The sequence below is a fragment of the Budorcas taxicolor genome, chromosome 1 (assembly GCF_023091745.1).
Source record: "Budorcas taxicolor isolate Tak-1 chromosome 1, Takin1.1, whole genome shotgun sequence".
Taxonomy (NCBI): domain Eukaryota; kingdom Metazoa; phylum Chordata; class Mammalia; order Artiodactyla; family Bovidae; genus Budorcas; species Budorcas taxicolor.
In genome coordinates this window covers 188,804,500-189,957,932 of record NC_068910.1, presented here as the reverse complement: position 1 = coordinate 189,957,932, position 1,153,433 = coordinate 188,804,500, and the positions used below count along the sequence as shown (strand labels likewise).

At 41.0% G+C, this 1,153,433-nt stretch overlaps 4 protein-coding genes and 3 non-coding genes across 7 annotated transcripts; 4 read left to right on the top strand and 3 right to left on the bottom strand.

Moving 5' to 3' along the window:
- The first annotated feature begins 48,670 nt into the window (after positions 1-48,670).
- On the top strand, positions 48,671-50,254 carry CHST2 (carbohydrate sulfotransferase 2). The gene has a single exon (XM_052648871.1). The coding sequence runs from the start codon at positions 48,671-48,673 to the stop codon at positions 50,252-50,254; it is 1,584 nt and encodes a 527-aa protein (XP_052504831.1).
- A 163,844-nt stretch (positions 50,255-214,098) lies between these two features.
- On the bottom strand, positions 214,099-862,921 carry SLC9A9 (solute carrier family 9 member A9). The gene is made up of 16 exons (XM_052640419.1): positions 862,747-862,921; positions 842,586-842,788; positions 810,853-810,930; positions 809,292-809,368; positions 685,671-685,786; positions 631,443-631,548; positions 548,392-548,530; positions 543,197-543,302; positions 522,138-522,226; positions 466,132-466,245; positions 464,455-464,566; positions 431,817-431,970; positions 347,927-347,978; positions 333,311-333,390; positions 215,731-215,836; positions 214,099-214,421 (listed from the first exon to the last, which is right to left on the bottom strand). The coding sequence occupies exons 1-16, from the start codon at positions 862,919-862,921 to the stop codon at positions 214,203-214,205; spliced, it is 1,926 nt and encodes a 641-aa protein (XP_052496379.1). The 3' UTR covers positions 214,099-214,202.
- Positions 249,463-249,535, top strand: TRNAM-CAU (transfer RNA methionine (anticodon CAU)). Its single transcript has one exon. It is a non-coding gene; the product is annotated as a tRNA-Met (tRNA).
- Positions 576,045-576,117, top strand: TRNAK-UUU (transfer RNA lysine (anticodon UUU)). The gene has a single exon. It is a non-coding gene; the product is annotated as a tRNA-Lys (tRNA).
- Positions 862,922-953,576: 90,655 nt separating the features above from the next.
- Positions 953,577-955,399, bottom strand: LOC128047840 (importin subunit alpha-3-like). The gene is made up of 2 exons (XM_052640225.1): positions 955,236-955,399; positions 953,577-955,122 (listed from the first exon to the last, which is right to left on the bottom strand). Exons 1-2 carry the CDS (start codon positions 955,304-955,306, stop codon positions 953,610-953,612), a joined length of 1,584 nt encoding a protein of 527 aa, XP_052496185.1. The 5' UTR covers positions 955,307-955,399; the 3' UTR covers positions 953,577-953,609.
- Positions 955,400-1,029,653: 74,254 nt separating this feature from the next.
- On the top strand, positions 1,029,654-1,048,726 carry DIPK2A (divergent protein kinase domain 2A). The gene is made up of 3 exons (XM_052649006.1): positions 1,029,654-1,030,310; positions 1,045,338-1,045,641; positions 1,048,395-1,048,726. Exons 1-3 carry the CDS (start codon positions 1,029,654-1,029,656, stop codon positions 1,048,724-1,048,726), a joined length of 1,293 nt encoding a protein of 430 aa, XP_052504966.1.
- A 49,457-nt stretch (positions 1,048,727-1,098,183) lies between these two features.
- LOC128057948 (U6 spliceosomal RNA) lies at positions 1,098,184-1,098,290 on the bottom strand. Its single transcript, XR_008200379.1, has one exon. It is a non-coding gene; the product is annotated as a U6 spliceosomal RNA (small nuclear RNA).
- Between the last annotated feature and the right edge of the window lie 55,143 nt (positions 1,098,291-1,153,433).

The following is a 1,153,433-nucleotide window of genomic DNA, read 5'->3' as shown; positions in this document are numbered from 1 at the left end:
ATAACAGAACCATGACTAACAATGTGTGAAGAATGAGAGAGAGTTTTGGTGCTAAGATAAAGCATTACTCTGCCTGCTCGTATTTTAAAACTTACAGTACCATTCACAAGTTGCAGAATTCTAGATCTGTTTCTGAGTATTTCTAGAACAGCTTCTCTTGTAATAGTCTTCATCATTAACATGATTACCAATCACAGCACATACACTGATAGTGTCCTTCCGAGTGAAAAGTAGGACCTTTGCTGACGTCTGTATAGTCAAAGCTATGGTTTTTCAAGTAATCATGTATGGATATGAGAGCTGGACCATAAAGAAGGCTGAGTGCCAAAAAGTTGATGTCCTTGAACTGTGGTGCTGGAAGACTTGAGAGTCCCTTGGACTGCAAGGAGATCAAACCAGTCAATCCTAAAGGAAATCAGTCCTGAATATTCATTGGAAGGACTGATGCTGAAGATCAAGCTCCAATACTTTGGCCACCTGATGCAAAGAGCTGACTCACTGGAAAAGACCCTGATGCTGGGAAAGATTGAGGGCAAGAGGAGAAGAAGGTGGCAGAGGATGAGATGGTTGGATGGCATCACTGACTCAATGGACATGAGTCTGAGCAAACTCCAGGAGACAGTGAAGGACAGGGAAGCCTGGTGTGCTGCAGTCCATGGGGGTCACAAAGAGTCAGACATGACTTAGCAACTGAGCCACAACAAGTGTGAAGAGTTAAGATGATTCTCTTAGGTACCATAGCTTATCACAAAGTTCAAAGTTCTCAGCTACTCAGATTACCACAAGTGTGGCTTTCCTTGTACTTCATATATTCTTATAAAACTTGGGTTATGTGGGAAAAGCCTTCAAGTTATTTTTAGTGCCTGAGTATACCAATACCTACCCACCCATCTTCGTCCTAGATTTCAGCCTTTTGTCAATTCACCTTGATGTCCTTACATGCACCCGCTGAGAAGCCAAAAGCCCTTGAAGACCTTGCGAAGCTCCTTCTATCTACGTGGGAGATGGTGCACCTCTTGCAACAGACCCTTCTGTGGAATATAGAGGAGGATATAATGTGCTTTCAGAGAAAACAGAGGACTTGCCTGCCTGCCTTCCCTCTTCTGATTGCCTTCTAGGGCTTTTATTTCTCCCCACTTTCTCTGAAGCTTTCAGTTCTTTCCTTGCAGAATGTGTTGAAGACAACAAGGTAAATATGTTAAAATATCTGATCTTGCCTAAAATGATATTTCTCTCTGATTAATTTGTACAGATGCTTACCTCTGACCCAAATACTGCCCAGAGCAATAAGCAAGACTGGGTGGGGGCAAAGGCACAAAGTGTTAGATATAATCACTTCCATCATCTCATGTCTGAATGAGTCTAGTTGTCAGACACCTCAAGCCCTTAGAGCTCTTTGGTTATTTCGGGTGGAATGTGATTTCTAAAGATGAATTTCTGACCTTGAGCATCTTCAACAAGGGCTTGATAGAAACTTCACAAAAGCTGAGTACCTCCTTGAGAACCCAGCTCTTTGTATTTTGTAGCCCAGCAGGATTTGGCCAAACCATACAACATAATCCCCGGACTGCAAAGACTTCTTTCAGCTTTGTCCTGAAGCAAACAGTCAACTTCCCAGCTGTGTGGTCATGGTCACGATTTCGTTATCAGCATCAACAAATTGAGTATTTACTTTGCACCTGGCACTGTTCTAGGCACAGGGGGTGTAGGGTGATGTTAGAATAAGGTCTTTTTTATGGAATTTATATCCTAACAGGTAGAGCCAGAAAGTAAATCAAGTAAGATCATTTCCAATGGTAAAAGGTACTGAAAGACAAAAAGCAGGGAGGCGAGACAGGAAGTGGGTGAGGGGTGCTTTTAGATGCACGGTAGGTAGCCAGAAGTGGCTCAGTGGTAAAGAATCCACCTGCCAAGCAGGAGACATGGATTCCATCCCTGGGTCAGGGAGGAAATGGCTACCCACTCTGGTATTCTTGCCTGTCAAACTCTATGAACGGAAGAGCCTAGTGGGCTACAGTCCATGGGGTTGCAAAGAGTCAGAAATGTCTTAATGATTTAACAGCGACAGCAGCAATCAAAGAGGGCTTTGCAGAGCTGGTAAATTTTGATCTGAGACTTGAGTAAGAAGGTAGCGCTGGCTGAGTGAAAATAGGGCACCAGGTGCTCCAGGCTGAGGAAGCTGCAGGAATGACTGTGTTAAGGAGGAAGCAATGTTGATCTGGTGAGGAAGGGAAAGCCGTCAACGTGGCTCCAGTGCAGTGAGGAAAGGAAGGCATGACATGAGGTGAGGTTAGGAAGAACTTGACAGTTTTAAGCAAGGGAGTGGTGTAGCTATAGAAGATCACTGGCCACTGTGCACAGCCGCAAGAGAAGAAACAGGTAACCTAGTTAGGAAGCTCTTGGCTGTGAAGATTAAATGATATCGTGTAAGTGAAGTGTCTAGCATTGCCCTGAGCACATAGCAGTTCTCTGATAAATAATTCAACCTCTCCTCTTATCATTTTCTTGGATCTTGTGATTCCTTTCTTCCCCACAGAGGCTAAGCATTCACTTTAAGGTTAACTTCACTTGACCTCTCTTAGACAAATTGAGCCAGATCAGGATATAGCACCCCTGTTGGTTTCAGGCTGGTATATATTGTTCAGTCGCTAGGTTGTGTCTGATTCTTTGCAACCCCATGGACTGCAGCATGCCAGGCTCCTTTGTCTTCAACTATCTCCTGGAGTTTGCTCAAATTCATGCATTTGAGTATTGGTGATACTATCTAACCGTCTCATCCTCTGCCAACCCCTTCTCCTTTTGTCTTCGATCTTTCCCAGCATTGGGGTCTTTTCCAATGAGTTGGCTCTTCAAATCAGGTGGCCAAAGTAATGGAGCTTCAGTATGAGTCCTTCTGCTGAATATTCAGGGTTGATTTCCTTAAGAATTGACTGGTTTGATCCCCTTGTGGTTCAAGGAACTCAAAAGTCTTCTACAGCACCACAACTCAAAAGCATCAGTTCTTTGGTACTCAGCCTTTTTTGTGACCCAGCTCTCACAAATGTACATGACTATTAGAAAAATGGTAGCTTTGACTATACAGACTTTGCCGGGAAAGTGACATCTCTGCTTTTTCATACTCTTTCTAGGTTTGTCATAGCTTTCCTTCCAAGGAGCAAGCGTCTTTTAATTTCGTGGCTGCAGTCACCGTCTTCAGTGACTTTGGAGGCCAAAATAATAAGATTTGTCTCTCTGGTATTTGAGGAAATTATAAGTTGAGTAGGCTACACAAGCATTCCTTCATATCTGCAGTCCACTACCACCCGCTGCTACTACTGCCTGATGCACTTTTGGGTGTTAATGGATGCTACCTGGAGAAGGAAGTTGTGTGGTCAAAGCAGTTGAGAAACATCGGGCTACATAGGCTTCTTTACAGCAGTCCTTCTCAGAACCTTGACTATGGACTATGTATCCCCAGACAGGAGATTGCTGTCCTACTTCCCAAACTTATCTGATCTCCAAGGGCTAAAATTCCACTGAACAGACTTTGGAAAACACTTTCAAACTGATTGGGCAACTAAATGTTTTGGGATCTGATGGTCTGATTGTTGGGTTGAGTCAGAGTCCTTAGGCACAAATCATAGAGAACATCTCTTGCTAAATTAAGCCAAAAGGGATTCAGTGGAAGGCTGTGTAGACTCAGAGAGCTGACAGGGCCAGATGGAAAGCTGGATGTGGGAGTCAGGAGGCCGAGGAGGGCAGCAGGCGAGAGAGCTGGGATCACAGTGGTGGGCAGTCTGGCCAGGCCCCCCCAGGAAGGATCACAGCTCTAGCCTTGCTCAGCCTCTGTGTTCTTCTCCCTGAAGTTTGGATTCCAGGAAGGGGTGGACCTTGATTTCCAGTCATTAGTGTTTAAAAAACAAATAACTTGAATGGCTACAAACAATCATTTAGTGTAGTTTACCAAGACTCTATTATTAGAAACTTTGGTTATTTCCACTTTTTTCTAAATAATGGTATGATGAACATCACCATGCATAACATTTTTGTTTTCATTCTTTAAAAAGAACTTTTAGATTCTTCCCAGATATGAAAAAGTTGGGTCAAAGAATATAAATATCTTAATGTTCATGTGATGTCTGTTGTCAACTTTCTTTCCAAAAATGTAGCATTTTAGACTTTCCCTAATGTTGAGCAGTGGATATTTCACCACATCTTTGCCAGCACTGGGAATTTGTGACATACTATTAAAAAAATAATTCAAATTGGAAGAAACTACTTGCCCCCAGCTGGGAGACTTCTGGAATCTATAAAACAGAGGGTGATTTTGGCAAGCTGCAGAGATGAGTGAGGTAACTGGTCCAGTCATCTGAACAAGTGTGTAGGTCTAAAGCAATTCCACCTGCAGAAGCCATGCTGAGTGGCAGCCATATTACTAGAGCTGCACTAATTTTCTCTGACATCTGGGGCAAAAGGCCAAAGATGCCCGATATGAATATCTTGTAACTCAATTTTTTAAAAATCACTATTTTGCATTATTTTTAGAAGACAGAAATTAATAACTTAAGTGTAAGTCTTTGGCTTCTCAGCTGCTTTCAATTTTTTGTTCAGTTTTGGCAAGTGAGTTTTCCACGTGTGTATGTGTCTGAGTAGAGTTGTTATAGAAGAGAGATCAGGGGAGATAGAAAGGAAGAAATCTTTGGTAGGTACATGAGAAAAATCAAGCCAAGCAATGCTGTGTGTCCTGTTTTCCAGACCAGGGGCCACTTAGGCAGGTTTCCATTTTTCTACTATATCCTGGAGTGTGTTAGGAGGAAATTTCCCTTTCTCCCAGATGACTTGTGAAATACTGCAAGACCCTCTTGCACTTTGTTGTTGTTCAGCAGCTAAGTCGTGTCCGACTATTTTTGACCCCATAGACTGCAGCACACCAGGCTTCCCTGTCCTCCACTGTCTCCCAGAATTTGCTCAAACTCGTGTCCATTGAGTCAGTGATGCCATCCAACCATCTCATCCTCTGCCCCCCCTTCTCCTCTTGCCCTCAATCTTTCCCAACATTAGGGTCTTTTCCAGTGAGTCAGCTCTTAGAATCAGGTGGCCAAAGTATTAGAGCTTGATCTTCAGCATCAGTCCTTCCAATGAATATTCAGGACTGATTTCCTTTGGGATGGACTGGTTGGGTCTCCTTGCAGTCCAAGGGACTCTCAAGAGTCTTCTACAGCACCATAGTTCAAAAGTATCAGTTTTCCGGTGCTCAGCCTTCTTTATGGTCCAACTCTCACATTCGTACCTGACTGAAAGTGAAAGTAAAGTCACTCAGTCTCCATCCATGGGATTTTTCAGGCAAGAGTACTGGAATGGGTTGCCATTTCCTTCTCCAGGGGATTTTCCTGACCCAGGGATTGAACCCAGTTCTCCCACTTTACAGGCAGACTCCTTACCATCTGAGCCACACTCGTACATGACTACTAGAATAAAAAATTGAACTTGAAGGTTCTTATCTTCCTAATCTTGTGTTTGATTAAAGAGAAGCAATATTGAACATCAAGCATGGTAGGGGGCAAGGTGGAAGGGTGAACCATACCTCTGAAGCTTCCTACCCTGGTTGCCATTAGCGATAATACAGCCCCAGCTTCTGGGCCAGGGAGGAGCCAGTGCTTGCGATGTGGCTTTGTCTCTTTAGCAACAGGGGTCAGATAGCAGTGAACTCTGCTTTAGCCTCTACCCTCATGACCAAAGGTCCAGAAGAAGTCCTCACATCTCCTGTAATCAGGAGAAAACCACACAGGCCCCTCTCTCTTTCTCTCTTCACAGCTTTTCACAACCAATCTGACCATTATTATCATTATTATTTTGATTAAAATTTTTTATTTTTGCTTGCCTTGAGTCTTCATAGCTGCATGCAGTCTTCCTCTGGTTGCACAAACGAGGGCTACTCTTCATTGTAGTGCACGGGCTTCTTGCGTTGGCTTTTCTCTTATTGCAGAGCAGAGGCTGTAGGAGCTCGGGCTCCAGTAGCTATAGCCCGTGGGCTCAGTAGTTGTGGCTCCCAGGCTCCAGAGTGCAGGCTCAGTAGTTGTGGTGCAGGGGCTTAGTTGCCCCAAGGCATGTGGGATCTTCCGGCATCAGGGATAGAATCTGTGTCCCCTGCACTGGTTTCTTACCCACTGTACCACCAGGGAAGTCCTTGACCATTATTATTATTATTCTTTTCATCCACCAAGACTGAATTTACCCAACTCTTTAGCTCAGCTTATGTTCAGTTACCATGAAGTCCCCCAGACTCCCGTGTTGCCCTTTACCTCCAACCTTCTAATTAATCTCATGATGAATATTCCCTGTTCTGTTCAGGATTCTCAGGCAAACAGAAACATAATCCTCTGTGTCTTGTTGCCTTTTGGTTTTCATTCAGAGAAGATGTTGCAGACACAGGAAATGTTGCTACTGTTAGACTGTAAATGCAGGGAGACAACTGGGGAAGTTCTGAAATGTGAGTTCCTGTGCAAAATGTGGCTCAAAAGTCCCTCTCTTTTCTTATGAAGACACAGAGGTCCTTGTGGATCAGGTAGCTCCTTGAGATGATTACAAAGTGCGGAAAAGTCTTAGACAACTTCTGGGGTGCCTTCTGACCACATGCATTTGAACCGGGTCAAAGCATCCTGCTGCCTAAGAGGGGAAGACATTGAGGAGCGAGGGCATTTGAATTCAAGAGGCTGCCTATTATTCTGAAAAGGATCCTGGACCGGAGTCAGGCATCTTGGGTTCTCCCATGAACTGGCTGTGTGAGCTTAGGCAAGAAATGTCCTGTCAAACCACTGTTTCCCAAACACCAGTCCTCAGACTAGCCCATCAGAATCACTGGGGAGCTCTCAGAATTCAGATTCCAGGTCCCAGCACTGAGACGCTGGTTCGGCAGGTCTGGGGTCTTTACTTTTAACGTGGAAAATTAAAATATACACAAAAGTCGAGAAAATAGTATAGTGAATCCCCTTGACTACATCACTTGATGTCAACAATTATCATTTCACAGCCTATTTAATCTGTATAAATCCCAGACGTCATTTCAATCATACATATTTTAGTATGTTTTTTAAGAAGATACAGACTTTAAAATACCCACAGTGCATTATACACCAGAAAAAAATAAACAGTTATCCCTTAATATCATAAAAAATCCTGTCAGTGTTCACAAATCCATAATTGTCTTATTAAAAAAAAAAGTTTCCCCCTGTTTGTTTGAATTGAAATCCAAGAAAACGTCCTGTATTATGACTGGCTATTGATCTCTCGTTGTTAGTCACTAAGTGTCTGACTCTTGGTGACCCCATGGAGTGTAGCCTGTCAGGCTCCTCCGTCCATGGGATTTCCCAGGCAAGAATACTGGAGTGGGCTGCCATTTTCCTTCTCCAGGGGATCTTCTTGACCCAGGGATCGAACCCACATTTCCTGCATTGGCAGGTGGATCCCTTACCACTGAGCCACCTGGGAAGTCAATGTAACTCTTAAGTAACTTTTCATCCATTGGTGTCCTTCTTTTTAATTTTTTTTCCCCACTTTAAAGCTTTTGTCGAAAAGCTAGGTGTGTGTCCTGAAGATTTTCCCATAGTTTGGATTTTGCTGAGTGCACCTCTTTTTCCACCATGTTTATTTTTGGTGAAGCAATAATTTGATCTAGAGGTTTGCTTTGATGTAAGTTCAAAAGTTTTGACAATTGATGGGAGGGGAGTTAGGGGAGAATGGATACATGTAAACATATGGCTGAGTCCCTTCACTGTTCACCTGAAACTATCACATCATTGTTAATCAGCTACACCTCAACAGAAAATAAAAAGTTTAAATTAAAAAAAAAAGTTTTGGCAAGGAAATTTCATAAGAGGCGGTGTGAACTTTCATTAGGGTCTGCTTGTGTCTATTTTTGTGGCATTAACAGCTGTCGCGGAGAAGGCAATGGCAACCCACTCCAGTACTCTTGCCTGGAAAATCCCATGGATGGAGGAGCCTGGTAGGCTGCAGTCCATGGGGTCACACAGAGTCGGACACGACTGAAGTGACTTAGCAGCAGCAGCAGTATATGGTGACATCCTAAGTTTATCATTCCTTTTTCATTTGTTAGCTGGGATGAAGCAAAAAACTTCCCCTCATCTATTATTTGCTTAGTCTACAGTTCAGATAGGAAAGGCAGCCTAAATGCTGGATTCTTTCCCTTTATTTTCCAGTTTTCAAAATCTTTTTTTTTTTTTTTCTGGTGTTGCTACATAGCATGCAGGATCTTAGTTCCCTGACCAGGGATCAAACCCATGCCCCATACATTGGGAGCATGGAGTCTTAACCACTGGACCTCCAGGAAAGTCCCTCAAAATCTTTTTTTGATGTATTACATCCTTCAAAGTGACCATTAAAGTTTTATGATTATTATTAATATTATAACCTCATAGATTTAAGATATTTGATGTGCTTTAACCCTGAGACTTTTTGACACAAGACATTGGTTTTTTCATAGCTTCCTTATTTTCTGAAATGACAAACTCTCCAGACTCATCTTATACATTTTTTTACCTTCAGACCTAAAATAGCCATTTCTCAAGCTTTCTCAACAATATGGAACGCATATTATTAAGAGACTCCTCAGGTAATTCAGTTATGAAGCCAAGTTTGGAAACCACTGGATTGGAAATGAGGTTCATTCCAACTCCAAAATGCTATTTTTTTTCCTCTTGCCAATTAAAATAGCAAAAATATATTTGAAATTATTTTTAAATGTTTATAAGAAATACAAATATCTCCATGTCTGATATTCTCTTTCTTTGCTCATTGCACTTGAAATTGGGGCAACTTTTAAAAAGGCAGTCTGACCACACCCTGAATATTTTCATACTCTTTGACCCAGAAATCCTGCTTTTAGAAATCTGGTTTAAGGAAATAAAAAAATGGAAACGACAGGGCCTGGGGAAAGGGGGCACCGAGCATAAGGCACAGCCTAGAGCTGGGGCAGGGACGCTACCAGGAAGTGATGGGGGAGAGGACACAAACCCCAGGCTGAGGAGAGTCAGTGGGGCGACAGTGGACGCGATGGTGCCTCCCCTTCATCTTACCCGAGCTTTGTCCATCGTGCTCACAAACAGTCCAGCTACAAGTGTGGGCTTGGGATCTTTCGAAACTTCTAGTCTCCTTGGTGGACCCTCAGGCGTTTCATCACTGGGAGGACTGCAGTTCAGCTTTCACACGAAGGACTTCACTGAATGGGGCTTGATGGCAGGGATGACTGTCCAGCCTTGCAGGCTAAAGAACTGGCTTCCCAGTAACCACGGAGGTCCATGAAAGTACATCTAAAGTTTGCCCTTTCAATTATTTAGACTCAGAACAAGCGCCTTTGGGTTGTATTATTTATCGGTATGTGAAGCATCTTTTCTCAAACTGCTCCTCACATCCGGAAAGCACACCCCTGGCTTTCTCTCTGTCTTGTTCGGTGATGGAGCCTGAAGGGGAGGAAGCGGGTAAGCCCAGGCCAACTGCCAGCACCTGACTGCCCCGTTGACCCTGTCCCTTGACCTCTAGTCATGGGTTCTCACAGCCCCAGGTTTTCCCCCTCAATTGTGGGACTGGTTAGAAAAGCAGTTAGGAGCCACATCATAAGACTTGGAATGAGGCTGAGAATTTTGGACTTTCTTCTATAGGAAATGCAGGCGTTTTTGAGCAAAAGGGATTCTCTGACCTATAATTTAGGAAAACCTTTCGGGTAGCTGAGGAGGAAAGACTTTGGCATAAAGTAGAGTCAGGGGGAGGCCAGCCAGAGCTAGAGGCTAGGTGAGAAAGCAGCAGAAGGGGTAGCCTGGATCTCCTGCTGGAGGAAAGGCAGCTGTTATTTTCCAAATGTGATTGCCTTTTCCTCCTTTGGACCATGTGTATCAGTCCCACCGCTGCTATAACAAAAGACCACAAACTTAGTGGCTTAACTCAACACAAAGTTTTTCGCTTACAGTTCTGGAATTCAGAAGCCTAAAATCCTGGTGTTGGCAGAGCTTCGTTCTTCTGGAAGCTTGTCTTTGCCTTTTCTAGATTCTGGAGGAGCCGTCTTGGTTTGGGCTACTTCCTGCACCTTCGAGTATGAGACTCCAACCTCTGCTTTCATCTTCATATCGCCTTTTTTTTTTCCTTTTCTTTCTTTCTTTTTTAAGTTGATTTCTTTCTTTCTGTTTTAAGATTTTTTTTTTTTAATGTGGACCATTTTAAAGTCTTTATTGGATTTGTTACAATATTGCCTCTGTTTTATGTTTCAGTTGTTTCTCTGAGAGGCATGGGGGCTCCCAACTCCCCAGCCAGGGATTGAACCCCCTGCCTAGGAAGGTGAGGTCTTAATCACTAGACTACAAGGTAAGTCCCTCAGATCTCCTTTTTCTGACTTTGCCTCTCTTGCCTGTCTCTTCTTAGGACACTGTAATCCATTGGGCCCACCCATATAATCTGAGACAGTCTCTCCCTCACAAGATTTTAACCTTAATCACATCTGCAAAGTCCTTTTGGCATGTCACATCCCAGGTGGTTCTAGTGGTAAAGAATCCACCTGCCAATGCAGGAGATGAAAGAGACACAAGTTCAACCTCTGGGTCAGGAAGATCCCCTGGAGTAGGAAATGGCAACCCATTCCAGTATTCTTGCCTGGAAAATTCCCTGGACAGACGAGCCTGGTGATCTTCAGTCCATGTGATTGCAAAGTCAGACACGACTGAGCACACACTCACACATGCATAGAACACAGGTTCTGGGGACATCTCTGGGCCCATATTGTGTCTACTGTACCACTCACCCCAGGCTCCCACATAGTTAGGTGGGGTTATGAGGTTAAATTGTGGCTACTGGGATGTGACTAGAGGAACGTGATTTCTACTTGTCCCTTCCAGGCCTGGCCCATAAAATCTCCCTTGTAGCCCTCCACACTCTCTATCTCTGTGCTGAGAACACAAAAGAAGGAAGGGCTAGAAGACGGAGGGACCTGGGGCCCAGGATGGCCAAGGAGAAAGCCATCCACCACCGAGGAACATCCACATTAGACCTCGTTGAGTGAAAGATAAACCTCTGTGTTAAGCCATTGAGATGTGGAAGTTTGTTGTTAGCATTACTTACCCTAATACCTTTTCATACTGTTCATGGGGTTCTTGAGGCAAGAATATTGAAGTGGTTTGCCCTTCCCTTTTCCAGTGGACCACGTTTTGTCAGAACTCTCCACCATGACCCGTCTGTCTTGGGTGGCCCTACACGGCATGGCTCATAGTTTCATTGAATTAGACAAGGCTGTGACCCATGTGATCAGATTGGTTAGTTTTCTGTGATTGTGGTTTTCATTCTGTCTGCCCTCTGATGGAGAAGGATGAGAGGCTCATGGAAGCTTCCTCATGGGAGAGACTGACTGAGGGGGAAACTGGGTCTTCTTCTGATGGGAGGGGCCATGCTCAGTACAGTTCAGTTCAGTTCAGTTGCTCAGTCGTGTCCAACTCTTTGCGACCCCATGAATCGCAGCATGCCAGACCTCCCTGTCCATCACCAACTCCCAGAGTTCACCCAAACTCATGTCCATTGAGTCAGTGATGCCATCCAGCCATCTCATCCTCTGTCGTCCCCTTCTCCTCCCACCTTCTATCTTTTCCAGTATCAGGGTCTTTCCCAATGAGTCAGTTCTTTGCATCAGGCAGCCAAGGTATTGGAGTTTCAGCTTCAGCATCAGTTCTTCCAATGAATATTCAGGACTGATCTCCTTTAGGGTGGACTGGTTGGATCTCCTTGCAGTCCAAGGAACTTTCAAGAATCTTCTCCAACACCACAGTTCAAAAGCATCAGTTCTTTGGTGCTCAGGTTTCTTTATAGTCCAAGTCGCACATCCATACATGACTACTGGAAAAACCATAGCTTTGGCTAGGCGGACCTTTGTTGGTAAAGTAAAATTTCAGGTTTTTAATATGCTGTCTAGGTTGCTCATAACTTTTCTTCCAAGGAGCAAGCGTCTTTTAATTTCATGGCTGGAGTCACCATCTGCAGTGATTTTGGAGAGACACTTTATAATTTGCCCAGGTATTTAAGTTTTCCTCCGGAAATATATCAATACCCCTTTTTGAGGGCAGAGTGTGGAGTCAAGGAGGTGGGACGTGGTATGGAAGGAGGGTGGGTTCTTGTGTAGAGACTTGAGATGGAGGGATGGGCAGAGAAAGAATTAGGACTCGCTGTGTGGAGGCCTGAAGACCAAGCCCTGAGAAGAAGTGTGCATGCTTGGCTTAATGCTCTATAGTCACTGAAACTGAAACCCCCCGAATAAGGGGCCCCCGTTTTAATTTTGCACTGGGCTCCACTGGGGCTTCTGTGGTGGCTCAGATGGTAAAGAATCTGCCTTCAGTATACTATCATGTAAGAATTGAATCGCCAGTCTATGTCTGACGCAGGATACAGGATGCTTGGGGCTGGTGCATGGGGATGACCCACAGAGATGTTGTGGGCAGGGAGGTGGGAGGGGGGGTCCATGTTTGGGAACACATGTAAGAATTAAAGATTTTAAAATTAAAAAAAAAAAAAAAGAATCTGCCTTCAGGGCAGGAGCCTGGGGTTTGATCCCTGGGTTGGGAAGATCCCCTGGAGAAGGGAGTGGCTATCTGTTCCAGTATGCTTGCCTGGGAAATCCCATGGACAGAGGAGCCTGGCAGGCTCCAGCCCACGGAGTCTCAAAGAGTTGGACACGACTGAGCAACTAACACACACACTGGGCCCCATACATTATGTGGCTGGTCCTGGCAGAGGGGAAAACAGGGGCAGAGCCAGTGAGCACTTGTTCTCGTGGGGTCGGGGTTGCTGCATGGACATCCCTGGCCCTGAGGTCAACGTGAATAGGACTAGGGCCTGTCTGGGGATGACTGGACTCCTGAAGTGGGGGCTCGCAGTGGGCAGTGGGGACCCTAGGAGCAGCTGGACGCCTAGGAGCAGCCTAGGGGCGCCTCTCAGAGTGTGTACTCATTGGCCCCCTTCAGTTCAGTTCAGTTCAGTCGCTCAGTCGTGTCCGACTCTTTGTGACCCCATGAATCACAGCACGCCAGACCTCCCTGTCCATCACCAGCTCCCAGAGTTCACTCAAACTCATGCCCATCGAGTCAGTGATGCCATCCAGCCATCTCATCCTCTGTCATCACCTTCTCCTCCTGCCCCAAATCCCTCCCAGCATCAGAGTCTTTTCCAGTGAGTCAACTCTTTGCATCAGGTGGCCAAAGTACTGGAGTTTCAGCTTTAGCATCATTCCTTCCAAAGAAATCCCAGGGCTGATCTTCTTCAGAATGGACTGGTTGGATCTCCCTGCAGTCCAAGGGACTCTCAAGAGTCTTCTCCAACACCACAGTTCAAAAGCATCAATTCTTTGGCGCTCAGCTTTCTTCACAGTCGAACTCTCACATCCATACATGACCACTGGAAAAACCATAGCCTTGACCAGACGGACCTTTATTGGCCCCCTTTGAGTGTCCTAAAACAGTGAGCTATCTTGGAACCCCACTGGTTCTAGAGTGTGGTTCCCAGACCAGCAGAGGCAGCATCCTTGGTGACTGGTTAAAAATACAAACTCTCAGACTCCACCCCAGACTAACAGAACCAGAAACTCTGCTGGAGCCCAGCAATGTGTGCTCCCACCAGCCATCCCGAGGTGTTCTGATCGGTGTTCAAGTATGAAAACCCCCATCTAGACCAATTCTGATCCTCAGGATGCCTCTCAGAGCCAGTTTCCAGAACAACATAAACCTTTGGGCCTATGAAAGGCTGAAGTGACCCCCAAGGAGAGAAGACGCAGCAGCCTGACTTTTTTCTCGCCCAGGCTGAGGTTTCTCCCTCTTACTTCAGCCTAAAGGAAAAGCTTGGCACCATTAGAAGTCTCCTGGGGGTATTAACATGTTTTTTTCTCCCTCCCCATCGTGAACATAATATATTGGGCTAATAAAATGCTAGGCAGACTTCATTTCTGTGGTCCCCTGGTGGATCCAAAATATAATAAGTCCTCCTCACATAGGGGGATAGAGGAAAGCTAAGCGGAGGTGAATATACTAAAAGACTTAATGATGAGAGTTCTGCTTTGGAGAAGCTAAAAAACACGGCATTAGCTAATAGCTTTATGATCATATTTTAGACTCCTGGAAGTTACACATATCAAAGGTAAATATCTTTGTCAGGGAAAGGACCTCTTGGGATGCACAGAATACGAGAATATTAGAATTGGAAAGGGCAGCTAGAGATGGTAATAAAGTTGTGTCTCATCTAGGAATAATGTTGGAAAATGCTAACACAAATGGTTTAAACTCTCTGAAGAGTCAGGACGGACCATATAGGATGGAAATTACAGGGATGTGTTGGGCCTAGTGTTGAATCCAAGTGGTCTGCAGGGCCCCCTCCACACCCCCATGGGCAAGGGAGAGCTGAAGGCCTTTGAACTTGTAGTGGCTGAAGCTCAGGCTGCACACATTTTGAATGTACGCAAGGGAAATGCCCACCTTTGCACTGTGCCTGAGTGAGGGGCACCACTGGCTGAGGGCAACCTGGGGTGCCCAGTATCCCCTACTCTGGGAACCAGAGCACCCCAGGCCCCTTGCACAGGCCTGAGGCTGACCTGGGGGCACCATGTTTGGCTAGTGACTTCAGAACTGCAGGGAGAGATGGGAACTGGACTTCCTCACCATGCTGTCTTCCTTTCACCTAATCCTACGCATGCCTGTGAATCTGTCTGTCTGCTGGGCATTCCTTCCAAGAGTGTGAGCCATTTGCGAAGAATCTACCTGCGAATGCAGGGGACACGGGTTTGATCCCTGGTCCAGGAAGATCCCACATGCCGCGGGGCAACTAAGCCGGTGAGCCACAACTATTGAGCCTGTGCTCGACAGCCCGGAAGCCACAACTACGGAAGCCGTGAGCTGCCGCTTCTAAAGCCCGTGCGCCCTACAGCCTGTGCCCTGCAACAGGAGAAGCCGCCTCAATGAGAAGCCCACGTACTGCAACAAAGAGTAAGCAACCTCTGCTCTTTGTAACTAAAGAAAAGCCCTCCCGAAGCAATGAAGACCCAGCACAGCCAAAAATAAATAGACAAATAAATAACATAATTAAAAAACCAACAGACTATGCTTAAATAAAGTGTGGAGGGATGAACAGCCCAGGGGTCCTCTCTCTGCCCCACCTAGGGCCCTGTTCTTTGCAGACAGCTGCAGTTCTGCGGGTCTCCCTTCTGGGGGCCCAGACCTTGACAGTCTTCTGGTAGCACCTTCTAAAAGGGATCTCTGGGTTTGCCTCTGGCCAGGTGCTGCAGCCACAGGTGTGCCTTTTGCTGATGAACAGAGGGCAGACTGGTGACAGACTGATGCACAGAATTGCCCTCAGGCTGCAGGTGTGAAAAGAAGATGAGGTCAAAGCATCGTAACTCAGGGAAAAGGCTCAGTGGAATGGAGTTGACTTTCCAAGTCACTGACGCCAGCAGAAAATGTTACCTCCATTTCCCAACAGCTTGTTCTGGTCTGATGCCTCGTACTCCCTGGGGCTCCCTTTTCCCTGTGGAGTCACTGAGGGCCATCTCTTGTTCCTCATCAACAAAATATTTGCAGTAAGAGGGGACACGATGCCCTTGGATGGATTTGCATGTGAAAGCGTGTGATATTCTCTAAAGGTTATGGATACCTCGACCTTATGGGCTTTAAAAGAACATCTTAATGAAGGAATAGCCTCCCGATGATCATTTCCTTTTTAATTTTCCTGGTAAGTGACCTTTTCTTTTAAGAATGGGCTCCTGACGTGAAGGGTTTCCTCACGCGTGCTGCTTTCTCTTTTCCTTCTGGGCTCGTTCTTTGTGACTTGATTACCATGTCCCCAGCCTCTACCATGGATGTGACAATTGGAGATTACAGCTGGTGAGAGGAAAAAAGGCTTCAACAGATGAATTCTTAGGAGACTTAGTTTCCGTATTTATCTCAGCCGCTTAAAAAAGATACAGAGAAGGGAAACACAGAGATGCTGTGGCATGCGGGTAGAGTTATGGCTGTGTGGGATGCTTTTCAAAGTCTTAGATGGCATCATTGGGTTTGTGAAAAAGCTCTTTTTTTTTTTTCTCCTAGGTGGCTCCATAAATTCTGAGGTGGCAGCGCAGGCTGGATTTCCACTTACGGCCTGAAGAAAGTAGTGCAGCATTTCTGCACTGAGCCTTTTGCTTTCCTCTGGCTTTGAAATTTGCATTCCTTTTATTTTAGTGTTTTAAAAATTAATATATTTATTTTTGGTTGCACTGGGTCATCGTTGCTGCGCGGTCTTTCTGCAGCTGTGTGCACAGGCTTCTCACTGCGGTAGCTTCTCTCATTGCGGAGCACAGACTCTAGGTGTATCACCTTCAGTAGTTGTGGACTACAGGCTTAAGTTGCGCCTTGGCATGTGAGATCCTCCTGGACCAGGGATCGAACCTGTGTCCCTCCCCTGAATTGGCAGGCAAATTCTTATCCACTGTACCACCAGGGAATTCCTTCATTTCTTTTAATACAATGTGCTGGTTCAAAAAACACATGTGTGTTTTGTCCATGTTACTTAATTCCAAAAATGTTTGCATTTTTAAAGTTATTCTTTTCACAAATTCAGCGAAACAAGCTGGTGTGAGTAGCTCCAAGTTTTAGGTGGGAAGTGGAGGCACATTTGTAGTCTGGCATGTTGTATGAACATAGTGTTCTCACATTCCTGATTCAAAATGAACAGCTCAGTTTTTTTTTTTAATTGTAATTTTTTATTGAAATAACATTTGTTTATAATGTTATATAAGTTTCATGTGCATAACTTTATATTTCTATTTCATTATACTCTACAGCATACTCACTGCCAGAAATTTAGCTTCCATCCACAATTATACAGTCAATCCCTTTTATCCATTTCACTCTCCTCCCACTGTTCCCTCCTCTCTGGAAACCACTGCTCTGATCTCTGTGTCTACATATTTGTGTTTGTTTGGTTTGATTTCTTCACTTATTTTGTTTGTTTTTAAGATCCTACATATAAGTGAAATCGTACAAAATTTGTCTTTCTCCTTCTGACTTATTTCACTTAGCATCGCACTTTCAAAGTCCATCCATATGTTGCAGATGGTAAGGTTTTGTGGTTTTTACGGCCAAGTAGTATTCCATTGTATATATGCACCACGTCTTCTTTCTCCGTTCATCTGTTAATGGGCACTTAGGTTGTTTCCACCTCTTGGCTATTGTTAATAATGCTGCGATGAACGTTGGAGTGTGTATATAATTTTTTTTTTAATTTTTTGGCTGCATTGGGTCTTTATTGATGTGCAATGGCTTTCTCTAATTGTGTCATTTGGGGACTACTCTTCACTGTGGTGCTTAGGCCTCTCTTTGTGGTGGCTTCTCTCAGTGCAGAGCATGGGCTCTAGGTGAGCAGGTTTCAATAGTTGCAGCTTGAGAGCTCTCAAATGCAGGCTCAGTAGTTGGGGCACACAGGCTTAGTTACACCAAAGCATGTGGAATCTTCCTGGACCAGGGATTGAACTCATGTCTCCTGAATTGGCAGGCAGATTCTTAACCACTGACCCATCAGGAAAGTCCTATCATTTTGGATTAGTGCTTTTGTGTTCTTCAGATAAATACCCCAAGTGGAATAGCTGGATCATATGGTAATTCTATTTTTGAAGTTTTTGAGGAACCACTATACTGTTCTCTAGTGGCTGCACTAATTTGCCTTCCTATCAACAGTGTAGGGAGGGTTCCCTTTTCTCTACAACTTTGTCAAATAAGCCAAGGTGTTTAGCTGAAGGCAACAGAAACCAACTAGTGGTGACTGGGGAGAAGGAGAGTTACTGAGCAGCACCTGGAATCACCAGGAAGGCGGTGAGCCAGACTCAGAGAATGGGTGGGCAAAGGGGTGCTAAGGGCGCCGTCCTCTTGTCAGGCTGGATTGCCCTCTGTTCTGTGTCTGCAAGGCTACTTAGTGGAGCTGAGGCCACAGTGCTGGGCCCTCCATGCAGAGCCAGGGAGCAGGAATGTCAGCCCCCTTCTGGCTTCTCAATGGAATGGACTCATGCTGGGGAGGTTTCCAAATATGGGAAATGGATCTGGTTGCTGGCAAAGTGCCTCTTCCTATCTTGGGCCCATTTCTTTAACGAGTTGATAATTCACCAAAAAATACCTTATTGGAAAGTCATCTGTCTTTGGGAAATTTCTGGGAAACAAGAAAAAGTTTAAGAAGCGGAGAGCGAGCTTATCTCTAAATCACACATTTATCATTAAATATATTTATTTCTCAGGTTAAGTTATTTATGGTTAGCAGTTTATTATAGAGGGTTATTTGGGAATGTTTGGTGTGTAGCATTGATAAGAAGCCCTGGGATGTCCTGATCTCTCATTTTTCTAGTTGGGCAAAGTCTCAGAGAAGAACAAAAGAATAATTAAACAATTAGAGGACAAAAAATAATCTCATTTGCTGTGGTTCTGATTTTTAGAAAAGATAATGTTCTCAAGCCATAAACTCAGAAAGCTAAGAAAGAGTTTATTTGGAGCCTCTTCTTTGAATCTCTTAGTTTTTCTGTAATTGTAATAAAACACTTAACCTGGAGTGAATTGATCTGCTGGAATTTCATACCACTTGTTTTCAACCCCACAGTCCATTCTTCCTACCATATCTACACATATTGAACATTCAGTACAACCTATCATTAAGGAGACGTAGAAACACCAAATTTTGAAGCATTTACCAATTAGGTGAAGTGCATCCATCCCCCGAGTGAACCCTGTATTTAGCTACTACAGTTCTTGAAGGAGCAAGGCTGCTGAAACTCTCAGCCTACAGAGAAGTCAGGCAAGGACCTCACCATATGATTTATGGCTTGAGAATCTGATCAATATATTTCAGAGGCTTTTCTAAGGGTTACAACTTGGGATTTCCCTGCTTCCTGGTCCCGCTTCTTCCCTCCCCCATTCCCTCCTCAGACTCTGAACACACCAGACAGCCACAGGGCGGTGACCTCTGTCAGCTTGTGAGAAAAGGAAAGGAGTTTTCCAGTCCTTAGTCTCAAAAGAGCTGTCCAGCCCCAGCCCAATGCAAACAAAGGAAAGCTCGAAAAGCTCCCAGATCAAGAAACGAAATCCAAAGGTCCCCTAGGGAGACTTTTAGGCATCTTGATGGAGTGGCATTTTACTAGATTTAGACCAATTCTAGGGTCCAGTCTCAAGTAAGAGTTTTCACTTATTTCCATGATAGACTTTCTCATGGATATCATGTACTCTTGTATCCAGGGACCCTGGGACCAATGCTGGGTGAAGAATTGATATCTATGCTCTCAAAGTCTGTGAGTTTTCAGGAACTTTCCTGGTGGTCCAGTGGTTTGGACTCTGTACTTCAATTGCAGAGGATACAAGTTCAATCCCTGGTTGGGGAACTAAGATCTTGCATGCTGTGTAGCGTGGCCAAAAAATGGAGGGAAAAAAAAGATTGTGAGTTTGCAGAACTGGTGTGTTGAAAGTGTAGAAGTCATGAGGACTCATAAGAAACCACTTGTTCTCTCATCTTCTCCCCTACAAGCCTCTCACGTCTCCCCATAGGAGGAGAGAGAGAAATATTTCCTCATCTCTCTCATAAATGTTTTTCATCTCTCAGCTTCACCCCTTTAGTACCCTCCAGGTGGCACTGAGCTAAGGATTGCAAATTTTGAGCCCCTCTTTGGCAAGACTTGTACAGGGGGAGGGGGTCGCCGAGTACCAACTTGTGAAATTCAGGCAGTATTTGACACCTATTGATTTGTTCTTTTTAACAATTTTGTAAATTTCAGGGGTTTTTTGACATTTAAAAGAGCTATGTTGGGATGTCCCTGGTGGTTCAGTGGTTAGACTCTGTGCTTTCACTGCAGGGGTTCAGGGTTTGAACTTTGGTCAGGGAACTAAGATCCCATATACTATGCAGCCAAAATTTTTTTTTTAATAAATAAAAGAGCTATATTTACAAATATTACAGTTATAAATAAGCCTTCCAGTTGCAGCTGTGTCTGATGGTGTGAGTAAAGTCAGATGTTGTAAAGAACAATGTTGCATACGAACCTGGCATGTTAGGTCCATGAATCAAGGTGAATTGGATGTGGTGAAACAGGAGATGGCAAGCATGAACACCGACATTTTATGAATCAGTAAACTAAAATGGACCAGAATGGACGAATTGAATTCAGATGACCATTCTACTACTGTGGGCAAGAATCCCTTAGAAGAAATGATGTAGCCCACACAGTCAACAAAAGAGTCCAAAGTGCAGTCTTCGGATATGTTTATATGATGGACCATATCAGTATAGGGTTAGTCGCTCAGTTGTGTCAGACTCTTTGCAACTGCAAGGACTGTAGCCCACCAGGCACCTCTATCTAAGGAATTCTCCAGGCAAGAATACTGGAGTGGGTTGCCATTTCCTTCTCCAAGGGATCTTCCCAACCCAGAGACTGAATCCAGGGCTCCCGCACTGCAGGCAGACTCTTTACTGACTGAGTCTCCAAAATTCAGACTTGGATGCAATCTCAAAAACAACAGAATGATCTCAATTCGCTTCCAAGGCAAACCATTCACATCACAGTAATCCAAGCCTATGCCCCAAAGACTAATGCTGAAGAAGCTGAAGTTGAATTTTTCTATGAAGACCAACAAGACCTTCTAGAACTAACACTGAAAAGATGTCCTTTTCATCATAGGGGACTTAGGAATGCAAAAATAGGAAGTCAAGAGATACCTGGAGTGACAGGAAAGTTTGGCCTTGGAGTACAAAGTGAAGCAGGGCAAAGGCTAACAGAGTTTTGCCAAGAGAATGCACTGGTCATAGCAAACACCCTCTTTCAACAACATAAAAGATGACTCTATACATTGACATCACCAATGTTCGATACTGAAATCAAATTGATTATATTCTTTGCAGCCAAATATGGAGAAGCTCTATACAGTCAACAAAAACAAGACTGGAAGCTGACTGTGGTTCAGATTATGAACTCTTTATTGCCAAATTCAGACTTAAATTGAAGAAAGTAAAGAAAACCACTTGACCATGCAGGTATGACCTAAATCAAATCCCTTACAGTGGAAGTGACAGATAGATTATTCAAGGGATTAGATCTGATAGAGTGCCTGAAGAACTATTGATGGAGATTCGTAACATTGTACAGGAGGCAGTAATCAAGACCATCTCCAAGAAAAAGAAATGCAAAAGGGCAAAATGGTTGTCTGAGGAGGCCTTACAAATAGCTGAGAAAAGAAGAGAAATGAAAGGCAAAGGAGAAAAGGAAAGATAACCCATATGAATGCAGAGTTCCAAAGAATAGCAAGGAGAGATAAGAAAGCCTTCCTAAGTGAATAATGTAAAGAAATAGAGGAAAACAACAGAATGGGAAAGACTAGAGATCTCTTGAAGAAAATCAGAGATACCAAGGGAACATTTCATGCAAAGATGGGCTCAATAAAGGACAGAAACAGTGTGGACTTAACAGAAGCAGAAGATATTAAGAAGAGGTGGCAAGAATACACAGAAGAACTGTAGAAAAAAGCTCTTAATGACCCAGATAATCACAGTGGTTGGTCACTTACCTCAAGCCAGACATTCTGGAGTGCAAAGTCAAGTGGGCCTTAGGAAGCATTAAGGCAAACAACACTAGTGGAGGTGATGGAATTCATGCTGAGCTATTTCAAATTCTAAAAGATGATGCTGTGAAAGTGCTGCACTCAATATGCCAGCAAATTTGGAAAACTCAGCAGTGGCCATAGGACTGGAAAAGGCCAGTTTTCATTCCAATCCCAAAGAAAGGCAATGCCAAAAAATGTTCAAACTATTGCATAATTGCACTCTTTTTACATGCTAGCAAGATAATGCTCAAAATTCATCAAGCTAAGGTTTAACAGTATGTGAACTGAGAACTTCCAGATGTACAGCTGGATTTAGAAAAAGCAGAGGAATCAGAGGTCAAATTGCCATCTGTTGGGTCATAGAGAAAGCTAGAGAATTTCAGAAAAACATCTACTTCTGCTTCATTGACTATGCTAAATAAAGTCTTTGACTGTGTGGATCACACCAAACTGTGGAAAATTCTTAAAGAGATGGGAATACCAGACCTTACCTGTCTCATGAGAAACTTGTATGCAGGTCAAGAAGCAATAGTTAGAACCAGACATGGAACAATGGACTGGTTCAAAACTGGGAAAGGAATATGTCAAGGCTGTATATTGTCACTCACCTTGGTTATTTAACTTATATGCAGAGTACATCATGCGAAATGCCAGGCTGAATGAATCAAGCTGGAATTAAGATTGCCAGGAGAAAGATTATATACCTCAGATACGCAGATGATACCACCCTAATGGCAGAAAATAAAGATGAACTAAAGAGCCTCTTGATGAAGGTGAAAGAGGAGAGTGAAAAGTTGGCTTAAAACTCAGCATTCAAAAAACTAAGATCATGGCATCGGGTCCCATCACTTCATGGCAAATAGATGGGGGAAAATGGCAGCAGTGACAGATTTTATTTTCTTGGGCTCAAAAATCATTTCGGATGGTGACTGCAGCCATGAAATTAAAATATGATTACTCCTTGGAAGAAAAGATACAACAAAACTAAACAGCATATTAAAAAGCAAAGATTTCACTTTGCAAACAAAGGTCTAGTCAAAGCTATGGTTTTTCCAGTAGTCATATATGGATGTGAGAGATGGACCATTAGGAAGTCTGAGTGCTGAAGAATCGATGCTTTCAGACTGTGGTTGGAGAAGACTCTTGAGAGTCCCTTGGACAGCAAGGAGATCAAACCAGTCAGTCCTAAAGAAAATCAACCCTGAATATTCATTGGAAGGATTGATGCTGAAGCTGAAGCTCCAATATTTTGGCCACCTGATGGGAAGAGCTGACTCTTTGGAAGAAGATTGGGAAAGACTGAAGGCAAAAAGAGGAGGAGGCGGCAGAAGATGCGATGTTTAGGTAGCATCACTGACTCAATGGACAAGAGTTTCAGCAAACCCAGGGAGACAGTGGACAGGAAAGCCTGGTGTGCTGCAGTTCATGGGGTTGCAAAGAGTAGGACACAACTTAGTGACTGAACAACAACGAATAAGCCTTTGGTGTCTTAAGGTGTACTGTGTTCTTCAACCCGTTAGTTTGTCCTTGATCTTATGAAACTTTGGGCAAAGCTGAGACCAAGAGAAGCCCATCTTAACATTTTGTCATGTGTGTGTATTGCTTTTGCATCTTCATCATCACCTCCCAGCTTGTTATATGTCGTGTTTATGTATCTTTACTTTTGAAGGATACAAAAAGCAAGCAACATGGCATAAAAAGAAGTAGGTAGAATTTAGGAGGGAGTGATGGAAAGAAGAAAAACAAGTATGAATATATAAAAAAAGGAGTGAGGCTAAACACCAACACAGTTCCCATCAGTGGACCAAAATCTGGCTCTGAGCTTTCCCATTAAATGAGGAGAAGCAGCTGGTCTTCAAATGTGAGACAGAAGGGATTTCTTTTGGGTCCAGGTGATCAGTAGATTGTGATGATGAAAGTACTTTTAATCTATTTAAATTGGATTTATTAAAAAAAAAACTGGACAATTGTAGTGTTATTAATGTCCTCTCTGAACCAATCTTCCTTCTAAAAGACTCTAACATCAAACTAATTAACATAAAAATTCCCCCAAAGAACCAAGTCTGAGGAAAAGACACATAACTATTTCCATCTTTCTTGTAAAGTTGGTGAAATATTCTACCCATGAATATTTCTGCAGAGATAACGTTAAGAGGGAAACAAGAGTGGATGGTGGTTTTTTTGGATGGTGCAACGTCCATTTTATAATTGCAACAGCTAAGAGGTGTTGAAGAACACCTCAATTTTATAATTGAACAACAGCTAGGAGGTGAGCAACGGCCCCAGGTAGGATGAATGAATTCACTCCCTGGAATTTGGATCACTTTTTGATTTGACTAGAGACAGAAAATGCTTGGGGCCATTCACTCCAGTGGGGGTGTGGTTGGGTGGGGCTGGAACTCAGTTTCCTGGGCCCCCTGTCCCTGACCAGACTGGCTCTGTCCTTTGGGGTCTGGGACCTCCTTCTGCCTTCCTCTCTCCTGTGACACTGCCTTCCCCCTCCCCCCAACCACCCCTATATACAGCTTTCTGATAAAATCTCCTTTCGTTGCTGATAGTAGACTCCATTCCTGTTTCTTGCATCCCAAGTATTGTGACACGGTTCTCAGTGTGGCTTCAGAGTGTGATGGAGTCAGTGGGATGATCTGAGGTGGCACACAAACAACATTTACATTTTTCAGTTACGTATTTATTTTAATGTATATTGGGGAAAACTATATATAAACAGCACATCAAGCCCACAGTGTCATGGGTACTATTGCTTAGAACAAGGATACATTTATTTAAGTCAGAAAGTGAGTCATGTTTTAAAAGAAAGCGCGAAGTGATAGTACAGGTGTCTGTGGCTTTGGGAAAAGAAATCTCATGGGTGGGGGAGCGGTTTGTCTTATTTTTGCTGATACGAGTTGGAGAGTTCCCTCTGTGCCACTGGGGAGGCAGGCTGGAGAGAGGAGAGGCTGGATGTGGTCAACACGGGAGAGAAGCTTTCAGGGAGACAGCGCCAGGACCCTGCAGGAGAGGTGGGGCTGAACCCCTCTGAGACCCCCACATGATCCGCCATCTTCCTCTTCTTGGTGGGCAGGTGGAGAGGTCAGCTGACGTGGGTGGGAGAAAGGGCGCTTCTGGAGCCCTCCCTGGGCTTCTTGTCTCTCCTTCTCCCTGCCCCTCTTCCCTTCCTGTCTCTTTCAGGGTCCCCTGACCCCCACCCCCAGCTCAGGCCTGTCTGGCTTTGCTGGCCAAGCAGCTCAGGGCAGCGGCTGTGGCAGGTCTGGGGGCTCCTCAGGCCGCCTTGCCCCCAAGAAGAGGATGGATAGGGAGGATCACCCCAATTCCGCAGCCTCTCAGCTCAGCCTCAGGTCATCGAGGGGATCCCTTTCATAATTGCTGACGTTTCTCCCATTTGCCAACCTCTGAGCTCAGGCTCCACGGATACAGCGGGGATTCCGCCAGCATTTGCAGACTGGCCCCTTTCCGCCCCTCACCGCCCACCCTCCCACACTAAGCTTGAGGATTCAGGGGCTTTGCCAAGTCAGGGAAGGGGAGGGGAGGGGAGGGGAGGGTGAGTGTGCTGCAGTCTGCAGCTGGGACTCTGCTCCACCCGCACCTGCACCTGCACCCAGCTGGCCGCTCGCCTTCTAGGGCAGCGTGGATGCAAACCCCACGGTGCTAGCACGGGCATTACTCTCTGCCTGGGTCAGCCGGCAAGTCACAATGGCTCTATGTTAATTTCATCTTTAAGGACATGGTGAATCACTTTACCTCTAGTTCCTTAGCTGTAAAATTAGTGGGCTGTGCTCTCTGAGCTCTGTCCCGGTTATTTATGGCTGCTGACAAACGACCCCGCACCTTAGTGGCCTCCAAGGACCGTTTCCAGTGCTGCGGGCTGACCCGGCTGTGGGTTGCAGGTCTGGCGCATGCGCACCACTCACCCGGGGCATCATTCAGGGGCTGGACTCAGCCGGGACACCTGTGACGCTGGCCCGTCTCTCCTCCTGAGCTTTCATCCTGGAGTTCTTCTTGCCATGCGGGTCACAGGACTTGAGAGAGGAGGAGGCTGGAAATTGCATGACCTCTTAAGGCCTTAGGCTCAAAGCGGCACAAGCTGCATTCTCTTGGTCAAAGCAACAGAGAAGGTCAGCCCAGACACAGAGTGGGGAGACGGAGGCCTAGATGATGGGGAGTGTCAAAGTGACACTGCAAAAGATGTGGGCCCAGGGGATGTGAATCAGGGGACAGGGCGGGCATGGTTGTGACAGTCTACCTAAATCTTTAAAATCCCTTTTGGCACAAGCTATGATTCTCAAAACCAATTGCACTTAAAAATATTGGAGGAATAAAAGCATTGCTTTTGTAGGAAGCATAGCTTACTTGGGAAGGCAATTGCCTGGTTCAAATCTCAACTCCCTTTCTTTCTTAGCTGTGTAACTTCAAGTAACTTACTTTACCTCTCTCAGTTTTCTCATCTAAAAGATGGGGACACTAATAATGACATCAACTTTTATGAAATCATATTCAGTGGTTGTCCGTTACCTGATGTAGATTTGTTTTATTTCATTTAATTTTGCTTCTTTCATTCTTTCCTATAAAGTGTGTGCATGGTAAATCTTTTGGTACTTGTTAGACTAGAAATATTTTATTTTACTCTAATATTTAACTCAATTTGCCAGGGCATAAAATTCTCCAAAAAGTTTATTTTTCATTAGACTATAAAATATGCTTCATGATTATCTTTTAGAATCCAGTGTTGCTTAAAGAAGCCTGATTTTTTTTCCTTTTTGGTAGTCTGATTTTTTTTTTTTTTTTCCGAAAGCTTTTAGAATTTTCTCTATCTCTGGAGTGAGCAATGTTGGTAAAGTGTCTCCAGGTTAGGGTCTTTAGGGTCTTTTTCCTTAATCTTGTTTGGTGAGAGCTTTTGATATGAGAAGTCACATCTTTCTGTTCAGTGGATCTTTTATTATTGTTTCTGATTATTTCTTCTCTTCAGTAACGACCGTATACTCCTACTGGAATTACTATCAGATACACGCCAAACTGCATGAATATTGTCCTTCTCTACTTTCCTGTCCTATTTTTAAAATTTCTTTTTCTTTTTATTCTATATACTCTGGGAGACTTTGACTCTACCTCTAAAATCATCAACTTGTTCTTCAGTCTTTCCCACCATCCCTTCTGTTTTCTTTTTTTTTTTAATACTGGTGATCATAGATTTAATTAATCTCTCTTCTTTTGTTCTGATTGACCATTTCCCGCAGCTCTCAATAGTGGATATGAGAGATATGAGTTGGCTTTGCCGATGGGTGGCTTTATTTTCCAGAAACAAGAGGCTGGTGCTTTCATAATAAGTGGGTGTGGCTCTTTACCAACTGAGCCACCAGGGAAGCCTGGCCATCAGGAGAAGAGCTGCATCCTGGGTGAGTGCTTCACTCTGGCTGGCTGGCCTTGGCTCTGTTTCAGTGGGCACTGCCCGTAGCCCTGACTGTCCTCAACGCTTTCTCTGCCATCCAGTGATTCGCCTTGAGACAGCCCTTTGTCTTTGGCACAACTTCTCTAGGGATCCCTTAGGCAGACCTGCATCCTACACTTCTGTCTACTCTCTGGCACTGCCTTCTACCCTGCTCTTTTTTCCTGCAGTCAAACGCTTTCCCAGGGATTCCGCAAAATTTCTGCCCATCGATGCTGCCTTTCCTGGTAGCTGAGGAAGGGATGGGCGGGACCATTGTCCTTAGTCCAACATTAGGAGCCAAAAGGTTAGAAAGTTTTTATCTTGAGTTGTTCAAAATTCTGCTATTAAATGCCCCCTGCACTGAAACCTTCCCCAGAAAGAATCTATCGAGTGTATCTGTATGCTGAATTTCTAAGGTAGCTAATATGCCTTGTGTCTAAATGCCCAATTATCAGGAAGAAGATGCAGCCTCTGCACATTCTTTGGTTAATTAGATCTGCTATGAAATCATTCATTTGATGTCCACCTAATGAAGCTAATAAAAGCCTCCTCGGAAGCGGGCTATTCTTCGTACCTTAAATACTGTACCTTCGCTCAGAGACGGTTGCAGCCAGGCTAACAGACTCATTATCTTCCAAATTCTGATTCTATTTTCACGCTCCGTTGATTTCATTAGATACAAAATAAAATCACTACCTATTAAAATTGCATTAGAGTCCTAACTTAAACTGATGAAAGCTTAGAAACTTAGAGCCCAGGCTGTTGTTCAGCCTCCACTAGATGAAAAATTCCTGCATTTTGCAGACTGAGTGGATTGGGCCTGGCTCATACTTTAGGGCCTGAATAGTCGGCGTTTCCCCAGGCTGGGTGGGGAGCCAGCAGTGCGAGCTGCCAATGAAATTACTTGGTTGTTCATCAGTCAGTGCTTCAACCATATTTTAAGGGTTTGGCGGTTTTTTCCTGGTTTCCTGAATCAAATGAGGCAAATGTGAGGATGGGAAGAGAGAAAATTTTTACATGGCCAACATGGTGCCTTCAGAAAAGATTACCCATAGAGATAGCCCCACTGTTGATGCTTTGAGGCCTCTCAGGTGGCTCAGTGGTAAGGAATCCGTCTGCCAGCGTAGGAGATGCAACAGACACAGGTTCGATCCCTGGGTCAGGAAGATCCCCTGGAGAAGGGAGTGGCGACTCACTCCAGTATTCTTGCTTGAGAAATCCCATGGACAGAGGAGCCCGGCAGGTACAGTCCATGGGGTCACTCGGGATACAGTCCATGGGGTCACGAAGAGTTGGAGGCACGGAGAAGCTGGTAGATTGGTTTTACTTCTACATCAGTGTTACTTTCCCCAGAAATTTAAAAAACAAAAATTAACCAAAACCAGCTCGGGTTCTTACAACAATTTTGGAACGGAAGGTTAAACGGCCGCAGCTTCCCAATGTGTAACCTGACTGTATCAGGGGAGAGAGGCAGTGTGGCATCTGAATGAAGCTTGAAAGCATGCAGCTAGCTGGTGCTTGCACAGGGGAAAAGGTGTTGGCTGAGAAAAGAACCCTGTCCCTGGCTCAAATTCGGGTGAGCATGTGACCTTCAGTCAGTTACTCTGTGGACTTTAGCTTCCTCATCTGTAAAATGGGGTTGTTGCACCATATTATGCTGTTACTCTCGCCAGATGACTCAGTGTGTGCCTATGTAGGTATGTGCACATATCCACGTGTCTGTGCATGTAATTTTTAAAAGCTGCCTTTGGACTTCCCCAGTGGTCCAGTGGTTAGGATTCCACACTTCCAATGCAGGGTGCATGGGTTCGATCCCTGGCTGGGGAACTAAGATCCCACATGCCGTAGGATGGCCAAAAAAAAAAAAAAAAGCTGCTTTCCCCAAAATTGCCCTTCGTCAAATTGAGGAACTGTTCTAACCCATCTTTCCTGTGGCTGCTAGGCAATGTCCCCTTTGGGCCCTACATGAGGAATTTTTTTCTGGTCACCTTGAAGATGCTTTGCAGTACTGCCAGCCTCTAAATCAATGTTTGGGAGGATGGGTGGCTCCTGATCACGGGTAGAAGTGGGAAAACTCTGCCCCTCCCCTCCCTTCTTCCTACGTTTCCTCTTCTCATCTCCATCTGGACTCTCCCAGCTGATTCCTAAAGCTGGGACTTAAAGGCAAAGACAAAAGAGACGACAGGACACTATCCTTGAGGTACTTGCTGAGATCCTAGCAGGTATACAGCAACTCTCAGGGTGCCATGATATCTGATGAAAACTGCCATGCATTTGAGGAATATGATACGAAAACCACAAAGAAAAACTGATGACAAAGCCACTGTTTATAGACCACTTGTTATACATGAGGCGCTGTGATCAAATACTTGTATACATTGTCTTGACTCCTTACAACTCAGTGAACATTATTATCCCATCTTACAGGTGAGAACACAGAGACTCAAAGAAGTCAGGCAATTTTCCCAAGGCCTCAGAGTGCCCTAAGGGACTGGTCAAAGATTGGAGACAAGCACAGCTCCTTGCCACCTGGCCAAGGAGGAATCACGGAGCAGACTGGTTTTTTTCACACTGTGGGTTGTAAACAATTTATGGGTCATGAAGAGTATTCAGAGGTTAAGAACAGTATTAAAAAGTAGAATAGACTAGAAAATATCAAGTACTGCTTATGGTTTATGAGTGATGTACTTGTGCGCATGAGGGGGTGTGTGTGTGTGTGCAGGGTTGTAAGGTAAAATTGGTTTCCTACTGTGCCTTATGATTTAAAAAAAAATGCATGTGAAGCTCTGGCTTGGAGACGTTAATGAATGAGATGGAGTGAAAAGGGCTAAGTATTGGGGAGTCTAGGTTTTTCCATCCAGAAATTGACCATTAATTAGTTGTGTCATTTCAAACACTCTCATTACAACTCTTTCTCTCCTTTTCTTATGGTTCCTTCTGCTTCTGATATTCTATGATCTTTTGAGAAGCACAGACAATTAACTTGTGTCCTAGCAGTTCAGAGCATGGCAGGTCACTGGGCCCTGAGGAGCTGTGTGTGTGTGTGTGTGTTTGGTTGCCTGACCAGAGAGGAGGAGGAGGCTGGCTTCCCTGGGCAAGGGGAAACAAGTGGAGCCAGGGCCTGGAAGTGGGCTCCGGGAGTACATGAGTGCAGGGATGAGAATCCAGTGCTAGAATGAGGAGCTTGGGGGCAGGGAGCAAATGAAATCTGTGGAAGAGAACAGATTGATAAAAGGGCATTTAATAGGACTTTCCTGGGCTTCTAGTGGTTAAGACACTGTACTTCCACTGCAGGAGGCCTAGGTTTGACCCCTGGTTGGGGAGGTAAGATCCCCAACCAAAAAATAGAAGGAGGGGGGAAAAATGCATTTAATGCTGAGACTGCAAATTTCTCAGAAGCTAGGCAGGTACCATAAATGAATAAAGTACACCAGGTGGGGGCTCTGGTGAGCTGTCCATCACTACTCGGCCCCTCTGAGGGGACAGCCACCATTCGGCTGGGTCTGGAAGATTATCTTAGGAGAATACAGTCCAGGGTCTCAAGAGCTTTTGATTCTTCAATGGAAACCTGAATTTTTATGTAAAATCTCCTGATTTGGAGATAGACAGCTCTATTAGTTATGGTAGGAAGGTAATGCTGGCGTAACAAACACATTTCACAACATAGTGGATTTAAGAAGATGAACATTTGTTTCTCTGAGATGAGGGCCCAGGCTGGTGGACTGAGAGGTTGGGGGCCAGCTGAGCTCCGTGTGGTCCTTCAGGGACCAAGGCTCCCCTCCCTCTTGTTCTGCCATCCCCTAGGGGATCGTCTTCAACTGCATGATCAAAGCTGAGTCACCAGCCTGTCTGTGGTCAGGCGGCTCTGCAGCTGCGGTGTTTCTGCCTCTGATCACTCTCATTTTCTGCCTTCCTCACTCCTTTCCTTCTCTTTCCCTCCCTCCCATCTTTTCTTCCTTCCTTCTTTCCTTTTTCTTCTTGTCTACTTTCTTTTCTTCTCCTTTCTTTGCTGTTATCGTACAAAATACACTACATGTAAGAAAGACACATAAAATATACATTATAATGAATACTGACACAGGTAAACACTTCTGCACCACCATCTAAGTTAAGAAATGTATTTGGTCTTTTGTTTAGCCATGTGGCATGTGGGATGTCAATTGCCCAACCAAGGATTGAACCTGAGCCCCCTGCAGTGGATGGCTAGGGAAGTCCCTAAGTTGAGAGATGTAATACCATGAGTTCCCTGAAAGCACCCCCACATGCTTCCTCAATCAACATTTGATTTCTCCTCCACAGTGGTTACCTCTGCTGACTTTTGTGGACAGCACATTCTTGATTAAAATGATATAATTTTGACATATATATGTCATATATACATATATATTGAATATAGTGTATAATTTTGCCTGGTCATGAATTTCATAAGAATGAGATAATACAGTGTGCTTGCTTGTTTTTCACTGAACAATGTAAGATTCATATTTTTGCTTATACTCTAGTTCATTTCTTTTCATTTTTTATTTATTGTTTGTATAATTTGTTGGTCTATTTTGATGATTTGGATGTTATAAACAACACTGTTTTGAAGATTCTGGTCTATCTCCTGAAAAAATGCCCAGGTCCACAGATTCTCTTGCAAATATGCCCTTTGAGTAGAATTGCTGGGTCATAGGGATGAAATTTTTCAAGTTGACTAGATAATGTCAAACTCTTTTTTTTGGTCCAAAATAGCAATAGTTTATGATTCCCACCAGCAGTGAATGAGAGTTCCCATCCTCACCAACAGTTGGCACTGCCAGATTTTTATGGTTTTGACAATTTGGTGGTATGTAGTAATTCACATTGTGGTCTTTAATCACACCTCCTTGATTACTAATAAGATTGAACATCTTTTTGTGTACGTAGGCAACTTCAGTTTATTCCTTTGTGAAGAGCCTGTTCAAATCTTTTGTAGTTTTTTTCTATTAGGTTACCTGCCTTTCTCTTACCAAGCTGTGGGAGTTCTGTGTAACATGGAATGAAGTCCTTTGAAACTTACATGTATTGCAGTACCTTCTCTCACTCTGTGATTTGTATTTTCATTTCCTTTATGCTATTTTCTGATGAACAGAAGCTCTTATTTTTAGTGTAGTTAAATACATGTTTTTTTTATGGTTTTAGTATGTTTAAAATGTTTTTCTCTATTGAGATCATTAAGCTATTCTCCATTGTCTTCTAAAAGCATCCGTGTTTTACCTTTCACATTGAGGTTTGTAATTTAGTTGGGATTGAGCCTTATGTATCGTATGAGATAGGTGTCCAATGTTGTCTTTTCCATATGGGCATTTAATTGTCCAAGCATCATTTATTGAGAGGTTGTCTCTGTTCTACCCTTTTGCGTTAGCAGCTTTGTCACAGCTCAGATCCATATATGCATGAGTCTGTGATGGAACTTCCTGGTCTATATTCCAGTCCACGGCCTATTTTACCCTGCATCAGTATCACACTTTCTTCATAATAAGAGATTTGTACTATGTCTTGGTAACTACAATAGCAAGTCTTCCTGGAGCTTTCCAGGTGGCACTAGTGGTAAAGAACCCACTGCCAGTGCTGGAGAGACATAGGGGATCCAGGTTTGATCCCGGGGTTGGGAAGATCCTCTGGAAGAGGGCACGGCAACCCACTCCAGTGTTCTTGCCTGGAGAATCCCATGGACAGTAGAGCCCAGTGGGCTGCAGTCCATAGGGTCGAAGAGTTGGACACAACTGAGCATGCACGCAAATCTTCCTACTTGTTCTTCTTCGAGCTTTGCTTGGCTTTTCTTGCCTCTCTTCATTATATATCCACTGTGAATGAAACAAATCAGTAAACAAAGGGTGCTGCAGCCATCAAGCCACTACAGCCTCCCTGATGGTGAACCTTGAGGGACCTCAGGATAGTGACAAGCAGGCTGCCCACTGCCAAGCCTGGAGCCACTGAAACCACCCTCTACGGTTCATCCCCCTAGGCGATTCAGGATGAGAAAGCACAGGATACCAGCCCCAGAAAGCTAAGGTATTATATTAAAGAAATGATTTCAATGATCCCAGACTCTTTGTATCTTCCCATATGCAGGCTAGTGGTAAATTCATTAACTTGAGATATCTGATTTTATCTAAATAACAGTAATTTTTTGATGTTCAGACTACCTAGTCTTTCATTGCGAAATGCCCTACATATCCTGGCTCCTCCCTTACCTCTCCCAGACTTGAAAAGCTGTGTCCTGGGTTTAAGTCCCCAGTTTTTGTCTGCCAAATAAAACACTAATTCTCAGTTTTTAGGTTGTGCTTTTTTCAGTTGACACCATCAAATTTTATAGTAATTGGCTACGCTGATCTGAATAACTGAGTTTGTCATTAGTGGAAGCAGTGCCTTCTGAGTAGAACATTTTTTAAGGATATGGATATGTCACCCCATATGGCACTCTGGAAAATGTGATATCAATGTGCAACCCCAAAGTGGGTCAGAACAAGATTTAGCATGGAAAAGGGCTATTTATATTGTTTGTTATTTAATTTAGATGGTGATATCATGTTGACTTCATGTTTCTAGTAGCTGCTCAAAAATACATGCTGAATATATGAGTCTTTTGCATGAATAAAAATGCCAAGTGTAATGGCAAGCAGAATGTGTTTTCTCTTCTCCCTGTAACTGCATGCGTGGTACCCATGTGGCTCTGATGTTTGAACATAATTGATTATATACTATTTTGAAAGGAGGCCTAGATATGCTTAAAAATGAACTGAGTGTTTTTAAAAGCACTTTTAAAACTCTAAATCTTAACAACGAAAGCAAATTGTATATATAGTTCACAGAAGTGTTTCAAAGGAATTATCAGATTTGGGGTGCATGGAATTTGCTAGCATCTTTTGCAGTGCTCATGAGCCTGGAATGGAAATATTTACTATGTTAATAAAGAAATAGCATGAAGAAGCTGTTCAGTGAGCTGTAGCCAGGGCTGCAGGTTGAGTGAAACTGCTTTGACCTGCACAGGCATAAACACAAGCCTTCAGAAACAGAGAAGCTAGAGACTGGAGGCTTAATATGACACGTGCAATCCTAAACCAGAACCTGAACCAAAAAACCAACCAGTGGCTCCAATAATCTGTGTGGTTCATGACCTAACATAAATGAATGGGGTGATCCGGCATGCAAGATGGAAGGTGCAATAAACAAACAAACAAACAAAAACCCACTTTGGCCTCCATTAATGAACATTCTGGCCCTAACCAAATCACATGCAAATCAAGTGCTGTCTACTTGAATTGTATAATTGGATCTCACCACACAGGGGAAGGAATTCATGGGGTAGAATTTGTATTATACCAGGAAGATCCTGAACTGAACTGCTAAAGGTTAATGGAGCAGTTAAATGGAGGAAAGTTACAAAATCAATTTTACAGCCAAGATGTTTGTACATTTCCTCATTCATTCACTCAAAAAATATCTGTTCAGTACCTCCATATGCAAAACACTTGTGCTAAGTCTTAAGGCAGTTTTAAAGACATGCATGATGGTATTATAAAATGTTCAGACTGATTTCTTAAGTGGCAATCTGTCTAGTTTTGAATTGTTACATTTCCCATGAAATACAGCTCTTGTCTTTGAGAAACTTTCCATTTCTGGTGCAGTGTTTCTTAAAGACTAGGAACCCTAGCATTCATGGCATGTCATATTGTTTGCAGGAAAAAAAGGAGAAATTTTCAGTTTTAGTCTGCAGCTGATCTGTCTTTAATATCTGCTAATATTCCCCTCCTCTTAAAAACAAAACAGAAAAGTAAAATAAACAAAGAGAGAGCATGTCTAAATCTTTTACAGGCTATAATCTAACTAGAATGTAATAACTTCCTTTTTTGGTTACATTTATATTTGGTTACTTTCATTTGTAAAAAATGATAATGGTTTTCCATTGTGGTAGTGATAATAAAATTTCTACTTAAATAAATATAGGTTAGCTCTGAACAGTGATTCAGATTAAAAAAATATTAAGTAAACAATAAAGCAGGTGGTCTCTGGACATGACAAGAAGGAATGAAAGTAGAAGGGGAATGAATGAAGTTTGGGAAATTGCCCAAAGAGAAGACTTGCACATATATCTTTGATCAGATAACTCAGTGGTTCAAACATGAGCCACAGACAGAGTTCTGGGCTATGGTTGTGCTTCTTCCTGTAGTAATCATAGAAGTCTCCCTGGAAGAGCCTTTTCTGTCTGTCTATCTGTGGATGGAGACTAGCATTGGAGCCAAGGGCCTCGAAAAATGGGGAAATGACTGCGAAAGCCTGAGTGTCAAGGTGTGTGCTACAGTTGACAGCAACCCCCCCACCCCCATTTAAGTGCATCAGAATCAGCTGGAGGGTTTTCCAGGACCCTGCCCTTGGAGATAATGACTGTGTGAGTTGGGGGAGGGGAGTGTTTAAACCTCACTTTGAGCAGGTACCTGGACCATTTGAGAGAGCCTGTAATCTAGAGGTCAGAACCCTGTGAGCACGGAATCAGCATCCCTCTTGCGGTCATAGACTTGCCACACCACTAGGCTGCTTCCCCTTTCCTCGTCTCTACTGCAATCCCAGCTAAGGGCAGGTCCAGCACATGTATGTTTCTTTCACGTGGCCCATGAGGCTTACACGCATATTTGCTACCAGTTCAGTGGTGTTTTTGTGGGAGAGATTGAGAGGAGACTGCTTGGATGTGAGAAGATGGAGAGAGAGCTTTTCTCAGTTCTCTGCTCATGCTTTCTATATAAACCTCATGCAGGGCCAGGCATCCTTGGAGGACACCATGAAATAAGGATGCTAAAATTCTATTGGACCTAGCTATTCATGGGAGAAATTAGTGCCTCATCTCCAGTCTTCTTGAAATTTCTATCCTTCTCTGGTGGGAGGTTTTAAGGACAAGCACCTGTAAATTGCTTTGAAAGTGAACCATGATTATGAAAACAAATGGCATTATCTACCTTTTACTGACAGCAAGAATTGGTGATGTGGGGAGTCTGGTAGGTAAGTAAAGACTTTTTGAATCGGGAGGAACCATGGGATTAGACTAAATGTGAGCCCCCAAAGCACACAGTGCATATTCAGCACTTCGACTTGAACTACCAGATGGATAATAATCTGTTAGGGGATAGTCTGAGTGGGTTATTTAAAAGGATGTAAAAGATTGCTGACCCAGGCTGGGACTGTGGGCAAGCTGTGGGCACATCTGCAGCTATTGAGCACGTATTTCTAGGGGTTTCCAGCAGAACGTAAGTAAACAATTGCCTGCCTGAGTGAGATGGGAATTTCATAAGAGCCATAAACACCCAAGTTGATGGCCAACAGAGTTGGCCAGATCCAGCTATGTGCAGAAACAATGCCTTTCAGCCAAAACATACCAAATGGCACTATCTCTCTTGGGTTCCTCTTCAACACAGCACAGCATACAGAAGGGCAAAACTTGAAAGATGGGTACCCAAGTGCTCTGAGGTGGTGACTCTGACAAAAATGCTGCAAATTGGGCTAGTTAATGATGTGCTGTAACTTTCACGCATTATGGGCCACATTCAACAGGTCAGGGATCCACAAGCTGCCAGAGCAGCACCGTGAGTGTTAATGGAGAAGAATTAACTTAGACCAGAGGGAGAGGGCTTCCTTCTGCCATTAGTGACCATTAGTCCCACTTTGTTGGCACTGCCATCTGTCTAGTGCAACGTTGTGTGCTGTGATGCTGCCTGTCAAATCTTCATTCTCCGAGTATAGAATCCAGGTGGTGGCAATGGCTGAACATTGCTTCTCTGTAATGAATATAAAGCAGTGACCACCAGTCTCCTAGGCTCTGAGCAGAGGAGATTTGGCGGGGCAAAGAAACAAAACATCCATCATTAAAATGATAATGGAAAAATAAATCTGGATGAACCCAGATGTTAGTCATAAAAATAAAAACTCATGGTACAATAAATTTCTAATTTCTTATGTTGTACTGAAATTTCATCGAGTCAATTAGATCCTGAAATAAATGACAAATGGGGCATTGGCTGGAGATGAGGAGAATGATATATTTTTGTTTGAAGACTAGGAGTTTAGACATTTATTGGATTGGAATTTGACCTGTGGCATTAAAATGTAGATTGTCTCCCAAAACTGTAAGTGGAGCATGGATTTGCAGAAGAAAATTTTCTGCATAATAAGTTGTGTCCTAACAATGAAATCTTGCATAAAAATAGACAGCTAACAAGGTGAAGGGAACGAAACAGCTCAACAAATCAACAAACAGTTTGTGCTTTTGAAATGGATGTGGCAGAAACTGAGTTTTAGCTGAAAGGCTGCTCCTTTGAAGTAAATAAAACCACATGTTATGTCGTGACTGAGAAAGAAATCTGTCGGGGGACAAGGATATATCATCTGAAAACTAATGAGATGTTACATTCTGAGACAAAAATTGCATCCAACTTTTCAGCATGTAACTAGGCAAGATCTGAGCCAGAGTATAAAGAGTTGGCATAAAACTTCGGGAATTTAGAACTCAAATGCTGCCACAGAAGTTGGAGGGGGTGGAAGACCAACTGTAGACTGACTGAGGAGACGCAAAATGAAACTATCTAGGTTGAGACCTACTTTCTTCCAATTTTTTTCCCCAGTTGGATTTTCTATCTTGTGACTGCCCAAACAATATATGCATGAAATTCTACATTTCTCTTCATTCACCCGACACACCATAGAAATTACACACTTAAGCACAGAGGTCACCTGTGGAAAATCGCTGTTTCTGCATAATAGTTTGTCTGTAAGTTACAAGAGATAACATCGCTCAGAATGGAATTTGCTTTTGTACCATGAGACTCAGGACATGTCCGGAACATTTATTTTTCTTCAGAAAAAACGGAGGTCATGATGTGCTGCTACCAAGGGTGTTAGTCACTCAGTTGTGTCTGACTCTTTGCGACCCTACGGACTATAGCCTGCCAGGCTCCTCTGTCCAGGCAAAAATACTGGAGTGGGTAGCCATTCCCTCCTCCAGGGGAATCTTCCCTATCCAGGGATCGAACCTGGGTCTCTGCAGGCAGGTTCTTTACCATCTGAGCCAACAAGGAAGCCCTAAGTGCAGCCATAATATCTTTTTCTTCCTAGGTAATGCCAGCAAAGCAGCTATCCATGGCTTTGGTCAATATGGAAGTTGAGAGTGATAGACAAGTTCTGGAAATTTGTATTATTTTTCTTATTTTTGTGCCAAGAACAGGCCTTCGTGTGGTTGTGAATGGTTGTATTCTTCACAAAGACTCTGCTCACTGCCTGCACACCCTGGCCTGGGGCTGTACCTGGAATGTGGGGAAGAAGTCATTTCTTACTAATATGTTGCTAGCAACTGATCCAGAAGGAGCTTATCCTAGCCACCTGATAATCTTATGTAATGGAAAAGGAAGTGAAACACCAGTCCATCCATCTTCAAGACCCTAAGTTCCTTATTCAGGTGTTTATGCCCATTAACACCAGAATGGCTACTGGGCGACCCAAACTCTCCTGTGCGGACCGGTCACTCTTCGATCTTGTTAAAATGCAGATTCTGATGGGAGCCCTCTGGCACCTGAGATTCTGCATTTCTAACAAGCTCTCAGGGGACCTTGATTCAGCCCATCCACTGATCTTATTTTAAGCAGCAAAGCCTAGGGGATGTCAAGACCAATGAACCCCAAGGTCAACTCCAAGTCGTGATGGCCTCATCCTCTCTGTTAATCACTGAATCATTTTCCATTTTTCTGCCCCTACAAACCTCAACCAGAACACTTCCCACCCTGAAAAAAAGCCCTCACCAAACCAGTTCCCCAAATGTCTTTACCAAAAAGGGGCTAGGAAGGTGATATGGGGACTTCGCTGGTGGTCCAGTGGCTAAGACCTGCACTCCCAACGCAGGAGGGCTGGGTTTGATCCCTGGTCAGGGAACTAGATCCAGAATGCCACAGCTAAAAATTCCACATGCCACAACTAAGATCTCATGTGCTGCAACTAAGATCTGGGGTAACCAAATAAATAAAATAAATATTTTTCAAAAAAGTGATATGGCATGCTTCTTTCTTGCAGACTTCCGAGGTTAATTCCTCCCCTAAGAAGAAGATGCCTTCTCCCTGGGGTGTGGGCAGGAGCTTTCATGTCCTAGCCACTCTGAGGCACATAGTGCGCCTTTCTTCTGCACTCACTCTGGCTTTTTCTAGTCATTCAAGGAGATGGCTATTATGACCCCAGTATTACAGATGGGAAACTGAGGCCCAGGGAGATGACATGTCTTGTCTGAGAACATGGAAACAGTAAGTAAACTTGAAGGGAACTGAATCCAGGGCCGATTTCAAATTCTGTACATGAGCTGTATATCTGGTTGCTACATCTCAAGGAACTTAATTTCTTCTGTCAATAAAGAGGTTTTCCAATTGACAGCCTTTTATCAGAGACTGTGGTACCCAAGGTAGAAGTCACATTGAAGGCATGGGGGTAGTATACTAGACAGCCCTTTATTTGTTTTAAGCAGAATTCTATAATTGCATAGCCCTGTGGATGTCCCATGGAGTTTCTACCTGTGTGATGTTATCTCTGCTTCCGTGTGACAGTTGATTTTGGAGACTGGTTGATGATTTTTAAAGTACTTCTGATCATACACTAAAATGTCAATGGCAAAGCTTCTTTAAATGTTGTGTTTTTTATAGAAACAGCGAAAGTCATTGCTCCTGACGGGTTGAGACCAGGTAAGAGATGGGTCTAGAAGATCCATAGTGAGCAGATTGGCCATCTCTCAGGGGATACAGGGAGGACTAATCTCCAGGCATCCAACTGTCGGAGGGATGGGTAGGCTCTCCATGGATGGAACAAGTTTGCTCCAAGGAGCAATTCCTGTGAGCTGGAGCTCCAGCCTGGAGACAAACGCCAGTGGTCGGAGTAAGGTATGTTGCAAGCTCCCAGTTCTACTCCATTAGGTGTGTTCATAAACTGAAAGTTCTGGGAACCTGAGGGGGACAGCAAGGGGAAATTGAATGATTTTCCAAATGCTTCAAGACTACTTTCTAGCTGATGGCACAAGACACAGCTTTTCCTGCTGTGGGGAGACGTTTGGCATAGAGATGTGGAAAGAGTTGACAGAAGCTGAGTCCCTTGTTTCCAGGCAGTCATTTCTCCAAGAAGCCTCTTTCTAGAAGGGATTCACCCCCTACACATGGGCATGATACGTAGCTCCATGCAGTCTGCTGAGATGAAGCAGGAGGCCAGACACTACATGAGAGTGGTAGATGTGGTCCACACTAAACCACCTTTCCTGAGCTGAGTACTGATGTTATGACATTAGATTGCATTGACTGGGCTAATAAGAACTGGTACCTTCTGCCCCCACTCTTTACTTGTTATTATTGTAGATCGTAGAGACATATTTAAGGATATAGTACACTTTCCATACTGCATAATTCCTTTTTAAGGACCCATAGTAATCACCCAACAGGTATTTATTGAACACATATGCCAGATATGGTACTAGTATTAGGAATAAAGCAGTGAACAAGGAAATCACATGAATCAAGCTTACGATACAAAGAAGAGAAACTATTACCTTAGTTCTCTATGTTAGGCAAAGCTGTCAATCTCCTGAGCAACCTTCCTTCTTTACAATGCCTACTAGGAAGCTCAGAGTCAATTTTTGGACTTACTGCCCACAACTACATAAACCGAAAGAAAAGTGAAGTCGCTCAGTTGTGTCCGACTCATCATGACCCCATGGACTGTAGCCTATGAGGCTCTTCCGTCCATGGGATTTTCCAGGCAAGAGTACTGGAGTGGGTTGCCATTTCCTTCTCCAGGGCATCTTCCCAACCCAGGGATTGAACCCAGGTCTCCCACATTGAAGGCAGATGCTTTTACTGTCTGAGCTGCCAGGGAACTACATAGGACCTCATGAAATGAACTGTCGTGCAGACCATATGCCTGGCTTCATGTTATTTTCCCTTTTGATCAATTTTCTTGTGTTTATCTTTGTGAGCTACCTCACAGTTTTGCTATTTTTTGAATGGGGCATTATAATTAAATAATCATAAAAGAGATCAGTGGTTATGAGTGAGTAGCCCATTCAGTGTTCAGTTCAGTTGCTCAGTCATGTCCGACTCTTTGCGACCCCATGAATCACAGCATGCCAAGCTTCCCTGTCCATCACTAACTCCCGGAGTTCACTCAGACTCACGTCCATCGAGTCAGTGATGCCATCCAGCCATCTCATCCTCTGTTGTCCCCTTTTCCTTCTGCCCCCAATCCCTCCCAGCATCAGAGTCTTTTCCAATGAGTCAACTCTTCGCATGAGGTGGCCAAAGTATTGGAGTTTCATCTTTAGCATCAGTTCTTCCAAAGAAATCGCAGGGCTGATCTCCTTCAGAATGGACTGGTTGGATCTCCTTGCAGTCCAAGGGACTCTCAAGAGTCTTCTCCAACACCACAGTTCAAAAGCATCAATTCTTCGGTGCTCAGCTTTCTTCACAGTCCAACTCTCACATCCATACATGACCACAGGAAAAACCATAGCCTTGACTAGACGGACCTTAGTCGGCAAAGTAATGTCTCTGCTTTTGAATATGCTATCTAGGTTGGTCATAACTTATCTTCCAAGGAGTAAGCGTCTTTTAATTTCATGGCTGCAATCACCATCTGCAGTGATTTTGGAGCCCCCCAAAATAAATTCTGACACTGTTTCCCCATCTATTTCCCATGAAGTGATGGGACCGGATGCCATGATCTTCGTTTTCTGAATGTTGAGCTTTAAGCCAACTTTTTCACTCTCCTCTTTCACTTTCATCAAGAGGCTTTTTAGTTCCTCTTCACTTTCTGCCATAAGGCTGGTGTCATCTGGATATCTGAGGTTATTGATATTTCTCCCGGCAGTCTTGATTCCAGCTTGTGCTTCTTCCAGCCCAGCGTTTCTCATGATGTACTGGGCATATAAGTTTAAATAAGCAGGGTGACAATATACAGCCTTGACGTACTCCTTTTCCTATTTGAAACCAGTCTGTTGTTCCATGTCCAGTTCTAACTGTTGCTTCCTGACCTGCATACAGATTTCTCAAGAGGCAGGTCAGGTGCTCTGGGATTCCCATCTCTTTCAGAATTTTCCACAGTTTATTGTGATCCACACAGTCAAAGGCTTTGGCATAGTCAATAAAGCAGAAATAGATGTTTTTCTGGAACTCTCTTGCTTTTTCGATGATCCAGCATATGTTGGCAATTTGATCTCTGGTTCCTCTGCCTTTTCCAAAACCAGCTTGAACATCAGGGAGTTCACGGTTCATGTATTGCTGAAACCTGGCTTGGAGAATTTTGAGCATTACTTTACTAGCATGTGAGATGAGTACAATTGTGTGGTAGTTTGAACATTCTTTGGCATTGCCTTTCTTTGGGATTGGAATGAAAACTGACCTTTTCCAGTCCTGTGGCCACTGCTGAGTTGTCCAAATTTGCTGGCATATTGAGTGCAGCACTTTCACAGCATCATCTTTCAGGATTTGAAACAGCTCAACTGGAATTCCATCACCTCCACTAGCTTTGTTCATAGTGATGCTTTCTAAGGCCCACTTGACTTCACATTCCAGGATGTCTGGCTCTAGATGAGTGATCACACCATCATGATTATCTGGGTCATGAAGATCTTTTTTGTACAGTTCTTCTGTGTATTCTTGCCACCTCTTAATATCTTCTGCTTCTGTTAGGTCCATACCATTTCTATCCTTTATCGAGCCCATCTTTGCATGAAAAGGTCCCTTGGTATCTCTAATTTTCTTGAAGAGATCTCTAGTCTTTCCCATTCTGTTCTTTTCCTCTATTTCTTTGCATTGATCACTGAGGAAGGCTTTCTTATCTCTTCTTGCTATTTTCTGGAACTCTGCATTCAGATGCTTATATCTTTCCTTTTCTCCTCTGTTTTTCACCTCTCTTCTTTTCCCAGCTATTTGTAAGGCCTTCCCAGACAGTCATTTGGCTTCTTTGCATTTCGTTTCCATGGGGATGGTCTTGATCCCTGTCTCCTGTACAATGTCACGAACCTCATTCCATAGTTCATCAGGCACTCTATCTATCAGATCTAGGCCCTTAAATCTATTTCTCACTTCTACTGTATAATCATAAGGGAATAATAATCATATACCAATGGTGTATAATCATAACCAATCAGTGTTAGCATGAGATAATAAGAACTATACATATATTGGTCTATGTCTCTGATTCCAGGCACAAGACTCCTGAAACCCTTGCAATTTCCTAAGTGATAAGAGTACTACGGACTTCTCTGGTGGTCCAGTGGCTAACACTTCACCTTCCAATGCAGGGAGTGAGGGTTCCACCCCTGGTGAGGGACCTAAGATCCCACATGCCTCTGGGCCAAAAAACCAAAACATAAAAGAGAAGCAATATTGTAACAAATTTCATACAGAGTTTAAAATGGTCCAAAAAAAAAAAAAAAGTACTAGGAGCATCTTTTGTTCTGTTGAAGTGACTCTGGGTGGGCTCCTGGATGGGGGCTGGTCACCAGAAAAACCAAGTCTCATTAGAAAGAATGAATTTCCCCACTAGTCTCCATCTTCCAGTGAGGGAAGAAGGGCTAGAAATGGAGTTAATTATTGGTCATGACTATCTGAGAGGCCTCCATACTTTCCAACAGTAAGGGTTTCAAAGAACCTCATGCTGGTGCACATGTGTTGGTGCTGGGAGAGGGGTGAGCCTAGAAGGGGCGTGCAAGCTCCACACCCCTTCCCACATACCTTACCTTGTGCATCGCTTCCATCTGGCTCTTCACCAGTATTCTTTATCGTATCCTTTTACAATAAATCAATAAAAGTAAGTAAACTTTTCCAGAGTCCGGTGATCCATTCTAGCACATTAATTGAATCCAACAAGGTCGTGGGAACCTCTTACTTGTGACCGACTGGTCAGACCCCAGGTGATAATCTGGATTGTGATTGCAAATGGGGAGCAGTCTAGTGGCCCTGAGCTGTAAATCTCTGGGATCTGACACTCTCTCCAGGTAGACAGTGTCTGCATTGAGCTAATTTGCTGGACATCCAGTTGGTGTCACATAATCTACACATTTGGTGAGCTGCAATGTCAGAAGGGAAGTGAGTAGTATTTTGCAGAGAAGAAAGACCCAGGGTGGTGGGGGAACTGTGGGCTGTTCTCATCCAGCTGGTGATAAATAAGGCTTGGTGGCGATGGGGGGTGGGACATAGGGGGTGGGAGTGGAGGTGTGTGAGTGGTGAGGTCACTGGTGTTGATGAAGAGCTAGAGTTTCTCAGGATGACTGGGGGCTACACACTAGAATTTAAAGGTGGAAACTCAAAAGAATTCCTTCATGATCATAACACTATTTAGGCTATTTCCTTTTATGACAGATAAGGCAACCCGCCCTCCCCAACCCCCAACCTCCACTCTGGTCCCCTGCACCTTGAACTTGACTGTTTTCTTTCAATTTTTAAACTAAATTAAGCAGAGTTGTTTACCTCTGGAGGCTCTTGGGCTCTATAATGGGTTCATGAGTATTCATTATACTAATTGTAAGTGAAAGAGAAGTCACTCAGTCGTGTCTGACTCTTTGCGACCCCATGGACTCCGTAGCCTACCAGGATCCTCCATCCATGGAATTTTCTAGGCTGGTATACTGGAGTGGGTTGCCATTTCCTTCTCCAGGAGATATTCCCGACTCAGGGATTGAACCTGGGTCTCCTGCATTATAGGCAGATGCTTTACCGTCTGAGCCTCTAGGGGAGTCATTCATTTAATAGTCAAACTATTTAAAACCATATAAAAAAAGAAAAGGGCGACCCTTGAACTAATGATGTCAATGTGTTTTAAATCAAGGATAATGATGAATCCAACTCTGTGCACTCAAGTTCCACTGGAAATATGTATCTGCTGAAACGATGAGTGACTGAATGGATCTTGGTGCCCAGTGGTAGGTGTTCCCCAGAGGTGAAGCTGTGGGACCACAGGGACACAGACAGGCCTGGCCAGATACTGGCCAGGTAACCCAGCCTTACGTTGTCTCCCAATTCAGACTACAGAGGAAGGTCTGGGAAGACCTCTCTGCCACATTCCACAGACTGGGCACTGGGCCTACAGCACCCCAGAATGTTAGACCTCCTCTCTGTCCAGGATTAGGTAAATGCTACAGCAAGTTTCCACAGCAGTTTCCTTTCCACATCCCAGACAGCAGAGAGTAGACTGAGGAGCTTCATGGAAAAGACTCAATTGCAGTAAATTCAACAGTGAGCTGAAATTAAGGCTAGCCCTGAAATTAAGGCTAGCCCTGACTGGCTCCTCTGGCAATAGACTTACGTGACTTCTAATATGTCTCGGTCATTACTTTTTAAAGGGATATGTGGATTTAAAAAATTGAAAGGACTTCCTGAACTAATGTGGGAAGGGAAGGCATTATCATGTTTTTGGATGTCATTAGTCCTGACGAAGTTTGGCATTAATCATGACATGGTGCAAAACGGTAAATTATTTGCAAGCAAGGAGAGGGTGGAGTTGCTGGAACCTGTAAATTGATGTCAGCTGAGCATTCCCTGTGGGGCTGTCGGGCAAATGGATTTACTATTTTGCCAACTTTGGGAAAGTGTTACAGAATCGCAGACAAAATAGTTTCTATGCAAACAATGGTTTTAAAAAGGGTCCTTACATCAAATAACTGCAATCCACTGAGCTTTCTGAGTAACCACAAAGCCAGGGACAAAATTTTAAATATTAGAAATTATTTTTCTCAGAACCAAGTTGAATACTAACCTCGAAATTTCCTTGCCTTCCAAGTCCCTCTCTTCCACTCTTTCCTGTGTCAGTATCATGTCAGTTTTGTGGGGAAAGAGCAGAGGGAAGAAGGGAGAGGGGTAGAGACAGCAGGGGAAAGAAGTGGGTGGGCCCAGAAAAGGAGAGATGGGAAGTCATTCCATGAAACTCTCACAGTCTGTAAACAGGGCTTAAAAACCTCTGTCTAGCCTGACGTGCTCCCAGGGGAAATGCTACTCTGCTTGAGAAGGCTACCTATAAAATTCCACCTTCATGCTTCCTCCCTTCATTTCTAAAAAATCTGTCTTAGAAATGGCTCATCCTTACTCTTTATCAGAACCACGGGGAAAAAATTCTGAACTCTACCCGTGGCTTTCTGGATATTTCTGTAAACGAGGCTAAATCAAATTCTTGGAACATTTTTCTACTCTGAAAATTCCTATGAATTAAGTCACTTTCTAAGACTCTTGCACTTCAGCAAGTACTAAAGTACTGATTCGTACTTCAGTAAGACTCACTGAAAAATAACGGCGCAAACATTTTAAATTTAGAAGTATCCTCTGGCCGAGAAAGGCTGCCCCACATAGTATAAAGGTAAACGTGCAGCAATTTTGTCAAACTTATAAAAACTCCCATCAGGACAGGAAGCAGCAAAATGCCTCCAGGAGATCAGTTACCAGCGGACTTAGCCTCAAGAACCTTCGGGATTCGGAGCGATTCAGCCCAGGGCTCTCATGTGGGGATTAATCATTTGGGCATCTAACTCCTCATCACCATTCAAATACAGGAGGCTATTATAAGTGTCCCCATTTTGTGGCTGAAAGTCAGCTATGGCTTAGCCTCTGTTGGTAAGAGAAGAGAGGGGGAAGGAGGCTGTTCCTCATTATCTTAAAAATAAAAAAGTACTTAAAGCTAAAATGATCTACTTTCAACAACTGCGTTTCTTTTAGGGTCAAATCTTTTGATCGCGTCTCTAAAACCAAGAAAGCAAAACAAGAATTTTTGTAAACTAGAACAAACAGTCACCCCCGACCCCCTATCACCCCAATTCCCGAGGACATCAATCACAGCGGGCGCGTCATTAGGAGCAGAGATGCCGAAGGCGTCTGCTGGGGGCGTAATAAAACGAGAGAGGCCCTCTCCATAGTTGGAGGAAAGCGGGGAGAAGACGCCCCGCTGGCACACTCCTCAGGAAAACTGAAGCTTCTTCTTCGACCCTGGGGCCAGAAAGATTTATTACTTCCTTGGTGAGGGAGAAGCCTCAGGCCAGATGAAATGGGCGCGCCGGGAGTGGGAAGCCCGAGACCGGTGCTCGGCGCCCTCTGAGCGCTCCGAGGCGCGGGTGCGTCCTGGGTTCCTACCGGGAGCCGGCGGCGCCGACCCAGGCGGGGCAGAGCGGAGTGGGAAGCCACTGGGGGATTTCTGCCCAAACTTTGTCACCAACTCTTTCCGAGAGCAAAAATGTGCGGTTGAGCCCGGCAGCAGCACACACAAGAATCCAAGTTTCCCAGAGGTCGGGGCGCCCAAGCGCTCCGAACCCCGGATCCGTACCCTGGCGCGTGGAGCTGGGATGGCTACGGCCTCAGCGGAGCGGATGGAGGCCCAAGCGACGCCGCTGTAAACCGGGCCCCGCATCTTCAACCCCCAAGGCGGCGGCGGGAGCTGGGCGCTGCGAGGGGGCGGGCGGCGCGGCGAAGGGGAGGAGCCGCAGCGACAGACGGCGGCGCGCACCAACCCGGCGCGGGCTGGCAGGAGCCGCGCAGAGGCTGGCCCGAGCGCGTTGCAGCCGCTCGGCGTAGGGAGAGGCGCGTAGCTGCATCCTCCTGGGCGCCGCTTTCGCTCGGCGGCGGCTGCGGCGGCGGGGGTTTTCTCTGTCTGGATTCCTCGTTGGCCAGAAGAGCCTGGTGCCGGGGGCGGGACGGGCAAGAGAGCGCTGCAGACCCCAGTTCCTTTGCCCAGAGCTGTGTGTATGTAAGGGGTTTCCGGGCCAGTCGGAGGCTGAGAAGCGGCGGGGGCTGCCGGCAGTGCCCTCCCGGAGGGCATCCTTCTGGTGATGGAAGAGGCGGCTCCTGCCGCCGCGGCTGCAGGGTCGCGCTGCGCCCCATCTACCACCGCCCAAGAGATGGGAGGATTCGGGGCGCGGAGACTGAGAGCAAGAGAGGCGGAGCTGCTTTGCCGGGAACCGGGTCCAGTATAAGCGGCTCCCCCCCCCCCCCCCAATCTCCCTCGGCCAGCTTCACTCCCCAGAGCGAGGAAGGAAGCTACAGTCCCGAGAGGGCGGCGGAGACGCCGCTGGAGCCGGGCGCAGTGAACTCGGCAGAGCACAGAGCAGGGCTCCGGGCCCGGTGAAAGTTTCCCTTCCCCAGCCGCAGGGCGCCCGCTGCCCAGAAACTCTGCCCAGGGCTTGGGCTGCCAATTCGCGCGGCCCCCTCGGAGGCGCGGGGACCCCAGGCGGAAAACAGCTCTCGAGAAATCGAGGAACGAGTGACAGCAGGACTGAACGCCGGGCCGTGCTCCTGGGCCGCCCCGGGGCGCGCCCGCGGCTCCAGGTGAGCTGGGGAGCCAGGCAGACCGGAGGGTGGGCGTTACTTAGCGGGAGGAGGCGGCTGGGGGGAGAATTGGGGCGCCCCGGCTTACTCCGCTTCCCCTCGCAGGTCCTTCTCGGAGCCGCTGCCATGGGAGAGCCAGTCTTGGGCGCCGGGGACCAGCCGCCGCTGCTGCCGCGCCCGCCTCGGAGCCGCGGCCCAAGTCCCAGCGCCCGAAGCGGGGCCGCTGAGTCCCCCTCCCGGGTTGCAGGGCCGCCTCCGCCGCGCTGCCGGCCCGGGTTGTGCCTGTGATGAGCCGCAGCCCGCCGCGAGCCCTACCCGCGGGCGCGCCCCTCGGGTTGCTCCCAGCCGCGCCCGCCGCCGGGCCGCGCGCCCTGCTCCCGCCGTGGCCCCGGCGTCTGGGTCGCCGCTGGCCTGCGTCCCCACTCGGAATGAAGGTGTTCCGCAGGAAGGCGCTGGTGCTCTGCGCGGGCTACGCGCTGCTGCTGGTGCTCACCATGCTCAACCTCCTGGACTACAAGTGGCACAAGGAGCCGTTGCAGCAGTGCAGCCCCGACGGGTCGCTGGGTGCCGGGGCGGGGGCGGCTTCGGGCGGCTGGGGGCGCCCAGGACCTCCTCCAGCCGTGCCGCCCCGCGCACACACCCGCTTGGATCCCCGGACCCCATACCGCCCGCCCGTCGCCGCAGTCCAGGCAGCTCCGGCAGTCGCGGCCGGGGCGGCGAGGGCCGCAGCCCCTCCAGGTAATGGCAGTCGGGGCGGCGGGGACAAGAGGCAGTTGGTGTACGTGTTCACCACGTGGCGCTCAGGCTCGTCCTTCTTCGGCGAGCTTTTCAACCAGAACCCCGAAGTATTCTTCCTCTACGAGCCGGTGTGGCACGTGTGGCAGAAACTGTACCCGGGGGACGCCGTCTCCCTGCAAGGGGCGGCGCGGGACATGCTGAGCGCTCTCTACCGCTGCGACCTCTCGGTCTTCCAGCTGTACAGCCCCGCCGGCAGTGGGGGGCGCAACCTCACCACGCTGGGCATCTTCGGTGCGGCCACCAATAAGGTGGTGTGCTCCTCGCCGCTGTGCCCCGCCTACCGCAAGGAGGTTGTGGGACTGGTGGACGACCGCGTGTGCAAGAAGTGCCCCCCGCAGCGCCTGGCGCGCTTCGAGGAGGAGTGCCGCAAGTACCGCACGCTGGTTATCAAGGGTGTTCGGGTCTTCGACGTGGCGGTATTGGCGCCACTGTTGCGAGACCCGGCCCTGGACCTCAAGGTCATTCATCTGGTGCGGGACCCCCGCGCTGTGGCCAGCTCACGCATTCGCTCGCGCCACGGTCTCATCCGTGAAAGCCTGCAGGTGGTGCGCAGCCGGGACCCCCGAGCCCACCGCATGCCCTTCCTGGAGGCCCCCAGCCACAAACTGGGCGTCAAGAAGGAGAGCATGGGAGGGCCGGCAGACTACCACGCGCTTGGCGCCATGGAGGTCATCTGCAACAGCATGGCCAAGACGCTGCAGACGGCCCTGCAGCCCCCTGACTGGCTGCAGGGCCATTACCTGGTGGTGCGGTACGAGGACTTGGTGGGAGACCCCGTCAAAACCCTACGGAGGGTGTACGACTTTGTGGGGCTGTTGGTGAGCCCCGAAATGGAGCAGTTTGCACTCAACATGACTAGTGGCTCAGGCTCCTCCTCCAAGCCTTTTGTGGTGTCAGCCCGCAACGCCACACAGGCCGCCAACGCCTGGCGGACCGCCCTCACCTTCCAGCAGATTAAACAGGTGGAGGAGTTTTGCTACCAGCCCATGGCCGTGTTGGGCTACGAGCGCGTCAATAGCCCTGAGGAGGTCAAAGACCTCAGCAAGACCCTGCTCCGGAAACCCCGACTCTGAGAGGGGTTCCGGGGAGACCTGACGCCCTGTGGAGACACCCACAGAAGGATTGTGGTGTGTTTCAACAAAAACAGCCCAGATCCAAACTGAGGAAGCCCACATATTCTGTTATAGATACATAATATAAATACACAGGCACTTGCTGTCAATGTTTTGAGTCATGGAATTTCAAGAAAGAGCCACAATGCACACACATCTCAGAAAAGGCGACTTGAAAGTTCTGACCACAGCTGCCCTTCTCTCTCTCCTCTACCTTTTCTTCCCCTTTTCCCTACCTGCCTTCCATTTTGAAGTGGGATGTTGATTAAATCAAGATCGGGTAACTGCAAGTCTTGTTTACAAAATTTTTGTGGTATCTGTGAACGTGTAGAAGAGTCTTTCGATGTCGGGGGAGGGGTGGGTGGAGAAAGGGGAAGTGGTCCTGGAGTGAAAGCCCCATTGGGCATGCTAAACCAAGGAGGCATTCTTATAAAGTAGACTTTTATGTAAAAAGCAAAGGTCATACATGGGTATTAATAAAGAAGAGAATAAATAATATTCTTTTTAAAAAAATATTTGCCTCCATTACTCTGGATTTACCTGTGTTCCTTGTCCTGTGCAGCTTCAGACAGAATCTGCTTCCCTTATTCCCACCCTCTTTCCCCCCATCTGCTTCCTAGAAAACAGTTAAGATGGGTGGGACTTTTCTGTCAGAGACAGCCTCTGACTCCTTGATCCCTACCTTGGAGTTGTTTTCTCCCAGGTAAATCATAGCCTGTCCAGTGCCCAGGAATGGGAACACATCCTCAAATTCTAAAGGCAAAAAACAAGCAGGGCAGTGGAGGAAAAAGCATGGCACTACTTTCCACTTGGGGCACAGAAAGGAAGAAGTAACCCCTTGAGGGTTTGAAGGCATTCGGTTTCGATTACCCTGGAGTTACACTGAGAAACCTTGAACCAGAGACTGATGTTTTGGTCCTAAGTTTAGTTCAGAAACAGGATTTTTTCTTAGAAGATAAGTAGATAGTTCAAAAACCATCTGATGATGTGAACACAATCCTTAAAAATTAGTGTGAATGTTTTGTTGGCAATGGTAGTCAACAAGTTCTTTGGTTAGAAAAGTAATGCAAGTATCTGAGTTTGGAATGTTTCTGCCTCTGACACAGTCCACGGAGGCATATGAAAAGGGAAGTTTTTGATCTGAGAACTGTAAGGGCGCCCACAGGCTATCCCCCTTATTCCCGGCTTCCTAGCCAAATTAATGAAAAGAGAATGTGAATTAATAATGGTTTACTTAGGATGCCTGAGGGGTACATTGCTTTTCTTTATCATGTTTCCTAAAAGTAAAATTGTGAAGTAGCTACATGTTCTGACAATATAAGGCTTCAACCAAGAGCTTCTTTTAGATGTGAAAATAAATTATGGGGAAGAGGAAATGAAAGTGAATTATGAGTTAGTAGTTGGATTTTGGGATTTGGTATTTTCTAGGGGAAAAAAACCATTGCAGTTTTCCTGTAATGGTAATGGTGTTGCTGCCATCCTGAGCCCATTTGTACTGAAGCATTCTGCAGAATGTTGTATTATGATATAAAGTTATGAAGCTTAAATAGGAATGAGAGTGTAGTTATATATTACATTAAATACGGTACAAGTTCAAGTTCATCGTAGCTATTTTACTGTAATTTATTGTGAGATTTGTGCAAGCCAATCTGTATAGGTTAAATGCTGAGGGTTTTATTTTAAGGAAAATAGAATGGAAAGGAATATGTACATGGGAAATACTTTAACCCAAGATGATTCTTAAGTATAATTTTCATTACAATGTGAAATCTAACTACGCTGTTAATTCCGGGATGAAGCACAGAGGTTAAAAAAAGGATGTATTTAGCAGTTGATTTTATAACACATTCTAGAATGGATATTTCTTAATTTACTAAAATTGTTTATAGTGTTGTGTTTATTAAGCCAGATTACAGCTATAACACATTGATCATGGTTTCTATGATATTTTCATGGTAGCGCCTATGCTGAATTATCTTCAGCAGCAGTAGAATATTTGTAACAGCTTTAAGAATATTTTAAAAGTAAATGAACAAAATAAATATTAATGTTGGATGACTAGAGATGAAACAGGTTTAGCAGAAAATTAAAACAACATCATTAAAAAGCAACCGCTCTGAATAAAAGAACCATTTAAAAACAAATTTCATGTGGCATTAGAATCAACTCTTTTCACTTAATCACAGTAAAATTCACGCTTAGTTTTCGAGTGAAGCATTTTTAAGCAGTGGAATTCATTCTTCTCTCTGGACTTCGATGGCGTTACAATGGAATTGCGATGTTTTTGGATCTTGCATTTAAAAAATAAGAGATGTCACGTAGAGGCTTGGCAGCCTGCAGCACATTCGTGGTCTCTGCTCAGATGAAATTTTGAGCTGAACACCAACAGTTCTCCCCTTGCTGTGCTTGAACGGAGCTTCTGCCTGTAATTTTCTTGTTTTGTAGCAGCTGCTTTGCTCCACTCTGCCACTCTTGGGCTCTGTAATTTGACAGGGTGAATTGTTGCTCCTGGAGAATTTATACCTTGCTGCATTCTAGGAAAGTGAGACAGGTGTTGTTCCCACTAACAGCCGAGATCATCGTATTAGTGACATTCACCTTCCACAGGTCTGAGAAGGAGGGAAGCAGTTTGGGGTGTTGATCAGCCTTGGTCAGTCCCTGGTGCTCGCAGACTCATGTCACAACAGATTGCAACTAAACCTGGGACCATTTCTGAAGCAGCAAACGTGAAAGAGGTTCTTTTCACTGTTCTCAGCTTGGCAATAAGTCCATCAGCAGGAGGAGGTATTCTTCAGAGCAGGTTATCAGAGTGATTTTTATTTTCAAATTCTGTTCAACCCATAGCACGCCTGACTTACCCCTTTGACTTTGGAATGCCTTTGCTAATGAGAAAGCTCTATTTGTAGAACGAAGTCTCCTTAGCACATTTAGCCAACAAATGTGAGTTTGGAAAAAGGCAGCAGCCCAGTCTGGGTGCTTGAGTTTCAGGGAGCTCAGAGGCACTCAAAGGCCTCATTCAGACTGACCCGTGGGTACCTTGTGGGTGGGGACTGGGGCAAATCCTGTTCCCTTCAATGTCTACTATGCAGTGCGTACTTGATAAGTACTTACTGAGTGAAATATGTTATTATCCAATTTTGAAAGTGCTCAGAAGGGGAAGAGTGGGAAAATGAGTTACCTGGAGAAAGTGCCAGGCTGTTCACCAAAGTTTGCTCAAGAGAGTGGATCTTAGGTTCTATTTAAATGTGAGGCATAGGTGCTAGGAACACTTGCAAGATTTCCTGGTTGTTGAGGGGCTGTCGGGGGTGGGGGAGTGTTGCTGTGTGTAGACCAACATTTCCCTTTGATGAATTAGAATTTCTGAATGGGGAGAGATAAAAGTTTCCAAATGAGGAATTCAACTTTTATTCTTTGTTTTTCCAATGAACAAGATAAAAGGCAGGGATTAAAACATACCTGCAGAATATTTAATGCTGCCCTGATACCTTAAGGGAGGGCTGGGATGTTGTTCATGATTGCGGAAGCCTGTGGTTTTCCTTTTTTTCTTTTTAATTGGAGTATAATTGCTCGACAATGTTGTGTTAGTTTCTGCTGTACAACAATGTGAATCAGCTATCTGTATACATATATCCTCTCCCTCTTGAGGCTCCCTCCCACCACTGCCATCGCACCTCTCTAGGTCATCACAGAGCCCCGAGCTGAGCATCCTGTGCTATTCACCAGCAAGAAGCCTGTGACATTTATTTCCGGCCTTCAGTGCTGTGAATTTCACCCAGGCAGAGAATAGTTACTTGCAGGAATTGGGTCCTATTGTAGATGCTGGATGAGACAAAGGATGCCTGTCCCCATGCAGGCCATGGCCAGTTCTGTCCAGGATTTCTGTTGTACACAGGAGAGTTGTGGCTGAATTTCCCTGTCTGAAATGAATGTAAATCTAAGTGAGGCCATTAAGTGAATATACCCTGGGTCTGAGCAATGAAATAAAAATCGTGTTTGAAACCCAGTCTCTAGAGATGACTTCAGAAAGACTAAGAGGGAAGTAAGAAGGCGTGTCTTACCTGTAGTTGTGAATAAGGACAAGGTGTCACTTTCCAGCCTCCCCTGACCTCCTTCATCTCCCTCCCAAAACATAGCACACATACCCTCCTGCACATACAAGTGTGTTTCTGCACAGTCTCAAGGTCCGGAAGAGAGCATGCTTTTATTAACATACCAGCAAATGGGCGTTTCGGGAGGGACACTTTTCTCAGGCCTCTGAGAGCGTGTGGGCGATGAATCTATCAGAGCTGGTGACAGTTCTGTGTCAGGATCCAAGGTGGACATGTAGAAAACAACAGTTGCAATCTGAGGAATGACTTGAGCTGTGTAATGGGATGTCCTGAGGTAAATGTACAGTCTATAGACCCCATTGGTCACTCATCTTGAGAAGGACCCTTACAAATCTGTCATGGCTGAGAACACAGGCTGGTTTTCTGCACCTTCCCTTCTTTCTGGCAACCCAGCTGCTACTTTGGCAGTTCAAGTATGAGCCACCGAGCTGCTCAGGTACAGGCTCTAGTACAAGTGTTTAATAATTGAAATTACAGGGCTTGACTTTTATTACATCTGATGCAGTTCTGCACACCCTTCGTCAAATTGTGCTAAGGAAATCATTCGGTTCTGAATAACACATTAAGTTTGTAGAATGAGAAACTTTATGAACCAGTGTCGAGGGGGTGGGGTTGTTTATAAACTTGAAAGGAGCCTTAAAGAAACAGGGCCTGTCTGTGTACCTGGCAGGATGATAGAGGATGGCCAAGGTCAAAGCTTAACTTTTGACCAAACCAGTTATTTGTAATCAGACGTCAGAAGTGTCTGGGGGCTGTTTGAACTTTCAGGTTGATGACAGTCACCCTGCCAAGTAAATGAGGGTGAAAGCGATCATTGTAACCAAAAGCTATACTCAGAGCCATTTGGTAATGGCTCCCATCCCGAGTGTGTAGACAAGTCTTGATAGAAACGCACCTTGAGGCAGTGAGCCCTCCAGACAGGGCCAGCCTCATAATTTGTGAGGCTCCATGCAAAATGAAAATGTGGGGTCTCTTGTTAAAAAAGGATGAAGCATTTCAACTCTGCAGCAGCAGAGAATTAAACCAAGCCTGGGCAGTTCTGAGCATGGGGCCCACAAACTACACAGGTGGTTTCCCATGAAACCAGGTGGTTTCCCTGCATCCAGAGACCAAGACGAAATATTTAATTATAGGAGGGAATTAACGTTGGTGGCCTACAAGTTCCTGGAAGGTGGGTGCAGGGTATTATGTGTAACTGTCATTAAAGCACAGACATCCTGGGGAGACAAGTGTACTCTGTATGATGAATTCAAAGGAGGCGAGTGCACACAGGACAAATAATCCTCCATGATTGCTGCCAGTGATTGACAAGGTCCTCCAAGTCATCAGTTGGACTTGAGACCACTTGGGACCAATCCTGCTCAGGATGGATGTTGCTTTATTAACTTCTGGTCTGGATTTTTCTTCCCTTGTAGCTAATTTGTTCATTCTCTTGAACTCTCTCCCCCCTACCCCCATCTTGCAGAATTCTTTTTATGAAAACGAAAGTGTCAAGCTTCCATAGGAACTGGTCCCTTTCTATTAGTTTTGTCTAGTATTCATCAAGCCCATTTGATCTGAATATTTACTTCTTTCTTAAGTTCAGGAAGTTATTTTCTATAACTTTATGTATGCTTAGCCTGTGCTGTTGGAGGAACCCTTCCCATAAGAACAGGTCAGACAGTCTTGCGTGAGGATGGAGAGCTTGACCTTGTCCTCAGCAGGAGGATGCTGGCAAATTCTGCTGATGACAATGTTCCCTTCCTTCTGAAACTACCATGGGACTCTCTGCATTTGCTTTGTGTATAATAGAGAGGGAGAGTCTATGTGTAGAAAAGCAGGAGGTCAAGGAGTAAGGTGCGGGGTGTGCTGAGCCAACTGCTCTGCTTTCTCAGTGTGCCAGGTGCGGTGGCTAAGTTTATTTCCTTGTAGGTATAGTATGTGCTGCTGTCCTCTGGGGAAAGGTCTCCTTACTCTGTCCCCCTCCTGCCTCCTGTGTCTTCTCTATTTTGTGAATTCCTGCTTATTATTAAAGAGCCTGGGTCTCTTTGAAGTTTTTATTCATCAGCTGATGCAGAAGTGTCTTTCTATCCCCTATTCACTCTGGCTGCATAGATCTGTGCATAGATCTATTGGTATGTGTCCTTGCAGGTTGGTATTTTTTGTTGTTGTTGTTGTTAATAATCTACTTCCTCTCTTAGTCATGGTCCTTTAAGAGAAAAGAAACTGGATCCGGTTTGTGTGTGTGTCTTCCTGACATCGAAGCAGCATCTTGCATGGATGTCTTTAAAAAGTGAGTGCTGGATTTCCCTGGCGGTCCAGTGGTAAAGAATGCAGGGGACTTGGGTTTGATCCCTGGTCTGGGAAGATCACATATGCAGCAGGGCAACTAAGCCTCTGTGCTGCAACTGCTGAGCTCAGGCTGTAGAGCCTGTGTGCCACAAGAGCAGCCACTGCAAGGAGAAACCCAGGCGTTGTTACTAGAAAGTAGCCCCTGCTCGCCACTAGAGAAAAGCCTTCATACAGCCACGAAGATCCAGCACAGCCAAAAAATTAAAGAAATAATAAAGTGAATTAAAAAACACTAATTTAGAAAAGTGAGTGCTATATAAAAGGGGTCACCCAAGAAGCCAGACAGATAGTGACCAAGAGGATTTTGAGTTAAGATGTGACATTTCTCCATGGGCTGAGCTTCATATGTGTGCTGGACAGAAGCAGAAAAAGCAAGACAAATTAATATGGACAAAAAGCAATTCCAAAAAAGATCTGTGGAAAGCCTCAAATAGGGTCCTTCATATTAAATGTTTGAAACAGAGAAACAACAATAATTTGGAGCCCCCCGGAAGAAAGGTAACAGCTAAATTACAGTCAAACAAAATGATACAGTTTTATTATGAGCATAATATATATGCATTTTTTTACATATTTAAAATTTTTTATACAATTTTTAAAGGTTGCTTTCCATTTACAGTTATTATAAAATATTGGCTGTGTTCCCTGTGTTGGGCAGTGCATCCTGAGGCCAGTTGACATCTGATATTTTGTTTCCCGCTTCCCCACCTCACATTCCCCTTGCCCATTCCCACTGGTTACCACTATTTCATTCTCTATATCTGTGAGTCCACTTCTTTTTTGTTATATCCACTGGTTTATTGTATTTTTTAGATTCCACGTAGAAGTGAGCTCATACACTATTTGTCTTTCTCTGTCTGACTTATTTCACCGTGCATAATGCTCACCAAGTCCATTTACAGGTTGCTGCAAATGGCAAAATTACATTCTTTTTTTTTTTTTAATGGCTGAGTAGGTTTTCCTTGTATGTATCCACATCTTTGCTATCCATTCATCTGTTGATTGTCACTTAGGTTTCATCCATATCTCAGCTATTGTAAATTGTGCTTCTATGAACCCTGGGGTGCATGTAGAAATGATACAATTTTAAGGGCCCACTAGGAAAACGTATTGCTATAATGTAGGCTGAGCCTGTGTATTTATTTTGACATGCATTTCTCACCGCTGGTATGATTCTTTTAACTTTTTCAGGGACTGGAAAATTTTCAAGGTACGATACGGAGGTCTGAATATTACATTTCCATTTTCAGATGTCCCAGTTACTCTGGCAAAACCTTCCTTATTCTCTCTAGGATTGAACTAGCTCCTGGGAGGAATTAAGATATTTGATGTTCTTGTATTGGTGCTCAGCATCTTTAGATGAAGGAGGGTATTATGTTATTTCTTTCTAAAAGCAAAATAGAAGTGAAACACATTTTTTCTTTGAAAGAATGGGCATTCACATTTATAGTTTTTAGCTCTGTTTTTGAGCTAAAATAACCTTGCTGGTGAGATGAGTGTCCTTCCAGAATGTGAGCTCTGAGTGCACTTTTTTAGGTTAAGTCTTCATTTATAGTTTTACATTTCCCCAGTGACTTCTGCATGTGCTGTACTCGTTATAACTTTCTATCACCACTTTAATTTCACTTTCAAGTGTCCTAATGATGATGGTGAAAACAATATTATCATTTACCCTTTGTAGAGCATTTGTTTTTGGGCTGGCCACTATGCAAAATTCTTTGTAAGTATGATTCTGTCTGACTCTTATAACGATCCTATGGAGTAACTATTGTTATTGTGCCCATTTTTCCTTCCAATTTTATTGAGGTATAGTTGCAGTTGTTAAAGAATCTGCCTGCAATGCAGGAGACCCCAGTTTGATTCCTGGGTCGGGAAGATCTGCTGGAGAAGGGATAGGCTACCCACTCCAGTATTCTTGGGCTTCCCTGGTAGCTCAGCTGGTAAAGAATCTGCCTGCAATGTGGGAGACCCAGGTTTAATCCCTGGGATGGGAAGATCCACTGGAGAAGGGAATAGCCACCCACTCCAGTATTCTAGCTTGGAGAATTCCATGGACTGTGTAGTCCATAGGGTCACAAAGAGTCGGGTACGACTGAGTGACTTCAGAAGAAAAAAAAGTGACTTTATGTCTCAAGCTCTTAAAAATATTTGTTCATTTAGGGGTCATTACAGACATGAGCGACTTTCACTTCACTTCACTTAACAATTGACATACATCACTGTGTAAGTTTCAGGCACACAGCATAATGATTTGACTTACATATATCACTAAAGGATTGTCACATTAAGCTTAGTGAACATCCATTGTCTCATAAAGACACAAAATTAGAGAAATAGAAAATATTCTTTTGCTTGTGATGAGATGATGGAATGTCCCACTTTACACAAGGGAAATAGAGGTTTAGATGGATAATTTTCCTAGGGTCACACAGCTAGTAAATGACAAAGCCTCTTTCTTTTTGCTTGGTACAGGAGAGTTCACATGGTTTCCATAAAAAGGATACTAGCCAAATAGCAAAGCTTTTTGTTCCAGTCAAATGCTTTCTGAGATATGCTTCCTAAATGCCGGAAGCATTATGCCTTCAGCCAGGGAACAGGTGTTATCAGTATCATTAGAGATACTTTTTTTTTTTTTTTAGCAGAAAGAATTTTTGGCTTAAGTGCTGTTGGTTAAAATTCCTCTTAGAATGACCTTTGTTTAGCAAAACATGTAAAAGCCCATTTTGATGGTGGGAAGAAGCTATATAAAATCTGAACAGGAAATTTGGGGATTGAGAGAGTTTGAAAGGAGAGGTGAAGAGTTTCAGTTCAGTTCAGTCGCTCAGTCGTGTCTGACTCTTTGCGACCCCATGAATCGCAGCACGCCAGGCCTCCCTGTCCATCACCATCTCCCGGAGTTCACTCAGACTCACGTCCATCGAGTCCGTGATGCCATCCAGCCATCTCATCCTCTGTCGTCCCCTTCTCCTCCTTCCCCCAATCCTTCCCAGCATCAGAGTCTTTTCCAATGAGTCAACTCTTCGCATGAGGTGGCCAAAGTATTGGAGTTTCAGCTTTAGCATCATTCCTTCCAAAGAAATCCCAGGGCTGATCTCCTTCAGAATGGACTGGTTGGATCTCCTTGCAGTCCAAGGGACTCTCAAGAGTCTTCTCCAACACCACAGTTCAAAAGCATCAATTCTTCGGCACTCAGCTTTCTTCACAGTCCAACTCTCACATCCATACATGACCACAGGAAAAACCATAGCCTTGACTAGACGGACCTTAGTTGGCAAAGTAATGTCTCTGCTTTTGAATATACTATCTAGGTTGGTCATAACTTTTCTTCCAAGGAGTAATTGTCTTTTAATTTCATGGTTGCAATCACCATCTGCAGTGATTTTGGAGCCCCCCAAAATAAAGTCTGACACTGTTTCCACTGTTTCCCCATCTATTTCCCATGAAGTGATGGGACCAGATGCTATGATCTTTGTTTTCTGAATGTTGAGCTTTAAGCCAACTTTGAAGAGTTTAAGGAGGAATAATAGGAGACAAGCAACATGAAGGGATGCTGGAGACCAAGGAGGGACCCTGGAGTGATGCTCCCTGAAGAGAAGGGATTGGCCCCGGAAGAGAAGGGAATGGCTAGTGACAGGAAGAGTCTTGTTCAGCATGGAGGTGTTTGCCCTCCTCAGCTGCAGGATGGTTACCTCTGTTACCCTAAAGTTGGAAGTGTCAGTAGCTCAGTCATGTCTGACTCTTTGCGACCCCATGGACTGCAGTCAGGCTTCTCTTCATGGAATTCTCCAGGCAAGAATACTGCCATTTCTTTCTCCAGGGGATCTTCTCAGGGATCAAACACAGGTCTCCCACATTGCAGGCAGATTCTTTACCATCTGAGCCACCAGGGAAGCCTCTAATACTCCTGAACCTCTAGCAAAGGCTGCTACAGGCTCTTCATGACTGCGTGTTGATTTAAAGAGACGAGAGTAGTGTCACCCAGAATGACATGGGATGAAAAACACCAGGAGGTGAAAGGCAGGGAGGCGATTGCAAATTCAGAGGAAGCAGAACTTGAACTAGAATTGATCTGCACAAGTGTGGGCTTACCACAGCTGTCCCTGGAGGCACTTGGCGGGGAGGAAAATTTCTCTCCAGCTGTGACACAGGGCTTCTAGGCTATCTTATTTAAAATCTCAAGGATGAGGTGGCATGAGTGCTGCTCAAGGAGTAGGGGTGTCTGGGAGGTGGGTATATGGCTTGTACTCTATGGGCTTTGCAGGTAGGAACTTGGTGGGCAGGTGGAGACCTAGCAAAATTAGGAAATACTGGCATGTTATAAAAGCTGTGATGTGATAGACACAGCTCTGGCATCTACAAGTGTGTAAACTGAGATGTACAGAGGCTGAAAGACATTCTCTGTGTCTACAGTCAGAGAAAATTACACAAACTAGAAATCATGGCTCCTGATTCCCAATCAAGGGCTCTCTGACACATCCTCACCCTAAGAATTTTTAATTTCCTTGGCTCCCACCATCTTTTGGCCACTCCAGTATTTCACAATAACGCTATAGAATGTCTGGGAATCAGAGAAGTGTCCTTTGGGATTCTGGTCAAGCTTTATTAAGAGATGAGGTTGAAACCAAAGCATACAGCTGAGTTTTCGGGTGGTCTGCCAGTGTTATTCTCATAGGTCCCAGTTAAGGATCTTTGGTTGAAAACCTGACTCCATTACATTAAGCAAAGCAGGACATTAACTGGAAAAGATATGGGGAGGCCATGGACCTGAGGAACAGCTCAAAAGCAAGACTGGATACCCTGCTTTTCTCTTTTCCCCTAACCTTCCTTTCTCCCTTCCTCCCTCTTTCCGTCTCTCTCCCTTCAGTTCAGTTCAGTCGCTCAGTCGTGTCCGGCTCTTTGCGACCCCATGAATTGCACACGCCAGGCCTCCCTGTCCATCACCAACTCCCGGAGTTCACTCAGACTCATGTCCATCAAGTCGGTGATGCCATCCAGCCATCTCATCCTCTGTCGTCCCCTTCTCCTCCTGCCCCCAATCCCTCCCAGCATCAGAGTCTTTTCCAATGAGTCAACTCTTCGCATGAGGTGGCCAAAGTATTGGAGTTTCAGCTTTAGCATCAGTCCTTCCAAAGAACATCCAGGACTGATCTCCTTTAGAATGGACTGGTTGGATCTCCTTGCAGTCCAAGGGACTCTCAAGAGTCTTCTCCAACACCACAGTTCCAAAGCATCAATTTTTTGGCACTCAGCTTTCTTCACAGTCCAACTCTCACATTCATACATGACCACTGGAAAAACCATAGCCTTGACTAGATGGACATTTGTTGGCAAAGTAATGTCTCTGCTTTTAAATATGCTATCTAGGTTGGTCATAACTTTCCTTCCAAGGAGTAAGCGTCTTTTAATTTCATGGCTGCAATCACCATCTGCAGTGATCCTGAAGCCTGAAAAAATAAAGCCTGATACTGTTTCCACTGTTTCCCCATCTATTTCCCATGAAGTGATGGGACCAGATGCCATGATCTTCATTTTCTGAATGTTGAGCTTTAAGCCAACTTTCTCACTCTCCACTTTCACTTTCATCAAGAGGCTTTTGAGTTCCTCTTCACTTTTTGCCATAAGGATGGTGTCATCTGCCTATCTGAGGTTATTGATATTTTTCCCAGCAGTCTTGATTCCAGCTTGTGCTTCTTCCAGCCCAGGGTTTCTCATGATGTCCTCTGCATAGAAGTTAAATAAGCAGGGTGACAATATACAGCCTTGAGGTACTCCTTTTCCTATTTGGAACCAGTCTGTTGTTCCATGTCCAGTTCTAACTGTTGCTTCCTGACCTGCATATAGGTTTCTCAAGAGGCAGGTCAGGTGCTCTGGGATTCCCATCTCTCTCAGAATTTTCCACAGTTTATTGTGATCCACACAGTCAAAGGCTTTGGCATAGTCAATAAAGCAGAAATAGATGTTTTTCTGGAACTCTCTTGCTTTTTCAATGATCCAGCGGATGTTGGCAATTTGATCTCTGGTTCCTCTGCCTTTTCTAAAACCAGCTTGAACATCTGGAAGTTCATGGTTCACATATTGCTGAAGTCTGGCTTGGAGAATTTTGAGGATTACTTTGGTAGCCTGTGAGATGAGTGCAATTGTGCGGTAGTTTGAACATTCTTTGGCATTGCCTTTCTTTGCGATTGGAATGAAAACTGACCTTTTCCCGTCCTGTGGCCACTGCTGAGTTTTCCAAATTTGCTGGCTTATTTCCCTTTCTCTTGCTTTTGTTTTCTTTGCTTCATACATTCAGAATTCAATGTCTTGGAAGAGAGAGTTGTATTGGCTGACTTTGGAGCAGGTGTCTGTTCCTTGGCACCTGATCAGGGAACCTTGACTGACAGTCCCACTGAGGCAGAAGACGTATGGGCCCCAGAATTCTGTCAGGGGCAGAGAGAAGCTGAGTCCTGCCCAAATAAAAGATAGAGAGACCACATATTTCTCATTCTTGAGGTCAAGGACACCTGCTGACTACAGAAAGTCTTGGGGGTCCAAAAGGGAGGGGCACCACTCCATAATAGGTGGTGTCAACCTTCCCACAGGCCTCTGTGCTGGAATCCATCTTGGCTAAGAGATGCACACACGCAGGGGAGGATGCTGTCATACCAAACAGGGACTCAGAACCAGGCAAACAAGAGGACTGGCCTCCGGAAACCTGGAGGAACTGCCCCATGTAAGTGATCTAAACTGCCGCAGGTGTGCGACTCTCTCTCTGCCCACTTGTGTCTGTCTATTCACACATGCTCTTTCCTCCTAAGAAACACGGCACTTATTTTACCACTCCCTCTCTCTTTTTTGTTTAAATTTTGGCTGTGCTGGGTCTTCACTGCGGCACTCGGGCTCGGTTGCTCCATGGCATGTGGGATCTTAGCTCCCTGGCCAGGGATCAAACTCAAGTCCCCTTCGTTGGAAGGTGGGTTCTTAACCACTGGACCACCAGGAAATCCCCTGTATCCTTGTTGAAATTTATTTCTCCAAAGCAGACAAGCCAGGGCCTTGTCACTGGCCCCTGGCCCTTGTGGTCTAGTGGTTAGGAGTCAGTGCTGTCTCTGCTGCAGCCTGGATTCAGGCTCTGGTTAGGGAACTGAGATCCTGCTTCAAGCCACTGCAGGCCAAGGTCACGCAAGATCACTTGCACACATCGTGGGAAAGTAGTTTTTCACAAGAAAATCAGGGTGCAATGATCACAAGTTGGGGAATAAATGCCAGGTGGCCTTAAACCAATAAATGCTCTTCTATATTCATTTATATACTTTATTATTATCTCCTGCTACCTTGGGCTTCCCTGGTGGCGCAGATGGTAAAGAATCTGCCTGCAATACAGGAGACCTGGGTTCGATCCCTGGGTCTGGAAGATCCCCTGGATAAAGGAATGTCTACCTACTCCAGCATTCTTGCCTGGAAAACCCCACAGACAAAGGAGCCTGGAGGACTAGTCCATGGGGTCGAAAAGAATAAGACATTAGAGCAGCTAACACTTCCACATTTTCCTGTTACTTTGAATAACCAGGGCCCAATTTTCTTTAGGGCACACTGAAGATGTTTTGCTTTGCATTACTAGGTTAAAATATGGGCAGCCCTGGACCTTATTAGTAAACTGGGCTGCCATGCTTTTTGGATGTAAATAAGAATACTCATTTATTTAAGTGATGGGAATTAATTCAAGTAATGAAATTCATAGAGATAGCATGTTTTGTGATGTACTTTTATTCAGGCTTTAATAGTAATGCCATCTTACATATCTATTAATATAATACTTTATTGTTTACTAAGTATGGCAAATATTACTGGTTTCCTACCCACTATCCATTCTCCTCTTCTTTCTTACTCACAGAATCTTAATTTTGTTCAAGGAGGCAAAATGCTCAGCTAAAAATACTTCCCAGTCTCCCTTGTAGGTAGGAATGATCCTGCAACAGCCAATGAGATGCGAATGGATATTTGCTGGGGAATTTTAGGTGTTATGTTTTTTCTTGCGATCGAGCTTTTTCTTGCCTGTTTTGTCTTCATACCTTTCTTCTTTCCTTCCTCCCTCCTTTCTGTTGGACTGTTTGGAGTCTGGAAGGGAGGTCTCTATGTTGTGACTGAGAGGCGGTCATGAATGTAAAAGCCACTTGCAGAAAGACAGAAGACAGGTATGTTGATGGGATCATGAAGTCACCATACCAGTCATGGGTCACCAGCCTTCAGAATGCCTGTGGTGTGGAAAAATAAACACCTAATTGTTTAAACTGTTGTTGTCAATTTTTTTTTTTACAGTCACATAAAATCCTAATGAATACACTAAATATTTTCACTAATATTTTATTAAATCATTGGAAACTTGCTAGCACTGGGCAGCAGTAGAATTATAATCCATCTTTTATAGATGAGGAAACTGATTCTCAGAGAGGCTCAGTGGCCCCTTCAAGATCAAAGTACAATACATGGCAGTTTGATGTCCAAATTGGTACTCTTTCCATTTAGCCATTGGTTTGCAACAGTCCCTGAAATCTACTTGGGGGCAAAATTGAGGATCAGCCTTTGGAAAACGGTGTGTGTATATATGTGTTTTGCCATGACATTGGCATTAGTGGGGAGCAGTGGTACTGAATGTTCTGTTGTGCATAAGACTGTCTCTGGTAATGAAGAAGTGTCCTGCTCCAAATGCCAATAGTGGTTCCGTTGAGAAATACTGAGCTAAATTAAGCCAAAGAGAATTATGTGTTCACTGACTCAGAACTGACAATAAGGCTGCCTCATAATGATACTTCATAAATGTTAGGTGCTAATGATATCACCACCATCATCAACGTCATCATCCTCATAACTATTCTGGGCATTTGAGACTACAATGAATTTAAAGGTTGCCTGTTTCTCTAGCTACATTCTGCTGCTCTACACCTAAACTGTTAAGCTTAGGTGTAGAGAAGATGGCGGATTGGATGATGGGTAATGGATAGGCAACAAGTAGGAGAGGCACTGGGTTGAAGCTTTCAACGATGCAAAGATTTGAGATCATATATATTATACAATATACATACACTATATATATATATGCACATATAGTTCTATATATACATTTCTATATATACTCTCTATATAGAGTGTGTGTATATATATACACACACACACACAGTTCTGGAGGGATAGAATGTATAACAAGTGGTCAGGAATTCTTGAGACCTACATTTCTGTGATGGTGCAATTCTCAGCCAAGGGCTGGATTGAAGGTGAAGATGTTAAGAAGCTGAAATAGGCCAGGATGTCAGACGGGTTTTCACCATGGCACGGTGGTCTGGGCCATGGTGGAGGAAAGGCCATTGGCCTGAGAGGTCAAATCTTGCATCTGTCCCTGATGTTTGAAGTTGACCCTGTTTTCTTCTACAGCTAGTTTGGTCTTTTCATGTCCCAATGCACAAGCTGGCTCATTATTTCCATCTGTGTGTTCATGTCTGTGGAAGCTTCTATCCCAGCTTACACCAATGCCTCCTTTCTTTGAGGACAAATTGGTACGCAGCTACACAGTATTTTGTACTAGCTTTAAAATATTTGATGTGTGTCAATCTGGTCTATATTCCAACTTCACTAAATTCCAACTGTAATCTTGGAAACAATTAAACCATACTTTTCATGGCTCATCTCCTGCTCTGAAGCAGTGAATGAAATATTACTAGAGTGCCTGAACCACACCATGGCTGGAGTGGAGGTAGGAGAATGTCATGTTAAAGGCCTCCAAGAAACCAATCAGTAGTCCTTTCTAGACACTGTGCACTTTGCCTATGGCTGGCGACACACGCACACATCTGCATGTTGTCGACAGTACTTATCAGGTACCAGTGTTTTTCTCTATGCACTTTCTTCTATCACACCTCTGTATGGGGACTGTGGGCTTTTGGCTGCTCAGCATCCAATCCTCTGATTTTCTTTTGGGAATCCATGCCCCCTGCTCTCTTGGTACACGTGGTTCTGCTGGAGCTAGTTCAGTTCAGTTCAGTTCAGTCGCTCAGTCATGTCCGACTCTTTGCGACCCCATGAATTGCAGCATGCCAGGCCTCCCTGTCCATCACCAACTCCCGGAGTTCACTCAGACTCACGTCCATCGAGTCAGTGATAGCACCCAGCCATCTCATCCTCTGTCGTCCCCTTCTCCTCCTGCCCCCAATCCCTCCCAGCATCAGAGTCTTTTCCAATGAGTCAACTCTTTGCAGGAGGTGGCCAAAGTATTGGAGTTTCAGCTTTAGCATCAGTCCTTCCAAAGAACATCCAGGACTGATCTCCTTTAGAATGGACTGGTTGGATCTCCTTGCAGTCCAAGGGACTCTCAAGAGTCTTCTCCAACATCACAGTTCAAAAGCATCCATTCTTCGGCGTTCAGCCTTCACTCCACCCTAGATGCTAGGGTTTGCATGGTGGAAGTCTGACTTCCCCAGACACAGTGATTGGGTAAGGGGTGAACACATGACCCAATTAGAGCCAATGAGATACCTTGAGATTTTTGCCAAGATTTCTGGGATAAGCAGGCACTCTCATTAAGAGGAGAAGAAATATGGACCGGTATCCGTGTTACCTTCAGGAGAAGGAACCAAACCACGGGAAGCAGAGCTGAAAAACAGAGAGAGAAACGGGGTATTGGTGGAGAAAGAGAAACTAGGTATTCGTGACATCATTTTAGCCCTGAATCAGACCGGACCTGAAGTCACCTTCCCTGGGCTCTGCAATTACAGGAGCCAGTTGCATTCCCTTTTCACTTGAACTGCTTTGGATGGGTTTTCTTTTTCTGTAATGCAAAGAATTCAAACGAATGTTGAATTTTCCCAGAGTGTTGTAAGCAGTCTCTCCTATGACACAAGCGTCTCTAAGTCAGTGCCCCTTGTCTTATCTTTGTGTTTCCAGCAGAAGGCACCATGCCTGGCACCTGAGATGCCTCCAAACCATGCTTATTTAATGGCAAATGGAAATGGGGTCCTCGGGTCCGCAGCATTAGCCTCTCCCTATCCTGCCAGATTGGAATCTGCATTTTAACAGGATCCCAGGTGATTGATGTTCACATTCAAGTTTGAGGCAGACCTACAGGCAATTTCATTGTGCCAACATTTAGCCTGGAGTGGTTTTGCACAAGCAGTACCCCATCAGTTAAGTGATTTTGGGTGTATGTCAGGCTTCTTTCCATGGGCATCTTGCTCACTTCTATAAATGTATAGATAAAGGTGCTCAGAAAGGCAGGAGCAGCATCCACAGCTGGTCAAGGCCCATGGAGTGAGGGATGTGAAAGCTCCCCGTGGTTGCCGTATGGATGCCTGGACCCCTCCCTGGCACCACATCCTGGCCACCTGCCAAAGGACCAAACATTTGTTTGCTTATGAATATGTTAAGAGCCCACCAGATTCTTCTTGATTTGGGGAGCCTGAAGAAAGCTAATTGAAACCTGAAATCTGTCACAGTCAAGGGAATACTACATGTCAAAACGAACTCTGGGCTCCCATCCTGCAGCATCCTAGCCACATGGCTGGGTCCAGAGTTTGATGTTCAATCTTTGTGAGTGTGCATTTTTTGGACGGCCAAAAGCAAACAAGCTTTGTATAAATGACAGAAAAAAATGACAAATTCTCTCATTTCTTAGCTTGCTTTCAGGTGATAAGAAAACTTGTCTCACCAAACCCTCCAGAGATTAGATGTTAGTGACACATGGCAATGCTCATCTTTTCTTTTTTTCTGGCTTCTGTTCACCTCCTTTAATAAAAATATAGTTCTACCATAAGAGTTTTTCACACAATCATAACACGAATTTTAGTAAATCTATAGCGTCTCATCTAAGGATCACATATGCATGTTCTATATGTAAGTATATGTGACAAATTATTTGCATAACTTCTGTATAAGACAGGGTAGAAAGAATGAGTCATTTCTTTTCTGTAATTTAAGAGTTTGTTTAAAAACAGCTGGTTGAAGACTTCAAGCTGGGGGTAGGCAAGGAACACAGTCCTGTTCTTCCTAGCTGCGGTTTGCTCTCCAGGACGAGGGAGTGATGACTGAGTCAGCATTGTCCCCAGGGGGACGTGGTCCTGGCATTGCCATTGGCAGTTGCTCTTCCAGGCTTTGTGAACCACGTGGGATAACTTCAGACCTTTGGCCTTGATTTCTTCCAGCTTCCAGGATAGAGTTGAGAGTCAGTTGTGGATCAGTCCTCTGGGTTGCAGTGATGATGCCTGTTGATAATATCTAAGGACTTCCAGGAGTTCCTCCTGGCTTTGAGATGACTACCTAACTACTCTGATGAAAATGTCCCAGTGGACACCCAAGTGGTAACTTGCATTTTAATATCCAACATGTTACTCATCCTTTGCTTCTTTGTGGCGGGTTAAATGCCTGCATTTCCATAATGTTTGCCAGCCAGCGTGGCTTACAGCTCCAATAAATGACAAAGAGCAAAGGCATCACAGCCTAAACGCAACATATGGTGGAACACGCTCAGCTGGCTGTAGCCTGGAAAAACACTTATGGGGCAAGAACTTGACACAGCTGGTAACACAGACTCTCACTGCTGAAGGCTGAGGCCAGTCCTCAGACTGGGGGGGAAATCAAGAGCATGACAATAGATGGCTATCTATATCTCATATCCATTCATCTATCTGGATATATACATATATGTCCTTGAGCATGTAGATGTAGTTTTAAGGAAGCTACTAACATATTAGAACTGAGCAAAGTGGGACTAAACGCTCACATTAGGCTTGAATGGACCTACCTGGTGGTACCTGGGCTTCTCAGGTGGTGCCAGTGGTAAAGAATCAGCCTGGGAATGCAGGAGATATAAGAGACACAAGTTCAGTCCCTGGGTTGGGAAGATCCCCCAGAGGAGGGCATGGCAACCTACTCCAGTATTCTTGCCTGGAGAATCCCATGGACAGAGGAGACTGGCAGGCTACAATCCATGGGGTCACAAATAGCTGGACATGATTAAAGTGATTTAGTACGTACACATGTACTCGGTGGTACCTAACCTAAGAGGTTGGGGCTTGAGTACACTATCAGCTGGCTGGCATAGACAATGCCTTCCTGGAGAAGGAAATGGCAACCCACTTCAGTATTCTTGCCTGGAAAATCCCATGGATGGAGGAACCTGGTGGGCTACAGTCTAAGGGGTCGCCAAGAGTCAGACACGACTGAGTGACTTCACTTTCACCTCCTTTGGTCCAGGAGAGGTACCAGCTCTTTTAGATTTGTCAAACTGTTGGTTGTTCACTTTTTTTTTTTTAAAGAAAATCTTGTGTCTTTTATTTATTTTAAACAATGTTTATTTATGTGTGTATTTGGCTACACGGGGTCTTAGTTGGAACATGTGGTGTGATCCTGACCAGGGAGAGAAACCAACCCCTTCTTCCCCCAGCCCCCTGCCCTGGCACTGCAAGTGTGAAGTTCTAGCCACTAGACCACCAGGGAAGTCCCTGGTTCCCTTTTCAAAAGCAACTTTGTATTGGCAGTGAATGGGCAGAAAATATCCTCCTTCCTTTGACCTTCAGAGGATGATAATAATTTGCTGACCTTGATTGAGTGTACTCTTCTGGCAACTGTGCTGTGTATATATGTCATCCAGCCAGTGGGCCTCTTAGGATAGCCACTTTTCTTAGCCCCATTCACAGATGAGGCTCAGAGAAGTGGAGTAACAGCCAATAGCCAAGAGAAACAGCAGTCTCTCAGCCCAGAGCCCAAGGTGTTCCCATGCAACGCTTTTTCCCAGTTAAAGAGGTTGTAGTTATTTCAGATCAATTTAACGGCCTTCTAAGTTGAAAACCTAGAATAGAATAAATGATTTGCTAAGAAGAGGAAAACATCACACAACTCCTTCCTTACCTGTGGGTAATTATAGAGGGATCTTTGTTTTTGGCTTTTTTTTTTTTTTTAAATAAAAGAAAACTCTGTTTCATCCAGAGACCCAATTAAGATCTAATTTCTGAACTGAATCATCATCACGTATCATCCCTCTTTTGAATCAAATGAACAGTTTCATGGAAATGTCCTATTTGGGTGCAAGAAGAAAGCAATTATTTCTGTTTTGGTGCCATTTAGAATCAGCTGATGTGGAATGATTTAGGAGGACTTATTTAAGTGTTTTCTTAATCAGACATGTGAGCAGGGGACCTCAGTGACCCCCTTATTAATAAAGATGCGTGTTGAAAAGTTAGTCACATGTGGATGTTGGTTTTTAGAGATTGAGTCCTCAGGACATTACAAAAATATCCTGTGATGTTCATAGCAGGTTGAAAAAAACCCGCCAAACCTGTCATCTTCCACAGTATTATGTACTTAAGGATAAAGACATTGCCTGTGCATGACAAGCGTTACTGTCTCATGTCATAGCTCTGTGCTCACTGACAGGAGATGGCTGCAGAGCACAGATTTGGTTAGCCAGGGACTACACAGAAATCTCTCTGGCCTATTGGATAACTTTCCAGGTAGCTCAGTGGGTAAAGAATCCACCTGCAATGCAGGAGGCACAAGAGATGAAGGCTTGATCCCTGGGTTGGGAAGATCCCCTGGGCAAGGGAATGACAACCCATTCCAGTATTCTTGCCTGGAGAATCTCAGGGACAGAGGAGCCTGGCAGGCTTACATTCCATGGGGTCAAAAAGAGTCAGACATGACTGAGGCAACTGAGCACATCGAATGACTAGTAAGAGGCAAGAAGTTAGGTAGATTTTGATTAATAGTAGTGTTATAGGCTGGTGACATCATAGACTAGTAGCAGTCAAGGACCCAGAATGATCCATGGGCTTAACTTCCTCAAGAAAGAATTCCAGGGTTTCCCTTAACTTTCCCTGAGTATTGAAAGAAAACACTGTATCTTAGGTTTCCTTTTCTAGGTGGAGGTATCAGATGAGATGACATTGTCATTTACCAGCTGAGGACTGTTCTGAACCCTGTGTTGTTATTGACTTCATAACATTGGCAAGGAAATTAAATGAGATGAAATTCTTGGTGCAGCTCAATACTTAGAGTGCTCAATGGTCTAATACTGAAAGAACTATTTTTCAAACGAACAAAAGCAAGTCTTCCATCAACAGTCTTGTTTAAACCTCTGATTTGGAAATAAGGGAAACGGTACTCAGTGAGGAAAGGACAATGAACAGGGGTTGTAAGCCTGGTAGTAAAGAAAGAGGATTAGGTTTTTTTTTCTTTTTTTTTTGACTGTGTTGGGTCTTAGCTGTGAATTGCAGGCTCAGTTGCTAGGCAGCATGTGGGATCTTCCTTCCACTACCAGGGATCAAACCTGTGTCTGCCACATTGGAAGGTAGATTCTTAACTATTGGACCACCAGGGAAGTCCTAGGATTAGGTTTAAGGTCAAGTTTCCTTCAATAAAACATCCTCTGCAAATGACAACCTTTTTTTTTTTCTTTAATTGCTCTGTGGAGGAGACAGAGCAGAGGTGTGTCATTTCTGTGCCCAAAGCAAAAGCTACAAACAGAAAGCGTGTTGAACCCGCAATCCAACGTTTTGACTGGAGGATGTCACTAGCTGTGTTCTTCTAGGACTTTCCTTTGGTTGCGCAGAAACTCACAGTCCCTATTCTGTTCAGAGAGATGCTCCAGACTGAGGAATGACCAGGCTTCCTCTCCATCTTGCTTTCAAAGTATTGATTAAAGGCTGGGAGGAGTGAATGAAGAACCCTCCAGTGAAACCTTTAAGACATTTGCAAATGTTAACTTCTTATTCTTCCATCTGAGCTTAATATTTTCTCATTCCCTTTGTTGACACTTGGACAAGCAAAGCAGCCTAAAGCTGTATCCTTCACTCCCCTACCTCAAACAAACCAAAACAAACAGTGAATCCACAAACATGTATTTAAGACCCTGATTTGGGACTCACAGAAATGATACCAAGCAAGGATGTTTAGAGTTTTGGTTGAAATGCCCTTTCTCTTTGGCTCATAGTTTTGGGTACAGCTTGCAGGCACTGAAGGAATTAATCTGGAAAAAAAAAATCAAAGGCTTTTTAACATTAAACAGCCTTTTCATGTTCATAAGCCATCTGTGCTGTGACTTCAACCAGCAGAGTCCTGGTATTGCCACCTGATTGCTCCTTGACCGGGAAACAAGCCTATGCTGTCCTGAGTTAGGCGTGCCCCCCAGTCTTACTGATTTCATAGAGGGAGGTGTTGATGATGGGGCTCTGTTGTGCTCTAGGTCAGCCGGATGTAAACAGGAGTTGGGAGCAGACAAACATTCCCAGGATCCTGTGGGGGCTCACGGCATCTGGATTCCTTCCTCTCTTAAGTAGCAGGTCTAATTTCACTAGTCTTTTCTCTCCTAACCGCCTGGGTCCAGCGTGGTTGTGTTTATGCCAAGAATATTCTTCCACTGGGGGCAAAGCAGCAGTAGCTTGGAAATTCAAATGCAGATTCTCAGAAGTATATAAAAATAATTCAGCAGAAATTTAAAGTACTGTAATGTGCAAGGGACATAGACAGAAATGTTCTTTGCACTCTTGGACTGTACATTGTAGTAGGAAAGACAGATTAACACTTTAGGTACAGCACCAAGTGCCGTGGTGGGACCAGTCGGGGGCAGAGACAGACTTGGATGGAGGGAGGAGGACCTAATCCCTACTGGATTGTGCTGGGGTGCTAGAAGGCTTCCAAGAGGAAGTGATGTCTCTTTAAGGGTCTGAAAGTGAAATAGGCTTTTCTGAAAAGAGTGGAATTGAGATCAGGCTAGGGGCACCAAGAAGGTGAAACAGTGGGTGCAAAGGCCTAGGAGAAGAGTAGTGGGGCTGGCGTCTAGAGTGGGAGAGATCGGCAGGACTGCTGGTGGCTTCCCAATAGCATCATCCTCTTCAACCTACAGTAATTGTTGTTGTTGTCAGTCACTAAGTCGTGTCTGACTCTTTGTGACCCCATGGACCGCCCTGCACCAGGCTTTCCTGTGCTTCACCATCTCCCAGAGTTTGCTTAAACTCGTGTCCATTGAGTTGGTGATGCCATCCAACCATCTCATCCTCTGTTACCCCCTTCTCCTCCTGCACTCAATCTTTCCCAGCATCAGGGTCTTTTCTAGTGAGATGGCTCTTTGTATCAGGTGGCCAAAGTATTGGAGCTTCAGCTTCAGCATCAGTCCTTCTGGTGAATATTCAGGGTTGATTTCCTTTAAGACTGACTGGTTTGATCATCTATAGTAAGAGAACCACCAGATGCTAGTCAGGCACATGGCTTCCCAGAATGAAGACTACATGTCCCAGCTTCCCTTGCAACTGGATATTGGCCATACCTAAGTTGCGGCCAGTGAGAAGGAAACAGAAGTGAGTGTATATCCTGTTGGCTGTGCGCTTAAAGAGTGTGTCCTTCCTCCTGCCCTTTCCTGCCTGCTTCCTGTGGGCAGGAATGTGGATGAGGTCATGAGCTTTCTGGGAATGGCCCTGCCCCAACAGAAGACTAAGTCCTGTTCCTGGAAACATCTTGTAGCCATGGGCTGCTTATGCTCAGATGGATCTGTGGAAGAAAAATAAACTTCTCTCTTTATTTAAGTTACTGATAATCTGAGTGTCTTTGAAAGTAGCTATGTTTCTGTTCAAAATAATTCAAGAGGGAAGCTGGGCCAGATGTTTCTTTCTTCCTTTTGAGTAGCATGCTAACTGAATATCTCCTCTGTGAAGGGATTGTGTGAAACTGGGGTTACTGAGATCACCATGCTGGACAGAGTACCTGCTCCCGTGGAGCTAGGCTCCAGTGAGGCTGTTTGTAAGTCTTCGCAAGCAGAATAATAATAATGATGATAATGATAGAAAAAAATATGGCAGAGCAGCCAGCATACATCAAGAACTTTCTCAGTGTCAGACTCCATGCTAAGTACTTCTCATGTTATCCTCGCAATGGGCCTATGACTGACTTAATATTATGGCCCCATTTTATAGATGGAGAGTGAAGAGGTTAAGTACCTTGAAGTTCAAAGCACCATTAAGGAGTTTGTTCTCCATTTGGAGAGCAGTAGGAAGCAAGGAGAGGTCTGAAGCATCTGTGGGTATATATATGTATGGTCAGAGGTGTCGGTTGGGTTAATAGGTTAGTGTAACGTTTAAGCTTAATCCAGACCCTGCACTCAGCTCACTGCTGCCTCTTGTTGGTGGCTGGATCCTTGGCTCTCTGACAGACTACACAGTTTGGTCTCTACAAAGCTGGCTGTCCCCAGCTTGCCAACAGCAACCACAGCTGCAATGGTAGTGATTCTAAACATTTTCTTTATTTTTTGCTGATTAATTTTGAAACAATTTCAGACTTACAAAATGTTGTGAGAATACTGCAAAGACTTTTCTTATCTCCTTCACCCAGATTCACCAAATGTTAACATTTCGTAGAGCCACAGTAAAGTGATAAAAACCAGGAAATCTACATTGATGTCCCATTGTTATATAAGCTAGAGACCATTATCATATTTCTCCAGGTGTCCATCACATGTCTCTTTTCTGGTCCAGGCTCCAATCTGGGATAGCCTGTTGTACTTAGCTGTTATGCCTACTAGTTACCTTTAATCTGTGACAACTTGCTCCTTAGTCTTTGTCATTCATGACCTTGACACTTTGAGAAGATTACTGGCCAGCTATTCTGTGCAATATTCCTTAACTGGATTTGTCCAGGTTTCAAGATGGTTGAATTCAGGTTATACATTTATTTTATTCAAGTATAATTGCTTTATATGCTGTTTGTTTCTGCTATACAAGGAAGTGAATCAGCGTTGTTGTTGTTCAGCTGCTAAGTCATGTCCAGCTCTTTGCGACCCCATGCATGCTAGGCTTCTCTTTCCTCCATGACTTCTTGGAGTTTGCTTAAATTCATGTCCATTGAGTCAGTGATGCCATCTAACCATCTCATCCTCTGCCGCCTCCTTTTCCTTTTACCTTCAGTCTTTTCCAGCATCAGCATCTTTCTCCAGTCAGCTGTTCAAATCAGGTGGCCAAAGTATTAGAGCTTCAGCTTTAGCATCAGTCCTTCCAAATAATCAGGGTTGATTTCATTTAGGATTGACTGGTATGATCTCCTTGCCATCCAAGGAACTTTCAAGAGTCTTCTCCAGCCCCACAATTCAAAAGCATCAATTCTTCAGCACTCAGCCTTCTTTATGGTCCATCTTTCACATCCCTACATGACTACTGGAAAACCATAGTCTGAGTATATGGACCTTTGTTGGCAAAGCAATGTCTCTGCTTTTAAATATGCTGTCTAGGTTTGTCATAGCTTTTCTTCCAAAGAGCAAGCATCTTTTAATTCTATGGCTGCAGTCACCATCCACAGAGATTTTGGAGCACAAGAAAATAAAATCTATTATTGCTTTCACATTTCCCCCTTCTATTTGCCATGAAGTGATGGGACTGGATGCCATGATCTCAGTATTTTGAATGTTGAGTTTCAAGCCAACTTTTTCACTTGCCTCTTTCATTTTCATCAAGAGGCTTTTAAGTTCCTGTTCAATTTCTGTCACTAGAGTGGTATTATCTGGATATCTGAGGTTGTTGATATTTCCCCCAGCAATCTTGATTCCAGCTTGTGATTCATCCAGTCTGGTGTTTCTCATGATGTCTTCTGCATATAAGTTAAATAAGCAAGGTGACAATATACAGCCTTGACGTACTCCTTTTCCAGTTTGGAACCAGTCTGTTGTTCCATGTCCAGTTCTAACTGTGGCTTCCTGACCTGCATACAGGTTTCTCAGGAGGCAGGTCAGGTGGTCTGGTACTCCCATCTCTTTCAGAATTTCCACAGTTTGCTGTGATCCACACAGTCAAAGGCTTTAAATAGTCAATGAAGCAGAAGAAGATGTTTTTCTGGAACTCCCTTGCTTTCTCCATGATCCAACTAATCAGCTATATGTATACATATATTCCCCCTCTCTTGAGCCTCCCTGCCCCCCATCCTATCCCTCTAGGTCATCAGAGAGCACCAAATTGAGCTCCCTCTGCTCTATAGCAGCTTCCCACTAGCTATCTATTTTACATATGGTAGTGCAAATATGGGGCTTCCTTGTAGCTCAGCTGGTAAAGAATCTGTCTGCAATGCGTTAGACCCCGTTTGGCTTGGTAAGATCCCCTGGAGAAGGGATAGGCTACCCAATCCAGTATTCTTGGGCTTCCCTGGTGGCTCAGATGGTAAAGAATCCATCTTCAGTGTGGGAAACCTGGGTTCCTTCCTCAGGTTGGGAAGGTCCCCTGGAGTAGGGCATGGCAATCCACTCCAATATTCTTATCTGGAGAATCCCCATGGACAGAGGAGCCTGGTGGGCTGCAGTCCATGGGGTCTCAAGAGTCAGACAGGATCTAGAGACTAAACCACCACCATATCTGGAGACATTAACTTTGAAAACGTGGTTGAGGTAGTGTCTGAGACGTTTCTCCATTGTGAAATTATTATTTTCTTCTCTGTAACTAGTCGGTTTTTAAGGGAATATGCTGAGATCATATAAACATCTTGTATCTCATACTCGTGCCTATTAATTTTAGGCATCAATAACCTATGGGTTATGCCTTTGATAACCCTTGCTGGGAACAATTATTACTGTGGTATTTGGCAAATACCACACCACCCTTATTTGACACCACCCTATGGCAGAAAGCGAAGAACTAAAGAGCCTCTTGATGAAAGTGAAAGAGGAGAGTGAAAAAGCTGGTTTAAAGCTCAACATTCAGAAAACTAAGCTCATGGCATCCAGTCCCACCACTTCAAGGCAAATAGATGGGGAAACAGTGAAAACAGTATCAGACTTTATTTTGGGGGGCTCCAAAATCACTGCAGATGGTGGCTGCAGCCATGAAATTAAAAGACGCTTGCTCCTTGGAAGGAAAGTTATGACCAACCTAGACAGCATATTCAAAAGCAGAGACATTACTTTGCCAACAAAGGTCCATCTAGTTAAGGCTATGGTTTTTCCAGTGGTCATGTATGGATGTGAGAGTTGGACTATAAAGAAAGCTGAGCACCGAAGAATTGATGCTTTTGAACTGTGGTGCTGGAGAAGACTCTTGGACTGCAAGGCGATCCAACCAGTCCATTCTAAAGGAGACCAGTCCTGAATATTCATTGGAAGAACTGATGCTGGAGCTGAAACTCCAATATTTTGGCCACCTGATGTGAAGAGATGACTCATTTGAAAAGACCCTGATGCTGGGAAAGATTGAAGGCAGGAGGGGAAGGGGATGACAGAGGATGAGATGGTTGGATGGCATCACCGACTCAATGGACATGAGTTTGAGCAAGCTCCGAGAGTTGGTGATGGACAGGGAAGCCTGGCATGCTCCAGTCCATGGGGTTGCAAAGAGTCGGACATGACCGAGGAATTGAACTGAGCTGAACTGATTTGCCAAATTCTCTATTTCCATCACTCCTTCTATATTTAATTAGAATTTTACTAGAAGAAAGAGCTCTTCCTTTATTCTCATTTATTGGGTTATTCAATTTACTTATATCAGCACAGATTAGTAGCTTTTATTTTACTCTATTATTATCATTATTTAATTTATTGCTGAAATAATCTCAGATTAAGCCACTTGCTTCCTGTGTCATTCCAATATATTTGTATCATTTTTTGAGCATTTCTTACTCTTTTTTGACACCATAAGATGGTCCAGGTTCATCTTTGGCTTTTCTTTCCCTGTCCTGGAATCAGCCTTTTCTCCAAGAAACCATGATTTCTTCTATTAGAGAATGTTATTTAAAAATTAAGATCTGAGGGCTAGATCTGGTAATCACTCAGAACAAAATGTAAGCCTCTCTTAAAAGCAGACTTGGTTGCACATTGCCACTTTTCATTCTTTTCTGCTCAGTTACTTCTTTATTATAAATTTAGTTTTATGCCCTGTGTGATGTGAAGATATAAGTTACTGTTCTAACAGTTACAGAAATATCAGTGTGCATATTTATGCTTACTTCCTACATTTCAACAAATATTTATTGAAGATTTGCTGTTCTAATAATTCATCTTTTTATCTGTGAGCATCAAAATTTATTGCTACTAGAGCTGAAAAGAAAATAGATTATGGAAAATCTAACTCTGATGATATACATGTATGTGCTGGTGTGAATAGACTAGATCTACTTAATGCCTTATCACCTGGATGACTCAGGCCATTTGCTCAAGCTACAGGTCAATTTAGTAAAGCAAAAATCAGCTTGGCTAGTTGTTTGGCATAGTTAGATCCTGATCAACTAACTACATTTTTCATTTTTTTAGTCAGTTGTGCTGTTGTGTAGATACAGCTTTAGTCAGAAATTCAATTTCCCAGTTTGTAATACATTTGCCAAGATGGTTGAGTCATATCAAATCAGCATAGCTAATACTCCTTCCTCCAAAGTATATCATAGTTACAGGCATAGTCAACAGGTAATTTATGAACTTTAAGGCCAAATCTCCCAGTGCAAAAGCTAATCTCTTCTGTTTTGGTGAAGGATGTCTCTATTTCATTTTCTATGGGTTCTTTATCAAATTCACTCTATAGATCAAACAGGAGTGCAGTGAGGAAACCCCTGGAACACAATTCAATCATGCTGACTTAGCCAACAATTTTCCACATGGGTAATGCAGTTAGAGCAATCATATAGATCAAAACACCTAATTCTTCTTATCTAGAAAGTCAAAGACTTTTCTGCATTGTACTTGATGCATTTGGTGACAAAAGATAAGATGGAAAAATGAAAGATTTCAAAAGAGAAATTCGGAGGAATTATATTCTTTAAAAAAAGGAAAATTTTCTGTTGCTATTGTCTAGAGCCAGTTCCCCCAAAGATGAGCAGTTCCTGATATGATCAAACATGGGCTGTGATTATAAAAGTCATTGCTGTTCAAGAGAGACATCTGAACAGGATGTATACCAGACTCAACCATGTCACCCAGCTTCAAAGAGAAGAACATCCCTAACAGGCTTGGAAAGGACATCCAGGTATGTTCATTACCTCCTGTGTGCCTCACAGGACCTTTTCAGTGGAAGAGTGCTTATTATGAGTAGTTCTTCCTTTAAAATTATACTTTGAAAAAATAAGGTCCATTCAAGTTTTCCATTTTAGCCTTTTGAGACACAGTAAAATAGTTTTTTAAAAAACCTTTCTTGTTTTCTTTCTTATGGCCACACTGTGCAGCATTGGGGATCTTAGTTCCCCAACCAGGGATTGAACCTGTGTCCCCTGCAATGGAAGTATGGAGTCTTAACCACTGGATTACCAGGGAAGTTGCTATGATACCTTTTTGAAGCCACTTGGGCACTTCATTTCTTCATCCAGAGCTCCTGATGAAGGAAGTCATTTCTCACACCAGCACACAGAGACTCCTCTTCCTGTTGGCTCCTACTTCTCCAGTGGATAATCCTCAACATCAATTCTACCATGTAGATTACACCCAAGAGTGGTATTGTTGCCATCATGGTAACTATGGGGCACAGGAACTCGGGACTGACCCAGATCAGCCAATTTGGCAGCAGACTATGCTGTCCTTTGATAATCTGCTAAAAACTTCACAAATAATCTGGTGTTTGTCAAACATCTTCTCAGGACCACCCCCCAACCCCACCTACATTTTGAGTTCATATGTTGTTTCTATTGGTAATTGCCCTAGAGGGTTCAGAGGGTGTTCTGCAAACCAGTTCTTGCACCTTGAAAACAGCACTTATGTTTTCCTACTCTCCTGGGATCCTGTGCCCTTATGCTTCTTTAGCACTCCATTTACTTCTTCAAAAAGATGCTCATTTTCTGTGTTAGAAACATGCTCATATTCCACCCCAGAGAGCTAGTACCATCTGCTCAAGAAATGCTGCAATGAGAAGATCTGACATGACATGGACCTGCTTTGATGGTGAAAGGAAGGGAACAAGACACATACTCACCCCAGGGCCTTTGCACTTATGGTAACTTCTTCCTGAATGCTGTTTCCTGAGTTCTCCGTGTGGCTGTTCCCTTCTGGCCATTCACGTCTCAGCTTAAATATGCCCTCGCTAGAAAGGCTTCCCTGACTGTATAGGCACTCTTTCCTGCCCAACTTTTATTGTCTTTGTAGCATTTATCATGACCTGATGAACGAATTATTTTACTGGTTGATTTGTCTACTTGACACTTCAGTTCAGTTCAGTCGCTCATTTGTGTCCAACTCTTTGCGACCCCATGGACTGCAGCATGCAAGGCCTCCCTGTCCATCACCAACTCCCGGAGTTTACTCAAACTCATGTTCATTGGATCCGTGATACCATCCAACCATCTCATCCTCTGTCGTCCCCTTCTCCTCCCACCTTCAATCTTTCCCAGCATCAACGTCTTTTCAAATGAGTCAGTTCTTTGCATCAGGTGGCCAAAGTATTGGAGTTTCAGTTTCAGCATCAGTCCTTCCAATGAAAATTCAGGACTGATTTCCTTTGGGATGGACTGGTTGGATTTTTTTGCAGTCCAAGGGACTCTCAACAGGCTTCTCCAACACCACAGTTCAAAAGCATCAATTCTTTGGCACTCAGCTTTCTTTATAGTCCAACTCTCACATCCATAAATGACTACTGGAAAAACCATAGCCTTAACAAGATGGACCTTTGTTAAGGGTGGTACACTTAAGGGTGGTACACTTGACACTTGGGCAGATAGAATAGGAAGCCCTTGGGAGCAGGAGCAGGGACCTTGTCTATTTTGGTCATGAGCACATCCCCCGGGTTTAGAACAGGAATGCTGAAATCTTAAAATGGATTCCTGACGCTTGTGTCAATTTGTACATGGACCCATCAACTTTACCTGGAAGAAACAGGTCTGTGCCTCCTACATTGGAATGCTACGGTCTTAGGTACCTCCCAAATTGTAAAGCCACATGTACCTGGAATCCCCACATGGCCCTGGAACTCATTGGAAAAGACCCTGATGCTGAAAAGGTTGAAGGCAGAAGGAGAAGGGGGCAGCATAGGATGAGATGGTTGGATGGCATCACCGAGTCAATAGACATGAACTTGGGCAAGCTCCAGGAGACAGTAAGGGACAGGGAGGCTAGGCGTGCTGCAGTCCACGGGGTCGCAAAGAGGTGGACACAACTCAGTGACTGAATGTCAACAGCAACAAATGTCCCTGGAGCTGTCTGTCTTTTGGAATTTTATGATCATGATCATCCTCTTTGTAGAAATTAGAAAAGATAGATTTTGGTGGTAAGAGAAGAGTCATTTTCCCCTTACTTCCAAGTTTCCTTCCCTAGCTGAATATTACATAAATTAAGCAGTTGCAGTGTCCAGGCCAGCAAGCTCTCAACCGCTTGTGGAGTGTATTTCATGCTGCAAGTCAGTTCATAATTCGGGGGTGCTGATAGCATTTGCTTTACTCTGGTATCCAGGTCTGGCTGTAGCTTCTCAGAAGCCGAGGAGGGTCTGTGGCATCGGCCACCTCCCAGTGGAGCCCGCCCTGAGTTCTGCCATCTGACGTCTCTCTCCTAGCTCGTCTCACCTCACCCCAATTAATATCGCGAAAGGGCAATGTTTATGCAAAACCGCATGCAGAGTGGCCTTTCGCTCCTAATTTAAACTATTAAAATGCCATTAAGAATGGCACAGCACATTTCAGCACTGTTTTCCTTCATTATTTCTTGTTGAAGAACAGCCATGTGGAAAGGAATGTGTTTCATTCTCTGCAAAGTGGAGCTCAGTTGTTTTTTTTTTTTTTTTTCTTTTTCAGGATGGTTTATGGTGGCCATTGTTGGAATTTATAGCCCCAAATCTAGACTCCTCTACCCAGAGATGGAGTTAGTAGACACAATTTCTGTCAGTGAAAACTAAGGACAATCAATACAAACATATCGAGGCATTTATTTTAAACATTTGGCTGGATAAATCATCGCAGCCATCATGCTGGAGACAGCCTTCATTTCAACTGTGGCGTGTTTTGGAGCCTGTGATATTTCTATTCTGTTTGCTTGTTTCTTTTCAATAAAGCATCAGCCTTTACCGCATCACGGCAAATACCTCATCAGAGATGACATCTGCTTCTCTGACGCAAAGCCTGTTTTCCAAGGATCAGTTCAGGTGTCATGGGAAACTCTTCATGAATATATAGTCTACCCGCCGTGCTTGTTGTTTTCGAAATTTTGGCCCACTTTACATTTTTTGGAGATTAAAACGCAGGCAGTTTGATCTCAGCTTTGACCTTTTAAGTTGCTACAAGTTAATCTTCTGCTAAAAGCCTGGAGAGCCGGAATAATTATATTTTGTGAAAGAAGCAGGTTCTGTGCACAGAGGGTGACTGCAGTTATGGTAATGTGTCTCTTAGACAACGTTTCAATGCTAGAAATGGTATCAACCAAGAAAAACAGTGTTTTTGGTGCATTTTTATTGAAAATGTGTACTTAAATTCTGGATGGCTGCTTTGCAAACAAGCTGCTTTTGGGTGTTTTCTTTGCCTCCCTTGTCTTCCTGGGAGGGACAGTGTCCCTCGGCAAACACCGCCCACGCTGGCTATGGCTGGAGGCAGGGGTGCTCACACACCCCGAGTGATTCATTCAGGGACCTCACGTAGTTCGATCTGAAGTCAGGGTCCTTCTAGGCAATGTCTTCCTGACCTTTGAAGGAAGAGCAATTTTTGCCTCCTCTGCCCTGTTAAGGCCCTGCAGCTGGGTGGAAGTGGCTCCCCTGGGATCCTCTGTTTCCAGCTGAAATACTGGCGAGCTTGCTCAGTGCCTATGGGGCGCTCAAGGCTCTGCATCATGAGCACATCCAACCCTCACATCTGCTCTCAAAGAGTGCACCAGTTTCCCACCTTACTGGTGGGACAGACTGAAGTTATCCACCTGGTGGGGAGCAGAGATGGGAACTGAATGCAGGGCTGTCTGACTCCAGAGCCCATGGAGAGCTCCAAGCCATTGTGACAGGTGGCCCGTCACCCACGGGATTCAGGAGGTTCTTCAATCCCACCACTTGCTAGACTGAGGAGATGAGCAGAAATCCTATTAATAGAAATCTCTAAACCCCAGTGTCCAGGGGGAATGCATTCTATCAGAGAGGGCCTACGATTTTTCCCCTGTGAACAAGAACCACCAGGTCTTCATGTAATGACATCTCAGGAGTTGTCACTGTATGTGACTATAATGACATCTCAGGAGTTGTGAAGTAAATCAACAGCTTTTTAACACACATCCGTGTGGCATCTCCCACAGTCAAAGCCTGAGCTAGAGTGGGCTGATTCCAATGACGACACCAATGCCTGTCACATATTCCCTCTTCCTCTGTCTTCTCGACTCTATATCCCACCCTAGACAATGAAGCGCCCCTTGGAAATGGAGAAAGAGCATGGGTTCAGTGTCCTAAGATGAGGGGTCAAGCTTGGGTTCCCCTGATGACAAAATGAATGACCTCAGGCAATGGAGTTTGCACTTCCTCCCTTGTAAACTGGAGATAATTACAACCTCGTCATCATCTCCAGTGATGGGCCAATCTCTCCCTTTCTCCTGGCCGTGTCATCCTAGGCCTGTGGGATCTTAGTTCTTTGACCAGGGATGGAACCCACAGAGTCCTAACCGTTGGACCACCAGGGAAGTCCCAACGGGCCAATCTTTATCCTTTGAAAGTGGGTTTGATTTTTGGATTAGAGCTAAAAGTCCTTTGCAGCAAGGGGCTGTGAATAAGGAGAGCTTTCTCCCCGGCAGAAGCTGGGCATATACGATGAGACCGTCGAGTCATGATGCTGCTTTCCTTGCATGATTTGTGAACGGGCTCTGTGGTTGTTTCAGAAATGTCTACCTCTCAGCATAACCCTTGGAAGGAGAATAATACCTTTCCATTAGGGGGAAAGAGTTCTGTCTGTTAAACTCTCTTATGGATCTTGATTTCCTTTGAGTCCATGGTTGAAACTTTACCGCCTCTCACATTTCCCTGGTGAGGAGCTCAGGCTTGGGAAGGCATTTAATTCTTTCACAAGATGGTGAAACTTGGTGAATCAGAATACTGCTTCTCCACCTGCTCCTTATGACACAACTTTAGACAATTCACTGAAACTCCTGAAGGCTCTGTTTCTCATCTCAAAAATGGAAGAATGTTGCTTTCTTTACAGGATAGTTGAAAGGATGAGAACATACAGACAGCATCCAGCACAATGTTAGCATGAAGTAGGTATTCAATAAATTACATCTGCCCTTCTTGAAACTTCCTTGAACAGAAAAGCATAACTATTTTACAGTTGGCTTTAAAAATGTAGGTTATTTCCAACAAATGATGATTCTTCCAAGCATTTAAGGACAATAATAAGTGGTTAATAAGTGTTAATAAGTGTTTACTAGTGCCTATTTTGTGCCCAATTCATGAAGGATTAAAGGAGGCCTGGGGTCACATCTAGCCATGGAGAGAAGGGAGAAAAAGATTACGAACTAAGGATAGGGACTTCTCTGGTAGTCCAGTGGTTAAGACTTCACCTTCCAATGTGGAAGCAATACGGTAACAAATTCAATAAAGATTTTAAAATGGTTCACATTAAAAAAAGAATTAAAAAAAAGAAGTAGGGATAACTACTGAGTTGAATGAAATCTTATGATAATATGTCGGGAAGAGTAGACGGGTACTGCTACAACACACCTAACTGTTGTGAAAACTTCTACAAGGTGGAGGCAGAATAAAGCAGTGGCTAACATCTTTGCTCTGGAGCCAGTGTCTGCCTTTGAGTCCCAGCTCTGTGTTTATTGTTCAGTTTTAACCTCTCTGAGCCTCAGTTTTCTCATCTGAAAAATGGGATGACAGCATTTACCTACAGGCTTGCTGTAAAGTTTAAGTGAATTAATATATGTAAAACATTGAGAATCATACCTGGTGATATTTGATAAATGTTTGCTTAAAAGTTATAGGGCTGACATTTATTGAACATCTTCTCTATGCCAAGCACTGGTCCAGGCACAGGAGATAGTAATGGCAGAATACTTGCTCTCAAGGAGCTTTTAGACATTTAACGGAAGCACCAGGCAGAAAAATGGAGAACAAGGAAAAACTAAACAGGTTAAGGAAGGTGGCCAGGAAAGCCTCCCTGAGCAAGAGACATTTGATGTGACGTGTGAATCCCAGATGGCGCTAGCGGTAAAGAACCTGCCTGCCAATGCAGGAAACATAAGAGACACGGGTTCCATCCCTGGGTCGGAAAGATCCCCTGGAGGAGGGCCTGGCAACCCACTCCAGTATTCTTGCCTGGAGAATCCCATGAACAGAGGAGCCTGGCAGGCTATAGTCCACAGGGTCTCAAAGAGTTGGACATGACTGAAGCGACTTAGCATGTACGCATGTATGAAGGATGCAGGGTGGGGTCTAGATCAAGGATTGGAGGTAGAGAAAGACTAACTTTTTTTGGCGGGGGAAGTATAGTTGTTTTACAATGTTGTGTTAGTTTCTGCTGTACGACGAAGTAGATCAGCTGTAAGTCTACATATATCCCCTCCCTCACATGCCCCAACCCTACCCCTCTAGATCAGAGCACTTGAGCTGAGCCCCCTGGGCTACACAGCAGCTTCCCACTGCTGCTGCTGCTGCTGCTAAATCGCTTCAGTCGTATCCGACCCTGTGCGACCCCATAGACGGCCGCCCACCAGGCTCCCCCGTCCCTGGGATTCTCCAGGCAAGAACACTGGAGTGGGTTGCCATTTCCTTCTCCAATCCATGAAAGTGAAAAGTGAAAGTGAAGTCGCTCAGTCATGTCCGACTCTAACTGTCCATTTTATACATGGTAGTATATATGTGTTAATGCTACTCTTCCAATTTGTCTCAACCTCCTCTTCCCCTGCCCCATGTCCACATGCCCGTTCTCAACATCTGCACCTCTATCACTGCCCTGCAAACAGACTCATCTGTACCACCTTTCTAGATCCCATGCACGTGCATTAATATATGATATTTGTTTTTCCTCTGAGAAAGACTGATTTTTCACGAGGGTTTCAACTGTGATGGTGACCTGTGGTCAGGAGCTCACTGAGATATTATGGTGTTCCATAGTCACTCCTTTCACTAAAAATGCCCACCTCTCAGACTCCCTTGCAGCTAAGAGTGGCCATGGGACACCATTCTGGTTACCAAGCTGTAAGCAGAATGCTGCTAAAGGAGTTTTGGAAAAACATTCCCCTTCTGGACACAATGCTTCCTCTTTCTGTTTCTTTCTTTGCTTCCTGCCTGGAATTATATGTGATGATTTAAGATGCAGCAGCTATTTTGGAGCCATGTGGCAACAAGCATGAGAACAGAAGCTTAAGATACAAGGCTTGTGAAACAGGAAGAAGAGAAGAACCTGGAATCTGCATGCCGGTGTTGAGTTTCCAAGCTATTGTGAGACTGCAAAACCCCAGACTGCTTCTCGCATAAAACAAATAAATCTCTACCTATTTAAGTCCCTGATAGTCAAGTTTTATTTGCATCTGCAGATATTTCTAACTGATACAAATAGCTTCCATAACAATGGGCTTGTAGACAGCAGTCAATTTCCCCTTTTGGAAATGGGCACTAGGTTTTAGGTGAAAGCAGAGGGCATATGAGTGGGTAATGAAAACAATATACAGTGTAGTTCTCTGTAGGAGAATTGGCCTTTCTAGCTACTGCTTTGTCTGAAATTACGGCATCTGGCCTCCTATGTCTTTCGTTCCTTAAAAAAATGTAAATTGAAGCAATCCTTTGTGAGGACGCCGACAGGCCGCTTATGTCTCCAGGACTGGCAGGGTTCTTTCTGCTCCTGCTTAGCCTGATTTCTTGCCTTGGCTCTTTTCCTCTTTGGTAACATCCCCCAGCATCTTCTTGGCTCTGTCTGCCACACAAATATTGCTCTCTCTGCATTTAATGATTTCAGAGGCAGTTCCTGTCCCTTCATTTTGACAGGGAGTGATGGCCTAAAGCCACGAGAATGGCCTAAGAGAGAGCAGCATAGTCCTGCTTGCTTTTCTTGGCCCCTTAAAAAAGAAATTCAGTAACCAATACATTCCAAGGTAATTATATTATCTCAATTAGCCCCCTTGCCTTAGCTGCTGGTTTACTGGATGAGAAAGAGAAAAGTGGTTTCAGGCAAGAGGCTCCTGGGGTGTAGCTACCAGGAGCTGCACCCACTCTTCCCTGTGGCTTGATAAAAGTGAGAAAGTTCTGGAAACAGCTTATGCCTGCTCCTTCAGCTGTCAGCAAGCGAGGACTCTGATGTCTGCCAAGATGTGACCAAACCATCAGATTTCTCTTCGCTTGTGTCCACATCTGCCCAGAGATGTCCTGGATTAAAGGAATTCACATATTTCCTTTCCTGAATTGATGAGGATCACATGGAGAGCCTGGGGTGAAATGTGGAAATGAATATGGTTATTTACAAATTGCTCTTACACATGGGAAATAATCATCCTCCTGGCCCCTCCTTTTCCAATAAACACATAATTGTGTTCTAAATCAAGAAGTGCCAATACCTCATACCTGCAAAGGCCAAAAGTGGTAAAAAAAAATTCAAATGGAATGGGCCTCTCCAAAGACATTTTGCCATCCTGTGTGCTCTACTGCCCGCTGGAGGAGCATGCCTCATCTAAACTCCTGGGTGTGTGAAAGAGATTTTTTTCCTAGTCTCCAATTTCATTTTCCTTCTCCCTTTGTCCTTGTGTTATTTATGGGACAAGCCTGAGAGTGAGTTGCTGAGGCACTCCTCAGCATATGCTTCATAAGTTTTATGAACCTCAATTGAATTTGCTCTTTTGTCTCCCTAGTCTAGGCTGAATAACTCTTTTCTGGAGTATAACCCATCAGTCTGCTGAAGGCGTGGCTACAACCTGCCGGCCCCCACAGCCAGCCAGCCTATACACTTCCCAATCATGTGCTTCATTTCCTGATGCAATGGGGATCCTGACATGGGGCACATTGCTTCAACCGAATGCTGCGGGACAGGGCATCAGTCATCACTTCCGTCTCTCAGCTCCGTAAATACCTGTCTCATGGATGCTGCCACCGATGCCGTCTTCAGAAGTGAGGCCACCTCCTCTCTAGGAGCCTCCTTCCCTCAAATGGTTTGTGAAGTGCTAAGCTGACTTGAAATAAACGAAAATCCAAAGCAAATGAAATTGTTCAGTTCAGTTCATTTCAGTTCAGTTGCTCAGTTGTGTCTGACTCTGCGACCCCATGAATCGCAGCACGCCAGGCCTCCCTGTCCATCACCATCTCCCAGAGTTCACTCAGACTCACGTCCATCGAGTCAGTGATGCCATCCAGCCATCTCATCCTCTGTCATCCCCTTCTCCTCCTGCCCCCATTCCCTCCCAGCATCAGAGTCTTTTCCAATGAGTCAACTCTTCACATGAGGTGGCCAAAGTATTGGAGTTTCAGCTTTAGCATCATTCCCTCCAAAGAAATCCCAGGGCTGATCTCCTTCAGAATGGACTGGTTGGATCTCCTTGCAGTCCAAGGGACTCTCAAGAGTCTTCTCCAACACCACAGTTCAAAAGCATCAATTCTTCGGTGCTCAGCCTTCTTCACAGTCCAACTCTCACATCCATACATGACTACTGGAAAAACCATAGCCTTTACTACCATACCATAGGTCGCTCAGTTGTGTCCAGCTCTTTGTGACCCCAGGGACTGTAGCCTGTCAGGCTCCTCCGTCCATGGGATTTTCCAGGCAAGAGTGCTGGAATGGATTGCCATTTCCTTCTCCAGGGGATCTTCCCAACCCAGGAATCAAACTTGGGTCTCCCGCATTGCAGGCAGACACTTTACCATCTGAGCCACCAGTAGACAGACCTTAGTTGGCAAAGTAATATCTCTGCTTTTGAATATGCTATCTAGGTTGGTCATAACTTTTCTTCCAAAGAGTAAGCGTCTTTTAATTTCATGGCTACAATCACCATCTGCAGTGATTTTGGAGCCCAAAAAATAAAGTCTGACACTGTTTCCACTGTTTCCCCATCTATTTCCCATGAAGTGATGGGACTGGATGCCATGATCTTCGTTTTCTGAATGTTGAGCTTTAAGCCAACTTTTTCACTCTCCTCTTTCATTCATCAAGAGGATTTTTAGTTCCTCTTCACTTTCTGCCATAAGGGTGGTGTCATCTGCATATCTGAGGTTATTGATATTTCTCCCGGCAATCTTGATTCCAGCTTGAGTTTCTTCCAGTCCAGCGTTTCTCATGATGTACTCTGCATATAAGTTAAATAAGCAGGGTGACAATATGAAATCGTTAGACCAAGGCAAATGGACAGGCCAATGGGGCATCTCTTCAACAATCAAGCAAAATCTGAGTTGAACTCCCCAAATGTGGTTGACATTTGTCATTGTTTGTTTTCTCAGCACCAAAGTACCCTTCTTACTGGAGACATGTCTCTGCTTGTTGGCACCTTGGGGATGGGCAAGGCCCATGACTAAATCAAGGAGAGGAACAGATACCCTTCCTTACTCTTTGTTTGGTTGGTCAATAAGATGTTTCCATCAGGGCTTGAAATTTTCAGGGAGTGATGCAAGGATGCAGGGTCCATTGGAGATATGTTGTGGCAGGCAGAGGTGGGTAGTGTTGGTCCTGGTGGGGTGACCTGACCACACTCTGCCCAGATGGGAACTTGTGTATGTTGTTGGGCTGTCTGGTTTGCCCTCTTCTGCTTTCTAAACTTACAATCTTCAGTCTTCCAATGGATTCAGAGCTCTGCTGCCAGTCTTTCAAAGCATCCCTTATGCTAAAATCGTATGTATTTGGCACATAAAGGAAAAATGAAACCTCCATTCCTCCCTCCTCTTCCCAACTCACCAGGACAAAAGGAGAAACTGACTTGCTGCTGACTTGCAGTAATCATTTCTACTTGAGATGGATAACAGTCCATTTCTTATATGAGAAGAATGGTACTTCTCATCTATCTCTATCATGATTCAACATAGGATCAGCACTGTTTTCCTTATTGTATTTTAACAAGAGGTTTGGAGGAGGGGACCAATTCCTCATGTTTTTACCACTCTAGTAGTATATGAATGCATGAATATTCATGTATTAAACAATGCAGGAATATTCAGAGGGAAACATGACAGCTTCTCCATAGCATGCTCCCAACTATCTTTCTTTCTGAGAGACACACACTGCGAATACTGCTCTCCATTCGTTCAGTCCAAGTACTTTAAAAACACAATAATGGGATATACTGTGGGTTTTGCTTTGTGACTTGGTTTTCAATTTACAGTATGTCTGAGAGATTTTCCCATGAAGGCTCAATGTATTCTTTTAATGATTGCACAGTATTCCATATCATGCTTTATTTAGCCTCTTCCACTTAGGAAGTAGACACAATTTTTTTCACTGGTAGAAAAAATGCTCCCATGAACAATCTTGTAAATCTGTTTGTGTTTATACATAATTTTTTTTCTAGAACTGAGTTTTTCTATTTATTTCCTAAATAAAATATTATATATATAACATATGTGTGTATATATATATATATATATATATATTCAACAAGGACCTAATGGTTCCAAATAGGAAAAGGAGCACATCAAGGCTGTATATTGTCACCCTGCTTATTTAACTTATATGCAGAGTACATCATGAGGAACCCTGGACTGGAAGAAACTCAAGCTGGAATCAAGATTGCCGGGAGAAATATCAATAACCTCAGACATGCAGATGACACCACCCTTATGGCAAAAAGTGAAGAGGAACTAAAAAGCCTCTTGATGAAAGTAAAAGAGGAGAGTGAATAAGTTGGCTTAAAGCTCAACATTCAGAAAACGAAGATCATGGCATCCGGTCCCATCACTTCATGGGAAATAGATGGGGAAACAGTGGAAACAGTGTCAGACTTTATTTTGCTTCAAAATCACTGCAGATGGTGATTGTAGCCATGAAATTAAAAGACAATTACTCTTTGGAAGAAAAGTTATGACCAACCTAGATGGCATATTCAAAAGCAGAGACATTACTTTGCTGACTAAGGTCCATCTAGTCAAGGCTATGGTTTTTCCAGTAGTCATGTATGGATGTGAGAGTTGGACTGTGAAGAAGGCTGAGCACCGAAGAATTGATGCTTTTGAACTGTGGTGTTGGAGAAGACTCTTGAGAGTCCCTTGGACTGCAAGGAGATCCAACCAGTCCATTCTGAAGGAGATCAGCCTGGAATTTCTTTGGAAGGAATGATGCTAAAGCTGAAACTCCAGTACTTTGGCCACCTCATGTGAAGAGTTGACTCATTGGAAAAGACTCTGATGCTGGGAGAGATTGGGGGCAGGAGGAGAAGGGGATGACAGAGGATGAGATGGCTGGATGGCATCACTGACTCGATGGACGTGAGTCTGAGTGAACTCTGGGAGTTGGTGATGGACAGGGAGGCCTGGCGTGCTGCGATTCATGGGGTCGCAAAGAGTCAGACACAACTGAGCGACTGAACTGAACTGAACTGAATGTACAGGACAGGAAACTCTACTCAATATTCTGAAATAACCTATATAGGAAAAGAATCTGAAAAATAATTAATATATGTTTATGTATAACTGAATCACTTTGCTGTACATCTGAAGCTAAGACAACACTGTAAATCAATGATATGCTAATACACAATGAAAATTTAAAAAATATATATGTACAATTTAATAGGTGCCATTCAACAGCTTTTGACAAAGATTTTACCAATTTATATTCCTTCTAATAGGACAGCCTAGAGACCAAGTCTCCAGCCTTTTCAATGATTTTATAGACACTTAATTTTCTTTCCACTTAAAATTGCTGAAATGGTTTTTATTTTCCTGCAACAGAATCCTGCCTAATATTCCATACTATGATCATAGGACTCCTCTGCTTAAACCACTTCTGTGGAAAAAAAAAAAAGGAAACAAACCCATCAAAAAATGGGCAGAAGATCTAAATAGACATTTCTCCAAAGAAAATGTACAGATGGCCAACAGGCACATGAAGAAATGCTCTTGGGAATGATTATTAGAGAAATGCAAATCAAAACTACAATGAGGTATCACCTCAATCTGGTCAGAATGACCATCATCAAAAAGTTTACATATAATAAATGCTGTGGTGTGGAGAAAAGGAAACCATTCTATACTGTTGGTATGTGAATTGGTACAGCCACTATGGAGAACAGTATGGATTCATTAGAAAACTAAAAATAGAGCTACCGTACGATGGAGAAGACTCTTGAGATTCCCTTGGACTGCAAGGAGATCAAACCAGTCAATCCTAAAGGAAATCAATTCTGAATATTCATTGGAAGAACTGATGCTGAAGCTGAAGCTCCATTGCTTTGGCCACCTAATGCAAAGAGCCGACTCACTACAAAAGACCCTGACTCTGGGTGGATTGAAGGCAGGAGGAGAAGGGGATGACAGAGGATGAGATGGTTGGATGGCATCACTGTCTCAATGGACATGAGTTTGAGTAAGCTCCAGGAGACGATGAAGGACAGGGAAGCCTGGCGCGCTGCCGTCCGTGGGGCCACAAAGAGTCAGACAGGACTGAGAGACTGAACACCACCACCAACAGCGTACAATGCAGCAATCCAGCTCCTGGGCACAGATCTGGAGAAAACTAATTTAAAAAATACAGGCATTCCAGTGTTCATTGCAACACTATTTCTAATAGCCAAGACATGGAAACAACTTAAATTTCCATAGACAGAAGAATGGATAAAGAAGATGTGGTACTTAGACACAATGCAGTATTACTCAGCCATAAGAAAGAATGAAATAATGCCATTTGCAGCAACACAGATTGACCTAGAGATGATCACATGAAGTGAAGTAAGCCAGACAAAGACAGATCTCATATGATGTCACCTATACGTGGTATCTAAAAAAAATAGGCTACAAGTAAACCTATTTACAAAACAGAAAGAGACTCATAGACATAGAAATCAAACTGCGGTTACCATAGGGAGAAGGAGAGGGGAGGGATAAATTAGGAGTTTGGGATTAACATATGCACAATACTATATTTCAGTTCAGTTCAGTTCAGTCTCTCAGTCATATCCGACTCTTTGCGACCCCATGAACCGCAGCATGCCAGGCCTCCCTGTCCATCACCAACTCCCAGAGTCCACCCTAACCCATGTCCACCAAGTCGATGATGCCATCCAACCATCTCATCCTCTGTCGTCCCCTTCTCCTCCTGCCCTCAATCCCTCCCAGCATCAGGGTCTTTTCCAATGAGTTAACTCTTTGCATCAGGTGGCCAGAGTATTGGAGTTTCAGCTTCAGCATCAGTCCTTCCAATAAACACCCAGGACTGATCTCCTTTAGAACGGACTGGTTGGATCTCTTTGCAGTCCAAGGGACTCTCAAGAGTCTTCTCCAACACCACAGTTCAAAAGCATCAATTCTTTGGCGCTTATTTAAAATAAGTAAATAACAAGGATGTACTGTATAGCTCAGTTGGTAAAGAATCTGCCTGCAATGCAGGAGACCCGGGTTTGATTCCTGGATCGGGAAGAGAAGGGATAGGCTGCCCACTCCAGTGTTCTTGGCCTTCCCTTGTGGCTCAGCTGGTAAAGAATTCACCCGCAATGTGGGAGACCCGGGTTCGATCCCTGGGTCTGGAAGATCCCCTGGAGAAGGAAATGGCAACCTGCTCCAGTATTCTTGCCTGGGAAATCCCATGGACAGAGGAGCATAGCAGGCTATAGTCCATGGGCCACAAAGAGTTGGACACGACTTAGCAACAACAACAACAACAACTGCATAACACAGGGAATTATATTCAATATCTTGTAATAACCCATATGGGAAATGAATCTGAAAAAAGAACATATATATATATATATTAATTTTTATTGGAGTATAGTTGCTTTAGAATATTGTGTTAGTTTCTACTGTATAGCAAAGTGAATCAGCTATGTGTGTAAATTTATCTCTTCTATTTTGAATTTTCTTCCCATTTAGGTCATCACAGAGCATTGCATAGAGTTCCCTGTGCTATACAGTAGGTTCTCATTAGTTATCTAGTTTATACACAGTATCAGGTCTTAGATAGACATACATTCACTAAGAACACACACACACACACAAATCACTTGGCTGTACATGTAAAACTCCCATGGCATTGTAAATCAATTATATTTCGATTAAAACAAACACAATAAAACAAAAGAAACTCACTTCCATGTATCAAACACAGTTCAAACTAAACCATGCTTCCCTTGAGCCCTACTTTTCCTCACTAACCGGCCATAGTCTCTCCTGCCTCCAGCATCCAGAACAACTTGGGCTGCTTTTCAGCTCTCCAGAATTCTGCTTCCTCCTAAATTAGTCAAGAGGGTTTGTTGTTTCCTCACATTCATCCTGTGCTCCAAATGAACATCTCCCACTGGTCTGTTTTATCTGCAAAAATAATGGGAAAATAAGTGGAAATAGCTGCATCCACGCGCACGTACTCGGGCCTTCTCGCCTTTGCTGCTTTCCCTCTCCAGAAGGGGGCTCAGTTTCACCCCAGCCCCACCCAGTCCTCGCGCTCGGACGCTAGGCTCAGGGCAGTCCCGCTGCTCTCGAAGGCGTCCCGGGGATGCTGGCTCATGTTTCTCTCTTCTCTCCTTTCGTGTGGACTGTGCTCTGGTACACACACACGGTCCTACTCTCAGGTAAATGCAGCATCTGATGGTATCAGAGTGTGAAGCCATTCTTTGGTCATTATTTCACACCCGTGTACATTTTGTCCCAATCTAGATTATAAAGTCCTGACATAACAGGGAACACGTCTTGTTTTCTTTTCGTATTCTAACTCGCTTAAAGCGGAAGCAAAGGAAAGAAAGGATTTTCACTACCCATTTGGCTGCGCTGGGTACTGACTCTCTAGCTGTGGCGCACAGGCCTAGTTTCTCCCAGGCATGAGGGATCCTCGTTTCCCCACCAGGGATCGAACCTACTTCCCCTGCACTGCAAGGCAGACTCTTAACCACTGGGCCCCCAGGGAAGTCGCTAAAATGATATTCAGAGAATACCTACTGTGGAAAAGTGCGTTCTGAAGTATTCACAACAAATCTGGAAATGTTACATTTCAGAGATGTGGAACAACTTTTCCCTGCCAAATTCCCCAGATTCAAACTCAGATCTGCCTCAGGCCAACGCCACAGTGCTTCCTAAATCCGTTGCCTCATCAACAGACTCCGAGGGCTTTATGCTTCTGGTGGGGAAAAACGGTGAACTACTGTGAGTTCCTAATTCATGAAAAACGGGTGTTCTGTTGTTGCCTAGAAAGATCATGTCTCAGGACTCTCATAATTTTCATTCTGTGTTAATTTTGAGATAATTTTAGACTTTCAGGGAAGTTGCAGGTGTAGAACAGAGAGTTTCTATATGTCCTTTATCAGGCTATCTCGAATGTTAAAATCTTACAGACGTGTGGTATAATTATGAAAACTCAGACGTTAACACTGGCATAGTGTTACCGACTAAACTACAGACGGTTGTAGAATTTCCTGTTTTTCTAACATCTTTTGTCTGTTCCAGAATTCAGTCCAGGATGCACTTAGGGACAATGCCTCTTTAGTCTCCTGGACCTGTGACAATCTTTCAGTCTCTCCTGTTTTTCATGACTTCGATATTTTTGAAAAATACAAGTCAGAGATTTTGTAGAAGATAACTGTGTTTGAGTTTGTCTGATATTTTCTTCTGATTAGACTGGAGTTATGGATTATTGGGATGAATACCACTGAGGTGATGTGCCCTTGTCCGTGGGTCATATTGGAGAGTGCATGATGTCATAATGACATCACTACTGATGTTAGCCTTTATCATTTGGCTTAGGTGGTTTCTCTGCTTTAAAATGACTGCATTTAACTTTGAAATGAATAAATATTTACTTTGGGGGAGATAGTTTGAGATTATCAAAATATCCTGTTTCTCCTTAAATTTTAACTCACTAATTTTAATAACCATCAGTGGGTTTTGCCTCCAATGGGTACTACAGTGGAGTTCTGATAGTGATTTACTATTTCTCTAACTCCTCTTACACTTATTTATTGGAATTCTTCTGTAAGGAAGTATTGTCTTTCTTATCTATTTATTACTTATTCATTCAACCATTTATTTATTACACTGCGGACTCAGAGAATATTTATTTTAATCGTTCAGTTATGATCCAATACTATTGTTATTTATCTTGTTGCACAAATTGTTCCAGCTTTTGCTCTTTCAGGTTGGTGCCTGTGCTTTTTAATATGCCCTTACAGTCTTCTTATTTTTTGGTAAAAAACTCACTTTTTAACTTTCTGCCATTGTGAAATGCTCCAAGTTCATTTTATATTTTTCCTGCTTCAGTCCTGGAATCAACCACTTCTCCAAGGGGTGAGAGTTCCTTTTATGGTAGCATGGTATTTGAGACCAAGAACAGGGTAGCAGTTGTGCTCACTGCTAATAGTTATTACTGTTTCTAGGATCTCTCAGAAAATAGTCTGAGCTAGGACACACGTGTGAATATTCTAACCTGTGCACACAGATGTATCTATATTTCTTTCAGTTTGGGATGATATTAAGTAAAGCTCTGGAGATGGATAATGCTGATGGTTGCAAAACAACGTGAATGTAGTTAATGCCACTGAATTGTCTGTTGTGTACATTTTAACCACAAAAATTTAGTGATAAATTCATGTTGCTACCTCCCACGGTCATCTAGCATGACAGATTATTCTCACCTCCTTCTTTCCTTATTTGTAACTTCTTCCTCCAGCAGTAGGAAATTTGGTTCTTATCATTGGCAGTATAATTTCTTATGGGTTCACTAGCATACACACAAAGTGGTTTTGGAATTGCTAACCCAGTACTCCTGTGAGAAGCAGAGTTACCAACTAGAGAAACTTCTTTATGTCTTTAGCCTTGTAGTATCCAGTTAAGACACTGTTTTCCAAAGTTGCTTAGCTCAGTTCCTTCCTTCCTCACTGGTCTTCAACATGGTTATGTCATTCATTTGTAATCCACTTGGATTCATTTGTTACGAGTGCCTGCTTGACGGTCAATGAGATAATGCCTGTGAAGTACCTAATGCACTACCTGGCATGGCTCAGAGTTTTAAGAAATATGAGCTGAACCTGAATTTGTGACAGCGATTAGTGTTGTCCATCAACTTCATTACTCCAGCCTCATGAAATTTTAAAAGAACTTTGATTTGGTTTCAAGTGCCATTCTTGTCTGTGACTCAGAACTAAGGTAACCAGCCCACAAAAGTCAAGTCAGAAGTGTGGCCCTCATTAGCATCATGCGCAAGACAGCTGAGTTACTTCTCACAGGATGAAAAATATATGGGCTTAAGTGATGAGTGACCATAGAAGGTGTGAATCATGCAAGGGACAGAGAATTCCAGGGGGTGAAAAACTCTGTGATTAGCAACCAACAAAATTAGAGCCTATTCTTTCATCTTCTTGTTTCTGGAAACAGCCCCATTTCTCCATTCATTTTTCCTATATCAGTCAGTCAGTCACTTTCTGATCTCTGCACTAGATTTCGATGCTGAGATTCACCATGTCAAGGGATGCCTCCTCTTGGCCAACTTGAGATTCAGTTAAGGGTTTTTGGTTGCAGGCAACAGAACAGAACCCTAGCTACCTTAGCTGAAAAGGACTGTGTTGGAGGCTGCTAACAGAATGGAAGAGAAAGCTGCTGGACCCTGATACAGAGGAATAGGGACTTAGAAGCTCTGGGAGACCTCACAGTAGGAACCAGTGGTCACTCTATCCAGTGTGAATCAGTTCAAAAAAGAAACCTCTCTTTGCATCTCTCCAGTTAAAACTGAATTTCTGGGATTGATCTATTGGTCTAACTTGAGTCACATGCCATCACTGGGTGGTGGAAAGACAGAACACTTTGAATAAAAACCCACAAATGGGGAGAAGGAGGTAAACTGCCAACAGCTGGTTCCACTACTCTCTTTCATTACTCAGCTTTCTTCCATCTGCTGTGAGCTTTAAGTTAATTTGTTGTTAACTTTCTTTCCCTATGTTCCCTACATGTATTCACTGTAAGTCCTAAATAGTTCTCCTCTCCCTGCCAGGGTAAGTGGGAGTCAAATGATGATACATGGTTGACATTGTTGGCCATCTTTAGGATGGTGTGTAGGTCGGGGTGCATCACTCGGATACCCATCTGGCTTCTCTTGAGATGGTCCTTTACCATGGAGCTTGGGTGTTGGTTTGAAGCCCTGGGATTTCCTGTTTTATGAAATCCTCAAAAAAATGCAAATAGAAGTTAGGCTGGGTGTGAAAATCCATTTGAGCATGGAGGCTTGAAATTAAGAGGACCAGAGCTCTATCTTCTCTAGGGCTCAGACACCTCATTTGTTAAATGTGGGGAGTGTCTTGTAGTTCAAGATACAGATAACAGGGTCAGACACTTGGATTGATTCCATGGTCCACACTCCCTAGCTACATGACCACAGGAACTATATTTAGTGTCTTTACATTTATTTTGTGTATTTAAATTCTTTCCTTATCTATAAAATGGGATAATGATAGTGTCTCCCTCCCACGCTTGGTCTGAGAAACAAACGAAATAATATTTGTATCAGTTACCATTGTTATTATTATCACAGGATTTTTCTTTTTTTGTCCTTGCTGTGTGGCATGTGGGATCTTAGTTTCCTGACCAGGAATTGAACCTGGGCCCCCTGCAGTGAAAGCGCGGACTCCTAGCCACTGGACTGCCAGGGAAGTCCCAATCACAGAATTTCCCGAGGTTTAAATTCCTGTATGTGAGGTGCTGAGCATAGGGCCTGCCCTACCACATTAAACCTTTAATAAAGGGTGGCTGTTGATACTACCTGACTTAATGGCTATTTGTGAATTACCTGTCCTTCCATTCATTTGTGCGGGTAATTGAGTTCCTGTGTTTGCACATATATTTTAGCCAAATTGCCTTGTATCTGGTGAGAAAATCCATGTTGTTTCTATTTTCTTCAGGGAATAATAAAAGATTACAAAGACCTGAAGAGACATTTAGAAAAAAATGTTTAATACACTGATTTGATTCACCAATCTAACTTTCTCATGAGCTACTGAAATGGTGAGCCTTGTCGTTAACTGCAAGGTTGTATTTGCAGAACTCTAAGGTAGGACTGAAGACATATGCTAATAGCTTAGAGGGCTAGAGCAACAGACAGTTCTTTCTTCAAAAGCCCAAATCCTTTGTTCTCTGTTTCCCAGAGATGTGCTGATTTCTCCACTTTGATTGTGGAGATAAGAATGTTTGCCTGTGTCCTGATGGGAAGGGTGGTTCCTCAGACCCCGCCAAAGTGATTTTAAAGTGAAACTCCTCATTGGCTTCCATATCTGGAGTTTCTCTTCCTACTGCTTATATTTCACTTTTCGTCATGAGCTCTGCCCTTTTGTTTTTAATCCCTTCTGAATTTGTGGACACTGACCTTCTGTCTTCATGATGGATCATGTCTGTGTTTCTCTAGAGATTGCCTTCCCTCTTCCCTGGAGACCTTAGCCTCTAGCTGGTGTCACCCCGTGATTTCCTGCTGACAGTGTTTTGAGATGGAAATTGCTCCATCATCTCTTCTGAGGGGCAGGCTCTTTTGAAGAATTAACTTAGTAACCACATCACCCTCTGTGTGGGCTGTGGCTTCTCTGACCCCCAGACAACCTGCCCTACAAGGGTGCCGCTTCTTAGCTGCTTTTCTTGGTGCCCTTTGAGCTTCCACTGTGGGCATCTGTGGCCAGCAGCTTGGCTCAATAACCTTACATCTCACAGCTGCTCAATAACCTTGGAAGTCTCCTTTCCTGACAGTGCCCCATAATTCATGCTTCAGTCTCTTTTGTAATCTCTCTGTGTCCTAGCAGAACATACGTGGTTTGTATTTATGACAAAACTACAGTTTTCTGGAGACAACTGTGTTTGAAGGGAGTTTATTACTTTCTTTTTCTTATTGAGGCATAATTGATTTACAAGAGTATATTAGCTTTAGGTGTATAACATAGTGATTCAATACTTTTACAGATTACACTCTAGTCAAAATTATTATAAAACCCATCTTTTCCTGTGCAATGCAATATGTCCTTGTTGCTTATCTATTTTATACACAGTAGTCTGTATCTCTTAATTCTCTACCCCCATATTACCCCTCTCCCCAGTGGTGATTACCAGTTTGTTATCTATATCCGTGGGCCTGTTTCTGTTTCATTATATTCACTAGCTTGTTTTATTTATAAACTCCACATATAAGCGAAAACAGAATATTTGTCTTTCTTGATCTGATATTTCACTAACCGTAATATTCTGTAGGTCCATCCATGTTTTTGCAAATGGCAGAATTTCATTCCTTTTTAACGTCTGAATAGTATTCCGTTCTCCTAATCTGTAAAATGGGGAAAATACACCACAGGCTTGTGAAGATTAAGTATGTAATATGGTAATTGACAGAGGTGTCAAGTTATTTCAATACAAGACAAGAAAACCTTTTCAACAAAGTATTCTGGAACAGCTGGATAGCCCTACAAGGGGAAATGAGCCTCGACTCCTACAAGTTCACATTCAAAACTAATTTGAGATGGATTTTAGACATAATATAAAATCAGAGCCATAAATCTTCTAAAAGAAAGCATAGGAGACTATCTTAGTTATGTTGGGATAGAAAAGCACTAACCATAAAATTTTCTGGTCATCCAAAGATACTGCTAAGAAAATAAAAAGATTGGACATAGACTAGGAGAAAATAAGAAAATATCTGTGATACATATTTGCATGGTGTGTGTATATTAGCTGCTCAGTTGTGTCCTACTCTTTGAGACCTCATGTAGTCCACCAAGCTTCTGTGTCCATGGAATACTCCAAGCAAGAATACTGGAGTGGGTTGCCACCTCCTCGTCTGGGAACCCAGGGATCCTGGATTGCAGGCAGATTCTTTACCATCTGAGCAACCAGGGAAGCATAGATCTCACAAAGAATTTGTATCCAAAAGATACCAAGAACTCTCAAAACTCACCAATGAGAAGACAAACAGCCCCATAAAAACACGGACAAAAGATCTGAGAAGAGAAACTCATAAAGAAAGATATATTAATGAACAATAAATAGGTGAAAAGATATTCAATATCTTTATTCATCAGGGAAAGGCAAACTAAAACCATAATGAAATACCACTGCTAAGTTACTGCTAAGTTGCTTCAGTTGTGTCCGACTCCGTGTGACCCCATAGACAGCAGCCCACCAGGCTTTGCCGTCCCTGGGATTCTCCAAGCAAGAACACTGGAGTGGGTTACCATTTCCTTCTCCAATGCGTGAAAGTGAAGTCACTGAGTTGCGTCCAATTCTCAGCGACCCCATGGACTGCAGCCTACCAGGCTCCTCTGTCCATGGGATTTTCTAGGCAACAGTACTGGAATGGGGTGCCATTGCCTTCCCCATGAAATACCACTAGATATACATTATAATGACTAAAATTAAAACAACAGATAACACCAAGTTGTAGAACATCTGAAACATTCATATGCTGCTGGTCGACATTTAAATGTACAATCGTTATGGAGAATTGTTTTTCAATTTCTTAGGAAGTTAAGCATAATCTACCCTATAACTCTATAATTAAACTTATAGATATTTATCCAAGAGATATGAAAACCTATCCAAGAGATATGTTCCTGAAAGATTTGTGCAACAATGTTCATGGCAGTCTCATTCTTAATAGCCAAAAACCAGAAACAATCTGCATGTCCATCAACAGGTGAAAAGATAAGCAAATTATGGTATATCCATGTAATTGAATACAATGCAGCAATGTGTTCAGTCACTCAGTTGTGTCCGACTCTTTTTGACGCCATGGACTGTAGACTGCCAGGCTCCTCTGTCCGTGGAATTTTCCAGGCAAGAATATTGGAGTAGGTTGGTATATCCATGTAATTGAATACTATAGAGCAATACAAAAGAACAAATTACTGATACATAACATGGGTGACTGCAGCCATGAAATTAAAAGACACGTACTCCTTGGAAGAAAAGTTATGACCAAACTAGATAGCATATTGAAAAGCAGAGACATTACTTTGCCAACAAAGTTTCGTTTAGTCAAGGCTATGGGTTTTCCAGTGGTCATGTATGGATGTGAGAGTTGGACTGTGAAGAAAGCTGAGCACTGAAGAATTGATGCTTTCGAACTGTGGTGTTGGCAAAGACTCTTGAGAGTCCCTTGGACTGCAAGAAGATCCAACCAGTCCATTCTAAAGGAGACCAGTCCTGAATATTCATTGGAAGGACTGAAGCTGAAGCTGAAACTCCAGTACTTTGCCCACTTCATGCGAAGAGTTGACTCATTGGAAAAGACTCTGATGCTGGGAGGGATTGGGGGCAGGAGGAAGAGGGGACAACAGAGGATGAGATGGCTGGATGGGATCACTGACTCGATGGACATGAGTTTGAGTGAACTCTGGGAGATGGTGATGGACAGGGAGGCCTGGCGTGCTGCGATTCATGGGGTTGCAAAGAGTCGGACGTGACTGAGCAACTGAACTGAACACGCTGCTGCTGCTGCTAAGTCACTTCAGTCGTGTCTAACTCTGTGGGATCCCATAGATGGCAGCCCACCAGGCTCCCCCGTCCCTGGGATTCTCCAGGCAAGAACACTGGAGTGGGTTGCCATCTCCTTCCCCAATGCATGAAAGTGAAAAGTGAAAGTGAAGTTGCTCAGTCGTGTCCGACTCTTGGCGACCCCATGGACTGCAGCCCACCAGGCTCCTCCGTCCATGGGATTCTCCAGGCAAGAGTACTGGAGTGGGGTGCCATTGCCTTCTCCGAACTGAACATGAGTGAACTTCATTATGTTGAGTGAAAGAAAGCAGAGGAACAAACAGCATGATTCCATTTGTGCTAAATTCTAGGACAGAACAAAATGTATCTATAGCAATAGAAATCAGATGTTGGTTGTCTTCCTGGGAAGAAACTGACTTAGAAGTGACACCAAGTAATAAGCAACACTGGGGAGGGGAGCTCATTTCTATCTTTACAGGACTGGTGGTTACAAGAGTGTATGGAATTGTCAGAACTTGAGTTGAACACTTAAAACATGTGCATTTTACTGTATGTAAATTATTCCTACATAAAAAAGGACAGTGTGGCAAAGGGCACAGTACAGGGTAACTTCTCAGGAATGGTGGCTGTGGGTATCACAGGCATGGACAGCAATATCAGTAGTTTCAGTTTTGATCTGCTTCCTCAATAAGTTGGTAGCTCTGTTAACCATCTCTACCTAGAGGCTCCTATGGACTCATGGGGGACTTTCAGGAGAGGTTTTGATTTTATTATCGTTACTCACAATGATGCACTTGAACTCTATACGTACATATATATATTTATTAAGGCATGGTTTTTTATTAAGGTATAGTTCCAGGAGAAACTCTGGGAGATAGAAGAGGACAGAGAAGCCTGGCATGCTGTGGTTCCTGGGGTCACAAAGAGTCAGATACGACAACAACAATAGTTAATTTACAATGTTGTGTTAGTTTCAAGTGTATGGCAAAGTGATTCAGATGTGTGTAAAATCTGCCTTTTTTCAGATTCTTTTCCGTTATAAGTTGTTACAAGATATCGTGTATAATTCCCTGTGCTATAACAGTAGGTCCTTACTGTCTTCCTGTTTTATACATAGCAGTGTGTAGACTGAGCGACTGAACTGAACTGAACTGATACGCTAAAAAAATTTTTTTTCAGTATCTGGGTTTTTTTTTTTAATTGAAATATAGTTGATTTACAATGTTGTGTTAGTCTCAGATATGCAACAAAGTGATTCAATTATACATATATATATTCTTTTTCATTATAGATTATTATAAGATATTGAGTCTAGTTGCCTATGCTATCCAGTGGGTCTTTGTTGGTTATCTATTTTATATAGAGTAGTGTGTATATTTTAATCCTAAATTCCTAATTTATTCCCCCTTCCCCCTTGGTAACCATAAATTTGTTTTCTATGTCTATGAGTCTATTTCTGTTTTGTATATAAATTCATTTGTATCATTTTTTAAGGTACATTGCCTCTGCAAGAAGGCTTGTGCACTGGTAAACCAGCAGATCAGGACTGGGGAGGGAAAGAGAATTCTGATGTCTTTGTTTCCATTTTGGTCCATTCAGCCAAGTTGAAGCAGACTCCTTTTCATTTGTCTTAAATCCAAATAAATAAATAAACCTCTCAAACCAAACACTGTGATATATTACTCCTAAGGAATAATGAATTACCTTTTTAGGTAAAGGAAAGAAAGGCCCAGAGTATCCTAGCCAAGCCTGGGGTGAGTAGAAGGAGGCAGGGAATAAATTTTGCTTACTGGGGAAATGTCTGGGTCTTGAGTTCATAAGCCAGGGTAGGGGCACTGAGCTCTGGGTGCCCAGGTTTGTGCTGTCCCCAGCAGTGGGTACATGTTAATCCCAGACTCTTAATTTTATCTCCCTCCCACCCTGCTATTCCCTCTGGTAGCCATCAGTTTGTTTTCTATGTCTGTGACTCTCTGTTTTGCAAGTTCATTTGTATATTTTTTTTAGATTCCACATAATATGTGATATGATATGATATTGGTTTTTGACTTACTTCACTTAATATGATAACCTCTAGGTTAATCAGTGTTGCTGAAAATGACATTATTTCATTATTTTTGTGGCTAATATTCCATTGTGTGTGTGTATATATATATTATCTATATCTATATACATATCTTCTTTATCCATTCATCTGTTGGTGGACATTAAAGTTGCTTCCATGTCTTTATTATTGTAAATAGCGCTGCTATGAACATTGGGGTGCATGTATCCTTTTGAATTCAAGGTTTCTCTGGATATATGCCCAGGAGTGGGATTGCAAGATTATATTTTTAGTTTTTTAAGGACTCTCCATTCTGTTTTCCCCAGTGGCTGTACCAATTTAATTCCCACCAACTGTGTAGGAGGGTTCCCTTGTCTCCACACTCTCTCTGGCACTTCTTATTTGTAGACTTTTCAGTAATGGCCATTCTGACTAGTGTGAGGTGATACCTCATTGTAGTTTGGGTTTGCATTTCTCTAATAATTAATGATATTGAGCATCTTTTCTTGTGCCTGTTCACCACCTGCAAATCTTCTTTGGAGAAATGTCTATTTAGGTCTTCTGCCCATTTTTTCCGGAGAAGGCAGTGGCACCCCACTTCAGTACTCTTGCCTGGAAAATCCCATGGACGGAGGAGCCTGGTGGGCTGCAGTCCATGGGGTCGCGAAGAGTCAGACATGACTGAGCGACTTCACTTTCACTTTTCACTTTCATGCATTGGGGAAGGAGATGGCAGCTCACTCCAGTGTTCTTGCCTGGAGAATCCTAGGGTCGGGGGAACCTGGTGGGCTGCCGTCTATGGGGTCGCACAGAGTCGGACACGACTGAAGTGACTTAGCAGCAGCAGCAGCAGCCCATTTTTCCACTGATATTAAGCTGTATGAACTGTTTGTATATTTTGGAAATGAATCCCTTGTCAGCAGCATGGTTTGCAAATATTTTCTCCCAGTCCATAGGCTGTCTTTTCGCTTTGTTTATGGTTTCCTTTGCTATGCAAAAGCTTTTAAGTTTAATTAGGTCCCATTTGTTTATTTGCACCTGAATTCTTAACTCACACATATCCTCTCTCTTTCTCCTCTTCTCTCTCTCCCCTGCCCTCACTCTCTCCCTCACACACACACACACACACACACACACACACACACACTCATGGATCCTTCCTTTTTTCTTCCTTCCTTCCTATTCATTTCTCATCTTTATCCCACCTCATTCCAAAGTAAATTTAACAGTTATAAAAATGGTCACCTACCAGATAAAGGAGAGGAGAAGGGGACGACAGAGGATGAGATGGTTGGATGGCATCACCGACTCAATGGACAGGAGTTTGAGTAAACTCCGGGAGTTGGTGATGGACAGAGAGGCCTGGCGTGCTGTGGTTCATGGGGTTGCAACGAGTCAGACACGACTGAGCGACTGAATTGAACCAGGTAAAATGGTGTAGGAAATGAGTGTAAATTCAAAGTCACAAAGAAATAGACACCATTTGCTCCTGAACCTCAGGCAGGCTCTGAGCTTCCTAGCCACAGCAACAAAAAGGGAAACATGATTAGTCACCAAACAGCTCCCGGGGTAAATTCACAGATGCACTCAAGCAGCATCATGAGCTGGTATCTGTTATTCAGAGCCCCAGGTGTCCAATTTGTTTGCCTGAGTGGTGGATTAGTGGTGTAGAGAGAAGGAACTAAAGATGTTTTTGCTCTTGGCTTGGTTTTCCTGGCGAGGAGACTCTGAAGGCTTCCTCCTGGAGTGGTGCCGGGCTCCCCCTGCAGTGGATATCACACATTATTTGTATTCTGAATCTCTGTGGTCATCCTCTCTATGACCAGCCTGCCCTATTGCTCAGTTCATCCACAAGCTGTTTTCCTGCAGTTTCAGTTTTGATGTGGACACCTTTTCTTGAGTTATATTCTGGCAGAACCAGCTTGTTGCTGAATGGCCCACCCTAGCAGACATCTCTTTCACAGGCTGTGTTTCTTTAATTATGGTGGATTTACGTTTCCCCTCCTCTAGCAGTTATTTTTAGACTTTAAAACCTCCTCTTAGGGTTTCAGCTGAGCTATCAAGTGCATGAATGCAGGAATGTTTTAGCTGGAGAGCCCTCTCCCATTGACCCTTTTAAGAAAGAGCTTCCTAAGTGCAGGAAGTCACTGGCCTTGCAATATATTACAGATCTATCTTCCTCTTGTCCTTCCCTGAAGAATATGCTGTTTGGTAGTTGGAAATGATTTTGGGGCTGCTCACTGTATCTGGGCAACTTGTAGAGTCAAGTACACCAGACTGGATGTTGGCAGATGCAGATTTCAGATTAACTTCCAGGGCTGACCCACCATGTCATGTTAGGCAAGTGCTGTGAAGTTCCTGGGTCTGCTTTCTTCAATAGAGGAAGTAATCTCAGAAGGTTGTGAAAGTCAAATAAGATGTAACGCTTGAAAAAGTTTGGAAAGTCTCAGTGATTTAAATTCTCAGTCTGTAATGGAGAGGGAATGAAGGAAATATATTTTCACTAGTATTGAATTTGCAGGTTGTATTCAGTACCTCAGTAGGGGGACAAAAGTGTTAGGAAACATATTTCTTATCCTGAAGAGTTTTAGGCAGAGTTTGAAGGATGCACATAAAATATAAAACATTTACTCTTGACATCCATCTGAAGTCCTTTTGTCTAAAGATTTTGGAGTCAGACTTGTGTCTTTAATCTCTCTTTTTTTACATGTTTAACTTCTTCCTCCTAACACTGATCTCTCAAAAATATCTCTTACCTCCTTTGGGTAGTAATTTTCAGATAATTATAGTTTCAGAACTCATCATGTTTCTCTTTTTGCTTTGGCTACCAGCAACCTCAAACTATAACTACTGCTTTGTTTAAATAATCATGATATTCAAGGTGCTTGAAGCATTTCCTTTTGCTTCCTTTTCCTGTCTAATGTCTGATTTTTCTTTGTATTTGAATAGCCTTATTGAATATATAAGTTGTTACAGATAATTTTTGAAAGTAGAAATTCTTTATATAAGTTAATTGAGAAGTATAAATCATGTCAACGTATAACAGCAAGCAACAAGCACTGTCCAACAGGGAAACTGCATTCTGAGTTCTCATTTAGCATTTCTTCTGCTGTCCCAGTGGTTGAAAAAGGGGCTCTTCTGAATTCTAAAGCAACCATAGCAGTCTCCCCCTGAAGGAATTAGGTAACAGATGGGAGGCACCAGCCACTTGAGAATTCTCTAGATTTATAGAGGAGGACAAGCTTAGGACTTGTTCTTTCTCAGTGGCTCAGAATGATCCGTTGAAACAGATTTCCTGGCCTCCATTTGTAGATACATGTATAGCCAATGCTTGACACTCAGACCAGAATTCCTCAAACTGTAACAAGCCTGTGAGTCACCTGTGGATCTTACTAAAGTGTGGGTTTGGATTCACTGTTTGTGGGATGGGAGCTGAGAGCCTGCATTTCTAACAAGTTCCTAGGTGATGCTGCTGCTGCTGGCCTAGGACCATGCTTTCAATAATGAGGACTTAGAAGTCACTTAACCTAGTCTACTGAATGGACGAATCTGATTTGTGCATGAGTCATACTTTATGATTTTAGAACTGACTTTATCACTTGACCTATCTTTTCTTAAGAACCCTAATCCTTCATCATCTTTACTTTCTAACTATCAACTGAACATTTTTCTACGAGAAATTTATGATCTCTTCTACCTCTTGATGCACTTTCTCTTTTCTTTCCTTCCCTCCTGACCCACATCAAATCCTGAAGTTCATTCCTAAAGGGAATATACTGTTAACTAAAGTATCATTGGATCATTCCTGTCTCCCTAGTCTTAGAGGTAGACTAGCTTGTACATTTCCTTAGGACTGGGAGGATGGGGGTAGGGGCAGGACAGCCCTACAGGGCTTTGTGCCTAGTGGATACTTCTTAGATATTTGTTGCTTGATTGATTTGCCAGTGACTGTAAATATTTTTGATAACAGACAAGAAGCTGAGAAATTAAGAAAAATCGGCCATCCTTTACCAACCTCTGCCTGCTCACAGAAGCAGAGGTTAATGGATGCAGTAGGGATGCAGTAAATCTCTGTGATGCTTAAGGCCCTAATCAGGAAAAGGACCAAAGTGTGAGAATGGGTACCGGGGTCTAAGCACTGGTGCATTTGGGTCTTTCAGGCAGTTCCTATAATGCCAGTTCACCACACATTAGACCACAGAGATAGGAGTTTATAAATCAGTGGCTGGAAAATGCTACCAAGTGGACTGTGGAGGCTGCATATTTAAAACCATCAGTACTGCTTCTACGCCACATGCTTTCTGTTGTTGCTTTTCAGTTGCTTAGTCGTGTCCGACTCTGTTACACCGTGGGCTGCAGTACACCAGGCTTCCCTGGCCTTCACTATCAGAGTTTGCTCAAATCATGTCTGTTGAGTTGGTGATGTCATCTAACTGTCTCATTCTCTGTTGCCCCCTTTTCCTCCTGCTCTCAATCTTTCCCAGCTTCAGGATCTTTTCCAGTGCTCTCTGCCATGGTCCTTTTCCACTCTTGTGATTCTCTATCACTTTCCTCCCCATCTCAGTCAGAGAGGTGAATCAGAAATGCAAGGTACAGAACTTCCCTGGTGGTCCAGTGGTTAAGACTCTGCTTCCAACACAGGGTATATAGGTTTGATCCCTACTCAGGGAACTAAGATCCCACATGCCTCAGTTTGGTAAAAATAAATACATAAATAAATGCAAGGTACAATCATCCAGGATTCCTTTACCTGCCCACATGACATGTGAGTTAGCAATACCAAGGAATACCTAACACTGGCATCTTAGAACTTACATATCTGCATAAATGAGCCTCTCTCTATTGAGTCCCTCACTTGAAATAAATTTATAGTTGTCCCCAGCAAGGAAAGTTTCCATTTATGTTGCAAAACATCAGTCATGAGGTGTGTCAAAACAAACTTATTAGTCATGCTTACAGCATCCAAGTTTGCTAGCAATATATTAAAAAAAATAAATTAGAGTAGATTCAGGAGTTTCTAATTATTTCATTCTCACTGACTTACATTTGGTATGGTCTCATGAATGAGTGGGAGGGAAAATTTTTTAACAATTAGTGAGTGGTAACTTGAGTACCCATCAGATACTAAATGACACTTCTGCTGTCTTGAAAAATTCACCTAAAGGCCCAGAGCCAATAATCAATGGATGATAAATTCCTAGGGAGTTGCTGCTAGCAAGGTCCCTGCAGCACCTACTAAGAGGGGCCAAACCAGCCTTGTGAGCTTCAACCAACAACCATTTCCAGTCTCTATGAGGAGAAGAAGAGAATTTCAAAGGGATCATCAATGAAATGAGCATGTGGCTTTTGCTTTTCCTTTCGAGCCTGGGATGCGGGCTCCCCGGAGGCATCAACACTGCATCACAAAAGCACAGATCTGGTAGCACCTTTGTCCACTTTGCACCATCCCCCTTTCCCTGCTCTCACCCCAGAAGAGGACTTCCTGGAGGTGGAGGAGGTGTGAAAGGGCAGTGGATGGCATGGGGCTGATATTTCAGTTTTGACTGGACCAGGCTTGAGAGTGAGTGTTGATGACCAAATGAGGCTCTTTCTTAGAACTGGCAATGACGGGAAAGATATAGCATCATTCAAGTATGTCAAGGGGTAGAGGAGGGCGGTCTGATCAGGCAGATCTGAGTGCAGTGGCTGGAGGAAAAAACAAAGCTGCTTTCTGTTTGAACCCTGCTTGCTTCAGGCTGTTTGATGAGCTGGTTTCTCACGTGAGCCTAGATGCACCCACGGGAGTAGGCTGTCTATGACTGTCACCTGACCTGGGTGTCTCAGGGGAAAAAAGGGTAGGGAGACTCACAGATAGACCATCTTTATCTCACAGCCTCAAGAAGACCATCTTGGTGTGGAAGCAGTGACTTGAGGACCACTTGGGGACCCTGTCCCAAGATACATACTTTGGGGATATTCTCTCACTTGACATCTATATTTTTTGATAAGTGAACACATTTTTTTTTTTTTCCTTTAGAGAGTTTATTTACAATTTTTAAAATTTTATTTTATATGGAGTTTAGCTGGTTAACAATGTTGTTTTAATTTCAGGTATGTAGCAAAGTGATTCGGTTTCACATGTACGTGTACCTATTCTTTTTAAAATTCTTTTCTTATTTAGGTTATTATAGAATATTAAACAGAGCTCTCTGTGCCTGAGATCCAGGAAGTTTTAAATTGAAATATAAATATTTCTAGGAGGGCAGGACCCGAGGCAGTATTTATCAGTAGCTTTGGGGAATTTTTGGTGGCATCAAGTCCCCATTCCTGCTCAGATACCTTCAGCGACCCCCCAGTGCCCATGTGAACAGTCTAGGCTGGTACACAGAAGCTCCCGGAACTAGTGCCAGGCTAGTCTTCCCGACTGGAATCCTGAATTTTCCCATCCTACCCTTCATGTGAATATTATAGCTCTTCTGGAGTCCATGCATCTTCTTGAATGTGCTACTCACCTTTTCCATGGATTCCTCTCTGGCTGTCCTCCCATCACTATCTTTTTTTTCCAATCACTATCTTTTAAAAGTCGATCCACTGGGCTCGGTTGGGATGCTGCCTTCTGCATAAAGTCTTCCTTGAGCCTCCCAATTCATTCCTCTCTCCCTTGGGGATTGTTCACATAGAAACCAGTCCCTACTTTGACAACAACACACATCAGGAGTTAGAAGAAGAGAGGTAAAGTTTCAGCAGGATGAAAGCTCGTAAAAATTTTATTGGACAAACACTGAATTTTTTCCAAGTGTATCATCAGTGGCTCCCCTTCCTCCTTCCCCACCATCTCCACCTTTTTTTTTTTTTTTTAACAGTTCTAAGCTTTACCTTTCTCTCTCGTATGCAGTCTAATGAGATCTCCTCTCCCTTGAGTGTCATCTGGGTGCCCTTCCCCTGCTGACCACAAGGCAGTTCCAAAGTGGTTCTCTTGCAAATTCTGTGTTAACTGGCTGATAAGCACTCCCCTCCTCCCTTCCCTGCAGATCTGAGTACCTCAAGGCTTTGCAAAATTCCTGTACCTGTAGTCCCCATGTCTACATCACCCTATGACTGGTTCTGCACACAATTCTATTACCCGGTACTCCCTGCCAGCCTTAGAATTTTTTGTCTGCTCCCCTTACAAATCGTATACTTCCTGGCAGTCCCTTCATCCGTCATGGGGTACACGCATTCCATCCACTTCATGTGGAAGACTTTATAGGTGCTTAGTAAATATTTGGTGAATGACAACTCATGAGGTCTGAATCTGCAGGGGAAAAATTCCAGAGAGAAGCTAAAAGAGGATGAGAGGAGAGCTGGTGGAGGAGGTATAGAACGAGGTTTTAGACAGCTCCATCCTGCCACCATCTTGTCTGAGATTGTCTGGAATCCGACTGCAACCTCCCTGTTAATGTAAAAGGCTGCAGATATCCCGCCTACAAGAAACTGTACACCTTTCTCCTGGCTTCACCTCTTTATGCCTTCTCAGGCACTCATGTTGGGGTACGTGTGTGTGTGTGTGTGTGTGTGAAGGGGGGTGGTCAGCTCACATGCGGGATTGGGAATGAGGGAAGTAAGAGTTTCAACCATTTACTTCAACATGTGAGGCAGAGGGTTTGCATTTTCAGCCTGCTCTAAACACCAGGTCTGTGATACTTCCTTCTCCCCTGGCTGGTTGGCAAAGATGGAGCACACATATTATACCCAGACCAAAGAGTATGCGAGAGACGACACACGAGTGTTTCCAGGGTTAAATTCGCTCTTCTCCATGAAGCCTTCAGGTTTTTGCAGTCCACACACGTTACTCCTTTACAGAAGATCCTACAGTATTTAATACTTGATGCTTCTCCAGCCCTTGATTATAGCTATTTTTAGTTCATTTCTTTAATAACGTCTGTCTTTCATTTGCTTCAAAGCTCATTTCTTCCACTGCTGCCTCACTTCCTGTCACATGAAGCAATGTCGAGCATGTCGGTAACTACTAATTGTTTTTACTCTCTAATTAGACTCGCTATGGGGCAGTTACCAGAGAGTGCTGGGTTTTAGGGGTGTAGGCAAGTAATTTGGGGGAATCATCTCCAAAGACCAAATGTGTGAATATTAACTGAGTTTGCTTCTCTGTAGTCCTCAGGGGACTTAAAGCAGATCAACAGACTTTTCAAGAAATAAACCACAAGTAGCTGAAAAATGCAAAAGTTCAAGTTGCATCCGGTGTAACCCTGTGAGAGAATTTCTATAGCAGAGGAAGTCTGTTATTCTTGACCTGAACTTCAATCTTTTGCAATAATGTGGAGGCTGCAAAAATCTTTCTAATCTCACTGATAAAGTTATATTCTTATCCACAAATCATATCTGAAATGAGAGAAACCAAATTACCAATAGCAGAGAAAAAAATATCCCCAGTGACTGTAAACAGTATAGGTATATGTGTGTATATATTTAAATCAAAGTAGTTGGTTAATATTATGAAAACTTTATCTCGATTTTAAGTGGTGTTTTTCTTAATTTGATGTGCATTATTTTAAAAACGTGGCAGAAATGTAGTTTTTAAATCCCTGGTGCCTCTGGCATTATTCATACCGAAGCTTTCAACCAGCCGACTTGGAAAGCACTTTTAAGTACAGTTCACATCATTAGTGTTTCTGCTATGTAAGCAGAAAAAACTGGGATGCGGTGTAGCAAAAGGCTGTGGAAAACAAAATCGGAAGGGTAATAGATTTGTTTCTCAAAGTGTTTTCCTATGTAATGAGCGTATTAATGATTTTCTTTCACTTAACATAGTTTCATATATTTCAGAATGAGAAACCCAAGAATATATTGTTAGGATCACCTGTATTTCAGTGTTTGGTTTGGAGTTACTGGTCTTTATACAGCTCTTGCTCTGCCATCTTCCTCTTCTGGTCTCTCGGAGCTTGGTGTCAGCTCCTGATCTTGCTTCTGGACTCTGGACTGAACTTTTTACCTTCCTAATAAATATTTCAGAAAAGTCTTGTTGCAATTTCCAATTCAATATGCTAACAGTGATGTCATGGTATTATCCCCAAGCAACCCTTGTGTGATATCCTCCACATGCCTGAATCAACTTTGTCTTATTTTTCTGTCTCTTACTCTCCATGGTGGCTGAGTCTTATTGATTCTGACTTTGAAGTGTCTACAGAAGATGCTCTCAGGTTTCCATTTCTACTTCCACTGCCATAGTTCTCACTTGCCTGGGTCATGACAACAAAGAATTGTCCTAACTGGTCCCATAGGCTGTCATTGATTTCCTCTCAAAAGCACTCTCATAATGTTCCCAGGGCTCTCTTCCTAAAGAATGTCTCAGATGATGCCTTTCTCCTGTTGAAAACTCGTGGTGGGTCCCCCCACTTCCTATTGAATCTGTTGCCAGCAAAACTTTCCAGCCTCATTTTCTGCAACTCCCCACCACCTCCCCACACTGAAAGCCCAAAGGCAACCCGCTTTGCTCAAAGAGACGCTCACTGTGCCGTTGCTTCGGTTGTTTTCACCTTTAGAGTCTCCATGAAAGCAACCTGCAAATGTCCCGCACTTTCCCCTAGCCCCTCATGCCTACCTGCCCCAAACATTTGCCTTCTTTTTTAAAAACAACCTTTTTGGGTAGGCTTTCTGGAGATTCTGTTTTCCGTTTCTGTCTCTTTTGTATGCTAGACCTGATCTCCAAGAGACAAAGGACTGTCATTTTTATTTTTCATTTTTTTCAAGATTCAACTTAGTGATAGATATATACAAATGACTCGATGAATTCTTTTGTTGGATTAATTAATAAATCAATTGTTACCTCCTTTGTGAATATCTGATCCTCTGAAGCAAAATCATTTTTTTCCTTTTATATAATATAATATAACATAATATTTTGCATATTCCTCCAATTTTTTTCTCTTTGCATTTGGTTTTCACAGTGTATTTTTCTTGTATTTATCCTCCTTGAAATTTGAGGGGCTACTTGAATCTGTGGCTTGATGTCTTTTGGAAAATTCTTGATTATTTTTTGTTCAAATATTGCTCTGCCTTCTTCTCACTGAGACTCTAATTCCTATATTAGATTTTTTCTGCTGGGTCCCCTATATCTCTTTCAATATTTTGCATCTTTTTTTCCCTTTCTGTACTTCATTCTGGGTAATTTCCATTGTCCGATATTCCAAATTATTAGTGCCTTTTCCAGCTGTGTCTAATCTACTAAATCTATTTATTGAGTTCTCAATTTCTGATATCAGTTTCAGAACTTCCATTTGATTATTTTTTGTATGTTCTAATTAAAAAGCAGAGACATTACTTTGCCAACAAATGTCCGTCTAGTCAAGGCCATGGTTTTTCCAGTGGTCATGTATGGATGTGAGAGTTGGACTGTGAAGAAGGCTGAGCACTGAAGAATTGATGCTTTTGGACTGTGGTGTTGGAGAAGACTCTTGAGAGTCCCTTGGACTGCAAGGAGATCCAACCAGTCCATCCTAAAGGAGATCACTCTTGGGTGTTCTTTGGAAGGACTGATGCTAAAGCTGAAACTCCAATACTTTGGCCTCCTCATGCGAAGAGTTGACTCATTGGAAAAGACTCTGATGCTGGGAGGGATTGGGGGCAAGAGGAGAAGGGGGCGACAGAGGGTGAGATGGTTGGATGGCATCACTGACTCGATGGACATGAGTTTGAGTAAACTCTGGGAGTTGGTGATGAACAGGGAGGCCTGGAGTGCTGCCATTTTCATGGGATGCCAAACAGTCAGACACGACTGAGTGACTGAACTCAACTGAACTGAACTGAATTCTCTGGTGAATTTCTCAATCTTGCCATCTATTTTTATTAACCTATAAATCACAGGAGTTTTTAAAGTATTCAAGTAAGTCCTTGGATTGTTGTGGGGAGGGTGTCTTTTTCTGTTGTCTTTTCTGCCTCTTGGTTATCTCTCTTGGATGTCTGGTAACATTTTATTGAATTCTAGATATGTGCGTAAACAATGCAGAGATTATAAATGAATTGGCATTTTATAAAAGATAAGTGAAAGAAATTACTGTTCCTGCTAAATAATACTTTCTTCCTCCAGAGAGAATTTAAAAACTCTTCCAGCACTCTGGGACCACTGAGAGCTCTGTCCAGCTTCCTATAGTCTTGGAAGCCACTACCTGCCACTCGGTAGATGCTTTGTATGAATCAGTAAATGCCTCCAGGGGGAATGCGGCTCAGATTGTTGGGTTCACCTTTTGGCTTCCCTTCTCTCCTGAATCTTGGCCCCTTAAGTCCTGGCTGTCTTGCTGGCTCTGAATTCCAATTTTTGTCTTCTCATTTCTGTGAGATGATAAAAGCGCTGCTCAGCTTTTTTGTCTCTCAGCAGTTGTTTTCTGCTTGGCTTCTTAGCCCTTACACACAATGTGTATGTACCAGAAAATACCCTAAGGAGAAAAGTGGTATGGAATGTTGGGCCTGTCTCAGTGAGTTTCTCCTTTTTCTGGGCTCCTGCAAATCCTGGCTTAAGAGTTTCCAGTGTCTTCAAACAGGCTTTTGTTTCCTTCTCATTTTATCACACTTTGTAGTTTGTTCAGTGGGCTGATTGCTCTGAGATAGTCTGCAGTAGCCGGCAATGGGACTCTGTGTATTCTGTTATTGCCGCATGCTCTTCTGCTATAAATCTCCAGATGTGTTTCTTTGTCCCATTTATGACTTCCTTGAGAGCAGGAACAGTATTTTCTTTCACTTATCTTTTATAAAATGCCATTTCATTTATTAATTCATTTAACAATTTTGTTTTTGAGCATCTACTGTAGGACGAATGTTGAGGATCTATTAGTGAATAAAATAGATAAGGTCTCAGCTGTTAGGGAGCTCATGTTCTAGGGGGGAGAAGGTACACAAACAAATAAATAACAAAAACATTACTTGCTTCTCCCAAAACCAAACAGTGAACGATGTGCAGGATTAAATTAGAATGCTGAGGTGGCATGTGGTGGTGGTAGTCCCTTAAGTCATGTCTGACTCTTGCAACCCCATGGACTGTAGCCTTCCAGGCTCCTCTGTCCATAGAATTCTCCAGGCAAGAATTCTGGAGTGGGTATTGGTGGGAATGCAAACTAGTACAGCCACTATGGAGAACAGTGTGGAGATTCCTTAAAAACCTGAAAATATAACTACCATATGACCCAGCAATCTCACTGCTCAGCATACACACTGAGGAAAGAGATACGTGTACCCCAATGTTCATCACAGCACTGGTTGTAATAGCCAGGACATGGAAGCAACCTAGATATCCATTGGCAGATGAATGGATAAGAAAGTTGTGGTACATATACACAATGGGATATTACTCAGCTATTAAAAATAACACATTTGAGTCAGTTCTAATGAAGTGGATGAAACTGCAGCCTATTATACAGAGCAAAGTAAGTCAGAAAGAAAAACATCAATACAGTATATTAATGCATATATATGGAATTTAGGAAGATGGTAATGATGCCCCTATATGTGAGACAGCAAGAGAGACACAGATATGAAGAACAGACTTTTGGACTCTGTGGGAGAAGGCAAGGGTGGGATGATTTGAGAGAATAGCATGGAAACATACATATTACCATATGTGAAATAGATCACCAGTCCAAGTTTGATGCATGAAACAGGGCATTCAAAGCTGGTGCACTGGGACAACCTAGAGGGAAGGGATGGGGAGGGAAGTGGGAGGGGGGTTTGGGATGGGGGACACATCTACACCCATGGCTGACTCATATCAATGTATGGCAAAAGCCACCACAGTACTGTAAAGTAATTATCCTCCAATTAAAATGAATTGACTCATTTGAAAAGACCCGGATGTTGGGAAAGATTGAAGGCAGGAGGAGAAGGGGATGACAGAGGATGAGATGGTTAGATGGCATCACTGACTCAATGGATATGAGTTTGGGTAAACTCCGGGAGTTGGTGATGGACAGGGAGGCCTGGCATGCTGCGGTTCATGAGGTCGCAAAGAGTCGGACACGAGTGAGAGACTGAACAGAATTGAAAATTAATTAATTAAAAAAAAAAGAATACTGGAGTGGGTTACATTCCACTCTTCCTAACCCAGGGATCAAACCCAGGTCTCCTGGATTGCAGGTGGATTCTTTACCAACTGAGCTACTGAGGCAGAAGTTGGGTCACTATCAAGTTGAGATCTAAATGATAAGTAGAAGCCAGCCATAAAGAGATCTGGAGAACTGCAGGTAGAGAGAGAAAGCAGGGGTGACGGAGGGACCCATGTTGTTTCCTAAAGATGATAAATTTTGTGTGATTTTAAGTTAAAAGTTTCAAACTGAGCTTTTTATTTATTTTTGGAGGACATTGTACATTTTGAAACATTTTTAATTTTTGCTAAAAAACTGTCTCTGAGTTGTAAGTATATGCTATTTATGAGGTAGCTTTAACTCATTTAGGAGTCAGGAATGTTACTTGAGTTTTTAAAAGTTAAGTAAGTAAGTAAGTAAATAAGTAAAGTCACTCAGTCGTGTCTGACTCTTTGTGACCCCTTCGACTGCAGCCCACCAGGCTCCTTAGTCCATGGGATTCTCCAGGCAAGAATACTGGAGTGGGTTGCCATTTCTTTCTCCAGGGGATCTTCCCGACCCAGGGATCGAGCCCGGGTCTCCTGCATTGGTGGCAGACGCTTTAACTTCTGAGCCACCAGGGAAGCCCAGTATAACTCCCTGTAGGAGGGTCTCTTGCTCACCAGGGTGGTAGAGCTTAATAGAAACAATAATTGTTTTTTTCTTACCTTTGAGGCTATATGTATAAGCAAAGATACTATTTTTGTTTAATAATCACATTAAAAATTATAATTTGCAAAAAATATTATAATTTTAGTAAGACTGTATCAGTCAGGATCCCAGCAATAAACAGAATTCCATTCATGTAGTTCAAGAGACTGCAAAGAGGCTGCTTATAATGAAAAGGAATGAAATGATGCCATTTGCAGCAACATGGATGGGCCTAGAGATTATCATACTAAGTGAAATAAGTTAGAGAAAGACAAATATCATATAATATCACTTGTTTGGGGAACCTAAAAAATAATACAAATGAACATATCTATAAAACAGGAACAGACTCACAGTCTTAGAAAACAAACTTAAAGTTACCAAAAGGGAAAGAGGGGAGTAAGTTAGGAGGTTGGGATTATTGTACACACACTACTATTTTCAAAACAGATAACCAACAAGGACTTACTGTTTACCACAGGGAACTCTACTCAATATTCTGTAACAACCTAGATGGGGAAAAAATCTGAAAAAGAAAAAAAATATATATGTGTATATAAAATTGAGTCAGCTTGGTGTACGCCTGAAACTAACACAACATTGTAAATCAACTATCACCTGCATAGTCACTCAGTCACATCTGACTCTTTGTGACTGTAGCCTGCCAAGCTCCTCTGTCCATGGAATTCTCCAGGCAAGAATGCTGGAGTGGGTTACCATTTCCTTCTCCATGGGATCTTCCCAACCCAGGAACTGAACTCCTGTCTCCTGAATCAGCAGGCAGATTCTTTATCACTGTGCCACCTGGAAAGCCTCTGTAAATCAAATATACCTCAACATAAAAATTTGAAAACTTCGATAAACAGACAAACAAAAAGAAGATGCTGCCTACAGGGTGTGAACAGGGCTAAGGGAACAAGCACGGATGGTGAGACCCCCAGAGACAAACAGCAGGGCCATTGCTGCCCTGGGGACACAGAGCATCATGGAGTGCGTTGCGTCATTCCAGTGCATGTTGGGGTCAGGGACGGTGTGGCCTTCTTTCAAGTTGTCTCTCTTGGCCAAACCCACCCAGGAGCCTGCTGGCAGCGAAGCCTGGTTGATGCAGCCCTGGGTGTTGGTCCCCAGGGCTCAGAGCTGTAACCACTGCAGACAGAAGGGTCAGGACGGACCTGGGGAAGGCAGGCAACCAACCACAACACACACAACACGCACACGCTCACTTTTGCAAGCAATAATGAATTTAAAGGATGTTTATAGGCTTCATTTGGTGCTTCAGCCTACTAGATTTGCATAATATAAAGTGGTTATATTTGTACAATGGAATACTACTCAGCTGTAAAAAATAACTAAATAATGTAATGTGCAGACAGAGAGGTGCAACTAGAGATTATCATACCAAATGAAGTAAGTCAGAAAGAGAAGGACAAATATCACAGGATATCACTTATATGTGGTATCTGAAATATGACACAAATGAGCCCATCTACAGAACAGAAATAGACTCACAAACACAGAGAACAGACTGGTGTCTGCCAAGGGGGAGAGGGCTGGGGAGGGGCGGAGTAGGAGGCTCGGTCAGCAGATGTAAGCTTTTGTATATACAATGGATAAGAAACAAGGCCCTACCATATAGCACAGGGAGCTATGTTCAATATCCTGTGATAAACCACAATGGAAAAGAAAGTAAGAAAAGAACGTCCATATGTGTATAACTGAGTCACTTTGCTATATAGCAGAGATTGGCACAACATCGTAAAACAACTCTACTTCAATGAAAAAAAATTTTTTTTAAATACCTTTCCCAAATCAAGGATAGAGAGCCCAAAAAAGCTTTCAGTCATGCTTTAAAAACAGAAAATTATTTTGAAGAAAGTTGAAATCAGCTTGGGAGAATATGAGTCTATGAGACTGGAGTGCTCTGTGGCATTTTGAAGGATTATTTTAATGCAGAGTCTTGCATTTGTGCTGGTGAGGGACAAGATAGGCGAGGGTAGAGAGGGCACAAAGGTTTGGACCTAAGTGAGGGAAGAAGGGGCTGGTGGTGGGACAAGGATTTCTCAATGTATCATCATCAACATGCCAAGGAAACTGAGTCTAGTCATGTCCTGAAAATCTGCTTGCTCATGAAGCGTTCGTGACATTGATATGACTATGGTTTCATGGCACAGTAGTTAATTTTTCAATTCAGCAGTTTAGCAGTTTCAAATACCAGAATCTTAAAAAAGTTATCGCTTGCTGTATACAAAAGCACCCATACAAACTTGTCTGCACACCCGATTCCACAAAATCTCAGTGGTTCCAGGCCCAAAGGTCAGGTAGTAGGCTGAGTTGTGTTTAATTCAAGTTCAGTATTTTTCTCTAAAATATCTCAACCTGAACAGTCTCTTATTCTACAGCTGAATACTGTATAGCTTTCCAGGCAACATCTTTTAGATGTCTAACTTAAATTTCCACTGTTTCTTGTTCATGTTGGAAATAGAATAGTTCTGGGACTTTTCTGGTGGTCCAGTGGTTAAGACTCAGAGCTTCCAGTGCAGTGGGACCCAGTTTGATCCTTCTTCATGGAACTAAGATCCCACATGCCACAACTAAGATCCAGCACAGCCAAATAAGTAAATAAAAATAAACATATATAAGACAAGAAAATGGGACAGTTCTTAGGTGGAGAGGGGAAATGGATAAGTCTTACTGTCTCAAAGGGTACGTGTACCATTTTGTTCCTGAGAGTTTGAAATGACTGATATCACATATTGGTGTTTACCATTCTAAGTACTCTATAAAATTTTTAACTCATTAAATTTCAAGCAGCGCTGTCGGTAGATACTATTATTAGTATCGTCTTCATTATACACTTGGGGCAGGTGTGGACTGTGGCACAGAGGAATACCTAACATGAGGCTGCACAGTTAATAAATGAGATTAAAACTGGAATTCTAACCCAGGAACTCTGCCTGCAGAGTCTGTGGCCTGAACCACTAGGCCAGGCTGTGTGCGTTCAATGGAGGCTTGAGTTTACAATAATTTCACTACTGTGGGGTTCATATTTCCATATTCGTGAATTGATATGTTTACCAAACAATTAAAGTAAGATTTTTCAAAAGTGCCCAGTAGTTAAGTGTTCAACTCTCAAAAGACTGTTGATTAGAATTTTGCCACGAGAGAATCCATTAATGCTTCTCTGAGCCAATAAAAGGAAAAGATCGAACTAGCATTTCTTAGAATGTGTTCCTTGCATGTACGCCCTTACAGGATGCTCCCTGTAAAGAAGCTTCTGTTGTCAAGTAAGTTTGGAGAACTTCACGTGCTATATCCATTATTTGAGATTCACAGAACACATATTAAAAGTACCAAAAATATGCAGGGAAGACATATTCTTAACCTTTTTCAACCTAGAATTTACAAAGTTAAATTGACCAAAGGATAATTTTTTTTCACAAAATACTTAGTAACATCCTGTAGAAGCGGTGTTGTATAATTTTAATTGGGTTCCTTAAAATCAAAGCGTTGACTGAGATTTCTAGAAGGCAAGCAAATAGCGGCTGAAAAAAATGACTGAGAAGTGAAACTATGATACAGAGGATTGTCTTTTAGCTTGCACTGTATAAAGTCTCCTTCTAAGGTCTCTAATAATCTCCTAAACTGACATTTCCCTTTGTGGATAACACTGTTGGATTTCTTCCTGATCTTAGTCAGCTCTAGATGTGAGCCTGGGAAGCGTGTGATGAAGCTCACTTGCCTTCCCCTAGTGTGCCGCTGATGTCTCCTCAAATGCCTCCTTTGTTTGACATTTTAGAGTGATTTCTAAATGCTCAAAAAGGGCAGATTCTAAATCCAGATCTGGTGAGAAACTCTGTTACTTATCTGAGAAGAACAGCTATGAAGTGTGCACCCGTATGTGAAAAGGAGATCTTTTTAAAACACAGAAATATGAGAGAAGTGGAGGGGTACTTGATATAGAGATTTGTTATTTATTGAAGGCTCCGTAGTCATTGTATCACTTCATCCTCCAATTTGTCTACATCTGGGGGCTGGAATTCCCAACCCCGTTATAAGAATGCGGTTAAGAACACTGTATTCACTCTCTCTTTCATACACACACACTGTCTCTCAATACAGTCAGGTTTAAGTTCACTGCATTTTGGACACCTGGTTCTGACTGTGGAATTATTGCACCCCTGGCTTTGTCTTCTCTTCTTACCCCGTCCTGGTGGTAGTCACGCCACCCCCAATCTTTTGGTCCCAGCAGTCTCAAGAGAGCACAGAGAACAACTCCGCTTTCTCAGGGTCATTATTGCTCCTGTCTCTCTCCCTCAGCTGGGCTCCCAAAGCCCAGGACGGTGGGGACCGCTGTCTGCAGGCACTCTCAGTGATGCCTTTCCATTTTTCATTAGACTTGGCTCTGCCCAGGCAGGGAAGAAACTGCTCTCTGGAAGTGAACTTGTGACCCGTGCAAAATGAATTCACTTTTCCACGGCACCAGAGGACTATTTAGTAAATGGCTTTCATTGCACAGAATACCACCCTGTGTCCTAGAAGATGGAACTGGTGTCATAGAGGTGAGTTATTTTCTCTCTGAGCTAAAGTATTTCTACACAGTGAGCTCTAGGGGACTCATGAGCCTGAGCCTTTTTTTCCTCCCCTTGTATGTAAGATCTTAGTTCCCTGACCAGGGATGGAACCTGAGCCCTCTGCATTGGAAGCACAGAGTCCTAACCACTGGACTTCCGGGGAAGTCCCACGCCTGTGTTTTGTAGGTGGACTAAAGGACATTTGTCTGAGGGTTGGCTGGGAAAGGGCACGGATGGGGATTGTGTTTGGCCCCCGAAGTTTCTAGAACTGGTCAGGAGGGTTTTCTGGAGACCCTCAAAATGAAATTCTTTTTAAAAACGATTTATTTTTAATTGGAGGATAAGTGCTTTGCAACATTGTGTTGGCTTCCGCCATGCATCAACATGAATCAGTCGTCGGTACACGTCTGTCCTCCTCTTGAACCTCCCTCCCACCTCACAGCCCATCCCCCACCTCTAGGTGGTCACAGAGCACCAGCTTTGAATTCCTTGCATCATACAGCAAATTCCCACTGGCTATCCATTTTATATACCATAATGTGTATGTTTCAAGACTACTCTCTGTATTCGTCCCACCCTCTGCCCCACCACCATGCCCACAATTCTGTTCTCAATGTCTGCATCTCCACGGCTGCCCTGCAAATAGGTTCATCAGTACCATCTTTCTAGATTCCACACATGTGCATTTATATATGATATTTAAAATGGAATTCTTGACCACAGATTGCTGCAGCAACATCACTTAGGATGACCACAATGATGGTAAAAACTCCTCATGTAACTCCTATTAAATACTGGCTCAACAGAGGATGTTTCACGTGCATTACATCAGTCACTTTAGCAACACCAGTGTGAGATAAGTTTTGATTTCATTTTATGGATAAAGAGATTAAACTTTAGAGGGTTAAGCCACATACTTAAGTTCATGCACATAGAATACAATGGAGTGAGGGTTCAAATGTATTCATTTATTTAACAAATATTGATGTTTTAGGAATTGGTCTAAATGCCAGGAATATGGAAGGAATATAGCAGGTCTAAATGCCTGCTATAGCAGAGAACAAAATTCGAAAAGTGAATATATCTATTTGGTGACAAGAAGAGGAATGGAGAAAAACAGCAGGCGGAGCATGTCGAAAGCAGTTGGGTGGATGACTGTTCTATTTCACGTGGCAAGGCATCAGGGACACTCTTTCCAACAAGGAGACATTAAGGACAAATAAAGGAAATGTGGAAGCAAGTCAGGTACATGTTTCAGAGACAAAGAGACAGTAGGTGCAAGAGGCCTGTGGTGGACGTGTGCTTGGCCTGGTCAAGGACAGAGAAGAGTAGTGTGATGGGAGCAGAAAGAGTGAGGCGGGTATGGGTCAGACAAGTTGCCAGGTCAAGTAAGGGCATGTAGGACACTGTTAGGGCTTTGGTATGCACTCTGAAAGCCACTGGAGAGGTCTAGCAGAGACGGTATTGAGGCCTTACATTTTATTTATTTTCATGATATAATAAAAGTCAGTTTAGCCCAACAGTAATTTATTTCTACATTACACACTTTGAACATTTCTTTAGTTTTATAAATGTAATTTATCAGTTAGCCATCAGAGATTCCCAATAATGTAACAGAGGAAGATAATTCATAAATTTCTGTTTCAAAACTGTGAAAAATTACTAAAACATACCAAATATATTTTGCCTAATTCTTAATATGTTTTCTTTTTCACAATAGTTGATAGTTATTATAAAATGTCATAAAAGTCCTTCAGGAAAGAAATCAAAGTTACAAAGGGACTATTATATTTCTTTACAAATCCAGGATAGTATTGTCTCTGGGGTCAGAGGCCTTACATTTTAAAGAGCTGCTGTGTTGGGTATAGCCTGTAAGGAGGCAAGGACAGAAGGTAAAAGTACCACTATGAGTTATTGTAACAATCCAAGCATTAGATGATGGTGGATGAGGCTGGGATGTGGCCATGGAGGTAAGAAGTGTTTGAAGGTTATGGGATTTGGTGATGGCTTGGATACAGAAGGTGGGAAAATCTTGGCGTCAAGGACGATGCTGAGGTGTTTGTGCTGGGAAACCAAGAGGATGCGATTGTCATATACTGAGATAGGAGGGCTGTAGGAGGAGAGGGTTGGGGAGGGTTTGGGGAGGGCAGATCAAGAACTTGGTTTGGGACAAGTTAAGCTGGAGACGCCTAGCAGACACTCAAGTGGTGAGACTGAGTAGGTTGGTGTGCATGTAAATCGGGAGTTCAGGGCAGAGATATGAGTTGGAGATCACAAATCTGAGATTCTTCAGTTCAGTTCAGTTCAGTTGCTCAGTTGTGTCCAACTCTTTGCAACCCCATGAATCGCAGCATGCCAGGCCTCCCTGTCCATCACCAGCTCCCGGAGTTCACTCAGACTCACGTCCATCAAGTCGGTGATGCCATCCAGCCATCTCATCCTCTGTCGTCCCCTTTTCCTCCTGCCCCCCATCCCTCCCAGCATCAGAGTCTTTTCCAATGAGTCAACTCTTCACATGAGGTGGCCAAAGTATTGGAGTTTCAGCTTTAGCATCATTCCTTCCAAAGAACACCCAGGACTGATCTCCTTTAGAATGGACTGGTTGGATCTCCTTGCAGTCCAAGGGACTCTCGAGAGTCTTCTCCAACACCACAGTTCAAAAGCATCAATTCTTCGGTGCTCAGCTTTCTTCACAGTCAAACTCTCACATCCATACATGACCACTGGAAAAACCACAGCCTTTACTGTATTTTAAACCGTGAATCAGTTGAGATCACAAGGGGCTGAGTGTAAAGAGAGGAGAAAAGAGGTCTCAGGTCTGAGCCCCAAGGTAGGGACATGAGATGATCGTGAATGCAGGAGAAAGAGGAGAGCCAAGGGAGGGTGGTATGCTGGAAACCAAGGGCAAACACGTGTCAAGGAAGAGACTGTGACCGTCTGTGAAAAAATGCTGTTGACAGTGTGTTAAGATGAGAACTAGGAATTGACCACTGGACTCATTCATTCAGCAACAGTCGATGTATAACTTCAGAAAAGAGGACCTGTTTTGGTGAAGTAGAGATGCTGAAAGTTTGGAGGAGGCTCAAGGCCATAGTCCATGGGGTTGCAAAGAGTTGGACACGACTGCAGTGACTTAGCATGCCCACAAGAGGTGGCAACAAGAGGAGCTGGAAGCAGTGGATATAAAAACAAACAATGCTTCACCCCCAAAGCCCCTAAAACTCCTTTGAGAAATTCTGCTGTGAAGCAGAGTGCTGGGATGGCATGGGGAGTTGAGTTGAAGGATTTATTATTTATTTTTAATTGGAGGGTAATTGCTTTACAATATTGTGTTGGTTTCTGCCACACATCAACATGAATCAGCCATAGCTATACATATGTCCCCTCTATCTTGACCCTTCCTCCCGTCTCCCACCCCCTCCCACCCCCTCAGTTGTCACAGAGCTCTGGTTTGAGTTTTCTGAGTCATACAGCAAGTTCCCACTGGCTATTTTACAGCTGATGACGTGTATGTTTCCATGCTACTACTCTCTCAGTTCGCCCCACTGTCTCCTTCCTAAGCTGTGTCCACAAGTCTGTTCGCTATGTCTGCGTCTCCATTGCTGCCCTGCAAATATGTTCATCAGTACCATCTTTCTAGAGTCCATATATAGGTGTTGGATTTATCTTCATGTGTTTATTTTTTTGGCTGCACCATGCAGCTTGCAGGATCTTAGATCCCTGATGGGGGATTCAACCCTGGTCCTCAGCACTGAGAGCACAGAGTCCTATTAAGGATTTGTTTTAAAAGATGCTTAGTATTAGGGCAAGTGTATACGCAGATACGAACACTCTAGCAAAGAAAGAAAAAAAAATGATGCAGAAAAGATGGAGTAAATCTTGGAGTGATATCTTCGGGTGGGCCTTAAGAAGGGAGGGGGAAGAAATCAGTTGTAGAAGCATGGATGGTTTATGCACTATGGGAGAAAAGAGGCACGAAATATTGGATCACGTGGGGTATGGTAGGAGCATGTGAAAATTCTTCTCCAATTGATTCTATATTCTCAGAGAAATTGGAAGTCAAGTCATTAACCAAGAGGGAGGATGGGGAGGAGATATTGGAAGTTGTAAGAGAGGAGACAGGAGAAATCTAGGAGCATGAAGGGCTGTAGATAATGATCTTGAACTTAAGATGGGACCTGAAAGCCTGGTTGTGTGCTTTTGTCCAATCACATCCAGTCTTTATCCATGAGGGTGTGGGGTTTAATTGATGCTGTGGTTTCCCTAGATGAATGAGAAGAAACAAAGAAAAGGTAAGGAAAGGTTTACAGTGGTGACTCACAGCTTTTAAGCTTTGTAGAGAGGGAAGCAAGAAAATAAGCAATGAAAATAGTAGGATCGATAGCTTTTATGCTGGTGGATCAAGGAGCTGTGGCAATTGGGGTACCAGAGGGAGTGGTGTAATTGGTGGATGGGCAGCAGGAGATTTAAACTAAGATTACAAAGAGCATGTAGTTATCGACACTGACAAGATTTAGGGGGTGACTATGTGACTGGGCAGTTGAAGTAAGTCAGCAGTGGCAGAGAAGGAAAAGATCATGGGAAGAAGGGCCGGTCTAGGAATTGGGAAGCCAGAATATTGAAGGGTTCATTTACACGGATCTTGAAATCAACAAGTATTAAGATGGCCAGGTTGCTTGTGAACTTGCAGCTAAGAGTACTAAAGAATGAGGGAGGGTGATGAGGGTCTGGAGAATACCTCAACAGGAGAAGTAGTGGACATCTAGGCTGAAGGCTGGTCATGCAAAAATGGAAGATTTTTAGAAGAAGTGAGATGTCAGTGGGGAGGAAGCAGGTCACCCAGTCCACCTCCAGGCCCCGTGACTATGACAGCCCAGGACTATGAGAAAGGAAACAGCCCACATGCATGAGGGTTGAAGTGGGGGCAGTGTCTTCAGATGACAGGTGGTTTCAACTGGAGCAGGGAGGTGATAGAAATGTTCAGAAAAGATGTTGCGATGTGGGATTTTGTTGATGTTTAGTGAGTTTCAGAGGACACAGTGTGAAAGTTGCAGGAGTTAGGCAAGGGTGGGAGGGAGAATTTGAGTAGAGGATTCCTGAGATGAGGGCTGGGGTATGAGGGGTGGTCTGGAGTTACGCATCTGTAGAGGCTGTTAGACAGGGATGAGAGGTATGATGGGATTAAACCAGATGATCTTTACAGCAGATAGTGATATTGAAGCTGTGTGTGTTGGTGGTGGGAGTGGGCAGGGAAGATGTATGGGGTCTTCCCAGGAGCACGCAGAGCTTTGGAGCCCCCTCTTGTCTCCTGCCAAATGAGATTAGGGGAGGGTGGACATATCCAGAGCACATGAGCTTCTGGCCTCATTTCTGTTCTTGAGGATGCAGGTGAGGAAGTCCATGCCAGAGTTTGTGCTTAGCGTCAAGGATTGTAAGCTGGGGTTGGTGGCTCCTGTGCTTAGACTGGACTATCACATGTGGGTGTCTTGGCACGAGAAACAGTATCAGTTAGCCACTGTCTCTCTTCACTTCTGACTCTGCTCTCCTCTGAGTTGTCTTCATTTTGAGGAAGATTCTCCCCATGCCATGATAAAGTCAGTCTAACAGTTCCAGCCTTATACCCATTCATGTAACCACCCCTTAGGAAAGAAATCATTTCCTCTGGTGGTTCTCCAGACAGATACCTTGGGTTCCTCTCCATGGCCTGGATAGATTCATATTCCCATTGTGGCCAAGAAGATGTGGGACCACAGCTGGCCAGGTATACCCCCCTTCCTGGAGTTAGTTCACAAGAACAGGGAGTATGGGAGGACAGGTCCCCAGTGGAAAAAAATTAAATATTTTGTACTACATTTATTTGGAGGAGATCTGAGTGACGAGATTGCGGGGTATAGGGACAGTGTGTCCAGCCATCCTCTGTTTTCCTGAATAATTCAACATTGGTTGAATAGTTGTGCATAGATGTTCAGCTGAACAAAAGCCCAGCAGTTCATCAGGCCCATCCATCTTGGAAAGCAATTTAGGCATCATCCATTGTTAATTACCTCTTTCCAACATCAGTCAGGATAGTCTAGATTTTGTCATTGTTACAAATAACCACCCAAATCTCAATGGATTAAGCTTAATGATTGCTTGTACAAAGTCCATTGTGTGTCCCAGGCAGCCATCTGTCATGTGGTTTCTCAGGGATCCAGGATGTCTTGGTCTTATGTGGTTCCACCATCTCAACAAGAGGCCTCCCCAGGAGCATTGTACCAGGATAGAAGGAGACTGGAGAATTGGTGGGAGTGGGCTTGGGGGCAGATTTTTACCACCTTCGCTTGAAGTGATTTCATTTCTACTCATATTTCAGTGGCCATGACTTGTCACATGTCTGACAGGAGACACAGGGCCTCCTCTTTGCTTCCATAGATACCCGTGCACACTGTTGTCATAGCACCTGAATTGCAGTGTGAAACTAGATGTTTGTGTGTCTGTTCTCCCCCAAAGACCTTGGGCATCTAATTCATCTTGGCATCTTTGGTGCCCGGAACAAGCCAAATACATTATCCCATTTAAAAATGTGTGAATTGAATTAGTCCAGCCTATTCATTTGTCATAGGAGCCAAATAAGATCCCTAACTGTGCCTGGAAAAGGACAGTGATTGACTCAAGTTTGCATAATTAGAAACAACACAAGAACCCTGTGTAGTTGACATTTAGTCAGACTCCCGCCAGTGTCACAAAATATTATGTGCAGGTTGTACATTATAAAGGGGGTGCCTGGCCAAGCCTGTATTAGGTTTGATGTCCTTGCTATAGGCTGTGCCTACTTGCAGGAAGCAGAGGCTTTTTCTTCCTATAAAGCACTATGTACTGCTCAAGCCATGCACCTTGGAGGCTGCGTCTGCCAGAGGAGAATATCTTTCCCTGATTTGCATTAAGATACTGAATCGTCTATTAGTGTGGTACATGGGACTACCCTGGAGCTCAGACTGTAAAGAATCTGCCTGCAGTGCAGAGACCTGGATTCGATCCCTGGGTCAGGAAGATTCCCTTGGAGAAGTGAATGGCAACCCACTCCAGTATTCTTGCCTGGAGAATGCCATGGACAGAGGAGCCTGGCAGGCTATAGTCCATGGGGTTGCAAAGAGTTGGACATGACCGAGTGATTAACACTTTCACTTTTCACTTGAACTAGATACTGATGAACCTATCTGCAAGGCAGCAGTGGAGAAACAGACATAGAGAATAGACTTGTGGGCACTGTGGGGGAAGGACAAGGTGGGATGAATTGAGAGAGTGGCATGGAAACATATGCATTACTGTATGCAAAATAGACAGTAGGAATTTGCTGTGTGACTCAGGGAGCTCAAAGCAGTGCTCTTTGACAGCCTAGAGGGGTGGGATGGGTGGGAGGTGGGGGAGGGGTTCTAGAGGAAGGATACGTAAGTATACCTGCAGCTGATTCGTGCTGATGTATGACAGACACTAACACATTATTGTAAAACAATTATCCTCCAATTAAAAATAAATACATTTAAAAAAAGAAAGAATAAAAAAAAAGATCCTGAACCATGGACAATGTCTGTGTGCCCCTAACATTCATATGTTGAAACCTAATTTCCTAATCTCTGGTTTTAGGAGGGGGCACTTTGGGAGGTGACTAGATCATGAGGGTGGAGCTCTCATGAGTGGAATTGGTGGCCTTATGGAAGAGACCTCTGAGAGCTTCCTGTGTGTGTGTGTGTTTTTTTTGCTATGTGAGGATATAGTGAAAAGACAGCTGGAAGTGAGCCCTCATCAGACTCTGATACTATTGGTGCCTTGACCTTGGACTTCTCAGCCTCTAGAACTGCAAGAAATAAATTTCTGTTGTTTATAAGCCACCCAAATTATAGTATTTTGTTTTAGCAGCCCAGACAGAGACATACAGTAAAGGTCAATATTAGCTCCTCTTTTGCCACAGGACATGTTAAGCACCTGATACCGTTCAACCATCCAGGATCATGTGGCCTAGCCTCTATGGCCAGGAAGAGAATAATAACCCTTTGGGCTTCCAAGAATGGATCACAGATGGATGCTCTGATTGTTTGCTCTTCCCACCCGGGAGAGATGGGAAGAATACTTTCTTCACTGCCCCTCCCCGAACCCCATACCTTTAAAATCTTGCATAGAAATTGAATTGCCCAGCAGAACAGCTCTGAGGAGCCCTCCCATCCCCTAGACCCACACACCACTTTGAGCCACAAGGATGGCCAGCTGGTTCTGGATCTTTCCATACTTCTTTTTGAGAGACTTCTTGGATCAGTCCCCTGTGGGTTACAAATCTTTTTTCCTTACTCCTTACTTCCCATATGATAACCCTTCACTTGCCTGCATGTTCCCTCATCCCCACACTATTCCACACATCCTAAAATCTGACCCTTCTTCCATGCCTTGGTGTCTGTCCCAATCCTTCCACCATGCCCTTTGGAGCTCTGTCTTTACCAGACATAAATTCTCATCTTTTCCCCTGAATGTTCCCTTTACCTTCTCATTCTAACTAGAACCTGGCTCCCCCTGGGGACTCTGTCTCCTTTGCAGTCCTCTCAAGGAGACACTTTGATTTCATACCCCGCGAATCTGAAAGCCTGGAAAAAGGGTAAGTCTCTTCCTTACCCCCCTTTACTGCTTCTAATTAATCATGGCTCTTGCTTCCAGCTTCAAAGATCCGAGCCCCTTTGAAGCGCAGCATCAGATGTTACCACCTGCTACCCCACCTTGCTGCTGTCGTTCACTGACCTCAGTCCTCGGTGCCTCCAGCACCTGCTCCGCTGTCTTTATCTCTCCTGCTGATGATAACGACAGTGACAGTGTTTATCCAGGGCTCTTTTTTCTCTTGGAACCCTTTTAAGCTCTCTGAAAGTATTCTTTTATTTAAATCCTGTAAAACTATGAGAGGAATACTATCATCGTCTTCATTCTATAGATGAGTAAGCTGGGACCCAGAGAGAAATCTATTTTGCCTAAGATCACATGCAGTTAGTGAGAGTCAGGGCTGGAAGTACAGCTGGGCTCCAGAGCAAATACCCTTACACAGTGTAGTAAGCTGTTTCCCTGTTAACAGTCCTGGCAACCTTAATGTCTGCAGACACTCAACACTCTGGCTCTTCTGATCCTTTATCTCCTTGGTTCCCCTGTCCTACCACAGGTCCTCACTCCTGAGGCCTTTGCTGCGGTTACAACACCATTATCTCCAAATGTGGATTTCAAGTTCTTCCCTCTCTGGTGTCACCTCCTGTTTTTCCAATCCTCTATTGCATTTTTAAACATTTTCTTTCTTTATTTGGTTGCACCAGGCCGTAGTCCCAGCACTTGGAATCTTTGGTTGCATCATGTGAGCTATTAGTTGTGGCTTGTGGGATCTAGTTCCCCAACCAGGGATAGAACCTGGGGCCCCTGCACTGGGAGCTTGGAGTCTTAGCTACTGGACCACTAGGGAAGTCCCTCCAACTCTCTATTGTAGTAATCCCACTTCAGAAATTCCTCTGATTCATGGAAGCCTCAAATCCAACAACTTTATAGACCCTATTATTCCACTTACAGTAACATCCCTTGAAATCCTCCTTTCCTTTCAGTGGAGTTGGCAGCAAACTGGGGGAATACTTTCTGATTCTGTTAGGTAATGCCATGTAACAAATCACCCCAGAGCTTAGTGGTTCAAAACAAGCGTTTTATTTGCTCACAATCCCGAGGGTCAGAAATTTGAGCAGGGCTTGACTGAATGGTTCTTGTGCTCACTGTGGCATCAGCTGGAATCTCTCATGAGGTTGTAGTCAAATGGTGAGATTGGAGTGTCCCTAATGGCTTCCGTCTCAAGTCTGGAACCTTGGTGGTCATGGTGGGATCATTCTCTCTGTCTCTCTCAATTCATGCTGCTCTGCAGGAGTCCACCTTGGACTTCTTTACACAGCAGTTGGAATCTCAAGAGTGAATATCCTGATTAGCAAAGCTAGAAGCTGCAGAAGTCACACAGCATCGGAAGTTACACAGCATCACTTCTGCTGCTTTCCATTACTTGAAACAAAACATATGGTGAACCCAGATCCAAAGGGAGCAGAAATAGACTGGATCTCTGAGGGGCAAGATTACACTGCAAAAGAGCAAGTGGAAAGGGCGGGGGAGGGTTGCTGAGCCATCTTTGGAAACAATTTAATTATGACACAGCATTACAGTTTCTCCTTTGAGTGGGTTCGTATTGATACCTCCTGTGTCCTCTTTCCCTTTCTTCTTGCATGGTAATATTCCCGAGCTGGTCAAGCCCACCCATCAGCTGACTCCATGTCTGCACTTGAATATCTGAATGTTTCTGAAGAAAGGTCACACAACCTTCTAACTATTCTCACTTTTTATTATTACCATGAGTCTCAAATCATCTTTGAAGACTTCTAGACATTCTCAACAGTTTCCTGATATTCACCCTCCCACCCTCCAGCAAGACCATTTCACACCTCTTCTCCTTCCTTAAATCTCCAACATCATTCTATTCCTCTAGCCCATCCTGGGGGTAGCATCACCTTACAATTTTTATGTGTAATTAGATGACAAGTACCTCATTTTCCTACCATCACATCCATCAGTTTATAAGAATTAGAACTCATACTCCTTGCTTTCTATTCTGTTGAAGTGGAGACAGAATCCCTGATCCCATCCGAGGCAAAGCCTTCCACTTGTGCCTCTTCCATCCTTTTTCACCTTGTTACATACTTCTTTCCTGCATCTCTCTTTCCTCTCTCTAACATCAACTTCTTGATCTCTGGGGATGCCTTCTTGTCTCTATTTGTACTCTCTTTTTGGCGATCACAAATAATCTCTTCGTCTTAATACAGTCCATCCTCTGATGACTTCTAAATTCTATCTCTAGCTAGGGCTCGTATATCCTGCTGCCTACCTGAATGTCTAATAGGCGTTTCAAAATTAGCTGTACAGAACAATGGGTTTAACCCCTTCCTCCCAGTCTCATCTGCTGTTCCTCAGCTTCCCACTGGAGCAAAGGCCATCACCATTCATTCTATTTCTCATGATAAACATCCCACAGTCCTAATAGATTCCTTAATTTTCTCCATCCATTCATCTATCCATCAATCCATCCATGAGTCCTTCCACTGTACTTTCAAATATTTTGAATTTGCCTGCTTTACCGTTTCCACTGCTATCACCTCAGCCGAAGCCACAATAACATCTTGTAGTTGCCCACCTTGCCTTCATTTTTCAACTTACTTTATCACTAGTTGAGTACAGGCATCACTGTGTGGTTAAAATAAAAATTTATGGCATCAGACTGCCTGGTTCAAAGGACAACTTAATTAAAATGACAGGCAACTTATTAAGGAGCTTCCTGGGTGGCTCAGTGGTAAAGAATCTGCCTGCCAATGCAGGAGACGCAAGAGACACGGATTCGATCCCTGGGTGAGGAAGATGCCGTATAGAAGGAAATGGTGATCAGCTCCAGTATTCTTGCCTGGATAAAGAATCCCATGGACAGAGGAGCCTCGTGGGCTACAGTGCATGGGGGTCACAAAGACTCAGACACGAACGACTGAGCAATTTATTAAGGTGAATATCAGGCCATTTCACTCTTTTTCTTAAATCCCTTTAATGACTTTGCATTGTGGTGGAACAAAATCAAATGGTTGATCATGGCTGAAAAGGCTCCTGCCAAATTTCTAAACTCAACTCCTATACTCAGCCTCCCCTTTACCCACTCATTCCAACTGGCCTTTCTAGCCTGAGAACATGCTCTTTCCAGTCCCAGCCCTTGGAATGTGATACTTCTTCAGACATCTGTGTGGCTGCTCTAAGGGCATCATTCACAACTCAGTTCAAGTCACCTCCTCCCAGAGATCTTTTTTGTTTACAGTAAATAAAGGAGATTTCACGTGGCCCCTTGTAGACTCTGTATCACATTACTCCATTTTCTTCTTAGCATCACTGTCTAAAATGTGCATATTCATCAAACTCCATGTTCACTGTTACTCTTCCTCATCAGAGTGTTAGCTTTTTGAGAGCAAGGACTTTCTCTTGTGATTATAGGCAAGGCCTGACACAGAGGATGTATCTGTACATATTTCTTAACTAACTGGAAAAAAGTGAAAAGTGAAAGTGTTAGTTGCTCAGTTGTTTCTGACTCTTTATGACCCCATGGATGTAGCCTGCCAGGTTCCTCTGTCCATGGAATTCTTCAAGCAAGAATATTGGAGTGGGTTCCCTTCTCCAGGGGGACCTTCCTGACCCAAGTATTGAACCCAGGTCTTCCACATTGCAGGCAGACTTTTCACGGTCTGAGCCAGCCACCAGAGCAATGGACTAGTTCTTTTTCATTTATTGAATCATATGAGTAATTCAAGCACATGAGAAAATTTTAAAATAACGTCAAGGCATAAAACAAGTACAATTATCCTGCCTGCGCTCAGGACCTCCTTCCCTCTCCCCATTCCCTGTTTCTCCCGCCTCTGCCCGCTCCCCATCTGGGTCTCACTCCCAAGAAGTAAGTTGGTTTTGAAGTTTGTTGTTATTGTTCAGTAGCTCAGTCATATTCAACTCTTTGCGACCCCACAGACTGCAGAATGCCAGGCTTCCCTGTCCTTCACTGTCTTCCAGAGTTGGCTTAAACTCGTTTCCATTGAATTGGTGATGCCATCCAACCATCTCATCTTTTGTCATCCTCTCCTGCCTTCAATCTTTCCTAGCATCAGGGTCTTTACAATGAGTTGGCTCTTTGCATCAGGTGTTTGTAGAGTTTATCATATTACCATCACATCTCTCCTCTTTGTCCATTTTTAAAGTTACATTATTGTTTAAAATGTCTGCCTTTGGTTACCTTTTAAACCATAAATAGTACATGTAAACTGCTACTTCTTGACTCCTCATTATGGAAGAAGAGGAAATATACACCAACACTTCCTTCCTCTTTTATCTGGCCCCTCCCCTCTCAGCTTCAGTCATTACTTTTACACGATCAAGGTTTATTACATTTATATTCTAATCTGCAGCTATAATTAAGTCTTCTGTGCTTTGACGATAGGTTAGTTTCTTAAAATCGAATACTATTAAATGGCAATTGCAAATGATGATTATGTAAATATTATTCAGTGTAGAACCAAGTAGTTTGATTAGACCTGTAGAGAAGGAAAAATAATCCCAAATCACCAAACCCGTGGCACTCAAAGGAGAAAAATCCAGTCTTCAAGGTCAAATTAATTCTGTTTTCCACTCCATACTCCTTTACTTGCTAAAGTCACCCTGTGGTTTAATTTGCATTGACATATGATTTTTTTTGACCAGTTTGTTTTTTCCTTCCCCAAATCTCTAATTGCCTCTCTTTTTTTCTTGTTGATATGCAAATTATAGCAATAAAATAAAATCTTTTTAGTGAAGTTACTGAGGGCTCATGCACTAAATATTTTGCATGTATTATTTCATTAAATACCCACAACAATCCTATGAAGTAGAAATTATTTTTATACTCATTTTTGATGCAAGAAAACTGAACCAAAGAGAATTTAAGTAACTTCTCAAGGTCACACACATAGTTTGTAATTTGAACCAAGCAGTCTAATTTTGGAAACTGAGACTTTAATCACTTTGTGATGTCTTTGCCTGATTAGTAAGCATATGAAATTTTTAAATCGCACTGTTATTGAAGTAAATCTATTTTTTTTTTATAAATTGAGGATGTTTTGTGTGAGGGTTTATGACTTCCTGATTCAATTTAAACTTTCAGGTTTATTATTGCTGCATAGCTGTCATCTTGACATTGTATTGAAATTCTGGTTTGGTCCATGTCTTCCTTTTTTATAAGTTTTTGCTGGTATTCAACCACAAGTAAGTTTTTCAGAATGGGTAACTGGAAAGTAAAATTTCTGAGTCTTTGTATATTTAAGTTCTTGCATTATATTGCCCTCACACTTGATTTTGAGTGGCTGTAAATTTAGGTTGGAAATAATCTATGAGAACTTTGCCAGGGTTGCTCTGCTATCTTCCAGCATCTAGTAGAGCTGGTGATGCCAATTCTTTTGTAGATATTTTCTCCCCTCTGGAAGTTTTTATCTTTGATGTTTCAAAACTTCCCAAGAATATGTTTAAGTGTGGGTATTTTTTCTCAGTAATTGGTTTATCCCAGACCTGTGTTTGTACACCAGGAAATTTTCTTCTATGATTTATTTGATGACTTCCTTCCTTCCTGTTCTTTTTTTCTCCCCTTTCCTTCTGGAGTTCCTGCTGGACTGGTGGTGTATTGCTTTAGTTTTTCTCTTTCTTTCCTTTATAAACCTCTCCTTCTTTCTTTCTAATCTACAATCTAGCTTGACTTTGTCTTCTAGTCCTTCTGTGATTTTTCTTTTGACAATTATATGATTCCCTAAAGGTTGTAGCTGTCTCTGCACATGTTCAAGTGTCCTTTTTGATTTTGATAGATGTGGTGTCTTTTTTAATCTGTCCATGCATCCTTGATAATCAGTCGCTCTGTTTGCCATAGAATTCCTCTCATGTTGCTTATTTCCTCAACTGTTTGTTGAGCTTTGACTGCTTGTTCCTATTTGTAATAAAAGGACTAGATTTTCTACTATGGGTCACTAGTGCAAGTTTCTTCTGGAGCTGAGTAAATCTGTTCCTACAGCAGATCCCACCACCCTTCGCTTTCAAAAAGATGTCTGAGCTACTCATACTCCGGGGGCAGCTCACACTGCTTGCTCTTCTTATATAACCCTTTGTATTTTTATCCAAGTGAAGTCAGAATAAAGTGAGTCTTGTGGGAAGGCTTAAGGGAAAAAGACATTATAAAAAGTCAATGTGTGGCTTGTAGGATAGATGTGAAGAAGGGAAGTCTGTCTTTAAGTCGTGGTTCTGGCATGGGTTAGTATTTAATGTGGTTGATTGTGTACAAGGCCACCCTAAAGGGTTTTTTTGTTGTTGTTGTTTCTAAAGAAAAATTTTTAGAGCAGTTCAAGGTTCATAGCAAAATCGAAGGGAAGTTACAGAGGTTTCCCATATATCCTCTCTCTCCTTATATATGTAGCAGCCCTCCACCCCCCACTATCCACATCTCCCACCAGACTGGTACATTTTTTACAACTGATGAACTTACACTGACACATCATTATCACCTGAAGTCCATAGTTTACATTATGGTTTGCTCTTTGTGGTGTACAGTCTGTGGGTCTGGATAAATGTCTGGATTATTCTAACATCACATAGAGTGTTTTCTCGGCCCTAAAAATCTTCTGTGCTCCACATATTCATCACTCCCTCTTCTCAACCTCTGGCAATGTGCGTGCACACTCAGTCGTGTCCTATTCCTTTTGACCGCGTGGACGGCAGCATGCCAGGCTCCTCTGTCCATGGAATTTTCCAGGCAAGGATGCTGGTGTGGGTTGCCATTTCCTCCTCCAGGGGATCTTCCCAACCCACGTCTGCTGAGTCCCTGCATTGGCAAGTAGATTCTTTACCACTGAGCCACCTGGGAAAGCTCTGGCAAATACTGATCTTTTTACTGTGTCTGTAGGTTTGCATTTCCCAGAATGTTATATTATTGGAATCATATATCGTGGAGCCATTCCAGATTGGCTTCTTTTACTTAGTAATATACATTTAAGCTTCCATAGCTCTTCATGGCTTGACAGCCCATTCCTTTTTAGGGCTGAATAATATTCCTTGTCTGCATGTACTGCAGTTTATTTATACATTCACCTATTGAAGGACATCTTGCTTTCTTCCATTTATAGGATTTTTGATGGTGGTGAGTTTTTTCTCGCCCTCTTAAAACTCAGCGGTCAGGAGAGTGGTCAGGAGATTAAAACCATCTCCTCCAATCCTTGGACATCTACAAAGTCACTGCCCAGCCACAACCATTAGCAGCACGGCAGACCTCCTGGACTCAGAATAGAGAGCAATGTTTAAATCTATATTGTCTAGAGAAGGGGCTGGGTGTGCTACCTGAGACCAGCTCTGGTCTCTTCCTAACTTGGTATTTTGTGTTATTTTACTAATAACATTTTTAATCTTGGGATATAAGACACTGTGAAAAACTTGAAAAATTCAGAATTTAAAATATTAAATTATCACACAATATTTTATCAACTCGAGAAAAGGTTACAATTTCAATGTATATCTTTCCAGTTTTTCGAGAAGAAATAGGTAGCATACAGTGTGTATAGTTTTTATTTGTCTTTAGAAAAATTTATAGCTCATGTCTTTAAATATGCTTCAAAATATGATTCTTGATGTAGCATCATATTTATTATATGGCTACAGTACCATTTATTTGACTATTTTATACTTTTGATTTTTGGAACATTTCTAGTTTTTGTATTATAAATCATACTATGAGAAACATCCTTATTCATAAAGCTCTCCCCCCCTCCTGCCCCCCATCTCTTATTCCTGGATTAATTCTTAGAAAGGCAGATAAGACCAAAGTATTTCAATACATTTTAAAGTTTATGATACATGCTGCCAAATTGTCCATCTGTTGAGGTTGTATCAAGGAATACATTTTTTTTTGTTATTGTGTAAGAATTCCCTTTTGACTGAACTAACATCTACACTTGATATTATCTTTAAAAAAATGAGTAGGAGAAGATTTTCTATCCACATGACAAGAGAACATGCTTTTCAATGTTTTTCTTTTGTGTTTTTCATTCTTTATTCTTATGGAGACTAAGTGAAGTTGCTCAGTCATGTCTGACTCTTTGCGACCCCCTGGGCTGCAGCATACAAAGCTTTCCTGTCCACCACCAACCCCCAGAGCTTGCACAAACTCATGTCCATTGAGTTGGTGATGCCATCCAACCATCTCATCCTCTGTCATTCCCTTCTCCTGCCTTCAATCTTTCCTGCCTTCAATCTTTCCCAGCATCAGGATCTTTTCCAATGAGTCAGTTCTTCGCATCAGGTAGCCAAAGTATTGGAGCTTCAGCTTTAGCATCAGTCCTTCCAATGAACATTCAGGGTTGATTTTCTCTAGGATTGAATGGTTTGATCTCCTTGCAGTCCAAGGGACTCTCAACAGTCTTTTCCAACACCACAGTTCAAAAGCATCAATTCTTCGGTGCTCAGCTTTTTTTATGGTCCAACTCTCATATCCATACATGACTACTGGAAAATCTATAGCTTTGACTAGATGGACCTTAGTTGGCAAAGTAATGTCTCTGCTTTTTAATATGCTGTCTAGGTTGGTCATAAGTTTTCTTCCAAGGAGTGCTGCTGCTGCTGCTAAGTCGCTTCAGTCGTGTCTGACTCTGTGCGACCCCATAGATGGCAGCCCACCAGGCTCCCACATCCCTGGGATTCTCCAGGCAAGAACACTGGAGTGGGTTGCCATTTCCTTCTCCAATGCATGAAAGTGAAAAGTGAAAGTGAAGTTCTCAGTCGTGTCCGACTCTTAGCAACCCCATGGACTGCAGCCTACCAGGCTCCTCTGTCCATGGGATTTTCCAGTACTGCAGTGGGTCGTCATTGCCTTCTCTGCTTTCAAGGAGTAAGTGTTTTTTAATTTCATGGCTGCAGTCACCATCTGCAGTGATTTTGGAGCCCAAGAAAATAAAGTCTGTCACTGTTTCCACTGTTTCCCCATCCATTTGCCATGAAGTGATGGGACTGGATGCTATGATCTTAATTTTTTGAATGCTGAGTTTTAAGCCAGCTTTTTCAATTTCATCTAGAAGCTCTTCAGTTCCCTTTCTGCATCTGCATATCCAAGGTTATTGCTATGGAGATACGGATATTATCTGAGGTTATTGATACTGAGACTAAATATTTGTCTATCTATCCTATTTGCATGTCTTCTTTTGTAATTTTTCCTGCTCATGTCTTTTTGCCCATTTTTCTGTTGATATGTCTCTCTTTTATTATATGTGACTTTTACGATTAAGAATTCTCCTTCACGGCTTCCCTGGTAGCTCAGTGGTTAAGAATGTGCCTGCTAATGCAGGAGATACGAGTGTGACCCCTGGTCATGGAGCAGCTAAGCCCATGTGCCGCAAGTATTGAGCCTGCGCTCTAGAGCTCAGGAAGCACAACTGTTGAGCCCAAGTTCTGCAACTGCTGAAGCCTGCACACTTCTAAGCCCCTCATATATTAAGCCTGAAAATTGATTTCAAGACAAGTAGCATCTTTTCAGGCTTCCCAGGTGGTTCAGTGGTTAAAGAGTCTGCCTGCAATGCAGGAGGTACCGGTTGGATCCTTGGGTTAGGAAGATCCCCTGGAGAAGGGCGTGGCAACCCACTCCAGTATTCTTGCCTGGAGAATTCCAGGGACAGAGGAGCCTGGCAGGTTACAATCCATAGGGTCACGAAGAGTCAGACATGACTGAAAGCGATTGAGTACACATACATAGCATCTTTTCACTGTCCAGGCTTCTTTTTCCAACATGATTTATTTTGCTGTGTACTCAAATGGCTAACTTGCTATATATTCAGTAAAATATCTATGACATAATATCTTTGATAAACCTATAAAATCATGCAGAAGTGTGATTCGACCCAAGCAGTCCTGAACCAGCAATCAGGAAATGGATTCTTGCTCCAGCCCTGTCACCAACTGACTATATGAACTTGAATGATGAGCATTTTTAGGTCTCAGTGTTTTCACCTATAAAGTGAGGAAGCTTTGATGAAGACTTCTCTAAGATCTCTTCAGCAACAGCAGTCTATAACTGCATGAATCATGTTGCAAAATTTGTACAGCAAGTGGTCCCTTCCAGGAAGAGAATGTTAACTCTAGCTCCCAGCACTGGCGTCCACGGGCATGCACAGAACTGTGATTGAACGCATCCACCTACGGCTCCTTAGATGAAAGTCAGTAAGAAACAGAAGAACTGTGCACACTATGGAATTAGTTTCATTTCTTACCTTTTCTAGCTCTTAGTGCTGTGATAAAGACAAATTTAAAACCACCCCATCATGCCATTGTTGCCGTTCTGAAGCAGGGTGAGATGTGAGCTTTCAGTGGGAGGAGGTGGGCCTTATTTTGGAGGCATGGAGCCGTGGGCACTGTTACCATTTTGCAAAGCTCCAGGGAAGCGAAACAAAAGAAACGGAGCTGCTTTGAAGGTCCCTGCCAAACTTTTCTTAAGAGCAACAGGATTAGAAGGAAAATGAGGCTTCTAAGAGCATGACCAAGCATTTAATACCCTCTTGGAACTCACAAAACAAAAACACAATCATCTTCACCTCACCATTAAAAAAAAAAACACGAAGGACAGTGGCTTTGCTTGATCTCATTAATTGGATTGTAAAGCTTCGATGGAAATTCTGTTGCAAAGAAGTGAGCAAAGCTTTATGGCCAGGACAAAATAACTCAGAGCAAAGCATCAGGTCCACTCAAGACCTTTCATCCCTGGAAAAATGGGGCTTAATTTCTACATCATAAATGGTTTGAATCTGCACAACTTTTCTTATTGCTTTTGAAAGCAATTCAGTTTTAAGAACAAAGGAAGCTTGAACAGCAGTTTGGTGATGGCCATTAATAGCTCTCATTTAGATGGATATTTTGGCAAGCTGGTTTTTTTTTTTTTTTTTTTTCCCATTGTCACACAAAAAAATGAACTGGTGATGCCTAAGCAAGCAGAAGAGTTTAATATACTGGGAGATAAAAACACAGCACATACTGAAGGAATGTATTATGGACATAAGCCATAAAAATGTTTTCAATTTCTTTTGGTGCTAAGCTACATCATAAGAAACGAGTCAATTTCTGGAGAGTCACTTGAGGCAATTTGCATATAGAATGTTTATTGCAGGATGGCAGCTGTGACTGAATAAATGCTGCCAGTCCTTGTGAATGTTGCCTCTCATCTCTGTCCAGGCTACCAGCATCTGGAAGTTGTGGCCATGCTGCATTAAGAAAAATGATTCAAGGGATTAAGATACATTGTTAAATCTTTCCCACAAAGTTTATATCATTTTGACTTAATTTGCAGCTAATTGATATAGTCCTGTTTGAGGTTTCTCTGAGTCCTCTTAAGGGACTCTTTCAACATCAAGAGAAATAAAATGCTTTCTCCTAACTCCAGAACCTTCCATTTCTTTTCCTTTGTTCTGTTTTTAAAAGAATAAATTCACCCCGTCTGTACACACTGATCTCCTGTCCCATTTCATTGTGCAAAACAGCTTACTGTGAAGCCTTCTTTACAACTGGATTCTGGGGAAGCTTTTAATTATGCACTAAGGGGAGGGGGGTTCATGTGGATGAAAGAATGATGAAAATGCTATGAAAAGTGACAAGGAGTAAAAGAGGATAATATGTCAAATTAGAAAAGCAAACAGACACATTTCTTTGACTTCATTCTAGATGGAAGAAAGAGGGAGTATTTACAAACCACCCTGCAAACAGAAGGCTTCTTTTCCCTGGGAGCCCTGGGAAAGGATGGGGAGGGAGAGGGCAGAGCCAGCCCACAGGTTGCAGCTCCTATGAATTTCCTGGTCCAGATAGAGTGAGAGCAGTGGAGCAGCTCCGTTTTTGCTTCCGGTTGCCTTTGAGGTCTGGTCCTGATGCTGAGCAGCCTGAGAGCTCCGGCCTCTTTCCTGGCTGCCTTCCACAGGCTCCCAGTGTTTCTCAAGAGCAAATGTCACCAACTGAGGTTGGTCTTCCACTTCTTGCCGGTCTAAATCAGTTCTCCCAGCTGTATTTGCTCAGGGCATCCTGGGGGTGTCCTTGATGGCTCCCATGCCGTCTATAAATATGCATTGACTTGCGTGCTTACTGGTTTTCCTGTCCTGACTGTACCTCCCTGCCAGGGCTCTGCTGTGGCTCCCCAGCACCTGGAACAAGTGCCCAGTACATCCTTGGTGACAGATTAGCGAACTTCTTGGTTTTCTGAGGAAGAATCATCGCCACTCCCATCTCTGCCTTGTCCCGGCAGAATTCTACAACAGCTTGATTTCCATCTGTCTCTATTTTACTTTCTCACTCCCTTCCTCTCTCCTTCCCTCCTTCCCCTATTCATTTGTAACAACTTTATTGGTTTCCTTGTTTTTTCTCCCATGTTGCTCTAGAAGGAAACAGATGGGTAGAGGATTTCAGATGAATACTGAATATCACATCCCCATTGATGAGATCATTTCAGACTTTTCTAAAATTACTCTTCACGGTTGAGTGGCCAGGGAGAAAATATCCCTGGGTTTTTGAGAGTGGGGGGTGCTGCTGCCAGATTTAAATTGTTATTAAAGAGACAAAGACTCACCAGGGTAAAGCTTCTGGAAAGTTTTCTTTAGCAATAGAGTATATTCAGTAAATAGCATTTACCTAGAGGTATGCTGGGTGAGAACTCCTTCTGTTTGTGTGTGTGTAATTACTTGTCATTGTGTCTAAATGTCATATCTGGGAGAAATTATCTTCCTTTAGGCATTTCCAATAGCATCTGCCTTGGGACTGCCAATAGAAGATTACTCAGCCCCAGAAAGAACATTTTAATGGCTCATATAAATAGAATTAATGGGGCTTTCTTGATGGCTCAGTGGTAAAGAAGTCACCTGCCAGCGCAGGAGATATGGGTTTGATCCCTGGGTCAGGAGGATCCCCTGGAGAAGGAAAGGGCAACCCACTCCAGTATTCTTGCTTGAGAAATCCCATGCACAGACGAGCCTGGTGGGCTACAGTCCATGGGGTTGGAAAAGAATCAGACATGATGTAGTGACTAAACAATAATTAATAGCATACGATTGTTTTCTCCTCCCTTTAAAAAATGTGGTCAAATGTATCAGAATGGCAATGCCATGCCTTGTGCATATGAAAGACATTCCAGGTATTATTGCCTGCCTCTTACATTTGATTATCACAATCCTTACGCTCCAGAAAATGAAGTGGATGTGGGCTTGGCTCCTTCAGAGAAGCAATCTCAACTTTGTCAGCACTAAGCCCATCTCGTTGTTGAGCCCATCTCTAGCACTGATCCTATGAGCTGAGTTGTTAGATTCAAAGATCAAGCGGAGCCTGCCAGGGTACTTGGGAGCTAAATCCCCTCTCTTCCCAGTGATGTCTGTAGCAATTTGACTCTAGGTCAGCCATCTCTCTCTGTCACCTTCATCTCCGCTTAAGAAGGGCCGCCCTGGTGCAAAACTGTAGTGAGTCTCGACATTTAAGTGCAGACAGGGAGATCTGTTGGTTACCTAGCAACGCGGCAACAGAAGCATCCTCTGCTGTTTAGTTTTTCAAGTAATGAAATGATAGTCGCAACATTTTGCATTTAAACAGCACAGTCTCCACGGATCTGACCGTCTGTTGTAAATAGAGAAAAGGAGCCACAAGAACCTGCTCTCCAGGGATGGCTAGCTCCATTTTACAGGTGGCTAGGCTAGAGCAAACACAGTAAAATGAACTTGGGCTCATTTTACATGAGTGGCGGAGCTAGCTAGGAAGCATGCAGAACTTCCAACCAATGGAAAAGGCTAAAGAAAAGAATCTGTAAACCAGCTCATTTTTTCTCATTAAACTTTTCAACTCCTAGGGAGTAGAGAATGTGTTCTTCATATATTTTGAGAAGTACTTGCCTGACTGATTGCTAAATTATAGATGAAGTCGGTGGGTAGGTGGTCTGTCTTGCAACCTCAAGGCTGAAAAGAAAATCCACTCTAGGAGGGTTTGCAAGACGTTGTTAGTTTTCTAAAATTGCAGTTATTCTGGGATTGTTTTCTGAAAATGAAATTCATTTCTGATCCGAAGGTAGTTACTGTTACTTGTCTAGGCCTCTTTTTTTTTTTTTTTGCTAACAGTACTGGCTTTAAAAAATTGCCCCCCCCTTTTTTTTTGATACTCCTTCCATTCAGAGATAGAATTTTTTTTACTCTCTCCTTGAGTCTGAGTGGGCTTATGACTGATTCAGCCCCTAGACTATCATGGAAATTATGCTAGATGGCTTCCTAGGCTGATTCATAAAAGGTGATACAGCCTTCCCCCTGTTCATTGAAACATTCACATTGGGAGCCCAGTGAAAGAAGTCCAGCTACCATGAGCCCACCATGCTGTGAGGAAACCCAAGTCACCCTGTGGGGCTATGCATAGGCATTTTGGATAACCATCCCAGCTGAGCTCAGCCTTTGAGTCATTCCCATCCAGGAACCAGATTATTTGAGTGAAGAAAACTCCAGATAATTATGCTGCTTCCCCCACCCCACTACTCCACACATTCCCATGGTCCCATCAGAAACCCCAGACATTGCAAAACATAATAGTCATTCTTTCTGTACCTTTCTAAATTATCTGTAAGAATGATGAGCAGTTTTGATACCTACCCACACCTTCAGCTGAGAGCCTTGGCTGAAGGGGTCTTTGCTTGTGTGTTTCAAAGCATTGTTGATGCCATGTGCTACCTTGATCCTGGTTATCCCGAAGAATGCCCACTTCTCACATTTCAGCTGGCTGAGCTGGGTTGGAATTCAATCTGGCTGGCTTGCCAGGTAGCCCTTCAGTCCTGACTGAGGTCTTTGGGATGCTGCTGTCAAGTGTAGAGGAGAAAAACAAGTCACGTCTACCCAGCTGTGACTGACAGCCTCCTGAGAACGGCAGTTGTGTAGACCCTGTGTCCCGAGTGATGGGCCGTGGCCGCTCAGCTGTGTAGTCTCACGTCCAAAAATGCACAGTTCAGCCCTCTCTTTGTGTGTGTGCATTTGCATCTGCTCACTGAGGCATTTCCGTGGTGCTCAGGATAGTGCATTATTTTTAAAGGGGAATTTCTGATGTCAACGCTTCTTGCAGACGTGCAGAGGAAACCTGCTGAGTCACCACAGGTGGCCAAATGCTGTGGCAAGAGCTGCCGTCTGATGGGCTTTCTGATGGAGGGGCCATCGCCAGTGGCCCCTGTGGGCATCTGTGAAGGGGTGAGGAGGTCTTAGTAGGAAGGAGTGCTGCCTTCTGGGACCCTACTTGTCATCCTGGTGGTGGTTGTTTAGCCACTAACTTGCGTCTGACTCTTCTGTGACCCCATGGACTGTAGCCCTCTAAGTTCCTCTGTCCATGGGATTTCCCAGGCAAGACTACTGGAGTGGGTTGCCATTTCCTCCTCCAGAGGATCTTTCTGACCCAAGGAGCGAACCCAAGTCTCCTGCATTGAAGGTGGATTCTGTACTGTCTGAGTCACCTTTTTTGGTTACAGAAAAAATACCTGGGCTCTTAGATAGACCTAGGTTTGAAAGCCAAACTGGCCATCTAGATACCGTTTGATCTTGGGTCCCTGAGTCTGCTCTTCCCCATCCCCACCATGGAAATGAAAATAATGCTTAAATCAGGGTTGCTGGAAGGATTAAATGAGCTCATTGCATGGCACGGGGCTCAATAAAATGTCCTCTCTGAAAATACAAGTGCCACATCAAGGATTTCTGTAATACAGTGAGTGCTTATCAGTGAGTGCTCACTCATCACTAAATGATAATTAAAGCAACGACCGGCAGGAACTAAGTGGAGAGGGTCAAAGGGGAGAGAGAGAATTTGGTAGAAAATGGGTAAGAACACCAAAGACACTGATTTTCTCACCTCACAGCTTACCCAGATGTCTGGCCTTTTATGGAAAACTAGTATATATAGAGTTGGCTAAAAAGTTTTTTTTTTGTTTTTTCTATAAGATCTTAAGGAAAAATCCTAATGAAACTTTTGACCAACCATATATGTGTGTATATATATACATGTAATATATAGAATGTATATATGTTAACTATATATTTTAATCACTTCTAAGGTATATATACATAATATGTATAGTATAAAGTGTATATATATACACACACATATCTATAATATATACTTATATACTATACATATTATGTATATATATATATGTATTATGTATATACATTTAATATATATTTTAAAATCAATTCTAAGGTACACTTTAAATTTAGTATCTCTGAATTTTGAATTCATTTGACAATTTATGGCCTTATAATTACAATTTTATGTGACATATGAATATGAACATATTTCATAATTGTGGCATCTTAGTTTTGATGAATATAGTAATACTTTTATTAACAACAATGGTTCATTAGTATCTCTTAGAACTGTACCATCCAAAACTACAGCCAAAACTGTGAATTTTGAGCACTTGAAGTGTGGCTGGTACAAATGATGATGTGCTATAGCATGAAATACTCACCAGAGGCTGGAAACTTCTTTATGAAAATAAATAATGCTAAAATATCTCCTTAATACTTTTTTGTTGATCATGTGTTGAAATGCTAATACTTTGGCTATATTGGATTAAATAGACTGTATTATTAAAGTTGATTTCATCTTTTTATTTTTCAAGGTCACTAGAAACTGTTAATTTCCACATGCAGATGACTTTTCTTTTCTCCTGGAAGTGTTGCTTTAGAACAAAGGTCTTGGAGGCCATCTGCTGTGACCACCCTGTAGAAGCTGAATACACTTCAACCCTAAATTTGGTTCAAATGTTGAGACTGATTAAGCCACATCTCAAGAGAGGATGAAAAACTTTGCTAGTCACATAACGAGGCACTCTGGGGAGAGCAGCGTTAACTCCTGGGCGGTTCCAAAAATAGCCTGAGAGCTGAGGGATGGGAGACTTGTTGCAGTTTTTATAGCCATTTGGAGGTAGAACTGGGTTCCCATGTGCTGGCAGAAGCTTGAGTGATTTGAAAGTCCTTGCAGGGAACATCTGGGATTTCTTTCCAGCTTTTCCAGTTGTGGGCCAGAAGTGGAAGAGGGAAAGGGAAAGTTAAAAGCTCTCAATTCCAGGACTTCCCTGGTGGCGCCGTGGATAAGAATCCACCTGCCAGTGTAGGGGACGTGAGTTCAATCCCTGATCCGGGAAGATCCCACATGCTGAGGAGCAACTAACCCCGTGTGCCGGTTACCGAAGCCTGTGCTCTGGAGCCCACATACTGCAACTACGGAGGCCCACGGGCCTAGAGCCTGTGCTCCACGACAAGGGAAGCCGCCACCGTGAGAAGCCCACGCGCCGCTGTGAAGAGGAGCCCCCACGAACCACAGTGAGAGAAGCCCAGCACAGCCAAAAATAAATAAATGAATTAAAAAAAGATATAACGCTAAAAAAAAAAACACACCACACCTGTCAGTTCCAACTGCTGATCATAAAAGAGCCGGACTTCTTATTACATGATCTAATCTCGTGCCTTCATTTTACCAACCAGCACCCAGACACAGAAAGGGGAGGTGACTTGCCTAAGGTCTTCAGGCAGCTAGTGGCAGTGCTGGGGCTGGGATCCAGGCCCCTGGAGGTCAGAGATTTTTCCTCTCCTTCACAGCCGTTTGGGGAAAGTTTCCTTGGAGGACAAGGAAATTCTTTCTCCAGGGGACAATAGTCTCCATGCTTTGTGGATCTGTTGGGAAGAAGGAGTGCTAAAGGATGGTAGTCAGGCTTAGCATCAACCACACATCCTGCGCACCACCCCCTCGACTAGGGCAACTCCAGGCCAACTTGGCTGATATTTGATGACGAGCTGGTTCAGGAAAGTGACTTAAAAAGTAAATAAAACTCAACATAAAATCAAAAGGAAATCAAGAGTCGGAAACAAAACAAAAAACCCCAAAACACAAACAAATCCATGAGAACAGAGTGGGCACTGTGTGCTCACTTGTTCGGATGTCAAAGTGGCTTTGAGTCAGGTCAGGAAGCTCTCACACCTACATTCTACATGAGGATTAAAAGCTTCTGTGAGAAGTTATGAGTCCAAGGACAGGGAGTTCCCATTGCAGGTGCAGAGCTGAAATGCTTTACAGAGGAAAGGGAATAAGCTCATTGGGGTTTGCTTGAATACATCCAAGAGACTCATTTTAAGTACACAATGTGCATTTTGGAAACCTGAGTATTTAGAAGACTTAGTACTTTTAAGCCAGAGTACTTAAAAACAGGGAACCGGTTTTAAAATCTGAATCTTCGCCTGCATCTTGGCTTCTCTGAAGTGTCAGTAGTTTTGGATTTTCTATTTATTGTATCATACAAAAATCATTCTGAATTTGTCTTGATTTTTCTGGTTTTCTTCCACCCTGGGGAGTCAGGCAAGCTTATCAGTGGAAATGACTTTGGATAGAGTCACCAACAATAACCAGTTCCAGCTGACATTTTCTAGGATGCTGGCACACTCTCTGCTGCCTTCCAGGAAGAGCAAAGGATGGAAGGGGTTGATTGAGAAGCAGATAAAGAGCTCCTCCTGTATCACAGCCTAACAAGAGAATTCCATCAGTGTTTGCATGTAAAGTCAGCTCACAATTGTCTGGCAAATGGGGATGACAGACAGAAAGAGGTAGAAGTCGTGGATGATATCCAGTTACTTATATTTAGCTTTGAACTGTCTTTTGTTGGGTTGTGCTTTCTAAAATTTTTTATTTTATTTATTTATTTGGCTGTGGCAGGTCTTAGTTGCAGCAAGCAGGATTTCCACTGTGGCAAGTGGTCTTAGTTGCCCCATGGCATGTGGGATCTTAGTCCCCGAACAGGGATCAATCTTGTGTTCCCTGCACTGCAAGACGGACTCAACCACTGGTTCACCAGGCATGTCCCTTGAGTGGTGTCTTTTAAATATAGAGAATGAATTTTGTGGTTACAGCAAAACCAATATGTATCAAATTATACATTCTATGGCAACCCTGGGGACGCGACTCGTTATATTGTCTCTATTGATTTTATTATTTACTATCTGAAGGGCTTTTTATGTTTGGAGAGGAATACTTGCTACTACCTATCTTTCCTTTCATGCTCAATTTATTAACTTGTTGGGTTTTATAAAACAATAAGCATTATAGGTGATTAAATAATTAATATTCTAAATACAGGTGTGTGTGCATGCTTCAGTCATGTTTGACTCTTTTGTGACCCCATGGACTATAGCTCACCAGGCTCCTCTTTCCATGAAATTTTCCAGGCAAGAATACTGGAGTGGTTTGCCATTTCCTCCTGATTCTAAACAGTTGCATGCTATTTAACATAACTAATACGTCAAAATTGATGAATTTGAGAAGATATCCCCCCTGAAACTTAGAAATTTATTTGATTAAATGCTTTCACACAGTAAATCTTCACGGGTCCTTATATTAGGATTCTCCTAAATGCTCTAAACATCCCAAGAGGGAGATAAAACACACAGAATATCACAATGATCGCAGTCCTATTTTTCTACTTACAGTATTGATTTCAGTGTTTTATTGATTTCAGTGTTTTCTACCCAAATCTGTATCCTCATTCTCACTTGCGTTCTTATACCTTCCCAAGGTAACAATAACTTCATCAGACCAACTTAGAGAGCAGGCTCTGGGATGCACCATTGGTTCTTGGTCTGGATACGGGACCTGTTTTTTAGGTTCAAAATGATTTAAACCAGAATCCTGGTCAATGGCTCTGGCTGGTCCACTTTTTAATTGTTAATCTTGCTAGTCATGAGATTTCAGGTTCATGATGCTTTTAGGCTTCTGATATTTGTTGTCTTTCTCACTGCCCTGCCATCATTGTATATTGACCAGATCTTTAAGTCTTATTAAAACATAGTTATGCTTTCCTAGAATCCCATTTTTATTAATAAGTGCATTTACAAGGTCAGGTTTGTGTAGTGAGTTCTCTTCAGGCTGTGTGGTGGATGCTTTGATATGCTTTCCAGCTTCTCCCTTAGGAACTGGGGTACACATCCCCAGCGGGTAGGTGTGTTGCCTGTGGATGGCTCAGCAGAAACTGTCCTTGGACAAAGGGAGCTGTCCTGCCCCAATGACAGGTTGGTGCAGAGGTGCAAAGGTTGACCCCCTTGCTTCAATATTGAAAATCTTTGATATAAGAGCTATTCTAGTTCCACAGCTCCCCATGGATTGGTTTAGGTCTTCCTGCCTTGCATCACAATTCAAATACTCACCCCACCCCCTCTCTCACCTCACACCATTCTGCTTTCCTTACTTGCTTATAGGAGTTGTTTCCAGCAAGACACCCTAATTAACCTCAATTTCAGAGTCTTTTTACAGGAAGCTTACCTACAAAGGTTGGTATCAGACATAGTCCTAGCAAGTGGAATCCAAAAGAAAGGATTCTGGGGACTCCCTTGTGGTCTAGTGGTTAAAAATCTACCTTCTGATGCAGGGGTCATGGGTTCAATCCCTGGTTGGGGAACTAAGATCCTACATGTCCTGGGGCAACAAAGCCTGTGCCCTGCAATTTCTGAGCCTGCATGCTGGAGCCCCCATGCTCTCTGGCACTGCCACTAGAGAGACCCCCGTGTGCTGCGACAAAAGATCCCAGATGCCACAACTAAGATCGGAAATGACTAAATAAAGCTTTTAAAAGAGAACTCCCCAAAAGAAAAACATGATTTTGCAGCTGGATCACTTGCTAGGTAGCAAGGAGAACCCCATCACTGGTAGCAGACCCCTAATACGTGGTGCAGTTGCTGGTGGGGAACTGGGATGGGACACTGGTGGAAGGGACTTCACTAGCAGTTGCAATAGCTCAGCAGTCAAGCAGTTCAGGGAAAGCAAATATTCTTTTAGGATTATGGAATTGAATGGTGGGTGGTTGGAGATATCAAGGCACTGAGAGCAGGAAAGGCTTAGGATGATTCATCACCCATTTCAAATGAAGGGTGAAAAGCAGAAGGCCTTCTTGGCAGCATATGGAAAGATTCTCACTTCCTGTAGCCAAAGGGCAGAAAACACTCAGCATCATCAAATCTAAGACCTAATTTTAACAGTGATGGTGATCCAGAAGAGGTTGAATTCTTAAACATGGCAAGACAGCTACCTCGGGATTCTGATGAGAAAGGTGGGACCCTGTGACTTGGAATGGGGTCACCTGGGTTGATGTAATTAAACTCTTACTCTCCAGAATCTCCTGAGTCTCTGAGCCTATAGACTCAGAGTCCTCACTATTAAAGGCTAGTGTGGGCAAAGTCCTCACTATTAACGGCTAGTGTGCCCCCTTTCTTGAAGACAAGGAGGAAGTCTCTGCCTTGAAAAGCAGCATACCCCAGCCACTCCCAGGATCTATTTCTACCACTTTTTTAGACCAATAGCTAGAGTTAGGTCACAGAATCACCTGACCAAAGAAGAGACGTGTCTGCTGGGGGAAGAGAGGGAGCGGCTGTACCTGGTCAGCACGTGGTACCCAGAGTTGGAAAAGTACGCATGGGAGGCTGAATCAAGTGGGGATGAAGGTGAGGAGGAAGTACAAGGTTGGTTAAAGGGGAGTTTATAGGTAGGGAAACACCTCACAGGATACATGATTTAACACCTTGGCAAGGACCCTGGGGAGTGAGGCGGATAAGCCCTTAGAATGCTCTTAGAAGCTTGGAGAAAGTGATGGTCTAATGAACATGGAGTAGAAATTCCAGAACTCTGTGGCAGATGGTGGAAGGGATCAAAGGCTCAGAGAATTGAGCATGCTAGAGAGCAGAAACTAAGTAAGCATTTTTAAAAGTGCTAATGGACTACATCCCATGAGAAAGCCAGAAGAATAAACGTTGAGCTGGTCAGAAGGACATGAACATCACTGAGAAGTTCAGTGGTGGCTGTATTCTGAAGGCCAGTGCTGATGTTAATAGAAGGTGATGCTGTTGGAGCACCTAGTTCAGCACTAACAATGGGGCTGATAGGATCTACAGTACTTCACCATCAGAAATGCGTGCATGCAAAGTTGCTTCAGTTGCGTCCAACTCTGCGATCCTGTGGACTGGACTGTAGCCCACCAGGATTCTCTGTCCATGGGATTCTCCAGGCAAGAATATTGGAGTGGGTTAGTATGCCCTCCTCCATAGGATCTTCCTGACCCAGGGATCAAACCTGCATCTCCTGCAGCTCCTGCATTGCAGGCAGATTTTTTACCTGTGAGCCACTGGGGAAGCTGTGAGAAGGGCACAAAAATCATAATTAATGGTAAGATAAAAATGGCAGTCAGAAGCCCTGACCTACTGAGAGCGATGGAGATAGTAACTTGTAGCAGAAAGTGAAGAGGAACTAAAAAGCGTCTTGGTGAAAGTGAAAGAGGAGAGTGAAAAAGCTGGCTTAAAGCTCAACATTCAGAAAACGAAGATCATGGCATCTGGTCCCATCACTTCATGGGAAATAGATGGGGAAACAGTGGAAACAGTATCAGACTTTATTTTTTGGGGCTCCAAAATTACTGCAGATGGTGATTGCAGCCATGAAATTAAAAGACGCTTACTCCTTGGAAGGAAAGTAATGACCAACCTAGAGAGCATATTCAAAAGCAGAGACATTACTTTGCCAACAAAGGTCCATCTAGTCAAGGCTATGGTTTTTCCTGTGGTCATGTATGGATGTGAGAGTTGGACTGTGAAGAAAGCTGAGAGCCGAAGAACTGATGGTTTTGAACTGTGGTGTTGGAGAAGACTCTTGAGAGTCCCTTGGGCTGCAAGGAGATCCAACCAGACCATCCTAAAGGAGATCAGTCCTGGGTGTTCACTGGAAGGACTGATGCTGAAGCTGCAACTCTATTACTTTGGCCACCTCATGTGAAGAGTTGACTCATTGGAAAAGACCCTGATGCTGGGAGGGATTGGGGGCAGGAGGAAAAGGGGACGACAGAGGATGAGATGGCTGGATGGCATCACCGACTTGATGGATGTGAGTTTCGGTAAACTCTGGGAGTTGGTGATGGACAGAGAGGCCTGGTGTGCTGCAATTCATGGGGTCACAAAGAGTCAGATATGACTGAGCGACTGAACTGAACTGAACTAAACTTGTAGCAACCTTGCAGGTGAAATAGATGGGCAGCCACAAAGGATTGCTCAATCCATAGGATCAAAAGAAATCAAGGCTAGATTATCAGGAGGTTGAGGGAACTAATTTAATAAAAGTTCACGATATCCCTTGTCTAGTTTCCAGGCCTGAGTCAGTTTTTGTTTTAAAAGATATTTGTTTATTCTGCTGCTCTGGGTCTTAGTCGTGGCAAGCAAGATCTTTTGGTTTTGTCATGTGGGATCTAGTTCTCCGACCAGGGTTTGAACCAGGGCCTCCTGCATTGGGAGTGTGGTGTCTTAGCCACTGGACTTCCAGGGAAGCCCCTGAGTCAGTTTTTGGACTTGGAATTTGTCAAATGCAGGATAGACTAAGTTCCTAGGAAGAATGACCCTGCAATACCACAGCAGGGAAATATGATATAATTCCTCTGGGTAATGATTCCCCAGAGAGCCTCTAATTGTTTCCTCAGTTAACTGTACACAGGACAAAGGGGAATACTGAAACATTTCTAAGACTGTTGGCACCAGAGTTGATATTAATACCTGAGGTCCCTTCCTCTTTGATAGTGTAGGTCTAACTCATAGAGTACATTGAGTTCATGGACTCATTCAGAAGTCATTTTCCTGGAACTAACACACTTGGTAGTTTGCAGAACCACCACATTTACTACTTGGCTCTAAGTTTAGAGCTCTTGTAGTGGAAAAGGCAAAGTGGAAGCCTTTAGGGCAGCTGCTGTACTCCTAATGGTCAATTGAGCAGTAGCTTTGGTGGCCCTGAATGCACTACACCTTCCAGTACTCACAGCTTTGAGTTAGTTGTCTTCTCCAACACTGAATCTGAGCTTGGGAAAATGGTGATGAGTAGGCATGATGAATGCAAAGGCTTGATATGAGTTCGCACATAGGGACTTGTCTTCTTGAAATGCTTGCTTTTGGGATCAGCTGCCATATAAAGAAGCTACATGAAGAGGAAACATGGAATGAGGGGGTCCCAGCCTGGCAGCCCTCTCTGCTAAGATGCCAGCCACATGAATGAAGCCATCCTGGAGATTCCAACCCCAGCTGCCATCTGGCTGCATCTGTGTGAGAGATTCCAAGCAAGATCAGCAGAGGAGTGATCCAGTTAGCCCCATGTTAACTCACAGAGTTGTGCTAAGTAATAAACTAGTTGCTGTTTTAAATCCCATATTTTGTGGTAACATTATTCAACAACAGATAACTTAAACATCAGTTCAGTCGCTCAGTCGTGTCCGACTCTTTGTAACCCCATGGACTGCAGCACACCAGGCCTCCCTGTCCTTCAGCAACTCCTGGAGCTTACTGAAACTCATGTCCATCGAGTCAGTGATTGCCATCCAACCATCTCATTCTTTGTCTTAAGTTAAACGTGCATGCGTGCGTGCCAATCGCTTCAGTCATGTCCAACTCTTTGCAACCCCATGGACTGTAGTCTGCCAGGGTCCTCTTGTCCATGGGATTCTCCAGGCAAGAATAATGGAGTGGGTTGCCATGCGCTCCTCCAGGGGATCATCCTTACTCAGGGATCATACCCATGTCTCCTGCATCTCCTGCACTGCAGATGAATTCTTTACCCACTGAGCCACCTGAAAGTGAAAACGTATTAGTTGCTTCGGTCATATCCAACTCTTTGCGACCCCATGGACTGTAGCCTGCCAGGCCCCTCTGTCCATGGGATTCTCCAGGCAAAAATAATGGAGTGGGTTGCCATGCCCTCCTCCAGGGGATCTTCCCAACCCAAGGATCAAACCTACGTCTCTTACATCTCCTGCATTGCAAGCAGATTCTTTACCATCTGAGCCCCAAGGCTAGCCCAAATACCTTAAATACCTTAAATAACTGTAAATGAAAACTATAACATCTTGGGAGGAATGGCAGAAATCAGAATAATTGGTAGAGACTCAAACCCCTTCAAAGGCCAGAATTTTGAGTGATGCATCCGGTCTGTACTATTATAGAAGGAGAAATGGTTCAAGGTCAGAATATGAATGGACTCCTGGGCAGTGGCAAACCACCTGACTGATTGGTCAGAGGCCCGGCAGGAGAAAGATTAGCAGACTTGGGATAAAGAAGTCTAAGAAAGAGGTGCCAACTAAAAATTGGCAGCTGCCATCTGCCTCTATAAGGATTAAGCCAGTGCAACCGCAGACCTTCAACACCCACTGAAGAAGAGCTTAGGGTGGAGATCAGGAATGAAGCACTTTGTGTGCTCTGGGAAAAACTGGTAGAACAAACCAACAGAGTGTTATATATTTTCAGGAGCAGATTTTATGAGCCCAATTTTTACATCTCCTTATATCTAGAAAAGCAGTAAATCATTCATAGTGACATCTGGTCCTTGTGATACAGGAAACCTGCAAAAATGTGTGCTTGACTGCTTGTACCCCACTTCACCAAAATCACATGTATATTGAACTTTCCCCCTACCTCTTGGGAGCAGTTTCTCAAAGGCTGTCTCCTGGGCTATAGTCCTCATTTTGCCCCCAGTAAAACTTAACTCACAACTCTCACATTGTGATTTTTTCCCCAGCTGACAGAGGCATATGGATGGACCTACAGGAATGGCCACAAGGGATAGCTTATGGGTCCTGGAGAACAGTTCATTTCCCTGGTCCAGGCAGCTCCCCTCCATGCTCTGGGTGGGAAGGATCATTCCTAAATTGGATATCTCTGTCCTTTTTGTACTGGCTTATACCTCCCTAGGAGAAGTAGGTCATTATATGTTTAAGGTTGAAATGACTTTCCTGATGGTTGGGTCTGAGTGTGGTGAGAAAACAGCAAGCCTACCTTCCTGGAGAATGGACTGGTGTTCAGGTGATTGTGCCATCACTAATGACCTTTTTCTGATCTATAGATTTGAATGCTAAGGTTTGCACAGATTGTGGACAAGAACAAATGCGTCAGTTTTATTTCATCCTAACCATGTCATCTGACCTTTGAATCCAAGAAAGATCCAGAGATGGCCTGGATCACACTGAATTTATAGTTGCTTAAGGTAGAATATCTTGGGCTTTCCAGGCAGCGCTAGTGGTAAAGAACCTGCCTGCCATTGCAGAAGACATAGAGATGTGGGTTCAGTTCCTGGTTTGGGAAGATCCCCTGGGGAAGGAAATGGGAACCCACTCCAGTGTTCTTTCCTGGGAAATCCCATGGACAGAGGAGCCTGGCGGGCTCTTGTCCGTATGGTTGTAAAGAGTTGAACACGACTGAAGCGGCTTAGCGTGCATGCACACAGAATATTTTATCTTTCCCTTACTGAAACAGCTGGATAGGTGGTTGGCTTGACCTTTAATTTGAGTCGGTACCTGGTCACCTTCCCAGCTCATGCTTCATGGGGAAGGACTCCTATCCTCACAGGGGTCTCATCCTGCCTGCCAGGTTTATTCTCCCGATGCTGCATTTCTGACCATGGTTGACTGGAGCTAGGGTGGGCACCTGACCCACACCGCATTAACCGTAACTTTCTCCTGGGAACTTTGAATTGAGACTCTGACCTCATCAGTCTTTTCTGGTCTTTTGAAGCTAGAGGACAGAGTCTCAGAAGCTGGGGCACATTCCCCCTCTGCTCACTTAATCACAGAGAAGCATCAAAGACTGGTCTTCAGTGGGAAAAGAGAAGCAGATTCCACAGAGCTGTCCTCTTTTTGGCTTCCAGAACCATCTTCCTTTTGCTTCCTGAATATTCTTATATCTTTATAAGAATTCTTATATCTTATATCCTTATTCCCATGTCTTAAAAGATGAGTTAATTAATTTATTGGTTAATTGAATTAACGGCTTTGGGTCTTCATTGCTGTGCGAGGGCTTTCTCTCGCTGCAGTGAGCGGGGACCTTCTCACTGTGGTGGCTTCTCCTGTTGCAGAGCCTGAGCTTTAGGCGTGTGGGCTCAGTGGTTGTGGTGCGTGGGCTCAGCTGCTCCATGGCACGTGGGATCGTCCTGTACCAGGGGTTGAACTCTTGTTCCCTGTATTGGCAGATGGACTCCCAACCAATGGTCCACCAAGGAAGTCTCCTATATCTTATATCTTTACATTGACTTGAGTTATTGTCTGTGACTTAAAAACAAAAAGATTTGACTAGCAGAGACCCATTTTCCCGAATGGACTTCTGGTGCCTGGATGTTGCTCCTTGATTTTTTTCCCTTCCTCCTTTCTCTCCCTCTCTTTCGTTTCCTTTTTTGTTTTTAATTTATCCCCCAAGACTGCTTTATGACTGTGTATTCAGGTTACAAAGAATCCCTGTTCTAACCTAAAACTGTTTTCTTGCCAGGAATCCCAAAGCTACAAACTCTCAGCTTTGAAGGCTAAATTAAGTTGAAGGTATACCTTCCAGAGTATAGTGCACAGCATATTATCTGAAGAAACTAAGCAAAATCATTGTTCTTCCCTGAAGGCAGTCTCGTCTTAGTTAAGGACGTATGTCTAGTTCCATTTGCATGATCTTCAACAGCTCTTTTCACTGAGAAGGGAATAACAAACACCTAGAGACACAGGACAACAAGAGGGCCTCTCACACGAGTTGCTTCATCTTTTCTCAAGGTTCTTTAATAGAGAAGAAGAGAGACTTGACAGTCCCTCCACCTGTCGGTCCAGGAGAGGTAAGAATGAGACACGTTTGTTTAAATATATTTGATAAATCTCCACTCAAATTCAATAGTCTTGCCTGTTATGGCCAAGAGAAAACAAAAGCCTGGAAATAGGGCACATTTTCAGAAATAGGAAGATCGTTGGATAAAGTATGATCACCCACACTTTACAGAATTGAATGATTATTGAAGAGAATCGTTATTAAAAGAATGGTTAGGGACTTTCCTGGTGGTTCAGTGGCTAAGACTCTGAGCTCCTAACGCAGGTTCAGTCTCTGGTCAGGGAACTAGATCCCACATGTGGCAACTAAGGCACGGCATTGCCAAAAGAAAAAAAAAGGTAAAAACATTGACTTTTGATATGGTTAGTGATATGTATTATAGGAAGAACAAAGGCTATGCATTACCCCACCCCCACTCCTCTGGTAAGTCTAACCCTTTCCGCAATTTTTAGCTGGCCACATTGCTGCCAGGGGAAAAGACTACATTTCCCAGCTTTCCTTGCAGCAAAGTGTAGTCAACATGACCAGATCCTAGTTAATGAAATACGAGGAAGTGAGATGGGCAACTTCTGTGCTGTGTTCTGAAATTAGAGGGGTGGGGGCATATCTTTTCTGCCTTCTTTCCTCCATCTTCTTTCTTGAATATGGCCGTGATGGCAAACTGAAGCCATGTGGAATAGCAATACTATTGCTATAGTGGACAGGATGGGTAACAAGATAGAAAACCTTGGCTGCCTGGCCCATAGTTTGGAGTAGAGGTCCACAAGGCCCCTTGACCCTCTACCCAGAAATTGTTAAATCAGACAGAAACTTCTGTCTGCTTAACATGGATCTGTGTTATCTGCAGCCAGGCTTATTAATACCTTATATAAGTAGAAAAAAATTTCGGTTGTAATGCATATAGGATGATATGATTTTAAAGTATATGTGAAAGAATATCTGTTCTCACAAGATGGTGGAGTAGAAGGACTTGTGCTCATCTTCTCTTGTGAGAACTCCAGAACTGTAACTAACTCCTGAACAGCCATCGACAGGAGAATACTACTGGAGCTGAAGCTTTAATACTTTGGCCACCTGATGCAAAGAACTGACTCACTGGAAAAGACCCTGATGCTGGGAAAGATCGAAGGCAGGAGGAGAAAGGGACGACAGGATGAGATGGTGGGATGGCATCACTGACTCGATGGACATGAGTTTGAGCAAGCTCTGGGAGTTGGTGATGGACAGGGAAGCCTGGAGTGCTGCAGTCCATGGGGTCAGAAATGGACATGACTGAGCGACTAAACTGACTGTGAAAGAATCTGATCTGCCTTGATAACGTTTAAATGATCATGAAGAAAGATGCGAAAGTATATGGCGAAACTTCTAACTTTGATTTCTTAAGAGGTGGGGTGGAGAGGAAGTGTTCACACTTTTAACATAATTTTTTTAACTTATTATAACAATCAATATTTTTTTTAATTTACAGAAAATATTACTTGAAGCTTTTCTGAAATAGGAGTAGCTAACATGAAGGTTTTACTTAAACAATGCAGTTGAAGGCTTTTAGGGTGAAAGTTCAGGAGCAGAAACCCAGCTTGTTATTTTGCCATGGCAGGATGCTTCATCTGCCTGAGAGACTGATGTTTTGGGGCTGTTCTTCTTTTTTTTAAACTACCTTCTTTTTAAAAAAATTATTTATGCCTTTTTTTTTTTTTTTTTTTCTGGCTGTACTGGGTCTTTGTTACCGCGCATGGGCTTTCTCTAGCTGAGGTGAGCAGGGGCTACTCTCGTTGCAGTGCGCGGGTTTCTTGTTGTGGTGGCTTCTCTTGTTGCGGAGCACAGGCTCTAGGCACATGGGTCTCAGAAGTTGCAGCAGGTGGGCTCAGTAGTTGTGGCTCATGGGCTTAGGTGCTCTGAGGCCTGTTGGATCTTCCTGGACCAGGGATGGAACCCATGTCTCCTGTACCACAAGGCAGACTCAACCTCTGGGCCCCCAAGGAAGCCCTAACTGCCTTCTTTAGGCCCAAAGAGATCTGTTTACCACAGGGCTTTTTCTTTTTTAAAAAATACACTTTTATTTTATTTTCTGGATGGCTATGCAGCATGCAGAATCTTAGTTCCCCAACCAGGGATCGAACCCATGCCCCCTGCAATGGAAGCATGAGTCTCAACCACTGACCACCGCAAAAGATCTTGTGGGGCTATCCTTAAAAACTTGTTTCTGGATAGAACCCCTGATGTTTCTTTTATGTCATTGCACAAAGACTACTGGGAAGACTGATTATTTCGTATTGAAAAAAGAGGAACTGTTGTGTTTTGCACAATATTATCTCTCTATTTGGGGCTTCCCAGGTGGCTCAGTGGTAAAGCATCTGTCTGCTAATGCAGGAGACGAAGGAGACTTGGGTTCCATCCTTGGGTTGGGAAGATCCCCTGGAGGAAGAAATGTCAACTCACTCTGGTATTCTTGTCTGGAGAATCCCATGGACAGAGGAGCCTAGGTAGGCTACAGTCCATAGGGTCACAAAGAGTTGGATACGACTAAGTAGGAACACGCATGCATCTCTCTATTTACTTCTATTATGAAGCAACTGTGGGATGAGCTGGGCAGAATGGGTTGGGGAAATAATTAAATGTGGAAAGATGCCTCCCTAGTGACTTCTGACCGGCTGACCACATGGCCAAAACTCAGGGTGAGAAGAGGGGCCAGAGAGCCTTGAGTTTACTGTCCACAATGAATAGAGCAATATCAACCATGAGACACAGGGAGATGAGCACATTTGTTGATATGACCCCAACTGGAAATGAAAATATGGGAATCTTAGACTTTAGAGTCAGTAACCAGTGGCAAACGCTTTCAAATGCTTTTTTTAAGCATTCGTTGAGAAAGTATTTTTTAAAATTTTTTATTTTTTTGCTCCACTCTACCTCACTATTTCTCTAAGAAAGGATTCATACCACGAAACTATGTTTGACAACAGCTAAACACACTATTCATTGAACAGAGGAGCTAATCAAATTTTTCCACTTGACCAAGGAAAGGGAACATAAAAACTTCCTTTGGTTTTCCATCTCTGAATAAAGTAGACAAAATTCACTGAGAAAGGAAGGATGTGGCACAGACACATTTGAAAGGACATCTTTTCCAAGACCAAAATGAAGACAATCCAAAAGGTTCTATTATAAACAGCATCCTTAAATTGACTTAAATGTCTGGCCCAGCACAAAGAATAAGGCACTTGGAATCAACTAACCGTGGGTTCAAATCTTGATTTTCCACTTATAGCAGTGTCATAGGATGTGGAAATAAAACATTTTTTTAATGGCTATCAGATTTGGCCAGGACTTCAAGACTTGAAATTAATATACATTACAAAATGGGGTATAACACCACCATGCAGGACTTGCAGGAAGTTTCCAGTACTATTTAGAAACCTGTATCCTCTCAGCATCAAGAATATAGAAGGGTTGAATAGAGATTAGAAGACGTTTTTATTTGGAAAGGTGGGACATTTTTCTTTGATCGCAAGCTCAGAGAGAAGGTCTTCCAAAGGACCACCAGTGAATTTGACAATGTGTCCTGATGGATTGATGTGTGAGTCATCAAAGGGTAAGAGACCATTGTTGCTTTGCTTTATTGAGAGAGGAGTGAAAAGAAGTTGCTGCAGATGGAATGATTTCCATTCCCCAAGCTGACTGGAGCAAAGAAAGTATGTATCCTTCTGACCAGATGTTGCCCGGGAGGGCTGACTTAGATGTCAACCAGGAAGGTTGCCTGGAAGGGCAAGGTGAAGTCCAGAGGGTGCTGTTGGCCCTGCTGGGTGAGGCTTGTGGGAGAAACCCAGTCTTGGGAGGACCCTGTGAAATACCCACAAAAGCACCCTTCAAAACAAAGTGTCAGTTGCGTTGAGCTGCACATTCTGGGAAGCACTGGTGTCAACTGCATTAATGGTGGCAGTAGGGGTTGTTGTTCAGTCGATAAGTTGTGTCCTACTCTTTGTGACCCCATGGATCGCAGCATGCCAGGCTTCCCTGTCCCTCACTATCTCCTAGAGTTTGCTCAAATTTATGTCCATTGAGTTGGTGATGCTATCTATTCATCTCATCCTCTGTGGTCCCCTTCTCCTTTTGCCTTCATCCTTTGCCAACATCAAGGTCTTTTCCAATAAGTTGGCTCTTTGCGTTAGGTGGCCAAAGCACTGGAGCTTCAGCTTCAGCATCCCTTCTAATAAATATTTAGGGTTGATTTCCTTGGGATTGCTAAAGACTCGCAGGACTCACATGGTCAGCACTTAACAATCTACAGCTCACTCAGGAAAAGGATGAAACAACATCAGCTCTGTTTCATCCCCAACCCCCTCCCGAGCTCAGGAACCACTGATGTGTGTGCAGAATACTGCGGAACCATGGAGCCCAGAGGAGAGTCTGAACCATTTCTCATACTCTGCTGGGTACATGGATATATTTTTGCTATGCAATCAGCCCTGATGGGTGAGACTTTGGGGGTTTTCACCAAGACCAGGTGCAACTCACCAACCTCACTGTTATCAATAAACAATGCTGACAAGCTGGTACAAAACACCCTGAACTCCTCAGACACACGGTTGTGAAGTGACACTATTAATCACGCCATGGCATGTCAGTGCCACGCTGATGCATTTTGTTTTTGAGTAAAATAGTTCAGGTTTATTCCAGGCTTGTTGTATGCTCCCCATGCAGCAGCTCATGATAGTATCTGTCTAATAACATTTCTGCCCTGGCTTTTCCCTGCTCTCTAAGCCTAGAAGAGGTGAACACAACCAAGAGAGTGGTGGGGAACAGAAACTCAAGATGAAACAGAAAGGAATTGACCACACCTATTTCCTTCTCAAAGCATGTCTATCAGGAAAATGATGTCATTATAAATAGAACTGAATCTTGTGACTATTCTGTAAGACTAGATATTTTAATTACTGAACTGAGACTATTTTCATGAACTATATGTAGCTGGAAAACTTTTTTAAAAAAAAATTGGTGATGATTGAACATAAAACCTTGAGACTTGTCTTAAATTTCGTCTAGTGAATGGGAAAAAATTAGGCCCCACAGGATGGGTTTGAATAGAAAATGATCAAGCCACTCATGAGTCTGATTCTTTTCTTTTTTAAAAAATTTTATTATTATTATTATTTTTTACTTTACAATATTGTATTGGTTTTGCCATACATCTGTTTATAATAGCCAGGAAATGGAATCAACCTAGATGTCCATCAGCAGATGAATGGATAAGAAAGCTGTGGTACAGATACACAATTGAGTATTTCTCAGCCATTAAAAAGAGTACATTGGAATCAGTTCTAAGGAGGTGATTCTTTTCTTAAATGGATTCCATGAGAATATCAGAGGTAAAATTGGACAAGTGTTGAGAAATGTCAAAGAAAAATGAGAGATGTTAAATAAGTAAGCACAGGTGATTGAAACTCTCTCTTTCCCACTTCAAACCTAACCAGAAACAAGCACCGGAATCTTTTCGCCTTCTTTTTAATTTTAAATTTAAAATTTTTATTCAAGTATAGTTGATTTACAACATCTCAGGTGTAAAGCAGAGTGACTCAGCTATATGCTGTGCGTGCATGTGTGATAAGCTGCTTTAGTCATGTTCAACTCTTTGTGACCCCATGGACATACAGCCCACCACGCTCCTCTGTCCAGGAGATTCTCAGGGCAAGAGTACAGGCCATTTCCTTCTTCAGGGGACCTTCCCTACTCAGGAATCAAAGCTATATATCCTGCATTGGCAGGTGAATTCTTTACTGCTGAGCCACCAGGGAAGCCCTTATGTATATTTAGCTATTCTTTTTCAGATTCTTTTCCATTATAAGTTATTACAGGATATTGAGTATAATTCCCTGTGCTATGCAGCAGATCCTTGTTGTTTATCTATTTTATACATATTAGCATGTATCTGTTAATCCTAAATCCCATATTTATCCCTCCCCTTCTTTTCTCCTTTGGTAACCACAAGTCTTTTCTTAACAAAGCAAAATGTTTGCTTACATCGTTTGGTTTTATGATGAAGGGAAAAGGATTAAGATACCAGTTTCATGAGTTTAAGAGCTGGTTTGCAGGATTAAGAAAGATTTTTGAACAGCTGGGAAGACTGCAGGGTTGACACATGAAACATGCTCTTCCAGTTCATTAAGGTGTGTCACCAGGCACGGAGTGATAACTCCTTTCCTCTGGGCCCCTTATGGCTGTTAGGTTCGGGACATCCAATGAGGGTGGAAGTGGCTTAAAAGCCAGGTGGACTCTCGGCATTACTCTTTCTCTGCTACTCTGAAGTTTATGTGAAGACAAGACGGAGAAAGTTCTCCTGACCTGTATAAGGCTTTGTGTGAGCGAGTTCAGTCAGAGAAATAGTGCATTAACTGTAGATTAAACTGTGTTCACTGATATATGGGAAAAGACCTAGGGAAAAAGGAAGGAGCAAAAACACAAAGCAGTTTTCCCAAAACAGGTCTAAACGTGAAATTAATATTTCTCTTACATTGATATTTGTTTAAGAGAATGGGGAATAGGGAAAGAAAGAAGAAATGGCATTAAATAATTTTACCTTGTGGTGCTATATTAAAAAAAAAACTTCTAAAAAAGAATAACATATAGAAATATATTTATAAAAATGATAGAATTTTGATAGATTGAATATATCCATGCAACTGGCACATAAATAATAATAATAAAAACTAACTCCGAGTATTACTAGGATCCTAGAAGCTCTTTTCAGGAACCTGTCAGTCAGGAATTCAGAGAAATAGTTCTGTTCTGACTTCTAATATTGTGGCTGAACCTGTGTGGTTAAAAAAGAACCTTACTCCCAGACACCCTTAAGTTTCCTATTACTGAGAAGCTCCAAACTTCTCCAGATTTCTTAATTATTTGTTTTCATAACTAGTAGGAAAAAAAAGTTAAGACAATGAGGAATTGAATGAAAATTATCTAACTGATTCTAATTCTTAGTGGATTTTATTTTGATTAACTTTAATTTTATTTCTTTGGGGTAAAATCATAAGTGTATATGCCCATAAAAATTTGTAAAACTAGTTGCATGCATGCTAAGTCTCTTCAGCTGTGTTTGACTCTTTGTGACCCCATGGACTGTAGTCTTCCAGGCTCCTCTGTCCATGGGATTCCCCAGACAAGAATATTGGAGTGGGTGGCCATGCCCTTCTCCAGGAGGTCTTCCTGACTCAGGGATTGAACCCAAATCTTCTATGGCTCCTGCACTGTAGGAGGATTCTTTACCATTGAGACCCTGGGGAAGACCAAAACTAGTTATGTGTTACCAAAAAAACACATCTTAATACATTTTGAGAGGTAGACATTTTACAGGCAAATTGTACGGTCCTAATTCAAAACAGTTAAAAGCAAAGATTGGAAAATAATAAAAACATCACTACATGGAGAATAAAAATAAACAGAAGACACCTGGTACCATCCAAAATCAAAACTGAAGTTACAATCTATTTAAACCCATGAATATAATGCGTTACCTTAAAACCTAGTAGTCACTGCAAAAACTATTCTCATAGAAAAATTCATAGCCTTAAATATCTTTATTATTATAGCCTGGAGAAGGGAATGGCTACCCACTCCATTAGTCGTGCTTGGAGATAGAAGAACTGAAAATAACATTGCCTATCTTAGAAAAAGATACAATAACTCAAAATAATCACAAAGTGAGGATTACCATATTTTATCAGTTCTAAGGACTGCTTCCCTTTTTATTTTGACATCTCTTAAATCAGAATGTGTCCTCAATTTCTGTTGACCGTGTAGCCATGTGACCTCTTATTACCTGTGCCTGTAAGAACTTGTTCTTTCTGGTGGCATGATTGAAATCCCTTGGGATGTCAGTCAAAAAACCATTTAAGGGCTGTTTGAAGAAGGGCTGTGAATACTGGTTGGTACCTGAAATACTTTGAATGACGCTTCCAGTAAGAGAGAGCTAGTATCAGCAGTTTGGAAGAAAATCTTGGAAACAGTAGTGGAACATTCTTTTAGGAAATGCTGTGTCACCAGCACGGAGGACAAAATTGTGCAGAAAATTTGGAACATAGATGATTGAGTGGATGGTGATTTAAAAGAGCTGGATTCTCAATCAGAAGACATCTTAGAAGTTTCGTCAGTGATTTTATATTTTCTTTTATGGATGCATAAGAGAAATATGATTAAAATTTATGCCTAATGACTCTAAAAGAGCTCTTCCCATAAGTACAAAATAAACATTCTAAGTGATAAGAAAGCCTTATGTTCCAGATAGTGTGGAAGTGTTTTGTTTTTCTTAGTGGTGTACCGAAAAATGATGAAATGTGGCAACCCAGCCAAAATGGAAAGTTATGAAATAGAAAACTAAAAGAGTAGAATGTATAAATAAATGCAAAACTAGATTTTTGCAAAGATTGGTAACGTATACATAATCTCTTCATGAGCTTGATTAAGAGCAAAAGTGGGAGAGCAAAGTATACAAGATTAGGAGTAAAAAAGGGCTTCCCTTGTGGCTCAGCTGGTAAAGAATCTGCCTGCAATGTGGGAGACCTGGGTTCAATACCTGGATTGGGAAGATCCCCTGGAGAAAGGAAAGGCTGCCCACTCCAGTATTCTGGCCTGGAGAATTCCATGGACTGTATAGTCCATGGGGTCGCAAAGAGTTGGACATGACTGAGCGACTTTCACTTCACAGGAGTAAGAAAAAGAGACAGAACTAACAGAGAATGTGGGTTAAAATGGTGAGTGAGGGACTTCTCTGGTGATCTAGTGATTAGGACTTTGCCTGCTAATGTGGGGAGTGCAGGTTTGATCCCTTGTCAGGGAACTAGATCCCACATGCCTCATGGATAAAAAACCAAAACATAAAACAGAAGCAATATTGTAACAAATTCAATGAAGAGTTTAAAAATGGTTCACACCAAAAAAGATATCTAGTAAGAGGATATCATTATGTTGCACGTGCAACTATTCAGTAACCTATTTGAAAATCAAGAACAGGGCAAATGTTTTTGTAGAAGGCTGGGTAGTACATATTTTAGGCTCTGTGAGAGGTAAATTGAGGCTCTTATGTAGATATTTAAATAACCATTTTAGTATTTATAGAGAAAGATGTGGCCAAGATGGTAGAGCAGGAAGACCTTAAGCTCACCTCCTTGCACGGGCACATCAAAATTACAACTGTTTACAGAGCAACCATTGATGAAAATGACCTGAAAGCTAGCAGAAAAGATTTTCCACAACTTAAGATATAAAGAAGGAACCATAGAGAGATGGGTAGGCAGAGTGGAGACAGTATAGTCAAGATCCACACCCTGGGCAGGCAAACAGGAGAACTATCACAATTGGAGGTTCTCCCCGAGGAACGAGGGGTCTGAGCCCCACATTAGGCTCCCCAGCCTGGGAGCCTTGACAGGAAGATGAATCCCCCAAATGTCTGACTTCAAAGGCCACTGGGGCCTAAAGTGGGGAGAGGGCTGTAGGAAACAGAGATTCTGTTTTTAAAGGATGCACACAGGGATCTCCCATGCTCCAAGTCCCCGTGCAGAGGCGCTGCTTTGAAGCCTGGGTCAGACCCACTTGCAATGTTGGAAATCCTCCTAGAGAGACAGGAGGCAAATTGGATTAAAGATGCTAGCAGCAGTCATTTTTGAGAGCTCACTCTCTCCTGAGGACACTGGTGCTGACAAGCGCCATTTTGGAGTCTTCCCTTTGGCTTATTAATGCCAGGGGCTTTACCTGCCCACCAGCAGGTTGGCGCGAGCCTTGGGACTCAGCCCCATACACCCATGGGCCATCCCCGGCTCCAGACACTCTGGGCCGTGCAGCCAGTTGCACTGGAACCTGACCTGGCTGATAACCACCACGTGAGGCAGGACCTGGGAGCCAACTGGGCTGGGTGCCCGCTTCAGTGACCTGTGGGCCCACAGAAGTCAACCTCATCACAACAGGAAAGTCCATGCAACCTAGATAAGGGGCACCCCTAGAAGGTAAAGCTCTGGCAACCAGAGGAGAGTGTGCTGCTGGGCCCCATAGGGTGTCTCCTATATAAGGCCACTTCTCAAAGACTGAGAGATATAACTGACCTACCTAATATATACAAATAAGTACGGCAAAGTATCAAGTGAATGGTACAGTATAACCAAGGAGGAAAGGCAAGGGGGTGTGTGTGTGTATGTTAGTCGCTCGGTTGTGTCCGACTCTTTGCGACCCTATGGGCTATAGCCTGTCAGGCTCTTCTGTCCGTGGAATTATCCAGGCAAGAATACTGGAGTGAGTTGCTATTTTCTCCTCCAAGGGATCTTCCCGACCCAGGGATTGAACCCAGCTCTCCTGCATTAGCAGGCAGATTCTTTATCATCTGAGCCACCAGGGAAGCCCATTTATCAATAATTAATCATATCAGCAAAAAAGAGAAAACGCATATGATCAGAGCAATAGATATTGAAAAAAAATTGATTGAAAATAACCCCAGAAGTTATTTCTAAAAAAACCCCTCTAAGTAAATAGCAATTAAGAAAAGCTATTTAAATATGATTAATGAATGAAGGCCAAACATCCAGTTATAAAATGAGTAAGTCCTGGGGATGTAATGTACAGCATGGTGACTATATTTAATAATACTGTATTTCCTATGTAAAAGTTGCTAAGAGAGTAGATCTTGAGTTTTCATCAAAAGAAAAAAAAGTTGTAACTATGTGTGGGGACAGATGTTAATCAGACTTCCTGTGGTGATCATTTTGCAATATATACAAATATTAAATCATTATGTTGTGTACCTGAAATTAACATAGTTATATGTCAACTGAACCTCAATTAAAACAAAAGACTATCTTTGAAAATAAAATAGGAATCATCACTCCATGTACTGAAATGATGAAAGAAAATCAATGAAATAAAAAACAGGTGCCAATGATTACCTTTATCACTATTTTATTTTAGAGATTCTATCGTATACAAAGATAAAATTATAAAATAATATGCATAAACATTGGAGAAAAATAGAGGTAAATTGGTCATATGATTCTATACCTAGAAAAACAAAGAAATTCTAGTTTTAAAATTTTGTAATATAAAAAAATTTTCATAGAGAATTAAGAGGAAATAAAAGAATTTGGTGATGTGGGACACAAGCTTTTCTTTATTCTAGAAGTAAGACATGGAAACGGGAAAACATTTCATTGATAACATCAACAAAAAATTTAAAATATAGGTAAGAATGATACAGAACCTGTAAAATAAATAATATGAGATGGAAGGATCGACATCTGAATAAATGGAAAAACATCATGCTCTTGGATGGAAGCATTGATATCAAACAAAATCAATTATGTCACTATTAATATGTCAATGCAATTTTAATTAGAATTCCAATGAGGACTTTTGGGGGGATAACAGATCATAATATTAAATTTCATACAGAGGAAAAAAATGCCTATGAAGAGCCAAAAAAATTGTAGGAAGAAGAATAAGGAGGCATCTGTTTAACTAAAAAGCCGCTGTAATAAATCAGGATGATACAGGCAGAGGGATAGCTATCTAGATCAGATCACAGATGGACAATTCAGAAATAGGTCCCATTTTATAGGAGGATTTAAAAAAAATATCGAAGTATAGTGGATTTACAACTATGGTTCTGTTAATTTCTTCTGTACAGCAAAGTGACTCAGTTATACATGTGTGCGTTGTGCTAAGTCGTTTTAGTTGTATCTGACTCTGTGCGACCCTATGGACTGTAGCCTGCCAGGCTCCTCTGTCCATGAGATTCTCCAGACAAGAATACTGGAGTGGTTACCAGGCCCTCCTCCAGGGGATTTTCCCAACCCAGGGACTGAACCCAAGTCCCTTATGTCTCCTGCACTGGCAGGTGGGTTGTTTACCATTAGGGCCACCTGGGAAGCTCTGGGAATTTCCCAAGCAGGTGCTGGTTAGCGTTGGCTGCCACTCAGCAAGGGTGTCTGAGCGAAGAAGTGTGGTTTTGGGGTTAGATAGGCCTGGGCTTGAGTCCAGAGTGACCCACTTGGGAACTAGCTGTCTGATCTGGCGCGGGGTTCACTTCCCTTGCTGTTTGTATATGAATTAAGAGACCACACTGAGCTGCGGGCAGGGGGTCAACCGGAAAGAATGACACAGCACTTAGCGTCAAGGCACAAAGTAGGCACTTAATGTACATTTTCTTTCTTCTCTCTGAGGAAACAAGGTGGCCTTCCACTGCAGGCATCTTGTTGGGCTTACCTGGCCCTGCCCCAGGTGGATGGGTTGCGTGTGGTGCAGTGAGATCCATCTCCGGGTACACTTGCATTTCATAGCTAGTTGTTGTTTAGTTGCTCAGACCTGTCCGACTTTTTTTAAACCCTATGGACTGTAGCCCAACAGGCTCCTCTATCATGGGAGTTCCCAGGCAAGAATGCTGGAGTGGGTTGCCATTTCCTTCTCCAGGAGATATTCCCGACCCTACGCTTTCTGTATTGGCAGGCTGATTTTTTACCGCTGAGCCACCGAGGAAACTCACCTTACATTGCTACCTGGTGCTTTATCTAACTTCTTTTCTGTTGTATTGCTTTGCCTTAGGATTGTGACTGACGCATAGTAGGTGCTCACTGACTGAATGAATTTGTCTCTTTTATCCTTAGATGGCTTTGAATGAGACCCTAAAAATGCTATAATTTTCACTTGGACAATTATTCTCAAGTGGAGATCCATCTCTTTTGGTTTATAGTTTTTCACGAAGGACTGTCACATTCTAACGTCAGTCCTAGGTTTCAGACTGCATTCAGACATAATGGTATCGACACACACCCAAACCTTGCATTAAAAATATATTTTTTTTGCTGTAAAATAGGCCAAATATTTCTTTAGAAGTTATTGGCTCCTGGAAACTTACTTAATTGACAATTTGCTAGGATCTTTTTGCAATCCTTGTGCTTACTCAGGAGTTTTTACAGAGTGAGCAAAGCTGAGTTATAAATGTTTTTCAGCTGTAATGGGACTTTTATGAATACTAAACTGAACAATTAATGAGGTTAAAATAATGTCATATTTTGGCAATAAACATTTATTAATTTGTATTTTGTTGCTTTCTTTTCACATCTGGGAGTCAATGATTTTATATCCTGGCCTCAAACATTTTTGTAGGTCCCTGAAGAGCTCATATGACATGAGCACTGGGCTGAGAGTGCCTGATGGAGAAAATAGTTTCATAGGATGGTAGACTCAGCACATTTGTAACTTATTCTTATGCAGAGTGGGTCATGGGCTCTTTTTTTCTTTAAACTTTTAATTTTTTATTGACATATAGCTGATTAAGAATGTTGTGACAGTTTCAGGTGGACAGCAAAGGGACTCAGCCACACATATACATGGATCCATTCTCTCCCAAACTTCCTTCCCATCCAGGCTGCCACCTAACATTGAGCAGAGTTCCCTGTGCTATAGTAGGTCCTTGTTGGTTACCTATTTTAAATATTGCAGGGTGTACATTTCGATCGGGTCACGGGCTATCTTGAAAATGGAAAAGGACATCTTAGGAGGCCGTCCTTTAGCTCTAGCCTCTTCTCCATTCAGCCCTGATTCTCCTTTTATGGTGTCACCCCTACCTACCCACTTTTGGTTTTCTCCCTCTATACTGAAATGTATGAAACCACCAAGCCCAGAGTTCCTGGCTAATCAGGCTTGCTGATCTGCATTACTAAGTTCTTGCACCAGTGGACTTATTCATTTTTGTATTTCTTTAGAGAGGAAAGTCAGTAAATGTACTAGAAGGCAAGAATAGTAGATGAAGTCTTGGCATCAACTAAAAGGCATTCTCAGGTAATGTGGCTGTCTCCAGTGGCTGCTGGTGGAGGTGCTCCTACCTGGGAATCCCCTCATCCTGTATCTCTCTTTCTCATTTTGGCAGAAACCTCTGGCGTTATCCCTTTTTCAGAGAGAGGAGAATGGGATGAAGGGGGGAAGGAATGCAGAATGAATATTCAAGAACGTTTACTAACCACCTAGACTGCTACGCAAACTATGGTCTGGGGAAAAGTAGCATCTGTACCCCCTGGGAGCTGGTTGGAAATGCAGAATCTCAGGTTCCACCCCAGGCCTGCAGAATCAGAAATTGCTTTTTAACACAGTCTCTGGGTGAATTTGTGTGAATATTAAGGTTTGAGAAGCCCAGTACCAGCCATCACCATCTAGATGTCCTTTAAGTATGCAGTGTCCACAGGTGTGAATCTCAACTTATCATCTGCCCCCACAAACTTGCTTGCTCCTGAGCTTCCTCTCTTCCTCTGGGTTTTTGGAGTACCTGAAATTATATTCCATCACAGGACTTGTTTATTGTCTATCATGTTTTATATATAAATGTATATATATAACTATTTTCTTCCAATTAGATTATAGGCTTCTTGAAAACAAGTATTAAGTCCATTTATTTTCTATCACCAACAGTGTTCACTGAGCCTGAAACAAGTTTTGGCTTTCCTAACCTCAGTTTCCTGATCTGTAAAATGCAGAGGCTTCATTTCAAAGACTCTGTTCAGCCGTAACACTCTGTGACTCTGTGATGTGCCGAAAGAATCAGAACTGCAAGGTTGAGAAACACCTTGGAAGTCACCTGACTCTGCAGCTTCCTCCCCATCTTGCCCCATGATATCCTTGCTAAAGCAGGAGCCCCTTCAGCTACATTTACATCTAGTATCAGTCCTAAACATGGACATCTCTAGTGACAGAGAAGCTAGGTCCTCTGCAGTCAGTCTATTCCGTTTGCAGAAGGCTCTACCTTTTTAGAAACTTTATATTTTTGAGGCTTCATAGCTAAAGTAAAAGAGAATGGATATTGGAACAAGATAGAGCTGGTCTTTAGTTCCATGGCAGCTACTAACTGTATGAGTTGAAGAGATTCCAAGATGAGTCCTTGAGCCCTGTCTCCTGGCGTTCATGGCTTTGTATAAGTCTCTTTCCTTGAGTATAGGTGAGTCCTGTGACTTACTTCTAACCAACAGAATATGGTAAAAGTAATGGATTGTCACTCCTGTTACATGGGTAATTACTTTATGTTATGTAACCAAGATGATGTCACTCCCATAATTATGTAATGCCTATGATATATGAGACTCCATGTTTGTAGCAGATCATCTCTCTATCTGCAGTGCTGGCTTTGAAAAATTAGGCTGTAATGAATTGTACAGCCACAAGGAAATAGATTCTGCCATCAGCCTGAGAAAGCTTAGAAGTGGAACCTTCTTCAGTCAAGCCTCCAGATGAGAACTCACCTTGGAAGAACACCTTGATATCAGCTCTGTAGGGGACCCAGCTAAGCCATTCCTGACCTCCTGACTCTCAGAAACTATACAATAATCGATGCGTTACTTTAAGCTGCTAGTTTTATAATTTTTTACACAGCAAAGAAAATGAATAATGTATTATATAATCTTGGGCTCGGTTTTTAACTTCATTGATTTTCTGTATCTAGGGTCCTTGTAAGGACTAGGGACAATTTGCTTGCTGATAGTGGGTGCTCCATCAATGGGAGCTTTCCTCATTGTCATCATTGCTATTTTTGGCTTGTATCTCTTGAGGCTTTTCATAGCCAGCTTTATGAGAGTTGTCCTTGAAAGTCATCTCCACTTCCTTTCCTCTCATTCACTGGTCAGCCTCCTCCCATCTAGTTTTCGTCTGCATTACTCCATTGTCAAAATTACCAGCAACCTCTAGTTTATAAATTCAATGTCTCCTATGTCATAGATTTACTGACCCCTTAGATGATTTTCTTAATAACTGACTGCTCATTCCTTCTTGAGATACCTTGTTGACATCCATGATAGAATACTCTTCCGGCTCTTCTCTTAGATGCCTTTTCCCCCTACTTATTGGATAACCTACCTCTTGTTGTTGTTCAGTTGCCCAATAGAGTCCAACTCTTTGTGACCCCATGGACTGCAGCATGCCAGGCCTCTCTGTCCCTCACCATCTCCTGAAGTCTGCCCAAGTTCATGTCCATTGCATCAGTGATGCCATCCAGCCATCTCATCCTCTGCTGCCCTCTTCTCCTTCTGCCCTCAATCTTTCCCAGCATCAGGGACTTTTCCAGTGAGTCCAGTTTGCATCAGATGACCAAAATACTGGTTTCAGCTTATCAGTCCTTCCAAAGAATTTTCAGGGTTGATCTCCCTTAAGATTGACTGGTTTGATCTCCTTTCAGTCCAAGGGATTCTCAGGTGTCTTCTCCAGCACCACAGTAAGCAGGCGTCCATTTTTTGGTGTTTTGCCCTCTTTATGGTCCAGCTCTCACAACTGTACATGACCACTGGGAAGCCCATAGCCTTGAATAGACGGACGTCTGTTGGAGGAGTAAGGTCTCTGCGCTCAACACACTGGCTAGGTTTGTCACCTCTACCCTACCTCTATGCCATCTCTAAGTTTCGTACAGCATGGTGTTAAGCCCTCCTTTTCCTTATATACTGCTGCCTTATATGAGTTCATCTGTCCTTCCCCCATGGTTTCCAATAGCATCTGCAGGCTCTCAAATTTCTCGTTCCTTCTCCCTATAATTCTCTGAGCTCTAGACTCATACATGCGACTGCCGTCTTGACTCCTCCATTTGGCTACCTCACAGGCATCTCAGATTAACATGTCCCAAGCTGAATGCTTCATCTTCTTTATCCAGTTATCTGTTGATGGACATTTAGGTTCCTTCTGTGTCTTGGCTTTTGTAAACAGTGATGCAGTGAACATTTGGGTGCATATGCGTCCTTTTGAACCATGTTTTTCTCTGTATATATGCCCAAGAGTGGTATTGCAGGATCATGTGGCAGCTCTGCTTCTAGTTTTTTAGGGAACCTCCATACAGTTCTTCACAGTGGCTGTGCCAGTTTACATTCTCACCAACACTGTGGGAAGGTTCTTTTTTCTCCAAACCCTGTCTAGGATTTGTTATTTGTAGACTTTCTGATGATGGCCATTCTGATTGGTGTAAGTTTTGTAGTTTTGTTTTACATTTCTCCAATAATTAGCAACGTTGAGCATCTTTTCATGTACCTTTTAACCATCTAATAAAGACCATGTGGTATATTTATACAATGGGTTATCACTCAGTTGTAAAAAGAATGAAATAATGCCATTTGCATGGATCCAGAGATTATCATACTAAGTGAAGTGAGTCAGACAGAGAAAGACAAATATCATAGAATACCACTTATATGTAAAATCTAAAAAAAGCGATACAACAAACTTGTATACATAACATAAATAGACCCATGGACATAGAAAGCAAAGTGGAAAGATGTGGGGAGGGATACATTAGGAAGTTGGGATTAAGATATATACACTACTATACATAAAATAGAAAACAAAGACCTACTGTAAAGCACAGGGAACTGTATTCAATATTTTGTAATAACCTATAAGGGAAAGAATCTGAAAAAAAAAGTATAACTGAATCAGTTTGCTATGCATTGAAACTAACACAACATTGTAAATCAATTATACTTTAATTTAAAAAGAAAAAAAATTTCCCAAACCAAAACTGAATGTTCCATTCCCCACCCTCCTAGACCTATTCATCTGCCTTCTTCCTTATCCTGATAAATGGTGTCACCATCCACCAATTTGTTGCAACTAGAATGACCCTTGATTTCTTGCTTTGAGTCATTCTTCCTGCCCCTCCCCCACCAACAGGTCCTATTTATTAGAACTAAAACTGTTTGTCTTGAATGTATCTCCCCTCTGTACTGCCAGCACTTTCTGTAAAAGCCCCCAGGAGCCACCCCTTGAACAGGGACAATATTCTCCAACTGCTCTCTGCTTTTCAAATAATTGCTCAGGCCCCAGCCAATGATCTTTTGAAAATTTCACTTAACTTAGGCCTCTCTTCTTTCAAATACCTTTATTTATTTTATTTATTTATTTATTTATTTTTTAATTTTAAAATCTTTAATTCTTACATGTGTTCCCAAATGGCTTTTCTTTGTATTTAACAGCAGCGGCAGCAGCAACATAAAAGTCAGACCTTTAAATGGCCTAAAGCCCTATATGCTATGGGTCCTCCCATCATTTTCCTGTTCTTTCCTTCCTGTTGTTATCTCACCTTAAATATCCTTCCCTCTGCTCTCTGAATGGTCTTCCTTTCGGTGTTTTGGCTTCACTTTAAACATCATGGCCTTCGCAACATCATTTCTTACTGTTCTGTTTACTTTTGAATTCTGCTCTTCTTTTCTAATTCAGCACCTTACTTCATTTCCTTCTTTGCAAATTTTGTTTTTTGTAGTGATTAGTTTGCTTGTCATCCATCCGCCCCATAGACCATAAGTTTTAAGAAGGCGAGTTCTGGCTGTTGGGCAGCAACTTGGGACATCTTTGTTGAACAAATGAATGAATGACAATAGTGTATTCTATTCTTAAACAATGTCAGAATGAATAACAATAGTGTATTCTATTCTTAAATAATGTCATCTCTTTCATATACTTTATCCCTTCAGTTCCTTGAAGACTGGCTCCTTCTTCCTCATCCCAAACAAGGCTTCTTTTCCCCAGGATAAAATATTCTCCAGCTTTCCCTTTCTCACATGATTTTGATGTTACTTCACAATCTTTGTTATTCATTTGACAAATCTATTCAATAAAATAACAAATATTAGTTACTTTCCTTTGGGCAGGCCTCAGCTCTGTTTTGTCAGGTTCTTCTTAATACGTGTTCTGCTTCTACCAATGGGCTTCCCTGATGGTTCAGTGGTAAGGAATCCGCCTGCAATGCAGGAGCTGCAGGAGGCTTGGGTTCGATCCCTGGGTCCGGAATATCCCTTGGAGGAGGGCATGACAACCCACTCCAATATTTTTGCCTGGAGAATCCCATGGACAGAGAAGCCTGGCAGGCTACAGTCCATGGGATTGCAAAAAGTCAGACATGACTGAAGCAACTTAACATGCACGCGTACACACTTCCACCAATAAATGAGTATATCCGATGTTGACTGACTAGCCCGGCTTAGAGTTGAGCAGGACTGTCACCTCGCTCATTTCAGAGTCCATACTTCTCTTGGTTCATCCCAAGTGGGAGTTTCAAGAAGTCTAGAAGGGAAGGTGGCATCACCACAGTAGTGGGGAGGCAAGAGTGTATCAATTATATGACTTTGGGTGAAAGCAACAGAAAACTCAACTACTAACAATGGATTGAACAATACAGATGTTTAATATCTCACATAACCAGAAGCCAGTGTTTAGTCTTGGTTCAGAAAGCGGTTCAGTGATGTCACTAAGGACTTAGGTCTTCAGTGTGTGTCTGTGTCCTTCAGTTAGCTTTCCTCATGCTTGCAAATTGGCTGCACTAGCTCTAGGCATCACTAAGCCCAGAGGTAGAAAAGATACCTTTCTCTTCTCATGTATCTTTTTTTTTAATCCTAGAAGTTTTCCCTACACTTCCACTCCCATCTTTTCACATCTTATTGATCAGAACTGGGTCACACGTCACCATTAAAACAACTAATGAGAAAGAGAAGGAAACATCATGTTGGAATTGGTTTATGAAGCTTCTTTGGAGTAGGGAAGGACCAAATCTTTTCTGAAGCACAAGGCCCCTTCAACTTTGAATCAACCCTGGATTCTGCTGGCAAGGAAGATAGGGTAGGGGAAGACAACCAACAGCTTCCTCTGTAGAGAGGGTGATGCTTTTGGGTGCTCAGCCCTGACTGTGTCTCTCATCCGTCTGCAGTGACCACTCTCCTGAACTGTGAACTTACCCTTTTCAAATTGTCATGCACTTTAGAGGATAGTTATGTATTTTCTTGGAGGGTCAAAGTTATTCTGAACAGACTATATTTCATCATACTTAAGAAATAATGGAGTACCAGCTTCACTGTTACCTTGTGAACTTCTAAGATAAAAATTTATTTTAAACTCACACATAATGTCTTAACAGTACTGCATGGCTCTTGAGTTAGTCATACTAGCCTGGCTGCTTTGAAATCTCCTTTATCTTTTCCAGGGGATTTGTCCATTTCTCCTGCTTTCTATTGCTTTGCGAGATATGGGGCAAATAGAACTGCTTCATTTCTTGTGAATTTCATCTTTTTTGAGGTCTTCAAAGCAATTGATTGTTGCTTTGTGAAAAAGTATAAAATGGCAGTTGTTCCTGTAGCAACAAATATTTGCTTCACAAATATCAAATTTACAGCCCCCTCATCTGTTTCTTTTGGCATCCACAATAGCTCATTGTGAAAACGCCAAAATATAGGATACTCTTTGAAGGGCATTTTAAACATCACTGAACCTCCTTACCTGTCCTTACAACCATGCTTTGAACTCAGCTGAAATGATGACAATATGAACATCTGGGACCAAGTTCATCACACAGAAACCATGAGGACTATCCCATGATTGCCTTCATTCTAAGGCACATTTTGATTTTAAAGATGTTTTGATGTAGGGGGTGGGGAAGCCTGTCTTAGACTGTGAAGTATGGTACATTTAAATTGGTAGTCTGTGGCTTAATCAAAACTATTGATGGTTTCACATCTCTCATTATCGATCAACTCGGGCACCTGCCCTGAGTGGGCTAAAAATGCAGGAACAGGCTGGGCAGTCGCAGCCCCAGTGGTTCTAATTAGATCAGAGAGACATGGAGCGGGGCTCTTTGCTGAGTTGGCTGTTCGACATGAATGGTCACTGCCGGTGCTTGTGATTTTCTTATTGCTAATTGGATAAATGCTTGTGTCATCTGTCACTTCCTACATTTGTTTTCTGCTTCACTGAACTCTTCGCCAAGGCAATAAGATGTGGCTGGAAAGGAAGATGGGTGTGTGTCTGTATGTGAGAGAGAGAGGGAGAGAGAGATGTCGGGGAGATAGAGAGTGGGAGCAGGTTTGCCAGTCTTGAGTTAGTAAGGGAAACACTCACCTTAAAAAAAATCAGATCTGGAAATGATGGGACCCAGCGTGAAATCAAAGAGGAAAACCCTGGGTGGGATTCTGCTGAAGGGGTTGATGGACATAATGGGCCTCCAGGCCTCCCTCTCTGAGACAAGATCAGGCTCCTGTTACGATTCGGCCTGGATGCTACACATCGTGGAAAGCAAAACCAGGCTTAAGATGAGACTGCCCTGTGGAGATACATTTTTCCAGGGGGAGAAAAAAAAAGGAAAAAATGTGTGAGAACCATCTTGTCTGATGTCAAGTAAGTGAAAAGATGCTCTCACTTCAGATGCTTCGCTGAAAAAAAAAAAGTGCCCTTTCAGCCAAGCTCCACTCTGCTTGAAGTGTGTGTTTTTCATCATCTCAGTCCCTGGCCCACCCGCCCTGCATCCTGTTCTTTGTTATGTGGTGCGAAGCATCCTAACATGTCAGCATGCACTTGTCAGATTTAGAAAGGGAGGACCGGATGGAGGTCTGTTCCACACTGCTCTCTTTTTGCCCTCAGCAACAGCAGGCTGGTTGCAGAGGCAGTTTCTGTTTTAGTAAACCACGCCTTTTTTCTTGGTTCTTCTAGCCCCCAAATCATTGTTTTTTCCTTCTAACCTTTGCATTTGTAACATTTTACCTCTTGTCTTGGTAAGAAGCAGAGGGAAAAAAAGTTCTTTTCTCTTTGCCAATCTGGCATTTGCTTTGCATGTGGAAGGTTTGTGCTCTGTACTCCTATGGACAGAGGAGCCTGGTGGGCTACAGTCCATGGGTTCGCAAAAGAGTTGGACGTGACTTAACTGTATAGGTTTGCTCTGATAAAACTAGGGGCAAAACCTGGCTCCTTCACTTAGAATGTATGTTGTTCAGTCGCTCCATCGTGTCCAACTCTTTGTGACGCCATAGACTGCAGCACGCCAAGTTTCCCTGTCCTTCACCATCTCCCAGAGCTTGCTGAAACTCTGTCCATTGAGTCGTGATGCCATCCAACCATCTTATCCTCTGTTGCCCCCATCTCCTCCTACCCTTAGACTGTATAACCCGGAGCAAGTCCCTTCACCTCTACAGATCTAGGTTTGCTTATTGAAAAATGAGCATAAAAGTGGGAGACGTGTCTCTGACTGTTTGGGAATGACATGAGATCACTCATGCACTGCCTGGAAACTGCTAAGTGTCCGTGAATGGTAGCCAGCACTGGTGAGTTATTTTTATGCATTTAAGGGGTTTTAAGTTCCTCATTAATAATTACAGGGTCCATCACTGTCAACCCTTAGGTTCTTGGAGGCAGGATTCTTGCTGAACCATATTCACATCTCATAAGCATTTTCTGCAGGGAATCACATCTCCCTCTATCCTGTACCCCTAGTTTTGTATTTCTACAGTGATCAAGCCTCTCTTCCCAATCCTGCATTGACACATTCACCTGCCAGTGGCTAAGTGGTAAAGAATCTGCCTGCCAATGCAGGAGACGCAGGAGATATGGGCCCAGTCCCTGGGTGGGGAAGATCCCCTGGAGAAGGAAATGGCAACCCACTCCAGTATTCTTGCCTGGGAAATTCGATGGACAGAGGAGCCTGGCGGGCTACAGTTCATGGGGTCGCAAAGAGTCGGACACGACTAAGCAACTGAACAAGCATGCATAATGTTGACAGGGCCCAGCTTATGACTAAGACTGAAACCCAACTCACTGTCCTTTCCCCAAACGCGCTTTCTTCTGAGGTTTCTTTCTCACCACCATCCCCCAGTCACCTAGTACAGTACAGATCATCCCCAGCCCCGCTTTCTCTCTGACTCTCTCCTCCTCCCTCCTGTCCTCGTGCCCCTTGATTTCTACCGTTTTATGCAATGAGCATTTGCAACTGGGTTCCTCATTTCCATTTTCTCCATCTTCTAATCCATCCTTCACCGTGTCGCTCTTACCCATTCATGCGTGTGTGCTAAGTCACTTCAGTCATGTCTGATTCTTTGGGACCCCATGGACTGTAGCCCGCCAGGCTCCTCTGTCCATGGGATTCTCCAGGCAAGAAAACTGGAGTAGGTTGCCATGCCTTCCTGTTTAAAATCTTCTGTGGCTCCACGTTGCCTTCTTTAAAATCCAGCCCCTTTAATGAGATCCTCAAAACCGTTTCTGGTTTGGTCCACCCCACTGCTCATTCCATCTCTTTCCCTTCTCTTCAAATTCCTCACGCTCCACATGTATTGGATGGCTTGAAACACACTTCTTGACCCATGGACGTCTCTTGGACTTTGCGTAACCTCTTCCCTCTGCCTGGAATGCCATTTTCACTGCTTTTCTTTGGGCTATTCTTCTCATCTCAGTTAATATTCCCATAAGCCTTTCCCAACTATATGTCTCAAATCTGGCTTTGGTTCCCCCTCGTCACACATTGCATCTTAGGGATTCCTTCATCACAACTCTTCCTGAAACAGAGCACGATCTTGTGGTCCCTGTCCCCATGTCCTCAGGCTACCTTATGTTTGTGGAAAAAATTTAGCCAAAGAATAAGTTTAACCACAGAAGTGAAAAAAATGCAGAAATAGAGGAAAAGTGTCAAACAAGACTAAATAATAATAGTTTAGTCAGTAAGCACAGTCAAAGACCTTTAGTTCCTCTTCAAGGACTATAGATAATATTCAGAGCCGTATCCTGTGAGCTGTCTTATAGATGCTGAAACTCTCGTCAGCTGGAAGAAGTTAACTACCTGGTGACCAGGTTATTGTCATGACATACGCCGCCACAATTCTGAGAGCTAGCCTCAAAGAAACGGAAACAAATCAACCCTAGAGCTGAAGACTAATTGTGCTTAAAATGATCAATTTGATTTAGGTCATACCAGAATAGGCTAGTGCTTTTCCCTATTTTCTTCAATTTAAGCCTGAATTTTGCAATAAGGAGCTCATGATCTGAACCATAGTCAGCTCCCAGTCTTATTTTTGCTGACTGTGTAGAACTTCTCCATCTTCAACAGCAAAGTATATAATCAATCTGATTTTGACTAGTTGGTGCTATCCATGTGTAGAGTCATCTCTTGTGTTGTCGGAAAAGGGTGTTTGCTATGACCAGTGTGTTCACTTGACAAAGCTCTGTTAGCCTTTGCCCTGCTTCATTTTGTACTCCAAGGCCAAACTTGCCTGTTATTCTAGGTATCTCTTGACTTCTTACTTTTGCATTCCAATCCCCTACGATGAAAAGGATATCCTTTTTTTTTTTTTGACATGAATTTGAGCAAACTTTGGGAGACAGTGCAGGACAAAAGAGTCTGGCATGCTGCAGTCCAGGGGCTTGCAAAGAGTTGGATATTACTTAGCGACTGAACAGCAACAGCAACAAAAAAATCAAGATGACGCCAACCAAACCACTGTACGACCAATTCCAAGATGACTGTCAAAGCCGACTGTGCTGTTTCTGCATATAGGCCCTCTCTCCATCTATAAAAGCTCGTACTCTCTGTCAGTGGGGTGGGGTCCGGGGGATCTACCTTTAAACAGGACTCCACTCTCCCCGACCCCTGCCACCCAGTTGCTGGTATCCAAACTAAAGCAAACTTTCCTTTTCACTAACCTTACTTCTTTAATGGCTTTTGAGCAGCAGGCAGCCAGATCCCACTTTCAGTTAGATTACCCCACTCCTTGAATGAAGGGATTTTTTTTTTTTTAAAAAGCTCTTACTCACCATACAGAGCATTAAGTTTGGCATACCATACAAATACAATATGTTTCCTGAAAGAGTCACTAGAAAAAGGAAGGAAGAAATGAATCATTTTGATGGGAATAAATCAAGAAGGTAGATGGTTCTGCAAGATATGATGTCTGCATCTTAGTGCTTGCCACAGGGGACGACATGGTGAGACAAACTGCTGGTGTTCCATCCTGGCTGGTTGGTTATCTGCACGTGGAGAGAAACCCATTTACTTCCTGTGTGCTGCAGAATCAAATAACATTGCCCACTAGGGCCAGGACCCCGGGCATGGGAGGAATTAACCAGCCTGCTTCCCAAGTTCTGTCCTGTAAACAGCGATCATATAAAGAGTTGAAGTCTACTTTTTCAGCTACTTGACCTCTGAGTACTGAAGACTCTGAAAGCACGAAACCCAAGATGCATGTATAAGTCAGTTCTGACTCTGGTCTTTCTCACTGGATAGCATTTCGTTTCTGTACCAGTTTTTATTGTCAAGAGACCTTGTCATGGTTAATGGCTTTATAATATTATTGCCTGCTTCTTTGTAACAAAAAGGGAATTTTGACAAGAATTCATCTGTAGATGTGGGGTGCTCTTTGAAAGCTTGTGGGGTTTTGTGCTTTTTAAACAAATTGTGGAGACTTGAGACTCTCTGATTTACCCTGAACATATTTCAATTCTGATTAGCTGTGATAACTTAACTTTCAAAGCATTTATCTTCAGCACACTTAGGGAGTTTTAATTTGTCCATAACCTATTTTGATACATTTCCAGTAGTTTTGTCTCTGTTTCTGTAAATAGGAAAGTAGAGTAATGGGGAGGGGACAATGGTAGCATTTACCAGGAGGACTTGCCCCACTTTCCCATTAACAACGTCTGTTTCTCATTCAGTTCAGTTCAGTTGCTCAGTTGAGTCCAACTCTTTGCGACCCCATGGACTGCAGCACGCCAGGCTTCCCTGTCCATCATCAACTCCTGGAGCTTGCTCAGATTCATGTCCATTGAGTCAGTGATGCCATCCAACTGTCTCATCCTCTGTCGTCCCCTTCTCCTCCTGCCTTCAATTTTTCCCAGCAAGGTCTTTTCCAATGAGTCAGTTCTTTGCAATAGGTGGCCAAAGTATTGGAGTTTTAGCTTCAGTATCAGTCCTTCCAATGAATATTTAGGACTGATTTCCTTTAGGATGAACTAGTTGGATCTCCTTGCAGTTCAAGGGATTCTCAAGAGTCTTCTCTAACACCACAGTTCTAATGCATCAATTCTTTGGCACTCAGCTTTCTTTATGGTCCAACTCTCACATCCGTACATGACTACTGGAAAAACCATCGCTTTGACTAGATGGACATTTGTTGGCAAAGTAATGTCTCTGCTTTTGAATATGCTGTCTAGTTTGGTCATAGCTTTTCTTCTAAGGAGCAAGCGTCTTTTAATTTCATGGCTACAGTCACCATCTGCAGTGCTTTTGGAGCCTAAGAAAATAATTCAGTTCAGTTCAGTTCAGTTGCTCAGTCGTGTCCGACTCCCCGCCAGGCCTCCCTGTCCATCACCAACTCCCGGAGTTCACTCAGACTTACGTCCATCGAGTCCGTGATGCCATCCAGCCATCTCATCCTCGGTCGTCCCCTTCTCCTCCTGCCCCCAATGCCTCTCAGCATCAGAGTCTTTTCCAATGAGTCAACTCTTTGCATGAGGTGTCCAAAGTACTGGAGTTTCAGCTTTAGCATTATTCCTTCCAAAGAAATCCCAGGGTTGAGCTCCTTCAGAATGGACTGGTTGGATCTCCGTGCAGTCCCAGGGACCCTCAAGAGTCTTCTCCAACACCACAGTTCAAACGCATCAATTCTTCAGCACTCAGTGTTCTTCACAGTCCAACTCTCACATCCATATATGACCACAGGAAAAACCATAGTCTTGACTAGACGGACCTTAGTTGGCAAAGTAATGTCTCTGCTTTTGAATATGCTGTCTAGGTTGGTCATAACTTTTCTTCCAAGGAGTAAGTGTCTTTTAATTTCATGGCTGCAATCACCATCTGCAGTGATTTTGGAGCCCCCAAAAATAAAGTCTGACACTGTTTGTACTGTTTCCCCATCTATTTCCCATGAAGTGATGGGACCAGATGCCATGATCTTCGTTTTCTGAATGTTGAGCTTTAAGCCAACTTTTTCACTCTCCTCTTTCACTTTCATCTAGAGACTTTTGAGTTCCTCTTCACTTTCTGCCATAAGGGTGGTGTCATCTGCATATCTGAGGTTATTGATATTTCTCCCGGCAATCTTGATTCCACCTTGTGTTTCTTCCAGTCCAGCGTTTCTCATGATGTACTCTGCATATAAGTTAAATAAGCAGGATGACAATATACAGCCTTGACGTCCTCCTTTTGCTATTTGGAACCTGTCTGTTGTTCCATGTCCAGTTCTAACTGTTGCTTCCTGACCTGCATACAGGTTTCTCAAGAGGCAGGTCAGGTGGTCTGGTACTCCCATCTCTTTCAGAATTTTCCACAGTTTATTGTGATCCACACAGTCAAAGGCTTTGGCATAGTCAATAAAGCAGAAATAGATGTTTTTCTGGAACTCTCTTGCTTTTTCGACGATCCAGCAGATGTTGGCAATTTGATCTCTGGTTCCTCTGCCTTTTCTAAAACCAGCTTGAACATCAGGGAGTTCACGGTTCACATATTGCTGAAGTCTGTGGTCCACTGGAGAAGGGAATGGCAAGCCACCTCATTATTCTTGCCTTGAAAACCCCATGAACAGTATGAAAAGGCAAAACGATAGGATACCAAAAGAGGAACTCCCCAGGTCATTAGGTGCCCAGTATGCTACTGGAGATCAGTGGAGAAATAACTCCAGAAAGAATGTAGGGATGGAGCCAAAGCAAAAACAATACCCAGTTGTGGGTGTGACTGGTGATAGAAGCAAGATCCAATGCTGTAAAGAGCAATATTGCATAGGAACCTGGAATGTCAGGTCCATGAATCAAGGCAAATTGGAAGTGGTCAAACAAGAGATGGCAAGGGTGAATGCCGACATTCTAGAAATCAGCGAACCAAAATAGACTGGAATGGGTGAATTTAACTCAGATGACCATTACATCTACTACTGTGGGCAGGAATCCCTCAGAAGAATTGGAGTAGCCATCACGGTCAACAAAAGAGTTCGAAATGCAGTACTTGGATGCAATCTCAAAAACGACAGAATGATCTCTGTTCATCTCCAAGGCAAACCATTCAATATCACAGTAATCCAAGTCTATGCCCCAACCAGTAACGCTGAAGAAACTGAAGTTGAATGGTTTTATGAAGACCTACAAGATCTTTTAGAAGTAACACCCAAAAAAGATGTCCTTTTCATTATAGGGGACTGGAATGCAAAAGTAGGAAGTCAAGAAACACCTGCAGTAACAGGCAAATTTGGCCTTGGAGTGCAGAATGAAGCAGGGCAAAGACTAATAGAGTTTTGCCAAGAAAATGCACTGGTCATAGCAAACACCCTCTTCCAACAACACAAGAGAAGACTCTATACATGGACATCACCAGATGGTCAACACTGAAATCAGATTGATTATATTCTTTGCAGCCAAAGATGGAGAAACTCTATACAGTCAACAAAAACAAGACCAGGAGCTGACTGTGGCTCAGATCATGAATTCCTTATTGTCAAATTCAGACTTCAATTGAAGAAAGTAGGGAAAACCGCTAGACCATTCAGGTATGACCTAAATCAAATCCCTTATGATTATACAGTGGAAGTGAGAAATAGATTTAAGGGTCTAGATCTGATAGAGTGCCTGATGAACTATGGAATGAGGTTCATGACATTGTACAGGAGACAGGGATCAAGACCATCCCCATGGAAAAGAAATGCAAAAAAGCAAAATGGCTGTCTGGGGAGGCCTTACAAATAGCTGTGAAGAGAAGAGAGGCGAAAAGCAAAGGAGAAAAGCAAAGATAAAAGCATCTAAATGAAGAATTCCAAAGAAGAGCAAGAAGAGATAAGAAAGCCTTCTTCAGTGATCAATGCAAAGAAATAGAGGAAAACAACAGAATGGGAAAGACTAGAGATCTCTTCAAGAAAATTAGAGATACCAAGGGAACATTTCATGCAGAGATGGGCTTGATAAAGGACAGAAATGGTCTGGACCTAACAGAAGCAGAAGATATTAAGAAGAGGTGGCAAGAATACACGGAAGAACTGTACAAAAAAGATCTTCACGACCTAGATAATCATGATGATGTAATCACTAATCTAGAGCCAGACATTTTGGAATGTGAAGTCAAGTGTGCCTTAGAAAGGAAAGCATCACTACAAACAAAGCTAGTGGAGGTGATGGAATTCCAGTTGAGCTGTTTCAAATCCTGAAAGATGATGCTATGAAAGTGCTTCACTCAATATGCCAGCAAGTTTGGAAAACTCAGCAGTGGCCACAGGACTGGAAAAGGTCAGTTTTCATTCTAATTCCAAAGAAAGGCAATGCCAAAGAATGCTCAAACTACTGCACAATTGCACTCATCTCACATGCTAGTAAAGTAATGCTCAAAATTCTCCAAAGAAAATAATTACTATAGCTCAAAAATGATTTTTAGATGAGAGCTAATGCCTCTTGTTTCTTTAAAGGATTTTTTAAAAGAATTTTTAATTAAGTAATTTTTGGCTGTGCTGGGTCTTTGTTGCTTTGTGTGGGCTTTTCTCTAGTTGCAGTGAGTCAGGGCTACTCTGTAGTTGTGGTTCGGGGCTTCTCACTGCGGTGGCTTCACTTGTTGGGGAGCACAGGCTCTAGGGTGCGAGCGCTTCAGTAGCTGTGCCGTGTGAAATGTTAGTTCGCTGACCAGGGATGGAACCTATATCCCCTGCATTGGCAGGTGGATTCTTAACCACTGGACCTCCAGGGAAGTCCCTCTTTAAAGGATCTTTAAAGGGCCAAGAAGGCCATGCCCATTCGTCAAGTGGTTGAACATGACAAGGCAGGTTAATAGATTTATCCAAGGTCATATAGCAAATAAGTGTCAGAGTCTGGGAAGAACAAGCATCCAGGCCTAGGCATGGTGTCATCCTGAGACTTTCCTGGGTCCTTTATAGCTTCATGGACAGACTTTCTTTACCGGTCACCATCTTTCTTTGTGAATAGTTGTTTGTTTGTTTTTTCCTCATATGCACAGGAGATTTGCCCTCCTTTAAAAAGGTCTTAATGACCCAGATAATCATAGCCATTCCTAGATGTAGCCATTCCTAGAGCCAGACATCCTGGAGTGTGAAGTCAAGTGGGCCTTAGGAAGCATCAATACAAACAAAGTTAATGGAGGTGACGGAATTCCAGCTGGGGTATTTCAAATCCTAAAAGATGGTGCTGTTAAAGCACTGCACTCAATATGTCAGCAAATTTGGAAAACTCAGCAGTGGCCATAGGACTGGAAAAGTCAGTTTTAATTCCAGTCCCCAAAAAGGGCAATGCCTAAAAATATTCAAATTCCCATATAGTTATGCTCATTTCACATGCTAGTAAGGTTATCAAAATAAGCTTAAAATCCTTCAAGCTAGGTTCCAGTAGTATGTGAACCAAACACTTCCAGATGTACAAGCTGGGTTTAGAAAAACCAGAGAAATCAGAGATCAAATTGCCAAAATTTGCTGAATTCTAGAGAAAGCAAGGGAATTCCAGAAACATCTACTTTTGTTTCATTGACTATGCTGAATCTTTTGACTGTGTGGACTGCAACAAAATGTGGAAAATTCTCAAAGATATGGGAATACCAGACTACCTTACCTGTCTCCTGAGAAACCTGTATATTGGTCAAGAAGCAACAGTTAGAACCAGACATGGAACAACTGACTGGTTCAAAATTAAGAAAGGAGTAGGACAAGGCTGGATATTGTCACCGTGCTTATTTAACTTCTATGCAGAGTACATCATGTGAAATTCTGGGCTGGATGAATCACAAACTGGAATCAAGATTGCTGAGAGAAATATTAACAGCCTCAGATATGCAGATAATACCACTCTAATGGCAGAAAGTGAAGAGGAGCTAAAGAACCTCTTGATAAGGGTGAAAGAGGAAAGTGAAAAACCTGGCTTATAAATCAATATTCAGTAAAACTAAGATCATGGCATTGGGTTGCCTCAGTTCAGTTCAGTTCAGTCGCTCAGTCGTGTCTGACTCTTTGTGACCCCATGAATCGCAGCACTCCAGGCCTCCCTGTCCATCACCAACTCCCGGAGTTCACTCAGACTCACGTCCATCGAGGCAGTGATGCCATCCACTTCATGGCAAATAGGAGGTTAAAAGGTGGAAGCGGTGACAGATTTTATTTTCTTGGGCTGTAAAATCACTGCAGATGGTAACTGAAGCCGTGAAAATAAAAGACACCTGCTCCTTGGAGGGAAAGTTATGACAAACCTATATAGCATATTAAAAAGTAGAGACATCATTTTTCTGACAAAGGTCTGAATAGTCAAAGCTATGGTTTTTCCAGTAGTCCTGTGCTGATGTGAGAGTTGGACCATAAAGAAGCCTGAGCACTGAAGAACTGATGCTTTCGAACTGTGGTGCTGGAGAAGACTCTTGAGAGTTCCTTTGACTCCAAGGAGATCAAACTAGTCGATCTTAAAGGAAAATATTCGGTTCTGAATATTTGTTGGAAGGACTGATTCTGAAGCTCCAATACTTTGGCCACCTGATGCGAAACTGACTCACCGGAAAAGATCCTGATGCTGGCAGACTGAAGGCAAAAGGAGAAAGGGGCAACAGAGGATGAGATGTTAGATAGCATCACCGACTCCATGGACCTGAATTTGAGCAAACTCCGGGAGACAGTAGTGAAGGACAGGGGAGTCTGGTGTGCTGTAGCCCATGGAGCTGCAAAGAGTCAGATGTGATTTAATGACTGAGCAACAGCAACAACAAATTTATTAAAAAGTTTTATTTTATTATTGGACTATAATTGCTTTACAATGTTGCCCTGGTTTCTGCTGTACAACAAAGCGAATCAGCTCTCTGTATAACTATACCCCCTCCCTTTTGGACCTTCCTCCCACCCCTCTAGGTCATCACAGAGCACCACAGGGAGCTGAGCTCCCTGGGTTACGCAGCAGCTTCCCACTAGCCCACTATTCTACACATGGTAGTGTATAGATGTCAATACTCCTCTTTAAATTCATCTCACCTTCTCTGTTCCCCTCTGCATCTACGTGTGCATTCTCTACATCTGCATTCCTGCCCTGCAGATAGGTTCATCAGTACCATTTTTCTAGATCCCATATATATGCCCTCCTTTAAAGCTGACTTCGGGATCCTTTAATTCATAGGTTCATCACTCTCAGGTGCTCAAGACCCAGTGAATGGGGCTCACCGCTCCTAGGACATTTGCAGGCTCTTTCCAGGTGACACCAGCTTGGGGATGAATCAGAAGTGATGACCTGGGCCCACATCTTGAGGACCCCAATGTCTTCTAAGCAGTAGTTCTTAGCTTAGCTGCACATTTAAAAGAAAATCCAGAATTTAGGCCCCAACCTCAGAGATTTGTGTTTAAATGGTTTGGGGTAAGGCTTGGAGTGGTTATTTTTAAAAAATTCTCCTTAAATGATTTTATTTACAAGTAGGGCAAAGAACCAATATTCTTGGCTATCTTGCCAATTTGGTATGGACCTATTTTATCCTTAAATGCAGGCTCTATAGAGTCATGGCCAAACAGGTCAGGACCTTGCTCTATTTTTAATTTAAGCCACATTTATTGTATTCTGTGGGCTTCCAACAACATGTCTCAGTAGTAAAGAATCTGCCTGCCAATGCAGGAGACACAGGAGACATGGGTTCGATCTCTGGGTCGGGAAGATCCCCTGGAGAAGAGAATGGCAACCCACTCCAGTATTCTTGCCAGGATAATCCCATGGACAGAGGAGCTTGGCAGGCTACAGTCCATAGGGTCACAGAGGAGCTTGGCAGGCTTCAGTCCATAGGGTCACAAAGAGTCAGACATGACTGAAGCGACTGAGAGTGCACCGATTGTATTCTGAAGATGCATTCTTAAGAAAGAATCATCCTTGGGAATTAGAGATTTATGATATAACTTCCCTGTAATGAGGCTGAGGTGGATAAGGCAAACTGAATCACTCAAAAGTCTTCTGAAGTACCTGATTGAATGGAACAAGCTGGTATGCCTTTGGAGTGAGTAGAATTACGCCTCTTGAACCTGTCAGAAGTCCTTGAAATAAAGCCGTGGATAAAAGGGACTAGTGGCTTTAATTTATTTAGTCTTTCCAGAAGTGTTTGACAAAGTTCTTCATGAGAAGGGAATTCAGTAACAGGGGAGGAAAACTGCAGAATCGTGGGGGATTAGGGCTGATTAGGAGCCAGGATGCCTGAGTCAGGAGCAAATGGGCATTTTCCCTGTAGCCAGCTTTAGTGGGGACCTGCACAAGGATCTGATCAACAAACTGATTTTTAAGATTGTTTTATTTTTATTACCCAATTTTAAAGCCTTGAGAGACAAGGCTTCTCAAGCAAAGGGGTTAACGACCAGCTCTCTGCCCTTCTCCTTGCCCATGACAGCTTGTCCAGGACAAGATGGCAAGGTTGAGTGGCTGTTCATCTGAATTTGACCCCAGATCTTGATTCACACTCTAAAAACGTAAGATCTTCTAGAGTGTTGTAAAGAAAATGAGTCATGGGTAGTCCAGAAACTGTTTGGAAAGACTGATGGGATGTGGTAATCCACTCAATCAAAGGCAGACAGGGCAAGACCTGTAAGCAGAAGAGCTGCTTGGAAGTCACGAGTCTCTCCTCCCATATCTAGGGTCTGTATCAGCCAGAGACCTTGTGTGGCTCAGTTAACCTAGGCCGCCGATGTCTCAGGTCCTCTGGAAAGTTCTGCTTCATCAGCATCTACTTCTGCTTCTTGTAGTCTTAGCACTGTTCTCTCTCTTTGGTAAACTACTCATTATCCACTCAATCCATGGAGCTCAATTGGGAAGTGTGAACTCACCCGCCTTCTCAGCATCCATGCATTTTAGCGCCAAGGTGGGCATGTCCCCTCGGCCCGGCCGACAGCATATTCTATCGCTTCAACCCCAGTGTCTTGTGTAGGGCTGGTCACCCTAGCCAAGTTGGTGTGTGGGTGCATGCCAAGTCACTTCAGTAATGTCTGACTCTTTGCGGCCCTATGGGCCATAGCCCGTCAGGTTTCTCTGTCCATGGGATTCTTCAGGCAAGAATACTGGAGAGGGTTGCCCTGCCTTTCTCCAGGGGACCTTTCTGACCCGGGGATTGAACCTGTGTCTCCTGTGGCTCCTGCATTACAGGCAGATTCTTCACCGCTGAACCACCGAGGTCTAGAGAATCCCAAATTAGGCATTTTGTTGGAACTATTGAGAAAGGGGCTCCCCCTGTCCATTTCGCTGAGCTGGGGACTAGGGTAGAAGCAGAAGAGGGTAGTTTCTTCAGACAAGGAAACAAATGGGAAGAAAGCAAAGCCAAGAGGTGGAGCATGACTTCTTGACGACATCTTTGGAGAATCTGGGTTGAGGCATATTTACCATATACAGCCACTGGGCTTTTCTGTTATATGAGTCAACAGATTTTTCATCCTATATGTCTTTTCTTAGGCTTCTTAATGCTGTGTTTCTGCCACTCAGAGGATCCTTTAATAAGGGATCCTTAGCGAATACTTTCTTCCTGGTCTAGCCCATTAAACCTAGTCTTGCCTGTGTCCTTAGGGACAGGCTCTCCAGGCAGTGCTGATGATGAGCTCATCTGAAAGGTGAATCTGTGTTGATGAGCCAACCAGAGGGTGGTCTCAGGTAAAAGATTTACAGAGTTTAAAATTTTCATTTTATTGAAGTATAGTTGATTTACAATGTTATGTTCATTTCTTCTGTACAGCAAAGTGCTTCAGTTATACGTATATATACATTCTTTTCGTATTCTTTTATATTATGGTTTATCACAGGATATTGAATATAGTTCCCTGTGTTATGCAGTAAGACCTTGTTGTTTATCCATCCTATATTTAATAGTTTGCATCTGCTAATCTCAAAGTCCCAATTCATCCCTTCCCCCACCACTCTCCCACTTGGCAACCACGAGTCTATACTTGATGTCTGTGAGTCTGTCTTGTAGATAAGCTAGTGTCATATTTTAGATTCCACATGTAAGTGTATCATACGGTGCTGATCTTTCTCTTTCTGTCTTTCTTTCTCTTTCTGTCTTACTTCATTTAGTACGATCATCTCTAGGTCCAGACATGCTGTTACAAATGGTATTATTTCATTCTTTTTTATGGCTGAGTAATATTCATTATATATATTGATGTAATCATGTACACCACATCTTCTTCATCCATTAACCTGTCGATGGACCTTTAGGGAGGTTCTATGTCTTGGCTCCTGTAAACAGTGCTGCGGGGTGCACGTATCGTTTTGAATTCCAGTTTTGTCTGGGTATCTGCCTAGGAGTGGGATTACTGGATTATATGGTAGTTCTAGTTTTAGTTTTTTGAGGGACTGCCATACTGTGTTCCATAGTGGCTGCACCAGCTTACATTCCCACCACAGTGTTTCCATTTGGTATAATATTTCTGGAGCCAGCAGCTGTCCTTTTCAGTAAACACAAGGTGATTGTGAAGAACATGAGGAAGGAGGACATCGGGAATGAATTATCACTGAACATCTTCTGTGTCAGATGTTAACACACGTTACCTCGTTCTTACAGAGTGTATGCATATGATTATCCTTGTTTCACAACTCAGAAAATAATATTAATAACAAATAGCTCCTATGGATAGAGGGTTATATTCCCATGTTAGCTATACTTCTACTTTATTCATTACAATCACAATAACCTGCAAGGTCGAGATTACAGCCTATATATTATACATGATGAAGCCAACATTTAGAAAGGTTACATTCACCTTCATGCAGCTAAAAAGAGGGAAAATCTATATCTAGACAGACCCAGTTTGGAAGCCAAGCTTGATAGAAGCAGGTCTTCATCATAGGCTTGTGAAGATATTGGGGAGATATTTTGGGCTATGGAGGTCCTCTCAGCATGGCTGACATCAAAAAGTAAGTCACAGTCAACAAGAATAGATCAAATGTTGTGTTGACCTGAGCTCAAGCCCTGGCATAGTGGCCAGCAGCTTTAGTTGGGACCTCTGGTCAGGTTACTTGCTTGACAAGATTGAAAGGAGTTTTCTCACTATGGTGACCTGAATGGGAAGGAAGTCCAAAAGGAAAGGGATATATATATATAGCTGATTCATTTTGCTGTACAGCAGAAACACACAGCATTGTAAAGAAACTATATTCCAATAAAAGTTAATTTAAAAAAGAGCTAAAGGCATCTTTACTTGTAACTTTGTAAAAGTTATGAGAAGGAATAATTAAGAACACAGTGTAGAGCACAGCTTGTCATCCAGCCTATATATTGTAAAATAAACCCACACAGACCCTAAACATACTGGATGCTCCTTAATTGAGCATCTAGTGTAATGAAAGTGAAAGTGAAAGTGAAGTTGCTCAGTTGTGTCCGACTCTTTGCGACCCTATGGACTGTAGCCTACTACGCTCCTCTGTCCACGGGATTTTCCAGGCAAGAGTGCTGGAGTAATGACTAGTTAATAAATGTGGAGCTGGCTGGGGCTTGGAGTGTCTGTTGGTGCTGTTCGTATTTTCTCCTAGGTTGTGCCAGTCCTGGGAGTTCTGTTGGTTTGTGCTAATGTCCTGTGGCGACTTGTCTCACATGGATCCATGCCAGCCCCCCTCAGACATGCACCTTCTTTCCGAATCAGAATCACTGTTTAAGGTACAAAGAGTTCTCTGGCTTCTAGAACGCAGACCTTTGGAGCTCAGTCTTTAAGGTTCATCAGTTGCATTTCAGTTGTGCCATTTACTCCTGTTCCAGCTGTTACATTAATCATATAAGGAGACCTTCAGACTGGCTCCAACATCTTGACAGCCTGTGTAAGCCAACCAAGACCTGAGCCCGTAAGTACCTCCTGGTTACAAAACTGAAACACTAGGGACAGTCAGTCACAAAGCACCAACCAGACTTTATGCTATAGCCAATCAAATAATCTCCTTTCTTCACTTTTGCACCTTCTTGGTGCAAGTCTTTCTTGAGGCTCTTGTCTGCCAAGCACTCCTAACCACTTTTGGTTTAGTGCTGCCCAAATAAAAGAGATTTTTGCTCAAATAAGGGGCTTCCCCAGTGGCGCTAGTGGTAAAGAATCTGGCCTGCCAATGCAGGAGACATAAGAGAGGGAAGTTTGATTCCTGGGTCAGGAAGAGGCCCTGGAGGAGGGTATGGCAACCCATTCCAGTATTCTTGCTTGGAGAATCCCACGGATGGAGGAACCTTGCAAGCCCATAGGGTTGCAAAGAGTCAGATACGACTGAAGCAACTTAGCACTCATGCACGCTCAAATACTCTTAAAAATTTAAATATGCCTGTTTATCTTTCACATCACCCATGGCTGTGATGCTGTTTTGGTTGAAAATGGCTCCCACAGACACCCAGGCCCTCATCCCTGAAACCCGTGGATGTTACCTTTCAACTCTGCAGATACGATTAAGGATTTCAAGATGGAGAGATGATCCTGGATTATCCTGTGGGCCCAATATAATTGCAATGTCCTTCTAAGAGGAATGATCAGGAGGCTCAGAGTCAGCAGAAGAAAATAAGATCATAGAAGCAAGAGGCTGGAGTGATGCAGGGAGGGGGTGATGAACCAAGAAGCGTGGCAGTTTCAAGAAGCAGAAAATGGCAGAGACTCTCCTCCTGATCCTCCGGAAGCAATCAACTCTGCCAGCACCTTGGCTTTAGGCCAGTGAGAGTGATTTTGGACTTCTTTAGCACTATAATATGGGTCTTCCCAGGTGGTGCTAGTGGTAAAGAGCCCGCCTGCCATTGCAGGAAATATAAGAGATGTGGGTTTGATTCCTGGGTCAGGAAGACCCTCTCCAGTATTCTTGCCTGAAAAATCCCATGGACAGAAGAGCCTTGTGGGTTATATAGTCCATGGGGTCACAAAGAGTTGGACATGACTGAAATGACTTAGCATGCACGCATGCAACACTATAACAAATTTGTGTTCACTGAACTGTGGTTTTGGAGAAGACTCTTGAGAGTCCCTTGGACTGCAAGGAGATCCAACCAGTCCATTCTGAAGGAGATCAGTCCTGGGATTTCTTTGGAAGGAATGATGCTAAAGCTGAAACTCCAGTACTTTGGCCACCTCATGTGAAGAGTTGACTCACTGGGAAAGACTCTGATGCTGGGAGGGATTGGGGGCAGGAGGAGAAGGGGACGACAAAGGATGAGATGGCTGGATGGCATCACGGACTCGATGGACGCGAGTCTGAGTGAACTCCGGGAGTTGGTGATGGACAGGGAGGGAGGCCTGGCGTGCTGCAATTCATGGGGTCGCAAAGAGTCAGACATGACTGAGCGACTGAACTGAACTGAACTGAACTGAAGCAACTAAATTGGTGGCAATTTGTTACAGCAGCAATGCTCCATACGGTATATAAAAACAGATAACTAACAAGAACCTGTTGTATAAAACAGGGATATCTACTCAATACTCTGTCATGATCTATATGGGAAAAGAATATGTTAAAAAGAGTGGGTATATGTATAACTGAATCACTTTGCTGTACAGTAGAAACTATCACAATATTGTAAATCAACACTCCAATAAAAATTGTTTAAAATGTGGGCTTCCCTGGTGGTCCAGTGATTAAGAATCCACCTTGCAATGCAGGGGACCTGGTTTGATCCCTGGTCTGGGAAGATACCACATGCCATGGGGCAAGTGAGCCTGTGTACCACAACTACTGAGCCCCTGTTCGGGAGCCCTTGAGTTGCAGGTACTGAATGGTGGGTGCCCTAGAGCCTGTGTTCCACTGCAAGAGAAGCTACCGCAATAAGCCCACACTCAGCAGCTAGAGAGAAGCGCCCCCTTGCTGCCACTAGAGAGAACCTGTGCAGGGCAATGAGACCCAGCACAGCCAAAAATAAACAGATAAATGTTTTAAAAACAAACAAAATTTTAAAAATGTTTGGGGAAGTCTAGTTTGTGGGCATTATCAAGGGAGAGCCATTCTGGGTGGATCAGGGATGGGGCTCCTCCCCACCTGTGGTGGCCCCCAAAGGCCCTCAGAAACCCACCGTGGCTCCTCTAGGGACAGGCCTGGTGTGTCAACCCTGGACCATGGCAGGACATGTCTCCTTGCTGATACTGGCTTTGGGATCTTTCTCATCAAGCCCGATGGGGCTGAATAAACAGCCAGTGATGGGGGCCCTGGGCTTCCCCTCTGTGTGCTCCAGGCCAAGCACTCCCTGTATGTTCCAGAGACTGTGCTTAAACTGGATACAATACCATTGATTAGGATTGATTTTTCTAAATTACAATTACAGTTTGGTTTTGTTTCTTGAAAATTACACTCCGGTCCCCTTGATTGGAGTTTTGAGTATTCCCAGTCTTTTCAGTCACACATTTACAGTCTCTGGGTTTCTTTCCCCAGATGGCTGAACTCATGCATTATGTATGGGTTTCACAGGTGGTGTCTCAGAGGGCAAGTCTATTCTTGAATGTTTGCTGGGTCCTATGGTCACTCCCATGCCTTATACACGTGTGGTTCTGTCTCTCCCTGGAGTGGGGCTGTCTACTCTCCTCACAGGAAACTGACCCGTGAGCACAGTCAGGGTGTCTGTGAGGGAGTCAGGATGTGAATTCATCTTCTTCCCCAAATTCCTGAGCAGGGAAGGGACTGAAGTGTTGAAACTGGATCAGAACTCTCATAAGCATAAAACTTCAGCTTCAGCACTTGAGAAACTCAAGTTGTGGTTCTCTGTGTTCTGCAGCAGTGCTAAATCCTCCTGTTTCTGAGCTATCTAGAACAGAAAAACAGAGAAACACACGGAACACTCAGGAACAACTCCACTGGTGAAGGCACTTCAGTCCCAGCATCCCTCTCCTCTGTGTGGCTGTGTTAACTCAACTTTGCTTGGCTACGAGCTAAATTGCTTCAGTTGTGTCCGACTCTCTGCGACCCCATGGTCTGCAGCCCACCAGGCTCCTCTGTCCATGGGATTCTCCAGGCAAGAACACTGGAGTGGGCTGCCATGCCCTCTTCGAGTGGACCCAGGCTCTCTTATGTCCCGTATGTCTCCGTATTGGCCGGCGGGTTCTTTACCACTAGCAGCACCTGGGAAGCCCTTGCTTAGCCGAGCAGGCAGATTTCTTGCTCACCTTCAATCAACTGAGATTTCAGGTGTGGTTGGGTATGGCTTCTTGTAATTGTGTTTAATTAACATTTACTATGTTGAAACAACAGCACCCCCCTATACCATCAATGACTCTGACATCCTTCAGGGGCAGGTCCTATCAGAGCTTTGGGTCTCCCTCTCCGCTATTTTCTCTCCCACCACCACCGGCTCTGCCCTCATCTGGCTCAGAATTTCTGGGAAAGGCAGAAGGGGAGGAATAACTACACGGGAATCTGCCTAATTACGCACTCTCCTCCACCCCCACCCCGTCAATGCTTTAGTCACAGCCCATCAGGTTTGAACGATGGTCCTGTCTCCCAGGGGACCCACAGGGGTCCAGGCCCCTCTCCACAGAGGGCTTGTTTTCCTCTTCAGCAGCTGTGCTACCTGCCTTCCTAGCTTGAACTTGACCTCCTAATGCTTCCCTCCAGAGGACCAGAACACTGTGGGAGATGCATCAATGGGCTAATTACATGTGCTGGAGAAAAGTTCACCCCTCAGAGCAGGAGCTCTTTTGAGGTGAGAGCAACCATAAGTGCTTATGAAATGCTGACGCCTCGAGAGAAAAGCTCCCCATTCCCTCGTCATTTCCAGGCCACGGGAGAAGGCCAAGTCTAGTGGGTGTTGGAGGCAGGAGCTGTTACTGGAACAAGTGTGATGGCTAGAGGTCATCTCAATTGAGCTGTTAAATGGAGTTGTGTGTGTGTGTTTTCTTTTTAATGTGGATGGGTCACTGTTTTTATGGCTGTACTTATTTCATCTTTCTTATAACTAGCTTGGCTTATTGGCACCACCAGGTATTGTGGACAGAAAATTATTGGGAATAACTTTTTTTCCCTTCAAATGGAAAGCTTCTCCTACTTCTTCTGAGCTTATCTTTAAAAAGTACTTAGTATAACCTGACTGGTAGGTGAGTGGTAGGTAGGTGGTAGGTGAGTGACTGAATTGGGTTTATTTTCAGCTTCTTGGCATGTATTTTTTAGTATTCGAAAACCTAGCAGCCACTTGATATGTCTATGGACCACCATTTCATAGAAAAAAGGGGTAACACAATTTTTTTAAAAAGGAAAGTGAAAATGCATTTGAAATGTGAACCAATAGTTTTGTCTCTGCAAAAGACATGATATAGTCTACCATCTTTACTAATATGTCCATATCCATATACAGACCCATATAATGTATCTATGCAGTGGGGGAGAGTTTGGGCCACAAATGACATCCCCTGTAATCTACTGCTTTGGGGTTTGTATTTCTCCTAAATTTGAAAACCCTTACTCATAATTATGTGTTTGGTAATGGAGGGACGTATAGGGTGACTCTGTCAGATAGTTCTGAATATCTGAAAAGGAAGGACAAGGATCCCAAGTTACAGGGCTTTTTCTCATTATCATCTTGGTGCCCATCAGCCCACTTGTCAATTAGTCTTACTGTGAAAACAGGGATGTTTCAACAAGGAGGATGATGGGGAATGGATTCCTCATTTATTCTTTGGTTTTATTTGTCAGTTTTCTTCACATTCTTTTGTAATATTCAGATAGGGATTTTAATATGTCTATTAATAAGCTGTATGTTTCTATCAGAAGACTAGAGAAATTGTTTAGACAAATAGTTACTTCCAGGGATGGAGTTGTCCTCACAACTGTTTGTTTCTTAAAAATCTGATGTTTCATTTCCAATATTAAGAATTATGGCATTTCAGCTCTGAAGTGATAGCTTCAGGATGTTCAAGACATGGAAGGTGCAACTGTGATAATACCTTGAGCAACACAGTTGAAATGATTAGTTATACAAAGCGTTTCTATTGGAATCCAGGGTCATAAAGTGAAAAAAAAATCATATAATCCATTAAAAAAAAAGCAAAACTATGTGAGCTCCTTTCTCCTTGACAGAGTGTTTTGATGAGTCAAAGTATAGAGGATTTACTGTTCATGCTTAACATGTCACACTGAGAAACTCTACACTTGGTGGCCACAATTTTATTTGATATGTAACTTTTTTGTTAAATCAAGATTGTGGCTTACAATACCATCTACATGCCAATGATTCTCATGAAAAGAAAATTCCAGGTCTAGCCTGCTGGTCCCAGAGAAGAATGGGAGGTACAGCAGGCTAGACCAGGGGGGCCACCCCAGCTGGATCCAATCTGGATTAACAGATCTCCCCAACAATGACTCATGACACATGAGCTAAATAAATGCATACTGTTTGTATAGCTGAGATTTTTGAACTTGTTTGTTATGCAGCAACAGCTGACCAAAATACCTTATTTGTGTCATTACCTCCGTAAAGTCTGTTTTCAACACAGCAGATGGAATGGTCATTTTAACAGCCAGATTTTGCCAGTTATGTGTTGCCCCTGCCATTGGTTCTCATTTCACTAAGGGTCAACTAGAAATTTTTATAAGAACACATATGAACTACTTTGTCTCCCTACTCATCTCCTCCCTGACTTCGACTTCCATAAGCCTCCTCACTAGCTCTCCTCTCGCCACCCATACTTCACCGCTCTCCTTGAGCATTCTAAACAAGTCTAGAACTCTCTTCCTTCAGGTATCTCTCCATGGTCTTTGCTCAAATGCCACCTTCTCAGAGAGGCTGACTCTGATCATCCTATTTAAAACCCCAACCTCCATGCTCCTCCTCATCCTTTTCTTAAAAATTTTATTTATTTATTTGGCTGTGCCGGGTCTCAGTTGCAGGACTCAGGATCTTCGATCTTCGTTGTGGCACACAGGATCCTTAGTTGCGGCGCAGGGGATCCAGTTTCCTAGCCAGGGATCAAACCTGGGCTCCCTGCACTGGGAGCGTGGAGTCTTAGCCACTGGGCCACCAGGGAAGTCCCTTTGTGTTCTTGACCTCCCCTGCACTGCTCTATTTCCTCCCCATAATGATGCTATCCTTGGTCATCTTCCAGACAGTCACTGTTAAAATTTGTCTTTTTCTGCTAGAAGGTAAGCATTAGAAGGATACGAAACTTTGCTTTGTTCACTCAGGATCCTATGCACCTGCGACAGTGCCTGACATAGTGTAGGTGCTCATTAAATACTTGCAGAATCAATGTTGGTGACCATCGAGTTTCTCTCTGAATGGTGCAGTGTGTATATGGACATTTCTATTTGCCTGGCAAAGGCCTCCCTGCCACGTAGCTGCTTTGTCAGCGTGACTCAAGCACACCTTTCCTGGTCTACCTCACCAGGTACAAAATAATCATTTCAAAATTGAGAGTCTTTTCTGTAGCAAAGGTTTTTAGTAACAGAGAGAATAAAAACATACAGGGCATTAAAAAAAAACAACTTTATTTCACATAAGCATAGAGCTGATTCATATTCTTTTCATTGGTGATATTGCCCAGCTGAAGATGCCCACTTACAAACTCAAAGATCATGTAGGCTTTTCACCTCAAGAATCACGTCCTAATGTTTACTCTTTTTGTCCCTCTAAGCAGAGTATTTGTAATTAAACTGGTTTAATACATATTTTGGTGAAAGCATAGTTTGACCCATTTTTTGCTGTGGGGCATACAACTTTGAATGGTGATTCTTATAAGAAGCTTATAACTCTTCTTCAGCTTTGGACCACATCTGTCAGTTGTGGATTCCAGTACACATTTTGTACATTGTGTACAAAAAATTGTGCATTCCAGTACACATTTTGTATTGAAGTGTATTGTTTTGTATTTGTTTTTTTAAAAAATAGAAGGGTTTTACCATAGAAGGCAAAAGGAGTTTCCCTCTGTGCTCTGAAGTAAAGGTAAAGCTTTATGCTCTCCTCTGACAAATTGTGTAAAAGATGATGTCTTCTGAGGGAAGGGTGACCTGATAACTGAATTTCAGATGGTTTCCCTTTGCGCTGCTTACTTGCAGTTGTCATCTGATGGGCTCACCTGCCTGGTTAGCTGCTGGAACCACAGAACCAAGCTCTTGTTTGAGTCTTGTTAGCTACCTATATATATTACATTTTGAATCAGAGTATTTACATAACTATTTCTATCCCTACTTTTATGCTCCAATGAACTACTTTGGAGTCCTCGATCCATTTTTGGGAATATGGTGACACAGTATTGATGACAGAAAAGTGTATATTACAAACATAGCTATTTTTCCCACATGAGAAGAGATGTTAGTCAAGTTGAGCTGTGCCCTCTAAACTGAGGGTTAGATAATTGAAAAGTGAAGTGAGGAGTAACTAGGGGGGAAAAGCAATACCACCCTTCCCAGACATGGACAAACTTGAAAAATAGAAGGATTTTTGTGAAAATCATAGTTAATATCCCAGTTCATATGAATCAAATTGTTCAGTCACTTTATTTCTGAAAATTGCCAAACCGCTTGCAGATCCTTTGACAGATAAAGACTGCCTGTTAACTGAGTCCCAAGCCTGAGAAACACTGCTTCGGCCTCCAGCTACTCAAAGTGTGGTCCAGGGACTGGCAGATCAGCATCAACCAGGAGTTGGCTGGAGGTGTAGAAACTCAGGTCCCATCTGAGACCTTCGGAATCTGAATCTGTAGTTAACCAAATCCTCAGGGCATTCCCTTGTAGCCCAGTTGGTAAAGAATCTGCCTGCAATGCAGGAGACCTGGGTTTGATTCCTAGGTCAGGAAGATCCCCCTGGAGAAGGAAATGGCCATCCACTCCAGTATTCTTGCCTGGAGAATCCTGTGGACAGAAGAACCTGGAGGGCTACAGCCCATGGGGTCGCAAGAGTCAGACAGAACTTGGTGACTAAACCACCTCCATCAGGGCATTCAAATGTACATGAAAGTTTGAGAGGTGGTGCTCTGGACACCCCTTCCTAAGATGGATGTCAGGAGGGTGTTCTTCCTCTCCTAATAAAGAACAGTAGCCTTGCAGGCCTTTAAGCGTGGCAGCCACACCAGCTGAACAGGAAATGGGGGGACAGAATGAGCCGCCCCAGAAGGTGCCACTTTGCCAAGTGGATTATTTTCAGCTAAAGACAATGGGGGCCCAGCAGACTCAGGAAGGGGCTTCCCAGGTGGCACTGGTGATGAAGAACCCGCCTGCCGATGCAGGAGACATAAGAGATGCAGTTTCAAAGCCGAGGTTGGAAAGATCCCCGGGAGGAGGAAATGGAAACTCCAATATTCTTGCCCGGAGAATCCCATGGACAGAGGAGCCTGGCAGGTTACAGTCCATGGGGTCCCACCAATTCGGACACAACTGAAGCGACTTACCATGCACGCACACAGACTCAGGAAGAGCTTTTTACCTCCCCTTTAACTGCTTAAAAGAATTTAGATAGGGGCCTGTACCAGGAAGAGAGCTATTAGCAGAGAGGAATTTTATATCCAAAAGACTCATCTGCATGGTGTGGCAAAACATTTGTTCCCAAGCCTTGGTTCTTCCCATCTTCCTGAGAATTATCTTCTTCCCCTTTGAAGCCCAGGTCCCTCCTCCCTTCTCCTTAGCTCAGGAAGGTGTTTAAACCTCAATTACCTGACTGCTGGGAATCTCATATTTTTACGAGGCTCCCACTGTACAAAATTTGTTTTTCTCCTGTGTGTCTGTCTTATGTCACTTAAATTATTAGATCAGCCAGAGAGCCTAGAAGGGAAGGAAGGAAGAGTTGGCTATGCTGACTGAATAGAGTCATCTCTTCACTTCTAGCTGGCACAGATTGTGGGGGACAGTGAGGGCCGTGCTGGCTCTTGGTCAAGGTTTTACCAGCAAAAGGATGCACTTGGGGACCAAGGCCAGCTTGGATGCAGCTCGTATCTTTGGACCCAGCGTTATGAAAAGGAGACAATTTGAAATGATTTGGTGGATGACGTTACACGGTCACAGAGGCTTGAAGGGAGCAGTTATTTTTTCTTTCTTTTGTTCAGGCAGCAGCTGTGGCTCCCAAATGTGTCGCCTGCTAGGGATTTAGAACTTGATGATTCACAGGTTTTGTGAGTTGGTGCTTTTCTAACTGGACAGTGGTCTTGGCCATGCGCGTAGTTACAGCCCGGGTTCAGAATTAGACAAAAAATGAGAGCAGTATCCCCACCACCTCCCAATTGCCTCTCAGCCAGTGTGTGCTTCCTTGTTACCCCAGTACATGAGATGCCACGGATGGGTCCTGTGTCCCCTGCTGTCACATCTCACCCTGCTCCTCCCTTTCCCTAGACCTTCTCCCCCACATTGCCAGCTTTTACTGCCCATCTCAACCACCACTTCCCCTTTGATGATTTTCTGCAACTGGATGACATCTCTAACCACTTCCAAAGTCCTTTTCATCTAGTGGGTTGCAACCTTGGCTGCACATCAGAATCATCTGAGAAGATTTAAGACATCCTGATGTTCAGGCTCCAGCCCAGACCAGTCAAGTCAGAATCCAGTGGGTGGATCCAGGCATTAGGAATTTGTAAAGCTCTCCTGGTCCATCCGGTGTCCAACCAGTACCATAATTCCTGTCTGGGACTTCCCTGGTGGTCCACTGATTAAGACTGTGCCTGCCCATGCAGAGGACATGGGTTCCATCCCTGGTCTGCAAAGATCCCACATGCTAAGGAGCAGCTAAACCCCTGCTCCACAAGTACTGAGTTTGCACTCTAGAGTCCTCAAGCTGCAACGACTGAGCCCACATGCTGCCTAGAGCCTGTGTTGTGCAACAAGAGAAGCCATCACTCAACACAACTAGGAAAAGCCCATGCATAGCAATGAAGACCCACTGCAGCCAAAAATAAATAAACAAACTTAAAAAAAACCCACTAAAAATATCCTTGTCTGATCACTGTAAACTCCATGAAGCTGAGATACATCTGTTTGGTTTTCTACCCCTGATGTTGGGACATCAAGGGTTCTTAGTGTCTGTTGACAGTGCTAAGTCTGCCTGCAGCCCAGTATAATTGGGGAAGAAGTCTGGATCTTTGAAACTATAGGGTTCTGGGTTCAAAACTCCCCTCTGCCATGAGTCAACTACATGATCTAAGGCCAGGACTTAACATTCCTGTTTCCCAGGTCCATGCACATCTAGTGGGGTTTAAATGTGATGCTCCCAGAGTGGTTGTAGGTTGAGATGAGCTATTGTATATGGAAAAGTGAGGCCTATAGCAAAAAATCAACTAATATTTGTTTCCTTTTCTTCCTTTTGACACTTTTCCTTTTTCCCTCTGGCATGATGCCAGGTACAACCAACCCAGGACTGAATTTAGTTCAGTTCTGATACATCAGCACTCCTGAATGCTGGCCATCTGCAAGATGGTGAGCGGACAGCGGGGTTTCAGGGAGGGTGGCCTGGTGACTTTGGTTAACCGAGGGTTCCCTGGAGACCTTCAGTTGCTGAAGGGTGAGTTCCACAGTATGACTGCATTGCTTAGGCCACATCTTGAGGTTGGGGGCATTCGACTTGGTCTCTTGCACTTGGTCCTTGCTGAGCTGTTTGCTTCCCACTGATCATTTCCCAGGGGAGAGGGGGCAGATAGGAGGATGCTGACATGCAGAGACGCTGACCCCTGTATGGCCCAGTTCCCTCCTTTACCTCCAGCGTGACTTGTTGGAGCTTCTCTTTCCTCCTCACTCTTTGCTAAAATGAATCAATCTGCATGATGGGGTGATGCAATGGGCAAGAGGTCTTTGAATTAATGTGCTTTCTGGAACTCACCATTGCTTATCTGTCCCATCTTTACTGATCCCATTAATGGTGCTGACACTGGCAATTCCTAACTTTGATTATCAGCCATATATTATAAGTATCTGATAAATGTTGGTTAAACTGAATGAATGACAGGTTGATGGCCAATATTTGGGAAGCATATGGAAGCTTCCACAGGTAGGCATCTTACTCCCGGCAACCTCCTCCACACCAAGCCTGCTGCCTGCTCTGAAGGACAAACACACTTGAAGACTTCTTGGCTAATCACACAAGTACTTTGAGATTGTACTTCAGGACCATGCTATAAGCATCAGCTATCTTTGAATAGTGCTATGTATGGAGAAGGGGTAAGAAATCGGGGCAACATCATGCATAAATCAGAATATTGTATGGTTTCTTATAAGAAACAAATCTCTGAAGTGCTCCTTTCGAAAACATTTGAATTGATCAGGTAATCTATCTGTTTCATTTATTTTGTGAAATAAATTCCTCTTCTAGCCTTCTTTGTCCTTCTGCTCCAATCTGGAAGGAGCGGGGAGGGGAAAGCGAGGGTGGAGAGACCTGGTGAGGCAGAACATAGGTTGGCAAGTAGGCTATCAGGGTACCCAGTCTGGGAGTCTCTGCTATGAGCTGACACTGGAGTCACAGGCAGAACTTCTCAGAAACCTTCTTGCCACTCGTGAGGCCTTTAACTGACTGAAGCACACCCACCCAGATTAGCTGGCCTAGTCAACTGAAAGTGAAAGTGAAATCACTTAGTCGTGTCCGACTCTTTGCGACCCCATGGACTGTATGTAGCCTACCAGGCTCCTCTGTCCATGAGATTTTCCAGGCAATAGTACTGGAGTGGATTGCCATTTCCTTCTCCAGGGGTTCTTCCCAACCCAGGGATCGAAACTGGGTCTCCTGCATTGTAGACAGACACTTTACAGTGAGGGCAGATGTTAATCACATCTGAAAATATGCATCCACAGCAAGATCTAGATTAATATTTGATTGAATGGGGATTATGTCCTAGCCACGTTGACACATGAAACTGTCATAGCTGAGGAGAGGCGGGGTCATGGTATAAGACCACGAACACAGTAGCAGTAGAAATGAATATTTGTCTGAGCTAGTTCCCCGCCCCATGGGCACGCAGAGCTTCCTGAGTTCTCAGTGAGGTCTTGTCCAGGGCTCTTTTCACGGGTGCGTACTCTGTCTACCCACTGAATGGAGCACCTTTCAGCCTCTGTCTGATTACCTTTCTTCTTACTGTCAGTGGTTCTCCCCAAGGATTGAGTAAGGATCATCCATGGGGCCTTTTGAGGAAAAATCTGCTTGTCCTCTTGGAGACTCTGACATGGTCCCTTGGTGAGGAGGGCATATCAGAATCTCTTTCTTAGAGAAGGTGAGGAAGGTCATGCGGCAGTTGAGAAACTTTTCAGTGAAGCTGCGATGCACGTCTTCTCCTTCCAAATACATACTTCCAGGCTGGACCTTTTCCTTAAACTTCAGATTCTTGTAAACCTCTGGACAGCTCCATGAAGCTCTGCCTGAGAACCTCAGACTCAGCATATCCAGAGCTGAATTCATCAGCTTTTCTTTGTTCCTCTTAAAACCCTCGGTGAATGGAGTCATCAACCTATTGTCACCTAAACCTTAAATATGGGGTCCTTTTGGGCTCCCCCATTTTCCTCACTTTCCATATCCAATTACCAGCTTTGTTGAGTCTAGTTCTGAAACCTGTCTAGAAGCTGTCTCCTCTCTATCCTCCTGGATTCTGCCTTAGTTAAGCCTCTCATTGTCTCTCTCCTGGGCCAGTGAAATAATAATGTCCTAACTGGGCTATTGCACCAATACCCAGTCTTCCTGGTATTCCATCTCCTCACAATGCATGTAGTTTTCTTCCCGGTTTACAATATTTCAATAGCTCCCCATTCTCAAAGGATCATGGCTCAGACTACTTCGTCTGATTTACATTTCCAGAATTATCTTTTATTCTTCCATTTTTCTGTGTTCAAACACATGAATAGTACCATGTGGAATCATGTATGGTTCCTCTAATGCTTCACACCCCTCTGCTTCACACCCCTCTGTGTCCTGCCCAGGTTCTCTCCTTTGATTGGAATGCCTTTTCCATATTCTGTGAATACTGGAAATATTAATACAGGATCCACCCCACCTCCTGCCCCACAGTTCAGCATCTATCATGCCTGCTTGGTCAAACACTCTCATCTTTCAAGACCTCCCTCAGATGTAAGTTCCTCCATGACAATTTTCTTGACCACACCTTCACCGCCTTCCCACATCTTGAAGCCAAAGCTTCAAGAACTGATTACATATGAAAATAATATCATTGTGAAAATTAAAAGTAATGCAGATAAACCAAAAGGCTCGCTTGATTCAGCTCTCCTATTCTCATTCTTCTTCTTGTTATCAGTCTGCTGGGAGTCAGTCCAGACTTTTTCACTAACAATTTATCTTGAAAATATTTCCATGTGAGTTTATGTGTATGGGTCCATCTCTACAGAGAGTATAACTGCTGCAGAATATGGGTATAATACAGTTTAGTTAACCCCTGCTATTGATGGATATTCCCCTTCTCCACCAGTATTTTGTAATAACTGTGTCATAATGAATATCATTTTGTATACCTCCTCATGCATAAATGCCAAGCATTTCTTTTCTACAGGGAAGCATAAAAGAAGAAGTCTGGATATCTGATTCTACATACTCTTGACATATTTTTGTATTCAGAAATTTTTTTTTTCTCATGCATCAGTAAGAGTTCCTTGTATAATTTGAAGAATAATCCTTAGCCACACAAACAAAGTATATGTGTAGTTTTCTCTGTTTCATTTAAAAATTTTGCTTGAACCCAGGTCTCCAGCATTCCAGGCAGATGCTTTAACCTCTGAGCCACCAGGGAAGCCCTGTTGTGTTTTTAATTATAAGAAATTTTATATTTTTGTGGAGTCAAATGTGTCATTTTCTGTTTTTCATTTGTACCTTTCTCAGGAAGACCATCAGTATGCATATCCATATTTTATTTTATATTTTTGTTATCCTGCAGGTTTACTTTTTTCCATTTAATTCTTAAAGTTACTTGTAATTTAATTTTGTGTATGTTGAGAGTATTACCTAATTTTCTATCTTTTTCCATACTGAATGTCAAATTGGTCCATACTGTTTTTTGGTTAATAGTCTATTCATCTATTCTCCCAAGTTGAAATGACATTTTTTATGAATTAAGTTTCTAAATATAGGTCATGAATTTGTTTCTGTCCTTTGTAGCAGATTTTCTTGTTCTCTTTGCTTATTTCTGAGCCAATACTATAGTGTTTTTGTTACTATACTTTTATCATATGTCTAGATACTTTATAGTGTCTGTCTTCTTCTAGATATTTGATGAGACTGAGTCACATATCTTTGAATTTTAAAGACCTTTTATATAGTTTGCATCCATATGTGTTGAACGATGCAAATGAATAAACCAGAAGCTCTTGGTACTATTGATGCTATACCTGGTATTCTCAAGGTCTCAAAGACTGTGTTGTAAAATAGCTTTTCCAGTCCTTACTTCCTATTTTAGCTCAGCACCTCAATGTGTTATTTCATAGGAATTTTCTTCTTCTCATTATTATTTTGAATAAATAATGCATCTACAGTGTACAAAACCCCAAAGATACAAAACTGTTAGTTCTCTCTTCAATTCTTAAGATGCAGTCATACTATCAGTTTCTTGTTTAACCTTCCAGAGCGGCAGCACACCATCTGCCCTGCTCCTTGGTCTTTTTGTTTAGCAATATATCTTGGTGATCATTCCATATCAGTACATATGATGCTGTTTCATGAGATGCCTGTGCCATGTTTTATTTAACCAGGGTAGCAATTCATTTGTTTTAATAAATATCCTTTGTACATATAAAATCCTCAAATATCTGGAATCAAAATTTTGCCCATAAAATTGGTGGGTCAAAGGGTATTTGAATTTTTAGCTTTGATTTATACCAGTAAGTTGTCATCCAAGAAGTTTCTAGAAACTTTACGAATGAAGACCATGACAGCATTTGCCACTGGGCTTCAGACTTGTTCAGACATGTGCTGAGTACCAGGCAGAAAACTACAGAGATGTTAGCTGGGACCCTGACAGTGAGAGCTACTGTGTGTGTGTGCGTGTGTGTGTATATGTGTGACGTATATATGGTAAAAAGGTCACAGAAGAACCATAAGCCAATTCATTAGGGTGCTGTTTAAAGCTCTAATAATGAATGCAAGCATTAGTGGTTTGAATAAAGCTCCTTTGCCTTTATTATTCATTAGAAACTGGCAGTAAATAATAGGCTTGAAGTGCATAACCCTGATGCTGCTAATCAAAGCACAGAGCATTTCTGAAGATCATAAATTATTATTCTTCATAACAGGGGAAAAAAGGGAATTTGGGGTTTATAAATTGCTCACTGGTTCACCAGTTAGCCTCTGTTCTGTTCTTGGGCTGACTCAGAGGGAAAGAGGCTTGTTATTACATCTTGAAGCTAGAACTCTGTCTTATTGGATAGGACACAGTTTACTCAAACTCCCAATATCATACCTACCTGGAGTCACTGGGGTAAGTGGTCCAGCCCAGATTAAGAAGCCCTCAATCTTCTTGTGGGGCTTCCCAGGTGGCACAGTGGTAATGAATCTGCCTGCCAATGAAGGAGGCACAGGTTCAATCCCTGGGTTGGGAAGATACCCTGGAGAAGGAAATGGCAACCCACTCCAGTATTCTTGTGTGGGAAATTCCATGGTCAGAGGAGCCTGGTGGGGCTACAGTCCACGGGGTTGCAAAGATTGAGCACACATGCACAATGTCCTTGTGGGTAATGGTTCAGGATGTTTAGCTGGAAAAAAGAGTCTTTTTCCAAGCAGGAGAGAGCTTTGCCTGTGGCTAGGAGGCTATTTTTACTCTGCTATCTTAGCAAGTTGGTGCTGGGATAGACATGTATCTTTCCTTCTTCACCCTACCTCATTTCTATCCAGCATGTTATATTTCTCTCCCTCCTCTCCACTTCTGTCCCCACTCACATTTGTCTGTTTCAGGGGGATCTTCTCTTTCCTTGGTGTGTCTTTTTCTATGCAAAGGGAAAGAAACAAAATATGAGTTCCCGTCCCTTCCTTTCACATGATAAAGGCAGAGGTTAAGATGAACTTTTCTCTTTTGCCCTTCCTTTGGTCCTTTCTCCTCTAGTCCCTCCTCCCCTATTTTTGGAGCTCTTTTTGGTTTCTGCTCCCCTGTCCTGTGAAAGGAGGATGTGCATCTCCCTTGCATCACCTTTCACCTGGCACTTCAAGAGTAAGGGCTTAGCACTGCCAATTAGCAAAGAAAGTAGATGGCGGCTTAGTCACTAAGTCGTGGCCGGCTCTTGTGACCCCATGGACTGTAGCCTGCCAGGCTCCTCTGTCCATGGGGATTCTCCAGGCAAGAATACTAGAGTGGATTTCCATTTCTTTCTCCAGGGGATGTTCCCTGGAGATCCAGGAATCGAATCTGGGTCTCCTGCATTGCAGTCGGTAAGCCGAATGAGCTACAAGGGAAGCCCCAGGACAGTAAAGGACGTTTTAAAATAATGTACTAGCGAACACAATCGTACTTTATAACAAAGTTTTATTAGGATTAAGTCAAATTAGAAAACTTCATGCTCTGCCGCTTGCCATATTTATCTGGAATGACCAGGATATACTTAGCTGAGTAGAAAATAATTTGTGCCCCTGGATTCTACCGTTTGGAAAGCAAGAGGATTGCCTGGCACCTCCATGGTTCGTGTCGAAAGCCTAAAGACTTGTCAACAAAGCATATGTTACTTTCAAGCTTTGGGCCCCACGAAGAAGCTCATCCGATGCAGACTCTTCAGAACCTGGGCACCTATGACTCGGGCTGCCCTTTTCGGGCTGCCCTTTTTGGGGTCTGATATGAACATCTGTTATTTCAAGAGAAGCTGGGTTTGAGGTATCTTAATGGCTTAAAGGCACAGGTCGTGCAGCTGAATTAAAAGCTGTTGTGTTGGTCTCTCCGCCACAGGCCACGAGCCACGTCTTGTGAGGAGGGTGCTGATGCTGCGCCCTTGGCGCTGCGGAGGGGTGGCGGGGGGGGGGGGGGGGGGGGGGCTCTGCGCATGCGCAGTCCTGCTCTTCTCGCTCCCACACCGCGCTGCTGTTCTCAGGTGAGAACTATAACTGGAGAGGAGCCTGGGCTATGGGATCTCATCGCCCCACAGACAGAAGGACCTGCCACAGAGCCAGGAAGTGACTCGAAAGCAAGCAAGGATAGGAAAGCTGAAACCTGGTGCGGGGAAGAGAACCCCACTGTCCCTGGAAGGGGTCCCGCCAAGGGGGAAAGCGGCCCTGCGTTTAGTGCGGAGTGCTTCCCAGCTGTGAGGAACCCCTTCAAGCAGCGGCAGGAGCCGCTTGAAGATGATGCCCAGAAGGACAGGGGTCCCCACGCACCATGCCATCAGCAGTGGTGTAGAGCACTTATCTGAACAAATAGCCCTGGATCACTAGGAGCGAGTGGGACCCTAGGTTCTAAACATGTAAAACATGTCACTTCCTGAATAAATGGGTATTCCCTTCAGCTTAGGAGCCACGCGTTTAAGCTCAGAAACTTTTTAAACAGAGTTTTAAAACTCTCCCTAAAGAGGGAATAGAATCTCAAATCTGAGGGAAGCGTCAGGAGAGCTGTACACAGCAAAGAAACACCTTCAGACACAACTGTTTCATCCTTCCAGCAACTAGACGCCTGTCTCCTATCCCCACACCCTTCCCACCCTCCCCAGTTCATTAATAAAAATGGCACTGTCCAAAACTTAAATCAGTTGCCTAATATAGAGGGATGATAATAAATTCTCATTTCTGTGGGCACCAGAGGATGTATGTTTTGAATCTCTCCTTTCTGCCCTTCATACACTTTCCAACCTCTTTCCATGCACTTGGCCTCATCAGCTTGGCTTGTATTCCTCAGTGAGCCCTGCATGACCTGTGATCATGTCTGTGCTGTTCACGCCCATCAGTTCAGTTGGGATTGACTAGGAGTTTTCTCAAGCTTGAGTTCATAGCTTCCCAGGCCAAGGTCCCCCTCGTAAATGTTCTCCTTGCTTGGAGTCTGGGGTGAAGCTTTCTGGTCCTCCCCAGGAGGGCTGCAGGGTGAGGTGCCTTGCTCCTGGTAATTCATGGCAAGCTCGTCCTGGTTTACGATGCATTCGACATCATCCTCTTTGAGATGTTCCTAGATTTTGGAGAGAAAGAGAGAGAGTTCACTTGATAAAAGCAGAAGACAATAGCAGTCCTGCAGTTCATTTTCCTTTTTACACTGCCCTGTCTTGACTTGGCTGAAGTTTCTGGTATGCCACATGTAACCTTTTCCATGTCTGCAGGAGTTGTGAAACATTTCTAAAATGACCTTGAAGATGGACATCATCACATAATCATAAGAAGTCTCCAAGTCTCATCAGTAAGAGAACGTGTGCCAATTGAGCACATCTGTGGGTTAAATAAAATGCTAAAGGGGAGTTAAAATAAAATGCTATGGATCTTTTGAATGGGTATCTAACCTGGATGAGAGGAGTTTTTAGAATCGTTTGACCTCAGGGTACAGAATGATTCCCAATATTCGTTTTGGAATGCACCAGTATTGGTTTTAATATTTTACCTCAATGTCTGCTATATTCTTTCTGAAAAGTTTCAAATGGGATGAGTGTCCCAAGGCTAAAAGTGGTTCAAAGTTTCCTTGGTGGGTAATGGTGGAAACCAACTAGATCTGGCCAATAAAGTTGTCCTCCCCTTGAAGAAAAGGAATTAAAATCTCAAATTTTCTTTCATTGGCTTTGGAAAGACCTCACAGAATTCCCTGTAGAATGAGCCCTGGTTAGGTGACCTTAGGTCAGTGGTTTCGAACTTCAGCCTGTACTAGAATCACTCCTTGAGGCACAGATACTGGGTTCCTGAGGCCAGAATTCTGAGGTGGGGCCTAAGAATCTTTGTTTAAAACAAATTTCCAAGTGAGGCTGAAACTGCTGGTCCGAGGACACACTGAGAATCGCCGGCTCAGGCTGTTGTGTTCTGAGCACATGTGAAATCTGAGATGACTTTTTCTCTGTTTAGACATGGGGTCGGCCACCTCCAAGGGTGCCACAAACTCCAAGATTCTGCTCCTCTCCCATCTCTGACACTCTGATTTACTGGGAGGGAGTCTAATTGATTCTCATCAGTTTATTTATTCCACTCCCTTCAGCTATAAGGCACCCGGCCTGATACTCAAAGCCTCAAAACATAGCAGTTTGTGAGTTCACATTACTTCTTTTATATTTTTCTAAATTCATTTTATGGTTAAAAATATTGGTGACAGTAAAAAATTGCGTTTTTAAAAAGAAGAATGAGCCCACATCAGCAACAATGGAAAAGAAAAGAGAGAAGCTTCTTGGTATAGTGAATTTTAAGAACTGTATGCTTCCTCCTCAAGGCGGGAAGAAATAGCCCCAAGGTTCTGGGTTTTATCAGTATTCACCAAGCCTGTCCCTCACGAGATGTTTACTCACCCCATAGGCCTGAGGACTGGTGAGCAGTCGGGAAATTGGGCCACACCATTCAGGTAACGTCGTGGTCAGTGGAGGACCAGAATGGGTTAGAATTGGTTTCAGGTATCTGTGAGGCCTGTTAAGGAATACTTGCCAAGAGGAAGTCAGGATTGAGTTTCTCACATAGCACAAACCTTTGCATGCAGTGAAAGCTAGCTCCTTTTACCTTCAAATCCCCTGCTTCCTCACTGAGGAAGTAATGTGGCCTGCACAAATTTGCTGTTTATGTTCTTTGATCCCCACACTTCCCAGCCCTCCTGGTAGTCTTTACTCATGCGGAAATGGCACCTGGACCAGCCAGTGTCAGAGAGGTGTAAATGGTCCTCTTTTCCTCGACTCTCCCACTCAACGTCTCCTCTGCTTAGAGAATATATTCTTAATAATTATTTGAAATAATAGCATAAAAGATTGTGTTTTCCTAAAACTGCACACACAGCTTAAACCACTGGTAATTTTCACACAAAAAGCAAGAGGTATTTCATAAAACATTCCCTCGTTTGAGAACTGGGTAGTGAACACATTGTTTGCCAAAATAGTTATTTTCACTATTCAACACAGTCACTTTATACTTCATACATCAATGCATTGCCATACAAAATTATGTAAATAAGCTGGAGCTAGGTTTATTCTACTGTCTAACACCTGTCTTTCTCCTCTCTTCATCCCAAAGTGCTCTAACTAGTTAAAAGAAAAACCTGTTTATCTAAAGCCTTTAGGTTTCCCTCCAATCTAGCAATATGAAATCCCTAGAGGCTGCCACCTCAGGTTGCCTTTTTTTTTTTCCCTCCCAGAAAGGTAGTGAAATTATTTCACCATTCCATCAGAAACAACTTTCAAGCTTTGTATTATTTCCTCTGCTGGAGAATAGTTCACCTCATCAGCTTTCTGAAATGCTATAATAAATAGGGAGAGGTGAAAAAAATGGAAAGCATTTAATGTTGGTTCATGAAGATGCGCACTCACCCCCAGGCACTCAAGAGAAGATCTTGGTGGAGGCTCTACTGGAGCCCATCCACGGGTGGATGACACCACTCCGTCATTCTGGGATGTCCTGAGTGTGTGGGACAGAGGGGCATGCAGCCAGCAGGGGCCAGGAATCTGCTGGCCTCTGGCTTCGAATCATTCACCCCCTCAGTGAGGACAAAGCAGGAGAGGCTCATGAACACAGCCTAGTTATGATGCGAGGAGAGCGACTGAAGAGATACTTAAGAGGGTCTGTGATTGCAACTGTGAGCGGAAAACTTGACAACTCCTTTCAGATGCGCAGCTGTTGTGCTCAGTTAAGGATGGGGAAGATATTGAAGTTCAGAGCCTGGCATTGCCTGCGACATTTTGCAAGTCTATCTACAACTCTGGAAAGCTCTTGATGATCTTCCATTAATTTTTATTACAGAGTGTTATTTCCTTCATTTTATGGATGAAGGCATTGAGGCCTAAATAAACGATGATTTTAAGTAATCCAGAGGCTCCCTTTACTATCTGGATCCACAAAGACCATATGCTAGCAGAAGGGAATTTCTCAGGGTGGAATTGAGTATGTGACCAGTTGGTTCTTCAGGGAGAAAACCTCGCAGACCACACTCCTGCTGTTGAGCTGTGGACCCACTCAGCAGGAGCATGTGATCTAATAGGCTTTATGGTGTGCATAGGTCAGGGGAAAAAACTTTTTTTAATAGGGAGCTGAGATGGAGGATATGTATGTATATATATACACACACACACATATATAACTGGAGTATAAGTCAAAGAAAATTCAGCCAATTTTATTTCCAGATGGAAAAGTGACAGATTCCCAGGTGGCACTAGTAGTAAATAACCCACGTGCCAATGCAGGAGACACAAGAGATGCAGGTTCGATCCCTGGGTCAGGAAGATCCCCTGGAGAAGGAAATGACAACCCATGCCAGTATTCTTGCCTAGAGAATCCCATGGGCAGAGGAGCCTGGGGTTCTACAGAGGAGCAAGAGTTGGACACGACTGAAGTGACTTAGCAAGCGCAGCACATAAATCAAAGAAAATCGAGCCAATTTTATTTCCAGATGGAAAAGTGACAGCAAATAAGCAACATTTTTAGTGATGCTGTGTAAGCTAAAATGGGGTTTGTCAAGGTTTTAAGTTTAGGAGAGGCCTGGGCGACTTCCATTGTTTGAGATTCTCAATATACTGAAAAATCAAAATGCCAAAACCATGTCACAAAAGGAAAACACAAATTCAAAATTGCACAATGAACATTTTCTTCTTTTCATCCTGATGTTATTGCTCAGTGGCTCAGCCGTGTCTGACTCTTTGTGACCCCATGGACTGCAGCATGCCAGGCTTCCCCATTCTTCACTATCTCCCATTTGCTCAAACTCATGTCCATTGAGTCAGTGACACCATCCCACCATCTCTGGATCCTCTGTCGTCCCCTTCTCCTCTTGCCCTCCATGAGGTATCTCTTTAACTCTCTGTGTCTTATTATTGGAGCTAACACTTAATCACTTACTTTGTGGCTTTTTGTGAATGTGAGGCCTGGACCAAATGGGCTACCATTTGGTCCCTCTGGACAGGCTCTGGGATTCCCAACTCAGAAGACTTGTGTTCAACAGGTAACTCTGCCCCTTCCCTGACTCTATGACCTATGGTCTAGCGACTGACCCCTGTGAGCCTCAAGTATTGCTGTGAATGTTAGCTGATATAATGTGGGAAAATGGTGTTGCACTCTCTCACATGCCATTCAAATGCTATTTTATAAAAAAATTATTTCTTAAGTAATACTTGTTGGAGAAAGTGGTGTGTCGACTGTTGTTCACATAACAGAGGAGAAATGATACTAGGGTAGAGATGAGAGAATGGCACTCAGCACTTGGTGTGGTATCAGGAGTCACAAGCTAGTAGTTAGTGGTTGGAAAATTTAAGCTGCTCCTGCACCAAAAATAGCTATTTGGGTTAAACATTATTGTATGGGGGGCTGGTGTCAGGTGGTAGGTGAGAGGTAGGAGAATTTGTTGTCATAAAACTCTTCTTCTAGGAAGCTCGTGATGCCATTCTGGCTGTGTCTCAGTAGCTTCAGGTCAAAGGAATAACACATATATCCTGTGGCAGTGATGGAATGTGTAAGTACCATCCACAGACACCATGTGGAGCAGGGCCTATGTTCGCCAACATCTTAGTTTGCCCAGAGCTTGCCATATACAATGTTATGTGCTCAATGGATGTTTGTTGAATTTATGGTCTAGGAAAATATTCAAGGGTGCTATGAGTGATGGAGGTAGATTCTGGGTGACTATGCCAAGGGAAGAATGAAGGGGGCAGATGACAGCCAACAAATGAGGATTTCCTGAGGATAAAAGATCAAGTCAAAACGGACTTCTTGGGGCTAAGATATTAGACAAATGGGACCATGTGGCAGTGGCATAAGATAAAGTGGCTAGAAAACAGCCATCGTATCTCACTTGCTTGACCATTCATTTGTTCCTTCATACACTCACATGTTTTTAGTTTATGTGCAAAACTATTGGGGTACCCACATAAGAAAATTAACAGTTACAGTCTGGTGGCTCATATGGTGAAGAATCTGCCTACAATGCGGGAGACCCAGTTTCAATCCCTGAGTTGGGAAGATCCCCTGGAGAAGGGAATAGCAACCCATTCCAGTATTCTTGCCTGGAGAACCCCATGGACAGAGGAGCCTGGTGGGCTACAGTCCATGGGGTCGCAAAGAGTCAGACATGACTGAGCAACTATCACTGTATAGAATGCAAAGTGTTTTTGCCATATATTCTTGTCTCTAGGTGGTGGCCACCTTGAGGGTAGGGCTGTCCCCTTCACCTGGTAAAGTGGTTGATACATTTTAGATGTTCAGGAAATAGTTGTTGAATTAATGAAGACAGTAAGCTCAAAGAGAATAAAAGAATTGTTCAGTGGAATCCAGCCAGTTAGTTATTGGAAGAACTGGCCTTGAGGTCCCAGACATTTCCATCACATTGAGCATCTTCCTTCTGTTACAGAGACACTGAATAACAGGTCTCATCTGATTGGATAACTGATTTGGAATGGGGGAATCAGTGACTTTCTGAGTTCTTCATTGCTGAGCAGGGTCTGGAAAGTGGCTAGATCACCAGGGTTACTGGAATTATTAAAATAGTAAGAAAACTCTTTTGATCTCCAGAAAACCTCTACTGCTGATTTTGCAAACTGGGTTATTTTTCTTATCAGGTTCTAGTATATGTTTGGAGAGAGAGATATTCCCCACTGGGTATTTTTGGTACAGCTAGTTTTGCTTTTCTAATAAGTTAGAAATACATCGAGATGAAATGTTAGGCTCCAGGGGGGAAAAAACCCAATGACTTTTCTCATCAAAGGGCATGAGTTTGGGTATAGCAGTTTGGTTCAGGAGATGTAAGTAAAAGCTGGAGCTCTACCCAGAATTTAACATGCGTGAAATAGGAAAGACAATTAACTCAGGCCAAAAGAGAAAATGCATCTGCTATCAGCAGGTCCAGACCTAAATTTAGTGCTTAACTGAGCTAACTTCCAAAGTATATGGTGACATTGATTTTTCTCTTCTGTTCATTTTTGCTTTGATTATTTTATTTATTTAAAATTTTTATTGGAGTATTATTGTTTTACAATGTCCTGTTGGTTTCTGCTGTATAACAAAGTGACGAATCAGCCATATGTATACACATATCTCCTTCTTGAAGCTCTCTCCCCTCCCACTCACATCCCACCCCTCTAGGTCATCACAGAGCACAGAGCTGAGCTCTCTGTGCTATACAGCAGCTTCCCACTAGCTAGCTATTTCACACGTGGTAGTGTATGTTTGTCAATCCCAACCTCTCAATCCTTCCCACCCTCCCCTTCCTCACTGTGTTTACACATCCATTCTCTATGTCTGTGTCTCTATTCCTGCCCTGTAAACAGGCTCATCTGTAAAATGTTTAGATTATTTTAAATCATCATTTTTTGCCCATTGTCTTTGGGGTCTCAAAGAGTCAGATATGACTGAGTGACTTTCACTTTTCACCTTCATAAAACTACGTCCCATTTGCTGAGTCCCCTCATGGTTCTTTACTCAGCATCCGTGAACAGAACTAGCAGAGGACATCCGCAAATTGTACACACCCTGTCACTCTTTGATTTCAATGTACAAATCACACCCTTTATGCTTTGTTTCACAGGAAATGGGGGCTGACAAGTTGAGTGTGTTCCCCCTCTTTCCTTGGGATTTACTGGATTCTGTAATTAGACACTCACTGTCTTGCCATCTTGCCTAAGGATGTGATCAACCATTCTGCTAAGTTGTCTTTGAGGTTCAGGTTGGAGGAAGGCTTTCAGAGTCCAACCAAAGCCCTCCTCTTTAAGCTGTTTCATCACTCTGTTCTCTCTTGCTTGACTTCAGTTCTGCACTGGGTTCTCACAGGGAACATAGGGGTGGGATCCTGTCCCAGCAACCACTCTATTTCCAGAACAATCTATCAGGATGGCACTTTCTCCTCCTAGGCTATCCATGAAATTCTGGTTTAAAATCAAGGAAAAGGTAGAAACCCACTATTCACACACATGGGTGAACATGTATTCCTTTGGTTGACAATCCTAACCTTTACCATTCTAGAGGAAATGGCCCTAGGTAACTGCTGGGGCAGAATGGAAGTCTGGATAAGCATTCTGATAAGTAAGCAGAACTGTCTAGAATAAGCCAGCAAGGATTGACTGTAACCCCCTTCAGCTTGATCCCTGAGTTCTGCCACTCATGTGTCTATTTGGTCTCCCTTCAAGGTCAATGTGTACATACCTACCTGAGAGCATTTATCACATTGTCTTGAAGTTAATTGTTTACATCTCTGTCTCCCTCTTTAGCTTCTAAGCTCCCTGAGGGCAAGGATGTACGTTCCTGTGTGCTCAATCCGTTCAGTCCTGTCCAACTCTTTGCAGCTCACCAGGCTTCTCTATCCATGGGATTCTCCAGACAAGAATACTGGAGTGGCTTGCCATTTCCTTCTCCAGGAAATCTTTCTGATCCAGGGATCAAACCCACATCTGAATTGCTTACCCACTGAATCACTTAGAAAGCCAGAGGGCAAGAAATTTATTATTAAATAAAGTCTCTTATTGTAAAATGGAAAAGGGATACATCAAACCTCAAGCCTAATGTATTATATCTTAATGGAAGCTTCCAGATTGCAGGAAACAGAACTATGTGGCCTAATCCTTGAAGCCCTTTCCAGGTGTCTCATTCTAAGCAAAACTTCTTCCTTTCCCCAAAAGTAACTGTATCCTGACTATTATACTAATCACTTCTTTGAGCTTTTATTATAGTTTTGTCACTTAAATGTGCATTCTGACACACTACAGTTTGGTCTTGCCTATTTTAAAAATGTATTATGTCTTTTAATCTATAGATTACTCTTCCACCCTCTTCTTTATGATTCATCTGCTAAAGAACTTGGGCCATTTGACCTGTGGAGTTTCCCATAGTCTGAATTGCTATTTGCAAACTCATGTGCAACCCATCATTTTCCTCTGCCCTTTGTATTTCCTTCAAATTGCCAGCTGGATCCAGAGATGGAATCAGACTCAGGTTCTATTCTCTCCCTTCAGCAAGACTCAAGAAGGCACAGCATATCTGGCTGTCTCTCTCTGTGTGATCTCAGCAGCCACTGATGAGTAATACCTATATCTATTTGCTCACTGGGATGTGCAAACAGTGAAATTCTAGTTTTATCCTTTTATTCTTTTATTAGGTAGAATACTTTAATAAAGAGACATTTTTCATTTGTCCTATTGGAATGTTCAGTGGAATAGTCAATATAGGAAAGGCAAAATAAATGTTTGATTTATTCCCTCTGTTTACTAGTTTTCCAGGTAACGATTGGTTATGACTCCCTGAAAATGACTTTTTCTTTGCTTAAATATCTCCATGAAGTAATGAATTTAAATGAATTTGATTGTAATTATTAACATCATTGAAGCTCAGACTGAAGCTTTTTGGTCAATGGGAATCTTCAGATTGGCTTCTGAGTCCTATTGACATAATGCTAGCTTTGATAGCTTCCTTGTCATGTATGACAAGTTATAGGTTCATCTTGTACATTTCCTGTTTTGGACCTCAAACCAGCTATTTCTACAACATTCCTTGGTGTTTTTTTCAGTGAGAAATGGTATTTTAATACCACAATCTGGGAATCAAGGGTTGCAGTATACAACGGGGTGTTGGTAAATGTTTAACAACTGACTCACTAGAAAAAAAGGGCATTTCCCAATTTCCACAGTGTAAACACTCCCACTATGGCTTATTCTAATATATCAACATGTAGTCCTTAAATGTTGATCTGGGCAAACCTCGATAGCATATTAAAAAGCAGAGACATTACTTTGCCAACAAAGGTCCGTCTAGTCAAGGCTATGGTTTTTCCAGTGGTCATGTATGGATGTGAGAGTTGGACTGTGAAGAAAGCTGAGCGCCGAAGAATTGATGCTTTTGAACTGTGGTGTTGGAGAAGACTCTGGAGAGTCCCTTGGACTACAAGGAGATCCAACCAGTCCATTCTAAAGGAGATTGGTCCTGGGTGTTCTTTGGAAGGACTGATGCTAAAGCTGAAACTCCAATACTTTGGCCACCTCATGTGAAGAGTTGACTCATTGGAAAAGACTCTGATGCTGGGAGGGATTGGGGGCAGGAGGAGAAGGGGACGACAGAGGATGAGATGGCTGGATGGCATCACCAACTCGATGGACATGAGTTTGGGTAAACTCTGGGAGTTGGTGATGGACAGGGAGGCCTGGCGTGCTGCAATTCATGGGGTCGCAGAGTAGGACATGACTGAGCGGCTGAACTGAACTGAACTGAACTGAAGATGTGTACAGTCTGTTCTTATCAGCTCTTGTAAACCAGCTTCACCACATCACTGGTTATATATCTCATGAGTTCCTATGGATACTTCCAATTCAGTTCAAGAATTTATGATTCTCAAGTACATAGGAAATAGATAAAATTAGAATATTCTATAATGACTCATTTATTTTATCCATAGTATTATAGTAATCTCATAATATACTACCACCATAATAATTACAGAATATGGATATTTTATAATATTTAAACATTTTTGCTTATCCTTCTGTCATTCTGCTACTGCTGCTGCTAAGTTGCTTCAGTCGTGTCCGACTCTGTGTGACCCCATAGACGGCAGCTCACCAGGCTCCCCCGTCCCTGGGATTCTCCAGGCAAGAACACTGGAGTGGGTTGCCATTTCCTTCTCCAATGCATGAAAGTGAAAAGTGAAAGGGAAGTCACTCAGTTGTGTCCAACTCTTCACGACCTCATGGACTGCAGCCTACCAGGCTCCTCTGTGCATGGGATTTTCCAGGCAAGAGTACTGGAGTGGGGTGCCATTGCCTTCTCTGTCTGCCATTCTAGCTTATTAAATAAAGAAAATCTACAGTACAGCTATACATAATTGTGCTATATTTACATAGTCAGAACATATAACCACTACATTCTATATTCTCTCTCAGACCTCATTAAATCTTAGCTCTACAGGTAACTGTATATTTAATGCTCACCTTCAGGTCTTATGTTGATGTCTTTCTAGTCATTTGGATTGTCTGAAGCTTGTTCCTTAGTAGATTCCTCAGGAAGGATTCATGGGAACATTCTCTGAGTTGGTGCATATTGATAACAGTGCCCTTTATATATTGAAAGTCCGTTGTATAAAATAAACGGAAATAAAATTGTTGACCTATGCTTTCTCTAGTTGATTGCTTAAAGTGTTTTTATTTTATTTTGACATAAGGAGTAGCTCCTGAAAAGTCTAATGAAAATATAATTTTCTTTCCCTTATAAACCATGTATTTTTCCTTTAGATGCCCAAAGGACTTTTTAAAAAAAGTTTATTAATTTCACTAATTTTTTCCTGATATTTGTTGTTCCTAATTGATAGTCTCATGTACACTGTGTGCTCTTTCAGTGTGTAGTTCCCAGTGGGTTAAGTGTGTTGTGTTTCAAGAAGTGAAAGTCGCTCAGTTGTGTCTGACTCTTTGCAACCCCACAGACTGTACAGTCCATGTGATTTTCCAGGCCAGAATACTGGAGTGGGTAGCCTCTTCCTTCTCCAGGGGATCTTCCCGACCCAGGAATCGAACCAGTGTCACCTGCATTGCAGGTGGAGTCTTTACCAGCTGAGCTATCAGGGAAACTTCTCTTGAATTAGGACTTCTCTTGTTTCCTTGCTTTGCTTTTTCAAGAATTCTTTTTTTTCTGACTGTTCAGTCTTCTTTACCTGTCTTCATTTTTTTTCACTTTCTCTTAAAACTTTTAAATCTTTTTTCTTCATTTCCTTTTAACTTAAAACACTTTCCTTTTACCTGAAATTCCTCCTAAGGTATTATCCATTGTGTTTATTTGCTTGTGTAGCCCTTCTGATTTTGCTATTCATTTCTGATTTTTTTTTAAACTTTTAAATTGTCTCCAGAGTTTTTTCTTATTCTGATTTATTTTGTTCTTTCATAGCTTGTATCATTTTCTTAATGTCTTTTAACCTGTTTTAATATAGTATGTTATAGTTTTGATCTATTTATGGGTACATCTTTCTGGCATTTTTTCATTATTTGTAGAGATGTTATCCTGCTCCTTATCCTCTTTTTTTCGCTTATAATAAGTCTCTATGTGATTTGACTTCTTTTCTATTGTTCAGTTTTATGCAAAATTAGTTTTCCTGAACTTAAAGAATGAGGCAGTGCTCAGGAAAGCTGTCCTGACTTCACAGGGATCCCTCTTCTGCTGTGTGTATATAGTAGTAAACATGGCAGCTTGCATTCTGAGCTTTCCTGCCCTGTTTCCTATGCCCACTGCCTCCCCCCACACCCCCACCAGCTGATCTGGACCTTGCCTTTCCAATCGTCACTATCATCTCTATGCAGCTCAATTTTGATGCCACGCCAAGGTCCTTTCTCCTGAATGCTGCACACTGACCTGGAAGGGAGCCCTCTAAAAAAATGCCCATGTGCTCATCATATGTACATAATTTTAAGAACTCTCAGGGGTCTTGATTGCTCCGGAGATTGAAAGACTGCTATTGCCACTGTCTTCTTCCCAGAACCCTCCAGGACTGTATTTTATTTGATCTTAAATTGTTGGTAATTATTAATAGTATTTAGCACATTATTCGGAGAAGGCAATGGCACCCCATTCCAGTACTCTTGCCTGGGAAATCCCATGGACGGAGGAGCCTGGTAGGCTACAGTCCATGGGGTCTAAGAGTCAGACACAACTGAGCGACTTCCCTTTCACTATTCACTTTCATGCGTTGGAGAAGGAAATGGCAACCCACTCCAGTGTTCTTGCCTAGAGAAACCCAGGGACGGGGGAGCCTGGTGGGCTGTTGTCTACGGGGTCGCACCGAGTCGGACATGACTGACGCGACTTAGCAGCAGCAGCACATTATTAACGAATGGGGATGTGGTCTAGCTAGATTTGTAAATCTAGAGCACATTTGTACTCTGTCTGAATTGCCCAAGCTAACTGGGAATTGTCCATAATTAAACCACTGTAGCTTTGATTTACCAGAATGAACTTCCTATGTTACACCAGGTGAGCCCAAAGGCACCTGGAATCAGGGTTCTTAACCTCCCCTGGTCTTGGGCTAGTGAAAAAATGCCTGTGTGCTCATCATTTGCATACAGTTTCACAGGACATTTTAGAGATACCTTAAAATGTATCCATGCTCCCCTAGAGATCCTGAGCTAGGAAACTGGCAATTAAGTACTAAGGACCAGGGCAGACTAAAGACTGAAAAAATTATGTGGTTGCTATCCTGTTTGTATAGGGAGTTGGTTTCTATCACTGGCATCTATACAGTCTACCTATTAAATATTAATTCTATCAGCTCCAGATAGACAATCCAGGGGCAGAGAAAGGGCAGTGGAATTTGTTGGAAAGGTTAAAGGAAAGAAGACAGTTGTAGGATACCAAAGCAGCCGGTGTAAGTAGGGCAAGTGGACACAAGATAAACGGAGGGAAATATTGGAATCATGAGGCTAGAGGAAAAGAAACCTGAGAGTTCATCTGATCCACAGCCTTGGATCTAAATACAAAAGAAAGTCTAAATCTGGAGTTTCTCCAAGTGTGGTCACCTGATATCTGTATTACAATGGCTTTTTGCTTCTTAAAATGCAGATTTCCGACCTGTTGACCCTGACCCCCTGGGTAGCCTCCTAGCAATCTGCATAATAACAACCCCTTTAAAACCACTAAATGGCCTAAGTGATGCGGAGCAGAATGACATCTTGTCTCTTGAAGGATTCTGGCTGTGGCCGTGCCACATCTGTGAGCTACACTGTGCAATAATAACCAGGACAATAATGTTACTTTTACTACCATTGGTTCTCCTCCTACTGTTGTGTCCTGAAGATTTTTCCCTTTGGGCACAGAATGGGATCACAGATTTCCAGGAATCTTTGCTGCCTATCAGATGCAGTTAAGTCCATTTGCACCATAGAGAAGGTTACACTTGGCTCATTGTTTTGACAGAGAACAGTTATGGAGAAGAATGCTGCTGTTACTCACACAGAGTGAATCTTGGCTTTTCCCAGCCTTCTGGTCATTAGGGGAAGTACTGCCAAAGACCCAGACCCCTTCTGTTAGCTCATCGTGATTTCAACCAGAGGCTTTTATGGGTCACTTGCCTTGTGGTGTTTTGAAGAACTGGGCTGTGAGAAGTGACTTTGCACCAGCATTCCAAGTCTCCACTCTGGTTTGGAGTAAAATTTTTATTTGATTTCTGCTCCCACCCCCCAACACTGATAGAATGTGGTCTTGTGAGTGCTGGAGTCTCAGCTAGCTACCGTAGAGTTCATATTTACTATGGAGGTGGCTATGCCTGCCCAAACCCTCTCTGGCTCATCCATGAGCCTGGGCCCTTTTGCTGGACATAAGAATAGAACGTATGCCTGAGGGGGACTGGTCCTCCTGTGGACATGGGCAGGAGCCCCCATGTACTCATCTTCTGCCTCAGGAAAATAGGAATAGTCATTTCCCTACTGGCAGCTTGAACGTGGACCATGGGTCAGGATGCTCAGAGCACAGAGCTAAGGAGGGAACTACCTTCAGTGCTTTCTTTCATGGGGAGGAAGGCAGCAGACACCAAACACAGATGGCTGAGGTTCTGGCTTGTGACTGCCTCTCAGTCTGAGCAAATGTCTTCGACTCTTGGTGCCTCTATTTTCTCATTACTAAGGAGACTCATGATGCTCTGGTAGGTCTGGTTAGGTAATTATTTAGAGATTGCAATTACCTTGTGTCTTTGATTACCAGGGCTGCATCACAAAGTACTACACACTGGGTGGCTTAAAATAACAGAAACGTATTGTCTCACAGTTCTGGAAGCCAGGAGTCTGAGATCAAGGTATGGCAGGGCTGGTTCCTTCTGAGGCCTCTGAGAGCCAAGCTGCCCGCTGCCTCTCTCCTGGCTACTGGCCACGGCCTGAACTCCTGAGTGTTCCTTGCCTTGTAGGTACATCCCTGCATCACTATCTTCACCTTCCCCTGCTGTCCCCCTGAGTCTTCACAGGATTGTCTTTATAAGCAAACCAGTGTTATTGGATTAGGGACCCATCCCATTCCAGTATGACTTAGTCTTAATTTAAATAATTATATTTGCAAAGCACCTGTTTCCAAAGAAGCTTACATTGTGAGGTATGAGGTGTTAGGACTTCAATATATCTTTAAAAGACGCTTGCTCCTCGGAAGAAAAGCTATGAAAAACCTAGACAGCATATTAAAAGGCAGAGACATCACTTTGCAGACAAAGGTGCGTATAGTCAAAGTCATGGTTTTTCCAGTAGTTATGTATGAATGTGAGAGTTGGACCACAAAGAAGGCTGAGCTTCTTTGTGGTCCAGTGTGCTACAGTCCATGGGGTGGCAAAGAGTTGGACATGACTTAGTGACTGAACAACGACAAATACCTTTTGGGGAGGGGGATATAATTCAGCTCATAACTTCCTGCTTCTTGTGAATAATCCCATGTCTTCAGTGTGTTTTTTATTTATTTGTGGAGAGTAGTTAGACAGGTTGGGTTTGAATCACAACTCTTATTATCTGTGAGTAAGCCAATTTCCTAAGCTCTTTGAGCCTCATTTTTGCCATCCATAAAATGGAAATAGCTTATAATAGGGATCTCATAGGGGAGAGGATTAAGTGAGATAAAAAAGCACAGGTCTGGGCACATAATAAGTGCTCAACAAACCTTCGTTAACATAATTATTACTGGTTTTCGCTATGCCCTTTGAGGAATTGTAGGTATTAAGATACATTTAAAATGCCCCCCAGTTTGCTCCCCCCCGACATGGCCTGCACTCCTACTGTTTCTTCTGCTGGCTGCTACACTGACTCCCAGAAGACTCCCTTGTGTTCTTGGAGCTGCATCCTGCACAGAGGGGCCCAGGGAGGCTCGGCGCCCTGTTTCGTGTCAGCAGGGCTTCAGATGGAGCACTTGCTTTCCGAGGCACCTGACACGGGAATGACCTGTCTCCACAGGGATAAGACGCTTGCTTGGAAGGGAGGTGTTTTCATGTTGGGCATCGGGCTTTTAAGGTCGCCTTAGAGCAGCCATTTCTCATCACTGTGTTCTTCTGAGCCCTGCTTGTCCTTGAGGCAAATCCCACTTTCCTATATACTCTGAAGACACTGCCTCTTCCTGGCCATTTCGTGAACTCGTAGTAGAATGCATATCCCTTGGCTCTTTGAGGAAAACAAATCTCTCTCTCTCTCTCTCTCTCTCACGCACACACACACACACTCCCCAACAATGCTGACGGCTGTAATACACTGTGTTTGCACGTATGGGAATCAGGATATACAATGCTGGGTTATTTTGAGCTGTGGAATGAAGCCTGTTCAGGAGACATTCGAAAATCTTTTTCTTTTGAGAGGACACAAGAGGAGAGCCCTGTGTTATTACAGGGTCACTTGTCATAAATAATCTCACTTTCCTCTCCAGGTACATTTTTCTCTCAGATGCAGTCACTTGCAAACTTTTTTCCCCGCCTCTAACCCCTACCTGGAAATGCATTTTACAATCACTTCTCAGTACATGTCCTAACATCTGCAGAGTCATAAAACTAAAGATAGTGTGTGGTGCACTTGGACCTATTCCTGCTCCTATTTGTTTTATTCCTAGCCCTCTTCTCCCATCCGATGCTGTCCCATTCCCTCTGTCCTCTATTTGCTCATCTTGGGCATTACTAGGATGCACCAGTACCCAGGTCTCCTGTCTTTCTGGTACATCAGCATCTTTGAAGAAGGTACACGGGCTTCTTTGAAGGAACTAGGGCCATATCACTAACTCTGACCAATGTGCTCTGGTCCTGGTGCACACAGTGTGCTAAGTTGCTTCAGTTGTGTTCGACTTTGTGCGACCCCATGGACCATAGCCCTCCAGGCTCCTCTGTCCATGGGATTCTCCAGGCAAGAATACTGGAGTGGGTTGCCATGCCCTCCTCCAGGGGATCTTCCCAACCCAAAGATCGAACCAGCATCTCTTGTCTCCTGCATTAGCAGCCGGATTCTTTGCCACTGGCACCACCTGGAAAGCCCCTGGTCATGGTGACTAGTATCATTTCAGCACTGAAACACAGGAAGCCAGCATCCCTCCAGCTGACTCTCTTCCTGCTATGGTGACCCAAGGAGGCCTCAGGTTGAGATGGTGGAGTCACAGATCAAAGTTGCTTACATCGCTGGGTGGCCACACGGAGGACTGCCACTCTAGAGGGTCCTCTGCATCCTCAGCAGTCTTTAAGTAAGAGAAAAATAAAAGTGTTTGATGGGCAACTGAGATTTGGGAGGTGTTTGTTACTACAGAGTAGTCTGTCCTACTCTAATGTGGTATTCTTGCATATTTCTTTTCTTTCTCTTTCAAGAAATGTTGATCTTGAGTTATTAAAATGATTCCATGACCTACTATGGATAGCCTTGTACAGTTTGCAAATCATTTCCCCAAAGCATCTGCCACATTAACAGCCCCGAAGTTTGGATGGAGAGAGAATCCCATAGAGGAGGGTGAGCATCCACTGGAGCAGTCTCTCCTCAGGGTTTCAAGTGCCAGGGTTGGGTGGCTTAAGGACGGAGCAGTTGTGTGATTTGAGACTGAAGAGAGTTAGGATGCAATGATGTTGATGGGCAGGCACCACAGACTAGTTCCAAAGGTGACTGAGTAGTGTTCTGTGGGATTTCTTTTTTTTTTGCTTCTTGGATGGATGTGGATCCAGATTCAGGCCTCATATATGCTACATTTTATTAATATCAATAGTTTATGTGTATGGAGAACCCACATTACCAATGTATCCCAGTTATTATTAAAAGAAGTTGGAGTACAAATGCATGGCTGCTACCACAGTGCTGTCAGGTGGTGAGATCACAGGCCTCCCATGGCTGTGTCCTGGGTGAGATACTCGAACTTCCTTATCCTCTGCTGATACCACACACCTTCGCAACTCTACTCCTCATGCTTGTGAGGCCCTGATTCCTGTTTATGTGTCACTGAACCTCTGGGCCTTTGCATATGATGTTCCTTCCATTTGAACAGCTTATCTTTTCACCTTGGCACTTGGAAATCCTGCATTCCTTCAGGTACAACTCAACTGTCACTGTGAACCAGGATCTCCTTCATTGCAGGATTCTCCTTCATTGTGGATTATTTACCAGCTGAGCTACCGGGGAAGCCCCTCTGAAACTGTTGATCTTTTATTTCCTCTCCTAGGACTTTCTGCTCTCTACCTTTTAATTATTAAAGTTCAATTCTCCTCCTCCATTCCCACCTTGGGCCAGGGCTGCTGTCTTTTAGCTTTTTCATCTTCGGGTCCTCCCTCAAATTCCTTCTAAATAAAGAGCTTCCTATGAATAACAATAACCATAATACATACCCCAAAGTTAGAAGATTCACTAACTTAAAAAAGCAAAGTTGGTTTACAAAGACTTGGAAGGCCTTTGTAGGCTACTCACAGTTTCCATATTTACCAAATACTATATAGATTTTTTCTTTGCATGTTCTGTTTCCTTTACCAGGAATGTCCTTCCTCACTTTGTCTTTGGAGGAGGTCCATTTATTCTTTAAAGTCCAAGTGATAGATTGCTTTTTCCCTATCCAATATCCAGTCTCCCTTTTTCCCTTACAATAGTAAAAGGTTCTATTTCCTCAGCAGATTAGGTGGCCAATGAAATGGAAGAAGTTTGTTGGGTAGAATTTCTAGACAAGCTCTGCAAAGAGCATCGTTTGTCCTTTCTCCCTTCTTGCCTGAGACTTGTATGTGCCGTCTGAAGCTCCAGCAGCCGTTTTGGGGCCATGAGATAAGCTTGATGATAGAAGCTGTATACCAAGGATGATAGAAGAGAAAGATAGGAGGACCACAGGAATATTGATGACATTCTAGAAGTCTGTTACCAGCTGTAGGTTGAACAATACTGGGCTTTTTTTACATGAGATGAAACCTCTATTTTGATTAAGCTATTGTTACTTGGATTTTTGTTATATGCGGCAAATCATAACGTTCTTCTTTATCTATTCCTGTATCCTAACTAGGCATTTTTTTAAAGCTGTGGTTCCCATAGGCCTTCACTCAACTTTCTGATTATATTTATTGTAATATATAAGAACTATTTGACTTTATATCTCCTCCCCTGTTAGACTGTGAGCTCCTTGAGGGAGGAACATTGTCTCATTCCTTTCTGTATCTGCAGTGTTTAATGCTCAGTAGACAGAATGAGTCCTCTCAATTGATGTTTGTTGAATTGAATTAAGATTTGAAACATATTTCAGATTTTCTGTTGACATGCAGATTCTTTTGGAAAGGATATTATCTGAAACCTGAACCTTATTTGGGATTTAACTGGTGAGAAATAACATCATGGGAAATGACACTGGATGGGGGCCTTTGAGAGGAGGGTGTGAGGGATGAGTAGGGCTGGACTGGCCACAGAAGGAAAGGTGGGAAAAACCACAGCCATGGGTTTCAGCCAATTTGGATCTCCCCAGGGTAGCTCTTGTTTGCCGTTATGCTTTTCCGGACACAGAACCTTGCCGCTACCTGGAAATCCCTAGAGGAGTCTGCCTGCATTGGAATGCTTTACCTCGACCCTCCTGCCTTCTGAGAGGCAAAGCTTCTCTCCCGAGACTGGGTATCACAGATAACTGGCTCCTTGGGCATAGCTGTGAGTGCCTCTCGTGCGCCCCAGCCCTGTCCCCTTGGTCCTCCCAAACCACTTTGGAAGGGTCTGTCACTCTTGAGTTGCAAGATTAAATGAATGCATCTTTGGATAAGATGCTTTTGGGCACTAGATCAAAGTCTTGCCTGCCGGGGCTCTGGACCCCTTTCAGAGTGAGTATAAAACCTGTGCCACTCTTTCAGTGAATTACGGGGTGCAGAAGGAGAGAAATCCTGTATATTCACTGTATCTACACATCTTCTCAGGAGCAGAGCTCAGGGGGCCTCCTCGGAAACCAGCACACAGAAAGTGGAAAGATGCACTTTCTATTAAAACCATTCAAAAATATTATTGCCGTAGACAAATGTGATCCTTTGGCTAAATAAAACCACTGGAGAGCAAATTAAACCATGCCACATTATATGATTATTCCCTTTTTGTAAAAATAATAAAAAAATGTGTTTGGTAGCTTTGCTCTGTGTTTGTATGTCTGTTTTAATAAAAGGCTCCAAGGTCTTTTTGTTGTGTCTGAGTCAAAGATCTGGATATAAGCCAAACTAGTGGCAGGAGCTGTCCCACTTGCCACAGAAAAAGGAAGAAAAAAACACCAAGTCATTATACAATTTCACTCTCCTAAATCAAACCTTCCATTTGCCACGATTATTTACCATTGCTTTGTAATTGTGAGCAGACAGCTGAGTAGGGACTGGAAGTCTATTCATTCTTTAAAGTGACATAAAGTGGCACTTGGAGTCCCAAATGATAATTGTTCTTTTCTCCTTGTTAATACCCAACCGTGGCTCGGAGTTCTGTGAAAGATTCATTTACTGCCAGCTCCAGAAATTTCTGTGGGGCTTGGCTCTTGGCCTCTTTTTGAAACCCAATCTGAAATCACCCTGAGGAATTGGTAAGGCTGAATTGGTTGTGACCTTCAGTCAGAATTCCTCTCTAAATATTTTAGCAGGATGGAGAACTTTCCTTACTCAGTAGGGGCATGGGTGAGAAATATTGGCAGCGTCTCAGAAATATGATTACTTTGAGGGCATTTCCAGCTCAACTTGAATCTTAGGAACTGGAATTTGGTAAGGAAATTAGATTTTATGGGATTTTCCCCTATTTAAGAGGAACTTGGTATTTAGACAAAAATTTTAAGTCCATGGGAACCACTCTGCAAAGAGGGAGGGTCCTTGCTCTGTGGCTGTGCTCTGAGGGGTTGCCCCACTCCCACGTGGAAGTGATCATTTAATCTGCCAAGCCTGATAAAGCCTTCTTAATGAGTGACACTGACAAACTGAGTGATAAAGATCAGCTGCATCCTTTGGCTCTGTGTGAGTTGTAGATCCCTGTTGACTTGAGATCCCTATCAACTGATTATAAATAGGTTAGAAGAAGGTAAAGATCAAAGGGTCTTCCTACTTTGGGTGATTTCCTGCTACTCTTGCCCTCCAATTTCACATTCTGTGCGACACTGTCGAGTTTCTGACCTGCGTTAGAATCAAAAGCAGCAAGCTCATGCTTCTTTGGCCCTCAGGCTCAGAACTGCAATATTAATGGTGCTCAGCATTTATTAAACATTAAGTATGTTGGAAGTTCTGTGTTAAGTGCTCCACATGAATGATCTCCTTTCATCTGAGGAAGTAATTTTATCACTATCCCCATTTTATGGATGAGGAAACTGAGGCCCAGGGAGATGAAACCACATAGCTAGGAGATGATGAAGCCAGAATGCACACTAGGGCTGCTATCCAGCCAGCCTAACTGTCTCTCATCTTGACTCTGGAACTCAAAGCAGCACAAAAGAGTTGACAGAAGTGTGTCTAATAAAAGACCTTTGGTTTTCTGTATTTTCTGAGGCTGCTTCTGCACCATTCACACCTGAGGCCATCAACTAATAATGACTGCAGCCCATGAACTTTGTGGTGTGATTCATGGGTTTGGGGCAGAATTATCGGTGTGAAAGGATTTGCCATGGAGGAGTTTACTAGAGACTTCCATTTGCAATGGTTGGAGTTTTAATAATTTTCCCACATATCCCTGGTTTCTTGAGGGAAAAGAAGAGAAGAGGAAAGCAGAGACAGCCTGGAAGGGGAGCTGGGCTGTCTCCCCCTCCGCTTTTCTCTCAACTACATACTGTTTGAGATTCTATTCATGAGCTGTAGAGTTTTGAGGCTTGGAGGAATTGAATACACAGTTGAGGGAGTATAAGATGTGACTCATAACCAGAACTTGGGAGAGATTGGAATATAGAGGTTAGTGATGGGCTTCCTGGGTGGGTCAGTGGGAAAGAATCCACCTGCCGATGCAGGAAATAGGGGTCCGATCCCTGGGTGGGGAAGATCCCCTGAAGGAGGAAATGGCAACCCACTGTAGTATTCTTGCCTGAGAAATCCCATGGACAGAGGGGCCTGGTGGGCTACAGTCCATGGGGTTGCAAACAAATTGGACATGACTTAGTGACTAAACAACAACATTGAAAAATTTCCTTCTCTTTCACCCAAGAAAAGGGAAGTCAAGGACCTTCAAGAGTTAGTCACTCTAAAAGTTGGGGTGTTTTCATCTTCCATGAGCCATCCACTGCTTGAACAGGAGTCATTATTTTCTCTTAACTGGGCTTGTTCATTGTGGCTGATTTTGAGTGTTTTCAAAGGAAGATGAGCATGTGCTCTTGAGGTGGTAGTGGTAGGGAAGGGATGGGGTTTCAATAAACCTTTCCAGAACCTGCTGAGGGCTGCAGCCAGATCCTGGGGCCGAGAGCACAGTGTTGCTGGACATAGAGATTCTGCGGTCTTCCAGAGGATTTGGAGGAGGCCAAGCCAAGCATTCTATAGCTCTTTCTGTTGGAGTCAGCAGAACCACAGGGCTCCTGATGCTGCTCAGAGCTCCTGAGCAGCGTCAGGAGCCCTTGGAGTAAATCTGACACTTGCAAAGGAGGCCAAAGCAGTCTCAGTTCAGGTGGTTGCCGGGGTCAAGCCGATTATGGAGGTTTACAGCCTGGTGACATCCCCTCCAGCCCCCACACTTGCCTTCGGCTGGGCCCTCACAGGATGTTCCTGCTCAGGCTGAGGCTGCATTGTTTCATGCAGTAGACTTACATTCTTTTTCTTTCATTGATTCTTCCCAGTTTAGGGATGCAGTCTGGATATAAGAGGAACTGGGAACATTCACACCAGATTTCAGTGACTTCAGATAACCAGCATATTAGCATCTCCCAGGGTTTCCCGCAGGAGGCAGATAAATCAGATTAAGTCCAAATCCTTTAGAATCAAACTTCATAGTGTCTGATAGATTGTGAAAATTGGTGCCAAGGCAGGTCACACTTGAGTCCTTATAGCTCACGTCAGTCGTTGTGCATGCTAAGTCGCTTCAGTCATGTCCTACTCTGTGTGACCCTATGGACCATAGCCCACCAGGCTCCTCTGTCCATGGGATTCTCTAGGCAAGAATATTGGAGTGGGTTGCCATGCCCTCCTCCAGGGGATCTTCCCGACCCACAGAGTCATTAGCAGTTTTAAAGCAAAATGTGGCTCCCCTATTTATTTGTATTTATTTACTTATGGCTATGCTGGGTCTTTGTCGCTGTGCATGAGCTTACTCTAGTTGCAGTGCATCGGCTTCTCATTGCAGTGGCTTCTCTTGCTGCGGAGCACGGGTACTACTGAGCCTAGGTGCTCAGGCTCAGTAGTTGTGGCCCACTGGCTTAGTTGTTCCAAGGCACGTGGGATCTTCCCAGGCCAGAGAGTGAACCTGCGTCCCCTGCATTGGCAGACAGATTCTTATCCACTGGGCCACCAGGGAAGTCCCACCCTGTATTTTTGGACCTCACAAAGTATGTGTCAGCAAAATTCTCCATCTCTCAGTGCCTGCTCTGTTTTGGTAGCTGAGCTGGTGTAGGATGGGAGGTAATCCTGGCAAGCGGAGGAGAGAGGCCACTGGAGTGACCTGGAGGAGAAGGCAAAACAGATACTATTTGCCATATTCTGTTTGACCTTGGGCTTGGCCAGCAGTCTTCCGCTGACCATTTAGAAGAGTGCTAATAAGGCAGACTGTGAATAATTTGATGACTCAAAAAATAGCCTGTTAAGGCGCAGACATCAAAGGGTGCTATGGACCAGAGGGAAAAATTCTTTTCTCTTTTCTTTATCCTCCAGGAGCTTCTCCTCCTGTGCTTGCCATTGCTAGCTCCTCTTGTGATTTCGTGTCTCATTTCTGTGATTCACAGGCGACTGAAGTGGAAAGAAGAACTGGGAGCAGATCACGCATTGGTTTGAGTTATCCTTGCAAACTCACTCTCTTTGCTGGCACAGTGAAGGAGCTGAATGTGCAGCTATTCCCCCCGGGTTTGGAATAATTCCCGTAGCTGCTATTCAAGGAGGCCAGGACAATCATTTTCCCATTTTCTGCTCAGCACCTTGTCCTTCAGTGGTGATGGAATAACAGTGAGTTAGTTTATAGAATCATTGTATCTATGGACCTTCGCACTTCTTTAATTAGGAATGGTAGGCTGTGAGGAGAATTCTCATGACGTGGATACCAAGGGGGAATTTTAGAGATTAAAAAATATTCAGAGGTAAACGATTTGGTTTTTCCAGAAGGGCACAAAATGATGCCAAGTGCTTACACTTAAGTATCACTAAGATGTTATTCTCCAGTAGATTCTGGCTTGTCACACCAAAAAATATCTACCTCAAAAAAAAAAAAACACATTTAGGCTTTTGATTGATTTGTTTTTATTCAGAAAAGCAGAAATGGAATTAATTTTATATGTGGAGAACTGGTCATTGCTTCTACTGCTGACAGTAGGTACTACAATAGGAAAAAAAAAGGAACATTTCCCTCTGAACAGAGTTGTAGTGAATGGAGAACCAAAGCGCTTATGGAAAATGGCTTTTAAATGATTATTTTTGTTTGCTTAAACGCTTGATTATGATGATTGTAATTCCAACTATACACAGAGAGAGCATAAAAAAAAAAAAGCTAAGCCTAGACTCCTGTTATAACAAAAACTAAGGAACTCATCACACTTCATAAGCCCCAAATGCTCGTGGGTTTCTTGGGACTGCTAAGTAAAATGTAAATACACTGTTCAGGTTCTCCTTGTTTGCATTTTCAGGGCCAAGAATTCTTTTTAGGCTTTCTTTAAAGGGTTTAGCTTGACCCTGGGTCACTATAACAGCTTATGAAGTGAAACTTGAACTTGGACTTTTCTTGCTTTGCATGCAAAGGTTGGCCCTCTGAATTACAATAGGAGACTTTGGGGGTGACTAACACATCTGCTGAGGGCTCAGGGTTTCAGACAACAGGATCTTCCAGTCCCAGGACTGGCGAGTTTTTGCTGAGATAATTTTATCCCTGCTACAGCATCACTATCAAGCACAGCTCTATAGGCAGCCATGTTCCAGGAAGTAATCTTTCCTGTCCTTTCCCTGGAAAGAGTAGGACCATTACAGCCATGCAGTCACTGTAACTCATCAGCCCTTGCACATTATCAATAAGATGAATGAACCCTGCACCAAGAACCTAAAGACAAAATGGATTGGACAGTCAAGTAGAGAACTTCGAATGACCTTGGAAGATCCAAGAGCTGCCAGGGCAGTTTTAAGCTTTGATCTTCTCTGATCAAAAGGAAACCCAATCCCCTTGCTTCTGCCCTCATCCAACCTGTACAGTGGCCCCAGGGGTGAGGAGGAAGCAGTGGCAAGAGGACTGACAGTGTTGGTGGGTGGCTCAGGGGGCTGGCTAGTGGCTTCAAGTGCACTTTGCTGTCAGCTGTAAACCTGTCTCAGCCCGAGGAAGGGCTGAAACCACTTGGTAACTGCTGGTCTGTTCACTGGGGCTGACAGTGGTAGCACAGGCTGGATGCAGAAGGTTCTGCACTCCGGGTGGGTGGGAGGGATGCTCACAGGGCCCTTGTCTATACCTGCTCTGTTGCAGGGCTAAACAGAGGAGCTTGGCATTAGACGCTCAATTCACTGCCTCCCGAACAACAGCAGCCAGTGACATGTTGTGCCAGTAACAAGGCTGCTCCTGTACACTTTGACTTGGCTTTTTGTTTCATTCAGTTTCAAGAATGTTTGTGAGTCACTTTTTAAAATGCCCCTTTGTCTTTACCCTTTCAGCCCTGAAGTTCTAGAAAAGGTCAAGACACAGCAAGGACACTTCACATTTGTCCTGGTCAAAATCGACCTCCTTGGCTTCATCTGCCCCAAACCTGTTCCTCCCTGTATGCTCTCTGTCTCACTGAAGAAGACTCCATCAATCAGTTTCATGCTCAAGCATGGAGTCGACCTTCAACTCTCTCTTCTTCCATCCTCACGAGAGTCAATCAGTCAATCAATCACCAGGTTCTGCCTATTCTGCCTACCAAAGATCTCCCTTTCCACCGAGCTTTCTTTCCATCCATCCATTCATCTATCCATCCATCTTTCCATGCATGCATCCATCTTTCCATCCATCCATCCATCCATTTATTCATCCATCTATCCACCCATCCACCCATTTATCCTTTCACTTCTTTCCAGCTCACAGCTGTGGTCCTCATCCAGGCTGCCGGCACTTTTTTCCTGGGTGGCTTCAACAGCCACTTCACCGCCCTAGGGGCTCTGCTCACTGCCCCCAGCTCACTGCATCACTTCCACTCCCAGTCACAGCCAGAGTGGTTCTTCTGCAATGTTGACTTGACCATGATACTTCTCTGCCTACAACCCCATCAAGTGCTTCCCATGGTCCTGAAAAGTCTCACCTTCTTAGCATGATGCAACTGGGGTTCTGAAATCTGGCTCCCGCCTCCTTCAGTGTAACCACATGTGCTGAATCCTATCTTTTCTCAGCCTTCACACTTGCTATTCCTTCCACCTGAGTGCTGAATCCACCACTGTCCATGGCTCCACTTCCTCAGTTTTCAGGACTCAAGGGTCAGGTCCTCCCAGAAGCTTCCCCTGACCCTCCCTACTTTGGACTTCCACAACTTGCACCCATTGTAACTACAGGGATCTTGTGATTTAATGTCAGAACTGGGACAACTAAGGGAGCGAAAAGAGTACTTGGACATATTCTGCATGACAACAGGTGTAAATCGGGACTGACCCAGGCAAACCCAGGTGCCCATGGTCACCCTCAGTTCAGTTCAGTTCAGTTACTCAGTCGTGTCCAACTTTTTGCCATCCCATAGACTGCAGCACGCCAGGCCTCCCTGTCCATCACCAACCCCAGAGCTTGCTCGAACTCATATCCATCGCATCGGTGATGCCATCCAACCATCTCATCCTCTGTTGTCCCCTTCTCCTCCTGCCCTCACTCTTTCCTGGCATCAGGGGCTTTTCCAGTGACCCTAGTCATGGTATTTATCACACCTTCAAATTATTTGTTTACTGCCTGGGTCTCCCCTAGCCCAGCCCTAGATCGTAGACTGCAAACTCCCTGATGACAGAGAATACCCAGTTTTCAATGTAGTTGCTTCTATAGTAGGTACTCAATGCAATTAGAAATAAATAAAAAAAGGGGTGAATATGATAAAGAAACAGGAGTCTGGTCACGTGGTCTCAGACTCCAGGGTCTGATGTAAAGTCATTTGTCCCCAAACCTGCTGGTAGGTCTTGTTGTCTACTGGACCTAGGTTTTCTGTTTCTACTCTGACGAAGTCCCCAGACATCACAATAGCACAGAAAAGTACCATATTGCCTTGCTAACACTTTCAAAATACTGAATTCCAAAACACATCTGGCTGAGATGAAATAGATGGGTCAGGTCCTGAAGTGTTTCCTGATGGATAAGTACCTTAGGATGTGAGGACTTTTTAACTGATAAGTGGCTACTGGGTCCAGCTGAAAATTTTGCAGATATCTTTATAGCTTAGACTCTTTTAAATACTGAGAAATAAGCAGTGTGTCTGAAATTTAGTTAGGCACACAATCTGTCCCTCTTAGCCTCTCTTATTTCCCAACTTTCATGTTCCATGAAACCTGCTCTGAGAACCAATAAAGTCGTGTTTTCCGGCATCTCTAAGTAGATGAAAGTTTTGTGTCCCTCAAGGCCAGGCCAGTACTTTACTCATCTTTCCCCATTGCCTAGACCAGTTGGCACACAGTTGACACTCAAAAAAATGTCTGTTGCAATGTAGACTGGAATGCCATAAACTCAAACGGAGGACAAAAGAGCTTAGAGTTGGGGGAACCATGTCATCCTGCCACACCGGCCCTACAGGCGACCTAGGAGGAGGCTGACTTGCCTGAAAATAACATAGGAAACCACGAGGCTGGTGAAGCTTGTCTGTCACACCTGGCCACACTCCCTTTGAGCCGTGCCCACCGTGACCTCACACCCTGTTCCCATCCCACCTCCTTAGCGTCCACACCTGTGGGGTTTGGCTGTCACAGTCTCTTCACCAAAGCTCTAACTGATGAGGCTTAGTCTCACCCAGGGGTGTTTGCTTAGATGGTCCTTGCTGACTAACACCCTCTGGCTTCCAGGGAGGGCAGCTCGAGTGGTAGAAGGTTGGGTGGCAGGGCTTATTTCGAGCAGGATCTTTCTGCCTCTCTGTGGTACATCATCTCTCTGTCTGCACTCACTTGTGGGACTGGCCTGGCCACGCACCAAAGTCAAACGTTCTGTCCATCACCCAAAGGGAAACTCATGGGTCAGCATTCAAAAAGGAAGAAGATGAGGCTGTTCCTGAGACATCAGGAAAGAAAAGCATACACCCAACTTAAACCACTCACTGATGGAGGAGAAAAAAAAAGATGGCACCCAAAAATTAAGCCCTGTTCCCTTGGAGCAGGTTTAAATGTCTGCCTTGAAGAATTTTTTTTGCAGTATATGTATATTTTTTCCTTCTGAGACAGTATTCCTTCTTTCAAATTAATTATTTATTCTAGACTGACAAAATTTCATGAAACTACAACCGGAAACTCCTCCTTTTTCACAGCCCCTTTTCCAATCTAAAAGGGGGGAAAATGTCAGAAAATGCCACTGTGAAGCTTTGTAGTTGAGCTAACAGGTGCTGCAAGGGAGTCGGGAGTGGGGCTGGTGCCCTGTACTGTGGCTGAAAGCCAGTGAGCGTAGGGCCAGGGGACTCTTCTAGGGAAGAGGAGGGGCCATCCTCTGGGAAATGAATTACTTTAAGTTTCTAGAACATGAATCAATCTGACTTCTTCCTGCCTTACTAAAGACTGCTTTAGATGTTTAGATTTTGCTCCTAGGAATAAGAGCCTTTCTCTTGGCCCTGCTGCTGCTACTAAGTCGCTGCAGTCATGTCCGACTCTGTGCGACCCCATAGACGGCAACCCACAAGGCTTCCCCATCCCTGGGATTCTCCAGGCAAGAACACTGGAGTGGGTTGCCATTTTCTTCTCCATTGCATGAAAGTGAAAAGTGAAAGTGAAGTCTCTCAGTCATGTTCGACTCTTAGTGACCCCATGGACTGCAGCCTACCAGGCTCCTCCATCCATGAGATTTTATAGGCAAGAGTACTGGAATGGGTTGCCATTGCCTTCTCCCTCTTGGCCCTAACCTGCTACTAACCAGAATAGCAGGCAGGAGCTGGGGGGACTAGAAACATCTGCAATCTCTTCATTAAGCACACAGGATGAAGACACAGAGGCTGCCATGGGATAAAGAATGACCATATATGTAGCCTTGTTCCTTCAGGCAGCTTATACCTCCAAGTAAGTTCAGTCTGGGCTGACTCTGCTATCAAATGAATTAGGAATTTTTTTTTTCAGAGCGGTTTAGATTTCTACACTATTGATGACAGCTTGTGGGTTGATGCTATTATTCCATTGTACAGGGGAGCAACCTGAGGATCAGAAAGGTTAGAGATTTGATGCAGTTTCTACACTTATGATTTGAACACAAGTTGACCTAGCTCCAGAACCCATGTTCATTCTGTTACATCCTGCCTCCTTCAGGCCACATGGAGGTCCTCTGTTTGTGCTTCCCTGCATCTATGTGGCCCAGAGTTGTAAAATCAAAGCTGTGGGTTGGATGATCTAGAAGATTCCTTCCTGACCTCTCATTCCATAACTTGAAGCAAACACATGTTCCACTGTCTAAAATGGGGTTCACATCCAAGTGGATGCCTAGGAAGGGAAACCTGCCCCCTTTAGGACCTCTTGCCAAAATGAAGGAACCTGGTGCCTTTTGGCGTATGTGTGCTCTGTCCTGTCCGACTTCTCTGTGACCCCATGGACTGTAGCCCTCCAGGCTCCTCTGTCCATGGGGTTTTCCAAGGAAGAATACTGAAGTGGATGGCCATTTCCTCCTCCAGGGGATCTTCCTGACCCAGGGATTGAACCTGTATCTCCCACATCTCTGGCATTGGCAGGCAGATTTTTTTTTTTTTCTTTTTTTTAACACTGTGCCACCTGGGAAGCCGGTGCCTTTTCGACCAAGTGAATTATGTGAATCCCTTGATCCCTCTGTGCCTAGAAGGCACTGCTCTCTCTGGCTGTAGCATGGGTGGTCTTCTCTGAGCCAGGAGCCTGAGGCTGGTCAACGCTACACTTGCGGGGGCACAAAATGGAAGATACTCAAGTGCACTGAGGCCCCAGGGCTATAATTAGAGCTCTGATTATTGTTATTCTGGATGGGATGGGGGTAGAGGTGGGAAAAGAAACCCTTTAAACTGAAGAATGTGTGGTGTAAATCTCTGTCCCATCTATCTTTGTTTTGAAATGTGTTTAAGGATACATACGGTATGCATCCCTCTCCTCATATATCTGTATGTTTATATCAATTCATAAATAAAATATACAGCTGCTCGGCTAAAATGTATCACTTGTCTGCAAGATTCCTCCTACAGGTTAATGTCTCCTGCCAAGGGAACTGCCCTGGTTTGCATTGACTTTCAATGACCTACTTATATGCACTGGTTCAGGCAGAGTTTAACAAGTGTTTTGGCAGATATGTGCATCTGAACGTATTCGTCAATTTTTACACTATTTTTGTATTATTTGGCTTCACTCTGCCAAAAATCAATAGTATGTGAGTAAAATTAGGTTGGTGATCACACCTTTAGATAGGAAAACTGTCATGAACAGATACTTTGGGGAATGGCTCAGGGGAGGGGGGAGACTAATTCATGCTGTTTATCATTCTATGGCTGTTCTGTTATTGGAATAATTGGCATTTTCCTGATAATTGCTTCAAGATCTTCAGGGCTTATGGGAGAGAAGACCTTGAGAGCAGAACCCACCTGAGGACTGCCTGTCATTGTCCAAGTTCACTTTCTGTTGTTGAATGTGATCTGAGACTGAGGTTGATGGCTGTGAATTTTAGTATGTTACTGTCAATCACAGGAGCTTATCTGATATCTTCTTTGGTCTGGAATTGGAAATTCCTGAATAATGTGATACTCGAGAATTGGGTAGTCTCAAGATCAGAAGGTGGTTTAATCTCCATGATCAGGTTTTAAAATATGATTCCTGCAAAATTTACTAATACTGAAGAATCCTATCTTTGAGCACAAGTCTGTGTTTTAAATGTGTCTGAATTCTGCTAGGAGGTATTTCTTGTTAAAATCAAGTAGTTAATTAGGGACCAGAGATGAAAAAAAAAATTATAAACCTCTTTTCTTACATACATCTGTAAAAACAAAAAGAACAAATAAGATGAGATAATGAAACGTAAATTCATATAAAATGTTGTAGAATATACTCAGCCAAGTCAAGCACTTGGTGCATTGTTAATAACTGTTTCTTGTAAACTGAATTACAAAAAGTTGGATTAAAAAAATCAATCGACTATTATTTATGTTCCATTTAATCTAGGTGCTTTAATAATGTCTATCTGACCAAATACAATATTGATTTTTCATTGCTGTGGTATTCACTTAACCTTAAATAAAACTAAAGAAAACTAAACCCCACTTGCCTACCCTCTCCTGTAATTGTTGGTGTTTACAGTGGAAAAGAGAGTGCTGAATTTAGGCAACTGATGCAGGAAGAGGGAAAGAGGTAGGAGCTTTGGTTTTCTGTTTTCAACTGACAAATACCTATACTAAGTGTGAGATAATAGAAACACACACACACACACACATATATATATTGGTCTTTGACCCTGGATTCTGACATAGGGCTCCTGAGTCCCTTATAAATTCCTAAGAGAGCACTGGTGGTGGTTTTGTACCTAAGTCGTGTCTGACTCTTTGAGACCCCATGGACTGCCTGTCCATGGGATTTCTCAGGCAAGAATACTGAAGTGGATTGCCAAGTTGCCATTTCCTTCTCCAGGGACTCTTCCTGACTTACAGATTGGACCCACATCTCCTGCACTGGCAGGCAGATTCTTTACCACTGAGCAACCAGGGAAGCCCCATCTTTTATAATCTCCTTTAATAAACTGGTATGTAAGTAAGTACAGTAAGCACCCTAAATACAAATGCGTTCCATTCCAAGGGTGAGGTCATAAGTTCATTTTGTTTGTTAAGTCCAACAAAGTAAGCCAAGGTACTCAACTAACACAGCTGGCTATATAGTACTGTACTGTAATAGGTTTTTAATACTTTTTGCACAAATAATACATACAAAAAACAAAAAATAAAGAAAACATTTTAATCTTACAGTACAGTACCTTGAAAAGTATGGTAGTACCATACAACAGCTGGCATACAGGGGCTGGCATCAAGTGAAGAGGCAAGAAGAGAAACTGACCGGAAGATGGTAGAGCTGAAGGATCATCAGCAATGGGAGACGAGAGCAAGCTGCAATTTCACTCCTACCTGATGCTAATGGTACACATGTTTGCATCTTTGAAAGTTCACAACTTGAAGGTTTGTATCTAAGGGACTTATTGTATTTCCCTGGGAGTCTCTCTAGGGAGTTAATAAAGTCTGAGGAGAGAGCTGTTGGAACCACCAATCCATAGCACAGGATAAGCTGGACTTGTGGTTGGCGTCTGAAGTGGGGGGTGAGGGGAGCCGTTTTGTGGGACCGAGCCCTTACCTGTGAGATCTGAGGCTATCTCCTGGTCGACAGTGTCAGGACAGAGCTAAACTGTAGGACATCCAGCTGATGTCTAAGACCTGCCCATTGTTGCAAAGAACCCTCCCTCCACATTTGGTGACAGGAAGTATCAGAAGTGGAGGGCTCTGTGTGAGTAATAAAGGGGACTCCCAGGAAAGAAGGGCTTCCCTGGTGGCTCAGCTGGTAAAGAATCCACTGGCAAAGCAAGAGACCTGGGTTTGATCCTGGGGTTGGGAAGATCCCCAGGAGAAGGGAACGGCTACCCACTGTAGTATTCTGGCCTGGAGAATTCCATGGACTGTATAGTCCAGGGTGTCATAGAGTTGGACATGATTGAGCAACTTTCACTTTCCAGGAAAGAAGTGCAGCAGAAAAGAACTGGGTCTCCCCTACTGTAGAAGGAAAAATCTGGGTTTTCCTCTAGAGTAAGGTAAGGCTCAGTGGTAAAGAATCTGCTTGCATTGCAGGAGATGGGTTGGACTGTTTGTGGCTGGGAAACCCTGTGTACAGAAAAGCCTGGTGGGCTACAGTCCATGGGATTGCAAAGAGTTGGATGTGACTTAGCGACTGGACTAAACAACTAAGTAAGACTCAAATCCTTACTGTGCATTTTCTAGTATATCCAATAAGAAGGCAAGACTCTTGCCAAACAAGGTACCCAGTAAGTGTGTGACAAGGAAGCACAGAAATCTAGTGGTGGAGCCTGCTTCAGAGAAAAGCAGAAATTCCAGTTTCTATTTTACATTAATTTTTAAAGAATATAAGTTGTATTCTAACTAGGTTGTCTGAATGCTGAAAGAAAAGAAAATTTACAGATGAGGGAAAGTAGATGGATGAGGGTGGGCAGTGACAACCCCTAGGGCCTTCAATTAGTTCAGTTCAGTTGTTCAGTCATGTCTGACTCTTTGTGACCCCATGGACTGCAGCACGCCAGGCTTCCCTGTCCATCACCAACTCCTGGACAACTCCTGCTCAAACTCACGTCCATCGAGTCAGTGATGCTATCCAACTATCTCATCCTCTGTCGACCCATTCTTCTCCTGCCTTCAATCTTTCCCAGCATAAGGGTCTTTTCCAATGAGTCAGTTCCTCACACCAGGTGCCAAAGTAAAGGAGTTTCAGCTTCAGCATCAGTCCTTCCAGTGAATATTCAGGACTGATTTCCTTCAGGATTGACCAGTTTGATCTTCTTGCAGTCCAAGGGACTCTCAAGAATCGTCTCCAACACCACAGTTCAAAAGCATCAATTCTTAGGCACACAGCTTTTTTAAAGTTAAACTCTCACATCCACACATGACTACTGGATAAACCATAGTCTTGACTAGATGGACCTTTGTTTGCAAAGTAATGTTTCTGCTTTTTAAAATTCTGTCTAGGTTGGTCATAGCTTTTCTTCCAAGGAGCAAGTGTCTTTTAATTTCATGGCTGCAGTCACCATGTGCAGTAATTTTGGAGCCCCCCAAAATAAAGTCTGCCACTGTTTTCATTGTTTCCTCATCTATTTCCCATGAAGTGATGGAACTTGACACCATGATCTTCATTTTCTGAATGCTGAGTTTTAAGCCAACTTTTTCACTCTCCTCTTTCACTTTCATCAAGAGGCTCTTTAGTTCCTCTTCACTTTCTGCCATAAGGGTGGTATCATCTGTATACCTGAGGTTATTGATATTTCTCCCGGCAATCTTGATTCCAGCTTGTGATTCATCCAGCCCAGCGTTTCTCATGATGTACTCTGCATATAAGTTAAATAAGCAGGGTGACAATATACAGCCTTGATGTACTCCTTTTCCTATTTGGAACCAGTCTGTTGTTCCATGTCCAGTTCTAACTGTGCTTCTTGACCTGCATACAGATTTCTCGGGAGACAGGTAAGGTGGTCTGGTATTCCCATCCCCTGAAGAATTTTCGTCTGTTGTGATCTACACAAAGGCTTTGGCACGGTCAATAAAGCAGAAATAGATGTTTTTTCTGGAAACTCTCTTGCTTTTTTTTATGATCCAGCAGATGTTGGCAATTTGACTTCTGGCTCCTCTGCCTTTTCTAAAACCAGCTTGAACATCTGGAAGTTCATATTTCAAGTACCGTTGAAGCCTGGCTTGGAGAATTTTGAGCATTACTTTACTAACATGTGAGATGAGTGTGGTAGTTTGAACATTCATTGGCATTGCTTTTCTTTGGGATAGGAATGAAAACTGACCTTTTCCAGTCCTGTGGTCACTGCTGAGTTTTCCAAATTTGCTGGCATATTGAGTGCAGCACTTTAACAGCATCATCTTTTAGGATTTGAAATAACTCAACTGGAATTCCATCACCTCCACTTGCTCTGCTTGTAGTGATGTTTCCTAAGGCCCCTTTGACTTCACATTCCAGGATATCTGGCTCTAAGTGAGTGATCATACCTTTGTGGTTATCTGGGTCATGAAGATCTTTTTTGTATAGTTCTTCTGTGTATTCTTGCCACCTCTTCTTAATATCTTCTGCTTCTGTTAGGTGCATACCATTTCTGTCCTTTATTGTGCCCATCTCTGCATAGAATATTCCCTGGTATCATTAATTTTCTTGATGAGATCTCTAGTCTTTCCCGTTCTGTTGTTTTCCTCTATTTCTTTGCATTGATCACTGAGGAAGGCTTTCTTTGCTCTCTGCGCTAGTCTTTGGAACTCTGCATTCAAATGGTTATATCTTTCCTAGGGCCTTGCCCACACTCTTTCTGATAGGCTTTGAGTACTATAACTTCTAATAGTTGCCTTATTTAAATCTCATTTCGATTTTGTAATTCACATGCCAGTGTCTCTATTTTGCAGATGAAGAAACTGAATACTCAGAAAGACTGAGTTGCTTGCTTTAAGGTCACACTCCTGTTGGGATGCTAACGTTGATTGGACAACATGATTTTTCTATGCATACCCCATGTAGGAAATAGAGCTATGTCAAAAGCAACACTATCATGGGGATTAATATTTATAATTTCAATAAGTCTTTATCACTTATTGGAAAAAATTTCATGTACAAGACAGAAAAGCTGATCAGAAGATCATTGATTGAAGTCCTATCTGTGATAAAATTTAATAATTTGTTATTGGTCAAGAAAAAGCCAGTTACCTCTGGAAGTCCATGAACCAAAATTAGTTTGCAGCTAGGTTTTGTTTTGCCTGTTGATGGAATAGGTAAACATCTGACGTTTAAGGTTTATTTTTTGCACTAACATTAAAACAAAAACTAACAGGAAACCCTATATAACAATCTGAACAATCAGCAGATCTGGCAATTGGATCTGCTCTCCTGCCAGCTGACAGATGGTTCTGAGTACCAGCTGTTCACTTTAGGTGTTGTCTGTTATTTTCCACTTTGCTGTAGTCCTCACCAATTCCTAATGTCTCCCTGACCCTGTATCAGTTGTTTTTATTTCTTTTATTCCCCTCCAATCTGGTAGCTCCTTTTATTTGTCCAGCCTGCCTTGTCCCTGCAGGCACTTTAAGGTGGGTGTCCTGATACAGAAAGCAATAGAAGCGAAAAGAAGAGAGACTTGCATTTAAGAATCTGCCAGGCTGGGACTTCCCTGGTGGTCCAGTGGCTAAGACTCTGCACTCATAATGCAGAGGGCCCCTGTTCAAGCCCTGGTCAGGGAACTAGATCCCACATGCTGCAACTAAAAACTCCTGTATGCTGCAATGAAGACTGAAGATCCCACATGCTGCAATTAAGACCTGGTGTAGCCAAATAGATAAATAAATATTTTTTAAAAAGTCTACCATGCCACTATTCAGTTCTATGACCTCAGGCTAACCCATTAACCACTCAGAGTCTCAGATTTCTCACCTGTTACGTGGAAATGATAAATGATTTGGGGGAAGTTAAACAGTTCATTCGATTATGCTCAGTAAATGTAACCGCCTCTAAGACATCCTTAAAAAATTTTGCCCCCTCAACAGTCTGTAGATGATGCTATAACTGACAATGTACCAACAGCCTCTCATATCCATCATTTAGCTAACCTTTCAAATCACACTTTCCTAGGCCGCTTTTGTTCTCTTCTTTTCAAGTAGATTTTTAATTGTGCTTCAGACCATTTCCAGCATTTCTGTAATTACACAGCAACATCTTTTCATAATATGAAATGGAACAATTGATCAAAACATGCAAAAGCTCCTGCCTCCCCCCACACTTGCTCACGGCAGCCCTTCTTTGCCCGTTGAGAAAGGAAGCCCCTCCAGTTTCTGGCATGTGGCTACCATTGTGGATCTTTCTATCATCACTCCTGTTTCAAGGACCTACAGTTGCTGATAATATGGTATTGCCCATCATGTCTGAATAACCTTTTCTTGACTTCAGCTGGAGAGTCAGCCTTGGTGGCGGTGTACCTACCTGGAAAGGACAATATGAAGTGGAACTTGGAGTCCAGTACTGACAAGTGAGTGGACATGAACTCCCAAGAGAAAGGAACACGTGAAGATCTTGCTAGCGAGCAGGTCTTCCCCACATCCCAGTAGGAGCTGGTGTTCATGCCATTAAGTGCAACAGGCTCGGAACGATGACCCAACATTGTTAGTTGCTCACTCATGTCTGTTTCTTTGCAACCCCATGGACTGTAGCCCACCAGGCTCTTCTCTCCATGTGGATTCTCCAGGCAAAAATACTGGAGTTCTAACCCTTGGGCTCAGAGAAGGCAATGGCACCCCACTCCAGTACTCTTGCCTGGAAAATCTTATGGACGGAGGAGCCTGGTAGGCTGCAGTCCATAGGGTCACCAAGAGTCGGGCACGACTGAGTGACTTCACTTTCGCTTTTCACTTTCATGCATTGGAGAAGGAAATGGCAACCCACTCCAGCGTTCTTGCCTGGAGAATCCCAGAGACAGTGGGCCCCCGTCTATGGGGTCGCACAGAGTCGGACACGACTGAAGCGACTTAGCAGCAGCAGCAGCAACCCTTGGGCTGCATGCAGGTTTTCAAAGAGTCCCTGACTTAACCTCAAACAAGAGGGAAATGGCCCATGGAGGCCCTTACAGAAATAACTGACCTGCATTTTGGCAAAAGTGTGTAATTCAAAAATAAAATTACTCAGAGTGGAAAATTGCTTTCTTCTTGCGTGAATGAGAAAGGTTGAGTTGAAATTTTTGTTTTGCCTGCTGAATTCTCCAAAGAATTGATCTATTTGGACCAAGTGCTGGAAGGGCTTCCCACATCTTGGGGTTGGGGTTACCCATTGTGTGTCTAACCTGTGGATGAACCTGGTGCTTGGGAGGAGAGTGTTTTGAGGTTGTGCTGGGCAGGTGCTGGAGCAAACAGACAATGAAGGAAGTGTGTCCTTGCATGCATGCTCACTTCAGTCATGTCTGTCTCTGTGAGACCCTACGGACTGCAGCCTGCCAGGCTTCTCTGTTCATGGGATTCTCCAGGCAAGAATACTGGAGGGGATTGCCATGCTCTTCTCCTGGGATCTTCCTGACCCAGGGATTGTACCCAAGTCTCTATGTCTACCTGCACTGGCAGATGGATTCTTTTTTACTAGGGCCACCAGGCAAGCCCAAATGAAGTCTGGATCCACAAACCAATGTTAACCTTTAACCAGGTGTCCATCTCATTCTGTGCTTGAATCAGCCAATTTCCTTTTTGTCTCACTTGTTGGATCATTGGGCTTTCCTGGTGGCTCAGACAGTAAACAATCTGCCAACCATGAAGGCGTCCTGGGTTCAATCCCTGGATTAGGAAGATCCTTTGGAGAAGGGAATGGTAACCCACTCCAGTATTTTTGCTTGGAGAATCCACATGGAGAGAAGAGCCTGGTGGGCTACAGTCCATGGGGTTGCAAAGAAACAGACATGAGTGAGCAACTAACAATGTTGGGTCATCGTTCCGAGCCTGTTGCACTTAATGGCATGAACACCAGCTCCTACTGGGATGTGGGGAAGACCTGCTCGCTAGCAAGACCTTCACGTGTTCTTTTCTCTTGAGAGTTCATTTCCCAAGTTCTAGGTGTGGCAAAGAAGTTCCTTGGTCTTCTGAAGGGTGAAGCTCAGGCTGCTTAGCAGGGCACTGGCAACGCAGGGCCTGCTGCCTTGAAACAGACACTGCCAGTTAAGAATAGCTTTCTAAGTTTTTGGGGTGCTCAGGCGCAGCTGAATTATTTCACCGTTTGTGGCTGATCTATTCTTATGCTTTGCGAGCAGCTTCCACAGTGCAGCAAGAACACGGAACCCAGAAGAGGGTTGTTGAGCGAGGCATCCCGGGGCTCTGAGTAGGCGGATCTGTTTTGGGAGTTTGCTCTGAGAGTTCTGAAATCCAGTCATTCCAGACAGTGAGTGTGCCCTAAGCTCTTTACCTCTCCTGCTGGAGAGTAAGGAACATAAAATACAGGCTGCCAGAAAAACCCTGGGGCTACCATCACCACTTTGGTTTTAGGCAAGTTACTTCAAGTCTCTGAACCTCAGTTTCTCTATTTCTCAGACAGAGATCACTCTGTTAATGACATGAGAGGTGAGCAGGGTATATATGCTGTATCACTGGGTGCCTGATGCCTGGCATACACTAGGTGGTCAGGAAATGGCAGTTCTTCTTTCCTTTTCTGATACCCACGTGTTTGCTGCCCTAGCAGAAAGTGAGCTGAAGGCATGGAAAGAGTGCTTAATATTTTATCTGTTATCCATTATTTTCTTTCTCTTTTCTAGAGCATTATGATTCTTTCCTGAGAGGTAAAGAAGGCCCTAAGAAGATTAAATCAGCATGTAAATTTCAGCTTAGTTCCAAGCTAAGCCCCTTAAGACATCTGTATTTTGTGGAGAAGCTGCAGCCTGTAGCAGGGGCTCAAGCACAGGAGTTGGGAGGAATCACACTGGCAGGGCCACTGGGGCCGCTTGCCTTAGCATGCTGGTACTTAAAGGGGCAAACATCAGGATGGCCTGGAGGGCTTGTGGGTCCTGCTAATGCTAATAAACATTACGTATTACATTTCTCACAGTTCCCAAGTGATGCTGATCCTCCTGATCTGGAGACCATACTTGGAGAAATGCTGCTTAGTGGGAGGAGTGAAAATGAAAGTGAAGTCGCTCAGTCGTGCCCAACTCTTTACGACCCCATGGACAGTAGCTTACACCAAGCTCCTCCATCCATGGGATTTTCCAGGCAAGAGTACTGGAGTGGGTTGCCATTTCCTTCTCCAGGGAATCTTCCCGATCCAGGGATTGAACCCAAGTCTCCCTCATCGTAGACAGACGCTTTACTGTCTGAGCCACCAGGGAAGTCTTGCAGGCAATTGGGACCCCATGGGTCTGGACCCATCCTGGCTTTAGGCAAGTCACTTAAACCCTAGGAGACAGGGCTTCCACTCTGTACAACAAGAGGGCAAAAAGTATAATTTGGAAAAAGCATAATTTACCAGAGCTTCCTAATAATTTTTTTCTGTAGTGAGTGGCCAACCCAAGCCCTGCTAGACTGATGGAGGGCTCAGGGGATCTCTATCTTGGCACATGTGTAATCCACCCTGAGTGTTTGGTTGGGAGACTCATACTAAGAGGTTAAGAGCAAGTGCTTTCAAGTTATGGAAATCCTAGGGTAAGTCCTCTATCTGTTGATCTGTGCAGTCTTGCAGCTATTCACCTGGGTCTGAGCCTCAGTTTGGTCAGCTGTGAAATGGCCACAAGGCTTGTATCTATATCATGCGTGTGTGCTAAGTCTCTTCGGCCATGTCCGACTCTTTGTGACTCTATAGACTGTAGCCTGCCAGGCTCCTCTGTCCATGGGATTCTCCAGTCAAGAATACTGGAGTGGGTTGCCATGCCCTCCTCCAGAGATCTTCCCAACCCAGGGATTGAACCCTCATCTCTTATGTCTCCTGCATTGGCAGGTGGGTTTGTTACCACTAGTGCTGCCTGGGAAGCCCATGTATATCATTGGTTTGTGGTAAATATCAAACACAGTAGTACCTGTAGAGGGCCTGGCATGCAAAGTACCTAGCATAGAGTGAATGCTAATAAACATTAGGTATCATTCTTATCACTATCTATTATTATTTCCATTTCTCAAATTTTGCAGTTCATTCTTGTGTCTATTCTGGACCTTATTAGAAGAAGGAAGCAAACCTTCACTGTTTAGAAATGTAAAAACTTTTTTACCTTGTAATTTTAAAAAAAATTTTATCAGGGGCATTGCTGTAAAACAATGCTTATCAAACTCAAATGTGCATCCATATCACTGTGGACTGTTATTAAAATGCAGATTCAGACTCAGTAGGTCCAGGGAAGAGCCTGAGAACCTGCATTTCTAAGCAGCACAAGTGGAGCGCACTCCTGGTCCAGGGACTTACGCTTTGCGTGGCAAGTCTCCTCAGCAGTTGCCTTTGAACTCGGTTGCACATTGGAATCATTTGGTGACCTCTAAGCCCAGACCATACTCCAAACCAATTAAATCCTGCTCTCTAGGGGTGGGATAAAAATATCAGTCCTAGTTGAAGTTTTGGCTCATCCCAATGTGTACAGTGTCAACAGCACTGGTGCTTAAATTTGGCTCCATCGTGGAGAGTCTTTAAAAAATAGTGATGCTTGGGTGTCACTCCCAGAGATTCTGACTTGGTCCAGGGTGAGCCCTGAGCCTAAGGTTTTCAAAACTCCCAGGTATTTTAATGAGCCGTCAGGTTTGAGGACCACTCTCTAAGGTTCACAGCACTCTTTAGTAAGACAAAGGGAGAAGCTGCATTTGATTCATATTCCAGGAGCTTAAAGCAATTAATTTCCCTTCAAATGGACCCCCTTTTCCCTAGGAGATCTGTGCTGAAACATGGCCAAAATAAGAATCTTTTTTACTCTTATTTTAAAGGCAAAAACCTGTTTAACATCTGTATTCAGGAAGCTGTATTTGTACAGTAGCTCACAAATAGACTCAGGAGAGTATTCAGTTCCTAATTCCCTCCATCACCACCTTCAGTGCGACCTTGGAAAATCTTTTTCTGTTTATGTTTCCATATTTTCTCAGTTTTGAAACCTGGCTAATCCTACAAAGTGACCACGGGACTGGTATATGGTCCGCTGCGCCTTCACAAACATTCGCGCGCACTTCTCCTAAATTGTTCTGATTTGCTGACTCCATTTGTGCAAAATACATACTTAGTGAGTTGTGAAAACCTGTCACATTTAAACAATAGTTTTCTATCTCTCTCTCATAAGGGTACCAATAGCTTCCTGTTCTATTCATACAAAATTTAGGCTTAATACACCCCAGAGGCTCGGAGAAGTCAGCAAGAGGGTGGAAGCGGTTTTTTAAAAGCTGTGGTTTTGCAGGCTTGGCAAGGTCAGGCCTTTTCTCCGCCTCCCCAGTGGAAACGTCCCACAATGTTCCAATGGCCTACTTGGTCCCCTAGCCCTCACTTCTGGGTGATTGTCTGTACTTCAGCTTTATGAAACGGGCTCATACATCTTGGTTTCCCTAGCATTCTGCACACTGCAGGGAGCATAGTAGGTGCTTAAGAAGTGACTGTCTAACGAATGAAGTGGCAGAAACAAGTAAAATCAGAGCCAAAGGATTCCAGGAAACAGAGCGGAAATTATATTGAAGGGGAAAAGTAGGTAAAAATAAGGTATTCATGCTAATAAATATTGGAGGGAATCAGGAGATGCAGAACAGGCCAGGAGGCCTGCGTGAGGTTTATGTGGGACAAGGGGATGAGGTGGGGGTGGGGCGGGGTGGCTGAAACACAGAAAAGAGAGGAAATGTCCGGAGAGAAAGAAGTAAAAGTAGTGACTGACTAGAGACTGAAGGAAGTTGAAGACAGAGGAAGGGAGTAAGAGTAGGAAGGAGGAGGTGGGGGAGCGGGAGAGCCTTTGGGAGGACAGACCCTCCCACAAGCTGGGACAGTTGGTCCCCTCCCTGAGGACAGACACAGTCTGACTGGGGCAGGACTGCAGGGAAAAGTCACACCAGTGCGAGTGAAGTGGGCCACTGTCAGCATTTAGAACATTTTCTGGAATCGGATATTTTCAAATTACACAATCCTCTTTGTTTTCAATTATCCTTCTTGAGAGAATCCAGCCCCTCCCACCTTACAAATCCACCTCCAGTTAAGCCCCTGACAGCCCCTACTTACCCCTGGGCCAATCCTTGGCAGCCTCCCCTAGGCCTCCCTTTCCAGCCGCAGCATCCTGCCCCTCCCCGCGGAGCCTCCGCTGCATCTCCAGGCATTTCCCCTCTGACTTCCAGACACTTCCGGTCGGTGTGACACACAGACTCTGAAGCCGCCTTCCTGTCCCCAGGGACCCTCCAGGGCCACTGCCAGCCTATCGGCAGCCTCTGTGCACATTGGAAAAAGGGGCCTTTGAGGTCTTGGGCAGATGAGCTGAAGAAAAGTGTTGGTGGGATAAAACAAGACGCGTGTCACGGAGTCAGAGATTCCAGGAGGAGGCTCTGTGTGTGTGTGTGTGTGTGTGTGTGTGTGTGTGTGTGTGTGTGTGTGTGTGGTGAAGAGAGGGGTTTGTGTACAGATGTGTTTGGGGAGACCTGCTCATAAAAAGTGATATTTGAGCTGAGATTTCAAAGATGAACAATTTTCCCTCTTCCAGATGGTTTTAGTGGGGGAAGGTGGGTGGAAGGAAGGGAGAGAACTGCTTAGGGGCAGGCATAGCGTGTGCAGAGGAGCAGAGGTGGGAAACTGGTTTTCAGTATTGCTAGAGCCTTTGTGTGAAGGCAGTGAACAGGGGACCAAGCAGTGGAGATGAGGTTAGAACAGGTGGGAAGAACCAGGTCACGAAGGAAGCTGAATGCCAGGCTCAGAGGCAGATGTCACCTTACAGGAAATAATGTCTGGTGTGAAGCAGGAATGCCATGTGAATTTTTTTTTTTAAATATATATATATATATATGAACAAACTCAGCCTCAGAGGGGTATTTATAAATGACCTGCTCCATGTCACGTAGTTAATGACAGAACCGTAACTTGTTTCCATTTTGTTGTGCTTACACCTCGGTCTTTTTCACCTAGACCCCAGGCTTCAGTGACCTGTGAGGTTTTCCTTGCAGAACTGGCTAGGCCTCTTCACCTCCCTCTAAAGCTGCAAAGGACTGGGCTCAGGTCAGTTCAGAGAATGCCCCTTGGGCCCCTAAACTGGTGCTTTTAAAAAACCAGTTGCTTCATTTCTTAACAGAAGGACTTTATTTATACCAGGTTAGTCTTTAGGAGGCTAAACCAAAAAATGTTCCATTGGGCATTTATTGGCACTGATTTCCAGAAAATATTTATATTGTCAGCTGAAAAGAGGGCAACAGGGAAACTAGGGGGAGGGGAAGAGGACTCAGTGATATCTTAGACTTCCGTGGGAAGACAGCAACTAAGACAGTCAGCTCTTAGTGGCCATTGGATGGTGTAGCCACTGGTTTGGGTCTGGGACTTCAACATAACTTCATTCCAGGTCTGCTTATGAGAAGAAAATGGAATTTCTTCAACATTTTTCTCCTTTTCCTGTCTTCTGTACACAGGTGAGATTCCAACCAAACAGAGAGATGGCCTCAGGGAGGAAAGAGATGAGAAAGAGCCTTGAAAATCCACTTTCTGGGGTTAATCTGAATAACTGGTGGCTGAGCCATCCAGGAAACACCTACCTTAATGGCTGTGCTTGGAAAATGCCTTTATTTCTCCCCAGCAGTGAAAAACTGCATCCTGTGTCTAAGATATGAAACCAAGAGAGGAACCCAAAGTCTCTTAGTCATCTAGAGTTCTACAACAGAGGCATTTTGGGATTAGAGGGGATGTTTATGCTTCATGTTGGTGGCATTCAGGCCTCAGTCAAAAACTTGGTTTCAAGTTGATGGACTTGATAAGAGTCCAGCCAAGGCTGACTCATGAATGAGACATCCAAGGTCTATCTTCAGAGAAGCCAATAAATTAGCATTATCACTGCTGATAAGACGGAGTCTTTCTGAGATTTCTCTCAATAAAGATAATGTGAACAATAATGACTTCTCAGAATGTTTCCTCAGACATACAAAATCCATCTCCTATCAGTATTTTTTTTTAAAGTTTGGTTTAACATCTTTCCCTTTCTTCTCAAGTATTCCTATTAAAATTTCAGTCCAGTGACATAAATTCCTCTTTTTTTTTTTTTGCACACAGATTTTTTTTCTAAGGGTTGACTATTTGCAAGCTCAGTGAAGAGAATTGCCAACTCTCCTACACACACACACACACACACACACACACACACACAGAAACACACACACACACACACACAGAAACACACACACTGGCGTTCGAGCTCCTCCTGCTGGTGGCCACTCAGCTCTAAGTCAGGGCTGACTAGTTGATCTGGGTCTGTGGATCACAACTTTGAAGAATATTTTATATTTTGATATTTGATCTTGGACCATATGTCAAAATTAGATTTTGGGTATTGAGAAAAAAATTTTCCTTTGCTCAGGAAGTGAAAAGGCAGTCACAGTTTTTATATCAATATCTGCTCAAGAATCCTGATGCCAACTGATATGGGTCATTTGGATAGACTGGGAAAGGGAGCTGCTGTTGCTGCTGCTGCTGCTAAGTCGCGTCAGTCGTGTCCAACTCTGTGCGACCCCATAGACGGCAGCCCACCAGGCTCCTCTGTCCCTGGGATTCTCCAGGCAAGAACACTGGAGAGGGTTGCCATTTCCTTCTCTGATGCATGAAAGAGAAAAGTGAAAGTGAAGTCGCTTAGTTGTGTCCAACTCCTAGTGACCCCATGGACTGTAGCCCACCAGGCTCCTCCGTCCATGGGATTCTCCAGGCAAGAGTACTGGAGTGGGGTGCCATCGCCTTCTCCAGGGAAAGGGAGAGTTGAGGCCGATTTTTTGAGAAACTCCATCAGGCATTTCTTCTATTGCTTCTCACCCTGTTCTAGCGGGTGACCCCTGTCTCATCTTCTAAACCTCTCACTGAATCACAATTATTTTGTTACACAGCAGTGGCTCCTGACAGTGATGGTAATAGCAATAGATATACTTAGTGCTAAGAACTTTATATTCTTTACCTCATTTATGCTTGACAATCATATAAATGATTTTTACAGTTGGGAAACAGGTTCGGAGACATTAAGTATATTTCCCAAAGTCACACAGCTCATAAGTATTGGAGAAAAGAAATAACACCAGGTCTATCTGACCTCAAGGTCCTGAAAGCGGTTTTGTTGTTTTCACAAAAGTTCATGATTCTTTGGATTTCGCTCTTGTTATGACATGGATGCTGGGGGAGAGTGAACTGATCGGAAGAGAAAGTCTAAGGAAGAGGCTGCCAATGAAAATAACGGCTACTGCAGAGTGGAGTGGTCTCAAGGAAATCTTTTGGTGGATTTGATGGGTCTGGTCAATAAAGCTCAATTCTATTTAAGCCCCTTGATTCAAACTAACTGCTCATCACCCCATCAAAAAGAAATGACTGAAGACAAAAGAAATATATTTTTGACCAGAAGTGGCTTGGCGAAAAACACAGCTCAAGTCATAGAATCATCTCCTCAGCTTCTTTCCTGGCTTGTCTCAATTTCTCAGCTGTCAAGTGGTGGAGAAGAATGTTTGCTATTTGTCAGAGTCATAGTTACTTGCAAATGAGCGAAATAGTCTAACAAAACCTCCTTTGTAGTACATTCGGTAGTTTTATCAGATTATGAACATTTGTTTTATCTTCTTTGGTGTGAATGACCTGAAAAATCATAGAAGTGGAATTTCATAACATTCTAATATGAGACATTGACAAACATGGGCATTGTTTTCCTTAGTGTCCCACACTAGCCGTACTTCTTCCTGGAAGCTTCTACTGCACCCTCGGGGTGGCTGTAGGGAAGAGCAGAAGCAGGGTGCTGGACAGGATAGCAGGGGTTTGCTGGCTCCCTCTACAACCTCATCCCATTCTACCATCATGTCGGCATCCATCTGCCTTCCAGAGAAACCCAGGTACCTGCACCATGAATCACCTGCTTCCAGTTTATGACCTAATATGTCAAGCAAGGGTATTAGGCATTGAGGGTATTTAGACCTACTCCCTAGAATTTATTGAGAATTAATTGAAACAATGTATGTAGAATATAAAGTACCATGCCTGGCAAGCAGTAAACACTCCAGAGTTCATTATTATTATATTTTTTAAAACAGTTTCTCACTTGCATGAAGGCTGGGGCAGTATTCTCACTGGTGAATCACTGGGACCTCGCACAGGTATAGGTACATGGACAAACTCAATAAATACCAGTTAAAACAGATATATAAAGCCTGGACCAGGACACCAGCATCTTCCATCTGGGATGCTGCCCTGGCCTGTCTGGTCTCCCTGCTTGCCCTCTTGTCTTTCAACATTGACCACACTTAGCCTGGGTGATGGTTCTGAAATACTGTAAGCGCTATGCCCGTGCTTGCTTTAGCATGGAACCAGCCTGGGAGCCTGGTGAACTCGGCCGCTGCCCTGTCTGGTTTCTGTTCCTCCAGCCTTGTCTTTTCCTGCCTTAAGCTTTTCTCAGACATGCTTTGCTCGCTTCCTCCCTTTCTTTCCTCCTGGCCTGGCAACATGCTGTTTCCTTCCCCTGGTCATGTCTATGCGTCCTCCAGGTCTCAGGAGAAATCTTCTTCAAGGAGGTCTTCCCTGCTCTCTGTCCGGAATCACATTGATCCATTCCCCGCCTTCCTTTCTCTTCTATAACACTTTCAGTGTTAAGGTTTGTTCTTTCATAGAGGGGAGCTCAGTAAAGTGCTGAGGTGGCTCCCTACAGCAGATTTGGCACAAGCCAACTCTGTATTCAGTGACCTCACATTCCCACCCCGACATCAGCCTTGGTGGGAATATTTTGTTTGTTGTTGTTGTTTAGTTGCTAAGTCGTGTCCAGCTCTTTTGCAACTCTGTGGACTGTAGCCCGCAAGGCTCCTCTCTCCATGGGATTTCCCAGGCAACAACACTGGTGTGGGTTGCCATTTCCTTCTTTAGGGGATCTTCCCAACCCAGGGATCAACCCGCATCTCTTATATTGGCAGCTGGAGTCTTTACCTCAGAACCACCTGGGAAGCCCATTTATGGAATTAAATAAGTCTAAGTTGAGACTTTCAGGGTGACCATACTTAAATGCATACTGTATAAATCAATCTATCTATTTACCTATCTGTCTATCCATCTATCTATCTATCTACATCTGTATAGACATCTATAGATCAATCATCTTGACAATGACCTCATGAAGTTAGTAATGAGTCTCCTGTTTTTCAAATAAGGAGAGTTAGGTTCAGCAAAGTAAGTGATTTCCCCAATGTCACAGAGTGAGTAAACTGAAGATCCCCTAAGACTGTGCCTTGGGGCTTGGCTCCAGCTTGTTGCCTTCTTCTCTTGACTGTCTGCACCCATACTGGCCTTAGCTTAGCTTGGGTCTCTGAATATTGATTGAGGCCTGATTGTTCCCAAACAGACTGGCCTCTCTGGACTCACTTGCCTGGTCCCCTGTCTCATAATGGCAGCCGGTTGGCTGCCTATCTCTGCTCGGCTTATGGTCTCCAGCCTATGCTCTGGATTAGCCTGCATTAGAGGAGATATGTGTGGGCCAGTGGGCATAGGACATGGCACAAGAGACAAAGTCTGGGAAGCCTCCAGAGCCCCAAGCCAGCAACTGGACAGTAGGGTAACCAAGTCATCCTGGTTTGCCCTGGACTTTCCTGATTTTAGCACTGAAAGTCCCATGTCTTGGGAACCCCCTGCAGTCCCAGTGCAATCTGGAATTGTTGGTCACCCTCCTCAGAGCACAGAGAGCTCTGAGCCAGCAGAGGAAGGGAAATCCCAAAGGGGCTTTGAAAGCACAGCATCCACGTAGCCAGTCCTTTTGGTCACCTTCACACTGCCTGCTGACTCTGTTTGTGCCCCCATCTTCATAAATGACCAGGACCAAAAGTAAGCCATTTAATTTCTCTAAGTCTCTGTTGGTACATCCATAACATGGAGATAACGAAGGCCAGATACATAATTTGTGGGGCTCAGCATGAAATGAAAATGTGGGGTCCCTTATTCAAAACTTATTAAGAAATTCAAGATGCTACTGCATAGCACAGGGCCCTTCTGAATCGGTGGGAGAGGGGGCTCTTTTTGCAACACCCCTGATCTCAAGCCCATGAAGCTGGTGCTGGTTATAGATAACACCATCCAGAGTTGAGGGGACTTAATGACCCAAGGCATCGACAGGACTGAGCATGGTGCCTGGCCCAGGGAAGATGTCCAGAAGGTGTGGGTGATCGTTTCTGGTGTCTGGCCTGGGCTCCCCCTGGCTTGCTCAGTCCTTTTCAGAACAGAGTCCTGATTTCTTACCTTGACATAATGTAAATTGGCTGATTTTTTTGTAAGTCCCTTCAGTTTTTCTAGGCTCAGATTTTTCCCTCTATAAAACATGGGGATTGCAGGAAATCTCTAAAGGGCTTACCAGCTCTAAATCTGTTTTGACCAACTCCATGACATTTATATATACAGGGTCTTAGTGTTCTTTTGAAAGAACTTTCTCCCTTTCTGGGTTTGCTGAGATTCTATCTGGCCTTCAAGCTCCTTTCAAATTAACAAATTTCTCTTTCCAACCCTGAATACATAAATCAAGGGTTCTGAGCTGATTTCTAAAGTTCCTCTAATTCAAAGGTCAACCCATTTTCCATGTGAGCAGTCTGAGGCTTGGGCTGGCTGGCTGCCTTGCCAGGAGCTGAAGAACGAGAGGGAGGAGGTTAGGAACCGGGCCCTGCTCCTCCAGACGATGATACCGTTTCTCTCCTGCCTAAGGACACATCAGAAGACATCTTTATAATCATACTTTGCAATGATTCTTGTTTTCAAAAGATTTTTTTTTTAAATGTGGACCATTTTTAAAGTTTTCATTGAACTTTTTACAATATTTTCTTGTTTCAATATTGTTGTAACAAGCAAGTTGTTATAAGAAGTTACAAGTTGTTATAAGAAGTTACAAGCTCAACAAGTATTTAACTTGTTGCAATATTGTTTTTTTAAACTTTTTTTCATTTATTAATATTTTGGAGTATACTTGCTTTACAATGTTAGTGTTAGTTTCTGCTGTACAAGAATGAATTCAGCCATCTATAGACATACATTCCTTGCCTCTTGAGCTTCCCTCACATCCCACCCCTCTAGGTCAGCACAGAGCTCCAAGCTGAGCTCCCTGGGTTGCACAGCAGCTTCCCACTAGCTGTCTATTTTACACACAGTAGTGTAGCTATGGCAATGCCACTCTCTCAATTCATCACACCCTCCATGCCCATGTTCACCTGTCTATTTTCTACATCTGTGTTCCTGCATTGTAAATAGGTTCATCTGTACCATTTTTCTAGATGCCATATATATGCATTAATAGTGTGGTATCTGTTTTTCTCTTTCTGACTTACTTCACTCTGGATGACAGACTCTAGGTCCATATTGTTTACGTTCTGATTTATTGGCCGTGGGGCAGATGGGATCCCAGCTCCCTAATCAGGGCTTGAACATATATCCCCTGCACTGGAAGGGGAAGTTTCAACCACTGCATTGCCAAGGAAATTCCTGCAATAATTCTTTTCTGAAAAAGTTCTCATAAAAACAAAAGAGTAGAAAAGCTAAAAAAAAAAAAAGGTAAATTTTTCTCCAGGCTTCACTGTATGATTTTTTTCAAGTATGTTCCCATTTCTCCAACCCAGGATACCTGATGCAGGCTTGGTTTCATGATTTCTCCAGTTATTTCTAGTTAGTAAGGGAGACGGTTTCCTCTTTCCCTATTTGAGCATAGGATTCCCAGACCCTTCCTTCTCATGTTTCTGTACTCCAGGGTGAATAAACAGATGTTCCTTTAAAAGCACATCTTCTTAACCATTTGTTTCCCTCTATCTCAACTGGTCTTTGGGGGATATCTAATCATCCCCCTAAAAGAAAAGTTGGAAAGAAGGAAGGAATGTTCTCAGCCATTCCCTGGGTCTGGTCCATGTGAATTCCCACCAGACCTCACCATGGGGCATCTGGTCATGTGCCTGGTAGTTGGAAATTTTTGAACTTTTCCCAGGGGTGAGAGTTAGAGACAAAAAAAACCTCTCTGTGTCTCTGGAAATCCTCTTACTCCCTAATATCGTGCCTGCCCTTATTCATGCTGGTCCTTTCATGGAGAGAGCTCTGGCTGGACAAAGGATCCAGCTTATTTTTTGAGTGATATCTTTTAAAATTTAAGGTTGTGCTTTTCACATGAACTGGTTCATGTGATCAAACATCAAACTGGCCTGATCAAACATGTATTGTTTCAGGGGGATTGAAGGCTAATTTTTTTTACTTTTTGTTTAATCTGCCCCTCTGTTGCTGCAGATGCCCTGAACTGACAGATGCTTCTGAGTCAACGGGAAAGGGTTTTTCGCACCGCTCTCAACATTCACTGAGATTTAGGGCAGTAGCCCCTTCTCTCCATTTTCAAGCACCTTAGAAAGGAAGCCTAGAGGCTCACATTCTAAGCAACCGTGATTTGCCAACCAGTTTGACTCAGCCTGAGAATGAAGTTTGTAAACTAAAAGCACTTTCCGGGGAACACTGTCTTCCTTTTCCATAGGCTGAGTAGTGATCTCCTTTCTAGAAGAAAGTCACAGAAATCTGGGGCTGCTATGAAATTTTTGGCTGGTATCAGGCCAACATGAGGGCTGAGAATCTTGTAGTGAAGTGTGGGGGTGGGGTGGCCTTTACAAAACAAACCCAGAATGTCTTGCACTTAAAACAAATCCCAATTTAGAATCTAGGCTGGCACCAATTTCAGAAATGAATGCTTTCGGCTTCCTGCCCCCATCCTAACACAGTGATGCTTCCTAGTTGTAGAAATTATAGGGTTGCAAGGGTAGGTATGGTTGTTTAGGTCAATGGAACATTTTCAGGGGTCCCCAACCTCCGGCATCTAATGCCTGATGATCTGAGGGGGAGCTGATGTTATAATAATAGAAATAAAGCTAAGTGTGCTAAATTGCTTCAGTTATGTCCTACTCTTTGTGACCCCATGGACTGTAGCTTGCCAGGTTCCTGTGTCCATGGGATTTCCCAGGCAAGAATCCCAGAGTGGGTTGCCATTCCCTTCTCCAGAGGATCTTCCCCACCCAGGGATCGAACCCACATCTCTTATATCTCCTGCAGTGCTAGGCATGTACGTTACCACCAGCACCACCTGGGAAGTGCTAATAAGAATTAAGTGCACAATAAATGAAAAATGCTCGAATCATCTGGAAACCATCCCTTCCCGCCAATCCATGGAAAAATTATCTTCTGCAAAACTGGTCCATGATGCCAAAAAACGTTGGAGACCACTAGAGAGAGAAGGAAACCTAGGGGGCAACTCCTTTGTGTGCAGGAGAGGGCAGTGATGAGATTGGTGTATCCGTAAGAATTTGTCTCACAGGCTCATGTGATTCTGTAAATACGAATAAGTACAGGTGGTCATAATTCTCATGAATAAATAATCAGAAGAAAATTTAAGTTCTAGAAAAATATTCTAGGCTTAAAATCCTTCAGGCTAAGAATGTCCCACAGTCAAACTGGATTTTTATTTGGGGAGGATTTCAGCTGTCCGTAGGCGTCTTATTTTAGTGATCAGGAAATGGGCAGCCAGAAAGGTGGAGTTGCCCTAGGTTGTAAAACTCTCTGTGTGAACAGCTTGGTTTCCAGAGAACTTTTCCTGTTCAGTTCAGCCAGGATAAAAACTGGCTCCTTACCTACCCAAAATGGTCAGGGGGAGATGGGGTCTTTTCTTTAAAAGCAAGTCTCTTGTGACTTAATTGGCCCTTGGTCAACTGCCTTGTCTAGAGTGGCTAGGACTCTTACCTGCCCTGGCCTCTCTCTCTTCTTGCAGATTTTATTTATCTATCTTTGGCTGTGCTGGGTCTTTGTTGCAGTGCATGGGCCATTTTGGTGGCTTTTCTTGTTGCAGAGCACAGGCTCTAGGGTGGTACCAGGATCGAACCCATTGTCCCTGGCATTGGCAGGAAGATGGACCACCTGGGAAGTCCTCTCTCTTAGGAAGGTTTATTCTTAGCCATAAAGGGAAGGATGGCTCAGTGAACCCAAAGGACAGTGAAACACTACCGAGAACCAAAAATCAATATTGGTGGCCCAGGTTTTGATAATTTGGGTACATCTAAGAAAAACCTTACATGGCTGGTGAAGTGAATGACATCTTATTTTGGTATGAGTTCAGAAATATTCTACATTAATAAATAAATGTGCCTGCTTTCCCTATTGGTTATGACCTTCTCTTAGAGTTAGTTGGGAAGTGTAATGGAACAAACCATTGAAATACCGTGCATTATTATATATTGGTACAACACTTAACAGTTAATGAGAACACAGTATTTCATCTGCTCTAAATATCTGTTTTGTGACGTATGCATTCCCATTTTCACAGATAAGGAAATTAAAACCGTAGGAAAGAATGACTTGCTCAAGGGCAGACAATTAAGTGGCAGATGTGGGGCTTGACCCAGGGACTTCTTACTCCAATTCAATTCCATCTTTAAACAATTTAGCATTTTCAGGTTATGAGAAATTCCTCTCTAGGACCCCGGCAAAAGCAGACTTCACTCCCAGGCAGGTTAGATGCTTCTACTAACAATAGCTACACTTTTTATTGGATTGACAAAAATGTTTGTTTGGGCTTTTCTGTAACACCTTATGGAAACCATGAATGAGTGTTTTGGCCAACCCAATACCTTGCAGAACTAAACAACAAGAATGGTGGTGGGAGGCAGGGGTGGGGTGGAATTAGGACAAGTAAAGTTGGATTAGAAGCAGATGATATATCAGATCTTATTACATAAAAAAAATATTTTGGAAAACTGTCTCTTCTAATTATGTTGACAGTGGTGGGGACAGAATATTCTTTTGTCTCTAGCTGTTGCTCTGGCTGGCTTTGTTCCCTTGTGTACTGAAAACCAACCCTAAACATGGGGGGGTGAGAGTAACCATGCCATGTTTTACTTTCTCTGAGATTCTCCTAAATTTAGTCTTAGTAAATGTTTTTAACATACATGACACTTCCCTAACCTTGAGGAAAAATTAAATGAGTTAGTCCTTTTGAGGGATGAGAGACATTCTATACTATTTGTCTACCAGAAGGTGAAACAAGCATTTAGCTTCAATCTTCATGGAGAAACAAAATCTGTATGCTGACCATTTGACTTGCTAAATCCTTTTTAAGTTACAGAGAATAAAAATACCCCAGGAAAATACTGATTGCCCTTTCTCTATGAAAGAGGATGTGGTGTAACCTACTTCTGTCATCTGCTGAACAAGGATGGATGTGTGAGTGTGTGGGTGGGGGGCGGTGGTGGAAATCTGGAAATATATTGCAACAAGGCTCAACCCAATATCGAGTCAAAGGAGTCATAACGAACTTTGGTGGAAACCCAGAAATGGTTGCTGAAAGGTGCACCTTCCATTGTAATGTCACCAAAGCACCACTACAGAACGTCTGGCCTTGCTGGTTTTGGAAGCATGAGCATTGCTCTGGAAAAAGTCTGCTCTCAACTCTTTGCTCCAACCCCCATCTGACTATCTCTGAATCCGTCCCAAAGAAGAGAAGCAGGTGAGCCATTTGGTGTCCACCAGGGGTAAGCATGGCCTTTCCAAACTAGACACTGGCTCACCAGCCTGAGGATGAGGCAGGACCCAGTGCAGTCATCTGTTCCATCATCCTGCCTTTCTGTCCAGTGGATGAAAACCTCTCCTGCTTTATATAGCTGGCCGAGGAGTGATATTCCATACCTACCTTCGGGCAACTCATTCCTTGGGGTAGCATCCCCAGCTTCCTGGAAGGTCTTCTCACTTTTGAAACTGAGTCCCTCATGTTGTGTCTTCCTTCAGTGCAGCTGGCTACTGTGTTCTAACAAAATGAGACATCTGGGACTGCTGTTGTCCCCCTCTCACCTCTGACCATTGCCTAGAGCAAGGGCAAGATGGCCTCTCAGGCCACATAACCCCTGCCTTACATTCCTGACTCAAAGAATTCTCCTGTCAATCTCCATCTCAGAGAACATGCTCTTAAATTATTTTAAATGGAAGGATAATTGGTTTAAATCATTGTGTTGGTTTCTGCTGTACAACAACGTGACCCAGCTATAAGTATACATATATCCCCTCCCTCTTGAGCTTCCCTCCCCTCCCGCACCCCTCTAGGTCACCGCAGAGCACAGAACTCAGCTCCCAGTGCTACACAGCAAGATTCCCACTAGCCATCTGTTTTACAGATGATAGTGTGTAAATGTTAATTCTACTCTCCCAGTTTGTCCCAGAGAAGGCAATGGCACCCCACTCCAGTACTCTTGCCTGGAAAATCCCATGGATGGAGGAGCCTGGAAGGCTGCAGTCCATGGGGTTGCTGAGGGTCAGACAGGACTGAGCGACTTCACTTTCACTTTTCACTTTCATGCATTGGAGAAGGAAATGGCAACCCACTCCAGTGTTCTTGCCTGGAGAATCCCAGGGACAGGGGAGCCTGGTGGGCTGCCGTCTCTGGGGTCACACAGAGTCGGACACGACTGAAGTGACTTAGCAGCAGCAGCAGCAGCAGCAGCAGTTTGTCCCACCCTCTCCTTTCCTCACTGTGTCCATAGCTCTTTTCTCTAAGTCTGTGTCTCTATTTTTGCCCAGCAAATATGTTCATCTGTACCATTTTTCTAGATTCCATATATTTTAAATTAATTAATTACATTTTTCTCATTCAGTCATAGCTGACTCTTTGTGACCCCATGGGCTATAGCCCACTAGACTCTTCTGTCCTTGGGATTTTCCAGGCAAGAATACTGGAGTGGGTTGCCATTTCCTTCTCCAGAGGATCTTCCTGACTTAAGGATCAAACCCACATCTCCTGTGGCTGCCTGCATTGCAGGCTGTTTCTTTACAACTAACGCCACCTGGGAAGCCCTTAGTATATGATATTCGCAAGCTCTTGTTAAGATGATGTGTGTATGTGTCTGTCATGTCTGACTCTTTGTGACCCCATGGACTGTAACTTGCTAGGCTCCTTTGCCCATGGAATTCTACAGGCAAGAATACTGGAGTGGGTTGCCATTCCTTTCTCCATGTTAAGATGATACTTCCTCTTTTTTCAAATATCTTTCTCAGGTCATTCTCTGGGCAAGAGAACTAATTAATTTATCTTGTGAGACTTTCAGGAAGCTAATAATATTAAACAAGAAACAACACGAAGAGTAAGGAGGTGAAAAGAAAAAACTTTAGAATTAATAAATTTTCTACTGTGGATCACATGGAGCCTCAGAGTTAAACTTCAGGACGGTTCTTCAAGGTAGGTTTGGCTGTTGGTGGTTTTGTATTTGAGGAAATGGAGCCTCAGTTCCACTGTGAGTAGAAAAGCTGCAGTTCAGTATCTTACTGATTCTAAGGCCGAACACTCAAAAGAGGACAGGGGCCCTGTGATAGGGAATGGTACCGGCCCTCCCCCCACCCCCGCTCCCCTGCCCTCCTCCAGGGTTAAATCCTGTCTCTACCTCTTTTTACATTTATTGTTTTACATTTTACATTTGTTGGTCCCCTGGAAGCCATGGGAATCTAGCTCCATGTGTAATTCACAAAACACAGCCAGGGTCCAGCTGGCTGGGGATGGGCAGAGTGATCTAGGCTATAGTCTTACTCTGTCCGGGAGCTACAATGGCCAGGAACATGGCTTATCGACTGTAGTGAGATGACCTCACACTCTTTCACCAGAACATCCATACTTCTATTTTCTCCCTGATCTTTCCCACATGTTTCCAGTGTCTCTCCCAGTCTACAGATAGAGAAACCCATTTTCTTGGTCTTCAAAATCATTGTGGATGGTGACTCAGTTCAGTCCAGTCACTCAGTCATGTTCAACTCTTTGCAATCCCATGAACCACAGCACCCCAGGCCTCCCTGTCCATCACCAACTCCTGGAGTCCATCCAAACCCATGTCTATCAAGTCGGTGATGCCATCCAACCATCCCATCCTCTGTCGTCCCCTTCTCCTCCTGCCCTCAATCTTTCCCAGCATCAGGGTCTTTTCAAATGAGTCAGCTCTTTGTATCAGGTGGCCAAAGTATTGGAGTTTCAGCTTCAACATCAGTCCTACCAATGAACACCCAGGACTAATCTCCTTTAGGATGGACTGGTTGGATCTCCTTGCAGTCCAAGGAACTCTCAAGAGTCTTCTCCAACACCACAGCTCAAAAGCATCAATTATTTGGTGCTCAGCTTTCTTTATAGTCCAGCTCTCACATCCATACATGACCACTGGAAAAACCATAGCCTTGACTGGATGGATCTTTGTTGACAAAGTAATGTCTCTGCTTTTTAATATACTGTCTAGGTTGGTCATAACTTTCCTTCCAAGGAGTAAGCATCTTTTAATTTCATGGCTGCAATCACCATTTGCAGTGATTTTGGAGCCCAGAAAAATAAATTCAGCCACTATTTCCCCATCTATTTGCCATGAAATGATGGGACCAGATGTCATGATCTTCGTTTTCTGAATGTTGAGCTTTAAGCCAACTTTTTCACTCTCCTCTTTCACTTTCACCAAGAGGCCCTTTGGTTCTTCACTTTCTGCCATAAGCGTGGTGTGTCATCTGCATATCTGAGGTTATTGATATTTCTCCCGGCAATCTTGATTCCAGCTTGTGCTTCTTCCAGCCCAGCGTTTCTCATGATGTACTCTGTTGTGTTGTTGTTTAGTCCCCAAGTCGTGTCCGACTCTTTGTGACCCCATGGACTTCAGGCAGTACGCCAGACTTCCCTGTCCTTCACTATCTCCCAGAGTTTGCTCAAATCCATGTCCATTAAGTCGGTGATGCCATCCAACCATCTGAACCTCTGCCGCCCTCCTCTCTTCTTGCCTTCAATCTTTCCCAGAATCAGGGTCTTTTCCAACGAGTAGACCCTTCCATCTTGGGTAGCCCTAAATGGCATGGCACATAGTTTCACTGAGTTAGACAAGGCTGTGGTTCATGTGATCAGTTTGGTTAGTTTTCTGTGATTGTGGTTTTCATTCTGTCTGCCCTTCTTATGGATAAGTATAAGAGGCTAATGGAAGCTTCCTGATGGGAGAGACTACAGGGGAAACTGGGTCTTATTCTGATGGTTGGGGCCATGCTCAGTTCAGTTCAGTCGCTCAGTCGTGTCCGACTCTTTAGGACCCCATGAATTGCAGCACACCAGGCCTCCCTGTCCATCACCATCTCCCGGAGTTCACTCAGACTCACGTCCATCGAGTCAGTGATGCCATCCAGCCATCTCATCCTGGGTCGTCCCCTTCTCCTCCTGCCCCCAATCCCTCCCAGAATCAAGGTCTTTTCCAATGAGTCAACTCTTCGCATGAGGTGGCCAAAGTACTAGAACTTCAGCTTTAGCATCATTCCTTCCAAAGGAATCCCAGGGTTGATCTCCTTCAGAATGGACTGGTTGGATCTCCTTGCAGTCCAAGGAACTCTCAAGAGTCTTCTCCAACACCACAGCTCAAAAGCATCAATTCTTCGGCGCTCAGCTTTCTTCACAGTCCAACTCTCACATCCATACATGACCACAGGAAAAACCATAGCCTTGACTAGACGGATCTTAGTCAGCAAAGTAACGTCTCTGCTTTTGAATATACTGTCTAGGTTGGTCATAACTTTTCTTCCAAGGACTACGTGTCTTTTAATTTCATGGCTGCAGTCACCATCTGCAGTGATTTTGGAGCCCCAAAATATAAAGTCTGACACTGTTTCTACTGTTTCCCCATCTATTTCCCTCTGCATATAAGTTAAATAAGCAGGGTGACAATATTCAGCCTTGATGTACTCCTTTTCCTATTTGGAACCAGTCTGCTGTTCCATGTCGAGTTCTAACTGTTGCTTCCTGACCTGCATACAGATTTCTCAAGAGGCAGATCAGGTGGTCTGGTACTCCCATCTCTTGAAGAATTTTCCACAGTTTATTGTGACCCACACAGTCAAAGGCTTTGGCATAGTCAATAAAGCAGAAATAGATATTTTTCTGGAACTCTTGCTATTTTGATGATCCAGCGGATGCTGGCAATTTGATCTTTGGTTCCTCTGCCTTTTCTAAAGCCAGCTCGAACATCTGGAAGTTCATGATTCATGTATTGCTGAAGCCTGGCTTAGAGAATTCTGAGCATTACTTTACTAGTGTGTGAGATGAGTGCAATTGCATGATAGTTGGAGCATTCTTTGGCATTGCCTTTCTTTGGGATTGGAATGAAAACTGACCTTTTCCAGTCCTGTGGCCACTGCTGAGTTTTCCAAATTTGCTGACATATTGAGTGTAGCACTTTCATAGCATCATCTTTCAGGATTTGAAATAGCTCAACTGGAATTCCATCACCTCCAGACTGCTGACTTGAAATTAAAAGATGCTTGCTCCTCAGGAGAAAAGCTATGAGAAACCTTGACAGTGTATTAAAAAGCAGAGATGTTACTTTGCTGACAAAAGTCCATCTAGTCAAAGCTATGGCTTTTCCAGTAGTCATGTACAGATGTGAGAACTGAACCATAAAGAAGCTTGAGTGCTGAAGTATGATGCTTTCGAACTGTGGTGTTGAAGCAGACTCTGGAGAGTCCCTTGGACTGCAAGGAGATCAAACCAGTCAGTCCTAAAGGATTGAATATTCATTGGAAGGACTGATACTGAAGCTGAAGCTCCATTACCTTGGCCACCCGATGTGAAGAGCTGACTCACTGGAAAAGACCCTGGTACTGGAAAAGACCCTGGTACTAGAAAAGATTGAAAGCAGAAGGAAAAGGGAATGATGGAGGACAAGATCATTGGATGGCATCGTATGACTCAATGAGCATGAGTTTGAGCAATCTCTGGGAGATGGTGAAGGAAAGGGAAGCCTGGTGTGCTATAGTCCACGGGGTTGTAATGAGTCATACTCGACTTAGAGCCTGAACTGAATTTGAACTGATGTCCTGAGAGCAATGAAGGAGTGCAAAGTCACAGTCTTTGACCTCCTGGCTTTTGGGGCACACTTGGGTCTTCCCTTTCTCCCCTTTTGGGTAGAGGTGAAGCAGCTCATCTCTCTTCTCCTGGATGGTCCTGGAGAATGGCCCTGGTAGGGATGCTGGCCATTACAGTGTGCTTGCCACTCACGGGAAGTGCTGGAATGCATGGTGGGATGCAGGGAAGAGTACACTTTGCCTTGATCCCACACAGGAGTGACCATGCCAGTCCCAGGCCTGCAGCTGACCACACCGCCAGACCTGGCTCTTTGTAAGACTGAGGATGTGGGTGTGCACAGGAGAGGTGGACGGTGAGTTCAGGGAACAATCTGGAGCTCCCGTTGCCCTTACGCCACCTCCATCATGGGACCTAACTCTCTGAGTTATGACTTTCTAACCCCTGTCTCTCCATTGGACTATGAGCTCCTCCAGAACAGGGTTTGCATCTTCTCATGTCCGTCCCAAGCAGGCAGCATAGTTTGTTAGCACATAGTAGCTGTTCAATAAACATGTCATGGACGAGTGGAAGAAGCATGGCTGGCTGCCTTTTGTGCATCACCTTCCTGACTGCTGAGGTCACAAGCTGCTCTATGCCACAGGTTGTCAGGATCCCCACTCCTCCTGCTCACACACCTCTTCTCCCTCTGACCTGCCCCCCCCAGAGGGCTGGCCCCACGGAGTGAAGTCAGGAACCTGCCAGACAGAACCGTAGGGGTGTGCATTGTGGGTCAGCTTGGGGGTGGGGAGAGGATGGTTTGAATTAAATTTTTTCAGGGTTTGAAGGGGCACTGTGTGTGACACAGCAGCTGCTTCCACTTAAAATTGATTAGCAAGTATCACTACAAATGAACTCAGAATTTAAAACAAAACTCCATGGAAATGAATCATTCTAAATGGATTGAAGGAAAGAAGTTTCTCCAGCTGAAGACAAGCCAGGAAGATTTCTTTTAACCCTGCCTTCCCTCTACCGGCCAGCCCTTCTAGAGGCTTTGGTCCCCCACATCACAGAGATAAATCGAATCTCAATTCTTTCTGGCCGGCTGCTTATCATGGATTTTAACTGGTCTTAAGCAAGTTCCCTGGCACTGTCTGAGAAGCTGCACGCAAAATGTTGCCCAAGACAGATGCAGCCAGGCTAGCTCGCTCCACTTTGGGGCATGAGTTACACTCTTGGAGATGAACTCTAGAGCAGCCCTAAGGATTCTATCACAACACTCGACAGTGATTCGACAGTGAGTAGCTGATAGGCCGATGGGAAGTGCCATTTCCAATAGCCCTTCAGCACCTGGGAAGGAAAGTGAAAGTGGAAGTCGCTCAGTCATGACTGACTCTTTGTGACCCCATGGACTATACAGTCCACAGAATTCTCTGGGCCAAAATACTGGAGTGGGTAGCCTTTGCCTTCTCCAGGGGCTCTTCCCAACCCAGGGATCGAACCCAGGTCTTCCGCATTGCAGGCAGATTGTTTACCAGCCGAGCCACAAGGGAAGCCCTCAACACCTGGGAAGTTAAACATAAAATACTGTTTGGTTTTTGAAATGCTCTTATTAGAGAATTAAAGAGTGGAATTCACAGAAACAGATAACCTCAAGGGGTGATACTCAAGGAAATTTCAGAGAGTCCTGTGGTTATTAATGGCTATACCATGGGCAGTCTTCATAGAAAGCCCGATAGAGGAGGCAAATTAAATAAAGAAAATCAATTTTTGAGAATAAATTAAATTTAAAACACTGTCAGCTGTAGGGCCCCAGCAAAGACAAGTTATAGTACATCTTCTGGTCATCTGACTAATGGAAGTCACATTTTATTCCCAGTATACTGGGCACATATTACCAAGCTCTGATCTCTCTAAAATTATATTTTTGCAAAGAGATAGTTGGTGCATCTTGACAGGCCTGATGGGTGGTGAGAGCCTCTAGCAGCAACACACTCCATCTGGGGCGATTCCGTTCCGCTCAGCTCTATAAAGCATTCTTGGCGTTTCAAGAATTGATGCACTGCTGTGTGGTATGAGAAAACAAAACCTGGCGATCTGCTCTGCCCTCCACTGCTTAGCGCGCAGAGTAAGTACATGATAGGCCCTGAGCGACGTCCGTGTAGCCCCAAGGAGAACTGAAGGATGCCACTTATTCCCTTTCCTACCTGGTTTGTTTAAAGCCACGTGTGAGGATCATGACTCAGGAACCATAGCTAATAAAGACCCAGGGTGTTGTTTGTCCTTCGGTCAAGGAGACTTAGTAACACTTCTTGTCTGTACCAGTTTTAGGCTTTTATATTACCTTCTTTAATTGGAAGAATTCCCACTTGGGCAGAGCTAAAATAAAGCCAATGTTTAAAGCTTCCCTGGGGGCAATGCTGAAGTGCTTATTAACTGCGTGCCTGTAGAGTGAATGTGATGCCATGGCCATGAGCTGTGGCAGGTCCTGGAGAAGACACAGAGCCTGGGAATGCGGTGGGGACTCCAATGGCAGCCAGGAAGGGCCTTTGGCTGATGAAAGAAGCCAGGTGAGGACTTCCCTGGTGGTCCAGCGGATAAGAATCTGCTTGCCAATGCAGAGGGCACAGGTCTGATCGCTGGTATGGGAAGATTCCACATGTTGAGGTGCAACCAAGCTCACGAGCTGCAACTCTTGAGGTGAGCAAGAGAAGCCACTGCAATGAGAAGCTTCCTGACCATAAGAAAGTGTAGCCCCCACTGGTGGCAACTAGGGAAAGCCTATGAGCAGCAATGAAGACCTAGCACAGCCAAAAATAAATAAATAATAAATAAATAAATAAATAAATAAATTATATATACATGTGTATATATATATATACACATATACAAACAAGCCAGGAGGCAGCGAGGGAACATGGTGATACCTAAGTTCTCTTGCCCAAAGCTACAGCCAGAAGGTTCGGTGCTAGGTATCTGAGGGTCTGAGTAGACACGTCACTGAGGCACCCAGCACTGAGGGACACTGGGGCTGGGGAGTCAGAGAGTTTGACACTAGAGATGAGGAGGAAATGACCTGTTGTTGAAACTGCACAGGCAAAAAAAATTCCCCCATCTTTAAATATTGAAAACCACTCGCCACTCACAGGACCACAAATTCAGTGACGTGGGGCAAGTTGCCAGCTTTATTTCGTTTTCTCCATCGAGCCACCCAACGTTTGTGAGGTGCCATGACTGCATGCCAAGGAGCCTGCTGGTCAGTGGTGATATAACCATGATTGTGACATAGTTCTTTCCCTTAGACTCACTCCTCTTTGCGGGAGACAGAAAGGGAACGCAACTTTCTGTGTTCAGTGCTCTGAGAGGGGCTAGATGGGGATCTTTGGGAACATACAGGATGGGAAGTTATTACCAAACTCCTGTCCAGGCAAGAGAACCTCTCCTCCATTCCCAGAAGAGCTGGCATGCAGAGTGCCAGGCAGAGTGCACTCTGTTCAGTGACATGCTTTGGGCATTTAAGATGGCACTGATGTTGACAGCATAATACTAATTAATGAAACATTTAGTAGACTCCCTATCAGGTATGTAAGTACAAAATACTGCACTCTTGACTTTTGATAGAACCCTGACCACCTGACATGGATGGACCAGGGGAAAATCAGCCCTGTGGGGCATCAGCTGGATGAAATGGCACACCAAGGAATGAGTAGAGAATAGTGTATTGACAATATGATCAATATTTTAGGTTGCATTATGTGGCGTGTGAGACCTCAGTTCTCCAACCAGGGATTGAACCACTCACCCCCTCACTGGGAGTGCAGAGACCTAACCACTGGACCACCAGGGAAATCTGACAATATTAACAACAAAATTTGTATTGAGCCCTTGAAACAATTGACAAGTGTTACTGTACCTAATTTTCCCAGTGACCCTCCCATGAAAGAAGTGATTTTTATTTCCATTTCAGAGATGAGCAAACCTGGGCTCAGAGAGGGAAAGGAGCTTGTGTGGGCACAGTATCACACAGATAGTAAGTGGTGGGTGTAGGAGTCAAACTTAGTTCTATCCTCAGGTTGTTATGTGGACTAAATACAGGCGAAGTGCTAAGAATGAGGCCCTAAACGTGGCCAGCACTCCAGTGAGGTTAACCACTGTTACCAACATGGATAAATCTCACTTGCAGATCTCTTCCAAGAGAAAAACAAATGAACTCCTCTCAAATAACCAACCTCATGCCAACTCCTCAGTGATTAAAAGCACTGTTTCCTGCCCCTAAAGGAGAAAGGAGGCAGGAGTTTGCCCATTCGCTCTGCCCAGCCAGGGCCAAGGAGGGGAAACTCCCACCTCATTTGTCCCTACCTTTTCTCTCAGGCTGGATGTCTTGGTGTTACTGAGATAAGACGGCTTTCTTCAGTCAAAATCCTCCCAATTCCTAATGTATATTGGAATGCATTTTTAAAGTTACTGTATGTCCCACCAACAGATTGTACCTTCTTTTTTCCCCCCATTCTGTTATATGAGGTACCTAGAATAGTCAAATTTATACAGTCAGAGAGGACATTGGTAGATGCCAGGGGCCAGTGGTGGGGAAGGGAGAAGGGGGTACTTGGTGTTTAATGGGGACAGAGTTCAATTTGGGAAGGTGAAAAATTCAGATTGATGATAGTGAGAGTTGCTCAACAATGTGAATGGACTTACTGCCACTGAACCATATAGTTAAACATTGGTTAAAATAGTATGCTTTGTATTATGTGACTTTTACCACAATTAAACATTAAAAGAAATCCTGTGACTCCCACACCAACAGGAGAGTGCGAGGTGTTTGGTCGTGCAGGGAGAAGTAAAGGGGAGGGTGAGAGGGACGGCAGAGGGAGAAAGATGAGATTTAAGGAACCACACTTCCCAGCAGTGTTTTCCAAGACAGGTCCTCTGGGTACTGGAGAAAGCGGGCACATGTTTTCTTTATTTTAAAGAAAGCAATGTCTACAAAACTCATTATTTCTAGAGATTTGATATATTCTCTTTCATTTCTTCCTTCTCTCTCCATCCCAATCTCTTTATGGGCTTTTGCCATCCAATGGGATTTCTAGAAGATTGTTACAACCACTGGTGGGGCTGGATATTGATATGCGGTCATCTTTTTATTTTTACTTTTTATTAGATAATCTACTTTCAGAAACTATATCTGAGGTTGTTTTACCAACTGACTAGAAAATGCTGCTAAATGTATTTCACCCTTCTTTCAACAAGTCAAGACTGGGATTATCTCAAAGGGAAGATGAGACACAAAACTGTATTGAGAAGAAGCTGTCATTACTGCAGTCTTTAAGAGAGCTAAGCAGCATTTTTATATTATTTCTTTGGACAACTCAAAGTAATATTCAATTAGCCCTGTGAAGTAAAGATGAGACAAATGTCACTGGGTACATTTTTCTCCGAAAGAAACAACACAGAGAGGAAAAGTGATACGCTTGTTCAGAATGCACAGTGCAGTCAAGCAGAACTTGAAGCTACATATAGAGCTCACAATTAGTCAGTGAATGTAATAGTTAACCACCAGACATGTGCACTGGACCAAAGAAACCAAAACAACCTATCGGTCACAAATGGCTGCCCTTTATGGGGCATGAACCCTGGACTTGCCGGAGTTCCCACCACTTCTCCCTAACATGGGATGGAGTCTCTTTTATCATTCCTGATCCTCACTTAGACTGTGATGTCCATTTCTGTTGCCTGTTTGAGAATCAGGCATAAGCAGTAGACACCGGTGACAGGATTGACCCCAATGATCAATATGATAGGGGAGCAAAGGGACAGGGTAGGATTATCAGCCTGTTTCAGAATGAGAAAATAGAAATGCAGAATATAGCAAGGCATTCACCCATCGTTCGTCCAGGCTTCCACTCTCTCTGCTACCCCTTTGCCCTGATAATCTTGCAGATGTTTCCTGAAGATTTTAAATTTCAGTTGCAACAGAAATCCTTAGTGGTGTGTCATGCTCACCACTTAGCTTTCCCCCTTAGTACATCTATCTTTTAGGAATTTGTGACTTGCGACAGACTGCAAATGTCAGATGGGGGGAAAGACAAATGATAATAATATGCTGGGAGTTGCAGCCTCTTTGCTAATTCACAGAAGCTGTTTCCCGAAAAACATTGCCTGCTAATTAAACAAATCTTTTTTTTTTTTTTTTTCCTTCTGACAGATGAAAACATGGGGAAGATCTTATCCTGTCAGATGGAGAGCAGCCACTGCCCTGGGAGATGGCTTCTTTTTCTAAGGGAATTGACTTCTTGGGAACAGCAGTGAAAAACTCTGATCTTCAAACCACTTGACAAACATTAATTAATCTACCTATACCCTGAGGGTAGGTATCGTTCATCAGCATCACTGCTTCAAGGTCTTTGCTGTGGCATGCCCTACAAATACGAGCTGCCTATCACTGGCAGCCTCCCTCCCCCACCCCGCCCCAATTCTCTGCCCCCTGAATGGCCACTTTGGAGCAGCTGGGGTGACAGCTCTTACCACCCTCTGAAGTTCTTTGACTTGTTTACTTGTTCATACTCTGTCTCTCTTTAGAGCACGATGAGCTCCCAGAGGGAAGGCTCCTTGTCCATCTTACTCACTATGGTATCCTCAGTGCCTGGGACTGGCCTGGTGTGTAGTCGTTGTTAAATAAACATTGCTTGGATGAATTTACTGTTTATTCTCTATAAGCTACCAGTTCAATGACGACAAGCTACTGTTTAGAAGAAGATGGGTCTGTATTTGAAGTATTGAGAACTGTAGCCCCTCCAAAATACACATATATGTTCTATAATAGCCCTTAGTACCAGTGGACATGGCCTTATTTGGAAATAGGGTCTTTGCAGGTATGATCTAGTTAAAATCATCAAGGTGAGCCATAAATCCAATGGCTGATGTCTCTAAAGAGGGGGATTTGTACGTAGAGACACAAATGCACAGAGAAGATGATGTGAAGATGGAGGCAGAGATTGGAGTTGCTGCTGCTGCTGCTAAGTCGTTTCAGTCGTGTCCAACTCTGTGTGACCCCATAGACGGCAGCCCACCAGGCTCCCCTGTCCCTGGGATTCTCCAGGCAAGAACACTGGAGTGGGTTGCCATTTCCTTCTCCAATGCATGAAAGTGAAAAGTGAAAGTGAAGTTGTTCAGTCGGGTCCGACTCAGCGACCCCATGGACTGCAGCCTACCAGGCTCTTCCATCCATGGGATTTTCCAGGCCAGAGTACTGGAGTGGGGTGCCATTGCCTTCTCCTGAGATTGGAGTTAGGCATCTACAAACTAAAGAATCCCAAAGATTGCCTGACAGCAACCACTAGAAGCTAGAAGAGGGGAGGAAGGATTCCTTCCAGGAACTTTTGGAGGGAGCATTGCCTTGATGAAGCACTGATTTCAAACATCTGGCCTTCAGATCTGTGAGGGAATGCACTTCTGTTGTTTTAAGCCACCCAGTTTGCGGTGTACGTTACAACAACCCTGGGAAACCAATACAGGAAGGTTATTACAGATCAACAAGAGACCCCTCAGGGAACGAGACAGGAAGCGCTCCTCACGCTTGCTGGGAAGCTCAGTTTCCTTATGGCCTCCACTGTGGAGCAAGGTGGCCTCATAGCAGCTTTGTCAGAGCAGTAAGAAACATGGATGGGAAGAAAGGCAAGGGTGCGGAATTTACTGAGGCTTCCCCTTTGTGCCAAGGAGCTCTCTGACCTGGGTGGGTCTGTCTGCTCTTCTGATATGGCCCCTTGAAATCCTTCATGTTTGGGGAGGCCTTTCTCCTGGGGTTAGCTTCACTTGGCCTGTTCATTGTCATGGATACCACTAGCTACCTATTGACTGGCTGACCTCCATTTTGGATCTTTAAGTTCTCACTTTGTGTGGTCTATATTCTCTGTTTCCAGTGAGATTAAGGGATCTTCTATGGACACTGCCATTGGTGTATCAGTTAGTAAAAAAAAAAAAAAAATTAAAACCATTTTTAATTGGAATAAAATTACTTTAAAATGCTGTGTTGGTCTCTGCTGTACAACAGTGTGAGTCAGCCATATGCATACACATATCCTCTCCCTCTGGAGCCTCCCTCGCACCTGTGTTGACACACAGTTATGCTCTAGGACATTTCCCCTCACACTAATCATAATCACCGCGGCCCAGAGAGTCAGCCGAAAGAGTACATCCGTTGCTCGGAAGTACATTCCTTTTGTACCTAAGGAATGTTTAAAACGCCCAGTAATTTTGGAATGCCAAGGTCCTTGATTCTGATTTTTAGCTCCTTAGGAAGGTTCTTGAGTAGTGATTCCTAGACTTGTTTCGGTGACAGACCCTTTGAGCGTCTGAGGATGTTATGGAATCTCTCCAGGTGGACATGTACATACATCTGGATGATGCTTTGGGTCTGGACCCTGAGTTAGGAATCCCTCCTCTGTTGCAGGTGGGCCATCTTCTTCTTCATCCCGGCTTCTCACAAGGGGAAGCTGCTTGGCTCCTCCACTGACTTTTCAGAAGAGGAGTCCTGGCCTTTTGCTTTCTGGAAGACAGTGGAGGAGCCCTGACCTCTTGGTTGATCTAGTCTGACTTTTTCCTTTATTTACATAATTCACCAGCATGATGATTACTATGATGTGTCAACCTGACCGGGCTACGGGGAGCCCAGAAATTTGGTCAAACATTATTCTGGGTGTATCTATAAGAGTGTTTCTGGGTGAGATTAACATGGGAATCAGCAAACTGAGCAAAGCAGCTTGCCCTCCCCATGTATAAATATGTGTCTATATCTCCTGCTGATTCTCTTTCTCTGGAGAATCCTGACTAATATAACCAGGGAAAGAGGAATCAGGCTCTATGCCTCATTTCACCTTTGAGCTCTTCTTCCTCAGTGGATCTAGGCCTTGTGTGTATACAAACTAGAAATTCCAAGGCTTACTTTTAGGGTATTAATTAGTGCGAGCTAGGATGCCTACAGATTAAAAGAAAGGTTTCCAGACCAGAGTGCCTGGCATGGGTTTCACGCAGTTGTAATCATAAAAGATGCTCATGTTTGCTTTGTTGTCAGCATATGGCTCCACTTATCATACATATGCACCTGAGGAAACTAATATTTTTAAAAAGGATTCTTGAACCTGGCTTATGTTAGTCTTCAGTTTGGCAGCCTAAGAAAATGGTTAGCTAATCTTCCGGTTATTTAACGGGCCCTTTATACTTGATCCCAATGTATCCATTTTTCTTTGCATTATACTTGTGTGAGAACGGTCTGTTCTTGGTGGTGGAGGTAACTGGTTAGGTTGGAAGTCACTTCCTTTGCTGTTATCATCACCTCTCTCCTTTACTAGGATTAAAATGTCTGCTCCCTTGGGAAAGGGCAGAGACATGGCCAGGGGAGCAATAGCTGCCTTCCTTGAATGAGACCTACGGAAGGAGTGGGAGCACCGTGGGGTCATTGTAATAACGGCCCCGGTGAGCTTGGTCTAGGTCATCCCCTCCATTCCCACAGCCCCTCTGGGTCCTGAAAGCTCCAACCGCACAGGCGGGTGGGAAAGCCCTCTGCGGTCAGACCAATCTGGGCTCTAACTGTGCTCAGGGCCCTCCCTTGTACTAGTGTGTGACCCTGCTGGGCGAGTTCCCCCATTTCTGGAAGCAATACCTGTGTCTAGGGGGGCTGAGTGCGGACAGCGTACATGTAAAGAAAGACCCTCGAGCCCTGCTGACGCAGTGTGGATGCTGAGTAAATTGTGGCTGCTTCTCCGTTAATCTGCACTAATACCCTCACGGCAGCCTCTTAAATGCTGCTTCTCCCACCTTGCACATGGCTGTCAGCTTAATCTTCTTAATGTCATCAAAAATCTTCTATGGAAAATATGCAAAAATTCCCCAAAGCCTTGGCCCTGATTGGTCAGATTATGGACAACCTGTTCTTTTCCTTTTTATGTGTTTCTGTCTCTTCTCACTGACCAGGAAAAAATAATAATAAAAAAATAATAAAAGCTATTCTTCCACAGTGGTGAGAGCAGTTGTGAGCCTGCTGTTCATTGGCCCTGGTTGAATTTGTCCTCATCGGCCATGTCACCATGTCACTTCACCTCCCACCCCAGCTTCTTCTCAGCTATAAACTACAGTGCAAAGATTGAATGGGAAAACGCATGTCAGAGACCCAGCACAGGGCTTAAGCACCGAATATTTTGAACCCCAGGAAGTGCCTGAAATATTGCCCTTGCTAAGAGTTTGTTAACAGATCTGTAGAACATAGTCAATCACGTCTCTCTTTCTTCTCCCTCCATAAGCCCAATTCTCGTCTTTGGCCTTGATTCAGATGCAGCTTAGGGTCAGGCTGGGCTCTGCTCTGGCCAGGTCAGCCAGGCAGTCCCTCTGGCACTCCCGTGTCTCTGACCACGGGCTACCAAGACCAGGGCCCTGCCTTATATGCCACACATGCAAATCAGGATCAAAAGCTTGCCTTCCTGTGCTAAGAGCAAGGGGGCTGTGGGCAGGAGTAACTGAGCAACACAGGCACACCTGGAAGGCCTTGGCCAGTTCCATAGGACGAGACCTCCCCTTGGGCTCTGCGCTGTGTTTAAATCTCTGAAAGCCCATGGCTTGTGCCAATCAGGACTATCAGCAGCGGCATCAAAAGGAGACAATAATAAGCCGTTTATGGTTCCTTGTCAGTAATTGTTGACAGTGAATCCTGCAGATCTGATCTCTGTCTTCAGGATGAGTGTAGGGGAGACACAGAGGGCATGTCAGCTGCAGCTCACGCAGCTTCCGGAATGTAGAGATGTACTCTCAGTCAGTCCTGAGACGTCACAGTGTCCTGGCTTAATGTCCTGCTTCTGAAAGAAGGAATCTGCTCCCTTATGGCTGAGGCTCTTGGTATTGGTTTGCTCTTCTGGCATGCAACTGTTCTGCAAGCACTTCATGTGTTTGCTTGCATGTGAATATTCATAGGAAATTCAATAAAAAGTTGTTCATGATAATGGAAAGGAAAAAAAAAAACCCATACAAATCTTGGATGTGCAGTGAGAGGAGATTTTGACTGTCTTTGGACCCAATTATTAGAGAAAAGAATACTTTGAAGGAGCATGGAAGGATTAGAAGAAATTTCTCTGTGTGTCCAGTTCTCTCTGTCAGCCATCCTGGATATCTCTTTTTCCCAGGAACCTATACAGTGTTAGGGTTTCACTTCACAGGGAGTTTCTAGTTCCATAGGTGCTTCTGAAGCAACTTAGTATTAACACCTGCACAGGGACATGTTGTGTGGCAGGTAAACAGGCTTCTTCTGGAGGAAGGGAAAAAAAAGATCTTCTCTCTAGACAGTTTTGGAGAAAATCATTCAACTGAGTTGTAGCATGAGTACAGTATACATGTGCTCAGTTGCGTCCGACTCTTTAGGAGGTTGTTGTTTAGTTGCTAAGTTGTGCTCGACTCTTTTGAGACCCCCACGGACTGTGGCCCACCAGGCTTCTCTGTCTATGGAATTTTCCAGGCAAGAATACTAGAGTGGGTTGCCACGCCCTCCTCCGGGGGATGTTCCTGGCGCAGGGGTCGCATGCGAGTCTCTTGCATCTCCTGCATTCACAGGTGGATTCTTTACCATTGTGTCACCTGGGAAGCCCTGGGTACTTAACTGAGCTAGATGACCCTCCTGTGTTTTTGTTTTTGTTTTAAATAAGATTTGCTTTTCAGGGAACTTGCCAGTTCCCTGGCAGTCCAGTGGTTAAGACTCTGTGCTTCTATTGTACAGGACGCATGTTCTACCCCTGGTCAGGGAACTAAGATCCTGCATGCTGTGCAGTTGGGCAAAAAACAAAAAGATATGCTTTTCCTCCCTGAAATGACTTGCGTTTCTCTCCTCTACCTTTCTGCCCCGCCCTCATTGTCAGCTGACGACCTCACCACGTATCCTATTGAAAATAAGAGGCTCCATCAGCTATAACAGATGGAACCACCTCCCCTTCCCATCAGCTAACTCCCACCACCTGACCTGCCCTTAATTCCTCTGCTCCTTTCTTCTGAGTGTTTGTCCCATTTCCTCAGAGGCCAGGCCCTCCTCCTGGGATCAGGATTCCAACCTCTGATATCTTTTCAGGGAATGGATATTTTATTCACTCTTCGGCACTGCTGTCTCCCTCCCTCCTGGATCATTTCCATCAGCAACAGACAAACGTGATCTGGTGTCTTCCATATTTAACTCTCCTCCACATTTTGCCCCATTTCTTTGCTTCCTTTTAGAGCCCACATACCCGGAAGAGTTGGTTTCTGCCCACTGTATGGCTTTCTTACCTTTCTTCACTCCTCATCTACTTCCACCTCGTTTTTGCTCCTGTCACTCTATTGAATTTGCTGTAGTCAATGTCAACCAGTGACCTCTGTGGCACTGACTCCAGAGTACCCTTCTCTGTGTCCCTCAGCCCCCAGCACAGTGACCACCCTTCTCCACACTCTGCTGCCTGAGCTCTCAGGACCCTGTGCCCTCTTGTCTCCTTTTCTATTCAGGGGTCTCTCCTTTGTAGCCTTCTCTGCAGACTCCTGTCTTCTACTTAGGTTTAAAAACTGGTATTCTTAGAGGGTCTGTCCTGGGCCCTCCTATATTCCCCCGAACAGCATCTATCTAGGTGATCTCATCTACAGCTTTAAATAGTGTCTAGAGGTTGTTGTTGGTTAGTTTCTGACTCTTTGTGACCCCATTGATTGGAGCTGACCAGGCTCCTCTGTCCACAGGATTCTCTAGGCGAGAATACAGAAGCGGGTTGCCATTTCTTTCTCCAGGGAATCTTTCCAACCCAGGATTCAAACCTGTGTCTCCTGCACCTCCTGCATGGGCAGGCGGATTCTTTATCACTGAGCCACCTGGGAAGCTGGCCTGGTGCTTAGTAGGCACTAAGTAAATATTTGTAGAATCGATAAGGTGTTATTTGTTTGTGCACTTAAATCAACAGTCACACATGTCCCTCTCTCAGTGGCCCATTTCCTCTTGCCTTGCGCTCATAGTTCTTACAAATGGTGATAGGGGCCACTCATCTGTCTTGCAGTGAAATAAAGTAATTTTTTTCATCAGCAGTAATGATCCCCTTGAATCTGTCAGCAGACACACGTTCAGAAATAAGTCTTTTAAGGATAATTTTAGTTGAAAAAGCTCAGAAAGGGCCCTTGTGAGTATTCTGAGAGTACAGTGGAGAGCTGGAAACATATTTCTCCAGAATTTCAACTAGAACTCTCACTCACAGAGGCTCCTTCAGACAGGAAAGAAAGAGGAAGGAAGTCTAAAGTCTCCAAAAATTGCAAATGATAAATCCAAGTGAGAGCGAAACTTCCTCTCTTAAAAAATCACTACCTCCCACAATGATAGAAAAAAAAAATCTATAAAAGTAGACTTGTGGGGGTGAGGGTAGAGTGGGGGTGAATAAACAGTGAAGGAGCTTGCCCATTAAATATGGGGAATAAAGAAGAAAACCAACTTAGACACTGGATCAGACAGTTTGAAAAGTCCCTGAGTACAACACCATATGGAACAGCTATGAATTTTAATTGAAGAGGAGACATAGCTTTTGTCTGTTTAACTTGTTCCAGCTCCTCTTATTATTACTAGTACATTGACTCCATTTCTTGAGCCCTGAGGCTTTTCTTGTTTCCTATCATTTGAACTTAGAAGTATTTTCCTTTGTCGCCCCTCTCCCCTGCCTTCAGCTTTCTTAGTTCTTCCACAAACATCCTCCATCTACGGTCACCTACTGGAGATAGAGAAATAGCCTCTAACGTTTTTCTGTTCAATGTACTTGAGGGTAATACTCTGAATATAACACAGGATTATTAGGACATTCTGACCTCAAAATTTTGGTGGGCTGGCGCACTGTTCCAGAATGTGGTAGTAACTAGATTTTCCAAGCTATCTAGGGGAAAAATCAAGGGCATGTAGTAACTTTTATGAGGAGCAGTGCCAATTCTTCCAAATTCGTTCTAAACTCCTTGAGCACTAACTAGTCCAATCCCCAGCATTCAGGTTCCACTAAAAGTTGTAAACCTAGATGAGCTATTTCTAGTAAGGAAAGAAAGGTTTTGCAGGCCCCTCTCTTCCTGATTGCAATGTGTGTCAGCAGCGGGGGTCTTTCTACACAGACATTTCTGCTCTGTGTACAAGCACTATCCATTTTCCCTGTCCATGCGGGTTTTAATCAGTATTAGACAGATACCTGGGTTTCCTCAGTGGCTCAGCAGTGAAGAATCCGCCTGCAATGCAGGAGACATGGGTTCGATCCCTGGGTCAGGAAGATTCTCTGGAGGAGGGCAGAGCAACCCACTGCAGTGTTCTTGCTTGGAGAATCCCATGGACAGAGGAGCCTGGCAGGCTACAGTCCATGGGGTTGCAAAGAGCTGGACACGACTGAAGCAACTGAGCACGCATGCAGATAGATATCTATAAATCAGAGTCTGAGCTGTCTTTAGAAAAGTAAACCATTACAAGTGTTATTGTAATGGCAGACATATGTCCTTTTATATTTGTAAAAACCTATAAAATGTACAACACAAAGAGTGGACCCCAATGTAAACTATGGCCTTGATTAATAATAACGTATCAATATTGGCTTATCAGTTGGAACAAACATACCAAATGAATGCAAAATATTAATAATAACGGGAGAAACTACACGCAGAGAGAGATGGTGTACATGGGAACTCGATACTCTCTGCGCAGACCTAAAACTGCTCCAAAAAGTAGTCTATCAATTAAAAATATATAAAAGTAGTTGCAATTCCTCTGGTTTCCAGATCTTTGATGGTTTTAAAGATTATTTCATAGAACTGTTCTGAACAGCCTGAAAACACAGTAACAGTGAACCTCAAAGAAGCAGGTGAACTCTGCCATCTTGAAGGGGTGCTGACATCACGCTGGAGTCTAGATGTCCTGATCATGCCCCACAGAGTCCTCTTCCTCCATCTCCCTGATTCAAAACCCTACACAGTGCTCACAGCCCAGCGCCCTGTGATCCTCTTCACCAGAACTCCTTGTTCTCTACCTGGAAGTAATTTTGTTACCATTCCTGGAATTTTCCCAGCTTCTGCAACTTGTACACTATTCGTGTTTCTGTCACCAGTTAGCTTGAGCTGTTGGAGGAATCCTGGTTGTTCCCTCTGATGAGCCTGCTTCACCCTCCATCACCCTACTTGTCATGGACCTGAAGAATTGTTAGAATGGTACCTGGATTTTCTCTCTTTGGAATTGCTGTTCTTGCCTGTCTGCAAGTATGCATGCTCTGTGCTGTTTAGCATTCTGCGCAGTTGACTTTCTTTTTTGGGGAGTCGTTTCAGCAAAGCAGTTATATTTATTTATTTTTACACTTTTTATTTTGTATTGGGGTATAACTGATTAACAATGTTGTGATAGTTTCAGGTGGATAGCAAAGGGACTCAGCCATATATGTACATGTATCCATTCTCCCCCCAGATGCCCTTCCATCCAGGCTAACACATAACATTGAGCAGAGTTCCCTGTGATATACAGTAGGTCCTTGTTGGTTATCCATTTTAAATATAGCAGTGTGTACATGTTGATCCCAAACTCCCTAACTATCCCTTTCCCATCCTCCCCCTGTCTGTGAAACGGTAAGTTCACTCTCTAAGTCTGTGAGTCTCTTCCTGTTTTGTAAGTTCATTTGTATCATTTCATTTTAGACTCCACATAGAAGGGACGGCATACGATATTTCTCCTTCTCTGTCTGACTTACTTCACTCAGTATGACAAGCTGTAGGTCCATCCATGTTAATAACTAACTTTCAAGAGTCCAACCATTTAAGAACAGGGAGCTGTTCTAAGCCTCAGTACAGCCATTACCCAAATGACACATTGCTCCATATAAACCCTAATGCAGAAGGGGTGTTTCCTATTTACGACAGCCTTTTACAGATCTGGTAATTTCTTGTGCCTTGAAAGTTGTGTGTGTATATGCTTGTGTGCTTGCAGTGCAAGTGGCAGTATGGGAGGGGATGGGCAAGCAAAGAAAGAATGTGAGAAGCTGAGACCAGGGGCAGAGCAGGGTGCTCAGTAGAGCCTTGAGGAACAAGGTAGCCAAAATGAAAAATGAGTGACTTTTAGACTCTGTAAAGGAAACTCCCCCTCGTGTAGCACAGAGTCTCTATTGACATGAGATTTAAAATCATTGATTAGCAAAACAATTTTGATTTCCCATCCAGTTCGTGGGAGGAGAGTGGTTAACACCAGAGAAGAAGGGCATGCCTGTGTGTACCACCCTATGCCTCCCAGCGCTCAGGGCGCTGATCCTCTTACCTGGAAGGGTCTAGGGCTGATGGAGACATGCTCACTTGCCTCCTGGCCCAGGGAGTACCCTTCTGTTCATCTTCCAGCCTCCGGCAGCTCCCCGTCAGGATGCTCAGGTCCCTTCTCCACGGGGACTGCCTGCACCCAGGTCCTCTGGGTAGGGTTCCCTTTCCCCTAGCTTTTTTCAGCACCTGTACACCCCTAGGCTTGGCTCTGTGAGTTTTTTCTTCCTAATGCAGGACAAAGGGTAATTAGGAGGAAATCCTGAGAAAGAGCTTTCAAAATACTTTTTAAAAAATGCTGGAGGCGCAGTTCATGGAAAAGTGGAATTTGCCTGGACTATGACCCACCGTGCCAGGCTTTGAGTTCTGGGAGTGAAGGAAACAGATGATGACGTGAGGACCTGTGTGCAACCTCATGAACTGGCCAGAGCTGTCGGTGAGACCAAGCTGAGCAGAGGGCAGCTCAGCTGCATTGTAAACCCTATGGACTATAAGGCAGGAGAAGAAAAGGATAAAGCACTATTGTTGGGACGTTTTGACTATTGTCAAGACGTTTGTGAATGAACCGAGCTCAGTTGTTTTATTTTAAATTCAGTGTCAAGTCGGGGGGAGTGGACTTAATTAGCTTTAAGTCTCATGTTCAACACGGGACAGGTGTGTCATTAGAAATGGAAAGGGACAGTCTCTGGACAGTCTTTGTCCATTTCTGAGGACTGTACCCAACAGTCAACTAATCAGACCTGAACTGCAGAATAAACAGCGCCTGGACATACCTCTTTTTCATTCATTTTCATTTAAAAGTAGACAGTTAAGTGGTTTGGATATTATTTTGAGGGTGTCTCTTGAAGCACAAATGTATTATTAATGGCTAATACTTAAGGATACGGTTAGTTACATTTTCTTGGATGTCAAGCACATGTTGTTTCCTGAAGATCATAAAAGATCTTCCTTCTATTCCTAGCAGGAGTGACACATTCCATTGTCTTGTTTCCACAATGCTTAAATATGTTATAGCAAATGTCAATAGCGAACTAACTATCCCTTTGAATGTTTCAAATGTGACTTTTAATTAAGTGTATTAACCTGATGAATCATCATTTGAGCAGCAACTAAAATAAGATTATAGTCATTTTCAACTTCTGGATGCCCACAGAACATGAAAAGCACTTTATGAGGCTTGCATTAATGCATATTTCACTATAATGTAATTTTATATTAGATATTCCACTTATGCATGGAGCCAGAATAGTTTCTGCTCTGTGGCGATGCTGATTTAAATGAGTAAACCACAAGGAATCAAGAAAGTTTAACTCTTTGTGCACCTCAGCATGGTTGTGCTTGCAAAAGAATTCTCTGTGGGCAGAATTTCACCTTTAGTTAATGGAGAGAGGACAGCATTTATGTTTCAGGTGGAGGGTGTTAGAAGGGACAGATGCAATAATTTCTTCTATACTATGCTGTGTGTGTGTTCAGTTGTTCAGCCGTGTCCGACTCTCTGTGACTCCATGGATTGTAGCCTGCCAGGCTCCTCTGTCCATGGGATTTCCCAGGCAAGAATACTGGAGTGGGTTGCCATTTCCTGCTCTAAACACTTCTGCACAACATTAACTGATTAGGGATCATCCTGAGCAAACCCTGAGCACTTTCCCTTTCCCTACCATAGACATCTGATCAGTTTGCCTGCACCGAGCAGTCAGCAAGGCCGCGCTGCACATGAGAGGGGGTATGAGGGGCTGGTGGGCTGCCTTGACCACAGGGATAAGAAGAACATGTGCAACAGAAATGCATAAAGAAACCCTGAGAACTGGATGGATGGCCCTCAGCAGGACTGTCATAAAGCATCCTGCACAATATTACTAATAGACTTTTACAATTTTTATAGCTTCCCGAGTTATTTTTGAGTCAGTGCTAGCATTCAATTATTTCCTGTTGAATAGAGAACAAAACAGGCCTAAAGACTAAAAGGAAAAGCTGTTGAGGGGAGTGATCACTCCAGATGGAAGTTTTCTGGCAGACTGTGATTTGTGACTCAGAATGAGTCCAGATCATGGTGCCATATGGATTTAGACACTGGCTCAGTTGCTCAGCAGACTTCTGAATTCCTACTACGTGTCAGTTATTAGCTGGGCATTGGGAAACAAGATGAGTAAGCAGTGATAGTATCTGCTACCAAGGAGTCTATTCACTCATTCATCAACATTTACTGAGCATTAATGATATGCTTCAAACACTGGGGGATTTGAATATGTAAACATAGAGTAAATCACCATATGGTATTATGACAAAGTCAGTTATAAAAATAGAGGAAAATGCTTCAGAAGGATAGAGGTAGAGAGAGAGAGAGAGAGACTATATCTGGTGTAGTCATAGGAATTTTCCCCGAAAAGGTGATATTCAGCCTGAATTTTGAAACTGGGTTAGGGGATTGAGGAGTGGTGATGGCAGGGTGGGAGAAGGGCAAGGCCCTTTCCTTTCCTAGCAAAGGAATAGTATGAGTCAAGTCATGGAGTTAAGGACTCATGCTTGGGAGGAAAATTAAGGAAATAAGAAATTGGTTGTGGATAAAGTTTGTGGATTCATAGGGAGGAAATGGAACTAGAGAAATAACCTCTGCAGGATCTCCAATGTCATGTTGGCACTTTCACTTTATTCCATATACTGGGCAAATCCCAGCACTCCCCGTTTCTACTCTTAGATATCCCCAGTCTGTCATGAATGGTGTCCTCTTTCCTGCTGACCCCAGGCCAACCCATGGAATCCTTCTCTACACAGGGCTTTAGGAAGCCGCCTCCACCTTACTGGATTGGAACACAGGAAAAGTATATTCACTATCTTTGCTGTAGATAAAGGAAGCTATCTAAGCTTTTTGAATATAGAAATAACAGTGTCAGACTTGACTGTTGGAAAGCCTATTTCACTAGGACACTAGAGAATGGATTGGAGTGTTCAATAGTTTAAGCCATTGGTTCTCAACCCTAGTTGTACACTGAAATACTTAAGGGCTTGTTAAAAATATCTTATACCTAGGACGCACCCTAAACCAATGAACCCAAATGATTTCATGTGTACCTAGGGGTTGAAATCCACTTGTCTGGGTATTAGTTGAGAACGTTATTAAACATAAGAGGTTTCATCTTCCTTCCTGACAATTGTGGAGAGGGGAGAAGATGGCTTGGGGAAGATGGGAAAGGATTTGCCATTGTTTGGCATTTATTCAAATAGTATAACTATTAATAATAATGGCTCCCCTTTCTTGACAGCCTTCTGTGTATTTACGTGTTTGCTAACTTATATGCAAATATATAGTTTCATTTGATCCCCACATTAATCCTTTAAATATATATTTATTATCCCCACTTTTACAGCTGAAGTAAACACACCTTAGAGATCTTAAGTAACTTGCCTACGATCGCAGGGTAATCTGATGACAAGAGTTAAATTCTTTTTACTCCTTCATTTTACTTTCAGGACTTTAATGTAAATCACATGTAAAACACAGGAAATTTATTAGAAGAAATAAGAGCAGTTGGGGAGTGTGTTGCTACTCTTAGGTATGATCAAGTTCACTTCTGAGAACTAAAACCTGAGCCTCTTGCTCTGGCAAGTAGTCTGGTCTCACTGTGTGGCCCAGAAAATGGGTGATATTAAAAAAAAATGTATTGAAGTATAGCTGATTTATGCTGCACAGCAAAGTAATTCAGTTATATATGTGTTATATACTCTTTCTATATTCTTTTCTATTATGGTTTATCACAGGATACTGAATATAGTTTCCTATGCTATCCTGTAGGACCTTATTGTTTAGCCACAGTTTGCTAATCGCAAACTCCCAATTCATCCTTCCCGCACCCACCTTCCTCTTGGCAACCACAGTCTGTTCTCTACGACTGAGAGTCTGTTTCATAGATAGGTTCATTTGCATCATATTTTAGATTCTACATATAAGTGATATGATATGGTTTTTGTCTTCTCTGTCTGACTTCCTTCACTTAGTATGTTAACCTCTAAATCTGTAACTTTTACATCTGCAAATGGCGTTAAGGAAATGGGTGATTTTTACATCTACTGTGGTCTGTTTATGGAGGCCTAATGGGAACATGAATGTTTCTCTCTGGTCTGGACAAGGTAATCCCCACCTGCCAGGAACTATGCTTTCACTTTGTGTTCTGGTTGGCCTAAATCCTCATTGTAAGCATATCATGTCATTGCCCTAACAAGGCATGTTTGCTTGGTTGTAATTTCTGTGAACCAACAGCACAATGAACCTCTAAAATTAACAAACACATTCGCTAATTTTAAATGTCCTTTTGCAAATATACATACAACTTGGATTTGTCTGTTTCACAAGTTCATTTCAAGTAAGCAGGTTTTTATTTTGCACCCAATTAATCCAATTAATGCTATAACTATCAGAATCATCTCAGAACTCATAAGCAGGAAACTAGTTATTCACAGGAAACACTAAATTCTTACTAGGACTTCAGTTCTCTTATCTCCCTACACAACCAAGGCAGCTGTAGTAACGAGCAGCCCTGAACATGTTTAATTTGACAGCATTTCTCTAAGTCTAGTGGGCTGCTTCCTGGTCTGGCGATAGACCATGAAAATAGGCCTTGAGGAGACACAAGTTACTATAGCCAGTCAAGCCCCATGACTTGCCCTGGTAATAAAAGCCACCAGCACAGGAACTCACAACAGACTGCAAAAGTCCCTAACTCCAAGTCTAAAGTCTAGAATTATCAGTTTTTATTAATTCCTAACAATGGAGCCAGGTAAGAGGTGTTTTATTCATTTGTTATGATTTACTCTCTTGGCAAAATCTTATGCATTTCATTAGTATCTGTTTTTCTTTTTTTTTTTAATCATTAGAAGGAGACACTAGGACCTTGGCTTTCCAGCTATGTTCTGCGAGGCCCCAAGATTCCTTGATGTGTGGAGTGGATCTCATGGGGAGGAGAAGAAGGTCAGTGGAGAAAGGGCTGGACTCTAGGCTCTAAGATATTCATTCCGCCTTCAACCCGAGCAGCTTTGCTTTAACTAATTATATATTTGAATAAAAGAAGGCTATAATTGGTGTGAAGAGCACAGCACTAGATATAAGAAATCCCTGGGTAAGCATTTACATGTGTCAATCAATTGGACTTCTTTTAATTGTCTGGAAATCCAATTTTCACCCCATGCACGTCTGAAAAAGTGGCCTGAGCACAAGCGGAAAAGAGGTGTCACAAAGCCCATGAACTTGACTCCTGGGAGAGAGCTGCATCTACCTACATGCCCTTACACCATGACCATGGACTTAAAATGGGTTTAAAAACAAGGTTTCTGATTAACAATCCTGGTTATTCCATTTCAACAGCATATATTAGCAGAGAGCTGTTGGAAGCTGACATGTGGAAAACTAGAAGCCACAGCAGAGGAAGTAAGTTGACACTCAGTCACCCACTGCTCTTGGAGAGACTGTCCCACAGTGAGTCAAAGTGCGGACTCTGGAATTCTAACAGAATTTGGTTCATGAGTCAGTTTGGTCCCTTCCTTGCTTTGTGACTTTGAGTCTCAGTGATCTGTTCTGCAAAATGGGCACAGCAGTCAGACCATACTGGAACCTGATAGGGCAACTCCTTCAGATGACTTCTGGAATTTCCCCAAAGTTTCCTGTTGACCTACTATAGCAGAATCCCATGGAATACTGGTTAAATCAGAATATTCAGGGAAAGGACCAATGATCTTAACTTTTAACCAAAGCCTTAAGGGATTCTGAGCTGCCTCCATGTTTAGAAACTACTGTTTGCTCTAGAGGCAGCTTGGCAAACCCTGATAAGGTTCTTGGGGAACTAAGTAGAGGGAAGGGGAATCTCCAGTCTTTGGAAACCCTGGCCTTGTAGCCATATCCCTTCATTCCTAGACTTTCATCCTCTCTGTTGGCAGAGGAGGATCTGTCTGGCTACTCTGAAGGTCAGAACTCACTGCTGCTTCTGCCAGGGCCAGAGTGGAGCCAGTCATGACCCCATGAAGGAGAACCACATGTTTTTTTTTTTTGCTTTTTTGTTCTTAAGAAAAGGGTAAAGGAAACAAGGAGGGATCCTTAAATGCCAGTTAAGTGACTTTTGTATGTAAGAGTTTAATATGGATGTGCTGGAGGAAGACTCTTGAGAGGCCCTTGGATAGCAAGGAGATCAAATCAGTCAATTCTAAAGGAAATCAACCCTGAATATTCATTGGAAGGACTGATGCTGACGCTAAAGCTCTAAAATTTGGCCATTTGATGTGAAGAGCTGACTCACTGGAAAAGACCCTGATGCTGGGAAAGACTGAAGGGAAAGGGAGAAGGGGGTAGCAGAGGATGAGATGGTTAGATGGCATCACCAACTCAGTAGACATGAATTTGAATGAATTCTGGGATAGTGGAGGACAGACGGGCAGGGCATGCTGCAGTCAGTGGGGTCACAAAGAATTGGACACGACTCGGCTACTGAATAACAGCAACAACAATAACAATGGATCTCTTTAAATAAAAGGTTTATTAAATATATACTCATGGATTTGGGGAAGGTAAGGAATGCATGTTTTTTTGTGTGTGCCAGGCTGCAAACTGGCTACATCGTCTTCGTGGTCTTGGAACGTTTTAAGGAAGAAAAGAGCTTTCATTTTTGACTGCAATGTCAAAGTATTATAGTTGTCAACTCAGTTGTGCCTAAATCCATTTTAAGAGGTTTCATTGTAAATAAGACTGAATCCTGTTTTGTGTAATATTTCAGCTTGCACCAAAAATGCGGCAAAGGGAAGGGTGCTGTAAACATGTTTGGCTCAATTTGACCTGGGGCTTTCTGTGTCAGACTCAAACTCCTGCCAGGCAGACAGGGCAGTGTTATATTAACAAACACCTCTGTGAACCCCATAGAGAGGACGGGAGTGGGAGCAAGCAGCAGCAGTCAGCTCTGCCTAGTCATTTATTTTTGATTTAACTCATTCCCAGCCCACAGTGTGTGTACAGAACTTGCAGCATGCATACACATATTTTTGAAAGATTCTTTAAAAACAATCACACACCTGACTGCACCCAAACCAGGTGATGGACTTACTGGTGTTTGCCTCTACTCAGAGCAGCCACTTGTGGGAGGAAAAAAAATCAGAATGATTGAGGGCAATCAATCACCTTTATGTTAAAAAAAAAATGACTTGCAGCAGCCTGAGGATTTTGTATAGGCTGTCAATTCAGTTCAGTCACTCAGTGACCACATAAACTGCAGCACGCCAGGCCTCCCTGTCCATTACCAACCCCCGGAGTTTAAAATCCAAACTCATGTCCACTGAGTCGGTGATGCCTTCCAACCATCTCGTCTTCTGTTGTCCCTATTTCCTCCCTCAATCTTTCCAGCATCAGGGTCTTTTCAAATGAGTCAGCTCTTCTCATTAGGTGGCCAAAGTATTGGAGTTTCAGCTTCAGCATCAGTCCTTCCAATGAACACTCAGGACTGATCTCCTTTAGAATGGACTGGTTGGATCTCCTTGCAGTCCAAGGGACTCTCAAGAGTCTTCTCCAACACCACAATTCAAAAACATTAATTCTTTGGCGGTCAGCTTTCTTTATAGTCCAACTCTCACATCCATACATGACCAATGGAAAAAACATAGCCTTGACTAGATGGACCTTTGTTGACAAAGTACTGTCTCTGCTCTTTAATATGCTGTCCAGGTTGGTCATAACTTTCCTTCCAAGGAGTTCAGTTCAATTCAGTTCAGTTCAGTTGCTCAGTCGTGTCCGACCCTTTGTGATTCCATGAGCTGCAGCACGCCAGAACTCCCTGTTCATCACCAACTCCTGAGTTCACCCAAACCCATTCCATTGAGTTGGTGATGCCATCCAACCATCTCATCCTCTGTGGTCCCCTTCTCCTCCTGCCCTCAATCTTTCCCAGCATCAGGGTCTTTTCCAATAAGTCAGCTCTTTGCATCAGGTGGCCAAAGTATTGAAGTTTGAGCTTCAACATCAATCCTTCCAATGAACACCCAGGACTAATCTCCTTTAGGATGGACTGGTTGGATCTCCTCGCTGTCCAAGGGATTCACAAAGAGTCTTCTCCATCACCACAGGTCAAAAGCATAAATTCTTTGGCGCTCAGATTTCTTTATAGTCCAACTTGCACATCCATACATGACCACTGGAAAAACCATAGTCTTGACTAGATGGACCTTTGTTGGAAAAGTAATGTCTCTGCTTTTTAATATGCTGTCTAGGTTGGTCATAACTTTCCTTCCAAGGAGTAAGCGTCCTTTTAATTTCATGGCTACAATCACCATCTGCAGTGATTTTGGAGCCCAGAAAAATAGTCTGACACTGTTTCCACTGTTTCCCCATCTATTTGCCATGAAGTGATGGGACCAGATGCCATGATCTTCGTTTTCTGAATGTTGAGCTTTAAGCCAACTTTTTCACTCTCCTCTTTAACTTTCATCAAGAGGCTCTTTAGTTCTTCTCTTTCTGCCATAAGGGTGGTGTCATCTGCATATCTGAGGTTATTGATATTTCTCCTGGCAATCTTGATTTCAGTTTTTTCCTATTTGGAACCAGTCTGTTGTTCCATGTCCAGTTCTAACTGTTGCTTCCTGACCTGCATATAGGTTTCTCAAGAGGCAGGTCAGGTGGTCTGGTATTCCCATCTCTTGAAGAATTTTCCACAGTTTATTGGGATCCACACAGTCAAAGGCTTTGGCATAGTCAATAAAGCAGAAATAGATGTTTTTCTGGAATTCTCTTGCTTTTTCTATGATCCAGTGGATGTTGGCAATTTGATCTCTGGTTCCTCTGCCTTTTCTAAAACCAGCTTGAACATCTGGAAGTTCACGGTTCATGTATTGCTGAAGCCTGGCTTGGAGAATTTTGAGCATTACTTTGCTACTGTGTGAGATGAGTGCAATTGTGTGGTAGTTTGAGCGTTCTTTGGCATTGCCTTTCTTTGGGGTTGGAATGAAAACTGACCTTTCCAGTCCTGTGGCCACTGCTGAGTTTTCCAAATTTGCTGGCATATTGAGTGCAGCACTTTCACAGCATCATCTTTCAGGATTTGAAATAGCTCAATTGGAATTCTATCACCTCCACTAGCTTCGTTCATAGTGATGCTTCCTATGGCCCACTTGACTTCACATTCCAGGATGTCTGGCTCTAGGTGAGTGATCACTCCATTGTGATTATCTGGGTCCTGAAGCTCTCTTTTGTACAGTTCTTTTGTGTATTCTTGCCCCCTCTTCTTAATATCTTCTGCTTCTGTAAGGTCCATTCCATTTCTGTCCTTTATTGGGCCCATCTTTGCATGAAATATTCCCTTGGTATTTCTAATTTTCTTGAAGAGATCTCTAGACTTTGCCATTCTGCTGTTTTCTTCTATTTCTTTGCATTGATTGCTGAGGAAGGCTTTCTTATCTCTCCTTGCTATTCTTTGGAACACTGCATTCAAGTGGGTATATCTTTCCTTTTCTCCTTTGCTTTTTGCTTCTCTTCTTTTTACAGCTATTTGTAAGGCCTCCTCAGACAGCCGTTTTGCTTTTTTGCCTTTCTTTTTCTTGGGGATGGTCTTGATCCCTGTCTCCTGTACAATGTCATGAACCTCCGTCTATAGTTCATCAGGCACTGTCTAGCAGATCTGGTCCCTTAAATCTATTTCTCACTTCCACTGTATAATCATAAGGGATTTGATTTAGGTCATACCTAAATGGTCTAGTGGTTTTCCCTACTTTCTTCAATTTAAATCTGAATTTGGTAATAAGGAGTTCATGATCTGAGCCAGACATAGTCAGCTCCAGTTTTAGCTGACTGTACAGAGCTTCTCCATCTTTGGCTGCAAAGAATATAATTAATTTGATTTTGGTGTTGACCATCTGGTGATGTCCATGTGTAGAGTCTTCTCTTGTGTTGTTGGAAGAGGGTGTTTGCTATGACCAGCGTGTTCTTTGGCAGAACTCTATTAGACTTTGTCCTGCTCATTCTGTACTCCAAGGGCAAATTTTCCCATTACACCAGGTGTTTCTTGACTTCCAACTTTTGCATTTCAGTCCCCTATAATGAAAAGGACATCTTTTGGGGGATGTCAAGTTACTTAAATAATCATGAATGTGGGCATACTACTTGGTACCTTACCATTATGACCACAGCTTCTTCCTCTTTAGAAGATTAAAAAACAGAGATTTAAAAAGTGACTTGTCCAGGTCACTCAGTTATTTCAGTTCAGTTCAGTTCAGTTCAGTTGCTCAATCATGTCCGACTCTTTGCAACCCCATGAATCGCAGCATGCCAGGCCTCCCTGTCCATCACCATCTCCCGGAGTTCACTCAGACTCACGTCCATCGAGTACGTGATGCCATCCAGCCTTCTCAACCTCTGTCATCCCTTTCTCCTCCTGCCCCCAAATCCCTCCCAGCATCAGAGTCTTTTCCAATGAGTCAACACTTCGCATGAGGTGGCCAAAGTACTGGAGTTTCAGCTTTAGCATCATTCCTTCCAAAGAAATCCCAGGGCTGATCTCCTTCAGAATGGACTGGTTGGATCTCCTTGCAGTCCAAGGGACTCTCAAGAGTCTTCTCCAACACCACAGTTCAAAAGCATCAATTCTTCAGCGCTCAGCCTTCTTCACAGTCCAACTCTCGCATCCATACATGACCACAGGAAAAACCATAGCCTTGACTAGACGGACCTCAATCGGCAAAGTAATGTCTCTGCTTTTGAATATGCTATCTAGGTTGGTCATAACTTTTCTTCCAAGGAGTAAGTGTCCTTTAATTTCATGGCTGCAGTCACCATCTGCAGTGATTCTGGAGCCCAAAAAAATAAAGTCTGATACTGTTTCTACTGTTTCCCCATCTATTTCCCATGAAGTAATGGGACCAGATGCCATGATCTTCATTTTCTGAATGTTGACCTTTAGGCCAACTTTTTCGCTCTCCTCTTTCACTTTCAAGAGGCTTTCTAGTTCTTCTTCTCTTTCTGCCATAAGGGTGGTGTCATCTGCATATCTGAGGTTATTGATATTTCTCCCGACAATCTTGATTCCAGCTTGTGTTTCTTCTAGTCCAGCGTTTCTCATGATGTACTCTGCATAGAAGTTAAATAAGCAGGGTGACAATATACAGCCTTGATGTACTTCTTTTCCTATTTGGAACCAGTCTGTTGTTCCATGTCCAGTTCTAAATGTTGCTTCCTGACCTGCATATAGATTTCTCAAGAGGCAGGTTAGGTGGTCTGGTACTCCCATCTCTTTCAGAATTTTCCACAGTTTATTGTGATCCACACAGTCAAAGGCTTTGGCATAGTCAATAAAGCAGAAATAGATGTTTTTCTGGAACGCTCTTGCTTTTTCCATGATCCAGCAGATGTTGGCAATTTGATCTCTGGTTCCTCTGCCTTTTCTAAAACCAGCTTGAATGTCAGGGAGTTCACGGTTCATGTATTGCTGAAACCTGGCTTGGAGAATTTTGAGCATTACTTTACTAACATGTGAGATGAGTGCAATTGTGCAGTAGTTTGAGCATTCTTTGGCATTGCCTTTCTTTGGGATTGGAATGAAAACTGACCTTTTCCAGTCCTGTGGCCACTGCTGAGTTTTCCAAATTTGCTGGCATATTGAGTGCAGCACTTTCACAGCATCATCTTTCAGGATTTGAAACAGCTCAATTGGAATTCCATCACCTCCACTAGCTTTGTTCATAGTGATGCTTTCTAAGGTCCACTTGACTTCACTTTCCAGGATGTCTGGCTCTAGATGAGTGATCACATCATCATGATTATCTGGGTTGTGAAGGTCTTTTTTGTACAGTTCTTCTGTGTATTCTTGCCACCTCTTCTTAATATCTTCTGCTTCTCTTAGGTCCATGCCATTTCTGTCCTTTATCGAGCCCATCTTTGCATGAATTGTTCCCTTGGTATTTCTAATTTTCTTGAAGAGATCTCTAGTCTTTCCCAATCTGTTGTTTTCATCTATTTCTTTGCACTGATCGCTGTAGAAGGCTTTCTTATCTCTTCTTGCTATTCTTTGGAACTCTGCATTTAGATGCTTATATCTTTCCTTTTCTTCTTTGCTTTTCACCTCTCTTCTCTTCACAGCTATTTGTAAGACCTCCCCAGACAGCCATTTTGCTTTTTTGCATTTCTTTTCCATGGGGATGGTCTTGATCCCTGTCTCCCGCACAATGTCACGAACTTCATTCCATAGTTCATCAGGCACTCTATCTATCAGATCTAGGCCCTTAAATCTATATCTCACTTCCACTGTATAATCATAAGGGATGTGATTTAGGTCATACCTGAATGGTCTAGCGGTTTTCCCTACTTTCTTCAATTGAAGTCTGAATTTGGCAATAAATAGTTCATGATCTGAGCCACAGTCAGCTCCTGGTCTTGTTTTTGTTGACTGTATAGAGCTTCTCCATCTTTGGCTGCATAGAATATAATCAATCTGATTTTGGTGTTGACCATTTGGTGATGTCCATGTGTAGAGTCTTCTCTTGTGTTGTGGAAGGGGGTGTTTGCTATGACCAGTGCATTTTCCTGGCAAAACTCTATTAGTCTTTGCCCTGCTTCATTCTGCATTCCAAGGCCAAATTTGCCTGTTACTCCAGGTGTTTCTTGACTTCCTACTTTTGCATTCCAGTCCCCTATAATGAAAAGGACATCTTTTTTGGGTGTTAGTTCTAAAAGGTCTTGTAGGTCTTCATAAAACCATTCAACTTCAGTTTCTTCAGTGTAACTGGTTGGAGCATAGACTTGGGTAACTGTGATATTGAATGGTTTGCCTTGGAGACAAACAGAGATCATTCTGTCATTTTTGAGATTGCATCCAAGTACTGCATTTCGGACTCTTTTGTTGACCATGATGGCTACTCCATTTCTTCTGAGGGATTCCTGCCTGCAGTAGTAGATATAATGGCCATCTGAGTTAAATTCACCCATTCCAGTCCATTTTAGTTTGCTGATTCCTAGAATGTCGATGTTCACCCTTGCCATCTCTTGTTTGACCACTTCCAATTTGCCTTGATTCATGGACCTGACATTCCAGGTTCCTATGCAATATTGCTCTTTACAGCATTGGATCTTGCTTCTATCACCAGTCACAAATATTAATCAAAAGAGACAGGGGTCTGAACACATGTGTTTTGAATCCCAAGACTTTTTAATTTCCACAAGTCATACCACCTTAACTTGTAACATGAAAGAATGCCATGTGATCTCTTCTCTATTAGGCCTTGTTGGAATTATAGCCATGAAATGGTTGAGAATGCTGGAAAACTTCAGACTCTGTAACTGAAAGCTTCCTGATGCCTCCTACACAAAGCTCTGTGTCAACTGACAGCCTGAGGGACAGAATTTTGGCTTCCCTATGCCACTGTCTGCTGGTGGATGGCTTCTCTCTCAATCATCATCAGTGATTATTTGTGTGTCCCTGGAACCCCACCTTGCTCTGTCTCACAATATGCTCACTAGTGCCCCCTCCTGGTGTGGAGGCTCATCACACCACTCCTTGGAGAGGTGTCCTCCGCTTCCTTCACTGCTAGTGTGTCTTGGCTGTCATCTTTGGCTTTTGTAATTAATTATAATTTGTTACCCCCCACCCCGGAGCTGAGCAACTGAGGGAGAAGAAATGCAGTTCCCAGCTCTCTTGCTCACCTACTGGGCTCAAGCCTTGGATGAAGATCTGCTTGGGTTCCAGGCTGCTTGATTCTTGCTCAATGCACAAATTTCCTCCCCGCGCCCCCACCCCCGCCCACCTCCCTTTATGTCACATTCCTTCCTTCTGCAGTGACACACTGCTTTGTTTCTAACACAAATAATGACTCTTCAGATCCTTTTCACTGTCATTGCTGTTCCTTAGGCTCTCTATCACATTGTATTGCCCCATCACTGAAAACCCTTGTTATGCCCAGTGAACAATAGCTGTCACTAAAAGAGCAGATTGTTGAGGTGTTCGCTGAAATTCTTAACATTCACATCTACACTGGTAATTTCCTCTTCTGTTCCAAAGCCAAGTTTGGCTGTATTCAGTTCTGATCATTAGGTTAATGTTAACAGCTGTTGCTCAATTCACTGTTTTCTTACAATTATTAATATGACTTTGGGAGTGACAACTGCTTCTGTAAAAGAATGGGTGCTGCCTGACTTATGGGGTGTGGTACATACAATTACAGCTCCCCCAAAAGATGTTAACTGACATGGAAAAAAGCAATCAGGTCAAAGACTAACACATTGGAGAATTCTGAAAAGCATTAAAGACCCATCAGGAGAACTTGTGCATCATGACATTGTAAACAAAATAATGAGTGTCTTGGAATAATGGTTGATTAAATTCCTGTTAGAAGCCCTCAGTACTGTTATCTCATGCTTAGTCTCCTAGGCACCCTTGTGCACTATCAGCCAACAAGCTATAATTTCATGCTTGACTGGAATAATATAGACTTAGTTTCCAGATTCTGTGCACAGCCATGCTGAACTGCATTAAGTGCAAAGCAAATAAATGAATAAAGCAATGGATAGAGGTCAAAAGTCAATGCCCAACAGCAGCCTGAAATAGAGCAAGCCTTTTGATGAAATACATTTGTGTTTTTACTACTATTTCAATTGAAGGACCTTTTTGATTTTTCTGCTGATTAGCCATTTACTAGAACACTTGCTTTGTGCCAGGCATGGTGGTAGGCCTAGAGGCTATCATGATGAGAAAACAGGTACTGACGTGTAGCTGGAATTTCTCAGCAGAAAACCAAGCTGGGTTCCCATCACAGCCACTCTATAGTAGAGTCTTTGAAGACACTTCGTCAATGAGATTTTCACGAGATTTTGGTTTGGGTTTTCCCAGCACTCTCTGTTTACACACTCTTGAAGATTTCTTCTGGAGGGACTTCCCCGGTGGTCCAGTGGTTAAGAATCTGCCTTGCAATGCAGAGGATGCAGGTATGATCTCTGATCGGTTGGGGAACTAAGATCCCATATGCCATGGGGCTACTGAGACTGTGTGCTCCACAGGAAATATCCTGCATGATGCAGGGAAGATCCTGCATCACGCAGGGAAGATCCTGCATGCCACAACTAAGACCTGAGGCAGCCAAATAAATATTTTTTAAAAAGACTTCTGGAAAGGAGGCACCAATCCTTTTTCAGATGCAATTCATGAAAATTATTTTCCCTTGCTATACGTGTCTATATTTCAAAATGTACTCAGGAAAGGGATTCTTCTCAGATCTAATCTCTGTTTAGTAAAGAATCTCCTGAGGTCCAAACACCTGTCTGTGGGTACCCTTTCTTTCTCTCTTTCTAAGACGGCAGTACGAATGACTTGGTATGAGGAATGTAAAGAAGAGAGATAGGAATTTATTGAAATTTGTCAGTCATCAGAACCAAAGGTTTTATTCATTTCTACATATTTTGTGCAGTTAGAATCATCTGAACTTTATCACTCTTGCTGGTAGCAGAATCATAATTAAACCTGAAAAGGGTACTGAATTCCAAAAAAATTCTTTAAGAAATCCTTAACAAAATTCTTAAGACTGCCCCTCCCACTATGTTACAAGCTGTAAACTCTGCCCAAGTGCCTTCTGGCACTTACATTGAATATAATCAGTTCTTTTCTCTGAGCTTACCTCAGGATAGCGTTAATTTGGTCTGATTGGGAGGTAATTTTATTTAATTAGGCTCTTTTTCACTGTTCTTTAGTGTTTCTATTGCGCAGGCCCTTTGGAGAGGAGGGCTTACAGGGGCCTAGCTCCCACGAAGCTTTGGTCATGAGAACCTACAACTGAGACAGCAGCAGTTGGGGGCCTCTAGAGCAAGTTAAGGATTTGTGGTCTGGGGCAGTTTGGGGGATCCAGAGTGAGACGTAAAAATAATCATCAATTCATAACTGGATTGAGTGACAAGGGAGGGCAAATGAGTCCTTCTAGGTCATTAGTTATACAATACAAAGTTAGACTGAAGATTGAAAGGTATTGGAAGAGATCTTGTAATAAACATAATTGAGTACCGTGAATTTAAGCACACTTTTCAAGAGTTAACAAGGTGGTACTTTCTATAGTATGAGGAATAGGAGAAGCTGTGCAAGATGGTTGGGGAGAGGTGTGGAGAGGAATAACATTAGTTTCAGGCTCCAAATTGAGGGTTACAGTTTTCAAGGAATTTTTGAACCCTGCTCAAGTAAATTGAAAACATATTCTCTTACCAAAACTACTTCAATAAAGAAATGCAGAAAATAGTGCTGAATGGGTGCTAGAGAGTGCAATCTTTCACAGTGGTGTGACAAATATTATTACAGTAGGACTGAAAATCTGGGATTTCCCTGGTGGCCTAGTGGTTATGACTCTGCACTTCCACTGCAGGGGGCCCAAGTTTCTATCCCTGGCTGGGAAACTAAGCTCCCCAATGCTGTGTGGTGTGGCCAAAAATAAAATAAATACTTAAATTGTCATCTGCTTTGTAAGATGCTTGAAAAAGTTTTTAAAAAGACTAATACTTCGTTGTATTTTCTCTATCTTGCTTCCTCAAATGAATGGGAGTAGATCCAGATTTTGTGGAGCCTGAAGGTTACCCAGTCTGGGGGACCCTCCCTAACAGAAAAGAATCTAAACTTTGGGTATAAAATAGACAGATTCTTTACAAGGGGCTCCCTCAAGTCCCTTAGAGTTAAATGTTACTGATTCTTGGTAAATACACTTCTGCACATACAGTGTGTTCTAAGCCATGTCATGGGCAGGGCTCAGCTATCCAGCCATGTCAGTAGGAGGCAGGCAAAGGTGAATGTGGAAACTATGTTTCTAAGTTTCACTTTTCACTTAGCATATCCAGCAGCTTTGGAGACCATGTTAGAAGGTGCTTGTTGATCCCTTAGGAAGGGAACTCTCAGTGAGACCAACACCAGAATGTATGCTTCCTTCTGACCAGCAGGCCCTGATCCAGAATTTATTGAGCTGAAAGATTCCTCATGAAACGCTTTATAGACCTCTTGGGGACATATTCCTATTTATCACTGAACTACCTTAGATTTAAAACACCCCACCCAATGCTATTATCTAGTAGCCACTAGAGCAATCAGTTCAGTTCAGTCACTCAGTTGTGTCTGACTCTTTGCGACCCCATGGACTGCAGCACACCGGACTTCCCTGTTCATCACCAACTCCCAGAGCTTGCTCAAACTCATGTCCATAGAATCAATGATGCCATCCAACCATCTCATCCTCTGTTGTCCCCTTCTCCTCCTGCCTTCACTCTTTCCCATCATCAGGGTCTTTTCCAATGAGTCACTTCTTCACAACAGGTGGCCAAAGTATTGGAGCTTCAGCTTCAGCATTAGTCATTTCACTAGAGCAACAGTCACAAATAAAATAATCTTCAAGGCCAAACAGCTGTCAAGGCCATCCAGCTTACACTGAATGTGTCAAGATTAACTTGAGCAAGTTGTTAAAGTCAGACAATGCTTCTAGACACATACCCCTATGAAGACTATAACATATCTTATTTCAAAAGACCAAGTGAACTTAAAAATTAGCTGCAAAAATTCCTATTGGGCAATCTACTTTATCACCCAGGTCAGGTATGGTGTACCACCCAGGTCAGGTATGGTGTACCTTGTATGTCTTTAAGGCACATTCAGGCACACACACACATGTGCATGCATGCACACACAAACAGGCCTCTCTTTGTGAAAAGACCCTTCCTTCTATCTTATCTCTCTTTGAACAAATTGCCAAAACAATCCTCAAATACTAGACAGTATAATCCTCAAAAGCTGGTAATATAAAAATGAAAAAAATGACTGTAATAATACAAGTGGTAGTGTTGCCATTCATGGCACTGACACTTTGACTGTTTCTCAAATCTGCAAGCATCCTATTTCCTAGTCTTTATTCCTTTATCCGCTGAAATGGCTGCTATGGGCAGTTTAGACACCCAAAGGAGGAGATAATGGTTTTGACCTTAATAGATGGTTTGACTGTACAGCACATTCCATAGACTTAATGCCCAAAGAGGTTATGGATGCTTTTCTCCTTGGTTCTTTCCCTCTTTATATTGGAGGGACTAATTTTGTGTGATCATGCACACACGAGCACATGTGTGACAGGAAATATTAAATTCCTTTTGATATTTCACTTTGTAGTGACAGGCATGGGAGGACAGTCTTTTAAAATCCTTCTCTTTTTCCAGGCAAAGTGTGGGAATGAAGTGTGAGAGTAAGCCAATTTTCAGAATGAGGTGTTCTAACAAGAGGTTAAGAGAAAAAAAAAAAGTAATTTTTAACTGCTAAGAGAGAACAGCCACAAGTGGTGATCAAATCAATAACATGGCTTCATAATGTGGTCCGGGATTCAGCAAAGAAATGCTATAGAGAGAAAATGGTAGGAGTCCCCATTGGGTTCCCCCAAAATGAACAAAGGGTCTGCTGGACCTTGGAGGGCTGTGAAAGTGGTGTGACTATCACTGATTCTTTTGATGATGTCGAAGATGATTCAAGGTTATGTATAAAGGGAGGCATTTTTGTTTGCTATTTGTAAGTTAAAAATGACAGAGGATATACATTTGTTTACCTCTCGTTGCTCCCTCTGAAGCCTGGTTCTAGGTCCCTTTAAAGAGTCTCTCTTTGTGATCTGAGCTCTGAACAAGGTCCTGAGCTGACTACCTGAGCAAAATTGTATCCAAACCAAGAGCCAGGTGTAGTGATCAATGATCTGAGCAGCTTGCAAGTTATGGCTGGAAGAATAGTTTACCCATCAAACCCACATAACTCTCAGAATAATGATTTCAGCTTTGGGGCTGGAACTGACTTAAATGAAAGATTATTTAGGGAACAGCAGGGAGAAGAATCATGTAAATTAGATTCATTAAGTGGACAGATTCACTCACAGTTCATTTTGGGATAATTTATGCCAGTTTTCTCTGATGTCATGTGTTATTCAGGTTAATAATTAGTCATGCTCATTATTAACTGATGGAGGTTGCTTTGTATTTTGGCAGAGGGAGGCATATTTGGGAAAGCTCCTATCAATATTCCTATGAATACTTAGCTTTCAACAGAGGTAGAGGGTTTATCTGCAGAAATGTACCTATTATTTTTTCAAACAATTCAATATTTGGATGCATTTAGTTCCATATTCTCAGGAGGCTTTGCAGAAGAATCTATCATTCTTTACTAGCGTATGAACAGTCAGGACCAAAAGAAAACAGGGTAAATGTTCACTCTAACTTTCTAGTGCTTTCTGTTTAGAATTAAAGATAATATTTTAAAATATATTGAGACATCTCTTTTACAGGCCACATTCCAGATCTCTTAAGAAATATGATATGATAAGGAGGCCCATTTTTAAGATTTTATGATCAGAAAATAAACTTTAAAGCTCCATTTTACAACTCTACCAAATGGAAGAAATGTATGTATCTAAGAAGATACGACATTAATCCATTAGACCTTCTGAAATTCTTGGTGTAACTATAGTCCTTTATGTGCTCTCATTTCTGTGTAACTTAGTGACTATGACTTTGAGAAGGTGACAAACATGATGCCCACTATTAATGTTGCTTCTCTTTAAAAAAACCAAAATATTTCCTGCCATGTAATTTTTTTTCCAAAAAATATTCAATCCTGTGCAGTATTTTACATTTACATCATTTCCCACTTATAAGTCTTTCTTGTTTCACTGTGTTAGAAGAGATTAGAGGAAAATAAAAGGTGCTAGGTAGTTCTTTTTAAAAATTTAAGTGAACAATAACAATCAGAATGTTCTAAGCTATTCTGAACGTAAATTTTGAAAGTAGTAAAACTGGTGAGAGGTGATTTACATAAGAGCTGGATCAAGGAGACAGTCTTCATAAAAATGCTTGAACTTTTTGCTGCATAACAGAATAGAGGGGATGCGGGACATGGATTAAGTTTGGAGGGGAAATTTCTGAGTTTAAGGCATATGCATGGGGTTATCAACTAAGTTACATCTACGTACCTGGAATTTCACAGAGGTTTAAATTTGTGACTTTTCTCTGTTTCCCTGTTATTTTAATCCAAGAGCAACACTTCATGGCAAATAGAAGGGGAAAAAGTCGAAGCAGTGACAGATTTTATTTTCTTGGGTTCCAAAATCACTGCAGATGATGATTGCAGCCATGAAATTAAGAGATGCTTCCCCCTTGGAAGGAAAGCTATGACAAACCTAGACAGCATATTAAAAAGCAGAGATATCACTTTACTGACATAGGTCCATATAGTCAAATCTATGGTTTTTCCAGTAGTCATGTATGAATGTGAGACTGGACCATAAAGAAGTCTGAGCACCGAAGAACTGATGCATTTGAACTGCAGTGTTGGAGAAGACTCTTGAGAATTCCTTGGACTGCAAGGAGATCAAACCAGTCCATCCTAAAGGAAATCAGTCCTGAATATTCATTGGAAGGACTGATCCTTAGGCTCTAGTACTTTGGCGCTTGATGTGAAGCACTGACTCATTGGAAAAGACCCTGATGCTGGGAAAGATTGAAGGCAGCAGAAGGGAGCAGCAGAGGAGGAGATGGTTGGATGGCATCACTATCTCAATGGACATGAATCTGAGCAAACTCTGGGAGATAGTGGAGGGCAGAGGAGCCAGGTGTGCTGCAGTCCATGCGGTGGCAAAGAGTCAGACATGATATAGAGATTGAATGACAAAAACATAGATGGACACTTACGGATAGAGAATAGGGTGAGAAGAGAAGAGGGCCTTGGAAAGAAACTTGATGAATTCCATCACTTAATGGAATAGGGAGTTGAGCCTGAAAATGACTAGCCAGAGACACAGGAGGAAATTCAGAGAGTGCTGAGTCTGGGAAGACAAGAGAAAGTGCATGACAAGAAGGGAGCTATCAACAGTGTCATGTGCTACTAAAAAGACATGTCAGAAAGAGGACTAAAGAAATACCTGAATGGTTTAGAAACATGGGGGTCATTGTGGGCCTAACAAAACTGCTTTCATAATGTGGCTGAGATGGAAGCCAGAACTGAGTGGGGCAAGGATTGAATAGAAGGAGAACAAATGGAGACAGTGACTATTGTCAATTTTTCTGAGAATTTTGACTTTAAAAGGGAAGGTAAAAGAAGATGATTGATGAAGGTGTTGTGAGGTTACTTGAGATTGTATTTATATGAAAGTGAAAGTCGCTCAGTTGTGTCCAACCCTTTGTGACTCCATGGACTATATAGTCTATGGAATTCTCCAGGCCAGAATTCTGGAAAGGGTAGCCTTTCCCTTCCCCAGGGGATCTTCCCAACCCAGCGATTGAACCCAGGTGTCCCACATTGCAGGTGGATTCTTTACCAGCTGAGCCACAAGGGAAGCTCAAGAATACTGGAGTGAAGTATTCTTCACTCACAGAAGGAGAATCCCCTTCTCCAGGGGATCTTCCCAACCCAGGAATTGAACTGGGGTCTCCTGCATTGCAAGTGGATTCTTTACCAACTATAGTTGTAAAATAGTTAAGACTTAAGATTGGGGGGAGGGATACATTGGAAGTTTAAGATTAGCATATACACATTGCTATATTTTAAATAGATGTTAACAAGGACCTAATGTATAGTGCAGGTTACTCTGCTCAGTTCAGTTCAGTTGCTCAGTCGTGTCTGATTCTTTGTGACCCCATGGACTGTAGCACGCCAGGCCTCCCTATGCATCACCAACTCCTGAAGTTTACTCAAACTCATGTCCATTGAGTCGGTGATGCCATCCAACCGTCTCATCCTCTGTAATCCCCCTTTCCTCCTACCTTCAATCTTTCCCAGCATCAGGATCTTTTCAAATGAGTCAGCTCTTCGCATCAGGTGGCCAAAGTATTGGAGTTTCAGCTTCAACATCAGTCCTTCCAATGAATATTCAGGACTGATTTCCTTTAGGATAGACTTGTTGGATCTCCTTGCAGTCCAAGGGACTCTCGAGAGTCTTCTCCAACACCACAGTTCAAAAAAATCAATTCTTCAGCACTCAGCTTTTTTTAGAGTCCAACTCTCACATCCATACATGACCACTGGAAAAACCATAGCCTTGACTAGATGGACCTTTGTTGGCAAAGTAATGTCTCTGTTCTTTAATATGTCATCTAGACTGGTCATAACTTTTCTTCCAAGGAGTAAGCATCTTTTAATTTCATGGCTGTAGTCACCATCTGCAGTAATTTTGGAGCCCCCCAAAATAAAGTTTGTCACTGTTTCCATTGTTTCCCTATCTATTTGCCATGAAGTGATGGAACTGGATGCCATGATCTTAATTTACTCTGCTTAATATTCTGTAATAATACAAATGGGAAATAATTAGAAAAAGAATAAGTGAAAGTGAAAGTGAAGTCGCTCATCTGTATCTGACTCTTTGTGACCCCATAGACACCAGGCTCCTCCATCCATGGGATTTTCTAGGCAAGAGTACTGGAGTGGGTTGCCTAATAGATACTTGTATATGTATAACTGAATCACTTTGTCTTACACCCAAAACTAATACAGTATTTTGAATCAACTATACTCCAAAATAAAATGAAAATTTTAAAAAAGTGTTTCAAAGTACTTAGTTGAGAAGGAGTGGTTGACAGTATAAGAAAAGTGCAAGTATAGAAGTAGGTTGGTTTTAATGTTTGACAGATAGCTGGGAGAAGTTCCCATCAAATGGCTTCTATTCTCTGCGAAGGAGGAGGGGAGAGATGACAGAGAGATGGGAAGTTGGAGAGTTGAAGTTCGAGGAGTGCAGATGTAGGCTCAAAAAAGTAAAGATAAAAATTATGCAATGTGTGAAGTAGGAGAGTTGAGTGGTATGGAGTCATGTGAGGCTGGTGATTAACAGTTTATAGGGGAACCAGTCTTCCCAGGTATGTAACTCTAACTAGTCTCAGCAACTCAGGTGCAGTTTCCCCCAAAAGCAGAGGGTTGGGTTCATCAGTGCTTGGGGTTTTGCCAGATGGGTGTACCAAAAGGACAACAGATGTAGAGGAATATAGAGGGCTTGTAAGGGTGTTATTGAAATGATGGGGCATGGATTCCAATCTAGGGAAGTAGAAAACTGGGGAAAGGATAGACCTTAGTGAACTGGAATCTCTGTCACCTCAAAGAAAGGTCTCATCTATGCATATACCACTCTTAATATAGCTTGTCTTCAGAAGGAGGAAAAATAATGTCTTATTTAATGTTATAAATATCTGAATAAAAAATTTCTTTTTAATTAAACTAAAGGGCAAAAGAGAACTAAGTCCAATTTTAACTATTCCCTCTCCCCTCAAATCTGTAGGAAGGTCCAAGCATAGACTAAACAGATTTCAAAGACCAGTTCAGACTTGTATAAATCCTTATTTGAATGTAGATTTCTTCTTATATTCCAGTTAAAACTCTCTCAGCATAATAAATTTGCGTGGAAAATGTTCTCATCTTTTTATTTTGCTAAGGGTAAAGTGAAAGTGTTAGTCGATCAGTCCTGTCTGATTCTTTTGTGACCCCCATGGACTGTAGCCTGCCAGGCTCCACTGTCCATGGGATTTCCCAGGCAAGAATACTGGAGTGGGTTGCACTTCCTTTTCCAGGGGATCTTCCTGACCCAAGGATTGAACCCAAGTCCCTTGCATTGCAGGCTGCATTGCAGGCAGATTCTTTACCATCTGAGCCACCAGGGAAGCCCGAGTAAAGGATGTATACAAAGAACTGGAGACCAAATGAGGAGAAAAATGGAGAGAATGAAAAGCATAACTTTACTCAAAGGGGAACCTCATTTAGTTTTTCATTATTCTCAGCAAAATGAATGCTGAGCTAACTGAGAAAGAAAACTGATACTTGATGTTGTAAAAAACTTAAATGATCATGTTAAAGTCTCATTTCTTTCCCAGTACTCTGGCCTTTTTGTATTATATTATTTTTATTAAAACCTTTGGATAAAATGAAAAGGAAAAACACTAGCTATTAGAAAACAAGAGAAAAATCGTGAGAAAGGCCATTACATACAATCTCCACAAAACTTTTCAGATGACTGTTGTCAGTTTCCTTCACCAAATAATAAGTAATATCATGGCCAAGGGCAAATCTAACTTGCCTTTTTTCCAGAAAGGAAAATGCCTAGTTATTTTGGAATAGCAAATGAAAGGAAATGTAATTTCTTCTCACCAGCTAAACCTCAAATAAACAAAAAGCATCTAACAATTCAAGGACGTGAACTTGAATCTGGCAGGGGGCATACTGAAGCAATTGCTAGACTCTCAGAATGTGCCCATCTGTGAGCCTATGAGATAATGGATAGCATTTTTCTCAGCGAGGAACATCCAAGATATATTTCATGTTTGAATTTGGCCAAGTACTGGTTCAAGAATGTTCACAAACATGGCAACTAATCATTGAGGGCTTTAATAGAGAAGCAGCTTTATGTATGGTTTAATCAGATGGTAGCTTGGGAAAAGAGCAGAAATAGTTTTGTTTGTTTGCGTTAACAAATGGATTGATGAGCCAGACAAAAGAGGAAATCAAGCAAATCACTTAAGGAAACAGATAAGTGAAAGAATAAAAGTCAAATTCAAAATTCCTCCAAAAAGAATTTGTTATAAGAAAACGTAAACGTTTTCGGCTAAATTAGAAATCAAACAGTGGAAGTCCACAGAGATGAAACACTAGATAAGGAAAGGGCCCCTGGGTGGGGCTGTCCCATGCCATGGGTCTTAGTTCCACCTCTGCTGAACCTCAGTTTCTCTTTCTGTAAGAAGGGAAGAATGTCTCCTGCTCTGTGCTAGCACAGAACAGCCACCCCTGTGGTCACTTGCCCTCTCTCTGTAAGAAGGGAAGAATGTCTCCTGCTCTGTGCTAGAACAGAAAAGCCACCCCTGTGGTCACTTGCCCTCTCTCATCCACAACCAGCCTTAGCAGAGAAGCTATTTCTAACCCTCTCTTGAAGAAATTATTTCAGAATCAAGTTGTTGAAGATCCAGTTAGAAAAAAATATTTGAAAGGTGACAATTTAAGGGGCATCATAAAAAAGATGAGTTCATGGCTTGTTGGAAGTGATATAAGATTTGTTTCTTTGTTTCTATCACAAATAGGGTGAAATCAGTTCTTCCTGAAAGCTGATGGAAAGGTAAGCAGCTATTGACAACAGCTTATTGGACTTTATTCCATTTCTTTCCTTCATTTTCATGTATGTTTCTTGGGTTGAATCATAGGAAGTTACCATGTCAATTATTTACTTCCTGGGAGTGTAAGAAAACACCTTTATTTACTACATGCCATCCAAAGGGGATATTACATCTTGTTAAGTTTGCAAGGACACAAATATGACAAGTGCACCCTATTCATGGAGAGTAGATTCCAAACATACAACAGGGAGCCAGAGGTGTCTTTCTTTCTTCACACACAACCATGGGAGAATATACACTCCTTTTCATAAAAGTGACTTTTGGGGGGACCCATTTCTTACAGAAGAATTTGTTTTAAGCACTTTTGTTGGGCAATGTGGTGTTGGTTGGAAGCATAAATAGACATGCAATACTGAAAAATGAATTCTAGTTTCCAAGCCCATTAAAAAAAAAATGTGGGGGATACTGTGTGGGTATCACAGGCTGTCAAAGCCTTGGATTTCTGAACTTGCAGGAACAGTGCTCTGTGTTGGGGGAGTGTTCTTCCTGGTTAGAGAACAGGACGGAGGACTTTCCTGCGTCCAGGGTTAGGATTCCATGCTCCCACTGCAGGGAGCCCAGGTCATCCTGGATCAGAGAACTCATGGTAGGCATGCTTTCACATGCCTCGTGGCACAGCCAAACAAAAAAAAAAAACACCAAATAAAATAAAGAACAGAAAGGGGCATTCCAGGTCCTCACAGATGAGGAGACTTGGGGCTGGAAGGGGTTGCCTCAAGCTCACATAGCCCGCAAAGTCAGGACCCCAAACCAGGACACGTGACTCATAATCTTGCTGCTTTGTGATCTCTGGGGCCCAGCTGCATACTCCTTGAATATGATTTCTGGTTTAGCTGGTGAATACTTGACTTTCTCACAAGGAATACTCTATTCACTTAATTGCTTGCATGTAATGCTTGCAATCATATTTTATGATAGAAACATAAGCATTTTATTTTCACGGCCAGATGGGATTCCCCAAGGATTCTTCTGATCATGGGGCAGGACAAGGTCAGCTGCCCCAGTGCTCAGCTGACTGCAGCCATGGGAACCCTGTCTTTCCCCAACCCCTGGATACAGGGTGACCGAAGTGGTACATACACATGGAGTGGTCCTACCTCTGTGCACGTACTCTCAGTGAGGGACATGTGGCATTTTTGAACCACTGTTGAGCTGGAACAAAGTTATTTTGTCCAAAGAGCCTGTGGGTGGGCTTAACAGACAGGAGCAGTAAAAATTGCCTTTTTGCTCCTGCAGAAATAGGTGCTGCCAGGTCAGTCCTGGAAACCCCTCTCCTTGGGCTGGCTAAGCCTCAGCCCATGGAATTAGGGAAACCTGTAGTGTGTGGTTAGGAAGGAGGGTGGAACACATCAATTCATATCCCTGAATAAGGGTAACAATAGCAGCCTTTTATTGAGGGCCTATTTTTTTCTAAGCTCTATGCTAGATATGTTTACCATTGCGAAACTTACAACAATCCTGAGGGATAGGTATTATTGTCATGATCATCTTCATCATTTTACAGATTAGGGAATTAAGGTTCAGAGAGTTTGAGTAAATTCTGCAACGTCACACAGCTAGTAAGTAACAGATAACCAAACCTAGCTATTAGACTCACCCCTATGCTGCTCCAGGCTAATGAGTTTGAACTTGACATGGTAGGATATGGTATCAGGGCTGTATTCATAACATAAGTTAACCTGAGGTTTAATTTAAGCAAAGTCTGCAAATAGAAGACAAATTGATAAGACTGAATTTTCATAAAATACTAAAAATAAGTGTTCTGCCTCTTTTTGAGTAGAATTTTAATTGTAGAGCGTCTCCTTGTAAGAGAGCAGCTCAGGGGAACAAACCAAGTTTACTCAGAGGTCAAGAGAACTATATGCCAGGCAAGACTGGCCCAGTGGCTCATTTGTCCCAAAGAACAGGTTCAACAAGAACATGGTGTAAGTTCTTATAAATAGATTTCTACCTAGGGGAGCTGGGACCAACCTCTCATCCCTTCCCCAAGAGGATCCAGTAAGTTCCTTATCTATGAAACTTTGTTTCGAACTTTCAAAGATGCAAAGGGAAAGTGTGTGCCTGCCTCTGTAGGCCAGCTGTTGTGCTGTTGTTTAATCGCTAGGCTGTGTCCAACTCTTTTGCGACCCCATGAACAGTAGTTCACCAGGCTCCTCTGTCCATGGGATTTCCCAGGCTGGAATACAGGAGTGGGTTCCCTTCTCCAGAGCATCTTCCCGATCCAGGGATTGAACCTGCACCTTTTGCACCTCTTTTGATGGCTGGTGGTTTCTTTACCACTGAACCACATGGGAAGCCCCCTATTGTACTGTACTAGTGTACTTTTGAAGGTACTGTAAGATTAATAGTTTTTCTTTATTGTTTATGTTTGTTTTTATGTATTATTTGTGTGAAAAGTATTATAAACCTATTACAGTATGGTACTATATAGTCTATTCTGTTGGTTGAGTATGTAGGCTAACTTGAATGAATTGGACTTAGGCACACACTCTTGGAATGGAACTTGTTTGTATGCAGGGGAATTCCTATAGTCTTCCTGCCTCTCATTTCTGTAACAGGCAGAAGCAGAGGGTTGGACCCCCTCAGCTACCTGCAGGAGAAGGCAGTGGCACCCCACTCCAGTACTCTGGCCTGGAAAATCCCATGGATGGAGGAGCCTGGTGTGGTGCAGTCCATGGGGTCGCTGAGAGTTGGACACGACTCAGTGACTTCACTTTCACTTTTCACTTTCATGCATGGAGAAGGAAATGGCAACCCACTCCAGTGTTCTTGCCTGGAGAACCCCAGGGACGGTGGAGCCTAGTGGGCTGCAGTCTATGGGGTCGCACAGAGTCGGGCATGACTGAAGTGACTTAGCAGCAGCAGCAGCAGCTACCTGCAGTCCCTCACCTCCTAAAAACTGCATCTCCCTGGCCCTTCCTCTCTGCAGCACTGATGCCCTCAGTAACGTAGCATCAAATTCTATGGATTGGGGGCCAGGGTTTTCTAGCATCTACCTCTTTTTTTTCTAGTCCCATTGCAACTAGTTCCATTTAGGGCCTTGTTTCTTTCCCCTAATCAAAGCTGTTAGATCAGTCTTTCTAAAACAAGCTCTGTCACTCCTGTCTACAGATCATCCGGTTCTCCATTAGCTGCTGAATCAAATCCAGACATTGTCACCTGATGTGATACTCAAAATCTCCACAGATTTCCCCAAGAAAAGCCTTTGAATCCCTTCCTCTCTCACGGCCAGCCGTACATGGGCCAAGCTGCTGTCTTCAGTCTGTTCCAGGCACCCACTCTTATCTTTACGTGTGATCTTTGCTTCATGCAGAAAAACTTAATAAGCACATCTTGTGTTTGTTTGATATTTCTGAGTTTTCAAAGTGGTTTCACTTACCTTATTCCATTTGAAAATCGTAGGTACTAAGTGGGGCAGATATGATTATACTCATTTTGTAGATCAGAAAATGTTGGCTCTGAACAGGCCTAGAGCCTGAGGTTCTACAGCTGAGAGGCAGGCCTACGAGCCAGATCTTCAAATTTTCAAAGATTTATGAAAAGACTGAACTAGCAAGAGAACTGTGGTCATTGTGGGTTTAAGCTGCAGTTCCTATATTTAAAATGCAGTTCCTGCATTTGCAGGAACACAAATGCCTCATACAAAGGCAAGACTAGGAAGGAAGGCCTCAGCTGGAGAGCACCAGCTTTACTTGCTGGGAGGTCAAGAACAGAGATTTTTTCCCCCAGCTTTTATTCAGGAATAGTTGACAAATAAAGATATTTTAAGGTGTACATAGTGATATTTTGATATACATATACATTGTGAAGAATTGATACTTTTGATCTGTGGTACTGGAGAAGACTTTTGAGAGTCCCTTGGACTTCAAGTAGATCAAACCAGTCAATCCTAAAGGAAATCAACCCTGAATATTCACTGGAAGGACTGATGCTGAAGCTCCAATACTTTGGCCGTCTGATGCGAAGAGCCGACTAATTAGAAAAGACCCTGATGCTGGGAAAGATTGAAGGCAGGACGAGAAGTGGGTGAAAGAGGATGAGATGGTTGGATGGCATCACTGATTCAATGGACATGAGTTTGAGCAAACTCTGGGAGATGGTGAAGGACAGGGAAGCCTGGCATATTGCAGTCCAAGGAGTCACAAAGAATCAGACATGACTGAGCGACTGAATAACAACAATAATACACTGTGAAAGGATTATCACAAGCTGATTAGCAAATTCATCACCCCACATAGTGACCTTTTTTGGTGGTGAGAACACTTAAGATGTATACTTTCAGCACATTTCAAGTACACAGTACAGAATTACAAACTGTAATCACCATACTGTACATTAGATGCATAGAACTTACTCATCCTGCATGACTGAAGCTTTGCCCCCTGTGACCCACATCTCTTCATTTCCCCTGGTAGCCGCCACCCTACTCTCTGCTTTTGAGTTTGACTTTTGTGACTTTCGCTTGCACGTGAGATTATGCAAGGACAGGCATTCTTAACAGGCTAATTGATAAGAGGAATGGGATGCATCCATTTCACAGTGGATCATCTTCAGAAGAATGGGACTGTGAGCGCCAGGGATCTGGGGAGAAAGATTTCTCAGTAAGGCCCATCTGTGGACTGAGAAGAGACTTGTGTGCTCATAATAATCCCAAATAGAGCAGGAAATCAGCTAGAATTTAAAAATAATAAAAATGTAATAAAGTTCTTTGTTTATATCTGCATAGTGAGTCTGAGGGCCTTCAGGCCTATAAAACTGTCACTGGATTTGGTATCATTTCAACTTTATGAAGCACTTGATGTTTGCAAAGTGCTTGTGCAATTACCAATTACCATAATGTTCATCTTCTGAACACTGCAGTTCAGAGAAGGCCCGAGGACTTGAGATTGAGAGTAAAAATTAAAAAAAATAATAATAATAAAGGAAAAAGAATCTGTTAAACTAAAGACCAGGCTTCTGGGCTTATGCTGTTTAAGATGTGGGGGGGTCCCTGCTCCCGGGGGGGTCCCCTCCTCTCGTAGGGCATGCAGGCAGCCGGGCCTTCTCTTGGGAGCTGCAAGTATGACCTTTGTCTACATGAAGCAGGGGAAGGAAAAGCAAAGAGCTTGGCACCTGCAACCAAGTTCTGCTGGTGCTGAGGGATGTGGGAAGAGGTGTTTGTGGCTTCAGGAAAGGGTAGTGAGGAAGGGACACAGCAGTTACGTGTGGTCTTTCCTGTTCCAGCTATTAAACACTGTATTTGTAAGCTGGAAAGCAGCTCTGGCTATGTTTACAGGCAGCAGGTCAGTGAAACTCAGCACACTGGTGGACTTCAAGGAATTCCAAGGAAATGGCTTTAAAGAATGTCAAAGGCAATGCTTTGAGGATGTGTCTGTTTCCTCTGGAAAAAGGTTAGCTCTCTTGTGCTTCTTCCCCTACATTCAAAAGCGTCAGTTACCACTGGTAAGTGGCTGACCCCAGGGCTGAGTGTGGCCTGAGGGCTGGTGGCATTCTAGTTTATCAGTTTGGGAACAGAAAACAGCCTTTTGTTTGAAAGTGATTTTTAATCTGACATTTTCTGTCAGAGGCGCTCCCAATTCTGACCATGGGAAGGTAACTGTAAGACCAGAAGCTAAGCTGAATTAGTTGGCTTTTGAACCAGAAAACCTCCTGGTACACCCTAAAAATTTCACCACCAGATCATTTTCCTTAATGGAAGCTAAAAAAAAAAAATCAATCTCTTAATGAAATGACGCCTTTCTATTTTAACACATTTGTGTTTGGAAACATAAATATATTTAAATTTATTTTTAATTGAAGGATAATTGCTTTACAATATTGGTTAAATTTCTGCCATACATCAACATGAATTAGCCATAGGTGTACTTATGTTGAGGCTTCCCAGGTGGCATTAGCGGTAAAGAACCCACCTGCCAATGCAGGAGACGCAAGGATGCAGTTTCCATCTCTGGGTTGGGAAGATCTATAGCAACCGGCTCCAGTATTCTTGCCTGGAGAGTCCCATGCACAGCAGAGCCTGCAGGGCTACAGTCCATGGGGTCCCAAAGAGTTGGACAAGACTGAGTAACTTAGCATGCATCCACCTATATATGTTTCCTCCCACTTGAACCTCCTTCCCAACTCCCAACCTTTCCCAGCCCTCTAGATTGTTACAGAATCCTGGTTTTGAAACACACACACACACATACACACACATATATATTTAAATGGCCTATTTTATAGGGCTGTAGTGATAATTTATTTATTTGTTTTTCTGGCCACACTGGCTAGGAATGTGAGCTCTTAGTTCCCCAACCAGATCATACCAGCGCCCCCTGCATTGCAAGGGCGGAATCTTAACCACTGGACCGGCAGGGAAGTCCCTGAAACAAATATCAAGTGTTCCCAAATGTTTTTCAAAGGAGAATAAGAACATTCTTGTCCTCATTTTCATCCACACAGAAAACAGGTGGGTGTTCTTGAGCGCAACTGTCCAGAATTGTCCTCAGTTTATTGTTTTCCCTGTCACCCCCTCCACACAGCTGTGAGTTCTCATTACAGCAAAACGGACTGTGTGACTCTGTGCTTAAAGCGAGGCCTTGGTCTCCCACTGTCAATTAGATAAAATCCATCTTCTTGACTGTGACACGTGTGGTCCAGCCCAATCTGTCCACATGAGAACTCTCTAGTTTCACTTCCCACTGATGTAGCTGCACTGAAACTCTTAACATTTTCCAAACATCTCACACCCTGTTTGTGCCCTTGCCTGAGCTGTTTTATTGTCAGAATGCCCTTCACATCCTCAGTCCGGCTCCTTACAGATTCTTCCTCCCCTCCCCCCTTTTTTTCTCCCTCTGGTTTCAAAGTGACTTCCATGTAGCTTCTCTGATTCTCCAAAACTGGTGAATTGGTTACACACACCTCTGGTTTCCATAATACTTTTTGCTCATAACTTTAATACAGTTCTTAGAGTGGTGGCTGCTGTCTCTACCTTGTTATTGCATTTTGAGGGCAACCGTCATTTCTCATTTATCTCTGTGGCTTCAGAAGAAGCTAGAAAGCATACTTATATATTTTTCTCTTCTGGAAAAGAAGTATTTAAAACAAAATTTAGTTAAAATGATTTAAGGTAATTTAAACAACATATTTATTTTTTCCAGGGGAAATAGTAAAATTCAATTTAATTCTGGAAGCATTACATGTGTAGGTACCTGATAAATGACTGTCAGCAGATGAATCAGCTTTGTGCCAGAAAAGGAACTCTCAAGGTTCTTTAGCCTGTGACACATTACTCTACTGCTAGCCATCTGAGTTACCAAAGAAAAAAATTAATACCAATGAGAGGGAATTTTTTAAAGATTTTTTAAAAATGTGAACCATTTTTGAAAGTCTTTATTGAATTTGTTACAACATCACGTCTGTTTTATGGAGTTATTTTTTGTATGTTTGGCAGCAAGCCATGTGCCATCTTAGTTTCCCAACCAGGGATTGAACCGACACCCCCTGCATTGGAAGGTGAAGTCTTAACCACTGGACTGCCAGGGGGGTCCCAGTGAGAGAGAATTTTGATTGCACTAGGTGTAAGGAATAAGAGTTTCCTCCTTGGCTCCATGGGCTGACCCTATAGTTCTCTGGAGACTACGTCCTATTTCATCTCCCAACTCTGTCTTTCAGGCAGCTTTACTCAGGCTTCTGTGAGCTGTTGATGCCACACTTGTCATAAGACCTCCCTCCACGGTATTCCCTCTGCTCAGAATACTCTTCTTCCCTTCCCATTGTTTAATTTCATGTCAGGAAATCCCAGTTCCTCCCTGGACTCTTTCCCACAGGACTAGAAGAACAGCAGTGATTTCTCCTACAGTTACTTCCCCCATTCACCACCAGCACACACACCTCTTTACCCGCTCTTATTTATGAGTTGGCGTGACGTATGCTGAGGATACGTCATCACCATCCGCCTTGTGGAGTGAACTCTCATCAGAGCAGGGCCGTGTCTGCCCGCATGCCTTGTGCTGTGTCTATGGCCGCTTCATATGCAGATCAGGGCTGAGTACCTGCCACCCGCAAAATAGACTTGGCCTCTGTCTCCCTGTCCGGTGAGAATATATGAACCATAGCAACCAAGGCTCATGCTGCTAACATGTCTCAGACAACACATGGATTTGTCGTCAGCCTGTAAATGGCTCGGTTCCTGCGACTGAGAAGGAGTGACCAAGTAGCAACGAAAGACAATTTAAACAAATTACTCTTTTTTCCCCTATGGGGATGAAATCCTGAAACTAAGTTCAAAACCGACCACATTAAGATTATATATATATTTTTGTCAATCTTAACATTTTTTCCTTCTTCTTTATTTCTAATAAAAGGATTCAGTATGTACTGACCTAGAAATCTTCAAATGTAACGTTGCAATGCTAATGACAAAACATGATGGCTTCACCTAACAGGTGCAATTAAAAGATTTCCTTTATCACAAGAAGGTACAAGAGGAATAATTATCATTGAAGGCTTGTACAGCTTCCATTGTGGGCAGAAAAATTGCTGCACTTCTCTGTCAAGTCAAAATTGCTCTCTATGGTGTCATTTCCAGAAAAATAACTATGGGATGAAGTACTATAACTTAGAAAAATCGTAAATGAAACAATCACATGTGCATCATAGGGAACACAAGGAGGTGTTGAACACCCAGCTATGTCCATTGACTCAAATTGAGTCAGAAGAGTTGCATTTGATTTACAACCCGAGTGGAACCTTTTGTTTATGGATACTGAGACTTTCTTACTGTTTTAAAATGTGGCTATTGCAACTAAAAATTATTACAGGCCTACATGATCATGGATATTTTAGTCACCCAGAGATAACAAATGACAATGAATACTAATTACATTACATGATGCCTTCTTTTAAGAGAAACAGACATCAACAGGTAGTGATGACAATAATAAAGCTCACATTATCGCGTACTTTGCTGAGTGCTTTGGGTTAACTCATTTAATCCTCAAAACAAACTTATAAGGTAAGGACTTGTATTATTCTTGTCTCTCAGCTGAGAGACTGAGGCCCAGAGAGGGTAAATAACATTCCTAAAAGGACACAACTAGTAAGTGAATTCAGTTCAGTTCAGTTCAGTCGTTCAGTCATGTCCGACTCTTTGCGACCCCATGAGTGAGTAAGCTACAATAAATCCACAAACCTTGACCCTGAGCCAGACCTTCCTCTATTTGATTAAAAACCAAGAGTAGAATGTTGACGTTTATCTTTCTTTACACCATTATCATTTTCTGGAAAGACATCTGTAAATCAGAAACTTAAAAACAGAACCAGATTGGAATGTGAGCTCTGTGAGAACTTGTCAACAGCTGTATTCCTCATGCCGAATATAGTACATGACTTACGGTAGCCTCTTGATAAATATGTAATGAATACATGAATAAACAGAAGAGAGGAAAGCCTAACATTGTGCTTTTCAATGAGAAAGTGCTCAAAAGATTTTTTAAAAAATGGACCTCTGGTTCAAGACGGCAGAGTAGAAGTACCTGTGGTCATCTCTTCCTGCCAGAGCATCAACATTGCAACTAGCTGTTGAACAACCATTGACAGAGGATGCTGGAACCCATAAAAAAAAAAGATACCCCACATCCAAAGGCAAAGAAGAAGCCACAATGAGACAGATCCATCTTAAGCGTCACAGAAACCAATAAAACTAGTTGTTTTGAAAAAAAAAAAAGTTTTTTTAAAAATGGATTTAAAGAAATTTTTTTATGAATCTATTTTAGAAGAGGAGGAGTCACCTGATTTCCTGTTTGCATAAATTCAGATTTTCATTTTGCTTACAGTGAAGATAAAATGAGAAAGCATTCTCATTTAACAGAATTATTATTAAAACTTTTACAGGGGATAAAGCAAAACAAATCAAGGATGCCAAAACTCTTACAGAATCCTGAGATTATTGTAAAAAACTCAATTATCTATCATCTTGGGATCCACAACTTTCCACAATCACAGTAGGTTATGCAACATGTTCAGGCAACAATTCACAATGTCATGCTTGTAGTCACTTGTCAAGACTCCAGAAAAGTTTCAGTCCAGTTATGGAATACTTCAATGTATTTAGGCCACAGGGTCTGAAGAAAATTGCACTATCTAACTGTTTTAATCATGTTTTGGCTCTGAGAGATGATTGAACAAACTGCCATCAGTACAAAGCTGAGTAAATAACTAGCCAACTTTTCCAATGGACTTAACCAAAACAGAGGATAGTGTTTATTATTTCCATGGTATGGAAGAAGAAATTATGGAAGAGCGAAGTTATGACCTGAACAAAGACAGCTATTGGCAGGTACTGATAACATCCCCCTACTTTGGTTCTCACCAAGCAGTCAAGGAACACAAGGATCCAGGAAGCTAGTGTTTTCTTTTAGTGAATTTTAATTTCACTACACTTAAGTGCTAAATCAAAGGTTATCTACAAGATCTTTCTATATTAGCATTTGTGAGGACAAGGATGACCAAAAACCCAGCTGCATACCCAGTGGATTAACCACCTGGGTGAGAGGGCTGGCTGCACCACTGCTGAAGCTCAGCTCTTTCCTGCAGCCAGCATCCTGGGAGGGAAGCAGTTATAATGCTGTGTACATCCTCACATGGGATACCATCAGGGATGTATTTAGAGGGAGTCTTCAGAAAGCTGACTGCTTACATTTGTTTCAAATCGTTTGAAGTTTGGGGGCTTTCTGAAACCACTTATGGAGGTACCTGGTTACATTTTGCAAGTAAGGGTGACAAATTATTTTAATTTATGGCTCCCTAAAAAATTCCCCCCATTAAACTCTGCTGGTGCCAATGTCTCTCTTTCCCGCACTAAAGATCACCTGGCATTTCAAGGAGCTCTGGAGTTATGACGGATTTTAATGAGTCAAATAAGCAAGACCTCATGAGAGTCAACCTTGCCTAACCTTGTTTGCTATTGGCCTCATACCTACCTAATATGTTGTCTGGCACATAGTAGGCACTCAATAAGTTCAACAAAAAGCGTCTTACTTTTATCCTCTGCTATCCCTCTGGATTTCTGCTTAAAGTAAAACACATGCTACTTACAGACTGCTCAAGTTTTTGATGAGCTACTCAAGAAGCTATCATGTCAAATTACCAACTGTAGGCCAGGCATACTTACAACAATAAAATCACACGCATATTAACGCTCAGTGAAGGGACTCCTGGAACAGGGACCCGTGGATTCTTCGGGTGGACACAGCCCACTCTTTGTTGATTATGAATGCTGCCTCCAAGTCCTTCACTGACCTTGGAGGTGTCTTTTCCCTCGTTTGGGCTCAGTTGCCTCATTTATAAAACGGGAATCACAGAGCTAATATTCCTTGTTCCTCTGAGAGTTTTTTGCGAAGTAAACTCAAGTCATTCACAAGGCCACAGTACCAATCCAATAAATAATTCATAGATGCTCAGCTAGTCAGAGTAGAAAAAACTGCAATGCAGTGATCATCATTTAAAATGGAAATTGCTGCTTACAATATTCATACCTATGATTTAAAATAAGCATGTCCGTGTGGGATATAATGAATTCTGTCAAGTTTTAAGAGGAAACATGTTCTTTTTCCTTCTTTTTTTCTTTTAAGACTACAATGCCATTCCAATACCTGGTTCCAAGCATCATTTTGGATTATCCTGATATTCACATTTGACTTTTCCTAGAAGGCAATGTCACTCTTTTGTCCAGGAGGGGGTCTGGCATCTGCCACTTTTCTTGCCAGACTTTTTAATGGAAAACTCAAATGCCGCAGCATCCACACATCTGCCATGGGTCTTATATTTTGTTAGTAATATCTTAGTGCACAGTTCATTTCAAGCCAGTGATGGGAAGGAAGTCTTCATCCATGTGACTTTATGTAATTCTGTTACTGTGTCAACTTGCCAATCCATTGTTATCTTTGTGCTTTCTTTACACTATGTAAAATGTTGGCAACCACAGGATAACTCCTTATTTTTGGTGGTTGCCAGCATTCAGGAAGTGCTAAAAATGATTTTAGGCTGCCCTTTTTATTTTGGAAAAGGTCATTCTTATCCTCTGTCATTCACATTTGTAGAACAAATATATACACGTACTTAAGGAGAGAGACGATAAATGAAAAAACAGAGAGACGGTAGGAAGCAGACAGTCCAGCAGCATTATTAGTCACCAATGAACGGGGCAACCTACGACTCCCACACCAGCTGTAACACTGTGAATCTAAGCAAGCCGTTTTATCTGATGTCTTAAAATCTGAGTAAGGGGGCATCAATTTCTTCTCATTATAAGAGATTGTTAGTGAGGATGATAGGTAGCTCTGAAGTTCTGACTTCTGTACACAAATAAAATCAATACACAATTGGTGAGATAAGATACAGTCACTCAGACAGACAAAGGCTTCTAAGCCAGAGCCAGGCTTGCATAGGCGAGATCAGGTGTGCTAATTAAACCTAAGGGAAAATGGACCAACCATAGGAAGGAGATCAGTGAGGCAACAGGGATCCAAGTGGACTGTGGTGGCTGTCCCTGCCAGGGACACTGAGGCTGAGGGGAGAGGTGGGTGTCCATGGGGATGTGCTTTTTGGTGCTAAAAGGCAGCTTGGGTGAAAACAACTAAGATTACCTGTTCTGCCTTGCTCTGCTTTCATACTCACTTAGCAACCTTCAGATAATTAATTGGATTTTTCTGTTATATCAGGGTGTAGAATGAAGGTGCCCTGGATAGAAAATGTTGCTTGCTTGATTCATTCATTCATTCAACGAATATATATTGAGTGTTCACTGTGTGCTAAATACTATTCTATGCCTTGAGTACAGACTCAGATCCCTGTCCCCAGAAAGCATATATCCTGGTTGGTGAAGAATATTATAACAAATACAAAAAATACACACAGTGTCAGATGGTAATAAGCATGATGGTGAAAAACAAAGCAGGGAAGGGGTGAGGGAGTGCTTCTCTTGGGACAGCTACTTCAAATATGGAACCTGGAAGGTCTCACTGCTAAGCTGGATAGAAGAGTTGAAGGAGGGAGGCATGTGAATGTCTGAGAGAAGAGTATCCCAAGTGAGAGGGCAGGAAGAGGAGCAGGGCAAATGCCCTGAAGCAGTGAGGTGCTTGGTGCATCTCAGGAAGGCCATGGGGGCTGGAGTCGAGTGAGCCAGTGAGCAAGACGAAGAGAGGGGCCAGAGGGACATCAGGGACCAGACTATGACTTGACCCTTCTGAAGGCTGGGAAGGACTATCCCTCCCCAGACTTCCCCGGGGGTCCAATGGTTAAGAATCTGCCTGCCAATGCAGTGGACATGGGTTTGATCCCGTGTATCGATCGATCACTTATGGGGAAAATCCCATATGTCACTGGGCAATTAAGCAGCTGCACCACAGCTACTGAGTCTGTGCTCTAGAGCCTGCTGCTGCTGCTAAGTCGCTTCAGTCGTGTCCGACTCTGTGCGACCCCATAGATGGCAGCCCACCAGGCTCCCCCGTCCCTGGGATTCTCCAGGCGAGGACACTGGAGTGGGCTGCCATTGCCTTCTCCAATGCCTGGGAGCACAACTGTTGAAGCCTGCATGCCCCAGAGCCCATGCACCACGAGAGAAGCCACCACAATGAGAAACCTGCACACCGCAGTGAAGGGAAGCCCCCACTCACTGCAACTAGAGAAAGCCTATGTGCAGCATCGAAGACCCAGCACAGCCAAAAATAAATTTAAAAGTAAAGAAATAAGGAAAAAAGAATTTCCCTCCCCGCCATGAGGATATCTATGATGATTTGGGAATTTATGTTTGCTTTCTACTTGTGCCTCCTGGAGTTTGGCTAGAGTGCATCCATCTCTATGAAACTAAGCCATTCTTGGAGTCTTTGGCATATTGAACTCTGCCTCTGAAAAGCTGAGAACCTGATTCAGAAACTTGGAGACTCCTCAGTGGTAGTGTTCTTAGGGTGACCTACCAGGATCCCTAACCTTGTGTGGGTTCAGTCACCAAGTCGTGTCTGACTCTTTGTGACCACGTGGACTACGGCAAGCCAGGCCTCCCTGTCTCTCACCATCTTCTGAAGTTTGCCCAAGTTCATGTCCATTGAATCAGCGATGCCATCCAACCATCTCATCCTCTGTCGCCCTCTTCCCCTCCTGCTTTCAATCTTTCCCAACATCAGGGTCTTTTCCAGTGAGTCCAGCTGTTTGCATCAGGTGGCCAAAGTACTGGAGCTTCAGCATCAGTCCTTCCAATGAATATTCAGGGTTGATTGACTGATTTGATCCTCTTGCTGTCCAAGGGACTCTCAAGAGTCTTCTCAAAGCATCACCCCATATATATTCAACAAATGTATGAAATGTGAGCTCTGCACGACACAATGTGAGCAGTCATAATAGTCACTGCTTTAATAGTGAATTCTGAAGGTATGGAGATGGGGTTTACACGTAAATAAGGGCTATCAAGGACACAGAGTTGTTAATGATAAAGTTCATTTAAGGGTATTTATGGGTTTTAGATTGTGATAGATCTGGGCTTGAACCATGGAACTGACACTAGGTATGGAACCTTAAGAAAGCTATTTAAGTCCTTTGAGATTTTGTTTCTTTCACCTCAAAGAGAGGCTTTGTGAGAATGAAACTGAAAGGGTGGTTATTAGGATTAAACAAAATAATGTTCTCAATGGAAAGCACTGGTGTGCAGTAACATCTTCCCCTTCTCAATTTCTGCTTTGCATCGCATGACTCAGAATTGCTGCCCACAGGGAATCATAATGAAATCTTAATTAATCATCAATTTTGGCACCATAGGCTTCCAGCAATGTTCTTGAATGAGAGAGCTCAGGCTGTTTCATCAGAGGTGGACACAATCAGTAGTCCATTTGTGTGGTATTATACTCTTAGACCCTCCCACTTGCCTACAGAGCTGTGGAGGTGACATGAAATTATAATGTAAAGTACTCAACACAGTGCTTGGCCATTGTTCAGCCTTATGGAATGCTAATTTTTATTATTTTTATTCTTCTGTAGCTTTTGGAAAATTTTTGTAGGAATGCATGTGTATTAACTGGGCTTCCCTGGTCGCTCAGAGGTAAAGAATCCACATGCAGGGCAGGAGATACCTCTTGCACAGGAGACACAGATTCAATCCCTGGGTCAGGAAGATCCTCTGGAGAAGGAAATGGTAACTCACTCCAGAATTCTTGTCTGGGAAATTCCACATACAGAGGAGCCTGGCAGGCTACAATCCATGGGGTTGCAAAAGAGTCAGACATGATTCAGTGACTGAACAAAAACAATAGTATATATTAATGATGCTATGATAAAGTAAAAAAAGAAAACAAAACTATATGAGCAATAGTGACTTGTTTTTTATTGATACCGATGGTGAGCAGCAGCAGCAGATGGTGAGCTGAGGATCTTTCTTCCTTGAGTCTGAATATTGGACAATAGTTGAATGTGAACTGAGTACTGTGACACTTAAGATTAATGTCTTTTTTTGACTAGGCTACCTTGTTATTCAATCAAACTCTAAAACTACCACAGGAAAATAGATGGCTAGTGGAAAGCCACTGTATATAATACAGGGAGCTCAACTTGGTGCCCTAAGATGACCTAGAGGGGTGGGAAGGAGGCTCAAGAGGGAGGGCATATATGTATACTTATAGCTGATTCATGTTATTGTACAGCAGAAACTAATACAACATTGTGAAGCAATTATACTCCAATTAAAAAACAACAACACCCTAATCTAGGTGTTGCTATGGAGGGATTCTGTAGGTGTGACTAGCATCTACAGTCAGTTCACTTTAAAGAGATGATCCTCAGTAATGTAAGTGGGTCTCATCTGATCGGTTGAGTGGACTTAAGAGGAAAATGAGGTTTCCCTGAGGAAGAAGAAATTTTATCTCAAGATTACTGAATCTTAGCTCCTGCTTGAGAGTGTCTAGATTAAGAGCGTACCCTACAAATTCTGGACTTGCCACCCTTACAAACTCATAAGCCAATTCCTTGAAGTAAATCCATGTGTATGCGTATGTGTATAGGTATACGTATGTATACGTGTGTACTCCTTACTGATTCTGTTTCTCCAGAGAATGCTGACTGATAAAGGTACATACAAAGGCTCCTTCATTCTTCCTTTTGTCAGTAATTCTTTATGATGTTTCATTTGCAGGATGCAGTTTTACTAAAATGAAACTTGAGCAGCTGCAAACTGCACAGTCCATTTCTTTTGGCCTCACAATTTCTGTCTTGGCCTGAGCCAGGCAACCTGACCCTGGAAGAGGGAGATCACCTGTACACTGATCGCACCTGGCATAGCCTACCCATGAGGTCCGTGGGGGCACAGCACCGGGGTTCTGGGGGGACAATAGAATGAGCATAAATGCCAAGAGAATAATTTATCTCTAAAAATACAGACAAATCAAGAGTGTACAGAGTGGAAATTGGTTGGTTTTGCTACTCTTTGGGTATGAATTCAGAGCACAACTGGGATATAAAAGCTCTGTTTTCTAAGAGAAAATATATTTATGCAGTGATGGTCGTCCTGCAATTTCTAGAATGAATGCACAGGAGGACAAATTACCATGAGAAGGGATATTACTAAGGGTGTTAAGCCTGCTTTCAGTTTTTGCTAGTCTGTCCATAATCACATGGAAACAATCCCCTGGTGAAATGTGAGACAAAATCTATGACATCATCTGAATTTAGTTGTCATTGCTCTAAGATAAAACTTGGGGACGGTTGCCACTTTCATTTTCTTGTCTCCCAGTTATTTTTTTCCATTTTATTTCTTTTCTTCATCGTAAAGCATTCCTTACAACACTGTCAGAATTTGAACAGAACCATCTTTTATCTAATTTCTGATTTGCCATCTTGTGATATTGCGGTTTATGATAAGAAATATCGATTTGGTCTTCATCCCTAGTTTTGTCTCAGAGCTCCTAAAACCCTTAAATTTCCTAAGTGATGATAGCAAAAAGGCATCCTTTGTTATGTTAATGGGTGACATTTGGACCCTGTCTAAGGTCAGGAGCTGGATACCAGGAGAACCAACCAAGTGATTAGAGGGTTGGAACTTTCAAGCCCTGCCTTCCCCACGTCTGGGAAAGAGGGAAGGGCTGGTAATGGATTTCAGTCACCAAGGGCCAATGATTCATGCATTGTGCCTATGCAATGAAGCCTCCATAAAACCTCAAAAGGATGGAGTTGAGAAGAATTTAGCGGTTGGTGAACAGGCGGAGATTTGGGGAGAGTGGTGTACCCATAGAGTCCATTGGAGTTCCATGTCCTTTCTCTTGTGCACTTCTTCCATCTGGCTTTTCCTGTTATATCCTTTTATAATAAACCAGTGATCTTGTAAGTAAAATGTTTTTCTGAGTTCTGTGAAGTTTTCTAGCAAATTAATCGAATCCAAGGAGGAGGTCATGGAACCTCCAACCTCTAGCAGATAGATTGGAGGCATAAGTAGCAACCTGGGCTTGTGGCTGGTATCTGAAGAGGTGAGGGTAGCAGCCTTGTGGGACCAAGCCCTTACCTGAGAGGATCTGACACTGTATCCAGGTAGGCAATGTCAGGATTGAGTCGGGTTGTAGGACACTGAGCTGGTATCCAGCACGTTGCTTGGATGGATGGGGAAGCCTCTGTTCACACAAGTCGGATATCGGGTCCAGGAACCCCAAAACATTATCTTCCCCTATATTTGTCATAAGCAAGCAGCCATGATATGTACTCTTTAGCCAGATTTTTATAACTTCTTACAAATTTGGTTATTGATACCTAAGCAATGGCAGGGGAAATATATTTCTAGAAGAAACACAACCTGGAACATAAACCTGCATAACCTGCTAAAAGCCAGGGACCAGTGAGTGGTTAATGAGGTACCAGCACCTCCTGGAGGCAGTTAATAGCCAAGATGGGCCACTTTTAGGGTGGAGGCAGCCTACACTGTCCATGAAAGCTCAAGACTGAGCAAGACAAGGTATTTGTCCATAGATAACAGGAATATCGAAAAACAAAACCATAATCTCTACCTTCCACACCTCTATTTCATAATTCTTGGAATGCTCTACTTTCCCAGAATTGCTTTCTAATTTTAACCTTGATTTACTTTTGATTATTCAAGTCACTTGTATCTTTCTACAGTCATTCCTCTAATTTGTTTCCTTTCTGCTGTGAATTTCCTGTATTTCTCTCGCCTCCTCTTCCCTTTCCACTTTTACCTCTTCTTCATCTTATTCTTTGACTTTCTGTTACCCGTTCTTAATTCTTCTTCCTCTCCCACTGATCTGCTGTGGCTTAAATCACTGCCAAGCTGCTTTAAAATCACCCAGTGACTGACATTTTCTCCCTGAAAGCAGAGGGATTTGTGACTGTGGAAAACTAACTACAAAGACCCAACACATTCAATTTTCAGCGCAATTCTTTCCTTTCTTCTGGGGTGCTTTTGCCTGGGATTAGAGATGGACCGCTTACTGCAACTCACAATGGCAAAGCCCTCCAGGCCTGACTTCTTAGCCCTGTGAGTCACATGGCAACGTGTATCTGAGCCACTATGTTTACACTGATTGCTAGAATTTTAAAACTGCCCTTGACTAGGGAAAAAAAAAACAAAACAAAACTTTAGTGTTTCCTGGAAAACAAAGTAGTATTATTTCACAGTGTGATGACCGGACTCACTCTTATCCTTGGACCATTCCTTCTTCCTTCTCCCCCTTCCCTTTCATTTTTTACAGCATGAAACAAAAACAGATAAATGGGTTCCTAGCAGAGGGGTGAAGGAGCTTTGTCATCCTGACCGACTCCACCAGAAATGATATCTTTACAAAGGGATGAACAGTGAAATAGGTCCATTTTTCAAGACTCCACGATTTTGTCATCTGGCATTAGGAAATTGCAGATTGTCACACACACACACCAAATTCAGTTGTTTCTGAGAGATTTCACGTTAGCTCTTCACAACACGTAAGTATAAATGACATACGTTTTGATTATTTGAAATCATTCTTTCGGTTAAATTTGGTCACAAATTCACTTTACCTTTTGGTGTTTCTTGCAGAGCAGAGGCACATACCTCAGTGATGAAGTGCTCAAAGTTCATCTCTGCCATATAGAAGGATCTGGAAGATGATCATTATCAAAGGATACTTGTGGTCAAAGCCATACCACATTCTGAAGAGCCAGGCACTCTCTGATTTTGTCGTGCTTTTACCCAAATTATTTGCTTCCTGGAGAAGGGACAGTAGAAGCAGTCATTAGAGAAATGATCAATATAAAATACTGACATATCAACATTAATATATAGTATGTATTTAGTATATTTTAACTATATATCAAATTAAACCACTTAAAAAACAACTTTCCAGGTAGAGGCATTTTTATCTAAATAGTGAAGCAGCTGCCAAGCAATTAGCTTATAGATCTTGCCATATGGATGAGACTCTTGTGGCATAATTCAACATTTACTTTTCTTAATAATCCCTCTTTTATTAAACAGCTTAGAAATGCCACTTTTTTGACACCAATAAAAATGATATTTCTGTCAGATTGCTATTGTGGGAATTTGGCAGTTACTTCTGTCAAATTTGGATGGTATTTATTTATGATTTACCAAAAGGTCAAGACTAAAGGGCTAACAGTCTAATCATTGTTAAACTAGTTTTCATTCATTTTCTTTTTGATAGATCATTACCAAAGGCTCTGGTTAATTTTTTGATATCTTTCCCTTCAATTCTGAAGTTTTGAAATAGACATTCTTGTTAAGAAGCCTATAATAACTGAATGTGTTTATCTCCCAGCCCCCTTGCCTCCTGTCTTTTTTCCAAAAGGACCACAGTGGGAGGGACAAAGAAAAGGAATTAAGAAGGACAAAAAGCATTTAGTGGGTGATTATGAACAGTAGAGGATAAAAATGTTAGAAAAGGGAAAAGGTGAAAATTTTTTGTGAACTTTATACAGGTAGATGATAATGAACATTGCAGTGTGGTATGAAGGAGATTCAGTGACATTTTATCTTTTTCTTTGTATCCCATTTCACATATTAAGAAAAGAAAATTTCGGACTTCAATCAGTTGCAGTTATCTCCATCATTAAAAGCATTTATATATTAAAATGGATTTCATTGCTTTGTTTGGACCCTTGGTTTCCATCTCCAAATGGTTTCAAGAGTTCACAGTCCACTAGTAAGTGAACGTTCTCAAGAAATCAGGATGCATGGAAGACAGTGACAAACCACTGGCTGCTCCAAAGCCAGCCTTTAGATTAATCTAAGTTAATTTGCTTCATTTAATGTATTTACTTTTTATTCCTCTCTCCAGACAGTACCACTGATGGTTAATGATAAATAACTGAACATAATAGGCTGTATTCTGCTTCAAAACACATGTCATAGCAGGTGCTTCAGTTCCATGCCTCACAAACAAAATGGGGATGTAAGAAAGCTTAAGCGTGACCCTTTCTAGGTAGCCATCAAAATCTGTCTAAAATGATTGAAACAGAAACTCAACAATAAAATGAAAACCCAAACTGGCAGGCTTTCTCATTGGTGGTTGAAGATCTCTGATTTCCAACACTGAAGTTTCCTAAATAGCATTCCTTAGCATGCCACTGTTCTACGTGATGTTGATGGAAATTCTGTACTAATCATTCAGGAAAAGGTGGGTTTGAGCATGTTAAGCAGGATTGCTATTTACAGAAATTTTTAGAATCTTTCATTTATAAGTGAGCATTGTAAACTTTTGAGAGGGAAGCTTTTCTCAAACTTACCTAACCACATGCCCCATCCCCAGCTCCTCAGTGGGACATCCATGATCTTTCCATGGATGTTTGAGTTCCATAGATCTGTTTTCTGATACACCTGGAATGCCATGCCCTGTTATCTAGAGTTAGAATTTATTCATTACATTTCCAGTAAAAGGAAACCAGGGTGTCCAATTCAATTTCCATTCTTCCCTGAACTTTTCTCTAGCTATTTCTACCATGCAAAAGGTGTCAGATTTGCAAAGTTGTTGCTATACTTAGTGTTTTCTTCATCATCTTGGAACATTTGCAAGCTGTTTCTGAGTCACCATCTCTCAAACAGGTCAGCAGCTGGGGCACAGCTGGGAGAGTAAAACTGTTCTCCCTAAACTAAACTAGGTAGAAAAGCTCTGGGCCAACACTGGGGAGTTCTTGCTTGCTTTCTTCTTTTTTTTTTTTTAAGAACAACAAGGAGTTACAAATTTAATCCATCAAGAGGCATAGTTAATTTTGATCGCTAGTCTAGTCAAGGCTATGGTTTTTCCAGTAGTCATGTATGAATGTGAGAGTTGGACTGTGAAGAAAGCTGAACGCTGAAGAATTGATGCTTTTGAACTGTGGTGTTGGAGAAGACTCTTGAGAGTCCCTTGGACTGCAAGGAGATCCAACCAATTCATTCTGAAAGAGATCAGCCCTGGGATTTCTTTGGAAGGAATGATGCTAAAGCTGAAACTCCAGTACTTTGGCCACCTCATGCGAAGAGTTGACTCATTGGAAAAGACTCTGATGCTGGCAGGGATTGTGGGCAGGAGGAGAAGGGGACGACAGAGGATGAGATGGCTGGATGGCATCACTGACTCAATGGGTGTGAGTCTGAGTGAACTCTGGGAGTTGGTGATGGACAGGGAGGCCTGGTGTGCTGTGATTCATGGGGTCACAAAAAGTTGGACATGACTGAGCAACTGAACTGAACTGAACATCCACTGATGACAAGATAGTCATTGAAGAAAACTGATAGAAAGGAGTTAAGCAAATTTCTGTTTTTTTATTTGGTTGTTTGTTTCTAAGTTAAGGTGAGCTGCACAGTGGTGAGCTTAGCTGGCAGTTAGGGGCCCAGGCTTCTAGCCCCCACTCTGCAGTAGCCCAGTTGAATGACATTTGCAGTAACAGTCCTCAGCTATGGAATGCTCATTAATTCCTAGGTAGTGTGTTGGTCACATTATCCAGTCATTAACTTTTTCAGTCATTATTTTTCAGTTTTCACAACAATCCATCAGTGTAAGTTGTGTTATGCCTATTTTACAAGTGAGGATCTAGTGAGACTCAAAGAAAAGAGATGAGTCCAAAGTCACACAGCGAGCAAGCTACAGAGCTAGAATTTGAATGTATGACTCATGGATTCCAAAGATGATGTTTTAACAGAAACAGACTCACAAACTTAGAGAACAAATTTTTGGTTGCCAGGGGGAAGGAGTGGGGAAGGGATAGTTAGGAAGTTTGGGATCAACATGTACACATTGCTATATATAAAATGGATAACCAATAAGGACCTACTGTATAGCACAGGGAATTCTGCTCAATTTTATGTGGCAGCCTGGATGGGAAAGAAGTTTAGGGGAGGATGGATACATGTATATGTATGACAGTATCCTTTACTCTCCACCTAAAACTATCACAACACTGTTTCTAGGCTATAATCCAATACAAAATAAAAAGTTAATAAAAAACAAAGATGATATTCTTTCTGCTGGTCTCTCACTCAGCCTTTAAATGTTGAAAAGAATGTACATTGCTTGATAAGCTATTTGGGTTGCAGTCTCCTTGTCTGTAAAATGAATTGAGGAAAATAGATTGACTGGTTTCTGAGGTCCTAACCATATGGAAAATACCGTATTATCATTAATGACAACAACAATAACAGCTGACACTTCTTGAACAGATACCATGTACCAGACACTATTCAAAGTGCTGCTTATATATTATTATTCCCACTTTACAGATGAGGAAACTGAGGCAACTGTGGCACAGAGAGGTTTCCAGCCACACTTGTGGCTTCTCAGCAGTAGCCAAAATTCTTATCGTGGGGTCCTGGGGTTAGTGAAGAGCAAACTAGAGCAAATGTCTCAACCCAAGGTTGAGACAGAGCAGCTGTATAAACCCCCAAACATAAATAAAATGCATGGCTCCTCTCAGGTGGCTGAACCACTGACATGTCAGAAAGTATCTGTATAGAAACGTAACTTTAGTGTTACAAATTTCTTTAGACTCCTAAATTTCAGGGGTTTCTCAGGGTCTTAGAAACCCTCCCTGCCTTTCACTCCCTTTTCCATCTCCTTTTCATTTTAGTTTATCTCCTGAGGCGAATATCAGAACTTACAAATGTTCCTGAAAGAATTTATAATCTATTTCTGGCAAATCTTCCAGAACTATTTTTTTTTTTTTGCCAGCTGATGAGAGCAACACATACTAGATGGTATTTTGGGAAAAAATGTTAACACATATAATCTATTTTTCAAACTTTAATTTACTTGGGATACTGGAGAAGTTAGTCATTTCACTACTTTGTAGAGAAATAAACTGGGTTCCATTAGAATAAAATACAGAACATGTGTTTCCAGGTAAGGAAAATACCACTGAGGACCCAGCATTGACTTTTTCTGCTGATCTGAGATAAAATGTTCAGAGTATGTCTTAAATATCTGTTGGCCCAGTTCTGGATCCATTCATTTATTTCTCTGAAGTTATTGATGACTTAATAACTTGGTTATGAAAGGCCATCAATAAATGAGGAGAAATAAATGAGTTAGTCCACTATGTGCTCTGCTTGTTCACTGGGGGTTGAAGATAAATGTTCCAAGGGAAGGCCAGCCTTTGCAGCCACCCAGGAACATGAGAAGTATCTGATGAGGCAGCACAGAGGGCAAGCGCCTGGGAGGGCCCAGATGGGCAGAGGACAGCAGGTAGCATCAATTTACCTAGATTATTCTGAAGCTGAGATCAGATCACACCCCAGGACAACGGATGTGAGCAGTCATCAGAAAAATCTGGAACATGGTGATATTTTCTTTATTGCTAGCAATATATCTTCTCTCCTGAGTTCTTGGATGCCAGAGAGGAAGTGGCACACATGTTGGAACAAGCAGAGGATCCAGAAACTGAAGACCAAGATTTGAGTTCTCTCGACTGTCTCCCATTCAATAATAATGATACACTTTCCAACTCTGAGCCTCATGTTTCACAGCTGTAAATGGGAACTGGAGATTCAAGGGCATTGAATCTTAGCTTTTATTTGCCCTTGATACTTCTAAGAGGCACAGTGTTTGATATATGTGCAATTTCGGGTTCCTTTATTATCCTCTATTTCTGGGAAAACGCACCAATGACCGCGGCATTTGATCTCTTTCCTTTTTCTCCTTAAACAAGGGAATAGATCAGGAAGTGGAGGAACACAGTAGGGAGTGAGCAGTTGTCTTTTAAGTGACCCCTCTAGCAACACCCTAGAGAGGAAGCAAGAGGAAAATTATGAAGGTACTCTTTGTTTTATGCTTATTTGGATCCCTGAGAGAAAACAAAAGGCTCTGGCAAGAAATCTTTGAAAACCAGACACTGAAGCAGGAGGGGATTGTTTGCTGTATTAACCTTAGTGAGAAAGAACTAAGCCAATGTAAATACATTCCTCTATCAATATTCAAACGAGGGACCTTTGCTAAGTGAACCAGATGAATCTCTGCTGTGGGCTAATCTTATGGGATTGCTCCTCACTTCATGGGGATTCAGCGGATTAAGAGAGAGAAGATTTTCCTTTCTATTTCTCAAGATTTCGTATTCAATACTAAAGTCAACGGAGGTTGTACAGAATGATGACAATGACAGGTAATTATCATAATAAGTCTGTAGGGTTCCTTATGGTTCCAGAGCACTTTTTCCAGTAGTAAGTGTGAATGGAATTTGATAGCAGTACTTTTGCCCTACCATCTCCCCCAGTTTGGAATGTATTCATGTGATAATTTCAAATTTATTGCCTTGATTTTATGATAATCAAGGAGAGGACTAGAGTCTCTGTCCCTAAAGGGAAAGAGTTCTGGGTTCTAAAGAGGGTGGGCATATACAGTTGAGGGGAAAAAGGAAATTTTTTTTTCAAATTTATGTTTTAAAAAGTAAAATTAATTCTTAGCCTCCACATCGAAAGTATTTTATGCAAACATTTCTACCTTTCCCACACCATGATAAATTCATAAATGTTCCCAAGAAGGTATACTCAGAAAATACATGCTTAGGGAGAAAAAAAAAAATGAAGGAAACAATCAGACAAGGATGAATAAAACTGCCAGGAGGAAACTTAGACAACACAGATACATGACCAGATGGGCTAAACTCATGGTTTCACTACCACAGAAAAAGGATGGGGACTGCTTCAAAAATAATTTTGTCTGTACAAAGGATTCAAGTTAATTCAGTGAAAATAAATTGTTTGGCTCAGGTAAATATAATACTTTGGTGATTTAAAAATATATATTCACAAACTCTTTGGTACCTATTCCTTTAAAAGATGGAGACTTTCTCCCTTGCAGTGTGATCAGGGGCAAGTGGCTTATTTTTCTGAAACTGTTGTATTCTCTGTGAGATGTGGATGCAATACCTACCTCATAGGGCTTCCATGAGAAGCCTTATGTTTCATAGTGCTTCACAAATTGTCCAATAAATAGTAGACATGAGTTAAAAAAATGGAGACTAATTTCCCTTCCTATTGAGTGTGGACCATACTTAGTGATTCATTTTTAATCAATAGAATGGAGCAGACGGGATGGTGATATCCAAGAGTAGGTCATAAAAAGGCATTGTGGGTTCCTCCTTGCTGTCTGTCTTGTTGAAGCACTGGAGGGAAGTCAGCTGCCATATCGTGAGGACACTCAAGCAGCTCTGTGGAGAGATCTATATGGTAAGGGTTTGAGTCTCCGTGAAGAGTTAGCAAGGAACTGAGGCCTCTTGCCAATATGGAAGTGGATCCTTCAGCCCTAGGCGAGCCTTCAGATGACTAACTCTGGCTGACATCCTGACTGCAACCTCAGGAGAGACCCTGCACCAGAAACACTCAGCTAATTTGCTCTCAAATTCCTGACCCACAGAAATTGTGAGGTAATAAATGTTTGTTATTTCAAGCGACTAATTTTTGGGACAATTTATTGTGAAGCAGTAGAAGCCTGATACAACTACATACTACTAATAGAATTGTAAGTTCTACATGTAAAAGGCACTGGAGTTGAAAAGGTACTTTGGAACAAGAAGATCCTAGCTCATGCTATTCCCCAATGACAGAACTCCAAATCACAAACACCACAGCAAGGATAAGGGTCTTACATTTAGACTTGTGATTTGAGTGCTGGGAAAGATTGAAGGTAGGAAGATAAGGGGATGACAGAGGATGAGATGGTTGGATGGCATCACTGACTCTATGGACATGAGTTTGAGTAAGCTCCAGGAATTGGTGATGGACAGGGAAGCCTGTTGGACGTGACTGAGCAACTGAACTGAACTGAACAGAGTGTTATATTTTTGCCTGAAAACGAAATGAAACAGAACAATGTTTCCCTGAACAAAACTATTTTCAAAATACATAATGGCTGATAGAATAACTGGTACCATAAATATGTAATAGAGTTCAGGCAGCAAAGGACTGTGATCCTTGAAAGAAGGAAAACAAATGAAATGAGCCCTATCTTCTTCATTTGTTCTCCCAGGAGGCCTTTTCCCAATGGTAGTGTGAAGAGGTAGAGTCCAAGCAGAGAACAATGCAAGCTGAGAACAACAGTTTCATGAGCTGTGGAACCAGAAGCTGAGTTTGGGTATTGTTGCAGTGGCTGGAATTTTTATGTTGTCTTGGGAAAGTTGGTTTAATTCTTGGAACTCCAATTTCATCCTTTATAAAATAGGGTTTAGGACTTCCCTGGTGGTCAAGTGATTAAGAATCCATCTGCCAACACAGGGGACATGAGTTTGATCCCTGGTCCAGAAAGATCCCACATGACGTTGGGCAACTAAGCACATATGCCACAACTACTGAGCCCCTCTGCAGCAACTATTGAAGCCCACAGGCCCTAGAGCCCATGCTCTCCAATAAAAGAAGCCACTGCGAAGAGAAGCCTGCACTCTGCAACTAGAGATTAGCCCCTGCTTGCCACAACTAGCGAAAGCACATGCAGCAACAAAGATCTGGTGCAGCCATAACTAACTAAATAAAAGCTTTATTCTTAAAAAAGTGAGGTTTATAATATGTATGTTGATTGGTCAAGTTAGAGATTAAATGTGATTTTATACATGGTGCCTAATCACTAAATAGTAGCTACCATCTTCTGCTGCCTCTTCCTTGTTATTATTTTTGCTTTGTAAAGCACGAAATTATAGAATCTGCAGGTAAGACATATATGTATATACGTGGAATTTAGTCTTACTCAGTAAAAATAGTAGTGGGTAGGTTGAAACCAGGGATCAAACCCAGGTCTCCCGCATTGTAAACAGACGCTTTACCGTCTGAGCCACCAGGGAGGTCTCCCACATTGTGGATTGTCAGCTGAGCTGCAAGGAAAGCCCAAGATTACTGGAGTGGGTAGCCTTATCCCTTCTCCAGGGTATCTTCCTGGCCCAGGAATTGAACTGGGGTCTACTGCATTGTAGACAGATTCTTTACCAACCGAGCTATCAGGAAAGCCCTTTTAGTTCAGTTCAGTCACTCAGTCATGTCCGACTCTTTGCGACCCCATGAATCGCAGCACGCCAGGCCTCCCTGTCCATCACCAACACCCAGAGTTCACCCAAACTCATGTCCATTGAGTCAGTGATGCCCTTTAGAGGCTAGTATTTTATTTCTGAAATATTTGTTGGTATTTACCATGGGATTCCCTTTCTATGAGGCCAACTCCAATAGCAAGTATGAAAAAATATTGATGATTGTTAAATCTGAGGGACATACTTGTGGGAATCTTTATTCTGTTTCCTATAAGTTTGTTAGAAATACTAGAAAATATTTACAAGGTAAAATTAAATATTACTTAATGACTAGATGACCCTACCATCTGTTAATGAATCTCTTTCCCTCCTGAACCTACTTGTATTTCCAGTCTTGTAACTCCAGATGACTCTGAGCACTAAGTGTCAATTGTGCAGAAGAACAAGTACTTTTATTCTTCTCCAAATGAGCTTTTTCAGATTTAAGGGTGTTCTAGGTTATGGTTTTCTGTGATTTGGCACACAGGTCTTTGTTCACCTGATTCACATGCTCCATATTTTTAAAGACACTTTGTTGTAGCCCTTTGTGCTAGTCATTTCTGCTGGAGAAATCCTGATTCTTTTAAACTCCCTCTGCTCATTGAAGCTGCTTTTCTCTGGACCTTTCTCAGCTCTGCTTTGACTTCCTTAAGCTACAGTGACAAGAACTGATCTACCCAGGTTACACACAAGCATAAATGGCAACCAAAATCAGAATTTCAATGAAGGGATTTTCAGAAGCAAAAATAAAATTGGAAGTTAGCCTTAAGACAGCACATAGAGGCACAAGCAGAGTGTTAAAAATAAAGTTATATCTGAAAAGAAAATTAACCTCCTTGTTAATTGTTGCCAGTTAATTGTTAATCAGTTGACAGGGCTTCCTCAGTGGTGAAGTATCCACCTGCCAAAGCAGGAGTTGTGGGATCAATCCCTGGGAAGGGAAGATCCCCTGAAGAAGGGAATGGCTACCCACTCCAGTATTCTTGCCTGGGGAATCCCATGGACAGAGGGGCCTGGAGGGCTATAGTCCATGGGGTCGCAAAAGAGTCAGATAATTTAGCAACTAAATAACAACAACAGTTGGCAGAGTTGGAAATGGAAGAAAAATGAGTTTTTAAAAAAGTTGGTTTAAGTTCCAAACCTGCAAGTTTTTGCTTCCATCACACATAGAATGAAATGAATCCACCACCATGGCCAGTGATCTGGCCCCTCTTGGCCTCTCCCACTTCTCCTCCATTTGCTTCCGCCTTGCTCCCTCAGCTCCAGCCGCATCGTATGCCTGAGGTGTATGGAGCACACCGTAACTCACTGTGACGTCATCCTGCCGTTCCCTCTGCCTGGCCCGTTTACCCAGAGCCTACGTGCACATCTCACTTCTGCACATTGTTCAGGTGTCTAACCAAAGGCCACTTCCTCAGAAAGAAAGCCAGCCATAGCCTCTCCTCTGTTGTTCCCCATCCTCTTCCCTGCTCTGTTGTTAATATTCTCTGAACTGACAGTGTATAGAGGTTTACCACTTTCTTCTCTGTGTCCCCTACTAGAGTGTAAGCTCTGTGAGGGTGAAGACTTTGAATTGGTAACTGATGCATCCTCCTCACACTTAGATGCCTGCCTGACATGGGTGGCTTGTACGAATGAATGAATGAATGAATGAACAGAGGCATGCACATCCATTAAGAGTGGAAGTTCTGGAACCAGATTACCTGGGTTTGAATTGTACCTCTTCTCACTATGTGTCCTTCAGCAAGTTATTTATATTCTCTGTGTACAGTTTCCTTATTTAAAATACAAACATAATAACAGCACCTACCCATAGGATAACCTCAGATATGCAGATGACACCACCCTTATGGTAGAAAGTGAAGAGGAACTAAAAAGCCTCTTGACGAAAGCGAAAGAGGAGAGTGAAAAAGTTGGCTTCAAGCTCAACATTCAGAAAACTAAGATCATGGCATCTGGTCCCATCACTTCATGGGAAATAGATGGGGAAACAGTGGAAACAGCGTCAGACTTTATTTTTCTGGGCTCCAAAATCACTGCAGATGGTGACTGCAGCCATGAGATGAAAAGACGCTAACTCTTTGGAAGGAAAGTTATGACCAAACTAGATAGCATATTCAAAAGCAGAGACATTACTTTGCCAACAAAGGTCCATCTAGTCAAGACTATGGTTTTTCCAGTAGTCATGTTGGACTGTGAAGAAAGCTGAGCACTGAAGAATTGATGCTTTTGAACTGTGGTGTTGGAGAAGACTCTTGAGAGTCCCTTGGACTGCAAGGAGAGCCAACCAGTCCATTCTAAAGGAGATTGGTCCTGGGTGTTCTTTGGAAGGAATGATGCTAAAGCTGAAACTCCAGTACTTTGGCCACCTCATGCGAAGAGTTGATTCATTGGAAAAGACCCTGATGCTGGGAGGGATTGGGGGCAGAAGGAGAAGGGGACGACAGAGGATGAGATGGCTGGATGGCATCACCGACTCGATGGACATGAGTTTGCGTGAACTCTGGGAGTTGGTGATGGACAGGGAGGCCTGGTATGCTGCTATTCATGGGGTCACAAAGAGTCAGACATGACTGAGCGACTGAACGGAACTGATACGTTTATCTGGGTAAATGAGTTAACACAGCTGAAGTATTAATATTCAGAAGTGTTAACAACAATAGTTAGCACTCTACAAATATTAGGATGATCATGAAAGATAGCAAGCAGGAAAAAGAGAAGCAATAGTGGTGGCCCTTCTTGGGTAGCAGGAATTTTCTATTGAACTAAGATGACAGGCATGGTGCTCCAAGTCTGATCCTTTCTGTAAGGCTTGTGATGCCAAGGACACAGTATCAAGTACAAGGAAAACTTCCTGTCAAGGGGGAAAGTTTGTCTGAAGGTGCTTTTATTTTTATTTTTTTACATTTAAGAGAAATAAATGTCACAGTTGCAATATCTTTCATTTCTTGAAGTGGCACATTTGCATACAGTGTATATTTAAAGTTTAATATCTGCGTGTAGAACATGCTTTTTAAAGCTTCTGGGTTTGTAATGGGTAAGAACGTAATACCATTCACACTTCCAAGGTGTTACAGGGCAAAAAGGAAAATTGTGACACGGTGGGGTGGGGGGGCGGGGGGGGGGTGGGTAGTCACAGCTGCAAGTCCATACTTTCCAAAGGCTATTTTACTCTCCAGAAACAGAGAAAGAGGAAATTCCTTCAAGGATATGTACATGTCATTACATATGCTTATTATTGATTTTGAGAGTGATCAAAATTATGATCAGTAATTGCCATAGTTATCTGAAAATTTTAGCTTCTGGTAAGTTAAGAATAAGGCAAGCTTCCCTGGTGGCTCAGGGGTAAAGAATCCACCTGCCAATGCAGGAGATGCGGGTTTGTTCCCTGGGTTGGGAAGATCCCTTGGAGAAGGAAATAGCACCCCACTCCAGTATTCTGCCCTGAGAAATCCCATGGACAGAGGAGCCTAGCGAGCTACAGTCCATGGGGTTGCAAAAGAGCTGGACATGACTGAGCAACTGAACAAAAACTAAGAATAAAGTCTTTTTTTCAGAAGTTGACCAGTGCAAAGATACCTGTTTGTTAACGCAAGGCCAATGTAATAAAATGCAAACTGAGTGGAAAAATACAATCCTCCTGAGACTTAAGTTTACGGTCTATAGTCAGAGCAACAGATGCTGATGATAAGCAAAGAGCTGTCAGGAAAAATGAGGGCCTAGAGGTTTTTGACACATGGTTTGAAAAATCCCCCAAACCCCCTTTGTCCAGGCTAAATGGCAGCTGCACGGGCACTGCGGTTTGTTACTTGTTGCCTGAGTCCACTGTTTCCTGTACTTGACATTGAAAATAAAAATTACTGCAAAGTGTGATGAAAACCTTTATCCGAAATGTAGTTATCTTAGTAGTCAAGCAGCATGAATAAGAACAATTCCAGGGCACTTCTTAAAATTAGAACTATTTTTAAGCAGCAGAAGAGCAGGAGAAACCGTGCAAATTACATGGAAATTAGACAGCTCCTTACGTGTCCTCTACAGGAAGCCTCAAGTGAGAAAATTCTTTTATGGCATTGTGGTCTGTGAAGCTTTGTACAGCTTGGGGAGTGAGTGTAATTTTTTAAGTATAATAACTTAGTATATTGCTGATTATTACTTCCTTTCCCCCCTCTTTGGCTGCCAACGAGCTTACTTGTGGCTCAACTTTAGCAAGTATATAGGACCTTATGATCTTTTATTTATGATTTCTTTTTTTACTTCTCTGGTTTTCATCTTCCTGCTTTTATAAATTTTTTAAACTGAATTTTAAAATTCTTAAAAATATTTCACTATTATTTTATCATATGTGGTGGTATAAGCTGCTTCGTCAAATTGTTTATGAGATAAGATGGTTTTAATGAGATTAAGTTAGGTAGTCTTCACAAATATAATTTCACTTGATTGTTTTAACAACCTGGAGAAGTAGACATTATTATCATTTGCGTTATATAGATAGGAAAGTTAAGATTCAAAGATGTAAAAAGCTTGCCGAAGATCCAAATACCATGCAGTTTTCACTGTTGTTTAGTCGCCAAGTCATGTTTGACTCTTTTGCAATCCCATGTAGCCTGCCAGGCTCCTCTGTCCATGCAATTTCCTAGGCAAGAATGCTGGAATCGATTGCCATTTTCTTCTCCAGGGGATCTTACTGACCCAGGGATCGAACCCATGTCTTCTGCATTGGCAGTTGGATTCTTTGTCACTCAGCTACTGGGGTACAATTTTTATTGTATTATGTGGTATATCTCATTTCTCTAAGAACAACAAAAAGTACTTTCAACTGATTAAAAGTATTTTCAGGTAAGAATTACTACTAAATTAACAATGGTGTAAATGAGCAAAAATAAAATACATTTAAATTATAAAAGATAAAATTTAAGCTAGCAGATAATCTTACCAATAATTACATGTAATTATATAAAGTATTAGGCAGTTAGTTAGAAGAAGATGAAGAATTTTCTTTGATCAATTTTCTTATTGTATCACTTTTCTTTTAAAGAAAAAGATATAGGAGAAGGACAAAACTTAGATAAAATCTTTGCTTGAAAGTAGGAGAAGCGATTAGTTGACCCGCATGAGATAAAATGCTTTGTGAAAATCCTAACCAGGAGCCCTTCCTGATGACTCATTATAGCCCACCAGTGTAAGGAGACAGTTTTGATCACCTTTCGAAGGTCAATACACTGGCCCTAATCCCAGTGTGCCGACACCCCTGCTGGGCTCAGTCCTGCAGTTAGGTGTCTTTTCTGGGCAATAAAGTCAGTGAAAACAGCACCAGCCTGACCTTGGAACACATGTGGCAGAAGAAATTCAAAGTGCATACGAGCCGGATCATTGCCAACTTAATTTTCCAGCCCTTACAGTAGAGCATAGCATCCTTCCTTCTTTGTGTGAACCAGGAAAGCGGCAGCATCTTGCCTGGCAGCACTAACCAGCTATGTCTCATTGATGTAATGGTAGGAAGAAAACACGAGATCAAAGAGATGGATTCTTTTCAAATTCAGATAGGATCAGGACACGATTCATTAAGCAGCATCACTTATTTATGATGTTATTCTACCTGTGATTTCATGTCTGTCTACCTGCAATTTCAGCAAAAGGTGCAACATGGCTACAGAGTTGTTAACTTTGGGTACCAAGTGAAAAACAACTAAAGTGAAATTGCCAATGATAGACTTTACTCTGATGTTAGATTCAAGTCCAGAGTTTGGAGACTACACTTCTCTTACTTGAGGCAACAGCATGTTGTCCTGAACTATTTTCCCTTAGGATTTTCAGGCCGTGCTTTTGCAGATTTTTAATGTTTCTGTATTTCTGTATACCTCAACCTGATAAATGAGAAGTCACGCAGGAGAAGCAGGCCCATCTGTTTTGTACCCCACATGTGTTGAATGTGGATCAAATCAATTTCACTGAAATGACCACAGCAAGCAAGTTGCTGGGCAGGGATTTGAACTCCAGGCTGCCTGATTCCAAGAGCCATGCTTTTGCTCCCACATTGCACTTTCCAGGCTTCCTGAGGCTGCAAAGAGGGCACAAGTGTCTGCTGGTGATACAAAGCAGACTAGAGGTGATACAAATGTTATAGATACCCTGAATTCCCACGTATTTTATAGTCATCTGATTTGTTTTATCTGAGGAAACAGCCCCCTTTAGAATGGGGCTTCCTGGCTATGAAACAGAACAGCTCAGGTTGTTGTTCTCTATGCCTCTGCTTTTTTGACTTGCCTGGTGTGAGGAGGGTTCCTCCTTCTGATCTTCATCCAGGTCTACACCAACCCTGTTAAAGAGAAGAGAGAACTGGTAAGGGTCTTGTGCAGATGAGACGAGACAGTCTCTTAGGTCAGACCACCTGAACCAAAGAGAGTACAAATCAGAGGACTGGTTTGGCAGAAAACCCTCGTACCTCTCCGTGAATCCAGGGCACATCAAATAGATTTATGGGAAAAGGAGAGCTCGCACAGCTGGGCCTCTGTACAGCTGGCGGAACGGAGCACCGACAGCTGTTCCCCACTGCTGTCTTTCCCAGCAAGAGAATCTGGGAGCGAAGCCCTCAGGGAAAGACCTCCAGGGCCCCCAAACAGGGCTCCTGGAGGGAGGGCCACCTGCTTCTCTGGCAGGACTCACTGACCACACTGCTTCGGGGATGTGGGGGCCCGGGCTGCAGCAGGCTTCCCAGGACAGAAACAAACAACAGAAAAGGTTTTTTTTAGTTGCTTTACAATATTGTATTTAGGGGAACATCTGATCTTTCGTCCAGATGCTCATGGAGGCTGGCAAGTAGGGAGGATCCAGGTTTGTGGGACTTATACGATTTAGGGGGCTCTCTTTAAGCAAATTAATGCAAAAATACAAATACAAAATGAGGTATGAAAGTGACTGTTTACAAAGAGAAAATAAATTGTAACACAATAAATAATTTTAAAATCTGTGCAACAGACATCTTGAACTCTATAAGATGTATAATGTTCTAATTAATTTACTGTCTGATACACCTCTAAAATAACTTTTCCTCCTGAGTTTTGCCTGTATACTTTCTTACTCTGTTTACATGATATAATGACATCATATAAGAGAGAACGGGAAGATAAGGTCGTCTTTCCTCCAGCAAGACTGATGGAAATTATTAATAATTGGGAGTCATTATAGCATGCTTCCTTACACAGACACACTTGCTGTGTGCAATACCGCTAAAGATTAATACCCTGAAAAGACAAGATTTCTGATAAATTTCCCTTCAGGCGATTCTCATCAACACTACTACCCAGTGCATTTATCAGTGTAAGTGCTGCATGACTGAATATAAGTATTCTTGAATTTCCGTTTTGACGGCACATTGATGAGAACGGAATCCTCCACTTGGAATTTTACACATCTCACAACTGGAAGAGTTTTCCACAGACTAGTTCCTGGCTCAGGGCATTTCAAGCCTTGTTTTTCCTCCACTAACCGTACAGTTGCAAAGCCAGGTACCATAGAGCACGTTCCACTTGGGCTCAGCCTCGTGGCTCTGTTCCTGTGAGCGGTCCCTGCAGAAGGACCAGCAGTGACTTGCCCTTCACAGAGTGACAGCAGACCACAAAACCCCACTGAGTATAAGCTGAATGTACGCCCGATTCAGTTTCCCCTTGGTCAGACCCCCAGACGCCCAGGGCCACACCAGAGCCATCTGACTGGGGCGAAGTAAGCCTGAGAGGAAACGGTAGTAGAAAGAAACAGCGATCCAACCCCAACAGTGGTTAAACTCTATTCCTTTTGCAAACCTTACAAAAACATAGGACCCTGGGAACACAATGCTGGGGCTCTTCCCAGGGCCTTGGAAGGGCTGGAGCACGTGAGGGCCTGGAGCTTGAACTTCCTCTGCTCTGGGCAGTGGGCCTCTGCCTGTGGCAGGCAGGATGGGGTGGGGGGTGGTGGCTCAGGGCCTCAGCCACCTGCTCGAGCTCCGCCAGAGCCTTTCCTGAGAACGCCACAACCTCCAGCGCTTTGGAGTCTTTCCTTGCCCTCCTGCCCCCGGAAACTCTTCTTTGGTGCTCCAGTTCTGTTCTCTGGGTGGGGGAGGGGAGGCAGGTGGCAGGCACCAGTCCCGCAGATGTGCTAGCCTGTGAAAGGAAGGCCACAGTGCAGAGGTGGCCGGTTTCAAACACCTCTGATGCTTCTAAGACTAGTGACCTCTGGGCCTGAAGGGCCCCTTCTCGCTAACCCAGGGGGGAAGTGGGTAGCTGTTTACTGTGTGTGGAATCTTTAGGCCTTCAGGTAACTGGAAAGAGCCTCTGGTGGCGGCTAACCTTTGATTTTCTTAGAGTAGAAAGAGCCATTTGACCTGTTTTATTGAAGTTGGGGGAGAGAAGGATGAGAGGGAGAGGGAAAGGGGGTCAGGAAGGAGAAAGGAGGGGCCGAGAGGGATGAGAAGAAGGGAGGGGGGGCGGGGAGGTGGGAGGGGGAGGCGGGGAGGTAGGAGGGGGAGGTGGAGACGGGGAGGGGGCCCGGAAGAGGATAGAGGGGGTGGGATCCTGAGGAAAGGAGGAAGGAGAAGGGGAGGCGGAATGGAGGGGAGTTGAGGCCCAGCCTTCTGAGGTGAGTCTAGGCAATGAGCCTGCGGTGCGGCTGACCTGAGCCCAGCCTCTGTGAACAGTGGGCCCCAGGCGTCCCTTCTCATGCCTCTGGTGGACCTGAGTTCTCTGCAGGAGCCTTTATTACTGAGTAAGTCTGGACCCCTCCCCAGCCCCAAGAGCTAACCAGCACCCATGCAGGCTGTAAACTGGACTGAGGGCCCTGAATTTTCCACGGCTGCATCTGTTTAGGGCCCCTTTTTTTCAGTTCTCTGTCTAGAAAACTGGAGGGAACAAAAGTCAAATTTCACAAGAAACCCAACGTTTAAAGTCAGAGGCAGCACTGAGATTTTCCACTGACATTTAGGCTTTCCTCCCCAGCAGCCATCACAGTAGACCAGGCTAGTTTCAGTTATTCCAGAAGCCAGATGGAAGAGAGGAAGGAGAGAGAGGGAACAGTTTATGTCTTTCAGTTTTATGCGGGACTCCGTGAAGAGCATCTCGGGGGTCCAAGAGATCTGCTTTCTCAGAGGAAGAACATGTCTCCTCCCCACCTCCCATTTCATGGAAGCTCAGCATCTGCTCCTGAGGCCAGGCCTGCTGTCTTCCTTGCCTAGAGCAGACTAGACATCTCAAGGAACTTGGGTTTTCCCTGGTGGTTCAGTGGTTAAGAATCCACCTTCCAATGCAGGGGATGAATGTTTGATTCCTGGATGAGGAGTCAAGATCCCACATGCTGTGGGGCAACTGAGCCCGCGTCCTCTGGAGCTCCCGAGTAGCAACCAAAGTTCCTGAATGATGCAGTGTAGATCCTGTGTGCTGCAACTAAGACCCGATACAGCCAAATAAATAAATATTAAAAAAAAGTCTCATGAGGCTTGAGGAAACAGAACCCTATGTGAGTGTGAGTTATTTCCCTTCTGGGGCAACTAGGAGGACAGAGAAGACGTGGTTCCTGTCCTCACAGGGCATACAGTTGGGTAGATCTAATTTTTTAAAAATCTGAAAAGTTTAGTATCATTTAAGGGCTGTGAAGGAAAGGCACCAAAGAGTGAAGCCTTCTCTCACTGGTGATTTTGGCTTCTTTTGATAGGAATCTTGCTAAAATATATTACCTGGCTCCCTGCCTCCTTAAACACAGTGTGATGGGGGTAACTCGGAGCTTTACTGGAGGTCTCAGGATCGCCACCGGCCCCATAAAATCTAACACTCACTGTGTTATAATGATTTCCAAGAGGCAAGTGAACCTCTTTATGCCCATATTAAATGGTCCCTGGCTACTATTCTTTTTCTTTTTGAAATTCTTGTATCTGCCAATTAGATTTCCTGCCTGCAACAATATGTCAGCATATTAACTCTGTGCTCGCCTTTTTATTTTTTATATTTTTTTCATTATGGCTTATCATAGGATATTTTAAAAAATTTATTTGGTTTCTGCCATACATCAACCGTATTAGCCATAGGTATATATATTAAGTATGACAACCTGAGGGTCAGATTTAGTACATTTTTTCTTTTTAAGTTTATAATACATACACATGTGTGACAATATAATATAATTGAAGCATTCTAGAAGGGCTTCTGAGAGAATAGCTTGTCTTCTGCTACACCCTGCACACCCACAGACCAACTGTCCACCCCCACACTCCCCCGACCCCTATATTGCCTCTGAGGGCAGTTTTCTGCATTTTCTCGATTGTGATGTGTATACTGGCATCAGTGTGCATGGCACATACACACAGCATCCCCAGGGGTAAGCCAACATGCCAGTTGCATCTGTATCTCTTACTCTCTTCTTTGAGAAAGCAAATCAGAGTGTGAAAGTAACCCTGTAAAGGGTTACCCTTGAGTCCCCTCACTTTTATGCATAAGATCACCTACATACTATGGGATTTTGAGAGATTATTAGAAAGAAGACACCACGTCACCCTGGCATGTGGCACCACATGTGTATACAGCAGCTCCCCAGGCGAGATCACTGGTGTGTGGGATAAAGGACAACCCCTGAGGGGATATCCTAGTTTCTTCAGCACCTTTCCCACAGCCTTGAACTGCCCTTTCTGCTCTTCTGACCTGGAGGCAGTGCCTCAGGGCTGGTAACTGGATGCGTCCTTGTTTCTGAGCCTCAGTGCCCAGTGTGGCCCCTGTGCTCTGGCCCTGCCTGGATCAGTGCCTCTTCCATTGACTGAACACTCTCTGTAAACTCCAGTTGGTGGCTGGGCCATGCTGGCCATCCCTGGCCATCTGTGATGCCTTGCCTCTTTTTCTGAACCTCCTCCTCCTGCCCTTCCTCTTCTGATCACCATCGTGGACTATCCATCTTGTTGCGCTAACTTCATTCAGATGCGCCATCACTTAAAGTTTTCACTGACTTGGATGGCAAGTAGCCGTACATCTTCTGTTCTGTCCTCTGCTTCCTGACACAACCCCTCCTGGGGCACCTGTGATTGTCCTGCTGGCCCACCCTCTTTTCTCCTGAGGTTAGAGCCAGCCATGCGGCTAGCCAGCGCTCTTCAGGAGACAGCAGCCTTGGCTGGAATCCCAGACTCAAGGTCACCCTGTGGCCATTGAGGGGTGAGTGGACCCAGTTGTTAAGAGTTTCTTTGCTGTGTGACCTGCATTGCTCACTGCCTAGGTTTTCTGGTTAGTACAATGGGGATAATGGTGGAACTTGCTTCCTAGGGTTGCTGTGTGTGTGTGTGCTTAGTCATGTCTGACTCTGCGACCCCATGGACTGTAGCCCACCAGACTCCTCTGCCCATGGGATTTCCCAGGCAAGAATACTGGAGTGGGTTGCTATTTCCTTCTCCTAGGGTTATGGTGAAGATTAAATGAAAATACTTGTAAAGTGTTAGCTTAGGGCCTGGTACCTACTGAGCTCTTAAGACATGTTAGCAGCTATTGTCCATGTTATTATTATTTACAAATAATCGTTCTTTCCAGAACCTCTTTATTGTCTGCTTGTTTTTATCTTTTGGCTGCACTGCCTGGCATGTGGGATCTTAGTTCCCTGACTAGGGACTGAACCTGCGTCCCCTGCACTGGCAGGGCAGAGTCTTAACCACTGGACTGCCAGGGAACTCCCTAGGTTATTATTTTTATTATTATCAGTGCTTTTTAAAATCAGCGGGGCCAGAGCTCAGTACTGCCATGCTCACTGCTCAGCCCTTCTAGTTCCCGATTCTGCACTGGGCAAACCTCTGGTGTAAACTAACAGCTACAGTGGAGCCACAGGTAGTGGCCAGGGCACAGCAGGGATTTCCGGTTTCACAGTAAAATATCAGTTCTATTTATGGAGCTTCCCACACTGGAATTCATTCACAGTTTACTGGTAGACTAGGGAGGTGAGAGGGCAACAAAGAAGGAAAGGAAGGAGTTTAGAGAGCAAAGGGAAGGAAGGGAAGAATGAACAGAAAGAGAGCAAAGAGAAGGCAGGTAAAAAGGAAACAATGCATTATTATAAAGAGTAGGTAATGTGCTATATGCTAACTCACTTCAGTTGTGTCTGACTGTTTGCGACCCTGTGAACTGTAGCTCGCCAGGCTCCTCTGTCCATGGGATTCTCCAGGCAAGAATACAGGTGTAGGTTGCTCTGCCCTCCTCCAGGGGATCTTCCCTACCCAGCGGCTGAACCCACATCTCTTCCATCTTTGGTACTGGTAGGCTAATTCTTTACCACTAGCACCACCTGGGAAGCCCAAGAATAGGTAAGCTAGCGGATAAATAACCACAAAGGTACACTCAAGTTTAGAAGGGGAAGCTGAAGATGGATGGAGGAAACTACCACAGCCCAGGAAGATGTCTAAAAATATAGAGAATTGAATATAGAGAATATGAAGAGCCAGTGAAGGATTAAAAGGCAACTAAAAAGACTGGTTAAAGTTTTATACCATGTTTTGCATTTTTGATGTAACTTTTAATTTTAAGCAAGTTGAGTGTTGCCTCTATGGTATTTAAATGAAAATGAAAATGAGCTTTGCACATATTCCCAGCTGTGCCCTGGAACATCTCACTCCAGGTTCCTCATTTACAGCAAGCATCCAGTGCTGTTTTCAGAGCCAAACACATCTCTGGGCATCCCTCCTCTCCCGGGGCACCTCCATTCTTTGGAGAGTTTTATTAGACATATTGAAGTCTCAGGATGCTCCCATATCCAATCACAGCAAAACGAATGCTCCAAAATTGGGTTTTTCCTTAGAGGGGAAGCAAGGTAAGTAACTAACAAAAGGCTCACTTTTCCCATTAAAGCCAACAAAATCCATTCTGATCCTTATCACTTAGCACCTCCGGAAAGCCAGTGAAATATTACCAGGGTTTACTCTCATTGTGTGAATTCCAATAGTCCTGCTGTTCAGTTTGGTTCTTTTGAGCACCCCCTCCCCCGCCCCCCCTCCCCACCGCCCCCGGTGGCTGACAGCGGCCAGGTGGTGGGGGAGGAGAAACCATTTCCTCTAAGAACTGTATTTGATGGCTGAATGTAAAAAAAAATGACATTTTCAGTAAGGGAAGAGCGACTGGATATTGAGCACAACAAATACGGCAGAACAATGAAGGAGCCTGAAAGACACCCACTGAGGCTTGGAGACTATTGTGTAGCCATGGGAACATCACATGGGGCCCCAATCTGCTACTTCACCCCATCCCCACCCCATGTTATTTGAATAAATATTAGTCGGGCTTGTGTATGACCAAAATTAATATAATTAAACACTCAAATATTTTACATTGGTTTTGGGGAAATACAAAAATAGGCTAATATAATTGGAAAAATCTCAGTTCATTTTATTTTGTGCAGCACAGTAATTAGATGAGTTGGGAGTCTGTAGCCAGGCTCTATAGGTTCAAATCTCACTTCTAGGATTTATTGCATTTATAATTTTGGGACAAATTACTCACCTCTCTAAACCTCAGCTTTCTCAGTTATAAATGAAGATAAATATATATCAATGTATGGATTATTATAAGGATAAAATGAGTTAATACATATGAAGTGTGTAAAATGTTGGCTGCCACTTAAGAAGCACTTATGAAACATTAATTTATGTTCTTGATGTTATTAGGGAGAAATTCATATACCCTAAATTGAATCGTGGGGCTTCCCTGGTGGCTCGGTGGTAAAGAATCTGCCTTCTAATGCAGGAGATGCTGGTTTGATCCCTGAGTCAAGGAGATCCCCTGGAGAAGGAAATGACAACCCACTCCAGTAGTTTTACCTGGGAAATCCCATGGACAGAGGAGCCTGGTGAACTACAGTGCTACAGAGTCAGGCACAACTTAGCAACTTAACAACAACAACATATTGAATGGCAAATACAGCATAGATTAAAACCAAGAGTAGATTGTCTATAAATCATAGATGACGTGAAGTGAAGTGAATGTCACTCATTCATGTCCGATTCTTTGCAACCCCACAGACTATAGAGTCCATGGAATTCTCCAGGCCAGAATACTGGAGTGGACCGACTTTCCCTTCCTCCAGGGTATCTTCCCAAGCCAGGGATCAAACCCAGGTCTCCCACATTGCAGGTGATTCTTTACCAGCTTAGCCACAAGGGAAGCCCATAAATAATAGATACTAAGATACATAAGTCAATGACAGGATTCCTGCCATCAATGACCCCAGATGTAATCGGAAAGACAGACATTGGAAGTAAAGAACTAAAGTACAGTGAGGTAGGCACTGTACACGGAATTATTGAAATTCATCAACAAAGAGTCCAGCCAAGATGGGTTGTGAAGGGCTTGGGCACATTCCAAAGAGGAGTTGGATATTGAAAAGGGAGTGTAGTGTGAGTGCCTGACATTAAGATTTTGATTGTTGAAGCATCCATTTCTAAAGACATCTATCTTCAATAAACATATTGCCAGCTAAATGATACAGTTCCTAGCAAAACAACCAGTGAGGAATTAGGCTGCATCCACCCATTAATTTCCCTCTTTCAGAAAGTCTAGGATAACCCAGAGGACTGGACTGACTGCTTGAGTGACTCAGATTCTCTTTCCCCTGAATTCCTGCTTAATTAGCCAATAAAGAGTGAGCACCCCAAAACCCAGATACTCCATTCTCTGATCTAATAAAGGCAGAACCCCAGATCCCTATTCTCTCTCTGTCTCCCCATGACTTTGCTGTGTGGCCTCAGGAGTGCCATGTTTACCCTCTGAGCAATGAGTCTTGTTCCTTAAAGTTCCCTGATAGTCTCTGGAAGTGTGTGTCCTGCAATCATCACCGAGACCACAAGGGCTGGTCCAGCCGACACGTTGACCCAAGTAGGGGAAATGTCTGTGAGGTCTCTACGAGGGATATGGTGAGTTAGTGCCTTAGGCATCCTGAGCTCAGAGCATCACTGTTAATAGACTGGGACCCACACCTCATGAGCATTTAGTGAAAGAGAGGTTGACAGAGGGCGCTCCAGACTGAGGGCACAGCATGGGCAAAAGGTTAGAAATTTAAACGAGCAAAGTAGATTTGCTGCTGCTGCTAAGTCGTGTCAGTCATGTCCGACTCTGTGCGAGCCCATAGACGGCAGCCCACCAGGCTCCCCCGTCCCTGGGATTCTCCAGACAACAACACTGGAGTGGGTTGCCATTTCCTTCTCCAAGGCATGAAAGTGAAAAGCGAAAGAGAAGTCGCTCAGTCATGTCCAACCCTCAGCGACCCCATGGACTGCAGCCTACCAGGCTCCTCCATCCATGGGATTTTCCAGGCAAGAGTACTGGAGTGGGGTGCCATTGCCTTCTCCGAAAGTAGATTTAGAACATAGCAAATAACTGTACAAGTAGACTGTGAGAGTTATTATGTATGCTGAGGAGGGAAGAGTCACTCTGGGTGAAATCAGAAAGTAATTCGAGGCCAAATCGTAAAGGATATTGAATGCTATGCTTCAGTTCAGTTCAGTCACTCAGTCATGTCCGACTCTTTGTGACCCATGAACTGCAGCACACCAGGCCTCCCTGTCCATCACCAACTCCCAGAGTTAACTCAAACTCATGTCCATTGATTCGGTGATGCCATCCAACCATCTCATCATCTGCCATCCCTTTCTCCTGCCTTCAATCGTTCCCAGCATCAGGGTCTTTTCAAATGAGTCAGTTCTTCACATCAGGTGGCCAAAATATTGGAGTTTCAGCTTCAACATCAGTCCTTGAATCAGTCCAATGAATATTCAGGACTGATTTCCTTTAGGATGGACTGGTTGGATCTCCTTGTAGTCCAAGGGACTCTCAAGAATATTCTCCAACACCACAGTTCAAAAGCATCAATTCTTAGACACTCAACTTTCTTTATAGCCCAACTCTCACATTCATACATGACTACTGGAAAAACCATAGCTTTGACTAGATGGACCTTTGTTGGCAAAGTAATGTTTCTGCTTTTTAATATGCTGTCTAGGTTGGTCATAGCTTTTCTTCCACGGGGCAAATGTCTTTTAATTTCATGGCTGCAGTCACCATCTGCAGTGATTTTGGAACCCCAAATATAAAGTGTCTCACTGTTTCCATTGTTTTCCCATCTCTTTGCCATGAAGTGATGGGACCAGATGCCATGATCTTAGTTTTCTTAATGTTGAGTTTTGAGCCAACTTTTTCACTCTCTTCTTTCACTTGCATCAACAGGTTCTTTAGTTCTTCACTTTCTGCCATAAGAGTAGTATCATCTGCATATCTGAGGTTACTGATATTTCTCTCAGCAATCTTGATTCCAGCTTGCGCTTCATCTAGCTTGGCATTTCACATGATATAATTTGCATATAAGTTAAATAAGCAGGGTGACAATATACAGCTTTGATGTACTCCTTTCCCGATATGGAACTAGCCTGTTGTTTCATGTCCAGTTTTAACTGTTGCTTCTTGACCTGCATACAGGTTTCTCGGGAGCCAGGTAAGGTGCTTTGGCCATCTCTTTCAGAATTTTCCACAGTTTGTTGTGATCCACACAGTCAAAGGCTTTGGCATAGTCAATAAAGCAGAAGTAGATATTTTTTTGGAACTCTCTTGCTTTTTTGATGACCCAGAGGATGTTGGCAATTTGGTCTCTGGTTCCTCTGGCTTTTCTAAATCCAGCTTGAACATCTTGAATGTGGAACATCTAGAATGTTGTATGTTCAAGCTATGCTATGCTTAGGAGGGTATTTTTTGTTTTGTTTTCCTGTAGGCAGTAGGGGTTGAAGTACTCGCATTCATGTTCTAGAAAACCACTGGCAAAATTGAGATATTAATAAACTAGAGGTATAGAGGTCATTTAGTAGACTACTGCAATGGTCCATGCAAGAATCAAAGTTAAGATAGCGGTAGTGGAGAAGAGATGGATTTGAGAGATTTGTATATGGAGGAGCCAGGGGTTGTGATGTGTGGTGGACTGACCTGGAGGGAAGGAGAGGAATCTACTGAGAGGATTCTGAGTTTCTACTCAGGATATCTGAATGGTTCATCCCTGCCATTAACCATATATGGGAGGAATATGTGTGGATTTTCTTTCATTAAAAAAAAAATTATTGCAGTATAGTTGACTTACAGTGTTATATTAGTTTCAGTTGTACAGAAAAGTTAATCAGTTATGTATACAAACATATATGTATAAGGGAAGCCTATATATATGGGAAGACATATGTATGTATGTCTCTTACATGGCGCCACAGCTGGTAAAGGATCCGCCTTCCAATGCGGGAGATGCAAGTTCTATCCCTGGGTTGGAAAAGTCCCCTGGAGTAGGAAATGGCAACCGACCTCAGAATTCTTGCCTGGAAAATTGCATGGACAGAGGAGCCTGGCACGCTATAGTCCATGGGGTCCCAAAGAGTCAGACACAACTGAGCATGAGCATGAGCATGCAATAGATATATATATCTCTATTCTTTTTCACATATAGGTTATTGCAGAAAATTGAGTATAGTTCCATGTGCTATACAGTTACCTATTTTACATACAGCACTTTGTATTTGTTAATCCCAATCTCCTAATTTATCACTTCCCCCATGTCTCCCTTTTGGTAATGTGCCCCGAGGCATATCCTATTAGGAGGTTGGAACAGAACCTCAGCATCAGTAAGTTCTGAGCACTTCTATTGTGAGTGAAGCAAGGGCAGCTCTCTACATTCTTATAAGCTCGAGAAAAGCAGCCCCTCCCTCTTAACAGTTTAAACTACTTGCTTCTCTCAAGTGGAGGCTGAACCATAAGAGAAAATGGGCATCTCAAGGCCAAGATCAGTGCGGTGGGAATGGCCATGGAAGCTGGAGAGGGTGTACTGCATTCAGCATCTGAAGGCAGTTTGGGCATCTTATTTAAGAAGGGCTACAGAGAGGCTTAGGAAGGAGGCTCTCGTGGGTAATTTATCACAGTCTGAAAAGAGGTAAACATTTTCTGGATGAAGGCTGTGGCAATAGATGTAGAAAAATTGTAGTTTGGATTAATATCAATTACACGGGACAGTGCCACATGGAAGTTACTCAAATGTAGTCCATGTAAGCTCAGTATCAAGAAAAGTTACCTGCTCCACCATTTCTTGTTTGCTTTCAAGCAAAGAATGATGGATATCACAGAGGTGTGATAGCGAGTCCCCTTGATGATAAGTAACTGGGTAGACGGTTGACACTTCTATCAGAAGACTGGATTTAGACCTCACAGGGTAATGTGTACTCAGAAGCAACTCTGATGTTAAATTTGGGGAGTGATAAAATAATATATCTGCCACTGAAGTGAAGGGAGAAAGGGAGGTTCCATAATTTGGGGACATGAAGTATTTGATGTGACTGTGAACTCACATGGATGAGTAAGATACTGGGAAGTCTGGAGATGCTGCTGAGAGCAGAGCTGTCCCTCTGGGTCTCCACCAGCAAATGGACACACTGTCATCTATTGGTCTCCTCTATGCTCTGCTGGGTTACACTTTTCTATCCCTGGGACTTGTCTGATCAAGGTTTCATGTCACATTCCTGTCTTGATGTCCCGTGACTGCCCATGTGATATTTGTTTTATATGAGACTATGGATGCAGAACAGATTTCTTGAGTCACTGTCAGGCTGATCAGACTAGAGAAGGATCTGTTCTCTCTTTAATAGTGTGTTGACACAGCACACTAAAAGTACTAGGTAACAGCTAACAAGAGGCATATAGCATGATTATCAGGAGTTAGACACTCTGATAAGCTGGTCCCACCACTTATCTGTGTGATTATAGGCAAGAAGCTGTACCTCTCTTTCCATGAAATGAAATGTAAATAGCAACTATTCCATGGGGGTGTTGTGAGTTGATGCATGTAAGGGGTCAGCACAGGACTTCACTGAGACAGTGCTCAGAAGTGGTAGCTGCTGTTCGGTTGTGGTGATTGTGGATGTTGTTGTCTTTGCTGCTTAGGCCTCCTGGATAAAGATTGAACTGTGATTATCTCCACAATGGAGCTGTGTTTCACCCTTTATCACCTGACCTTAAAGTCCATTTCCATGTGACTTCCTCCGGTGGAGGCTTATTTACAGTGCAAACACTGAGAAGCAGAGGCGAGCTCTGGATGCGTAGATGAGTCATGGGACTAGTGTTTATACTCTGAAAATTTAGAAGTACATTTGGGAACATAAAAGTATGCTGAAAACGTTATTTGAAAAATAAACACCAATAAACAAGTACGTGTCACAGACACAAAGGCAGCTCTACATCCTGTTCTATAAATTTGGCAAAACTTCCCTTGAGTTTGGAGTGTTTAGTTCTACCAAGATGTAAGCTAATTTTAGGCTACAGCTAAGAGTCAATTAGAAAGTGGATTGAGACTGAACATACAGACTAATTTCTTTTGACCTAAGCTGGAAGCTGCAAGGAGATCGAACCAGTCCATTCTGAAGGAGATCAACCCTGGGATTTCTTTGGAAGGAATGATGCTAAAGCTGAAGCTATAGTACTTTGGCCACCTCATGTGAAGAGTTGACTCATTGGAAAAGACTCTGATGCTGGGAGAGATTGGGGGCAGGAGGAGAAGGGGACGACCCAGGATGAGATGGCTGGGTGGCATCACGGACTCGATGGACGTGAGTCTGAGTGAACTCCGGGAGATGGTGATGGACAGGGAGGCCTGGCGTGCTGCGGTTCACGGGGTCGCAAAGAGTCGGACACGACTGAGCGACTGAAGTGAACTGACTGAACTGGAAGCACACTGACACCCTTTGGTGGGAAGACAGATGCAATAACTTATCAAGGGATCTGCCCTTTCTTCCCTAAGGGCTTCACTCTGGGTGCCCTGCCTGGGCAATTAGGGATTTATCAGAGCCAAGTGCTCATCCCCTTTCAAGAAAAACCATCCTTTCAAGTGGATTAGCTTGTTTAAATTCTAGTGTGTTATCAGGTGGGGTGTCTTCTCAATGTCAAGCTGAAGATGTTGGATGAGAAAAAAGAGAGACACTTTATTACTGGATATAAAGTGGTTGTAGCAGCCTGCTTTCAATGTGGGTGTGAAACCCAAAGTGGTTGAAAATAAATCCCAGACTGTCAGCTGTCTGAGTGAGAAGTGGAAAACTTAAAACCTGGAAACTATCGAGGTTACTTCACAGTCAAACAAATAGGCTCCCATGACAATATCGGAAGTACATCTCCTTCCCTCACTCCAAACCAGCCCACGCTGTAAGGAACTCCCGGCGGAACTGTGGCCTGAACCCTGCTCTCCAGGAAAGACCACACATGGTGTATGATGTGGGTCTGGACGTCCCCTCAGAGCAAGGCTTCACACTGTTCTTTGATATGCTCAGACTTCAGTGGGAAGGACCTTGGATGGGAATATTCTCCTGATGCAAGGAATATACTCTACCCATGAGAAATCATCCACAAGAATCAAGAATGAACTTTAAAATGAGGGGGAGATATACAAAACATACATTTAGCGAACTATTAAATTTCTCTAAACACTAATCCTGGAGAGAAGTTGACCCAGCCGGAGTAAATGATGACCAAGAGACATGTATGTGGGATGATGTCCTGGAAATAATTCTAAGAGAACAATAAAGCTTTGCAAAGTTGATGGATATTTATCGATAAGACAACTGATGCAAAAGGTATAATTCCAGTCGCTTGTCCTGAATTCTTCATCCCAAATTGGCTTTAACTCTTGGCCCCCATGGCTTTAACTCTAGGTTTTAACTCTTGCAGGTAATCTACAAGATGTTTGGAGAAGGCTATCACCCCATATCATGACCATCTCTAACTACTAATGCCTGAACTTCCTTAGGATGAGATAAAGTGCTTCATTCCCAGCTGAAGACTAGACCTAAAGGCAAGGACTTGGTAGAGGTAATATTTGGACTTGTATTCATACAAAGTACAAGTGACTGGACCAGGCTTATTCCTGAGAATAGAAAGAGGTAAGAACAAAAGCCTAAAGGTCACCAAGGTACTGAGAGAGGGCACAATGGAGTGTGGGAGTAAGGAAGAGTGCGAAAAAGCAGCTATAAGATTAATAGCCAATATATATTGAGTGCGTATGGGCTTCCCCAGTAGCTCAGTGGTAAAGAATACACCTGCAGTGCAGGAGACCCAGGAAATGTGGGTTTGATCCCTGGATCAGGAAGATTCCCTGGAAGAGGGCATGGCAGCCCACTCCACTATTTTTGCCTGGAGAATCCCGTGGACAGAGGAGTCTGGTGGGCTATAGTCCACGGGGTCACAGAGTCAGACATGACTGAAGCAACTGAGCATGCATGCACACATTGAGTGCTAATGGAGTGCTTTGTTAGATAAAATGCATGCTTTATCTAAAGCAGATAGAGGTTGAGAAGATGATCTGAAGTTATTATAATACCATGTATCTTAATAATTAAAAATTTTTAAAAAGATTTCTAACACGTTTCTTTAAGCTAGCCATTAAAAAGCACTTGGAACTGGGTTCTGTAATAATTTTGCACCAGTAAATCTGTTGCTTCTGGCTATCCGTCACCAACATTCTGCAGATAGTACAGAATTATTAAACATGGATGTAAACATGAAAAAAATAGCCAAAGGAGATTGTTTCACCAACACTAATAAATCACTAAAATTGAAATGGAAACAGCTTTGGGGTAAATAATGGCTGCCAAAACTATTACTTAAACCCCAAATTGGAAGTAGATGGTGATACATAACCTCTAAAAACACCTGAAATCTTACTCTCTTTTGGGGTGGTTAACACTTTTTAAGGCCATATGATCCTATTAGTAATTAATATTCAGCTTTGTGACATAATGTATTAATGAAAAGCTTATCTCCAGAAGAGAGTTAAGTCAGAAATACCAGTCTCAATATTGTTTTTTGCTAAAAATGAATAAATATCTTAATTTAATTGACAGGAAGAGATATTGGTTAACATAGGAAGCTGTTACTACATGACTCATCAAAAAGAAGAAAATAATGTTAGTTTCCTGCAGCAACAGATTAAAGTAAATCACTAGAAGAATTATGTTTTCTCTGGCTAAACCAGCTGCTATTAACCATGAGACTAAAATGTATGCCTGCATGCAGGACTGTGTTAAAATGAAATGAAATTTTAAAACATTAAGTAAAGAATTCATGGTTAATGCTATTAATAGAATGACACTGGAAACTGAGGTAAAATCAGCAATGTAAGCTGAAAATTAATGAAAACGTGTTAGAAAGAGTTATCTTAGAGTAGATGATAAAGAGGCAGATGAGATGAGTGAGTGACAATTTGCTGTAAAACAGAGTTTCGAGTTATCATGAAAACTACAGGAAGTGTATAGCATGTATACAGAATTCGCATCAATTTGGCAGAAAATGAAATAATGAGCATTAAGTGAATACTCATGGCTAATGCAACATTCAGGCTTTTTTAGCCTATCATTCCAGAAGATCATGATGATAGCTTGCATGCAGGCATCAGTGCTAAGTCACTTCAGTTGTGTCTGACTCTGTGCGACCCTATGGACTATAGCCTGCCAGGTTCCTCTGTCCATGGGATTCTCCAGGCAACAATACTGGAGTGGGTTGCCATGGCCTCCTCCAGGGAATCTTCCCTACCTAGGGATTGAACCCATGTCTCTTATGTCTCCTGCATTGGCCTGAGGGTTCTTTGCCTCTAACATCACCTGGGAAGCCCGATAATAGCTTAAACTATTGTATATGAACTAATACTTTTTCCTGACATGACACTATCCAAGCCCTAAAAGGAAATATCTGCTGGGACAGGAGGACTTTTTCATTCATTCCCTCCTTTGCTCAATTGTTCATTCATTCATTCATGAAATCCTGCTGAGAATACATCACAACCATTATTACATGCTAGATATGAAATCCATACTAGATGCTCAAAGTGGTGGTGGTGAAGTCGCTCAGTCATGTCCGACTCTTTGCGACCCCGTGGACTGTAGCCTACCAGGCTCCTCTGTCCATGGGATTCTCCAGGCAAGAATACTGGAGTGGGTTGCCATTTCCTTCTCCAGGGGATCTTCCCGACCCAGGGATCGAACCCAGGTCTCCAGCATTGGAGGCAGACGCTTTAACCTCTGAGCCACCAGGGAAGATGCTCAAAGTACTGACACTAAATTTCACCAAATCAAAGATGCCATTACAAGGTACACTATTACTTTGTATACTTGGGGAGCCTCGTGGGCCATAGTCCATGCGATTGCAAAAGAGTTGGAAATGCCTTAGCAACTAAACAACAAGAAGAAAAATGCTACTAACTGCACTTCTGACTCCATTGATTATAAGACAAGATTGACTTCAGCAATGATAGAATGTAAAAAAATGTGCAGTTGGAATCAATAACACAGCCACACAAAACAACAGTCCAAATCCAGTGCTTCAGGCCAACATTAGGCCATTAAACACACTAGCTTCTGGACAGTTCATGTATAACTAGTGTATTATCTGCTTTGATCTCTGGGGAAAAGTCTAAAGAGAAGTTTTTAAAGTCTCTGAGGAGATAGCTTTAAAGTCTCTGAAGAGATATTTTTAAATCTTTTAACAATTTTTTTATAATTACATATCAAAAGGTAATATATCCCCTCTGCTAATTCTATTGTTCAGTTCAGTTCAGTTCAGTTCAGTCGCTCAGTCATGTCCGACTCTTTGTGATCCCATGAATTGCAGCACGCCAGGCCTCCCTGTCCATCACCAACTCCCAGAGTTCACCCAAACTCATGTCCATCGAGTCGGTGATGCCATCCAGCCATCTCATCCTTGGTCGTCCCCTTCTCCTCCTGCCCCCAATCCCTCCCAGCATCAGAGTCTTTTCCAATGAGTCAACTCTTCGCATGAGGTGGCCAAAGTATTGGAGTTTCAGCTTTAGCATCAGTCCTTCCAGTGAACACCCAGGACTGATCTCCTTTAGAATAAACTGGTTGGCTCTCCTTACAGTCCAAGGGACTCTCAAGAGTCTTCTCCAACACCACAGTTCGAAAGCATCAATTCTTCGGTGCTCAGCTTTGTTCACAGTCCAACTCTCACATCCATACATGACCACTGGAAAAACCATAGTCTTGACTAGATGGACCTTTGTTGGCAAAGTAATGTCTCTGCTTTTGAATATGCTGTCTAGGTTGGTCATAACTTTCCTTTCAAGGAGTAAGCGTCTTTTAATTTCATGGCTCAGTCACCATTTGCAGTGATTTTGGAGCCCCCCAAAATAAAGTCTGACATTCTATTGTGAACAACTCCAATTCTCTGGTTAAATCTGTTCTTATTTTGGTAATCAAGTCTCTGCTTGCTGGCACTAGGTGACCCCATCAGGCAAGTGCTCAACCTTAGCCTGATCCAGAGAGCGAGCATCTTCTTAAATTGTAAATCTTACCTACCTTGATTGCCTCACTGTAGTCCTGATATTGGATAAGAGAACCTCACAGTTGTTTTTGCTGTCCCCATCCCTGGATTTGGGAACTGTGTGACTTTTTCCATTTGCCCCCCATGTCCTCTCTCCCTCCTCCTCCACACTGTCTTGTGATCTGGGATGCTCACCAATGTGAACAGCCTCAAGTGTGTTCTCTTGCCCTCTGACTCCGGATTGGTTTTGGCTGAAGGGAAGTACTCCTTCCAAGATACTGGGAGGAGGGAAGTGAATGAAGACAGGGTATTTATTCCAGGCTCCCTCCTTGCTAGGTCACCATGGTTGACTGTGTCTCTCTCCCAAAGCCTCAGCTCCTTGCTGTCAGTCTGCTCCATGCAGCTGCTCTCTCTGGGTTCTGGCCAATACTCCCTTTCCCTGCCCTTCCAGGTACAGGTTGTAACTGCTCTCCACTGATTCTAGTCCCAGGGTGCTGCACTATCCCTTGCTGGTTTTCTTAGGTCAGCCCATATCTTTCTAAATATTTCCTTTATTAACTTTCTTTAAATGAATCAATTTGAATGTATCATTTGTTTCCTACCGAAACTCAGGCTAAATAGAATATTTCATATGTGTAAGCATGCAGATGCAGAAAGTTCTTACTTTGAACTAGGAACTTTGTAGAGACATGAAATTTCTCGAGGAACTCCTGAATATAATAAACAAATCATACACAGAGTTCTGTTTCCAGCCATAAAAACTGGAACTGCCTTTTAAACTGCTTCTCTAGGGCATCTGCATATTCATGCCCAACTTGACATAAAGGCTCCCAGCCCTAGACTGCCTCAGATTTTCACTTGGAAAATCTGCTGACTGCAGATATTAGGAGCGTAGATCATTTCACAGACCTATTAGGACCTACACAGGAGGCATAAAAGTGTTCTAGAACCAAATCCTCTTATTACATCCGAAGGCAAAATGTGCTTTATCAAATGCTCCATCTTAAACTACTGAAGTCTATAGAAAATGTTAAAAGCTCACAGAAGGCTTTCTGGAAGCTGAAGTTGTAATCTAGAGAAGCAGTGAGGTAGACGTCACCACCTCAGCAATCTGGGTCCTTCTGACTTCCTGATGGTGAGCTTGCTGAAAGCAGTTCATGTAAGGCTCAGAAGGGACTTCAGGTGGTCTCACCCTTTGCTGTTGTTCAGTCCCTCAGTCGTGTCTGACTCTTTGCAACCCCATGGACTGAAGAACCCCTGGCTTCCCTATCCTTCACTATCTCTTGGAGTTTGCTCAAACTCATGGCCGTTGAATCAATGATGCCATCCAACTATCTCATCCTGTCACCCTCTTCTCCTCCTGCCCTCAATCTTTCCCAGTATCAGGGTCTTTCCTAATGAGTCAGCTCTTCCCATAAAGTGGCTGAAGTATTGGAGCTTCAGCTTCAGTCCTTCCAGTAGATATTCAGGGTTGATTTTCTTTAGAATTGACTGGTTTGATCTCCTTGTTGTTAAGGGACTCTCAAGAGTCTTCTCCAGCAGCACAGTTCGAAAGCATCAGTTCTTTGGTGCTCAGCCTTCTTTATGGTCCAACTCTCACATCCGTACATTGAAAAAGCATAGCTTGCAAAGTGATGTCTCTGCTTTTTAATATGCTGTCAAGGTTTGTCATAGCTTTTCTTCCAAGGTCTCATCCTACATCACATTTGAAAAATGAGAATGCCAAGAGTCACAGAGATTATTCTGAAGAGGTAATTCGGTTGTAAGTAATAGAGCCCAGATGTAAAACACTTAAAATTTAGGTTGTTTCCTTTCAACTTTGTATGTTGCTTACCTTGAATAAGTAGATGAACAATGATGGGGGAGATTCTAAAACCATCTTTATCCTTTGGTGAGAATGGACTTTTAGGAGAAGGAAAGATTAAAATGAAGAGATTAGTTGAAGATACCTATTTCCTGAGATGTCAGGATACAGAGTGAACTTGAAATCTGAAAACAATATGGCTGCAATGTAGCATGGGGTGGTATTTCTCAAGCTGCAGTAATTCACAAAATCCCTTTCTGATTTTTTAAATTACTGAAAGCAACTTCTACCATTATTTCTTTAATATTTTTCTTTAACCTTTCTTTCTTCCATTCTATCAGTTTTGCTTCGTGTATTTTGGGGCCTTATTGTTAAGAACATGTCTTTTAAATTGTTATATTTTCCTAATAATTGACCCTTTTAAAAAATCATTATAAAGGAATCTCTAGCAAAGTGTGTGTGTGTGAGACAGTCCATTTTATCCTCTATTAGTATTCAGCTCCAGATCTCTTACAGTTACTATGTCCATGGTATATCTTTTTCCATTTTTTGCCTTTTAGTCTACTTGTATCTTTGAATCTAGAAGGACTTTATCTTTCTAAAATCTACTCCAATAATTTCTGCTTTTTCATTCATTTAGTTCATCCATATTTAATTATTGCTATAGTCATATTTACCTCCGCATTTTGCTATTTTTTTCTACATGTTTCATGAGCTTCCCAGGTGGTGCTAGTGGTAAAGAACATGCCTGCCAATGCAGGAGACTTCTGAGATGTGGGTCTGATCCTTGGGTGGGGAAGGCCCCCTGGAGAAGGAAGTGGCAACCCACTCCAGTATTCTTGCCTGGAGAATCCCATGGACGGAGGAGACTGGTGGGCTATGATCCACAGGGTCGCAAAGAGTTGGACATGTCTGAAGTGACTTTGTAAGTATGTGTTTTTTATTTCTCTGTTCTTCCATTATTGCTTTCTTTTGTATTAAATGGATACTTTCTGTGTACCATTTTAACTCTTCTGATAACTTCTAAAATATTTTTTGAGTAATTTTCTTAGTGGTTGCTCTGGGAATTACAATATACATCATATCAGATTCTACTTCATGTTTATACTAAATTAATTCCAGTGAGATATAGAAAATTTGTTCCACTCTATTCCTTCTCACTTGTTTTATACTGTTAATACTATGTATAGATATATATCACATTTATATATCTTACAAACACAACAGTATAGTGTTATAATGTGCTTTATATAATCTCACATCATTTTAAAAAATTAAGAAGAAAGCAAAAAATGTATTTATAAACTTTTTATATTAATCTTATTCACTGTTTCTGGTATTCTTTATTTCTTCCTGTGGACTTGAGTTATTATCTCATTTCACTACTTTGCTTTCTTTCTTTTGTATTATTGTGGTCAAACATATATCTTTATATGCTAGAGGCCCCGAGAATTAAATTTTATAGATACTGTTTACCCTACTGTCTTCTAATTAATGAAGAGAAGAAAGGAAAACAAATACATAATTATTTTGTCTTTTATACTTAATAGGTGATTTCCTCTGCCAGAACTTCTGGTTTTTCATATGGATTAAATTACAATCTAGTGTTATTTCTTTTGAGCTTGGAGAATTCCTTTAATATTATTTGTAAGGCAGGTTTGCTAGCTACAAATTCTCTTAGTCTTTGTTTATCTTGGAATGTCTTTATGCTTTCCCTACTTTTGCAAGATAATTTTGCTAGATGTAGTGTTCTTGGCTAACGGTTTCTTTTTCTTGAAGCATTTAAAATATGTTATCAAGTGCTTTTTGGACTACTTGTTTCGGATAAGAAGTAAGCTGTAATGTCATTGGAATTTTCTTCTATGTGGTAAATCATTATTTCTCTGTTGCTTTCAAGATTTTCTCTTTGTCTTTTACTTTCAACATTTTGACTACAATATGTCTAGATATGGTTCTTTTTTCATTTTTTCTATTTGGAGTTCATTGAATGTGAATGTTTTAGATCACTGTTTTTCATCATACCTGGAAAATTTTCACTATTATGTCTTTGAATAATTTTTCTGCCCTTCCTCTCCTTCTGGTACTCTTACTACAAGTATGTTTGTGTGCCTGATGGTGTCTCAGAGGATTTATTCACTTTTCCTCATTCTTTCCTTTAGTTTTTAAGATTGTATAATTTCTAGTTATCTACCTTCAAGTTTGCTGATTCTTTTTCCAGTTCAAATCTACAGTTGAACCCCTATAGTGAATTTTCCATTTCAACAAGTGTTGTATTTTTCAACATCCAAATTTCTATGTTTCAATATGATTTCTATGTCCTTATTGATATTCCCTATCAGTGAGCCATGGTCATCCTACTTTTCCTTTAATTTTTTTTAAACATGGTTTCATGGTTTTAGTTGTTTGAACATATTTATAATAGCTGCTTTGAAGTATTTGTCTCCTTCACCCAGGATCCCTCAAATGCAGTTTTTATTATTATTATTTTTTACAATATTGTATTGGTTTTGCCGTACATCAACATAAATCCACCACGGGTGTACACGTGTTCCCCATTCAAATGCAGTTTTTAATTGCTTATTTGTTGTTGTCTTCCTATTCAAGGGACACATTATCTTGTTACTTTACATATTTTATAATATTTTGTCAAAAATAGACATTATAGATATATATTGTACCAATTCTGGATTCTGATTAGCCCTGTCTCCTACCGCTAGGGCATGATGCTGTTGCTATTTTTTATTAGTTTGTTTAGTGAATTGCCTGGACAAATTATGTAGTTTATCTCTGTTTTGGAAGTCCTGCTCAACTGATGTCTTACAAGCTTAGTTTATCTTAAGCAATAATATCTGCGAAATCATGGTTTGACATGCTAGCTATATATTTTATATATCCCTTTATCCTCCGTACACCATCAACATTCATTGGATCTAATTTTAACTTATGTTTTGAGTAGCTTTATTTGTAAGTATTGCTATTTAATAGCATTTTTCTTCTTATAAGTCTTCCAAAGCTCAGAGAGAAATCTGACATATTAAAAAAATAAAATAATACCACTTAAAAAAATTATCCCAGTATAGGTCTACTGGACCTTTTTAAAAGCTAAAATATGTTATAAAGTCTTAGTCATCTTATTTTTTCTGTCTTGACAATTTTGCTATTTTATCATTCTAGGAATTATGTCCTCATCACTCATTATTCCAAAAGATGCTAAAAATACTAAATTAATAGGAAAACAAGAAAATTGATGGGATTGCCTACGTACAACAGGGATATAAGTCATTATTTTATTATCCTTAACACTCTTATTATGTTGCCTCAAGTACTGCATCATCTGTTGAAAAGTATTGCATCATCTTCTATCAAAGGCGTCTTACAGAAGACAGAAAGGTTTGTAGTCATAGTCTGCTTTCTCTGGACACAACTCAGAGTTTTTTCACTTCTCACCCATAATGAGAAAAACCATAGATTTTACAGTAGAAGAATTTCACAATTATTAGACAAATGAGAAGACAAATGCAGAGACAACAAAACTCTATTCTCCAAGGATGATGGTCGAATTGATTGTATTAGCTAAATCCTAGACCATTAATTCTTCCGATAACAATATCCTAGATGAATTGTTTTAAACTCCAGAATCCATGAGTGATGAATATAATTCTAAGAGAACAAAGGAAATATGGCATTTTTATCCATTTAGTCATTGAAGAGGAAGAACTTTATCATGTAATATTTTGCAACAAGAACTTGGATTATCCCATGATTCTAAAAGAATATATTCCTTATTCTTTTATCTTTTATGATGCGAAACAATGGAAACAGTGTCAGACTTTATTTTTCTGGGCACCAAAATCACTGCAGATGGTGACTGCAGCCATGAAATTAAAAGACGCTTACTCCTTGGAAGAAAAGTTATGACCAACCTAGATAGCATATTCAAAAGCAGAGACATTACTTTGCCGACTGAGGTCCGTCTAGTCAAGGCTATGGTTTTTCCTGTGGTCATGTATGGATGCGAGAGTTGGACTGTAAAGAAAGCTGAGTGCCGAAGAATTGATGCTTTTGAACTGTGGTGTTGGAGAAGACTCTTGAGAGTCCCTTGGACTGCAAGGAGAGCCAACCAGTCCATTCTAAAGGAGATCAACCCTGGGTGTTCTTTGGAAGGAACGATGCTAAAGCTGAAACTCCAGTACTTTGGCTACCTCATGCGAAGAGTTGACTCATTGGAAAAGACTCTGATGCTGGGAGGGATTGAGGGCAGGAGGAGAAGGGGACAACAGAGGATGAGATGGCTGGATGGCATCACCGACTCAATGGACGTGAGTTTGAGTGAACTCCGGGAGATGGTGATGGACAGGGAGGCCTGGCATGTTGCGATTCATGGGATCGCAAAGAGTCGGGTACGACTGAGTGACTGACCTGAACTGAACTGAGAGCCAAAATTATTTGATATGATTCATAAGTAGACAAAGGCTGAATCAGATATATATATAAAGAAAATTAAAACAATTCAATAGATATTATTACTTTAACTTCTGTTGTAAATCTAAGATTGAAATGTTTTATAATGTGGAATTAAAAATATGACCTCTTCAACAAAATTATGATTAATCAAAAATTTTTTAAAATATTAAAATTTCCCACTTTTGTGATGCAAATGCAGAAAGAAGGCCTATAAATAATCATAAGCTAGATATGTTTGAAATCTGGAGTATGTTTCAGGTGTGTGCATGACAGTTGACAAGAAATTAATTGAACTCAGAGAATGTTGCCAAGTTGAGATTTCTCTCTCTTATGTATCTAGAGAGAGGAAAAATATATAACAAAAATGTTTTCTGTGTTTGTATTCTTTATGAAAATTTTGAATAAAGTTGTTTTTCACCATCCTTTTATTCTCCTGAAAATTATTTGTAAATATTTTAAATATAAAAAGCAAAAGCATGTTGGACCTAGATGGTAAATGATGATTTTTTTTTTTCTATTATGTGCTTGGTCGCTCAGTTGTGTCCAACTCTTTTGTGACTCCATAGACTGTAGCCTGCCCATCTCTCTGTTCATGGGATTTCCCAGGCAATAATACTGGAGTAGGTTGCCATTTCCTTCTCCAGGGAATCTTCCTGACCCCAGGATTGAACACACATCTCCTGATTCGCAGGTGGTCTCTTGCTTTACAGGCAGGTTCTTTAGCGCTTTTTCTATTATATTAAGGTTTAAACACAAACGTGTAACTTAAAAAAATAAAGTTCATCCTTGTGCCTCCTAAAATACTCCTGTATGCTTTAGGTACAGATTGTGCTACCTTGCCTGATGGTTTTGGAACCAGGATGACTTAGGTTTTAATTTTGGCCCCACTCCTTTTACCTGTGTGACCATGGACAAGAAACATCCCTTCTATGCATACTAGTTTATTCATCTATAAAAAGAGGATAATAGGACCTGCTCTGCAGAGTTAACATCACATTCAGAGATGACGACAAGGCACCGAACGTATTTACTAGAAAACATTAGGTGTTCAATAAACACTCTCTTCTTTCTTCTTGGTATTAAGAATTTTTGTTAAGGACAATACATGACTTGATTAAGACTAGTGGAAAAACAGGACTGGCTCAAAATAAACATTAAGACTAGAGGAGTGGCTCTTTGTGTGTAAGTGTGTGTGTGTTTGTGCATTCCTGCTAATTAGTCCCTTCAGTCATGTCTGACTCTTTGCGACCTATGGACCGTAGCCCACCAGGCTCCTCTGTCTACTGGATTCTCCAGGTAAGAATACTGGAGTGGGTAGCCATTCCCTCCTCCAGGGGTCTTCCCGACCAGGGATTGAACCCACGTCTCTTATGTCTTCTGCATTGGCAGGCAGGTTCTTTACCACTAGTGACACCTGGGAAGCCCATGTGTGTGTGTTTAAAGACACACAATTAAGTGAAAAGTAAATAAATCTTAGTGGAGAAGTGAGATGAAGAGTGTTTCTCCATAGATGAAAGAGAAGTGGAAGGATTATATTCTGGGAGTATTATACAGACTTAGAGGCTAGATAGACACCTTGACCTAATCTCTTAGTATTGTGAATGAAGAGCTCCTACAGCTGGGATACTGTGCAGTGCTCCAGATATCTGTTGGAAGTATAAGGTTTTTGTTTTTACACATAGGGCACCTAATTATTTTTTGGTTTTCCCTGCTGACAATTTCATTACTATACTAGAAGAAAATGAAAGCAACAAGAGGGATTTCTATTTTGCTGTCACTACTGACTAAGAAGTCAGAATGGTGATGACAAAAAAAGAATAGAAAATTTAGGGGAAGCTTGCCACATTACCCTGGACTGTATTAATGTGAGGAAAACACATGAGGGACTAAATCAGGTACAATCTCTGGCATTAGGAAGGCATTAGTTCATAGCATTTAGGAAAGATATGGTTAAACTGTCAGTAAGTGTTAGAAATCACTGCAAATCTTTTGCATTGAACAGAACAAATAGGTAATATTGAAAGTCACATACTGTTTGGCCCCAAAAGCCTATTCCGGGGAATTGATTCTGAGATTAAGCTATCCAACTGGTATTTAAAATAAAATCTAAATTAAAAGCATCATCATTTTCACCACAGATTATCACCAACATTCCAAAAACTTATCTAGAAACAATTTAGGTTTTCTTACTTGACCCCCAGTCCAATTCCCCTAGATCTGTAGTCAGCAAATGTATTCTGTAAGAGGCCAGTAGTGATTTAGGCCATGTGCTCAGTTCACCCTTTGTGAACCCCATGGACTATAGCCCACCAAGCTCATTTGTCCATTGATTTTCCCAGCAAGAAAACTGGAGTGGATTACCATTCCCTACGCCAGGGGATCTTCCTGATGCAGGACTCGAACCCTCGACTCCAGCATCTCCAGCATTTGCAGGTGGATTCTTTACCACTGTACCACCTGGAAAGCCCTAATTTAGGCCATACTCTGTTGCAACTACTCAGCTCTGTGGGTGTAGCATGAGCCCACTCATAGACAATATAGAAAGAATAAATGGCTATGTTCTAATACTTTATTGTTAACTCTGACATTTTGTTCCCAATAATTTTCACATGTCAAGAAATAATCTTTAAGAAATGTGTCTTCAACCACTTAAACATGTAAAAATCATTATTAGCTCATAAACCATACAAGAAAAGGTGGCAAGCCTGCCCTAGGATGTTCCCACTACTGCGGTAGAAGACAGACTTAGAGTAAAGACCTTCTTTTCCCCTACTCCAGAAATGGGTCTGGATTTTCCTGGTACCACCCTATAGGAAAGATGTATTTCCTGCTCATTTGTCATCTTAGATGCTAATTCCTATTTGTAATGTTCTTTTTTGAGAAAGAGACATTTGTCCATTCAGCATGTTTGGTCTAGCACCCTATCTCACAAAATATTATTAACACCAAGGAGGAAGGAAGGAAGGAAGAAACAAGTATTTCTTGACCTCCAATGGAAAATTATCTAGGTTTTCTGAAATGGAGTAAATGTGGTTCCAAACAATATAGCTCTGTAAACTTGATGAAACCACTCCCCTGAAGAGCAGGTGGACACCACATAAAAATAAAGGTACCGGTAGGATGGGAAGCCTTTGTTATAATCCAAAAACTGCTATTTGTTCAGTTTTGCATCCTACGATTCCTGCTGACCCTCTTAGAGACTTCTCCCGAAAAGGGATGTAACTTTCTGGGCTCACAGATGCACAGCGTTTTGTTTGTTTGTTTGCTTTTAAGGAGCACCTTTTCCACTTAACCATAGAACCAGGATTCTCTTCGCTTCAGAGATTGGTTGGCAAACTGAGGCTGGCAAAGGTCTTCTGAACCAAAAAGTCAGAGCCTAACCAAGTCTAAGGTTCATTTCAAAGTTTGTCCATGGCTTAAGTTCTTTCCATGGGAAAATGGCCTAGTGGTTTTCCCTACTTTCTTCAATTTAAGTCTGAATTTGGGAATAAGGAGTTCATGATCTGAGCCACAGTCAGCTCCTGGTCCTGTTTTTGCTGACTGTATAGAACTTATCCATCTTTGGCTGCAAAGAATATAATCAATCTGATTTCAGTATTGACCATCTGGTGATGTCCATGTGTAGAGTCTTGTGTTGTTGGAAGAGGGTGTTTGCTATGATCAGTGCATTCTCTTGGCAAAACTCTATTAACATTTGCCCTGCTTCATTCTGTACCCCAAGGACAAATTTGCCCATTACTCCAAGTGTTTCTTGACTTCCTACTTTTGCATTCCAGTTCCCTATAATGAAAAGGACATCTTTTGGGGGTGTTAGTTCTAGAAGGTCTTGTAGGTCTTCATAGAACTGTTCATCTTTAGCTTCTTCATCATTACTTGTCGGGGCATAGACTTGGATTATTGTGATATTGAATGGTTTGCCTTGGAAATGAGCAGAGATCATTCTGTCATTTTTGAGACTGCATCCAAGTACTGCATTTTGGACTTTTTTGTTGACTATGATGGCTACTCCATTTCTTCTAAGGGATTCTTGCCAACAGTAGTAGATAAAATGGTCATCTGAATTAAATTCTCCCATTCCAGTCCATTTTAGTTCACTGATTCCTAAAATGTCAATGTTCACTCTAGCCATCTCCTGTTTGACTACTTCCAATTTGATTGATTCATGGACCTAACATTCCGGGTTCCTATGCAATATTGCTCTTTACAGAATCGGACTTTACTTCCATCACCTGTCAAATCCACAGCTGGGTGTTTTTGCTATGGCTCCGTCTCATCATTCTTTCTGGAGTTATTTCTCCACTTATCTCCAGTAGCATATTGGGCACCTACTGACTTGGGGAGTTCATCTTTCAGTGTCCTATCTTTTGGTTTTTCATACTGTTCATGGGGTTCTCAAGGCAAGAATACTAAAGTGGTTTGCCATTCCCTTCTCCAGTGGACCACATTTTGTCAGAACTCTCCACCATGACCTGTCTGTCTTGGATGACCCTACACAGCATAGCTCATAGTTTCACTGAGTTAGACAAGGCTGTGGTCCATGTGATCAGATTGGTTAGTTTCCTGTGATTGTGGTTTTCTGTCTGTCTGCCCTCTGATGGAGAAGGGTAAGAAGCTTGTGGAAGTTTCCTGATGGGAGAGACTGACTAGGGGGAAATTGGGTCTAGTTCTGATTGGTGGGGCCATGTTTAGGAAATCTTTAATCCAATTTTATATTAAGGGGTGGGACTGTGTTCCCTCCTGTTATTTACCTGGGGCCAAACTATGGTGGAGGTAATGAAGATAATGGTGACCTCCTTCAAAAGGTCCCATGCATGAACTGCTATACTCAGTGTCCCCAGCCCTGCAGCAGGCCACCGCCAATCCACGCCTCTGCCGGAGACTCCTGGACACTTACAGGCAAGTCTGGGTCACTTGCAGTGTGGGGTCACTGCTTCTTTCTCCTGGGTCCTGGTGCACACAAAGCTCTGTTTGTGCCCTCCAAGAGTTTCCCAGTCCTTTTATATAGTGATTATAACAGTGGAAGTGGCAAATATATTCAAAGGATTAGATCTGATAGAGTGCCTGAAGAACTATGGTAGGAGGTTCCTGACATTGTACAGGAGGCAGGGATCAAGGCCATCCCCAAGGAAAAGAAATGAAAAATGGTAAAATGGTTGTCTGAGGAGGCCTTACAAACAGCTGTGAATAGAAGAGAAGTGAAAGGCAAAGGAGAAAAGGAAAATATACCCATTTGAATGCAGAGTTCCAAAGAATAGCAAGGAGAGATAAGAAAGACTTCCTCAGTGACCAGTGCAAAGAAATAGAGGAAAACAATAGAATGGAAAAGTCTAGAGATTTCTTCAAGAAAATTAGAGATACCAAGGGAACTTTTCATGCAAAGATGGGCACAATAAAGGACAGAAATGGTATGGACATAACAGAAGCAGAAGATATTAAGAAGAGGTGGCAAGAATACACAGAAGAACTATATAAAAAAGATCTTCATGACTCAGATAATCATGATGGTGTGATCACCAACCTAGAGCAAGATATCCTGGAACACAAAGTCAAGTGGTCCTTAGGAAGCATCACTATGAACAAAGCTAGTGGAGGTGATGGAATTCCAGTTGAGCTATGTCAAATCCTAAAAGATGATGCTGTGAAAGTGCTGCACTCAATATGCAAGCATATTTGGAAAATTCAGCAGTTGCCACAGGACTGGAAAAGGTCAGTTTTCATTCCAACCCCAAAGAAAGGCAATGCCAAATAATGTTCAAACTTCCACACAGTTGCACTCATCTCACATGCTAGTAAAGTAATGCTCAAAATTCTCCAAGCCAGCTTTAACAGCACCTGAACTGTGAACTTCCAGATATTCAAGTTGGATTTAGAAAAGGCAGAGGAACCAGAGATCAAATTGTCAACATCCTTTGGATTATCAAAAAAGCAAGAGAGTTCCAGAAAAACATCTATTTCTGCTTTAATGACTATGCCAAAACCTTTGACTGTGCAGACCACAACAAACTGTGGAAAATTCTGAAAGAGATGGGAATACCAGACCACCTGACCTGCCTCCTGAGAAATCTGTATGCAGGTGAGGAAGCAACAGTTAGAACTAGACATGAAAAAAGAGACTGGTTCCAAACAGAAAAAGGAGTATATCAAGGCCCTGCTTATTTAACTTATGTGCAGAGTACATCATGAGAAATGCCAGGCTGGATGAAACACAAGCTGGAATCAAGATTGCTGAGAGAAATATCAATAACCTCAGATATGCAGATGACACTACCATTATGGAAGAAAGTGAAGAAGAACTAAAGAGTCTCTTGATGAAGGTGAAAGAGGAGAGTGAAAAAGTTGGCTTAAAACTCAACATTCAGAAAACGAAGATCATGACATTCAGTCCCATTACTTCATGGGAAATAAATGGGGAAATGGTGAAAACAGTGACAGACGTTAGATTCGGGGCTCCAAAATCACTGCAGATGGTGACTGCAAGCATGAAATTAAAAGACACTTCTTCCTTGGAAGAAAAGTTATGACCAACATAGACAGCATATTCAAAAGCAGAGACATTACTTTGCCAACAAAAGTCTGTCTAGTCAAAGCTATGATTTTTCCAGTAATCATGTATGGATGTGAGAGTTGGACTATAAAGAAAGCTGAGCACTGAAGAATTGATGCTTTTGAACTGTGGTGTTGGAGAAGACTCTTGAGAGTCCCTTTGACTGCAAGGAGATCTAACCAGTCTATCCTAAAGGAAATCAGTCCTGAATATTCATTGGAAGGACTGATGCTGAAGCTGAAACTCCAATACTTTGGCCACCTATGCGAAGAGCTGACTCATTCGAAAAGACCCTGATGCAGGGAAAGATTGATAGCAGGAGGAGAAGGGGACGACAGAGGATGAGATGGTTGGATGGCATCACAGACTCAATGAACATGAGTTTGAGTAAACTCCGGGTGTTGATGATGGACAGGGAGGCCTGGCATGCTGCAGTCCATGGGGTTGCAAAGACTTGGACATGACATAACTGAACTGAACTGAGTAACATGACTGAGTAACTGAACTGAACTTATGTAAAAATGAAATAATAGGGGATAGGTTTAAATAATGTCTTTTTCAAGGTAACTAAGCAGTGTCTTTCTCATAATTTAATATGCATCTTGTAATAATGTAATCCTCATAATTTAATGAGGATCTTGTTAGAATGAAGAATTTGGGTCAGAAGAGTTTTAGTCAGCTTGGGCTGCCATGACAAAATACCATAGATTGGGCCGCTTCCGCCACAGACATCTATTTCTTACAGTTTTGGAGGCTGGGATGTCCTAGATCAAAGTAATGGCTGATCTGGTTACTAGTAAGATCTATTCCTGGATTGCCCATTGTTGGGGTCTCACTATGTGCTCATGTGACCTCTTTTGTGTGTATGTGTGTGTGTGTTGGGAAAGAACACAAGCTCTCCAGTGTCTCTTATAAGGAGATTAATTCTAAAGGATTGGGGCCCCACATTTATGACCTCATTTAATCTTAATCAGATTGTAAAGAATCTGCCTGCAATCCAGGAGACCCAGGTTCAATCCCTGGGTTGGGAAGATTCCCTGAAGAAGAAAACGGCTATCCACTCCAGTATTCTTGCCTAGAGAATCCCACGGACAGAAGAGCATGGAGTTGCAGAGTCAGACACAACTGAGTGACTAACACTTCCACACTTTACCTCCTAATAGGCCCTATCTCCGAAACAGTCACACTGTGGGGAGGGGTAGTTAGCATCAACATACGAACTTGGGGTGGTTACACAATTCCATCCACAACAGTAGGTGTGTGTGGGGCCTGGGATTCTGAGTTTCTAACAAGCTCTTAGGAGATATGATTGCTGCTGGCCTTTGGATCACATTTTGGGTATCAGGGAACTAAAATCAAAGGTCTCACATTCTGCTTTAGGACAGAGAGAGGGTACTCAATGATTAATAGGCTGACATGCAGCTAATCATGTTAAGACTTGTTAAGAAATGATGCTGATGAGAATAACAGCCGTGCATCCAATTTGTATGTAAGATGTCCTCAAAGAAAGCAAAGGCGTAAAAAGAATATCTCAATAGCAGTCAATTCTTCAACAAATGACCTTGAGGGAAACTACCTTGATGAGTACCTTTCAGATTTCTGAACTTTTTATTAGATATGTGAAATTCTTCAGATGAAATGCTTCATGCCTCAAAATTTGTAAGCCTATTACGAAAGACCCTTTACTCTGGAGCATTATTAAAAGTTCATTTTCAGTTGATGCAAAGAGACAAAAACATTGGTACCACATGAGAAAAATACTCTTAGCACATAAAGGAGAAGAAAAATCCTGGCTAAATTTCAAAATTTATACTATTATTCACTCTACAGAAATAGGTGCAACTTAAAAAAGATGAAGAATAAGACCATTTTGCCATCATTTTATTTGGGCTGCTGATAAGCATCACCAGCCAGGAGAAATGAGGACCAACTTTACAAAAGAGCTGCACACAAAGAAAGGGAAAAGAAGAAGAAAAGAAAATGCCAGCCCAGATATATTTTGACAATTTCCTAAGAATGTGGGAAGTTAATTCTGGGCTCAGGAATATCATTTTTCTCTAGTGATATATCAGTTGTTCTCAGAACTACTTTGGGTATCTGTAGCTTTATTTTCCTTGAGCATGATTTGGACTCATTTGGAATGAGGTCAGGTCGCTGTGCCTATGAACGGTAGTAATTCAAAGAAAAACTTGGGGCTTCAGTTGTAAATGATGTGATGTCCTGCTATTTCTTTTGACTGAAGAGTGGTGGCTAAACATAATGATCTGATCTTCCATGGCCTGAACTTGGGAGAAAACTTTTTGGGATACTGGTCAGACATTCTCAGACATAGGTTCATAGCTGGAACACCAACCTGAACTCTCCATATTGTAAGCATCTCAGGGAGTCCAGACTAGTGACTTAGCTTCTCAGCAACAAAGCATAGACTCAATCAAAGTGCTAGAAAAGTGTAATTAAAATCAGCTGCCAGTATTCAACCTTTCCATTTCATTCACTAGTTAAACCTCTTCACCAAAAGACTAAATTAACATGGCACAAATTTGTGGTAGAGAGTTAAGCAAATATACTTTGCCTGAGGGCTTTCTTGGTGGCTCAGTTGGTAAAGAGACTGCCTACAATGCAGGAGGTCCGGGTTCAAGATCACTGGGTCAGGAAGATTCCCTGGAGAAGGAGATGGTCAATCCACTCCAGTATTCTTCCCTGGGAAATCCCATGGACAGAGAAGCGTGTTGGGCTACAGTCCGTTGGGTCACAAAGAGTTGGACACGGCTTAGCGACTAAACCACCTACTTTGTCTGAAGCTGTCCTTCAACATTAAAGGGAAAACAAAGCTGGCCTAAGTAGAGGCATAGGACAGAAAAATCTTTCCTGGATGCTTCACTGTCTGGCTTTTTCCCCTCCTCTCAAACAAATACTATGATTAACCTGCTGCTTTTATAGATGTTATGAAGGAAGATTGACTTGGATGGATTCCAGAATGTTTATTACAAGATTTGTTTTTAAAAGTTATCTGAATATTATGAGATCTTGACCAATGATTCTTTTATTTGATTCCCAAGGTCTAGATTTCTCAGTGATGTGTTGCTGGGGTTCTGGGATGCGGGGGCAGGACTGAAGGACAAACATAAACTGAGCTGAAGTGCTAAAGCTGTATTTAATAGTCATTGAGCTACAACTGTGTAGTTGTGTTTAATTACTTTCGGAACAAGTCTCTTGAGAAGCTCCCTTGTTCCCTAAGTAGGACGTTAGAGCTGAATAATGAGGCCTGATTGAGGAAATGCTGACCCTGCCTGTTTCTGTCTGCCCCTGCCCTCCAGCCCCAATCTTCCAGGACAGTCCCTGCGAACAGAGTGGCAGAGGAGATGGGTGGAAAGAATAGAGCTTTCTTCTCTCTCATTCTAGAGTTTGCCTGCACTTCTCTGGGATGAGCCTGTTATATTAGACTGAGTGAGTGAATATATATTATGAATATATATATAATATATATATTATGAAATATATTATGTGAGTGAAAGTTTCTCAGTCGTGTCTCTTTGCAACCTCATGGACTGTAGCCTGCCAGGCTCCTCTGTCCATGGAATTCTCTGGGCAGGAATAACTGGATTGGGTAGCCATTCTCTTCTCCAGGGGGTCTTCCCCATCCAGGGACTGAACCCTAGTCTCCTTCATTGCAGGCAGATTCTTTACCATCTGAGCCACCAGGGAAGAAACATATTTTTGCTTATATATCACCCTGCTAAGCCAACTGTAGCCCTAGACTGGTGACACAGGCATATGGGTGAGCAGGGGCATGTAGAAATTTCACTAGAGTATGTCTCGGGTTTATTGTTGCTGTTTTCCCCTCTAAACTCATCTTCTCGATCTCAAGGTCCAAGTTTAGGGAGCATTTTCTCCCATTACTTTCTTATTGCTTGTGCACTTGTTGCTTCTTAGGTTAACATGGTAGATTCTCTGGATGTGTCTTCTAGGGCTCTTTGCTTGTTCCACGTGAGTTCTACTTTGGGGATGAGTTTTCTGTGTCTTGAGATATTTCTTTCACTTGATCTCTCAGAACATGAATTCTATTCTCAGCAGTGAACATTCATTTTTTCAATTTGTCTACTGAACTTTGAAAACTCAGAAATATCCTTCTTGTTTCCAGCAGGCCTTTCTGTGCTCTAATTATATCTTGTTCTAATTACTTTTATTAATGTCCCCTCTCTCTCTTTCATTAGTTCTACTGTAAATGAAGTTGCCAGCTCTACTTGCTCAGCCTTGTCTTTCTCCCTCTGGCTACAGAGTCCCCTGAAGTGGGTTGTAATTTTTCATTACTTCCTGATCTTGTGGGCTCCCCTAATACCTGTGCCAGTCAGCCAGTTGGGGAATTCTATCAGCAACAGCAGAGCAGGGGGCAGGAGGCATGCCAGTGTCCATTTTTGTGGGTTGATGGCCAGCAAGTAGGCAAATTGTTACCTTCTGTTGAGATTGGTTGGAAGCTTTGTTAGTTGCTCAGTCATGTTCGGCTCTTTTGCGACCCCATGGACTGTAGCCCACCAGGCTCCTCTGTCCATGCGATTTCCCAGGCAAGACTACTGGAGTGGGTTGCCGTTTCCTTTTCCAGGGGATCTTCCCAACTCAGGGATCGAACCCAGGTCTCCTACATTGCAGGCAGATTCTCTACTGTCTGAGCTGCCAGGGAAGCCCGACTGTCTGCTGAGATGCGGGTCAAATTCTCTCAATAGAACAGAATCCAGGCCACAAGGGAGGTCCCATGTAGGTTGAAGAGGGTGAGTGTAAGTTGGTGACCTCTTTGAATTCAACATGTGTAGTCAGGAGACACATAGTCCCCTTTCAAGCAGGTCAGAAAGACATCGGCCAGATGCAGTTCTTTAGGGAGTCACAGCGTTCAAGGTCCTCATGTTACAGCTCCTCCTCTGCTGTTGGTCATCAGGTCTTGCTGGCTGCTGCCAACTTCAAATTGGCACTCACCATCTACCTCTACAAAGATTAAATTATGAGCCACTGCAGCTGCTGACCTTCAACAACCCTTGAAAGGAGTTCAGCGTGGGGATCAGGAACAAGACACTCTGTGCTCTGGGAAAAACGGGCAAAACAAGCCTGCAGGTAGTTATTTTCACGAGGAAAACTATGAGCTCAAATTCTTGCACCTTCTCATATCTAGAAAAGCACCAAAATCATTAATGGAGACATCTGCTTCTCGTGACTAGCAGCAACTTTCTGCCAAAAAGTACACGCTTGACTGCATGTACTCTCCCTTCACCAAAATCACATATGTACTGACCTCCCCCCACCCTCTACCTCTTCAGAGCAGTTCCTCAGAGCTCTCTGAGGTGCTGTCTCTTGGGCTATAGCCTTCATTTTGCCCCTAATAAAACTTAACTCACAACTCCCACATAGGATTCTTATTTTCAGTCGACATCGCCATGGAGTCTGAAGTCCCCAGCATGCTCTCCCTTGCTGCATTCTCTGAACTCTGACTCTAATTTCATTTCTATTGACTCTAGAGAAGGGACTGAGAAGGACTGGGGCCAAGTCCATGCTTTCTTTCTGGCAGTCACCTTCTCAGATTCCAAGTTATCTTTCTAAAAGGTAGGCATGACAATACTAATACCATTAAGTGGCTCCCCGTTTCCTAAGCACGACATCCAAACCCTAGGCCTTGGAGCTGTACTCTTCTTACATAGGATGCACTGAACTTGATGTCATACCTGACTCCTCACTTTCTCCAGCCCCATGTCATGCGGCCCCCCTCTGGATCAATGTACAGTTCCCTTCATATGGACGTCTCACCCCTTTCCCTGTCTCTGACTTCTGGCATCCTCCTAGTTCTCTGATTCAGATACCACCTTTGACAGGAAGTCTCAGCTGGAATTTATGTCTCCCTCCCTTAGTACTCCTATTAGTCCTGGTTGTTCCCCAGTGGCAGCACTTAATACAACCAGACTTTTCTCAAATTACTGTGTACGCCTCTGCCTCTCCCACTCCAGATCCTAAATAACATGAGGACAGGTTCTGGGTCTATTTCCTCTCTTCTCACAGTGTCTTTCATAAAATGAATGCTTAATCTTTGTAGTGTTGAACTGACAATGGAAAATGATTGAACTGGACATTGGTGGACCAATCCTGAGCCTTCTTTCTTTTTTCTTTTTTTTTTAAATTACAGGTTGCATGCTGGAGTTTAACAGAAGAACTGATGTCCTCTGCCTCAGTTTACAGACTTGCACCTTTAGAAAAGGCCTCTGAATCTCATGGGAAGGAGTTCCAATTATTTTCTACAACCCTACAGAGGTGCTATTGTAAGGAAAGGTTTGAGATGTGGAGTAACTGGGTTTGTGGTCAGTCATAACCACTGAATGTCATGCAGAGCCTTCCCCTCAGTTGCCTGGGAGTAAGCAGCTTCATCAGGTAGAAGATGGCTGGCTGAAGGCCAGAGGTTCACTTTTCATAAGACCTGTCATACATGAGGGCTTCCCCGCCAGCACTAATGGTAAAGGACCCATCAGCCAATGCAGGAGACACAAGAGATGCAGGTTCGACCCACTCCAGTGTTCTTGCCTGGAGAATCCTCATGACAGAGGAGCCTGGCAGCTTGTGGTACATAGGGTCATACGTGAACAATTACAAAGATAAGCTGGAGGGGGAAATGCCTCTGACATTTCAGGAAGCTTGAAAAATGCATCATGTTAAGAAGTAGAATGATCAGTCAAGCAAGGTTCAGTCCTACAGAATGCCCAAGAAGAGTTGGGAGATGCCTTTCCCAAGGCGGCTGACTATAATGAAGCAGGGCTCACCCTCCTCTCACCTGCCCACAGACACCCATGTTTTAGAGAAGCTGGACTTGGCACAGGGGACCAGGAGCTATTATGCTAAGTTACTGTGTGGAAAGAAGAGTGTCCTGTGGGGGGAAAGGCCAACGAGAACCTTCTGAAGAACGCTTCACCTGTCACCAGACCTCTGTGTGACTGGGAATGAGCAAAAATAATGCTATTGGATAATCAACAGTCTAATCTTGACTGCTTTAATCATTTTCCTGCCTGAGGTCCCTTGAAGTGGCCAGTCTCACAGTGCCATTTTCTTGCTCTTGCTTAGGAAGTCATATTGAAGGTACTAAGTTATAGAGATCAGAAGCATTAACTGAGTGAGTGTGTGTATGCGTATGTGTTTATTGTGCAGATGCATTAGCAGCAGCCTTCTCTGGGTGAGAATATACTCCAGCTCTTCCTGGAAAGGAGCCTATTGCCCCCTTGAAAAATCTCATTAAGCGTACTGTTGCTTTAAATGGGCCATTTGAAGGCAAGGGCAAGCGCCTCACTCAGGGCCAGATACATAGCAGGTTCTGGAAAAATGTGCTGAAAATGGAACAGTCAGTACTCAGTGGAAAGGCAGAGATTCAGTCTGATCTTTTCTTTCTTTTTGGCTTTCACACCATTTGTTTTTATAATTGCATTCCAATCTCTCCTTTCCTCTTTGCAGCCTTGAGACTATGTGTGCATATGTGTATGTCTGTATGTGTATATGTGACTGTATGTGTTGTGTATATGTGCCTGTGTGGGTAAAGTTGTCTATGCCTTTATATATGTGCATATATCTGTATACCTGTCTGTGCATATGTGAGTATATTTTCATGTGCAGGAGTGTGCATGTGTACATCTGTACATATATGTGCATGTGTATATATTTGTATGTATCTACATGTGTGTATTTGTGTATGTTGGTATGTGTATATATGTGCACATGCTCACATTTAGTACAGATAATATAGATCTATATTTTATAAATACATATATGTATATATCAGATATCTACTATAGCTTGACAATCAAGCCATTTCTTCATAAAAGCCTGACTGAACAGAGTCTAAATGACATCTTGCGCAGGTTCCTTCCCTGATTCTTGTAGCAGTGCTGCAGGAGGGCAGGGCATAGGACAGCATTTGGGATGCTGGTATTAGCCCTCTGGTCGAAAGGGAGATGTTGATGGTACAGAAAAGAGGGAAGGGAGGGCCAAGGGAGGGAAGATCTAAGAAGTGAGAGAGGATAGCATTCAGAGTTCGGGGGAGAGGTTGCCTTAGAGAGGGGAAGGGGCAAGTCTCCTACTTGGTTAGGAGGCTCTTTCCAAGCTGGATGACTGCTCTACTGGTCTCAAGGTGGAGGCAACTATCGCAGAAAGCTCTGAAACACTCCTTGCTACGGACTGAGTTGAATCCCCGAAAATTCATATGTTGAAGCTCTGGCCCTCAATGTAGTTATGTTTGGAAATAAAGCTTTTAGGAGGTAATTTCGGTTAAATAAGGGTGAGGTCCTAATCCCATAGGATTAGTAGCCTTACAAGAAGAGGAAACAGACTCAATGGAAAAGACCCTGATGCTGGGAAAGATGGAAGGCAAAAGGAGAAGAGGGCAGCAGAGGCTGAGGTGGTTAGACAGCATCACTGACTCAGTGGACATGAATCTGAGCAAACACTAGGCGATAGTAAAGGACAGGGAAGCCTGGCATGCTGCAGTCCGTGGGGTCGCAGAGTCAGACGTGACTGAGTAACTGAACAACAACAATGACAAAGAAGAGGAAGAGGGGAAAAGATCTCTCTCTCCACCAGCACACACTGAAGAAAGGCCGTGTGAGGACATAGTCAGAAGACAATTACCTGCAAGGCAGGAAGAGGCTGCTTACTAGGAACTGAATATGCTGGGACCTTGATCTTGGACTTCCCAGCTTCCAGAACTGTGAGAAATAAATTGTTTAAGCTCCAATTTCTGCTATTTTGATCTGGCAGCTTGAGCAGACTGAAACCCCTCAAGGGCTCTCCCCACACCTGTGGAAGAGTAGTTTCCGGGGCCCAGAGGAACTCTAACTTTGGGAAGATCACAACTTTGTTCTGTGTGATGGTCACAGAGGCTGAGATGATGGAAGACTCTCAGAGGAAGGAGTACGAGGATTCTGCAGTCTTACTCTCTAGAGCAAGGAGCTTTGTTATGCACATTTCTTGTGTTCCTCTACCATGGCGTTCCACTTGGTTAATTCTTACTCAACCCCCAGGAAGGAAGGAGACCCAGCAGGAGGGTCTGTTCTGAGCACAGAAAGATTGACATGTGTGTGCTAAGTCGCTTCAGTTGTGTCTGACCCTGTGACTCCATGGACTGTATCCCCTCAGACTCCTCTGTCCATGGGATTCTCCAGTAAGAATACTGGAGTGGGTTTCCATGCCCTCCTCCAGGGGATCTTCCCAACCCAGGGATTGAACATGTGTCTCTTATGTCTCCTGCATTGGCAGGCAGGTTCTTTACCATTAGTGCCACCAATTAATAATTTATTACCTCTTCTTCCCATATCTGCCACCCATGCTTCATGGTGAGGCTGTACCAGTGTAAGAATTCAGTCTCTGGAGCCAGATGTCTGGGTTCACCACTTAGTGGTATTGTGACCTAGGGCAGATTACTTAGCCTTTCTGTGCCTTTGATTTATCTGTAATGTGGGGCCCATAATACCATTCATCTTGTAGGCTTGTTGTGGTGAATCAAGAAATTTAATATATGAAAAAATCTTAGCATCTGGTAAACACTCAGCATTGACTCGTATTGTCTTTTTCTGTTCTTCTTGCTTGAGTTTAGTAGCAGGGGACCCAGGGCAGTTCCTTGAACTGAAGCATGGGCAGTTCAGTTGGTCCTAGGCACGTGCTTCTTACGGAAAATGCTCTTGACTGCGTTGGGAAAAGAAGATGGGAGCAAGTGAAGTTGGGTGGCAGGTCTGCTGGTGGAGGGTGAGGGGTGTGTGTCTGCTGGCTTCTGTTTTCTCTGTGAAGCCCGAAACAAGATCATTAGCTGATGCGGAGTATGGAGGAGGGGCTGTGGGAGGCTGGCGAGGGCTAGAGAAGGAATGAATTAGATGTGTAAGAGAGGGGGAAAAATGACCCTTCTAGAGAAATCTAGCAAGCTTGCTGAGTAATACTGAGTGCTGATTTGAGTCTCGAGATCATGAATTTAAAGTGAAAACAAAGGCTTGATTGTGTGAATTTCTTGCAACCTCCGGCAACCCAGGGTGCTGCAGGGAGAAGGCACGGAGCTGCTTTCTGATCGATTGTCCTTCCTTGTAGGGGTGTGTGTTCACGCTGCACTAATGTCTGCATTACACAATGATTGTGTTGGTTTTTCCATAATATATTATGTTAATGATGAAGTGAACTATACTAGCATCTTCTCACCTTGTTGTAGCTTCATTCTCGTTTCCTTGTCCCTTTCCCCTGAGACCACATGTGTAATGACCAGTTTATGGTAATTTAATTTGTAGAGTACTTTGGATAAAAAGTATTTTCTTAGTTTATGTGGCTTTGGGTCCTATGTTTTCTTTTTATTACCCTATCGGGGTCTTAATCTCTTTGTACCAAAGCAACAACGGCAGAATATGACAACAAAAGCTCATACTGACATAGCACTCGCCAAGTGCCAGGCCCTTTACATATATGAACACATCCATTTTGCACAACAACCCCATTTTACAGGTAGGGCACAGGGAGCTTAAGTAACCTGCATGAGGTCACACAGTGAAGAAATATTTGACTGAAAATTCAACCAGGCTGCCTTGCCTGGACTCCATGCTCTGAATCGCACCCTTGGAAAGAAGTTAGAAAGTTTGTGTCTTTAAAATATTTACTTTCTGATAAAATTTAGAATAGATCTACTTACCTCTAACTAGGCTATTTCCTTACTTCCTTATCATTGTATGTAACCCCCTCATTTCTCACATTATTAAGGATAATGATGACAAGCACCATCTATCCTGACTGCCAACATTTATCTATGAAGGGCCTGCCCTGTTTTAGCACAAATGAGATAAAGATGACCAAAATGCTCTCCTTGTATCCTCAGAACTCAGTCTAGCTGGGGATCAGACAAATGGGTAGGGAAAGTACAAAAAGGATACAGGTAAACCCCCACAGACACAAGAGCCTGTGAAAAACAAGCTATGTAAGGAAAAAGAACAGGTCGATGATGCTGAATTTATTTCATTCTCAGTGGGAGCCTTTTTGGCCCCTGAGCAGATGCCAACTCTTCTAGTTGTGTGACAGAAATACTCTGGCAACAAGATGTCAAAAAACTCTAATCATTGTGCTCTTGAATTTCTGGAGCATGAGGAGTGTGGAATGCTGGAAGCTGGAGGTGATGTTCTGAATTCACTGTTAGCTATTTTGTCTCTGACTAAGTGGGACATGGTCAGACTTCCACAGATCAGCCGGGCAGGGTCATGTCCTGGGTATGTTTTTCACTAGGAGTAATGTGACAGTGCCTGGATGGTCTGAAGACCCTCACACATTGGATCCAATCTGGACCCACTCATTTACTGGCTGTGTAGCCTTAGGAAGACATTTAAGTTTTCCAAACTGCAGTTCTCTAATCTATGAAATGCCCTTCCTTGCTGGGATGTTGTAACGATTAGCAATGAGTTTGCAGCATTCCTAATACAAGATGCATTCAATCAACCAAAGCCATCATTATTTGTTATTACTCAAAGTTAAAACACGATGGTAAAATTTTCTTAAATGTATCCTTTATTGTTAGCGCAGTCATCTCTTCCTCCTAGTTTCATCATGCCTTGGAAATATTCAGAGAAGGTGAAAATGCCATAAAAATGCAACTTTTTATACTCAGTTGCTATTTTAGAAGCTTATCTCACTGGACAGTACTTAAGAGATTACATGATCATTTTAATTTGTGTTGGACATCTTTTACTCTGTATAGGTATAATTATAGTTGTGTTATTATTATTATTACTTAATGTTATGGTGAGGAGAAAGGTGAAGGGAATAATTATTTATTAATTGTTTCTATCTACCAGGCACTCTTCCAAGCAATTTTGTATATGATAAATAGCACAACCACTTGGGAGTTTGGCGGTCGCATTATTCACATTTTTAAAATGAAGTAATAAGGCTCAGAGTAGTTGAGTCATTTTCCCAAAGCCATACAGCCAGCGAGTGTCACAGCCAGTCTGGCCCCAGGCCCTTTGCTCTGAATTCCACCCTCTGTGTCCTCCTGAAATAGGTATTATGGGCACAGCTATTTTCCAGACAAAGAATGACAAACCATCGCTAAGTGACTTGTTCAAGATCATACAGCTATTGAAAAGGAGGCCCAGGACTCAAGCCTAGGTTTTAGTCCAATTTTCTTCCTTTTTCTTGAGTCCCCAGAGGCAAACAATAGAGTAGGATGGTTAAGAGCACAGGCTGTTAGCTTTCTTGCTGTCAGAGAAGGGAGCTACAGCTATGGAGAGGGAAAGACTAGAACGGTGTTAGATCAGCACTAAAGGCACTGGTGGGAACTCGTATATAAAGGCATATATAGCCACACACAGATTCTAAATTCTACCCAGAGGGCCAGCTTTAAAGCACCAGTATGAGCACACCAACACCACATCTTCCTTCCTAAACAACATTCTTCGTTAAAAGAAACCAAGAATCTTTAGAGAAATGGTTGATGCCAAGGCTTCAGTGGGGAAGGTACAAGATGAGCCTGGAACATCATCTTGTGTCAGGTAGCAAGGAAGTGCTTTAAAAACGTTGGAAAAATTAAAAAAGATAAAGTAGACAGGTTGAAGAAACTCCCAACAGGCCAACGGAAGAAAATTGGAACATCAAAATAAATAACAATAGTAATATGTTATAACAACTGAATAAATAAAAGCACACGCCTTCACTGATATTCATAAATAAATGAATGGCTTGAAATTATCAGCTGGACTATTTATATAACTTCAAAATATCTCCTCACAGAATACTTATTAATTATGGAGTAACTTTAGAGTGGAGAAACCTGGTTGACATCATCTTAATTTAGTGATCAATGTGACAACTCAAAGACTTGGGTCCCTGATAGCATGAATGAGAAGAACTCAGCGTCATTTCTGTCATATTTCCATTAAAGGTGCAAAGTCTGAATCTAATCACAAGGAAATATCAGACGCCCACCAAAGGAAGGGTCTCTATGGAAGATCTGGTCTGTAATTTTCAAAGGTATCAAGGTCATGAAACTTAAAAGATTGTGGAGCTGTTCCAGATGAAAGGTGACCAATGAGATGTGACCAAAAAATGCAACAGACATGATTTTGAACTGTCTTTGGCTTTATGGGACATTAGTGGTAAACTGGTGAAATGGGAATGGGGTGTAAGGATTAGACCAAAGAAATATTTTGAATGTTAAATTCCTAATCTTGGTGGTTGTGTTGTGGTTATGCAGGAGAGTATCTGGTTTATTGGAATTACATGCTAATTAATGTATTTAAAGGTAAAGATTTATCAGGTGAATGACTTTCAAATGGTCCAGGAAATAAAAGTTCTTTGTATTGTGTTTGCAACTATTTTTTTGCTTGCCTTTTGAGAAAAAAAAAATTTGGTTGATATTTTTCAAGATAAAAAATTATCTTCCTCACAATAAAAATCTCGAAACAAAAGCAACAGTGAAAAGGAACGTAGATAGTGCATGCAGGGGTTATAGTAAAGTGGTTAAAAATACTAATTAGGCTCTGGATTTGAATCCCAGCTTTGTCACTAGCTTTGTGATGCACGTGCACAGTCACTCAGTCATGTCTGACTCTTCGTGATCCCATTAGACTGTAGCCTACCAGACTCCTCCGTCCATAGGATTTTCCAGTCGAGAATACTGGAGTGGGTTGCCATTTCTTCCTCCAGGGGATCTTCCAGACCCAGAGATCGAACCCATGTCGCTTATGTCTCCTGCATGGGCAGGAGGGTTCTTTACCACATGACTTGTGGCCTAAATCATCTGCGACTTACTTTCTTGGTCTGTAAAATGGGGATAATAAAAGCACCTACATAGATTTCCTGTGAGTTAGCAACAATGAAGTACTTAATACAATCTGTTCTTAATACTACTGGTTGTTTTTCTTACTTGGTAGGCAATGACATGATTCTCTGTGATCTTTTCCCCTCAGGGCATATGCCAGGGAGAGAGATCTGGTGTATTCTTCCTGACTTGTTCAGCTAGAAATAGAATTCAGCTAGAAAACATCTGCTCTGTGGTCAATCCTATTATTCAGGCAGACGGCTGTAGATTTCACAGACTGAGAGAGTTTAAAATAACACTGATATGTTTGCAATCTTTGGATATACACTTTTTGATGTGGGGCCCAATGCGGATTAGTTTTTTAAAAAAAAATATATATACATAATTATCATATTAGGCCAAAATATTGTGTTAAGAATAATCTAGGCATTAATATGAAGAAAAAGTGATTATACATTGACAAGATATTTCTAAAGCAGTTTAAAATTATATACACAGGGCCTATTATAAAGGATTAAAATGTATCCAGTACCAAGAGTTGCTAATTCAATTAAAAATGGAAATTAAAAAATTGAAATTAAAACAATGTTCTTGTTGGGAAGGAAACACAGATAGCACTTTGATGTTGATTCTTGGAAATTATTCCTTTTCTGCCCTTTGGATAATTAATATCAAGCAGGAATAATGCAATATGAGGAGCTGAGATTGGGGGTGGGGAGTAAGGCTAATATTTTGCTAGTTACCTCTCAAGGCATATTTTTTTGGTCCATCTCCACTAATTAAATTCAGTTTTAAGAACCCTGAGTTCTTTTTCAGTTAGCTTTGGTTGACATGAGAGCAGATGGGCTCTGACAAAGCCTCTTTGCTCTCTCATTTGGCAGTCTTTTAAAATGGTACTTTCAAACATTTTAGAGGTTCACAATGACCATTGCTAACATGACAAGATGGGCTCCACCTCACCCCATAGAAAAGAGTGAAACTCTCCAGCTGGGCTGAACTTTAACCTTGACCCTGGGATGCCTACTTGAATATGCCCCTGTTCTGAACTAAAGAGTCACACTGGCTTTTTTTTTTTTTCCTCAAAAGGCAGAGCATTTTTGATGCACCTTCAAGATTCCATTTATATCAGTGACATAATGGTGTCAGCTCTTTGAAGGAAGAAAGACAGGCAGCAACTGGTATTATATTGTGAAGTGCCCAAGAATCAATTACATCCTTGCTGAGACAAGAGGCTATTTTCCCATTTAAACTTCACAGATGTACGAACTGGCAAATTATTGTTGGGTTGTTTCTTCTTTTATTATAATGAACAATTAAAAAACACACGTTATAATGTAATTAGCTGTTTACTGGCTATTACTGGCTCAGGTCATAATCGGGACTTTACTTCCAAGGCTGTGAACACCTAAAAAAGTGTTTTAATCAACACGTTTAGATTCAGTCACTAGTGTGGAACCATTTTGGTCCCTCACAATCAAGCCACTATAAATTTCCAACTTGATCTGGGCTTATGAGAAGTATCTTGTAGAAACCTATCAGTTTCCTTTCTTAAAATATCCAGCTCTGAGTTCACGGATTCTTCATTTCTGGGAAATGCAGCAGCAATTTTCTTGCCCCTTCCCCAACCTTTTACTCTTGTTCATCCTTAAATAAATTCTTTTATCTCAATATAGGCTTATAGTCTTAATGTTTTTCAAACACACACACACACAATGCAGAACATACAAAGAGCTATTTTTGCTCAAGGTCAAATAGAAATTTTATGATTACCCTTACATGGACAACCTATTCGAAAGCAGCTAATAATTTAGATAATAAGCAATGTCATGTTGAAAATGGCACTAGAAATGGAAATTGTTAAGTGTAACAATAGATGACTGTTCATAATCATAAGAGCTAACACTTATAGGGCACTTATTATGTGCCAGGCACTGTTTTAAGTACTGTGTATGCTGTCCATAATTTAACTCAGTTAATGACCTCACAATGACCCTCTGAGGTGGTTTCTATTATAGTTCCCAGTTTATGAAAGAGAAAAGGGAGGTGCCAAGAGGTTGAGTAATTAGGCCATGGCTATGAAACTTGTGAGTGACAGAGCTGGATTCAAACCCAGGCAACTGGCCCCAGAGCCCAGGTTTTCAGCCACTAGAGTCTACTCATATCTACAAAACATGATGACTATTGAAGTAAGGTTGCACCATTTTTGTTTGTTTGTTTTTAAACCCATAAAAATGAAGCAAAAGAGATTTAAGAAGCAACTTCTTCATATCCTGATTGACAATCCACACAGATAAGAGTCCTGGGAAATGTTCCATTTGCTTACTGCGAGCTAGGCTGAAGCACAAAGTGGGTTAAATGCCTAGAAAGTGTACCCCTAGTAATAGTGGAAAAATTATGCTTGTGTAACGTGCTTATGCACACAAGATTATGAGAGTTATCCATATCTCTCTGTGTGCTCTCATGCTCTAAGAAAAGAAGCTATCATATTTGGCTACATATTTAAAACTATTATTATTACTTAGAAATTTAGGGTACTTTTTAGGTATTTAGGGCTTCCCTGGTGGCTCAGAGGTTAAAGCATCTGTCTGCAATGTGGGATACCTGGGTTCGATCCCTGGGTCAGGAAGATCCCCTGGAGAAGGAAATGGCAACCCACTCCAGTATTCTTGCCTGGAGAATCCCATGGATGGAGGAACCTGGTAGGCTACAGTCCACGGGGTTGCAAAGAGTCGGACACAACTCAGCTACTTCACTTTCACTTTTCACTTTTAGGTATTAAAACTATTCTTGTATCTTCTTCCCAGTGCATCAGGGCATCTTGTATAAACAATCTCTAATAATTATTAAAGAAGGTACTTCTTATCCATATTCTATTCTTTTATAAAATAGAAGTTGAGGCAGCTTACAACAGAAGGTCAAGTAGTTCAACAAGCACAAATGTTCTGTTATGATGAGGGGGGTAGGGTGGGAGGAAGGGTGGGTAGAAAACGATGGTTTCAGAAAACTTAGGGCTGGACGTAGTTACTACAACCAAGCCTGGCATTATGCCTTTAACTGGCACAAAGTAACGGTGTGATATTGCTGAAATGTGTCTTGCCTCCTGGTATTTCATTTTATCCTAATTCCTTGCCTAGCTACTAGCACTTAATGCTGATATTTCTGTCAGGCATGTGTCCTGTGGCTCCTTACCCCCCAGGGTCTCTTAGCTGGCTGTCAGCTCATCTCTTAGAAGTCACAGCTTGATATTAGCTTGCGAAACTACCTCTCCCAAGAGAGGGGGGTAGAATAAATGAGAACACTGGGAAAACTTGAAAAGGTATTTACAGGTATTTATTATTAATGCAACAATCAAAGCAATAGTACCTTTAAATTATGGAACTGACTTGGGCGGTGACTTGGGCAGCTCTGTAGGCTGTGAGGATGTTTGGAGGGTGCTTGGGGCGAGAGGTCAACTTGGGACTCCTTAATAAGACTGTATGTAAGGCAGTCATTGCCTTGCATTAGGAAGAGAGCAGAGGAGAAAGCAGATAAGGGTAGACTGCAAAGCCCGCTGGGTCTATTTGGAAGAAGAGAAATGGAGGACGAGGTTTATTCTTATTGCCTTTCTAAGCACAGTTAGGACACTTCAGCTTTACAAACGTGTCGAATGCCTATGTGTGCCAGACCTGCGGTAGATGCCACAGTTACCCTGGTGACCCAGACACGTCCCTGCCCTCAACAGGTTGATGGTCAAGTGGATTCACCAAGAGGCAGCTCCTCTCCATGGATGTCCACACGCAGATGCCTACTTTTAGAGGAAGTCAGACAGAGGTCTTGGAGGAAGGGGTGTAACTTGGCTGAAGATCAGCCCTATAGAGGAAGAGAGAGTGTGTGGGGTCCTGATCAACAGAGTGTGTAGGATGAAGCTTGCATCCATGCTGACAGCTAAGTCACAGTCAAGGCCAGAGTTACAGTGTCCAGTGTTTACTACTTGGCTGTATGGGCTTTAGGGACTTCCCAGGTGGCGCTAGTGGTAAAGAACTTGCTGCCAGTGCAAGAGATGCGGGTCTGATCCTTGCCTTGGGAAGATCTCCTGGAGGAGGACATGGCAATCCACTCCAGGTATTCTTCCCTGGAGAATCTCATGGACAGAGGAGCCTGGTGGGCTACAGTCCACACGTTTGCAAAGAGTCAGACATGACTGAAGAAACTTAGCACGCACACATGCATTGGCCTTAGAGGTCATTTCCTTCAAACTTGTTACTTTACAGATGAGATGGTTGAAGCCCATAAGATATACTGATTGACTGGACAGTGAGCAGCAGAGCTAGAAATAGAAACCAGTGCTCTGATGCCCAATTCATGCCACACTTAGGCCTGAGTCATAGGGACTTGGCAGCTATTGAAATGAGGACATACCTCAGTTCAGTTCAGTTCAGTTCATTTCAGTCGCTCAGTCGTGTCCAACTCTTTGCAACCCCATGAATCGCAGCACGCCAGGCCTCCCTGTCCATCACCATCTCCCGGAGTTCACTCAGACTCGCGTCCATTGAGTCAGTGATGCCATCCAGCCATCTCATCCTCGGTCGTCCCCTTCTCCTCCTGCCCCCAATCCCTCCCAGCATCAGAGTCTTTTCCAATGAGTCAACTCTTCGCATGAGGTGGCCAAAGTACTGGAGTTTCAGCTTTAGCACCATTCCTTCCAAAGAAATCCCAGGGTTGATCCCCCTCAGAATGGACTGGTTGGATCTCCTTGCAGTCCAAGGGACTCTCAAGAGTCTTCTCCAACACCACAGTTCAAAAGCATCAATTCTTTGGCGCTCAGCCTTCTTCACAGTCCAACTCTCACATCCATACATGACTACTGGAAAAACCATAGCCTTGACTAGACGGACCTTAGTCGGCAAAGTAACGTCTCTGCTTTTGAATATACTATCTAGGTTGGTCATAACTTTTCTTCCAAGGAGTAAGTGTCTTTTAATTTCATGGCTGCAATCATCATCTGCAGTGATTTTGGAGCCCCCCCCAAAAAAGTCTGACACTGTTTCCACTGTTTCTCCATCTATTTCCCATGGAGTGATGGGACCGGATGCCATGATCTTCGTTTTCTGAATGTTGAGCTTTAAGCCAACTTTTTCACTCTCCCCTTTCACTTTCATCAAGAGGCTTTTTAGTTCCTCTTCACTTTTTGCCATAAGGGTGGTGTCATCTGCATATCTGAGGTTATTGATATTTCTCCCAGCAATCTTGATTCCAGCTTGTGTTTCTTCCAGTCCAGCGTTTCTCATGATGTACTCTGCATAGAAGTTAAATAAGCAGGGTGACAATATACAGCCTTGACGTACTCCTTTTCCTATTTGGAGCCAGTCTGTTGTTCCATGTCCAGTTCTAACTGTTGTTTCCTGGCCTGCATATAGGTTTCTCAAGAGGCAGGTTAGGTGGGGAGGGGATATTTTCTGTCTTATGAGTCATTTATACTTCAGGGTTAGTGACTTCGTTAGAGCCTCTAGGAAGAACAGATTTGGAAAGAAGGTGAAGAGACATGGGTGGCAGGCACCTGGGGTCTGGAAGAGCTGGTTCCGGCCACTGAGGTCAAGTTTTGCAGACTCACAATGTGGCTCAGTCAGGCACAGCCCCAGGTTGCCTCACATGGGTGCCTCCTTGCTACATCAGTTAGGCTGACAGGACAGAAGCCCCTTCTGCCAAAACAAAAGCAAGCCCTGGAGTCTTAGGGAAATTCTGAGTGTTAAGTATACACATATATTGCTCTTCTCCACAGAGAGACACATCACAAAGGCAGCATGGGTGTCCAGCCCACTGCAGAGTTGGCGATGCTCACAGATACATAGGAAAGGAGGACTTGGAAGCCCCAACTGGCCCTCCTGGGCCCCTCCTGGGAGGGGGTGGGGCAATGACAGCTGAGGTGGGGAGTAGGCACACCTAGGCCACTCCCCTTCCACTGAACCTGCCTCCGACACGTGGGAGGTGGTGCGGCTGCTCCCGGGTTCTGGGAAAGTATCCTCTTCACTTGCATTAGCTGCCTTAAGAGCTTGTGGCAGCACTGTTAGTCATGGACACACCTGGTCCACCAGCCCTCTGTCCAGCCACCTTCCAGGTAGGGATGGTCATGTGACCCAGCTGGGCCAAAGATACATAAGCAGAAGCTATTGGATGGAGCTTCTGGGGGATTTGCTCTCCTGGTTAAATAGAGGAGGTGCCAGATTCATGTGTTATACATGCTCTCCCCCCACTTCCTTCTGAGAACACGGATCTGTGGCAGCATCTTATAACCATTACAAACTAACCCAACAAGGATGATGGAAAGAGCCTGGTCACCACTGTCATCATAGATTTTCTGCACTAGTTCTGGACCGATCCTCAGATTTCTTTGTATATGAGACAAATAAGACCTTGTTTGTGTAAGTTATATAGTTGGGTATATTTATGGTATCATAACAAGTAAAAACCTTGGGATTCAAGGCCTTTTGCAATCTGATGCCACAAAACCCTTCCCAGCTCACCCGTTGCCACCTCCCTCCCTTCTCAAAACCCCTTTCTTCCAGTTCAAACTGATCGCACACTGTGCTCTAAAGTCTAGCCTTGTTCGTACCATCACCAAAACACATAAAACCACATATTATTTGCTGATTTGCTCAGATTCTTACTTGACTCCTAGCCACCACTGCTGCCTCCCTACAGTGTATTCTCAGTGTAGACAAGAGGTCCCTTTAAAACACTAGTCAGTTGCATGCCTCTTCTTTGCAGAATCTGCCAGTGACTCCTCATTTCTTTCAAAGTAAAAGACAAAGTCCTTACAATGGCACATAAGGGTCTTATGATCTCCCTGCCCCATCTTTTCTCCACTGTCACCACTTAACTCCAACTCTTTGTCCACACTGGCCCACGGCTGGTTCTGCAACGTGTCAGGTACCTCTCACCTACAATCTACGTAAGTGGCTCCCTCTGCCAGAAAGCTCTTCATCCTCTCCTTCTTCAAGTCTTTGCTCAGGAGACCTTCTCTTTAGACTTACCTGGACCACCTAATTCAAACTGCAGCCCATCTCCATTCCCTATAACCAGCCTTCTACTTTTCCTTACTCTCTTTTTTTCTATAGCATTCATCACCATCTAATATAATATATAGTTTACCTATTGTGCTAATTGCTAATTGCTTATGGTTTATTTCCTCTTGCCAGGAGGAAAGCTCCCTGAGGGAAAACATTTGTCTTTTTTTTTTTGATAGCTGACTTATTTCAAGTGCCCAGAAAAGTGCTTTGCACGTAAATATTTTTGAGTATATGAATAAATTGATTTAGATCAATATGGTACTGAGGACTTACCATGTGCTATACACTCTCAGGTCCTGGGGATGTGGTGGGAACAAAGATATGATTCTGGCCCCTGAAGAGTCTGGAGTTAGATGAGTATTTACCATCCCAGTTACCCCGCTTAAACTAGTCTCACTACTAGGTAGAGGGTATATTTATCCTATAAAGGAAGAATTAAGAATTCAAACATTACTTTCTGGAGGGTTAATCCATTACAATCACATCAGTAATTCATACAGAAAAGGGAAACAGATAGGGCTGAGGGTTTGAGGAGCTTCACAAAGAAAGATGTTATTACGAGTAGGCTGTCCGGGAATCAGTATTCTTTTCCTGAGAATGGAGGCTAGCTGACTGATCTTGTCCCAACTGAAGGCACTCTCACCTTTTTGCCTATGGTAAATCAGAATCCAAGGTATGATATGATTGGACCAACGGCATCACCCAACTTCCTTGGGGATGGTGTTGCAGCCCTGGTAACTTTCTTGGAACTTAACAATGAAAGTGAGAATTTAAATACAACTCTTGGGCTAGCATTTCTTTTCAATCAAATCTAACTGGACTTGGTCATAAGATTCAGTCCTGATAAGTTGGCACTTGATTTCATGGAAGGATGGACGGTTTCTGAAATGGCAGTGAAGTCCTCCTTTTACTCAGATGTGTCTTGATTTTGACTTTATGGCTTTTTAAAACAGAGATGGTCACTTGGTCTTTTGGGGGGTGGGGGTTGGGGGGATTTATAGCACAAGCATCACGGAGATTTATTTACTTTTATTTAAAAATTCTGTGGTGAATAATTTTTATTGCATGTTTTGACTTCGCATATCTCTTTGATGGAAAGGTACTTTATAACTGATAGGCATTTCAGCAGATCAAGGAGATTCATTACCCTGGCGGTTTTTCATTTTCAGATAGAAATGAGTAGAAATTATCCAATTTCTCTTTTTATAATAATGTCCAATACATTTAGTGTCCAATTTCACACTGTCCCTTGATTTATAGCATTTGCCAGATTAATCAAGATCTGCTGATATTATAAAAGGTTGGTGTCTCTTAACCCTATAAACCCCAGGAGGCAGACATAGAACAGCACAAGGATTAAAACTGTTTGACTCTCACACTCACTTCAGTAAGTAACTCGTTTATCTTCTATTTACTCATGTGTTTCTATTAATGTCTTGCTTTGCCCCAAATCTTGAGGAAATGTGCAGATTCTTGGCAGCAGTAGGAGTCTTTCAGAAACCTTTATTAAAACCATCTGGAAAGTAAAGTAAGGGGGGAGATGCCTACCAAACCTTCAAGTTTCAATGGTTTTGAAATTTGGCTAGCCTCCATTTTCTTTCTCTTTGCACATCGTTTGCCTCCAGCTGCCTCCCTACCTGACCTCTGCCTCACTGGAGGGTGATATGCTGCACCGGGCCTTTGGATCAGGCTCTCCTGACTCTGCAGCTTACTGGCTGTGTGACTTTGAACAAGTTGTTTAACCTTTCTGGGTTTTATTTACTTCTCTTTAAAAAAATTTTTAATTGGAGGATAATTATTTTACAATGTTGTCTTGGTTTGTGCTGTAATCACCGTGAATCAGCCATAAGTAATATTCATCCTCTCCCTCCTGGGCCTTCCTCCCATCACTCCCATCCTACCCTACTAGGTTATCACAGATCACCGAGCCGAGCTCCCTAAGCAAAACAGCAGGTTGCCACTAGCTATCTACTTAGCACACTGTACTGTATATATGTCAACGCTACTCTCTCAACTTGTCCCATCCTCTCCTTCCCCCACTGAGTCCACAAGTCTATTTTCTGTGTCTGTGTCTCTATTCCTTCCCTACAAATATGGGCAGGAGAATAAGATAAAAAGTCAAATAAATGCACAGAGTAGCGCTATACTATGATACTTGCCTTCCCCTCCCCAACACACACACACACATAGTTCCTCCTAATTTATGTAACATTTCCATTTTGATTCACATTTCAGCATCTTTTTCAAGGTGGCCTTTATCATGAACTACAGTGCATGATGTTATGTTGACATGGGGATGAAGTTCTATCTCTGCAAACATATTGAGTCATCTGAGATTAGGAATGAGGTGTTAAATTTTGTTTCTTTGGTTTTTTACACCGTGTAACTGCTTTATAGATATTTAGTGACTGATGACTTAAAAAAGGACTTCCCAGGTGGGTCAGTGGTAAAGAATCCATCTGCCAATGCAGGAGACCTGCGTTTGATCCTTGGGTTGGGAAGATCCCCTGGAGAAGGAAATGGCAACCCATTCCAGTACTCTTGCCTGGGAAATCCCACGGACAGAGGAGCCTGGTGGGCTACAGTCCATGGAGTCGCAAAGAGTCAGACACAACTGAATGACTAAGCAAGCACATATGACTTTAAAAAAGAGAGAGAGAGAGAGAGGCAGAAAGGAAACAGAAAGGGAAGTCTTATAAGTTATCTTTCTTGCTTACTTGGAAATCCTATGTTTAGCTTTCATCATGCTGGCATCTCCCCTTGTGCCTCTGAACTGAAGAAGTTCTCACGGAAGAACATCCTGTAATTTTCCTTTCCAGCCTCTGTATTGTGCTGTAATTTTCCTTTCCAGAGTTCTACTGCAACTACTAACCTCCGCTTGCTGGCCCCATCCAATATAAGGGCACAGGTTAAAGAAAAATCCTTGTTTCTCCAGAATCTACCAATTCTGTCTCTGAGATGCCTCTTGTGTCTGCTCCCTCTCCCCATTCACATGGCTATTCCCCTAGGTCAGGTATTCATCATATTTATTTGGATTCAGCTTCATAAATTTCCATCTCTCCTCACCCTGATCCATAACCTCTGCTTCTGGACAAGTCTGACTTGGGAAGAGCAGCCATCATCTCAATGCCTCGGAAATGGTGAATGCTAAGTCACTTCAGTCATCTCTGACTGTTTGTGACCCCATGGACTATAGGCCACCAGGCTCCTCTGTCCATGGGATTACTCCAGGCAAGAATAGTGGAGTGGGTAGCCATTTCCTCCTGTAGGGGATCTTCCTGACCCAGGGACCAAAACCGAGTCTCTTAACGTCTCCTGCATCAGCAGATGGGTTCTTTACCACTAGCGCCACCTGGGAAGCCCCCAGTGCCTCTGATGATAGAATCAAATCCTTCAGCCTGGCTCCCAGCACCCTCCATCCAGAGCTGGATTCATGAACCTTACACTCATGTTTTATGTCTCTAGTCTTCATGCTAACTAAGCAAGCTCATGTGGTCCATCCCATGAGCCTCCTCCTCTGACCTCTCGTCTACAGCTCATGTTAACCCCCTCCTTGATCACTCAATGTTGACCTTGATTGCAGCTCTGGACCCTGTTTCCATTCAGGCATGGCTCCCGTGTTTGCCATCAAGTTTTCCCACCCTTCAGCTGGAATAAACACTTTCTACTGGCATCTTTCGACCTCATTAGTTCAGTTCAGTTCCGTCGCTAAGTTGTGTCCGACACTTTGCGACCCCATGAATCGCAGCACGCCAGGCCTCCCTGTCCATCACCAACTCCCGGAGTTCATTCAGACTCACGTCCATCGAGTCAGTGATGCCATCCAGCCATCTCATCCTCTGTCGTCCCCTTCTCCTCCTGCCCCCAATCCCTCCCAGCACCAGAGTCTTTTCCAATGAGTCAATGCTTCGCATGAGGTGGCCAAAGTACTTGAGCTTCAGCTTTAGCATCATTCCTTCCAAAGAACCTTTAAAAATATTTATCCCTGTTGATCTTGTCATATTTAGTATATTTTACATTATATTTTAAAATTCTATTTTTGGATGTCTTTTCTCTTCTAACCATTGATCTTGCAAATGTTTTGATGACAGACTGCATGACTATATCTTTGCTTCTTAAGGAGGTTTTCCCCACTATAAACCCAAGGAACCTGATTCTCTGAGTCGGAAGAAAGGCATCTGGAGATAGTGAGAAAGTTGGAGTCCAATAGCCTTATATTTTCTCGGTAGAGAGGATAGCAAAGTCAAGGTTTTAAAGTAAGAGTTTCAAGTAGTATTTTTAAAAGTAACAATAATCTGCTTTTCTCTAATAAATGCTTGGGCTACCCAGGTGGCTCAGTAGTAAAGACCCCGCCTCTCAAGGCAAGAGAGGTAAGAGATTTGGGTTCAATCCCTGGGTCACGAAGATCCACTGCAAAAGGAAATGACAACCCACTCTAGTATTCTTGCCTGGGAAATCCCGAGAACAGAGGAGTCTGGCAGGCTATTATAGTCCATGGGGTTGCAAAAGAGTCAGACCTGACTTAGAAACTCAGCAACAACAACAATAACTGCTTAGCTTACATAGTTCCATTTTCAATTTTAATTCTATAGCAAATCTTATTGTCCAAAACAATTTGCAGATTCACTACTGAAAATCTGGGAAATTCAGAAGTCAGAACAAGCAAAAATGTCTTCACTTTGAGTCTAATATATTGCCTGACACATTAGATTTTTACTGAATTATCTTCAAGGAATGAATCGATGAAATCAAGCTTTCCAGGAGACAAGAGCTCTGGAATGAAAGGACCAGGGGCATGGAAGCCTAGGACAGATTCCCAGAGCAGCCCCCAGAGTGGCAGGATTTGTGAGGTGACTGGAAACCCCACTTAGATCTCTTCTGTGGGACTGAAGCTTGAGTGCCACTGAGCCCAAAATGGCACATGAGGACCCATCTCTCTACCCTGCTTAGGAGACCACTAACACCCCTGGAGGACAAACACAACTATATGTAAACAGGACTGCGTCACACTTTTAGTATTTCTTCCCTTAGAGGGACATAGTAGGGAGAGGTAGGACCAGGAGGAATGCTGTAGAAAGACAAGTCACAGACCTTGACAACAGTCCTTCAAGATGACTGTGCCAGTTTTTATGTCACTCTAAACTAATCACCCCATGGGTGCAGCCCAGGTTCCTCCTCAGCCTCCCTCACCCTCAGGCTGGGCCTATCCCACTTTGCCTCTAGTCTCTCTCTGCCCTTCTCTTGCTCCAGGTTCTTGGCAATCAGCCCTCACATTGTCTCCCCAGGTACAAGGGCTGTGGGGGCTTCCCCTGGCATGGGAGAAGTAGGTTCGAGTCTGCATGAGGCTCACTCTCAGCATCCATGCAGAAAGCCCTGGCTGGTGCGCACAGGGTCTGGTCTTGGTTGGCAGGTTCAGCTCATGCCTCCATCCCAGGCATGCCCCGCCCCCACCCCAACTGGCTAATAAGCCAGACTCGGGCCTGTGAACATTGATTATGAGGGCACTTAGCATTAGCATGAGACCCTGTTGCTTGTCACACTCATAAAACATTTTGACGACTCTGGGTGGACAGTGCTAGAAATGCAAGACAGCCTCAGTTATATCTTGTTCGGTCCATCAGCAAATGAGAGGTGAGCTACTGTCCTGTTCTGATGAACCACTTGTGATTTGGTCAGATGATCTGTGAAAATCAGAGCAGAAGTGCTGTCCTCTCCCTTCCTTTCCTCATTGGATAGATGGAAGAGGTGACAGTGAGAAGTACAGCTGTCCTCATCCTTGGTCTACTGCAGTAAAACAAAATATTTCCTCTTTGTGGACAGCAGCTTGTGACTAATTAGGTATAAGTGCTTTCTGGCTGACCAGCTCCAGTCCAGAGGTTTGCAGGTGCGTTTCCTAATAGAGCAACTAGAGAGAAGGTGGGTGCTTGGCACAGGAAAATGAGCATCCTCAGCCAGGGTGCTTGACCAAGTCTGTGGTAGCATCGCTCCTTTATCTGCATGGGTCTGCCTGAGTCATATTCCTCTTGGTTAACACACCTTTTTTTAAGTCTTTATTAAATCTGTTACAATATTGCTTCTGTTTCATGCTTTGGGTTTTTGGCCACAAGGCCTGTGGGATCTTACCTCCCTGACCAGAGATCGAACCTGCACCCCCTGCATTGGAAGGCAAAGTTAAACCACTGGACCACCAGGGAAGTCCCTAAGTCATCTTTTGTGAGTTCACCCCAAAGTCACTCTTTCCTAAAGGCCTTCCTCCACTCCCTGGATTTTCTCTAGCCAGGCACCGAGCTAGATCTCCTGGTGATGCTTCATAGTCCTGTGTGCCCTACATAGCTCTAATCAGAGTATTGTCTCAAATTTGTTTCAACCCATTCCTCCCACTAGACTCGGAACTCTGTGATGGCAGCACTGGGTCTGATTCCAACTGCTCCAGCCACAGAGGCTGCTGCTTAGCGGATGCTTAATGAAACTGAGTGAATTAATCACAGACTCTTAGCACTGGCAGGGACACTGAAACCCTCAGAGGTGACATATGGTGCCCAAAGACACAGTATCCCTTATGGCAAACATATTTTCCTGATTTCTAGTCCCACATTCCTTTCTGCATTCACACATGAACTCCCTCCCTTCAGAATGAAATTTCTAGAGCTGTCCTGGTCCTTGGCCGCAGCTTCAGTTTCCAGTATGATCAGTGGCAGACACAGGGTGGCTGGAGGACCAGGCCACCCAGCACGGGTCCTGTCACATTCAGCCTCCTCTACCTGCTTGCTTTGAGGTGCTGGGATACTGTATTGAGCTGAAGATCTAAGACTTTAACCCAGAAAATCGCTGATCTTTGCTAGGAGAACATTTGAGGCCCGAGGCAGCTCAACAGGCAGAAAAGTAGGTCAAGTTAAATTCTGTTCACAGGGAGATCTGTGGCTAAACGGCAGGAGGCTGTTATGATCCCACTGAGAGGGTCTTGGGGAAAGAAAGATTCTCCACCCGCCAGTCACCAACCTGGAGGTGGAAACAATGAAAGGATATTACTTACTAGAAACATGTTTTCTGTTCAGGGAAGAAAAATAGCTGTTAAGAGTGTTCAAGAAATAATTTCAATCAACAGCAAGGCCATAAACAGAATCACATGAATGGTATAGAAGGATGTAAAGAGCCAGGTGCATCAGGAAACACATGTCTGGAAGTTAAATGGCTGGATTCTCGCTTATGGTCACTAGAAAATTATAGAGGGGAGCTGTTAGCTTGGCATTTCCTTTTTCAATAGTAAATCAATGGATCCTTCATTTTCACTAAATTGTTTTCCTGCCCTCCAGGGAAAATATGACACAAGCATAATGCAGATGTGGAGAGAAAGCCTGGGCTGGGATGAAACCTTTAATTAAATCTCCTTTTATAAAACAACCTTCCTTCAGCTTGACAAATGGATGAAGCAAAATGTGCTTATACAAGCAAAACAATTAACCAGGTTCATAACAGTTTAGGACTTGCATGGATCAATCGCAGGTGGTCATTCATCCCATCACTTGTCAGGCGTGTGCTGGGGAGGGGCTGGGGGCGGGAGACCAGTCTCCACAGAAAAGTGGCTTCAGTGTAACAACGCTGCACCGCCTTCCTGGAGCAGAACTTGATGTGGGATTGGGCAGTGCCCAAGGCTCTGTGTTTCAGGAGCAGGGCAGAGATGGGCTCTCCCTAGCATCCCCCTGGTGTGTGTTAGTGTGTGTGTGCGTACGTATGTGTGTGCATGCACATGTGAGCTAGGGGCTGGGGAGGAGTACGGTTGTTACTGTTTTTAGGTCACTCAGTCGTATCCAACTCTTTGTGACCCTGTGAACTGTAGCCTGCCAGGCTCCCTTGGGATTATCCAGGGAAGAATACTGGAGAGGGTTGCCATTTCCTTCTCCAGGGGATCTTCCCGACCCAGGGATTGAATCTGGGTCTCCTGCATCACAGGCAGATTATTTGCCATCTGAGCCCCCAGGGAAGCCCGGGGAGAAGTGTGGTGCTATATATAGTATACTCCAGGGTATGGCCCGCAGCCACCTCTGCCTTCTGGCATGAGAAGTCATCTAGTCTAGCTGTTTAGAAACCTGTGTCTGAGATTTGCAAACACCTGGGGAGTTTTTTTAAGACTCTGATCCTCAGCCTCACACCAAACAGTGGAACTGGTCTCCCAGGAAACTGTAAGAACTCAAGTGTATAAGTCCTTAGCCCAGAATGGCCCACAGGGTTTGGGACCCTTTGGTCTGTCCAGTGTCTATCTTTGGCAGTTGAGGAAACCAAGGTGGGGATGGTTGGAGTCAAATGGATCTTGAACCCCTGAGTGGGGAGTGGATCCCAGTCTTCAGAGCCACAGCCCATCATTGGTTTCCAGGAGTGCCACTGCTGGAGGACTCAGGGGCTCATTTGATTGAGCAAGGTCGAGCCGTATTAGCTGAACTCAGGCATCCCCGGTTCTGGGCCCAGGGCTATTGCTGCAATAAGATGCTGCTCCATCTGTCCTTCCTGGGTCCTTTCACTTGTTGGTCAGTCCTTTATGCAGCTGTTCAATGTGTATTTCATAAACTTCTATGGTTGTCCACTCTGTGCTACCTATAGCTGCAAGGAGGAGGGGATATAAAGATAAATGTGCAGTGCCTATACCCCGGGAGTCATACAGCCTAACAGGAGTGGCAGCAGTGATCATATACAACAACTATAGGAACTTATCACATGCCAGACACCATTTGGAGTCTCTTCTGTTAATTTTGTTAATTTTTCACAACAACTCTGCACAGTAGGTGCTATTGTTCACATTCTTGCAGTTGACAAAACAGAGGCACAAAAAAGGCTTGCTTTAAGTCACACAGTTAAAGAGACCTAAGGTTTAGTATCTTGGTTGTCGGCCTGCTGTCTTCCTAGCTACAGCCTTGCACTGCCTCTGGCTAAGCTTGCTGTACCTTCAGAGTCCAGTGGAGATATGGTGAGTGAGGGGTCAATTCTCCGTGGGACCAGGGAAGGTTTGTGGATGAGCAGTCGCCACAATCAGCATCAGGTGGAAGGTGGAGTAGGAAGAAAGTGAAAGTGTTAGTCTCTCAGTCATGTCTGACTCTGCAACTGCAGCCCGCCAGGCTCCTCTGTCCATGGGTTTCTCCAGGAAAGAATACTGGAGTGGGTTGCCATGCCCTTCTCCAGGGGATCTTTCTGACCCATGGATCAAACCCTCGTCTTTTACATCTCCTGCATTGGCAGCTGGGTTCTTTACCACTAGTGCCACCTGGGAAGCCCGGGGTAGGAAGAATTAGGGCAAAAAAGGCAGCCTCAACTCTAGGGGTTTCTAGAGCAAAGGCTGGAGGAGGGACCTCACAGTGGACACGACTTAGCAACTGAACAACAACCATCACCCTAGTTTGTGGAGTCATGTGGCTTTCATGTGTAAATGGTACCTCTAGTTAGGGGCCAACTTTTGGGATCATGCCTTACCTCTCTGCCCTCCACCCAGAGCACACAAAGTACCAGGTAATGGAAGGAGAGGGTGGGCAGAGAACATAAGGCTCTGGCTCCGGGGTGAAGAGAAGTTTGGGGCAGGTGTGGCCACGAGGACAAAGCAGAAGCAGTCATGCTGGGGGCAGAGGTGGCTCTTCTAAAGCTCTGGCACCCACATCTAGGTTTTAAAGATAAGCCCACAATGGCTTTATGGGGTCAGAAGTTCAGAGGTTACGCCAGTGCCAAATTCAGTTTGCCCCTGACTTTGTGGGCTTCCCCAGGCATCACGATTAGCCAGTGCAAGTTTTTTGTCTTCATGTTCACTTAAGCCACCTTCAAACTGTGTTTTACAGCAGGAAAGGGACAGTTAAGATGGAGTGAATGGTGCAGGAAACAAGGAGAACCCAGGCTGATGCTGGGGGAGAGTGTATTTGACCCTGGTTTGCCACTTTCCTCTGCAGGCGAGACCCACCTAAGGATTTTATGAGCTCTGAAAACACAGTGACTTCATAATATTTCCTGTAGGAAATCCAAAGATCCTTTAAGGCATTCTAATGATTTGTTTAATCGCCACTATGCTAAAGTGGTTTGAATTCTGGGAGTTGGCCCTATTGTTTGTTGTTGGCAGAGTGGTGGCACAGCCCATTGGGTACATGCAGTTCTTCATGAAATAAGCCATTGGAACCTGGAGGTGCTTGCCAAGGGCCTCAGCAAGCCTTTGCTTCCCAAGGCAGGGTCTTTACTGAACATTGAGATGCTCTTTCTCTCTTTGATATGGAATTCCAGAATGATTTCAAAGGACTTTGTGGTAGAAAACCGTTTGAATAGTACATTCTCCAGAGGAGCTTCGCTGGCAAAATTGAAACTGTTTAAATACGTTCATATAGAAGAGGCTTTAAAATAAGCCTGGCATAACTTCTGTGGGTTGTTATTCTACAGAGCTCAGCCCAGAACTATAAAGATGCTGTTCTTGGGAATTCTATTTACTGAATTGAGCACCCTGAGGGGGTGGCCTTGCTGGAGTGAGAAGAGGTGGGAGGGTGGAGGGGAGCCAGGCCGTAGAGGCAGACACTGGCATGCATGGCGGATGCCGCCTTTAAGTACCATATGAACCAAAATGGAGATACAGGATCATTTACACAAACAAGTTGAACAGCCCACAGAGGGGCTTCTGAAGGGACTCAGTGTGTTGTTGAGAACAGCATCTTGACGCTCCTGGATCATCATAATGGAAGGGATCCACTCTCGGCTTCCCTGTTCAGAATGCTCACCAAGCTCTCACTCACTTAACAACCTGTCACAGAGTGATCAGCTTTTGTAAGCAGCTTGCTACCCAAGCAAATTCTAACTTTTAAAAGCCACATCTTTCAAGTACACTCTGTTAAAAGGGGAAAGAAAAACAGGATTGGTGAGGCCAGTTATTAATCCTAGGCAGGATTAGGTGTGTGACAGGCTGAGAGGGCCCACGAGGTTGCATAAGGAAACTGGGTGGGTTTGCGGGGCCTGGTGGGGCAGGAGCTGGTGATGAAGGACAAGGTTTTTTCCTACTTCAGTTGGGAGAATGTTTTCTGAGGTTATGATCCTTTGACTGTTTCCAGTACTTAAGCATCATCAACTGCCATTTAAGCTGTGTAAAGTATGACTAAGGACTCCGGTTACAGCCTCTGGGAAAGAAAGGGGTTTTTGAATTCTCTGTAACGCTTTCTGGCGGAACAGACATGTGAAGCCCAGTGTGCAGCGGACGACCCTACAGGTGAACAGAGTAGGGCAGAGGTGTGGAGGGTTGGAAAATTACAGTTTGAGGTAAAATTTGGAGTAATTTTACCATCACGTGCTTCCCATGTATGATTTCTCGAAGACACTGTAGCACTCCAGAACTGCTTGCCTGGGTGCCTACTATACTGATGAGGTGAATACTGCTGTCAGGTTTTAAGCATAATAGTGTTTTACGATGTAACCTCTTTTGCTGCTCTCTCAATTGCTGCTTTGTCATGTTTTACCTTTTTTAATTACTGTTTTAATATGCTGCTTGTAGCCCCAGGTACTTCTGTGAAGGACAGCATTTTAAGAAATGAAGAACTAGATAAAGAAATAAATGCACATAAGGATAAGACTAAGTTAGTCAAACTTGCGTCTAAGTGGGTATTTTTAGTTTGTCCAATGCTGTGTGTTAATGAGAAATAGTCTCTCTCTCAAGTGTAAGGACTGAGGTGTGATATGCAAGGTCAGACATGGAGCACAAGCAGAACTGGGGGTGGAAGGCTCTATTCCCAGGGCTCTCTCAGTTTCCCATAAGGAGAATCCATGCTATCATGTTTAAGTCTGATCTTATGTTCTCAACAAGTCTTCAAAAGTAACAATAGTTCTAGTGAAGGCAAAAGGATTTATTTTCCACTTAACTCTAGCAGCAATTGAGTTGGAGTTCTCTCGGCCAGGAAACAAATTCCATAGACCCAGTTCTTAACCTGAATCATGTTACCCTTGGTCACACACTCGATTGCATTCCTTGGCTTAGTAAAGTAGGAAATGGATGGTCGGTTCGGAGTTTCCTGACCTGAAGTAGGTGCTGTAATGATATAATGCCCCTCCCCTCCCCCACAGACATACCAGGCTTTTTATTTCCGTATTTAAGCCCAGGCAAGGTCAAAACAATAGATGAAATTTCATAAAACAGTGGTAGCTATGCCTAAATGTTTTTACTGACTTCCTAAAAACACATTGAAATCAGCTCCCAACTGTATTTATAAATGAAAAAAGGAAGTGAAGATCAACACCCTCACTGCAAAATTCTTTGGTCCTGAATTGGCCAGATGCCTAGATTTCCTTTACGTAAACAGGGTCAAATGCAAGGGCAGCCAATTGTAAACTAAGGTTCTGGCCTCCTGGAGCCTCACAATCAAAGATGTCTGTGAAGTCGCCACAAAGTCATGATGCAACTTCTTAGTACAGAGGAAAACCAGGCAGATGGAAGCAACCAGTCAGGGGCCAAGAGCCCTTGCAGTGAACATGGCTTATGGAGCAATAAAGAAAACACCTCCATCAGGTCTCCCTCCCTTACACCCAACACACACGTACACGTGTTCATGTGCACGCATACACACACACACACACGCTATGCATATACACACCTCTGCTTCAACACTTCCCTCTGTGGAACTGGTTCTATAACTTTTTGTTACTCCCAGATAGTTTAAAAAATAGTCTTTTGATCTAGATGACAATGAGTAACCATTTTGACCTCACTCTGGCCAAAATGGCCATCATTAAAAAGTCTACAAATAACAAATGCTGGAGAGGGTGTAGAGGAAAGGGAGCCGTCCTACAATGATGGCAGGAATGTAAATTGGTGCGGCCACTATAGTATGAAGTGCCTCAATCACTAATAATCGAGTTGCCATATGATCCAGCAATCTCATCCCTGGGCATATATCCTGACAAAGCTGTAATTCAAAAACATACATGCATGTCTATGTTCATAGCAGCACTACTGACAATAGCCAAGACATGGAATCAACTTAAATGTCCACTGACAGAAGAATGGATAAAGAAGAGGTGGTACATATACACCATGGAATATTACTCAGCCATGAAAAGAATGGAAAGAGCCATTAACAGCAACATTAGTGGACCTAGAGATGATAATAACAAATGAAATCAGAAAGAAAAGACAAATATGCTGTATATCACTAATATGCAGAATCTAAAATACGACACAAATGAACTTATCTATGAAACAGACTCACAGACATAAAGAACAGACTTGTGGTTGCCAAGTGGGGAGAATGGGTGCATGGTGAAATAGGCGTTTGGGATTAGCAGATGCAAACTATTATATATAGACTGAATAAACAACAAGGTGCTACTGTTAATGCACAGGGAACTATATTCAATATCCTGTGATAAACCATCATGGAAAAGAATATGAAAAATATATGAACCACTTTAGTACATGAGAAATTAACACAACATTGTAAATCAACTCTACTTGAATAAAATACATGTGTGCGCAGTATGCTATAATAGAGCAGAGCAGACTCACTTCATTATTTACCCTTTTGTACATTTCAAATTTTGTATCTTATATATACATTTCTTATTCAAAATTAAATAATTTTAAAAAGAGTCCTTTGGTCACCTATAATCACAGAAATAGTCTCAGGTGTTAACTATGTTCAGTCACATGTGATAATATCAGAATCTGAAGTTCATTCCAACTGAGTTCCCTTCACCAGCTCGGGTTTGCTGCAAGTGTCCATCTTTCTTTTGATCCCCCTGCTGTTTCCTAATCTACTCCCTTGCTATCCTAGCTTCTCCAAGCTTAGGGGACAGGAGAAGGAGGAGAAGTAACTAGGCAAGAAAGGTTTCATTTGCTGGCACAACTAAAGCACCACTTCCCTTTGGCTATGATGGATGTTGGAAGCTGACCTTTGTGGGCGTTTGTGAGGGCTCTCCAGGAAACCCAGAAAGCTCTCTGCTTTCTGTGGTTTCCTACATGAATTGTGCATTCTATCCACTTCTCCCCCAGCCTCTGAACATCCAACTATATAGCCCTGACTTTCTTCTGCTGTAATCTCTGGTCTCTTCAGTTGACATTCTAGGGCCAAATCTGTGACAACTCCATGCAATGGAATGGAGTCTATTGAATAGAAGTCTATTCCACCACACTATCAACCAATAGAAAACACACTGCTTAGATGTATTCTTGGTGGAAATGTATCAACTTCCCAGACCATGGATCTCACTCTGTTGCAGGCTGCTTCAGCCAGCTCCTGGCCCTTCAGACTTCTCAGATGAACCAGGCTGCAGGTTTGACACTGGAACTCTCAGTCATCTGGGGACATTTATCAAGCTTGTTGATGGTCTTTCTGAAGCTCATCTCAGGGGCTTAAGGTGAGGGGCGAGCCTCACCTGTGCTGTTATTCCTTTCCTGTAGTCAAGGAGACGTGCAGATTTACTCTGCCCAGTGGAATGTGAGTAGATATGATACACACCATGTCCAAATAGCAGCTTCTAGAGAATTTCTCTTGTCATCTGCCATGAGAGAACAGCATGTTCCAGATAAGGCTGCTCTATCAGCTTGGGTCTAAGGATGAGAAAACAGGTAGAACTCTAGCCAACCTGTAGCCAAGAGGAGTTGAGCAGAGCTGAGCTGCAACCAAGTAGGACCCAGTAGCATCAGGCAGACCCATAGGTGACTCCTAGCTGTTGTGTAACTTGAACAAGAAGCATCTTTGTGGTTGCATGTCACTGATATATTTGGTCTATTGTCCCTGCAGCAAAAACTGACTAGCTGAGTAGTGGTCCAGGAGGTATTAGGAAAAGTAAAAAGAGTGTGTCCTAGAATCCAAGTGAAGAAGGAGGTTTCAAGTAAGAAGGAGGATCAATTGAATTAAATGTTGATGGTCCAATAAACTGAAAAGTGAGACTTGACCACTGGATTTAGTAATATGGAGGAGAGCATCAAAACTGGTAAGAACAGGGAATTCCCTGGTGGTCCAGTGGTTAGGACAACATGCTCCCACAAAAGGGGCTTGGGTTTGATCTCTGGCTGGGGAATTCCCACAAGCCCCCAAGTATGTAGCCAAAAAAAAAAAAAAAAAAAAAGGACAGCTAAGCCAGTTTGATAGAATAATGGGGGCCACTGCAAATGCTGGGCTGGATGAAGCACAAGCTGGAATCAAGATTGCCGGGAGAAATAACAATAACCTCAGATATGGAGATGACACTACCATTATGGCAGAAAGCAAAGAGGAACTAAAGAGCCTCTTGATGAAAGTGAAAGAGGAGAGTGAAAACGTTGGCTTAAAACTCAACATTCAGAAAATGAAGATCACGGCATCCGGTCCCATCACTTCATGGCAAATAGATGGGGAAATAATGGAAACAGTGACAGACTTAATTTTCTTGGGCTCCAAAGTCACTGAAAATGGTGACTGCAGCCATGAAATTAAAAGACACTTGCTCCTTGGAAGAAAAGCTATGACAAATCTACACAGTGTATTAAAATCTAGACAGCATATTAAAAATCAGAGACATTACTTTGCAACAAAGATCCATCTAAGCTATGTTTTTTCCAGTAGTCATGTACGGATGTGAAAGTTGGACCATAAAGAAGGCTGAGCACCAAAGAATTGATGCTTTTGAAGTGTGGTGCTGGAGAAGACTCTTGAGAGTCCCTTGGACTGCAAGGAGATCAAACCAGTCAATCTTAAAGGAAATCAATCCTGAATATTCACTGGAAGAACTGATGCTGAAGTTTTAATCCTTTGGCCACCTGATGTGAAGAGCCGACTCATTGGCAAAAAGCCTTTTGCTGGGGAAGATTGAAGGCAGGAGAAGGGGAAGACAGAAAAGGAGATGTTTGGATGCCATCACCGACTCAATGGACATGAGTTTCAGCAAACTCTGGGAGATGGTGAAGGACAGGGAAGCCTGTGGTGCTACAGTCTATGGGGTCACAAAGAGTCAGACATGACTTTTCAAGTGAACGACAACAATAACATACTTGAAACTACTTCCATATTCCCCGCTAAGCCCCTCCACCCACCACCGTTGCAAATACATAGGGCAGAAGACAAAATTAAGATGTTGATAGTTATTTTTATAGCATGTATTAGAAGTTATGGGACACATCAAACAATCCAACAAGAAGTTAATTATAAGATATAAACACAGGCCAGATTTTCATTTCACCTTGGTGTCCTATTGAGTTACAAAGACAGGATTTAGCTCAGTGATGGAAAAAGAAAAAAACACAGCCAAATGTTTCTGTTGAAGGATTGAAGGCAGAAATATTAAGTATCAAAACTATGCTATTTATATTCATCATACAAAATTTGCTCCTGCAGTTTTGTGTTTCTTTTGTTCTGTTGCTGGGCTGTGCTAAGTTGCTTTAGTCATGTCTGACTCTGTGTGACCCCATGGACTGTAGCCCACCAGGCTCCTCTGTCCATGAGATTCTCCAGGCCAGAATACTGGAGTGGGAAGCTGTTCCCTTCTCCCAGGGACCATCCTGACCCAAGGACTGAATCGGATTCTTAAGTCTCCTGCACTGGCAGGTGGGTTCTTTACCACTAGAACTGCTGCTAAGTCACTTCAGTCGTGTCCGACTCTGTGCTACCCCATAGACGGCAGCCCACCAGGCTCCGCCGTCCCTGGGATTCTCCAGGCAAGAACACTGGAGTGGGTTGCCATTTCCTTCTCCAATGCATGAAAGTGGAAAGTGAAAGTGAAGTCACTCAGTTGTGTCTGACTCTTTGTGACCGCATGGACTGCAGCCTACCAGGCTCCTCTGTCCATGAGATTTTCCAGGCAAGAGTACTGGAGTGGGTTGCCATTGCCTTCTCCAACCACTAGAACAACAACAGCAAAATCTTCGAAAACAACTGCCTCAAAATTTACCTTGATAAAAAGAAATAGCACAACTGAAAGACTGTAAATGCCTTGTGTGACTGTTGAAAATGGTTTCAGGTTAGCAGTACCTAACGGTATCCCTCCTAACTTCCTACTTAAATGCTTTTGAAGATCCAGAGGAGGAGACAACTCCAATCCTATTGAAAACCTCAAATAAAGGACAGGTTAGCATTAAAATCTCCCATGAGCTTTCAATAATCATAAGTTACTGTATGAAGAGCAACCAGTGGCGTATCCCCACCCATACCCCACTTAATATTATATAGCATCCTGGCTTGTGTGCAAGACAGCTGAAACACACTTTGTCCTCAGCCCCACTACCTGCACCAATTCAGAGATCTTGTATCAACCAGAAAACCCAGAGCAAAAGGTCACAGGGTGGGTGGACGGTGGGAGTTAGAGGTGTTGTATCAGCTACACAAAGGCAGGGACTTTTGTCTCTTCTGTGCTTTATCTGGTGGCTGGCACAGAGTAGAAGCTCAATAAATATTCGTGGAATGAATGTGAATGGATGAATGAAAGGATGAGGGAGAGAGGTCAGCATCTGCAATGGCACACTGCATTTTGGGAGTATAAATGTCCCATATGTAGAGTGGTAGCCAAGGATGGAGGTGGGGAGATGCCAGGAGTAGAGTGTGCTGCATTGCTCAGAGGGCCGGAAGACTGAGCGGTGAGGATGGCAAAACTCTACACACACAGGGCATGGCTTCAAGATGAGTATTTGGTTGATCCTAGAGTTCTGGTTGAATTTGTTGCAGATGGATTTGCTTGCCATGACTCCCAGAAAGTAAGGTAACAAACAGCCAGATGGGTGTTGAGGGGAGCCAGGGCAATCCACACACCTCTCTGTTGGCAAATGCTGAGTCTGTCTGGAAAGCTTTCTCCATATTCAAAAACTAGCAGAGGCAAGAAAAATCGCACAGAGCTTATCAAGATGTTCTACAGAGTGAAGAAAAAGGAACATCTTCTTGATGACCTAGAACAAATGAACTTCTGAAATCAGGACAATATTTTAGAAAATGATTCAGTTCAGTTCAGTCGCTCAGTCATGTCCGACTCTTTGCGACCCCATGAATCGCAGCACGCCAGGCCTCCCTGTCCATCACCATCTCCCGGAGTTCACTCAGACTCACGTCCTTCGAGTCCGTGATGCCATCCAGCCATCTCATCCTCTGTCGTCCCCTTCTCCTCCTGCCCCCAATCCCTCCCAGCATCAGAGTCTTTTCCAATGAGTCAACTCTTCGCATGAGGTGGCCAAAGTACTGGAGTTTCAGCTTTAGCATCATTCCTTCCAAAGAAATCCCAGGGCTGATCTCCTTCAGAACGGACTGGTTGGATCTGCTTGCAGTCCAAGGGACTCTCAAGAGTCTTCTCCAACACCACAGTTCAAAAGCATCAATTCTTCGGCGCTCAGCCTTCTTCATAGTCCAACTCTCACAGCCACAGAAAGCAATTTGGCAAAATATATTTTGAGTTGTAGAAAATATTCCACCATTGACTCCTCAATTTCATTTTTATTTCCCCCCCCCAAAAAATCAGAGATATAAAAAGTTTTATGTGTGTATTATGTATGAAATAATCACAGCAAAATTTATAATTCTTTAAAATTATTCTAGGTTCATATGTTCTAATACCAATGGAAATAAATAATTTTGGCATATTCATATAATTTTGTTATTCAGTCCTTGAAAACATAATATCAAAGGATAGCTAATAAAATTGGAAAGCTCTTATGCTATATTTTTAAGTAAAAAAATAACAGATCTGAGTTTTGTAAAAAACAATTTGATTACCAAAAAGCCTATAGATCTATAAATCTATAGATCTATAGAGTAATAGAGAAATGTACTATTGTTAGTAATTATCTTGGCATAAAAGGACTTCAGGTGAATTTTATTTCTTAAAATACATTTTTAGTTTTTAAAATTTTACATAATAAGCATGTATTAGTTTATACTCATAAAATTAAACACCTGCTTAAATGTCTGGTAATGGTTCATGAAAAATAGAATTAAGATTACTGTTTCAAACATTTATATTTTCTCCCTTTCTTTGAGGATCCCTTTGACATAAGAGTGCTGTATGATAATGAGTAGATCTATGGTGACAGTAAAATAATAAAAAGAAAAGAGTGGGATTATTTTGCTGGCTAGACCAGAATAAATCACAGCCCACATGGACAAAGGCTGCAGGCAGGCAGCTGCACTCTCCTGGCAGAGCCCCGCGAGGGCCAGCAGGTGAGGAAATCCAGGTTGTGGTGGCCCCAGAACTGAACCAGCATTTTAGCTGGAACTTTCCAAACAAAGATGATCGTTTACTTGGTGGGGACTCATATGTGGGTGCTGTGCCCAAGGAGAATGAGAGACAAAGAGGCTCAAGGAGACATGTGGTGACCTTTGATGTTCACATTGAATCCTGCAGAAAATAAGAAATAAGCAGCCAATGCCCCCAAGAAGTCAATTGTTAAATTCTTTCAACCCTCATCTCCAAGCATGGGGACTGCTTCATTACTGGTCAGTTATACTCTGCACTGCAAATCTAGCACTGGGACGCGGGGAACACGCTTCCCATTAAAAAAAAAAAAAAAAAAGAAGTGCTAATCGTCTTCCCAGCATTCCATGTACTGAGTACAATGAACTCTGCATTAAAGCATATTTTGCCTCTAATGGGCAATTCCCTATCTTAACCAATTTCTTCGAAATGATTCTGTGTGATAGAATTCAGCACTTATTTTTTAAAACTCAAGTTAAAATCCCATATTTGGGCTCTGCAATTGATCTTTAGGGTAAATGCAAAATGGGAGTTCTACTGCAACTCTTTGGATTTTATGCAGTAATTTTTCTTAAACCATTTCATTAAGGTTTAAAATGCATACTAGCAGGTAAAAGATGATAATAGATTAAAAAATCAGACTTTATTTTCTGAAGAGAAGTTAAGGACTTCAGGGAATGAAACGATGTTGATCAAAACACTGAAATCTACTAGCTCACTGCTTGTTTATAACCAAAATGAAATGGAGGAAGGAAGGAGTTCAGTTTTCTGTGTTGCTTTCACTCTTTATTTTAGGATGTCACATTATGATAACTAGAGAATAGAAGAGGGCAATGAACATATAAGAAGGATACAACCAATTTAAGCTTCATTTCTGGGGTAAGAAAGACATATTAGACAATTTGAAGAGTCCCTATCATAAAGTGGTATACTACACACAACACATAAGAAATACTGATTCATGAAAGAGTATATAAAATTAGAATATAAGACTTTGATTACAAAAAATTCTACTGGGGAATTTAATGTATCTCTTTCAGAAACCTATATCTAGTGAAAATATAGATAAGGATGTAGGGAATTTGAGTCACATAATCAAGAAATTCAATACATATGTACAAACCTTTTTCCCTAAAAATAGCAAAAATACTTTTTTGGTGTGTGTCCATGGAATATACACCCAAATCAGTCACATACTTGATTATAAAAATTCTTATTTTAAAAGTAGAATTGTTACTGGTAAAACATTCTTATAATTCAATGAATTAGAAATAAATGTTACTAATAAAAAAGGTAATCAAAATTGTGATCATTTGGTAAACTAAGAAACTCACAAAAAATTACCTAGCAAAGGAAATCAAAACAGTCATCTCAAATGAATCACTGAATCAGACAGATCATTGATGGATGCAAAAACAGTGGCTAAAAGAATGTTGGAAACAGGAGATTCACTCAGTTCTCAAGTGTTGCCCCATAGGTTAAAAACTAATTACAGAGTTAAAACTATACTTTTACAATGGAAGTTACTGCTATAACCATATGAACCAAACTTAGCATCACCAGCAGTGGGACAACTTGACTTTATGTGCTTATTGATATGAAATGTGCATTATTAATTTTTTGGGAAATACACATTATTAAGTATATAGCATTACCAGTGAATATTCGTTTTGGCTTTGGAGCTTCCTTGGTGGCTCAGATGGTAAAGCATCTGTCTACAATGCAGGAGACCTGGGTTCGAGCCCTGGGTTGGGAAGATCCCCTGGAGAAGGAAATGGCAATCCACTCCAGTACTGTTGCCTGGAAAATCCCATGGACAGAGGAGCCTGGTACGCTACAGTCTATGGGGTTGCAAAGAGTCGGACACGACTGAGAGACCTAACTTAACAACAGACATTTATTTCTCACAGTTTTGGCAGTCTATGATCAGGTTGCCAGAATGGTTAGGTTCTGGTGAGGGCTTACGTCTTGGTTTGCAGACAGCACCATCTCCCTATGTCCTCACTGTGTTCCTTGGAGCACATGTGCAGAGAGACAGCAATCCATCTCTCTTTTTATAAGCCCAGCACCCCTATCAGCTAGAACCCTACTCTCATGATCTCATTTAACCTTCATTACCTTCTAAAAACCCTGTCTCCAAATACAGTCACACTGGGTGTTAGAGCTTCAATATATGAATTTTGAGAGGACATAGTTTACTACCCAGGATAGTATATCTCAGTTTGGGACTAACCACGTCCACATGGGGTTATCAGATACCATGTTAAATAATACAGTCCAACAGCTGTACTTGAAGCATACCCCTACTGAGTGAAAGACTTGTTCATTTGCCAGTGAAAATTCTTGCCAAAAAGGTTCAACCTGAATTTCAAGCCTTGACCTAATTTCTAGTTTACAGGAAATATAGCAGAGAAAAGAACATATTAATTGATGCTAGGAGGAAACAAACAAGTTCAGAATGTGGAATAGTGTGCAAAACAACTGACCTGTTTTGTTTTGTTTTGTTTTCCCTAAAAATCAATGTCATGGGGGAAAAAAGAAGCAGAGAAACTGATTTAAAGAGACTAAAAGAAAACTGACCAAATACAATACATAACCTCTATCAGATCATGTAATTAAAAACCATCTACACATGATATATTTTTTTGCAATAACTGGGAAAATTTAAGTGTATACTGATACAATTATTGTTTTTAATATTTTTAGATGCAGTAATGGTATTTTAGTTATCTAATAGAATGTCCTTGTTTTTCAAAGACATTCTTCAGTACTTAGATTAGAAGTGTATGATGTCTGTTTTACATTTAAATGATTCAGTGAAAAATAAAAAAACAAATAAAAACATTTAATATATGTGATATATATGTATTTATAAAAGCAAGAAAGCAAAATGGGCATATTACTAACAGTGGATAAAATGAGGTACAGGGCATACGGATATCCATTTTACTACTACATTTAACCATTTGAAATTGCCAATCCTTGACCACTTTTGAGCTAAAAAAAAAAATCACAATTTTACATCTGAATACAGCAATTACCATAGGAGACACTGGAAAAATGATTCAGTTCAGTTCAGTTCAGTCGCTCAGTCGTGTCTGACTCTCTGAGACCCCATGAATCACAGCACACCAGGCCTCCCTGTCCATCACCAACTCCCGGAGTTCACTCAGACTCATGTCCATCGAGTCAGTGATGCCATCCAGCCATCTCCTCCTCTGTCGTCCCCTTCTCCTCCTGCCCCCAATCCCTCCCAGCATCAGGGTCTTTTCCAATGAGTCAACTTTTCGCATGAGGTGGCCAAAGTATTGGAGTTTCAGCTTGAGCATCAGTCCTTCCAATGAACACCCAGGACTGATCTCCTTTAGAATGGACTGGTTGGATCTGCTTGCAGTCCAAGGAATTCTCAAGAGTCTTCTCCAGCACCACAGTTCAAAAGCATCAATTCTTCAGTGCTCGGCTTTCTTCACAGTCCAACTCTCACATCCAGAAAGGTGATTAAAGACCTACCATTAAAAGGACTCCAGGAGCCAGATGGTTTTACAGCTGACTCCTAACTTCTCTTTACAAACCTGATCATTTCTTTGCTAGGCTTTCATTTCATACCATGAAAAAATAGAAGTCTTTAGCTCATGCTATGAATATAGTACATCCTTAACACTATTTAAACTTTAAATAAAGAGAGCCCCCTCTCCTTCTAAAAAAAAGAAAATTATAGACTAACCTCGGCTATTATTATAGATAGCAGAACTGTAGGGAAAAAAATAACTATCCTGATATTGTAAAGATAATTCAATATCAAGATAGCAATCAATATACTTCATACATCGATAAACCAGATGAAAAACATGATGTGATTATCTCAATATATGCTGAAAACACTATTAAACTTTATCTGACATTTCTAATAAAAGCTGTGAATAAAATAGTCACTAATGAGTCCTCAGTTCTGCTCAAAGGATTTTAACATGTATTTTTTAATTTAATGTTCACACGTTTAATCTTCAGAGACAGATTCTGTTATCTCCACTTTACTCTCTAGGCTAAATGTCTAGGAGAGGGAATGCTGACTCCTATAATCACTGTATGTTTAACTTTATAAGAAACTGCTAAAATGATCTACAGATTGGCCACACTGTTTTGTATTCCCATCAGCAATGCATTCTCTCAGAGTCTGAGTGTGTAGTCTGCATTTTTATGCTCTTAACAGTGTCTTTTGCAAAGCAAAAGAGATTCATTTTGATGAAGTCCTATTTATCATTTTTTTCTTTTGTATGTGATGCCACATTCTTTTGTATGTGGTATAACATTTAAGACTCCTTTGCCTAATTTAAGGCCATGAAGATTTGTCTCTTATGTTTTCTTCTAGAAGTTTTGTAGTTTACATTTTGATCTAAGATCCATACATGCCCTGCATGTGAGCCATACAGTGTATATATGGGACCTGAGTGATGCTCTCTCTTGCAGTTCATTTCTCAAACACTTCGGTGTGATATTTAGGGTCAGATATATGCTTATGCAGCTTGGAGGTGAGCCCAAAAGTTTATACACAATTTTAACTTTCCTGTGCTCCCTCCACACCACAAATTCCTCCACAATTTCTGGCTTCCTAAAGCCCAGGGTTTTTGTTTCCCTATGCTGCTACATGTTTTCCCATGACTTTTCAGCAATATTGGGCCTGTTTTCAAGGTCAAACAGTGATAAGATTAAGAGAGAAAATAATGCCATGGGAATTCTTCCTGAGACCTCAGGATCTTTGTTCCTCTGACTGGGAATTTGGGGTCCATCCAACTGGCGCTGCTGCCATCATTACCGCTGCTGCCTCAGCTTTGCCTGGTATTCAAATGACAATGAAGTAAGCAATAACAACAAACCCAGGGAATTCCCCACTCCTCTAACCCATGACGGTCCTCTGTCCTGTTTCTTATGCCCAAACAGATCATTTCTGTTGCAGTTCTTTCTCTCTTCCTTATTGTGCAGTTCTGGCCTTTAAACTGCTTTGAGTGCAGGTTGAGAAGCCAGAGGAGGGAAAAAAAAAAAGGAAATTCACCACTGGTTTAATAGTACTCTGAATTTGTTTCCTCCCCCAATCCATCATTTACTCTTAAGAGTCCTTAGATAGCAGCTACAGGCATTCTGTCTAGAGATTTTAGTTGCATTCAGAGGAAGATACAGATGGGATTAAGCATGGTTACTCCATCTTGACCAAAACTGGAATCTCCTCTATAGCTTTTGGATCACAAATTCCATCTATTGTAAATACAATTTTAAAGCATTCTTTTCAGACTTCACATATTACCTAAAGTAAAGGTACATCACTTTGCCAATAATGATCCATATAGTCAAAGCTATGGTTTTTCCAGTAGCCATGTGTGGATGTGAGAGTTGGACCATAAAGAAGGTTGAGCACTGAAGAACTAATACTTTCAGACTGTGGTGCTGGAGAAGACTCTTGAGAGTCCCTTTGACTGCAAAGAGATCAAACCAGTCAATCCTATAGGAAATCAATCATAAATATTCATTAGAAGGGCTGGTGCTGAAGCTGAAGTGCCAATACTTTGCCACCTGATACGAAGAGCTGACTCACTGGAAAAGACCCTGATGCCAGGAAAGATTGAAGGCAGGAGGGGAAGGGGATGACAGAGGATGAGGTGTTTGGATGGCATCACTCAATAGACATGAGTTTAAGCAAGATCTGGGAGATGGTGAAGGACAGGGAAGCCTAGTGTGTTGCAGTCCATGGGGTTGCAAAGAGATGGACACAACTCAGCGATTGAACAACACTAACAATGATACATTTATTACTTAAAGTAAGGCACCTATATTTGATCACATTTTATGATAGCAGGCTAATGAATACCCTTCAACAGAGCAGAATGTTCATTGTTTGGTAACCCTCACAAATGGGTGAAGTTTATGATTCTGATGTTCTCAAGAGCATGTTGAAGAAGATAAGAGCATGCCTAGTGGAGGATAGCTGGCAGATGTGAGGAGAAAGTCTATTATCTCTGGAACTGGGAAGATTCAGTACACAGAGAGAAACCATATTAAAACACCCAGATGGCACTGAAGGTAAATCCAGTAGCTGCTATCTACACCTGTTAAAAACCCAGGATATATTTAGGTTACCAGCAGGCTACTAGAGTCATTCAATAATTTTAATAAAATATATCAAACTAAATTAATTTAAGCAATAAATATTTGGAGTTCTGAAACAATATTTAGAAAAGCCTACAGAAAATAGAACATAATTTTAAATGGGAGTTAGAGTTGGGGAATATTGAGTATAAGTTTACATTCAGAGGAGTAAACTCATTTTCCATGTTACAAGACAGAGGGTATTTCTCAGACTTGTCAATTAATACAAATTGATACAAAATGTACAAATTGGTACAAAATCAATGCAAAATAATAAATTAATATATATCAATGAAATGGTGCAAATTAAATCTCTGAAGAGATCTGAGACAAAGATTATTTTGCTCAGAAGCAAACAGAAGCATGTTCCAGGAAGAATCTTTCTGAGTTGTTGGATAAATATTATGCTTTTTGTGAGCATTTTTCTTTAAGAGGTTCATCATTTTGAATGCAGAAATAGCTGCCTGTAAAACTGATGAATCTAGTCATTACAAAAAATGAAATAAACTCCCTAGAGACTATTTCTATTTCCCATATAAGCCATGCTTTCATAAATACAATTAATTAATAACTCTTTATGTGTATGTATGCATGTGTGTGTGTATATATATATATTTACATATATATATGTATACATATATACACATGTATGTACATATATATGTGTGTATATGTATATGTGTGTGTGTATATATATATACACCATAGGCAGAAAAAGGATGTTTAGATAAGAAAGGCTTATAGGTGGTGATTTGGGTAGTGTTGCAGCAACATTTGGTCTTCTCTGGTGGCTCAGTGATGAAGAATCCACCTGCCAATGCAGGAGACTCAGGTTTGATCCCTGGACTGGGAAGAAACCCTAGAGAAGGAAATGGCAACCCACTCTAGTATTCTTGCCTGGGAAATCCCATGGACAGAGGAGCCTGGTGGGTATCGCCCATGGTGTCACAAGAGAGCTGGACACGACCTAGTGACTAAACAACTACAGCATAACATTTATTGAGCACTTACTGTGTGCCTTAAATTTATACATGCAATACTTAATCTCTATAAAAATCTAAAGAGGTAGGTAGTTATTATTGTTCCAAGCTTACAAATAAGAAAACTGAAGCATAGAGAGGTTAAATTATTGCTCAATGTCCCACAGCTAGTAAGAGAGGGAGGCAAGATTGGACCCCATATTGTCTGCCTCAGAGTGTGTGAGCTTAATTACTATGTTAACTCACCAGTGAAATAAGTTGTTAAACACGCATAAGACTCTGGATGCCAAAAAGAAAACCAAGCAGAAACCAGCTGTATATGAAGGGAACTTGATTACATGTATCTTCTATTACATTAGATTGGCATTTCCTCACCTCAGCAATAAGGGAAATCGGTATGTAAGCAGGTATATTTAACTTCATTATTGTTTAAGATTAAAAAATATTGCTAAAGACAGTTCTCTCTTTACCTCTGTATGCATTCCCATGGTGACTGTTATTAAAAACTTTGTAGTCAGTAGGCACATATGATGAAAAAAATCATTCTAGGATGACATAAAATAGAAGAGGACACATACCCCAAATAAAATTTAAAGACTTAACTAAAATGATGCTAGCAGAGACACTACATTACCTAAAAGTTTTTCATTCTGCAATGGACACAGAGCAGGATATGCAATTTTTTTGTCTGATCTGTGGAAGAGGCTGATGGAGGGCTGATGGGATACCAAATGGGGTTGGGAAATGAGCCTGAGGGTAACAAATTCCTCTAATTTCAAATTTCTATAACTGAGGTAGACAAACTTCCCTGCTTGGCTACCCGAGACCAGGGCTGGCCTTGTTTACCTTTAACTTTTCTAGGTCAAGGAGAAAATTTGTACCGAAGAATTTCTGTGCTGCATGAGCAAGTCAACCCAATCACTCATGATGGATGAAGATTTCCTGTGTTTGTTTTTAACTGGCCTGTCTTGGTTATAAAAGTACATCTCTTTTTCCCTAGAGGATTTGTTAATCAAGGTAGATTGCTGGCATCAGGAATAAGCTCATTTATTTGCAGTGGCAGAAGAAGGAACTAGTTGGGAGTGCAGGCCGCTGGGCTCAGGCTGCCTGGCCTTGGAGTCTGACTCTGCAGCTGGACAGGGGGGTGACCCCGTGCCACTTCATCAGGCCTCCCACTCTAGGAGGAAGCTACTACCATCATCTCCATTTCATAGATTAGAGGCAGAGTCACAAGGAAGTTTTGTACTTTACCTTGTACTTTATTTTCTAATATCTGGCACAGAATACATTGTCAATAAAAGCTAGCTATTATTCTTTGCGATACCGGAAGCAAAAATCTGGAAGTTGTAAAAGTCATATTGCTGGGGGCACTTTCTCATACTGTCTGGAATACAAGTTCTGAATTGCTCTGGTAAGCTAGGCTTTCTGCACTGTGGCTGAGATGTGTTAAAGAGATGGGTCTGGCATTCCTATCTGGGAGAAGCTAGGAAAGGTTTGCACTGTGGTATGGTCCCATCACCTCATGGCAAATAGATGGGGAAACAATGGAAACAGTGACAGACTGTATTTTCTTGGGCTCCAAAATCACTGCAGATGGTGATTGCAGCCATGAAATTAAAAGATGCTTCCTCTTTGGAAGAAAAGCTATGACAAATCTAGACAGTGTATTAAAAAGCAGAGACATTACTTTGCCAACAAAGGTCTGTATAGTCAAAGCTATGGTTTTTCCAGTAGTCAAGTATGGAAGGGAGAGTTGGACCATGACGAAGGTTGAGCACCAAAGAACTGATGCTTTTGAACTGTGGTTGTTGGATAAGACTCCTGAGAGTCCCTTGGACTGCAAGGAGATTCACCCAGTCAATCCTAAAGGAAATCAACCCTGAATATTCTTCAGAAGGACTGATGCTGAAGCTGAAGCTCCAATACTTTGGCCGCCTGATGCCAAGAGCTGACTGACTGGAAAAGATCCTGATGCTGAGAAAGACCAAGGGCAAGAGGAGAAGGGGACGACTGAGGATGAGATGGTTGGATTACATCATTGACTCAATGGACATGAGATTGAGCAAGCTCCAGGAGATGGTGAAGGACAGAGAAGCCTGGCATGCTGCAGTCCATGGTGTTGCTCATGATTGAGCGACTGAACAACAAATGGGCTCTCTAATTCCATTAACTCCATGTGACACCCTACTCTTAACTAGGAATAGGGTTACCACCCCAAGTTACTTACCACTGCCAGAAAGTTTTACTCTGTTGGTCTCTGAGCTTTCTTTGTAAACGTGTGATTATTTGGTGGATAATACTGTTTACTGGCCTCTGTAGGGCAAAACCTGACACCTTTGATCTCTTATTTCCTGGCTAACATCAGAGCTAGTCCTTGGCTACTGAGAGTTGAGTTTTCCTAACCACCAGGGAGGAGACCTGGATTCTAATCAAGAGACCATTCTGCTTGCTTTATATAAAAACCTCCAAAATAATACTGGAGGAATCTTTTTCTCTAGAATTTTAAGAAGCAAAGGTCTCTGTGTTAAATGCTGCATTAAAATGCTGCATTAAAAATATTTCATTATAAAAAAATATTTCATTATTATTAATAAAACTCTGTCCATGTAATTCTCCAAGCAAGAATACTGGAGTGGGTGGCCATTTCCTTCTTCACGGGCTCTTCCTGTCCCAGAAATCAAACCCAGGTCTCCTGTATTGCAGGCAGATTCTTTACCATCTGAGCCACCAGGGAAGTCCCAGGATAAGACTTAGCCAATGGAGAATTTGTTTCATATGTAAAGATCATTCTTTACATAGAGTTTCTCTAAGCTTAAGTCATTGCCATTTCAAGTTATTTCTATCAAAGTGAAATTCACATTAATGTTCTCAATTTTTACCTTACATAAAACTGCATCTTACTGTGATAGTTTGCAGCTGAATGACAAATTTATAGGGACAAAAAAAAAAAAAATCCTCAAGTACATACCTAACAATTAAAAGGAAAAAAAGTTGAATGTAAAAAATATATAAGAGGGAAGGCAAAGCGTATAAATAAATCATAGCCAAGTGAGGATGTTTGAGTTTATTCTATATCATGTTTGCATGCCTGCCCTTTGGGTTCCCCTATATGTGTCATTTTATGAAGCCCCAGTTTACTAACACTCTGGCATTTCACGGAAAGCATCTGACATGAAAGATGGTTAATGAGATATTTCTCTGTAAACAAGCAAAGTCTCCCTCCATACAGTGTAAATGATGGACAACGATCATTTAAAAGCTATAATGAAACTGAGGATTTCTTTGATAGCCTTATAAGCCATGATGGACGTAGAGCATACGATAGTACCACTATTACACGGTCAAACCAAATGTGTGTTGTGCTTGAGCCTGAACACACACTAACTTATGGTCCCAGTCTTTTATGTTTATTCTAGTATGTTCTATTTCCTTCTTGATCAATGCACAATGAATTTTTCTACTCAAGGTAGCCCCATTTCCACATGGGTTTATAAGTCTAAACCAGTGGTTCTCAAAATGTAGTCCCAGAACCAGCCATATCAGCATTGCCTGGAGTGTGGTTAAAATACAAATTCTTAGGCCCTGAACCAGACCTACTGGATCAGAAACTCTGAGGCTGGGGCCAGCAATCTGGAGTTTAATGAGCCCTTGAGGTGGTTCTGATGTTCATTTGAGTTTGAAAGCTTATGGTTTTAACTTTTACTCTTCTTCCCTTCTGGCTGGCGGATAAGTCTGGCATTGAATCGGTGGGCCATTTGGAGCTAGTTCTCACTGGGGCATCTCCATGACCTGGCAGCTCCATACTGTGCCTCTCAGCAGGCCATAACACACTGGGCTAAGATGACCTCCGGGACTCTTACTGTGGATGCTACAGTTGATGTTACTGTCTTTCTCTATTAGGCACTGTACTATAACCTGATAAACCTTCTAACTCGCCTAAGGCCCCATTTTATATTACCCTCTCCCTGCTGATCCAGTTGTCAGGAGACTGCATAAGCTATGATATCTATCTGAAGCTAATGGATGCCTTTCAAAAAAGTGGTAAAGAACCTGCCTGTCAATGCCGGAGATATAAGAGATGTGGGTTCAATCCCTGGGTCTAGAAGATCCCCTGGAGGAGGGCATGGCAACCCACCCCAGCATTCTTGCCTGGCAATCCCACAGACAGAGGAGCCTGCTGGGCTACAGTCCACAGCATTGCACACAGTGGGACACGACAGAAGGAACTTAGCACGCACGCGTGCATAGGAGAATCCGGTAAATATTTTAGGGTAAAACATGCTATTGCTTTGGGGACAAATCCTTCAGGGTAAAGAAACACAATAGTAGGAAGTAAGTTATATTTGAATTACTTTAAAGAAAATGTTGCCAGCACCACTTTATGTTCTGAATATTCTAATTTAACTGATAGAGCATTCAATATATTTCTCTTGTGGGGATTGGTATCCTCTCACTTCTGCTTTCCAAGTCCTAATTTTTCCATGCATGTATCCACCTACTGAATTTATTTTCCAGAAACCTGAACACACTATTATCTTACTATCAGTTTACAGAGGAGCCGACACTATAGTGTTTAATGCAATATTTGCGCTCATCCAGAGGAGCCTACAAGTAGCTACCACTGTGAAAGAAATTGCAGGTCACATTTACATGGTCAGAAAATAGTTCAACAAGCATTTCAAAACACTCTCCATTTCAACCTTTGGTCAAAGCGCTTTTAAGTATTTAGCAATATTCACAGTACTTTAAAAGGCCCCTTTCCTCTTGAATTTGGCTTGACACATAGCCACTTGGCCCAGTTTAAAGATAAGCTTTTTTATCCTAAACTCGTTAGTCCTGCTCTTGCTTCTATTTGTCAAGTGGGTAGAAATCTGTCAATAAAAGCTTAACAGAAGAAATATATGTGTGTGATTATTACACCCATCTAATTTTCATGTACCAATTATTTATTCAATTCTTCCATGTGCCAGGCACTACACTCGTGCTGGAATAACAGAGTCCTTGTCTGAAAAAAAATCTTCTTGGAAGTCCCTTCCCAGTCAGGTGGATCTTTTCCTGTCAGATGTGATGGGTATGGATTTGCCTCACAGAGAATATGTGGGGACCGGGGAGGGGCTGCAGGATCATCAAGATGTATGCCTTTGGGAAATAAAATGTGATTTACGTAAAGCACTGCTACATTCTGGCATGGGAAAATGAGGACCCAGGTCAAAGAAACACTTAAATAAAGACAAGTGCATTTTACAACAGATTTGTCCCTTTACGCAGTTGCCACAGGCTATTCATTTTTCATCATATTGTCTACTACCTGCATCTTTTGGGTTCACAGCAATCACCTTCCAAGCACTGCTTATTGAATGGCCTCTGACTGAAGCCTTGACCCCATTTTCCTTTAAGAAGTTGTCTAATCTGTGTTTCTAGCATCCCTCTGGCTAAACATATGGCTGAATAATCAAACACACTTAAGTATTTCCTGTGTCCTCAATTCTATCCTAAGTGCTATAGGAATTAAAAACAAAACTTCATTTTTTTCCTTCATATCACAGCCTTTTCTGTATAAATTGCATTTTATCATAAGTATCTTGAAGACAAGACTGGTGTCTTACTCATTTTTGTCAATGCCATAGCATATCACATTGTACTCAATAAATCTGATTGAATGGAAGAACTCACAGATCAAGACAATCACTTCTAGGGACTGTAGACTGTGAACAGACATCATCCTGAGATTTCTAGAACTCTTGGTAAAGTCAGTTCTGTTGGTGATCAGTCATATTGTTTCACCTTGTCATTGAAGGTTGACTTGACCCCAGGGAAAGTAAAGGCACACCCAGGCCACTGTACTTTTGGCCAGTCAGCAACATCTGAAACGGAATAGCACAATCATACTTCATAGTGATGTCTTCTGTTAAGCAGTGTCACTCACCTGATCTGAAGCCAAGTCAGCATGGGGGTTGTTCCTCCTCCGAATATCCAGACTGTGAAGAACACGAGGAGCAGCGTGGTGGTAAACATCATTTGCTTTGGCTGAGATTCTGTGTTCCGAATAGCTAAGGCAAAGGCTATCGCTCCTCGCAAACCTTACAGGGAAACACCAAAGAAAGAAAAGTAAACATCTATACAAGTGTCATACTCATTTCATTGAATTTATATTTACCATTTACTGACAAACACAACTTCTTTTTAAAATTAAACTTTTAATTTTGAGATAACTGTAGACTCACCTGTAGTTGTAAGAAATAATAGGGACTTACTGCATGCCTGTGCCCCATTTCCTCCCCAAAGACAACATTTTGCAAAACTAAAGTAACAACATCACAACCAGGATTTTGACACTGATACAGGCAAGATTCAGTACATTCCCGTCACTGTAAAGATCCCTCATGTTACCCTTTATAAACACACCTGCTTTTCTCCCACACACTTCCTCCTTAACATCTGGCAACCACTAATCCACTCTCCTTTTCTCTAATTTTGCCATTTCGAGAATGTGATATAAATGGAGTTGTAAAGTAGGTAGCCTTCTGGAATTGGCTTTTTTTTCACCCGGCCTAATTCCCTGGATACTCATCCAGGTTGTCAAATGTATCAGTAGTTCGTTTCTTTTCACTGTTCAGTGCTAAGTATTTCCATGGGTATGCATGTTCCACAGGTTGTTGGTTAAAGATCGTCTGGGTAGTTCCTGGTCTTGGCTGTTACAAAAAGGGTTGCTGTGTATGTGAACATAAGTTTTCAATTCTCTGAGATAAATTCCCAGGAACAATCACTGAGTTATATGGTATTTGCATGTTTTTAAAAGAAATTGCCAAACTTTTCCAGAAGGGCACTACCATTTTACAATCCCATCAGCAACATATGAGTCATCCAGTTTCTCTGCATCCTTATCAGCCTTTAGTGTTGTCTCTGTTTTAAATTTTAGTCATTCTGATAGCTTACAGGGACTGTAATTTCCATTTTCCTAATGGAATTTAATATTTTATTCTTGTTTTTAATTGGAGGATGATTGCTTTACCTCATTGTGTTGGTTTCTGCCACACATCAACATGAATCAGCTATAGGTATATACATGTTCCCCACCCTACCTTGGATATTGAATATTTTTTAATGAGCTCACTCGTTATCTGTATACCTGCTCAGGTGAAATGGCTCTTCGAGTCTTTATCTCATTTTCTCACTGAATTGCTGGATTTTTTGATTGTGAAATTTTGAGAGTTCTTTATATATTCAGATAATAGTCCTCTGTTGGCTATACAGTTTGCAAATATTTCCTCCCACTTTGTAGCTTTCTATTGATGACCTTTAATCTGTTGATATTTCTTTTTATGAATCATCTATTTGCAGTCAAGTCTATGAACTACTAGCTCAGCAGGTAAAGAATCCACCTGCAATGCAGGAGCCCCCAGTTTGATTCCTGGGTTGGGGAAGAGCCCCTGGAGAAGGGATAGGCTATTAAAAGACGCTTACTCCTTGGAAGGAAAGTTATGACCAACCTTGAGAGCATATTCAAAAGCAGAGACATTACTTTGTCAACAAAGGTCTGTCTAGTCAAGGCTATGGTTTTTCCAGTAGTCATGCATGGATGTGAGAGTTGGACTATAAAGAAAGCTGAGTGCCGAAGAATTGATGCTTTTGAATTGTGATGTTAAAGACTCTTGAGAGTCCCTTGGACTGCAAGAAGATCCAACCAGTCCATCCTAAAGGAGATCAGTCCTGAGTGTTCATTGGAAGGACTGATGTTAAAGCTGAACTCCAATACTTTGGCCACATGATGCGAAGAGATGACTCATTTGAAAAGACCCTGAGGCTGGGAAAGATTGAGGGCAGGAGGAGAAGGGGACGACAGAGGATGAGACGGTTGGATGGCATCACTGACTCAATGGACATGAGTTTGGGTAAACTCCAGGAGTTGGTGATGGACAGGGAGGCCTGGGGTGCTGCAGTCCATGGGGTTGCAAAGAGTCAGAGATGACTGAGCAACTGAACTGAAGTGAACCCACTCTAGTATTCTTGGTCTGCTCTGGTGGCTCAGACAGTAAAGAATCCTCCTGTAATGCGGGAGACCTGGGTTCAATCCCTGGGTTGGGAAGATCCCCTGGAGGAGGGCATGGCAATCCACTCCAGTATTCTTGGATGGAGAATCCCATGGACAGAGGAGCCTGGCAGGCTACAGTCCAGGGGGTCACAAAGACTCAGACACGACTGAGCAACTAAGCACGACACTGAGAACTCTATATTAGCTCTAGGTCTCAAAGATTTTCCTCTATGTTTTAAATTTTTTTCTAAAGTTACATAGCTTTACATTTTACATTTAAGTCCATGCTCATTTTAAGTTAATTTTGGCATAAGCAGTGAGTTTTAGGTTGAGAGTCTTCTTTTTTTTTTCTTTTCTTTCCATGGATGTTTAATTGCTCTATTGAATTGCTTTTGTACCTTTTTCAAAAATCAGTTTGGTGTATTGGTTGGCTCGATTCCTAGGTTCTCTATTTTGTTCCATTGATCTGTGTATCTATTCCTATTCTGATGGTATACTGTCATGATTATTGGAGGTATATGGTAGGACTTGATATCAGGTAGAGTGATTCTTACTTTTCATTTTCAAAATTATTTTAAATACTCTACCATGCAATTAAAAAAATATTGTCTGTATTTACCAAAAAAAGTCTTTCTGGGTACACATAATTTTTGGAAAAATCAAATGTGTTAGACAACAAGGAAAACCAAGCTTATGGATCACTGAAAATGAGTAAATAATTAAATAACAGTTAAGAATTCCTCCAGACTGAGAACGTACTTTTACAAAGTCTATAATCTGAACTGACGTATTAAAATCTGATTTTTTGCTTCATTTTTCCTCTTTAATAATAATATGCTAATTGAATTTTTATGAATCCACATTAAATATATTTGCAAGAGGTTAAAGAAGATTAAATATGAACATTTCAAATAAAAATGGAATGATATTATAAAAACAGACGTAGACTTTGAAGAGTAAATAAAAGGACAAGTAGTGAAATAAAAAATGTTAAAATGGAAAATTTGTCTTGGGTAACACAAGACTTATAAGAGATTTACAGGCTCTGTAATACCAAATAATAGGGCAAATAAACATTTATAATGACAGCAAGTATAAGTCAAAGGTAGTGATTTAGTTACTTTTATAGGAAGGTTTATGTCACATACATAAAATTTAATGGTCTATTTTTTAAAATATTTGTTGTATCATCTAGGTTTCTAAATTTCTAAGTCTGTATTCATACATTAAAAGACTTTTAGAAATTGGATACAGGATAGGATGAGGAAAACTGTTAACTATCTTGGTTTTTATCCTTGGGTTCCCAACTTCACATAATACTCCTTTCTTATCTCCACGCTGAGTATATACAAGAGACAAGTGGCATAACACAAGATTCAGAGAATTAGACTAGGGAGACTTAATATATTTTTGCCTGAAACAAGGAAGTCTGAGAAAGAGAGAGGAACATGCACTCTGATTATAAAATTACCTTCAAGGAACAAAATGTAATGGAAGAAGAAAATTATTCTAAATCTCCATGTAGACAAGGAAATGGCCTGAAGATAAGGAAGATAACATTTGAAGTAGACATTAATAAAAAAAAGTTCTTATACATCAGAATTCTGAACACTTATATGGCTATATTCAAGAAGAAAAGTTCCCCACCAGAGATGTTCATGCATTTAGACCCAGCTGGGAAGAAGAGAGTGAAGATCTTAATAACCCTTATTACTGGAGAATATTTCAATAATGTTCTCTCCAGGAAATACAAATGGTGTCATTAGGGAATGAGAACAGAAGGAAACAGTTTTGCAACAGCTTTCTATATCTGAGGAGAAAATTTATAGGTTAAGGTAAAGCTCCTAACAGTGTTTAATCAGGGCAAGATTGGAGACAAAAGGTGGTATTTTCGTTTTCTTTCTCTCAAGCTCCTATTGCCAGAAATGTCCACAAAAAGGCATTACCCTAAATGAAGTGGTGTGCGTTAGAAATATTGAAGTGATGAGAATCTAAGTATTTGTTTTCATTTTATTGAATATTTGCGTATATGTATGTGTGTATTTGGGTTTTGTTCTATTTTGTTTTGGTTTTACTTTGAATTTTGTGATAAAGAAAAGAATAGAGACTAGAATAAAGGTTAAAACATGCTATATCACACTTTTTGTAAATGTTTCATGTTAGTTATCAAGGACAAGGAAGAACGTAATCATTTATCTTCCTAAAATTGCTATTATGTTAAACTAGCATAACTAGGCTCTTAAATCTAAATTATCTATACCTGAGCAGTTCTTGACCTAAAGATATACTCAAAATATATTATTCTGACTTCTAAAATATCTGTACTCTATACATAAAACTATATTTACATGAGATGCAATATAGAGATCTCATAAAGAGAAAAAAAATGCAGCCACTGTCTTGTATTTATACTTGTGACATACTAAGAAACAACTCCAAGATGGCTCTATAAGAGGAGGTCTTCTCCATATAATGACCACCTAAAAGGTGTGTCACACTTTGCTGTGCATGTTGCAAATATGGCCCATACCACATTTGAGATGAAGGCTTCTGCAGTGGCTCAGTGGTAAAGAATCCACCTCCAATGTAGGAGATGCTGATTGGATCTCTGGTTTAGGAAGATCCCCTGGAGGAGGAAATGGCAATCCCCTCCAGTATTCTTCCCTGGGAAATCCCATGGACAGAGGAGCCTGGGGGGCTACAATCCATGGGGTCACAAAAGAGTCAGACACAACTGAGTGACTAAACAAAAACAACACGTGAGATGACTTGGTAGCACGGGAAGCATGGAAATGAGAAAGGTGAGGTCACTAAGTGGACAAAGCGAAGCTCATTTAGAACATTAGATGGGGACGGCTATCTATATCTCACTCATCCTTTGTGATTGCCAAAGTTACTGATCACACATTTAGAGCCTAGACAATTGTCAAATCAATGGTCACTCATTGCTTCATTCAATACATACATCTCTTAGCGTCTTCAGTTTGGTTCAGTTCAGTTCAGTCACTCAGTCGTGTCCGACTTTTTGCGACCCCATGAATCACAGCACGCCAGGCCTCCCTGTCCATCACCATCTCCCGGAGCTCACCCAGACTCACGTCCATCGAGTCGGTGATGCCATCCAGCCATCTCATCCTCGGTCGTCCCCTTCTTGTCCTGGCCCCCAATCCCTCCCAGCATCAGAGTCTTTTCCAATGAGTCAACTCTTCGCATGAGGTGGCCAAAGTACTGGAGCTTCAGCTTTAGCATCATTCCTTCCAAAGAAATCCCAGGACTGATCTCCTTCAGAATGGACTGGTTGGATCTCCTGCAGTCTAAGGGACTCTCAAGAGTCTTCTCCAACACCACAGTTCAAACGCATCAATTCTTCGGCACTCAGCCTTCTTCACAGTCCAACTCTCACATCCATACATGACCACTGGAAAAACCATAGCCTTGACTAGACGGACCTTAGTCGGCAAAGTAATGTCTCTGCTTTTGAATATACTTAGTGTCTTAGTCTGACATAATAAAATGTCATGGTTTGGGTAGCTTCAACAATAGAAAATATTTGTCACAGTTGTGCAAACCAGGATGTCTATAATCAGGCTGCCAGCATGGCCAGCTTCTAGTGAGAGTTTTCTCTCTGGCTTGCAGAAGGCCACCTATGTGCCATGCAAGAGCAAGCTCAGTGGTTGTGGTGTCTTTTCTTAGAAGGATCTTACTTCCATCATAGGGGCTCTACCCTCATAACCTCATCTAATTGTCTCCCAAAGCCTGTCTCCAATTAGCATCATATTGGAAGTCAGGGCTTCAATTTATGAATTTGTATGTGTGTGTATGCTCAATTGCTTCAGTTATGTCCAATTCTTTGCAACTCTATGGACTGTAGCCCACCAGGCTCCTCTGTTCATGGGATTCTCCAGGCAAGAATACTGGAGTGGATTGCCGTACCCTCCTCCAAGGGATCTTCTGGACCCAGGGATGAACCTGCATCTCCTGCATTGGGCAGGCAGGTTCTTTACCACTAGTGCCACCTGGGAAGGAGACACATTTCAGTCCATAGCAGTATGTGTTGATTATCTCCTATTTGGAGGTTCTGGGCACACTTAACTTCTTCACACCATGGATTTGGGAAACAGAGGACTTTGGGATTGAAATAAATTACTTAGGCTACTAGCAAAATACTAGAAATTAAAGATTAGTATTCACTTAGGTGTTTCTTTTAGCAAAACACTCTTTGCAAAGAACACATGTCATTTTGCTTAGAAACCAGGAAATTCTGAACTCATTGTCAAAACCTGTTTTGTTTTGTTTTATGGGTACTTTGACTCTTTGGATTTACTTTTCTTTTTCTCTTTGTTTTGGCCAACTAATTGACATAATTCTATACTTTTGGGGGTTGATAGACTCTATCATTTTGTTTTAGATGGGTTTACTGTTCAGAGACTTGACATATTTCACATACTCAGTTGGAAAGTTAGCATCATCTTGGGAAATAAAAGAATTACCTGCAATTAAATGTGGTTTCATTTAAAATTGGCCTCTAAGGGATTCTTATGTTAATTATGTTGATGTTCTATTCATAACAATAGAAGACTATTGAACAAAGGAATGCTTTTGGGCAAGGACCCCTGCTGCAGAAAATGTGCAGCTTCCTGTTTATATTTAAACAGCAAAAGTGAAACTTAATCTATTATAAATTTGCAGATGTGTTCTGAACAGGGTGAAGGTCATATACAGCTACATTTAAGTCACAAGAATACAAGTACCCCTGAAGGCATTTGTACTGAAAGTGCAAAGCAACAGTCTAAACCTAAATGTTTATTAAGGACTCACTCTGTGCTACATGTTACCCAAGATAGAGCAGGGGGAAGCAATGATGAGGAAGCTCGGGATCCTGTATTCCAGGGCTTGTGGTCCTACAAAAATGACTCTCTTTTAACAGGTTAACTATGACAAAGTGTATCAGATGCATACATGCATGCTCAGTCTTGTCCGACTTTTTGTGACCCCGTGGACTCTAGCCCACCAGGCTCCTCTATCCATGGAATTTTCCAGGCAAGAATACTGGAGTGGGTTGTCATTTCCTCCTTCAAGGGATCTCCCTGACCCAGGGATTGAACCCCTCATCTCTTGCATCTCCTTCACTGGCAGGCAGATACTTTACCAACTGTACCACCTGGAGAGCCCATCAGATGTATGAAAAGTATGCTTTGCATGTATACCCTGATGAACAAAAAGATAAGACTGCTAAACTGCATGAGGGCCCAAATTATGGCATTGTCAACAGATGTGCAATGTTTAAGACACTGAATTCAATGGTGGGCTAAAAGAGATCTTTGCATACCTGATTTTCTATACTTGAATCATTTTTCTCCCATTCAGATTTTCTCTAGTTCTTTCTTCAATAACTCTCACCCAAATTTCACCTAATTCCCACTCATCTTCAGAGCTCAGCTGAGCCTCTGATTTCTCTATGACGCCTCCTCTGAGATCTGGGCCTAGATTAGGCTAACTGACATTCCTAGTACTACTAGCTGAGATTGGTCTAGGGGATTTATGACATTACACTGTAATTGGCTAGCTTTGTGTTTATGCAGACACAGCAATGCCAAGCACATAAAAGATCAGTGAATGGATGAATGTTCTGATTCTTCATGGTTTCAGATTACATGGAAAAGTGAAAAGCGATTGATACCTCTTAGTTTAGTGGAGTAGTTGAGTTTCTACAAGTTTGGCTTCTGCTATTTTGCTATTTATTGGCTCTTAAAGCCTCATACGGGCTTCCGTGGTGGCTCAGAGGTTAAAGCGTCTGCCTCCAATGCGGGAGACCCAGGTTGGATCACTGGGTCGGGAAGATCCCCTGGAGAAGGAAACGGTAACCCACTGCAGTATTCTTGCCTGGAGAATCCCATGGACGGAGAAGCCTGCTAGGCTACAGTCCATGGGGTCGCAAAGAGTCGGACACGACTGAGCGGCTTCACTTCACTTTAAAGCCTCATACTGAGAGTCAAAAGACCTGGAATTTCTTCCTAGGTTGCATGATCAAAAGCAGATTGCCTTATCTGAATCTGTGTTGTCTCATCACTAAATGGAGGTTTTAAGACTAGCTTATAGTCTTTAGTCAGGAGCACACATCACAATCAGCTGTGAAACTTAAACATGTATGAGTCATTCATGTCACTGTCCTAACTCTAGAGATTTGTATCCAGCAGAGAATGAGTCCTCTGACAGCAAAGACTCCTCTTCCTCCCTCTGTATCACCTTGGTCCAAGGCCCATTGCTGCACATTCTGACTGTGCCTCTGACTGACTCTCTGGTCTCTTAGCCTCACGTCCTTCACCCTTCCCTCCTTCTAAACTATCAATGTCCCTCTAAACAATTTCCTCAAAATCTAACTTTATGAGGTGCTAATTGTAAGGTATAGCTCGGGCCAAGGCAGAAAAGGAAAGACGACCTCAACAGAAGTAGGTTACCTTTATTCAGGCAAGGAGGGGCGACAGCTGGCCTAACCACCAGGCTGAGCGCCCAGAGGGATCAGGGAGGCTTCATATTTATAGGGAGGTTTGTGGAAGCAATAAGGGAAACTTAATCAGGCAGGATGTTTTGGGCATTCTTTAGTTGAGATGGCATTTGTAGTTGGGCAGGGGGTGATAAGTCTTCTGGGCAGGTAGAGGGTGGAAGGTTTCTGGACAGGGGGTGATAAGTCCCAGATAGATGCAACCGGCCTGGAGCATCAGGGCGGGACCTAAAGTCCTATTTTGTTTTCTCCCAAGTTAGATGATTCAGCAAGGGCCTTTGAGACTGTTGTTTTCTTTTCTAGGCCCAAAGACTCCTTCAGTAATCTGATCCAGCAACCATAAGTGGTTTCCTACAGCCCATAGAAACCCCTCAATCAGAATTTCAACCCCTCTTTCCTTGTCTGCCTTCTCTCCTTCACTGAGAGCTTTGCATACCAACAAGGTGGTCTTCTTTCCTTCTTTCTCCCCAGAAATAATTGTTATTCTTGCCTCTGTGCCATGGGGCTTTCCAGGTGGCTTAGTGGTAAAGAACCCACCTGCCAGTGCAAGAGAAGCAGGGGATGCAGGTTCATCCCTCGGTCAGGAAGATCCCCTGGAGAAGGAAATGACAACCCACTCTAGTATTCTTGCCTGGGAAATCCCATGGTCAGAGGAGCCTGGCGGGCTACAGTCCATGGGGCCTCAAAGAGTTGAGCATGACAGGGCAACTGAGCATGCACTTTGCAATGATCCTACTGTTAAGCCCATAACTAACTTCTTTTCTGCTTCTATACTAAAACCATGACGTTTTTCTGGAATACTCCAGGCCATATTGTTCTCTCTTTCTTAGAAATCCTATAAAACATATTGTTCATGTGACTCATATTATTAAATGATAGTCTGAGATGAATCAGTAGTTTAATGCGATCTATTCTTTATTCTCAATTATTAATCTTTTAAAAGGTTGGGATTACAACTTCTTTACACAGCTTTATATCTCTCATAGTATTCAAACCATGAAACTCAGTGAATGCTTTTAAATTGAATGTTTGCAATGGCTTTAAACTCCGGAGGTATGAGGTGCTGACATTCTTGTGCTTTTTCATTCATTTGGGCCCCAGGGGATAGCAGAAAGCAAGAGATAGTTTCTGCCTTAAAGGGGCTTCCAGATCAGTTTAAAAGAGAGGCAGAAAGTAATATGTGAAGAAAACAAAAGTAGGGTAAGAAGATAAAGGATGTATTTATGTGAAGTGTGGGAGTTTTTAAGGTGATTAGGAGAGCCACTTTGGTTAGGTGACATTTGAGCATAGATCCTAATGAGGGAGAGGCCATGTGTGCATCTGGAAGAAAACACTTCAGGCTCCCAGAACAGTATGTGCAAAGGCCCTGAGGCAAGGATGTGCCTGATACATTCACATAGCAACAAAGGGGCTGGTGTGGCTAGAACAAGATGAATGGGGGGCAAGTTTGGGGGGAGAGTGGAAGGAGGTAACATCAAAGAGGTAACTGAGCCAGATCACGCTTGGCTCTTGAGCAGCATGGCTTTTGGATTTTATTTTGAGATGGAGAACTTCAGGAAGGTTTTTGGCAGGGTCGTGATATGATCTAGTCTATGCTCAAAATGATCCCTCTGGCTCTGAAAAACAGATCTTCAGATTGGAGGCAGAAGGTCAGTGAGAAGGCTGCTGCATAATCCATGTGAGAAGTAAAAGTGGATCAGAACAGAATGGTAGCATCATAAGTGCTGGAATAATGTCAAAGGCTGACGATATTTGCTGATGAGTTGGTCAAGGAGTATGAGAAGATGAGAGAACTCCAAGAACTTATGGCCTGAGCAGTGGGAAGAATTGAGGAAAATTCTGTGAGAAGAGCAGATTTGGGTGTCTAGGGGAGATCAAGGGATATATTCCAGCCCCGCAAAATCCAAGATGCCTAGTAGTTATGTAAGTGCAGAGGTTGAGCGGGTGGTTGGATCTAAGAGTCTGGAGTTCAGGGGAAAGGTCTTTTTACTGGAGAGAGTAAGAAGACAGGAGGAAAGTTTAGAGTGGGAAGATAAAGTTTATTTTAAGCCATGTGTTGTCTTGTTTCAAGGCCTCTGTGCTGCTCCTCCCACCCGGAGGCATGCTCCTAGGCTTTCTTCATCTCCCCTTCCTACATTCCCCTTAGTTTCCCCTATGCCCTGCTGCTCATCATCTCAGGCCTCAGAAAGGCTGTCATGATCCTGCCATCTAAGTGCCCTCCAATTTAATCCAGGTCTTTTTTTTTTTTTGCCTGTCATTTATTACAATTACACCATTTGAATTTTTATGCCCACTCCAGTATTCTTGTCTGGAGCATCCCATGGACAGAGGATCTTGGCAGGCTATATAGTCCATAGGGCCACAAAAAGTCAGATACGAGTGAAGTGACTTATCATGCAAGCAAGCATTGGATAAAAGCATGAGAGAATGGATGAGGGAAAGGTCATACTTTGCATCTGAAGCACAAGTGGAACCCAAAGGAAAATGAGTAGTTGGGCAGGGATGCAGAAATGTCCCTGAGAAACTGACCCATTCTTTAATACAAATATCCCTGAAATGAGTTATTTTGCTGCATTTCTTTCCTTTTGGGAAATTCTGTGCCATCCCCTTTTCCTCTTCACTTCAAGTACTGTGAAGGGATTGATTTCAAAGATTTAACACAGTCTTATCATTAATCTGATAAATCAAACCATAGTTTGGATCTAAGATTGAATTATGCACTGCTTTTACCGTTGCTGAAGTCCCATGACCTTGCAAAGGGTAACTACTTTCAGCAAAAATGTCAGTCTGGTTTCAAAATACATTTTTCCAAGATAGTACCACCTTGTTACACAGTCCCATTTTCAGTTCAACATCGTTTTATCACATGGAAGTGAAACCAACAGATTGTTTCAATGAAAAATCCTTCTGCATTCAAAAATAAATTGAGTTTTTCTGGAAACTAAGCCTGTGTCAGACAAGCAGAACCTTCTTTCCTTCATCTCTCTACCTGAACTTGAAGCATTTAAACCTAAGGCCACTGAGGAATGCGCTGTAACTTTAGTATATTTTTGCATAAAATGAAGTTTGTTTTTGGACACCTTAGGCAGCCAGGAAGGGTAACTGTCAGAAGGATTAGCTCTGTCACAGCTCTGAGTCTACATGCTTAGATCCTCTGGCTTTGGAAGCTTATTTTTAAGTAAGAAAGGTGGATGTAGGAAACTGTGGAATAATCCTTGCCACTAGCTGAAAACTTCAATGGAGGGTTTCAAGAGAAAGGCTGACAGAGACCAGAAGAAAGTCCACCTCTGTGAGGAGTGGCACCCAACTTATGGCCAGGCTGTGTTCAAGGATCAACTCATAAGTTTTCTGTTTGACCAGTGGTTCTCATCTTGGGTGATTTTGTCCCTCAGAGACTATTTGGCAATATCTAGGGACATTTATTGGAGAAGGCAATGGCACCGAATACTCCAGTACTCTTGCCTGAAAAATTCTGTGGACAGAGGAGCCTGGTAAGCTCCAGTCCATAGGGTCACGAAGAGTCGGACACGACTGAGCGACTTCACTTTCACTTTCATGCATTAGAGGAGGAAATGGCAACCCACTCCAGTGTTCTTGCCTGGAGAATCCCAGGGATGGGGGAGCCTGGTGGGCTGCCGTCTATGGGGTCGCACAGAGTCAGACACGACTGAAGCAACTTAGCAGCAGGGACGTTTATGGTTTGTCTACAACTGGAAGGTGGGAGGCACTACTGTTAATTTAGTGGGTAGAGCCCAGGTGAAAAGTGGAAGTGTTAGTTACTCAGTCATGTCTGACTCTTTGTGACCCCATGGACTTGCCAGGCTCCTCTGTCCATGGGATTTCCCAGGCAAGAATACTGGAGTGTTCTTTTTCCAGTGCATCTTCTTGACCCAGGGATTGAACCTGTGTCTCCTGCATTGCAGCTGGATTCTTTACCATCTGAGCCATCATGGAATGCCTGGGCAGAGCCTACCATGTATAAGACAGACACCAGAAAAAGCAATAATCTGTCCCCAAACTCAATATACAAAAAACAAGGATCATGTCAGCCAGTCCCATCACTTCATGGTAAATAGATGGGGAAGCAATTGGAACAGTGACAGATTTTATTTTCTTGGGCTCAGAAATCATTGCAGATGGTGATTGCAGCCATGAAATTAAAAGATGCTTGCTCTGTGGAAGATAAGCTATGACCAACCTAGACAGCATATTAAAAAGCAGAGACATTACTTTGCTAACAAAGATCCATCTACTCAAAGCTATGATTTTTTTCCAATAGTTATGTATGGATGTGAGAATTGGACCATAAAGAAGGATGAGTGCTGAAGAATAGATGCTTTTGAACTGTGGTGTTGGAGAAGACTCTTGAGAGTCTCTTGGATTGCAAGGAGATCAAACCAGTCAATCCTAAAGGAAATCAACTCTGAATATTCATTAGAAGGACTGATGCTGAAGCTGAATCTCCAATACTTTGGCTACCTGATGCAAAAAGCTGACTCAATGGAAAAGACCTGGGAAAGATTGAAGGCAGAGGGAGAAGGGGACGACAGAAGATGAGATGGTTAGATGGCATCACTGACTTAATGGACATGAGTTTGAGCAAGGTCTGGGAGATGGTGATGGACAAGGAAGCCTGGTGTGTTGCAGCCCATGGGGTTGCAAAGAGTTGGACATGACTGAGCAACTGAACAATAAAATGTCAATAGTTGCTTGGTTTAAGAAGCCCTAGTTTAGGCACTGGATTTTTTCATAGGATATAGGACCAAAGCTAAAAATGTTGATCTTATTCCTACTGCAAAGGGCTATTTTAGCAAAGATAGCTATCTGTCCACTGGTATCCATAGTATCCAGGTAGGTAGATACGTATCCATGTATGTCCACTGGTATCCATTGGATGCTGCTCTAACTGCATAAACTATATTTGCTAGCATCTCTTGCAGCTAGGAATAGCTATAAAACTGCTTCTCACCAGGGAAATGAGACCAGAGGTGAGGCATGTCATGTCTGGGTCAAGGCTTTTAAGAAACAGCTGTTCCTACCCTGGTCTCTCTTTCCCTTTCCACCAGCTAGTTGTAAGTAATGATAAGTCCCTATAGCAGTGGTTCCCAAACTTTAAGTACACCAGAATTACCTAGAGGACCTGTTCAATCTGAGACTGTTGGGCTCAACACCTAGAGTGTTTTATTCAGGGGGTTTGTGGTAGGGCCCGAGGATCTGCATGTCTAACAAGTTTCTGGGTGTTGCTGATATTGCTAGCCCAGGTACTACATTTTAAGAACCATTGTCTTAGGGGATTATGATGGAAGGAGCTTGGTAACATCTGAATCACCATCTGAAGGAGAGGCATCCATCCCCCACCCCTATGTTAATATTGTGGGGAACTTCTCAAAAGAAGGAGGAGGCTACACTAAAACAAGCCTTAACTCAAGCACCTGCCATGAGGTTGCCATACACAGGAAAAGCGTTCCAACTTTATGTCCACAAAAAAGAAGGAATAGTCTTCGGAGTGCTAACTCAAATGTTGGGACCTGAGCCCAAGCTTGTAGCTTACTTATCCAAGAGGCTTGACCCAACCACCTGAGGCTGGCCTCCCTGCCTTTGAAATCTTGCAGCTATTGCAATCCTGGTAGAAGATGCTTTAAAACTCTCTTTTGGGGGCAAACTATTTTTACCAGCCACCAAGTGAAACAACTCTTAAATGGGAGAGGCCATTTATGGATGTCTGATCAAAAAATCCTCAGATATCAAGTAGTGCTGATGGAAAATCTAGGCCTCACTATATCCCCCTGTGAGGTTCTTAACCCAGCCACCCTCCTGCCTACCCCTGAGGGCTCTCTCTCCTTTCACACTTGCCTAGAAACCTTGGACCATCGGACAAAACCCTGAGAGGGATTGTCACAAGATCCTCTGACCAATCCTGAGGAAATCTGGTACATTGATGGAAGCAGCTTTGTCTTGGATGGAAAAAGAAGAGCTGGATATGAAGTAGTCTCCAATTTTGAGACCATAGAGGCTAAGCCTCTGCCACCAGGTACTTCAGCCCAGTTAGCTGAGCTCATAGCCCTGACTCGAGCTTTAGAGCTGGGAAAAGGAAAAAGAGTAGCCATTTACACTGACTTCAAGTATGCCTTTCTGGTGCTACATGCATATGCTGCTATTTGGAAAGAAAGAGGCCACTTGACCACCCGAGTGTCCCCAATCAAATATGGTGATCAAATCCTTAGGCTCTTGGAGGCAGTCCATCTGTCCGCTGAGGTTTCAGTCTCCCATTGTACAGGACATCAAAAAAGGAGCACAGAAGTGGCATGAGGGAACCAAGCAGCTGCTCAGGCAGCTAAGAGAGCAGCATTACAGAACAATGACCTAATAGGGGTTGCCTATTAGGTCATTAGCTCCACAGACTAATTTGCCAGGGAACCTGCAATGAAAGTTAGTTAACTCCTTACATGCCACCACTCATTTAGGGGAGAAAGCCCTCCAAAGATTAATAGAAAGGTCCTTCAGAGGAACAGGCCTCCAAATGACTAAAAGGGAAGTGGTCTCCTTTTGTCCCACTTGCCAATTAAATAACCCCCAAGGAGCTCGAAGACCCCAGCTGGCCCAGCCTGTCCAATGATGTGGTACCTACCCAGGAGAGGACTGGCAGATGGACTTCATCCAGATGCCAGTTTCTCCGGGTATAAATACCTATTAGTCATGATAGATACATTCACAGGATGGATTGAAGGCTTTCCCACCTGGACTGAGAAGGCTGGGGAGGTGGTAAAAAATTGCTCCATGAAATCATTCTGAGATTTGGTCTACCCAGGTCATTAAAAGTGACAATGGGACATCATTTATTCTAAGGTCACCCAAGGGGTCTCTAAAGCATTGGGCATTACTTATTGTCCCCATTGTGCCTGGAGGCCTCAGTCTTCAGGAAAAGTAGACAGAGCCAACCAATTCTTAAAATCAGCGATAAAAAAGATAACTCAGAAGACCTCCCTGGGATGGAAGGAGGCTTTACCAATAGCTCTCCTCTGCACCAGTATTGCCCCTAAGGAACAGACTGGTCTTAGTCCTTATGAGATACTATATGGGAGACCTTTTGTTTATGTCAATGACCTCTTCCTAGATCCAGAGGCTTAGACCCTCCGGTCTTATACCATAGCCATTGGACAATTCCAACAGGATATACGCTTGTGGGGTGTTAACTAGGACCCAAAAGATTCTAAAGCATCACCACTATATGCTCCAGGGACTCAAGTCTTATGTAAAGTCTGGAAAGATGGGTCCCCAAAGGCACAACTCCAGCCCATGTGGAAGGGCCCCTACCCTGTAATACTTTCTATGCCCACAGCAGTCAAGGTACCAGGACATGACCCCTGGATTCACTACTCACAAGTCAAGCTGTGGAAAAAAGCAGAAGAGGACACTCAATACACCTGTGAGCCCCTGGGAAATCTCAGATACCTATTCAGAACTACAAATAGTGCCATTCTAATGAGCACTGCAATTAAGTTTCTGGGGATAAGATTTCTCAGGACAGCTCTGAAGAGCCAACACAGCTTGGCAGGGGTTGTACTCCAAAACAGACAGGAGATGGATCTTCTGATCCCTGAACAACGAGGGACTTGAGCCATCTTGAATGAGACGTGTTGTTTCTGGGTAAATACCTCCAGCTAAGTTAAAGAAAGTCTCACAGTCCTCAAGAAAAACATTCAGACCCCACAGGATCTCAAAGAATGAGCTGGAGAGTTCTCCAGGTGGCTAAAATCTCTCTTTGGGGATCCTCCTGGAAATGGGAAATTTGGAGTTGGCTAATGCCCCTACTCGGAGAAGGCAATGGCACCCCACTCCAGTACTCTTGCCTGGAAAATCCCATGGATGGAGGAGCCTGGTAGGCTGCAGTCCATGGGGTCGCTAAGAGTTGGGCACGACTGAGCGACTTCACTTTCGTTTTTCACTTTCATGCATTGGAGAAGGAAATGGCAACCCACTCCAGTATTCTTGCCTGGAGAATCCCAGAGACAGAGGAGCCTAGTGGGCTGCCGTTTATGGGGTCACACAGAGTTGAACACGACTGAAGCGACTTAGCAGCAGCAGCATCAATGCCCCTACTAGTCCCTGTCATCACCATATTGATGCTGCTTGTGATTGCTCCACGTATTATCAATTGTCTAACCTATTTTGTCTCTGCCCAGGTCAACAAGCTACAACATGCAGTGCCAGTTCAACAGGGATATATAAAACCACAGAAAATATCGCTCACCCTTAGATGGACACTGCTATAAGGACTCTGAGGCCTGAGACTCGCAAGAGGGGGAGACCCAATGCCCCTCGCTGTCCCAGTTCAGCATGAAGTAGCCATAAAGACCTTGATGCCCCTATTCCCAAAGAATTGGGCCTCCCGTCTCTTGAGGGGAGAAATGTTAGGTAGTTAGAATAGGAAAAAGGAGTCCAGAATGGCGGTGGCTAAAAGACAAGGAAGGGAAAAGCCCTCAAAAATAGAACAAAGGAAGGTCCAAGGACTGGAGTGGGGACCTCAGGTAAAACAAACAGCACTCCTGGCTAGCGCAATTTACATAGGGCAGGCCCAGGGGGAGGAGAAAAAACATATTAAAAGAGGAGCCTACTTTGGGCTGGGGGCCTCTCTTCTCTTCACGTCTTTTGGGTTGGCGTGCCCTTATGCCTTGAGGATGTATTTTCCTTTACTTTCTAAATAAAACTGAGCTGTAACACAGAGCCGTAACACTCGTCCATCTGAGAGCTGTAATACTGGTCCGTTGCTTCAAATTTTTGTTGTGACAAGACAGAACCGAGGAAATGATATACTCCCCCAGCAATATCAACCCTGATCTGTGACTTGAATGAGAGAGGATTTACTGCAATGGTTCAAGAACTGAATTTGGGGAGACTGTGTGCTCCCAGAGCTTAGCCTACCAGAGGATTCTGTATATCTGCTTACCCCATGTCTCTCTCCCCTTATATGTCTCTGCAGAATCACAGGTGTTTTCTTAACAGATGAGGAAATACAGGTTAGGAGAGATGGAGGGGCCAAGGTTACATAGTAAATGGTATGACTAGTTATTCAATCTGCGTTTCATTCTCCTGACTGAGTATGTAACCCATAACAAAGATGAAAAATCATAATTATCTTAAGAATTTGAATTTTTAGGAAAGATGTGAAGAAGAAAATTGTCTTCCCTTTCCTAGGCAGATCAACCTGAGGCAACATTTGGAAAAAGATATTTTGCCTTTTGCTCTCCCTCCTCAGTTCGTTCTGTGCCTTCTTTCTCAGTCTCTGTCTCCCTTTCCCCACATCACTGCCATTGTGCCGCTCCCCGACCCCCACCTGAGCCCAAGCTGCCCTATGCTAACACGATAGGTTTCCGACTTTCCAGTCAAGACCCTCATTTCCCCATGCAGCCAAAAGGAGCTTCCTGCCAGGAAGAAAACAACTGGAAGGAAGAAATCTGCTGGGGAAAGGAAAGCACACAGTTCTGAAGGGCTTGCTTTTTGAGATAGTTGTTAACATGTGTGCTTTCATGTTTACTTGTGGAATTGAAAACAGCTCCCTGAAGGTCCAGTGACGGTTTTCAAGCACTGAGGAACAGCTGGTGAGTGGGACTGAGGGTCTTGTAAAGGGTGGGCAAGGTGTTATTCACAGGCAGGGCACCTGCCCTGGTGTCTCCCTCTGCCCTCTCACGTGACCACAGGGCTTTAAAAGTTCCTAGTGTTTGGAAGAGGGTCAGTGGGAGGCCTGGCAGTGGGTCTGGAACCCATCCCTATTCACAGAGGTTTGGTCTGTCTGTGAAGAACTTGGTTGCCCAAACGGCTTTTGAAGGACCCCAGTATATTCAGAGTAAATGCTGAAAATTCCTAATTGACATAATGGCTCTATTGAAAATTTAGCACAAGGCATTTTCAAATGTAACTGCTTCTTGCTCATTTGCACATATAACTTACTTGAGTCAATCTTATTGACTTCTTCTGAACTCTATCCACAGAACCTGAGGGCAGAATTAGAGGGATTTATGCATGGCACAGACAGACTTATTTTTTTGAGCTTGCTTTGTGTGTATCGATAGTTTTCTAAGGTTGTGTCAACCTAATGTCAGAAACAAGCAAGCAATTAGGAAGCAAATTCAGGCAGAAAACAGGGGAAAACAATGTAGTCTATTTTTTTGCCTCAGTAGACAGTTTCACTTGATTAAAACTATCAGTCAGATATTTGTGATACCTGTGACACGACTGAGTGACTGAACTGAACTAAACTGAACTGTGACATACCTGAAAAGCTGAAATGATCATGTAAGTTTTCCAAATTAAATAAGATTATTTATTTTTCTGTATGTTTGTAAGACCTTGTCTTGAGATATAGGGAGAGGTGACAAGCATTCTGGGTTGTCCCCTTTCATTACTCAGCGTCTCTCAGGCTGGCATGCTCTTCTTGGCTTACTCTATATATAGCGTGGTTGGGTAATCTACAAGGTCTTGCCACTTTTTCACACTCAATAAATGCTTAAGTAGATAGTGACATTTTGCACGTGTCAACTTGTCCCAATTCAGTTCAGTTGCTCAGTCATGTCCGACTCTTTGCGACCCCATGGACTGCAACACACCAAGCTTTCTTGTCCATCACGAACTCCCAGAGTTTACTCAAACTCATATCCACTGAGTCAGTGATGCCATCCAGCCATCTCATCCTCTGTCATCCCCTTCTCCTCCCGCCTTCAATCTTTCCCAGGATTAGGGTCTTTTCAAATGAGTCAGTTCTTAGCATTAGGGGACCAAAGTATTGGAGTTCCAGCTTCAGCAACAGTCCTTCCAATGATTATTCAGGACTGATTTCCTTTAGGATTGATTGGTTGGATCTCCTTGCAGTCCAAGACACTCTCAAGAGTCTTCTCCAACACTACAGTTCAAAGCATCAATTGGTTGGTTCTCAGCTTTCTTTATAGTCCAACTCTCATATCCATACATGAAAAACCATAGCCTTGACTAGACGGACCTTTATTGGCAAAGTAATGTCTTTGCTTTTTAATATGCTGTCTAGGTTGGTCATAGCTTTTCTTTCAAGGAGCAAGCGTATTTTAATTTCATGGCTGCAGTTACCATCTGCAGTGATTTTGGAGCCCAAGAAAATAAAGTCTCTCACTGTTTCCATTGTTTCCCCATCTATTTGCCATGAAGTGATGGGACTGGATGCCATGATCTTAGCTTTCTGAATGTTGAGTTTTAAGCCAACTTTTTCACTCTCCTCTTTCACTTTCATCAAGAGGCTCTTTAGTTCTTCTTCACTTTCTGCCATAAGGGTGGAGTCATCTGCCATAAAGGAGACAGATTCTACCATAAGGGTAGTGTCCCAGAGAGGGTTACAATATATTTTCCTCACAAAAACTGTTACCTTGAGTTTCACTTTGAGTTTATAACGTTTCATGTCTTAGTGCCAGGAATAAGTTGCTGCTGGAACTAAAAGCAGAAGATCAGCAATTGTCCTTAAATGAAGGGATCGGGGGTTTTTGCCGTCCATGGGTATGTCAGTAGCATTAGCACAGGTAGGTCCTCAGTAGTGATCTGACAGTCATACCTTATTAGGAATAAAAACCTTCATCTCTGATAGAAGATTTTTCTGAGAACAGTTGCAGGTTTATATGAATCAAGTCTCTATGAGGCACTAATGGCTATCTTTTTCTGTGGTGGTTAAAGAAAATGATGGAAATTCCCAACTGTTGACTGTTTCCTAAGTGGCCGTCCCTGTGCCAGGCATTTTATATTCATTTTCTAGTTTGGTTTTCAACACTGACCAACTATGGTAAACACCATTTTACAGCCAAGAGAGCTGAGGTTTGGAGAGGGTTAACCACACCGCTTCCCATGGCTAAGACTGCTTTAAAGCATGAGCCCTCTGCATTTTACCAAAACAGCAGTTCCTATTTATGCCCTTGGGATTCTCTAGGCAACAATACTGGAGTGGGTTGCCATTGCCTTCTCCCTTAGAAAATATTATTGTCTGCCAAATAGAGGAATCTAACCTTCTATTTAAAAATGCAGTGGCTCATAACTTTTACTCGAAATTTATTTGGGAACTAAGTGAAGAATATGCTATTTTGACCTAATAATAGGAGATAACTATGGGACTGGCTGTAGTTTGAAGCTAGTTCTCAGCTTGCCATATTCACACTTTTTCCCAGCATTTGAAGCTATATGAGGACTTAATGGAGAGCTTCCCTGGTGGCTCAGTGGTAAAGGACTCACTTGTCAATGTAGGAGATACAAGAGAGTTGGGTTTGATTCCTGGGTTGCGAAGATCCCCTGGAGAAGGAAATGGCAACCCACTCCTGTAGTCTTGCCTGGAGAATTCCATGGACAGAGGAGCCTGGAGGGCTACAGTCCATGGGGTGGCAAAGAGCTGGGCATGACTTAGCGACAGAGCACACATTTGGACTTAATGGAATATTCAGTTTATATGGGCCTACTGCGTTTGTCTACTTTGTCATTGTAATGTGGCACGTGGCTATTTATTATTTAAGATGACTTTTTCTGTGACTGTGTGATACACTGGTTAGAACGTTTTCATGACTCCTTCCTCATTCCTTCCTATTTGAAGACCTCAGAAGACCTTCTCCACTTGCCCACTTGCCCACTCATGTCCACCCCAGGCTTCAGTGAGAGAGCTGGGGACTTGGCGCGGTTCATCTTTTCTAGTGGAGAAAACAAATATCCTGAGCTTGTGCCCTGTGAACTGCTTAGTGGTCTTGTAGTGGCTGCAGTCCATGGGGTCACTAAGTCGGACACGACTGAGTGACCTCACTTTCACTTTTCACTCATGCATTGGAGAAGGAAATGGCAACCCACTCCAGTGTTCTTGCCTGGAGAATCCCAGGGATGGGGAAGCCTGATGGGCTGCCATCTATGGGGTTGCACAGAGTTGAACACGACTGAAGTGACTTAGCAGCAGTGGTAAGGAAGAGAGTGGCCTAATTAATTGCACAAGGTACACCAAGAGCTGGAAGGAGATGTAGCTCGGGAACAGGAGAGGACACGGGACTCTGGGGGAGGGGGCTTTGAAGAGGAAGCCTTGGCAAGAAATGCTTGACGCCATGATGATGTCATCCAGGTTGTCTTTCTCTGGAAGAATGAAAAAGGAAGAGACAAGAAGAGAAAAAGTCCTGCTGGAATTTCCCAGGCAGTCCGGTGCTTAGCACTCCATGCTTTCACTGTCTGGGCCTGGTTTGACCCCTGGTTGGGGAACTAAGATCCAGCGCACTAAGAGCCAGTGCACCTCCCCTCCCCTTCAAAAAACAACAAAAACAGAGTCCTCTTGCTTAGAGAAGCCTCAGATTCTCAGACAACCCTTGCATATACGTTTACATAAATCCTTTTTGTTTTTTTTTTTTCCTAAGCTGAAGCTAACCCTGATTCTTGATTCAAATCACTTGGCTCATATAAAAATCTTAGGGTTTTAAATGAGATCTAAAGGTTTTAATTGGAAACCAAAAACATCCCCCCAACAGAAAGCAAGTGAAGATTTGAAAATCAGTCTCATATCAGTTACTTACGAGGAAGTAACTTTACATATTACTTACAAGGAAGTGTTAATGTCTACTGTTATGAAGACTCAGTATTTTTCTTGGTGAAAAATACTTTCATTTAAAACACAAATGGTTTTATTTGTGGATCTCTTTCCTTAAGTGTATTGTTGCTTGGCTTGCACCTGTAGAATTAGGCAAGCCTGGTCTGAGAGCTGCATATGGGGCGATTTTGGATTCCGAAGTTCCCAGTCTGATAGAACAGGAATGGAGAGTCCTTAAGTGGCATTTTGGTGAAGTATGCCATTTAAATTGTGTAGACACTGTTGTGTAGACACTGCAAGGAGATCCAACCGATCCATCCTAAAGGAAATCAGTCCTGAATATTCAATGGAAGGACTGATGCTGAAGCTGAACCTCCAAAACTTTGGCCACCTGCTGCTAAGAACTGACTCATTGGAAAAGACCCTGATGCTGCGAAAGACTGAAGGTGGGAGGAGAGGGGATGACAGAAGATGAGATGGTTGGATGGTATCACTGACTCTTTGGACATGAGTTTGAGTAAACTCTGGGTGTTGGTGATGGACAGGGAAGCCTGGCGTGCTGCAGTGCAGGGGCACGCAATGAATCGGACATGACTGAGTGGTTGAACTGACTGACTGAGATACTGTTTTAAATTGTTCATTCATCTGCCTATTTATCTGTCACTTATTTGTAGAAGGCTACTCAGGTTCAAGTAGTGGGCTGGGTGCTGAGTGTACAGAGTGAAGCCAATAGATAAGCATTTAGCCTCACAAAGCTCCCTGTCTAGAGGGGCATAGAGTCGGGTGAACCAAAAATCATAGTGGAATGAGATGGGTACTAGGAGAGGAGAAGTGTTGGGTGTTACAGAAACAGAGGTGAGGGACATCAACCCAGACAACTGGGAAAGGAGCATGTCAAGGCTGTATATTATCACCCTGCTTATTTAACTTATATGCAGAGTACATCATGCAAAAATGCCAGGCTGGATGAAGCACAAGCTGGAATCAAGATTTCCAGGAGAAATATCAACAACCTCAGATATGCAGATGACACCACCCTTATGGCAGAAAGCAAAGAGTATCTAAAGAGCCTCTTGATAAAGGTAAAAGAGGAGAGTGAAAGAGCTGGCTTAAAAAATTCAACACTCGAAAAACTAAGATCATGGCATCTGGTCCCATCACTTCATGGCAAATAGATAGGGAAATGTTGGAAACAGTGAGAGGCTTTATTTTCTTGGGCTCCAAAATCACTGCAGATGGTGACTGCAGCCATGAAATTAAAAGACACTTCCTCCTTGGAAGAAAAGCTGTGACAAACCTAGACAGCATATTAAAAAGCAGAGACATTACTTTGCCAACAAAGGTCCGTCTAGTCAAAGCTATGTTTTTCTAGTAGTCATGTATGGATGTGAGAGTTGGACCATGAAAAAGGCTGAGTATTGAAGAATTGATGTTTTTGAACTGTGGAATTGAAAAGACCTGAGTGTCCTTTGGACTGTAAGAAGATCAAACCTGTCAATCCTAAAGGAAATCAGTCCTGAATAATCATTGGAAGGACTGATGCTGAAGCTGAAACTCCAATACTTTGGCACCTGATGCAAAAAGCTGACTCATTGGAAAAGACCCTGATGCTGGGAAAGATTGAAAGCAGGAGGAGAAGGGGACGACAGAGGATGAAATGGTTGGATGGCATCACTGACTCAATGGACATGAGTTTGAGCAAGTTCTGAGAGATAGTGAAGGACAGGGATGCCCAGGGTGCTGTAGTCCATGGGTTGCAAAGAGTCGGACTCGACTGAGTGACTGAACAACAAGAAGAGTTTTCCTACAGGAAGTGACGTCTAAGCCAAGATGTGAAGGATAAAACCAATTACTGAGTAAAAGAGTGAAGGTGGTGGGTGTGGAAAGGGGTCAGGGCAGACCAAGAACCTGAGTAAACGGTGGGGGGTGGGGTTTGGGGAGTGGAGGTAGGAAAGATCTCCACATGCTTGAGGAACTGGAGGAAATTCAGTAACTGGGTAAACATTGCTCTGCTGATAAGACTGGCAAATGGAAAAAAAGAAGCAAGACTGGCATCACAGAAGGGTCTAAAGCAAAAGTGAATAAAGTGGGGGGAATGTATTGAAGAGAGAGGTTCAGAACAGAAACCATGCACTGTGATTATGTTCTGGGATGTGCTTCTCAGACCTTCACATGTACAGAAATTGCCTGGGAATCTTATCCGAAGGCAGACCTGGAATCAGCATTTCTAAAGAGATCCCCAGTGGTGTCATAGCTGCTGGTCCCAGGACCACGGCTTTGGGTTCAAAGGATCAAGAAAGCCTGGAAGTGCTCCTTTTATATGGTGGCTGGTAATTGTGTCAGAGAGTCTGATGGCTTAATATGGTTCCATTTATTTAGGTGGTCATAGAGAGAGTCTATATTTAACTTCTATGCAGAGTATATCATGAGAAACCCTGGGCTGGAAGAAGCACAAGCTGGAATCAACATTGCCAGGAGAAATATCAATAACCTCAGATATGCAGATGACACCACCCTTATGGCAGAAAGTGAAGAGGAACTAAAAAGTCTCTTGATGAAAGTGAAAGTGGAGAGTGAAAAAGTTGGCTTAAAGCTCAACATTCAGAAAACTAAGATCATGGCATTTGGTCCCATCACTTCATGGGAAATAGATGGGGAAACAGTGGAATCAGTGTCAGACTTTATTTTTTTGGGCTCCAAAATCACTGCAGATGGTAAATTAAAAGACGCTTACTCCTTGGAAGAAAAGTTATGACCAACCTAGACAGCATATCGAAAAGTAGAGATATTACTTTGCCAACAAAGCTGCTAAGTCGCTTCAGTCGTGTCCGACTCTGTGCGACCCCATAGACGACAGCCCACCAGGCTCCCCCGTCCCTGGGATTCTCCAGGCAAGAACACTGGAGTGGGTTGCCATTTCCTTCTCCAATGCATGCATGCATGCTAAGTCACTTCAGTTGTGTCCGACTCTGTGCGACCCCATGGACAGCAGCCCACCAGGCTCCTCTGTCCACAGGATTCTCCAGGCAAGAATACTGGAGTGGGTTGCCACTTCCTTCTCCAAGATAAAGACTGCTGCTGCTGCTAAATCACTTCAGTCGTGTCCGACTCTGTGCGACCCCATAGACGGCTAGGCACTGCTGAAACAATAACCTAGACTCTTCACTTACACATTTTTCTTTTCTGTAACTGAATGTCAAGAAGGGAAGGCCATTTTGGGGTCAAAGTCTCAGACTGGCTCTGACCACAGCCTGATCAGTAGCTCACCAAAAAGACATAGAAAAATGCTCACCAACACGTGGGCAGAGTTCTTAAGCTGTTCTACGGAACACTGGGGTTCTATACCAAGCACAGTGTTTTCCAAAACTTGAATAGTAATGGCAGTGTTTTCACTAGTAAGGGGGAAAGATAAATGCTAATGGGAAATTTTTCTTAATTTAAAGTTTTTCTTCCATGCCTTCCCCTTAGTTCTTTAGTGCCAGCAGCTATTTGGATGCTAATGAGTGCTGGTGGACAAGCAAATGAGCAACAAACATTAGCAGCAAAGCCGGGCCACACTTGGGGCTGTTGTCTTTATGGTTATGTAAACTCATGGATGAGGTTTTATGTTATATCCATATACTGCGATCACATTTTCCAGGTTAAAACCCTTCCGAGTTCATGGGATAGGACACTTCAGGGTTACAGAGTCTCTTCAAAGTGCAATAGAAATGGATAAATTGGCGAATCATGTCTTCTGACACACTGCTGGGCTCTTTCAACCTGCCCGGATGACTCTGGGCTTCCCTTCTGTCCAGTTCGGCACAGCAACTCTGCATGAGCCTCCACAACCCACTAGCCTACAGTCCCTGGTGGTTACAGCGGTTTCAGAAAGGCTGCCAGGGCTCAATTAGGCTTGGTATTTCCCCGCCTTCTAGCAATTCTTGGCTTTTATTTAGTTTTAAATTAAATAAAAATTGCAGCACACAGATTTGAATTAAAACAAGAGGCCTGATCTTTGTAATATGCACCATATCAATAGGAAAGCTAATTTGTGCAAAGCACATCTTCTCCTTTAATTTAAACCACAGAGGTTTGCATCTTCGGTTTCAAGTGAACTGAGTGCTGGGTGGGGCCGCCCACTCCAAGCATTAACTGGGGCTGTGCTGAGCACGACAGGAACAGTTTCGGGGAGAGGGGGGCAGGATGCTGAGCAGTCCTCTTAAGCCCTTTGTGCTGGGCGTCACACGATACAACAGAGCAGTGACGGACTCCTGGCCTTGAATTTAAAGAAGGTCTTAAAATGTCTCAGGGTAAACTTCCCCAGCTGACTCTGAGCTGCAACCTAGCTACCAAAAAAACCCAGAATTTGCATTATTAAAAGCTTCTCAAGACTGAGGAAGCAAAGAGACCACACTCCTCCTGACCTTGAGACCGTTCCTCATTTTCAGGTTCTAAGGCTGCGCGTGTGTGGACGCTGAGTCTATACAAAATAAACTGGGTAGGGGCTGGGCTTCCCAAGGTGGCTCAGTGGTAAAGAACCTGCCTGCCAGAGCAGGAGATATGAGAGACACAAGTTCAATCCCTGGGTCGGGAAATCCCCTGGAAGAGGAAATGGCAAACCACTCCAGTATTCTTGCCTGGAGAATCCCATGGACAGAGGAGCCTGGTGGGCTACAGCCCACGGGCTCGCAAAGAGTTGGACATGACTGAAGCGACTTAGCACAGGGCCTGTGCTAGGTGAGAAATTCAGCCTGGGTCCTGACAGTGGCTTTGCTCACTTTAACTAGCTCTAGAAGCCAAAGGTGGAGTATTGAGGGGAGAGGGCAGAGGGTGGTGGAGTGGCAGTACGGTCATCATCCAGGAACAATGTGAGATTTCCCCCCAAACATTGCTGAAACCCCACCATCTACGAAGCTCCATGCCTTACTTCAGTGCTCACTGCAGGCCCTGTGTGCAGGCCATCCCCCCGCACCCCCAACCAGGAGGTAAGTAATGAGCCCAGGATCCCTCTGCAAACTCTCATCCTCAGGTGCCTCCAGAATGGACATAGGAGCTGATTCAGGTTTATGGGGCCTGAAACTTATACATTTGGGACCCTCTTTAAGAAAAAAGAGACAGAAATATCTTTAACAGATTTTATATACCATCAGAACACACTGCTAGGGCTCATCCCAGGGTCTTGGAACAGGGACCTGGGGAGCTTCAAACTGAAGCTTCTTTAACTTTACAAGTGAATCCACTTCTACTTCTAAAGCATCACCAGCCCTCTTCCTGCCCAGTGCCAAAAAGTCATGTACAAGGGGAGAGTAAAGATGATGGAGGAAAGGCTTTGTCACATAGCAGGTGTAATTGACTAAGACAGAAATTCTGGCTCTTATTTGATTGGCCTTTGAACCATCTGTGCTGCAAGGGCTTAGTGAACCTTGGCCCAAAGCCAAGTTCTCTCTCTGAAACTGCAAGCCGCCTTAAGGGCAGGGTTCTCAGCTTGGTCTCCGTTCACCCAAACACTTACCCAAGGGAGCCTGTAAGGAAATGTCTGTGAAATGAGAAGCTGGGTGATGACAGAGGGGCTGTGTAAATAAATTCACACTTCCTGGGTCAGGAAGATCCCCTGGAGAAAGAAATGGCGACCCACTCCAGTGTTCTTGCCTGGAGAATCCCATGGATGGAGGAGCCTGGTAGACTACAGTCCACGTGGTTGCAAACAGTCGACACAACTGAGTGACTTCACTTTCACTTTCAGCCATTTTAGACAGAGGGTTATTGTCATTTACTTTCTTCTAAGGACTCTGAAAAATGTTTTGAGCTGTGTAAAAGAGAGGCTCCATTTTCATTTCTCAGTGAGGCAAGGACAACTAGGTCCCACCAGCGAGCTTCAAAGTTTCCTTCTCACTGGATGATCAAAACCCCTCTGGACATAATTAAGAACATCAAACTACATTATAATGCAAATATTCTTTAAGAGGGTCAGTCGTTTTTCTGATCTCAGCAGCTGTGGTGTCCACATACCCAGAAAAGGCTAGACTGTGTATTTGATCTGCTTTTTCACCTCCTCCTCTGGCTTACATTACCTTAAGTTTACCTTTTAAATTCTTTACTTCCCAGCAAATACATTGAAAACTTTAGGTCCTGAGTGAGGCGTGGAATATGAGGTATGGAATATCAGGATTTATGCAGAAAATCGAAGCCTACTCTGGAGCATTCTCTTTTGAAGAAAACTATTGCCCTCCGCATGGTGAATTCCCTTGATCCTTCCTACATTCTGATGGGGATCAGTGGGTGCAATGTAGAACTGAGCCTGTGGCTGGGGGAAGGGGGTCGCCCACATGTGTGGCTTACTGTGAACTGGATGCTGGAGTTTGCCTGGGCTAGGAAGGGCACGGCTTTGATTTAACTTCTGTTCTCATGACCTTGAGGGTAAATCTGAAGTCCTGTCACGGCAGAGAAGGATCTGAATTCAAAGTCCGGAGGCCCAGGTTTAAGTCTCAATTTCATCTCTTAACTAGTTGCCAGGATGTGAGCAAGATACTCCAAAGTTCTCCATGTCTTTCTTTCCTTCTCTCTTTTAATCCACAGAAAGAGACCAATGCCTAGCCTATCTTGCTCTGGAGATGAGTCTCAAAACATTACCCACAAAAGGTCTTAGAAAGGTACAGAGTGACTTTAGAGTTGACCACCTATGATTCAATTACATAACCATGTAACGTACCAATTTCCTCATTTTAAAGCTAAGAAGACAGCTTTTTAGTGGAAAAGTCAATGTTCTTAATAATAGGAACTGGCAGATGGGTATTCCCCTAATTAAACTATTAATGCCAATTCCATTAATGTGATGGAGTTATAGTTTTTCTTCTAGAGGATGAAAGTGTTTTAGAACAAGGCCAGGTAGTACCTGTTTTCAGTTCAGTTCAGTTCAGTTCAATTCAGTCACTCAGTCGTGTCCGACTCTTTGCAACCCCATGAATCGCAGCACACCAGGCCTCCCTGTTCATCACCATCTCCTGGAGTTCACTCAGACTCACGTCCATCGAGTCCTTGATGCCATCCAGCCATCTCATCCTCGGTCGTCCCCTTCTCCCAGCATCCCTCCCAGCATCAGAGTCTTTTCCAATGAGTCAGCTCTTTGCATGAGGTGGCCAAAGTACTGGAGTTTCAGCTTTGGCATCATTCCTTCCAAAGAAATCCCAGGGTTGATCTCCTTCAGAGTGGACTGGTTGAGGTTTTGTAAATCATATACTTTCTACTGCAACATACAGTTCTGCCCTTGTAGAGTAAAGATGGGGCTTCCCTGATGGTGCTAGTGGTAAAGGACCTACCTGCCAATGCAGGAGACATAAAAGGTGTGGGTTGGAAGATCCCTGGAGGAGGGCAGGGCAACCCACTCCAGTATTCTTGCCTGGAGAATCCCATGGACAGAGGAGTCCTGTGGACTATAGCCCATGGGGTCGCAGAGTCCAACACGACTGAAGCGACTTTGCACAGCGTGCACAGCATAAAGGCAGGACAGGCAGTATTATATAAAGAGAGGAAGAGCTATGTTTCAGCTTTATTCACAAAATTCATGCGGGCTAGATTTGGTTCAAAGGCCCTAGTTCGCTGATTCCCCACTTTAGAATATCATAAAGGTAGCATCAAGTTCTGGGCTTCCTCACATCCCCTGGCCGTACATACCATACTGCTGGCCTCAGATTTTAATGCAGCTCCAATTTGACAGCTAAGCAAACACAGAAGATGCCAAATCCAGAAAACCAGCAAGCCACGAGGTTATTTGGGCAGACATTTCACATCCCAAGACAGCTATTTAAACCTTGCACTTTTCTCAAAATCTTCTTTGTAAAATAAAGCATTGTTTAAAATATAATATCCCAGTTTTAAAAATAAACCACAATTCTCCAGAGTGAAGCTACTGATATTTTGATGGAAATGAAGGAACAGTGCTTCCCAACTCCTAGAAATGCTTTACAAAAATGCACCCCAGTGCCAACTTCTTTACGTGATCCAATCTGAGTTTTGCTGTCCAAATATAAAAGTTAATCATTACCTAAGTTCATCACTGCTTTAAATTAAAGATCACCTACTGGTACACTCTGTATGACTCTCTTGGGCATGCCACACCGGCATATTTGGAAATGTAGGGAAGTACCATCAGAGGCCTACAGGAGGACATTTTTAAACTCTGGACCTCCATTTGCCTGCACTTGATTGAATGACTCATTGTCAACCTGGGAGCTGCCACCCTTTACTGTGTGGAACAGGCTAGCAGGGAAGTGAAGGTGAAACAAGCCTTCTATTCCTAGTTGTTGTTCATTCACTAAGTTGTGTCCAACTCTTTGTAAACCCATGGACCGTAGCCCACCAAGCTCCTCTGTCCATGGGATTTTCCAGGCAAGAATACTGGAGAGAGTTGCCACTTCCTTTTCTAGGAGATCTTCCTGACCCCAAGGATTGAACCTGTGTCTCTTGAATTGCAAGCAGATTCTTTACTGCCAAGCCACCGGGGAAGCCCTTATTCCTACTTCTAAAAATGTGGATTTGTTGGGTTTTGAGGGGAAGTTTCACAGACCTTGGCTTAGGAATGATTTCATCCTCAGCCAAGTTACTTAAACTTTTTTTGAGATTCTGAACCTCATTTTTTCCATCTAGAAAATGGATTAATATCTGCTTCATAGGATTAATTTGGGCTTCCCTTGTTCAGCTGGTAAAGAATCTGCCTGCAATGCAGAAGACCTGCGTTCAATCTCTGGGTTGGGAAAATGCCCTGGAGAAGGTAAAGGCTACCTACTCCAGTATTCTGGCCTGGAGAATTCCATGGACTTATACGGCTCAGAGGTTAAAGCATCTGCCTGGAATGCTGGAGACCTGGGTTCGATCCCTGGGTCGGGAAGATCCCCTGGAGAAGGAAATGGCAGCCCACTCCAGTACTCTTGCCTGGAGAATTCCATGAAGGGAGGAGCCTGGTAGGCTACAGTCCATGGGGTCGCAAAGAGTCGGACACAACTGAGCGACTTCACTTCACTTCACTTCACTTCATATAGTCCATGAGGTTGCAAAGAGTTGGACACAAATGAGCAATTTTAACTTCCACTTCACTAGGATTGATTTATAATGAGAGGCAAAGCAAAAGGCAATGGCAACCCACACCAGTACTCTTGCCTGGAAAATCCCACGGACAGAGGAGCCTGGTAGGCTGCAGTCCATGGGGTCGCGATGAGTTGGACACGACTGAGTGACTTCACTTTCACTTTTCACTTTCATGCATTGGAGAAGGAAATGGCAACCCACTCCAGTGTTCTTTCCTGGAGAATCCCAGGGACGGGGGAGCCTGGTGGGCTGCTGTTTGTGGGGTCACACAGAGTCGGACACGACTGAAGCAACTTAGCAGCAGCAGCAGATATTCAGTAAATGATAGTTTTTCTCACTTTTTCCATATTCTCCTGTATACCCCATATTTTGTTTGCTCTATTGTGAAGCTTTGTTTTACTCTCATGTATCTTCCAGTGAACTGCCTCCGACTGTAATATAAGTGTACAAGTACATAGAAGGCATGTAAGGGGAAAAGTCTCCAAATAAGAAAAGGCTGATGGTAGGAAAATTAATTGAACGTAAAGAAACACAGTCCCCAGAGCAGTTCAGGGTCAGCAAGTTCATTTTGTTTTCTTTGGGAAAAAGGGGCCTTCAGGTATGGTTTGAGAGTAGAGACTTTGTTGGTTTCATCCACCTGTGTGTAGGACAGCTCTTGGTATTTGGTGGAATTGCTATTAATGCTTTTCTCAACTAATAACTGATCATACTTGGATGTGATTTGCTTCTGTACTAACCATGAAAACTTCCTGGAGCTTTGCATAGGGAAGCAGCAAGGTTTCTAAGGAGAAGGAGCCATAACATTGGACAGAAACGGCACCACTTACACATTATTTATCTGTAAGTCTGCATTTTGTGAAACAATTATGCAAATTCCTCCAACTGAAAATTGATCTGAAATAGGTCAGGAAAGGGCTTCCTTGGTGGCTCAGTTAAGGAATCTGCCTGCAGTGAAGGGGAGCTGGGTTTGATTTCTGGGTTGGAAAGATTCCCTGGGGGAGGGCATGGCAACTTACTCCAGTATTCTTGCCTGGAGAATCCCCATGGACAGAGGAGCCTGGCGGGCTGTGGTCCATGTGGTCCCAAAGAGTCGGACACAACTGAGTGACTGAGCACAGGTCAGGGGAAAGTTCAGTGGCTATTCTAGGCCAGATTCTGGCCAGTTTCGGGCAGATATTGAAACTCGTGGCTATCTTAACCATATTCTCTTTAATTTCATTTTCTTTCTGGAAAGAAATGCCATTGTTGCACAGAATGTATGGATAGCAGCATGAAAGTAGGTACAATGGGGTAAAGAGAAGTTATGCTTCCCCAAGAAGTCTCTAAGTATAATGTATAGTGCACATGGTTTTCAAGTACAAGGAAAAAATATGAGAGAAGAGTTGCACGAACACACAAAATTCACATACCTGAAAACATCATCATGTGTTGAAAGTTCCAGGGGATCGTGTGTTTCCGGCCTAGATTCAGGAGGAAGGAGAGGGGATATATGTTGCAGGCTCTGGCTACAAAAATTGCTACCTGTGGATAAGCGCAGGGAAACATTGAGGAAAATGTTGTTGCAATAAGTGTGATAGTCCTTGGGCTTTAAATATTATGACCTTAAGCTTCTTTATATTATGACCCAGAAAATAGGAACAAACATGTAGATACATGTATGTCTAAACCGCTTCCAAAATTCATCTTTCAATGTCAGTTCCTTTCCAGAAATGATAGAGGTCTTCTTTGAATATATACTCGGTTTAAAATTGTTAATCCAATACCATTTCAATCACTGTAAATTTTCTCATCACATTTATGTGGCTGATAACTGACTCTATGCTCAATTCTGCTGCAAAATGTGAGGCAGAGACCATTCCGAGGCTGTGCCATTATCCTCTCAAGCAGCACTTGAGAAAGGATAAATGTGCTTTGGCTCACGATTATCATCTTACTTTCCATCAGTTTATACTCTCTAAATCTAGCAAGCTTCACTTATTTTTTTTTCTTTTAGTGAATTTAATTTCGAGAGGAATTGCCTGTCTAAATGTATAAAACAACTTCTGCTTTAAGAGGCATTTCACTAAAATCCAAGTTATACAGGTTAAAAAATCTATGAAAAGACTGGTGGTACTCATCTGTCCCCTTTTGACATCTTGGACATCTTCCCTGATTGTCTGTGCTAGTCTGTCCTCAAATGGTAGGAGTTACTTGGGAAAGAGGGAGCGTCCTTCTAAGACTTGGATGGAGTTTGAAAATTCACTTCTCTGCTCAGTGAAAAGAGAACAAGAGGCCAGGGCTGGTGCCTAGTTGGACCAGGGCTTCCAGAGAGGAGATGGCTCTCTTGGCTGTTAGGATCGTCTACCTGTGATCCCAGAGGTCATCTTGTCCATTTTCCAACCAGGAACAAGGATAACAGCTGCTGACTATCCCTGGGAACATCCACAGTGGCTCAGTATCTTTTCTGATAGACATTCATTTCCTCTGGGAATGCTTAGATCCCAGACCTAGAGCAAGAAAAGCCCCCTGCATTAAAAGTGAGGTCTAGACTTAACCTGTTCTTTCACTTACAGGAAAGAGGCTGTCTTATTAAACTTACATGTGCACAATGCTTAAGATAGTGAAAGCACATCCATCATGGTAATTTGACTTGATCTTTACTCTGTCTATCCTTTTTACAAAGTCTTCACTGGAAAAAAGATTTTACCATCTTTCAGTGAAAGTATTTCTAAAGTTCTAAGGCCTGGCTGTTTTCTGATACGTTCTAACGCAGATTAAACATAAAAAAAATGAGTTGACATAATTTTTATGTAAATGATTCATAACATATTTTAAACATATTTTGAATATTCAAAAAATGTCTTCCTCTTTCAGTTTTTTTCCCTTTATTTTCCTCAGCAATTTCCAAACTTTATATCTTGAACCACAGACATTTAATAAAGGCCCCAATATTTCTTAGGATGCTTTTTTCCTCTAACTTAAATTACTTACATGTTTTGAATTTGAACTTTGCAGTAAATCTGAGGAAAATGAACAATTTAAAAGAATAATCCCTAAAGTTAAGTAGTTTGTTTTCTTCTCCTTGTGTTCAGTATTTCAAAGGATACAAAAGCTCCAAGTATGAAAAGAGCATTGAAGATGTGATTCTGGAATGTGAACAGCGCCAGGCCCATGTAACAGAAGATGACATTCTCAGCCAAGAAGTTCATAAATTCAAACAACTGGAAACAAAACAGAGAACAAAAGCCATGAATTATGACTCAGCTTTGAGTGCATTTAATTTCCTGTGGCTGTGTTTGGTGACTAGATGGTCCTCCTGTATCTGGGAAGGCCATCCTTAGGCTCAGCCTCTGGAGAGGCACAGGGGACCTGCCCATACTGGCCAGGACTCTACCCTGGCTCTCTGCCCAGGGACAGATGCCACATCCATGTCAACATCTCAGCCTCCTTTCCAACTGCAAGGCTGTCAGTGATATCCCAGGGTGAGATTTACCAGCATGATCCTCAATGGCACAATTCCTACCGGGATGACAGAACAGTCCCTCTTACAGAAACCGAAACTATGTGATTTGGTTAATGTGCCCTGTAGTGAACCATGCAAGAATGTTCTAGCCCCTTCTGTACATCACCCAGAAGGTGCACTTGAGTTCTCAGACCCTGGAAGAACTAAATTAAAAAAAAAAAAAGCTTTAGCTAAATTATCTTCCTCAGGCAGGCAAAAGAGACAAACCTGGAGAACTTAGAAACTTGTGGTAAGGATGAATGTCAACTATACTTCAGCATTAGAATGATCAGGATCAGTATCATATTTCAAACTTCAGACAATGAGACTCATTAAATTGACTGATGTAGGTATATCCATTAAATGTCTACAATTTCTAGCCGGTAAAAAGAAAATGATTAATCCCAGGGATCAGTTTATTCAGCAAGAACACAATAGACACATCAAATTACAGTCAGAGGGATAGAGTAATAACATGTTGTGCTGAGGGAAGCTCCCAAGAGTTATTCTTAGACCATTAACTAAACAATTTAAGTTGAACATGAAAAACATTCTCCAACTTCCAGGTTAGAAGTGAAAGGGAAATATGTCCAGCAAAGGCAGATTTGGAAGAGACATTAGTTTATGTCCCAGACTTTTCATTTGGAAATTTCTGAAACTTCCTTCTCAGACCTACATAAATCACCATGTGAGGTAAACGTCTCTGGAGGCATTTCTCTTGACTTTTTAAGGACTCATTATTTTTTCATGTAATGTATTTACAGCCCCACAAATAATGCCCAATACCTGTTCACTGACAGTTGACAGAAAGAAAGCAGAATCTTGTCAGACACATTATTTAAAACCAGTAATAGAAAGAATGGATTAAAAAGACACAGCTCTTTCGGTACAGGATGGTCTTTCTGCAGCAGTTCAGTTCAGGTCAGTTCAGTCACTCAGTTGTGTCTGACTCTTTGTGACCCCATGAACTGCAGCACGCCAGGCCTCCCTGTCCATCACCAACTCCCAGAGTTCACTCAGACTCACGTCCATCGAGTCCATGATGCCATCCAGCCGTCTCAACCTCTGTTGTCCCCTTCTCCTCCTGCCCCCAATCCCTCCCAGCATCAGAGTCTTTTCCAATGAGTCAACTCTTCGCATGAGGTGGCCAAAGTACTGGAGATTCAGCTTTAGCATCATTCCTTCCAAAGAAATCCCAGGGCTGATCTCCTTCAGAATGGACTGGTTGGATCTCCTTGCAGTCCAAGGGACTCTCAAGAGTCTTCTCCAACACCACAGTTTAAAAGCATCAATTCTTCAACACTCAGCCTTCTTCACAGTCCAACTCTCACATCCATACATGACCACAGGAAAAACCATAGTCTGGACTAGACGGACCTTAGTCAGCAAAGTAATGTCTTCACTTTTGAATATGCTATCTAGGTTGGTCGTAGTGATCATCAATTATCCTGAGCGCTCACTTTACATTCTAGGCCAGCCCATCTAAACAAACACTGTAACCCAAATAGCCACAGACAATGTGAAAATACGAGGGGAAATACAGCAGATGGGGGACACTTTTCTATTTCTTTATATCTTTACTTTTTCAAAACGTGAGATTTGCCTATGTGCCATAACACGCCAGGCTGCTGTAACAAAATACTATGGACTGGGTGATTTGAACAACAGAAATTCATTTCTCATAGTTCTGGAGGCTGGAAATTCTAAGATCCAAGTGCTGGGCAATTTGGTTCTGATGAAGGCCCTCTTGATGGCGTGCAAACAGCAACCTACTTGCTGTGTCCTCACATGGCAGAGAGAAAGGGAGAACTTCCTTCTATTGTTTCACCTTCTGAAGGTACTCATCCCATTTATGAGCACTCCACCCTCATGACCTAATTACCTCCCAAAGGCCCACCTCTAAGTGCCATCACATTGAGGATTAGGGCTTAAACAAATGAATTTGTTAGGGGGAAGATGGGGGAAGATATTCAGTCCAGAGAGACTACCCAGTTTTTGACATTAATAATCACATTGCTGTTATTATTCAGTTGTTAAGTTGTGTACAACTCTTTGTGATCCCATGAACTTCAGCACACCAGGCTTCCCTGTCCTTCACTATCTCCCTGAGTTTGCTCAAACTCATGTCCACTGAGTTGGTGATGCCATCCAACCATCTCATCCTCTGTCACTACCTTCTCCTCCTGCCTTCAATCTTTCCCAGCATCAGGGTCTTTTCCAGTGAGTAGGCTCTTTGCATTAGGTGACCAAAGTATTGGAGCTTCAACTTCAGCAACTGTCCTTCCAATGAATATTCAGAGTTGTTTTTTAGGATTGACTGGTTTGATATCCTTCTGTCCAAGGGACTCTAAAGAGTTTTCTCTAGCACGACAATTCAAAAGCATCAGTTCGTTGATGCTCAGCCTTCATTATGGTCCAACTCTCACATCCAAATATTACTACTGGAAAAATCATAGCTTTGACTATATGGACCTTTGTTGGCAAAGTGATGTCTCTACTTTTTAATGCACTGTCTAGGTTTGTCATAGCTTTAATAACCTCATATCAAGGTTAAATGCATAGGTCCTTCCCTTCTTGGGTCCCCATCCCAAATGTATTTTACTCTAGAGAGGACATTTGCTGACTAGGATCCATTCAGCCTCTTAGTGGTCGTACCCCAATTTTGTCTCTGGGGTCCACTTCTTTCCCCATTTTCAGACCAGTGTGTTTGGTTCAAAAATGTGTGTGATGAATTCAGCTATTATTAGCTGGAGTTAGGACTTCTGAATGTGAGACATTAAAATAAAAAGTAAGTTAAAGAAACAAAAAATATGTTTGTATATGGATGAATCCATCAAGTGTATTAACATACACATGTACACACAGCTTGTTCACTTTACAGACATTTAATGTTTGTATTAATTTTTTACTACAAACATGTTACTTTCAGAATTTAAAAAAACTGAATTAAATTACAAGAAAGAAAAACAAATATCGAAGTAATATATTAATACATATATATGGAATCTAGAAAAAATGGTATTGATGAACTTACTTGCAGGACTGGAATAGACATAGAGAAGAGACTTGTAGACACAGCGGCAGAAGGAAAGGGTGGGACACATTGAGAGTATTGACAGCTATACACTGCCATGTGTAAAAGAGACAGCTAGTGCGAAGCCGCTGTGTAACACAGGGCGCTCAGTTCAGTGCTCTGTGATGACCTAGATGGGTAGACGGAAGGGGTAGGGGGAGGCTTCAGAGGGAGGGGATATACATATACTTACAGCTGATTCACGCTCTTGTATGGAAGAAACTCACACAACACTATAAAGCTATTGTCCTTCAATTAAAAATGAAAATTTAAAAAATAGAGTAGAAAAAAGATATTTCCCCAATATTTTCTTTCTTTAGCCTTGCTTTCACAGCAACTCTTCATCTTTTTGGTTTTAGGAAATTATCAAGCATCCTTATCTGTGTGTGTCCTCAGTCACTCAGCTGTGTCTGATTCTTTTGTGACCGTATTGACTGTAGCCCGCCAGACTCCTCTGGCTGTGGGATTCTTCAGGCAAGAATACTGGAGTGGGTAGTCCTTCCCTTCTCCAGGGGATCTTCCTGACCCAGGAATTGAACCCGTGTCTCCTGCATTGGAAGGAGGATTCTTTACACTGAGCCACCAGGGCAGTCATCGTGCAAAATGCTACATAAATCTAACTGTATTTTTATATAATTTACTTTCATTAGCTCAATAATATTTATAAGTCTCTTTCCATGGCAATAAATTTGAATCTACTAAACAATTTTTAATGGCAGCATAATCTCTTTGTATCTTCATATCAAATTTTATTTCACTGTGTCCATTATTACCCATTATTAGACATTTGGTTGTTTCAGATTTTCCCCTTATAAACAAAACTGTACTGAGCATCTTTATACAAACCTCTCTCCTCAGCTGAGTGACTATTCCTTAGGTGAAATATCCAGATATGGGCTACTTCTGTCAAAGGACATACATTAATTTTACTTTATCAACATACTACAAGTCTGCCTATCAGAAAGATTATACCAATTTTCATCTCTAACAATGGTGTGGAGGCTGTGTTTTCCTTATATTCTTGCCAAAATTAATTTTTATCAATTTAAAAAAAAACCTTTGACAATCTGATAGACTCATTTTAAACTGTAGCTGGTTGTTAGAATTTTAAAAAAGATTCCCTTCAAAGCAAGGCGGTAGCACTGATTAGCACTCCTTTGTCTATTTATATCATGTAGCAAAACTCCTCTGAATGAATAGGCTTAATAATAACTTCCTTCTTGGGGCACTTAATGAAAATGTGCGGGCAAATTCAACTTTGTGTTTCACGGGCAAAACTCTCCTGAAGACATGTTTCAGAAGGAGAATGAATCTACATTAAGTTCCACTGCAGGGGTCCCCAACCTTCGGGATCTAAAGCCTATTGATCTAAGGTGGAGCTGATATAATACAAATAGAGATAAATTGCACAATAAATGTAATGTGCTTGAATTATCACAAAACTATCTCCCATCCTCTGGTCCATGGAAAACTTGTCTTCCACAAAACTGGCCCTCTGTGCCAAAAAGACTGCTGGCTAAGCTGACAGAAGCAACCAATTTGGTTGTTAAACCTTCATTGCCCCAGTCTGGCCCAGAGTAGTCAATTACCGAGGAAATAGATTTACTGGTCAATTTTGAAAAAATAAAGAACAAACTCTACCCCAGAACCAATAAGAGTAGTAACAATAATAACAACAAATGTCAAAATAGTTGATACAGTATTCAATATGAATAACCTTGAATCTACTTCCTTCCCACTCAGGGTCAATGAAAAATAACTTGAATTAACGTTTTATTTATCTAGTACAGTAAACAACATTTGTTTTATTTCCACTAATTCACAGTTTGTTAGCATTTGGTGGAGACTCAGGTTTAAAATAATATTTGCTTGGGAAAGCTTTTCTTCAGGAAAAAGAAGCAAGTTAATAGTGCAAACAAGACTAGGGGAATATTTAAACTGTATAAGAGGACAATCTATCTTTAAAAGCTCTAAAAATTCATGGTAACCACTCCTATGTTAATTAAGCAACATAATATGGTCAGCAAATCATGTTTTTTACAGACTTCTTTGATACTATGTTTTTCATTTGGTGTTACTTATTGTAATTACTAGAAAGTAAGAAAAAATCATATCTGTTTTATTTATTTATCTTGAATTGATATTGACTATATTGCAGATTTTACATATGATCATTTTTCAAGTATTACTACAACCTTTTACACAAAGAATCTTCCAGAACTTGAATTCTTTTGGATCAAAAAAATCATATCAACTCTAAACATGAAAGCAAGGGAAGGAAAACCTGGTGCCATGGTGAAGCATTTCTTTTTTATTATATATCTGTTTTATAAAATATGTTTATTATTAATTCTGATTGATTCTTTCTCCGAATAGTGAAAGAATGAAACTATTATATTACTCTGGTTCATGTGCAGAAATATTACAGCAGTTCACTACACCCAGATTAACTAACACTAATTAAATTCACATGGACTCCTCAACATGGCCTCTATCTGACTTAGTAAAGTTTGGCCCAACATACTGACTTTCATCTACTTGTCCAAGTAGTGCACTGAAATTCATTTTAATTTGGATGTTAAGAACCTACAAAACTGTAATAAAAGTGAAAGTAAAGAAAGAACTAAACGCATTCTTTTATTTTTTCCATAATTTTGTCCTGGGATTAATTTTTTTGTTTGTTAATAAAATTTGCCTTTATTTTTAACTGGGAGCCTTCTTTAGAGAATACCTCAGATTTCATTTTTTATCAGTTATTGGGTATATCTACAACTATTCTGAACAAACTGGACTGTGTGTGTGTTCAGTTGCTTCAGTTGTGTCCAACTCTTTGTGACCCTATGGACTGTAGCCCACCAGGCTCCTCTGTCCATGGGATTCTCCAGGCAAGAATACTGGAGTGGGTTGCCATACCCTCCTCCAGGGGATCTTCCCGACCTGGGGATTGAACTCACATCTGCCTGTGTCTCTTTCACTGTAGGCAGATTCTGTACCCACTGAGACGTAAGAAGCCAACTAGAGTACCAATAAACAATTTCATTACTATATTGGGGGGATTTGCAAACAAACATTATAATACATTCTGTTAGAATTAGAAACTTTTGCTCCTGGGATTATAATACTTGTTTGGTCCTAATCCTGGGGGAATCTGTTCAAGATGAACCCAATAATTCCTATGGGGTCTAGAGGTAAGCATAGGAGATGAATTGTGCTGAAGACCTGTGATCTTTACCACCAGGACAGAAGCTTTCTTGCCAGTCAAGATCATGGTACCCAGAGTGAAGCTCTCCTTACGAAGCCAAAGCTTTGTAAGTACAAGATTTACAAATAAGTACAAGTGCAATCTTTTGAGGTCCTTTTCTAGATTTAGGACATTGTAATAGTATCAGTGGGCTTCCCTGGTGGCTCAGTGGTAAAGAATTGCCAGTGCAGAAGACACGGGTTTGATCCTTGGGTCAGGAAGATCCTCTGGAGAAGGAAAAGACAACCCCCTCCAGTATTCTTGCCTGGGGAAACCCACGGACAGAAGAGCTGGCAAGTTATAGTCCATGGGGTTGCAGAAGAGTTGGACATGACATAACAACTAAATAACAACAACAAAATAATATCAGTATTATTGTTATAAAATAGTAATAATACAAATGGGACTCACTTTTTAGGATTTGTGCTAAGGAATGTGTTAAAGGCTTTCCGAAAAATTAAAGAACTCATGTTATTATAACAAGAAAACTCATAAATTGATACTATTATTTCTATTTTACAGTTGGGACAACTGCACTTGACCATATTAATGCATTTGTCCACATAAAACACAATAAAGGGAAGAACTGAGCTGTCCTGAGTTTTATCCAAAGTCCACACCCCCTCTGCCAGACTACACTGCCTCTCCACTAGACAAGATCCAGGTTCAGGGACAGAAAGATGTTTGTTAATAACAGTTAGTAATAGTATCGGGGAATACTTGTAACACATTAGAGTCTACAAAGCAGAGTTTCATACATCTTGTTTGATCATCAGGGCAGTTCTTTGTTGGTAGGGAAGATATCTGTAATTCTGATCATGTGTTTTGTTTTTTTTTTCGTAAAGAAACCTAAAAGGTAAATTTCTTTGTACCCAACTAGTAGAAGCAGGGGGTGACTTAAGATGGGGCATACTTTTCTCCCCACAATGTCTATTTACCATCCCCTCCAATCCAATCCTTCTCTTTCCTCCTCTCAAAACACAAAAGTAAAACCAAAGGTCTTGCCATGCTCTTATAACATCAAGACAAATCTCCTTTCCTATCACCTCTTCTCCCCTTAGAGAAATTTCTGGACTGTGTCTTATATAATGATTGTACCGTTTTATAATATTGCCATACATATATTGTGTATTTTTATATTTATATCTATCTATGTCCTAAAATAAGACAAACTTCATGCAGTGTCTCTGCCCCATTTGCAGGAGGTGGGCTTCAAATCCAAGATCAGATGCTTCAAGGTCAGGGCTCTACTGGTCCTGTAGTAAAGGCTATTCACAGGGCTTGAGTGTTCAGAGAGCTGCATCTTTGTCATTTCTTTGAGAATTTTGGGGTTCCCTATGCACTCCTGGCTGCTACCCAGCCCTCTCCCATCCCCTGTATTTTTCATTGTCCTCCTTTAAACTTAATTTGACTTTTTAAAAACATGAGACTTCCAAAAGCACAGCCTATAAAAACACAGCAAAACACATCTTAAGAAGATGAATAGGCATCATTAAGTAAGTAAAGCTAATATAAGGAAAGAAATGTAGTTACAGCTACAAGGAATTGAGCTTCATTAAACTGAATAAATACTGTAGTCAGATTTTCTTGAAATCCTTGAGCTTATAACTTAAAGGGAAGGTCATTTTCTATGAGTCTGCTAAATTACTTTAGCCGGTAAACACTGATAATAGTGTTCTTATTTCTGGAGGTTTTCTACTTTTGATTCTCTCTGTTTTGGGAGGCTATTAAGGGATAAGTACAGAGTTTTGTAAGGTTGCATTTAAGTTAATGTACCATTAGGTTAAGAATATCTTTTCAACTCTGCAACTTCAAAGTGCTTATAATCATGATATTGATCAGGAATATCAGTTCCCCACATAAGACTGGACTTAGATCTATTTCAATGAATGGAAACACACACACACACACACACACACACACACACACACACACACACAGCCTAAAATATAGTAACATCGATTTCAAAGTCAGAGTTACTTTGTGATGTATGTAGTCCAGACGTCTAGCCAATGCTTGATTGCTCCAACACTCTTGGTTAGGGCTCTCTGGCTTATAATTGAACATGGCCAAAGGCAGAAACCTCATCTCTTATCCAAGGAAGTAAATGGCATTTTTTGATATCTGTAACAGTTAGAGGGGCCTCCCACGTAGCACTAGTGGTAAAGAACCTGCCTGCCAATGCAGGAGACATAAGAGATGAGATTCAATCCTTGGGTTGGGAAGATCCCCTGGAGGAGGGAATGGTGACCCACTTCAGTATTCTTGCCTAGAGATGAGGAGCCTAATGATGCTACAGTTCATAGGGTCGCAAAAAGCACAACTGTTAGAAGATCTTTCTTTTCATTGAGTTGAAATTTGGTTCTCTTCTCACTTTCAACTGCTTCTCCTACTTCTACTCCTTCAGCTCATAAAAAATAAGAGTCAAGTAGGGTATCATTTTATTTCATCCTGCTTGCTCTAACAGCAGAAAAGGGATTTCTATCAGAAGAGTTGCAGTTTAGGTAATCTTACAGTTTAGACAGCAACGGCCACTTTTCATCCTACTGTCTTATTTGTCTTGAAAGTAAACATTTTGCTAGAAGCTTGTGGTTGGCACATGGGGCCTCTAGTCTAGAATATCTGCAAGGGCTGGGGGCCTACAGTGACCAGAATTATGTTCAAATAAATGTCCTCCAGAAGGATCTTCTCAGCAAATCTAATAGTGTTGTCTTTCAGGGGAAAAAAAGGGAGACATGGCACAGCATAATTAATTTCTCAGTGGCCTTGCCAATAGATAAAGAAAATTAACTAGTTGAAACAATATGTTTTCTCTGAAGAAATTAAAACTATGCTTAAAAACAACTCTTAATAAACCAAGAGAAACATTGATATTGTTATGTGTTGATAAAATACACATATTATCAAAAATTTTAAAGGTTAATATCCATTTCTTCTACTTTCTACATTCAGCTATTCTTAATCTCCTTTCCTATTCATCTTGTGCATCTTTTTAACTTTAGAATTAGCCTATGCTGAATTCTTTCTCGAATGGGAGTGTGAAGAATGTACACAAAAAGGAAGATATCTAATGATCTCATTTCTTTAGGTAGGTCTCTGAGTTGAATACCAATACCCCAGCCCTTGCCACTGACATGAGGGACAACCATCCACAACATGACTGAAACTACACCATTCCATCCACCATGAGGGCTGTGTGGTCCTTCTACGTGAGGATTTGTCACTGGCAACAAAATGAATATCGAGTCACAACACTGTGAGCTTTATGCTGTCCCATTTCCTTAATGAAAGTGTGGCAAACTAAAATGCCTAGGACTGAGGACATTATTCAGTGTTGTTTTATGATCAGCTATTTCACAATGTAATGCAGAGAGTATCGGGACAAATGAAAACACTAGAGCCAAACCAATTGAGAAAGGTTTTGCCTCAATTTTGAGAAGCTGAAGCATGGTTTGGAATAACACGTAGTTGTATCATTAACTTGAAAATTTCCAGTTTCTTTGCTTCACGTTATGTTACTCCCAATAAAAATTGTCATTTTTGTTAATGTATCTATCATATTTGAATCCCTTTGATAACTTTCTGAATTAGCTAATTTTGAGTACTTTATTACAATGGTACAACAGTACCCAGAACATCTCAGAAAACAAAAAAACAGAAAACTATTTTACCATTCTTACCCCATCTTCTATTTCAGAGGGAAAATAATTTGAAGACTAATTCAACTGATTTGCTATTTAGCCTGAGTTAGCCAAACTCTTTGTTCAGCTTTTCTTTTTGCTTTGAGGTCATCCTTTGTACAATACATGGAGGTAGATATTTTACAGTTTAGAATGTAAAGAGGTACAGATTGTTTTCTTGTGTATTTCAAAATGATTTTAAGTCTGATACAAGTATATAACACTATATGTAAATAGTATTATTCAATATTAAAGCTCTTAAATTTTTTTGTTTTCCAGATGGTTAAAGAATTCATTAATTTGTCTGACAAAAGAAAGAAAAAATTACAGCAAAAGGTTAAAATCATTTTTTTTATGAAGAAGAGTTTGAATTCAATTTCTGAACTATGGCAGATTATGTAAAGGCATTCAATAGAGGGCTTGAAGCTTAGAGTAGAACATTGATTGTGTTAAACATGATGAGAAATTGGAACATGTGAAAGAGTTTATAAATCAGAGAAATCAATGAAAATGAAGACAAAAATATATGACATTTGAATAATGCCACTTAATTAGAAAACAGCTACCAAATGATTTTTATGAAGGCATGAATATCTATAAATCAATAGCTGATGAAAATTAAGCTTGCTTGACTTGTTTCTTTGTGAGAGTTCAAGTGTGGTGAGGGTAGATTGTCACTGCTTGTACTGAACTCCAGAAAACTCTTAGTTTACACTGATTAACTTTGTCGAGCTTTCTTTTTCAGCAAGATTCATTAAGCCCGCTCCTTAAGGTCTCTTGTATTGAAGCTATTGCACATCCTTGACAATATAGGTAAAATGTCAAAAATTATGAATTATTACAGTACAAGAATGTATTTTTCTTTGTTTCTAAAGAAGGCAGTTCTATTTTCACATAAGAACCATGCATGCAAAAATCTAATCTGAATGAAAGTTTTAGCTTTGACTTACTTTGGTGCTTTAGAGCTACTTTTATTTTGTTTCCAAACTGTTAGGCACTTCAAAGTTACCCCACAAAGATCCTGCAAAAAATTCTTTTGGGCTACATGTGTATTTTTGATGATGTTCAGAATGAGTTTGTACACAAAATAAATCATGAACATATATGGAGGGAAAGACTGTGCCAGAAAGCACAGTGACCAATGCCTTTTGCACAGCAAATGCTGATGGCATCAGATTACTCTCCAGTTGCCCAAGTCACTCCTACACCCACCACATAAATTTTTAGGCTTAACAAGAGTCAATTCCATTACTCCCAAAGTCTTATATGTTTGCTTTAAACTGGTATTAGTAACAGTTAATTTATCTATATAGATTAAGTGTGATTATGAAAAAGAATTGTTTTTTTTTCAAAACACTAAGTTAAATGTGTAGAAAAGACATGGTAAAAATTAGTTGCATAGAAAATGCTACTAAATTAGTAGTGAGCAGGACAACTGTAAAATGTTACAAAAATACACTGAAATACAGAAGGACTCAACTCACATACTTTGCACATGTCTTTTAATTCTTGGCTCTGAATTAAAGACACAGAAATAGAAACTGGAAGTTCTGGTAGATATATTTTGAGTGTGCTTTGTGCAAGAAAGATATCCTAGAACTCTAAGATTCAGAGAAAAAGCATCGACTATCAAAAGATTGGCAAATTAAGATGCATTTATGTAAGTGACAAAATGTTGAAGGTATTTGTGTCATTTAAAAATGATTCCTTGCTTTAAGTGACTTTTCCATTAAGTGACTAATTCCAATTTTGTTTTGGGCCTCCCTGGTGGTTCAGATGATAAAGAGTCTGCCTGTAATACAGGAGCCTGGGGTTCAATCCCTGGCCTGGGAAGATCCTCTGGAGAAAGGAATGGCGGCCCACTCCATTCTTGCCTGGAGAATTCCATGGAGAGAGGAGACTGGCTATCTACAGTCCACTGGGTCGCAAAGAGTCAGACAGGACTGAGCAACTTTTACTTCACTTCGATTTTGTTTTAGATAAAAGTGGTATCTGTTGTTCTCTATTTTAACTTTTTTTGTGTTTAATATTTCCATTTGATTATTTTTATAACATCTTATACCTGTCCCAAATTACTAATATTCTCTAATATTTTATATTTATCTAATATCTTTATCTATCTTTAAATATCTTTAATATCTATCTTTAACATTCTTTATCTCTTCAATATGCCTATTTTAAATTGTCAGCTTGCCTGTTTCAATAATTTTGCTTCTTGCGGTCTATGTCCAGATTTTAGTCTCTGTTTTTCAGTGGTGGTGCTCCTTGGGCATCTGATTATTTTGGCCTGTGAGCTCATATAATTCTGGGGTCAACCCTGTCTCCAAATGTTACAAAGAAATGTTACGAGGAACACGCTCTAGAGTGTTCCTTCAGAGATTTTTTGGAGATGGGAAGGGATGTGCTCCACAGTGGAGAAAGCCTCCAGCACCATCAGATTTTAGATCACCCCCAAACTGAACTGAGCTCACTCCTCTGGCAATTCCTCTGTCAGGGACTGACCCTTAAATCCTTAGAACATAGCAGCACTGGCAAGAGGCAGTCTCTAGGTTATTTTCCATCAGCCTGGGAATTTAGAGGCACAGGAGATGGAGGAGAGGATGCTCAAGGGCAGGGCAACTGATCATCTTCCACCTTCATCAACTTCTTCACAACCCAGATGCTACTCCTGATATGACAATGGATGCCTGGGGTTGTTGCAATGAGGCGGAAGAGGGTCAGTCCAAAATAATGAGAGCAATAGTGAACACAGAAGTTCACATCTCTAACTGATCCTCTCCTCGGGCTCCTGCTTTGGCTGCTGTGCAGATGTGGCCCCTTTTCCACACCGCATCAAGACTACCTCTCACCTCTCCAGGTGTTCTTATAGTTTTTATGACTTGCTTGGTTCCATGCTTTCTCTCAATTATGTAGTTTATTCATGTCTGATTTGGGAGGAAGGAGTAGCTAAAGCTAGTTTTTTCTCTTGTCATTGGTGAGGGGTTTTTTTTGTTATTTTTTTATTAATAAAATTAAAGTTGCTGATTGAGAATGATAAATGCTATTGAAGGGCTCTCCTCCATAGCGGTTTCTGAGTTTAACTTCAGCCAAATTACTGCAGAACCTACTCAAGGCAAAACTGGGGATATGATGCAGCCTGTGGTTTATGTCCCCAACCTCTCTGTGTGTAAGCATTTCCTCCCTTTCCATGGGTGAGGAAATGATACATTTCAGACTTTTGGGGATGGACCTATTTTCAGATACTTTGTTCCCTTGTCCCCATCTAAGTACTATTGTGCTCTTCTACCATCCGTTCAATTTTTGGTTTGGAAAACAAAGTTACTCTACCTGAAGAGATCTCATTTCTTGGACTCTATATTCCAAATACTGAAGACCCTAGAATTTTGGCTTCTGTAGAATCAAACTGAAAACTCAGAAAAATGGATAAGTCACACACAAGTAACTTCTTAAAGAAGATAGACTGATGACCTCAAAACTAATCTGCAAGCTTCAGAAGGGCACCAAGCATATTAGTTGTGTTTGTCATTGAATACCAACTCCCAGCAGAGAGTTTAGCATATCATGATGCTCAATAGTGATATCTATTGAATAACTGAAATGAATAAAAAGGGAACTTCCTTTTTATTTTCCAAATTTATATTATTCCAAATTCCTTTGGGAATTTCCTTTTGTCACTGTAAGTTTGCACAATCTTCCTTCATGGATATTTAGGAAAATATAATACAATTTATAGGATGTTAAACCTTGATCTAAACAATTCTACTTCTTGGAATTTTTCCTAAGCAAACAACGTTCTAGGTATACATAGATTACATCAAGATGTTCACTGCTTAAGATAAAAAGATATAGAGAACAGCCAAAACATACATCAAAAGAAGAATACTTAAAGAATTTTTAAGAGATTAAACTTCTAAAGGTTCACCACCATGTATGATGTTTCCTATGGGTTTTTATCAGATACATTTTATCCATAAATAAAATTCTTCCCTTCTATACTTTGCCAAAAATTTAAAAAATAAATATGTGCTGAATCTTTCATATTCAATGTTTTTTCTATATCTACAGAGATATTTTCTTCTCATTTGTTACATTATACTCAGGGGCAAGCTAAGTTGCTTCAGTTTTGTTCAATTCTTTGTAACCCTATGGACTGTGTAGCCCACCAGGCTCCTCTGTCCTTGGGATTCTCCAGGGAAGAATACTGGAGTGGGTTGCCATGCCCTCCTCCAGGGGTTCTCCCTGACCCAGAGATCGAAACTGTATCTCTTGCAGCTCCTGCATTGGCAGGTGGGTCCTTTACCACTAGCACCTTAACCACTGTAATTTGGGGGAAGCCTAAATTATACTTACAATATGTTAATATTAGAGGATACTTAACATTCCTGGGATAAACCCAGTTCAGTCATATTGTGGTTGTTTTTACACTGATTAATTTTTCTTGCTGATACTGTGTTCACAACATTTGCATCTATGTTCATAAGTGAGATCAACATGTATTTTTCATTTTTATTATAGCCATTGACTTTTATTTCAGGAGTATTATAATAACTTCATTAAATGATTTGGGGAGTGTTCCTCCTTTATCTTTTTTCTTAAACAGGTTATATAAAAATCAAATGATTCATTCTTTGAAAGTTAAATAGAGCTCACCTATGAAACAACTTGGGCTTTGTGTATTTTTTGGTGAATAGATTTTTAGCAACAGATTCAATTTCTTTAAGGTCTATGTAGCTTTTCCCCCCTCAGACAGTTTTGATAAGTTGCATGTTTCTAGGAAATTGTCCATTCATCTAAGTTTTTAGATTTATTTACATTAGTTGTGAATGCCCTGTTCTCATCTTTGTAATTTCCACAGCACCTGTGATTATGCCCTCCTTTGCTTTTCTAACATTGTTAATTTTTGTTCTCTTTTTTGCCTTATTAAGATTGTCTATTTTGTTGGTCTTTTCAGTTTTTTTGTTTTGTTTTTGCTATTGTTCTGGTTTTTAGGCTGCACAGCATGTGTCATCTTAGTTCCTCCCCAGTGGTTGAACATGTGCCCCCTCTATTGGGAGAGCAGAGTCTATGGGACCTCCAGAGAAGTCTCCTTATTGGTCTTTTTAAGGAGACAAGTTTTGGTTTTTGTTGATCTTCTCTATTGCAGGTTTTTTTTGTTTTTTTTTTTTCTATTTTTTCTACTTTTATCTTTATTTTTAACTTAATTTTGTTCTTTGGACTTGTTCTGCTTGTTCCTTTTCTCACCTCTTAAGTTGATATTCTAACTCATTAAATTCAAGTTCTTTGTAGTTTTTAAGATAAACACTAACGGCTACAAATGCTCTAATTTCATTTAAGTACTACATTTAATTAGCTGCAAATTTCAGTATGCAGCTTTAATTGTATTTCTTTTGCAAAAGAAAATATAATTAAACAAGCAATACATAAATATGCTTAAAAATAATAGAACATTACAGATAGAGACCCCTTTGACTATTCCTTCTGGCCCCATCCCATGTAGTCTATTCTACCTAGAAAGATATACTCATTAAAATATTATTTTTGTATATTTTCCAAAAATGGTATTATTTTGAAGATATTCTGATGGAAAAATGGTACCATTTTGAAAATTTGCTGGCTGTAGGTTTACACATCACTAATTTAATAGATAAAACAAAATTGCCCTCTAAGTGAGTATATTTTTTTACCTTTTCATGAGCAGTTTATTAGAATATCTGTTTCCCTAAAACCTGAAAAACATCTAGTTTGATAACTTTTGAACAGCTTGCCAGCTTCATAAATATTACCATAATATTGTTTTATTTCTAGCTCTGATTTATGGTGAGTTTTGGGCAGCTTCTTTTGTTTCTTGACCAATGGGAATTCCTATTCAGTGAATTGTCTATCTTTTTCTTTAATTATTTTCATTAAATTTTTGTTTTAAATTAGTTTTATTATATATAAAGTAGATAATGTGGGATATTTATAACTATGAAACATAAAAATAGATAATATAACATAGGTCTATACAATTTTTCAGAGAACTAGAACAAATAATTTCACAATTTGTATGGAAATACAAAAAAACCTTGAATAGCCAAAGCAACCTTGAGAAAGAAGAATGGAACTGGAGGAATCAACCTGCCTGACTGCAGTCTCTACTACAAAACCACAGTCATCAAGACAGTATGGTACTGGCACAAAGACAGAAATATAGATCAATGGAACAAAATAGAAAGCCCAGAGATAAATCCACACACCTACGGACACCTTATCTTTGACAAAGGAGGCAAGAATATACAATGGAGAGAAGACAATACCTTTAACAAGTGGTACTGGGAAAACTGGTCAACCACTTGTAAAAGAATGAAACTAGAACACTTTATAACACCATACACAAAAGTAAACTCAAAATGGATTAAAGATCTAAATGTAAGAACAGAAACTATAAAACTCCTAGAGGAAAACACAGGCAAAACACTCTCCAACATAAACAACAGCAGGATCCTCTATGACCCACCTCCCAGAATATTGGAAATAAAGGCAAAAGTAAAGAAATGGGACCTAATTAAAATTAAAAGCTTCTGCACAACAAAAGATACTATAAGCAACATGAAAAGACAGCCTTCTGAATGGGAGAAAATAATAGCAAATGAAGCAACAGACAAACAATTGATCTCAAAAATATACAAGCAGCTCCTGCAGCTCAATTCCAGAAAAATAAATGACCCAATCAAAAAGTAGGCCAAAGAACTAAACAGACATTTCTCCAAAGAAGACATAAGAAGGCTAACAAACACTGAAAAGATGCTCAATATCACTCATTATCAGAGAAATGCAAATCAAAACCAAAAAGAGGTACCATATCATGCCAGTCAGAATGGCTGCTATCCAAAAGTCTACAAGCATTAAATGCTGGAGAGGGTGTGGAGATAGGGGAACTCTCTTACACTGTTGGTGGGAATGCAAACTAGTACAGCCACTATGGAGAACAATGTGGAGATTCCTTAAAAAACTGGAAATAGAACTGCCTTATGACCCAGCAATCCCACTGCTGGGCATACACATTGAGGAAACCAGAATTGAAAGAGACACGTGTACCCCAAAGTTCATTACAGCACTGTTTATAATAGCCAGGACATGGAAGCAACCTAGATGTCCATCAGCAGACGAATGGATAAGAAAGCTGTGGTACATATACACAATGGAATATCACTCAGTCATTAAAAAGAATACATTTGAATCAGTTCTAATGAGATGGATGAAACTGGAGCCTATTATACAGAGTGAAGTAAGCCAGAAAGAAAAACACCAATGTAGTATACTAATGCATATATATGGAATTTAGAAATATGGTCATGATAACCCTGTATGAGAGACAGCAAAAGAGAAACAGATGTATAGAACAGTCTTTTGGACTCTGGGAGAGGGCAAGGGTGGGATGATTTGGGAGAATGGCATTGGAACATGTAAATTATCATGTGTGAAATGAATCGCCAGTCCGGGTTTGATGCATGATGATGCAGGGTGCTCAGGGCTGGTGCACTGGGATGACCCAGAGGGATGGGATGGGAAGGGATGTGGGAGGGGGGTTCAGGATGGGGAACACATATACACCCATGGCAGATTCATGTCAGTGTATGGCAAAACCAATACAATATTGTAAAGTAATAAATAAATAAATAAAACAAAACAAAAAGAACATGGATTTTACACTTTGGAACTGCTGTCTGTCCTCTGTGATTCCATCTCTTCCTTTCTGCCACTGTGGGAATCACTATCCTAAATTTTATGTACCTTATGGCCTTGTTTTTGGTTTTGCCTACAAATCTTACTATTTCTAAACAACATATTATTTGGTTGTTATGTTTTTCAAATTTATATAAATGAAATCACATTGAATATATTGCTCAGTATTTTGTTTTTGAGATTCATCTGTGTTGTTTTGTTATAGTCCTAATTCACTTATTTTGAAAAACAGTGGAAATGCAGTTATCCATTCTACTGTTGATGAACATTTGGGTTGTTTCCAATCCTATTCTATTACAAATGGTGGAACTTTGACTGTTCTCATACCTGTCTCCTGATGCCCATATGAAGCATTTAACTAAACAGTATCTACCAGGACTGGAACATCTGAGTCAGAAGGAACATCCATCTTTGGCTTTACTAGTACTGTCAAGTTACTCCTCAAAGTCATTCAAATTTACACTTCTGCGAGCAACGTGTAAATCTTCCAGTTGCTTCACACTGTTGCCCAAATTAGGCATTCATTCATTCATTCATTTATGGATTCACTCAACAAAAAGTTATTGAGGCCTTACAATGTGCCAGCCACTATTCTAGGTGCTGAAAATGCATTAGTGAACAAAACTTAACAAAAAATCCTTGTCTTTTGGAACTTACATTCTGTAGAGGAAACACTAAACAAGATTGTTGCTATCTTTTAGATTCACAGCCAAAATATAGTATATTAGTGATATGAGCTAAGGTTAAAAAAAAAGGCAAAAAAGGAGTTTTTTTTTTTCCCCAAGGAGCTCACTTTGCTACCAGGGACATGAGAACCACAACTGTCAGACAGCAGTCCCTGATACTCAGGCCTGAAGGAATGAACACTTGAGTTAGACCCTCCCACCCCAGGAGAGGGCAAGCCTGATGGAGAAAATCAGAGAGGGAAAGTACAGAGGTCAGAAATGATCTGATATGCTATGTAGCCAAGCTAAGTAGGAAAAAGTAGGGTTATTCAATATGTTGGCTGAACAACTTCCTTTGGCTACTAACTTTGTCCCAGAAATTTCAATAGTTCCAGATTATTTTTGGTCTTTGGTTTCCCCTCATTGGAGGTTGGGAAAAAAAAAAATCAAAACCAAAAACAAGTGATATTGAAATTTTAGACAATGCCCAATGAAGCTATCACTGACTTAAAGATAAAGTGAAGACTTGAAAAAGAAGTAAATAAACAAGCCAGGTGGACATATGGAAGAGGAACATTCTGATTAGAGCAAGTAGCAAGGAATCCAGTGTGTCTGGAATGGAGAAGCAGAATGGAAGAAGTGGAGATCAGAGTGAGAACCAGAAACAAGGTGATCTAGGAACTTGAAGGACTTGAAGAGCGTAGTCAGAATTTTGGCTTTTACAGGGCAAGATGGGAGTGCACTGGAGGGTTTTGAGTGATAGAGTGACACGGTTCTGAATATGCCTCAACACTACCATTCTTGCTGCTATGTTGCAAATAGCCTTACAGAGATCAGTGCTGAAGTAGAAAGGCCATTCAAATGGTTATTGCAATTGTCCGCGTGAGATGTATCAGTGAATCTGGACCACAGTGGTAGGGACTGGAGTGGTGAAAAGAGAAAATTTTGTATATATTTTAAAAATAGAAGTGAGAGGACTTCCTAAAGGCCAAAGATGAAGTCAAAGATAAGAAAGATTTTGGCCTAACCAAAACAATATTAATGAGGTTAATGCCTCTATAATGTAGGAAGAATTAATAGCCTCATTTTATAAACAAGGAAACCAAAGCCCAAAGAAGTGTGATAATTTGCCCAAGAGCACTTAACTAGGTATGTGGATCTGGGGTGTGAACCCAGACAGGACAACTCCAGAGTCTGTACCCTTAATCACTATATATATTTCTTTTTTTTTTCAACCTGGTGGTTATAGTTTAATTTGAATTCCCTATAAGACCACTGATGTTGAATATCTGGTGGTATATTAATGGCTATTAAGGTTTCCTCTCATATGAAATATCTAAGTCTTTATCTAGGTTTCAAGTCAATAGGTATTTTATCTTTTTCTTATTGATTTATAGGAATTATATATTCTGGATACTGATCCTTTGGTGGTTATATTTCAAATTGCAAATATTTTCTCCTTTGTAACTAGATTATTGTTTTTATGTCTTATGATGAACAAAAGTTCTTTCTTTTAGTGAAGTCAAACTGATCAGTTCTTTCCTTTATATATGTTTCTGTGCTTTAGCAGTCTTTCCAAACTCTGAGATCATAAAGACTGTCTTCTGAAAGTTTTGTATTTTGCTTTACATGTATACATCTTTAAATTGGAATAAAAAGAAAATGAATCTATGCTGATAGAGTCAAGATAGTGGTTGCTCTTTTGGGGAAGAGTAGGGAAATGACTGAAAGAGGCAAGAGAGAGAGACTTCTGAGGTGCTGGTAATATTTGTTGACCCAGGTGCTATTTATACAGGTGAGTTCAGTTCACAAAAGTTACACACATTTCCCTTTGTGAATACTATACCTCGATAAAAATTTTTTAAAGTTAAATATAACAATCCCTTCCTTTTAACTTATGAGTTTAGTCCATTTATGTTTTGTTTACTATTAATGCATTTTAATTTTATTTTTACTGTCTGTTTTCCAATTACCCTGTCTTTTCTATGCTTTGGATTTTTGTTGCTGTTGTCTTTCTCATTTTCTGCCTGCTTTTTTATTGGCTGACTTTTTTCTTCTTTATTTGTTTGCTGTATTGGAAGTGATGCATTTGATTATAACATATGTATTTTATATAAAGTGAATTTGTTAATATTCCCTTTTAAAAACTTAAAATTCTTTGATATGTTTGCTTCTTATTTTAATAATTTATTTTCTTTTCTCATTTTTGTTTCCATCTTTTATTTCTTTAATCATTTAAAATATATATTTTGTAATCATTATCCAATTGTTTATTATATGAAAATCTTAGAATCTAATATTGTTGTTTGCTATTTATACTGTTTCTCATGGTGGTTTGTTTTCTTATGTATTTTTGATTTTGGACTACGAGCTAGTGTTGGTGGAGTTTTAGCAGAGGTGACATTTTGTGGCCCTCGTCTGGAATGTAGCCTGCCAATGATGCTTTGTTTTTGCTAGTTGTTCCAGGGCTTTCCAACTGGACCACATTTTAAATTTATTTCTAAATTTGAGTATTGTGGATATCCTAAGCAATATAAACTTAAACCATAGACTTTCATAAGGTCAAATATGAGGTCAAATTTCTCAGCAGATACATCTTTCCCACCTAGAATCCTACCAATGTTTTCTGAGTTATTGTAGGTATAATAGCTCACATTTAAGAATTATTTATGAGACAAGTCTAGCTCAGAAATTAGACTTCAAAATAGCTTTAAATCATTATTTATATTCTCTTAATTTATTTTCCACTTATTTCCAAATATTGGTTGACTATTTATGCTAAAGCTGTACTAGCCAGTGCACATACAACAAGGAATAAATCAGTTCATATTTTCAAGGAGTTAATAGTTGAATAGAGGGATTTACAGTCTTGTTATAAAGGAATGGTCAAAACCTAGGATAGGCACGACATGTGCTCCACTGCGCTTAGTCTCTCAGTCATGTCCGACCCTTTGCGACCCCATGGACTGGCATGGTGAGACAAATGTTTAACATTAATCACAGCTTTCTTTCCCATTGATGTCGGGAACAGCTATAAACTCCACCTTTATCTTATGTTGTCAGTTCAACTTCACATATCATCTCTGTTTGTCTTTCCTGACCTAGGAGAAAGCCCTGAAGCATCTGGTATTCCCTCCAGTTATAACTAGCTTCCAAGATGAGAAAAGACTGGGCACCAGAACAGCACAGAACCACCAGATCTAACAAGGATTTTCCTCTGCTACTTTACCACTGCCCTGGGTACCTACCTACACTACAGGAAACCTTACCACATCATGCCATTATGTTCACTACATCAGAAACTTATAAGAAAGCAGAAGGGAAAATATGCTAAAAATTTCAGTAAAACAGAGCCTAACAGACTACCCTGAAAAATAGAAAAGGGGTAATAGAAAGAAACAGAGTCTGTAAAGTTTCTCATTAGGCCCACTGCCTGCCTCTCATTACTCATACTCCTGACTCTCATTAGGCCTGCCCCAATTACATTTTATTCTCAGGTCATTGTTTATTTTTATATTGGAGCTACATAACAAGGTCTTTTCCAGTCCTAGAATTCCATGGAGAGAAAAAGAGAAAATGTCCATAATTAATGAACTTTCAGGAGACACAGTTTCAACACCTCCTGAATCACGTAAACATTCCTATTCTACAGGTCTTAGGAGTGACCAGCAAAAGGCCAGCATTTAACTTTTCTGATTGTATTTTCATACTTTTCATGAAATAATGCTTATCTTTGCTTCCAAAGTGCATGATTTTATGAGGCAGGAGAAAAACTGATATGTAAATTGAAATGAAAAATGAGGGAGGGTAGGAGTGACTTCTTTTTACTTTTTTCAAAATTCAAATATTGTAGAACTGTATATTTTTCTTAGTTTTAGAAAAACAAATGAATAAATTTAAAAAACCCCACATAATTAATTTTATCAAAACTCAAAGCTAACCACAGTGATCACCCCTCCTCATAGTTCGTACCTCTGAGGAGCTGTTATATATATTTAATGTTGAGTCATAAAGAGAAAGTACTGTGTTATAAAGAAACAGCTTGAATTCTCGCCCTTTGGTTACAAGCTGTGTGAACTTGAAAACTTGAAGCCTCAACATTATTCCATGTAGAACTGGAAAATTTAATCCTACTAGGCAAAGTTGTTGTTACATAAACCTCCCGGCAAACATGAGGAGCTCAGTGAGGGTAACTGTTATCATTATATTTTTCTGTAATCTCTCAAAGTCTAGCACATGGGGATTCTTAATCATTAATCATTGAAAGACAACAAATCATGTCAAGATCGTGTGTATTGTGTGTATCTTAGGTAAGAAGGTAACAAGAAACAAAAGATTGATGGTACATACGTTTATTTTTATTTCTGCCCCATAAGCTATATAAAAAGAAGAAAGAGTTGAATATGGATGTCTCCTTTACTCAAGTCAAACAATGAAATCCAACAGTAATGTTACATTTCTTTGACATGCTCAAAGGACATGTTTGTTTTTTTTTTGCTTTCCCTCATATCTTGCAGGATCTTAGTTCCTGACTAGGGATTGAGCCCTGGGCTCATGGCAGTGAAACAACGGGGTCTTAATCACTGGACAGCCACGGAATTCCCTGGGGTTCTTTCTGAATGCAGACTTTGATGCCTGAGCAGAGCAGATGGAAGAGTGAGAAGAGAAGACCAGAAAAGAGGCGGAAGATCAGGCGACGACCGACTGTCTCAGAAACCACGGAAAGCGGTGGATTGAAGAATGCTCAGTTGTCGGTGATGAAAAGCACTGCGGAAGAGAAACAGCTAGAAGGGGTAGAGAGGCTGCAGACACAAGGGCAGAAGAAGATGACCGAGTCCCTGAGGACATGCAAGTCCTTGCCCTCACAGAAGAGAAGGATAGAGGCTGAACTGAGATGAGGGATGGAGGCTAATAGATTCCCCATCCAACTGATAGTCTGTTGTCTCAGTCAAGCTGAAGGCAAGGGAGGCATGGGATTGAAGAACGTGCAGAACGAGGAGAAAGTGGATCAACTGTAATAACCATGGAAGAATGAATGTGTGGCAGCCATGCGGTTTCTTTATATGTATATAGTGGTTTTGAAAATGCTCGACTGTACTAAAAGCGGTTTATGCATACACATTTTGAAACAAGGTCCTAGAATTCTATCTACACTAATCATTTGGGTTTCCCGAGTGTGCATCATCATGATCAACTAATGAAATTAGATTTCTTGAGAATCTACATCCACAGTCAACCAAGATGAACAAAGTATACTGACTGCTATACAGATGTCAAAAAATACATTGTCAGCCTAGGCAAAATATGGACTATCTGTTTAAAAAAATGCTAGCTATAGGAGGATGCAGTTAAGGAACTGGTTCTTTTATTTTTAAGGCCTTTGAAAATGTCACTTCTCTATTTTTTATATTGTTTACATTGACACAAATCTACTATGAAAAGATTTCACTTTGAATAGTAAGGACAGAGTTCCAACAAATATTGATTATATGCTAAAAAGTGATAATGTACTAGATTATGCTAAATCTCCCTGAGCAAACTCCAGGAGATAGTGAAGGATGGGAAGTCTGGCATGCTGCTGTCCATGGGGTCACAGAGTGTCGGACACGACTTAGTGATGAAACAAAAAACGTAGTCCTTATCTGAAGTAAGTGTTATTTCTCCCATTTCCCAGATGAAGCCTCTGTGGGGAAGTTCAGTGACATATTTAAGATCATACAGCAGGTAAGTGACAAGTGAGGACCCTGACTGTCAGTTAAGTGATGCATGCTTTTTCTGGAATGCTGAAGGAGCATATGAATCTCATCCTTCAAATCTCCCTCTAATCCTCTTGTTGCTCTGTGAGTGTCTTGGGGAACCATTTCTTCTTTTGTTTTAGAAATTAGCATTCAAATGTCAGTACAACCTTAGAGCATATTTCTGGGCTTATAATGAAGAACACTTTATTCCTTTGAAAGACACCTTTCACTTAGATGGTGTCAATGATTTAATTTGATACATAAATAAGAAAGCATGAAATGATAAAAATCCACAGGTTGTAGGAGAAGAAAATCCAATATTTTCTTCTATTTTTCTATTCTATTTTTTTTCTATTTAATCCAATACATGGATCTAGATACACTTATTTGGCCGGTAATGACAAAACAGAGAAGATTTAGAATTAATGGGAGATGCATAGGTTATAACAGTCAGGTAGACAGTGCAGGATACAAAATTGTACACACACAGTTTGTTCTTGGCTAAATTAAAACAGCTAAGAAAGACTGGGAGAAAAAACTGCCAAAATATTAGCAGTTACAGTGGCTGCTTTTCAGAAGTAAGATTTTCTTTTAGTCTCATTATTCTGTTTGATATTTACTGGTAGATTACAAGAATTATGTCATTTTTATAAATAGAAAAAAATAAAGCCAAAGCCATTACCAGAACCTTTGGGAGGCGGCTTTGAACTCTGGGTCTTTTAAATCCATAAGGAGAACTACGCCAAATCCTCAAACCACAGAATCACTGCTTGTATGGGGCAGGGAGTGACAAAGCAGATGCCAGAAACACCACAAGGAAATGTTTCTTGGATTTGTTGTCTTTTTCCAAGGGAAAGACTGAATGCAGGTCTACATGGGATTGCTTCAATTCACCTGTCACAGTAGCGAGGATGTGAGCGGCCACCCAGCAATGCTTGGGAGCAGGCTACTCTGTGGGCACACAGTCATCAGGGAGAATAGACAGTGACCGTCCAGCCATTCCAGCTGTCTTGAATGTAACTCCAAACTAACAGACTTATTTCCTGTATTTTAGCATCTATACTGGGGGGTTTGAAGAAACAGATCTGCCAATAATTTAAGAGAACAAAGGCCCCTCTAGCCCACACGCGTCCCTCCCCAGCACTGCACCCTGCCTCCTCGCAGCAGTGTTCACCTCCAGCAATCAATTCCATTTCTAAGGAGACGGAGAACAATTTATTCAGCTTCAATTTGCTAAGAGGAGAACCTCTTATTCTCTAATATTAATTCTTGAAGCAGATTCAAAAACAATTTTTGTTCCTTGCCAAGGTTTGAGGCTTTGAAAGATATTAATGTAGACAGTCTTTGAAATATTAGGAGTTGGCAGCCATTGTAAGGATCTTGAGTTTAGCAATAAAGTCTCAGTGCAAAGTATATGTTATCTCACATGTTGAAATATATATCAAGCTTCCTGTGGTGTGAGGGGCTTGGACACTCATGCGGAACTATGGATATGGATGTAGAAAACTGTTTCATTCATCTTAAAGCAGATCTACCCCATAATAGGGGCTTCCTTCATGTCTTAGTGGTAAAGAATTCACCTGCAATGCAATAGACGTGGGTTTGATCCCTGGGGCAGGAAGATCCCCTGTAGAAGGAAATGGCAACCCACGCCAGTATTCTTGCCTGGAGAATCCCATGGACAGAGGAGCCTGGCAGAAGGACTGTCTGACTCTCTGTGTCTATGGGGGTTGCAAAGAGCTGGACACAGTCAATTTAGTGACTGAACAACAATAACAACAACCCCATTATAGGGACCAGGGTGGGGGGAGCCAGATATTGTCTTTTTATTTTTTAAACTTTTTATTTTGTATTGCGGTATGGCTAACAATGTTGTGATAGTTCCAGGTGAACAGGGAAGGGACTCAGCCATACATATACATGTATCCATTGGGGAGCTATTTCCTCAACTTAAAGCAGGTCTTTACATTTCTTTTTCTGAAACTCCTTCCATGCAGTTCTAGGCAAATTACTTAGAATCCACAAATAAACACAGAACAGTGATAACATAGTTTGGCAACATATTTCAGCACTCATTTCCCCTTCACAGTGTTAACATTTTCAGTTTTGTTTTTGGATTTCACCGATTTTCAGAGATAGCATGAAATGTGTTCAGTCACTCCTTTTTAAGCCTTGTGGTGGTGGTTTAGATGCTAAGTCGTGTCTGTGTCCGGCTTTTGTGACTCTATGGATTGCAGCCCACCAGGCTACAATCTGCACTGTAGATTGTCTCCTGCACTGGCAGGCAGATTCTTTACCACTGAGTCACCAGGGAAGCAAGCCCTTTCAGGGCTTAACATAAGATTAATAAACTACATTTTAACTTAATATATTAGCGATATTAGAACACAGTAGGATCCAATACAGCTGAAGTGTTTAATCGACACAACAAAACTTGACAACTTGTGTCTTTTTATTGTGAGCATTCTCTATTGGAGAGTGAAAATAGGGAACATTATCACAGGCTGATGTAACTGGATTAGGTTGATGTGTTTCATGTAATTGACTAATTGCCTTGGTTCAACACAGTATACGCTGAGCACCATTGCATCAGAGTTTGTCAGTGCTCCTGTAATGAAAGCAGTCTGAGAGACTCCCTGCCCAAGATGATCTTCTGACTTATCTTTCTAAAACAGTGTGCTCATGGCATTGCTTATCAGCCTTAGCTGGCTCCTTACTGTCGATCAAGTAAAAGCCAAATTGTTTAGCATGACTTTCAAGACTCAGTACTCTCCACAACCTAGCAACCTGCCCACCTGGTGATGCTCAGCCCTCCTCCCCTTTGCTACTCAGTAGTGGGAGCAGAGCCAAGGGGAGGGGGGTATGGGCCATAGATGAAGCTGTTTGTAGGGAGCAATGGTCCTAGTGGACAGAGAGTGGCTTCTCATGTTGAGAGCTGGACATGTATAGAAGAAACAGAGACAGGGACATGGAGAACAATTATATGGATATCAAGGGGGAAAGGGGAGGTGGGAAGAGTTGGGAGATTGGGATTGACATACATACATCATTGATATTACGTCTAAAACAGATAACTAATGAGAACCAGTGTACTGTGCAAAAGAGCACTGACTTTGGGTTTAGATTCCCTGTGCTCAGCTCCCTGCTCTACAGCTTCAGGCTCCATAACCCCCATCAGGTTATTCTTTCTTTGTGCCTCCTTTTACCGACTAGTGAAGTGAAGAGGAACTAAAAAGCCTCTTGATGAAAGTGAAAGAGGAGAGTGAAAAAGCTGGCTTGAAGCTCAACATTCAGAAAACGAAGATCATGGCATCTGGTCCCATCACTTCATGGGAAATAGATGGAGAAACAGTGGAAACAGTGTCAGACTTTATTTTTGGGGGCTCCAAAATCACTGCAGATGGTGATTGCAGCCATGAAATTAAAAGATGCTTACTCCTTGGAAGGAAAGTTATGACCAACCTAGATAGCATATTGAAAAGCAGAGACATTACTTTGCCAAAAAGGTCTGTCTAGTCAAGGCTATGGTTTTTCCAGTGGTCATGTATGGATGTGAAATTTGGAATGTGAAGAAAGCTGAGTGCCGAAGAATTGATGCTTTTGAACCGTGATGTTGGAGAAGACTCTCAAGAGTCCCTTGGACTGCAACCAGTCCATCCTAAAGGAGCTCAGTCCTGGGTGTTCATTGGAAGGACTGATGCTGAAGCTGAAACTCCAATACTTTGGCCACCTCATGAGAAGAGCTGACTCATTGGAAAAGACCCTGATGCTGGGAGGGATTGGGGGCAGGAGGATAAGGGGACAACAGAGGATGAGATGGCTGGATGGCATCACCAACTCAATGGACATGAGTTTGAGTGAACTCCAGGAGTTGGTGATGGACAGGGAGGCCTGGCATGCTGTGATTCACGGGGTCGCAAAGAGCTGGACACGACTGAGCAACTGAACTGAACTGAAAATGGAGATTAGAAGACTTCCTTCCTCATAGAATTATTGGAAAGATTACACAGATTGACTGAGGTGTCTGCACATGGGGGGCTTTTGATAAATCTTATTGATGATTATATTGGGTTGGCCACAGTTTGTTCATTTTCCACCTTATGGAAAAACCCAAATGAACTTTGTGGCCAACCCAATATTATTATGATAAATTTGGACATTTTTTTTTTTTTCTGTACACATTTAGGAAACAGGAAAGCACAGAAAACAGAATTTTGACTGCAGTGTAATGAGCAGGGTGACCAACTAGTCCCAGTTTGCTGAGGTTTTCCTGGTGGCTCAGGTGGGAAAGAATCTGCCTGAAATACGGTAGACCCAGGTTTGATCCCTGGGTCAGGAAGATCCCCTGGAGAAGGGAAAGGCAACCCGCTCCAGTAATCTTGCCTGGAGAATCCCAGGGACAGAGGAGCCTGGTGAGTTACAGTCTATGGGGACCACGGTTGGACATGACTGAGTGACTAACTCCCTCCTTTCCTGTTACAGAGTTGAAATCTCATATCCTGGGAGACCCTCAGTGCTGGGTTAACCAAGACCATTGGTTGGTTACCTAGTCATGCGTGTGAGAGCTCTTTATAAACCGAATACCCAGCTGCTTAGCAGCATGGTATTAGTTGAATCATATGAAGTTGTCATTTCTGTAGGTCAGAATCATCAAATAGCCACAACTTCATACGGTCCGAACTAGTAAAACTGGCTAGTAACTAGTAACATGGCTAGGAGGGGATGAAGGGAGCTTTTAAACTTTAACTTGTCCCTTTAACTGAAAAGAAATAAAACGCTACAGATGTTTCTTGAGTATGCACTCTGTGCCAGAGTTTACACAATTTGACAAACCAGAAATTTATCTTTACTTTGGTTAATCTTCCTGATCATGGGGGAAATCAACAGCGTGAAAGGATGGAAATATAAAGCCAGCAAGAGCATTAACTCTGAAGGAAAAGAAAAAAGCCTGAAAGAGAACATACGCATCTTAAAGCAGAGGAGGAGGAGAGAGTCAGGGCTGCTGGGGGAGGAGACAGAGCCTCTGAATAGGGTGCAGGGACCCTGGGGGAATCTAACTCAGAGACCCAGCCAAGCCTCTGGAGCAACAATCACAATATCTCACTTAGGGTGGGAAATGCCTTTCTGGAAGAAAGTCCTCATTTCATGACTTAAACCACAACACTGAGATAGTTAAGAAAAACAAGTTAAACTTAAAAAAATATTTTTTTTTTGTAAAAACAGAGGAGGGAGAAAAAATCCAAGTTCATTGGCTTTTAGAAAAGACCTAGAGGATTTCTTATTCATCTGAAGCATTTTGACCCCATTTCTATGGAAGTTTTAATTGTTTTTGATATGTAATCCTCTCAAGAGATTTGGATAAAACAAGAGCATTATGAAGTTTTGTTTAAGGAATGTCATCCTGTAAAAGGATCTGTGAGTGCATTTTGGAAGGATTTTGTTTTGTTGGATAATTTTATATACCGGATGAACTGAACACACTAGAGAAGCAATTTTTAACTCTTAAGAAAATCTGAAGTACATTTTAACAAAGATGAAAATAGAAGTCATAGATTTCAAGTCCAAGGACTCTGTGACCAATGAGTGGTTACAGGGCTTCAAGAGAGAGACTGGAAAGCCACAGCACTGTATAAAGTACTTGATATTTACATAAAGTTATATAGTGTTTACGGGCTTCCCTGATGGCTCAGTGGTAAAGATTCCGCCTGCAGTGCAGGAGCTGCAGGAGATGCAGGTTTGATCCCTGGGTTGGGAAGAATCCCTGGAGGAGGGCATGACGACCCACTCCAGTATCCTTGCCTAGAAAATCCCATGGACAGAAGAGCCTGGTGGGCTACAGTCCAAAGACTCTCAAAGAGTCGGACACAACTGATGCAACTCAGCATGTACACATGCACATACAGTGTTTACGAATTATAAAGCTGTTGATTATATATTAAAAAGCTAAGAACTCAACAAATGAAGGACTAAAAAGAATTGGACACTATATCTGATGCTGTATTTCTAGTTTATTTCACAAAAGAAAAGTCTGTCTTACTTTGGTTTGAATTCATGATGAGAGGAAGGGGTGCTTCCCCCACGAGTCCAGGATGAAGAAGTTAGAATGAGAAACCTGGGGTTGTGCTTGCCCAGAGGCTAGCCTGAATATTATGTGTTCTTAGAGACTGGAAGGCAGCTACAGCCTCATTTCAGCCTTGTGGTTTATTTCAGCCTGCATTTAGTGAGTCTGTGACATTCACTGAGCAAGCAGAAGGGAAGGAAAACCTGCCTTTGAGGAAGGGAGAGGTTTGTGGCTAACAAACAAGAAGTGGCTAATATGTAAGTAAATTATCATGGTTGGAAGACTATTCAAATTATTTTATCTGGTCAAGGTTTTTCCTTACTGACCAGGTGGAAGACTGCCCACACATTTTCTCAAGTCTATCAGAAGTCTTCAAAACACTATTCAAATAGTTGCCACAGGTAGAAAACAGAGACAAGAATCCGGCAGCTGCCTAAAGGGTACACCTAGGCTCTTGCTGCTCTGTCAAGACGTGCTTTCTTCACTACCTGTTTTCTGGCCTAACCAGCTTCGGATTGGTAGCTACTCTATCTAAATTCATTGAAAAATTGCTTTAACGTGATTCAGGATTTGTCTATGTCAACCTATCTTCTTTTAGCATTTTAAATTTGTCTTCATGGAATAAGATAATTCCATTACAGATCAGAAGCTTGATGTATTATGAGTTCTAATTCTAGCACTTAGAAAGCAAACAAAATAAAACAAAACAAAATAACCAAAACAAAACCTAACATGCATGTAAGTGCCACAAACACTGTGAAAACAAAACATGTGAAAGCTTATTTAATCCTCACAACAATTCTATTCACTTGTCAACAGCTAGTTGCTGAGCACTGTTACAGATTCCGGTGCCATCAAATATTAAAACAGAAGCTATCATTATCTGCATTCACTAATGAGCTGGATTCACCCCCTCGGGCCTGCTCTTGGGTATCCTGGCCTCATTGAGCTCTTCAGAGTTTGAATGCTGTTTTGGCAAGGAAAAGTGTTAGTTGCTCAGTCCTGTCTGACTCTTTGCCACCCCATGGACTGTAGCTGACCAAGCTCCTCTGTCTGTGGGATTTCCCAGGCAAGAATACTGGAGTGAGCTGCCATTTCCTCTTCCAAGGGATCTTCCTGACCCAAGGATCGAACCTGGGTTTCCTGCATTGATAGGTGAGTTCTTTATCATCTGAGCCACCAAAGCAAACTGCAATCCCTGAACTTTCTCTCTCTTGAGAATTCTGCTCTGGACTCTCCAGAACCCCAGTGCATTCAGCTGAGTTTCCCTTATCTGAAGATCTTAGAAAAAGTAGTAAGGGCAACTTTTCTTGTCCTTGGGAACTGGGAATCAGATGAGGGAAGGAAAGAAAGCTCAAGTGGTCCATAGTCCATCTTCCTGCTAGAAGAGGCACTAAACCAGGGAAGACAGGATGTGTGGGAAGCTTGTCTGAAAAGAGTCAGTCTACACAAACCTTCCTTCACTGAGTTCCTTCTCATCTTCTCTTAATAGCTTAACTCACTATAAAATACAAAATGTGGGTGTAGATGATAAGTTGTAAGAAAAACAAGATCAAATGATTTTGTTTTGATATCCTAATTGGTACTCAGGATAATTCCACAAGCCTCATTTTAATGAAGGATATCTATACTGTGGCCTGGAACATCACCTATGGCACAGTAAGGTTTTAAAAGCTTAAAAAACAGTACAAAAGAAAATAATCTTTTGTGTAGAGGCACACCACCAGTGCATGAGCAGACCCAGACCAAGAGCCCAGGTCTCCTATATTCAGTGTTAGCTATCCCACCTTCCCTGCTTCTCAGATGCAAAGGTTGTGTGGAAATCGACTTGGAGACACACAGGATAATTCAGTGCTCATACTGTCTCATTTCTGGGAGGCATGGTACCGCTGTTAATAATTCAAAAAGTCACGGCTCTAACGCAGCACAAGATGCTTTGAAAAGGACAAACACAATGAAATCTGGAAAAGTGCAGTAAGTGAGTTTAGATAGATAGAAACAGTCAGACATATGAGCATATTACATGCAAAACAGAGCAAAGCTGACCTTTGTTGCATTAACTGATGCGTAACCATGAAAAAAACAACCTGCATCTTTAAGTATCATATATCTTTGAATCATCTGGAGGTAGAGGTATTTTAAAAATGTATCTGAGAGAGAGAGAGAAAAAAAGAATTCCAACAGATCATTGTGGCCAACATGCCTCTGTCAATGAAAGGTCTTTGTGGCTAAAGTGAAATGGTATTTCTTTTTTAAAGAGGTGAACATTGGTGAAGAGATATTATGCATATTTTTCAAAAAATAATTGCATAGATCTTCCCCATAATGCAATAAATGTCTGGGTTTAGTCCACCTAACCTACTGTCTAAAATATAATGCAATTTTTAACATAAGCATCTACGAATAAATGGAGTCATATACTGCAAGTTGGAACAATTCACAAAGCTACAGCAAAAAAGCTTTTCTTATTAAAGATTTCATATGATAAAAACTGAGTGTAATAATTATCTTGACCATATTTCTCTTTTAAAAAAAAAGCAGCTCTGCTTGTAGGAAGACAGCCCATATTTTATGTCTTGAAAATTAAATCAGTTATCAAATGATACTTTGAAACTCAAGACCAGCTCATAATAATTAAAATATAACAACGTTTCAAGGATCAGGTAAATCTGAATGTCAGTAATACAGAAAAATGATTTCCTGGTGCTTTTAAACATTTGAAAATAAATTCTAAACTTAAATGATGTGTAGCTTCTATGCAGCAGAACCACAAATTAAATCATGTCTCTGTTCACCTAGTTCAAAGTTTGAAAGGTAAAGTGTGACTTTATGAAGTTAACTGACCACAAAATGTGATTTTTTTAAAAATGGGCTTCTCAACATGGCCACTGTGAAGTCTAATGTTCCTGTGGTCATGGCTTTCTCCCAGAGCCACTGCATTTGGGCCTGTCTTCCAGGGTCCTGAAACCATTCCCCCAGGGGCAGGTAATAATGCTTTTTGGATGCAGGTAGTGGGCATATTTTAGCAGGAGGATTGCTGATTCATGTTAAAGATCATGGGTTAATTTAAAGCCCCCACACTCTTTGGGTCCAGAGAGCTTGGGTTTATTCCCAGGACAGAGGGGAGCATCCTGGCATCCACATAAGTCTTGTGTGATGACGAGCTGGGTAGATGTAAATGTTTCTTTATCAACCCTATTGCTTACTTGACTTGACATCTGGAAACTGGTGGAAGAATTGGGAGGCTGGACACTGGGATCAGAAAAACACATTTTGAGTAGGTAAGTTTGGCATGAGATTTTCTTTGAACTGCAACCTTAAGTTATTTAGAAACTAATGGTACAACTAACATTTTACTAAAAAAATCTTTTAAAAAGCCACTTTGGTGTTCTGTGGCATAAACTGAAGTGTCTCTTGATGAAAGTGAAAGAGGAGAGTGAAAAAGTTGGCTTAAAGCTCAACATTCAGAAAACGAAGATCATGGCATCTGGTCCCATCACTTCATGGGAAATAGATGGGGAAACGGTGGAAATAGTGTCAGACTTTGTCTTTTTGGGCTCCCAAATCACTGCGGATGGTGATTGCAGCCATGAAATTAAAAGATGCTTACTCCTTGGAAGGAAAGTTATGGCCAACCTAGATAGCATATTGAAAAGCAGAGACATTACTTTGCCAACAAAGGTCCATCTAGTCAAGGCTATTGTTTTTCCAGTCATCATGTATGGATGTGAAATTTGGAATGTGAAGAAAGCTGAGTGCCGAAGAATTGATGCTTTTGAATTGCAGTGTTGGAGAAGACTCTCAAGAGTCCCTTGGACTGCAAGGAGATCCAACTAGTCCATCCAAAGGAAATCAGTCCTGAAAATTCATTGGAAGGATTGGTGTTGAAGCTGAAACTCCAATACTTTGGCCACCTGATATGAATGAGGTGACTCATTGGAAAAGACCCTGATGCTGGGAGGGATTGAAGGCAGGAGGATAAGGGGATGACAGAAGATATGACAGTTGGATGGCATTACCGACTCAATGGAGATGAGTTTGAGTAAACTCCGGGAGTTGGTAATGGACAGGGAGGCCTGGCATGCTGCAATTCATGGGGTCACAAAGAGTCAGACATGACTGAGCAACTGAACTGAACTGAACTCTGAAAAACATTGTGTGAATTGCTTGAAATTAAGTACTAATATGCCAAAGCCTTTGACTGTGTGGATCACAATAAACTCTGGAAAATTCTGAAAGAGCTGGGAATACCAGACCACCTGACCTGCCTCTTGAGAAACCTGTATGCAGGTCAGGAAGCAACAGTTAGAACTGGACATGGAACAACAGAATGGTTCCAAATAGGAAAAGGAGTATGTCAAGGCTGTATATTGTCAACCTGCTTATTTAACTTCTATGCAGAGTACATCATGAGAAACGCTGGGCTGGAAGAAGCACAGGCTGGAATCAAGATTGCCAGGAGAAATATCAATAACCTCAGATATGCAGATGACACCACCCTTATGGCGGAAAGTGAAGAGGAACTAAAAAGCCTCTTGATGAAAGTGAAAGAGGAGAGTGAAAAAGTTGGCTTAAAACTCAACATTCAGAAAACGAAGATCATGGCATCTGGTCCCATCACTTCATGGGAAACAGATGGGGAAACAGTGGAAACAGTGTCAGACTTTATTTTGGGGGGCTCCCAATTCACTGCAGATGGTGACTGCAGCCATGAAATTAAAAGACACTTACTCTTTGGAAGGAAAGTTATGACCAACCTAGATAGCATATTCAAAAGCAGAGACATTACTTTGCCAACAAAGGTCCGTTTAGTCAAGGCTATGGTTTTTCCAGTGGTCATGTATGGATGCGAGAGTTGGACTGTGAAGGAAGCTGAGTGCCGAAGAATTGATGCTTTTAAACTGTGGTGTTGGAGAAGACTCTTGAGAGTCCCCTGGACTGCAAGGAGATCCAACCAGTCTATTCTAAAGGAGATCAGCCCTGGGTTTTCTTTGGAAGAAATGATGCTAAAGCTGAAACTCCAGTACTTTGGTCACCTCATGCGAAGAGTCGACTCATTGGAAAAGACTCTGATGCTGGGAAGGATTGGGGGCTAGAGGATAAGGCGATGACCAAGGATGAGATGGCTGGATGCCATCACTGACTCGATGGACATGAGTTTGAGTGAACTCCGGGAGCTGGTGATGGACAGGGAGGCCTGGTGTGCTGCAATTCATGAGGTCACAAAGAATTGGACGTGACTGAGCCACTGAACTGAACTGAAGTCCTAATATACACTTTGGAAACAGCATTTTTTTTCTAAGTAGTTGAGTATGTTCCTTGAGGTTTCCCACATGGTACTAGTGGTAAAGAACCTGCGTGCCAATGCAGGAGACATAAGAAACTGGGGTTCCATCCCTGGATTGTGAAGATTCCCTGCAGGAGGAAATGGCAACCCACTCAAGTATTCCTGCCTGGAGAATCCCATGGACAGAGGATCCTGGTGGGCTACAGTCCATAGAATCACAAAGAGTTGGACACAACTGAAGTGACCTAGCAGGCCACAGACAGGATTATCTTCCTTATGGTGATATGAGCTTTTAGAGTACTTATAATTTATGACACAAATGTATTCTTTGTGGGGCAGGGATTCAGTGAGTAGAATAAGGTGGTCTAAGATGAAAGCTCTTGAGAATGTTAAAGAATCTAAAATTATAGTACATATAATTGCACATAGATTATAACTTTAAACATACATTTGATTCTTCTTTACATGTGTCTACCCCATCCAATAGAAAACATCTCACTTTCTTTTGCACAGTTCTGAAGATTATTAGAGTGTACCTGAGCCATAGCTTTTGAGAAACAGACATGGCAATTTCTCCCAATTTATACATGGTAGAATACAATAATTAGAATCACTGTCATTTAAGAATGCAACCTCCTCAACTGATGAAATTATAGATTTGATTTCAACACTTTCAAGATTACTGACTCTAAGAAGATATTACTTACTGAGGTTTCAAATAATTTTAGGTGGAAAAAATTCTCTTTCATAAAATTGCAGATACTATTGGACAGAGGAGCCTGGTAGGCTGCAGTCCATAGGGTAACAAAGAGGCAGACATGACTGAGCAACTAACACTTTCATAGGTAATTCTAAATACTGTAGGTCAGTCTAGATTCTGTAGGTAAGACTAGATTCATATGGGATCCTCCACTTGGCAACTTTCCAAATGTATTTCATGAAATCCATCACAAGTAAATGATCCTATGGAACTAAAATTGGCAAATGAGAGTTAAACTGTGAGATACTTTAAAGTCAATTAGTAGAGATGGAGAAAGGCAGCTTGGTGAGGTGGGAAAAAAAACCAAAAATACTTGGGATCTGTTCTAATCCCATCCATGTTTGTTGTGTGATCCCAGGTAAATGAGTGATCTCTCTGTGTGTGTTTCCTCGCAAGTAAAATAGCTGCTACTGAGACCTAAGTCACTATTTGTTGTCAGGAAGATTAAATATACTAATTTTCACTGAACCATCTTAGACTGTGACTGGTACCTATTAGATATTCAGTAAACATTAATCAAATTTGCATTCACCTAAGTTAAAGATTAAAGTAGTGAAAATAGATACCTTTACATAGCTCATTCTAGTTGAAGTCTCATTTTTTATGTAGCGTAACACTTGCATGTTGTGTTTACTACAGTGAATCTGTGAATCTCAAAGTGAAACCTCCATTTGTCTGCTTAAGAAAGGTGAGTAAGTCACCCTGCGAGGGGGTCTGTCAATTGTTTTTTTCGGCTTGTCGGTTTGACTGCCTTCCCAGACCCAAGAACTGTGGAAATACTTATCTGGGTAATGTCCCCGAAACATCCTGACTGCAAATATTGATATAGAGGCATTTGTACGAACATCTAAATCTTGATAGCTCTGAGCCTCTGCCTACTCACATGGAATGTAAAATTCCTTCCAAAGTTTCCTTTTCTCTTGAATATTTGTAGGCATCTCAAAGGGCAGTTTCATAAGTGACTTTACTGTCCCACAAGTCATTGGTTCTCAAGCATCACTGTACATTAAAGCCGCCCAAGGAGCTTTAAACAGCTCTGCTACCCGGGCCACCCTACCCCATGCCAGTTAAATCAGAATCCCTGGGGCAGCACCTGACACAACTCCTGGGTGATTCCACTCTGCAGCCTGGTTGGAGAGCCAGGGCCTCAAGCCCAAGAGTGTGCAATTTTCACCCCTCATGAAGTCACAGGGACTGGCTGTTTTCTGTGTGCTGGATCAAAAACCCACCTGCCAAACGACAGGACCTCAATCCTTCCCTTCCATTGTCTTTCTCGGGTCTCCACTTTGGTCAGTCATTAAAATCACTTACATGAGTGTATGAGTGCTTAGTAACTTCAGTTGTGTTCTACTCTTTGTGACCCTATGGATTGTAGCCCACCAGGGATTCTCCAGGAAAGAATACTGGAGTGGGTTGCCATGCCCTCCTCCAGGGGATCTTCCCCACCTGGGAAAGAACCCACCTCTCCTCTGCCTCCTGCATTGCAAGGTGGATTCTTTTACTGCTGAGCCACCAGGGAAGCCCTAGAATTACTCAGAGTTAAAAAATACTATAGCCCAGGCCCCACCACAGAGTAAATAAATCAGAGTTCCTGGACATAGGGCTCAGGCATCTGGGACTTGTAAAAGCTCCTCAGTGATTCTAACAGAGTCTCAGTGTTGGGAATGATGCTCTAAGAGCTTCCAGGAAGAAGGAGCAGGGGTGGCAACTATGATCAGAGTCTAGAACTTGCCGTGCTTCAGTTCCAGCAGGCCATGTGCTCACTCTGCTCAGTCACAGCCATGCTAAACCTCTCACTTTACTCCCAGCTGCTGAGCATGCTCTCCATCGGTCTGTAATGCAGTTGCCTGCCTCCTGAAATTCTAGGAAGGCTTCACTTCTGGGGGCACCGGCTATTTTTGCCACTAGCACTTTAAACTCCATTTCTGCTGCCTCCTGGTCTTTTCACTTATCTCTTGCTTCAACCAGTAGGGGAGGACTTCATTTTTTTGTATCCAGTTCTTTTAGAGATGGTCCTTAGTAAAGTTATCTGGTTATTGTCGTTGTTCAGTCACTAACTCGTGTCTGACTCTTTGTGACCCCATGGAGTGCAGCACTCCAGGCTTCTCTGTCTATCACTATTTCCCAGAGTTTGCTCACACTCATGCCCATTGAGTCAGTGATGTTATCTAACCATCTCATCCTCTGCTGCCTCCTTCTCCTTTGGCCTTCAATCTTTCCTAGCATCAGGGTCTTTTCCAACCAGTTGACTCTTCACATCAGGTGGCAAAGTACTGAAACTTCAGCTTCAGCATCAATCCTTCCAATGAACATTCAGGGTTGATTTCCTTTAAGACTGACTGGTTTGATCTCCTTGCTGTCCAAGGGACTCTCAAGGGTCTTCTCCAGGACCACAATTTGAAAGCATCAATACTTCTGCGTTTAGCCCTCTTTATGGTCCAACTCTCACATCCATACATGACTACTGGAAAAACATGAGCTTTGACTATAAGAACCTTTGACAGCAAAGTGGTGTCTCTGTTTTTTAATATTTGGAGTTATCTGGACATCTGCTTAAATTCTTTCTAGCTTACCACCCAATATTCTTGGAAGAGAGGAGGGTTCCAGCAGGGACACAATGCTAAGCTGTATTGTGAAGTTGTGTCTTCTGCTCCCCATTTTACCAATCAGTGCTCTTGTCCTCAGAAAATATAGGCAGGCCAGTAGCTGGTGTGTTGGGAGGACCACCTCCATTCTCACACTGTCCCAAGAAAAGATGCTGATTGTCAGGCTGTAATAGATGCCTTCCCATTTATAGGAATTTCCTTCTTAGCAGTTTGGCTATTTCCCTGTGTATCTGCCATTAAACCCCTCCTCACACATATATTACTGCATATGCATGCATGCTCAGTCACAAGTTGTATCTGAATCTTCACAGCCCCAAGGAAATTAATCCATAAAGTTCCTCTGTCTGTGGTATTCTCCAGGCAAGAGTACTGGAGAGAGTTGCCATTTCTTTCTCCAGGATATCTTCCCAACCCAGGGACCAAAGCCATGTTTCCTGCATTGGCAGGTGAATTTTTTACTGCTGAGCCACCTGGGAAGCCCATATCACTACCTGACTGAAGCCCAGTTAGGGATAAAATTCAGGTTCCTTCCCTTAGGTTGCCTGGACCTTGGACAAATCAGATATTAGGCTAGATGCCTGTATTCATGCCTGGGAACATTCTAGAGCTTCTAAATAGGAATATTTTCTCCCAAGGAAGACCCTTAAGGAAATTTGCTTTATTCCATAGGGTGTGTATCTAAATCCTGGCAAGAGGCCAGCTATTAACATTCAGTAGGGCCAAACAAGCCAGAAATGTTCCTTTAAAATCAGACTACTTTTCCCTGGAAGGTTAGATGGTCTCAAACTCTTCTGTCTCTAGTAAACCTGGATGAAGCTAAGGACCGCTGTAGACCACTTGCCTCAACATGGTACCATAAAAGCAAACCAAAAACCAAATAATAAAGCAGCACAAAGGGGAAGAATGGTGGTGCTTTCCCTCAGAGGCTGGTGTAAATCATTACCTTATGCCAGAACTGGGTACAGATGGTGTCGTAAAATTGAATCATTATGACACCAACCTACACAGCACCTTTGGGAACACCTACAGAAGGACATAAACCATTAAGATATAGTTCTCCTTGTGACCCTAGAAAAGACCCAGGGGCTGCTCATAGAACTTCATGGTAACAGTCCAGAAACCTGCTGTGTCAGAACTCGGCATACGGAAACTCTAGCCCTAACCCAGAGCCCCTCTCTGTTTCTAGTTGGTTGAGAGATCTTACACCTCGCTCCTCTGTTGTAGGTTCCAAAGGTATCATTAGAACAGCATCTTTAGAAAAGAAAAGCAAGTCAGAGGATGACTAGTGCTCAGGTCTGAAGTCATTGTCCTAGAAACCCCAAATAACACTTTTTCCCCAATCTGAATCCCAAACACCACATTTTTACAGATCTCTGGGGAAGAGAAGAGTTGTATAAATTCACTTACTTACAATAACAGAAAAGGTTAGACATTCTTTCCCAACTGAAGAATTCCTTTAATTTTCTATCAGGGAAAAAAGTATGTTTTCAAGAATAATTTTTATTGGAACCGTTAGAAAAATACATCAGGGATTGTTTTTTATTTGTATGTTTATTGGGTCCATTATAAGGGACATTCTCTTCTCTCTCAGGAATGGATTGGTCACTGCTGATGCCAATCAAGTTCTTTCTCAGTGTAACCCAGAACAACCGCATTAAGCAACTTTCCTAAAACCAAACTCTTACTCTCATTTATTAGATTTTCCTTTCCTTGAGCTATGCCTCCAGAAGCAATTCAATTTCTCTTCTGAAGGAATTGCGCAAAGACCTTACATTTTACTAAATCCATTTGCTTCATCTTTCAAGACCATCACGAAAATGGCAGCTTTAAATTTGGCAGTATTCTTTAACAAACACACACTCTGGTGCATATATTCAGCCTTGATATTTTCTGTGCTGCATCAATAAAATTTAATTAAAATGAGTAGAAAAATTACAGTAATTTCCATTTATCATCCCCAAATGCCATTATGAGACCAAAGCCCTTCATACCTGCACCTATTAAGCTGGGTGATAAAACTATAATGGACTATTCAAGGGGGTTATGCCATTGCCATTCTTAGAAATTTTGAGGTAATAATGAGCAACCATCTGTCTTGAATGTCATCAGAATGGCTAGCTGATCTCTTAAATCTTATTCAGATAAATTTTTTTCCATTAAGAAGTGAATCAGACTTATACATATAAGGACATGAATCACATATATTTTTATGTGTTGATACTCAAGCATTAATTTTTTTGTTTTGTTTTCTAAAGGTGAAAGAAATGAGAGAAAAGAGAGAATGAGACAAAAGGCAACAGAGAGAGTAAGAGAAAGGGAGAGGACCATCCCTCTCTGAGATGCTAAAGCTCTACATAGTGGTAAAGAACATGAAACCATTATTTGAGGGGAAATGTAGTAAAATTTATTGCAGCAAATGTAGTAAATTGCTAGAAAATGGTAAATGAGGTAAATACACTTTCTTTCTGTCACCTGATGCAAACAGCTGACTCACTGGAAAAGTTCCTGATGCTGGGAAAGACTGAGGGCAGAAGAAGAGGGCATCAGCAGATGAGGTGCCTGGATGGCATCACCAATGCAATGGACATGAACTTGGGCAAAGCTTGGGAGATGGTGAGGGATAGGGAGGCCTAGCGTGCTGCAGTCCATAGGGTCGCAGAGAGTCAGATACGACTGGGCAACTGAACAACAACAACAAAACTTTCTTAGAGTTTTGGAAGATAAGACAAAAATGCAGAGAAGACTTGGAACAGCGTTGGCAAGAAATGTCATGGTGAATTAATATGGATCCCCAAAATGTTGCCTATTGGGGTAGAGACAGACAGGTCTGGCAGGTGACTCAGGTATAGAGCCCTTTATGATCAAGATGAAGAACTAGAAGAAAATAACAACAATATTCAGTTACTCTTAGCTACATGGAACACTGATGAATCCTGAAGAAAGAGGAAACCAACAGTGGTAAAACGGAATAAACCATATGTCATAAGATAAAGAGGTGATTAGGATAGAAGATGTGATAGCATCAATACTTGGTGGGGAAAAAAGTCATTCTTGGTGCTAATATTAAGGCCATCTTGGGTCAGTGTTAAGGCTGAGAAAGGAATTGAAGAGCAAAAGGAGGAGTGTTGGCTGGCAGGGACAAGGCGACTTGGGTTTATTGTCATCTATTAAAGGGGGCAGGGAGGAAGAGGAGAAGCCATGGAAAGGAAGAAAATGATAGTGATAAAACAATGAATTAGAGAACATGGTAGTCAAAGAGATAAATAAATCCAAGTGCTGTTTCTTAAAATGATCAGTATAATATGCAGTTTCTAAATTAAAGGGAGAAATACATACACATCATTTTCTACAGGAAATGTCTATAATCAAATATATGAAAAAGACATTAAAAATAATGATGGGTTATGATGCACAACTCTAGCTTTTGGGTGACCTTATTACCTTCTCTAAGGCTGGCAAAATCTAAATAGTGGTATTTTCCTCATGGATTTTTAGTGAATATTAATTGAAATAATTTATATGAAATATATACTTATAATGCCTGGTAAAGGACAGAAATGGTATGGACCTAACAGAAGCAGAAGATATTAAGAAGAGGTGGCAAGAATACACAGAAGAACTGTACAAAAAAGATCTTCACCACAAAGTTAATCAAGATGGTATGATCACTCACCTAGAGCCAGACATACTGGAATGTGAAGTCAAGTGGGCCTTAGAAAGCATCACTACGAACAAAGCTAGTGGAGGTGATGACATTCCAGTGGAGCTATTTCAAATCCTGAAAGATGATGCTGTCAAAGTGCTGCATTCAATATGCCAACAAATTTGGAAAACTCAGCAGTGGCCACAGGACTGGAAAAGGTCAGTTTTCATTCCAATCCCAAAGAAAGGCAATGCCAAAGAATGCTCAAACTACCGCACAATTGCACTCATCTCACATGCTAGTAAAATAATGCTCAAAATTCTCCAAGCCAGGCGTCAGCAATACGTGAACCGTGAACTTCCTGATGTTCAAGCTGGTTTTAGAAAAGGCAGAGGAACCAGAGATCAAACTGCCAACATCTGCTGGATCATGGAAAAAGCAAGAGAGTTCCAGAAAAACATCTATTTCTGCTTTAGTGACTATGCCAAAGCCTTTGACTGTGTGGATCACAATAAACTGTGGAAAATTCTGAAAGAGATGGGAATACCAGACCATCTGACCTGCCTCTTGAGAAACCTGTATGCAGGTCAGGAAGCAACAGTTAGAACTGGACATGGAACAACAGACTGGTTCCAAATAGGAAAAGGAGTACGTCAAAGCTATATATTGTCATCCTGCTTATTTAACTTATGTGCAGAGTACATCATGAGAAACGCTGGGCTGGAAGAAGCACAAGCTGGAATCAAGATTGCCGGGACAAATCTCAATAACCTCAGATATGCAGATGACACCACCCTTATGGCAGAAAGTGAAGAGGAACTAAAAAGCCTCTTGATGAAAGTGAAAGAGGAGAGTGAAAAAGTTGGCTTAAAGCTCAACATTCAGAAAACAAAGATCATGGCATCTGGTCCCATCACTTCATGGGAAACAGATGGGGAAACAGTGGAAACAGTGTCAGACTTTATTTTGGGGGGCTCCAAAATCACTGCAAATGATGATTGCAGCCATAAAATTAAAAGATGCTTACTCCTTGGAAGAAAAGTTATGACCAACTTAGATAGCATATTCAAAAGCAGAGACATTACTTTGCCGACTGAAGTCCGTCTAGTCAAGGCTATGGTTTTTCCAGCAGTCATGTATGGATGTGAGAGTTGGACTGTGAAGAAGGCTGAGCACCGAAGAATTGATGCTTTTGAACTGTGGTGTTGGAGAAGACTCTTGAGAGTCCCTTGGACTGCAAGCAGATCCAACCAGTCCATTCTGAAGAAGATCAGCCCTGGGTGTTCTTTGGAAGGAATGATGCTAAAGCTGAAACTCCAGTACTTTGGCCAACTCATGTGAAGAGTTGACTCTTTGGAAAAGACTCTGATGCTGGGAGGGATTGGGGGCAGGAGGAAAAGGAGACGACAGAGGATGAGATGGCTGGATGGTATCATGGACTCGATGGACGTGAGTTTGAGTGAACTCCAGGAGTTGGTGATGGACAGGGAGGCCTGGTGTGCTGCGATCCATGGGTTTGCAAAGAGTCAGACACGACTGAGCAACTGAACTGAGCTGAATGCCTGGTAATAGTATGTGCTCAATAATTGTTGTTATTAAAATTTTTGAAACTCTGGAGAGAATAGGTGGTTTACTAAGAAAGTAAAGTTGACTGAAGAAGTAGAAAACCTAAATATTCAATCATTTTAGAAATTGAAACCATTATCAAAAAATTACTTCCCAAAATGGCATTAGGTTCCATGGTAGGTTTAAAGTAATTTTTCACAATGAAGACTCTCTAGCAGCCCTATGGAAGACACATGGTCAAGTGAAAGTCTCTCAGTCGTGTCTGATTCTTTGTGACTCCAGGAACTATACAGTCCATGGAATTCTCCAAGCCAGAATACTGGAGTAGGTAGCCTTTCCCTTCTCCAGGGGATCTTCCCAATCCAGGGATTGAACCCAGGTCCCCCGCATTGAGGGCAGATTCTTTCCCAGCTGAGCCACAAGGAAAGACACATGGTAAAGAACTGACATTTTCTGCCAACAGCTGTATGAGTGAGCCATGTTGAAGTGGATCCTCCACACCCAGCTGAGTCTTCACACACTGTAGCCATGGCCAAGAGCTTGTCTGCAACCTTATGTGAGACCCTGAGCTAATGCTCCTAGACTTTGTTCCTCCAAAAACAGTATGAAATGGTGCAAGTTTGTTGTTTTAATTGGTAAATTTTGGGGTAATTTGTTACATGGCAATAGATAACTAATACTCCAAAAGTTGCTTTTTGGAGGTGGGTACTGTGTATTTTTAGCATATCCCTTGAGCTTTGATCTACGTTCAGATTGGCCCCTGGGTTGAAGAACTGACTCTACCCCTCAGGTCACTGAACTTCTTTGGGCTTCAGTTTCTTCCAATATCTGGGTTTAAATGTTTATCTTTATTGTCCCACCCTTATCTGAACTTGTTGGATTTTATGACTTAAAAATTTCTACTGCAATTATATACTATGATAAACAAACACACATGTGTAGTTAAAAAAAGTAAAAAGAACTAAAATTTAATCAAGAAGACATGGTACCATTATATCTTTATCAGAGAAAAAAATTTACATGAAACATTTTCAAGGGAAAGTGCATCTCACGTCTAACTTGGCTTTATTTCTCCTTGGGCCCCAGTACCTGGCATATAGGAGACATCTACTACTGAGGGTGCCTAATGGTCATTTTTGGCCCCTACTATTATCCAAGTTGTTTGTGGCATAAGGTTTCTTAACTAGGGGTTCACAGACATTAATTCTTCCTGGGCACTGAAAGTACAGTGTGTTCTTGCCATGATGTGGGAGCTCTACTCTCATTAGCATTTAAAAGAACACTTATTAGCTGAACTACTAAATGTCCTTTATTCAATATAATGAGTTTCATTGAAAAGAATCACCAGCTTAGCTAAGGAGAAATTTAAACACTTTGCCATCATTTATGAATTCAACCCTTCTAGGATGGTATTTTTAAATGTACTTTGAATGAAGGGGAGAAGAAAAGTGGTAGAAATCTTGACAAAAGAAATGTAATTAGAGTTTTTAAAAAATGGCAATTCTATGCTTTATAAAGATATCTTTAATCTTACTTCTCAGAAGCCAGGGAGACGTGGGCATTGTTGCCCACGACTTTCTCTCTGCACTGTGCCTCAAACAGGTAACTGGGATGGGACGTGCCTGCTTTTGTTAGAAGTGATGGAGAAAAATTGCACAAAACCATAATCAAAAACCACTGTAATGCAAATCAATAAGGCAGAAGCACACTGTAGGAAACTCACACAAGCAATGGAATTATACTTGATCTTTCTTTCAATATCTCAAGATTACCTTAGACATTTGCTTTGTACATCCAACTCATGACATTTAAACGAATGCATCATATCAGGATTAAATAAACCACTAATTAACAGATATTATTTTCCCTATTTTTAATCTTGGAATATGAATGGTTATAATTCATTCATTCAGCTATTTATTTAATCAGCAACTCATAAGTTCATGACAAAACTAAATGGTAAATTTCCACAAACTTTTCACATAGACCACAACTTCCTAAGAGATTAGCAAGACAAAAATATATCTGGAGCCAGAGAAGGTTAAGATAAATTTAGATGTTACATATGTAAGTATTTATCAAAAGGAAATGTGGTGAACAGGGAGACTGATGTCATAGGTTGATGTCATTTCCTCCATGGTGCTATCTTCATTATCTTTGTAATGATTATTATCATCATCTCTATGTCAAAAAAGTCTAAGCAAGTATGAAGACAGTTTTCCTAAATGTAGCAGAGTGAGACATTGAAATGTCCACCTGAACACACTTTTCATTTTAATCTTGAACTCTCTCCCACACCTTTTCCTTTCCTGTTCCACAACATATACCAGCAGGCCAAACCCAACCCTGTCTACTTCCCCAAGGTAACCTGAGCCGGGGCAGAGTGTGCCATCTCTTTGCCTCTGAGACTTACCAAGCTCACTCTTAGTTTTATGATTTTGCATACTCTTTTTACTTTCATTTCCCATGAAATCTGAATGATAATCTCCTAATTATCCTTACACCCTTCTCTAAAACATCTAACCCACAATCAGCTTTCCATGAACACCTTGCCTCCAGAAAGCAATTCAGTCCTCTGGTTCTCATGACACATTGTTCATCCCTCTATGTTAAAATCTGTGATTCTTGTTTGTGCATTTGTGTGCATGTATGTGCTTCCTGCTATATTAGGAACTCCTAAGGGTGAGAACCAGGACTTCCCTGTAGCTCAGATTGTAAACATTCTGCCTGCAATGCAGGAGACCTGGGTTTGATCCCCGGGTCAGGAAGATCCCCGTGGAGAAGGAAATGGCAACCCATTCCAGTATTCTTGCCTGGAGAACCCCATGGACAGAGGAGTCTGTGGGCTACAGTCCATGGGATCGCAGAGTTGGACACAACTGAATGACTAACACTACTACTACCGCTACTAAGGGTGAGAACCGTGTCTTGCTGCCCCTGTCTCCCTGGATTCTAGCGCTGTGCCAGTCACTGAAGCACGTGGCGCTTCGTCCACATTCAGTCCATGCTTGAAATGGAAAGCCAAGAAGCCCTCAGTCAGACTCTGAGACTGAGTGGTAGCAATGTAAACTCTGTCCTCGCCACCCCAAGCATGCAGGCATTCTTTGAAGAACCCATTACAATCACTCATGTAAGGAACAGAGAATTTTTCCAGGAAAACTATCTAGGCTTCAGTGAAACGTTTCACCCCAGGATAAATCAGGGACTTTGGTGTTTGATTGCTTCACCCTTGGATTCAATTTGACAACTTATTAAAATGGTTACCCAGTGACTTGTTGGCCAGAGCAATGACAGACTGATGGATTCTCTCATCTCTATGAAGTACCCCGTAATCAAGTGATCACTGCCCAATCCTAGTCTAGAAGTGGGAATCAGATGCATATTTTATGCTCTATGTCAGGTCAGAGAGTTATTAGGTTTAGAGCATCATCCTTAAAACTCAGTCATAGAGTTCAATCATTCACTTTACAAATGAGAAAACTGAAGCTCATAGGTGTTAAATTAATTATCTAAGACCCCATCATTAGTTGTAGAGACAAGGGTAAAACTTGTCTTGTTTGTCTTGTCTAGACAAACTCTAGCTTTCTGGACTCTTGGTTAAGTGTTCTTTTTACCATATCATCTTGTTTTCCCCACATTCCTGTTATTTTCCTTGAATTTTCTTACAAAGTCATGCATAGCATGTCTAATTTGGCTCCCATTGTCATTTTTCTTTTAATTGGAAATTTAAATTTGGATTTGCGTTGCTACTTTTCTATTCAATTGGTGATTGAAATATCATCTGGAGGGAGTGGAATGAAATAAGCATCTGGAAAGAATGTGTTGTAATGAAGATGTCATTGTTTGTCCATAAAGGCTAGGCAAAGAATCTGGCTTTTCAAAAATAAATGAACGAAAATGTCTATGTCCATCTCAATCTGTATTTCAGTAAAAAAAAAAAAAGTTGAAATGCACTGAAATTGGTAGACTTTCAAAGATGATAGAATTACATATAAGATAAATGACTAATTAGCTGAAAATATAATAAAATAGCTAAACATTCATTCATTCAGCTATCCATCCACTCAAGGGTTACTGGATAAATGATGCTAAGCCCCACAATTGCTACTAAACCTATCTACTAATCAAGGAGTATTTAGTAAGAGGCAAAAATAATTTGAATTACAAAGTCACAAAATCTAAGTTTGGGCTTCCCTGGTGGCCCAGTGGTTAAGAATTGTGGGCCAATGCAGGGGACACAGGTTCGATCCCTGATCTGGGAAGATCCCACATACTACAGAGCAAATAAGCCCACGAGCCCCAACTACTGACCCTACTACGCACCCTAGAACCCATGCTCCACAACAACAGAAGCCACCTCAAGGAGAAACCAGCACACCTCAATGAAGAGTAGCTCCCAGCCTCTGCAACCTGAGAGAGCCTGTGTGCAGCAATAAAGACCCAGCACAGCCAAATAAATACATCTTTAAAAAAAAATTCAAGTTTAAAATTTGCCTCTGCCACTGATAAGTCTTGGTGAACCCTCTAACACAGGGTCTTCTACTCTGTATTATTCCCATCAGCATACAAAAATACTGTTATTTCTCCCATCTAAAAATAAAGAGATATATCTTTTGGCCTCACTTCTCCCTTCAGTGATCACTTCTCTGTTCCCCATTTTCTGAAAAACTTGTCTATATACACAGTTTCCAATTTGTTTCTTTCCTTGCTCTCTTGAACCCATTGTTCAGGCTTTTACCTTGACACTCCACCAATATGGTTCTTATCAATAATATCAATGATGTTCATGCTCTTCATGTCACTTGCCCTTTCAGCAGTATCTGGCATCATTCATTACTCTCTTTCTTGAGCCACTCTTTTCATTTGACGCCCAGGACACCATACTTTCTTGGTTTTCCTTCTCCCCACTGGCTACTCCCTCACAGTCTCCTTTTGCTGGTTTCGGATTTCTTACCACCACTGGAGCACCTCAAGGCTTGGTTCTTGGATTTCTCCTCTGTCTTTCCCTTAGAGATCTCATCCAACCTCATGTTTTCAATATCATCTCTATCCTGGTGATTTCTACATTTCTAGCCTAGACTTCTCTCCTGAACTCCAGAATTCTATTTCCAACTATCAACATCTCTGCTTTTTGGCCTAATATTACAAAGGCCCGTCTAGTCAAGGCTATGGTTTTTCCTGTGGTCATGTATGGATGTGAAATTTGGACTGTGAAGAAACCTGAGCGCTGAAGAATTGATGCTTTTGAACTGTGGTGTTGGAGAAGACTCTTGAGAGTCCGTTGGACTGCAAGGAGATCCAACCAGTCCATTCTAAAGGAGATCAGTCCTGGGTGTTCTTTGGAAGGAATGATTCTGAAGCTGAAACTCCAATACTGTGGCCACCTCAGGCAAAGAGTTGACTCACTGGAAAAGACTCTGATGCTGGGAGGGGTTGGGGGCAGGAGGAAAAGGGTACGACAGAGGATGAGATGGCTGGATGGCATCACCGACTCGATGGACATGAGTTTGGGTGGACTTCGGGAGTTGGTGATGGACAGGGAGGTCTGGCGTGCTGCAGTTCATGGGGTCGCAAAGAGTCGGACATGACTGAGCGACTAAACTGAACTGATACATCTCAAATATAACAAACCTATCCTTGATTCTCAGTTGCCTTCAAATGTTGCCACTTTGCAGCCTTCCTAGCTAACACATGGCACCTTCCTTTTTTAAAAATTTAAGTCATATCACTCCATGCTTGAACTTAAAAACCTCTGATGTTTTCTCACCTCGTTCACGCTCCCTAAGACGTGCTCTGATGTTGTCTTACATACCTGGTACACTCCACCTCTGGGTTGCCAAGTATAAAAGAGCTGAAGTCCCTTAGTTCTCCATGTTCTATTTCCTTTTGGGAATAATGAGGAACCAGTCTTTTAATCTGGAAAAGGGCATGGCAACCCACTCCAGTATTCTTGCCTGGAGAATCCCATGGACAGAGGAGCCTGGCAGGCTACAGTCCATGGGGTCACAAAGATTTGGACACGACTGACGTGACTAACACAACAACAACACTCCACCTCAGCCACAGTGGTCACTCTGTCCCAGGGTGCCGTTGTGTATGTGGTCCCCAGTTTTATCCACATAGTTCCCTCTTTTCTTTCTTTCAAGGATCATCTTCTTTTTGAGGCCTTCCTTGGCCACAGTGTTTAAAATAGCAACACTGCCTTCCCAGACACACAGTCCTTCCTCCCTTTCTTGCTTTATTATTGCCTTGTAACTGACCATGAATGCATTGTAAACTTTGGTTATTTATTTTGATTATTCTAAAGCTCCTCTACTAGCAGTTCTTTTTTATCCACTCTTGTATCCCAGCATCTTGAAGAGTGGCTGGCACAAAATAGGCTCTTAAAAAATATTAGATGAATGAATGAAGGTATTCAGTGATAATAAGAAGAGCCACCTCTTAGGTAAAGAAGTAAGTAAAAATTAAATAAGTACTTTTTTTTTACCTGTTGGGCTTCCCAGATGGCTCAGATGGTGAAGAATCTGCTTGCAATGCAGGAGACTTAAGTTTTGATCCTTGGGTCAGGAAGATCTCCTGGAGAAGGGAATGGCTATCCACTCCAGTATTCTTGCCTGGAGAATTCCATGGACAGAGGAACCTGGCAGGCTTCAGCTATGGGGTTGCAAAGTGTCTGACAGGACTGAGCAACTAACACTTTCACTTTGTATCTGTTAATGCATCATGTTTCTCAGTTGTGTCCAACTCTTTGAGACCACGTGGACTGTAGCCTGCCAGGCTCCTCTGTCCATGGGATTCTCCAGGCAAGAATATCTTGGAGTGGGTTGCCATCTCCTCCTCCAAGGGATCTTCCTGACCCATGGATCAAAACTGAGTCTCCTGCATCTGCTGCTTTGGCAGACAAATTCTTTACCACTGTGCCATCTGGGAAGCCCATAGATGCACCACAGATGTTAATTATTTAACTTTATATTATATGCTCATGTGTATCTGTTGGGAGTAATTTTTAGGTGAAAACTGCAGGAAGGGAAGGAGAATTTCTAGTTAAAAGGGATGGTAGACTTGTGATAAACCAGAGTGGAAAAGAATATGAAAAAGAATGTATATGTATGTATAACTGAATTACTTTGAGCAGAAATTAACACAACGCTGCAAATCAATTATACTTGAAAAACAAATTTTGAAAAAATCCAAAACCTTATAGGAAGTTGGGGGGAAAATTAAAGGATACCCTTTAATCTGCAAAAAAAAAAAAAAAGAGAACTACATGGTTTTGCAAGTAAGCCTCAAGCAAGGAAGAGACAGCTGATGGAAACACCCTGGGGTCTGGCCCAGATTACCAGCCCCCAGGCCTGGCTAGTGGGTTGAGGGTATGAGGGAGGAAGAGGTTGAGAGGTAGGCTGAGACTTGTGTGAGTGGGGTCAGGGGATGTGTTGGCAGTTTTCTGGATGGTTCAGGGTGAAATCTCTCAGCTTACAGAGTGCCATGTGCTGATATCTATATCAAATATCTCTGAAGGTTCTCAGTTTCTAGGTCAAGAGTCAGTGTGTATCTGTCTTTAGGGCTAGATGTGCACACCCTGAAATAAGCAAACCAATCTGAGTCCAGGAAAACTGCCACCAGTGTTCATATACTCTTTCCCCAAATGCTTTGCTGTGAAAAATCCTCATGGTGAGCAGCAGCACCAGAGTGTCTCTATTAAGCTGCTTTATGCCTAAACATACAGGGATGTTACATGTTCATGGACTGGAGTGAAAAGCAATTCACTGGAATCTAGATGGTCATTATCAAGTACAAAACATATTTTAATGTAAAACTGCATTTTAAAAAAGGCACTCTAATTTTTGAAGCTATAAAGGATATATTAATTCTCAAAAGTCTTTGTCTCCAGTTGTAGCTGTTTGATTAGCTGGTATAGGCACAGTCCATGAATAAAATTCCTTTGTAAATTATATTACCTAAGGATTTTATAACACAAAGTTGATTTGCAGAGGTTTCCCCTAGACGCATTAATTGACTTCCTTCACTCCCATTAAACAGTCCTGGGGATGGAGGCAAAGGGGCCACTTTACCCACTGATAATAAACACAACTCAGGGAGATGCAAAGGAAGATAATGTATTCTGTAACCATGTCATTTAATACCTTCTAAACCTTTGCCCCTTTCAGAAAGGAAACAGTGCCTACCTCTATAATATCTGCTTCAGCTTTTCTTTACAATTTGTAATTGGTTTCCCACATGGAGTTTAAATTTTGCTTGCTACGTTGGTGCAGATGTGGCCAAGAACTTCTGATCTGTGAAGTTAATTAAAGGGCTCAATCTCATTTTTTAAAAAAATGGGGACCCCAGACTCTATGTACTTGATTGGGGAATATGCGTGTAGATGCATGCATATATATTCATGTACGAATATGCACACATGCTACATATGCATATATTGAGAGAAAAAATAAATAGAAAGTGAGAGTTCCTGGAATAAAAGAAGTGAGAAAGGTACGAGAAGGGAGGGAAAGGGAATTAGCATTCATCAAGCTCCTACAACGAACCAGGCACCTAGGAAAGAAGGTGATGGGGGGAACAAAGATGGAGGGATGGAACTATGTGGATGTTGCAGAATGAACTTTCAAAAATCTCCTTCCCTAAAGGAAACTGCTATAAAAAAGGATGCTGGCAGCCCATCAGGGAGTGCTTGTCAAGCCACTCAGAAGAGAACAGAAGGCTGTGGGGCACTGATTTTGGCTTTGTCTCCCCTAGGTGCTGGGCTGCTGACTCGCCATGAGATGAGTTATCTTTGAAGTTCCGCTGAGCAGTGTGACTTGAAAGTGCAAGCGCCTAAACAGAGTTCAGTTGCCCAGAATACAAATGTTCAGAGAACCATATGAGGTCAGGAAAAACCAGCTCAAGAGATTGCCCTTTAAACTCTAGAGAATGCTAGTTGTCTCCATAATTAAAAGGATCCTAGATGGAAGGCTATATATTAGACATTTCTAGGTATTGGTATAATTTTTGTGTTCAATTTTAAAAATTGGGGGTCCTTAAAATTTCTGCAATTGTATCTTCTGAGTCTTCTGATGAGCAGAGAGGTAAGGGTGACCTTGTAGAGTCCCTGGGTGGGTGGGGGCTGGGTTCAGGTCCAGCTGAGCTTGGGACATGACAAAGAGAATGAAAACAATAGCCATTTTACAGAACTTGAAGGTAAGTCTTTGAAAACTGGTTGGGAATTCCCAGCCAATTATACATTTGCTGAGATGTCTTTTTGGCCTTTTCCACTCCCACTGCCCCAATATCATCTCAGATGTTCTCAGCATCATTAGACTTAGTATGGGAACCTCTTTACCTCCATTTGCATCTGGGGACAGATTGCAATCATTTGGTCCCATTTTATACATTTTCTATATCTATGATCCTTGTCATGTAACTTTACAGTGCTCTCCACTGTGGGCCTTTTGACCCTGGGCTCAGCTACATGATTTCCTTTGTCTATAGGATATTTAGGAAATGTGATGCAAGTAAAGGCTTGAAATAGTCTTGTACACTGGGGTTTGTTCTTCTGCCAGGAGAAGAATGATAGACATGTATGACTGGCTACGGTGCACCAGCCAAGCCTACTCTAGAATAGAGCCCCACCAAATGCAATGAATCCGCCCAGTTAAGACAAGTAGAGCCAACCAGATTAACCCAGTGAAAAGAGCTGAACCCTGTAAATGCAAGATAAATAAATGTGTATTGTTGAATGTCACTGGGATGCCTGTTACACAGCAAAAGCTAGCTGATACAAGTGTCACTTGATCCACACTCTCCCTGCCTGTCACAGTGATATTTCTAAAATGAAACTTCAATTATCCTAAAACTACTCTACCTAAGATATGTCAATGACTTCTGTTAGTGATGTTTTCCCAAATTCACATGTTGAATTCCTAACACCCAGTACCTCCAAATCTGACGATTTTGGAAATAGGGTCATTAAAAAATGTAATTGGTTAAGCCAAGATGAGGTAATACTGGAGTAGGATGGGTCCCTATTCTAATATGACTGGTATCCTTATAAAAAAAAACGGGTAATTTAGAGACAGACAGGCTCATAGGGAGACTGTCATGTGAACATGAAGGCAGAGATTAGGATGACGTCTCTACAGGCCAAAGAACACTAAAGTTTGTCAGAAAATCACCAGAAGGTCAAAACTGAGAACTAGAACAGGTTCTTCCTCACAAACTTTAGAAGGAACTAATCCTGCCTATGCTTTCATCTCAGACTTCTAGCCTCCAGAGCCATGTGCTGTGTGCTAAGTCACTTCAGTCATGTCTGACTCTTTGTGATGCTATGGACCATAGATTGCGCGGCTCCTCTGTCCATGGGATTCTCCAGGCAAGAATACTGGAGTGGGTTGCCATGCCCTCCTCCAAGGGAGCTTCCCAACCCAGGGATGGAACCCGTGTCTCTCATGTCTCCTGTATGGGAAGGTGGGTTCTTTACCACCAGTGCCACCTGGGATGTAAGAATAAATTTCTGTTGTTTAAGCCACTCCTTATTACCTTTAGGATAAAATCTAAACTTCTTCATAAGGTATGAAAGTCCTTCCATAAGCTGGTCTCTGGCTCTGTCTGTGGTCTCTACCATACTATGTTCCACTATAACTTCAGCCCTTCCCCATTCACCAGGCACCTGGAACTATTTAAAGTGCTCAATCAACTGTTTCAGAACTTTTGTCCATGAGATTAATACAATCTTGGCCTCAAATGTCCTTCTTACTACCTTCTCATCCCTCACCATTGCAAGCTCCAGATCAGGCTTATCATCTCTGGAAACTTTCTCTTCACTGTCCCAATCCTAACCGTGGGAGGAGGCCCTACTGAATTTTCCTCAAACAACCTTTACAGATATTTCTATCACAGTACTTACCACACTGTGGATCATTAATTGCTCATTGCACATCTTGATCCTCCTCAACAGACTTGAAAATGAACCACTTTAGGCAGGGTCATGTATTATCTGCCCTTTTATTCCTAGTACTTAGCACAGTGCTTGGCACAGAGTGGTTATGCAGCAAATGTTGGTGAAAGGAATCTTTGAGTGTTTATGTGCAAATATTGAAACAGATGTGTTCCTGGCATATGGGAGATACATTCTGCTTGTGCGACAACTGGCAGTTGAGTTTACTTGGAAGCAAAAGCACCCAATTAAAGACCAAACATTCCTGTCTTTCTTCTTCTTCATTTCCTTCTCTCTATATAACTACCCAATCTCACATGCTTTACAATGCTTTTAGATGTAAGTGACTGTGAATTATTACTGACTGTGGGCCTTTCATCTTCAAGACTGACAGTCTATGTTCCACATTTCTCAGGAGGGAAAGAGTATTATAACTATATTTTTGCTTACCAAGAGAATTGTTAATAGTTATCCTGAAGGAAGAAAAAAAATCTATAAATATCCAACCTATAATGAAGCCTTAAGCTTACTTTTTTCCCTTGCTAATGAAATTCTTTCTGAGTGCACTGCCAGAATTGCTCCATAATCATTACACTGAGAAGAGAGACAAAGCCTGTAGTGAGTTTCTTCTTTTACCTGTTTAGTCCTCATTTTGGAATCCGACGACAGGTTGTTGTAGGTATAATGTGCCTGCGTGACTCCACAGAAGAGAACAGCAACTATCCCTGAAATTTAAAAACATACCAGTCAAAACCAATTTTCTTTCCCATCTAAGTCAAACGGCAGGGCTATCCCAGTTAGAAAATGGACTTGGTGTCAGGAGAGTTAAAACTGCTAATAATTACAATGCTGAAACCTGGGTAAACCTTGCTCCTGCTTTAAACATGGGACTTACAGGATTAAAGCTTACCAAAAAAAAAAAAAGTATTAATAAGTAGATTCTTCCTGGGGATAAATTATTTTCTGGTCATGAGTTAGGAAAGTTATACTTGGAAACCCATGAACAAAAGACTGTGTAGTCAGTTCCAGGCCTCTCATAGCCAGTGCCAACTACTTTGCTGCATTTTAAATGCTGGCATATTTGTTGAGAACTTTGCTTTCCACTGTGTACCTTGAGAAGCCTGAGAAGTTCCTATCATACCGCAATTCAGTATTAACAACCATGAGTCATAAACCTAAGATGTCTACAAGGGTTCAGTTGCCTCTGCCAATGCTCCTCCTTGCCAAGCACAGAAAGAGGTCCTTGTTTGCCTCTGTGTCTCCTTGGCAAAGCTGGGGGCTTTGTCCTTCCACTGCTGGGTAATTTCATGAACACATTCAAGGCACACAATCCTTGAGGCAAGCTGGTCTGTTCTTGTGTGCTCCCTGTCCACAGTGGGCCCTCAGCTGCTTTTTGGCTGGTTGTAGGGTTTATTTCAAAAGCTATCATTATACCCAGCTTCGAATGCTACATGAAGCCACACATAGTCAGAAGCCATACATACACTGTTCCTGGGGAACAGAGGAGCAGCAACCACGGGACAAATGTGTTATTTGTCCCCGGGCTCTGCTAGTCTCTGTTATTGCCCCTAAGCTGGCGTGGGGAAGGCGGGTGGCGGCTGCATCCTACCTTGGATTAAAGATTTGATTAATTATGGGAAATTGGGAGGGCTCTATAGGAGGGCTTTGGGAAAAACACAAGATGTAAGTATTCCTCAATTCAAACTAAGGGGATTGAACTGAATTTTAAACAGCAGAATCTTTCCCACCTAAAAACACTCATAAATTAAATGCTGATGATTCTTAAGAGTATAGAGATATGTGAACTGAATACTGACATTTCAAATGAATCTGCAGTAAAGAATTTTAAAGAACCAAGCATATTTTTTGTATGTTGACTGTATGCTTCTATTTATATGTTTGTTATTTGAGGGGTTGGCTTTTGATAAAATATCGCTGAGACATATTTGTCTAATACATTTGCATCACTTATTTCCTTTTAATATTATGCTTCAAAATTTTAGACAAAAACAACTAGGAAATTTTGCCAAGAGATTTACATGCAGTAAGCATTTATATAGTTTTTTTTTGGGTAACTTCAGTTTTCTAGTCTCTCTTCAGAAATTCAAAGAAAAATGCCTATGAAATATTACATTTCACTCTTCACAGAATTTCTATTAAAAAACAAGCAGTGCCAGAGAAACTTTTAGGTACTGAAGTATTTCAAGGACTTTGAGGAACTAGGAGGATTGCCATGCATGTTGTTTTGGCATCAGATATTTTTCTTTCTTTATTTGAAAATGAAATGTATCTATCTCTGCTGATTCTGCAGTCTGTCAGAGGTTTTTCTGGGTGAGGTTTAGCTGACCTCTGCCTGTCATGGAAATGTTTTGACTGTATATTGATCTACAGAGAAGTAGTGAGTAAAAAGGGAGAGGTGTGTGGATAGTTCACAAATCCATTCTGAAAACATAAATAGGTAACAAAGAATAAAAGATAAGGGGGCTAAGATTGGCCAAACCTTATTGTAAGCAAGGAACACACTAGTTTTATCATCTTATTTATTTCATTGATTTATTATTTCATAACAGACTTCTCATGATTTACCACCTCTTCCATCTCTCTTTCCCTTCTCAGTAACATCTTCATTCTTCCTGCTGCCCAGACTCTGAGAACAACCTTTACTTCTCCTCTCTCTGTATATCAGCAATGTTGTTGACTTGTCCTTCCAAAGTTACCCATAATGCAATCACTTCTCAACATCTCCACCTAACACCCACTACCAAGCCACCATCATTTTCTGCCTAGATGATAGCAACAGCTTTCTACATGGCCCCCTGTCTCCCTTGCTGCCTCTGCCACAGTCTGTCTTCAACCCACTGAATTTGCTAAGCAGGCTCCATTGCAGGACCCTGCACGTCCAGTTCCTGCTCTTTGAAAAGTTCTTCTCCAGACCTTGACATGCCTCCCTCCTTTCCTGAAGATGTTACATCATTGGACAGGTCTTCACTGTGCACTCTGTAAAAATATCCCTCTTGTCATTCTCTACTTGCCTACTTTTATCTATTTTTTAAATATTATTTACTGCCACCTAACATTTCATATATTTATTGGTTTATTTCCTGCCTTCCTGCATGGCAATGGAAAGCTCATTGAGTGCAGAGTGATTCACTGGTCCCCAACCATTAGAGCAATGGCAGGCACATGGTAGGTACTCCATGTATTTGTTGAATAACTAAATGAACATTCTTATCACCAGGTAACAAGAAAACAAAGTGATTTACTCAAGATCACCTTGAAAGTGGCAGAGCTGAGATTCAAAATTTCACAGAGCCCCTGTACTTTTCTGCCTGTATTTAGACCATCTGTGAATATTTTAAGGTAATCTTAAGCAATCTAAAAATATAATTTCTGATGCCCCAGGGAAATAGAGATCTGATGATGAAGATTATATATCTGAGCTGGCTGGATATTCTCATTTTTTTGTTCCCTTCACTTCCAGACCAGCCTCCTGGGACTCGCCCCTAGCCGAGAGGAAGGAGGGGCAACAGCTAGGCAGTGTCCTCTGAGGGCTGGGTCCCAGCTCCATGACACTTTCTTAGGAGTTTCTAGATTCTCTTCCCTTTGCTCCTCCTGTCTGAGGCGTTAGACTTGCTTCCTGCAGTGACTACCTGTGCGTTGCTTCAGTGACCCTCTTTTCACTTTTGCAGCTCTCTATCTTCTGTGTATCCAATTTCCTGCATTAAACTCTGTTAATAGCCAGCTGATTCCTCTTTTCCTGACTGAACCCTCACCAGGACTCTCTTATGAGTTCCTTCTATTCTAAACTTTGATGGTTCTCTGAAGGTGTGTCATCTGGAAATAAGATTCAGCCTCTATTCTCTTATTATAACTGGGACAATGGGAGATGCCAGCAGCATATGAGATCCTGTGCCAAGTCCCTGGGGACTGGGCTCAGGCCTATTTCAATCTGACCTGTGATTGGAATTTTTTTTCTAGTTTGAGCCCCTAGATTGGAGCAAGTGGTTTGGGGATAGGAGTAAGTTAACTTGGACTAATATGTTTTCTGATTCTCCATCACATGATTTTTCAAAATATGAGAACTGTCCTACAATGGAGTGACTGCCTTGAAGTGTGACAAGTTCCCTATCATTTGAAATGTGTGAGATGAATGATCATCTGCCAGAGCTGTTATAGAAAGAATTTTTTACATAAAGTGTTGTAGAAATTTGGATATCCTACATTTCTGTGTATCTGTCATTTTCTTATAAACTATTTTATTAATTCAGTAGGATTAATATCTCAATTAATTTTTTTGTTTGTTTTTAAGTTCAGGTCAAGACAATAATACTGGTTCTAAAGGAAATATTTAGATACTTTGAATACAGGCAGCCTGACTTTCTCAAAAAGTAAAGACAAGATAAACTTAGAGACTTTCAAATATTCTTCCAAATTTAGACAGACAGCTACTCTAAAATAAAATTTTAAAACATATCACTAGCGTACCTTCAAATCATAAAAACCTAAATTTTTTCAAGTAAGCTATGAAGTTTAAAGATGAACTCAGGATGTCTCCTCTGTGCAGAAAATGTTTCTAAATCTCTAGAACACAAACTTTCAGGTCAGAGAGCTCTGAAAAGGGCGAACCCCAGTGGCTGCGTCTAAGCGACACACACAGCTCACTTCAGAGGAACCCGCTTCCTTTCCTTCCTCTTACCTCTGCTCCTCACCCCTCTGTGTTGCTTGTCACTCTCAGATAAGCTTAATTCACAGCTTATCCTGCTCGCCACCCGGCACATCAGAAGCCACTTGACCCCACCTGGCTGTGGGGTCAACTGTGGTCCAAGAGTCCGCATTAGGCAAGAGAGGTTTCAGAACTTTACCCTAATGCCACTGGACTATTAATGAACATTCAGATTATCTGGGAACCTTGTTAAATACAGATTCTGCTTCCCTAGGTTTGGAGTGCAGATTCAGAATCTCGAAGCCCAGGATTCTGCATTTGTATGACCACTCCTTGTATAAATCGGCTGTCCATGCTACTGGTCTTTTACCATCCCACTTTGAGACAAATCTCTGCTGACCAACACTTTGGTATTAGTATCAACTCTCCTTTGCTGCGCTTTGGCCTGGAATGTGTATGGTCCTTAAAAGAGAGACTTGCCCCCAATATTGCCCTTTTAACACCTTGGAATAATTAGAAGGTCGCTCCAAAGAAGAAATATGTTTTTTATTTGCCTTTTTGTTTTTCATTTTTCATTTACAAAGTTTGTAAATGACTTTCGCTAGCTATAAAAACATGTTTTTAAATTATATTTTTATATCTTATTCCCCATTTTTCTTTCTGTGACTTTATATTAATAGTATTAACAGGATTCTATGAAGTAATTTTAGCTTCATGGAACAATTGTCCATTAAGAACATTTAAGAGATCATAATTTCTCAGCAACACTGGGATGTAAAATAAATTACTCACATGGAATAAAACTGATGATATATTTTACTATCAAATAGCTCAATAAATTCTTTACCACTCCAAAACAAACAAACAAACAAACAAAGCATATCCATTGACCATAATGCTATAAAACTGGAAATTAACAAAAAGCATAGTTGCATATATGTATCCATTAGGGATTTTTAATCGTATTCTTAAACAAAATTGGATTTGAGGATGAAGTCAAAGTTGAATTTTTAGCTTATGTAAAAATAAGTGTTATTCAGAGGAAACATTATAGTCTTATATGCATCCTATTTAGAAAAAAAAATGTGAAAAAAATGGACTCTTTACCTCAAGAATCTAGACAAAAGACATAAAATGGACCCAAAGATAGAGAATTAAAAACTTAATAAAGAAAAATGAAAAAATATAGCCAAAGAGAACATTCTAAAAATAATAGATTTGGTTAGTAAATGAAAAGTTATAAAGTGACAGTGTGGCCCATGCCTCTCAGACCCTCATGTGTCCATCCGCTCCAGAATGCTGTTCTCTGACCAACCCATGTACAGTGGGTGATGTTGGCCAAGGGCTCAGCCATCCAAGACAATTTTCACATTTGGATAGTACCTGCCCACCTGTCTCACAGGTCTCTTCTGAGTATAAAGTGATATGATGGATTTTAAAATGATTTGTAGCCTAAATACCAATACCTAATCATTAAGTTTTGCTCCAATTACTATAAGTAGGTGAAAGGAGGATGACACGAAAAGGAGAAATAACTCAGAGAAACACATGCCACAATATTTCCTGTTCAGCCAGTGGCTAGGGGAAGAAACAGAAAGCATCTAGTACATCTCACACGTTTTATGTCCTTAATCATTGTCCGTTGCCTTCTCTTCCACATTATCTCCTGCATCAAGAAGCAGGTGGAAATGTACTCCTCACTCCTAGTAACCCAGTCAGTTCAGTTCAGTCGCTCACTCATGTCCGACTCTGCAACCCCATGGACTGCAGCATGCCAGGCCTGACTGTCCATCACCATCTCGCGGAGTTTACTCACACTCATGTCCATTGGGTCGGTGATGCCATCCAACCACCTCATCCTCTCCTCCATCTCATCCCCTTCTCCTCTCACCTTCAATCTTTCCCAGCATCAGGGTCTTTTCAAATGAGTCAGTTTTTCGCATCAGGTGGCCAAAGTATTGGAGTTTCAGCTTCAGCATCAGTCCTTCCAATGAATATTCAGGACTGATTTCCTTTAGGATGAACTGGTTGGATTTCCTCGCAGTTCAAGGGACTCTCAAGAGTCTTCTCCAACACCACAGTTGGAGAAGAGCATCAATTCTTCAGCACTCAGCTTTCTTTATAGTCCAACACACACATCCATACATGATTACTGGAAAAACCACAGCTTTGACTAGACAGACCTTGGTTGGCAAAGTAATTTCTCTGCTCTTTAATATGCTGTCTAGTTTGGCCATAACTTTTCTTCCAAGGAGTAAGTGTCTTTTAATTTCATGGTTGCAGTCACCATCTGCAGTGATTTTGGAGCCCAAAATAATAAAGTCCGTCACTGTTTGCACTGTTTCCCCATCTATCTGCCATGAAGTCATGGGACCAGAAGCCGTGATCTTAGTTTTCTGAATATTGAGCTTTAACTTTTTCACTCTCCTCTTTCACTTTCATCAAAAGGCTCTATAGTTCTTCTTGGCTTTCTGCTATAAGGTTGGTGTCATCTGCATATCTGAGGTTATAGATATTTCTCCCAGCAACCTTTATTTAAGCTTGTGCTTCATCCAGCCCACTGTTTCTCATGATGTACTCTGCATATAAGTTAAATAAGCAGGATGACAATATATAGCCTCATGTACTCCTTTCCCTAGTTGGAACCAGTCTGTTGTTCCATGTCCAGTATTAACTGTTGCTTCTTAATCTACATACATATTTCTCAGGAGACAAGTCATGTGGTCTGGTATTTTCATCTCTTGAAGAATCTTCCAGTTTGTAGTGATCCACACAGTCAGAGACTTTGGCATAGTCACTAAAGCAGAAATAGATGTCTTTCTGGAACCAGTTCATGTACTTCTAAATCCAGCTTGAACATCGGGAAGTTCATGGTTCGTGTATTGTTGAAGCCTGGCTTGGAGAATTTTGGCCATTACTTTACTAGTGTGTGAGATGACTGTAATTGTGCAGTAATTTGAGCATTCTTTAGCATTACCTTTCTTTGGGATTGGAATGAAAACTGACCTTTTCCAGTCCTGTGGCCACTGCTGAGTTTTTCAAATTTGCTGGCATATTGAGTGCAGCACTTTCACAGCATCATCTTTTAGGATTTGAAATAGCTCAACTGGAATTCCATCACCTCCACTAGCTTTGTTCGTAATGATGCTGCCTAAGACCCACTTGACTTTGCATTCCAGGATGTCTGGCTCTAGGTGAGTGATCATACCATCGTGATTATCTGGGTTGTGAAGATCTTTTTGTGTAGTTCTCCTGTGTATTCTTGCCACCTCTTCTTAATATCTTCTGCTTCTATTAGGCCCATACCATTTCTGTCGTTTATTGAGCCCATCTTTCATGAAATGTTCCCTTGGTATCTCTAATTTTCTTGAAGAGATCTCTAGTCTAGTAATTCAAATTTAGACAATTCTCAGTAGCACTACAGTTAAGGTACTGGATTTTTGCAAGTTAACTTGTCATTGTTTACTCGCTAAGTTGTATCTGACTCTTTTGTAATCCCATGTCCATGGCATTTCCCAGGCAAGAATACTGGAGTGGGCAGCCATTTCCTTCTCCAGGGATCTTCCTGACCAGGGATGGAACCTGCATCATGTACACTGGAGGGCAGATTCTATACCACTGAGATACCAGGGAAGCCCACAAGTTGGCTTGGGTACTTGCTTTCCATCCATTCAAATGCTATCCATCTGTTGGGAAATGCCAGAATGAATTAACCCACTCCTAGATCTCAAGTAGCTTTATGTCTCCTAGCAGAGACATCATGTACACAGAAACATCTAATAGCAGGTAGAATGCAGTAGGTGATAATAAAATAGGAATTCTGGGAGGCAGTGACTTCTTTTGGGCTGGGGAAGGTAGAAGAGAGATGAAGAAAGTTTTCCTAAAGGATGGAGAGGCATTTAGGTCTTGAATAAGAAAATCTGGGAGGGTGTAGGATCACAGGTAGGGAATTCAATGTGAGGGCAGAGAGCTAGGAGACTGTGTAGCTTATACATGAACAGGCAGCCTACTTGCACACTTTGGGTTTGACTCTGTTATAGGTTAGGCAATAAATACACATTGAATTAATTCATCATAGTTTCTCTAAATACAAAATTTAGAAGAAACAATTAATATGTTCTGTGTTTAAAATGGTCAAGGTAGGGACTTCCCTGGTGGTCGGTCCAGTGGTTAAGAATTTGCCTTGCAGTACAGGGAACATGAGTACAGTTCCTGGTCAATGAACTAGGATCCCACAAGCTGCGGAAAAGCGAGGCCTGTGCACCACTAGAGTCTGCGCCACAGCAAAGGATCCCCGTCCTAAAACTAAGACCTGACACAGCCAAGTAAATAAATACTTTTTAAAAATGGTCAAGCTAATTATCATAAGTATGAAAGCATTTCTCTATGTTTTATTAGTGCTAGTATTCACAAAATAGAATTATGAAGCATCGAGTATGACAATCTTCTGTTGGCAAAACATTACTTCATTTTCTTTCCCAGCAGATGTAAAATCTGATCATTCTGTTTCCATCTTTTCTGAAAAACAAGTGGTCCTTAATGCAACTGCTGGGTTGCATGTCCAAAGTCTTGGTTTCAACTTGTATTTATGGGATCCCGTGGCAATGACAAATAGAACTAAGCACATACATCCAGGTCCATGGGGAGTGGATCATGCTCAAAATATCTGAGAACTAAAATAAGGAGCTCTGAAAGAAATCAAGAAATGACTTAGAGAAAATAATGATAAGAGTTTCTGACTCATGCGTGTGCTCAAAATTGCCTTTCAGTTTGCATAGTGAGCTTTCAGTGGTGGGCAAGATCCCTGAAGAGCTGTCTGCAAGGACTCATTTCTGCTCAATTTTGAGCAAGGACTAGAACCAATACTTTATGACAGTAACTAAAAGAGCTGTTTGAGAAACCACAAAGAGGTACACAGTTAAATTCAAATTACTGGCAAGCAAAGAAGTTTAGGAAACAGCAGGAGGAGGTCCATAATTCTTTGGGAAGAATGATGATTCTGCTGGCAAGTAAGTTCTTTCTAGAGAGATCAGTTTTGAGAGGACAATTAATTCCTTTTGGTTAACAGAACACCGTTTACACTGTTTTCTGTGAGTCCCTCTTTTGGACTCTCTCAGGGAGCATTAGTGTTATATACATACACACACACATGTATGTACAAACATATGTTTACATGAGATGAGGGTTCATTGTGTCGTTGCAAATTATGTCAGAGAAAATGTACTACAATTGGTGCCAGGAGACCTGGGATCTACTTGGCATAGTCCAGATACCTAACTAGCTGAATGACTAGAGCAATTCAAATTCATTGCCTAGTCCATTGTTTTCGCTTCAGTGAATTAAAAAAAGATGGTCTGCATTAGTGTTCTTTAAATTTGGGTATACAAGAAACCCACAGAAAGTTAGAAGAAAATATAACTTCATAACTACTAATTAGAACGTCTCTGTATTGTATTTTTTAAAATTAATTTATTTATTTTAATTAGAGGCTAATTACTTTACAATATTGTAGTGGTTTCTGCCATACATTGACATGAATCAGCCATGGGTGTACATGTGTTCCCCATCCTGAACCCCCCTCCCACGTCTGTGTATTTTAAACTATATAAGTACCCTTGTGGACAAAAATATGCTGTGTGCAGATAAGTGCATGATAAAACTATCTTTTTTTTTTTCCAATAAGGATCAAGAAAGTAAATGAAAGTGAGAGTCGCTCATTTGTGTCCAACTCCTTGTGACCATGGAATTCTCCAGGCCGGAACACTGGAGTGGGTAAGATCAAGAAATTCTGTAAATACTGCTCTAGATGATCTCTAAGCACTTTCCCATCTTAAATGTCTATGACTTGAGTTGTTTTTACATTTGCTTCAAGGACTGCATACGGAAATTCCCAAACACAAATTAGTCCCGTTGTGAGAGTGCATTCATAAGCCCAGTTTGTTCATAAGTCCAACGAAGTTAGCCTAGGTACCCAACTAATACAACTGGCTGTATAATATTGTACTGTAATAAGTTTCTAATACTTTCCACACAAATAATACATAAGCAAGCACAAAAAATAAAGCAAACATTTTTAATCTTAAAGTACAGTACCCTGAAAAGCCCAGTAGTACCAGCTACATCATTGCTGCTTTTATACTTGCTTCTGGACATCATGGGCTTGAAATAAAGATATGGTACCATTGTACCCTATATAGTACCAGACAGTAAAGTACAGAAAAGCACAAGGATGTGTACATGTGACAATGCATGCCAGGTACCTGAACTAACTTACATGATTGGACCTATGAACACGTTTGCATCTTTGAAAGCTTGAAACTTGAAGGTCTGTATGTAGGGGACTTACTGTATATGGAACTGAAGAATTACATGGGGCCACCACAGCTTCCAATGGACTTCCTGACAACTAAATTACCAGTGTCCCTTCTTGACCTAGACCTCCTCAAAGGCTGGGTCTATCATGCCCCTCTTTGCATTGCCCCAACCCTATAACAGTACCCATCAGACACCAGGCACTCAAAGGCAGGTCTGTCAAAGGAATAAATCTCTATTTCAAGAAATATTTATCTGCTCTAAAAAGAAAAAGCAGGAGAAATTATTTTAGATCCTCACATACAAATAGACATTTATCTGGATTTATTAGTGGCAGAGTCTATTTTCTTCTAATATTTAAATCTTCTTATTCAAGACTATTGTCACCCATATAGTCTCTGCTGCTGATAACATTATTCAGTAGTTCTTTTCTCATTAAAAGTTGATGAAGCCTTCAGATACAGAAGCTGAAAAATAAACATCTGTCACATGGAGCATGATTTTCTTTGACATTAAATGAAGACTTGAGGGGTTTCTAAGACTGGAGAATATTGCGTTTTTGGATAGGAAATATTGATTATATCATCAGAACACAGAAAGTGAACAAGTGAGAAAGAAAAAACTCTGACTTGCTCTCAGATGGCACTCTGAGGGGTTTTAAGTTGATGGGCTATTTTTCCATGCCATGCTTTTATTTAGTTTTGATTTAGTAAAAAGAGACATTTCTGACAGTTTTCCTACACCACTGCTGAACATGAACTTGGAACTGAAAAGTCAAAGATTTAACAAGATGGAAATCTCCTTTAGGGAATATGAAGGATTCCAAGTTTGCCAAGAGTACAATTTACGGTCTAATTCACCATATTGGGCAATGCTACAATTGGCAGATGAAACATGAGTCTATGTGATATGAGAATATCAATATAGAAAACAGCACAAATCTACGTTCTTATTTCTAGATCCTCCAATGCATTCAAGATTACTTTCTGTCCATGTTGCAAGGTTTATAAATTTCCATTTAAAACAAACAAAAATTCCTTCAACAATGTAGTAGTGAGTACTTAGGCAAATTAATTTGAGGTCCAGAGTGAAGAAAAACACCCTTTTACTTAGATCCCTGACTTTCCACCTTAAATGCAGTGTTGTCAGGCTTACTGCTTTTTAGATTTCATTTCCTTGCAGTCAGCTAATACATGTACATGCCAGTGTCACCTAAGGCTCCAGTAATCAGCCTTGTTCCAGGTGTCCACACTCAATGGCCTTTACGTGCGGAGGTTCCGCACTTGCATAGAGTCCAGATTTTTGAATGAACTAATTTTTGTGTCTCCCTCTACGACATGTATTCATTCACGTATATACCCCATTTTGCTGAAATGAGCCATTGATCCATTTGATATAATTCCCAGTATCCTTGACTCCTCTTTCTCCTTCACCTGTATGTTAATTATTTGTGCCATCTATCTTCAGACAAATTTCTACATGCTTGGGCAGAACATGGGCAACAGAGAAAGAGGTTTCTCTTTCCCCTATGCCTGCTGGCACCATGAGGAGATGTTAAATAATGACGGAAAATATTTACAGTGGAGAAAACAGAGGTAAATTTGTTCACTATTCAAGTTACATGTGCAAGGTCGTTGGCATATTGAAACCAGGAGCTATTTGGTTCAAGAAAGTGCAGGTGTGAGTTAATGAGTTATTATGCGAGGAGATATACTTCACACCTGTGTTTATTGAGATGGTGCCATTGAGTGTTCACCCTCAGTTCAGGGAGCTGGTTAACAAACCCCCTTGAGAATTTTGGGTGTCTTTTGCTGCAGCTTGAATGCCTAAAAATATATAGTTTGAGCCTCTGGCTTTATTTTTTGGCTTGGAAAACACTCAATGCACCTCATTTATTGTTGAATTGTTGGCTAATAAGTTGGACTCCTATGGTCCTGTCAATATTGAAATTTGAAAGCAAAAACAGTTTGAAGCTGAGGTGTCAGCCAATGACATGTATTTAGAAGCTAAAACTGGCCAGACTTGATTTGAGAAACAAGGCAAACTAAGTTGTCTCCCGGGGATTTATTTACTGAGATCTAGAAATGTATTTCCCATCCAGTCATGCAATGTGTTCAGTGGACACATGGACAAATGGAACACATTCACCTCTGAACTAGGAGCCTTCTTGAGAGTTTCAGACAAGCTTTCGCCAAGCTGAGAGATGATGGAGATGAGACGTAATGAGCCAGCTTACTTACTCAGATCAAGTAAAGCTGCAACATGCCCAGTAATAGTCATTTCATTTGGAAATCTTCCCTCCTTGTCTATTACAAAAAAAAAGAAAAAAGACTTTCCCAGGTTCCGCTTTTCCTGGCTACTTACTCTACAAAAGCTTTTCAAGAGCTGACCTGACAGATAAGCAGGACCTGAGTGTCAGCTTTTCCTTATCACGACAATGTAATTAGGCCCTTGTCATTTGAAACCAATGGGAGAACAAACCTCGGTGATGGGATTGGAATGAATTAACTTTTTCTGTTGTCTCTGATGCTTGTGTGTGCTGAGTTCTCTCTTGCAGACATCTTGGTCAATTCCTTAGTGAATGGGCCAGGGTGTCACTTGTTTTTACCCTTCTATGTTCAAAAAAAATTTTTTAGAGTCTTTTACTCTCTAGAACAAGACTATGAAGCCCAATAGCAATGGTTAGTAATCAGGGCTGTTTTCTCTTTCTTTCAGATTTTTTTATGTTTATTTTCTTAGATGGAAACCATCCTAAACTGAGTAAATAATGGGTTATACTGTTTAAATTTCTATACGAGAAAGTGAGGAATGCCAACCGCCTCCCTCCTCCCTCTTCACTTCCAGCAGACATAAAATATGCCCCAGGAACCTAAAAATGGAAGCTGCCTTTATTACAGCAGTGCCTGGAAGGAGAGAAATCATTAGACGCAGTGTCAATGTTGCCATTAGAAATCTTACCCTTCGACTGTTTAATGACAGTCCCTGAAAGTTTGCTTCTGGCAAAAACCTGACCCCCAAAGTCTCAGCTGGGAAACAGATTGTAAAAATGAATTTTCAAACAACCTGTCCAGCTGTGCTTTTTGGTTATCTTTATAAACTGAAAAGTGGCTTCTATGACAGGATTCAATTCCACCGGAGATTATGCTATAAATAATACTGCTGAATTATTTCCAATATTCAATTTAAAATAATGACTCAGTAACCTAACGACTTTTAAAAACTTGGCCAAGAAAAATTCTACTTGATCAGAATTTAGGTCTGCATATGTACCAGGTACCTCATAGAGAGGGTACCATGGGTTCTGTATTTACACAAAAGCCACATTCTGTGTGTGTGTGTGCAATGTCCTTCCACTACAAAATGATAAAATCCTTTTACCTCTGCAATAAAGAAAACTGAGATACCAATTAATAGGGTGACTTCTTCCAATCCTTCAGGAAACTAGCAGAAGAGTTAGAAATCTGAGACCCCTCAGTGGCTGATTTTGTAATCAGGGCAGACACTTGTACATACGTTCTCTTCCTTCTCTGCTGTCCCAGCTTGTGGCTTGTGAGGACTCCTTAAATTCCATTTCTATCTACACACCCTCATTGTCTAGAAAGACTTCTCACTAGCATTTGACACTCTGCCTAGTCTTCCTACATAAAACGTTTCTCAGACTGCGCTTGTATATTTCCAATAGCAGAGTATCAGACCTCTGGGTAATAGAAATGCCAACCTTCATTTGCATGTCTAAAAGCTACTTGTTTCCATAAAACTAAGTTCTTCTATGTGACGACTGAACGCTTGCAGGTGCAATTTCCAAGAGACTGAGATGAGGCGGCTGCAAATTTGGCCCTTGAAGCAAAAGATGATCAAAATAAATCAAATGATCATCATCAAATTAATAACAACTGAAAGTGAAAGCAGAAAATTGTGGTAATGAGCGAGCTCCACTCCCACTGAAGTGTTCATAATGAATCTTACAAGGAGATGAATTCAAAAAGAATAATGGACACTGTGAAAACTGTCTTTGTGAGCTTGATTTCTTTTGTTTGTATATCAGCATGCACCTGGCATAAGATAGTCCAAGCATCTAAGCCTAGAGGCTGCGCTGTCCTTGAGGCTCTTTCCCCTTCTGAACTGTCACCAAGTTACACAGCTTTTGTTGAAATACCCTCATGGATTATTCCTTCCCTTGTACTATTTAGATTTCTCTATTTGCAAGCAGTGAAAACTCATTCTGGCAACTGTGATCAGAGGGAATTTATTGGAGGGGAGAAGCATAAAGGCAGCTCCAGGGATCTGTGGCAGGAATAGAGGTTCCCAACAAGGTTTTGCAGTTGGAAAGTCCAGGTGCCAACAGTTACACATCCTTCTAACTTCCTCCTAAAGGTCTGCACCCCCAGGAAGGAGCGTCTGGGTGACCTTGCTTCAGATGCCCCTTTTCTCTTTGACAGGTGAGAATGGGGTACCTTGGTTAACAAGATGGTATCTGATGGAGAAAGGGTAGTTCCCTCAGTAACATCAGGATGCTACTACCAGTGAAAGTGAGGATGGGTGCTGGGTAGCCAAAGCCAACATATGCCCACCATATTCTTGTAGACTAGGCTCTTGTTTCCCTGGGTCTACATGCCTCCATTTTCAGTTAAGAGTTAGAGAAATGAAATTGCAGCTTAATGTAATTTATGATACACTCTTTAGTTGATGTATAAAACTGCTCTGAAATACCTTGACCAGTGGTCATAAAGAATCCATAAGAATGTTATTAGGGACTTCCCTGGTTGTAGAGTGGATAAGAATCGGCCTGCCCACGTAGTGGACACGAGTTTGATCCCTGCTCTGGGAAGATTCCAGATGTTGTGAAGCAACTAAGCCCATGTGCTATAACTACTGAGCCCGTGCTCTAGACCTCATGGACCACAACTACTGAAGCTCGTGCACCCAGAGAAACGAGAAACCTGTGCACTGCAACAGAGAGAAACCCTTGCTCCCCACAACTAGAGAAAGCTGTGTGCAGCAATGCACCCAGTGCAGCCACAAATAAATAATATACAAAAAGAAAAGACTATTATCAGGGATAAGGCTGTCCCTAACTTAGACACAGCCTGTTATTCATATTTTAGAAATTTTTCCTTTTGTTGGCCTAAAATCATTCATTTCATTGCTCAAAAGATATTGACTGCCTAGAATGCTTCAGCCACACTGCTGGTGCTGATATAGCTCTCATGAACCTGATAGTCTAATATAACTTTGGCCCATCAATCCTAATTCTGCACATCAGCTCTGGTTCTATATTTCAGAACTGCAGATAGTAAATCAAATAGCAGAGTGAGGTCTAGATGCACATGAACAAACGATAGCCATGCAGAAACTATCACAGAAGAAGTTTCCATTCATCATAGTATGCCAAAATATACAATAGCTTAAAAAGTACTTAACAAGGAATTTGTAGGTCTAATGCGAAGACAACTATAAAAATTTACTAAGGGCCATAAAAGATGACTTGAATAAATGGAGAGACATAACGTATTCCTCTGTGGGAAGACTCAACATTGTAAAAACGTCACTCCTCCTCAAATTAAACTAAAAATTTAATACAACCCTAACCATAGTCCTAAAGTTATTTTCTGCTTGAAACATAATGTTATTTTCAAGTGATTCTGGAATATAAACATGTGAGTATAGCAAAGAAGCTCTTAAAAATGGGGGAGGGGAATGAGAAATGGATCTATTAGCCATTAAAATGAACCATGGAGCTGAAATGATGAACTCAGTGAAGACTAAAAGCTCAGTGGAATAACAGAAAGCCAGAACATATATACACATATATGTACCTGCATACATGGACATTATGTTAAAAACTCATAGGTTAAGGTTGATAGGTATTAGGATGAGTGAATAACAATCCAGGAAGAAAATCAAATCCTTGCTATATCTCACATCTCATATTCCTCACATCAAAACAAATTCCAGTTTGGATTCTAATGCGAAAAAAAACCAAAACACATATTAAAATAAAGTAAAAATTATTATTAATAATATTGGGCTTTTTAAGCAGAAATTGTATCTCTAGTGGCTCAGTGGTACAGAATTTGCCTGCCAATGTGGGAGATGCAGGTTGAATCCCTGGATCAGGAAGATCCCCTGGAGAAGTAAATGGCAACCCACTCCAGCATTCTTGCCTGGAGAATTTCATGGACAGAGGAGCCTGGAGGGCTACAGTCCATGGGGTTGCAAAAGAGTCAGACACAGCTTAGCGACTAAACAACAACAAAGAGCAGAAATTAATAAAACTTGGAACTTACTAAGGAAAGAAAAAATTAAACCATATGAACCTTCAAAATGTCTAAACCAAAATTTTCCCTTATGTAAACAAACAAAATACAATATATTTAAAAGACAAAACCATGAATGGAGAGCATTTGTAGTCTACAAGATAGTCAACAGTTAATATTTTTGAATCAATAAAGAGCATTTAAAATTTAATGTGACAAAGATAAACACTTCAGTAGAAAAAAAAGGACAAAGGGCATAAACAGGTAGTTCACCAAGGGAGGAATATAAATTGCCAATGATGACATATAATTAAAATCCTTTCCTCAGTAAAAATATATAAATTTAAATCAGAATGAAATGGAGGTTGATTATCAAATTAGCAGGAGGGAATATGAGTTCAGGGGGTGAAGATGTGAGTGAATGAGCTCTCTCTTACATTGTTGGTGGAAGTATAAAGGAATACAAATTTTCTGAAGGATAACTTGGATGTATTTTTCCAAGACATTAAAATTTTAGCATTTTCATTAACCCAGGATTTTTATTTTTAGGTAGTTATATAAATAGAAGTTTATATATCAAGCTGAAAGGATGATCACAGCAATCATATTAATAATGTTGAAAACTATAAATGATCAAGAGGTTAATATAATAAATTATAGCAAGTTAATATATTATAGTGGGGCTTCCATGGTGGGTCAGAAGGTAAAAAATCTGCCTGCAATGCAGGAGATCCAGGTTTAAGTTTGGGAAGATCCCCTAGAAAAAAGAATGGCTACCCACTCCAGTATTTTTGTCTGGAGAATTCCATGAACTGAGGAAACTGATGGGTACAGTGCATGGGGTCCTAAAGAGTCAGACACAACTGAGTGACTAACACTTTCAGTATGATACTAGGCAGCCAGAAAAAATAATATAGAAGAATATTTAATATCATGAAAATATTCACTATAAAATTGCCAAGTGAAAAAAATCACTATTTAAAAATAAAAATACAGTTACATACACATATTGTGTGTATGCTCAGTTGTGTCCAAGTCTTTGTGACTCCAGGGACTGTAGCCCACCAGGATCCTCTGTCCATGGGATTTCCCAGGCAAGAATACTGGAGTGGGTTGCTATTTCCTTCACCAGGGGCTCTTCCTGACCCAGGGATGGAACCCAAGTCTCCTGCATTGGCAGGTGGATTCTTTATCACTGACCCACCAGGGAAGCCCTTGCATATATTTAATTATGTATATATGCTAATATTTGCATATAATTAGATGAATTCAGACAGATACTAACAATAGTTATTAATAGGCAGTGAGAATACAGGTAACTCTAATTTTATTTCCTTCAGTAAATCTATATTTTCCAAATTTTCTACAAGGAAAATGCCTTATCTTGGTAGTAAGAAAAAATTTTTTTTAAATATTATTCTGTTTAAAGCAACAAAAATCCTTTTTTTCCCCCAAATAAAATCTTAGATGAAAACTCAATCTGTGGAACCAATAAAAGCAGTGATGTGGGGGTGCTCACTTGGTAGGCATCTTCTAGCCCCCACCTAGCAATGTCAGGGCTGGGGGAATTCTGCTGAGAAACTATTGTGTGTAAGCACCGTTTCAAGGACATACATGAGGTATTCTTAGGGAACCCATACACAGCCCCAGGATGGTTGGTTACTACTGCAGAAACTCATACACTCTTTATACCTTATTCCATTTCATTCACTATATTCATCATCATATGTTTATTCATTAAGCACTTTTTGAAAAATTTTCTATATTTTTAGCTTTGTATTATATTAGTTTACTTGTGGATTAGAACTGAAAGGGTTTTCTTATTACATGAAATATCCCCAGGGAATTGTAATTTAATACCACACTGTCAGATTTTATTGAAGGTTGATATGAGAAATGACTACATAAAGAACAGATCTCCATCTTTCCTAAAACAATACATTGTCTGTTATGGTGCTCAAAGGCCCTTATATAAAGATGTGTGTGATAAATTCACCTAAAATTTTAGAAAAAAAAAGCATACTCATTTTTATAAATAATTGTGACTTCCTTTTATAATACTGTGTTATTCCTGTACCACTCATGTTTCTCTTTTGGCTTTGGCTGCCAGAAAGCTCAGAGCCATATTTATTGCCAAACCACAGCAATGAACAGCTGTCTCATTTTGCAGAACGACTCTATTCCAAAACACTTGAGTGTCTAGCCTCAACTAAATGGTCCCATGATATGCATGGCTCATGTTATGAGTTGCCTCTAAGCCAATTTAGAAAGAGGCAGGGATCAAATAATAAACAAACGCATAAGTAATATGGACTAAACAAGGCTTGGTCTTTAGCAGTACAAAATGCTCACACTTAAAAAGTTTGATTTGTATCAAACACCTGTCCAACTTGTTGCTTAACCTGAAGTCCTGTCCTGGTTAAGTGCTCCCCTGGGTACAGCTGTGGGCATTTGGGTCTTTCTGCTACTAAAGCCCATGCATGCATCCACTCAACTCATGACACTGGCTCTTTAGACGAGGTCTGCATAGTATCCAATAAGGATATCAGGTCCAAAGTGTAGCAAGAGAGCAAGGCGCAGATAAATCAATAATTTATACATGGACCATAATCTTAAAATTAGTTAAGAAAACATGATCTTGCTGACTTGGATCACGAAATAGTAAGACAATTTTCACACACAAAACGATCTTAGGCATTGGGATATGCGTGTATATGTTTGTGTGTTCTATTACAATGTTAAACTGTAGACTAAAAAATACCAGGTGAGTTAAGATACTTTACCTTTTCAGAAGGTCAAATATGTATTCTTATTGTTAACATTGCTTACATTATTTTACACCATGTTAAGTGCTGAAAAGGGCATAGAATGCGGAGGAAAGGGAACAACTTTTCGAATGACCTATGTAAACTTTTCACTCCATTATTTCATTTAAGAAACACTAAGTATCCATTTTCTTTGCAATGCATAAGCTCTTTAGCAACCTTTCTAATAACAAGGCAAAGAAAGCTCCAATACAATGGATGTTGTGTCAGAATGGTTTGGAATGATACATGGTCTGGTTGGGTGGACTCTGGTAATGTAGTCTTGTTTATAGTGTCATAAAGGCTGGCAGGTGGCTGTTTGTATCAGCAACAAATACTCTCAAAGCCTGTGGAAACAGCCTGGTTCCCTGTGGCTATGAGGTAAGGTGGGTCAGAGGCCTGGAGCAACAGATTATCATTACAAAAAAAGATCTGCCATGGTTTTCACAGGAAAGCCCAAACCAGCCTAGAAGCAAGGGGACCAGGCAGGCCCCTGGGACCCCAAATATCTTCCTCCTCTTGAAGGCCTGCCTCATATTCCAAAGATATAATTTCATTCAAGGTAGCAGTGCTTGGTGCCCATGAGCCCAGGCTCTGGAATTAGATCTAGTCTGAAATCCCAGCGCCTCCACTGGCTCTTGGCCAAGTAAACCGGTCCCTAATGTTGGGTCTTTCTGTAAATTAATGTGAACATCCATGAAAGGCAGTTAGCCAGCACCTGACTCATTGTAAGCTTTCTCTATATCAACTTTTATTATTATTTACCCTTAAAGTACCACCTATTAAAATGCGAGTACCCCTGGCGGCATACCTTATTCCCAGTTAGCGCTTTCGGGGGTGGGGTCTCACCACCTGATCAATTTAGATGTAGTGAACAGCGAGGGATCCAGGACTCAAACCCGGGAGAAGGAGGGGACTAGGCCAAAGGAAAGAAATAGCTCCGACATTTTGCTCAGAGCCACGGTGATTCTTCTACATGGAAAAGCACCCAATCGTTGCAGCTACCCAAGCGTAAACCCTCGCTATTGCAGAAAGGCAATCTAATTGCAGAATTCAGATACGGGATGCAAGCTGCGGGCCCCCGCCCGCGGGCCTCCCCACTCCCCCGGGGGACCTTAGGGACTGCCTCTTTCTGCATCGACCGTTCCATCTCAGAGGACTCTACATACAGACCTTCTACGATAAGAGACACTGAACCGAAACCACCGCGTCAGCTCCTTATTTTCTTTGCCCCGAACGTAGGCAGAGATTTTTAAATACCGTTGGGTGTGGCGAGGCGTACACCCGGAGAGACCGCCTACGTGGGCGTCGCTGTTAACAGCCGATGGAAAGCCAGCACTCATTTCCACAAAGCAGCCGTGCGTCCCTTCACACTCTGAGCGGAGGCTGCTACGTGTAAAACCAACCATCCGTACATCTGTCATTCGTAGATTTCAACGTCCCCTTCCTGACCAGCAAGGAGAGAAGAGGAAGCGGCACTTTGGAGACTTCCGATTGAGCGGTCATAAAATGGATGCATTTTTTTTTTTCCCTTCCAGGAGAGGCTGATTCTGACACAATCCATTTCACCTCCTGCAGGGTCAGGGAGGGGAGCTTGGTGAGGGGCGGGAAACACAGGTATTCACACATCCGGTGGGCTGCCCAGGACGAAGCACTGACCTGTTAGGCCAGCGGCCTCTGCAGACAGAAAGGCGCTCCAAGACAGGAGGAAAAACAGGCCCGTTTCCAGCATGGGGAACTCGCACAGTTTGGTAAATTTGGTCAAGTGACAAAGAGGCGTTAAGGGAAACAACAACTGCTTTAATGAATGAATCTCCCTCTTGGCTGAGAAAAACTCTGGTGGTGATAGTTTTAGAGGAGAGAACCGATTCTTAGACCTGACTGTTTCTCTCGCTGAGACTCCCTTTGAAGGCCTGCATGAGTCATGCTTCTTTGGGGGCTGAACACGGCTGTGAAAACGCAAAGTGGTCTTGAGATTAAAAAAGATGTCTTATTAAGAGGATGAAGTGGAGACACAAAACCCCTTAAATTTGGCCTCAACCCTTTGGGTGTGCCCTTCAGGAGACTGGCAGATCTGGGAAAATAGTCAAGGAACATGTCTCGTGGAGATACTGCCAGCCAGTCCACACTCCCAGGAGTGGCCTCCCAGGCCACTGCTCCCCAGGAATGCTGGTCTATGGACAGATCACCTGAAGAGCCTTTTCTCTTCAGGATGGAAACTGGATCAGGAGGAGCATTTTTGTTCAGTGATGGGGAAGCTGCCCAGGCTCTCTCTGCATAAGTAGGACAGAGGAAAATGTGTATTATCTCTAAGTCAAGCAAGATGCCCTTTGGCAGGCAGTTGTTCATTTTGGCCAAGAAGACACTTGGCCAATCATCTATAAATTGCAAATAGAACAAAGGCACAGTGATTTGAGCCTTGCAGAGAATGGGCTATGGGGAGATGATTAGGAGTATGTGATCGATGGTAAAGGGCTACAACTGCAGTTGTATCCACCATTAGGCAGAAAATGCCCTGACAGACAAGAAAATGTGACATTGCGATTTTGTTTCTGGAATAAGAATCTAAGGGAGATTCCACCTTAAGAGATGTTTAGCAGCCAGCTGCTGCTGCTGTGTCTGTTCAGTTGCGTCCGACTCTGTGCGACCCCATAGACGGCAGCCCGCTAGGCTCCTCTGTCCCTGGGATTCTCCAGGCAAGAATACTGGAGTGGGTTGCCATTTCCTTCTCCAATGCATGAAAGTGAAAAGTGAAAATGAAGTTGCTCAGTTGTGTAGGACTCTTAGCGACCCCATGGACTGCAGCCTATCAGGCTCCTCCGTCCATGGGATTTTCCAGGCAAGGGTACTGGAGTGGGTTGCCAGCAAAAAGCATGACCTCTGGAGTGCAACATCTGGGTTTGAGTCCCGGCTTTGCCAGTCACTGGCTGTGTGATTTCTGAGCAGTATGATAACCTCTCTGAGCCTTATTTGTATCCAAGGTGAACTGGAATAAGAATAATACCTATCCCCACAGTGTGAAGAGTAACATGAGATGACAGTATTAAAAATGTTTTGTAAAGTCTTAGAAAGCATACAATACCAGGATTATATCATGGTTGGGAGCGTGACCTCTAGAAGGCAACTCTAGATGGGCTCATATTCATTGTATCGGCTTAGATGTGTACCTTGGCCACACTGTGCTTTGGTTCCCATATCTGAAAATGGGCACAAGTAGTACAACCTACCTTCTAGGTATATAGAAGAGTGCCTGGCATGTGACAAGGGATGTGTAAGTTTTTAAATTAGTGTAATTTAAGTGAATTTGTTTTGTGAAACCTCTTTTCTGGAAAGAGATTCAGTAAGGATGTGGAAGCAATTCTTTATCAGGAGGAGCACCCCTTTCCCCAGATCTGATCCAATGTCAGGGCAGACTTCCAGTCTCCAGGAATTTTTTCCTTCTCTTATCAAAATCTGCTCACTTATGTGTTCATACATTTCCTGCACATCAGGCAGAGAAAAGTTCCAATCTCAGCTCTTCTGCTTCATGCCATCCCTGGGGATGAAAGCCTGGGTCTAAGTCCTGGCTCTAAAATGTCCTAGCTATATGGCCTTGGACAAGTTGTCTAAAATTATGCATCAGTTTCTTCAGCTGAAAATTGAGAGAATAATAGTATCTCCTTGCCAGGATTCTTATAAAAACTCTCTGAGATAATCTATGCAAAATATAAAAGATAATGGGTGGCACTTGGTAAGATTCTCAAGATATATAAGATGATATTAATATCATGCCCATTATGACTGACATGTGACTCAGAGTGAGCTATGAATACTTAATTTCCTTATGTATAAAACAGGAATAATAATAATCTGTCTTATAGGGTAAATTCAAATGAGGAGATATATATAAAGACACATGCTAGACATTCACAAAATGTTGTGATCATTACTATTGTTCAGTCGCTAAGTTTTGTCTCACTCCCTGCAACCCCACAGACTTCAGCATGCCAAGCTTCCCTGTCCTTGACTATCTCCCGAAGTTTGCTCAGACTCACGTCCGTTGAGTTGGTGATGCTACCTAACTATCTCACTATTATTCAGTTCAGTTCAGTCGCTCAGTCATGTCCGACCCTTTGCGACCGCATGGACTGCAGCACATCAGGCTTCCCTGTCCATCACCAACTCCCAGAGCTTGCTCAAACTCAAGTGCATCAAGTCAGTGATGCCATCTAACCATCTCATCCTTTCATCCCCTTCTTCTCCTGCCTTCAGTCTTTCCCAGCATCAGGGTCTTTTCCATTGAGTCAGTTCTTTGCATCAGGTGGCCAAAGTATTGGAGCTTAAACTTCAGCATCAGTTCTTCCAATGAATATTCAGGACTGATTTCCTTTAGGATTGACTGGTTTGATCTCCTTGCAGTCCAAGGGACTCTCAAGACTCTTCTCCAACACCACAGTTCAAAAGCATCAGTTCTTTGGCACTCAGCCTACTTTATGGTCCAGCTCTCAAATCCATCATGACTACTGGAAAAACCATAACTTTGACTAGATGGATCTGTGTTGGCAAAGCAATGTCTCCTTTTTTGCTGTTTAGGTTGGTCATAGCTTTTCTTCCAAGGAGCAAGCATCTTTTAATTTCATGGCTGCAGTCACCATCTGCAGTGATTTTGGAGCCCCCAAAATAAAGTCTGTCACTGTTTCCAGTTTTCCCATCTATTTGCCATGATGGGACTGGATGCCATGATCTTTGTTTTTTGAATGCTGAGTTTTAAGCCAGCTTTTTCACTCTCCTCTTTCCCTTTCATCAAGAGGCTCTTTAGTTCCTCATTATCATTACTGTCATCATTAGTATTTCTCTACTCCAAACAACATGTGACCTCCATTGTAATTCCCCTTAATGATTATGAGGGAAAAAAAAAGAGGAGTAGTGATCAAGAGTGTGGTCTGGGCACGGTCTGTCTCTTGGTTTCATTCCCTGGGTTTGACCTTGGCTCTACTTCCTAGTTGCATGACCTTGGGCTTATGCTGTCTAAGCTTTTTTTTTTCCCCAGGAAAAATAGCATCTGTGTGATATGACCATTGTGAAGATTAAATGAGGTATTACATGTAAAACAAGTAGGAGGGGGCCTGACGTATCACCAGTACTGGGTAGATTGTTAATCATTGCGTTTTTTTTGTTGGAAATCAACCCTACCTATTCTGACTTATTTTTGTCAATGGAGTTGACATTCTCCAGGGTTTCCAGGACAAAACTTTGGGGTCGTCTTTTGATTTTCTCCTCTTGTTTATCTCATAGAACCAACCAATCACTGAGTCCTAGAGGGTCTTCTACGTTGACCTCCTTTCTGACTTTCTCCTACAGGTCATTATCACAGTTTTCTTTGATTTCACTCTTCCTCTTCTCATTCATTCTTCATACCAGTTCCTTATTTATGTTTTAAACACAAGACCTTCAGTGTGTCATGATCCTTGGAGAAAACTTCAGTTGCCTACTGTGGACTATAGAGAGTGGCCCTCCAAGGTACTCCACAAGCTGACTTCTCTGCACTTGTGTCTGCTTATTTTGCACTGCACACCAGCCCGAGCTCTAAGGCCCTCTCTGAGACAACTGCTATAGGTCATGTCAGTGCCCCCCACGGTCCCCCACTCCTGACCTTTGTGAATGCTGATCTTCTCGTGAATCACCTATGTGGTCTTTGCCTGCATCTTACCTATCTTTCAGGTCAAGCCTAAGTCCCACCCTGCATGTAAATACTGCTTTTCAGGTTATTTTCCAGAATCATCAGATTGGCCAAGAGTCTACTGGACTTTTCCAGATATGGTGGCATCATCCTTATATTTTTATAACCATAATAAGGTGGCTGCAGCTTTAGCACTCACTTTCTATCCAACTCTTTCTGTAGAGCTTGTCTTTCCAAGCCTGTCATTAGTTGGAGGCAGGGTCCATGTTTTATTCATATTCTGACTTACCTGAGAAAGCTTTAGTAGAACCTGGGCTTTTAGCAGTTGCTCAGTGAACTGTTGGGTCAGTCCTCATGGAAAAAGAGTCCAACATTTTGCTTTCTTTGCCTTGATCCCTGACCCCTCTTCCACCATTCTTCTTTAGTCCTTCCCTTTTCCCCAAGATCTCTAATCCTTTGCCCTGCCTCCTCTCTCTGGACTCTGTTAAGCCCACATACTTGACATTAGCCTTCTGGTTCCTCCTAGAATCTGACATTTTTGTCCCATGTAACTGCTGTGAGTGAGGAGACCACCAGACAAGCTTCTTTCCCTGACTCAAGTTCTCTAGAAACTCTACCCATCCTCCCGCCCCTCTATTGAAAAAGAGAGAGTAGGATGACATAATTGCCTGGATATGGCAAGCATCATTTCTAAGTTGCTTGCTGTTCTTCTTCCATAAAATAGCTATGGATGCTCGTTTAAACCCACAGTGATTCTTGACTCAGCCAACCCTCTGAACTAGTGATTGATACGAGTTTAAAAAGGATGCAGAGAATACTTAGTAAGTCACTCTTGAGTCAATCCTATTTTATTCTTGACATTGGATATTCACTTCTTCCTCTTGATCTTAATATAGCCAAGCCTGATATCCCCCTGGCCACCTGTATTCTTAGGTGGGAATTTTTAAAGACTGTTGATATCCTGGGATCAGACAGTATGAGCAGTGCTAGAATTGGCAGGAAAAGAGCCTGGGCCACTCTTCCACTGGTATCAGCCTATGCTTCAGAATCAAGATGGCCCCAGTGGCGCTGTACTACGCTTGGATAAGACTGTCTAGCCATTTCCTGGTCTGGAGTTTGTTAGTCCTCAGAAACATCCCAAGGATATTGCCTGCTCTTAACAGTCCCCAGCTTCCCACACACAGACAAAGGATATCAGTGCCGTGACAACAGCATATGCAGACCCCATGGCAAATGAGCCGGCGAAGATCCCCAGGAAATTCCCCACGGACTGGAAAAATGCTGCGGCATCAAATGTGTTTGGATTCTCCTTGGGACTGTAAATGGATATAGAACTGAAAAGAGAAGAGGGTGAAGGTTAGTCAGGGACTCCCATCTCAAGGCCCAAACACCAGAAGTCAGAATTTAGCACCCAATTTTGGGAAAGACACCTTCTCCTATGAGGTTAGGTGCTGGTTGGAAGCATTCAGTGGCAACAGATGAGGACAAGGAGAGGCGGAGAAGGCAGAAAGCTTTCCCGTTCCTTACAGCCCAATCCCCTGGTATCCATATATTGTTGCCAGTCAGTAAACATTTTTATATTGGAAGGGTCGTAAAGAATATTGTTTCTGAGCAAACTAGGCATTAAAACATGGTAGGTATAGATAGAATCTGCTGAGGAGATAGATAACTGTGAATTATTTAGTGGCCATATGTCTTCGGTGCTGTTATATATTCACAAATGTTCCTGATAAAAAGTGCACTTTTATGGCCTGTGCACAAATGGGCAATACAAATCACAGCATGCACAAAATATTCTGCCGTGATCTTGTCATAAACCACAAAGCATTGCTCCTCTCCAGTGTAACCCTTCAGAAACAGAGCCCAGACGACATTCAGAGCATCACAGGATTAACCTCTGGGGAGAGACAAAACCCTCATTTTCCCACCGAAACAAATGGCAGCAGCTGCCTGAGGTCATCTTTTATGCCCCGATTCTGGGGGCTGACAACAGATTTATATCCACAGAGAAGAATCAATCCACCAATAGGTGGTTTGTTCACTGAAATATTTTTGAAGACGTCATGTTTGCTGTTTTTTTTCAGCCAGGGCCTCACATCCTACAGTGTTGATGTAAAGGACAAGGTGTGACCTACTTTAGGAAACATGAGCTCCATCCTGTAGCATTAACACGACAGATGTGCTAGAACCAGCAGTGTTGGGGAGACTAGTAAAGTCCCTTTTCAGGTTTTTTTATTTTTATTTTAATACAAGTTCTTTAAAACTAATCAGACAAAAGCAAGAGTTTCTCAGCAGCTTCTGGAAGGAACTTTGTAGCCCTGTAGAGAGCAAAGAGGATACCAGACACACTGGCTTGAGATTAGACAGGTATTTACAGAGATGTAACTGAATCTTTTATGGCTTGGACAATTAAAGTATCTTAACTCTCTGACCTGACTTTTTGTGTCTGGAGACTAAGAGAGTTAAGAGAGAGCAGGGAAAGTGGATTCCAGTTCTCCTCCAGGAAAATGTGTGGCATAAAAAAGGTAGTTTTAAATGTTTCTAGTTTTTCCCTGGATGTCTTTAAACCCCCAAAGTAGGCCAAACACTTCTGCTTTGATCACGTAATTGGATAAGGAAGATAAATGTGGATCTCAAATGGAGCCCTGAAATGTATGCGAGAAAGGGATTGCCTTTGAAGTGTTTTTCTTTTCGTAAAGTGTTGTGCTTTGCAGGAAAAAGGAAACGCAAACCCACATTTGGGTCCTTTGTGGCTGACAGTCCTGGGAAAGGGTGTAAAACCCATGGGCATTCTGAAATTCAGTGTCCACAGCTGTGTGTGTGTGAGTTGATATGAACATATTTCTTCATTTCAATGAAGAAATGATAGTGACGAGAAAACATTTCAGTTGTAGTCTGCCTTTGAAACACAGGTTTTTGCACAGTCACTCTTTTGTAAATAATTCTATTAATTCCTAAGGTTGCTCCCAGCAAATCTGATCCTTAGAACAAGCATCTCTCCACCCCCATCTTCACCTTCACACTCCCCAGAAGTGTTTTCTCTGTCCTGATGCTTCCCCAGCTTGAAGTAGCACCATCACATTTTTTGGCCATATTCTGTATGATTATTTATGTAATGTTTGTTTTTAAACCAACTCATTTTTATTCAAATGCAAAACTGAAGTGTTAGTTGCTCAGTCATGTCTGACTTTTGCAACCCCATGGATTACAGCCTGCCATGCTGGTCTGTCCATGTGATTTCCCAGGCAAGAATACTGGAGTGGGTTGCCATTCCCAGTGCCATTCCCACTGGAGTGGTAGCAAAGAAGGAGTCAGAGAATTGAGGGTGTGTAAAGGTAGAATCCCAGGTGGCTCAGATGGCAAAGAATCTGCCCATCAATACAGGAGATGCATGTTCGATCCCTGGGTCTGGAAGATCTCCTGGAGGAGGAAATGGCAGCCCACTCCAGTATTCTCGCCTGGGAAATCACATGGACAGAGGAGCCTGGTGGGCTACACAGTACATGGGGTTGCAAAAAAAGCAAAAAGTGACTAAACAACAAGAAAGGTAGAAGCACAGAGTTATGGCAGGAGACTGGGAGCACGTGTATGCGCCCTGGTGGAGGGTAAAGGCAGGTAGATGGCATCACTCAAAACTTTAAACCCCACGTTAAGAATATACACAAAGCCCTCACATTTACATAATGCTTAGTCCTCTTATGCCTGCCTCATAACTGTGCTTGATCTGGTAACAGCTCTGCCAGGTAATTAGGGCGCGTATGTTTATCTTTCCTCCCCTTGCCTTTTTTTTTTTTTTAATAGATTTTTTTTTTTAAATTTTAAAATCTTTAATTCTTACATGCTTGCCTTTTTAAAAAATAAAATACAGAAACTAAGAGTCAGGGAAATAAAGATCTATAGTCACTAAGTTCCAAATGTAGATTTCTTCTTTCTACCTTGCGAAAGTGATTTGTTAGGAGGAAAACCTAAACCCGCGTCAGCATAGCTGAGTGTGGCTGTGATATAAGAGCAATTGGAGTTCAGGTATCAGAGCCTTACATTTCATGCCTGGATGGGACTCGGGCAGCGCCCTCACAAGTACGGGCAGAGTGCAGAACATGCTGTGTGTGGGGGCGACAGCACCCTCTCTCCCATTCTACGAGCAAGCAAGAGATGGGGCTTCTCCTGGCAACCTGCTTTTGTGTCTGGCTTCTGCTCCAGCACTTAAGCTTTGTGGGGTCTGGCCTGGGTCTTGTTCTTTGTATGCCTAGGACGCAGGCCCATGGCATACTATATAAAGTCTGAGGAAATGAGGGCAGGCTGACTGGAAGTCAGAGGGGAACAAGGAAGAAATGCAGGAAGAGGGGAGTCTCGCCAAAATGAGTCGTCTTTAAAATAAATCATCATCTACAGATTTTTATTAGGCATTGAATTGACAATATGTAGATATAATGAAAATAGTGAAGGACAGGGGAGCCTGGCATGTTGCAGTCCATGAGGTTGCAAAGAGTCGGACAGGACTGAGAGACTGAACAGCAACAATATGTTGTCCTGTTGTGGTTACTTTTAAGATCATCAATTCAAGCCTGAAGGGGACACTTGAGATTCTTGAGCTTCAAAGATCTGATCCTTCTTGGCTGTATGGCCTTGGGTGAGTTACTTCATCACTCCGGTTCTGTTTCAAAGTCTATGAAATGGACAGAGTAGTACTTATGCTCCAGAAGTGTGCGAGGATATGAGGTATATTTAAACACACACACACACACATATATATATATATATGGACTTCCCTAGGGTACCCAGTGGGTAGGACTCTGCACTTCCACTGCAGAGGGCACAGGTTCGATCTCTGGTCAGGGAACTAAGATCCCACATGCTACAAGACCAAGAATAAATAAATAAATAAATAAATGAGATGAAAAAAACCCCAAACTCCTACATATTTATCTTATGGGTTGTAGGGCCATTCACTGAGTGCTGATGGTGTGCACAAAAAATAAGACTCTCAAAGAATGTTGCCCATCATCATCGTGCTAAGACCGTCCGCAGGCTCACAATGACAGACAGCAGAGTGCAGAGGCTGAACCAGGCCTCGGTTCCAGGTATGGGCTGATGGGGTGTGGCTCCCCTCCACCCACACAGTGCTGCAGAGGACCTAGTCGCTTCTGCATGGGAATGGAAGGGTCTCGAGGGCGGAAATGGCCATAGAAGTGATGCTAGTTGGTTTTGTGTGGAGCTCTTGGCTCCATGGATGAAGGAGGAGAGGAGCATCCTCAGCAGCCTGGACAACGATGTGCTCCAGGACAAGGACAGGCCAGTACACCGAGCTTGAGTCACATCTCTCCAGGTTTCACCGAGGACAATCTTCAGGCAAAACTCTTTGGCTTCTGGTGAGAGATGAGGCCAAGAAAGAAGGGGCCTTATAGCCCAGGGATGTTGAATTTCTTCTGACTGCCCGGATTTTAGGAAATTATTCCTCCAGATTTGACGCCCTGGCAAAGGAGGCATCTTTCTGGGCTCCAGTTTTCAGCTGCAACACAAAGCCTCTAGATTACGGAGCAGCAGCTACAGAGGGTGTTTTCAGAAACAACCAAGGGTTTGGGTAGTGTGTGTAGTTTTCCAACCTCAGTCTGACACAGGAAGGACGATCACGTTCCAGCCAGCCCTACTGCTGGTTTCAGCACTTTGAACTTAAAAAGTAAATCCCTCCTCCCGTGCACCAAGGGAGCCAGTTGAACCATTAGTGGATGCAAATACCAGACTGGGAAGAGGTGGGGAAGAAGAACTGGACTTTGTGGTGCTTGCTGTATGGGACACCACTCTGAAGATGCACTGTTTATAGCATAATCTGGTGAAGGTAGATCTGTGATATGCAGATTTCTGGAAAAGAATATTTGAGTTGGATACAACCAATATCCTTGAAAATAACATGACCAGAACTACACAGTGGTGTTTAAATATTCATCTTCTAAATTGGAAATAAGGCCAGGTTATTGATTCATTCTGTTCAGGAACAGATTATTCAGCAAAAACTAGTTTGATGATCATGTATTGCATCCAGTCTCAGAAATAAATGTGCGTATCTTTTATTCAAAATTTTTGAAATGGATTAAATAGCCTACATTCCTTTGAAGAGAGCAACATGAATAAGGATCACAGTGCTCACTGTATCATTTAAGGTTCACAGAGATGACTGAGACTCCAGTGTTCTCAACAACCCATCTTTTCATCTTTCCGACGTTCATACAGGGAACCCTCTGGCAGCTTAGGTAGTGTTAAGAGCATCGTACCTGAATCTGAGATCTGGGTGTGAATCTCGACTCTGCCACTTACCGGCTGTGTGACCTTGACCAAATTACTTAGACTATATGCCCTTCAGTTTCTTATGATGATGATTAAAAATGATAATAAAATGATGGCAATAATAAATAGACCTATCACATAAGGTTGCTATGAGAATTCAATCAATTAATGTTTATAAAGCATTTGAAATGGTACCTGGCACAAAGTCAAAACTAGATAAGCATTTCTTAGGTAAGTCATCCTTCTTCAAACAACCCCTCCTCCTCCTCCTCTTTTTACTTTGTCCTCTTCTTGCCCTGCATCCTCTTCCTCCTTTTGCTTCTTCTTGTCCTTCTTCATCGTCTGTTCTTTCCCTCTGTCTCTTTCTATTGAACTGAGAGATTGGTTTAGTTCTAAAAGAAGTATCCCAAACTAGATGTCCAATCAGTACTACCTCAAGCAAATTAGAACTGAGATGCCATTAACTGTCTCACACTGACTAGTCCCTGGTCTAGAATCTCTGGGTATCAGGTATCATTTGATCTTACAAACTGTTTTGTATATAATGGAATGTGGTGCATGTTCTCAGTAAATGCCAGTGATGAGGAAGAAAGAGAAAGAGGTAAGGAGGAGAAGAAAGAAGAAGAGGAAGCAGGGGGAAAAGTGTTGCAATCGAGCTGAGAGTGACGATGAGATCATGTACGGAAAGCAGTCTGTAAATGGAACCACCATCCCTGCTGCCAATGACCCCTTCCAAAATGCAGTGCATCTCCCCACTCTGGATCCTACTGAGTCATCTCTCCTGTTTCTTACAATCTTTTCAAGACCACCCAGTCTCCATCACCACTCCCTCCTGTTACTTGTCACTGCTACTGCGAAATTATTTCCCCCATAATTAAAGACACTACTCAACAACCTCAAGCTCCCAGGCAGCCATTCTTTCCTAAAGATGCTATCCCTCTGACTGGTCCTCCCAGCTCCCACAAGCCACTCACGGTCCTGAGTGTCTGATTGCAACAATCTACTTCTGTGTCTCCCAGTTCAGTCTCACTTCTCCTGTTAACATGAATCAATGCCCCTTTAAAACTTTAAAAGGAAAGTTTTAAACAAATAGATTGCATTCCTTTTAGAATTTCTATGAAAGTCATCAAGAAAAAAATGGGAAGATGATTACCATACCCAAAGATGTACCAAATGCACTTCCGTTTTCTCTGCCAAGTCTTTAATCCATAACAGAAAATATTTAAACCACTGGCCCAAGTTTATTACAGAGTTCTTGATTAGTTGGGACATATATAGGATTTTTTTTTTTTTCTAATCACTACTTCCAATTGTACTATATCAAATCCTTCTTTGTGCTGGATATATAGTTCTATTAATGATGTCTTGGTCAAATTCCATTATTCAGTTCCTTTCAGTTATCTAAACTAGTGCTGTCTAGCTTAAAACCGAAATCTTCAAAGCAAGATTCTTCTCCCTGCAGAATATTCTAAAGCAGAGAGCAGGATGATTTGAAAGGGAGGAGAGACGGAGATGTCCCTTTACTCCCTCTTGGGCACCAGCGCCCCCTGGTGTCAGAGACATGGAGGAAGGACGGGAGCCAAGCTGTCCACCTTTTGCTTGGCCACCATGGACAGGGTCCCTGATCCCACTCTTGTTCCTGCTTGGTCCCTTTCTTGGAGGTCCCTGCTCTCATGGTGACACCTCCATTTTATTAAGAATCCCACCCCCCGCCACTCCACAGGGGCCACTCAATTTTCCTTCTGCCCCACCAGCTATACACATTCCCAGCCCTTTTCTACGGCTTGGATTAGGGGCCACTTGGGCAGATCAGTGGCTCTCACCTTTCTCCTGATCTGTAGTCCTCCTATTTGGGGCAGCACCGAACTCCGTCCATGGACCATGGACCACTGCTCTGGGTGGGCTGACCTTGCCCACTCCCCAGACACATCAAAACAGGGAGCCGTGCTGACACAGAGGGTTCCAGCTGATTCCTTCAGCAATCTGTAGGCCAGTCCCTGTGTTCCGCATCCCCACGCCAAGAAGCCACACCCAAGATCTCCCTTCCCTGCTCAGTTCTGAGAGGGCCTCAGGCCCTCTGCAGCTTCCTCCGCTGGGGATAAGCTGGAAGTCTTCTTCTTGCAGGCAGCCCTCATCTGTTTGGGTGATTCTAATGGGGTTCCTTCCACTTGACTTACGGGAGAGGAAGCTCCCTCATGGGGAGGGCTAACAGCTTCATACCTCAAACACTGCCCTCTCTCCAAGGAGGCCCCCTTTCATACAGTTATTTGAGACCAAGAAGATCGGGTAGGAATTGGAGGAAACAAGGCCAATTCTTTTGCCAGTGAAGGCTGTTGAGAGGTATATGTTTCTTACTGCTGGGGAGCCCTGCTACTCCTTTTAGTATGGATGCATTTCGCTACTTTTGTTTTCAGTTCTGCTCCTTACACCCAATTTGGAAAACAGGAAAAAGCTCATAGGCTGACACATTTTGTGACCTTTATTCTGGGTGCTTCTAGTTTCTTTTCTCCCTAGCTATCTAGAGTTGCCTTGTTATTATGCTCTGAAGGATACATTTTAGGGAGAAATACAACAGGGAAGGGTGATGGAAATTGGTAAAACTGCTGTCTGGTTGGCCCTGAGTGTCACAGGTAAGATACAATGTAGAAGAAAAACTAATTACAGTGCTATTTTGCGTTTAAAATTTTTATCTTCCCCCTAAAAAGAAACAAGTGGATCCTTATCTATTATTTATCTTTTAATAACTGTACCAACCTCCCCTTTCTCAAGAAGTTGCTTAATAATGAATAAGGAATTGATTTTTATGGGGCCAAGAATTGTGTGTACACATCAGAATTCATCCTGGCATCTGCTCGCCCATTATTCTGGCTTATGTTCTGCCAAAGGCCGCTGAAGCTCTGTCAAGAGAACCTGCTGTAAAACATAATGACTTCAGGAATTGGGGGCATTCCAGGCACCCTGGGAGGTTAGAAGAGCTGCCTCTTAATAATAAGAGGTTCTGGCCAGAAGTGTGCTGAGCTTGAGTTAGAACCAGGGTTTTACCTTCCCCAGGGCTAAAGACCCTGTAGGGCAAAGAGCTATGTTTGGGGAGGCACATTAATTAACTCTTTCAGCGTCTAAGGGATTGTTTGGTTAATGACTGCTGCCTAAGAATCCAAATTCACTCCAAAGAGTGATTTTCCAAATCCTTGCTTGACTAATACCATTTTGATATCTGGCACAACAGAAAAAAAGGCAAGGAGAATTCTGTGGGACGTATGAGTTCGTATATCATCGCTGCCCTCAGAATAATACAATCTCAGACTGAATTAGCAGATTCTTCCCACCAACAAATATTTCTCGAGCACCTACTACGTGCAGACTTTGTTCTAGATGCTAAAGATACAGCAGGAAATACAGCAAAGCTTCTGACCTCATGTTCCTGACATTCAAGGGAAGAAAACAACATAATAAATAGCTCAGCAAATAGATATTTGATTTAAGGACAGAGACAGAAAAGAGAAGGAAGCAGCATGAGAGCACGGAAGAGGCAGTGATGAGGGTGCTGGTTTAGTTAGGGTGGTCAGGAAAGCCTCTGAAAAGCACTATTGAATGGAGTCCTATATGAAAACGATGGGAGGGCTTTCTAGTCTCTGAAGCAGAGGCGGTGGCTAGAGGGAAATGGGCAGCGGAAGAGTGGTAGGAGACAGGCTGAGATCGGGCTGGGACCAGGTCTTGTGGAAGCTTCCAGGACATTGTTAGGACTTCGATTTTCCTCTAATGGTGAAAGGGCATCTAACGGAGGGTTCAGGGTAGGGGAGCATGTTTTAGAACATTCCAGGTGAAGGCTGCGTTAGTAAGAGAAGAGGAAGCTGGACGGGAGTGGGCATGATCTCGTTGTACTCTCCCACGGCTGCAGCAGACCAGGCCTTTCTTCACTGGAGTGGATACCACCATCTGAATGAAAGCTGGAAAAACCACAGCAGCTCACAGGAGGAAGAGCAGGATGGTGGGGGGAAGATGTAAGCGAGGAGGAGAGTTTAAATGATAGATGATGAATTTAGCAGAAACAGGTACAGTGAGCTGGCCTCAATATTTATGTTTCCAGAAGGATAGATAAAGTCCACAAGTAAAACATCAGAGGGAGAAGGATTTCAGCTTTATATTCTATTTCAGAAATTTCCTAACTCTTAGATCTGATGGAAACTGAAATGGGATCTTCAAAAGGCAAGTTCCCTGTCACTGGCGATGCTTAAGCACAGAACGAGAGCATTGCCTGTCAGGGTGCTATGGAGAATATTCATGCACTACTAGACTGTGTGGGATAACATGGCCTTGAGGAGCCTCCCGCCCCCAGAAGCACTGACTCTCTATTTTCAGCATTTTCCAAAACTCTCGGGTGAGGGATAGGGGACTTGCTTCTCTGTGCTACTCAGATCCTGCCGCTGGAAACGGCTGAGCATTCAGCAAGCAAAGGGCAGTACTTCAGTGGAGATGCAAAGAAGACGCCGATGATTTACGTTGGAGCCAGGTTGATCGCGACATCAAGAACAGTTACAAATTTCAGAAGGGAATAAAGTCTTTGACAGATTCCTAAGTGACTCTGGTCCATTAAGTTCCAACTCTAAAGTGACAAAGAGAGCTCTGAGCTTAAAATTGGTTAAAAGGGAAGAAGAGTTAAAGGAGGTTTGTTATGAATTATATGTGCATTTTCTTTGAAAGGAGATCTTAAATTACTTTGCAATTTAGCTTGAAAAGTCTTGTCAGAATTGAATTAGTCTGCAGGCTTTGAGAAATTTTTTCTTATACCTAATATTGGGAGGAAAGTGAATTTGAGATAGTTTTAAAGATAGAAGTCACTTGCAAATATTCTCCTTATTTCATTTTCTTTCTTCCTTTACTAAAGCAGAAACAAGAATTTGAATCCCACTACTGTGAGCCTATTTAAAAGAGAGAGAGAGAGAGGGACTAATTCTCATGATCTGATGTGAACTTCAACCTGTTTCCAACTTTTAGTTGCTTTAATCCTTACTAATGAAACCTTAGCTCCAAAGAGTACTGTGATGTATGAAACTTTTAGTCATAATAGATAGAAAAAGATGGAGAAGTAGGTTAATAGTCACTAAAGATGGAAAGCTAGCTAAAATTAAATATAATCATTAATATGCACAAGAAAGACCAAATATTAATCCTCAAGGCTGAAATGGAGAAGGGGGTCAGGTGTTCCAACACTGACTGAACACTCAAAATACTTATTATTCCCTGCCTTTTTTTTTTTTTTTTCTTTTCGCTATGGAGCATTCACTACGTGTCAAGTGCTGGTTTAACATTTTAATAAACATTGTCTCACTTAACACTCACTGTGACCCCCTGAAGTTGGTGCTATTTTGATTTACATTTTATAGATGAGGAAACTATGGCTTAGAGAAATTGTGGTGGTGGTTTAGTCATTAAGTCATGTCTGACTCTTGTGACCCCATGGACTATAGCCTGCCAGGCTCTTCTGTCCATGGGATTCTCCAGGCAAGAATACTGGAGTGGGTTGCTGTGACCTTCTCCAGGGGATCTTTCCAACCTAGGGATTGAATCCGGGTCTCCTGCACTGTAGGCAGATTCTTTACCAACTGAGCTACAAGGGAAGCCCCTTAGAGAAATTAAGTAACTGTGTATTTCACCTCATTTAATCCTTCTAACAATCTAATGAAGCATATATTTACATTTTGGACATAAACAGACTCAGGGATGGTAAATTATTTGCCCCAAGTAACTCTTACTGGAATAGTAGGCACTAAACTCAGGTCTCACTAGTAGGCACTCAACTCAGGTCTCACTAGTGAAAGCGCATTTACAATACAATAGAAAGTAGGAGCACTTAGATTCATTGCTTGAGTGTGTGCACAGATAAATAACTCAACAAGCATTTCACCTTCATAGGATGGAGGCAAGGACTACTCTTCGAAGATTTTAGGACTTTAGTGCTGGAAGGCTGCAGTCCATGGGTTCGCTGAGGGTCGAACACGACTGAGTGACTTTACTTTCACTCTTCACTTTCCTGCATTGGAGAAGGAAATGGCACCCCACTCCAGTGTTCTTGCCTGGAGAATCCCAGGGACCGGGGAGCCTGGTGGGCTGCCATCTCTGGGGTCGCATGGGGTTGGACACAACTGAAGTGATTTAGCAGCAGCAGTGCCTCCCTGGTGGCTCAGTGGGTAAAGAACCCACCTGCCAATGCAGAAGACGTGAGACACGCGGGTTTGACCCTGGGGTCGGCCAAATCCCCTGGAGAAGGGTATGGCAACCCACTCCAGTATTCTTGCCTGGACAATTCATGGACAGAGGAGCCTGGTGGGCGACGGTCCACGGGGTTGCAAAGAGTCGGACAGGACTGAGCACATATGCACACACGGCGTGGTGCTAATTTGTAATAAAAAAATTGCATTAGTGAACATAATCATTTTGATATGAGTGGTTTTGCTGACTGCCATGCTGCTTACAGGCCAGGACTCCTTCGTGGAGGCCTCTTCTGCATATGGAAATGAGCTTGTTATGAAACTACATACACTTTGTGCCTTTTGGTGGCCATACCAGCACCAGTTCAAGTTTCACATCATCTCCTACAGTTGTTCACCCTGTGTGACTACTGTCTCTTTATAGTAATTATCTGTGTTACAGTGTCTTCATCTAAAAAGTGGTGATAACAATTGTGCCTCCTTCACAGAGTGGAGATTCATTGGGTTAATATACATATAGTGCTTCCACTTGGAACACAGAAAGCACTCCATAAATGATAGCTGTTATTAACCGTTGTTACTGTTATTTGTATTAATTATTGTTAGAGTGATTACTGTGTTTTTCACCATTTTCTCAAAAGAAGTCAATAAAAACTGAACTTTATTTCTAAAAATATAGCGCATTTAGAATTCCAATTAATGTGTCAGAACATTTCAAGAATCTTTTGAGGTGGAATGAGTAATACATTTAGAGTTAGATCAAATGCTGAATTCATCTTTTTCTTAATGAGGCATGTAAAGCAGAAGATTTCTGGGATAGTATCAAAGAAGGAGATGCATGTAGATTGCTAACAATAGTTAAGACCAAAAGATCCATGGTTGTCTTGCAAATCCAACAGAGCCAAGCTTCTAGTAACCTTGCTGGAGTAGGGGACATCGAGGCAGACATACCACAGAAATCTCATTGCTAAGTCTGTTAGTTACTCAGTTGTGTCCGAATCTTTGTGACCCATGGACTGTAGCCCATCAGGCTCCTCTGTCCATAGAATTTTCCTGGCAAGAATACCTGAGTGGGTTGCCATTTCCTCCTCCAGGGGATCTTCCCAACCCAGGGATTGAACCTGCGCTTCCTGTATTGAAGGCAGATTTTTTAACTTATCGCTATATCTAAAGCCAAAAAAAAAAAAAAAAAAAGAAAAGAAAAAAACATGAATAGAAATTGTCTGATAAAGTTGTGTGGAATTGCTGATCAGCAACAATCTAGGAAAAATCATGAAACCTATGGCACTTGCTTTCATGGCAATCATCAGTCCACAGCTCACTGCAAGCCACATAGAGATGAAAAGAATTCAAAAACAGGCACTTGCTTGCATCGGAGCCTGCAGTGCTTCATAAATGTTGTGTGCTGAGGACAGAGATGAGGGGCTGAATGAAACGCTAGCTGCCTCTGGTTGGGTTAAAGGACTTCTCATAGATAAGGTCCTATGAAAAGCTTTCCTAATCTGGGCACCTTTCATTCCTGTGTTAAACAAACTCACTCAGATTATAAAGAGCTTTCTGAGAGGGTCTGATGGAGTTTCACCTGGGGACAAGCCAACTCCTAGAAAATATTTGCACTGATCAACTCATATCCCCAGATCCTTCTCCTGTTCTTCTATTTATTAGCAATTAAGTGAGCATCTGCCTCCCAAATCACAACTTAATTGAGAATCTGCATCCATCTTTTTAGAGTTGCAGATAATTTCACTTGAGCACAAGTTTATCTTTGGGGGCAAAGCACACAGTTATCTTCTTAAACTAATGCATTTTACCAAAGCAGTTGCCTCTCCTCTACAGATTTTGATTTTGTGTTTGAGGCATGGAAGCTGTGGACCAATAAATCTTACCAAAGAGGGTTTTCCTTTCACATAATGCCTTTAAATTACATTTTATGTGTGTAGCAGTTGCTATAAAGTATATATTGCAGAATGCAATGTTCCACAGTAGAGTCATCTCTGATACTGCATCTTCAGGACACAGCTTTGTCTGGGACAAGAATGTATATTTTACAGTATATTTGAATCTCTAAGCCAATACAGCTTGTACAAATTGAGAGATTTCTAACTCAGGTAATTAATAGACCTATCCCACCCATGTAATAAAGGTAGTTACTAAGACTTGGAGTCGGATGCCAAGCACCAGCATGAACACTTCATTTACCAAGGTCATTGATCAGCTGTGAAGCTCCTAGGGCTAGGACCTGGGGCCCTGAAACAGTCTGAAGATTCAAGAAGATGGTTTTTGCACATGTTGGAAGATAATTGGGGCTTCCCTGGTGGCTCAGACAGTGACGAACCTGCCTGCAGTGTGGGAGACTTGGGTTTGATTGCTGGGTTGGGAAGATTCCCTGGACAAGGAAATGGCAACCCACCTCAATATTCTTGTCTGGAGAATTCCATGGACAGAGGAACCTGGAGGGCTACAGTCCATGGGGTCGCAAAGAGTCAGACACAACTGAGCAACATACACTTTTACTTTCACTTCAAGCAGACAAAAGCTCAGAAGCTGGGGGAAATGTAGGCTGGAAGACCCAGTTGAGGACTGGGGTGGAGACAGTTCAGTGCAATGCTTCAAGTTAGAAACAGGTGAGCAAGCCACAGTGAATATATAAACAACAATCAACACAGCCAGGGGATTAATGATCGAAGGAGTCCAGGGATGGCTGTGAAGCCACATAAATGCACGCTTGCACTTCTCTGGAAGGAGAGTCCTTAACGTTCATACATCTTCTCCATTTAGTCCATGACCTCAAAAAAGTTGCACATCACTGCTGTGAGGATACGCAAATACGAATGGCAGAACAAGGAAGGAGTGGTCAGAAACTGAGGCCAACAATAACTGCAGAAGGTAAGATAAGAGAATCAGCTAACCGGAGCAAGGCACAGGGAACAGGAGTGAGATCATGGGGGAAACCCTATGTTTAAGCCATGGCCTTTCACACACTCTCTGCTCTGGTAGGGATCTTACATAGCTGCTGTGGGCTAGCAGGCAGTGGGAGAACATGAGTAAATAATGACATCTAAGTATCTCTGCAGAGAGAGGTGAGGTTTGGAGAGTTGTATTTACAGGGGAATAAATGACAGAGGAAGTATAGCAGATAACACTGTGAAGCATAAATTAACCGTGGCTTGAAACAATCCTCTCTGTTCATGGTCGAGCTTACGTCAACTTCATTGATTCGAAACATCCAAAGTCACGTGCCTGAACTTACTATCACCACCACCACCAGGGCTTGACTCTCCACAGGTCTATCAGAATGTGTGAGACACAACAGCTCCCAGGCTTTGTTTACTGCACCCAGGGCAAGATCTCCAAAAGACCCGATGTCTTTATTTATATGTCATGAGAACACATGGGAGAAACAGGGAATTGGGAGAGAAATGTGCCTTGATGGCTTAGCTGTGAAATAAGTAACATGTTGGTAACAAAATGCATTTGGGTTGCAGATGTCTGTTTCTGAGATGGGTTCAAAACTAGTGAATTGTTCATAGTGTTTGTAAGGGAAGAAACTGGTAGCCAGTGTGGGTCAGAAGGAGGAGCGGGTACAAGGTGCAGGAGGTGGGGCTCCTCCTAATTTGAAGGGCAAGTGACAGGTGGTGAAGGCTGCTTTTGAATAATTGCCACTTGCTCCTTTTATGGTAGGCAGCTCGTTCTTTCTCTGTCTGTCTCTTTCTCCAGTTTTTTGTTGTCGTTGTTGTATTTCTTCGGTCAGGTCCCTTGCATATCATTCTACCCACCACTTACTGAGTATGCTACCAGCTAGTGTTGAACTTTACTGAAGTGGGACTAAGGGGATATAGAAATCACAAAGTCTTTGAGAAAAAGGGCAGAATTATACCTCACCGTCTCCTCTGGATTAAATCTACTCACCAGATTTTTATTCAAACCTATCCCCACCTTCTTGGAAAATCCAATTTTTAAAAGAATGCTTCAGGGCCATTATTAGAAAGCATCCGAATGGAAACAGAAATGAGTGAGTAACAGGAGAGGAGAATGCCATTTAGATGAAGACAATAGAGGAGTGTGTGGCAGTCATACTCATCGTGTGTGTGTGTGTGTTAGAGAGAGAAAGGGACTTAAAAATTCTATTCTGAGAAATAGCAAAATCCATGCTTTTGTATGTTAAAAACCTGCTTTATCACTTAATGCTAATAAAACATTATCAGGAGGAGGTCACTGCATAATTAGAGATTATAGCACCATGGATGCATACGGGATGTGATCGTGAGGCCCCAGGTAGCCTCATCGCAGGAAAAGTATGATAATCCCCTCCGGCCTAATGCCAGAATTTGGGGACTGTAATGAAATGGAAAGTCTCAGGGAACTGGACAAGTGCCTCTGCCATCTTCTTCCCTGGAATTGCCTGACAGTTTAGGCCTTGGCACTAACCAAGGGGACAGTGCACAGGAAAGAGAACATTGCTTCTATTAAACCATTTACTTTTAAAACGTCCTGCCTTCAAACTTCTGGATTTAAAAAAAGAACTCAATAAATTACCAAAATGATGACAGAGAAAAAAAATAGTAACTTCTTTCTCTTCCAACCATAATAAAATAAACCAGCAAGATACCCAAAGGCAGTTTGTTGGTCAGTTGAGTGATCAGTCCGTGCAGGGCCAACATAATTTTAGAGTCTTAAATACTGAATTTAGAAAGCATAGATAGTCTGCTCCTGCAAAGTGCTCCGTGTTAAAATTCTATTGGACTTTGTGCTTTCCGCATTGCAATACTAATAGCTGCCGTTTATTGAAGGCCTCTTGCGAGCCAGAACTGTGATCAGCATTTCGTATATGTTATTAATAATTGTTATAATATCCCCACGAGTTTGAGCAAACTTGGGGAGATAGTGAAGGACAGAGAAGCCTGGCGTGCTGCAGTCCATGAGGTTGCAAAGAGTTGGACATGACTTAGGACCAGACAACAACAATAGTCCCACAGGAGAGATAATGTTATCTGCATATTACAAGGAGAAATTGAGGACATTGCGGAAAGTTAAGCTATGTAGCCTTATACATGGCTAGTAAGTGGTAGGACCTGCATTAGAACCTGTTTCTAAACCTCCTGGGTTGCCCCCTCTTCCCAGACCCCTCCTAGTAAACTGTAGGCAAATTTGTGCATCATTAAAAGGTTAGTTTTATGTGGTGATCCCAATAGGTAAGTTCTTCCCTTAAGTAATCTTTACAGGTAAAGTGAGATCTTTAAAGCATCTATCTGTACATTTCTTTAATTCTTTTTTTTGTATCTCTACTTAATAGCAAACCAGCAAAATAAATAAATAAATAAAAGCCCAAAGGGATACTGAAACTGAAGAACTTACACAGTCAACTGTCCTCCAGTCCTTTCCAAAGGCTTAAGAAAATGTTTGTGTTTGAAGGGTAGAATGTTTTGCCTGTTATCTGGCAGGAAGTAGCATATCTGTCCTTGGCTGCTACTAAATTTTCTGGATAATCAAAACGTTATTTTTCTATCAGAATGGAATGTCATACCAAATGGAGACTCTTCTGGGTGCAAAATGAAGGAAGCCGACCTACCAAGGCAAACTTGAAAACAGATGTCATCCAGAAACGTGAGCCTTGATGAGTTCTCTTTGAACACATGACTTGTGCTTTAAAACACACAAGAATTGGGGCAGTGGTTTCTTATGACCTAAGCACACAGAAAAAGGTAGACCTGATCCTTTTGCAGACCTAAGGATCTCCCAATAGTATCTTATATTTTTGGCTTTAGAGGTGGTTCAACAAAATTCAATACATTTATTAATGAGAAATTAATTATACTCGGATGCATTTCATGCTAAATGGTGATTCCTTCTCCACTGACAGCTGTTATCAAATTATCTGCCTGAGGCTACCAAATCCAGGAAGAAGTACTGACTTCTTGTGAAGAAAATGATTATCTCCATTCTTTGTTGCTGCATTCTTTTTAAGCTCCCTTTCCTGCATCAGGATTTGAATCAGCATGTCCTTCCTTTTTGCCTAGTTTAATGAAAATTAAGTTGTTAGAGTTACCTTCCTTTTGAGACTCTCAAGTAAGATATAATGCAATGTCATGAATAAACTGATTAGGTTGGTTTAGATGAAGTGTAGAAACGTCAGTGAGTTCAGTCGCTCAGTCGTGTCCGACTCTTTGTGACCCCGTGGACTGCAGCATGCCAGGTCTCCCTGTCCATCATCAACTCCCAGAGCTTACTCAAACTCATGTCAATCGAGTCAGTGATGCCACCCAACCATGTCATCCTCTGTCATTCCCTCCTCCTCCCGCCTTCAATCTTTCCCAGCACCAGGGTCTTTTAAATGAGTCAGTTCTTTGCATCAGGGGGCCAAAGTTTTGGAGCTTCAGCTTCAGCTCCAGTCCTTGATTTCCTTTAGAATTTCCTGGTTTGATCTCCTTGCAGTCCAAGGGACTCTCATGAGTCTTCTCCAACATCACAATTCAAAAGCATCAGTCTTTCAGTGCTCAGCTTTCCTTAAGAGTCCAACTCTCACATCCATACATGACTACTGGAGAAACCATAGCTTTGACTAGACTGACATTTGTTGGCAAAGTAACATCTCTGGTTTTTAATGTGCTGTCTAGGTTGGTCATAGGTTTTCTTCTAAGGAGCAAGCATCTTTTAATTTCATGGCTGCAGTTACCATCTGCAGTGATTTGGGAGCCCAAGAAAATAAAGTCTGTCACTGTTTCCATTGTTTCTCCATCTTATTTGCCATGAACTGATGGGACCAGATGCCATGATCTTAGTTTTCTGAATGTTGAGCTTGAAGCCAACTTTTTCACTCTCCTCTTTCACTTTCACCAAGAGGCTCTTTAGTTCTTCTTCACTTTCTGCCATAAGGGTGGTGTCATCTGCATATCTGAGGTTATTGATATTTCTCCCAGCAATCTTGATTCCAGCTTGTGCTTCATCCTGCCCAGCATTTCACATGATGTAGTCTGCATATAAGTTAAATAAGCAGAGTGACAATATACAGCCTTGACGTACTCCTTTCCCAATTTGGAATCAGTCTGTTGTTCCATGTGTAGTTCTAACTCTTGCTTCTTGACCTGCATACAAATTTCTCAAGAGGCAGGTCAGGTGGTCTGGTATTCCCATCTCTTTCAGAATTTTCCACAGTTTCTTGTGATCACACAGTCAAAGGCTTTGGCATAGTTAATAAAGCAGAAGTAGACATTTTTCTGGAGCTCTCTTGCTTTTTCGATGATCCAGTGGATATTGGCAATTTGATCTCTGGTTCCTCTGCTTTTCCTAAATCCAGCTTGAACATCTAGAAGTTCATGGTTCACATACTATTGAAATCTGGCTTGGAGAATTTTGAGCATTACTTTATAGCATGTGAGATGAGTGCAATTGTATGGTAGTTTGAGCATGCTTTGGAATTGCCATTCTTTGGGATTGGAATGAAAACTGACCTTTTCCAGTCCTGTGGCCACTGCTGAGTATTCCAAATTTGCTGGTATATTGAGTGCAGCACTTTAACAGCATTATCTTTTAGGATTTGAAATATCTCAACTGGAATTCCATCACCTCTACTAGCTTTGTTTCTGATGATACTTCCTAAGGCCCACTTTCCAGGATGTCTGGCTCTAGGTGAGTGATCATACCATTGTGATTATCTGGGTCATGAAGATCTTTTTTGTATAGTTCTTCTGTGTATTCTTGCCACCTCTTCTTAAATATCTTCTGCTTCTGTTAGGTCCGTACAATTTCTTTCCTTTATTGTGCCCATCTTTGCATGAAATACCCCCTTGGTATCTCTAATATTCTCGAAGCTATCTCTAGTCTTTCCCATTGTATTGTTTTCCTCTATTTCTTCGCACTGATCACTGAGGAGGGCTTTCTTATCTGTCCTTGCTATTCTTTGAAACTCTGCATTCAAATGGGTATATCTTTTCTTTTCTCCTTTGCTTTATGCTACTCTTGTTTTCACAGCTATTTGTAAGGCCTCCTCACACAGCCATTTTGCCTTTCTTTTTCTTGGGGATGGTCTTGATCACTGTCTCCTGTACAATGTCACGAACCTCTGTCCATAGTTCTTCAGTCACTCTGTCTATCAGATCTAATCCCTTGAATCTACTTGTTACTTCCACTGTATAATCATAAGGGATTTGATTTAGGTCATACCTGAATGGCCTAGTGGTTTTCCTTACTTTCTTCAATTCAAGTCTCAATTTGGCAGTAAGAGTTTCATGATCTGAGCCACAGTCAGCTTCCAGTCTTATTTTTGCTGACTGTATAGAGCTTCTTCATCTTTGGCTGCAAAGAATATAATCAATTTGATTTCGGTATTGACCATTTGGTGATGTCCATTTCTCTTGTGTTGTTGGAAGACGTGTTTGCTATGACCAGTACATTCTCTTGGCAAAACTTTATTAGCCTTTGTCCTGCTTCATTCTATACCCCAAGGCCAAATTTGCCTGTTACTCCAGGTATCTCTTGACTTCCTACTTTTGCATTCCAGTCCCCTATAATGAAAAGGACATCTGTTTTGGGTGTTAGTTCTATAAGGTCTTATATGTCTTCATAGAGCTGTTCAACTTCAGCTTCTTCAGCATTACTGGTCAGGGAATAGACTTGGATTACTGAGATATTGAATGGCTTGCCTTGGAAATGAACAGAGATCATTTTGTCATTTTTGAGATTGCCTCCAAGTACTGCATTTCAGACTCTTTTGTTGACTATGATGGCTACTCCCTTTCTTCTAAGGGATTCTTGCCCACAGTAGTAGATATAATGGTCATCTGAGTTAAATTCACCCATTCCTGTCCATTTTAGTTTGCTAATTCCTAAAACATCGATGTTCACTCTTGCCACCTCCCATTTGATCACTTCCAATTTGTCTTGATTCAAAGAGTGGTGCTGCAGCTGTGTGGCACTGGAGCGGTGGCTGCAGGGTGCTGGAGGTACTGTGAGGAGATACCCCACATCCAAGGGCAGAGAAGCCCCAGCAAGATGGTAGGCACTGGAGTGGTGGCTGTGCGGCGCTGGAATGACTTTGAGGAGATACCCCACATCCACGGGTAAAGGAGAAGCCCCAGCAAGATGGTAGGAGGGGCGAAATCAAGACCCAGAGACTCCACAGAGGCTGAGACAACTGTGTTTGAGTGTGTCCTGAAGAGGTATGAGTCAGCAGTGGACTGCTGCAGGGGTGGGGCTCTGGGGGCAGTAGACCCTGGTATGGCATAAGCCCTCTTGGAGGTTGCCATTAACCCCACCACAGAGCTGCCAGAACTTACACAGGACTGGGGAAACAGGCTCTGGAGAGCAGAGACAGAACCTTGTGTGCACCAGGACCCTGGAGAAAGGAGCAGTGACCCCACAAGAGACTGACCCAGACTTGCCCATGAGTGTCCAGGAGTCTCCGGTGGAGGCGTGGGTTGGTGGTGGCCTGCTGCAGGGCTGGGGGCACTGAGTGCAGCAGTGTGTGCATGCGACCTTTTGAAGGAGGTCGCCATTATCTTCATTACCTCCACCATAGTTTGGCCTCAAGTCAAATAACAGGGAGGGAATACAGCCCCGCCCATTGACAGAAAATTGGATTAAAGATTTTCTGAGCATGCCCTGGGCTTCCCTGGTAGCTCAGAAGTTAAAGTGTCCACCTGCAATGCAGGAAACTTGGGTTCGAGAACAGGATCCAGTTTCCCCCTCAGTCAGTCTCTCCCATCAGGAAGCTTCCATAAGCCTCTCATCCTTCTCCATCAGAGGGCAGAAAGACTGAAAACCATAATCACAGGAAACTAACCAATCTGATTACATGGACCACAGCCTTGTCTAACTCAGTGAAACTATGAGCCATGCCGTGTAGGGACACCCAAGGTGGACAGGTCATGGTGGAGAGTTCTGACAAAACATGGGCCACTGGAGAAGGGAATGGCAAACCACTTCAGTATTCTTGCCTTGAGAACCCCATGAACAGTATGAGAACCCCAAAAAGATAGGACACTGAAAGATGAATTCCCCAGGTCGGTAGGTGCCCAATATGCTACTGGAGATCAGTGGAGAAATAACACCAGAAAGAATGAAGAGATGGAGCCAAAGCAAAAACAACACCCAGTTGTGGATGTAGAAATGAGGGGGATGTAAATCATAAGCACTAAAGAGTTTTCTGGAGAGACTATCCAATCATTTTCTAATCCCAAATTCTGGCTCATTTTGTGTAACAGTTGCTTGGTTGACTTGAATGGGAAACAAAGTTGGCAGCAGAAAGGAGAGAGATAGACATACTGCTTGCTGCTCAGTGGATTCTAATATGCTTCCTTGCCTTCTAATAAAAATGAAAGAATCCTTTGTGATTGGGCTTAAAGGGGGAAAGGTTTATGTTTTGCAGTCATTTCCAGGAATAGGATGAGATGGAGCCTTTTTGCAATATGTTTCTGATAGCCCAGAGCAAAAATCTTTCTCCTTGGGCTTCTCTGCTTCTTCTGAGTGATGGGAGAAAACAAACCATTGCACAACATAGTTTAACTAAGTTTAGATGAAATATACTTTTGGTAGTGAAATATACAACTAAAACTTTAGGGCCCAACAGCCAACAAATATATGGAATAACTTTTCTTTAAGGGATTTGAACACTATGAGAGATGAAGCAAATAATATGTCATATTTTCTTTTCATCCCACATGCACACTCAGAGATATAAGTAACCACACACTCCTGCCCGCCCATCCTACTTGCACACCTGAAACATATCATCAGATGTTAGAGTTTTTTGGAGTGAGGGAAGGATTTTGTTTTTGAAGGATGTTTGTGCTGTGCTCAAAGCTCCTTTATCTGTAGTCTTAGAGACCTCAGCTTTTGAGGTTTTATTTTCCATAAATTACCCACAGTTTGTATCACTCTTCTCTTTCCTTATAGTTAAATGCTTCCTGTTGAATTATCTGATTGCGTCTATCAAGAACACGGTCTATGTTATTGATCACTAAATAATGTGACATCACGCTTAGGGAATATGAAAAACTCATTCAAAACTCAGCACACAGATGCTCCCCCATAATAAACAGTCTTGAAAATATGTCAAGGCATATCTTTCTTTGTTAGCTTCCTCTTCACTCTCCTTCTTAATGCTTAGCAAACAGAAATTGCCAGAAAATTAAGCACGAGCCTATGAAAGATGTTATTAATTTCAGAACTGAGTTGAAAGAAAACCAAACTTAAACTATTTTATACTTTTGGCTGAGATGAGAGCACATCAGTTCCTACAGTCCCCAATTTGGAGAAGGCAATGGCACCCCACTCCAGTACTCTGGCCTGGAAAATCCCATGGACAGAGGAGCCAGGTGGGCTGCAGTCCATGGGGTCACGAAGAATCGGACATGACTGAGAGATTTCACTTTCACTTTTCACTTTCATGCATTGGAGAAGGAAATGGCAACCCACTCCAGCGGTCTTGCCTGGAGAATCCCAGGGATGGCGGAGCCTGGTGGGCTGCCATCTCTGGGGTCGCACAGAGTCGGATACGACTGAAGCGACTTAGCATCAGTAGCAGCAATGCTTTAAGGAAGGTGTGGTGCTAAAAGCAGCAGAAAACTGCTTCAATTAATTCTAATCATCACCATCATTAAACAATTCTATTTAGAGTGCCATATTAGGTAACAGGGAGTCAAAAACAAATAATAAGCACTGCTCTCCCTAGAACCCCAGTGTTGATAGCTAATAGCAGATGGTTTGATTTTAACTCAGGGGCCACCGATAAGAGGCTCCATTCTTGCTTACCAGTTCCCTGAACTCTCCAGTTCCCTGGTAAATTTCTTTCACACACACTCTTACACTTTTTTAATTTTTTTTTAAATGGTAATGTTTGCAGGAAAAATCCACTCCATTGTAAGGGGCACATTATTCTGAGAGCATAGATTTCCTCACAAATACCAGCATCGCTTCCACTGCTCTGTAATAAGTGACTGCAGCTGTTGCCATGGCGATTTTCATTTTAAAAAATACTGTATCCACACAGACAGGCAACACAGCTGTTTCCAGGAGGCATCCTAAAACATGCCCAGATGGAATGATGCTACTGCCTTTTGCCAGAATGAGAGGGACATGTGTATAAGTCCAAGCAGAACTAAAGATGGGGCTGTGGCTGTGCCCCGATCAGGGCTTATTGGAGGGTGACTTAGAGCTGTGAGAGTTCAACTTACCCCTAGCTTCCCCAGGTAGATACTTAGCACCAGGTTGTTGTTATTAAAATAATTCTCTCCAGTAGCTGCCTTAAAAAACACATTCTCATCCCCCAAATCTCAGTGCTACTCCCAGAACATTCCAGAAGCAAGCTCTACTGACCGCACTTGCTCAGGACTTACTTATCTGAAGTTCCATGGACCACACCAATGTGTTATTAAAATGCTGCAAAGGAGTCAATGCAATGTATTTTAAATCATTCCCCAGTTTCCATTTGGGGAGACAGTGCAGCCTGTTGCTGTCCTGGTCTTTCAAAAGGGAAAACAGTTTGGTTTTCTCTGTGTGGGGTGCAGTAGGCATCAATGAAGACAAATATAAAAAAATTGATACCTGGGGAGTTGCCATTTTCTTTAACAATGACATTATGGTTCTCAAGGAGCAGGACACTTTTGTTTGTTGTTTTGTTGCCTTGATTTGCATGGCAAACCAGATGCTGAGAATGATGGGCTGTGCTTAGTTGCTCAGTCATGTCTGACTCTTCGCGGTGCCATGGACAGAAGCCCATCAGACTCCTTTGTCCATGGGGATTCTCCAGGGAAGAATACTGGAGTGAGTTGCCATTTCCTCCTCTATGGGATCTTCCCAACCCAGAGATTGAATCCAGTTCTCCCACATTGCAGGCTGATTCTTTACTGACTGAGGCACCAGGGAATGATGTGAGTAGCTTCAATATGTTGGTGGCCTTGGGACTTCCCTGGTTCCAGTGGTTGAGAATCATCCTTGCAATGCAAGGGATTTGGGTGCGATCCCGGGTCAGATTAACTAAGATCCCACATGCCCCTGAACAACTAAGCCTGCGTGCCACAAGTACTAAGCCCATGAGCCACAACTAGAGAGTCCATGCATTGCAACGAAAGATCCTGAAGGATGCAACTAAGATCCAACACAGCCGAATAAGTAAATACATTTTTAAAATGTTGGCAGCCTCAATCCCTCTTTCTAAACAAAATTCAAACTAGTTCTCCCTTTATAAAGCTGAAGGGATAGTTCTTGCTGTCACACAAGACAGGAGTGGGATTGAGCAGCAAAGTGGGAAAAGAAAGTCTACCATATGCCTCATGGGAAAAGGGTCTGAAAAGAAATTATGTTCCCAGCCTCATACTATGACTTATCTCGTAAAAACATAGTTATGTTTCTGGAATTCTCTGTATTTTATCAAACAATCAGTTACAGCTATTTTGTTATTATTAAGATCATTGAATTATAAGTATTATTATATGGTATAAGTAACCAAATGCCCAGAATCTAATAATAAAAGGATTTTACTTGGAAAGCACAAGTGGTCTTTTTATTCTGTGAGGAGAGCCTTTATTTGCAAAGAAATAATGGCTGTGCTTAATGTCTGAGTAATCAGCAATCTTTGCGGTGGTAGTGGTTATTAAACGTAAGGTTGAGATGTGACCCACAAATAATCCGCGGGAAGCTCTGGGGCTTTATGAGCTAAACAATTGCCGATGTTTGGTCCTGCCTTGGCACTGACACTCTCTGTGACCTAGCAAAATACCACTTCTTTCCTTTGTGCTACCGCAATGCAAATGATGCTGAGGCTGACCACAGACTAGGCTTGGAGGCAAAAGAATCCAAGTTACTTCGCTGCTGCTGCTAAGTCGCTTCAGTCGAGTTCGACTCTGTGTGACCCCACAGATGGCAGCCCACCAGGCTCCACCATCCCCGGGATTCTTCAGGCAAGAACACTGGAGTGGGTTGCCATTCCCTTCTCCAATGCATGAAAGTGAAAAGTGAAAGTGAAGTTGCTCAGTAAGTGTCCGACTCTTCGTGACCCCATGGACTACAGCCCACCAGGCTCCTCTGTCCATGGGATTTTCCAGGCCAGAGTACTGGAGTGGGGAGCCATTGCCTTCTCCACAGTGCCCTGAAACATTCAATGTCATCCATAATAAAATACATAATAAAATGGAAATAAAACAAACAAACTCCTATGGTTCCTTGAGACCTGTAAGCAATCAAAATATTTCATTTGTCTTCTCATCATGTTGCAAAGTAGGAAATCAGTGGCTCTCTTCATTCTTTCCTTTTTAAAAAAACTCAGAAATCAAAAGAAATATGGAGAATGAAGTCACTCATCCAGAGTTTAGCAAGCAATCAATAACTGTTCCAACTATGGTTTTCTTGGCTTCTTACCTATATGCCTAGTCCTGCTTGCAGATATTTTGCTGCTCTGAAAAGTAACTAAAACTGAGACGTTTCCTCTAGACAGATTAGAATTCTTTAAGCATGCAAAAAATAAACAAAAGTAGAACTCATTAATTTATCAGATTTAAATATTAACATTGGTAAGTCAATCCTTAATGCTAATAAATGTTATTAGCTTTTTAATATCAATGAGGTACAGAGGTTGGTGACATTCTTGTTCCTCAGTGGATTTGAGAGGACTGTCCCAAAACTCAACTCCCAGTAAATCAGAAAAACTGAGCAGTATGAAATCACTCACGTTGACCAGCAACCATGGATAAGGAAAGAATCCGGAAATTATTTCATAGTCATTGAGACGAGCTAAGGTAATGAAATATGGGTGATACAGAATGTTAAATAGACCAGAAGGGTGAAATATATATTTTTTCTTTCTTTCTTTCTTTCTTTTTTTTACAAATGCTTTCAAATACTTCAAATCCTCTTTTTTCACTGTGCCCAGGGCTGAGAGAAGAGACCCACTGGGCTGTCTTTCTAGCTCTTGGCAGGGCTTGCTGAAGATCAGAAAACAATATGGGGAGGAAGCTCTGTGTGATTTATCTTAACTGGGTATAAGAAAGTGACGGTTGGAGATGTAAGTGGAAATGATGCAAGTGTATTTAACCACACATTTCATTTCCCTTAGACCTGGGAAGCTAGAGGGAGACAGTCTAAATAATTATAGTAGGAAGGTTATCTTTCAAAATTTCTTCTCTTTAATTAAATTCCAATATGATTATTTCTATTGGTTTTCATGCTTATTAATTCAGTGAATATTTGCTGAGTGCCTACTAAGTGCCTGGCAATACTGTAGATGGTGGTGATATGTAAGTGAATATAAGCGAGAGGGGTGGCGTGGGGAAGCAAAGAGACAATAAATATGAAAACCAACAATCAGTCTTTTGAGATGGGAAATGATCTGTCACCCTCCCCAAACAGATTTGAAATAAAATTCAAAATTTAAAATTATAAAGTGACTTCAGAGACAATATCTTATATGAGTTTCTTCATATTCCAATGAAATGTTTTGTCATGAAAGCTCCATTTTGTAGATTTAGGGGTTGAAATTAAGCAAAGTTAAGTGACTCAGCCGAATTCTTTTAAACAGTGAATATTGCTGGGGAAGGGGATGAGGGTGGGAGGTGAGGGCAAGAACAGGTTGGAAGCCTGGGATTGACATGTACACACTGCTATATTAAAAAGAGATTACCAACAAGGATCTCAGTATTTTGAAGTAACCTAAATGGGAAAATGACAAATCTAAACAGCATATTAAAAAGCAGAGATAGCACTTTGCCTGAAAATGTCCGTAGAGTTAAAGCTATGGTTTTTCCAGTAGTCATGTACGAATGTGAGAGTCGGACCATAAAGAAGGCTGAGTGCTGAAGAATTGATGCTTTTGAATTGCGGTACTGGAGAAGACTCTTGAGAGTACCTAGGACTACAAGGAGATCAAACCAGTAAATCCTAAAGGAAATCAAGGACTGATGCTGAAGCTGAAGCTCCAAAACTTTGGCCACCTGATGCGAAAGGCCAACTCTTTGGAAAAGACCCTGATCCTGGGAAAAATTGAAGGCAAAAGGAGAAGAGGGTGACAGAGGATGAGATGGTTTGATGGCATCACTGACTCAATGGACATGAGTTTGAGCGAGCTCAGGGAGATGGTGAAGGAGAGGGAAGGATGGTGTGCTGTAGTCCATGAGGTTGCAAAGAGGCAGACATGACTTAGTGACTAAACAACAACAAATGGGGAAAGAACTGGAAAAGAATAGACACACGTGTGTATAGCTGAATCACTTTGCTGTACACCTTAAACTAACACAACACTGTTAGTCAACTATGCCCCAGGATACCAGAAAATTTTTAAATAAAGAAATAAAATGATCAAACAACAAACAAACAAGCAAAAAGAGTGAACAGGGAAGCCAGGGTTTAAATTCAGAACATCTTCTTAACAGCCTAGGTAGCTCAGCTGGTAGAGCATCAGGCTTTTAATCTGAGGGTCCAGGGTTCATGTCCCTATCCAGGCACCAAAAAAGAAATAAACAAAATAAATTCAGAACATCTTTCTTTAAAACTTCTGCTCTTTTACTGTATCATAGCACTTCCAGGATTAATTTAACATTTTGTGCGCCTACGTATAGCCTGGCATGCTACAGTCCATGGACTGGCAGAGTCGGACACGACTGAGTGACTGAACTGAACTGAACTATACAGTTTTCAAAGTGAAAGTGAAAGTCACTCAGTCGTTTCTGACTTTGAGACCCCATGGACTGTACAGTCCATGGAATCCTCCAGGCCAGAATACTGGAGTGGGTAGCCTTTCCCTTCTCCAGGGAATCTTCCCAACCCAGGGATCGGACATTGCAGGAGGATTCTTTACCAGCTGAACCACAAGGGAAGCCCAGGAATACTGGAGTGGGTAGTCTATCCCTTCTCCAGGGAATTTTCCTGACCCACAAATCGAACTGGGGTCTCCTGCATTGCAGGTGGATTCTTTACCAACTGAGCTATCAACAATTCTCCAAAGTTACGTATTTAACCTTTCCACTCTGTATTGCTAATTTACAGCATGGTGGATTAACCACTGCTTTCAAATTTCACTGTGAAGGGGGCAGGGTTATTGCCAGACCCTCTGGGTTTGACAGTAACTTTTGCTACCCTAGAGGCAGTGATTTAATGAAGTACAATAGCTTACAGGACTGGTGTCCTTACAGTGAATTTGCTGGGGATGGCGGGTGGGAGATGTGGGGGTGGGGATAAGAGGCCGTGCATGGCACACACAACACCATGGTTACATATGACAGCCTGGGAAGTCACTGATGCTTTTCTTTGCCTTTGTCGCCTCACTTGTGAAAAAGGAAAGATAATTACATTAGTTTACCTTACTTATCTTAGGGTTGTCATAAGAATCATATTGTACAATAGATGTAGGAAGACTTCGTGAATGGTGAAGTGTAATTATCACAGAAAGAATCCTCAAAATCAGCTGTCTGATGGATGACATGTAGCTAGCCTAGGCTTCTTACTATTTCCACTCAAGAGGACCTAAGTGTTCTGCTGGAATTTGGAGTCAGTGCCATGGTGTGAGCAAAACTCCAGCTAACAGACCAGGTGTTCTAAATCCAGGTTCTCAAGCCCAGAGGCCTGCAAAGCACACCTTTATTGAGCCTGTTATCTAGCTGTCATTTAAGTCATCCAGAAGGAAGACCGGTTCTGCATATTTTGAAAAGCGCCTGAACTCGATGGAAAGTGTCCATGTGTTTGCACAAAAGCACTGTCCCCCCTGCAGACTTTTCTGGGGGATCTGCAGATTCTTCTGGCAGAATCCCCATTGGTTTCAAGACCCTCCCCCCACATCCCCACTGCTCCCACATTCATCCCCACCCCCAGCCTCCCAGAACCTCTATTACCATCCCTCTGACCCCTCACCCTGCCCTGACTAAGACTTGAGGCCCTGCTGGGGAAATTTTCTGGAGAACTTCTCCTCTATCACATTTCCAACCTATAGAAAACTGTTTTCTCATGTTCTCTTTCTTATTTATTTAAAAAATTTGCCACAATACCTTTCTTTAATTTTTAAAAACTTATTACTCCTGCAGGTTTTATTTGTCCTTAATGCTATCATATAAAAAAATTAAATTTGCTGTTGTATTATTTGATGTTGCAAAGTGGCTGAGAGTTGGGGAGGCCTGTTGGATGAGCTTGCTTTGAAAACTCACTGGTTTACTCATTATGAGACCAGCAGCACGTAGCCGGCCCCGCAGCCACAGGCCTCCTTCCTGTGCGTGCCCCTGACCCTGCTAGAGGCCCTGGCTCAGACCCAAGGGCTCTAGGTCAACACCTCTCAAGATCACAACGGTGAGATCTTAGCTACAGTCTGCCCCCTGAGAAGTTTTTCTTGGTGACGAAAGCACCAGGTCAGTTGTTCCAAACATTCATTAGCTCCCTTTAAAGGGAATTTAAGCAATTTTTTTATCCTTTAGAAATTCTTAATACTTAAGTACATTAACTTTAACTCTATTTAATACTAGCATTTGTGTGCCGTTTGATTAATATTTCATTCATTTTTAATGGCTTAATAAATCCTTTTAAAAGGCTAAAGGAAATATAGGCACAGGTGGGGCAATTCTGCATGTAGTCTAAAGTAAGAGAGCCTAATCTCTTTTTTCCTGGCTGAATATAACCGATGCTTAGCTCTGTAATATTGTGTAAATTACTTAATCTTTCTGTATAATAGGGATGGTAAGAGTACCTGGCTTTCTCCAAAGAAGTCCCTTTCACAGTTTAAGATGGTTCCCTTCTTTAGCTCTCTCCCCAAGGACCATTTAAGATGCAGTCCTACTAAAAATCAAGCATGTGAAATAGCATTTCTAAGACTTGAGGCTGAGAATGCTTGTGACCGCACGTGAGCTTAAGGGTTTTAAAGCCAAGAGTTTTCTTCCATATTTTATGAGCAGAAACCTATGTGCAGCTCTTGTAAGTAATTAAACATAATCAGCTATCTTTCATGGAAACTGTTGGTCTTATCATTGCAAGGGTGGGAAAGAATACTCACATCAGGTCTATACATTTCTACCCTGTACAAGGTGCATTTGTCTCCTAGGACTGGAAGTATACACACGTGTGCATGCTCAGTTGTGTCCTAGTCTTTGTGACCCCAGGGACTGTAGCCCACCAGGCTCCTCTGTCCATGGGATTTCCCACAAGAATACTGGAGTGGGCTTCCATTCCCATCTCCAGGGGATCTTCCCAACCCAGGGATAAAACCTGTGTCTCCTGCTTTGGCAGGGAAATTCTTCACCACTGAGCCACCTGAGAAGCCCAAAGAAGTATATATGTCTCTCATTAATCAACAAATAAATATTGACTTGCAACCACAGGAGTCAACTTTGAATGGTCTTCATTCACTACTTACAAGTGATCACATCTGAGTGCGAGAAGGAACATCTAAAGTACACGAGAACCAAACATCCTTGGTTGCCGTGGCAGCCATCCTTTGAGCCATCCTTGACCCTTGGTACCGACACCCTTGTGTAGTCCCCTCTCACACTGTACCAACGCTGGTCTGTGTGATCAATAGAAGTGATAGTACATCCTGTCTGAGATTAGATTTAAACAGTTACCACGGCCTCCATTTTGGTTGCTTTTTCTTTCTCTCGCGTGCATTATGTCATAATCTTTCAGTCTTTCTCTTAGATTGCTCTATGAAGGGGAAGTTAAGTCATGACCAGCCCTATGGAGGAGAACGTGTGGCGTGGAAGTTAAACAGCTATGTGAGTGAGCTTTAAGTGGATCTTTGAGTCCTAGCTGAGTCCTCAGAGACTTCTGTGCTGGCCAACAGCTCAACTGCAAAGTCATAAAACCTTGAACCAGAGGGTCTCAGTGGACCCTCAGGGACAGTGAGAGGAATGTTTGCCATATCAAGCAACAAAGTTGTTGGGTAATTTGCTACCCAGCAATGGATAATTGATAGTTACTTAAGGTCTAACTTGGTTTCACATCAGACCATCAGGAAACAACTTTAAAGAACTATTATATAATAGCAGTGGCTTTATGTAGTTAGGGATTACTGCTTTACTTATAGCTTTTGTAGTTGGCAGATTTTTAAAAGGTCAATTTGAAGGATAGTTTTGTGTCTTTCATAAGACTACAATCAAGAACATTGTCTATTATGTCACCCTATGGCCTACTTTTCACATTTCAATAACAATACTGGCAGATAATTTGTGTATTTTCTTTAGCTGGCTTGGAGAACTGTGTAAACTGACATACTTCCCTTTGCACTTTGTTGCCAGGAGGCTCTGAACAAAGTTTAGTGCCAAATTAAGTATCTAATTATGGGCTCCCCAGGTGGTGCAGTGGTAAAGAATCCTCCTGCCAACGCAGGAGATGCAGGTTTGATCCCTGGGTAGGGAAGATACCCTGGAGAAGGGAATGGCAACCCACTCCAGTATTCTTGCCTGGGAAATCCCATAGACAGATAAGCCTGGTGAGCTACAGTCCTTGGGGTCGCAAAAAGTCGGACATGACTAAGCATGCATGCACTAAGTATCTAATTGGTGCCAGATACTCATCTTCTTGTTTAAGAGATGTCTTATCTTTTACTTATTACCCTTTTTGAAAGTAAATGTTCCTTAGTCCCACAAACTAACTCAAGTCCTTTGTGGATATAATTAAGGCTAATTCAAGATACTATGAGTTTGTTGAGTAATCGTTAGGTGCAAAGCAGGGTAGCAGGCCCTAGAAATACAAAGATGAACAAGACAAGAAGTAAAGCTTCCTTTTAAGGAGCTCAAAATCTAGTATTGAACAATTACACGGAGAGCCAGTCATAAAACCAGCTGACAGTCCTGTTCATCGCAGGGTGAATAAAGCAGGATGAAAGTGTTGGGGAGAGAAAAATGATCCCTGACTTGGGACAAAACCCAAACTGGACCCAACGAAGAGGGAGAGGCTGGCATTACTACTCAGGGAAAACAAGAATCATCTAGGATTTCCCTCGTGGTCCAGTCGCCTATGCAGGGGGCATGAATTTGATCCCTGGTCCAGGAGATTCCACACGCTGAGGAGGCAACTAAGGCTCTGAGCTGCAATCACTGAGCCCAGGCCCTTTAGCCTGAGCTCCATCACAAGAGAAACCACTGCTTCGAGGAGCTTGAGCACCGCAACTAGAGAGTAACCCCCATGCCCCACAGCTGGAGAGTCGCGCCCGCCCACCACAACTCCACAAAGCCTGTGCGCAGCAATGAAGACCCAGGGCGGCCAAACATAAATAAATAAATAAAAGAATTATTTAAACAAGAGTCATCTTGGTTATGGTGAGAAGCTTAGTGTGGCTCAAGTAGGGGTGAAATGAAAGTGGAGGTGTATGGGGTACAAGTGAAAACAAGTAATATGCTTCTGACTACCTGGGAACACAGTTTACAGGGAAGAGATGGCAACACAATAAAGGCCATTTTTTCCACATGAGTGCTAATCAAATTAATAAATAGCTAACCTACAAGGGAATAATAAAGCTATTTAATAACAGTTTACAGCACTCCCACTCAGCTGTAATACTGCTGAATTCTTGCACAACAGAAAGAAAGAATAATTTAAAATTAGAAACGTGTCCAATTCTTATTAATTATCCACAGATTCTGTCACATTTCCAAAAAGGGGCCCGCTGGTTGAAACAAGAGTTAGAGAGAATTCTGGAGGCCCTGCTTCCAGTAAAACCACGAAACCTCACAAAGATACAAATGCACCAATACAAAGCAAAAATGAAAGCCTTTTCTGCTCTTTTCTGTTGGTCTAAACCACATTGGAACCCACTGTGTTTACATTTATTACAATCAGTAGTATGTTTTCTTTACAAGACCTCAGATTACTCCCCCAAATAAATATGCTTCCCTTAGACTGAGTCAAAAGAGCAGATTGTCATCCTGACCTTAGTGAGTCAAAGTGCCTAAATGCTAAAGCATTTACCAACTAACCAGATTAATCAGCCCTTTGCATATTTATTAGGAGCTGAATGGTAAGTTATTTGATGGCACTCCACAAATTTTTGTACTTCTTTAGACCAGAAGCTACAAGCTTAGGTCCCAGCAAGGCCACACCTATAACGTAAAGGACCTAGCTGTCTGTGGAAATGAGGGCCAGGGATGAGAACTCCCTGTTTTCAGCTGTGGCACAGGCATGCTTTTCTGGTTATTTTTAATTGTCTGTGAGAGACATTGAAAATCTTAACCATTATGTAAAACTGGCTAATTTTAAATGTTAGAAATGAAAACAAAATTTTGAACACTGTGTGGACTGAACAAAATGTGTCTGTGGACTGAACAAAACCCATAACACATGGGTTATGACCAGTAGTACATATGTTTGTAACTTCAGCTTTAGGAAATCATATTAGCAGATGTTATCTTTGGCACATATTAAGAAATTGTTCAGAAACCACTTTTAAGACGTGCATTTGTTTTCAATGACTTTATGACATCGCCTAGTGCTGACAGGAGGACACAGCAATGTTAAGGAAGTTAAGTGTCCACAGAAAGTTGTTAATAGGTGGTTCATGCATCCAGCAGAATGAAACTTATATAGAGTCCCTTCCTGTATTAGTGCATATAAGTTTATACATGAATTATAACAGCTTCTTGAACTCATGGCTGAATGCAAAATAAAAAAATGGAAATTTCCAAGAGTAAGAAACAAAAGGAAAACTGAAAGCAAGAATAAGCCCCACTTGATGCCACTAAAAAAACCCAACAAAACAAAACCCTCACCAAAGACAAATTTGTGTGCTTCATTTAACTGACCTGAAAGAGAATTCAAACCAATATCCTTCACTTTTCATTCTAACTTTGTTTAATAAAAAGATTTAAAAATATATACATAGTTTAGAAAGAGCAACCACTGTGAAGGATAAGCAGGAAAAAAAATTAAAAAGGGAGAACTTGAACCAAAAGAAACAGAAACAGCAGCACAGTCTGAATAATATATATAACATAATGAAAATACACAGCCAATTTTAAAAAGAAACAAACCAAAAACTACAAAGTAAATGCTAACTGCTCAGTCATTTCCAACTCTTTGTGACACCACTGACTGTAACCCACCAGACTCCTCTGTCCATGGGATTTTCTAGGCAAGAATACTGGAGTGGTTTGCCATTTCCTTCTCCAGGGGATCTTCCTGACCCAGGGACTGAACCCAGGTCTTCCCCAATGCAAGCAGATTCTATACTGTCTGAGCCACTATGGCTAAGTCGCTTCAATCGTGTCTGACTCTGTGCAACCCCATAGACAGCAGCCCACTAGGTTCCTCTGTCCCTGGGATTCTCCAGGCAAGAATACTGGCAAAACTCAGCTGACACAGTTCAAAAGAGAATTAGAGAACAGGATCTGAGTCAATCATTCAAATAATATAAAGAGGGAAAAAAATAAATAATAAGACACATGCAGAATAAATTGAAAAGATCCAACAGATATCTAATAACAGTTTTAAACGAAAGAAAAGGGACAAGGGAGAGACTACCTTATAGGAGATTTTTTATAAAATTGGATAATCATATTAAGTTCTGAGTGGAATAAAGTAAAATTAATGCACACATTCAGAAAACTAAGATCATGGCATCTGGTCGCGTTACTTCATGGCAAATAAATGGGGAAACACTGGAAACATTGAGAGACCTTATTTTTGGGGGCTCCAAAATCACTGCAGATGCTAATTGCAGCCATGAAATTAAAAGATGCTTGCTCCTTGGAAGAAAAGCTATGACCAACCTAGAGAGCATATTACAAAGCAGAGACATTACTTTGCTAACAAAGGTCCATCTAGTCAAAGCTATGATTTCTCCAGTAGTCATGTATGGATGTGAGAATTGGACTATAAAGAAAGCTGAGGGCCGAAGAACTAATGCTTTTGAACTGTGGTGTTGGAGAAGACTCTTGAGAGTCCCTTGGACAGCAAGGAGATCAAACCAGTCAATCTTAAAGGAAATTGATACTGAATATTCATTGAAAGGACTGATGCTGAAGCTGAAACTCCAATACTTTGGCCACCTGATGGGAAGAACTGACTCATTGGAAAAGCCCCTGATGCTGGGAAAGATTGAAGGCAGGAGGAGAAAGGGACGACAGAGGATGAGAAGGTTGGATGGCATCACTGACTCAATGGACATGAGTTTGAGCAAGCTCTGGGCATTGGTGATGGACAGGGAAGCTTGGCGTGCTGCAGTCCATGGCGTCGCAAAGAATCAGACACGACTGAGCGACTGAACTGAACTGAATGCACACTTAGACATGCTGTAGTGAAACGGCACAATTACAATACACAGAAAGAAAACCAAAATCAACCAGAAAGAAAAGACAGGTTAGCTTTAAAAATGATAATGGTTACAGAGTATATTTTTAATCAATAGCAACAAAGTTCAAAATACAGTTTTCTAATATGTCCAAAGTTCTGAGGGAAAATATTTGTCAAGTTTGAATTTTATGGCTAGATAAACTATACTTCAAAAGTGAGAACAAAATAAAGAAAAATTTAAGCCAAAGACTAATAATTTACTGGTAAATTACCACTACTGAGATAATTTACCAAAAATCTCATGCCTTTAGTAAAATAATCATTACATGAAAAGTTTTAGAAAAAAGAAAGCTGGACACAGAAGAAAGAGCAGGTTTGTGAAACAATGTTAATTAAAGAAACTATTAAATGTAAGATAAACCAAAATAAACATTAATTGTAACAACAATGATTATTTGGTTAAAAATGAGGTGGAATTAAAATAATAAATAATCACATGAATGATGGAAGGAGTAAGAAGAGTTAAAGCATTTTCATTTTGGGGGTGTTATCTAGGATGTTGCTAGAGATATTTATTTGTTTTGGACTTTGTTAATTACAGATGCTATGTGAATTATATATTTAAAATTTAAGGATAACGACAAAGGCAACAAAAGAAACTGAAATGAGTCACTCACACAGTAGAATAAAAATATAAAAGAGACATAGGTCATTCAATAATCCAAATGAAAGCAGAAAAGGAGAAAATAGGAAGTATTGAAAAGTGTTTACATCAAAAGTACAAAGTAAGGTATATGTGTGCATGCACCAGTGTGTACAAACAGAGATGAAAATGACATGCTCTATTAGCCTATTTTACCATGTAGATATATATATATTGTATGTAATAATATATAGTAAACTGTATATCATATAATGTGTAATATATGTATTATATATTACATTAATATTATACATATAATTCTCACATGAGTACAAAGATACACACACACACAAATATTTTAATTTTGTAATGGCAAAAAGACGGCAACAACTTAAAGGCCCTTTGATAGGAAAATACACAAAATTTAATATATTTATATCATGAACTATTACTGAGTAGTTAATATGAGTGGATTATACCTAGAATTATGAATATGGATAAATCATAAAAAAAAGATGATGGCAAGTGGAAAGAGCAAGTTTTAAAAGAATAACATAGCAGACATCATGATTAGCCACTCAAGAGTTAACAGTCCCCCTTTTTCCCAGTGACTTTTTCTAACGAAGTTGAAAAGCTAAAATATTCGATACTTTGCCTTCTCTTGCAGCAAAAGGTATATCAGTTCTAGCAAATGAGATGAATGAAATTCTCTCTGGGTGTTTTTTCTTTCCTAAATAAAATGACAAGGGTTAGAAAGAAAAAGGTTTTGAGTGTGCCTTTCCTCTTTGTTCCCCCTGGAATATGAACTGAGGTTTCATAGACAACTAGCCAGCAGGTGAAGAGTTCCCCAGGGACGGTGCAGAGTATGACACATAACGTCACTGTCCTCTCTGACGACGCCACTGAGCCACTGGATCAGAACAGGACCCCCTTTCCTTAGATTTCTTGTTCTGTGAGACAAATAACACTCAATTCTTTAGTATCCTATAGCGTATTTTTGTGTTACTTGCTGCTGAACACAACCTAATTGAAATAAATAAGTACAGTAAAATACTATTTTTGTAAATTTTTACATAAAATGTACAGAAATGTGTTATATAATGTATACAGATACATACAGACATAGGACATAATTAAGAGATGGTTGAGAAGGACAAGCAATGACTTTAGGGTAGTAGCTACCTTCAGGGAGAAGGGAAATGGGGAAGGAAGAGAATTGGAAGGAAAAGGACTAAACAGTAGTTATATTTTTTATTCCTTAAAAAAGAGTCTTAAGGTAAAATCAATCTTCTGGAAAAAAATCTGAGTAACGGGTACATTTTTTTCTGTATACGTCTATGTAGCTGAATCACTTTAAATATTTTTCTCTAAAACAAATGTGAAATCATGCCAGTTTTCTAGTAATCTATGATGGAACATGTTCTGTTATGTCTGTTGTATGTGGTGTTATATAACTTCCTTATCCAACCTATTTCCACACTCCCGTGAGTTAAAGTAAGGATGAAAATAAGTCTGTTTTCAATCAATCTGTTCAGGTTCAGATTTGCTCCAACTGTAGTAAATGACCTAAGAGAACAGATATCTGGGAAACTTTTATGCTGCAACAGACTGAGTAAATAAAAATTGTGGAGAGTGTTCCAAGAAGTAAGAAAGCATGATGACTGGCAGCTGGAGTCAGTGTAAGCAAAACTATAGGATAATGACAAGCCTGAAGAAATCTCAGATCATGGGCCAATTTGCTATAGGGCAAGCCAGCTTAGAATCAATATTTTTTCAATTACATTTAAACACTGTTTCACAATCTAGTATTTGGACAGCAAGTTAGCAGTGTTGTAGTTATTAATTTTTAACAAAATTTTGGCTGTATGAAATATGTATTCTCATAGGGAAAAAATGAAAAAAAATTCAGAGTGCAGAGGGTATAAAATAAAAAGTGAAAGACTCCCTCTCCAGGTTCTTAATTCACACTCCCAGAAGTACTATTAATATTTCTTCTGCTTCTAGAACTTTTATGCATGGATTAGTAAATATATAACTCTCATTTTTTAGAATAAATATGAAATAATATCATATGTATTATTCAGTAAATTGCTTTTTAACTTAAAGTAATATATTGAATATCTTTCAAATTAGCTCATATATAACTATCTCATTCTTTTGGACAGTGGCAAATATTCTATGAAGTTATCACATCTATTAAAGCAATTCTATATTGGTAGACATTTAGGTTTTTTAATTATTTGTTTTTACAAATAATGTTGTATAAGTATCCTCTTTTCCCTACAGATATGCCACTTTTATCATATCCAAAATTCCTACAAATGTCTGTGTGGATTTTTCTAACTCTAGGCTTCCATAAAGCTGCCAGCTTTTTCCTTCATACCACCAAATGTTGATGGCTAGAGTCTCATAATACATTTAGTATCTGGTAGAACTTATACCTGAGTGTTACCCAGGACTTTCAGAATTTTCCTTGAATGTTTATTTTTCCAGATAAGATTTCGCATCATTCTACTAAGTTTAAAATATCCAGTCTGTTTCTCTGAGCAGTCAGCCATTATCACACACTCCACCTATAGAGGATTTACTGAGGAAATTGAGGCAGGGAGGTTCTGGACTGGGGACAGCAGGCACAGAGGAGGAAGAGTGGGATACAGAACTGAATAGAGGTGGGGTAAATAGAAGCCATACGATAAACTGTGAGAGCCCTTAGATCCTTTACCATGAGGTACTCCCAGCATGATGGTAATCTACTTATACCTCTGATTAGAGGGACTATTGGAGAAGATAATGGCAGCCCACTCAGTACTCTTGCCTGGAAAATCCCATGGACAGAGGAGCCTGGCAGGCTGCAGTCCATGGGGTCGCTAAGTGTCAGACACGACCGAGCAACTTCACTTTCACTTTCCACTTTCACTTTTCACTTTCATGCATTGGAGAAGGAAATGACAAGCCACTCCAGTGCTCTTGCCTGGAGAATCCCAGGGACGGTGGAGCCTGGTGGGCTGCTGTTAATGGGGTCGCACAGTCAGACACGACTGAAGTGACTTAGCAGCAGCAGAGGGACTATTTGTAGGTGCTCACTAATTCACAGGTACTTAGATTTGGAGCTGCCCCAAAATAAAGGCCAGATTCCCAATTACCCTACAATAAGACTCACCAGTTGACAGTCTAGACTTGTTTCTAGCCCATATCCTGGGCCTTAAACTTCCAAAACCTATTATTAGTATTCTGAGGCAAGTGAAAATATTGCATTCATGAAACAAGAATAGGACCCTAGAAAAAGAAACAAACAAAAACAAGAAAGGGCTTTTAGAAAGAAAAATACAAAAGCCAAAATGAAAATTTCAAAATTGGAACATAAAGTTGAGCAAATCTCCTTGGATAAATGCAAGTGGAGAGAGTCCTAAAAGAGTAGGTGCTTAAACAGTTTTTGATGCTTCAGAGAAGAAGGCCAAATTCTTGTAAAGTACAGCTTGGATAGAACCAAAAGGAAAGGTGAGGCAGGCTTGTTGAGTCAGTGGGATGGAAGTCAGTTTACAGGGGTTAAGGAGGGCTTTGAGAAAGTAGAGTGGTACAAATCACGTGCTTGTGTTAGTGTCGCAAGGAAGAAGAAAAATACATTCACAGTAAAAGTACATAGACACAAGCAAAAGTACTGTTCAAGGAAGGGGAAATAAGGGCATAGCTTAAAGAAAATAATGAAGGAAATGATACAGAACAAGTGATAAACAAAATAGAGGAAGATATGAGCTTAGAGGTAAAGTCTTAAAATGGACACAAAGGGATGAGAATCCAAGTGAAGACAATTACTCTGCAAGAAGGGTGGTTTATCTGATACTAACGAAAAGATTAAGAAGACTTTGGGATTGACATGGGGTCGCAAAGAGTTGGACACGACTGAGCGACTGAACTGAACTGAACTGAACTGAACACTATTGATACTATGTATAAAATAACTAATGGGAACCTACTGTATAGCACAGCAAACTCTACTCAGTGCTTTGTGGTGACCTAAATGGGACGACAATCCAAAAAAGAGGGGATGTATGTATATATACAAAGCTTCCCAGGCGGTGCAGTGGTAAAGAATCTGTCTGCCAACGAGGGAGACAGGAGAGATGCTGGTTAGGTCCCTGGGTCGGGAAGATCCCCTAGAGGAGACATGGCAACCCTCTCCAGTATCCTTCTCTGGAAAATCCGAAGGACAGAGGAGCCTGGCAGGCTACAGTCCATGGGGTTGCAAAGAGTTGAACATAACTGAGAACACACATATGTATATGTATAGCTGATTCACTTTGCTGTACAGCAGAAACAAACACAACATTATAAAGCAACTATACTTCAATTTTTTTTTTTTTAAAAGGTATTGCCAATTTCAAAGAGCAGGAAAAAATAATTTTAAAAAAAGATAAAGTTAGGAAAGATGGTATGTTAAAGTCTGGTTGATTGTGTAAAAGTCAATTTATAAGCAATGACTTGGGTATTACTATAAGTCAATTCCTGAAGAAATTCAGAAGGAGGGGGAAAGAATCAGAGGCTTAAGGAGCATAGAACAGATCTGAAACATGTTAAATGGAAGAACACTTGGGGCTCAGGATGAATCACTCTCTGAATCCTCATGAGAGACAGACACTTGCAGCGAAACTTTAATGGGACCCAATAAAGGTGACTGGACATAGTTCACAAGAAATATGTTAAATAAGATAGTTCAGTCAAAGGAATGAATTGCTGAAAATAATAATCAAAAACACATGTTTTTACCCACAAATAGGTAACCTGGGTGCTCCTTCAGCTTATTTTATCATGTTTTGTTTTTAAATATTTTTGTCAATTTCCAGAATATTTTTTCTTTTTCCTTAAGTTTTCAATATCTATTTTTATCATTATTATTGTACCTATTTGTAATAGAAAAATTTAGCAAAACACACACACACTCACAAATAAAGTTAATATCCAACAATAGACGACTGGTTAAGCATTCTCAAACACTAAGTATGGTATAATATCATTTCTGAATAAGGTATATATGTATATGTTTTGCATCTGTATGAGCAAAGAAATGGTATATTTACAATAGTGGTTGTCTCTAAGTAGGTTGGATCATGGTGGGGGTTCTGATGCATATCTTTTTGTTTCTCTGCAATTTATGATCTGTATCTACGGTACCTAAATTATTTTTATCTATAGATGAAAAGAAATAAAAACGCAAAAAAGGAAAAGTACTAAAGTCTTTTAGACTGCCTTTTAGGTACTTTCCTTTAATTTATAAAATTGGAGTTAATTCTTAGTCAAGTGTATCTACTCAGTGTGAGGCCTGTTCTGTGGTTTCCTTATATACTGCCTCATGCCTTTTATACAAAAAGCTATAAAGTCATGATAGACTGAAGGGAAATATTCTTTTTCCTTTTTTTACCCTCAATCCATTAAAAACTTTTTCAAACAATTATGGCAGGCATAACCCCCAACTATTGAATTTTTAGGTTCTTTTTCAATGTAACATATATATTTTAACATTTAGTTCCCCCGTATTCTGGGAGATGGGGTGGTGTGGGAGTGAAGAAAGGTGGAAGAAATAGCAAAAAATAAAAAGAAATAATCAGAGGAGAATAAAGGACTGTAAAACTGATCTAGGGCACTTCAAAAATCAAGCTGCTACAATAAAAAAAAAGGAATATTCATTTATGGAAAAATATTATTGTATTCAAAAGATCAGCTTATTTCTAGCCAGTTGGTCTTTAAAGTAGTTTTAAATTGGATCCTGTCTTGCAAGATGACAAGGAAGTGTCCTAGGGCTGGGAGCATAAGTAAAAAATACTGACTGGGTTGATTCAGAGTGGATCTGGGTTGGAAAAAGCAAGAGGTTAAGGACAACAATATTACAGAGGTCGACATGAACCAACTGGAGATAAGCAGGGAATACTTTAAAGTCAAAGCTTCCAGTTGATCATCAGTGTTGCATGCCGGCTAAGTTGCTAGTCGTGTTCTACTCTTTGCAATCCTAAGGACTGTAGCCCACCAGGCTCCTCTGTCTATGGGATTCTCCAGGCAAAAATACTGGAGTGGTTGCCGTGCCCTCCTCCAGGGGATCTTTTTGACCCAGGGATTGAACCTTAGTCTGTCTCCTGTATTGGCAGTCCGGTTCTCTACCACTAGCACCACCTGGGAAGCCCATCGATGTTAGAAGTATTTAAAAGACAGGTAATAAGTGCTGGACTCCACCCCAAACAGCATCCCAGCCTGCCCCACGTGGGGTGCATCGCTGCAGAGTTACACTGGCATTCTCTCTAGGCACAGATAGTGATGGCCACTGGCAGTGCAAGCTTGAAGAGAGGTGGGTAGCACTGTGTATAGCAGCATAGCTATTAAACTTTGCATTTTCAGCCTGTTTCAAGGTCTCAAACCCTGAACCCTCGTGAATATGCATGAGTGCAGCGCAGTTAGACAGAATATTGGCTCCAAGGTAGAAGCAAATCCTATGCAATCCTATTGCCTTCAGACAGTCTCTCTCACTCATGGGCTAATCTTATATAAATGAGCAAGGATCTGGCCTGGCTTGCAATCACAGTGACCTTCAGGGTGGAGCCCTTGTACTCTGACAGGTTTGCAAGAGAAACCCTGGGGTTAGGATGCCAGATTGCCAGTACAGAAGCAGAATTGAAAACAGAGGTAAATAATTGTTTCTTTGAGGCGATTTCAAGGTTCTCCAACAGAACTGTCTGTTTATCAAACCTCCATTTCATAGTATCCTTTTGTTTATAGAAAAGCAGGCCAAAATACCTACAACTAGTCTGAGCAAATTTTAAATGACATGCACAGGAATCCCCAGCTAATTTGCACCTAGTTATAGTTTCATACATGCCTGAGGGCAATCTCCATGACACTTCTCGCTGAAATATTCCAGCCTGCCACTTAGAGAGGAACACTGTGATTTCAATTTGAATATTATATGTAAACAAAAGGAGTTTCTTTAATAGAAACTTACTTAAAGAACTGCCTTACAAACCTAAAGCACTTAAAGAAAGCTAAATCAGACCAATATGGACTTTTTTTCCCCCTAATGTAGGGAAAAAAAGAAAGAAAAAAACTCAGCAGGGGCTGAAATATGTGACAAACAATTTGGAAGCCGCTGTGCTGATTGCGATAGTCTCCCAATAACATACTGCTTGTATTTTCTTCTCAGTTTGATTCCTTGACTCCAGGAAGTATTGAAAAGATACAAAACATTTTCTTATGGCAAGGTGCTTTTACTGTGATCAATTACCTTTCCTTCTGTAAGCTCTGCTGTGGTTAGTTACAGGACTGATGTCTAAGAAGGAAGAGGGGCCAGGGCCCTGAAATACCTGTCTTTTTCTGTTTTCTCTTCTTTTCAAACTGCACCTTCAAATTGAAAAGTGTGTAAAAGGAATTCCAAATATCAATAGCAATGATTAATTTTCTGGCAGTTATGGATAATAAGTTACTAACAAGAAAATTAAATATAGAACCGTAAAGAATTTATGAAAGTTACTGTAATTTTAATATGTTTGAAGCCTTGGCAACCAGTCTTCAGAGTATATTAAAACCTCTCAAATTTTGCAATTAATCTTACGACCACAAGATCTACCACAAATATTTATTAAGTGCTACTAGGTGGTATTAAGTTGTAGTAAACTCAGTATTTCTGGTGATTTTATGTACGTTTTCTTACAGTGTCATCTGGAATTTGTTTTTGTGTAAGGTGTGATAGTAGACTTGTAATATTTTCTTCCTGTCTTTTTATAATTAGCCAGCAAATGTCCCAACTTCATCTTCTTCATTTTTCACTGAACTGTTACTTTAAACACATGACACGTATGTATGCATGTCCACAGATACATCCGTTTATTTCTGGGTGTTCTATTTTGTATATTTGACCTATCTATTCCTGTACTAGGCTTCCCTGGTGGCTCAGAGGTTAAAGCATCTGGCTCCAATGCGGGAGACTCGGGTTCGATCCCTGGGTCGGGAAGATCCCCTGGAGAAGGAAATGGTAACCCACTCCAGTATTCTTGCCTGGAGAATCTGGTGAAGTGAAGTCGCTCAGTTGTGTCCGACTCTTTGCGACCCCATGGACTGGAGAATCTGGTACTGTATTGCAATAATTATAATTGTATCATCTCATTATGCTTTATTTTTCAGGATTACTTTAGATATTATTGAAACTCATTTATTCTCTTATATAACTCATTTATTCTCCAGTTTTAGAAAAAGATTACTTTTGAGAATTGCATTACATTTTAAACTTAATTTGGGGAGAATTAACATTTTTAATAATGAATTTTCCTATGTAATAGTGTTTCTCTCCCCTCTTCAGATTTTATAATTCTCCTCCTATAGTTTCTGAGCACTACCTCTGCTTATGTTTTCCATTGCCCATTGGCTCCAGGGCAGCATCCAATAGTTTGAATGAGTCTGGGTTATTCCTTTGTTGCCTTTGAGGGAGTCTTCAACGAGCCATGTGATGAGTACACCATCTCTGAGGGTTAAGCCTAGTGTTTCCAAGGCTCAGTTTCTGTCTAAACAAGTCTTTTTACTCGTGGTAAGCTTGTATCAATTTCTGATCCCCTTCCACCCAACCACCACTCTTGCTGCCCATCATTTGGTAAGCTATATATTTAGTTCTTTGATCAGTCTTTCTGGCTCTCAATCATTTCTTACTCTCTTTTCTAATGAGCCACAAAGCGTATTCAGAGATCCTCTAGCTTAGGAGAAAACAGACTATGCAGAGCTCTCTTCTGATTCCAGGCACTTTAATTCATAGACCTCCAACAGACAATAGGAGGACGATCTTACTGACTGCCTAATAAAATCAGGAGAAACTGCTCTCTGAATGTGTTATGACTGGATCATGTCTTTGCTCACATGGCATGTAATAGAGATCCAGGACGATTTAAGGTGGTTTCCTCTTTTTTGGGTCTCTTTATTAGTATAGGAAAAATAAAAACCATAGTTAGGACATTGAAGACGTTTCACTCTCATAATGGGTGGTAGAACTATCAATTCAGATTCCACATTTATGGGATCCTTTTATGTGTCAGGTGGGGTACTTGTTGTGCTCTCAGATACTACCTAATTTTATGACAGTCTCAGGTTTTCAAAAGGCAGCTGTGAACCCAGATATCTGAAATTTAAAAAAAAAAATGGCTATGAAAGCTTAAGTTCATGTATCAGTATTAAAACAACCACAGGAAGTAAGTCAGAGCCAATAATAATGGTAAAATAAATGCAGCAGGCAGTATTTGTTGAGTTTTTATTATATATTGGATGCTATAAATAATTTATCATCATTGTCATTACAACAATTGCATGGCGTATGTAAAACTATACAAAAAAAAGATCTTAATTAACCTGATTACCACAATGGTGTGATCACTCACCTAGGGCCAGACATCCTGGAGTGTGAAGTCAAGTGGGCCTTAGGAAGCATTGCTATGAACAAAGCTAGTGGAGGTGATGGAACTTCAGCTGAGCTATTTCAAAACCTAAAAGATGATGCTGTTAAAGTGCTGTACTCAATATGCCAGCAAATTTCAGAAACTCAGCAGTGGCCACAAGATTGGAAAAGGAATCTTGTATTTGCATACATCCCACTTGCATTTATTCAATCCTTCCAGTCCCAAAGAAAGGCAATGCCAAAGAGTGTTCAAACTATTGCATTATTGCACTTATCTCACATGCTAACAAAGTAATGCTCAAAATTCTCCAAGCTGGGCTTCCACAGAACATGAACCAAGAATCTCCATATGTTTAAGCTGGAATTAGAAAAGGCAGAGGAACCAGAGATCAAATTGCCAACATTTGTTGGAGCATAGAGAAAGCAAGAGAATTCCAGAAAAACATCTACTTCTGCTTCATAGACTACGCTAAAGCTTTTGACTATGTGGATCACAACAAACTATGGAAAATTCTTAAAGAGATAGGAATACCAGACCTCCTTGCCTGCCTCCTGAGAAATCTGTATGCAGGTCAAGAAACAACAGTTATAACCAGACATGGAACAGTGGACTGGTTCCAAATTGGGAAAGGAGTACGTCAAGGCTATATATTCTCATGCTGCTTATTTAACTTAAATGCAGAGTACATCATGTGAAATGTCAGGCTGGATGAAGCACAAGCTGGAATCAAGATTGCTGGGAGAAATGTCAATAACCTCAGATATGCAGATGACACCACGCTTATGGCAGAAGCGAAGAGGAACTAACGAGCCTCTTGATGAAAGTGAAAGAGGAGAGTGAAAAAGCTGGCTTAAAACTTAACATTCAAAAAATAAAGGTCATGGCATCTGGTTCCATCAGTTCAGTTCAGTTCAGTTCAGTTCAGTTCAGTTCAGTCATCAGTCGTGTCCAACCATTTGCAACCCCATGAATTGCAGCATGCCAGGCCTCCCTGTCCATCACCATCTCCCAGAGTTCACTCAAACTCATGTCCATCAAGTCGGTGATGCCATCCAGCCATCTCATCCTCTGTCGTCCCCTTCTCCTCCTGCCCTCAATCCCTCCCAGCATCAGTCTTTTCCAATGAGTCAACTCTTCGCATGAGGTGGCCAAAGTACTGGAGTTTCAGCTTTAGCATCATTCCTTCCAAAGAACATCCAGGGCTGATCTCCTTTAGAATGGACTGGTTGGATCTCCTTGTTGGTCCCATCACTTCATGGCAAATAAGATGGGGAAACAGTGACAGACTTTATTTTCTTGGGCTCCAAAATCACTGTAGATGGTGTCTGCAGCCATGAAATTAAAAGACACTTGCTCTTTGGAAGAAAAGCTATGACTAACCTAGATAGCATATTGAAAAGCAGAGACATTACTTTGCTGACAAAGATCCATCTAGTCAAAGCTATGGTTTTTCCAGTAGTCACATATGCATGTGAGAGTTGGACTGTAAAGAAAGCTGAGTGCCAAACAATCGATGCTTTTGAACTATGGCATTGGAGAAGACTCTTGAGAGTCCCTTGGACTGCAAGGAGATCTAACCAGTCAGTCCTAAAGGAAATCAATCCTGAATATTCATTGGAAGGATTGATGCTGAAGCTCCAATACTTTGACTACCTGATGCGAGGAACTGACTCACTGGAAAAGATCCTGATGCTGTGAAAGGTTGAAGGCAGGAGGAGAAGGGGATGACAGAGGGTGAGATGGTTGGATGGTATCACCAACTTGATGGACATGAGTTTGAGCAAGCTCCAGGAGTTGGTGATGGACAGGGAAGCCTAGCAGTCCATAGGGTCGCAAATAGCTGGACATGGCTGAGCAACTGAACTGACTGATATAAAATTAGCCTCATTCCATAGAGGAAGAAAACATCTCAGAGAGATTAGGTACTGGACTGACAAAAGCTAACCACTAGAATGGTTTGGGGAAGAGTGTTAACACTGACCATTTATTTGAAATCCCACTTGGGGATTCTCAAGATTCCTAAAATCAATAAAGCATAGAGCTTGCTTTCTGTGGTTGATTGACCAGCCTTGGGTCAAGACAGCTAATGCATCAGGAGTGCTGGGGATGTCAGGTGTTGAGGTGGGGCAGAGAAGCCCTTTGGAAGAGACTGTAAAAATTATCTGGGGCCAGTGGCTTTCCATTACAGGTAGGGGTAGAACATGAATGTAGTCAAAGGGACAAATGGAGTTGCTGGAGTCTCAGGGTCCAATGTACAATCCCAGATTTGGAAAGTCTGGTAGATATAGATAGATATAGAGACCTTACAAGGGCTCAGAGACAGTACCAAATCCATGTGCCTGTTTCCTAATTCTGTCATCAGAAACCAAAGGTGGTTTCTGATGGTGAGAGAGTGCCTGCCTCAGGACCAAGCTAGGACAATAAACGGAGCTCACCATTCTTCTCTACTCGGGCTTCCATAGTGGCTCAGATGGTAAAGAATCTGCCTGTAATTCAGGAGACCTGGGTTCTATCCCTGGGTTGGGAAGATCCCCTGGAGAAGCGAATGGCAACCCTCCCCAGTATAATGGCCTGGATAATCCATGGACAGAAGGGCCTGGCAGGCTATAGTACATAGGGTTACAAAGAGTTGAAAATGACTCAGTGACTAACACACCATTCCTCTCAGCCTCCTTAGATGCATAGCAAACAAGTCACTTTTTGCTTGCTCATGGAAAGACCCTCATGAGCTTTCGAATAAAGGTTTACTCCTACCTAATATTTAGGTTGGTGAAAAAGTAATTGTGGTTTTGGACTCTTACTCTTAAATTATTATAACTAGACTCAAATGCATCTTTATTAATCAAATCGGAACCATTACAATCAACACATTTTTGCCGATGAGAAATAAGTTTGTTTATTCCTGTAGTGTAAAAATCCATGCTTTGGGATTTGATGAACTCTTGGAAAGCATTTTCTGTCTCCTGTTAGTTGTGGAAGCATCTTCCTTGCAAAAAGTTGTCGAAATGCTTGAAGAAGTGCGAGTCAGTTGGCAAGAGTCAGGTGAATACGGCAGATGAGGCAAAACTTCGTAGCCAAATTCAGTCATCTTCTGAAGCGTTGCTTGTGCAACGTGCAGTCAGGCATTGTCATGGAGAAGAACTGGGCCCTTTCTGTTGACTAACGCTGGCTGCAGGAGCTGCACTTTTTGGTGCATCTCATTGATTTGCTGAACAGACTTCTCATATGTAATGGTTTTGCTGGAATTCATAAAGCTGTAGTGGGTCAGACCAGCAGCAAATCTCCAAACAGTGACCATGTCCTTTTTTTCTGTTTTTGGTGCAAGTTTGGCTTTGGGAAGTGCTTTGGAGCTTCTTCTCCATCCAACCACTGAGCTGGTCTTCACAGCTTGTCCTATAAAATCCACTTCTCATCACACGTCACGATCTGATTGAAAAATGGTTCGCTGTTGTTACACAGAAGAAGAGAAGATGACACTTCAAAACAATGACCTTTTTGATTTGTCGTTGGCTCATGAGGCACCTATTTGTTGATCTTTTTCACCTTTCCAATTTGCTCTAAATGCCGAATGACCATAGAGTGGTCCACATTGAGTTCTTCAGCAACTCCTTGTGTAGTTGTAAGAGGATCAGTTTTGATGATCCTCTCAGTTGATCTTTGTTAACTTTTAATGGCCGGCCATTGCACTCCTCATCTTCAAGGCTCTCATCTCCTTTGCAAAACTTCTTGAACCACCACTGCCCTGTATGTTCATTAGCAGTCCCTGAGCCAAAGGCATTACTGATGTTGTAAGTTGTCTCCACTGCTTTATGATCCATTTTGAACTTGAGTAAGAATTGCTCAAATTTGCTTTTTGTCTAACATCATTTTCATAGTCTAAAATAAATATAAAATAAATAGCAAGCAAAAAGTCATCAGCAAAATAAAAGTGAGAAATGCACATTAAAATGAAACATAGCATAACCATTTTTATTTAAGAATGCATTCCAATATCAAACAGCAAAGTTCAACAATGCAAAACCACAATTATTTTGCACCAACCCATGAACTTCCAGATGTTCAAGTTGGTTTTGGAAAAGGCCGAGGAACCGGAGATCAAATTGCCAACATCCGCTGGATCATTAAAAAAGCAAGAGAGTTCCAGAAAAACATCTACTTCTGCTTTATTGACTATGCCAAACCCTTTGACTGTGTGGATCACAATAAACTGTGGAAAATTCTGAGAGAGATGGGAATACCAGACCACCTAACCTGCCTCTTGAGAAACCTATATGCAGGTCAGGAAGCAACAGTTAGAACTGGTCATGGAACAACAGACTGGTTCCAAATAGGAAAAGGAGTACGTTAAGGCTGTATATTGTCACCCTGCTTATTTAACTTCTATGCAGAGTACATCATGAGAAACGCAGGGCTGGAATCAAGCACAAGCTGGAATCAAGATTGCTGGGAAAAATATCAATAACCTCAGATATGCAGATGACACCACCCTTATGGCAGAAAGTGAAGAGGAACTCAAAAGCCTCTTGATGAAAGTGAAAGAAGAGAGTGAAAAAGTTGGCTTAAAGCTCAACATTCAGAAAACGAAGATCATGGCATCTGGTCCCATCATTTCATGAGAAATAGATGGGGAAATAGTAGAAACAATGTCAGATTTTATTTTGGGGGGCTCCAAAATCACTGCAGATGGTGATTGCAGCCATGAAATTAAAAGACGCTTACTCCTTGGAAGGAAAATTATGACCAACCTAGATAGCATATTCAAAAACAGAGACATTACTCTGCCAACAAAGGTCTGTCTAATCAAGGCTATGGTTTTTCCTGTGGTCATGTATGGATGTGAGAGTTGGACTGTGAAGAAAGCTGAGCACTGAAGAATTGATGCTTTTGAACTGTGGTGTTGGAGAAGACTCTTGAGAGTCCCTTGGACTGCAAGGAGATCCAACCAGTCCATTCTGAAGGAGATCAGTCCTGGGTGTTCTTTGGAAGGACTGATGCTAAAGCTGAAACTCCAATACTTTGGCCACCTCATGTGAAGAGTTGACTCATTGGAAAAGACTTTGATGCTGGGAGGGATTGGGGGCAGGAGGAGAAGGGGACGACAGAGGATGAGATGGCTGGATGGCATCACTGACTCGATGGACATGAGTTTGGGTGAACTCCGAGAGTTGAGGATGGACAGGGAGGCCTGGCGTGCTGCCATTCACGGGGTCACAGAGTCGGACGCAACTTGAGCGACTGAACTGAACTGAACTGAAATAGTAAGGAGGATTGAAATTCTACTTTCACTTGTAGCATGGAGAGATAATCTCAAAATAGGATTCATTTGAAGAAAACAACAACAACAACAATCAAACAAGTGATCAGTAAGAGTTTATAAAGATTTTGACCAAATGGAGAATGAAAGACACAGAGCGTTTAGGTAATTTCTCTGTGGAAAGAAGAAATGGCAGTTTCCATGAAGCATCACATCGAAAGCAGTCAAGCCATAGCATCCTGAATTTTGAAAGTTGTGGTATCTTCCCCAATCAAGTTCATCATGACAGTGAACTGAATCTTACCGAGGAGAAAGGATTTTTCCTCAACAAGCCACACGTCTGTATCAAATTTATTTAGAAGAGTAGCTGAGGCAATTTTCTAAGCCCTATACTTTATCAATATTATAGAGATATGTGGAAGAAAGTCCACAGGAGTAACTGGAAGACAGAGGGGAAAGCAAAGAGGTTAAAAAGGAAGCCTAGAAAATGTTGTCACTGTAAAGATTACAGTTTCTGAAGCAAAATCTCAGACAATGCTCGCTGTTCGAGAGAACTTGTGATAACTGCTCTAAGCAGAGTAATTTTGTTTGTGTATGGAGGAAAAAGAAAGAAAACATTTCCAAACAGTAACTAATATTTAGAAAGGAAGCTTACTTGAAGCAAACCAGAACCATTATGCTTGTCTAATAAAAATGGGATTTTCAAATTTGCAAACATTTGCATTTTATACATAATGTACTCATATTTTCCATGCATAGAATTCAAATATTAAAATCTTTACAGAACCTTTTATTTAGGGGAATGCATGTGAGCAACATTTTGCATTGCCCCAGATAAAAATTCATCTCCTACTGTCATGCTGTGTCAATCCTGAGGAAAGGCATACAAATCCTCATTTTACCAGGACAATAGCTTTGAGTAAGAGGATAAGCTAGTCCTCCTTAATCTCCACTATCCCCCAGCTGACTCTGGAGGGCCACCCACATGGCCAGAAATTTGGGGAAGAACTGAGGAGAAGCAGTTCTAAGGATGGCCTTTTCTTTCCCAGTATCTCAACAACTTCTGGACCCATTCAAAGAAGCCAAATAATAAATACCATTTTCATGGTGTTTTATACTTAACAAGGAGCCAGGTTGATTAAGTTTTCATAAAAGTTGCAGGTATATTTTGTTGACAGCGATGCAGGTCAAATAGGTTGCATAACATTTTTAGGATCATTAGGAAATAGTAGTGGTGGGGATTCAACCCAGGCAATCTTTGGGGTGTCCAGCTGTGCCTTGGCCAAGGAACAGAAGCAAGACTAGGAGACCTTTTTCTCTCAGTGGCTCTGAAGCAGGAGGTAGACGCCTCCCTCACCACCACACCCACCAACCCAAACCCCAGAATAAGCAACTGGAGATTCATTCCCTGTGGACCAATACTTTAAGATAAGAATAGCAGGACAACCAAAAGAGGAGGCTGCCCAGATAAGACATACGAGACCACATATTTTTCCTTCCCACAGTCAAGGAAACCCTCCTGACTAAAAAGCTTCCTGTAGGTCAAAAGTGGGCTGATGCTAAGTCTACCTACCCATTGGCTTCTCTGGTGGAATCCATCTTGGCTGAGAGATATGTGTGTATACACGGGAGGATTCTGAGTTATACCAAATATGGACTCAGAACTAGGCAAATAAAAATGACTGGCCAAAGGTAAACTGGAACAAATGCCCCATAAAAGTGACTTAAACTACCACCAGGGTGTGACTCTCTCTGAGTTCACCTGTGTCTGTACACATACTGTACTCTTTTCCTCCTAGTAAACACTTTGTTTCACTCGATTCCATCTTCATGGGAATTCTTTTTTTGCAAAACCAAAGGGCCAGGGCCTTATCACTGACCACTGGTCTCAGTTCAGTTCAGTTCAGTTGCTCAGTGGTGTCCGACTCCTTGCAACCCCATGAATCGCAGCACGCCAGGACTCTGTTCATCACCAACTCCCAGAGTTCACTCAGACTCACGTCCATCGAGTCAGTGATGCCATCTAGCCATCTCATCCTCTGTCATCCCCTTCTCCTCCTGCCTCCAATCCCTCCCAGCATCAGAGTCTTTTCCAATGAGTCAACTCTTCACATGAGGTGGCCAAAGTACTGGAGTTTCAGCTTTAGCATCATTCCTTCCAAAGAACACCCAGGACTGATCTCCTTCAGAATGGACTGGTTGGATCTCCTTGCAGTCCAAGGGACTCTCAAGAGTCTTCTCCAACACCACAGTTCAAAAGCATCAATTCTTCGGTGCTCAGCCTTCTTCACAGTCCAACTCTCACATCCATACATGACTACTGGAAAAACCATAGCCTTGACTAGACGGGCCTTAGTCGGCAAAGTAATGTCTCTGCTTTTGAATATGCTATCTAGGTTGGTCATAACTTTTCTTCCAAGGAGTAAGTGTCATTTAATTTCATGGCTGCAGTCACCATCTGCAGTGATTTTGGAGCCCAAAAAATAAAGTCTGACACTATTTCCACTGTTTCCCCATCTATTTCCCATGAAGTGATGGGACCAGATGCCATGATCTTCGTTTTCTGAATGTTGAGGTTTAAGCCAACTTTTTCACTCTACACTTTCACTTTCATCAAGAGGCTTTTTAGTTCCTCTTTGCTTTCTGCCATAAGGGTGGTGTCATCTGCATATCTGAGGTTACTGATATTTCTCCCGGCAATCTTGATTCCAGCTTGTGTTTCTTCCAGTCCAGCGTTTCTCATGATGTACTCTGCATAGAAGTTAAATAAGCAGGGTGACAATATACAGCCTTGATGTACTCTGTTTCCTATTTGGAACCAGTCTGTTGTTCCATGTCCAGTTCTAACTGTTGCTTCCTAACCTGCATACAGGTCTAGTGGCTATGAATTATGCTTTCACTTCTGCAACCCAACCTCAATCTCTGGCCAGGAGCCAAAGCCTTCAAACCACCACAGGCCAAGGCCACCCGAGATCAGTTCCTGTGTCTGGGAGTCAAGACACGACCCTTTGGTTCATTTGCAGGAAGGGTCTTCTTGCAGAGCCCTGTTCTTTTGACATTTATCCTGTTTAGGTCACTCTAAATTATACCAACTATCTGTGTAGTGGGTCTGTTACCTAAGGTCTGCCACCTTCTAACCAAGGAGTTTTCATTTCAGTTCAGTCGCTCAGCTGTGTCCGACTCTTTGAGACCCCATGAATCGCAGCACGCCAGGCCTCCCTGTCCATCACCAACTCCCGGAGTTCAACCAAACTCATGTGCATCGAGTCGGTGATGCCATCCAGCCATCTCATCCTCTGTCATCCCCTTTTCCTCCTGCCCCCAATCCCTCCCAGCATCAGGGTCTTTTCCAGTGAGTCCACTCTTCTCATGAGGTAGCCAAAGTATTGGAGTTTTAGGCAAGTAATTTAACATCCCTACATGTAGGTTTATTTCATTTATTAAGCGAGGATAGAAGCATCTATCATATAGTATTGGGAGGATTAAATGTGATGGCATATGCAAATCAATTATCAATACAAAATACATACTAAACACTAAATAGATAAGAAAAAACTTTTTAAAATTGGCAGGGAGTTGGTAATATACAAGTTCAGAGGTGAACATTTCCATCTCCAGTTAAACTGTGAGGTGTTAGGAGGACAGGCCATCACTGATTTAATGTCTCTGTATTTAATGTGTTTTATTTATTTAATTTAATGTAGTCTGCATTCTACCCTGGGGCTCTCCCTAAGGATATGTTAATCCCTTCTACTCACTCTTAGGAAAACAATACTTTCTCACTTCTTAGAAGGAACATAGTCTTGTTTAGAATGTGAGAGCTTAGGGAGCTGAAGCTAATTGTCTGAGGGATAAATCGATTAGGATGGAGGGATGGAAGGGTGAGTGGATAGAGTGAGTAACATAATAGCTCACCCTTTAATATTCCTGATTAATAAAATGGAATATAGAGACCTATTTGAGTCATTCAAATTGAATATTTTTGTTAGAACAATCATTTTCTGAACTATGAGGTTATCTTCTAAACTATACTTTGGGATATCAGAGTTTCACTACATAAAATAAGAGGCATTTAATCAACACTCATTTTATAGATGATGTAAATCAGGCCCAAAGAGTATGTTCAAATGTATCTCTGAAATGTCGTCAGTAAACCATCCTATTTTCTCCAAGATAAATACATTTGAAATTTCTTGTGCAAAATAATTAAAAATAAAATAGAGAATTTAAATGTAGCTTAGTTAAGTATTTTTCTTTTGCTAAAAAGATTAAAACAGACATAAATACCATCATTAGTGGAGCTGCAATGTCAATGGTATACTAATCAAAATTTCTCTGGGGTAAATCCATGACAATTTCTGTTTCCTCTGGGTCATCTGCACTTAGAGAGGTCACCTTTTTGGTGATGTCATCAAAGGAAAAAGGTAATATTCTTTAAATGTAACTGACTGCAATCAGTCACCTGTGCTGGGGGGAAGCACTAAGCAATAAATTCTTTTTCTGCTCAACACGTCAATCAGAAAAATCATTTATTAAGCTTGATAGCTCACCTGATCTCCAATCTACTCACTCAACAAATATGTTTTGAACATCTACCAGTGCAAAGAACCATGTTGAGTGATAATGACATGTTGGTAAGGAAAATAGACATGGTCTCTGCTCTCATGGAATTTACAACATAGTAGGAAATAATAGATAATAGCCAATAAATGAGTAAATGAATATATAATTGCAAATCATGAAAAGTGTTATGATCAGGGTACCATGTTTAGGATTGTCAGTATTAAATTTACATATATTAAAAGCAGTCATTATCTGAAGTTCAAATTTCATTGAGGTCCTACACTTTTATTTGTTAAATCTGGCAATTCTACTGTGTAAAAAATGTGCGTGTGTGTGTGTGTGAGTCAGAGGAAAGATATACTAGATTGGATAGTCAAGAAAAGCTCACTCTAGACACAGTATTTAATTTGAGATGGACAGAAGAAAGGAGCAATCCAGGAAAGGAAGAGGATCACATGATGGGATGTTGTTGTAGGTGTGGGAGGGGTAAAGTATTTATTCCCCCCCAAAAAAGAATAGCGTGTTCAAAGACCCTAAGATGTTCATCCAGTCAGTAAGTATTCACTGAGTGTCTGTTATGAGTCAGGCACTGGGGATACAGTGGTGAGTAGGACAAAAGCATTCTCCACTCTCATGGACCAACCAATCTAAAGAACCAATTGAGGATGACAGGGCATAGCAGAAATGAAATCATACTTAGCAAGGGGATGGAAGATAATTCAAGTATACCACTTTTATTCCCTTAGTGCTAATATAAGGGTCAATGAAAAAAAAAATATGTATTTTTGTTGAATTCAACAACCATTTATCCTCATCTTGTCCAGGGGAAAAAAAGGAAAAAAAAATTGACAGACAACCTTTTGTTATCCTTTATAATAACTGTCTTTGTATTACTCGTCAATAAAATGCCTCAAAATCAATGGGAAGTAAAATGAATTCTCTAGAGAAAATTCAGATGCATTTAAATAACTCCCTAAACCAATTAATACCAGTGGAGGAAAAAGGTCCAAAGACACAAACACAAAACAACCAATTGTTTAATCCAGTGTGTCTCAAGAAAGAATTCAACAAAAATACATACATATATATATATATATATAATTTTTTTTTTTTCAAGAATACACGGAAGAACTGTACAAAAAAGATCTTCATGACCCAGATAATCATGATGATGTGATCACTAATCTAGAGCCAGACATCTTGGAATGTGAAGTCAAGTGGGCCTTCGAAAGCATCACTATGAAAAAAGCTAGTGGAGGTGATGGAATTCCAGTTGAGCTGTTTCAAATCCTGAAAGATGATGCTGTGAAAGTGCTGCACTCAATATGCCAGCAAGTTTGGAAAACTCAGCAGTGGCCACAGGACTGGAAAAGGTCAGTTTTCATTCCAGTCCCAAAGAAAGGCAATGCCAAAGAATGCTCAAACTACCGCACAATTGCACTCATCTCACACGCTAGTAAAGTAATGCTCAAAATTCTCCAAGCCAGGCTTCAGAAATACATGAACCGTGAACTTCCTGATGTTCAAGCTGGTTTTAGAAAAGGCAGAGGAACCAGAGATCAAATTGCCAACATCCGCTGGATCATCGAAAAAGCAAGAGAGTTCCAGAAAATCATCTATTTCTGCTTTATTGACTATGCCAAACCCTTTGACTGTGTGGATCACAATAAACTGTGGAAAATTCTGAAAGAGATGGGAATGCCAGATCACCTGACCTGCCTCTTGAGAAATCTGTATGCAGGTCAGGAAGCAACAGTTAGCACTGGATATGGAACAACAGACTGGTTCCAAATAGGAAAAGGAGTACGTCAAGGCTGTATATTGTCACCCTGCTTATGTAACTTCTATGCAGAGTACATCATGAGAAACGCTGGACTGGAAGAAACACAAGCTGGAATCAAGATTGCCGGGAGAAATATCAATAACCTCAGATATGCAGATGACAACACCCTTATGGCAGAAAGTGAAGAGGAACACAAAAGCCTCTTGATGAAAGTGAAAGAGGAGAGTGAAAAAGTTGGCTTAAAGCTCAACATTCAGAAAACGAAGATCATGGCATCTGGTCCCATCACTTCATGGGAAATAGATGGGGAAACAGTGGAAACAGTGTCAGACTTTATTTTGGCGGGCTCCAAGATCACTGCAGATGATGACTGCAGCCATGAAATTAAAAGACGCTTACTCCTTGGAAGAAAAGTTATGACCAACATAGATAGTATATTCAAAAGCAGAGACATTACTTTGCCGACTAAGGTCCATCTAGTCAAGGCTATGGTTTTTCCTGTGGTCATGTATGGATGTGAGAGTTGGACTGTGAAGAAGGCTGAGCGCCAAAGAATTGATGCTTTTGAACTGTGGTGTTGGAGAAGACTCTTGAGGGTCCCTTGGACTGCAAGGAGATCCAACCAGTCCATTCTGAAGGAGATCAACCCTGGGATTTCTTTGGAAGGAATGCTGCTAAAGCTGAAACTCCAGTACTTTGGCCACCTCATGTGAAGAGTTGACTCATTGGAAAAGACTCTGATGCTGGGAGGGATTGGGGGCAGGAGAAGGAGGGGACGACAGAGGATGAGATGGCTGGATGGCATCACTGACTCGATGGACGTGAGTCTGAGTGAACTCCGGGAGATGGTGATGGACAGGGAGGCCTGGCGTGCTTCTATTCATGGGGTCGCAAAGAGTCAGACATGACTGAGTGACTGAACTGAACTGAACTGAACTGAACTCTAGATGAGAGGAAGGACCCCCCTAAAAAGGGTAAATTCTAGAAATGTAGTCATCTGGGAACTTCCAGGATAACCACAAATACCTTATACTCAAGTGAACCATCCTTTTGCTCTGAAGATCAGTTCATTTTGGGGAAAGAAGTGACTCTTGTGATAAGAGCACAGAATCATTCTTCTCATCATAGAAGCCAAGGCAAATTCTTTCTACTTTGACAATTATCTGAGACTTTAAAAATAATATCTACTGTATTAATGGTAATGCAGTTCATGGGGAAAATGATCAGAGATTAGTTTTCAGGCCAAGAGTTGAGTTCATTATGTGAAAATCTAAGGGGAAGAAATGGAATTCTGATTTAAAGCTCAATTTTCAACTTGCTTATTTGAACAAATAAAAAATAAATTCATACCCATATGTGTTTTCTGAATATTGTGGACTTTGCTTAAAGTATGTTTCTTTAGAAATGCTCTTACCTAGGTTTTTCATCAATTAATAGCCAAAACAAAGCAATCTGATAGGATGATTCAGTTCAGTTCAGTTGCTCAGTCATGTCCAACTCTTTGCGACCCCATGGACTGCAGCATGGCTTCCCTGTCCATCACCAAATTCTGGAGTTTATTCAAACTCATGTCCATTGAGTCAGTGATGCCATCTAAACATGTTATCCTCCAAGAAGATCCCAGTCAATCCTAAAAGAAATCAGACCTGAATATTCACTGGAAGGACTGATGCTGAAGCTGAAACTCCAATACTTTGGCCACCTGATGCGAAGAACTGACTCATTGGAAAAGACCCTGATGCTGGGGAAGATTGAAGGTGGGAGGAGAAGCAGACAACAGAGGATGAGATGGATGAGACAGGATGATTATGGTGTGATAATTAATAATCCAGAGACTAATTATGTCAAGCTATTAATAATCTTAAGTACATGTGGTAGTCTGTTTCTCCAGCCTGTTATTATCTCCTGTAATCTCAACATAGTACTCTGTATATTTGCTATACCTCTTAGATTAATATCAATTGCAAATCTGACAAGCCTGCAATCTGTTCCTCCATCTCAATCACTGAGAAAAATATTGAACAGAAAAAGTCCCTAAAACTCTGCCAAGCTACTAGAAATATTGACTTTTATTGCTACTTAAATCAATACCCAATTACTTAATTTTCCTTCTTACTAACTCTAACTTCTCCATATTATTCCATGAGATTCTGATGAGAGGACAAGCACCTTGCATAAATCTAAAAAAGATTCAGTAGGGATTAAAAATAAACCCTTGAATTTGGGTCAACAATTCTAATGCACAGTTGAAAACAGCAGCAAACTCGTTCACAGTACAGCAACTAGGATGATGAATGAAATCAGAATTATGTTTTATGTTGAACAGAAATAGGGATCTGCAGAGGAGAAAACAATGAATTCTTTTCGATAGTCTTACTTTTTCTCATATACTAATGTGGACTTCCTTATAACTCAGATGGACAAGAATCTGTCTGTGATGCAGGAGATCTGAGTTGGATCCCTGGGTCAGGAAGATCCCCTGGAGAAGGAAATGGCAATCCACTCCAGTATTCTTTCCTGGAGAATCCTATGGAAAGAGGAGCTTGGTGGCTACAGTCCAGGGGGACACAAAGAGTCAGACTCGATTAACTGACTAACACACACAATATATAAATAGCTTTCATACGAAAGAGAAGGTGTTCAATACTAAGGTGGCAAATTCAAAGTTCCACAGTTTGGGCAGGTAATATGAATGAGGGAGGAGAGACTTATCTTCCTTTTCCTTCTTTGATAAAGACAGAAACACAAGAAATAATGCCTTTCCTCTTATCTCTCCTGTACAAAGCTACTGTGCCTACTCACTAGCCAATGGCGGCAGATGATTCCTGGGCTCAATTTAGAGGCCACACAGGGTGGTGGGAACTGTTACTAACTGAAGTGTTGTGCTAGGTTAAAGGGAAAGTTTCCTCATGTCAGCTAATTTTTGTCAGGGGAAATGTTAGCTATGCTGTCTCAGTCTTAGTACACCTAACAGCTTTTTTAAAAGTAGTCAGAAATCTGGGTTTTTATGCTAATACTCTTGATTTTTCAACCTGGGCAATAAATTCACATCAACACACACACACACACTTTGGCAATCAACACTGGGAAAATCCGACAAAACCAGGCTGCTGGTTACCATAGGATTTCCAGGGGTGAGACCAGGACCCCAGGAAAGAATTTGAAGGTACAGGGAATCAGGCAGGAGATGAGTTGTTCCTCAGAGTTGCCCTGCTTTCCCTCCATCACCAGCTCTGGGTGGCATGACCTCCTGTTGGTCACTTTGGAAGGCAGTCTTACCTGAGACTGGATTGATTGACCTTTAATGCCCTGTTTCACTCTGAGAGGCTATGGTTCCAAATAAAGCTTTCCCTGGGGGTTCAGAGAAAGGAATCTAGGGCTGATGGTTCTTGATAATGTTTGTTGGAGCTGGAAGGTGTGATCTAAGCTTTGCAAAACAATAACAATTTGGAGACAGAGCATTGGGAGGAAATTCCTAACTGATAAAAGGACAGGTGCAAAAGAATTAAGGTAGAAATGAGGATGGCCCGAATGGAGGTGACAATGAGAAGATTCTAATGGAAGTGAATGCTTTTCATCAATTGAACCCAGGATCTCAAACTGGTCATCTCCAGTTATGCCTCGTTATAACCAAGTTTAGAATTAAAATTGAATCTCAAGTAATTTTGGAAGCATGTACCTTCCACTGAATCACTGGCCCCACCACCACTTTTTGTTGTCTTGTGCCCTGCTGCTGCTGCTAAGTCACTTGAGTCGTGTCCGACTCTGTGCAACCCCACAGACGGCAGCCCACCAGGCTCCACTGTCCCTGGGATTCTCCAGGCAAGAACACTGGAGTGGGTTGCCATTTCCTTCTCCAAGGCATGAAAGTGAAAAGTGAAAGTGAAGTCGGTCAGCCGTGTCCTACTCTTCAGGACCCCATGGACTGCAGCCCACCAGGCTCCTCCATCCATGGGATTTTCCAGGCAAGAATACTGGAGTGGGGTGCCATTGCCTTCTCCATGTCTTGTACCCTAGACCATCACAAATTCATATTATCTGCTTTGCTCACAAACTACTTAGAAATGCATTGTCACTAATATGAAGGGGAAAAAATTGATTTTATGTAAATATATACTCATGGGTCAAGTTCATGATGGATACATCCAATACACCTTAAACATTTTTATGTGGTTAGGGATTTGGAACTTCAAAACTGATCTAAATGGATTGGCCAAAGATTTCAATTTTCAATCAACTGTTCTGGAATCATAGTCACACATTTCTAGGGTTTCACTCTTTTAACGTACAATCAATTTTTCTGTCACACAAATACCTGTGCTTATACAAGCCTTTTACAACCACCCTCCCATTGATTGACATCAAATCCCTGTTCACTCATTCATTAAACAGAAGCCTACTAACAACAGATGGTCAACTATTATGCCATTTGTAGGTGCTCGGAATGTAGCAGTAAACACAACTGAAAACCTCTACTAGGCAACAGGTGCGGAGAAGGCGATGGCACCCCACTCCAGTATTCTTGCCTGGAAAATCCCGTGGATGGAGGAGCCTGGTGGGCTGCAGTCCATGGAGTTGCGAAGAATAGGACACGACTGAGTGACTTCACTTTCACTTTTCACTTTCATGCATTGGAGAAGGAAATGGCAACCCACTCCACTGTTCTTGCCTGGAGAATCCCAGGGACGGGGGAGCCTGGTGGGCTGCCATCTATGGGGTCGCACAGAGTTGGACATGACTGAAGTGACTTAGCAGCAGCAGGCAATAGGCAAGAATGAAACAGAAATATACTCTCTGTATTAAAGATTAAGGCAATGCAAAAGTATATAGAGTAAAATGTGAAAGTCTTTCTCTTACATTTCTCTCATATGCACTTGCACACAAATGTGAGGCTTCCCAGGCAGTGCTAGTGGTAAAGAGCCCGCCTGCAAATGCAGGAGGCATAAGAGATATGGATCTGATCCCTGGGTCAGGAAGATCCCCTGGAGGAGGGTATGGCAACCCACTCCACTATTCTTGCCTGGAGAATCCTATGGATAGAGGAGCCTGGCAGGCTAGAGTCCATAGGGTCACCAAGAGTTGGAAACGACTGAAGAGACTTTGCATACATGCACATACAAATATCACTTTTGCATAAATGCTATCATAAATATGTACTTTCCAGAAATGCTATTTTGTAACTAAAAATGCCTTGGGGCTGGTTCATGGGATGACCCACAGAGATGTTATGGGGAGGGAGGTGGGAGGGGGGTTCATGTTTGGGAACACATGTAAGAATTAAAGATTTTAAAATTAAAAAAAAAAAAACCAGTCTTAAAAAAAAAAATAAATAAACCAGTCTAATGAAAAAAAAAAAAAAAGCCTTAGAGATTTTTCCGTCATCTACTCTTTTAGAGGTTCCGACTTGTTCCCTAGTTTGTATGTAGCACAAAATACTTAATTTCTTCCTTATGAAAAGCCATTATTGACTGTTTACATCTTTGTTGTCATTACACTGATGACTATAACGGTATCTTTGTCTGCATAAGACAACACTTCTTGAGTTATGTTACTGGAGGTAGTTTTACTGGGTGCATTTAAAATGTTGGGTGGTACTGGCAAAAGCATATAATAACACCTGATTCTCTTCATTCTTGACAACACTGAAGTAAACACAAAAAACACTTTTTAATTCTTGCCAGATTGATGGATGTAAAATGTCTCATTTGAATTTATATTTTCTCCATTTTTAAATACACATCATTTTACTTGACTATAAGTATGTATATGTATTAATACATGTATATACACATATATATATAGAGATTTGCACATTATTTATGTTTTTTATTCAACTTTCTATTGTATTACCTTTTCCACATTAATTTGTAGCTGTTCTTTGGGCATTTAAAATATTAAGACTGTCAAGATGTTGCAAATATTTCCTTCTAGTCTGTCAACTGTCTCCTATCTATGCTGTTATTTACTTTTCAAAATTTGTGTATCAAGTCAGCTGATTTTTTATTTTACTGTTTTTAAGTTTTGAGTCTAATTTATAAACAGTCAAATGCTTATCAACATTTCAAAATTATATAATTAATTTTTGAATTTTCTCCTAGTATTTTCATACTTTTTTCTTAACATTTTGCTTGGTTCAGTTCAATTCAGTCGCTCAGTCGTGTCCGACTCTTTGCAACCCCATGAATCGCAGCACGCCAGGCTCCCTGTCCATCACCAACTCCCGGAGTTCACTCAGACTCACGTCCATTGAGTCAGTGATGCCATCCAGCCATCTCATCCTCTGTCGTCCCCTTCTCCTCCTGCCCCCAATCCCTCCCAGCATCAGAGTCTTTTCCAATGAGTCAACTCTTCACATGAGGTGGCCAAAGTATTGGAGTTTCAGCTTCAGCATCATTCCTTCCAAAGAAATCCTAGGGCCAGTCTCTTTCAGAATGGACTGGTTGGATTTCCTTGCAGCCCAAGGGACTCTCAAGAGTCTTCTCCAACACCACAGTTCAAAAGCATCAATTCTTTGGCGCTCAGCCTTCTTCACAGTCCAACTCTCACATCCATACATGACCACAGGAAAAACCATAGCCTTGACTAGACGGACCTTAGTCGGCAAAGTAACGTCTCTGCTTTTGAATATACTATCTAGGTTTGTCATAACTTTTCTTCCAAGGACTAAGTGTCTTTTAATTTAATGGCTGCAATCACCATCTGCAGTGATTCTGGAGCCCCCCAAAATAAAGTCTGACACTGTTTCCACTGTTTCCCCATCTATTTCCCATGAAGTGATGGGACCGGATGCCATGATCTTCGTTTTCTGAATGTTGAGCTTTAAGCCAACTTTTTCACTCTCCTCTTTCACTTTCATCAAGAGGCTTTTTAGTTCCTCTTCACTTTCTGCCATAAGGGTGGTGTCATCTGCATATCTGATGTTACTGAGATTTCTCCCGGCAATCTTGATTCCAGCTTGTGATTCTTCCAGTCCAGCGTTTCTCATGATGTACTCTGCATAGAAGTTAAATAAGCAGGGTAACAATATACAGCCTTGATGTACTCTGTTTCCTGTTTGGAACCAGTCTGTTGTTCCATGTCCAGTTCTAACTGTTGCTTCCTGACCTGCATACAGATTTCTCAAGAGGCAGGTCAGGTGCTCTGGGATTCCCATCTCTTTCAGAATTTTCCACAGTTTATTGTGATCCACACAGTCAAAGGCTTTGGCATAGTCAATAAAGCAGAAGTAGATGTTTTTCTGGAACTCTCTTGCTTTTTCAATGATTCAGCAGATGTTGGCAATTTGATCTCTGGTTCCTCTGCCTTCTGTAAAACCAGCTTGAACATCAGGAAGTTCACGGTACTCCTCTAGAATTACTTTTTAGGAATGATGTGAATTAGGTATTTAACTTTTTCTCCCAAAGGAACAGCTCATTGGCCCACACTATTTATTAAAACACCTAATCTGTTGCATTTATATTGGAAGAACAATTTGGCTTGAGTTTCACATTCTGTCCCTCAGAAGTGAAAATGTGTGGCCTTTCCATCTTCTGAAATTGAATGTCACTGTAGTCAAGTCCAAGGCCAACCTCATTACTTCTGTTTTTGTAGGTGACTTGAATTGTCTGCCTAGATGTCCCCATAATTCTTTCTTTAAACTTGAAATTCAATAACTTTGCCAGATTAGCTCATCATCATGATGATTCCAAATGAAATTTTCCTGGCATTCAGTGGGTCCTTCAAGTCTTTCAATCCACTTACTACATTACTGCATTGTAGAATACTGGAGAATATTGTTTATTGTGTTTTTAACTAATTTCCATGTGTTTTCTTCTTCAAAATCACTCAACTACCTACCATTCATTTCTACTATATTTCCTATATTCATTGTCATACCTAGGTTCTTTTCTGCTTTGCTTTTTATCATTTCCTCAGACCCATCTTCTACGTCCCTGACAGTGTTTTCAGAGAAGTTCATTGTCTTTTTGTTGCTTCCAAAGTTTAATCTTTTAAGTAATCGTATTTATCACTCTAGGTTCCTCCTGAGTCCTGCCAGTCCACTTTTAATCTCCTTTGGTTATTTTATGTCTCTTCTAGGAAACCTTGAATCATATATGTATACCTACATCTAGAGAGGAAAAGTTGATGTTGTCTTTCATAATAGTGGAGAACGCTTTGTCTAAAATTTTCTAGGATATTTTGGTAAATTTGACTGCGGGGGATGGCGGTGGTGGGTTCTTTTGGGCTTCCCAAGTGGCACTAGCATGAAGAACCTCTGTGCCAGTGCAGGAGACATGAGAAATGCAGGTTTGATCCCTGGGTCAGGAAGATCCCGTGGAGGATGGCATGGCAACCTACTCCAGGATTCTTGCCTGGAGAATCCCATAGACAGATGAGCCTGGCAGGCTATAGTCCATAGAGTTGCAAAGAGTCTGAAATGACTTATCATGCGTGCAAGGGTTTTTCTTTGGCTTAAAGTTTTAAAACTTTTGCAGTTTTGATGAACATGTCCCACTTCCTCCTTTTTGATTATTACTAATTTTAAGAGACTGGCCATTTATTAAAGAAAATTGTAGTTCAGTGTTATGGGGGGATGCATAGAATAGAGTTGAGTAAGAAGAAGCCAATTACAGTGTTAATTTGGGTTTGTTCTGCTTATCTATTGTTGCACAAAAAACCACCCCAGAACTTAGTGGCTTAAAACAACAGTCAGTTGCTGGGTTTACAGATCTGCAGACTGGGCAGAGCTCAGCAGATTCGGGGACTTTCCAGGTGGCACTAGTGGTAAAGAATTTGACTGCCAGTCCAGGAGATGTAACAGATGTGGGTTGGATACTTAGGTCAGGAAAATCCCCTGGAGAAATGAACGACAACCTACTCCAGTATTCTTGCCTGTAAAATCCCATGGACAGAGGAGCCTTGTGGACTACAGTCCATGTAGTCACAAAGAGCTGGACACTACTCAGCGACTGAGTGTGGATACATAGCAGGTTCAGTGGTATCAGTTGGGGAAGCTCTAAAGAAGTTGGAGGATCGATCCAATACAAGGGTAGCAGAAAAACTATGTTTTGGTTTGAAAATTGTTGCCTCCCTCCCTCCATGCAAATAGCCTCCTGCAAAGCCCTAGCTGAGAAACTAGAATGTAGGTCAGCATGGTTTCTACCCATCTTGCATTTTGAAGGGTCAGATTATTTCCCCCCCCCCCCCACCCCCGCCCCTGCATTTCTCCCTTGGCCCATCCAACCTGATTTAATCTGTGTTCTCAACAAAGGAATATTAGCTGGTTTTTTTCAGTGATGTGATGTGCTGTCAGTTCTGAGAGGAACTGACTTGGCTCAGTAACTTTCCATCTCTTGTTCAAGTTTTTATATTATTTGGCAGCAATACTTCATATGTAAATATTTCATAGCTTGTGGTTTAGAGTTGTGACTATTTCTCTGTTTCATGTGTTATGAAAATTCCCTCTCTATTTTTCAATGTTTTTCATAGTGTTTGTTTTGAGAGCGCTTAGTAGAATAAAATATTTTATTCTGCTGTCTTCAGCAGAAGCTCCACATGAACTCTAGAATTACCTTAAAAAAAACTGTTGGTATTTGAGGAGGGAGATTATTCTGAAGGTACAGTTTACTTGGGGGGAGAGTTGACTATTTTACAATATTGAATCTTCCCAACCTATTTCATAGAAAAGTTCCTGATTTATTAAGGTTGTCTTCTTTTGTCCTTCACTAAAGTTAAGAGTTTTATTCTCATGTATCTTGTAGGTTTATTATTTAGAGCTATTCTAATTATTTTAGATTTTAAAATGCTATTGTGAACAAAATAATTTTCCCATGGCATTTTCTCATCAGTTGTTACTGAAGTCTGAAAAATCTATTGATTTTTGTGTGTCAGTCTTCTCTCCAGCCAGATTTTTGAGCTCTCTAAATTTTTCCATTTGAGTCTCTTGTATTCTTACCTAGACAGTCATATCAGCTTATAACTTATTTTGCCATTATATTTCAAATTTCTTTAATTTTACTTTAAAATCTCAAGTTACCTTTATTTTGGGGATATATATATAGTCTTTTCTCCTATCTTAGTAGATAGTTATGTTTTGGGCTTTTGTTTTCTCCAATTTTGTTTTCCCACGGTGTTGATCCTATCTGCTTTTATAATCTATGTCCTCATTTTTACTTCTAAAATCCTGATAGATTTTTATATTTTAAATTGGAATAGATGTGTAAACTGATGTGTACACCTTGATGACATTAATAAGCAGACTTGAAGAGGCTGACTGTCTTGCTTAGTGGAATAAAGCTAGTAAATGATAGAGTCATCATTCAGACTCTCAGATCAGCCTTCACTTTTTCATGGAGAAACCAAAACACATGATCCACACATGAAGTATATTTGAAGGTTAAAATTCTTCCACCAAAACTTTTATCAGAACTCCAAATAAAATTGAGTGCCTACATGTATATATATTTTACTTTTTATAACTTGTCCTTATAAACCTGCTAGTGAAAAGGCTAAAAGCAGATTCTGCTATTAGAATAATAAGCAATGTCTGAAAATCTGCATGTTCAACAGTCACATATTAAAAATTGATTCCACTTAGAAGATATTCTGATGTCCATAAAAATAAAGTAGGCAGGTGAGGGTGGGCATGTGGTAAAAGATAAAAAAAGGATAAACTCCCAATGTATTAGGGTTAGGATTTAATTTAATGGGGCTTTCCTGGTGGCTCAGATGGTAAAGAGTCTGCCTGCAATATAGGAAACCTGGATTCTATCCCTGGGTGGGGAAGATCCCCTGGAGAAGGGAATGGCTACCCACGTCAGCATTCTTGCCTGGAGAATTTCATGGACAGAGGACCCTGGTGGGCTGCAGTCCATGGAGTTGCGAAGAGTCCAACATGACCGAGAGACTAACACTTTCACTTTCATTTTAATTTAGTGGCATCAGGTATAGTATGCTCACATCAATGGCATTAGATCAGATTTAACCATTTAACGGCCATTCTGAAAATAAGCAACATGGCACAGGCTTCAAGGTGGATCACAACAAACTGTGGAAAATTCCTAAAGAGATGGGAATACCAGACCACCTTACCTGCCTCTGAGAAATCTGTATGCAGGTCAGCAAGCAAAAGTTAGAAGCAGATGTGGAACCATGAACTGGTTCAAAATTGGGAAAGCAGTACATCAAGGCCATATATTGTCACCCTGCTTATTGAACTTATATGTAGAGTATGTCATACGAACTGCCAGGTTGGATGAAGCTCAAGCCGGAATCAAGATTGCTGGGAGAAATATCAATAACCTCAGATATGCAGATGATACTACCTTAATGGCAGAAAGCTAAGAGGAACAAAAGAGCCTCTTGATGAAACTGAAAGAGGAGAGTGAAAAAGTTGGCTTAAAACTCAATATTCAAAAAATGAAGAATATGGCATCTGGTCCTATCACTTCATGGCAAATAGATGAGGAAACAACGCAAACAGTGACGGACTTTATATTCTCGGCTCCAAAAGCACTGTGGACAATAACTGCAGCCATAAAATTAAAAGGCACTTGCTCCTTAGAAGAAAAGCTGTGACAAACCTAGACAGCATATTAAAAATCAGAGACATCACTTTGCTGACAAATGTGCGTATAGTCAATGCTACAGCTTTTTCAGTAGTCATGTACTGATATGAGAGTTGGACCATAAAGAAGGCTGAGCACCAAAGAATTGATGCTTTCAAGCTGTGGTGTTGGAGAAGACTCTTGAGAGTCCCTTGGACAGTGAGGAGATCCAATCAGTCAATCCTAAAGGAATGCATATTCACTGGAAGGACTGATACTGAAGCTGAAGCGCCAATATCTTGGCCACCTGAGGAGCTGACTCAATGGAAACGACCCTGATGCTGGGAAAGACTGAGGAGGAAAAGAGGATGACACAGGATGAGATGGCTGGATGGCATCATCGACTCGATGGAGATGATGAGTTTAAGCAAACGCGGGGAGATAGTGAAGGACAGGGAAGCCTGGTGTGCTGCAGTCCACAGGGCCGTAAAGAGTCGGACACAACTGAGCAACTGAACAATAACAACACAGGCTTCAGAATTTGACTTTCACATGTTCAGTTGAATTAAGTGGCTTCAGAAAAATCAGATGAAATTACATCATGATTCTGGTCCTATAGGATAATACCAGCAATCACACGGTCTGAGTTTTATGTGTTTTGTTTTATGTAAGAATTCACTGGGCACTCACTCTACTATCTTTAGAAATGAGAAACTTCTTGCCATTAACCAATGAAGAGTAAACTAAATGCTGGGAAGAATTTTTTCCTTTTCCCTTAAACACTGCCTGTCATTCTAGCAATGAAAAAAATGATGTATTTGAGGACCCCTGGGACAGGAAAATTGGTAAGAGCTCTCAACTTCTTTCCCATAAACAACTGATCTTTTAAAGCTGTTAACACAGGAGCTCGGCATTAAATACAGTTAATTTATCATCCAATAGCTGGCAAGGGTGTCAGGCGTTAGAGTCATGCTCTGAAAAACGGGCCCTGAGTTCACCCTCTATGGTTGAACAGCTGCTCCTTCCCCAAATTTTAATCAGACTCCCTGAGCATCACATGCCCCAGGAAGGCAGAGCCCACATAAACCCTGCAATAAGCCTGCCGTGTAAATTCATTATAGAGCCCAAATAGTATGAGCAGATTATAATCTCTGGACTGAAAGAGAGCTTTTAATTTAGACCAAAATTTCGACTGCATACTGATTTGACCCCTTGTTCTCTGGAAATGTTTCTCTTGGAAGAAAATATTCAGAATCGATCACTTAAAATAAAAGGCATTTTCTTGGTTGTTCAAAATGAGAATTTAAGCTTAAAATGCACCAGAAATAAATATGCCTTAGGACAAAAACATCTTAACCATGAGTTCCTGAAGTTCAGATACATGCCCCCTTCTCTGAGATGACAACCATAGCTTTCTTCAGATTCTAAAAGACTTTGTAACCTCTTCCCCAAAAGTTGAACGGGCAGTGTTTCAGATCATGTTATGAACAGAAGCCAGTTTGACAGTGCTGGAAATTTTATTTCACGTCATGGTTGGTTCTTCTCATAGATGTCCTAGATACCTAGTGATGAACCGTCCCCCATCATTAGTCCACTGTCTTGTGAACGTATGTCACAAGTTACAACACAGAGGAGGGAGAATCTCTATCAATTCCCCTCTCAGGTATTCAAGGACATTAAATAGAGAAAAGGCATTCATATGTAGTGACAAATATGCAACTTATCAATCTGAAGAAGGACTGATTAGTCACAGAGGAATCACATAAGCTCTGTGAGTGCCAGTCCCAGCTTTATATAGTGGGGAGAGAGTAAGGTTTAGTTATGCTAACGTACTTTGAATTGTTTTAAATTATCCTAAAAGTTGGTAATGGGTTTGGGGAGTGGTTGCCTACTACTTCCGGTTGGGGAAAAAAGTACTTATTGTGTGAAAGATGCAGATAAACTAATGATTCATCAATCTACTCTTCTTCATCTGTCCCCATGCTGATCATACAACCCTCTAGATATTTATCTTGTTATGCAGGTCAGCCTACAGGAAGACTGCTTTTGTCATATGATCTTTGGGGTACTTGAAATCCTAGCGACAGTAATTTCCTGTGGTAAATAATAAGCTGGATGCTGATTATGATTCAGCTTCCTACATAACTTGACTATAGAAAGAAAATGAACCGATCAAGCTAATGTGAATAGTCTAGGCCATGGATCAGTAATTTCTTGGTGCCTATTTTATATCAATGCCCTGCCGTCTGCCTCTGCCTCATACATACTTTGCTTAGCACAAATCGTTATCTTAGTACATGGCTGGTCATCCCAGGCCTGGACTAGAGATCACCATGTTCTTTTATGTAGAGAGAACCAAAATTTCAAACAGAGGCAAAAATGAATAAGGAGCTACATACATTGTTCATTGTGATTTAGTGAACAATGTACATCAGAAGACAAAACTGTCCCTTCCAGTGTTCCCTCAAAACTGGTTTGTTGCCTAGAACGTTAGCTCAAAGTTACTTGAGTATATAAATGACAATATTTTAAAGAATCTCCATCACACAGCATATCAAGAATGGATGTGGCAGAAAACATCCCTGCTTTCCACCCAGGGAGGTAACCGCTTTCCACCCAGGGAGGTAACCTCTTCCCAGGACTTGGTAAGAACTGAATAGATGAATTCCTAGTGTGCATCATAAAATCTGACAATAAGGAATGTGAGGCAATCAGAACCAAGAATGAAGAAAACTAGGAAGACAATGAGAAAGATGAAGGACAGCATCCAGAGAGAGCCTGACAAGTCCCACACTTGAGGCAGTAGAGGTACAAAGGAGAGAGCTTATAATCTCGAACAGAAAAATGAAAGGATCCCAAGAAAGACACTTTACCAGCTTTCTAACTTGAAGAAATACTTTGTATAGTTTGAAATTATTAAAGACTATCTAACGTTTCATCGCACTTTTTAACTGATTTCAGCACTTCTAAACCAAACTGAAAAGGATTATCTGTTGTCATACTCTTCGGCCATTTTGAGAAATATTTTGATGAACACAGCTGCTTGAGTGAAAACTGGATTGCTTTAAAACAGCTCTTTTGCTGTGTTTCTACTTTCTGAACTCAGCATCCTCTCTCAGTCCAATCATATTCAATGTGCACCATCTCTGAATATTGTAGTGAATAACAGAGTGCTAGTTCTCACATAATTTACTCCACTAATCATCATGATTATTGCCATGGTCATTCCTTATTAGATTTATGATTATTTCACCAACTTCTTTGCTCACCACTCCTGTCTCCAACTCCTATTTAGTTCAGTTTCTTATTTCTATCACTGATTATCCAAGAGTGGTAAACTCTTAATCTGTAAATGTCTTTATTTCATTCTTTCCCTAGAATGGTAACCTTGTTTGCAGGCTATTTAGAACTTTGTTTATAGATTATTTTCCCTCAGTACTTTGTACGTATTATTCTACTGTCCTCAGGCAACTACTAATGCTAATAAGAAAACTGCTGCCTTCTAAATTGTTTTCCACTGTCAGCAATTCATCTTTCCTCTCTGGTTGCTTTTCAGATTTCCACTTTGTCTTTGATGATCTCACACTTCACTATAATATATTTGGATGTGAGATAATTTTAATTTATCCAGTTCTGGACATAATGTGATGTCTTAATTTTTCTCTTCAATTCTGGAAAATTACCATCCATTATTTCTTCAAATAGTGCCACAAATTAACTCTGTTCTGCATCCTGGTTCATTTGCAAATTTTATCTTTTGATTAACCATCTGCATTTAATAGGACATTTATCTCATCTGTTTAGTTTTTAATGGCAATATATGCATTTTTCATTTTGGAACAGTCTTTTGCTTCTTCTTTTATTATTCTTTCCCAACTTGTTTTCTGCTCCTCCACTTATCTCTTTAGTCAGTTTAATATGCTCATTTTTTATAATATATCTCAATATTTTATATTTTTTGTTTAGTTCCTTAGAGTGCTTGTTCTGATCTACTTTTGGTTATCTCCTGGCTTTTCTTCATAGTGGAGTCATTTCCTTCCGTGGCTTGTAAATTTTTACTGTGAATTTATTTTCAGGAAGTGTTGTTTTTTTACTGTGGGATTTCCATGTTTCTGAGTTGAGATAGTATCACTTCAGAGAAATTTAGCATATTTAGAAATAAGGGAAGGAAAATAAGGCAGGGGCAGGAGTTTCAATAGTCCTGAAAACTTTTAATCTTAATTCATTGGCTTGTATTTCTTGTATACAACTTCCTGGACCAGGGATTTTGATGCAAAATCCAAAAGGCAAGTGTCCTCACCATTTCTTAAGGCTGATGGACAGAGTCTGTGATGGAGAGAGCACGCTGAGACTTCAGGCTTTATTCAAAGAGCTTTGGCACAAGTATATTATCATGAATGAGCTTGTAAGACAGGGCTCTGATTTCCACAGGGAGATGGTACTCCAGCTCCCAAACCTCTGGGTCTATATCCCACACACAATCATGTGGCTGCTGACAGTGGCAGCTTCCCACTCACTGTTGCCTTGCTTTCTCTCTTGTTTCTTACACTTAGGGAATTTCCTTTCCTCTTCTTCAAATCAATTCTACATTTAGAAGATATCTTTTTGCCTTTTTAGATAAAGCATTTTCTTTTAAAGTTTGTAAAGGCATGGGGCCTGTCTGCTTCATTTCAGTTCATTATGTCCATTATTGTGAAATTGGTAGTTGTTATTCTGGGATTAAACTTGTCTTTTCAATCACTTTCTTCTAATAGCAGATTCCATGCCATGGGCCACAAGGATGAGGATATCATTCATATCTGGCCAGACACCATGTTTAATTTCCATGGAGTGCTATGTGATTGGTCTAGAGGTGATCTTCTGATGCAAGCAGAGCCAACTGGAGCCCTTCTCTGTGGCTGATATGCAAATATTGGGAGAATTAAGTGTTATTTTGAGCTAGAACAATACAAGCCTGGAGATAGTGTTAGTTACCCTTTCCTGCAGATAGATAGTCTGTATATATATACATATAAATTTTTATTGTGCATAGATATATACATATATATCTGTGCAGTGTATCTGCAGTAGGAAAGAATGATGTTAGCACTCAGAGGGAATCAGAGCCAAGAAAGAAGACAATCATATTTGAACCCCTAAATCCTGGTATGTCCAGAGCCAGCTCAACTCCTGTTAAATAGGCCAGTGAATTCCTTTGCTTAAGCTAATTTGAATTGGGTTTCTGTCACTTACATCTGACTTACGTGCCAATAAATTAACGTATAGTGGGATTAAAACAAGACACCATCAACATGGATTTCTTTTATTTATTTATTCTTGGTAGGTCAGTTTGCAGTGCATGGTTTGACATGAAGCAAAGCCAGTTCTGAGTTTCGGAGAAATAGTGAGTAAATGTCAGATCTAATCTGAGAGACAAGGAATGGAGTCCCAGGATGAAGCCAAGGTCAATTCCTGTCATCTGAACAGGGACATCAAGAGGCAGGGTAAGGGGAGGTTCCAGAGTCATAGCCAGGAAACAGGAACCAGGGATCAGGAATGAGAAAAAACAAACAAGCCTGCAGCAGCAGGCACGGGTGTGGCAGCAAACACTGGGCTTTCTGACTGAAGCTGGAGGTCAGCTGAGCTCTGCCTCCCAGTTGCTTCTTAAAGATACCAGGACCCCTTTCCATTCCTACCAGGTGCCGCCACCTGGTGTCCAAAAGATGAAGTTGGCATGGAACTGACTGCCAGGACAAGGAGCCTTAAGCCAAGAGGGCCATAACTTTTGTTTTCTTTTTTTCAATTATGTATACCAGCAGTATCCAGACAGGCATCAAAATAAATGCATTTCATGCTGATTATTAGTTTCCAAGGCAAATATCAAAGTGATTTATCCTCAGAAAGGTATGTCAAGATATAAGAAATTTGTTTTTAAGTTAAGCAGATTTATGAGAAATATTGTACTTTTTGGCTGGAATAACAGTTTTGGTTCAAGCTCATCAAAAGAAGACATCTTCTTATCACCTCTTTGTTTACAGCTATGGGTCAAATGGGAGAAGTAGAGCTAATGAGGATAACAAATAAGGCTTTTCATATATTTAGAAGAAGCAATATGAAGAATATTAAACATCCATCCTCTGGAATGAATTTTAATTTTAATAATTAGTAAAATGTCCCCATCTTCCAGATAATTAGCTTCATGTCGTGGGTGATGGAGAACCACCTATTTGCCTTCAAGGAGCTTGTAATCTACATAGAGATACTGGTACCAAGAAGAAGAATAGATTTCCTTAGCACTGTATGTTCAGAACCCATCTCTACAGAGCTCTTTTCTGGGATAATTTTTAGAGCAAGTTTCTGTTACACATATAAAATCCTGTGTTAGCTGTCATTTGCCTGTTTCACTGAGGAGTGAAGTTGAGAGCACGCATAGGTGGCTGTGCCCATCCTTCCACATCACCAGGGCTCAGCACAATGTCTGGCGCTTATAGGTCCTCAGTACATTTTTGCTGAAAGACTGGATGACATCTCAAGGTTCCTGTTAGTTGCATGGTACTTGGAGTCTCACAGCCATCCCATTAATTTCCATTTTAAGTTTCTCTTAAGATGCATGCGCTATAAGAAATGTGCTCTTTCAAAATGTCACTCACGCTAAGTGCTAAGCATTCACCAGTATCACACTTTAAATGACATTTTCTAGTAAGAACCTCTAAGCAGCGTAACACTCTTATTTAAAAAAAGAAAATGGTGCTCCATTTCCCACACTCTTTTAATAATCTACATTGAATATCCTTGTAAGCATTTGCTTACTGGAAAATGAAGGAACCTAGCATGTATTTATTATCATCCAACAGCCAGCTGTTTAATGAGGTTCTGATTTTATCTCTAAGAAAATCTGGAAGCATTTGTACACTGTGTAATTATTTCACAAGAAGATATTTCAGTACAATACTGGCAGTACTTCAGTTTTGCAGATAAATGACTGAAAACACTCATCGTCCTCTTTCTTCTCTTTCATGGGTAGAAAAATGTCAGATTTAAAGCTCTCTAGAATCTACATTTAAATGAAGATTCCCAATTATCAAGTATGTTAATGGGGAATTCATTGGACCAAGGCTGATCATTGTATATATTTCTATCCAAGCAAAAAAGAATATAAAAATCACCTGTGATCCCACCTAACACTTTGATTTTGTATATAAACTATAATGTATTATAATTATACACACATAAATTTGGCTGTGGTTTTTTTAACCAAAAAATATTAATAGATCTTATAGTATACACCATTTAAATTTTTTTTCAGGACTTCCCTGGTGGTCCAGCTATTGAGACTTCATTCTCCCAATGCAGGGAACCTGGGTTCAATCCCTGGTCAGGGAACTAGATTCCACATGCCTCAAGCAAGAGCCCATATGTGGCAACTAAAACCCAGTGCAGCCAAATAAATGAATAAAAATAAATATTTGAAAATATATAAAAGTAATATTTTCCTATTTTACCTAAAAATATATTCTGAATATCTTTCAATATCAATACTTTTTGTATCATTTTTTTAATGTCTGCATAGAATTTCATGATTTTAATATAATTTACTCAACCAACTAGTAATTTAAGTACAACTTTTTTGTTCAAAGCAATGCACTCATCCTCATGAAGAAATTTTTACACATACCCTTAATTGCTTCAGACAAATTTCTAGAAATGAAGTAAACGGGTGAAAGCATTCACAAATTCTAATGACTATAAATATTGCCAAACTGCCTTTATAAAAGTTCTATTCCTTTTTTCTTTTTTTCTCAGTAATGTGGGAGGGTTCCCATTTCCCCAAACTCTGATTTACCCCAAGTACAACTGTTCTCTCTTGAGTTCTGAAAATTTGAAGATTTGCTAGGCAAAAAATGATATTTAATTTGTTTCATTACTAATGAAGCTGATCTTATTTAGTAGAATATTGGCCGTTTATGTTTCTTCTCTTGTTCATTATCTACTTACATCTTTTGTCCATTTTTCTATCATGTTTACTTTTTCTTTATTGGTCTTTTATAACAGGAGTTATATTAGAAGCTAATATCTAGTGTTTACTGAGTGTTATACGTCAGGCCCTATTCCAGGTGTTTTTTGTTTAATCCTACCCAATGAGGTAAGTGCTATTAATATCACCATCTCTGTTTTATAAAGGACACATCTGGTGCAAAGAGAGGTTAAGTAATTTACCTCAGGTAACATAACTAGTACACTTGGTATACTAAAAAGACTGACAATCATAATACATATTTGAAAGACTATCAATATGTCTGTTGAAACTACTTTCCCTGGTCTATCTTTCATCATTTAATTTTGTTTGTAGTGATTTTTGCCTGCTAGGACTGACTGACTCTATTCTCATCAAATAAATTGGCTTTTCTTTTATTTTGATCACCAGAAGAATAGTTTAAATACATTAATTCAAATGCATACAAACATTCAGATAGTATGAAAGGATACAAAATAGAGTTAAATTATCTTTTCACTTTTATCATTGTCATACATAGCAAAGGTATCTCTTTTTAACCATTTATGTCTTTATTTCTTTGGATAGCTGCCCTGTGACTCTGCATGCATGTCTGACTCTTTGTGATCCCATAGACTGTAGCCCACCAACCTCCTCTGTCCATTGGATTCTCCAGGCAAGAATACTGGAGTAGATTGTCATTCCCTTCTCCAGGGGATCTTCCCAACCCAGGGAACCCACGTCTCCTGCAGTTCCTGCGTTGGAAGGATTCTTTACCACTGAGCCACCTGGGAAGCCCAATATTTATTTATTTGGCTGTGTCAGGTCTTAGTTGCTCCACAGCATGTAGGATCTTTGTTCCCCAACCAGGGATCGAACCCGCGGCCCTTGCATTGCAACTCAGATTTTTAAATAATATGTGTGTGTGTATATATATATATGTGTGTACACATATATATTCTGCTGCTGCTGCTGCTAAGTCACTTCAGTCATGTCCGACTCTGTGCAACCCCAGAGATGGCAGCCCACCAGTATATATATATATATATGTATGCACTTTCATTTCTTGATTTATCAACTCCATATGTAAAAATTGATTTCTTACTGTGAGAGACATGGTATTTCAGGTAACATAGCCTGCTTTTCTCTCTCCTCCTCCAATTAGCTTTCACAAGTAATATCAACTTTGGTTGCGAGAACCTGCTGCTGCTGCTAAGTCGCTTCAGTCATATCCGACTCTGTGCGACCCCGTAGACAGCAGCCCATCAGGCTCTTCCGTCCCTGGGATTCTCCAGGCAAGAATACTGGAGTGTGAGAACCTATATAAGGTTAAATAATATACTTCAACTTCTAGTTCTTGATTTTAGACTGTGTCTAAAATGACTAAGTCATTCATTCCTAATGGGGGAAATCACATGTAAAAATGGTTATTCTCTCTATTCCTTGGTTCATAAAATGTCATATTTATGAAGGAATGCTTCACTAGAAGCTGGTCTTTCTTTAGTCATTTCACTGAAACCAGAGATATGTATAAGTAGAATGAAAGATATTGATATCAGTGACTATATAAATTATAATAAGTATATATATACTTATAAGGATGGATTATGTAGATTATATAGATTATAGAGCCTTTCCAACTATATTGCTTTATTTATTACCCAGAATAATTTTGTAATGTATACAGGACAAGTATTCTTACATAATATAGGTAAGGAAACAAGTGTGAAAAGCTTATGGTCATATAAAGTCACCATCATGTTTTTTTCAGTTTTATTTTGTTTCTGACCAGCCTCCGTTCTTCTTTTTTAATTTTATTTTTTGAAAAATTTTGGCTGTATGGGGTCTTAGTTGCCACACATAGCAACAAACATCCCCTTGCCTTTTTTAATTTAATTTTTAAAAATTAAATTAAAAAAAAATTTGGCTGCATGGTATCTTTGTTGTAGTGCACAGACTCTCTAGCTTTAGCAGCGTGAGCTCAGTTATCCTTCGGTATGAGGGATCTCAGCTCTTCAACCAGGGATAGAACCCATGTCCTCTGCATTGCAATGTGAATTCTTAACCACTGGAAAACCAGGGAAGTCCCCACTCTTCCTTTTTTGTGGCAGTATTACTCTGAGCAATAATCCCACCTTGCCCCAGTCTCAGTTCATGCGCTTTCAATTAAAACCAATTACTGCCTTAAGTTCATGAACAGTGTGACTTAGACCCGAGACAGTAAATTCAGCGCATCTCCCTGGCCTCGAATGAGTCTGGAATGGCATCAGAGTCTGCAAGATGTACCAAGATAATTTCTGGGAATAATGGGACAAAGATTCTGGCCCCACTCTCCTGATTTAAGATACAGCCCTGGGAGTGCTGGCAGCCATCTTGTGACCAGGCGTGTGAGGTAACCCTGAAGAAGCTGAGTGAGGAGAGAGCTGTGTTTGTGTCACTGGGCCCTTTCCTGAGCCATGTCTACTGCTGCTGTCCAGCTACCTCAGTTCACACAGATTCCCCTTGTGTTTACTCCAGTTTGGGTTGATTCCATGTCGACTGTAATAACTGCACAGTTAATTCATGACAATCCTGACACCAGCTTTTTGACTTAAATCTAAGGCTTTTTCTACCCTACCATGTTGCCTTTTTGTTCAGGATTCAAAAACACACACCTTTTACGATGTCCTCATTATATCTTTTGTCTTCCTTCATAGTCGCATTCTTAGAAATGCCAATCCATCACGCGGAACTCATTCACGAGTCATTATGCATACATGTTTGGGCATGACATTCCCTATATACTTGGAACAATCGTATGGAGCAGAGAAAAGCTAATTCCAAAACTTTTTGTTAAATAAAATTACTTTTATCTTAAGGTAACTCTGGATCATTTTAAGCCTTAGGGACACCACCCACCATGCACTGCTATGTTCAGGAGTTGTAGTCATCAAATTCAATTATACATTACAGTAGTTGTTTGAAATTCAGAGCACATTTAGCCTAAGAAAAAGTATTATAACTGGTTACTTAGATTAGCACAGAAAAGCTAATTTAAACTATGGCGTTAACTGTGACGGAGAAGGCAGTGGCAACCCACTCCAGTACTCTTGCTGGCAAGGTCCCATGGATGGAGGAGCCTGGTAGGCTGCAGTCCACGGGATTGCTAGGAGTCGGACACGACTTCACTTTCACTTTCATGCATTGGAGAAGGAAATGGCAACCCACTCCAGTGTTCTTGCCTGGAGAATCCCAGGGACGGGGGAGTCTGATGGGCTGCCATCTATGGGGTCACACAGAGTCAGACACGACTGAAGCGACTTAGCAACAGCAGCAGCCCACCAGGCTCCTCTGTCGATCAGATTTTTCATGAAAGAACACTGGAATGGGTTGTCATTTCCTTTTCCAGGAGATCTTTCCGACTCAGGGATTGAACCCATCTCCTGTGTCTCCTGCAATGCAGGCAGATTCTTTAACACTGAGTCACCAGGCAAGCCCAATTTAAATTAAAATATGGCTAAATTACTCTGTATTTGAATGAGAAATGCTAGAACAGAATATTGTGACAAAACTAACAATGAAACTTTTTTAAATATTAAGAGGATGATACTTAAACAAGGAGATTTGCTGTTGGAAGATGAAAAGGTCAATGAAAGTGTATGACCATTCCAAACAGGCTCCAGAGTCACTGCAAAGGCCACTGTGGTCGATGATTTAGGTCCTTTACAATACTTGATTTCACATCAAAATGTGTCTTTTCTTTTCCATGATACAATAAAAAACTCTCTCTCTCTTCTTAAACTTCAAAACCACACAAAGATGGAACTGAGAAAGGGAAAATACAAAAGAGATTTTCATTTTCTCTTTTAATGTATGTTTCAAGTGCGAAGACTCCATCCTCAGACGTTACCATTTAGAGAAGCAAATATACATGTAAACCTGAGTGCACTGCTGAGCTGGCAGAGAATTAGAGGCACATAGCAAGGAAGGGTAGGGTCTTAGCGTGTGGGCTAGTGGTTCCCAGAGGAGGAGTCTGAGGTATGTGGTCAAAGACCTGATGAGCCAAAAACAGGAGCTGTGTGTCGGTAAAGAAAAGCATAGGTTACAAGTCAGAGACTTGACTGGGCACTATGTGAAGTTTAGAGTGAAGGAAGAGAAAAATGGAGAGACAAATGTTTGAACTTCTGGTCTGAAGGTCATGGAAAACTTTTTAGTAGTGCTCTTGCAAGGTAAATAGAAGATAGTTGGAAGAGAGAGGGTGGGGATGCAGCATTAAAAGGAGAGGGAATGTGTGGGTAAGTAGATGTATAAAATGAGATTGTCATATGGGCTGTAAACTAAGTTTAAGACGCATGTGAGAAAAGTGAAGAGTGAAACACATGGAGAATTGTGCAAGGTGAGAGAAGAAGTAATTAATAGACAGCAGAGGTGGACAGAGTCCAGACCCAGCGTAACCTAAGTACAAGTGGCCCGCTGAATTCGCAGGTTCCTCATTGAACAATCTGAGGTTAGTTAGCTGACTCTGCAGACAGGGAGCTGGCGGGTGGAAAGGGTTGGCTGTACTATGCCATTTCATATAAGGGACTTGAGCACCCGTGGATTTTGGTATCCACAGGCGGCCTGGAACCAGTCCCTTGTGGATGCAGGGGGACAGCTGTGCATTAATGCTCAGAAGAGCTCCCGCGAGGGGCCGATGGAATCCGCACGCACCGATGGAAGAAAGAGCCTGCAGATTTCAATGTGTGGCAGTGTCCATGTCAAGAACTCCTAATTTAGAATTAGCTTTATTTAAAATTTAAAACTCACTGGGGTCACTCTGTACAATACCTGAAATGTCAAAGCTGGGAAGCACAAGATTTTGGTTAGAATGGCAAGTGTGTGGTGCCTAGAAAGGAAGGGATCCTGATATGGTGAGAAACACATTTTATTATGACGTGCAATGCACAGGTAGGGGAGTATAAAATGCACTGCCAGTTAATAACCACCTATTGACCCGAGGCAATATTAAATGGATTGTTCCGAATGTCCTCCAGGCTTGTGCTCAGCAGCATCAACATTCATCCTTGGAGTCTGCATTTTTAATGGAAAACTACTGTGAATGGTCGTGCTGAAAGCAGAAAGGCCAAACCTTTCCTTGGTTGTAGCTGCACAATTCTTTCCCAAGCTCATTTGTGCTTTAGTGATTTCGCTTTGCTTGGCCTTTTACAACTTGGCAGTTTAGGAAGTGAAGATGAGAGACTCAGCAGATTTTAAACAAGTTTTACTCCAAATGTTCCCTTAATACTAGTATTTCTTGGACAGAGATTCCTGATGTTTTAATGAACTGTTCTTGGTGTTTCTTTAAAAGCATCCTTTGGCATTTGTGAATGTGCCATGGCTTTTGCTCTTAATTTGGACTCACTGATAGTTTCCTTAAAAGCAGGAAAAGCACTTCTTGGGAGCCAGGTGAAATATAAGGGTTTTTTGGACTCTTTTCTGAACATTGCTGAATGCAGTGGTAACTTTGGGGTGGCAGCCTTGAGAAATGTCAGCTGGCAGAAAAAAAGAGAGGTGCAGCTCTGCTGTTTCCTAGACTTCTCTGTGAGGTCTGACTTTGAAAAATTCTTTGTTAGTTTGCAATATATATTCAAATGCATTCGAAGTAATTAGCACCCTGGATTGAATCTTGTTGTCACAGTTAATTATTAGATGGCTACTTTCCTTTAGAGTATTTGACAGTTGCCCAAAATGTTAGTCTTAATCTAAAACCAAGAAGAGACCTCTGACATAGTGAAAGCCACCAAAATGGCATTTATTAAATATAAATGGTGAGTGCCTGAAGGGGAGGTGAGGAGAGCACTAATTCTCATCCTGAAATGAAAATTCCTCCAGTGTGAAAGGAAAATTAGATTACCTCTTAGCAGAAGCTTCATCAGTTTTACTTATCACGTGGATGATTTTAGAATGTGTGTATTCCTATAATGCGTGACATTTGCATTGATAAATAGAGATTTATGACTCTCAACTTCTATCTCTGATTTGCCAAAATTCTTATAAATACAATGGTTTCTATTAGTCTATTATCTGGAAAATGACTTGAAAAAATTAAATGATACTGATTTAAAATGAAGAAAGCTTATTTATGTGCATTTTAGGAACCCTAAGTGAATCAGGTAAATATATACACCAAGAAACAAAAGCGTTACCCTCTGAGTAGTTTTTTATCATAGACTGGAAACATGAAACTTATTAACAGTGTTAGAAATTAAATGTACAATGAAATGTACACATTATTGGAGCTCTTCATTGGTAATTATTCCTTAAAAGTTAGAAATTGCCTTTATCTCTATGATATAAGAGAAAAGATACTATTAAAGCCCCTAGGAATTATCACCATATTTGAAGCATCTTTCACTTGGTCAAAGAAACACAGGCCAAGTTCTGGTACTTACTATGTAAGGACTATGGCGACTGCATCGTTCAACACACTCTCCCCAAACAAGAGTGTGTACAGGTCAGGGTCGACATGCAGTTCATGGAAAATGGCCAACACCGTCACTAGGGGAGACACACACAAATATGCAAAGTTAGCTGGGATGCGGCCATAGACTTGTCGTTGGCTGTGGTCACCTGTATAAAGCACTCATTAAATGTTCATCTTCTCAAATCCATTGATATATACATACTGAACCTTTAACCAAAATCAACCTCATCTGTCACTCCCCTGCTTAAGATTTCTCTGGGCTCCCCACTGCTTATAGAGAAAGCTTGAGCTCCTTGGTACGCGCCTTCTATAATCTGTGCACTGTTTGCCTTCCAGCATCTCTGTCTGCACTCCCTGCCCCCGCTCTCTAGCCACACTGATGGAGAAGGCGATGGCACCCCACTCCAGTACCCTAGCCTGGAAAATCCCATGGGCGGAGGAGTCTGGTGGGCTGCAGTCCATGGGGTTGCCAAGAGTCGGACACGACTGAGCGACTTCCCTTTCACTTTTCACTTTCATGCATTGGAGAGGGAAATGGCAACCCACTCCAGTGTTCTTGCCTGGAGAATCCCAGGGACTGGGGAGCCTGGTGGGCTGCCATCTATGGGGTCACACAGAGTCGGACACAACTGAAGTGACTTAGCAGCAGCAGCAGCCACACTGAACTTGTCAGAATTTCCTGAACACAGTGTGTCATTTTCTAATTACCTTGGCATGTGGGTTCACTTTAGCAGGGCAGCTATCTGTTTCTCATCCAGATGCTACCATTCTCCTTCCTTAAGTACACACACACACACACACACACACACACACTTTTTGCTACAAAAAACCCCCAAACCTTTATTCAATCTTTAAAAGCTTCTCAAGTTTTCCCCCAGCCCTCTGATCCCTCAGTAAAGACCTGGGTTACTCCTTTTTGATCCCAGAATTTGGGATCACAGAACATTTCATGGAAAAGACTGTAAGCTCTTGGCACATGCTCAAGAAGTGTTTGATGTGTGAACGACTGAGAGAGTGAATGAATGAAGGTTGTTGCAGTGGCTTATTCCTGTGAAGGGAGAGGTGGTTGGCACCTGGCTCTCACTCTCTCAAGATCACGCTCAGCTATACAGATGGACCCAATGTTCCTAAGAGTGGGGCCTAAGGGTTCATTTTCAGCAGTCTGCTTCATGGCTCCTATATACCGTATAGTTGTACAGAGCCTCTGGACATATACCTGGGCAGAGAATAATCATACACTGATTAACTGCGTTCATCAAAACTATTCAGTGTTTTGATGTTTGAAACAGTCATGCAAAGTGTGAACAGCTATCATTAGGAGAATGATCCACTGAGTGGACTGCCAAAGGGGAAAAGAGGGTGGTTGAAAATGATACTGATGGTAAATTTTTAAGGCAGAATGGGCATTTTCACTTCTGTTCTTTCCTTTCCTATTTCATGCACTGTGAGGTTAATAACTGTGTTGTCTAAAAGAGTGCTGGGGGCAAAAAAAAAAAGCTCAGTTGGACTGTTTTGTAAGTAGGGTCAATAAGTTTGGCACTTGTCCTGCCATGATGGGAAGGTTTTAGTGACAGAGTGACACAGCTTGATTTAAACCCTGGAAATAAAGTTTAGGCAGCAGGGTAGAGGACAGAATGGACATGCGGCTGGAAGCTTTCCTGAATGTTCTGGCAAGAGATGAGCTGTATCAATACTGGAAGAGTTCTAGGTTCAGGCTCCTCAACTCTTGTACATCCTGCTCTTCCCTGAACATCCACCACCATGGGCTCTCATAGGTCAGTGACCACAGGGCTTTGTATTTTACTTACTCATTGGTTCTCACCTTCCCTCTGGGTCACTAACCCCTAGCATGTTGCTAGACTATGGTAAGCTTTAGTGAGTGAAAAGATAATGTCAGGGAGGATAGAGCAGAGGCAATAATACCCACGATATATTTGGGATGAAGAACTGGTAGGTCTCGGTGCTTGAGAGACAGCAAGATTTGGGTCTCAGCCCTGGGCAGGCAGTAGATGGGCTGCATAAGAGAAATTTGTAGACAGGGAATTTTGCAAGTTTGGTTTTTGATATGTTGACTTAAGTAGGCAGATGGAATTTCAAATGGAAATTTCAATAAGAAAGCTAGAAGTAAAAGGCTATTGCTAGAGGCTTCCCTGGTGGCTCAGTGGTAAAGAATCCACCTGCCAATGGACGGGACATGGGTTTCATCCCTGGTCTGGGAAGTTCCCACATGCCACTAAGCAACTTTGCCCCTGTGCCACAGTTAACGGAGCTTGCACTCCAGAGTCTGGGAGTCACAACTCCTAAAGTTCAAGTGCCCTAGAGCCTGTGCTCCCCAAGAGAAGTCACCATGGTGAGAAGCCTTCACACCACAACTAGAGAGTAACCTGCATAGCAATGAAGACCCAGCACAGCAAAAGATAAATTAAAAACAAAAATTTAAAGGTTGTAACCATACAGAGTTAAAGCAGAAGAAAGAATTTAAGGGTAATAAGCATGTAGGTAGAACATAAAGCCACAGGAGTGGCTGAGATTGCCTGGGTGAAGTATATAGTAACAGAAGAGAGTTCATGAGAGATCCTTGGGAGATACTCACAGAAGGGATACCTGGAGAAAAAGAAACATGAAATATACATGTAGGATATTTGCAAAACCTGATCCTAAGCATGAGCAAGTTGGCTGAAAACCACATCCATCATGAATAGATTTTTATTTACTAAAGATTATCCTAGGGGAAGGAGTATTGAACTCAACAACTAGCTTTAGGGTAAAGAGACAACAAATACAAATGAAATACAAACAAATAAAAATTGTCATGAATCAGCATGACAATTAGCCAGATTCCATTTTACTAGGCATAGAGTCGATTTCATTATTCTAGATGAATAGATCCTTAATCATGATAGAACAGCAGAGAAGTACCGTCTACTAGTGTGTAGCTGTTCACATTTGTACCACCTCTGAGCCTTTGCAGGTGGTGGTGGGAGGGGACAGACGATTATCTCTGGTAAGTAACCTCTTTCTCTTGATAGGATAGAGTCAAGATCCTGAACTGATTCAAAACCAAAAGGCTTCAGTTGGGAGTTTTATTTTTCTGTTTTTCGGCACACCATAGGCATGTGGGGTCTTAGTTTCCTGACAAGGGATTGAACTGTGCCCCCTGCCTTGGAAGTAAAGGGTTGTAGCAACTGGACCACCAGGGAAGTCCACAATTGGGAGCTTGAATTACCAACATTTTCCTTTCACCAGAATTTTGTGCGGAATAAAAGTAAAACTATAATTTTTATTGGAATATAATTGCTTTATAATGTTGGGTTAGTTTCTGCTGAACAGCAACGTGAATGAGCCATATGTATACATATATCCCCCCCTCTTTAGCTTCCCTCCCACCCCCACCCCCACCCTACCCCTCAAGTCATCACAGAGCACTGAGCTGAGCTCCCTGTACCACAGAGCAGCTCCCCACTGTCTATTTTATACATGGTAGTGTATATATGGTAATCTACTATCTCAATTCATCCCACCCTCTCCTTCCCGTTGGGTCTACAAGTCTGTTCTCTATGTCTGTATCTCTATTTCTGACCTGAAAATAGATTCATCGGTACCATTTTACTAGATTCCATATATATGTGTTAATATATGAAATTTGTTTTTCTCTTTCTAACTTACTTCACTCTGTATCACAGGCTCTAGGTTCATCCACACACTAAAATTGACTCAATTTCATTCCTTTTTATGGCTGAGCAATATCTATTTCTGCTTTATTGACTATGCCAAAGCCTTTGACTGTGTGGATCACAATAAACTGTGGGAAATTCTGAAAGAGAAGGGAATACCAGACCACCTCACCTGCCTCTTGAGAAATCTGTATGCAGGTTAGGAAGCAACAGTTAGAACTGGACATGGAACAACAGACTGGTTCCAAATAGGAAAAGGAGTACGTCAAGGCTGTATATTGTCACCCTGCTTATTTAACTTCTATGCAGAGTACATCATGAGAAACGCTGGACTAGAAGAAACACAAGCTGGAATCAAGATTGCCGGGAGAAATATCAATAACCTCAGATATGCAGATGACACCACCCTTATGGCAGAAAGTGAAGAGGAACTAAAAAGCCTCTTGATGAAAGTGAAAGAGGAGAGTGAAAAGTTGGCTTAAAGCTCAACATTCAGAAAACGAAGATCATGGCATCTGGTCCCATCACTTCATGGGAAATAGATGGGGAAACAGTGGAAATAGTGTCAGACTTTATTTTCTGGGCTCCAAAATCACTGCAGATGGTGACTGCAGCCATGAAATTAAAAGATGCTTACTCCTTGGAAGAAAAGTTATGACCAACCTAAATAGTATATTCAAAAGCAGAGACATTACTTTGCCAACAAAGGTCCGTCTAATCAAGGCTATGGTTTTTCCTGTGGTCATGTATGGATGTGAGAGTTGGACTATAAAGAAAGCTGAGCGCCGAAGAATTGATGCTTTTGAACTGTGGTGTTGGAGAAGACTCTTGAGAGTCCCTTGGACTGCAAGGAGATCCAACCAGTCCATTCTGAAGGAGATCAGCCCTGGGATTTCTTTGGAGGGAATGATGCTGAAACTGAAACTCCAGTACTTTGGCCACCTCATGGGAAGAGTTGACTCATTGGAAAAGACTCTGATGCTGGGAGGGATTGGGGGCAGGAGGAGAAGGGGACGACAGAGGATGAGATGGCTGGATGGCATCACAGACTCGATGGACGTGAGTCTGAGTGAACTCTGGGAGTTGGTGATGGACAGGGAGGCCTGGCGTGCTGCGATTCATGGGGTCCCAAAGAGTCGGACACGACTGAGCGACTGAACTGAACTGAATATTCCATTGTATACAGTTACCACATCTTCTTTATCCATTCATCTGTCGATGGGCATCTAAGTTGCTTCCATGTCCTGACTATTGTAAATAATGCTGCAACGAACATTGGAGTATGTGTGTCTTTTGAGTTGTGGTTCTCTCAGGGTATATGCCCAGTAGTATGATTGCTGGGGCACACGGTAGTTCTATGTCTAGTTTTTTGTCGTTGTTGTTACCTGTTTAGTTTTTTAAGGAACCTTCATACTGATCTCCACAGTGGCTGCATCAATTAATCTCCAAAATATACAAATAGCACATGGAGCTCAGTATCAAAAAACCCAACAACCCAATAAAAAGAATGAGCAAAAGACCTACATAAACATTTCTCCAGAAAAGACAGATGGCCAACAGGTACATGAAAAGATGCTCAACATAACTAATTATTAGAGAAATGCCAATCAAAACTACAATGGGGTATCACCTCATGCTGGTCAGAGTGGCCATCAACGAAACATCTAAGAGTAAGTGCAGGTGAGGGTGTAAAGAAAAGGGAAACTTCTTACACTGTTGGTGGAAAGTTACTCTTAAGTTAAAAAATTCTATCATGGAAGTTCTACTAATATGGACTTTAGTCTCTGTAGCTCCTTATTTGTATTTCCAAGTTTTGAAGATGACTTGCAGCTTGTCTGCACTCCCAGGCACATGAGTTTCCTGGGCTCACAAATAGGGAGGTAAAGCCCTGGGTTTCTTTCCCCACCTCCCCACTTCTGAAGTCTACCCTATGCTAGGATGGACTCTAAATCTCTCCAGTGAGAGCTTTGGGCCTTTGGAGGGACAGGCTTTTAACTAAATACCCAGTTTTGTACAAAACTGTTCTGACATTCCCACAATTCCTTTTGCACAAAGAACTGAATTCCACTGCATAAATGCTGTCCCACACAAAGAGAAAGGTATTACTTTGGGCATTCCTATCTACCCTGTGAAGAAATGGAACAGCTTTGAAATAAAACAAGGTGGTGTGTCCTACAAGAGGGAGTATTTGCTGGGACCACAAATGAGTTGAATAGGTGAGTCAGGAAATTAGCCACCCACTCTCACTGCTGAGATGAGAGCTTTGAAAAATGCGTGTAATTAGCTCGCTGGCAGGGCTGTCTCACACACAATGTCCAAGACTCTCATGGCGCCTCTTCCCAAGAGAGAACCTCTTGGAACAGCTGTAGACATGCTCACACTGGCTCTGTTCGCACCTTGCTGGGTTTTAAAGACAACCCAGGTCCAAGGCTCGGCTGAAGAGCCATGCATAGTTTGATCAGACTGCTTGGGATAGTCTGAGGAGAACATTCCAGACACCATGTGGAGAGGAAGAGGAGAAGACACAATCTGATTTCTTTAACCTCTGATTTTATCAGGGAATTGTGTCATGCTTGCCTTTGTCATACTTTAGTTCTCATCACTTAGTGGTGAGTTTCAACGCTCAGCTTGGGGTTTGGGGTTCCTTCCCCATACTTGACTTTTTAGCTAGAGAAAAATCTGTTTTGTCTCCTGAATTGGTAGTAAGGAATGCAAGCATATATAATCTTATGCTCAAATATGCACACACACACACACACACACACACACACACCTACTCCCATGTAAGAGCAGTGGATGGTTGAGACATGCCATTGAATTATTAGAGATAATAGTGGTTCAGTGAATGACAATAATGATTCAACTATTTTCTGAGAATATGTTATAGTTTCAGTAGTCAAACAGGGAGGGGTCTTGGGAGAATGAATGAGGCAGTGGTGTGGATGGTGCTTCTGGGAAGCTGGTGATAAAGGGGAGCCTGTGGAGTAGAAAACCAATGAAGGCTTTCTCTTCAATTTCTAATTTAATACAGATTGAACAGAATAAGCAGAAAGAAAAGTTGAAAATAAAGGAAAAAGAAGAGAACCCTATTACAGCATCAGAACTCATATTTTCTCATCTCAAATGCAATAACCATAACTAGAGATAAAAATTCAGATAATGACTACCTTACCCCATTTGGTACTTCAGTGTATTGACTTAAATAATGTCTTACTTTTTTTTTTATTGCTATCTTTTGAACTAACCTCTTTCCTAATGCTCTTTCAGTCACTTCTAAGTCTTCAGGGTGATTTAGTGACAGTTCCTTCACTAGAGCTCCATTAACAGCTCTCTGACCCATATTTTCTTGGTGTTTTACAAGGAATTTAAATTCAAATGCTATTTTAATACAGGGACTCTCAGCAACCTGCACAAGCTCTGCCTGGGTCTGTGGACAGCATCACACAATAGTTCCTACCCCGTTGCTCTAAGTCATCACTCAGCCATGTCAAAATGCTGGCTCTCCCTGGAGAGAGCTCTCCATGGTTTTCTGTGCAAATCAGTATGTATGACACTTGTCCCTGACACATGGAGAATCAAAAAGTCTCTGGCTTGTGCAGTGGAACCTTGTCAGGCTGACAGGTGGAGAACCCTGGTAGCCTCATAAACAAGGCAGAAATTTCTATTTACAAAAGTGATTACTGGGAAAATGTGGGATTTTTTTCCCCCTCCTATAATTCGTATACAAGAAATTCTCCTATAACTCTTGCCACTTTTCTGAAATATTGTACCTAGTGAGATTACAAGGAGAGGCTCCAAAATAGCTGAGATATTCTAGTATGCTGGAATACTGAAATTAGTTTGAGCTTCAATCTTCTCAGTGAAGGCTTGGCAGAGAATCAGTGTACTAGTTTTGCCGACCAAGCTTTGCCAGTCATATCCTAGAAATACAACTAGAAATCCTAACCCTTCTGAAATAGGTCAGAGAAACAATGCCAGATCTAGAAAGTTAACCACTAGATGTTATTTCATTGAGGTAATTTGGCTCTGCGGTAAAAGAGTCTTCCTGAAGTGCAGGAGTGAAGGTTCAATCCCTGGATCGGGAAGATCCCTTCGAGAAGGAAATAGCAACCCAATCCAGTATTCTTGCCTGGGAAATCCCATGGACAGAGGAGCCTGGTGGGCTATAGGCCCATGGTGTCACAAAAGAGTTGGACACGTCTTAGCAACTAAACAATATTGTAAATTAGAAGTTACACAGACCATCATGAATGATTTAGCCCTAAAACATTTCAATTTTATTTTGGCCATCAATATGATATGTTATTTTGGTACTGAGTTCGTGGTAGAGAAAATACCACATGTTAGCACATCATTACAGCCCTTTCCCCTAGAGATACTTGGGAGAAATAAGCTCCAGTGCCCCAGGGCAATAGTTTCAAAGTCTGGTCCAGGGACACCTGTAAGTTCCTGAGACTTATTCAAGATGATTCCCCAGGTCAAAACTATCTCAGAATACTATGACAGAGTTACTTGCATTTTTCATTCTTGTTATTTTATCTGTGTAGAGTGGAACTTAGAGGTTATATGATGTGTTAGTGCAGCTGAATTCAGAAACCAGTGTGAGAATCCAGCTGTCTTCTGTCACACCACACAGGAAGGGGACTTGCAAAGATGTGCCATTCTCCCCAGTAAATTTTTTGTTTTGAAAATAAATTCAGTTTTTATAAAAAATGTCATTTAGCATATAAATTGTTCATGATTATTATTTTAAATAGACCAATGAAATTACGTTAAAAAATTTAAAGTCTAACATGGTAAATGATGATAGATATAACACCCACAAACAAAAGACTCCTTGAGGTCCTTCCTAATTCTGAAGAATTTTCAAAGGGTTGTGACACCAAAAAACTTGAGAACCATTGTCCAAAGACATTTGTTGTGTGTAATGAATCCATTTACATCCTGTGCAGCCAGAATGATACTTGTGAAGCATCGTCTCTGAGAGAAATGAGAAAATAGTTCCTCAAATCATTTTCAGTGGAATTTAATTCTCTTGTTGGATTCCTGTTGAGAAAGGCTCCCTAGCTCTAAATAACTTTTGCCACACAATAACCAAGTGATTCTTTCGGAATGTATGCCGAGGATTTCTAATAACTATTACATGAGGGAAAATTATTCTTTTCAGATTAATTAAAACAGCACATTCTGGAATCACATTTCTGTCATAAGTATTTGCAGTGGAAACAGTGTCAGACTTTATTTTTTGGGCTCCAAAATCACTGCAGATGGTGACTGCAGCCATGAAATTAAAAGATGCTTACTCCTTGGAAGAAATGTTATGACCAACCTAGATAGTATATTCAAAAGCAGGGACATTACTTTGCCGACTAAGGTCCGTCTAGTCAAGGCTATGGTTTTTCCTGTAGTCATGTATGGATGCGCAAGTTGGACTGTGAAGAAGGCTGAGCGCTGAAGAATTGATGCTTTTGAACTGTGGTGTTGGAGAAGACTCTTGAGAGTCCCTTGGACTGCCAGGAGATCCAACCAGTCCATTCTGAAGGAGATCAGCCCTGGGATTTCTTTGGAAGGAATGATGCTAAAGCTGAAACTTCAGTACTTTGGCCACCTCATGCGAAGAGTTGACCATTGGAAAAGACTCTGATGCTGGGAGGGATTGGGGGCAGGAGAAGAAGGGGACGACAGAGGATGAGATGGCTGGATGGCATCATGCACTCGATGGACGTGAGTCTGAGTGAACTCCAGGTGTTGGTGATGGACAGGGAGGCCTGGCGTGCTGCGATTCATGGGATCGCAAAGAGTCGGACACGACTGAGCGACTGAACTGAACTGAACTGAAGTCCTTTTTTGGAATGTAAGTGCTTTGTGGACAGAGGTTATTTCTTCAACATACAGATGCATATTAAAAACACTGACAATCACGTCCTTTCCTTGATTTCAAACATGGTCAAACATAGTTCCAGATTATCTACTCCCTCTTTTGCTTTAAAACCTGAAGTACAGTCCTTATCAGTTACTGAGAATATAGAAAAGTAATCAGAATATCACACGGTTTGATATTAAGGAAAGAAAAACAAATAAGAAATATAAAGATTAGCAAGCTAGAAACCTGAGAACAAACACTGGGGTGGGGAGATATTTTCTAGATCCTCTATTTGGGAACTATGGGGTGATATCTTTCAGCACTTTAGCTGGTGCTTTAGAATTTTTCCCAAAGGTACCTACAACAGAAATATTCTAAATTTAGCATTAGCACAGAACATAAACATTTAACAAAGACCCAATTTTCTCACCAATGGGGTTTAATGAGCCATGGTGCAGTTTAATGGGGAATCTTTGCAGTCTGTTCAATATCTGAGTGAAGATGACTTATCCTGTCATACAAGCATTCTCCAATCAGGATTATGACTTAACCATTTTGCCATTTTAAAAACGAACGTGGTAAGCAAGGGTTTGCCTACAAATCATGAAATAAATTCAGAGAAAAGCTCAGTGGAGCCATAAAGCAGACAAAGCCTGAATGGGTCAAAAATGGGAGGTAAAAATATCAGTGTGACCCATTACACATAACAAAAATTGTAGGAAAAATATGATAATGTGAGTCATGATCATGGTACACATTATAAGCAGGTTTCACAACTAAATTTTTATCTTGCTACAAAAAGACATGAAACAAGCAGGTAATTCCATCATTGCCCAATCTGTGGATAATGACCCCAAGAGACATTACAGAAAGATTTCAAACTAGAGGGTACCTATTTCTAATTTCTGATTAGAAAAGCTGCTAAGGGTGAACAAGAGTAATATTAAGAGGCTACACTGGGTCTGTGCAGAGACATTACTTTGTCCACAAAGGTCCATATAGTCAAAGCCATGATTTTTCCAGTAGTCATGCATGGATGTAAGAGTTGGACCATAAAGGAGAATTGATGCTTTTGAACTGAGTTGTTGGAGAAGACTTTTTAGAGTCCCTTGGACTGCAAAGAGATCAAACCAATCAATCCTAAAGGAAAATCAATCCTGAATATTCACTGGAAGGACTGATGCTGAAGCTGAAGCTCTAATACTTTGGCTACCTGATGCAAAGAGCCGACTCATCAGAAAAGACCCTGATGCTGGGAAAGATTGCAGGAGGGAGGAGAAGGGGATGACAGAGGACGAGATGGTTTGATGGCATCACTGACTCGATTGACATGAGTTTGAGCAAGCTCTGGGACATGATGGACAGGGGAGCCTGGTGTGCAAAGTCAGACATGACTGAGCGACTGAACAACAACCCCTCCCCCACTCCCCCTGAAAGGCATCCATACATAAGTCTCCAGAGGCTGTGCATGTATAACTTCACATGGCAAAAGGGACTTCGTGGATGTAATTAAAGTTTGCTTAAAATGGGCAAATTATGTTGGATCCACCCATATGGCAGAAAGTGAAGAAGAAATAAAGAGCCTCCTGATGAAAGTGAAAGAGGAGAGTTAAAAAATTGGCTTAAAGCTCAACATTCAGAAAACTAAGATCATGGCATCCATTCCCATCACCTCATAGCAAATAGATGAGGAAACAGTGGAAACAGTGGCTGACTTTATTTTTCTGGGCTCCAAAATCACTGCAGATGGTGATAGCAGCCATGAAATTAAAAGACGCTTACTCCTTGAGAGAAAAGTTATGACCAATCTACTTCAAGTTCAGTCACTCAGTCGTGTCTGACTCTTTTCGACACCATGAATTGCAGCATGCCAGGCCTCCCTGTCCATCACCAACTCCCGGAGTTCACTCAGACTCACGTCCATTGTGTCCGTGATGTCATCCAGCCATCCCATCCTCTGTCGTCCCCTTCTCCTCCTGCCCACAAGTGCTCCCAGCATCAGAGTCTATTTCAATGAGTCAACTCTTCGCATGAGGTGGCCAAAGTATTGGAGTTTCAGTTTCAGCATCATTCCCTCCAAAGAAATCCCAGGGCTGATCTCCTTCAGAATCGACTGGTTGGATCTCCTTGCAGTCCAAGGGACTCTCAAGAGTCTTCTCCAACACCACAGTTCAAAAGCATCAATTCTTCAGCGCTCAGCCTTTTTCACAGTCCAACTCTCACATCCATACATGACCACAGGAAAAACCATAGCCTTAACTAGATGGACCTTTGTTGGCAAAGTAATGTCTCTGCTTTTCAATATGCTATGTAGGTTGGTCATAACTTTTCTTCCAAGGAGTAAGCATCTTTTAATTTCATGGCTGCAGTCACCATCTGCAGTGATTTTGGAGCCCAAAAAATAAAGTCTGACACTGTTTCCACTGTTTCCCCATCTATTTCCCATGAAGTGATGGGACCGGATGCCATGATCTTTGTTTTCTGAATGTTGAGCTTTAAGCCAAGTTTTTCACTCTCCACTTTCACTTTCATCAAGAGGCTTTTTAGTTCCTCTTCATTTTCTGCCATAAGGGTGGTGTCATCTGCATATCTGAGGTTATTGATATTTCTCCTGGCAATCTTGATTCCAGCCTGGGCTTCTTCCAGTCCATAGTTTCTCATGATGTACTCTGCACAGAAGTTAATAAGCTGCTGCTGCTGCTGCTGCTGAGTTGTTTCAGTCGTGTCCAACTCTGTGCGACCCCACAGACGGCAGCCCACCAGGCACCCCCATCCCTGGGATTCTCCAGGCAAGAGTACTGGAGTGGGTTGCCATTTCCTTCTCCAGTGCATGGAAGTGAAAAGTGAAAGTGAAGTCACTCAGTCGTGTCCAACTCTTAGCAACCCCATGGACTGTAGCCCACCAGGCTCCTCAATCCATGGGGTTTTCCAGGCAAGAGAACTGGAGTGGGGTGCCATTGCCTTCTCCAAGTTAATAAGCAGGGTGACAATATACAGCCTTGATGTACTCCTTTTCCTATTTGGAACCAGTCTGTTGTTCCATGTCCAGTGCTAACTGTTGCTTCCTGACCTGCATACAGATTTCTCAAGAGGTAGGTTAGGTGGTCTGGTATTCCTATCTCTTTCAGAATTTTCCACAGTTTATTGTGATCCACACAGTCAAAGGCTTTGGCATAGTCAATAAAGCAGAAATAGATGTTTTTCTGGAACTCTCTTGCTTTTTCCATGATCGAGCGGATGTTGCCAATTTGATCTCTGGTTCCTCTGCCTTTTCTAAAATCAGCTTGAACATCTGGAAGTTCATGGTTCATGTGTTGCTGAAACCTGGCTTGGAGAATTTTGAGCATTACTTTACTAGAATGTGAGATGAGTGCAATTGTGTGGTAGTTTGAGCGTTCTTTGGCATTGCCTTTCTTTGGGGTTGGAATGAAAACTGACCTTTCCAGTCCTGTGGCCACTGCTGAGTTTTCCAAATTTGCAGGCATATTGAGTGCAGCACTGTCACAGCATCATCTTTCAGGATTTGAAATAGCTCAACTGGAATTCCATCACCTCTACTAGCTTTGTTCATAGTGATATTTTTTAAGGCCCACTTGACTTCGCATTCCAGGATGTCTGGCTCTAGGTGAGTGATCACACCATCGTGATTATCTTGGTCATGAAGATCTTTTTTGTACAGTTCTTCTGTGTATTCTTGCCACCTCTTCTTAATATCTTCTGCTTCTGTTAGGCCCATACCATTTCTTTCCTTTATTGAGCCCATCTTTGGATGAAATATTCCCTTGGTATCTCTAATTTTCTTTTCTTTTTTTTTTTTTCTTCTAATTTTCTTGAAGAGATCTCATCTTTCCCATTCTGTTGTTTTCCTCTATTTCTTTGCATTGATTGCTGAGGAAAGCTTTCTTATCTCTTCTTGCTATTCTTTGGAACTCTGCATTTAGACACTTATATCTTTTCTTTTCTCGTTTGCTTTTCACTTCTCTTCTTTTCACAGCTATTTGTAAGGCCTCCCCAGACAGCCATTTTGCTTTTTTGTATTTATTTTCCATGGGGATGGTCTTGATCCCTGTCTCCTGTACAATGTCATGAACCTCTGCCCATAGTTCATCAGGCACTCTATGTATCAGATCTAGGCCCTTAATCTATTTCTCACTTCCACTGTATAGTCATAAGGGATTTGATTTAGGTCATACCTGAATGGTCTAGCGGTTTTCCCTACTTTCTTCAATTTAAGTCTGAATTTGGCAATAAGGAGTTCATGATCTGAGCCACAGTCATCTCCTGGTCTTGTTTTTGTTGACTGTATACAGCTTCTCCATCTTTGGCTGCAAAGAATATAATCAATCTGATTTCGGTGTTGACCATCTGGTGATGTCCATGTGTGGAGTCTTCTCTTATGTTGTTGGAAGAGGGTGTTTGCTATGATCAGTGCATTTTCTTGGCAAAATTCTATTAGTCTTTGCCCTGCTTCATTCCGCATTCCAAGGCCAAATTTGCCTGTTAATCCAGGTATTTCTTGACTTCCTACTTTTGCATTCCAGTCCCCTATAATGAAAAGGTTATCTTTTTTGGGAGTTACTTCTAACTCCCCAAAAAGTTACTTCTAAGATCTTGTAGGTCTTCATAGAACCGTTCTACGTCAGCTTCTTCAGCGTTACTGGTTGAGGCACAGACTTGGATTACTGTGATATTGAATGGTTTGCCTTGGAGACAAACAGAGATCATTCTGTCATTTTTGAGACTGCATCCAAGTACTGCATTTCGGAGTCTTTTGTTGACCATGATGGCTACTCCATTTCTTCTGAGGGATTCCTGCCCACAGTAGTAGATATAATAGTCATCTGAGTTAAATTCACTCATTCCAGTCCATTTTAGTTTGCTGATTCCTAGAATGTCGACGTTCACTCTTGCCATCTCCTGTTTGACCACTTCCAATTTGCCTTGATTCATGGACCTGACTTTCCAGGTTCGTATGCAATACTGCTCTTTACAGCTTCGGACGTTGCTTCTATCACCAGTCACATCCACAGCTGGGTATTGTTTTTGGTTTGGCTCCATCCCTTCATTCTTTCTGGAGTTATTTCTCCACTGATCTCCGGTAGCATATTGGGCACCTACCGACCTAGGGAGTTCCTCTTTCAGTGTCCTATCATTTTGCCTTTTCATACTGTTCATGGGGTTCTCAAGGCAAGAATACTGAAGTGGTTTGCCATTCCCTTCTCTAGTGGACCACATTGCGTCAGACGTTTCCACCATGCCAACCCATCTTGGGTAGCCCCACAGGACATAACTCAGTTTCATTGAGTTTGCCAAGGCGGTGGTCCCAGTGTGATTAGATTGACTAGTCAGCATATTAAAAAGCAGCGCTATTACTTTGCCAACAAAGGTCCATCTAGTCAAGGCTATGGTTTTTCAGTGGTCATGTATGGATGTGAGAGTTGTACTATAAAGAAAGCTGAGTGCTGAAGAATTGATGCTTTTGAACTGTGGTATTGGAGAAGACTCTCGAGAGTCCCTTGGACTGCGAGGAGATCCAACCAGTCCATCCCAAAGGAGATAAGTCCTGGGTGTTCATTGGAAGGACTGATGCTCAAGCTGAAACTCCAATACTTTGGCCACCTGATGCGAAAAGCTGACTCATTGGAAAAGACCCTGAGGCTGGGAAAGATTGAGGGCAGGAGGAGAAGGGGATGACAGATGATGAGATGGTTGTATGGCATCACCGACTCGACGGACATGGGTTTAGGTGGACTCCAGGAGTTGGTGATGGACAGGGAGGCCTGACATGCTGTGATTCACAGGGTCGCAAAGAGTCAGACACTACTGAGTGACTGAACTGAAGTGAACCTATTCGGGTGGGTCCAACCTAATTACTCAAGCTCTTAAAAGCAGAGACGTTTCTTTCCTTGGAATCAGAGATGTAGCTGAAAAGAAGGCAGAAGAGAGACTAAAAAAGGGTGGTGGGGAGTAGGGGGACAGCAGTCATGAAGATTCCAAGTGTGAGAAGTAGTCCACATGCCATTATTAACTCTGAGCTGCAGGGGCTCATTTGCAAGGGTCAGGGAGAGATCTCTTTGAGCCAAGATAAGAAAGCAGGAAAATCAGTCCTACAACTACAAGGGAATGGATTCGGTCAACAAATGGAATGAACCTAGAGCTTCACCATGAGAACCCCACTAGTCAGCACCTTGATTTTGGCCTTGCGAGAGTATAGTAGAGATCCTAGTTGAGTCAACCTAGGGCAACCAGCCACCCTACAGAACTGTACAATAATAAATTTGTGTTGCTTTAAGCTGCAACATTTCTGGTAATTTGCTACAGCAGTCCTAATAAATGAATGCACTCTGATCCCCTCTCACCCGAGGAACTACAAATGATGGTCAGCCTAAACTCCCAGGCATTTGACTTTCAATATGAGTTACTGAGTAGAAGGGCCCTTCAGTCCTCTCTTCTCCTACCTCCCTGCCCAGTAGACAAGAAGTCCCATAGACAAATCCATCTTTTAGCTCATACTTTAGCAAGGACAAAACCTGAACTGATGAGAAGGCTGTGGATTTGCAAATGTTTCTGCCATGAGCCCCTCTGTGCTGATTAATTATCTATGTGTGTCTCCCTTGGTGTGATCATCAGATCGATCATTTACAAAGAATGTATTATTTTATAGCTCATCAAATCACTTTATTTTCCAGTGTTTATTTTATCTGAGCTACACTGTGAAGAACTAGTGCTGAGGTGGGAATGATGAAGCCCAAACCAGGGTGGAATGTTAGCACAGTCAGGCCAGCCAAGACTGAGAAGAGCAAGCCAAAAGTCCTAAAGCCACTCTCATGAGAAAAGCAAGCAGTGGCCATTTTTATTCTTCTTCTCTTAACTTGTATTTCTTTTTTGTATTGTATAATTTTTCTACAATAAGCATGAATAAGAAAGGATAAAAAGCCATCTTGAAAGTTGGCCAAACTTAATAAAGAGATAAACCATGCAACTCGGAGTCTCTTCCCACGGCCCAGGATGCCATATGTGAGCACTCCTCTCCCCTCCCTTTCTCCCAGAACTTCCTCCCCGCCCCGCAGGCTTCCAGACTGTTGAGCCCTCTGTGTGACATGCCACTGTGGACCCTTCTTATCTCTCTGAGTGCTCTCTTTTGTGTTGGGGAGACTAACTTCTAGTTTCTCTTTGACCCCTCCAGCCCCTCTCTCTCTCCTTGGCAAACCCACCCCTTTGACACAAATGCTGCCCAAGAATTCCTCAGTTCCCTTCTCATTCTACCAAGTCTCTGTGGGCAATCTCATCCATATTCACTTGCCTCAGTCTCCAGCCCATCCCTTCTTCTCCTCACCTGCAGACTCCCATATCTAGCCACTGGCAAGACAACTCCACCTGGAGTTCTTCTACTGGAACAAATACTTATTAAGCATCACTGTGTGCCTGACACTGGGTATGGAGGTGCTGTAGATTCCCTGTCGTCAAACCAGCCTTCATCAATCTGTTGCTTTTGCTCTTGAATTACCAAATTCAAGAAATGGCATCATCACCTAGCCAGAAACTTCTGTTTGTATTGAAAAGAAAAAGTAACTTATCTTAGCATCAACTTATAGACACTCTCAGGTGTAAAATGAATAGCTTTTTAGAAGTTGCTGTGTAGCACAAGGAGCCCAGCCTGGTGCTCTGTGATGACTTGGAGGAACGGGGTTGGGGGGAGGGAGGGAAGGAGTGTATGTATGATTATGGCTGATTTGTGTTGTGATATGGTAGAAACCAACACAACATTGTAAAAATTAAAATATATATATATTTAAATAAAGTGTATCCTAAAAAATGTAACTTATTTACAATAGAAAACTCTCTGGCATTATAGGGTATAATTTGAAGAGACAAGCCACACTTTGGAATTAAGTGGTTTACAAAGTCAGTCAAGGAAAGAAAAGGAAACCAGTTTCAGTGGTGATCTATTACATCAGATACTGCATTATGAACTAGCTTTGTCATGTCTGAAATTTTAGCCCTCTACAGAAATCCATTCTGGATTGGAAAATAAAAATGCAGAAGTTCAATTGCAGATAAATGCTTTTCCTTATGTGAAAGCAGTATTAAAAAAAAAATAAAACACCAAAACTCCCCAAAAAGTAGACTGCAAGCATTTTAGCTTTTCTTTGAATTGGTCTTCTTGGATAAAAAGTTGTTCATCACTGATATTGGTTGTTCATCTATATATTTGTTGATGTCTTCAATAGTTTCTGGCAAGCAGCAGGCAAATCTGTTGATTAAATAAGTGAATGAATGAAACTTGAAGGTCATGTTCCACGTGTCTGACTCCTTGAGGATCAGACCAGCTCCCGCCTCTCTTGTGTTCTCCCATTGTGATCAGGGACTTCTTCCACCACTCACTGACCTGATAGCACTTGTTATGAAAAGCTGTGTCCATTTCAGCCCAAAATAATACATTGACCACTACAATGTTTTTTATCTATAAAACCCAGGTAAAAGGCCAGTCCCTATCATTTCTTGGCTGTGTTGTAGGAGGAAAATCACTTTTCAAGGAATCCTAACCCTTGGGGCCCCTGAGAAATTTTGTAGAGCGAGGGATCTCAGCCCTGTTTACGGTGCCCTCCTGGCTCCCTGGGCATCTTACCCTCAGGAGGTGCCCACTTTTAGTTTGTGGAGGTGCTGACTGTGCTCTTATCTGACTCTGAGAGTGAGTGACGCCTTCAATATGACTCACCAGTTGCCTCACTGCCCCATGAGTTTGACCTCATTCAGCCAAGCCGAGCCCTAAAGGGAGCCAGACAGCCTACTGTCCAAGGAAACAGTCTTAAAACTTTCTAAATCCTATTTACCACAATATGCAATGTCTTCTTTAACACATAAATGGAAAGTTTGGGCTGGACACTGACTTTCCAAACTTCTGTTCTGCAGGTCTGTCTTTGAGCACTGCTGAGAATGAGCTGCTTTCATTTAAACAGAGCAATTCTGTCCCCTAAAGCAGCGAGCCAGAGAGGTCTGTCAGCCACAGCTGTTTTCCAGCTGTCCACGGAGCTGCTGAATTGCTTCAAATGGTTTTTCAGTGTGTTCTTGAAATTCCACCCTCAGAACACCTGGAGTCTTGCTTTATCCACTTTCAATATCCTGAGGCATGTATATAGTTGGTTGTCACCCATTATATTTTCTAATTCTGTTCTGGAAATAACTAGGCTTCCAATTTCTGAAGCAAGACCTTTGTGCCAAGACCTTGCTATTCACAACTCTGTCCCAAAGTAGAAGTAGAGATAATGGTTGGGAACTTGACTCTGATGTCAAACCAACCTATGTTCAGGTCCCAACTGTAAAGCAAATGAACTCGGTGATCTTGAGTCAGTTACTTAACCTCACTAAGCTTTCAGGAAGCATCACTGGCAAAAAGAAGATAAAAATATTCTCTCCCTCATAGGCTTTTGGAGAATGATTAAGTGAGCTAATTTATGTAAAGTGTCTGGCATATTGTAGCTCAATTAATGGTGGTTACTATTAATGCTATTACTCATGTCATCAAAACCATCAAGAGGGTTTGTCCATTATAAAATGGAATGACACCTTCTACTTGTGTGTTTCACCTTTGATACTCAAAAATGCCTTTAAGAGAGATAAATAGATATTATCAAGTAGAGAAGTCATGAAGACTCTTCTCTGCCTCCCTCCCTTTCTCCCAAATTACTGCTTGAATCTCTGCATTTGGAAAGAACACCTACTCCTACATTTACTTTCTGTTTCTTTTCAAAAATATTTTTTTCTATTTTGATGCTGACTGTTTTAAAAGTCTTTATTGAAGCTGTTACAATGTTGCTTCTGTTTTACGTTTTGGTTTTTTGGCCATAAGGCATGTGGGATCTCAGCTCTCTGACCAGGGATCGATCCTGCACCCTGTGCATTGGAAGGTGAAGACTTCACCAATGGACTGCCACAGAAGTCCCTATTCTACCTTTCTGAGTCTCAAGATCCCTGTCCAAAAATGAGACTGAGAGAGGTTTTCTTTAAGGTCCTTCCAAAGCTAAACTTCTGTGGCTCTCAGACCTAAATTCCAAACTGTAGATCCCAGTTGTGGAGAGTGTCTATTATGCTAATGATGCTGGAACCTGGGTGCAGCACTGCAGAGCAACAGGTGCAGAATAGTTTCAAGGACAGATGATCATGTGCTTGACTCTTCTGCATAAGGGAGGAGAGAGCTGATATAACAGCAATTGTGTGTGCTCTCTATTTGACCCTGACCCCCAGGATTGTGAAGGCAGGACCCCCCCAAAGGGAGTCTGAGCCTAGGAAGATCTTGCTAATATTCAGCAAGTTATGTCATCTGTGGCCTGAATGGCAATTTAAAGAACCCTACTCATACAGCCATCTCTTATAGGAGGGAAACATGTTTTGTGGTTCCTCTGACTAACATGTCATCTTTTTCAATCAAGCAAAATATTATTTTGAAATGAAGGAGACCCTCAGGTCTTCCCAGAACTCTCTCCCTGCCCCTGCAGACTGATGCAGGAGTTCATGGAGTCCTTCCTTCGAGCTTAAAAAGCTGCCTGACTGCCTCTGTCTTATCTTTCAAACTCACTGCCAGTTATTGCATTTATATCTGCCTTTAGACAAGAGTTTCTCGAATGTAGGATCTGTGTTTTGCTTCTCCCTTCCCCAGTCACTCCTACAGTATCTAATGCATCAGTTCAGTTCAGTCGCTCAGTCGTGTCTGACTCTTTGCGACCCCATGAATCACAGCACGCCAGGCCTCCCTGTCCATCACCAACTCCCGGAGTTCACTCAAACTCACGTCCATCCAGTCGGTGATGCCATCCAGCCATCTTATCCTCTGTCGTCCCCTTCTCCTCCCGCCCTCAATCTCTCCCAGCATCAGAGTCTTTTCCAATGAGTCAACCCTTCGCATGAGGTGGCCAAAGTATTGGAGTTTCAGCTTTAGCATCATTCCTTCCAAAGAAATCCCAGGGCTGATCTCCTTCAGAGTGGACTGGTTGGATCTCCTTGCAGTCCAAGGGACTCTCAAGAGTCTTCTCCAACACCACAGTTCAAAAGCATCAATTCTTCGGCGTTCAGCCTTCTTCACAGTCCAACTCTCACATCCATACATGACTATAGGAAAAACCATAGCCTTGACTAGACGAACCTTTGTTGGCAAAGTAATGTCTCTGCTTTTTAATATGCTATCTAGGTTGGTCATAACCTTCCTTCCAAGGAGTAAGTGTTTTTTAATTTCATGGCTGCAATCACCATCTGCAGTGATTTTGGAGCCCTCAAAACTAAAGTCTGACACTGTGTGATCTAGTGCATAGTAGGTGCTGAATAAATGTTTGTTAAATGAAATCAATAAGAAGTGAGATCTTGACTATAGGGTTTCATTTTGTGCTAAGTTTGACTGTCACTTTACTTTTTTATTTTGAGAAATAACAGTGGTATAGGACAAAGAATGGGCTTCCCAAGTGATACCAGTGGTAAAGAACACACCTGCCAATGCAGGAGATAATAAGAGATGTGGGTTGGATCCCTGGGTGGGGAAGATCCCCTGGAGGAGGGCATGGCAACCCACTCCAGTATTCTTGCCTGGAGAAACCCATGGACAGAGAAGCCTGGCGGGCTACAGTTCACAGGGTTGCAAAGTGTTGAACACAACTGAAGAGACTTGGCATGCATGCATGGACATGCATATTTGGTACAGACAATACTTCTCTACCAAATATTAAATATTAAAGAATATTGAATATACTTTATCTCCCATCTCTGCCACTTATGGGCTTAGTACTTAGAATCTTAAGTTTCTCAAAATGTAGATAATCGACTGGCTGTGATCAAATTAGATGATATATGTGTACACTGTTAATGGTTATCACTAACTGACAAACTCTCCAGGTAGAAACATTCAGATAGTTTTTCATTTGTTACCACTTGGTAGCTTTGGATTCTAAATATTGACTCAAGTGCACAGATGCTTTAATGGTTAAAATAAGGACATTTTAGAGCTGGCTGCATGTTAGCTGAAGTCAATAATTTATTTTGATCACCCAGATGTTAGTGTCTTACAAAAAACATAGTGTAGTCATCTAAGAAAATAGAAGTCCTTGCTTTTGTGTCAATCTTTCATCGACTTACTACAAAATCTTAAGAAAAACCCAACATTTCTCTGTGCCTCAATTATTTCACCTAAGAAATGGATCCTCTCTACCCAAGAAAGCATGTGAAAATAATTGAAATACTGCATGTGAAAGCTATTTGAGTTTGTTGAAAGAGATACGTAATATAAGTTCAAGCTGCTCTTTTTATTTCTGGGTAAATTTGCTCAAGAATAGAATCTAGGTTTATATGATGGCATTTTATAGACCTAGGTTTATATAGAGACTTTTTATACTGATGCTTTCATAACATGGAATTGGACAGATACAGAAAATGCAGCCAAATACTACTAGATGACACTGTATGCAGGTTTGAAGCAAAGATTGCCTGGTAAAAATGGCTGGTCTGTCTGCAGTCTCTGGAAGACTGCGGCCTTCAATGGGAAGAATGCTGATCTAATAACCTCAGATATCCTCAGAGGTGTAATTTTTTCCCCTTGGAATATAATGAAAGCATATGAAAAGACCTCAAATGATCTCTCACTGCTAGCCTTCTTCCACAGCAATATGGATACAATACTTCTCTACCAAATATTAAATAATAAAAGTAGACTCATACAAGTTTCTCTACCAATAACTAAGCAAATGATTTACGGACATGAACCGTATACTCTATGTGAGTATTTTTTTTTAATAATATAAGCATAAAACCACCTCAATCTCTTTCTATGCTGCTTAGCAGATATTAAATGAATGTTGTCTTTGTTCTCAAAGCCATCCCTGGTGCTGAAGGGATTGCTTTGTAAATTACATCTTTTTTTTTTTTTTTGTCTGAGGAGAGAAAGTTATTCAGCTTTCTCTTGAATTTCTGTGCAGAATGCTGATAACGCCAGTGATGAGAAACCACAAACTTGGTGTATCCTGAAACTGAAATGGAGAGACAGGCAGGGCTGGAGAAGAAAAAGAACAATATATGATTGTAAAAAAATATATATAATATAACAAAAGAAATAAATGAAGACCACAATTAAATATTGAGAAACAACAGTGAAGGGAGTGTGTGGTCAAAGGGATCTAAGAAAAACAAAACTAAACAATGAAAAGACTTCTGATTATGACAATGTTAATAGTCGTTCCTCCCATATATAAAAAAAAAAAATCAAAATTTTAACCAGAGTTCAATGACAAATGAAAAATATGAGAGACAGCCCAATTAAGTCACCCTTATTGGAGAGGCTTTTCTCTAAAAATAACAGTTCTGTTTTTAATTATAGGTTCTTGGGTCTATTAATCAGCCATCTTCCTCAAGGCTAAGCTTGGTGCAAATAACAGAGACGGATTCAGCAAAATGCCCTGTTTAATTAAAAAGAATTTAATTAAAAATATTTTTATACACATGACCAATCACCATTATTTACGCAGAGTTTCCTTCATGCTTCTCTGGTCAGGCTTTTTTTCTTTCTTCTCCTCCCCCCACCCTCTTTTTAATATGCTGTTCTTCTGCAAGAACTACTGTGAAGTGAGAGGCACTATGACTGGTAGTTAATACCTATTTTTATCAAAACAGCAGTGTGGCTCACACATCACCCATGCAGCCGTAACCATAGTAACCCCAAATGGAAAGGGTCTTCGGATTATCAACACGATCAAAGGTAAGATAGTTCACGTGCCTCTAGAATAGTTACACTGTAGCAAACTTTAAAGAATAAAGGTGGCTTTTCTCCTCCTACAACTTAAATGTTAAATGAAAATAGTGACTCGCAAGTATGGTGTACAAAAATGCCTTTCATTTTGGAAGACTCTTATTTTGCCAAAGTGTTAATAATAGAAAAGATGAAAACTCGATGCTGCTCATTTGTCCAGTGCTTCTGATTATGCTGAGGAGACAACAATAATCATTTTGCCAAGTTTGAAAATCTGTTAAAGGGAAAAACCCTACCCTTGGCTTCCCTGTAGGATGAGAAGTAATATTTTGTGCCTATGAACTCAGAGGGTAGCTATGGTCAATGGTGACTGTAGATACACATTACGTGGGATGAGCTATAGTCGGTAACTTAAGGTGTGGCCCTGAGTAAAATTACAAAGAAAAGAAGCCTTCAATTAGAGAAGCAGAACTGGCTTGAAAAAGCAGGTAAGCACCAATCCAAACACAGATCTGAATTTGGCTTTATAATTCATGATAGGCTTAGCATGGGTTGAAGAGGGGTGGGTAAGCAGGTAATAAAAGGCTAGAGCACTCATACTCAATTATTCCATGATCTATATACTCCAAAACAGAAGCTAGTATTCAAGCCTTTATACTACATTTTGAAATGCCTGATATGACTCCAGGAGCAGCATTTGGAAGCACAGGGAAACTACTCTGAATTTTAAATATTTAAATAATGTACACTAGGAAACCATCAACAGAATAAAAACACAAACTACAGAATAGGAGAAAATATTTGCAAATGATGTGACCAACACAAGGGCTTAATTTCCAAAACATACAAACATCTCATAACTCAACAACAAGAAAACAAACAACCTAATCCAAAATGTATAGAAAACCTAAATAGACATTCCTCCAAAGACAAAATATAGGAAAAGAAATGCAAAAAAGCAAAATGGCTGTCTGAGGAGGCCTTACAAATAGCTGTGAAAAGGAGAGAAGCGAACAAAGCTAGTGGAGGTGATGGAATTCTAGTTGAGTTACTTCAAATCCTGAAAGATGATGCTGTGAAAGTGCTGCACTCAATAGGCCAGCAATTTTGGAAAACTCAGCAGTGGCCACAGGACTGGAAAAGGTCAGTTTTCACTCCAATCACAAAGAAAGGCAATGCAAAAGAATGCTCAAACTACCGCACAATTGCACTCATCTCACACGCTAGTAAAGTAATGCTCAAAATTCTCCAAGCCAGGCTTCAGCGATATGTGAACCGTGAACTTCCTTATGTTCAAGCTGGTTTTAGAAAAGGCAGAGGAACCAGAGATCAAATTGCCAACATCCGCTGGATCATGGAAAAAGCAAGAGAGTTCCAGAAAAACACCTATTTCTGCTTTATTGACTATGCCAAAGCCTTTGACTGTGTGGATCACAATCAACTGTGGAAAATTTTGAGAGAGATGGGAATACCGGACCACCTGACCTGCCTCTTGAGAAATCTGTATGCAGGTTAGGAAGCAACAGTTAGAACTGGACATGGAACAACAGACTGGTTCGAAATAGGAAAAGGAGTACGTCAAGGCTGTATATTGTCTCCCTGCTTATTTAACTTCTATGCAGAGTACATCATGAGAAATGCTGGACTGGAAGAAACACAAGCTGGAATCAAGATTGCCGGGAGAAATATCAATAACCTCAGATATGCAGATGACACCACCCTTATGGCAGAAAGTGAGGAGGAACTAAAAGCCTCTTGATGAAAGTGAAAGTGGAGAGTGAAAAACTTGGCTTAAAGCTCAACATTCAGAAAACGAAGATCACGGCATCCGGTCCCATCACTTCATGGGAAATAGATGGGGAAACAGTGGAAACAGTGTCAGACTTTATTTTCTGGGCTCCAAAATCACTGCAGATGGTGACTGCAGCCATGAAATTAAAAGACGCTTACTCCTTGGAAGGAAAGCTATGACCAACCTAGATAGCATATTCAAAAGCAGAGACATTACTTTGCCGACTAAGGTCCGTCTAGTCAAGGCTATGGTTTGTCCAGTGGTCATGTATGGATGTGAGAGTTGGACTGTGAAGAAGGCTGAACGCCGAAGAATTGATGCTTTTGAACTGTGGTGTTGGAGAAGACTCTTGAGAGTCCCTTGGACTGCAAGGAGATCCAACCAGTCCATTCTGAAGGAGATCAGCCCTGGGATTGCTTTGGAAGGAATGATGCTGAAGCTGAAACTCCAGTACTTTGGCCACCTCATGCGAAGAGTTGACTCATTGGAAAAGACTCTGATGCTGGGAGCGATTGGGGGCAGGAGGAGAAGGGGACGACAGAGGATGAGATGGCTGGATGGCATCCCTGACTCGATGGACGTGTCTGAGTGAGCTACGGGAGCTGGTGATGCACAGGGAGGCCTGGCGCGCTGCGATCCATGGGGTCGCAGAGTGGGACACGACTGAGCGGCTGGACTGAGCTGAGCTGAAGAGGCACAAGGAGAAGATACTCAACATCTCTAACTACTAGAGAAATGCAGACCAAACCTGGGGCTTCTCAGTTGGCTCAGTGATAAAGAATCTGCCTGCCAGTGTAGCAGACATGGATTTGATCCCTGAGTTGGCAAGCTCCCCTGGAGAAGGGAATGGCAACCCACTCCAGTATTCTTGCCTGGAGAATCCCATGGACAGAGGAGCCTGGTGGGCTAGAGTTCACAGGATTGCAAAGAGTCAGACATAACTTGGCAACTAAACAACAAAGAAACCAAAACTACGAGGTACCACCTCACACCAGTCAAAATGGCAATCGTCATAGAATCTACAAATAACAAATGCTGGAACCAGTGTGGAGAAAAGGTAACCCTCCTAGATGTTGATGGGAATATAAGTTGGTGCAGCCACTATGGGAAGCTGTCTCAGAAAATGGAAAATATGATTCAGCAATTCCACTGCTGGCCATCTATCTGGACAAAACCATAATTCAAAGAGATACATGCATGCTTATGTTCATATCAATACTATTTACCATAGCCAAGACATGGAAACAACCTAACTATCCATTGACAGATGACTGGATAAAGAGGATGTGGTACGCACATACAGTGCAGTACGACTCAGCCATAAAAAGACAGAATCATGCCATTTGCAGCAACATGGGTGCAACTAGAGATTATCACACTGAGTGAAGGAATTCAGAAAGGGAAAGACAAATACCATATGACATTATTCATATACGGAATCTGAAATGTGACCCAAATGAACTCATCTATGAAACAGAATCATGAGCAGAGAGAACAGACTGATGTTTGCCAAGGGGGAAGGGTTTGAGGAAGGGATGTAGTGGGAGGTTGGGGTGAGCAGACGTAAGATTCTACAAATAGGATGGGTGAACAACAAGGTCCTACTCTAGCACAGAGAACTATTTTCAATATTCTTTGATAAACCATAATGGAAAAGAACATTTAGAAAGGATTATATATATATTATATATATAATATATATATAACTGAATCAGTTTGTTGTACAGCAGTAATTAACACAACATTGTAAATCTATTATTCTTCAATAAACATAAATAAATAAGGTACACTAGACGCTATTAGGGCTCCCCTCATAGCTCAGTTGGTAAAGAATCCGCCAGCAATGCAGGAGACCCCGATTCAATTCCTGGGTCAGGAAGATCTGCTGGAGACGGGATAGGCTATCCACTCTAGAAGTTACACAAAGATATGTACAATTTGATTGTTTCTTTTTCAACTTTTTATATCTAGCATTTACCATGACAGTGGGTGGAGAAGTAATGGAATATCACAAGAAAACAATTGCTTCATCTTGGTTATTTAAGAAAAGAATGGATATCTGGCGATTTCATGTTAAATTGTAAACAAATAAGAATGCTATGACAGTGTCATCTAAATGGTCAATAAAGTGACTCAGAACAACTCATTGTTGGTAAAAATTTGTTTAATAATACCTATCAATTTACAGATAACATTTCATTTGATCTCACAAGAATTATGTGAAGAAATTGAAGGTACTTGATGTTTTGTTGTTGCAGTATCTATTTTAAGGACATGGAAAATGAAGTTCAAAGAAGCTAAATCACTAAAGTGTGGTGCTCCATTCATCCATCACACTGATTCTACCTTAATGAACAGATGCTTGCAATATCCACGATAATCTAGCCACTGGAAGGCCCTATACTGACCTCATTTTTAGATAACTCTCCTATACCATCTGGGTTTAGAAAAGGCAGAGGAACCAGAGATCAAAGTGCCGACATCCACTGGATCAAAAAAAGCAAGATAATTAAAAAAAAAAAATCTCCTTCTATTTCATTGACTATGCTAAAGACTTTGACTATGTGGCTCACAACAAACTGGAAAATTCTTAAAGAGATGGGAATACCAGACCACCTCACTCACCTCCTGAGAAATCTGTATGCAGGTCAGGAAGCAACAGTTAGAACTAGACATAGAACAACAGACTGGTTCCAAATTGGGAAAGGAGTACACCAGGGCTGTATATTGTCACCCTTCTTATTTAACTTCTTTGCAGAGTATATCATGTGAAATGCCTGGATGAATGAAGCACAAGCTGGAATCAAGATTGCCAGGAGAAATATCAATAACCTCAGAAGTACAGATGACACCACCCTTATGGTAGAAAGCAAAGAGGAACTAAAGGGTCTCTTGATAAAGGTGAACGAGGAGAGTGAAAAAAAAACTTGCTTAAACCTCAACATTTAAAAACTGAGATCATGGCATCCGGGCCCATCACTTCATGGCAAATAGATGGGGAAACAATGGAAACAGTAACAGACTTTATCTTTGTGGGCTGCAAAATCACTGTGGATGGTGACTATAGCCATGAAATTAAAAGATGCTTGCTCCTTGGAAGAAAAGTTATGATAAACCAAGACAGCATATTAAAAAACAGAGATATTACTTTGCCAACAAAGGTCCGTCTAGTCAAAGCTATGGTTTTTCCAGTAGTCATGTATGGAGAGTTGGACCATAAAGAAGGCTGAACACCGAAGAATTGATGCTTTTGAACTGTGGTGTTGGAGAAGACTCTTGAGAGTCCCTTGGACTGCAAGGAGATCAAACCAGTCAATCCTAAAGGAAATCAATCCTGAATATTCATTAGAAGGACTGAAGCTGAAGCTCCAATACTCTGGCCACCTGATATGAAGAGCTGACTCCTTGGAAAAGACCCTGATGCTGGGAAAGATTGAAGGCAGGAGGAGAAGGGGATGACAGAGGATGAGATGGCTGGATGGCAGCACTGGCTCAATGGACATGAGTTGAGCAAACTCCAGGAGATGGTGAAGGACAGGGAAGCCTGGCGCACTGCAGTCCATGGGGTCACATAGAGTTGGACACACCTGAGAAATTGAACAACAACCTACACCATCATGTACCTGTTTTATTTTTAGTGACAGTTCCTCTTGGAATTGAAAGTCTATGATCCATCCCAAGCTGTGATCCTTTTATGTGGAGAATTTCCAAGGTGCTCTGTTAAATGCTTTAACCCACAAACATAGGAGCTGGTAATGTATTCCCCAGTACCCTGGCTCACACCTCTAACCCTTAGACCAACACTCCCCAGAGTTAGAGTGACACCTAGCTGCAACTTTAGGTAGCACATGCAGGGAAAGCTGGGTAACGGAAACTGCCAGGAGAAAGGAAGGTCAACAGAGGTGGAAGCTTCAGAGGTTTTCTAGCAGCAATGTAGTGTAGTGTAGTGTAGAGGCTTTCTACACTTCTGTGATCTCCTGGGAGCTAGGACTGCTACAGTTCACATTCTCTGAGGAGGGAACATATATTGCAGTGAATATTTGTCTTTACTACAATTACACTATAAAGTAAGTTTTGCCACCCTTGGAATTACACAAATGTCCTACAACTGTGTGTACTGATATCTATCTCAGCCTAAAACCATCAGATGGTGCCTGAACCAGTGAAATTAAAAGATGCTTGCTCCTTGGAAGAAAAGCTATGACCAACCTAGACAGCATATTAAAAAGCAGACATTACTTTACCAACAAATATCCTTCTAGTCAAAGCTATGGTTTTTCCAGTGGTCATGTACGGATCTGAGAGTTGGAGTATAAAGAAAGCTGAGCGCTGAAGAATTGATGCTTTTGAACTGTGGTGTTGGAGAAGACTCTTGAGAGTCTCTTGGACTGCAAGGAGATCCAACCAGCCCATCCTAAAGGAAGTCAGTCCTGAATATTCATTGGAAGGACTGATGTTGAAGCTGAAACTCCAGTACTTTGGCCACCTGATGCAAAGAGCTGACTCCTTGGAAAAGACCCTGATGCTGGGAAAGATTGAGGGCAGGAGGAGAAGGGGACGGCAGAGGATGAGATGGTTGAATGGCATCACTGACACGATTGGACATGAATTTGAGTTGGCTCCAGGAGTTGGTGATGGACAGGGAAGCCTGGCGTGCTGCAGTCCATGGGGCTGCAAGGAGTTGGACACGACTGAGCAACTGAACTGAACTGAAAAACATCAGTACCAAGCCTACTTCACTCTCTCTGATTCACCAGGTATACTCAGAAATGCAAATGTTTCATTCATCAATTCTGATACTCATAGGCTTCTGGATTAGGATCATCAGTATCACTGGACATTTGTTAGAACTGTAGTTCTGGATCCCAGCTGGACCTACTGAATCAGAATCTCTGGAAGCAGAGCCCGGCAACATGCATTTTACATAGGAGTTTTATCTATGCTCAAGTTGGAGGATCACTAACGGAAAACAGAAAGTGAGTGACCTCAGCAATCTTCTAATTCCTCTCAGCAAATATATATGAAGAAACTAAGCCCAGAAAGGTTAAGTGGGCACCTGAATTTGCCCTGTAAGTTAGTAGCAGGATCTGAACTAGACCTTAGATCTCCTGCTGCTGCTGCTGCTAAGTTGCTTCAGTTGTGTCTGACTCTGTGCGATCCCATAGACGGCAGCCCACCAGGCTCCCCGTCCCTAGGATTCTCCAGGCAAGAACACTGGAGTGGGTTGCCATTTCCTTCTCCTAGTGCCCCACAATATAAATAACATGGTGCTCCAACACTTATCAAGTAGGAGCTAGTTGGGCTTGATATTAGTAAAGCAGAGACTTTGTATCTACATTCCTCCTGGCTTCTAATTTCAATAAATGAATTATCATCCATGCATTTAATCTGGGCTTCAGACAGGATAATGCCAGAATGAATATTGTAAATTCAATTAACATGAGCCAGCAGTCTCCTTGTGAAAACGAAAACCCAGTGCTAAGGGCTTCATCAGGCACCTGGGATTCTTAGCACACTTCAGTTGCTGGAGCAAGTCAAGATATGTGGCTTACATAATATGTACGCAGTCACTGCATTTTTTTAAATTCATGGTATACATAATATATTGAGTTTGAAGATATGCCTTTAAAATCTTCTCAGTACACATCATAGTAATTTACTAACAATATATTAAAAATCCTTATTATCCCATTTCTATGAAAATTTGAAATTTTCTTGTTTACATACATAGATGTGCTTCCATATGGGTGCATCCATATAGAAATATCACGTTGTAAATATTCTTGTTTATTTGTTTGCTTTGAGTTTTAAAAATTTTCTTTCTTCATTTTATTTTTGACTGCTCTGGATCTTCGTCGCTGCACAGGCTCTTTTCCAGTGGTGGCTACTTTCTTTGAGTGGGGGCTTCTCTCTGCTTGAGTTGCTCCAGCCGCTCACTGCAGTGGCCCCTCTTGCTGTGACTCCTGGGGTCTAGAGAACAGGCTCAGTAGTTGTGGTACATGGGCTTGGTTGCTCTGAGGCATGTGGGATTTTCCCAGACCAGATAGCAAACTCTTGTCTCCTGCATGAGCAGGGGAATTCTTCACCCGACCAGGGAAGCCCTGTTTGCTTTGTTTTAATAGCTTTTTTTTTTTTTCTGTTTTGGCATGACTCCCTTTCCCCATCTCTTCCTTTCCTTTCCAAATAATCCAACTCTACAATCTAGTATATGTCCCAACAATATCTCTTCATACGAGAAGTCTGTTTATAATAATCACATACACATGCATTTATAACAGATAAATCAGAAGTTTAAACTGAAAGCAAAGAAACCATATTTTCACATTTTCCACAGTGAGATGCACAATTTTAAAGTACTTATCCAAAAACCAGTTACATGACTCCTTTAAACTTCTCACCTACCCTAAGAAGGTGAAAGGGTCTCTAGACTTTAGCCTAGCAGGCTAAAGATTTGTGAATGGTGTTCTACCACTTGTGAATTGTGAATCTCACACTTCAGTAAGAGGAGAGCTGGGGGTGCTTGACCTTATCGTGATCCAATGAAATGTGTCTTTGTCTGGACAATCAGACAGCTTAAGGTGTGACCCCGGGAGCTTGCGAATACAGCGGAATACTGGTTGACTCTCACCTGAGAAGTCTAATGGGCTGTGGCTGTCCAGCTGCTCTAATGGTGGCTTGCACATGCTATGTGTGTACGTGCTGTCGTTTCAGTTGTGTCTGACTCCTTGGGACCCCGTGGATAGCAGCCCACCAGGCTTCTCTGTCAATGAGATTCCCCAGGCAAGAATACTGGAGTGGGCTACTATGCCCTCCTCCAGGAGATCTTCCCAACCCAGGGATTAAACCTGTGCCTCTTATATCTCCTGCAGTGACAGGCGGGTTCTTTGCCACTAAGTGCCACCTGGGAAGCCCAGTGGTGGCTTATCATTAATCAAATAAAAGATTTCCTTATCTCATCTCTACTCCCATCTTGTAGAAGTCAGGACAGCATCTAGCAAGGGGTAGATGAGGTATGTGAGAAAGCAGACCTCAACCATATCTGCTTTCAATTGGCTAGGAAAGGTAGGGCGAAGTCTTAAATTAAACTGAAAATTTGTAATATTACATGATATTGGACATGTTCATGGGTAAATTGACATTCTGATTGCAATTTAAAAGCCAAAAGTTTTTGAGCAGGTAAGAAACGAGTAGCCCTTTAAAAGAATACTTTTAAAGGAGCAATGGGCAAAGAAAAGCAGTTTCTATGGTTATACCTCCTGAGTCCTGCTGTATGTATATATATACATATATGTAAATATGTATTTACATATTTGTAAATGTAAGTAAATGAATTTATAAGTATACATAAATATATATATATGTAAATACTAATACAGGCATGGGGGTTAGTTATCTATACATAAATATATGGGATGATTGTTTAAAAATTTTGAATCAAAAATAATATATACTTTTCCATATTTTGCTTTACATGGTCAACAATGTCTCCTGGAAAACTCTCAAGTTAGCTTGAAGGGCGCTAATTTATCCTTTTAATGGCTACACAACATTGGGTAGATCACCTTATTGACAGGATTCATTACGCTTCTTTTTTAAACCCACTCCCCACTTAAAAAAATGTTGCAATAAACATCCCTGTCCATATATCCTTAAGAACTAGTCTTTTTACTTGTGTGGGGCAGGCTCCCAGGAGTCAGATCACTGGGAGAAGAGGCTATGTATTTTAAATTCTAATAGCTGTTGCCAAATTGCTTTCCAAAAGTCTGTTCATGATTTAAATTTCCACTGGAAATGTGTAAGAGTGCACTTTTTTCTGCCTCCCTGCTAGCAATGACTGTTTCTTGGCCTTATAATTGTTGCCAAACTGCTAGGGGTAAAGTGATATGCTGTTACTTTATTTTACATTTCCATGATTTCTGATGAGTTTGAATAACTTTTCACATTTGTGGCCCAAGAGGATTTCCACTTCTGGGAATTGCTTCTTTATTGTCTTTGCCCATTTTTCTTTTACTTATTGCCAGACTGTCACTTTTTAAGTGCTTTAATATAATAGACATAGGGATACGCTGTCCTCTATATTTAAATGCTTTCTTCCCCAAGCTATTGCCTGTCTATTGTCTTTGTTTATGGTATCTTTTCTCATTTAAAACAATTTTATGAAGTCAAATATATCTATTCTTTATTTATAGATTCTGGATTTTCATTCTTTTTTAAGTAGAAATTCCTTATCAATATTTGCAAATATAAATGTACAAATTTATTTCAGGAGTTCATTTACTTTATTTTTTCATTTACATTTTAATTCTGCTGGGTATATTTTTGCAAATGGTTAGATAAGGATCCAATTTTAAAATCTTCTAAATGGATATTTTTCTGAAAAGGATACCAAATTGCTATGATTTATTCAGTAATCCTGGATAAATACTTTGGTATTATGTAGGAACTTGGATGATCCTTTCAGTTTTATTCAGTACTGTTATTTTTTAGAGATCATGTACATTTCAGATCATCAGCAGTAATGTAGCAGATAGGTGAATTTCTGTTTTAGAGAGGATTGCCAGATATTATACTCTCACAGGTTCTTAGAAAATTTTGTGGAATGTTTAAGAGTTACTGAAATTCATTTATGGAATATTTTCATGGAAAAGGAAATGGCAACCCACTCCAGTGTTCTTGCCTGGAGAATCCCAAGGACGGGGGAGCCTGGTGGGCTGCTGTCTACGGGGTCGCACAGAGTCGGACACGACTGAAGTGACTTAGCTTAAATGGATAGCCAGCCATTTGTGCAAGTACCATTTGTTAAATATACAATCCTTTCCCCACTGAACTAAAACACGATTCCTCAAATTCTCATTTATACCAAGACTTGTTTCTAGATCCTCTATTGTTTTCCAACTGATCTCCCTATTCCTAGGCCAGCACCATATTAATTTTATTATAATAGCTTTGTCGTATATTCTTACATCTGGTTAGGCAGTTGCCCTCATGCTTTTATGCTAATTTATAAACTTTAAGATAATTTTATCCCGTTCCAATTTTTAAAATGTTAGATTTTCATGAGAACTGCATTAAATTTTGATATTATTTTAGGCAAAAGTGGGATATTTATCGTACATCCTTCCTATCACCAAGACGATAAGCTAGTATAAACTACTGGTTTCTTCCCCTAAATCACTGATAGAGAAATTATACAAAGAAAATGGAATTGTAACAAACAGATAATAATAATAATACCAACAAAAACCATGAGAAGTGCTCAGGAAGAAATAAGGTGGTTTTGAACTGTAGCTTGTGGAAGGGAGGTGAGGGAGGTGGGAGGGGTCCATCAGATTCCGGAAAAGGCAGCTGGACACAACAGTGAAAAGAAATTAGGAAAAAAAATATATATATATATAAGCCCCACCCTTTTGGCTCATTTGTTTTTCGTGGAGTAATTATTGCCCAGGTCCTTGCCACACAAAGCATACACAGTTAGCTAAACACTAGGACAGGTGTTCACGACAGTAATATCAGACCAGTACAAAAGACCTGGGGTGATGAGTTAAGGCGTTCTCTTTCCATACAAATCCTGAAGCTGGCAGATTACCAATGCTGTCTCTCCCCAAGGGTCTAAACCTTGACCCAAGAAATTAGCTAATGTGGGTTTCTCAATTTTCGAACTATTGACATTTGGGGCCAGATAATTGTCTCTTGTGAAGGGAAAGTCTTAACTGTATCATCCTTTAATTTATCTATCCAGTTGTTTACTCTGAAAAATCATGAATTTTATCCACCACCCCCCCTCGACCCCCAATCCTCTTAACTTTTCTCATAAGAATGTTATTCAAATTGTCTTCTGGCTGCTTCGGAAGTTTAGCGTGCTCTGTTTGTTTCGACTGATCTTCCTCCCTCAGGCTGCTAAAAAGCCCTGTTGTGTTTTTATTTTTCTTTCTTGGGTTATTGGAGTTTAACACTGTTGGACTACCCTACAAATAGCAGTCCTGTAAGTGGTAGAAAGTGGGCTTCCCTGGTGGCTCAGATGGTAAAGAATCTGCCTGCAATTCAGGAGACCTGCGTTCGATCCCTGAGTTGGGAAGATCCCGTGGGGGAGGGCATGGTAACCCACTCCAGTATTCTTGCCTGGAAAACCCTCATGGACAGAGGAACCTGGCGGGCTATAGTCCACGGGATTGCAGAGTTGGACATGACTGAGCAACTAAGCACAGCACAGCACAAGTGGCAGAAAGTCGGCCAGTGGTGTAGAAGCAGGTGGGCTACCCTCAGGCACTTGTGAGGAGGCTACCCCCTTGCCCAGCAATCGAGGAGACTAAGTTCACTCACACAGGAGCGAGCTGTTCAACCTCTTCCTCCTTTTTCATCACCAAGATCCACAGAGTTCCGCAAACCCAAACCTTTGGTGAATATTCATAGCTTTCCGTTGGCCAACTGAAGCATCTGTGAAGATGGCACCTAGATGCTCATTCTCCTCATGGTAGAGAAAGTTCAGTGCTTGTTACCTCACCTGTGCTGAGCTCATGGCTTCACCAGCCCTCGGATGCATATAGGCATCTATTCGATTTTAGCAAAATCAAGTATGTTGGTGTGTGTAACTAAAGCAAAGAAGTCAAGTTAAGGCCATCACTTTCCCAGAACTCACTGCAGACCTTCATAAATTTTTTGGAGTGATTATAATGTTGTTTTGACATGACTGTCTTAGGATCAAGTCATTCACCTCTAAACCTTAGTTTGGTCTTTTGTAAAGTTAAGAGTGTTACATCAAATGATTCCTAAAGCCTCTTTCTGCAAAAATATCCTATACTTTTATTATTTCAAATTATTCATTATATCATCTAAAAGGAATTCCTTATATCATCTAAAAGGAATGTGGAGATATTGTCTTGATATTTGGTCCAAGAGAGAAGCTATAAAAAGTTTCATGAGATAATTCAAGATATTTAAATCTAGGTATATATTTCATAACACTTAAAAATTAGTTTTCTATTGTTGCTATAACAAACTATCACAAACTCAGTGGCTTTAAACAACATAAATGGATTCTCTCATGGTTCTGGATGTCAGAAGTCTAACATGAGTCTCCATGGGATAAAGTCAAGGTGTCAGCAGGACTTTCTGGAGGTTCTGAAGAAGAACTGGTTTCCTTGTCCTTTTTGGCTTCTAGAGACCACTCTCCATGATCCTTGGTCAATAACCCCTTTTCTTTATCTTCAAAACCAGAAAATTGTTCACTCTGTGTGTCTTCCATAGTCACATCTATCCCTGATCATAGCCAGGAAAGGTTCTCTAGCTTTTAGAGACCGTGTGATGGGGCTTCCCAGGTGGCTCAGTGGCAGAAGAATCCTCCTGCCAATGCAGGAGATGCAGAAGACAAGGGTTCAATCTCTGGGTCAGGAAGATCCCTTGGATGAGGAAATAGCAACCCACTCCATAGTGTTGCCTGGAAAATTCTATGGACAGAGGGGCCTGGCAGCCTACTGTCCACAGAGCTGCAAAGAGTCAGACAAGCCTGAGCATGCTTGCAGGTGAGAAGCTTGAGGCAACCCAGATAATTCAGGGTAGTATCCACACTATAAGTCTTTTTTTTTTTTTTTTAATCTTTAATTCTTACATGCGTTCCCAAACATGAACCCCCCTCCCACCTCCCTCCCCATAACATCTCCACACTATAAGTCTTTAATCACATGGAATCAGGTTATGACCACTTGAACCCAACTGGTCACTGAAAGTCAACACCAGAGAATGTATAACTTTTGATGTGGTGCAACACAAGCTATACAGAACCCCCTATGTAGTATTTTTGGAAAAATTGGTGAACCTGAATCTAATGAAGATTTTTTTGAACTAACTCTCAAAATAGAAATATGGGAAAAATAAAATGACACTTGTGGTAAGGTAATATACAAATCTAGATTGTGGGACATCCTATACAGCTGACCAACATCCTAAATAACTCAATAGCACAAAAAGTGGTGGCATGAAAGAGGGAAACACAGATATACAATACCTAGAAGTCAAATGTGAAGCTCTGATTGAAGTAAAAGGAAAAAATTAGAGAAAGTGAATGTGGACTGGGTATTAGATAATGTCACTGTATTATGGGAAATTTTGCAGGTTTCATAATCACTTCATGGTCATGTGAAAATAATGTCCGTAACTACAGATACGCATACCAATATACATGCGGATACATGACAAGGTCTGGCATTTGCTTTCACAGATTGCTATCTTCTACCTGTGAAATATAAATCTATAAATATATTTGTGTTTTCAGTTCAGGTCATTTCAGTTGCTCAGTCTTGTCCAACTCTTTGTAACCCCATGCACTGCAGCATGCCAGGCTTCCCCGTCCATCACCAACTCTTGGAACTTGCTCAAACTCATGTCCATCAAAATGGTGATGCCATCCAACCATCTCATCCTCCATTATCCCCTTCTCCTCCTGCCTTCTATCTTTCCCAGCATCAGGGTCTTTTCCAATGAGTCAGCTCTTTGCATCAGGTGGCCAAAATATTGGAGGCTCAGCCTCAGCATCAGTCCTTCCAATGAATATTCAGGACTGATTTCCTTTAAGATGGACTGGTTGGATCTCCTTGCAGTCCAAGAGACTCTCAAGAGACTTCTCCAACATCACAGTTCAAAAGCATCAATTCTTCAGTGCTTAGCTTTCTTTATAGTCCATTTCTCAGATCCATACATGACTATCGGAAAAACCACAGCTTTGACTATATGGACCTTTGTCAGCAAAGTAATGTCTGATTTTTAATATGCTGTCTAGTTTGGTCATAGCTTTTCTTCCAAGGAACAAGAATCTTTTAATTTCATGGTTACAATCACCATCTGCAGTGATTTTGGAGCCCAAGAAAATAAAGTCTGACAGTGTTTCCATTGTTTTCCCAACTATTTGCCATGAAGTGATGGGACCAGATGCTATGATCTTTGTTTTCTAAATGTTGAGTTTTAAGACAGCTTTTTCACTCTCCTCTTTCACTTTCATTAAGAGGCTCTTTAGTTCTTCTTTGCTTTCTGCTATAAGGCTAGTGTCATCTGCATATCTGAGGTTACTGATATTTCTCCTAGCAATCTTGATTCCAGCTTGTGGTTCATCCAGCCTGGATTTCACATAATGTACTCTGCACATAAGTTAAATAAGCAGGGTGACAATATACATCCTTGACGTACCCCTCTCCCTATTTGGAACCAGTCTGTTGTTCCATTTCCAGTTCTACCTGTTGCTTTTTGACCTGCCTACAGATTTCGCAGGAGGCAGGTCAAGTGGTCTGTCATTCCCATCTCTCTGAGAATTTTCCAGTTTGTTGTGATGCACACAATCAAAGGCTTTGGTATAGTCAATAAAGCAGAGTAGATGTTTTCTGAAATTCTCTTGCTTTCTTGATGATCCAACAGATGTTGGCAATTTGATCTCTGGTTCCTCTGCCTTTTCTAAATCCTACTTGAACATCTGGAAGTTCATAGTTCACATACTGTTGAAGCCTCATTTGGAGAATTTTGAACATTACTTTGCTAGCGTGTGAGATGAATGCTATGCGGTAGTTTGAACATTCTTTGGCCTTGCCTTTCTTTGTGTTTGGAATGAAAACTGACCTCTTCTAGTCCTGTGGCCACTGCTGAGTTGTCCAAATTTGCTGGCATTTTGAGTGCAGCACTTTCACATTATCATCTTTTAGGATTTGAAATAGCTCAACTGGAATTCCATCAACTCCACTAGCTTTGTTCATAATGATGCTTCCTAAGGCCTACTTGACTTCATATTCCAGGATGTCTGGCTCTAGTCCAGTGATCACATCATCGTGGTTATCTGGATCATGAAGATCTTTTTTGCATAGTTCTTCTGTGTATTCTTGCCACCTCTTCTTAATGTCTTCTACTTCTGTTAGGTCCATACCATTTTTATCCTTTATTGTGCCCATATTTGTTTTTTATCCAAAGCAAAATAGCCATATTATATATATTACATTCCCAACTCATGAACAAATGAGTCAGTCAAGGGAAGTAACTAAATAAGTATGTAGATTTATGGGAAGCCATTACTGTTACTAGAAAAATAAGCAAAAATATGCATGTTTTGCTTGCTGATGGTAAAATAGCAGCCTTAGCTTAGAATGGCATAAAAATGACAACAGTTTTAAAATTGTGATCTCATTTAATTCTTATAAAGAACCTTTAAAATAAGTCTTATTATTATCATTAACTGGGGCTCAAATGGGTCAGACAGATGGGGATTTAAACATGCCAGGGACAGTGTTTCTAACCAATATTCAATGACCATCACATTTATTCAATAAATATTTATTGTACACTGTGCAAAACTCACTAGACCTTCTGTACTTTGATACATCTGTAGATGCTTTCTTAGTTCTAGTCATTAAATATTATTTAAAAAGAAATGAAAGTGAAAGTCACTCAGTATTGTCTGACTCTATATGACCCTATGGATGCTGGCCTGTCAGATTCTCTGTCCATGGAATTCTCTAGCAAGAATACTGGAGTGGGTTGCCATTCCCTTCTCCAGGGGATCTCCCTGGCCCAGGGATTAAACCTGAGTTTCCTGTATTGCAGGTAGACTCTTTGCCATCCGAGCCACTGCTGCTGCTAAGTCGCTTCAGTCGTGTCCGACTCTGTGCGACCCCATAGACGACAGCCCACCAGATTCCCCCATCCCTGGGATTCTCCAGGCAAGAACACTGGAGTGGTTTCCCATTTCCTTCTCCAATGCATGAAAGTGAAAAGTGAAAGTGAAGTCGCTCAGTCATGCCCGACTCTTAGCGACCCCATGGACTGCAGCCTACCAGGCTCCTCCGTCCATGGGAGTTTCCAAGCAAGAGTACTGGAGTGGGGTGCCATTGCCTTCTCCGATCCGAGCCACTAGGAAAGTCAATAAAGAAATGGATTCTCAGGTACTCCCTGATAGTCCAGTAGTTAGGACTCTGTGCTTCTACTGCAGGGGGCCCAGGTTTCATCCTTGGTTAGGGAAACTACGATCCCACAAGCCACATGGCATGGGCAAAACAAAACAAAAAAAGAAAAACCAATGGATTCTGTTAAGCACTATGTTTATTTTGACCTTAATTGGAGCACTGAACTAATAATTTACATCAACCTGATTTTTAAATTTAATAAAAAGAATAACAACTGTATTTTACCAACTGTATTTTACCTACACAGGTAGCCTCTTCATTACTTTGGGATAAATATTTATTCCTGATATTGAGTCCCGCCAATTTAGGGACATTAAATGCATCAAATTACTTTGAAACAGAGCTAACAAAATAAACGTCAAGTTTCCTGAGTTTCTGACAAGCTACATAAAGCAAAACAGTAATGGGCATTAAAAAAACAACTCAGATTGTCAGACTTTGAGAACTTATTATTTATGCCTACTAAGGGAAAGGAACACAATTGAGACATTTGGACAGGAATTTATTTAATCTGCTTCTCTCAAGTCAGAGGTTGTTGTGTGATATTTGAAATCAGACAGATATTTACTTGTATTTCTTTTTGCTTTGCTTCTGAAACATGGATGTGAACTAGTTTATGGGTTATTATGTGTTGGAGAAGAAAAATAAGATCAAGAAAAGAGACTTTACAAAGAAAATTTCAGACATATTAGTTCAATCTTGTAAAAATAAAGTGCCTGTATTTCACCAAAAGTCATAATTTGTGCAGTGTGTTTACATGTGCTTAATTTTTCTGCTCAATTTTAAATTGTGGAATTTCTATTAAGGAACACGTTTTGTGTGAAATGGAAAAAAGCTGAACTCATAGAAACAGAGAGCAGAATGGTGGTTGCCAGGGTCTGGAAAAGGGGAGATGAGGAAGGGGAGATCAATGATAAGATGAATAAGTTCTGGGAGTCTAAGATACAACACAGTGAATATAGTTAACAATACTATATTATAATCTTGAGTACTGTTAAGAAAGTAGATCTTGAATGATACCCTCCCCCCCACACATACGCATAAGGTAATTATGTGAGGGGATAGAGGTGTTAACTAAACATATTGTGGTAATCATTTCATGATACATATGAATATCAAATCATCATCTTGTGCACTTTAAATGTACATATGCTATATGTCAATAATATCTCAACAAACCTGGGAAAAATCATACTTTAGTCTTAAAACAGTTCCCTATCTATATTGCTCTATAGCAGTGCTGTTTGATAAAAATATAATGTAAGCCACATGTGTAATTCAGAATTACATAGTGACCACCTTAAAAAAGTAAAAAGAAATGGGCAAAATTAATTCTAATAGCACAACCTAGAATCAAGAGTGCTGGGAGAAATATCAATAACCTCAGATATGCAGATAACACTACCCTTATGGCAGAAAGCAAAGGAGAACTAAAGAGCCTCTTGATGAAAGTGAAAGAGGAGAGTGAAAAAGCTGTCTTAAAACTCAACATTCAGAAAACGAAGATCATGGCATCTAGTCCCATCACGTCATTGCAAATAGATGGGGAAACAATTGAAACAGTGAGAGACTATTTTGGGGGGGCTCCAAAATCACTGCAGATGGTGTCTGCAACCATGAAATTAAAAGATGCTTGTTCCTTGGAATAGAGGGCCCCCCTGGTGGCTCAGATGGTAAAACATCCGCCTGCAATGTGGGAGACCCGGGTTCAGTCCCTGGGTTGGGAATATCCCCTGGAGAAGGAAATGGCAACCCACTGCAATACTCTTGCCTGGAAAATATCATGGACTGAGGAGCCTGGTAGGCTATAGTCCATGGGATCACAAAGAGTCAGACACAACTGAGCGACTTCACTTTCTTTCTTTCCACTTTCCTCGGAAGAAAAGCTATGACCAACCTAGACAGCATATTAAAAAGCAGAGACATTACTTTGTCAACAAAGGTCCATATAGTCAGAGGTATGGTTCTTCCAGTGGCCATGTATGGATGTGAGAGTTGGACTATTAAGAAAGCTGAGCACCAAAGAATTGATGCTTCTGAGGAGATCAACCAGTCCATCCTAAAGGAAATCAGTCCTGAATATTCATTGGAAGGACTGAAGCTAAAGCTGAAACTCCAATACTTTGGCCACCTGATGAGAAGAACTGACTCACTGGGAAAGACCCTTTTTCTGGGAAAGATAGAAGGCAGGAGGAGAAGGGGACAACAGAGGATGAGATGGTTGGATGGAATCACCGACTCTATGGACATGAGTTTGAACAACCTCTGGGAGTTGATGATGGACAGGGAAGCCTGGTGTGCTGCAGTCCTTGGGGTCGCAAAGAGTCGGACATCACTGAGCAACCAGTATATGTTATTTAACTCAATATTCAATTAATGTTATAATTTCAAAACATAATCACTATAAAAATTATCAGTGACATATTTTACTTTTTTCACATTACGTTTTTGAAATCTAGGGTGTATTTTATATATACAGCCTGTCAGTTTTGACCAGTGTCATTTCAAGTAGCCCCGTGTGGCTTCTGGCCACCCTGTTAGACACAGGAACACTCGAGTAGGCCCTGTCTGAGGTTACCTAAATCAGGACAACCTGGATTAACTTTATTAAGACAAAATAGGACTACTCTACAAAGTAAGAATTCTTTTCTAGTTTTAAATACTGGACTAACACTTGTGGAATTCAGAACAGCACAGCTGTATTTGAATCTCAATGCAGCTGCATCAGCATCATATAAAATGAAGACATTTTAGTCCAAATAGGAAACAGGAAAATTGATGAAGTGAAATAATGCACAGTCCACGTGTGCCTGAATGAATGGCCTCCTGCAGACCTTGGAAGAAATGTTAGTCCTGTAAATACCAGGATGAGTTTCTGGCATCTTCTGGGTGATTAATATTTAAGGTATTGTGCTGAGTTCTTCCTTTTCCTAAAGGAAGCTCCTATTTTGGACCTCTTCTGACTGAAGAAAAAAAAAAAAATCCACACTGTTATAACTGCTTCTGCAAGTCTACAACCTATGGCTTGGTGCTTTCTAGAAAGTGTTAAACCACTGACCAACAATGAAAAAGGGGAAATAAATACTGGCTGTATGGTTGAACAAGAATAAAGACACATATTTTTGTTTTAGTTGAATCTCTCTCTCTCTTTTTTTTTTTTGAGGACAAAAATTAATATTTCCATGCAGCTTGTACTTGAAGTTCAGCTATGTGCTAGGAATTTGACCTTCATTTTGAGTCACTGTCCCTCCTGGGGCCATGAGACTCCTTATCTCCAACAGTGAGGTGGGATATTCAACTGCTTCACATTTCATATTTGAGAAGAGATACCCTTTCAAGCTCCACACGTTAGCAGTTTCTTCCACAAATTTATTAAGTCATCAATTTAATGAACATTTATTGGAAACCTACTATTCTAAATACTAGAAATAGAAGAGTGAAAATAACAGAAAAAAATCTTCTCTTTCAAAGGGGACACAAAATAAGGAAAAATAAGGAAATAAAATAAATAGTGGATCAATAGTGATTAGTGCTGTATAAGAATATAAGTCAAGGAAAACGTGGGGAAACACAATGATTTGGGGTCAACTGTGTTGGGGGGAATGAAGGGTGTGATTTTTGATAGGATGTTTAGAGAAGATCTCATTGAGGTGATATTTGAGCAAAGACCTGAAGAAATTGAGGAGAAAGAGACAACAAATGCAAATGCCCAGAGGCAGCAGCCAGACTGTGCCTCTGGCGTGTCCCAGATACCATCATACTCAAAGGTGAAAAGCTTAAAGTCTTTCCTTTAACATCAGGAAAAAGACAGGATGTCCACTCTCACCACTTCTATTTAACCCAGTATTGAAAGTCCTAGCCATAGTAACCAGATGAGAAAAATAATTGAAGTCATCCAGATTGGAAAGGAAAGAGTATAATCGTCACTATTTGCAGATGACATGTTACTCTATCATGAGAAATCTTACTCTATCAGAAAATCCTAAAGCCTCCAAATTATTAGAACTAATATATGCATTTAATAGAGTTACAAGATTAATATACAGAAATGTATTATTTTTCTATACATCAATAATGAATTATCAAAAAGAGAAGGCAAGAAAATAATACTGTTTAAAATCACATCAAAAAGAATAAAATATCTAGGAATAAAGTAAATCAAGGTGGTAAAATATCTATACCCTGTAAACTATAAAACACTTGATGAAAGAATTTGAAAATGATACAAGTAAATGGAAAGATATCTCATACTCTTGGATTAGAAGATGTAATATTGTTAAAATAGCCATACTATCTGAAGCAGTGATTTAATGCAATCCCTATTAACAAAACCATGGCATTTTTACTAGAACAAATAATTGTAAATTTTATATGGAACCACAAAGATCCAGAATTGTCAAAGCAATCTTGAGAAAAAAGAACAAAACTAGAGGTATCACACTCTCTGACTTCAGACTACAAAAAACTATAGTAATCAAAATAGCATAGTACCGGCACATAAATAGACTCATAGATCAATGGAAAAGAATAGAGAGTTCAGAAATAAACCCATACATTTAGAGCCAATCAATTTATGATAAAGGAGGCACCCTGGTGGCTCAGATGGTAAAGTGTCTGCCTGCAATGCAGGAGACCCAGGTTCGATCCCTGGGTTGGGAAGATTCCCTGGAGGAGGAAATGGCAGCCCACTCCAGTACTGTTGCCTGGAAAACCCAATGGACAGAAGAGCCCTGTAGGCTACAGTCCATGGGTTCAAAGAGAGTCGGACACTTCGAAATTGAGTCAGTGACTTCAATTCAAAGGAGGAAAGAGTATACAATTGGTCAAAGATAGCGTCTTCAGCAAGTGGTGCTGGAAAAACTGGCCAGTTACAAGGAAGGCAATGAGATTAGAACATTTCCTCAGACCATATTCAAAAACAGACTCAAAGTGAATTAAAGATTTAAATATAAGGATGTAAACCATGAAAATTCTAGAAAAGAATATAGGTAGAACACTCTTTGACATAAATCTTAGCAAAATTTTCTTGGATTGTTTTCTAAGGCAAAACAAATAAAGGAAAAATAAACAAGTGGGACCTAATTAAACTTAACAGCTTTCAACAGTAAACACTGACAAAAAGAAAACAATCTACTGAATGGGAGAAATATTTGCAAATGATATGACCAATAAGGGGTTAATATCTAAAATAAATAAATAGTTTATATAATTCAATATCAAAAAGCAAACAAACTGATTAAAAAATGAGCAGAAGACCTGAATAGACATTTTTTTCCAAGAAGATATACAGATGGCCAATAGGTACACGAAAAAACGCTCAACAATGCTAATCATCAGAGAAATGCAAATCAAAATTACAATGAGATATCATCTCACACCTGCCAAAATGGCTATCATCAAAAATTCTGCAAATAACAAATGTTGGCAAGGATGTGGTGAAAAGGGAACTCTAGTAACCTGCTGGTGGAATTGTAAATTGTTGCAGCCACTATGGAAAACAGTATAGAAGATTATTCCAAACCTGAAAGTAGAACTATATATGATCCAGCAATCCCACTGCTGGGTATATATCCAAAGAAAATGAAAACACTAATTCCAAAGATACATGTACCTCAATATCTATAACACAATTATTCACAATAGCCAAGTTATGGAAGCAACCTAAGTGTCCAGCTATGGACAAATGGTTAAAGAAGATGTGGTTTATATACACAACAGATTATTACTTGGCCATCAGAAATTTTCTGCCACTTATAGCAATGTGGATGGACCTACAGGGTATCCTGCTTAGTGAAATTAGTCAGAGAAAGACAAATACACTATGTTATTCCTTATGTGATCAGTCGTTCAGTCATGTCTGACTCTTTCTGACCCCATGGACTGTAGCCGGTCAGGCTCCTCTGTCCATGGGGATTCTCCAGGTCATATTACTGGAGTGGGTTGCCATGCCCTCCTCCAGAGGATTGTCCCAACCCAGGGATCATACCCAGGTCTCCTGCATTGCAGGCAGATTCTTTACTGTCTGAGCCACCGGGGAAGCCCATATTATCACTTATATGTACAGTCTAAAAAATAAAACAGGTGAATATATATAACAAAACAGATAAAAACTTGCGGATATAGAGAACAAACTAGTATTTACCAGTGAGGAAAAAGGGAGGAAGGGCGAGATGTAAGTATGGTATTAAGAGATACAAACTAATATGTATAAAATAACAGCAAGGATATATTATACAGCACAGGGAAATATAACTGCTATTTTGCAATAACTTTAAATGGAGTATAATATATAAAATACTGAATCACTTTGTTGTACATCTGAAACTAATATAACATTGTAAATTGACTAGTCATTAATAAAAATTAAGATTGACATGTTCAAAGAATAGCACACAGGTACATTGTGATTCCCAAGTGTCTTTACATACACTGATGACCTCTCTGTCTCACCCACTCCATATAAAGGGATTTTTCAAACTTAATAATAAAAATCATTATCTTGGATAATCTAAATTTACCAAACTGGAACCCAAGTCAATGAGGAAAGAGACAGGATGATAATATTAGGCCAGAGGGTTTCCTGATAGGCTTTGACCATTTGTCAAGTAAAGGATATTAACTATGGAATCTATTTCCAGCTGCTGAGAATTTTACCCTACAGTATTGCCATGTTATGAGTTGTTTCTCTTCTCTTCCCCATCCTCCTGTTATTATTGTTTAAATAAACCTGGGGCTTTCCAGGTGGGCTAAGTGGTAAAGAATTCACCAGCTAATGCAAGAGACACAGGAGATGCAGCTTTGATCCCTGGATGGGGAAAATCTCCTATAGGAGGAACGAGTAACCTACTCCAGTATTCTTGCCTGGGAAATTCCATGGACAGAGGAGCCTGGGGGACTACAGTCCATGGGGTGACAAAGAGTCAGACATGACCTAGTAACTTAGCACACACATATGGGACACAACTGAAGATGAGCTAGTTCAGTGACCAAGCCCTCTAAGTATTTCTCTCTTCCTCTACCCTGCAATTTCTTATACACAGTCTCTTTGGGGCCTCTGCCTTTACTTATCCACTCTTTCTGTTAAGGGATGCTGATGACCTTTACATCATTAGTAAGATCTTCATCAGAGAGGAAAGGAGGAAGTTAAATCAATCAAATAACAGCCAAATCATCCTAACTGGAGGTAAACCGAAAATTGGCTGAAGAGAGTCGGAAACATGGAGGAAGAATTAGATTTAAGTCTAAATATGTATCTATAAAAGAAAAATATGGATAGTTAATAACACCTAGCTAAGATTTAGCTAAGGCTAAATGGGAAAGAATTAATTTAAAGAAAGCCAAGAAAAATCAGACCTGGAGAGCAAGCATAGGTTCTCATTAGTGAGTCACAATAATTTAGGCAATAAATGTGTAATTGTGGGATAAGATTAACTAGGTGTTTAAAGGTTGTTGAAGATCTTAAATTGTACCAATTTAGCAGAGAGTATACTCAGTATGTTTTAATATAACAATTAATTCCCAGAATAGAAGGGAGCTTAAGTATTTCTGTTCATCTGTGGGTCTCTGCTATGTGAAAGTAAAGTGAAAGTGAAGTCTCTCAGTCGTGTCTGACTCTTTGCGACCCCATGGACTGTAGCCTACCAGGATCCTTCATCCATGGGATTTTCCAGGCAAGAGTACTAGAGTGGGTTGCCATTTCCTTCTCCAGGGGATCTTCCTGACCCAGGGATTGAACTTGGGTCTTCTACTTTGTAGGCAGACACTTTACCATCTGAGCCAAGATCTTCTCTAACATTTGCTGAGTTGGGGTTAGAACCCCAAAATGTCTGGGTGAAGGGCTTTAGCTTCACTTTGAACTACTACTAAAAACAAAAACAAAAACAAAAAAACTTGTTTTAAAATAAAAAAAAACTCACAGAAATTCTTAAGAATCACAAAATGTTAGAGCTGCAAAAGGCTCTAGTCAAAATTTTTCATTTTACAGATGAAAAGTCAGTTTCTTCATCTGTAAAATGAAGTGGCTGGAAAAGATGAGATCGAATATCTTCCACTTCCAGGAACCCATAAAATCTAGAGAGGTAAAGTGGTGCCCAAAGTTGCACAGCTGGTCTGTGCCAGGTTTGAAAAGTGGACTTGGTTTCCAAGATTCTCTTTATGGCTGTGAGTCAATTTTGTATTTTAAAAAAGTCAGTCTGCTCAGCTGTTTGATACGATACAGATTAATAGCCATCTTACTGAGCCAGATATTTTTTTCGATTTCAATCACTTCTCCTGTGTCATGTAAACATAACCTCAGGAATGATCACTAGTCACAGGAGGAACAAAGCTTGTGCTTGGAGCTGGCTGAGTCATTCCATAGACTGCAACAACTTGGCCATGAGCACTGGAACTAAGAAACAACGGATACAATGCTTTTTCAACATGTAGATTTGTTCAAAGGTGACCTAAAGTGAGACTTGACCATGAAAAACAAAGTACCCAACAACCCTAACAAACTAGAAGTCACTGATGGGTTCCAAACACTTTATCTGCAGGCCTTGCTTTCATGGATGCCAAAGGACTTCTACATTTCCCTGACACTGGGAGACAGTAGCCAGAAATGGTCCAGCAATGACTTCATGGCCAGTCGTGTCCAGGCCTGGAGACGAAGTGGTCTATCCCCATACTCTACTCTGCAGCTATGATCCTCTAATCAATACCTCAGGTTCCAAATCTGAGACATACTTTCATTTCACCTTCTTCCAGAAAACAGGTCAACATCAGGCATTAATAAGTGCTTTTTACTCCCACATCCCATAAGCAAAATAATACATTAAAAAAAACTGCAAAAAGTATTTGTAACTTAAATTATAGACAATATATTAAGGGCTTCTGAAATATAAAAAAATAAATATATCAACAACCCTACCAGGAAAAGGGCAACTTAAAAGCATTTGGTTTGCGGCAAGAAAAATGCATATGTACCCTAAACATATAAGCAAATGTTCAATCTTACTCATAATAAGAAAAGTAATAAGTCAAACCACAGAGAAATAAAAACCCTCACCTATTGTGTGGGTAAAAATAAAAAATTGTAACAGAATTCTGCATTGGCAAGGCTGTGCAGAACACATAATGTCATACATTGCTAGTTTGAATGCAAAATGGTACAAACTTTATGGGGAGGAATTTGGCATCCAGGAAAATTACAAATACTTTTTAACCTATTTCTAGAAATCTGTCCCAAAGAAACAGTGGCAAAATGTGAAAAGCTATTAAAGTTATTAATTGTTACACCATTAATAATTACAAAAGACAAAAAAATCCCTCAAATGTCCATCTACAGACAACTAGTTGAATAAACTACAGAGTGCTCTGCAGCTATAAAAGAAAATGAAAAAGCTCTTTATATGTTGTTATGGATTACTCTTCAAAATACTGCTAATTAAAGAAGAGCAAGGTGATGAACCATGTGTGCCTGGTTGGGTGTATTCATGCTTATTTGCTTAGATTTAAAGCAGAAGAGTAAACTAAAAACCAGCCAAAATGGTTGAAAAATCAGAGTAGAGAGGACAGGGATAAAAGCTAGATTTCTCTTCTTTTCTATTGTTTTCATTTTGGAATTCTGTAGATATTTAATCTAATTTTAAAACAGAAATTAAAAGCAAAGTGAAGCACATGAACATTATTGTATATTTGACTTGTGGCATAACTACATAGAGGATTATTTTAAGAACTCTTAAAACAGTAATTTTTAGCTCTTCATCCTAGTGGCATATATGTAAAGTTTAAAAAGAACTGCAATGAAACCTAAGCAGTTTTCAATAATCATATTTTTAGTGATAATGGGTATTGTAACCTTGAAAAAATATATTTAAAGCACATAAGAAATTATATTAATGTATCAGAAAGAAGAAAAGTAGCAGAAGAAAAATGTAAATACAAAGTAAATTCAAGGCAGTTAAGTAAACGTAAATGGAAACTAACAATATTCATATGAACTTGTGATATTACTTCTCCTTCAAAACAAATAAAAATATCTAAGAAACAATGACCAATACAATAGCAATGAAAACATGTAGTGCCCATATTTTAAGCTCTAAATAAATTTCCCTCTTATAAAGAACCAAGATTTCTTAGAGAAATGTTAGTTTCCATGTCAGGGTACAGGAAACATACAAGATAAGGTTGGAACGTCTGGTCCTGCACCAAAATAAGGAATCTCTGAAAGACTTCGGTTTATGGCAAAAGGATGCAGAAGAAATCTGAGGAGTCCCCTGGTTGTCAAAAATGGAATATTTTGATCATCAAAAAGTGTAATTACTGTAGTAGCTGGGAACATATCAGCTATGTTTAAATCCATATATTGATATGATACTTTAACACTGAAACATGTATATTACCATATGTGAAATAGATCGCCAGTCTAGGTTCAAAGCATGAGACAGGCGCTCAGGGCCAGTGCACTGGGAGAGATGAGATGGGGAAGGAGGTGGGAGGGGGGCTTCAGAATGGGGGACACATGTACACCCATGGCTGATTCATGTCAAAGTATGGCAAAACCCACTACAATATTGTAAAGTTATTAGCCTCCAATTAAAATAAATAATTTTTTTAAAAGGAAAAGCAAAAGAAAAGTAAGAAAAGAAAAAATATACCTCCTTGATCATATGTGGGAGATGCTAGAGAAACAATTCATTATTTCGAAAATTAGTAAATACAAAGATCAATAAGTTATCCTGATTTTTTTGTTTAAATAATATCACAGGCACTCAAATGGTTGATCTGAAAAACAACTTCTTTTGGGAGAGTACCGGCTAATACATGCAAAAATGTAGGATAGAATTGACACAGCACTAGTTTGTAACCCCTACTACATGCTAGACCAAGCATAACCACTGATGGGTACTAAGGTCATTAGCTAAAATTTGTTGTTGTTTGCTCACTCAGTGGTGTCTGACTCTACAACCCCATGGACTGCAGCACACCAGGCTTCCCTGTCCATCACCAACTCCCAGAGCTTATTCAAACTTGTGTCCATAGAACCAGTGATGTCATCCAACAATCTCATCCTCTGTCATCCCCTTCTTCTCCTGCCTTCAATCTTTCCCAACATCAGGGTCTTTTTCAATGAGTCAACTGTTTGCATTAGTGGCCAAAGTATTGGAGCTTCAGGTTCAGCATCAGTCCTTCCAATGAATATTCAGAGTTGATTTCCTTTAGGATTGACTGGTTTGATCTCCTTGCTGTCCAAGGCACTCTCAAGAGGCTTCTCCAACATCACAGTTCAAAGCATCAATTCTTGGACACTCAGTCTTCTTTATGATCCAACTCTCACATCTGTACATGACTACTGGAAAAACAACAGCTTTGACAATATGGGTCTTTGTCGGCAAAGTGATATCTCTGCTTTTTAATAAGATGTCTAGATTTGTCACAGCTTTTCTTCCAAAGAGCAAGCGTCTTTTAATTTCATGGCTGCAGCCACCATCTGCAGTGATTTTGGAGCCCAAGAAAATAAAGTCTCTCACTGTTTCCATTATTTCCCCATCTATTTGCCATGAAGTGATGGGACTAGATGCCATGACCTTAGTTTTCTGAATGTTGAGTTTTAAGCCAACTTTTTAACTCTTTTCTTTCACTTTCATCAAGAGGCTCTTCAGTTCCTCTTAGCTTTCTGCCATAAGGGTGGTATCATCTACCTATCTGAGGTTATTGATATTTCTCCTGGCAACCTTGATTCCAGCTTGAGCCTCTCACATGATGTATTCTGCATATGGGTTAAATAAGTCAGGTGACAATATACAACCTTCATGTACTCCTTTCCTGATTTTGAACCAGTCCTTTGTTCCATGTCCAGTTCTAACTGTTACTTCTTGACAAGCATATGGATTTCTCAGGAGGCAGGTAAATTGGTCTGGTTGAAGGTCATTGGGATTTGAATATAGAACTTCCCCATGACTGGGATTTGATTTGACTAGCTAAATTTCAAAATTTAGTGTGCCTATAAACCACTTGGGGTTTCCCAGGTGGCTCAGTGGGTAAAGAATCCACCTGCAATGCAGGTGACGCAAGAGATGTGGGTTCAAACCCTGGGCTGGGAAAATCCCCTGGAGGAGGGCATGGCAACCCACTCCAGTGTTCTTGCCTGGAGAATCCATGGACAGAGGAGCCTGGTAGGCAGCAGTCCACAGGGTCACAAAGAGTTGGATACAACTGAAGTGACTGAGCAGGAAAGCATGCATGCATTCATAAACCACTTGAGGATGCTGTTAAATTTTAGAAGCTGATTCATCGGCTCTGGTGCTGTATTTAAAACAAGGTGCCACATGGTGCCAGTGCTGCTGGGCTGTTCTAAGAAAGAGAAGAGCAGGCCCTGGTATGCGGGAGCTGGCCTGTTCCTATCAGCTGGAACAGGTTTTCTCTTGTTGAGTGTAAACAATTTCACATGAAACATCAGAAAAGTTCACTCTGTGACCATAAAGAATCAAGACAAAAACAAGACTATTGGGTAATCACATTTAAACACAAATAATGAACACTGTCCAAACCACAGCATCCCTATCCTGGCTGTTATGAGTGATGCTGTTCCTTTACCAATTATAGGCTTAGGCTCTATTCAGTCTTTCCTCCTGCTAGAGAAGATTTACTAAAATGTCCAATCATTCGTGCTTTCTGACAGCATCTAATCCCGAGCAAAACCCCGATTCCTTAAGCTCTCCCTAAAATCATCAACCATTAGCCCACATCCTATAACAACTTATTTCTAACACCCTCTGAGAGGTCCCAGTGTTCCTCTGGTGAGCAGGTTCTTCCTTATCACATGTAATAAACATGTCTTATTCAACTACAGGTGTGTTCTGGTGGTCTTTGCTGGAGCAGAAATTCAGCAGTGTGATGGATCAGACTGACAGCTGGGCCACCAAACACTCTGTGCTTCCTGATGGGACTCTGTAGAGACTCAGAGCAAGCAAGTAATCTTGCCCAAACAATGAACCCTGATCTGATTCAATTTCTAGATTTAACCATCAGTTTACAAGAGATCCTGAGGCTAGGGGAACATTTTAAGCAATCATATTTAATTCAAGCACAAGACAATTTGCCTTTCTTTTGGCAATAAATAAGTGACAAGAAAAATAGAAGATGGAAGGGTAACATATAGATTAAAAAAATACTAGATGCCATGTCCATCAATTGTAATGTGTAGCCTTTAATTGGGTTCTAATTTGTACAAACTACTACATGAACTAATAATGATAATGACAAAAAGAAAATTCTGCCTTTTTGAACAGAGGATAGCACTTTGATAATATTAAGATTGTTAATATTTTTAGGTTTCATAATGACAACTGTCATTTTTCAAAACATTTGCAAATAAAATGATACGATGTCTGAGACTTGTTTTTAATATAATTCAGTCATACTGAGAAGGAATGTAGGAGGATACTGATAAAACACTTTGGCCAAATTTGATTATTATCATAATTTGATAATATGAAGGGTATATGACAATTCTTTTTACTATTTTCCCTATTCTTAATATGCTTGAAACATTATATAGTAATCAATTTTCAAAATTATCTTTTACCATTTAATTCAATAGAGCAAGGGTCCCCAACCCCTGGGCCATAGACCAGTACCAGCCCATGGCGTGTTAGGCACTGGCCCGCACAGGAGGAGGTGAGCAGTGGTTGAATGAATGAAGCTTCCTGTATTTGCAGCCTCTCCCCATTGCTTGGATTATGACCTGAGCTCTACCTCCTGTCAGATCAGTGGTGGCATTAATAGATGTAATATGCTTAAATCAACCCCAAACTATTCACCCCCCACCCCCACCCCGCAATCTGCTGGTACATGGATAAATTGTCTTCTTCAAAACTGGTCCCTGGTGCCAAAAAGGTTGGGGACCACTGCAATGGAGCATTTTTGAAAGAAGACAAGTTGAATAGAGAAGAATTAAGAGCCATAAGTCAAGATGGCTACATGTTCTAGGGGAACAAACAGTGGAGAATTTTAAAGAGTCTTCCCCATTACTTTAAATTGCTTTGAGAACCATTTTTTGAGAGCTGTTAGAATATTCACCTGCTTTTTAAAATCACTAACAGATATGTCAACTGCAAGTGAAAAGGAATAAGGAATTATTATGTTGACTTGGGTGATGCTCTTTAGAGAAAAATTCAATTTAAACGTTTGACTCTCAGAAAGAAGAAAACATATTATTTGGACAATTACCTGGATCTGTAGCAGACATCAGTGAACCAAAAAACAAACAGTCAGTGAAATGAAAGTCTCCATTTTTCAGCTGGTCAGCATATACCATAGCCTTCACAAAGCCATACATAATTAACCTGTTGAAGAGAAAAATAGGATCTTCAAACATCAAGTTGAATTCTGTGTAAACCCATGCCATCAGAGTTAACACTCTAATGGGCTTCCTAAATAAGCACGATGCACAAATTACCACTATTCTGCTCATTTGTAGCCATGCTAGTTCTCAGGACACCGCCTACCAAATATCACAATTCATTCTGCTGGCAAAAGACAGCAAAATGTTTTACAGTGTGCTTCAATGAAAACAAGTATCTCAGGGTATAAAAAATTATCCATGAAACATGGCATAGCAAATCATGCCCACAAATACAGAGGTGCACAGACATTTTAAATGGATTACTTATCAGTTATATGGTTTTATTTGCTAGGATATCTGAAAGGGTTCAAATTTCAAGACTGTTACTGTGATGAGAAGGCACTGGTTGACCAACCAGTTACTTTACCAACCAGGTAACTGGTTGACCAACCAGTTACTTTACAATGGATGAGTCTCTACAATTGCTGATGTCAGGGCACTTCTACACCCACAGAATCACTGTTGGGTTAGAGTGCCTGTAACTTCAACACACTGCTGAAAATGAATCCTGAAATCATTACATTTTGATCTTCAAGGATAGCTGTTCTTTTTGTGAGATTATAATATGTTTACCAAACCAGCACCATGGAATGCAAATTATCTGTTTTGGTCATCTTTTGTCACCTTACAGTTTTTAAATTGTATTTAACTATTTAATTGACTGAATTTTTCTAAGTCTTAGTAAAGGAAATACAGAGACACGTAAACTGGACCACAGTTGAATCACTAAAAGTGACTGTGAGAGTCTTTAAAAATTATAGACCCTCAGACCCCTAGATGGTTGCTTAAATATTCACATTCATTTAAAGCTAGTTTCTTGAAAAATGTTCTAGGATTGTAAGCATGACTAAAAATACTAGAAATCAGATATTAGAAACTGTAATGTCAGTGAGAATGTAGATATTTTAATTCTCTTAAAAATTTCTCCATGAGAGAATATTTCATACATATCTACATTTAAATCCAGTTTCTATCACTCACTAGCTATGTGATTTTAGAACATTACTAAAACCTTCTGAACCTCAATATCCTTATTCATGAGTTATGAATAACAATAATGGTCAGTCTACAGAGTTGTTTTAAAGATTATCTGAAGTAATATAAATTTGGGTTTTGACACATAGTAAATTCTTAATGCAAGTATTACAGATATAGCAATAATATTCACTTACTATTTCTACTTCTTCATATGTTTTAACTTATTTCACCCACACATTGATTCTATAATGTAGGTACTAGCTGCATTTTACAGATGAGAAAACTGAACACTGTGTGATCAAGTAACTTGCTGAAGTTGACAGATCTATTATAAAATTGTGGAATCCAGGTTTGAACTGAGGAAATTTGACTCTGGGTCTTGGGTTTTTAACCACCACAGCATATTGCTTAGATGAACAGTTCTATATTTCTTATTATATGTTATATCATATAATATTTTCTCAACTAGTCCATAAAGTGGCAGTTCTACATAGTACTAAGGGGCAGCAATGAAAGTATCCCTAAGAACTTGGAAATAATACTCCTCTTGAGTCGAACTATTAACACAACCAACATGAGTTACAGTAGAAAGACCCAATATTTCTGTGAAGTATGTGGATTCTAGAAGGGGAGGCTGGATCTTAACCAGTCTGCTGGTATTAACACATCTGAGAAAGACTGTGTAATGGGACATAGCAATGGTTTCTGGAAAGAGGTCCCAGTCATGGCAGCTCATCTACAGTTATCCTGGGGAGGGCATTCTCCTGGTTACCAGAGGGTGAAGCCTCTGGAAAGGTATAGGGTAGCTTCATTTAGTTTATTTGCTTATTCAATAGATATTTATTACTGAAACTTTACTACAAGTCAGGCTTGGTGTTGGGTGTTTAAAATACATCAATAAATAAGACAAAGATCTCTGTCCTTATGGAGCATGCATTTTAAAGCAAAGCAGATGGCAATAAAATAAAATAGATTTTAATTATATATGTTATGCACATCATCCTCTGAATTAGAATATGCATGTCTGATGAACATTGATAAACACTGAGACATTCTGAGCAGTCATAACAACACTAGGGAAATGCTCGCTGACAATCATTCCCTCAGCCTCATCTGGTGTTAACTCGACTTCACTACAGTCTTTTCTCATTTGAGCTACACTTCCAATATGGAGCTTAGAGAAGGTCTGGAATCAATATCAACTTTAAAACCTATGACTGTATTTCTGAATTCTATTCTCATTAGTTAATTTTACAGGTTAGGAATCTGAGGCTCAGAATTAAAACAACTTGCCCCATATTGCCCAATAGAAGTCATTCGATTGGGTGAGATAAGATATATGCACGCATATATATTATACTGGCTTGGCAAGGTTACATGGAAACTAGAAACGTCATATACTATTGAAAATACAATTAAAATTTTTATAAAAGCCAATTTGCCAACTTATTTAAAAGTATTAAATGTTTTATATCTATAGCTTATTAAATGATTTTCTATAAATTGTCAAGAAATTAATCTGAATACAACCCAAAAGGTAATTAGATTATTTCACATTACTGGTATTCATGAGTGAAAAATTCAAAGCAATCCAAATGTCCAATGAATAAATTACAGAACACACATATAATGAACTAATATGAAACTCAGTACAACATACAAGAGTGTATATTAGGCAAAGAAAAGTAAACTTATAAAGTGGTGATATATAATAATTTCTAATTTTACAAAAACTGAACATAGGCATATCTATAAACACAAAAAGACCTGAAGCATATAGTCTGGGATGTTACCAATGGTTATAAAAATGGAACTGTATGTGACTATTTTCTTTTTTCCCTTTCTGTATTTTCCAGTTCTTTTAAAATAACAGTAATAGGTTTTTCCTGTGGTCATGTATGGATATGAGAGTTGGCCTGTGAAGAAGGCTGAGCACAGAAGAATTGATGCTTGTGAACTGTGGTGTTGAAGACTCTTGAGAGTCCCTGGGACTGCAAAGAGATCCAACCAGTCCATTCTGAAGGAGATCAGTCCTGGGATTTCTTTGGAGGGAATGATGCTAAAGCTGAAACTCCAGTACTTTGGCCACCTCATGAGAAGAGTTGACTCATTGGAAAAGACTCTGATGCTGGGAGGGATTGGGGGCAGGAGGAGAAGGGGACGACAGAGGATGAGATGGCTGGATGGCATCATGGACTCGATGGACGTGAGTCTGAGTGAACTCCGGGAGATGGTGATGGACAGGGAGGCCTGGCGTGCTGCAATTCTTGGGGTTGCAAAGAGTCGGACACGACTGAGCGACTGAACTGAACTGAACTGAACTGAATAATAAAAAGAAAAGCAACGTACACCAGTGAGTGCTATTGTATGACCCAGTAGACACTCATCATGTCATTTAATCTTCACAAGACTATGAGCTAGGTACTATAATGATTCCTTCTTACAAAGCTGAAAGTGCTATTCTTAAAAAAGAGAGGTTAAGTAAACTGCCAAAGATCACAGAAGTTAGCTTGTGACAAAGCTGGATTTGAACCCAGGCCCTGGAGGAGAGCATGGCAACCTCCTCTAGTATTTTCGATTGGAGAATCCCCATGGATAGGGGAGCCTGGTGGAGGCTCCAGTCCATGGGGTCACAAAGAGTCAGACATGATTGAGTGACTAAGCACAAGCGCAGCTAGATGTCAAAACCCGCATGCATAGCTGCCATTCTACAAAGCTCTGGAATTGCTTTGAAATGAAGAGAAACACATGTGCATGTACACACACACACACACACACACACACACACACACACACCTGTATACACAGTTTGTATGCTTTTAAAAAGAAATTAAGTGACTTGTAACTCCAAATCAACTCCCGGACCCAAAATAACTATAATTCCAATATCTTCTTTGAGATAGGCAAGAGAACAAAGGCCCGGTGCAGTATGAGCTCCATATGATCATTTTGCTATTATTAATAACAATGGACATTGTCTCTGGTGATTACAATGTCAATAATTAGTGTGTTATGTGCCAGACACTTTTTAAATAAATGGCAACTATTGCTATTGTTGCTACATTATTGTAACCAACTAGTTATAACTATATTAACTGGGAGAATTAAAAAGTGAACCCATTAGCAACCACCCACATTCTCATAGAGTAGCATGTGCTATCAGCACTTCACTGAAAGCATCTCAGATGGCTCAGGATACAGGAAAGATGTGGACAGATGGGGAGAGGGGAGCCAGTTAAGTCCAGTGCATGCAAAGCTGTGAAGATGGTAAATGAAACCAGGTGAGATATCCTTCTGGGGTCAGTCTGTGTGGGACATCCCAGGTCACAGAGAAGGCTTCTCTGGTGGCTCAGCTGGTAAAGAATCTGCCTGCAATGAGGGTGACCTGGGTTCAACCCCTGGGTTAGGAAGATCCCCTGGAGAAGGAAACGGCTACCCATTCCAGTATTCAGGTCTGGAGAATTCCATGGATTATACAGTCCATGGCGTCATAAAGAGTCAACCATGACTGAGTGACTGTCACAGGCCACAGAAAAGGGCAGAAGTAGAACTTCCATATACGCAAAATTGCTGATAACACTGATTTCAACAAATAGCCACTTAGAGTTATTTTTTAAAAAGCAGAGTGCTTATGCTATGGAGGATACAAAGGTGAAAATCCATGACCTGCCTTCAAAGAGCAGAGTATGACAGGATGGCAGTCATATCACTTATGCCAACAGAAGGCATTGGATAAAAAAGAATTTGGGGAAACGCTCTACACAAAGCTCCAGATACTTGAGTGTTTGTGACACACGTACTGATTTTAAATTCCATGAGCTTGTTTCACACTATTAAAACTCCACACCTAAAGACATGCTGCAAAAATGTTTCAAAACAAAAAGTTCCAGAAGGCTCAATTGCTTGGATGATTTTTAAGTGTGCCATCTCAGTCTTTCTCAGGAATTTTTTTTTTTTTGAGAATACATCTTCTTTTTAAAAAACAGTTTTGATCAAGCTATGAATAGATCCACAGGAAAAGGCAGTTTTTTGAATTGCTAGAGATAAGCAAGGGGACTTGCTGTTAGTTTGGAGACAGCTGTATGGACCAGGCCTGTTAACTGTCAGAAGAGACACATCCTTGCCTGTGAAGGCACGTGAAACAGACCATTACATGGACCTCACTCCGTAGTGGGAAAGCACAGCACCAACAGGATCTGAAGGCAATACAAAGATTATAATCTGCACCTAGATTTCTTATTTCTACACTCAAAACATTTCCTCTGGATAAGTTCTTTCTCCATTTATTTGTTCACATTTTAGAGAGTTTCAATCTCACGGTTTATTTTTTCCTGCCAGACATTCAAGGGCAATATCCCACTGGAAAAATCAGAAATTCTTTTTCTTTATAGCTTTATTGAGATATAATTCACATATAACATTATGTCAGTTTAAGGTGTACAGTATGACGATTTGATATATATATAGCAAAATGATTACAATAGGGTTGATTAACATATCCATCACCTCACAGTTGTAGTCTGTTTTTTTAGGTGGTGAGAACTTCAAAGAATTTTTATGATTTACTCTCTTAGCAACTTTCAAATGCACAAGAAAGTGTTACTAACTATAGTAGCCATATATATATTACATCCCCAGATCTTATTCATTTTACAACTGGAAGTTTGCATCTTATACCATCTTCATTCACTTTTCCCACCTCTCCCTTGCCCTCTGCTCCTGCAACAATCAATCTGTTCTGTTTCTATGAGAGAATTCATGATTAATCAATACTGGGATGGGTGGGATTGCCAAGGTCTTCTAGCTTGTAGGGCATTTGGAGTTGGACTGCATGAAGATTTGCTTAAAAGCAAATTTGAGAGAACTGTGTGGTATGTGTTATTGCAGCCTTGGGTGTGGATGAAAGTGTGAAGAGAACATAAAGTGGACGAGGACCCATGACTTGAGGCCTGGGAACTCCAGCATTTGAAGATGAAGTAGAGATGATGAGGAGCAGAGGATATCAAGAATCAGTCAACAGAGACGTGAGTGGAAATCTGGTAGAGTGTCATAGGAGTCAGAAGAAGAGTGCTTCAGGGAGGAATGATGCATAGAGCTGAGTGCTGAGAAGAGGGCCCTTTTATTTAGGGTCATTTGGAATGCGGGAACTAAAGTGAGATTAGAAAATGAGGAAATTGAGACAGGCAACACATCCATCCATTGGGGAGTTCGGTTTTGAGGGGAGTCAGGTCTTTCTCTATTTGGAAGATTGGGATGAGACTTGAGTTGATATAAAAGATATGAGGAAGAAGTCATGAAGAGGTTCACATCTCACAGATGCTCACAAACATCTGTTACACACAAAAAAAGAGTTACAAAATAAGAATTCTGCATTCTCAAGATTAGTGGCACAAAGTGGCAAATTGAACTGTGGTGCTGGAGAAGACTCTTGAGAGTCCCTTGGACTGCAAGGAAATCCAACCAGTCCATTCTGAAGGAGATCAACCCTGGGATTTCTTTGGAAAGAATGATGCGAAAGCTGAAACTCCAGTACTTTGGCCACCTCATGAGAAGAGTTGACTCATTGGAAAAGACTCTGATGCTGGGAGGGATTGGGGGCAGGAGGAGAAGGGGACGACAGAGGATGAGATGGCTGGATGGCATCACGGACTCGATGGACGTGAATCTGAGTGAACTCCGGGAGTTGGTGATGGACAGGGAGGCCTCGCGTGCTATGATTCATGGAGTCACAAAGAGTCAGACACGACTGAGCGACTGAACTGATATGGACCTTAGAGGGTCTATAGGACCATGGGCGACTCCCACAGGTGTCATAGAGATGATTCTCCTCTTTGTCATTGTTCCTCACTGTGTATGTATGCATGTGTGTGTATATATATATATGATAGTAAATGCTTGCTCTCTCTCTCTATATGTGTGTGTGTATACATACATATGTACATATACAATATTTCCTGTCATAAAAGTCTTTACTAAAGCCTATGAGAAATGCAAAAATAAGCCAGCCATGACTTCCATCCTCAGGAGGGAGGGACAAGTCACCTACAAAGCAGAGTGAAAGTGAAAGTGAAGTCGCTCAGTCGTGTCCGACTCTTTGCGACCCCGTGGAGTGTAGCCCACCAGGCTCTTCGGTCCATGGGGTTCTCCAGGCAAGAATACTGGAGTGGGTTGCCATTTCCTTCTCCAGGGGATCTTCCCAACCCAGGGATCGAACCCAGGTCTCCCGCATTGCAGGCAGACGCTTTAACCTCTGAGCCACAGAAAGTGCTAAGTGTTGCAAGAGAGGTACACATCAAGGGCATTCAATCCTCAGAAGAGAAGCAGCTCCCCTGGGGACACAGGAAAGACTTTGAGAAGAAGGTAGCATATTTGCTGAATGTGAAATACACATTCAAGTAAGGAGACTGCCTGTAATGCCCCACCTATATATGATATGCCCAAACTACTTATTTTTTTCCCCTTAGAATGCAAAACCTTTCCTACTAAGAAAAGTGAAAGTGAAGTTGCTTGGTCATATCTGACTCTTTGTGAACCTATGGACTATAGCCAACCAGGCTCCTCTGTCCATGGGATTTTTCAGGCAAGAATACTGGAGTGGGTTGCAATTTTCTTATCCAGGTGATCTTCCTGATCCAGGGATCAAACTTGGGTCTCTCGCATTGTAGGCAGACTCTTTACCCTCTGAACCACCAGGGAATCCCTTTCCTACTAAAGGTAGTTTCTTTTTGGAACAGTACACAATCCAACGGACAAAGAAATGAAACCTCTGCTTTAGCAATCTGGAGAACCATCTGCCATCTATTGCCCACAGCAGAGGTGACGGGGAAAGGCTTGTCCTGTCTCCTTTGTGGTTCTATTTATGGCCTTTACCTCAGCAACCAGTATGGGTCGCTCTACCCCAAGAAACCCATGAAGTCTGTGGGCCCTACTGCAGCTCAGTCAAGTACTAAGATCTCACAAACTAGATGACCTCTTTGGCCCGTTCTACTTTTCCCACCAGTCCCAAGATTTTGCTTCTCCTTCTGTTTTATTGAAAAGTGGGGAGAATAAGAGGGTGAAGGAATAAGAGGGTGAGTGGCTTGTGGGCAACTTAAAAGAAAATCGGGGATCAAGTAGGCTTACTCAGCATTGCCATGGTGACAAGCGAGCCCCTGTCCAATTCTTAGACAAGGAACTAGGAAGACTGCAGACTGCCTGTCCTTGATTCTCTTTCCTCTGAAAGGGGTAGAGGGAGACAGGTATGAGATGAAGGGAACGGTTGCATCCAACTTTTCTGACCTTGTGTGGAAAGAGGAGTCTGATAAGGGAATGGGATGGGGGTAGGCGGAAGAGGAGGGTGAGGGGAAGGTTCATTGTCAACAGCAGAAGTGTGTACTGAGGTTGGGAAATTCTATGCCAGGACACTTGACCAATCAAAAATGTTTGCAACAGTCATCATAAAGACAACTATAGAACCACAGTCTTGTCCATGGCTTCTCCTCCCCTACTCTCTTGCCTTTCGTGGCAGCTCAGAGGGTAAAGAATCTGCCTGCCAATGTGGGAGAACCGGGTTCAAACCCTGGGTCAGGAAGATCCCCTGGAGAAGGGAATAGCAACCCACTCCAGTATTCTTGCCTAGAGAATTCCATGGACAGAGGAACCTGGAAGGCTACAGTTCATGGGATTACAAACTTTAGTTCTTCTTAAGGCACTTATCTGTCATTGGGAAGGTGGTTCTCTGGCCCTCAGATTTTAAGTAGGAATGTAAATAATACAAATAAAAATGGGTGAAGGAAGAAGAGAGTGAACATATGAGCATATGTTGAGTTCTTACTCTGTAGAGCTACCATGTTAGTGCATTTTCTATTTTTTATATCCTCTCTCTCTCTCACGCACACATACCAGTTAAGCAGCCATCATGAATCTTATATTACAAATATTACAGACAAGAAAATCCAGCAAAGGGTAGAAATGAGACTTAAACATATGTTCCTTTCTGCTGCTAAGTTGCTTCAGCTGTGTCTGACTCTGTGTGACCCCATAGACGGCAGCCCACCAGGCTCCCCCGTCCCTGGGATTCTCCAGGCAAGAACACTGGAGTGGGTTGCCATTTCCTTCTCCAATGCATGAAAGTGAAAAGTGAAGTGAAGCCACTCAGTTGTGTCCGACTCTTAGCAACCTCATGGACTGCAGCCTACCAGGCTCCTTTGTCCATGGGATTTGCCAGGCAAGAGTACTGGAGTAGGGTGCCATCGCCTTCTCTGATGTTCCTTTCTACTCTTTAGTATTTAGTACTACTATTTAGCATTTAGTATTATGTAGAAAATTTAAGATATCTTTGCCTTGACTTCTTAAATTCAAAAAGTCAATTACTACATTCTTTGTTTCTGGTAGAATTTTTTTTTTAAATGATGAAAATATTTGTTATCTTTATTGTGCAAAAAGTGAAAGTGTTAGTTGCTCAGTCATGTCCAATTCTTTACAAACCCATGGACTGTAGCCCACCAGGCTCCTCTGACCATGGAATTCTCCAGGCAAGAATACTGGAGTAGGTAGTCAGTTCTCTTCTCCAAGGCATTTTCCCAACCCAGGGATCCAACCCGGGTCTTCTGCACTGTAGGAGGATTGTTTACCATCTGAGCCACCAGGGAAGCCCATTAACACCTATAATTCCAATCCAATACTACAGATTTTTCCTCTCTTTTTCCCATTCTTTCTTTGTATTGCATTCCTCCACAATGATTTTCTCCAACAAGTTTTCAACCTCCCTGGTTCTCAACAATACCAATATATTTACTCCTTTGCTCTTTGCTGTAATACATGCAAATAATGTTGAAATTATTATATTCATGTCAATACCAAAAAAATACTGTTAGAAAGTTTCAAAATTCCTTCACGGTTATTTTTAGAATATGTCTCATTGAGAAATATAGTCCAATGACCATCACCAAAAATTATTTATATTAGATTTTTTCCTTCTGTATAGTTCAGGAGGGGTGACAGTGAGGAGATACCCCTCGTCCAAGGTAAGGAGCAACAACTGCATTTTGCTGGAGCATCCGTGAAGTGATACCCCATGTCCAAGGTAAGAGAAACCCAAGTAAGATGGTAGGTGTTGCAAGAGGGCATCAGAGGGCAGACACACTGAAATCACACTCACAGAAAACTAGTCAATCTAATCACACTAGGACCAGAGCCTTGTCTAACTCAATGAGACAAAGCCATGCCCTGTGGGGCCACCCAAGACTGGCGAATCATGGTGGAGAGGTCTGACAGAATGTGGTCCACTGGAGAAGGGAATGGCAAACCACTTCAGTATTCTTGCCTTGAGAACCCCATGAACAGTATGAAAAGGCAAAATGATAGGACACTGAAAGAGGAACTCCCCAGGTCAGTAGGTGCCCAATATGCTACTGGAGATCAGTGGAGAAATAACTCCAGAAAGAATGAAGGGATGGAGCCAAAGCAAAAACAATACCCAGCTGTGGATGTGACTGGTGATAGAAGCAAGGTCCAATGCTGTAAAGAGCAATATTGCATAGGAACCAGGAATGTTAGGTCCATGAATCAAGGCAAATTGGAAGTGGTCAAACAGGAGATGGCAAGAGTGAATGTCAACATTCTAGGAATCAGCAAACTAAAATGGACTGGAATGGGTGAATTTAATTCAGATGACCATTATATCTACTACTGTGGGCAGGAATCCCTTAGAACAAATGGAATAGCCATCATGGTCAACAAAAGAGTCTGAAATGCAGTATTTGGATGCAATCTCAAAAATTACAGAATGATACCAAGGGAACATTTCATGCAAAGATGCGATTGATAGAGGACAGAATTGGTACGGACCTAACAGAAGCAGAAGATATTAAGAAGAGGTGGCAAGAATATACAGGAGAAATGTACAAAAAAGATCTTCACAACCAAGATAATCATGATAGTGTGATCACTCACCTAGAGCCAGACATCCTGGAATGTGAAGTCAAGTGGGTCTTCTACTAGCTCTTTGTTTCACTACGAACAAAGCTAGTAGAAGTGATGGAATTCCAGTTGAGCTATTTCAAATCCTGAAAGATGATGCTGTCAAAGTGCTGCACTCAATATGCCAGCAAATTTGGAAAATTAGCAGTGGCCACAGGACTGGAAAAGGTGAGTTTTCATTCCAATCCCAAAGAAAGGCAATGCCAAAGAATGCTCAAATTACCACACAATTGCACTCATCTCACATGCTAGTAAAGTAATGCTCAAAATTCTCCAAGCCAGGCTTCAGCAATATGTGAACCGTGAACTTCCAGATGTTTAAGCTGGTTTTAGAAAAGGCAGAGGAACCAGAGATCAAATTGCCAACATCTGCTGGATTATCGAAAAAGCAAGAGAGTTCCAGAAAAACATCTATTTCTGCTTTGTTGACTATGCCAAAGCCTTTGACTGTGTGGATCACAATTAACTATGGAAAATTCTGAGAGAGATGGGAATACCAGACCATCTGACCTGCCTCCTGAGAAACCTATATGTAGGTCAGGAAGCAACAGTTAGAACTGGACATGGAACAACAGAGTGGTTCCAAATAGGAAAAAGATTTAACTTATATGCAGAGTACATCATGAGAAACGCTAGACTGGAAGAAGCACAAGCTGGAATCAAGATTGCTGGGAGAAATATCAATAACCTCAATAACCTCAGACATGCAGATGATACCACCCTTATGGCAGAAAGTGAAGAGGAACTAAAAAGCCTCTTGATGAAAGTGAAAGAGGGGAGTGAAAAAATTGGCTTAAAGGTCAACATTCAGAAAACAAAGATCATGGCATCTGGTCCCATCACTTCATGGCAAATAGATTAGAGAGGGAAACAGTGGAAACAGTGTCAGACTTTATTTTGGGGGGCTCCAAAATCACTGCAGATGGTGACTGCAGCCATGAAATTAAAAGATGCTTACTCCTTGGAAGAAAAGTTATGACCAACCTAGATAGCACATTGAAAAGCAGAGACATTACTTTGTCAACAAAGGTCCATTTATTCAAGGCTATGGTTTTTCCTGTGGTCATGTATGGATGTGAGAGTTGGACTGTGAAGAAAGCTGACTGCCAAAGAATTGATGCTTTTGAACTGTGGTGTTGGAGAAGACTCTTGAGAATCCCTTGGACTGCAAGGAGATCCAACCAGTCCATTCTGAAGGAGATCAGTCCTGGGGTTTCTTTGGAGGGAATGATGCTAAAGCTGAAACTCCAGTACTTTGGCCACCTCATGCAAAGAGGTGACTCATTGGAAAAGACTCTGATGCTGGGAGGGATTGGAGGCAGGAGGAAAAGGGGACGACCGAGGATAAGATGGCTGGATGGCATCACCGACTTGATGGACATGAGTTTAAGTGAACTCCAGGAGTTGGTGATGGAGAGGGAGGCCTGGTGTGCTGCAGTTCATGGGGTCACAAAGAGTCAGACATGACTGAATGACTGAACTGAACTGATAGTTATCTTACCAATTTAATATGTGGATTTGTTTATTTCTTTCTGTTTACATTCAGTTTTAGGATCTTTCCGCATATTTGATGATTTAATTTTATTTTTTGTATGGTGAAATATTTACATGGGTCAAAAAACCAAAACTATGAAAACAGTATATTTAGAGACATCTCTGTCTCTTTGTTGCAATTTCTTCTTTATTTCAACTCATCCACTTCAGATGTTCAGTTTCACTTCTGATTTATCTTTCCTATGATTCTTTTGCAAAAATGGTTATGTATTCTTATTTCATATACTTTCTTACAAAAATATAGCATATTACCTGTGTCTTCTACTTAAAATACTCTGTAAATCACTTCATATTGATTTATAGAGATATTTTTCATTTTTATAGCTGCATATTATTCCATTGCATGGACATATAGTGGCTTATTCTATCAATCTGCTCTGCATATATGCGTGTAGATTGCTCTCAATATTTTGCTATTATAAATAATACTACAATGAATAAACTTGTGCATATTTTGTTTCATATTTTTGAAGATGAATCTTCAAAGTAAATTGATAGAAATAGGATTATTGAGTGAAAAGTTACATTTATATTCAGTCATGTGAGATACTACCAATCCTTATTTTACAATTGTACTATTTTGGTAGAATGTTTTTGACATGATACACAATGGGACCAGCTTTTTAAGAGTTAGGAATGGCCTAGAAGACCTTGCATTTCAGCATCAAATCTGACTGTAAGAGGATATGGAAAGCACCAGGCCTTTCATGATTTTCCTTTAAGTCAGTTTTATATCAGGCTTCCTATGGGCCTAATAAAAAATGGTCACTATGATTTGCAAGAACGGAAAGACTGCAGAGAGGCAGTTGTGATGAAATACATTTGTCTTTAACCATAGCTGGGGTATAAGGCTTTGGGATCTTGAGACCCTTGAAACAGAGTTTAGTGAGTCCATTTTTCTATACTCTACTGCCCACTTGCCTGTCAACTTGTCACTTTTTTGGGTCTTCCCTGGAGGCCCAACAGCAATCTACATAGTTGCCTGCAGGGAAACAAGCTTCCTTCCTATTAAGTGTTTCACAGTTCTTGGAGGAAATATGATACAAATGTCAAGCATGCATATAGATTGGATGTAAGTTGCAATGCTGAAATGCATAAGAAGCTGAGATCTACTGAAAGGTGAACTACACACAGCTGAGAACTTGACCAGGCATCCTGACTGCATGTCTACTCAAATCCACTTTCTGGGAGCATGCTGGCTCATTTGGGCCTGAAAGAAGATTGCTTCTGAGAAGACTGAGGGGAATGATGAAGGCAGTGTGGGACACAGTCACACTAAAGGCATCATGGACCCTAAATGACAACCTCCCTTGCAGAGCTGGTCAGCCTGTGTCAGGACCTGGGGTGGCCTGGCCCTTAAAGTGCTCTGAGGAACCTCAGCTCTTCATCTCTCTCTACAACCTGGGCCTCCTACCTGTCCTTTCAGAGAACCACACCTAATGCTTACTGGATGCCATCATTCTCTCTTGCTGCCATCCTTCTTTCAACTTGTGTCTGCCTTATCTGTCCCTTTATGTGGTTAACAAATCCCCCTTCTTTCATTCAGATTCGAAATTCCACTCTTGTGTCCTTTGTGTACCTATCTTACTTGACTGATTTGAAGAGAATCAGCGCATCTCTTCTATTCTGCCTTCTGCTTTCTGCTTTCTCTCTTCCCATCTCCATTCTTTTCACACATTACCCAGCTTTCTAGACATTAAGGGTTACAAAGATGACTCTGATACAGCTTCTGCCCTCTGGGAGCTGACAGCTTAGGAAAAGGGACAAACTATGTGTGTAAGTAATTGGACTACTAAGTGAAAAATAACAAGTCTGGTAAGAAAGCTAAAGTCATACAGGGTTCAGGGGAGGAAAGGAGAACCATGGTCTGGGGGAAGAAAGCATTGGAGATGAATATTTCTTGAAGGACTGATAGAGTCAGACATGAATTGTGGTCATGGAAAGGGGTGGTCACTATGGAAAAGTTAACATGGCCCCCAAAGCAGTGGATGTCAACACATGAAGTGTGGACAGTGAAAGTTGGGTAATTCAGGGTGAGTACCCAATAGATTCTTCCACTATGAATTACTATATAGTCTAATTCAATGGCTCTCAAAATTTGGTGCATACATAGGATATTAGAATCATATAGGGAGTTTTGAAAAATCATGATGCCCAGGCTACACCCCAGACCAAGCATGTTAGAATCTCTGTAGGTGGGACCCAGTCATCAATATTTTTTTAAGTTCTTACATTGCTTGACTATGCAGCCAGATCTAGAACAAATCTTCTAAATCAGTGGTCTCCAACCTCCAGGCCACAGATCAGTACCTCCTGTCAGATCAGCGGCAGTGTTAGATTAGAAAATGAAGTGCACAATGAATGCAATGCACTCGAATCATCCCCAAACCATCCCCTTACCCATGGTCCACGGAAAAATTGTCTTCTGTGAAATTAGTCCTTGATGCCAAAAAGTTTGGGAACTACTGTTTTAAATCAACACATCATGTCTCTAGTATCCAGACCAATGAGCTAAGGGATAAGCTGGTGGAGTGGGGCCTGAGATTCTGCCTTTCTAATATCTTGCAGGTGCTGATGCCGTTTGTCTCATGCCACACGTTGAGTCGGAGACTATAAATGAGGAAGCCACTAACTAAGCAAAATCACTCAGACACTTGTGTACATTCTGGGTCTAACTGCGTACTCTTTAAGGAGGATGCACTTTGTAGTCACAAATGGAGCCTGCCTGACATGGAGTTAATACAGGCTCACATACAGTTAAGCACCTAATACCCACTGCATGGTGACTTGGTCTCCATGCTCATTTGTGGATGAGTGATGAGAATTATTGAATAGTGTTTTAGGAATCAAGGTACTGTGACATCTCAGTTTCAATTTAGAGTTCTTTGTAGAAGAAAATGAAAAGGAGTGGGGAAGAGGGAGTGAAAGAATTTCTTCCCAGTAAAATGTAAAAGTTAACAGACTTCTGCTATGCCTTTGATCTATAGGTCCACGGACACTTCTGTCCTAGGTACAAAGACCTGCCCTTCACTGACACAGGATGACTGCTTTGGTCTCATCACATCTGAGGCTGGTCACTGCAATGTTCTACCATTTTCAAAAGTGGTAAAGGGAATCTTCAAATTTTTCTTTTAAATTTTTAAAAAATTCTAGCAGAAATTTGCATGTTGTTCATGGAATTCTGCAGGCAAGAATACTGGATTGGGTAGACATTTCCTTCTAGGGGATCTTCCTGACCCAGGGATCAAACCCAGATTGTCTGCATTGTAGGCAGATTCTCTACCATCTGAGCCACCAAGGAAGCCCATTAAAGGAATACTGTGCTTGTTTTTTAAAAAAGCAACTGGTTTCTTTGTTTTCAGCTGAACTACTTCAAGTTAGAAGCTCTGATGGCAGTACAAATATGTGTATGTATACCAGTCCATTCTGAAGGAGATCAGCCCTGGGATTTCTCTGGAAGGAATGATGCTAAAGCTGAAACTCCAGTACTTTGGCCACCTCATGCAAAGCGTTGACTCATTGGAAAAGACTTTGATGTTGGGAGGGATTGGGGGCAGGAGGAGAAGGGGACGACAGAGGATGAGACAGCTGGATGGCATCACTGACTCGATGGACATGAGTCTGAGTGAACTCCGGGAGTTGGCGATGGATAGGGAGGCCTGGTGTGCTGCGATTCATGGGGTCACAAAGAGTCGGACATGACTCAGCGACTGAACTGAACTGAACTAATAATAATTTTTGATTACCAACAAGTAAACTTGTAAAAAGCAGAGACATTACTTTGCCAATAAAGGTCCATCTAGTTAAGGCTATGGTTTTTCCAGTAGTCATGTACAGATATGAGAGTTGGACTATAAAGAAAGCTGAGCGCCAAAGAATTGATGCTTTTGAACTGTGGTGTTAGAGAAGACTTCTGAGAGTCCCTTGGACTGCAAGGAAATCAAATCAGTTAATCCTAAAGGAAATGAGTTTTGAATATTCATTGGAAGGACTGATGCTGAAGCTGAAGCTCGAATACTTTGGCCATCTGATGGGAAGAGTTGACTCACTGGAAAAGACCCTGTTGCTGGGAAAGATTGAAGGCAGGAGGAGAAAGGGACAACAGAAGATAAGATGGCTCAATGGCATCACTGACTCGATGGATATGAGTTTGAGCAAGCTCCAGGAGCTGGTGATGAACAGGGAGGCCTGGCGTGCTGCAGTCCATGGGGTCGCAAAGAGTCAGACATGACTGAGCAGCTGAACTGAGCTGAAACTTGTAAGACGTATCTACAACTATGAAATTCATCCAGCCTAAAGCAGCAAGAGAGTAGCCGTACAGCTGGGCCCTTGACCATTACTCTTCATCATCAAAAACACATGCACAGGGACTTTCTTGGTGGTCCAGTGACTAAGCCTGCACAATCCCAGTACAGGGGGCCCAGGTCTGACCCCTGCTTGGGGAACTAGATCCCATTCCCATATGCAGCAACTAAGACCCAGAACAGCTAAATAAATAAATAAAGCTATCAAAAGGAAAAACACATGCATAACTGCTGCCTCACTTGCTCTTGCCCTTGCCCTTCTTGCTGTCCCTGGGAGGTGGGTTAAGTCAAGCTCCATTATCTTACTTTCAGAGGAAGTAACTGTCACAAGGACCTGAGCAACCTATTCACTACTTCACAGTCTTTATTCTACCACTTTCTTCAGGTTTGAAAGTGAAACACTTTGGAACAGTTATTTAGATCCAGAAAAAAAAAATTCAATACAGAACCCTTATTAAAGATATAAAACCATGGCCCACCTAGGCTAAGGTCTTGGTCAAAGTCACACTTAACTCAGTTGATAGAGGAGCCAAAACTGGATGCCCAGTTTTTTCCTAAAGAGATTTTACCAGAACTGGCAGTTTACATAAATGCTCTGTTGCTTAGGAGAGCATCTCTAATCCCTTTCAGCAAAGGGATTTAGAATCTGTGATCTGAATATAACTTGCCTAATCTAGTATTCCTAGAAAACTTTCCATCCTTTTTCATATTCCCTAAAGCATATTTATGTTTTTCAACTGTACTATTTGGAACCCTAAAGCCAACTGCTTGTGGCAACAGAAGGTAAATAACAAGAAAATGCAACTCTCCGGATTTTCTCCAATCAGATCAATTTTCTAGCAAGTTCATAAATAATGTAGATTTTTAAAAACATATTTAGCTCAAAGTAAGATGTTACACTATTTACTGTTTGATTGATGGCTTTAAAATATATTATATTATTGGTAATAAGATAGACTGAACAATTTATCTTGTGAGTGATGAAAATCAAACGTTCATTTCTTGCCCTGATTCTTCTTTTTCAACCACCTCAATATATTTTTAAAAACTTTTTGATCTAGAATGAAGAATTTCAGATAGCCTGTTTTGCTTATGATGCATGTAATACAAGCTTTTACTTGAAATCCCTTCATAGTTGTAAAGTGTATTTCTTTGCAATATTTCAAATCACTTTTTAGAGCCTAGAGACAGGTTGTCCTCATGGGCTTCTCTGCTAATAACGGAGTTTACCAACTAATCAAACATAGAAGAAATCACCAAAATGATTTAGAAAACATTTAGAAAATGATAAAATATTTAGATCCATAAGGAAACTATGTATTCCCTTATCGATCCTGAGCTTGGATCACTGCCGCTGCTCCCCATCACCCCAGCAACACACACATTTTCTAAAGAAGACCATTTGGTTTGCTGAATCCTGTTATTCCCAAGTTTCTCTGCTGTAATATTAAATGACCAGACCCCATGGCTAGATCTACACGGGGCCCGCCTGACCAATCTATGGAACATTTCTGACAATTATCCACCACTACATAGCACCAGATAATTGATATAACTCACTTTTTAAAAAAAACAATTTTCTAAAATTTAATATTGCTGACAAAGGTCCATACAGTCAAAGCTACAGTTTCTTCAGTAGTCATGTACAGATGTGAGAGTTGGACTACACAGAAGGCTGAGAGCTGAAGAATTGATGCTTCTAGTCTACTACAGAAGACTCTCGAGAGTCCCTTGGGCAACAAAGGAGATCAAACCAGTCAATCCTAAAGGAAATCAACCCTGACTATTCATTGGAAGGACTGATGCTGAAGCTGAAGCTTCAATATGTTGGCCACCTGGTATGAAGAGCCAACTTATTGGAAAAGACCAGATACTGGGAAAGATTGAGATCAAGAGGAAAAGGGGACAACAGAGGATAAGATGGTTGGATGGCATCAGTGACTCAATGGACATAAGTCTGAGCAAACTCTGAGAGATAGTGAAGGACAGGGAAACCTGGCTTGCTGCAGTCCATGGGGTTGCAGAGTCAGACATGACCAAGCAAATGAACAACATAATGTGATAGTTTCAGGTGGACAGAAAAGAGACTCATGCATACATATAATGTACCCATTCTCCTCCAAACTCCCCTCCCATCCAGACTGCCACAAAACATTGAGCAGAGTTCCCTGTGTTATGTAAGGGGTCCTTGTTGGTTATCCATTTTAAATATAACAGTGTGTACATGTTCATCCCCAACTCCCTAACTATCCCTTCTACCCATCCTTCTCCCTGGTAACCATGACTTTGGATATAACTTACTCTTCACGTATGCCCCTACCCATTGTTTACTAAACCCCATCCACATGATATATGGACTGGCTTTACTCTGCTGCTGCTGCTGCTAAGTTGCTTCAGTCGTGTCTGACTCTGTGCAACCCCATAGATGGCTTTACCAGGCATTAAGCTGAGATGTAGACAGCTGGGCATGCTCCCATGTGACTGGAGTTGAATGGGCATTTAATTCTGCTGTAAGACAGACGTGGTATGATCCATATGGAGATGACTCACCCAAGTTAATGCCCAATAGCTCATGATTTGATTCCTTAATAACTCATTCCTCTTGAGAGGAATTGCACCTGATATTATTAAGCATAAAATATAATGTAGATGGAATAAGCATCTTCTTTATACAAATGAGGCTCAGAGGGAGAGGTAAGAATCAAATTTAAATATCAAGCCATACAATACATTTTTAATTGAGTGCCAACTGTATACCCACATACATTTGAACTGTGGTGTTGAAGAAGACTCTTGAGAGTCCTTTGGACTGCAAGGAGATCAAACCAGTCAATCCTAAAGGAAATCAACTCTAATATTCATTGCAAGGGCTGATGCTGAAGCTGAAGCTTCAGTACTTTGGCCACCTGATGCAAAGAACCAACTCATCGGAAAAGACCCTGATGTTGGGAAAGATTGAAGGCAGGAGGAGAAGGGGACAACAGAGGATGAAATGGATGTATGGTATCACCGACTTGATAGACATGAGTTTGAGCAAGTTCTAGGAGTTGGTGATGGACAGGGAAGCCTGGCGTGCTGCAGTCCATGGGGTTGCAAAGAGTCAAACATGACAGAGCAACTGAAAAATAACAACTATATACCCAGAACCCTGCTAGGTGCTGAGCATAAAATGGAAAGAAAAATAAAAGATAATGAGCAATCTACTTGGGTCTGTAGAGAAATAAACAGATTGTTAATATCTATTAAGTAAATGTTTCTGCCACTTTCAGGCTCTTTGACACTAGGCAATTTACTTATCTCAACTTTTCCTCAATTTCCTTATCCATAAAATAGGTATAAAAATTCATCCTTTCGTATTATTACCAGAGAACCACTGCTGAATGACCCAAGGGTATATTTAGTTCTGTCAGCTATTTTGTCTAGAAACACAAAAGGCCATTTAGCATTAACATCTCCCTCTGAGAATCAGCAAATTGAGAAAGACTTAGATTTGGAGCTATCAAAAGAAGCCTTCAATAGATTGTTTTCAACATAATAGCAACATACGTTCTCATCTAATTTCACTATAGGAATTTGCCAAGACCTCACTGGCAAAGATACTACTTCTTTAAATGATTCTTAAACTGGATCTAGAGTCATTGCCACAGCACGCATCAGAAAGACCACCCCTCCTGACCCTATCACATCCAATTTTGGGTCTCCCTGAAGAAAGTAAGCAAGTCGCCAAGCTTAAGATGTTGAAAAGCAGCTTGCCAGGAGGTCACAAATAGATTAATAGGGTTTAGTCATCCACATAATGAAGATATTCAAACAAATATCACAAAAATCCCAAAGCCTAGTGATATGATAAGAGAAAAGAAGGCAGATCTATGGCAAAAGTAGTTGAGGGAAAAGATACCTATATCAGTGGAGGTATATTTGTGCAGACCTTGATACATACTAATTCCACTGTATTAAACATTGGTTAAATCTTAGCTAAAATATTTTATTATTCAAAATACCCTATTAAAAAATGCCACTTAAGCTATTGAAGGGTTAGAAGCATGTTAGATGGTCAAGAAATGCAGAGGTGGATTTGCTACCTAGAGAAGACCAAGAAGCAATATGCGGTCCAGAGTTTGCAATGGGAGGGTGGTCATAAGAAGAGAGAAAGAGAACCTAACCTGTGTTCCTCCAGAAAACTAGAGGGAAAGCAGCAAGGGAGAGAGGTGGACATTATAGAGTCAGATCAACCTATTGAAAAACTGTCCAAAGTGTGGTAGGAATGCAGTACTGCGGGAGGGAAGGAGTTTCCTTCCCTGGAGGAACTTTACCATCCCTTAAGTATTCTATGCATAAATGATATCAGTCTATTATATAAAAAGGATACAGGTGTTCTTGAGGGAGGGAATTTAGGAGGTGAAACTAAATGAATTTAAAGATAATTTCTAACTCTAGAACTTAATGATTTTATAAAAATCTCAAGCAGAAAAATGAAAGCAAAGACCAAGAGAGGAAGATTGGGAAACTTTGTAATTGACAATATTTTCTAGCATTTAGTCAGTTATCAAAGTACAGATAAAGACAAGTTTGATGGGACCTAAAATCTGACACCAGGGACTGATTTGATTAACCAGTACTCTCTTCCTAACCTGACAGTAGCTTTTCCACAGATGTTTAGTTTGGGATTAGAATGAGAATAGATGAAGTTATCCTTGTCTGTGTCAAATGCCTCAGCCCTCCCAGCAGATGGGAGGAGACATCCACAAAAGTCATTTAATTCCTTAGGTCTGGGGAACCACTCATTTTTGTTTCCTAGATGACTCTGAACAAGATGTCTAGCAGTTACTCTACCTTATCTAATACCCAGGCTCCTGTTCTGGCTTCTGGGAGGACCTGTGGGCATCTCAATCACTAACTCTGAGTCTAAACTAGGATTTTATCCAGAACACTGGGGTTATTACAGTGTCTCCTTTTTTTTTTTTTTTCCCCCAGCAAAGGCAGCAACTTCTACCCAGAAGACTGGAGGTCATCTTAGACACATCTCTAGCTTTCTCTTCCCCTTGCCCTTCCCCACAGGCAATCCATTGCTAAACTGTTGTTTATCTCTTGAATTGGTTTCAGATACATCCATTGTCTAGCCTAGACCACATCTCCTCCAGGTATCTCTATGCCTGCTGAAATTGTCTTCCTTTATCCCCTCACTTCCCACCAATGTGTGGCCAGAATCATTATAAAACACAAATCTGACCATGTTCAAATCATTTTCATGACTTCCCATTGCTTGCAGATTAAAGGCCAAAATACTTGTGGTGGTTGTTACTTTCTAGGCCCATTCTTCATCCTTTCCACCCTGTTCTGTATCCCAAGAGGCTGATATGTATGGGTTCCATCAATGGGCTCCTCTTAATCTCTGGATTTTGTTTAGATTTGACCAACAGGTCAAAGGGGTAGAGGGACACAGGCAGGAGACCAGGGAGGGAGACAAGAGTAAGATTGGGATATTTATTCTTTACCCTTTCAGTTCTCTCCCTTCAGGGTCTGCATGCGCTCTTTGTCCTTCAAAAAAGGTCACATCTCCTTTCAGTTGGTCCTGTCTACACAGATCTCTTCAGGTTCTAGCATGGTTTCATCACTTTCCTCCTCAGATAATGGTGCCCCCCCCCCCCCCCCCCCCCATTACTAGCCCTGCGAAACTGGTCTACCCTTTACGTTTTTTTGTTGCCCTCCACACATCTTTTAAATAGTCCTCAAACATCACTCTTTCATGGAAACTCTTCTGGACCCTTCTGCAAGAGTCAGATCTGCCTAATAGAAGCTTCTGTAATGCTATACTTCTTCAAAGCACTCACCATAGAATTAAATGGTTAATTGGGTAACAGACTGTCTAATATCTCTTTCCTGCTAGGATGAGGATAGGAACCATCCCTGTACTAGCCACTTCCCAATACCTGGAACACTTACACATATGTGTTAGTCACTCAGTTGTGTCCAACTCTTTGTGACCACATTGCTTGTAGCCTGCCAGGTTCCTTTGTCCATGGGATTTTCCAGGCAAGAAGACTGGAGTGGATTGTCATTTCCTTCTCCAGGGGATCTTCCCAACCCAGGAATTGTACCCAGGTCTCCCCAATTGTAGGCAGATTCTTTACTGTCTGTAACACCAGGGCTTACACACAGGTGCTCAGTAATTATTTATCAAATAAGAGGGTTGGTGAGAGTGGGGTAGAAGGGGAGGTAGAGAGAAAGGCCAAGGCGGGAGTGAAAGATCCCCAGTCAGAATGATTAGAACCATCACAAGCCATAGATTATCCTCTCACTGTCATAGATAAGTTGGAGGAGGTATGACATTAAAACAACAACAATCTTTGGTAAGATACTTCTCACAATAGATTATTTGTCAATTGAAGAGAATATCTTCAATTAGACGGATTTAAAAAATATGAGGTTTATACCCCCAAAGAGTAAGCCATTTTCTGTTACCGCACACCAAGCCACCACAAGAAACTTGTCTGGATTTGACATAGGTACTACTTTGAGTTATTTTCAAAAGAGAAATGGAGTTTTTTTTTTCTTCAAATTTCATATTTCTCAGAGAAAAAACACATACTTAGTTTCTTATTAAGCATTACCAGTTAATTATCAGTTCACATCAAAGAATAAATTAATCAAAGCGCTTCATTCCAGACTCCTGACAAATAGAGAAGAGTGGTCACCATTAACCCTGTGCTGAACTCAGGCATGTCTCTCCTGCTCTGTGGCTGTGAAAGGAGGAAGGACGCACAGGGAAACATCCCAAGGGAATACAAGGTCAAGTTTAGAAAATCAGTCCAGCATGGGGTTGTCATTTCAAATGCTGATGAACAAAGGCTGACACAAAACAAAATAAAATCAAACAACCAAACAAAAAATAAGCAAGATGATGGAGGGCCAAGGGGAAGTTGGTAAGTAAGGGAATGTACAGCAGACAAAGGGAAAAGGGGAGAGATAATTATAGAGTGAAAGTAGAGGAGGTTGCTAAAGCCTTTCGTGTGGCTCTTTTCCTGTTGACTTGGATGTCTGGGACATCTATGCATGTTAAGTTGCTTCAATCGTCTCTGATTCTTTGTGACCCTATCGACTGTAGCCTGTCAGGCTCCCCCTGGGATTCTCCAGGCAAGAATACTGGAGTAGGTTGCCATGCTCTTCTCCAAGGGATCTTCCCAACCCAGGGATCAAACCAGTGTCTCTTATGTCTCCTGCACTGGCAATCAGGTTCTTTACCACTAGCACCACTTGGGAAGCCCTGTGGGACATCTATGGGGAGCAACAAAAATGTTTTCTCCAACCACAACTGGTGAGTCCAGGGATGGGGCAAAGGAGGATGGGCAAGAGGTGAGGGAGAGAGAACTGCAAATGAATCACAGCCTTCAGCTGCTTTACAGTCTGTAGCTCCTAGAACTTAACCAAGCTTCCTTGATGCCTTCCAGGATGGGAGAACAAGGTGAAGACCACTTCCAGAACATCAAAGTTGTCATTACACTAATCATCATCTTAACACAGATATCAATGCTTCTCAAACTCTAACGTGCAGACCAAACACTTAGACCTTGTTAAAATGTAGACTGTGGTTCAGTAGAGATGGGGTCTGAGATTCTGAATTCTGATACATTCAGATTTGAATACAGGTGATATGAATACTGCTGGTCAATGGACCACAATGCAAGGAGCAAGAACCCAAACTATACACAAGGTCAATATTTTTCAGTGAATGGCACTATCCCAGCATGGCATGTCTATTTCATGTCTCACCTACCACGGTGACTTTAAGCTGGCTGTTGAGTGGCCGTTGAATGCCTTGAAAATTGCTAGGATTAGTGGCTAACAGTAAAAGACCACACATAAAAATTCAGATTACAAGGACATGGCTGGGGGTGGTGGGGGAGGAGAGGGTGGGATGTACGGAGAGTAACATGGAAATATACATTACCATATGTAAAATAGATAGCCAAAGGGAAATTGTTGTATGACTCAGGGGACTCAAATTGGAGCTCAGTAACAACCTAGAGGGGTGGGATGGGAAAGGAGGTGGGAGGGATGTTCAAGTGGGAGGGTACATGGGTGAACCTATGACTAATTTATGTTGATGTTTGGTAGAAACCAACACAATACTATAAAAGAATTATCCTTTAATTAAAAATAAATTAATTAAAAAAATTCAGACTACGAGCTTCTCTTGGAAAACAAGATCCAGCAATGTTAGACCGTTGTTCCCTCATGGAAGCAGGCCATTGGAACTGAATGGTGGCTTCCCGCTTCCCTATTTTGCCATAGTCTGAATTACTTTTACATCTAGGCAGCTTCCATCGTTACATCCCCTGCCTAATCCCCCTCTGCATTTGCGTCTAAATTCAGATATGCTAGTTGGAACTGAGATCCATTCTCTTTTTGAAAGACAATTTTGCTTCCAGAAAGTCTTTTTCGTTATCAACACAATTTTCCATTTTAGAAAGCTATGTCACTGTTAAAAAGGATGCAAGCAAGTCCAGAAAGAACACATTTTCTCTGGCAAGGTGGCTTTATCCTTTTGCAGAAAAAGAGAGAAAAAATGATTAGTTGAATAAACGGTGGCGGGGTTAGTAGGTTCACACATCACGATGTGGATGTAACATTCTCAAGGGGTAAGAATCAAGCAGCTAATCAAGTTCAATGACAACTGAAAGATCCTGTTGGTGAAGGAAATTCAAGCCACAGAAGCTGAAGATTAAATAGGTTATGGGGAGTTAAACAGGGGAGAAAGGAAGACTGAAGCCAAGAAGAGGGAAAAAGACAACGTACCCCACCGAAGCCATTTCTTAGAAATTGGCAAGTTTACAAGCCTCTGACTTGAAAACATCAAAAACAAAAAAGAAACATTCAGAGAGAACAACATAACGCTGAAATCAGTCCTTTCTCTTTCAATCTTGGGATGTTCTAGCTGTGCTAGCTCGCCTACTGGTTTGATTTGCACTGTTTACTTACATTTTTCTGTTCCTCTTACATATTTCTCTCCCCCACACATACAATTTTGAGAAGAAACTCAGGGGAAAATGTTTTCCTTTCATAATTCTTTCTTGTTTTTGTTGAAGCGGTATCCAGCAGAGTCCCTGCAGAATGAACATTTCTGCCCTTGCTATGGAATTAAGAGCTTTCAGGCAGCAAAGTGTGAGTGAGACTGGAGCAGGCTGTCATGCCCCTGCTGTGCCAGCACATCTCACCTGGAGCTGAACACCTCCCAGGGTGAAATGCCTGGGCTCCAGGCCTTCTCAGCTCATTCCCACCTACTGCCTGGACAGGCAGGTTCTGCTATTGCCCTGACCCTTCATGAGCTTCCCTGGTGACTCAGACAATGAAGACTCTGCCTGCAATGCAGGAGACCCAGGTTCAGTCCCTGGGTGGGGAAGATCTCCTGGAGAAAGGAATGGCTACCCACTCCAGTACTCCTGCCTGGAGAATCCCATGGACAGAGGAGCCTAGCAGGCTACATTCCATGGGGTTGCAAAGAGTCAGACATGACTGAGCAACTGCCACAAGTGGCCCAGCCCTGTAGCAGCTCACCTGGGTCAGCCCACCCAGGTGGTATCTCATGCATTGAAAGTTTCCTTATTGTTTCTCCTATAAAATTATTTAATCATGAATTCCATTCCTGAGGACCTTGCTTTCTGAGTTTCAAGGTGAGAACTGAGTATTGAGGAAGAATAGTTGACCTATAGTCAGAAACTCTGGGTTCAACTCCAAACACTGCTATTTAGTAGCTGCTTGAATGAGGACAGTTTGGCCTCTCAGAAAGTCAGTCTCCTTCTCTGTAAGATGAGGATAACAAAACCGACCTGGGAGGTTGTTACACAGCAGGTAGCCAAACAAATGGCTGTTGAATCTTAAACAGATTTTTAAAAATCCACGCTAATGTGCTCTGGACATTAATTTCTTAATGTGTTCTTTCCATTCATGTTTGCTTCTTTATAGAACATAATGCACACTACTGAGAGGTTCTAACTGTGGGAATTTGTATTCCATGAATACAAATCTGAGCAGATAAAGGGCTCAGATTTTCCTCCTGCAGACAGGTGACTTGCCATCTTCTATTTTAGAAGATCTCTGGGCAGGACTCACAGCTCCCTCAAGGCACCTCCGTTCCTATGGGGAGGCATGTGGGCTGCTGTACCCAGGGGCCCCAAATGCACAGGCATGATGCTAGATGATGGTAAAGTCAGTTGTGAATTTACAATCTGTTTTTACTTGGGAAAAAGTCTCTTTTTTGTGTCTTTAATAAAAACACGAGCAACCAAAATATATTCTTTAGATTTCAAATAAGCCCTTTTAGGAATGGAAGAAATTCATTTAAAAGACAGGGTTTTTGCATCTTCAGCTTTTAATTATCTTTGCCTTAATTAATCTAGTTACTATTTTATTTGAGTATTTGCTTATTTTTCCTAATAGGGAGATGGTAAGAGTCTTAACGATGTGGAAGGTGGTGATACTAGAGAAATACAAGGGTCCATATTTTACTTGAAAATAAAGTATTTTCAAATATGTATGTGATGTTCTTTGCTGAACAACATGTAGGGCTGATAAAATAGCACCTTGGTACTTGCTGTTTCCTTCACATGGAATACCTTCCACCTCCACCACTCCCACCCTTGAACAGCCCTTGAAATAATCTTTGTTGTTATTGTTCAGTCGGTAAATCATGTCTGACTCTTTGCGACCCTATGGACAGCAGCATGCCAGGCTTTCTCGTCCTTCACTATTTCCAGGAGTTCACTCAAATTCATTTCCATTGAGTCAGTGATGCTATCAAGCTATCTCATCCTCTGCCATCCCCTTCTCCTTTTTGCTTTCAATCTTTCCCAGCATCGGGGTCTTTTCCAAAGACTCGGCTCTTTGCATCAGGTGGCTAAAGTATAGGAGCTTCAGCAATCAGTCCTTCCAATGAATATTCCTTTAGGATTGACTGGTGTGATCTCTTTGCTGTCCAAGGGACTTTCAAGAGTCTGCTCTAGCACTACAGTTTGAAAGCATCAGTTCTTTGGTGCTCATTCTCTAAGTTTCAATTCAGTGGCCACTATCTTTGGGAAGCCATCTGGACTTATCCACCATTCACACTGGGTCTTCCAAAGTAGTGTTTTCTCCTTCCATTTCCCATCCATGATTCCCTGGTGTGTGCTTACTCAGTCCTGTCAAAATCTTTGGGACCCCTGGTAGATGTAGCTTATCTCATTGTTTTGTAACATTTGTTTACTTGCTGTAACTAGGCTGTGGATACCCTTGGTGGGCACCATATTTAATTCTCTTGTTTTCGTACCTAGCACAGTTCCTGGCACTTAAGAGGTGCTGAATAATTGCTTGTTGAAAACATTTACGATAAGGGAGTCAGGAGCAAAAGCAGGGTACTGCAGATGCCCCCTGCAAGCAACACTACCTAAGGGGTGGGCAAAATACCTAAGCCACCCCTCCAGCCTGACCCCTGGCCACAACCCTACCCTCACCACATAGAAGGAACCAGCTCACCATCCCCCTTAGAGAACAGGTAAATAATGCTTGTTTTTGCTCCCTACTGTTGTAGAAGGGGCCCCAGTAAAGCACTGCTTGAAAAAAAATTATGAAATTAAAAAAAGCCATACCCTGGTAGCAATATTGAACTCTCTCCAATCCTAGTTCTGTATGCCCTCTTGTCATTCTGGGATAGCACTCTCCATTTTTCACTCATCCACTCATACATATGCAGGTAAACAATGGTAACACTTTCAATCAGAGAATCAGAAACCCTCTTACATGGAGACTCCTTGAAGTTTCATCTTGAAAAACTGCTGGACTATTGCTCCTACTACTGTATAGATACCCAATAATTATATGATTAAACAATCTATTTTTTTTCATGCTTGCCTGTAATTCCTAACCCTAAATATCTGGCAGTCTTTTTAAAAGGTTTCCAAATAAGTGTCCTAAATTAAACTCAACTGATATCTGTAAACATTCTGATATGCAGGTATACACACACAAAAACATGCCACACTTGGGTTCTCTACTGCAAGGGTCCACAACCTTTGGGATCTAATGCCTGATGATCTGAGGTGCAGCTGATGTCATAATATTAGAAATAAAGTGCACAATACATGTAATGAGCTTGAAACATCTCGAAACCACCCCCACTCCAATCTGTGAAAAAAACTGTCTTCCATAAAATCGATTCCCTTGTGTCAAAAAGGTAGGGTATGGCTGCTCTACTGGAAGTATAAGGCAGATATTCCAAAGGCTCTATCCATATAGCTATACACATAATTAACAGTTTGAAAAAAGCAAGAGAGATTTCTATTCAGACCTAGAGTTTTTCTTAGCTGCTCTTTGCCTGGCAGTTGAAGTCAGGACTTACTGTGAGACTGGAGGCCACCCGAGGAGAATGGCTTTGGCTGCCAATGCCTTGGGCCTCACTTGCTGAGGAAAGAGCAATTGAGCAGATGCAGAGTTTTCCTTTTTTTTTTTTAATTCAAACCATACACACAGAGATGTCAGGAAGCCTCCTCAAAATGCCTCCTGGGCCCACGGGTGTCCTGTCACACCCTTCATAACTGCAACGTATCCTGTTCCACCTCCACCTTCTGTTGCTTCCAGCAGTCTCATCTCCTGCCTCCTTTCCACCCCACCCACCTGTCCCTGAGCCTTCAACAGGAAAATGGGCAAAGTGTTGCAAAGTGCCTCCTTAGGCTCATCTCTTCTCTAGGTTCAGTCTAGGCAGGCAGAAGAATGGGGAAATGAACATGTCAGCTGGTTAGGTACCGGGAGGGCTGACTTAATATTCTGCCACTATAACCCATGTATATTTCAGTCCTTAAGTATTTTCCTTAAGCTTTATCTTTGTTATAATTTTTGTACCTAAAAGGTACAATCAGATCATCAGGTATAATTTTTGTACCTTCAAAAGTCCCAACAATACCTGTTAAAAATTCTCCCTTATGTCTCCCATCTGCCACCACATATTACACCCTCAGAGCTTGTGGGAGGGAGCTACAGGAGAGGACCAAGTCAGAACCTCCTCGTGTGGGCAGATACAGGGAGGAGAAATGCTAGCAACTTCCACTGATGTATCTTTTTAATGTAATGGTATAAAGAAACACTTAGAAGTGGTGAGTTTCCACTCTCTGAATCTGAGGATGCCTGTGAAGGTGTAGGAAGGGAGTCTCTGGAGAAGGAGGTGGTTAATAAAGAGAGTCGAAGGGGAGCACTGCCTCAGTGATCCATCCTAGGTCCTGGGGAGAGGCTTTGTTACAGTGGCTCTGAGGCGGGTAACTCCCCTCTAACCCCATCCCCTTAACTTTTCCCCAGTAACTTTATAGAGTCCCTCACACCAGCCTTGGGAAGAAGTGAGGCACTGAATCACTGGTGGTTGTGGTTGTAAGGCTCAGCAGTGGTGGAGACGGAGGAGAGGGGAGGAAGGAGAGAAAGTGGGGAGCCATTTCTGAGGTGACCTTAAGGCCGAGGTTGGATGGAAGTCAGACAAAGACATATGAAGAAGAGCCTAGGAAAAACAAATCAATTTTTCAACAGAAGATTTGCTTTTCATCTCAGCATTCTGACTAGTCAGTGTTCAAAACAAAAGCATTACTGAAAACATGGCCTTTTCAAAAATTTTTGTAAGCCAAAACTATTTTTTTTAAGTGAATGAAGAAAGGCAGTATCGTGTTAAGTTTTAAAGAATTTAATGGGTTAATATGGCAAAATAAAGTGAAGTTGTGTCAGATGTAAATCTGGTAACACTCTCCTTTCTCCTAAATTCATCAGTTTTCTGCAGGTTAAAATGAGTCATAGTCATCAATAAAATTGATGGCAAACCCCAGGGCGAAGCCAGTGTCCCAAAGGTCTGGCTTCCTGAAGTCCCATACAAACTGTAGAATCACATAGAATGTAGGCTTCCTTCTCTCTCTGCCTGATCCAAAGTTCTCTGGCCTTAATTTTCTTTTCCTTTTGTTGGCTTCCTTGGGAAAAGGACATTTTCTTTTCATTCCCCAACTCCTTCCCAATGTCCTTTTCATTTTGGTCAATTTTGTCTTCAGTGGGCAGTAATTTGTATTATGTTTTCCAAGACTATTTTCTATTTATTTACTCATTCTCTTAGGAATACCTTAGAAATAAGTTAGAAATACCCAAGGACCAATTATTTTTGAAAATTTGTATTTTAATATTTGCTGAGTACAAACAGGGCTCAGGACACCAATAACATGACTGTCTCCTAACTTTTTCCCTGGCCTCCTAACTATAGTTTGATGATTACTGTCCACTTCACTCCTCACTAGTCACAGGCTGATTGAGTTCTGGTACACCTACAGATAAATAAATCCAACAACATATAAATCTGCTCTGAGTTGCAGTATCTGCCTTCTTTAGGTGATAAAAATAATATGTCTCCCTGGTAAGTGATTGATGGAACAAAGATTGCTTTTAGAAATCAACAAACCAATAAACAGAAGGGAAAAAAAAAAAAAAACTTGTGTTCCTGAAAACCACAGTCAGGACAAAAATTTGATCAGACTCCTGCACACAGAGAGTTAGAAGCTAAATGCTAAAAACAAGTATCCTGGGTAGAGGGATCCAAACATGCCATTGTCTCAGGTTTAAGTCCATCAGAAAGCCAGGATGGTAATGGATGAGGCCTCTATTTCCTGAATGCAAGTTTCAGGGCAGGAAAGAATTTTCCTATTTTTCATGTTAATCCAAAGGATGAAACACTTTCTGACCAAAAGGTTAAACTAGTGGGTTGGTTGCCCAATGGAAAAATGTATATTTCAATGACATTTTCAGAGGGCTGACTCTATAGTAGACTGAACTTCTAGGAAGGATGTTTCCTGAATAATTTGACATTTCCAAACTATGCACCTTGAATAACATATGTAACTTGGATTTATAACTTGGACTCAGTCGGTCAGTTATCCAGAAAAGGTAACCCATCTGACATCTCACCACTCCAGTCACCTGTCCAAGTCCTTGATCCAGGAGCATCCACACCACCCAGGAGTGTGTTAGAAATGCAGCATCTCAGACCCCTCCCCAGACTTGCTGACTTGGAACCTGCATTTTAACAAGATTCCCAGGTGATCAGAATTTGAGAAGTTTAACTCATGGAAGTCTAAGAAGCCTATTGAAGAAAAATAAAACACCCCTATCAGTCAGAGAAGCTATAACAATGTTTAAATAATTGCCCAATTATTTATTCACTTTTCGGGATGGAAGTTTTACCCTTGCTAGAATTGAAGACCACTGTGGAGATCTCTTTTCCTCTTCCTTCACTCCCTATCTCATTTCCTGTCTGAGTTGTAACTTCTGGAGATTTAACTTTGTGGAGAGCCACCTCTGAGTAAAGGAGACCGGCCAGCAGGGGAGATGATGGGGAATTAAGGCCATCTCTAGCAGCTATATCCTGGCTGAAAATGAAAGTGAAAGTCACTCAGTCATGTCCGACTCTTTGCGACCCCATGGACTATAGAGTCCATGGAATTCTCCAGGGCAGAATACTGGAGTTGGTAGCCTTTCCCGTCTCCAGGGGAGCTTTTCAACTCAGGGATCAAACCTAGGTCTCTTGCACTGCAGGCAGATTCTTTACCAGCTGGGCCATAAGGGAAGCCCAAGAATACCAGAGTGGGTAGCCTATCCCTTCACCAGCAGATATTCCAGACCCAGGAATCGAACCAGGGTCTCCTCCATTGCAGGCGGATTCTTTACCAACTGAGCTATGAGGGAAGCCAGTATCCTGGCCAGGAAACATCAGTTAACATATTTCTCAACCTGAACCAAAAAGTTGCTCCTTCAGTTATTTCAAATTATGTAAATAGATCAAATAAACCTCCATTGATTGCTCCTGATGAGAAGAGCCTAATATACTAAACATTAACAAAATTAACTTTTATGAAAATGTATTTGGCAAGTGAAGTCAGACTTTTTTACCTGTCACAGAGTACTTACGGACTTCCACACCCATGGCAGTCCCAGGGACTAGAGCATTCCCTTCTCGTAAGTGAAATATAAAGGTGGGACACTAGAAGGGCCTCTAGAGGTCAGGTAGTTCATGTTTCTCAGCTTATAAGTAGAAAACTAAGACAGTGGGTTAGAAATAGAGTTTGTACAAGAAAGAACCCAAGCCTTGTATTGCTTAGTCTAGGCCTCCCCCCAGCCCAGCTCTGCCTGCTCCCCGCCCCCATGAATTCTTGAGTATATTACTATCTTGCTATTGAATTTCTTTGCTGTCCATTATTTCCATTGTTCTATAAGACTTATAAGGCAGGAGATAGTTCTTTTCTCTCTCTCTCTTTCTCAGTTGGAGCATAGTTGCTTTTCAGGCTTCCCTTGTGGCTCAGTTGTTTAAGAATCTGCCTGCAATGCACGAGACTCTGGTTCAGTTCCTGGGTGGGGAAGATGCCCTGGAGAAGGGATAGGCTACCCAGTCCGGTATTCCTGGGCTTCCCTTGTGGCTCAGCTGGTAAAGAATCTGCCTGCAATGCGGGAGACCTGGGTTTGATCCCTGGGTGGGGAAGATGCCCTGGAGAAGGGATAGGCTACCCAGTCCGGTATTCCTGGGCTTCCCTTGTGGCTCAGCTGGTAAAGAATCTGCCTGCAATGCGGGAGACCTGGGTTTGATCCCTGGGTGGGGAAGATGCCCTGGAGAAGGGATAGGCTACCCAGTCCGGTATTCCTGGGCTTCCCTTGGGGCTCAGCTGGTAAAGAATCTGCCTGCAATGCGGGAGACCTGGGTTTGATCCCTGGGTGGGGAAGAGCCCTTGGAGAAGGGAACGGCTACCCACTCCAGTATTCTGGCCTGAAGATTCCACAGACTGTATCATCCATGGGCTTGCAAAATGTCGGACACGACTGAGCAACTTTCACTTTCAGAGTTTCTTTACAATGTTGAGTTAGTTTCTGCTATAAAATGAAGTGAATCAGCTGCGTGTATACATATATCCCCTCCCTCTTGGACCTCTCTTTCCATACCATTCCATCCATGTAGGCCATCACAGAGCTTCAAGCTGTAGATGGACCTAGAGTCTGTCACGTAGAATGAAGTCAGGAAAAGAAAAACAAACATCGAATATTAACACATGGGAATCTAGGAAAATGGTATGAATGAACATATTTCCGGAGCAGGAATAGAGACACAGATGTAGAGAGGATGTGTCTTGTCCTTTATTCTGCCCAGTGATTAGAATAATAGAAATACAGCTCTAATCAATCAATGTTGCCTATGGTGAGGTTGAGGGTGGCTGACCACAGAGGGACACCAAGGAAACTTTTGGGATGATGGAAACATCCTTCATACTGATTGAGATGGTGTTTAAATGGACACACATTTGTTAAAACTCATCTGACTCTACACACAAAATGAGTGCCTTTTATTGTACGAAGATTATACATGATAAAGTTCATTTTAAAAGGTGAAAGAAAAGATAATCACATATATTATTAATCTTCTGTCTCATCAATATGATATTTGTGCTTGCCCCTGACTGAATACAGCCTTTGACGTGTCTCTTCAGTGGATAAGCTACTTGCTCATGAATAAGCTATAAGTATGTTGAGAAAGAGGCAGGGAGAAGTGAATGTATACTTTTGTAGTCAGTGTTTTAAAAAAGTATCGGGCCAGATTAAATAATGCCTTCAAAGGCTGAGAAAAAAAAATACCTCCTTTCGGAAATGCTTGAGGGAAATTCTCTGGGAGAATGTGGTTGACTGGAAATACAATAGTGAAGATAGTAGTTATCTTTACTTAATTCTCAAGGAATCCATCATTCCAGCAGAAATAAAGGTCTTACCCCAGTGCTTGAAGACTGGACTTCCTCCATCTGTGGGACTCTTTAGTAATCACTTGAGTTTTGAGATAAATTCTAGAAGATTTTAGACATGAGGCCCCATACCCCTACAAAAAGTCCTGAGTAATTGTAAAAACAAAACCATGAATAGCAAGAAAAGAAATCACCTTCCTAATTACAGGGCAAACAATGACAAAGGCCTAGATTTTTAACATGACAAAGGAGACACAAATTTTAATTAACACTGTCTGGCACATGGCAGATATTCAATAAATACTTATTGTCTGATAAACAGGGCTAAAAAATTTTTTCTGAGTACTGTGAGAAGAGGATACAACTGTCTAAAATCTTATCTTTGTTTCTAACCAAGGCAGCTCAAACATAGACTGTACACCCAAATATCAAAGGTGAAGAGTTAAGAAAATCTGCATTATTAAACACTCTCTCTGTAAATCCTACTTGGGGCATCAAGGGAACTGTCGCTACATTTTCAAATCCAACTCCAATGACCTGGTGTGTTATGCTGTTTGAAATATAAAATTTAGAATTAAAATATACCCCCATCCATGCATTAGCCTACAAGCACCAAAGACTCTCTGGGCACTCTTTAGGCTTGACACTTGTTTCTCTCACTGTATTAGATTACTTTTAGTGAACTGTATTCTATTTACAACCAAGGGAAAAGAGTTATTCCTCTCTCCTGCCAAAATGATATGTCCAGCAGGGCTCATCTTCCATAACAAATTATATCTTGGCTTCAGATTTGTATATTGAAAAAAAAAAAAAAAAAAGAAAGACGGCCGAAAAAATAAAACATTAATTCACTGAGTACTTTCCCGTCACAGATGAAGAAAATGCTTTTGACAGTGACTCACCTTAGGCTAGAGGAGGACATGCAACCCACGCCTGTATTCTTACCTGGAAAATCCCATGGACAGAGGAGCCTGGTGGGCTCTAGTCCACAGGGTTACAGAGTCAGATATGACTGAAGTGACTGATCATGCATGTATGCACAACTCGGGCTGTTACTTTTCCTTGTCACTGTGAGGTCTGTTAGAACTGGATTATTCATCTATGTCAATAGAGTCAATCATTTAACTAACGTTAATTGATTTAACCAATATTTATTGATGGCTGTTTTGTGCCAGGCACTGTCCAGAGCAGTCACTCTCCCCATGCATTCTAAATTGAATTTATCATCATGCTTCCCTATATTTCCTACACAAATTTTATTTCTTCTCCATATTCTTCTATATCTCATACTGTTCTTTAAAGTTGTTTTAAGTCTCCAGTTGTTAGTTGGTGGAGCTGTGATTAAACAATGGAAGACAGCCATACGTCTAAGGACTGTGACTATTCTGGGCTAGGCATTCAGGGTAGAATGAACAAAATAACAAACTTCTGTCGTTTTGCAAGTTTAGAGAGCAACAGAAGAGACACATTTAATAAGAAAAATATATGGTGACTGCATGTGGCGAGAATGCTAAGAGAATCACAATATTCAATAATGGAGAAGAAATCAAAGTGGGATGGAGGAAAATGGAAGGATGCATCAACCAAAGCATTGTTTAAGCTGGAATCGGAAGAATGGCAAGGAGGAAGTCATGTAAAGATCTGGAAGGTGATCCTTGCAGGCAGGAATCCAGCATGGACAAAGGCCTCAAGACAAGGGGTAGAGAGTATTCTAAAGTCTTTAAGAAAGAAGAGAAAAATGGATGAAAGAGACAGAGGGGTGAGGTAAGCTTGGAAAGGAAAGCAGAGCTTTGCCAGTCATAGCAAGGTATTTGGGTTTCATGTGAAATATAAGAGAAGCCACAGAAGGATTTCAAGCAGGGAAGAGGAGGAAGGTGGTCTGAGTTGTATTTTTAGAAAATTGTTGTGGTTGCTGAGCAGAAGTGCAAGGTCACAAAGAAGGCTCGCACCGTATCCAGGTGAAGACTGATTTGCTTGGACTTAGGAAGTGGCAGTGAGGATGGAGTGGGGAGAAGATTAGAAATATATTTAGAAGGGAGAAATGATCTCACTTAACTCTTGATTCATTAGCTAAGGGGGTTGGGGTATGGAAAAATCAAGGATGACTATAAAACTCTAGTTTTAACAACCAGGTACATAATGGTTTCAATAACTAGTATAGTGGAGATATCTTGCAGGAAGCCAACGATGGTGAAATGGTTGAAAAAGAAATATTTTTTGCTCATGTTAGAATAGACAACATCCTCTCCTTATAATATACAGGTCATCCATAATCTGGCTGCTGCTTACATATTTAGACTCATCTCCTTTCCCTCTTAATATATGTGATACCAACACCTAATTCGCTCTAACACCAGATAGTTCCCTACATTCATACCTTCACATCCCTGCCTATGCTCTTCCCTCTGCCTGGAATGTCCTCCCTTCATCACCTAGCCAAGTGCTTCTAATTTTTAAAGTTTAGCTTGCACATCATCTCCTTAAGGAAGCCTTCTTTTGATCCTCAGCCTGAGTTAAGTACCACTCTATTGAGCTTCCAAAAGTGAAAGTGAAAGTTGCTTAATCGTGTCTGACTCTTGGCGACCCCCTGGACTTCATTGTGTTGACCTTGGAATCCAACAGACCTGAGTCTGAATCTAGACTGTCTGTTGTTTTAGCTGTGAGGTCTTGGAAAATTTATTTGACCATGCTTTACCTCAGTTCCTTGTCTGTAAAACCAGAATAATAATATCTACTTCATGGTACATTGTGAGGCAAACATCATATAGTGTGTGGCACAAGAGTGTGGCACCAGGTCAAGGCTCTTCAAACATTGACTCACCTTACTGCTATCTATATGTCTGACTCCTCCATTGGTGCAGGTCTCCTTGAGAGTATGGACTAAGACTTGTCTTTGTATCTGTGGATCCTAAAATTCCTGGGCACATGGGAGACACCTGACATATATAAAAATCAATGAAATGAAGACTCCTCAAAAATATATACAGTATCCTCACTGGTCTGTAAGCTCTTTCTCATCTTGTCACCTCTCATCCACTCAATTCAATCAATCAATCAATTCAGTTGCTCAGTCATGTCTGACTCTTTGCAACCCCATGAACTACAGCACGCCAGGCTTCTCTGTCCATCACCAACTCCTGGAGTCCACCCAAATCCATGTCCATTGAGTTGGTGATGCCATCCAACCATCTCATCCTCTGTTGTCCTCTTTCCTTCCTGCCCTCAATCTTTCTCAGCATCAGGGTCTTTTCAAATGAGTCAGCCCTTTGCATCAGGTGGCCAAAGGATTGGAGTTTCAGCTTCAACATCAGTCCTTCCAAAGAACACCCAGGACTCATCTCCTTTAGGATGGACTGGTTGGATCTCCTTGCAGACCAAGGGACTCTCAAGAGTCTTCTCCAAAACCACAGTTCAAAAGCATCAATTCTTCGGTGCTCAGCTTTGTTTATAGTCCAACTTTCACATCCATACATGACCACTGGAAAAACCATAGCCTTGACTAGATGGACCTTTGTTGGCAAAGTAATGTCTCTGCTTTTAAATATGCTGTCTAGGTTGGTCATAACTTTCCTTCCAAGGAGTAAGTGTCTTTTAATTTCATGGCTACAATCACCATCTTCAGTGATTTTGGAGCCCAGAAAAATAAAGTCAGCCACTGTGTCCACTGTTTCCCCATCTGTTTACCATGCAGTGATGGGACCGGATGCCATGATCTTCGTTTTCTGAATGTTGAGCTTTAAGCCAAGTTTTTCATTTTTCTTTTTCACTTTCATCAAGAGGCTTTGTCATTCTTCTTCACTTTCTGCCATAAGGGTGGTATCACCTGCATATCTGAGGTTATTGATATTTCTCCCAGCAATCTTGATTCCAGCTTGTGCTTCTTCCAGCCCAGCATTTCTCATGATGTAATCTGCCCATCCACTCCTCTGTGCTAACTCCATCCAGTTCACCTCACTGTAACTTCTTGTCCCCTAGAAGATTATCTTCTCGCTTTAAATGTCCTCTTCTTATGGGCTTCATTGTTTTTGTTGGTCTTTTTATCTGAAAGTTCCTTCCCAACTTAGAAACTCCTACCATTACTTATCATTCAGGACCAACAGAAATACAATCTATTCTCTGTACCTGGTCAATCTCTCTCCATTGTATCCCTCAAGGATCTCACCTATGCACATACTTTTATTTTAATTGCTTTCAATTTTATGATAGGTGTGTGTTATGTATGTGTTTTCTTTTCAATCCTGTGAGTTCCTTGGGTACAAATCCTGGTATTTGTATCTTGTTCTTCAAATTATATCACATATAGCAAGCAGTTGACTACATAAATGCTTTTGGAACTGAAGTGCACATGTTAAGGCCAAGGGAAGTGGCCTTATATAATTCTGACAATTAGAAGCAGAAAGGAGATCACAAAGGCTTCATGAAGCATATTCACTTGTTGGACCACCTTTGAAAGGGGGGTATTTGGGAGACTTTGGTGTGACTGTGTAACTCAAGAGCGAGGATTAGTCTTATAAAACATCCCTCATACTTTCTTAAACCTACCTTCTTCCTCTTGCACCATCTAAATAAGTAAACTGACTATTTCGTTCACCATTTCTGGGCCTCCCTTAAGACGCAGACAGTCCACTTCTATATGGCCTGCCTTTCTGCATGGATTTACATCTTGGAGTGAAGTGATTGGGCTTTCCTTATTACCTCTATTCACTTCTTCAGTTTCTACTCCCTGAAACATACTTTCTGCTGGGCAAGTTTTAATCAATCTCTGCCCTACTCTACATCTAATCTGGAGATTAGAGCTCATCACTCCCCACTCTGGACTACCAAGACATTTTGTACATTCCTATCTTACAAGACACATCATACCATCTGATGATAAAGGACTATGCGTACTGCAAGGGCAGGGCTATTTCCAATTTATCTTCATATCTTCAATAATCATCTAAATGTCTGGCATATTGCAAGCACATAATAAATGACAGATGGATGGATGGATGGATGAGCAGAGCAGAAGACAGAGCTTTCAAACAAAGCCAGCTTCCCTCCTCTAGACTTCTACTAAACTTTCAGAAAAGTTAACCTGACTTTAAAAAAAAAAAAATCTAGAAATTAAGATGCTATAGGTACAGTGACCAAAAAACCCTTGACTCATATTGGTAATTTTCCAGCTCAGCCATTTTCACCTGATCAACATATGCTGGTTCTTTTGTGGTCACAAGATGGTTGAAACAAGGTGTTTCAACCCTCACGTGCACATGTGTGCTAAGTCGCTTCAGTTGCGTCCAACTCTTTGCAACCCTATGGATCATAGTCTTCCAGGCTCCTCTGTCCATGGGATTTTTCAGGCAATAATACTGGAGTGGGTTGCCATGCCCTCATGAAGGGGATCTTCCCATCACAAGGATCGAACCAACATCTCTTATGCCTCCTGCATTAGCAGGCAGGTTCTTGATCACTAGCACCACTTGGGAAGCCCCTCCAACCCTTAAATATAGATGAAAGGGCTATCTCCCCTTAGGAGAGAGGAAACGTTTCCAAAGAAGCCTCTCAGAGATTTCCCCCATAAGTTTCAGCAGCTAGAACTAGTTCATAATCCCAGTCTCTGGCAAGGGGTCTAGTCACATCTACAGAGATTCACTCTTGAACTAGGGAGGAGATCACCATCCTCAGAGCCATGTGGGTAATGGGTAGCTGCCTAAACAGAATAGAGGTTCTGGTAGCAGGGGGGAGGAAGAGAGGATGCTGGGCAGTCACAATTCCCAACTGACTCCCGTATACAATACGCATCCCCAGTTCTACTGCTCCTACCGGGGCCTACGCAGTGTCCATCACGGGATGAGGACAGTGCTCCTGTTTCACTGTCTTCCCTCTGTCTTGGTTCTCCTGCTCCACCATTTGTCCTCACTCATCCTCCCACCTGCAGGCTCAACCTCATAACATGTTCTCAACCATACTTCTGAGCCAGGAAGTGCTTGACTATACCTGTCCTCTGATAATATCAAATATTCTTACAGTTAAGATGATTCGGGATGCAGTGCCCCACAGCAAACATGAGACTCTTGAGATGTGAAAAAGTCACCCTTGCTATACTTCTGACCTTGGATTGGTCCTTGGTGTCCAAGTTGCAGTCACCTCTCCATACCCATTGTCCTTTTCTGAGGAGATCTACTGTGTCTTTTGGCCAGGTCATCTTTGAACGAAACCATTCCTTTCCAAGTGATAATATATCCCCATGATCTGCTTGCTTCTATCACTCTCCAGCCATCAGAGGATGTGAGACATCACTTGAAATTGTGCTCCAGTGGCTCCTTTAAGCACTCCTCTTGCCTGCCATCTGCTCAGCTATAGCAATCTGTCCAGGAATTTCCTTGATGTCTTAGTCTCGTTCGCTCTCAGTGCATGACCTGCCCAACAGAGTTTATTTACATGGCTTCTGTTCTTGAGGACTGGATTCGCTCCAGGAACCCTGTGTTGGTTAGTGACTAGGAGCTGTCACTTGATGTTTATTGGAGCATGTGTCACTGATTCAGAGGATGAACTTGACGACAACAGAAGGCCCAGATCTCACACTTCAAAAGATAAGCATGCTGTGCTATGAATTTAAAATGTTTCACTTTGTCTGAAACTTGGTGGCAGTTTATGCCTCTCTGTGAAAATCCATAAGCCTCTTACTTTGGCCTTCTAAATTCTATTCTGTATTTTGTCTGTAAATGTCTTAATCTGTATCTAATCTGTGATCTAATCATGGACAATGTAGAGAGTTTACAAAGAAGAGTGGGGCAGCTCTTCATCCTTCTCTCTTTATGTGACTGATGCCCCACACGTACCATTAATCATCCTTTTCTTACAAATGAAAGCATGAGTTTATCATGTTAGAGCCTGAAAGAAAGAGCTTTATGCGACACTGCCTTCAGCTGTGTATGTGAATGTCTCAGAGAGACCCATGGGAATTGTGAATGGGGATTTGAGGACAGCCTCTGACCACTTTGACTTTAATTTCTCATTAACAAAGCTGTCCTTAAATGTTTAATGTCCAGTTTTACAACAGATAAATCCATGCTTCAATGGAATCCATCTAAATACTTCATTAACCTCCTCCCTGGCCACACCTCCTGGGAATTCAAGGCACTGCTGAGCTATCTTCTCTAAAGGAGCTTTTCTTACTCATGGAAAATAACAATGACCAGTTTGTGAACTTCAGAGAAATGAAATTTGGATCAGAGATAAGAGAAGTAGTCAAATATGGCATGACTATCCCTGGAACAAATTCAGTCAGAACACATGGCTGTCTTAGACTGAATAAACTGAGTGGTAACTAGCACCTGGAATGGTGACACAAGGATTAAAAAGTTGTCACAACCATCAGTTGACCCGTGAGTAAGTAAAGACTACATTTTGTCTTATTTTCTGTATCAACTGGATATTTGATTTTTTTTCCCCCAAATAGTCTGTCCCATGAACTATTATTCATTATTTTTGGTCTCACTTTGGCTCAGCTTTTGGCTTTATAATTCTCAGATTTTGAACTTTAAAATAGACAAAGGCTGGGGAGAAAATGGCTTTTGAGTTTTTCTCAGAAGCTGAGGTTTTGAATGACCAAAGCAAGTCCTTGAAGGATTCAGTCATAATGCATAGTTGTGGGAGGATGCCATCTCAGCCACAGGCAGGTTTTTTCCAGTCTCTATATCCCAGCACCAAATCCAGATCAGAGACAGGGACTGGAAGGAGAGAAGAGAAGGGGATGGGAGGAGGGTGAAGAAAAGATTTTACACCTGGGTTTGTCCCTGGCTGCAGGGTAGGAGTAGGGATGGGAAGAGAGATGCCACTCTTCAGATAGACTTGGGGCAATCCGAGAGCACAGGCTGTATGGACTGTTTTCCAGCTAGGCCCTAGTGAAGCATCCACATCTCTGTGGTCGTTGGTGGAACCTGCCTTGAGAGGTGTCAGGTAGAAATAGGGGCATGAGGTACCTATCTAACTTAGCAACTTTTGCTAGGTACTCTGGTGTGATTCTTGGTAAACAAACAGGAAGATCACCAACAGACCTAAGAGGTCTTAGTGTACAAACAATGAAGACATAGTGCTCATCTATTTGAACCAAAGATGAGAAACTACCCAATGTTCAGACCTAGTCATGGGCTGTGGACAGAAAACAATGAAATACCCGTGACTTGACTTTCCATTTCTCTCCTAAATTCCAGGAGTTCAACACCATGACTGAGGATAACTTGGATTGGCTAATTGAAACCTTGAATTAGTTGAGATTAATGTAACTAGTCAAGATTTTGTTGTTGACCCCAGGTTTAATGTTGATTTAAATTATTGAAAATAAAGTTACATAGCTTTTATACATGGGTTATTGGACAGATTATATGTATATATAATACATGTATATGTATACATGGGAATGTATGTATGTATAGAAATACTAGACTACCTTATCTGCCTTCTAAGAAACATGTATTCAGGACAAGAAGCAACAGTGAGACCTTGACATAGAAAAATGGACTGGTTCAAAATTGGGAAAGGAGTGTGGCAAAGCTGTATATTGTCACCCTGCTTATTTAACTTATATGCAAAGTACATCATATGAAATACTTGGACGGATGACTCACAAGCTGGAATCAAGATTGCTGGAAAAAATATTAACAACCTCAAATATGCAGATGATATCACTTTTATCCTTGGAGCAGGAAATGGCAATCCACTCCAGTATTCTTGCCTGGAGAATTTCATGAACAGAGGAGCCTTGTAGGCTACAGTCTTGGGGTCACAGAGAGTTGGACATGACTGAGCAACTGAGCACACCACTTTAATGGCAGAAAGTGAAGAGGAACTAAAGAACCTTTTGATGAAGGTGAAAGAAAAGAATGAAAAAGCTGGCTTTAAACTCAACATTCAAAAAAAGGCTAAGATCATGGCATCCAGTCCTATCATTTAATGATAAATAGATGGGGAAAAATTGGAAATGGTTGTGTAAGATTTCATTTTCTTGGGCTCCCAAATCAATGTGGATGGTGACTGCAGCCGTGAAATTAAAAGACACATGTTCCTTGGAAGAAAAGCTATCACAAATCTAGATAGTGTATTATAAAGCAGAGACATCACTTTGCCAACAGAGGTCTGTATAGTCAAAGCTATGGTTTTTCCAGTAGTCTATGGATGTTAGAGTTGGACCATACAGAAGGCTGAGCTCTGAAGAATTGATGCTTTTGCAATGTGGTGCTGGAGAAGACTCTTGAGAGTAACTTTGACAGCAAGGAGATCAAACTAGTCAATCCTAAAGGGAATCAACCCTGAATATTCATTGGAAGGACTGATGCTAAAGATGAAGTTCTAATACTTTGGCCACTTTGGCCACCTGATGCGAAGAGCCGACTCATTGGAAAAGACCCCAATGCTGGGAAAGATTGAGGGCAAGAAGAGAAAGGGATGACAGAGGATGAGATGGTTGGATGGCATCACTAACTCAATGGACATGAGTTTGGGCAAGCTCCAGGAGATAGTGAATGACAGGGAAGCCCGGGGTGCTGCAGTCCATGGGGTGGCAAAGAGTTGGACACGACTTAGCGAGTGAACCATGAACAGCAACATGTATATACACATATACATGATGCAAAGAGAAAAGAAATATACAACATAAACCTGGGGATAGCATAATTGTGTCTTATTTTTATTTCTACTTTACGTTTTATTTTAAACATTTTTCAAGAGGCATGTGGACTTTAATATTGGAAATAAAACCATTAATTACAAAAGAAAGAGGAATTTGGTATAAGTAACCCATTTGTGAGCTTCAGAGAAATGAAACATCACTAAGAGAAGGTTTTATCTAAGCCTTTCCCACTCTGCAGGCTGTTTAGAGACCCCATGAGCACTCTGTCCCAGGATGTAGCAGGATGTGGTTACTCCCTTAGGCTCTTTCCTTTTCATTTTCTTGCCAGCAGAACCCTGAGTTTGTTCAAGTCACCTTTCTCAGTACACTCAGGATGAGAGATGCCATGCCATGCCCAGGGGTGAAGCCATACAATCTAAGCCAATGAAGCATGAGGGGAAATCTCCTGGGGGTGGGTGAGTACTGTGGAAAATTTCCCTTAGCTCCTAAAAGGAGACTCATGATGGGGCACTCCCTCTCTCAGCTTCTGGATATCTGTGAGTGGGAAGTAACTGCACGGACTGTTTCAGCTGTTGTCCAACCTCACAGCTATTGTGAGGTGAAGAGAGTTAGCTTGGTGGGAAGAGACTGGAGATGGTGGAGCAAAAAGATGGGAGGAAGCTGGCCTGGATTTAAGTTGCTCAGTTAACCAACTGTGAGAACTCTAGATGTCTGGTTATTTGAGAGAGTAAATCCACTTACTGTTAAAGCATTTTGAACTTTTTTTAAAAATGGGAGTATACTTGATTTTCCCCTCCAAATCACAGCCTTGTCATGGCAAAGGGGCTTGCATAATTCAATGAAGCTATAAGCCATGTTGTGTAGGGTCACCCAAGATGGACAGGTCATAGCGAAGAGTTCTGATAAAATGTGGCCCAATGGAGGAGGAAATGGCAACCCAGTTCAGTGTTCTTGCCTGGAGAACCCCATGAACAGTATGAGGAGGCAAAAAGATATGGTACCAGATGATCCCTTCAGGCTGGAAGGTGTCTAATATGCTACTGGTGAAGAGTGGAGAACAATTACTAACTCCAGAAAGAATAAAATGGCTGAGCCAACAGGGAAATGATGCTCAGTTGAGGATATGTCTAGTGGTGAAATTAAAGTCCAATGCTGTAAAGCTGAGAGATAGTAGGGGAGAGTAGAGCCTAGCAGGCTTCAGTCCATGGGGTTGCAAAGAGTTGGAGATGACTTAGTGGCTGAACAGCAGAATAGTTGATTTATAATACTGTGTTAGTTTCTGCTATACAACAAACTGAATCAGCTATATGTACACATATATCTCCTCCCTCTTGAGCCGCCCTCCTACTCCCCACTCTATCCCTCTCAGTCATCACAGAGCACCAAGCTGAACTCCTGGTGCTATACAGCAGCTTCCCACTAGTTATCAATTTTACATATGGTAGTGTATGTATGGGGGGCTTCCCTAGTGGCTCAGATGGTAAAGAATCTGCCTGCAGTGCAGGAGACCTGGGTTCAATCCCAGGGTCAGGAAGATCTGCTGGAGAAAGAAATGGCTACCCACTCCAGTATCCTTGCCTGGAGAATCTCATGGATGGAGGAGCCTGGCATGTCAGTCCCAGTCTCCCCACTTGTTCCCCCTTTCCTCCCCACCGCCATGTCCACATGCCCATTCTCTGTCTCGGTGTCTTTATTCCTGCTCTGTATTCTTGTTCGTGAGGTTTCACTTGTAGCACTGCTACGTGGTGTACATACTTAGTACATGGTACAATCAATAACGACTGTTTCACTTGTCCACTTTGCATGAATCCTTCCCTTATCATGCATTGCATCATGACCATCTTGAGAGCAGAGACTATGTGTTGTTTATTGTCTTTGTATGGCTGATTCAGGGCTATAAAACTGTTGGTGCTTAATGGATTTATTAAAAAAAAATTATTCAGTCATAAAAAGGAGTGAAGTTCCAACATGTGCCAGTTGGTGGTTTAGTCACTAAGTTGTGTCCTACTGTTTGCAAACCTATGGACTCTAGTCCACCAGGCTCCTTTGTCCATGGGGTTTCCCAGACAAGAATACTGGAGTGAGTTGCCATCTTCTTCTCCATTTAACATGCACCACCATATGGATAAGCCCTGACAGCATTACACTAAATGAAATAAGCCAGGCACCAAAGAACAAATACTGTGTGATTCCACTTACATGAAATATCTCTCATAGAACAGGTAAATTCATAGAGACCCTGATGCTGGAAAGATTGAAGGCAGGTGGAGAAGGGGACGACAGAGGATGAGATGGTTGGGTGACATCACTGACTCAATGGACATGAGCTTGAGTAGGCTCCAGGAGTTGGTGATGGACAGGGAAGCCTGCCATGCTGCCGTCCATGGGGTCACCGAGTGCAGGATGCTACTGAGCCACTGAACTGAAGTTCATAGAGACAGAAAATAGATTAGAGGTTATCAGGTGCTCGGAGATGGGGAGAATGGAGAGTTATTACTTCATGATTAAGAAGCTTCTATTTGGTATTTTGGAAAGTTTTGAAAATAAATAGTGATCATGGTTGTAAACATTGGACATGCAATTAATGCCACTGAATTGTATACTCACAGTGTTTAAAATGACAGGTTTTATGTTACATATATGTTTTTTTCCAATTAAAAAAAAATGAAGGAACACTGTCCCTACTGCCTACCACTTATGGGTCTTATACTCAAGATAGCCACAAAGAGGATGTTGACAGGCATCAGGGGAGAAAGACGAGCAAGCTAATGGTCACAAGTTAGGGGTTCACAACTCAGAGGAAGGGAGAACAGGGATAACTGGTCTCCTTTTGGTCCTCCATTTGTAAGGGTCCAGGATACACAATAACTGCTTGTAACTTGCAGGCATTTTGATCACTGACCAGACTATTCCAAAAGGTACTCTGGGAGAAAGACCAAATTGGAGCCAAAGCTGTAAGCAACTGCCCAGTGTAAACAAAAGGAGGAAAGTCTGTCTACTTGAGCCAATAATACTCATAACTGTTAATTGATCATATTTCTCTATAATTTTATTTTTAGCATTTGGAAAGACGCCCTATTTTCATTCACTTGACACTTAACTACCTCTGAGCACTAGTTTAAATTTTTCCTAACTTGATAGAAAAGCGCATAGAATCCTGATGATAGTTGTCACCGCTGCAGACCAATGAGATGCCAAGAGGAGAGCATGAGGTCACATCCCCTCATGTTCTGTGCTCAGAGCTAGCCTGGCTTCTCCTGGGAAACACCTCAGGAGTTGTGAGCTGTCTCCAGCAGAATGCTTTCGCTTCCTGCTTTACAGCAGTCTCCATCCTGGGGCAGAGACCACAAGAACAGCGGAACAATGTGTATCTGTGGCCCAGGCCGTGCATGCTGAATCCTGGACAGCTGGATCAGAATATTCCACAGATGCTGCCGAAAGGAGCACTTTGGTATCCTTTTTTCCCGTTATTCCTTCTCATCACTAAGCTTCATTGCCAAAAGACTCTATCCTGTGTTGCTGTTCCATCACTCAGTCGTGTCCAACTCTTTGCGACCCCATGAACTACAGCACACCAGGCTTCCCTGTCATTCACTATCTCCCAGAGCTTGCTCAAACTCATGTCCATTGAGTCAGTGATGCCATCCAACGATCTCACCCTCTCCTTCTCACCCTCTCCCCTTCTCCTCCTGCCCTCAATCTTTCCCAGCATCAGGGTCTTTTCCAAAGAGAAAAAGCTCTTTGCATCAGGTGGCCAAAGTACTGGAGAGTGAGACACCTGAATCTATAATAATATTTTATTTCTAAATTTATTATGCAACATTTAACTTATTAAAAAATAATGAATAAATCAATATACAACTATAGTGAATACATATGCACACAGCTCAAATAATGTTTTCAAGACAATTGATGGCTTCTATTTATTTCACCAGATAGAAGAGTTCCTTAACCCCTCTCAGTAATCATCTATGTTCAAGAAACATCAGTGCTAGAATTTTATTCTAAATTTGCTCATTAGTTCATGTAAGTTTTCATTCAACTAGTGTATCAAGTGGAGAAGGCAATGGCGGCCCACTCCAGTACTCTTGCCTGGAGAATCCCATGGATGGAGGAGCCTGGTGGGCTGTAGTCCATGGGGTTGCACAGAGTCGGACATGACTGAAGTGACTTAGCAGCAGTGTATCAAGACTCTAGGGCGTGCAAACATTGTGGGAACAGTTCACCTGACCTCTAGTCCCCATTCTATACTGTAGACTCCAAATTTCCTACTTTTTATTCATTTAAATAGCAAACAGCTGATAGCTGTCTTTAGGATAATAACACTTCATACTGCTCCACACCTCAAAGACAATGAATTATCTTTCTCCTTCTTGTCTATAACATCACAAGCCTCAGTCTCCCTAGTCTTCCATTCCAAAGCTCATTCTTCAACCTTCAAATTAATCTTGTGGTTCTTCTCTAACCCTTTTTCAATGTTCTCATGTTTTCCCATGTATATGTGCTACCACCCTAATGAGTTCCCAGATAATAATATCAGCACTTAGCACTCACTAACTACTGATTATGTTCTGGTTACTTTACATGCAGGCACTGTCTCTAATCTTCATAAATTACTCTGCTGGGAGGTTTGTGAGTGAGCAGACTCTATCATGGAGAGATTCAATAACATTTCAAGGACACAGAGGTGACAGAGTTAGGAGATAAACAAAGGTGGAATAACATGACCATATTCTGCTCTACTTTCCCTCTCTAAATGGCTAAACAAAATCCCAGGTAAAATATCTGTGGCTAAATCATAATAAAGATGATCATTGTAAATTGCGTTGTCATCTGCACTTTGGTAAAGATGCATCGATTTAATCTGGCTATAGCTCAATCAGATCCATTTAACGAATGACAATAATTAGTGTACTCAGAGTCACACACTTGTTTTGTGTAGAAGGAAGGGCCTGTTTGCTAGGATACAGAATGCAATTCCTGACAAAATTAACATTAACGCATTTGAGAGCCATATCTCTTGCCCTGCTGGTCATATAAGAATGAAAATAAGCTCTCTTCTTTCTCCCTATTCCTCAATGAGAAAGCAATCACCAGAATGACTTTTGAGGACCAACTACCTAAATGAAAATCTTAATAATGATTAAAGCTTCTGCAATCAATACTGTGAAGCAGCAAAGTAGACATTAGACCCCAAAGGCCTCAAATAAAAGAACTCCTGCCCTTTGGGGAACTCCAAGAATTACTCAGTTTATATTTCGTTCAACCTTGGAATTGTAGATTTAAAAGATACGCTATCTGCCAAATTAGATTTGCATTAACACTCCAGTGAGCCCAATAAAGTAAAGTTGGAAATTAAGACTCTTCTCATTGTCTGCTGCATAAAGGCCAGGACAAGGAATGTTATGAGTCAGTGTTCAACGGCATCTGGCATACATGAGCGAGGGACTGCTGACTGAAAGAATGAAGCAATGAACCTGTGGAAAGCTAATATGAAAGTAGGATTCTAGAAAACATTCAAACAGTAGGCTTCCTTTAGGAAAAAAAACACATACATTTCATACTCAGGAAATAACGCTTTGAATAACTAATTTGATTTCTCAGGCATATAGTAATTCAAGGAAAAAATGAACTAAGCGGATGCCTCACAGATGCTGTCAAGCGTTAGTAAGATCATGGGTTGGAGAGTAACTGTCGTTCAGTCACTAAGTCATGTCCAACTCTCGTGACCCCATGGACTGGAGCATGCCAAACTTCCCTGTAATTCACTATCCCTCAGAGTTAGCTCAAACTCATGTCTACTGAGTTGGTGATGCCATCCAACCATCTCATTCTCTACGCCCCCTTCTCCTCCTGCCCTCAATCTTTCTGAGCATCAAGGTCTTTTCCAATGAGTTGGCTCATCTTATCAGGTGGCCAAGGTATTGGAGTTTCAGCTTCAGCATCAGTCCTTCCAATGAATATTAAGGGTTGATTTCCTTTAGAATTGACTGGTTTGATTTGCTTGCAGTCCAAGTCACTCTTAAGACTCTTCTCTAGCACCACAATTTGAAAACATCAGTTCTTTGGCATTTAGCCTTCTTTATGGTCCAACTCTCACATTAGTACATGACTACTGGAAAAACCATAACTTTGACTACAGGGACCTTTGTCAGCAAAGGTCAGAGTTAGAGAGATGAGTTCAAATTCCTGATCTCCCATTTGTTATCTGTCTAACACTGAGCAAGTTACTTGAAGTGAAGTGAAGTGAAGTCGCTCAGTTGTGTCTGACTCTTTGTGACCCCGTGGACTGTAGCCCACCAGGCTCCTCTGTTCATGAGATTCTCCAGGCAAGAATACTGGAGCGGGTTGCCATTTCCTTCTCCAGGGGATCTTCCCAACCCAGGGATCGATGCTGGGTCTCCTGCATTGGAGTCAGACGCTTTAACCTCTGAGCCACCAGGGAAGCCCTGGCTCAGCAAGTTACTTAGTCTCTCTAAACTTTAGTTTCTTCAAAAACGATTTTAATGTGCCATTTTCAGATTCCCCTTACAATTTATTTGTCCTTTCTCCAGATCTTATCATTTCTATTTTTGAAAATCATAACCATGAAACCTCAAAACAGCGTGGGTTATACTGATAATTTCCCTTGAGATATTTCTAATAGATGATTCTTTGCCAGGAAACCATATCTTTATATATGTTGTCTTCTTTCCCTGGAACCTTCTATTTGGCTTGTGGACTTCCTAACAATTATTTAAAATCTATGCATCCTCATCCCTGGAAAGTTTGCTCTGCCCCTACCCCAAACACCTTCTCCTGACACCAAATTTAGTCTCTCCCTGACTCACAGGACTATGAGTAGCCCTCATAGTCAACAAAAGAGTCTGAAATGCAGTACTTGGATACAATCTCAAAAAAGACAGAATGATCTCTGTTCATTTCCAAAGCAAACCATTCAATATCACAGTAATCCAAGTCTACACTCCAACCAATAATGTTGAAAAAGCTGAAGTTGAATGATTCTATGAAGACCTACAAGACCTAGAACCAACACCCAAAAAAGATGTCCTTTTCATCATAAGGGACTGGAATGCAAAAGTAGGAAGTCAAGAGATACCTGGAGTAATAGGCAAGTTGGGCCTTGGAGTACAAAATGAAGCAGGGCAAAGGATAACAGAGTTTTACTAAGAGAACACACTGGTCATAGCAAACACCTTCTTCCAACAACACAAAAGAAGACTCTACACATGGACATCACCAGATGGTCAATACCAAAATCAGATTGATCATATTCTTTGCAACCAAAGATGAAGAAGCTCTATACAGTCAGCAAAAACAAGGCTGGGAGCTGACTGCAGCTCAGATCATGAACTCCTTACTGCCAAATTCAGACTTAAATTGAAGAAAGTAGGGAAAACCACTAGACCATTCAGGTATGACCTAAATCACATCCCTTACAATTATACAGTGGAAGTGACAAACAGATTCAAGGGATTAGATCTGATAGAGTGCCTGAAGAACTATGGACAGAGGCTCATGACATTGTACAGGAGGCAGTGATCAAGGCCATCTCTAAGAAAAGAAAGGCAAAATGGGTGTCTGAGGAGGTCTTATAAATAGCTGAGAAAAGAAGAGAAGTGAAAGGGAAAGGAGAAAAGGAAAGATACACCCATTTGAATGCAGAGTTCCAAAGAATAGCAAGGAGAGACAAGAAAGCCTTCCTCAGTGATCAATGCAAAGAAATAGAGGAAAAACATAGACTGGAAAAGACTAGAGATCTCTTCAAGAAAATTAGAGATACCAAGGGAATATTTCATGCAAAGATGGGCACAATAAAGGACAGAAATGGTATGGACCTTACAGAAGCAGAAAATATTAAGAAGAGATGGCAAAAAATACACAGAAGAACTATACAAAAAAGATCTTCATGAAACAGATAATCATGATGGTGTGATTAGTCACCTTGAACTAGACATCCTAGAATGCAAAGTCAAGTGGGCCTTAGGAAGCATCACTATGAACAAGGCTAGTAGAGGTGATGGAATTCCAGTTGCGCTATTTCAAACCCTAAAAGATGATGCTGTGAAAGTGCTGCACTCAGTATGGCAGCAAATTTGGAAAACTCAGCAGTGGTCACAGGACTGGAAAAGGTCAGTTTTCATTCCAATCCTATTGAAAGACAATGCCAAAGCAAGTTCAAACTACCACACAACTGTACTCATCTCATATGCTAGCAAAGTAATGCTCAAAATTTTCCAAGCCAGGTTTCAAGTTTGTGAACTGTGAACTTCCAGATGTTCAAGCTGGATTTAGAAAAGGCAGAGGAACCAGAGATCAAATTGCCAACATCCACTGGATCATCAAGAAAGCAAGAGAGTGCAAAAAAAAAATCTACTTCTGCTTTAGACTACGCCAAAGCCTTTGAATGTGTGAATCACAACAAACTGTGGAAAATTCTTCAAGAGATGGGAATATCAGACCATCTGACCTGCCTCCTGAGAAATCTGTATGCAGATCAAGGAGCAACAGTTAGAACTGGACATGGAACAACAGACTGGTTCCAAATAGGGAAAGGAGTATGACAAGGTTGCATATCGTCACCCTGCTTATTTAACTTATATGTAGAGTACATCCTGCGAAATGCCAGGCTGGATGAAACACAAGCTGGAATCAAGATTGTCAGGAGAAATATCAATAACCTCAGATATTCAGATGGCACCACCCTTATGGCAGAAAGCAAAGAAGAACTAAAGAGCCTCTTGATGAAAGTGAAAGAGGAGAGTGAAAAAGTTGGCTTAAAACTCAACATTTGGAAAACTAAGATCATGACATCTGGTCCTATCACTTCACGGCAAATAGATGGGGAAACAATGGAAACAGTGACAGACTTTATTTTTGGGGGCTCCAAAATCACTGCAGATGGTGATTGCAGCCATGAAATTAAAAGACACTTGCTCCTTGGAAGAAAAGCTACGATCAACTTAGACAGCATATTAAAAAGCAAATACATTACTATGCTGACAAAGATCCGTCTAGTCAAAGCCAAGGTTTTTCCAGTGGTCATGTATGGATGTGAGAATTGGACCATAAAGAAAGCTGAGTGCCAAAGAACTGATGCTTTTGAACTGTGGTGTTGGAGAAGACTCTTGAGAGTCCCTTGGACTACAAGGAGATCCAACCGCTGAATCCTAAAGGAAATCAGTCCTGAATATTCTTTGGAAGGACTGATGCTGAAGCTGAAACTCCAATACTTTGGCCACCTGATGGGAAGAACTGACTCACTAGAAAAGACCCTGATGCTGGGAAAGACTTGAAGGCAGGAGGAGAAGGGGACGACAGAGGATAAGATGTTTGGATGGTTTCACTGATTTGATGGACATAAATTTGAGCAAGCTCCGGGAGTTGGTGATGGACAGGGAAGCCTGGCGTGCTACAATTCATGGGGTCGCAAAAAGTCGGACACTGAGCAATTGAACTGAACTGAACTGACTCACAATCTTCCTTGCTCCTGTCTTATTATAATTTGTCACCTACTACCTTATATTTAAGTAAATTCATGTGTTTCTCTTCTAATTATTTTTGCCATTTACATTAGCATAATGTCAAGTGTTAATTTATTCATTCAACAGATGTTTATTGGGCATCTATTATACGGCAGGCAAAATTCTCAGCATGTGGATTCCAAGGTAATCAGGATAAACCCTACCCTCTTAGAAGTAATATTTGAGTGGAAGTGAATATTCAATAGATGTTGAACAGACATGAGCATACTCTAAACAGGGGGCTCTGTGGAAGTAACTATTTACTCCCTGTTTCGAGTTTTATCTAAATTTTGGGGGTTTTGTTTTAACCAATAGCAAGAAGGTCTAAGACTGAGATATCTCTCTCCTTTTTGTTCTTAGTTCTCATGACATGCAAAATAAATGATGATGGTAGGTGACATCTGTAAAAGATGAACACACCACAATGCTATGCTCCTGTACACTAAGGAGAGGATAGTTAATTGGCTCACTAATCAGTTTTTGAGCAAAGGGCTAACAGAATAATGGGCCAGTAATGAGATGACTCTTCTGAGCCAGGCTGCCAGCTAATCACATCTGGTTTGTAAAGTATTAATCAGCTCTGAGTCAGTGGATAGGGAACATTAGAATGTGGTTACTTCCTAAATAAATTATTTTCCACTTACTCTGACAATCATAATTGGTGTATTTGAAAGAATTATCTTAATGCACTAAGTAGAGCAAAGCTCAGATACTGAGTCATTCTAGTAATACTCTTTGATTAAAATGCCAGGTTATAATATTTTATATTATTAAAGATTTATGATAATAATAACTCAGTAGACTTCACACCACATTATAAATGTCAAGGCAGAATGTCGTATTTTAAGATTTGCCCTGGAAGCACCATTCTTTCTAAGTCTTGACATCATTTCATCATGAAAACAACATTTTCTGTCCCAGTATTTTAATTAGTCCTTTAACTGGAATTGTCTCCCTGGGTTCACTGAAAAATTAGCTTTTTTCATGTTCCTATTACTCTTTATGTTCCACGTACATTTGATGTTCTTCCTGTTAGTCATTTGCCTTTTCCAATTTTTACCAAGATGTTCTCACAAGAATTGGATGCACTTTTATTTTTGGAAGACAGCAGGTAGAATAATTAAGTTTGAATCACAGAAATAAAGGCCTGATTCAGAGTTCACTCAATACCTAAAATAAGATCCCTACTAAAGAGAGTTTTAAAACTCCCATGCATGACAAAGCCAGTAAAGATTGTGCTGATGGCATGTTTCAATCTCAAGTTTCAAATACGCTCAGGAGTGAAGGTCAGTGTATTTGGTTTGTGTAGAAAATATACCTTGCTTATGAATTTATATATAATTCTTCTAATATGGTACTCTATACTAATATTTTATATATACCTACAGAAAATATAATTTCCTAGCATTTATGCTGGTTTTATTTAGTTTTCTTCTAAATATATAGTAAGTTTTTACTATAGAAAATGTGAAAGTATGGGAAAAATATAGAGCAAGAGATTATCCATCATCTCCCTCACCTCCTAATCATTATCATTATCAAGAATGTTTACACTAACTTAATACTTAAAATGTGCTCACATGCCTTTCATGCTAATACTTTTCATGAATTTCTAAATTTAGTCCCCCCAAAACCCTTTGAGGTAATACGCTGGATTTTTACTATTTTAAGTGATTAGCTTATAATAAGCCCATGGATCTTTGTGCTTATCCCTTTATCTGAGGGGCTGGAAGACCAAGAACTATGTGTCCTAGACTCCATTATCACTTGGGTTCTACATGTAATTCACATTTTGCGATTTAGTGAAATACTCTAGCACTAGATTTCGGAGATAAGAGGGAGTCAGAATTCATTCTTCTTCCTCCTTCAGTGGCAGATATGTGAGCCTTGGGAGAAATTGATCTTTCAATGGCTTCTGAATCCCCTTCCAGTCACATGCCATAGGACATACGCATAACTGGATAATAGCAAGGTTTCCACCCAGTCCCTCACCACTGGGTGGGATCTCTGGGACACAGTTGTAAAATCTAGTGGCCACCCTCTCGACTTCCCTCTATGGCACTTCGAACAGTTTCGTAAACCCCAAATATTGTTACATCTTTTCTGCTTGAAATATCTAGAGTGGATCTGTTTTCTTAAATGAACTGCTAGTGTTATAGCTAAATAATATGACTCCTGGGGTATTTTACAAGGTCAATAACCAGTTCTCCAATTATCTGTCCACAAATTAGATGATCAACAACTCAATTCAATTCTAACACTATCAACCTGGAGTTAGCATCATATTCCACAAGTTAAAGGGCTCAGTTCCACAAGACACTCCTCAATTCAAATACCAGTCACAAGTCCTGAGTCACTTTTAGTTCTGACCCACCAGCTATACATCACGAGTTTCCACAGCCCCCTCTCAGTTTAATAACATACTAGAATAGCTCAGAGAACACATTAAAAACTTTTTACTTACTAATACTGATTTATTATAAAAGACACAACTTGGGAACTGCCAAATGGAGGAGATGTACAAGGCAAGGAATAGTGGCAGTGGGGTATAATGGCAATGAGGTGGCAGAGGATAGGGGTTGGGGTGAAAAGATATGGAGTTTCTAAGCCGTCTCCAGGCACAGCACCCTGCAGTACCTTGATGTGTTCACCAACCTGGAACACATATTTGAAACCCATCATTTAAGGCTTGTGAGGAGGTTCTATTACAAAGACTTTGTTGATTAAATTATTGGCCTTTGGTGGCTGACTTTATCTCTAGCCCTTCTCGCTTCCCTGGAGGTTGTGCAGCAGAGCTGAAAGTCCAGGCTTCTAATGATGCCTTGATCTTTCTGTCAATCAACCTCATCCTGAAACTATCTAGAGGACTGCAAGAGTTACCTCATAAGCACAAACACAGGTACAGTTGAAATGAGCTTGTTATAAATAATGAAAGACACGCCTATCACTCTAAGCTTTCTAAAGGTTTCAGAAGCTGTGTGCCAGAAACCCAGGACAAAGATCAAATATATATTTCCCATTGTGCCATTTCATGGTGGAGAACAAAAAGACTAACAACCTCATTCAAGTCCACGTGGCTAGCAGGTGTTAGAGCTGAGGTTTATGCTCATACAGTCTGCATCCAGAGGCATCACTTTAAGCCCTATGAAAATTGTATATAACTTTTTAAAAAAATTTTTTTGTATATAACTTTAATATATTTTATATCAATATAATTTTTATGTATTTTAACCCATTTGTGACCCATGTGTCATCATGCTGTGCTAAACGGATTCAGTCATGTTTGACTCTTTGTCACCCCATTTATTGTAGACCACCAGGCTCCTCTGTCTATGGGATTCTCCAGGCAGGAATACTAGAGTGGGTTGCCGTTTTCTTCTCCAGGGGACCCCACCGAGGGATGGAACCAGAGGCTCTTCCATCTCCTGCACTGGCAGGTGAGTTCTTTACCACTATTGGCACCCCACTCCAGTACTCTTGTCTGGAAAATCCCATGGACGGAGGAGCCTGGTAGGCTGCAGTCCATGGGGTCACTAAGAGTCAGATACGACTGAGCGACTTCACTTTCACTTTTCACTTTCATGCATTGGAGAAGGAAATGGCAACCCACTCCAGTGTTCTTGCCTGGAGAATCCCAGGGATGGGGGAGTCTGGTGGGCTGTCGTCTATGGGGTCGCACAGAGTCGGACACGACTGAAGTGACTTAGCAGCAGCAGCACCACCTGGATAGCCTCTTTGTGACTCATACTATTTACAAAATGTTGCAAATTACTATTTTTCATATGGTATATGATTTTCTTTATTTATACCTTAACTTATAAGAGTCACAGGACATTTCATTTTATTTAACATATTTAAACATTCCTTTAATGTTGGACATTGAGATAAATTCCATTTTTTACTCTTAAATAATGCTCCCAAACTTTACCTGCATTTTGTACTATACCATAAAAAGAGATTCCTAAAAATTAGTTTACTATATTTCAGGCAAAAAATTGCTTTGATATTTAACTTATATTTAAAAAGTCTTCAAATGAGAAAATGAAGCAAATTTGAAGTATGTTTTAAACTAAACAAAATTTAAAAAAATGAAAAAAAATTTCTTATTGCCTAAACCACTTGCTCTTATTAATCAACCTGCTTGAAAAATGCAACAAAATATCCCTAATTTTAAAAAGGTCAAACCCAAATAGAATAACTATCCAATACTTACTTAAAATCTGTCATGAAAGAAAGCAAAGATGATGATGCTGATAACTGTCACATTTATTAAATTTATAGGTTAATTTTTTCTTATAACGTTACCTGGTCTTGAGATCAATGGCCACAATAAAATTAAGGAAATTCCAAATTCAAGTTTAATTTCATTTAGATACTTAAAATTGTATTTGCTTCAAGCAGTTATATTTTCTATAATAACACAGAAGAGAAGGAAATAGCAACCCATTCCAATATTCATGCCTGGAGAATCCCATGGACAGAGGAACCTGGCAGACTACAGTCCTGGGGTTGCAAGGAGTCAGATATGACTGAAGCAACTTAGCACATAATAACATATAAAAGGCTAATCTGTTCTTTTGCTTCCATTAAGCCACTGCTTGAACACCTGAACCAATGGTTCTCACAGTGTGGTTCCTGTAACCCAGACTTCAGTATCTCCTGGAAATTTGTTAAAAATGCAAATTCTTGGGGCCCACTTATATCTACTGAATTAGAAACTTTGGAGTGGGACCTGCTGCTGCTGCTGCTATGTCGTTTCAGTCGTGTCCGACTCTGTGTGACCCCATAGACGGCAGCCCACCAGGCTCCCCTGTCCCTGGGATTCTCCAGGCAAGAACACTGGAGTGGGGTGCCATTTCCTTCTCTGATGCATGAAAGTGAAAAGTGAAAGTGAAGTCGCTCAGCCGTGTCCGACTCTTTGGGACCCCATGGACTGCAGCCTACCAGGCTCCTCCGCCCATGGGATTTTCCAGGCAAGAGTACTGGAGTGGGTTGCCATTGCCTTCTCTGGGAGTGGGACCTAGAAATCTGTGTTTAATAAATCCTCTAAGACTTTTTCGCTTAGTTTTCACATCTCTACCCCTATTCATGTCAAGGTATCTTGGTCCTATTGATGCTCCAATGAGATGCTATTTCTCTCAATTGGGTTTCCATAAGGTAAGTTAGAGAGCTAGTGTTGTCAATCAGGACTGTCTTCTTTAAGAGGCAGATGAAATCCAGCTTCTTCCACCTCAATATCCTGGAGTTCTACAGGTTATACCATTTGAAGAAGTTGTGAACTTAGTGAGAAGTTGGCCAGATTTATGAGTTGAGAGCTGCCTCATGTGTCATAAGATTATATGAGACTAGATCAGAGAGCAGAGAAGGCAATGGCACCCTACTCCAGTACTCTTGCCTGGAAAATCCCATGGATGGAGGAGCCTCGTAGGCTGCAGTCCCTGCGGTCTCAAAGAGTCAGACACGACTTCCCTTTCACTTTTCACTTTCATACATTGGAGAAGGAGATGGCATCCCATTCCAGTACCCCATGGATGGAGAAGCCTGGTAGGCTGCAGTCCATGGGGTCACAAAGAGTCAGACATGGCTGAGTGACTTCACTTTCACTTTTCACTTTCATGCATTGGAGAAGGAAATGGCAACCCACTCCAGTGTTCTTGCCTGGAGAATCCCAGGGATGCGGGAGCCTGGTGGGCTGCTGTCTATGGGGTCGCACAGAGTCGGACATGACTGAAGCGACTTAGCAGCAGCAGCAGCAGATCAGAGAGAGCAACATCACTACTTGAGATAAAAGAGAAAGATACAGAATGCGTAACAGATCATTATTATCTGTACACCAGATTATTGTTTTGAACTGTCGAGAATGTTATAGGTTGTTATAGGTTGAGAAGCTGAAGCTGAAGTAGGATTCTTAATTGGCTGTGGTATGATAGAGATGGGCCTGGTGAATAAATTACTTCAGTTTTTCCCCAACTTAGGCCTTTCCCTGTCACTGCTATTTTTCATTAATATGACCCAGTCTGAAAGTTAAATACCTTTACCTTTGTTCTAATCAATAATAGTCATGAAATCATAGCTTTGATAGGCTAAATACTTTTTTCTAGTACAAATTAAAATAAATGCATAGCTACTAAAATAAAAAGGTCTATTTAAAAATCATCTTGCATACCACCAGTGATATGCTTGGTAAACATGAGATTAATTAATTTGTTAAATTCTCACATCTCTTCATTAAAGAATCTCAGGAAAAAAATGCAGACTGAGACAAGAGTATCTAGCTGTATCACAAACATATGAAACAAGTCACTCAAAAAGAAGGGGGAAAAGGCTGACCTAAAACTAAAGGCAAAAGGAACTGTGCATAAATACTTTACTCTGGCTGACAAAATTGTTTTCACGGACATATGAATTAAAAACTCTGATACTGCTGTACATATTTTGGAATTAATTAAGCAAATGGTTCTCCCTTTTGGAGAGAAAATTAGTTAATAGTAATATATCAGTATTATTGTTTTCATTTATTGTTGTTGTTCAGTTGCTAAGTCATGTCCAACTCTCTCTGCGATCCCATGAACTGGAGCCCACCAAGCTCCTCTGTCCATGGAATTTTCCAGGCAAGAATACTGGAGTGGGTTGCCATTTCCTACTCCACAGGATCTTCATGACACAGAGATAAAACCCATGTCTCTTGTGTCTCCTGAACTGACAGGTGGATTCTTTACCACTGTGCCACCTGGAAAGCCTGTAACAAATGTACCAAACTGTTAAAAGGAAACAACTGGCCCAAAATGGAGTCACTTGTGGCAAGCCTCACATAGGTGAATAAAGACAAAAATACCTACCCTAATTGCAGCTACAACCTTTCCCAGGAATGTAGTCTCAACCAATCAGTCTGGAATTTTCTAGTGAGAACCAATGAAGCGATGTGCCACGTGTCCCCTTCCATCCCCCACAGGTAGGTACCTAAGCCTGAAACCTCCTCCTCTTCACCCTCTGCCTAGAAAAGCCTTCCATTTTGTACAGCTCCTCAGAGTCCTTTCTATTTGCTAGAGGGGTTGCTGCCTGACTCATAACTCATTCAATAAAGTCAATCAGATCTTTAAAATTTACTCAGTTGAATTGTTTTTTAACAAAACTAATGCTAAGACGTTAATTATAAGGGAAATTGCGAAGTGGGGAGGATAACAGGAGATATAATGGGAACACTCTGTACTGTTTCTCATTTTTTCTGTTAACTCTGCAACTATTCTAAAATATAGCCTATTATTTAAAAAATGAAAATAAATACATCACAGCTCTCTAAGAGAGCCTGCTGCCTGTTCCCAGGAGGTTCTCTTCATCTCATTCCAATTTATACCAGTTTAGGAGGGTGAGTCAAGGCTGAAACCCAACTCCCACTCTGCCTACACAGTCCATGGCCAAGGTAAGAGGCTGCACCCCTTCACAGGGGTCAGCTCTGTTTAATTTGTAGAAAGGTGTTCGTACCTGCTGCTTCCTGTGTCCGTTTCCTGTGGCATTCCTAACTGTTTTGAGACAGAAAGCATGAGGGTGAGGAAAATATATTTTTTCAGCTGTATAATTCTTTAGACATGAATGCAAGTGAGAAGTTTAATATATTCTGACACTTTTAAGCCCCTAAAGGCAGAGGTTTGATGGACCAGATGACCATCTAGGCTTTCTGATTCTGTGGATGCAGGTGGTGAGTAGCTAATATGATTAATAGTAATAATAATAGCAACATCAATTAAATACTTAACCAAGTCCCAGGCACCAGCAATATAGAATTCAAGGTAATTTTTGACAAGTTCAGAGTCTTTCATGCCTCCAAGTTAATGCCAGTTCTCAATTTTGCTTCAGAGCCTCCCAGAGTCCCAGCTGCGCTCTAGGCTCTGGTGCTCCCAGACGCCCGCTCAGCTGGTAGAAAGCTGCTGCTGCCCCATCCTCTTTAGGAACGTTGGCAATGGCTACTTCATACCTGTCAAAGACATCCCTCGTGGCACCTATTGCCTGGGGAGACCAACTCTTCCAGGCCCTGAATGTGTCTCCCTCATCGCAGGACTCCAGGCTGAGCTAATCAAAAAGGACAGTGACCTGCACATAGTCATTCCCACACAGGCGTCCCAACTCAAAACCCCTGCAGAGCTCAGCCACAAGAATAGAAAATGGCTCCTCTCTCCCCAGGACCCCACTCACGCCCCAGCTTGCCCAGGCCCCGCATGTGTTCCTCTGCCATTAAAAAGAACTTCCTGTTCCTTTTTTTCCTCTGTTTTGTTAGATAATAATTAGAATTCACCATTTTATGCTCTAAAGGTTTTAACAGGCTTAAAAAAAAAACTCCACTGGTCTTGTAGCTTTTTTAGTCAAAATGATTAAGAGAAAAATAGCTTTAAATGTTTCCTGAATTAGGCAAATGAATAATGATTAAGTCTGATTAAGTGGAGAAGCAGAAGCAAGGGGGATGAACCAGGGGTAGCTTTTTATGCCAGGTATTTACTGTGCCAATATCCAGAGGAAGTTTTTAATGAGAAAGGAATTAGATGATATTTATCTGAAGTGAGCCTGCTAAGGGGAACTACCTTAGAGTTGGATACCCAGAATGCAGAGTTGGGCATTCATTTTTTAAAAATCGGTCCAAGTCTAACAGCCAATTAAGCCCCATTTGTTCAACTTTGCCATCCTCTTTTGTTGTTTACTGCTTTAGCTTTGAATGCCAGAGCTTTTTAAAGAGAGCTTGACCTTTACACAATGGAGCTTTTTCAGTTTAACCTCCAATTTAATATAACTGGCATACAAAATATACTAGTTTGATGCTCGGGCAATAACTCAGAGGAGAGAGAGATGGAGCTTTCAGACAAAGCACGGCATAGAGACTGATAAATGAAAACTACTGACCAGTGAGCATTTTCAAGTAACAGAGATATGTTTTTATAATAAGCTTCTCTGATTGCAAAGCATTTATAGATATTTTTATTGTTGCAGATAAAAGCCTCCAGAGAAAGAAAACAAGGAGATTTTCAAATAATGAGTTCAAATTGTCACAATTTTATCTCCTGGACTACTCTCATTTTAAAGTGATCCTGTATTTTTTTAACACCATTTTTACTTTTGTGTCATAATTCTAGCCCAATGACTAGCCTAGAAGTCTGGAAAGAAACCGAAAATCATCTTTCATGAAAACTTTACAGCTGTGCCATGCAGCCTTTATGGAATTAACTCTTAAGCCTACTTAAAGGATCAGAATAATAATGTCACCAATACCTAGAACACTGGAGTTTGCTGTATATTTTTCTGGCAATTCTTGTCAAGGCCTGGATTTTGGGCAATATAGATTTACAGTTTTCATATCATATGTGAATGTTATGTGAAGTTGCTCAGTCGTGTCCGACTCTTTGTGACCCCATGGACTATAGCCTACCAGGCTCCTCAGTCCATGGGATTTTCCAGGCAAAAATACTGGAGTGGGTTGCCATTTCCTTCTCCATTTCATATCATGGCAGGGGTCAAAGTTTACATCTATCTTGTGACAAACAATGGGGAAAAATATGTTGTATAAGATTAACAAGGTCCTGCCTCATGGAAATTGCATTTCAATTGAAAAGAAAAGAAAGAAAATAAATAAACACAGGAAATCACTTTGGAAACCGATACTATGGGTGATCAGACAAATTCCTCTATCAGGGAATAGAGAATACCTGAGCAGAGACTGGTTAAACAGAAGCCAAGATAGAACAAAGGAAACCTCAAGAAGCAAAGGCTCTGAGGCAGGAATAAGTTAAGAGTTTCCAGCAAGAGAAAGAAGGCTGGTGTGGCTGGAGAAAGGGGAACAGAAGCAACAATCAGAAGGTAGGCAGGGCTAAACTATGTTGCTCAGACCACGACAAATAGATGGAATCTTATTCTCAATTTGGTGAGAAAAAATTAGAGGGTTTAAGCAAAGAAGCCACGGATTTCTGGCATGGAGAATAGATCTGGTGGACTAACTTGGAAGGCATTAGAGTGGTTCAGGCAAGAGATGATGGTAACTTAAACTCAGAGCTGGTGGAGGAGGTGTTAGGAAGGCATAGCAGTGGCCCAATCATTCAGATATTATTGAGTGCTCCTTGTATATGCGATAGTTTCCTGGGTTCTCTTGTTTCTCCTCTTGAACCTTTAGCCTCAGCACTTCAATCATCTCTCTCATAGCACATAACACATTGTATTTTCATTTTCTTAATTGTTTCTGTGCCTCTCACACATACTAAATTGTGAGCTCTTGGAGGACATGTATGGGATATAATTTATCTTTCTCTTTCCAAAGCCCAGCGCCTGGCATCTAGTGGTGTCTCAAATGTTTTTGGTTTAATTAAAATGTTGAATGGAATTCAAGACTCCTATCTCAAATTCTCAGGGAAAAAGCTTGCCATCAAGCCCTGCCTATTTGAGTACATTCACCATTTTTTAAAGTGTTAGAATAATTTCTTTCCAGTGTGGTGGAAATAGACAGGTTTGTCACCTGCCTATCCTAAATAAAAATAGTGCTGATTAATATGAAAGAAACTGGAAAACAATTGGCTAGAAATCTTTGTTTTCTTGGTCATCTGCTATCAGTTACCATCCCTAACCATGGAAAAAGACGACCAAATAGAAAACTTTTGTCTTGCCTGGTGATGGTCTTGACAATATTCAAAATGAAAATATTTATCTCTCTATATTAAATCCCCTGGAGAAGAGAATATCTATCCACTCCAGTATTCTTGCCTGGAGAATTCCATGGACAGAGGAGTCTGGTGGACTATAATCCATGGGATCACAAAGAATTAGACATGGCTGAACAACTAACACAACATTAAATTATGTGACAAATCTAATTGCTTTTTACCTCAAAATTAATACTTTTTAATTATTTTTGACCAGTATTATAACTTGAACCATCAGACAAAGACAGTGCTGTGGTAGGCTGAATCATGGGCCTAGATCAGGTCCTAATGACCAGAACCTGGAAACTTTACCTTATATGAACACAGGAACTTTGCAGTTATGATTAAGTTAAAAATCTCAAAGTGGGGAGATTATTCTAGACTATTCATATGGGTCTTAAATGCAATTACATATATCCTTATAAGACAAAGGAAGAGAGAGATGTTAACACAGATAGAAGGAGATGTGAAAACGGAGAAGAGAGATTTGAAGATGCTGGCCTTGACTATCAGAGTGATGCAGCCACAGGAAGCTGGAATGCCAGCCACTACCACAACCAGAAACTGGAGGAAGGAAAGGATTGATTCCCCATTACAACTCCTAGCAGAAAAGCAGGCCTGCTGAGACCTTGATTTTAGCTCAGGGAAACTGATTTCCAGATTTGATCTCTAGAACTGTGAGAGAATACATTTCTGTTATTTTATGCTTCCAAGTTTGTAGAAATTCATACAGCAGTCATCAGAAAATAATATAGAAATGTGCTTTGAGTTAGGGCTTCCCATGTGATGCTTGTGATAAAGAACCCACCAGGAAATGCAGGAGACACAAGAGACCTGGGTTCTATCCCTGGGTTGGGAAGATCCCCTGGAGGAGGGCATGGCAACCCACTGTGGTATTCTTGCCTGGAGAATCCCATGGACAGGGGAGCCTGCTGGGCTATAGTCCATAGCGTTGCAAAGAGTTGGACATCAATGAGATGACTTAGCAGCAGAAGCATGCTTTGAGTTACATTTTTAAAGAATTATTTTTGGGGGTTTAGTCTGCTTTCTGTCTTCCGTAGCTTCCCACTTCACCTCTAGGCTCACTGGGCAGGTAGCACTGCTCTCAGATCTGGTAAAATGATCCTCTGGCCAAGGAAGGTCTTGTGATCTAGAGCCCCCGCTATCAACCTTGTCTCTTCTCCTTTCACACGGTGAAAGGCTCACAGGCCAAGGAGATGTGACCACCCTGAACACATACCCCCCATGTCTAGGGTGCACACTGGCTCTGACTCCCAGGATCCCCTGCCAGTAATGGTGTCAAGCCAGCTCCTGGGATTCTGTGGGTCCTTTTCCTGAGTCTGACAGGGTGGACCTAAAGTAGGCTGGGAGTCAGAGGTCAGAGACTCACACTCTCACTGCCCCTATATTCTGGCACTGAAATTGGCATCTTGAGAACTGCAAATTGGAACAGATCTTCTAGGTCATTATAAAGGTATATTTGTCAAGGTTTAAGTGTGAATGTGTGTTTAGCAGTTTTCCAGCCTGCCTTCTAACTTTACTAATTTTATTTTTAACCACCATTCCTTTTTTTTTTCTTTTTTTACTACACTGCACAGCTTGCAGGATCTTAGTTCTTTGACTAGGGATTGAATCTACACCCTTGGCAGTGAAAGTATGGAGTCCTAATCATTGGACCCCAGGGAATTTCCTTGCCTTTTAACTTTAAATATTTAAGCACATGATATGTGAGTGTCTCTTCATGCTCTTGTCCTGGGCCCCACAAATGTTAGAGACCCAGGAATAGGTCTGGGACTTCCTCTGGCTTGCACAAGTCCTAGTGTTGGACAGCCAGTTTAAAGAGCATTCTATGTTCTTGAACTCTCTGATCAGAGTTCTTGTACAAGTTCCTGGCACATTACTACAACCAACAGGGGAGAGGATCCAATAAGAGAGAACTGGGGCTTTGGAGTCAGACTCGGCATCAAATCTGTGCTCCACCACTCGTGGCACATCCTGTAAGTTCATGAAGCCTCACCTGCCTGTCATCTCCCCACTGCAGTGACCTCAGAGTCTCTACTCTAGACCCACCTTCCTTCCTTTGTTCCTTGAAGACTCTCTGTTCATTTCCACTTTGGGGGCTTTTGTATTTGCATAGAATGTTCTTCCCTCACATTGCCTCAGGCCTAGACCCCTTCTTCCAAGCACTTCCCAGCTCAACTATCATTTCCTGAGTGTCCCTCCCAGGTTCATCCTATCACATGTTCACAGTTGGTTTCCTTATTGACTGTTTCTCCTAATGAAGTGGAAGCCCTATGTGGACAGAGATTTGCTGTTCCCCAGCTGTATTCTCAGTGCCTAGCATAGCGTTGTGCTCATAACTATATCCTGAATGAACACTTATCATAGGCTTGCTCTGAGGGTGCAATGAGCCTGTCAGTCATCTCACATGAGATTTTTAACAAATGCCTGTCTTCTTCACCCTCATCCCTTTGACAAGATATGTGATTGATGACTCTCTGGGCTCACTACCTCTTCCTTGCTTCGGGAATGTTCATGCCTTAACTGGTACCCTGGTGCTTCTCTTTCCCATCATAAACAGAAAAAACCTATTCCTCCAATGGACTTCTGAGACTTGACTATTATACTTTTGCTGCTTTGGATTTTGCTGCCTTGATAACAGAGAGGACCTTTCTAATGGGGAGTTCCTATTCTTCCTTCAGGCCTGCTGCTGCTGCTAAGTTGCTTCAGTCGTGTCCGACTCTGTGTGACCCCATAAATGGCAGCCCACCAGGCTTTGCCATCCCTGGGATTCTCCAGAACACTGGAGTGGGTTGCCATTTCCTTCTCCAATTCCTTCAGGCCTAAGCACAAGTATTTCCAGAACTTATCTCATTGAAGGGCTTCCCTTGCAGCTCAGCTGATAAAAGAATCCGCCTGCAATGCAGGAGACCTGGGTTTGATCCCTGGGTTGGGAAGATCCCCTGGAGAAGGGAAAGGCGACCCACTCGAGCATTCTGGCCTGGAGAATTCCAGGGACTATACAGTCCATGGGGTCACAAAGAGTTGGACATGACTGAGTGACTTTCACTATCTCATGGAACAGTGAGTGCATAGCTTGTATACTATTCTGTCTTTTCCTATGACCATGAGCTGCCTGAAAGCAAGTGTCACACCGTATCAATCATTTTTCTCCTGTTAGTGAGAAGCACACCCAATAAACCCAAGAATATGTATGTTAATTACGTACATCTAATACATATGAAATCTAAGAACAGCCTTTCTTCTTGATTGCATTAATTTATTTACCAAAGTATAGCTGTGTAAGAGATGCAGGGCCATGTATACATATATATATATACACACCTATGTATGTATATACATATACACATATATGAACATAGAAAAAAAATATATATGTGTGTGTGTGTGTGTTTAGGGAAAGATCCTGATGCTGGGAAAGATTGAGGGCAAGAGGAGAAGTGGGCAACAAGAGGAAAAGATGGTTAGATGGCATCAGTGAATCAATGGACATGAGTTCATGCAAACTCTGGGAGATAGTGAAGGACAAGGAAGCCTGGTGTGCTGAAGTCCAGGGCATTGCAAAGAGTCAGACATGCCTTAGCAACTAAACAACAAAAATAGTTTAAGGTGTCTTTGTTTATTTACTTGCTTGCTTGGTGCCACTATCCTCCTTCCCAAATATACCCACATGCACACAAACATATACACACTTTCTTCATAAAAAAGTTTTCAGAAGTCTTAAAGGGGTAATGTAAAATATGAGAGATTTATTTCAACTATATAAAATAGTTGAAAGAGCAGTAAAAGAAGATATTTTAAAAAAGGAAGGTACTAACTGAAGACAGGAATAAAACTAAAATTGTAGAGCAAAAAAACCCAAACATAAAGATAAAGATGTACCTATTAGCATTACACAAGCACGTAAATAATAGAAGTGTCATTTTTATAAAAAAAGTTAAATATGGTATATATATTTTCTAACTGAACTTAATTTTGGTTTCCTTCTAGACTTTCATGTGGTTCTCAAAGACAAGTACAGACTATTTAACAATTTAAAGCATTTTATTACTGTAAATATTGTGCACATATGGTTTCATGTATTTGCTTGTTATTTTAAATTGATATTCATAAATGCCACATAAATCTCTTTGCCCTGTTTTAGAAGAACTGAAACTTTTTAGATGTTAAAAACAGATAGCTATGGTGTCATTCTTTATCAAACACAATCAAGATGTTTTCTTCCTCTATTCTTTGTTTCTTCCTTTTAGAAAAACGTATCCACAGTTAGAGTTAAGAAGAAAATTAACTGCAAAATCACATTTCAGAAATACTACAGTACTTTCAAAGACAACCCACAGCATTAAAGAACTAGGCTAAGAATTCTACTTCTGGAGACTTAGCTGGAATTCCTTTTCTCCCACTCAGGGAAACATTCCTAGATGCCAGAGATTAAGCATGCTCCTTTATGGGTCTAACATTTAATGTTCTCCACTTCATTCAAAAGCGAAAAGCAAATCATTCATAAGGCTCAATACTTTATCAGAAGACTACTATTTGTGTTACATTTGAAAGCTAGAGTTGAGGAGAATAGCTAGTTAGTTGGGACAACACTTTTGATCTTTAGTTCATGTAAAGGTCCAAGTGGCTAAATTGTTGATGTGCTTCTTATTATAATTCTCAACCAAAATTGCCCTTGAACGCCCATTAATTGGTCCATGAGGTATAACTATCCTAGTTTCAAGAACATACTTCTGTAATCTTTGAGCATACCATTAATGTTTCAGAAATACTGGTCAGACTAAATAAGGAACAAAGGGAAACCTATGCAGATGGTTAGGCATCAAAATTACTCTGCCCTTCAGATATGATTAAATCCTAGCGGTGAGAACTGGGAGAAATCTAAACTAGGCAGACTCCTCTGCAGGGCTTACTCCATTTTTTGGTAAGACTACGCCTCTGCGATCTTGATATTTGTTAGTAGATTTATCGTTGTAAGGATAAAAGTTCCTAGCCAACAGAAAGAGGGAGAGAGAGAGACTCAAGTCAGCTTTTTGGTTAGGTGCATAATACTGTATTGTCTTGATACTGTAGTCAAAAGTGGCCCTAAATTCAAATAGAAGACAATTGATGTATCTAAGAGGTCTTGCTTATAATCCTATCTTCAGTTAAATCTGTTTATTTTGAACTTTGTTCTAAGCCTTTGATGGCTTAGCAAATGACAATGTGTTTGAATTTTCACTGACATTTTCTATTTTCACAAGCTTTACATTTCTTCAAAGCGCCCCAAACTCAGTGCCATATTTTTTGTGATACCTGTAATCAAGGCCTTCACCCAGGTCCTAAGCAAACCTAACAAGTAATTATCCTTCACAATAGAGCTAAAAACAGGAATCTAATTAATTAAAGCACTAATTGAACTTCCCCATTACTGATACATTAGTTCCTGCTCTGACATAAACATTAATCAAAGTCATTGAATAATTCAGCTCTCCACTTTCCCCACCTGTGTAGACAAATCTACCTGCTACCCTGTAATGACAGCAGAGAAGAAAATGTTTCATAATACTGTTTGGTAACGTCTTTGTTAAGTGCCAATAACTGATAACCATTCTATAGTAAAGTGGGAAGAAGGTACAGAGTAAAAGCAAAACATAATCATATACATATGGCATGCAAAATATATACTTAAATAAATAATGTCTTCTTTTAAATATATTGGTTTGTTTCCTCTTTTAAAAAAATAAGTCCATGAAGGGAAGAGCATTTTCAGGAAATATTTTAAAGTAATTCACAAAACTTTTGCATTTTAATGAAGTGGGCTATTTAGATAGCAACTGTACAGGAACAGTGGATTTTCTTTAATTATGTGATTAGATAAATATTTATATTTTTTTCTCTTTGTTGAAATCCAAGCTTCCTGTTGAGTCTAGCTGTTGGCTCTCTCCTCTGCAGCTGGCAGAACCGGTTTCCAGGGCTGCTGGAGGAGATGCACAGCAGATGCTACTTCAATAAAATAGGAAGTCATCATTATGGACAATTCTGTGTTTGAAGCCAGGCTAGCTGGGACCTCAGTGTGACACTGTAGGGTGTATCGAGGTTGCCCTTCTTGGCAGTGCTCAATCAGGTTCCCACTATATGAACAGAAGGATGCATGCTATTGGAGGACATCCTTCTTTCTAAGTACATGTCACCTTTAAATCACTAGTAGGATGCTTCTGGCAGGCCCACTTAATGGTTTAATGTCGAGACCTTAGTAGATGTGAGGCATGGCCTCATATCCCTTCAAGAACGCAGGACTTATTTTCCTGCTGCTGTCAGGCCCCTAAGGGGATCGCCTTGGTTGAAGAGACTCACCTTTTGCAAGGGCATACTTTCTTCCAGGGGCAGCTTGCATTTAATGATATAAAGAGGATAAAGGCCTGGCTTCCTTGTGTCAGTTTGGGACAACTCTGAAGGGCCATCCTGGCTCCAGGGCCTCCCATCCCCTAAGGTAAGGTGAGACCTTTCTTGGAACTGTGTTGTAGCTCAGCTTTTCCCTCCACCTCATCCTTTCTCCTTCCACAGGCCTGCATCACAAGAACACTATAACCTCTTCTGCAGAGTTGGCTTCCTGAGAAACTGTCCTGTGACAGAGATGACAGAAAGTTCCTTTCCAGAAGAAGTAAATGGCATGACACTGATCAAAGGCAGATTAACAAAGTGGGTATGGCATCAATAAGCACATGTTGATGGATATGAGAGAAAGTAGTTGGAAGTATGGGGGGGAAAGGAGGCCACACTGAAGACCAAAATGAGGTAGGCAATGTTTTCCTCTCCCCTCAGACTGAGTTGAGTCAAGTGGATTCTGGACTAGAGCCAGGGGCATCCTCAATGAGTCTGACTATTGAAAAATCTATTCTCACCAACGTGGCCTGCTGTTGAGAGGAAAGGACAACTCAGGTTGGGAGGAAAGGCTATTCCTCCATCCACAGTCTTTTTAATCACCTCTCAGACACTCATCAAACTCTTCAGAAACAACTTTAGAGTGACTTCAAAGAAGCCTTACTTCAAAGAGAAGTTCAGAGATTTTAAAATAAACTCCGGCATTCTCAGAAATCTGCTCATCAGCAGCAGCAGTAGAAAGGGCGCCTCTCCTGCCCTTACCTGAGCAGGGAAATGGCACTCCAGCGGTCTGTCTCATTAGCAGAGAGAACAGAAATCCAGGTTCAACAAGGCTGGTATGGAAACGAACTGTTCACAGAACTCTAGCAGAATCTGGCCACCACCCTGCCTGTTATGAATTCTTTTTATCACCTTCACCACAGGTGGTCTAGTGGGTCTCCAGATGACACTGTGGGTTTTAGACACCATTACTTGATGAATCCCATGGACTGAGGAGCCTGGCAGGTTATAGTCCCTGGGGTCGCAAGGAGTCAGACATGACTGAGCGACTCACTTTCACTTCAACTTGAAGGTGAGACATGATTTAAAACAGGAGATCCTCACCTCACCAGGCTTGACTGACCAGTGTGCAAAGAAAAAGCATCATCAAATCTGCCAGCATGGGCCTACCCACTTACAGGGAGTGAGGGTGGGCACTGGAGGAAAAGCAGAAGGTAGAGACAAGAAGATGGTGACAACTTTAAAGAAGAGTAAACGTAGACTTCGGAGAAGGCACTGGCACCCCACTCCAGTACTCTCGCCTGGAAAATACCATGGATAGAGGAGCCTAGTAGGCTGCAGTTCATGGGGTCGTGAAGAGTCAGACACGACTGAGCAACTTCACTTTCACTTTTCACTTTCATGCTTTGGAGAAGGAAATGGCAACCCACTCCAGTGTTCTTGCCCGGAGAATCCCAGGGACGGGGGAGCCTGGTGGGCTGCTGTCTATGGGGTCGCACAGAGTCGGACACGACTGAAGCGACTTAGCAGCAGCAAACGTAGACTTAATTCTTGGTGTTGCCTTTGTCCCCAAAAGCCACCTCAGGCCTGCTGTCTGCACACAGCCATATCTCTTGAAAGGGCACCAGGAAGGCTATGTGAAAAGATTCCTTTTTTTTTTTTTTCAAGTTATCTGTTAGATGCTCTGAAAAGAGCTTTTTGTACTGAGCTTAAGGCAGCTCAGTTTAACTAGCAGTAGGCAGAGCATTGTTAAAATGGATAAAAATGGGAGATAAGCTTTGCTCCCACAACCTGCTTCCAATGGATACGGAAAAGAAAAGAAGTGGCTCCTTGGAGGCACTTTGTTGCTGCACTTCGCAGGCTCAAAGGCCTTCCTCTGAAATTAATATTTACCACCTATTACAGTTGCCTGGGGTAAGGAGTCCCCACTGATGATCCTGTTCTGAAAAGCTTTGATTTGTTGAAGGGGGTAGGCAAATCCAGTCACTTAGGCACCCCCTCACAGAAAGCGGCCAACAAAGAGATTACAATCAGAGCAGGAGGAATGTTTTATTTACATTTCTTTGAAGTTTGGGCCTTCATTCCTTCTCTTTCCCCACTCCCTTGAGCAGAACGGCTCCAAGAAGGTTTGTTCTGCTTTTAGAAAGCTCACATCCGTCCCTTGGTTGTAGTTTCGCTTTGTATTTTGCCACATTTGGAAGGTTTTTCTGTCTCCTTGAAATTAGGATTTGGTCTATGTGGGAAAAAAAAAGCGTGGATCTTTTACTTTACTGACTGCACATGCATGCAAGTTAGGAAGTACCAGACTGTGGAACTGTGCAGAGACACCAAATAGCGATTGAAAATTTTACTTTCCCCACACCCCCAACATGCACACCATTTTCTGTTCATTGTAACCATACAGAGCTCCAGCCCCTTCTTTGGATGGGTGGGAAAATAAGGTGGAATTTTTCCTCCAAGAGAGGAAGAGAGAGGAAATTGATGGAGGCTCTCCCCTGGGCCTGGTGCAGCACTGGTCTTGGTTCTTTCCTGGTTCCCTTTAGGACCCTAAGAGGTTATTACAGTTGCATTTCAGAAGAGTGAGCACTCACAGCAACATTAGAGGATTTCCAGGAATGGCGCTCCACTGCGGCGGTCCCTAGAGCTTTTCAAACCCCGGTGGCCGCTCACTGCACAGGGGCACTGCTGATGGGGGAGGGGACTCAGTCTCTCAGGCCTTCAGGCTTGTTGATCTTCAGGCTTGCTGGCATTGCCTGCATACCAGTGCTTCCCAGAAAGGTGTGTAATAATAACAGATACAAGAAAAGATCATGAAACAATTTTTTTTCTTTTAGGAGTTGATTTTTTTTTTTTAATTTCATTGAAGTATAGTTGATTTACAATACTGTGTTAATTTCTTCTGTAAAGTGACTCACTCATATGTATATATTCTTTCTCATATTATTATTTTCCGTTATGGTTTGTCACAGGATATTGAATATAGTACCCTGTGTTATTACAGTAGAACCTTGTTTATTCATCCTATATGTAATCTTTTGCCTCTGCTCTCCCAAACTCCCACTCTTTCCCTCCCTTAAACCACCCCGCCCTTGGCAACCACGTCTGTTCTCTATATTTGTGAGTCTGTTTTTGTTTCACAAGTATGTCGATCTGTATGGTATTTTAGATTTCACATATTAGTAAATTCGTATGGTATTTGTATTTCTCTTTCTGACTTATTTCCCTTAGTATGAGCATCTCTAGGTCCATGCATGTTGCTGCCAATGACATCCTTTCTTTCTTATGGCTTAGTAGTGTTCCACTGTGTATATGTACAACATTCATTGTTCTGTCAATAGATATTTAGGTCATTTCCATGTCTTGGCTATTGTGAATAGCGCCGCTATGAACATAGGGGTGCATGTATCTTTCTGAATTACAGTTTTGTCTAAGTATATGCTCTAATTCTTTATAGAGAGTGAGGAAGGAAAAGGGGTTACTGATTTTTTATAAAGAGAAAAAGCAAATAACTCACAAGACCTTGCCTGCCAACAGGGAACAGACCAACACAAGTGCTGAATATTCCCCTATAATCAAGCATGTCTGGATATCTCAGGATCTCTCTTTCTCTTTCTAGGAGCCATGGGAAGTGCTTGAAGCCCAACCATCCTCCACAGTTTTGGATAGACCTTTCAGAAATCATCTCTGCAAAACTCAAGATAAAAGTATGGAACAGAGATGACCAGCTGTCAGGATTAGTCACCTGAATCCACAATAGTGGAAAAGTGAGACCAAGGAAATAGAAAATACAGAAAAACATAGCCACTGAGCTGATGAAATAAAGTGTTCTTGCAGCCACCCTCTCTCATTAAAAGCTAATTCCAATATGGCAACCCCAGTGTCAGGCTGTGGTGCTTTGGGGTGTTTTCCTGCTCTTATCCCTCTGAACAGGAGTAAGGTCTATTGCCAGGAAACTCCTGCCAATGAATATTTTCTATTCTTCCTTTGTCAGGGTTTTCCTTTTCAAGCTCCCAACAAGATCATTTTGCCAGGGGAGTGTTTTCTTGTGTGTGAAGGGTTTTGGGGATTGTTTGTTCTGAAAAGCATCTGCAGACAATAATTGGGAAATGTGTTAAACCTGCCATCAATTTGCCTTATTGATGTGGAAGCTTCAGTGGGTCCCTGAGCAGAATAGACTTTTCCCCATGTGGTCGAGTGACTGAAAAGGCTGAGCCACTGAAAAGGACGAGTCAGACAGAGGCAGGCACCGGAGAGCAAAGTGACAAGGGGAAAACAGAGGGGTGGAAACTGAGCCAGAAATCCCAAGACAAAGCTTGTGGTGAACGCAAAAGCTTCTTGAGATGTTCAAAAGAGAGCTGGTTATCACAGAAGTGCCTCCAAAAAAAGGAATTTTCAGGGATTAAGACAAGGGTGGAAAGAGGAAAGGTGAGGGAATATGTCTAGCAAAAGAACCTCATCTGGGCGGCACACTTCTTGTCTTGTTAGGCTGTTTAGTTTTTAGAAAAGCTTTCTCCCCCACTACACATTATCATTACAACATAGGATAATATTTAGTTCTGCCATGGAGAAACCAGGGTCTTTTGACGTTTAAGGCACCTAGACAAATGGTAATTATCAGCCTGTATTTCCCTTGAGGGGAATTGATGTTTCTATAAATTACAAGAGCTGAGCTTGAGTGGTTTACAACACCATCAAAACCTTGCTGTGGACATAGAATCTTATAACCACATCTTGCCAGTGAATAGGTGTTTGTACAATGGGTGATTTAGGAGCTTCCAGCCTTTCTCAGGGAGCCCTGGGAGCCTGTGGGCTCTTTCCAGCTGCCCCCAGGCCACTCTTGAATGAATTGAAGACACATCCCCTCTCGGTAGATTGCCAAGGCTCACTGCATTGGCTTCTCAAGGTGAACATATTTATATCCACACTAGTATACACATCTATGAGATTTGTTGATTCTTCCAAAAGAGTACTCCTTGAAATGACTACAAGTGTATTCTCAAGCATTTAATATATTCACAGGCATCTCTGAGCAAAGAGGAGCTTTACAGATTAGTCAAGGACACAGAGAAAGAGGGACTGCCTAAATTAGTATGCAACCTAGGTCATGGTAATTTAATAGTAAAATTTTGGAGAAGGAAATGGCAACCCACTCCAGTATTCTTGCCTGGAAAAGTCCATGGACAGAGGAGCCTGGTGGGCTGCAGTCCACAGGGTTACATGGCTGAGCATGCAGGCATGAGGGTGGAGGGAGATGGGTTGGTAACGATAAACTGGTAGAACTAAAAAAAAAAAAGTAAAATTTATAAGACCTGTTTTGAAACTGTGGTAGAGTCCTATTAGAAGCAATAGGGTTCAAGAAATCTAAGACATATTTATTGTGAGCCTCCTAGGTGGCCACATGTTAAACAGTCCTGTTAAACAGTCAGGTGGGAGACAGAAATATGGCAGGATCTCTAAAATGTACTAAAAATCATAATTTATTATCTAATGTATTTATTGATTTTCAAAAATAGCTTGAGGTCACTTAGAATATAATGTCAAATCTTTATTATGCCAAATATATCTATTATATATGTGCAAATATGCATGAATGCATGTATGTGTATGTAATTTTTAAAATGTATTAAAGAATGAGCAAGAGAGAATTGCGTCGGCTATTAAGATGTAAGTTAAAGTAATTTGGCTGTAAATTTCTCTTTGCAAGAAAAAGACAAAGGCGGGTGGTGGAGACAAAAGGAAACTTTTGGGGGCACTGAGAAACCTGCTCAGTGGCATGTCTTTGGTGATGCAGTGGTGACTCCAGGGACCATGTTTCCAAATCACCATTTGTTACCAATCGGGGCCTCTTCCTAATCTCTGCACCCAAAGTCAAACAAATCACTTTTCATCCATCACACTGTCTCATAAAGAGAAAATATATGCAGGCCTTTCTGTACCTATGGATACAAAACATGAAGGCCACAATCCCATAATTAGACCTGAGTATTCAGGAAAGGAAAGCTCTTCTTCACAGAACAGTGGCAGTATCCAAGTTTTATAAATCCCTGGAATAAACCAATTAAAGCCATTGACTCACCAGGCAAGGGCTTTACAAGAAAAGAGATTTACAGCTATCATTCTCATACACTATCTCATTCTAGTACTGTGTATTTAGTGTTCTTTCTTAAAAATATCTATGCTTCAGTTGCCTAACAAATTTTAGGACAAACATCCATTTACCTTGTAATCATTACCCTATGTATGTTAAGCAGGATACGATTTTTAAAAGTACTTACTTTCAAAACCATTCATTGGTCCTCCACAGTTTCGAACATAAGAAACCAAGGCACTCTGGGGAGAGTGTTGGTTTATTGAATGGACAATCTGTTTTTGTAATAATAAATAGAGACAGGCTGAAAATATTCATAGGAATTATCACCTTATAAGAATGTGTGCAATAACATATTTGCAGACTTCAATATCAGCTCAAGAGGTCTGTCTCTCCAAACAAAGGTGCTTGCTTCCCTTAACTGGCCAAGAGAATTCTATAATCTATTCTGTGATTAATCCAAAGCACAGAGTTAAATTAAATGTCTGACTCAAGTAACAAATTAATTCTAGTAGTTCTCCTTTTAATTGATCTCTTAAATGGTCCTATTTCGCTTTTTAGCTTGTTACTGTAAGCTGACCCAAAGTCATTTTTGAAAGATATAAATAATGTATAAGCAAATGTAATAAAACACAAATGCTTTCTACAGGGATTTAGGTAAGATGCAGAATGAACCAGGAGATCCGTATCAGGGCACAGGACAAGCGAGAGAATAAAGGCTCCTGTGATATCCCAAAAATTGTCTCCAGGAACAATGTCAGGTCCACAGGGCCAAACAGTTTATGATGCTGGAGAAGGAAAATCAAAATAGTAACTGGGAGAACTTGGGGTTCTCTCTTCTTTTCAAAAATACAGATTTGTGACACCTAGGCCAAAATCGCCAAGCAAATTCAAGTTGTAAGTGGGTGCTATTAATGAAGTGGTAAAAAATCACAGCAGGTGGGGGTAGAGGGTAGGTCTTATGGGGAAATGAAAAATATGCATTCCCACCATTCATATTTAATTTTTTTATAAAACAAGCCTCAAGGCAGACAAAATATACCTGTTGACCACGGTTGTTGGCTCAATGGCTATATTGTGACCCCTGCTCTAAATAATCAGCCTATTTCACTCCACTAAAGTTGCTCAGCAGTGGAACTGCTGGCACTTGCAGTGGTTTTTACTGTGCAGGATTTTGCTGTGTGTTGCAAGTCTACAGACATCCAGGTCTCCCAGGAATCAAAAGCTATAGCCGCATTTAGGCAAATGAAAGTGTTCCCCTCAACACCCCAAATTTCAAACATGCATTTCCCACCCCACCCCAAAAGTGAGAACCAGGGTCTGGTTCCATGGCTAAACTATTCTGCCTCTCATATTTTTCCTTATTCACAAGATGATTTCCAGGATTTAAGGAGGACAGTACAATAGCAGATCATTTGCTTTGTCTTACATTAGATTAGAAAGGGTACTCTAAAGGGGTTGGCAGGAAATATGAAGATAATGAGGGGAGGAGGAGGAGAAACTGATCAAAAGACAAGTCAATGCAGTCACTAGGCAAAGGAAACAGCAGGGAAAGTATGTGGGGAGGGAGGCTGGACTAGTGATTTTTATTATTTCTACCACTGCACAGTTTTTCAAAGCTGCTCCCTTTCATCCTCTTCCATCACCTTGGAACTTTCCCAGAATGCCCAATTTGAGAAACTTTGCATTCATATCTTCGGTCCTTAAACTAAGTTAGAATCCTGTCTTAATGACTGCCATTTATAACATCCAGTTCTACATAATGAGGCCATTGCCAACTCATGGTCAACAACCCTCAGTAACCCAAGGTTGCTGTTATGGATATAATTAGCTTCCTTAAATGAAAAACTCATGTAAGACAGAGTTTTGTATTCCCAAATCATTGTTCATTTACCAGTCAACCTAGTTAACACATCTGTTGATATAGTGTTTCATTCAGAAATAGAAACTACTTTTGAATGATCGCATGTTATAATATCCTGTGTGAATCTGGCATCAATTCTCAAAGTACAGTTTTTGTTTCCTCTGAGTGGAGAATGTTGTAGCCTGTAAGGACTTAATGACTGTTGAGAGTCTCCCTGTTGGAGTAATGACCCTCACATCTTTGAAGTGAAGTGAAGTGAAAGTTGCTCAGTCGTGTCTGACTCTTTGCAACCCCATGGACTTTAGCGTGCCAGGCTCCTCTGCCCATGGAATTCTCCAGGCCATAATACTGGAGTGGGTAGCCATTGCCTTCTCCAGGGGATCTTCCCAACCCAGGGACTGAACCCAGGTCTCCCTTATTGCAGGTGGATTCTTTACCATCTGAGCCACCAGAGAAACTCATATCTTTAAAAAAAGATTAAAAAAAAAAAAAAAGGGTCTCAGGGATATGCAGATTTGAAGATGTTTGGAATAAAATTGTTAACAGAAAATAGGAAATGAACCAAGGCAGGGGTGGGAATATAGGTGTCAGACAATTTTAAAAGTTCAAAGTAGAAGAGTGTCAGATATTGGTAAAGCCAGGTGGAAGAACCAGGACAGTGAAAGGTCAGGAGGTATAACTGATACTAAGCTTGGTTCTAGCAGAGAAGCAAAGACTAGTATACTGGATATGCATTGCAAGGGAGAGAGGGGACATAGAGAGGGTGGGAGAGGGGGAAGGAAGGAATCCTCTAAGCCTTGTTATAAAGATGGGCTTTTAAAAGTAATATCCTTGCTTACTGACAAAGAAGGGAGGATTGCAAACTAAGAGGTCACTAACAGCTTCAGAACTGATTCAAAATAACTCTGGATGTGTTTTTAAGACATCTGTACCTTTTAATAATTATGATAATATCAACAACTAATATTTATTAGTTATGTTGTAGGCAATGTTATATCATGAATAGATGAATTAACTTTTTTCATCTCAACACTACAGGCATCCTCATTTGGCAGCTGAAGAAACTAAGGCAGAGAAGGTTAAATAGCTTGTTCAACTCAGACATGGGTATGCATGGGAATCTGAAGGCGGGGAATCTGGTTCCAAATTCCCGCTTTTAACCGTGAAGTGACCCTGCCTCATTTCACATCTCACATTGTTACTCCCAGGATGACAGACTCCTTGAGAATTATCCCTACCCCCTGCCAGGAGTGGACACCCCAGAAGCCTTGTGTACAACTAGCCCCTCCCCAGGACAGAATTGTTCAAATCAAGGTGGGCACCTGGCCCCAAGTTATCCATTCAGATTCTTCCCCTGCCCCAATCATTTGGAATTCAGATGGAAATAACCAGTCAGTCTGGATCAGTCTTAAGTGCAGGGACTACCGGGTGTCTGCCTTCTTCCCTTCAGGTCTACTTAGAGGCAGAAGATGGGGAATGACTGGAAGGACACGGAAAAGAGATAGAAAGGGAGCATTTCCTAGGTCCTTAGTATGTGTCCATTCCCCTTTTCCAGACCAGCTCCTTTCTGCCATCAGATTTGATGAGATACCTTCCGTTCTCATAAGAAGCACCGACTTTTTGCCAAACCTGCCTTGAACTGGTTTCTGTCATTTACAACCAAAGAGATATAACTAAAACAACAAAGAGATCTCCAGTCTGTAGTTTCGATCTCTTCTTATGTATTTTACTGCCTTAAGCATTTATCCCTTTCATCAACATTTTCTGTCTTCTTTCAGATGAGGAACACTTTGCTAAATCCCTCTGAGATTTAGTCTTAGGACAATAATAATATCACAGACACTAGCAGACTTCCACCTCCTACTAGAAATACTGGGAACAGGATGTACAGTACACTTTTGCTTTATAGAAATGGCTTTTAAAATGATAACAATAGTCATCATCACTATCACATCTGATACCATAAATATCCGTTTTATTTGTAGAGTGGACTTTAATTTTAGTGGTATTTGGGCTATTTTGATAGTGTACCAATTTCATTAAAATGGAATTCTACTGTAATCCTTGATAAATAATTAAAACAGCCAGATAGAAGCTTGACTTTTATACCCCCAAATAAAACTGCAATGGTTTGCTTAAATAGTGTGATGATCTCCAAGGCAACTTTCCCACATGAACCTAGTTGCTATGAGGGAGATGGAAGCAAGGATACTGACTATGGTTATTTTCTCAAATTGACCTGAATTTGCCTGAGCAATTAATATATCTGTGAATAAACACAGATAGAACAAAGAGACTTTCTCCCCATCGTCCTCATTTTACAGATGAGGATGCTGAGGCCTAAAGAGCAAGGTCACACAATTTAGGGGCATGATTAGCACTGGATCCTGAGTTAGCTGATATTCCTGATTTAAAGGTCTTTACATTTCACTTCTTTGAAGAGGCTTTGTGGCTTTTACAAGTTTCATAACATTAAGAGGTAACCTACGGTTGAGAAACTCAAATCAATTCACATGAGAAGCAGCCAGTAGAATGGCCGTTTACAGAGCTCTGTTTTGGGGTTCCATTTGAAAAAAAGGAAAGGAGATAAAACTAGTCCTAAAGGTTTCTTGATATTTTGGAGAGTCCTCAGATGGCTCTGCACTTCCCAGGTGGCGCTAGTGGTAAAGAATCCACCTGCCAATGCAGGACACGTAAGAGACGCAGGTTTGATCCCTGGGTCAGGAAGATCCCCTGGAGGAGGGCATGGCTATCCAGCCCACAGTATTCTTGCCTGGAGAATCCCATGGAAGGAGGAGCCTCACAGGCTATAGTCCATAGGGTCACAAAGAGTTGGACACTACTGACGTGATTTAGAATAGCACAGCACAGATGCTTCTAGAAGACCTAGCTAGCCTTTCACTGGGGCTCTTGGTGGCAGCTTCTCTACCGGCTTCCTATACAGTGGGCAGAAATGGAAATTCATTTTTTCTTCTTGTGAGCCATAGGAGTTCCCCACCCTCTTCCTTCAGAACCTGGATAATATGATGGGATACAACCCACAATGACATTCAGATAGCTGTGTCAGTTACCAAAGTGAGCCTTTAGTTCACAAGCTTTGGAAATTTACACCCATCTGCTTTTTTTTTCATCTTGCCTTCATCTTACTAGACCCTGGACAGAGAAATTTGGGGTTAAAAAAAAAAAAAAAAAAAAAACAAAACCTTAATCTGATTTAAGGTGAATGTCTTTATAAACAGATAAGTTCAAATAGTAGGTGTGTGATTTGGTCACTGTGGTTCCAAAACAAAGAACAAACACCCGTCTTCTTTTTCACAAAAAAATACCATCATGGTATTTTCATACTTCTAGTTTCTGGTATCAATTCAACCTCATGTGATAGGTGTTACTAAAAATCTTTGGAGAGCTTGTTTGTACATGCCAGATGTTCTTTAATATAGCAACCAATAAATAGTTGTATTCTGCAGTCTTTCAAAAGGAAAAAAGCCATGAAAAATGAAGTAAAAAGCAAAATAAAATATTTTTCATGTTTCTTCATTTTTGCCATAAAGCATGGTATATGGCTCAGGATCTCCACCTAGTGGGATGTTTAAGAAGATAACTCTGTTGTAAAACTTCTAAAACAGAAGAAACTTGAGAAAATGGGGCCATCCAATCAGATGAGTGATTTTTTTTTCTACATAGAATATACTTATTGAGAGTCTGATATGATAAGTCAATATTTCTTCTTTTTAACTCGGAGAGTTCGCATTTCCCAAGTTACTATTAAGAGATCTTTTCCTACTAAGATCTCTAACCTCTGAAAACCATTCTTTGTCATAGACTAAGCAAGATAGTTGGGCTCTTTCTTTCCTTTGCCAAGTTTATTTTGGAAGACATTGCTTTAAAAAAAAAATCCACTTTGAATGGTTAGGGAAAGAGAAGGGGACTGTTGCCCAGGAAAGGTCATTTTTCTCCCAGTCATTAATTCTCATCAAAAGTTTGATGGAGAAAGTTGCTAATATGGTATCTAAGAGGTGATGTGAATATTCTAGATAGATTAAGGAAACATCATAAGTCATGGGCTCTCATCTACTTCTCAGGATGAAGACAAGACTGTTTCTGTGCAGCCGACTGAAGAAATTTCAATGATAGCATGTCATTTTCCAGATAGACCACTTATGATCTTTTTTCCCTTTAAAGGTAAAACATATGCAATGCAAATTAAACTTCTACAAGCAGAGCTAAATGCTGCCTTCAGAGTAACTTCCAGAAATCCTTTAGGTGTACAGTCTACTGCCTCATGTGGCCACCCCAGTGTTATGGAAAGACTAAGACTTCTTTGCTGAATTTCCTATTTTCTCTTCATGTCTGGTATTTCATTTCTGGCACTTGTGTTCATTACCAATGATCCCTGAGAGTTCATTGAACCAAGAGGGCTCCCTCTTTTTAATGCCTTGAGTTTAGATCCTATGAGTCTGTCACACTATCCATCTGGGGTTCAGTAGGGATCTTGTTTCGGAGAAGGCAATGGCACCCCACTCCAGTACTCTTGCCTGGAAAATCCCATGGATGGAGGAGCCTGGTAGGCTGCAGTCCATGGGGTCGCTAAGAGTCGGGCACGACGGAGCGACTTCACTTTCGCTTTTCACTTTGATGCATTGGAGAAGGAAATGGCAACCCACTCCAGTATTCTTGCCTGGAGAATCCCAGAGACAGAGGAGCCTGGTGCGCTGCTGTCTATGGGGTCGCACAGAGTCGGACACGACTGAAGCGACTTAGCAGCAGCAGCAGTAGGGATCTTGTTTTAAGTATGTTGTTCAACAGATTAGCCATTTATTCAAGACCAACACATCACATTTGGTAAATAAATGCTTATTAAATAAATTGGCATTCAATTCATATAATAATAGTTTTTTTTTTACTCCAAAACCAAAAAGCATTAGTTGGCAGTTGGTAAAAAGACTGCTATATATGATAGATATAACTCTGTGATTGCTCATATAAATCATTGACAAAAATTTGTGCTTCATTGTCACCCTGAGCTCTGTGTAGCCAAATTCAATACTACTTTCCTGTCATATTATGGTGTAATGATTACATTACTGGCCTTACTTCCTCACCCTCCCATCTGTTCGCCACATCACTTTGTAGTGCCCTCCAGTCTTCCTGTAGCCTCAGCCCTGTGACTTGTTTGCCAATAGAATGTTAGTAGACTTGGCTCAAACAGAAGCCTGACAAGGTACTTGCACAATTCTGCTCTCTCACATCACGGCCATCATCATGAAAAGATATTTCAGGCAAGTCTGCTAAAAGATGAGAGTAAGTGGCCCAGTCACTCTTGTCACCGTGGCTGAATATCAGATGTATGTTTGAGACCAAGAAGAACCAGCCAACAGAGCAAAGCCTGAAGCACTGACCTATAGATTCTTGAGCTACTAGTACCTTAAGCCACTGGTTTTTGTAGTAATTCATTACGCAGCATTAATGAGGCAATGGGTAACTGATAGAGGATACACACTAAGGTTTGAGATGGTTTAGGGGTTAACCAGAGGAAGTTCTTATTGAAAAATGGTCTCCTGAGGGCAAAGAAGAACTGTAGCATGGGAGTCTGAAAACTGAGAACTAGAGGGAATGAAAGTGAGGAAATCCTCCATGCTGAAGCTAAGCTGACATTTAGGAAAGTTGAAAAGGATATAGTATCAGGCCACAAGACCAGAACCAATAAAGCCATTGTCAGCTAACATAAATCCATTATTAGCTAACATGTACGGAAGGGAGGGATTCTGCCGGAAGAGAATGGCTACCAAACAGGATTTCCCTCTCATCACATTTAAAAATAGTGGGATGATTGCTAATATTAAGGAACTGTAAATTGCATTTCTACAAGCAAGTATTGGGATTTTTTGGCTGTAAGTGGAGGGATAGTCTAGAGGAGTCTATCCACGTGTCCCATAACTGTCATTTCAGTATACTAATTGCTTTGAGAAACTATGCATGGCAGTCATGCCCACAGCTGCTATGTGCAATTAGAAAGTCATATCTGTAGCATTTAACACTACCATGATCTGAGTGTGTCTGAGCTGAAGAACACTTCATGAAAATTATGCTAATAACATGGCTAGGGCGTTGAAAGCATATGTCCCATTTAGGAGGAATGCCCCTTGATCAGATCTCTCAATGTTTTTGCAGGGGACAGAAGGAAAGAATTGATGTTTAACCAGAATAACTTGATCAAACCTCATGCATGTTATTCATGCCAGGATATCTTCAGACAAGACTGGGCAATGAGAACTTTGACGATGTGGATGAAGAGTTGGCAGTTGTAAATTACAGCTAGCTGTAATTTCCGATGCTGAGTAAAACTATTTACTCCTTCCCCACTGTATACACACATGAGCTGGCACTGCCCTTCATATGATTCTATTACTGAAACAGAAAGAGAGCAAGAATGTGCAAAAACAAATTGACTTCAAGGGCTACCTTAACTGACTATCAAGTTTTTTGGGGGAAGGATAGTTACATAAACAAATGTCTCATTAACCTCAGTTAGAAAGCTCCCTATGGCCAGGAACTCATCTTAACTCTTAAATGCCTGTAGCATTTGAGCCCATTGGAATGAACATCATGGATATTCATGGATGTTCTCAACAAATATGTTCCATGGTTTCTATTCTTTCATAGCAGGGGACTTTTAGTGCAACCTTGTTTTCATATCCATGAAAGGTTTAGAATTTTTTCAACAGTAAGTATGAATCTTCCTTCATCCTTCACAGCATGATTTTAAAAAAAATTTTCATTGACTGTTTAAAAATAACAGCCTATTTCCTTAATGAAATGGCCATTTAGATGGCTGGTTTCCCAATCATCTTTATCACTTCATGCATTTCTGTGACACCTCTCTATCTTATAACTAAATGATTATAAACGGGAAGCTTAATGATTTAGAATTAACTACACAGACAGTAATTATATCTTTCAAGCCTCTCACTCCCTCAGAATTTTTTAATGACCAATATATATTCTCTTGAAGAGAGCTGGTATAAATTCTCATGCTTGCTCTGTTGCAAAGTTTCTGGCAGGCAATTAAAGGTAAATAGATGGCAGCTGTACAGATCCTCTCTATAACCATCCTGCTTGCTACCCCTCCTCCAGCTAGACTTTTCCACATTTCTTACCATTTCCTTCCCCTTCTTATTCTTCAAACCATGCCCTCTTCTTGCATTCATACAACATTCACCCATTAACTGTCTAACCTGGCTAGACACTAAGGTTACACACCTGAAGGGCTGCTCTCTCTCAATGACTCTTAGTCAAGAGGAAAAAAAACAGATAAACATTTCTACTTATAAATAACAGTGATGGCCATGTTAATAAGCAATCAGAACACTACTCTCTGAGGGGACAAAATGAGTCTCACATAATGCTAAGAACTACATATATACTAATTCATTTAATCTTGACAACAAACTGCCCTGTATTTTGTCCCCAAATTAGGGATGTTGAAGAAAATTTGTTCCTTTTTTTTTTTTTAAGAGAATGAAGAATTGTTCTCTTGGAATCAGATGCAACACATTCCTCTGAGCATATGAACCTAGTAACAGAACACTACTTAATGATGTGTTGAAAGTGGATGGAGTGTATCTCATCTAACAAAACACAGGAGGAACTGTGTTTCAGATACCAAAGGGCAATTTCAAGGGAAATAACTCCTACCGTGCATACGAATGGAGAAGGAAATGGCAACCCACTGCAGTATTCTTGCTGGGAAAATTTCATGGCCAGAGGAACCTGGCAGGCTACAGTGCATTGGGTTGCAAAGAACTGGAAACGACTGAACACACAAATACACGTGCATACACACAGACACAGATTCATTACAGTGAGGCTACTGAGATACGCAGTGCTATATACATGATGAAAAAAAGTGAAAATGTAAGTCACTCAGTGGTGTCTGACTCTTTGAGACCCCAAGCACTGTAGTCCACCAGGCTTCTCTGTCCATAGAATTTTCCAGGCAAGAATACTGGAGTGGGTAGCCATTCCCTTCTCTAGAGGATCCTTCCCAACCAGGGATCAAACCCAGGTCTTTGGCACTGCAGGCAGATTCTTTACTGTCTGAAACACCAGGGAAAACCTATATAAATGCTTTAAAAGTCACTGCTGAATAAATGGCATGGCATAATGATACTCCATTAATGTCTTCAGTTCAGTTCAGTTCAGTTCATTTCAGTTCAGTCGCTCAGTCGTGTCCGACTTTTTGCAATCCCATGAATCACAGCAAGCCAGGCCTCCCTGTCCATCACCATCTCCCGGAGTTCACTCAGACTCACGTCCATCGAGTCAGTAATGCCATCCAGCCATCCCATCCTCGGTCGTCCCCTTCTCCTCCTGCCCCCAATCCCTCCCAGCATCAGAGTCTTTTCCAATGAGTCAACTCTTCACATGAGGTGGCCAAAGTACTGGAGCTTCAGCTTCAGCATCATTCCCTCCAAAGAAATCCCAGGGTTGATCTCCTTCAGAATGGACTGGTTGGATCTCCTTGCAGTCCAAGGGACTCTCAAGAGTCTTCTCCAACACCACAGTTCAAAAGCATCAATTCTTTGGTGCTCAGCCTTCTTCACAGTCCAACTCTCACATCCATACATGACCACAGGAAAAACCATAGCCTTGACTAGACGGAGCTTAGTCGGCAAAGTAATGTCCCTGCTTTTGAATATGCTATCTAGGTAGGTCATAACTTTTCTTCCAAGGTGTAAGCGTGTTTTAATTTCATGGCTGCAGTCACCATCTACAGTGATTTTGGAGCCCCCAAAAATAAAGTCTGACACTGTTTCCACTGTTTCCCCCTCTATTTGCCATGAAGTGATGGGACCGGATGCCATGATCTTCATTTTCTGAATGTTGAGCTTTAAGCCAACTTTTTCACTCTCCTCTTTCACTTTCATCAAGAGGCTCTTTAGTTCCTCTTCACTTTCTGCGATAAGGGTGGTGTCATCTGCATATCTGAGGTTATTGATATTTCTCCCGTCAATCTTGATTCCAGCTTGTGTTTCTTCCAGTCCAACATTTCTCATGATGTACTTTGCATATAAGTTAAATAAGCAGGGTGACAATATACAGCCTCGACATACTCCTTTTCCTATTTGGAACCAGTCTGTTGTTCCATGTCCAGTTCTAACTGTTGCTTCCTGACCTGCATACAGATTTCTCAAGAGGCAGGTTCAGTAAAATAAGGGAAATAAAGGGAAATGGGATGTCTTGGTAAAGTTTCCAATTCCAAAGTACTAATGCTATTTAAAATGAGATTATATACCTCTATGCAACATTTAGTACAAATGTTTATTTTTTGGCACTTTGTGTAAATATTTCAAATTAAAATATAAATAGTTTAAAATAATAAGGTGTTTTACTCTGTTATAAAAGGTCAAGCATGGATTAGTGGTTAAGAGTTCAAGTATTCACTCAAGTTTTCCCATTTACTGTCTGTGTGACTTTGACTACATTACTTAACTTTTTTAAGCCCAGATTTCCTCATCTTCAGAGTGGGAAGAAACAACATGATAGAGTTATCAGTTTAAAGGAGAAAATAGATAAGATATATTGTTACTAGTAGTAATTAAAGGTGAACCAGGGAGCTGTAAAAGTTAATGAAAATAAAGTTGTATTTATAATCTTAAAAATAGAGAATAGCTCTTCAGCTGTTACTATTATGTGAATCAGTGCATTTATACCATCCTTATCCATGTTAATGTTAGTGAAAACAAGCCCATACCGAATTCAGTTGCTGATACTAGCCTAGTCTATTTGATGTTTCATTCTTCATTCCCTAAGTTCAGTTCAGTTCAGTCGCTCAGTCGTGTCAGACTCTTTACTCCTCTAAAACAAAAGCAAAACTGGGCAAAAACATTAGAAGCTATGAGAACCATTTCTTTTCCACACCATTAAAAATGTTGTCTTTTGCTATTTTCTAAAAGTAGCCTTGTAGCTGCCAAATTTCCAAGAAGCTATGCTAACTTGAAATTCCATGTGAGTTAATAAATAAAAAGTACAAACATGCAAAAACATAAAAATATAGCAGCTAGTTAGGACAATGCTGATCTGGAAAAGGTAGTACTCAAGGAAAAGGTCAAGAAAAAGGTCAAGAAAGCACAGCAACCTGTGTTAGATAAGTCAGAGCATACTCTCCGGCTAAAATTCAGAACCTTTTTCTCCCCACTGTGACAGAAGGATGGATGATGCTTACATGCAGAATACACACTCTTGTGTACAGAGATAAGAGATGTCAAGAGGTGTGTGGAACTCCTAGGGAGCTAGCTGAGATGGTGGTCTCTTTTTCCCAAACTCAAGAAAAGAGGTGTCTGCATGCAAGTAAGCATGAGTGCTTATGGGTAGCCTGAAATTCATTCTAACTACATAAAGATAGAAATTATTTCCTCTTATTTATACTTTACTATTCATAATAAATTATTGATACTTGCAATATATCATTTCTCGAAGATGAGGACTAGACCTCATATGTAAATTTTCCACAAGTTAATTTATCAATTTAATGCAAGCTGAGTGAGAACAGGTGGGATTCTAAATGAATTTGATTCAAGGTCATACAGGTGATTCATAAGTTAATATTGAAAATAAGCAAACAAGAATAGTCAAAAAAATTTGGGGAAAAATAGAAAAAGACATTAACCTTAACATATATTAAAACATATTTTACAGCCATAATAATTAAGATAGTGAGGTACTGGTTCTTAGAGAAAAAACAACAAATAAAACAGAGTACACTATTCAGGATTAAACCCAAATAAATGAGCAAATTTGGTATCTAATAAAAAGAATACTTAAAATGAGTGGGCAAAAGATGAGTTGTTCAACAAATGCCATAGAAATAAATGAGTAACTATATTGTGTGCGCGTTTGGCAGGGAGTTGGATAGAGGGTGGATAAAGTTAGAGCCTTACATCACAACTTTTATTCCAGAAATTGAAGACAGGCCAAATAATTACTACAAATACAAATAAACAGACATGAAAACACTTAAAGAAAACAAAGAAAGAAATGAAATAAAATGTAGACCGGGAAAGGCCTTTGTGAGAATGACCTAAACCCACAAAATAAAGTATTGATAACATTAGTCACAGAAAAAAAAAAAAAAAAAGATTTTCCTGGAAAAGAAAGCCTTATTACAAACAAATGATAAGCTGGAAAAATTATTTGCTGCTCACATCACTGAAGATGGTCTTGTTGATGTATAAAGAGCTCCTGAAAATGTTAGGCCCTCAGTTGTGTCCAACTCTTTGCCACCCCATGGATTGTAGCCGCCTCAGGCTCCTCTGTGCATGGAATTCTCCAGGCAAGAATACTGGAGTGGGTAGCCATTCCCTTCTCCATGAGATCTCCCTGACCCAGGGATCAAACTCAGATCTCCTGCATTGCAAGCAGACTCTATGCCATCTGAGCCACCAGGGAAGCTCATAAAAAGCTCCTACAACTTAATAAAAGACAAACATTATCTATTTTTTTTACAACTTAAAAAAATAGATAAAGATTATGAAGATGGTTCACTAAAAGGAAATATAAATAATTCTTAAACAAATGTAAAAATACTCAGCCTTACTCACAGTAAGAGATATAAATGAAAACTAAAAGTTATTATTTTTCACCTATCAAAATGTCAATGATCAGATCAAAAAGTTTATAGAGGGAAAATGCTTCCCCTATTATGTTTCACTTGCAGACCTGATTCCAAGCACACATTATTTAATTTTCTAGCTTGGCTGCTATAACAGAATACCATACACTGGGTGGCTTAGGCAATAGACATTTATTTCTCATAGTTCTGGAGGTTGGGAAGTCCACAATCAAGGTCTTAGCAGATTCCATTCCCAGTGAGAGACCTCTTCCAGGCTTGCAGACAGTTGCTTTCTCACTCTCCTCACATTGGCAGAGAGCCAGAGAAAGCTCTAATCTCTCTTCTTCTTATAAAAACATGAATTGCATCATTGGATCCTACCTTTATGCCCTCATCTAAATTTAATTACCTCCCAAAGACCCCACCTCCAAATTCCATCACTTTGGGGCATTAGGATTTCAACATATCAATTTTAGGAGGGGGACATAAACACTCTGTTCATATAACACAACGATGCAAAGAAGCAAAGAGATCTCAGAACAGGCCTGAACTATAATGGCTGATGAGAGCATCTCTAGGGAACTGGAAAAGGAATATTTTCTATATAAAACCAATGCTTATTCAATGTCAGTCAGGTTAAGGAGGAGATATTTTTTATGATATATATTTTCTTCTTATGACATGTTCGGTGGGATTCTGATTCAACTGCAGGTAGTATGTGGTGTGTACCAAAGAAGGGAAGTGATGGAGTGACTAGACTGAATAAAGCTTGCCTTTTTTTTTTTTTTTTTTTTAAAGACAAATACAGTTGTAGCTCAGAGGTTAAAGCGTCTGCCTGCAATGCAGGAAACCTGGGTTCAATCCCTGGGTCAGGAAGATCCCCTGGAGAAGAAAATGGCAACCCACTCCAGTATCCTTGCCTGGAGAATCCCATGGAAAGAGGAGCCTGGTTGGGCTACAGTCCACGGGGTCGCAAAGAGTCGGACATGACTGAGTGACTTCACTACTACACTATTGCTACTACTATGGTTGCTATTAGTCACATACACATACACATTGACAGACACGCTGACCTTGCAGACAGTGGGTGCCATGGGGGAAAGGCTGAGATCTCAAGCTCAAGAATTATGACACTGAATGGAAATTTATCCTCTACATTGAACTGTCCCATTTCAGGCTAGCATGTCATTGAAAACCCAGGAAACTCCTCAGTTATAATTGAGGAATTTTACTGACATCGGAGTGGACTCAGTTAATAAGACATTATGATTTCCTCTCTATTTTTGTTGTCATTCCTTATCATGTTTTGGCTGTGAAAGTAGTGGAAACTACTCAGACTCTTTTTGCCTCCTATCATCACTTGGAGAACTGACTACATTTTTTCCTGAATTGACAGAGAGGAAGAACCAGCTTCCTTTCCAGACTAGCCTCCATCCTGAGCAGCAGAAATAGAAGAGGAAGTGCTAGTGGATGGCCAGATGGTCTGCAAAGCCACAGCTAGGCTTCCAACCTGGTCATATGGGTCCAAGGGAGCCTCAGAAGAGCCCTAGAATGTGTATGTGTGTCTGTGTGTGTCTGTGTGTTGGGGATGGGGACAGCAGAATGTTTTTCATGGGTTCCAGGGTGGCACACACATGACTCAGATTGCAGGCTTCTTGGTGAGACTTTGCTGCTAGGATAGGGAGAGTATACAAGTGAAATGTGTAGACCAATGCCTGAAGTCCAGCCTATGGTGTCTCTGTGAAAGCTAGTATGCCTAGAGAATGCTCTCCCACCCACGATAACTTAGGGCTCCAAAGTCTCCTGGTATTGGACATGATCATAGGGAAGAGATTTAGTTTCAGCCATCCAGACAGGATAGTAAAACCTCAAAATAGAAACTAATTTTAGTTATAGAGAAAAAGTAAAGGAAATTTTTTGGAGGTGAGTCAAAGAGGATCTTGCTGTGATTTATGTCAAAGAGTGCACTGCCTATATTCTCCAGTAAGAGTTTTATATGTAGTTTCTGCCCTTTCTGGTTTTAGGAAGTGTTATAGTTTCATTCTTTTACTTGCAGCTGCCTGGTTTTCCCAGTAGCACTTATTGAAGAGACTGGCATTTCTCCATTATTATTCTTGTGTCCTTTGTCAAAGATAAGGTGCTCATAGGTGGTTTTATCCCCTGGGCTTTCTAAATTGTTCCACTGGTGTATATTTTTGTTTCTGTGTTGGTACCATGCTCTTTTGATGACTAGCTTTGTAGTACAGTCTGAAGTCAGAAAGTCAGACTGATTCCTCCAGCTCTGTTTTCCTTTCTCAAGATTGCTTTGGTTATTCAGGGTCCTTTGTGTTTCCACACAAACTGAAATATTTTGTTCCAGTTCTATAAAATATACCATTGGTACTTTGATAGGGATTGCATTGAATCTGTAGATTGCTTTGGGAAGTATAGTCATTTTCACAATATCGATTCTTCCAATCCAAGAACATGATATATCTCTCCATCTGTTTGTGTCATCCTTGATTTCCTTCATTAGTGTATTATAGTTATCTGAATACAAGTCTTTTGTCTTTTTGTTGCTGCTTTTAGTTATTGCTGTTAGTCATTGAGTTGTGTCTGACTCTTTGCGAACCCATGGACTTTAACTCACAAGTCTCCTCTATCCATGGAATTCTCCAGGCAAGAATACTGGAGTGGGTAGCCATTCCCTTCTCCAGGGGATCTTCCAGACCCAGGGATCGAACCCAGGTCTCCTACACTGCATGCAGATTCTTTACTGTCCGACTCACCAGGAAAGGTAGGTAGGTTTATTCCTAGGTATTTTATTCTTTTTGTTGTGGTGGTGAATGGGATTGTTTCCTTAATTTCTCTTTCTGATTTTTCATTGTTAGTGTATAGCAATGCAAGGGATTTCTGTGTGTTAATTTTATATCCTTTGTCTTAACTATATGAAGAGCTCTAGTAATTTTCTGGTAGCATCTTTGGGGTAATGGAAATAAAAACAAAAATAAACAAATGGGACATAATTAAATTTAAAAACATTTACACAGCAAAGGGAACAATAAACAAGATTCAAAGACAATCCTCTGAATGGGAGAAAATAATTGCAAATGAAGCAACTGACAAAAGATTAATCTCCAAAATATAAAAGCAGCTTATACAGCTTGATATCAGAAAAACAGTCTAATAAAAAAAAAACTGGGCAAAAGATCTAAACAGACATTTTTCTAAAGAAGACAAACAGATGGCCAATAACCACATAAAAATATTCAACATCACTCATTATTAGAGAAATACAAATCAAAACTACAATGAGGGAACACCTCACACTAGTCAGAATGGCCATCACCTGTTGATTCTTAATGTAACTCCACAGTGATAAGAGAAAAGACTCCATGTGATTTAAATACCATGAAACTTTTGCACCTTGTTTTACGTCCCTGGATATGTTCCAGTGTCCCCTGGCTTATAGTCTACAGGAACTTGAATAGAATTTGTATTCTGCTGTTGAGTGAAAACTGTATAAATCTTAACATTTGTGTTGAATTGGTTCATAGAGCTTTTCAGGTATACTATATCCTTCTGCTTTTCTGTCTATTCATTCTAGAATTAATAGAGAGTTTGACATTGAAACTCCAACTAAAAATCTTAATTTATCCACTTAGAAATAATTGTAACATATAGTGGAACTAAATGTAACTTTTTTCAGTATTTTCCAAGTCTCCTGTAATATGTTATCATACTTTCATAACTTAATTTAAAAATTTTTTAAAGAATTATTAAACCAAAAAAGAATGGCCATTATAAAAATATACATATATAAACAATAAATGCTTAAGAGGATGTGGAGAAAAGGGAATCCTACTGCACACTGGTGGGAATGTAAATTGGTATAGCCACTATGGAGGATAGTGTGGAGGTTCCTTTACAAACTAGGAATAAAATTACCATATGACCCACTATCCCACCGCTGGGCATATACCCTGAGAAAACTACTTTCAGAAACATACATGCACCCCAGTGTTCATTGCAGCACTATTTATAATAGCCAGGACATGGAAGCAACCTAGATGTTCATTGACAGATGAATGGATAAAGAAGTTTTGGTATATATAAATAATGGAATACTACTCAGCCATATAAGTTGAATTTGAGTCAGTTCTAGTGAGGTGCATGATCCTAGAGCCTGTTACACAGAGTGAAGTAAGTCAGAAAGAGAAAAGCAAATATCATATATTAATGCATATATATGGAACCTAGAAAAATAGTACTGATGAATGTACTTACAGAGAAGAGATGGAGACACAGATATAGAGAATGGTCTGGTGGGCATAGCAAGGGAAGGAGAGGGTGAGACAAACTGAGAAAGCAGCATTGACATTCAATCTGCTGTATAACACAGGGAGGCAAGCCTGGTGTTCTATGAGTACCTTAAAGGTGTGGGATGAGGCAGAAGGGAGGCCCAAGAAGGAGGGGATATATTTATAATTATGACTGATTTGTGTTGATGTATGGCAGAGATCACCAGAAGACTGTAATGCAATTATCCTCCAATGGAAAGAAACACATACACACACACCAGAGAAAAATTGGGGCCAAAAGTAGAGCAACCAAAGTCCATGAAAAAAAAGTTTCCTTTTGGTACATTAAAGCTTGTGGATTAAGGACAGTCAGTATAATTGAATATAGATATTTAAGAAGGAAAGTTCTAGTTAGAAGGGCCTCAAATTCCAGATTGGTCATGAGCAGTTTATCCTGTAAACTCGCAGACTGTGTGGATGTTTGCGGGCATTCTCTCTGCCGGGTGTAACCTGAAGGGAAAACAAGTCCTGGAAGGAACTGTAGCACTTAACCCCTATTGTTTTTAGTTAATTCCTTCAGAAAGTCTTTTCACTTCAAAACAAGAGTTGTGATCACTGTTGTGAAGTCCTAATTAGCAAGCTCTTTGATTGCTCCAAAGTCCAGTTTGTGGAAAACTGTGATTGGAGCTGTGACTAGAAATGTTTACAGAGACAACACTGCCCTTCAGAGGTCCTGCCCAACAGATTTCAATTTTGGAAGCATGGCATCAGTTCTGTATTTCCAACTTTAAATTCCAGAGAAATATGGAAATGAAGTTGATTTTAACTATGTTAAAAGGTTAACAGTGTAAAATTATCATTGTTGGAGACCATGGTGGATTTTGGTGTTTAATTTGTTCAGGTGTTTTCCTTTCTTTTTTAATATTGAGTGTGTGTAGATGGCTCAGGTGGTAAAGATATGCCTTCGATGCAGGAGATGTGGGTTTGATGCCTGGGTGGGGAAGATCCCCTGGAGAAGGGAATGGCTACTCACTCCAGTATTCTTGCCTGGAGAATCCCCATGGACAGAGGAGCCTGGTGGGTTACAGTCCATGGGGTCACAAAGAGTTGCACACAACTGAGTGACTAACACTAACATTGCTCAAATAACTAGTTATATTAGATCTCTACTTTTTTTAGTAGAGATTGTATATTAGTCTTCACTGTATTTGATGGTGTGCTGCTAAAAGTGGAAAAAGTAGCTCTTTGAGAAGAAAAGCCCTGGTTTATAGCATTTGATGGTTTCTATGACATAAACACACAATGGTGAATTTCAAGCAACTAATGTAACATTTCTGAAGTAGAGTAGGGAAAAAATGCACAATTGCTAGCACACTGTTTCCACCATACAATTCTAAATAACCTCAAGGGCATGCATAATAAACATGTAGCAAAAGATTAGAAACTGACAAGTTTTGCCATTTATTAGCTTTGTTTTATTATAATTTATATATTTGTACATTCATATAATTTAATTTTTGATAATGGATATACTTGGCAACTGACTCACAAAAGTCCTGAATCGTTAACAGTTGGCTTTTGGGAACTAGTACAAGCCACTAGAGTGCACTGCTAATTGTTGCCCTGTCCTTTGCATGATCATTGCCACCTAGTAGGTGTTATACATGGAGAAGGCAATGGCACCCCATTCCAGTACTCTTGCCTGGAAAATCCCATGGATGGAGGAGCCTGGTAGGCTGCAGTCCATGGGGTCGCTGAGTCGGACACGACTGAGCGACTTCACTTTCACTTTTCACTTTGATGCATTGGAGAAGGAAATGGCAACCCACTCCAGTGTTCTTGCCTGGAGAATCCCAGGGACAGGGGAGCCCGGTGGGCTGCTGTCTATGGGGTTGCACAGAGTCGGACACGACTGACATGACAGCAGCAGTAGCAGCGGGTATTATACATATGCTTGGTGAATTAACTGGTTCATTAGTTAGTGAGTAACTATCTGAGTTTAGAAGTCTTCCGAATGCAAATACAGTAAGATTCAGGTCTGTTTAAAATCAAGTAAGTGGTGGATGATGACCCCCACAAATAAGGCAGTTCAGTTCAGTTCAGTTCAGTCATTCAATCCTGTTTGACTCTTTGTGACCCCATGGACTGCAGCACGCCAGGCCTCCCTGTCCATCACCAACTCCCAGAGTTTACTCAAATTCATGTCCACTGAGTCGGTGATGCCATCCAACCATCTCATCCTCTATCATCTCCTTCTCCTCCCTCCTTCAATTTTTCCCAGCATGAAGATCTTTTCAAACAAGTCACTTCTTCACATCAGGTGGCTAAAGTATTGGAGCTTCAGCTTCAACATCACTCCTTCCAATGAATATTCAAGACTGATTTTTTAAAGGATGAACTGGTTGGATCTCCTTGCAGTCCAAGGGACTCTCAAGAGTCTTCTCCAACACCACAGTTCAAAAGCATCAATTCTTCGGCGCTCAGCTTTCTTTATACTCCAACTCTCACATCCATACGTTACCATTGGAAAAACCATACCCTTGTCTAGATGGACCTCTGTTGACAAAGTAATGTCTCTGCTTTTAATATGCTGTCTAGGTTGGTCATAACTTTTCTTCCAAGGAATACGTGTCTTTTAATTCCATGGTTTTACAGTCACCTGCAGTGATTTTGGAGCCGAAAAAAATAATGTCTGACACTGTTTCCACTGTTTCCCAACTATTTGCCATGAAATGATGGGACTGGATGCCATGATCTTAGTTTTCTGAATGTTGAGCTTTAAGCCAGCTTTTTCACTCTCCTCTTTCACTTTCATCAAGGGGTCTTTAGTTCTTCTTTACTTTCTGCTATATGGGTGTCATCTGCATATCTGAGGTTATTGATATTTTTCTCGGCAATCTTGATCCCAGCTTGTGCTTCATCCAGCCCAGCGTTCCTCATGATGTACTCTGCATATAAGTTAAATAAGCAAGATGACAATATACAGCCTTGATGTACTCTTTCCTATTTGGAACCAGTCTGTTGTTCCATATTGAGTTCTAACTGTTGCTTCCTGATCTACAGTGGTCTGGTATTCCTGTCTCTTTGAGAAGTTTCCACAGTTTGTGGTGATCTACACAGTCAAAGGCTTTGGCATAGTCAATAAAGCGGAAATAGATGATTTTCTGGAATTCTCTTGCTTTTTTGATGATACAGAGGATGTTGGCAATTTGATCTCTGGTTCCTCTGCCTTTTCTTAATCAAGCTTGAACATCTAGAAGTTCACGGTTCACTTATTGTTAAAGCCTGCCTTGGAGAATTTTGAGCATTACTTTACTAGTATGTGAAATGAGTGCAATTGTGTGGTAGTTTGAGCATTCTTTTGCATTGCCTTTCTTTGGGATTGGAATGAAAACTGACCTTTTCCAGTCCTGTGGCCACTGCTGAATTTTCCGAATTTGCTGGCATATTGAGTGCAGCACTTTCACGGCATCATCTTTCAGGATTTGAAATAGCTCAACTGGAATTCCATCACCTCCACTAGCTTTGTTCGTAGTGATGCTTCCTAATGCCCACTTGACTTTGCATTTCAGGATGTCTGGCTCTAGGTGAGTGATCACACCATCATGATTATTTGGGTTCTGAAGATCTTTTTTGTATAGTTCCTCTGTGTATTCTTGCCACCTCTTCTTAATATCTTCTGCTTCTGATAGGTCCATACCATTTCTGTCCTTTATCGAGCCCATCTTTACATGAAATGTTCCCTTGGTATCTCTAATTTTCTTGAAGAGATCTCTAGTTTTTCCATTCTATTGTTTTTCTCTATTTCTTTGCACTGGTCACTGAGGAAGGCTTTCTTATCTCTCCTTGCTATTCTTTGGAACTCTGCATTTATATGGGTATAGCTTTCCTTTTCTCTTTTGCTTTTTACTTCTCTTCTTTCCACAGCTATTTGTAAGGCCTCTTCAAACGGCCATTTTACTTTTTTGCATTTCTATTTTTGGGGATGGTCTTGCTCCCTGTCTCCTGTACAATGTAACGATCCTCCATCCATAGTTCATCAGGCACTCTGTCTATCAGATCTAGTCCTTTAAATCTATTTCTCACTTCCACTATATAATTGTAAGAGATTTGATTTAGATCACAGCTGAATGGTCTAGTGGTTTTTGCTACTTTCTTCAATTTAAGTCTGAATTTGGTAATAAGGATTTCATGATCTGAGCCACAGTCAGCTCCTGGTTTTATTTTTGCTGACTGTATAGAGCTTCTCTATCTTTGGCTGCAAAGAAGATAATCAATCTGATTTTGATGTTGGTCATCTATCTGGTGATGTCCATTTGTAGAATCTCCCCTTGTGTTGTTGGAGGAGGGTGTTTGTTATGACCAGTGCGTTCTCTTGGCAAAACTCTGTTAGTCTTTGCCCTGCTTCATTCTGTACTCCAAGGCCAAATTTGCCTATTACTCCAGGTGTTTCTTGACTTCCTACTTTTGCATTCCAGTCCCCTATAATGAAAAGGACATCTTTTTTGGGTGTTACTTCCATAAGGTCTTGTATGTCTTCATAGAACCATTCAACTTCAGCTTCTTCAGCATTACTGGTCAGGGCATAGACTTGCATTACCATGATATTGAATGGTTTTCCTTGGAAACAGACAGAGATCATCTTGTCGTTTTTGAGACTGCATACAAGTATTGCATTTCGGACTCTTTCTGACTATGAGGGCTACTCCATTTCTTCTAAGGGATTCCTGCCCACAGTAGTAGATATAATGGTTACCTGAGTTAAATTCACCCATTCCAGTCCATTTTAGTTAACTGATTCCTAAAATGTCAATGTTCACCCTTGCCATCTCCTGTTTGACCACTTCCAATTTGCCTTGATTCATGGACCTAACATTCCAGGTTCTTATGCAATATTGCTCTTTACAGCATCGGACCTTGCTTCCATCACCAGTCTCATCCACAACTGGGTATTGTTTTTGCTTTGGCTCTGTCTCTTCATTCTTTCTGCAGTTATTTCTCCACTGATCTCCAGAAGCATTTTAGGCACCTACCGACCTAAGGAATTCATCTTTCAGTGTCCTATTTTTTGCCTTTTCATTCTGTTCATGGGGTTCTCAAGGCAAGAATACTGAAGTGGTTTGCCATTCCCTTCTCCAGGCAGAAAGGCATGTAAGACAAAAATTCTGTTTTCTTGGCTTCAGTAAATAATAAATCAACTAGTAAACTTCTACTTTTGCTACTAGGTAGCATCCATATAAACTCAACAGCTGAGTTTTAAACTCAGTAAGATACAATAACCAGTTGTGGGACAGTCACTTAGTCGTTCTGAGAAAAGCATGTTCACTGGTTGGGGCCTTCCCTGCTACCAGTGATGCCATCCATTTTTAAAGTTGAACCAAGGGTTATAGGTGATTTGTTATTATGCTTCATAATTTCATGTAGGCATGGCATATTCGTTAGGAGCATAGGTTGAAGCCAGCTGGCCTTAGCTCTTCACAAGTATTGTCCATGTGATGTCCATCATGGGCTGGGCTATGATCTATTCATTGGCAAACTGAGGACGACAATGGCATCCACTCCATGAGATGTATATGAGGACTGAATGGGTTATGATATATGAAAGACTTGGAATAAAATACATGCACAAAAGATGGCCTATAAGGTTAGCTATTATATTATTATTATGTATATATGTATCATATTACACAGAAAAAAAAGACAATTTTTAAAAATCTAAAAGTTGAACTACATATTGTTGCAACATTTTCTAGTTCTAAAAATGTTCATAGTATATACACATTGGCCAACTCTGAGCCTTCCAAATTGACCTACACATGTGGACAAACCCAGGGCTAGGTAAAAATGCCCCATTTTATTCCCGTCACCCCCTCCCCGATCCCTGGACACTATCAGCCTCCTCTCAGCTGCCTGCTCAGCTTTCTCAGCTCACAAGCCTCACTGTGGGTCACTGCCATGGACTTTTGTCCATACATGGCCCAGGATAAGTGATTGGAGTTGGATTTCCCAGTCCCACTGCTAATTTGTATGAAGGACCCCAGGTCTCAGGCTTCTAGTCTCATTAGCCAAAAAGAGTAGCACCTCCTGGGACCTATTCCTGCTCTGCTGGTCTTGCCCCTCCTTGGTCCCTCTCTGAAAGGGGAAAAGAAAGAAATAACATTTAAAACTTGTATTCGCAAATATGAATAGACTGGAGGTGATGTTTTAGCACAGGAAAGATCTTAAGGTAATAGGGAAATGTATTGGGCTAAGTTCAGCATTAATGAAGTTAAATGAAATGATGCTTATATAGTGTCTGGCACTTAAAGGGTATTCAGTAATTAATACTTTCCTGGGACACAGGAGACCTAAATAATAAACAGTTTTTAAAAAATTTTTTTTAAGCTTGATTAAATTATTTATTATCTCCAGGTAAAACTGGGAGGTTGGATTAGTTGATACTTAAGGAGATCCAACCAGTCCATTCTGAAGGAGATCAGCCCTGGGATTTCTTTGGAAGGAATGATGCTAAAGCTGAAACTCCAATACTTCGGCCACTCATGACTTTTAGTCAACTCATGTGAAGAGTTGACTCATTGGAAAAGACTCTGATGCTGGGAGGGATTGGGGGCAGGAGGAGAAGGGGATGACAGAAGATGAGATGGCTGGATGGCATCACTGACTCGATGGATGTGAATCTGAGTGAGCTCTGGGTGTTGGTGATAGACAGGGAGGCCTGGAGTGCTGCGATTCATGGGGTCACAAAGAGTCAGACACGACTGAGTGACTGAAGTGAACTGAAGTGAACTGAACTGAAGGCAACTCTGCCTCAAAAAAATCATCATGTAATCTCCCTTAAGCTAAAGTTTGATTATACATAAAGCTCAGAAATAAGAAACAATAAACATGTTTTCTCAGTTCATAACTGCTAAAATTGTGATTTATATATTTTCCCACCAGAGGGCACAATATAAAAGCAATGACTGTGGAGCTCCAGCTGGTGTATCATTTACCATACATAATTATTTCATTCTGTTGGTTTTGGAATGGAGTTTCAGCTTCCTAGGTGGTGACAGTTGCCCCCTCCTGTTTAACATCCATTCTAATATAATCCACACTCCATTCTTCGCATGTTTAAGGTTTGCCTGAGTCTGAAATCTGCAAATAAATTTACCAAAACGGCTTTTCACATCTGCTTATTGAAACAGACCTTTTTGAAGTTCCAGTTCTTCTTTCCAATAGGCAAAAGATTATAACTTTGAGATGAATTGGAAATTCAAACTTACAATAACACACTGTGTTGCCTTTAAACACTGCTAAAATCTGGCTTCAACTCGGCGTGGGTGTTTGGTTAAAAAGCAAAGGATATATAAAGCTTTATCAATTTGTTTTGTGCTGTGAATCTAGTTTATATGTAAACTCTTAGGACACTGAAAAAATACATATCCTTATCCTGTTCTAAATAAAATCTAACCTTCAAAATTCAAATGTATGTTCTTTAAATATAAAACATCACAGTTTAAAAAGACTAATTTTCTGCTTTCTCAAAACATGTGTATATTTAATATAGTTTGAAAGGATTTTTAACATATATAATAATAAGCTATATATTAATCCTATCCTTCAAAACGAACAGGTATAAAGATCATCATTAGATCTTTTATGTATATCTTTGTGCCAATTGTATGATTTTTTCCATCTCTTCAAATCAAATTTTGTTAAAAGGTTTTTTCCCCGAGATCAGTCCTTCGTGTTCATTGGTAGGACTGATGTTGAAGTTGAAACTCCAGTACTTTGGCCACCTGATGTGAAGAGCTGACTCATTTGGAAAGACCCTGATGCTGGGCAAGATTGAGGGCAGGAGGAGAAGGGGATGATAGAGGATGAGATAGTTGGATGGCATCACCGACTCGATGGACATGGGTTTGAATGGACTCTGGGAGTTGGTGATGGACAGGGAGGCCTGGTGTGCTGCGGTTCATGGGGTCACAAAGAGTTGGACATGACTGAGTGACTGAACTGAACTCTCGTGTCTGACTCTTTGAGACCCCATGGACTGCGGCATGCCAGGCCTCCCTGTCCATCACCAACTCCCGGAGTTTCACGTAGTATTGAAATGTTTTTCAAAGTGATTTAATGGACTTATCCAGTGAAGTTGTAAACTAATAAGAAAACATCTGAACACCTGAAACAATCTGAACAGCTAGGCTGGTGATGAGAATAAATTATAAAGAATTATAAAATCAACTCTTCCATTCTAAGGAATGCAATTTGTAGTTTTCTCCTCTCTTTCTCAAAAGGACAGAGTAGGGATAATGCCATTTAAAATAAAAGCTATTTCCCATAATTATAACTTCTCCTAGAGACTTTGAAGAAAAAAAGACTGAAATTCATAGTAATAAAACAAAAAGTCTCATAAATATCATTAGATGCTGAAATATAAAAGATTGAGAGGGGATAATTTTCTAGATCAGATTTCTTTTTTAATTATAAGTAATGTCAACCAGTCCATTGTGAAGGAGATCAGCCCTGGGTGTTCTCTGGAAGGAATGATGCTAAAGCTGAAACTCCAGTACTTTGGCCACCTCATGCGAAGAGCTGACTCATTGGAAAAGACTCTGATGCTGGGAGGGATTGGGGGCAGGAGGAGAAGGGGACGACAGAAGATGACATGGCTGGATGGCATCACGGACTTGATGGTCGTGAGTCTGAGTGAACTCCGGGAGTTGGTGATGGACAGGGAGGCCTGGAGAGCTGCAATTCATGCGTTCGCAAGGAGCCGGACATGATTGAGCGATTGAACTGAACTGAATGTTCTAAAGCAATATTTTGTTTCCCCTTCAATATGAATGAATTTCACACCTTGGTAGGATTGTTGCTTCTACTGAGAAAAAAACCATCGCTTCGTATGTTTGTCATTTTAGAAAAATTGAAAATTTTGAACACGTTTCATCATAAGAATTTTGTAAACTCACTTAAGAGAGAGCTAAGATATATTCACAATATAAAGTTTTTCTTTTGGGGGAAGCAACTCACAACATTCAGGAACTGAGTATCTACCTGGTGAACGGTGCGTTTATTTAGTTCTTTGGGGTACCAAGGAGGTTACTAAAGAGCATTAAAAAAAATAATTTTATTTTGTTTATTTCCTTATTTAGGTTGCAGTGAGTCTTCCTTGTGGCACATGTGCTTCGTTGCAGCCTGTGGGATCCTAGTTTCCTGACCAGGGATCCAACCCTGGCCCCCTGAATTGGGAGCACAGAATCTTAACCAGTGGACAATCAGATAAGTCTCTAAAGGGCATTTTTGTCACCTCTTCCTTGGCCCCATTCTGTCTTTCTTAAAAATCTAGACTGTTGTTGGTGTACCCATCAGAGATCATGCCTAGAGCTCAGTTCTACTGGGCCCTTCCTGGAAAGCATCCATTTTCAGTAAAAACTGGATAGCCAGAATTACATGAAGCAAGCCCAGTTGCTTCAAAGAAACTTACTCAATATGGGAAGCTTGTGTCAGGAGGAAATATACTTAAGTTAGATTTCAGGTATTCAGCAAAACTGACTTTCCTCCCTGACTCTGATAAAAGAAAATTTGAAGCAAAGTTTATCTGAATTATATATATATAATTGAAAATCTCCTATAAAAATAAATGCCATCTCATAAAAATGGTTAAGTAATTTTCTTAAACTTTTAATAGAATTAAACTTTAATAGAATTAAGATTTATTCTGAGGAACTAGTTATCCACCTAGTGAACTTTGGTGGTGGCTTAGTCACCAAGTCATGTCCAACTCTCGCCACCCCATGGACTATAGCCTATTGGGCTCCTCTGTCCATAGGATTTTCCAGGCAAGAACACTGAGTGGGTTGCTATTTCCTTCTCCAAGGGATCCTCCTGACCCAGGGATTAAACCCAGGTCTCCTGCACTACAGGCAGATTCTTTACTGATTGAGCTACCAGGGAAGCCCAGTGAACTTTAACCAAACTTCTTTTTAACCATAACCTAGAAATCATTTTCTAACCACTTTCTTTTCCTATATGAAATACCCCTACCATAAGGACATCTTTGAATTGACCTTCCTGAGCACTACTTCTTAAACTCTCTGTGGTAAATGAGTATTAATTAATTAGCTTATTACTTATTTCTAAGTTATTGCTACTGATTTTAAAAAATACAATAAAAATTAGATGCTCCATAAATTGTATTTTTACATTGCACAAAATGCAAGTCCAGATATTTTATTATTAAATTCAACAGATATCAAAGGCCTGTTAATGTTCCTATATGCTTAGCCTCACTTTTTGCAATTAGTACTCCCAATCCAGTAGCACTCAGCTCACAGATTACTGTGGGTCTGCAGACAACACTTTCAGTAGAATTTTGCTCATGGTCTTTCTTCTTATAGCAAGGTTGTAAAAAAATTGATATGTTCTCATAACTACATTGTTTGAAGAGTACTAACATTGCTCAAAATATGTTTCAAAGTATCTAAATAGCTATGAATGATTCAAGGTTTAAGTAAAGTCCCTTTCATCTTGTAAATTTTAAAAGAAAAACCCCATAACTTGCTGAATGCTGAAATTATTCAATATGGGAGGAATGGAGTCAGAGAACGGCTTTTGGAACTGAATATCAATGCCTAACTAAGTATGTCCCTTGTAAACATATCCATCTGGGAGGCAGGGAGGAAGAGAAAAAAGAGGGTTGGAAATCATCTGGCAACTCTTTACTTTTTAAAGAAAATATCTTTTAAAAAGCTGTATTTTCCCTAATCTGATTTATGGAAAGTTAGTTAAATTTAGAAGGAAAAAGAGAAAAACCTTTGGGGAAACTTCTGTAATTTTTTTCCAACAGGAAAATCAATTTGCTTACAAAGAGTTATTCATTAGAAGTAGCCAAACTAAACTGCACATCAGTGGAAGTAATAGAACAGTTGAGTCTAAGTAAAGATTAGAGGCACAGCTCCTGAAAAGTATAATTTGGGCAGCAGTTGGGTGAGTTAATGGTGGTTGACTTGTATGCTCTGTGTATGTAATTTCCTCCAGAGATTAATTAAATACAGTTCTCCAAACCTCTGTGAACACAGGACTATTTCTAATGTAGGACTCTTGCAATGATATGAAATTACACCTCCAATGTTCTAAACAATTTCACTGGATTTATATTCATTTCCGGATGTGGCTTAGGGATGTCTTTGGTGAGAAATCTTACATCCCAGCTGGCTTGATGGGAAGTTAAAAAAAAAAATTATTAAAAGTTGAATGTGGTGTGTATGTGTGTGTGTCTGTGTGTATGTGTGTGTATAAGTATGTATAATATGTGTATATATGTGCATATATACATAGAGTATATGTAATATACTATTATTACTTATCATGTTTGTTCTAAATCTCAAACTTTCCTTGTTGTATTGAATGATCAACAAGAGAGTAGGTTTCAAAACTGGGATAGACCTTAACCAAGGATGAAAAGCATTTGAAGAGATCTAGGAGCCTGGTGGGCTGCCATCTCTGGGGTCGCACAGAGTCGGACACGACTGAAGCGACTTAGCAGCAGCAGCAGCAGGAATTACAAAAAATAGGTATCATTACCAGTTTTGACAAATACCAATGAAAATGTATTTTAGAAAGTAGTTTTCCATCAAATTTAATTTTCTTATCCATAAAGTAGGATAATTTCTATCCCTGTCTGTCTGGTGTGGTTGTTATAAAATCCAATGAATACATTTTGTGAGGAGGGAACTATGAAAACAGTAAATTTTGTCCATATTTTTAACATATCAGTCCTATGAAAACAGGTCATTTTAAAGTAAAATGCTTTCCTAAAGTGTGCGCCATCCACAATAACCACTAACATTCTTCCAAATGAGTCTCCATTTACTTTCCACTCTTAGAGGATACTGTTTGCCTTTTCCTATAGTCTTAGTTTCTCTCTGCTGGAATAAGGCTGTAATTGTATTTAGCCCTGTGAAGCACAGTAGATAAGTTATCAATAATCAGGTTATTGATTCCAGTAGAAGCCTTAAATTCACAACCTAGTATAGATACACTTTTGCTGCAAATTAAAAGCAATGCTTTCACAATCATGTAAGGGATTTATCTATATATGTTAGAAGTCTTAGGTTACCTGAATAGAGGAGAGCCCAATAACAGAAGCCAAGTGGTACAAATCAACAGGAAAAATTAAATACATGAGTAAACTTTGAAACAGAAAGCACGCATTATGCAGAGAGAGAGAGAATCAATTAGGAACAGATGATTAAATTATGGTTACTATTTTGGATGGAAGAAAACATTGGCACATTACATGCAACCAAAAAACATAATGAAGATATTATGATCATGGCCATGGAGAAAATGATCTTGAGAAATGGGATTAGTGAATCACAGTCAATCAGGGACTGATGATACATCATGATCACTCCCATGAAAAGCTTGTATTCAGTCATGACTTTGTCAGCAGCGCAGTTTGGACACTTAAAGAGAAGAAGAGACAGAGTTGTGGACGCAGCGTGGGGAGGAGAGGGTAGGACAAACCGAGAAAGTAGCGCAGACATATACACACGATCATGTGTAAAATGAATAGCTAGTGGGAGGCTGCTGCATATCACAAGAAGCTCAGCTCAGTGCTCTGTGATCACCCAGAGAATCGGGATGGGAGAGCGATGCTCAAAGGGGAGGGGACATAGGTAAATTTATTGCTGATCTACATTGTTGTAGAGCAGAAACCAACACAACATTGTAAAGCAATTATCTTCCAATTAAAAAATAATTCAAAAATGTGAAAAATAAAACAAAAATAATAGAAGAAATATGATTTAACTTGGGCAATTAAGAAAGCATCATCCTCATAGTACTATTCTAAGGGATTGGGAAGGTGGCCACCATATAATGGAGACTTACCAGAGGAAAAGTTTCCCAGTAGCCATAAAGAACTCAGCTTTTAGTGCTATTCTTAGGACCCCTGATACTGTAATAGAGATGAAGCGTAGTAGGGCCACTGCCAAACTGGTAAACCAAGATGGTACCATTAAAACAGGCTGAGTGGGCTTTTAAAGTCCAGGAGCCAAAAAGAGTTAGAGTCCTAGGTTCAGAGAAGGATAAGAACCTCTAGTTTTCATCCAACATCGAACCACTGGGGCCTTGGGAAATATTTGGTATATTTTATGTGTTATAAAAGAAAGAGATTGTATAAGAGATTAATAATGTGGATGTTTTAAAAATTAATAGGTTCTATTTTTTGAGTGGTTTACAAAAAGATTGAGTAGAAAGTATTAAAAAAAAAAAAAAACTCAAAATATGTGCCCATATACCCCTTAACTCTCCTCCAGTTTCCAGTACTATAAGTCAATATTGATACATTATTATTAAAGTCTAGTCTATAATAGATTTCATTCTTTTCATCCTTGAGGACTTTCTTCCTTAAGAACCCTAAGTTTCTACTGTATATTAGCAAAAGTTCAGCAAAAGTCTATTCTATAAATAAGAATATTTATAAAAGTATTGTGCTAGACTTCTTAACATCCTAAGGAAAAATTAAAATTGTTTTAATAAAGAATATAAAAACAAATATATATTCTTGTGGTGAGAAAAATCTTTAAATGGGGGATTAGAGTAATGAATAAGTTTAATGTGTGTAGAGTGCATTTCAGTAACTGGCACAAAGCACATATTCAGTGAGGTGCTCATGCTCAGTTGTATCTGAATCTCTCTAACCTTATGGACTATAACCCACCAGGCTCCTCTGTCCATGAGGATTCTCCAGGCAAAAATACTGGAATGGGTTGCAATGTACTTCTCCAGGGAATCTTCCCAACCCAGGGACAGAACTTGCTTCAATACAAGCAGTTATCATCACTACAATTGATAGTTCTCATAGTTGTAAACCTTATTCAAAGAAGGGGACCAAATGATATGGTATCCTAGAGAAATTAAAAGAAAAGATTGAGTAATCCACTTCACGAAACACTAGAACAGAGGCTTCAAGAAAAATCCAGTCAAAAGCAGGTCAAATTCATATAGATGCTGAAATCACGTGGAGGAAGGAAGTGTAACCACAGGGCAAATAGTCAAGAATTGTGTCAAAATAAATCATAGGTACCCATCATCCAGTAGCAGTGACCTTCAAGTTTAAAATAGCTCATTGAAGCTAAAACAATGATATCATCATTCATATTCATGATTCTGTTGATAATGTAGCTTGCCTATTGGAAACCTTTATAGCTACCTCTCACATCGTGAGAATTAGTAAGTAAGGATGAGATAGAGCAATAAAGCATCTCAGAACTGTGGTTAAGATTGACTTCTATTCCTTTTATTGGAGCCATTTCATTTTAATGACATCAGAGTGTAATTGCTAAATCAGCTTGAGCACCTCCCACACTGAAACTCTTAAACCAGAACATTCAGCGTTTCTCACTGAGATGGCTCTGTGTGCCCAACTAAGAGTAATCTACCAGTTATACTCTACATACCACACATACAATATTTGCCCTGAACACGTGCACTGACATAGGTAGCTATATAAATTTTGAGGACATAAATTATGAAATTAAAATTAATTTGGTTTAGTTTCAATGACACCTGGGTAAGATGGATTAAGCATAAGTTAAAATCATCTTGATTTCTATAGCCTATTCTTACTAAATCCCTAAGTAAGATATTAAATTTCACTACTGGTTTGGAAATGAGGTATAACAAATTTACTCAGGGCTGTCATTAATATTGGGCTTCCCTGGTGGGTCAACTGGTAAAGAATCCACCTGCAGTGTAGGAGATCTGGGTTCAATTCCAGGTTGGGAAGATCCCCTGGAGAAGGGAATGCCACTCCAGTATTCTGGCCTGGAGAATTCCGTGGACTGTATAGTCCATGGAGTCACAAAGAGTCGGACAAGACTGGGCAACTTTCACTTTACTTCATTAATATACATACAGATTGAAAGTGAAAGTGTTAGTTGCTCAGTCATCTCTGACTCTTTCCAAGCCCATGGACTGTAGCCCGCCAGGTTCCTCTATCCATGGAATTCTCCAAGCAAGAATACCCGAGTGGGTTGCCATTCCCTTCTCCAGGGGATCTCCCCAACCCAGGGATCGAACTTGTATCTCCAGCATTGCAAGCATATTCTTTACTGTCTGAGCCACCAGGGAAGCTCAATATATAGATTATGATTCAGAAAGTCTGGTATGAGGCCCAAGACTCTGCATTTCTAACAAGCTCCAGGTGCTACTGCAGGTTCAAAGATGAAACTTAAGTTACAAGGATGAGTTTAGCATACAAGCACTGGAGTCAGTCACTTGGAACAGTTACTTAAGCTATGTGAGCTGTAAGCTTCTCACTTACAAAAAGGGAACAACAGAAATTAACCATCTCTGCTGTTTGCTGTGAAGATTAAATGAGATAATAAATGCAGAATGGTCAGTTCAAGGTCAGAAACAACAACAGAAAATGCACCAAAAACTATCTTTTGTTGTAACTTTTGTCATTTCTATGACCCCTTTGTCAGCCAAATGATAAGTAAGGGCATAATAACCCAGAGTTTAATTCTACCAGGGAACATAAAATAAGGATGGAAGGGGATAGCACTCATTTGGACACGAGGTACAAATTGTGTTAGGTTTGACAAGTTCAGAGTGAGCTTAAGGTTGAAGCCAGAAAATTGACAGTTACCACGATGGCCTTTATGTCTCTAAATCTGGCAATAGCCATGTACTATCAATTTCATCTCCCAAGCAGCTCTCAAATCCAACCAAGTAGTCTCCAGGTTTAAAGTAGCATCACCTCCTAACTGTTCTCCTGCTTCCCATCTTGACCTTCTCTCACCCATTTTCATATTCCACTTTGAGTGAAAATATAAAAGGGCATATCTCCTGTAGTTCTCTACAGCCTATAGAGTTGTGTCCAACCTCCAGAACAAGGTCTCAAGTCCCTGGGATAAATTCCCTGTTTATCTCCTACTGCTTCCTATCCATACTCTGGCCTCCCACATAACATCCTCTCTGCCTGGCATGCCTTCTCCCAGATCTTTTCCTGGTTTCCTCTGGAATAAATGTAAGATCTCAGGTTATAGGTCATTTTTCCAAAAGCCTCTCTTGGTCCCCTTAGTGGGCTCCCACAGCCCCCTTACCTCTCACATCACAGTCATATCACTCCTGACCCAACCCTCAAGCAGATCCTCCAAGTCTCTGATCTCTTTGCACCCTTCACTTCTCCTTGCTCACACACACGGCAGTTGTGCTCTTCCATGTGTGTGTGTGACTCCCTCATGAATGTCTGCCTCCCTTACAGACTGTTAGCTCCAGGCCAGCTGGGACTAGGCCATTTTCTTGCTCATCAAGACTGCTAAATTGTAACACTAAGAAAATAAAATGTTGAAAATAAAACAATTTATAATATTCCTAGAAATAAATTTTGTAAAATTTATGCAAGACTCTTATTGGAAGACTTAAAAAAGAAAACCTAAGTAAAAAGAGATATCAAAATTTAAGAATAGAGAAACAATATAATAAATACATCAATTTTCCCTAAACTGATCTATAGATTTGATATAATTCTAATCAAAATGTTGATACAGTGAGTCAAAGAATTTGATGAGATGGTTCTAAAATGTTTACCGTAAAAAAGATGCAAATAGCTCTCACAACACTGCGGAAGAATATTGCAGGGTGTGTGTGGTGGGGAGTGGGGCAGATTATTCCTATTAAATATCAAGAGTTAATTAGTAGAAGGCAGTGATAATTAAAATAGTGTGATATTGTCACAGGGCTGGACAAATTGATCATGAAGTCTGACAATACTAAGCTTTGGTGAGCGTGTTGTGCAATGGAAACATTTATACCATCTGGTAGGAATCAGGTCAGTTTAATTCAGTCACTCAGTCATGTCCAACCCTTTGTGACCCCATGGACTGCAGCAAGCCAGGTTTCCCTGTCCATGACCAACTCCTGGAGCTTACTCAAACTCCCCATCAAGTCGGTGATGCCATCCAACCATCTCATCCTTGGTCATCCCTTCTCCTCCCACCTTCAATCTTTCCCAGTATCAGGGTCTTTTCAAATGAGTCAGTTCTTTGCATCAGGTAGCCAAAGGACTGGCATTTCAGCTTTAGCATCAGTCCTTCCAATGAATATTCAGAACTGATTTCCTTTAGAATGGACTGGTTGGATCCCCTTGCAGTCCAAGGGACTCTCAAGAGTCTTCTCTATCACCACAGTTCGAAAGCATCAATTCTTCAGTGCTCAGCTTTCTTTATAGTCCAACTCTCACATCCATACATGACCACTGGGAAAAACCATAACTTTAACTAGATGGACCTTTATTGGCAAAGTAATGTCTCTGCTTTTTAATATGTTGTCTACATTGTTCATAGCTTTTCTTCCAAGCATCTTTTAATTTCATGGTTGCAGTCACCATCTGCAGAGATTTTTGAGTGCAAGAAAATAAAGTCTCTCACTGTTTCCATTGTTTCCCCCTCTATTTGCCATGAAGTAACGGGACCAGCTGGAGTAGGAATACTACTTTGGAAAAAGAATTTGGTATTGCACATATCACTCTAAGTTCATTGTTTAAAGAGTCTTTTACAAGGGCCCCAGGTGATTTGTATAGGAGAAGGCAATGGCACCCCACTCCAGTACTCTTGCCTGGAAAATCCCATGGATGGCGGAGCCTGGTAGGCTGTAGTCCATGGGGTCGCTAGGAGTCGGACATGACTGAGTGACTTCCCTTTCACTTTTCACTTTCATGCATCAGAGAAGGAAATGGCAACCCACTCCAGTGTTCTTGCCTGGAGAATCCCGGGGACAGGGGAGGCTGGTGGGCTTCTGTCTATGGGGTCGCACAGAGTCAGACATGACTGAAGTGACTTAGCAGCAGGTGATTTGTATAAGAACACTCATAGATGAAAGTAACTCCATCAATAAGAAAATAAGTAAAGCATGAAATATTCCCACTTATGCATATTACCAATGACAGTGAATGAACTACAGCTGAAAACCATAACATGGATGAATCTTAGAAAAATCATGAGTGGGCAAAAAAAGAAGAAATGGCTTGATGACATAAAGTATGATACAGTTCTCATAAATTTTGAAAGCATATAGAAAAACTATAAATAAAAATTCAGTATAAGATTTACCTCTGGGGATGCGGGGAAAGGACCATGGGGAGGAGCACATAGGAAAGTTGGACAGTTTTGGCAATGGAGCTTATAGTCAGTAAAGAATTCGTGCGTTTTCATTTTAAGGTAATTTTCAAGGCCTTGAAAAAGTGCAATAAAGGTCATGTGGTATAACTCCTTAACCTATTTTTTCTTAAGCTGTGCAAGAAAAATGAATAAGCTGCCAAGATCGAGCTTTAGTCATCCCCAAAGCTCCACCCTTTCCCAAAGCACCATGACCAGCCAGACAAACATGGATACAAACCAGGGTTGACATGACAGCCTTTCACAAGGATGTGCAGTCATGAGAGAAACTGCCTCAGCAGAGACTGCCGCCTTTGCAGATAACACGGCCACATCTTTGCCTCCACATTTTCTGCATCACTTGTGGGCAAAGGAGAAACTGAAATTCTCAAGTTAAATAAAAATTTTCCATACTTCCCCACTCTAGCTGAGGAAAGCTCAATTTTCCATGAATGCCATTTTTTTGGTATCATAAAATCTTAGTGAGCCATGTTCTCTGCTTTATTTTCTTTGAACTTTATGTATACTTTTCCATAGACATTTTATGCACAAACCAAGAACATTATAAGATGCTTCTTCGTAAGTTACTCAGATCATCAGGGTACATATTCATTGCTACTGGTTTCAGGCTATCAGGAAGCCTAACAGAGGAGGCTGATGAGTTAACCCTTGTAAGGTCAACTCAATTCACCACCATGTTTTCATTTCGTAGCCACAGGTTTCATAACAAATTTTCAGTCCCATTTTTTAAACTTTTTTTATTTTGTATTGTGGTATAGCCGGTTAACAATGTGATAGTTTCAGGTAAATAGCAATGGGTTGAGCCCCATTTTTTAATGCAAGCTCTTATCTTGAAGATATTTTAGAGCTCCTTCCTGTGGCAGATTAATCACAAAAATGACCACAATAATTTTCCCATCCTTGTATATAATATCCCTTTGTAATGTGACTTTATCACATATTGCATCAAGAGCCTACTTCCCCTTGCTCTGAGTCTTGGCTGCTCTTATGATAATTTGACCAAGCCAGTGCAGTGAAAATGACACTGAAGGACTTCTGGTCTTGAGCCTTAAGAGTCTTACACTTCAGTTCCCGCCATCTTGGAATACTGCCCTGAGACCATCATGGGAAGAAGCCATGGCTAGCCTACTGGGAGGTACACATTAGACCATCCTTTCCCTGTCAAATCCCAGATGACTGGTCACATGAATGACCTCAGATGAGTAACTAAGAACTGCCCAACCGATTCCAACCTAAATGGCTGAGCCACGTAACTATGAACTAATGGGCTTCCCCAGTGGGTCAGTGGTAAAAGAATCCACCTGCAATGCAGGAGATGCGGGTTCAGTCCCTGGGTTGGGAGGATCCTGTGGAGGAGGAAATGGCAACACTCTCCAGTATTCTTGTCTGGAAAATCCATGGACAGAGGAGCCTGGTGGGATATGGTCCATGGCGTCACAAAGAGCTGGGTGCAACTGCAGTGACTGAGCACGCATACAGAGAACAGTTGCTGTCTTAAGCCACTAAGTTTGGAGAGTGGTTTGTTATATAAGCAATAGGTAACTGATACAGTTCCCTTAGCTTTTTTTTTAACATTTTTCTGCATGTGATGTGGGGTATGTGTATGTGTGCCACCTTTACGGTAGCTCTTCCATCAGATTTTGGTCAAATTGAAAAAAATGTTTGACATTGTACCTGAGGGTCCTGGAGATGAAGATAAACTAGATAATTCAAAGAATTAAATATTTCATTTAAAAGGAATCCCATAGTTAGGATCTTTAGAATGAGTTATTTAATAATGAGACTTATCAGGTAAACTCTTTTTCAGAATAGAGTATGTTTGAATTATTTTTATACTTTCTTATTATAAGACATTTCTCTTGTTTCATGTCAACAATCTCACATATCTTTCTGTTCCTTCCACATGACTTTCCACATTTCTCTTCCTTTTGGAATCTATTTATTTTCTCCGTCCTGTGCCGTCATCCTTACTGCCCACAACTTCAGGTTTGTGATAGAAGGATTAAATGGACTAATGCATATGGCTATAAGACATCACCTTCTATACCTCCAAACTACATCTCTGATTTCTCCAGAGTCCCCTCTATCCTGCCTTGTGTTTCTTTTCCTAATAAACTTCACTATTCTCTTTGCTCTCAGAAATACAGCCCGTGCCTGCTGTGATATAGATATGAGAAACCACACTGCTAAGCAGCTCAGGCTGTACTTGACAGATTAGAGACTATTTTTTTCTTATGTGGCTGTGTCAGGGCAGCAGCATTATTTATTTTTCTCTCCGACAGCAGTGACAGCTATTACTGTGCCAGTTCCACATCCAGAGAGTAAATGAACGCACTGAAAAGGCATGGGGCCTCCTAGTCTCACTCACCACAGCCTCCTGAGCTCTGCTGGGCTGCAGCTTCCTGAAAATGGAGTCTCAGAGAGCAGCAGCCCAGAGTCTCAGGGGACAGTGAGAAAAACATGGTTGGGAAGGAGGGGAAGAGAGCAGGGAGAAACAAGAGAGAAGGTGGAGATAGATAAGACAGAGGGAAAATGGAGAGCTTTGTAGTTGATAAGAATTAACCAGGGGATACTGGCAAATACACTCTTGGCACTTCTGCATCTCTGCTATTGCCTGCCAACCAGAGTTCTTCTTATTAAAACACACACAAGGAGGAACAATAGAAGAATCAGAGTTTCCCAGAAATGAAGTGAGCAGTGTAATCAAGCTGCTTATATTCATAAACCTATTAGATAGCCCCTTCAACTTGTTTTCCCTTTTATTTCCTTTTCAATACAATTAACACATGCAGGAGAATATATAGAAGATATGTGCAAATTACAAATGATAAGAGTATACTGACTACTGGGAAACCCACTTCAAGCCATGAGACAGAATATTACCAATAACTTATTTCCTCTGTGTGTTTCTTTCCATCCCATTCTCTTCCCTCTTTCCCAGAAATCACCACTTTGCTGAATTTTGTGATCTTAATTCCCTATCTGCTACAGATACACATATATGCATTCTCACCTATATGCATGTATGCTTATAAAATATTGTTTAATCTTGGTCATTTTGGTCATTTATGAACTTTATAGAAAGGTAACATGGGACCTGATTTATTGATCTTACATTGTTTTCAAGGTTCACCTACATGGGCATCATCAGTTTTATTTATTTCATTGTTTTCAGTGCTGTATAATATTATATATATATATACACATTTATTTTCCTTTTTTCATGAAATATGAGTTGTCTACAAGTGTTTGCTATTATGAATAATGTCGATACAAACATTTTTATATATGGTGAATGTGTGCAAGAGGGTCCCTAAGGAAAACACTCAGAAATATAAGATATACAAATATGTACAAAGTATGTACGAATGTATTTATGAATTTTAAAATTATTTACTCATAAATGTAAACATTGGAACACATTTATGTTCTACAGTAAAGAAATAATAATAGACAAGGTACTCATGAAGAAGGGTATCCATTTAAGATATAAAGACTAATTATTAAGCCATCATAATTAGGACAGTGTGGTACTGGTGCAGGGATAGATTAGAGATCAATTAGAAAGAATTAATGGCCCCAAACAGAAACCACAACACATAGTACAGGAGGCACTGTAGATCTTGGGGGAAAGTGGGACAGGACAATAAATGAATAATTAGTTAGAATAATTAGTTGTCACTTTGAGAAAGAAAAAAATTAATTAGATGTCTACTGCATATTCTACACAAAAATCTATTTCAGAAAATGGACTTACTGCACAAGGTAAAACTTTAATACACTTTAGAAGAAAATATCTTTCTGATTTGGGGGCAAGGAAGGATTTAGTCAATAAAATTTTAAAATGCTAGCCATAAAAGAAAAAAAATATAAGTTTAACTACATTAAAATTTTAAAATTCTGTTCATTAAGAGAATCATGAAAAAAGTAAAAGCAAAAGACACAAACTGGAAGAAAATGTTTGTGGCATCTGTAACTAAGTATAGATTATCATGTAGAATATATAAAGAAATTATGCAAAATAATGAAAATATGATAAAACAACAATAAAAATATGATAAAACAACTCATTAGAAAAATGGATAAAAAGTTTGGTCAGGTAGCATATGAAAATATAATCTATTTCATTAACAATCAGGAAAATAAAAGTAAAGACTACAGTAGAATTTGATATCATTCCTATTAAATTGCCAAAAATTATAAGGAACAATTGCTTTGGAGATGATTTTTCATTTGTAAAAACAAATATCATTTTGTAGACCTTACCACCGGCCCTTCCAGTCTTAGGCATGGATACAGAATGGCCACCAAGTCTGGGAACACAGGCAAATACCTAATAGTTGGTTTATTGTTATTACTCTATGCTGCTGCTGCTGCTAAGTCACTTTAGTTGTGTCTGACTCTGTGTGACCCCATAGACGGCAGCCCACCAGACTCCCACGTCCCTGGGATTCTCCAGGCAAGAACACTGGAGTGGGTTGCCATTTCCTTCTCCAATGCATGAAAGTGAAAAGTGAAAGTGAAGTCGCTCAGTCGTGTCTGACTCTTATCGACCCCACGGACTGCAGCCTTCCAGGCTCCTCCCCCAATGGGATTTTCCAGGCAAGAGTACTGGAGTGGGGTGCCATTGCCTTCTCTTATTACTCTATAGTACAGATAAAATACTTTAAAGTACAGATAAAATAATAGCACGCATATTTTTGGACTTTAGAGCTACCCTGAATGCAGTCTAGAGAATTCTTCAGTTCTAATTAAATATGGAGATGTGTAAAATCCTTCCTTTCCCAGCTCTCTCTTTGCTTAGGTTCTTGAAAAACATGTTTTTGGGGGACTGCAACTCCCTAGCAGAGCTGATGAAACAGTGAAATCTATATAGTCTCTCTCTCATAAAAAATTCATGGATGATTTAAGGGGGTTGACTGCCTTGCTGAAGTCCTTCTATGCACATCTAATGGTCTGTGTTTCCTGGATTAAGAACTGGATTAGTAACTAAGAACCGCTCTAAATCATTCTCTTTATAGTGTTAGAGCTTAAGGCACTGACATATTGGCCTCCATCCATGAACTATACTTCAGGTTTTGATTCTAGACCGTCGTTCCTTCTTCTAGGTTTAGGAGTCAGCCTTTTGAGACTGCTGAACATCAACAAACCTTATCCCTTTCAAGGACAGAGAAACACTGATTCCAGAACTGGCTCCATGGGTGCTCAGGCCTACAGGCCCCAGCTCAGCAGGCACGATCACACAAGAGGGTAGTGTCAGGTACGCTTCTGTGGTGTATTAGAGAGTCCAGCAGGTAAAACAACATTCCTGAAGAATGTTGACATGAATAATATAAAAACCTCACACCTGAATCCAGGTTTTCCAGAGTGAGTTACCCCAAATCCAGCAATTCTAAGGAAGTAAAATGAAGTCATCCCATCCCTCCATCTCCAGTAAGAAAGGACAGGTTCAATTTCTACACTGCAGTTATATTCATAGCTCATTATCAAACATTCATATTTTTCATAATTGCTAGGATGGGATGGTTGGATGGTATCACTGCCTCATGGACATGAGTTTGAGCAACTCCGGGAGACAGTGAAGGACAGGGAAGCCTGGTATGCTGCAGTTCATGGGGTTGCAAAGAGTCAGACATGACTGAGTGACTAAAGGGCAACAATGATAGATGTGAAAATATGAAATTACTGAGGGCTTGGTTTGTCTTGCATATATAATTATTAATTGCAAAACACTATAGGAAATATAATGCATCATCTTAGGAGGAGGACAAAGAGACTCTAAGAGTATTGTTCTCAAGTCAGACAGGCTGTGCCATTTATTACCATTTACTTACTGTGTAACCTTGAGTAAGTCTCAACTTCAGCATCCTTGCATGTAAAAGAAAGATGATAATAGTACCTGTCTCATAGGGGCACTATGAGAATAAGATGAGATAATACTTGTAAAAAGCATAGGTCAATGTCTGGCACATGGAATGCAATTTAAACAGCGAGCTTTTCTTAAAATTAACAGCCCATTCTTTATCATTTAGATCCATACCCCCTTTTTCAAAAATTTTTTTTAAACTGTGGTATTTGTTTTCATTTGTCCTTAACAGAGAAGCGGAAAGGATATCATTTTCAGTTCTCTTAAAGAAGTGTTTCACGGACACTGATCAGTTCTTAGGACAAAAATGTACGTGATGCCAGTAAACAGTAGGTAGGTTGGCATTGTGATGACCCACCTACGGGACCATGAAAGTAGAGACACTGAGTCAATAGCAAAGGAAGAGCTCTCAGAGATGGAGGAAGTGAACAGCAAAATAATTCAAATACGTGGATTGTATTTAAAAGCAGAGACATATTTTAAATATTTCTTAAGTGGTAAAATGGGGGAGACAACTAGAAAAGATAAACAAGTTAACCTTAAAAAAATGTTTAAAGATTTCTTCGACTTTATTTCCAGGGGGATATTGTTAAACTTCCCCATGTACATTGAAAGATGACTTACCTCTAATTTTTTAAATGAAATGAAGTTAATAAAACTTAAGAACTTTTTCATTTACTGGACCCAACAATCTCAAATCCTATAGAACACCTGAGTTCAGCTCTAGCGCTAACCTATAGTTTGATTACAGGGTTTACTAGCAGAAGATCATGGCCCACAAGCTGAGTTTTCATGCATAGTCCATGATCACTCTTCATGATCTTCACATCCTCATACATTTCTGATCCTGAGATTCATGGGCATCTGTCAGCTGACTCTCCAGCACTCCAGTTCCCACATTCTCTTACATCACTCTGTGAGACTGACTCTCCAACATGGAAAATTGCACAATATTCTTAATACCCACCAGGACTAACACACTTGATAGTATGTAAAATCCAACTTCTTCATCCCTCTTCACAAAATCACTACCCAGGATCTACCCGCTTTTTAAAATTATTCTCAGCCCCCATTCTAACTGATTGTCCTCAGTCCCTCCTCTGGCCTATTTTATCCAAAGATGAATATATCTGCATAAACTCATGCATTCCTTCTTCCCCGTAAAAATGTGGATACCTTTTTAGATGGGATTCCTGATAAAAATCTCTCATGTCTACGAGAACTTTTAAGGGGATAAATAAAGAAACATGTGGCATGTTAGTAAATATTTATTCTACCATTTTATTTTTTAGTTTAATATTTTAAATGTTTTTGTGCTAATAGAAATATAAGTAAAGCAATTTTTTGGCATGAAGAATATGACTCAGAAGCCAAACTATTTGGTTACTAATATCAGCCCTACTACTTATACTGTGTTATTCTCTCTGAACCTCAGCTGTCTCAACTGTTAAATGAGGGTAATAATAGTATCTACTTAATAGGATTATTTGGAGGATTAAATGAAATAATCCATGTAAAGCACTTTTTAAAAGGGCATGGTACATACCAAGCTTTCAATAAATGTTTGTTGTATTGTTCTTGTCACTATTAATTTATCAGAAGAATAGAACTGGTTGTTTTCTAAGATTTAAGTTTAAATTGGAGTGATTCACAAAATGGGAGTTACCAAATTATGAAAGTATCATTTTGATCTGAATTTAAGTGTGTGCCTTTCCTTCAGTGGACTGTCCTGGTGGCTCAGTTGGTAAAGAATCCGCCTGCAATGCAGAAGACCACCTGTAATACAGTGGACTTGGGTTCAGTCCCTGGGTTGGGAAGATGCCCTGAAGAAGGAAATAGGGGATTTCTTTATCTAAGAGACCCATATTGTTTGTCATGGGATTTATTATGTAATTTAGTTGTTTCAAGCATAAATAAAATTTATCTTAGGTGCTGCTTATGGACTGTTTTGAGCATACCTATTAATTAAGCTGGAGCTTGCCAGGTGGCTCAGTTTTAAAGAATGTGCTTGCCAATGCAGGAGATGTGAGTTTGATCCCTGGGTCAGAAAGTTCCCCTGGAGAAGGAAATGGCAACCCACTCCAGTATTCTTGCCTAGATAACTCCATGGACAGAGGAGCCTGGTGGGCTACAGTCCATATGGTCACAAGAGTTGGACATAACTTAGTGACTAAACCACCACTAACTTCACTTCAAAATTTTTGAAATTGTATCTGGAGAGCAGCATAAAACAATGATTGATTTTCATCATACAGTTCCCTAAGCAATTGAACCTGCCAATGTTCTTCCTCTACTTCTGCCCATAGCATAAGTGTGGAGTCACCCATCATTTCCCAGGGATTGAATCCAATGGATATCTACGTCTGTCCCACTTGACCACTCCCGTGTTAGACACTTCCACCCTCCATCTACCTTATTCTTTGTTTTCCAGACACATTCCCTGCTGGTTTGCTTCCTGTTTATTTGGCCCAGTACTTCTTAGTCTTTTGTGGGCACCTCTCCCCTTTTTCAGATAGTGCTGTTGCCCAGATACCTACCTTTCTCACTCCACATACTTGCTCTACATGACCTCATTCTCTCAGGATTTCAACAAATTGATGACTCGATATCCATCTTTACTGCCACTGCCTGATTCTAAGCCCTCATCATTTCCAACCTAGCTTGGAAATTGTCTCAAGAAATAGTCCCCTTGGTGCCTTTTTCCCACTTCACATGGCCACCAGAATGACCTTCCCAAAGTGTAAATCTGATCTTGTCACTCTCGAGCTAAAGCTCTTTAAGCGTTTCCCTTACTTGTATAAGATCCTAAAATCTTTAACTTATCTATCCCTTCCGAATTTTAATCTAATCCACATTAGGAAGGCACCCTGTAAGTTTTTGTTGTTCAAGCAAAGAACATGGTTCTAAAGGTTTTGCCAGGGCTGCACATCTTACTCAAATCACTGTCCATTATAAATGGTTAACTGCAGCCTCCAAAATCAATTAGAAGAGTTTCTCAGCTCCAATAAAAACATATTACTGGATCTCTTGAACTGAAATTTTTAAGAACAAGTCAATTACATACAATGCATGCATGTTAGTATACACACACACACACAATATATATTGTGCTTTAAAAAATAGATGTATAGAGTTTTAATAATAGCAAAAGCATGTTATGTAAATATACAAACAAGTATACTTGAAGTTAGTTATGCAAGGAAACAGAGTAATAATGAAACTGATTATGCCATAATTTGATAATATTGTCTACAAGTTTAGAATTTAGATCTATTATAAATTTCAGATTTCCATATTATAGAATTGCTAAAAATCAATGTTTGCTATAAACTGATAAGTATCTGTTGAAAGTTCATACATCTCAGAGTCTTGAGTCGATGTATAGGAACAATGATTAGGGATGTGTAGGAATTAAAGATAAATTGTTAAATAAAGAGAGGGTGATAGCAAGGGCTGCTGGATCAAGAGCAACAGTTTTTAATTTTGTCCTGACCAAGGTCCTACTTCTTATAGATGGTGAGACTGAAACAATTAATTAGCCTTTTAAGATGCTACATTTCTCGTCTTCAGAAAGAAGAGTTTAATCACACAGATCTCTGAGGCCCTTGCCAGCTTCGAAGTTTGAATATTTAGCTATGGCATACGCACAGAACAGAAAAGCCCTCCCTTGAACAAGCTTCCAGAAGGATCCAATGCACTGTGACTCTCAATCACAAACAGTTGATAGACCCCTTAGTTGTCCAGACTTTATGAGGCTCCCCAGGCTACATCTCTGCAAGCCTCCAGCTTCAGTTGTTAAAATCTTCAGCTTCCTCACTAACTTAACCATGCTGGACATTTTCATATAATGTAGCCTGAGTTGTTCTAGGCTTGAACCAATAAAAATTTAAGAGCGATTTCAACATAACCCCCGCTACTCCCCATTTTCAGGTCCAAGTAATGATAGCTCCTTAGCCTTCCAGTGACACACACTAAACACTTCATAAGGAAAGGGCTGGCTGAGTGACTAATGTGTGCTTTTAGCCTCAGTTTCTTGTTTTAGGGATATAACAGCTGTATGCAGTAAAATTTCAGGGTAGAACTGGCTGTATTAGACAACTGGCTGTATTAGACAATCTAAGACATCCACACCATCATAGTCGGAGCAGCTGGATATGTTTTCTACAGTGGAGATTTAATGTACTGGGTAGAATTAGAAGTGAATTGGATTGGCTTTACCATTTTGTACCACATTCTGCTTTATGATGAGCTGCAAGCCAGAGTCTGGGGCTCACAGCATAACCAATAAAATATAATGAGAAAAAAACAAGTCTGCATTCTACAGCGTATCGACCAAAAAGCCATCCCAGCATTAAACAACTCTGCTGATATTTAGAAATGTCTGTCTCAGACTGCTCTCTTGTTAACTTTCCCTTAGAAAGAAAACCCCTGACATATATTACTATTGTACTCCTGTCAAATACATGTAAGATCCTGCAAAGAAGATGGAAAAAGAATACAGTGTGTACTTATCTGCATTATTTAAGCCAAAAAACAGGCAATGTGCTTCACATAATTCAAACCAAATTAGCCACATTGTCTAAGTCAGAAGTTCAAAACTCATAGAGAAAATCCAACAATCTAGTTCTAGTTTGCTTTGATTTGAAGTCTTGTGTTTCTCAGAAGACATGCAAGCCTTGGAACTGAGTCAGAAAAAAGTGTCAAGATGTGATATACTGAAAAAAAAAAAAATTTCACCCACATAGTGGGAGGCCAGGAAATGTGAGATTGGCCCCACAGCCTTCTGGAACTTAAGCTCCAAATGTCACTTACCCTATGACGATGCAGGAGATGGCCGTTCCCAAGAAGGCATATGTTAAAATAGATCCCAAGTTTTGAAAAAAGTGTCTCTGGGGAGGAAAAGATAGATTTCATATAGTACATCAGATTTTTTCTTCTAAGCATAACAAGAAATAAAAACAAATGCATGTGTTTTCACAGCATCTCCCTTTCCTCACTGTTGAGGCCGATTTTGTTTTTGGAGCCTCAGTTGCTGGCCTTATTGTACAAAGATAACTGATTTACACTGTAAAGGACAGAGGTTTCCAACAAATAGGGAAAAGATACATCTGGAAAGTGACAGGCCAGAACTGGCTGGCCCTGAGAGAGGAGGAAGGGATTGAGGCAATGGTCATGCAGGACTCTGAAATGATTAAAGGAAGACAGAGTTTTTAAGAAGTTTTGTTGTCACTGAAACCCCTTTGGCACTTAAAATATACTGTTCTAAAAGATTTAAGTTGCTGTTTGACTTTTATTGGATCTCTGATTTACTGTTTTTCTGAAAGTGATGAAACCGAACCTTAATCACCTACAACAGTTTATTTTAATGAATCACACAAAATGATGCTTAGTCTTGGGGCTGGGATGAAGAAGGATGAGTGGAATAAATCCAGCTTTCTAAATCTTTTCAAATGCTTGCTTGGAAAAACTCCCTTCCAGTTCTGTAAGTGGTAGCTAAGTAGCCAGAACTGACAGCAAGAGGGAGCCCAAAGTACACAAGAAAGTCAAGTCTGTACTGAACAAGTAAAGGCTGCTAAAGCCCACAGGCCAAAGGGAGGAGAGCCCTAGAAATCTCTGGAGTCAGGGGTGGGCAGCAGGAAAGCAACCATATTAACTCTGCGTCTCAAAACTCATTCAGGCTGGAGCCTCGATCTTTGGCCCTGGGGAGGCAAGCATGTAGACTTTGGTGTGAATTACTAACTTAGGAAATGTACATGTTCAGGCTACACATAAGTCATGTTTCGCAAGTGCAAAAAATGCGAGAGTGAACTTTCTCTCTATAAACTCAATGTTAATTAACAGTAAACTCTTTGGTTATAATCATCTAGAATAATATCGCCCATTAGAAATATAATGTAAACCATATATGTCATTTAAAATGACATAGATAAAAAAATAAAATGACATATGTACTTTTCTAGTAGTCATATTAAAATAAGTTTTTAAAAAGTAAAATGAACATTGATAATATAATGTATTCAAAAATTATCATTTCTACATGAAATAAATATAAAATATTATAGAAATATTTTACATTCTTTTTTTATACTGAGCCTGTAAAACCCAGTGCATATTGTACACTTAAAGCACATCTTCGTTCAGACTAGTCAAGTTTCAAGGGCTGAATAGCTGCACGTGACTATCAATCAGTATACTGGACAGAGCAAGTTTAGAATTCTAAGCATGTCAGATTTGAAACTGTATCACATAATCTAAGATAATGATATTTTTACCAAATAGGTAAACACGTAAAATAAAATGATGCTCTTTTTATTAGTGCTGGCAAGATTCTCTATTTAATGATAAAAGAAGAAAACAATCACTGTATATTTACCTTCTTTAGACTATATCCAGCATGAAATATAATTGGTGGCAGTAAAACGTTGAAGAAGATTTCTGGATCAAATGTCATCTGCCAAAAAAGACAAATATGTAGTTAGGAAGATGCTCTTTTTGGGCTAATAAAAATAAAATTTAAAAAAGTTACAGTTGCCTTTGCTAAAGTTGTATGAGACATGGCAACATGCTATTAGTAGAGATGAAAAGAAGAGAAAATGCAAACTTAGAAATTTATGATTGAGTGTAACTTATAAAGTAATATTTAAAATGTAAAACTTATGTTCCATTCTGTAGCTAATACGAACAACATAAAATCTGAATGAAACCTTTCTAGGCAAAGAAAATTTTTTGCTTTTATTTTGATTAGCTATTCATTCTTCATATTTTAAATGCTTTTATTCTATCTTTTTTTCTAGTTGAGGGGATTGGTAGTATTCACACATTTTAGCTTCGGACAGGATTTATTTAAAATTTTCCCAAATCAAACATTTTTAGAAATTTAGTCTTAGTTTTCCCTACTTTATCCTATTCCAAAGTTCAAAATATTTCCCAGACTCTGGAAAACACATTTGAAAGAGAAACAGGATTTTTCTAGTATTTGTTTATTGGCTTTTACTTAAATGCTAAAATAAACTTGGCAAAAATTCCTTAGTGTGAAGTATGATGAAATGAGATGTAGAAATTCTTCAATCCAATACATGCTCTGTGCTGAGTAGTCTGAAAATGAAAACTAGTTTAATCTTTAAAACCTTCCTTAGATTCATCTTCTTCTTCTCTACTTCTCTCACACTCTGTCTCTCACTCTCATATGCGCACACATACACACACACACACGTGCGTGCACACACACACGCACACACACACACTGCCATTCAGTATTTCTCCACTAAGGCCTTCTTACCATTACAACACTCATCAAAACCTTTCAGACGTACAGGTCTCACAACTACACTTTCTATACTTTTTTGCCTGAATTCTTACTCATTCTGAAGCTGATTCTCAAAAACTACTTATCTCTGAAGCATGCTGATTTCCCCAGTCAAAACCGACTGTACTTTCTTCTGTGCTCTTTCAGCATTCTGTACCCTCCCTTGTAGCATATGTTTCCTAACATAGTTTATCAGTTTCTGTTTGACTGCTTTCTCCATTAGACTGGGAAGCCATCAAGGATCACAATGATGCCTTGGTCAATTCTGTGTTGCTTTCATCCCTCCCAGGGCTAGCTTATTGCTCGATATATTTTTCTCAATTGGGAAAAAATTAATTGCCTTTGAAAGTCAAATCTATTAAAATAGAGTGAATTATGAAAAAGTGAAAACGTTAGTCACTCAATTGTGTCTGACTCTTGCGACCCTGTGGACTGTAGCCTACCAGGCTCCTCTACCCATGGAAATCTCCAGGCAAGAACACTGGTTGCCATTCCCTTCTCCAGGGGATTTTCCCCAACTATGGATCAAACCCAGGTCTCCCACGTTGCAAGCAGATTCTTTACCATCTGAGCTACCAGGGAATTAATTTTATATATATATATATCCCTAAAAACCTTACATATCACAGGTAAGAATTACTTAAGTAAAAATTAAGAAAAGCTTTTCTTAACTCCACGATTTACTTTGGGCCTAATTGAGCATGGCCAGAGTCCCTCTTCTCCCTTCCCCACACTGGCTCCTTGACTCTACTCATCTAATATTTGGGAAGCGGTACGCTGGGGAAGTAGGGGCCATGTTACTCAGTTGGGTGCCTACTTATAAACCTAGTTATTCTCTAACTGACGCCACAACCTCTTGGACCAGTGAGCATTCAGGTAGATCAGCTTGGCCCATCCATAGCTTTCTTGTGCCTCTCATGTTTCTTCATCTTTAAGATGAATACAAAAATTTTATACCTAATTTCTAAGGTGGTCAGAAAAATTAAGTGAATTAATACTTGTAAAGCTCTTGCAGCATTGCCTAACATCTAGTAAGCACTTTTAAGAATTCATTACTATAGAAAATGAAATATTTGAAATAATATTTAAAGTTATATGATTTGAAGAAACTGCCCCATTGTCAGAGAAGGCAATGGCAACCCACTCCAGTACTCTTGCCTGGAAAATCCCATGGATGGAGGAGCCTGGTGGGCTGAAGTCTATAGGGTCGCTAAGGGTCGGACACGACGGAGTGACTTCACTTTCACTTTTCACTTTCATGCATTGGAGAAGGAAATGGCAACCCACTCCAGTGTTCTTGCCTGGAGAATCCCTGAGACGGGGGAGCCTGATGGGCTGCTGTCTATGGGGTCGCACAGAGTTGGACACGACTGAAGTGACTTAGCAGCAGCAGCACCAGCCCCATTGTCAGGAACTCTTTAGTGTTACAACTGTGCAATATTTGGGCAAAGAGATTACTTCTCCTTCTAAGTTTATTCTTTTTCCTAAGATTATATAAAACACCATTATTGATCTATTTTTGAGGCCTCTTCAAGAGTCTATCAATTGCATATTTGAAAGCTTTTGCAAAGAGATGTATTTCTGTGTTCTGGAGGAGTGAAACCATATAGCTGTGATCTGTGATCATCTGGAAGAGAGGATTACAGTGGCACAACATCTTGGGCAGAAAATCCCTCGCCTCTGCAGTTTTTCTGCAAAAATCAGGTTAATCACTCAACCAGAACATTTCAATAATCAGAGTGCCCCATTCCCTGCATGCAGGTTAACTAATGTGCTATTGAATTATATTTTCTGGAGCAGCCAGATGAAACTGGCAGGCTGAGAATGGCATGCAGAGTACGAGGATTTATTTGTATATACAAAACAGATTTGTGTTCCTTTCAGACTTGCTATAAGCTTAGGAACTGCTAAATCAGAGTTCTGGGAGTAACTCCAAACCCAGATAATTTCTCAGAAATGGCTGGATCTGCCACTGCACCAGCCTCCAGATGGCGGTTCCACATGTCATTTTCCTCAAACTTTGTGTTCAAATCATGGCCTTGGAGGTGAGACTGGTTTAAAAGCCCAAACAATTAAAATTTTTCATTATAGTATGAGGGGGAAAAAAATCTAAGACAGGTGTGAACTGGAAGGACAGAAAGTTAAACATCTTTCAGCTAAATACACTAGTCTTAAAATACAAGTTTTAGAGACCAGCACAGTCCAACAGAACTTTATGTGATGGTGGAAGTATTCTATTACTGTCCTGCCCAGTAGAGTAGTCATGGGTCATATGATCTATTGAGCAATTGAACTGGAGACTACTGGAACAGAGGGACTGAAATTTTTATTTTTCTGTGGCTAGTAACTATGGGACAGTATATTTACAGACAGGTACTAGAATTTAAAACTTCACACCATTCGGTTTTTAGATGGTTTATCGCCCTACATAAGGAATGATTAATTTGGAGCAACAGACCTGCAACTCAAATGGTAGAATTATGAATGCTTCATGAAAACTGAGATTTAAAAATATTGGGATTCAATTCTTAAAATACCAGATAGTGTGAGACAGAAAAATACCAATATGTTCAACTACTACAAGGATGTGGTAGCTTTATCTATTATCTCTGATATGCATGAGTGTTTGGCTAGGAATGGCCCAGACTTACTTTCAGAGAGATAATCAACTTGAAAACTTCCAAGAGTAGAAAGGAAAGCTACCAAGTTCAGCTCTCAAGTTCATCAGAAGGTTATAGATACAAAATTCTGTTTGGGCCTAAGTATTAAGGCATCCAGTGACTCAACATGAATTACCTGGGAAAAAGTATGTGTTCTATGCAACTACTAACTAAATAAGCACTAAAATAACCACTTTAATGGGGGACTGTGATTTATGTGGCATATTACTTCCAAAGAGGCCTTTTAAAAACATTGTTTCATCAACTCTGACAGCATTCCTGCGTGGTAGCTGGCAGATGCAATTATGCCCTTTTTCCAGAGACAGGAGAAGAAATAAAGGCATGCCCAGTGTCAATCAATGTGACAGGGATATCACTGGGAACAGGGTGTGTATGCAGGGGCAAACTAAATGTGTATGCCTGGGCAAACTAAATGTGTGCTTTTCAGTTGAGAACCGGGCTAATATAATTGCTTAAACCAAGATCTAGGAGTGTTTAAGAGAGGCTGGCACTCAGAAATAGGCTTCATTATTTTGGCAATTCCCAACTCCTTTGGAAAAATAAAAGTAGTTAACACAATAATGTGTTTGCTTATCTGCAATGATTTGTCCATTAGAAATCTAGTGAGCCCCTTCTCTGCTGCAATCCAGAGTTCTTTAGAAGACAGATAGCACTCTGGGCTTGCTGACCCTGCAGGGAGCATTGATCTTGAAACAGCACATGAGCTGGGTTTTGAAGGATGAATAGAAGCCTCTCCATGGGGCACCAGCATACAAAACCATGCTCCTTTGTCTGACCGGGGAGCACTGGGCCAGGGTTCACCAAGCCACAGGGGAAACTGGCAGCTTCCTGAAGTTTCAGTTATACTTCAGAGCAAGTAGTTTGAAATATTTTGAATATTTTAAGCATGCAGATATATTTAGAAGTGAAAATCAAAACTTGCATGCATTTTTAATATATATAAAAGACTTCAACGAAAGCTTGCTCAGGGAGGGCAGCTCTAGACAACATAAGAATGAATGTTTCCTTTCCTCTGCCCTAGGTTATGCTTTGGCGTGAGAAGTACCAGAGGGGGTAAAAGATGAATAATTTCAGAATATATAATGAAAATATACCACCTACAAATTAGATGAGCTTAGTCTACTTACTTAATCTCTCTGAGCCTCAGTTTCCTCATTTGTAATTTGCCTACTTCCTAGACTTGCTTTTCATGATTAGATGTAAGAGATGTAAAGGGGTCTACTTGGTACCCAACACTGATTGTTTCTCAAGAAATGGTCACTGTACCTGAACTGAAATGAAAGAAACTATTGATGCAATGGATTGAGGATTGGGGACCCAAGGCACAGAAATATTCATTCAAACATGGAGAAAAGTAGAAATGTTTTACGCAGCAGGATTGAACAATAAAATGGCTATTGAGAGTACAAATTTGTGTAACTTTTTAGTGTGGTAATTTAGCAACAGCTATCAAAATGTCAAATATCCATACTATTTGATTCAGCAACACCTAGTTTGAGAATTTATCCTGCAGATATGCTTGCACATGTGTGGAATGCCATAAGGATGAGAGTATTCATTGCAGATGAATGAATGGGGGAAAAAAAAAAAAACATTGAGGATGACTGAGCACAGACTGGTGAAATAAATCACAGTATACAGCTGACCCTTGATCAAAGTAGGGGAGTGCCGACTCCCTGTGCTCGAAAATCTGGGTATAACTCACAGTTGGCCCTCTGTATATGAGATTCTTCTCTTTCTGCAATTCCTACTTATCTATGGTTCTGCCTCTGCAGATTCCCCCACCTGTGGATCATGTAGGACTGTGGTATTTGCTATCGAAAAAAATCTGCACATAAGTGGACCCACACAGTTCAAACCTGTGTTGTTCAAAGGTCAACTACAATCTGTAAAACTGAATACTATGCAACTGTTAGAAAGGCTGAGGAAACTGTCTAGGAACTGATATGGCTGCTTTCTAAAATTCGTTGTGAAGCTAAAACAGCAAGGTGTAAAACAGTCCATCTGGCATGTGTAATAAATCTTGCTGTGTCCTCACCACACTCCTTTTCTTTTCTGTCCTCACCAGATACCTAGACTACATTTCCTTGTCATCACGTGTGACATATGACAAAGGTCTGACCAGTTGAATATGGATAACAGTAATATAAGTAATTTCCAACCCTGGTCTCTAAAATCCCCTAGATCTCCTATGTTCTCTGTCTTTCTGCCATTGTTAGTTCCCACGGAACATCTGGCAGAGGTCCCAAATACGAGGGAGTGGCAGAGCCACTAGTTTAAAGGAAGCTGGGGATGATTACTGGCCCCTGGAGAAGACTGCAAAGGCCACAGTGGATTTGAACACAAGCAATAAATAAACTTTAGTGTACTAAGTTGTTGAGATCTGGGCTTCCCTAATAGCTCAGCTGGTAAAGAATCTGCCTGCAATGCAGGAGACACTGGGTTTGATTCCTGGGTTGGGAAGATCCACTGGAGAAGGGATAGGCTACCCACTCCAGTATTCTTGGGCTTCCTTGTGTCTCAGCTAGTAAGGAATCTGCCTGCAATGTGAGAGACCTGGATTCGATCCCTGGGTTCAGAGATCCCCAGGAGAAGGGAAAGGCTACCCAATCCAGTATTCTAGCCTGGAGAATTCCATAGACTGTATAGTCCATGGGGTTGCAAAGAGTCGGACATGATTGAGTGACTTTCACTTCACCTCACATTGAGATCTGGGGGTAGTCTGTTAAAGTATTTGGCCTGTTCCAAGATTTGTGTGGAAAAGGAGGAAGTGTAGAATATTTACTTGCATATTATATATATGTGTGTGTATGCATACACATACTATTGTAAATTATATATATTGTAAATTGTATATACACCATCATATATGTTATATATGGGGCTTCCCTGGTGACTCAGATGGTAAAGAATTCACGGGCAATGCAGACCTGGGTTCGATCCCTGGGTCAGAAAGATCCCCCAGAGAAGGAAATGGCAACCCACTCTAGTATTCTTGCCTGGAGAATTCCACAGACACAGGAGCCTATTGGGCTATATATATATAGTCCATGGGGTCACAAGAGTCAAACGCAACTTAGTGACTAAACCACCATTGTTACCATGTTATATATGTACAATCAGTTGCCTCTGGGGAGACCAGGGATTAGAACTTGGTGGCAGGAAGGGGGGTGGCTTGGAGAAGGCTTTTTTTTGCATTTACTTAGTGAAGGATGACTCTCTTTGCCCTGGCTTTTATCTAGAGATACAGAGATGACTGCTGCTTAGCACAGTGCATCCAGGATTTTTGCCATCAATACATACACACAGAAAGTGATTATATTTGGTCAGTGGAGGAAACTGTGGGGAAATTAGGGTCCTGGTAAGACAATTCAGGGCTAAAAGGATGAGACTGGGACTCTGACCATCCTCAGCCCAAGGATGAAGGGATTTAAAGCCTGTGGAGCAGCTGTAATCCATTAGCACATCAGCTGGGAAGCACCGTGTAGGATTCAATACTCCTGGCCCTCATTTCATCTTTCACTCATCCTCCCCAGGACACAGAGAGTGACCAATCTAAGTTGAAGAAAAGAAATTGAGAGTGTGTATCTCAGCCTCCTCTCTCTCCATGTTGAAATCAGCCTGTTTGCTCAAAGTGGATGTTCCTAGCTCCTCCCGAACATAGGGAAGGTTTTCTGTCCAGCTGGATCTGTGGCTGGTTTGATAAGTCTTTCTAATTCTGGGGCTAAAGATGAGCAAGCCAGCTTACAAACTGAGCCTCATTATTTTAGCTAGCTTTTGATCTCCATCTTTCTTATTGTTGTATCTATGTCTCAACTAGTTATAAAATCAGATGGGCAACTCTACCTCAGCAACAAGAAAAATTTTAATAAATACTATCAACTAAAAACTCAGATGAGCAAAAGAGATGATACTGAATAACTTCTTTAAGATTTCAACATACCCTTTCGTACCTTTTGAATGTGAGCCACATGAATGCATTACCTAGTCAAAAAATAAATTGAAGTAATTCACCCCAAAAAAAAGATGTCTCAGGTAGATTGGTTTGAAGGGCCCTCAGTGTTGGCCTGGATGAAGGGAAACCATTATCAAGCCACAGTTGCCAGACTGAGCACAACATAATAACAATGTAAACGAAGGTGGTTATCACAGAATGGAAAGAAAGAAACAAACCCAGGAGACATCCATTCATTCAACAATATTTACTGAGAATAAGCCAGGCATATGGCAAGGAGAAGCAGCAGAGCTTGCAGGTAAAACAGAGAGGCAAAAATAATAATTAAAAAAAAAAAACAGAAGGGGCCCATATTTTTGCACTTAGGAGTATGGCTGAATAAAAAATGATTGAAGAAGAGCTGACTTGGCAGAGATAAAAGGAGTCAGAAAAGCTCAGGACTAATTGAAGTCTTGGTTCCCTGAGTCTGAGGTGTCTGTGAAACACCTGGAAATACATGCTTGGGGACAGGTGGGCCAAGCAGAAATGACTCAAAATCATCAGCAGAGAGGAAAGGATTTGTCAAGTATAGGTGGGATCTTTGAAGGAGTAAGTACTATAGGGAAGAGAAGAAAATCAAGAACAGACCCTGGGGTGGGAAGAGGTGGTACTATCATGGGAAAGGACAATGAGTGAGCAATCATGAGACAAGCAGGATGAGGGTCAGGGCCACAGAAAACTAAGGGGAAGTGTGGTATAAGAAGGAGGTGCTGTCCCCTGGACAAGACTGTCAGACTTGGGTAAAAATACACCCAGTTTAATGGGAGCTTCAGTTCAGTTCAGTTGCTCAATCGTGTCCGACTCTTTGCAACCCCATGAATCGCAGCACGCCAGGCCTCCCTGTCCATCACCATCTAAGCAATACTTTTCCGAAACAGTTTCTTAGCACTGCATTTGGGATATGCTTTGCTCCATTATTTTTTACTTACCTGAAACTCAATAAACAGAGAAGCAAAAATAGAAAGGGGCTTCCCTGGTGGTTTAGCAGTAAAGAATCTGCCTGCAATGCAGATGTGGGTTCAAGCCCTAGGTCAGGAAGATCCCTTGGAGAAGGAAATGGCAACCTGCTTCAGTATTCCTGCCTGGAAAATCTCATGGAGAGGGGAGTCTAGAGGGCTACAGTCCATGAGGTCACAAAAGAGTCAGACAGAACTGATCAACTGAAAACAACAAAAAATAGAAAATCAAAAGTGAACCTGTGTTTTTGCATCTGGTTGACTGAGGAGATGAATAACCAAGGAGCCACTGACTCTTCAGCCCAATATCAATGACTAAGAAAAGAATTTCAAGGACTGAGGTGAATCCTTTGAATTTCATAATTAGGAAGTGGTTGTCAATCCTTTTCAATTGATTCCAATCAAGAAATGGATACAGGGAGTAAAGGAAAAAGTGAGTGATGGAATGTAGAAGCAGTGGGTTTAGAACCTTCATTTGGGAGGTTGAGTGTCAAGCACTTTCAGGAGTCCAATAACTGGCTCTAGGATGAGATGAAGGAAAAACAAAAGGATAAAGGCTAAGAAAGAAGGAAGCAGGGGAGCAGATCAGGACAAAGAATGGTGAAGGCTTAAGTTTAGGGAGGTAAGGAAGTGGTGTGTGTGTGTGCACGCGTGCGTGTCTGCTAGTTACTCAGTTGTATCTGACTCTTTGAGACGCTATAGATTGTAGCCTGAACCAGGCTCCTCTGTCCATGGAATTCTCCAGACAAGAATACTAGTGGGTAGCCATCCCCTTCTTCAGGGGATCTTCCCAACCCAGGGATTGAACTGGGTCTCCTGCACTGCAGAAGTTTGAGCAACCAGGGAAGCCCCAAGGAAGCAAGATAAGCAGCAAAAAGATAATGAATTAATTTAAAAAAATATGGAAAGAAATCTTTCTCTCAAACTCCAAATTTGTGGAGCAGCCAGGTTCAGTTCAGTTCAGTTGCTCAGTCGTGTCTGACTCTTTGCGACCCCATGAATCGCAGCACGCCAGGCCTCCCTGTCCATCACCAACACCTGGAGTTCACTCAGACTCACGTCCGTTGAGTCAGTGATGCCATCCAGCCATCTCATCCTCTGTTGTCCCCTTCTTCTCCTGCCCCCAATCCCTCCCAGCATCAGAGTCTTTTCCATTGAGTCAACTCTTCACATGAGGTGGCCAAAGTACTGGAGTTTCAGCTTTAGCATCATTCCTTCCAAAGAAATCCCAGGGTTGATCTCCTTCAGAATGGACTTAGGAGATAGTTATTCACAGTGAAAAGCATTCTTCTGTTCCTCCAGATGGTTTTCTGCTGGGCCCTTTTATGCAGCAGGGACTCCTCAGTGAAACAGGCTCTACCTCATGCAGGCTGTTTATTAAGAAATACATAGTGCTACAGGCAGTCAGAGGGAGATGCTGCCTGAGAGGTCACCTGTCTTCAGTTCAATTCAGTTCAGTTCAGTCGTTCAGTCGTGTCCGTCTGCAAACTGATCTCTGTCAATTCCTGGGCCCTGCAAAGGGAGTGGTGGTGATGGGATGTGGGAACAAGAGTGCTGGTCTCCACCCTGGCTCTGCCCTCCGGTTCTGCCTGAGCAATTTTGATTTCATTTGTTTTACACATTGAGAAGCATTTTCAGATTTTCTTTGAATGAAGCATTCCTCTGCTTTATTTAGGGTCTGAAGCAGAACCTGACCTACTATTGTCCCCTAGAAAGTTCAAGGAACATGTGAAATGTCAAGGTTTCACTCAGAGGCACCACTGAACTTAAAAATTCTAGACCAGAGCTCTTCCTCTTTTTATTATAGTATGTTCTTAACTTTGCTTTAAACAAGTTTCAAATGATATGTCAGAGTTAAAGACCCTTCTTTCCCCCTTCCCCAGAAGTGACCAATACCCTGAAGTTAGAGAGTGTTCTTTTCTTCCATGACTGTGTTCTTATACTTCATTTACAGGTATCCACAGCAATGATTACTATTATTTGTGCATCTTTAAGTTTTACAGAAATTTAGCTATAAATAGCCTTTTATGTGGTATTCTTTGGTGGTTTAGTGGTAAAGAATCTGCCTGCAATGCAGGAAGCATAGGTTGTCTCCCTGGGTCAGGAAGATCCCTGGAGAAAGAAATGGGCATCCCACTCCAGTATTCTTGCCTGGGAAATCCCATGGACAGGGGAGCCTGGTGAGCTACAGTCCACGGGGTCACAAAAGAGTTGGACATGGCTTCAAGTGACTAAACACACAACACCAACCTTTTATATCCTGCTTTTTACATTTAGAATTTTTTTTAACAACTTACCTATATTAATACAAGTGGATCTTGTCCATGTGCTGAAACTGCAGTATAGCCTTCTGTAGGATGAATATATCATGATTGTTTTTTCCCTTCTCTAACGAGAGAATCAGGGCAATCAGGTTGTTTCCCATTTTTCACTATGTCTAGAAATGATGCAGTAGATATTCCTGCACTTAAGCCTTTGCATATAATGTGTGTGAAGTTCTCTAGCAGTGGAAAATACTAAAGGCAGATTGCTGGATGCCGAATCTTCAACTTTACTAGACTGAAGTTACTTTAAAGTGGTCACACCAATTTACACTCTATGGAAGAGTATAGGAGCATTCTCCCACATTCTAACCAATGCTTCGTATTAATAAATTTCCAATTTTTACCAATCAGGGCTGCTTAATATTACTGTTTTCTTTGCATTTCCCATTACTAATGAAATAAGTATATTTTGTGTGTGTTTTGGTCTTTTGTGATATCTCTTTAATGAGTTTTTGGATCATATCTTTTACCCAGTATGACTTTTTCTTGTTTATTAATTCTTCATACAATACAGTTACTATTCAGTTTTGGTTATTTACATTTCAAACATATTCTGCTATTCTCTTACCTTCTTAACCCTTTTAACACTTTTTTAACTTTGTCACTGGTGTCTTTTTCATGCCATTGTTTTTCATTTTAATGTAGTAAAATTTATTCCATTTTTCACTTCGATTCAGCTTTTGGTAACTTCTTTAAAAAATCTTTCCTTATCCTGATGTCATAAATACATTTTCTCCTAAAGTTTTATAATTGGCTGTCTACCCTAAAATTTTAAAAGCCTGAGGAAAGGTTAGGGTTTGAATATAAATAAAGCAAGTTACAAAGTTTTAGAGACCGCCTGATTTAAATCACATAAGGAAAATATGTAAAATGAATGTAAATATTTTTCCTTGTAATGATAATCATGAATTATTAATATCACTGAGAAATTGTGAGACTATCATAACAAAACCATGATGACTTTTCAAGTAGTTGAAATTCCAGAAGTTGGAAATACACTATTGTGAAATTTATACATGTAAAAATGACAGATATAAACATTGGTATTTCATTGGAGGTAGGTAATGTCTATGTGTGTGCATGCATGCTAAGTCACTTTAGTCCTGTCCAGCTCTGTGTGACCCGATGGACTGTAGCCCGCCAGGCTTCCCTGTTCATTGGATTTTCCAGGCAAGAATACTGCAGTGGGTTGCCAGCGGATCTTCCCAACCCAGGGATCAAATCCGTATCTCTTACGGCAGGTGGATTCTTTACTACTAGCGCTACCTTGGAAGCCCAGGTAATGTCTACAAACCCAGGCATACTTAAGTGGAGAATTTAGAATAGAACATTTATATAATTCTAAATATTTAGGTTGGCAGCATGGAGTGGTGGAAAGTACACTGAACTCAGAATCAGAAGACCTTGTCCTAAGACCAGCTCCTAAGATCAATCATGACCAAGTCACATACGTTTTCACAGCCTCAGTTTCTGAAACGTGGAGGTGATACCTGTTCACCTCATGGAAAAATGGTGAGACTAAAATGGAAATAACAACAATCTTTGAAAAGGGAATGCATATTTATTGTAATTTAAGCAGGGCTGAAGTTCAGGGTCTATCTTCCTCACTAATAGACTGCTATTACCACTTGTCAATTAATCATAACAGTAAGTAATAATTTTTTTTAAAAAAAAGCACCTTCATACATAGACTCTCATATTTTCTTTGCAACAACTGTTTGAGGTAAGTACTGTGAACATCCCACTTTTACAGAGGTGAAATCAAGGCTCTGAATTACATGACTTTTACAGTTACAAACCTTGTAAGTATCCAGACTTGTACTCATATCTTAGCTTCTAATTGTGAATCCATTGTTTTGTTGATAACAATAATGATAAAACTAACAGTATACTTTGAACATTTACTATGAGCTAGGCACTATTCTAAGTGCTTTACAAGTTTTTCTCACTTGCAACTCACAATTATCCTACCAAGTAGTTAGGAATATCCTATTTTACAAACAGATAATTGAAGCACAGAGAAACCAACCATCTTACCCAATATCACTTAGCTGGTAAGGAGCACCCGAACCAAGTAATACGGGTCCAGGGACTAGCTTCTTAACTAAAATAGTCCATCTTCCACCCACCTGTGGGTTCAGGTTACCCACTCCACTACTGGATGTGTCCTCATTAGCTGCAAATACATAAAGACCACCTACATTTTCCAAATCATTGCTACAGCATCTAGACACCAATGGACAGAGTCTCCTATGTTTCTGAACAAGATTCTTGACACATGAACTCACCTCTGTTACCTTTGTGACCCTTTACTAAGGTAACTATACCTTCCAGCTTAACCAGAACAGTCCCAGGTAGTAGCTGTTGTCCTGACTTAATTAATACTCACATCCCTCATTCACACACAAGAGTTATAGCTTGAAAAATCAAATGATATGGTTTTCTATTGCTAACTCTTGGCCTTTATTTCCTTATACATAGCTTGGATTGGCTGCTGGTCCCCTATAGGCCTGCCCTTTGCGGTGAGAATTGGTATAGAATTTAAAGGCTCAAGAGACAGTTTTCTATGACAGTTAACCTGGGGTATCCTCTAACGCACATTAATGAAGTCTCCTTTACGTATAGTTGGGAAGGTCCCCTGGAGGAGGAAATGGCAACCCACTCCAGCATTTTTGCCTAGAGAATCCCATGGACAGAGGAGCCTGGCAGGCTACAGTCCATGGGGTTGCAAAAAGTTGGACACGACTGAGCGACTAATATTTATAATATTGCTGTGAGTTGCCCACCTCCCATCACCCCCACTAGCAGTGGTATTAACATGACAAAGGGACTTCCTGGCTTCATATCAGCAAGGGAAGAAAAAGTAACAGGTGGATATGAGAAGGGCTTGGTTCTTCATCTCACCAAGAGTATTTATTCCTCAATACCTGCGGGAGGCTTGCAAAAGGAAAGACAAACCTATGCATCAAGAATGATTCCCTCTCCATCTGGAACTGATATTCATCTTGGCCAATCTTAATATTATAAAGCAAAAGAAACTGCTTTCTGACCTTCATTATATATAGGAATATCACAGTCGCACAGAGTTTCTTTTCGCCTTACAATTTTCTGAGTTTCCATTATCTTTTTCAGTCCTTAGCTTTGAATTGTGCATGCAGCTTCCCCATCATAAGGCCTCAGCAGGGAGCAACTGGCTTGGGGAAGCTGGACAGGGAAGGGCTGAATCAGCAAGGACCAGTCACAGCAGGCATGCTTGAGGGGATTTGGGGGAAGTAGAGGGGATGAGCTGAAATCAGCAGAAAATAGATGCCAAACAGCTTGATTTAAAATTAAAATGATGTGTTCTTCACACAGTGCTTTCACCTTAACAATGATGCATTAAAAAACAATTTCAAACTTCCTTCAACATAACTACTTCAAACTTTGTCCCAAAGGGGAAGTCCATGCTTGCCAAGGGCAGATGTTAAGGAAGAAGAGTAATATTCACAGCACTTCTAACAACTTTTTCTCATTCATTTTGTAAAGTGGGTATGACCGATCCCTGTTTTATAAAGAAAAATCTGAGAGGTTAACTTCTCCAAGGTCTCAGTGCTCGAAGTGGCAGAGACAGGATTCAGCCCAAGGTGTAACTGCAGAACTGCAATGGACTGAATATTTGTGTCTCGTCAAAATTCACATGCTGAAATCTAACCCCTAAGATGATGGTCCTAGGAGGTGGGGCCTTTGGGAGGTGATTAGGTCATGAGGATAGAACGCTCATACAGGGGATTAATGTCCTTATAAAAGAAAACTGAGAGGGCTCTCATTCTTTCTGCCACGTAAGGACACAGCAGGAAGACAGCCATCTATGAATCAGGAAGTTAGCTCCCGCCAGACTCCAAATATGCTGATGACTTGATCTTGAACTTTCCAGCTTCTAAAACTGTGAGAAATAAGCGTTTGTTGTTTAAGTCACTCAGGATATGGTATTTTTGTTACAGGTGACAAAAAGGACTAAGACAAATCCTTATGCTTTTCTCCGTGTCACCCTAGAAGCAGTTAGTTCAAGCTGAAGATAGGAATCTCTAACAGTGGAATTTTAAGACAAGCCTCATGTGAGAAAAAACTTTTTTGTGAGATGAAACAAGAGGCATGTGGATATTTCCAGTTCTCCTAGAAATGCAAAGAGTAGGCATATATTCAGTGGTATGCTAGTAAATCATCTCTCTGGGGAGAGAAAAAAGCCTAAAAGCCTGGATTTGCAGCAGTTGATGGTTTCTAAATACTCCCACCATGACCCATTTCAAGCTGCCAATGTTTGATCAACTGGCTTATAAGATTCTGGATATTAAATAAATAATCAGCTCTCAGAGAACAGACAAGCCTGTTCTAGTACACCACTGCGTTCTTTTACTTCAGCTGTGCGTTAACTCATCATTTGGGTACTCTTCTTGAGCACATGACCTACGTAAACATATAAAGCTTCTCACACTATGGAAGGTATAGGAGACCAGAATCTATTACATAACCTTCCCCAAAAAACTTGCCGTTTAGACATATAATTATTTTGAACTGATTATTTTGAGAAAGAGTGGACAAAGGAGATGCTCTGAAAACAGACCAGAAATTACCCTTTTGTAAGGTGAAGGAGGAAAGTGAAAGAACCGGCTTAAGACTAAATATTAAACTAAGATCATGACATCTAGCCCCATTATTGCATGGCAAATAGAAGGTGGAACAGTGACAGATTTCCTCTTCTTGGGCTCCAAAATCACTGCGGACAGTGACTGCAACCATGAAATCAGAAGATGATTGCTTCTTACAAGGAAAGTGATGACAAACCTGGACAGTGTGTTGAAAAGCAGAGACATTGCCCTGCTGACAAAGGTTGGTAGAGTCAAGGGTATGGTCTCTCCAGTGGTCATGTACAGTGGTGAGAGCTGGACTGTAAAGAAGCAGAATGACAAAGAATTGATGCCTTGGAACTGCGGTGCACAAGCAGACTCCTGAAAGTCCCTTGGACTGCAAGGAGACCAAACCAGTCAATCGTAAAGGAGATTAACCCTGAATATTCACTAGAAGGACTTGTTAGGTAGTTAGAATAGGAAACAGGAGTCCAGAATGGCAGTGGCTTAAAGACAAGGAAGAGAAAAGCCTGCAAAAATAGAACAAAGGAAGGTCCGAGGACCCGAGTGAGGACCTCAGGTAGAACAAACACTCCTGGCTAGCCCGATCTATATAGGGCAGGCCCAGGGGGAGAAAAAACATATAAAAAGAAGAGCCAAAGGGCTGGGGGTCTCTCTCTCAGGCACGCTGGGGCTCTCTTCTCTTCACGTCTTTGGGTCGATATGCCCTCACGCCTCGAGGATGGATTTCCCTGCTATTTTCTAAATAAAATAGGGCTGTAACACAGAGCTGTAACACTGATTTGTCTGTTCGAGACCTGAGAGCTATAACATGGTCTGTCCATGACCCGAGAGCTGTGACACACCGAGGGCTTTAATGTCCGTCACTCCAAATCTTTTTGGACATGAGACAGAACTGAGGAGGATACACTCGCCTGACAGACTGATGCTGAAGTTGAAGCTCCAGGATTTTGGTCATCTGATGCAAACAGATGGCTCATTGGATGAGACTCTGATGCTGGAGAAGATCGAGGGCAGAAGGAGAAGAGGGTGTCAGAGGATGTGATGGCTGGACAGCATCACTGATGCAATGAACATGAACTTTGGCAAACTCTGGGAGATGGTGGGGGACAGGGAGGCCTGGCATGCTGCAGTCCATGGGGTCGCAAACAGCTGGATACAACTGGACAACAACAACAGCGAGGGAAATTTACATACAGGAAACCTCCATTTGTATGGGTGTCTCCTGCTTGATACCAGGAAGAGAAAAATAAGTCTAAATCATATGAAATTTATCAATAAAAAAGGCACAGACTTAAATCGGCACAACAGTTTTACCCTTGTTCACCAGACATTTCCAGGTCACCTTCCTAAAACTTGCCTCCCCTATACACTTTTCTTTATCTTAGCTGAGGATGGTATTGAAGCCTGAATTCTAAGCCATCTCTTTGAATTGCTCATTCTGTAGATTTCTCTAAGGCCTATATGAAATAAACTTCTGTGTGACTTTCTCTTGTTAATCTGTCTTTTGTTACAAGGGCCCTAAGGCAAAAACCTAGACAGGTAGAAAGAAAGATTTTCCTCCCCCGTTAGGGTTACAATATGTTAGATCCTGGGCTTTTCCTCCACTGAAGGCCTCTTCACCTCCGCTGCTTAGAATGTCAGTCCCTTCAGAGACTGGTAAGACTGAAAAGAACCGCCTCACACAAAGTCCCTTTCCAGAGAGGCCCACATCCAAAGACAAAATGATTTGGTGTTTTAGAGTCCAGGCCATCTCAGTCCAATGGCAGAGGACTCTGAAGAGCCATTCTAGCTTCAGAACTTGCCAAGCAGTTAGAAAAAATTGTCAAGCCTGCATCATAGCTTAGCTTCTCCCTTGGCCCTCTCTGGTTTCCTTCCTCTTCCATTCATAAGATATTGATCTCAAGCTCACTTAACCATCCTGCTCACTAAACTCTACCTCTGAGTCCTCTCAGAGCTCAATAGTCAGAAAGAATGGTGTAGAGGGGAGTTCCCTGGTGGTCCAGTGATTAGTGGTCCTGCTTCCACTGCAGGGGGCGCAGCTTTGGTCCCTGGTCGGGGAACTAAGACCCTGTATGCCATGTGACACAAACAAACAGCAACAACAGTAAAAGAAACCGAATTTGTGAGACATCCTCATTCAACACACCTCCACCTGAGGCAGAACTCTGTAAATCAGACCATGTCCAGTTAGCCTTATACAGTAAGTCACCTACATAGAACTGAGTCCTGTTCTGAGAGCATGTTCATAAGTATATAAAGTTACTTCGGTACCCAACTACTTGGAGAAGGAAATGGAAACCCACTCCAGTATTCTTGCCTGGAGAATCCCATGGACAGAGGAGCCTGGTGGGCTACGGTCCATGAGGTCGCAAGGAGTCAAATATGACTGAGCACACAGCACTTACATACCCAACTACCACAGCCAGCTGTATAGTACTGTACCGTAATAGATTTATTATACTATTCACCCAAATAATATAAACAAACAAGCACAAAAGATCAAACATTTTTAATCTTACAGTATAGTACCCTAAAAAGCACAGTAGTACCAGATACGTCACTGCTGTTTTCACGCTTGCTTACAGACATCCTGGGCTTGACATAAAGATACTGTACTACTACGATACTGCCTACAGTATTATTAAGTATACAAAAGCACAATCTCTGGCAGAGGATGTACACACGTGACCATGTACAGCAGACACGTGAACTAACTTACATGACTGGATACACAAACGCACATACGCATCTTTGAAAGCTCACAACTTGAAGATTCGTCTGCAGGAGACTTAGTGTAACTAAAAATGGATGTGAGAGGAGCAGCTGGGAGACCCCTAACACAAGACAGGCTTCAATAGCATCAGGAGACAAGCCAGATAAATGCACAGCTTCTTCAAGGTCCTCACTCCTTCTGATTGTTCTCAGCCCTCTGTGCCACTTCTGTTTACCCTGCCTTCGGGCTGTGTAAGCTACTAATGAGGAGCTTCTTAATGACCTTAGAGAAGAACCAGGAAACGCAGTTGGATGGAACCTTATATAATTACTTGTGTGAGACCGGCAATGATAAATGTGCAGTCTTGCCTAAGTTTAATGGTTTAGAAGGAATAAAGCAAACAGGAAAGGAACTGAAAGATCCATTTTAAGTTGTATATACTCATCCTATAAGTCTTCACGAGGAATCTCTTTTTCTCCCTCCCTTTTTCCCTCCTTCTCTGTTTGTCTCTCCTGTGCTCAGCTCCTTGTCTCCCTCTCCCTCTATCCTTGATCAATTATTTGGAGATAAGGCCACCAACTAAAAGGAATGGAATCAGGTCATTTGTAGAGATATGGATGGACCTAGAGTCTGTCATACAGAGTGATGTAAGTCAGAAAAGAGAAAAATATCATATATTAACACATACATATGGGATCTAGACAAAAATGGTACAGAGGAACCCATTTGCAGGGCAGCAATAGAGACACAGATGCAGAGAACAGATGCGTGGGCATGGAGGGTTGGGACTGGGGTATAAACGCGGAGATGGGGATTGACATACACAATATTGTGCGTAAAGCAGACAGCTAGTGGGATCCTGCTGTGACCTAGAGGGGTGATATGGGGGAGGAGATAAGGGAGGCTCAAGAGGGGGGTGACTATATGTATACATATGGCTGATTCACTTCACTGTACAGCAGAAAGCAACACAACATTGTTAAGCAATCATAACGCAATAATGAATAAACAACCACCAAAAAAAAAAAAAAAAAAAAGACTGCCAACAATTCAACTGTCTGAGTAGCAAAACAACTGTCACAGAGCCCTGGTACTTCACTCTGAGGAGAAATCTGAGACAGATGCTTGGGAATAAAATGGCCAACAGCAAAGACAGGACAGAGCGGCAGTGAGAAGTAGCAACTGACAAGCAGAGACGGATACTTCATTATATCATCCACTCACTTGCCAGGGTCCACAGAGTATCAGCCAGGTGCCAGGCACGCTGCTGTGAGCTGGGAACACAATGGACCGTGGACAGAGCTGGTCCCTGCCCTCCTGAAGTCTAGTGAGAAGACAGACAGTAACCCAACATCATAGACATAAATATTAATTTACAGCTGAGCTAAGATATAGTGGGAGAACATCAGCTGGAGCCTTAAGATGCTAGAACTAGATACTGAAGTATAGTAATGTGGGGTCTCCTGGGGTGGGTCTGAATGTTTCCACAAAGCTAACAACCCCTAAAAGCATCCCTGCCTCAGGCCTAGAGCCCATGTGCATATCGGTGCTGCTGAGACTCAGAATACAGTGAGATTTCAGAAAAAAGCAAAATTTTTCAAGAAAAATATCAAAAATAAAGTAAAAATAAAATTTTAATAAAATATGACCTGTTTATTGCTCTTTAAGTTGAGGTGTACATACGTTACGAAGTGAACCAGATGATCCACTTAAGTGTGCAAAAACTTTTTATATTTTTTCTCATCCTTTGAAAAATTGTAGTTTGATACTCTTTTCTCATAGCAATATTACCTGAGCTTCCTAGGTGGCGCTAATGGTAAAGAATCTGACTGTAATGCAGGAGATGGGGTTCAGTCCCTGAGTTGGGAAGATTGCCTGGAGAAGGAAATGGCTACCCACTCCAGTATGCGTGCCTGGAGAATTCCATGGACAGAGGAGCCTGGTGGGCTACAGACCATGTAGTCATAAAGAGTCAGACATGACTGAGTGACTAACACTTTCACTTTATAATATACACAATACATTGTACAATAGCACTCGCATGTCATTTACAAATAAATGGGCAAATATAAGGTACACATCCTCAATAGTTTAACTGATGCACATATCAAAGTTTGGAAATCAGTGTTTTAAATTACTTGGCAAGTACCTGATGCTCAATAATAACAAGTAATATTTACTGAGGATTTATTAATGCTAAAGCACATTAGCTGGTTATATGAATTATTTCATTTAGTTCTCATAATAACTTTTTGAGGCTGGTACTAGTACTGCCTCATTTGACAAAACAAAGGCATCAAGGATTAAGTCAGATGCTGAAGATCACCCAGCAGGTTAAAGGTAGACCAGAGGTTTAAACCCAAGTATTTTGATTGCAGAATGGGGCTCTTACCATATTATGCTGTCTCATACATGCCAGTTCCTATCATGTATGTGTTGATATTTATAAGAATAATATTTTGGGGCTTTTTGGAAAGGTCACTTATGAGGAATATTTTGTTCTGAGATAGTGAGTGAGTGAGTGAAATCGATCAGTCATGTCCGACTCTTTGCGACCCCATGGACTGTAGCCTACCAGGCTCCTCTGTCCATGGGATTTTCCAGGAAATAGCCCTGGAATGGATTGCCATTTCCTTCTCCAGGGGATCTTCCCAACCCAGGGATCGAACCCGGGTCTCCCGCATTGTAGACAGACGCTTTACTATCTGAGCCACGAGGGAAGTAACACACAATAAATATAAAACATTAGTAAATACAGAAAATATTATCAAATAACAAGTTTTAAGTCAGTTTTTAAAGATTGCCTCTCACGGAACATGTTTCACCATGATCTTGAACTGAGTAGGACAAGGAAATAGAATAGCTTTAGAGCCCCCAGTCACCCACAACCCCCTAAAATAGATTTGGAAACCTATCCTTTGAATGGGTAGCCATTCCCTTCTTCAGGGGATCCTCCTGACCCAGGGATCGAATCTGGTCTCCTGCACTACAGGCAGATTCTTTACCATCTGAGCTACCAGGGAACTTTGATATCTAAGTGGATGGCTACTCAACATCCCCAAATGCTAGTCCATGTTGTGGTCCGCCATGCTGGCTCCTGTCGTTCCTAAAAAGGTGTCTGTGATGCCACTAAGACCTTTCTGGAACTAGGCAAATGGATGACCTGAGATGGTCCAAAACCAGGCATCAGTCGGGAGGAAGGACTGACTGGGAGATGGGTGGGCATATCAGTTGTTTCTCCCCACGGTGGTCAGGGATACCTTCTTGGGCTCAAAGTCCAGAACCTGAGACGCTTTCCCTTTACTCCATAGCCACTCTCCTCTTATCAAGTTTTGTCACATTAGGAAGTGCACCAATGCCAGTGTTCATCCTACCCATCGACTTCCACATGACTCATTGTCTTTGCTAACCAAGAGTGAGTGTGAGAGACATCAGTACAATCTGTGCTCTAATCACATGACATCCAAGAGATCACTGCCACCAGCAACTTTTACGTTATTTGAATAGCTAGGTTTTTTGTTAAGAAATAAAATTGGACATCTGGTTGGAATTCAATCATGTCACAAATAAATGTCCCAGTAGTCAGCTTCCTTAGAACACTGAGTGATGATGTGTGATGATCTGTGAAGAAGAAGAAAGGAAGTCAGGAGGATTTTTGAGTGCCGTGTCCATATCACTGTGTGAAAAAGCCAAGCTGCATTCCAGGTGGCAAAGACTTAATCCAAACTCTGTCTAACAGAGCTGTCTAGGGTTATTCTTGGGCTTCCCTGGTGGCTCAATGGTAAAGAACCTGCCTGCTAATGCAGGAGACATGGGTTCAATTACTGGGTCAGGAAGATCCCCTGGAGAAGGAAATGGCAACCCACTCTGGTATTCTTGCTTGGGAAATCCCATGGACAGAGGAGCCTGGTGGGCTACAGTCCACGAGGTCACAAAAGAGTCAGACTTGACTTAGCAACTAAACAACAACAAGGGTAATTACCAGTCTCGCATTTGGAGTGCTCCAGGTTACAACTAAACTGTCACAAAACAACTCCTTCATATCTGGACTATGCATTCTGAAGGCAAGACTGCAAAAGCGGCCTGGATGTTAGGTCAAGACTGCCAGCCTTTGGGGCATGACGTTCCTGTTATTTCTGCATTTTCTGTATTTTCACTGCCCTTTCCAAGCTGACATCTCTCTACTTCTCCTCCACCTTTCTCAGTCACAATGACTAGAATTTTTCCGGAACTTCTATTATAGACAAAATGATCTTGGATATTCATGAAAAATACAGCAAAGAACTGGCAAAGGGAAAAACTGACCTCAAGAAAGTAAATACATCTTCTATTATTTAGTTTGGTTCTCTTCTTTCTGATCTCTGTGTGGCTTACTCCCAAATTCATTCAGATCTAGACTCCAACTTCACCGTTTCAATGAGGGCTTCCCTGCAAAGCATATCTAAATACACTTCTCTTGCCATCTTCTCATGTTGTTAACCTAGCTTCATAGCGCATGTCTTCTCCTGACATTAGATTATAAATACTTATACTGAACTGTACCTTGTCTAGCTCCCCCTTAGGATCTAAGGGCCATGAGAGTGAGGGCTTTGTCTTGTTCACTATTGTATCTGCATCACTTAAAATGAGTACTTAGCATATGAATAGTGTCCAGTAAATAGTTGTTGAATGACTAAATGAATAAAGAAAATGTTTGTTCAATGACTAAATCAAGGAAATGCAAGTCAGAAGCACAAAGAAATAGGAGATATCATCTTACAGTTGTTAAAATGCCTGTCATAGAAAAGACAAAAGGTAACAGGTGTTACCTTTCTATTCCACAGGATGTGGAATAGAAAAAGGAACACTTGCACATTGTTTATGGGAAAGTAAATGGGTGCAGCCAGCAAGGAAAACAGTATGGTGGTTTCTCAAAAAAAGTGAAAAGTAGGACTACATTATGATCCGGCAATCCCACTTCTGAGAATAGATCCCCCCAAGTTGAAATTACAATCTTGTAGAGAGAACGGCAATCCTGTGTTCACTGTCTCATTATTTACAATAACCAAGACATGGAAATAACCGGTGTCCATTGATGGATAATTGGATTAACATGCAATAGAATTATTCAGCCATGCAAAAGCAGGAAACTCTGCCATGTGCAATAACACGGATGGAACTTGAGAACATCATGCTAAGTGAAATAAGATAGAGAAAGGCAAAACTATATCATCTCACTTACTTGGAGTCTAAAAAGAACTATAGAAACAGAGAGCAGATTGACTGTTGCCAGAGGTGAGAGAAGAGGGATGGAAAAATGGTTGAAGGTGGTCAAAAGATAGAAATTCCCAGTTATAAAATAAATAAATCCTGAGGATATAATGTACAGCATGGTGACTATAGTTAATAACATTGTATTGTATATTCAAAAGTTGCTAAGAACTTAAAAGTTCTCAATACAAAAAATCTGTAATTACATGAATTGATGAAGGTTAACTAAACTTATTGTGATAATCATTTTGCATTTGACCACACATAGATATATATGCATGCGTGCGTGCATGCTAAGTCCCTCCAGTTGTGTCCAAATCTTTGTGACCCTGTGGACTGTAACCCACCAGGCTCCTCTGTCCATGGCATTTCCCAGGCAAGAATACTGGAGTGGGTTGCCATTTCCTTCTCCAGGGGATTGAACTCCTGTCTCTTAGATCTCCTGCATTGGCAGATGAGTTCTTTACCACTAGCACCACCCAGGAAGCCCTATAGATATCTATGTAGCTATATAAAATCATTATGTTAAACTAACATAATCTTATATGTTAATTTATCTCAATAGAACTGGAAAAAGTTAAACGGAATACTGAGTCTTCAGGCCAAAATTCTACAAAGAAAGTTGAACAAAGGTGGAAGAAAATAGATAAAACGAATTAAAAATGTTAGGTTTCTTTGTTAACAATAGATCTCTTAAGGAAGGTTTGCGATAAAAGTATCTAAGTCTATCCAAAGAGACTCATCCCATGCACTGCCAAACTTGAGATTCCCTGAGACCATCTCATGTGTAAGAATCAAAACTGGTCATGATAGAGAAACATAGATCATGAATCCCTGATCTCTACAGAGTGAAGAAATAATTGATAGTATTCTATAAGTGTTTCCCCAAACCCCAGGTGCTGATTTATCATGACACTTGCTTCTCTCATTGTGGCTAGAACAGTTTTAGACATTCCTTTCCTGTCTTTTCTTTATCCTCCCCCAAAGTGTCCCAGCACTAAGTGCACATATTATCTCATGGTCTAATGATTCTTTCTGATCAAGCTGTTCCTGTTAGCAGAAGAGTTTTGCCTTCTGGACTCTGCAGCCAGAATAGTCAAGTAAAAAGAAAGACTGGAAAGAACAGAAATAGTTTACAAATAAATATGTGAGAATTAAGACTCTGAACCACAAACGGTCAAAACGATCTTCAGAAAAAGTTGGACAGTGAGAAAAAAATCAGACAATGATGTTTTAATACTACACATACAAAGTTATTTTTTAAAGTCATATAATTACTGTTATACGGTCATATAATTTTATAAGGTTATATAATTACTGTTATGTTACTGCTATAAGGACTTCCTTAAAATATCTCAAAAATACACAGTACTATCAGCACCATTGATAATAGCTTCAGTGTGACCTATGTGCCTGACAATTCTCTTTATTGAAACAATAGACAAGACAGATTGCTTGGTAGTTTAACTTGCCCTAAAATAACTTTCTTTACCAAATGATAGTGTCATTTGTCACGCAGGAAGTGAAGGCTTGGCAAACTTTTCACTGGGGTTTCCTTTGACTTTTCACACTACAGTCAACTGATTCATAAATTATAGGAAGTATAAATTTAACTGTGCTGACAACTTTTTCAAAATCTACTAGGTCTGCAAAACTTTTCTAGCCAAATGGTCTGCTGACCTTTCCAACTCAATGTAGAAAAACATAATGTGTTAAATCAATGAAAAATAAATAAATGAGACTGATTGATTCATTCATCATAGTTTTAAACCATATTTGTGATTTTTCACTATAAAACAGCTCCTTCCTTTAACTTCTAAGGTACCCACTTCTGTCCTGCAACTTTCTATGAACCCACAAGACACAGCAGCAGAATTAGCTCTTCATCCTTCCTCCTCATGCCCAACTGATCTAAACTTTACAGTGTCTTCCTTCCTTGTTTCTCTTCTATCTGCCCCTCGGTTACCATTCGATCTTAAAACTTAGCTGTCCCTCTGCTTTCACTCTCTACCTTGTACACAGCAGCCTAACTATCTCTTTGCTTTTGTCAACACTGCACTCTTCCACTGACTACAAATACAGTGGGCATTACTCAGCCGTGATTTAAGTGATTCTGTAGCCAGACTCTGCCCTTTTCCCACCCTATGTTTCATTGATCTTCCATACTTCAACAACTTAGAAATGACTTTCTTTCTCAGAATATTCTCTACTCCTTTCTCTACCCATGCTTGGAATGACTCTCCAACCTCCAAACACTACATATATCACTATCAGAGTCAATCAGCTATCTTTCCTCAAAATCATTCCTATCACCCTTTGTTGTTGTTCGGTCACTCAGTCATGTCCGACTCTTTGTGACACCATGGACTGCAGCACACCAGGCTTCCCTATCCTTCACCATCTCCCAGAGCTTGCTCAAACTCATGTCCATTGCATCAGTAATGTCATCCAACCATCTCATCCTCCGTCATCCCCTTCTCTTCCTGCCTTCAATCTTTCCCAGCATCAGGGTCTTTTCTAATGAGTTAGCTCTTCGCATCAGGTGGCCAAAGTATTGGAGCTTCAGTTTCAGCATCAGTCTTTCCAATGAATATTCAGGGTTAATTTCCTTTAGGATTGACTGGGTTGATCTCCTTGCTGTCCAAGGGACTCTCAAGAGTCTTCTTCAACACCACAGTTCAAAAGTATAAATTCTTCGGTGCTTAGCCTATCACCCTAACAAGAAATAATATCACCCCCTCTGAACGTCTATGGTATTTGACCCACTCCTTTGATAGCTAGCTGTCCTGTGTCTTGTCATATGCTGCATTTCCCCCAGATTTACTAATAAACTCCTTGAGATCATTCCTATTTAGAATCAAAACTGATGGAAATCAGTTCATTTGTGTTGAAGGAATGAATGAAAAAAGAAAGTTCTTTTTTCAAAAACAAGTTTTAACTTCCTATTGATATTAAATTCAGAAAATACTTAGTAGACATTTTTGTATTCCTAAATATTCTGTAACAAATTAATGTCTGTAAAGATATTATGTAATAGAATATAGGCCCCACTCAGTTAAAATTACTAAAGGATATAGTGGATCCACAGAACAATTTGAAAAATAGTTCTGGAAATGTCAACCGAATAGATATAAATCAACATAATTCTAGTTTTAGTCTCTCAGAAGGTTGTTTTGAGATCATCAGCTGCTCGTAATATATAGAAAAATACTGTTCTCACACATCTTTAAGTGAAAATATTTTTTCTTCTCTACACTTTTATCTGTATTGAGCATGAACAAAAGAAGCTTGGCATATGGTAATTCTTAAAAATTTTATATGTTTACAATGTGGTATGAAAGCACAGTACACTGCTGCTTATATAGATGCCAACAGCTCTCCTATTTTCCAGTTTTATACCATATTATTGGAAGAAACCCAGGGAGCCATCAAGCCCAGTGCTGTTTCCAAGCACGTCAAGGCCTAACCATCCCAGAAATACATGTGCTTTTATTGGTATTCCAAGAGATGATTATATAGCACAGGAATTTATTCCAGCCTCTTCAAATCCTGAAGTCAGAAATTTCATCCAAGCCCCTAAACTGCATTCTGAGAGTAAAACTCATTTCCTCATCCTGTAACTTTTAGAAACAAAGGCCAAGTACTCCTTTTAATCTGTACCACAAAGAAAAAGGACCCAGTGGAGCCACGCCAATGGCTTCTGTGACACCCTGGTGCTGGACCTATTTCTGCAATTCTGTAAATCTGCCCTTTCCAGTACTGGTCCTCATCTCCCCCCACGCATCTCAATGTCAGATTGTTCAGGCCTCAGCCCTTCTCTGTCCACAAGGCCACTCTGGAGCCTGTCCAGTGGCATGCAATTTGATAAACTACTCAGTACTCAGAGTAAAGTCCTATGGACCTCAGTTCTGCCTCTGACCAGTAATATATTTACTGGGACCCTGGGCCCACCATGTAATTTCTCTGTATATGAATTTATATCTATACGAATACAACTAGGATTATATAATATCTTAGTCTCTTCAACCATTAAGTGTCTAGGACATTCTCCTACCAACTCCAAGATGATATCTTCCAAATATTCCAGCTATATATACTCTACCAAGCACTCAGATTCCTCCATCCATTCATCCATTCACAAACGATTTATTTAGCAGCAGTATGCACTAGGCTCTATGGTAGGCTTTGGGGACACATTGGTCAATAAAAAAAGGCACGGACCCTGCTTTGTGAAGTATACAGTCTAGTGGACATCAAATGATGTAAGAATTATAATTAATAAGCAAGAAAATACATATAATATTTCAGTTGGTACTAAAAGTACTTTGAAACAAAAGAGAGGGCAAGAGAGAGAGAGGGGATGCAATGTGAGAAAATCACAGGACAAGCCCTCTCTGAAGAGATGGCATTTCAAGATTCCAGGAATAGGAAGTAGCCTGACATCCAAAGAGCAGAAGACCAATTTAGACAACATATGCTAAGAGCAACATGTGTAGAAGTCCTGACGTGAGAAAAGTGCTAGATCTGCAGCAGTGGAAGTGAGAAGAAGCAGAAATGTGGCATTTATTTCCTCTCTATATTCACCCAAACATAACATAGAACCTAAATAAGTGGTTCCAAAACTTGCCTGTGCATTAGACTCATCTGGTGATCTTCCAAAATTTCCAGTGCTCAGGCTACACCCCAAACCAGTAAAATCACCAACTCCAAGGACAGAATACAAGCATCAGAATTTTTTGAAGCTTCCAGTGATTCCAAATTTCAGACAAATTTGAAAATCACCGAGTAAAGCACTGAATCAATTTTAGTGCTCAAGTTCATTTACTTCTCTATTAAATGATGGAGTTCAACATAAGGAAATCAGGTCTTTTTCTTGCTCTGAATTAGATGATCTCTCTCTAACTGCAGATCCGCAGGTCATCTTCACCCACCCTCTTCCACAAATCTTTCTCTCCCTTCCCACTACCCTGGGACCCTCATATTCTCCCAGCTGGGCCTGAAACCCTGGAATCTTAGATTCTTCTCTTCACACTCCTCCTATAAATCAAGCAGATTCTATTGACCCAAAGAATCCATGAGGCCCTCTTCCCTTCTCACCTAGTGAACCACTTCCTGCAGTCTCATCCTCCAATCCTGCCCAGATCTTTCTGAACTCTATCCTGCTGCCTATCCAAGCCACCCCCACCTTTGAAAGCCCTCTCAAGTGCCACCTCCTCCAGGAAGCCTCCCTAACAAGCTTAAATATCTATGACAACTAATCTGTAAAGTTTTAAGAAACTCATAGTCTATATAATTTAGAACTGAAACATATACTAACATATATTATATGTTGGTATTATCTCCGCCAAAGATATTAAATAAATGAGGAAGAAACATATATCCCGTTAATCGCTGGAATACATTAAGCATTCAAATACTATCTAGAAGTAGCAATGGTAGCACTGGTCTTAAGGTCATACAGTGGTGATGGTATTGGTGGTGGAATTAGAAGTATAACAAGGCAGTGAGAGCCACGCAGTATAAAAGGCCTATGGCAGTCAGGCACTTTCTATACATCATCTCACTTAAACATTGAAACAACCTGCAAAATAGTTCTAATCTACTCACCTTACAAATAAGAAAGTTGGAGCTTAGGAAGTTCAAAGAACTTACTAAAGATAGATGACAGGTCTTTCTGGTCCTGAATTTTTTCCCCCATTATTCCATGTTACCTCTGTAACTCCATGTTAAACCTTTCAAAAATTGGACTCATTTTGGAATTCTTTTGCATCTGACATAGACTGAGCAATTGCTTGATTCATAATGAATAACTGCATGCAGTGGAGGATTCTCAGTAAGGAAGACAGACTATGAGCATTTCATTTTCACAGACTAAGTAGGGTCCCCCAACATTAGCACATAAGCAACAAATGTGTGCTAAAATATACTCTGGCCATTTATTAAAAACATCGTTTCTACTTAAAGTTGTCTAATAAGGTAAGTGTATCAAATGCTCCTTGTTCCACCAGCAAGGGACTTGGGGATCTACCCTGGGTATTGAGCTGCCCATGGCCAGCCTGGAATGTTCAGAGGAATAAATGCTAATTGTGATTCAATAAGTCACATGCTTTAGAAGTTAGTCTATAAAATACTTGCACCATTCAAAGTCAATTCAACATTTCATGTGAGAACTCAAAATCCAACCAACAGGAAAAACCAAGAAGGCTCCATATTTTTCTCCATCTCTTGCCTTAATTTTTTAAAAGCAAACACTGTAATTAGCTGTTGATAAAAATCAATATGTCAGTAACACCATAACAGAATTTCTGAACAGGTGCTCGCAGGGAGTCCTGTTGGAAAACAAATTGCTATGATGACAGAGATAATTATCAGCACCTTTGTGGGGGGTGGAACTCAAACCCCTTTGAAGAAATAGTGCTGCTTAGAAATGCAGATAAAAACAGATAAGAGAGTGAGAAGGGAAATAAGTTAAATTCTGGTACAAAGAAAATTAAACAGACAAGGGTGTTTAAATTCTATGCTGCTAACAAGGTCACTTTAAAAAATTATTTATTTCAAGATAGATTCAGTTCAGTTCAGTCGCTCAGTCATGTCTGACTCTTTGCGACCCCATGAATCACAACACCCCAGGCCTCCCTGTCCATCACCAACTCCCGGAGTTCACTCAGAGTCGCGTCCATTGAGTCAGTGATGCCATCCAGCCATCTCATCCTCGGTTGTCCCCTTCTCTTCCTGCCCCCAATCCCTCCCAGCATCAAAGTCTTCTCCAATGAGTCAACTCTTCGCATGAGGTTGCCAAAGTACTGGAGCCTCAGCTTTAGCATCATTCCTTCCAAAGCAATCCCCAGGTTGATCTCCTTGCAGTCCAAGGGACTCTCAAGAGTCTTCTCCAACACCACAGTTCAAAAGCGTCAATTCTTCGGCACTCAGCCTTCTTCACAGTCCAACTCTCACATCCATACATGATCACAGGAAAAACCATAGCCTTGACTAGATGGATTACTTTCCATTATTCACGAGAATAGAAAGAATCTCACAGAAGAGATCACTCAAGAAAGTCAAAGATCTAGAAGTTGCTCCTGTTTACTTCAGAAACATTATTTAATTTTCTCTCTTGTGCTTTGCTTCACTTCCCTAAGCATGATTTAGGCTAGTATTATAATCAGTTTGACTTTCCAGAGCCCTTACCAAGTGCTAGGAGGAAGTTAATCTAGAAATTTGCTAGTTGGGAGACAGTGTGAAAAAAAATACTAAAAATTACCCTTCTTGAATGAGGAAAAATGGCAGGTCATGTATCTCCCCTCCTGCCCCAGATCTCTCAGAATGGAGGGGGGAAAAAGTGTATTTTAAAAGAAAACTAAATCTGTATGGAATAAAAGTGATAAAATGCAATTCCATAATTTCAAGGAAGTTCTCAGTTCTGACACAAAAGAAGCTAGAAGAAGTCACGCAAGATCCTGATTCTTAGCATGCATATGTGTTGTTAAACACAAATTCACTTATTACAAAGACTGATCCACACACAAGGCAGCAAAAATGTCACCTCACTTGTTTTCTAACCCAGAGTCCTGAGAGCAAAAGAAATTTTCTCTTCCAATAACTGAAGCAGTTCACACATTTGCAAAAATAAAACCATTTTTAGAAGGTGAATAACTTCACAATTTTTCTTTTTTCAATCTAAGATTCTCTAACTAAACAGATGGAGTTGAGATCTCTTAAGAACGACTGAGTGTCAGTGCATGTATAAACAGCAAAGAGGCCAGTGTTTTATGTCGGCAGCTAAAAGTCAGCCATTCTAGATCAAGGTTTGCAAGTGCAAATGCCTTCATTCTCCTTCATTTTCCCTTTGGCTTAAGGGAGATTTAAACTTAGTAGCCAGCTGGTAACATATACAACAACCACAATATATATATGCAATGACACTTAAAACACACGTGTGAAAACTTGAATCGAGTATCATTAAAGGTAGAGTCAGCTGAATTATTATCTTTTTCCCTAATGTAACTGTGGTTTGCAAAACAGTTATAATAAGAAGCACTCTTTCTCAGCTTCTAGAAGAAATATACAGACAACTGAGCTTACAATAAGAGCATATCAAGACATTAACCCCTTAGTAAATGAACTTGCCCCATGAGTATGGTGTTTAAGGGGGCATATGTATGTGTGTGAATGCACTCTCTATGGTGGCTTATATATGACACGGTTATTTACACTGGAAAACAAAAATATGTGACCAGATAGAAAGTGTCCTTACCTTTTCAAGTATAGCATTGCCTTGGTGAGGGTTGATGTTGTGTTGGCTTATTTCTCTCTTGTATTTATATTCATAAACTTGATCAGTGATATTAATCAGAAGAGTTGATGGGCTGAAGACCAGTTTTCCACAATCATATACAGTTCCACTTTCAATATCAGTTGGTGCTGTAGCATATCGTAAAATTAATCCCATTACGAGGCCTAAAATAAAGAATAAATAAGTGTACTGGAGGAACGTAATCTAAAATATTTATTACTCCATGTTTTCAAATATATGATTTGGAACTTATATAGGTGGCAAGAGAAAGGATCATTACCTGGCTTAGAAAATTGTTTACCCTTCCACTGGCACCAATTCACTAGATATTTGTTGTTCAGTCATTAAGTCATGTCTGACTCTTTGTGAGTCGATAAGATTGGACTCTTACAATATTTGCAGTGGAGACTTCATACCTCTCCTTCTTTCCTTCCTAATGGACCCACAGATTTTGGAGAGAAGAGCTACCCACCTCTTTTTTTCCATCCAATTGCTTCAAGAAAACCTTGGCTCTGTGACAGATACTGAGTAATCTAATCAGTCAGGAGATGGAATTGCCCTAGAGAAAGTTTCTGGTCCACAAATCAGCACATATCTAAGAGAGCCCCATCAGACTAGTAGACAGCACTTATGTACTATGGTTAGAGGACAAGTCTTATTCTCTCTCGCCCTCAGGACATGATCAAGGCAATATATTTCTCCTCATTTTGCTGGCAGGTATCTTGTCTCCTTAAGGGGACACAATCAGAACACTCAGGATGGTGGGACTGAGATATAGACAGAACCTAGGTCCTGAATAACTTCACTGTGCCCTGGATCAACCTATCTCAGAGCCTAATCTGAGTGTGTGTTCAGGTGCTCAGTCATGTCCAACTCTTTGCGACCCCATGGACTGTAGCTCACCAGGCTCCTCTGTTCATGGGATTTCCCAGACAAGAATACTAGCGGGGGTTGCCATTTCCTACTCCAGGGGATCTTTCCCACCCAGGGATTGAACCCGTGTCTTCTGCATTGGCTGAAGGATTTTTTACCCTTGTGCCACTTGGGAAGCCCTACCCTAATTCTAGACTTCTTATTATGTGACATAACACATTTTCTAATTTTTTTCAAACTATTTAAAATGAAGTTTATCCTTACCTGCAGCCAAACACATTTTAATGACACAATATTCCTTTAGCAAAGAGTTGGACTCAAGTGACAGTCTTTGACTTTCAAGTTTACAAACTGTTCAGATGCTCACAGTAATCTGATAAATGTGAATTCTCTTAATATTATGGATTTATTAACAAAAAAAGCAAAGAAACTTTAGAGGTGTATACATTCCTCAGTTTAAAATTAGAACTGATGTATTTGTTTTAGGACAAATCCACAGTTTACTCTTTAAAAAAATCAAATGCTGGGGGGTTTGCCATTCTTCTGTGAATCAAGTCATCTAATTGCCTTTCATTTATCTAATAACACATAAAATGAATGTGCATATTTAGGTGCATATTTTGTGCCAGACATTTATAGATTTAAAATAAAAATACAGTTTGAAGTCCTACAGGAGCTGAAGTTTGTGAAATGAAGATCCATAAGCAAACAATTATAATACAACATGACATGTGCTATGACAGCTGGTAAGGATTCTGCGCTATATGAGTATAGAGAGGAGACATTCCAAAGCCCTTTGAATGATGCAAAGCTTTAGATGAATCTTAAAAGGTCACATAAGATTTGTCCAGATGAGCTGAATCAGGGAATGAGTTGGGATCCAGGCTGCACATGTGGGGAGCAGCACGTGAGTAACAGCAGAGACAACTAAATGTTCCCTAGGATTTTGATTCACCAGTGCGTAGAATAGTCGTCAGGAAGTGGCTGCTCACCCAGAGATTGTGTTTCTGGCTGTCTTGAGTTTGGATGGGTTCTCACCGATGGATTATAAGCAAAATTGATGTGTGCCACAGAAGTGTTGAAGAAGTAGGCAAGCTTTCTCCCTTCTCTTTAGCCATCTATCAGATGGACGTGGAGGGGAGAAAACAGTACTATAGTTAGACAGAGTCACAACACTGAAGAAGCCTGAGTCCCTGAGACAGCAGGTGTGGGAAAGCCATCCACGAGCCAGGAAAACCTGCACCAGACCATTATGTGAGTGAAAAGTGAACTTCTCTTGTGCACTCACTGAAATGTGAGTGCTTCTGTGTTAACAGTCACTAGGATGACCTAACAATATACCATATATATACAAAGGAACTTAAGAAATCTGATGGATTTCGGAAATCAGCAGTGGAGTAAGAAGAGAATAAGTGGAAGAGACGGAGAGAGAGAGAAAGAGAAACTAGACTACAGGGGCCAGGTTATAAAGAGGCTCCTCTGTCCTGCTAAGGAGTTCTTATTTCTAACCCAATGGTAATATGAAACTGTTGTAAGATTTTAGGCAGGACAGTAAAACAGTCAGATTTTCATGTAAGAGCCATCACTCTGGTGATAAAGTGAGAATGAAAGCAGATTTCTGTCAAGAATATTTTTATCTCACTTATTCCTGCTTCGCTATTTGGTCCACTCCCCCATAATAGTGAGAAATATTTAATGCTAACTTTCGTGAGAAAGAAAAAAATAAGTGATGGATTTGTAACCACCACGAGCACTTGGCCTATCACAGAGCAGTGGGCAGCCTTCCACGTGCAGCATCAAATGACTGTAATAAAACTAGTCAGGAAAGAGGAGGGAAGACACACCATATACACTGCACAGGGCTTAGGATGCCTGCGTAAGAATATCACTTTTCCAACACTCTAGTGAAATCTTAGGGAGAATTTATTCTCTAAATGTTACTTGGCAAGTATCATCAATGATACTATGACCTCTTCAGCTTTCTGCTTAGTGGGAAATATAGAAGGGAAACAAGAGACTATGTGCACCTGAATAGAGAGAAACTATATTGTTGATAATGTCTGAAATTCCCAAAGGGTGAGTCATTTTACTTTTGCAATGTGCTTTCGGTGCAATAACGGAGTAAACATGAAGTGTCTATCATTCTTTCCTAAGCAGGGAAAACAAGAATTTGTCATAAAAACAAGTGCTCAGGACCTGGGTTTCTGTGGTTAAATTCATACAGTGAATCAAAACCTAAATGGCCGTGCCTGGCCCTCTGTGCCATCATTGGTTCCAGCCTTTGAGAAGAGGCACACTGGAGGAACTTAAGAAATCAGCCAAATGACTGATCTCATCAGGGGCGCTAAGCAGGCCTCTGAAGGGCCACCATGGCTCAAAGACTCTGTAACAGTCTTGTCAAACCTTTTTTAAAACTGCACTGCAGCTTAAATCTTCTCCTCCCCAGCCTCCTGTCCTTCCTTCTCTCCACAGGAGTTGGTTGGGGCTGCACTAAGGCCTGACAGCTGGCCCAGCATCCTCAGTCTCCTTCCCCCCTTTTCCTCAAAAGAATTTTCCCTAATAAATCTTTTGCACAACTAATCTCTTTCTAGCATCTGCCTCTTGGAAGACTCAAATTAACACACTAGACAAAAGACCCTGACCCTTCTTCTCCCCTACCCCAAGGGTTGAGAGGAGTCATCTTAGCCTAGGATAAGGATCAGTGGAGGAGCTGCAGCTTCCCTATGAACTTGGTTAAACACATCCACCCATCTGTGTGCAATAGCAGCAACTAGAAAATCCTTAATGTTGGAGGCCAGACTACTTGCTCACAGAGCTTCACAATTTTAGCTTTGGCTAAATCACTCACAGCTTTAGCTGTATGTTGACACAAATGTGGAGTCTTGAGTGAATGTACTCCTACCCAGTATTATAAGAGAGTAGGTGACAGATAAAGAAGGACTGCTAATAGGAAGAAAATGCTAATGAAAAGGGATCATTTTTACACCCCCACAAAGATACACGATAGACAGTTATCAGCCACTTGTATGCAGAAGAAGGAAAGAGGAGACTATCTACCATGATTTATAGATACAAACCAGCACTCTCTTTGGTAAGTCATGAAGCTGACCCCACTTGCCCAAGGAGAAAAGAAGGCAGCCTCTCCCAGCAAAGCAATATCACCATCACATGTGCACACAGCCCTGGTCCCAGGTTTATCCTCACAAGTATGACACTTTGCTGAGTTCTGTCACCTGGCTGGCTGGTGGCATTACCTTCTTCAAGCAGAAACTCTAGTCCAAATGTATCCCCTGAGTCTACAAGTCTGAGCTTCTCAGTAACTAGTGTGACAGCAGTGGGAACCTGTTCTCAAGTGAGCCCTGGCCTCACTCCAGCAGCATACAAACCCCCAAGTCAGAGCTGGACAACAGTCCTCATCCCTAAAGTACTCACAGTCCAACAAAGAGCATCCCAAGTCCCAGCAGGGATACCTGGGCTCTGATGCAGCCTGTACCAAGTTCCCTAATCTTTGAATACTTACAGTTTGAACCACACCCTTTTGGGCCCAATTTTATATAAAGACATATATTGTTCAGCATTGCTATGTAGACTTTTGCTTTGTCACCACTAGATAAGGAGACAGTTTAGGGCAGAAGCTGTGCTATTTCTCATCTCTTTTTTTTCATCTTGAAATGCCAAACACTTTAGGCAGTTACAGCCCAACTTTCTCCAAGTTCACAAATGCCCTTGGATTCAAGAAGAAAAGGATCCTCTGAGTTTATGTATTCAGTCAGGGACCAGCATTTTAAAATGTCACATGTGAGGAGCATCACACCAAATGCTATGATATTCCCATCCTTACAGAGCTTGCTTGTGGTATAATTCTCAGAGCAGATGCCTGACATACAGTGGACATGGTGATATTTGTGGGAGAAGAACAGAGGGAAGGAGAAAAAAGAGCCTCACGAGCACTCAAAAGGAGAAGCATTTAGAAACGTGAGCCTCATCTCTCTGAACTGACTCTCCAATCTTCACAGTGAAAATATGGGGAAAAAAAAAAACAACTTCCCTTCTTCCCTCCTTCTGCTTTCATGCTATAGACAAGACAGGCATTGCTCTAGGACTTGTAGGGGTTATGAAAATGAAAAAAATATGGCCCTGATCATACAATATTAAAATATTTTAATCCTATCTTTTGCCCAGTCCTGTGATCCTAATTTCTGGTAAGAAGAAGGTACAACAGGTTTTTCCTAAGTATCTTCTTATATTAAGCCTGCATTTCATAAACAGTTCCCCTGCATCTTACTGACAGTCATTCTACATGATGCTGAAATGTCCTCCTAAAGGGTGTTTTCTAAGAGAAATATGGATGGGGATTTACTTTGACATATAATGGTTATATTTATATATAATGAAATGGATTACAGAATGGTTTTGAAAACATCACATGTTGAAACCTCTTTGGCTATGTTCAGACCAACAGTTGTGTTCACACACTGTCACACACACTGTCACCCACATGCCACACACAGCAGGCTCCCTTCAGAGTCTTGTTCTGTAGGGGTAGTACTTCTCTGGAGTAACATAAAGCAACAAGCTCAACTATACACATGCATCTGATAATCAGATAACTACACAGCTATATTTCTTTTTTTAATTTAAATTTATTTATTTTAATTGGAGGCTAATTACTTTACAATATTGTATTGGTTTTGCCATACCTCAACATGAATCTGCCCCGGGTGTACACGTGTTCCCCATCCTGAACCCCCCTCCCACCTCCATCCCCGTACCATCCCTCTGGGTCATCCCAGTGCAGCAGCCCCAAGCATCCTGTATCCTGCATCAAACCTGGACTGGCGATTTGTTTCTTATATGATATTATACATATTTCAATGCCATTCTCCCAAATCATCCCACCCTTGCCCTCTCCCACAGAGTCCAAAAGACTGTTCTAGACATCTGTGTCCCTTGCTGTCTCACATACAGCATTAACATTACCATCTTTCTAAATTCCATATATATGCATTAGTATACTGTATTGGTGTTTTTCTTTCTGGCTTACTTCACACTGTATGCTCCAGTTTCATCCACCTCATTAGAACTGATTCAAATGTATTCTTTTTAATGGTTGAGTAATACTCCATTGTGTATCTGTACCACAGCTTTCTTATCCATTCATCTGCTGATGGGCATCTAGGTTGCTTACATGTCCTGGCTATTATAAACAGTGCTGTGATGAACACTGGGGTACACGTGTCTCTTTCAGTTCTGGTTTCCTTGGTGTGTATGCCCAGCACTGGGATTAAGAATCAATATAGTGAAAATGAGTATACTACCTAAAGCAATCTATAGATTCAATGCAATCCCTATCAAGCTACCAATGGTATTTTTCACAGAGCTAGAACAAATAATTTCACAATTTCTATGGAAATACAAAAAACCTTGAATATCCAAAGCAATCTTGGGAAAGAAGAAGTGAACAGGAGGAATCACCCTGCCTGACTTCAGGCTCTACTACAAAGCCACAGTCATCAACACAGTATGGTACTGGCACAGAAACAGAAATATATATCTATGGAACAAAATAGAAAGCCCAGAGATAAATGCATGCACCTATGGACACCTTATCTTTGACAAAGGAGGCAAGAATATACAATGGAGAAAAAACAATCTCTTTAACAAGTGGTGCTGGGAAAACTGGTCAACCACTTGTAAAAGAATGAAACTAGAACATTTTCTAACACCATACACAAAAATAAACTCAAAATGGATTAAAGATCTAAACGTAAGACCAGAAATTATAAAACTCCTAGAGGAGAACATAGGCAAAACCATCTCTGACATAAAAGTCACAGCAGGATCCTCTATGACCCACCTCCCAGAATATTGGAAATAAAAGCAAAAATAAACAAATGGGACCTAATTAAAATTAAAAGCTTCTGCACAACAAAGGAAACTATAAGCAAGGTGAAAAGACAGCCTTCAGAATGGGAGAAAATAATAGCAAATGAAGCAACTGACAAACAACTAATCTCAAAAATATACAAGCAACGCCTACAGCTCAATTCCAAAAAAATAAATGACCCAATAAAAATATGGGTGAAAGAACTAAGCAGACATTTCTCCAAAGAAGACATACAGATGGCTAACAAACACATGGAAAGATACTCAACATCACTATCAGAGAAATGCAAATCAAAACCACAATTAAGTACCATTTCACGCCAGTCAGAATGGCTGCTATCCAAACGTCTACAAGCAATAAATGCTGGAGAGGGTGTGGAGAAAAGGGAACCCTCTTAGATTGTTGGTGGGAATGCAAACTAGTACAGCCACTATGGAGAAAAGTGTGGCAATTCCTTAAAAAACTGGAAATAGAACTGCCTTACACAGGTATATTTCAATGCCACAAGATATTGGAGAGAATTTAGGAACCTAAATAAAATGCAGTTAATACATGAAGGCTAGAGAAGAATCGAGTTTTATATTTCTTTCACTCTATGCACTGAGTGGCTTCTAAGAATAATCTAGATAAAAGAAGTATTGTCCCCTACAAGAAAAGATGAATCTTTAAGGTGTATAATATATTTCAACTTGATAAGGGTATCAGATATTGTTGACTGACAACTCATATCCATCTCCCCTTTATCCCAATAAAACCCTGATTTGTTCAGCTAACCATTCCTTCCCACACATGCTCAGGGTAAGCTGACCTCTCTGTCAGTTCCCTGGGTGTTTCCATTCAATATGTGTTCAGTTGCTCAGTTGTGTCCAACTCTTTGTGACTCTATGGATTGTAGCCTGCCAGATTCCTCTGGCCATGGAATTTACCCAGCAAGAATACTGGATTGCCATTTCCTCCTCTGGGGGATCTTTCCAACCCAGGGATCAGACCTACATTTTCTGCACTGCAGGCAGATTCTTTACTGCTGAGCCACCATGAAAACTGTGTTAGTAGCTCAGTCATGTCTGAGTCTTTGCAATCCCATGGACAATCCCCTCAGGATCCTCTGTCCATGGGATTCTCCAGGCAAGAATACTGGAGTGAGTGGGTAGCCATTCCCTTCTCTAGAGGAGCTTCCTGACCCAGGGATTGAACCTGGAGATTGCTTGCATTGCAGCGGGATACTTGTCCATCTGAGCCACTGGTACTAGAAGGCATGTGACTCTATTTCAGTCAGTAAGATGTGAAGCGAAGCTTGCTAGGAGGCCTCCTAGAAAAGCTTTGTCATCCTAAGAGAGAGGCAAAAGAGAGATGTGTTGTCTTCTTCCTCAGACTATTATTGAGCCTGGTTAAGACAGTAGAAACTGCCATGTCCACCTCACCCTCACTCTGACATTGAAGTCAGCACTAGGAATAGCAGAGTAAAGGAAAGAACCTGGGTCCTTGAAAACAATAGCAGGCTGCTGAGTCAACCAGCTCTGAAGATTACTCTCCTCTAGACTTCAGCTATGTGAGATAATAAATGACCACACTGCTTAAGTGTGTTTGAGCCAGGATTTCTGTGACTACACAGCTGAATACATGCTAACAGACATAATTTTTAAGTGAATATAAAAGTTCCCAGGAACCCTAACTCTGCCCCATGAAAGTGTTAAGGAAGGCCTTACAGAAAAGGTTCTTAAGGATGCATAGGGTTTGCCAGGTAGAGAAGAGGATGTAACATTTTTAGGGAGAAGCCCATGGAAATCAACGAGCAGGGTCCTAATCAGGACCCTGGAGCAGCTGGGGTGGCCCACTAAGGCACCTGAGACCAAGGGCCCCAGCACAACTGAGAAACAGAGGTTGTTCAAGAAGGAGAGACGGTTGCCAAGAAGATCCTGAGGAAAGGCAGGGTAACCCCCTTTGAGGGAGGCAGATTTGCTCTGTTTTGGAGCAAGGGAAAGAGCATTTGGAGACAATCATCCGAAGAGAGAAAAGAGAAATGAGATACAGTGGGCAACTGCAGAGAAAGTTAACATCAGAAGTAGTGTATATTTATGTGAAAAAGAATTTAGCAAAGGAATTTGAGTAGAGGAATTTCAAGATGACAGGAATAAAATAAAGCCCAAAGAAGAAAGAATGTTCTTTACCAATCTTAAGACTTTTTACAGCAGGAGACTCTTTAAGGCAGGGAATGTAAGATGTTATTTTAATCACTCAGATTAAAACAAATACATATGAACTAGGGATCTAAATGTGGAGATGAAGAAGGAAAGGATGTGATCAATATTTTAAGGCAGTCAAATCAGTGGATACCATTTAACTGTAAGATACTATTCACAAATATTAGACATTATATGGCATCTCCACAATTTTTAACTGTTTATTTGGTATTTATCCACCTGTACCATCTTATCAGTTTAAATGTATATAAACACTGAATGCTCTGTGGTATGATTTCTAAAGGTAAACAGGCCAAAATGTACACTGATGCGCAGCCCTTCCAGGGCCACTAAATCCCTGACCCAGGAAGGCGGCCTTCTTGGAGCCCAGGTTCTTTGTTTCTGCACCGCACCAATACTGCTCACGTGGGTGACACCAGGCCACTCCTAGGACAGTGTGATATTAGGGAAGTGGTATTACACTTGTCAGGAAGATCCCCTGGAGAAGGAAATGGCAACCCACCCCAGCACTCTTGCCTGGAAAATTCCATGGACGGAGGAGCCTGATAGGCTACAGTCCATGGGGTCGCAAAGAGTCGGACATGACTGAGCGACATCACTCACTCACTTCCCATCTTATCAAAGTCTTTGTCAGAACACTGATTTAGAGAGATGATGTGGGTTTGAGTTTCAAATGTTAAATGCATTCCCTAACATTTTCCTCTAGCAGTTTAATTTTACACTGCTAGATTAGTCAGGGATAGGACCAAAAGTAAAAATACACAGTGCATTCTGTTATTTAGGGCTTTTGTTCTCTCTCTGCCCTCCCACCAACCTCCTAAATTCAAAGGACTAAAAGAAAGTGTGGGTGTTGCTAAAAGGGACATAATTTATTGCTTTGTGCTGGCTCATTATCAACTTGTTTTGTTGAAGAAAAGCATCCCATAGGATTTCAGAACAGGTCTGTCTGGGGCATCTGCCAGCAACAGTATCCCATGATATCCCAAGGTGGGAAAGTGGTCTCCATGAAGCTGTTCCACCTTGGGACCTTGGGATGCCTCATCCATTCAAAGTTCTATCTCCTCACAGGTTAGAGTCATATGGGAAATGACAGAACCCCAACCATGAGATCTTCTACCATGGTAGGCTGTTCAACACACACTTCCTTCCTTGGTGTATATCAAACACACTCATGCACACAACATACACACACACACACATGCAAGCACACAAACACATAACACACACATTTCACAGCACTCTGGATTCCTAACACAGCACTATAGGTAACTTTTCTCTAGAAACTATCTCAGACACCAGCTTATACAGAGCTAACATGCTTCCATGAAATCAGCTTTGCAAGGTTACAGAACAAATACGAAAATAGAGATATCAAACTAGATACATACTGACTAAAACAAATTAATTTCTTACTTTATAATGTTTACACAAAAACAGTCTCTTTTTTCCCCTCAGACCACAAGTGGAAATTTCACAAAGTATCATAGATAGTGAAAGAGGAAGGGGCTCTCCAATACATAGAGATTGTCTCCCAAAATCCCCTTTTTGTCACAATAGGGTAATGAAGTGAGAAAAACAAAATATAAAAGAAAAGAAAAAAAGAAACAAAACTAGGAGCTACATGAAGTAGTTATACTTTGGCGTGTCAGAACCCTCTAGAAGGTCTGTTGAAAAACTGCTTTGCTGGATTCTGCCCCAAATTTTTGACCTAATAAGTCTGGGCCGGGGCCCACATATAAGCATTTCTAATGAGTTTTCAGATAATGCTGATGTTGCTGGTCCTGGGACCCTACTGTGACAAACACTGTCCTGTAAGACAACAGTTTCTACTGGTATGATTGACATCACAGTCATAGAACTCTATCAATATCCATGTCACCTCAGGTTCATGCACATAGGTTTCACCAAGCTTGGAGAGTCCAGAGGTATAATCAATTTTATCTTCAGTCTCTTCCAAACATTTAACTCAATTAACCTAACATTATGAAAGCCTACTTTGCCCGCTCCACATAAATAAGGCATTTGCAGGACCTTCCCCACCCATTCCAACAACCATTTAAAACCAGAGTAACTGTGGACTTGAAACACCACCTACCCTGATGCTGGGGCAGGTGTTTCTTGGTGAGCCTTATCACTCTCGCTGGGACATTGCAACCCAGCTACTTGGCATAATGCACTTTCCCAATGTTGCACCCACTGTCTTTCCCATGCTAGGGGTAAAGAACTCAACTCCCAATGCAGGAGAAGAAAGAGACATGGGTTAAATCCCTGGGCTGATCCCCTGAAGGAGGGCATGGCAACCCACTCCAGTATTCTTGCCTGGAGAATCCCACAGACAGAGGAGTCTGGTGGGCCACAGTTCATAGGGTGACAAAGAGTCGGACATGACTGAAGTGATTTATCCCCAGTTTCCCATCCTGGGCTTTTTGCTATGGACAGTATACTGTTTCTGGGGCCTCAAGGTAAAAAAGAAAACTTTAATACCTTCCTTCCCCTACTTCTCCCTACTCCTGACTTCATGGGACAGTTAAATATCAGCAGAAGACTTTGATGAGTAGTCAACTATGGCCAGAATTTGAGAGCACTAGCTTCCAAAAATGGTGTTCTTGCCAATTATTGTGGGAAACCTTGGCCATAGTTGTAAATTTTGAGTATATGTTTCCTAACATACAAACTGAAGGTCCTCAGGCCTATTTTGCATGGATACAGTGATGATTAGCAATGATGGTTAGTATAAAGTTAGATCTCTCATTCTCTGTCTTACTTCTATAAACTTTCTAAGGTACTATCACCTGGCACAGAGTAGACATTTAACTGAATAACAGCAACCTCAGTAGGATTAAATGTGTGATACAGGAAAAAGAATATGGGTTTTATGGTCCTGGGTTTGAAGTTCAGCCCTGGTGGTTATCAGCAAGTCACAGCATGTCTCCAAATATTGGTTTCAGCATCTATAACTTAAAAAAATGATAATATCTCTCCCTGTAACACACACACACACAAATATACCCATGTTTGTGATACCCTGTGGTCTCATGGAGCCAAACTACCAAGGCTTGAGTCCCAGCTGCGGCATCTAGTAGATGTGTGACATTGGGCAAGTTATTTAATTTGGGGTGCCTCAGTTTCCCCATCTAAAAAATGGTGATTGTGAGAGTTAAATGAGTTAATATATGTTTAAGTACTTATGAGAGCATAGTTCCCACTGCAAATGCCATTTGTCATTGCTATTATTGTCATTTGTTGTATTTTTTTTTACTATATGTTAAGCAAGAGAGTTCCAGAAAAACATCTATTTCTGCGTTATTGACTATGTCAAAGCCTTTGACTGTGTGGATCACAATAAACTGTGGAAAATTCTGAAAGAGATGGGAATAACAGACCACTTGACCTGCTTCTTGAGAAACCTGTATACAGGTCAGGAAGAAACAGCTAGAACTGGACATGGAACAACAGTCTGGTTCCAAATAGGAAACAGAGTACGTCAAGGCTGTATATTGTCACCCTGCTTATTAAACTTCTATGCAGAATACATCATGAGAAATGCTGGGCTCGAAGAAGCACAAGCTGGAATCAAGATTGCCAGGAGAAATATCAATAACCTCAGATATGCAGATGACATCACCCTTATGACAGAAAGTGAAGAACTAAAGAGCCTCTTGATGAAAGTGAAAGAGGAGAGTGAAAAAGTTGGCTTAAAGCTCAACATTCAGAAAATGAAGATCATGGCATCTGGTCCCATCACTTCATGGCAAATAGATGGGGAAACAGTGGAAACAGTGGCAGAATTTATTTTTTGGGGCTCCAAAATCACTGCAGATGGTGACTGCAGCCATGAAATTAAAAGACACTCCTTGGAAGGAAAGTTATGACCAGTCTAGACAGCATATTCAAAAGCAGAGACATTACTTTGTCAACAAAGGTCTATCTAGTAAAGGTTATGGTTTTTCCAGTGGTCATGTATGAATGTGAGAGCTGGACTGTGAATAAAGCTGAGCGCCAAAGAATTGATGCTCCTTGGACTGCAAGGAGATCCAACCAGTCCATCCTAAAGGAGATCAGTCCTGGGTGTTCATTGGAAGGACTGACGCTAAAGCTGAAACTCCAATACTTGGGCCACTTCATGCGAAGAGGTGACTCATTGGAAAAGACTCTGATGCTGGGAGGGATTGGGGGCAGGAGGAAAAGGGGACGACAGAGGATGAGATGGCTGGGTGGCATCACCGACTCAATGGATATGGGTTTGGGTGGACTCTGAGAGTTGGTGATGGACAGGGAGGCCTGGTGTGCTGTAGTTCATGAGGTCACAAAGAGTCGGACACGACTGAGTGACTGAACTGACTGATTTTATAATAAATCCTAACAAATGTTTGTTCTTCATGTCCCTACTTGCTGACCATATAATTTTAATTCAATTTAGACTACATATAATATCTCCATAAACTGTTTAAATCATAAATTCATTTTCTTGATGTGCTTGTTCATTAGCCTTTAGCACCTGAGACAAGACCATTTGAGGCAACACAATTTGCTCTCAGGGCTTTTTCTGTAGCTCCCTGCTGATTCAGGAGCAAAGCAGAATACATAGGAGGTTATTTTCTTAAAATCAACTTTCAGAAACCTACATAGAACAATTTGCCTTTGATTTTTTCCACTTTTTCAAACTTTCTCTGGCTAACACTTTGTAGCATGGAAAACCTTGCCCTGATCTCTGGTGTCCTTAAAACCAACCTTTTTTTTTTTTTAAACCAAAGGGGAAAGCAAGTTTCCTTCCTTAGGCTCTTAACCATAATTTCCTTTCCTGCAGACCCCTTTAGATTAAACCAGAGCCACTCTGACTTTCATAGGACATGCATTCACAGACCCCCAGATCCACAGCCAGCTCTCACTGTTCTGACAGGATAACTTTCTCTCTTTAACTTTCTAACAGGAATTCAACAGGATTTACTGAGCACGAAATACAAAATCAGAGAGGGATTGGAAGAACTAAGAACGGCAATATAACAGTAACTAAAATTCTGTCTGGGAGAAGGACCTGGATGTCACTATAGGCTGGTTCTGGGAAGAAAGGTGTTGGTTTGAATTGGAGTAACTGAAATGCCTGATGGCAAAAGTCAGCCTTGACCTGAATCTTGAAGGACTTTTGCAGCTGGAAGGAAAGTTAGTGATAACCTATTTCACTTCTTCCTCTTTTTATAGATAGGAAAAGTAAGGCTAGAAATTAAGTCACTTGCCCAAGTAATGCATTTAGCTACTGAAAAAAAAGAAAGAAAGAAAGAAGGAAAATCATAAGGATTTAAAAACTCAAATCCACAAGAGAGCATCCAATGCTTTGTTCATAAAGCATGCCACATTTGAATAAGGAAAAAGCCTCAGAAAGGGCTTCCAGGCAGGGAGAAGGGTATGAAGTGGCAGTCAACATCTCCTATGGGCCTGGAGGTCAAGGAGGCAGGGCTGGACCGAAGCAGAGTAAAATGGATCAGTAGGGAACAGCCACACCATGTCCAGCAACCCAGTCTTATCCTGAGGAACCTCCAAAAGTGCCAGGATAAAATGAATGCCTTGTGATTTTTGAAGAAAGATAGGGTTAGTGATTGACTATGAACTATATTTCCTTTAAATCTTGAAAAACAGGATGTTGAGTGAACTCAATGGGACCTATTAAACTGGTAAATACCTTTTTAGAGGAACATAGGTCAGTAGTTTAATATGTTGCTGTTGTTTAGTCGCTCAGTTGTGTCCGATTCTTTGTAACCCCATGAATTGTAGCCCGCCAGGCTCCTCTGCCCATGGGGTTCTCCAGGCAAGAATATGGAGTGGGCTGCCATCTCCCTCTCCAGGGGATCTTCCCAACTCAGGGACGGGCTGTGTCTCTTGTTTCACAGGTGGGTTCTTTACCACTGAGCCACCCGAGAAGCCCAATAGTTTAACATACTTTAATGAATTCAAAATCTAAATTTTGTAGCTTAATTTTTCCCTTCAGCCCACTAAACAAGATTTCCATGTGCATTTAGAAACTGTTTCTTATATTGTAAGGCCATGAAATCAAAGGCAGAATTCTAACAGGTTTAAACTATTCTGTTCCTAAGTTCAGATCTCACCCCTCAAATGCATAGCATTAGGAATGTCCTACAAAGTAAGGGAGCTGCCAGTGATGTATAATGGAATTGTTAATGCTATCAGAGAACAAGAAGCAATTTTTCTTTTATGAACAATGAGAAGGGGATAAAGGGCCCTAAGTGAGCAGCACTAAGTGCACATTCTGCTGCCAATCAATATTTGACCATGAACAGTCTTTTAAGCTTTTAGTCCAATTTAAATGAATACCATCATGGCTTATACGTTAAACCAATTATGGATTTTAATCCTTCAATTTTGAAATAATGAGAACTGTAGAATGTCATGAGACACAATTACCAACCACTGTTATCAGTGAAGCAAAAATATTGTTAAAATGTTACCACTAATTTTTAAAAGCATCCTAGGACCCTTGAACAGTTAGAACTGGACATGGAACAACAGACTGGTTCCAAATAGGAAAAGGAATACGTCGAGGCTGTATATTGTCACCCTGCTTATTTAACTTATAGAGTACATCATGAGAAACGCTGGGCTGGAAGAAGCACAAGGTGGGATGAAGATTGCTGGAAGAAATATCAATAACCTCAGATATGCAGATGACACCACCCTCATGACAGAAAGTGAAGAAGAACTAAACAGCTTATTGATGAAAGTGAAAGAGGAGAGTGAAAAAGTTGGCTTAAAGCTCAACATTCAGAAAATGAGGATCATGGCATCCGGTCCCATCACTTCTTGGCAAATAGATGGGGAAACAGTGGAAACAGTGTTAGACTTTATTTTTCTGGGCTCCAAAATCACTGCAGATGGTGACTGCAGCCATGAAGTTAAAAGATGAATGCTCCTTAGACGGAAAGTTATGACCAGTCTAGACAGCATATTAAAAGGCAGAGACATTACTTTGTCAACAAAGGTCCATCTAGTCAAGGCTATGGTTTTTCCAGTAGTCATGTATGGATGTGAAAGTTGGACTATAAAGAAATCTGAGCGCCAAAGAATTGATATGTTTGAACTGTGATGTTGGAGAAGACTCTTGCGAGTCCTTTGGACTGCAAGGAGATCCAACCAGTCCATCCTAAAGGAAATCAGTCCTGAATATTCACTGAAAGGACTGATGCTGAAGTTGAAACTCCAATACTTTAGCCACCTGATGCGAAGAACTGACTCATTTCCTGATGCTCAGGAAGACTGAGGGTATGAGGAGAAGGGAAAGACAGAGGATGAGATGGTTGGATGGCATCACCGACTCAATGGACTTGACCTTTAGCAAACTCCAGGAGATAGTGAAGGATAAGCAAGCCTGGCATGCTACAGTCCATGGGGTTACAAAGAGTCAGACACAACTGAGCAACTGAACAACAATATACAGATAAAATGAATCAACATCTATTGTATTTTCTAAAAGATAACAGATACATATCAGTGGAATGTCAGCAGAAAGGTAGCATGCTGGCTGGGCTTAAGTATTACAGGAAATCCAGTGCCTTAGAAAATATTTATGATTCTTGACACAGAGGAAAATGGCACATTATACAGATAGTTGATGGGAGTAAGAGCCCTACTCAGTCCAGTAGGGGACTGGTCAAATTCATTGATAAGCATCAGATACAGGACCAAGCAATCTTAGATGTTTCATTACAAGTATATCTGTCTGAAAGATGGAGATGACTAAAGTACAGTTTACTCTCAAGTGTTCATCTAAGACAAAAAAAACCCTCTAAAAGTTCAATGTGGGGACTTCCCTTGTGGTCCAGTAGTTAAGAGTCTGCCTGCCAATGCAAGGGACACAGATTCGATCCGTGGTCCAGGCAGATCCCATATGCTGTGGGACAACTAACTCTGTGTGCCACAACTTCCGAAATTCATACACTCTAGAGTCTGGGCTCTGCAACAAGAGCAGCCACCACAGTGAGAAGCCCTCATACTAGAGTGGCCCCTGCTTGCTGCAACTAGAGAAAACCCGCATGCAACAGGAGCCTCAAGACCCAGAATAGCCAAAAAAAAAAACAGTTCAAAGTTGATTTCAACCATAGTTTTGTTGCTTTTCTCCCACATTGATTATCACCGTTCCTCTGACAGGACTCTAGCAAGAACCATAGTCTCCATACTCTGATGATGAGGGCTTATATGGTCTTACTCTGAAATTTCATTCTCTTGGACTTCCTGGAAAATAGAATCTCTCTGACTAGTGTTGAAAGCATAAAGAATGTGAGGATGCATCTGGATCTCACAGATACATCCTCTCTCTAGGACAATCATTGAAAGACTTTATGTTAAAGCATCTTCGGCATCTCTTAAAAGAGACAGAGGCCTATCAGCTCAGTTACATGAATATGTAACCAAGTCATAGGTTGGTTACAACTACAGGTGTATTGGCTACATAAGTCTTCATTTCCTCATCTATGAGATGAAGATACTGAACTTACAATCTCTGACTTCTTCCCAGTAAATGAATTTCAAATTCATTTGTAGCTACTGGGAGATTCATTCACTTGGTATCGCCTTTCCCCTTACCATTTAAAAAAGTTTATCAGAATGTCCCATCTTGTTTCTCTGTTGTAGATTCAAAGGATTTTATTACATCATTGAGAGAAACTGCCTATGAATTATTTTACCTATAACATTTATATCATCCCTGAAAAAGAACACTGAGATATCACCAATGCTATCCATATGGACTAATTTGGGGGATTATCAGTGAAAGCTTTTTTGAGTAAGTAAAAGCACAAGGATGCTGTTATGAGGGGCTATTCAGTTTGGGGGAAGTTCACGTCTTTGAAATTTAGCTTCTTCCTCTGCATAATGAGGTGGCTAGAAGAAATAACCTCTAAGATCTCCTTAAATTCCAACAATTATAATTCTATGTCAACAACAAAAAAATTAAGCAACACTAAAATAAAAGTCTTTTCATTGATTTATACAGTTCAAGATAACTCAAGGATACTAAAATTTCTAGTAATGGGATAGTTCTACATATATGTGCATGTCTCCATAATTTTTATAATCCTTATACATTGCACTGTTTCAGAACCTGCTTTCAATAACTTTTGTATAAAAAAATTTATGAAAGAAGGACAGAAATCAGACAATTCAACTTAATCCCACACAAACCTTAAGCTTAAACTGCCTTAGGAATAGCAATTAAGAGAAATGCTATCTCAGCTAATGTTCAAGTGCTATTTTTCTTTTTATTAAACCATACCTGATTTGAAATATTGGTAGTTTCAGATGTACAGCAAAGTAATTTGTATATATACTCTTTTTTTTTCAATTCTTTTCCAGGATAGCATATTAAAAGATATTGAATATAGCTCCCTGTGCTATGCAGTAAATGTGCTAATATTTTATGAGTTTAACCATAACTTAAAAGTACTTCATGGAGCTGTTTAAGTATTAAAGTTAACCTGGGAATTTTCATGTTCCAAAGTAAAAGTTACATTTATGTGTTGTGAGTACAAAGTATGTTGAATTTTAATAGGTCACCAAAATTTAATCAAAACTTTTACAAAACAGTATCTCCATCATAGATAAACTTTAATTGGTAAATGAGTCATGGTCACTCAAATTCAGGGCTGTGAAGAAATCCTCCCCTCTAATAAAGGTTTGTTATTTTAAAACCTGTGTTGTTTTTCTAAACTATAAATTGCCCTATAATTTAATGCTAGGAATTACATTGTTTCCAACTTCTCAGATTACATCCCACATCCTCATTGATTATTTATTAGACAAGTCAGGAGAAAGCTTGGTCCAATGATGATGGAGGAGGGCAGTGACTGGCACCCAGGGCTTTACATCTAGTGGTATCACTTTCTTTGACTATTTCTCTTAAACCTGATTGTGAGTTTTTCCTCCTCAAATGAGAGTTTGTGTGTGCTTTAAGACCCTCGATGGAAAGAACCTAACTGTTCTCTGAATGGACCAGCACATCAGTCTCCTGAAAGCAATTACTCTGCTTAGCCTAAAACTACTTAGCTCAAATATCTCACAGTTGGATCCAGTTAAGGCATAGGGTTTCTCATGGTCTCAAATCATGACTGTATATTGTTATTATCAGGACATCACGTTGTTAGCATATAAAATGTGCACTGATCCTGTTCCCTGAAACTCAGAAGTGTAAAAGGCTTCAGAACTTCCAAAATAAGGGAAGTGAAATATAAAAGTATATTCTTTTATGAATTATAACAATACCTCAGCCATTTCCATGTGTTCAAATTTCCTATCCGTTATCAGGCAGAGATAAGAGTGGTACAGAAAACTATTTCATAAACCAAATCAGTTTTAAAACTACCAGTGTCTTACACTTTACTTTAAAAGATGAGAATACAGACTGGATAATCTCTGTCACGTTTTAATAAACTTTCTGAAAGGAATGATATGGTAAATTGCACAGAAAGAGCAATACCTCGGGAGTTTAAAGGTTAAATGTTTTTCCACATCTTATCTGTACCTCCAAAAAAAAAAGAAGATACTTAGCAAATAATACTAATAATTGTTGATCAGAAAGTATGAAATCAGGCTAAGAAATAAAGAGCACTGCATAAAGAAACTCTTGGTATTTTACGAAAATAAAACACACTCATATAATTTAAGTAGATTTGAACAAAATTGCTTCACTAGGAGGGGAAGGAATACGTACATTTCTTCAAGTTTTCTTCTTGAAACTCGGTGCTGTAAGATTTTCTCAATACATGCTTAAGTGATGTTATTTCTAGAACTTTATAATGCTCATCAGCCCCTCGAGAGAGAGATGACTGCGGAGCCATCGCTTCCAAACATCTATCATTACAAAAACAAACAACTAGCCCGGTTTGACTTCCCACATGACAATGGACCGCATCTGTCAACAGACTCGCATTATGTGCCTCGTGAGAACATGACCGTGGCATTTACTTTTGTGACAAGGCAAATTTCAGCAGCTCATCTGGAAAGAGATGAGCATTCATCATGCTGCAGCACCTTTCATCAAGCTAATGACATTTCAATCAGCACATTTTCTCCAGTTTTGGTACTGTGCCATCTGAGCACGTCTCTAATTACGCCCAAGCAACAAGTTTCACATCAATCCTACAATTTCCGCACTCACCGTACACCATCGCTCCCCCGGTTTCATGCAAGAAGCGAAATCGATGATTTTTAAACAGCCAGATTGTCAAAATGGTAAGGATGAGCAAAAAATTAAAGACAAGCAGCTCCACCGCTCCCTGATGTTGAAACTGATACTCATCCTTCTCTGACATGAATCTTTGCTTTCTCTCCATTCTTCAGTCTTCTCAGGATTCCTTAGATAAAAACATGGACAAGGACTATTTTATCAAGATTTGCCTAAGACGGTCTGGCTGCCTGAGGATTTCAGGATAAACACTGCCACTTAAGTTGCTACTTCGTGAGCATTCTGCCTTGGCTTAGTATTCAGATGGCTTCTAGTTACAACTTCCTGTTTCTCTCTTAAAGCAGCCCCGTCTCTTTTCAAACTCCAGAGAGTGGTTTCATCATCGACTCTTACTGTCTTTAAATGATTTATTCCAAGAAATTAACTTTCATATTGGACAAACCTGCTAGCAGTTGTTCTGAGATATTGAATCATGATCTTATCATTTAGAACAAGTCTTCTTAAGCTGCATAACTGGTGAATTGTAGATTAATAATAGAACAGATCATCTTACATCAGCAACATTTTCTAAGTTCAATAAGCCAATTCCTGAATCATAACCTCATTCATATGCAAGATTTTTCCTTTCCAACCAAAGCCTAGCAATGTGATGGGGACTGAAAATGATTTCATAAGGATTTTTTTTTAATTGAGAAGAAAATAATTTTGTATATGACTCTCTATCTCTCTGTTTGGTTTTATATAACTGGTAGTCACCACAACAGTATTTAAACTCTGAATCAGTTGTTTTTCTTTTAACAAGAATAAATGAAAACATAAGACAAAAAGAATTTTGTCCTCCTCTCTATAGCTGTGATGTTTTTATGTATTGAGTCAAAAAAAGAAGAAAAGAAACATATCTCTGAAGGAAGAAACCATGCAGCCGTTCCTAGTAATGCCACATTAGTGGATTTCTCTTTATAAAATTTCTGATCCAGACATTCAGGACTCACAGAATCTGCCACAGATCACAAACCTCCTCTGTCTTATGGCAAAACAATGTGGCTCACTGAGGAATAGTCTGCCACTAACACTGAAGTTTCCAGGATTCCAGGACACAGACAGTGATGCTTCTTCAGATCATCTTGCATTTGGCAGGTTAGTTCTGTTTGAATTAAAACTTTATGCTTTTTGAAAAAGTTCAAGACTCTAGGCTCTGCTGTTTTCTTAATAATTGTGATGATACGTTTGCCTTATTGGCTCTACAGTACAATTAAATGAAGTTAAGTGAAATTTTTCATCATTTCATAAAATTATTGTAACTCAGGAGTTTAATAGTCATCTAACATCCCCTGACTCAACAGAATTAGTATTCAGTTTATACCGTGTAAGTGATTCACTGAGTAGGATAAGTCCAAGTAGAGCTTCAGAATATCTTGTCACCAAAAGCCAAAGTTTAAACACAGGATATATTGAAAGCTCACTGGTTCCCCCCACCCCCCAACAGTTTTACTCACACAGAAAGTCTATCAACCACTTAGTAGAAAATTCTGCCATTTCAGCTTCTTTGCCTCCTGCAACTTTTGAAGCTAATTTCCTGAGTTTAACTCAGCAGGGGGTATTTATGTGAGCTGCAGATGTTTTACACTACCCTTTTTGGCAGACATATCTGTGATGACTAATATTCAAACTGTTTTGAAATCTGTCAGATAATGCTTGCAAGCATTTTACCGAGCTTTGCTAGCAGGTTCAACCTTTACAATTTTGCACACCCACAGAGTTAGCCTTGAGTTGTTAGATTTACAAGATACCCAAATTTAAAACTTGACAATTTCATAACTTTTTTTTTCTTTTCTGTCATCATTTAATTGCTTTGGCTACTTTTAATAATGATGATTATTCCATCTGGGCAGAATTAACTTTCTTTGGTTGTCTTATTACAACATCCAGTTTCACTCTCTTACTCAATGAAGCAACTCAGTGAGAGGATTAAAGGCTTATGGAATGTTTTGATTGGCTAATACACTGTTTTAGAAAATCCTAAACTTAATGTCAACATATATAAAAAGGTATGTTTCACATAAAAAAAGTCAAACACATAGATTCTCCAGAAAAAAACTGGTAGGATCTGTCACACTGGACTCTCCTCATGTGGCCACAATCCGGGCTGAGGGGTGCCTGTTTGCCACAGTCTCATTCATCCTATTTCACTCATTTTTATGTTCCATGCATGGCCTCCACAGTCACTTGAATATGTGGCCCCTGGTTTATTCCAGTAATGGAATGCATTCACTATTCCATTGTCTAATCCTGATACTATTTAATGTTAGGAAAATTTCTTTTCATTAAACTGAAAAGTGGACTTAAGAATCTTTTCCAATTCTTCAATTCAGAAAAGTATTTCAATTCCTCCTATATTGTGTTTTCCTCACAGAATATCACTTAATATTCTTCTGTGCCAAGAAAAATAAGAAGATGAAATAGGAGCACATATTAATTTGGTATCTACTATGAACCTGGCTTCCCTGGTGGCTCAGACTGAAAAGAATCCACCTGCAATGTGGGAGACCTGGGTTTGAACCCTGGGTTGGGAAGATCTCATGGAGAAGGGAACGGCTACCCACTCCAGTATTCTTGCCTGGAGAACTCCATGGACAGAGGAGCCTGGCAGGCTATAGTCCATGGGGTCGCAAAGAGTCCACATGGCTGAGCAACTTTCGCACACATATTCGTGAACCAGGAAGAGCTTCCCAGGTGGTGCTAGTGGTAAAGAACCATCCTCCCAAAGCAGGAGATGTTAGAGATGCAGGTTCAATCCCTGGGTTGAGAAGATCCCCTGGAGGAGGGCCTGGCAATGCACTCCAGTATTCTTGCCTGGAGAATCCCATGGACAGAGGAGCCTGGCGGGTTACAGTCCATAGGGTTGCAAAGAATCGGACACATCTGAAACAACTTGGCATGTGGACACACATGAACCAGGAAATACGCTGGGAAATTTAATTTAGTTTGATATAATATTTATAGAAAACCTATATGTGAAGCACTTAAGGCTCAGAGAGGGTTGGTAATATATCCAAGTTCTCACAGCCTGTAAGAATTAAATTTACACGTTGGGTTTAATGGTATTAAAATCGCATTTCACAGCTGTAATCCACAGCCGTGACTCAAGAGAGTGAGGAAAACTTGCTGTAAAATTCGAGGAAATCTTTCTTGAGACCAAAAAGAAAAAAAACAAGCAAACAAACCAATGTTGATGTGTTAGAGCTAAACATTTATGTTCAAATTTTTGTGCTTTTTATTTTTTCATGTTATAGCATATATATAAAAGACTTATATATTAGATAATATAAAATATTTTGTGTTGTTATTATGCATAGCCTCCTAGTTGATAATTGACTATTTGATAAGCACTTTTCCTTCCTTTACATCTTGCTCTCCTGAAGTAAAGGTCTAATGAAGTTTGGGAAAAAAAAAGATGGAATTTCAGCTAGAGTGATTAATGCATCTTAGCTCGTCAGAAACTTTCTTGGTTTTAGTACTAGAAGTGCTACATCCCAGGAAACTCCTCAGACACAGGCAAACCAGGACAATAGGTCAACCTTAAGATTCCCCAAATTTACAAATCTGGTACCATCAAAAATGACTGTTGTTTATGAAATTCCTGAGGGAGATATTCAGCAAAAAAAAAAAAAAAAAAATCAGTTAAAAATTAAGGCACTATTTTATTAGCTGGTGACATATATTTTATTAGCTGGTGACATCAACCTTAGTACTAGGTCTCTAATGAAGTTGGGCTCGAACCCAAAACTTAAACATAAGGCTCAAAGAGGAATTGTTGATTGTCTCTTACAGATCTTAACAACTGTTGGCCACTAAGTCAAAGGTTCTTGCTGCAAGATGCAACATGCTGGGAACAGGAAGAAAGTAAAGAGAAAAGCAGGATGGTCCAGTTTATGCAGTGAATATGCCCTGCCTCAGCTTGTCCATCCAGTCCCATGGAAGCAAAAACTTGACAAGGCCTCCAAGCCTTGTGTAGCAGAGTAACCTCACCTATTAGTGAATCCGACCAGTTAGAACCCAGAGACTGTGTTCCACAATCTAGCCAATCACTTGAGGGTTCCTTTGCTTAGAGAGGACAATGGAGACTGTGGGCCCAGAGGATCAAGAAGGGATGCTTTCCTAGTGTAAGAGCTGCTGAGAGTTCCTCTTCCCTGCTCCCTAGAGCCCTACCTACCTATTCTTAGTACCCTCTCAACCACTGGGCTTAACAGAAAATACTCAAGTCAACCCAGGCCCTGAGTTTGAGGAAAATCCCATTTCCTCACTCTTCCCTGTCCTCTTCCCTGATACTTAACCCTCTCTGAGACCAGTGAGAGGGGAGTTTCATATCTTGCCCCCAAAGGTTATAAAATAGACTAGGACAGGACTGAAATTAAGTTTACTTGAAAGCCACACAATGCACCCAACCAAAGTTCTATTTTCAAACTTGCCACGAATTCCTCTGTTAAAGTGATTTTGCAGTGTTAAGTCACTTCAGTCATGTCCAACTCTGTATGACTCTATGGACTGTAGCCCTCCAGGCTCTTCTGTCCATGGGATTCTCCAGAGAAGAATACAGGAGTGGGTTGCCATTTCCTCCTCCAGAGGATGGATCTTCCTGAGCCAGGGATCAAACCTGCATCTTTTATGTCTCCTGCATTGGCAGACAGATTCTTTACCACTAGCACCACCTGGGAAGACTTTAAGTGATTAAATGAGGCACTATTAGACCGGGGTAACTCTAATGTCTTGGTTACCTATGCATGCAAAACAAACCTAAGCCAGAGTCAATGAGCTCAGATCTGAGGAATTTAAGAACAACCAATCACAAATGGCCAATGGAGATTTCCCAAACAAGGCAATCAGCTCATCTATAGCAAATCAAATAGTGTCTTTGCTTGTTTCCCCATCTTTTCTATAAAAACTTTCCTCTAAGCTTCCATTGGTGGAATATTCCTAATCATTGTCAGTTTGGTGCTGCCCAAGTTCAAATGCTGACTGTATAGAGCTTCTCATGTTTGGCTGCAAAGAATATAATCAATCTGATTTCAGTGTTGACCACCTGGTGATGTCCATGTGTAGAGCCTTCTCTTGTGTTGTTGGAAGAGGGTGTTTGCTATGACCAGTGCATTCTCCTGGCAGAACTCTATTAGCCTTTGCCCTGCTTCATTCTGTACTTTAAGGCCAAATTTGCCTGTTACTCCAGGTGTTTCTTGACTTCCTACTTTTGCATTCCAGTCCCCTATAATGAAAAGGACATCTTTTTGGGGTGTTACTTCTAAAAGTTCTTGTAGGTCTTGATAGAACTGTTCAACTTCAGCTTCTTCAGTGTTACTGGTCGGGGCATAGACTTCGATTACCATGATATTGAATGGTTTGCCTTGGAAACAAACAGAGATCATTCTGTCGTTTTTGAGATTGCATCTAAGTACTGCATTTTGGACTCTTTTGTTGACCATGATGGCTACTCCATTTCTTCTAAGGATTATTGCCTACAGTAGTAGATATAATGGTCGTCTGAGTTAAATTCACCCATTCCAGTCCATCTTAGTTTGCTGATTCCTAGATTGCCGATGTTCACTCTTGTCATCTCCTGTTTGACCACTTCCAATTTGCCTTGATTCATGGACCTGACATTCCAGGTTCCTATGCAATATTGCTCTTCACAGCATTGGACCTTGCGTCTATCACCAGTCCCACCCACAACTGGGTGTTGTTTTTGCTTTGGCTCCATCCCTTCATTCTTTCTGAAGTTATTTCTCTACTGATCTCCAGTAGCATACTGGGCACCTACTGACCTGGGGAGTTCCTCTTTCAGTGTCCTATCTTTTTGCCTTTTCATACTGTTCATGGGGTTCTCAAGGCAAGAATACTGAAGTGGTTTGCTAATCCCTTCTTCAGTGCACCACATTCTGGCAGACCTCTCCACCATGACCTGTCCATCTTGGGTGGCCCCACACAGCATGGCTTAGTTTCACTGAGTTATACAAGGCTGTCTAAAACAAGACTGGGAGCTGACTGTGGCTCAGATCATGAACTCCTTATTGCCAAATTCAGAATGAAATTGAAGAAAGTGGAGAAAACCACCAGACCATCTAGGTATGACCTAAATCAAATCCCTTATGACTATACAGTGGAAGTGAGAAATAGATTTAAGGGACTAGAACTGATAGATAGAGTGCCTGATGAACTATGGATGGCGGTTAGTGACATTGTACAGGAAACAGGATTCAAGACCATCCTCAAGAAAAAGAAATGAAAAAAAGCAAAATGGCTGTCTGAGGAAGGAGGCCTTACAAATAGCTGTGAAAAGAAGGGAAGCAAAAAACAAAGGAGAAAAGGAAAGATATACCCATTTGAATTCAGTGTTCCAAAGAATAGCAAGAAGAGATAAGAAAGCCTTCTTCAGTGATCAATGCAAAGAAATAGAGGAAAACAATAGAATGGGAAAGACTAGAGATCTCTTCATGAAAATTAGAGACACGAAGGGAACATTTCATGCAAAGATGGACTCAATAAAGGACAGAAATGGTAGGGACCTAACAGAAGCAGAAAATATTAAAAAGAGGTGGCAAGAATACACAGAACTGTACAAAAAAGATATTCATGACCCAGATAATCATGATGGTGTGATCACTCACCCAGAGCCAGAGATCCTGAAATGTGAAGTCAAATGGGCCTTGGAATCACTACAAACAAAGCTAATGGAGGTGATGGAATTCCAGTAGAGCTATTTCAAATCCTGAAAGATGATGCTGTCAAAGTGCTGCACTCAATATGCCAGCAAATTTGGAAAACTCAGCAGTGGCCACAGGACTGGAAAAGGTTAGATTTCATTCCAATACCAAAGAAAGGCAATGCAAAGAATGCTAAAACTACTGCACAATTGCACTCATCTCACATGCTAGTAAAGTGATGCTTAAAATTCTCCAAGCCAGGCTTCAGCAATATGTGAATCGTGAACTTTCAGATGTTCAAGCTTGTTTTAGGAAAGGCATAGGAACCAGAGATCAAATTGCCAACATCCGCTGGATCATTGAAAAAGCAAGAGAGTTCCAGAAAAACATCTATTTCTGCTTTATTGACTATGCCAAAGTCTTTGACTATGTGGATCACAATAAACTGTGGAAAATTCTGAAAGAGATGGGAATACCAGACCACTTGACCTGCCTCTTGAGAAGCCTGTATGCATGTCAGGAAGAAATAGTTAGAACTGGAACCAGAACAGCAGTCTGGTTCCAAATAGGAAAAAGAGTACATCAAGGCTGTATACTGTCACCTGCTTATTTAACTTCTATGCAGAGTACATCATGAGAAACAATGTGCTGGAAGAAGCCCAAGTTGGAATCAAGATTGCCAGGAGAAATATCAATAACCTCAGATATGCAGATGACACCACCCTTATGGCAGAAAGTGAAGAACTAAAGAGCCTCTTGATGCAAGTGAAAGAGGAGAGTGAAAAAGTTGACTTAAAGATCAAGATTCAGAAAATTAAGATCATGGCACCTGGTCCCATCACTTCATGGCAAATAGATGGGGAAACACTAGAAACAGTGGCTGACTTTATTTTTGTGGCCTCCAAAGTCACTGCAGATGGTGATTGCAGTCATGAAATTAAAAGACACTTACTCCTTAGAAGGAAAATTATGACCAACCTAGACAGCATATTATAAAGCGGAGGCATTACTTTGTCAACAAAGGTCTGTCTAGTCAAGGGTGTGGTTTTTCCTATGGTCATGTATGGATGTGAATGTTGGACTATAAAAAAGCTGAGCACCGAAGAACTGATGCTTTTGAACTATGGTGTTGGAGAAGACTCTTGAGAGTCCCTCGGACTGCAAGGAGATCCAACCAGTCCATCCTAAAGGAGATCAGTCCTGGGTGTTCATTGGAGGGACTGATGTTGAAGCTGAAACTCCAATACTTTGGCCACCTGATGTGAAGATCTTCCTCATTTGACAGGACCCTGATGCTGGGAAAGATTGAGGGCAGGAGGAGAAGGGTATGGCAGAGGATAAGATGGTTGGATGGCATCACAAACTCAATGGACATGGGTTTGGGTGGACTCTGGAGTTGGTGATGTACAGAGAGGCCTGGCATGCTGCAGTTCATGGGGTCGCAAAGAGTCGGACACGACTGAGCGACTGAACTGAAGTTGACATGCATGTGTGCACAGATACATTCTTGAAAATTTTAACATGCCTTAGTTTATCTTTTACCACATCTTAGCTTTCCCTACTCCCCAGAAGTCACATGTTCGCATAAGAATGACACTAATTTGAACAATATGAACCACTCCCATCAGTAGATTTCTCCAGAGAAATGAAGCTTCAAAAATTTCACAGAAAGTTAAATTCCAGGATAAGTGCTTGGACAATAGTAAGTCCCAAAGAAATTCACTAATACCTGGTTTTCCTCTTCAGACTCTGAAAAGTCCAAATCTATGGGGCTAAGAACCATGAACCTAGGACATAACTCCCAAGTGGATGTTCTTTCCACTGTTCTTCATTCTGCTGGCAAGGTGAAATAAAGAACACTGAAAACAAGTGAAACAAGAGGACTTGTATAATTTTATAAAACAACTCATATATAGAAATGTATGTGTAAATGAAGAGCTCTTCCTTTTTCTACCCTATCAGGTTCCAGCTGTTCTCTGGGGTACAGAACTTACTGCTTTCCCAGGTGAGGCCTTATCTCTGGAGTTTTCGTGCTAGATATGTGTGAGTACATAACAAGGTCCCCCAGCCAGTGACGACCAGAGAAGAGGGGAATCCCTTTGCACTCGCACTAGATGCACCTGTTGGCTTTGTGCCAGCAAATACACACTGGGTCCCACTTGTTATTTAAGTTGTTTTTTAATATAAGTTTATTTATTTTAATTGTAGGCTAATTACTTTACAATATTGTATTGGTTTTGCCATACATTGACATGAATCCACCATGGGTGTACATAGATCCTCATCCTGAGCCCCCCACCCACCTCCCTCCCCATCCCATCCCTCTGGGTCTAAGTATTGTTTATCAGAGAGTCTCAAAGCTGTCTAGAGCTGCAGGGAGGCAAGTCTTGCATTTTTCCTGTGATCTAGCTGCATCATCTCTGCGTCATCAAAGGGCCATGGCCTCACAGCTAAAGCCTCAGAGGAGGGTCCCACCTGAATATCCCTTGGTTTCTCATTCTGTCTCTCCTCTTCCTTCGTCCCTAGATGTCTATCCATGGGATATCATCCCCTTTTCTTTTGTAGAGAGAACCTTTTTTTAAGAAATGATAAAGGTTACATGCTAATTATATCTCAGTTTTTAAAATGTTTTTTAAAAAAGAAATGTTTCAGTCCATCGGTCCCGACTTCTGTCTTGAACATATTGACAGGTCAGTTGTGCAAAAAATATAGAAAAAAAACAGTCACCCATTGGCTTTTTATTGTGTTCGGTCTCTGTCAGCTCTCCACAAAGCAGAGTAAATGCAGGCCAGCCACAGTGGCTAAAACCGCCCCTACAACTCAGGATGGAGGCTTCAGAGTTGGGAAGAAGAATGAGCTCTGAAGCCAAGGACGCGAGAACAAGATGGAGAACTGACAGTCCAAGCTGCAGCTTGCTTCAATGCAAACTGCCTGCAATCAAAGACCTTTGATCTCCTAAGCATCCACGTGATAAATTCACAATCTTCTTAGGAAGTAACTTCTATTCTATGTCTTACAAATGAATAACTCTGACCTGATTAGCTAAAAGATAGTTTGCCCTATCATTTCTTTATTAAATTATAAAAGATTTTATATGAACTAACAAAGGAAGGCACCATGCCCCTCACCTTTCCCTACATCTACTTATTTCTCCAGTGAAATGTACAGAGAAGACAGACTTCCCAACAAGGTGATGTTGTGTAAGCTTGGAAATATTTTTCTGAAATGAAGTACATAAATGCCGAGCAGATTGTGACAGAAAGTTCTTTCAGTCCCTCCTAAATCTAATTTAAAAAGCAGTCTTTAAAACAGCCTTTGTTGGAGGACATCTCAATGTGGGTTCCCTAAAAAAAGTAGAGCCTGAGACAAGGACCCGGATACAGAAGATTTAGTCAGGAGATGTCCCCCCAAAATCCCAACTGAGGAAGATTGTACAAAGACTAGGAAATACCACTTTTCAGAAATAAAATTGTAAGCCTCATTGTAACCTAATCCATTCCGCATTTCATCCATATCTTCATAGGGTCTATGCACTTTGAAACTTTAATACCATACTTATGCTGCTGCTGCTGTTTAGTTCCTAAGTTGTGTCCAACTTGCCTGCAGTTCCATGGAGCATAGCCTGCCAGACTCCTGTGCCCATGGAATTTTCCAGGCAAGAATGATGGAGTAGGTTGCCATTCCTTCTCCAAGGGAGCTTCCTAACCCAGGGATCAAAACTGCATCTCCTGCATTGGCAAGTGGATTCTTTACCACTTAGCCACCTGGGAAACCCCACCTTATGCATGTGGTCAAAACATCCCATAAGCAGCACATAAGTTAAATTTTATTTATGCGTAAAGCAACAAAATTACATGATAAATTCCATGACAAACAATATGGGTCTCTTAGATAAGAAGGCAAATCATGCCCAGTGGCTGGCAGAATTAAAGTCTCATATCACCTGTGGAGAGGAAATTCAGTTTGCTTTGAAATGTCACTTTGTGGTGGATATGTCATATCTAAAGTTTAAATTTTAAACTAGAAGTTTAAAACTACTCTGGGACTCATTGAAGGCTGTGTAATTTGGCATATGCACATACTAAAGTGCACTTCACTGAAACTCTATCATGGTCTTCCTCCAAATAAATTTTAAATGAACAATAGGTGGTTACATATTCATTTTAATCCAGTCTAACAGTTTTAAGAAATGTCATAGGACCATGTGATTTTATTTCTGTAAAAATAACCTGCATTGCTGTGGGAAAAGAATAACAATTCACAAAGAATGATAGAGCTTACAATCGTAATTTTGCTGTTACATCATATGCAGATGCGGAATGTTCATTACCTGGGGTAAGTATGGATACATAAATAATTAAATTATTCAGTAAGATCCAAATACCTAAATCATCCATCTTCATTTCTAAGCTCTAGCTGGATGTTTGTATTCTCCCCCCACCAAAATTCATATGTTGAAACCTGTCCCCATTCTGATGACATTTGGAGGTGGGACCTTTGGGAAATGATTGGGTCATGGAGGCAGAACTTTCACAAGTGGGAGGATTAGCGCCCTTACAAAAGAGACCTTAGAGTGTTCCCTTGCCCCCTCCACCATGTGAAGACCCAGCTGGAAGACAGCTGCCATCTGTAAACCAGGGAGTGGGGCTTCACCAGACACCACATCTGCTGGCACCTTGATTGTGCAGTTCCCAACCTCCAGAGCTGTGAAAAATAAATGCTGTGTAAGCCACCTAGTTTATGGTATTTTTGTGATAGAAGCCCAGATAGACTAAGACCCGAGGTAGGGGAAAGAACTGTTCCTCAAAACATTATCAGGGGTTATAAATCTCAATTAAGCTCAACAGAGAACATTGTGTTATATCAGCTCTTTCAGGTTGCCTGGTTCCTCAACAAAATTACTAAAAAAAAGATAATTTTGAATATTTACTCACTCTTAGTATCCTGCTAAAAGACGAATTTTTCTTCAGCATATTTGAACTTCAAAACTGAGGAACTGTAAACAATTTGTTTTGAAATGTTAAATGAAGAATCTTTATTTTTTAAAGCGAAAATGTCTTGCTAACTCTACTTTGAACTTATGTAAACCTTGTCTGTGAAGGCACTATAATTAAGAAATATTGAATTTGGAAAAAGCAGAGTCAATTGCTTATCAGACTGAAATATTATTGTATTCCACCAAAATCTACTATAATAGCTAGATTCATCTCCAGGTGAAAACAGTACTGTTCTGTTGGCGCTCCTCCCTGCCACCACCTTAACCAAAAGAGAATACAGGCAAAACAAACAGCTGAACAACATCGTCACATACAAAACGCAAGATTTTTGGTGAACTATGTTTGAACAAGTGACTTAGACCTCAGGTCTCTCACCTCATCCCAAATCTACAAAGAGCCTGAGAGAACACTCAAAGCCACACCTGCTGATGTAAGATCTTTCCTGCAAAGCAGAATTCACATCCATGTACTCAGCCTGTTTCAAGAAGGGAGGTCTCCTGCAGCAACACAGCCGGAAAAAGAAAGAATGTTGGAGCTTCAATCACCCCTGAACCTCACTTTAACAGTATAAATCAAAGAAAGGAACAGTTCAAACTTCTTTGCTCCTGAGCCCAGGAAACTCCTCTAATAAGATGTGACCCAGCCAATGTGATGTCTGGATCACCCACTGACCATTCTCATTCCAAGTGATCAATAGTGAGGCGGAAGCTCCTTCATGGCACTTGCAAAATTTCAGAAGCATAGGTGGACATTTTCTCCTGTGTGAACCAGTGTGGGAATGTGAGGATAGGAATGGAATATCCCCCATGAACTCGTCCCAGGTGTTTGTTGGGCTTTGCTTCCAGGCTTACGGTCAACCAGAGCAGATGAACCCACTTCAGAATGGAAATCAGCATTTTGTCTGAGCAATGCTGCTCCTGTGTTCATGAGGATGCTTCTTTTGCATCCTCCAGGGACAGTGTGTTGAGTGGTCTAACTATTGCCCCTGAAGCCTAGAGGAAGGATAAGAACTCTTTAAATTTGCCTCAACTCCACCCCACACCAAAGGATAGAAACTCATTCCTATTCAATTCTTTTTTTCGTAAGTTGTTTTGATCCACATTGTGCAAATCACAGCTCAAAAATGTATACAAGCTCCACATGCCAGCATAAAACTACTCAAAAAACACACCATACAAACAACATTCAAATACCCCAAATTTGAATATTAATTATTTGATTGTTAAAGTAAGAGAGTACTAATATTCTAAATCAAATTCCCCTTCCCCTTGTACACTAAATTCAATATTTTTTCTGTCTTTTTCTGGTTTTAATGGATTTATCAAACTGTGATGGAACCAGATTTCTTTTAGCAGCTGCAGTGTTTTGTGCCATCTTTGAAGCACTAGAATAATTATAGTTTCTTCAGCAGCAACAAAGTTGAATTTACCCAATTCCAAATTACTCATGCATTCTGCAGTGCCTGAGAATTACTGCACCAAACTTATTATAACAAACTTTACAAAATACAAGCAAGCAATTCCTTTGCTGCTAGAGCCTTGTCCCAAGCAAAATTATTTGTTCCCAGTTTTGTAAACTGTACAGTCTAGGTCTATATCTTTGTTATCTGCAGGAATATTACTGAGTTGTATCCCAGGGAAAGACAGGCACAAGAAGAAAGCACAATTATAGATAAAATATTTTGTTTTCAGGCTAACCAACACGGACATCAGTCTGGGTATGTGGTTGAGAAATCCTTTCCAACAAATGTAAACCCACATTGGAGAAATTGCCCATTAATGGTCATACTACATTTCCTGTAACAATGGGGAAATTCGTTTGGAAATTCATTTCACCATTAGAGAGAAGCACTGAAAGTGCTATCTCCTTATAGAAAAAGAATTTGATAAAATCAACATCCATTTATGATAAAAACTTTTACCACAGTGGGTATAGAGAGAATGCTGCTGCTGCTGCTGCTGCTGCTAAGTCGCTTCAGTCGTGTCCAGCTCTGTGCGACTCCATAGACGGCAGCCCACCAGGCTCCCCCACCCCTGGGATTCTCCAGGCAAGAACACTGGAGTGGGCTGCCATTTCCTTCTCCAATGCATGAAAGTGAAAAGTGAAAGTGAAGTCATTCAGTCGTGTCCGACTCTTAGCGACCCCATGGACTGCAGCCTACCAGGCTCCTCCGGCCATGGGATTTTCCAGGCGAGAGTACTGGAGTGCGGTGCCAATCTCAATAAAAGCCATTTATGACAAATCCACAGCCAATATAATATCCAATGGCATTCTACAGATTTAATAAAACTGAAAGCCTTCCCACTAAATTCTTGAATAAGCCAAGGATACCCACTCTTACCATTACTATTCAAATTCAAAGTCCTAGCCATAGCAATCAATCAAGATTAATAAGAAGTATTCAAATTGGAAGAGAAGAATTAAAATTATATACAGATGGCATGATACTTTATATAGAAAACTCTAAAGAACTCACTCAAAAACTATTAGAACTAATAAATGAATTCAGCAGGGCACCAGGATACAAGATTAATCTATAGAAATCTGTTGCATTTCTTTACACTAACAATGAAATATCAGAAAGAGAAAGTAAAAGACAACCCTGTTTAAAAAGAAATCTGGGAATAAACGTAACCAAGGAGGTGAAAGACCTATATGATGAGAACTATAAACATGATAAAAGAAACCGAAGATGACTCAGAGAAATGAAAAGATACCCTATGCTCTTGGATTGGAAGGATTAATATTAGTATTGTTAAAATGGCAATTTTATCCAAAGCGTTCTGCAGATTTAATGCAATCCCTATCAATCTACCCAATGACATCTTTTTCTAGAACTAGAACAAATAACCCTAAAAGTCTTATGAATCTGCAAAAGACCCAGAATTGCCAAAGCAATCCTGAGGAAAAAACAAAGCTGGAGACATAATCCTCCCTGACTTCAGACAATACTTCAAAGCTAAAGTAATCAAAACAGCATGGACACTGGTATAAAAACAGACATATAGATCAGTGGAATAAAATAGAGAACCCAGAAATAAACCTACACACCCATGGTCAATTAATCTTCAACAAAGGAGGCAAGAATATACAATGGAAGAAACACAGTCTCCTCAGCAATTGGTGTTGGGAAAGATGGACAGCCTCATGTAAATCAATGTAGTTAGAACCCTCCCTCACACATACACAAAAATAAGCTCAAAATGGCTTAAAAACTTATATAAGACATGACACCATAATACTCCTAGAAGAAAACATAGACAAAATGTTTTCTGACATAAATCATAGCAATATTTTCTTAGCTCAGTCTCCCAAGGCAAAAGAAATGAAAGTAAATATAAACAAATGGGACCTAATCAAACTTACAATGTTTTGCACAGCAAAGGCAACCATAAACAAACAAAAGAAGAGGACAACCTGGGAGAAAATACTTGCAAACAATGTAATTTGGCTTAATTTCCAAAATACACAAACAGTTCACACAGCTCAATTAAAAAAAAAAAAAAAACAACAAGCAGCCCAATCAGAAAATGAGCAGAAGGCTTAAATAGTCACTTCTTTAAAGAAGACATATAGATGGCCAACAGACACATGAAGAGATGCTCAAAATTACCAAATATGAAAGAAATAGTAAATCAAAACTACAATGAGGTATCACCTCATATTAGTCAGAATGGTCATCTTCAAAAAAATCTACAAATAATAAATGTTGGAAAGGATGAACAGAAAAGGGAACCCTCCTACACTGTTGGTGGGAATGTAAATGGTACAGCTACTATGGAAAACAGTATCGAGGGTCATTTGAAAAACTAAAGCTAGAGCTTCCATATGACCCAGCAATATCACTCCTAGATATATATCCAGAAAAGATAAAAACTCTAATTCGAAAAGATATATGGACTCCAATGTTCATAACAGAACTGTTTACAGCATTCAAGACATGGAAGCAACCTGACTGTCCATCAAGAGAAGAATAAATAAAGAAAATGCGATATATATAAAACGCATGTGTACATGTGTGCTCAGTTGTGTACAATGCTTGTGACCCCATGGACTGGAACCCGTCAGGTTCCTCTGTCCATGGAATTTTCCAGGCAGGTATTCTGGAGTGAGTTGCCATTTTCTACCCCAGGGAATCTTCCCAACCCAGGGAACAAACCTGGATCTCCTTCATTGACAGGTGACTTCTTTACCACTGGGCCACCTATGATATCTACATCTAGAGCCCTATGTATGTACGGGAAAGCTTGGCATGCTCCAGTCCACAGGGCTGCAAACAGTCAGACACAACTGAGCAACTGAACAACAACGACAATGTATGTAATGGAACATGTGTGGCCCATAAAAAGAATGACATACGGTCACTTACAGCAACATGGATGGACCTAGAGATTATCATCCTAAGTGAAGTAAGTCAGGTACCACTTGTATGTGGAATCTAAAAAAATAATACAAATGAACTTCTTTACAAAACAGAAACAGACTCACGGATGTAGAAAACAAACTTACGGTTACTAAAGGGGAAAGAGTAGCGAGGGATAAATTGAGAATTTGGCAATAACAGATATACACTACTATATATAAATATTAATGGATAATCAATAATGATTTCTTATATACAATAGGGGACTAATATCTGGGAATAACCTATAATGGAAATGTATTTGAAAAAAATATATATATACGTATGTATGTGTGCATATATATATTATATATACATATATTTCTGAAGCACTTTGCTGTATACCTGAAACTAACACAATATTGTAAATCAACTATAGTTGTATCAAAACATTAAAAAATAAACTACTATCTTCTTCTGTAACTTTGAAATGTGCAAGGGTGACACCCCTAGTCCACTCCTCTGCATTAACCTAAGGCTTCATTGGTCTGCTCTGTATCTGTCCTATATGGTGAAACTCTTCTAATTATTTATTAATTAAATGATAAACATCTGGACCTTTAACATACTCCACCATAAAACCATGTGAAGGGATCGTCAAAATAAGAATGACAACAATTTTATGACTGTTGGGGCTGCATGATGGGAATGATATATTATTCTATTTTTATGTATAATTCAAAATTTTTAACTATATTTTTATTTCCTTCTTGATTGCTGCTTTTGGAGTATCCAGTTCCTCTCAGAGCTTGAACTCTGCCTAGTGATGTAGCCTTCATCTCCTTCTAAGTACACTCATGACCTCCATTCTATATAATCTTAATGAATTTCCCTTCTCTGTTTCTCCATCCACAGTAGAAACTCAAGAGGGTTTTAGCCTGTACTGGAAAAGATTTGGTGCTGGAATTCCTCTAATCTTAATCTAAGGAGCCATTTATTACAGATGCAGTTCCCTCTTACCACCCTGATGAACTCATTTAAAGAATAATCCGCAAAATAAAAATAATATTAATAAAGAATGAGCCTCAGTAAACCCCTAGCTGTGGATAGCTCTAGGTGAGGATCACTGTGTTCTCTTTCGCATGCTTTCCCCCAAAACCTTTCCTTTCCTTGGCTTTTGGACTTTTTGGATCCTGAACATCTCTTTCCCCACATCATTAGTAGTAGAGCTATTTCTCTAGCTACCTCTTTTCCTACAGCAGTTTGATATCCCTTGTTGTTCCATTTTCTTTTCTTCCATGAATTCTGCAGGCTCAGCAAAGCTTTGAATTTTCTTTCCTCCTAGGGAACACTTATTGCTAGGTCAGAGTTCCTGACCTCATTCCCCCCACCCCCCCACCCCGCCCCAAACCAGACAGTTGTTCTGGGATCCCTTGCATGAAATCAATGAGTTCTGGCTCAGCCAAACGTGTTCACTGTTCAAACATATCCAGTCACCCTCACTGTCCCAAGCTTGATAATTCTACCCCAAGTGCCTTCCATCAGCCCAGCACCTGACTCTGGTTCGGAATTGACCTCTTTTTAATCTCCAGGGCTCCCCTTCACTGTACCTCATCTTCCCTAAATCTTTGCTGAGAATCCTAACACTGTGATTTCCCTGAACATCTCCCAAACAATGGCCACAAGAATTATTTCACCACACTGGAAGTTTTACAATATAGTGATTCACAATTTTAAAGGTTATACTCCATTTATGAAGTGAAGTGAAGTGAAGTCGCTTAGTCGTGTCTGACTCTTTGCGACCCCGGGGACTGTAGTCCACCAGGCTCCTCCGTCCATGGGATTCTCCAGGCAAGAATACTGGAGTGGGTTGCCATTTCCTTCTCCAGGGGATCTTCCCGACCCAGGGATCGAACCCAGGTCTCCCAGATTGCAGGCAGATGCTTTAACCTCTGAGCCACCAGGGAAGCAAATATTGGCTGTATTCCCCATGTTGTACAATACCAAGCCATCTTGATTAACGTAGCTTTACAGGTAGTGTTGAAGTTGAGTAGTTTCAGTTCTCCAACTTTGTTCCCCTCTTTCAATACCATTTTGGCTATTCTGGGTCTTTTGTCCTCTCCACATTAACTTTAGAATGAGTATGTAAACTTAGTCCTTAAATAACTTGCTGGAATTTTGATTAAATCTACAGATCAAGTTGGGAAGAACTATCTTGACAATATTGAATCTTTTCACTCATGAACATGGAATATATCTCCATTTATTTAGTTCTTTGATTAACTTTAGAATGAGTATGTTAACTTATTCCTTAAATAACTTGCTGGAATTTTGATTAAATCTACAGATCAAGTTGGGAAGAACTATCTTGACAATACTGAGTCTTCTCACTCATGAACATGGAATATATCTGCATGTATTTAGTTCTTTGATTTCATTCACCAGATTTTTAAGGTTTTCTTCATAAATCTTGTACATATCTTTTAGATTTACTGCTAAGTAGTTCTTTGAGGTGAGTCTGTCAATGTTAATGATATCATTTTTTTTTCCCCACCACATGATGCAGCATGCAGGATCTTAGTTCCCCAACTAAGGATAGAACGTGCACCCCTGCAGTGGAAACAGGGAGTCTTAACCACTGGACCCCACCAGGGAATCCCCAATGATACTGCATTTCTTATTTCAGATTCCACTTGCTTATTGTTTGTAAGTAGGATAACAACTGACTTTTGTATGTTTAACATTGTATGCTGGAACTTTGGTATAATAGCTTAATAACTCCTAGAGTCATTATTAATATTTTTAGATGTGAAAAGATCTTGCAGCTGAATTTTGCCTTATTTCAGGACTTCCCCAGTGGTCCAGTGGTTAAGACTCTGCCTTCCAATAATAAGGACGTGGGTTAGATACCTAGTTGAGGAACTAAGGTCCCGCATGCTGTGCAGTACAGCCAAAAATTTTTTTAAAATCCTTATTTCTTTAAGACAATACAGATGAAATCATATGGTGTCTGAAATTAACTTTGAAATAATCCAGCAGGTAATGAGGGGCTGGGGAGGAATGGAGAGGTATGGATGAAATGAGAAGGGCCATATGTTGGTAACTGGTAGAGCTGAAAGATGAACATATTGAAGAGAATGGAATGCATTCACTCTTTTGCGTATGCTAGAAAATTGCTGTAGTTAAAATGTTTTTAAAAACAAGAAAGAAGAGGAGAAAAGAAAGGGAAGGAAAAAGAAAGGAAGAGAAGGGAAGGGATAGGGAGGATAGGAGAGAAGAGAAGAGAGGAGAGGAAAAGGAAGGGAAAGTTTCTCTCTCAAAAATGTCCATTGACAGGTGAATGGATAAAGAAGATATGGTACATATACAAAGGAATATTAGTCATAAAAAAGAGCAAAATAACGTCATCTGTAGCAACATGAATGGACCTAGAGATTGTCATACTGAGTGAAGCAAGTCAGATAGAGAGACAGATATATGATATCGCTTATATGTGGAATCTAAAAAAGATGGGTACAAATGAACTCATTTACAAAATAGAAGTAGAATCACAGATGTAGAAAACAAATTTATGGTTACCTGGGGGTGAAGAGTATGTTAATTGGGAGATTGGGTTTGACATGTACACACTACTATATATAAAATAGATAAGTAATAAAAACCTGCTATGGCCTGCGGAACGCTACTCAATACTCTGTAATGACCTATATAGGAAATGAATCTTTAAAAAAAGTGGATATATGCATAGGCATGGGAATTCCCTGCAGTCTCAGAAGGCAAAGAATGCAGGAGACCCAGGTTCGATCCCTGGATGGGGAAAATCTCCTGAAGAAGGAAATGTCACGCCACTGCAGTATTCTTGCCTGGAGAATTCCATGGACAAAGGAGCTTGGTAGGTTATAATCCATGAGGTCATGAAGAGTTAGATGTGACTGAGTGATTAAAATACACACACACACATGTATATGTATAACCAGTTCACTTTGCTATACAGAAGAAAACTAACACAACATTTTAAATCAACTATACTCCAATAATAATTTAAGTCAACAGTATTCTCTATCAGGACTCTTACTGGGAGAATTAATCCAGTTAGCTCTCTCAATCTCATTTCCTTTATTTGACTTTGTGAGCTCCCCAAACTCCCTGACTGAAGAATAGCTAAAATATTTCCCTTTTCCCTAGTAATATCTACTTTCAAGAATTCAATCTTTCATCAAAGATAAAAGTTCATTCTCTATTCTACTGCCTGTCTCAATGCGTATGCCTTCATTTTTGTTTTTACTTTTTCTCATTGATGTTTTGATCGCAAGATCAAACCTCTTTCCAGTTTTCTCTCTTCAGTATGTTACTTGGCAAGCCAAATTCTAAATGACAGAGTGTCCTGGAAAAAAATCTTGAAATTGATCCTCCTCGCCATTGGCTCATAGTGAGGATTGTTTTCTTCTGAACTCTACTCCAGATTAAAAATGTGACATAGCTCTTTGGAGAAATTCCACATCCCACTTTCCCTGTTGTACTACCCTTCCATGGCTGACGCTATAGCTGGGATATAGCTATAGCTGACGCTACACCCATGAGGAGAATTTCTAACATACCCATTTCAGAGCTAATTTGCAACCCAAAGGTAGAGATTGTGTATTTCCAGAATCCTATAATGGAGCCTCACAAGTCCAAAAGACTATTTGACTTTTGATGTAATTTAAAATAAGGTAAAGAAGTCAGATTTGGAACTGATTTAGAGCTGTTACTCAGGCCTGATCCTGACAAACTGGAGGTCAGAATGAACACATTAGTGTCCTGTGCCCCCCAGCACTCTACGGAGAAAAAAGACACCATGAAAGCAGCAATCAGGTTTTCCACAAATGTCTAAAAAAGCCTTACAAGTGAAGAGCACATATTTTGAGGAGGCACTTAATCAGAACACTGCTTTTGAGCATCCCATGCCTGATGTTGCAGCTATGGCTGTAGTATAAACCGCTGTGAGCTGCCCGGCCAAACCTTTCCAGTGAGTCCTACATTGAGATATTTGCTCTCCTTAGGTTGCCTTTTATTGCCCACATGCCCATCTTATGTGTATACTTGTTTGGATCTAAAATTCTATTCTGCTCCCCTTCAGAGAGTTGACTGATAAAGCACTTACAGAACAGTCAATTGTACTAAAGGTTTAGCAGGGCTTCTGGTAAAGTATGTTGGAGCGTGCAGCTTAGACCTGAAGTTATCTTAGATCTAAGATCTGCACATTCACCCTGGGGCTATGGCCAGGTTGCAGAAGGACTCTATATCCACTTACCCAGTCAACTGCAAGATGAGTCTGCATTTGTGCAGACTGATGCCTACAGAAGAGTGCTGCCCAGGTGGGCTTAGTGCTTGGCTACAGATGTGCAGGTAAGCCAGTTGGCACCTGAGAGTTCAGGGAGTCACAGACACAAAGGTGGCCCCCTCCTCTTTTTGTAGGGACAGTCCTCACACAGCAACATGGCCCAGTGAGTATCACACTCCGTCCAGTTCAGGTAGATGCAGGAGAGCAAGCTTCCTCACCGGGACTATTCTGGGAGGACAGAGTTATTGGTGAATGTGTCCTCTATCTGGGCCAAGATGCAGTCATGTGAAGAAGAGGGGAAATTTTTATTTGCAAATTTTTTTTTAATTGAAGTATAGTTGATTTACAATGTTGTGTTAGTTTCAGGTATATTTCCTTCACAACTCTTACGTTTGAGGTTTTAAAATTGAAGAAAACTACAGTGGTAAGGCCAGAACCTCAAATAAGTCATGTAATCAGAGAAACTCACAAATTCAGAAGTTTCCTGAAAAAATTCATAAAACTCTTTGATTTTTACTATTGATATAATAGCAAACCGACAATTTGGTGTAGTAATGCTTCTAACGTTTTCTATACTCTAAGAATTCCATCCTTTGAAATACAATCTTGTGTTTTAATATCTCTGCAGTAACAGAATTTGCATCCAGTAGGAACACTGCTGCTGCTGCTGCTGCTGCTGCTGCGAAGTTGCTTCAGTCGTGTCCGACTCTGTGCGACCCCATAGATGGCAGCCTACCAGGCTCCCCCATCCCTCAGATTCTCCAGGCAAGAATACTGGAGTGGGTTGCCATTTCCTCCTCTAGTAGGAACACTATTATATGTCAAATATTGTGGTTCTCAAAGCAAGGTCTCTACCAGCAGCATCAGCATGGCCTGGAAATGTGTTAGAAATGAAAACTCTTCCACTCCAGACCACATAATACACAAGAAATGCTGACAGGGTAGAGCCCAGAAATCTGTGTTTAACTAGCCCTCCAGATGGTTCTGATGCTCATTAAAATTGGAGAATGACTGGTCCAAGAGATAACTTGATAAATGTATGGATAGAGCAATAAATGACTTATATCATAAAATAAAAGGAGCACATATACAAAGGAACCAAAGCCTGATTTAAAAAAACAATAAATAACTAGTATGCAACATCACATGTAAATAAAACAACATATGCCAAATACTCAAGGTGGCAACTCAATCTTAGATAAAACAGATGCCAATACGTTCTTCTTTAAGAAAGAGTTGTGTGTAGCCAGTGCTATAATTATTCGCTTTTCTTAAACTGTGCAGAAAGATAGTAAACATCCTGCTCATTTTCACAGGCATTGCATCACTTTCATTCTCAAGGGTTCAACATCTCCCTGTGGTGTCTCACAGTACTGGCTTCCTATCTCTTCATCATTGATCCAGTTTCTCTTCCCCTTTATACACTGCGCCTCACCAAAACGCATCATTATTTTGAAACAGTATCAGATGTGGTTCTGCCCACAATGTCACTAAGAGCTTTGACACGATAGATTTAAAGATTATTATTGATGTAGACATCTGGGATAACAAGTAGTGTGTTCTTTCTTCCTCTGACCTCCTTTTATCCTACCTCTTCTGCTCTCAGGAAGCCTCTCCTGACACAGTGTCTCCTCCCTCCTTCCCTGTATCCAGCGCTAGCTCAACACTCCGGTCCAAGCTTCCTGGTGACATCTTTGTGATTCCGTGCTTGTCCCAGTGTCATGCTTTCTTCTCTTTCTTCCCCATATCTTTTCTCAGTTTCTCCTTCTTTTCCTTTCTCTTTCCCTTCTTCTTAATGTTCCCTCACTTCTCTGTATTCTTCATTGCTTCCCCCTTTTTTATTGTTGGCTCTTCTTCCTCATCCTTCTTTCATCTTATTTCCCCTTTCAGTCCACTTACTCAGGAGAGACTGAGCTACACGGCAGGCAGACAGGAAAACACTAGAGGTGCTCTTGGGACCTTGCAGACACTTGGTGAAGAGTCTTGTCCTGTGCTGGGTGCTCCTGGAAATAACAAAACTTAGAAGCCAAGATTGGCCTGACATTTATGGTAGGTACATTTGTTTTCCTGGAGTTTACCCAGTTTCATTCTACCAGTTTCAAGCACTTGCCTTCTCTGGCTGCATTTTCCTATCTCTCCCCCAGTGCAATTACAATCCATCCTAAACATATCTGCTATATGAAACAGGCAAGATACTTCACTCCTCTATTCTAATTATTATGAGACTGCTGCAGAAGATGTTTACAGGGACTTCCCTGGTGGTCCTGTGGGTAGGACTCTGCACTTCCACAGCAAGATCTACAGTCAGGGAACTACAATCCCACATGCCTCAGAGTGTGGCCAGAAAAAAAAAAAATAATAATAATAATAATAAAATTTAAAACCTAATTTGTTAAAAAAAAAAGAAGCAGTTAATATAAAATGTGCATATACAGCAGCCTTTAAAACACCAGGCACAAGGATTTAAACATCTTACAGAATTCTCACTCTCCCAGGGTGTGTGCTATTCCCCCATAAATTCATAAGCTTCACCAAGAATCCAGAGGGCTAATCATCGTTCTACTATTCAGGCTTTCTGGAAGCACATTTCTGAGAAGCCATCTGCTCCTTGTTGTGACCAATAATAATCCCTTCATAATTTTTGGTGATTTTCTCCATTTACAGTGGATTTCTGCTCAGGAACATCCCTGTTTCCTGCTGAGCACCACCTTTTTGATTCCTCAAATTCAACTGTGTCCTCTTCAATCCAGTGGCCATTGTTGCCCTTGGAAATAGCAGAGCTGGATCTAAGTGTGCTGTTTGTCATCTCTCAACAATCTACCCTTTAGTATTTTACAAAATGTGTTGGACACAGGTCCTGCAGCTTTGTAGTGTGTGTTGTAGGTATCCCTGACTTCGATGTGCCTATTATTTCCTGGGTTTTACAGACAACAGTAATAGCTAACATTACTGTTACAATACCATTTCATGCAATCCTCTTAACCACCCAGGGAAGTAGGCACTATCATTATGTTTATTTACTACTTGAGGAAATTAAACACGGAGGGAGTCACTTGCCTGAAGTCCCACAGCTAGGAAGTAGTAGAATTGGGACAGGAAACTCCTATATCATCCATTTCTGGATGTGAAAATAAAGATCGTAATAATATAGACTTATTAAGACGTTTTTTCATTTCTTTTTGGACTCTTTTTTCCTTTTCCTCTCTTTGATCTCATGTCGTGTAAGTCTCACTAAGTTAGAATTAGGATAAAAGGATTTGAAATGCATAAATTTGTTCTTGAAAATACCACCGTTAATTAAAGACCAAGTTTCCTTTCATCGAACAAAACATGATTAAAATTACCAGAACATTTTCTTGGCTTGAAGGTGGAGGGACATTCTCAGCAGCAAAATCCTGAAAGAAGTTTTGATCACTGATGATTTTTCTTTACTTGCTTTTAAAAGTATGAATCCACTTCCTATTTAGGCAGTTAGACATTTCTCCTTATTTTGCCCATTTAAATAGGGGCAAAATAGTGTCAAAGGAATCAACTTCTTACTGCTTATAACAATGTACATTAAGAAAATAATAAAGTAATATGATCTAATCTCTTATGCCATTGTAGGATGATGCTTTCAGAGTGTGCAGCTATAACAAATTGTAGGCTGGGTGATTTATGAACAACAGAAATTTATTTCTCAGAGCTCTGGAGGCTAGAAAGCCTAAGGTCAAGGCACCAGCAGATTCAATATTTAAGGAGACCACTTTTTGTTTCAAAAACTGCCATCTTTCTGTATTCACATGATAGAAGGGATTAAAGAGCCCTCTGGGGTCTCTTTTCTGGGGTATTAATCCCATCCATGAAGGCTTCACCATCATGACCTAATCACCTCCCAAATGCTCCATATCACACTGAGGATTAGGTTCAACATATGAATTGGAGGGGGGAGGGGCGCACATAACTATTACATGTATAGAGCACTGTGTAAATAGACTTGAAGTTCAGTACTGGTGGAGGATGCTATTTCCTTGCCCTCTTCTAATGTTGCTCATAAAGACATTTATTCACAAGGATAAAGAGTATAAAGTATGTGGTTAGCTGGACTTTAGCTTGAATATACATATACTTTGAAATTTTAAATGCTTTGGCCTTAGGGCTTCCGTAGGCTGTGTCATTTCCTGCGTATCAAACTTATATGAGGAAGCCAATTACACACCGGACTGTTAGATTCTTTGATTTTTAATTCTGAGTCTGCCACAGGCATATGTGTCTCTGAGAAAGTCTTTGAAAAACCTTGCTTTCACTTTTACCCTTGTAAAATGAGATTTTGCAATCTGCTAGGGAAATTCTGAGGATTAAATATCAAATGATAGCAAAGCACTTTGAAAGTACTAAATGGGGTTATTAATAATTTAAGAAAGAAGCAAGCCTTCATCTGAGTTGTTGAAAGAAATATGTGGCATATTTATTTCAATCATTTATCATTTCACTGAAACTTCCTCTACCTTGAGCTACTCGGAAAACATTTGATTCCCTTTAAAATAGGACTTTAAAATTAGTTCTCTTTTTATAGATTTTCAAAGGACTCTCATACCAGTTATCTTGCTAGATCCCACAAAATCCCTAAGAGGTATAAATAACAAATATATAGAAATGAGACTACATGGAATAGAATACCCTACAAATACTTGTTAAACAAATAGAAATTTATTATTCTCACTTAAGGAAAAGCCCAGGGGGTAAGAAATTCATGGCAAATGTAGACAGTCTATGGTGTCATCAGCGGTCTTAACTCCTGTTTTTTCCCCCTCTATTGTCTTTGGTAAATTGGCTTGTCACCTCATGTTCACAAAATGGGTGCTATGACTCCAGATACTCTATTTATGTTTTTAAGTTGGGAGAGAAGGGAGGAAGAAACTCTGACAACCATTCTTTTTTTTTTTTTTTTTTAAGGAAAACAAAAGCTTTTCTATTAACTACTCCAGGGAGAGTTTCACTAGAATTGGATCATATGACTCCTGCTGGGGCAAAAGAAGAGAGGGCAGTAGTGTATAAATTTCTATGCTCTGTGGAGACATGGGCAAGGAAGAAAGCAGCTGGGAACATTTGGGGAACCCAGTACTAGTGCTGATGAAAAAGGACAGGCATTCAAAAGTTAAGTTTTTCAAGGTGGCACAGCTGAGATTAAAACAGATCTGAATCACTCTGCTCGAGTGGAAAGATCTAACAATAAATTGTAGAATCAACTGAAATTCTTTTCGGGGTGATCACACTGGGGACACTCCAGGTGCTTTCACTACATGACCCCATTGTACCGCCATAACAGTGCTGCAGCAGAGAAGTGGCTTTCCCCATTGTGTACATGATAAACTTGTTTATTTTTTGAGGAATCATCCTTTATCAGCAATCCAGCTCCTCAGCCCACACCCTCCTTTTCCTGTTCATCTCCATTTTATAGAGAAGCTTGGCAAGGTCACATGGAATAAGTTGGAAAAATTAGCCACTTGACAGAGGATAGTCAAGGAGAGACAACATCTGTGTCTCCCTGTCTGAATCAGTCAGTTTGGTTGTAAGAAAAGGAGCTGAAAGGGTACAGTGTTAGAAATTGGGTGTTTATGTAAGTGTTGTAGGGGCTGGAGAAATCACTCCCAAACAACATCATATAACAGGCTAGCCAAAAGAGCTATTACTTCTGATATGTTCATAAATGTGGGGCTTTAGGAGATTGTGTTTGGGTTGTGGTGTGCTGTGCTTAGTTGCTTAGTCATGTCCAACTCTTTGCAACCCCATGGACTGCAGCCCGCCAGGTTCCTCAGTCCCTGGGGATTCTCTAGGCAAGAATACTTGAGTGGGTTGCCATGCCCTCCTCCAGGGGATCTTCCTGACCCAGGGATCCAATTCGGGTCTCCTGCATTGCTGGCAGATTCTGTACTAGCTGAGTAGGCTTGTGTTGGTTGATCTCAAAACCCACTGCCACCTACTGTGACCTGGACTCAGGGAACTGCAGCCACTGGCTTCCCCTCGCAGCTGCCTCTCAGTACACACAGAAATAGTGAGGGACACTGGACTTCTCCAGAAAAACTCAAAACTCTCACAATCGCATTTGCCAGTAGAAGGATTCAAAGCAACAGGAAGATGGCACCCATCTAATATCCACTTTAAAAGCTTTGCATAAATGCATCTGACTAAAGAGTCTAATCAGTACCCAGAACACCAGCTATGTGGAAGTTTAGGAAAGTAGGTTTTAGTACATCAGTATTTGCAAGACTCCAAACATATGCGGGAGAGGCTGGAACTGATGCTGAAAGGCAATCTACCATGTCTATAACACCTCTCCACTCCAAAATATGGACGGAGACAGGGAACAAAGGGCAATAGAAAGCAATTTCCCTTTAGCAACTAAGTTTTGGCTAGGACTTGTTCATCCTTTATAAATTTAACTGGATTATAAGTTCTAATGACAAAGACAATTAAGGATAAATTCTACAGATATCATATCTGATGTCTGGAATGTAAAAGCAAGAGTCATTATTTATTGAGGACTCATTTTTGTGCCAAACAGTAATAGTAAGGCTTAGCATATAATTTATTAAAACCCATAATAATACTGTATGGCATGAATGTTATTAGGGCCAATGTTCAGATGAGAAAATTGAGGCACACAGATTCAGTTCAGTTCAGTTCAGTTCAGTCACTCAGTCATGTCTGACTCTTTGCGACCCCATGAATCGCAGCACGCCAGGCCTCCCTGTCCATCACCAACTCCCGGAGTTCACCAAACTCTTGTCCATCTAGTCGGTGATGCCATCCAGCCATCTCATCCTCTGTTGTCCCCTTCTCCTCCTGCCCCCAATCCCTCCCAGCATCAGAGTTTTTCCAATGAGTCAACTCTTCACATGAGGTGGCCAAAGTACTGGAGTTTAAGCTTTAGCATCATTCCCTCCAAAGAACACCCAGGACTGATCTTTAGGATGGACTAGTTGGATCTCCTTGCAGTCCAAGGGACTCTCAAGAGTCTTCTCCAAAACCACAGTTCAAAAGCATCAATTCTTCAGCACTCAGCTTTCTCTACAGTCCAACTCTCACATCCATACATGACCACAGGAAAAACCATAGACTTGACTAGACGGACATTTGTTGGCAAAGTAATATCTCTGCTTTTGAATATACTATCTAGGTTGGTCATAACTTTTCTTCCAAGGAGTAAGCGTCTTTTAATTTCATGGCTGCAATCACCATCTGCAGTGATTTTGGAGCCCCCCCAAAATAAAGTCTGACACTGTTTCCACTATTTCCACATCTATTTCCCATGAAGTGATGGGACCAGATGCCATGATCTTAGTTTTCTGAATGTTGAGGTTTAGGCCAACTTTTTCACTCTGCTCTTTCACTTCCATCAAGGCTTTTTAGCTCCTCTTCACTTTCTGCCATAAGGGTGGTGTCATCTGCATGTCTGAGGTTATTGATATTTCTCCTGGCAATCTTGATTCCAGCTTGTGCTTCTTCCTGCCCAGCATTTCTCATGATGTACTCTGCATAGAAGTTAAATAAGCAGGGTGACAATATACAGCCTTGACGTACTCCTTTTCCTATTTCGAACCAGTCTGTTGTTCCATGTCCAGTTCTAACTGTTGCTTCCTGACCTGCACACAGATTTCTCAAGAGGCAGGTCAGGTGATCTGGTATTCCCACCTCTTTCAGATTTTTCCACAGTTTATTGTGATCCACACAGTCAAAGGCTTTGGCATAGTCAATAAAGCAGGAATAGATGTTTTTCTGGAACTCTCTTGCTTTTTCCATGATCCAGCGGATGTTGGCAATTTGATCTCTGGTTCCTCTGCCTTTTCTAAAACCAGCTTGAACATCTAGAATTTCGCGGTTCATGTATTGCTGAAGCCTGGCTTGGAGAATTTTGAGCATTACTTAGCATATAATTTATTAAAACCAATAATAATGCTGTCTGGCAGGAATGCTATTAGAGCCAATGTTCAGATGAGAACATTGAGGCACACAGATTACTTGCTAAATGTCATAACGACAGCCAGTGTTGGAGCCACACTGAGTGGAGCCATCCGGCTCCAGGGCCCAGGTCTCTCACAGCTATAATGTATTGCTGCTGCGTAGAATTAGTTAACACATAAAGCCACACTGGATAAATCTGCCCTTCTCAATCTCCCTTTACATTTCCCATTAACATCCTGAAGGCTCCCTAATTAGTTGATCTTGATGATTTTATAGAAGTGTCCAAGATGGTACCATTAGAAGAATTCCTGTTCAGCTAATTTTATGTGCCACTGATTTTTATCATAAAATTCAAGCTTCATTTTGCTTGAAACTCTGGGATTTAAACTCACACAGAAAGCAATTTATTATTTCCCTAAATAATTGCCCAAATTCAAAAGTGAGGGCTACTCATTTTGCAGTTTTCTCTTCTCAAAAAATAACCCCAACTCTCCAGCAAACCCCTAGGCCAAATGTTATAAGACTTTCCCTATAGGTACATTTGATTGGTCCAAAGTTGTTTATAGCATACTAAAACCTGTAGCAAGAAAAAGAGGTTTAGTTCTTCTTAAAGGGCCAAGTTGGGAATTGGAGATTGGGAAAGTGTGCTGTGAAATCAAATGACCTAAGAAAATAATATGCAGGAAAAGAGAAGCAGCAGTGACCAGCAGATGGGAGGAAACTGATAGAGGGGAAATTGTGGAAGTGACCAGTCTGGTTCTAGCTGTGCCCAACATCAAGCTTCACCATTCCTTTATTTCATGAAAGTGCCCAGAGGTCTACTCAAAGCCTTCCAGCAACTTATCTTCTGTTCTAGTTATTCATTCATTGCTGTGTAACAGTAAACCATCCAAAATTTAGTAGTCTAAAATAATGTATCATCTATTTTGCTTATAATTCTACAGTTTGGGTAGAGCTGGGAGGGAAAGTTTGGCTCTGCTCTACTCAGCACCAGTTGAGATGGCTTGAAGGTTGGGGACTGGCTCTCTTAACCCCGAGTCTGGCAGTTGATACTGGCTGCCATCTGGACCTCAGTTGGGGCTGGGGTGGAAACAACGTCACAGAACTTTTCTAAAGGGCTACTTGACTTCCTCATAACAGTGTAGCTGGATTCCAGGAGCAAACTTCCCTAGCAAGGAAGAGTCTGGGGCAGCTATTTCATCTTTTATGACCTTACCTTGAAGGTCAAATAGTCACTTCCACGTGGTTCCAGGCCCACCCAGATTCAAGGGGAGTGTCAGCATCATATTATAAGAAGAGCTTGTGAGGTGTGATACATTGATATAGCTACCTTTGGAAAATATAATCTGCCACATCCTCTGTAAAGTGATATTGTGTTACTGTGATATAACAAATATATGTTTTGTCTTTGTATGTGGTTCCACATACAACTCCTAAAACCCTTAGACTCTCTGGAGCCATAGAGTGTCTCTTGTATGCTAGTGAGATGACTGCTGACTGAGGGGCCCCAGGTAGCTTCAGGATGGGGGCTGGTTGCAAAAAAGACCAAGGCATGACTAGAGGGTTAGAACTTTTGGCACCATTGCCTAACCTACAGGAAAGGAACAGAAGCCCTTGAGTTAATTCCTGAGATATTCCCTTTATAATAAACCAGTGTGTGCATGCATGCTCAGTCATTTCAGTCATGTCCAACTCAGAGATCCTATGAACTGTATGTAGCCTGCCAGGCTCCCCTGTCCATGGGATTCTCCAGGCAAGAATACTGGAGAGCACAGCCATTCTCTTCTCCAGGGGATCTTCCCGACCCAGGCATCGAACCTGAGTCTCTAATGTCTCCTGCATTGGCAGGCAGGTTCTTTACCAGTAGCACCACTGAGAAGCCCATAATAAACCAGTATTCGTAAGTAAAGTGTTTCTTACGTTTTCTGAGCTATACTAGTAGATTATCAACCCGAGGAGGGAATCATGGGAACACCCGCTTCATAACTGGTTGATCAGAAGTAGGGTGGTCTGGGACCTGCAATCGATGTTTGAGGTAGGGTCAGTACTACCTGAGAATGAACCCTTAGCCAATGGGTTCTGTGCTTACTCTAGGTAGTTAGTGTTAGAATTAAATTAAATTATAGAACACTCAGTTGATGGTTGAACAGTTGGAGGATTTGTTGATGCTGGAAAAACCATGCATTTTATGTCAGAAGTGTTAGGAGTAGAAACAGCTCAGTTCAGTTCAGTTCAGTCGCTCAGTTGTGTCCGACTCTTTGCAACCTCATGGACTGCAACATGCCAGGCCTCCCCATCCACCACCAATTCCTGGAGTTTAGTCAAACTCATGTCCATTGAGTCGGGGATGCCATCCAACCATCTCATCCTCTGTTGACCCCTTCTCCTCCTGCTTTCAATCTCTCCCAGCATCAGGGTCTTTTCAAATGAGTCAGTTCTTTGCATCACGGGGCCAAAGTATTGGAATTTCAGCTTCAGCATCAGTTCTTTCAATGAATATTCAGGACTGATTTCTTTAGGATGGACTGGTTGGATCTGCTTGCTGTCCAAGGGATTCTTGAGAGTCTTCTGAAACACTATAGTTCAAAAGCATCAATTCTTCAGTGCTCAGTGTTCTTTATAGTCCAACTCTCACATCCACACATGACTACTGGAAAAACCATAGCCTTGACTAGAAAGATCTTTGTTGGCAAAATAATGTCTCTGCTTTTTAATATGTTAAGTTGGTCATAACTTTCCTTCCAAGGAGTAAGCGTCTTTCAATTTCATGGCTGCAGTCACCATCTGCAGTGATTTTGGAGCCCCCCAAAATAAAGTCAGCCACTGTTTCCACTGTTTCCCCATCTATTTGCTATGAAGTGATGGGACCGGATGCCATGATCTTTGTTTTCTGAATGTTGAGCTTTAAGCCAACTTTTTCACTCTCCTCTTTCACTTTCATCAAGAGGCTCTTTAGTTCTTCTTCGCTTTCTGCCTTAAGGGTGGTGTCATCTGCATATCTGAGGTTGTTGATATCCCTCCTAGCAATCTTGATTCCAGCATGTGCTTCATCCAGCCCAGCATTTCTCGTGATCTACTCTGCATATAAGTTAAATAAGGAGAGTGACAATATACAGGTTTGACAAGAAACAGCTCACAGTTACTCAAAAAGTAAAAGTGTTTGCTACTTATACAGAAAAGTGTGTGTACATTTTAGATAGATAATGTATTTGTGTGGCCCAAATTCAAACACAAATAATTTGTGTTTTTGTTTGCATCTATATAGATAGATAGAAATATAGTGGAAATATAGGATAGGTAGAAATATAGTGGAAAATGTCACTCCCTTTCCACTCCTGAGACCTTTGGGTCCCCTCTGAGGGGACATGTGACATGTTTCCTGAGCTATTTCTTGCCACTATAAGAAAATGCACTTATACAAAGAGCTCCCTTGCAACTATTTTATACAAATGATATCCCCTGTTCAGTACTCTGCTCTTTAACTCATATTTAGATATCATTATGTATCTATGTCGGAGAAGGCAATGGCACCCCACTCCAGTACTCTTGCCTGGAAAATCCCATGGATGGAGGAGCCTGCTGGGCTGCAGTCCATGGGGTCGCTAAGAGTCGGGCACAACTGAGAAACTTCACTTTCGCTTTTCACTTTCATGCATTGGAGAAGGAAATGGCAACCCACTCCAGTGTTCTTGCCTGGAGAATCCCAGGGATGGGGGAGCCTGGTGGGCTGCCGTCTCTGGGGTCGCACAGAGTCGGACACAACTGACACGACTTAGCAGCAATAGCAGCATGTATCTATGTATCTTTCTCAGTCTTTTTAAAGCTGCTTAGTCCAATGTAAGGATGCAGTATCCAACCTGTGACCTATTAATAAACATGTGTCGACTAAAAGAATGTGCAAGGTGAGAGCTGTGAGTTAAGTTTTATGTCAGTCAAAATGAGGACTGCAGCCTAAGAGACAGCCCCTCAGATAGCTCTGAAAGACTGCTCCAAAGAGGCAGTGGAGGGTGGTCAATATATAAACTTTTGGTGAAGGAGGAGATCAATGCAATTAAGCTCTTATTTTACAAAAGGTTTTTCACTAGTCATGAGGATAGCAAGAAGAGATAAGAAAGCCTTCAGCGATCAATGCAAAGAAATAGAGGAAAAGAACAAAATGGGAAAGACTAGAGATCTCTTCAAGAAAATTAGAGATAGCAAGGGAATATTTCAAGCAAAGATGGGCTCGATAAAGGACAGAAGTGGTATGGATGTAACAGAAGCAGAATATATTTAGAAGAGATGGCAAGAATACACAGAACTGTATAAAAAAGATCTTCACAACCCAGATAATCACGATGGTGTGATCACTCATCTAGAGCCAGACATTCTGGAATATGAAGTCAAGTGGGCCTTAGAAAGCATAACTACGAACAAAGCTAGTGGAGGTGATGGAATACCATTGAGCTGTTTCAAATCCAGAAAGATGATGCTGTAAAAATGCTGCAAATTTGGAAAACTCAGCAGTGGCCACAGGACTGGAAAAGGTCAGTTTTCATTCCAATCCCAAAGAAAGGCAATGCCAAAGAATGCTCAAACTACCACACAATTGCACTCATTTCATATGCTAGTAAAGTAATGCTCAAAATTCTCCAAGCCAGGCTTCAGCAATACGTGAACCGTGAACTCCCAGATGTTCAAGCTGGTTTTAGAAAAGGCAGAGGAACCAGAGATCAAATTGCCAACATCCGCTGGATCATTGAAAAAGCAAGAGAGTTCCAGAAAAACATCTATTTCTACTTTATTGACTATGCCAAAGCCTTTGACTGTGTGGATCACAAGAAACTGTGGAAAATTCTGAAAGAGATGGGAATACCAGATCACCTGACCTGCCTCTTGAGAAATCTGTATGCAGGCCTGGAAGCAACAGTTAGAACTGGACATGGAACAGACTGATTCCAAATAGGAAAAGGAGTACGTCAAGGCTGAATATTGTCACCCGGCTTATTTAACTTCTATGCAGAGTACATCATGAGAAATGCTGGACTGGAAGAAACACAAGCTGGAATCAAGATTGCCGGGAGAAATATCAATAACCTCAGATATGCAGATGACACCACCCTTATGGCAGAAAGTGAAGAGGAACTAAAAAGCCTCTGGATGAAAGTGAAAGAGGAGAGTGAAAAAGTTGGCTTAAAGCTCAACATTCATAAAACGAAGATCATGGCATCTGGTCCCATCACTCCATGGGAAGTAGATGGAGAAACAGTGGAAACAGTGTCAGACTTTATTTTGGGGGGGCTCCAAAATCACTGGAGATGGTGACTGCAGCCATGAAATTAAAAGACGCTTACCGCTTGGAAGAAAAGTTATGACCAACCTAGATAGCTTATTCAAAAGCAGAGACATTACTTTCCCGACTAAGGTCCGTCTAGTCAAGGCTATGGTTTTTCCTGTGGTCATGTATGGATGTGAGAGTTGGACTGTGAAGAAGGCTGAGCGCCAAAGAATTGATGCTTTTGAACTGTGGTGTTGGAGAAGACTCTTGAAGGTCCCTTGGACTGCAAGGAGATCCAACCAGTTCGTTCTGAAGGAGATCAACCCTGGGATTTCTTTGGAAGGAATGATGCTAAAGCTGAAATTCCAGTACTTTGGCCACGTCATGTGAAGAGTTGACTCATTGGAAAAGACTTTGATGCTGAGAGAGGGTGGGGGCAGGAGGAGAAGGGGACGACCGAGGATGAGATGGCTGGATGGCATCACTGACTCAATGGACGTGAGTCTGAGTGAACTCCGGGAGTTGGTGATGGACAGGGAGGCCTGGTGTGCTGCGATTCATGGGGTCGCAGAGTCGGACACGACTGAGTGACTGAACTGAACTGAACTGAACTGAGGAGCTGATGTCACCATGAAGAGATTTAGTGATATTTTTAGATAAGAGAGATGCAGATAAGATAAGGATTAGGATCTTAAAATGGATTCTTAAAAATATCTGTCTAAAGACCTATTCCACAAGTTTCCCTGGAGCAGAGTGTCCCACTCTCCACCCTGAATTCCCCTCAGAGGGTGTTGAAGGTCAGCAGCTGCAGCACAGGGTTCGGTCTCCACAGGCGCAGATGGCAAATGCCCTTATTGTTCTTGTTCAATTGCTGGCAATGCTCGTGGGAAGTGCCAATTTGTAGCTGACACATTTAAGATTGTTTCCAATAAAACAGTTTAAAAACAACTCTGCAGTAAACTTTTATATCTCTTTGCATGTGTGTGAGTATATTTATAGGGTAAATCTACTGGAATGAAGCTTTTGGGTCAACAACTATATACTTTGGCAATTTTGCTAGATCTTGCCAAATCTCAGCACTAATTTTGAGAGTATTGGTTCTGTTTTCCAAAATGTTCTCTAAGCATGTTATCAGACTTGCTGATCTTTGTCAATCTAGTGGGTGAAAACTGGTATATCTGAGTAATAAGCATTTCTCTCATTATGAATGGTGCTAAGCCTCTGTGCAATCACATTTCCTTTCCTTTGAATTTCTGCTCAGACTCTTGGTCCTCCAAAGAGTGAAGCAAAAACTTCATCATCATCATCATCATCATTATTACTATCTTGCTTCTCTGCAATGAAACCGCTCTCACCCACTGGCAACCAGTGCTTTCAAAGCCTCTCCGAGTGCGGAGATCAGAGGTGCAGACAGAGACAGAGACAGTTCCTTCCTATAAGGAAGGAACCTTATAATAATGGACATCAGAGAAGAAATGTCTTCTTGATGTGTTTGCTTTTTCAAAAATTTCATGATTCAAATGTTACAATGCCTCTAAGCTAGCCAATGATAAGAGGAGAGTTTTCTTTATTTTTAGTAACTTGAAAGTGCTGCACTCAATATGCCAGCAAGTTTGGAAAACTCAGCAGTGGCCACAGGACTGGAAAAGGTCAGTTTTCATTCCAATTCCAAAGAAAGGCAATGCCAAAGAATGCTCAAACTACCGAACAATTCCACTCATCTCATATGCTAGTAAAGTAATGCTCAAGATTCTCCAAGCCAGGCTTCAGCAATATGTGAACCATGAACTCCCAGATGTTCAAGCTGGTTTTAGAAAAGGCAGAGGAACCAGAGATCAAATTGCCAACATCCGCTGGATCATGGAAAAAGCAAGAGCTTTCCAGAAAAACATCTATTTCTGCTTTATTGACTATGCCAAAGCTTTTGACTGTGTGGATCACAATCAACTGTGGAAAATTCTGAAAGAGATGGGAATACCAGACCACCTGACCTGCCTCTTGAGAAACCTATATGCAGGTCAGGAAGCAACAGTTAGAACTGGACATGGAACAACAGACTGGTTCCAAATAGGAAAAGGAGTATGTCAAGGCTGTATATTGTCACCCTGCTTATTTAACTTCTATGCAGAGTACATCATGAGAAATGCTGGGCTCGAAGAAACACAAGCTGGAATCAAGATTGCCGGGAGAAATGTCAATAACCTCAGATATGCAGATGACACCACCCTTATGGCAGAAAGTGAAGAGGAGCTAAAAAGCCTCTTGATGCAAGTGAAAGAGGAGAGTGAAAAAGTTGGCCTACAGCTCAACATTCAGAAAACGAAGATCATGGCATCTGGTCCCATCACTTCATGGGAAATAGATGGGGAAACAGTAGAAACAGTGTCAGACTTTATTTTTGGGGGCTCCAAAATCACTGGAGATGGTGACTGCAGCCATGAAATTAAAAGACACTTAGTCCTTGGAAGAAAAGTTATGACCAACCTAGATAGCTTATTCAAAAGCAGAGACATTACTTTGCCGACTAAGGTCCGTCTAGTCAAGGCTATGGTTTTTCCAGTGGTCATGTATGGATGTGAGAGTTGGACTGTGAAGAAGGCTGAGCGCCAAAGAATTGATGCTTTTGAACTGTGATGTTGGAGAAGACTCTTGAAGGTCCCTTGGACTGCAAGGAGATCCAACCAGTCCATTCTGAAGGAGAACAACCCTGGGATTTCTTTGGAAGGAATGATGCTAAAGCTGAAGCTCCAGTACTTTGGCCACCTCATGAGAAGAGTTGACTCACTGGAAAAGACTCTGATGCTGGGAGGGACTGGGGGCAGGAGGAGAAGGGGACGACAGAGGATGAGATGGCTGGATGGCATCACTGACTCGATGGACGTGAGTCTGAGTGAACTCTGGGAGATGGTGATGGACAGCGAGGCCTGGCGTGCTGCGATTCATGGGGTCGCAAAGAGTCGGACACTACTGAGTGACTGAACTGAACTGAACTGAAGGAATCATGTACATGACAATATTTAAAGAATGAAGAAAGAGGAAAACTGTTAAATGCTAACTTAGAACTTTTCTCTAGGGCAGGATGAGATTTCTTGAAGAGTAGTAGTTCCTCTACTTAGTTGAGCCCTTGAAAGCAGGAAAGATTCAAATTTCACAGGAGTATGGACTGTCTGTTGACTCAACTTTGAGGCAAAACTGTTTTGATTAAAATTATTACAGTAAAGGTATTAAAAGCAAGCAGGGCCCTGAGGTCAGTTCCTTCTGCCTATAAAAGCCTTTCTGTGTTCCTGTTTCTTGTTGACAAGAAAAAGCCTTCAGCCTCCTAGACCTTCCCTGAGCGCCAAATGGCAGATACGGTTACTGGTTAGGGAAGTGAGCGAATTCAGAAACAAAGGAAAATCAGTCAAGGAACAATCGTGCAGCAATAAAGCAGTGCCCTGGTCCTCCTCAAGGGATATACATAACAATCGGATGCCTCTTTGAGTTCTTCCACAGGAATGAAAGTCCCCACCCAAGTGGAGAATGTTTACTCCAGGCTGAGTACCAGCACTGGACCCAGACTGGTTAGACAGAAGGCTGAGGACTGAGGTTCCTGGAACACCACCTGTTACCTAACCACCAACAGATGAGAAGAAAGTCACATACCCTGCAGCAGCCCTCTCCCCAGATTTTACCTTTAAATATGCTTCCCTGAAAACCACTGAGAAGTTTGGGTCTTTTGAACATGAGCCACATGTGTACTCCTTGAATGGCACCTGCAATAAACACTGTACTTTCCCTCACCACAAAGAGCTGTCAGTAGACTGGCTTTGCTGGGTGGTGGATAAGAGGACCCAAGTTTGGTTTTGTAACACTATCTAAGAATTGTGAAAAGTGATTCTTCTGGTTATTTTCTTCTACTGTAAACATAGTCTATGGGTTTTGCATGCCTGTTTGTTTACTTTTATTCACCTTAGAAAGTTCCCAAGCTGGAGAATATATATCTAAATATAGAATATGTTTGAATAAAGTTTGTAATGTGAGTCTAAATACATTATATGAAAAGAGAATATTGATTATTTCTCCCACATGTAAAACATAACCGGGAACCTGGATACATGGACAAAATGAAAGATAACTAAGATTTGTTAGTATTAATCAGATACATTAAACTGTAACTGTATTTCTGAACTCACTATGCCAGCAAATTTGGAAAAATCAGCAGTGGCTATAGGACTGGAAAAGGTCAGTTTTCATTTCAATCCCAAAGAAAGGCAATGCCAAAGTATGTTCAAACTACCATACAACTGCACTCATTTCACATGCTAGCAAGTGAAAGTCACTCAGTCATGCCCAACTCTTTGCAAGCCCTGGGCTATACAGTCCATAGGATTCTCTAGGCCAGAATGCTGGGGTGGGGAGCTTCCCTTCTCCAGGGGATCTTCACAACCCAGGGATTGAACCCAGGTCTCCTGCATTGCAGGTGAATTCGTTACCAGCTAAGCCACCAGGGAAGCCCCACATGCTAGCAAAGTAATCCTCAAAATCCTCCAAGCTAGGTTTCAACAGTACGTGAATCAAGAATTCCCAGATGTTCAAACTGGATTTAGAAAAGGCAGAGACACCAGAGATCAAATTGTCAACACATGTTGGATCATAGAAAAAGCAAGAGAATTCCAGAAAAACATCTATTTCTGCCTCATTGATTACACTAAAGCCTTTGACTGTGTGGATCACAACAAACTGTAGACAGTTCCAGACCATGTTACCTGCCTCCTGCGAAACCTGAGTGCAGGTCAAGAAGCAACAGTTAGAACAGGACATGGAACAAGGCACTGGTTCAAAATTGGGAAAGGAGTATGCCAAGGCTGTATATTGTCACCCTGCTTATTTAATTTACATGCAGAGTACATCATTTGAAATTCCAAGGTAGATGAAGCACAAGTTGGAATCAAGGCTGCCAGGAGAAATATCAATAATCTCAGATATGCAGATGACACCACCATTATGGCAGAAAGTGAAGTGGAACTAAAGAGCCTCTTGATGAAGGTGAAAGAGGAGAGTGAAAAAAACTGGCTTAAAACTCAACATTCAAAAAACGAAGATCATGACATCCAGTCCCATCACTTCATGGCAAATAGATGGAGAAACAGTGGAAACAGTAACAGACTGTATTCTTGGGCTCCAAATCACTGCAGATAGTGACTGCAACCATGAAATTAAAAGATGCATGCTCTTTGGAAGAAAAGCTATGACAAATCTAGACAGTGTATTAAAAAGCAGAGATGTTACTTTGCCAACAAAGGTACTTAGAGTCAAAGCTATGGTTTTTCAAGTAGTCATGTATGGGTGTGAGAGTTGGACCATTAAGAAGGCTGAGCGCCAAAGTGAGCTAGTGCTGTAGTCTATGGGATGGTAAAGAGTCAGACAAGACTGAGCAACTGAACAACAACAAATATTTCTGCACAGGTAGCACAGTGCTCCCTCTGTGCAATGAGAGTATTCATACTCGGAAGAAGAGGGTCTTCTGGGCAACATTCTGATGGTCTCACTGGCCCTCTATGGGCTCCCTCTCTGAGATCTTTTTCTCACCTTCGCTCATAACACATAAGTGAGCTGCGGCTAAGATGTCAGCATTTGATGCTTAAGATTTTACTTTCACCAGTGTGGAGTTCAAATAAGGGTCCTTTGGAACCCAAGAGCCTTCCAAATGCTATCATGAGTGGCAGAATGTAGATATTAATAGCTACTGAGTGTGCAATGGCAGGATGGGAAAGGCAGGACCACTGACCAAAACAGGAAAAAGTGCTTCCCGATAGGGACAGACAGGATAGCATGGACCTTCAGGGCTGAAGATAATGTTTTCAAATATCAGCCATGTCCTTTCTTATATAATTCAGATTTTTTTTTTTTCCTCTTCAACTCTTCATCACAAAGACAAAGCCAGAAAAGCAACAAACTGCAGGTAGGAAGACTTGTTTGAACTCTTTTTCTAGTAAGACTTTTTCTCATACTAATAACCTTTTTAATGATTTTATCACATATCCCACACCTGGGTATCACTCATCAAGTTCTAAAGTTTGAAGATCAGACAAGGAAGAAAAAGGAGAAAGCTCACAAAGGAGAAAGCTTGTCCAGAAGCTAGAAAAACAGACTGGGGAGAAAGTGAGTCTCTGGGAAGTTCTTGGGAAAGCAGGCTCTGGAAAACTGAAGACAGCAAGACAAATTCCCTACTTTCCCTGAGAGAATCCTGAGAAAACTGCCAGCCTGTCATTGTAGACTCCAACACAACCTGGGCAAGGCAAGGTAGTGCAGCAATACTTGGGGAACAGGTATAGACCTGTACCTAAGTATGAGCAGTCTCACAGCACCCAATTTCTCCTGTGGAGGAGTAGTCAAGGGTTCCTGAAACTTTAAGGAAAGGGTCCCAAGGAGACCCAGGGTCAAATGAGAAGGCCACAGTAAGAGGGGACCTGACAACCGAGGGCAATAACAAAGTCCATGGACATTCTGACTTTGACACGTGATAGACCATGGGCAAAGTACCTACCCTTTCTGAGCCACAGTTTCCTTAGCTGTATCACAGTTTCCTTAGCTGTATCACAGAGCTGGCTGCTATGAGAACTGCACAAGCGAGTGCCCCTCAAGTTGTTAGAACACATGATCTTGCAAGTGACATACGTTCAATAAAACTTCGTTGTTATAAGCATCAGTTGCAAACACTGCCCCGAACACCAGATGAGACCACCCTCCCTCTCACAATTGATGGGATAGGACCCCAATCACTGAGGGGTCAAGAGACACTGAGGTAGATGTGGCAAGTGGTCAAATGAAGTGAAATACTGTAACCAGGTCCAGCAAGGATGAAATGACACCTCTCTAGAGCAAACCTATGAACCATGACCCCCAAATTTACATCAACCAGAGAAGGAAGAGATGGAATAGCAAGGAGTAATTAACACTTCAAACTGTATGAGATGGAGACAACCTCACCTGACAAATCGAGTAATTTCTATCATAAGCATGAGAAAATGTAGAATAAAATGGAGGAAGTTCCTTTTTATGCATATCTGAGCCATAGGCATGAGCTGAAATCTTCTTATAAGGTTCTCTGGCCTTGTTTTGTTGGAAATTAATTTAATTTTATGCACATTTGATTCACAATCATCAAGTCACTGGTCCACATCTGTCTGTGGAAATATTAAAGACTGCAAGCGTTCATTGATCAGTAGTTTCTCTATCAATTATAATTATTTTAAAAGTAAGTTTTGTAGTCTTTTCTGATTCTAAACATAACAAAATTTGAAATTTAAACAAAGTATAATGAAGAAAATTTAAATCACTACTTACCCTACCAACAAAATTAATCAATGGTAACATTAACGATTTTTAATTTACACATATGTATTTTAGTTATAATCATACAATACATTAAATTTTGTATTTTGTTCTTTTACTAAGCAATGAATCTGAAGCAAAATTTTGTTTGGAAATCATGGTAATACCTATACAACGTTTCATCAGGTGAATAAGCACACATGTATTAAACTTTTCTGCTATTGTTGGGCTTTTAGATTGTTCCCAATTTTTTACTATGACTAATAATGTTATAATAAGCTTCTTTTACCAAAATCAATAGGTGTGTATATTCTGAATTTCTAGAATTGAAATTTCTAAATCTTAAAATTATATGAACTTCATACACTTTACATTCTTATTTCCAAATTGTTTTCCCCCCAAATTGTCTAAAAATATATGTCCTCAAACAGTATGTGTCAGTTCAGTCACTCAGTCATGTCTGACTCTTTGCGACCCCATGAACCGCAGCATGCCAAGCTTCCCTGTTTATCACTAACTCCTAGAGCTTGCTCAAGCTCATGTCCATCATCTCATCCTCTGATATACCCTTCTCTGTCAGCCTTCTTTTCCAGCATCAGGGTCTTTTCTAAAGAGTCAGTTCTTCACATCAGGCGGCCAAAGTATTGGAGCTTCAGCATCAGTCCTTCCAGTGAATGTTCAGGATTGATTTCCTTTAGGATTGATTGGTTTGATCTCCTTGCAGTCCAAGGGACTCTCAAGAGTCTTCTCCAACACCAGTGTTCAAAAGCATCAATTCTTCAGCACTCAGCTTTCTTTATGGCCCAACTCTCACATCCATACATGACTACTGGAAAAACCATAGCTTTGACTAGATGGACCTTTGTCGGCAAAGTAATGTCTCTGCTTTATAATGTGCAGTCTAGGTTTTTCATAGCTTTTCTTCCAAGGAGCAAGTGTTTTTAATTTCATGACTTCAGTCACCATCTGCAGTGATTTTGGAGCCCAAGAAAATAAAGTATGTCACTGTTTCCATTGTTTTTCCATCTATTTGCGAAGTGATGGGACTGCATGTCACGACCTTTGTGTTTTGAACATTGAGTTTTAAGCCTTTTTTCACTCTCCTCTTTCACTTTCATCAAGAGGCTCTTCGCTTTCTGCCATAAGGGTAATGTCATCTGCATACCTGAGATTATTGATATTTCTGCAGGCAATCTTGATTCCAGCTTGTGCTCTTAACCAATGATGTATAGTATTCTTTCTTTTAGAAAACTCCTCATAGTTCATTGATCTTTTTTCTTACAGTCATCCATCCATTCATTTATTCATTCAAAAGATATTTAGTGGTGCTCTGCTCTGTGCTTGGCGCTGTTCTCAGTGATAGCATTTTGTGATATTGGACAAAGAGATAACTGATAAAGTTCCTGCTCTCACAGAGGGCTAGGGTGTGAATAAGGTCAGAGATGTAGCCAGCACCAGATAGCATGAGGCCTTCTGTACTATGGCGTGTAACGACTTTGGAGTTCATTTTTAAATGTAAGAAAAGCCATAAAGAAAATTTAGACAGAACTATGACAGGATCTTATTTACAATTTTAAAAGATTATTCGGACTATTGGTACTGAATAGAACATAAGGAGACAAGAGAGGTATCTATTATCCTAAATCGCTATGCTTTTAGGGCAGAAAACTGGAGTGATTTGGGAAGGGGATGTAGGGGTACAGGTGGTGAGCTGTGGACTCTATTACTTGTAAAAGTGTTTTGTTTACATAATTATGTATATTAGCTTCTTATTTGTTACTTTGTTGAAGATACATTCCTGGTTGTCATTTAGCTTTTAAATTTGTATACAATTTTTGATGTACAGATACTTAACAATTCTATGTATCAAGTCAATTATTTTCAAACTTCATTATCCTCTCTTGCCCTGAAATTTTCCTTTCTCTCTCTCTCTCTTTTTTTTTTTTTGCTTAAAGGGTTTATGAAACATGATATTAAAACTCTAATCCATCTTGCCACAGTTGTTTTCTGAGGCTTAAAAATCTCGTGACCAAAAATGTGCATGGCAGGTGCTCCCACATGCTAAAGTGGGATGGCTAAACTTTACTGCCTCAACAGCACTGCAAAAGCATGACAGACACCAGTGTGTGGCCCTGAGCCAGCAGTAGAGAAAGCCCCTACAAGGACTGACAGTGAAAAAAGCCAAAGGCGGGGGGCGGCTTTCTTTAGAGAGAGGTGTCTGCGCAGGTTCCACACCTACTCTGAAGGCAGGAATTGGTAGCTCTCTTTCCTTTCACCTCAAGCCCTGTTAGAGGCTTCTAGAAGGCCACTCTGAGAGCTTGATGTATAGTTGCCTGGCATTTGGGGACACAATGGACCAGAGTAAGACAGAAATCTCTTACGAATAGTGATCCATGGACTCAGAAAGCTGCACTTAGGATGTAATAGTGGACCAGAAGTGTTCATTGCTCAGGAGCAAGAGGTAGACAGGCACGGTTGTGCAGAGGTATTCAAAAGGGAACTTTTGACAGTGACCAATCCTCCTGGTTTGTTCAGGGCTGTTGAAGTTTTGGTGCTGAAAGTCTCATATCCTGGGAAACTCCTTAGTCCCAGCCTACCCAAGGTGGTTGGTCACCTTGTACAACTGCTCAAGAAGTTATGAAAAAAGAGGCAAAACAGCCCTCAGAAGAGGCTAAGGTAGAAGACAAGAACCAAATCAGGAGACGCTGCCTCTCCTGGAATCTGCTGTGAAAGCAATCCAGCAGAAGTATTTTAGGGTAAACCCCTCCTCACCTCCGGAAAACTTTTGCATAATAAGGATCCAACTTTAAACATATTCAACAGCCCTGAGGGAGTGAATAGCAGAGGAGCTCTCCCTGTCAAAACTTTCTGCCCCTTTTCACTCTTACTATTATGACTGATGTGACTAGAGAGACTTATTATCTAAATATGGTAGGACCTATCTGCCCAGGGCAGTTCTCAAGTGCATAGAGAAAAAAAAAAAAAAAAAGAAACGGGGCTGATGTGCAGGTTTGCCAGGATGGCATGAGAAAGTATGAAAGTGATGTTGCCTCCCCTCTTGTGATGTCACAGTCACAGTGAGTCACAGGGAGAGGAGGGTCTCATTGCATTCTTCTCCAGATGCCAGTTGTTCAAGGGTGCATTTGTCACGTTCTAGCTCCTGGTGGGCTGCCGTCTGTGGGGTCGCACAGAGTTGGACACGACTGAAGCGACTTAGCAGCAGCAGCAGCAGCTCTTCTTTTCTAGGTTTGTATACTAAGCTCTGTTTAGAGTTATCTTCGATTCTTTGCTGATTTCTATGGAAATATGCTGTTTCAGTTACCGGAGTTTCATTGTATGTATTCACATACACATGTACTTACATGTAGGCTTTAAGAAGCTCTTTAGAAAAATTCTTGCAAATTCTCAATACCCAGCCCATTGGGATTTTAACAGATTATATTAAAATACATTAACCTGAGGAGACTTTACAGTTTAAGAAGTGCAGTCATTCCAGACTGTCTGGGTTTGAATGATGACTTTGCCACTTGTAAGTTATGTGGCCACCAGCAGGCTGTTAACCACTCAAGGCTGTTTCCTCATTTACAAATAGGGCTACTAATCATCCCTACCTCAGAGAGTTGTGGTGAGAGTTAAAATGAGTTAATAAATGTAAAAAACTTAGAAAAGTGTGTACCATGCAGTTAATGTCATATTTGCTATGTCATCATCATCAAGAGACAAAGTATGTATGGTTGCTGTATGCAGTGTCACCTTAGCTAAGCTGGAACTGTGCTTTACTTTCCTCCCCTGTATGGGCTTCCCAAGTGACTCAGTGGGTAAAGAACTGCCTGCAATGCAGGAGACACAAGAGACTTGGGTTTGATCCCTAGGTTGAGAAGATCCCCTGGAGGAGGGCATGGCAACCCGCTCCAGTATTCTTGCCTGGAGAATCCCATGGACAGAGGAGCCTGGTGGGCTACAGACCATAGGATTGCAAAGAGTTGGACATGACTGCAGTGACTTAGCACAGCACTTTGATTCTCTTAAGAGAAATATCTGAAGGGAAGAAATGAAGCAGCATCCGGACCTAAGTTCCACCAGTTAACACTAGATCTCCTCCTCCAGCTCTCAGAATCAGCTTCGTGTGCCAGGGTCACCACGGTGAAGGGTCCCAGTTACCCTCCAGATCACCTGTGTCCCTGAGGCTGGAGGTGATAAGAGAAAGAAAAAAAACAGCAATTTCCAGTCTTTCCCTGCTCTCCCCACCTTAGACCATCTTTCTTTCCCATTTGCCAACTCTGCTGACATGAGGTCAGAACCAGATGCAGAATTCTACATTGATTTCTCAACTGGTTACCACAGTCGTGTAAGGTCTAGTCTTTGAAAAAAAATCCCTTACTCTCATTACTCGTAATGGTTCTGCCCCACTGCCAGAAAACCAACTGGTAAAATCTCTCTCCATTTATTCAATTTTTTTAATACTTCTCAGTAAAATATTACAGTTTTCATTATGTATACTTTACACACTTATTGGTAGGCTTATTCTTAGCTATTGTATGTCTTTTGTTGACACTGAGAATGGGATCCTTTGTTTTCCATATCCTGTCTTCCAATAGGTAAACTTAGAGAAATTAATGAATTTTGTATATTTTATGTGGTATCTAGGCACTTTCACAAACTCTTATCAGTTCTAGAAGTTTATTCAGGTACTCTTTACACCACTTAGGAAAAGAGAAAGTACTGAAAGTATGATAACTATACCCTTCACCCTCAGGCACATTTCAGCCTGTTCCACAATAACCCCTTTTTGTTCCTTTCCCATTCTTTTTCAACCTGGCAGGAAGCATTTCTCTCTCCCTGGTTCTTCACCAAAAATCTCAAGTTTTCCTCAGTTGTTCTTTGGAAATTAGTGTTTATAAAACTCTCCCATGATATCCCCCTGCTGAGAAATAAAAAGCAAGTACCCTCCAGACTTCCCAGTTTCTCTGTGTTTTACCCAGCCCTTGGAATGGGTTATCCAGTTCAGCCCACATTAAAAGGCCCTTGGTGTTTCTTTTCAGTCAGTGATAATCAGATCAAATTGCAGACTTGAAATGTAAATGACCCCAAATCTGAATGAACTTACCCCTGGTGAAATTTCAGACCTACAGAAAATTGAGTCTGCTTCACTCGGAATATCCCGTGCTGAGCCAAAAGCCAAGAAAACTGAAAAGGGGACAAAGATTAAATAAGCAAATCATAAACACTTAAGAAAAGGAATAAGTTTCCTCAGTCTATGAGTCTGTTAAAAATTCAGTTCTTAATGACCAGAACACAACAGCACTGCTTACATAAAAAGGGCTATTCTTCATCCACAGCTCTTAGTAGCTGAATCACTGAATCACAAACACAAATCATACATTAAAATGCTGCAAGCAAAAAAAAAAAAAAAGAAGAAGAATAAATGGTTTTGCTGAATGAAAATACTGTGCTTCCTTTAAAAAAGAAGGAAAAGTCTGTCTATTCACTGGGATCATTGTGTCCAAATCAGGCCCACAACCTCTTGTTGTATGGTTGCAGGCTAGAATTGGTTTTCCATTTATATTTTTTTAATTGTTGAAAAAGAAAAAAAGTCAAATGAAGAATCGTATTTTATGACATGTGAAAATTATATGAAATTCAGATTTTGATATTATTATAAGATAAGCTGATTCATATTAAAAATTCTAAGAGTTTATTTGGGAGTAAAAATTGATTTAAATGGGGCATTGCCAAACCAGAAGTGGGTAGGACAGCTCTGCTGACAGGAACTCAGGAGAGATTTTTATAGAGCAATGCGGAAGCAAAGAAAGGAAATTATTGATTGGTACAGCTTGAAGGCTATTTGGCTGCTTATGGTTGGTTGGCTTTAGGTTTCAATTTCCTATGTTTGTGGCGTTTATAGGCTTAGATTTTGGTTTGCTTATGTAGGCAGTCCCAGCATTAGACCTACCTCAGCCTAATGGCCTCCTTGCTTAATTAATTTAACAGTGTCCATAAATACAATTTTATTGGAACACAGCTGCCCATTTATTTACACATTGCCCATGGCTAGTTTCAAATTACAACCAGAGTTGAGTTGTTAAGACAGAATGTGACCTAAAATGCGTATTATCTGGTCCTTTACAGAAGCAGTTTTCTGACCCCTGATTAGACTAATTTCAAAACCTCAGCACTATTGATATTTTGAACCACTCCTTAACCACCCCTCCATCCTTTATCAAAAAACATCTCTAGACATCACCAAATGTCCACTGAGGGGCAAAAATCCTTCCTGGTTGAAAACTGTCATGGGCGAAGCTCATTGGGGACTGGGGTGAAGGAAATAAGATGGAATCTAGGTGACAAAGTCTTGTACCTACCTCGTGGATTAGAGCTCCCAGCACAGAACCACCACACCCCAACTTGGCAGATTGTGTGCAGAAGTACTGCCCACAGCCCTGCAATTCAAGATGGCAATAGCACACTGTGTACAGAGAGGCTACGCCCAGCATTTCAGGTTGAAGCACTGTGGCCAACACAACTACAAGGACCCATAAGCACTCCATCCATAGTGGAGAATCTCCCTCTGTGGTGGAGGACCCTATGTAGAAGCCCCTCCAAAATCTGGTAAGGGACAGAGTGTACTCCAGAGCCAAGTCCGTACCTCTCCATTCTTCTCTTTAAATTGAAGCCTAATTGCTGTACAGAATTTTGTTGTTTTCTGCCAAATATCAACATGAATCAGACATAGCTTTCCTTTGCTTCTGAAAGGAGCTTGGTCTCATTCTATTTTCTCGATTGACACTGGGCCAAAGAACCCTTGTTGGGGCCTAACGCAAACCCAGATAGGTCAGTAACAGAACCACTGCTTTAAATGATGAAAACACCAGCCCAGGAATCATCACAAGCCTAAAAGGAAGGTTGTGAAATGACAAGAAGGAGGAAGGGAAGGGAAAGAAAAAAGCAGATGTTACTTTATCCCTTGCTGAGCTTTTAAAATACTATTTTACATGCGTTCCCAAACATGAACCCCCCTCCCACCTCCCTCTACATGGGAACGCATGTACGCCCGTGGTGGATTCATGTCAATGTATGGCAAAACCAATACAGTATTGTAAAGTAAAAATAAAAATTAAAAAAAAAAAAACATTTTGAAAAATACCTAGAAAAAAATACTATTTTTAAAATAATTTTATTTATTTATTTATTCTTGGCTGTGTTGGGTCTTTGTTCTTGTGTTGGCTTTTCTCTGGTTGATTGGAGTTGGGGCAACTCTCTAGTTGTGGTGCCCAGGCTTCTCTTGGCAAGGCTTCTCCTGTTTTGGAACACAGGTTCTACAATGCATGGGCTTGAGCAGTTGTGGAGCATGAGCTCAGTAGTTGTGGGTCCCAAGCTCTAGAGCACAGGCTCAACAGTTGTGGCACACAGTCTTATTTGCTCCTCAGCATGTGGGATCTCCCTGGACCAGGGATCAAACCCACGTCTACTGCATTGGCAGGTAGATTCTTTAGCACTGAGCCACCAGGGAAGCCCTCAATACTATTTTTAATTTTAAAACTTTTCAAGCAAAAAAATGTATAATAGTATTTAAAAATACAACTCATATGGATTCTAGGTATGCAGGGATTGTCAAGATATCAGCCTTCCTTTAGCAGCCCCATTATACCACATAATGTAGCATTTCCTACTGGAAAAGATTATTTGCATGTTAACCTTCTGATAAACTTTCAGTTGCATACTGAAGATGCTGCACATTTATTTTACTATAGGCCCTGGGCCTTATTTCATTAGGTTCCAGAAAGTTCTATGACGAAAGAGAATTTCTTTGGTCCCTTCAATGAAAATTCACTCTGTGGAGAGCCTTTTTCCTCAGAATTATTTTTGGTTTAACCTTGTTGAAACTTTCATGACTTTAGCCTCTGGACTTTACCCTTGCTGTGACCTCAAAGACTAGCTTATCACCTTGCCCTAAAAGTCCCAGATTGAATTTAGCCTGGCATTTCTGGAAAGCATCCAGTGGGCTCAGTAGCAACCTGTTTCCCTGATGGCTAAGAGCCTCCTGAGGGGGAACTCATGCTGAGGAAAATAGGTATCAGACACAGGGGGCTTAGCCAGGAACACCTGAAAGAACAGAAGACTGTGAACCCAGCAAGCTGTCTGCCACGTACATTTGTTTCTGAGTCCAGTCCCCACTTGACTTGTGTCCCTAAAATACAACTGGAAGAGCTACTGCCCTAAATCATCATAAAGCACTGGGCATTTGTCTATCTAAATAACAAATTGTGACACCTGAAAAGGGTTAAATTTTCTATTTTAATTTTCAAAAAGCTAGAAGCATAACTCATGCCAATATAATGAGCATGTGTCAAATTTTTAATTCAATTATGAAGGAACTAACATCCATTTGCAAAAGCTGTTTCAAAACAGAACATTAGAAACTAATATAGTAGATCCTCACTACTCACAGATTCCATAGTTGCAAATTTGTCTGCTCACTAAAATTGATTTGTAATCCCCAAATCAATCCTTGCACCACTTTTGTCATCATTTGCTGAGGGTTCAAAGACATACAGAGGTCTTGTTAGGGGAGGAAAAAATTCCAGCCTCCCAACACATAAGTTCCCAGCCAAGGTCAAACAAATACATGCTCTGCCTTCTAGTTGCAGTTCTCATATTGTAAACAAATGTCTTTTTTGAGGTCTATTTATTGCCACATTTTTTGCATTTTTGTATTTTTCTTGGTGACTTTATTTTTCAGATTAAGTCCCACATATATTGTTAGGATTCTATCTATTACTTCTAAACTCAAGAAAGCTGTGATACACCTCACAGAGAAATTTTGTTTGTTAAATAAGTTTTGATGGGGCATGAGTTGTAGTGCTGTTGAGTGTGAGTTTAATGCTAAAGAATCAAGAGCATACATTAAATAAGTTGCCTTTAAATAGAAACACTTTGATATAAATCAAGATTAAATGTTGATTAATTGATTAAATGTGACCAAAAGCTTGAAGGAACCTAATCATATATTTCCTCTAGGAGCAATGGTTCAGTATTCACTAACTCAGAATTCACAGTGACTTTATAGAATATAAGTACTACAAACAATGAGCATAAACAGTATATGTATACTCAGAGAAAAAGAATGCTGGAATAAACTGAAAAGTTAGATTTTAAAAACTGGTCAATGACTACCAGGGCAATAAAACTTTTCTACTAGACAGAAATCATTGGCAGTTTATCAATCTTCTATATGTTAACATCCAACTTTACATTGTCTAAGACTTAATCAATAGTAAAAAGAAAATAAAGTTATAGTCCCTTGAGCACCAGGTGACCCTTAATCAGGCTTGGTAGACAATACTCTAGAGTACAGGGTTTCTCAGTCTCAGCACAGTTGACACGTTGGGCCAGAAAATTTGGATAAGTGTTGTGGGTGTGTATTCTGTAGGCTGTATGATGTTCTGCAGAACTTTTGCCTTTACCCTCTGGACACCAATAGCACCTCCCCTCCAAATCATCAGTTCAGTTCAGTTGCTCAGTCATGCCTGACTCTTTGTGACCCCATGGACTGCAGCATGCCAGGCCTCCCTGTCCATCACCAACTCCTGGAGTTTACTCAAGCTCATGACCATTGAGTCGGTGATGCCATCCAACCATTTCATCCTCTGTCGTCCCCTTCTCCTCCTGCCTTCAATCTTTCCCAGCCTTGGGGTCTTTTCAAATGAGTCAGTTCTTTGCAAAAGATGGCCAAAGTATTGGAGTTCCAGCTTCAGCATCAGTCCTTCCAATGAATATTCAGGGCTGATTTCCTTTAGGATGGACTGGTTGGATCTCCTTGCTGTCCAAGGGACTCTCAAGAGTCTCTTCTCCAACACCACAGTTCAGAAGCATTAATTCTTTGGTGCTCAGTCATCTTTACAATCCAACTCTCACATCCATACTTGACTACTGGAAAAACCATAGCTTTGACTAGACAGACCTTTGTTGGCAAAGTGATGTCTCTGCTTTTTAATATGCTGTTGTCGGACATGACTGAGTGACTTCACTTTCACTTTTTACTTTCATGCATTGGAGAAGGAAATGGCAACCCACTCCAGTGATCTTGCCTCGAGAATCCCAAGGATGGGGGAGTCTGGTGGGCTGCAGTCTATGGGGTCACACAGAGTCGGACATGACTAAAGCAACTTAGCAACAGCAGCAGCAGGTTGGTCATAGCTTTTCTTTCAAGGAACAAGCATCTTTTAATTTACATGGCTGAAGTCACCATCTGCAGTAATTTTGGGGGCCAAAAAAATAAAGTCTCTCACTGTTTCCACATCTATTTGCCATGAAGTGATGGGACCAGATGCCATGATCTTAGTTTTCTGAATGCTGAGTTTTAAGCCAATTTTTTCACTCTCCTCTTTCATTTTCATCAAGAGGCTCTTTAGTTCTTCTAAAATTAAAAGTGTTTCCAGATATTGCCAAATGACCTTTGGGGACTAAATTTCCATGGTTGAGAATCACTAGTCTAGTATGATTTTAAAAGAGTACACAGTTATGTTTTTGCCTTTATTTCTAAGTTTTAGATTTTTTTTCTTTATACATTCATAAAAAGAGACAGAAAGATATACTTTCCCCTTGAAAAACATGTGTTTGAAACCTTCAAGCATGTATCAAAATTTGTAGTCACATATATAATACTTCACTAGTTATATGCTGTTTCACCTATGGTGGTAAATGAAGCACAGTGTCAAGAACACAGAAGACATTCAATAAACATTTCCAGTGGGAAGTCTGAAATTTGAAGATTCCAGGATCTCAGCCTGAGGTGAAGCATAGTATTTGCGGATGGAGAGGACAGGTACCTGTGGAGAGACAGTCTTACTGAAGCTAATTATTATTGCCCACAGGAGATATCTGACTGTCATTTCCTGAACAGACAGGAGGGCTGCAATCTGAAAAGGGATGAGCTCCTGAATAAGCTGAAAAGTCCAGTTGGAACTGCAATTTCATTTACAGAAACAAGCTGTTAAGGCCTGGGAGATTAGGTCCCAGGGATGGCTCTATGAAGGTCGTATGGTCTTCCAGGGATCAGAATTTGGAGACACAATGGGTATAATTCCTGGCTCCTCCACTGATTGACTGAGCCTCTCAGTGCTTGATTTCTCCATGTATGAAATGGAAATAATAATAGTACTGCTGTGAACTGAATTGTTTCCTCCAAAAGTTATATGTTGACATCATCATGCCCAATGTGATTGTGTTAGAAGATAAGGCCTTTAGGAGATACTTAGGTTTAGATGATGTCATAAGGGTGAGGCCCTTATGACAGGATTAGTGCCCTTAAAGAAGAGATACCAGAGAACTTGCTTGTCCTCCCTATTCAAATGCACCAAAGAAAGGTGAAGTGAGGACAGAGGGAGAAGGTAGCTGTCTGCAACCTAAGGAGAGAGCTCTCATCAGACAACAACCCTGATAGCACCTTGAGTCGGTACTCACAGCATCTAGAACTGTGAGAAATATTTTCTTGTTGTTTAAAGCACCCAGTCTATTGTCTTTTGTGATGGCAGTCTGCGTTAAAACAAGTGTCAAGCTCATACAGTTATTGTAAGGATTAAATGAGAAATATATGCACATTTCCTAGCACAGTATCTAAGAATTCTCTATATCTTATTCAAATGGCAAATATAAGAGCTCTCTACATTTTGACCAAAAAAGAGAGCTTGAAATGACAGTGGATAGAGATTGACTTGGAATTGGCCTCTATACACAATATCTCTTTCCTGTTTTGGATCCAATGATACATTTACAATAGCAGAAGTTGATATTTTTCACTAATTTACTTTAATTTAGAACTGTGAAGCAATACAGGTCCCAATGTGCAATTTGTTTATTTTTATAGTTACCAATTTCTGCAACTACCAAAAACATATCAGGCCCAATCTATCAGTTCAGTTCAGTCGCTCAGTCGTGTCCGACTCTTTGTGACCCCATGAATCGGAGCACGCCAGGCTTCCCCGTCCATCTCCAACTCCCGGAGTTCACTCAGACATGAAAAGAAAAGAAGGGAAAAGCAAAGGAGAAAAGGAAAGATATAAGCATCTGAATGCAGAGTTCCAAAGAATAGCAAAAAGAGATAAGAAAGCCTTCCTCAGCGATCAATGCAAAGAAATAGAGGAAAACAACAGAATGGGAAAGACTACAGCTCTCTTCAAGAAAATTAGAGACACCAAGGGAACTTTCATGCAAAGATGGGCCCAATCTATAACAATATATAAATAATAATCCATTGTTGCCTGTTTGAAGGGGTGCTGCATGTTGTATTCCATTTATGCCACATCCAATAGAGTACTACATAGAGCCATATATTATACGACTTGACAGAGTTCACCTTTGTGCAGAAAGTGAGGAGTTAGGGCCTCTGTGCAAACAATGTAGAGTTTGAAAGTGAAAAGCGAAAGTGTTAGTCACTCAGTTGTATCTGACTCTTTGCAACCCCATGGATTGTTGCCAGCCAGGTTTCTCTGCCCATGGGGTTCTCCAGGCAAGAATACTGGAGTAGGTTGTCATGCCCTCCTCTAGGGGATCTTCCCGACCCAGGGATTAAACCCCAGTGTCCTGTATTACAGGCAGATTCTTTACTGTATGAACCATTGAGCCATACTCAAGTCCCAAAAGTCTGAGACTAAACTTGGCAAGTTTTGTGTCAAATAGTTGTGTGATTTATACATAGCAGGATATGGATTAATGATCCAGTGTGAACATCATGCTTTTACAATAGGGACATTTTCTGCTTTCTTTCATGGTGTTTTATCTCACTGTCAATACCTGATAAATATTTAAGCCTTATTTATTTCATCTGCTCTTTCTACTCTCAGGTCCTTTAAATATAATGACAATCTCCTTCCATGTTTCTGTGAAAATGGCCAGAAAATAATTCAGAAAACAAATATTATTCTTGGCTATGATTAGAACTTCGGTCAATAAAGAACAGGCTAAAGTTAAAATGAAGGATAATTTTGAATGGACAGGAAAAAGCATTGTAAGAAATATTCCAGATATCTTGAAGATTTCGCTGATTAGAAGCTCAAAAGAAACTTGGTCCCAGTAAACACTTTGTTTGGGTAAACATATGAAAAAAAAAAGTTCCTTTGTTTATAATGTCTGGATAGTAAACATTTCTGATTTAGAACACTAAGACAAATGTTTAAACATCTTGGTGTATACAAAATGGCCTTTTGTTTGGGATAATTGGGGAACTGTAATAATTTTTGCAAAACATTTCCAGTGTTACTTTAATGAGAAAGAGTTTATAGAAGTGTAGCAGTAGAGTGTAGCCCTGAGCTCTAGATAAAATGAAGGTCAACTGACCTGGGGTTCCAGGTCTCCTCCCTGTTAACCTCAGAATACTTGTGCTGGCTGTGCTGGATGGACAGAGGATCATGGTCGTGGACATGAGCTTGGGAAGTTTTCTCTTGCCCTTTTCTCTTCCAGAGCTAAGTCACAGAGCTTATAAGTGACCTTCTGAAGTACTCTCCCTGTGGCCTTGGCAAGGTGTACAGGGACAAAGAGAAAAGTTAGTCCCTTAAGCCAATAGCAACTTAGTCAATGAAGCATGTAGGAATTTTACCCTATAGCCCAAGATGTGCAAGAATGGCATTTTATTTATTCAAATTCAATCTCTGTCTTGATGGATCAGAGCTATTGGGAAATTCAGTGTCAGGATTATTAGGCCCACTCGCCAGGGTCATGGGAAGGTCTTGGGGATCTTGCACAGCGAAGAACATTTCAAAGGATGAGAAGTAGTCAGAAGTTCAGCCCTTCTTCATTATGTGCGTTAGTAAAGCCCACATTTCCTTTGAAGTCAGGGGCACTGCTTCTCTTTGGGAGAAGAATCTCCCCAGGACACCTAGTCGGCCTCAGGTACCCGGGACCTCTGAGCCCTTCTCAGCCTGAGGAAATTGCTTTCCTTTCTTATGCTGTTTCTGAAGTACTCATGGGCCACTCTCTTCCCCACCTTACCTCTCTCCCTGGGTTCTCTGTGATCTTAAGATCAGCAGCAGCAGTACTAAAGGCAGATTGTCAGATATGTAAATTATTAGAGTCTTGATGTAGAGGCCCAGAAAGAAGTGTTTTAACAAATCCTCCACGTGACTCTGATTCTAGGCTACATTTTAAGAATGACTGACCGTAGCACAATGCATTCAATAACTCAAAGTTTTGAAAGCAAGAACTTAGGTAATTTCTGTTTTTAGCCTTCAAAAATAGCAATACACCCCAACTTGAGGCCAAGGAAGCAAGAAGCCTGGATGTAATAAAAAAAAATAAACACTTAACACAACACATAAGCCTCTTGCACAGCAAAGGATCTGAACAGACATTTTTCCAAAGAAGGCATACAGATGGCCAACTGCTAAGTCACTTCAGTCATGTCCGACTCCGTGCGACCCCATAGATGGCTGCCCACCAGGCTCCCCCATCCCTGGGATTCTCCAGGCAAGAACACTGGAGTGGGTTGCCATTTCCTTCTCCAATGCATGAAAGTGAAAAGTGAAAGTGAAGTCGCTCAGTCGTATCCGACTCTTAGCGACCCCATGGACTGCAGCCTACCAGGCTCCTCCATCCATGGGATTTTCCAGGCAAGAGTACTGGAGTGGGGTGCCATTGCCTTCTCCAACACATGAAACAGACACATGAAAATGACGGTCAACATTACAAATCATCAGGGAACACAAATCAAAGCCACAGTAAGACTTCACCTCACTCTTATTAAAATGACTATTACTAAAAAGACAAAAGGTAACAAGTGTTGGCAAGGATGTGGAAAAGAGGGAATCTTTGTGCACTCTTGGTAGGAATGTAAATTAATGCAGCCACTATGGGAAACAGTATGGAGGTCTCTCAAAAAATTAGAAATAGAACTACCATCAGTTCAGTTCAGCTCAGTCACTCAGTCGTGTCCGACTCTTTGTGACCCCGTGAATCACAGCACGCCAGGCCTCCCTGTCCATCACCAACTCCCAGAGTCCACTCAAATTCATGTACATTGAGTCGGTGACGCCATCCAGCCATCTCATCCTCTGTCGTTCCCTTCTCCTCCTGCCCCCAATTCCTCCCAGCATCAGGGTCTTTTCCAATGAGTTAACTCTTTGCATGAGGTGGCCAAAGTACTGGAGTTTCAGCTTTAGCATCATTCCTTCCAAAGAAATCCCAGGGCTGATCTCCTTCAGAATGGACTGGTTGGATCTCCTTGCAGTCCAAGGGACTCTCAAGAGTTCTCCAACACCACAGTTCAAAAGCATCAGTTCTTCGGTGCTCAGCTCTCTTCACAGCCCAACTCTCACATCCATACATGACCACTGGAAAAACCATAGCCTTGACTAGACGGACCTTTGTTGGTAAAGTAATGTCTCTGCTTTTGAATATACTATCTAGGTTGGTCATAACTTTCCTTCCAAGGAGTAAGCGTCTTTTAATTTCATGGCTACAGTCACCATCTGCAGTGATTACCATACGATCCAGCAATTCCACTTCTGGCTATTTATCTAAAAAAATTGAAAATACTAACTCAGAGAAATATATGCACCCCCCCCCCATTCATTGCAGCATTATTTATACTAGCCAAGATATAAAAGCAAACTGTTCATCCATCAGTGGATGAATGGATTAAAAAAAAGTGTGATATATATAAAAAAGAATAGTATTCAAGCATAAAAAAGAATAAAATCTTACACTGAGGGCATTATATTAAGTAAAATAAGTCAGACAAAGACAAATACTGTATGATCTCACTTTTATGTGGAATCTTAAAAAAAAAATGAGCACATACCTACAGGTTTCAAAGTGATGGTTACCAGATGTAGAGGATGGGAAGTGGGCAAAATTGGTGAAGGGAGTTAAAAGGTACAAGCTTCCAATTATAAAATTAGAAAGTCATGGCTATGTAACATCAACTATGGTAACTATAGTTAGATATATCGTTTTACATATTTGAAAGCTGTTAAGAGAGTTAATCAAAAGTTCTCATCACAAGGTACAAAAAACCTTTGTAACAATGTATGTATGGTAAAGGAAGTTAACTAGACTAATTATGGTGATCATTTTATAATATCTACCAATGTTGAATAGTGCCATACATCTAAAACTAAAATAATATTATATATCAATTATATCTCAATTAAATAAACAGGTGTGCAATAAATATTTAAAGAATAAAAAAACATAAGCATCTCTCTGATTTTTCTGAAAACAGAAAATAAAGACACCAATTAATATCTCAGTAGGTATTTTGATAAATTACCTGGCCACAAGAATTAACTTTAGCAATAACAGATTTCTGAGCAAGCAAGTTCCATGAACAATGAGATATGGTAGAGGTGGGGTGATCTGGGGTCAGGAATGAATCTAGGAAAGCGAGATAAGAGATGAAGGGCAGGTGCTGCCTCAAAACTGGGAAGAAAAATGTCATTTTCCTGGATCAGCATAAAATTCTAGAGAAGTTGGCCATCAAAACCTTTATTTCCAAAAGTGAGGTCTCAGAATGGCTCTGTAATGGTGATTGTAAAAAGGGAGTGACTGAAGCTGCTCAAAAAAAAAATCAGCTGTAAAACATAAGAAGCCCCAAATGTCCTGTGTCTATGACAGACAAATTTCCACTTTCCCTTTCTGCACATGAACACAGTTGTACCTGCATATGTGGTCACTTAGCTAGGGACTACTATGTGCCAGGCCTCTTTGCATCCAGGTGTGACCAGGCCATGTGAACAGAAGTGATGTGCATCACTCCAGGCCCGAGCCTTTTTATATAGCCTCCTTCCCACTTTTCCCTCCTGTGAAATGGAACAGGTTGGTGCTTAGACCCATCTCTGACCACATGAATGGGGGTGACAACCTCCAGTGGAAGCCAGAGAGAAGGAAACTGGATCCCTGAATAGCTGTGTGAGCACAGCAACTCACCAACCCACCCTGGACCACTACTAGATGAGAGAAATAATCTTCCTTAATTCCCTGGCTTATTGGGCTCCTTGGCACAGCAATTTAGACTAGAAAAATCAAGGTCCCCCATGAAAAACCAAATTAATGTTTAGAATCCATTTGAGCCAATAGTACCAAAGCCCTCACAGCAGCTGCTTCATAAATAGTCACTAAGTGAACAAATGTGGCACCATCAGGAGCTGTTGGGGCAAGAGATGCCTGTCTGTCTCATAAAATATTCTGCCTGAAAGTAAATCTAAGTAGTGGCTTGCAATCGATAAACAGAAGAGCAAATAGCACACAAATAGCAACAATGGGTTAAAATCAAATGAGACTCTGTGTGTGTACAATGTAGAAATGATTGCTAATTATACAGCAGTCATTTAAGTGATTTGCAGGTAGTAATCACAGTCACTGTCATTTTCCAAAACAAAAGATTTATACATGCACAGACATCTACAGACAGGTAAATTTCTTTTAACAAGTTTGATGAGACATCAATTGCTATGCTGATCATGGTCCATAAGAAAATGTAAATCCATTGCTACAATATGGAGAGTGAAAACAAAGTAGCTTTTTATGTACTCTGTAAAGGCAGTTTTTTTAGTAGATGGCATATAAGTCCAACTCCATTTGCTGAATGTTTTGAAGGCCTACTATGTTAGAAGTATTGCAAAGAATTCAAAAATATCAGCAAAAACATTAATAAAGATATCCAAGGAGGCGAGTGTTCTATGAAACAGAGGTTTACATTTCTAAGAAATGGCAATTAAGGACTGCCTGAGCCACTTCATGTTGAAACTTTCTGTGGGATCTTGATTTATGCCTATCACAAAAGTTGTTCTGATACTTAAATAAAATAACATACATAATGTATATGGTGAATTGAATGACACCCCAGCAAATGGTAATTCCTTTCTTCATACTCTGTAATATAATATCTCACAAACTTGAAATAATTTCCAAAATACTTCACTGGTGATTTGTTCTAGGGCCATAAAAACAGTTTTGCCTGTCTCAAGCCCCACATATATGCTAATGTTCACACACACACTCCATCCAGAGTAAGTAGAGAGTGATGCATTTAGCAAAGCAAAGGGTAAATGGCCATGATGGATGTCTGGGGATTCTGATGTAAGCAAGAAAGATCCACTTTGGTTATTTATGCTGACAGTTGATTTATTGGAATGAAATTTAGTAGCTAAAGCAACCACAGAAAACTAAAAAAATGGTTTCTCATTTACATTTTTCTGTAGTCATGGGGACAGTTGTTGCTGCTAAGTCGCTTCAGTTGTGTCCAACTCTGTACGACCCCATAGACGGCAGCCCACCAGGCTCCCCCGTCCCTGGGATTCTCCAGGCAAGAACACTGGAGTGGGTTGCCATTTCCTTCTCCAGTGCATGAAAGTGAAAAGTGAAAGTGAAGTCGCTCAGTCGTATCCGACTCTTAGCGACCCCATGGACTGCAGCCCACCAGGCTCCTCCATCCAACCATATCACTATTGGCATGGCCACCTTGAGACACTAGATGCATCCTTAAATAATCTTCACTGGTTTCCTTGACTATCTCCTGGTGCCGCCCCAGGGCTACTGAGCCCTACGGCCTGAGCCACTTGCCTGGCTTGCTAGACAGCTCCAAAGAGGGCTCATGCTCTTTCTGTGGTGCTAAACACTTTGTTGCAAATGTCAACCCATCTCTACTACCATCTACTTTATCAGTCTCCCTGGAGATGGGGTTAGGTTTTGCATGGCCAAAGCAGGTCCAGGGCTCCTCCAATCTGTCCACAAATACTGAGCTTTTCCCAGAGTTGCTCCTGAGAGCAGGTTAACACAGCCTAAAGTGCAGGAGAGTTAATACCCAAATGAGGAGGACTTTGGTAATTCTTCCTCTTCTCTGCCCCTGCTGGGCTGTTCTGAGACTGACCTCTGTGCACATACCATGGTTGTGTCTCACATAACAAAGCTACCTATGGTGTCTTCTTGAGAAGCTGTGGCCAGATCTGTAATGCACCACTTTGTATTTTCTTTCCTCCTGCTCTGCTCCACTTCTTCTTTTCTCCTCACTCTTGTTTCCCTGGCAAATTAAAAACAAAACAAAACAAAAAGAAACTTGGCATCTAAGATTTTCTTCTAGGCCCTTTTGTTTAGGGAACCAGTGCTATGTCAGTGTCATACTCTTAACTTTCACATTTCCAGGCTGGAGCAGTCAGATGGCTGATATTGGGCTGCACTGCTCATGTCCCACGTCAGTAAGCTGGAAGAGTGCCACTGCCTCATTAATGATCCTCTGGTGAGAAGGGGAGTCCTGTCTCTCATCTGTTTGGAATTAACCTCAGCGAGGAAAAGTGTTTGGATTCTGGGGACTTCCCTGGTGGTCCGATGGTTAAGACTCTTTGCTTCCAGTGCAGGGGCCAGGGTTCAATCCCTGATCTCAATCCCTGATCAGGGAACTAGAGCCCATGTGCCGCAGTTAGGATGTGGAGCAGCCAAATGAATTTTTTAAAATGCTGTTTGGATTCTGAACAATCACAGAGGTGACAAATTTCCCCTCTGAACCAGCTTAACCTTAGTAGTACTTCCCTCCTCTCCCTTGGGTTTCTCCATGTGGGTTGTCTTCTCTTGCAGCATCAACCCAAGGTATCTTCTCCACTTTCACCTCCTGACCCTGCCAAATCAGTTTTCATCTGTTCTAGACTCTCTGCTTCTCATATGCTTGTTGTTCCCATTTTCCCCATGAGACCACATATTCCATATCAATCCGATCTTACTAGCTACGCCCATTCACCAAAGCAGAATTCATTTCTCTTTACATTTCATAGTCCACAGGCCAACCAGCCAGCTCTCACATCTAGCCCTGGCATTGGTCACCTCAGTTAGCATTCCAATTCTTTGCTGCCTGAAAAGTAAGAATAGATGATTTCAGGAATAAACAGAAAATGCTAGACATCTCACATCTTTCAGGACAGAGGAAGATTAAGCCAGAGTCAACAAGGATCCAGTTCTTTGGATTTGAACAAGGTGACCAGACATCTTGGTCTTTCTCTTTCAAAGAAGTGTCTGGGGAAAAGTCTTAGACTGTCTTCACAGGGGACTTTCTGATGACCTTAGATGCACTGAACTATAGCGTCTATGTAGTCATCGATATTAATGCCTAGTTTGGTGAAAATGTACATTCCGTGTGACTGTTTAAAAACATCATTCATGCATGCAAGCAAAAGTAGTAATGTTTTCTTTAGCCAGTCCTAACTTACTTTCATTAGCAGTTTCTCACACTCAAATACTTCTGGGGATTTCCAAGGCACGCTAACATATTGCATCTTTTTCTCATGACCATAGATGCTGTATAGCATTATGCAGGTCTGCAGTCCTTAGGGGAACCACATATAAAGGGGCATCATTCCCACTGCAGACATCCTAGAGTTCTTGCAACACTTTTTTCTGGCAGATAGAAGAAATGCGTTTTGTTTCAACAAAATAAGGTATTGAGAATTTAGCTAAGCTGCTCTATAGTACTGCTGCTTCCGCATCCATTTTTTTCACCCAAGAAGCCTGCAGTAACTTTAAATGGACACTAGATCTGCCATACCAGTATTTGCCCCAGACAGCAGACAATAGAATCAGAAGCAAAAGACAGGTCCTCACATGACTTCCCCAGCAGCCCTTGTGATCAAGTTTCCCCTGCCTCCCAGAGCCTGTTAGCCTTATGTGCCCCTCAGGTAAGAAACTCATTAGTTCAGTTCAGTCGCTCAGTCGTGTCTGACTCTTTGTGACCCCATGAATCACAGCACGCCAGGCCTTCCTGTCCATCACCAACTCCTGGAGTTCACTCAGACTCACGTCCATCAAGTCAGTGATGCCATCCAGCCATCTCATCCTCGGTCGTCCGCTTCTCCTCCTGCCCCCAATCCCTCCCAGCATCAGAGTCTTTTCCAATGAGTCAACTCTTCTCATGAGGTGGCCAAAGTACTGGAGTTTCAGCTTCAGCATCATTCTGTCTAAAGAAATCCCAGGGCTGATCTCCTTAAGAATGGACTGGTTGGCTCTCCTTGCAGTCCAAGGGACTCTCAAGAGTCTTCTCCAACACCACAGTTCAAAAGCATCAATTCTTTGGCACTCTGCTTTCTTCACAGTTCAACTCTCACATCTATAACATGACCACTGGAAAAACCATAGCCTTGACTAGACGGACCTTAGTTGGCAAAGTAATGTCTCTGCTTTTGAATATGCTATCTAGGTTGGTCATAACTTTTCTTCCAAGGAGTAAGCATCTTTTAGTTTCTTGGCTGCAATCACCATCTGCAGTGATTTTGGAGCCCAAAAAATAAAGTCTGATACTGTTTCCACTGTTTCCCCATCTATTTCCCATGAAGTGATGGGACCAGATGCCATGATCTTTGTTTTCTGAATGTTGAGCTTTAAGCCAACTTATTCACTCTCCTCTTTCACTTCCATCAAGAGGCTTTTAAGTTCCTCTTCATTTTCTGCCATAAGGGTGGTGTCATCTGCATATCTGAGGTTATTGATATTTCTCCTGGCAATCTTGATTCCAGCTTGTGTTTCTTCCAGCCCAGCATTTCTCATGATGTACTCTGCATATAAGTTAAATAACTTAAATAACTGACACAGTGTGGTCCACTGGAGAAGGGAATGGCAAACCACTTCAGTATTCTTGGCTTTAGAACCCCATGAACAGTATGAAAAGGCAAGACCCTCATGGGACCTACCCAAATCCAGTTCTTTTGGTTCGAATTAGTCAATCTAGCCCTTGTTTGGAAATCCCAAAGCACTTCACCAGTCCTTAATCAAGGTATGTGCCAAGATCTTTCTCTTTGACTTGACCCTTGTATGTGGCCCGTCGAGTTGTACTGGGCATTTCCTGCAGGATTTGTGAACAATAACTTCTTTATTTCAGTTTCTCTTGGATCTGTTGCTGAACTGTGGCTCACCGTTCAGTACTCTGGGCTGCTCTTAACAATTTGTTAACATAAGTATAGTAAATCAATCTCCTGGCAGAGATAAGTAAGGGTACTGAAAAATGGGCACCTTCTAATTTTTACAAAGGTGCTGTAAGAACTAGTGGCAACTCTTTTTTTTCCCACCACATTATTTCCTTGGGTTGGATCAGACATTGTCTTTAAAAACATTGTTCCAGCAGGGGTCTCTCTCTGCACATGGTACAATAAATTCTTAGAAGATGGAATAGAATATTTTCATTTTGCTTATCCATCTTACAATGTAAATGGATGTGGTTTTAAAATATGTCAAAATTCTTTTCTGACACAATCAGAAAACCACTAGAAAAGCATAATGTTCCATAGCATGATTTGGGTGATTAAAGAGGTATGTTCACTATGTGATAATTCATCAAACAATGCATTTATGATTTTTAGGTAATTTGTGCTTATATATTATACCTCACAAAAAATGTTTCTTTTTTTAAGTTATAATCCATAATTTGACTTCTGTTTGCATGCTATCTCACTTTTGTTTCATTTCTTAAGTATCTGGAATAATAAACATTGGCTATTTTATTTATGCATTGCATAAAACTTTATACATTTTCTGTAAATGATGATGCTTGGTGTATGCGTTGTTAGAAAAGTAGGGAAAAATTAAAACATAACTGTAATATTCAAAAGAAAAATAAACTTTGTTTAAAGTGTGTATCATCCAGTAAAAATTTTGCATTGGTTTTCTAATCATGAACTTTGACAAAAAGGCATTATCACTGTTGTCATCCCAGCTTTGCGGAAGGATCTGAGAGACCAGATGAGTATCTCTTCTATGATCTGCTCAGGAGCTTGGTCTGTACTTCCAGTGGGAACAGGTCAATGGGGGCCAATGGCTGCTAAAATGTGGGCCTTCCTGATGAGGTTTGCTCCTCTCTAGTGTTAAGTAGCTGACATTTTTCTGAGCAGAAGAGAAATGGCCACAAACCACTTCTTGTCAAGTTAGCAAATGACACATGAAATATAGGTGCTTGAAAGAAATAGTTGTCGTTAAAGTAAAAATCAGAAAAAATTAAAATCCTATTAAAATTCTTGGTTAGAAAGCATCACTGACTCAATGGACATGAATCTGAGCAAACTCTGGGAGATGGTGAAGGAAAGAGAAGCCTGGTGAGCTGCAATCCATGGGTCACAAAGAGTCAGACATGACTCAGCAACTGAACAACAACAACAAAAATTCTTGAGAACAGAGTTCTGCAAAGCACCAAGACTGCTGATTTTTTTTCTATGTTTTAATCTCAAGCTTTTGTTATTTTCTTTTGCTTTATTTCTTCATGATTACACCATCTCACATCTTTTCCTGTCTCTATTTTTATTTTCTTTAATCTCTCATTTCTCAAAATCATCTCTTAATTCTAAAAAAAGTATCAACATTTAGTGACACGTTTTCATAAAGTAGATCTTTTTCCCTTTACAAAAATTAATACTGGGCCATGAAAAACGTCAATGTCTGAGCGCTAATAAAATAGAAAATATTAAGTGAAAAATATTTTATTCCCAATGACATTACCACTTACTTTTTAATAGTATTAGAGTAATTATCTTAATTCTCTCTTGGAAAACAACATCCATTTAGATCCTCTAATGAAGGAAATATATATTTGTAATGGACCAAATGGCAATATGCCCTTGTCTGAAGCAATCACATTGTCCAATAAAGAAAGAAGCACATTTAAGTGTGGTGCCTCTGAACATCAAGTATTACAAGAATTCCTAGTCAGCAGGATGCTATGCCAAAAGTACTCCATAAATTGGTTTATCCTTTCTTAACTATCTTGTGGCCTCAGTCTAAATATTTCTCTAATAGTAATAGTGACATCATGTTGATGTTTGACAGAAAATAACAAAATTCTGTAAAACAATTATCCTTCAATTAAAAATAAATACATGAAAAAATAGTAATAGTAACATACTGGATAGTTCCAACAACATAGACCTTACTATCCTATGTTTATTAAATCAATAAATATTACAAATCCCTCATTGGGGAACACTTTTCACCATTTTATGTGAATATTTTTTTGCTGCCTAGTTTCTTATGTGAGCCACGTCTCTGCCCTCTGTTTTGCTTATTGTTTCCTTTCTCTCTTGTTTGTTCAGCTTCTGTACAATCATTTCTCTTTGCTCTGCCCCTTGCTCCAGCCTCATGTTCATTTCAGCCTCCACCTTTTTTCCTTCACAAACCTCTTTGATTCCAGTTGACAGTTTAAGGTTTTTTTTTTTTTTTTTCCTTTTTCTTTCCAGAGACTCCTGTTGCCATAGTGATACTTGATGATGAAGACCATGACTGCCTCCATTGGCACTCCGGTTGCTATAACAATGCCAGTTAACAAAGAATTCTGTGGAAACTTGCTAGAAGGATGCTAGCTTACACCTTTGTGTGGGACAGACTGCCAGGAAATGTTTCTTACAGCTATTGGCTACTTGTAGCAGTAAAACTTAAGGCCATAAACTTAACGGCAGCTCATTCAGGAGCTGAAAAGACCAAGACACCAACATTTATATCTTCACACCCTGAAAAATTTCTCTCCCTTCCCTATCTTTTTTTGCCCTCCCTTCCTATTCTATTTATAAAAGTAAAAGTACAAGTCGCTCAGTCATGTCCGACTCTTTGCAACCCCATGGACTATACAGTCCATGGAATTCTCCAGGACAGAATACTGGAGTGGGTAGCCTTTCCCTTCTCCAGGGGATCTTCCCGACCCAGGAGTCGAACTGGGGTCTCCTGTATTGCAGGTGGATTCTTTACCAGCTGAACTACCTGGGAACATACCTGCTATGGATTGAATTGTGTTCCCACAGAATTCATAGAATTGAGCATTAATCTGCAATGTGACTGTACTTGGAGATAGAGATTTTAGGAGGTAACCAAGATTAAATGAGGTTGTAGGACTGAGGTTCTAATCCAATAGGATTGGTAGTTCTATAAGAAGAGGAAGCTAGATCCTTCTTTGTCTGTCTCTCTACCACGTGAGGGCACAGCAAGAAGGCAGCTGCCTGCAGTCCAGAAAGCCATAACCAGGGGCTGACTGTACCTGCGCCTTGTCCTTGGACTTCCCAACCTGCAGAATGTGAGAAGTTAATTTCTGTTGTTTAAGCCATCCAGTCTCTGGTATTTGTTACGGCAGTCAGAACTAGTACAATACTTCAATATTAATGTTTGTAGATCTTGTTAAAAGCTTTTGATTTTAGAGACATCAATTTCTGGAAATACATCCTAATAAGTTATAGAATATCATAATATGCATTATCAGTATTTTATTTTTGAATACTAGATGAACCAGAAGAAAAAGATAACAACACTGACTGCCATTTTTGTGATCTTTTTGTTATTGTTACAGCTTTTTTATTCTCAACAAAATATTTTAAAATGTGTAATTATCTTTATCTTTATATATACTATACCCCACTCATGAGACCCTGGAGGAAATATTTCTTTTATTTTGGTTTTTGCAGTTGTGTTACCTTCGTTGGCTGTAAAACTAAGCAGCTTACAACCAACCACACTGATCTTCTCATTTGTGCCAACTTGTGTGGAGTAAGGAAACAACTATAGCATCAAAGCTTCCTCAGGACTGATGTCAAAAGAGCTAAAACTGCTTAAAAAAAATAAGGTCTATTAAAAAAATATATTTCTAGTGACAGGTGTTCTAGTACAAAAAATGCCAGAAAAATATCAAAAAGTGACCAAACACAACCCGAAAGGAAGAAGAAAATTTTGGCACATTACAAAATGTGTTAAAGTAAAGGACATCAAAACAGAAATTTTGCTAATAAAGAGGTTATGGATCAGCTTATTGACTGGCTCCTACATTTGCTTCTACAGAAGGAGTCAGTCAATATAACATTACTTTATTTGTGCAGAAATGAGGCACTATTATGTTGAAAAAAGCTGTGTCAATATGCTGTATTATCAATACATAATTTTACAGAAAATTTTGGAGTGTAAATACTCAGGAACTGTTTGAGAATTCTTAGGGATTTCGAGGAAAACAAAGGTGGTGCTTGTAGAACGATATGGAAAGTAATTTCTAATTGAAATTGTTCTACTTGTGCTATAAAACCAGTTGATTTTTTTACTATCATGGTTGAGCAAAAGTTTCTGTGTTAGTATCATTAATAACAATAACAATAGCTTTCTGTAATATGCCAGTCACTATACTTAGTGATTCACATCAATGATCTCTATTTCTCACTACAAACTTGAAAGATGAGAAACTAATAGATGGGGAACAGGTCCTGAGAAGTAAGGTAACTTGTCTAACTCGGTCTCACTTGCATCATTTCCCTTTAAGGCTCAAGAATTTAAACTGACAATACAGTCCAAAGCACTATCAATCCAAGGAGCATACCACAAACTGTAAGGTGGGCCTTATATTCAGTTGCATAAATTCTGGAATCACAAAAACTGAATCTAATTAGTTGAACAATTACTACAAATGCATATTACCTTTAATTCAACTTGTTGGTTTATTTCTAGGACCATTTGAATATTAATCTCAAGCAATTTCCTTACCACTCCATCTTGATGAGCCAGGTAAGATGTGTCTTGAAAAAAGCAAATGAAATTTATGGAAATTTATGTGATTTCACACTAGTTTTAACTATTCAAGAGAACTTCTAACCTGAAAATGTAGAGACTTTGATCTCCAAGCTCCTGCAGCTTTGAGTGACTGAAATGCTCTGTTTGTGTGTGCAAGTGTGTGTGTAGAGAGAAAAAAATGAGTAAGTGAACCAGAATGGAAACAGTCAAGAAGAATCATGTTTGTTGTTGTTACATTTTGTAATTTGCAATTTGTCATTGTCATTATATGAGTAACAGATTAGAAGTTATGGCAGTATATCTGTTGTTGCTATTTAGTCGCTAAGTCGTTTCCAACTCTTTTGTGACCCCATGGACTGTAGCCTGCCAGGTTCCTCTGCCTATGGGATTTCCCAGGCAAGAATACTGGAGTGGGTTGCCATTTCCTTCTCCAGAGGATTTTCCCAACCCATGGATCAAACTCCTGTCTCCTGTATTGGTATGCAGATTCTTTACCACTGAGTGGCCAGGGAATTCCCATTGCAGTATATAACTATAACCAATTTTGGGACATCTACATATTGCTAATTGACATATAATATAAATAAATTGACCTGAGTATTGTGATTTTGCACTTTTTTTGGTCCCTGGAAACGCTAAAGTATGAATAATTCCATCTAATATCTGGACTTTTCAAATTAAACCTTTTATTTCTTAGGGGGGAAAATCCCACCAATAAAATGTTCTTTAAAGAACTGTCTTTTCTTTGAAAATGCTTATATCATATGGAGCTTCTCCACAGAAATATGAGGCATCTGTGCTCATATTTGAGCACAGAGGTGCTCCCATTGAAAGGTGGAGAGATTGGAATTTTAGGGATAGATTGGAGGAAGGTGAGACTAACCCAGCAGGCAAGGAAGCATCGGCCTGTGAACTTCTGGACTGTTTAACACCTGATGACTCAATGCCCTGCGGTTCCCAACTCCTTTCTTGTGCTAATCCCGGGTAGTAGAGTCTTCCTAGTTCTAAAGTCTTGGGTAATCCAGAGTATTTCCCTCAGGTTAGTATTTACATGGAATGAGAAGCACTGACTCTCCTTTATTGATCCCTAAAAATTAGCAGATCAGTAAGTGACATCGATATGGTGTGGTAAGGAAAACACTGCGTGAAGAATCAAGAGATCTGCCACCTTATCCAAGCCTTCTCACTCTCTAAATAACTTCATTTCTGGACTTCAACTTTTTTCTCAAAAACATTTCTGGGGTGTTATAAAGAAGGAACAAGTGATGTACCACAGTAGTTTTCAGCTGGGAAATCCAACAGAAGAAGCCTTTGTTAACATACAGAATTATATGTTAACATATAGAATCGTAATGCTGGTTGCAGTCTCAGGATTATAATTCACTATCTTTGCATCTGTGCATTTGATAAGAGCTTCAGGTGCTTTTGATATCAAGTCTGTGGACTCAATAAAGATGATGCTGAATTTTAAAGATTGTTTTTTCAATGTATTCTTCAATGGAGGCAGATGGCAAAACAACAAAACCCAATTTTAACTAAAAGCAATTTATGATGACTAAAGAATACGAGTACACAGTTCTCTGAGGTTTATGTTTGATCCTACGTTAAAATTTAAAACATCAAGAGGAATTCAAAAGTAAGCAACTGTCTACTGTGAGTTTTCCTTTATAGTAAAAAGAGATGGATCCCAAACAACCACACTGTTAGATAGACAGGCACACAGAGAGAGTCCAGAAGCATGTGCAAAACTGTCTCTTGGGTTAAAGTTGATTATTGCGATCTCTACATGACTCACAGAAGCACTGAGATTCAAGGTTGACTTCTTCACTTTTGTCTGTATTTCCTTAAAGACTTGAAGCCCAAAATTTAAAATGCCAAGGCATATCCATGTGGTCATTCCTCTGAAGCTGGACATTGCAGGATGACCAGGAAACTTTGCCCCTTTTGATTTTATCTTTCCTGTCCCTTTCCTTTTTCCCGCTCCTTGGTCATTTTAAATCTAGGTTTGCCTTGCCTTCCTTTTTCAAAAACAATTTTATTGGAATATAAATTATAAACCATATAATATACTTCTATGGTTTTTAGTATATTCACAGATTTGTGCAACCATCACAAAAATTAATTTTAGGACGTATTCCTCACTCCCTCCAAAAACCACACTCCTTAGCTGTGGCCCTTTTCGCACAGACCCTGACTACCATAATCTATTTTTTGTCACTATAGATTTGCCTGTTCTGGACATTGCACACAGATGGGATCATGCAATATTTTCTTCACTTTCTTTCAGAGTCCACTCTCTTCTACCTTTGGTTTAACTTCTTGAGTTAGATTGTTCCTAGCTAGACAGAGCTAGGGACGGAAAGAGATTCTAATCCTGTATTAGGAGGTAATTGGAAGGTAAACACTACCTGGTAAAGATCTTTTTAGCAGCTCTTTTAGTCAGCTTTACTAAAAGGCCTTCTCCATTATTCTCACCTTGGGAAATGGCTGGATCTGATGAGGCTGTTGGAAACAAAGTGGGGAAAAAAAGAAAATCTCTGTACAAATAAATTTCTTAATTAATAAACTCCTTTTTTAGAGCAATTTTAGATTCATAGCAAAATTGAGTGGAAAGTATAGAGAGCTCTCATATACCTCCTGTTCTAACACATGTACAACCACATCCATTATGAACCTCCCACACTAGAGAGGTACGTTATTTACAAACGATGAACCTACACTGACATATGCGTGCATGCGTACTCAAACACATCCGAATTTTTGCAACCCCATGGACTGTAGACAGCCAGGCTCCTCTATCCATGAGATTTTCCAGACAAGAGTATTGGAGTGGGTAACTATTTCCTTCTCCAGGGGAACCTCCCAACCCACAGACCAAACCAGCATCTCCCGCAGGTCCTTCATTGTAGGCAAATTCATTACCATTGAGCCACCAGGGATTGTCACTCAAAGTCTGTAGTTTACATTGTTTCATTTGTGGTGGTGTATAGTCTATGAATTTTGACAAATGTATAACATCTATCCACCATTGTGGTATCACACAGAATCATTGCTCTATCCTAAAAATCCTCTGGGCTCTGCCTATTCATCCCACCCCACTACCGCCAATCCCTGGCAATCACTGATTTTTACTGTTTCCATAGTTTTGCCTTACTCAGAGTGTCATACTGTTGGAATCATGTAGCTTTCAGTTTGCCTTCTTTCATTTACTAACATGTATTTAAGGTTTTTCTATGTCTTTCTGTGGCTTAGTATCTTATTTCTTTTTAGCACTGAATAATATTGTGTTGTCTAGATGTACCACAGTTTATTTATCCATTCACTTACTGAAGGATATCCTAGTTCCTTGAAAGTCTTGGCAATTATGAAGAAAGCTGTTTTAAAAACATCTATAAGCAGGTTTTTGTGTGGACATAAGCTACAATCCATAGGGTTGCAGAAAAGTTGGACACAGCTTATCAAGTAAACAACAAAAATGTTTTCAATAAATACCAAGGAGTATGATTATGGTAAGAGTATGTTCAGTTTTGTAAGAAACTACTGAACTGTCTTCCAAAGTGGCTGTACACATTTTGCATTCCCACCAACAATGAGTGAGAGTTTCTCTTACTCCACATCCTCACAGGCAGTTGGTGTTCAGTGTTTTAAATTCTGGCCTTTATAGTAGGTCTGTAGGGATATCTCATCATTGCTTTAATTTCAATTTCCTGGTGACATATGATGTGGAACATCATTCCATATGTTTATTGTCATCTGTATATTTTCTTTGGTGAAGATACATTTACAGTAAGTCCAAATCCACTTTCAAATAACACTGTAGCAATTCACAGGTAGTGTATGACCTTATAATAATAAAATATTTCTAATTTCTCCTTCCAATTCATGTATCATTGCCATAATTCATAAAATCTATATGTAAACTAAGATCATGGCATCTGGTCCCATCACTTCATGGAAAATAGATGGGGAAACAGTGGAAACAGTGTCAGACTTTATTTTTCTGGGCTCCAAAATCACTGCAGATGGTGATTGCAGCCATGAAATTAAAAGATGCTTACTCCTTGGAAGGAAAGTTATGACCAACCTGCTGCTGCTGCTAAGTCGCTTCAGTCGTGTCCGACTCTGTGCGACCCCATAGACGGCAGCCCACCGGGCTTCCGCATCCCTGGGATTCTCCAGGCAAGAACACTGGAGTGGGTTGCCATTTCCTTCTCCAATGCATGAAGGTGAAAAGTGAAAGTGAAGTCGCTCAGTCGTGTCTGACTCTTCACAACCCCATGGACTGCAGCCCATCAGGCTCCTCCATCCATGGGATTTTCCAGGCAAGGATACTGGAGTGGGGGTGCCATTGCCTTCTCTGATGACCAACCTAGACAGCATATTAAAAAGCAGAGATATTACTTTGTCAACAAAGATCCATCTAGTGAAGGCTATGGTTTTTCCAGTGGTCATGTATGGATGTGAAAGTTGGACTATAAAGAAAGCTGAGTGCTAAAGAATTGATGCTTTTAAACTATGGTGTTGGAGAAGACTCTTGAGAGTCCCTTGGACTGCAAGAAGATCCAACCAGTCCATCTTAAAGGAGATCAGTCCTCGGTGTTCATTGGAAGGATTAATGCTGAAGCTGAAACTCCAATACTTTGGCCACCTGATGCAAAGGGCCCACTCATTGGAAAAGACCCCGGTGCTGGGAAAGATTGAGGGCAGGAGGAGAAGGGGACAACAGAGGATGAGATGGTTGGATGGCATCACAGACTCAATGGACATGGGTTTGGGTGGACTCTGGGTGTTGGTGATGGACAGGGAGGCCTGGCATGCTGAGGTTCATGGCATTGCAGAGTTGGACGTGACTGAGTGACTGAACTGACTGATATGTAAACAATTATAATTCAATACATTGTTGTTTTTATTATTTTGAACAAATGGTTAGATTAAAAATAAAAGTGAAATTATTTTGTCTTCACAAATTCATTCTTCAAAGGTCTTCCTTTAGGCAGATCTGAGTTTCTGATCTATATCCTTTTCCTTCTCTCTAAAGAACTTCTTGTAATATTTCATGCAAGGTAGGTCTACTGGAAACGAATTCCTTTAACTTTTGTTTGTGTGAGAAAGTATTTCTCCTGTATTTGAAGCCGAGTTTTCCAGTGTACAGGATTCTGGGTAGTGCTTTCATTTTGTTTTTGTCTCTAGACTTCAAATGTTTTACTCCATGCTCTTCTTCCTTGCATGGTTTCTTTGCTCCTCTAAAGGTAAGGGGTTTTTTGCTTCTGGCTTCTCTCAAGATTTTTCTTGCTCTTTCATTTTCTGAAACTTGAGTATGCTATGTCTCTAAGTGTAGGTATTTTTGATATTTATTCTCTTTCATGTTCTTCATGCTTATTGAGTCTGGTTTGGTGTTTGCCAATAATTTGGGGAATTCTCGGCCATAACTGCTTCAATATTCTTTTCTGTTTCTTTTTCTCTCCCTAATCTTTCTAGATGTTGCATTTTGTAATTGTCTCACAGTTCTTGGCTATTCAGCTCTGGTTTTTCTTTTTCCTTTTAAATCTCACAACTATTATTTCAATTTTTATTGGAGTTTAGTTGACTTACAAAGTAACACTCATTTCCGTTATACTAGTAATTCAACACTTTTATAAATTATGAAGTAATCACGATTATGAGTATGGTTTCTACCTGTCACTGTAAAAGTTATCACAATGCTATTCTTTGTACTGTATATTACATCCTCATGACTTTTTTATTCTATAACTAGAAGTTGTACTTCTTAAGCCCTTTCACCTATTTTGCTCATTTATCCCACTTCCCTGCCCTCTGACAACAACTAGTTTTTCTTTATTGGTGTGTATGTTTCTGTTTTTTGTGTGTGTTTGTTCATTTGTTTTGTTAGATTTCATATATAAGTGACATTTCACATAGCAGAGTACCCTCTAGGTTCATCCAGATTGATGCTAATGGTAAGATTTCATTCTTTTTTTTATACTGAGTAATATTCCATTATAAATATATACACCATATCTTCTTTATCTAGTCAACAATTTATGAACACTTAGGCAATATCCATGTCTTAACTTTTGTAAAGAATGCTGCGGTGAACATAGGAGTGCATATATCTTTTCAAGTTAGCGGTTTGTTTTCTTTCAGAAAAATACCAAGGAGTAGAACTGCTGGATTATATGGTATTTTTAATATTTTGAAAAATCTATATATTTTTTCCATAGTGATTGTGCCAATTTACATTTCTATCTACAGTGCATGTGGGTTTTCTTTTCTCTATAGCCTCACCAATACTTGTTATTGATTATATTTTTGATAATAACTATTCTGACAGGTGTAGTGATATCTCATTGTGGTTTTGATTTGCATTTCTCTGATGATTAGCAATGTTCAGCATCTTTTCGTGTGTCTGTTGGCCATCTGTGTTTTTTTGGAAAGATATCTATTCAGATCTTTTGCCTATTTTTTAATCAGGTTTCATTTTGGATATTGCATTATATGAGTTATTTGTATATTTTGCATATTATAAATGGATTGTATAATCTCTTATCAGATATGTTATTTGCAAGTATCTTCTTCCATTCAGAAAGCTGCTTTCTTGACAGTTTCTTTTGTTATGCAAAGACTTTTTAGTCTGAGGTAGTCCCATTCTTTTGTTTCCCCTGCCTTTGGGAAAAAACCCTTGAAACTATTGGTAAAACTAATGTCAAAGAGCATACTGCCTGTTTACTTCCAGAAGTTTTACGGTTGTGGGTCTTATGTTTAAATTGTTAATTGATTTTGAGTTTATTTTTGTGTATAGTGTGAGAAGGTAGTCTGATTTGATTCTTTTGCATGTAATTTTCCCAGCACTGTTTATTCAAGAGCCTAATTTTTCCCTCATTGCATACTCTTGCCTCTTTTGTCATAGATTAATTAGTCATATAAGTGTGGGTTTATTTCTGGCTCTCTATTTTGTTCCACTGATTTTTGTGTCTGTTTTTGTGCCAGTACTATTATGCTTTGATTACTATAATTTTGTAGTATAGTTTGAAATCAAAGAGTGTGATACCTCCATCTTTGTTCTTAAGTTTGCTTTGGATATTTGGGGTCTTTTGCGGTTCCATACAAATTTTGGAATTACTTGTTCTAGTTTTGTGAAAGATATTAATTTAATAATTGCATTGAATCTATAGATTGCTTTTGGTAGTATGGACATTTTTAACAATATTGGTTCTTCCAGTCCATGAGCATGATATATTCTTCTATTTATTTGTGTCACTATCAGTTTCTTTCATCGATGTCTTACAGTTTTCAGGGTACAGGTCTTTCACCTTCTCAGTTAAATTTGTTCCTAAGTACTTCACTCTTTTTAGTAAAATTGTAAATGGGATTGTTTTCTTAATTTATTTTTCTGATAGCTTGTTATGAGTGCTTAGAATGCAATAGCTTTCTATATATTAATTTTATCTTGCAACTTTACTGAATTCATTTATTAGTTCTAATAGTTTATTGATATCTTTATGATTGTTTATATAGCATATCATGTTGTCTGCAAATAGTTATATTTCTACAGTGAAACTTCTCCCCTTCCAATCTGGATGCTCTTATTTCTTTTCCTTGCTTATTTCTGTAGCTAAGACTTTGAACATTGATCTTCCTGCCTCAGTGAGATCATATTCTCGTCCTATTCCTGATCTTAGAGGAAAAGCTTTCAGCTTTTCATCATTGAGTATAATGTTAGCTGTGTGTTTATTGTATATAACTGTTGCTATGTTGAGATGTTTCCTCTACACACACTTTGTTAAGAGTTTTTGTTGTAAATGGATGTTGGATTTTGTCAAATGCTTTTTAAGCATCTATGGAAGTTACCATGTGAGTTCCATCCTTCATTTCATTAACGTTGTGCATCAGGTTGATTGATTTTTGTGCATTGAAGCATCCTTGCATCCTTGAAATATATTCCACATGATCATGGCGTATGATCTTTTTAATATATTGTTGAATTTGGTTTGCTAATATTTGGGGGGATTTTGCATCTATGCATATCAGAGACATTGACCTATAAGTTTTTGTTCTTTTGGGAGTGTTTTGTTGGATTTTGGTATCACGGTAACACTAGCCTCATAGAATAAGCTTGGAAGTGTTCCTCAACTTTGAATTTTCAGAATATTTGAGAAGAATAGGTATCAACTCTTCTTTAAGTTTACCTGGGAAGTCATATGTTCCTGTTTCTCCCACATGGAAGGCTAAATCAGTAGGATTTCGTTATTTCCCTTCCTTCAAGTAGACTAAGCTCTGGCAAAATCCCAGCAAGTTAGGTTCTGGTAAAATAATTTCTCCTGAGGGCAAAATTGATTAGGAACAGAATGCTCTCCAAGGGGAAAAGGTGGGAGGGAGGGGTAAATTGGGAGATTGGGATTAACAGATATACACTACTATATATGAAATGGATAACAAATAAGAACCTACTGTATAGCACAAGGAACTCCACCCAATACTCTCTACTGACCTATATGGGAATAGAATCTTAAATAGAGTTGATAAATGTATAACTGATTCACCTTGCTGTACAACAGAAACTAATTGTAAATCAACTATACTCCAACAAAATTTAAAATAAAAAAAGAACAGAATGCTCTGGTGTATTTGAAAATACAGAAAAATTATTTTCCCCTCCCACTGCTGGAAGCATAAGGAGATTTGTCTCTGATATTCACTATGGGGGCCTGGTAGAAACTCCTGGAGGTAAATCTCACAATACTGTGGGTCTTCTCTACGATTGGGTCTCTTTGGAGTTTTTAATTCTCAAATTTGTCCACACTAAGCCTCTAACAATTCATCAGTTATAGCTTAAGTTTTCCAACCTTGGCACAGGCTTCTCATGGGTTGCTGATCTAGCTAGTTTTGATTCTCTGTGTCTATCTGTCTCTCCAATTGAGATGGTTACATTTATGTATCAACTTGTCTAGCCACAGAGTACCTGATGAATGAATAAATATTATTTCCAGGTAAATTTGACAGAGTTTCTGAATGAGATTTGCACTTGAATCCGTGGGTTTAGTAAAGTAGATTGCCTTCTCCAGTGTTGGTGGGCATCATCCAATCCAGTGAAGGCCTGGATAGAATAAAAGGCAGAGGAAGGAGTATAGTTATGTTCTGACATATTAGAGGTTAGGACCTAAATATACATAAATTTTGGTGGGGACAAAATTCAGCACACAACTGTCATTTATTGACTATGTGACCTTGGGAAAATTATTCAATTTTTCTAAGTCTCAGTTTCTACAGCTGTAGAGAAGGTTTTTTTGAGAGAAATGAAGTTATCATGAGAATTAAACATATACTATATGTAAATAGTAAAAATTATCCTTGGCACAGGGTAGATCAGATACCCTAGGGTACCAACTTGATTACTGGGGGGTGGCTGAATGTGATTAACAGCTCTGCTTGTTATTGAGTCCAAGCTCATGCTGCTCACCCCATGATAGGCCAATAGATCTGAGAGATGAGTTGTTGAGGCAAGGAATGTGATTTTATTTGAAAAGCTGGCTGACCAAGAAGACAGCAGACTAACGTCTCAAAATAACTATCTTGTTGGGGACTGGATGCCAGGTTCTTTTATGGATCAGAGATGAGAGGAGGTGAAACAAAGTAAAAAGACCATTTAATTCTTGCAAATATCTCCTAAAATGGCAAGGCTCAGGTAGGGGTATGTGCTAGTTTCACTTCCTGATAGCCATTTCACAGGTCGTGTGAAATGGAATATCTCTTGCCATATTAACAAGTACGGATGTCACAGCTATCTCTGATTCTGGCCCCCAAAATGTGAATTTCTGAGCCATGCCTGAATGTCACAGTCCTTCACAGGTGGGCAGGGTCAGGTTATCTCCCTGTGAGCTAAACAAAGGCACTTCAGTTTAAGGGTCAGGCAGAGGGGGGCAGAATTCCCTGAGGTAGATCATTATATTTGCTATAATTACAAAAGTGGCAAAACAAGGGTTAAACTTACAGACACAGATCCAATATGGGATCAAAATTAACCCTTCCCAGCTACATGCTAACTCAAATCACGCATACAGTGGTGTCTTTGTGTATGTGAATGTGGGTAGAAAACACATGACTTCTAGATAACCATTCATGCATAGGCCTTTCTAATGTCTGACACAAGTATTCACAATTTAGTTTGAAGAAATAGCCTTATGCAATTCCAGAAATGAAAGTTATAATCAAAATCAGGTCTTAGAAAATGATGAAGGCCTGTTTTCATTTTGATACAGGTTTTTTTCTTTTTTTAATCTTTCGACACTTTAACTTTGCTATAAAGAAATTCAAATTATGTTCCCTAATGGTCTTTGGTGTGCATTTTACAAATTGAAGAAACAGAATGAAACAGAAGAAAGAATCTACCATTGGTAAAATGGGTTTCATTTTTCTTCTTTTTTAATATATTGGTTTTGAAGTAGATTCCCATAGGAGTAGAATTTCCTTCATGAAAGTTGAAACTGAAGAGTTCTTTCCACAGAGAAAGGCATATGATAAAGCAAAATATGCTTTCCATTCATCTCCATAATGAGGTTGAATTTTCAGTGAGATCACTGAGACATGTGGGCATCATGGCTGGAATTATCAGATAGGGCAAGGTCCATCTCGGGATAAAGCCACAATAACAAAGAGAAAATGATCAACAAGAGAATTTGCTTTTCCTTAGTGCTCTTTGCCATGTACAGCTGGTAATTCCCAGAAGATCTGGTCAGAGGCTTGTCTGGCGACAAGGCTGAGCCGAGTCCATTCTAATGCAGGTCTTTAGCACAGCTTAGGAGAACTGGTCTAGGCCCAAAGGGTCCCTGCAGCCTGATTTAGAGAGCTGCGTGTTTGCGACCAAGGAAGAATGCTTCACTGTATGGGCATAAGCGCATAGGTGAGGCAGGGGAAGGAGGCCTCTACTGCTACTTTGATATCTTTGTCTAAACAGTCAGGGGGTATTTTCAGACATCTTGAACTCATTTTTTGAAAGTCTTTTCCCATTTTATCCAGCAAGAGTTCTGTTGCCCTGGCAGCTAGTCTGAGATGTGCAGATAGCTTTCCAAATGCCCTTATGCTTTCTATTCACTCTTCCCATCTCCCTGACTGTTCCAGGCCCAGGCCTCCTCACCAGTCTCCCCAGCCTTTCCCAAATCCATGTTTCAAGCTGCAATCAAAGTATCCTGTAGATAATGCTCCAAATTCTTTCTAGATTGTGTAGCAATGCCAGATAAAATACCAGATGCCTAGTTAAATTTCGGATAAATAATAAGTAGTTTTTCAATACTTGGGACATACTTTATACTATAATGTTACTTGGTATTTATCTGAAATTAAAGCTTACCCAAGCATTCTGTAGTTTTACATGCTAAATTGGTAAATTAGGGCCATGTATACTCTGGCCAAACCTTGCTTAAACCTCTTTGGATATTACAAATTTTTTCTGTTGTCCAGCTGCTTGCAACTCACTCACTCAATAAGGCTGTATAGTCTGGAATCCCCAGAGCAGACCATGTGACAAGGGCTAGAGGGAAAGCATTTTGAAAAGTAGGGAAAACACTGGTAGGGAGCTGAGAAACAGCACAGGAAAAGGAAGCCAGACCCACAAGGGGGGATTAGAGCTAAATCCCTGGGGAAATTTTGGGAAACTTAAAACACACTCAGAATTATCCCACTTGAAGGAGATAGGAGGAGAAGGAACCAGGGTGTTTTCATATTAACTGCACCACTCTGTCATTGGTTCAAGGCTGCTATTGGAGATGTCAGTCCTCTCAAGTTTTTTTACCAGCATTTCCCAAAAGAGGGAAGAATGGCCTTCCGCTGTCCTGAGGGAAAAGTCTCAGGTGGAGATGCAGGTACAGACGGGTGGAAGTGCCCTGGGAACAAGGACATTTTCAAGCCAAGGGACATAGTTAGGGCAATGACAGGCCTGCTCTACAGATAATGTTTTCCCTCTTCCAGGTTTCTTGCCTTTACTACTCTTAGACTCCTCTTATCTCCCCACTGCTCTTTGTTCTATTCACTGTGCAGTATTTAATTTAGATGCCACTTCTGGAGAAATTTACCCCACCCCCAACCTCACCCACTCTTACCACCAAAACTCAAATGCTTCCCCTGTGTGCTTTTTTTTTTTTTAATAGTTTTTTATTTTTTTAATTTTAAAATCTTTAATTCTTACATGTGTTCCCAAACATGAACCCCCCTCCCACCTCCCTCCCCATAACATCTCTGTGGGTCATCCCCATGCACCAACCCCAAGCATGCTGTATCCTGCGTCAGACATAGACTAGCGATTCAATTCTTACATGATAGTATACATGATAGAATGCCATTCTCCCAAATCATCCCACCCTCTCCCTCTCCCTCTGAGTCCAAAAGTCCGTTATACACAGCTGTGTCTTTTTTCCTGTCTTGCATACAGGGTCGTCATTGCCATCTTTCTAAATTCCATATATATGTGTTAGTATACTGTATTGGTGTTTTTCTTTCTGGCTTACTTCACTCTGTATAATAATGCTTAGTAATTTTCACTCTATCTTTTTTTAACTGAAGTATAGCTGATTTACAATATTGTGTTAGTTTCAGATATACAGCATAATGATTCAGTATTTTTGTAGATTATACTCCATTATAGGTTATTATAAGAGAATGGCTATAATTTCCTGTGCTATATAGTATATCCTTGTTGCTTACCTATTTCACACATAGTAGTTTGGATCTGTCAGTACCATACCTCTAATTTGTCTCTCTCTCCTTTTGTAACCCTAGGTTTTGGGTTTTTTTTCTTTGAAAGATTTTTTAGTTAATTAATTAATTTCATTTTTGGTTGCAGTCAGTCTTTGTTACTGCACATGGGCTTTCTCTAGCTGCAGTGCATGGGCTTCACAGCGTGGTGGCTTCTCTTGTTGTGGAGCACAGGCTCTAAGTCCTGGGGCTTCAGTAGTGTCAGCACACAGGCCCAGTGGTTGTGGCTTGTGGGCTCTAGAGCCCACAAGTGGGCTCAGTAGTTAAACGGTGTATATTGCTCCACAGTACGTAGAATCTTTCCAAACCAGTGACCTAACCCTGTCCCCTGCATTGGCAGGTGGATTCCTATCCACAGCACCACCAGGGAAGTCCACAAGCTTGCTTTCTAAATCTGTGAGTCTGTTTCCATTTTGTACGTATGTCTCATTTGTATTATTTTTAGATTCCTCATAAAAGTGATATTATGTAATGTTTATTTTTCTCTGTCTAACTCATTTACTAAGCACAGTATTCTCCAGATTCATCCTCATTGCTGCAAAGGGCAATATTTCACTCTTGTTTATGTCTGGGTAATATTTCATTGTGCATATACACCACATCATCTTCATCCAGTTATCTGTTGAGGGCCACTTGGTGCTGCTTTTCAGCCAGTTTAGTTATGAACATGTGTCAAAGTATCATTACAACTTCGTGGTGAGGAAAAGGCCTATGAATATGCTAGTTAAAGATTCTTTCTTGGTGAGAGATTTTATAGTCAAAAGAATGATTAGATAGTCATTGTTGAATCAGAGCAAGAAGGAAAGAATATTTGGTAGAAGTTCATCAGACTTTCAACTGAGAGTCATCTGGATGGTGAGTTACTTGATTCCTCAGGGCAACATTTTAGCTATTAAAATTTGTAGGGAAATTATTTAAAAGTTAATCAGAAGTAATAATTTCTCCCAAAAGGACAATATGACGTATATCACTCAAAGCATGTTCTTTTTCACATCAGGTTTGGAACAATTTTTTTCTTTTTTGAAATGTTATTACATGTTTTTCCTATCTTGCTTGCCTCTAACTTTTTGAGGATGATAATTGTATCTGGTTCCTGTTATATTCCCAGTAGCTAGTATAATTTTATAGCCTTAACACACAATTTAGTGGGGACCAAATAAATACACGTTGAATAAATATTTAATATGTGCTTTGGATACTACTAATCTGATACTAACCTGGTAATATAACCTTGAATTTTGCTTCTCAGCCCTAATCAAAAATGTGTTTCTGAAAAATAATTTCAGCAGGAACTTCTGGTATCCAGCCCAGCGTGAAAGGATCCTAGAAGTCACCACTCTTTTCTAATAAAAAGTAAGAACTTGGACAAATCAAGGACTCGATCTGTCACAGCAGTGAGGATTATTACTGTGTATTATAGGGTAAAACACTGCGCCCCAAATCAGTGTGACAAAGGTCAATTTTGGCTCCTATACCAAAATTATTATAAACTGTGTGACTTAAACAAACAAACATTTATTTCTAACAATTCTAGAGAAAGACCAAGATCATGGCACCAGCAGATTCATTGTCTGGTGAAAGTCTGCCACCTGGTTCATAGATGACTGTCTTCTTGCTAAGTCCATACACAGTAAGAAAGGGCAGGAGAGCTCTCTGAGTTCTCATTTGTAAATTCAATAATCTTATGAGCCTAATAACCTTCCAAAGCTCCCGCCTTGAATACCATCATATTAGGAATTAGGATTCAACATATGAGTTTTGAGAAAACACAAATATTGAGTAGGTAGCTTTCTATTCCTGAGCTCCCCAAATTCACGTTCTTCTTGTGTGCAAAATACATGTGTTTCATCCCAACAACTTCAAATGTCTTAATTTGTTGCAGTATCAACACTGAAGTCTAAATCCAAAGTCTAAATATATATCATCTAAATCAGATATGGATGAGACAGAAGGTAAAATTTATCCTGAAAAGTAAATTCCTCTATAACTTTAAACCTCTCAAATCAAACAAGGTGTGTGCTTCCAAAATATAATGGTAGGGTGAACAAAGGCTATACATTGCCATTCCAAAAGGGAGAAGTAAGAAAGAAAAATGGACTTTTTGTTGTTCAGTTGCATCTGACTCTTTGTAACCCCACGGACTGCAGCAAGCCAGGCTTCCCTGTTCTTTACTATCTCCCAGATTTTGCTCAAACTCATGTCCACTGAGTCGGTGACGCCATCCAACTATCTCATTCTCTGACATCCGCTTCTCCTCCTGCCTTCAGTCTTTCCCAGAATCAGGGTCTTTTCCAATGAGTCAGCTGTTTGTATCAGGAGGCCAAAGTATTAAAGTTTCAGCTTCAGCATCAGTCCTTCCAATGAATATTCAGGATTGACTTCCTAAGTACGATTGACTGGTTTGATCTCTCTGCTGTCCAAGGGACTCTCAAGAGTCTTCTCCAGCATCACAGTTGAAAACATCAATTATTTGACACTCAGCCTTCTTTATGATCCAACTTTCACATTTTACATGACTACTGGAAAAACCATAGCTTTGACTACATGGACCTTAAGGACTGCTGCTAAGTCACTTCAGTCGTGTTCGACTCTGTGCGACCCCATAGATAGCAGCCCACTAGGCTCCTCTGTCCCTGGGATTCTCCAGGCAAGAATACTGGAGTGGGTTTCCATTTCCTTCTCCAATGCATGAGAGTGAAAAGTGAAAGTGAAGTCGCTCAGTCGTGTCCGACTCTTAGCGACCCCATGGACTGCAGCCTACCAGGCTTCTCCATCCACGGGCTTTTCCAGTCAAGAATATTGGAGTGGGTTGCCATAAGGACTAGTGGTTTCAAATCAAAACCTAACCTGGCAATAACATTAAGGCTTGAGGCTCAGGAATAATCCTCTTTGGCTCAAGGTTCTGCCCTCTGGTCCCACTGCGGTAGCCTCTTGATGACTCAGTGGGGTGCTGTTCATGCCATGCTGTCTGCAGTGGCCCTGCCCCTGCGGCAGCTCTGCTGGGGCCCTATCTTAGAGGCTCTGGACAAGGATATGCTAGACCATCTGAACTGGAGAGGCAGACTCACCTTTTGAAACCATTCTGCCCCGCAGCCCCTTTCACTCCGGGACTGCGGTGGAAGTGACAATCCTGATGATATCTGCATCACTTTGGGAAGACAGGGTATCATTCTTCCCCTATCTTGGACAATAATGTCCGGCTTCTGCTGAGATGGTCCTTTAGGTCTATGATTCATATCCACATTAATTTGCTTATCAAATTATCGCTTGACTGTGTCCTTAATGTTCTCTTTAGAATACACATTCTCATTTTTGCAGCATTGATAGGTTGATAATTTTCCAAGTCTTTAAGTTCCAGTTCTTTTTTGCTTAACAATTCTATTTTTTAAATAAAAGATTTATCTCTTGTCACATCTTACTGTAAGGAGACAGAAAGAACCTTCGACATTTTCCTTAGAGATCTCCTCAGCAAAATATCAAGTTTCACTTTTCACAAGTTCTATCTTCTATAAAACACTACAACATGAATACAAATCAGTCAGGTTCTTTGCCATTTTATAATAAGGATCATCTTTTCTCCAGTTTCTAATAACACGTTCTTCGTGTCCATTTGATATCTCATCAGAATGGTCTTCACCATCCATGTCTCTGCCAATATTTTGTTAAGCATTACTCAGGTATTCTCTAAGAGGACTGAAGCTTTCTTTACAGTCTATTCTTTCCTTTCTAAGCTCTCACCAAAATCACCTTTAGTGATCCATTCAAAATGTAGCCATTACCTAACAAGAACTTCAAAACTCTTTCAGCCTGTACCCACTATGCAGTTCCAAAGCTGCTTCCATGCTTTTGGGTATTTGTAACTCTAAAAAGCCTCTTGATGAAAGTGAAAGAGGATAGTGAAAAAGTTGGCCTAAAGCTCAACATTCAGAAAACTAAGATCATGGCATCCAGTCCCATCACTTCATGGGAAATAGATGGGGAAACAGTGGAAACAGTGTCAGACTTTATTTTTTGGGGCTCCAAAATCACTGCAGATGGTGATTGCAGCCATGAAATTAAAAAATGCTTACTTCTTGGAAGGAAAGTCATGACCAACCTAGACAGCATATTGAAAAGCAGAGACATTACTTTGCCAACAAAGGTCCGTCTAGTTAAGGCTATGGTTTTTCCTGTGGTCATGTATGGATGTGAGAGTTGGACTGTGAAGAAAGCTGAGTGCCAAAGAATTGATGCTTTTGAACTGTGGTGTTGGAGAAGACTCTTGAGAGTCCCTTGGACTGCAAGGAGATCCAACCAGTCCATTCTGAAGGAGATCAGTCCTGGGTGTTCTTTGGAAGGAATGATGCTAAAGCTGAAACTCCAGTACTTTGGCCACCTCATGTGAAGAGCTGACTCATTGGAAGACTCTGATGCTGGGAGAGATTGGGGTCAGGAGGAGAAGGGGACAACAAGAGGATGAGATGGCTGGATGGCATCACCGACTCGATGCACATGAGTTTGGGTGAACTCCAGGAGTTGGTGATGGACAGGGAGGCCTGGAGTGCTGCAATTCATGGGGTCGCAGAGTCGGACACGACTGAGTGACTGAACTGAACTGAACACTGTGACTTCATAGAATCAATTTTCAATATATATACCAATATATATATTTCATATATATATATATATATATATATATATATATATATATATACACACACACACACACACACAGATTTATTAAGAGGAATTGGCTCATGTGATTATAGAGGATGAGAAATCCCACAGTCTGCTGTTCGAAAGCTAGAGACCTAAGCTGGCAGTATAGTTTAGTCTGAGTCTGAAGACTTAAGAGGCAGGGAAGTCAATGGTATAAATCTCAATCTGAGGGCAAGAGATGAAATGAGATGTCCCAGCTTAAATAGTGAGGCAGAAAAAAAAGGAGTAATTTAAAGAAGTAATTAAGTGAAAATTAAATCACTAGGGTGGATGTTAATCCAATGTGACTGCTGTCTTTGTAAGAGAAGAGGTATGTGTGCCCACAGAGGAAAGACATTGTGAGAAGACAGTCACCTGCCAGTCAGAGAGAGAGGGCTCAGGCAAAAAGTCAACCCTGCCAATTCCTCTAACTTGAACTTTTAGCCTCCAAAATTGTGAGAAAATAAATTTCTCTTTTTAAAGCTACCCAGTCTGTGGTATTTTGCTATGGCAGCCCTAGAAAATGACCCACAGTGACTAACCGACAGTTTTTGAAATCTTTTTTCACACGGCCTGAAATCTTTTTTTTTACCAGGGAATCAGGCCTAGAAGGAAATAGGACTAAGGGAGAATTGATTTTGCTTAATATCCAACATCCCAAGGCAAACTGGGGATTAGCTCAGGCTGTTATCCAAGATAGTTGTGCTGCTGATGTTGAGATAGTGAGTTTTCTTGGGAGGAAGGGCATTGCCATAGAAGTCCCTAGGCAGCAACAACTCAAACCCAGAAGACCAGGCAGTAGCATTGTTCTTCCAGGTAGTCAGTTTATTGAGTCAGACTCCAGACCATGACCTGATTCTCAGAAGCAGAATTCAAGCCCCATCATGTTACCCAGCACAAGGGCCTGGCAAAAGTGTAGTGTATGGCCCATATTCTTTTCCAAGGCACCTCCTCTCCCACTGGAATCCCAGGTAATGCCTTGAAGCCTTGATGGCTAAAGGATAAAACCTGTCTCCTGGTCAAGCACAGATTAGCTGGGGTGAGGCAGGGCAGGGCAGAAACTGAGCCTTAGCCCAGTGATACAGAAAAAATCCCCAGAATATTGAAGGGAGTATGTTCTCCTCCCCCAAGTGAACTTTTTCCTTCGTAGAATTTTTAACATTTCTCAGAGAAGAAGAAGGGAGTACTGTTATCTTTGGAATCCAGTTTGCATAGGTGTCACTTTGAATAAATAGTGGCCAACTTCAAATAAGAGCAACTATTCCCTCTCCCTGCTCCCCCAGGGCAGAGGCTGTGATCTTATTCTACCCGCCCCTTCCCACTCTCACCATCACAGTCACAAATGAGGGTTCTCAGCCCTGCATCTTCTGGCCTGGATGAATGCCCAGTTCAGTTCATAAATTCCTCTCTTATAATTCCCATTTGTTCCATCATCACCAAGCATCCAAAATAACATTCTCATACTCTTTGCAATTTGATATTTCTGATACGCAGGCTATCCAAAGTTCAAAGCTCAGGACGGGGGCCCTTTCTGCTTAGGTTTAAGGGCTGAACTAGAGTAAATAATTCTCTAGAGAATTGGAATGCTGGACAGAAAATTGAGGCAGAAGAAGCAGACTGACCAGAACCTCACTGCAGGGACTGATCAGCATGGAAGACCAGTGCTTTCAATGCATGGAGGCCCAAGACTTGCTGGATACTGAACTGAAAACTACGTCTATTCCCCTCTGCCCACCACAGGCAAGATGAAAGTTCCTAATGCCCCTGTTCAGCCCTAAGGTTGTCAGAATCAGTCAGAGTGGGTCTCCCCAGATCCATCAGTGTGGGCCTGTTTGCCTCACAGGACTGGGACTTGGGGTGAGCAGGACTTGCCATAGTTAATATAGTCACTGGGGATCTTCTCATTTCCAGAAGAGCCTAAGCTTGGAGTGGGCGACTTTCTAGAAAAGAACTCCAAAGTACTGAGAGATTGAAACTACTGCCTAAAAGCTCCTGGTGGGTCAGATAGACAGTGGCAGTATAACATCCATGTCCTTGATGTATTAAGTGAAATATAATTCTCTCACAGTTGTTACAGAATTACAAATGTGGAGCCATTTCCATTAATACATGCAACTTCCTCCCTCACACACACATTCCTGACAGGTGAGGTCTCCAGGTGGATAGCCGCATTGGTCCATTGGTTGCCTTGTAGGTATGTAAGCTTCCTCTCTCCCAGGAAACTGTCTGGGCTGCTGTTAGAGAGAAAATTGCATTGTGAGAGTCAAGTGGGATCCAAATCTCTGGCTAGAGCCTCAACTTTTAAGTGTGGAGAAAAGAGAGCAATGGCTCTCTGCTGTGGGAACAAGGCCATCCAGCCATGGAAGCCTGGGGTTCTGCCCTCTGTAGTGAAGTGCTCCTATTCTATGACTATTTCACCAGAATGTATTGTTCTTCACACTCTTGGTATTATTGGATATATGCAAATTAGCCTGACCAAATACAGGCTGGAAAGCTAAGGTGGCTCTTACTGATAGTAGATAGCTTTTGAGTGTTAGTACTGATATATTTCTGTGGCCAGAACTGTCACTAACCTTGGAGTGGGGGACTTTGCATTTAAACCAGTGCAGGTAACATCTGACTACTACTTCACCTTTTTTTTCAGTAGACGAATATCAGTAACCTCAGATAGTCAGATGACACCGCACTTATGGCAGAACTCAAAGAAAGAGACACTAAAGAGCCTCTTGATGAAAGTGAAAGAAGAGAGTGAAAAAGTTGGCATAAAACTCAACATTCAGAAAACTAAGATCATGGCCTCTGGTCCCATCACTTCATGGCAAATAGATAGGGAAAGAGTGGAAACAGCGGCAGAATTTATTCTTTTTGGCTCCAGAATCACTGCAGATGGTGACTGCAGCCATGTAACTGAAAGATGCTTGCTCCTTGGAAGAAAAGTTGTAACCAACCTGGACAGCATATTAAAAAGCAGAGACATTACTTTAAAAGCAGAGATATTACATAGCTAGTCAAAGCTATGATTTTTCTAGTAGTCATGTATGGATGTGAGAGTTGGACTATAAAGAATGCTGAGCACTGAAGAATTGATGTTTTTTTTTTTTTTTTCCCCATGTAAAACATTGCTTTGAGTTTTAATGTTTATTTCCCCAAGATAGCCTAGCCTGCACTCTACTTGGATAAATTTTACAAGCTAGTTTTCTGCTGCTTCTAGTTTTAAACTTTAACCATGTTTCTGATGACAAGGAATGCTGCAAAAATACTCTAGTTCAACAAAGAGTTATGATCACAAAATAATTTTTATCCATTCTACAGTGTTTCAGAATTACCAGTTGATTTTTAAACACAAAGTAGATATAGATGCTAATGGTGGCTAATCTGGTATGTTTCTTATAGCAAACTGTTGTTCATGCAACACTTGTGCTCAAAGGGGAAGGCACAGGATTTCCTACAATGAGCCACCTTATAAAGAGTTCTTTTTGTACAAATTAATTTATGTCACATTTAATTTAGTGTGCATAACCTCAAAACTGAGGTATTATTCCAATTTATAAAAACCACTTGCATAACTTTTATGCAAGTTTTAAAAATACAAAGTTTTCTCCCTAAAGTGGCTCAAAATAGATTGTTCATGGCTGCCTACATCTAAGATAAAAAGATTCTAAAACAATTGAACAGATTAGGCATATTATTAAAGGTGTTCAAACCATTACTTGATTTGTACATCTACTCAAACCTCTTCATCGGTCTTTATTCAGCAGTACATATACACCAAATTCCATTTTAGAAGTTTCCATATCATTTTCATAGAAAACAAAGTTTGAAAACAAGTAACATTTAAACACAGCACGGTATTCTACCACAACTGAAACTTTTTTCTTCTTCTTCTTTACAGGACTCAACAAAATCTAAAAATGAACTAGGCTGTAGATTTACCTCATGCAAAGATCTTTATGTTATCTCTGAAAATGAAAAGGATGGCTTTTAAAAGCACATTTTACTGTTTTATACTATTATGGCAACTTGTGTACTGCAACACAGTCTATTTTGAGGGAAATTTATGATTTTTTTTTTCATGCAAAAATCTACACAAATTAGTTTTGATGATATGGAAAGCTTTTCATAGCATCAAACATTCATCTGGTGCAAATGCACAGGGAAACCTTCCTGAAAGTTTTCTGACTTGAGAAGCAACTAAAAAGCCATACTAGGTAAAGTAAATAAAAACTAAAAACAAAACAAAAAACTCCCACAAAAAAAAAAAAAACAACCTTAAAAAAAAAAAAAAGGAGGGGGTGGGAACAGGGAGGAAGGGAAATAGAAAACACAGGCTGCAGAGTACACCAATGTCTGCTGCTGAACTGGTCTTTGTTTTCATGTCCAGTGTACAGTAACACTTATGATCTCACTCTGATGATTTTACTAGGTTTGTTATCAGCCCCCTGAAGGCAAATCAAGCTTGCATGCATTCATTACAGCACCACAACCATACTCTCGTACACAGTCACTCCAGGACTAGGAGTCTGCTTCATGAATGAAGAGCCCTAGATTTGAAAAGATGAACCTGGCTCTCCATCACTGAGCCAGACATTCATTCAACACTGTCCACTCACACACTGCTTCATAGCAAGGCCTGGGCTCGTTTTCCTTTGACTTTTATGGGCATTCTATTCTTTTATGCTTACAAGGCTTGAAGATGACAGTACTGCACTTTCCCCTCAATTGATACAAAGTCAATGTTCCTTCTCAGGCACTGAAGATCTGTGACCTGTAGCCCTTTTTACTTTGAACAACCTAAATAAGCATCCATGTAGAGTTTTCATTACATTTTGCCACTCATTCTCACTCGCACCCACTCGCCATCTTGACCTCATTTGGGCATTTTCTGTGATTCCAAATGAAATCTTCACATTTTCTTTCCCGATTTAATGCAGCAGCAGATCCCATGAGCCAAGCTTGATGGATCAAACCTTTTTATATATATGTGTATATATATATATATATATATATATATATATCCCAGTGCTGCATTGTACCTAACTTCCACAACATCTTTCTAAAACTGGAACCCTTCTGTTGGTACATTGGCAGATGAATTGAAACCAAATGTTCCACCTTGTATTGCCTCTGGAACAAGGCTAGGATCTTCATCAATATCATCTGAAGAGAAGAACTGATCAATGATCTCATAGGCCAATTTGTAGATGTCTTCATTTTCATGATTTTGAAGCTGTTCAATTTTCTCCAGTCCTCCACATTCTTCTATAAGATTGGCTATGGTTTCTGCCTCATCTTCAGCCATTTTTAATATATTACTTAGTCCATCGAGTACTACTTGCACAACTTGTGCATCTTTTACAGTCAGCAAGTTGCAAAAAGGTGGGATAACATTTTGTTGGGTTAGGTAGGCCACTTGATCTTTTCTTCCACTAATTGTGAAGTTACTTATGGCCCATGCAGCTTCTTTCTGAGTGCCAAAATCTCCCTTATCCAAAAGGTGTATTATCATTGGTACAAGATTGGCATCAATTACTGCTTGAACCTGCTGCTGATTTCCTGCAGTGATGTTATACAGGAACCACACTGCTTCTTTATTAATTTTCTCTTTGGGATTTGTCAGAAGTGCAGGGAAGTGTGAAAGAGCATCACAGTTTAAAACTACTTGTGTTTGCTCATCAGTTCCAGTAACCATATTGCCTACAGCTCGAAGTGCTGCCGTCTGCACTTTAACTTCCTGGTGGCTGAGAAGAGGAACCAAATGAGGGACTATTCCAGAGTCTATTACCATCTGTATCTGTTCATTGCCAGCATCAGTAAGGTAAGAGAGGGCCCAGACTGTATCTACCAATATATTTACGTCTGTGTGATGAATTAAAACACAAAGAGCTGGAAGAATCTCCTGAATGGTTTCCATTGGGGGTGGTGGGTCTTTGTGGCGACATAGGTTGACCATAACCCAAGTAACATTTCTTAGGAATGTTATAGGAATAGATGGACTTATGAAGGAAAGTAAAGGTTTCACAACTCCAAGACTTATGACATAATCTCTACACTGTGGCCCATCACCTATGATATTTCCCAGGGCCCACACTGCTTGCTCACAGACATTCTGATGGGGTGAATGGAGAAGCCTCAGGAAAAGTGGCACAGCATTAGACTGAACTACTGCTTGAGTTTGTTCAGAGGTTCCAGATGCAATGTTTGTCAAAGCCCATGCCGCTTCAAACTGTAAAGAAGGATTGTCATCTCTTTCAAGACAATGGACTAAAATAGGCAATATTCCAGATTTTATTAAGTCATCAATTGGTGATTTTCGATCACTGGACAAAAGCTTCCTAGCAGCTTGAACTGCACTTAATTGAATTCCTTGGTTATCACTGGACGCATTTCGAACTATAGCTTCTAGAGAGGTATTTTGCACTCTATAATCACCATCTATGTCAGAGTCTTCACAGATATCTTCATGTGGTACATTCCTCCTCTTTAAGAGATGTTCATCTCTTTTATTCTTTCTTAATTCAACTACAACTTCATTTCGTTGTCTTCTCATAGTCGTGAGCCACATCTTGCTCATCCACATCAGCTATATCCACAGTAAAACACAGGCCGCTGGAAGGCACTGTTAGCATCACCAGGAAGGCCTCTCACGCCGGGGGTGTTTTTTTTCAACGGAGAAGTTGACTCCTCCAAGTCGCGGCCTTTGTTCTTGAAATTCTTGAGCCGTTGGTTGTCCAGTTTCTCGTTGTCCGCCATGGCCGGGCCGGTGACTCCTTCCCCCGCCCGGGCCCCGCGGGATCCGCCCCAACCACCACGCCGCACCGACACTCCCAGGAACCGGGCCGCTGCCTGAGCGGCTGTGCCCGCCGCTTCCTTCCTCCTCTCACCTGCCTTCGCCGCGGTCTTCGCCTCTCCCCGCCCTAACCCCAGCGCGACCGCAGCTCCGGCGAAGACAACTGCGGAGCCGGGCGGCGGCAACGGCGGCGGAATGTGCTGCCGGCTGCGAGGGGGAGGCAGCCTCGATCTGAGGGCCCCGGCGCCGCGGCCAGAATTGATGTTTTGAACTGTGGTGTTGGAGAAGACTCTTGAGAGTCCCTTGGACACCAAGGAAATCCAACCAGTCCATCCTAAAGGAAATTAGTCCTGAATATTCATTGGAAGGACTGATGCCGAAGCTGAAACTCCAGTACTTTGGCCACCTGATTCGAAGAACTGACTTATTTGAAAAGACCTTGATGCTGGGAAAGATTGAAGGCGGGAGGAAAAGGGGACGACAGAGGATGAGATGGTTGGATGGCATCACCGACTCAATGGACATGAGTTTGAGTAAGTTCCAGGAGTTGGTGATGGACAGGGAGGCCTGGCGGGCTGCAGTCCATGGGATCTCAGAGTCGGGCATGACCGAGTGACTGAACTGAACTGAACTTTGTGAAAAAAGGAAAGTTCCATGTTTTTAGTGAGTCAGGCCTATCACTGAGTCAGTCTGAATCCTCCTCACTTCATCTTTACATGAAATGTGACTGCTTTTGCTAGAGTCACATAGTTGCTCAATTTTTCTGTATATAATTGTATAATTTAGTTATTAACTTTATTTTACAAAGAACCATGTTAGAAGTCAATTTTATTATTTATGTTACTAGAGAGGTTTTCTAAGAAACATAAATATTAAAAGAAGCAAACATCTCGCCCATAGCTCAGGTGATATCTTTAGAAAAATCACTTTAAAATTGGAAAAAACTTTAGCTTTAAGAATCATAACTTTTTAAAAGTTAGTAATACTGAATTAAAACATATTCTAATTTTATTCTAAAGTGATCTTTATATGTTTCTTATTTCTATAGCAATAAAAACTTCCATAATTCTTATAAATGCAAGTGGCATTTCCTAAGCTTCTATAAGGAAAGCAGTTATATGAAGTTATTTCTGTTAGTAAATATTGCTAAATTGGTCAGTCTCTTTAGAGCTATTTAACTTCTTAAATCATTTTAAGCATGTATCTGTTTTGAAAGCAGATATCTATCTTATGCTTGAAAAACAATTAAGTTAAAAACTAAATATGCTTTGCTGTTTACTGTCCTGTGTAGTAAGGACTTATTTTTGAGGTTTAAGATAGAGGAGTGGGGAGGGACAGTATGCCACATTCTTAGTCACAAAGGATTTTTACTCTGATCCTTTTGTTTCTTGTTATCTTGGATCTATTTCTGTATAACTTGTAGCTTTACAAAACTCATAGCTATTTTCTAAAAAAAGAATTTGAGGCCTAACTGCTGATATGTAATTATAGCAGTATTATTATGTCTCTTGGTGTAATCCACTATAATCAAAGTTGTATACTCCCTGATTATATATCCAGTTGTTCTACCAACCGTGAAACAGTTGCTAGGAATGTTCTTGAGAACAAATTTTGCTTCTCCTTATCAATCCTTCTGCATTTACTGTAAAATCTTGAAGACCTTATCCTTCAGATACTCATTATCTTCCATATACCTAAAGCTTCATGTGAGGAACATATTTTAGAATTTAGTTTTGAGGTTCCAACTTTCCATACTGACAGAGAATAAGAGGTCAGAGAGAAGCAACCAGAGAGAAGCAACTCAAAGCAGAATTTTAAAAAATGTCTTTGGCTAACCTTGTTTATATTTTCGTTCTTCCCACTGGAAAACTCTTTTGTTCAACCAAGAGAACCCCATATTGTTCTCAGGGTTGGAGTAGCATTTGTCATCCTGAGTTCATGTGTTGCACACCCCACTTCCTGTGCCTGTAGCTGACATTGTTAATTTTGGTTTTCTTTCCTAATCTGACCTCAGAATCCTTGTCAATACACAGGGTTGGCAGCCCCTCCCAAATGATCATAGTTGGCTTGTAAGAAGAAATTCATATGCCATCTTTAGTTTAGAAGGTATGTCTAACAATTGCCCTTTAAATACTTTTATTGATTTTGCATGAAGATATTAAAACCTTCTTATTAGATTTTCAGATGATATCATGCTGTGAAGACTGGCTGTTATGAGAGAAGTTTAGGGTTTTACAAGGAGCAGTGGTCTGGGTTCAAGTTCAAACATCTGAACTTACACATACAGAGAGAGGAGCCACAAGTCAGAACAGTCTGGAATGTCAAGCCCCTACACTGGGGAGAGGTATCTGTTCTGGAGAGTCCCCCAAGCTATAATGGACTTTGTGGGAACAAGAAATTAATTTTTGTTATGTTAAACCACACACACACACACACACAATCACCCCCTGTGTCACACTGCACAAATCACCTTCCTTCTTCTTTTTGCTTTCCCATTTTGTAAAAATGACTATCATAATGTATCAGTTAAGTCTTCAGTTAGAATCTAATTTTATATTGGTTGTGATGACCTCTGCAAAATGTCTGAATATGTGCATGGAAGTCAATGTTATTTTTATGTTTTCTTTGGAAAACTGAAACAGGCATATGTTTTGCCCTTTTTTGTCTTAGTTGGGTAGGGCTTCCATTAACAAAGCACAACAGACCTTATAAAGTAGAGTTGTAGTCAAGCGGGCCACTCATCTCTAACAGGCCACTGAATGAGTTTAGTCCATTAGTCCCAAAGAACTGGAAAATTCAACCCCGCCCCCCCTCAATATTTTATTCCCCACCCTTTCTTTTCTCTGTCCCTTCTTCTTTCTATTCTCTTTCTCCACTTTCCTTCTCTGCCCCAACTTCTTCTCTTTCCTCTAGAATCTCTTAAGGTGATATTTAGCTAAAGATTAGGGAAGAGTCCCTTCTCTGTGCCAAGGTCTCAAATAATAAACTCTTTTTAATAGCAATAGATAAAAGTCTGAAATACCAAGAGACAGTCATCAATCAAGGTTTTGAATAAAGTTGCTTCATTCAGTTCAGTTCAGTCGCTCAGTCATGTCCAACTCTTTGTGACCCCATGGACTGCAGCACGTCAGGCCTCCCTGTCCATCACCAACTCCTGGAGCCTACTCAGACTCGTGTCCATTGAGTCGGTGATGCCATCCAACCATCTCATCCTCTGTTATCTCCGTCTCCTCCTGCCTTCTACCTTTCCCAGCATCAGGGTTTTTTCAAATGAGTTAGTTCTTCAAATCAGGTGGCCAAAATATTGGAGTTTCAGCTTCAGCATCAATCCTTCCAATGAATATTAAGGACTGATTTCCTTTAGGATTGATTGGTTGAATTTCCTTGTAGTCCAAGGGACTCATAAGAGTCTTCTACAATACCACATTTAAGAAGGCATCAATTCTTTGGTGCTCAGCTTTCTTTATGGTCCAACACTCACATCCATACATGACTACTGAAAAAACCATAGCTTTGACTAGATGGACCTTTGTTGGCAAAGTAATGTCTCTGCTTTTTAATATGTTCTCTGTTTGCAATAGCTTTTCTTCCAAGGAGCAAGCATCTTTAAATTTCATGGCTGCAGTCACCATCTGCAGTGATTTTGGAGTCCCCCAAAATAGAGTCTCTCACTGTTTCCATTGTTTCTCCATCTACTTGCCATGAAGTGATGGGACCAGATGCCAGGATCTTAGTTTTCAAAATGTTGAGTTTTAAGCCAAGTTTTTCATTCTCCTCTTTCACTTTCATCAAGAGGCTCTTTAATTCTTCTTTGCTTTCTGCCATATGGGTAGTGTCATCTGCATATCTGAGTTTATTGATATTTCTCCCAGCAAACTTGATTCCACCTTGTGTTTCATCCAGCTGGGCATTTCACATGATATACTCTGCATATAAGTTAAATAAGCAGGGTGACAGTAAACAGCCTTAACATACTCCTTTACTGATTTGGAACCAGTCTGTTGTTCCATGTCCAGTTCTAACTGTTACTCCTTGACCTGTATACAGATTTCTCAGGAGGCAGGTCAAGTGGTCTGGTATTCCCATCTCTTGAAGAATTTTCCACATTTTGTTGTGATCCACACAGTCAAAGGCTTCTGTGTAGTCAATAAAGCAGAAATAGATGTTTTTCTGGAACTCTCTTGCTTTTTGATGATCCAACAGATGTTGGCAACTTGATCTCTGGTTCTTCTGCCTCTTCTAAACCCAGCTTGAATATCTGGAAGTTCACTGCTCATGTACTGTTGAAGCCTGGCTTGGAGAATTTTGAGCATTACTTTGCTACCACGTGAGATGAGTGCAGCTGTGTGGTAGTCCAAACATTCTTTGGGATTGGAATGAAAACTGACATTTTCTAATCCTGTGGCCACTGCTGAGTTTTCCAAATTTGCTTGCATATTAAGTGTAGCACTTTCACAGCATCATCTTTTAGAATTTGAAATAGCTCACCTAGAATTCCCTTATCTCTACTGGCTTTGTTTGTAATGATGCTCCCTAAGGCCCACTTGACTTTGCATTCCAGAATGTCTGGCTCTAGATAAATCACACCATCATGGTTTTCTGGGTCATGAAGATCTTTTTTGTATAGTTCTTCTGCTTATTTTGCCACCTCTTCTTAATATCTTCTGCTTCTGTTAGGTCCATTATTTATTTCATAAAGTACATATTTCCAAACTAATAATTACTCAAATATTCTTTAAAAAAAATAGGGCTCAAATGAGATAAGATAAAATTAATATAAAATTACACAAAGCTCTGAAACATTGTTTTTAAGTCAGAGTAGGACATAAAACATATTTAACATATTGCACTGTATTTTTTTTGAATTGCAGGATAATTGCTTTGCCCTGCTGTGTTGGTTTCTGCTATGCTGCTGCTGCTGCTGCTAAGTCGCTTCAGTCGTGTCCGACTCTGTGCGACCCCGAGGACGTCAGCCCACCAGGCTCCCCCGTCCCTGGGATTCTCCAGGCAAGAATACTGGAGTGGGTTGCCATTTCCTTCTCCAATGCATGAAAGTGAAAAGTAAAAGTGAAGTCGCTCAGTCGTGTCCGACTGTTTGCGACCCCATGGACTGCAGCCCACCAGGCTCCTCCGTCCATGGGATTTTCCAGGCAAAAGTACTGGAGTGGGGTGCCATTGCCTTCTCCAAAACAATGCAAATAAGCCATATATATATATATATATATATATATATATATATATATATATCCTCCCTCTAGAGCCTCCCTCCCACCTCCACCCCATCACAGCCCTCTAGCACATCACAAAGCACAGGGCTCCTTCTGTTATATAGCAACTTCCCATTGCCTATCTATTTTATACACGATGGTGTACATATGTCCGTGCTACTCTCTCGATTCATCCCACCATCTCCTACCCCTGCTGTGTTCACAATAGTTTCTTCCACACCTGTGTCTATTCCTGCCCTGCCAATAGGTTCATCAGTACCATTTTTCTAGGTTCCAGATATATGGAACCTGTTAATATTACCAAATTAATAGTCTGTTAATAGTATTAATATATGATATTTATTTTTCTCGTTCTTACTTCATTCTGTATAATAAGTTCTAGGTTCACCCACTTCATTTCAACTGACTCAAATTTTTCCTTTTTTATGGCTGAGTAATTACAAGTTACTAGGTAGAAGGCAATAGTAATTACATTAGATAATAATATGCTCTTAACTTTACGAAGTGAATTAGTATTGCCAACTCTCATGCTCGTGGCCCACGTATCATCTGGGCCCCCTTCCCATGGAGTCTGGGAGAGACTGACTTGACTTCAGCTTGTGAAATCTCTGAGCCTTCCTCAAATTTTACACAAGTACAAGGTGAGGACAGAGAATATTCTGTATTCTTAAGGTCAGTTTCCACTGTTTCCCCATCTATTTCCCATGGAGTGATGGGACTGGATGCCATAATTTTTGTTTTCTGAATGTTGAGCTTTAAGCCAACTTTTTCACTCTCCACTTTCACTTTCATCAAGAGGCTTTTTAGTTCCTCTTCACTTTCTGCCATAAGGGTGGTGTCATCTGCATATCTGAGGTTATTGATATTTCTCCCGGCAATCTTGATTCCAGCTTGCATTTCTTCCAGTCCAGAGTTTCTCATGATGTACTCTGCATAGAAGTTAAATAAGCAGGGTGACAATATACAGCCTTGCTGCTGCTGCTGCTGCTGCTAAGTCGCTTCAGTCATGTCCAACTCTGTGTGACCCCATAGACGGCAGCCCACTAGGCTCCTCTGTCTCTGGGATTCTCCAGGCAAGAATACTGCTCCTTTTCCTATTTGGAACCAGTCTGTTGTTCCATGTCCAGTTCTAACTATTGCTTCCTGACCTGCATACAGATTTCTCAAGAGGCAGGTTAGGTGGTCTGGTATTCTCATCTCTTTCAGAATTTTCCACAGTTTATTGTGATCCACACAGTCAAAGGCTTTGGCATAGTCAATAAAGCAGGAATAGAGTTTTTCTGGAACTCTCTTGCTTTTTCCATGATCCAGTGGATGTTGGCAATTTGATCTCTGGTTCCTCTGCCTTTTCTAAAACCAGCTTGAACATCAGGAAGTTCACGGTTCACGTATTGCTGAAGCCTGGCTTGGAGAATTTTGAGCATGGGAAATAGATGGGGAAACAGTGGAAACAGTGTCAGACTTTATTTTGGGGGGCTCCAAAATCACTGCAGATGGTGATTGCAGCCATGAAATTAAAAGACGCTTACTCCTTGGAAGAAAAGTTATGGCCAACCTAGATAGCTTATTCAAAAGCAGAGACATTACTTTGCCGACTAAGGTCCATCTAGTCAAGGCTATGGTTTTACCAGTAGTCATGTATGGATGTGAGAGTTGGACTGTGAAGAAGGCTGAGCGCTGAAGAATTGATGCTTTTGAACTGTGGTGTTGGAGAAGACTCTTGAGAGTCCCTTGGACTGCAAGGAGATCCAACCAGTTCATTCTAAAGGAAATCAACCCAGGGATTTCTTTGGAAGGAATGATGCTAAAGCTGAAACTCCAGTACTTTGGCCACCTCATGTGAAGAGCTGACTCATTGGAGAAGACTTTGATGCTGGGAGGGATTGGGGGCAGGAGGAGAAGGGGATGACCGAGGATGAGATGGCTGGATGGCATCACTGACTCGGTGGACACGACTCTGAGTGAACTCCGGGAGTTGGTGATGGACAGGGAGGCCTGGCGTGCTGTGATTCATGGGGTCGCAAAGAGTCGGACACAACTGAGCAACTGAACTGAACTGAACTGAAGGTCAGTTTGGCCACCAGGCTCCTTCTGACCTAGTTCCAGTGTTAACTCAGATGTAAAACATCCCCCTTCTTGAGTTCCGCAGAAAATTTTGCTCTCCCAAAGCTTGTGAAAGTGTACAGAATTTTTTGAAGATTATGTCTGATGGAAGATTTGGAAGGGCTTATCTTTCAGCACACAGGTAATTTCAGATGAACATATTCCTCTCTGCTTTTTCCCTCTCCTTCAGTCTCTCCATCATGGGGAATGTGCTCTGGCTGTTCTCTCCATGGAGATTCTTGCCCCATGCTTTCAGAAGGTTCTATCTTCCTGCCTCCCTCTACCTGCCTCAGGGGTAAACAAATTGTCTCTCCATCTCTAGAGTCACAAGTTCTCCAACAAGATGCTCATCAATATACTAAATATGCCTGAATATAAGAGACCAAGAATGTATTTTTTAAAAGAGAAGATCCTCTTTAAGAAGTTTTACCCAACTTAAACATGTATATAAATTATTGATATAGAATAAGTAGTCAGATGTCTACTTACAGTATTGAGCTTATCAATTTAATCACACAATCATACTTAAAAGAATCCATTATAGAAGACCTATACTGCTTTTTAAAATTGGAGTATAGTTGATTTACAGTGTTGTGTTAGTTTCAGGTGTACAGCAAAGTGACTCAGTTATACATGTACCTATATTCATCCTTTTTTAGACTATTTTCTAATATAGCTTATCACATAATATTTAGTAGAATGCCCTGTGCTACACAGTTGGTCCTTGTTGGTTATCTATCTTATATACAGTAGCATATATGTTCATTTCAAGCTTCTGATTTATCCCTCCCACCAGTGTTTCCCCTTTCATAACCACGCTTGGTTTTGATATCTGCAAATCTATTTCTGTTCTGTAAATAAACTTGTTTTTTTTTTTAATTAGATTTTACATATGAGTAATAACATGATATTTGTCTTTCTCTAACTTACTTCACTTAGTACGATAATTTCTAGGTCTATCCATGTTTCTGCAAAGGACATTATTGCACTCTTTTTATGGCTGAGCAATATTCCACAGCATATATGTTCCACACCTTCTTCATCCATTCATCTGTTAATGGACATTTACATTGCTTCCATGTCCTGGTTATTGTAAATAATGCTGCAATGAACATTGGGGTGCATGTAGTTTTTCAAAGTATGGTTCTCTCTGGATATATGCCCAGCTAGATCATATGGTAGTTCTATTTTTTGTTTTTTTTTTTAGGAATCTCCATACTGTTCTCCATTGTGGTTGAACCAATTAACATTTGGTCCAATCATGTAGGAGGGTTCTCTTTTTTTCTCCATATCTTCTCCAGCATTTCTTGTTTGTGGACTTTTTGATGATGGCCATTCTGACCAGTGTGAGTTGATATGTCTTTGCAACCTTGATTTGCATTCTCTGATAATTAGTGCTGGGCATCTTTTAATGTGCTTTATGGCTATCTGTATGTCCTCTTTGGAGAAATATCTATTTAGATCTTCTTCCCATTTTTTGGTTGACCTTTACGTTTTTTTTTTTTTTTTTTTTTTGACGTAGATCTGCATGAGCTGTTTCTATATTTTGGAGATGAATCCCTTGTCATTTGTTTCATTTGCACATATTTTCTCCCATGCTGTGTGCCGTCTTTTCATTTTGTTTACGGCTTCCTTTGCTGTGCAGGAGCTTTGAAGTTTAATTAGGTTCCACTTATTTATTTTTGCTTTTATTTTTATTACTCTAGGAGGTGGATCCAAAAAGATATTGCTAGGATTTATGTTGAAGACTGTTCTGCCTATGTTTTCCTCTAAGGTTTATAGTACCCAGCTTTATATTTAGGTCTTTGATCCATTTCAAGTATATTTTTGTGTATGGTGTTAGGGGGCTTTCTAATTTCATCCTTTTACATGTAACTGTACAGTTTTCTTGGTACCACTTATTGAACAGATTTCAGAGTTTCTCCCACCAAAGTGAGAGTTCTGAGACTGTGAGGTTCCCCAACCTGAAGGTCTGGCATCAGGAGGAGGAATCCCCAAAGCAGTTGGCTTTGAAGGCCCATGGGACTTAAGTACAGGAGCTCCAATGGACTCGGGGAGAAAAATTCTTCATATTTGACATGGTGTCTTTGCCACCAATAGAACCACCTAACACAGCTTTCTAAAACCCATTAAGTTCATTTCTTTCTAACTAATTTGAAGGACACAGGGTGCAAAGAGTTGGACACAACTGAGCGGCCAACACACACACACACACATATTTAACCCAGTCAGCCTGCTTGCACTGAAATTTTATCCCAAATCATAAGAATCAACCTGTTATTTGTGTTCTCCATAATGTAACCATTTAATTTATTGCTTTTTAAAGTGACCTTTAAGTTTTATTCACAATGACATTCAACACTTGAAATTGAGAGATTGTACTGGAAAATAATGATTACAGCTGGGTTAAATTTCTTTGCGTACTTTTTGTAACTGAGTCTTTTGAGTGACCTTTATAAACAACTGAAATTAACATTGATTGAAGCAGTTTCAGGCAGGTCTTCCCCAAACAACTGTTAGTTCTCCAGCATGAAACTTCTGAAATAATGTCTCATGAGATTTGAATTTAAGGTTGCTATCTCTATGGGAGGGATGAAGTGAAGTGAAGTGAAGTGAAGTGAGGTGAAGTCGCTCAGTCGTGTCCGACTCTTTGCGACCCCATGGACTGTAGCCTACCAGGCTCCTCCCTCCGTGGGATTCTCCAGGCAAGAGTACTAGAGTGGGTTGCCATTTCCTTCTCCAGGGGATCTTCCTGACCCAGGGATTGAAGCCGGGTCTCCTGCATTCCAGGCAAACGCTTAACCTCTGAGCCACCAGGGAAGCCCAAACAGTCTCAAAGGCAAAAAAACCTAAACTCTCACCTTATGTTCTAGCATATATACAATTGTCCCCTAACTTTCTCCCTAGGAAGGACCATGGTGCCAGTTGTTAAAATTTTCCTCAGTACACAGATATTTATAATATAATTTAATCTTGTAGCAGGGCAAATATTAATTCTACATTACAGATGAAGAAAATTAAGTTCAAAGAAAAGTAACATCACATGGCTTGATATAGGGCCAAGTCTAGCCAAGTGGTTTTCCTTAAAATACAACATACAAGGACCTTTAAAAATCTTCCTGCAATGCAGGAGACCTGAATTCAGTTCCTGGGTCAGGAAGATCCCCTGGAGAAGAGAATAACTACCCATTCCAAAATTCTTGCCTAGAGAATTTCATGGACAGAGGAACCTGGTGGGCTACAGTCTGTGGGTTTGCAAAAGGTTGGACACAACTGAGTGATTAACACTTTCAATTTTTTTTCAAGGGAGTAAATCTCAAATATTCTCACCACAAAAAAAGAAGTAGTAATTATGTAATGTGATGGTGTTAGCTAATGCTATGGGACAATAATTTTGCAATATATATACATGTATCAAATCAATATAGATGTCAATCATATCTCAATAAAGCTGGGGAAAAAAGAAATCTGTACAAGGCATTTATAGTATGGTTATAATAACAGAAAAATAAAAGACCACCAATTTATTTTTTTAATACAGTAACTTGGTTAATAGTTTGAGATTATGAGGAAGGTTTTTCTAGCAATTGGCTCTGTAATATTAAAAATAAATGCATTTCTTTTATTTTTTCATTAGTAGATACTTTCAAATATTTCTTGGAATTCTTTTCAAAGCCCTTTCTTTTATAGCTGTGATAAAGTCATTTATTACCTAATTCAAAGGTCTGAGTAATCATTTTCTCTCAATATGCTATTTTCATATTTTTAAAGAATTTATGCCTATGCTAAAATAAGAAATCATCCCTTATTTTGGGGGGAAGGCAAACCAGATGTCAAGCAGGATTTTGAAGGGGTCTAGGCACTAAGGGCAGGGTATGTGGGTGATAGAGAGAACTACTTGCAAAGAGAAGGTATGGGGAAAGAGACTCATTTTTAAATAGCTGCTCAACAGTGAAAGCCTGGAGAAGAAGAGCTGCTAATAAATGTGTCTTTGTGTTGGGGGGAGGGATGTTGGGGGGTAGGGAGGGTTGTTTGCTGTATGCTGAATAGTTAAAAATTACCATGCAGCCATTTTAAGAAAATTCATAAAAAATGTCCAAGTTATTCAATAATTCTATTTTTGTAGTTTCTTTGTTCTCTTACACAGAAGTGAAAGGACTCTGTGCTTTGTGTTCAAATTCCTTTTTGGGTACAGGAGAGAGAACACAGAAGTAGCCGCCAAACTTAGTTCTTTAAGCAAAGGCTAATTCATTGGACTGCCAATGATTCAGGCCATTTTGCAATGCCAATTACTTCACTTTTATCCTCATCAAGAATGATAAGACCTGGGCAAGGTTCATGGTTCCTAAGGTGAATTTGAACTAGAAGAAAACATCAGTTCATTCATGACAAGAACTCTCATAGATTGGAGTGCCAGCCTCTTCAGCATGGTCACTTGCTCAGCTTGGACCCCAAACATCATCAGAAACCACTTAATTGGTTCACTTTAAGAAACTACTGTCACAAGAATCAGGAAAAAACCAAATTCATATATATCATCAGTATATTTTTCTCCTTGTAGGTGAGCCCTTGTGAGCAGCCAAATCAGAAAAAGGCCGTTTGTTCAGAAGGCCCTTTGTTGGGATGAAACCAGATCAAGCAGAAACACTAATTTGAACTTCAGAAGGGAGATGGTCTTGCTTTAAAAAACAAAAGCAAAAAACCCCTTTAAAGTTCACTGATATCATTCCCTGCATCCATAACTACACCAAGACTCACTGGAGATCAAATACTATAAAGTCCAGCTACTAGGTAAGCAGGTGCTCGTTGACTGAGTATCCCCCACCTTATTGGCAAGTCTTCCTTTGGACATGGTAATTCATGCAGCCAAGACTCTTATCTTTCTAGTTACTTTGCATAATAGTCTGCTTTGATCGCCAAGTTTAACTGTACAAAACAATCTTATTTTCTTCCTTTCCTACACCTTGCTGAGGCCCACACTGCAGGTGCCTGAGAAAATACTACCATTCCCTCCTAAACAATAGGGCTATCATTTCTGTATGAGAAGCTAAGCACTTTTTCCTTTTTAAAAAGAATCCTCTCCTGAATTTCTGTTTCTCCTTAATACTTAATTATAAAGACTCTAAGAAACCTATATAAACTTAGAGATATAAATACATAACAAATTTAAATCATATTCCTTCTTAAAGTTTACACTTTGAACATTAGCAGAAGTTATGGCTTTCTAAGTATCTGTGTCAGTACCTCATTTTGCTCCCATTCCATATTTTTAGAGTCGATAGTAAATTCTTCCCTAATCCCCTCTTCATTAAGTTCAAATGGATTTCTAGCCTATCAGTACTCTTGCCTGGAAAATCCCATGGACAGAGGAGCCTGGTGGGCTGCAGTCCTTGGGGTCGCTGAGGGTCGGACACGACTGAGCGACTTCTCTTTCACTTTTCACTTTCATGCATTGGAGAAGGAAATGGCAACCCACTCCAGTGTTCTTGCCTGGAGAATCCCAGGGTCGGGGGAGCCTGGTGGGCTGCCATCTATGGGGTCGCACAGAGTCGGACACGACTGAAGCGACAGTAGCAGCTAGCCTATCAACCACTTATGTTTATTTGCTTTTGTTCTAATTCTACAGAAAGTTAAAAAAGATGGGAGAGATGTATTTCAGAAGGCTCTGTGCTTTCTGGAACAATCCAGTATCACAGCAACCACTAAGTCTCTGTGTCCTAAAAAAAAGTCTGGAAAACATTTACTCTGCCTATTTATATATTGGACCTGTTTCCATGGCATTCCCAGGTTTAAATAATGCATGGAGCTATTCTCTACCCATTCTGATTAATTATTCATTTACAAATGTTTACTGAGCATCTCTACTCTGTGTCAAGCACTATACGAGGTATGAGCCATACAAAAGAGAACAATAATGTTTATATCTAGAGTCAGCATGTACAAAATTTTTAAGTTGGGCAATACTATTAGGAAAAAAAGAAGCGCTACATCTATTATTTATTTATACATAACATACATGTGTTCTTGTACAAATATTATATATAATAATTCATAAAAATAGCCATTTTAAATGGATCAGATTTTCAAAAGTTAACAAGAATGTATGTTCTAACATTTTCTTCCCTCACACCACTGGGTCAATTTGCATAGTGATTAAGGTGTGGAGGTGCCCTACTCTGAAGACCACTGAACCTGTTGACCAATGTTTAATGTATCTGTCACTGATACTGCAATAGAGAATTTGTAAAATGCAAGTGTAATTTTGAACTATTTTACAGATGAATAAATCTCTTTCAAAATGTAATAAGAATTTAAGAATAACATGTCAATGTAGGAAAACAACTGAAAAAGAAATACATTTTTCTTCAAACCTCTGCAATTTCCCAGACATAAAATTATGTTATGTTATGATTTCAGATTGGAAACTTAAATAATATATGGCATGCAATGAATGTCTCAACTTGGAATTCAGACAAAAAATATAAATATTTTATTTTATAGTTCTACTTCTTTACCTTTATGTTAATCAATATGAATTAAATTTAGTGACATCCCAGTACAATATACAATACAATCATTAAATGGCATGTTTTAAACAAATAAAAGATTAATTGATTTATAATTATGATTCTTTATTAAATTTTTCTTTAATAAATAATGTAAGTATTTCTTATTGTCATAATTCATCTTGTTGGTACACTAATAATACTTTTTAAAAAGAACTTTTCAGAAGATGACTTAAAAAGGTAATAGCCATAGACCTAATTGTTAAAGAGGTATTGGGTAAAAGAAAACATCTTGTCACTTTTAAATATACTAAAATCTTTTTTTTTTATATAGAATGGGTTTATCTCTTTATCGTTAAATTTTAAAGTTTTATGTACATTTGCATACTAGTAAGTATCATTGTGGGTTTTTTAAAAAATTTACTTTAATTAATTTATTTTTTAATTTTATTTTTTAACTTTGCAATACTGTATTGGTTTTGCCATAAATTGACATGAATCCACCACAGGTGTACATGAGTTCCCAACCCTGAACCTGCCTCCTACCACCCTCCCCATATCATCTCTCTGGGTCATCCCAGTGCACCAGCCCCAAGCATCCTGTATCCTGTATCGAACCTAGACTAGCGATTCGTTTCTTACATGATAATATACATGTTTCAATGCCATTCTCCCAAATCATCCCACCCTCTCCCTCTCCCACAGAGTCCAAAAGTCTACACTAAAATCTTAAAATTTCAAAACATATACATACTTGTAAATAAATACATGTGTATATTTGTATCTACAAACCATAGGATTTGAAAAGGGAAAAGAAGTGATGTTACATGGGAAATCCCCCTAGTAGGAAAGTTAATTTTTGATACTAGTTATGAAAACAAAATATTAGAGGTCAATAGGGTAAAAACAGGCTACTTGGGAAACTTCAGTAATCAATAACCAATGCTTTTAACAGTCTCCCTTTAGATTTAATGTGGAATCAGAATATTTTAAATGGGAAAAAAAAGTTACTTAATATGAAAACTTTTAGCTGGACTATTAAAGAAGAAGGATGCTATCTATGTTTGAGATCTCCTGATCTCAAGGAAACCGAAATTCACGTTACTACGTGAAAGAAGCTCTAAAAGGGCTTACATAGTGTATGATGCCAGTTATATGACATTCTAGAAAAGGCATTATTATGTAGACAGTAAAAAGATCACTGGCTGCCAGTAGTAGGAGGTTGGTAGAGATGAACAAGAGGAGCTTAAAGGATTTTTAGGGCAGTGGGACTATTCTGTTTGATACTGTAATAGTAGATACTTGTCATTACACATATGTTGAAACCCACAGAATGTACAACACCAAGAGTAAATCTTAATATAAACTATGGACTTTGGGTGCCTACGATGTGCCAAATGCAGATTCATCAACTGTAACAAATATACCACTTTGGTGGGGGATATTGATAAAGACGGAGGCTATGCACTTGTGGGAGAAAGGGGTATATGGGAACTCTGTACTTTCCTCTCAAATTTGCTGTTAATCTACAAGTACTCTAAAAAATATATAATCTTAAAAAATAAAGTCCACTTTAAATCTTTGTAAGCTCTTGGATGCTGCCATTTTTTAAAAGGAAGTAAATGTTTTTCAAGTAAAATTGTAATATTGTTTCCTCAGGTTTTAACTAAAACATTCCACTATTGAAATTTTAAAATGAAGTTATATGACTAAAAGGAGCCCCTTACACACGGATGGCCCAGAGCGTAAAAAATATTGACAAGTTTTGGTTGGTTGATGCACCTTTTTATAAATGCCATTAACTTTTCCTGTACTCTTATTTGAACAAATAAAAGCAATGATTAATGCAAAAAAATGTTAGTGTTGTATGTGCTCAGCAAGACAACTCAAAATATTCAATAAAAGACCATTTTTGACTCTGTACTTTGAAATAAAGCAAAAGACTGAATGAAAAGCAGATAATGGACCAGGTTAGAGGAAATTGTGAGACAATGGATCAAATAAAAATTATTGGACATCCCCAAGAACCTTCTAATAGCTTAAGTGTGCCCTCAAATAATTTCATAAAATTGTAATTTTTATCCTTAAGGCAAGATCTAAGGGGGGAAAATGCTTTGCCTTTTATGTTTCTATAATATTTACCTCGTTACATAAAAATGTTAACATGAATTTTTCATGCTATGATAATGATGTCTCAGAACTTTTCAAAAATTAATTCATTTATTTTTGGCTCCACTGACTCTTTACTGCTGCACATGGACTTTCGTGTGGTGAGCAGGAGCTCTTCACTGCAGGGTGCGGGTTCTCACTGTGGTGGCTTCACTTGTGGAACACGGGCTCTAGGTGCACAGGTTTCAGCAGCTGTGGCTTGTGGGCTCTACTGCAAGGGCTCAGTGGTTGTGGCACACAGGCTTAGTGACCCCATGACATGTGGGATCTTCCCAGATCAGGGATGGAACCCATGTGCATTGGCAGGTGGATTCCTATCCACTGTACTGCCAGGGAAGTCCGTGATATCTCAGAACTTTTGATGTAATAACAGAAAATTAAAGGTAAATTGTGTGACATACTGCTAGTTGTCTCTTAAATCTATTTCCCCCATCTTTGTTAGTAATCAAGTTCTAGCTAGGCAGGCAGCTAGAGACTATATTGCCCAGTCTGCTTTGCAGTTTGGTAGGGCCATGTGATTAAATTTAGACCAATAATATGTGAATAGAAATAATGTTTGCCATTTCTAGGCTTTGGCCTTAAAAACACTGGGGATATGTTTCTCCAGCTTCTCCTTCACCTCTTCATATAGGGTGGGGTTTAGACAGGGCAGTGACCCAGCTTCAGCTATCCCCCCCACAATAATGTAATGCTAGTGATAGCAAAGGAATAGCTGGGGAGTTCTTTCTTGGTCCTTAAATAGCCTCATGGAACAGAACAGCTTCATCAGCCTTAGGTGGTGAAATCAAAATATAACACAAGAAAGAAAGAAACTACCATCCTATTTTAGCAACAAATTTTTGTGTGTGTGTGTGTGTGTTTTTTTGGTATCTTTATTATAGTGGCTTTACTCTAAGACAGAACAAATTTAAAAATAAAAGGGATGTGTTGATTAATGTAACTAGACAGTCTAGGGTTTCTGCGGGCTTCAAGATTGGTTTGATCAAGGAGTCATTCGTTTCTAGGTCTCCATCTTCTAAGCACTAGCCTAAATACTGAGTCTAGCTCTCCCATGGTGATGCCATCATCAGCCAATCACTGAAATCCAAGCAAGAGAATGTAAAATCTACTTTGAACCTGAGTTTCATGCCTCTCCCTAGCGCCAGGGGTGTATGAAGTACTGTAGTTGTCTCTACCAAAATAAAGATTCAGGTAGGTTTTTAAGAAAAGAAAAATGCAGGCTGGAAAGAAAGTCACACAACTATATTCATTACATGTGACTCTCAAAATTCTTATTCACTGTGAATTAAAAAAAGAAAAAGAGAAGAAAAATATCTGCCCCTTCTCTGTAATCCCTGCCTCTCTGAGAACCTCTGGCTAATAGATTGTGAACTTCTTATCTGTTGTGACTTCCCTAGGACTTAGGATAGTGCCAGGAACACAGTAGAACTCAAGAAGAATTTGCTTACTCGAATTCATTTAAATTAAGTTTGAAAAGAATAATTAGGAGAAAAGGGAAATCATATTTAGGCAAAATTTCAGGTTACATTTTTTAGCTTCAATTTTATGTTTTGGATATTGGGGGACTAGGCTAAATCAAATATCTTTGAAAGAAAATAGGAGTCTCTTCGATAGATTAATAATTAAAAGTAATTAGAGGGAAGAAACAGATATCATTAACATTTCTTTCTTTCATGAGGCTTTCGTTAAACTCTACTAGGGGAATGGTTGGGTGGGATGCTGATTGCCAATAGCAATAGGCAGTATGGAATATTTGATGAAGGGATTAAAGTTACAGAGGGTATAGTCCACTTCTGGCCCAGACCCCAGATGACAATTACAGACAAAACTGTGGTTTTCAGAGTTGGAGAGCAGGCCAGGAAAGCAGCTCCATCAGAATGCTGTCTTGAGGAACTTCTTCCATTCACATTCTGTCCCTTCTCAAAAGCAACTTGGAAAGCAAGAAAACCCTAGACCATACAAAGTGTAATTATTATCTTTCCAGACTCTGAAGTCCATCTTGCCTGTGCAGATACATTACAGAAAATCACACCCTTCAGGCTTTTCCCAGAAACCATCTGTTCAGGGAATACGATGTTCCACTTGAGCAAGAGCACGTGGCTTGGTGGCTACAGCCCTGTGGCCCACTGTCAAAGGAAACATCATTCATTTTCTTTTGACTAGACTGAGCTAACCATAGGGGAAGTGTTGTGGAGATCCAGATTCAATCCTAGGCTGGCCTTAAACATACTACTTAGGAGAGAAAGCCTGATAAAGCAAACAGTGATGAATGGTGAAAGGTGTGTAAGTTCTACAGACATTAGATTCTAAATATCTTGACAAAAGTATCTGTCTAATTTGGTCTCTTGGTCCTCTAACAATGAGCTCAGAGAATATAAAGTTTCTTTTTATTAAAAAGTTCTTCATGCAGAACAGCTATGCTGTTCAGGTGAACTCTGGGCAAAGAGTAAATATTATAATAACTAACTCACAAGTCCTGAGGTGTTACTAAAGTGTTGGAAGATATTTTTAAAATCACTTTAAGAAATCATTGCTAGATGCCTGAAAGTGATATTTAATCGCTGTTATTATTATCAAATATATAATCACTACTACTACTGCTAAGTCACTTCAGTCGTGTCCGACTCTGTGCGACCCCATAGACAGCAGCCCACCAGGCTCCCCCATCCCTGGGATTCTCCAGGCAAGAACACTGGAGTGGGTTGCCATTTCCTTCTCCAATGCAGGAAAGTGAAATGTGAAAGTAAAGTCACTCAGTCGTGTCCGACTCTTAGTGACCCCATGGACTGCAGCCCAGCAGGCTCCTCCATCCATGGGATTTTCCAGGCAAGAGTACTGGAGGGGGGTGCCATTGCCTTTACTGTTTTTATATTCCTTTGCCTCAAACTAGTCCCCAAACGGCAACCACTCCATTTTATATATTTGTTAACAACAACAAAAATAGACAAAGAAATGTCTTTAGCAGGCAAAATTAATATGTGGTGGTAGAAATCAGAATAATAACATGAGAAGGATGGGTAACAACAGGAAAGGAGCAGAAGAGAAATTTCTGGCAGGGTAGAAATGTCTATACCTTGATCTGGTGATGGTTACAGAGGTTTACATGTTTTAAAAGTTCATCAAGCTTTCCCTTTAAGATTTCTGTATTTTACTGCATGTAAGAGATACCTTAATTTAAAATATTTTAAAAATACATATTTTGCTTAAGTGAAATCCTAGATGTAGATGCTTTTGGTTTCAAAAATTTATTTTATTTGTAACAGCATAAGCATGAGCACTACATGGTACATTTTGGAGGCAGCATTTTCTTCACACATGCTCAAAACTTACATTGAAATTCTCATCACATTCTACACAGTAAATTAATTCATGAGGTTGATTAATATCCCTGGAAAGTAATAGTCTTTTAAGGTAAGTTTTCTTTTTTTTTAATGGAAATCTAAGGAAATTCTGCAACTCCAGCTAATTTTGCTGCAGTTTTGTGGCAGTTAAAATATGTTTTTGTCTGCAGTCCAAACACCATAAAATCTTACATCCCTAAGATTATAATCTTGTGGCTATGATTATGTCACTGGTTTTAATATAATGCTTTCAATATATTTAGATTTTGAGAATAAATCTAAAATTAGAAGAGAAAAATAATATATGCTACACCCAAAATTTTAAACACAAAATTCAGTGTTAGGATCAACTCAAAACAGTATTTCTTTTTTCTTTTTTTCATTCACTCTTGATCCCATCCTCCCCCACGCCAAATTTACTCAAAACACAAAATCTTAGGACATCAACCCCTCCACATACAGTTATTTATTCAGTGCTAGTAAGTTCCTAGGCGCTGGGGCAATAAAGGAAAAGAAAGTAATGGCACTTTCCCCAGAGAATTTGCAATCTAAATGAGGAGATAGAACAGCTCATTTAAAAAATATTACTATCAAAAACATTTAAAATTTATTTTATCATTATTAAATTATCATTTTAAAAAATTATAAAAATATATCATATATAGTGGTGTGCTGGTAAACGTTTAGCAACTGGCTGTCCAGAAAAATAAAAAAAGCCTTCATCTGCAGCTTTTGCCAATTTCTATGCTGTAAATATTCTCACCATGGCCTGATATCAAGGTATTAATGTGGAATCAACTGGCTGGCAAAATTCCTCCAATTTTGACCATCTGCTGTCATGAACTGGTATACACCAATTCTGGTACAAGACTGCTTCAGTATCTAGTGAGAATGCAAATTATTTCTGTAGGAGCTTCAAACCTTGTAGAATTGTCAAATAAACTCACTTAATTAAATATCTACTAAAAAATCAAGATGACTAATGATGTCTTTGCCCTCAAGGATTTTATAATCCATGGGAGTGGAGTTACATAAGTAAACCACTGGCTATAAACACATACAATGATTAAATATTATGGTAAGGGAAATGTAAAGCAGGGAGCAAGCAGTTGGATCATGGGCCAGAAATGCTTCCAAGTGGAGGTAATACTTGAGTCAAATGTTGGTTTTAGGCAGGAAGTACTTATTTTCAAGCACTACTGGTGACCTGATCTCAGCAGGTCCAACAGTTTGAGGTGGGCAAAAGTTATTTACCAGATTATTTGGGGAAAGGCCTTTTTAATTTTTCCTTATAAATCTACCCAAAGGTAAGATTTTTAAATAAATATTCATATCAACAGATAGATGCCAAAAATAATCAAGTTCACTTGATAGTAGCAATTTTCCTAGTGATTGAAACCAAATATCTTAATACTTTTTACCAGCACTTCCTAAAGTAAGTTCCATGGAGTGTTAATAAATCATGTTCAAAATAAAATTTCATGATTAAGTAAACTTGGGGAAAATTTAATGCAGGAAGTTAAGCTGGTTAGTTATTCCCAGTGGCTTTAATCTGCTTCTGTACATTGTGATCCTTTAGGAGCAGGTTAAAATATAACTCCTCTCTCCAGGGGATCTTCCCAACCCAGGGGTTTAACTCAGATCTCCTGCATTGCAGGTAGATTCTTTATCACCTGAACCACCAGGGAAGCACCCCCCACACATAGTATGACTCTTTTATTGAGATTCACATGATTAGTGTTCCAAGAACTGGACTTCGGGGTTTATTAAAGTACAAATGACACATTAAAAGAGTTTTAAAGGGATTTTTTTTTTCAACAACAGATCCTTTGTAGACACATCGCTATTCAAGCTAGTGATATCTTGAATTGTCATTAAGATGGCATGAAAAAAATCACTGCTTTAGTTCTACTTCACCATCTCACAATTATATATTGGGTAGTATAACACCTGACAGCTGAGAGCAATCTAAAATATTTCTAGAATAGTAGTAAATGTGGTATCAAGCATGAACAAACACAATACCACTTGTTAAGCCCTAATGGCACTTGGTGAGGTAATATAACAAACCTGTGGCTTTAAATCTTGGTCCATTGCCAGTATCAAGGTTGAACTTATGAATAATGAATTTTTTCTATGGTAGGAATTTCCATAATGGTTCTTTTACTCTCATTTTCCATGGGGCAGCTTTTGGTATCATCTTTATAAATTCCTTCCTTATTTACTTTTTAAGGTATTTCTTGAAAGTGAAAGTTAGTCATTTAGTCGTGTTGAACTCTTTGTGACCCCATGGACTGTAGCCCACCAGGCTGTACTGTTCATGGAATTCTCCAGGCAAGAATACTGGAGTGGGTTGCCATTTCCTTCTCCAAGGGATCTTCCTGACCCAGGGATCAAACCCAGGTCTCCCGCATTGCAGGTGGCCTCTTTACTGACCAAGTGTTCAGGAAAGCCACTTGGAGTCCTCTAATAAAAAGTCCACCATCCACCCATCCCCAGGGTTACTCAACCCATAGCAGACGTATCAGCTGTTTTCTCAGTGAGAATCAGCAGGAAGTTGTCTTGAGAGAATATATATATAGAAGCAAGACACTTGTGTTTGGAGAAGAGGGGAAAAGATCTGTGCACAGTTTGGATTTCCCTCAGAACAGAGCAGTCCAGGTTTGGTAGGCAGTGACTTATCTGTGTCTGTGTGAGACACTCCAGAGTTGGAAGAATTTCTCCCTCCTCCTAGCTTCTTATCTCCTTACTGGTGTTACCTAAACGTCCAGTGATGATGTAGTCTGTTAAGATCAGCCTCCCAGGGGACACAGAATGGAGAACAAGAAGTGAGGGCACATGAAGAATAATCAGCACACTTTCAAGGCCAACCAAACAGTGACAGATGCTGCCATTTTGAAATTCCTTCTCCCTGATTTATGTTGACAGATATTTATGTATTACCCAAAACAGAATACATCTAGTATCTTCAGAGTGTGTAGACCTAGGCCAAACAAATGCGGCACACTGTTGCGTGCTTTGGCAAATAAAGCTTTACTGGAATCCAACCACGCATACCAACTCTACAAAGGCAGCGTTAAGTGTTTTCAGGAGGGACTTGAGGCTAGGAAAGCCTAAAATATTTACTATCTGGCCTTTGATAGAAAAAGTTTGCCAATCCCTGGTATAGACAGTCCTTTTACTTTTCAAATTTTCAACAATGTTTCCAAAGTGACTTTAAGTTTATATTCTTAAAATCAGATTTTCTCTGTGAAAAGATTCAGGTTATTTTATACTAAAAAGCAAATTATAGTTAAGTCTGTGTAATAGCTAGGCTAGCACATGCAGCTGAAAAGTGGGAAAATAAAATGTTTGTTTTGAAAATATCCCTTTTTAAGATCAAAACATCTGGATATTTCCCAAGACATCTGGAACACCAACTGATTGGCTCATTTATGTTTAGCCAGGTGCATTTTGTAAACACTACTAGGAAAAAATAAACATTACAGGTAAAAATAATAATTTTATGTAACATTTTTGTACAAAATACTTCACATCAGCTTTCTTGTTTTCTTAAAATGCACCAAGAAGTATGAAGCCTATAAATCTGCCGGAGACTTTGGAGTATTTAAAGAACATGATATTGTCTTTTTTATTCAATCATGGATTCTCTATAATCTCACTGTCTGAATGATAGAAGATATCATCATGATGTTTTTTAAAAGGCCTCAAAACTTAAACAATGCATTTTTCAGTAACTATGTAGTAGAATATCAGCAAAAGGTATGAGAAATTTCCCTTCTCTGAACATTTAAACTGAAATAAAACTTGTTCCTTGCTTGCTCAGTGTCAGCTCTTTTGATGTCAGAACTGCTACTGGTTAGAGCCAAATGGATTGTCATTAAAGGGTCTGGGGCTTTGGAGCCAGACTGGGGTTTTATTGCTGGCTCAAATTCCTTTTAGGCTGTTCGGGCCTAAGTTTCTACTTAAAAAAATGAGGATAAAAATTTTATTGATGAAATAGTATATATGGTGCCTGAAAAAGAATAAAAATAACAATAAAACAGTGGCTCCCATTTATTGACTTACTCTGTGCAGGTCACTCAACTCAGTATGTCATATACTTTACATCATGTAATCCTTACAAATGCCATAAATTAAGTACTATTATTATCTGTCATTTAGAGATGAGTTAACTGAAGTATTAACTTCTAATTTTCAAATTTTACCCTTAGAGGAGTAGTTACCAAACATTTACTGCCTGGAGACTTGACATTTGTCTTCTCTCAAGGTTTGGGGCTTCCCTGGTGGCTCAGACGGTAAAGCATCTGCCCGCAATGCAGGAGACCCGGGTTCGATTCCTGGGTCGGGACGATCCCCTGGAGAAGGAAATGGCAATCCACTCCAGCACTCATGCCTGGAAAATCCCATGGACGGAGGAGCCTGACAGGACACAGTCCATAGGGTCGCAAAGAGTCGGACACGACGGAGCGAATTTATTTTACTTTACTTTACTTTACTTTAAGGTTCAGAGGGGCTTACCTAGTGGTTCAGAGATAAAGAATCTGCCTGGAGTGTAGGAGAGGTGAATTCAATCGCTGGGTGGGGAAGATCCCCTGGGGGAGGGCATGGCAACCCACTCTAGTAATCTTGCCCAGAGAATTCAATGAAGAGAAGCCTGGCAGCCAGGTTAAATGGTGTGTAAAGTGACACACCTGATAAGGGGCAGAGCTGGGGTCAGAGACTAGGAATAATCCCCCACTACTGCCCAGGGCCATTGACTTTAACCTTTACTATACTACCTCAGCAGGTCATGAAGCAACTGTTAGAACTGGACATGGAACAACAGACTGGTTCCAAATAGGAAAAGGAGTACGTCAAGGCTGTATATTGTCACCCTGCTTATTTAACTTCTATGCAGAGTACATCATGAGAAACGCTGGGCTGGAAGAAGCACAAGCTGAAATTAAGACTGCCGGGAGAAATTTCAATAACCTCAGATATGCAGATGACATCACCCTTATGGCAGAAAGTGAAGAGGAACTAAAAAGCCTCTTGATGAAAGTGAAAGAGGAGAATGAAAAAGTTGGCTTAAAGCTCAACATTCAGAAAATGAAGATCATGGCATCTGGTCCCATCACTTCATGGGAAATAGATGGGGAAACAGTGGCAACAGTGTCAGACTTTATTTTGGGGGGATCCAAAATCACTGCAGATGGTGATTGCAGCCATGAAATTAAAAGATGCTTACTCCTTGGAAGAAAAGTTGTGGCCAACCCAGATAGCATGTTCAAAAGCAGAGATATTACTTTGCCAACAAAGGTCCATCTAGTCAAGGCTATGGTTTTTCCAGTGGTCATGTATGGATGTGAGAGTTGGACTCTGAAGAAAGCTGAGCTCAGAAGAATTGAGGCTTTTGAACTATGGTGTTGGAGAAGACTCATGCGAATCCCTTGGACTGCAAGGGGATCCAACCAGTCCATCCTAAAGGAGACCAGTCCTGAGTGTTCATTGGAAGGACTGATGCTGAGGCTGAAAGTCCAATACTTTGGCCACCTCATGCGAAGAGCTGACTCACTGGAAAAGACCCTGAAGCTGGGAGGGATTGAGGCAGGAGGAGAAGGGGATGACTGAGGATGAGATGGCTGGATGGCATCACCAACTTGATGCACATGAGTTCGGGTGACTCCAGGAGTTGGTGATGGACAGGGAGGCCTGGTGTGCTGCAATTCATGGGGTCGCAAAGAGTCAGACAGGACGGAGCGATTGAACTGAACTGAACTGAACTGAAACAATCTCCGACTTAAGGGGTAAATGGATTAAAACTCCTATCTGAATAGAACTTTTGTCCTCCTACTTTTCTTGTTTGTTTTTAATCCATCATCAGATTTAGGGAAGGTTTGAATTTCTGCATATAACCAAAAAAATAACAACAAGCAAACAAACTGCTGCAAAAGTTTGGTTTTTATTACAACATTTGGACCAGTTTTGAAGAAGATGTCTTCAAACAGTTTAAAAGATAGTGTTCCAATAAAATCAAAATTTTCGACCACCAACTCTCAACAAGCTATTTCCTGCAAATTCTGCATAGAAACCGTTCCATACTCTGCACTTCAGCTGGGGACAGAAAACGTTAGAAACGTGAACAGCTTCTTCAGTTTTGTCTTTTCATCATTCCATTTTTTCCACTTATGTTTAACCTCGAATTCGATCCTTCTTTGGGTTACTCACTCACTGGAGAATTTCTGAACAAATGAGTACGCCACCTGGTGGTGAAAAGTGTTTATCAGCCATTTACAAAGAACTGGAACTTTCCTGGATCCTTTAAGAAAAAGGCAGTGCCTTTGATATTTCTGCTTGCATGACCAATTATTCAACTGATTTGTTTCAATCAGAATTAAAGTCAAGTATTGTTCCTTACTATTATTTAATCTTAGTTTTAGCTTGTCAGTATAATGAGCAGAAAATTGTTGTTCAGTTGTGTCCGACTCTTTGCGACCCCATGGACTGCAAAATGCCAGGCTTCCCTGTCCTTCACTATCTCCAGGAGTTTGCTCAAACTCCGTCCCATTGAGTTGGTACAGCCATTCAACCATCTCATCCTCCGTCTCTCTCTAGCTATTTTCTGCTAGGGGTGAAGGTCTAGAGTCTGAAGGATTCCTGTCTTTCTCCACTTTAGGGACCTGTGGAGAACTCAAGATACAGCACCCTAGTGTAGCCACTTATTCAAAAGTCAAGCTGAGAATGTACTTCATAGGCTTTAAAAACAGTCTGAATTTTGCTTTTCTTACTCTTGGTACAAGATTTGATAGCTTAAAAATAGATACTGCTGCTGCTGCTGCTAAGTCGCATCAGTATTGTCCAACTCTGTGCGACCCCAGAGACAGCAGCCCACCAGGGTCCCCCGTCCCTGGGATTCTCTGGGGAAGAACACTGGAGTGGGTTGCCATTTCCTTCTCCAGTGCATGAAGTGAAAAGTGAAAGTGAAGTCGCTCAGTTGTGTCTGACTCTTCACGACCCCATGGACTGTAGCCTACCAAGCCCCTCCGACCATGGGATTTTCCAGGCAAGAGTATTGGAGTGCGGTGCCATTGCCGTCTCTGAAAAATAGATAGTGAAGAATTTAAATTCTAAGTTTGTTTGGAAAGTCTATAATGCACAATAACACCTAATTTTTATGATTACTAATAGCTTAAAATGCAAAATTAAATTTATTCTTAAGGATAATAGACTGTTTTATGGTAGCTTTTAATAGCTGATGATAGAAGAGATTAAATTACCACTTTAACAGTGAATTGTTTTAAATATTTTAATAACATGCTGATTTTTACAAGAGAACCTTAACTACTCCCTAATCAGTAGATAGGTTGCAACATAAAATACAGGATGCCAGTTAAACTTCAATTTCAGACATATAATAAATACATTTTTTAGTATAAGGATGTCCCCTACAATATTTGGGACATGGATTACTGAAAAAAAGCTCGTTTATTTAAATCTTATAATTAAATGGGAATCCTGTATTTTATTTGCTAAATCTAGCTTTGAATGATTTTCAAGAATTCAGTTGACTATCAACATCCTTTACATTCACCCATTCATTCATTCTGGAGAAGGCAATGGCAACCCACTCCAGTACTCTTGCCTGGAAAATCCCATGGACATGGACAGAGGTGCCTGGTGGGCTACAGTCTGTGGGGTTGCAAAGAATTGGACACGACTGAGCAATTTCACTTTCACTTTTCACTTTCTTGCAGTGGAGAAGGAAATGGTGACCCACTCCAGTATTCTTACCTGGAGAATCCCAGGGACAGAGTGGGCTGTCATCTATAGGGTTGCACAGAGTTGGACACGACTGATGCAACTTAGCAGCAGCAGCACTCATTCATTCACTCACTCATCAATTCATTTAATAAATATTTGAGTACTTCCTATACTATTGTCAACATGAGGAACAGTTTTGCAAACATCCCCTAACTTATACATCAGTGGTTCTCATTCATAGTTGTCATTGTAATTAGCTGGGGAGCTTTTTCAAATATGTTAATAGAGACCTGGATACAAACCTCTAAGATTTTGAATTACTTGTTCTGGGGTATGACCTGGATATTAAACTTTTGTCACCTCCCCAGGTGATTCTAATGTATGGCCAAGGTTGAGAATCACTGCTATCATCAGTTCAGTTCAGTCGCTCAGTCGTGTCCGACTCTTTGCGACCCCATGAATTGCAGCACGCCAGGCCTCCCTGTCCATCACCAACTCCCGGAGTTCACCCAAATTCATGTCCATCGAGTTGGTGATGCCATCCAGCCATCTCATCCTCTGTCATTCCCTTCTCCTCCTGCCCCCAATCCCTCCCAGCATCAGAGTCTTTTCCAATGAGTCAACTCTTCGCATGAGGTGGCCAAAGTACTGGAGTTTCAGCTTTAGCATCATTCCTTCCAAAGAAAACCTAGGACTGATCTCCTTTAGAAGAGACTGGTTGGATCTCCTGGCAGTTCAAGGGACTCTCAGAGTCTTCTCCAACACCACAGTTCAAAAGCATCAATTCTTTAGCACTCAGCCTTCTTCACAGTCCAACTCTCACATCCATACATGACCACTGGAAAAACCATAGCCTTGACTAGACGAATCACTGTTATAGATGGAGACAAATTGTTTTCTTAGTCTTCATTTTTGCAGCACCTACATCTGCCACCAGGTGTGCCCATTAATGCTTGATTCACTCAGCATATCAACTCTCTTCATAGATGCAAACTGCATTGAATTTTAACTAATTGAGATTTTTCCAAAGCAAGATAACTTTTAAAGAAAGCATTATGTGTTTTATTAAACTATTTGCCTTGATTATAAAACTATGAATATTTAAATAAATACATCTATGCATTCATTCAAAAATACTTATTTCTGTCTAAGCATTGGGCATTGTACAAGGCATGGGGAATGGAGTCATGGAAAAAACAAAGCTTTTCTTGCAGGAGGACAGACAATATGAAAACAAAAAATAAATACTTTCTATGAAGAAAAAGAGACAGAATCAAAAAAAATATTAAGTAGTGGAAAAGGATAACATTATAGATAGAGCAGTCATGAAAACCTTCCTTGGGGACATTTGATGAGATGAAGGGCTGAATCTGCAAAGATATCCAGTAATTGGTGAAAGAAATAGCATGTAGGAAGGCCCTGCTGTTGCCAAGTCACTTCAGTCGTGTCCAACTCTGTGCAACCCCATAGACGGCAGCCCACCAGCCTCCCCGCTCCCTGGGATTCTCCAGGCAAGAACACTGGAGTGGGTTGCCATTTCCTTCTCCAATAGGAAGGCCCTGAAGCCAGAGCAAACTTGGTGTATTTTTAGGAAGAGTTGGAAGGAGAGTGTGGCTGGAGAAAAGGTAGGGGGGTGAGTGATATAAGATGAGACTAGACAAGAGTATGTAGGTCCTTAGGCCAAGGTAAAGATACTGGGCCACATTCTGGGCTGTGGGGCAACATACACAGTCTAATTTACATTGAAACAATATCACCATGGCTTCCATGTAGAGACTGGATGGTAGGATAATGGTTTGGTAGAAGTAGGCAGACATTTAGGAGACTATGATGGTGACTTAGACCAGGGTGGTAGTTGTAGAGGTTTCAAGACATAGTTGGATTCAGTATGTATTTTGACAGTAATCTTGCAGATAGGTTAGATGTAAGGAGTAAAGGAAAGAGGAGATAAGAATGTCTGAGATTTTAGCCATCTACTAAGATGGGGCTAAAAGACTGACACAAAAGTTCTGTTAGGACCAGGTTAAGTTTAAGGTACCTAAAGGTCTTCCCAATGGATAGGTAATAATGGCATATATGTGTATTTGGAGCTTAGAAGAACAATCAAGGCTGCAGATATAAATGAGATCATCACTAGTACATGGAATGTACGTTTTTTCCCCTCAAGTTTAACTGTTTTTAAACAAAGTGGTCTGGTTTTTTCCTTTCCTACTTTCTTTAGGAGTTATACCTTGACCTTCTCAACTACACTGGCACCTGATGACTTGTAATCTTTTACTACAGAAAATGTGTATACAAGGAAATGTTGCCCCCGCAACTTTTAAAATTTCCCTGGGATGAACACAAGAGGTAATTGTGCAAATTATATTGGATGATGCATGAGGCCATTTTAGAGTATGACTAAAAAAATTTTCTGATGACTAAGCAGTGAAAATTTTCAGCTGTAACTGCCTTTTTCTTAAAATTGTTTTTCATATATTTTAATATTCAAACAATCCAGAAGTATCTTTAAATAGTAAGTAAATTATAAAAAAAAATTAGATGTTTTATATAATTATATATTTTAGAAAGAATTTCATATAAGTAACATTATTTTTTGATAGGTTAAAAGGAGAATTGTAATATATCAACTAATCTTTATTATAATATTTACTAGGGGATATTCAGTTAGCTAAGTTATTAGAAAGCTGAGTTATATTAGAAAAGAAAGGATTATGAGCTTTATATTTGCCAGTAAACTAGTTATATGACTGAATACAAGTTGTTTAGCTGCCTGGGAACTTTGTTTCCACATTTGAAGAAGCCTACTTCTAAATCTATTTCTAAAGTCGTTTGATTAAATGAAATAGTGTATGTAAAAATATTTTATATATATAAAATTGTACATGAAAGAAATTATAAATAAATCATGGACTACTGTCCACTTTCTTGTCTATTAGCAGACATCATATATATCTAGTACTTAAAAACTAAAGGCAGATGGCAATGATGATAACCTTGTTATGATAAATCAGTCACAAAGTATTTTAAACTCAAAAATTAAGTCTAAAATCTTTACTTTTTTTAAACTTGCTTCTCTGATGGTATTAGTTTATTTCTTTCCCTTGGGTTGTTAAGGTGACTGAGTTTATCTTTTTTTCCCCTCTATTCTTGATAAGGATAAATGAGGTATTTCAGATGGTGAGATTAAGGAGTAATCACTGATAGATGGGGAAAGAAAAGAACCAGAAAGAATTCAGATAAGGCACATAATAAACTGCAACTCAGCTCTCCTTCAAAATTTACAGTATAAGTATTATACAAGTATGTGTTTACATTAGTGATTATTGTTGTTGTTAAGTTGCTAAGTAGTGTCTGACTCTTTGAGACCCCATGGACTGTAGTATGCCAGGTTCCTCTGTCCTCCACTATCTCCTAGACTTGATCATATTCATGTCCATTGAGTCAGTCATCTTATCCTCTACCACCCTTTTCTCCTTTTGCCTTCAATCTTTCCTGTCATCAGGATCTTTTCCAATGAATCAGCTGTTCGCATCAGGTGGCCAAAGTACTGAAGGTTCAGCTTCAGCAACAGTCCTTACCAATGAATATTCAGGGTTGATTTCCTTTAGGATTGACTGGTTTGATCTTGCAGTTCAAGGGACTCTCAAGAGTCTTCTCTGGCCCTGCAATTCAAAAGCATCAACTCTCCCAGTGCTCAGCCTTCTTCATCTCACATCCATCCATGACTACTGGAAAAACCATAGCTTTGACTCTACAGACCTTTATTGGCAAAGTGATATCTCTGCTTTTTATTATGCTGTCTAGGTTTGTCATAGCTTTCCTTCCAAGGAGCAAGTGTCTTTTAATATCATGGCTGCAGTCACCATCTGCAGTGGTTTCAGAGCAAAGGAAAATAAAATCTGCCACTGTTTCTTTCCACTTTCTCTATTTGCCATGAAGTGATGGGACTAAGTGCCATGGTCTTTGTTTTTTGAATGTTGAGTTTCAAGCGAGGTTTTCACTCTCCCCTTTCAGCCTCATCAAGAGTCTCTTTAGTTCCTCTTCACTTTTTGCCACAGGAGTGGTATCATCTGCATATCTTCAGTTGTTGCTATTTCTCCCACCAGTCTTGATTCCAGCTTGTGATTTATCCAGCCTGGCATTTCTCATGATGTACTCTGCATAGAAGTTAAATAAGCAGGGTGACAATATACAGCCTTGACGTACTCCTTTCCCAGTTTTACCCAGTCCGTTGTTCCCTGTTCGGTTCTAGCTGTTGCTTCTTGACTCGTGTACAGGTTTCTCAGGAGGCAGGTCAGGTGGTCTGGTACTCCCGTCACTTTAAGAGTTTTCCACAATTTGTTGTGATTCACAATAGTCAAAGGCTGGAGTGTAGCCAATGAAGCAGAGGTAGATGTTTTTTTCTGAAATATATTACTAAAAGCTTTTTAAAGGAAGTTAATTTTAATTGATCATCAAAAAACTATTATTATTTAGCTTTTAGGGTATGGAAATAGTCATATTAAATAGCAATAGGATTCATTCCCATTTATACCCCAGATACCTGGACCTATGAATACTGGCTATGGAAGAAACAATACCGTATATTGGATGCTGATTTAGACATAAACAGTCTCCTGAACAATATGGAAGTGGCACCATTCATTATTACTCCTATTGATCCACTAGCAAAATTTTTGTTCCCTGTACCTACAACCTTATCTTCTAATCTACAGGTCTGAGTTTTAAATGGAGGAATGCTTCCACCAGGAGACACAGTTAGAACACTACATGTAGACAGAGAACGGGAGTAACACATCCACAAGCCAAAGAATGCCAAACACTGCTGCAAACTACCAGGAGCTAGGCGGAGGCCGGGTGGGGACCCCCCTGTATGTTTCAGAGAGAGTACAGCCCTGAAGACACCTTGATTTTGGGCTTCTAGTCTCTCGAGCTGTGATCCAATAGATTTTGGGGGTAATTTTTTTAAGCCACCTAGTTTGTGGTACTTTATTATGGCAACCTTGGAAAAGTAAGACAGCCACTTTTTATAAATCTTGTAGATTTAACCAGGCACAGCACTTGTTTAGAAAGATTTACTATTTTCTAGGAACTATTGGCTAAGGGGTTGTGTCTCCTATCTTTCAGAAGCAGTTAAGAAGGAACAAGAAGGTAAATTGAATCCGGTAGTACAACACTTAAGTGAAAAAAAAAAAGTTTATGCTCTCCACAATAAAGCACGCTTTGTGTTTTTCACTTTAAGACAACATTAGGAGATTCTAGATACTGCGAAGTAGACTTGGAGAATATGAGCCAGCTTTATAAGTAACAGAGGATGATTTAACATCCAATGATGTACTTTTAAACTTTATGTAAGCCGAGGGTCAAAAGACAGGAGAGGTCATTTATGCTGCCTAAACTCCTAGAGCAATATTTGATTTGGGCTGAAGAATACAGACACTTCAGAGAGATGGGGGGAGGAGGACAAGAAAACTTTAAATAACACCATAAGGAAACTTTTAAAGGAGTATGACATCCATCATTTTGTCAACAGTGATTTTGTTAAGACTGAGAATGTAGAACAGTTCAACAGGACTTTGAAATCTAAAATGTGGTGTTACTTTATTGCTCAAAACACACTTAATACATTGATATAATTCAACACTTTATCACTAGTTACAACCACCAGAAAAATCTACCAAAAAAATCTATAAATGTCACAGTCAGAGATTCTTTAGAACTCTAAGAGGAAAAAACAGGAAATTCCATTTTGTGAGAAGGAAAATTTATCTGGTTAAAAGATCTGAAAAGTGGTTCCAGGAGATAGTAACAAGAAAGATAAATTCAGTAACAGAAGTGGTAATCAGAAGTTAGCAACTAATTTTTAGTGAAAAAGATCATAATTAGGTAGAAATAAGCTGCAGGAAGAACCAAAAATCATAATCAAATGTCAAGAGTAAGTACACAACATAAAAAAAGAAATTAGACAAAGGGATATACTGAGGATTAGATCATTCTCATGAAAGTTTTGGGCTGCCTTGAAAATATTAATAGTCGGAGAAGGCTTTGATGATTCAGAACTTTACATGGTGGAAAATAGGTGAGTAAAATGCCTTTTATACATATGGGGAAACAGCAGGGGGAACGGATGCATTGGGAATTTGGGATTAAGAGATGCACACTACTACATATAAAATAGATAAACAATGGTCTACTGTGTCACAGGGATCTATATTCAGTATTTGGTAGTAACATATAATGGAAAAGAATCTGAAAAAAGTATATATATTATATACGTATGTGTGTGTGCATTAGTTGTCCAGTCATGTCTGACTCTTTGTGACCCTATGGACTGTAGCTCACCAGGCTCCTCTGTCCATAGGATTCTCTAGGCAAGAATATTGGAGTGGGTTGCTATTTCTTTTCTCCAATTATATATGTATATGTAATATGTATACATATATATGTATAACTGACTCACTTCATTATATGCCTGAAACATTGTCAATCAACCATACTTCCATTAAAACAAAAACAAGGGTTTTTATATTACACTACTGAGCAATATTTCAATGTTACTTTCCCCTGAAGCTTAAGGATATCTGATAGTCGGGATTTGAGCAGATCAAGGCTCCAAAACTAGGAAATCACCTCCAAAGATGCTATCTTCTGGTGTGGAAGACCATGTTTCCTAGAGGAATAAGTATAAACTATCTTCTAGAAATACTTATATTTAGAAAATAGTAAATTAATTCAGGGCATCGTCCATGAACCTCTCAGAATTTTCTGCTGGATCTTTTGCTTTTAGCTAGCCAAGAGAAAAAGTGAGAAGACCACATGAAACGTTTTACTGTCAACCCTGGAAGAGGACGTATCTCATCTATCACACTACATTGTCTAGAATCCAGTCACAAGACCGTATTCATATTGCAGTTTGGGCCAGGAAATTTAGTCTTCCTATGTGGAAAGAGAGAAGTGGGATTGATTAGCACCTAACAATTTCTACAAAAAATAAAACTAACACATACAAACATGCACAAATATCCCCTGTTTTTGTTGTGTTGGCATCTACAGGTGTGTCTGTGCCCAGCTATTAATTTTCAGCCTTTCTGGACTAGACTGATTTTAGATGAATTTCTGGAATCTACAGTTTATATGTGGATTTAGCTCTATGATTTGATGTAAGAGATTCCTCTTTCAATGAGTTTATTCTATCTAAATTTACTGATCTGATAGATATGTTTGTTCTTTGTTTTGTCAAATTGTTTTGTTTTCTTATTTTAACTTTTTACTGTTTATTCTAAGGTTTTGTTTTGTCTTTGGTTTAGTTTTAAGCTTATTTTCTTCCTAATGATTTCAGTGGCTTTCTTTCTAATGTTAATATAATTTATCCTCTGATTTTTATAGGCTTGAAAACTATCTGTTGGCTTTAAATATATATAATAATTTGATTTTGTGTTAACTTCTGATGTTCTTTCTTTTCCTGAGAAAAATGTAAATAATATTGCATCACCTTCTAGCACTGATTGTAACTGGGATGAATTTCTATATAATGTTTCTTTATTTTTGGAATAAGATAAATTTTTAGGCTGTTTATTGACATTGTATTTTTTTGCAAAAATGTGTTCTACAACAAGATGTTGTTTAAATTGCTAAATGCTTTTCCAAAGTTTATACTGTGTCACAATCTCTAGCAATGTATGAGTTTCTGTTGCTTCACATGCATACCATTTCTTGTTATTTCTAGTTATTTTAATCTTAGCCATATGAAAACACGTGTAGTAGTAACTCATTTGTATTTCAGTTTGTATTTTTCTGACAACTTTTGATACTAAACATTCTTTCATGTGTTTAATGACTACTCATATTTTACATATTATGTATATATAGTTTTATATAAAATATATTTATAATACAAATATGTATATTATATGTGTATAATTATATGCACACACACACACACACATATATATATATACATATGAAATTTAATAACATTTTCTCCCAATGTATGGCTTGCCTTTTCATTGTCCTAATGGTGTGTATTAAACAGCAGAAGTTATTCTGAGAAAGAATAATAAAGTGGGAGGTATCACTTCCTGGTTTCAAGCTATCTTATAAAGCTAAAGCAAGTAAAATAGTATGATACTGGCAAAAAAATGACACACTGAACAGAGGAACAGAATTGAGAGACCAGAAATAAATCTGTGCATATATGGTCAAAAAATATTTGACAAGGGAGTCAAGAATACTCAATGGAGAAGACAGTCTTTTCAATAAAAGGTGCTGGGAAAATTGGATATTCACAAGTAAAAAGAATTAAATTAGACCCCTCTCTTACAGCTCACAAAAATTATCTCAAAATGGACCAAAGACTTCAATATAAGACCAGAATCCATATAATTTATAGAAAAAAAAACATAAAAAAATTCTGACATAGATCCTTGGCAATAATTTTTTGGATGTGACATGTCAAGCCTGCTCATGCGTGCTCAGTCATGTCTGACCCTTGGCGATCCCATGGATTGCAGCCCACGAGGCTCCTCTGTCCCAGGAATTTTCCAGGCGATAATATTAGAGTGGGTTGCCATTTCCTACTCTAGGGGATCTTCCCGCCCCAGGGATTGAAACTGTCTCCTGCGTCTTCTGCATTAGCAGGTAGATTCTTTACCACTGCACTACCTGAGAAGTACCTAAAGCACAAGCAACAAAGTCAAGGATAAATAACAGGGTACATCACTAAAAAACTTCTGTGTGGTAATAGAAATTATCAAAAAAGTGCAAGGACAACCTATAGAATGGGGAAAAATATTTGCAAATTGGATATTTGATAAGGGGCTAATATCCAAAATCTTTAAAGAACTCATACAATTTAATTTAAAAAAAGCAAATAATCCAATAAAAAATAGTCAACAGATCAGAACAGACATTTTTCCAAAGATTTACAAATGACCAACAGGTACATGTAAAGGTGCTCAACATCACTAATTATTAGGGAAATGCAAATCAAAACCAAAAATGAGATAATACCTCAGGCCTGTAAGAACGACTATCAAAAAAGATAACAAATGCTGGTAAGGATGCAGAGAAAAAGAAAGCCATGTGCACTACTGGAGGGATAGTAAACTGGTACAGCCACTATGGAAAACAGTATAGCAGTTCCTTCAAAAATTAAAAACAGTATAGCACTATCATATGATCTTTCCAAGGGGATGGTCTTGATCCCTGTCTCCCGTACAATGTCACGAACCTCAGTCCATAGTTCATCAGGCACTCTATCTATCAGATCTGGTCCCTTAAATCTATTTCTCACTTCCACTGTATAATCATAAGGGATTTGATTTAGGTCATACCTAAATGGTCTAGTGGTTTTCCCTACTTTCTTCAATTTAAGTCTGAATTTGGCAATAAGGAGTTCATGATCTGAGCCACAGTCAGCTCCCAGTCTTGTTTTTGCTGACTGTATAGAGCTTCTCCAACTTTGGCTGCAAAGAATATAATCAGTCTGATTTCAGTGTTGACCATCTGGTGATGTCCGTGTGTAGAGTCTTCTCTTGTGTTGTTGGAAGAGGGTGTTTGCTATGACCAGTGCGTTCTCTTGTTAAAATTCTATTAGCCTTTGCCCTGCTTTATTCCGCATTCCAAGGCCAAATTTGTCTGTTACCTCAGGTGTTTCTTGACTTCCTACTTTTGCATTCAAGTCCCCTATAATGAAAAGGACATCTTTTTTGGGGTGTTAGTTCTACAAGGTCTTGTAGGTCTTCATAGAACCGTTCAACTTCAGCTTCTTCAGCATTACTGGTTGGGGCATAGACTTGGATTACGGTGATATTGAATGGTTTGCCTTGGAAACGAACAGAAATCATTCTGTCATTTTTGAGATTGCATCCAAGTACTGCATTTCGGACTCTTTTGCTGACCATGATGGCTACTCCATTTCTTCTAAGGGATTCTTGCCCACAGTAGTAGATATAATGGTCACCTAAGTTAAATTCACCCATTCTAGTCCATTTTAGTTCGCTGATTCCTAGAATGTCGACGTTCATTCTTGCCATCTCCTGTTTGACCACTTCCAATTAGCCTTGATTCATGGACCTGACATTCCAGGTTCCTATGCAATATTGCTCTTTACAGCATCGGACCTTGCTTCTATCACCAGTCCCATCCACAGCTGGGTATTGTTTTTGCTTTGGATCCATCCCTTCATTCTTTCTGGAGTTATTTCTCCACTGATCTCTAGTAGCATATTGGGCACCTACCGACCTGGGAGTTCCTCTTTCAGTATCCTATCATTTTGCCTTTTCATACTGTTCATACTGTTTTTTGGGGGGCTCCAAAATCACCACAGATGGTGACTGCAGCCATGAAATTAAAAGACGCTTATTCCTTGGAAGGAAAGTTATGACCAAGCTAGATAGCATATTGAAAAGCAGAGACATTACTTTGCCAACTAAGGTCCGTCTAGTCAAGGCTATGGTTTTTCCAGTGGTCATGTATGGATGCGAGAGTTGGACTGTGAAGAAAGCTGAGCACTGAAGAATTAATGATTTTGAACTGTGGTGTTAGAGAAGACTCCTGAGAGTCCCTTGGACTGCAAGGAAATCCAACCAGTCCATTCTAAAGGAGATCAGTCCTGAGTGTTCCTTGGAAGGAATGATGCTAAAGCTGAAACTCCAATACTTTGGCCACCTCATGTGAAAAGTTGACTCATTGCAAAAGACTCTGATGCTGGGAGGGGTTGAAGGCAGGAGGAGAAGGGGACGACAGAGGATGAGATGGCTGGATGGCCTCACTGACTCGATGGATGTGAGTTTGAGTGTACTCCGGGAGTTGGTGATGGACAGGGAGGCCTGGCGTGCTGCGATTCATGGGGTCACAAAGAGTCAGACACGACTGAGCGACTGCACTGAACTGAACTGATCATATGATCTAGTGGTTCCACTTCTGGAAATACATCCAAAGGAAATGAAAATGTTAATTCTAAAAGATATATGCACCCTGATGTTCAGAGAAACATTATTTACAATAGCTAAGACATGATAGGGGTTTCCCTGGTGGCTCAGATGTTAAAATATCTGTCTGCAATGGGAAACACAGTTTTGATCCCTGGGTCAAGAAGATCCCCTGGAGAGGGGAATGGCTACCTACTCCAATAGTCTTGCCTGGAGAATTCCATGGACAGAGGATCCTGGCGATCTACAGTCCATAGGGTCACAAAGAGTCAGCATGATAACAACCAGAGTCCACTGACAGATGAATGGATAAAGATGTTATGAAGTTATATATATAAATATATATATATATCTTATGTATGTATGTTCATGATGGAATATTTATTCACCCATTAAAAAAAGGAAATCCTGCCATTTGCAGCAATATGGATGGACCTTGAGAGCATTTGTGCTAAGTAAAATAATTCAGACAGAGAAAGACAAATACTGTATGATCTTATTTATATGTAGAACCAAAAACAAAAACCAAATTCATAGTAAGAGAGATCAAATCTGTGGTTACCAAAGGAGTGTGTGGTGGGGGGTAATTGGATGTTAGCGGTCAAGGTACAAACTTTCAGTTATAAGATAGGTAAGTACTAGGGACATAATACTTAGGACAATTGCACTCATCTCCCATGCTCGTAAGGTCATGGTTAAGATCTTGCATGCTTGGGTTCAGCATTATATGAACCAAGAACTTCCAGCTATCCAAGCAAGCTAGGTTTAGAAAAGGAAGAGGAACCAGAGATCAAACTGCCAGCATTCACTGGATCATAGAGAAAGCAAGGATATTTCAGAAAAATATCTACCTCTATTTCACTGACTTCTCTAAAGCCTTTGACTGTGTGGATCATAATAAACTGTGGAAAGCTCTTAAAGAAATGGGCATACCAGACCATCTCACCTGTCTCCTGAGAAACTTGTGCGTCAATAAGCAACAGTTAGAACCCTGCATGGAACAACTGATTGGCTCAAGACTGAGAGAGGAGTACAACAGGGCTGTCTGCTCTCACCCTGTTCGTTTAACCTATGTGTGGAACATATCATGAGAAATGCCAGGCTGGATGAGTTACAAGCTGGAATCAAGATAAGCAGGAGAAATATCAACAACCTCAGATACATGGATGATACTATGCTAATGGCAGAAAGCTAAGAGGAACTAAAGAGCCTCTTGATGAAGGTGAGGGTGAAGGAGGAGAGTGAAAGAGCTGGCTTCAAACTCAAAAAAAAAAAAAAAAAAGATCACGGCATCCAGCCCCATTACTTCATGGCAAATAGAGGGGGATAAGGTGGAAATAGTGACAGATTTACTCTCTTGGGCTCTAAGATCACTGCAGATGGTGACTGCGGCCATGAAATCAAGAGACGATTACTTTTTGGTAGGAAAGCTATGACAAACGTAGACAGCGTGTTGACAAAGAGACATTGCCAACAAAGGTTTGTATAGTCAAGGCTATGGTCTTCCCAGTGGTCACGTATGATTGTGAGAGCTGGACCGTAAAGAAGGTAGAATGCCAAAGAATCAATGCCTTCGAACAGACTCCTGAAAGTCCCTTGTACAGCAAGATCAAACCAGTCAATCTTATGGAAATCAACCCTGAGTACTCATTGGAAGCACTGATGCTGAAGCTCCAGTATTTTGGTCATCTGATGTGAAAAGTCTCTGATGCTGGGAAAGATTGAGGGCAGAAGGAGAAGGTGTCAGAGGATGAGATGACTGGATGGCATCATTGATGCAATGGACACGACATGAATCTGCACAAACTTCAGGAGATGGTGAGGGACAGAGAGGCCTGGTGTGCTTCAGTCCATGGGGTGGCAAAAGAGCTGGACACGACTGGGCAACTGAACAACAAGGGACGTAATATGCAATATGATGACTATAGTTAACATTGTTATATGGCACATTTGAAGGTTGTTGAGAGAGTAAATCCTAAGAATTTTTGTCACACAAACGCACAGTTTTTTTCCTTTTTATATCTATACAAGTTGATGAATATTAACTAAATTCATTATTATAATCATTTCACAAATATTAAGTCAAACATTACACTGTACACCTTAAACTTATACAGTGCTGTATGTCAATTATATATCAATAAACTGGAAAAAAGATATGCTTGCAAAACCTAAAAACAATAATAACTCATTTATTAAAACCACTCCAAAAGAAACCAAGACTATGACTGTGTCATAATAAAAAACATTGTAATACAAGTTTATACCTAGAAAATGGATAATAAAACAATTCTGAGTGGGAAGCTCAGAAGAAAAGAAAAGGGGCAGTTATCACCATAAGATTTTTGAGTACCTCTACAGCTGCTTCAAGCAAGAAAAAAACATCAAGCAAGGAAACAATTAAGTAAGGATAAACTGGGTGAGCATTGTAAACCAACAGCTAGTAATTTAGAAGAAACTGGAAAAGAGAAAATGAGTAGGAAAGTCAGAATCAGAAAATAAATGTAAAAAAAGTTAGTAGATTTCAAAGTAGTTTAAGACATATAGCTTGCTCTCATATTCTACCTTGGGATGATACCCTGCCAAATAGAGTTTTAAAAGCTGCAGTAATTTCCTGGCATTGAGCATGACTTCAAGCTGTTAATGGAGTCAGGATGTTCTCCTCATTCATGCCTGCAAGTTATCTTCAAAAAACTATACTTCAGAACCCACATGCCCACTTTCAATAACCTTTGTATCCAGTTCCCCAGTTTCTTGAATTGCTTACCTCATAAAATATTTTTATATTTTATTAGATAATTTATTAAACTATAAAATTTATAATAAAAGCATTTTAAAAAGAAAAAAGTTAATTTTGATAAAATAATCTTTTCTTTTTTTTTTTTTCCCTTTTTGGCCACACAGCATGAGAGAGCTTAGTTCCCTGACTAGGGATTGAACCCAGGGCCACAGCAGTGCAAGCGTCCAATCCTAATAACTGGACTACTAGGGAATTCCCCAAATTTATCAATTTTTAAAATTTGATACCATGGTGAGAACTTCTGTTGTTTTAGCTCAAAAACTTTTTTCTACTTCAACTCTATGGAGATTTTCTCCTAGGTTTTTTTCCAGAAGTTCTGTGATGCTTTAACTGTTATGGTAGATCAATGACCCATATAAAATTAAATATCTATAGTTTTTGAAAACTAAATTAATTTTGTACTTCTAGAATAAATTCCACTTAGTAATGATCTATTATTTTTGTATATTGCTGGATTTGATAAAAATTTTTGCATCTATGTTCTAAGGGATATTGGTCTGTAGTTCTATTTACTTCTAATGTTTCTATCTGGGTTTTGGGTATTAGGATAGCATTGGCATCATAAAATGAATTGGAAGTGTTTATTACCATTATTTTCTGCAGAAGTCTGTATATGATTAGTGATGTTCTCCTTTTAATATTTGTTTGGATATACCAGTCCAACAGCATGGGACCGGTATTTTCTTTGTGTAAAGTTTAAAATAATCAATTTCATGTTTTTAAAATGGGAGACTGACATTTTTTTCCCCCGTGCTAATCTTGTTAATTTAGCCTTTCAGGAGGAAATTTTCTATTGATATTTTATATAAATAGTCATAGATTTCAACAAAACATGTCTTTATTACTCTTTTAATGTATGTAAGCCCCATAGTGTTTTTCATTCGTGTCTTTGGCAATTTTTGTTTACCTTCATTTTTTCTGAAAAGTCTGGAAAGAAGTTTATCAATTTTATTGATCTTTTCAAAGAACCAGTTCTTTGTTCAATGGATTTTCTCTATTGTTTATTTTCTATTTATTCCAGTCCTTATTTCATTCCTCCTACTTCTGTTGGGTTTAATTTCTTTAACTTTTTAACATAGAAGCTTTGATCATTGGTTTTTAAATGTTTCCTCTTTTCTAACATTAGCACTTAATGTTCCCTGTAAGTTATTTTAGGTGCACCCTACAAATTTTGATGTGATTTTTTTTTTTATAGTTCAAAGATAATTTCATTTCATTCAGCTCAACATTTTTTCTAATTTACCATGTTATTTATTCATCAGATCATGGTTTACGTAGAACGATGTAATTTAATTCTCAAATATTTAGGAATTTATTTCCGGATACATTTTGTCTGCTTTCTAAATTAATTTAGTTGTGGCCATAAATTACATGCCGTATGACTTTGATTATTTTACATTTATTGGAACTTCTTTTGTGACTCAACATATGACCTATCTTGAGGAACATTTCTTGTGCATTCAAAAATAAGATGTATCTTATGTTGGGCATAATTTTCTATAATTTTAGTTAGGACAATCAGGGTGATATTGTTATTCACATCTTCTATAATCTTAGATAAACTTTCTGTCAAATTATTTGATCAATTAGTAAATTGTGTTCAAATCTTTGGCAACATTTATGGATTAATTTATTTTTCCTTTCAGTTCTCTTAGCTTTTGCTTTCTACCTTTTGAAGCTCTGTTATTAGACACATATATATTTAAAACTATGTTCTCTTAATTAAATGATTCTTTAATTATTTTGAGATGGCATCATTTACTCCAATAATATTGTTTGACCTGAAGTTTATTTTGTCCTTTATTAATACAGCCATTTTATCTTTTTTATGACTAAAGATCTATCATCGTCTTAAAATGGTTATTGAGGAAACTATAAAGTGTGGCCTTGCTTTTTCATCTAGTCTGAAAATCTCTGCATTTTGATGGATTGTTAGAATATTTGTGTAGATCCAGATTTCCACCTGGTATTATTTTTGGTGGGGGGAGCTTCCTGGGTGGCTCAGTGGGAAAGAATCCAACTACTAATGCAGAATACACAGGAGACTTGGCTCCAGTTCCTGGTCAGGAAGATCCCCCGGGGAAGGAAATGGCAACCCACTCTAGTATTCTTGCCTGGAAAGTCGAATGAACAGAGGAGTCTGATGGGCTATATAGTCCATAGGGTTGCAAAGAGTCATACACAACTTAGCAACTGAACAGCAGAACAGAAGCATTATTACTATATAGCCAATAATTTGGCCAATAGCCAAAATAATTTCCTTTATCATTGTAGTGCTTCACTGTTAATGACAAATTTTCTTAGTTTTGTCTGAAAATGTCTTTATTTTGCCTTTATATTTGCAGGATATTTTAACTAGATATGGAATTTGATTAATAGCTTCCTTTTTTTTTCTTTCAGTCCTTTGAAGATGTGTTTCCATCACCCTCAAGCTGACAGTGTTTTTAAAGAGAAACCAATTCTAACTCATCTCATTAATTCCAAAGTATACAACATGCCTTTTTTCCCCTTTGGTTAATTAAAATTTTTCTCTTTATCACTGATTTTCAACATTTTGATTTTATGTCCCTTGGTATAGTTTTCTTGAGCTTGCTCTACTTGGGACCTACTGAGCTTTGTGGGGTTGTGAGTTTATAATTTCCTTGAAGTTTGAAAAATATTTGACCATTATTTTATCAAAAATATTTCTGCTCCCCTCCTTTGAAACACCATTTGTACTTAAGTTGGATCACTTGATATTGTCTCATAGCTCACAGGATGAATGTTTTCACTTATATTCAAACCTTTTGCTTTCTATATTTAGCTTGAACAATTGTTAATTGCCATATCTTTAAGTTCACTGATCCTTTATTTTAAAATGTACAATCTGCCATTAAGTTCTTTTATTTTTTGCATTTTTATTTTTTTGCATTTTGGACATATTTTTCAGGTCTAGAGGTTCCTTATAGTTCTTCTTTTGTATCTTTCTTTCCTCTCTTTAAAATTCCTTAAAGTATGTCTAATTACTATTTTAAAGAATGTGTCTGCTAATATTATTATTTCATGGGTTTATTTCTATTAATTAATTGCATTTCTAGTAATATTTTATTTTCATGTTATTGGGAGTTTTAGTTTTCCTCTAAAGAATGTCGGCTTTTTTTGTGTGGCAAATTATTCATCCATTTGAGTTTAAGTAGTTTTGTTTATGAGATACTACTCTAGCCTGAGGGCTTGCCAGGTGGCTCAGTGGTTAAGAACCTGCTTACAATGCAGGAGACACCAGAGATATGGGTGCAATTCCTGGGTCGGGAAGATCCCCTGGAGGAGGGCATGGCAACCCACTCTAATATTCTCACCTGGAGAATCCCATGGACAGAGGGAGTCTGGTGGGCTACAGTCTATAGGTTGCAGAGTCAGACGTGACTGAGCACAGCACAGCACAGAGTAGCCTTAATACAGACATAATTTAGCCTGTTACTAAGGGAGCATCCTTCTGGGGTCTCTGCTGAATGCCTTGACTGTTTACTAATGTTTCTACCTTTGGCTGGTCTGATCTCAAATATATCCCAGGCCTATCCATGCTCTCCCTTCTTGCTTTTCATTCTGAAAAATGCCTCCAGTTAAAAACGTAGAATGATTGCAAGACTCACTTAAGTGCTTTCCCTGCTCTTTAGGATCACAGCTTCGTGCTGCCAAAGTCTGAAAATAATTGTTCCTATATATTCTCCAATTTTTTAATTGTTTATGGTGTGCCAGTCTGAAATAAAACTTGCTTTATTTCTGTCTTTTTGTTGTAAAATAAAATAAAGTTACAGAAAAAAATGAAGCTTATGAATTATACTACTATAAGGTTAAACAACTGCTATGGTTTCAAGTTTTGTGTACCCACCAAAATTTATATGTTGAAATTCTAACCCCTAAAGCTGATGGTATTAGCAAGCAGTGTCTTTGAGAGGTACTTTAGTCAGGAGGGTGGAACCTTCACAAATGGGATTTGATTAGTGCCTCATAAAGGGGGCAACAGAGAGCTCCCTAGCCCTTTCTGCCTACTGAGAATACAAGGAAAAGTTTGTGACCTGGAAGAAGGCCCTCACCCAGCTATGTCAGCACTGTGATCATGGACTTGAGCCTCCAATACAGTGAAAAATAAGGTTCTATTGTTTATAAGCTACCCAGTTGTGGTATTATGTTACAGCAGACCTAACAGTCCAAGACAATACTTTTGTAACCACCACCCTGGCCAAGAAACAGAAATAGGCTAGCCATTCTCAAAGTCTCTCTGTGTGCTCTTTCCTTCTCACGGCCCCCTCCCACCCATATGTAGTATCCCAACTTTTATAATATTTGTATCCTTGGAATTATTATGGTTTTTCAGTCACCAAAGTGGGCACCCGTAAATACTCACCCATTTTTGTTAACTTGAATTGTCTCTTTTTATACACAGGTATTTCATTCATTGCTTTCTTTTCTTTACTGCTTACCTGCTGGAGAGCCGAGCTGTTTGTCCTGTCCAGTTTCTCACTGACTGAATTTTGCTGATTATGTATTCATGGTGTAATTCAAATGTTCTATTTTTTCTATTTCTTGCAAATTCTCTTCAGGATACAGAAGTTGATAAAACTATCTTTTTATCCCTTTGGAAAGACTATAATTTTAATCTGAAGGCCCTTATAGCTGTTTTCATTCAATTTTGATATTGGCAGCCATTTGTGTTCAACGTCTGAATTCACTAATTCATTCGTTTGCAAAATAGTGATATCCTAATGTTTTTATTAACTGAAATAAGTTTATAAGAAGATGCAATCTCATTACTATTTACCAAGTGGTATGGTTCATTTCCCTGATGGCTCAGAGGTTAAAGCATCTGCCTCCAATGTGGGAGACCCAGGTTCGATCCCTGGGTTGGGAAAATCCCCTGGAGAAGGAAATGGTACCCCACTCCAGTATTCTCGCCTGGAGAATCCCAAGGACAGAGAAGCCTGGTAGGTTACAGTCCATGGCGTCACAAAGAGTCAGACACGACTGAGCGACTTCACTTTCACTTTTCACTTTCATGGTTCATTTAGACAGGGTGACATGAATGCTGCTTTCCTTTCATCTGCTTTTAAGACAGTGATTTGGGACTATAATAGTTTCCTATGGCTGCTGTAACAAATCACCACAAACCTGATGCTTTAAAACATGTATTTATCCTCTTACAATGCTGGAGGCCAGAAGGCTGAAATGAGTCTTCTGGGACTAAAATCAAGGTTTCAGCAGGGTTTCACATTCACTTCAAAGGCTCTTGGTGAAAATCCCCTGTTCAGGTCCTACCTCCATCTTCTCTCATTGACAATGTTTCCATCACATGGCTTTCTTATTTCTCTCTGTAGTCAAATTTTCCTCTGCTTTCCATAAGCTAATACTTATGATAAGTTTAAGACCCACCTGGATAACTGAGGATAATCTCCCCATCCCACTATTCTTTGTTACATCTACAAAGATCCTTTTTCCACATACAGTTAAAAACTGTATATCTTTGGAGGTGTACCACAGTGACAGTAATATCTTTTAAAAATGTAATTTAATATTACTATGAACTTGTAAGTTTAAACATACTTGATTGGCTTCAATTCATTGTAATTTTTCTACAAACTATGGCCAATTAGAGCCTCAACTAGATTTCTGAATTCTTGTGACATGACCCTTGTAGTGTTTTTATTGCTTCTCTGTTATAAATACTTCAAGATATTCTAGCATATTTTCTACTGTATACCTGGGATCAGTCATATCTTAAAAAATTTTTATGGTTTCCTTTAAAAGAAAATAGTATTTCTAAAGAATAATCTGGAAGCTAGGGTTGCTATTTGCACTGGTGATTTCTTTTCTCCGGGGATTTTTCAGATTCAGGACTACAGGGTTTTTACTTAACCTTTTTTATTTTACATCTTTCCACACTGAGAATCTTCATTCTCAAGGTCACAAGTGATCATAGATTTAGATTATATCATAATTGTTCATTTGTTTTATCCTACTTATTTAATCCCACATCTTATATATGTTGTTCCATGTCTTCCTGTATAAAGCATTTTTGTTAAAAAATCTGATGATAATTTTGATGCCCTTATGAAATACATGTTCTTTTGGTTAGAGTCCCAGTGATTTCTTTTTGTTTGTTTGTTTAAGTCCAATACCTTTACAAGAATACTTCTTGGTCTAGTTGCTTTGAGTTGATATTCTCAGGTAACAGGGTGTTCTTTTAATGTATATTTCACAGTAATATTTTTTAGCAAGCTTTTAATATTTGTTCTATTCCCTAGATCTTTTTGCTTTCCCTTTTTAGGTATTCCTGTAACTGTATGATATATCTTCTTTTTATAACTTTAATATTTGTCATTATCCTTCAAATCCTTTTTATTTCTTCATTTATTTTTAAAGATTTCCTCCCTTGGATCTATTTCCTGTAAGGCATTACTTGTATTTGGTTTTGTGTGTGTACATGTGTTATGTCTTTTTTCTTCTAATTTATTCTTCAGTTCTGAAATATTTTTTCTTTTCTTTTATGAGTTCTATTTGCTAGTTTCTGAGTTTTTCTAATTTTTACTGTTTTTTCATATCTTGTTCTTTTCACTATGCAACATTGTCTCAACTCATTTTGAAATGTTACATTTCAATTTGCATAAAAGGTGAGCATGTCTTTCTAGTTGACTGCAGGGTTATTCTGCTTCTTACTGTCATCTTATAGTTACTTGTATGTTATTTGACATAAATAGCTTTCCAGTGCTCATTTTTACATGGATTTAATTTGCATGACTTCTTAGATTTGGTCCAGATAGCTTTTCTAACTTCTCACAAGCTCCCTTTTCTATGCTTTTCTATAGCAGTAAAACTATAATTGCTTTCTTGGTGTAGTTGGCAGCTCTATTTCCTTCTCTATTTTATCTGGATCTTTTTTTTCCTTTGTCCTAGTTGTTCCCATGCTGAACAATTTTTTTTCAGTTCAGCAGTTTCTCTTCAGTATGAGACATGTACTTGAAGGGAACCCTAGTGTCAGTTATGAGAATTTATGAAAATGGGCCAGCTCTAAGACTTAGCTCTGATTACTGGAACATGCTAGACCTCTCCCAGTTTAAGTTGCTGTTCTCAAATTGAACTGCCATGATTCCGAGTGAATAAGTTTAAGTGGAGTTTTTCTCCTCAGGTCCATCAGATGCCCCATGGCTTCACACTGCTTCCCCCTACATAGGTACTGATCAGACACAGGTCTTGCGGCTACTGATGGCTTTTCTCACCTGCTTGTATTCTCAGGTTTGTGAGGATAGTCTGTTAATCTTTTTTGCAAATATTGTTTTTAGCTTTGTTAATCTAGCTGCAGTGTCTTTTAATGTGGGAATTCAAAAGATCTCAAACATGTTACATCTCCACTACCATTTTCTCAGAATTCTACACAGTTATTTAAGTGAGATTCCTTAATATAAAAAGCTCATTAAAGTACCAAAAGGCATAACAAAAAGTCTTGACTATTACAGGGCTAGAAACTGTAGAAAGTAACTGCTGCTGCTGCTGCTAAGTTGCTTCAATCATGTAGGAAGTAACTACCATATCTAGATCTGGAAAACTAAAGAAGTGTTTAGTACTTGGCTGGTGCTGGCATTTCTGAGTTCAAATGAAGGGACTCTTGGAATTGGGATCCAGCCCTAAGAGAAGCCAGAGCTACAGTGGTGTTGGATCCCCTGAGTGGGCATATTCAGCATGGTAGCTGAAAGACTGCAAAACTACAGTCAACTGCTGCTGTGATGAGGAAATGTTACTACCAAGTGAAGCTTTATTGTACTTCTGCTTACTCGCTCAGTCATGTCCGACTTTTTATCACCCCATGGACATAGCCCATCATGCTCCTCTGTCCATGGGGATTCTCCAGGCAAGAATACTGGAGTGGGTTGCCATGTCCTCCTCCAGGGGATCTTCCCAACCCAGGCATCAAATCCAGGTTTCCCATATTGCAGGTGGATTCTTTACCATCTGAGCCACCAAGGAAGCCTATGAATACTGGAGTGAGTAGCCTATCCCTTTTCCAGTGGATCTTCCTGACCCAGGAACTGAACTAGGGTTTCCTGCATTGCAGGTAGATTCTTTACCAGCTGAGCTTCCAGAGAAGCCCCGAAGCTTTATTCAGTTCAGTTCAGTCGCTCAGTTGTGTCCGACTCTTTGTGACCCCATGAACTGCAGCATGCCAGGCCTCCCTGTCCATCACCAACTCCCGGAGTTCACTCAGACTCATGTCCATCGAGTTGGTGATGCCATCCAGACATCTCATCCTCTCTCCTCCCCTTCTCCTCCTGCCCCCAATCCCTCCCAGCATCAGAGTCTTTTCCAATGAGTCAGCTCTTTGCATGAGGTGGCCAAAGTATTGGAGTTTCAGCTTCAGCATCAGTCCTTCCAGTGAACACCCAGGACTGATCTCCTTGAAGTCCAAGGGACTCTCAAGAGTCTTCTCCAACTCCACAGTTCAAAAGCATCAATTCTTCGGTGCTCAGCTTTCCTCACAGTCCAACTCTCACATCCATACATGACCACTGGAAAAACCATAGCCCTGACTAAAAGGACCTTTGTTGGCAAAGTAATGTCTCTTCTTTTCAATATGCTATCTAGGTTGGTCATAACTTTTCTATTCTGAAGGAGCAAGTGTCTTTTAATTTCATGGCTGCAATCACCATCTGCAGTGATTTTGGAGCCCCCCAAAATAAAGTCCAACACTGTTTCCACTGTTTCCCCATCTATTTTCCATGATGTGATGGGACCAGATGCAATGATCTTCATTTTCTGTATGTTGAGCTTTAAGCCAACTTTTTCACTTTTCTCTTTTGCAAGAGGGTTTTTAGTTCCTCTTCACTTTCTGCCATAAGGGTGGTGTCATCTGCAGCTTTATTAAAGTGATGCTAATAGGAACAAGAAGCAAATGGTATGAGAAAAAAGAGTTTCTTTTCTCCTTCTCTGTCTTGTGATCACCCTTTATTTCCCCTATTGCCAGAGCTTAACAGGGGGCAAGTTGACAAATCAGAAATGCAATTTCCAGAGCTCTAGTTCTAACATCACAAAACAAAATATCTAAGTGTAAATATGAAGCTGAGAGATAGTATCTTAAAAACTGGCTTATAACTGTTATATTTTCTTTGTAAACTGAGCCTTTTATCATTGAATAATCTTTATCTTAATACTTTTTTATTTTATCTGCTATTAATGTTGCCTTTCCTCCATTTGTATGCAGTTTCTTTTCTCTTATCCTATTTCTTATTTCAAACATTTCTTCATTGCTTTGCTTAAATGTGTGTGTGTATGTGTTTAGGAATACATGGGTAGATTTGTTTTTATCAACTCAATCTGAGATTCGTTTTTTTTTTTTTGAGATTGTTTTATATGTTGCAGAATTTAATCATTTGTGTCATTTATTGCTTTCACCTTACCTTGTTCGCATTTGTAAACATTTTGCTTGAAAGTGAAAGTGAAGTTACTCAGTCGTGTCCGACTCTTTGTGACTCCATGGACTGTAGCCCACCAGGCTCCTCCATCCATGGAATTTTCTAGGCAAGAGTACTGGAGTGGGTTGCCATTTCCTTCTCCAGGGGATCTTCCCAACCCAGGGATCAAACCCAGGTCTCCTGCATTATGGGCAGACACTTATTTCCCTTATTAGTTTTCCTGTCTGATTACCATTACTTATCTTTTCCCTCTTTTTAATTGGGAAATTTCACTATACTTTTCCATTCAACTGGTGATTATCATTTTCATTTACTCAAAATGAAATCCATATGAAAGTAAGGGCTTTATGAAAAGCAAACAAACAAACAACAATTAATTCTCTTTTTAGGTGCTCAGTTCCTTCACTGGGTGAACCATTTAAAACACTTTTATTTTTCCCCTCCTCATCTCCAAACTCCTAGGATTTATTGCCCTATTTTAATTACCTTTAGCTAGAGTCTTATCTTCCCTGGCTCAGACAATAAAGAATCTGCCTGCAATGCAGGAGACCTGGGTTCAGTCCTTGGGTCAGGAAGATCCTCTGGAGAAGGGAATGGCTACCGATTCCAGTATTCTTGCCTGGGGAATTCCTCAGACAGAAGAGACTGGTGGGCTCCAGTGCATGGGGTTGCAAAGAGTTAGACATGACTGAGACAAACCCTGGGCTGGAAGAAGCACAAGCTGGAATCAAGATTGCCGGGAGAAATATCAATAACCTCAGATATGCAGATGACATCACCCTTATGGCAGAAAGTGAAGAGGAGCTAAAAAGCCTCTTGATGAAAGTGGAAGAGGAGAGTGAAAAAGTTGGCTTAAAACTCAACATTCAGAAAATGAAGATCATGGCATCTGGTCCCATCACTTCATGGGAAATAGATGGGGAAACAGTGGAAACAGTGTCAGACTTTATTTTTTGGGCTCCAAAATCACTGCAGATGGTGATTGCAGCCATGAAATTAAAAGACACTTACTCCTTGGAAGAAAAGTTATGACCAACCTAGAGAGCATATTGAAAAGAAGAGACATTACTTTGCCAACAAATGTCAGTCTAGTCAAGGCTATTGTTTTTCCAGTGGTCATGTATGGATGTGAGAGTTGGACTGTGAAGAAAGCTGAGCACCAAAGAATTGATGTTTTTCAACTGTGGAGTTGGAGAAGACTCTTGAGAGTCCCTTGGACTGCAAGGAGATCCAACCAGTCCATTCTGAAGGAGATCAGCCCTGGGATTTCTTTGGAGGGGATGATGCTGAAGCTGAAACTCCAGTACTTTGGCCACCTCATGCGAAGAGTTGATTCATTGGAAAAGACTCTGATGCTGGGAGGGATTGGGGGCAGGAGGAGAAGGGGACAACAGAGAATGAGATGGCTGGATGGCATCACTGACTCGATGGATGTGAGTCTGAGTGAACTCCGGGAGTTGGTGGTGGACAGGGAGGCCTGGTTTGCGATTCATGGGGTCGCAAAGAGTTGGACATGACTGAGTAACTGAACTGAACTTAGCGATTAACACTTTCACTTTTCACTTTCAGAGTCTATTATCAGTGTAGTCTTGCAGTATGCCACATCTATTTCAAGAACTGACCATTAGGACTCTATTATACATACCCAGCCTGCATTTCTGTTTAGAGTTCTCTTCAGGTTACAGACATATTAGAGCTCATCACTCTTTCATTTAGTCCATCTTCCTGTCCTGAGATCTATATTTTTTTATTTGTTTGTTGCTTATTTACAGTCCTTTCCTTTACTATTTCTTTAATTGTACTGATATATTCTATCAGTCTTCATGTATTTCCAAACAACTTTCTTTGAAATGGACAATTAAATTATATCTTATTTATTTGATCATAGTCCTTTTTCTCCGTATAAATGATACTTAATTTTTCTCTTGCTTCTAATGGTGTAAGTAAAAGGTGATCTGATTCTTTAGCCTTCAAGATTTATTCTTGCTCCAAAGAAGGCAGGCTTTTTTCTTTATCCTTGGAACTTAGAAATTTAACTAGATTATTTCTAATATGTCCATAACAAGATACTATTAAAAGTCAGAATGTAAAGAAAGTTGAAATTTCAACAAAATGATAGATCCTTAAGATATTAATGAGCAGATTCTATGATCCTTCGTAATTGTACGGTATTGGCACATTTTTCAGGGAGACATTCTGTTTGCTAACTTCTCACTGGCAATATTTCCTTTCTCAGGGTCAGTGAAGTCCTTTCTTCCCTTTTGCCTGTAATGCACTTCCTGGAATTGGGCTTTCATTGTGGTACTGTTTAAAGTAAACCATGATAATTTTTTGTATTAAGAAATTAGTTATGATTGCTTTGCTATAGTTGATGGGAACGCCTCTCCTTTTCTGCAATGTCATTCTTAGTAAATAACAAAGTCTTACTTAAAATTTTAAGTCTATAGTCTAATTTTCTACAACAATGTCTTCCTTCATCAGTCATGGCTGAGTCGGACCTTTTATTTTGCAGATCTTTCTCTAGTTCAGGAATTTTTTATTTTTTCTATACAAAATTTTTTTATATGAAGTACTACTCCATCTTTTTGCTTCCTCCCTTTGGAACTCCTGTTACTCACTGTTGGGTTGTCTGTGTCTTTCAGTTTTCTGATCTTGTCTTTTACACTTTCTATCCACTTGTATTTTTGTTCTGTGCTCAATTTTCCTCCATTTGACATTTTATACTACTAATTCTGATATATGCTTTACGTGCTGAGGTTTTGTTTGTTTGTCTTTTTTATGTACTGAGCTTTAAAGTTTGAAAATCACAATCCAAATCTTTATGCTGGGATACAGTGAGACAGGGATACTAGTTAATGTGCTCTTACAATTTTCTGGCTGAAGACACAGGCCTGAAATGAGCATATGCCAATAGAAATGAAGAAGGAATCATAAACTGTGTTAGTTTTCTGGGACTGCCATAACAAAACACCACAGACTGGGTGGCTTAAACAATAGACATTTATTTTCTCAAATTTCTGGAGGCTGGATGTTTAAGATCAAGGTGCCAGCAGTGTTGATTTCCTCGGAGGCCTATCTCCTTGGTTTGAAGATGGCAGAACTCTCATTGCCTCTCCACATGGTCTTGTCTCTGTGTGCACACTCCCGGTGTCAGTTTTTGTGTCCAAATTTCTTCTTCAATAAGAGTAAACTGGATGCGAGTCTTGGTGAACTCTAGGAGTTGGTGATGAACGGGGAGGCCTGGCGTGCTGCGATTCATGGGGTCGCAGAGTTGGACATGACTGAGCAACTGAACTGAACTGAAACTGAACTGATAAGAGTAAATGACTTAGGCCCCAAATGGCATCTCTTATGTCCAGAAAATCATGCTTGGAAAATCATGTTCTCTTTCTCCAGGGAACCCCTACCTTAACTGCTTCACTTTGTCAGAACCACTCCCAGAACACCAGTCAGATTAGCTTAGGACCATGCTAATGCCTCATTTTAAGTTAATTATTGCTTTAAAGACCTTATTTCTAACTATGATTATACTTTGAGGTACTGGGGATTAGGATTTCAACATATAAACTTCTGGGAAACACAATTCAGCCCATAACAACTATCACTGTAAAAGTAGATATTTGTTGTTTATTCACATCAACTAACTCTTGTATCACCTATATTTCCAATAATTCAATTCTGATACCAACTCCCAGAGTTAGCATCAGAATCTACAAGGGTCTCATTTCCACAAGAGACACCCCCTCTTGAAATTTTGGCCAAAAATGTTGTGCAAAAGCTACTCATCTCTCTGCTCAGCAGACTAAATATCAAGGGTTCCCTCAACCCTCTCCATAGGTTTGGTAGCTCACCAGAACAACTCACAGAATAAAAAAAAAAAAAGCATTTACTTATGACTACTGGTCTATTGAAAAGCAGAGACATTACTTCGCCAACAAAGGTCCGTCTCGTCAAGACTATGGTTTTTCCAGTGGTCATGTATGGATGTGAGAGTTAGACTGTGAAGAAAGCTGAGTGCCGAAGAATTGATGCTTTTGAACTATGGTGTTGGAGAAGACTCCTGAGAGTCCCTTGGACTGCAAGGAGATCCAATCGGTCCATTCTGAAGGAGATCAGCCCTGGGTGTTCTTTGGAGGGAATGACGCTAAAACTGAAACTCCAGTACTTTGGACATCTCATGCAAAGAGTTGACTCACTGGAAGGACTCTGATGCTGGGATGGATTGGGGGCAGGAGGAAAAGAGGACAACAGAGGAGATGGCTGGATGGCATCACCGACTCGATGGACGTAAGCTTGAGTGAATTCCAGGAGTTGGTGATGGACAGGGAGGCCTGGCGTGCTGCAAGTCATGGGGTCGCAAAGAGATGGACACAACTGAGCGACTGAACTGAACTGAACTGAACTGGTCTATTATAGAAGATATAATTCAGCAACAGTCAAATGGAAGAGGTATGCAGGGCAACGTATGGTGGCAGTGACGTGAAACTTCAGTGCCTTTTTGGATGCATTAACCCCAGCACCTCAATAAGTTTATCAAATGAAAAACTCTCCAGATTCCATCCATTAGGGTTTTTTAAGGAGGTATCATTATATGGGCATGATGATTAAGTTACTGAAAACTTGTAAATACCCAGTCACCAGCCCCTCCCCCCTTCCTGAAGGTTGGAGGGTAGGACTGAAAGTGTAAGCGGATAGGGTAAGGGGTCCCAGCGAAAGAGAACCAGGCATGGCTTTGTAAACATGTGAGAAGCCATTTTTGTCCTGTCATTTTGTGATCTAAGCCTGGCCACAATACTTGCTCTTGACAAGGTCTGTTACAGTAAGGGAGACCCTTTCCAGGCCCCAAACGGGACTCTTGTCTAACACTTGGAAATGAATCATCTGAGGAGATACAAGTGCTGACAAAGCAAGAGAGGTTTTTGGGAAGGGGACCCCAGGCAAAGAACAGTAGGGTAAGGGAACCCAGGAGAACTGCTTTGTCACCTGGCTCCCAGTCTCGGGTTCTATGGTAATAGGATTAGCTTCCAGGTTGTCTCTGACCAATTATTTTCACTCAAGAGTCCTTCCTGGTGGTATACGCGTTGCTCAGCGAAGATGGATGGCAGCAAGGAGGATTCTGGGAGGCGGTCAGACACGTGGTGTCTCCTTTGGATTTTTCCTGAACTCTACCAGTTGGTGGTAGTTTATTAGTTCCTGTTCCTTACCAGGACCTCCAGTTATAAAACAACCCTTGCAAATAGTTACTCTGGTGTCTGGCCAGGGTGGACAGTTTTAGTCAGTGTGCTTCTACTAACAGGTCTCAGTAATTAATAATCTTAAAAGAAGTGAGGAAATGTAGGAACAAAGCAAAAGCAGTCAAGGAGCAACAGTTCAGTGATAAAACAGATTCATAGTTCCTCCTCAAGAGATATACATAACACTCTGATACGTATCTTTTGAGTTTCACAGGAACTATCCATTCAGGTGAAGGACAGTGAACTACCTACATGCTGAGATGTCAGAGTAGTGGAACCTAAGGAAAGATGATGCTGACCTTTCCTGATCTTTGTGACTTTTACTCAACTAAAGCCTGGACCTGGTCAACTTCTGCCGCAATACAGTGTGAAATTCTCCTCTGCTTAAGCCCCTTCAGGAATATGCATACACTACTCAAGCCATTTCATGAATATGAATATACTCTTGGCTTAAAAGTTCCTCAATTTTGCTGTATCGGGAGAGAATGCTTTGGGAGAAATCCCTGTTGTTCTGCTGCAAGGAATAAATTCTTCCTCTGCTCTTTGGCTTGGTTATGTCTTTTGCACTCACCAAGAGGCAACAAAACTTCCAAGCTTCTAATCATGGTGTTAGATAGTTAGAATAGGAAAAAGGAATCCAAAATAGCAGGGGCTAAAAGACAAAGACAGGGAAAAGTCCATGAAAATGGAACAAAAGAAAATCCAGGGACCTGAGTGAGAACCTCAGGTCAAACAAACACACCCCTCCTTGGCTAGCCCAATTTACATAGGGCTGGCTCAGTGGGGAGGAGACAAAACTTATAAAAAGAGGAAGCCAAGATGGATTGAAGCCTCTCCTTTTGGGTCAGCCCACTTTCGTGCCTCAAGGGTGTACTATCCTTTGCTTGCCAAATAAAACTGAGCTGTAACCAAGTTGTAATACTGGTCTGCCATTTCAAATCTTTGCTGATGTGAGACAGAACCAAGGAAATTACAAACTCCCCTGACGACGGATTGGCCTTTCTGGTGACCAGACCCCATTCTGAAGTGATCTAAAGGCCTGCTTATCACTGAAGAAGTTCATGAAATTTTAGTTCTGTGTGAGGAACTAGAGACAAAGACCAAATATTTGTCTATTTCACTACATTTATGCAAAAAGGTGACAAATTGGACTACAAGATGCTTTTGAATCACTGATGAATACAAACTGGGGAAAATGCCATCTAAATATTATATTAAGTCTACCTTTTAAGAGGTTAAATATACCTTTAGATTATTTCTTTGCTCTAAGAAAGACACAAAGTGGCCTGTAAAGTAAATGTAAATCAAGTCATCAATCTATTGTTCCTGGGAAAACCTCAAGAATCTTGAATGTAATTATCTTAGAGCAGCTCAGTTTTGTTTTGTGAGGCAAATATACCTAGGTATCAGGTTTCTACAGGTTTTTTGGCTTCTTTGGGGAAAAACGTCCTTTGCTGTTTGGATTTGGATTGCCCTGTGTATTAATTTTGTCCTTTTTTCTTGAACAGTTGTAGGAACTCTTGTGTTGTAAAAGGAAAAAGTCTAAGTATAGGAAGCTGACTGGAAAGGTGACACTAGAAATCAGTGCAAACTCAGACAACTTTAGGGACCAAGCAAGTGTGTGAAACATAAATGTGTGTGAAACTGTTCATTCTAAAACTGTATTTAGTGGTAAATAATTTAGTAGTAAAGCTGGAAAGTTTGTGCCTTCTCCAGGAATGTAATTTCAAAAAAAACTGTTTTAAATACTCTGAAGTTTAGTTTCCAGCTATGGTGGAATAAGAGGAGCCAGATTTTAACCTCCTGCCATAAAAAATAGGGCTTCCCAGGTGGCTCAGTGATAAAGAATCCATCTGCTAATGCAGGAAATGCAGGTTTGATCCCCGATTGGGAAGATCCTCTGGAGGAGAAAATGGCAACCCACTCCAGTATTCTTGCCAAGATAATCCCATGGGCAGAGAAGCCTGGCGGGCTACACTCTATGGAGTCACAAAGAGTCAGACATGACTGAGCAACTGAGCACATGCATGCATAACGAATAGAAAACTGGACAAAATATATGAACCAACTGTTTCAGATTATGTACAATGTCAGCACAGGACGATGATCAATGTCCCTGTTAAAAAGAAAATATGGACAATAATCCCTATCTTGCCCAAGCTTATTTCTGGAGTTTCCAGACTGCATCATATGAAAGGGTACCGAAACAGAAACTAGCAGTCACTCAAAGTGAGGAAACAGAGTTTGGTGTTTAAGGATGTCAAGTATTCTATAATTTGCAAGATACAATGATGCTGAGGAGAAATAATGATGAATAGAAAGCACTTCAGAGATCTCTAGAAAGCTGACCTATAGTCTTCCTGAGGATTAACCTGCATATTAGGCTGTGACTTTTAAAAACCTCTGTAGAATTTGAAAGCAATTTTTAAGATAATTTTTTTCTTAGCATTTTCTCTGAAATTTTCTTTGCAATTACTTCAAGGTTTAAGAGAAAATAATGTAAAAACAATTGCAATTCATTGGTAGTAATTTTGGAAGAAACAAACATTCCCAACAATTAATAAATGATTATTCATGTTATGATTTAATGATTTTTATGGAAAATGTTTACTATTTACCATTGGTCATTGCTTTAAGACTGACAGTGAGCTAGTTTTTCTCTCCTAATATTGGAGATTACTGTTTTCTAAATTAGTTTTCATTATTTACAGTTCCATACTAAGTGCTAGTGTCTTAAACATTTGGTAATCAAAACCTTACCCAAAGAGTTAAAATCTGCCCTTGGCAATTTCCCGACTGTCTAATGGTTAGACTGGAGGCTTTCACTCCTAAGGTCTGGGTTTGATCTCTGATGTGGGAACTAAGATCCTGCAAGCCATGCATCACAGCCAAAAATAAAATAAAATAAAATCTGCTCTTACGTAGAGTTAAAAGCTTCTTTTAAAATAAATTCTGGAACTTCAATTACTGTATTTACCACTAGGTCTGCAAAATGATAGCTGTAATTAAGTGCTACCTTATGGTAGAACGGGCTTCCATGGTGGCTCAGATAGTAAAGAATCCGTCTGCAATGTGGAAGTCCTGGGTTCGATCCCTGGGTTGGGAAGAACCCCTGAAGAAGGGAATGGCTACCCACTCCAGTATTCTTGCCTGGAAAATTCCATGGAAGAGGAGCCTGGCAGGCTATAGTCCACGGGGTTGCAAAGAGTCAGATATGACTGAGTGACTTTCACTTTCACTTATGTTCAGTTCAGTTCAGTCGCTCAGTCGTGTTCGACTCTTTGCGACCCCATGAATCACAGCACGCCAGGCCTCCCTGTCCATCACCAACTCCCGGAGTTCACTCAGACTCGCGTCCATCGAGTCAGTGATGCCATCCAGCCATCTCATCCTCTATCGTCCCCTTTTTCTCCTGTCTCCAATCCCTCCCAGCATCAAAGTCTTCTCCAATGAGTCAACTCTTCACATGAGGTGGCCTAAGTACTGGAGTTTTAGCTTCAGCATCATTCCTTCCAAAGAAATCCCAGGGATGATCTCCTTGAAGTGCAAGGGACTCTCAAGAGTCTTCTCCAACACCACTGTTCAAAAGCATCAATTCTTCGGCGCTCTGCCCTCTTCACAGTCCAACTCTCACATCCATACATGACCACTGGAAAAACCATAGCCTTGACTAGACGGACCTTAGTCGGCAAAGTAATGTCTCTGCTTTGGAATATGCTATCTAGGTCGGTCATAACTTTTCTTCCAAGGAGTAAGCGTCTTTTAATTTCATGGCTGCAGTCACCATCTGCAGTGATTTTGGAGCCCCCCAAAATAAAGTCTGACACTGTTTCCACTGTTTCCCCATCTATTTCCCATGAAGTGATGGGACCAGATGCCATGATCTTCGTTTTCTGAATGTTGAGCTTTAAGCCAACTTTTTCACTCTCCTCTTTCACTTGCATCAAGAGGCTTTTTAGTTCCTCTTCACTTTCTGCCATAAGGGTGGTGTCATCTGCATATCTGAGGTTATTGATATTTCTCCCAGCAATTTTGATTCCAGCTTGTGCTTCTTCCAGTCCAGCATTTCTCATGATGTACTCTGCATGGAAGTTAAATAAGCAGGGTGACAATATACAGCCTTGACACACTCCTTTTTCTATTTGGAACCAGTCTGTTGTTCCATGTCCAGTTCCTACTGTTGCTTCCTGACCTGCATATAGATTTCTCAAGAGGCAGGTCAGGTGGTCTGGTATTCAGATCTCTCTCAGAATTTTCCACAGTTTATTGTGATCCACACAGTCAAAGGCTTTGGCATAGTCAATAAGGCAGAAATAGATGTTTTTCCGGAACTCTCTTGCTTTTTCCATGATCCAGCGGATGTTGGCAATTTGATCTCTGGTTCCTCTGCCTTTTCTAAAACCAGCTTGAACATCTGGAAGTTCATGGTTCACATATTGTTGAAGCCTGGCTTGGAGAATTTTGAGCATTACTTTACTAGCATGTGAGATGAGTGCAATTGTGCGGTAGTTTGAGCACTCTTTGGCATTGCCTTTCTTTGGGATTGGAATGAAAACTGATCTTTTCCTCAGTCCTGCTGAGTTTTCCAAATTTGCTGGTATATTGAGTACAGCACTTTCACAGCATCATCTTTCAGGATTTGAAGTAGCTCAACTGGAATTCCATCACCTCCACTAGCTTTGTTCGTAGTGATGCTTTCTAAGGCCCACTTGACTTCACATTCCAGGATGTCTGGCTCTAGATGAGTGATCACACCATCGTGATTATCTGGGTCGTGAAGATCTTTTTTGTACCGTTCTTCTGTGTATTCTTGCCACCTCTTCTTAATATCTTCTGCTTCTGTTAGGTCCAGACCATTTCTGTCCTTTATCAACCCCATCTTCGCATGAAATTTCGTTCCCGTGGTATCTCTAATTTTCTTGAAGAGATGTCTAGTCTTTCCCATTCTGTTGTTTTCCTCTATTTCTTTGCACTGATCGCTGAAGAAGGCTTTCTTATCTCTTCTTGCTATTCTTTTGAAGTCTGCATTCAGACGCTTATATCTTTCCTTTTCTCCTTTGCTTTTCGCTTCTCTTCTTTTCACAGCTATATGTAAGGCCTCCCCAGACAGCCATTTTGCTTTTTTGCATTTCTTTAATATGGTCCACTGGAGAAGGGAATGGCAAACCACTTCAGTATTCTTGCCTTGAGAACCCCATGAACAGTATGAAAAGGCAAAATGACAGGATACTGAAAGAGGAACTCCCCAGGTCAGTAGGTGTCCGATATGCTACTGGAGATCATTGGAGAAATAACTTCAGAAAGAAAGAAGGGATGGAGCCAAAGCAAAAACAATACCCAGCTGTGGATGTGACTGGTGATAGAAACAAAGTCTGATGCTGTAAAGAGCAATATTGCATAGCAACCTGGAATGTCAGGTCCATGAATCAAGGCAAATTGGAAGTGGTCAAACAAGAGATGGCAAGGGTGAACGTCGACATTCTAGGAATCAGCAAACTAAAATAGACTGGAATCGCTGAATTTTACTCAGATGACCATTATATCTACTACTGTGGGCAGAAATCCCTCAGAAGAAATGGAGTAGCCATCATGGTCAGCAAAAGAGTCCGAAATGCAGTACTTGGATGCAATCTCAAAAATGACAGAATGATCTTTGTTCGTTTCCAAGGCAAACCATTCAATATCACCGTAATCCAAGTCTATGCCCCAACCAGTAATGCTGAAGAAGCTGAAGTTGAACGGTTCTATGAAGACCTACAAGACCTTGTAGAACTAACACCCCAGAAAGATGTCCTTTTCATTCTAGGGGACTGGAATGCAAAAGTAGGAAGTCAAGAAACATCTGAAGTAACATGCAAATTTGGCCTTGGAATGCAGAATGATGTAGGGCAAAGACTAAGAGTTTTGCCAAGAAAATGCACTGGTCATAGCAAACACCCTCTTCCAACAACACAAGAGAAGACTCTACACATGGACATCACCAGATGGTCAACACCGAAATCAGATTGATTATATTCTTTGCAGCCAAAGTTGGAGAAGCTCTATACAGTCAGCAAAAACAAGACTGGGAGCTGACTGTGGCTCAGATCATGAACTCCTTATTGCCAAATTCAGACTTAAATTGAAGAAAGTAGAGAAAACTGCTAGACCATTTAGGTATGACCTAAATCAAATCCCTTATGATTATACAGTTGGTCAATAAGTTCTAGCAATCCTGTTATCATTAATTAGATCACATTTTTTTTACAATATATTTTACTTATCTACAATTATTAAACTTGTATTTTCTAAGATGCAGGGAAATCTTCAAGGAAGCTTATTTATAATAAAGGAATATGTAATATTTCTAATCCCTTTGATGTGATTTAAAATGTTAATTCTTGACTTTGAAATTGAGCAGGATCCTACTGGGTCCTGCTGGGTACAAAAGCCCGTCCATGTCTCCTGTTTCTTGTTTGCAGAAAAAGGTTTACTCTCCTAGGCCTTCCCTGAGTTCTAAAGAGTAGGGTCAAATAGTTACTAATTAGGGAAGTGGGAGGATACAGAAACAAAGGAAAAGCAGTAAAGCAAGAAAAGTAATGATAGTGGGAAAAAAAGAGACCTAGTTTTTCCTCAAGAGATACACCTAACAATCTGATGAATATCTCCCTGTTTATCTACAGAAATTAAGATCCCCCTACCCAAATGGAAGAAGGTGACTACATACTGACCACAAGCACATAGACCCCTGACTGGTTGGAACCAGAAAGCTGACGGTTGAGATTCCTGAAAGGTCATGCTGTTACCTCACCACTAACCAATTAGAAGAAAGTCTATGAGTTGAAACCCTCATCCCAAATGTTGCCTTTAAAAACCCTTCCATGAAAGCCACTGAGGGGTTGGGTCTTTTGAACACAAACAGCCCTTTTTCCTTACTTGTGTCAGTTGCTTGCTCAGTCATGTTTCACTCTTTGCGACCCCATGGACTAGCCTGCCAGGCTCCTCTGTCCACAGGATTTTTCAGGCAAGAATACTGGAGTGGGTTGCCATTTTCCTCCTTTGGGGATCTTCCCAACACAGGGATTAAACCCATGTCTCTTGTGTGTCCTGCATTGCAGGAGGATTCTTTACCTGCTGAGCCATCAGGGAAGCCCTTCTCCTTGCTTGTTAGTTGCTCAGTCGTGTCTGTCTGACTCTTTGCAACCCCATGGACTGTAGCCCTGCCAGGCTCGTCTGTCCATGGAATTCTCTAGGCAAGAATATTGGAGTGGGTTGCCATTCCCTTCTCCAGGGGATCTTCCCAACCCAGGGATCGAACCCAGGTCTCCCACATTGCAGGCAGATTCTTTACTGTGTGAGCCATGGGGGTTGGGGCCCTGCAAATAAATACTGTATTTTCCTTTACCACAACCTAGTGCCAGTAAGGTTGGCTTTGCTACAAGGCAGGCAAGTGGATCCAAATTTGGTTCAGTAACAATTTCTCAAAAAGTAACTAGAGCTTTACTATTTCCTAGAAGACAAGAGAAAGAAAAAAGCCCTCAATCTGTCAAATTGGACCGACAGGTCAATCAGTTATATTTCTATTCTGAACTCATAGTTCTACTGGCCATACTATACAATTAGATTATACTGGATGATAAGACATCTCTTCAGTTAGTTTCTGTGATATAGAGTTTTTATTTTTTTTATTTTATATGGAAGTACAGCCAATTAAGAATGTTGTGATAGTTTCAGGTGGACAGCAAAGGGACTCAGCCATATATATACATGCATTCATTCTCCCCCAAACTCCCCTCCCATCCAGACTGCCACATAACATTGAGCAGAGTTCCCTGTAGGACAGCAGGTCCTGTTGGTTATCCATTTTAAATATAGCAGTGTGTACATCTCCATCCCAAACTCTGTAACTATCCCTGTCCCCCATCCTTCCCCTGGGCAACTGTAAGTTTGTGAGTCTCTTTCTGTTAAATAAATAAGTTCATTTGTGTCATTTCTTTTTAGATTCCGCATATAAGAGACATCATAGGACATAATAAGAAATACATATTTGGCCTTTGGTTCCTGGCCCAAAGTTCTAAACACTTGGAATTTCCTGAGCAGACAGCAACATGTGCACCTTTTGTTATAATACTTGATCTCTTGTCCTCAATTCCTTAAATCACTCCAGAGCCATCAAGGTGAGGATATCTTACTCATAACAAGCCCCCTTCTCCTATAGCTGGTTGTATGTTAATGAGATGACTTTTGCAGAGCACCTAAGGATGCTGCTGGTTGCCAGCGGAACCAATTCAAACAGAGAATTAGAACTTTCAGTCCCACTCTGTCCTAGATGAGAGGAAAGAAAAAAGGGACTGGATGTTGAATCAATCACCTATGGCCAAGCAAAAGTTTAATCAACTGTGCCTATGTAATGAAGTCTCCACAAAATTTTAACAGGATGGTTCAGAGAACTCCTAGGTTGGTGAACAGATAGAGAGTTAAGACAGTGGCACACTCGGAGAGGGCATGAAAACTTTGAGTCCTTTTCTGATACCTTGCCCTATGCATCTCTTCTATTTTGCAGTTCCTGAGTAATATCCATTTATAATAAAACAGTAATCTAGTACATAAAATGCTTCTCTGAGTTTTTTGAGCCACTTTAGCAGATTAACCAAATCCAAGGATGGCACATGATGAGAAGCACAGGTGATAACCTAGACTTATAATTGGCTTCTGAAGTGGGAGTGGGAGTCTTGTAGGACTGACTCCTTAACCTATAACCCAAGGAGTGGGTCCTAGGAACCTCTGATTTGTAGCTGGTCATCAGAAGCACAGGTAATAGGGCAGTCCTGTGGGACTGAGTCCTTAACCTGTGGAATTTAATTCTGTCTCCAGATACATAATAGAATTGAGTCAAATTGTAGGACACCCAGCTGATGTCAGAGAATTGCTGATGTGGGGAATGCCCTCCCACATACATACACTCCACACACAGGAATTAGTGACAGAATCTTTAGGTCCCCAAAATGGGACTTCTTAATTATTTGCCTAAAGGGTTTATAAACCCTTTTATAAGGAAAAAATAACAAAAACATATATCAACCACATAATTTTGAATACTAAATACACACTATGATACTCAAACACAAGACATAAATAGGCTTCCTCAGCTGTGGCTGATCTTTATATAATGGGCACAGCAATTAGGCTGGAGACTATTCAGATATTTTACCTATATGTGTGGTTTCCATGAAGAGATCTTTACTTAGAAGTCCAAGCATTAGCTACCCAGAAGATGCTGTTCTTCTGAAAAGGGCAGCTGTGGTTCTCCCAGCTTTTTGGCTTGCTTAAGAGCGAGCATTGGGCTGCAGTTGTTATCATCCAGCAGAGATGGCAGGAACATCATCAGTAGGTTCAGGGAGGTAGGAGACACAGAATGTGAGGCTTATGAGGAAAACAGATTATGAAGGAAAAATGAAGCAAAATTATATTAGTGAACTCTCCTAAAAGGAGTGCTATCAATGGAAAGATAATGTCTAGCTATAGCTATAGGAATTTCTTGTTCATGATCCTTTAATATTTGCTTACATCACATTTCTCAATACCTGTCTCTCCACAGGACTCTAAGAATCCAAAACCTCAGAATCTTGTACTTGGTGAAATTAGATAAGGAGTACTTCCAGTATGTATGCCAACTCCTAAAAATAGAAAATAATATTAATTTACGTAGGTTTTGGTTTAATTTTTCAACAAATCTTAATACAGGGTAGTAAGTGATCTCTCATTGAAATGCTGTTCATTTTTTTGTCTTTGCGTATCTTACTTTCTCTGCTGAAACAAACTGGGGGAGTAAAAACCAGAAGTAATAAAAATTTACTAAGAGAAAATGTGCCTCTCTGGATTAGTCTAGTCAAGGCAGAAAACACTTATGTAATATTGCATGTTAATCAGAATTAATATAAATCAAGAATTATACATTACAGTTGCACTTGAGCTAATTTGAACTATTCTGACCATGTCAGAAAAACTATGATTCAATGTTCTCAAGCAAAATCATGGTTTTGATGTTTATGAGTTTGAGAAGTCTATTTTTATCCAACAGAGCCAACTGTTTGATATTAAACCCATCCTAAAAAATACCTATGTATAATGTCATTGATTTAAAATATAGTAAAATGAGATTAAGGAGAAGGCAATGGCACTCCACTCCAGTACTCTTGCCTGGAAAATCCCATGGACGGAGGAGCCTGGTAGGCTGCAGTCCATGGAGTCGCTAAGAGTCGGACACGACTGAGCGACTTTCACTTTTCACTTTAATGCACTGGAGAAGGAAATGGCAACCCACTCCTGTGTTCTTGCCTAGAGAATCCCAGGGACAGGGGAGCCTGGAGGGCTGCTGTCTATGGGGTCACACAGAGTCAGACACGACTGAAGTGACTTAGCAGCAGCAGCAAAATGAGATTAAAACGTTACTGAAACACTGAACAGCTTTTAACAATATACATAAATCAGATAATTAACATTAGTTAGTGGAAGAGTTATAGTTAACATTGTCAATTTCAATTTTAGGTGTCAGAATTGAAAACAGGGGAAAGACCCCATCATTTTATGATGACACAGGTCTTTCAATTGGACTAAAAGTAATAATTATTCATACATTGATAGATAACTGCATGTTTCAATAGCTAAATTAAGCTTAGAAACACAAACGTGGCACTGAAGTAAATGGACATGGAAAATTTTACTTGTATTGAGTTGGCCAAAAAGCTTGCTCAGGTTTTTCTTTTTGTATTTATTTTTAACTGGAAGACATTCAGGTTTTTCCACAAGATGTTAGAGAAAAACCCAAACAAACTTTTTGGCCAATGCAGTATCTTTCTCATTCTTTTCCTCTCAACCTTCTTCACCTCAGTAAAATGCTAACTCTTCTAGTAGTTTAGGACAAAAACTACGCATTGATAGCTGATGCTGCTCCTACTTTCATCCAAACCTTGAGTAAATTCTTTTAGATCTGTCTTTGGAATATATTCAGAATATTCTCATCAACTTTAACCTGGGTCTCCCTCATTGCAGGCAGACTTGTCTGAGCCACAAGGGAACAGCTATCAGCCACAAGCTGATAGCTTCTTTGCTATCAGCTGTGATTTCCAGCTTTGGACTATTATAATAATATTTAATCCTAAAGTGTTAATTACTTCAATTGTTCATCCATCCACCTATACAACAACTACTAATAAACAATCACTTATCAGACACTATTAATTGTCTCTTTGGCCTTTCCAAAAGGAATGCCTCTTACTCATCCTGAATTTATTATGATACATTGTTTCAGGCCATAACAATCAGGGAACTAAACAGTCAATAATGAGAAAATTAGTAACTCAGTAAAGAATCATTTTCTAAATCAAGGTTATAATTGCTTCTAAACTGGAAAACCTAATTGATATGTCCAACAACATGCTTGGGGCTGGTGCACGGGGATGACCCAGAGAGATGTTATGGGGAGGGAGGTGGGAGGGGGGTTCATGTTTGGGAATGCATGTACACCCGTGGTGGATTCATGTCAATGTATGGCAAAACCAATACAGTATTGTAAAGTAAAATAAAGTAAAAATAAAAATTAAAAAAAAATGTTCTGATAAACCACTGTAAGTAATGATTTTTGGCATATAACATTGAAGGAATAAAAATTATTAAAGGACATTACTGTGTAACATTTTTTAACTCCTCTCAAATAAACAAGACATTTTGGCCTTTACATCTCTTAAGTTGAAAAAGAGAAAAAGAATTATGTTGAACTCTGTCAGATTACAGCAATAAATAATACTCATCCATGAAAACTTTACCTAAATAATAAAAAATTCAATCTCTTAAGAAATGTATTTCAATAAAGTATTATTTTTATAATACTCAAAATTGTGACATTTATACTTTGAGCAGATGTATACTAGTAACAGCTGTAATGATACAAACTTTCTTTGAATTGACAATGTTCATAACATTATAATCACAAGATTTGCAGTAAGTGTAAATACACACTTTTTATGCTGCAGAAAAGAATGCTAAACAATAAAATTTTCATACCTAAAACCTTACTATCTAATAGTGGAATTTTGTAGGTCAGAATTTCTCAATAACACATCACTATTGACATTTTGGGCTGGTTAATTCTTTGTTGCTGGGAACTGCCTTGTACAGTGTAGGATGTTTTGCAATATTCCTGGCCTCTTCCCACTAGATACCAGTCCCTACTCCTTGGTTATGACACAAAAATTGAAACTGAAAGATGAGTCCCCAGGTCAGAAGGTGTACAATATGCTACTGGGGAAGAGTAGAGGGCAATTACTAACAGCTTCAGAAAGAATGAAGAGGTTGGGCCAAAGCAGAAACGATGCTCAGTTGGGGATGTGTCTGATGCTGAAACCAAAGTCCGATGCTGTAACCAAAGTCCGATGCTGTAAAGAACAATATTGCATAGGAACCTGGAATGTTAGGTACTCAATGGATATAAATTAGAGCAAACTGCGAGACAGTGGGCTTCCCTTGTGGCTCAGCTGGTAAAGAATCTGCCTGCAATGTGGGAGACCTGGATTCGATCCTTGGGTTGGGAAGATCCCCTGAAGAAAGGAAGGCTATCCACTCCAGTATTCTGGCTTGGAGAACTCCATGGACTATATAGTCCATGGGGTTGCTAAGAGTCAGACACAACAGAGAAACTTTCACTACCAGGAGATAGTGGAAGACAGAGGAAACCCAGCGTACTGCAGTCCATGAGGTCGTAGAGGCAGCCACAACTTAGTGACTGAACAATTACAACAACGGCTATAGGGGATATAATAACGACATAATGTAAAACAAAATTTTCTAAGAGCAAGTTCACTTTAAAAAAAATATATGATGGGTATTCCAGTCTATTGTTTTCCTCTATTTCTTTACATTGATCACTGAGGAAGGCTTTCTTATCTCTCCCTGCTATTCTGTGGAACTCCACATTCAAATGGGTGTATCTTTCCTTTTCTCCTTTGCCTTAAGCTTCTTTTAAACAACAGAAAACAATAGAATCGAAACACTAGAGATCTCTTCAAGAAAATGAGAGATACCAAGGGAACATTTCACGCAAAGATAGGCACCATAAAAGACAGAAATAGAATGGACCTAACAGAAGCAGCAGATATTAAGAGGGGGCAAGAATATACAGAAGAACTGTACAAAAAAGAGCTTCATGACCCAGATAGCTGCAACGGTATGATCACTCACTTAGAGCCAGATGTCCTGGAACACAAAGTCAAGTGGGCCTTAGGAAGCATCACTACGAATGAAGCTAGTGGAGGTGATGGAAATCCAGTTGAGCTGTTTCAAATCCTAAAAGATGATGCTGTGAAAGTGCTGCACTCAATATGTCAGCAAATTTGTACAACGCAGCAGTGGCCACAGGACTGGAAAAGGTGAGTTTTCATTATAATCCCAAAGAAGGGCAATGCCAAAGAAGGTTCAAACTACTGCACAATTGCACTCATCTCACACGCTAGCAACATAATGCTCAAAATTCTCCAAGTCAGGCTTCAACAGTACATGAACTGTGAACTTCCAGATGTTCAAGCTGGTTTTAGAAAAGGCGGAGGAACCAGAGGTCAAATTGCCAACATCCACATAATCAAAAAACAAAGAGAGTTCCAGCAAAAAAAAATCTACTTCTGCTTTATTGATTATGCCAAAGTCTTTGTGTTCAGTTCAGTTCAGTTCAGTTGCTCAGCTGTGTCCTACTCTTTGCGACCCCATGAATTACAGCATGCCAGGCCTCCCTGTCCATCGCCAACTCCTGGAGTTCACTCAACTCACGTCCATCGAATTGGTGATGCCATTCAGCCACCTCATTCTATGTTGTCCCCTTTTCCTCTTGCCCTCAATCCCTCCTAGCGTCAGAGTCTTTTCCAATGAGTCAACTCTTCTCATGAGGTGGCCAAAGTACTGGAGTTTCAGCTTCAGCATCATTCCTTGCAAAGAACACCCGGGGCTGATCTCTTTTAGAATGGACTGGTTGGATCTCCTTGCAGTCCAAGCGACTCTCAAGAGTCTTCTCCAACACCACAGTTCAAAAGCATCAATTCTTCGGCACTCAGCTTTCTTCACAGTCCAACTCTCACATCCATATATGACCACTGGAGAAATCATAGCCTTGACTAGACAGACCTTTGTTGGCAAAGTAACGTCTCTGCTTTTGAATATGCTATCTAGGCTGGTCATAACGTTTCTTCCAAGGAGTAAGCGTCTTTTAATTTCATGGCTGCAGTCACCATCTGCAGTGATTTTGGAGCCCCCAAAATAAAGTCTCTCACTGTTTCCTCATCTATTTCCCATGAAGTGATGGGACCAGATGCCATGATCTTCGTTTTCTGAATGTTGAGCTTTAAGCCAACTTTTTCACTCTCCTCTTTCACTTGCATCAAGAGGCTTTTTAGTTCCTCTTCACTTTCTGCCATAAGGGTGGTGTCATCTGCATATCTGAGGTTATTGATATTTCTCCCAGCAATCTTGATTCCAGCCTGTGCTTCTTCCAGTCCAGCGTTTCTCATGATGTACTCTGCATGTAAGTTAAATAAGCAGGGTGACAATATACAGCCTTGACACACTCCTTTTCCTATTTGGAACCAGTCTGTTGTTCCATGTCCAGTTCTAACTGTTGCTTCCTGACCTGCATATAGGTTTCTCAAGAGGCAGGTCTGGTGGTCTGGTATTCCCATCTCTTTCAGAATTTTCCACAGTTTATTGTGATCTACACAGTCAAAGGCTTTGGCATAGTCAGTAAAGCAGAAATAGATGTTTTTCTGGAACTCTCTTGCTTTTTCGATGATCCAGCGGATGTTGGCAATTTGATCTCTGGTTCCTCTGCCTTTTCTAAAACCAGCTTGAACATCTGGAAGTTCACGGTTCACATATTGCTGAATCCTGGCTTGGTGAATTTTGAGCATTACTTTACTAGCATGTGAGATGAGCGCAATTGTGCGGGAGTTTTAGCATTCTTTGGCATTGCCTTTCTTTGGGATTGGAATGAAAACTGACCTTTTCCAGTCCTGTGGCCACTGCTGAGTTTTCCAAATTTGCTGGCATATTGAGTGTGTAGATTACAACAAATTGTGGGAAATTCTTTAAGAGTTGGGAATACCAGACCACCCTACCTGCCTCCTGAGAAATCTGTATTCAGGTCAAGAAGCAACAGTTAGAATCGGACATGGGACAACAGACTGGTTCCAAATTGGGAAAAGAGTACGTCCAAGCTGTATATTGTTACCATGCTTATTTAATTTTATGCAAATTACATATTATGAGATTCCAGGCTGGATGAAGCACAAGCTAGAATCAAGATTTCTGGGAAAAATATCAATAACCTCAGATATGCAGATGACACTACCCTTTTGGCAGAAAGCAAAGAAGAACTAAAGAGGCTCTTGATGAAAGTGAAAGAGGACAGTGAAAAAGTCTGCTTAAAACTCAGCATTCAAAAAACGAAGATCATGGCATCTGGTCTCATCACCTCATGGCAAATACATGGGGAAACACTAGAAACAGTGAGAGCTTTTATTTTGGGGGGCTCCAAAATTACTGCAGATGGTGACTGCAGCCATGAAATTAAAAGATGCTTGCTCCTTGAAAAAAAAGCCATGACCAACCTAGACAGTATATTAAAAAGCAGAGACATTACTTTGCCAACAAAGGTCCGTCTTGTCAAAGTTACGATTTTTCCAGTAGTTGTGTATGGTTGTGAGAGTTGGACTATACAGAAAGCTGAGCGCCGAAGAATTGATGCTTCTGAACTGTGGTGTTGGAGAAGACTCTTGAGAGTCCCTTGGCCTGCAAGGAGATCCAATCAGTCCATTCTAAAGAAAATCAGTCCTGGGTGTTCATTGGAAGGAGTGATGCTGAAACTGAAACTCCTATATTTTGGCCACCTCATGAGAAGAGTTGACTCATTGGAAAAGACTCTGATGCTGGGAGGGATTGGGGGCAGGAGGAAAAGGGGACGACAGAGGATGAGATGGCTGGATGGCATCACTGACTCGATGGACATGAGTTTGAGTGAACTTCGGGAGTTGGTGATGGACAGGGAGGCCTGGTGAGCTGCAATTCATGGGGTCGCAGAGTCGGACACGACTGAGCGAGTGAGCTGAGCTGAATCCTCTAGATAAGGCTTGGGTGCCTGCTCAGTCGCTTCAGTCATGTCTGACTTTTGTGACCCTGTGGACTGTACTGCACCAGGCTCTTCTGTCCATGGGATTCTCCTGGCAAGAATAGTGGCATGGGTTTCCACTCCCTCCTCCAGGAATAGTCTTGCATTATACCTCAGCTCTCTCAGTTTAATCACTGGCAATAATTCCAATGGAATCATTCACTCTAAACAAAAATATAAAATATATGTAGTGCTTTTATTGTTTTAAAGCAATTCCCCATATATCCTCTAGTATTAATTGAACATTATCTAATGACAGGAAGAAAGTATGTTAGGGATAAGAATTTAGCAGTTTAGTAATAACTTGCCCAGTTTACAAATCAACAAAGACAGCAGCAAAGCTGACATCTCCAGACCAATCACATCTAACTCTCAATGATATCCTCATTGGATATATTGTTCATAATTCTACATTCCATGAAGTTATGGGATGCTCTGAAAGTAAGTTAAGTTACTGCCAAAGGCTTCAAAAAATCCTTAGCGTTATCAAACTTCCTCAGCAGTCACTTTGCACAAACTGGAAGAACTAAAACCGCCCAATTTGTTTGGAATCAGTGTAACATCATTTAATAGTCACTTCTACGCTGAATATATTTATTAATTGTACAAGTATGTTTTTTCACCCAAAGTCTGAATTCTTGTATCAGGAAGGTCAAAACACTGACTACAACAGTACTTCTGGAATCTAGCTCTTCCTTTTACAAGTAAACAGTGTTGAGAACACCACAAAGAAAGCAGTAGACTTTTCTCTTTAAGCCTGGAGAATCCCAGGGACAGGGGAGCCTGGTGGGCTGCTGTCTATGGGGTCGCACGGAGTCGGACACGACTGAAGCGACTTAGCAGCAGCAGCAGCAGCAGAGTTGATTTCTATATGCCAATGAATGGGTCTCCTAAACATCATTGTTCAATCCCTATCATTAACTCGGTTAAAACCCAGATGTTTTAACACCGCATAAGGAATCACTTGTCCATCAGAAAAACTACTCATTTTAATTACTTTAGCGCTATAACTGAAAAGCAGTATAACTGTATATTTCAGCTACTGTAGAGTCTGGGTTCCCTTAAACTTCTACCAAAATAAGGCGCTGGAGCTACAGATTTCCGAGTTATTTTTGCAGTCGTGGCGTGAAGCTGAGCCAAGGTGCAGGTGACGAGCACCAGACAGCTCGGGTCCCCATGGCTACTGTCACAGCAACGCGTCGCGGCTCTTGGGGCAGGCCTGAGTCCGAGGGGGGGAGTAAGGGCCCGCCCGCGCCTCAAGGGAGGCCCTGGGACAGACTTCCCGGAGTTGAAGAAAACGCCTTCAGTGGAAGGAAACCGGCTGGGGAAGCTGGCGGGAGCAAATTAGCTGCTAGTCCCAGCTCCTTCGCAGTGGCTAGGGCAGATTTCCCGGAGACGCCAGGCCGCGTCTGTTCTCTCTTCATCCTACTTTGCCATTTTTTATGACGCTGCCTCGCAGACTTCTCTTTTCTGGTTACCACTCAGCTTTAATTTAAGATGGTTTCACAGACGCGACAGATGCCGAAGGTGAAGCCCCTAAACAGTCCCGCCACAACTCACGGCTTCTCCCACGTTTTCCTCGCAGGCCCGCCCCCGGAGTGAGCGGCGCGCGGGACCGGGGGAAGGCGAGCTCCCGCCGCGGCCTCGCCTCGCCCCGCCCCCGGGCGCGCGCCCCCACCCATATAAGGCCCGGAGAGCCCGCCGCCCCGCCTACTCGGCCTCCACCCCGGGCGCGCCGTGCGGAGGGCAGGGGCTTGCAATAGGCTTCTGCGCCTCCTTTATTTTTTTCCCCTTCGGTGACTGTTTCCACAACGGCGAAAAACAGGTCCCAGGAAAAAGGCAACAATCTTAAAAGAGTAACTGTTACTAAAAGTGTTAAATAATTTCACTACAGGAGCTCGCGAGTTTACCCCGCCTCCAAAAGCTCGAGCTCCGCCCCGTGGAGCAACCCTCCCCTCACCACAAAGCTGCCCCCGGGAGCCCACGCCGACGCTCTCTCGGCGGCGCGCTCGCTCCGCCCCGCCAGCCCCGCCCCCCTGCCCCCTCGCTCTCCCTCAGGAGAGTCAGCGCGCACGAACCGGGGCGTGAGGCGTCAGGGACGCGCGGGCACCTCATCCTTCCCACCTTCCTACACTGTTGCTACTTTTCGGTGTGAGTCATTCCAGCTTCTCTTCCCCTTCCGTGAGTCCCTCCTTTTCTCAGAGACCCCGCTCGTCCCGCAGGCGGCCACCTCCGCAGCAGCTCTCGCGCCCCCAGCGAGTAGTGCGCGTGCGCGCACGGCGGAAGCGGGCGCGCGGCCGTCGAGTCCTCGCGTTCCCTCCCTCCTCCCGTTGCTGTATAACTTGACTGGCTTGGAGGAGGCGCCGCCGGAGTCGGAGGGCGGGGAGCTCGGAGGAGGGAGCTCGAGAGTTGTGGAGACTAGTGACTGGGAGAAGTCGCAGCCTGCTCGGGCCGGCTGCTTCCCGCTCTCCGTCTCTCTTACACACCTACTCCGCTTCCCGCCCCAGCCCGCGCGCCTTGCTCCTTCTTTCGCTCGGGGGCCCCTGCCGGTCGCTCTCCGGGTTTCGGCGCGGCGGGGGCGCCCCGGGGGTGCCCTCGCCCTCCGGGTGCTGGCGGACGGGCGGCGGGCGGGATGTGGCGCCTGGTGCCCCCGAAGCTGGGCCGCCTGTCCCGCTCGCTGAAGCTGGCGGCGCTGGGCAGCCTGTTGGTGCTGATGGTGCTGCACTCGCCGTCGCTGCTCGCCTCCTGGCAGCGCAACGAGCTGGCCGACCGGCGCTTCCTGCAGCTCAATAAGTGCCCGGCGTGTTTCGGAACTAGCTGGTGCCGCCGCTTCCTCAACGGGCAGGTGGTGTTCGAGGCGTGGGGCCGCCTGCGCCTGCTGGACTTCCTCAACGTGAAGAACGTCTACTTCGCGCAGTACGGCGAGCCCCGCGAGGGCGGCCGCCGCCGAGTGGTGCTCAAGCGCCTCGGCTCGCAGCGCGAGCTGGCGCAGCTCGACCAGAGCATCTGCAAGCGGGCCACCGGCCGGCCCCGCTGCGACCTGCTCCAGGCCATGCCCCGCACCGAGTTCGCGCGCCTCAACGGCGACGTGCGGCTGCTCACGCCGGAGGCGGTGGAGGGCTGGTCCGACCTGGTGCACTGCCCCTCGCAGCGCCTGCTCGACCGCCTGGTGCGCCGCTATGCCGAGACCAAGGACTCGGGCAGCTTCCTGCTCCGCAACCTCAAGGACTCGGAGCGCATGCAGCTGCTGCTGACCCTGGCCTTCAACCCCGAGCCGCTGGTGCTACAGGTAGGCGCGGGGTTCCGGTTGGGAGTGTCCTGCCGGGAGGGCCGCACGGGGAACGGGAGTCGGGAGAAGCGGCCCCGCCCGCGCCGGTCGCCCTGTCTGGACCCGGCGCGGCGCGGCGGCGGGCGTGGGAAGACGGCGGCGCAGGGGGACCCCGGGCGCAGTGCGGGGTCGCGAAGGGCGACCCGCCTAAGGGTGAGTCGGCTCCGGTCAGCTGGACGCGGGCGCATCTCCTATCCGACTGCGGATCCCTCAACGCCAGAGGGAGCGAGTCTTTCGTTCGCTCCCAAAATGTCTATTTGGCCAGTTTCCTGGGGCTCTTCTCCCTCCCTGCCTTTCTGCTTTGATCCGCCCGGGCTTGCGCTTCCGCGGCGCAGTCTGCTCACGAGCCATTGGACCTTTTTCTTAGTTCTCAAGTGTTTCTTGCTCTCCTCTTTAGTACCCCGCGCCGGCTGCCCTAACTTCGGCCCCGAAGTCTGTTTTTGTTTTATTCCTTAGCTCATTCACCTGGCACATCATCAGGGCAGCCAGACTGGGAGGTTGAGGTTGGAAAATGGGGACCGTGGTCGGGGTGGGGTTCATCCTTGAGTCGTGTGCTTTGGTTGGGATTAGAAAGAAAAAAAATAAGGCACTTTGGAGTTGAGACTGCGAGGGTGTCAGGACGGACATTTTCATGCTGATCCGGTCGGTGACCTTCTCTGCTCGTTTGGTAATTTGGCCGCAGGGAGGAGATGAAGTGTTAGGCCAGGGCAAGAAACGGGGAAAGAAGAGTCACCTCTCTCCTAGTTGACGTATTGGCTCTCTCGTGACTTAGAGATAGGCTGTGATCTTTTTACTGGCGGTGACAGCCAGAAAAGAAAACAGAATCCCTCAAAACTGTGTTTACCTTGGGGAAAGTTATTGAGTTTATACACATTCCCATTCGCCTTTAGTGCGGTGTCCTTGGACAGTGGTTACAACTGTGGGGGTGTGATCTCTCCTGATAACCGCAGGGAAAGTTAACCTTGCTCCTTCCCCATACCAGTTGTGCTGTATTTCAGATACAAAGGGTGGGGGCAGGGGGAACATGACATTAAACTAATCCCAAGTAATTTTAATATATTTCACGCCCTCTCTGCGCTGCTAAGAATGTCACCAATGGCTAGGAGGTTTGTACAGGGTTGCATTTTTTTTTTAATCTAAAGTGTATGTATAGAAATGTCCAGTATTCATTTATATGGCTTATTTTTCTCAAGTTTTTCGCTGCCCAACTTAGCCAAAAGAAACCAGCATCGTTTGATTAGTGTAGCCAAATAATTTTAACACAAAATAAGTATTTGCCTCAAACAAAACTGTAGTAAATTTTAAGGAGTCATAGGATGTATGTAATGGGTCATTTAAAGTACAGATTGTATATTAAATGGTGCTCTCTTATCAGTGAATAGGATATAAAACTGGTTAAACTTCTCTTGAAGAAATTATTTGGTAGTTACAAAATTAGTCAGCCTCTAAAGTCTAAGCCCATATTTAATGCGTACATTTTGATTTAAAACTTTTTCCATTTAAGCTGCCTTTTCTCTTTGAGAAATAGGTGTTTATGTTAGCAAGTTTGGTCTCTGGAGACAGCTCTAGCAATATAGTTGGCTGAGTAGTCTGTCAAATTCTCTGGGATCCAAAAATTTAGTAAAGATCTACCTTAATAATACACATTTTCTGCACCTATAATAATAGCTTCATATTCAAAGGTTTTTATCAGATGCTTCTGCTAATGTTAGAACACTTTAAGAATGTTGTATATGCAGTTCTATAAATGTATGTCATTTTAATATGAGAAATATTGACATTTGGTTTGTACTGAGATAAATGCTTTATTTAGGAAACACATGTTTTTGAAGCTTGAAGTTGTCTTGCCATTTTCTATTTACTTTACAGTTGAGATTGTCAAATATGTTTTCTGATTACTCTTCCCTTAAATTTTTTCTTCTCTTTTCACCTTTAGTGATAGACAACTTGAAAAAAAAAAAAAGATCAGTTATATTTTTGTAGTTTAAACTTACTGACACAATCACTTGACCATGTGGCTAGGTGGATTATAGGATAAGAGTTTGTTTTTAGCATATGAGGAAATGCATATATTGGCATTATTGACGGCTGCTTGTAAATTGAAATGTTAATTTAGTTTTATAGCTAGTTACATGCTGTGTGAAATACAGATTTGAGGCCTTTAGTACCAGTCAATCATAGGAATGTTTATTTTTTTAACTCTTATTTATATATATTTTTGGGTTCATGTGTTTTTAAAAAATATTTTTAAAAGTACAAGTTTGTGCTTTACAGCTTAACGGGGAACTCCTTTTTTTTTCCTTTCTCTGTTTCCAGGAGAGGGAGCTACTTATTGAGTTTCTGGACAGTTGGTGAAAAACTAGATTTTTTTTTATATTGCCCCAAAATTAACTACTTGGGAGAAAAAGTATTTTAAACTGAATTCATCAAGCTGTTCTTAACAATAGTTTCCATGTAGTAAACATGCTTCCAAAAATAAACATTTAAAAATCTCTTGATAAAGTATTAAAGAACTGAAAAGTATGTGTGAATTTAGCCCATTCAGTTCGCCTCTTCAGAGTTTAAGAAACAGTAAAAAACCTAAGTTTCTATTATGCCTTGAAAGGAGACATGAATGGTATTAAATGTCTGCAAGGTATGATATGGACCTAATTTATCTGTGTAAGGCTGTACAGATTTGTAGTATAAATTTCCCAATGTGGACTGATACAGAAGTATGACTCTTTTCCCATTGTTGGATAGTTTTACTAGCTTACAGCAGCTTATCTAGCTCTAAGGAAAAATTATAAGCATCAACAGGATAATGCTAAAACCTTTATCTTCTACTCTGATACCTTCTTTTCCTCTTCACAGTTTTACTTTACCTAGAGGTGTATTTCATAACAAGTTTGCCATAATCTTACGGGAAAAAATGCAGAGAGGGACTTTGTAATACAATGTATAGCAGCATTCTTGGAATAGTTAAAAATGAGAGGTTGAAGTATTTCGCAAGATAGCAAAATGTTTTCTGTTACTGATAAAATTTTTACCAGTATTTGTGCTTAACCTATTCTTGAATTTATAAACATTGTGAGTATGTGAGGGAGAAAAATGCTGTCTGGATTTCCTGAAGCTCAAAATGTTCTCTCTGACTTTATAACTCAGAGATAGTGAAGATGGTCTTATTTATAGAAATAAGAAAGCTCTTTTTTGTTTAAGGGCAAGGATGTGGGAATTTGTCTTATTTGCCTAATTTTGTCTTAAGTTTTCTAAATCATGTTTTTAATAGGATTTCTTTAATTTTTAAAGTATGTAACTATCATTGTTTAAGCTATAGATTTTAAACCTTCAGTTCTTGTAAATGACATAGTACATGGAAAGCATTTTATATAGTGCTTGATGCATAGTAAGCACTCAATAATTAGAAAGTGTTTAGATATTAAATAAGTAAAAGTAACTTTATTATCTAATGCATTTGGTTAAGTTTTGAAGCTTGTCTGAAATCTGGATCACCTTAAAAATAGTTATGTTTTTGAATATCAACCATACCTTTACTTCACTAATTTAGTCCATTCCTACATTACAGGGTGAATTTTTACAATTAAACTTGGAGTGAATGTTGTGTCTGCCTTTAAAAATAATTTTTGTAGGTGAAGAATATATCTTTAAGATGTACTAAGATGCCCTTTTTGACGTAAACAGATTATGACCATTTAGCTGATTTTTTTACTTTGGACTGTTGGTAAACTTTGTGTGGGACTCCCTTTACTTATCTATAAAATGAGACTATTGGATTAGGTCCTTTCCTTTTCAGCCTCAACACCCTGTGACTCTTACCCTTCAACCTGAAGTTGTCACTCTGCTTCTGAACTTGAGTTTAACTGGTGGGTTTAAGCTCTTCTAGAAGGGAGTCAGAGGTTTGTTACTTGATTCCTGCTAGCCTATATGGGTCAGAGGCCAGATTAGCTAGTCCTGTTTTAAGCTTGTCTTCCTAGCCCCAATTTTTACACAGATGAAATCAGGTTAAAACAAATCAAAATTCGAGACTACCTTTAAAGGGTGATAGTCTGGAGCTAAGGGTAGTTAAGGTTCTTGTGGGGCAGTGGCACCTAGAAAGGATGTTCCAGACTTTGTCTCAGGAGTTTCTTTTCAAACCGGAGTTTAAGGGGCCACCTACTTCTCTACCAATGATTGCTGCTGTGGTAGCCACACTCTCAGATTTAGGCTTCAGAGATGTTCCTGACTAGGTAGTACTGAATAGGTTACTTTTTAATCTAATAAATGAATAAGCTTATATCTAGAGATTTTTTTTTCCGTTCTGTTTTTCTTCTTTTTAACAGAGGTTTTATTGACAGTTGATTGAGCTTAATGACAGAGCAAACAAAAAAATAACATCTGTGTGTAACCCAGGTCTCAAAAAGGAGACTTTTATTTTAGAAAGATTGTAGAAACAGATGATCATCCATAGGAAATTCCTCCATTAATCTACTTCCAGATCAATGGAGCAAAATCATTTGATACCCTGGCCTATTTTCTGTTTATATTCGTATCTTTTGGCCATCATTCTGAAAGTACAGAAATATTTTTTTCATCTAATATTTGAACTATTTTCCCTCATATTTCCATTGCATGGGTCAGCACATATTCCTCTCATACGTTAATAGGGAGTCAATTTTTCAGGGAATCATCAGACTGGTTTATATTCTGATTTTCTGGCCTCTGGTCTCTGGCTCCTTCCTATATTGCTGTTATTGCTGCTTATTCTTCACAGAATGCTGGCATGTTTTCTCTCTTTACTTTTCACACTAAAACTAATATGTCCTTAGAATATAAGCCCTATACATACTGAACTTTAGTAAATGATTGTAAACTGTCTTAAAACAGTAAATTCTTGGCATAAAATTAGGATAGTTATTCATCCTGATCATAGACTTTGAAAGATTTTAAATTATGTAATCAAATTTTTTATTCACATTTTATGTCTTTTTTATAGATTGCAGAAGTTTATCTGTGAAGCAGCTGGAAGCTCTTTGGACTTATAGCCCTGGACGTAGAAGAACTGAATTTTGTTTGTTTGCTTGTTTGGTAAATAGTCTATTAGAAGGCATTTGGATTGAATAGGCCTTTCTAGGCAGCAAGTAGCTTAGCTGTGTGTAGCTGCCAGGTATATAAATGACTAATTAAAATCAGTATAGCATAATTAGCCCTACCGATAAAGATACTATGCACCCTGTCAGATGACTCACTTAGGGAGGGACATCTAAGTGTACCTTCATAGGTGTAGATACCAGGGAGGATTTCACAGAGGAATTGAGTTCTGAGGATAAATGGAGTTATGCCCACGCGGACCAGGAGGTGTGGTGATGGCAGTATTGAAATAGCGTTCTAGACCACCACAAAGTTGTAGGGTGGCAATGAGCAAGTCACTTGATGGTTCGGACCCTGAGTTTTTAAATGGGTAAAATGGGAATGTTAATACTTATCAATGAATTGTTTTAAAGGAGAGAATTATTCAGATAATATATGTAAAATATCGTTAATTGTAAAGTTTTTACAGTATATTATTACTTTGCAAATCAGCTTATTTCACTTTTAGAGTGAAGTTCCTTAGTACACCATGACATCTGTCTTAGAAATATATAAATTTTACTCTTCCTATGGCAAATGTTTAAATGTCATTGTCTTTACATATATATACATACATACATCATAAATACCTATGTAGATGCTGCTTCAGGCTGTGGTTTTTTTGGAATAGTAATTAAAAGGGCATTAAGGATTTGACCCATATGATGATGACTGTTGTATAAACATAGTTTTCATAAGGATTCAGTAATATAAACCAAATAGTTTAATTTTTCTCAGTAAGTCATAAAGTTAATAATTCTATTTAGTAATTAGTAAATAATAGTTTTAAAAATAGAGGTTAAGTCAAGGTTTTTCTTGGTGTTCTTAGACTCTGAGATGGAATCTTAAAAGATGTATCATCGGAGGGAGATCTGACAGGAGTTGTGTGGCTCTAAGTAGTACAGGGAACTGACCTCTGTACCCTTGGGGTGTAGTAAAGATGACAGGCCAGGGCACAAGTGTGGATTCCTTGCTTTCTGGGGCATTAGATATAGGCAGCAAACAAATAAAGAGCAAGGTAATCTTAGATTTTACATACTATGAAAAGAACAAAGAGCAAGGTTATCTTAGATTTTACATACTATGAAAAGAACAAAGCAGATTCCTATAATGGAGAATTGGATTAGAGATACAATTTTAAATTCAGTGGTCAGAAGTTAAGAGTGACATTTTAGCTGAGATGTGAATGATGAGAAAAAGCCAGTGGTACACAATTCTGAGGGCAAATTCGGAGGTTCCAAAGCAAGATCAAGCATGGGGGTAGAAAAGCCTGGTAGAACTCAGGATCACAGAAGTAGGCAAGGTCCATGTTGTGGGTGACCTTGTAAACAGGCTTCTTGAGTTTAGAATTTCGTTTTCAGAGCAGTGGGAAACAATAAATGTGTTTTTAGCAGTGCGTGCTTTGTGGAGAATGGTTTAAGGAATCAAAGGCTTTTGCCCTGGTTTGTGGGAGAAAGCTTGGTATGTATTAAGGTGGTTGCAGTGGAGGTTATGAAAAGCAGTTAGACATGGTACGTTTGGAGAAATATCCAATAGGACTTGATGATGGGAATGGGTTACTGTATGAGAGAAAGAAACATAAAGGATATCACCAGGGTTTTTGGTCTAAGCAGCTACTGCTGAGGAAGCCCAGAGAAGGAATGGCTTTGGGAGAGGGAGAACCAAGAGTTTTGTTTTGGTCATATTAAATTTAAGACAAAGGAATACACATTCAAAACCAGGCACCAGGTATTTAATGCAGAGAGATACTATGCTCCTAGCAGATACTGTGTTATACTTCTGAAGGGCTGTGTTAATTCAGTTTGTGTTTTAAAGGGAAGAGAGGAAGTTAGTACTATTCTATTGACAGATTATTTAAAGAAATCAGATCTTGACTAAAGAAAGTAGCATTCTTAGGTTATTGGGTCTAAAAGAAGCTGCTTATACCTTCCCCTCCCCACATTATTTGATAGTTTATTAGAAATAAATATTTGAGTATAGCGTTTCCAGGTATATCTTTCAATTTAAAAACATGGATCACAGTTGCTAGTTCTCATGAGTTCAGTTGAGACTAGTAAATACATATTTAAAATTTGTGGCCAAGCAGTTTTGGTTTCTTTCTTTTTTTTGGTGGCATGGAAGAATATTTCTTAAGATATTTATTCTAAAAGATGAGTTGTTTCTATTAAACTTGGTAGGTTTTTTTGTTATTGATGTGTTTTGACATTAGTTTCCTATTTTAGATACAGCTAGCTGTTGGACACGATATTCAGTGAAATAACACAACCTTGCTATTTTCAAGACATTGCTTAATATTGTTGGAATTCTAGGTGGGTGGAATTGGCATTCAGAAAACTACTTAGTGAAACAAATGGAACATATCCTGTGACTTGAAAATCTTGAGATTATTAAGATTCTACAGTCTTTGCAATGGATTTTGGCTACTATTTGGCAGTATAAATTAAGAAGCTGAGGTCTTAAAGAAATTTTAGCAAAAATTAGGTAACCATTAAATCATTCCAGTAATTTTACTGTATTCCCCCTCTAGACAGTTCACAAAACTGTGAACACATTAGTCTGTCACCAGAACATTTGACTAATCTCTATGAACAGCTGTTATAACATGCGTTACTACAATGGGATTTTGTTCAAATTTTGGCTTTTAAAAATAATTTTGAAGCTCAGATTGAACCTCTAAGCATTTTGTATGCTTTTGGTAATTTACTCTCTAGAAATGATCTCAAGTTTAAATTGTGTGTATGAGTAGACATGCCAGTTCTTTAGAAAACCTGTAACTAGATTTTTAGACTATATGTTTGATTATTTATGAGTTTTTTTTTTAAGTCATTATCTTTTTACTAGGAATTTTCTCCTTTAAAAAAAAATCAGTCTTGCAGTCATGTAACACATTTCCTTTTTAGGCAAACTGCAAAGTTATGTTCTTTTTAATGGCATGTTATGAGATAATAAATGGCTATAAAATATTTTATATTTTTTGTATTAAAGGAATTATGATCTTTTAAACTTAGTATGCAAACCCCACTTTTGGTCATGTAAAGAGAGTAAAAGATAATAGAACATGAACATTTTAGAGTTGACTTTAGGTTTTTCTGTCAGTTTTACTTACACATCCCATGCCTCCTTTTTTCAGGACTGTATTCTTATATAATAGAATAAAATGATCTAATTAATATGGTAGGACCGTGGCTGTTGATTAAAAGTTATATACCACAGCATATTGATTAACTCCAGTAAGTAATATGTTTCTGAATGTTCAAGATTTGACACGTTTGGTATTTTCATGGCATGTAGACTGTGTTGGGGAGTTTGTGTTTTATTCTGTAATTCCCAACATGATTGTGATCTGATCTCTACCTCCCTCTGCAGACCCCATTACCTCAAGCCATTCCCTCCTCATTTCACTGCAGCTTCTTTGGCCTTTTTTTTTTTCTTTCAGTTCTGAAAAGACAGTTTCTGGCTCTAACATATTCCTGCAACATTCTTCCTGCCTCATCCCCAATCTGTGTAATATTATGCTCAGCATTTAGAGCTCTCCCTAAGTAGCACTTCCTTAGAGAGGCTGTTTTTTACTACACAATTTAAAATAGGTCCCTGTTTTTCTTTCTCAACATTTTCTGTACTTTTCTGTGATTTGTAACAAATTCCAGAATTTATCATTTATATATGTTCATAATCATCTTCCCAACTCAGGCTAAAAAGCCTTGCTAAGAACAGGATTATGTTTTGTTTGCAACTCTTAACATTTCTGATGGAGTTAGGCTTGATATAGGATTTTTTAAGTTCAAGATTTTCATTCCACAGTAACTCTTATTGCCTTTTACTCCAGCTTCTTGTAGTAGTCAGTGAAATGTGAGTTGACCTTATCTGCAGTTCCAAATTTAAAAAGTGAAGAAAAATAGGCCTTGTCAAGTTAAAAAACAAATGTGAAAACACATGAGGTAATTCATGTGCTTTATCCAACTTGGGATGAATAAGCTTATGGTATTTTTGCAGTGAAATGTTTTCTTGTGAGGTGCTATCCCAAAGTCCTTGAAGCATTGCATAATATGAGTGTGAAACATACGTACTGTCACCTTTCCAAAATTTGAAAGCTTCTGAAACAGGGCTGTTGGGATTGAGGGATTATATTAGCCTGACTTCACTTCTTAATACTTGCGTGTGTGTATGTATGCATGCTCAGTCATGTCCAACTCTTTGTGACCTCACAGACTGTAGCCTGCCAGGCTTCTCTGTCCATGGGATTATCCCAGCAAGAATCCTGGAGTGGGTTACCATTTCCTCCTCCGGGGGTTCTTCCCGACCCAGGGATCAAACTCGCGGCTCCCCATGTGTTCTGTGGCTCCTGCATTGGCAGGATGATTCTTTAGCACTGAGCCACTAGGGAAGCCCCACTACCTTTGTGACTTGAGGCAACTCACTTAAGGTATATGCTGATAAAGTTGAGCTGTATTTAAAACTTGAGTACCCTCCAACTCTAGAATTTTTAGATTGCACATCCCATTTGGTCACATGAAGGGTCCACAAAGCATTGTGACTTTTGGTTTTGATCAATAGATGTGATAGATAAGTCAGCGTTTAGAATTTACTTTGTGGTACTTAGCTATTATAAATGAAAATCAAATTACAGTGCTGTGTTTATGTATATACATATTACCAAGGTTTAAATCTTCTGTGTATTTACTGCTTGTAGATGCACTGGACATCTCTCATAGCACCAAGCCTTTTTACAGTTTAGCATTTCATATTTTTTTCCCTTTGATGGCCCTGATGAATCTGGGGCAAGTATTATTCCAGTTTTACAGAGAAGAGACTAAAGCACTAAAAAATTTAGACTTTGCCACCATCACACAGCTAGTGAGATGCAGAGGTAAAGGTGAAACTTAGAAGCTAGACTAGTGATTTCAAGTCCACTTTCTGCTTACATACTGTTTTACCCTTTAAATATAGAAAGTTTATAAAAGATTATGTATCTTAAAGAATATTAAATATCTGAATTGTCTCTTTACTTACTGATTGTATATATTTTATTTTCTCATAAAATGAAGATGATCCTAGTAGTTTCTGAAACCTTGATTTTAAGCTAAAAGATACCTAGACATGATGGTCTATCGTAGGTTTCATATTCAAAATACTATGTCAGTTGACAGTGAAAGCATTTAATGTTGCTTTAAATCTTAGAGTTAAGCATTTTTGACTTGATACTTAAATTTCCATTTTAAATTATTACACTGGTGGTAATACTCGGACTTTTTCTTTGAGTGGTCACCCACTTAATGTAAAAAAAAAGCAGTAATAGAGTAATACATATGTTTTTTAACCATTTTGTGACTTTGTGTAATCTTAAACTAATACTTAGTTGTAACTTTGCATACTGTATGACATATTCAAACTTGATGAAAAACCCTGAATAATTAATTGGAGTGCCTCCAATCCAGTTAGAAGTTAAACCATTCCAAGTTTAAAGACTCTCTTTCAGATAAAAAGAATTTAAATGCATTTTTTCACTAGTAAATAAGCCTGTAAAATACACACATTTTCTCAGACAGCTCAACAAACAACCCCATCAAAAAATAGAAGATCTAAGCAGACATTTCTCCAAAGAAGACATACAGATCGCCAAAAAGCACATGAAAAGATGCTCAGCACCATCACTAGAAAAATCAAATCACAACTGTAATGACTTACCACCTCACACTGGTCAGAATGACTGTCATCAAATAGTCCACAAATAATAAATGCTGGAGAGTGTGAGAAGAATAGGGAACCCTCCTACACTGTTGGTGGGAATATAAATTGGTGCAGCCACTATGGAGGGCAGTATGGAGGTTCCTTAAAAAATTAAAATAGAGTTGCCATGAAAGAAAGTAAAAGTGTTAGTCGCTCAGTCATGTCTGATTCTTTGAGACCCCATGGACTCTAGCCCACCAGGCTCTTCTGTCTGTGGAATCCTCCAGGCAAGAACACTGGAATGGGTTGCCATTCCTTTTTCCAAGGGATCTTCCTGACCCAGAGACCAAGCCCGGGTCTCCTGCATTGCAGGCAGATTCTCTGCTGGCTGAGCCACCAGGGAAGCCCATACGGGAAGCTGCCAGGGAAGAGTTACCACATGGTTCTGCAGTCCTGCTCCGAGGCATGTATCCAGAGAACACCATAATTCCAAAATACGCGTGTATCCTGTGGTTCCTTGCAGCACTATTTAGAATAACCAAGACATGGAAGCAACCTAAATATCCACCTACAGATGAATGGATCAAGAAGATGTGGAATATATAACAATGTGATATTACTCAGCCATAAAAAGAGTGAAGTAATGGCATTTGCAGGGACATGGGTGGACCCAGAGATTATCATACTAAGTGAACTAAGCAAGACAAAGCCAAATATCATATTGATATTGCTGTTTATATGTGGAATCTTAAAAAAAACAAGGATACAAATGAACTTAGTTCAAAAACAGAGACTTGTACACTTTTGAAAACATTTATGATTACCAAAAGAGAAGTGGGTGAGAGATAAATTAGGAGGTTGGGATTAACATATACTCACTACTAAATATAAAATAGATAACTAACAAGAATCTACTCTAGCATAGGGAACTATACTCAATAGTTTGGAATAACCTATAAGGGAAAAGAATAAAAACTCAATCACTGTGCTGTACAATAGAAACTAACATATATTGTAAATCACCTATACATCAATAAAAAGTAAAGTAAAAATAGAAGTAAAAAATGAAACACACATTTTATTTCAAGTTTCTTGAAATTGTGTGCCTGTTGTTAGGTAGTTTGAAAATCTGCCCAGCACAATGGGCAGATTTTTTAAGATTTTGTTTAAAGAAAAAAAAATGTGAACCTCAACAGTATACTTCTTATCCTAGCTACTGTGTTTTATGCACTGTGGGAGTTTGGTAATCAGGAAGTAAGATGTTTTGTTTCTTATTGCTTGGTATACTTAATAAATCCAAGTGGTAACATCTTAAAATTTTTGTTTCTCAAACTCTGCTTGATCATGGTACATTTGGTTCTAAGCCAGAATTGTTTTAAATACAAATTATAAATATTTTGGCTTCCTTGGAGCATTTTCAATAGAACGCTGAGTAGAATTCTGTTCTTATTAATGAAGTATGACTTTTGATTATTCAATGAAAAATTATTTTCATATGAGCAAGTGATGTGAATTCATTTGTTAAAGTTCTTCCAAAAGATTTGGTAGCAAATTATATGAAGGAATTGCGCTCTTCTTAAAATGAGGCATAACATGATTTCAGCTAACATTGTCAGAAATTGCTATATGAATATAAAGTTGCTCAATATGACATTTGTTCATATATTTTATTCTCTTCCATGAGGGACTTGAGTAATGAGGTATATATTTGACCGTCGTTCACTTGGAAAGGCTCCAAAAACAAGGAGGCATTTGTACGTGTGCAGATGTTGGCAGGGTTCCCCTTTCTCCTGTTGTCAAAGACCGTTTTAGTTTCACAAAGATATGTTTGTATCTGCTTGACAATATGGCATGTGAATAATGTGCCAATAGTGTATGTGGAGGAGTTCTTTATTTTTTGCACTGCAAAACTGTATAATCTCACATACTTAGTTATTTTCAGTGTTTTTGTTTTATATATCAGATTTTATACATGAATACTTCTGAGAAATAGTTAAATCTTTTGTAATCATTTTGCCTATAAATTTTCAAGATTATGGAGGTATTTTAAGTTGGGAGGAAAAGCTGAAAATAACGTGTGGTTAGCAGTTTTTGCATGTCACATTGGAAATGAGCAATCTGTCACTTTCCCCAGTGCCCACAAGAAGTTCTAAAATCTCAGATAAGATTAAAAATGTACTTTCCTCTAATTACTAAAGCATCAGTAGATATTGTCTGTGAACAAAATTGAATTAATTCATTTACTATATTTAAAGATTCATACTAACATATCTAAAGTTTTAATTTACACAATTAGTATTATATCACAAAACTGCAGATATTGAAATTTAAACAGAAAAGGTGTATATACAAAGAACAAATACAGTTATTGTACATTTGATAGAGTTAAAAGGAAGCACAAATGAAAATATGAAAATAGGCAATTACGGATGAAGTATGACTATAAATCTTTTGTTTTAAAGGTGATAAAAGTTTTAAAGTAAGAGTGGTACTGAGTTTTGTCAATTTTATAAAAGCTCAGAGTAAAATTAATATCACCCACCTACTTTCTTGAGTTCCCAGAAGAGCCTCATCTCTGGCTCTTATGCAGATTGTTCAATTTTTAGCAATAGAAGTAGGCTGTGTTTATATTCTGTAGTGTTTTGCTTTGTTTCCCCTGCAATCTGTGTAAATATCATCTGCCTCTAATTTAAGGAAAGGGACTGTACTGAAAGGGCTTACCCAGTGGCTCAGCTGGTAAAGAATCTGCCTGCAATGCAGGAGACCTGGGTTCCATCCCTGGATTGGGAAGATCCCCTGGAGGAGGAAACAGCTACCCACTCCAGTGTTCTGGCCAGGAGGATTCCATGGACTTGTACAGTCCATGGGAGTGACAAAGAATTGGACATGACTGAGTGACTTTCACTTCACTCTTCTGAAAAATAGCTCTTTAAAAATACCTCTGGTCACGTGATCTTCCAACAGTTGTTTAAAGCATTACTTCCCACGCTTTTGCTCTTTTTTCAACCTGTAGCTGGGTGTTACAGTACTGCAGAGTACTTTAGAATAAGCCTGCCAGTTTACTTAGGTTGAAAATAACTTGTTCATAGTCCTGGAAGACTTGTTTTAGGATGTTAATCTTCCTAGTAGTTAAAAAATCCATTAGAAAATCTTGGCCAGATCAGGAGAATAAGTAATTTTGAAGTTGGATTTAAGGTGAATAGACAATGTGGTGACATCGGAAAGGGAAGCAAAGCTAACTTGGCATCAGAGATACTTGGAGTGGAGGTTGCGTTGTAGGTTATCAGACTGCCCTTTACCAACCTGTGGGTACAGATTGGAAGACATTTCCCAAGAATCTTTCTCTGCATTCCTCTCCTGCCTGCTTCTGGACTAGATGAGATCCCTATTAAAGACTCTTAGAACCAGAACCATTTTTTAGTAACTAATACTTAATTATACTCATAGTTATTTGTTTGGTATTTGTCTTCTAAAATTTTTATTTTAGAGACAGTGTGGTTCACTCTTACTGCCATAACAGAGTGCCTGATGCCTGGTAACACTTGCTGGCTCATAGGTGTGCAGTCCTGTTCATTCAAAAGAAAGCTTTGGTTGATTGTACATACATGAGTCAAAAAGATAAAACATCTCTGCTTTTAGATCTGGTAATAAAGAAGGTGTCTTGTGTTTTGTTGATCAATTTGATTCTGAGATTTCGATAAGCAAGACTTATTTTAGCTTTATAATGTGAGGTAATCTATTAAAAAGTTTCAAGTCCATAGTAATGGTATGAGTTAAAAAAAGAAGTAAAGTTACTCACAGACCTAGAGAACAGACTTGTGTTAGCCAAAGGGAAGGGGAAGGGTGAAGGAGGGGTGAACTTGGACTTAGCAGATGCAAACTGTTACGTGTAGAATTGGATAAATAACAAGATCCGACTGTGTAGCACAGGGAACTGTATTCAGTATCCTGAGATAAACCATAATGGAAAAGAATATTCTTTTAAAAGAATGTATATATACATATAACTGAATCACTTTGCTGTATAACAGAAATTAACATCACATCTTAAATTAATTATACCTCAATTAAAAAACTGTTTATCTCTTTTGAGCTATTGAATATAACAAAATCCAAGCTCATGCCTCCTAGCAGGAATCTCTACTGCGAGGATCTGGGGACAGACCTAGGATATGCTCATCAGAATGTCTTGTAATAAAGATAATTCTTTCGTAGAGTTTTCCATCTGATGAAGGTTGGCCATTTGCAAAATATCTTGGAGCTTGTGGAAGAATGGTGGCTGTTAATTATGTTGGAGAAGAACTGTGGAGTTACTTTAATGCCCCATGGGAGAAACGAGTTGACCTCGCTTGGCAATTAATGGAAATAGCAGAGCAGCTCACAAACAATGACTTTGAATTTGCACTCTACCTCCTGGACGTCAGCTTTGACAATTTTGCAGTTGGTCCTAGAGATGGGAAGGTAATCATTGTGGACGCTGAAAATGTTTTGGTTGCTGACAAAAGGTTAATCAGACAAAGTAAGTATATAACTTGTAGGGTTTTTTTTTTTTTTCTGTGTCAATGTTTACATTTATATGATGCAGATTTTTAAAACTTCCTCCTTAGAAAGCAACCTTCCATCTTTCTTTGTTTTATTTGACCGGTAAACAAATACTGATTTATTAGAGTTGTACTCTTAGTCACAGTTTGTCCATATATAGTAAAATATATATACCTCAGGTTCAAATGGACCCAGATATACTGTGTGTGGGGTGTGTGTGTGTGTACACGTCTTTTCCATACTGTCTGCTGTGTGCTGTGGTTTAGGACTCTAATGCAGTATTAAGTTTTTATTTAGTTAAAGGCTACCAGAGAGACTATACTGCTTTTGTAGAGTCTGTTTTTCTGTGGATTCTCTTACAGTGATATTCTGTGTTTCATTTTTCTGTGAGGTCCCTCCAGTGATTCTTTTTTTCCTTTGTAACCATGTAGATGATTCCTAGCACTGCAGATCTCTAACTTTGGTTTGACATTAAACTTTGCTTGCATTTATTTATGAGCTCTTCACTGAATAGGTGGGCAGAATGTCTAAAGTGTTTTGAAAATTAAGTGTCATAGAAATTGTAGTTTCAAGGACTAAAGCCTGTGGTTCTTTAACTAAGGTACTTAGTAAAAGAAACTGAAGGGTTGTTGTTCCATGGTAAAAGCCTTGTATTTTTAATCCCCTCCTGTCATGTGGGTCTGTTGATGAAGAGACCAAAAGTTTGTGGCACCTGTGGAATGCAGTGACTGTAACAGCAATGTATTAGGTTGACACTTTTTACATTATCTCAGCTTATCTTGTTAAATACTTGATTTTTCTCAATGCCTTGTTCCAATTCCATGCTCACAAAACTACTTTCTGATTCTTTCTTATCTGCCATGCCGATCCTTTCACAGGGAGTGGATGCCCTGCTCTGGAGTACATCATTCCCCACTTAACCCCTTTATATATTTGTGGAAGTTAAAGCAGCTTAAATTGTGGTTTTTTTCAAGTGTTCAGTTTTTTTTAATATATATGTTCACAGAGTTGTGCAACTTGCCTAAACTCTACAACATTATTATTCCAGTACTGTAAAAATAATTTTTTTGTAAATTTTTTTTTTAATTTAACTTAAAAAAAAAAATTTTTTTTTAACATGGACATTCCTGGAATACAATTTTTTGTACCAACTAATTCCTGACCTTGAGTGAATACAATATAGTTGCTGTATTTTTGCATTTCATACAATGAGCATTGCTCCAGTGCTTTTTTAGCTCTGGCTAATTCTTTTCAAATGTCTCATGGTAGAGCTGGCTAAATAGACACTTTGCAAAAGGCTGTATTTCTTTATTTACCCTCTTTTCTTAACTCTTTCTAGTAAATGACCTTTACAGGGAAGTTGTGGTTTTGTTGTAGCAACTCCCTTAATGTCCTTCCCTTTATCATCTAAACTAGTAAAAGCAATACACATTTTTTTTCAGAAAAATAGATCCTTCATTGAGAACTTGTTGCATCAGTTTCTTCAATTTCCCACCCTCCTTAAAATCTAGGTTTTCTTACTTTCCCATAAACAAGTATGCATAAGATTCTTTCCCGCTTTCCCTCTATTTTTAAAAGTTGTTTACTGCCTTTCTCTACTTCCTCAGCATCCATTCATTTCTCAGCCCATTAAACCTGACTTAGAAGATCACGTTACTCTTTGCAGTCACCCAATTGTCAAATTTGTGAAGTGACTGATTAGTAACAGCTTTCTGAAATTATTTCTTCCTTTGGTTTCCTTCTACTCAGGTAGTTCCTTTTTCAAAACATAAATCTGATCTTAGCACTCCCTTCCTTAATGCTCGTAATGACTTCCAGTGGTTTGTCAAGTAAAATTCGTGCACTTTCCCAGAGAATAATCTATGTGACTGGCCCTGTTCTGCTTCATTTTTAACATAACTCCAGTGCCATTAATGCTTCAGCTACAGTGGCCTTTTAGTTTCTTGAATGAGTCCTTCTACTGAACACTTCACAGCTACTGTATATTATTCTGTATGTATAAAATATTAGTATTATCTTAATAGTGTCTACTTTGTCTTCCAATTAGAACCTCAGACTTTACTGTTAATTTTTGTGTCAAGTGTTTCTACAATCTGACTTTTTCCTGGACCTTCTTTAGTTGTCATCGTCCTAGCTCCTGCAGGCTTCAGCCCAGAGTTAGTTTCTATTAGGCAGATCACGGTCATGACCACAGGAGATGCAGCCTACTTCTCTGCATTGTCTGTGCCTCCTCCCCAGTCACCTGTCTCGTGCTCTGGCGACAGTGAGTTTTATTTCCTGGGCCAGCTGTGCCAACCCCTTAGATCCATGCCTTTGTACACACTGTACCCTGGGCCTAGCGTGCTGTTTTCCCTCTTTTCAGACTTGTTTATCTTTCAAAACCTAAATCAGTTGTTCCCTGTGCAGCTTTCTGCAGTCTCGGGCACAGGTGCCTCTGTACTCATGGAGCACTGTGTCAGACTTGCACATGGCACTTTCTCTGTATCATGGAGAGTTTCACTCTAAGCTGAACTCTTTGGCCTTTAGTATGGAGGGACTTTGTCTGATCCTTCTCCCCTGCCTTGGTGGGCTCCTTATAAATGTCTGTATAGAAATTAATATATTTATATGTTTAATGTAATATAGCTTTAAGAACCAACATTACTGTGTTCATTAGTCAAATGTTACATTTTGGGAAACAATGAAAAGCCTTCTAAAATGTATTTTTCTTTCTCCTTTCCCTTTTCACAGATAAGCCTGAAAATTGGGATGTATGGTATGAAAGCAAATTTGATGACTGTGATAAGGAGGCTTGCTTATCATTTTCAAAAGAAATTCTTTGTGCTCGTGCCACTGTGGACCACAATTATTATGCTGTTTGTCAGAACCTCTTATCCAGACACGCCACGTGGCGTGGCACTTCTGGAGGACTCCTCCATGATCCACCAAGCGAAATTGCCAAAGATGGCCGCCTCGAGGCCTTGCTGGATGAGTGCACCAACCCAAAGAAGCGCTACGGCAGATTCCAGGCTGCGAAAGAACTGCGTGAATATCTAGCACAATTAAGTAACAACGTGAGGTAGTCTACGGTGAACTTGTCTTTGCTTTTCTTCATTTACATAGCACTGGCTAAAACGAAAACTTCCAAAAACTATCTGGAAAAATGAAACTTGGAAGTCCTATTTCCAAATGCCTGATAAACTTGCACTGACAGAGCTTACGGTAACATCCGCCAAAATAAGACATGATTTCAAAAATCACACGATGCTTCTGCAGATAAGTTTGTTCTTAAACTTTGGAGGCTTGAGCTCTCGTTGACCGCTTCAGCCCCTGAATGCCTGACTGGATTAATGAGTATTGTTAAGCTATTGGAAATGAGTCTGATAGTTACATTGGCTTGTGTATCAAAGGGTACTTGGTACTTGACTTAGTTTGCATTACTGTCATGATTTTGTGAATCTTTTATTTACTTTGAATATCAAGTTAGATTGGCCTGTTTTATAGGCTACTTTTTCCTTCTGATGTGTAGGGTTTTTTTTTTTTCTCTTCCATTTTTATGTTTTTTATTAAATTTTACACATTCAGGTTACTATAGGTGTTCATTTACAGTTGGGCTAGTTTTCATTCAGTGCTATGCGGTACATATTTACTGTTAGGATTCCCAGGTTTACTGTGTTTTTCCGAAAAAACAGAATTCAGTTTTCAGAAAACTGAATATTTTGTTGTGTAAATACTTATATTTCTTCCCACTTTCTGTGGTTTCACCATTGCATGAGATCACTTAAGGTTATTTAACAGTTACATCCCTCTATGCCAATAAATTATAACTGTACACTAAATATGAACTTTGGCATATGTTGCAAAATGTCATCTTTGTCCCTTAAAATGCTTTAAGAGTATACTAGCAATCTATACCTTGATGTTAATTTGAGAGGAAAAAAATAATAAAACAGTATTTTTTAAATGCTATCTTGTCCAGGATAGTAATGCATATGCCAAAGAAATATTAGACCTAGTCTTAGATTTTAAAATTGGTCACCTACTTATTCTTACTATCCTACTTCCAGTACTTTGAGTCTGTCATTTTTAAATTCATATCTTCCTGGTTATTCTTTAATGTTGAAAAATTGTGCTACTACTTCCAAATATATGTAACTTCAGTTACATATCTGTAACTTCAGTGTGGTAGTTTCGCAAAAATCAGCGTGGTAGTCACTGTTTGAGTTTAATCTGGCATCATAACTTTTTAAATTTATTGATGGACTAGTAATTCTAACTATAAATAAAGCAGACAGGTTTAGCCAGTCTGTCCAACTTGGTCTCCATTACCCAACTGTTAACCATCAACAACATCAAATTTAAGTATATGGATAAAAATTAACAAATGTGCGAAATTTCTCTCAGCTGTTTTTTAAAGTTAAAATATATGTACATATAAATTGGCTAAAGCTAACGTAGGCGATATTTTTCTGTTTGAAATCGTAACTTTTGTTTACAGCAAAGTTTGATGTAGCGTGCAGTATTTAGTTCTAGACTGATCTTATTCTAATCAGAACGTGATTAAAGTATGCACAACCAAAGCCAAGTTTTTCTTTTTCATTCATTCAGCAACTATTTATTGAGCATCAACTCTGTGCCAGGTACATTACTAGCTGCTACACACTGTCTGAACATGACATATGGTTAAGTAACTTTACAATGATTATCAAAGACTTTAATGTGGATATTTCTTAAGTTGAAGTAGCATTCATTAGGATGTTGCTTTCATGTTCTTTAATTGTTGTGATGGATGTTCTACCTGTACTATCTATAACGGTTGCTAAAGAAAGAGCAGGAGGAAATCAATAAAGTTAATCCCAGTTTAAAAACTGGAAGAAGGGTAAGATCTCTTCCTTATAAAATACATTGCATTATGTTAATTTTATACATTACATATGCAGACTAGCCCTCAAAGAGATATTGAAGTGTTGGAAATTTTACTAAGGTGACTTTTTACAGCTTTGGAAAACTTTTGAGGAGAGTAGGTAAAATTACTTGTCAGACATTTGCCTCTTGCCCAAAACTTCGAATAAAATACACATTTCAAAATGGAGCACCTTTTATATTTGTATAAGTATTCATTATAAACCTTAGAATGTCAGTCATTAGAGCAGTTGTCTTACTGTTTAGGAAATATCTATCTTACTTTTTGGAAGGGTGACTGTGATTGCAGAACAGGAAGTGAGAAAACACTGCCAGCAGTGATTGCTTCTTGAGGTAGCTTTTGATAACTACCATTTCCCCCGTGAGATTATGTGGAATTTCTTTTATCTTTGGAAAAGTTGAGAAGATAATAAAAGAATTAGGAATTTTAAATTACAGGGAAAAATATATATGTGAAAAGCAATAAATATTTTGTTCACTTTGCTATCGAGATGTTCACTATCAGATATTTATTATACAGTAGCAATTTATATTTTTAATCATTGCCCATTAATAGACACAGTAAAATATTTTTGAATCAGACATTTGGGGTTTGTATGTGCATTAAAATTGTCTTTTGTACTGTAAGTTACTGTTTAATTTGAATATTTTATCAGAACTGTCTCCCTGTGCCTTTATAATATAAAGTTGTTTCTACAACTTTTAATAATCTTAATAAAGAATACTTTAAGAACCACACTTTTCAGACTATCTCTTAACTTCAGATATACAACTTTTTCTTGAATGTAAAGTGAGATAATATAGATTTTTTTTTTTTCTCTTGCATGTACTTTGATATAATTTTGAGAAGCTATCTGGCTGGGTGTGAGCTAGACTTAGGATATGTTTGTCTTCTGTTTTTCTGTAATAGTTGGTGACTTTTTACAGTTTTACTAGTAAAATGAAATTAAAAGCTTCATTATGGAATTTTTCAAATGTATACAAGAGAATGATACAAGGAACAATAATAAACTGTGCTTATACCAATTTCAGAAGTTAGCAATGGGTAGCCAAACTTGTTTTATCTATACTCCGGCCTCCTTGCCCCAGCTTATTTTGAGAGAGATCATTCGATTCATACATGCACGTTAGGCACTTTCTCCTTCCAACAAAAATTTCATGTCGGAAAAGTTAATACCTAAGTATTGCCAAAGCAAGAGAGCTTTCAGAAACTTGAAGATGTTTTCTCAGAAGCCCAAGATCCAATGAGGGATTCTAAACAACTAGTGATATATGTGGAGTACTTTGATGTTCATTAATAAATGAAATGCATTGAATATGTAACTTATGTATTCAAAATGATAAAAGAGGGCAAAAACAAAACAAACCCAACTCAGTTACCTTTGGAAAGATGTTGAGGAATTATTCTGAAAACTGGAAATCTGAAGAGAAAGAAGAATTTATCCTGCCTTATCCCAGGATAATCAAATAATTGAGGGGAAGAATTATAGAATTATTGTAGTTAATATATGGAGAATAAGTGTTAGAATATCACCATTTTAAAATTCCAGATAAATTGACAAGAGCTAGGCAGTGCTTATCAGTGGCTGCTGAAGCTATTAATTGAAAAGCTGATGACGAACTTTGGATGAAATGGCAGCACCTGATGAACTCATTGGTTAATCTTCATGATGTGCCTTATAATACAATTCAATTAGAAGTGCCTAGCACCATCTGTGACTTCCCTGGTGGCTCAGACAGTAAAGCGTCTGTCTACAATGCAGGAGACCCAGGTTCTATCCCTGGGTTGGGAAGATCCCCTGGAGAAGGAAATGGCAATCCACTCCAGTACTATTGCCTGGAAAATCCCATGGACAGAGGAGCCTGGTGGGCTACGATCCGTGGGGTCTCAAAGGGTTGGACACGACTGAGCCACTTCACTTCAGCACCATCTATGAAGTGTCTTGATGGGGGCAGGGGGCTAGGGACCTCGAATTTGATCAAGCCTCCAGATCTGTCCATTAATAGAAAATGAACAGCACAAAGGGACATGTTGCAGGACACCATAGGAATACAATCAACAAAATCCAGAATAGGGATAATTCTACAGGATAAATGTCTTGGCCTTGTTAACAAATTGCAAGAAAAGGGAGGGGGGGGACCCTTTAAGTTAAAAGAAAGTGACACAAAGTAAATACAGATAGCACCTTTGTATCCTGATTTGAACAAATCTACTTTAAAACCAAGTGGAAACATAAATTTGAACAACTGAACAATAAGATGGATGTCTTGAGTAATTTCATCCCTTTTAATTTTGTGCTTGCTTTATTATGTGGAAAAACCATGAAACTATGCTGCTGCTGCTAAATTGCTTCAGTTGTGTCCGACTCTGTGACCCCATAGACAGCAGCCCACCAGGCTCCCCCTTCCCTGGGATTCTCCAGGCAAGAACACGAGTGGGTTGCCATTTCCTTCTCCAATGTGTGAAGGTGAAGACACTTAGTCGTGTCTGACTCTTAGCGACCCCATGGACTGCAGCCTACCAGGCTCCTCCGCCCATGGGATTTTCCAGGCAAGAGTACTGGAGTGGGGTGCCATTGCCTTTTCTGAAACTATGCTAAGTGAGCTATATATCTAAATTTTGAATAAAGACATTTTAGTTCTCTTTCTTTTGAAGTTATTGCCACTGGTCACAAGAATAGTGGCAGATCTAGGGCTCACTGTTGATTTTCTGGTTGACTTCAGCATTCTCTCTGCAATGTGTGTGCTCATTTGCTTGGTGGTGTCTGACTCTTGTGACCTGTGGACCACAGCCCACTAGGCTCCTCTGCTCATGGACTTTTCCAGGCAAATTGTTTCCGTGCTTGGTTTTTCAGTCATGTCTGACTTTGTGACCCTATGGACCATAGCCTGCTAGGCTCCTCTGTCCATGGGGATTCTCCAGGCAAGATTACTCAAGTCGATTGCCATATCCTTCTCTAGGGGTCTTCCCAATCCAGGGATTGAACCTAGGTCTTCCACATTGCAGGTGGATTCTTCACCATATGAGCTACCAAGGAAGCCCATGAATACTGGAGTGGGTAGCCAGCCTATCCCTTCTCCAGGGGATCTTCCCAACTCAGGAATCGAACTGGGGTCTCCTGCATTGCAGGCAGATTCTTTTACCAGCTGAGCTACCAGGGAAGTCTAGGCAAACTGTTAGTGGGCTGCTGTTTTCCAGGGAATCTCCCTGACCCAGGGATCAAACCCGCATGTCTGGCATCTCTTTTCATTGGCAGGTGGGTTGTTTACCACTGAGCCACCTGGGAATCCCTTCTATACCATGTTGCAACTTTTAAGAACCAGAAGGATATAGTTGAAGATAACCATATAAATATAGTTGCATAGAACATTTACATGCATTCTCAATTTTTAATAAATTAGTGGAGGGAAAGTTTTGTGAGGGCAAGGAGAAGTAGAGAAATCCAAGTTAAGATGCAAGGTTAAAAAAGTTAGGGTTAGGGGAGAGACTTAGGGAGAAGAGTAGAAAGAGAAAAGGGTAAGATCTTTTTTGCCTTGACCTTGAAATGTTAGACTTCTCATAGATCTATATAGATTACTTAGATTACTCTTGCCAACAAGAGTGTACTAATATATTGTCAACTATAAACTGGCACTTGCCATCTACCTCTACAAGGATTAAATCATGTACTTCTGCAACTGCTGATTTTCAACAACCCCTGAAAGGAGTTCAGAGTGGAGAGCAGAAATGAGGCACTGCTGAGGAGAAAACTGTCAGGACAGGTCTTCAGATATTTTCAGGAGCCCATTTTATGAGCCTAATTCTTATATCACCTCATATCTAGAAAAGCACTGAAGTCCTTCGTGATGACAGTTGTCCATCGTGACTGACAGAAACCCGCAGAAAATATGTACTCTATTGATGTATTTCTGCTTCAGCAAATCAACCCATATACTGACCTCCTCCCTGCCTCTTTGGCGCAGTTTCTCAGGACTATCTGAAATGCAGTCTCCTGGCATATAGCCTCCACTTTACCCCAAATAAAACAACTTGCAACTCTTGTGCTTTTTATTTTTTCAGCCGACAACATTCTGTCTCTGGGACCTACTTCAGCCTTTCAAGGTTAGTTATTTTTTCCACTTTTATTTATCCTATAGATAACTTGAAACTGTACATCATGTCTTATACTCCAGATTCTAAGAATACATAAGGTCTGCCTTGTAAGGTGACAAACCATTAAAGTAAGCTCAACCTTATGCAGTCAGGCCTGGGAGTTAATTTTAGCTTTCCTTTTAGAAGTTTATCTCAGGTGTTTAGGTAACAAAATCCTGAGGGGTCACCTATAGGCTTTTAGGTGAAGATAGAACAAGCAGAAGCAATACTCTGCTTGCTGCTGCTGCTGCCAAGTCGCTTGTTGTGTCTGACTGTGCAACCCCATAGACGGCAGCCCACCAGCTCCCCCATCTCTGGGATTCTCCAGGCGAGAACACTGGAGTGGGTTGCCATTTCCTTCTCCAATGCATGAAAGTGAAAGTGAAGTCACTCAGTCGTGTCCTACTCTTAGCGACCCCATGGACTTCAGCCCACCAGGCTCCCCCATCCACGGGATTTTCCAGGCAAGAGTACTGGAGTGGGGTGCCTTTCCCTTCTCTAGTTTCTCTCTAATCCTGGAACAAAGTCAGTGGCCCTTCAGTGACATTGAGTGGTCTCACTGTTTTTACATTTTTAAAATTTTATACTTAAAGACATTGATTATTGGTTTTAGTTTTTTTGTAAAATGTATTTTTTTTCCCTTTTTTTTTAGCTACCCAGATGACTTAATTATACTTACAGTCTTCTAAGGACTTCCCATGTAGGTTATCTACATTTTTTAAAACAATCACTTAGTAACTTTGAAAGGAGTGTTTTCAATTATCTCATCAACAATTCTAAAAGTCAATCTTTTATAATTTTTTTAAATCAATGCCAATATTTTTGAGTTACTTTGATTTTTTCCTACTATTACTGGGACCGTATATTATTGTGTTCCTTTTATATGATATTTTTCAGACATAAATTATTTTCAAATACTGGGGAAGTAGAATAAGGTAGCAATTAGGAGAAGTTACAGGCAGATTTTGGTCTTAAACTAGTTAACGATACGAGTGTACTCTTAGACATAATGAAGGTTTGAGTATAATTCTTTCCTGTCTTCCTCTGTAACTAATATTCTCATTTAAAAAGTCATTTGCTGTTGCTAAAGCCACAAATAGAAATCTCAAACACTTAATACATGTCCCCCATGGAAAAATAATTTCTCTGGTGTCATCTGAGAAAAGGCCATGAAAAAGAGAGATAGACATCTTTGAACTGCTAAAAATGTATACTTAGATGTTTCCAGAGAGTTTGAATATCTTCCTTGACACTTTGCCAGTTGTTCTCCTGGACAGATTATTTAACATCCACGAGATAGCGTTCACATTAAAGAAACACAGAATGTCCTCTCCGACTCTTTCTATAAGTTTACTGGCCAGATGCAGTAATGTATGGGAAAACACTTTGTAAGCTGTAAAGTTCTATACAAGTGCATGGTAATAACAAGCATTGATGGTTTGCCCAGAGAGAAAGACGAGGCTTCATTCAAGGATTAAATAATTGGCTTCTTGCTAGCTTTTAATGCATAGGCACCCATGCCTTTCACCTCTTTATAATGTAAGGCTTTTTTTCCCCATGATCCAGCGGATGTTGGCAATTTGATCTCTGGTTCCTCTGCCTTTTCTAAAACCAGCTTGAACATCAGGAAGTTCACGGTTCACGTATTGCTGAAGCCTGGCTTGGAGAATTTTGAGCATTACTTTACTAGCATGTGAGATGAGTGCAATTGTGTGGTAGTTTGAGCATTCTTTGGCATTGCCTTTCTTTGGAATTAGAATGAAAACTGACCTTTTTCAGTCCCATGGGCACTGCTGAGTTTTCCAAATTTGCTGGCATATTGAGTGCAGCACTTTCACAGCATCATCTTTTAGGATTTGAAATAGCTCAACTGGAATGCCATCACCTCCACTAGCTTTGTTCGTAGTGATGCTTTCTAAGGCCCACTTGACTTCTCATTCCAGGATGTCTGGCTCTAGATGGACTGCAAGGAGGTCCAACCAGTCCATTCTGAAGGAGATTAGCCCTGGGATTTCTTTGGAAGGAATGATGCTAAAGCTGAAACTCCAGTACTTCGGCCACCTCATGCGAAGAGTTGACTCATTGGAAAAATTCTGATGCTGGGAGGGATTGGGGGCAGGAGGAGAAGGGGATGACAGAGGATGAGATGGCTGGATGGCATCACTGACTCGATGGATGTGAGTCTGAGTGAACTCCGGGAGTTGGTGATGGACAGGGAGGCCTGGTGTGCTGCGACTCATGGGGTCTCAAGGAGTCGGACACGACTGAGCGACTGAACTGAACTGAACTGAATGTAAGGCTCTAAATCAGTTTTAGCAGGGGGAGAGGAAGCAGATATTTTTAGAAAACATCCTGTGGTTTAGATGAAATTGCCAAAGATATGATTCAGCATGAGAAATTTGAGTTTCCAGGTTCTTATGCTTCACGTGTGTGTGTGTCCTTGGTTACTCAGTCATGTCCGACTGTTTGCGACCCCATGGACCATAGTCTGTCAGGCTCCTCTGTCCATGGGATTTTTTAGGCTAGGGTCCTGGAGTGGGTTGCCATTTCCTCCTCCAGGGGATCTTCCCAAGGCAGGGATCAAACTTGAGTCTCTTGCATTGGCAAGTGGATTCTTTACCGCTGATCTACCTGGGAAGCCCTCTTATGCTTCATAGGATAATTATAATCAAAAGGGAAACAAAAATCACCAACTCTCTTGGGGGGAGGGGAATTGTTTCAAGACTATTTGTTAAATTATCACTTTTGAAGCTTAATTTTTGCATCTTGAAATATCTAAGAAAAATGTCAATTACTTAAATCTCAGTTATAGAAAAAAAATGATACTTAAGGTATAGCCACTTGTTTTCAGCTCATGGTTTTACTTAGAATTTTCTTTATCTGATCAAAATTAAATGAAACCAGTATAGTATATATAACTTGAGCCTTACAGTTTTCAAAAGAAATACAGTGGCGCTGATATGAAAAAATATGCAAAGTTACTACTAATAAATGATGGACACTTTATCCCTATAGTACCAGTAAAAATGGGACAGAATCAGATGAATTCTTCTACTTGGCTTGCCACAACAAGGATTTAGTAAAGGGATAGGGATGCTGGAAGGCAAAGAGAAATTGCTTGACAGATCCAAACGTTTTCTTTACCCTTTTGGATGCCTATGTAAGAATTTCCAAAAGTAATACAAGAATATATGCCCATTGAAATCACCCCTCTCCCCCTACCTCAGCTCTTCTTTCCTTCAAATAAGCAACGGCTTTTTTTGCTACCTGTGTTGAATTGCACTGATGTAACCATACATACAGATTTTTATATAATGAAGATCATACTATGTAATAGGCATTATACTAGTCTTCAGCTGGATTGTGTGTGTGTGTGTGTGAATCAGAACCTATCAGTCTAAATCTACTTCATTGTTCTAAATCAGAGGTTGGCAAACATTTTCTGTGATACTTTGTAGGCCATGTGGTCTTTGTTGCAATTCCTGAACTCTATCCTATAGCACAAAAGCAGCTGTAGACAATACAAAAACTCCTGATGGTTGTGTTCAATAAAGCTTTATTTGCAAAAACAGGCCAAGTTTGGTGCATGAGAGGAGTTTGCCAACCTCTGTTCTAAATTGTTATATAGTACTTCTGCTAAAAATAACCATTCTTCTGAAATCATACCCAATTTTTCTCTATTAAACACAACTGTTTTGAATATCTTTATACAAAGAACACTGTACATATTTAGTATTTCTGTAGAAGGTGAATACCAGCTCAAAGATATTTGTATTTAAATATGAAAACATAGCTTCCAAACTCTCCAAAGACTTACCAACTTACACTCCCCAAAACTGTATGAGGATGGGCTTCGTACTGCCTGCCAACACTGATTCTTTCTTTTATATTTACGTATATTTTTGGCTGTACCACACAGTTTGCAGTATCTTAGCTCCCCAACCAGAGATCAGACCCGGGCCTCAGCAGTGAAAGTGCTGAGTCCTAACTATTGGACTGCCAGGGAATTCCTAGAGTCTACTGTTTAAAATTATCATCCTAGCCCTCAACATTATCACTTTTATCTGACCTACCCTAAATTATTTGTGAATATGTCTATACATATCCATGAAAATAAGTTGAATTTAAGGAAGGAAAAAAAATGTATCATGGGCCCAAGAGCAGGACCTGATCTCATAACACCCAGGAATAATTTGTAAGTATAACGTACCAAGTTCATTGTCCAGAGCTCTTTATTCTCATCTGGAAAAAGAAAAATGAAAGAAATTATGTTCATGTCACTATATTCCATTTCATAAAACACTGTTGCGAATGCTATAAGGAGTGATGGGCCAAGATAACATTGTAGTTTACCTCTGTGCCTTCAAGGTTGGAGAGCCCCACTTTGTGGCTCAGATGGCAAAGAATCTGCCTGCAAGGCAGGAGACACAGGTTTGATCACTAGGTCAGGAAGATTCCCTGGAGAAAAGAAAGGCTACCCACTCCAGTATTCTTGCCTGGAGAAATCCATGGACAGAGGAGCCTGGAGGGCTACAGTCTATGGGATCGCAGAGTGGGACACAGCTGAATGAATAACACTTTCACTTTTCAAAGGAGGTTAATGGTTTATTTTTATTTTTATGAGTATTATGTGCAAAATACTATTTCCCTTACTACTGATACTTAGCTGATGAAGCTTGAGATAGCTAATAATACCCTTTTACCTTCCTGCCTTATTTAGAGTAAATTGAGAGACAGATGCTGCAATCAAAAAGATAGAGAATATTGCCTATGCTATTGAGAAAGCTGTTGGACAGCATGACCTATATCCCTCATAACAACAGCTTTCTGAATGCTATATCCTATAATGAAACTTCCGCACTTTTAGCAGAGTTGGGAAATGACAGACCTTCTGCCATTGGTAGTCTCTCCTTGGAAAACATCTTAGAGAGTTTGCGATTCATAAGATAGTCATAGCCCATAAGGAAGGAGAAAGAGAAAGTGTCTGAACCACACATATCCAGTTCCCTTTCCTAACTCACCAGTTAGATGAGTCACTGGGGACGGGGAGAAGACCGGCCAGGAGTGTCCCTCTCAGTCAGTCCTTCCACTTGGAAATGAGTCAGTCAATGTCTTGCTCCAACACTATAGCTCTAGCCCTTGCATTTTTGATGGCCATGTAATTGTTTTGTGAACTGCTTGCTGTTATCCTTTGACCATTTTTAAAAAGCTTGTTCATATTTTTCTGTTGATTTATAGGAGTGCCTCATCTTATTAAGGATATTAATCTTTGGCTATTAGCCACAAGGACTGCATTTATCAAATTTAAGCTGCCATTGCTTGTAAGATGCCTTTATTTTATATATTCATAAAGGGAGGCAGGTAAAAAAATATTGCTGATGAAGCTATGTCACAGTGAATATTATCACTTAGGATTTTTTTTTCTGTATTGAAAGAGCTTGTTTAGATGTTTTGAGTGTGTACTTAAAAGGGAAAATATGAGCAAAATTGATTGGCTAAGGGGATTGCCAAACATTTTATAGTCAATATTCATCTACTGTCTTGACTTACGTTTCTCTACAGTACCGTCTCTGTATGTGTTTTTCCACACTCTATGTCATCCTTTGTGTCATCAAGTACATTGGTACAGCCGCATTTCTCCAAAGAGTGCTTTGGTGCTGGGTCCAGAATTTTTTTCCAAGTCATAGCCACCAATTCTTTAGGTTTTGATACTGGAACTTTCTTGAGCTTACCAGTAGAAGTAACGGGATTTCAGACAAAAAAGAAAAAGACTCATATTTTTCTCCTTAAATGGTTCTTGAATAGTGTGTCAACCGAAGTGTTAGGAGATTGCGCCTTTTCAATGATAAGGAGAGTATCAACCACATTTGAACATGTGCAGGCAGTGGCTCCACTTCACAACCACAGCCTGGTAGACAGCAAATGTAAGACACAGAGATGGTAAAACGAATGTTGATTCAGATATATTAAAATTTAAAGACATGCTTGTGTTCTAACTGGTGAATTAGAGTGCTTTTCTCCAATGTGTCATGACTTGTTTTTTTCTTTCTGTGGTAAAATATATAAAACATTTGTCACTGAAGTATTTTAAGTGTGCAATTCAGTGGCTATTAATTACAGTCACAATATTGTGCAGCCATCACCAGATTTCAAAAATGTTACATCATCTCAAGCAAAACTCTGTACATAATTAAGCAACAGCTGCACATTATCCCTTTCCCCAACCCCAGGCTTCTAATTTACTTCCTATCTCTATGAATTTGTCTATTCTAGATATCTCATGTAAGTGGAGTCATACAACATTTGTCGTTTTGTGTCTGGCTTCCTTAGCTTGGCATAATATTTTTAAGGCTCACTCGTGTGGTAGTGTATGCTGCTGCTGCTGCTGCTGCTGCTAAGTCGCTTCAGTCATGTCTCACTTTGTGCAACACCATAGATGGTAGCCCAACAAGCTCCTCTGTCCCTGGGATTATCCAGGCACGAATACTGGAGTGGGTTGTAGTGTATAGCAGACTTTTATTCCTTATTATGAATGAATAACATTCTATTGTGGGTCTCTACAACATCATCTGTATATGTTGATGAATGCTCAGATAATTTCCATCTCTTGGCTACTGTAAATAATCCTGAATGGAACGTTGGCCTATAGGTGACTGATTGAGTCCCTGTTTTCAATTTTGGAGGTTATATACAGGAGTAGAATTGCTGGGTAACGTGGGATTTTTATTTTTAACTTGCTCAGAGATCTCCAAACTGTCACACATCTTTTAATTTTTATATCTCGTTGGCACTAAGGAGATGAATAGAAAGTTGTTCATTGTTGTCCCAGAGTTGGTAAGGGTGCAGCAATTGCTATGAGGAAACCAGGAGCAACGTCAACAGTGTCCACAGAGGTGTATGCCTTACTAAGTGCAAGAGTGCCCAGAGGTTCCTTCTTAATTATATCTTTAGAAACAAAGGGATTAGCCATTGTAAATAAATCTAAGGAATAAGCCTATACCCAGAGTTACTGAACAATTCATCTCTTGAAAATTTGGAGCAGCAGGTGAAGAGCTAAATGGCTCTGCCTAAGAAAAGAGAGAGACAGAAACCACAGAGATGACCTGGAGCTTGCGGAGAGAAGCTACCAGAAGGAAAGAGGGAGAGAGAAGAAAGAATTGATTTAAGTCTGTTAACATCATTTTAAATGCGGGTCCCCAGAGCACATACTAAGTGATAGGATTTGTGCTTAACACTTTAAATCAAATCTTTAAGGCAAGACAGGTAGGCTGTTTCCTTTTTACATACTGGAAACTATGGCCTTAGAAGTTAAGTGCCTGCCCAAGGCCACAGAGCTAGTGAACTGCAAAAATGGGGTTTGTCCCTCTCCCGCAGCCCTTTTCACTCTGCCACTCTGGCCCTATAAGTTCCATATTTGAGAGTCTTTCTTTCACAGCCACTCTTCCCTGCCTACCATTGTCAGAAAGGACAAGGCCTCTTGTCCTTGCCTTGCCCTTCCCGGGACTCGCTGGCGTTCTGCGGTGATCCTGCCCGGAGCTGTGTGGCTCCTTCAGTGTGTCTAGCGTCTGGTTGTGTGCTGTGTGTTTGCTCAGTGTGTCCGACTCTCTGCGACCCCATGGTCTGTAGCCTGCCAAGCTTTTCTGTCCATGGAATCCCCCAGGCAAGAATACTGGAGTGGGTTGTCATTTTCTACTCCAGGGGATCTTTCCAACTGAGGAATCAAACCCACATCTCCTGCATTGGCAGGAGGACTCTTTGCCGCTGAGTAGCCACCAGGGAAGCCCCTGGTGTCTGGTTAGTGACATACAAAGCTTTATTCCTAAACTCTTAAACCATCCCTTGTGCTGCGGGTGTGAATTTGCTTTATTTTAACTTCCTCTGTCGACTTTTGTGCATACTTCAAAGTCCTATCTCTTCCTGCATGTTGGGGCCACCCATTTTCACAGGAGAAAAGATAATTTATGCACTACCCTTCTAAAGTATACCTACCCACATATTCTATCCCTGCCCTCTCAGGAGACCCTCTATTTCCTATTTATTTATTTATATTTCAAAGACTGTCTCTCCTAAGAGCCATATTAAGGGATCCTATGTCCCTGGGGTCATATCTGCTGCTTCAGGGGGGTCTCAGATTTGTCATACTTTCTTTTCCCTGTTACTCTGAGCATTACATTTACAAAGCACACACGTGCTGTACTAATTTGGTGATTAAATGATTATTCTCCAAAACACAACTTCCTCTCACTGATTTCCTCCTCAAGTGATCTAGTCACTAAGTCATGTCCTGCTTTATGGACTGTAGCCCACCAGGCTCTCTGTCCATGGGATTCTCCAGGCAAGAATATTGGAGTGGGTTGCCATTTCCTTCTCCAGAGGATCTTTCCGACCCAGGGATCAAACCTGTATCTCCTGCATTGGCAGGCAGATTCTTTACCATCTGAGCCACCAGGGAATCCTCCTCAAGAATTTGCATTTATTTTCTGTTTTCCAAAATTTCATCCCAGTTCTCTGCTCAAGACCTATAGGGGACAGGAGCACCAAGAGCAGGGGTCCTAGCTAGGAACCTTAATTTACTGTGGGGCTTCAGGGCACAGAGGAAGCTGATTAGAGGTCCTAACTCAACACCCAAGTGCAAGTACTGGGTGATATTGTAAAGAATTTAGAAAAGCTAGACATCTCTGTAAGGGATTAATTGGAAAAAGGATGGTCCATCTATGCAGTCAAATACTGATACCTTCTGGCACTTAAAATGATAATGCAGAGATACTTTTATTCACATGGAAATGGGTGAATCCAGATATGTAGGGCCTGAAGTTTACAGAATTTCTTTAAGAAGATAGATTCAGACACCTATAAAAGGGGTCTATGCTTATGGGAACTTTAAAGCTTAAGTTTCATAAATATACTTTGGGAAAAAAAACTGGTTTCTGAATAGCATCTAAAATTTTGTTCTTATTTCAGAAAAGCCTAATTGGCAACGTAGAGGGTTACTAGCAGTCATTATCTGTTGTATTTTTACTTTTAGTATATTTTCATTTTGTACACTTGTAATGTGATTATATATGTGTGTATATGCATATACATATATGTGTGTATTTCAAATGTATATGTGATTTATATATATATATATAGGAATTCCCTGGCTATCCAGTGATTAAAACTCTGTGCTTCCACTGCACGGGTCCTGGATTTGATCCCTGGTTGGGGAACAAAGATCCCACTTGCTGCGTGGAGTGGCCAAAACAAACAAGCAAATAAAAACAAAACAAATATATTGTTTTTCACTTGAAGACCATGAGTCATCCAGACTTCTTTAGTCCAAAGGGCTAGGCAAATTAAGAGACTCCAGGTCCTAGATAGTAGGATAGGTTGGGAAAGCAGATGTAAGTAAGGTTTAAGCCAGAGAGTAGGAGCCAGAGGAATTCTCCAAGAATTGGTTGCCAGGTATGTTTTTATTTATTTATTTTTAAATTGAAGGGTAATTGCTTTATAGACTTGTATGGGTTTCTGTAAAACATCAGTAAGCTTTATTAAGCTTTCTAGAGTTACAGAAAAGTTGCAAAGATAGTACAAGATAGTTCCTGTATAACTCTCATCTGCTTTCCCCTATCATCAACATTTTTCATCTCAGTGGTAATTTTGTCAGAACTAAAGACCCAATAGGTGCCCACTAGGTGCTAGGTGCTCAGTCGTGTCCAGCTCTTTGCAACGCCATGGACTGTAGCCCTCCAAGCTCCTCTGTCCATGGAATTTTCTAAGCAAGAATACTGGAGTGGGTTTCCATCTCTCCTTCAGGGAATCTTCCTGACCCAGGAATTGAAACCGTGTCTCCTGCATTGGCAGGCGAATTATTTACCACCGAGCCATCTGGGAAGCCCAAGGACCCAGTGTTGGTATATTGTTAACTTGGTTCCATACTCTATTTAGATTTCACTAGTTTTTGCTTAATGTCCCATTTCTGTTCCAGAATGTCACATTACTTTTAGTCCTCATCTCCCCAACCTCCTCTCGTCTATGACGATTTCTCAAACTTCCCTTGATCTTAATGTCCTTGGCGATTTTGAAGGGTACTGTCTGATGTTTTCCTCATGGTTAGACCAGGGTTATGGGATTTGGGGAGAATGACCAGACAGGTGTCATACCATTCTTGTCCCATTAGGGTTGATGTTCATACCAAGAGTTCATGTTACCAGCATGATTTATCACTGATGAATGTCAACCTCGATCACCTCTTTTAGGTAGTTTTTACCAGGTTTTTCCACTGTAAAGTTACTTTTTTTTCACTTTCCTATTCTATTCTTTGAAAGCAGGTCACTAAGTACAGACTATACTGGAGCGGCAGGGAGTTAGGCTGCATCTTTTAGAGGAGAAGTATCTTCATAAATTATTTGGAATTCTATCATATGATAGATTTGTCTCGTCTCCCCCATCTGTTTACTTATTTACTCATTTATTTATATTAGTACAGACTTCTGGGTATTTATTTTATATTTTAGTGACAACCCAATACTGTATTATTTATTGTATTGTTTAAATTGTTTTAGCTTTGGCCATTGAGAGCTCTTCAGATGGGCTCCTGTGTCTTTTTGACATGATTGGATCATTCGTTTTTTGAGCATTTCCTTACCTGTTGGCACTACAAAGCCCTCCAGATTCATCTCTTGTATTCCCTGCCCCAGCCCTAGAATCAGCCATTTTTCCAAAGACCACTGGTTCCTTAATTGGAGAACGATACAGAAAGCAACATGTGGGCCCTCAGTAGGACTGTTGCTACTAGAGTGTCATTGCTTCTAAGCCTTTTCAGTGCACAGAGCTAGGAAATGTATGCACGTTTATTAACATACATGTGTTGTTGTTTAGTTTCTAAGTCATATCCATGTTTTTGTGACCCCGATGGACTGTAGCCTGCCAGGCTTCTTTGTCCATGGGATTTCCCAGGCAAGCATACTGGAGTGGGTTGCCATGCCCTCCTCCAAAGGATTGCATCTCTTATGTTTCCTGTATTGGCAGGCGGGTTCTTTACCACTAGCGCCACCTGGGAAGCCCAGCCTTTGGGAGAGGCTGTGTTAATTTCTTTCTTCCTGCCATCCACAGGTGGACACGGTCCTGAACAAAGGCATTTTGGTTTAATATTCAGACAGAGGGGCAGGGGTCCCTGAGGCAGGCCATTATGTGTGGACAGTATCCTTTTCATGAACAGAAGCAGCGGGAAGGAAAGGTTAAAGTGAAAGAAACAGATCCAACATGGAGTCAGAATTGCCTCTTCCCTGCAACACTGCCTTGGTTTGGGTCTTCTTTCATGACATAGGCCTTGGCTTTCCAGGTGGTTCAGTGGCAAAGACTGCCTGCTGATGCAGGAGACGTGGGATATGTCAGTTTGATCCTTGGGTCAGAAAAATCCTTTGGAGGAGGATAGAGGAGGAAATGCAACCCATTCTAGTATTCTTGCCTGGGAAATTCCATGGACGGAGCCTGGTGGGTCACAGTCCATGTGGTCTTAAAGAGTCGGACATGACTGAGTGACTAAGCACCTTGGCCCCTGAAATTCATATCCTCCTTCTTATTTGATCTGCTCCCACTCAATAAACTTCTATAATTTAAGTCCACATCACCAATATTTGAGGGTTTCCTACTCATATTGTTCTGTGAAGATATGTCTAAAATGGATTTGCTTTTGATGTACATAGTGCTAGGATGATGAATATTAAAAAGGAGTAGAAAATAAAGGCATGAGGCAATGCTTTTTTTAAAAAGATTTATCTCATTTTTTATGGTAGCCACAAAAAAATTGAAGGTAGAAAGATATAGAAGCATCGTTACATTTCTCTCTCAGTTTTAATTTTTTTCTTGTGATGTATACTTTTTCAAGTACAGGTATTTTACTCTGATTTTGAGAAAATAATCTGTTCACTCTTCAGTTCAGTTCAGTTCAGTCGCTCAGTCATGTCCGACTCTTTGTGACGCCATGAATCGCAGCACGCCAGGCCTCCCTGTCCATCACCAACTCCCGGAGTTCACTCAGATTCACATCCATCGAGTCAGTGATGCCATCCAGCCATCTCATCCTCGGTTGTCCCCTTTTCCTCCTGCCCTCAATCCCTCCCAACATCAAAGTCTTTTCCAATGAGTCAACTCTTCACATGAGGTGGCCAAAGTACTGGAGTTTCAGCTTTAGTATCATTCCTTCCAAAGAAATCCCAGGGTTGATCTGCTTCAGAATGGACTGGTTGGATCTCCTTGCAGTCCAAGGGACTCTCAAGAGTCTTCTCCAACACCACAGTTCAAAAGCATCACTTCTTCAGCGCTCAGCCTTTTTCACAGTCCAACTCTCACATCCATACATGACTACTGGAAAAACCATAGCCTTGACTAGACGGACCTTAGTTGGCAAAGTAATGTCTCTGTTCACTCTTATTTGGATTCATAAAGCTAAGTTCTCAATTTTAAGTATGCTGTTACCATCTCTAAAATCTAGATGAATCTTGGCAATTATGGGGAATATAGTTAATCTCTCTAGATCTTTAGCAATACTTTTGTTATTCTGACAAGCTATCCAGATAGTCAAAAACATACCTAGGTGATTCAGTCCCTGAAGAAAAATGTATTTATGTCATACTTTTGGATGAATAAATTCCTTAAGAAAACATTATAGTATTTTGGGTCCTTTTAGAAATTCCTAGCAATTCTTTCCCCGTAAGTGTTTTTACTAATTAAGAAGCATTTACTTACTATCTTCTTGGTGTGGCTGGATGGCATCACTGACTCGATGGACGTGAGTCTGGGTGAACTCCGGGAGTTGGTGATGGACAGGGAGGCCTGGCGTGCTGCAATTCATGGGGTCGCAAAGAGTTGGACATGACTGAGCGACTGAACTGAACTGAACTGAGAGGGATAAAGGGAGAAGGAAATGGCACCCCACTCCAGTACTCCTGCCTGGAGAATCCCATGGGCGGAGGAGCCTGGTAGGCTGCGGTCCATGGGGTCTCTAAGAGTCGGACACGACTGAGTGACTTCACATTGACTTTTCACTTTCATGCATTGGAGAAGGAAATGGCAACCCACTCCAGTGTTCTTGCCTGGAGAATCCCAGGGATGGGGAGCCTGGTGGGCTGCCATCTATGGGGTCACACAGAGTCGGACACAACTGAAGCGACTTAGCAGCTGCAGCAGCAGCAGCAGAGGGATAAAGAGTGATTAAAAAACTATGAATTCAAGTCATTCGTTTTTTATTTACCCTGCCTGCCTGGTTTTAATAAAAATTCTGAGTTTTGGCCACTGCTACAAAGTAATGTTCATATCTGTTTTGTGTTTCCTTTTAAAATACTTTCAAGTCACATGTTAGGAAATAACCCATCAGTTGAGATTAGTTTTTGAGTTTACATGCCACCTCAGATTATATTTAGTGCTACTGGCAAACGATTTTATGGGTCTGCGGATCTTTCAACTTTGTTCAAGTTTTTGGCAACATTTTTTTCTGTGTGTGATATTTGTTTCCTCTTGGCAAGTTTCTGACAACTTGATACCTTTAAAAATATATCTCTGTGATGTTATCTTCAATACTTGCCTTGCACCATTTTATATTTTGACGCTAAAAAGTTAGTTTGTACCAGCCTTGAGCTCAACAAAATATATGCTCATATGTGTTGCCACATTTTAAGAGGTTGTCCTTTCTGTGGAGGGCATTTCTGTTTGTGGATGAATGTGCAGAGAGTTACATATATGAGAAACTGGGAAAAAGAAGAAGAGTTGTGGACCAGGGAACTCATCCTTCACCTAACCACCACCTGTCTTCAACAAGACCAGAAAGCAATGATGAAACAGTTTTCAGCCTGTTTCCAAAGAGAAGGCTGTTGAAAAATCATTCCTAAAGGCAGGAAAAGCTTAATCTGAAGAAGTAGGACACATTCTTTTTTTTTTTTTTTCTTTCTGTCTGTTTACATTTGAAATCTTTAGAAGAGCAAGTTCATCTTTACCACTTTCAAGTGATTTAAAAGGACATCAGAATGGGCTGTCTCATCATAGTAAACCATTAGTACCTTAGTTTACTGGGTTTCCCAGGTGGCGCAGTGGTATACCACCTGCCTACCAATGCAGAGATGCAAGAGATGCTAGTTCCATTTTCTCTGGGTCGGGAAGATCCCTTGGAGCAGGACAGAAAATGGCAACCCACTCCAGTATTCTTGCCTCGAAAATAAAATGGACAGAGGAGCATGGTGGGCTACAGTCCATGGAGTCACAAAGAGTCGGACACGGTTGAGCTCTCACACACACATACCTTAGTTTACTGTAAGTTAACATTTTTGGAAAATGTTGAGTTTCCCCTTTTCCCTCTGAGCAGCTGCCTTGTATATATATATATATATGCATGCCTGGGCAACAGTGATGCTGGTGGAAGGAAAGAGAATGTTTAGGACATTTTCTTTGCTCTCTACTGAGGAAAACCAAAATTCAATTGTGTGCTTTACTCTGTAGGATGCCAGGAGGCTGTCCTTGACAAAACCTCCAATGTAATTTCCATAGGGAAGCTGTGACCCTAAAAGAACTCTCTTATAATGTTCCAGATTTGAATTCCATCTGTACCCACTTTTTATTTTTTTTTTTCTGTCACCCCAGAGCTGAGACACTGTGAATAATCTCTTCATCTCTGAGGTTAGGTCAGACCTGGAGGATGACATAACAAAATGCCTCATCCTTAAGGTTGAATTAGCTCTTTGGCTTTGAGAACAGATGTCCTTTGCTGAGAGCTACTACAATGTCTACCTGAATGTCTTCATCTTAGTGTGGCATCAAGATCAGGATGGCTGCAACCTCAGGGTGAAGGCTGTTTTTATTTCTGTTAAACATCATTTGGCAGAGAAGACTTGAATGCTGCTGTTTAGCTATGACAAAGCTAGTGACGTCTATGGGTAAATTTAAGGATATACATTCTTAGAGCATACTTAAGCATTTTACGGATACTTTGTCCAATTCTTTAAAAAATGCAGTTTGTCTCTTGAATTGTAATAGTTCAGAATATTAAATTTTAAAATTGAGAGCATTTGCTGAGCTTTTGAGAAAAAAGATTTAGATGCCTGAATATTTATGAGTGAGGCCTCTCTTTACCACTACTGAGCTGAATAATCATGGGAAAATCACTTCTCATTGATTTTCATATTTTTCCTCTTACAAGGAAATAGGATTAAATTATTCCTAGCGATATTTGCAGCTGCAGTTTTTTATAATTTCAAGTTCTTATGAGTTGACTGTGGTCTTTATGATACACTTAAGTATCATATCTTAAGAATTCTCTAGAAATCCTGTTTTAAACATAATAACTACTCTGTGTTCTGAAATAGTATCTACTATATCATTGGATAAGTCATATTGAACAAGTTACTAAAAGGTTGTTAAATATTTTAAAATACTCTTTTGATGAACATTACAACTTTAAGGAACTGGAAGTCTATCAGCACGATGCGAAGTAAACACGCATAACTAGAATATGAGTTAAAATGGTTGTATTAAAAGGTTCCTGGAGAATTAGATGTGTTTTGTAAACTTCAGTGGGTCATAGCAGACTTTGTGTGAGAAACAGTTTGGTGCAGAAAGATGAGACCAAGGGATAAAGTTCTTCTCAGATCTATTTTTCCATGTTTTCCTGTGAGTAATTTTACTAACTTAATAAAATATATTTTCTTTCATAGACATTCATGTGTGTGTGATGTGTGCTTTGTTGGAGGAGGTGTGGTGTTGATGGAGACGAATGTGGATGATCTCATTGCTAAATAAATGCGATTCCCTATAATTTGGTAAAGCTTTTTTTTTTATCTATAGGAACTGTTTTTAAATTTGTATTTATTTTTAATTGGAGGATAATTGCATTATAATGTTGTGGTGGTTTCTGCTGTACAACAGCATGAATCATCTGTAAATATACATATATTCCCTCCCTTCTTGAGTCTCCCTCCCACCCACTTCCCATCCCACCCTTCTAGGTCATCACAGAGCACCAAGCTGAGCTCCCTGGGCTATACAGCAACTTCCCACTAGCTATCTATTTTACACATAATAGTGTATGTGATCATATCAGTGATACTCTCTCAATTTGTCCCATACAGGAACTGTTTTAAAGCATTATAACATTGTGTTTCCTTTACACATTTTTTAAGTCTCTAAATAGCTGTGTGTTTTATTAGATCCTAAATATTAAAAGTCTCATCAGATTTCTCTCAAATATTTATAAAATAAAATCATACTCATATTTAAAATAGAACATGAATGTTCCCCTGTGGAAAAGATGCATTAAATATGACTGAGCCCCTTCCTTGGTTTATTTTTCTCGATGACACTTTTTATAAGTAGTATATATTTTAGTTGCTTATTTTCTTATTTTCACTTGCAAAACTGGCTGCCAGCATCTCAGCCCAGTGTGTCAGGGGGCATCTCAAAGAGAATGGGGTAAATGAGCTGGTCTGATGCTTTGAAAATATGTATATCTGGATGAATTGCCTATTTACTAGACTATTCTATTATACACCATCTATGGGCTTTAAATACCAAAATGTGAACACATTACATCTCCAATATCTCCTTTTAGAGTTTCCATTAAACATCACTTATCTGTGATTTATCTTTTAATTAAAATATTTATTGGCATAATTAAATAAACTGTAGATGGATTACTAAAATCATCTTAGAAATAGTACCTAAGGATCATTTGTTTATACTAAGAAAGTGACTTAAATGGGTGAATCTTTCCAATAATTGTTTTTTTCCAACAATTCTTCTATTGAAATTATTCCTTATAAGTAAAAGGGATGATGGCTACTAAAAAGCAGAATTTGTATTCTCAGGAAAACTTTTTCTTATTAGGAACAAATTCCAAATTATTATCATTATTTGTTTCATGTGTGTGAAATAGTTTCTAATGCTTCTTGCCCTGTAAAGTTTAACATCTATTCCTGATTTTGCTTTTATTATGTATTTGTGCTGTGCTGTGCTTAGTTGCTCAGTCTTGTCCGGCTCTTAGTGAACCCATGACTGCAGCCCACCAGGCTCCTCTGTCCATGGGGATTCTCCAGGCAAGAATACTGGAGTGGATTGCCATGCCCTCCTCCAGGGGATCTTCCCAACTCAGGGATCAAACCCAGGTCTCCTACACTGCAGGTGGATTCTTTACCATCTGAGCCACCAGGGAAGCCCAAGAATACTGGAGTGGGTAGCCTATTCCTTCTCCAGAGGATCTTCCCAACCTGGAAATCGAACTGGGGTCTATGTGAGATTAAAATTGATACAGTCTCTGTGCTCAGTCATGTTCAACTCTTTGCGACCCCATGGACTGTAGCCTGTCAGGCTCCTCTGTCCATGGGGATTCTCCAGGCAAGGATACTGAGTGGGTTGCCATGCCCTCCTCCGGGGGGTCTTTCCAACCCAGGGATTGAACCCAGGTCTCCTGCATTGCTGGTGGATTCTTTACCATCTAAGCCACGAGGGAAACCCTTAGATCCCTGAAATACTGAACTAAATTAACAAGTGAGAAGGAAAATGTAACATTTCTTTTACACGTAATTACTGATTGAAGAATAGAGCATTGGTATTTTGCTCCAACAGAACCTGTTTCAAAACTTTCAGTGCTATCAAGGCAAACATAATAAGATTTGCTAAAATATTTATAGGAAAGAAATGACTCTAATGTCAAAATGAACATTAAGAAAAACATGTAAACATGACAGAATCAGGAAAATGACACATTATTATCAAAGTGCATAGCCATCAGATGAAAGATGGGAAATAAACAGCAGCTGGGAAATTTGAAGGCTAAATGCTTCCAGTATTATATTTGGAAAATAGTACAAACCACCAGCATCTAAGAAATGACAGACTGTCTAGTGAAACTTCTCTACCATCAGGAAGAAAATAGATGAATGAGAAAATGTGGTCACACACCATTATGTTAAATCACTAGGTGCAGAGTTCAGAACTGGCATTAAATAGAAATTCTTGCCTGCCAGAGGGAAAAGTGGAGGGGATATTATGGTCAATATCCTTTGATTGTAAGTAATTCAACCTAGCTTGTGTGTGTTTTTTTAAAGTATTGATTATAAGTGGCTCATATGCTGATGGCATGACTGTGGCTAGGCTTCAGAAAGGAAGTAACTCCAGGAACTGGGAAACATCAGTTTCTCCCCATTTCTTGTCTCTCCTTCTTTCTTTAAGTGTGCTGTGAGCACAGATCTAATTCTGGCTAGGAGGACATTCAAAGACTATGTATACATAAACTGATAGGATAAAGCTAATGTGGTTTTTGTAGTGTTGATCATGAACAGGTTGGACCTGGGATGGTGACTCTTTGAACAAATTTGAGAATCCTTCAGGCTTATGATCAATGTGAAGGGAACCTGGGGTTAGAGCTAGTGTGTCACAGTAGGGCAGATTAGAAAGTAAATGTTCATGAGATCTGATATATGGGAGGTGGAGGCTCTAGAAAAGGACCAGGGGCTTGGCTTGTCCTTCTTGTCCTTTTAATTGAGAGAAGATTCTTCCCTGGACTCCTCGCATGGCTTGCCTCCTTCTGCCTCAGTACAAATGTCACCTACTCAGAGAGGACTTCCCTGTCCATTCTATTTAATGAAACCCCTATACACATTTATGATACTCTTCCATAATTACTGTGTTCTTCTCCTTTAAAGCTTTATTTTTTTGAAATTGTCATATTTGTTCACTCATCTTTTGTCTGTTTTCATCTTCTTCCTCTCTTTGTGACATCTGAGACCTTTTCTGAGTTGTTCTCCTTAGTATCTCTATCATCTAGCATGATGCCTAGCACATAACAGGTGCACAATAGCCATCTGTTGCATAAATGACTAGGAGCATATTTGCTGCTCTAGAATTGGAGCTAGGAGTAGTGTGTGGTACTAGGAGCTGGGGATGTATAGTATCTTGATTCTGTAGCAGAGTGAAGCTTTCTCTGGTCCAATCAGAGGAGAGTCTGCCCTTACAAGTTATTGGGGCCTAAAAGGACTTATTTATTATATCTATGCTTTAGCATCGTTGGGAAATCAAGACTTATCAGCTAAGCTGGGGCTCAGTCATAGTGTAGGAGAGGACATTATGTGCTCAGAGTGTAAAGGGGCCTTGGGTACATCAGACACCTCTGTGCTTTATCTCCAAGATTCAAGGAAAGAGAAATGCTGGTTTGGAGAAAGAAAGAAGTGCTTGGGGCTATTACACTGAATTTCTAATAGAGACCTTGGAGGGTGTTAATGAAGCAAGAATTTATTTTAAGTCACGTCTATACATTTGAAATACTTGAATTAGAGTCTATAAGAAGGTAGGATATCTGAAGGTAAGCTTGAATTTTGATGTTAGGATGCCATGGTTTTCCTCATAAAGTTTATCAATGTCTTTAATATCATAGGACTCAAACAAGGTAACATAATTGTACAGTTTTCTTCCTTTAGTCTTCCTTTGGATTGTCTTTCTGAGGAAGGCATTTCATGAAAGGATAAGATGTATGTCCATTTAAAGAAGAGGATATTCCCTGAGAGGGAAATTGGAGTGAAATTTGGACGAAGGTAGGAAAGTTGGTCACTCACAAGGATTATCTTTTTCACTAGAGTTCAGTTCAGTCGCTCAGTCGTGTTGACTCTTTGCGACCCCATGAATCACAGCACGCCAGGCCTCCCTGTCCATCACCAACGCCTGGAGTTCACTCAAACTCACGTCCATCGAGTCAGTGATGCCACTCAGCCATCTCATCCTCTGTCGCCCCCTTCTCCTCCTGCCCCCAATCCCTCCCAGCATCAGAATCTTTTCCAATGAGTCAACTCTTTGCATGAGGTGGCCAAAGTACTGGAGTTTCAGCTTTAGCATCAGTCCTTCCAAAGAACACCCAGGATTGATCTCCTTTAGAATGGACTGATTGGATCTCCTTGCAGTCCAAGGGACTCTCAAGAGTCTTCTCCAACACCACAGTTCAAAAGCATCAATTCTTCGGTGCTCAGCTTTCTTCATAGTCCAACTCTCACATCCATACATGACTACTGGAAAAACCATAGCCTTGACTAGACAGACCTTTGTTGGCAAAGTAATGTCTCTGCTTTTCAATATGCTGTCTAGATTGGTCATAACTTTCCTTCCAAGGAGTAAGCGTCTGTTAATTTCATGGCTGCAGTCACCATCTGCAGTGATTTTGGAGCCCAAAAAATAAATTCTCACACTGTTTCCACTGTTTCCCCACCTATTTCCCATGAAGTGATGGGACCAGATGCCATGATCTTCGTTTTCTGAATGTTGAGCTTTAAGCCAACTTTTTCACTCTGCTCTTTCACTTTCATCAAGAAGCTTTTAAGTTCCTCTTCACTTTCTGCCATAAGGGTGGTGTCATCTGCATATCTGAGGTTATTGATATTTCTCCCAGCAATCTTGATTCCAGCTTGTGCTTCTTCCAGCCCAGTGTTTCTCATGATGTACTCTGCATGGAAGTTAAATAAACAGGGTGACAATATACAGCCTTGACACACTCCTTTTCCTATTTGGAACCAGTCTGTTGTTCCATGTCCAGTTCTAACTGTTGCTTCCTGACCTGCATATAGGTTTCTCAAGAGGCAGGTGAGGTGGTCTGGGATTCCCATCTCTTTCAGAATTTTCCACAGTTTATTGTGATCTACACAGTCAAAGGCTTTGGCATAGTCAATAAAGCAGAAATAGATGTTTTTCTGGAACTCTCTTGCTTTTTCCATGATCCAGCAGATGTTGGCAATTTGATCTCTGGTTCCTCTGCCTTTTCTAAAACCAGCTTGAACATCTGGAAGTTCATGGTTCACGTATTGCTGAAGCCTGGCTTGGAGAATTTTGAGCATTACTTTACTAGCATGTGAGATGAGTACAATTGTGCGGTAGATTTAGCATTCTTCAGCATTGCCTTTCTTTGGGATTGGAATGAAAACTGACCTTTTCCAGTCCTGTGGCCACTGCTGAGTTTTCCAAATTTGCTGGCATATTGAGTGCAGCACTTTGACAGCATCATCTTTCGGGATTTGAAACAGCTCAACTGGAATTCCATCACCTCCACTAGCTTTGTTCGTAGTGATGCTTTCTAAGGCCCACTTGACTTCTCATTCTAGGGTATCTGGCTCTAGGTGAGTGATCACACCATCAGGATTATCTTGGTTGTGAAGATCTTTTTTGTACAGTTCTTCTGTGTATTCCTGCCACCTCTTCTTAATATTTTGTGCTTCTTTTAGGTCCATACCATTTCTGTCCTTTATTGAGCCCAACTAGAACTTCGACTCAAAACGGCAGATTTTGGTAACATTGCATTGAAAATATGTTGCAAGTTTGTCTATATTATAGCCTGAAAATCTATTTTAAAAATCTTTTTTATATACTGGTCACTACTTTAATTGTTTTTATCTAAGAATAAACTTGTTTTTGCACCATCAGGAAACTATGTTCCCTGAATGCCAATTTCAGCAATCTCAGACTAAACAAATGAGTCTAACTTTAGTAACTCGTGGCTTTTACCACAGTCTCTTCTCCCTATATTTATGAATCTCTGATTTATATTCTTTCTGGAGGAAATTAAGTAAGAGAGTTAAGATTTGCTTATTCTAGAATGTGTTAGAAAAAGTGATATTTTAGCTTAATCTCTCCTGAATTCTCCCCTTAGAGGAATTCGCACCTTTAGATCATCTGTGCTTCTCAGGGTTGGTGTGAAAACACATTCAAGAACTTCAGGCCTTCACAGGTTAAATGTCATGTCTTAATCTTAAGTCTGCATCCTCTGTTCCAAGTTCTGTTGAAACAGCTGAGTGAATCTCCACTGGCTTTTCAGAAAAACCCAGCTCCTATACAGAGGGGTAGGACCCAGGTCCAGTATATGCGCCTTTCCTAAGAGCACATTTCCCTTAGGCTGAGGTATTCTAAGAACTGGTGAAGGTGGGGTCCAAGGAGAAAGAAAATGTAGTTTATGGTGACTATCAGAATGCCAGATCCCACTGAAGGGTAGACTGGAGTAGGCAGATATAGGGTCTTTTCTCTTCTGTCTGTACAATTTCCAAATCTAGTTTCTTTCAAGATCTTTTCACCAGACTTCTGCTTCTAGCCAAGAGAGAATACAGAGATTGAATTTAATCTCCTGCTTTAAACAAACAAGAAAACAAGACAAAAATATATGAAAAATAATTTTCAAGACACTGACATAAGCAAAGACAGATAAGCAAAGATCTTTGAAAGATGTGAAGCCTGTGAAGTTAGCCATAGCTGTACTTTTATTCCCTGAGAGAGTTTCTAGGCCTTGGTGAAGAAAAAGGACACTGAGGCAGAGAACAGTGGACTCTCTGAGTTAAGGAGATGCTGCCCAGCGTCCAGAGAGATTATGGTAGGTAGGGTTAACAGGAAGAGTTCACAGTATTGAAAGGCGAGAACTGCATAGAGCGAGAGTCTCTGAAATCGGTAGAATTCTCTGGTATTCGAGAGTACTAATCAACACATACTGAGGTTAAGGAACAAATGTGTGTGCTGTGTTCAGTCATGTCCAGCTCCTTTCAACTTCATGAACTGTAGTGCACCAGGCTCCCCTGTCCATGGAATTTTCCAGGCAAGAATACTGGAGTGGATTGCCATTTCCTGCTCAAGGGTATCTTCCTAATCCAGGGATGAAACCCACATCTCCTTTGTCTCCTGCTTTGCAGGCAGATACTTTACCACTAAGCCATCCAAGAAGTTCAGGAAAGAACTATTAAAAAAAAAAAGATTAAAGGTGATAGAACCTGGTATTCACACACTGCTAAGAAGAGGGCCTGATTTTACTAGCCACACTCAATAAAATCTCACAATTCAGGGCACTGACTTATGGAGAGTAATTAATCGGCCCTAAACTAAATGTTACTCTAGTTCTACTTAACATATCTTAAAAGCAAAGTCTAAAGATTTCAAAATTTCCCCAAATGACTGCATTGAAGAAGAAAATTTGAGAACATACAAAAAACATGCAGCCTTCAATGATATAAAAATCACAATGTCTGGCATCCAGTCAAAGATTATCAGGCACTTAATGGAGCAGAGATACATGACCCATTATGATGTGAAAAATCCATCAGCTGAAGCTGACCCAGAACTGGATTAAGATAAGGACATTAAATCATATTCAAAAAGCTAAATAGAATATCTTTAAAAGACTCAAATTTCTGGAGATGAAAGCCACAAGGACTGAGATTTTAAATATGATGAATAGAATGAACAACAGATAAGGCATTACAAGAAAGAAAAAGATTAGTATACCGGAGACATAACAATAAAATATATCTAAAATGAACCATTGAGAGACAAAGGGACATAAAAGAAAAGTGCATTAGTGAGCTTTGGGACAACTTCAGGCAGCCTAATATGATTGTCTTTGGAGTTTCTGGAGAAAGGGAGTGGGGCATAGAAAAATATTTAAATAAGTAACGGCTGAATAGTTTTCACAGTTGTTGAAATTTTAAACCCGCAGATCCTAGAGCTCAATGAATCCCATTCACGAGAAACATAAAGAAACTATACCGTCATATCAAGACTGAATTATTTAGAAGGAGTGATGAAAAGGAAATTTTAAAAACAGCTAAAGGAGAAAAGAAAAAAAATACTATAGATGAATAAAGGTAAGATTGATGACAGATTTATCAGAAATGATGCAAGACAAAGATGTCCACACTGGTATGGAGGTTTTTGCTCCCCGCTTTCCTTGACACTGTCACAGAGAGGGTTTGGGGCATCGCATTATAGCCTTGCAAGGCTGGGTCCCTTGTTTAGCCTGCCCACTCCACTTTTGAAAGTTTGTGTCACCCCTATGTTGTGAGCAAGTTTCTCTGTGCCATTTTTCCAACAGTGTTATTTCTTAATTAACGTATATACATTTTTTTTAGACATAATGTTATTGGACACTTACTGGACTATAGTGTAAACTTAGTTTTATATGCACTAGGAAACCAAAAAATTCGTGTGACTTGTTATTACAGTATTCACTTTATTGCAGTGGTCTGCAACCAAACTCACAATATCCTTAAGATGTGTCTGTATACTTAAAAAAAATAATGATCTAAAATAATGTGAACTCTATCAATAAAATTTTATATGTGTTAAACATGATTAGTCAGATTCATATTAAACTCCTAAAATTGTCCTGAAAATGTAATTTATTTTATGTGCCCTTGTTTTAAAATGATTTTTTTGGCCCATATTGGACATTAACCCTCAATAAGATTTATGATTTGGAATTAATTATATTGCCCTCTAGTGCTACAGACATCACATGATTTGGCTTTCCCATGGAAGCACAAGACATAAAGCCTCTGAGGACAAGGTTCTTGTGTTTGCTTGCATAGCCTTCTCTTTTTTCTTTATATGTTCACTCAAAAATATGTGCCAAGGAGGGATGGAATAGTAATTCCTGGAAAATCATTCCTCTTTGTCTTTTTCCTTTGGCATTGTGACTTTCATTTCTACCGACTGGAGAACAGTAAAAACTAATCTTTATTAATAATATTCTTCAAATTGCATTTTTACAATATTTCAGGAGTGTCATTTGTGTTAAGAAGTCCATATTAAGCATTTTTATAATTTTAAATATAAACTGTCATAAAATATCCTTAATTGCTCATCTGTGTTTCTGAAACATTTTCTTTCGGATTTAGAGACTTCTTTATGTCCCTGAGAAACTCCACTCAGAGGACAAATCTGCAGGTAATTTTTGTGACAATTGGTATAATTTAAATGGATTTGTTGGGATTGGGAGTGACTGAAAATTGTTGGTGGGATTGATAGCATATTACATGAAAAGTTGCATACAGATGTTTATAGCAGCTTTATTCATATCTGTCCAAGCTTGGAAGCAACTAAGGATGTCCTTCAGTAGATGAATGAATGAATAAACTGTGGGACCACCAGATAATGGAATATTACTTACTGCTAAAAAGAAATGAACTATCAAGTCATTAAGAAAATGGGATAAACTTAAATGCATATTACTAAGTAAAAGAAGACAATCTGAAGAGGCTATATACTGTATGATCCCAACTGTATGACACTTTGGAAAAAAGCGAAACTATTTGGAGACAGTAAAAATAACAGTGGTTGCCATGGGTACAAGGGTGCAGTAATGAATAGGTAAAGCGCAGAGGATTTCTAGGGCAGTGAAACTATTCTGTGTGCTATAGTGGTGTGTACTTGAATTGCATGTGTGCATGTGTGCTAAGTCCCTTCAGTCAGTCCGACTCTTGGCGACGCTATGGACCGTGGCCCACCAGGCTCCTCTGTCCATGAGATTCTCCAGGCAAGAATATTGGAGTGGGTTGCTGTGCTGTCCTCCAGGGGATCTTCTGGACCCAGCAATGGAACCCAATCTCTTAAGTCTCCCTCATTGGCAGGCGGGTTCTTTACTACTAGCACCACCTGGAGAGCCCCATGCTTGAACTGCATGTATATGAAAACACATGAAATGTATAGCATCAAGAGTGAATGAAGGACTTCCCTGGTGGTGCAACGGTTAAGAATCCGCCAGCCAAAGCAGAGGATGCAGGTATGACCCTTGGTCTGGGAGGGATCAACTAAGCACTCTGGGCCACAAATCCTGAGCCTGCACACCTAGACCCCAGGCTTCGAAACAAGAGAAGCCACCACAATGAGAAGCCTGTGTTTTGCAATGAAGAGTAGCCCTGCTTGCTGCAAGCAGAGAAGGTCTGTGTGCATCAGGAAAAGCTCAGTGCAGCCAAAACCAATAAATAAATAATTTTTAAAAAGAGTGAATTGATAGAAAGAAACATACTGCTCTGATGGGGAATGTTGATAGTCGGGGAGGCTATGCATATGAGGGGACAGAGGGTATACAAGAGCTCTGTACTTTCAGTCAGTTTCTATTCGGTTTCACTGTGAATCTAAAATTGTTCTTTTTTAAAATAAACAAACAAACAAAATTTTAATTTAAAAAATTGTTGGTGGGCATTTGGAACTGAGATTCCATTTGATGCAATGAAAATAACATGGAGGCCCTTGAATCTGACAAGCATTATTTGAAATTTTATGATCATTAGTCTGAAAACTTTGTGAAGTTTAACTTCTCTAGGACTCAGTTTTCTTGAGAATAAGTTAAGTGAATAATATTTATCAGGTAGAATTTATATGAGGAGGAACTTAGATAACTCTCTACATGCTCAATAAATAGTAGCTATCATTTGTAATATAATATATTTCAGATTCAGGGCCAAGGGGACTCATCCTTCATACCAGTGGGAGAACAAGAAAGGCAACAGATAAAACTACACCTTTTCAGAAGCAGTTTAGGGGAGACAGAGAAAAGATTAAATTTGACCAGGCTCAAGTATATTGTATTTAAATTTTTTCCCCTTTTACTCTAGCAGTGATAATGTGAGATCTCTTTTGATAAATTGTTTGTATCTTAAAAAATATCATGCATACTCCCCCTAGAAAAGGTATTCAAATGATCTAGTATTGGAAATGGTGCATAGAAAGCCATTATTTCTTGATGAATTTGCCCTCCAAATATTAGAAATGACTAATATTTCTAAAAAAAAATTGTTGTTTAGTCGCTCAGTCATGTCTAACTCTTTGCAGCCCCATCGACTGTAGCCTGACGGGCTCCTCTGTCCATGGAATTTCCCAGGCAGTGCTGGAGAGGGTAGCCATTTCCTTCTCCAGGGCATCTTCTTGACCCAGGGATTGAACCCAAGTCTCCTGCATTAGTAGTCGAATCCTTTACCACTGAACCACCAGGGAAGTCCCATTTCTAAAAATAGAAGAAAGGAAAATACATACCTGAAAAAAATTGCTAGGAAGGAGTAGTAACAGTATACTGTATCCTAGTCAGTAATCTTACTGAGAAATTAAACTGGCAGTGGGGCTGATAAATGGGGAGTAATGACAGGACAAAACTTGAAAAATACAAAAAGGAAAACTGAAGGCAGTTAGGAGAAGTAGATAACTATAACTGTCAGATAGCTTCTTTTTCATTTTGTTTTACCCTACACCAAAAATCCTCACTTAAGAAAACAAAATTATGTGCCACAGCATCCATTCCTCCCTTTTTTCTTCCTAACAATCCTCTACCCCTCCTTTTTGTTAATATCGCCCCTTTGTCCCTTGAAGCCCATAGGCTTCAGGTAAGAAAACTTCCCCTGGTTCTAGGGACTGGGATCACTGACTACTCATAATCCCTCTTCTTTGTCAGTGATTGCTGCAGAAATGAGCATGTGATGTGGCCCAGTTTGTGCCAATGAGATGTAAAGAAAGGTTTGCTAAGTGCTTCAGGGAAAGACATTTTCTTGCTCTTAAGAAAGAGCCGCTCAAAAGGGTTATTCCCCCTTTCTCTGGTCATCACAGAGGTGCAGATAAAAAGCTCAGAACCGCCACAGCCCTTTTTCCACCATGCAAAAGCTAATCTAAGGGTGAAATGAATTCACAGTGGAGGACTTAGTGAATTACAGAGAAGTAGGGCTGGAGTTACTGGCTTGTTCCAGACCTACACTATGCCTTCCTCTGGAATTCTGGGTATGAACCTATACATATTCTTATCCGAGATAGCTTATAGTTTAATTTGCGGCTGAAAGCATCCCAGCTAATATCTGCTGACTAATGAACTATTAGAAATGGTTATTTCTGACGTGTTGGTTTTTTATTAACATTGTACACAAAAATGTTAACAAAGATATGGTAAGACTTTTAGGTCAAGGCATAGGATAAAGAAGTTTCCCAGGTGGCACAGTGGTAAAGAATTCACCTGAAAGTTAGGAAACTTGTGTTCGATCCCTGGGTTGGGAAGATCCCCTGGAGCAGGAAATGACAACCCTCTCCAGTATTCTTGTTTGGAAAATCCCCATGGACAGAGAAGCCTGGCAGACTACAGTCCATGGAGTTGTAAGAGTCTGACATGACAGAGCGTATACACACACACACACACACACACACACACACACACACACACACACAGAATAAAGAAAATCAGGAATTTGATACCCTAGGAAAAGAGTTCTGAAAAGGCGTTTGATTTGACTATCTGGAGCTACCACACCACTCATTTTTTAATGATTAAGCCCTTATGCTAATATCCTTTTGATTCACTTTGTTTTTTGACAATTTTATGAATTATATGACCTCATACCTATCTGGGTTACAGACAGCAGAAACATCATGAATATCTGTGTAACAGAATTGGAATAGATTCATGGGACTTAATCATATCGTGAATAAGGGAAGCTGAGTAATACTAACAGTTATAGAAAAGATGATGACAAGGGATTTTTTTGTAACTGGATTTAATATAACTGTAATTTGAGATGTAATAGCCTTTTAAGACTAGGTTTGCTAACAGGTCTAAAGGATGAATGTGTTATCAGATTGTGGAGATAGAATCACACTGATGCTTTCTATGATATAAAAATAACCTGTCTTGATTTTCAATATACAAGTAATTAGCAACATATAGGAGGACAGCACATTTTCCCTAGTTATCTTGGATTGACTTTCGTGTACTTTGCATTTCACTTGTAAATCTTCTTGATGGGAATGGAATTAGAATGCCACTGATGACGAGTAAATGTAGTATGTCATTCATGATGAAAATAAATGTGTTGTTAAATCAATGAATGAAAACTTTTTCACCTTTGTTTTAGTAACCACTTAAGCACGTGGATTGTAGAGTAATCCTATATAGTTAAGATGCTGGATGCTACAAACCACTCATGAAACTCTTCACATTGCTTTATTGTTAGATATTACTTTTTTGTTCTAGATCCAGGTTCATCTTTCCAGATGCCTATAGAACATTTTCATATGCATGTTCTACTATCAGTTCAAACTTTATATCTTATCTGGATCTTCTTCTCATCTCACCACCCCTCTTTTCAACTGGTGACTTGCCTCTCTCCCAGTCACTAAGGGATACGTCTACAAGGCACCATTCACTTTTTTCTCTCCATTATCTCTCTTATTTAATTAGCCATGGAGCCTTGTTTACTCTTCCTTTGGAATGTCCCTTTCTTCCCAGTCCCATGGCTACAGCCCTTCACTGACTCGTTGTTGTTATAGGCATGTCACTCTTTCCTAGCCTCTATTTACCTCCAAGTCAAATCACACCACACATTTTGGCCAGATTAATCTAACTAAAACATTGCTTTCATTGTAGCTTTCTTTGTCTTGAGAACTCACAGCAACTGTATGTGACTTAAAGTTTGAAATCCAATTGAACTTGACTGTCATTCAAGGTCTTTTATAATCAGTCTAATATTACTGATAGCAATTGTCTTTTAAATCTCCTCAGACTAAACTCTCTGCTGTAGGTTGGTTTCTGGCACAAACTTGGCACAACCCCACAACATTACTTATGTTGTTTCTGCCAGAAATGCCCATTTTCAAATCCTTATCCAATTCAATCCCTTCCCTTGCTTTTTTGCCTTCATACCTGACTCTCAATTCAAATATCTATGTCATGCTTTCTTCAAGTTGAGCTAAATCTTACTTCTATTAAGTTTGTGTGATATACTCAGTTGCTAAGTCATATCTGACTCTTTGCAATCCCAGGGACTGTAGCTCACCACACTCCTCTGTCCATAGGATTTTCCAGGCAAGAATATTGGAGTGGGCTGCCATTTCCTTCTCTAGGGGATCTTCCTGACCCAGGGGTCGAACCTCTGTCTCCTGCATTGGCAGGTGAATTCTTGACCAGAGTCACCTGAGAAATATTTGTGACTATCTCAGTTCAGTTACTCCTTCCTGAAGGAGCATATCCCCAAGACTAAATTGCCTCAAGTTGTTTAAAGTTATAAAATTGGATTGTCAGTACTATGCAACTTTGAATGGAGGCCTCCCAGGTGGTGCTAGTGGTGAAGAACCCTGCTTGCCAATGCAGAAGGCATAAGAGACCTGGGTTCAATCCCTGGGTTGGGAAGATCCCTAAGAGGAGGGCATGGCAGCCCACTCCAGTATTCTTGCCTGGAGAATCCCACTGGACAAAGAGCCTGGCGGGCTCCAGTCCATATGGTCACATAGAGTCATTCATGACTGAATCAACTTCACACACACACACACACACACACACACACACACACACACGCAGCCAAGCCTCTGCTCCATTTCTGGCTGGATGTAGGGAGTGACAAGCCCTGGAGCCATGATTCCAGTCGTAATATAGCTTGGTGGTTATCTACTAACTGTGGTTTTCCTCTTTGTGGCTTCCTTAATAGGAATTTCTCCAATGGAAAAGATAATTAAATGTTGACTTTAAAAATTCTTTCCTTATGCATAGGTACACTGTAGTTATAAAATCTACCCTGTGTTGGGAGAATGCTTTAAAATCATTTAAAATAATATTTAGGGAAAAAAACCCCTAATGATTGGACTTGTACCAATATATGTAAAAAAGTATAATAAAAAATTGGTTATATTTTTATCTTAGTATATCAAAATTTATGTACTCTAAAAAAGACTGGAATATTATTATTAGCAGTGGTTATTTTGGATGATGGTTATTGAATGGCTTGCTATCTTTTAAAATACTTTATTTTTTAAACTTGTGTTTCAGAGAAGTACAATAATGCATAGTTCAAGTAGTCTATAGAAGATACTGTTTAAGCAGGTAAAGTCCAGATATGTGCTGCATTTTTTGAAAAGCATTAAGGAGTATGAATAAATAGAAGGTCAAAAATTATTTATTCGGGCTTACAGGGCACAAAGATAGTTAAATGCAATATAGTAACTATTTTGCTTTGAATTTCTAAAATTAAGAAAGTAAAAGATGTTACTTTAACACTAATTTTTGTTTTGTTTATATTTTTTATTATTAAAAATTTAAAACATATTGAAAAGTATAGAGAACACTCTATATAAACACCTGTATATCTCCTACTGGGATTTTACAATTATTGAAACTTTTGCTGTATTTCTATTTTATAGGAAATCTTATAAAATAAATTATAAGCATCCTAACATTTTATCCCTAAATAGTTCAGAATGAATTTCTTAGAAAATGATTGCAGTTTTCTACATAATTACAGTTCTATTATCACAGCTAAAAATAGAATAATGATTGCCTTACGCTATCTTGTATTGAGCCAATATTCCAATTTTCTGTCTTGTCCCTAACATGTCTTTTCTAGCTAGTTACTGAACCCAAGATCCTAACCAGGAACACACAGTGTATTGGCTGTGATGTTTCTTATTTGTTTTTATTTACAACATCCACGTTGCCCTCCTTCCCTCCCTTCCTTCCTTCCCTCTCCATGGTATTAACTTGTGGATGAGCTGCTGCTGCTGCTGAGTCTCTTCAGTCGTGCCGAACTCTGTGCGACCCCATAGACAGCAGCCCACCAGGCTCCGCCGTCCTTGGGATTCTCCAGGCAAGAACACTGGAGTGGGTTGCCATTTCCTTCTCCAATGCATGAAAGTGAAAAGTGAAAGTGAAGTCACTCAGCCTTGTCAGACTCTTTGCAACTGCATGGACTGCGGCCTACCAGGCTCCTCTGTCCATGGGATTTTCCAGGCAAGAGTACTGGAGTGGGTTGCCATTGCCTTCTGTGGATGAGCTAGTTGCCTTGTAAAAACCCCTGCTTTTTGAATTTGGTTAATTGCTTCCTGGTGATGCTGCTTTAACTTGTTCTTCCAGCTCCTGTTTTTCTATAAACCAGAAGTTTGATCTTTAGGAGTGCTTCCATTCAAGTACATTTCGACACAAATACTTTATTAGTAATGTCACCTAGTTCGTAACGCATCTAACTCTCTTCCACCATTGTGCTGACACTAATCCCCGAGTCCGAGAGGCCCCAGCCAGATCTTTTCCCACAAAGCCGCATTCCTCTCCTCCAGCCAAGTCTCTCCAGTGATGCCTCAGCATCAATTTAAGATTGATTAGTTTTCTGAAAATGAAATCCTTTAATTAAATTAAGTAGTTAACATTTAAATACACTTAAATTTTAGACAGTAAAATTGTCTAAATTGTCTGTCTACAATGCGAGAGACCTGGGTTCAGTTCCTGGGTTGGGAAGATCCCCTGGAGAAGGAAATGGCAATCCACTCTGGCACTATTGCCTGGAAAATCCCACGGACAGAGGAGCCTGGTAGGCTACACTCCATGGGGTTGCAAAGAGTCAGACACGACTGAGTGACAGAGCTAAATTTTAGAAATCTCTTGGAGTATGTGAAAAATATCTTTGACTCCGAAATATGGTCTTCCAAATATAAATACTGTATTAAAGCAAATGACTTAGTGGGTTAATTTATTTTTCTTCAAGTGTTCAGTTCAGTTCAGTTGCTCAGTCATGTCTAACTCTTTGTGACCCCATGAATCGCAGCACGCCAGGCCTCCCTGTCCATCACCAACTCCCGGAGTTCACCCAAACTCACGTCCATCGAGTCGGTGAGGCCATTCAGCCATCTCATCCTCTGTCATCCCCTTTTCCTCCTGCCCCCAATCCTTCCCTGAATCAGAGTCTTTTCCAATGAGTCAACTCTTTGCATGAGGTGGCCACAGTATTGGAGTTTCAGCTTTAGCATCAGTCCATCCAAAGAACACTCAGGACTGATCTCCTTTAGGATGGACTGGTTGGATCTCCTTGCAGTCCAAGGGACTCTCAAGAGTCTTCTCCAACACCACAGTTCAAAAGCATCAATTCTTCAGTGCTCAGCTTTCTTCACAGTCCAACTCTTACATCCATACAAGACTACTGGAAAAACCATAGCCTTGACTAGGTGGACCTTTGTTGGCAAACTAATGTCTCTGCAAGTGTTAGCTCAATCCTTTTAAAACTCTCTTTCACATTTTGCTAAATAAACATATCGATATGTGTCATGCATGCTGCAGAACGGTTGGCTTCTGCTGTGTAGGCATCCCAGGGCCCTTACGCTACCTCTTTTCTGGGGCTCACAGGAGCCGGAACACAAGTGCCCTTGTGTATGCTTTGCTATGCTTCCCAAGGCATGCCTTCTGCCAGTCAAAACTGGCTCTTCCCACTGTGCCAACCTCTCACGTTGGTCCCTGGGCTTTTGCCAGTTTTTAAACTTGGCATGAGAACTTGTGCTGCAAAAGTTTGTGTTACTACATTTACAGCTTACTTTAAATTCTAGGCAAAAATATAACTCCCCAGTGTTTGTTTGGGAGAGTACTTAAATACCACTTTTGAACTTTCGGCACTCAGCACATGCACTTGTGTGAAAGGTGCTGAATACTTATGCAATTTAAATAAAAATTTAAATGAATGCCTGTAACCCATAATCAACTGTGTATATTTGCTGTGGTTATTATAGGGCATCATTTACCTAATTAATGGAATATACACTTGATTCATTGACATTTCTGAATGGCATCTAGGATGTGGCCACAAACTTGCTCATGCCCTTCATAATATTCTTAGTGACATTATCATTGGAAGTTATGTGCTCAAAACAAGTGGAGGAGTGAATTGATTACTAACTTGGTCTTTAATCGAGCAGATTTATATCTCAAGATGCTTTGTCCTTGTGTTATTTTTAGATTACAGAAAAAAACACTCCTTTAAATATGGATTGTTGGGAAAAAGTGTAAGTTAGAAATATGAGAAAGGTAGATGAAGAAGTAGATAGAAATAGAAACATTTATTTTTTTTCACAGTTATAAATAATCTGCTTTCCACCTTAGAAATGCCTTTGACTGGAAAGGATTATATAGTATATTTTCTTCAAGCTATTATGTAAAATTTTATTTCTCCATGAGTTCCTAAGCTAGAAGCCAAAACAATGTTTTTTTGGGCCTAAGTGCATTGCTTGATCTTGCAGAGCCTATTTCATGGTCTGCTAGATCCTAATGGAGACGGCTGGTAATGAGAAAATATTTATTTATATATAAAATAAATTTACAGCAGAGTGCAAAAAGTGTGTAAGCAAGCAGTACCAGATTTAAAAAATTCATAGTGAGACCGTATGAATGTTTCTAGTTTTTTCCAAGGGAACCATTTCTCTACACACAGAGTTTAGCTGCCTTGTGTTCATGTGTGTGTGTGTGTGTGTGTGTGTATTAGTTGCTCAGTCCTGTCCAACTCTTTGCAACCCCATGGACTGTAGCCCACCAGGCTCCTCTGTCCATGGAGAATCCCATGAATAATATTGCAGTGGGTAGCCATTCCTTTCTCCAGGGGATTTTCTCAACCCAGGTTACCTACATTGCAGGCAGATTCTTTACCATCTGAACCATCAGGGAAGCCTCTGTGTGTGTGTGTGTGTATGTATTCCTCTTACTCAGCGGTACGTGAGTACCTTGGGGTATCAGAGCGGATGACTCTTGCTGTATAACTTAAGCTCTAGGATTCTTACTATCCTAAGAACTATTTATCAGATTGCTGCTTTCCTGAAAATTGATTAATAGCAAATGTTGAGTTTATTTGTTTGAGGCAAGTTCTGTGCCCCAGTTAAGTGATTTATATATTTCACCATCTAAGAACTGTAAAAGAAACTTCTATAGGGTCTTTCAGTGACCTTAGTAGCTGATGTGTTAATAACATTTCAGACTGACGATTTGTGGCAGGCTTCTTGCCCAAAGCTCTGTAGTGAATTATTGCTGCATTGCAGATTACAGTTTAATTCCTTAAAAAAAAAAAAAAAAAAAAAAGCCTCATTGATGTTTGGGCTGCAGGATCCAAAACCATACTCAGTCTGCTACATCTTGGAAAAACTCATCCGTTTAGATGGAACTCATGAGATTCATAAATACACTTTGTGCCAAAAAGCATAATGTGATACCTTGATTAGTGAAAGCTCTAGGAACTGGTCTCCTTTATGATGAAACTGGCAGTATTAAAGCTGTGGGAAGTAAAAGTTTGTATGTGGTTAACTGGCTTGACAAATGGCACCGCACGGCTTCCACTTGTCCCATCTAAATACAGGAGGCCAAGGCTACAAGGAACAAAATGGTGAGGCTGTCAAAATATGCCTCACCCTGTGAAACCAATGCCCTCCTATGCTCTTTACCCTCAACTTTCCCAGAAGAAGAAAGCCTAATAACTCTCACTTCCATTAGCTTACCTTGTTGACTGAATGCCTCTTGATGAGCAAATTATAAAATGGCAGTCTATATCCTGAGTTTGGCATGAAACTTTTGTTTGCCCCAGAGTGTTTTGTTTTGTTTGCGGGAATGAGTTAGTTGTCAATGTTCTGAAAGTACAAACATTTTACATAAAAGTAGGGGTCAGCATCTGTCTTGAAATACCAGAAGTTCTTGTAACATTTGTAACCATGCGGACTTTCCCCTGACCACCCAAACTTGAAGCTGGGGGGTGTCTGGCCTCTGCAGATGGAGTGTGCCCTTTATGGGAAACTCATCATTGACCCTCCTCAGTTGCTTCACTCATCTATGTCCCCTGCTTGCCCTTGTGGACATTTTATTTTTATGTTTTTGTTGTTGAATACTTATTCATTTACTTGACTGTGTCAGGTCTTAACTGTGGCCTATGAGAGCTTTGTTGCAAATGTAGGATCTTCCTCTAGTTGCTGTGTATTGCCTTGGTTGCCCTGTGGCATGTAGGATCTTAGTTCCCTGGCCAGGGACTGAACCCACATATCCTGCATTGGAACACAGATTCCTAACCACTGGACCACCAAAGAAGTCCCTGGACATTTGTTTTGATTCTTGTATTTGATGACTATTTTACCCTCAACGGAATTCCCAGGTGATGCAGTGGTGAAGAATTCGCTTGCCAAGGCAAGAAACACAGGTTCAATCCCTGGGTTAGGAAAAATCCCCTGGAGTAGGAAATAGCAATCCACTTCACTGTTCTTGCCTGGGAAATGCCATGGACAGAGGAGCCTGGCCGGCTACAGTCCATGGGGTTGCAAAGAGTCGAACATGACTGAGCATGCACTCACGCATGCCTACTCTCAATAGCACTTAATGTTTTACAAACTTAAGTTTTATACCTAAACATTCAAATTATGAAGGGAATATTTGGTTTCCTCTTAAAAGAGTATTAGACCTTGGGAAGCAGGTATATAAGAGACTCAAGTCATATGGTCTGTAGACCATGAAAGTAAAGTTGTCACTCCTATTAAAGATAGCATGCTGGGTGTGGGTGGAGGAAAGAAATAGATGAAGGAGATTAAAAGGTACAAACTTCCCCTAGCAAAATAAAGAAGTTTTGGGTATGAAGTGTACCATATGGGGACTGTAGTATGTAATATCTTTGTGTGACATGTCACACATGTCAACTAGACATATTGTGTATAAATATTGAGTCACTATATTGTGTAATGGGCTTCCCTTGTGGCTCAGCTGGTAAAGAATCCACCTACAATGTGGGAGACCTGGGTTCTTTCCCTGGGTTGGGAAGATCCCCTGGAGAAGGGAAAGGCTACCCACTCTAGTATTTTGGCCTGGAGAATTCCATGGACCATAGAGTCCATGGGGTTGCAAAGAGTTGGACACGACTGAGTGACTTTCGCTTTCACTTTCATATTGTGTAACCGGAGCTAACATAGTCTAGAAGGTCAATTATACTTCAAAAACAAACAAAGCCATAGAAACAGAGATCAGATTTGTTGTTATCAGAAATGAAGGCGTCAGAGGAAGGGGAACTGGATGAAGACAGTCAAAAGGTACAAACTCCTCGTTATAGATAAATAGGAACTAGGGATATAATGTACAACATGACAAATTAACACTGCTGAATGTTACATATGAAAGGTGTTGCTGCTGCTGCTACTACTGCTGCTAAGTCACTTCAGTCGTGTCCAACTCTGTGCAACCCGATAAGAGCAACCCACCAGGCTCCCCCATCCCTGGGATTCTCTAGGCAAGAATACTGGAGTGTGTTGCCATTTCCTTCTCCAGTGCATGAAAGTGAAAAGTGAAAGTGAAGTCACTCAGTCGTGTCCGACTCTTCGCTACCCCATGGACTGCAGCTTACCAGGCTCCTCCGTCCATGGGATTTTCCAGGCAAGAGTACTGGAGTGGGGTGCCATTGCCTTCTCCAATGAAAGTTGTTAACTCTTAGCAAATACTAATAGGTCTCATCACAGAAAAAGTATTTTTTTTCCTGTTTCTTTAATTTTGTATCTATATGAGATGATGGATTCTCACTAAACTTATTATGACAGTTCTTTGATGATTTGTGTAATTCAGATCATTATGCCGGGCACCTTAAATGTGTATAGTTGTCGTAGTTATGTGCTCAATCATGTCCGGCTCTTTGTGACCTCATGGACTGTAGCCTGCCAAGCTCCTCTGTCCATGGGATGTTCCAGGCAAGAATACTGGAGTGGGTTGCCCTGTCCTTTTCCAGGGGATCATCCCAACCCAGGGATTGAACCCACGTCTCTTGCATCTCTTACATTGGCAGGTGGGTTCTTTACCATTGCATCACCTGCTGCTGCTGCTGCTGCTGCTAAGTCGCTTCAGTCATGTCTGACTCTGTGCGACCCCAGAGACGGCACCACCTGGGACACCCTTAAATGCATATAGTGCTGTATGTCAATTATATCTGAATAAAACTCATAAAAAAATGAAAACAATTCAAATGAAGGGGGAAGAATGATACTTCATTGTTTTCCCTAGACTACTCTTCCCTGTCTCTCCTCCTCCTCTATTCTTCTGGATCAGCACTGGTACTTACTGGGATATCTGGAGCTGGATGAAGATGTTTCCTTTGCTACAGGGTCTTACTGAAACCTGGACTGTCTTGCCCTTTAACACATTACCTGGTGAATCTTTTCCAATCAACTTTCCCCCAAACCTTCTGCTTTTAACTACAGGGTTAATACTAGGTTTCTTTCTTAAACTCCTTTAACATGATTTCTCACCATTTACTTGAACACTGACTTGGAGGAGGACTATTTTGTTTTCCAGCAGATTTGATGCTATTTTCTTTAGTATTTTGTCATATTTCTATATTATATGTCATATTTTTACCTTCCAACTTGAAGGTCTGAAGCTAACACCTAGATCTTTTGATTTTTTTTTTCTGTCTTGCTTATGAAATAGTTGATGAATAAGTGTGTCATTGTAACGCATTCTCTTCACTAATAGAGGTATTACTGCAAGCCTGTGTTAATGTCCCACTGGAAATAAGCCTGCAGGAATGCTCATATTTTCAACAGGTTTTATTTGTTGAATTTCTCCCTGGTGGATTCTTTCAGACTAAAGTAAGAAAAATGCATTTTTATGCCTGGCATTTGGATTTTATTTTAAAATTGCCCATTGTTTTTACACACAGTTGTATATACTGCTGCCTAAGGGTGCTTTGTAAAATTGCTTGTTCTTGAAACCTGTTGATCATAAAGTTAGCACTTGGGGCTTTTCTGTTCTGTCCCAAGTTGGATTTGCTGGGGAGCAATGAATTCAGACTGAGCCGAGAGCATTCCTTCAGTCTACCCAGGATAGGATCATGTACAAAGATGCTTTTGTTTCTATCCATTGGGATGTATGGTAACGGGATTTTACTAACCTAATATTTGTCCGGGGCATTGATGGTATAAAAATAATGTCCTGAGAGGGAGAATACTTCTTTCTCATATGAGCTTAGAGACAAAGACTTAGTTTGGAAGCATGTAAGAATATGGTGTGCTCGGAGTCAGGCTTGGCCTTTTGTGCCCAGTGACGGTACAGATCCCAGGGTATATGCAGGAATGTGAACCTGAAGGTCAAGGAAAACCAAGTGGAAGACCAGGGAGAACACATGTGATGGGGACAGAAGTTTTTTCTTTTTCTTTTATAAGACCCCAAGCTTGCCAACTTATTTCTCTTTTTTAAATATTAATTATTTATTTACTTTTGGCTGCATCAGGCCTTAGTTGCAGCAGGCAGAATCTTAGGTGTGGCTGTGGGCTTCTCTCCAGTTGCAGAGCAAGGGCTTAGTTGCCCTGTGGCATGTGGGATACTAGTTCCCTGACCAACGATCGAACCCGAGTCCCCTGCACTGGAAGGTAAATTCTTAACCACTGGACTGCCAGAGAAGTCCCAGAAGTTTGTTCTTTTTCTTTTTTAGCAACAACCTTGAAGGAAATTTGGGGGATATTCCTTTAATTACTCTACTTTTTCTCTCATTTTACCCACTTCTTAAATATGTAGATACTCTTCAGAGTTTTATCCACAATTACAGTGTCAGTGGAGTTGATTCAGTGGAAAAGTGAGTTGATTCAGCCAGGGCATTGAATCCCATGGATTCTCAGGGGCCCATTTTAGTACAATTTTCCCTAGTATTGATTATAGTCATTAACTAGACAATTACATTTAGAGAGCATTGTGACACCAATAAAATTACACCTGAGTAAAATTTAGTTCTTTGGCTTCATTTTCTTAAACTGATAGAATATAAAATCTCAATATGATATCTAAGGCTCCCTTTATGATTTGACTGTAGTTGATTTCTCCAGATTCATCTCTCACTTAAGGTTCTTATATGCTATGTGCCACTGAACTGCTTTTTTTTCGTCCTTTCCCTTCATCAGTGAGTGTGGAATACAATTTAAAAAATTAATAAAAATATAAATCTCTCTTTAAAAAACAAAACAAGACAATAACAACAACAGCAAAACCCAGAAAACTTTGCCCCTAGTTTCTGGCACAGAGCTCCTAAAACACTTGTAATTTCCCAAGTGAGAAGAGCACTAGGAGCATCTTTTGTCTTTATATTGGATCTTTGACTCCAGTTCCTAATACAAAACTCCTAAATCCCTTGGAATTTCCTGGATGATAGAAGTATCTTTTGTTCTAATAAGATGACTCTTGGTGGACTCCTGCATGGGGGCTGGCTATGAGAAAGACCAAGCTGTGATTAAAAGATTGGAACTTTCAGCCCCACCACCATTCCTTAAGGAAGCAGATAGGAGCTAGGTATTAAGTTAATGTTCCATCGTACCTTCATGATGAAGCCTCCATAAAAATCCCAATGCTACAGGATATGAAGAGCTTTGGGGTTTGTGAACACATCTACATGTTAAGAGAGTGGCATATCCCACATCCACAGGGACAGAAGCTCCTGCATTGGGGACCCTTCTGAACCTCGCCATGTATGTTTCTTCCTCTAGCTCTTCATTCTTATCCTTTGTTGTATCCCTTGCAATAAACCAGTGTATGCTAAGTGACTTCCATAAGTTTTTCTAATGAATTATGGAACCCAAAGTGGGGTGGTGGGAACCCCGACCCATATAGACAGTGGGTAAAAAGTTCAGGTGACGATCAGAGATCTGCAATTTCTGTCTGAAGTGGGTCAGTCTTGTGAGCTCTTAATTTGCGGGATCTGGTGCTCACTTCAGGTATACTGTGTTGTTGCAGGAAGGGAGACCCCTTCCAGGGCCCAAGAGTGGGCTCTTGTCTAACACTCGGAAATAAATTGTTTGAGGAGACACATGAGCTGACAAAGCAAGAGGCTTTCTTGGGAAAGGGCACCTACTTCTAAGGGAACCCAGAACTCCTCAGTCACATGGCTCATAGTCTTGAGTTTTATGGTGATGGGATTGGTTTTCGGGTTGTCTTTGGCCAGTCATTCTGACTCAAGGTCCTTCCTAGTGGCACACTCATTGCTCAGCCAAAATGGGTGCCAGCAAGAAGGATTCTGGGAGGTGGGCGGACATGTGGTATCTCCTTTAGACCTTTCCCAGACTCTTCTGGTTGGTGGGAGCTTATTAGCTCTGTGTTCCTTACTAGGACCTCCTGTCATAAAATAACTCACACAAATGGTTGTGATAGTGCCTGGTCAGGGTGGGCAGTTTTAGCCAGTGTGCTTCCCTTAAGAATGTCAGATTTCAATTATGAAGACCCAGCTCTCTGGTACTGCAGAGAGTTGCTTGATGTGTGGAAAACCCAAACATCTTATGTCAGAAGTATTATGAGAACAAAGGAAAATACAGGAGTATTTTTCCTAGACCATGGAAGAAATATCCCTCTGTGCATTTTCATTTGCTGTATGTCACCCACCTTTGAAGACCTAGGTCAAATGTCACCAACTCCACGAAGATTCCCAGAGCACCTTATAGAAGAAATCTGTTCTTCCCTTATTTTCCCCACTGTATTTTAATATCTCTATTTTATTGTACTCCATTTGCCTTTAAAAAAATACACATTTATTTATTTGGCTATGTTGAGTCTTAGTTGCAGTATTTGGGCTCTCTAGTTGTGGTTCACGGGCTCAGTAGTTGCTGCACGTAGACTTAATTCCTCCACAACATGTGAGATTTCAGTTCCTTAACCAGGATTGAATCCACGTTCCTTGCACTGGAAGGTGGATTCTTAACCACTGGACAGTTAGGGAAGCCCCTGCCTTATGTTTGCAGTTGCTTGTATATCTTAATTCTCACAAAAAAGAGATACCTATAAGTGTGTGTGTGTATACATATATATATATGATGTCTCACATAATATATATTATATAGAATATCACAAAAAGTTATATATATGTATATAAAATGTCACAAAAGATTATATGTAGAGGCAGAATTGCCATGTTGCTCATCTTTTTATTTCCTATAGTACTCAACACAGTATCCTAAGCCCAATAGATGCACAATTGGGGCAATAGACATTTATATTAAAAGATTTGTAGATCTTTGGAATAGCTACTCGCCAAAAGAATTAATTTGATACCCAAAATATGAAGTAGAAGGAAAGTATATTATTTGGGCAAAAAAATAGACTTGGACGTTTGGGAACATGGTAGTTTAGAGTATCATGAGGTAAGTATAAATTTGAAAGCGGTTAAAATAATATTAATGTGAGATTCAGGGAATAAGGGAGAACTGGGGCTGAAAATATTCATACCTAACAAGTTCTGATTGGCCCACTAGTTCTCAACTTGTATGTGGTTCAGTTCAGGGAAATCTGCCAATTTGAGCAATGTGACTTAAGCTCCATGATTCAACTATTATCTCAGGCATAATGGGTATTTGTGCACAATGAAAGAAAAATTCTCTCACAACGTCATATATACCCACTGTGGGAGGGAAAAATGCATAAATGCAGGCATGCTAAGTCACTTCAGTTGTGTCTGACTCTTTGCAACCCTGAGAACTGTAGCCCACCAGGCTCCTCTGTCCATGGGATTTTCCAGGCCACTGGACCACCAAGAAAGCCTCTGACTTGCTTTTAAACTAAAAAAAAACCTTTTTTGTCTATGGGATAAAATATAAACTCCTTAAAGTGCCCTTGATGAATCATCCCCTTCTCCTCTCCAGCCTCAGTTCCCACCGGTGGTGCTGTCCTCCAGCCACTAATTATCATCAGTCCCACAAACAAATTATTTCCTCTCATCCTGCTATGCCCTTTCTCATGCTGCTCCTCCTTCTTCAAATATGGACACCTTCAGCCTCCCTTCTCTACCAGTTAAAATTCTATTGCCCTTCAAGGCAAAACTAAAGGTTAGCTCATCAGTGCTTGCCTAGCATGATGGAGCTGTTCACCTGCAGTGCTTCCACAATATTTTATACGCCTGTGTCAGACCACGAGTCACATTGTTCTGTCATTATTACTCCTCTGACAGCTTCCGCCACTGCTGTGGGACCTTTTTATAGGACATACAGTCAAGGATTCCATGACTTATGTTGGTCTCCCCTGCTGAGCACAGGATGGACTTGCTGCATAGTAGGCACTTTCTACCCAGGGTGTTTGCTGTACAATAATAACAACTGTGAAATTATTCTTTCTGCTGCAGTGTTTAAAACTTGTTGTTCCTGTTAAGGATGCAAGTGATTGAGGCTGCTGCTGCTGCTGCTAAGTCACTTCAGTCGTGTCCAACTCTGTGCAGCCCTATAGATGGCAGCCCACCAGGCTTCCCGGTCCCTGGGATTCTCCAGGCAAGAACACTGGAGTGGGTTGCCATTTCCTTCTCCAATGCATGAAAGTGAAAAGTGAAAGTGAAGACGCTCAGTCGTGTCCAACTCTTAGTGACCCCATGGACCGCAGCCTACCAGGCTCCTCTGTCCATGGGATTGTCCAGGCTGGAGTACTGGAGTGGGTTGACAGTGCCTTCTCTGGGATATTGAGGCATCATTTTTGAAATATTACCTTGCTGAAATATGTATAAAACCAGAATTGCTGCCAATGGCAACTCTAGCCAAAAAGGAAATCCATTGTTACTAAGCTTCACTAAATACCTTACCTGCATCAATCACTAGAACTTCTGCTTGGAAGAAGGGCCTCCTTTTATTTTTTTATGAGTAAAAATTACACTTAAAAAATATTTTTATTGAAGTATAGTTGCTTTACAAAGTTGTGTTAGTTTCTACTGTACAGTAAAGTGAATCACCTATATGTATACATATATCCCCTCTATTTTGGATTTCCTTCCCATTTAGGTCACCTCAGAGGTTGAAGTAGAGTTCCTTGAGCTATACCATAGGTTCTCAGTAGTTATCTATTTTATACATACTATCAATAGTGTATATATGTCAATTTTAATCTCCCAATTCATCCCACCCTCCCCTCCTTCCTCCTTTGTATCATATATTTGTTCCCTGTGTCTATGTCTCTATTTCTGTTTGCAAATAGGATCATCTTTACCATAGTTCAAAAATACGGACCACTTCACAAATTTGCATGTCATCCTTGCACAAGGGTCATGCTAATCTTCACTGTATCATTCCAATTTTAGTAGATGTGCTACCAAAGCAAGCACAGAGTTGCACTTTATGGGGCTTGCCTGGTGGCTCAATGGTAAAGAATCCACTGGCCAATGCAGGAAACATGGGTTCGATCCCTTGTCTGGGAAGATCCCACATGCCACAGAGCAACTAAGCCATTGAACCCCAACTACTGGGCCTGCGCTCTAGAGCCTGGGAGCCTCAACTACTGAAGCCCATGTGCCTAGGGCCTGTGCTCTACAACAAGAGAAGCCGCTGCAGTGAGAAGCCTGTGCCCCACAACTAGAAAGTAGCCCTCGCTTGCTGCAACTAGAGAAAAGCCTGTGCAGTGACAGAGACCCTGCACAGCCCAAAGTAAATGAATAGCTTATTTTTTTTTTAAGTTACACTTTCCGATTAGAAAAGAAAGCACAGCAATTTGTGTTATCTGAGTAGCATCTTTCTGCTTCCTGCCCATTTTTTTTCCTCTCCCATATAGACTAGACAAAAGAGAGACTCTGGGGTCCTGATCTGTGGGAAATGATTCAGCAGCAGATCTTGAATGAGAAAAAGCACAAATATTGTTCTTTGACCTTAAATACTCATGAGCAGCAATTACAAGACCCTTCAAGAATATCAGCACTAAGCTGTTCTGGAGTCTAACTCCAGAAACTTTCCTCTCTACCATGTGTTTCTCAAGTGATTGTCTTACTATTATTACCCAAGGAGGGCAGAGAAAAATTGCCTTTAAAAAATTGATATTTAAAAAAAAGGTTTATTTTTAAATTTTATTTTTTATGTAAAATTGCAATTTAGAGTCTTCAAATAACTGACTTTATCTTTCATGTTTCTTTGTATAGCTGCTGAAAACTCAAAACCAAGCATCAAGCTGAAACTACATGTGATTCACTTTATTTCTGTTAGTGACAGCTTCCTGTGGTGGTTAAGAAGTGGGGTAGGTTTATATTTTAACTCCCTGGGCAAGTTGTATGAACTCTCTGTGCCTCAGTTTCCTCATCTGTAAAGCAGACATGATAAGGACACCTACTTCATAGGGAGTTGTGCATTCAATGACCTGTAATTTCCAAATAGTTAAGAAGGGTGCCTGAAACACAGGAAGTGTTGTGTGAGTGTTCATAAAATATATAAATGTTCCCATAGGAGTGGATGGTGTGTGTGAACCCCCTCTATCATATACTCTTTGGTAGTGTTGACAAAAATTAATCAGTTGATCTAAGAAAGAAGTAGAAAATTTTACTGGAGTCAAATTGAGGATTATAACCTAGGAATAGCATCTCAGAAAGCTCTGAAAACTGTTCTGCACAGTTATTTAACTTTTTTGAGACAGAGGGCTGTACATTAAATGACAGCTTGCACAATCTAGATACAAGATCAGAAAGGAATGTTATCTTTTAAGAAGTTGTCTTGTTGATGCTAGGAGAAAAATGCCAGAAGAATGCTTTGTATGGTTGAACCAGTATTTCTGCTGATGGGGGTTGTTTGGCCGATATATAATGCTGATACACAAGGCACAGTAGAGAGGAGAGAGGAAGCCAAAAGGCAGAGAAAAAAATTTAATGCTTATTTTTTTGTCTTGCCATGAAATACAAATTGTATTTCACAGTTGAAAAAAGAACAGTGAGAATGGTTGCCTTTTTTGTTTTTAACTTTTTGAAGCACTGTCAAGTATATTTTCTAGATTGATCTTTACTACAATACTGGGAGAAAGGGAACAATAGATAAAAACATTAACATCTGAGTGACTTGACCACAGATGATTAACAGTGTGGAGAGGGGCAACTAAAGTCTTTTGACTTTCCGAGGGCATCTGCATTCTTAAAAAATTGGACTGCATGATTAGAAATCAATATGTGTTTAAGTCAAAAATATTTTATTGATAAAATGACAAGCTTTAGCCTGTTTGTTTTTAAAATGCCTACAAAGGTATTTTTAAAAAATTATTGTGTCCAACTTTATCTACAAAATACAAAGTCTGAGTTGTCATTATTGATTAATTTTGACCTAGTCAGTAAGAATGTTAATGTTTATAGAGAACAAACGGGTGGTTGCCAAGATGGGAGCAGGGTGGGAGAGAGAGGGATTGGGAGTTTAATAGATATATATACTGAATCACTTTGCTTTACAAAAGAAATTAACATCACATTGTAAACCAACTATATTTCAATCAAAAAGAATATTAATGTTTAATATAGTGAAATAGCCTGTGCCATGACTAGAGCTTTTCAGTAATTGCCAGGTTCTTCTGGTAAATATTGGGAGTCTACCTGCAATGCGGGAGACTCGAGTTCGATCCCTGGGTTGAGAAGATCCCCTGGAGAAAGAAATGGCAACCCACTCCAGTATTCTTGCCTGGAAAATTCCATGGACTGAGGAGCCTGGTAGGCTACAGTCCATGGGGTTGCAAAGAGTCGGACATGACTGAGCGACTTCACTTCTACTGATAATGCTGGATCTTTTAGGCCATCTGTCTCCCACCACCCTATCCGAGGTGTATATTAGAATTAAAGTAAGATTTTGGCCAAATTCTATGAAGCAAGCCATTACTTATTAGCAAACGGATGTCATAGAACCTATTCTTGAATCTTAAAACACTCTACTCCCAGTCATCAGACACTTGATTAATGAGATACTAGGTTTTATCCCCAGGCTCTCCCATGGATGGGAAAGGGTATGTGTTAGTTGCTCAGTTGTGTCTGACTCTTTGCGACCCCACGGGGTGGAGCCTGACAGGCTCCTCCATCCATGTGATTTTCTAGGTAAGAATACTGGAGTGGATTGCCATTTCCTTCTCCAGGGGATCTTCCTGACTCAGGGATCAAACCCTGGTCTCCAGCTTTGCAAGCAGAGTCTTTATCATCTGAACCACCAGGGAAGTCCAAAATGTCTATGGGATGACTTCCCTGGTGGTCCACTTGCTAAGAATCTGCCTGCCGATGCACGGGAAGTGGATTCAATCCCAGGCCTGGGAAGTTCATGCCGAGGGGCAACTAAGCCGTTGGGGAGGAGATAGTATCAAAGGCTTTTGAAACTAAGGCATTTGCTATTTGTAAAAAATTTGCATGCACGAAGAACAAGGGAGCATCTATCAGTCAGAAGTCAGATACTTCAATTCTTAGGAAATAAAAGTGACTCAAGTATATATTTTGAAAATGAGAATATTAACAGTAAATTAGATCAAATGTGAATTTTTTTAAAAATAAAATATACATTTGAAACAAGGATGTTGTGCTTAGTCACTCAATTATATCCAAGTCTTTATAACCCCATGAACTGTATCCCATCAAGCTCCTATGTCCATGGGAATTCTCCAGGCAAGAATACTGAGGAGGTTGCCTTTCTCAGGGGATCTTCCCAACCCAGGGATGGAAGCCTGGTCTTCCACATTGCAGGTGGATTCTTACCGTCTGAGCCACCAGGGAAGCCCTGAAACAAGGGAGACGTAAATGAAGTAAATACAGATCTGAAGAGAAATTCAGATATCCACTGAAAAGAATGAGTCAAGTTATTACTTTGGAAGAGCAAAGAGCATTGTGATTTTGAAGGGTTCATGAAATTGCTTCCAGAGAGAAAAAATTAAGGATTTTAAAAGTGAATTGGAATTTAAAACTTTATAACATTTGTTATAAATTTCTGTTGATTATAGAGGTTCTGATTTTTGTCATCATCTTCTCTCTTCTCTGGATATAAAAATCCACATATTTATACCTACATTTTATTGCTATTTATTTTATTTCTTATTTTATTTCTTTGACTGTGCCAGGCCTTAGTTGTGGCATGTTGGATCTTCGATACTCATTGAGGTATGCAGGATCTTTAGTTGCAGCATGTGGAATATAGTTCCTTGACCAGGGATAGAACCTGGGCCCCCTACATTGAGAGTGTAGGGTCTTAGCCACTGGATCACCAGGGAAGTCCCTGTAACTGTTTTTTTTTTATATATAATTTTTAATTAACTCTGTTAACTCTGCTTTTTTAAGCGCTGTTATTATTCACTGTAAGAGATACTTGGGAAAGGTGAACCTGTGAGAAATGGGTTAGAAGGAAAATGCCTTATACAGAGCAGCAAAAGTGAGATAAAGAAGGAATGAATGACTTTTCAAATTTATAGTACAGTCTTGAGGTTACTTGTCCTGTGTCTCCATGCAGGACTTTCAGGCTTCCTTGTACCATGGTATTGCTCAAGGAGCTCCAGAGAAAGAGTCAATATAAAGAGATTTATTTTAAGGACTTGGCTCAAACAATTATGGAGGCTGGCAAGTTCCACAGTCTACCATGAATAAGTAGGGGACCCAGGAAAATCAATGGTGTGGTTCCAGTTTGACTCCAAAGGTCTGACAACCAGGATCAATAGTGTAACTTTTAGTCCAAGTCAAGACTTGAAAACCAGAGGGCCCAATGGTGTAAATCCCAGTGTGAAGGCAGAAGACCAATGTCTGCTCAAACAATTAGACAGAGAGAGAAAATTCCCCCTTCCTCAACTTTCTGTTCTATTCAGGTCCTCCACTAATCGGATGATGCCCACCAACACTGAGGAGGAGCTTCTGCTTAACTCAGTTCACCATTTCACATGTTAATCTCTTCTAGAAATACCTCCTTCCCCTCTCCCCGCATATCCAGAAGTAATGTTTAAACCAGATACCTGGGTACCCTGGAGACCAATCCCAGGTGGTCTTTTCAGGAATACTCTGAGTCCCACTTTTATTTGTTTATCTATTTATTTGGCTGCACCAGGTCTTAGTTGCAGCACGTGGGATCTAGTTCCCTAACCAGGGATCCAACTCAGGCCCCCTGCATTGGGAGCAGAGTCTTAGCCACTGGACCACCAATGAAATTCTCCCACTTATGAATTTTGTGTCAATTATCCTCAGTCTTCAAGAGGGTGGTGATCCTTTAGCCAGTTCCCCTGAATTCCATTTCTTTCTATTGCCTGATTCTTCTGTTTAACCATAGAACTCTGCAGTTCCCTTCCAAATTAATCTCCTCACTTGGGGATCCTGAGAAATTTAGTCTTAGGACCTGGTGAAATTTTGTGTTCTTTTATATTCTTCAGATCATATATGTCTTAAAAATATTTAAGATGGTTTTAGTTGGATGTGTACCTTTTCTGTGGCTTTCTCTGTACCCAGGTTATGCCTTATTAAGTCTTTCTGTTGATATTTTCCATGAATTAGAAAATGCCTTTTAACTGATGTTTTTACATTTATTTGCTTCTGTATTCTTCATTGACAGACGATTCAATAAGACCATCTTGATTGAGTACAAAGCAATAGAAATATTTTTTCAGTCCTTTTTTCTCAGGTTATTTTACACTAGCCTCCTCTACCCCCATGTATTATTATGGATTTATGGCTCTACAGATTTTAAGTATGAGTCAATTTCAGCCAGTTTTCTCCTTTTGATGCTCAGATAACCACAGCTTTGGGCAATGAGAGCCCCATTATAATTGGTGTAATTTTGGTACAATCTCATAAGCTTGCTTACTTTTTGTCCAATAAGATGCTTTTCACTTGCATTGTGATTTCTTTGAAATCTGGGAAAAGCAGTATTGGTGGTCATAGAACCTGGTGCTAGGATACATTTCAGAAGTGACATTGCAGAATCAGGAAAGGTTTAAGGGAGGAGGTTGTTTGTTAAATTTTCTAAAGAAATGAGGCAGTCTTGCCTAATGGGCATATTTCCCATGAGAAATTTCCACTCCCATTCTATCAACAGATAGAATTTAATTCTTGATTTAAAAATATTTCCTTCTTTCTTTTATACTACTATACAATATATAGTATACTATACATGTCTTATAGGAATCTATCAATAGATTTCTAAGACACTCAGAATAGTTACTTACTATATTAACAGTACCATAGCTTCAAGATAAATATACAACATTAATTAATACACATAGTAAAATTACTAAAATCCAAACATTTCTATGTATTTCCTTTTGTTTTTAAACTGCATTACTTTAAGGATTTGCAGTTAAATTGCTCTGTTCTAGAAATTATACAGCTTTTGTGTAGCTGTATAATTATAATGTGATGGATAATTTAGTTCAACTGTTTCCATTAGCTTTCATTTTGAGGGCCTTGGCATATTATTAGCTGATTATCTATTTCTTAAAACAGGAGGCTTTTAGCTGCTAGTCTTTCCTTGGAGGCTATTGTCAATTAGGAGAGAGAAAAGTCTGCTCCACTTGAGACAAAATAAAATGCAAATAGCTCAGTTTTCAAAATTCTGTACAGTGTCTATAACATCATTGTCCCTAATAAAAACATAAAAGTAAAGCATGTTTAAAATATTGTCCTGATAGCTCAGTTGATAAAGAATCTGCCAGCAGTACAGGAGACCCTGAGTTGATTCCTGGGTCAGGCAGATTCACTGGAGAAGGGATAGGCTATCCACTCCAGTATTCTTGGCCTTCCTTTGTAGCTCAGCTGGTAAAGAATCTGCCTGCAATGAGGAACAGCTGGGTTCAATCCCTAGGCTAGGAAGATCCCCTGAAGATGGGAAAGGCGACCCATTCCAATATTCTGGCCTAGAGAATTCCAAGGACTGTATAGTCCATGGGATCCCAAAGAGTCAGACATGACTGAGCAACTTTCATTTTCTTTCAATATTCTTAAATTTCTAGAATATCAACATCTATGCATTTTTTGTATAATATTTAATTATATATATTTTGCAAGCATGCTCTGCCCACCAGGCTCCTCTGTTCATGGGATTTTTTTCAGGTAAGAATACTGGAGTGGATTGCCATTTCTTTCTCCAGGGGATCTTCCCAACCCAGGGATTGAACCAATCCAAATCACCTGCCTCTCCACATTGATAGGTAAGATCTTTACCACTGAGCCACCTAGGAAGCTTTTATATATATTTTAAAATCTGCTAAATAATCTAATTTTAAAACATTTAAATTTATTTTGCTTCCTTTTCTGAGCTACAAATTCTTTTTTTTCTTTTGATTTTACAATATAACATCCTAAGGAATCAACGTCTCATGACTTACATTGTTATACCAAGTTTCAGTTCAGTTCAGTTCAGTCGCTCAGTCATGTCCGACTCTTTGTGACCCCATGAATCTCAGCATGCCAGGCCTCCCTGCCCATCACCAACTCCCGGAGTTCACTCAGATTCACGTTCATCGAGTCAGTGATGCCATCCAGCCATCTCATCTTCTGTCGTCCCCTTCTCCTCCTGCCCCCAATCCGTCCCAGCATCAAAGTCTTTTCCAGTGAGTCAACTCTTCGTATGAGGTGGCCAAAGTACTGGAGTTTCAATATGATCCTAACTGAGAGATTTGGATTTGTATATTGTAAACTTGGTAAACTATCCAAATCTCTCCGTTAGGATCATATTGACCCAATAGTGTCAAAGTCTTCCATGTTGTTCCAGGGATATCAAGGCAACACCTCATATATTACAACTCATGTAATTATCAAAGAGCAAAACATGGATATATGGACTTTTCAGGCTTTTTCTGGAATGAAATGTCAAAAATACTTCATATACATTATTGATATCCTTAGTTTAATAACGATTCTAATAAACAATTCTAATAAAACAATTCTAATACAATTCTAATAAAAAATTCTGTGTTTTAGAAGCCCTTGCCAAAGCACAGATCAATAATATCTTAGGGTTTATGAATTCATACTTCAAGAATCCAATGAGGAATGTTATAAATCTATCAACAGTATATCCAAATAAAACGCAGCTGATTTAAAAAATAATTAGAGAATGTGGAAGATTTTATACTCAAAAAAATTCAAGTGGAAACTTTTCCATGGATTCATATAAATTTCACATTATCTCAGGGTCTTGTTAGAATCGTATTTGTAAAGTATGAGTGAGTGAAGTCACTCAGTCGTGTCCGACTCTTTGCTACCCCATGGACTGTAGCCCGCCAGGCTTCTCCATCCATGGGATTCTACAGGCAAGAATACTGGAGTGGGTTGTCATTTCCTTCTCCAAGAGATCTTCCTGACCCAGGGATCGAACCCAGGTCTCCCGCATTGCAGGCAGACGCTTTAATCTCTGAGCCACCAGGGAGGCACCTGTAAAGTATACCCAGGTTTAAAATTATAACACACTTCAATTACACTTCATTTCAAATGAAAGAAATGTCATATTTTACATAAAATGTTGGCTCTTCAGTTTTAGTGCAGAAATTCAAATTCTTGAATGGAAACAAATATGCTATGCTCAAGATTCCTCACTTCATATCTCATAGTAATTGTTCTTGTAGCTAGGGTACAATATAAAATTATATTCCTTGCAATTCGTGTACACCAATAGAAATTTCATTTTGATTATTCAAGTTTTTTAATAAAGTTATGGTGTGAGATTTAAAGATGTCAAAGATTAGTAGGTAGATAGTTAAAAACATAATGCTTATATAAATATAGAATGAGTCAAAGATATATTCAACTCCATTAAAGAGGAAACCAGCAGGGTGGCACCCTGGACCAAAGGAATATTCAAAAAAGAATGCTGAAATAAGAGCAGTAAATTAGGTGCAAAACAGGACAATAAAGCTTCAATCTTTGGGTTGTATTTTCTATAGGGTAGACATTATTTACATCTCTATCAGATCAAAATCATTTGCAATTTATCCCTATTCTGCAAGTTGATATCTAACTTTACAGCATCTGAACTTTAATTAATGGTAGATAGTGAGTCAAACAAAAGAATACTCCTCTAGTTGACTGACTCTTATTAAATAATGTTCCAGTATGACAATGAAAAGGCATACACTCATCTTTTTGCCTTTTATCCATGTACTGTATATATATTTCCTAACAGGGGTTTTGCAGCAACAGCACCAACAAAACCACCTCAAACTTGCAGTGAATGTTTTGGAAATGAAAGTAAGATAAACTATGAAATTAAAGTAGAGGGAAGTAATGAGGTCACCTCTTCCCCAATTTTCTAGAACTGAAGTCTTTACATTTCCAGATTCTAAACCGACATCTTCCTCACCTCCTTCCTCTCTTTTTATTTACTTTCAAAGACTGGCCTCAGACTCAGTCCGAGTATCAATTATTGGTACTTGTTACTGGTCTTTATCAGACCAAAGATAGCTGTTTTTGTTTTGAATGTAAAGTCACTCAGTCCTGTTTGACTCTTTGCAACCCCACGGACTGTAACCTACTAGGCTCCTCCATCCAGGCAAGATACTGATTTTCCAGGCAAGAATACTGGAGTGGGTTGCCATTTCCTTCTCCATAGACACTTCTAGTAAACAAATTAAAATTATTTAGTATATTTTTAAAATTTCATACACAGATTTTTCAGTGTCATCCTGTCTTTCTGGTTAAAAAATCAACTTTCATATTTGATGAAATAGTCTACTTTAGATTCAATATGTTTTATACTTTTTAACTGTATTCATTTAAAAATAGACATTTTATATGGTAAATGTGTTTGGAGTGCTCCTTTTCAAACAGACAGTTCTTAAGATTCTTAAAGAATTTAGAACACCATTTGTAATTCAGCAACTTTATACTTGTATCTATGCAAACAAGCTTTTTTTTTTTAGGATAATATTTTTTAGGAAAATACTTCTCATCTGTGGAAGAGAAATTATATTACAACCTAAAGCAGAGTTGCTTACAGTTACACCTGATTGAATTTCAACATCTACTCACTGCTTCCTGGTAGACTAATAATTTTTCTATCCTACTATTCTTTGTAGTTTAGTCTTACTTAAGGAGAGGGGTTATTTTGATCTGCTAAGTCCGACTCTGTGCAACCTCATAGACGGCAGCCCAACAGGCTCCCCCGTCCCTGGGATTCTCCGGGCAAGAACACTGGAGTGGGTTGCCATTTCCTTCTCCAGTGCATGAAAGGGAAAAGTGAAAGTGAAGTCACTCAGTCGTGTCCAACTCTTTGCGACCCCATGGACTACAGCCTACCAGGCTCCTCTATCCATGGGATTTTCCAGGCAAGAGTACTGGAGTGGGGTGCCATCACCTTCTCCCTATTTTGATCTACTTTATACTATTTAAAAATGAAGGAATGGAGAGCAGAAAAATTAATTTCTGAAAAAAAAAAAAAAAAGACTTTTCCTGGGGATAAGTTTCTGTTCCATTTACTATAAATGGAATGACCACCACTGGCCATTATTTCTAAGGTGTGACCTCCTCAGTGTTTAGGAACTTCAATAATACTGTTTTGAATATTTAATCTTATACTGCGGTAGTTGTTCAGAAACTTTCCTGCCATCCTGAGGAAGGAAATCTGGAAGCTGGTAGGGGCTCACTGTGTGGGTGGTTATAAGCCTAGAAACCAAGTATAAAGGTTATTGAGGTTATTGGACACTATTTATCAATGCCAGGAGTTTCACAGTCATAGTCTGGTGGTGAGACCTGGCCTGTACCCTCTAAGGTAGGAGGATTAGAACTTTTACTCCTGGGGCCTTTTAACAGATTCATTTATAAGGTTTGTCCCCACATTCTCTCTCTGTATTTAGTAAGGTTTTCAACTGCTCCTGAGCATCTGAGAGGGAGTCAATTAAAATATGGTTTGTGTGTGTGTGTGTGTGCGCACGTGTGTGTGCTTCTTTTTCCCATAGATACCAGACTTCATCTGGCCAGAATGAAATTTTTCCATCAGGAAAACATTTTCTATTTTTTCCTGAGATGATTCAGGTCATGATGATCCGAAAAGTGATCAAGGGAATACCTTGGGTCATCGCTGGTAAACCAAATTATACAGAATGTAGTCCATTTGGTTGAAAATAACTGAGCAGGGCATGGCTTCACCTTCCTAATTTTGGACAGAGAGTGTCTGTTAAAAGTGGATCTCGGGCTTCCCTGGTGGCTCAGTGGTAAAGAATCCAGCTGCCAATGCAGGAGACACAGGTTCGATCCCTGGTTTGGGAAGATCCCACAGGCCACAGAGCAGCTAGGCCAGTGTGTCACAACTACTGAGCCTGTGCTCTGGAGCTGGAGAGCTGCAGCTACTGAATCATCGTGCCACAGCCGCTGAAGTCTGTTTACCCTGGAGTGCATGCTCTGCAGCAAGAGAAGACATTGCAATGAGAAGCCCGCGCACCACCACTAGAGAGTATACCTCGCCCTCTGCAACTAGGGAAAAGCCAGCACAGCAATGAACACCCAGCACAGCCAAAAATAAAAACAAATAAATGAAATTATCTTTTAAAAAGTGGATCTTGCTTAGAAAAGAGTCGGATTTCATTGTTTCAGGTACATTGAGCTTGATTCCACACTTGCTTGTTCCATTCTCTGTCATCGCTCCCCAATCTTAATATTTAAGATTAAATATTCAAAACAGTATTATTGAAGTTCCTAAACACTGAGGAGGTCACACCTTAGAAGTAATGGCCAGTGGTGGTCATTCCATTTAAAGAGTTAGAAAAGAGTCGGATCTTGCTTAAGGATGAAAATAGGCTCCGTAGAAAAACAATCTTTTATGGAATCTTTGTAGACAATGTATTATGTGGTGGGGAGCGATGACAGAGAATGGAACAAGCAAGTGTGGAATCAAGCTCAATGTACCTGAAACAATGAAAGTCTTTGGAGAAGGAAATGGGAATCCACTCCAGTATTCTTGCCTGGAGAATTCCACGGACAGAGGAGCCTGGTGGGCTACAGTCCATGGAGTGCAAAGAGTCAGACATGACTGAGTGACTGACACTTTGGAAGTGAAACCTGCTCAGGGAGAGTTTTTGGAGATTTCCATAAGACTTTTTCCTGTAGCCCATCTACTCTTTTTCAGGGACTGTTCTGTTCCCAAACTACACCAAAGTATGGTGAGAAAAATCCAGCATAACATTCATCACTTTGGAGGATGAAATGATGGGTCAGTCATTTCAGTCAGAGTCCAGAACTATCATACAACAGTTTTTAACACACCAACTTAAAAGCAATTATTTATTTTGCAAGTTTAGGAGATAACAGTAAAGAAAAGATCAAATACACATTTGAAAAGAAATTCAAATAAGCATTTTAAAAAGAAAGGATAATAGAGTAAATAAACATTGAAATAGAAGGGAGTCAATTGAGAGTCAATTCAGAACAAAGGAGTGTTTCCTGCCATGTAATGTATTCAAGGCAGTTATACCGTAAGGGCTTCCCAGGTGGCTTTCCCAGGTGGGTAAAGAATTCACCTTCACTGTAGAACACACAGGAGACTGGGGTTCAATCCCTGGTTAGGGAAGATCCCCTGGAGGAGGGCATGACAACCCACTCCAGTATTCTTGCCTGGAGAATCCCATGGATAGAGGAACCTGATGGGCTACAGTTCATAGGTTAGAAAAGAGTCAGACAAGACTGAAGCAACTGGGCACTCAAGTGCACCTTAAGGATATCTTTGCTATTGGAATTACTACGTTTCTTAGAATATAGGACATAATAAAGTTCCATGGGTTAGGAAGGCTTCTTTCATTATCAACACTGTTTGGCAGTGAGACCTTTGGTGACTTATGTAACCTCTCTGTGCCTCTTGTTTCTTCGTCTGTGCTACATGGCTCTGCATGTCTTAGAGGGTTCGGAGAGACTGCATGAGTTTCTACATGTATGAAGCTTAGAACAGTACACACAGTAAATGATCAGTAAATCTTAGTTCTTCCTACTTCCAAGCTTCACTCTGACATGGACACAAGCCGTGTTTTTCTGTTCTAGTGACCCCACATGAACTCTGGAGTGGTCAAGCCACAAAGTCACTGGGGAACTGGGGAGACCCCAGAACCCAATGGGGCAAGGGGCTTAGAGTGTGGGGCTTGCTGACTGTTGTGCTCTCTTCATTCAAGGGTAGTAGAATCTGTATAATCATTTTAGTCCAGGTTAACACTGTTGAACACCATTTTTTTCACACCTGAAATTTATTTTCTAAATATCCTCTGTGTTTATTAATAAACATCCTGGTGCATATTTCAATAATGGCATTTAAAGGACTTAATAGACACCCCTGTCATGTAGGTTTCTGACTGGAATCTTCTAGTCACTAACAAGCCGTCTGGGGATATAGATTAATGTTCAGTTCAGTTCAGTTCAGTCACTCAGTCGTGTCCGACTCTTTGCGACCCCATGAATTGCAGCACGCCAGGTCTCCCTGTCCATCACCAACTCCCGGAGTTCACTCAGACTTACGTCCATCGAGTCAGTGATACCATCCAGCCATCTCATCCTCTGTCATCCCCTTCTCCTCCTGTCCCCAATCCCTCCCAGCAACAGAGTCTTTTCCAGTGAGTGATTTACACATATATATCACACTATTTTGGAGAAGGCAATGGCACCCCACTCCAGTACTCTTGCCTGGCAAATCCCATGGATGGAAGAGCCTGGTAGGCTGCAGTCCATGGGGTCGCTGGGAGTCGGACACGACTGAGCGACTTCACTTTCACTTTTCACTTTCATGCATTGGAGAAGGAAATGGCAACCCACTCCAGTGTTCTTGCCTGGAGAATCCCAGGGACCAGGGAGCCTGTTGGGCTGCCGTCTATGGGGTCGCACAGAGTGGGACACGACTGAAGCGACTTAGCTTAGCATCACACTATTTGGGCTTCCCCTGTGGGTCAATGGTAAAGAATTTGCCTTAAATGCAGGAGACACAGGAGATATGGCTTCTATCCCTAGAGGAGGGCATGGCAACCCACCCCAATATTCTTGCCTGGAGAATCCCACGGACAGAGGAGCATGACAGTCTGGGATACATAGGATCGCAAAGGGTTGGAAACGACTGAAGCAAGTGAGCACATATGCACACATCATACTATTTATACTTAAAAATCACCACACAGATAATATGACCTCTCAGTAAATATGGGAGAAAGTTTAAGACACAGATCAGTTTTGACCCCGAGATTCCCTGTTAGATTCCTCTGTCAGTCTAGACTATACTGAAATGTTTATAAAGCAGGGCCCACATATAATATTGATGCGTTTGAACTGTGGTGTTGGAGAAGACTCTTGAGCGTCCCTTGGACTGCAAGGAGATCCAACCAGTCCATTCTGAAGGAGATCAACTCTGGGATTTCTTTGGAAAGAATGATGCTAAAGCTGAAGCTCCAGTACTTCGGACACCTCATACGAAGAGTTGACTCATTGGAAAAGACTCTGATGCTGGGAGGGATTGGGGGCAGGAGGAGAAGGGGACGACTGAGGATGAGATGGCTGGATGGCATCACTGACTCAATCGACATGGGTTTGGGTGGACTCCAGGAGCTGGTGATGGACAGGGAGGCCTGGAGTGCTGCGGTTCATGGGGTTGTGGAGTCGGACACGACTGAGCAACTGAACTGAACTCAACCGAACATACAATATTTTTACCATTTCTCTCCTTACCAATACAGCTGCATTGATTTAACTTAGACATCAGGTTGGTATCATAAAGTAAAATATTATTACAAAGGATAGTTTATGTGATAGGAAATAAATCATGCAAGCCGTATAAAGAATTTTAAGTCTCTTTATATCAAAGTTACAGTTTTTCATATTTGTGCAGAGAATTGTCTTAAAGGCAACTATTAGGGAAATATTGCAGAAAATTGTGGTGTGATGAATATAGAAATATTCTTTTTCTGAGCAAAGGGACTTGGAGACTTGAGATGGAAGCTTTGAAAATACAGAAGCATAAATTCACAGAATATATCTTCCTTGTTTAAAGTGAATATGCCTTCACTTTTGAAGGAGAAACATGGTGAAAGGTTTTGAAGAGATGGAAGTGAAAAAATAATGATGTAAAAAATAGAGAATCATAACTCTTAAAAAAGTTGAATGTAATTTTCATTTTAAAACATTTTTATCTTTATAGAAAAAAAATGTGAAATAATACAAGGTTCTAATATGTCCTACATGCAAGTTTCCCCTATTATGAAAATCTTAGTGTGATACATTCATTGTGATTAATGAACAAAGTTTGATAGATTACTATTAACGACAGTCCATTCTTCATTCAAATTGCCTCAGTTTTTCACCAGGATACCATATTTAGTTCTTGTGTCTCCTTTAGACTCCTTGGGGATATGATAGCTTCTCATTCCTTCTTTTTGATGACCTTGACACTTTTAAATAGCATAGTTCTGGGATTTTGTAGAATGTCTCTCAATTTGAATTTTCTCTGAAGTTTTTCTCATGATTAGACTTGGGCCATGAGTTTTTAGGAGAAAGACCACTGAGATAAAGCGACCTTTATCACATCTTATCTAGGGTGCTGCTGCTGCTAAGTTGCTTCAGTCGTGTCCAACTCTGTGTGACGCCATAGACGGCAGCCCATTAGGCTCCCCCATCCCTGGGATTCTCCAGGCAAGAACACTGGAGTGGGTTGCCATTTCCTTCTCCAATGCATGAAAGTGAAAATGAAAGTGAAGTCGCTCAGTCGTGTCCGACTCTGTGCGACCCCATGGACTGCAGCTCACCAGGCTCCTCCATCCATGGATTTTCCAGGCAAGGCTACTGGAGTGGGGTGTCATTAGGGTACATTGTGTCAAAATGAAGGAATGATCACTGATCGTGATACTGATCGTGATTACCTGGCACAGGTAGTGTTTGTCAGGTGTCATCCCTGTAAAAGTGATTTTTTTTCCCCTTACCATACTGTACTCTGGGTAAAAGTCATTCTGCACAGACTACATTTAAGGAATACAGAGAAAATCTTAAATTTTAGAAGCTATGTAAAATGCAAAAGTCAGGAAAATGCACACGCAGAAAGACATGCCTATACACATCATTCAGTAGCTTAAATTTTTTCACCTATGAATGAACTATGAAAATATTTTCATGCCAAAAAATGTTTCTCCAGCATTGATGGCAACAGCTGCAGTTATTCCATGGTGCTAATGAACCATCATCCATTCAGCTGTCCATTGTTGGTTGTGTGAATGTAGACTCTGGGAACAGTAAAGCCCGAGGACACGGGTATGCACTCCTCACAACCAACGGCTTAGTGCAGAGCAACTTGAGAGAAGGCTTGTTGTTGTCATTATTTTTCTGAGTCTTCACTGTGCTGTGACACAGAGAAGCTCACCTATTTCCTAATTCTATCTTCTACTTTTGTAAGACACCAAAGTAACACATAGAATGCATTTAATATATTTTAAGATATTTTATACATGCAGAGCAGATATAAGCTAATCTCCAATATTACCAGAAAAACTATTTAACACTTGGAAGTGAAGTGAAAGTCGCTCAGTAATGTCCGACTCTTTGCGACTCCATGGACTATACACTCCATGGAATTCTCTAGGCCAGAATACTGGAGTGGGTAGCCTTTCCCATCTCCAGGGGATCTTCCCAACCCAGGGATCAAACCCAGGTATCCTGCATTGCAAGCAGGTTCTTTACCAACTGAGCCACAAGGGAAGTCCTTGACACTTGGAAATAGGTAAAAGAGATTACTGGGTATTCTTTCAGTTTCGTGCTGGGCTCTTATTAACTGGGCCTTGTATAATTCTGTGGGACAAAAGTTAACTTGTAAATTTATGTCAGGTAATATGCGGATAATTTCTGTCCAGTGGAATAGGTAACCTCAGCTGTTGGTCATTAACCAGTTTCAAATCTAAACCAGTAATCTTATCCTAATATTTTCTCGTTAAATTGCCTACGCATACTTTTTCAAATGTTCTTTGAACCATTTCTCTCATTAAATAATGAGTTAAATAAAATCTTTAGCATGTGTTTATATTTGCTTGAGAGCCATGATTTGCCATTTTGAAATTATATTTTGACAATATTATATAATGAAGGTTGTTTATATTGACATTTAAGCACCACTTTAAGATCCTGAAAGGTGCTTTGATTATGATGTTTTAGCTGAATACTGTTTTATTTTCATGGAATTTTCTATATAGTCTAGTAGCACAATATTCTGTGACACTTTCTGGTTTAATGAATACTTATTCATTGAAAAGAAGGTTAACCTGATTATACAATCAGAAGTTTTCATTTCCTACATATTTGTGGAAATATGAATTTAGTACAGTTAGAAAATGCAGTTGGAATAAATGCCAGAATTATTAGGTAAAATTTGACAGCATTGTTGGATCCAATTTTTATACTGGGGTTTTGCTTTACTCAGGTGTTAACAAACTATATTCTATGGGTCAAACTGAGTGTGTCACTTGTTTTAGTTAATGAAATTTTATTGGCCCACAGCCGTGTTCATTCTTCAAAGTGTTGTCGATGGCTGTTTTTATGGTATAACTGCAGAGCTGGATAGTTGTAACAGAGACCATGTGGCCAGCAAATCCTAAAATATTTGCTATATGACTTCTAACAGAAGAAGGTTTTCAACTCTTGGCTTTACTTGTTCTAGGATAAGACTTTCCATCATACTTGGGTAATTGTTCTCCTTTACTAACAGAGGAACTTGAAGAGCAAAATAAAATAGCAACAGCTGCTTTTCTGTTTTGCAGTGGAAATACTTAAAAGCCTAATCTACTTCTAATATTTTATTGATCAACATACATATTTATTACATTTATTAAATAAATATACTTTGAACTTCTAATTTGTGAGCTAGTCTTATGCAATCAAACTTTCTAAAATATTTGCATTTTACTGTTGACAGTTGATTCTGAGTCATAAGATAGTTTAATAGTTTAGTCTGGCAAATAATTGCTTGCCTTGGGTATATAATAGCCTTTGCTGAACGGAGCAGATAAAATACTTCCGTCATTTTACTCTAGGCCCACTGTCTGATGAAATGACAGAAAGTAATATATTTTGGGTAATATTTATAAAACTGCATTTTGGTAAGTGTGTTTCCAAACAGAAGAAATCAGATTTCATGTTAGTGAAAAATTAAAGGAGAAGTACATATTTTCATTTATTACAGATAGAACATCTTTTACTTCATGAATTAGTAATTTTCAGAAAGGAAAGCTTTGGCATCATATAATTAAGAGATGACAATTTCTGAAAATGCCAAGTCTTTAAAATCCAGATAATACTGATGGTAGCTTGATCAGTTTCCAAACTCACTAAACCAACCTCTGTGTGTGATTCTTTCTTCCATTTTTTTCTTTTTAATTCATAAGTGAATCTGTTGGCTCCTGTCCTTTAATCTATTGAAATGTTCCCATTCTCAGTTCTGGTCTGTGTGCCTTTTTAACAGATGCTCACTGAGGATTTTCAGGAGGCCAAGGGGTTGAATGGTGTTAGAGATAAAGGAAACTAGGGCGTAACAGGGAAAGGACCTTGCTGTACACCTGTTTCTTTCTGTGTGACCAGACCCTGCACATGACAGATACCTCACAGATACTTATTAAGCATGATAAGTGAGCACCTGCAGACAATTCACATAAAGCAAAAGGTAGAGGCTGCTGATGACTCTGGGATTACTTTTTCCAGCTGCTAGGTGGAAAAACGTGCAGACAGGTGCAGACTTCCAGTCTTCCACCATTGAGTTATCTCTCTAGCCTCCAAGGTTGCTGAGAAATCCATCACAATAGATTTACAACCTGTGTTGGCTCCATTGTCCCTTTTGTTCATATCTACTCAGGCTGCTGGTGGAAGGGATTAAGAGACTATCCCAGGATTCTAGCTTTAAATCTGGATCATGAGAGTTAGTTGGGTTTATATAACTTCCCAGCACGTGCTTGCTTTCTGTGCTTCATAACTAATGATTTCCTGCTCATTCCTTCTAAGCTAGAGCCTAGAAGTTAGCTGGGAGTTTTCTTGATAAATCCAAGTCACATAGGTGACAGAAATTTTGTGAGATTGAGCATACCAGCATTTCTTTTTAAAATGTGGACCATTTTTTAAAAAGCCTTTATGTAATTTGTTACAATATTGCTTCTGTTTTCTTTTCTTTTCTTTTTTTCTGGTTGCAAGGCATGTGGGATCTTAGCTCCCTGATCAAGGATCAAACCCACACCTCTCCCCCCTACATTGAAAGGTGAAGTGTTAACCACTGGACCACCAGGGAAGTCCTAAGCATACCAAGCTTTTTAGACTGTTCAGCTTTAGACATATTCCCAGTTACTGGAGGTCGCTCACATTGCTCTGTCTTGCACAGTGTAGGCCCTCTCAGGCAGATTTTTAGCATTAACCTTTTTTGTACTCAAGGGAAATGGTGAGTTCCAAAATAAGAAATGCTAAGAAACACTTAATGTACCTTTCGGGGTTCAGGAGAGGAGGCTCTTGGTCTGTGTCTGTCAATACTCTGCTCTGTTGACTCTGGATTGTGGCTGAGTTCATTCTGTCAATACTGTAAAATCAGATCCTATTTTTGTTTGCCTAACGCCTAATTAGGAAAGTAAGGCAGTGCTTTTCTAAGTAATTGTTGAAAACATCATTAGGACAATCGGGATAATCTTTGTTTAAAGAAGCAAATATAAAAGGTGTAATCATAATCATGCTGTGGGTTATGGAGGAAATCCTAGACAAATATCTTCCTGTCTCTGATTCCCATTCTGGTAATCCTCTTATTTTTCATCGCCTAATGTTATGGTTCACCTCTTGTTGACTTGACCTCTCCTTTCTGTTTCGATTGATGGCTAATCTATGAAAGAGACAGGGCACATTCATCCAGCTTACCAATGTCCCAACCTTTGACTCTGCTTAAAAACATTTTTCAGGGACAAATACATCTAAAATTGAGGTTCTTGCCAGTGGTTCTTCTTTGTTGGTACATGAGCTGTTGATCATGCAATATTTAAAAATTTTCAAATTTAAAATCTCTTCTCTTTCCCATCCATGGACATGTGTGGTTATGGAGGTTAACATAATGACCATAAAGGAATCTTAATGTTATGTTGTAAATGATACTTGAACTTGACTATAACAAAACCCAAATTACACAAGAAGCAAAACTGGAATGACAGGTAATTTTCTGAAGTCAGTGATACAGGCCAGCCCTAAATTGAAGGTTATTCAATACAGAGAACTTGGCAGGCTTGCAGACACTGTGTTTGAGTTTTGTTCCTGTCGGGGAACTCTCTGAGAAGTGCCAGGTTTAATGGAATTTCGATAAAGACATTCTCATTTCAACTCAAAGTTAAACATATTTCTGTGTCTGATTCATCCTTGTAATATTGCCAAGCCTGATAGCATTTCAGAATCACTTCAATATTTTTAACAGTCTCAGTTGCTGAGTTAGCTGTCACAGCATCTCCACCTGGGGGTTAGGAGAAAAAAAAGAGAATCAGAGTCACTCTAGGCAGGTGAACTTGAGAGGTGCCAGATAAAGGAGATTTCTAGGATAGTGGTAACATTCAAGAGAGAAGTGAATCAACTGACACAGGTGAATTTAGGTAGCTTCCATGGGTTGAGATTTAAGGAGTCCAGAGAAAGCCCTTACCCTTGCTCTAGAATTTTCCTCTCACTGCCGTTAGACCAAGTAGAGATTTATAAACTAAAGCATAGCTCAGAAAGCAACTATGACTATTTCATGTGAGTCAGTTGACTAGCTTTCTCTTGCAGTGTTGCCACCTGCTGAGGACAGGTCCCTATAGGAATTACACAAAAAGTAATGAGGAACTGAAGTGGGCCAGTACCTGCGGGGCAGGCTTGGGCGGGTTGTTGCAGTGTGGCCCAGAGTAGATGTAGCAATTGGCTGTGTGCTTTGGAGAAAAGGAAAACTGAAAAAAGTGTCAGAGGAAGAGTTCAAAAGACATCTTGTGTGGATCATTAGTACTCAGAATAGTGTCTGTGTGGACCAGCAGTAGCAATAGCATCTGGGAGGTGTTTAGAAATGCCTGACTCAGAATGGACATTTAACCAGATCCCCAGGTAATTCATATGCACACCAAAGTTTGAGAAGCGCTGGTCTCTTTTTGTCAAGGGCCTGTTCAAATAAGGTAGATTCTGTGTTCTCCTGAGATCCCTGATAGACATTCAGGATGCCCTCTTGAGCACATGGATTCACCAGCTAAATGGAGAATTGAATCAGGTTCACTTTTCAGCAGTGCCATTTCTCTTGGCAGCTATTCTATCAGAAAGAAAGGAAATTAAACCTTGTCTATTGCTATAAGGATGAAGGTGTCTTTGAACTGCCAGAAAGAAGAGTCAATACCTATTAAGGATGAAATGATGCCATAAGAGAGAACTAAATAGTAATCCCCAAGAAGCAGGAATTTGCAATCCAGGAGCTTCAGAAGTGACAGAGTTCAAGTCTTTATCATCATAAAGTCTTAGGAAGGTTATGGACTACATTAGGATAGTTTTCAGGTTTTATAAGAAATTGGGAAGATTTTGCATCAGGAATAATTTGTGAAATGTTAAGAAAAAGCTAGTTTTTAAAAAGACCATTTTCAATACCAAGACACAAATTTGGAGCTTGCATAATGGTACTATGAAAAGCAAACTTTGTAAAGACTTTACAGATTCTGATAGGAGAAGTGAGAGATTGTTTTGATAAAGCTGGCAGCAGAGCCAGATAAGAAGGTAGCCAGATGTTCACTGGGTATAGCCAGAGCAGAAGGAGCTACCAGGAAGCACTAGGGAAACACCACCATCCATCAAATTCACATCAGAGTTTATGAAGCTGGTACTTTCTATCAGGACCCTGCTAGATATGTTAGTGATAACAGCATAACCATTTCCCGTCCTCCAGTTGTTAGGTGTAGACCATTAGCTATAGTACAAGCCAACCTATGGTAATGAAGGAGAATGAGAACATTGTACATTATCAAAGGAAACCAAGAGTGAATGTGGTCAGAATAGAGCTAATTGAAGGGTGAGGTGTTTTGGCCTCGTGGTACTTGGGATATAGAATTTAGGACCTGGTAGTGCCCTTGCCTCAGTACTTGGCCCTCTTTTGAATCCTACAAGAACTTTCTAGCTTGCTACCCAACACCCATAAACAAATTGGCTTGCAAAAAAGACCAGCTGCTGTTCTATTACAATTCCTCTTTTGCTTTGATTCCTTCTTGGTTGCCAAGATATGATGGCAGTTTAATAATATGATTCTTAAATGTTTTAATGCTTTGCATAACATTTAATATTACATGGTAAATGAAAGGAAAAGTTAGCAACTTTCTCCATATACTGTACTTAGTTGATTGATTTATGAACGGCTTATTACACCAAGTTGCCAATAGAAGTAGTTGTTTAAAACAGAGCTGGCCTCTTCCAACTTTGAGAAATTGATAACACTTTTGCAGTCTCATCCCTATTTCCTGGGACTGTTGAAGAACCTCTAGAACTTCATAGCTTCTCAAGTGCATCTAGTTTAGTTGCATTAAAATAAAATAAAAAAAATCCCCAACCATTGTTTAATCTGCATCTGGGCTTTCTCATCTTAAAACCCATTGCCGTTCTCTTAACCAGGCTCTCTCCTTCATCTCCATTATCAAAACCGAGCCATTTTGTGTTTCATTTCTGTTAGTTTTAGATTAAATCTTTTTTTTCTGATTTTATAAAAGTATAATTGTGATTATTAATATTTCTTCTTTCAGATAGTATAATTACACTAAAACACTATGGTTTATACCTTTAAAGGAGCAGGTGCAGATAGAATTTCACTTCACATAGGGATTTCCTACTCCAGAAATAACAAAATGGTAGCTGGGATGCCCAACAAAATATGGGGCACAAACATTTTTTATTTGTGACTTAATTCTCAAGAGTTTTTTTTTAAATATTTGTTGCTAATGGATATATTAATATAAATCCAAATTTCTGGCTTCTTTTGATGAACCAAAAGCTCTGATTTCATCTGGCCAATACTCTCTCCTAGAAAAAGTTGGCTGGTACAGAGTGGCACTTGCCTGCCTCAAATGGACCATATCCTCTTACTGTGCAGGGTAGTTCTCCTTTCCTCATAAATTCACAACTTTCCTGTCACTGGTAGTCATTGCATTTGGAAATCCTGGTCTAGTTAGTCTGGGTATGGGAGCTAGTCTAGATTTAGTGAGCAAGTGAAATGAAAGAATAAATTACGTAGCCTGCCTGTTTGACATCAAGCTAAGGTTTTACATAGGTATCAGCTCGTGAATAATAAGAAAAAGATCCATTTGGATTTAATAAGTTGGCAAACTCTTCTAAAATCTCAGATAAGTTCTCATATTACTGTGGTTGAAATTAACCATTATGTAGAAAATAAGCAATTTTGTCTGTTGAGAAGGCTATCATACTTTGCAGATATAATTTAGAGGCCTTTTGGAAACTGAGCCCATTGTAATAAAAAGAGATGCTGACTAAATTATTTTAACAAAACTCTAATAACATTTCACCTTAATGAAAACTTATGAAGCTCTAGAAGTTGGAAGTTAGCAAAATTAATCTGTCAAAATGGAAGGTAGATTTTGAATATCTCTTAAGAATTGAGACAGAAAGTCAAGTATAACTAAAAAATGATAGGCTTTTAGTAAGGGAGAGAGTAAGGTTAATAAACAAGATACTCTTAACATATTACAAACTTAGTTGTGCTAATGGATGCTTTCCATTAAAAAACTGAATTTCCTTATTGTTGTTGTTCAGTCGCTCAGTCATGTCTAACTCTTTGCAGCTCCATGAACTACAGCACACCAGTCTTTCCTGTCCTTCACCATCTCTCGGAGTTTGCTCAAAATCATGTCCACTGAGTTGGTGATGCCATCCAACAATCTTGTCCTCTATCATCCCTTTCTCCTGCTTTCATGATGCCCTTTCCCAGCATCAGGGTCTTTTCCACTGAATTGACTCTTCACATCAAGTGGCTAAAGTATTGAAGCTTCAGCTTCAGCATCTAATTCATATTCTAGTGAATATTCAGGGTTGATTTCCTTTAGGACTGACTGGTTTTATCTCCTTGTAGGCCAAGGGACTCTCAGGAGTCTTCTCTAACATCACAGTTTGAAAACATCAATTCTTCAGAGCTCAGACTTCTTTATGGTCCAGCTCTTACATCCATACACAAATACCAGAAAAACCACAGCTTTGACTATATGGACTTTTGTTGGCAAAATAATATCTCTGCTTTTTAATATGTTGTCTAGGTTGGTCATAGTTTTTCTTCCAAGAAGCAAGCATCTTTTAATTTCATGATTGCAGTCACCATCTACAGTAATTTTGGAGCCCAAGAAAATAAAGAAATTAGTATTCAATCATAAATACTAGTAAGGAAAATAAGATTTGTCTTTTTAGTATTTATTTTTAAAGTTATTAAAGTGAAAGCCACTCAATTATGTCTGACTCTTTGTGACCCCATGAACTATGTGACCCCATGGACTATACTGCTCATGGACTTCTCCAGGCCAGAATACTGGAGTGGGTGAAGTGAAGTCGCTCAGTCGTGTCCGCCTCTTTGTGACCCCATGGACTGTAGCCTACCGGGCTCCTCCATCCATGGGATTTTCCAGGCAAGAGTACTGGAGTGGGCAGCCTTTCCCTTCTCCAGTCCCAACCCAGGGATCGAACCTAGGTCTCCTGCATTGAAGGCTGATTCTTTACCAGCTGAGCCACAGGGAAGTCCATGAATACTGGAGTGGATAGCCTATCCCTTCTCCAGTGAATCTGCCCGACCCAGGAATTGAACCAGGGTCTCCTGCATTGCAGGCAGATTCTTTACCAACTGAGCTATAAGGGAAGCCCTTACGTTATTAAAGATGAATTTATAACTGTGAATTAAGTTCTTTGTTTCAATACAGAATTTCTTCTGAAACAAGTAAAACAAAAAAAGGCAACCTTTGTTTAAGGTAGATTGAAGTAGAAGGGAAGTTGCTCAGTCGTGTGTGACTCTTTGCGGTCCCATGGACTATAACATACCGGGCTCCTCTGTCCATGATATTTTCCAGGCAAGAGTACTGGAGTGGGTTGCCATTTCCTTCTCCGGGGGATCTTTCCAACTTGGGAAGCGAACGCAGGTCTCCCGCATTGTGGAGAGACCCTCTGAGCCACCAGAGAAACCTGAATGAAGTAGAAGCAAGACGTTTTTAATTGTACTAAGTAGTGCTAGAGAACTTTTGAGGGCATGTAGCTGAATGGAAAAGAGAAAAGTGCATATGAACGTGCTTCTAAAGTATGGCGCTTGTGAATCCTTCTTAATCTCAAAAACAAAACATCAAGTTTGAGTTTCCTTACCTCAAGAATTTGTCTGTATACCTGCGGTAATTTTTGCCACCAAGGCTTCAGTCCTGTAATGCAAATGTAGGCATCTATTTGAGGGGTATGTGTGTATTGTGGGGACAATACCTTTATTATCTATAATTATTTTACTATGAATTTTTTTGTAAGTAGGTATTGTTTTGTATTATAAACTTTAAGTTCTGATTTTGAAAGCATGGTAACAGTGTGAGAGACAGATTTTTTTTTTTTCCAGAATGACTTGCTCTAGGCCAGAAACTCAATGATCTTTTCAAAACCTGCTCTCTTGTTTTTCAGCTGGAAGATCTTATCTAGATCTCTAAGCCTCCTCCCTAAGTGTCATTCTGACAGGTGATGAATGGGTTTGAACATTGGGTTCTGAAACTAAGCATCTAGATCAGTTACTGTTCTTTTCTTTCAGTGGTTGTGTTTCAGTTTCATTTATTCCACTTTAAAAAGAAAGTGAAATAAAAAAATACAGAAGTGAAACAAAATAATGAAAAAGTGAAATAAAATAAGATAAAGAAAAATAAAGAAGTGAAATAAGAATAAAGAAGTGAAATAAAATAAAAATAAAAAAGAAGGCAGAGCACCAAAGAATTTATGCTTTCAAACTGTGATGTTGGAAAAGACTCCTGAGAGTCCCTTGGATAGCTAAGAGATCAAGGCAATCAATCCTAAAGGAAATCAACCCTGAATATTCATTGGAAGGATTCATGCTGAAGCTGAAGCTCCATCTTGGGCCACTTGATATGAAGAGCCGACTCATTGGCGAAGACCCTGATGCTTAGAAAGATTGCAGGCGGGAGGAGAAGCGGGTGACAGACGATGAGATGGTTGGATGTATCACCAACTCAATGGGAAGGAGTTTGAGCAAACTCTGGGAGATAATGAAGGACAGGGAAGCCAGCATGCTGCAGTTCATGGGGTCACAGAGAGTTGGACACGACTTGGTGACCAAACAACAATAACAACATTCCACTTTGGAAAGAAATTGATGTAGCAATTGATGTAGCAATCTTGGGAGGGAATTTAAGATCTCTTTTTTATCCAGTTAGCAGTGTCAGCAGGAAAATCCACTAAAGAAGTAGAGATTCAGGTGTCCTGGCTTTAGAAGAAGTGAAGCTTCATCTCTATGCAACCCTTCCTGTGAGGGGCTGGCCTTACTAAGTGTAGGGTTTGGTATTTGTAAGAAATCTTGGAGACCATTTATTTTCTAGACTTTCTCCTTGATTGTCCCATGGATCATTCATTCTCTCCCATTTCCCTCATAACCTAAATTTATTCTATGTGTTCAATACAAAATGGAGACCGAACTTGAGACATCCCCAAGCAGACAAAGCCATTTAAGCCATTTAAGCAAAGTGAATCTAGTTTGTTTCATGAACATAGGCAAACCTTAATTTAGGTTATTTCTTATAAATGCCCCTGTCCATCATAAAAGCAACAAGTTGTCTTCCTTAAAAATTTTTGAAATAATCCCTTTTAACCAGTACCCTGCTTCCTGAAAACCCTCACTGTAAAGGTTAGCAACTTTCTCATTTTCACTTTATAAGCCATCTTTTAACTTCATGCCCCTGAGCTTCATATCAGTCTTGGAATTAATATGGCACAGATGAACTTATCTGCAAAACAGAAACAAACTCATAGACAGAGAACAGACTTGGCACTGCCAAGGGGGAGGTGGGGGAGGGAGAGGGATGGACTGGCAGTCTGGGATTGGTAGAAGCAAACTTACTACATTTAGAATGGGTAAACCACGAGTTCCTAATGTATAGAACAGGGAGCTATATTCAAGATCCTGTGATAAACCATAATGGGAGAGAAGATAAAGAAAAGAATGTCAGCATGCATGCACGCACATACGTGTATAACCGAGTCACTTTGTTGTACAGCAGAGATCGGCACAACAGTGTAAATCAATTATATTTCAATTAAAAAACAGAAAGCTCCCACCTTGCAAACTGTTCTTATATATATATAATAAACTATTACTAAATACCATTTTTTGATTTGGTGGCTTTAGTTTTGTTATTTCTGAATTTTTGACATATGAAAAAATATTGGATCAATATTTTCTACCTTTACTATAAAAATGAAAAACATCTTTGATTGGTCAGACACATCATTTGAAAGATACTTGAATTCTGAAAAATGATTTTAATATCACTAAAACTGTAGGATGCTCAGAGGTACATAGGCAACCTCTTATTGAAACACATATAATTTATAGTTTCTTCCCTATTAAAGTAATACACAGTCACAGTAGAAATATTAGGAAAACTTTAAAAAACAATAGAAATCATTCATAACTTTATACAGAGATAAGTTTGATATATTGTCTTTAAATATATTTTATGTGGAATTCTGTATTTGTGATTTTTTTTACAAAATTTGAAATTATGCTATATTCTTTTGTATTCTACTTTTCTAAAAATATCCTGAAAAGTTTCCTGTACCCTTGTAGATCTTCAAAAACATTTTAAGTGACTTAATAGCATTCTATTTATAGAATAATCATAATTTAATTAATTATTTTCAGTCATTTAGATTGCTTTCTGTGTTTTACTATTATAAAAAATTCTGTGACACCATTTTACCTAATGTATTCTGTAATCTTCTAATTATTTCTTGAGAATAAATTCTTAGAAATAGAGTAATTGAAACTGTTTTACTGACCAATGATCCCCAGGCTGCAAAATCCCAAGTGTACTTTACAGATTTTTTTTTAATAAATCATTTTATTTTCTGAAAATTTTAATGAATTAGACTACACCAGGTCTTAGTTATGGCACACAGGAATCTTCCAACTTTACTGGGGCATGTGAGATCTAGTTCCCTGACCAGGGATCGAAGCCTGGTCCCTCGCATTGGGAATGTGGAGCCTTAACCACTGGGGGACCACCAGGGAAGTCCACCCAAAATGCTTTTCATTCTTACATTTACTTGACTTCTCAGAAGTGTTACATCCTCAAAATTCTTTTTCTTCACAACTCAGCAGCTCCAAAAGCACTATCCCTTTCTCCCTCTGTTCTCTTTTCTTAGCCTATCTTATCTATACTAATGGCCTTAAATATAAACTCTAGGTTGACAACTCACAAATTTTTATTTCCCAAACAGATCTCTTTTCTGACCTGTTCCTCACGTCTCTGAAATTCTCCCGAGAGTGTCACACCAGCGTTTTCACACCTGGTCAACGTTTCCCTCCTCAGCCTTTTCCTTCTTAGCCTTTCCAGTGAAAGAGCCACCACCTACTCAGTTGTGCAGTTGATCAGTTGCTTGTTAGAAACTTGTTCTTGGTAGCAGATACCTCACATCTCACATCCGGGTTTATGACTTCTACATCCAAAATAGCTCTCAAGTCCATTTCCTTTTTCCAGTCGTCATCTCACACCATCACTATATTACTCTAACTATTTGTAAAATGATTTGATGATGGCTTCTCCCCATCAGATCGTAAGGGAAATTTTTCACATCCTGCTGTCTCTCCAGTCTGCAGCAGAGTATCTGACTTTTATTTGGCACTCAGCAAATTTGTCTTAAACACGTAAAATAATTTCTATGGCCAAATGACCTTTCAGAAATGCTTTAACAAATTAAATTCTCATCACCCATTTATAATTGTGCTGGGTTTCTTGAAATTGTAAGTTCATAGGAGAAAAATGATTATGCTTTATTTTAATTTACAGTTTTTCTCATGGTGAAAATTGACAGTTAAAAGATATGTTTATTAACTATATTCTTTTGTGAACTGTCATATTGAATTTTTTATTGTACTCTTTATATTAATTGGTTTTGAGCTATTTATATGTTAAGAATGCCAATCTTTTGTTAGCATATTGTAGATATTGCCCCATGTTGTCATTAGCCTTTTAATTTTTTATGATATTGTTATGATATGCAGACATTTTAAACTTTTATCATTAAATTTTAACATGATTTGTTTTACAGTTTTTACTTTTCCTTTTATGTTTAGAAGGCTTTCCTTTTCATATGAAAAATTAGTTATTTTTTTTCTGGTTAGTTTAAATTAAAAAAAATTCATTGTTTTTGTCACATAGATTTTATTTTGGTGAATGGTATATGGTAAAGTTTTAGTTTTATTATTTTTCTCATATATGCATATTAAATAAAAATATTTTATCTATTGAAATCATATTAAATATTAATAACATAAAACACAGATTTATTTTCTTTAATGAGATAACCAATATCTTAAATTTTCTCTTAAATATTTTTATCTCTTTTTTCACCCAAGTTACTCTTCATAGCTGGCTTTGATAAATTGGTGATGGACAGAGAAGCCTGGCATACTTTAGTCCATGGGGTCACAAAGAGTCAGACACAACTGAGTGACTGAACTGAACTGAGACCTGCGTGTGTGTATGAAAGAGAGACGGAGAGAGCATTTTATCATTCTATCTCGTTGCTTTATGATGTTCAAAGCACTTTTATGCCATTTTCTTATTCAGATATCAAATAATTCCTTGATGTTGACAGAGAAGGTATAAAAAACCCATTTTGTAGATGAGGAAACTGACAAGGAATTTCAATTTGCTTGCTCTAATTCGAACAGCTGCTAGAGGATGGAGCTGAGATTAGTATTTTGCTTTCTTTAATTCTCAGTCCAATTTTGTTATATTACATGTGAGTAATTAATATTTAACTTATATGCAGAGTACTGAGAAACGCTGGACCGGAAGAAACACAAGCTGGAATCAAGATTGCTGGGAGAAATATCAATAATCTCAGATATGCAGATGACACCACCCTTATGGCAGAAAGTGAAGAGGAGCTAAAAAGCCTCTTGATGAAAGTGAAAGAGGAGAGTGAAAAAGTTGGCTTAAAGCTCAACATTCAGAAAACGAAGATCACGGCATCTGGTCCCATCACTTCATGGCAAATAGATGGGGAAACAGTGGAAACAGTGTCAGACTTTATTTTTTTGGGCTCCCAAATCACTGCAGATGGTTACTGCAGCCATGAAATTAAAAGACACTTACTCCTTGGAAGAAAGGTTATGACCAACCTAAATACTATATTCAAAAGCAGAGACATTACTTTGCCGACTAAGGTCCGTCTAGTCAAGGCTATGGTTTTTCCTGTGGTCATGTATGGATGTGAGAGTTGGTCTGTGAAGAAGGCTGAATGCTGAAGAATTGATGCTTTTGAACTGTGGTGTTGGAGAAGACTCTTGAGAGTCCCTTGTACTGCAAGGAGATGCAACCAGTCCATTCTGAAGGAGATCAACCCTGGGATTTCTTTGGAAGGAATGATGCTAAAGCTGAAGCTCCAGTACTTCGGCCACCTCATACAAAGAGTTGACTCATTGGAAAAGACTCTGATGCTGGGAGGGATTGGGGGCAGGAGGAGAAGGGAATGACCAAGGATGAGATGGGTGGATGGCATCACTGACTCGATGGATGTGAGTCTGAGTGAACTCCAGGAGATGGTGATGGACAGGGAGGCCTGGCGTGCTGTGATTCATGGGGTCGCAAAGAGTCAGACACGACTGAGCGACTGAACTGAACTGAACTGAACTGAACTGAATTAATATAGAACCTTGTAATAATGACCTCCTTTATTTTTGCCTTTGTTACTCTGTATTGTGAAATGAGATTGCTTGCATTTAAAGTCTAGTTGTTTTGTGTAATTAAAGCAGTTATTTCTTTTTTTTAGTGTATTAATTTGAGACTGGGCACACTCGTCCAATTCATAGAAATGCATAAAAAATTACTTAGTTCCTCCAAAACAGACTCTGTATTTTCCAAATTTACTTCACTTCTAACAAAATCAAATGGTTCTCACCATTCACTGAGAGCTACCTGGACACAGCAATCTTGGTCCAGTCTATTATAGCAAGGGTTACAGCTGGAGATTTTGGCCCAGAGCTCTTTATTTGAAATTAAATATTGTGTAGTCCTCTAGGCAATGAAATTTGTCTTCTTAAAGAAAAGAAAATGATTTCATTGTTCTAATAACACTATTATTTCTTACTTGATGACTTCTTTGTGCCAAAGTTCCTTAATGTTCACCTTCGTATTTTTCCATATCTAGTGGGTCTTTTAATCTGGAGCTCCAGTTGAGTGGTTGTTCGGGGTGTTGGCAAGAGTTATAAAGAATTTATATTTCATTCTTGACTGGATTTTGGTTGAAAATTGAATGGCACAAATGTTGAAAGACTAGCTTGCTGTAGACATAATGAAGCAAGCAAAATGAAATCTCCCAAGGATAAAAGTGTAATGTCCTTTACTTTTTATCTTTTAGGTACAGGCTTGTGCCACATCTGACTTTCTTGCTGTGGGCAAAAAAGCAGCCAGGGTGAAGAGATGAGTTTTTATGAAGAAAGACCAAGAAGAAAAAAAAGTGAGAGTGTAGTGGAGAGGGAACAGAAGTGCACCTCAAACACAGACCACTGTCACAGAATTTTTCTTTTTTTGAGAATTATATTGAATTTAAACATTTTCCAGTGTTAATGAGCATTGGGAGGTGTGTTTATTTTTATATATAAGACAGTGGTCTATCATAGTTTATAGTACAGTTTGTAAGAAAGAGCTCTTAAACTTGGTTCTAACAGTAAGACTTATGGGAACATTAACATCAAATTGAAGAAGGATGATTCAGATAATCTAGGAAATTCAACACTGTATATGAATCTTTCTAGACTTAAAAAAAGTCATAGAAATTCTTATTTTTATTTTATTCCCATGGCAACACACTAAAAGAGTCTAGCCAAGGTCTTTGAAACTGGAAAGTAAACTTTTCTTATCTGCCTCAAAGAATTTAGCTCTTTCTATAGTAACCTCAAAAACAGAAATCTTACTCATTACCAAAATGTTTATTGCATAACTTTTTGATAATTAGAACATATAATGGAGAGTTTACCTGTTCCATATAAACATGGAAAATAACTCAAAATCCTAATTCATAATTTCTACCTCTAAGAAATCAACATTCATTTTCTTGGTTGTTATTTTTTTTTTAGTCTTTTCTCTTTTTTGTACATGAATATATTTGAAATATTTGGGACAACCTTAAAGGTTTAACTTTATTTTTGTTCCTTTAGTATCATATAATGTTTATTTTTATATGAGAACTAATATTTCTTTATAAAAAATATACAGAACCAAGTCTGGGTCATTAATATGCAATACAAAACCACAGAACCTGGGAAAAGAACCATAACCAAGAAATCCTTTGTAGTATTTGAGTTTGGTTACTCTATGGATCATTGCTTAGTTGCTCAAAAATGTTTGTTGCAATTAAAAAAACAATAAACTAGGCTAAAGGAATAAGAAACATTATTTTTATCTCCTTTCCTCTATTTATTATTTTGGATTTCTGAGAAGCAGATGTCAAGATGGGACTAGATTGAAAGAAATTTATTGGAGAAAACACTTGTGTTTTAGTTACTATAATAGAGTGCCATAGCTAGATAGCATATAAACAATAGAAATTTACTTCTCACAGTTATGAAGTCTGAGAATTTCAGGATCTGAGTGCCAATAGATTTAGTGCCCGATGAGGGTCGACTTCCTACCGCATAGATTACTTACTTCATAGATACTTACTTCTCATTATCCTTACATGGCAGGAGCAAAGAAAACTCTCTGAGTTCTTTTCTATAAGGACACCAATCTCATTCACTGGAGCTTTGCCCTTATGACTTAACTGCCTTTCAAAGGCCGCCTCATTTCTAATGTCATAATATGGAGGTTAATACTTCAGCATATGAATTTTGGGGTACACAAACATTTAATCTACAACAGTCCATTCACTGCTTGCTCCCTCAAGTCTTAACTTAGTCTGGCATCAACTTAAGTATAAAGTTCAAAGTCTTTCCTGAATATCATCTAAATCAGATATGGATGAGACTCACAGTACAATCGTTTTGAGGCCAGTTCCTCTCCAGCTGTGAATCTGTGAAACCAAACAAGTTATGTGCTTCTAAAATATAAAGGTGGGACAGGCATAGGATAGACATTCCTTTCCAAGAGGGAGAAATAAGAAAAAAGAGGGGCAACTGATTCCAAGTAAGTCCAAACTCCACGAGATCTTAAGGTTTGTGAATAGTTCTCTTTGGCTCAGTGCTGTGCCTTCCAGGGTCACTGTGATGGCAGGGTTACCCATGGGCACAGTGGACCAGCACTGAAGCAGCTTTCTGCTTGGATCCTGGGGCTCTGCCAGGTTGGGGTCCTGTGCCAGAGACTCTGCTGGACAGTCTCATCCTTTGAAACCCAGGTGGAGGCAGTCCATTCAGCCCACATGAAAGTGAAAGTGTTAGTCCCTCAGTTGTTTCCAACTCTTTGAGACCCCATGGACTGTAGCCCACCAGGCTCCTCTGTCTGTGGAATTCTCCAGTCAAAAATACTGGAATGGGTTGCCATTCCCTTCTCCAGGGGACCTTCCCGACCCAGGGATCGAACCCAGGTCTCCCACATTGCAAGCAGATTCTTCATCATCTGAGACCCACAGGGAGACTGCTAAAATTTGCTCTTATACCCACTGGAGGGGCAGCCAGAGCAGCCTGTGCTGCAATGGGGCCCACAGGCACAAGTCTTTTGACTTTGGAATCATTCGATCCCTTCTGCACTCTGACCCTTCTCTGTTGTTCTGGAATTGTTGTGGACTGGCAGCTCTGATGCTTTCTGAATTGCCTTTGGGGTCATTCTCCCACTTGCTTGGAGAATAGTGCCCGACTTCTGTTGAGATAGCTGACTAGGTCCATGGTTCATACTCAGACTAAAATCTTTATCAAACGGTCACTTGACCACACTCTAGTGTTCCCTTCCTAATGTGCTCTCATCTTTTGTAATATCCACAGGCTGAGAGTTTTCCAAATCTTAAAACTAGAACTTAGTTTCTTTTTGCTTAACAATTCTTTTCAAAAGTCTCTGCCTTTAACACTGCTTAGAAATCACTTCAGCTAACTATCCGATGTCATCACTCACAAATTCTACCTTTCACAACGGAGCCAAGTTCTTTGCCACTTTGTTTAACAAGGATTGCCTTTCATCCATTGTTCAGTAACATGTTCCTCATTTCTGTCTGAGACCTCGTTAGGATAGCCTTGACTGTTCACCTCTGCCAGCACTGTTTGTGGCTAGTTAGGTCATCTCTCAGAAGACTGGAGCTTTCCCTGGAGATCGCCTCTCCTTTTTGAGCTCTCAGCACCACTGCCCTTAATAGTCTGCTTGTGGCAATAGAGGCTTTTTCTAGCATGTACCTCCACGCTCTTCCAGATTCCACCTGTTACCCAGTTCCAAAGCTCCTTTCACACATTCAGGTATTCCTTGCAGCAGCACACCCTCACCTCTGAGTACCGATTTCTGACCTAGTCAATGTGAGCTGCTGTATCAAAACACCAAAGCCTGAGTGGCTTATGAGCAGCAGAGGCTAATTGCAGTTCCAGAAGCCAGAAGTGTGAGATCAGGTTGCCCACCGGGTTGGGTTCTGGTAAGAAATATCTTCAGGGTTGCAGATGGCTGTCTTTTCACCATATTATCACATGGAGAAAGGAGGTGAAGGAGGCTGCTGAGAGTTTTTGTTTTGTAAGGACAAAACACTGAGTCCATTCATAAAGGCTTCCCTCTCATTTTGTTGAGAGTCGGAGATATTAAATAATATTCTCTGAACTGAGAAGGAACTTTGAGACTGGAAAACTAAGTGTACAACTCCAAGAAGTACAATTATGAAGTTTGTTGTGGGTAGGTTACTTACAGGCAGGAAAGATTGGGCAGGAAAACCGAAGATCCAGAAGCATTGGCAGCTGCACTGTGCGCCACCGAAATGGGTATTGGAAGATTTAAAAGGGACAAAACTGAAAGTAGTATTTGACTATAAAGTAAGAAACACATCTGTACCGACTGGAACTGAAATTTTTTCCTTCCCCCACAGGTGTCTCATGACCATTAACATCTGTATCAGAAAAAGGCACTCTTCCAGTTTTCATCTCAGACAAAGGCAAGGGTGAAAATAGATGGGGAACTTATCAGGCTTGGGCTCATTCCTTGTGAACAGGCTAAAGTTCAGTTACATAGAGAAGTGAGTGGTAGGATTGTGGGTCTAAGATGGAGCTGACAAACTAGAGTCATTATGGTTCAGACACACATACCCTTAAATGTCCTTTTTTTTTAAAAAAATGAAAGTATAGTTGCTTTACAATGTTGTGTTAATTTTTGCCATAGAGCAAAGTGATCCAATTATAATTATACAATCTTTTCCATTATGGTTTACATAGGATATTGAATATAGCTCCCTGGGTTATATAGAAGGACCTTGTTGTTTATCCATCCTATGTATACTAGCTTGCATCTACTAATCCTAAACTCCCAATCCATCCCTCCCACCACCCCCCCTCCTTGGCAACCACAAATCTGTTCTCTATGTCTGTGAGTCTGTTTCTGTTTTGTAGATAAGTTCATTTGTGCCAAATGTTATTTTATTTATTTTTAAAGGAATGCTTTCTTTTTTAAAAATAATTTTATTTATTTAATTTTGACTGTGCAGGCTTTTCCGTAGTTGTGGCAAACAGGAGTTACTCTCTAGGTGCAGTGCATGGGCTTCTCATTGCGGTGGCTGCTCTTGTGCAGCCCAGGCTCTAAGGCACACAGGGTTCAGTAGTTGTGGTGCGAGGGTTCAAGAGCTGCAGTTCCCAGGCTCTAAAGCATGGGCTCAGTAGTTGCGGTGCATAGGCTTAGTTGCTCTGCAGCATGTGAGATCTTCCTGGACCAGGGATTGAACTCATGTCTCCTGCATTGGCAAGCAGATTCTTTACCACTAAGCCACTAGGGAAGCCCCTGTGTCATATTTTAGATTCCACCTATAAATGATTTTGTCTTTCTCTTTCTGACTTACTGATAATCTCTAGTTCCATCCATGTTACTCCAAATGACATTATTTCATTCTTTTTATATCTAAGGAGGAGTCTGGTGGGCTGCAGTCCATGGAGTCGCTGAGGGTCAGACACGGCTGAGCGACTTCCCTTTCACTTTTCACTTTCATGCATTGGAGAAGGAAATGGCAACCCACTCCAGTGTTCTTGCCTGGAGAATCCCAGGGATGGGGGAGCCTGGTGGGCTGCCATCTATGGGGTCACACAGAGTCGGACACGACTGAAGTGACGCAGCAGCAGCAGCAGCAGCAGCAGCTTTCCATATATATGTACAAATTTATATACATATACCCAGTATTTTCTTTATCCATTCATTTGTCGATGGACATTTAGGTTGCTTCTATCATGGCATCCCATCCAGTCTCATCACCTCAAGGCAAATAGATGGGAAAAAGTGGAAACAGTGACAGATTTTATTCTCCTGGGCTCCAAAATCACTGCAGATGTTGACTGCAGCCATGACATTAAAAGACACTTCCTCCTTGGAAGAAGAGCTATGAAAAACCTAGATGGCATATTAAAAAGCAGAGACATCACTTTGTCAACAAATGTCTATATAGTCAAACTATGGTTTTTCCAGTAGTCATGTAGGTATGTGAGAGTTCTACCATAAAGAAGGCTGAGTGCTGAAAAACTGATGCTTTTGAACTGTGGTGCTGTGAAGACTCTTGAGAATACCTTGGACAGCAAGGAGATAAAACCAGTCAGTCCTAAAGGAAATTGACCCTGAATTTTCAGGAGTGATGCTGAAGCTGAAGGTCTAGTACTTTCGCCACCTAATGTGAAGAGCTGAATCATTGGAAAAGACCATGATGCTAGAAAAGACTGAGGGCGAGAGGAGGGCTATAGAAGGTGATAGAAGATGAGATGATTGGATAGCGTCACTGACCGAATGGACCTAAGTTTGAGTGAACCCTGGGAGATAGCGAAGGACTGGGAAGCCCAGTGTGCTGCAGTTCATGGGGTTGCAAAGCTTCAGACACAACTGAGTGACTGAACAGCAATGAACAGCAGCATGTCTTGGCTGTTGTCAACAGCGTTGCTGTGAACATAGGGTTGCAACACATACCCCCAAAGGTCCTGACTCCTAAGACCATCATATTGGGGGTTAAGATTTCAACATATGAATTTTAGGGAGACATAAGAATTCAGTCTAGAGACACTTGTAAGGGAAAAATGGGAATAAGCTGAAAGAGACTGAGAGAGTTGTCAGACCCATGGAGGTCAGACCTTAGTGAAGGAGAGAGGGAAGGAAGAAGGTTGGGATAAATGGAGCCTCACACTGCAGTGCAGTTCTAAGAAAGCTTCAGTAAGAAGTCGTTGAGTCAAATTTGCCTCTGAGACGAGGGCTATGTTTTGTAGAAAGGGACCTGCTTTAGTGCTCCAACCACTTCAGTCATTGGCAGAGAGCCCTTGGAGGCAGCGCAGCCTTGGTGGTAACACATCGGTGGATTCAGGGCACCTGAGCCTTCAGTCCTTATGCCCCTGCAGCAGAAGATCCCACCAGTGCATTTTCTTGGCCACTGCATCCTGAATTTTCTGGCTCTTACTCTAAGAGTTAAAGCTGATATTAGCAAGAATTTATTTCCCCAACCTAAAAATCTTACTGTGGCAAGTGACTTTTTCAGTCTTTTTGATTTTTCATAACTCAACTTTCAAATATCCCCTCTTTTCACTACTATCACATGTGCCAGGTCCTTGACCGACCTCTGGAAGATGATCATCATCACCAGCCAACTGGTCTGTCTTGACTCCAGTCGCTACCTCAGCAATCCACCCCACACCACCAGACAAATATTCCTAAAACAGGACTCACTCTGTTGCTTAAAAGCATTTCATGTTTCTCAGCTACCTTCAGGGCAAATTCAGACTTCAATGCAAATGCCAATAATGCAAACCCCTTTCCAGCCTCAGCTCTCACCACTCCACACTTTGTATACTCTTTTAGGACCATATAGGATTTGCCACTAATCTCTCAATACAACATGGTCTTTAATACCTCCATGGCCTTTCCTCTCTCCTGGAGTTCCCTCGCCTTGCTGTCCTCTGATAAACTTAAACCTACTTCCCCAGCCCCACAAGGATTAAGAAACATTAGCATTTTGTCAGATTTCCTTTAGAACTTTTATAGCTCTGTTGAGATATAACTCACATTTCATAAAATCTACCTATTGAATGAGTTTAATTTAACAGCCTTTAAGACGTTCATGATCAATTTTAGAATATTTTCATCACTCCAAAGAGAAACCTCGTATCCGCTAGCAGTTATTCTCCATTTTTCCTCTCCCCAGCTCTTGACAACCTCTAATCTACCTCCTGTCTCTATGGATTTGCCTATTATGCACATTTTAGATAAAGGGAAATAGTCAATATGTGGCATCTTGTGACTTGTCTCTTCTGCTTTGCATAATGTTTTCAAGGTTCATCCGTGTTGCAGTATGTATCAGTACTTTATTACCAAGTAATATTTCATTGTATGGACATACCACATTTATTTATCTGTTATCAGTTGGAGGCTTATTTCTCTTTGGGGCTATTATTAACATTTGTATACAGGTTTTTGTGTGACCATATGCTTTAATTTTTCTTTGCTATATACCTACAAGTGAAATTGCTGTGTCATACGGTAACTCTGCTTTTAATTTTTTGAGGAACTACCAAACTGTTTATAAAGCATCCATACAATTTAAAATTCCTGCCAGCAGTGTACAAGGATTCATATTTCTCAGCATTCTTGCCAAAACTTGTTATTACTTGTCTTTTTTTAGTAGCCATTCTAGTATTTGTGAACTTGTATCCTCAAGGTTTTAAGTTGCATTTCCCTGATAATATGATTGTTGTGCTTATTTTTAATATTAATATTAATTTATTTATTTACTTTTGGCTTCACTGGTCTTCCTTTGTTGTGGTGCATAGGCTTAATTGCTCTGATGCATGGGATTTTAGTTCCCCAACCAGGCAATGAACCCATGACTCCTGTGTTGGAATGTGGATTCTTAATCACTGGATCACCAGGGAAGTCCCTGAAAATGACTGTTAAAAATAAAACCCAGCTATCATTTCTTCTCTTAGGCTTCTTTGATTCCCTGGATCAGCCCCTTGCCTTGCATTCCCATAGCTTTCTACATGTTACTCTTACTCTATCTATTATTAATATATGGACAGTCACCCTCTGTTGGTGAGTAATTCCTTCCTAAACTTTGAGCTTCTTGAGGGCAGAGATTAGTCATTTATTCATTCTTCACTTCTACCTAGATCTCATTGCTCCAATGTGATTGAGAGTGGACTGACCTCAAGCCATATGCTGCACATCCTTTATTTTATCCATTATCTGCATGGCATAGGCCTGCTCTTTTCATTTCTGCCAGGAAGCTTCCTGGTCACAGTGTTTGAGGGGATATGTATCAGAAAGGAATACAGCACAAAATTAAGATATATGTGTTTCTATCCATATCTTCTCAAAGCTAATATCTTCATACAGTTCCATTTGCTCTGGGGATACTGGGACATTCTACAGTTGAGATGTACTATAGTTTGTTATCCATTTATTACTTGCAGGGTATTTGAGTTTTTGGCAATTATGAATTGTCATGAATAGGTTTTTGTGTTAACATAATTTTTTAGGAGTTTATCTTTTTTAAAAAATTGAAATATAGTTGATTTACAACATTAAATTAAATTAGTTTCAGGTGTACTGTAGAGTGATTCAGTATTTTTATGGATCATATTCCATTAAAAATGATCACTTTTAATGGACTCTGGGTGCAGCAGACCTGGGTATGGCAAAAGCCCTCTTGGAGGAGGTTGCCATTAACCCCACCATAGAGCTGCCAGAACTCACACAGGACTGGGGAAGCAGACTCTGGGAGGGCACAGACAAAACCTTTTGCACACCAGGACCCAGGAGAAAGGAGCAGGGGCCCCACAAGAGACTGACCCAGACTTGCCCGTGAGTGTCCAGGAGTCTGCAGTAGAGGCGTGGGTCAGTAGTGGCCTACTGCAGGGTCAGGAACACTGACTGCAGCAGTGCACGGTGGAGGTCGCCATTATCTTCATTGCCTCCACCATAGTTTGGCCTCAGGTCCAACAACAGGGAGGGAACACAGCCCCACTCATCAACAGAAAATTGGATTGAAGATTTACTGAGCATAGCCCCGCCCATCAGAACAAGACCCAGCTATCAGTCAGTCTCTCCCAACAGGAAGCTTCCATTAGCCTCTTATCCTTCTCCATCAGAGGGCAGACAGAATGAAAACCACAGTCACAGAAAACTAACCAAACTGATCACATGGACCACAGCCTTGTCTAAGTCAATGAAACTATGAGCCATGGTGTGTAGGGCCGCCAAAGATGGACGGGTCATGGTGGAGACTTCTGACAAAACGTGGTCCACTGGAGAAGCAAATGGCAAACCACTTCAGTATTCTTGCTTGAGAACTCCATGAACAGTATGATAAAACAAAAAGATAGGACGCTGAAAAATGAACTCCCCAGGTCAATAGGTGCCCAATATGCTACTGGAGATGGCTGGAGAAATAACTCCAGAAAGAATGAAGAGACGGAGCCAAAGCAAAAACAACACCAGACCATTTATGTATGACTTAACAAATCCCTTATGATTATACAGTGGAAGTGACAAATAGAGTCAAGGGATTAGATCTGATAGAGTGCCAGAAGAACTATGGACAGAAGTTTATGACATTGTACAGGAGGCAGGCATCAAGACCATCCCCAAGAAAAAGAAATGCAAAAAGGCAAAATGGTTGTCTGAGGAGGACTTAAAAATAGCTGAGAAAATAAGAGAAGCCAAAGGCAAAGGAGAAAAGGAAAGATATACCCATCTGAATGCAGAGTTCCAAAGAATAGCAAGGAGAGATAAGAAAGCCTTCTTCAGTGATCAATGCAAAGAAACAGAGGAAAACAACAGAATAGGAAAGACCAGAGATCTCTTCAAGAAAATTAGAGATATCAAGGGAACATTTCATGCAAAGATGGCATAATTAAGGGCAGAAATGGTATGGACCTAACAGAAGCAGAAGATACTAAGAAGAAATGGCAAGAATACACAGAAGAATTATACAAAACAGATGTTCATGACCCAGATAATCATGATGGTGTGATCACTCACCTAGAGCCAGACATCCTGGAATGAGAAGTCAAGTGGGCCTTAGAAAGCATCACTATGAACAAAGCTAGTAGAGGTGATGGAATTCCAGTTATTTCAAATCCTAAAGATGATGCTGTGAAAGTGCTGCACTCAATATGCCAGCAAATTTGGACAACTCAGCAGTGGCCACAGGACTGGAAAAGGTCAGTTTTCATTCCAATCCCAAAAAAGGCAATGGCAAAGCATGTTCAAATTACCACAAAATTGCACTCATCTCACATGCTAGCAAAGTAATGCTCAAAATTCTCCAAGCCAGGCTTCAACAGTACATGAACTGTGAACTTCCAGATGTTCAAGCTGTATCTAGAAAAAGCAGAGGAACCAGAGATCAAGTTGCCAACATCCGTTGGATCATGGAAAAAGCAAGAGAGTTCCAGAAAAACATCTTCTGCTTTATTGACTATGCTAAAGCCTTTGACTGTATGGATCACAACAAACTGTGGAAAGTTCTTCAAGAGATGGGAATACCGGACCACCTTACATGCACTGGAGAAGTCTGTATACAAGTCAAGGAGCAAAAGTTAGAACTGGACATGGAACAAAAGACTGGTTCCAAATCAGGAAAGGAGTATGTCAAGGCTGCATATTGTCACTCGGCTTATTTAACTTATATGCAGAGTACATCTTGTGAAATGCTGGGCTGGATAAGGCACAAGCTGGAATCAAGATTTCTGGGAGAAATATCAATAACCTCAGATATGCAGGTGACACCACCCTTATTGCAGAAAGCTAAGAAGAACTAAAGAGCCTCTTGTGAAAGTGAAAGTGAAAGTGAAAGTCATGTCTGACTCTTTGCGACCCCATGGACTGTAGCCTATCAGGCTCCTCTGTCCATGGGATTTTCCAAGCAGGAGTGCTGGAGTGGATTGCCATTTCCTTCTCCAGGGGATCTTGCCCACCCAGGTATCGAATCTGAGTCTCCCATATTGCAGGTGGACGCTTTACCGTCTGAGCCACCAGGGAAGGAAATTGAAAGAGGAGAGTGAAAAAGTTGGCTTAAAACTCAACATTCAGAAAACTAAGATCAGGGCATCTGGTCCCATCACTTCATGGCAAATAGTTGGGGAAACAATAGAAACAGTGAGAGACTTTATAATTTTGGGCTCCAAAATTACTGCAGATGGTGACTGCAGCCATGAAATTAAGACACTTGCTCCTTGGAAGAAAAGCTATGACCAACCTAGATAACATATTAGAAAACAGAGACATTACTTTGCCAACAAAGGTTCATCTAGGCAAAGCTATGGTTTTTTCCAGTAGTCATGCATGGATGTGAGAGGTGGACTATAAAGACAGCTGAGTGCCGAAGAATTGATGCTTTTGAACTATGGTGTGGGAGAAGTCTCTTGAGAGTCCCTTAGACTGCAAGGAAATCCAACCAGTCTCTCCTAAAGGAAATCCATCCTGAGTATTCATTGGAACGACTGATGCTGAAGCTGAAACTCCAATACTTTGGCCACCTGATACAAGGAATTGACTCATCTGAAAAGACCCCGAGATTGGGAAAAATTGAAGGCAGGAGGAATAGGGGACAACAGAGGATGAGACAGTTGGATGTCATCACTGCCTCGATGGGCATGAATTTGAATAAGCTCCGGCAGTTGGTGATGGACTGGGAAGCCCATTGTGCTGCAGTCCATGGGGTCACAAAGAGTTGCACAGGACTGAGCGACTGAACTGAACTGAAAAGTTATCACATGATAGTGCTATAATTCCCTGTGCTATCTGTATACATAGCTTATATAAACAGCACAGGAAATTATAGCCATTTTCTTGTTGCTTATCTGTTTAACACAGAGTAATTTGTATCTCTTAATCCCATATCCTAACTTTCCTCTTCCACTATCCTTTCCACTCTGGTAACCATAGTTTACTTTGTATATCTATGAGCCTGTTTCAGTTTTACTACATTTATTTGCTGTTTATTTTTTAGATTCCACATGTAAGTGATACCATACAGTTTTGTCTTAGTGACTAAGCATATTATTCTTTAAGTCTATCCATGTTGTTTCAAATGATATAATTTAATTATTTTTATGGCTGAAGAATATTCTATTATGTATGTATCTATACTTATATATCACATATTTTTTATTCATTGTCTGGGATGGACCCTTGGGCTTACTTCCATAATTTTGGCTATTGTAACTAGTGCTACTATGAACCTCATGGCGCACCAGTCTTTTCAAATTAGTGCTTCCATTTTTTTTTCCAGATAAGTGCCTAGAAGAAGAATTGCTGGGTCATATGGAAATTCTGTATTTCCACAGTACATGCATCATGAGATCCAATTTTTCTACATCCTTGTCAATACTTGTTATTTTCTTTTTTTTTTTTTTTTGATAGTAGCTATCTTAATGGATGTGAAGTGGCATTTTATTATGGTTTTAATGTACATTTCCCTTATAACTAGCAATGTTAATCATCTTGTCACATGCTTTTTGGCCATTTGATTATGTTCTTTGGGGAAATGTCAAGTCTTTTGCCCATTTTTAAAATCGGTTTGATTTTTTAAAATATTGTTGAATGAGAATAATTTTCAGTGGTTCTTGGAAACAGAAATTCTCAACTTTTTTGACAAGGGTGAAGGTCACTTCTGATAAAGAACAAAATTCTTGCACATTTATACTTTGACACTTACCGCAAGGTGGCTTGAACTATGGCTAATTATCTTCGCTTGAACAAACTGAGACCAAGAAAAGGTCATGTTATTGATTCTTACTTGATAAATCTCAAGTTCCTAGGAAGGTAGGTAGTACAATAGAGTTCAAGGGAGGAAGCTAAGGGTGCGTGGGCTTTTCAGAAAAGCTCTCATGTGTTTCAGATATTTATTCTTGTTGCAAATCATTCCCAAACTGAGTGGTTTTAAACAACAACCATTTAATTTCTCATGATCGTGTGGTTTGGCATAATGTGTCTTCTGTTAGTGTTCCCTGGACTCACTCAGGTTGCTGCACTCAGCTGTGCATTCAGCCGGCAGCTGGGAGGTGGGAAGGTCCAACATGACTTCAGTCAAACCATCCTGTCTGGGGCCTTGTTAAAGATGCCTAGGGGGCTGGGAGCATTCTCTGTCCACATGGTACCTCATTATTCCACCTCAGCTTTTTTCCACGGTATCTGGCTTCCAAGAAGGTAATAACAGATGTTGTAAGTTCTCTTAGGATGTAGGTCCAAAACTCAGAAAGCGCCAAAGTCAAAATAAGTCACAGGGACAGCCCAGCTTTAAGTGGGGTGGAAATAGAAACACCTCTTGATAAGCATGCATTTGTGCTAAGTCACTCTGGTTGTGTCTGTCTCTTTTTGACCTTGTGGAATGTAGCCTGACAGGCCCCTCTGTCCATGGAATTCTTCAGACAAATACTGAAGTGAATTGCTACGCCCTTCTCCAGGGGATCTTCCCAACCCAGGGACTGAACACGCGTCTCTTCTATCTCCTGTATTGTAGGTGGATGCTTTACCATTAGTACCACCTGGGAAGCCCACCTCTTGATAAGAAAAATTACATTAGTGAAAGAGCACGAGGATGTGAGGGATCACTGTCATCCTCCTAGAACATAATATATAGTGGCAGGTGATTTTGAGGTCTCCCTAGGGACAGGCTGACTCTGGTTTGAGAGTCACTAGTATGTAAGCTCAACTACTCCAATAACTGTTTTGTTGTATTTCTCTCTCTCCTCCATGACTGTTCAATTCTGTGTCTATTTCTTATAGTTAGTAGCAACAAGACCCATACATGTAGGACCTGTTGTTCAAGTTTATGAAACTACAGCAACAGGTTTGTAAACATGGCATCAAGGCTATGGAAACAGAAATGGTTCCAAAGGACAAAGTATTTTTATTCTTGTTTGTATTTTCAGTGGGCTGTCTATAATATAATTTACAAGTACATTTTTCGTGTAAGATGATAGGGTAGAAGACTCATTTTGAGTTGTTATTGATTCGCTCACAACCTTTCACTGATTGGCCTTGTGGCCCACAAAACACGTTTATGAGACAGCTGCCTGGTTCAGGTGCAGATGGGCTGAGAAACTTTACAAAGCAATGTTATCCATGCAAGGTTTGCAGTCCTTGTTGCTGTTGTTCAGTCGCTCAGTCATGTCCGACTCTTTGCAACCCTGTAGAAGCAGCGCACCAGCCTGCTCTGTCCTTCACCAGCCCCCAGAGTTTGCTCAAACTTATGTTCATTCAGTTTATGATGCCATCCAACCATCTCATCCTCTGTCACCCCCTTCTCCTTCTGCCCCCAATCTTTCCCATCATCAGGTTCTTTTCCAAAGAGTCAGCTCTTTGCATCAGGTGGCCAAAGTATTGGAGCTTCAGCTTCAACATCAGTCCTTCCAATGAATATTCAGGGTTGATTTCCTTTAGGTTGACTGGTTTGATCTCCTTGTTGTCCAAAGGACTCTTAAGAGTCTTCTCCAGCACCACAGTTCAAATGCATCAGCTCTTCAGTGTTCAGCCTTCTTTATGGACCGACTCTCACATGCATACATGACTACTAGAAAAACCATAGCTTTGACTATATGGACCTTTATCGGCAAACTGATGTCTCTTTTTACTATTAGGGTGGTGTCATCTGGATCTCTGATGTTATTGATATTTTTCCTGGCAATCTTGATTCTAGCTTGTGCTACATTCCGCCTAGCATTTCTCATGATAATGTTATAGAGCCTTGACATATTCCTTTCTCAATTTTGAACCAGTTCATTCATTGTTCCATGTCTGATTCAAACTGTTGCTTTTTGTCTTGCATACAGGTTTCCAGGGAGACAAGTAAAGTGGTCTGGTATTCCCATCTCTTTATGAATTTTCTACAGTTGCAGTCCTTACCACTTTATGAGAAGCAGGGCAGTGGGCAGAAGCAGAAAGAACCCAAAATCTTGACCTGTTTTCAGTGCCAAATTGTGGTAAAACCTTGACCATGTCAACTAAAGGTTCCTGAGCTTCATCATCAACATTTGTAAATTTATAATACACGTTTTGGTGTTGGAAAACCAAATAAAATAACCTGTATAAAAGCTGGCAGCTGTGTCACTTACTAGCACAAGTGTAGAAACGAGCATTCAGAGCAGGTAAACAAGACATAAAGATTCTGTTGATATATTATTGTACGTTGATCTCTGATACTGGCCTATTAGACTTAAAGGCAATTTCCAGGTGGTTTTTCCATTTGTACTTGGTGTCTAATCATTCTGATTAAGTCATGGCTGTGATGGCTGCTGCTCAAACATGTCCTTTGGTTGTGCTGATAAATGTATAATTAAAATAAAAAGGAAATGAAAGTGTCATTCAGTTTATAAAATTTTATCTTACTCTTCATCACAAGTACATTGTATTGTTATTTATTTTGTGTGTGTATCCAGTTTCTCAATTAAATTGGTTAGTGTTTGAGGGCAGAGTTTGGGATCTTATGCTATGTGGACCTCCTCTATCTGTACCTGGAGAAAGGAATGGCAGCCCACTCCAGTATTCTTGCCTGGAGAATTCCATGAACAGAGGAGACTGACGGGCTACAGTCCATGGGGTCCCAAAGAGTTGGACACAACTTAGCGACTGAACAACAATCTGTACCAGATTTTTATTAAAATTTGGTGATGGTCAAAATCAATAACTTGCTGCATAAGACATGGCACAGTTCACCTAAACTGTGCCTGATATTTAGCTAGCAGTGTCTCATTTTGGGCTAAGCCGTGTCCACTCTAAATTCATATGTTGAAATCCCAACTCCTTGTCATTTCAGAATGTGACTGTATGTGGAGATAGAATCTTTATGGAGACAATCAAGTTGAAATGAGGTCATTAGAGTGGGCCCTAATGCAACATGACTGATGTCCTAAGAAGGGGAAATTTGGACATGGAAGTGCACATAAAGTTAAGAAAATAGGAAGAGATGTAGGGAGAATGCTGCTGCTAAGGGGTTTCAGTCACTTCCGACTCTGTGCGACCCCATAGACGGCAGCCCACCAGGCTCCCCCGTCCCTGGGATTCTCCAGGCAAGAACACTGGAGTGGGTTGCCGTTTCCTTCTCCAATGCATGAAAGTGAAAAGGGAAAGTGAAGTCGCTCAGTTGACCCCATGGACTGCAACCTACCAGTCTCCTCCATCCATGGGATTTTCCAGGCAAGAGTACTGGATTGGGGTGCCATTCCCTTCTCCGAGAATACAGCCATCTAAAACCAAGGAAGGAGGCCTGGGACATATTCTCCCTTGGAGCCCTCAGGTGGAATCAACCCTGGTGACATCTTAAGTTTGGATTTCTAGCCTCCGTAACTGTGAACCAACACATTTCTGCTGTTTAAGTCACCCAGTCTGTAATGTTTTGTTATGGCAGCTCAAGCAAACTAATACATGTCTTAGGATGACAGAGTGTTGCTCAGCACTGCTTGTTACATGCAGAGAGGAATTGTGTATCACCTGTGAACTCATTGGTGATAATCACAATGTTCAATACAAATTAAGGAAATTGTCCATGTGAGGCCTCTATGCATCTCCTCCCTGATGCCCTATTTGATAGGTGTCTGGAAGAAAATAAAGCTATTTCTCAATTCATATCTTTCTCATCTGAGAAAAAGAAGAGATTGGAGACTCAGTGATAGTTCTCATTTTCAATGTGGATTGTGTTCCTTTTTCTAAGAATCCTTTTTAATCACAGGGACAGCTTTTTGGCAAAGGGGTGGAATATGTGTTTCATAGTAAGAGCAAACATTGCTTGATGAGTTGGTACCAGTGTGGGTAATTTGCATCAGTGTGATCTGCATGATAATAAGGTTAAATAGTAGTTCAGGTAGTTAAAGGGGACATTTGGACACCATAATAAGACCTCTTTTTCCAGGTTAAGTCTGATCCACAACAGGGGGCCACAATTGTGCATTTTGGATAAGTTTTAGTGTCCTTTTACTTTTGAGATTCTGAAGATACCTTTTTCCATTGCTTTCCCTTGCTGCAGTGAATAGCTAGCAAATGCCATGAAAATTAATGCCGGCACTGGTTAAAGACATGTTGAATGAGATGAGTACCTGTGAAACCGCCTGAGGCTAATTTCATTATCAAACTCAGAGTCTAATTACTGGCCTAGTTATGTTTAAAGGTATGGTAGCAGTATTTCTTTCTGTATAATTGCAAGTGTTGCTTTGCTTACTAATTTTTGGCGGGATTTTTTATATTCTTTTGGCTGCACTGTGCAGCTTGTGGGATCTTAGTTCCCCAACCAGGGATCAAACCTGGGCTCTCACTTCTGAAAGTGCAAAGTCTTAGCCACTGGACTGCTAAGGAAGTCCCTACTCACTAGTTTTTAAGAAAGGAAAATTGTGAGAAATTAAAATCTTGTGGAATCCCAGTGAAAATGACACAAATTCTTTTTGCCTGGACTTGCAGAATCACCAGATGTTAATAAAGAAGACATAATATTGCAATTCAGGAGATGCAGGTTCCATCACTGGGTTGGGAAGATCCCCTGGAGGAGGAAATGGCAACCCATTCCAGTATTCTTGCCTGAAAAATCCCAAGGACAGAGGAACCCGGTGATCTATAGTCCATAGGATCACAAGGAGTTGGACACGACTGAACAACTGAGCACCTGAGCACAATATTGTAATTATGACATAATATTGTAGTTTTTCTAATAAATAAATAAATAGGCACATGTGCACGTGTGTATGCATTGCATGCTTAAACATTATGGAGAAATTCACTTGATCGTGATTCTAGAATCTACCCAAGTTTTCTTTAAGGAAAATGAGGGAGAGGAGAGAGCTGGCAGTAGTGTCAGAATGGAAAGAAGCACTCCTTTGTAAAAAGCCACTGGGCTGTAAGTGTGGGTTAGAATTATATTCAACTAGAAAGTATACTCTCCACCCTTCAGTTGTTTTTATTTGGGAAAAAAAAATGTGCTAAATCTAAGATGATGAAATAAATCTTTCTCTCCTCCTGCAGGTTCTTTGGATGAGCTAGTTTAGAAATAGCAGTCTTTGGAAACTATGACTAATCATGAAATGTAGTAATTAAGTTTTATAGAAAGATGTTGTAAGGAATGAGATGATAGATATGAAAACACCATAAATTCTTCAGGAGAAAGTGATTACTAGAGTGGGTTTCTTTATACATCTGGGTAGCTTACTTCCTGGTTTCAACATTTTGTGGATGCGGGATTCATTAAGGAAGCATGGCTTTGCTTGATTTGTTTTTAGAGGAAAAAGAGTTGTGTTTAATTTAAAATATTAAAAAAATGCCCACAATGTAAAGTCAAATCAGGATTAATCTTGGGACCTCCCTGGAGGTCCAGTGGTTGAGAATACACCCTCCAATGTAGGAGATGCAGGTTTGATCTCTGGTCAAGGAACTAAGATCCCACATACTGCAGGACAACTAATCCCGTGTGCCACAACTAGAGAGCCTGCATGCCACAGCTGCTGAACCTGAATGCTATGGTGCCTTTGCACCACAACACGAGACACCCACGTGCTGCAACTAGAGAAAACCTGTGTGCTGCAGTGAAGACCCCGCACAGCCAAAATAAAAAAACAAAACAACAACAATAAAGTATTTATCTTGCATGAGATAAGAGGAGTGTCTCGAGAAATTATAGTTTATTCTGTCACTGTTGAGGTGAAAACAAGGCTGGAAACCCAGATCAGCAGGTTGTCCACACACTATTATGACATAGTGAGCTTTGGGGTAAACAGACAGTGGTCACTTGCTGGCTGTCTGCATTTGGGCAAGTTATTTAACTTTTTTGAGCTTCAGTGTACTCAGCTATACAAAGGAGATGTTATGGTGGTGGTTTAGTCACCAAATCATGTCCGACTCTTTGCCACCCATGAATTATAGCCTGCCCGGCTCCTCTGCCATTTCCTTCTCTAGAGGATCTTCCCAACCCAGGCATCAAACCTTGATTTCCTGCATTGCAGGCAGATTCTTTACTGACTGAGCTACTAGGGAATATACAAAGACAGGATAATTTTGTCTTATCCATGCTCAAATGATGTCCTGAGAGCCCGTGGCTATTAGTAGAGGTTCAAAAGCTGGCTTTGGAAATTTCTTGCTCTAAGTTTTATATCCTTGGTGGGAAACATTGTAGAATGGGAAGAAAAGTCATAGAACCGCTCCTGTGAAGGCTGCAACATTTAAACCAGGAAAACCTTCCCCAATCCACTTTATTTGCCAGGAGACTGTCAAAGAGCAGCCTTTTTTAGAGAGAACATTTGACTGTGGAGTTTCCTTATGCAAACCATTGCGCAGAGGAGAAAAAAATGAGGATTTTAAAAATGTACACTCTTTACTTCATCTGTACTCCGTATGTGACTTTGCTTTCTGTCAAAGTAATAAATATTGGGAAGTCAGAAGTTTGCTTCATTAAACCCTAGAGTATTTAAACTTTCTCTTCTGTTTTGGGACTGCTTTAGTCTCTGATAAGAATGCTAATTTCTAGGAAGGCAACTAGATCTAATTTAGGAGATAAAGGGCAGCTCTCTGACAGAAAATTGCCATCTGATGGTAGAATTTTCCATTCATTCGGTAGAACTTATTTCATCCTTTCACATTAGTGTAGTCTTTGGAACGTCAGAGTCTGACAAAATGCCAAGAGACAATTTTTAGATACAGTGTATGTTTGGCAGAGGGAATTACACGATATATTTAATTATATAAATAAAATGTTATTTCTTTGAATATGGAAATTTTCAACTATTTGAAGAAAAAGTCTCTCTCCCAACCCCCACCCTTCTGTCTTCTTATAATAGCATTTTGTAATTTAATCAACTTATATCCATTCCTTGAACAGAAACAGATCAGCACAAAGAAATTTATGACTTGTTTCTTACTGCATCACTCATTAGCCTTAATTTGATTGTCTTTGTCTTTCCTTAGAGATTCTACCAAAAAGGTAAGCCTCGTAGGGAAACGAAGTTTCCTATACACATTGTGTTTACATGGGAGTTGCTGAAGGATGCTATCTCTTACAACACATATTTTACAACAGGTATGTTTGGGCCTAGCCACATCCTTTCTCGTCTCTGGGCTTTATCTGCTTTTTTGCTTAGGAATATAAAGAAGAAAGAACAACTTTTCTCAGTATTAGACTGGTTCAATTAACTTTATTTTTGTAAGTATTTACATAAATCTTTGAAAAACGCTATATAACTTCTCTTCAAGAAAATAATTACAAGCAGCCTCTTACTTAGTTGGGTGTAGCTGGAGTGCTATTCATAATTATATATTCCAAGCTTCTCTAATCGTTGATACAAAAGGGATTCAAAAGGATGGAGAGACCTGTGTAAAGGCATGAATTAAGCCAGTAAAAAGGCTGAAATTAAATGTCAAAGTCTCAGGTCAGTACCCCTTCCTAGAAACCATTTTATCCTAGAGTGGAGATTTGAGTGTTATTGTGTCAAGACAGATTCATTTCATGAGAAAATTCATATTTGGGGAAAGAATGTAAGGTCTCATATGTCCTTGACAACAGATATTTTTCTGGAGCTTGAGAAGTGTAACAAAGGCTTGGCTCAGATCTTTTCCTAAAAAATCAGCTCTCTCATCCATCGTTAACCTTACGAGCTTCAATTCCATGCCGAGCATGGTCCAGGTCTGTGCTCAGTCTCACAGTTCAGTTCAGTTCAGTTGCTCAGTCGTGTCCGACTCTTCGTAACCCCATGGACTGCAGCACGCCAGGCCTCCCTGTCCATCACCAACTCCCAGAGTCTACTCAACTCCTCTCCATTGAGTCGGTGATGCCATCCAACCGTCTCATCCCCTGTGGTCTGCTTCTCTTCCCATCTTCAATCTTTCCCAGCATCAGAGTGTTTTCAAATGAGTCAGCTTTTTGCATCAGGTGGCCAAAGTACTGGAGTTTCAGCTTCAACATCAGTCCTTCCAATGAACACTTGGGACTGATCTCTTTTAGGATGGATTGGTTTGATCTCCTTACAGTCCAACAGACTCTCAAGAGTCTTCTCCAACACCACAGTTCAAAAGCATCCATTCTTTGGAGCTCAGATTTCTTTACAGTCCAACTCTCACATCCATACATGACTACTGGAAAAACCATAGCCCTGACGAGATGGACCTTTGTTGGCAAAGTATTGCCTCTGCTTTTTAATATGCTATCTAGGTTGGTCATAACTTTTCTTCCAAGGAGTAAGCATCTTTTAATTTTATGGCTGCAGTCATCATCTGCATTGATTTTAGAGCCCCCCAAAATAAAGTCAGCCACTGTTTCCACTGTTTTCCCATCTATTTGCCATGAAGTGATGGGATCAGATGCCATGATCTTAGTTTTCTGAATGTTGAGCTTTAAGCCATCTTTTTCACTCTCCTCTTTCACTTTCATCAAGAGGCTCTTTAGTTCTTCACTTTCTGCCATAAGGGTGGTGTCACCTGCATATCTGAGGTTATTGATATTCTCTCAGAAATCTTGATTTCAGCTTGTGTTTCATCCAGCCCAGCATTGTCATGATATACTCTGCATATAAGTTAAATAAGCAGAGTGACAGTATACAGCCTAATGTAATCTTTTTCCTATTTGGAACCAGTCTGTTGTTCCATGTCCAGTTCCTACTGTTGCTTCCTGACCTACATACAGATTTCTCATGAGGCAGGTCAGGTGGTCTGGTATTCCCGTCTCTTGAAGAATTTTCCACAGTTTATTGTGATCCACACAGTCAAAGGCTTTGGCATAGTCAATAAAGCAGAAAATAGATGTTTTTCTGGAACTCTCTTGCTTTTTTGATGATCCAGCAGATGTTGGCAATTTGATCTCTAGTTCCTCTGCTTTTCCTAAAACCAGCTTGAACATCTGGAAATTCATGGTTCACATATTGCTGAAGCCTGGCTTGGAGAATTTAAGCATGACTTTACTATCGTGTGAGATGAGTGCAATTGTCCTTTGGCATTGCCTTTCTTTGGGATTGGAATGAAAACTGACCTTTTCCAGTCCTGTGGCCACTGCTGAGTTTTCCAAATTTGTTGGCCTATTGAGTGTAGCACTTTCACAGCATCATCTTTCAGGATTTGAAATAGCTCAACTGAAATTCCATCACCTCCGCTAGCTTTGTTTGTAGTGATGCTTCCTAAAGCCCACTTGACTTCATATCCCAGGATATCTGGCTGTAGGTGAATGATCACACCATCGTGATTATCTGGGTCATGAAGATCTTTTTTGTACACATCTTTTGTGTATTCTTGCCATCTCTTCTTAATATCTTCTGCTTCTGTTAGGTCCATACCATTTCTGTCCTTTATTGAGCCCATCTTTGCGTGAAATGTTCCCTTGGTGTCTCTGATATTTTGAAGAGATCCCTCGTCTTTCCCATTCTAATCTTTTCCTTTATTTCTTTGCATTGATCGCTGAGGAAGGCTTTCTTATCTCTCCTTGCTGTTCTTTGGAACTCTGCATTAAGATGGGTATATCTTTCCTTTCCTCCTTTGCTTTTCGCTTCTCTTCTTTTCACAGCTATTTGTAAGGCCTCCTCAGACAGCCATTTTGCTTTTTTTGCATTTCATTTTCTTGGGGATGGTCTTGATCCCTGTCTCCTGTACAATGTCATAAACTTTCATCCATAGTTCATCAGGCATTCTGTCTACCAGATCTAGTCTTAAATCTATTTCTCACTTCCACTGTATAGTCATAAGGGATTTGACTTAGGTCATACCTGAATGGCTAGTGGTTTTCCCTACTTTCTTCAATTTAAGTCTGAATTTGGCAATAAGGAGTTCATCATCTGAGCCACAGTCAGCTGCTGGTCTTGTTTTTGCTGATTGTATAGAGCTTCTCCATCTTTGGCTGCAAAGAATATAATCAATCTGATTTTGGTGTTGACCATCTGGTGATGTCCATGTGTAGAGTCTTCTCTTGTGTTGTTGAAAAAGGGAGTTTGCAATGCCCAGTGCGTACTCTTGGCAAAATTCTGTTAGCCTTTGTCTGGCTTCATTCTGTATTCCAAGGCCAAATTTGCCTGTTACTCCAGGTGTTTCTTGACTTCCTACTTTTGCATTCCAGTCCGCTATAATGAAAAGGACATCTTTTTGGGTGTTAGTTCTGAAAAGTGTTGTAGGTCTTCATAGAACCGTTCAACTTCAGCTTCTTCAGCATTACTGGTCGGGGCATAGACTTGAATTACCATGATATCGAATGGTTTGCCTTGGAAGTGAACAGAGATCATTCTGTCGTTTTTGAGGCTGCAGCCAAGTACTGCATTTCAGTCTCTTTTGTGGACTATGATGGCTACGCCATATCTTGTAAGGGATTCTTGCCCACAGTAGTAAATATAATGGCCATCTGAGTTAAATTCACCCATTCCAGTCCATTTAAGTTAGCTGATTCCTAAAATGTCAATGTTCACTATTGTCATCTCCTGTTTCACCACTTCCAATTGGCTTTGATTCATGGACCTAACATTCCAGATTCCTATGCAATATTGCTCTTTACAGATTTGGACCTTGCTTCTATCACCAGTCCCATCCACAACCGGCTGTTGTTTTTGGTTTGGCTCCATCCCTTCATTCTTTCTTGAGTTATTTCTCCATTCTTCTCCAATAGCATATTGGGAACCTACCAACTTGGGGAGTTCCTCTTTCAGTGTCCTATATTTTTGCCTTTTCATACTGTTCATGGGGTTCTTGAGGCAAGAATACTGAAGTGGTTTGCCATTGTCTTCTCCAGTGGACCACCATTTTTCAGAACTCTCCACCAAGACCTGTCCATCTTGGGTGGCCCTACATAGCATGGCTTAGTTTCATTGAGTTATGAAACACAATCTGGAATCAAGATTGCCGGGAGAAATATCAATAACCTCAGATATGCAGATGACACCACCCTTATGGCAGAAAGGTTGCTGCTACTGACCTTGGACATAGGGTATCTCCTCTGGGCCACACAGTCTCGCAGAGTCAGAGGCAAATAAGACTCTATTGAGGACCTCAAGAAGGTTACAATTTAGCACTGGTCTCTAACTATCCTTCCTCTCACTTAATGGTGGAGGAAAAGATACTAAAACTTTTAGTTATATGTGTTCTCTAAAAATAAGAAAAACATCAGCTTTGTGAAACATATAACCCATGGATCAAAGTAGTCCAGGTAAATGATGTGTAAATCAATAAACTTGCTTTGAAGATAGATATGCAAAAAATTTACTAATAAGAATGCATGAAAAAAAAAATAATG

Excerpts from the sequence above, each read along its gene's own strand:
- CHST2 (XM_052648871.1), top strand. The coding sequence starts at position 48,671 with ATGAGCCGCAGCCCGCCGCGAGCCCTACCCGCGGGCGCGCCCCTCGGG.
- SLC9A9 (XM_052640419.1), bottom strand. The coding sequence starts at position 862,921 with ATGGAGAGAAAGCAAAGATTCATGTCAGAGAAGGATGAGTATCAGTTT. Across the intron at positions 347,979-431,816 it reads CTGACTTGGCTTCAGATCAG|GGTTGGTGTAGACCTGGATG; the intron begins GTGAGTGACACT and ends TCTCTTTAACAG. Across the intron at positions 214,422-215,730 it reads CCAGTCCTCAGGCCTATGGG|GAACATCTCAAAGAGGATGA; the intron begins GTGAGTAAACAT and ends TCCAAAATCTAG.
- LOC128047840 (XM_052640225.1), bottom strand. The coding sequence starts at position 955,306 with ATGGCGGACAACGAGAAACTGGACAACCAACGGCTCAAGAATTTCAAG. Across the intron at positions 955,123-955,235 it reads AAAGGCCGCGACTTGGAGGA|CAAGATGTGGCTCACGACTA; the intron begins GTCAACTTCTCC and ends GATGTGGATGAG.
- DIPK2A (XM_052649006.1), top strand. The coding sequence starts at position 1,029,654 with ATGTGGCGCCTGGTGCCCCCGAAGCTGGGCCGCCTGTCCCGCTCGCTG. Across the intron at positions 1,030,311-1,045,337 it reads CCGAGCCGCTGGTGCTACAG|AGTTTTCCATCTGATGAAGG; the intron begins GTAGGCGCGGGG and ends ATTCTTTCGTAG. Across the intron at positions 1,045,642-1,048,394 it reads CAAAAGGTTAATCAGACAAA|ATAAGCCTGAAAATTGGGAT; the intron begins GTAAGTATATAA and ends CCCTTTTCACAG.